This window comes from Homo sapiens, chromosome 11 (genome assembly GCF_000001405.40).
Source record: "Homo sapiens chromosome 11, GRCh38.p14 Primary Assembly".
NCBI classification, from domain to species: domain Eukaryota; kingdom Metazoa; phylum Chordata; class Mammalia; order Primates; family Hominidae; genus Homo; species Homo sapiens.
Window position 1 is genome coordinate 187,655 of NC_000011.10, and position 1,035,685 is coordinate 1,223,339.

Here is a 1,035,685-nt window from a genome sequence, read left to right on the forward strand (position 1 = left end):
CCCAGCACTTTGGGAGGCCGAGACGGGTGGCTCATGAGGTCAGGAAATCGAGACCATCATGGCTTACAAGGTGAAACCCAGTCTCTACTAAAAAAAAAAAATACAAAAAAATTAGCCGGGCTTGGTGGCGGCAGCCTGCAGTCCCAGCTACTCGGGAGGCCGGGACAGGAGAATGGCGTGAACCTGGGAGGCGGAGCTTGCTGTGAGCTGAGATCGCGCCACTGCACTCCAGCCTGGGCGACAGAGCGAGACTCCGCCTCAAAAAAGAAAAAAGAAGAAGAACAAGAAGAATCGCAACCTAATTTAGTATAGAAACAAACTGAAAATCTGACTTGGGAATGTATCATGGTAACAAATAGCGGCGGTTCAGCCAATCACATCAGCCGAGTGTCAGTCAATGGCCGGCAGCCAGCTGTTCAAAACAAGTTCCAAGAAGGCAAATCCGGGCTGTAACCAGGTCTGTAACCAATCCAGCCACCTCTATACCTCACTTCTGTTTTCTGTATGTCACTTTTTTCCTCTGGCTATAAATATAACCCGCACATGTTGTGTGGCAGATCATTCTGAACCATTTTTGGTCTGGACTGCTGCCTGATTCTAGAACCACAAAAAAAAGCCAATTAAGATCTGCAAACCCACATTTGTTGTAATTCTGTATTTTAACAGTTGTGCCCTACAAAAGACATTAAGCTGAAATTAATTAAAAATCATTTACGGTCATGATTAGGTCATAAAAAATTGTCAAACATAACAATTCTTCAAAAAAAGCTAAAAAGTATATTTTAAAAATATTGTTGATGGAAAAAAGAGTGCAAAAGTAGATAGGAAAATTATGTACAAAACTAAAAACAGAGGAGAAATTAAAAGTCAAATAATTGCATCAAACTGGAAACCTAGAAAAAATGGGTGATTTCCTAGTAAAAATACACATTAACAAAATGGGCCCTGAAATAAGGCAACTATGAATATACCAATTAGCATAGAAAAGCTAAGAAAGGTCCTTAAAGATCTCCCAGTGGAAAAAGGCCCCAGGACCATCTGGGTCCATAGCTTAGTGTAAGCTGACTTAACTAAATGTGATTTTACACTCGTGCATTGCATACATATGATGGTGGTCCCATGACATAAAAATGGAGCTGAAAAATTCCTTCCTAGCCATCTTGTCATAAGCTCATGGCTCAACGCATTACCTTTTCTCTGTTCTGATACCATGAAAGGAAAATAAATCTCAGGACCCCCAAATCACTAAGCCAAGGGAAAAGTCAAGCTGGGAGCTATGTCAGGCAAACCTGCCCTCATTCTATTCCTAACTAAGATAGCTACAAAGATAAAAAGCTACATACCTCACTCACAATTTGCCCACAAAGAATTTCCTTTTGGACAAAGGACAGACAGCACTCAAAGTCATCCCTCACCTGAGACAGATGCATATCTGATTGCTTCCTCTGCCCTATTATTTATGTAAAAATGCAGATTCATTGAGCCAGACTAAATTGTGTATTCAGTGGAAGGCTGATGAAGGATTCAAAAGAATGCAACCTTTTGTCTCTAACCTACTTCTGACCTGGAAGCACCCCCACTTCCTGCTTCCAGTTGTCCCGCCTTACTGGGCCAAATGACTGTACATCTTACACGTCTCATGTATCCCTAAAATGTACAAAAGCAAGCTCTACCCTGGCCACCTTGGACACACGTCGTCAGGACCTCCTGAGGCTGTGTCATGGTCGTGTCCTTAATCTTGGCAAAATAAGCTTTCTAAATTGACAGAGACGCGGCGCGCCGGCGCAGGCGCACAGAGGCGCGGCGCGCGGGCGCCGGCGCACAGTGGCGCGTCCCCTGGGGGGCGGGGGGAGGCGCGGCGCAGGCGCAGAGACGCACGTCGTTAGGCTGTGGGTTTGGGGGGAGGTGGGTGGTGCAGACGCAGAGTCACGCGCCACCGGGACGAGAGCGCGGGGGTGGAGCGTTGTAGGCGCAGAGACGCACGTCCTCGGGGGCGCGGCGCAGAGACGGGTTGAACCTCAGTAATCCAAAAAGCCGGGCTCGGGCGCCCCCTGCTTGCAGCCGGGCACTACAGGACCCGCTTGCCCGCGGTGCTGTCCCAGTGCGCCCCCTGCTAGCGACTAGGGCAACTGCAGGGCCCTCTTGCTTACAGTGGTGGCCAGCGCCCCCTGCTGGCGCCGGGGCACTGCAGGGCTCTCTTGCTCGCAATATAGTGGCGGCACGCCGCCTGCAGGCAGCTAGGGACGTTGCAGGGCCCTCTTGCTCACAGTGTAGTGGCAGCACGCCCGCCTGCTGGCAGATGGGGACACTGCCAGGCCCTCTTGCTTGCAGTGTAGTCGGGGCACGCCCTCTTCTGGCCGCTGGGGGCACGACAGGATCCTCTTGCTCACAGTGTAGTGGCAGCACGACCCCTGCTGGCAACCAGGGCACTGCATGGTCCTCTTGCTCATGGTGTGGTGCCCGTACGCCGCCTGCTGGCAGCTGAGGACACTGCAGGGCCCTCTTGCTCACAGTGTAGTCGTCGTACGCCCCCTGCTGGCAGCTGGGGACACTGCCGGACCCTATTGCTGTCGGTGTCGTGGCAGCACGCCACCTGCGGGCAGATGGGGACTAGGCAGGGCACTCTTGGTCCCGGTGTGACGGCCTCCTGCACCACTAAAGTCAGAGCGCCAGTTATTAAGCCCCATCAGTTCTGTAAATTCAAACTGAAACGGAGCTATTATTGGGGAGAGCTGATGTCCCAGTTCTTGTTTAACTTGGAAGAAACATTTTCACCAAGAGGCAATACAAAGATGGCAGATAACTTCATTGAAAAGAAACACAGTGTAAAGAGTTTATTGTAGAAAAATAGGGAGGAGTGGGCTGAGCGTGCATTAAAACAGCCTAAGAGTCCTGTGCAGGGAATTTTATTTTGGATTTCTTCACATTCCTGCCTCTGTCTCAAGTCTCCACCTGTTTTCTTTGTCTGGTTTTCCTGCTACTGCCTTAGCTCCCCAACTTGCCCCACTTAGGCTTGTGGGACCTCCTCACTGTTGGTTGAGGTACATGTGTGGTGATCAATACGAATCCACTCTGGCACCAGCCTCCTTCCCGCCATCCCAGGCACACTGACAGCGATCACGTTTGTACCTACTGCGCCTGCCTCTTTTGAATGTCCTTCTCTGCCCTAATCTGTACTTATGGTGCCAGGTTTCTCTTAAGAATGTCCCCTTTGGCCTTATCAGCATGTAGCTAGCAATATTCTGACATTTTTATTGCAGAGTGAATGATTGGGGCATCTTCAGAGGAGTTCTAGGGTGTTTCTTTCTGCATAGGTACCTCTTTTCCCTCCTACCCACAATTGACAAGTGCCCATCCACTCCAGCACTAGAGATGCTACTAATATGTGAATTTTTGGTGGTCCCTCCAGGTGAGCCTTCCCAGACTTTCCCTTTTCCAGGAGGCCCCCTCCTGTTCATGTCTAGCTACCTATCTACTCTAACAAAGCCCACTATCCTGTGTCTTTCCCAAAAATAGTGAGGGAACGATTAATTGGAAACCATAAGAAATGATATGGATATAGACGAAAACTTTACAACTTACACAAATAATCACTCAAAATCATCCTTACACTAAAAATGCAAAACTATACAATTTCTAGAAGAAACAATAGAAGAAAAGCTATCTGCCTTTGGGTTTGGTAATGAATTTTAACAAATGACACAAAAGGTAGATATACACAAAAGAAGTGACAGTGTGGATTTCTTAATATTTAAAGTTTATACTCTGGAAGAGACCTTGTTAAGAGAACAAAAAGACAAGCCACATATTGAAGAAAATATTTGCAAAATACACATCTGAGAAAGAATTTGTCTTCAAAATATATAAAAAATTATTAAAACTAAACAATAAGTTAAACAGCCCAACTAAAAATGCACACACATCTGAACAGACACCTCACCAAAGAAGATCTACAGATGGCAAGTAAACACATTGAAACCACAATGTGGTTACAATTGAAAACCACAATGAGATAGCACAGCTGGTCTATATCTGTTAGAATTGCTAAACTCTTTTAAAAATGACAAATTGCTGAAGGAAAAACAAGAACTCTTTTCATTGCCAGTGGAACACAGCGTATAAGACCAAAATACGCCACCCCAAAACCTAACCCTAACCCTAACCCCTAACCCCTAACCCTAACCCTAACCCTAACCCTAACCCCTAACCCCTAACCCTAACCCTAACCCTAACCCCTACCCCTAACCCCTAACCCTTACCGGTGACCCTACTGTATCCCTGACTCCTAACCAACGTTGATCCCTAACCCTAAACCCCTTACTGTAACTATAATCTTCATCCCACCCTATCCCTAGCCTTAGTGCCATCCCCCAGGCTTTTTCCAGGATGGGATTTTATGTGATTGTTTCGAATAGGTGGAAATCTCTGCTCATTTAGGAGTCGTTCAATGTAACAAGGATCTTGGTCTTCACAGAGACCCTAAACGCGTGTGGCCCAGGGCCATGTGGATGCCATCAGCCACTAGGTGGCAGCAGGGGCCCTTTGGATTTGAACAATGCAGCTCAGTCAGAGGGCTGGACTGGGACACCCCTACTCATGGTCTCTCTTGGCATGGTTTTGTTTGGTGACTCCAGGTGTCCCAACCTCCTGTGTCCATTGTAATATGTCCTGGGACCATCTCCCCCAGGGCCTTCAACCTGGGGGGTTGAACCCCAGGATAGCAACCCCAAGCCCTCCTTGCTATCCTGGCTACTGATGGAAGATGTACCTCAAGCCTGTCCCATTCCTCACTTCCTGCTGAGACCTGGCCCCAACATGGCCAGCTCTATGTTCCTCAGACCCTCTCAGGCCACCTTCTCTCTTCTAGGCACTGTCACTGGGCTTCTCCCCACCCCATAGATCCACAGCCCCCAGGTAGTCCTACAGCTGTGTCCACTCGTGCAGCCTGCACCCCCTTCCCCTACTCGGCCACCCCATCTGAGTAGTAAGGGGCCCCTGCCTGATTGGAGACCCCCAGATGCAGACCCAGATCACACAGCACACTGATAAGAGGAGGGATTCGCACCTTAAAAGAAAGGCGTGGGACCAACCCCAGATCCCACCACTCTCGGCCTCAAGGGCAGGCATGACTAGAGGCCCTTGGTGGCCAGGACCCACTGCCTTCTTCACCGATCAGTTGGCATGGCCTCTCACCAGTGTTCCCTCCTAACACACCTGTTCTCTCTCTCACACACCCTAAAGCCGCTTGCCAACCACCTGTCACACAGCCACTCCATGCCTGTTGCTGCTTGGCACCCACTGGGGGCCAGGGATGTGAACAAACCTCATCTAAGCTGGCTGCCGGGTCCTAATGGGCAGGTCCGGTCCGCCCTCTAGGAGAGGTGCTGTCCGGTGAGGCATAAAATCCCGGGATTCTGGCTGGAGGCAGCTCCTGAGACTGCTGGCATGAAGGGGAGCCGTGCCCTCCTGCTGGTGGCCCTCACCCTGTTCTGCATCTGCCGTGAGTCTGTGCCACTGGGGTTTCCAGAACATTCAGGGGTGGGGGGGAGTGGGGGGTACCTGAGAAGGTAAAATCCTGGCATCGGGCCTCTGCAGTGAACACTCCACCTGCTTCTGTCACAGAAGTGGGCAAGGACCCTGCAGAACCCGCGCCCACCCTACTCCACCCCAACCAAGGACAAAGCCCAGCTGACCCAACACCAGCCCAGTGTCTCCTACCCCAGCCCAGTCCAGCCTGACCTGACCCTTCAAGCCTCTGGTCATAATAGCCTCTCATCAGGGGAAATTTCCCCCACACCAGGAGCTTAACTTTCCTTCCCTGGTGATCCCAGGGAATGCTGAGTGGAAATTGGAGCAGCTAAGATTAAGGGGGATGTGGAGGGGTCTTCGGGCAAGGTGGAGTTGGAGGTGTTGTGGAGGAAGCCCTGGGGAGGAGAGGTGGGCATTGAAGGGGAAGGTCTGGAGACCATGGAGGTTGGAGCCCTGGGGCAGGTCCAGGGCTGTGGTTGCACCAGAGTCACCCTGTCCTGTCCTGGCATCATCTCGCTCGTGATGCAGGGATGGCCACAGGGGAGGACAACGATGAGTTTTTCATGGACTTCCTGCAAACACTACTGGTGGGGACCCCAGAGGAGCTCTATGAGGGGACCTTGGGCAAGTACAATGTCAACGAAGATGCCAAGGCAGCAATGACTGAACTCAAGTCCTGTATAGATGGCCTGCAGCCAATGCACAAGGCGGAGCTGGTCAAGCTGCTGGTATGAGGGCGGCGGGCACCCCATTTTCTAAAGATCTGCAGCCTTACCAAGACCACCCAACACAGCACCCACACAGCCTACCCCACCCACAGACATCCACCACCCACAGACATTGCACCCGCATCAGCCAGCTCAGGTGGACACCCCAGACCTCCTGTCCACCGAGCAGCCCCCAGACTCCATAGACCTCCTCCCCAGTCTGTGGGATACTCCTCCATGCACACATGTGAACATACACAGAGATCCAAACACAGGTGCAGACATGAAATGTACACTGCGTGCACACATGTATAAACACGTTCACACCCACATGCTCACACTGGGATATGCACACACATACATGTGTGCACACCATCACATGTGCACACACACCTCCCAGCTGCTGGGAGGAGATAGGCAGCAATATGCCAGACCCCCCCCCACTGAGGGCCTTGCTTGCCTGATGGAGCTGTGGCTCTCCACTTATTGAGCACAGCCCTCTTAGTCCACATGTGTCTGCCTTCCAGGTGCAAGTGCTGGGCAGTCAGGACGGTGCCTAAGTGGACCTCAGACATGGCTCAGCCATAGGACCTGCCACACAAGCAGCCGTGGACACAACGCCCACTACCACCTCCCACATGGAAATGTATCCTCAAACCGTTTAATCAATAAAGCCTCTTCCGCAGCTCAGGCTCCTGTCTCTGCCCCCACAGAGGGGCACACAAATGGGGACATCAGGAACACACTCGGGGCCACAGCCACACACACAGACCCACATACAGAGGATCCCACTCAAGGAGCACACGTGCGAAAGTCCCCACAGAGGGACACACAAATGGGGACATCAGGAACACAGGGCCACAGCCACACACACAGACCCACATACAGAGGATCCTACTCAAGGAGCACACGTGCGAAAGTCCCCCACAGAGGGACACACAAATGGGGACATCAGGAACACAGGGCCACAGCCACACACACAGACCCACATACAGAGGATCCCACTCAAGGAACACACGTGTGAAAGTCCCCACAGAGGTACACACAAATGGGGACATCAGGAACACAGGGCCACAGCCACACACACAGACCCACATACAGAGGATCCCACTCAAGGAACACACGTGTGAAAGTCCCCACAGAGGTACACACAGGGTCCACACAGGAGCAGGCACACCACAGGCAAGACCCAAAATGGAAATCCAGGCAGACGCCACGTAGGCAGGTGGACAGAGCACAGAGCCAGACAACACTGCGTGGTCGTCCGGAGGGGGCGTCTGGAGGGGGCGTCCGGAGGGAGACGGGCGGCAGAGGCAGCGGTATGAGGTGGGAGCCCCAGAAAGAGGAAGTGTCCAGGACTGGGTGGACACAGACCCCATGTCGCCCATGGGCTAGGTCAGGGCGGGGGTGCTCAGCATCTGAAAGCTGGTGTCGAGCCCCAAGAGGACCCCTGACAAGGCCAAGAAAAAGGTACACCCATGTCCAAGGGGGTTGGGAGCCGCAGGTGAGCAGCCTCTGAGGTCAGCCAGGGCAGCCCCAGCGCCCACACTGACTCACACCCACCACAACCAGCACAGACCCTGATCCTGACCCTGGATCCCAGACTCTCCCACAGCCAGAACCTTCCAGCATTTCAGCTGCCCAATCTATGGTCTCTTCTGGGGGCACAGCTGAGTGGAACCGCCCCATCCTTGGCCACCCTGGGTGCTGAGCCCTGACACTTCACTGCCCCGGCCCTCCTCTCCACACCTCTGTCCTGTCTGAGCCTGGCAAGGGGGCCATGCGGTGCTGTCGGCTCTGTGCTCTGTCCCACCTGCCTACATGGTATCTGCCTGGATTTCCATTTGGCTGAGGGAGCCCTAGGGAGGGGGCCCTGGAGGACTTGGTTACAGGGGACCTGGTGAGGGGACCCAGTGAGGGGGACTTCATGGGTGGGTGCCTGGTTGAGGGGACCTGGTGAAAGAAACATGGTGAGGGGGCCTGGTGAGGGGTGGTCTGGTGAGGGAACTTAGGGAAACCTGGTGAGGAGGACCTGGTGAGGGGACATGGGGGGGACCTTGGTGAGGGGACCTGGTGAGGGGACATAGGGGGACCTTGGTGAGCGGACCTGGTGAGGGGACATGGGGGGGACCTTGGTGAGGGGACCTGGTGAGGAGGACATGGGGGGGACCTTGGTGAGGGGACCTGGTGAGGGGACATGGGGGGGACCTTGGTGAGGGGACCTGGTGAGGGGACCTGGTGAGGGGACATAGGGGGGGACCTTGGTGAGGGGACCTGGTGAGGGGACATGGGGGGGACCTTGGTGAGGAGGACCTGGTGAGGGGACATGGGGGGGACCTTGGTGAGGGGACCTGGTGAGGGGACATGAGGGGGACCTTGGTGAGGGGACCTGGTGAGGAGGACATGGGGGGGACCTTGGTGAGGGGACCTGGTGAGGGGACATGGGGGGGACCTTGGTGAGGAGGACCTGGTGAGGGGACATGGGGGGGACCTTGGTGAGGGGACCTGGTGAGGGGACATGGGGGGGACCTTGGTGAGGGGACCTGGTGAGGGGACATGGGGGGGACCTTGGTGAGGGGACCTGGTGAGGGGACATGGGGGGGACCTTGGTGAGGGGACCTGGTGAGGGGACCTGGTGAGGAGGACATGGGTGGGGAGCCTTGGTGAGGGGACCTGGTGAGGAGGACCTGGTGAGGGGAACATGGTGAGGGGAACATGGTCAGGGGGACTTATAGGGGTGTCCTGTTGGGGGGACCTGGTGGTGAGATCTGGTGAGGGGATCAAAGGCAGAAGCCATTGTCTTGGTCACATAGACAGAATCTAGAACCTGTCATCCCACAGAGCCACATTCTAGAGTTTAGAGTGGGGGACCTCTCCCCAATTCTGTAAGCCCATGAGGAGAGAGGAAGGCCTTTCTCTCCATGCTCCTTTTGCGGGAACTCCCTGGCACCAAGGCCAGGGGGGAAAGGACAGTCTCTGATGAGGATGGGTCTCTAGGCTGCTCTGAGTGCTGTCCCTGCACTGAAGAAGTTATAGTTCCCTCCCAGGCGGCCCCCTCCCTGCCCCTCAGCTCAGCCTCAATCAAGAAGTTCCCCATCTTTGACCACTCCAAGTAGGAGAAACCGGCCCAGGGCTCCCTTAGAGCCGAGAACAGTGGTGAGTTAAGGGCCAGCATGGACAGCAACTCTGGGTTACAGTTAAGCTGGTGAGGAGCTCACAGACCCATGCAGAAAGCTCCTACTGTCCCTGACTCCTGGCTCCCAGCTGGAGATCCCCACTGATGCTGCAGCAGGTTCCGCAGGTCTTACCCTTCAGTGTCAGCAAGAGCAGGGTCGGGGACATCAGGGGCCGGCATGGGACAGGGCCGGGCCTCCCAGCACCTGGTAACCCTCTCACTTACGGACAGAGCTGGCCATGACGGAGGAGGTATGGATGGGTACCTGGAGGCCCCATCGCCCCCGGGGACCCATCATGGCCCTCTACAGCAGCCCTGGACCCAAGTACCTGATTCCACCAACAACAGGTAAGAGCCTGAGAGACTGTGGGAGAGGGTCAGGAGCCAGGCGGGCAGGTGGGGGTCCCGGGAAGGGCCTGGGGCTCAATCCCTGACTCCCAGCGGGGAGAAGGGCAGGTCAGGCTCCGGGCTGCTCAGGGCCCATTGCGTCCACAGGCTTCATGAAGCACACGCCCACCAAGCTGCGTGCACCGGCCTACAGCTTCCGTGGGGCCCCCATGCTCCTGGCAGAGAACTGCTCCCCAGGGCCCCGTTACAATGTAAACCCCAAGATACTGAGGACTGGCAAGGACCTTGGCCCTGCCTACTCCATCCTGGGGCGCTACCAAACCAAGACCATGCTGACTCCTGGTCCAGGTTAGTGACCCTGTCTCAGGCTCCTGCCCTGCGCAGCCTCAGGCCTGCCCCTCCCTGCTGGGTGCCCCTAACCTCATGTCAGCAAGGGTGTGGGAGAGCTCAGCCATCCTGGCCCCTCCCGTCCCATCTTTCTCTCTTGAGGGGTCACCATCGTGCCTGGGCAGAGAAGACTCTGGCCCAAGAGTCCAGCTCCGACCTGGACCTTTCTCTGCCAGGCCGACGTCAGACCCCACTCTCCCTGCTCAAAAATAGCCTTTGTCTCACCAGCCCTGAAGTCAGCATTTCCATCCTGGACACCCCCTGACCCGACTTGGTCACCACCTGTGTTGGAGCCCAGAGGCCCCACGCCTAGAATGTTGGGGAGTCCTCCTTGAGCCCCCAAACTGGGCTGCATACCCACCTGCTTGTCCCAGCAGCCCCCTTGGCTCCTTGTCCAGGTGACTACTTTCCAGAGAAATCCACCAAGTACGTGTTCGACTCAGCACCCAGCCACTCCATCTCTGCCCGGACAAAGGCATTCCGAGTGGACAGCACCCCAGGTCCGCAGCAGCCCCAACCATCCTCAGCCAAATGGACCTGGGGATCCTGGGTGGGGTGTGTGACATGGGGCAGCCCGACGGCTGATCTCCAGAGTTGGGGGAGAGCCCCAGGGAAGGAGCAGTGGGCCCTGTTCCGGCCTGAGGCTCCACGTCCACCCTGCAGGCCCCGCTGCGTACATGCTGCCCATGGTAATGGGGCCCAATACCGTCGGCAAGGCCTCCCAGCCCTCCTTTTCCATCAAGGGCCGCAGCAAGCTGGGCGGCTTCAGCGACGACCTACACAAGGCAAGGGCCACCCCAACTGAGAACAGAGAATCACCCCCAACCATCTGAACCCTCCCCCGGAACCCAGGACCCACCAGTTCGGCCCTGCCTTGCCAATGCCCCTCAGCCCCCTCAGCCCTTCACCCTCTGGGCACCTGCCACGTGCTGGGGTTACACTGCAGTGGTGAGGAGGGGCAGGCAACAGGCCAGAAGGGAGACGCCCTGGCCCCAGCATGGACCGTGCTGAGGACAAGAGATGGGGTTTAGGAAGCACTGTCTGGAGAGAGAGAGGCAATCTTAGATAGGGTAGCATGGAAAGAAGAGGAGGAGGAAAAAATAAACCATGAGCTATTTGGGGGAGGAGGGTCCTGGTTTCAGAAACAGCCAGTGCAAAGCCCCTGGGTGGCACATGCCTGAGAGCTTGAGGGGCCTGAGATGGGGAAGCAGCATCATGGCACCCAACAGCCCTCGTCCATGTTGATTTTGCCAGCCCCAGGCCCTCAGGTCCAACAGGGCAGCAACAGCCTCTCTCACACACGCTCAGCGATGTTCCCAGGACTGGCACACACTGGGGATGCCATTGCCAGCGTGAGGCTGAAATGGAGGAAGTGACCCCCACATGAGGTACCCCACAAGCAGTGGGGTGTGATCTCCACAGTGTGACAGAAGACAGAAGGGGACCTTGATGCACGGGCACCAACTTGTAGCTGACCCTGTTGACTCAGAGCCTGAGTTTGCTCCCTGTCCTCTAGGGCCACACGCCCTGGGTAGGCCGAGTTGGTCTGAGCCTCCTTTACCTCTCAGACCCCAGGTCCCGCAGCCTACCGCCAAACTGATGTGCGGGTGACCAAGTTCAAGGCTCCGCAGTACACCATGGCTGCCCGTGTGGAGCCCCCAGGGGACAAGACCCTCAAGCCAGGACCAGGCGCCCACAGCCCTGAGAAGGTCCAGGAAGAGCACAGCTCAGAGGGGTCAGGGTGGGGCAGGGTCCTGGCCCAGAGGGATGTGTAGGAAAGAGCAGGGAGGGGGGCTGGGACACAGACGAGGGGAAACAGGGTCAGGCTATGGAAGGACACAGCCAAGAAGGGGTGGAGGGGTGGGGTGGGGATGGGAGGCACCTGCACCCTGAGGACCCTGTACATTTCCAGCACTAGGCCCACAGGTAACCCTTCAGGGACATGGAAGCAGAGACCCTGCCCTTTTCCCTAGACACTGTGACAGCTACTACTGCTGAGTGCTCTGTGTTCAAACCTGGGAGCATAGCTTCTGGCCACCTTGGCCCCAGGTTCAGGAAGGACAGCAGCCCAGCCCCAGCCAGGGCAGAGACCTGCAGGTGGGGGCAGGGGTGCTGGTTCCTATCATAGCCCCTCCTCTCCCAGGTGACCCTGACCAAGCCCTGCGCCCCAGTTGTCACCTTCGGCATCAAACACTCTGATTACATGACTCCCCTGCTGGTTGATGTGGAATAACGCCAGCCCTGCTGTGCCCCATCACACCCGGCATCTACACAAGATCCGCCGGGCCACAGAGCTCGAGGCTGTCTTCACCAGCTGGGCTGGGCCAGCCTGGCCCTGCAGGGCAGAGCACGCTTGTTTGGGCAATTGTAATCAGTTACTTTTTTTCTATGCTATTTTACCATTTTTTAATCTTGTTTTCTGCTGTGCCCAAATTATTAATAAATCAGATTGCATTAATAAGGGTTTGTCTTGGTGGAAGGATCAAGCATTTCCAGAAAGGAGCCCCCGTAGGCTGTCAGCACTTGCCCACAAGGGGTCCCATCCTGCCTTCTAGGGCCCAGGGTCAGCTTGGTGAGATGGGAGGGCCCAGGGTCTGTGTGGGGAGAGATGGTAGGGCCTGAGTACCTCAGACACCCTGCTCCACACTGTCCCTCCTGATGCTTTCTGCCTTGAACCCAAAGATGGCCACACCTGTGCTCATCACCTCTGAGCAATGCTGGGTCCCTTCCCTTGAATCTGGACTATAGCCTGTGGGTGTCCTGAGTAATGAGGTATGGCAGAAGTGATGCCACCAGGCTCCTGAGGCCACGCACACAACATACCAAGGAAACAGCTTCCGCCTGGACACCAGAGCCCACCCCACCCCCACCCTTCTGCCACGTGTCCATGTTTGCTCCAGCACCAGCCATCATGTTGTGAGGAAGCTCAACCATGGCGAGACTGAATGCACCATCCCAGGCAGTCGGCCCGGCCACAGGCAGTCGTCAGCCCGGCCACAGGCAGTCAGCCCGGCCAGGCCCTCCACTCACCAGCACTGACCTCTGGACCTGTGAGTGAGCCTTCAAGTGAAGGCAGCCCCAGGACCACATCTCCCAGTGAGGCCTCGACACTGTAGAGCAAAGACAGCCAACCCTGAAGCGTGCCCCGTCTCAAATTCAATGAGACATGATAAATCATTGCTATTTTAGGTGAAGTTTTAGGGTGACCTGTTACACATCAATGGGTCATACAGGGAGTACAAGGAAGACATGGACAGGGAAGGTGGGGTATCCGCTGGGCCTGAAGAGGAGGATTTCCAGAGGCTGCCCAAGAGTCCAAGGCCAGGCCTCAAGAAGTGGAGTCTGGATTTCAACTCAGGCTTTCAGGGAGGTCACTTTAGGACGGGTGACCTCAACAGACACACTGGTAGGACCATCACCTGCACCTGTATAAAGCACAGTACAACTGCTGACCTTCACTTCGCTGTGATCGTGCCAGGCTGTGTATTCGAAGCACTTCATGTTTACTCTCTTTTTTTTCTTTTTTTTTCTGAGACAGAGTCTCGCTCTGTCGCCCAGGCTGGAGTGCAATGGCACAATCTCAGCTCGCTGCAACCTCCGTCTGCCAGGTTCAAGCAATTCTGCTGCCTCAGCCTCCTGAGTAGCTGGGATTATAGGCACGTGCCACCACACCCAGCTAATTTTTGTATTTTTAGTAGAGACGGGGTTTCACCATGTTGGTCAGGATGGTCTCGAACTCCTGACCTTGTGATTCACTCACCTTGACTTCCCAAAGTGTTGAGATTACAGGCATGAGCCACCGCGCCCGGCCAACTCACTTATTCCCTAAGTGGTGATGCTATCAGGATCCCCATCTGCGTTTCAGGAACTTGGGCAGGGAAGGGTAACACAGCAGGAAGTGGGTGAGTGTGGGGCAAAGATCAGACTGTTACTGTGCCTACCTAGAAAAGGAAGACAAAAGAAACTCCATCTTGATCTGTACAAAGAAAAATTGTTCTGCTTTGAGATGCTGTTAACCTGTAACGTTAGCCCTAATCCTGTGCTCACGGAAACATGTGCTGTATTAAATCAAGGTTTAAGGGATTTAGGGCTATGCAGGGTGTGCCTTCTTAACAATATGTTTGCAGACAGTATGCTTGGTAAAAGTCATCACCATTCTCCATTCTCTATTAACCAGGGACACAATGCACTGCGGAAAGCTGCAGGGACCTCTGTCCGAGGAAGCCTGGGTATTGTCCAAGGTTTCCCCCAACTGAGACAGCCTGAGATACGGCCTCGTGGGAAGGGAAAGACCTGACCGTCCCCCAGCCCGACAACCGTAAAGGGTCTGTGCTGAGGAGGATTCGTAAAAGAGGAAGGCCTCTTTGCAGCTGAGATAAGAGGAAGCCCTCTGTTTCCCGCATGTCCCTGGGAACGGAATGTCTTGGTGTAAAGCCGATTATTCGATTATTCGTTCTATTCTAAGATAGGAGAAAACCACCCTGTGGCTAGAGGCGAAATATGCTAGCGATGATACTGCTCTGTTACTCTTTGCTATACTAAAATGTTTGGGTAAAGAGAAACCTAAATCTAGCCTACGTGCACATCCGGGCACAGTACCTTCCCTTGAACTTATTTATGACACAGATTCCTTTACTCACGTTTTCCTTCTGACCTTCTCCCCACCATCACCGTTCTCCCTGTTCTCCTGCTGCACTCCCCTTGCCAAGATAGTGAAAATAATCATCAATAAATACTGAGGGAACCCGGAGACCGGCACCAGTGCGGGTCCTCCCACGCTTAGTGTGCCGGTCCCCTGGGCCCACTGTTCTTTCTCTATACTTTGTCTCTGTGTCTTCTTTCCTCAGTCTCTCGTCCCACCTGACGAGAAATACCCACAGGTGTGGAGAGGCAGGCCCCTTTCAGGTGAGTCTGTGGCTGCTCTGCCCAAAGTCAACCCTGATGGGGTGAATGAGGGAAGGGGCAGGGTTTACAGCACCTGTGCTCATGGCCAGCCACGGGGTGAATGAGGGAAGGGACAGGGTTTACAGCACCAGTGCTCATGGCCAGCCTGTGGACCAGGGTGAGCTCCAAACAAAATTCCCTCAAATCCCAAGGAAATGAGGACGACAGAGACCATATGATTAGTTCTTCATGAGGTTATGTTTACTACAAATTTTTATTGTTAATGTTTCTCATCCTGAAATTATGGGATACAGCCTAGCAGTTTGTCCTCACTTGGCAGAGTAGGTAACCCTGGCTCTCACACTGAGCCCCCAAGAGTCCTTTTGGTTTTACTGGTGTCAGGGATTACAGTCAGCAAACCCCACTCATTTACAGGGTCAGGTGTACAGGGCTGAGCTGGAGGGTTAGGGTCAGGGCCCCTCAGGAAACTCTGGTCTGGCACAGCAGCAGCAGGGATGCCACTCTCCCTTTGTGGAATCCTTCTTAATACAAGAGTGAGAAGCAGAAGAGCAAACCACAAAGGAATTCCAGCTCAGACCCCAAAGTACCTGGGAGAGCTGCAAACAGCCATGGAGATAAGAGAGGCGGGGAGGGAACACAGTGACTGAGTCTGAGAGACAGCAAAGCACCTCTCCAGCGAAAGCCACTCCGAGATGCAGCCTAACTTCCTAGTTTGCATCAGCAAGATGAGCAGGCACCACCATGGAAAGAGCACCTGGGGTGTAGCTGGTTACCACAGCTCAGCCACATTCCCCAGAAACGGAGGTCAGCCCTCCATGGCCCAGGAAAACATGGGGGATGAAGGGTTGGCACCTGCAGTGACCAGATGGAGATACAATGCAGGCAGCTGCTACCATGCTTGGTGACCAGGGTACAAGCCCCTGATGAGCTTGCCATGGCAGCCAAGGACACTGGTGCCGGAGGAACGACAGGGGCCTGCAAAGGGACATCCGAGGAGGGGGAAGCAAGCTGGGAGCAAGACCAGCCCAGCTAGGTTTCAGGGCAACAGCAAAGCCCCAGAGACATGGAGGCAGATGAGTCAACCTTGCTGGGTGAGAAGTGAGCTTGCACTGCATAGGGCAAGAAGAAGGTGGACCCCACTCCTCCAGGAGGCTGACAGTCTCAGCCAGGTACAATGGAGGGTCCAGGTCACAAGGAAGGGGGCTATGGTGAGCATGGATGGAGAAAGGTAGGCTTGCTGTGTGGAAGGAAGGAGGAGGGGAGGGGAAGGGTGAGCAAAGTGGGGCTGCAGGCATCAGGCTGTGGCTGATCTGTGGTCAGCCTGGAGCTCAGAGGCAGTTCTGGATTGACAGGACATATGGTGTGGCCACACAGGTGGGGGGACAGTGATCCCATAGTCCCCAGGGAGTGACTGGGAGGCAGAAGATTGGAACAGGACAGAGAAGGGCAAAGAAGCACATGGCTCATGCTTTAAAGGTGTTTTTATGCCAAGACAAGGGGGCGAGGACCTCATCTTGAGGTGGGAAGAAGTCGTTGCCCTGCCAGTCCAGTGGTTTGAACATGAATCCAGCCCAGTGGACAGGGAAGGCCCAGGGAGAGGTGGGTAGGGAGGGCATCCTGCAGAGGCTGGGGACAAGGAGGATGGCACAGAATGCCATCACAGCCAGGGGAGTCTGGCAGGGCTTGGCGGAGGCGCCAAAGTTACCAGCAAGCTAGAAGGCAACAACTGATAGCCCTCACAGGAACCTTCTTGTGTAGACCCACAGAAGCTCCCTGGCCCTGCCTGCTTTGCCTGACTCTGAAATGCCAGACAGGCCCATTTCTAGGTCTGTTCTCCTGAAAATACATCTTTGGTGCTGGGTAGATCCTGAATCCTGAGAATACAAGTTTCTGCTCCTGGATACACAGTCACATGACCCAGAAGATCCCAGCCCAGTGGCTAGGCCAAGGCTGCAGTCCACTCCTTCATCCACAGCCCGTTCTCCCCAAGGGTCTCACTTCATCGAAGGCGCAGATAACACAGTAGGGTGGCCTCCACTGGTCTGCCCATGCTCAGCAACCATGGCCAGGAGTAACTGCCATCTCCAGGGTGAGAAGCCTCGGTCGGAGGAGATGACACCCACTTAGGGTTCACAGCCCCTTCCTGTGTCAGTTCCAGGAACCTTGGATCACAGACATGGCCTCACCCAGACAAGGACACGACCGTGCAGCCTTAAGATGTCAGAGTCCCAAGCGCGGGGAGAAGGGCTGCAAGCCACAGGTGGCCACGTCTGGGATTCACCAGCTGCTCTGCTCAGACCTGGCTTCTCCAGACACGCTGTGGCCCCAGCTCTGCCTGGCTCTCTAGCACCTGGGGGAGGGGGGAGGGGCTGGGCCTTGGTTTCCCCGAGAGAGTCCCTTTCACACATGGGACCAGCCAACATGAGCTCATCAGGTCACAGGCAGCCGCAGCCTCCTGCCACACAGGAAGAAGATTCCTGACCCACAATTATCATTGCAAAGGAGTATTTTGTAGGTAAGTCCTCTGGAGCCCAAAACACCAGGCAGGGAAGACCCTGGCTGCCCTTGGCACCCACAGACACCAGCTCCCACTGGCTCACGTCCTTGCCCTGGACAAGAAGTAGGAGAGGATGAAGAAGGCCACAATTAGACCCACGGCCATGCCACATAGAAGCTTCCGGTTGTCTTGTCCGGACCTTGCCATTGTGGAAAAGCGCTTCACGCTCCCTGTAAGCAGGCTGGTCATGCTTGTGAAATCCGAGTCCTAAGGGAGGAATCCCAGCAAGATCACACAGAAGTGGTGATTTGACCACCCACCCGCACCAGTGCTGAAGGAGACACTGCAGGCTCTGCAGCAGGTAGTGCTAGGGCAGGGCACTGATACACGCACACCGTGGGCCCTTACCATGCCATCCAGGTACCGGTTCTGATCCTCTGCATCCCTATCGATGTCCAGGGCGAGCTGTTCAGCAGACAGAGAGGGCAGGGTTGGGCCAGAGCAGACACATAATACAGCACTCACCCTCCCCAGACCAGATAAACCCTGCCAACAACTCTGCCAGACACAGTGGGGCTGCAGCAGACAGAAAGGTCCAGGTGTCAGCTGGGGCCTCATGCAGGTGAGCACAGCCACGAATTGGATGAGGATGGAAAACTGCCTGAAACTCCTCTGGGCCCTCTGCCTTCCCTCTGATCCCCATTCCCCAAAGGCACCAGGTGGAGGTAAGAGGACAGACCACCACTGACCGATTTGAGCCTGGTGACTTTGGAGGCCAGGCTGTCAGCCATTCGCTTGTTCTCCCGGTCTAGAATCTCTTCCACAGCGCCCGGGCTCTGAGCTGAGAAAAGAGAGGGGCTGAAGGGTTGCATCCATCGGTGAGCACGGCCCCTGACCCCTCTCACTCCAACCACATCTGGGTGAGTCAGAAATCTAGGGGGCCCTAACCAAGGTTCCAGCAGGTGAATCTTGCACATGAGACAGGCTGCATAAAGGACGATGTGTGTAAGGGCCTGTCATGTGAACACATGTCCTGTGTACACATCAAGGTGGGGATGGGCAAGCACCCACAATGGGTTCGGTCCAACCAGCACCTTCTGAGACTGTGTAGCAAAAACTGGACCCAGCCCTGGGGTGCTAGTATGATGTGACACTTGCATCCAGGGAGGTCACCATCTGTGTATGTGGAGCCCATTCTTATAGAAAAAGAGTAAACTCTGCTAAGAGCATAGAAAAGACTTGGGAAAAGTACCCAGCAAGGCAGCAGAAAGGCTCCTGCAGAGACGACCTTTGAGCTAGGTCCTGAAGAGGTGGCAAGGAACCAGGACAGAACATTGGGAAGGCCCTTTACCGCACAGAAAATGGCTGAGCAAAGTTCCCAATTTCCCCGAGACGGGAGCTGAGGTCGACCAGGAGCGGGATCCTTGGTCTGCATCCCGCATGGGGCTTCCTGCAACACCCAGGGCAGAGTGCTCGCAGAGGCCTGGCCTGTGACAGGCTGGGCCAGGGGATAAGGAAGTTCTGTCACATCAGGTGCGTGAGAACCACCTCCTCCCTAGCTTCAGTGTCAGGAAGGGATGCCAGCGTCCTTCCAGCCACTTCATATTTATAAATTCCTTTAATCATCATAACACCTCACAGAGACAGGCATCAATATCCCACTTTGCAGACAAGAACACGGGCTCCAGGAGGGGAAATGGGGCCACCGAGGCCAAAGTAAGAGTCCTGCTTGGACACCAGCGGAGCACAGCCTCTACTCCTAGGGCCTGGCCTCGGGACCTGTCGAATGCCGACTCCCGCTCACCCCGAACCCATGCAGAACGATCTCACAGGGGGCGGCGGGGAGTGGGGAGACCCCGCTGCTGCGCGACCCCTCGCTGGAGCTGCTGGGCCGCCACGCGCGCCTTCGGTCCTAACGGCAGTGCCGGCCGAAACCCGGCCCTGCTCGGACCCGGAAGGATCCGAATCCGCCCCCCTGACAGGGTCCTCTCGGCCGAGGTCACCCCAGCTGGGCCAGAGGCAGGCGCACGCGGCTCTACAGGCAGCGGCGTCGGTTTCGGCCCGGCCCTGCCCCCAACGGCTCCGCTCTCCCGCGCTCACCCCGAGCCCAGTCCGCCATCGTGCCCTGCCCCGGCTCCTCGACGCGGACACCGACGCGGCCACAGCCGCCTCAGACGTGGCGCAGTCGCGGGGAAAGAGCTTCCGGCCCCGCCCCCAGCTAGCGATGGCCCCGCCTCCGCACCGACCACGCCCCTAGATAGCCCAGCCCCTTCCGCTTCGGGCTCGCTGACTTCCGGCTTAGGGCCGAGGGTGGGGAACTGCCGGGCGCGGAAGCGATGGGCATATCTGTGGCTTATTTTCAGCACTGTCGCGCAGACAGTGGCGCGATCTCAGCTCACTGCAGCCCCCGCCTGCCGGGCTCCCAAGGTGCTGGGATTACAGCAGCACCGCGGATGTGACGTTTGGTGTTCCTGTGAACGTGGGGCGGGGCGGGGCCGTTTGCTTGCTCAGTGCCTAGACGATGGTGGTGGAAAGACGCTTCTGTGGGTTAGGTCCTAACGGTTAGGAAGGATTCACAGGCGGGTCATGAGGAAGGAGCAGACCCCTCGGGCAGAAGCCCGCGAGGAGCACTGGGTGTGGTGGGGGCAGGGGTGCCTCCTCTGTCAAGTGGAGATCGGCGCCTCGCTCGTGCCTGCGAGTGCGCGCCGCGTCGAATACAGCCGTACAGAACGCACTACAGGAAAGTGAAGCCGGGAGAGAGACTGGGAGGCGGCGCGGGGACTGGGGGCCGTAGACGCCTTTGCTCCCGGGCACTTGTTAGAAGAGCGAGTGGATCGCGCTTCCTGTGCGTCACTGAATCCTCATGACGGCCACTGAAACGGACACGCAGGATCTTTGCTTTTCAAGAGGGAACTGAGTCCAGGCCAGACTGGGTTGCTCCCCTTTCTCTCGGCCCCTCCACCTTTGCAAGTGCTGCTCCTTCTGCCTGGAGTGGCTCCTCCAGTCTTTTCCCGGCTCACTTCCCACCGTCCGGTGTCAGCAAAAACAGCACTTCCTCACAGCCCGTTGCAGCCCAGCAGTCGCCTTTTGCTTCTTTTGAAGCACAGCCCTGTGACCGCCTCGTGTCCTTTTGTTTTTCCTTGTCCCCCTTCCCCTCTGGAACATAAGCTCCACAAAGGCAGGGACCTGGGAATCCCGTTCGCCTGCATTCCCCAGCAAACGCCTAACGAACCCAATGGCCCAGGACTGAAAATTCCTTTCCACTTCGGCTTTCCCCTCTACATCCCATCGGTTCTGTGGAGCTCGAGGGGCGTCACTGTGTGTGTGGCAGGGCACGGTGGGGGCTGAGATCGTTTCCTGTTGGAACTTCTGGCCCAAGAAGCGCGGGTCACAAGGAGAGGGGTCAGTTCGGTTCAGAGCGACTCAGCCCCTCGACTCGGGTCTTAAAACCTCCGAGCCGCCAGTTCTGCCTCAGGCCGCGCCCCCTTAAAGCGCCACCAGACGCTGCGCCCCGTTAAAGCGCCACCAGACGCCGCGCCCCGTCCCGGCCTCCCCCGCGCGCTGGCGCGGGGCTTTCTGGGCCAGGGCGGGGCCGGCGAACTGCGGCCCGGAACGGCTGAGGAAGGGCCCGTCCCGCCTTCCCCGGCGCGCCATGGAGCCCCGGGCGGTTGCAGAAGCCGTGGAGACGGGTGAGGAGGATGTGATTATGGAAGCTCTGCGGTCATACAACCAGGAGGTAAGCGGCCGCCTGAGGCCGGGGGGCGGGCACGGAGGGGGTGGGGCAGGGTCGTGCGCGGGTAGCAGGGAGGGCGTGGGTGAGGCAGAGGCTGTGTCAGCAAGCGTAGGGGACGCGGCGGGGTGCGGGGGGCAGGTCTGGGATGCAGTGTTGCGGGGAGAGTGGGGGTGCACCCGTTGGGTGGCAGGCGTGTAGGGATGGGGGCGAGTGCCGACCCTGCCATCCGTTCTGAGCAGTGGCTGCTGCCTGAGTTAGAGGCCAATAGGCCGCCCGCATCAGCGGACGCGGATCCTACCCCTCTGTGGATTTGAATTCACTAGTTCTCTCTGCAGCACTCCCAGAGCTTCACGTTTGATGATGCCCAACAGGAGGACCGGAAGGTGGGTGCTGGCCCAAGGGGTAAAGGGGCAGGGACGGGTGGCCCCAGGAAGAAGGGCCTGGTGGAGCCGCTCTTCTCCCTGCCCACAGAGACTGGCGGAGCTGCTGGTCTCCGTCCTGGAACAGGGCTTGCCACCCTCCCACCGTGTCATCTGGCTGCAGAGTGTCCGAATCCTGTCCCGGGACCGCAACTGCCTGGACCCGTTCACCAGCCGCCAGAGCCTGCAGGCACTAGCCTGCTATGCTGACATCTCTGTCTCTGAGGGGTCCGTCCCAGAGTCCGCAGACATGGATGTTGTACTGGAGTCCCTCAAGTGCCTGTGCAACCTCGTGCTCAGCAGCCCTGTGGCACAGATGCTGGCAGCAGAGGCCCGCCTAGTGGTGAAGCTCACAGAGCGTGTGGGGCTGTACCGTGAGAGGAGCTTCCCCCACGATGTCCAGTTCTTTGACTTGCGGCTCCTCTTCCTGCTAACGGCACTCCGCACCGATGTGCGCCAGCAGCTGTTTCAGGAGCTGAAAGGAGTGCGCCTGCTAACTGACACACTGGAGCTGACGCTGGGGGTGACTCCTGAAGGGAACCCCCCACCCACGCTCCTTCCTTCCCAAGAGACTGAGCGGGCCATGGAGATCCTCAAAGTGCTCTTCAACATCACCCTGGACTCCATCAAGGGGGAGGTGGACGAGGTGAGCACTGACCTTAACCCATGGATGGGTCTCAACTCAGCTCCAACATTTCCTGGACCTGCTTCCTACTGGGTACCTTCAGGTTTCTGGGTGTCAGACATGGAGAGGACAGGACCTCCCAGCCTGTTGGGACAAGGCCAAGGAGATGCCAGTTCTGGGCTGGGACCTCAGGAAAGGCTTCTGAGGGAAGTAGAGGCCCCTTCTGGCTCTTGCTGCCTGGCAGGAGGGCTGTGTGGTGTCTGGGGAGACTGTAAGAGATCCTCCACCATGAGGCTGTGAGTGGGGCTGAGACAGAGTGTGACTTCATCCCTAAGGTATGTGTTAGCATTCCTAATCAGGGAAGTGCTCTTAGAAGAATACTCATGGAGTTTTTAGGAAGACAGCAGTGGTCATCTTTTGCCCCCAGCACTACCCAGAGTCACCTAGGAAGACCCCAGGGGACCAGGTATGCAGTACAGGAGGTGCACAGTCATTGCCACACAGTCCTGGAGTGCAACAGACAGTGGAGCCTCAGCAGGCAGCAGTGGGATGAGTGGGGCTCCTCACAGGAACCCTTCTTTCTTTGGTCAGGAAGACGCTGCCCTTTACCGACACCTGGGGACCCTTCTCCGGCACTGTGTGATGATCGCTACTGCTGGAGACCGCACAGAGGAGTTCCACGGGTGAGAATGGGGCTTTTTCTGGGAGGGAAGTGTGCCCACATGTCTAGATGGTCGTCCTCAACCCCGGCTCTGAACCAGAACCACCTGAGAGCCCAGGCCCCACCCTAGAGAGTCTGACGTTGTCTGGGTGAGTGAGACTGGACATAGCCATGAATTTGGGGGCAGGAATGTGCCAACTGGGCCTTGGGTAGTGGCAACAGTATGGTACTTACTAGGGCACATTGGTTCCTTGTCCCCGTTTTTGGTCTACCTGCCCCTAGGCTGGTCTGGGTTTCCAGAGATGGTCTGGCGCTTTGGCTCAGACAGGGTCGGGGAGGCAGTGTGTCTCAGTGCCCCCACTTCCCCAGGGGACCCCACTGTACAGCTGAGTGGCAGTGCCTCTCAGATCAGTCCCTGCCCTTGGCTTTGGTCCCTAGCGCTGCCCCTTTGGGACTCAGATGCCAGCTCATGTAATGTGTGGTTCAGCGGAGTCACAAAGATTGCACCTGTGCTCAGGGATTAGCCCTGTTGAAACCCCTACCTCCATCTGTCCCCAGCCACGCAGTGAACCTCCTGGGGAACTTGCCCCTCAAGTGTCTGGATGTTCTCCTCACCCTGGAGCCACATGGAGACTCCACGGAGTTCATGGGAGTGAATATGGATGTGATTCGTGCCCTCCTCATCTTCCTAGAGAAGCGTTTGCACAAGGTAGGCTGGGGATGGCTGTGCAGGCTCCCCCAGTGGCTCTGGCACTGGTTCTCCTGCACAGATGTGGTCAGTGCTTCCACACTGTCCACACTGGTACGTGGAGATTGTCTTGGTGGTGTGATATGGGCGACTCTTCCGGTTGTTCTGTGGTCCAGCCTGGCAAGAAGCCAGACCCTTCCTCCATGAGAAGCATGTGGACACCTTCCACACACTTGAAGGTTTCACTTCTTAAATCTTTGGGGATCTTTACTGAGTGGTCCAGAGAAGCCCCCCAGTCCCTACTTTTAAGTCTTAAACACAGGCAGCCCTTGATTACAAGCATAGTTGTCCCTCAGCATCCTGAGGAGACCCATAGGAACCTCAGATCAAAGCTTCCTTCTGATTGCTGTGACTGCACTACAGGGCATCTGGACAGCTGGGGCTCTAACCATCTTCCAGGAGCTTGCAGAAAGCAGGCTGGAGTACAATAAACCGAGATTTAGTAGACCTCCTGGGAATCTACCTGCCTAAGCAAGGGACACACAAGGTGCCTGCGAGCCAGTCAGGATAGGGAGCTGGCACTGGACACACAGCTAGGGGGTTGTCTGTGCCCGTCGCTGCCACTGCTGGTGCTGGGGTCCAGGCACATTATGCTAGGAGGGTCAAGAACTCCCTGCTCTGTCCACGAAGTACACAGAGCGGGGATTCGGTTCTCGTTTCTTTTTGCCACCAACATCTGAGGGCAATGTGTGTGCGAGTCTAAAGCTTTAATTGCTTTGTGTTTTCTTCCCAGCTCTGGTTTATAGTTGAAGTAATTAGACTTAAAGCAGTTATTTCTCCCAAGTCACAAAGCTTACGAGTACCTCTGAGTTACGCTCTATCCCTGTCCTTTTCAAAAGTGACACAGACACCCACCACCCACTCTTGGCCTTCTGCTGACTAACTGCAGAGGGGCCTCTTCCCAAACCTCTGCCGCCAGGACCAGCTGTTGTGTATGTTGGTGGGAAGGGGTGGTGGGGAGGTGTAACTCTGTGCCAGTCACAAGTTAGGCAGGGGCATAGCCCCAGTGACAGAGAATCCTCTACAGACACACAGGCTGAAGGAGAGTGTAGCTCCCGTGCTGAGCGTGCTGACTGAATGTGCCCGGATGCACCGCCCAGCCAGGAAGTTCCTGAAGGCCCAGGTATAAGGCTGAGGAGCTGGTGCTCCTGGGGGATGTGGTTTCGGCCCTGATCACAGACCCTTGGCTGCTCTAAGCCCAAGCTTAGGGATGGCCACCTCCCCAGGTGCTGCCCCCTCTGCGGGATGTGAGGACACGGCCTGAGGTTGGGGAGATGCTGCGGAACAAGCTTGTCCGCCTCATGACACACCTGGACACAGATGTGAAGAGGGTGGCTGCCGAGTTCTTGTTTGTCCTGTGCTCTGAGAGTGGTGAGTTATGGAGACCCAGGTCCCAGCCCACCCCACCTCAGCCAGGCTTGCACACTGACCTCTGCCTTGCCCCTCAGTGCCCCGATTCATCAAGTACACAGGCTATGGGAATGCTGCTGGCCTTCTGGCTGCCAGGGGCCTCATGGCAGGAGGCCGGCCCGAGGGCCAGTACTCAGAGGATGAGGACACAGACACAGATGAGTACAAGGAAGCCAAAGCCAGGTGTGTACCCCCAACACACCCTCGGGTCTCCACTCACAGCCCCATAGTCCCTGCTTCCACACCCATGTGGACCCCTGTAGGGTGGGACAGGATGACAAATGGGCAAGAGCTTCCAGAATCAAGCACCTGTTCCTAAGTGCTATCTGGGATACCAGAAGGTGGCAGATGGCAGGAGCTGGTTACCTGTGCCGCTTCTGGAGGGAGGCCTCTTCCTGCAGTTGCCTTGCCCACCTCACCCCACTGGGAAAATAGGTGGCTTGCCTCCTGTCCTGGAGAGTCACTAATGCATTCCCCACATTCCACCCACTGGGAAACAGCATAAACCCTGTGACCGGGAGGGTGGAGGAGAAGCCGCCTAACCCTATGGAGGGCATGACAGAGGAGCAGAAGGAGCACGAGGCCATGAAGCTGGTGACCATGTTTGACAAGCTCTCCAGGTGTGTGGCATGAGGAGGAGGGGCCTGCAGCTGGGAGAAGGGAGAGCTGACCCACATCCTGTCTTGTGAGCCCCAGGAGGTAGGATCAGAGGAGAGCTTAGGATCCTGGTATTAGGTTGCATTGCTCACGTTTGAAATCACTTGCCCTGGAGGAAATCCCCCAGGGGATGGGTATATTGAGATCAGTATTGTGCCCCTTTTACAGATGATAACTGAGGCCCAGAGAAATTAAGAGACTGTCTAAGGCCGGGCGTGGTAGCTCACGCCTATAATCCCAGCACTTTGGGAGACTGAGGCAGGTAGATCACAAGGTCAGGAGATCGAGACCATCCTGGCCAACATGGTGAAACCCCATCTCTGCTAAAATACAAAAAAAAAGTTAGCTGGGCGTGGTGGTGGGCGCCTGTAGTCCCAGCTGCTCGGGAGGTTGAGGCAGGGGAATCACTTGAACCCAGGAGGCAGAGCTTGCAGTGAGCTGACATTGTGCCACCGCACTCCAGCCTGGCAACAGAGTGAGACTTCGTCTCAAAAAAAAAAAAGAGACTAATGTCGCCAGATTTATTGGAGATGGCCCAGTGTCCAAATTAAGAGCCTGCTTAAGGCCAATTTAGATGTTTAAAATAGGAAACTGCTTAAAGCCAGGAGGCAGCAGTTAGGGTTTGGGCCCAGTTAACAGAAGGTCCAACCAGGCTTCCCCAGTAAATGGGAGCAGCCTACTTGGTAGAGAGGAAGGTAGCAGCCACGGGTGAGTAGGACCCCTGCCTGGCCAACTGGGCCCCTTCCCCAGCCCCACTGCACCTTTCCCCAACAGGAACAGAGTCATCCAGCCAATGGGGATGAGTCCCCGGGGTCATCTTACGTCCCTGCAGGATGCCATGTGCGAGACTATGGAGCAGCAGCTCTCCTCGGACCCTGACTCGGACCCTGACTGAGGATGGCAGCTCTTCTGCTCCCCCATCAGGACTGGTGCTGCTTCCAGAGACTTCCTTGGGGTTGCAACCTGGGGAAGCCACATCCCACTGGATCCACACCCGCCCCCACTTCTCCATCTTAGAAACCCCTTCTCTTGACTCCCGTTCTGTTCATGATTTGCCTCTGGTCCAGTTTCTCATCTCTGGACTGCAACGGTCTTCTTGTGCTAGAACTCAGGCTCAGCCTCGAATTCCACAGACGAAGTACTTTCTTTTGTCTGCGCCAAGAGGAATGTGTTCAGAAGCTGCTGCCTGAGGGCAGGGCCTACCTGGGCACACAGAAGAGCATATGGGAGGGCAGGGGTTTGGGTGTGGGTGCACACAAAGCAAGCACCATCTGGGATTGGCACACTGGCAGAGCCAGTGTGTTGGGGTATGTGCTGCACTTCCCAGGGAGAAAACCTGTCAGAACTTTCCATACGAGTATATCAGAACACACCCTTCCAAGGTATGTATGCTCTGTTGTTCCTGTCCTGTCTTCACTGAGCGCAGGGCTGGAGGCCTCTTAGACATTCTCCTTGGTCCTCGTTCAGCTGCCCACTGTAGTATCCACAGTGCCCGAGTTCTCGCTGGTTTTGGCAATTAAACCTCCTTCCTACTGGTTTAGACTACACTTACAACAAGGAAAATGCCCCTCGTGTGACCATAGATTGAGATTTATACCACATACCACACATAGCCACAGAAACATCATCTTGAAATAAAGAAGAGTTTTGGACAAAAATGTATGTGTAAATTATCAAATAAAGGGGCCAGGCACAGTGGCTCATGCCTGTAATCCCAGCACTTTGGGAGGCCGAGGTGGGTGGATCACTTGAAGCCAGGAGTTCGAGACCAGCCTGGCCAACATAGCAAAACCTTGTCTCTATTACAAATATGCCCATGTGCTAGGTGTGGTGGGACACACCTGTAATCCCAGCTACCCAGGAGAATCGCTTAAACCCGGGAGGCGGAAGTTGCAGTGAGCTGAGATCATAACACCGCACTCCACCCTGAGTGACAGGGCAAGACTCAAAAAATAAAAAAGGAACATTAACTAGGGTTAGAAACTAACTTCATTCTTTTTAGAATTCAACAGTTTTCCTAGGTCACCAATTCCACCTTTTGTTCTTATTAAGGCGCAAAGTCACAGGACCCCCTTCCTGGGAGTCACTGTCATTAAATCTATTGCCGTCAGCTCAGCCCAGGGTAGGCAAGGTTCAAGAATGGGAAGTGCTTTTGTCTGGGGAAACACGCAGGTAATGTGATGCTAGGAAGGAGGATGTGCAGGTGGGTGAGAGCCCAGGAGGGAGCAGCTGGTGCCTGACAGGGTGAGCCATCAGGGCTGGGCCTGGGTACAGCCCCAGGAGAAGGAGCCTGTGCAGAAGTAGCAGTTCAGTGGATTCCACCTCCTATGTCACAATCCAGCAGGTGGCCAGGACTCAGCCTGGGTTTTAAGTGAGTAATGCCTTCCCTGTCTCAGAGATTAGCTCTAACAGTGTCACTAGAGGAAGCCCTGGCGAGGGTGGGGGGGCGTAGTGTGGGGACAAGGAGGCCAGATAGAAAGTGCTGGAATGTTCTGGAACAGATCTGTTTCTGGAGGAGAGGCTGAGTATGGAGAGTCAACAGAATGTGACCACCTTCAGAGGGAGGAGCTGGGCCGTCTCCAATAAATCCAGGGACAAATGCCTTCAGTCCTCAGACTGTTCCAATAGAGGGGACGCCACGTATCCCAGGGTTCCCTTTCCAACTCATGTCAACACCTGCAGTCCCTTTGAGGAGACTAAATGTATTTCATGCTGGAAAGAACAGATTTTCTCTCATTAAAAATAGCCCCACTAAAGGAGACCAACATGCTAGAAGTGCGGCACCAGGGCCTCAAGACTACACTTCGGAACATGAAGAGGGCTGGGGACCGCTCGGCCCAAGTCTGGATCTTGTAACCAACAGATGCCGAGCTTGCCGTTCAACTAGGCACAGAAAGCAGACTCGGTCTGGGATTCCAGTTGGTCTGATTCAGTTCAAGAGGGTCACAGTCAGAAGAAAGCTTTTTCCATTAGGAGCTTCAGCAGAGTGAAGAGTTCAACACAGCAAACAGGCAGGCAGCTCCTTTGTATATGTGACGGGGTGGCCCTGACTGTAAACACAGCCCTACCAGTCACTGCAGCTCATGGCCTGAGAAGACATTCCAGTGGCAGCCTCGGGTGTCCACTCAGTTCACATATTCTGGTTTCACCTGCCCAAGCTGTCTTCAGGCATGAGGTCTTGTCAGAATTGGGATGTGGATGTCTCCTATGTTACCATTTATTGTGTGGGGGCAGCCATCATCCTATTTGTCTGGTCCATCAAGCTGGAATACAGAAGACAGAGGGTATCAGCTATCTGTTTACACACCCAGGCAGGCCAGCAGATCTCTGTTCAAACAGCTCTAGCTGCAGACATGCAAAATATTTCACAAAACAAGCTGCTTTCTGCAAATACTGCTGCTGCTGTGCTGGGCTAAGAGGATCCCAGCAGGCCTGGGCAGAACAGGGTGGCTAAATGGAGAGCCTCATTCTATGGGTCTTAAAGTACCCAAATCAATATGTACTGATGCTCATGTGCTTAAAAGCATTCACTATTTGGAAAAGTAACCCCTTGGATAGTAATGCTGTAAAAAACAGAAAATGAAATCATAACCCATTTTACATACATTTCTCTGAAACTAGATTATACAGTTCAAATCCTATTAAGCCACTTCCAAAACTCCACAGGAGCTACCAGAGTTACAATCTGCTTTTCTATGAAAACAGGAAGTTGGGCCGGGCCTGCTGGCTCATGCCTATAATCCCAGCACTTTGGGAGGCTGAGGCAGGTGGATCACCCGAGGTCAGGAGTTTGAGACCAGCCTGACTAACATGATGAAATCCCATCTCTAATAAAAGTACAGAAATTAGCCAGGCATGGTGGCACATGCCTGTAATCCCAGCTGCTCAGGAGGCTGAGGCAGGAGAATCACTTGAACCCAGGAGGCAGGGCTGCAGTGAGCCAAAATCGTGCCATTGCACTCCAGCTTGGGCAACAAGAGTGAAACTCCATTACAAAAAAAAGAAAATATGAAGTTGGAGCAGGAAAAGGATCCCTCAAAAAAGCCTGCTGGGCTGATCTAAGATCTCCGCTGCCTTGTGAGCTGGCCAGGAGGCACTCGCCTCTCAGCGTTTAAGCCTCATTGTTAGCTGGGTTCCCTGCCTCCATAATGAAGTGACCATGATTGGTAAAAAATCAGCCTGCAACCAGAGGTTGGAGGTCTTGGACTGGTGGAGGTGAGGAGAGTGCTGACCCCATGGCCCTGAGCCATGAGGCAGCCACAGCTGTGGACAAGGAAAAAGGATCAGGATTTCCTAAGACATCTGCCTTGGAAGGCAAGAGGAGCATCAACTGTGATATATTGTAGTTGATATGGTTTGGCTGTGTCCCCACCCAAATCTCACCTTGAATTGTAATCATCCCCATGTGTCAAGGGTGGGGCCAAGTGGAAGTAACTGAATCATGGGGGCGGGTCTTTCCCACACTCTTCTTCTGATAGTGAATAAGTCTCACAAGATCTGATAGTTTTATAAAGGGCAGTTCCCCCGCACACGTCCTCTTGCCTGCCACCTTGTAAGACAGTACTTTGCTCCTGCTTTGCCTTCCACTATGATTGTGAGGCCCCCACAGCCATATGGAACTGTGAGTCCATTAAACCTCTTTCCTTTATAAATTACCCAGTCTCAGGTATGCCTTTATGAGCAGCCAGAGAACAGACTAATACACTGGTGAAATCCCCTTTGGACAGTGTTACACCTGCCTGTAATCATGACACTGGACTTTAAATGCTTAATGCTACCACCTCCCATTGAAAACCCTTAATATCAAGGCTACACATGCTACATGATTCTTATGGGAAACTGCATTTTCTGTAACTTCACTTGTTTATAGGCGGTTTGAAATCTCTTAGAAAGCATCAAGGCTCTTTGGCTTTCCTCAGCGGATTATAATTGATCAATGGCTCTCATACCAATTACTTCCGAAAAGCATCACTCATGTAGCCTTCATCCCACATAGATGCAGAGAACTTTAGCTTCTCAAAGTTCTTTAACCCGTATCATCTTAGAATCACATACCAGGCCTTAGAGGGACACTGTTGGCTGCTTTATTTTAGGGAGTGAAGGTAACGCCTATAGTCTGTTAAGAATACAGACTCATCAGCCCTGAGTGTCTGGACCGTGTCCCTGCTTGGCCTGTTAGCATCTGTTTCCTCATCTCTAAATGGAGGTATTGAAAGTAACACCCAGTCAGGTCCAGGTAGTGCCTGGTGCAGGATTCACAGCATCATCAGCTATTACTGTTACTGTGTTAACCAACGGGGCTCCATATCAGGTGGACCATACCCTAGAGCAGTGAGAAGGGCAGCCCCTTGGATGGTCCTCCTCAGCAGTCTGTACCTTCCCAGTTTCCCGCTGCACAAGGTCCCGCATCTCTTCTGTCCAGCCCAGAAGCTCCACTAGGCTTTCCACGCCGTGAACCACGTCCCCCAGCTGGGCCACGTCCCTGCTGCGAGGATGCCAAGCCAAGGGCCCCACCAAGTCCCGGTTGATGAGCAGTCGGGGAACTGAGCTCCGCACGGCCTCGGTCAAGCTGGCAAAAGGCTCCACCTGAAAAATGGGCCAAACGTGAGGGGCACAGTGTCCACTTTACAAGCTCCTCAGGATGTTTCATGCCACAGCCACCGAGGCCTTGGAGGAGCAGCAGATTGGCAGTCAGAGCCTGCGATATAGGGAAAACCCACCACCAATCTCATTTCTTCAGCTGAGCTCCTGCCGCTTGGCCTCCGTGACGGTTTTCTCCCCTCCGCCTCTCTCTCTCTCTCCCACTTCTTGCTGTTTCCACACATCCTTGCTTTTCCCCACCTCCGTTCCAAGGCTCATCAGGGATCCAACCTTCCTGCCTCCTCTTTGTGAGCACGTTCTGTTCTCCCTGTCCTCCCCACCTCGCTGTCTCCCAGCATGACGCAGAGGGACAACAGCACAGACTCGTCCATCTCCTCTGGCTAGCCCTGCTTGCTCTGACAGCCACCACCAGCATCGGGCACCCAGACGAGCTGGTGCCCCCGAGCAGGAGTTACTGTTACGTCTCTCCATGGTCTTCCCCACCCAGCCTCTAGAGAGGCCTAGCTCGGTGCCATCAGGCTTCTTCATACAGCTCTCAAAGCTTCTTTTAAGAGGAACAAGGTAAAAAAATGGATACATTAATAAATGGCATTAAAACTGGCTCATTATCTGGGAGGAAAATACTCCATTCCTACCTCCCACTGAAAAAAATTCAAATGGATTAAAGGTTTCAATGTAAACAAAACAGTTCTTGAAGAAAACTAAGGATTTACAAGTAAGGATAGGGAAGAACGTTCTAGGCGTAAAAACTGAAGTCAGATAAGGCAAAGGAAAATGACAGATCTGACTATGTAAATACTATTATCTCGGTATCTACATAAAACTACTATGTAGAAAATTTAAAATTTTTAAAAACCTCTCATCATCATAAACTGCAAAAATATTTACAACATATGACAATAGTTTATATTGCTAATTGATAAACTCATTTATAAACATATAATTTATGAACTAATTTATAATGCTAATTTATAATGAAATTTATATTAACAGCTGGGCATGGTGGTTCACACCTATAATCCCAGCACTTTGGGAGGCCGAGGCGGGCAGATCAGCTGAGGTCAGGAGTTCAAGACCAGCCTGGCCAACATAGTGAAACCACGTCTCTACTAAAAATACAAAACTTAGCTGGGCGTGGTGGCACGCACCTATAATCCGAGCTACTCGGGAGGTTGAGGCAGGAGAATGGCTTGAGCCTGGGAGGTGGAGGTTGCAGTGAGCCGAGATCGCGCCACTGAACCTCCAGCCTGGGAGACAGAGCAAGACTCTGTCTCAAAAAAAAAAAAAAAAAAAAGAAAGAAGTTTATATTAACATTAAAATGTAATTATATTATTTAATTTATACTAAAATTAAAACTAATTTATATTGCTAATTTATAATGACCCAATGAAAAATGGTCAAGAGGTACAAATATACAATCCAAAGAGAAGAAACACAACTGGCAATAAACATGAAAAGATGAACTTCATTCTTTACTACAGAAAGGCAAAATCCGCACCCCCCTCCACACACACACATGCATTTTTTAACCAATTTGATTTGTGTGATTTTGGTTTTGGTGAGGATGTGATAAAATGGCTACATAAAAACACAGTTTGTGGCAGTGTAATTGTTACATCTTTCTGGAAGGCAAGTTCTCAATATTTATCAGCATTTACCCTTCAGGAGTTCTTGCATGGGTAGATAAGGATGATACACAGGGATATTCACCACAGCATTTACCCTTCAGGAGTACTTGCATGGGTAGATAAGGATGACACACAGGGATATTCACCGGAAGGCAAGTTCTCAGTATTTATCAGCATTTACCCTTCCAGAGTACTTGCATGGGTAGATAAGGATGATACACAGGGATATTCACTACAGCATTTACCCTTCAGGAGTACTTGCATGGGTAGATAAGGATGACACACAGGGATATTCACCGGAAGGCAAGTTCTCAGTATTTATCAGCATTTACCCTTCCAGAGTACTTGCATGGGTAGATAAGGATGATACACAGGGATATTCACTACAGCATTTACCCTTCAGGAGTACTTGCATGAGTAGATAAGGATGATACACAGGGATATTCACTACAGCACGGGATCTCATTCTGTTACCCAGGCTGGAATGCAGTGGCATGATCATAGTTCACTATAACCTCAAATTCCTGGGCTCAAGCAATCCTCCTTCCTCAGCCTCTCAAATAGCTGCAACTACACAGACCATGCCTGGCTATCTTTTTATTTTTTGTAGAGACGAGGTCTGACTATACTGCCCAGGCTGGTCTCAAATGCCTAGCTTCAGGCAATCTTCCTGCCTTGGCCTCCCAGAGTGCTGGGATAACAGGTGTGAGCCACGGTGCCTGGCCCAGCATTACTTTTAATGTAAAAATTATATACTATTTATTATCATTGTCCATCAGTAAGAAATTGCTTACATAAATTTTGTATTAAATCCACAAAATCTATGTTAAAGCTCTTGTGGCTGAATATGTTTCAGAATTTTTGAGATTTTAGAAAAGATCATATGGTTTACATCCCACGTTATGTCACACCTAAAGGGGATCTGGAGTGGTACTCCACAGTCAAACACATTAACATTTCGTCCACAAAGCACATGAGATAGAGTCTGTGCGTGACACCAGCTCATTCAGTTCATGATGGCACCAGCCTTACAGACATGGGTTTCTCAGTTGGGACCTCATATCCGTGTAAGGGAAACTGTTGGCATTAACAACGCAGCACATCTCCATGGACTCACATTGTTACGTGAAAACAGCAGGCTGCAGAATAGAATGTACAGTGCTGTCCAACTTTTAGTTTAAAATTACCATCTGTACGTATGCATTTGTACAAAAAAAAGAAAGCTGAGAGGACACAGAATAAAATGCTAACAGTTGGTGGGATTAAAAAGTTGATCCTTTGCTTTATATCTTTATATAATGTACGAATCTTTTCAAAGACACACATGATACACTTATAATCAGGAAAAAGGCCATTTTCATTTCACTTCAACAATAAAGATGGCTGGTGGCCCAAGTGTCCACACCTGGTGGCCAGCACGGTCAGCTGGTCTCAGCCCACACTGTGCTGACCACCATGGCCCCTCTGACTGCTCCTCCTGTGTCTGTCCCTCCATCCTAGGCCTAGCATGGCATTCTCATGTCTGTCCACACCCTGGGCTCTCCTGTCTGCTCACTCCAGCACCCCAGCTCCTGCCTCTGGGCCTTCCTGGACTCCAGACTCATGTCCACCTGCTCAACACCTCCAGTCCGCAGCACATCCTCAAATCCGTGGAAACAAGGCTGAGTTCCTGAGCTCCCCCAAACCCACCTACCAGGCTTCTCCATCTCAGGAAGCGGCGGCTCCGTCTTTCCAGCTGCTCCAGCCACAGCCCTGGGGTCCTTGGGAATCCACGGCCTCCCATGCACTGTGCCAGCGTACCCACTCTGCGTTCACACACACCCAGACTCCAGCACCCCTCAGCCTCTGCTGGCTTTACCTGGCCCCCAGCCAGTGCCAGCCGGTGATTACCTACAAGGGCCCTGCTGGGTCTGCTGCTCCCAGTCTTGCCCCCATGGTGGGCTCACAGCCCAGCACCCAACGGAGTCCTCTCAACTTCAGACTCTGGCCTGGAACCCAAGCTGAACCCATTCACCTTCTGAGGTGGCGCCAGCCTCCCATGAGATGACACTTGTGCCCCACCTTCTTCTCTGCTCCAGCCCCGTGGCCATCAATGCTGACTTCGCCCCACCCTCCTTGCTGCTTGTCACCTGTGCAGTGTCCCCTGCCAGACCCTCCTCACCTCGGTAAACTCTTAGATCCAACTCCACCTGCCTGACTTGACACTGCAGCTGGTTCCCAACCCTTCTAGCCTTTCTATCCTACTTGTTATCTTTCTCATAACATCAATCATCTCCTAACAAACTATATAACTTCTTACACTGACATCTGACCGTGTATGTCCAAAGCACTGGAGCAGGGCCCAGCACACAATGAATGCCTGAACAAACACATGCTCTGGGCCCCTGTGGCTGCCCTGGGCCCCTCTGAGCACAGGTCTTTCTGGCCCTTCTGTCCTCGGTGCCTACATCCAGTCACGCACACACTGACTTCATGGTCTCATTTCTTGCTCTCATCACAGCTTTTAGGAATTTCCTGAGCTGCAGACGCAGACGCAGAACAGCTGCTTGAACACATCCAGGGCATGTTTCCCGACACCTCAGACACACACAGAACCGAGCTGGGCATCCTCCCTCCCAAATCACGCCTCACCAGCAAGTGCCCTGACCTTACAGACCAAGCCAGACGCCTCCTTCTCACGTCCCCAAAACATCACAGACTGCGAGTCCAGTCCCCCTCCTCGCCATCCCTCAGGCGACCACAGCTCCACCTTCTCCAGGACCAGCCTCCTGGCACTGCTTGCTCCACTCTCCACTCCCCAAAGGCCTCCCTGACCCCAAGGGTGCAGCTACGTCCCCGGGCCAGTCCCTGTGGATTTATCACTCCTCCCACTGCAGCATCAGTATTCCTGATCTGACCTGGGAGGCCCTGCCCCTCCACCTCGCCCCCACACCCCCATCCTTCTCCCTTCTCCTCACACGTGGTGCCCCACCCACACCTATACCACCTCCAAAGCCCAGCAGCTTCCCACCTTCCTGTCTCCTGCACAGGCTGCTGCTCCCTCAGCCTGGAACCCCAGCTGAATCCATTCACCTTCCCAAAGTGGCACCAGCCCTGGAAGGGCCCATGAGATGACTCCTGTACCCCTCCCTTCCCCTGCCCTCCAGCCTCCTCCCTGCACAGGCCTGCCGACAGCCCATGAGATGACTCCTGTACCCCTCCCTTCCCCTGCCCTCCAGCCTCCTCCCTGCACAGGCCTGCCGACAGCCCATGAGGTGACTCCTGTACCCCTCCCTTCCCCTGCCCTCCAGACTCCTCCCTGCACAGGCCTGCCGACAGCCCATGAGATGACTCCTGTACCCCTCCCTTCCCCTGCCCTCCAGCCTCCTCCCTGCACAGGCCTGCTGACAAACCTCCAGGGAGGTCCCAAGGATGAGCAGCAGATCTGCCATGGGGAAATCAACCACATGCAGCAAGAACCTCTGGGGCAGCGGCTCCCCAAAGAACACAATGTCGGGCTTCACAACGCCGGTGCAGACCGGGCAGCGGGGAACCCTGTCTGCCATCACGTCAGCCTGGAAAACAGAGAAAACAGGCCTGAGGAAGATGCCTGCAACACCCTGTAAAAGGAAAAGGCAACAAGTTCTTATTAAAGTCTCAAACATTCTCCCCCAAAAAAGGTGAGAGAGGGATCATGAACCCCCATGTACCCAGCTTCAGGAATTACCAGTTTTCATAGCTAATTGTTTCACAGCCCTCCGGAATCTGGGAGGAGGTATTGGAGCCTTTAAAAGCAAATCTTGGACATCATATGTTTCACCCATAATTACTTCGGCAGGCATCTAGCGTATCTAACACCATGCTCTATCCCTGGGATGGCAGCCAGAGACATCCAGGCGCTAAGGAAACACCTGGTAGACCACACCAGTCCTCAAACAGTAGTCTGCAGGCATTTGGCCTACACCGAACACTATTCAGTCAGAAAGGTGAAACTGTCTCTGGTTTGAGCTTCGGTGATCATGCCATTGCCTCAGCCCTGGGAGGCATTCAGGTCAGCTTCACTCACTGGCTGGCATTATTAGGAGTAACAACATCTGCCAAACACTGCTTCCTTACTGGCCAAGGTGAAGTGGACACAACTTCCCTTTGCGTCAAGATTAATATAAATAAATGCCTTGGAGCAGATGGAAAAGGGAGAGAGTTACAGAGGAAGACACCTGACTTTCTAAGGTAAACCTTTACAGCTAACGGGGCTTGTTTTAAGCAGGCTCAGCCCAGCAAAAAGCAACAGATACAAAAGACAAAAGAAAGAGACCCACGAAAGATTTCAGATATTCTTGGATACACAGTAAAACTGTATTATATTTAAATTAAAAAGAAAAAACTGTTATCTTGGAGGCATGGGGTATAGCAAAAAAAAAAATTAAGGAAGCAAAAAAAAAAGATGAACTTGAAATATCTATCAAAGGCCAGGCGCAGTGGCTCAGCTCTGTAATCCCAGGACTTCGGGAGGCCGAGGTGGGCAGATCACGAGGTCAGGAGATCGAGACTGTCTTGGCCAACATGGTGAAACCCTGTCTCTACTAAAACACAAAAAATTAGCCAGGCGTGGTGATGCGTGCCTGTAATCCCAGCTACTTGGGAGGCTGAGGCAGGGGAATCACTTGAACCTGGGAGGCGGAGGTTGCTGTGAGCTGAGATTGCACCACTGCACTCCAGCCTGGGCAACAAAGCGAGACTCTGTCTCAAAAAACAAAACAAAACAAAACAAAACAAAAAACTATCTATTAAAGATATAAAATTATTAAAAAATTATGTAATAATGTAGCAGACTTGAAAAATAACCAAATAGAACTTCTAGAAATAAAAAGTACAGGAACCAAAATTAAAACTCAATGTCTGTTTTGAGTTGCTGTTTGGGAAAAAAGAAAGAAAGAAACACTCAATGGAAGGACCTTATAACAGAATACAATATTAGTAAACTGGAAAAAAGACCAGAAGAAATTACCCAGAATGCAGCACAAGAAGCAGCAATTACAGGACAGAAGAGTGATCAGGAACAGCAGGAGAGAGAAGGTCTAATGTATGTTCAATCAGAGGTCCCTAAAGAGAGGGGCCAGATAGTGGGCTAGGGGCAACTCATATCCGAAGAGATAACGGCAGAGTATGATCCAGCAACCATGAAAGACGCCAACCCGCAGATTCAGGATCTCAAGCAAGTGAGGGCTACTGAGCCAGCCTGAGGGTGCCCACAGGAAAAACATGAGTCACGGCACATCTGTGCTTGTTTCTGTCCCAAGAGGTTCTCAGGAGGTTTAGTAATTACATGTGGTCCTTCAAAGAGGGAGGGTGGCTGTGAGGTGAGTGGTTACGTACTTGTGAGACTTCAGTAAGTGCCCAGTAAATGTACATTTTACCTAAGATAGAAGGAAACAGAGGAAGAGAACTAAGCAGACCTCTCAGGGAAGGGTGAAGGAACCATTAATCTCATCTTGTCTTTAATCTGTATCTGGGAAGATAAACCAGTAATCCACATTAGCAGTGTAGAGTCTTTGAAAAGGGCTGGTTTCTGTTTAGCCCTTAGTGAAGAAGCCTAATGGTGGCTGGGGAGGGAGGGGTACAGTGAGGCGCGTCTGACCTCCTCTCCTGCTACGGCCAGGAACTCAAGCTTCCAAGGTTTCTCTGGGGTTCCCTTGACCAAGGGGAGGGCTCCATTCAGTTGGTTGCAGGGCTTAGAATTTTATTTTATATTTTATTTTTTTGAGATGGCATCTCGCTCTGTCACCCAGGCTGGAGTGCAGTGGCATGATCTCGGTTCACTACAACTTCTGCCTCCTGGGTTCCAGCAATTCTCCTGCCTCAGCCTCCCGAGTAGCTGGGATTACAGATGGGTGCCACCACAAATGGCTCATCTTTGTATTTTTAGTAGAGACGGGGTTTCACCATGTTGGCCAGGCTGGTCTCAAACTCCTAACTCAGGTGATCCACCCGCCTCAGCTTCCCAAAGTACTGGGATTACAGGCAGGAGCCACCGCGCCCAGCCTAGAATTTTATTTTATTTTTCTTAAGGAAGGCCTACAATTATTATTATTATTTTTTTTTTTTTGAGATGGAGTTTCGCTCTTGTTTCCCAGGCTGGAGTGCAATGGCCTAATCTCAGCTCACCGCAACCTCCGCCTCCCTGGTTCAAGCAATTCGCCTGCCTCAGCCTCCCGAGTATCTGAGATTATAGGCATGCACCATCACGCCCGGCTAATTTTGTATTTTTAGTAGATATGGGGTTTCTCCATGTTGGTCAGGCTGGTCTCAAACTCCTGACCTCAGGCGATCCACCCACCCGGCCTCCCAAAGTACTGGGATTACGGGCGTGAGCCACCATGACCAACTGGCCTACAAATTTTAAGCAGAAGAAATAAAAGAAAATTCATATGGAAAACCACAGTGGAGAAACCGCAAAACTCCAAAGACAAAAGTCTTAAAAAACAGGCAGAGAGGCCAGACACGGTGGCTCATGCCTGTCATCCCAGCACTTTGGGAGGCCGAGGCGGGTGGATCATGAGGTCAGGAGTTCGACACCAGCCTCACCAACATAGTGAAACCCCATCTCTACTAAAAATACAAAAATTAGCTGGGCATGGTGGCGCATGCCTGCAATCCCAGCTACTCAGGAGGATGAGGCAAGAGAATCGCTTGAACCTGAGAGGGGGAGGTTGCAATGAGCTGAGATCATACCACTGCACTCCAGCCTGGGCAACAGAGCAAGACTCTATCTCAAAAAAACAAAAAATCCAAACAACAACAACAAAAATAAAACAGGCAGAGAACAGATAGCAACAGTTTCAGAAATTTATATGAAAAGCCAAAAGATTCAGACCAGCCAACACAGTACTGAAGGAGAAGAACAAAGGTGGGGAATTAACATCAACCTGTTGCCCAAATTATCTATTTTATTCTCTTATTTATTTATTTATTTTGTTTTGAGATGGAGTCTCACTCTGTCACCCAGGCTGGAGTGCAGTGGTGCGATCTCAGCTCACAGCAACCTCCCCTCCCAGGTTCAAGCAATTCTTCTGCCTCAGCCTCCTGAGTAGCTGGGATTACAGGTGCACCACCACACCTGGCTAATTTTTGTATTTTTAGTAGAGATGGGATTTCACCATTTTGGCAGGCTGCTCTCAAGCTTCCCACCTCAGGTGACCCGCCTGTCTAGGCCTCCCAAAGTGCTGGAATTACAGGCGTGAGCCACTGTGCCCAGTCCCAAATAATCTCTTTTAAATGCAAATCCCTTCACATCATTTTCCTGCCTAAAAATCCTCCAATGCCTCCCATGATCGTCAGGATACAGTTCAAACCCTAACAGAGCAAGCAGGCCTCCCACACTCCAGGTCTCTGCTGCCAGAAACAGACTCTTACATCCAGACGGCCTCATCTCAAAGGTGCTTCCCAGCCTACTCTGTTCCTACAGCTGAGTCAGTGTAGTGTCCAGTACATATTTATAGTAAAATTCGTATGGCACCCAGTTGTAACTGTTGGATGACTCCACCTTATTTTAATTTCTATTCACATCCACAGAACCCAGCAAAGGGCCTGGCACTGAGGAGACTAAACTATTTGTTGAATAAATTGGTCATTCAATGAATGAGTTGACCAAAACAATAATACGTATATATCAAGTTTCTACTATGTGCTGGACTCACACTTCCTAATTTCAAAACTTACTACAAAGCTACAGTAACCAAAACATTATAGTGCAGGCACAAGGATATACAGATAACAATGGAATAGAATTGAGACTCTAGAAATAACCCATACACCTATGGCCAACTGATTTTCAACAACAATGCCAAGACCACAGTTTTTTTAAACAAATGGTGCTGGAACAATTACATATCCACATAAAAGAAAATGAAGCTGGATCCCTACCTTACAGCGCACACAAAAATTAACTCAAAATGGATCAAAGAACTAAATGTAAAAGCTTTAAACTATAAAACTCTTATAAGAAAACAGGAGTAAAACAATACCATTTCTCAGATATGATTCCAAAAGAGTGAGAAAATAAATAGACAAACTAGATTTCATCAAAATCAAAACTTCTATGCATCAAAAGACATCAACAAAGTAAAAAAGACAACCTACAGAATGACAGAAAATATTTGCAAATCATGTCTCTGATAAGGATCTAGCTTCCAGAATATATAAAGGACTCTCTTAACAATAAAAAAGACAACACAATTAAACAATGCGCAAAGGACTTCAATCTCCAAAGATATACAAATGGCCAAAAAGCACATGGAAAGATGTTTGATATCATGAATCATTAGGAAAATGCCAATCAGTGCTACAGTGGGTTACCACCTCCCACCCACTGGGATAGCTGTAATTAAAAAATGGAAAGTAAGTGTTGGGATGTGGAAAAGATGAAACCCTTGCCCACTGTTGGTGGAATGTAAAATGGTCCAGCTTCTGCAGATAACAGTATATTCGTTCCTCAAAAAGTTAAAACGGGCCGGGCGCAGTGGCTCTCGCCTGTAATCCCACACTTTGGGAGAAAGAGGCAGGCGGATCACGAGGTCAAGAGATCGAGACATCCTGGCCAACATGGTGAAACTACTCTACTAAATACAAAAATTAGCCGGGCGTGGTGGTGTGTGCCTGTAGTCCCAGCTACTCAGGAAGCTGAGGCAGGAGAATCGCTTGAACCCAGGAGGCGGATGGTACAGTGAGCCGAGATTGCGCCACTGCACTCCAGCCTGGTGATAAGAGCTAGACTCCGTCTCAAAACAAACAAACAAAAAAGTTAAACATGGGCAGGGCATGGTGGCTCACGCCTGTAATCTTAGCACTTTGGGAGGCCGAGGCGGGTGAACCACCTGAGGTCAGGAATGCAAGAGCAGCCTGGCCAACATGGTGAAACCCCATCTCTACTAGAAATACAAAAAACATTAGCTGGGCATGGTGGCAGGCACCTGTAATCCCAGCTTCTCAGGAGGCTGAGGCAGGAGAATCGCTTGAACCCGGGAGGCAGAGGTTGTATTGAGCCGAAATCGCGCCATTGCACTCCAGCCTGGGTGACAGTGTAAGACTGTGTCTCAAAAAATAAATAAATAAATATAGCTAAACGTGGAGTTACCCAGCAATACTTGTAGGTATCATACTCAAAAGAATAAAAAACAAGGACTCTCAAACGAATACTTGCATATGCTCCACAGCAGAACTATACACAAGAGCAGAAAGGTGGGACAACCCAAACACCCATCCATGTACAAACAAACCAACTGTGGTGCATACATCAGTGGAACATTTAGCCATGAAACAGGATGAAATACTAACACAAGCTACAAGGCGAAGGAGCGAGAAACATTTTCAGGAAATAAGCTCGGCACAAAAGGCCATCTGATTGCCGGGCGTGGTGGCTCACGCCTGTAATCCCAGCTACTTAGGAGGCTGAGGCAGAAGAATTCCTTGAATCCGGGAGACGGAGGTTGCAGTGAGCCGAGATCGCCCACTGCACTCCAGCCTGGGCGACAGAGTGAGACTCAATCTCAAAAAAAAAAAAAAAAAGTGGGCAGCTGGAATTGGCTGAAGGGAGATTCATTTTCCCTACATATTTCTATATTGTCTTAAATTTTTTTACAAGCATGTATTGATTTTCTAATTTACAAATAAAATGTTTCACACTATTATTGTTCAACTGTCCTTTCGAGACAATGCTTATAAAATACCACTTTTCCAGATCACCCCAACAGCAAACTGCAGAAGGACAACCAACAGCAGGATAACTCACCCGAATGTCCTCCCCTGGGAAGGGTCTTTGGCAGACTGTGCAGGTGGCAGAGGCAAAGGTTCCATGAGCTTCAACCAGCTTTGAGGCAGGGATGCCCGACACTGAAATTCAAGCCAAAGCGAAGTGTTGCTGCCGCCTCCGAGATGAGCACGCAAGGCCAAGAGCACAACTTCTGGGCTTGGCAGGACTCCTGGAAGGAGGCACAGCCCCTTGGGGTTGTGATGTCCTCAAGCCTGGTTTTCATGCCCGTATCACCTACATGCGCCATCAACCAGAATAAGGCAGGGGAGCAAAGGGGCACCTAGCTGGAGCCAAATCACGGTTAAAACAAAGCCTGTCAAAACTCAGTACGAAAAACCATTTGATAAAAGCTCAAATAAAATTATATCCAGCCGGGCACAGTGGCCCACACCTGTAATCCCAGCACTTTGGGAGGCCGAGGTGGGCAGATCATTTGAGGCTAGGAGTTCAAGACCGGCCTGGCCATCATGGTGAAACCGTACCTCTACTAAAAATACAAAAATTAGCCAGATGTGGTGGCAGGCACCTGTAGTGCCAGCTACTCGGGGAGGCTGAGACAGGAGAATCGCTTGAACCCGGGAGGTGGAAGTTGCAGTGAGCTGAGGTCGTGCCACCGCACTCCAGTTTGGGTAAGAGAGCGAGATTCTGTCTCAAAAAAAAAAAAAAAAATTACACCTAATACCAGGCTGGGTGCAGTGGCTCATGCCTGTAATCCCAGTGCTTTGGAAGGCCAAGGCAGGAGGATCACTTGAGGCCAGGAGTTTGAGACCAGCCTCAGCAACATAGTGAGACTTGTCTTAAAAAATTTTTTTAATTAGCCAGGCATGGTAGTGCATGCCCGTAGTCCCAGCTATTCCAGAGGCTGAGGCAAAAGGATCACTTCGGCCCAAGAGTTCAGGCTATAGTGAGCTATGATCATGCCACTGCACTCTAGCCTGGGCAACAGAGCCAAGACCCTGTCTCAAAAATTTATATCTAATATCCAGGAACATATCTTCTATTCTACAGATACCAAGTTAAAATGAGGATATAAATATCATAAATTCCAAAAGAATTGCTTGGTAGAAACAGACAAAAAGTGACTTCTTATGAAAGTTGTGTTAGTATTAACTGGTTCTGAAAGGCTGCGGTGGCACAGCCAGGGTCCCAGCTGCAGGAGGCTTCCCAAGTCCCTGTCGCTGCCCTAACTCAGCAGTGCTGAATCTCACAGCCAGGAGCTCCCACCTTCCCACAAGGCCTGCCCTGCTGCACCTCTGGGAGAAGAGCCCACCAACATGGGGCATCCGCTGCTGCCTCTGTGGTTCCAAGTCAGGGGATCCTTCTGGCAAGGAAACACATTCCTGGAGCCAAGGTGCCACCTCTTTTTAACTGACAACACATCAGCAGTCTCTCCGGGAGCCTGGCTCCCGGAGAGCTGACTGTCCCAGCACCTGTCTGCATCACTGCACGTAAGGAAAAGGCCCCACCAAGTGCTTCCGTTAGGTGCACGGCCAGAAGTTGGCACAACCTGTGAATCGCTGGTTTGGGCACCATATGGATACGGTCAAGAAATCACCACAGACTAAGTGTGACCATATTAAGGAATTACTAGTGATTCTTCAGTGTGAATCACTATCAGAGTTGTTTTTATTTTTTAATTATTTTTATTTTTATTTATTTTTTTGAGACAGAATCTCCCTCTGTCGCCCAGGCTGGAGTGAAGTGGCACGATCTCGGCTCACTGCAACCTCCGCCTGCTGGGTTCAAGAGATTCTCCTGTCTCAGCCTCCCGAGTACCTGGGATTACAGGCACACACCACCACGCCTGGCTAATTTTTTGTATTTTTAGTAGAGACGGGGTTTTGCCACGTTGGCCAGGCTGGTCTCGAACTCCCGACCTCAGGTGATCTACCTGCCTCGGCCTCCCAAAATGCTGGGATTACAGGTGTGATCCCACACCTGTAATCCGGCACCCGGCCGGAGTTGTTTTTAAAGTATTCTCTAGAGCTATCCATTCATGTGTTTATAGATTATTTCTAGATTAAATTCATGATGTGAGAGATTTGCTTCAAAATAATCTGGGGATTTGGAAGAAGGTGGTGAGGACGCAGGAAGAACTGGCTGTGTGCTGGTGATGAGGACAGGACGGTTCGTTACATTGCTCTCTTTGTGTGTGCTCAAAAAAATTCCATAATACACTTCTTAAAAGAGAGAAGAAAAAAAGAGATCATCACACCAGATTGGCAAAACAATGTCAACTTCTGCCCAAAATACACAGCTCTGCAGGTATGCAGGAGAACAAGCAGTGGCCTTTAAACACCCAGAGGACATTTTCCTTGGGAACAAAGCCCTAACTAGTTGGCTCAAAAAAAGTCCCAAGGAAGAAGCATAAGCGATAGGTTTTGGCCGTCCCCAGAAACAGGCACCCGAGCATCCCCTGTGAGAAACAGGCACCCGAGCCTCCCTGGGAGAAACAGGCACCCGAGCCTCCGTGGGAGAAAAAGAATGTGTGCGACTCACAGAGGGCTCACCTCTCTCAAGCCCATCGATGTTCTGCGTGTAGAGCCGCAGAAGCAGCCCCTTGTCATGAAGCAGCCGGAGAAAGTAGTGAGTGACGTTGGGCTTGTAGTTTCCAGGGTACAGCTCCTTGGCCAAAGTGAAAAAGGGCTTGGGGTTGTGAAAGAAGAATGGGAGTTCAAAAATGGCCTCGGGGTACGGGAGATCGTACTGCTGGAGGTTGCTGTACAGGCCACTCCCCGGCGATCTGCAGGGAGAGAAGAAAGGCTCTGAGGCCTTTGGAAGAGGACAGGGAAGTGGAATAAACTGGGCAGTGGGGAGGGCAGGAGTCAGGGGAGGGGAGCGCAGAAGGCAGGTGGGACTGTGGGCAGTACCTGAAGTCTGGAATGCCACTGGGTGTGCTGATGCCGGCCCCCACCATGACCACCACCCTCTGGCAGGCTCTGGCCCGAATCAGCTCAGCTACATCCTGCAGGGAAAGCTTCCCCTTGTCACTGCTGCCTCCACTTCCAACAACACTTGAAGCACCCACAGAAAAAGATATGGACCTTCTTCCACCTTTAATACTGACAGAAAAAAACACAGCAGCAAAGGAAACAGATAGCAACCAATCTCAGGATAGCAAGAACGAGCATGGCTCTGCCCTCTGCACCACCGCCACCCTCGAGAATGAGCATGTGTGTCTCCCCAGGCCTCTCAAAATAATCACCTTTCTTAGACGACTATTGGGGTACAACAAAAAGCAGTCATAAATCAGAAATCAAGACTTACTTGGGAGCAAAAAATTCAGGTTAATGGGAACTGTGCTCATTTCATAATTCAGTACACTCAGTAGGCACTCAACTCTGACTGACTGCAAACCTCCAAAGGGGTCTCCTAATGAAAACTGGTTAAGGAGTCAAGAAGCAAAGAGGGAAAACCCTGGTTCTAAAACCATCTCACCACCTATTAAGCGCCCCACTTCACACAGCATTTCAGACATCTATTCACTTAAGGTCGTTCCCCAAACAGCTACTGTGCTCCTACTAAACACGAACTGTTAAGAGAAGCACAAAAGGAATGAAAGTTATTATTGCTGTTGAGTGCCTGCTGAGGGCAAGGTATCACGAAGGGTGCCTGAGTACATTCCTCATTTACGTAAATAAAATGTTTGTGAGTCACTGAAAAACACATAAACGGCGTTTTACCAAATGTCTGGAACATACGTAAGATGTATGGCTTAAAGTACATGCTGCATGGTGTGAAATTCACTGGGAGTGGGGGACCCTGAGGGGCAGGCATGGGTGCAACCTGGGAGGGACACTGTGCAAAGGACACAAACAACAAATTCAGAGAGCTCAAAAATCCAAAGCCAAACTGGAGGAAGCCCATGCAATGGACTACTCCTCACACGCAGCCCTATGCCTCCTGCTTTAGGGCCAGTGGTAGCAAGGATTTTTGTTTTGTTTTGTTTTGTTTTGTTTTGAGACGGAGTCTCGCTCTGTTGCCCAGGCTGGAGTGCAGTGTCGCGATCTCGGCTCACTGCAAGCTCCGCCTCCCAGGTTCACGCCATTCTCCTGCCTCAGCCTCCCGAGTAGCTGGGACTACAGGCACCCGCCACCACGCCTGGCTAATTTCCTTGTATTTTTAGTAAAGACGGGGTTTCACTGTGTTAGCCAGGATGGTCTCGATCTCCTGACCTCGTGATCCGCCCGTCTCGGCCTTCCAAAGTGCTGGAATTACAGGCGTGAGCCACCGCGCCCGGCCGCAAGGATTTGTTTTAACAGTTTTGCAGAGTATCACAGATATTAGAATGCGCTCCACGTGTTTGTAGGTCCTGGTCCCTGCTCCATCCATAGCACCTAGAACAGAGTCTGGCACAGAATAAGAGCTCAGTCAGGGCTTCTTGGATGAACGACTGACTCTTCGGGATCTTTGTTTTTTTTTGAGACGGAGTTTTTGCTCTTTCGCCCGGGCTGGAGTGCAATGGTGCCATCTCGGCTCACTGCAACCTCTGCCTTCCGGGTTCAAGTGATTCTCCTGCCTCCGCCTCCTGAGTAGCTAGGATTACAGGCGCCCGCCACCACGCCCGGCTAATTTTTGTAATTTCAGTAGAAATGGGGTTTCACCATGTTGGCCCAGCTGGTCTCGAACTCCTGACCTCGTTATCCACCCGTCTCATCCTCCCAAAGTGCTGGGATTACAGGCGTGAGCTACCGCGCCCGGCCAACTCTTCAGGATCTATTAAACTTTTTTCTTTTTTTTTTCCCACAGGTAGATAAGAGTCTTGCTCTGTCACCCAGGCTGGAGTGCAGTGGCTCAATCATAGCTCACTGCAGCCTTGAACTCCTGGACTCAAGGGATCCTCTTGCCTTAGTCTCAGGAGTAACTGGGACAACAGGCTTGCGCCACCATGCCCGGCTAATTTTTAAATTTTTGGTAGAGATGGGGGTCTCGTTATGTTGCCCAGGCTGCTCTTGAACTCCTGGCCTCGAGCGATCCCCGTCTCAGCCTCCGAAAGTGCTGGTATTACAAGTGTGAGCTACCACTTCGAGACTCACTTTTCACCAACATTTTCAGCAGTTGTGTCAGACAGCAAGTCAATGTGCCATTATTTACTTAAATATTCATCCATTATAGGGCATCTGATACCTAACAACCATGGACCTTAAGATTTTTTCCTATGTAGCCTCAGTTCTTAGATGCAATTACTATGGAGACGGGTACGATCACATGCCAGTGGGAGTATTAACCGCACAACATTTATGAGGGATCATTAAAGCGTTAAATGCATATACTTTTGGACCTAGCAATCCCAGTACTAGGAATTTATGCAAACAGTGAGGTGCCAACAAGGTTATTCACCACAGCATGATGCACAATAACTAAAGGTTAGAACGTATTTCAATGAGGGAATGGTGAAATAAACGACAAAACCCCCATAAGTGACGTCCACAGATCAGCATAAAGACGGAGGCCCCGGTGTTGGAACGCACGTAAACTCCCAGACATGCCGCAAAGGAAACACGGCAAGGTGAGAAAGAGTGGGCGAGGTGTCGACAACGAACACGCAAGAAGTGCTTGTCCTTGCCCAAAATACCTCGAAAAGAAGAAACTGGGAGCTGCTGCCCTCGGCTGCCTCCGGAATGCCCTGGGCACCTCGGGTCTGGGAGGCCTCTGCAAGGGGCGCGCCGGGTCCAAGGGCTCACCGCGGGCCCCATGGCTGCCTCTCAGCCCCGCACTCACATCGTCCCTGCCGCCAAGCACCAGCCGACAGCCGCAGGCCTGAAACGGCCCCACGCCTCCCCCGGCCTCGACCCGTTCAACTACCCGGCCCCACAGCCGGAGGGCTGCCGCGGCGCGCCAACCCCAGAACGCCATGTTCCGCGCAGTCCAAGGAGTCCTCCGGACTCGCCCCGCCCCCGGCGCCCCGGCCCCGCCTCCGCCTCCCACCCCCGCCCCCGGCGCCCCAGCCCCGCCTCCGCCTACCGCCCCCGCCCCCGGCGCCCCGGTCCCGCCTCCGCGCCCCGCCCCCGCCTCCTTGCCGACGCCTCCGGCGCGCCCAGGTAGACGTAGAGGCGAGTAGAGGAAGTTCCCTAGTCTGGTGTCTCATCTCTCGCCCCGGAGGTCAAACCTGGAGCCAGCATTTCTGTACCCTGCGCTCACACCTTTTTCAACCCGGATGGCGGTGATAGTTAATACTTTCTGAGCGCTTTTACTATGGTCAGGCATTATATTTACACCTAATCCTCGCAAAACACTACTGGGAAGATCCTCATTTGACAGGAGCAATTCCGGGTCACAAAGGCTGACACCACAAAGCTAGTCCGTAGCGGGTTCGACCACAGGCGCCCACACTCTTTGACGCCTCAATGGCACAGCCAAGTGCGCGGGAAGTGGGCTGCAAACGCCGGAGAGTTTTGTCCGGAGCGCAGAGACGCGCTGTAACCGAGCAACCAGCGGGGCCCGCCCCCGGCCTGCTACGGCGCTCCCAGCCTGCCCCGCGCCGCTCGGCGCCGGAAGTGAGTGAGCATTTCCGGCAGCCATCCCCGCGGTGCTGACATCCCGGTTGTTCTTCTGTGCCGGGGGTCTTCCTGCTGTCATGAAGGACGTACCGGGCTTCCTACAGCAGAGCCAGAACTCCGGGCCCGGGCAGCCCGCTGTGTGGCACCGTCTGGAGGAGCTCTACACGAAGAAGTGAGCGCCGAGCAGACGGGCCCTGGGCCCCGGCGATAGAGGGAGACGGAGGGGGCAGGCGGGCGGAGGAGCGGACCCTTGATGGGCTGAGGGCGCCCAGACCCAAGTTGGGGGGAAACGGGGACGTGTAGCGACCGGCTGTGCCGGCAAGGTTTGCTGAGGAACCTTGAGTGGCAGGGTCGAGGAATAAGAGGGATGACAGACCACGAGGGCCAAGAGCTGTAGCCAGGATGTTTCGGTCTGAGATTCACTGCTTCCTTAACGGGGGACTGAGACTGAGGCTTCTGAACTCCTACCTCGGGTCTTACTAAAACGGTTCAGGAGTAGCCTTTGATTTTAGCTCTTGATTCCATCTAACAAGCAAACACACTTTCAGGGCCACCACCCACTTTGGGAAACATGTTGGTGATTCGTGCTTAGCCTTGTCATAGTGTAACTGTATCTACAGTTATCTTTCTCATGGTCTGGAGTTGATAAACCAGAGGCTAGTACAGCTTTGCTGTTTTCCCTATTCATTCTGCAGCTGGTTGCACGGGGTGCAACCACTTCCGCCGTCCCATTGTCTTTACCTTCCATTGTATTTCTCATGGGCTTTCTGCCCCTAGAAAGATCTTAAAGTTTAGGTTTGTTTAGAAACAGGATGAATTGCAGAGCAATTAAATTCTTGCTAAGCACTAACCTCCTTTTAATATGAGTAGAATAAATTGCTGGCATTGGGCTGGAGCTATTCCATAGAAAATACATCTCCTGTAGTAACCTCCCTGTTAACCCTAGCATTTAATATAATACCTTTCACATAGATGTTCCATACATGTTTTGATGATGTTTAGCATTCAGCAGCCTTCTGCTATTAGCAGTTTTTGAGAGCAAATTAATGTTTGGCAAATAATGGTTTGTGTTGGATAGCACTTGGTAATTTTCAAAGCATTTTATCTGCGTTATTAAATATTAGCCTTTGGGTTTTGGATGAAGCGCTATGTCACTGTCCCTGAGGTTTTAAATATTAGCTTATTTAATCCTTTATTCATCCTTTTCACAGAGGAGGAAACTGAAGCTCATTTTAATTGCCTTCCCTGAGATACTCAGCTAATAGGTAGAAGAGCCAGCATCTCAAGTTAGATATGTATGATTCCAAAGTTCTCGTTTCCAGTGAAACCTCACAATAACCCTTTGAGTTAATCTAGATTAATGTTCTCCATTTCATACCTGGGAAAACTGAGTCTTAGAGAAGTTAAGTGATCTCAAAGTGACATAGCCATTCAATAGCAGAGCCAGGAAAAGAACTCAGGTTTATCACATCTGCTTTAGCATTCTTTCTGCTACACCGTAGAGACTGGTTAGTATGGATTTAGTATCCCTTATCAGAAATGCATTGGGGCGGCCGGGCGCAGTGGCTCATGCCTGTAATCCCTGCTACTCGGGAGGCTGAGGCAGGAGAATCACTTGATCCTGGGAGGCAGAGGTTGCAGTGAGCCGAGATGGCGCCACTGCACTACAGCCTGGGCAACAGAGTCAGACTCTGTCTCAAAAAAGAAAGAAAGAAATGCATTGGGGCAAAAGTTTTTTTGGATTTAGTATTTTTTCAAATTTTGAAATATTTGCGATATATACTTACCCGTTCAGTATCCATAAATCAAAAATCTGAAATCTGAGATGCTCCAGTGGTCATTTCCTTTGAGCCCTATGTTGGTGCTCAAAAAGTTTTGGATTTTGGAGCATTTTGAATTTTGGAGTTTTGGAGTTTTGGATTAGAGATACCCAACCTGTATTTGTGACTTGATAGAATCATCAAGGCTGGAGGTGTCTGTGACTGGATATTAGGTTAGAGGTCTTAAGGGCTGTATGTTTTTCAGGTTGTGGCATCAGCTGACACTTCAGGTGCTTGATTTTGTGCAGGATCCGTGCTTTGCCCAAGGAGATGGTCTCATTAAGGTAAATAATTTGCTATACCAGATTAGATTATATGAATGTGCTCAAGGACTTTTGAAAATAAGATAGGCTTTATGCTAATAATAATAATAAGCTCCAATATTCAGCAGTCACTTTACGTCAGGTACTGGTCTGAGCGCTTCACATATCCTTCATGACAACGCTGGTCAGTAGATACTACTATCTCACTTTTTTGATGTAGAAGCAAACATAAGACTTTAAGTAACTTACCATAGATCACTGCTGATAAGTGGCAGAAGAGGATTCAAACACTGACATTCTGGCTTTTTTTGAAATTCTAGCATAAAGTATTATCTTACAACATGCCTAAGTATCTTAGTTCATAGGCTTCTTTTTAGTACTCTAGTTTTAGAAACAAAGTTCAAACCCAGTTAGAGGGTGGAGTAAGGTATGAGGAAGATTACTATCTGTGGGAATCTTAGATAACTTCCATCACTCCCCTTCTTTAAGCCGCACTGCTTGCTTGCCCAGACACTTCTGTCCTGGGTAGTGTGGAAAATAAAACACCTTTTGTACTTCGGTTGAGGGTAGGTGGATTGGAGGGAGAGTCCTGTATAGTGTCATGCTGCCTCTGTAATAGAGGACTTTTAGAATTTTTTCAGCAGTAGACAAATACGCACCTTCTTTCCCAGCCTTCCCCAGATCCCCTGACACATCCCCACGAATTTGCTCACTGGTAGCCTCCTCTTTGAAGTTTTTCCTGACATCTTACTCTATGATGGCTTTCTCTGATTCTGAATGAATCAGAGATTCATACCAGCATTGCAACTGATAGCTTATAATTACATTTTGAGTCATTTCTCCTGAATACATTACTTTTATATGCTCGCAATAGAGCTTACCACCTTGCTACCCCACCACCTGGGCTTGTAAGATTTTCTTGTGGTTTATAGCCATCAATTTGACATTTTACTATTCAGAGGAACTTACAATCATCTGTAAGCCTGGAGATTTTGCTGAACATTCAGTCTTCTGGATTATGTGGGAAAATGATAAATGAGACCTGCTTTTTTTTTTTTTTTTTTTTTTTTTTTGACGGAGTTTCGCTCTTGTTGCCCGGGCTGGAGTGCAATGGTGCGATCTTGGCTCACTGCAACTTCCACCTCCCGAGTTCAAGCGATTCTTCTGCCTCAGCGTCCCAAGTAGCTGGGATTACAGGTGCCCACCACCACAGCCAGCTGATTTTTGTATTTCTTAGTAGAGATGGGGTTTCACCAGTGTTGGCCAGGCTGGTCTCAGACTCCTGACCTCAGGTGATCTGCCTGCCTTGGCCTCCCAGAGTGCTGGGATTATAGGCAGGAGCCACTGTGCCTGGCCTGAGACCTGTCTTAATACTTGTTCCCTAAGGTTCTAAATCATCACGATAGATGATTCATAATTGTTTATCTCTGTCCTTTGGTTTCTTATCTTTAAATCACTTTTCTACACATGACAAAATATTTCCTCAACCTCATGGTAAGGTGATGTTTATTTAGGTTGGCAGATCTGAGTTTACTTTTCCCATAGACAGAATAAACCTTTAAAATTTGTTGGGATCCAGCTAGCATAAGTGTAAAATGGATAGTATTTTTGAATTTATAGTCACCAGAAGTAATTTTGACTTTCTGGACTTAGTGGGCTTCTTTTTTAAGGTAATTTTTTAGATTAATACATGTCAGGAAAGTTCAAACATTTCCTTCTAATAAGGAAGATATCTTTGAAATAGTCTTTTGTAATAAAAATGCCATTTTATTTATTTATTATTATTATTTTTTGAGACGGAGTTTCATTCTTATCACCCAGGCTGGAGTGCAATGGCACAGTCTCAGCTCACTACATCCTCCTCCTCCCGGGTTCCAGTGATTCTCCTGCCACAGCCTCCAGAGTAGCTGGGATTACAGGCACCCGCCACCACGCCTGGATAATTTTTGTATTTTTAGTAGAGACAGGGTTTCATCATGTTGACCAGGCTGGTCTCAAACTCCTAACCTCAGGCGATCCACCCGCCTTGGCCTCCCAAAGTGCTGGGATTACAGGTGTGAACCACCACCTGGCCACCATTTTATTTATTTTGGGTGGGCAAAGGGACAGAGTCTCGCACTGTCGCCCAGGCTGGAGTGCAATGGCAGATCTCAGCTCGCTGCAACCTCCGTCTCCCCAGTTCAAGCCATTCTCATGCCTCAGCCTCCCAAGTAGCTGGGATTACAAGCGTGTGCCACCACACCTGGCTAATTTTTGTAGTTTTAGTAGAGATGGCATTTCACCATGTTGGCCAGGCTGGTCTTGAACTCCTGTCCTCACGTGATCCACCAGCCTCGGCCTCCCAAAGTGCTACATAACAGACGTGAGCCACAGCACCGGGACAAAAATGCCATTTTATTTAGTTGACTGTTTCTTGTGTGCCTGATTGGAATATGTAATTGCTACAGGGGTGTTTTCATCCTTCTACCTTCATATCCCAGAGGAACTACAGGCTCTCCTAATCCAAAGTTAAGGTCATTTGGAGGTTCCCTCTCCTACTGTGCCCACACTAGGCGCTCTTGGCCCAGTTACCCCTAACTCAGGGGTTATTGTCAGCTCTCCTTCTCTGTGACCGGCCCACATCTGAGTGAGTCTGGTTCGTTACCCCTAAATCTCTCTCAAATTATTCATCCATCCTCATTACGGTTGCTCCCTCACTCTCCTGTCTTGGCCAGTACTAGCCTCTGACTGTTCTCTCTCAGTCTCTTTCACCTGCTGTCCTCTCTGCCCCAGGCGTGTTTCTAAAATAGAAATGATCATGTGTGTCCTCTGGTTCGGCCTTGCACTCTGGACAGAGACCAATCTTCAGTGCTTCCTAGTCTGTGTCCCTCAGAAATGCCCCTGAAACATAATGTATTTTTTTCTTCAGTGCTTTTGCACATGTTTGTTACTGTCTGGAATGTTCTTCTCTCAGCTTCTTCCCCTCCCACACCAAATGGCCACCTCTCTAACCGCCCTTCATTCCTTGAAACTCAGTATTGCCACTTCTACAGTAACCTTTGAAGCCTCTCCCTTTGGCTGATGCACTTCTGCCCCTTTTTTTTTCTTTCTTTCTTTTTGCTCTTAAACTCACTGTATTGTCATTTATTTGTTTAAAGACTGTCTTCAGTGGACCAGGAGCTCCTTGAAGACACATCATTTGTCTTACACGTTCTATGTTGTAGTATCTAGTATGGAGTCTGAGGAAGTGCTCAAGTGTGCTGAATGGCTAAGAAATTTGAAAACGGTGCATAATTAGCTTTAATTAAAATCTGAAGGAACTCCATTCTGTTTGATTAGCAAACATTTCTCTTTTTGTTTTAAATTTTATTTCATTAACTTAATAGGTGAACAAAATGTGTATTTCAAATCTAATTGAAATTCATCTGAAACATGTTTACACAGAAGATAGATATAAGATTTCAAGTAACTTATTGTACAGTCCATTGTCCATTTTAAGATATTCTTTCTTCCAAAAAAACTGCGTTGAATGTCAAAAAAAATCTTTTATACTCCATAAAATTGAGATGCAAACTTCTGATATAAATTTTTTTCACTGTCAACTCCGATGATAAAGATGGGAGGCACAAGCGTTCACAGTTCAGTTAAATGATGCAAACGAAAAGCTTCTGTTTTCCTTTGATACAAATTAGAAGCCTCCATTCAGGTCTCTTACAGTAGTACCGCATACTTGATCCTGATACTACATTATGTCTTTTTCTTTTTCTCTTTTTTTTTTGAGATGGAGTTTCACTCTTGTTGCCTAGGCTGGAATGCAATGGCACAATCTCAGCTCACAGCAACCTCTGCCTCCCTGGTTCAAGCGATTCTTCTGCCTCAGCCTCCCAAGTAGCTGGGACTACAGGCGCGCGCCACCATGCCCAGCTGATTTTTGTATTTTTAGTAGAGACGGGGTTTCACCATGTTGACCAGGATGGTTCCAATCTCTTGACCTCATGATCCACCCACCTCTGCCTCCCAAAGTGCTGGGATTACAGGCGTGAGCCACTGCGCCCGGATGGTTACGTCTTTTTCTTTCCCTTTTTTTACTTCCCTCTCCTTGTTGAAGACTTTGGTCACCACCTCCTGTTTTTTTGTGTCCTTGTTTTTAATTTAGGTATCATTTATGCTGCACACAACATTACTGACTTAACGTGGTGGGAAATGTACAAGATAGAGGCTGCCATTTTCCTGTTTGAGCTGGGCCCAGATTCTGCTTTTATATTGAACATCACGATTCCATTCTCTAGAGAACATTTTATTTTTCTCAAGAAATGCATTAAGTCCAACTGCTAAACATAGATCTTGAATCTCTAGCTGTAGGATTTTCAACAGTCTTACTTATGGGGATTCACCTTCCTTCCACAATGGTCTTATTATTTAAATGAGTAGGACAGATACAAATAAACCTGAACATAGATCTTGAATCTCTGGCTGTAGGATTTTCAACAGCCTTACTTATGGGATTCACCTTCCTTCCACAGTGGTCTTCTTATTATTTAAATAAGCAGGATAGATACAAATAAACCTGTCCTGGTAGGCTGGGGACCACACGGCAGCGCAGGCCATCTTCACAAGGGTCCAAATACCAACAGCCCGGAAGCCACAGGGAGAGAACTGAGGGAGCGTTTCAATCTGATAGTCTATTTAGCTTACAGTACCTGGAAGAAAGAATATAGGAATCTGTCTGGAGGTTCTTATAGGTCAGTACTCTAATTCCCAAAACTAGAAGAAACCTAATATTCCTTAGTAATCTGTTGATCATTTATGTGAATGTAAGTAAGCCCTGATATGGTCTCCTATCATTCTGCAAACATGCATTGCTTACTGTGTGCTGGGCACTGTGGCTTGCACACTCCCAACTTGATAGCATTGATGCAGCTTCTTTACCAAAGATAGTGTTTGGGGTCTTCGTTTTGCAGAATAAAAGACATCCTATAATTTCTCTCCATGTTTTGGTTTCACAGCTTTATGAAAACTTTATCAGTGAATTTGAACACAGGTAAAAGCCTCTCATCCGTTTTTCACTTTGAAAATGAGTGCATTGATGCTCGGCGGTGCTCAAAGGCTGGTGGCTTTTATTTCAGGGTGAACCCTTTGTCCCTCGTGGAAATCATTCTTCATGTAGTTAGACAGATGACTGGTAAGTCTCACTTTGTTTTATAAAGGAGCAGATCCAAATGGTGGTTAAAATTGAAATATAAGTTAACTGAACTTTTGTGTTTTCTGTATCAGATATTATGTTTTTATTATACTTTATGGTCAAAACCTAAAGATTACCCTACCTAAGGGTGTCTTGGTTAGCAGAAACCAGTCTGTTGATGGTCCTTCTGATTGTTCCTTCTTTTCCAGATCCTAATGTGGCTCTTACTTTTCTGGAAAAGACTCGTGAGAAGGTAAATGTGGCATGTGGGCAATACCTTTTAGTACCTTTTAGAGTATGTATGACTTAACAGCTTGTGTTCATGCTCACTGTCCAGACCTTTAGAGACCACAAGGCCTCTAGTCATCAAGGTTAAGTTAATGTACAAGTAGCTAGCTTCCTTTGTTAGTCAACTGCCCACATTCTGAGGTTTCTTGTTTTTGTTTTTGATGTCTTAGGTGAAAAGTAGTGATGAGGCAGTGATCCTGTGTAAAACAGCAATTGGAGCTCTAAAATTAAACATCGGGGACCTACAGGTTACAAAGGTGAGATCACCATAATACAGATTTATCTTTGGTTTAAAATTATTTAAAACCCTAGGAAAAAAAATAACCTATTTTTCTTCTTTACTGTTTATTTTAAAACATTTTTACATTACAGAAAAGTTGCAAAAATAACACAAAGAACTACTATACCCCAACCTAAATTTCCCATTGCAAACCTTTTTTTTTTTTTTTTTTTAAAGACGGAGTCTCGCTCTGTTTCCCAGGCTGGAGTGCAATGGTGCAATCTCGGCCCACCGCAACCTCCGCCTCACGGGTTCAAGCAATTCTCCTGCCTCAACCTCCTGAGTAGCTGGAATTACAGGCGCGTGCCTCCCTGCCCGGCTAATTTTTTTGTATTTTTAGTAGAGACAGGGTTTCGCCATGTTGGCCAGGCTGGTCTGGAACTCCTGACCTCAAGTGATCCCTCTGCCTCAGCCTCCCAAAGTGCTGGGATTACAGCCGTGAGCCGCTGCGCCCAGCCCCCCCGATTGCTAACCTTTTACCGCTTTTGCCTTTGTGTGTGTCTGTAGCTTTTTTCCAAAACCACTTAGGAGTAAGTTGCTGATACAATGCCTGTTGCCCTTAAACAAAAGAGCACTCCCCTGTGTGACCACAGCACATCCGTCTAATAATGACTCCACATGGCCTCAGTCAGCCCAAAGCACATTGGTTCTCCCTGACCAAGGTCAGCCTACACACCACTGGCATGTCACGTGCTATTTCTCCATCTTCCTTCTGCCTCCTAAATGTTGTTGAAGTATCCTGTCTATTTTTATGTCTTTCTTATGTTCAATTATGTTTTGGTGCAGTTGGGAGACAGGTATGGATGTGGGTGGCAGTGAAACCGACATGTGGCTGGTCCACCTGGTTGAACCAGAACGTGTGTGTGTGTGTGTGTGTGTGTGTGTGTGTGTGTGTGTTTGCATGTGTGTTCGTGTGTTTGTGTGTGTTTGTGTGTGTGTGTTTGTGTGTGTGTGTGTTTGCTAATCACAATGTTAAAGAAAATATTGGGGGTAAGGGTTAAAGTGTTCATGTCCTCATTGCCCTGAAAAGATACTTTTTATTGTTTATTGTCAGTCCTAACCCATATGCATACTTAGTGCATTTTATTTTCAAATATTTTAAGACATATTGAAAGCTATAAGTCACAGTACAGAATGCTGTAATAGGCATCCATGTGCCCCAACCAGCTTAGGAAGGAATGAAGCCACACGGCACAGTCAGGGTCCCAGTACCCTTCAGACCACACTTCTCCCCCAGCCAGGCTCCCTCTCATGCCCATGCATTTCCTTGTCCTTCATTAAATAGGGGTGTGTAACTCAAGCGTTTTAACATTGGCTCAATACTAGGTTTCAGAGTCATGTGGGTATGTGTAACCAATGTGCTGTTACTCCTATACGGTATTTCATTGTATAAGTGTTTCACAACATATGTATCCAGTCTCCTATTGAAGAGATTTAGGGCCAGGTGCGATGGTCACACCTGTAATCCCAGCACTTTGGGAGGCTGAGGCAGGTGGATCACAAGGTCAGGAGTTCAAGACCAACCCAGCCAAGATGGTAAAACCCCGTCTCTACTAAAACCACAAAAATTAGCCGGGCATGGTGGCGGGCGCCTGTAGTCCCAGCCACTCGGGAGGCTGAGGCAGCGAATTGCTTCAGCCTGCAAGGCGGAGGTTGCAGTGAGCCGAGATCGCACCACTGCACTACAGCTTGGGCAACAGAGCGAGACTCTGTCTCAAAAAAAAAGGGAGATTTAGGTTGTTTTTTTTACTATCACAAACAGTACTGCCATAAGTATTTCTGTGCCTGGTCCCTTGTGTGTGGGCAGAATCTCACCAAGATGTATGCCTAGAGACTACAGGTACAAGCTGTGTGCATCTCTGCCTTTCCCAGATACATGCTCCCTCAGCACCATATGAGTACTCTGGAAGCTCCATGTCTTCAACACCTGATAGTTTCAGGCTCTAACTCTTGCTGATCTAATAGAAGTGAAATTATATCTTGTTGGGGGTTTAATTTGCATTTCACAATTACTAGTGGTTTATTGGCCATTCTGTTTGTGTCCCCAAATTTGTCAATTGCCTGTTAATGTCTTTTGCCCATTTTTCTACTGTGTTGCTTGTCTCCTGACTCATTTGTAAGTGTTTTTATATTTCCTTGGTCATAATTGCTGGTGGGTTATAAATGTTGTAAATATTGTTTCCCAGTCTGTAGCTTGTCTTTGTACTTTTTTCTGTGTTTTGGATTAAGTTTTCCATTTTAACGCGGTCACATTCATCAGTCTTTGCCTTGGTAGTTGATGCTTTTCATCTCACAATATATTACTTTAAAAATCTTAGCCAAGCACAGTGGCTTGAACCTGTAATCCCAGCTACTACAGAGGCTGAGGTGGGAGGATCACTTGAGGCCAGGAGTTCAAGACCACCCTAGGCAACAGAGTGAGACCCTGTCTCTAAAAAAATAAAATAAACTTTTAACTTAAAAAGAGAGATGATTTTCCTTCCTGTGTATAGGAAACAATTGAAGATGTTGAAGAAATGCTCAACAACCTTCCTGGTGTGACATCGGTTCACAGTCGTTTCTATGATCTCTCCAGTAAATACTATCAAACAATCGGAAACCACGCGTCCTACTACAAAGATGCTCTGCGGTTTTTGGGCTGTGTTGACATCAAGGATCTACCAGGTAACCTAGGCCATTAAATCCATGTCACACAGGAGCATATTCTCCAAACTTAGCATCTGTGAGTTGCTTGAGGTGACAGTTCTCAGAAATTACTAAGGTGGGGCTGGGCACGGTGGCTCACGCCTGTAATCCCAGCACTTTGGAAGGCTGAAGTGAGTGGATCACCTGAGGTCAGGAGTTCGAGACCAGCCTGGCCAACATGGTGAAACCCTGTCTCTACTAAAAATACAAAAAACTAGCCAGGTGTGATGGTGGGTGCCTGTAATCCCAGTTACTCAGGAGTCTGAGGCAGGAGAATCACTTGAACTCGGGAGGTGGAGGTTGCAGTGAGCCAAGATTGTACCACTGCACCCCAGCCTGGGTGACAGAGCGAGACTCCATCTCATCCAAACAAAAAAGAAATTACTCAGATGGATTCATCCTGTTTTGAAGAAAAAAATGGGAAGATTTGTGTAACCTTTAGTTTCTACATTATATTTGTCTCCAGCATTTAATTTACATGAAAATGAGGCTAATTCCTCCTCGCTCCTTCACTGTCCCTTCTCCAGTCCCTCACTGTTACCTAAGCCACAGGTATTTGTAGGAAGCACCATGACGCCAACACCTTCTGAGCCCTCCCCGCCCACCCCTCTGCTGCAGAATAAAGGGCACGTGAAATCCCTGTAGCTGAGACCCTTGTTTTGAAAACTGAAATTCCAGACCCATGGGGACAAATTATTAAATCTTTCAAGGATTTGAGAGTGGAAAGAAAATGACCTGTGAGTTTTGGAAAAAGTGTAAGGAATATATGTTCAGAAAATAAATTTTCAGCATATTTTAGATGTTTCTCACAAAACACTGTTGAAGCTAAGGAGACCAGCAACTCTTAACAGTGTTGATGCAGTTTTTATTACTGTATGTCAAGAAAAATATATCGGAAAAGGAACTAAGGTGGTCAAGAGAACAATAGACTTGCTGTCTAGGAACAGAAAGTAAGTTAGTTCTGGTCTGAAAAGAAGCTAGGTTAGGTAACTTAAATTTATTCCTTGCCATAGCAGAAAAGAGATTTAAGGCACTTCCTGGAAGTGGCACAGCTGAAAATATGAATAGATTCACATATATTTAGGAAAAAATAAATGAATGCTCCTCCCAAAAAACCCATGTATATATGGTTCTTGGTATAATCTAAGTCAACCCAATACTTCAGAAGAGGTGACTAATGTCAAGGCTTTGTAATAACAACCATTACAAACAATGTTTTTTTACTTTTTGTTATATGAGATTTTTAAAGCTAAACAGGACTGATTATTATGACTGGATTGTAAGTGGGCCTGTGTTGCTACCATAGTGTCTGAGCAGCAGGAGAGAGCCTTCACGCTGGGGCTAGCAGGACTTCTCGGCGAGGGAGTTTTTAACTTTGGAGAACTCGTAAGTTGACCCTGAGCTCAGCTTCCTTAACGAGAGAGACTAAAGTGTTACTAGCTGACCATCTCCATCCTCACAGCTCATGCACCCTGTGCTGGAGTCCCTGAGGAATACTGACCGGCAGTGGCTGATTGACACCCTCTATGCCTTCAACAGTGGCAACGTAGAGCGGTTCCAGACTCTGAAGACTGCCTGGGGCCAGCAGGTAGGACTCCCACGATGCCCAGCCCTTATTCCCCCATGTATCTACTCGCTCATACAACAGATGTTCATTGAGCGTCTTCCCTAGGCACACAGGAAAGAACAGGGCAAAGAGGAGACCAAGATAGGCTAGTCCTTGCTCTCATAGAGCAGAGAGTTAAGTGGTTGGTTAGCTACAGCATTACTCAGTGCTGCAGACAAAGAGTGAGGGTGTTCTGAGAAAACAGAATCGAATGTGGGCCCTGCATCTACGCTGGGTGGAGGGGGTGTCACAGAAGATGTAGAAGTCATAGTGACCTAAGGTCTGTGTGACCTTAGGAATGAGTGAAGAGGTACGGGAAGAGTGCACTCAGCGGAGAAAACGGAAAAGTTTAGTATCTTTGCTGAACTGAAAGAGGGATGTGTGAGGCTAACATGAGTGGGTGGGAGAGAGCATGGGATGAAGGAGGAACAAATGCCTGGTGAAGAGAATGGGAGAGCGGTGGGTGCAGGGAGGGGGAGAGCGGCGGGTGCGGGGAGGGGGAGAGCGGCGGGTGCGGGGAGGGGGAGAGCGGCGGGTGCGGGGAGAGGGAGAGGTCCATGCAGGGAGAACAGCCAATTCACCTCAGTGCAAGGGGAGGGCAGGCACTGGGTGAAGTTGTCTCTGGAAGGTGGGAGTTAGGGAAAGGTGCTCAACAAGGGCTTGAGCTTTAATGATAAGTATGTTCTTTTTTAATGAGATTATTAGAAGTAAATATTAATAAAATGTTAACTGTGGTAGGAATTATGGTTATTTTTGTATTTTTCTGAAACTTTCAATTTTCTCAGTTTAAAATAAACTTGTAAAATTCATGCATAGTGGAGCAGGGTAGATATAGATGAAGGCACTGTGAAGAGGCAGAAAGCACAGATGCAGCCAGACCTAACTGTGGTCTGATTATTTATTGATATCTCAAAAAAAGGTGACACTCAGAAAGGAAGATGGCTAGTTATAGCAATTTAAAGAAAAAAAAAAAATCGTAGATGCATGTTGGCAGCATCTATTCAGGCAGCAAAGCCTGTCTGGAGGGGTAGTGAGCCCTTTACAGAGCTTGACCTGTCCAGTACTTGTGGCAGAAATGTCCCCATCGGGGCTACCTGTGTCAGGATATGAGTTGCTATTTGAATTAAAACAACAAGTCTCCTTGGTTTAATTCTGTGCTCACAGGTAACGTTTTGATCCATAAGAAGAGATGATGCATATCTTGCAGAAGCGTATATTCTAGTTCTCAGGACAATGATATTTTTCATTATAAATTAATAACTTGCTCTTTTGATTCAGAACAAGTCTCTAGAACTTAAGGAAGCTTTTCCTCAGAGGGGCTCCACTTGCACTGGCTCACTGAGCCGGCAGCAGCCCTTGAAAGAACCCCCCTGGGCAGTAGGGTGTATCCTTCCCAACAGCACCTTGACCAGGAGAGTCTTCTCGAAATGCCCGTACCCTGTGGCCCTGCCTAATGGTGTCTGTAGCATTAATACAAATCTTACCTTGTAAATTCCTTGCCTTGACAAAGTGTCCCAGTTAGGTGCGACTCTTTCCATTTCCTAAGAAGAATGAAGCTCAGATCACTTGTTGTTAATGAGCTTCAGCAGTCTGCAATGTGAAATGTTTGGATCTGCTTAGCTGGTTTTTGTTGGGTCTACTGTTATAGAACGAATTCCAGATCCCCAGTTAAGTAACTGATAAGCACAAACATGGAAGACATTTTTCTGTCTTTCTATACTTTACAGCCTGATTTAGCAGCTAATGAAGCCCAGCTTCTGAGGAAAATTCAGTTGTTGTGCCTCATGGAGGTAAGCGAACACCCAGGAGCCACTTTGTCTGTGGTTTCAGATTTTGGTCAGGTGGGGGCGCTGCACTCTCCAAGCCTGTGCTGAGCAGTGTGAGCTTTCAGTGGTGCTGCTTCTGCTGTGCGCCGCTCTCTTCACCACCTTCCTTTTCCTTTGCTACCACTTGCTCTTCTAAGTTTATATTTGGCTCTTAGCTCAGACGACACCCTCCCACCCCACTGCCACCACCCTGAGGCCTTCCCTGACCATCTGAACTGAGATGAAGTAGCTGCCCCTCTCCCCGTGATGCAGTTGTTGCCTCATTGCATGTCGCTTCTTGTGTACACGCACATCTGTCTTTCCCCACTAGAACTTAAGCTTCGTCAGGAAGTGGCCCTTAGATTTCTGGTTTGCCGTGGTCACCCCTGGTCAACCCTGGCAAATTGTGGCCTCAAGTACTTGTTCGGGGATTGAACAATGGCTACTGTCAGAAACTCCTGTAAGGCATTTTGCTGTTATCCTTCTTATCTAAGCATTAAAAGCTTGTTCTTAACAAGATATATGTCTAATATTAGGAAACTTTTTAGTATGTGGGGTACTAATAAGATCTCTATTTTCAGAGCCAATATTGACAAAACATCCTTATCAGTTCTCTATTTTTATTTGGAAAAATAGTTTAAAATAGTTAATAAAATTTTTTCCAGATGACTTTCACACGACCTGCCAATCACAGACAACTCACTTTTGAAGAAATTGCCAAAAGTGCTAAAATCACAGTGAATGAGGTACGGTCCCTAGGCTCAGGGTGTTAGAGCAGCAAAGCTGCCACATGGAGGAGTCAAGGCTCTTGTGTGAGCGCTGTGCTCCCTAGACAGTAAAAAATGACGGGAGGAGCGGCATCTGCTTCTCACAAGCCATCTGGGTCCATGGGGGTGTGTCAGGCTATCTTGTCTTACACACGCCTCCCTCTCTGCACAGGTGGAGCTTCTGGTGATGAAGGCCCTTTCGGTGGGGCTGGTGAAAGGCAGTATAGACGAGGTGGACAAACGAGTCCACATGACCTGGGTGCAGCCCCGAGTGTTGGATTTGCAACAGGTGATGTGTTTGAAACCCATTATTCACCTCTGTGGATTTTGAGGGGTTGTGTCTATACCGTCTTAGTTTCATTTGGATGGAAGCCATTTGGGAAGACAGCATTATTAGACAAGAGGTTTTGGAGAAGGAAATACTGCTGTTGGGTTTTTCTAAGAGCCTAATTTAATGCAAGCCTAGGGTTTGAACCCTGCATTTAAAAGCTTATGATGACAATGGCACTGGTTGTGCTGACGGTGCCTTTTAATCTTAAGATAGGAGCTCTGATCAGATACGTTCCTGGTTCTGTGATTTGAGCTCACGTCGCTCTTACATTTGCTGGAAATGCGATCCTGTGGATTTCCTCTGTCCTTGTCTGCTTTCTTTCATGCAAGTTTTTTCTAACGTTCCTGTGAAAAGAATTAACCCGGCAAGTCCCGTCCCACTCCCCCAGCTCAGAGGTCCTTTTTACTAGAGCTGCCCTAGAGAGTTAGCTGGAGATGTAGAGTCACCCCATCAGGTGCTGTGCCGGCCGCTCGGCCTGTGTCTCCTGCGTGTCTTAACGTCCCTTGTGTCCGGATTTCCATTTCAGATCAAGGGAATGAAGGACCGCCTGGAGTTCTGGTGCACGGATGTGAAGAGCATGGAGATGCTGGTGGAGCACCAGGCCCATGACATCCTCACCTAGGGCCCCCTGGTTCCCCGTCGTGTCTCCTTTGACTCACCTGAGAGAGGCGTTTGCAGCCAATGAAGCTGGCTGCTCAGACGGTCGACATTGAATTTGGGTGGGGGTTGGGATCCTGTCTGAAGTACAGACTGTTCTTGCTCTAAAAACAGGACTGTCCCTGATGGGAGCCAGGCCACAGGGAGGAGGCTTCTTTGTGGGTCTCTCCTGCAGAGGGTGGGGGTCTCAGGGTCTTAGGTGATACGGGAGAGAAAGAACGTGCCAGGCAGGAGGCCCCCTGAAGTCTGTGTACTCCGAGGTGGATCTCCATCCCCATCCACCTGTACGGACATCTTTTCCGTTGCGGTTTGAGAATGTTCCTATAATAAACCCCTCTGCTTTGTTCTTCTTGTGGCTCTGTTTTCTTGGGCTTAGCTTCCAGGCCAAGCCTGTGCCTGGAGGTTAAAAAGCATGAGTTGGAACCTTGGGAAGACACGGTGGGGGTAGCCTTGGCCCTTCTCCTCCCTGCACATACAGTAGACGGGCAGAATCCAGCACCAAGGACTAACGAAGACGCTGGTCCTATCTTTATTGTTAGTCAAGAGAGACCTAGGGGTATCCACTCCCTTCTCCAGCCCTCTCAGGTACCTGCCCCGACACAGGCATCCATCCACATCCTTGTCACCACTCATCATTCAAATAGCCACCAGCATCTGTGACCTGGTGTGCCCCAGTGCGGACATGAGCCATCCCTGGGACTGGGCATGTAAAGGAAACCACCTTGAGGTTCCCCGTCTGGGAGTGGAGGTGCACGTACACAAAGAATCACAGAGTGAACATTAGGTGGAAGGACAGTTTAATGTGATCTTTCAGTCCTGGGCCTGCAGTGACAGCATGGAGCTCTTGCAGCTCTCCAGGTCGGGTGAGACCCAGCCTCCAGGAACCAGGAAGCTGATGAATGTGAGAGCCCCACGGCCTGCTCCTGTTGGAGGAAAGCACCCACAAGTCTGCTAGGCTGGCAAAGAACAGTTGTCCGGCATCTTCTCCAGCCTTTTCCTCTTTGGTTGCTGGTGTCTGAGCTCCTGGTTTTTTCCACCTCGTCCAGGCCTCGCCTGACCTCATGGCCCCAGACCCCTCTCGGTCTTTCCACCCACCCTCTCCAGACCTCGTTTGGCCCTGGTCCAGATGGCCTGACACCCCAGCTGTTCCTCGTCAGTCACAATTGCTGGGATCTATTGACCACTAGCCTTTATACCCACCTCACTGTCAAGTTCCCAAGGCCCTGTGGTGCACCCTTCAACCTTCCGCAGCCCCTCTCAGCTGCTCAGGCCAAATGTCTTAGTGTGAGCCTCCATTTCCCTCAGACACTCATGTGTACATCGAGCCCGCTGACTCCCCACCCTCCCTAAGTCCAGCCTCAAACCTGTCCTCCATAACCGCTCCTCCACACAGCAGCCCAGACAGTCTTCCAGAACAATCAGGTCTTGTTGCTGCCGCTGCTCAGCATCCTCCAACAGGCTTCACTCACCCCCAAGGCCTGAGTGCTCTGACCACTGCCTGCCTTGCTGGTCCTGCTCCTACCCTCATCTGCTCTCCCTGCACCCCACCAAGGCTCCTGCCTCATCCCAGACATGAGCTGATCACAGCCCAGAGAGACACAATTCTGCATGCTGAAATCCCGAAAAATCAAAATTCTGAAAATATATTTCTGGAAAAAATAATTTTAAAATTATTTAAAAGATATTTATTTACTTTTTTTTCATTTTTTTATTTTTGAGACGGAGTTTCACTCTTGTTGCCCAGGCTGGAGTGCAATGGCACCATCTCCGCTCACTGCAACCTCTACCTCCTGGGTTCAAACAATTCTGCCTCAGCCCTCTGAGTAGCTGGGATTACAGGCGCCTGCCACCACACCTGGCTAATTTTGTATTTTTAGTAGAGATGGGGTTTCTCCATGTTGGTCAGGCTGGTCTCAAACTCCTGACCTCAGGTGATCCGCCCGCCTCAGCCTCCCAAAGTGCTGGGGTTACAGGCATGAGCCACCACGCCTGGCCATCTATTTACATTTTTAAAGGGGATTTATTTGAGAAACATAAAAACATGACATATGACAGAACACATCATAGGCCACTTCACACAATAAAATAGACAATAATAATATCCATGTTTCTGCAAGTGTAAACAGTCATACCAATGACAGTTATGCACAGATGAGCTGTATTCGTAAAGAAATGTGTTGAGAGGGGAAATGCATGAACACCTACCGCTCGGGTGGGAATTGCGTGCGCCCAGGTTCATAACTGCAGTCTTCCGAAAAGCCAGGATGAACAACCTACGCCTTCTAACAGGCTCAATCTAGAACCGCAACAGTTCACCACCACATAGCCAGTCACCAAAAAAACCAAGATCTAGAGAAATTTTTCACAAATGCAGATGTACAAAAAGGACATCTCTTCATTTATTGAGGAAATATCCCATTTTTACCTACACACACAGACAACATTGTGGTAATGCACTTCTGTGGAGTCAGTTTTGCAAAAAATGCCTAAAACAAATTAGAACACTGTATAAGTGTTCTAATTTATATCTTCAGTATTGAAATGATGCAAGGATAAAATGAGAGCATAGTGAACTGTAAAAAAATAATGCTGACAATTTATGATGATGAAAAAAGCTAAAAAAACTATACAGAAAATTCAACTTGAAAAAGCCATATATGTCGAATTTTCTGTGTAAGTCATATTACAGTAGATTATGGGCAACTATGCAGAGATATTCTGTAAGAGCTGGCAAACTTCCACGACCCCATTAACTATATTCTGAAGTCTTGCATCACAATGAATAGCTGTTTTTTTTTTCTTTTAGGACATGGCTTTCCTTGGAGAATACATTCAAATTCATTTTCTAAGTGGCGCTACTTTTTAAAAATTTCTATGATTCCTGTGATTGTGATTTTTGGAATTTTAAATATTAGAGATTTTACACTTTAGATATTTTGATCTTTCAGGATTTCAAGACTCAGGAGTGTGTCTTTCAGGATTATAATCCAAACACATCCCAGACACAGGGCACTCCCACCCTTCACTGGCGCCTTTGTCTGGACAGCCTTTCCCTCAGGTTTTTACTTGTTTCTTTAGATCATTTAGGCTTTGCTCAAATGACATCTCCTTAGATATATCTTGTTTACTCTCTGTTTTTGAAGCTGGAATGTAAGTCCCATGAGGGCAGAGACTCCGTTGTGTTCACCACTGAATCTTTGGAGCCTGGAGCAGTGTCTGGTTTAGCAGACTTTTTCAGTCAATGTTACATGGATGGATGGACAGATGGGCATATGGATATATGGATGGATGAATGGATGGGTGGATGGGTGAGTGGATGGACAACAGATGAGTGGATGGATGCATGGATGCATGGATGGATGGATGGATGGATGGATGGATGGATGGATGGATGGATGGTGGGTGGATGGATGAGTTTATGAATAGGTGGACGGACAGATGCACGGATGGATGGATGGATGGGCAGATGGGTGGGTGGGAGGAGTGGATGGGTGGATGGATGCAGGGATCCATAATGGATGGATGTGTGGATGGGTGGATGGATAGATGAGTGGATAAGTGGATGGATAGATGCATGGACGGACGGACGGACGGACGGACGGACGGACGGACGGACGGACGGATGGATGGATACATGGGTCGGTGGGTGGATGGATGAGTCAATGGGTGGATGAGTGGATGGGTGGATGGATGGATGGGTGGGTGGATGGATGGGTGGGTAGGTGGGTGGGTGGATGGATGATTGGAGGAGTTGTTATAAGGATGGATGGAGTTTCTATTGTATGCTGGGCACTGGGCTAGATTTGAAGGATACAAAGCCAAGTCAGACATGAGAGACAACTGTGGGGATTACACTTCTCCTTCAGAATGACCCACAGTATTATCACTGACAATGAAAAAGGCCACAGCTGAGTCCAAGCCCAGGAGCCAGTAGAAGCAGTAGGACATCTGACCCCACCTAGGCCCCCAGATTTATCCATGGTCATTGTCTGTACCTCCAGGCTTGGCTGTGGTCATCACCCTCACTATGGACAATCACGCCCCTATCTGTTTGTTTTGAAATGGTAAATTGGTGATACGAGCAAATTTCACTAGGAACATGATTTTACTTTTGTTCTTCCCCAGAAACCACATTTGTCCTAAATGTGAGACTACTTCCTAGGCTTTCCACCCCACCTTCCGGGTCCCTGGCCAGTCTTCATCTGACTTGGTTTCTCAAGCAGGAGCCAAGTCCTGTGAGGCCAGAGGAAGAAGGGTGTCCTGAATGTTATCTCCAGCAGTGCTGGGCTCCTGATACCAGCCTCAGGCAGTGGGGGGCTCTGCCCCTCCTCTGTAATAATCCCTTCCGCCTGAACCTTTAATTATAGCTTTGGGGTCCAGTTCTGGATAAGGCTGTGGACCTGAGTGCGTGTTCAAAGGATCAGTCTCCCAGGCTATGGTGTTTTGTCTTTTACAGATAAGAACTAGCTGCACCACCACCCAGGCTTGCCCCCGAGGGAGGCCTCCACCTCTGCCCTTTTTGGGCTTCAGTGGAGTGGGGGGTGCAGGTGGCGTGTGTGGGTGGGCAGTGGAGAGGCCCACTGTGCTTCAGGACGTTAGGCTTCCAAACAAGCCCCCAGCCAGCCCAGCCTTGGGTGGGTGATGCCCCCGATGAAGGCTGAGAGGAGGGAGCTGGCAGGGGTGGGAGCAGCGATGCCAGGAGGAAACACTGCCCTCCAGGAGAGAGAGGTTTTGTCGGCCTCCCTCAAGCCCAGATGGCCACGCCGTCCACAGCCTTCAACCTCTTCCCACCTGCCCACTCACCGGTCTTCCGACCTTTCTGACCTTTCCAAGCACAAACCTGTCCTCCTCACTTCACACTCACGCAGCTTCTACTTCTGGGGCCCCACAAAAGCAGAAGTGAGCTTTGGTCTTTATCCTAGCCTTGTTTTTAGTCCCCAGTTTGAACCACTTGTTCAAACCAAACCCTGTGGTTAAAGATCCTGAGTCCCCCACCCACAGCAAGGCTGCCCCAGATGGCCTCTCCTGTCATCATCCTGAGGCCTGGACCCTCTTCCCCGCCACCCCCAGGTCTGCCCTTTAATAGAAAGAAAATGATGTGACCCAGAGAGAAAGAGAAGGTGGCCAAGTGGGGCTGCAGGATGGAGATTAAGGCCCCACGTAACAGCTGGGGAAACTGAGACTTGAAGAGCATTCAGGGTTGCAGGCTCAGGGTTCCAGACTCATCCTGGCCCATCCTGGCTCATCCTGGCTCATCTTGGCTCATCCTGGCCCATCCTGGCCCATCCTGGCCCATCCTGGCTCATCCTGGCCCATCCTGGCTCATCTTGGCTCATCCTGGCCCGTCCTGGCTCATCCTGGCTCGTCCTGGCCCATCCTGGCTCATCTTGGCTCATCCTGGCCCGTCCTGGCCCATCCTGGCTCATCCTGGACAGGGGCAGCATCGGAAGGTGCGCTCAAGGCCGTGGATGGACAAAAGTAGTCCTGTTACCTGAATCTTCACCCTCACCTTCTTCAGCCACTCAGCACATACCTATCAAGCTTGCCCTGGACATACCCCTAACGCACCTGGGAGGCGGGAGGGAGACCAGCCACCACGCACACCCTCTCTCACAAAGCTGCAAGGCCACCTCGGCCTGCAGGACCACCTGGAAAGTCCGGTGGACACCTGTGGGCACATGGCACCACCCTGTGTCCAGACTTGGAACCACAGAAGCTGCTGGAGGAGGCACAGACGGGGGCACAGCCCTCTTCCATGGAGCTCTTCGAATCAGAGACCCAGAAAGAGCACACATGCATGAAAACATTTGCATGCTCCTTTTTTATTGCATTAGAAACCTATTTCTTCACGTAAAATAGTGGTTCTTAAAGTGTGGTTCCTGGACCAACAGCATCAGCATCACCTGGCTTGTTGGAAACGAATCGGAAAGTGGAGTGGGCCTATAATCTGTTACAACAACCCCCCAGGTGAGTATGATACACAGCCAAGTTTGAGAACCAGCCGGTCGCGGTGGCTCACACCTGTAATCTCAGCACTTTGGGAGGCCAAGGTAGGTGGATCACCTGAGGTCAGGAGTTCAAGACCATCCTGGACAACGTGGCAAAACCCCGTCTCTACTAAAAATACAAAAATTTGCTGGGCATGGTGGCAAACGCCTGTAGTCCTAGCTACTCGGGAGGCTGAGACAGGAGAATTGCTTGAACCCGGGAGGCGGAGATTGCAGTGAGCTGAGATTGTGCCATTGCACTCCAGCCTGTGCGACAGAGCAAGACTCCATCTCAAAAAAAAAAAAAAGCTTGAATACCATCTTCATGTCACATAAAAACTTTGATACTTCACACTATTTTCTTCAAAACTGAATGACCACTTCCAAAAAATTAAGCCAGATACTAAGACTTGGCCCCTTCCTTTCATCTAAAAAAACACATTTCCACTAAGTACCTTGTAGATTTAGTAGAATTTACTGAAACTTTGGGATTCATGGGAAGAGATCCTGTGGAGGGTGTGGCCCTCTGCCCTCCACCCCACCCCTGTGCACACCCCTCGTCGGGAACTCAGCTTTGACCCAAGCCCTCTTCACATGGAACCTGCCCGTTCGGGACTCTGGTGTCAGTCGACAGTCTCAGCATTGCCCAGCGCTGACGGTTTCGATGGTGCTGTGTGTCAGCTTGACTGGGCCGTGGTGCCCACGTTTGGTCAAACATTATTCTGGATATTTCTGCAAAGGTGTTTTTTGGATGAAATACTAACCTTTAAATTGGTGAACTTTGAGAAACGCAGAAGACCCTCCATGATGTGGTGGGCTTCATCCAATCAGTTGAAGATCTTAGGAGAACAAAGACGGACCTCTCCTGAGGAGGAAGAAGGAATTCCACCTCCAGATGGTCCTCGGGCTCCGCCACAGCATCAGCTTTCCTCGGGGCCTCCAGCCACCTGGGCTCCTCTATCAGATTCCGGGCTTACCAAGCCTCTACAATCACATAAACAGTTCCTCAAAATAGATCTCTCTCCACATATATGTGTGTTGGGGATGGGTGGGTACACACACACACGCACGCGCACACACACACACGCACGCACACACATCCTGTTGGTTCTGTTTCTCTGGAGAATGCTAATACAATATGTATAATACATTTGTCACAATTAATGAACCAATATTGATACATTAGTTACGAACTTCATGAAGTCCATACTCGATTCGGATTTCCTCACACTTTCCCTCATTTCCTGTTCCAGGATCAACACCATTTTACATTCAGTCTCCACATCTCCTGAGCTCCTGTCTGCTGGGGCGGCTCCTCATTCTCCTTGTTTTTCGGTGACCTTGAAGGTAACTGGTCAGGTTTATTGTAGAACACCCCACCCTTCTATTGAGGTTCGGCTGCTGCTTTTCTCATGATTAGATTAGGGCTCTGGGGCTTGAGAAGGAGGACCACAGAGGGACAGCGCCCTTCTCATCACATCATACCAAGAACTTCTCACTCCTGATGTTGGCCTCGGCCACCTGGGTGAGACCGTCTGTCAGCTTTCCTCATTGCAAAGTGACTCTTTTCACTCCCCTTCCCATACTGTTCCCTTTGGGAGGAAGTCACTATGCACAGCCCCACCTAAGGATGGCCAGTCACACTCCACCTCTTTGGGGGTGGGGTCTCTACAGGCTTTATTTGTCATTCTTTTGCATTAAAGGCTTGTCTCTTTTCCCCACTTATTATTACTGATTCATTTATTTATATCAGTATGGACTCAAGCGTATTTATTTTATATTTAGGTTATAATTAACACTGGTTAATTTTGTTGCTCAGATTGTCCCAGCTCTGGGTATTGGGTTCCTTTCTTTCAGCCCTGTGTTCCTTTAGCATATCCTCAAAATTGTGGAGCTTTTTAATTTGCTTGTTTTGAACACTTTCTTAGTTTCTGGTACCACAAAATGCTCCAGACTCATATATTTTCTGCCCCTGTCCTGGAATAAGTGAACATAGAATAAGCCAATAGGCCTGGTTCCTTCTGCTGGAGAATGGTATTAGAAACCAAGATCTGGGCTGGGCATGGTGGCTCACACCTGTAATCCCAGCACTTTGGAAGGCTGAGGCAAGTGGATCACTTGAGGCCAGGAGTCTGAGACCTGCCTCAGCAACATAGTGAGACTGAGACCCTGCCTCTACAAAAAATTTAAAAATTAGCCAGGCATGGTGGCTCCTAGTCCTATATAGAGCGCCTATAGTCCTAGCTACTTGGGAGGCTGAGATGGAAGGAGTGCTTGAGCCCAGGAGTTCAAAGCTGCAGTGAGCCATAATCATGCCAGTGCACTCTAGCCTGGGTGACACAGTGAGATCCTCTCTCAAAAAATAAAAAATAAAAGCATTAACTTATGTTAAAGAAAAAAAAAAGAAACAAGAAGAGAGAAAGAAAGCAAGAAGAGAGAAAGAAAGCAAGAAAGAAGAAAGAGAAAGAAGAAAGAAAAAGAGAAAGAAAAGAAAGAAAGAAAAAGAAAGAGAGAAAAGAAAAAAAAAGAAAAGGAAGGAAGCAAGGAAGGGAGAGAGAAAGAAAAAAAAGAAAAGAGTCCAAGAGCCGGACACTAGGTAGCTACATGACACTATACACCTGTCAAGATTCATGGAGGGCCAAGCACAGTAGCTCATGCCTGTCATCCCAGCACTTTGGGAGGCCAGGGCAGGACTGCTTAAGCCCAGGAGTTAGAGACCAGCCTGGGTAACATAGTGAGACCCCTGTCTCCACAAAAAATAAAAACATTAGCCAGGCATGGTGGTGCACACGTGTGGTCCCAGCTACTCAGGAAGCTGAGGTGGGAGGATGGCTTGAGCCTGGAGGCCGAAGCTGCAGTGAGACATTATTGGGCCACTGCACTCCAACCTGGACAACAGAGCAAGATCCTCTCTCAAAATAATAAAAATTAAAAATTCATAGAGCTTTATAGTACAAAGAGTAAACATTAATGTATGCAAATGTTAAAATATCATTTAGAATATCAGGGAATCCCATGATGGAATGCAGCATGTGACAAAATAATCTAACTGTGTTACAAATGCAGAAACAACCTCACTGAAGGGAATGATGAGAAAGGCACTGACTTGGTAACTTTGGAAATGAGTGAAGTCTGTTAAGACTAAGAGCAAAGGAAGTACACATAAGCACAGTACTCTAGCTGATAAAGTAGTTTCCCACACGGCAGATGTGGGGGTGTGTGTGTGTATGTGTGTGCATGCGTACCATGCAAATTAGCAAAATACAACACATTGGAGGCCAGGTGCAGTGGTTCATGTCTGTAATCCCAGCACTTTGAGAGGCCAAGGCAGGCAGATCACCTGAGGTCGGAGTTCGAGATCAGCCTGACCAACATGGAGAAACCCCATCTCTACTAAAAATACAAAAAATTAGTCAGGCGTGGAGGTGCATGCCTGTAATTCCAGCTACTCGGGAGGCTGAGGCAGGAGAATCACTTGAACCCGGGAGGCGGAGGTTGCGGTGAGCAGAGATTGTGCCACTGCACTCCAGCCTGGGCAACAAGAGCGAAACTCCACCTCAAAAAAAAAAACACACACACACACACACACAATGGAAAATATGCATGAGTAACGTAGCAGAGATTGCTAGCTGATCTCCAAAATTTCTGTTCCTGTCTTCCTGGACAAATAGCTAGACTGCATGTCCTATCCTTTCCTGCTGTCAGGGTCGGCCATGTGACTGTGGCTATGAGTGACATGCACAACCTCCTGATCAGGCCATGACAAGCCTTCCTCCAACCCAGGCATCAGGCTGTTCCCTCGAGCACTGACCATGGAGGCCTTCCTCCAACCCAGGCATCAGGCTGTTTCCTAGAGCACTCTTTATAAGAGGAGGGAAATGAAACTGATCCAATTTTCATCAATAGGGCACTGATTAATAACTTGTGGTACACCTCAACCACAGGCAACTATGATGAAGACAAAAATAGTGAAGTATATTTATATACACCAACATGGAAAGGTGTCCGAAACATACCAGTTATTAAACAAATAAAGCAAATTAAAAAGCAGCAGATTTGTCAGGATGTGGTGGCTCACGCCTGTAATCCCAGCACTTTGGGAGGCCGAGGCGGGCAGATCACGAGGTCAGGAGATTGAGACCATCCTGGCTAACATGGTGAAACCCCGTCTCTACTAAAAATACAAAAAATTAGCCAGGCGTGGTGGCAGGTGCCTGTAGTCCCAGCTATTTGGGAGGCTGAGGCAGGAGAATGGTGTGAACCCGGGAGGCAGAGCTTGCTGTGAGCCCAGATCACGCCACTGCACTCCAGCCTGGGCGACAGAGCGAAACTCTACCTCATTTAAAAAAAAAAAAGTGACAGATTTGTCAGGGAGCGGTAGCTCACGCCTGTAATCCCAGCACTTTGAGAGGCCAAGGCGGGTGGATCACCTGAGGTCGGGAGTTCAAGACCAGCCTGACCAACATGGAGAAACCCCGTCTCTACTTAAAATACAAAATTAGCTGGGTGTGGTGGCAGGCACCTGTAATCCCAGCTACTCAGGAGGCTGAGGCAGGAGAATCGCTTGAACCTGGGAGGCGGAGGTTGCAGCGAGCCGAGATCACGCCAGTGAACTCCAGCCTGGGCAACAAGAATGAAACTCCGTCTCAAAAAAAAAAAAAAGCAGCAGATCACATCCACACATGGAAACACTAATTATCAATAAAAATGAACAAACTACTAAGACGCAAAAGCACATGGGTGAATCTCACATACATTATCCTCAGTGAAAATACCTGGGCCCAAAAAGCTACATACTGTCTCAGGGGCTGGCAAACGTCCTGTGTGTCAAATCTAGCCCACATCTGGTTTTTGTATGGTGTGCATGGTTTTAACATTTTTAAAGCATTAAGTTAAAAAAAAAGAATATTTAAAATGTGAAAAAACACATTTACAATGAAAATAATAAAAATATGGTATATCGAAATTTGTGGTATCCAGATAAACTCATGCCTTGAAGTAAATTTATGGCAATATATATATATTTTTATGTATATCCTTATATATATGTACACATACATATAGTATGTGTATATATGTGTGTATATATGTATATATAATACACATACTATATATAATACAGTATATATAATATATAATACACATACTATAATACACATACTATATATACACACACACATATAGGCACATGTAGATTTTTTTTTTTACGGAAGAATAAAATCTAAAAACTGATAAACAAAGCATTCTTCTAAAAAATTTGGGGGTGACCAGGTGCAGTGGCTCATGTCTGTAACCCCAACACTTTGGGAGGTGGAGGCGGGCAGATTGCTTGAGGTCAGGAGTTCAGGACCAGTCTGGCCAATATGGTGAAACCCCGTCTCTACTAAAACTATGAAAATTAGGCTGGCATAGTGGTGTGCACCTGTAATCCCAGCTCCATGGTGGCTGGAGCATGAGAATTGCTTCAGCCTGGGAGATGGAGGTTCCAGTGAGCCAAGATCCTACAGCTGTACTCCAACCTGAGAGACAGAGCAAGGCTCCGTCTCAAAATAATAATAATAATTTGGGGATGTAGAGGTTGCTAATTAAACTCCAAGAAAATAGAAGAAAAAATAAATATAAGAGTAGGACTTAATAACAATAGAAAATAAATGCACAATAGAGAAGGTTAACAAGACAAAAATTGAAAAAAATTGTTTTGATAAAATTAATGAAGATACTCCAGGTGTGGCTGTTTAAGAAAAAAGAGAGATGATACAAATATCACGCTTCAGGAATGAAAAGGGGGCACTGCTACAGATCTTACAGATATTAAAAAGTTAATAAAGGAAAATTATGAACATTTATGTCAATAAATTTGAAGACACATTAAATATGACATATTCTCAGAAGAAAAGAAACTTTAAAAAACTCTCATGAGAATTAATAGAAAATCTACATAGTTCTATATCTGAACAGTTGTGCTAAAGAAATTGAAACTGTAATTTAAAACCTCCCCACAGAGAAAAAACTTAGGCCTCAATCGTTTCATCAGTGAATTCTACCTAAATCTTCACACAAAGAAAACTCAAACAGATAGATTCACTGGTGGATTTTGCCAAACTTTTAAGAAAGAAATAATACAAATCTTACACAAACTTTTCCAGATAATAGGAAAAAAAAGAAATGCTTTTTATCTCTTTTTATGAAACAAATATAACCTTATTTTTAAAAACCTGTTAAGGACATTGATAAAGTAATAAAAATCTCTCTCATAAACAGACACAAAAATCCTAAGGAAAACATTAGCAAATCAAATCTACCTATATAAAAACATATGTCATCACATCATTTGGTTGGGTTTATAGCCTTGTTTAAAATGATTTAAATAATGCGACTCATTACATTAACAGGAAAAGAAAAAAATCATTTGATTACCTCAATTGATACAGAAATAGCATGTAATAGAAATCAACGTCCCTTCATCATTTCTTTTAAAAAAGAAAACTAAGGCCGGGTGCAGAGGCTCACGCATGTAATCCCAGCACTTTGGGAGGCCGAGGCGGGTGGATCATCTGAGGTCAGGAGTTCAAGACCAGCCTGGCCAACATGGTGAAACCTCATCTCTACTAAAAATACAAAAATTAGCCGGGTGTGGTGGCAGGTGCCTGTAATCCCAGCTACTCGGGAGGCTGAGGCAGGAGAATCACTTGAACCCAGGAGGCGGAGGTTGCAGTGAGCTGAAATCGTGCCACTGCACTCCAGCCTGGGCAATAAGAGCAAAAAAGAGAGAGAAGAAAAGAAAAGAAAAGAAAGAAGCAAACTAAGCATAGACGAAATTTCCTTAGTCTTATCTGTAATAAACAAACAGGGCTGGGCGAGGAGGCTCACACCTGTAATTCCAGCACTTTGGGAAGCCGAGGCAGGCAGATCACCTGAGGTCAGGAGTTCAAGACCAGCCTGACCAACATGGAGAAACCCTGTCTCTACTAAAAATTCAAAATTAGCCGGACCTGGTGGTGCATGCCTGTAATCCCAGCTACTTGGGAGGCTGCGGCAAGAGAATTGTTTGAATCCAGGAGGTGGAGGTTGCGGTGAGCCGAGATCACACCATTGCACTCCAGCCTGGGCAACAAGAGCAAAACTCCATCTCAAATAATAATAATAATAATAAAGAAAAATAAATAAATAAGGTCTGAAGCAAACATCACAGTAAAAGCTGAAATATTGAAAGCCTTTCATCTTAGAATGAGAATGAAGCAAGAATATCTACTGTCACCAATTCAAGGCAACATTGTACTGGAGATGCAAGCCGGTGCAATAAGGCAAGAAAAAGAAATAAAAGTTATAAGGATTGGAAAGAAGAAGAAAATGAAACTATAATTATTTTAAAATGATATAGTTGAGGGTGTCAAGAATCTAGGAGAATCTATAGATAAGCTATTAGAATTAATAATGTATTTGGCAGGGCCACTGGCTGTAATGCCAATATGCCAAAATTAGTTGTAGTTCTGTGTACCATCAATAAAAAATTAGACAATGAAGCAAAAAAAAAAAGATTTTTTTGTTTGTTTGTTTTTCTTGAGATGGAGTCTTGCCCTGTCACCCGGGCTGGAGTGCAGTGGCATGATCTCGGCTCACTACACTCTCCACCTCCCAGGTTTGAGCAATTCTCCTGCCTCAGCCTCCGGAGTAGCTGGGATTACAGGTGCGTGCCACCAAACCTGGCTAATTTTTGTATTTTTGGTAGAGACAGGGTTTTGCCATATTCGCCAGGCTGGTCTTGAACTCCTGACCTCATGATCCACCCGCCTTGGCCTCCCAAAGTGCTGGGATTACAGGCATGAGCCACTGCACCTGGCCAAACAAATGATATTTTTAAAAGCATAAAAAATATCAAATGTAAGATGGGCATAATATTTACATAGAAAACTATAAAACATTCTAGAGAGATGTTTTTTAAATGCCTTAAATAATTGGTAGGTTATATTATATTCATGAATTTTAAAATAGATTACTTTGACAATTTTTATTCTCCCCAAATGGAACTATAGGTTCAGTAAAATTCCAACCAAAATCCCAACAGGTTTTCCATTAGTGGGAATTCAAAGGCTAATTCTAAGATGAAAGCAGAAATGTGAAGGACAAGAATAGCTAAGACAGCCATGAACATGAACAAGAATAAAGGTGGCGAACTGACACCCCAGACTTATTATCAAGCTATAGTGATAAGTATAGACAGTGTGGTAATGGCACAAATAGATCAGCGTCACAGAATGTCTGTATAATTGCCCCAGAATTGGTCTGTGGTACCACACTAAATGATTCACAGAGATTCTTTGTGGAAAGAACAGTGACTTTCATGGAGGGAAAGGTCATTTTCACTTTTTATTTCATACATATTTATACTATTAGATTTTCTTAAAATTAACATATTCAGTCATTGCCTATAAAATTTAAAATAATGCCAGTGGGGGAAGCCCTCTGGCGCTTCCATTGCCTGTTTGAAAGTTACTGGGCTCACTTGTTCGGGAAACATCAGCTGCTCCCACTGGGTGCCAGGCCCTGTTCTAGGTGCTTGGGAAGTGTCAGTGAGCAAAACAGACAAATCTCCAGCCCACATGGAGGGGTGAGGAGCAAGGAGGAGGAGTGAGGAGCAAGGAGGAAGGGCAAGGAGCGAGGAGGAGTGGGGAGAAGTGAGGAGGAGGGGGGAGGAGCGAAGAGGAGGGGGAGGAGCGAGGGGGAGGAGCGAGGAGGAGGGGGAGGAGCGAGGAGGGGGGAGGAGCGAGGAGGGGGGAGGAGCGAGGAGGGGGGAGGAGCGAGGAGGGGGGAGGAGCGAGGAGGAGGGGGGGCGAGGAGGAGGGGGAGGGGCGAGGAGGGAGGGGAGGGGGAGGGAGAGGGGAGGAGCAACGAGGAGGGGGGAGGAGCAAGGAGGGGGGAGGAGCGAGGAGGGGAGGAGGGGGAGGGGCGAGGAGGAGGCGGGAGGAGCTGGACAGGACATCGTGCCAGCCCGAGGGCGGAATGAACTTCAGAGAAGTTTGAGAGCAAAAGGTGCTTTGCTGCTGTTAGACCCTGAAATTCCACGGGTCCCTGGACAGTTTTGGGAGCCGGGAGGGTGAAGAGAGTGGATCAAGCTTCGTGGGGTGGACCCGGAAGAGATGGGGCAGTGAATGGTTCTGGGGGACTGCGGGAGCCTCCGGGGAGTGATTTTTTGCCCTGAGGGGAATCACCGCAGCGGGGACAAGGCTGGGGGAAAACACTTCCTTCTGCAAGGGCACTGCTGAGCCTCACTTGCTGGAGCTTGCACTGTGCAACGGTAAATTCACGTTGTGTGCCCTCACCTGAGCTTCTGATGAGGACGCTGGAGGGCTTGGCCCTTTGAAGTCCTCACCTGTCCCTCCTTGGGCTGGGGGTGGTGACTAGGAGGGGCTGCACGGCTGCTGCCCGGGTTGGTCCCGGCCATCCCAGCTCCCTGGTAAATAGGCTTCTCAAACTAGGATACCTGGGCCTTGGGCGTTACCTGCAAACCCTGTTCCTCGCTCTAGTTCCCCACTTCCATCCCTCCTCTTGCCTCAGCCCTTCTCATCTCACACGCCACATGGGATCCACCCTTTTTACGCATGTGCAGAGCGTGGCCCCTCTCTGATTCCCTTCCCCTCAGGAGAGCCGGACGTCTCCCTCCCTCACACCCTCCCCAGCCCCACAGCAGCCCAGGGAGCCTTGCCCGCTCCTCGGCCCCCCTGGCTCTCCCAGCCACCCAGGCCTCCTGTGTCCTGAGTGGGCCAGCTCCTGCCAGACCACGGCCCTGCCCTGCACCTGACTGCGTCCCCACCGCGGACCTGCCCCCTCGTTTATTCTCCTCTCTCCGCTCTGCTCTGTCCTTGGCACTGTTTTTGTTTGTTTTTTGTTTTTGTTTTTTGAGACGCAGTCTCGCTCTGTCACACAGGCTGGAGTGCAGTGGCGTGATCTCTGCTCACTGCAATCTCTGCCTCCTGGGTTCAAACTATTTTCTTGCCTCAGCCTCACGAGTAGCTGGGATTACAGATGCCCGCCACCACGCCTGGCTAATTTTTGTATTTTTAGTAGAGACGGGGTTTCACCATGTTGGCCAGGCTGATCTCGAACTCCTGACCTCAAGTGATCCGCCCGCCTCTGCCTCCCAAAGTGCTGGGATCACAGATATGAGCCACCGCGCCCCGCCCTTGGCACTGTTTAATCCATGTGTTGTTTATTTATGTATCCTGTTTATTTTCTGTCTCCCAACAAAGACGTAGCTCCTTCTGGGTAGGGCATTTTGTTCATGCTCTCAGATGCCGCCTACCGCCCTAGAGCAGGAAATAGCGGTCAGCGCCAGCTGTGAGGAGCACAGCATTGCGGCCAACACAGGAGGCACTGACCACGGGGCAGGCGCTATTTAAAAATCGTGGCAAAGGATCAGACGTAACAGAACTCTTTTTGTTTTAATCATTTTTAAGTGTGCAGTTCAATGATGTTAGTTACATGCACAATATTGTGTAACCATCACCACTATTTCCAAAATCCTTTCTATCCGTCAGACAGAAACTCCGTCCCCATTAAACAGCAACTCTGCATTCCTCCGTCCCCCCAGCCTCTGGTCACGTGTCTCATCTACTTTCAGTCTCTACGGATTTGCCTGTTCTAATTATTTCATAGAAGTGGATTCATACAGTACGTGTCCTTCTGTGTCAGGTTCATGTCACTCAGCGTGATGTGCCCAAGGTTCACCCATGCGTCGGGCTCTCATTCCTGAATCGCATTTCTCTGTACGGATAGACTGAGTTTTGTTTGTCTGTTCACCTGTTTAGGAACACTTGGTTGCTTCCACATTTTGACTGTTATGAATAACGCTACTAGCAAAGTGAACACGAGTGTGGTTTCAGTTCCTGTTTTCAATTCTTCCGCGTCTTTTAAGAAAAAACAAACTGTTTTCAACAGTTGCATCATTTTACCGTCCCACCAGCAACATGGGAGGCTTCCCATCACTTGTTTTCTTCATGTTTGTTTTGTTTAGTTGCATAATAATTGCCATCCTAGTGGAGGTAAGAAGGTATCTCACTGTTCTTTTCATTTGCATTTTTGTAATGACTAACGAGGTTGGGCAACTTTTCACGTGCTTGTCAGTCATTCGCATCTTTTTTTTTTTTTGAGAAATGTCTATTCAAGTCCTTTGCTCATTTTGAAATTGTGCTGTTTGGGTTTTGGTTGTTGATTTGAAGGAGTCCTTTTTATATTACGTATATGAATCCTTACCAGATATATGATTCGCAAACATTTTCTCCCATTCTGTGGTGATCTCTTCAGCCCCTTGATAGTGTCCTTTGATGCACAAAAGATTTTAATTTTGATGAAGTACAATTTATCTTTTTGTTGTTGTTGTCATTGCCCATGCTTTTGGTGTTATATCTAAGAATCCAAGGTCGGCCGGGCACGGTGGCTCACGCCTGTAATCGCAGCACTTTGGGAGGCCGAGGCAGGTGGATCACTTGAGGTCAGGAGTTTGAGACCAGCCTGGCCAACATGGTGAAACCCCATCTCTACTAAAAATACAAAAATTAGCCGGGCATGGTGGCAGGCGCCTGTAATCTCAGCTACTAGGTAGGCTGAGGCAGGAGCATCGCTTGAACACAGGAGGTGGAAGTTGCAGTGAGCCGGGATCGCGCCATTGCAATGCAGCCTGGGTAATGGAGCAAACTCCGTCTCAAAAAAAAAAAAATAATAATAATAATCATCATCATCATCATCCAAGGTCATGAAGATTTCCCTACATTTTTTCCTAAGTGTTTTATGGTTTTAGTTCTTAAATGTCAGCCTTGGTCCATTTCCAGTTGATTTATGTGAAGGAGGAGGCCCCGCTCCACTCAGGCCCGACTCTTAGTGTTTTAATATCACCACTTTGAGATCACAACCACCTTAGGGAGCAGGAACCGTCCATCCACAGACACAGAAACTCACCTAGAGTGTGTCCAGGGTCACAGAGTGACCAGTGAGTGGCAGAGCCAGGAGCTGGACCAGCCACCCACTCAACAGGGTGCACAGGACCCCAGACCCCCAGGCTTTACCGCCTCTGGACACCAATGCACAAGAGAGTAAACTTGGGGAGTACCTTAGGCAGGTGGTCAGAGGCCTCGGGAGAGGAGACATTTGAGCAGAGAAGGGAGGTGGTGTGGCAGCCGTGTGGACCTGCTGTGGGTGTGTGCACCAGAGCTGTGCTGGTGAGCGAGGAGGAACTACCCAGGAGGGCACACTGGACCAGGGAGAGCCAGCCCGACGGGGGCCAGCTGCCTTTCCCAGCAGGCAGCGGTGTGACCCTCGGGGCAGGGGCTCGGTCCACTGTAGCACAGGGGATCGGGAGGCAGAGGGTCCCCGGGCCTGTAATGAGGAGGAGGCGGGACCCAGGTCCTGGTGGGCTCCCGAAGTGCAGCAGGAAGGGCCCTAGTGCTTCCATGTCACCACCCTGATGGCCTTGGCAGCTGGGAGAGCCCCCTGCCCTGCAGGGCAAGAGGGATTTTCCGCCCCAAGGGAGAGCGTCATATGCCCAGGAGGCAGTTCTGCCTCTGGCTCTTTGCTCCTCCCAGGCCTCCTGTCCTCTATGTCCTTGGAAGTAAAGGGGACAGGTCCTGGGGCTCCACAAAGATAGGCACCTCCTCTCATCCACCTAATGAGGCAAAAGAGGGGGTTCTGCCTCTGAGGCTGAGGGGCCCAGCCCCCTCTGGAAAGAGAGTCCCACTCATGCCCCTCCACCAGGCCCCACCAACAGGAGGCCCTGGCGGCAAGGCCCTGCCTCCCCAGTGAAGACCACCAGGGCCTGGGGGCCAGGGAGGGAGGCTGCCCCCGGCTGGTGAAGGGACACCCCACAGCCACCAGCGGCCACGATTAATCCACACTTGGGGACAGCTTTCGTTCTGAGCAGCTCAGCTCTGAGAGGGAATTGGATACAGGATGGATACCTTGCGGGCTCCTGTTCTCCGAGGGTGGCAAGGGTTGGTGGCATGATGACCCTGATAAGACTTTACGGCCCCTGTTCTCCAGGGTGGGGCAGATCAATTGCTGTTCTCAAGGTCCTGCCAGGGGCCCTTCCTGAAGAAACAAGCAGAGGCTTTGATTTCCTGACCTATCTCGGGAAAACACTTGAGCTAATAATTAATCAGATTATGGATACACTGGCTTTTTTTGTCTTATTTTTTAAATTGTGGTAAAATTTATATAACATAAAATATACCATTTTAACCATTGCTAAGTGTGCATGAAGTACATTCACATCGTTCACCCATCACCATCGTCCCTCTCCAGAGCTTTCTCATCTTCCCAAACTGAGACTCTCTCCCCATTAAACACCCATTTCCCATCCCCTTCCCACAGCCCTGGCCCCTGCTGTTCTACTCTCTCTGTGAGTCGGAGGCTCTAGGGGCCTCAGGTAAGTGCTAACACACAGCATTTGTCCTTCTGTGTCTGGCTTATTCAATGTCCTCAGGGCCGTCCATGTTGCAGCTGTGTCCAGGTTCCCTTCCGTGTTGAGGCCGTCTTACTTTTGAGACCAGTTTGAACCTTTCTTTCTTCGGCTGCTCTAGCAGGTTTCCTGGTACAGTGAGTGCCCAATGGAACGAGCATTTGACCAGCAGCTTCATGGGGGAGGCGCTTTCTCTCTGGGTCTCTGTGGGGAAGGGAAAGACCTTCCTTAAGGAGCACTGGACGCCCAGCACCTGCCTTGGAGGACAGTTTGCTTTCGTGGAAGATTGGGCCACAGAGAGCATTGCTGTGGAAGGAGGCGTCAGAAGTGGGGCCAAGTGCACGTTGCCCTTCCACCTGCGGCCTTGGAGACAGGTCCAAGGTGTACGAGTTACGAAGGCCTTGGGCCGCATGAAACCGAAACCCACAGGAGAGTCGTTCTCCCAGAACAAAGCCCCGAGGTGGCCTCCCAGCTGCCAGAGTCATCTCCTCTGGCTCCTGGGCCTGGGCATTGCTCGTGGACCTCCAAGTTTTGTGTCCATGTCCAAGAGGACAAAGACGGAGGGAGGCCAAGAGCCAACGGCCGTGGCAGCTCCACCCACCACCCAAGCCCACCCAGCAGGCTCCCTTTCCCCTCATTGCCCAGACTGTGTCCCAAGGTCACCTTCTGCAAAGTTTTATGGGGAAGCACTTTGCTGATCCACACACACAGGGTTCTGTCGGTAAGAAGAGGGGAAGATGGACCTCGGGTTGGCAGCAAGCAGGTCCTGCCACTTTTGGTTCCATTTGGGACCCCCAAAGGCTCTGGGGTGAATCGTCCCAGAAGGAGAGGTTGATGAGTTGATGAGGCGGGGTCTTCGGCGCCGCCCCCAAGAGGAGCGCAGAGGAGAGAGAGGGCTAGCATCGAGGAGAGAGGTGTGGGGGGTCAGAATGTTGGGGGCCCAGGGGAGAAGGACAGAGGAAGCGGATGACAGTGTAGTACCAAAGGGCTGTCGATGAGTGACAGGAACAGAGGGGGAATTTTCAGCTGCTGTCCGGAGTGTAGGACTCTGTGCAGAAGGGTACAAGCCTAAAGGGTTTCTTCAAGGAAAACTGTGCTCTGTGACATGGGTAGACCCTGGTACTGTCCCTTTGCGGAAGCGGAACACAGATCGCCATTGTCTTTTGAACCGAACTGAAGATTTCTGGAAGCAGCTGTGGCCCCTGGGTCATGAGGCTGTTTAGATTTATATGGGTTCCATTGAGGATTCTCAGGGATTTTGGACCTAAATTTGGTAACTGTTGCACCTCGAACTGAAATATCATCCCACCATTGAGCAGAAGGACAGCATCCCTAGCCTGGGCAACATAGGGAGACCTTGTCTCTAAATAAATAAATAAAAATTAACCAGATGTGTTGATGCATGCCTATAGTTCTAGCTACTTGGAAGGCTGAGTGGGAAGGATCCCTTGAGCCCAGGAGTTTGAGGTTGCAGTGAGCTAAGATCGCACCACTGCACTCTAGCCTGGGCGACAGAGTAAGACCTTGTCTCTAAAAAAAAAAAAAAGAAAGAAAGAAAAGAAAAAAACAAAGAAAAAAGAAAGAAAGATAATTCTTTGTATATTTTGGATAACAGTCCTTTATCAAATATGTGTTTTGCAAATATTTTATCCCAGTGTGTGGCTTGTCTCCTCATTCTCTTAATACTATCTATTCCAGGGCAGAAGTTGTACATTTTAATGAAGCCCACTTATCAATTGTTTCTTTTATGCACCATGCTTTGGTCTATCTTCTAAAAGTTTTGTTGTTTTGCACTTAACATTTGGGTCTATGATATAATTTGAGTTAAATTTTGTGAAACATTTAAAGTCTGTGTTTAGATTTTTTTATTTGTTTTTCATGAGACTATCCAATTGTTCCAGCATCATTTGTTGAAAAGACTATCCTTTTCCTTTGAATTGGCTTTGCTCCTTTTTCACAGATCACTTGACTATATTTGTGTGTGCCAATTCTGGGCTCTGTATTCTGTTCCACTGATTTATCTGTACAGTCTTTTGCCAATATCACTATGCTGATTGCTGTAGCTTTACAGTAAGTCTTGAACCGAGCAGCGTCAGTCCTCTGACTTTGTTCTTCTTCAGTATCATGTTGGTTATTCTGAGTCTTTTGCATTTCCATATAAATCTTACAGGTTTTTTTTTGTTTTGTTCTGTTTGTTTTGTTTTGTTTTTAGAGGAAGGGTCTTGCTGTCACCCAGGCTGGAGTGCAATAGCATGACCTTGGCCTACAACAGCCTCAATCTCTAGGGCTCAAGCAATTCTCCCACCTCAGCCTCCCAAGTAGCTGGGGTTACAGGCATGCACTGGCACACCCAGTTAAATTTTTATATTTTTGTAGAGATGGGGTCTCATTATATTGTCCAGTCTGGTCTCAAATTCTTGGCCTCAAACCATCCTCCTACCTCAGCCTCCCAAAGTGCTGAGATTACAAATGTGAGCCACCATACAATCAGTTTTTTGATATCTACAAAATAATTTGCTATGGTTTTGATTTTTATTACATTGAATCTGTAGATCGATTTGGGAAGAATTGGCATCCTAATAATATTGAGTCTTCCCATCCATGAACATGGAATATTTATTTAGAGCTTTGATTTCTTTCATCAGAGATTTGCAGTTTATCATGTACATATTTTGTGAGATTTATACCTAAGTCAGGTTTTTGGTGCTAATATAAATGATAATTATGTTTTAATTTTCAAATTCCAGCTGTTCGTTGCTAGGCAAGCAAGTGACTTTTGCTTATTACCCCTGCTACCTGCAACCTTGCTATAATCACTTATTAGTTCCAGGAATGTTTTGTTCTTTGGAATTTTCTACACAGACAATCATGTCCTGTGCAAGCAAAAATAGTTCATTTCTTCCTTCCCAATTTGCATACCCTCTTCTCCTTTTCTGGTCTTATTGCCAAGGCTAAGACTTCCAGCACAATGCTGAATAGGAGTGGTGAGAGGGGGCACCCTTGTCCTGTTCCCAGTCTTAAAGAGAAAGCATTCAGCTTCTCAACATTAAGTATGATATTAGCTGTAGGTTTTTTTGTAGATGTTCTCTATCAAGTTGAGGAAGTTCCACTCTATTCCTGCCTTGCTAGAGTTGTTATCATAAATAGGTGTTGGGTTTTGTCAAATGCTTTTCCTTTATCTATTGATATGATCATGTTTTTTCTTCTTTAGCCCATTGATGTGATGAATTACATTAATTTACATGTGAGTGTTAAACCAGCCTTGAATGTCTGGAGTAAATCCCACTTGGTTGTGATGTATCATTCATTTTACACATGTTAGGTTTGGGTTGCTGACTTTTTGTAGAGGATTTTTATATCTACATTCCTGAGAAATATTAGTGTGTTATTTTTCCTTGCTTGTAATGTCTTTGTCTAGTTTTGGTATTAAGGTATTACAACCTTCATTGAATGAGTTAGGAAGTGTTCCTACTGCCTCTATTTTCTGGAAAAGATTATAGGAAATTGTTATTTCTTCATTATGTTTTCAATATAATTCACCAGTAAAACCATCTGGGTCTAATGCTTTTTGGTTTGGAAGGTCATTAATTGTAGATTCAATGTCTTGTTTTTGTTTTTGTTTTGAGTCAGGATCTGGCTCTGTTGCCTGGGTTGGAGTGCAGTGGCATTATCATAGCTCACTGTAGCTTGAACTCCTGAGCTCAAGCAATCCTCCTGCCTCGGCCTCCTAAAGTGCTTGGATTACAGGTGTGAGGGCAGTGGCTGGAGGCCAAAAGTTTGAGAACAGCCTGGGCAATATAGCAAGACTCAGTCTCTATTTTTTAATAAAAATATTAATTTATATAAAAATACAAAATTTTATTTGTCATCTTTACCATTTTAAGTGTATAGCTCAGTGCTAATAAATATATTTACACATATATTATTTTCTCCTTCATCTCCGTTCCCCTACTCTCTTTCCTGGCCTTTTTTATCTTTTAAAAGACAGAAGTCTTATTACCCTGCCAAAGATGGTCTTGAACTCTAGCAATCCTCCCACTTAAGCCTGTCCTGTAGCTAGGACTATGCCCAGTTTGGTTAAACGTATTTTTAATTCCTCTGACTTGTTTTTTGACCCATGTGTTATTTGCAAGTGTATTGTTTATTCCAAATATTGGGGGATTTTCTGATTGGGAAGCTCCTTCCATTCTTCCCAGTTTGCTTAGTGTTTTTAACCATGAAGAGGTGTTGGAAAATGTAGACTATTCTTTCTGTCTCTATTGAGATGATCAAGCAGTTTTTGTCCTCTTAAGTATTACTATGATATGTTACATTAATTGATTTTTGGATGTTAAACCAACCTTGCACTCCTTAGAGAAAACACACTTAGTCATGGTTTGTAATTGTTTTTATATGCTAATAGATTCTGTTTCTGAAGTAGTTTGTTAAGGATTTTTCATGCCTGTATTCATGAAGGATATTGGTTTACAGTTTTCTTCTGATGAGTTTGCCTGGTTTTGGTATCAGTGTCACAGGCCTCAGAGAATGAGTTGGGAAGCATTCCCTTGAGAGCTTTTCTTTGTGGGAAAGTTTTTTTTCCCTGTAATTAGTAATTCAATCTCTTTACTTGTTATAATTTGTCTTAGTCTATTCTCACATTGCTGTAAAGACATACCTGAGACAGGGTAATTTATAAAGAAAAGAGGTTTAACTAGCTCCTGGTTCTGTGGGCTGTACAGACTTTTGCTTCTGGGGAGGCCTCAGGAAACTTACAATCATGGCAGAAAGCAAAGGGGAAGCAGGCAAATATTCATGTGGCCAAAAGGACAGAGAGAGCAAAGTGGGACATGCTACACACTTTCAAACAACCAGATCTCATGAGAACTTACTCACTATTACAAGAACAGCAAGGACGAAATCCACCTTCATGATCCAATCACCTGCCACCAGGTCTCTCCCCCAACATTGGGAATTACAATTCAACATGAGATTTGGGTGGGGACACACAGCCAAACTGTTATCAGAAAGAGGTCTTGATCCAGACATCATGGTTCTTGGATCTCATGCAAGAAAGAATTTGAGTCAAATCCATAAAGAGTAAAGTGCCAGGCATGGTCGCTCACACCAGTAATCCCAGCACTTTGGGAGGTCCAAGGCAGGCAGATCACAAGGTCAAGAGTTCAAGGCCAGCCTGACCAACATGGTGAAACCCCGTCTCTACTAAAAATACAAAAATTAGCCAGGCATGGTGGTGCATGCCTGTAATTCCAGCTACTCAGGAGGCTGAGGCAGGAGAATTGCTTGAACCCAGGAGGCGGAGTTTGAAGTGAGCCGAGATCGTGCCACTGCACTCCGCCTGGCGACAGAACGAGACTCCATGAAAAAAAAAAAAAAAAAAAAAAGAGTAAAGTGAGAGCAAGTTTATTGAGAAAGTAAAGGAATAAAAGAATGGCTATTCTATAGGCAGAGCAGCCCCAAAGGCTGCTGGTTGCCCATTTTTATGGTTATTTCTTGATTATATGCTAAACGAGGAGTGGATTATTCATGAGTTTTCCAGGAAAGTGGTGGGCAATTCTCAGAACTGAGGGTTCCTCCCCTTTTAGACCATATAGGGTAACTTCCTGACTTTGCCATGGCATTTATAAACTGTCATCGTGTTGGTGGGAGTGTCTTTTAGTGTGCTAATGTACTGTAACTAGAGTAATGAGCTGTGAGGATGACCAGAGGTCACTCTCATTGCCATCTTGGTTCTGGTGGTTTTGGGCCAGCTTCTTTACACCATTATCAGCAAGGCCTTTATGACCTGTATCTTGTGTCAACCTCCTGTCTCATCCTGTGACTTAGAATGTCTACCCTCCTGGGAATGCAGCCCAGTAGGTCTCAGCCTTATTTTACCCAGCACCTCTCATTTCCACATATTAACCCCCCCGTTCCACACACTCTCACATTTGGTCCCAGGGGTCTCGAACACCCCTGACGTCCAGCCTCTGCCCGCCAGCTGTTCAGGTCGGGTGGGGAGGCTGCAGTGCAGACCCCTGCCCGGCGTCTCCCTGGAGACTGCCTTCCCTCCCATATATGGTGCGTGCTGCTGGCTGTCCCCCCTGTTCCCTCTACCTGGAAGTCTTTCCTCACCCCTGCCTTCAGAGTCTAACCTCTCCCCAGGCCTCAGCTGAAGGCCTGGCTCTGAGCCAGCCACCTCCTTCACACAACCCACCTTGCTCTGAAGCTGCCTGCTCACAGCCATGCCCCGATGCCACACCCAGGGGTTCTTGGGGAACATTAATGGGATAAAGGAGTAAGAAAATCAAAGGTCACCAAACGGAGCCCTTAAAGGGCAATGCTCTGCGTGTGCCACGGTGCCCAACAGCATCTCGTGCCAGCTGAGCTGCGGTGTGTGGACCCGGGGAATGGACCGGGCTGGACAACCTCTAAGACTTGGCTCCAGCTCAGCCTGTGAAGGAATCACCTCTCTGATCCCCACCTCTGCCCCGGAGTGCTAGACCCAGGGAGGAAGAGACCCCATGGACCAGCCAGAGGCCCCCTGCTCCAGGTGAGTGCTGGCCCCAGGGTGGTCACTGGGAACCGGCTGGTCTCAGCCCTCTGGGGCCTCCACCTCACCCGCTGACTTCCTCAGGCTCTCCACCCTTGTCCACATCCTTCCCCCACCCTCACTCCCAGGCTCAGGAGCCAAGCACTGCCTCCCCACAGAGGGCATTTGTGGAGTCTGTTCCCCACCAGGGGCTCAGATTCAGGCCCTGGTGCAAGGCCCCAAGCTGGGCCCCACCAAAGTGTGGCAGGGGTGGGGGCCCAGGAATACAGCCTGGGCCTGGCAGTGTCTGCTGCCAAAGAGGCCAGTTCTGCTCCGGGATCGGGAAGAGAGGGAAAAGAAGGAAAGCGAGGAAAGAGAGCTCAGGGTTCCTTGGAAATACCTCCCTCGGGGCATGTGACCTGTCCTGGGGTGTGGAAGGACAGAAGCAGAAAGGGAGGTGCAGGGGAGGAAGGTGCCCCCCAGAGCTCAGATCAGCGGCGGCCAGTGCCCACTTCACCCTCAGAGGGCGAAGAACACCAAGACGCCCCGACCCGGGTCCGGGGACGGGGGAGGGAAAAGTCTGGGGTCACTCCCCGTTGCCCCCTCCCGCCACCCCATGGATCCAGACGATGCTTGGCCCGGGACTCCCTGAGGCCCTGCCCGCGGTGGGTTCTCCGGCGCCAGAGTCGGGGGCGGGCGGGGGTCACCCGAGGGCCGCTCCCCGATGACCCGCGCCCGCCCGCCTCCAGCACGGGGCCGCGCCTCGCGGTGGCCCGCGAGCTGCTCCTGGCTGCGCTGGAGGAACTGAGCCAAGAGCAGCTGAAGCGCTTCCGCCACAAGCTGCGCGACGTGGGCCCGGACGGACGCAGCATCCCGTGGGGGCGGCTGGAGCGCGCGGACGCCGTGGACCTCGCGGAGCAGCTGGCCCAGTTCTACGGCCCGGAGCCTGCCCTGGAGGTGGCCCGCAAGACCCTCAAGAGGGCGGACGCGCGCGACGTGGCGGCGCAGCTCCAGGAGCGGCGGCTGCAGCGTGAGTTCTGCGCGGGAGGTCCCTCCTGTCTGGGCAGAGGCTGGGCTGCCCTCCTTCCCGCTTCCCGGAGAAGCCCCGGCGCGGTCCCCGGCCCCCGCGCGTTTTATCCACAAATTCGCGGGCCCCAGGGGTAGGACCCTGCGTGCTCCTCAGGGTGACTCGGACCCCCGTGGCGCCTTCCCCTGTTCCCGCCCTCGGCGGAACCTCACCCCAGTTTCCCTTCCAGGGCTCGGGCTCGGCTCCGGGACGCTGCTCTCCGTGTCCGGTGGGTCTCTCGCTGGGGGGGCACGAGTGTCCCCAACCCCACTTGGAGGGTCCCGGGGAGGACCGGGGTGGGAGGGCCGCCAGGGGCGTGGGCTGTGGTCCCGTAGAGGAAACTGAGGCCTGAGCAGGGCCGGGGAGGGCGTGGGCTCCCGGAGGGCGCAGCCTGCCCCACCTCCGACCCTTGTCCCCGCGCTGTCTCCCGCTGCGCCCAGAGTACAAGAAGAAGTACCGGGAGCACGTGCTGCAGCTGCACGCTCGGGTGAAGGAGAGGAACGCCCGCTCCGTGAAGATCACCAAGCGCTTCACCAAGCTGCTCATCGCGCCCGAGAGCGCCGCCCCGGAGGAGGCGATGGGGCCCGCGGAAGAGCCTGAGCCGGGGCGCGCGCGGCGCTCGGACACGCACACTTTCAACCGCCTCTTCCGCCGCGACGAGGAGGGCCGGCGGCCGCTGACCGTGGTGCTGCAGGGCCCGGCGGGCATCGGCAAGACCATGGCGGCCAAAAAGATCCTGTACGACTGGGCGGCGGGCAAGCTGTACCAGGGCCAGGTGGACTTCGCCTTCTTCATGCCCTGCGGCGAGCTGCTGGAGAGGCCGGGCACGCGCAGCCTGGCTGACCTGATCCTGGACCAGTGCCCCGACCGCGGCGCGCCGGTGCCGCAGATGCTGGCCCAGCCGCAGCGGCTGCTCTTCATCCTGGACGGCGCGGACGAGCTGCCGGCGCTGGGGGGCCCCGAGGCCGCGCCCTGCACAGACCCCTTCGAGGCGGCGAGCGGCGCGCGGGTGCTAGGCGGGCTGCTGAGCAAGGCGCTGCTGCCCACGGCCCTCCTGCTGGTGACCACGCGCGCCGCCGCCCCCGGGAGGCTGCAGGGCCGCCTGTGTTCCCCGCAGTGCGCCGAGGTGCGCGGCTTCTCCGACAAGGACAAGAAGAAGTATTTCTACAAGTATTTCCGGGATGAGAGGAGGGCCGAGCGCGCCTACCGCTTCGTGAAGGAGAACGAGACGCTGTTCGCGCTGTGCTTCGTGCCCTTCGTGTGCTGGATCGTGTGCACCGTGCTGCGCCAGCAGCTGGAGCTCGGTCGGGACCTGTCGCGCACGTCCAAGACCACCACGTCAGTGTACCTGCTTTTCATCACCAGCGTTCTGAGCTCGGCTCCGGTAGCCGACGGGCCCCGGTTGCAGGGCGACCTGCGCAATCTGTGCCGCCTGGCCCGCGAGGGCGTCCTCGGACGCAGGGCGCAGTTTGCCGAGAAGGAACTGGAGCAACTGGAGCTTCGTGGCTCCAAAGTGCAGACGCTGTTTCTCAGCAAAAAGGAGCTGCCGGGCGTGCTGGAGACAGAGGTCACCTACCAGTTCATCGACCAGAGCTTCCAGGAGTTCCTCGCGGCACTGTCCTACCTGCTGGAGGACGGCGGGGTGCCCAGGACCGCGGCTGGCGGCGTTGGGACACTCCTGCGTGGGGACGCCCAGCCGCACAGCCACTTGGTGCTCACCACGCGCTTCCTCTTCGGACTGCTGAGCGCGGAGCGGATGCGCGACATCGAGCGCCACTTCGGCTGCATGGTTTCAGAGCGTGTGAAGCAGGAGGCCCTGCGGTGGGTGCAGGGACAGGGACAGGGCTGCCCCGGAGTGGCACCAGAGGTGACCGAGGGGGCCAAAGGGCTCGAGGACACCGAAGAGCCAGAGGAGGAGGAGGAGGGAGAGGAGCCCAACTACCCACTGGAGTTGCTGTACTGCCTGTACGAGACGCAGGAGGACGCGTTTGTGCGCCAAGCCCTGTGCCGGTTCCCGGAGCTGGCGCTGCAGCGAGTGCGCTTCTGCCGCATGGACGTGGCTGTTCTGAGCTACTGCGTGAGGTGCTGCCCTGCTGGACAGGCACTGCGGCTGATCAGCTGCAGATTGGTTGCTGCGCAGGAGAAGAAGAAGAAGAGCCTGGGGAAGCGGCTCCAGGCCAGCCTGGGTGGCGGCAGGTGCGTCTCCAGGGCAGAGATACTCTCTTGTGTGTGAGGTGTGTGTGCCGGTGCAAACCTGTGCACCTCAGTGTCCATCTGGCATGGGGCGCACCTCCAGACCAGACCCTGGCTCCCCAGATGGGGAGGCTTTGACCACCTCCTTGCAAGGCAACCACTGAATTCCTATCTTCTTCCCCAGGGTGTCCTCACCATGCCCACCGTCAGCCACCCACAACCTATGAAAACTTCCTAGTATGGCCCTACAGCTCTGGCCCAGCCCTTCTTCCCATTTTACTTTCTGACAATAAGCTCTGGAACACACGATGCCCTCTGTCCAGAGCCTCTGCACTTGCCCTTCCCTCCACCTAGAATATTCTGTTTGCTGCCTGTCCTGCAAGTCTGCCCTGGCTCCCCCAGCTGGCTGGGGACCCAACTGGCTCCAGAAGTACCCTTTCGACCACCCTGCTGTGACATCTGCCCCACACCTCCACCAGACCCTCGGCTCCTCCAGGGCAAGGCTTTTGCCAGAGTTCCTTTGAATATAGCTCCAATTCAGCCCCTGCCCAGGGGCTTGGCATCTGTTGAGAGGATGAATGTCACGGTGTTGGCAGGGGCTGGGCCTGGGGACCCAAAGACCCATGTAGAGGATGTGGGTGATACCGTCCCACTGACCTCACTCAGACACCCCAGTGGGATGATGCCTGGGCCACAGATGAGTGGTTTTGCTCTGGGTTTGGTTGGGGGAGTGTGAAGGGGGTGGCTCAGCAAGGAGGTGAGGAGGAGGGGCAGCTCTGAGACCCCAGGACTACAGATAGACAGGAGTCCTTTCCGGCAGGCACTGTGAGGAGCAGGGTGGGCTTCACCTTCCTCTCTCTCCCAGCAGTTCTCAAGGCACCACAAAACAACTGCCAGCCTCCCTTCTTCATCCACTCTTTCAGGCAATGACTGACCCACTGTGCCATCTGAGCAGCCTCACGTGAGTGGCCACACCCCCAGCTCTTCCCACGGAGCGGGCTGAGAGCAGGATGCCCTGGGCAGAGACGGAAGTATGACCTAGGAAAGAAGGCTGAGGGGTCAGACCAGAGCCTGAGGCCTGTGGGTGCTGGAGATGGCAGGCTCTGCCCACACAGAGCAGAGGGAGGAGGGGATGAGGGTCTGGGGCTTCATTACCAGGTTAGGTACTGGTAGGAAAAGGTTGGTCCTGGTGAGTGGAAAGCAGCTAAGCACACTGAGGGAGGGATTAAAGAAGACAAGAGTGTATTTTCCTTCTGAAGGGAGGCTGCCGTTGGAAACTGCTGGGTTCTCAGAAGCAGTGGAGGAAGGTGTTCAAGCGCAGGCTCCAAGGTCAGGCTGTCTGCAAATGCTAGCCGGCTTCTGCGTGCCCAGTAGCAAGTCCATCTGTCCGAGCTTCCATTTCCTCCCCTGTGAAATGGAGCCAGTAGATCCAGAGAGTTGGGGTGAGATTTAATGTGGCTACACATGTACAGTTCTTTTTTTTTTTTTTTTTTTTGAGACGGAGCCTCGCTCTGTCGCCCAGGCTGGAGTGCAGTGGTGTGATCTCAGCTCACTGCAAGCTCCGCCTCCCGGGTTCACGCCATTCTCCTGCCTCAGCCTACTGAGTAGCTGGGACTACAGGTGCCCGCCACTACGCCCGGCTAATTGTTTGTATTTTTAGTAGAGACAGGGTTTCACCGGGTTAGCCAGGATAGTCTCGATCTCCTGACCTCGTGATCCACCCGCCTCTGCCTCCCAAAGTGCTGGGATCACAGGCATGAGCCACCGCGCCCGGCCACATGTACAGTTCTTACATGGCAATAACTTGCCAGTCACTCTTAGCTACCACCAAGTGAGCAGAAAGGAAGAGGAAATCTAGGAACTAGTACTGATGGTGAAACAGGTCCATCCTACGTTGATGGCAACTCGGCAAATTAGCTTGATATGGGGGTGGGGGATTTGGCAATCTGGAGATAAACATAAGAACCAAAAAGGTGATCACATTTGGCCCAGCAATTCTGCTGGTAAAGTAAGATGTTCAGCACACCATTATTTATAATGGAAAAAAAAAAAAGGAGAAACAACACAACTACCCAACCATTAGGGAATAGCGGACTAAATAAACTGAGTTGGCCACCTCATCTTGGTGGACGATTGTGCGGCAAACATGTTGAAACACGTCTCAGCTCTCCGAAGAGCTCGTAGAGAGTGTCGCAGGGAGAAATGAACACAGCTCCCCGGGGGTGCATGGTGACAAAGGGCAGGGCAGGCTCTGCGAGGTCCAGGGAAGGATGTGGCACCAACACATCTCTCAGCTGAACCCTGGGCCACCGGGCAGCGGGCATTTTGTGCAGTTGGAGGTGGTGTGGTGGCTGAGGCGCCTGCAGGTAAATCTCTGTGCTTCTTGACCACAGGCTGTCCCACTGCAAACTCCCTGACGCGGTCTGCCGAGACCTTTCTGAGGCCCTGAGGGCAGCCCCCGCACTGACGGAGCTGGGCCTCCTCCACAACAGGCTCAGTGAGGCGGGACTGCGTATGCTGAGTGAGGGCCTAGCCTGGCCGCAGTGCAGGGTGCAGACGGTCAGGTGAGGCCTGGCCTGGGAGGGACCGTGGGATGCCCCCGCCACCCCAGCAGCTCCTGAGGTCGGCCCTCCCACAGGGTACAGCTGCCTGACCCCCAGCGAGGGCTCCAGTACCTGGTGGGTATGCTTCGGCAGAGCCCTGCCCTGACCACCCTGGATCTCAGCGGCTGCCAACTGCCCGCCCCCATGGTGACCTACCTGTGTGCAGTCCTGCAGCACCAGGGATGCGGCCTGCAGACCCTCAGGTGGAGGCAGGGGTGGGAAGGGTGCTGGGGACACAGCCTGTCAACCCGGGGAGGGGGAGGGTGCCTGGGGGCTCCCCCTGGACCCTGAAGAGGGGCCCCTCCCAGAGACCTCCCATGTGACTGAGCTCAAACACTGACCTGGGAGCCCAGCCCTGACAGCCCTGCCCTCTGAAGCCCTGGCCACAGCTCGGGGCCTTGACCACTTTGTCTGACCAAATGTTCATCTGTTGTCTGGTGCCCATGGCAGCACCCTGGGCCAGTGGCCCCGATACCCTTTTGCCACCCCCAAGGTCCGGCCTCTGCCCCCTCCCCCAGCCTCTGACAAACCTCTCAACTGACACCACCTGTCCCTGAGTGTCTGTGGCACAGCCAAGCTGACAGCCCAGTCACTGCCCGCAGCCCGGCCACCCCCACGGCACTGCCCGTCACTGCCCGCGGCCCGGCTGCCCCCACGGCACTGCCCCCAAGCCCTGGCTGCTTTCCCCCACCGCTGACCCCGCTTCTGCTCTGCGTGTGGCTGCAGTCTGGCCTCTGTGGAGCTGAGCGAGCAGTCACTACAGGAGCTTCAGGCTGTGAAGAGAGCAAAGCCGGATCTGGTCATCACACACCCAGCGCTGGACGGCCACCCACAACCTCCCAAGGAACTCATCTCGACCTTCTGAGGCTCTGGTGGCCAGAGCAGGGTGGAAGACCCTAGTCAAAGTCCCTGTGGAGAGAACGGCCCATTCCAAGGGCAGGAGGATATTGCTCTCGGCCTTTGGGAAACTTTTGAGCCGAGAGGCCGCAGACAGGCATGTGGGAGGCCCAGACACGGCACCCTGCCCCGTCCAGGACAGGCCCAGGACCTGCCCCTCTCTCCACACCTGGGGTACCCCTTCTCCCCCAGCCCCACCACTACTCCACCCACCTTCCTCTCCTGAGACCCTCCAGCCATTCCCCTTGAAAACACCCCCCGACCCCAAGCCACAATAATGACAGCGAGAGCTCCAATTAACTAAGCACCTACCTGGGGGCAGAATAACCCTTCACTGCCTGATCCCCATCTGCAGTGTGGCCCAACAGCCCCCAGAACTATGCCCACATAGACTGGAGGTAGGCAGTTCACCGTCCCTCCCTGTTAGGAATGAGACCATCCCTGAGGCTATGGCCCAGGCCCACAGGCGTCCAGTGTCTGAGATCTTTGGGAAGGGAGACTAGGGCAGGTGGAGACAGCGCAGAACCCCCGTGCTGGGTGGGAAGCATGACCACACGGTGGGTGAGCAGCCCCCATGCACTGATGGTAAATTCCCCTGTGGACTCATTTCTGTTGGTTTCTATTACACCTGGCCAGGCGTGGTACAATACAGGTCGGTGCTCACAATCTTTCCAGCATTCCACTTTCACAGGGCAGGATGGTGGCCCCCGGTTCCCCAGTGAGGAAAGTGAGTCTCAGGGGGCAGCCTGACTGCAGAAAGTGCTGCGACAGGGGCCCTGATGGACAGGACCCGCGGCGGACAGTCCTCGAATCCTGGAGTTTTCTCTGCTCAACCCTGCTGGGCTGCTGAGACTCCAGTCTGAGTGGGGAGGTGGGGGGAGACTCTGGATTCAGCCCCATCACTGCCCAGGGGAAATCCCCTACTATAATCCACTTTCTAACTCCATTTCTTCATTTCACAAAACACAAAAACCCCTGTCCTCCTAGAGCTGACATTCTAGGTAAGAAGACAAACACCTATATGATACACAGTGTAATACAATAAATATATATACGATACATACACAACACATATGTGATACACAACGCAATAGCACAAGTACGTATATTATATGTATACGTGTGCCAGGTGTGGTGGCGCATGCCTGTGGTCCCAGATACTCAGGAGGCTGAGGCAAGAGTTCGAGGCTTGAGCTTAGGAGTTCGAGGATGCAGTGAGCTATTAGGTTGGTTGGAAAGTAAGCAAAAACCGCAATTACTTTTGCACCAACCTAATATGATTTTGCCACCACACTCTGGCCTGGGCCACAGAGAGAGACCCCATCGCTAATAAGTAATAAATAAATGTGTATCTGATACATAACTACACACCACAATCAATAGGCCTGTGATGTGGCCGGGCGCGGTGGCTCAAGCCTGTAATCCCAGCACTTTGGGAGGCCGAGGCGGGTGGATCACGAGGTCAGGAGTTCGAGATCATCCTGGCTCACACGGTGAAACCCCGTCTCTACTAAAAATACAAAAAAATTAGCCGGGCGTGGTGGCGGGCGCTGTAGTCCCAGCTACTCTGGAGGCTGAGGCAGGAGAATGGCACGAACCCGGGAGGTGGAGCTTGCAGTGAGCCAAGATCGCGCCACTGCACTCCAGCCTGGGCGACAGAGCGAGAGTCTTTCTAAAAAAAAAAAAAAAAAAAAAAAAAAGGCCTATGATGCATCAACAAGTAACAATGTAATAAAGATTCAGAGGCGGGGCGGATAAATGCTGCGGAGGAAAGTTAGGCAGAACCAGGGGCTGGTGGGAATGGATGGAGCGCAGGGTTTCCTGTTGCATGAAACGGGGGTCTGAGGAAGTCTAACTGACGACTGGGCATTTGAAAACCCGAAGGAGTGAGGGGGCAAGCCCCAAAGAGGTCTTGAGAAAAAGGGCTTCAGGCAATTATGCTGCCAGAGCAAGCCAGGCGGGGAGCTTGGAAAGCTCCAGAAGCAGCAAGGAAGCCAGGTAGCGACAGCGGAGTAGGGGAGGGGGAGGAGATGAGGTCAGGGAACCCAGGCAGGTGCAGGAAGGGGTTTGCGGGTGGAGCTTGCGTGCTTGGAAAGCTCCAGAAGCAGCAAGGAAGCCAGGTAGCCGCAGCGGAGTAGGGGATGGGGAGGAGATGAGGTCAGGGAACCCAGGCAGGTGCAGGAGGGGGTTTGCGGGTGGAGCTTGCGTGCTTGGAAAGTTCCAGAAGCAGCAAGGAAGCCAGGTAGCCGCAGCGGAGTAGGGGAGGGGGAGGAGATGAGGTCAGGGAACCCAGGAAGGTGCAGGAGGGGGTTTGCGGGTGGAGCTTGCGTGCTTGGAAAGTTCCAGAAGCAGCAAGGAAGCCAGGTAGCCGCAGCGGAGTAGGGGACGGGGAGGAGATGAGGTCAGGGAACCAAGGCAGGTGCAGGAGGGGGTTTGCGGGTGGAGCTTGCGTGCTTGGAAAGTTCCAGAAGCAGCAAGGAAGCCAGGTAGCCGCAGCGGAGTAGGGGAGGGGGAGGAGATGAGGTCAGGGAACCCAGGCAGTTGCAGGAGGGGGTTTGCGCCGGGTGGAGCTTGCGTGAGGAGCGCTTTTGGATCGTCCTCCGTGAGTTGGGCGCCATGGCTGCCTTCTGGGCAGAGTGCAGGGCCTGCCTTAAATGTTGTGGGGGTTCTGTTCTCAACAAAGGCGTAAGTTGGGAGCGACTGAGCCACTCCAGGAGGAGGTGTGGGCCCACGGCGTGTTGGAGGTGGAGCCACAGGACCTGTCCATAGGTTGGATGCTGTGTGGGTGACAGAGAGAAACCGGGGCTCACGGCCTGGGCAGCGGGACGGGCGGAGTCGTCCTCACCTGTGCTGGGGACCCTGTGGGAGCAGCAGGCTTCCGAGCACGTGCTGGACCCCGGCGTCTCCGGCTGCACCGAGTGGTCAGGACATTGAGGCCGGGTCAGGGAGCGTGAGATACCGGGACGAGCGGGCCCAGGGCTGAGCCCAGCGGCGTCCGGGTGGGCGGTGGCGTTGAGATGGGAATTGGGAATTGCACCGGTGGTCTCAGGAGGATGGAAAACCCAAGCAGCAGCTGCACCAGGACCGAGGCAAAGGGACCGCAGTTTAACAGAAAACCCAAAACGAGAGCGAGAAAACGGCCAAACACCCGTGCGAGTGAGACGTCCATGAGCCTTCCCGGCAAAACGCCCAATAAGGGAGAAGGGGCAGGCGCGGCGGGGGCCGGGGTTCCCTGAAGTCCCCTTCGTTTCCAGAATCCCTAAAGATCATTCCGCCCCCCAGGGAGGAAACCCAAGCTCCGCCGAGCGCGGCGGGTCTGTGCCTTCGCTTCGCTTCCAGCCTCTCGCTTCCTTCTGACCCGACCCCGAGTTCTTTCTCCGGACGGTGTCGAGAACCCGGGCGCCGGCTGGGGCTGGAGTCTCGCTGGCCTCGGAGCGCCCCCGAGCCCTCGGGCGACAGCGAGGCGAGGACCCAGGTGGAGGCGGCCGGGGGCGCGGGCGGAGGGAGGAGGCGCGGGAGGGAACCCCCGGCCCGCGGGCCCCACCCACAGCCGCCCCGGGACGCAGCTCGGGGTCCAGGCTCGAGCTTTGCTCACTCAGGGCGCTTCGTGCAGGGAACGCCAGGCCCCCGGACGCGACCCACGCGGCCGCTGCCAGCGGGGACCGAGGGGAGCCGGGGCCGCGGCCGCGAGTCCACGTCCCGCCCCCGGGCCCGGCCCAGCGACCGCCCCCGCCGCCCAGGGACCGCCCCCGCCTCCCAGCGACCGCCCGGGCCCTCGGGGCGGGGACCGCGGACCTTCCTGGTGGCGCGGCAGCCGGGCGGCTCCTCCTTCCTCCCGGCCCTGGCGTGGAGCAGAGGGACACAGGTTCCCACGCTGGCGCCCGGCGACCGGGTGGGGCTGCGGTGAGTCCCAGAGGCCCCCGCCCCGCAGCTCCCGGCCGCCCCGGCCCGTCCCCCCAGCCCCCGGTCGCCCCATCCTCCCTCCCCCACCCGCGCCTGCCCCAGCCGCCTACACCCCCGAGACCCCCACCCGCCCGGCGCCCCGGCAGCCCCGGACTCCCTCCCCCATCCCGCCCAGCGCTCCCCCCACCCTCCACACACGCCCGCCCCCACGTGCCACCAACAGACGCAGGTCCCGACCACAGAGGGTGGGGGCAAGACCGGGGTTGTGGGGGGTGCGTTTGGAAAGCAGGGTTAGGACTGGAATTCTAAGGTAGCAGGAGGGAGAGACACACTCAGGGGCTCAGCTGGGTTCCTGGAGATCAACCTTTGGGGTCTGAGCCCCTCTGAGAGTCGAGCTCCTTTCCTGCGAGGCCCCGTCTAGGAGGGGCCTCAGGAAAATCGGGGCTGCCCAGCTGGTTCCGCAACTCCCCCCAGTTCTGAGGGAGGCTTCAGGGGATTACAGACGGTCTCAAGAGGGAGGCCCAGCCAGTCCCGCGGCCCCTGACACCCCATCAGGCCGCTCAGGCCCAGCAGCTCCATGGAGGACGCCGGCGAGGACCCCACCACGTTTGCTGCCCACTCTCTGCCCAGTGACCCCCGTCTCTTGGCCACTGTGACCAACGCATACCTGGGCACACGAGTGTTTCACGACACGCTGCACGTGAGCGGCGTGTACAATGGGGCTGGCGGGGACACGCACCGGGCCATGCTGCCCAGCCCCCTCAACGTCCGGCTGGAGGCCCCTGCAGGGATGGGGGAGCAGCTGACCGAGACCTTCGCCCTGGACACCAACACAGGTAGCGCCACCTGGCCTGCCTCACCCCTGCCCCAGGCATTGTTCCAGGTCGGTGGGGCAACCACAGCATCGAATCCCACCAGCACCTCCTGAGTTTACACAGGAAGTCTCACTAAGACAGGAGGCCCCAGAGGCCCGCAGGGTCCCCCCTTCCCTCCACCTGGAGGCCTCCTGTGCAGCTGTAGCGGGAACGAGCAGCCGAGGGCCCAGAGGGATCCGCCTCATTGTGGGGAGAGGCAGCGGTCGGGTGGTCCACTCCTGCCCCAGAGAGGCCATAGCTTGGCAACCCACCTGCCTTCGCTTCTGCCTCCCCAGGCTCCTTTCTTCACACCCTGGAGGGCCCCCGCTTCCGGGCCTCCCAGTGCATCTATGCGCATCGCACGCTGCCCCACGTGCTGGCTTTCCGAGTGTCCATCGCCCGCCTGGCCCCGGGGAGCGGGCCCATCACGCTGCTCCTGCGGTCAGCCTTCTCCCCAGAAAGCCCAGACCTGGACCTGCATCAGGGTCCTGACTTCCAGGGAGCCCGGTAAGGAGGGGGCTGGATTTGCAGCCAGGGAGTCCAGGGAGGGAGCTCATCCCTGAGGCATGGCCACGCTCTCACAGGTACCTGTATGGCCACACCCTCACCCCTGAGCAGCCCGGGGGGCCACAGCAAGAGGTACACATGCTGTGGACACCAGCACCCCCAGACCTGACCCTTGGGGAAGGTGAGGAGGCTAGGACGTGGGACTTCCTGACAGCAGTGGGCGGCAGCCAGGCTGAGGCTCAGGCCTGCCTCACTGAGGCCCTGCAGCTGCAGGCCAGGGGAGCTCTGTATACGGCTCACGCACAGGCCTGGGCCCAGCTCTGGGTAGAATGTGGCTTGGACGTGGTGGGGCCCCTGCAGCTGCGCCAGGCCCTGCGTGGCTCCCTCTACTACCTGCTCAGTGCCCTGCCCCAGCCCAAGGCCCCAGGATACATCTGCCATGGCCTCAGTCCTGGGGGCCTCTCCAATGGGAGCCGTGAGGAATGCTACTGGGGCCACGTCTTCTGGGACCAGGTGAGCACTGTACACCCAGCACCAGCCACACAGCAGGCGACACATGGAGGTCCACGGTCTCTGCCCTCCCTGGGACCAGGGCTATGGTTGGGGAAGCACAGGGACTGTGGCAAAAGGGAAGAGGCCTGGAAGGTGTGCAGGAGTTTGGTAGAGGAGTGATCTAGGTGAGGGGAATGGAAGGTGCAGAGACCAGAGCTGAGAGGGCCTGAGGCACTTTCCAGAGCGTGGGGAGGGGCCTCCACCAAGGCGAGAAGGGCTGCAGGTCCAGATCACCAGCGTTTGTAGACAGTAGTGTGGCGCTTGGAGTTTACCTGAGGGCCAGTGGAGCTCCAGGGACCTATCAGGACGGGGACCTGTGGGGACTGGGAAGGCCTGTGGGGCTGCGTGGAGCCCGGTACTGGAGGCCGACGGGGGTGACGGGGACGCTGAGGGCACAGAGCGGAGGGGCATGATGGCTGCTGGGCGTGGAGGTGTCGAGAGTGACTGTGCTGGGGCTGCTCCATCGTTGTCTGAGCCTCCCGGTGCTGCCGCTGTGGCCGTTTCTTTGATGAGGCTCTCAGAGGCCGAGTCATTCACTGCCAGCCTGAAGCTGCCCATGCGCATATTCGGGCTGGAGCCTCTGAGGCCACACAAACGCCGGCTGGGGAGGCGAAGTGTGGGGCTGAGCACCAGAACTCCAGGAGCGTCTGGGCTGGAGACAGAACTGGGTGGGCAGGTGGGGAGGGCCTGCAGATCTGAGTGGGCAGCCGAGGAGGAACCCAGAAGACGCCAGCGATGGAGCTCTGCCGGGGCGGAATGTGGCCAGGAGGGGCGGGAGCAGTGACGGCCTGTCCGGCGCTAGAACGAGGGACCGTGCTCTCAGGACCTCTGGATGTTCCCGAGTATCCTGATGTTCCACCCAGAAGCCGCCAGGGCCATCCTGGAGTACCGCATCCGCACGCTGGACGGGGCCCTGGAGAACGCCCAGAACCTGGGCTACCAGGTGAGGGGACCTGGGGCACTGGCCCGTAGGGCCCTGCAGGGCCTGCAGCCCCCACACCCCTCCCAGGCCTGTATCCCTCTCCCCAGGCCCCCTCTGGACAAAGCTGGGACATCCTAGATTCCCCACCCTGAGGCTTGTGGGGCCTCAGCAGTGCCCTGCAGCCCGCACCTGAGAGAGAGGAGGTGGGAACCGCAGCGGGCTGGGACCCTGCTTTGGCCCAGGACCCCCTGGGGTGCCCTTGCTGCCCTGCACCAGGGTCAGCACTCGGTGAGAACTGGGCAGAAGCCACCTGGCCCCGTGAGGACGTGCAGTGGGCCTTCTAGCAGTAGCACCCGCCAGGGTACCTGGCGCAGGCCGAGCCCCCCCTCCTCCAGGGCGAGGGCACGGGAAAGTTGGGGGGCCACCGCTCCCCTCCAACAAGGTCAAGTCTGCCCCCTCCCAACCCCTCAGGGAGCCAAGTTTGCCTGGGAGAGTGCAGACTCCGGCCTAGAGGTTTGCCCTGAGGACATTTACGGAGTCCAGGAGGTCCACGTCAACGGGGCCGTGGTGTTGGCCTTCGAGCTGTACTACCATACCACCCAGGTGAGGTGCTGCGTGCCCACCATTCCTGCAAGTGTGGCCAGGCAGCTGGTGTAGCCCCCACTCCTCGTGGCTTCCTGTTTGGGGCTGGTCCTGGGAAGCTGGCTGAGGACAGGTGTCTCAATGCCAGGCCTTGCTTCTGGGCACAGACAGGCCACTAGGAATGAGAGTGACTGGGGCCCTGGCCTCTGTGCCTCCTCCTGCTCCCCAGGACCTGCAGCTATTTCGAGAGGCTGGTGGCTGGGACGTGGTCAGGGCTGTGGCCGAGTTTTGGTGCAGTCGTGTTGAGTGGAGCCCCAGGGAGGAAAAGTACCACCTGAGGGGTGAGGCCATGGTGGGGAGGGGCTCGGGGAGGAAGGGTGGATGCTCCCAGACTCAGCAGATGATTTTCAGACACCTCACGTGTGCCAGCCCCACGCTGACCACCGGCGTGGAGGGAAGGCCTCTGAGACTCTGCACTGAGCACCATCTTGGACTTGTGTGTCCAGGAGTCATGTCCCCCGACGAGTACCATTCAGGGGTCAACAACTCTGTGTACACCAACGTCCTGGTCCAGAACAGGTCAGACACAAGATCCCCTCACCTCACCCCACCCCCGCCCCAGCTGGAGACCTGCCCCGGTGCCCCCACTAGGCAGGCAGCAGCTGGAAGTGTAGGGGTTGCAGCCTCCCCCACCTACCTCCACCTCCAGCCTGCGCTTTGCTGCTGCCCTGGCCCAGGACCTGGGTCTTCCCATCCCCAGCCAGTGGCTGGCGGTGGCTGACAAGATCAAGGTACCCTTTGACGTGGAGCAGAACTTCCACCCGGAGTTCGATGGGTATGAGCCTGGTGAGTGGACCCCTTCAAGGGCTCCTCCCCTGCCGTCGAGACCCTCGAGTCTGTCCTGGAACACCTTCCAGTCAGCGGCACCTCCCTGTAGGAGAGGTGGTGAAGCAGGCAGACGTCGTGCTCCTGGGATACCCAGTCCCCTTCTCCCTGAGTCCTGATGTTCGCAGGAAAAATCTGGAGATTTACGAGGCTGTGACGTCCCCCCAGGGCCCCGCCATGACCTGGGTGAGCACCCTGGGGCTGTGGAGTTCCTACCCCATTGGCCTCAGTCTTCTCTGCCCACGCAGTGGGCCTCACCCCTGTGTGTCCTCTTACCTCTGACCCCAGAGCATGTTTGCTGTGGGCTGGATGGAGCTGAAGGACGCAGTGCGGGCCCGGGGCCTCCTGGACAGGAGCTTTGCCAACATGGCTGAACCCTTCAAGGTCAGCCTGGCCACACCTGCCTCCCACTGGGCCCCTTGTGGTGGGAGTGGAGCCCAGCCTCAGAGCAGGCACAGCAGGGTGCACCCCTGGAGCTTCCTGCCGGATCTTGGGACAGCAGCCCAGAGAGGACGGTGACCTGGGGGTCCTGGTGTCAGCTGCCCTTGCCCCTGCAGGTGTGGACGGAGAATGCAGACGGGTCAGGCGCTGTGAACTTCCTGACAGGCATGGGGGGCTTCCTGCAGGCGGTGGTCTTCGGGTGCACGGGGTTCAGGTAAGTGCAGAGGCTGGCAGAGGGCAGCCCATGCCCCCACCTGCCACCTCACAAGCCTCTCCTCCCACAGGGTCACCCGAGCGGGTGTGACCTTTGACCCTGTGTGTCTGTCGGGGATCTCCAGAGTGAGCGTCTCCGGCATCTTCTACCAGGGGAACAAGCTCAACTTCTCTTTTTCCGAGGACTCCGTGACCGTGGAGGTCACAGCTCGAGCAGGGCCCTGGGCTCCTCACCTGGAGGCTGAGCTGTGGCCATCCCAGTCCCGGCTCTCCCTGTTGCCAGGTAGAACAGCCCCCAACAGCCCAGGTGCCTGCGACCCCAGGCTGCCCCTCACCCCCAGGCTGCCTCTCTCCCTGCAGGACACAAGGTCTCCTTTCCCCGCTCGGCTGGCCGGATACAAATGTCACCCCCGAAGCTGCCTGGAAGTTCCAGCTCCGAGTTCCCTGGGAGGACTTTTTCAGATGTTAGGGACCCGCTCCAGAGCCCCCTCTGGGTCACCCTGGGTTCCTCCAGCCCCACCGAGTCACTCACTGTGGACCCTGCCTCTGAATAATCAGGAACGGTGGCTTCAGAGACGTCTCTTGGGCCTTCCCTCTGGCCACGTCTGCACCCACCCCTCCTGGGCACCCTCCTAGCCTGCCATCCCTCACCTGCAGCCAGGCTCTCAGGGAAGGTCCATGCTGCTTGGCCTGAGTTCAAGGCTTTCTGCCTGTAGCCTGGACTCCCGTGGACCCCCGTGGGCAGGTGGCTTCCCCGTGGCATCTCCACACCGCCTCTGCCTGCCCCTGTGGACTGATGCTATCGCGCACCGTCCCACGACCCCACCCCGAGCTCCTGAAGCCGGGGTCTGAGCCTGCATCACCTCTGGCCTCTCATCCCCCACTCTCCTGAGAGCAGTGGTCACAGCGGCCGGCCGCTCTGCTGAGAAGGCAGAGAGGCAGGCTCAGGCCTCAGCGTGGACAGCAGGGATAAGGGGCACGAAGGACGGGGACTCGGCCCCTTCAGAATTCCTCAGGACTCTCAGGTGCAGCTTTGCCAAAAAGGAACTTTTCATGTCATGCAGTTGAGGGGACTTAGTCTCAATCCCAGGCTCCTCTTGACTCTGGGCAGCTTTAATCAGGTTGGGCAGCCTCTGCTACAGCGTGGGGTGGGATGGCTCTCTTCCCTCAGCCACGCCGCTTGTGAGGACAGAGGTGGGGGAGTGGGAAGTGGGAAGTCACCAGAGAACAGGAGAGGGATTTGAGGGCGAGACCCCAGCGCTCTCCACGGACCAGCCAGAGGGACTGGAGCCAGGTGTGCATGGGTTCAAGGCCCTGGCCCTGCCCAGCCTTTGTCTTGGGAGCTCAGCCCCAGGGTTCGGTCGTCAGCAGTTTCCCAAGAACAAGATGTGATGGCATCTGCTGCTGAAACCCTGATGAGGACCAGGCCCCCTGCACCGCTGTCAGCCTGAGGAATTAAAGCTTTGGTGCTGGGGAGAGCATTATTCCTCTGAGGAGCCGCTGTGCTTCCTTCTGAAGTGAGGGCCGTGCCCCGGGTCCCATTTCTCCTTTCACTTGAGTCGGGAAGCACAGCAACTTTAAGGCTCGCGCCCAGCAACATGGCTCCCCTCGCATCTGCATCTCCCTCCTGCTCTGGTGTTGCCGCTGCACCCTGTCCTCGGAGGACAGCAGAGGTTTGGACGGAGACTCAGGGAGGGAGGGAAGGAGGCAAGGACGCCTGTGGAAACATCTTTCAGGCAGCTCTAGGGTCTGGGGGCCAGGATGCCTGGGTCTCCCAAGGCCTGTCTGCTGTCTCTGCCACCCTCAGCGGCTGCCAGAAGCAGCGTGTGGGGGAGGCATGTGCTGCAGCACACCTGCGGCCGAGACCAGCACTCAGAGGTCGGCTCCCCTGACAGGAACCGTGTAGGGTGCAGAAGGCTGAGACCTGTGGACACTGCGTGTTTTATGGCAGCTTGCTTGCTGGGGCTCATGGCCACAGTGGAGAGGGGCCGTGGGTCAGGGCAGCCCAGTGTGCAGTCCAGTGCCGGGCAGGAGTCTTGCAGGGGCTCATGACCACAGTGGAGAGGGGCTGTGGGTCAGGGGCAGCCTGGCGTGCAGTCCAGTGCCGGGCAGGAGTCTCACAGGGGCTCGTGGCCACAGTGGAGAGGGGCTGTGGGTCAGGGGGCAGCCCGGCATGCAGTCCAGTGCCGGGCAGGAGTCTCGCAGAATGCAGCCTGACGCCTCCACGTGGCTCCCCCGGCCCCTACAGGCTCCCTCAGCTGCAGAGCTGGGTCCCATCCGACGCTGTCGCTGGGCAGCGAGAGGCAGAGGCAGGTTCCCCGAGGGAAGCATGGGCCCCTTCTCCCGGCCACGGTTGCCCCAGCAGGAGTTCATCTTTGCAGCCCCAGAGCCAGGGTGATGTGGGCACAGGTGTCAAGTCAGGGTGGTCGGTAGCCTTGCGCCCGCAGGAGAGATATGGCCTGAAGCCTGCTGCACGTGCGTGCCACACGCGTGTGGGGCCACCTCTGCACATCCTGAGGTGACCCTTTTGGGGGGGTCGTGATGGTCAGTGCACGTGTGCCGGCAGGGCTGGTCAGGGTTCATCGCCTGCCCAGGAGCCTGAGCCTGAGGCAGGGAGGTGCTGGTGACCGTTCCCCCAAGGTGGCTCACCCACAGCACCGGGAATGGACCAGGTCGTCCCTGCCCCTCAGTAAGCCTGGGGACTGGCAGACCGTCTCTTTTCTGGGGACACGTATCCAGCCACACATGGGCTGACCCCCTCCCAGTCTCTGCACCCGACACAGTTTGATCCCTTCTCAGGCCAATCCTGAGGCTCAGGGCTGGCACACTGTCTCTATCCCAAGGCAAGCACAGGTGGGCACACTGCCCTTGTCCTTGGTCCACTGTGGGACTGGTCCTGTCTGTCTCCAGCGCCCAGCATGGCCTCCACACACCTCTGCCTCCAGGGCTGGCTGGGCCTGCCCTCAGAGTCCCTGCCACGCCAGCCGTTGGCTGCAGGCATATCACAGATAGGGGATGCTGCCCAGGGCTCCGAGTAGACCAAAAGATTCCTGCCCACAGCCCAGGAAGAGCAGGCAGGCAACGGCGATTCCCCGGGAAGGGAAGGGCCCCGGAGTGGGGTGCTCAGAACCCTGGGCCACTGTGCTGTTAACCACCACCTCCCGGCAATGGCTGGCCTCAGCGAGGCCCCAGGGCCTCCCCGCAGCCTCGCAGTGTGCATGTCCCTGGCCCTCTCCCATCACCAGGCTGTGGTGGGTGTGTGGGGAGGCTGTGGTACACAACGCAGGTAAAATAATATGAGAACATGCACCCAGCACCAGGGGACTCAGAGAATGTTGCACACATGCCCATTTTCTGCCTTTCTGGATATAGTTTGGTTGGGGTGTGTGTGTGTGTGTGTGTGTGAGAGAGAAAGGGAAGCTGCTATCCTTCCCACATGTGTTTGTGTGTGTGTCCAGCCCCACCCATGGGATCGTCCCCGCCCTGCCTTTCTAGCCACCCTCACTGGCCCAGGAGGGAGGGAAACCACCGTGGGGACTGGGATTTCTCAGAATTAAGGGGGCACGCAGGGTCATGGGGACAGACAGAATGACCCAGAAAGGAAGGAGGTGTACACCAGACCGCAGATGGAGCCCACCCACAGGCACGGACTCTCACGCAGACTTCGAGCACGCACACACATGCGCACAGAGAGATGGGGTGGACACACGTGGGGTTGGGACGCACCCATGATGTTCTGGAGCACAGGCCGCTAAACCACAGAGCAGCAGAGATCAAAGGCCTGGGCTCTCAAACTTAGTCTAAAATACTCTGGGCCTCCGCCCCGTAAGCCACAGGCCGCCCAGTGGCTGAGAGAAGGGGACAGTTGGGGCCAAGCAGGGCTGCTGAGCTGCGGGGGGCGCTCCCGCCACTGACTCTGGGGGCTGGCCCTGTGGCATTTGGCTTTGGTGGTCCCTAGGGCAGCTCCTTCCCCCACGCTAGGCAGGAAAGAGGCCAGGAGGCACTTTCTGGAACCAGGCACTTTTAATCGTGGAACCGAGGGGCCTGGAGTGTGAGGAGGGAGGGGCAGGATCGGGGGCAGAGTTAGGGCCCGGGAACTCTCGGGTTAGGGTGAAGACCCCGGGGTCTGACTGGTTCAGCCTTAGGTGCCCATGTTGGGGCTGGAGGGCCCCAGGATCAGGATGGGGCAGGGATGGAGGCCCCACAGAAGGAGGGCCAGGCTCCGGGGAGTCAGTATTGGGCCCCAGGGGCAGCAGCCTGGGGTCAGTGTCCTGGGGCTAGTGCCCCAGATCAGGACCCAGCCTGTCAGTCATAGTCCGCGTCATCAAACTTGGTGCTGAAGAAGGCGGCAGAGTCCTTGGCCAGCCGGGCCAGGTGCAGGGCACCAGTCACCACCAGCCCCAGGAGCAGCAGTGGCGGCACCAGCGTCCACATCGCGGCCAGGATGTTGTAGCACTTGGCTTTGGAGCCAAAACGCCGGGCCGCTTCCAGGTCACCAACCACCTTCTGATCTCGGGCCTGCAGAGAGACCAGACCACAGGGCCAGATCTCTATGTGTCCTCGGGGCCTGGGGGCCCTTCCCCACCCACACCCTGGGCACCTGGAAGGCCCCTACTGCACCCAAAATCTGGATGGAGGGGTGTGGCCTGAGGAGATACTCCTTGGGGCCCCAGCTATGGACCCGGGGGCCATCCCAGGCCAGTGTCAGCCTATCAGAGCTCTCTATGGGTGAGGGTCCCCCAGGGTGCTGAGACACCCCCCACCCTGCCAGCCAGGAGCTGAAGTCAAAGGGACCTCTGTTCCAGAAGCCCACAGCATGTGAACCCCCTCTTGATTGCAGAGACCTCTGTGGGTGCCTCCCAATGGCCTCTGTGCTCTTGGATGGGCCAGACCCCGTTAAGAAGAGGCCCCCCGGCCTTGCCTTCGTGAGGAGCTCTTTCCCGGCCATACTGATAGCTGTGCCCACAGAGCCCCTCACGGACAAGCAGAGCCCCCCGCGGCCCCCAGCACGGCAAGGACCCCCCACGGAGCTCCCCATCCCTCCCCCTTCCCCCCACCTTGATGGAGTAGTGGAGCCTCCCCCGCAACCTCGGTAGGGCCCCTGCCCACCTTGATGGAGTAGGCCAGCGCCAGGAAGCCGAGGCAACACAGATTCAGGTAGAGGGTGCTGAACACCGACCAGATCAAGTGGTCTCGAGGCGGGGGGTGCGGGGCCCCCAGTGTGAGGGCTGTGTGGGCACCGGCCTTGCTGGGCGTGGGGGCCCGGGTGTCCTCGCGGGGATACGCCGTGTCCATGGGTTCCAGCGCCGTCTCTTCCACACTCAGACTGGTGCTGGGAGGGTGGGCACCCGCTCACTTATAGCCCTGTCGCCCTCCCGGCCCAGCCCCTCAACGCTATATATAACACAAATTACAGCCTGCGGGCCGAGGGTGCGGCCCGCCCCTTAGCCCCCACCCCAGGGAGCCCCTGTCCGAGGCTGCCTTGGACCACCCAGCAGGGTCCCTCCTGACAGACATCCCATCTGGGAGCCCCCCGCTTGGAAGGCTACGGCCGGGCAGTGGCAGAGACCCCCACCCATCCCCCCACCCCCATCAAAGGCTGCTGGCCAAGTGGGCAGTGGGCAGACCACTGGCCAGAGCCCCCTCCGTCCAGGCCAAGAAGAGTTGGAGGTGTCGCCTCAGGGCCATGGGCCTCATAATTCAGGGATGTACAGGAGCCCCCTCCTCAGAACCAGAGCTGCTGAAACTGCAGCCCCTTCATTCCCAGAACTCAACTCTGCCCCTAACACTCTCAGAGCACCAGCGCCAGGCCCTAGGAGCGCAGGCATCCCTGCAAGGGGGACAGGGAGGGCGGCTGTCGGAGGAGGGCGCGAGAGAGAAGGAGAGAACCACATGGGGGGAAAGCCAGGGGGTGCAGCCTGTTAGGAGCCGGCAGGGGAACCCCCAGGGACCAGCAACAGCTGTTAACACTGGTGTCGGGATGCAGGGAGCCTGTGGGCTCCTGTGGTGGACACTCCCCTCAGCCTCCTCGGCTGCCCTCCCTGATCCCAGAATGTCTGTGGTGAGTGGTCCTGTTTAGGGCTCAAGGTCCGCCCCAGTCTTGTCTCTGGCTGTAGATGCCTGTGTGTGCTGACGACTCACATTTATGTCTTCAGCCCAGACTTCCCCCCAAAGACATTGGCTTGGTCCCCAGCTCTGGACACACACACGCAACTCCTGCTCTGTGGACCTCCACCCACGTGCCAACAATAGACCCTGGATCCTCCCTCCCAACCTCCTCTGCCAAGCCTTCCCCGGAGCAGTGGTGGCAACTGCACCGGGCCAGAAGGCTCAGCTTCCCCGTCTCCCAGTCGGCCACACTCCTGAGTGCCCAGGACCAAGCTGCCCTCCCTCCTCCAGGACGCACACTCGCCACCTGCAGGGGATGGTTGGGTGGGGGGTTCCTTGCTGCTGTGCTTGAGCCTGTGAACCCCAAATATCTGAGACAGGTCTCGGTTAATTTAGATTATTTTGCCAAGATTGAGGATGTGCCTGTGACAGCCTCTGGAGCTCCTGAGGATCTGTACCCAAGGTGGTCGGAGCACAGTTTGGTTTTATACATTCTAGGGACACAGGAGACATCAGTCAACATATGTAAGATGAACATTGGTTCAGTCTGGAAAGGCAGGACAATGCAAAGCAAGGCAGGGAAGACTCGAAGTGGGGAGGCGCTTCCCGGTCGCAGGTAGATAAGAGACAAAGGTTGCATTCTTTTGAGTTTCTGACTTGCTTCTCCAAAGGAGGCAACCAGATATATGCATTCACCTCAGTGAGCAGAGGGGTGACTTTTTTTCTTTTGTTTTTGTTTTTTTTTTTTTTTTTGTGAGACAGAGTCTCACTCTGTCGCCCAGGCTGGAGTGCAGTGGCGTGATTTTGGCTCACGGCAACCTCCGCCTCCCGGGTTCAAGCGATTCTCCTGCCTCAGCCTCCCGAGCCGCTGGCACTACGGGCTCCCGCCACCACGCCCGGCTAGTTTTTGTATTTGCAGTCGAGACGGGGTTTCACCATGTTGGTCAGGATGAAAAAAGCTAACTCTGTAAAGTATTTAAAGAGGTTTGTCCTACGCCGAATATGACTGACCACGGCTCATGATACAGCCTCCAGAGTTCCAGCAAACGTGCCAAAGGTGGCTGGGCTACAGCTTGGTTTTATACATTGTAGGGAGACAGAAGTTGCAGGCAAAGACATAGATCAATACAAGTGTCAACGAAAAGAGTCCAACTCTGCGAAATATTTGAAGAGATTTATTCTGAGCCAAATATGAGTGACCATGGCCTGTGGTGCGGCCCTCAGGAGGTCCTGAGAACATATACCCAAGGGGCTCAGGGCACAGCTTGGTTTTATACATTTTAGGGAGACATGAGGTATCAATCAAATACATTTAAGAAATACATTGGTTTGGTCCAGAAAGGCGGGACAACACAAAGCTGGGGGTGGGGGGGGTGGGGGGAGGGGCAGCGGTGTTCCAGGCTATAGGTGAGTTTAAACATTTTCTTGTTGACAATTGGTTGAGCTTGTCTAAAGACTTGGGATTGGTAGAAAAGGAGTGTTCAGGTTAAGATCAAGATTGTGGCCGGGTGCGGTGGCTCATGCCTGTAATCCCAGCACTTTGGGAGGCCAAGGCGGGCAGATCACAAGGTCAGGAGTTCGAGACCAGCGTGACCAACATGGAGAAGCCCCGTCTGTACTAAAAATACAAAATTAGCCAGGCGTGGTGGCGCATGCCTGTAATCCCAGCTACTCAGGAGGCTGAGGCATGAGAATCACTTGAACCCAGGAGGCGGAGGTTGCGGTGAACCGAGATCGCGCCATTGCACTCCAGCCTGGGCAACAAGAGCAAAACTCCATCTCAAAAAAAAAAAAAAAAAAAAAAAAAAGGGCCAGGCGAGGTGGCTCACGCCTGTAGTCTCAGCACTTTGGGAGGCCGAGGCGGGTGAATCATGAGGTCAGGAGTTCGTGACCACCCTGACCAACATGGTGAAACCCCATCTCTACTAAAAATACAAAAATTAGCCAGGCGTGGTGGTGGGTGCCTGAAATTCCAGCTACTCAGGAGGCTGAGGCAGGAGAATCGCTTGAACCCGGGAGGCGGAGGTTGCAGTGAGCCAAGATCAGATCGTGCCATTGCACTCCAGCCTGGGTGACAAAGCGAGAGACTCCGTCTCAAAAAAATAAATAAATAAAAAATAAAGATTGTGGAAACCAAAGTTCTTTTGAAGTCTTATAGTGGCTGCCCTTAGAGACAATAGGTGACCAATATTTCCTATTCATATCTTAATTAATCTCTTCAGGATTGGGAGGGTCTGGAAGAAAAAGATCTGGCTATGTTAACTGAGATTCTTTACAGATGCAAATTTTCCCCCACAAAGAACAGCTATGCAGGGGCCATTTCAAAATATGGCAAAGAAACATGTTTTTGGGGTATTTTGATTTTCTTCCTTGTTTCATAATGTTATGCCAGAGTCAGGTTGGAAAGTAAGTCACGATATATAGGGTTAAATAAAACTCATCTGGTTGGCCGGGCATGGTGGCTCATGCCTGTAATCCCAGCACTTTGGGAGGCCGCGGCAGGCAGATCACCTGAGGTCAAGAGTTCGAGACCAGCCTGGCCAACGTGGTGAAACCTGTCTCTACTGAAAATACAAAAACAAAACAAACAAACGAAAACCAAAACTCATCTGATGAGAATTTACCATTTGTAGGTAAATTCCCCAGACCCCTTTGATAGGAACTTGGGCAAGATAAAAAAGTCAGAGTTTAGTCCTCACGAGTAAGGTGTACATTGCTTCTGCCAGGAAAGGCAAGACATCTCAAAGGGGTGTGGTCACAGGTCACAGTGATACCAGTGGGCTTGGGGAGGTCCCCAATTGCCAGTGGGACCTGGACCCCCACGGGTGTCCAGGCTCTTGGCACAAGAAGAAAATTCAAGGACGAGACCGAAAATAGTGAAAGTAGGGAGATTTGTTGAAAAGTGAAGGCCAGGCGCGGTGGCTCGCGCCTGTAATCCCAGCACTTTGGGAGGCTGAGGCGGGTGTATCACCTGAGGTCAGGAGTTCGAGATCAGCCTGGCCAACATGGCGAAACCCTGTCTCTACTAAAAATGCAAAAATTAGCCGGGCGCGGTGGTGCGTGCCTGTGATCCCAGCTAATCGGGAGGCTGAGGCAGGAGAATCACTTGAACCGGGTAGGCAGAAGTTGCAGTGAGATGAGATCGCGCCACTGCACTCCAGTCTGGGCGACAGAGCGAGGCTCCCTCTCAAAAAAAAAAGAAAGAAAGAAAAAAAAGAGAAGTGAAAAGTACACACTCAAGAAAGGGCCGTGTGGGCGGAGACTCGAGAGAGTCACTTGCAAGGGGTTTGGGTGGGGGTTCCATCTTTCAGGGTTTCTTTCACCAAGCGGGGGAGTATCATGAAGATTCTTGCAAGAAGGTGACGATTTCTCAGAACTGAGGTGCCTTGCATTTTTTTTTTCAAGACAACATAGAGGGTCTTTATTGGATAGCAGCTGAGAGACCATGCCTCAGTCCTCTTGAGGGACGCCTTTCCCCCCGGCGTACCACTTCTTTCCCACGTTTCCCTTCTCTGCAGGCTACAGCTTGATGCAAAAGAAAGGGATCGTCCTACAGGTCCTTATACACAACCTTTGAGGGCACAGTTTGGAGGTGGAGTGGCAGAGGACATTTGTAAAAGTGGGACAGCAAAGTTTCACTGTAGCCCACGAGGAAGTAGAACTTGCGGGCAGGCAAGTGCCTCGGGACCAGGGCACAGATCTCCAACCGGTTGGCCCAGCACTGTAAAACCAGCGGGTCAGCCAGGCAGCCCGGGAAGGCACCCCACATGAACTTGCGACGGAAAGCATCCTCCACCGTTCGCTCCGCCGCATGGTCCTCCCCACCAGGGTTCCCCGCGTGAGCGACCTCTGGCCCTCACGGCGGGCGACGAAGTGCGGCGCGTGTGCGTCCTCATAGGTCACCGGCTTGTCCCCCTGGCCTCGGCGGACTCGGGCCGCCGGTTCTTGTTACAGACCGCGGAGGTGTGCGGGGCCCGCCCCGCGCAAGGCAGCTCTCGGCCCCGGGACGGCACCCGGGGCCACCCGCCACCCGCCACCCGCCGCACGCGGAGGCCGCCATCTTGGCCGAGCGCCCGCCATGTTTACAGCAGATCTGTGTGTTCCTGGAAGTGTCGCGGTGCGGGTGGGTGTGGGCCGAGTACGTTCCTATGAGGAGGTCCTAGGGGACGCATAGGTCGCATTCAGCGCCGTGGTGGCTCTGGTCTGTCTTAGCCAGCTTGGCCCACACTGCTTTTGAAGGTCTCATCGGCCCCTCGCTTCTGCAGCAACCTCAACAGTCTCTTTTGCTAGTCATGCGAGGCTGCTGCTTAGAATGTTCTGTTCTCCCGCAGCCGCTCCATATTATTCTGTCTCATTTTGTGGATTTAAAGATTTTCTGATGGGCAGCTGGCTTAAAGAGTTCAGCTTTGGGGCCGGGCGCGGTGGCTCCCGCCTGTAATCCCAGCACTTTGGGAGGCCGAGGTGGGTGGAGCACGAGGTCAGGAGATCGAGACCATCCTGGCTAACACGGTGAAACCCCGTCTCTACTAAAAATACAAAAAATTAGCAGGACTTGGTGGCGGGCGCCTGTAGTCCCAGCTACTCGGGAGGCTGAGGCAGGAGAATGGCGTGAGCCCGGGAGGTGGAGGTTGCAGTGAGCCGAGATCGCGCCACTGCAGTCCGGCCTGGTTGACAGAGCGAGACTCCGTTTCCAAAAAAAAAAAAAAAAAAAAAAAAAAAGTTCAGCTTTGCCTAAAGAGTTGGTTAGTCGAAAGAAATTCTTGAGTTTACATAACCGGGGCTGTGGAAGCCAAGGGGCTTGTTATGCAGATGAGGCCTCCAGGTGGCAGGCTGGAGACAAGGATGATAAAAAAAATCTCTCTTTTCCACCCTTAAAAAGGGCTCTTAGTTAAATGTCTGTTCTATAGGAAAAGACCTAGAAAGGGAAGGAGATTCTCTCCAGAATGCAAATTTCCCTAATAAGAGACAGTTGTGCAAGGCCATTTCAAAATATGCCAAATAAATATATTTTGAGGCTGTGCATGGTGGCTCACACCAGCACTTTGGGAGGATGAGGCAGGTGGATCACTTGAGCCCAGGAGCTGGAGACCAGTCTGGGCAACACAGTAAGGCCCCGTCTCAAAAATAAAAATACATATATTTTGGGGGTAAATAATTTTTATTTCCTTCAGAGCCTGCTATTTGTTGTGAAAGGAAAATAAATATTAGGACCCCGAAATCACTGAACCAAAAGGAGACGTCAAGCTGGGAACTGCTTAGGGACACCTGCCTCCCGTTCTACTCCTAAAAACGGCTGCTGCCGAAACAAAAAGCTATATACCTCCCTCACAGTTTGTCCACAGGGAATTTCCTTGTGGACAAAAGACAAATGGAACTCAAACTTACCCTTTTGCTCGCTGAGATAATGCATATCTGATTGCTTCCTTTGCAAAGGCTCATCAGAAACTCAAAACAATGCGATCCTTTGTCTCTTCTCAACCTATGACCTGGAAGCCCCCTCCCCACTTCGAGTTGTCCCGTCTTTCCAGACTGCACTAATGAGCGTCGTGCATATATTGATGTCCATGTCTCCCTGAAATGTATAAAACCAGCTGTGCCCCGATCATCTTGCGCACCCTGTCAGGACCTCCTGAGGCTGTGTCACCCGCTCATCCTTAACCTTGGTCCTAAATCGACTGAGAACTTTCTCAGATATTTAGGGTTTACACTGTCATGTGACGCTGTACCACAGTCAGTTGGAATTTGGTACCTTATTGCTACGAAGAGTCTGTTTTGTCAGTACTATGAGCTCCATCTCAGTGTTAATGCTGGTCGGTTGTGCCTAAACTCCACAGGGAGGGGATATAAGTAGGCCTGTCCAACCTCCCTGTCCCTTCGAGGCTGTGAATTCAGTTTTTCAGGTTTGTTTGGGACCCCCTTGGCCAAGGGAGCTCCATTCAGTCATGGGGGCAGGGGAGGCTTAGATTTTTATTTTTGGTTTTCAGTCAGCACTCCAGTCCAGTCAGGAGGGCTTCAGACCACGAAGAGGGGAGGTGTCCCCACGGCAGAGCTAGACACAGATCCCAGGACATTCTGTGTGTGGGGGAGACATGGCCCAGAATAGAAGGCCTGTAGAGGCCTGGACATGGCTAAGCCCTTAGAGCTCACCCCAGCCAGCAGAAGGAGGAGGACTTAGGGTGTTCGACGTCGAGAAGCACTGTGAGTCGATGGTAGACACAGCCATTGTTAAAGTTAAATCTTAGGAATCTTAGAAATTATCAATAAAATTTATCTTATAGAGCCAAAGTCATCGTTACTCAAACACATCACTCTGCAGTTACACGGCTGCACGCTACCGTCATGTAAACTCTGGAATACTGACGTGGACCTGACCACCCGCTGAGGTGAAAGGCTACAGCAGGGTGAGCAGCTGCCCATCTCTGTAAATTCCACCCTCAGCGATGTCCTCTGCGGAGTCTGGCCTGGTGGGAGAATAAGCCCAGGAAAATGGGCCCATGTAGCACATCAGGAATTAAACAGGGCGCAGGTCGCGGTGCACATAGGCCTGCAGGCCACGTTCCTGCCCCTGTGACCCGCACTGTCCCCTCTGACAAGCTCAAGTGCACAGCATCAGCTCTGTTTGCTGCAATAGCCTCTGCCAAGGAAGGTCCAGGAAGAAGCCCAGAGGCCACACAAGGTGTTTCCACAGGGAGGCTGTAACCTCAGGAGCTGCTCAGAGGCAGCACCGGTTCATGGGAAAAACAGGCGGCAACTACAGGAAGCAGCTGGCACCCGTGTGAGGACCCAGGGAAGAGGCAGAGATGATCAGAACCTGGAAATCTGGAGGGTGCCCCAGGGACCAGCCAGCCAGAGCTCTGGGCAGCGTGGGTGCTGCTGGGCTGTGTGGAGCGGGTCTGGGAGCCGTCACCCAGGTGGGCCTCCAGGGGAAAGGGCCATGGCTTCTAACTCCACCGTCCAGGTCTCTGCTATTGGCATCCCACAGCCCCCTCTTCTGTCAGTGCTCCCAGAGTCCCCTTTCCTGGGCCTGGAGGGCTCCTTTGGGGCAGGCAACATTGGCCGCCAACCCTCTGACCTGCACCAGGAGACACGGGGACCTTTAACCCCCAAACCCGCATGGAGCAGGACTGCAACCCCAGCAAAGGACAAGGGATGTCAGCAGATGAGGCCTGTGACAAGTGAGATGAGGGCTTTTTTTTTTTTTTGAGACGGAGTCTGGCTCTGTTGCCCAGGCTGGAGTGCAGTGGCACAACCTTGGCTCACTGCAAGCTCCGCCTCCCCGGTTCACGCCATTCTCCTACCTCAGCCTCCCAAGTAGCTGGGACTACAGGTGCCCGCCATCACACCCGGCTAATTTTTTTTTGTATATTTAGTAGAGACGGGGTTTCACCGTGTTAGCCAGGATGGTCTCGATCTCCTGACCTCATGATCCTCCCACCTCAGCCTCCCAAAGTGCTGGGATTACAGGCGTGAGCCACGGCGCCCGGCAGAGGTGAGGGCTTTGGGGAAACGGTTGTGGGGCCTGGAGTGTGGAGGCGTCAGCGCAGGCCTGGCAGGAGCCCTGAACCGGGACAGTGAGGTCCTGCAGCTGCTGGCCTGGGGTGTGGAGACTCCCAACACAGGGGAAGTCTCCAGGACCCCACACCACTAACAAGATGAGACTTGTGCTCCTTTGGGCTCTAGAGAGGAAGCCCCTCTTAGCCCTCAGCCCCTCTTTCCTCCCTCTCCTAAAGTAATTTGATCCTCAGGAATTTGTTCTGCCCTTATCTGGCCCTGGCCAGCTCTGCATTTGACAAATGCCAGGAAGAGGAAACTGTTGAGAAAACGGAACTACTGGGGAAAGGGAGGGCTCACTGAGAACCATCCCGGTAACCCGATCACCGCTGGTCACCATGAACCACATTGTGCAAACCTTCTCTCCTGTCAACAGCGGCCAGCCTCCCAACTACGAGATGCTCAAGGAGGAGCAGGAAGTGGCTATGCTGGGGGTGCCCCACAACCCTGCTCCCCCGATGTCCACCGTGATCCACATCCGCAGCGAGACCTCCGTGCCTGACCATGTGGTCTGGTCCCTGTTCAACACCCTCTTCATGAACACCTGCTGCCTGGGCTTCATAGCATTCGCGTACTCCGTGAAGGTGCGTATGGCCCTGGCGGAAATCCAGGGGGTGCCGGTGAGCCTGGGGCTCCACCTGCCCACATGCTGCCTGGGGTGGGGACTTGTGTGTCCCTGTGACTGTGAGTTTGTGTGCACGTCTGTCCTGTGTGTGCCCACGTCAGTGGCTTTGTCTGTGTGATCTGTGTGTGTGTGTGGCTTGGGGAATCTGCCCAGTGCAGGTCTAGGAGGAGGCTCCAGGAGGCTGGCTGGCTGGCTCAGAGTCTGTCCCCGGCTATCCACTAGCCCAGAGCAGTTCTCCCTATAGCCCAGTAAGAAATTACACCTTCACCTTCCAGACTGGCACCCAGGCTCTCCCAGAAAGTGAGAAGGGAACTCACAGGTGACTTCACCCCATGGTGGGGAGAACAGCCTGTGCTGGGGCCAAGGCAGAAGGAGGATGAGCCCCGAGGCTCCTGGAGAGTCTGAGCCGGGTGAGGAAGGGGAGGAGGTGGTCCCTGATCTCAGGGCAGGGAGGAGACAGTGAGGAGCTGGAGCCATAGCACGCGGCTCTCAGCTGGGGGATCCTGGTCCCCTCACCATCTCCTCTCCCCCAGTCTAGGGACAGGAAGATGGTTGGCGACGTGACCGGGGCCCAGGCCTATGCCTCCACCGCCAAGTGCCTGAACATCTGGGCCCTGATTTTGGGCATCTTCATGACCATTCTGCTCATCATCATCCCAGTGTTGGTCGTCCAGGCCCAGCGATAGATCAGGAGGCATCATTGAGGCCAGGAGCTCTGCCCGTGACCTGTATCCCACGTACTCTATCTTCCATTCCTCGCCCTGCCCCCAGAGGCCAGGAGCTCTGCCCTTGACCTGTATTCCACTTACTCCACCTTCCATTCCTCGCCCTGTCCCCACAGCCGAGTCCTGCATCAGCCCTTTATCCTCACACGCTTTTCTACAATGGCATTCAATAAAGTGTATATGTTTCTGGTGCTGCTGTGACTTCACCTGGGGAGCGGTCCTGCTGGTTCTGAGATTAAATGTAATGCCAAACGTTCTTGCCTTAGCCACACCAAAGAATTGGGTGTGGCGGCTGCCCGCGGCGAGTGATGGAGACACAGACCAAGAGAAGAAAAAAACTGTAGGTTTTATTGAGCAGAGTGACAGTACAAAGCTTACACAGCATGGAAGGGGTCCGGAGAGGGTAGCCACTGTTGGTTTTGGGTGATTGCCTTTTAATCTCTTTAAGGCGGGAAATACATGTGGTGGGAAGATGTTACCAGAGAGAGAAACAAAGGCAGTAAATTATTTTGTGACATGTCTTAGATTTTGAGGAAAAACAGAATTGCAACTTAGGTTTTATCTAATTTTATCTACTTTATGACCTTGCAGCAGCATGGCAAAAGAGACAGGATTTTACAGGACTTTACAAAGTATGTTCACAAGGAATTGGAATTGGGAGCATAGATAAGGTCCGCTGGTCACAGAAAAAGGGTCTTTTAACATTCCTTTTAGTTTTAGGGGAGGGGGAAGGAAGAGAGGGAGAGAGGACACAGGGAAGCTTACAGCAGAATTTTTGCTGTTTATAGCTTTCTTGGGGAAGGAAACACATGCACAAATCCTGGTGTTAGGAATATTTTAGGCATGTATCTTCAGTACTCTTCATCCAGGACCGAAGTAAGTCCTGATGCAGGAAATGAGTGTTTCACAGCTTTCTGAACCCCTACTCGACCCAGGAAGCCCAGCTGGACCCTCCTTTCATGAGCAGGTTGGTCAGCCCCTGCACTGCCCCTTCCAGCCTCTGTGCATCTCTTGGGGACGGGGCAAGTGCTCAGGCCTTCTGGTTTCGGGCCTCCTGCCGTGAGCAGCAGCTGGATCCAGGACCCTGGGAGGAGTTCCTGTGTCCTGCAGGTCTCAGCTCCTACTCAACGTGGGCTCTTTCCGGGAACGTCAGTGCTGAGTCCGGGACACCCTGGGCCCAAGGCCACGCTCGCGGCCTGTCGGCAATCCAGGCTGTCGGCTCAGGACAGAGGGAAGGGTTAAGCCCCCAGCAGGGCCAGGGAGGGGCAAGGTGGCACCGGCTCCCCAGCTGCTCCCAGGCCCTGCTCTGTGGTGCTGGGGACCTGGCTTTAGTTCCTCGGGGGTGGAGGGGGCACCGCGCTGCCTGCCTCCGAGCTGTCTGGAGCAGCCAGTCCTGCAGATGTGGGCAGCTCAGGGCCCGTGGGAGGGAGGGGGCTTTGTGCCCAGGGCAGCAGCTGAAGGAGCCCCGGGCCTCGCAGCCCCTCCTGGGTGACCAGGTGCTGCTTCGTGGCAGCTGCCCCCTCCCGTCCAGCGGGTATGGGCCCTGCTCCCCCGTGGTGGGGGCGGCGCAGGAGAGTGGAGCGACCCTCATCTAAGTTACCTCTACCCGGGTCTGAGCCCCCGGACAGACACCCCCGCCCCGACCTGGTTACAGCGCCCTTCCCCGGTTCGGTCTCCGGTGTGCGCATGTGGGGTGCCCCATGGGCGGCCGCGGTGGGAGCTGGGGTGGCCATGCGCGCCCCCGCCCCGCCGTCCACCCGCGACTCCAGGTCTGGATCTACTCGCCCTCCCCACCCTTTCCCGCCCCCAGCCCCGGAGCCGCGCTCTCACCCCAGGGGCGGCAAGGGCGATGGACGCGGAGGAAGCGCCCTCTCCCCCTCGGGGGTCTCCCGGAGGCGAGTCCCGAAGGGGGCGAACTCCGAAGTGGGTCCCGGGTGGGAGGCGCGCGGCCCCGCCCGGCGGGGAGGGGGAAGCGGCGGAGGCGGGTGCTCAGCGGCGCCCCTGGCGGCGGCCGGCGCAGGTGCAGGTCCCGGAGGAGGCTCCGCCCGCAGCCCAGACCCCCGCGGGGTGGGCGGGACGCGGACCCTGAGACCCGCAGCGCCGGACCCGGACGGGAGCCCCTCTCCTCCCCCTCGGGCACGTCCCCGGCCGAGCCTTCCCGCCCTCCTCTGGGGCTCCCACCTCCCCTTCACCCGCGGGGGACCCGATTTCCGCGTCTCCTGGGCCCCTCCCTGGGCAGGGGGTCCAGCCGGAATCCAGGAGTGACCTGCTGGAGGACTTGGTGGCCAGGGAGTCACCCTGGGAGCCCGGTCCTGTGACCCCTTAATGGATTCTCTGCGCTCCTGGGCGGGCCCCTTGGTCGCATCGGGGCAGGGGAATCGCAATAAGGAAAGTGTAATTCACGCAGAGCCGGCTGCGGGGGAGACGGGAGTTTTATTATTACTCAAATCCTTCTCCCCAAAAACGTGGGGATCCGAGTTTCGAAGGATGATATGGTGGGTAGGCGGCCAGTGAGTCAGGAGCGCTGACCGGTCCGGTTGGAGATGAAGTCTTGGGGAGTCGAAGCTGTCTTCCCAACCCTAACCCAGCTCCTCGGTGGGGGCCACAGGACCACATGAGCAAGATTGTGGATTTAGGTGGTGCCAGCTGATCCATTGAGTACAGGGTCTGTAAAGTATCTCAAACTCTGATCCTAGGTTCTACAGTAGTGCTGTGATCCCCGGGAGCAATTTAGGGGTGGCGGGGTCAGAATCTTGCATCCTCCAGCCGCGTGACTCCTAAACCATAATTTCTAATCTTGTGGCTAATTTGTTAGTCCTGCAAAGGCAGTCTGGTCCTCAGGTAGGAAGGGGGCTTGTTCAGCCTTGATCTATAAACTGTTTCTCTCCAGATTAGTTTAGGCTAAGCCCAGGGATGAGCAAGGGCAGCTTGGAGGTTAGAAGCCAGGCGGAGTGGGTTAGGGTCAGACCTCCTTCACTGTCATCATATTCTCAGTTATGACTTTTGCAAAGGTGGTTTCAGTTCCATGCCTGCCCCTCAGAATCCTGTCTCCCTCTTGTGCCCTGCAGTTTCTTCCTTCCTAAACTGCCCGTGATTTAAAGAAGCTTCCAAAATACCTTCCACGGGAAATTCAAGCCCCACCCCACTCCGCAGTGATGTGTGGCCTTTGATAGGAGGTCACAGAGCCTTGTGAGGAGTTTGTGTAGGCAGTCCTCGATGTCTCAGAGCACGCTCCATCCACATCCACCCCTGGCTTGCCGGGACCCAGACATAGTTTGGTCTAAGTGGCCTGGGATGTGGCTGGGGCTGGAGGCGGCCTGTTGAGGGGTGGGTGGAGGGTGGGGGGGTTGGTGTGCGATTTGGGGAGGCCCAGCAGGGACTCCAAGCAAGGGCAAGGGCTAGTTCTTTTTTTTTTTTTTTAGCTGCAATGGGTAGGGAGGGGCTGATGGTTTTGGAGCTCGGTGTTTGAGATGTTAAGTCTGCTGATGCTCCTGGCCGAATAAAGGCCAAATAAAGCCCTTTCTTTCCTCAACTCGATGTCTGAGGGTTTTGTCTGTGGCTCGTCCTGCTACAATTTCTAACGTTACCAGTAATTTTAAAGCTAGCTTATTAAAGATTCTACTTAAGTCACATGAACGTGAAAAGCATTTAGGCTTATTATTTAATTTATGAGTACTCTTTAAGTTTAAGCTAAATTTGGTAACTTGTGGCCAAAAACACATAACGAAATATGTGTATGTGCACATATACACACATACACACTCAAGCAAAAGTATGGTTTTACTTCAGAACTCCAGCCATGAGATAGTAATACAAATTCATTGGTTTACACAAACAATAAAAAGAAATGGTTGGATGCAAACAGTGGATTTTATCTCTGTAGAAAAGTAACAGCAGACTTAAAGCAGGCAGAAACGAAAGCAGAAAGAGAACTTAAGAACATTACATTAATAATTGCAGGCCCACCTTTGGGCTCTGATTTTTCCTTTATGTAATTTGCAATTTGTAATTCATGATCCTTGTGCCTGAGGGCTCCCTTCTGCTACTCAGTCTACAATTCCCCGTCCCTGTGAAGGGGCACCCAGGCCTGACAGCCCCAGACTTGGCTTTGCCAACCCTCCAGGTCTCTCCTGCATGGCTAGGACCCAACGCCTAGGTCATCCAGCACTCACCCCAACCAAAGCCATGGGAATTGCTGGGACCCGGAAGGTAGGGGGTGGCACATGTGTGCCCTGTGCTCTGAAGCTGCCCCTACAGGCCCTGGAATCCTCCCCGTGTCTCAACACACTACCCTCTGGGGAGTCAGTTCTCCCCAGAGTCCCCGTTCCTGGGCCTGGAGGGCTGCTTTGGGGCAGGAAACTTTGGCCACCAGGCCTCTGACCTGCACCAGGAGACACTGGGAGGTTTAGTCCCCAAACCCGCACAGAGCAGGACTGCAGCCTGAGGAAAGAGCAAGGATTTCAGGAGAGAGGCCTGCGACAAGTGAGGTGAGGGCTTTTGGGGGATTGTCCTGGCGCCTGGAGTGTGGGGGCCTGGCAGGGGCCCTGAACCGGGACAGTGAGGTCCTGTACTTGCTGGCCTGGGGTGGACAGAACCCAAGCCTGGGTAAAATCCCCAGGGCCCCCTAAACCCAACACTTAGGAAGTCACTAGTCCTGACTTGAGTTTCTGATGAGGAAGCCTCTCTCCTTAGCCTTCAGCCTTTCCTCCCACCCTGCCATAAAGTAATTTGATCCTCAAGAAGTTAAACCACACCTCATTGGTCCCTGGCTAATTCACCAATTTACAAACAGCAGGAAATAGAAACTTAAGAGAAATACACACTTCTGAGAAACTGAAACGACAGGGGAAAGGAGGTCTCACTGAGCACCGTCCCAGCATCCGGACACCACAGCGGCCCTTCGCTCCACGCAGAAAACCACACTTCTCAAACCTTCACTCAACACTTCCTTCCCCAAAGCCAGAAGATGCACAAGGAGGAACATGAGGTGGCTGTGCTGGGGCCACCCCCCAGCACCATCCTTCCAAGGTCCACCGTGATCAACATCCACAGCGAGACCTCCGTGCCCGACCATGTCGTCTGGTCCCTGTTCAACACCCTCTTCTTGAACTGGTGCTGTCTGGGCTTCATAGCATTCGCCTACTCCGTGAAGGTGCGTATGGCCCTGGCGGAAATCCAGGGGGTGCCGGTGAGCCTGGGGCTCCACCTGCCCACATGCTGCCTGGGGTGGGGACTTGTGTGTCCCTGTGACTGTGAGTTTGTGTGCACCTCTGCCCCGTGTGTGCTCACGTCAGTAGCTTTGTCTGTGTGATCTGTGTGTGTGTGTGGCTTTGGGGAATCTGCCCAGTGCAGGTCTAGGAGGAGGCTCCAGGAGGCTGGCTGGCTGGCTCAGAGTCTGTCCCTGGCTATCCATTAGCCCAGAGCAATTCTCCCTATAGCCCAGTAAGAAATTACACCCTCACCTTCCAGACTGGCACCCAGGCTCTCCCAGAAAGTGAGAAGGGAACTCACAGGTGACTTCACCCCATGGTGGGGAGAACAGCCTGTGCTGGGGCCAAGGCAGAAGGAGGATGAGCCCCGAGGCTCCTGGAGAGTCTGAGCCCGGGTGAGGAAGGGGAGGAGGTGGTCCCTGATCTCAGGGCGGGGAGGAGACGGAGCCATAGCACGCGGCTCTCAGCTGGGGGATCCTGGTCCCCTCACCATCTCCTCTCCCCCAGTCTAGGGACAGGAAGATGGTTGGCGACGTGACCGGGGCCCAGGCCTATGCCTCCACCGCCAAGTGCCTGAACATCTGGGCCCTGATTCTGGGCATCCTCATGACCATTGGATTCATCCTGTTACTGGTATTCGGCTCTGTGACAGTCTACCATATTATGTTACAGATAATACAGGAAAAACGGGGTTACTAGTAGCCGCCCATAGCCTGCAACCTTTGCACTCCACTGTGCAATGCTGGCCCTGCACGCTGGGGCTGTTGCCCCTGCCCCCTTGGTCCTGCCCCTAGATACAGCAGTTTATACCCACACACCTGTCTACAGTGTCATTCAATAAAGTGCACGTGCTTGTGATGATGCTGTGACTTCATCTGGAGTGGGGGCCCTGCTGAGGGGTCCCGGCCTAGTCCTGAGACAGCCCAGTGCTCAGCCCCTGCACAGCCGTATCCCTCCTCTGTGAAGCTCTCAGGGGAGCAGGGATATGCTCAGAATCTGCTGGTTTCCGCCTCCTGCTGTGGGCAGCATCTGGACCAGGAACGTGGGGTGGGCATTTCTCTGACACCAAGGTAAGGACACACTGTCCAGAATACCTTTGGGCCAGGACAACCTGCCTCTGAGCTGGCTGGGCAGCTGGTCTTGCAGATGTGTGCACCTTAGGCCCTGTGGGAGGGGCAGGGGCTTTGTTCCTAGGGTAGCAGCTGAAGGAACCTCAGGGCTGCAGCCTCTCCTGGGTGATCCAGGTGTGCTGGATCCTAGCAGCTGCCTCCTCCAGTCCAGCCGGCATCTTCCCTGCTCCCCTGGGGTGGGGGCAGCCAATGGCCCGAGGGTGGGGCGCTCGCGAGGGCCTGGGAGGGCAGCTTCCGACCGGGAGCCCCGCGGGAGCTCGGGAAGAGGGTCCCGCCAGGTGGAGACCCCTCTGGTGCAGCCAGCGAGGGCCCCGGGATCCCGCAGTCTTGAAATGTGACGGGAAGTCCGAGGCATCACGAAGTCGGAGACGCAGGGCGCGTCGTGGGTCCCGGGCGCCGAACGCCAGCTCGCCACGGCCCAGCAGCGCGGCCAGATCCCGGTCCCCACGGGCGTCGGGGGTGCGCGGGCCGCGGGGAGGTGAGAGGCGGGAGCCGAGAAGTTTCCCAGACGGCACCCGCGGGAGCAGAGCTGGTCGGCCTGGCCGCTCCTCGCCGCGGACTCCTCGGGTGCCCGTGGACAGCAGCCCGTGCCAGGCCCGCAGCGGCCTTGGGCCTCTCCTCCTCTGCAGGGGAGACTCCGGCCGCGGGCTCTGGAAAAGGGCAAGACCAGGCACGGCGCAGGTGCTCTCTGTCGGGAGAATGCGGCCACGCGCGGTGCGTTCACAGCGGGAGAAACCCTCCTGGGAGGGACGGGTAGGACGCCGAGCCCAAGGCGGGAGGCGCCGGAGGACACACGTGCCCTACGCGGGGTGCCGGGGGACCGGCCAGGCTGACCCCGGCGTGGACAAGTTTGCCTCCCAGAGGGCGGAGACTGAGAGGCGAAGGGACCGGCCGACTCTGGGTGCGGCGGGCGTCCCTCCCCACCGGGAGGGTGTGTGCTGCGGGCATCCCTTTGCAACCGCTGGAGGGGCCTTCCTGCCCGCGAGGACATTGCGGTAAAGAAAGGGTTTGGGAGGCGGAGGCTGCAGTGAGCCGAGATCCCGCCACGCGCCCTGTCCTGTGCGACAGAGAACTCTGCGTCTCAAAAAAAGGGGTTTAATAAACCCCTTCTGTCCTCGAGCTGAGTCGCCCCTCCCGGGTGGGGCCGCAGGAGCTGTCAGGTCCAAGGGGAGCCATGGGAGTCAGGCACGCAAGAAAAAGGGGGGGAATCTCAAAAGGCCAATCTTAAGCTCTAAATTATGTGGACGAAAAGAGTCGAACTCTGTAAAATATTTGAAGAGATTTATTCTAAGCCAAAATATGAGTGACCGTGGCTCGTGACACGGCCCTCAGGAGGTCTTGAGAACATGGGCCCAAGGTGGTCGGGGCCCAGCTTGGTTTTATATATTTTAGGAAGACATGAGGCATCAATGAAATACATTTAAGAAATACATTGAAAAAAAAATACATTGGTTTGGTCGGGAAAGGCGGGACAACACAAAGCTGGGGGGTGGGGGGGCGGCGCAGTGCCCCAGGCTACAGGTGAATTTAATCCTCTGGTTGACGATTGAGTCCTTGAGTTTGTCTAAAGACCTGGGATTGGTAGAAAGGGGGTGTTCAGGTTAAAATAAAGATTATGGAGACCAAAGTTCTTTTGAAGTCTTATAGTGGCTGCCCTTAGAGACAATAGATGACGAATGTTTCCTATTCCTAAAAGGTGCTAGACTGTTAATCTCTTCAGGATTGGGAGGGTCTGGAAGAAAAAGATTTAGCTATGTTAATAGAGATTCTTTACAGCTGCAAATTTCCCCCTACAAAGAACAGCTTTGCCGGGGCCATTTCAAAATATGGCAAAGAAACTTGTTTTGGGGCAAAATATTTTTATTTTCTTCCTCATATCGTAATGTTCTGCCAGGGCCAGGTTGGAAAGTAAGTCATGATATACGTGGTTAAATAAAACCCATCTGATGAGAATTTATGGTTTGTAGGGCATGACTCCCCAAGCCCCTTAGGTAGGAATTTGGGCAAGATAAAAAATCAGAGTTTAGTCCTCAATCATGATGAGCTGCTGAGTTTCACACAAGGCCTGTTGTCATTTAAACTATAGCCTAAATGTCTCTCAAAGTCAGCTTGGCCCCAAAAACCAGGAATAATTAAAGGAAAGGCAAGATTGTGGGTGGGCTAGCTCAGCTCACAGTTATAATAATTCTTCTCACTGATACTGTTACAGCAGGTAGCTCCTCCGGCTTGAGCAGGACAGGAGAGCGCTTCCCACCCACAACCAGGAATGTCAGGCGACCCCTCAGGTGATGGTCAGGTGGTTGTTGCACTGTTTCTCTAAAATAATAATTGGTAGCAACCAGCGCCAAGGAAAGGCAGTCTCCCAGTAGATAGAAAAAAACCTGAAACGTGGTCAGGTTTATCCACAATCTTGCTCATGTGGTCCTGTGGCCCCCACCGAGGAGCTGGGTTAGGGTTGGGAAGACAGCTTCGACTCCCCAAGACTTCATCTCCAACCGGACCGGTCAGCGCTCCTGACTCACTGGCCGCCTACCCACCATATCATCCTTCGAAACTCGGATCCCCACGTTTTTGGGGAGAAGGATTTGAGTAATAATAAAACTCCCGTCTCCCCCGCAGCCGGCTCTGCGTGAATTACACTTTCCTTATTGCGATTCCCCTGCCCCGATGCGACCAAGGGGCCCGCCCAGGAGCGCAGAGAAACCATTAAGGGGTCACAGGACCGGGCTCCCAGGGTGACTCCCTGGCCACCAAGTCCTCCAGCAGGTCACTCCTGGATTCCGGCTGGACCCCCTGCCCAGGGAGGGGCCCAGGAGACGCGGAAATCGGGTCCCCCGCGGGTGAAGGGGAGGTGGGAGCCCCAGAGGAGGGCGGGAAGGCTCGGCCGGGGACGTGCCCGAGGGGGAGGAGAGGGGCTCCCGTCCGGGTCCGGCGCTGCGGGTCTCAGGGTCCGCGTCCCGCCCACCCCGCGGGGGTCTGGGCTGCGGGCGGAGCCTCCTCCGGGACCTGCACCTGCGCCGGCCGCCGCCAGGGGCGCCGCTGAGCACCCGCCTCCGCCGCTTCCCCCTCCCCGCCGGGCGGGGCCGCGCGCCTCCCACCCGGGACCCACTTCGGAGTTCGCCCCCTTCGGGACTCGCCTCCGGGAGACCCCCGAGGGGGAGAGGGCGCTTCCTCCGCGTCCATCGCCCTTGCCGCCCCTGGGGTGAGAGCGCGGCTCCGGGGCTGGGGGCGGGAAAGGGTGGGGAGGGCGAGTAGATCCAGACCTGGAGTCGCGGGTGGACGGCGGGGCGGGGGCGCGCATGGCCACCCCAGCTCCCACCGCGGCCGCCCATGGGGCACCCCACATGCGCACACCGGAGACCGAACCGGGGAAGGGCGCTGTAACCAGGTCGGGGCGGGGGTGTCTGTCCGGGGGCTCAGACCCGGGTAGAGGTAACTTCGATGAGGGTCGCTCCACTCTCCTGCGCCGCCCCCACCACGGGGGAGCAGGGCCCATACCCGCTGGACGGGAGGGGGCAGCTGCCACGAAGCAGCACCTGGTCACCCAGGAGGGGCTGCGAGGCCCGGGGCTCCTTCAGCTGCTGCCCTGGGCACAAAGCCCCCTCCCTCCCACGGGCCCTGAGCTGCCCACATCTGCAGGACTGGCTGCTCCAGACAGCTCGGAGGCAGGCAGCGCGGTGCCCCCTCCACCCCGAGGAACTAAAGCCAGGTCCCCAGCACCACAGAGCAGGGCCTGGGAGCAGCTGGGGAGCCGGTGCCACCTTGCCCCTCCCTGGCCCTGCTGGGGGCTTAACCCTTCCCTCTGTCCTGAGCCGACAGCCTGGATTGCCGACAGGCCGCGAGCGTGGCCTTGGGCCCAGGGTGTCCCGGACTCAGCACTGACGTTCCCGGAAAGAGCCCACGTTGAGTAGGAGCTGAGACCTGCAGGACACAGGAACTCCTCCCAGGGTCCTGGATCCAGCTGCTGCTCACGGCAGGAGGCCCGAAACCAGAAGGCCTGAGCACTTGCCCGGTCCCCAAGAGATGCACAGAGGCCGGAAGGGGCAGTGCAGGGGCTGACCAACCTGCTCAGTCTCAGAACCACGCTCCGAACCCTCAGCCAGACCCCTCCCCAGGTGAAGTCGCAGCAGCACCAGAAACACGTGCACTTTATTGAATGCCATTGTAGAAAAGCGTGTGAGGATAAAGGGCTGATACAGGACTCGGCTCCGGGGGCAGGGCGAGGAATGGAAGTTGGAGTACGTGGGATACAGGTCATGGGCAGAGCTCCTGGCCTCAGTGATGCCTCCTGATCTATCCATAGGCCTGGAAGATCAGCACTGGGATGACGATGAGCAGAATGGTCATGAGGATGCCCAGAATCAGGGCCCAGATGTTCAGGCACTTGGCGGTGGAGGCATAGGCCTGGGCCCCGGTCACGTCGCCAACCATCTTCCTGTCCCTAGACTGGGGGAGAGGAGATGGTGAGGGGACCAGGATCCCCCAGCTGAGAGCCGCGTGCTATGGCTCCGTCTCCTCATTGGCTCTCCCCGCCCTGAGATCAGGGACCACCTCCTCCCCTTCCTCACCCGGGCTCAGACTCTCCAGGAGCCTCGGGGCTCATCCTCCTTCTGCCTTGACCTCAGCACAGGCTGTTCTCCCCACCATGGGGTGAAGTCACCTGTGAGTTCCCTTCTCACTTTCTGGGAGAGCCTGGGTGCCAGTCTGGAAGGTGAAGGTGTAATTTCTTACTGGGCTATAGGGAGAACTGCTCTGGGCTAGTGGATAGCCGGGGACAGACTCTGAGCCAGCCAGCCAGCCTCCTGGAGCCTCCTCCTAAACCTGCACTGGGCAGATTCCCCAAGCCACACACACACACAGATCACACAGACAAAGCCACTGACGTGGGCACACACGGGACAGAGGTGCACACAAACTCACAGTCACAGGGACACACAAGTCCCCACCCCAGGCAGCATGTGGGCAGGTGGAGCTCCAGGCTCAGCGGCACCCTCTGAGCATTCCCTGGGGCCATACGCACCTTCACGGAGTAGGCGAATGCTATGAAGCCCAGGCAGCAGGGGTTCATGAAGAGGGTGTTGAACAGGGACCAGACGACATGGTCGGGCACGGAGGTCTCGCTGCGGATGTGGATCACGGTGGACGTCGGGGGAGCAGGGTTGTGGGGCGCCCCCAGCACAGCCACCTCGTGCTCCTCCTTGAGCATCTCATAGTTGGGGGGCTGGCCACTGTTGACAGGAGAGAAGAAGGTTTGGACAGTGTGATTCATGGTGTCCAGCGAAGACCAGCGGCGGTCGGGTTACTGGGATGGTTCTCAGTGAGCCCTCCCTTTCCCCAGTAGTTTCGGTTTCTCAACAGTTTCCTTTTCCTGGCATTTGTCAAATCGGGATTTGGCCGGGGCCAGATGAGGGCGGAACAAATTCCTGAGGATCAAATTACTTTAGGAGAGGGAGGAAAGAGGGGCTGAGGGCTAAGAGGGGCTTCCTCTCTAGAGCCCAAGGGAGCACAAGGCTCATCTTGTTAGTGGTGTGGGGTCCTGGAGACTTCCCCTGTGTTGGGGGTCTCCACACCCCAGGCCAGCAGCTGCAGGACCCCACTGTCCCGGTTCAGGGCTCCTGCCAGGCCTGCGCTGACGCCTCCACACTCCAGGCCCCACAACCGTTCCCCCAAAGCCCTCACCTCTGCCGGGCGCCGCGGCTCACGCCTGTAATCCCAGCACTTTGGGAGGCTGAGGTGGGAGGATCATGAGGTCAGGAGATCGAGACCATCCTGGCTGACACGGTGAAACCCCGTCTCCCATAACCCTCACTGTGGTGCCCAGGCAGCTGGATTATCCCATTACCTTCACTATGGTGCCCAGGCAGCTGGATTATCCCATTACCTTCACTATGGTGCCCAGGCAGCTGGATTATCCCATTACCTTCACTATGGTGCCCAGGCAGCTGGATTATCCCATTACCTTCACTATGGTGCCCAGGCAGCTGGATTATCCCATTACCTTCACTATGGTGCCCAGGCAGCTGGATTATCCCATTACCTTCACTATGGTGCCCAGGCAGCTGGATTATCCCATAACCCTCACTGTGGTGCCCAGGCAGCCGGATTATCCCATTACCTTCACTATGGTGCCCAGGCAGCTGGATTATCCCATAACCCTCACTGTGGTGCCCAGGCAGCCGGATTATCCCATTACCTTCAGTGTGGTGCCCAGGCAGCCGGATTATCCCATTACCTTCAGTGTGGTGCCCAGGCAGCTGGATTATCCCATAACCCTCACTGTGGTGCCCAGGCAGCTGGATTATCCCATTACCTTCACTATGGTGCCCAGGCAGCTGGATTATCCCATAACCCTCACTGTGGTGCCCAGGCAGCCGGATTATCCCATTACCTTCAGTGTGGTGCCCAGGCAGCCGGATTATCCCATTACCTTCAGTGTGGTGCCCAGGCAGCTGGATTATCCCATTACCTTCACTATGGTGCCCAGGCAGCTGGATTATCCCATAACCCTCACTGTGGTGCCCAGGCAGCCGGATTATCCCATTACCTTCAGTGTGGTGCCCAGGCAGCCGGATTATCCCATTACCTTCAGTGTGGTGCCCAGGCAGCTGGATTATCCCATAACCCTCACTGTGGTGCCCAGGCAGCTGGATTATCCCATTACCTTCACTATGGTGCCCAGGCAGCTGGATTATCCCATAACCCTCACTGTGGTGCCCAGGCAGCCGGATTATCCCATTACCTTCAGTGTGGTGCCCAGGCAGCCGGATTATCCCATTACCTTCAGTGTGGTGCCCAGGCAGCTGGATTATCCCATAACCCTCACTGTGGTGCCCAGGCAGCTGGATTATCCCATTACCTTCACTATGGTGCCCAGGCAGCTGGATTATCCCATAACCCTCACTGTGGTGCCCAGGCAGCCGGATTATCCCATTACCTTCAGTGTGGTGCCCAGGCAGCTGGATTATCCCATAACCCTCACTGTGGTGCCCAGGCAGCTGGATTATCCCATTACCTTCACTATGGTGCCCAGGCAGCTGGATTATCCCATTACCTTCACTATGGTGCCCAGGCAGCTGGCGTTCAGGCCTGCTCAGGCGTCTCATGACCTTCACTGTACTTCTTAGATAAAACAGAATACTTGAAGTCACTAGTTACAGAGAACAGGAATCTATAAACTCATTCCAAAAACAAAGGAAAATTTGTTTTTTCTTCTCCCTGTGTTAAGGGAGTGCTGGGAGAGTCTCAGAGCACATTAGATAATATTATCAGGACTTTTCCTGGGTCTCAGCTGTGTCTGCTGCTGCCTCCGGGACGAGTCAGCCTGATACAGGAAAACCTATTTCTCTTTCTTTTTAATTTTAATTTTATTTAATTTCCTGCCTCATTCCCTTCCCCTCTGAGGCCTTTTATTGTTATTATTTATTTTATTTATTTATTTTTTTGAGTCGGAGTCTTGCTCTGTCGCCCAGGCTGGAGTGCAGTGGCACGATCTCGGCTCACTGCAAGCTCCGCCTCCCAGGTTCACGCCATTCTCCTGCCTCAGCCTCCTGAGTAGCTGGGACTACAGGCGTCTGCCACCACACCCGGCTGACTTTTTGTGTTTGTAGTAGAGACGGGGTTTCACGTGTTAGCCAGGATGGTCTCGATCTCCTGACCTCATGATCCGCCCGCCTCGGCCTCCCAAAGGGCTGGGATTACAGGCGTGAGCCACCGCGCCCAGCTCTTGACAAAATTTCTTTAGCAGCTGCTTGAGTGTCCAGTTCATGCATTCCACTTTACCTGAGCTCTGCAGCCTGTAAGCTGTATGTAATTTCCACTTTATTTTTAATAATCAAGTTAAGTCCTGAACTATTTCAGCCATAAATATTGGGCTATTGTCTGATCTTAGAGTTAGAGGCAGTCCAAATCTGGGAATAATGTCTCTTAACAACACCTTGGTTACTTCTAGTGCCTTCTCTGTCCGGGTGGGGAAGGCCTCAACCTCCTGAAAAGGTGCAAATGAACACCCACGTGCACTGATAACCCCCCTCTCAGGGTACTTCCTCGAAGTCCGTACCACAGTTTTTCACAGGGTATGGCTGCCTGGCTCCTGTTTCCTGAACTCCTGGGGGCCGAGTAGGCCCTTGTCATGCATTGTTCTGAGCACGAATTTAACACCATTTGTTTACAAATGGCTCGAGTAATAGCAGTGAGCCATGGCACATAGAAATGATGCCTTAACAGGGCCAGGCGCGGTGGCTCACGCCTGTAATCCCAGCACTTTGGGAGGCCGAGGTGGGCGGATCACAAGGTCGGGAGATCGAGACTAACACGTGAAACCCCGTCTCTACTAAAAATACAAAAAAAATTAGCCGGGTGTGGTGGCGGGCACCTGTGGTCCCAGCTACATGGGAGGCTGAGGCAGGAGAATGGCGTGAACCTGGGAGGCGGAGCTTGCAGTGAGCCGAGATCACGCCACAGCACTCCAGCCTGGGGGATAGAGCGAGACTCTGTCTCAAAAAAAAAAAAAAAAGAAATGATGCCTTAATAACGTCTTTAGTGCTGGTTTTTTGGGTTTTTTTTCCAGTGGAACTGTTTTACAAATCTGAGGGCCACCATTCCAGGTATGGCTAGCCTCCCGTTGGAAAATTTTTACCATCTTTCTTCAATGTAGTTCTTATTCTTGTGGGCAAACCAAGACTTTTCGTTTGGAGGGGACCTTGGGATCCCCAGGAGGGGAATCTCCGGGAGCGGGAGGCATAGCTAAGGCTTCCTCTCTAGAAGGTGGAGTTGTCGTTGCAGCCCGTTTGCCTCTTCGTCTGCCTTTCTGCTTTGCTGCTTTTCGGGGCCTCCTGCAGCGCATCACTGCCACCTCTTCCAGGGCCCACACAGCGTTTAACAGAGGTGGAATTTCCTCCTTATACTTTGTTTTTTCACTTCCAGCCGTTAAAAGTCTTTTATTCTTTGTAAACAGCCTCATGAACATGCAAAGTGGCAGAAGCATATTTGGAATCTGTGTAAATACTTGCCTTCTGCTCTTTTCCTAGCCAGAGAGCTCTTGTCAGAGCTATTAGCTCTGCTTTCTAAGCAGAAGTTTCTGCAGACAGAGACGGTACCTCTACTGCTGAGTCCAAAGTCACCGCGGCATACCCAGCTCGGCAGACTCCCCTTAGTACGAAACTGCTTCCATCAGTAAAATATTCAATGTCCAGGTCCCCGAGGGGCCAATCTGTTAAATCTTTCCAGCTTGAGAACACTTTATCTACCACGTCCACACAGCAATGAAGGGGACTTCCTGTGTAGGGTCCAGCCCTACGGGGGCTTAGCGGGTGTTCTCCCCGTGTGCAGAGACAAGAGATCGTAAGAAATAAAGACACAAGACAAACAGATAAAGAGAAAACAGCTGGGCCCAGGGGACCACTACCACCAAGACATGGAGACCGCTAGTGGCTCCGAACGGCTGGCTGCGCTGATATTTATTGAATACAAGACAAGGGGGCAGGGTACGGACGGTGAGTCGTCCAAGTAATTGATAAGGTGAAGCAAGTCACGTGATCATAGGACAGGGGGCCTTTCCCTCTTAGGTAGCCGAGCAGAGAGAGAAGGCAGCATACGTCAGCGTTTTCTTCTATGCACTTATAAGAACAATCAAAGACTTTAAGACTTTCACTATTTCTTCTACCGCTATCTACTACGAACTTCAAAGAGGAACCAGGAGTACGGGAAGAGCATGAAAGTGGACAAGGAGTGTGATCATTCAAGCACCACAGGGAGGGGGTTAGGCCTCCGGATGACTGCAGGCCAGGCCTGGAGAATATCCAGCCTCCCACAAGAAGCTGGCGGAGCAGAGTGTTCCCTGACTCCTCCAAGGAAAGGAGACTCCCTTTCACGGTCGGCTAAGTAACGGGTGCCTTCCCAGGCACTGGCGTTACCGCTTGACCAAGGAGCCCTCAAGCGGCCCTTATGTTGGCGTGACAGAGGGCTCACCTCTTGCCTTCTAGGTCACTTCTCACAACGTCCCTTCAGCACCTGACCCTATACCCGCCGGTTATTCCCAGGTTATATAGTAATGGAACAAAGAGTAATATTAAAAGCTAATGATTAATAATGTTTATAATAACGATTGATAATTGTCCGTGATCATCTCTATATCTAATTTGTGTTATGACTCTATGACTGTTCTTATTCCATTTTCTTTATTATACTGAAACAGTTTGTGCCTTCAGTCTCTTGCCTGGGCACCTGGGTCATCCTCCACCCACAGCTGACTTCACACCGTGCTCTTCCTTGAGCATGTCTCAGGTTTCCGGGAAGCTGATGTTTTTGGGAGTGCAGAAGGCTTGGGAAGTGTGGTTCCTGGTCTCTTACGTGGCCGTCTGTGGAGTAGCGTCCGGACGCTGGGGTACCGTGGGAAGGGTGGTTCCCGGTCTCTTACGTGGCCGTCTGTGGAGTAGCGTCCGGACGCTGGGGTACCGTGGGAAGGGTGGTTCCTGGTCTCTTACGTGGCCGTCTGTGGAGTAACGTCCGGATGCTGGGGTACTGTCTCTGGCAGGGCTGTTTTCTCAGGCACCTTCTCCCACCTGGACTCAAGGGTTCTGCTTTCTTAGAAGTTTCTGTTTCCTGCTGTTTGGAAATTCGTGAATTGTGTGAGGTCTGAGGAGGGGGGTAACACATTTCTGAACGTGAAGTTATACATTGAGGGTGGGTAGAAGCACTGTGGGCTAAGGAGGCTTCTCTGCAGGACCCCATCAGGACGGTGTCAGGGCGTGTGGAAACACTGTAGGCTAAGTAAGCAGGCTTCTCTGCAGGACCCCATCAGGACGGTGTCAGGGCGTGTGGAAAAACTGTAGGCTAAGTAAGGAGGCTTCTCTGCAGGACCCCATCAGGACGGTGTCAGGGCGGGTAGAAGCACTGTGGGCTAAGTAAGGAGTCTTCTCTGCAGGAGCCGCATCAGGACAGCGTCAGGTGACTCCAACCTCCTCTTGTAGGGGTGCCAGAGGCCCCTGTGCGCTTTACCAGGCCTGGGAGTCTCCTCTCCTCACCCCAGCTGCTGCAGGACCTCACTGTCTTGGTACAGGTCCCTGCCAGGCCCCAATGGGGCTTCCACACTCCAGGCCCCACAGGGAGCCCCTCAAGCCTTCGCCTCTCTCGTCACAGGCCTCCTCTGCTGAAATCTTCCCTTTTCTGGGGCTGCGGTCCTGCTCTATGTGGGTTCAGAGGCCTAAGCCTCCCCGTGTCTCCTGGTGCAGGTCAGAGACCCAGTGGCCACTGCTCCTGCCCCACAGCAGCCCTCCAGGCCCAGGACCGGGGACGACAGGGAGCACTGACTGAAGAGGAGGCTGTCTTTGGACACGGGGAGGATTCCAGGGCCTGTGGGGGCAGCTTCGGTGCTCAGGGCTCACACGTGTGACCCCCTCCTTCCGCTTTCCGGGGCCCCTTTGTTTTATAAAATGCCACAGAGGTCGAGGGGACATGAGGGTCAGGGGGGAGGGGGGTTCCTGGACTCGGGGCCACACCCAGTAGGGCTTGGGCAGGGCTCTAGGGCCCCACTGGCCAAAAGCTTCCTGAGATTACAGCAGTTTCCTCTTCCTGCCTCAGTGCCCCACGGACAGGGGGTGCGATCTGAGCAGAATGAGGTGACGTCACTGGGTCAGCGGCTCCTGTGGCATCTGGCCAAGGACAATGTGCTGAGAAGTTTCCCCTGAAAAAATCAGAAACAAAACTCACCTCAGGAGAGGCCCCTGCACCCTCCAAGAGGAAGTGGGAGTCACGTGAGGCTCGTCTTGATTGGGGTTCCTGGAGAGGAGGCCCCCTCTCCCCAGGTGGGGGCTCCTGTTTCCCCTGCTCTGCTCTGAGGTCCCCAGGGTCCAGTCCCCTCCCCACCCTATCCTGGAGCTTGTCAAGGCCACCAGAGACCTGCTCCCTGTGCCGTCTCAGACTGGACTCTGGGGTCTCCGGTGCCTCCTCTGATTCTGCACCTCGGTGCAGCCTCTGGCCTGGCTGCGCTCTGAGGAGCTCCCTGTGGCCACCGAGCCCTTGGAACGTGGCCAGTTCCATTCTCAAACTGCTGTGAGTGCAAAGCTCATGCTGGATTTTGAAGATTTGGTGAGAAAAAAAATTTCTTTGTAAAATGTCAGTATTTCATCAATAGTATATTTTGTTGATGATATGTTGAGAAACTATTTTGGATATGTTTGTTTAAGTAGATTGCTGGCCAGGCATGGTGGCTCACTCCTGTAATCCCAGCACTGGGAGGCCAAGGCAAGAGGATCGCTTGAGGCCGGGTGGTTGAGGCTGCCGTGAGCTGTAATGGTGCCACTGCCCTCCAGCATGGATGACAGAGACCCCACCTCTAAAAACAATTAATTAATTAAAATTAAATCAGTAAAAAATTTTTTTAATTAAAATTTTAAAAAATAGATTATTAAAACAAATATCACCCATTTACTTTTGCTTTTTTAGAAACATTGGTACTGGAAGATTTAGCATTGGGTGTGCAGGGCCCACCCTCTTCGCTCATGTCACTGGCCCCTTCCACTGGCGGCATTGCAGGGGGAGCCGCCGTGCATCCAGAAGTGAGGGTCCTGGCCTGGAGATCTGCTCCCGCAAGTCCCCCAGGACTCCGGCTTCCTCTCAGGGGTTCACTTCTTTCTTGAATTAGAGCTGGGTCTCCTGGCCACAAAGGAGCTGTATCTTTGAGGCTTGGAGCCTTCCCCAAATATGCCTCGTATGGCACGGGGCAGGCCTCTGGGCAGTGGGCAGCGGGGGCTCGCTGCTGCCAGTCCCTGACCCCCGCCTTGGTGTGAGTGCTTCAAGTGGCTTCCCCACTGCCGTTCAAACACGATAACTTCAGAAGGTGGCATTTGTACCTGACATCTTGGGAATCTTAAGACTTTTTCTAATGGTTTCCAAGGACAGGCTAATAATCAGAGAGATGAGAACAACCTGGTCATCATTAGGAAAACAAAATGTTCTCACTGCACAGGAAAATAAGGTTGATATTTCTGTGAACCTACTCAAATTAACACCCAATCAAAACCAATTTTTTTTTTTGAGATGGAATCTCACCCTTGTTACCCAGGCTGGAGTGCAATGGCGTGATCTCGGCTCACCGCAACCTCTGCCTCCCGGGTTCAAGCAATTCCCAGCCTCAGCCTCCCAAGTAGATGAGATTACAGGCATGAGCCACCACGCCCGGCTAATTTTGTACTTTTGGTAGAGACGGGATTTCTCCATGTTGGTCAGGCTGGTCTCGAACTCCCGACCTCAGGTGATCTGCCTGTCTCAGCCTCCCAAAGTGCTGGGATTACAGGTGTGTGCCACCATGCCTACCCACAAACTGATTTTTTAAAAATTTATCTAGATTGTAAAAAAATATATCTTCTTCTTTTTTTTTTTTTTTTTTTTCCTGAGACGGAGTCTCGCTCTGTCGTCCAGACTGGAGTGCAGTGGCGCAATCTCAGCTCACTGCAAGCTATGCCTCCCAGGTTCACACCATTCTCCTGCCTCAGCCTTCTGAGTAGCTGTGACTACAGGCACCCGCCACCACGCCTGGCTAATTTTTTGTATTTTTAGTACAGATAGAATTTCACCCTGTTAGCCAGGATGGTCTCAATCTCCTGACCTTGTGATCTGGCCGCCTCGGCCTCCCAAAGTGCTGGGATTACAGGTGTGAGCCACCGCGCCCGGCCTGTCTTCTTCTTCCTAAGTAAGTGAAGGAAATAATGTATACAGTGGTCCATTTCCAAGACAAAGTGCCTTAAATCAGCTTAGGTCAGCAAACTACAGAAGAAACAGGATATACTAGGCCCCTGCTTGGATAGCTGATGCCTTCTTGTCAGCCTTCTCCCTCCCCTTCTCCCTCCACTTAGTTGCCCTTACCCAAACCAGGGAAGTTTCGTCTAAGATAAAAGTTTACTAGCCTGCAAAATAGCTCGGTTTGTCTGTCCTTATCAGCCTGCCCAGCTACTTAGCTCATAAGTCAAATACGCAGAGCCCCTGGGCTGACTGGGATTGCAATGCATTGTGGGCTGCAACAAAATGCAGCAGGACAACCCAAAAGAAGACACCTAAAGCTGCTGCCCAACAACCAATGGGAAGACTGTGACCCCACAGTACTCAGCCTATGAGGATGCAGGGGAGGGGCCTGTGCACTGGGAGATAAATCGCTGGTTGTGACTGTGCTGTGAGTGCCTGCCCATCAGATAGATACCTGATCTTGCAAGACCGTCATCAAAAGTCTCACTTTTGCTGTCTTCTGCGTTTCTAAATCCATTCTTTGGGTTCGGGCGAGTGAGTTTGTTTCTCACAGTAAGCTCTAGAACTTTGTGACTTAGCAGTTTAAGGAAAAAGCAAGTCTCTGTGGGGTCTCTCAATGGCCAAAAAATAGAGTGAGGAATAAATAGAGTTTTGTTTTGTTTTGTTTTGGTTTGTGGGTTTTGTTTCTTTGTTTGAAACAGGGTCTCACTCTGTCACCCAGGCTGAAGTGCAGTGGCACCATCACAGATCACTGCAGACTCCACCTCCTGGGCTCAAGCAATCCTCCTGTCTCAGCCTCCCGAGTAGCTGGAACTCCCAAGTAACACACACATTAGCATGCCCAGCTAATGTTTAAATTAGGGTTTTAATTCACAGAGAAATAAAGAGCATCTGAGCATTCATCTTCCACAAAAGCAATCTGAAATTGTCTCTGTAAGTGGGCGCCCTGTCTTTCTGCAGGCTCAGAGTGGAGAATGAGGTTGCATCTCAGGATGGCCACAGCGCCTTCCTTCCCAAGCCCTTTCTTCAGCAGCCGTGGTGGGAGCTGCAGCCGAAAAGCCCCTTTGGAGTTGCAGCTAGAGGGTGCCTTCCAGGAGCTGCTGGGCCAGCTTCACCAATGCCTGCAGACGGTCAGGACAGATTCAGAGAAGCTCTGGGTCAGAACGAGGGTGAAAAGCCCCTTCCTCGAGCTTCCGGTCGAACAGCCCCATGGGGGTGCCCTGACCTTCTTGCTCTAATGCAGCTGCTGTTCCCCGGGGCAGCGACTCCCCTTCTCTCCCTCCCAAGTGCGGCCCTGCCCTCTTCACAGGCACACACCCCACAGCACGTGCAGTGCCTCAAGGCGCCCGAGGTGCACGGGGAGGCCCATCAGTGCTGTTCCCCAAGCCTCCAGCTTTCTTGCTGGAATCTTTCTTTCCCACCCCTTTGCAGCTTGGCATGAGCTTGTCACTTGAGGTGGCCAGTGAGATGTTGTGGGCATGAGAGGTGGTGCCAAGAGATCAGGCGTGACTCCACCTCCCGTTCCCACCTCGGAGGCCTGGCAGCACACGCTGGGGGCTCCCCAACCTGGGCGGCTGGGCGAGGACGAGGCGCAGACCCCACACCTGCCACAGGCCCACACTGGAGGGAGTCAGCGGCTGAGGGTCGGGCCGTTCGTTACCACCGCACAGCCTGGCTCATCCTGGCTGACTCGGGGCAGTGCTGCCCGGGCCAGGCGGAGCAGGGAGGACGTGGTGGGGTGTTTGGAAGGCGGAGCAAGAACCTAATAAATGTGAGCCCTGGACTCTGAGGCCGGGCAGCGAATGTTCTGCGGGTGCTGTCTGCGGCCGGATGTGGGTTTTGGCATCATGAGCTCAGGAGAGAACTGGCCGGTGGGTGAGCAGGTGCGAAAGGAAACCGAGAAAACCCGGGGGGTACTTTGTGGGTTAAAAGAGGCAACTGCCTTTCCATCCTGACCAGCAGAAGGGAAGACTGCAGAGACCCTCGAATGTCGATCTCAGCGGTTGCGGCTAGGATGGAATCAAGAGCAGGCCACCGCACCCACCGCTGACAAATCTCCAGGTAGGGTCCGGCCAAGGGAATGGCCCAGGAAAGCCCTTTTATTGCACCAAATGCTCCAAGAAAAAGAGACTAAGGGAGTGATTCATGGTCTCAAGCCTGACCTGATGCCACGTTTTGTGCAGAGAGATTCTAGGGGGAGGGGGCAGTGGGGGCTGAGGACGGCCAAGGAAGGAAATGCAGCAAAGCCAAGAGCAGGGAGGACGAGCAGGTGTGACTCTGGAACAGGGACCTGACTAAATCAGACTGAAGTTTAAAAAGCTGATTTACGCCGGGTGCTGTGGCTCACGCCTGTAATCTCAGCACTTTGGGAAGTTGAGGCGGGCGGATCACTTGAGCCCAGGAGTTCACGACCAGCCTGGGCAACATGGTGAGACCCTGTCTCTACAAAAAGTATGAAAAAATAGCCAGTGGTGGTGGTGCATGCCTGTGGTCCCACCCACTCGGGAGACCGAGGTGGGAGGATCGCTCGAGCCCAGGAGGTCGAGGCTGCACTGAGTGTTGATTGGTCACGTCGCTGCACTCCAGCCTGGGTGACAGAGCCAGACCCTGCTGTCAGGCCTCCGAGCCCAAGCCTGGACGTGTACATCCAGATGGCCTGAGGCAACTGAAGAACCACAAGAGAAGTGAAAATGGCCAGTTCCTGCCTTAACTGACGACATTGCCTCATGAAATTCCTTCTCCTGGACAGTGAGTCTCAGAAGTTCCCCCACCCAGCACCCTGTGACCCCTGCCCCTGCCCGCCAGAGAACAAACCTCTTTGACTGCAATTTTCTGCTACCCACCCAGATCCTATAAAATGGCTCCACCCCATCTCCCTTTGCTGACCACCTGCACCCAGGTGATTAAAAAGCTTTATTGCTGGCCAGGTGCGGTGGCTCACGCCTGTAATCCCAGCACATTGGGAGGCCGAGACAGGCGGATCACGAGGTCAGGAGATGGAGACCATCCTGACTAACACGGTGAAACCCCGTCTCTACTAAAAATACAAAAAATTAGCCGGGTGTGGTGGCGGGCGCCTGTAGTCGCAGCTACTCGGGAGGCTGAGGCAGGAGAATGGCGTGAACCCGGGAGGCAGAGCTTGCAGTGAGCCGAGATCGTGCCACTGCACTCCAGCCTGGGTGACTGAGCCAGACTCCGTCTCCAAAACAAAAAAAAGCTTTATTGCTCACACAAAGCCTGTTTGATGGTCTCTTCACATGGACTCGCATGACACCTGCCTCAAAAAAAGAAAAAGAAAAAGAAAAAAAAGTTGATCAAAGATTTGAAAGAGTTGCACTGTCCTAAAAACACAGGCTGGATCCAAAGAGATCATGACAACTTGAGACTCAAAGTAGCCCTTGGGCCCCCCATGTCTCTATAGGCAAGAAAGGAGCTGAGGAAGCCACTCAACTCTCCAGCACCCACCCTGTGCGGCCACGGAGGACCGTGGGGATGGGAAGTGTCCCCTCCACCAAGCACAGCCCTCATCTCTTCCCGGAAGTTGCTCCCCGGCGTCAGCGTCCTCACCCAGCCACCCCTGGGACTTTGGAGTTGCTGCAGAGCATGACTGCTGGGATCTGCCTTCTTCCCTTCCAAACCGTCGAAGCCCCTGTCCCTGCTCCTTGGTTGAATACTGGGGGCGTGGGCAGAAAACTCTTCATCTTTTTAATTCAGGGCCCTCCAGCTTGGGAGGAGACACAGCTAGGCTGGATGCGGCAACTTGTGTACTTTTGACCTTCATGTAGCTGGAGGACACCGGGTTGCCCTTGAGGAAGCAGGTGTATTTTGCCTGCAGGAAGGGCAGTCTTCTGAGTACCTCGCAGGTGTCTGGATGTGGTGCGCATTAGTGCTGTTCATCAGACACCTTCAGCTGTCCTCTGGGCAGATGGCAGGGTTGTGTCTTCCTGTGGAGTTCCTTCCTTTCGCCTCAGTGACCACGGAGACGCATGTCGAGGTGTGACCTCGCCTGGGCCTCTGCATGAGGGTGGGGAGCAGAGTCCTCCTTAGTGGGAGTGGAGCGTGCACAGGACGTAATTACGTGGGGCCATTTGTTACGCAGCCTAACACAGCCTGTCCTGGCTGATGCAGATGGCCATTGCAGCAGTCATCTGCAGGTCCTCAGCTTAGTCTCACCCTCACTGGAGATCTTAGCCTTGGCCTCACAGGTGCTCCAGACCTTTTCCTGGCAGAATTTTGGTGACTTCAGAAATATGATGACTGCTGAACCCACTTCTCCCAGCATTTCTATTTGTGGTTGCCTGGTGTATTTAAAGTCTGTGTTGATGGGTGCATATATTTTTAACGTTTCCCTATTGTGAAATTTAATAAATTTACAGCAAAATGTATAAAATACGAAAGTAAAAAACTATCACCCTAGTCAAAAAATGGTGCATTACCCATCCCCGAGAAGATGCCTGCCTGTCCCTGCCCAGTCACGACTTTCACTCGCGTCCGTCCATGTGAAGAGACCACCAAACAGGCTTTGTGTCAGCAATAAAGCTTTTTAATCACCTGGGCGCAGGCGGGCTGAGTCCAAAAACAGAGCCAGCGAAGGGAGATAGGGGTGGGGCCGTTTTATAGGATTTGGGTGGGTAAAGGAAAATTACAGTCAAAGGGGGTTGTTCTCTGGCGGGCAGGGGTGGGGGTCACAAGGTGCTCAGTGGGGGAGCTTTTCCAGCCAGCATGAGCCAAGAGAAGGAATTTCACAAGATAATGTCATCAGTTAAGGCAGGAACAGGCCATTTTCACTTCTTTTGTGATTCTTCACTTGCTTCAGGCCATCTGGGCGTATATACGTGCAGGTCACAGGGGATACGGTGGCTTAGCTTGGGCTCAGAGGCCTGACAACCACCCCTCCCATCCCAAAGACCACCACTCCGGACTTCTGTGGTGAACACATTCTTGCTTTTTGTCAGGATTTCAACACCCACGTGTGGGTTAAACCAAACCTAATCGAGTGTTGGCTAAACCCAAACACGATGAGTTAGAGCTTCCAACATCTAAGTTCTTGGACGTCTGCTGATTAGGGTTTTCTATGGAGGCCTCATTATGTAGGGACGATTGCTTAAATCATTCCCCTAAGGACTGACTCAATCCAGTCCCTCTCCCCTCCCCACAGGCTGAGGGTGGGGCCGGCAGTTCCAGCCCTCAAATCGCCTGGCAACCAGAGCCCCTTTCCAAAGGCCTCTCACAGCGTAAACGCAGGTGTGGTTGAGAGGAGCTCTATCTTTACTCCTCATCGCCTCGGAATCACAAGGATGTTAGGGGCTCTGCAGAACCGGGAACGAAGGCCAAGCCGGTTTTTCTTACTGTATCACCGTATCCATTTCCCATTCCTTGAAAAAATCTTCAAGTTTACCTTTTGTTTCCAAAAGCATAGCGCGCACCGCTGCTTTATTGTCTGGGAATTCCAGCACCCGGAGTTTTTGCTGCCTGTGGCTCCGCTTGTCCCTCGCCCTCACTGTCTTCTCTCTCCACGGTGCCTGTTTATGCTTCATTGTTGGACACGGAGCGACTTCCAGGCCTGGGGTGTTATCTCCATCAGGGGAGGATTGCCTGCTGATTCCGTCAGGCACCGGGAATCACCCAAGTTCAGTTTCAGAGAACTTTTCCATATTTCTGGGTCTTTTCTTAAAATGTATCTCTTATTAAATCTGTCTTTTAATTCATATTTATTATAATAATTCTTCTACAAGGACATTTCTGCCATAGTTTTTATATTTTCTATTTGCCCTACTTTTGGGGTTTTTTTCTTTTGGTGATTATCATGAGAGATTTTTTCTTTTATAACTTTTCTTTTTTTTTTTGAGATGGAGTCTCGCTCTGTGGCCCAGGCGGGAGTGCAGTGGCGCGATTTTGGCTCACTGCAACCTCCGCCTCCCGGGTTCACGCCATTCTCCTGCCTCAGCCTCCTGAGTAGCTGGGACTACAGGCGCCCGCCACCACGCCCGGCTAATTTTCGGTATTTTCAGTAGTCAGGGTTTCACCGTGTCAGCCAGGATGGTCTCGATCTCCTGACCTCGTGATCCGCCCGCCTCGGCCTCCCAAAGTGCTGGGATTACAGGCGTGAGACACCGCGCTCGGCATAACTTTTCTAAAAATTTATATTTATTCATTCATTCAACAAATACACACACACACACATATACACATTTTTTTCTTAAGATGGAGTTTTGCTGTTGCCTAGGCTGGTCTCAAACTCCTGGCCTCAGGCTCTCCTCCCGCCATGCCTGGCACCACAAAACTTGTTGAGTCCCTCCTTTTTGTTGTTAGGGCTCCAAATGTGATCTTCAAATACGGCCCTTTGGCATGTTGAGTACTTGGCTATGGAGGCACTAAGGGCCCCTCAGAAGCAAAAGCCTCTCTGACCTTCTCCTTCCCTCCTATTTCCTGCCCCATTTTCTCCCCAGTGTGAATCACAGAAACCAGAATTCCTTTTCCCCACAGAAAATAGAACTCCTCTCCCCCAAAGCAGGCCGAAAACCTGGAAGGTCACTCTGTCCCTTTCCCTTGGAGGCCTTCCTTCCAAGAGGTCCTGCCCCCATGCGTGGGAGGGAGGAAGGGGCTTTGCAGGGGAGGCTGAGAAGGCTCCCCCCTCAGCCTTCCCGCTGGCTTGTTCCCGTTTCTGCACAGCTGCACATTCTTCATCTAATCTGAGCATAAAGAGCTTCCCTGGGTCTCTGGGTCTTCTGTGTCACACACAACTTGGACGCAATAAATGTGCTCTGCTTTCCTCTTGTTAGCTGTGTGTTGTTGAAGAGTGTCGCTGTGACCCTGTGACGGGTGAAGAAAGGTCTCACAGCCTTTCTGCTCCCACAGTGCCAAGACTTGTTGCACGTGATGAAACAAACCAAAACACCCTAAAATACTGCGGGTTGTTGAGAGGACGAAAGTTAAAACACAGGGCGATGCTCTGTCCCTCTCTCTGCTTGCCTGATGGCAGGACAGCAAGTTACAAAGACTAAGGGCTTCCTGGCCTCCTCTCTGCCTTTCGCACCTGAAGACACTTGTATATCAGCTCAGAGACAGAGAGATTCCAGGAGGAGATGTTGCTCTTCCCGTAAAGGTTCCTCCCCACATTTTCCTGCCTTTGTCTTGTTCCCATAGGATTTATGGCTCATGTTAAAATACTATTTAAGTAAGGCTCCTAAGCCATTGCAGAGAGAGAGAAATACTTTTAACCTGAGGCCTCTCCCGTGAGACAGGTACAGCAGGCATCAATAAACTGCTGTTGACTTTTCTCATGTTAATCTCACTTTTATTTTCAGGAGACTGTCTCAACTAAGAACCTAGGAGGGAAAGAACAACGTTGTATCTTCTCCCCTACAGTGGTGGGCACACGGTGTGGCCTAGTGCGCTCTTGTGATGGGGGGTCTTAAGACCCACACTGTTCATTCGCCCCATTCACTTCCTGGACTTAGCATACCTGGAGCTCCTGGTACCACGCACCCTTTGGCAAACCTTCCCATATCCCTTTGATCTCTCACTCCCTTCCTGATGGCATTACCCAGATCTTCAGGCTTTGTACAACCATATTTTCCTTCATCTTTGCCCTTTGTATCTACCTTTTTATTGGCAGTGGTTTGTTCCTAATAACAGATTTCACAAACACATTTGGTCCCCAGACTTCTCCTGTGGCCTGCAGCATTTCCTGGATTTCTGTTTTTTGTTTTTGGTATTTTTTTCTTTTTTGACTTCCTTCTTCAAGAATGTTTTCAATGCAGATGTGAGGGAGAGACACATTCTGAGGCTTTCTGGAAATATCTTTATTATGCTCTTAGATTTGAATAACAATTTGGCTGCATATAAAATTCTAGATTTTTTCCTTCAATTCTGTAAAGTATCACCCTATAATCTTCCTATTTGTGTTAAAATATAAACATAAAATCATGAAAAAAAAATTTTTTTTTTGAGGCAGAGTCTCGCTCTGTCGCCCAAGCTGGAGTGCAGTGGCGTGATCTTGGCTCACTGCAAGCTCCGCCTCCCGAGTTCCCACCATTCTCCTGCCTCAGCCTCCTGAGTGGCTGGGACTACAGGCGCCCGCCACCGTGCCCGGCTAATTTTTTGTATTTTTAGTAGAGAAGGGGTTTCACCGTGTTAGCCAGGATGGTCTCGATCTCCTGACCCCGTGATCCACCCGCCTCAGCCTCCCAAAGTGCTGGGATTACAGGCGTGAGCCACCGTACCCGGCCATGTCGGGTTTTTAAAAGTCTACAACTCTTTCTCTTTTTGAGATAAGGTTTCACTCTGTCACCCAGGCTAGAGTGCAGTAGCATAATCATAGCTCACTGCAGCCTCAAACTCCTGGGCTCAGGCGATTCTCCCACCTCACCCTTTTGAGTAGCTGGTACTACAGGGATACCCTGCTAATTTTTTCTTTTTTAGAGAGGGGTTTTTGCTATGTTGACCAGGTGAGTTTCAAACTCCAGGCCTCAAGCAATCCTCCCACCTCGGTCTCCCAAAGTGCTGGGATTGCAGGCATGAGCCATCACACCTGGCACTAGAACTATTTTGAGGGGTGGGGGTGAGGGGACAGGGTGTTACTCGGCTGCCCAGGCTGGAGTGCAGCGGCATGATCATGGCTCACAGCAGCCTTGACCTGGGTTCAAGCAATCCTCCCACCTCGGCCTCCCAAGTGGCTGGGACCACAAACATGCATCACCACACCTAGCTAATATATATATATATATATATATTTTTTTTTTTTTTTGGTAGAAAGAGTCTGGCCATGTTGCCCAGCCTTAGAAGTCTTTTTAATTTCTTTTTCGAGATGGAGTCTTGCTCTATCGCCCAGGCTGGAATGCAGTGGTGCGATCTTGGCTCACTGCAATCTCTGCCTCCTGGGTTCAAGTGATTCTCCTGCCTCAGCCTCCCGAGTAGCTGGGACTACAGGCATGACCTACCATGCCCGGCTAATTTTTTTGGATTTTTAGTAGAGACGGGGTTTTGCCATGTTGGCCAGTCTGTTCTCAAACTCCTGACCTCAGATGATCCGCCCGTCTCGGCCTCCCAAAGTGCTGGGATTACAGGCGTCAGCCACTGCTCCCGACTAGAACTTTTAATACAGAATTTCAGATTTGACTTTGAAAACCTCTTGAGCCTAGAAAGCCATGCCATTCCATCAGACTTTTCCTGCAATACTGTATTAGTCCATTTTCATGCTGCCAATAAAGACTGAGCAATTTACAAAAGAAAGAGTTTAATTGGACTTAGAGCTTGCAGTGAGCAGAGATTGTGCCACTGCACTCCAGCCTGGGCGACAGAGCAAGACTCTGTCTCAAAAAAAAAAAAAAAAGCACACCTTCATACCTTATAATTTTTTTTTGTTTTTTGAGACTGAGTCTTGCAATCTCTGCTCACTGCAACTTCCACCTCCCGGGTTCAAGCAATTCTTCCCCCTCAGCCTCCCAAGTAGCTGGGATTACAGGCGTGCACCACCACATTCGGCTAATTTTTGTATTTGTAGTAGGGATGGGCTTTCACCATGTTGGCCAGGCTGGTCTCGAACTCCTGACCTCAGGTGATCCGCCCCCCTCAGCCTCCCAAAGTGCTGGGATGACAGGCTTGAGCCACCACAACCAGCCTCTTATAACTTTCCTTACCCAAAATTCGCCTTCCTTTGTTTGTATATTCTGCATACAGAGCTGCTTCCCTTATTATTTCTCGTAATTTTAATTACCATATAATTAGAATTCTAAACACTTAGTAACTTTAAAAGCTTTTCTTATCTTTTTTTTTTTTTTTTTTTTTTTTGAGTCAGGGCCTTCTTCTGTTGCCCAGACTGGAGTGCAGTGGTGCTATCACAGCTCACTGCAGCCTCAACCTCCCAAGCTCAAGTGATCTTCCCACCTTAGTCTCCCAAGTTGCTGGGACCACAGGCATGTGCCACCATGCCCAGCTTTTTTTTTTTTTTTTTTTTTTTGAGAGGAGTCTCACTCTGTCACCCAGGCTGGAGTGCAGTGGCGCGATCTTGGCTCACTGCAACCTCCGCCTCCCGGGTTCAAGTGATTCCCCTGCCTCAGCCTCCCGAGTAGCTGGGACTACAGGTGTCCACCACCATGCTCAGCTAATTTTTGTATTTTTAGTAGAGATGGGGTTTCACCATGTTGGCCAGGATGGTCTCAATCTCTTGACCTCGTGATCCACCCACCTCAGCCTCCCAAAGTGCTATGATTACAGGCGTGAGCTACCACACCCAGCCCAGCTAATTTTTATTTTTGGTAGAGATGGGCTGGTCTGGAACTCTTGGCTCAAGTGATCCTCCCACCTCAGCCTCCCAAAGTGTTGGGATTACAAGCATGAGCCACCACACCAGCTATTAACCTTGGTTTCTAGTGAAAACTAGCAAGTAAACACTTGTCAACTTTTTGCATACATACCAACATTCTGCAGATTGGCAAATCTGTGAATATACCATGTCATAATTTCTAGAAGTGTGTGTTTCTTTATCATACAATTTTTCAATATGGCACAGGATGTGTTTGCTGGCAGAGACAAGTATGTTTAGTACTTCTATAATAAGAAGCCAAAAGTAGACAAGCTTATGTTTAGCAATCAAAGTTTCAGTATTTTATGTTATTCAAAAAAAATAAGGTTTAAAAAATATCTTTCTAGATAGTCGATGAATAACCATCATTTAATTTAACTTGACTCTAACAGTGCAAGCTACCAAAGAGAATCGGCAAGCTGCTTTTAAGTAGATGTTTCATAACAGCAGACAAGGCTAGACATCATCAAATTGCTTTTCTTGGTGGCAACTCTTGTAACAGAGATAACATAAGTTTTTGCCTAATAAACCTAGGTAAAACCAAAGTTGTGTGTCTGCGTTTTATTTAATGCTGACAACTCTAAATATTTCATTAAACCAGAAAAGTTTAAATAGCATTTATTTACCAACTATAATCTCAGATGACATGAAATTTAAAAAACATTTGGGTTAGTTTCTATATTTCTAAGAGTTTAAGGATAACTCAACTTATATAAGCTCATATTTTTCTTTAAGCCAATTAAATACCACTTTTTTATAAATTAATTTTGGCAACGCAATCTAGAGTAGGAAAATGTCACGTGTACATGTATACATAGACATACATAAACATACAGACAGAAGCAGATCATATAGCTTTCTTTTTTTTTTTCACACTCTTCAGACACTAGAGTGTTACAGCTTCATTCTAAAATCTTAGCCACATGCCAAGCACAGTAATACAAAACACACTGTTTAATACAAGAACAATAGGCTTCAAATCTTGTTTCTGGCACATGGAACAAGTCAAAATTACTTGCCAGATGATTAAAGCTTTTATTAATATTTGCGGGAAAGACTTAAGGTTTTTCATTTGCCCAATTTCCATATAGCTCTTTTTTTTTCTTTTCTCATAAGATGGCTTCCCAAAATTTGCATATCAAAGAGATAACCCTCAGGTGTTTGAGCAGAGTAGAAAATTTACATCTCAAAGGCACAGAACTTAGACTTCAGCCTTAAATATCTTCATTTGAAGAAGAGAAAAAAAGAAAGAAATGAAAAAAAGAAAGAGAAAGAGAAAAGAAAGAAAGGAAGAGAAAAAAAGAGAAGGAGAAAGAAGGAAGGAAGGAAGGAAGGGGAAGGGATGGGAAGGGAAGGGAAGGAAAGGAAAGAAAGAAAAAAGCAAGCAAGCAAGAACAAGGAAAGAAAGAAGGAAGGAAGGGAGGGAAGGGAAGGGAAGGGAAGGAAAGAAGAAAGAAAAAAGCAAGAACAAGGAAAGAAGGAAGGAAGGAAAGAAAGAAAAAAGAAAGAAAGAAAAAGAAAAGGAAGGAAGGAAAAGGAAAGAGGAGGAAGGAGGGAAGGAAGAAAGGAAGGAAAGGGAAGGGAAGAAGGAAGGAATGAGAAAGAAAGGAAGGAAGGAAAAGGAAAGGAAAGAAAAGAAAAGAAAAAAGAGAGAGAAAGCAAGCAAAGCGCTAATTAAGCCAAGATGGGGGTCAGAAATGCACGCTAAGTAAAGGTAAGTTTTGTGATGTAGATTTAAATCAATGCTTTCTCCATTCTTTTTTTTTGTTGTTTACTTTGTTTTGTTTTGTTTTGTTTTGAGACAGAGTCTTATTTTACAACCCGGCTGGAGTGCAGTGGTGCGATCATAGCTCACTGCAACCTCAAACTGTTGGTTAAATTTCTTTGTAAAGATGGGGTGAGAGGGTTTGGATTTGTGTCCCCACCCAAATCTCATGTCAAATTGTAATCCTCAGTGTTGGAGGAGGAGCCTGGTGGGAGGTGATTGGATCATGGGGGCAGACTTACCCCTTGCTGTTCTCAGGATAGTGAGTTCTCATGAGATCTGGTTGTTTAAAAGTGTGTGGCACCTCCCCCTTCTGTCTCTTCCTCCTGCTCCAGCCATGCAAGACGTGCCCCCTTCCTCTTCACCTTCTGCCATGATTGTAACTTTCCTGAGGCCTCCCCAGCCATGTGTCCTCTTTTCTTTTGCCTTTTTTTTTTTTGAGACACAGTCTTGCTGTGTCACCCAGGCTGGAGTGCAGTGGCGCGATCTCAGCTCACTACAACGTCCACCTCCCAGACTGAAGCAATTGTCCTGCCTTAGCCAGCTGAGTAGCTGGGATTACAGGTGCACGCCACCATACCTGGCTAATTTTTGTATTTTTAGTAGAGATGGGGTTTCACCATGTTGGCCAGGCTGGTCTCAAACTCCTGACCTCAACCTGCCTCAGCCTCCCAAAGTGCTGTGATTAAGGCATGAGCCACCACACCCAGCCTAAACCTCTTTTCTGTATAAATTACCCAGACTCAGATAGTTCTTTACAGCAATGAGAGAAGGGACTAATACACCGACTCTTACTATGTCACCCAGGCTGGTCTTGAACTCCTGGGCTCAAGCAACCCTCCTCCCTCAGCCTCCCAAAGTGCTGGCATTATAGGCATGAGCCACCACTTCTATCTCCTTTATAGAATTAAATTTTTCTTACAAAGGGTCTCAAAAGAATTGGATCAAAATAATCTTTATGCCAGAGTAGCACATTTGGGGCCTACGTTGGCTAGATCAGAGGCTTCTCAGCCCAGTTTATGCTTTTTAACTCCATCACTGAGTTCAGGGTGGCGCCTACTGATGAACTGGCAAGCATTTTCCATGCCTGGAGTTAGCATGAATAGGCCAGGATATAATTCTACATCATCAGCAAATTTCTGGGACAGGGAAACCTTTCACTATTGTTCTGAGCTCAGATTTTAATCAAGATGTCAATGTGGTTAAAGAAGGAAGGCCTGGTTGATCTAAAGGCCTAACACGATGAAAGTTTGGCTAACTTTCTTTTTGCCTCTGGGGTATAAAAGTTACTGAGCAAAAAAGTGAGTAGTTCAGAGCAATCTGGCAGAGCAAGATGGAGAGAAAGAGAGAAGGGCTCATCTGTGCTGAGTCAGTAGACATGCCCTTTTTCATTGTCAATTAACTGCTTTGGTTTTCTATTTGCCTTTTTCTATGGAGTCTTTTAGAGAGACAACTTGGGATTCATTTAGTCTTTTAGCAGCCTGTGCATGCCAATCAAAAAATCATCTGGGCATGGAGGTTCTCGCCTGTAATCCCAGCACTTTGGGAGGCTGAGGCAGATGGATCACTTGAGCTCAGGAGTTCGAGACCAGCCCGGCAACATGGCGAAAACCCATCTCTACTAAAAATACAAAAAATTAGCTGGGCTTGGTGGTGCATGCCTGTAGTCCCAGCTACTCAGGAGGCTGAGGCAGGAGAATCACTTGAACCCAGGAGGTGGAGGTTGCAGTGAGCCGAGATCACACTACTGCACTCCAGCCTGGGTGACAGAGTGAGACTCTGTGTCAAAAACAACATGTGAATTAAAAAATGCATTCCATTTTCTCTTAGTTGCTTTGGATCCCATCTTTTGCAGTGGATACCACAGATGAACAGCTTTGTCTAGGTCATCACTTACCCACTGCGGCCACCACTTAATTCTAAGGTGTCTTTGGTAAAGTTCACCAGTTTCTCTAGACAAGTACTGGTTCTCAGGTGGAGGAATCTCAGACTCTGTGGATTCAGATAAACTCATTATTCTGTCTTCCCAAACCCTTACCTATGTGAAGATGCCTACTAGGCCCAGTTCAGTTTCTGATAGATCCAGTTTGACGCTAGATCTAGTCTGGATTTTTTTTTTTTTTTTTGAGACTGAGTATCACTCTGTCGCCCAGGCTGGAGTGCAATGGCACGATCTCGGCTCACTGCAACCTCCGCCCCCCGAGTTCAAGCGATTCTCCTGCTTCAGCCTCCCGAGCAGCTGGGATTACAGGCACCTGCCACCACACCTGGCTAATTTTTGTAGTTTTAGTAGAGACAGGGTTTCACCATCTTGGCCAGGCTGGTCTTGAACTCCTGACCTCGTGATCTGCCCACCTCAGCCTCCCAAAGTGCTGGGATTACAGGCATGAGCCACTGTGCTTGGCCCTGGAATTTTTTTTTTTCTTTAATGCTCAAATAAAGTTGGAGATCTTAGGATGAAAGTTGTGGAACTTGCATGAAGTAGAAAAATTAGGCCAGGCACGGTGGCTGACGCCTGTAATCCCAGCACTTTGGGAGGCCAAGACGGGCAGATCACCAGGTCAGGAGATCGAGAACATCCTGGCTAACACAGTGAAACCCTGTCTCTACTAAAAATACAAAAAAATTAGCTGGGCGTGGTGGCAGGCGCCTGTAGTCCCAGCTACTCGGGAGGCTGAGGCACGAGAATGGCGTGAACCCGGGAGGCAGGGCTTGCAGTGAGCCAAGATCGCACCACTGCACTCCAGCCTGGGCAACAGAGTGAGACTCCGTCTCAAAAAAAAAAAAAAAGGCAACTGCCTTCTTTGTCTGGTGCTCAGACTTTCAGGACGCATGTCTGCTGAGCCGGTGTACACCTTAAATAAACTCTCCTTCACCCCGTTCCATCTCTCCAGCTTCCCGATTTCCTGCAACAGCATCCAGGAGGGATCTACTGGTGGGGATTCCACATCAGCAGCAAGAAAGCAGTGAGTACAGAGGCTCCACAGGCGTCCACACCAGATTCTTCATTGCTGCCAGGTGTCTTTATGGCCAGGAGGAGACTCTTCCAGGTCTCCCTTCTGACACCTGAACTGCTAAAAAGATAAACAGACACATTAAAAAATTTTAGGGTCTATTTTAGCAAACAGCAATTCATGAATTGGGCAGCTCCAAACTGCAAGTCATTCAGGGCTCCCGGAAAACATTTACAAGGTACACATGGAAGCAAAATTTATAAAAAAAAATTGGGCCCGGCGCGGGGGCTCATGCCTGTAATCCCAGCACTTTGGGAGGTCGAGGCGGGCGGATCACGAGGTCAGGAGATCGAGACCATCCTGGCTAACACAGTGAAACCCCGTCTCTACAAAAAACACACACACAAAAAAAATAGCCGGGTGTGGTGGTGGGCGCCTGTAGTCCCAGCTACTCAGGAGGCTGAGGCAGGAGAATGGCGTGAACCCGGGAGGCAGAGGTTGCAGTGAGCCAAGATCGTGCCACTGCACTCCAGCCTGGGTGACAGAGCAAGACTCTGTCTCAAACAAACAAACAAACAAATAAACAAAAAATTGATTGGTTAAATTAAAGCAGTAGCTTCAAAGTCCTTAGTTTGAAGCTGCGTTTTCATGGTATCTAATGATTGTGTCTAGTTTGAAGTCATGTTAGGATCCAGCCATTCATGCTGAGTTGGGTTTCAGTTACCTTATCTAAGAACTCAGGGCACTGGGAGCGTCCTCAATCTAATGGCCTCCCAATTAATTATTTCAACATAATTTTCTGAGAAATCGGGTATCAATCTAATTCCTGTTTCATTGTAGGAGACCTATTTTTTCTTTCTGGAACTTTCTCTTTCTGGAACTTTTTCTTTGATACTCTTCAGTTTCACTGTGGTACATGAAAATGTAGGTTATTTCTTATCTCACCTCTTTGCAGCCTTTCGGTCTGAAGCCCTTCATCTTTCCTCAATTCTGGGAATGTTAGCTGTATTATTTATTCGGGTATTTCTTTCTCCCACTGCTTTTGGCTCCCCCTTCTAGAACATGGAATAGTGACAGGTATGCACCCCTCTCTCTTTCCCTCCTCTCAGCTCCGTGTTGCATGTGCCCTTTCTTTATTCTTCCACGATAATTCCTAGCACCATTCTCAACGGAGCTGGCGACGCAATGTCCACTCTTCAGTTGGGTCCATTGCCTTTTTATAATTCTGGCCGTCATAATACTATAAAAGCCAGCACTCCTTCTATCACAATCTGTTCGGTGGGGGAAAGGCTGTCACTTTCTTTCTTTCTTTTTTTTTTTTTTGAGATGGAGTCTCACTCTGTCACCCATGCTGGAGTGCAGTGGCGTGATCTCCGCCCACTGCAAGCTCCGCCTCCCAGGTTCAAACGATTCTCCTGCCTCAACCTCTCAAGTAGCTGGGACTACAGGTGCCCGCCACCATGCCTGGCTAATTTTTGTATTTTTACTAGAGACAGAGCTTCGCCATATTGGCCAGGCTGGTCTCAAACTCCTGATCTCAGGTGATCTGCCTGCCTCCGCCTCCCAAAATGCTAGGATTACAGGCGTGAGCCACCGTGCCCGGCCAAAGCTATCACTTTCTAAGTGCTTAACCTGTACCAAGCATGGTACTAAGTGCTTTACATATATATATTGAACACTCGTAACAACCTGCTGACATAGGTGCTGTTATTGGCCCAATTTTTCAGAAGGCAAAATGGAGACACAGAGAGAGGTTAGGCAATCTGCCCAATCTCACACAGCTGAAACACAGCAACAGGGTAGCGATCTGTGCCGGGAAGGTCGGCTGTAGGACCTGCGCTCAGTCATGTGCCACTTTGTTAGTCCACCTTTTGTATTATTTCTTTCCAGGTACTTAATATTGATTTTTTCTCTAACTTTTTATTTTGAAACAATTTAGGACTTACTGAAAAGTTGCAAGAACAGTACAGAGAGCTTCTGTACCTCCCTCACCCAGCTCCCACCACTGACAGCATCTTACATGACTGTAATATAATTACCAAAAGTGGGAAATTAACATTGGCACAGTGCTGTTCAATAAAGACCTTATTCAAATTTCACGGTTTTTTCACTAATGTCCTCTTCTGTTCTGTTCCATTTTGCATTTCATTGTTACTTCTCCCAGCCTCCTGCAGCCTGGGACAGTTCTTCAGTTTTTCCTTGTATTTCATGATCTGAACACTTTTATAGACTATCCACCAGTTATCTTGTAGAATATCACTCAGTTTGTGTTTGTTTGATGTTTTTCCATTTTGGAACGAGGTTATGCCTTTTTGGCAGTAATACTGCAGAAATGGGCTGGGCACAGTGGCTCATGCCTGTAATCCCAACAATTTGGGAGGCTGAGGCAAGAGAATCACTTGAGCGCAGGAGTTTAAGACCAGCCTGGGCAACATAGCAAGACCCCATCTCTACAAAAGAATTTTTAAATAGCCAAATGTGGTGGTGCATGCCTGCAGTCCAAGCGACTCAGTAGGCTGAGGCAGGAGGATCACTTGAGCCCAACAGGTGGAGGCTGCAGTTAGCCATGATCATGCCATTGCCCTCCAGCTTGGGTGACTGAAAGAGACCCTGTCTCAAAAATAATAATAACACAGAAATGATGTTTGGCGCGGTGGCTCACACCTGTAATCCCAGCACTTTGGGAGGCCAAGGTGGGCAGATCACGAGGTCAGGAGATCGAGACCATCCTGGCTAACATGGTGAAACCCCATTTCTACTAAAAATACAAAAAATTAGCCGGGCATGGTGGCAGGTGCCCGTGGTCCCAGCTACTCGGGAGGCTGAGGCAGGAGAATGGCGTGAACCCGGGAGGCGGAGCTTGCAGTGAGCCACTGCACTCCAGCCTGGGTGACAGAGCAAGACTCCATCTCAAAAAAAACAAAAACAAAACAAAACAAAACTTTACCAGGTGCACTCAAATGCAGGTTTCTTTGTTTTGGTGGGTTTTTTTTTTTTTTTGACAGAGTCTTGCTCTGTCACCCAAACTGAAGTGCAGTGGCACAATTTTGGCTCACTGCAACCTCTGCCTCCCAGGTTCAACTGATTCTCCTGCCTCAGCCTCCCCAGTAGCTGGGATTACAGGCATGCACCACCACACCTGGCTAATTTTTGTGTGTTACTAGTAGAGACAGGATGTCACCATGTTGGCCAGGCTGTTTTCGAACACCTGACCTCAGGTGATTCACCTGCCTCAGCTTCCCAAAGTGTTGGGATTACAGACGTGAGCCACCGTGCCCGGCCCTCAAATGCAGGTTTCTAATAACTTTGGAGATTGTGACATTAGAAAAGAGGGAAAAACTTTAGGACTCTCTTGGAGAGCTAAAATGTTCATGAATATCAAACAGGAGTTAACTGCATAGACTAAAGAAGTCTGAAGCTAGCCAGGCGCAGTGGCTCACACCTGTAATCCCAGCACTTTGGGAGGCCGAGGCAGGCAGATCATGAGGTCAGGAGTTCGAGACCATCCTGGCCAACATGGTGAAACCCCGTCTCTACTAAAAATACAAAAATTAGCCGGGCATGGTGGTGCTCACCTGTAGTCCCAGCTACTCAGGAGGCTGAGGCAAGAGAATGGCGTGAACCCCGGGAGATGGAGGTTGCGGTGAGCCAAGATCGCACCACTGCACTCCAGCCTAGACAGAATGAGATTCTGTCTCAAAAAAAAAAGAAGTCTGAAGTAATCTTTTTAACTTTGTTGAAAAGGTTGCTGATCTTTTGTTTTTCAGAGTCAAGAAAATTTTTCTGTTGAGCTATTTACAGCTTTTAGCAAATGAGTAAAGTATACTTCTGTAAACAAAATTCGGAGCGTATCTGTTTCTATCTGCCTGATTTGGAAACTATTTATATTCTTAATTTATGGCAATATAGTTATTTGCATAAGTGCAATAAGAATCTATTTTCTTTTGCAACAGGACACAATTGGAGAAATTGGTTATTTTACCAAGGCTTTGACTGGAATGGTGTGCTTTCTTTTAAGGAATGAAATTTGACTTGTAAAGTCAATAAAAGCCCTTGGGAAACTAGCCTCACACCTTGCCTGCTCAGTCCCCGGACAAGGTTTCTGATCTGTAATAAGTAAGAAATGTCACTTTCTTTCTTTTTTTTTTGGAGATGGAGTCTCTGTTGCCCAGGCTGGAGTGCAGTGGCGCAATCTCGGCTCACCACAACCTCCGCCTCCCTTGTTCAAGCGATTCTCTTGCCTCAGCCTCCCAAGTAGCTGCGATTATAGGCATGCACCATCACGCTTGGCTAATTTTTGTATTTTTAGTAGAGACGGGGTTTCACCACGTTGGCCGGGCTGGTCTCAAACTCCTGACCTCAAGTGATCCGCCCACCTCGGCCTCCCAAAGTGCTTGGATTACAGGTGTGAGCCACAGTGCCTGGCTAAGAATGTCACTTTCTAAAAGGTCTAGGAGCCCCAGGTTATCTTGGGACCCCAAGAGGAGAGGAATTTACTCAACTCACAGATATTTGAGGGCAGAAATCCATGGCAGGGCTCAGCTCTAAAAAAGTCTTATCTAAGATTCCTTCTATGGAACAGAGTTCCATCAAAGCCAATTTAAAAAAAAAGCTTATCTAAAAAATAATTATTCTTGCTGCCCTTTATACAAATAATCAGGCCAAGTGTAATAAAGCAAATTGGTCATACCATGATTTGTCTTTAGTAAAAATAGGAAACTAGAGAGAAAAAAGTTATATTTCAAGAACTATGGTACATGTGTTATTAAATTCTAGTCTCATCAGTTGTGTTGTTTGCATTTAGTGAACTTAATATCTGACATGCATTATTTGGACCAAATTTTTAAATTTTTGAAGCTATTTCTATTTTACCAATAATCTTTAAAACTGTCTTTATTTCCCAAAGATTATTTAAGTCACATGAACTAAAAAGCATTGCACTTTTAACTTTTCTGACAAAATTTTTTATTTAAGCTCTTATTATTAAACCAATTAATTAAAGCTCTTTTATATTCCACACACAACATGTACAAAAACACAGACAAACAGAAGTTAAAGACCCATCCCCTAAGCTGGGAATTGAACCCTGAACCCGGGCCGCCATTATGATGGCAGAAACCAAGAGAAAGTACGGCCACGTGGTTACAAGGCCAAGGTCCCAAGGACATGACGGACCAGAGGGAAGCCTCGTCCAGTTTACACACACACACACACACACACACACACAACACACACACCCCCACACACACCACACACACACCACACACACACCACACGCACACACACACCTCACACACACACACCACACATACCACACACACCCCACACACACAACACACACCCCCCACACACACACACCACACACACACCACACACAAACACCACACACACACCACACACACACCATACACACACACCACACACACACCACACGCACACACACACCTCACACACACACACCACACATACCACACACACCCCACACACACAACACACACCCCCCACACAAACACCACACAAACACCACACACACACCATACACACACACCACACACACACACCACATACACACCCACACACACCCCACACACACACACCCACACACACCCACACACACACCACACACACAACACACACCCCCCACACACAAACACCACACACACACCACACACAAACACCACACACACACACCACACACAAACACACACCACATACACACCCACACACACCCCACACACACACACCACACACACACCATACACACACACCACAAACACACACCACATACACACCCACACACACCCCACACACACACACCATACACACACCCACACACACAACACACACACACACACACACACACAGAGACAGAAGTCTGACTGGTGAGCAGTTCTTGCACTTGTGCCAGCATGACAGATTTCTGGGTTTCTTTTCCTGGGGGGCCCTAGTGACCCAACTGTAGCAGGACTAGCTGCAGACAAAACCCCTCAGACACCGAGTTAAAGAAGGGCTTTATTCGGCCGGGAGCTTTGGCAAGAGTCAAATCTTCAACAGCCGAGCTCCCCGAGTGAGCAATTCCTGTCCCTCTTCAGGGCTCACAACTCTAAGAGGGTCCACGTGAGAGGGTCGTGATCGATTGAGCAAGCAGGGGGTATGTGACTGGGGGCTGCATGCACCGGTAATCAGAACAGGACGGGACGGGGTTTTCACAGTGCTTTTCTATACAATGTCTGGAATCTATAGGTAATATAACCGATTAGATCAGCCAGCGGTCGATCTTTAACTACCAGGCCCAGGGTGTGGCGTTGGGCTGTCTGCTTGTGGATTTCATTTCTGCCTTTTAACTTCTTTCTCTGGAGGCAGAAATTGGGCATAAGACAATGTGAGGGGTGGTCTCCTCCCTTACGACTGGCTGTACCACAGCCCTGGGGGCCAAGCTGCAGCACAAAGGAAGTTACCTCTTTCCGTTCTGGCCAGGGCAAAATACGTGTGAGAAAACAGAGACATCAGCCACTCTGCTTAGCACCTAACATCACACTGGCAAGGCTCAAACTTGCTCCGGTCATCGTTAATCCAACCTCCAACCACAAGTTTCAACACGTGTTCTCTGGGCAAGTCGGTTGCCCCAAGTGATAGAAAAGATAAAAAAGAGAAAGGAGAGAGAGAAAAGCATCGCCTGAGGCAGGGTGGGGAAGGCAAAATGCTCAGGGAGGCCAGAGAAAGACCCGCCCATTGCAGGAACCCTGAGGACTTCAGGCGGCTGCTGTTGGGAAGGGACTTTTTCCGGCAGTCCCATCAGCTCTCAGGTTCCCCTTTTGCGAGAGGAGAAAGCTCCCCATGTTCCACGATCCTGTACGTGCCTAATCCTGTCACCCACAGCCGTCAGCAGAGAGTGCAAGGCAGATTAACCCAAAGAGAATAGCCGTTAACGTCCCCTCGTGCCGAACCCGTTCTCAGCCGAGAGGGACTTTTCTGAGAGGGACTTTACTGAGGGGGCTCTCTAAGCCCCTAAATCTTAAAAGGGACCCTAACCAACCCTCCTAAGGTGGGTCTCTAACCCAAGGTGGGTCAAGCATCCTTGCCTTGTATTAAGAGTGGGCTTTCACCCTCTCTGTCTTAGGACAGACCCTAACTCCCCTAAGTGGGCCTCTCACCCAATCCCATCCTTCGCCGGCTACCCCACCACTTACCCAGCGTCGTCCAGTCAGGGCCGAGTCTATTTCCTTTGGGTCGGGGGCTCCTCCTCAGTATTGTCCCTTCAGGGTTTGCCAGAAAGATGTTACCGGACCCCACTACTTACCCAAAGTTAGCCTTTAGGTCGGGGGTTTCCGCACTGGAGCCCCTCCTGAGGTCACCAGAGATATGTCACCTACCCAACGCTAGGTTTTGAGTCTGCAGTTTTTCTTCTGTGGTCGCCAGAAAGATGTTACCGGAAAGGGGTCCCGATCCAGACCCCGAGAGAGGGTTCCTGGATCTCATGCAAGAAAGAAATCAGGGGGAGTCCATAAAGTGAAAGCAAGTTGGCCGGGCGCAGTGGCTCACGCCTGTAATCCCACCACTTTGGGAGGCCAAGGCGGGCGGATCACGAGGTCAGGAGATCGAGACCATCCTGGCTAACACGGTGAAACCCCGTCTCTACTAAAAATACAAAAAAAAAAAAATTAGCTGGGCGTGGTGGCGGGCGCCTGTAGTCCCAGCTACGCGGGAGGCTGAGGCAGGAGAATGGCATGAACCCCGGGGGGCGGAGCCTGCAGTGAGCCGAGATCGCGACACTGCACTCCAGCCTGGGCGACAGCGAGACTCCGTCTCAAAAAAAAAAAAAAGAAAGCAAGTTAGTTTATTAGGAAAGTAAAGGAATCAAGAATGGCTACTCCATAGACAGAGCGGCCCCGAGAGCTGCGGGCTGCCCATTTTTACGGTTATTTCTTGATGATATGCTAAACGAGGGGTGGATAATTCATGCCTCCCCTTTTAGACCATGTAGAGAAACTTCCTGACCTTGCCATGGATCTGTAAACTGTCAGGACCTTGGTGGGAGTGTAGCGCTGAGGACGACCAGAGGTCACTCTCGACACCATCTTGGTTTTGGAGGGCTTTGTCCGGCTTCTTTACTCCAAACTGTTTTATCAGCAAGGTCTTTATGACCTGTAGCTATTGCCGACCTCCTATGTCATCCTGTGACTTAGAATGCCTTAACCGTCCGGGGATGCAGCCCAGCAAGTCTCAGCCTCATCTTACCCAGCTCCTAATCAAGATGGAGTTGCTCTGGTTCACATGCCTCTGACAGAACAGTCTCTGCTGTTTCGCCCTCTGGACCAGCCAGAACATTTCTCTCCCTGTCTCTCCACTCTCCCTGGGATGCCACTAGGTCTCTGCTCCTGAGAGCCAGGGTGTTCACCTTGGAGGCACACGGAGTCCATTTTCCACCTTGTGTGACTGTGTGCCTGGTGCTAGTGAGGCAGGAAAACAAGGCCTGGAGACAGGGAACATAAGACCGATTCACACCTCAGCTATGACAGGAAATATCCTCTCCATAGGGCCTGCACCCAGTAAATGACTTTGTAACTTTACTTCATCCTCTCCATTTACAGAGGGCGTACACCAAGTAACCAACGGAATCCTCTAGAAGGTATTTAAACTCCCCAAAATTCTGTAATGGGGCCCTTGAGCCCCATGCTCCGGCCGCTCCCACGCTGTGGCGTGTACTTTCCTTTTCAGTAAATCTCTTCATTCCTTCCTTCCTTTGTGGGTTTTGTCCAGTTCTTTGTTCAAGAAACCAAGAACCTGGGCAACCTCAACAGGTAATGATATGAAATTCATATTCACCCAGTGACTCTGAGCCCTTTTTAAAGAAGAGAGACTTTGGGTGTGTTACTTTACCTCTAGAGGGGCTGAAAGGTCCCCCCAGCTGGGAAACGAAGGCCCAGCCCGAGCTGCTATTGGTGGGCGGCACCCAGGCCATGAGAGCAGAAGACGCTCAGAAAGATCTCTTTCTAAACAAATCAAAGCCCAGTTTTGTTTTTGTTTTTCTGGCTTTTTGTTTTTTTGTTAAAGCAAAGTATCAGACTGCGAATAGACACCAGTTTCATCTCAGACTCACTGCTGGAGAACCAGCAAATCCCTGTGTCTGCCCGGCAGGTTCCTATGGAGAACCTTCGACTGGTTTCCAGGGCAGGAAGCCAGGCCCAACTCTGTGGACTGAGCCAGTGAATCGGCCTCAGGCCAGGCACAGAGCCGGCCCCAGAGGCTGGGGTGAAACACGAGCTGTGAGCTGCAAATCAGAAACAGAGCGACAGGACACTATTTTCATGACGAGGTTCTGGGTTTTTCCCTGATGTTTGTTTCCTCGGTTTTTTTGTTTGTTTTTCCCTTCCCAGTATTTTTGGACTTGAACTTTAGAACTTCAACTTCTCTGAGGTTTAGCTTGGCGGGAGGAGGGGGATTAATTACCGTACCGTAATTTCTCCTGGGATACTGGATTTGGGAAAGGGTATATATCCTAATTTGCCATTCTGAATTGGTTGCATTTGATTAAAAGCATGACTTCTATCATGGAGGGTCCAGCCCTACGGGGCTTGGCGGGTGTTCTCCCCGTGTGTGGAGACGAGAGACCGGAAGAAATAAATACACAAGACAAAGAGATAGAGAGAAAACAGCTGTGCCCGGGGAACCACTACCACCAAGATGCGGAGACCGGTAGTGGCCCCGAATGGCTGGGCACGCTGATATTGATTGCATACAAGACAAGGGGGCAGGGTAAGAACGGTGAGTTGTCCAAGTGATTGATAAGGTCAAGCAAGTCATGTGACCATAGGACAGGGGCCCTTCCCTTACAGGTAGCGGGAGCAGAGAGGGAAGGCAGCATACGTCAGCGTTTTCTTCTATGCACTTTTAAGAAAGATCAAAGACGGCCGGGCGCAGTGGCTCACGCCTGTAATCCCAGCACTTTGGGAAGCCGAGGCAGGCAGATCAGTTGAGGTCACGTGGCCAAGACCAGCCTGGCCAACATGGTGAAACCCTGTCTCTACTAAAAATACAAAAAATTAGCCACGCATGGTGGCAGGCGCCTGTAGTCCCAGCTATTTGGGAGGCTGAGGCAGGAGAATGGTGTGAACCCAGGAGGCGGAGCTTGCAGTGAGCCGAGATCGCACCACTGCACTCCAGCCTGGGCGACAGAGCAAGACTCTGTCTCAAAAAAAAAGAAAAAAAAAAAGAAAGAAAGAAAGATCAAAGACTTTATTTCTTCTACCGCTATCTTCTAAGAACTTCAAAGAGGAACCAGGAGTAAGGGAGGAGCATGAAAGTGGACAAGGAGTGTGATCATTCAAGCACCACAGGGAGGGGGTTAGGCCTCCGGATGACTGCGGGCCAGGCCTGGAGAATATCCAGCCTCCCACAAGAAGCTGGTGGAGCAGAGTGTTCCCTGACTCCTCCAAGGAAAGAAGACTCCCTTTCACGGTCGGCTAAGTAACGGGTGCCTTCCCAGGCACTGGCGTTACCGCTTAACCAAGGAGCCCTCAAGCGGCCCTTATGTTGGTGTGACAGAGGGCTCACCTCTTGCCTTCTAGGTCACTTCTCACAACGTCCCTTCAGCACCTGACCCTATACCCGCCGGTTATTCCTAGGTTATATTAGTAATGCCACAAAGAGAAATATTAAAAGCTAATGACTAATAATGTTTATACTGATTGATAATGTCCACGATAAAAGCTAATGATTAATAATGTTTATACTAATGATTGATATGTCCATGATCATCTCTAATTTGTATTATAACTATTCTTATTCTCTTTATTATACTGAAAGTTTGTGCCTTGTCTTTTTTTTTTTTTTTTTTTTTTTTTTTTTTTTTGAGACAGAGTCTCGCTCTGTCGCCCAGGCTGGAGTGCAGTGGCGCATCCGGGCTCACTGCAAGCTCCGCCTCCCAGGTTCACCCCATTCTCCTGCCTCAGCTTCCCGAGTAGCTGGGACTACAGGCGCCCGCCATGTGCCTTCAGTCTTTTGCCTCCGCACCTGGGTAATCCTCCGCCCACACTATCACATGCCCTGAATAATGGGGTTAAGAACAATTTGGGGTGGAAAACAGGGTAGGAAGGGAACAGATGGCTCAGAACACAGGAAGTTAATTTAACTGCAGTCCAGGGAGGATGGCATTCTGGAAGCCGAGTCGGCCTGAGGTCTAAGGGGCGGAGGGAACTCCAAGCTTGGCCTGGAGCTCAGGGAAGGGAGCTCGCGTGGACTTCAGGAGCCCGGTGGGTGCTTCCTGTGCACAAACGGGCAGGGTCTGAGCTCCCACCGTCTGGAAATGCTGCCCAGTGGATTTCAGCCTCATTTTACCCAGCTCCCAATCAAGATGGAATTGCTCTGGTTCAAACGCCTAGCTTCGCCAGCTAGGGGGTGAACCGGCCACAGATCCCCGGAGGCCAACAGAAGACAGAGCCCCTGGGTCAGAGGCAAGGACGGTTGACTTCTCAGGCAGGGAGGTGGCCAAGGGAACCGCTTCTGCGGCGGCTTCCCAAGCCCCAGCTCCCGCAGAAGGCCTGGAGGGGCCCGGGGACCCGTGCCACGCAGTGAGTGGCGGCAGGACACGAGCCCGGGGGCGCAGCTTCCTGGACACTCTGCCCCCAGACACTGGCTGCCACGCGGGACGGTGACCAGCGCTGCCCTCGGCGCCCGGGAGGCCTCCCAGGGCTGTGCGCCAGGAAAACATTCCCGAACCGACGGCCGGGAATGGAACGGGGCGGGGCGTTTCCCAGCCCGAGGAAAACAGCCCTGAAAGCGCGGCCAGGAATGGATGGGGGTGGGGCGTTTCCCAGCTGCTCTCCAGGGAGCCGCCTGGAGCGGGGGAAGGGGGGGGCGGCGCGTTCCAACGGTGGGGGGGCTCGTTCCAACGGTGGGGGGGCGGGTCTGCGTTTCGGGCCCCCAGACACGCAGCACGCGGAGGAGCGCCCCGCCCCGTCTAGAGCCCCTTCCTCCACAGCAGGGCCGGGGCGCAGGGGGTCTCCCCGCACCCAGCGCGTCCCGCCCCGTCCCGAACACAAAGGGCTCTGCCCGTCCGCGCTCCCACGAGGCGGCCCCTCCCCGCTTCCGGCCGAGGTGCGGTCGTCACTTCGGGGAAACGGAGAAAGCGCCTGGGGGGCGGGGCACACACACCATGCACATACACACCCCACACACACGTACCATGCACACACATATACACACACCACATATATACATGTCACACACATACCATGCACATACATACACACACCACACACATACACACATCACACACACACCATGGACATACACACACACCACACAAGCACCGTGCACACAAATATACACAAACCACATACACACGTGACACACATACACACATGCAACATGCACACACACCACAAACACATGCACCATGCACACACATACACACCACAAACATACATACACACGCATGCACCATGCACACACATATACACACCACGCACATACATGCATCATGCACGGACACACCCCACACATATACACATGCACCATGCACATACACACCACACACACACGCACCATGCACACACATATACAGCCACCACATACATACATATGTCACACACACATACACAGGCACAGTGCACATACATACACACCACACACATACACACAGCACACACACATACACACATGCACCATGCACATACACACATACACATCACAACACACACACCACAAACACACCACACACATCACACACATACACAGCACACATACATACACACATACACACACATACCATGCACACACATATACACACATACCACACACACGGGCACCATGAATGTACACACACACCACAAACATACATACACATATACACTCACACACAGGCACCATGCACATACACACCACATACATACACACATACACTCACACACAAGCACCATGCACATACACACACAACACATACATACACACCACAAACATGCATACATAGATACACTTTTACACACACACTATACATACCACACACATACACACACCACAAACACACCACACACATACATACATCACACACATACACAGCACACATACATACACACACACATGCACCATGCACACACATATACACACAGACTACACACACCACACACAGAGGCACCATGCATGTACACACACCACAAACACACATATGTGCACCATGCACATACATATACACACACCACACACAAAGGCACCATGTACATACACACCACAAACATACATACACACACACACCATACACATACACACAACACACACATACCACAAACACACAACATGCACACAACACACACATACACACCATAAACACACACAATGCACACACCACAAACACGCATACATACACACTTTTACACACACACACCATACATACACCCACACCACACACAACATACACACACCACAAACACATACACACACGCACACCACACATATACACCACACATATACACATATACCACACACACATGCACCATGCACACACATACAGACAACATACACATACACATCACAGATATGCACCATGCTCACAAATGCACATACACACCACACATACAACGTACACACAGGCACCACGCACATACACACACACCATGCATACACACATATACCCACATATACACCACATACACATACACACACTAAACACATACACATGCACACACACGTACACATACACACGTATACACATACACATGCACACGCATACACACACAATGTAAATATGCCCGTGGACCCAGGGTCCAACTGAGTGAACTCCCACAATTTGAGCAACACCTCATTCTACATCCTAACCCAAAGTGTGCTGTAAATACCTACAAGTGCATGGCGATATAAATTTATAAATGGGGGAGAAGAGACAAATCTCCCGTGCAGAAGAATTCTAAACCAATGGCGTAGACACTGCCCCTAAGGAGGAGCAGAGCCCCTCCCAGCCCCTCGACGTGGGCTGGCGCAGGGCCGTCCTTCCAGAGAGCGCGGGGTGGGAAGGGCTGGGCTCCTTCCGCGCGGCTCCACCTGCAGAAACCGATGGAGCTGATCCATCGTGGTTTGCACAGAGGAGCCTGACGGGCTCTGTCTCTGCAGAAGACGAGGCAGGCGTCGAGTTATGAGTCGCACCGGCGATGTTAGGATGGATGCAGATGCTGCTTTACCTCTGGAATCTTCTTCCAAGAAACCTATAACCCCAGCCTCCTCATGACAAAAAGAGCAGGCGAATCTCAGCAGGGGCACCCCGCCAACACACCCGGCCTCTTCTGAGCTGTCCAGGTCGTCAAAAGCAAAACGGCCCAGCCCAGAGGCCCCGGGAGACAGACGCTGAGGAACGCGGTCCTGGAACACAGAAAGGATGTCAGGGAAAACAAATGAGGGACTCTGGACCAACTGTGACTTTATTTGGTCAATAACGCATTAATACTGGTTCATTCATTATAACAAATACACCGAACTAAGCCAGACGGTAAAAACGAGGGGAACTGTTGGTGGAGCTGGGGGGCGGGGAAGCTCTCTGTGTTATTTCTGTAAATCTCAAACCCTTCCGAAAAATAAAGTCCATTCGTTTTTTAAAAATGCTAAACTGGGGCCGGGCACAGTGGCTCATGCCTGTAATCCCAGCACTTTGGGAGGCCAAGGCAGGTGGATCATCTGAAGTCAAGAGTTTGAGACCATCCTGGCCAACCTGGTGAAATCCCATCTCTACCAAAAACACAAAAATTAGCCGGGTGTGGTGGCGGGCACCTGTACTCCCAGCTGCTCAGGAGGCTGAGGCAGGAGAATCGCTTGAACCCAGGAGGCGGAGCTTGCAGTGAGCCGAGATCACTCTACCGCACTCCGGCCTGGGCGACAGAGCGAGACTCCCTCTCAAAAAAAAAAAAAAAAAAAGCGAAACTGACTGTGTTGTCATGCCCCCTCCTCCCTAATTGTGAAAGGCACAATTAGGTGTTGCAGTGGGCCCTGGAAATGGGGTCTCTGCCGGCCCCAGCATGGCAGGACTGGGGTGGCACCTCATGTCTACAGACAGGAGGTGTGGCCCAGGCGGGATCAGCATGGCTCCACCTGCAGAAGCCCTTGGAGCTGGCTGAGCCATCAAGGCACCCCTAGGCATGGGGGCTGCCTGCTGAAGCCTCACTTGATCTGTGTCATCAGAAAAACTCTAGGTGTGGTGGATAGAAGTGAGTCAGTCAGCTCAGTCTGCCATTACAAAACACCACAGAACAGAAATGTATTTTCTCACCTTTCTGGCTGCTGGAAGCCTGAGATCAGGGTGCCAGCGTGGTCAGGTTCAGAAGCTCCAACTCACTGTGTCCTCCCAGGGCCTTTCCTCAGCACGTGCATGTCAGGGGAGAGACAGACAGAAAGAGAGAGAGAAAGAGACAGAGGGAGAGAGAGATGGGGGAGAGACAGAGACAGGACAGAGAGATGGGGGAGAGATAGAGACAGAGAGGGAGAGCGAGAGAAACGGAGAGAGAGATGGGGGAGAGACAGAGAGAGGGAGAGAGAGATGGGGGAGAGATAGAGACAGAGAGGGAGAGAGATAGAGGGAGAGAGATGGGGGAGAGATAGAGACAGAGAGGGAGAGAGACAGAGGGAGAGAGATGGGGGAGAGATAGAGACAGAGAGGGAAAGAGAGAGAAACGGAGAGAGAGAGACAGAGGGAGAGAGAGATGGGGGAGAGACAGAGAGAGGGAGAGAGAGATGGGGGAGAGATAGAGACAGAGAGGGAGAGAGACAGAGGGAGAGAGATGGGGGAGAGATAGAGACAGAGAGGGAGAGAGAGAGAAACGGAGAGAGAGAGACAGAGGGAGAGAGAGATGGGGGAGAGACAGAGAGGAGAGAAAGAGATGGGGGAGAGACAGAGACAGGAGAGAGAGATGGGGGAGAGATAGGGAGAGAGAGATAGAGGGAGAGAGATAGGGGAGAGACAGACAGGGAGAGAGACATGAGGGAGAGAGAGACAGAGAGAGATGGGGAGAGACAGAGAGGGAGAGGGAGATGAGGAGAGACAGAGACAGGGAGATAGATGGAGGACAGAGGGAGAGAGAGACATGGGGAGAGAGAGAGAATTTGTGGGGAGACAGTGCATGAGCTCTGGACTCCCCTGTTATCAGGGCATCAACCCCATCCTGGGGGCCCAGCCTCAGGACTTCATCTGACCCTAATCACCTCCCAAGGGCCCCCTCCAAATGCCGTCACACAGGCTTAGGGCTTCAACATACAGATTTGTTCAGTCCACAGCAAGAAGCCTGGGTTCCTCACAACAGAGCTGTGGCCCCTCTGCCAGTTTCCATTCTGAGCCAGTCCACGGAGCCAGGCCCTGAGGAAGGACCCAATGACATTGCCGAGGATTTTACTGTAAATCTCCTTCCTGGACTTCCCATGGGCCCCTAAGAACCACGCACCAGATGGCTATGAAGGGAACGAGAGATACAGACTTTTCAGGGACCTGGCTGTGCACGGACGTTAATTCCACGGTGGTATCTGCCTGGCAAAGCAGGGGCTTGTGGCCGTCAGGTGATCCGTGAGTTCTAGCTCAGATCTGTCTCTCGGCGAGGCCAGTGACCTGCTCTCTGGTTTTGGAATGCATCAGTGGCACAGACATCCTCAGAATCCTACATTGGTCCCTGACCCATGGGGTGAGGGGTCTCATGTTGGAAAAGGCCAGATGGAGGCCATAGAGCTGCCTCTACCCAGGAAAACAGTCAATCGAAATAAGTCCCGCCTCCCTGGAGGTACAGCAGAGATCGGTGCCACCATCCAGGACCTGACCTGCCTCCCTGGAGGGACAGCAGAGATCGGTGCCACCATCGCGGACCTGACCCGCCTCCCTGGAGGGACAGCAGAGATCAGTGCCACATCGTGGACCTGACGATGCAGGGGCTGGAGACTCCACCACAGCCCCGTTTGCCTGCCTTCTTTGGCCTGTGTGGAAGGCAGGAGGATCTGGAAGAAGGACAGGGAATTGCTGTAAAAAATAATCAGACGGTGGTTAGCGTAACGTCTGCTCCTGACAGGCTTTCACTGAGCAGCAAATCCACACGCTCCTTGCGGCCTCATGGGTGTAGGGTCCAGCCCCACAGGGTCGGTGGGTTTTTCTCCCCATGTGCAGAGACGAGAGAGTGTAGAAATAAAGACACAAGACAAAGAGATTAAAAAAAAGACAGCTGGGCCCGGAGGACCACTACCACCAATGCGCGGAGACCGGTAGTGGCCCCGAATGTCTGGCTGCGTTGTTATTTATTGGATACAAGGCAGAAGGGGCAGGGTAAAGAGTGTGAGTCATCTCCAATGATAGATAAGGTCACGTGGGTCACGTGTCCACTGGACAGGGGGCCCTTCCCTGCCTGGCAGCCGAGGCAGAGAGGGAGAGGAGACAGAGAGAAAGATAGCTTACGCCATTATTTTTGTATATTAGAGACGTTTAGTACTTTCACTAATTTGCTACTGCTATCTAGAAGGCAGAGCCAGGTGCACAGGATGGAACATGAAGGAGGACTAGGAGCATGACTGCTGAAGCACAGCATCACAGGGAGACGGTTAGGCCTCCGGATAACTGCGGGCAGGTCTGACTGAAGTCAGGCCCTCCACAAGAGGTGGAGGAGCAGAGTCTTCTCTAAACTCCCCCGGGGAAAGGGAGCCCCTCCTTTCCCGGTCTGCTAAGTAGCGGGTGTTTTTCCTTGACACTTACGCTACCGCTAGACCACGGTCCGCTTGGCAACGGGCGTCTTCCCAGACGCTGGCATCACCGCTAGACCAAGGAGCCCTCTAGTGGCCTTGTCCGGGCATAACAGAAGGCTCGCACTCTTGTCTTCTGGTCACTCCTCACTATGTCCCCTCAGCTCCTATCTCTGTATGGCCTGGTTTTTCCTAGTTTATGATTATAGAGCGAGGATTGTTATAATATTGGAATAAAGAGTAATTGCTACAAACTAATGATTAATGATATTCATATATAATCATATCTAAGATCTATATCTGGTGTAACTATTTTTATTTTATATTTTATTATACTGGAACAGCTCGTGTCCTCAGTCTCTTGCCTCGGCACCTGGGTGGCTTGCCGCCCACAATGGGCAGCTTATTCATCAGGGAAGGCCTTTGTCTCCACACCTGTGGGTGAAGACCATCGGGATGCTTTGCCTTCAACAGGCAAGGCCAACAATTCACCTTCACTTCCCTCCCTCCAGGAACATCAGCTCCCAGCTCAGAGTCATCGGCCTCGCTTACAGGGACGTCACACTACCCGCTCTGTGGGGGGCATCGTGTGGTCTGGACTTGCTGAGCAGAAAGTAGCCGCTGCCCTCAACACCTCCCTAGAGCATCTGCGAGCCGAACACCTGGGGCCCACACCTCCGGCACGTCTAGGGACCCAGTGGTCCATCCCTTCCCAAGCACAAGGCAAGTGGCTACCTCAGTCCCTTCCTCCACGAAGAAAGAGGCACGATGCCTAGTGCTGTAGGTCCCATGTTATTTGGGAAGCAACTTTTGCCCTATTTGGAAGTGCTGCTCCAACCCCTTAACCCAAGACCAGAGGAGGCCTGCTAGGGGCCACGTGCCACATGGGCTGCTCGGCCACTTGGGCCACATGGCCAAGCACATCCAGTGCTGCTTGAACTGTGTCGAGCTTCTGGCTGGACCTCTGGTTGGCCTCTGCACTGACTTTCAGCAAAGCATTGCCACCATCTGGAGACAGGTGTCCCAGGGTCCACCATCTGGACATAGCTGTTGCAGCCCACGCCATCCGGAGAGAGGTGTCCCGGCCCCCACCGTCCGGAGAGAGAGCTCTCCCGGCCCCCACCGTCTGGAGAGAGGTGTCCCGGCCCCACCATCCGGAGAGAGCTGTCCCGGCCCTACCGTCTGGAGAGAGAGCTGTCCCGGCCCCACCGTCTGGAGAGAGGGGTCCCGGCCCCCACCGTCTGGGGAGAGCTGTCCCGGCCCCCACCGTCTGGAGAGAGAGCTGTCCCGGCCCCCACCGTCTGGAGAGAGAGCTGTCCCAGCCCCACCGTCTGGAGAGAGGTGTCCCGACCCCACCGTCTGGAGAGAGGTGTCCCAGCCCCACCGTCTGGGGAGAGGTGTCCCGGCCCCACCGTCTGGAGAGAGAGGTGTCCCGGCCCCACCGTCTGGGGAGAGCTGTTCCGGCCCCACCGTCTGCAGAGAGGTGTCCCGGCCCCACCGTCTGGAGAGAGCTGTCCCAGCCCCACCGTCTGGGGAGAGGTGTCCCGGCTCCCACCGTCTGGAGAGAGCTGTCCCGGCCCCCACCGTCTGGAGAGAGAGCTGTCCCGGCCCCACCGTCTGGAGAGAGGTGTCCCGGCCCCACCGTCTGGGGAAAGCTGTCCCGGCCCCACCGTCTGGAGAGAGAGCTGTCCCGGCCCCCACCATCCGGAGAGAGAGGTGTCCCGGCCCCCACCATCTGGAGAGAGAGCTGTCCCGGCCCCCACCGTCTGGAGAGAGGTGTCCCGGCCCCACCGTCTGGAGAGAGCTGTCCCGGCCCCACCGTCTGGAGAGAGGTGTCCCGGCCCCACCGTCTGGAGAGAGGTGTCCCGGCCCCACCGTCTGGAGAGAGCTGTCCCGGCCCCACCGTCTGGAGAGAGGTGTCCCGGCCCCCACCGTCTGGGGAGAGCTGTCCCGGCCCCACCAGGCTCCAGATACTGAGCAGGGCCAAGGGCCACATTCTTTTTTTTTTTTTTTTTTTTTTTGCACAGGATCTTGCTTGGTTGCCTAGTCTGGAGTGCGGTGGCATAATCACAGGTCTGCAGCCTCGACCTCCCAGGCCTCAGCAATCCTTCCACCCCAGCCTCTCGAGTAGCTGAGACTACAGGTTTGCACCACACCTGGCAAATGTTTGTGTTTTTTGTAGAGATAGGGTCTCCCTGTGTTGCCAAGGCTGGTCTCGAACTCCTGTGCTCAAGCGTCCTCTCCCACCTCCACCTCCCAAAGTGTTGAGATTACAGGCATAAGCCGCCGTGCCCAACCCCAAAGGCACATTCTAACGCCTGGGCTGCCATCGTGCACTGGGTGTGGTCGGACCCACCAGCCTCAGGGCTGGGTGTGCACAGCAGATGCCACCGACGGAAGTGGTCTACACGTGGTCAGCTCAAACAGGTCCTGGGGGCCCTGGGAAGCCAGTGGAGGAGGTGGGTCCTGAACAGGCATGAACAGGCAGCTCCCCTCACTCTGCCTCATCTCTCTGAAATACACCACTGGGTCGTGAGGCGTTCCCTCGGACCAGATGACTCAGAAAGCACAATGCAGCCCTGGTCACAGATGGCTCTGCCTAATAAGCTGGCACCACCCCGAAGTGGGCGCCCCAGCACGGCAGCGCCACCTGGGTGTGGGAGGCCAGGCCTGCACGACAGGTGCAAAGGCAGGTCCTCACCTGGGTGTGGGAGGCCAGGCCTGCACGACAGGTGCAAAGGCAGGTCCTCGCAGGGCCGAGCAGCAAGCAGGATGGAGGAGGAGGCAGAGTTCCGTGGACGCCCCGGCCACGGCCGACCGTCTAGCTGATGGCCAGGCACTTGGAGGGGCACGATTACAAAGTTAGAGATGAAACGGTCGGGGTGAAGGTATGTAGACAGACCTCTTGGGGTGGGCAGAGCATAAAGAATTTGTGTGCAAAGACCTGTCTCAGCAGAGGAGGGACCCTAATAGTCAGACGGACAAAATGACCCATTTGTGCGCATCAGGCAGCCTCTTTCCCCAGCTCCCCTTGTCCTGAGTCGGGCCAAGTGGCTGTAGCAGTGGGAAGCGGATTACCCTGGGCACCGCGCAGCCAACAGCGGAGACCAACACTGGCCCCTTCCTCCACCATGGAGGATGCTTGTCCCAGCAGGATGGGCTCCCACCCCAGCTGTGGATGGTCAGTGCCCTCAATGCCTCTGCCCAAACCACCACCCCACACATTCAGAGCTCCTCGTCCACCCACGGGGTGCTCCTCATGGCGGCATCGCCATTGTCCTGGGGACAGCAACCGGCCGGTGCTCCTGGAACCCACAGATCTCGCCGTGTTCCTGATGGAATGGCCTTTGGGAGGCTCAGTTTTGGCACCAGCTGAGTGACAATGCTGTGGATCTGGGGTCCTCTGGATGCAGCGGATCCACTGAATCAGCACTTAATCTCTGGCTTTTCCCAAAGCCGGGGCTCACTGGTCCAGGCGTGGAGGAGTGGAAACCCCAACTTCTTCCCATTGTCGTTAATCCCCAGTGAGCCACAAGTGAAAGTTTTGCCCCCTGCAGTGTTGCACGCTGTTGGTCTAGAGGCCTCAGATTCCCAGGGACCAACTCATCCCAGTTTGCTTAAGACTTTGCCGGTCTTATTTTCATTTTTTTATTTTTTATTTTTTTGAGGCTCAGTTTTGCTCTTGTTGCCCAGGCTGGAGTGCAATGGCACGATCTCGGCTCACCACAACCTCCGCCTCCTGGGTTCAAGCAATTCTCCTGCCTCAGCCTTCCTAGTAGCTGGGATTGCAGGCATGCACCACCATGCCCAGCTAATTTTTTATTTTTAGTAGAGACGGGGTTTCTCCATGTTGGTTAGGCTGGTCTCGAACTTCCAACCTCAGGTAATCCACCTGCCTCAGCGTCCCAAAGTGCTGAGATTACAGGCGTGAGCCACCGCGCCCAGCCGACTTTCCCAGGTTTAAAACGGAAAGTTCCATGTCCTAGGAATCCCCTCGGTCCTGGGAAAGCCCTGGAGTGTTTCCACCAGGGGACACGTTACGCAGGAAGCTGAGACTGCCCACCTGGACGCCGGTTCCTCACACCAGGGGGTCGACAAAGAAGAGGGTCCCTGTGCTGGTCCGGCTGACTGAGCCCAACAAGGGGAACTTGGAACCTGATCACAGAATGGGGCTAAGGGGGAGAAATTTGGGAGGCAGGAGATCGTCTGTAATATCACGTAGCTCCTCTAAGCCTTGCAGAAAACACCACTGGAAAACCAGAACCACCCCATAAGGCAAAACTGCTAACAGCATAGGCCTTTTGGGAAGGAACGTTTGGGTCACCCCACCAGACAGTGAACCACGACCAGCAGAGGTGCTTGCAGAGGGCAAAGGGACCACGCAGGAGTGACGGAAGAGCGTGGCCATAAAGACTGTACCAGCCACGACCTGGTGACCGTAGAAGTGAGTACTTCTTATCCTCACACAAGTCACACTTGTACTGACATTATCCGTTCTTCCTGCTTTTTTCCTCTTCCATTGCCCTCCTAGCTGCATAAAATGCGTTAACAACAGTTAACTTTACATTTCATCTCAGTATTTGTGTCATCCAACCCCCAACATGCACTTTGCAGTGTCAAGTGTTAAACGCTCTTAGAGAAACTAGAAGAACGAGGATCGTCTTCTCAAATGTGGATAACATGACACGAACCTTTTGTTCAGTCCCTTCTGGTTGGAATATTTGCATCATGTTACGTAGAAGCATGACTTTGTTTTTTGCTTTATTTGGAAGTTAAATGTGTTTTTTAAAAGAAGTGTGCGTCTGTGCTGAGTTGTCAAGAGGAGGAACCTGCCAGGTTGTTCTCTCTTTTTTTTTTTTGAGACCGAGTCTCGCTCTGTCACCCAGGCTGGAGTGCAGTGGCGCGATCTCGGCTCACTGCAAGCTCCGCCTCCCGGGTTCACGCCATTCTCCTGCCTCAGCCTCCGAGTAGCTGGGACTACAGGCGCCCGCCGCCACGCCCGGCTAATTTTTTGTATTTTCAGTACAGACAGGGTTTCACCGTGTTAGCCAGGATGGTCTCGATCTCCTGACCTCGTGATCCGCCCGCCTCGGCCTCCCAAAGTGCTGGGATTACAGGCGTGAGCCACCGCGCCCGGCCAGGTTGTTCTCTTATTCTAAGCTGGAGACCCATTTCCCAGAACCTTCTCCTCTGTGGCTGGGTCACACCGAAGTGAGGCGGTGGCCGTTCTTCTCCAGAAGGGGCCGAGACGGATGTGGTAGCATATGGAGCATCTGCGTCCGGCAGATCCCAGCTCGCCCCTCAATTGTACCTACTATGCTTTGGATCCACAGGGGACACCCTCTGACTGTGGACCCATGAAGTGTCCCAAACACGTCTCTCCCGACATTGCCAACACTTGCCTTCTAAGAACCTGTTTACGGGTCAGGCCAGCCGTTGCCTCCCCAGAGAGCGACCCTGGAGCGGGAGCCGGCCTCCCTCCATCACCCAGCTCATCTCCTTCACGTCACTCACCACCAGCAAAGCGACTATGCGTTCACTGGTCTGTCCCTGCCTAGTAACATGTAAACTCCATGAAAGGAGGGCCCTTTTCTGTCTTGCTCACTGCTGTGTCCCCTAAGTCCCTGGCTCGTCAGGACACTAGAATACTAGGTAGCGTCCACTGGCTGGATGAATGTGCCTAGGATGGGGTGCCATGCAGTGGAAAGAGGGAAAGCATTAGACGCACAGCCAGACAGATGCACATAGAAAATATGGGACTTGGAGAAACAGAATGAGACACATAAAAGAGCACCACTGGCCGGGCACAGTGGCTCACGCCTGGAATCCCAGCACTTTGGGAGGCCAAGGCGGGAGGATCACTTGAGCCCAGGAGTTCAACGCCAGCCCGGGACACATGGTGAGACCCTGAATCTGTTAAAAAAAAAAATACAAAAAATTAGTCCGGCATGGTGATGCATGCCTGTAGTCCCAGCTCCTCAAGAACCTGAAGTGGGAGGATCGCTTGAGCCCAGGAGGTCAAGGCTGCTGTGAGCTGAGATTGCACCACTGCACTCTAGCCTCAGAGACACAGTGAGACCCTGTCTCAAAAAGGGGTGGGGCACTATATTTTAATGAATATGCAGATAACAGAAATATGAAAAGTGGACTGCAGGAGGCAGGAGATGAGGAGCTGATGGGGTGGGGGAAGGTTTGAGAGACCGGGTGTTGTTTAAGGGCCGGTATGAACAGCAGGATGTAACCAGCTTGCTTCTGTGCTCAGAAGTTAGGGGAGGAGGATGGAGGGGAAGGAGGGAAGGAGTTGAGGTCTTAAGAAGGCAACTTCTGGGCAATCTTCCATTGTGAGGTGGGGTCCACGTCCCCACAACCCACGAACTTGGGTGGCCGTGCGGCATGTGGCAAACCTGAGGGGTGACTCCAAGATGCTTCACTCTGTGTGCTGGACCGGGAGGCTGCCCCTGGCAGCTGAGCCTGCAGGCGCTCTGGCCAACCACCCGGGGTGAGCCCAGCCATTCCTGCCGAGGGTGCACTGGCTTGGGGCAGAAGTCTCTGGATGGCTCCAGCCTGTCCCGCGGAGCCGGCCCCACCACTCACGTCTTCCCACCGGAGGCCAGCACCTCGAGGAGCAGAGAGGAGCTGTCCCCGAGTGCCCTGAGTTCCTGACCCACAGGACACAGGAACACAGGAACGCTGCTGTTGGACAGCACTGAAGCTGGGCGGTTTGCTACACACCCAGAGACAGCTGAGCAGACAGAGGGAGAAGAGTAGGGTCACGCTGGCAGCTGGACAAGGGAAGTACTGGGGGGACAGAGGGACTGGCAGGGGTTGGTGCAGACCAGGTGAGAAAGGGCACGAAGTGGGACAAGGTCCCGGTGAGAGGCACGACACTGTCACCTGCCTCAGGCCGCGCTCGGTGGGGCGGGGGCCACCAGCTGAGGCCCCTCCTGCCGCCCAGACAGCTCGGCCCCCTGCGGCCCCAGCCCTGCAGGCTGAGATCCCGCAACGACTCCCACCCCTGGGCTGAAGCCGGTGCTTGGGCCCCCCCGCCCCCCGGCCTCTCTCGCCCGCCCCCATTCCCCGCCCCCCAGGACCCCGGGTCCCTCCCCTCCCTCCTCCGTGTTGTCCGCCTGCAGTCCTTCGGGTCACTGTTCTCGGGAGGCCGCCCCGCCCCACAGTCAGGCTGTGCCCATCCCCCGCCGCCCCCCACGGTCCCCGAGCCCCAGCGCTTCCCAGCCCCGCGTCTGTGTGCCGCGCCCCCGCGCTCCGTGGCCCAGGTGGACGCGCGCCCCGCGCCCCGCATCCCTGTCCGTCCCGCACCCCTCACCCCCCGCCCCGCACCCTCCGCACCCCCCGCCCCGCCCCGCCTCCCCTCGCCCCGCCTCCTCCGCCCCGCACCCCGCGCCCCGCCCCGCCTTCCCGCGCCCCGCACCCCTCCCCGCGCGCCGCCATTGGCTCCCCGCGGCCTGGCTCGGTCCGATTGGTTCCGCGCGCGCGGCCGGGGCCCGATCCGCGGTGGCAGCCGTGGATGCTGTTCGGTCCCGCCGCCGCCCCAGGAGCGCGGAGCCGGGAGCGGCCGGGCGGGGGGCACCGCGAGGAGCCGCCCCCGCCGCCCACCCCGGGCCCGCGGCCGAGGGCGGCCTGGGGGGGTCGCGGCCGCACCCGGTGGCCGCGCACGGCGGACAAAGGACCATGCGGGGCCGCGGGCGCTGAGCGCGGCGGGGCGGGCCGGGGATGCGGCGCGGGGCGGGCGGGGGCCGGGGGCTGCAGCGGCGCCGCTGAGCGCGGCCTGGGGCGGGCGCGGCGGCCGCGATGCCGCGGCTCCCGGTGAAGAAGATCCGTAAGCAGATGAAGCTGCTGCTGCTGCTGCTGCTGCTGAGCTGCGCCGCGTGGCTCACCTACGTGCACCTGGGCCTGGTGCGCCAGGGACGCGCGCTGCGCCAGCGCCTGGGCTACGGGCGAGGTACGGCGCGGGGGGCGCGGGGGGCGCGGGGGGCGGGGGCGGCGCGGGGGGCGCGGGGGGCGCGGGCGGCGCGGGGGGCGCGGGCGGCGCGGGCGGCGGGGGCCCCGGGGCGCGGGCCGGGCCTCCCACCGCACAGAGGTCTCGGCTGGGCCCGACCCTCCCGGAGACCCCGCCCGCTGTTCTCCGCTCTGCGATTTGGGGGGAGGGGGCGCGGTTCGGCTCGGCCCGGACGCTCGATGACGTCGGCAGTGACGCGCGCGACCCTCCCAGAGAGGGTCCCTGACTCTGGGATCTGGCTTGGATCCGGTAGTGAGGGGCTGACGGTGGGCTCCTGGGGAAGTCTCTGCCCCTAGACCCTGCTGAGGCTTCCAAGAGGCCTTCTCAGGCCTCGCCTCCACCCCCTGCCCGCTTAGCAGGGCCTCAGTTTCCCTGTGTGCTGGGGACCCGGGCCGGGGCTTGCTGAAGTGGCCGGTGCAGCTGGGACGCTTCCCGGCGGGGGCGCCTTCGGTGAACTGTGCCAGTGTTGTGGGGGTCCATGCGTAGGGATGGGGCCCAGCTTGGGGAGCCTGGCGTAAACTCTCCCAACCCCAACCCACAAACAAAGCAGATGGGGTCACGGTGAGCCAGCCGGGGTAGGGCCTCCTGGAGATGGTGATCTTTGACATACACCTTTGGGGGAAAGAGCATTCCAGACAGGAAGGCGCAGATGAAAGCCTGGCGGTGGGGTTGGGGGAGAAGGTGGGGCAGAATGCCCCCTCTGGAGGAGGGAGGTTAGTGCCATGCCCAGACCAGGAGAGACCCCAGCTGGCTGCCTCTGAGCCTTTTCCAGGGAGCCAGGTGTCCTGAGGGGGCAGAACAATGATACTGGCTGGGGACTCCTGGGCCACTCCACCTGCCAAAGCCCCTGTGTTCTCTTCCTGTACCGGGACGCCTGGACCCACACAGGCCAAGGGTCTGGGGCTTGTCCCAACCCACATACCTCACAGCTTCCACACCCTCAAGAGACCCCCGATACTGCTGAATCCCTAAAAAGCCCCACCCCAGCTATCAGCAGACAGGGCAGGATCCACAGCTGGCCCAGTGACACAGAACAAAACCAGCCCCCTCTGCAGGCTCCTCTGTGGTTTTCTGAGCAGCGCAGGGGTCTAAGCCCAACCAGGAGGGGGCGGAGGCATAGGGACCCCTCTTCCAAGGACCCCTTGAGGCTAAGCCAGCTCCGCCCCAGGGCACCTGTACACTTGCTACCTCTGAGGCTAGGGCCAGGACCAGAGGAGCCCAACAGCTGCCCAGGGAGAGGGCGAGTGAGCAGACTGTTCTGTCGGGGGACCTGGGGCCCAAGTCAGGGGAGCCCTGGGGGACCCTTCCCAGATCTGCCTGTGGACATCTCTACTGCCTCCCCACAAGCCTGGGCAGGCCAGCTCTGCACCCCAGCCCTCTCCACTTCCTGGACCTCCCTAAGCTGAGGACCTAGACATCCCCACTGCAGCCCCAGGGGGTTCCACGCCCTGGGATCTGAGCATCTGTAGGGATGCTTCTCTTCACCCCAATTCTGCCCCTCCTGGTCCTCCTACCCAAGGACACTCAATCCAGGGCCACCCTCTGCTCCAGGGCCATGCCTGGGCGTCAGCATCCATGCCTGTTCCTCAGTCCAGACTTTGAGAGCTCAAATCCTTCAGGAGAGACTACAGTCCCTGGCACTAACCCTGAGTTCTCAGTTCTGGTAAGGGAGGCAGACGTGGAACACTCCAGCACACAGAGAAAGTGCTGAGGGCACAGGGCAGTCCTGGGGTCTTCCTGGAGGCAGAGCCACTCAACAAGAATGGCCAGATGGAGGTGCATGTGGGTGCCTACACACGCCAGCTGGCCCACCCGGCTTTCCTCCCTCACACCTGCTGGAGGTTGGGAAGAGCCTGCTGGAAGGCTCAGCCTGGGCTGCCCCACCAGAGGTGGGGTGTAGAAGAAGTTGCCTTGCTGGGGGGAGGGGCATCTGGTGGCAGAGGAAGCAGATGAGAAGGAGAGGCTTTAGTGAGAGACACCACAGCCTGCCTGCCCTGCTCTGGCCATGTGGGTCCCTGGCCCAGCTGAACCCAGCAGCAGGCAGAATGGCCTTGGAGAGAGCCTGGGCCCGAGACAGGCCTCATGTGCCACCTGCAGATGGTGAGAAGCTGACCAGTGAGACCGACGGCCGGGGGGTCCACGCTGCGCCATCCACACAGAGGGCTGAGGACTCCAGTGAGAGCCGTGAAGAGGAGCAAGCGGTGAGCAGAGCCCTGGGGAGAACACGTGTGCACGGAGACGAGACCCCGAAGCCACTTGTGTGTTGGTGTCTTGAGAACCTGTCCATTCTGGAGGACGCAGCAGGGGGCATGAGACACAGGACATGTGGGGCACGGCACAGCTTGTCTGTGTGAGCTCCAGCACCAGCCATCCTGTCTGGAGCTCTGTGTCTGGGGGCTGCAGCAGGTGCATGAATGTGCCGGCCGGTCAGTGTGTGGGGTGGCCAAGCATCTGCTTGGGCTAGAGTGACCAGGGTGTCTGAGTGTATGTGCCAGGTGCCACAGGTCAGGGTTTGCATGGCTGGGGCTCACGGGCATTTAGGGCTGTGTGGATACATGTTGGAAGGGGTCTTTGTGAAGGTTTGTCTTGGTGTGTGTGACCTCCTCCCTGCCCTTCCAACCCTGACCCTGTTGCCTTTTCTCTCCTGCAGCCCGAAGGTCGGGACCTAGACATGCTGTTTCCTGGGGGGGCTGGGAGGCTGCCACTGAACTTCACCCATCAGACACCCCCATGGCGGGAGGAGGTGAGCTGGCTCGGCCTGTAATGGGCTGGGAGGCAGGGCGGGGGCTGGGGCGGGGGGGCGGCGGGCCGTGCAGAAGGTAAGGCCCCCCCATCCCCAGTACAAGGGGCAGGTGAACCTGCACGTGTTTGAGGACTGGTGTGGGGGCGCCGTGGGCCACCTGAGGAGGAACCTGCACTTCCCGCTGTTCCCTCATGTGAGTGCCGGGGTTGGGGGGTGCCGGGTGGGCAGGGCACGCAGGGGGCTTCGACAGCAACAGTCACTGCCCCCCCAGACGCGCACCACCGTGAAGAAGTTGGCCGTGTCCCCCAAGTGGAAGAACTATGGACTCCGTATTTTTGGTTTCATCCACCCGGCGAGGGACGGTACGGGGGTGAGGGTGCCCCGGGGGAGGGGTGCCGTGAGGCTCCACCCCCCTGAGCCTAGTCTTGTGGACTAGGAGACGTCCAGTTTTCTGTGGCCTCAGACGACAACTCGGAGTTCTGGCTGAGTCTGGACGAGAGCCCTGCTGCTGCCCAGCTTGTGGCCTTTGTGGGCAAGGTACCCCCACCCCAGCCCTGGTGTCGTCCCGGGCCTCCTGCAGCTCAGTCACCTGTGCCCACCAGCCTCTTGGGAATGAGGACCCGATGGGTTTGGTGTCCCCAGGGAGAGAGTGAACCCCCCCCCCCACCACCACCCCTGCTCTATCACCCCCCAGACTGGCTCCGAGTGGACAGCGCCTGGAGAATTCACCAAGTTCAGCTCCCAGGTGTCCAAGCCCAGGCGGTGAGTGACTGTGGGGTGCATGTGCGTGCACTTGTGTATTCGTGGGAGGGGGTTACGCGCTGTCTCCTTATCCTGTGCACACTTGCGCACACTCTGCACGAGCACCCGCCCGGCCAAGCTGCCATCCTCCTGAGGGCCAGCCCTGAGGGGTGTGGGAGCCACCTGCCCCCTTCCCTGCCTCCACTATTTGAGCGTCCTGTGCATGGCACGACCCTTGCTCCTCGTGTCCCCAGGCTCATGGCCTCCCGGAGGTACTACTTTGAGTTGCTGCACAAGCAGGACGACCGCGGCTCGGACCACGTGGAAGTGGGCGTGAGTGCCTTCCTCCCCTGGGGGCTTCTGGAGACTCCACTCCCCCCACCTCCCTGCAGGACAACCGCAATGGGGTCCCCGTCCCAAAGTTGACAAAGCAGATGGTCAGGGCCATGGGCCTGAGGTCAGGAGGGTCTGCTCTGCCCTCCTGGGGGGCTCGGTGAGGCTTCACTAGGAGTCACCTTTGAGTAGAGTCTTGAGAGGATGGAGACCTTCAGTAGGGAGATGTGGGGGGCAGAGAATTTGGGGTGGGGTGTACGGCGGATGAATTCCACACCACAAGAACAGCGAAGGAACAGACCCAGCAGAGGAACCGGGTCTTCGAGACTAGGAGGGGTCTGGTGGCCAGATCAGGCGGGGCCTGAGCAGCACTCTGGACAGATAGGCCTTTGTCCTGAGAATGAGGCCATTGGATTTGCATTCCAGGAAAAAACCCCTGGCCACAAAGCGGAGAGAGCCTGGGGGAAGGATTTTTACTGTGGCCTTTGGTCCTCAAACCCAGGGAGGTGGCTGTGGGGATGGACGGGGGAAGGCGGAAGGGGTTATACAGCAAGGCAGAGGGCCTGCAGCCTGGTGGGTGTGGGGGGCAGCACGATGGTGCCTGTGTCTGGTGTGTGGAGGGCACGTTTCACCCCAGCTCAGCTGGGCAGAGGGCCCAGACTGGAGACAGGGGTTTGGGGTGGTCTGTGGAGGCCCCAGGATGAGGTGGGAACAGAAGGGCCTGAGACAGCCCCTGGAGCCCCAACTTGGTGGGGGTAGAGTGGGGGGGGCATCCAGCCTGGCCCTTAGGGGGCCAGCAGTGACCCTCACTGGGTGGGGTTGGAAATCTTAACCTGAGGCGGGGCGGGGGGGCCTCAGGGAGGGAGGGAGGGGGAAGGGAGGGAGGGGGAAGGGAGGGAGGAGGAAGGGAGGGAGGAGGAAGGGAGGGAGGAGGAAGGGAGGGAGGAGGAAGGGAGGGAGGAGGAAGGGAGGGAGGAGGAAGGGAGGGAGGAGGAAGGGAGGGAGGAGGAAGGGAGGGAGGGAGGAGGAAGGGAGGGAGGGAGGAGGAAGGGAGGGAGGGAGGAGGAAGGGAGGGAGGGAGGAGGAAGGGAGGGAGGAGGAAGGGAGGGAGGGAGGAGGAAGGGAGGGAGGGAGGAGGAAGGGAGGGAGGAGGAAGGGAGGGAGGAGGAAGGGAGGGAGGGAGGAGGAAGGGAGGGAGGGAGGTGGAAGGGAGGGAGGAGGAAGGGAGGGAGGTGGAAGGGAGGGAGGAGGAAGGGAGGGAGGTGGAAGGGAGGGAGGAGGAAGGGAGGGAGGAGGAAGGGAGGGAGGAGGAAGGGAGGGAGGAGGAAGGGAGGGAGGTGGAAGGGAGGGAGGAGGAAGGGAGGGAGGAGGAAGGGAGGGAGGAGGAAAGGTGAGGAAGGGAGCATGGTGGGGTCTGGCCCTGCTCCCAGGGTCCCTCAGCTTTCTGGGCTTCCTTCCCCAGCTTCCCTGCTGCCCCTTCTTGGAACGCCCCGGACCCCTCTGCCATCTCCTCTCCTGCATCCTTTAAGGGATTGGTCCTATTAGTCCCCCGGCCCTGAGCCAGGGTAGACCCTTTCTTCCCTGGACCCAGCCACCGCCCTGTCCCTGACCCCCACCCTCTCTGCCCCGCAGTGGCGAGCTTTCCTGCCCGGCCTGAAGTTCGAGGTCATCAGCTCTGCTCACATCTCCCTGTACACAGGTGCGAGCGGACGCCTCTGGGGATGTGGGGCTCCTCGGGATGGGCTCTGGGTGTGAGTGGGAAGAGTGGAGGAGGGGGTCTGAGCACTCCCTGGAACTCTTCTGCCCCCAGATGAGTCAGCCTTGAAGATGGACCACGTGGCGCACGTCCCCCAGTCTCCAGCCAGCCACGTGGGGGGGCGTCCGCCGCAGGAGGAGACCAGCGCAGACATGCTGCGGCCAGATCCCAGGGATACCTTTTTCCTCAGTGAGAGGGGGCCCGCGCGGGGGCGAGGGCGGGGGTGCCTGCCCCAGCCACCCTGTGACCGCACCTCCTGCAGCTCCACGCATGGAATCTTCGAGCCTGGAGAACGTGCTGGAGCCCTGCGCCTACGCCCCCACCTACGTGGTCAAGGACTTCCCGATCGCCAGATACCAGGGCCTGCAATTTGTGAGTGCGGCTGGAGACCCCGTCTCCCGTCCGGGACTCCGCGGAGCCTTCTCCAGCCCCTTGGGAGGCCGCCCCGGGAGGTCCGCGCCCTGAGCCCTGCGCCCCCCCACCCCCCAGGTGTACCTGTCCTTCGTTTATCCCAACGACTACACTCGCCTCACCCACATGGAGACGGACAACAAGTGCTTCTACCGCGAGTCTCCGCTGTATCTGGAGAGGTGGGCGCGCGGCCGGGCTAATGCGGGGCGGGGTGGGCGGGGCGGGACTCGGCTCTGATGCCCCGCCGCGCCCCAGGTTTGGGTTCTATAAATACATGAAGATGGACAAGGAGGAGGGGGATGAGGATGAAGAAGACGAGGTGCAGCGCCGAGCCTTCCTCTTCCTCAACCCGGACGGTGAGTGTCCGCAGCGCCCCTGGCCCGCACCCACCTGCGCAGGGAGCTTCTAACCCGCGTTTCCCGCAGACTTCCTGGACGACGAGGACGAGGGGGAGCTGCTCGACAGCCTGGAGCCCACCGAGGCGGCCCCGCCCAGGAGCGGCCCCCAGTCCCCCGCCCCAGCAGCCCCCGCCCAGCCCGGAGCCACCCTCGCCCCGCCGACCCCTCCCCGCCCCCGGGACGGGGGGACCCCCAGGCACTCCCGGGCCCTGAGCTGGGCCGCCAGGGCCGCCCGCCCTTTGCCGCTCTTCTTGGGCCGAGCTCCGCCCCCGCGCCCTGCAGTGGAGCAGCCGCCCCCAAAGGTGTACGTGACCAGGGTGCGGCCGGGACAGCGGGCATCCCCCCGGGCCCCAGCGCCGCGTGCGCCCTGGCCGCCCTTCCCTGGCGTCTTCCTGCACCCCAGGCCTCTGCCCAGAGTGCAGCTGCGGGCGCCCCCACGCCCACCCCGGCCCCACGGCCGCAGGACCGGCGGCCCCCAGGCCACACAGCCGAGGCCCCCAGCCCGGGCGCAGGCCACCCAAGGGGGCCGGGAGGGCCAGGCGCGCACGCTGGGACCTGCGGCGCCCACAGTGGACTCAAACTTGTCCTCCGAAGCGCGGCCCGTGACCTCCTTCCTGAGCTTGTCCCAGGTGTCCGGGCCGCAGCTGCCCGGGGAGGGCGAAGAGGAGGAGGAAGGGGAGGACGATGGGGCCCCGGGCGACGAGGCCGCGTCGGAGGACAGCGAGGAGGCCGCGGGCCCGGCGCTCGGACGCTGGCGTGAGGACGCCATCGACTGGCAGCGCACGTTCAGCGTGGGCGCCGTGGACTTCGAGCTGCTGCGCTCGGACTGGAACGACCTGCGATGCAACGTTTCGGGGAACCTGCAGCTGCCGGAGGCGGAGGCCGTGGACGTGACCGCTCAGTACATGGAGCGGCTGAACGCGCGCCACGGCGGGTATGGGGGCGGCCGAACGCGCGCCAGGGCGGTTTTGGAGGCGGGGACAGCCGGGGAGAGGAGGTCCTGGCCTTGGCGGACTCCTCAGACCTTCCCCAGGGCCCAGTGGTGTACCGGCCTGGGGGCTGAGGCACCGCGCCCCACCCCAGGGAAGCCCCAGCTTCTCTCCTTCCTTCCTGGCGTCCTGACTGCCCGGGCACTTGTCCAGCCTCAGGGACCTCCCTGGAGCCCCACCCAGGGCTGGCGCCCCATCCTTGCACCTGTGTACCCCACTTCTGTCATCCTGGACCTGGGCCCAGGGATGAGTCCAAGCTGCAGAGATCAGCGTCAGTCGCATCCAGTTGCTGCGCAGACAGCCCCATTCCGGGGGGGCCAGGCAGAGACCCTTAGGGCAAAGCTCAAGACCCCTGGGCCCCTCCTCCTCTCCCCTCGCAGTGCCCCTGGGCGTTCCCAGACTGTCAGGACCCGACTGCAGAGGAAGGTGCAGGGCTTCTGCCCCATTGGCCCCTCTGGTCTCCCTGAGGCCCCAGGAATCTAGTGCTGTCTGCCCTCCCTGCAGGCTGGTGGGCAGGAGTGGGGAGTCTAATTTGGCCTTGGGGAGGCCTGTGGAGTTCTAAGAAGAGGCAGTGTCTGCTGTGCCCAGCCTTGAAGGCGAGTTAGGAGTTGCACAGTGATGACAGGCAGAGGCAGGGGCAGAGGATGGAGGCAGAACCGGGACTGTTTCTCCTGTGCGTGATGGAAGGTTGCGAGCAGAGCAAAGCCAGGGGCAGAGGATGGAGACAGGGCCAGGACTGTTTCTCATGTGTGTGATGGAAGGTTGCGAGCAGAGCAAAGGCAGGGGCAGAGGATGGAGGCACAGCTGCATGTGACTGTTTCTTGTGTGCATGATGGAAGGTTGCGAGCAGAGCAGGAATTCCACCGGTTTGGGTGCAGACAGGTATGCCTCTGCCTGGAGGGGAAGGGAAGGTGGTGGTGGTGACTGACAGCCTGGAGCCCTGGGCGGTGGGTGCTGGATTCTAGGTGGCTCAGAGGGCACGCCTGCCCCGGCTCTAAGCTTCCTGAGAGCAGCTCGTCATTTCTTGGGGGCCTCATGGGAAGATCATGGTTGTGGCCCCACCAATGCCCACCTGGGTATGGCTCAAGGAGCAACAGTGTAGAGAGACCAAGAGCATTTGGGGCAGGAGGTCCCTGACACTCAGGGCTTTGGGGTGGGGAAGGACAGGAGTTGGAGGGAGGCCTTGGACCCTCAGCTGTCACACAGGTGGGCGTCCCCCAGTGAAAGGCACAGACTGCCAAGGGAGGACGTGAGGCCGACTGAAGAGAAACCATCGTCTAGGGCAGGGTCCTGTTTTCTCCAGATGAGGAGAGCAGAGTGGAGGGAAACTGAGGTTCTTGGCCGAGTGGAATGAGGAGGAAGGGGCCAGGAACGGGCTCCCAGCATGGAAGCAGCCTCCTCCACTCAGGGATCAGGACAGGAGCGGAACTGCTGCCTGGGGGAAAGGGGTGCTGTGAAGGCACGATTGGGGGCTTCTCAGAAGAGGTGACCCAGGGCCTGGAAGAGGAGTGGCTGGGAGGACTGGGGCAAACATCCCAGGCAGGGGACTCCTCAGGACAAAGGAGAGGAGACAGTGGCTGTGCCTGAGGAGGAGTCTGCTACCCCAGTATGAGGGGAAGGTTGAAAGCCACAAAATCAAAACTGCTTAAGGTCCTAGAATGCCACAAAAGCCCCTTGGAACCTTGTCCTATGGGCGGTGGCTAACTCCTGAAGGTTTCTGAGCAAGGGGGTAACAGGACAGGCGGGCATGTCATAAACGTCACCTGGGACGTGAGTGGTGGCCAGGAGGCCCGCGAGGAGGTGAGGATGGGCCTGGGCTCGCTGGTGTGCCCCCAGTCCTGCCCCGACCCTGGAGGGGGTGGCTGGAAGGTGGACCTGCCTGCTGGGCCAACCTGGAGGGGCAGGTGCTGTGCCGCGGAGCCCGCAGCCTCCGCCAACTCCAAGTCGGCTGAGTTTCTGTGGCCAGGGCGGACCAGGGTTGCGGGCGGGGTGCAGGCTGGAAGCCCCAGTACCGGCTGACCGCTGAGCCTTGCAGGCGCTTCGCGCTTCTGCGCATCGTGAACGTGGAGAAGCGCCGGGACTCGGCGCGAGGGAGTCGCTTCCTGCTGGAGCTGGAGCTGCAGGAGCGCGGGGGCGGCCGCCTGCGACTGTCCGAGTACGTCTTCCTGCGGCTGCCGGGAGCCCGCGTAGGGGATGCAGACGGAGAAAGTCCCGAACCCGCTCCCGCCGCCTCCGTGCGCCCCGACGGCCGCCCCGAGCTCTGCCGGCCACTGCGCCTGGCCTGGCGCCAGGACGTGATGGTTCACTTCATCGTGCCAGGTTCGCAGGGCGGGCTCGGGGTGTCCGGGAGACCTCGTGGAAGGAACATGGACCCTAATGACTAGGAAAGGGTGTGGGTGTCCGGGATGAAGTTCTTCGGAGCTGGGAGGCCCCACCGTAGAGTCAGCGTCGGCTCAGCGCCCCCCCCGCCTTTTCTCCTCCAGTGAAAAACCAGGCACGGTGGGTGGCACAGTTCCTGGCGGACATGGCTGCGCTGCACGCGCGCACCGGGGACTCGCGTTTCAGCGTCGTCCTGGTGGATTTCGAGAGCGAGGATATGGACGTGGAGCGGGCCCTGCGCGCCGCGCGCCTGCCCCGGTAACGACCCCTACTTCCACCTGGGCGGACCCAGCGCAGCTTTCCTCCCCGGGAGATGGGTTTTCCTGACCCCACCCCCAGAGATCGTGCCTGTGACTCGCCCTCCCCAGGTACCAGTACCTGAGACGAACCGGGAACTTCGAGCGCTCCGCCGGGCTGCAGGCGGGAGTGGACGCGGTAGAGGTCCGAGGGCCCCATGGGGGTCGGGGAGCAAAACGGGGCGTGCCCGGGGAGGAGCGGAGGGCGGGGCTCAGACCTCCCGCACCCCCCAGGACGCCAGCAGCATCGTGTTCCTCTGCGACCTGCACATCCACTTCCCACCCAACATCCTGGACGGCATCCGCAAGCACTGCGTGGAGGGCAGGCTGGCCTTCGCGCCCGTGGTCATGCGCCTGAGCTGCGGGAGCTCGCCCCGGGACCCCCACGGTGAGGCCCCGAGCGTCCCACCCTGTGATACCAGGGTTCCCACCAACCGCCGCGGTAAAGTCCAGGAACCCGGGGCCTCTCTCAATTCCCAGGGGAGGCCTGGGAGTCCATCAGTGCTCCCCGTAGTGCCCAGAGCCCCAGTCCCCCCGCACCAGCACACCCAGGGCCATGCCAGGGGCCCCAGGAACCTCCTCCAGTATCCCGCGTTTATGCACCGCGCTCCAGGGTCATGACCCAGTACCACCGGACGACTCCCGGAAGCCCCCGTGGTGATGGGACCCGGCACCTGACCCCTCCCGAGGTCTCCTAGCGGCGCTTTGCCGGGGGGACCTTGCAGGACCTGGTCTGAAGGGTAGCACCCCTCACCCTCCCGCCCCAGGTTACTGGGAGGTGAACGGCTTTGGCCTTTTTGGGATCTACAAGTCGGACTTTGACCGGGTTGGAGGAATGAACACGGAGGAGTTCCGAGACCAGTGGGGGGGTGAAGACTGGGAGCTCCTGGACAGGTGACCACCTCCCCACTCCCCAGAGGTGACACCCTGACCCCTGCGTCCTCCTCCTCTGAATGGGGAAGGGGGATTTATGCCCCCCACGGCGCCCACATGCTGAGAGAACTCTGCCCTTCCCGGTCTTCCCAGTATCCTGTAGGCCTGGAGAGACTCCTCCACCCACATCACTTCTGAAACCCTGTCCCACCCCCAGGGTCCTGCAAGGTCAGGGACATCCCTGAACCAGCTCTGCCCCCGATCCCATAGGCCCTGGGTGGCCCTGAGTCCCCATCATCCCACTGGGGCCATGCAGGCTCGAGGCAGCCCTGACACCCCCAGCCCCTGGACCAGGGTACTGACCACCTCTCCGCCCCCGGCCCCGGGGTCCTGACCACCTCTCCGCCCCCGGCCCCGGGGTCCTGACCACCTCTCCGCCCCCGGCCCCGGGTTCCTGACCACCTCTCCGCCCCCGGCCCCGGGGTCCTGACCACCTCTCCGCCCCCGGCCCCGGGTTCCTGACCACCTCTCCGCCCCCGGCCCCGGGGTCCTGACCACCTCTCCGCCCCCGGCCCCGGGTTCCTGACCACCTCTCCGCCCCCGGCCCCGGGGTCCTGACCACCTCTCCGCCCCCGGCCCCGGGTTCCTGACCACCTCTCCGCCCCCGGCCCCGGGGTCCTGACCACCTCTCCGTCCCCAACCCCGGGGTCCTGACCACCTCTCTGCCCCCGGCCCCAGGGTCCTGCAGGCAGGGCTGGAGGTGGAGCGGCTCCGACTGCGGAATTTCTATCACCACTACCACTCCAAGAGGGGCATGTGGAGCGTCCGCAGCAGGAAGGGCTCTCGCACGGGGGCGTCTTGAGGACGGGCAGCCCCTCCCAGCCCCGGTGGGAGTCCCGAGGCAGCTGCTGGGGGCTGGGCTTTGAGCTCGGTCCCGAGAGACCCGGCAGGGCTGGTCAGAGGGGCACAGCCACCGCCTGTGCCTGCCCCTCTCTGGCCCACTGGGCGTCGTGCCCCTCCCCGGAGAGGCAGCCTTCACGGCGGGTCAGGGCCTGGCCTTGGTCCCCACTCTGCGATGATTTCTGTGAAATTTTGCTGTAGCGATGACATTGTTTTCAGAATTTCCAAGAGTTCTGTCTGTTCTGTTTTTTATTCAGAATGAAATGAAATATTTTTTTTAGTTCTGACTAGTCCTCTGTGCCTGTTCTCTTGAGAGGTAGAGTCCTCTCCCCTGGGGGACCCTGAGCACGACCTCCTGACTCCCAGCCGCAGCCCTTCCGGACCTCTCCTTCTCCTACCCCCAAGACCACTTTCCCCTTCCTGCCTGTGAGGTTCTGTGCCGGGCCCTGTGGGGAGGGGGCTTCCGACTTCCTCCGCCCTGTGTCTATGGGGTCTGTGCCCGCTGATAACAGACATAGATAGCACAGGGCCCTCCCACACTGAGGCGAGGAATGAGCAGTCACCACCTCAGTTCCCCTCATTCTGCAAACAGAATCGGGGTGTCATTCCCACCCCAGCCTCCTCTAGGGTGGAGGAGCTGCTGCACCCAGGTGGGGCATGTCGTGTGCTGGGGTTGGGGGTGATCAGGCAGAACTCAGGGTTGCCAGAAACAGAAACCCAACTCAAGCCAGTGAAGCCGTAATCAGGGGGCCTGTATGACTTTGGAACCCTCCAGGTCAGGGTCAGCAGGACACCAGAGAAGGACAGACTCAGAGGCTGGTCGAAGCCCACTCCTGCCTTGTCTCCTCTCTGCCTGTGGGTCCAGCTCAGTCCTGGCCTGGGCCAGGTCACAGGAGGGAGGCTGTACTCTGCCAGGCAGCGAGTGAGTGTGTGAGTTCCCTGTGGCTGCCGTAGCAAATTGGCACAAATGTAGTGGCTTAAAAAAATTATTATCTTACAGTTCTGGAGATAAAAAGTCCTAGAACTAAGCCCGGCACAGTGGCTCACGCCTGTAATCCCAGTACTTTGGGAGGCTGAAGCGTCCGGATCCCTAGACACGGTGGTGTGTACCTGTAGTCCCAACTACTTGGAAGGTTGAGGCAGGAGGATCACCTGAGCCCGGGAGGTCAGGGCTGCAGTGAGCTGTGGTTGCATCACTGCACTCCAGCCTGGGAAACAGAGCAAGGCCCTGTCTCGGAAAAAAAAAATGCTAAAATTAAGGTGTCAGCAGGGCTGGTTCCTTCGGGAGACTTAGGTGTGAGTCTGCGTCCGTGCCTTCTCCAGCTTCTCAAGGCCACCTGGATTTCAGCAGCTTGGCCTCTTCCCCTCTCTCACTCACTCTCTCTCTCCCTCTCTCCCTCATCTCCTCCTGTGACTCTGACCCTGCTGCCTTCTCTTATAAGGCCCCCTGCGATGACACTGGGCCCTCCCAGCAAACCCACGATAACCATCACGTCCCTCACTCAGTCACATCTGCAAAACCCCTTTGCCATGAAGGTAACAGTCACAGGTTCTGGGACTAGGACAGGCACATCTTGAGCGGTCACTCTTCTTTCTACCTCCTCGTTCACACGGGGTGGGAAAATAGCTCCTAGGCCCAGCAGCCAGAATTGTCCTCTGCAGATACGTCCTGAGGTCACTGCTCACCGTGCACTCACGGCAGCTGGGCGGTGGAGCCGAAGGAAGAACCAGGGGGACCTGCCGTGGACCAGAGCGGCATCCAGTCGCCTGGTGTGGGCTTCACAGGTCCTGCTGGTCCACAGGTGTGCAGGTCCACAGAGGTGCCCGCAGGGCAGGGGACATGGCTGGCCACACACATGCCCAGAAGCCATGTGCTGACCAGCTGTCCTGCCCGCTGATCCCTGTGTATCTAGTTCAGATGGACTTGTCCCCACTCACAGATGTTTCGCAGCAAGAGAAGAACTAGCCTTGGATTTAATGATCCACGCTAACCCAAGAAAATGAGAAAAGGATAGAAGAAATGTAAACCACAGGCAGGGGAAGCCTGCACATCAGAAAGAGAATTAACCTTGGAAAACAAAAAAGTCAAAATTCCATGTAATCTGGACGATTCACACCATCATTTAATCCGTTTAGCAATGATTCATTGCACACTCACTACATGTCCCGCACTGAGGAAAAGGCAGGGAACGGAACAGACAAAAACTGCTGCCCCCAAGGATCTTACATTCTAATACGGGGGGGAGCGGGGCACGACGACGCCATCAATAACACATCTGGTATACCAGCTGGCGGCAAGGGCAGTGGAGAGAAAGGAAGCCCGGGAAGGCAGCAGCCCATGTGAGCGTGACTGCGTTTCTAAGCAGGGTGCTCAGAAAGACCAAGCGTGAGAAGGTGAAGGCGGCCGAGGACACAGGCGGGGGAGGGCAGGGGTCAGCGGCAGCCTTTGAGGAAATTTCTTAAAAATCAATGATAAGGCTGGGCATAGTGGCTCACACCTGTAATCTCAGCACTTCGGGAGGCTGAGGCAGGAGTGATGGCAGCGGTGGCCCATCTAGAGTGGACACTGCCAAGATGCTGGCCGCAGCGGAGAGGCATGGCAGGGCCTCCCACTCCACAGAGCAGGCAGGAGCTCGGCCCTCCTGGGCACTGGGTTCGTTTGCGTGCACCTCAATATTCCTGTGCTCTTGGGGGCCCAGGAAGGCCCCCACCCGGCCCCCTGTAGGCTCAGAAGTACCTGCTCCTGCTGCCCCTGCGGAGCCTGGTGCTTCCAGTAGCTGGAACCGGGGCCCACAGTCCGCTCCCAGAGGTGTCTCCCAGCATGGTTGCGAGTCGGGTGAGGGGCGGCCCCAGGCTGCCCCTGAGTGTTGGAACTGCAGGGGGATCTTGTGGTGACATCGCCTCCCTCTGCCCCGGATGCCGACCCGGGCTCTGTGAGGGCCGAAAGTCTTCACCCCAGGCTGCAAGGAGGCGGACAGGGGAGCAGGATGACTGCAGGAGCAGCAGTGGCGGCAGCAGGTCCCCAGTGCCCCATGTCCCCAAGGCTGCCGACGGTGCCACCCCCACCCTCACACAGCTGGGCAAGACCCACTCCCAGGCCTGGAACCCCCACAGCCGGGCAAGACCCACTCCCAGGCCTGGAACCCCCACAGCCGGGCAAGACCCACTCCCAGGCCTGGAACCCCCACAGCCGGGCAAGACCCACTCCCAGGCCTGGAACCCCCACAGCCGGGCAAGACCCACTCCCAGGCCTGGAACCCCCACAGCCGGGCAAGACCCACTCCCAGGCCTGGAACCCCCACAGCCGGGCAAGACCCACTCCCAGGCCTGGAACCCCCACAGCCGGGCAAGACCCACTCCCAGGCCTGGAACCCCCACAGCCGGGCAAGACCCACTCCCAGGCCTGGAACCCCCACAGCCGGGCAAGACCCACTCCCAGGCCTGGAACCCCCACAGCCGGGCAAGACCCACTCCCAGGCCTGGAACCCCCACAGCCGGGCAAGACCCACTCCCAGGCCTGGAACCCCCACAGCCGGGCAAGACCCACTCCCAGGCCTGGAACCCCCACAGCCGGGCAAGACCCACTCCCAGGCCTGGAACCCCCACAGCCGGGCAAGACCCACTCCCAGGCCTGGAACCCCCACAGCCGGGCAAGACCCACTCCCAGGCCTGGAACCCCCACAGCCGGGCAAGACCCACTCCCAGGCCTGGAACCCCCACAGCCGGGCAAGACCCACTCCCAGGCCTGGAACCCCCACAGCCGGGCAAGACCCACTCCCAGGCCTGGAACCCCCACAGCCGGGCAAGACCCACTCCCAGGCCTGGAACCCCCACAGCCGGGCAAGACCCACTCCCAGGCCTGGAACCCCCACAGCCACCTCAACCTCGCTTCCTGCCGTGTCCCGGGAGCCCGTGAGCACCCAGCTGAAGGCACAGCCGGGTCTCGTGGAACCAGCCCTGGGAGCAGTGGGTTTATTTGTGCAGGGTTGGCAGGGCGGGAGCACCACGGGGGCAGCTGCAGCCAGCCAGGTTGCTGCTGTGTGGACCCAGGCCTCCTGGTGGTCTTGGGGGCCAGGGAGGACCCCCTAACACCACAGGCTTGGGGGTGTCCCTGCTCCTGGCGCCCACTCTGATCTTGGAGTGGGGTCGGGGCCAAGCCCGGGTGTTGTTGCAGCCCAGCCGGGTGTGCACCCTCAGAGCAGTGCCGAGATGCCAGTCCCCTGCCACCTCAGCCCCTCCAGACTTTGGGCACCAATGAGTGTGGGAGGGAGGCCAAGATGGAGCTGGGGGCAGCTCAGTGCTGGCCTGTGGGCACCCCTTGGCACGAGCGGCCTGGGCACCATGGGCGGCAGTGGGAGGCAGACAGGCTCCTGGGAGGGAATGGGCAGGTCCCTGGTGAGGCTCCACCTTCAAGCCAGGGTGGGCCTGAAGGCTGGGGGCCAGGCTGACAGTCCTGAGGACCACAGTGGGGACTTGTGGTGCCTTTTCCGGGCCCACCCATGGCTGCCCATGCACCAGTTGGCATGAATTTCCTCCCCTCTGAGGCCCATAAAAGCCCTGGGTTCAGCCAGAGTGGAGAAGAGGACAGAGAGACGACGGGATGACCAGCTGCAGAAAGGAGCTACCCTCACTAGGGCCTCCTCTTTGCTGAGCATTGCAGGCCTTGGGTCAACCAACTGCAGAGAGGAGTTACCCTCTCTGCTGATAGCTGCAGGCATTGGGTCGACCAACTGCAGAGAGGAGCTGCCCTCTCTGCTGAGAGCTGAACACTCGTTGGGACGACCTTCCTGCAGAGAGGAGCCACTCACTCCCAGCCTCCTCTCTGCTGAGAGCCTCTGAGCCGTTCTGACACTTAATAAAGCTCCTCTTCGTCTTGCTCACCCTCCACTTGTCTGTGTACCTCATTCTTCCTGGACACAGGACAAGAACTCAGGCAAAGGTGCTCCTGGCCACAGAGGTTTCTGGCCAGAAAAGCAACACCCCAAATATCCCACAACATGTTTGGGGGCTCGTCTGGGATCTGCACAAGGGTAAGTAAAAGTGGATCTTCTCTTTCTGTCCTTTCTTCGTGGTCCTTAAACTCAACAGCTAAAATGAAAGAAAAATACCAGGCCTCTGTCAATTAGTTAAAAGTGACGACTAGTCTCCAAGCACCAGACTCAACACATGGAGGCCAGGCTTGCTGGGGAGGACACTGTCAAGCCCCCATCACCCTCAGGTATTGGGAATGTTGGCTTTGTTCCAACCCAGTTTTCCTTCATGGAGGTCTAGCTGTCACGTGGGACCAGAAGGAGGTCCTAGAGCAACTGGGGGTATTTGGCTGAGGTTACCCCTTGGAGTTATCCAAAGGCCCCTGGACTGACTCCAGTCCCCAGCCTCCCATGAGGGTGTTGGCACAAAGACCTCCACTCTTTCCTATCATTCTTTTCTGTCTTTCTTTTGTGGCTGTCATGGTTCCTATCTCTTCTTTATGTACAATGTTAAATGTTAAGGATGTTGTTGCAAACCAGAAATATTACTGGGTAGAATGAGCATTTGACTGAGTCATCAAAACTATAAAATGGAAGGTTAAGAATAGCACAGACGAAGTAAAGTGTGCCTTGGTATCTGTATGTAAATTTGTGGCAAAAATGTTCTTGTTATTTCCTTGGCCGCCAACTTGGTGCCAAGCACCTTGAGACCCAGAAAAGAAGCATGGTCTCAGGAAGGAAGCTTTTCTGTAAACGTGAGACCCAGAAGAGAAGCATGGTCTCAGGAAGGAAGCTTTTCTGTAAGTGTAAGACACAGAAGGGAAGCATGGTCTTGGGAGGAAGCTTTTCTGTAAATGTGAGGGCCAGTGATCCCAGGCCTCGTGTGTGCAGGCTTTCTTTGCCTTGCAGGGTAACTTGGACCTTTGCCTCTACTGTAGGATTGATCCAGCCCTCCTGGTGGCCATCTCAGGAGAGGCTGCAAGAGGCAATCCCAGGGAAATAGAGAAGCAAACCCCAGAGGCACCTCCAGTGGAGGAATCAAACCCTTCACTCCTCCCTACTCAGGTTCTCTCTCAAGCTTTCCCCAGCCTAGAAATCCTCATTTTAGGCCATTCTGAGTCAAATTAAGGGGGATCTTGGCAAGTTTTCAGATGGCCCTGACAGATACATGGAGGCTTTCCAGAACTTAACCCAAGTATTTGAGCTCTCCTGGAAGGATATCATGTTACTTCTGAATCAAACCCTGACTGCTGAAAAGCAGGCCACCCCGCAAGCGGCAGAGAATTTGGGGGATGAGCTGTATATCTTATATAGGGCCAGGGAAGAAGAGAAGCTTTATCCAATTGGATGAATAGCAGTACCATTGGAGGACCCTAAATGGGACCCCAGTGATAAAATGGGAGAATGGAGGATGAAACACTTTCAGATGTGATACTGGAGGGCTTGTGAGGGAATGGGACTGGGCTTCTCATTGCACTTGGCTGGAGGGCTTATGAGAGAAAGGGGCTGGGCCTCTTGATTGCACCAGGCTGTCCATGGTAGAGCAGGGATTGGCCCCACTGCCTTCCTGGGGGATGGCAGGGGCCTTGGTGAAGTGTGCCTCTCTGTCTCCTGACTCAGTCAATGAACGGCTGGTCCTAGGGGATGAGGAGATGAGTTCATTGCACAGGCGGCCCCTGATGTCAGAAGGAGGATGCGGGAATGGGCTGTGGGACCAGATGGTACTTTGGGGGCATCCTGGGAGGGGCCACCTCAGTTTTTTCCAGTGGGAACCGGGAGGAAGTCCAGAAAAGAGAGAGGAGATATAGGAAGAAGGCAAAGGCTCTTAACAGCTGCCCTGTGGGCTCATGGACCCCAGGATCCCTAGATACACCTGTGACTGCTGCAAATGTGTTGGGCTAGGGCCCCACAGGAGGGTTTCCAGACAGTGCAGGGAGGAGGGTCCTTCATGAGGGTTTCCACACAGTGCAGGGAGGAGGGTCCTTCAGGAGGGTTTCCACACAGTGCAGGGAGGAGGGTCCTTCAGGAGGGTTTCCACACAGTGCAGGGAGGAGGGTCCTTCAGGAGGCTTTCCAGACAGTCCTGGGAGGAGGGTCCTTCAGGAGGGGCTTTCCAGACAGTGCAGGGAGGAGGGTCCTTCAGGAGGGGCTTTCCAGACAGTGCAGGGAGGCCACCTTGACCCTGTCCAGTTTGCCTTGGGGACTGTAGGGTCCAGCCCTACGGGGCTTAGTGGGTGTTCTCCCCATGTGCGGAGACCAGAGATTGTAATAAATAAAGGCACAAGACAAAGAGATAAAGAGAAAGCAGCTGGGCCTGGGGGACCACTACCATCAAGACGCGGAGACCAGTAGTGCCCTGAACGGCTGGGCGCGCTGATATTTATTGCATACAAGACAAGGGGGCAGGATAAGGAGGGTGAATCTTCTAAGTGATAAGGTGAAGCAAGTCACCTTACGGTGACCCTTCCCTCTTAGGTAGCCGAAGTAGAGAGGAAAGGCAGCATACATCAGTGTTGTCTTCTATGCAGTTATAAGAACGATCAAAGACTTTAAGACTTTCACTATTTCTTCTACCGCTATCTACTACGAACTTCAAAGAGGAACCAGGAGTACGGGAGGAGCATGAAAGTGGACAAGGAGTGTGATCATTCAAGCACCACAGGGAGGGGGTTAGGCCTCCGGATGACTGCGGGCCAGGCCTGGAGAATATCCAGCCTCCCACAAGAAGCTGGTGGAGCAGAGTGTTCCCCGACCTCTCCAAGGAAAGGAGACTCCCTTTCGCGGTCGGCTAAGGAACGGGTGCCTTCCCAGGCACTCGCGTTACCGCTTGACCAAGGAGCCCTCAAGCGGCCCTTATGTTGGCGTGACAGAGGGCTCACCTCTTGCCTTCTAGGTCACTTCTCACAACGTCCCTTCAGCACCTGACCCTATACCCACCGCTTATTCCTAGGTTATATAGTAATGGAACAAAGAGTAATATTAAAAGCTAATGACTAATAATGTTTATAATAATGATTGATAATTGTCCATGAGCATCTCTATATCTAATTTGTATTATGACTATTCTTATTCTATTTTCTTTATTATACTGAAACAGTTTGTGCCTTCAGTCTCTTGCCTGGGCACCTGGGTCATCCTCCGCCCACAGGGGACCGCTGGAGGACAGACCATCCCTGGAGACGTGGGTTGCCGGACCTCGGGCCAGTCTCCCAAATGGTACAGCAGGACTGATGGGTCCCCAGCCTCCTCTCCCCAGCTACAGTCGTCCAGACCACCATTGCCATCCAGGAACCCCAGGGATTGTAGGGGTCAAGGGAAGGAGGATGGACCTCGTCCTGGACTCCAGAGTTCTCCTCTCCAATCTGGGCCCCCCTCCCCATCTCTTGGCACAACTGTGAGTGGCATCTCAGGCCTCCTTCCTCCACCATGTCAGGAATCAACACAGTCTTGTGAATACAGGGACCTCTCCATGGAGGGGTTAGCTTTTTTCCTTTCAGAAGGCACCTTCTTAGGCCAGGCCCCCGATTCCCAGGACTTCCCTCCTCCGCCTTGTTTGAGGAGGACCTGGCCCCACAGCGCCACCTGTTTATAACAGGAAAGCAACAGGAGCGGCCGCCACCTGTTAGCAGCTGCAATTTGGTGAGGAACACTTGGGGCTAACTGAATGGGTCCACACACCGTCCTGAGGCCAGACCCCAGGAGAACCCCCGGGAGATGCCCCGCCTGCCTCAGACAGACGCCCCCTTCCCCAGAGGAGCGCCGGGGTCCTGAGGCCAGACCCCAGGAGAACCCCCGGGAGATGCCCCGCCTGCCTCAGACAGACGCCCCCTTCCCCAGAGGAGCGCCGGGGTCCTGAGGCCAGACCCCAGGAGAACCCCCGGGAGATGCCCCGCCTGCCTCAGACAGACGCCCCCTTCCCCAGAGGAGCGCCGGGGTCCTGAGGCCAGACCCCAGGAGAACCCCCGGGAGATGCCCCGCCTGCCTCAGACAGACGCCCCCTTCCCCAGAGGAGCGCCGGGGTCCTGAGGCCAGACCCCAGGAGAACCCCCGGGAGATGCCCCGCCTGCCTCAGACAGACGCCCCCTTCCCCAGAGGAGCGCCGGGGTCCTGAGGCCAGACCCCAGGAGAACCCCCGGGAGATGCCCCGCCTGCCTCAGACAGACGCCCCCTTCCCCAGAGGAGCGCCGGGGGCATAGCAAGAGCCCGGGACTCGTCTGATGAACGAACAAGTAGTGGACGGACAGATGGACAGACTGACCAACAGGCCGGCAGTGGACGGGGTGTGTGCAGATGAAAGGTGTCCCCCCCAAGAGCCTACAGGGGCCATACCCCTCAGCTACTTTCCATGCCAAGGACCAAGGCCAGAGACCTCAGAGCTGCCCCAGCCACAGGCGCGGGGCAGGGGCCACACTCCACAAGGTGAGGGGTGGTGCCCATGGGCAGCCGGGCAGGCTCCGTGGAGGGGCTGGACTTGGCTGGAGCCCAAGTCAGAAGGTTTGCAAGCGTGGGCGCCAACAGGAAGCGCCAGGACGCTTGCCTCTGGGTGAGCTGTGCCCCCACGCCGGGTCCATCAACCACCAAGGGGCTCCCCTAATGCACTCCGAACCCCGCCCCTGCAGGCGGTGGGACCTGAGGCAGCCTCCCAAGCCTCTCTGTGCACCGGCTCACTCCTGAATTCGGCTTTGACTATATTTTGCTTCCAACGTCCTCACACCTTTCTCCCCAGATCCTCCCCCTTCTGCTCCTTAAGACGACCACCCCAACCCCCTCCACCCACGCAGGCTCTGCCCTGGAGGTTTGTCTTCTGTGCCCTCCCACAACTCCGGGCACGCACCTGGCAGCTCTGCCCACGACCTGGGCCCAGCCGACCTTCTCTGTGAGCGCCTCCCGTGCCCCCCACGCTGAGCCCACCATGCCCCGAAGCCCTCCTGCGCCCTCTCCCACCGCCTCTTGGGAGGTGACTGACAGGCCACACCCCACCCAGGACCCATCTAAGAGCAGCGCTCACTCACCCTTCGAGGCCCTCAGGTTCCAGGCTCTCAACCTGATTGTGCACCCAAGCGGCCCGAGGCTCCGTGCAGATTCCGGGCCCCACAGACAACCGCTTCCTCCAGGAAGCCTACCGTCAAGCCCCCCTCCAGGGCTCCTGTGTCAGGAGCTGGCTCCAGGGAGAGTGCGACCCTCAGGGCTGGTCACAGGGATCAGATGAGACTCCGCCGAGCCTGGAGCTGGAAGCTGCAGCGGTGGCCTAGCAGGCATCGCCATCCGTCTGGCCCGGCCGCAGTGAGGGAAGGTGCACCCCAGATTCCTGGCTTTGCCAAAACTGTGCCTGGCGGGCACCACGCATCCTCAGGGAGGCGCCGCAGCTCTGGGGGGGGGCACCCACAGCCCTCTCTGCCAAGGGGAGGAGGGAAGGTGGGCAGAGTCGGCCCTGGGGGCCCTGCAGGCCGCGGGGTACCGGCGTTCCCATCATAGCTCCAGCCGCACGGAAGCCCCTTCACTGAGTCCTCTTGTGAGCCCTTCGGCCTGACTGGGCTGCAGAGGCCCTCCAGGCTGGCTTCCCCCTCATGCCGCCCAGCCTGGCCCCTGCAGGGCCCCAGGTGGGCCTGGGGTGGACCTGGGTGCAGGGCGGGACCCAGCCCATGCCAGGCACATACCTCCAGGCCCGCTCTGCGCCGCACAAACTTGTCTCCCAGGATTTTTCCACACGAAACCTGTCTCCCAGGGAATCAGCCAGTCCGATGAGCTGGGCGTTCCCACCCCGCCCTCCGAGGCCCCCACAGTCCTGTCCCCGCCGCAGAGGCTGCCCCGCACGCGCCGGGCCAGGGATGGAGTCCTGGACACCTCGGCCGTCAGCAGTGGCCTCTGGGATGAGCTGGGAGGCTGGCGGGATCCGGACCACGAGCCGGGTAGGTCTCCCACCCCTTCCCCACCACCCCGACCCCACCTGGTGGCCCCAGCCCGGGCCTCACCCATCCTTTCAGTGGACCTTCCCCTCCCCCTTTAACCCCCCACGCTGACCTCCGACTCCTACTCTCCAGCTTCCTCCCCTCAGAACTGACCTCACCCTTAATGCTGCCTCCTAACCCTGACCCGGCCCTCACGCCAGACCCCTGCCCCAGCCCCATTAAGGCAAAAATCTTCCAGGGACGGAGCTAGGGGGCAAGGGTCTGCCCTGGAGGAGAGCCCAGAGCCAGGGTCCAGGGTCCAGGGAGAAGCAGAGGCTGTCCGATGAGCTCGTGAGAGAAGCCCAGAGGTTGTCATAGATGTTCAGCTCCCACCCCCAGCCCTCCTAGGCTTATCCCCACCCCCATCTACCAGGGGCTTGTCCCAGAGGCTAGAGGGCCTCAGAGCCCATTTGCTGGCTGTGGTGCTAGAAGGAGACCTTCTGGGCACAAGCCCTGCTTGGTCCAGGGCCCCCCCACCAGGGGCCCCCCACTACCCCACCCCCACCAGGGGCCCCCCACCCTCGCTCCCTCTCCATCCAGGCCTCTGCTCTTCCAGACCCCTGGTTCTTCCCTGCACACCCGCTCCTGCCCCAGCCTGACATGCGCTGACAGGAGTGCAGGCCCTCTGAGTCAACCCCCTGGGGCGGCCCCGCCCCCCTGCACCCTGACTCATGTGCTGGGAACGGCCTCCCACCCCAGGGCCTGGGGTGCAGGAGCAGTGGTGCCAGGGTCCCAGAAGCCAGAGAGGGTTTTGGAGGCCTCTGTAGGGGGTGAGGGGGTCCTGGGGGTGAGTTCCAGGGTCTGCAGGCTTCGGGGGAGGGCCGGTCCATCCACATGCTTCCTGGTGCGGAGGGGGCTCGCTGGATTCCAAGGACCAGGGCCAGGGCCTCCATGGAGTCCCGTTGGACCCTAAAGCTCTGTCCCTCCAGCCTTTGTCCTGATCCCTGGCACTGACCCCTGACTCCCGACAGTGTCTCCTGCCAACCCTTCCTAGGCCTCATCCCCACCTCACCAGGAAGGCTGGGCTACCATGGAGGCTGGCTGATTCTTGGAGCTACCTAGGGCCCTAGACCCCCAGGGACTGGGGCACCCTCCCCTTCATGCTGGGGGTGGCAGGACATAGGCCCCCCGCAGGCCCCCTGCCCTTCCCTGACACTCAGGACACAGAGGGCCCCTCTGTCCCAGCCCCACGACAAAGGGCCCGGTCTGGCCTTTACAGGCTGAGAACAAGAAGGACCCAGGTCCCCGTGGCCCTGTTGTGGGATGGGAGAAAAGGAGGCGGGAGGCCAGGCTGGGACCTGGGGCCATGCAGGGCCTGTTCTTCCGCCCAAATTCCACCTTAAGCAGGCGGCGGCCCCTCCCTCCCACCTGGCCAGGTGTCCCCGCCCCCAGCTGCGCTCAGGGCTGGGCAGGCGTCTGTCTTCAGGCGGCTCTGGGTGAGGCTGGCTGGGCGGGGACTTCAGGGAGAGGGCCTCGAGGGACAGGACGTGAAGATAGTTGGGTTTGGAGGCGGCCGCCAGGCCCAGGCCCGGTGGACCTGCCGCCATGCAGGACGGTAACTTCCTGCTGTCGGCCCTGCAGCCTGAGGCCGGCGTGTGCTCCCTGGCGCTGCCCTCTGACCTGCAGCTGGACCGCCGGGGCGCCGAGGGGCCGGAGGCCGAGCGGCTGCGGGCAGCCCGCGTCCAGGAGCAGGTCCGCGCCCGCCTCTTGCAGCTGGGACAGCAGCCGCGGCACAACGGGGCCGCTGAGCCCGAGCCTGAGGCCGAGACTGCCAGAGGTAGGCGGTGGGGACAGCGGCGGGGATGGCGGTGGCGGGGAGAGGTGGCTGCGGGCGGACGTGATAGTGTGAGGGCAGAGGCCGCAGTGAGGCCGGCTCCTGACTCACCAGGCCTCACACTGAGTCACACACCCCGCCCCAGGGGCGTGGGGAGAAGCCATGGGTGGGGCTGCCCTGTCCAAGCAGGGACCCCGGGGTCCTCCAAAGACTGAGCCTGGCCAGGCCCCACCTGTGCCTGGAGTCCTGGAGCCATCCCTGTGGGGGATGACAGGGAAGGTTGGCACATGGCAGGCGGGCCAGGCCACTCGGTCGGCAAACCCGGAACACGCACGCGCCTGGCCCCGGTAGCACAGACTCACATAGGGTCTCAGGGACACCCAGACACCCACGCTCCTCCCATACCTCACGGGAATGAGCAGAACGGGAAAGCGGGGAGAGGTGTGGGGGTGCTGGAAGTCCTGGAGGAAAGCCAGGCCTGTCTGGACCAGGGGCTCCCTGAGGAATTAGAGGGGAGGGCCCGGCTGGAGTGACCTAGATTTCTCTGTGGGAACAGCAGGTGGAGGAGCACCCCTCGGTGCCAGCCAGACCCACCTGTGGCGGAATCCTGGCCCCACTCACGCGAGTGTGTGTGCATGCGTGTGAGTGTGAGTGACAGGAGCACAGACGCTGTGAGTTGAAGGCAGTGGTTCTAGGAACGCCATTTCCTCCTTCCCAGGCTACAGCAACAGGGATTAAGGTTAGACAGTAAGATGGACCTCCCAGAATGCCAGGGACCCAGATGCCAGTTCATCATGGTCCACTTGGTGTTTAGAGGGGCCTTCCCCAGGACTGGCCTCCAGCCACTGGCCAGGGGGAAGTGAAGGTCGCCCAGCGGAGGGGCCGGCCCGGCGGCCTGGACTGTGGGGTCCTCCCTCCAGGGGCCTCAGCCTTGCTGGTGACCAAGTCGGGTGCCCAGGGGTCATGGGGTGGAGGACGGTGAGGGAAGGGTTAATTACCACCCTGGCTGCCCTGCCAATTAGAGGGAGGTGGATTATAATTGGGGGGTGGGGGTGAGGTCCCCAGGCTGGGGCGTGCCCCCACTCCGGGCTGGGCCTCACGAGCGTCAGAGGGTTAATAGCCCCGGCCCAGAAGCCCCATTAACCAGGGTGAACCTGGGGCCTCTGCCATGGGGGTGTCCCCCACAGAGCATCCAGCTCTGGGCAGAGTTGTGGGAGGGCCACGGCCCCTTTCCCTGCACCCCACCCTGAGCCCCTCAGCCAGGTCGCTCTGGTGGGCCTTCTCATGCCCCCACCATCAGCCCATCCTCTCTGCACCCATCCACGAGTCCATCCCTCTGCCCACTCACCATCCAACCATGGGACCCTGTCGTCGACGGCTGTCCCACCCCTCCATCCACCACTCTGTCCATCCTTCCAGCAGTCACAGCAGCCCTCCCATCCTCCTCCTGCCTGTCCCTCCATCCACCCTCCGCCCTCCACCCTCTGCCCACCCACCTGTCTGTCCACTCACTGTGGAGTCGGGCTGACGCAGCTGCCCTTGGCGTGTGTGTGGCTGGACGGGGTGGGTGTGGCCCCTGCCTCAGGCTCTGCCGGGTGGGACAGGGCACTGCAACAGGGCATACTGGTCCAGGGAGACAGTGTCACTCTCCTGTGACCGGGCACAGATGAGGTTTGGGCACAGGAGGGGCTCAAAAGGAGTCAGTGTGGGCCGGGGCAGGCCAGGCTGGCTTCCTGGAGGAGGCTGGGCACTGTACCATGGCAAGGATTGGAGAACTGATGTCAGAGGCCCTGGCACATTCCTCCTGGCGACCAGGAGGTCAGTGGGTGAGCGTATCTGCCCTCTCGGGTAGAGGAGGCACAGCTGGGGGGTGGGCTGTGGAAGATGGACCACCAGGGCTGACATGTGAGGAGACCAAGCCATGGCAGGAATGGGGAGGCACTGGCCCTGGTGCCCCCCTGGCCTCCCTGCCCTGGATTGGAGGCTGCTCCTAGGGTTGCCAATAGCGATGGAGTGGTGGAGAGGAGGCAGGAGGCCAGTGCTTTGCTGTGTGGCAGAGCTGGGCTACCACCGTCCCTCTCCACAGGCACATCCAGGGGGCAGTACCACACCCTGCAGGCTGGCTTCAGCTCTCGCTCTCAGGGCCTGAGTGGGGACAAGACCTCGGTGAGCGATGGGCCCAGCCCGAGGGGGACGATCTGAGCTCTGCAGTCTGGAGAGTGGGAGGCTCTGCAGCGGGCCCGGACACAGGTGAGCCCAGGCACGCCCTCACCGCCCCCTCTCGACCCACAGGGCTTCCGGCCCATCGCCAAGCCGGCCTACAGCCCAGCCTCCTGGTCCTCCCGCTCCGCCGTGGATCTGAGCTGCAGTCGGAGGCTGAGTTCAGCCCACAACGGGGGCAGCGCCTTTGGGGCCGCTGGGTACGGGGGTGCCCAGCCCACCCCTCCCATGCCCACCAGGCCCGTGTCCTTCCATGAGCGCGGTGGGGTTGGGAGCCGGGCCGACTATGACACACTCTCCCTGCGCTCGCTGCGGCTGGGGCCCGGGGGCCTGGACGACCGCTACAGCCTGGTGTCTGAGCAGCTGGAGCCCGCGGCCACCTCCACCTACAGGGCCTTTGCGTACGAGCGCCAGGCCAGCTCCAGCTCCAGCCGGGCAGGGGGGCTGGACTGGCCCGAGGCCACTGAGGTTTCCCCGAGCCGGACCATCCGTGCCCCTGCCGTGCGGACCCTGCAGCGATTCCAGAGCAGCCACCGGAGCCGCGGGGTAGGCGGGGCAGTGCCGGGGGCCGTCCTGGAGCCAGTGGCTCGAGCGCCATCTGTGCGCAGCCTCAGCCTCAGCCTGGCTGACTCGGGCCACCTGCCGGACGTGCATGGGTTCAACAGCTACGGTAGCCACCGAACCCTGCAGAGACTCAGCAGCGGGTGAGCGGCTGGGCCCGGCTCAGGGAGGGGGCTTCTACCACGGGCCCAGCCTGAACCCAAAGTTAGCCTGACCCCTGACCCCTGGCTCCGCAGTTTTGATGACATTGACCTGCCCTCAGCAGTCAAGTACCTCATGGCTTCAGACCCCAACCTGCAGGTGCTGGGAGCGGCCTACATCCAGCACAAGTGCTACAGCGATGCAGCCGCCAAGAAGCAGGTGACCACCCCGACCACCCACTCGCTGCCCCCTGGTGACCTCCTTCGTGGGCCCCACCACCTCCCACTGTCCTCTGCTCACTGAGCACCCCTCATGATCCCCAAGCTGACTGGGTAGACCCCACTCTGTCTGGAGCCCCCTCAGCAGAGGAAGAGCAGAAGGATACAATTTGGATACACCAGTATCACCTGCATCACCTCCGTACCCCCACATATACCTCATCACCTCCGTACACCCGCACACACCTGCGTCACCTCCGTACCCCCACATATACCTCATCACCTCCATACCCCCGCACACACCTCCGTCACCTCCGTACCCCCGCACACACCTGCATCACCTCCATACCCCCACACACACCTGCGTCACCTCCGTACCCCCGCACACACCTGCGTCACCTCCGTACCCCCGCACACACCTCCGTCACCTCCGTACCCCCGCACACACCTGTGTCACCTCCCTACCCCCACATATACCTCATCACCTCCGTACACCCGCACATACCTGCGTCACCTCCCTACCCCCACATATACCTCATCACCTCCGTACCCCCGCACACACCTGCGTCACCTCCCTACCCCCACATATACCTCATCACCTCCGTACACCCGCACACACCTGCGTCACCTCCCTACCCCCGCACACACCTGCGTCACCTCCGTACCCCTGCACACACCTCCGTCACCTCCGTACCCCCGCACACACCTGCGTCACCTCCCTACCCCCGCACACACCTGCGTCACCTCCGTACCCCCGCACACACCTGCGTCACCTCCCTACCCCCGCACACACCTGCGTCACCTCCGTACCCCCGCACACACCTCTGTCACCTCCCTACCCCCGCACACACCTGCATCACCTCCGTACCCCCGCACACACCTGCGTCACCTCCGTACCCCCGCACACACCTGCGTCACCTCCCTACCCCCGCACACACCTGCGTCACCTCCCTACCCCCGCACACACCTGCGTCACCTCCCTACCCCCGCACACACCTGCGTCACCTCCCTACCCCCGCACACACCTGCGTCACCTCCGTACCCCCGCACACACCTGCGTCACCTCCCTACCCCCGCACACACCTGCGTCACCTCCGTACCCCCGCACACACCTCCGTCACCTCCGTACCCCCGCACACACCTGCGTCACCTCCGTACCCCCGCACACACCTCCGTCACCTCCCTACCGCCGCACACACCTCCGTCACCTCCCTATACGGCTGCATCCCCTGCATATCTACATCTACGCACCTGGACACAGCTGCACACAGGTGCATAGTCTGCATCCATCCACATGCGTCTGTGCACCCCCATATGCCTGTGCCCGCAGGCCCGCAGCCTTCAGGCCGTGCCTAGGCTGGTGAAGCTCTTCAACCACGCCAACCAGGAAGTGCAGCGCCATGCCACAGGTGCCATGCGCAACCTCATCTACGACAACGCTGACAACAAGCTGGCCCTGGTGGAGGAGAACGGGATCTTCGAGCTGCTGCGGACACTGCGGGAGCAGGATGATGAGCTTCGCAAAAATGTCACAGGTGCTGCCTGTCCCCTCCTCCACCTGTCCTTCCTCCACCTGCGCCCCTCTGCCTATCCCCCCTGCCTTCCTCCCCACCTGCCCCCCTCCACCTGCCCACCATCTGCCCCCCTTCTCCACCTGCCCCCTCTGCCACCTGCCCCCCTACTCCTCCTCCCCCCCTCTGCCTTACCCCCCCACCTGCCCGCCATCTGCCCCACTCCTCCACCTGCCCCCTCCTCCACCTGCCCCCTCTGCCTGTCCCCTACTCCTCCTGTCCTCCCTCTGTGTCCCCCCCACCTGGCCCCCCTCCTCCACCTGCCCCCTCTGCCTATCCCCCACCTGTCCCCCCCTCCACCTGTCCCCCTTTTCTGCCTGTCCCCCTCCTCCTGTCCCTCCTCTGCCTGTCCTCTCTCCTCCGTTCTGACCCCTCCACCTCATTCGGTTCCCCTCCGTCCCTTTGTACCTTTTGCCGGCCGTGTTTCTACTTGGGCCTCCACTGCCCGCCTCTTTCCTGGACCCCCGGCCACCCTGTCCTGTGGTTTTGTCTCCTTGGAGCCGCCTGCACTGCCAGGCCTGCTCACCACCCCACCCCCACATCTTGTCCCCTCTTGCTTGGTCCCAGCTCTATCACCTCAAATGCCACCCCAGGGTCTCCCCAGTGGGGCTCGTGGGTGAGGCACAGAACACCAGGCCAGCCCCTGGGGAGAGGCGGGACCTCTTCACACCATCCCCAGAAACGCGGAGGGGGTTGGAGGGCAGACGCTGATAGCAGCCTCCCCCGTCCTCCAGGGATCCTGTGGAACCTTTCATCCAGCGACCACCTGAAGGACCGCCTGGCCAGAGACACGCTGGAGCAGCTCACAGACCTGGTGTTGAGCCCCCTGTCGGGGGCTGGGGGTCCCCCCCTCATCCAGCAGAACGCCTCGGAGGCAGAGATCTTCTACAACGCCACCGGCTTCCTCAGGTGCGCCAGCCTCGGGCAGCGGGGTGGGGATTGCAGGCGCGGGTCACTGTGGGGACTCCGCCTGGCCTGGCGTTCGCAGCCCACACACCGCACGCCTCGCGCTGGGGATGGGCGTGCGAGGGCCCACGATGGGTTGGGGCAAGGCCCGGGATGCGGGGTCCCTGGGGGGCTCTGATCCACCTCGGTCCCCAGGAACCTCAGCTCAGCCTCTCAGGCCACTCGCCAGAAGATGCGGGAGTGCCACGGGCTGGTGGACGCCCTGGTCACCTCTATCAACCACGCCCTGGACGCGGGCAAATGCGAGGACAAGGTGAGGGGCGCGGTGTGGAGGAGGGGCCGTGCCCCCGGGCCGCCGCTCTGACCCGCGCCCCTGCCCCGCGCCCCCGCCCGCAGAGCGTGGAGAACGCGGTGTGCGTCCTGCGGAACCTGTCCTACCGCCTCTACGACGAGATGCCGCCGTCCGCGCTGCAGCGGCTGGAGGGTCGCGGCCGCAGGGACCTGGCGGGGGCGCCGCCGGGAGAGGTCGTGGGCTGCTTCACGCCGCAGAGCCGGCGGCTGCGCGAGGTGGGCACCAGCCTGAGCGGGGCGTGGGGTGGGTGCTGCGACCCCGGCCCCGCTGACCCCGGCCCCGCTCACCCCCGCCCCGCTCACCCCCGCCCCGCTCACCCCGCCCCGCTCACCCCGGACCCCGCTCACCCCCGCCCCGCTCACCCCCGACCCCGCTCACACCCGCCCCGCTCACCCCCGCCCCGCTCACCCCCGCCCCGCTCACCCCGGACCCCGCTCACCCCCGCCCCGCTCACCCCCGGCCCCGCTCACACCCGCCCCGCTCACCCCCGCCCCGCTCACCCCGGACCCCGCTCACCCCGGACCCCGCTCACACCCGCCCCGCTCACACCCGGCCCCGCTCACCCCCGCCCCGCTCACCCCCGGCCCGCTCACACCCGGCCCCGCTCACACCCGGCCCCGCTCACACCCGCCCCGCTCACCCCCGGCCCCGCTCACACCTGCCCCGCTCACACCCGGCCCCGCTCACACCCGGCCCCGCTCACACCCGGCCCGCTCACACCCGCCCCGCTCACCCCCGGCCCCGCTCACACCCGGCCCCGTTCACACCCGCCCCGCTCACACCCGCCCCGCTCACCCCCGGCCCGCTCACACCCGCCCCGCTCACCCCCGGCCCGCTCACACCCGGCCCCGCTCACACCCGGCCCCGCTCACACCCGCCCCGCTCACCCCCGGCCCCGCTCACACCCGCCCCGCTCACACCCGGCCCCGCTCACACCCGGCCCGCTCACACCCGCCCCGCTCACACCCGCCCCGCTCACACCCGCCCCGCTCACCCCCGGCCCCGCTCACCCCCGGCCCCGTTCACACCCGCCCCGCTCACACCCGCCCCGCTCACCCCCGGCCCGCTCACCCCCGGCCCCGCTCACACCCGGCCCCGCTCACACCCGCCCCGCTCACACCCGGCCCCGCTCACACCCGGCCCCGCTCACACCCGGCCCCGCTCACACCCGCCCCGCTCACCCCCGCCCCGCTCACCCCCGGCCCCGCTCACCCCCGGCCCCGCTCACCCCCGACCCCGCTCACCCCCGACCCCGCTCACCCCCGCCCCGCTCACCCCCGCCCCGCTCACCCCCGACCCCCGGCCCCGCTCACCCCCGACCCCCGGCCCCGCTCACCCCCGGCTCCACTGACCCCGGCCCCGCTCACCCCGGACCCCGCTCACCCCCGACCCCCGGCCCCGCTCACCCCCGGCTCCACTGACCCCGGCCCCGCTCACCCCGGACCCCGCTCACCCCCGACCCCCGGCCCCGCTCACCCCCGACCCCCGGCCCCGCTCACCCCCGGCTCCACTGACCCCGGCCCCGCTCACCCCGGACCCCGCTCACCCCCGACCCCCGGCCCCGCTCACCCCCGGCTCCACTGACCCCGGCCCCGCTCACCCCGGACCCCGCTCACCCCCGACCCCCGGCCCCGCTCACCCCCGGCTCCACTGACCCCGGCCCCGCTCACCCCGACCCCGCTCACCCCAGACCCCCGGCCCCGCTCACCCCCGGCTCCACTGACCCCGGCCCCGCTCACCCCGGACCCCGCTCACCCCCGACCCCCGGCCCCGCTCACCCCCGGCTCCACTGACCCCGGCCCCGCTCACCCCGGACCCCGCTCACCCCCGACCCCCGGCCCCGCTCACCCCCGACCCCCGGCCCCGCTCACCCCCGGCTCCACTGACCCCGGCCCCGCTCACCCCGGACCCCGCTCACCCCCGACCCCCGGCCCCGCTCACCCCCGGCTCCACTGACCCCGGCCCCGCTCACCCCGGACCCCGCTCACCCCCGACCCCCGGCCCCGCTCACCCCCGGCTCCACTGACCCCGGCCCCGCTCACCCCGACCCCGCTCACCCCCGACCCCCGGCCCCGCTCACCCCCGGCCCCGCTCACCCCGACCCCGCTCACCCCCGACCCCCGGCCCCGCTCACCCCCGACCCGCTCACCCCGACCCCGCTCACCCCCGACCCCCGGCCCCGCTCACCCCCGACCCGCTCACCCCGACCCCGCTCACCCCCGCCCCGCTCACCCCTGCCCCGCTCACCCCGGGCCCCGCTCACCCCCGGCCCCGCTCACCCCGACCCCGCTCACCCCCGACCCCCGGCCCCGCTCACCCCCGGCCCCGCTCACCCCCGCCCCGCTCACCCCCGCCCCGCTCACCCCGGGACCCGCTCACCCCGACCCCGCTCACCCCGGACCCCGCTCACCCCCGCCCCGCTCACCCCGGACCCCGCTCACCCCCGACCCCCGGCCCCGCTCACCCCCGCCCCGCTCACCCCGGACCCCGCTCACCCCCGCCCCACTCACACCCGACCCGCTCACCCCGACCCGCTCACCCCGACCCGCTCACCCCGACCCCGCCGACTCCTCCCCGCCCTGCGCAGCTGCCCCTCGCCGCCGATGCGCTCACCTTCGCGGAGGTGTCCAAGGACCCCAAGGGCCTCGAGTGGCTGTGGAGCCCCCAGATCGTGGGGCTGTACAACCGGCTGCTGCAGCGCTGCGAGCTCAACCGGCACACGACGGAGGCGGCCGCCGGGGCGCTGCAGAACATCACGGCAGGCGACCGCAGGGTGGGGCACCCAACCCAGACCCGAGGGGGTCCCAGGGGTTCATGCGGTTGAGGGGGGGACAGAGGAGGGAGAGGGAGGGGAGGAGGAAGGGGACGCCCAGGGTCCGCGGAGCCTCGGAGGTCAGCGTCCCGGTGGCGCAGGCCTTGGGCCTTGGGAGGATGGAAGTCCTGCCCTGGGTTTGAAGGGAGGCACCTGATCCGGGCTGCGGCTGATTCCCCCCGGCTGGGGGGCAAAGGCAGAAGCAGAGGCCCCCCTGAGGGTGGCGAGAGGATGCAGCGACCCCATTGTGGCAGGACCCCCTCAGGTGAGGGTCTGAGGCCTCCGGGTCACGGCTCACACCCTCCCTCCCCACAGTGGGCGGGGGTGCTGAGCCGCCTGGCCCTGGAGCAGGAGCGTATTCTGAACCCCCTGCTAGACCGTGTCAGGACCGCCGACCACCACCAGCTGCGCTCACTGACTGGCCTCATCCGAAACCTGTCTCGGAACGCTAGGAACAAGGACGAGATGTGTGAGTCGGGCAGCCCCTCGTCCCTGCCCTGCTGGACCCACATGTCAATTTTGTCTTTAAGTGTGGGCTTCAGACCACTGGGGCCAGTCCAGCTCCCTGGGGGAGGCAGGGGACCCCAGGTGCCCAGGTGGCCAGGAGTAGGGGTGCAGACTGACCCCCGGCCTCCCACAGCCACGAAGGTGGTGAGCCACCTGATCGAGAAGCTGCCGGGCAGCGTGGGTGAGAAGTCGCCCCCAGCCGAGGTGCTGGTCAACATCATAGCTGTGCTCAACAACCTGGTGGTGGCCAGCCCCATCGCTGCCCGAGACCTGCTGTATTTTGACGGACTCCGAAAGCTCATCTTCATCAAGAAGAAGCGGGACAGGTAGGGGCCGACCCAGCCGTGCAGCAGCCTGGTCAGGGGTCCTCCCAGTCCACCCTGCTTTCTGGCTGTGTGTCCCCTCCTGACTGCCCTCCACCCTCAGCCCCGACAGTGAGAAGTCCTCCCGGGCAGCATCCAGCCTCCTGGCCAACCTGTGGCAGTACAACAAGCTCCACCGTGACTTCCGGGCGGTACGTTTCCCGAGCCCAGGGCAAGCAGGGACCCGGGTGCAGGGCATGGGACGCCGGGGGAGGGTCAGTGAAGAGGCCCATGGGAGGATGGAGACCAGGGACCCAGAGAGGAAGGGTCCGGGCCACACCCAGCACACTGCAGGAGGGACAGCGGGCAGAGGGCCACATGGGCAGACATGCACCCTGACCTTGGGCCTCTCTCCACTGTAGAAGGGCTATCGGAAGGAGGACTTCCTGGGCCCATAGGTGAAGCCTTCTGGAGGAGAAGGTGACGTGGCCCAGCGTCCAAGGGACAGACTCAGCTCCAGGCTGCTTGGCAGCCCAGCCTGGAGGAGAAGGCTAATGACGGAGGGGCCCCTCGCTGGGGCCCCTGTGTGCATCTTTGAGGGTCCTGGGCCACCAGGAGGGGCAGGGTCTTATAGCTGGGGACTTGGCTTCCGCAGGGCAGGGGGTGGGGCAGGGCTCAAGGCTGCTCTGGTGTATGGGGTGGTGACCCAGTCACATTGGCAGAGGTGGGGGTTGGCTGTGGCCTGGCAGTATCTTGGGATAGCCAGCACTGGGAATAAAGATGGCCATGAACAGTCACTGCCCTGTGTCCTTCCATGGCTGGCCCGACCCTGTGGCTGGCAGCATGATCCTGGGACTCAAGGTGTCCCCAGGCACCCCCTGCCCCTGAGGACACCCACCCCCTGGGCTCACACACAAGCCTCCCAAGATCAGAGGACATAGGACATGGAGAGCCCAGCAGAGGGACAGCTGGCACCTCAGGGCCGAGAGGGGACAGGGTGGACAGCGGGTGCACCACAGGCACAGACGGAGCAGAGCTGGGGGCCTCGAGAGTAGAGGGGTGACTGGAGTAGGAACAGGGTGGCTGCCTCGTGGGCTACACTCATGCGGCAAATGAACCCAACTCCTCCGCCGCCCACCCTGGGCCTGGAGTTGCCTGGACCAGGGGCTCTCACACTGGCTGCCTGAGGTTTGGGGTCCAGTGGGCTCTCGGACACCCCCATCCATCTCACCCAGAGCCAGGCCATTTAGTTGTGAAGTTACTGTGGATATTCTTAAAACAGAAAGTTTCTGTGAAGCTCAGAACTTGAGGTCTCTAAGGAGCCTGCCCCCATCCAGGATCTGCCTGCATGGGAAGGGTCTAGGAAGAGTCACGTCCCCAACCAGGGACCAGGCAAGGAGGCCCAAGGAGGCTACTGTAAGCACGGGACACGCCTGAGCTGGCTTAGGAAGGGGGATGGAGAGAGGGCAGATTTGGTGATTTGGCGGGTGGGGATGAGAGAGGGAGGGGTGGGGATGAGAGAGGAGGGGTGGAAGGCTGAGAGAGCCGCAGAGGGAAGCCGAATCCGAAACCTTCCGCCGCAAGGGAGGAGACCGAGGCCCCAGCAGAATCCAAAAGGACTTTATTTTCTGGCACTGGGAGGCGCCCTGAGGCCACAGCCTTTTCCCAGGGCTGCTGGCAGGGTCCCAGGGCTGCTGGCAGGGGTTGTGGTCCTGTTGAGCAGAGGAGCGACGCCGCTGCCCTGGCCCCCGCTGTCCCTATGATCCTGCACTCTGGGGTGGGAGCTACATATCATCCTTGGACACCAGGCAGTAGAAGTCTGTGCGGGCACTGTAGTTTCGCGAGCCGAGATCCGAGACGTCCACTTCGCTGCTCCGGCTCTCTCCCAGCGAGACCCCACTGGTGTGCGGTGGAGCTGATGGCTCTCCAAAGACAGGCCCCCGGACACCTGGGGTGGGGAGACCGAGACGCCTGAGGTGGCCACCCACAGCCTTGGCCCAGACCCACTGCCAGGGGCTGCCCCTGCTCACCCCCTGCTGTGATGGCCTGTGAGGCCCAGGAAGTTCCCAGGCAGACCGAGGGCCGAGCACCTCCAGGGCAGAGGCCGTGCAGGGGCTCCCGGTGCCGGGAAGAGTCCTCAACACCTGGAGCCCCTCCAGGCCCTGTGCCCTGTGCCTGCCCCCACTCCGCCCTGTGCTGAGCTTCTCCAGTTGGGGAGTGGGGCTGGGCGGGCATACCCAGGTCGCCCTCAGGGTCCGGGTCCACCTCTGAGTCCAGGGCCCGGCCCTCAGGGACTCGGCCTCGAAGAATCAGCATGGGGTCCTTGTCGTCCTGCAGCTGCGTCTGGGGGTCTCCTTCCACAGGCCTGTACTGCACCTTCCGCGGCAGCGCCAGCTGCACTTCTTTCCAAAAATCGGAGGAAGGAGTCTGGGGGCCAGGTCGGGGCGGTTTGCAGGTGTGAACACCTCGGAAGCCCCTGGCGTCCTGGCCCCCAAGAGCACACCTGCGGCTGCCCACGGGTTCCACGCCCTGCGACAGCTATTCCGTGGCTCCGGGGGCCTCAAGGGCGGCTCCCCGCATCGGGGCCCCAGGCAGCGGAACCTCCCCCCAGGGCCCATTCACAAAGCGTGGTGCCGCAGAGCTCCCCACGGAGGGGTCCCAGCCTGGAGCCCGGGCACCGCCCATCTCTAACCCGCCGCTAGCCCCGGACCCTCCCGCGCCTGCTCCGCACCACGGAGCCGGGCCTCCAGAGCAGCAAGGTCACCAGGTGGCGGTGCTGGCGCAGCAGGCGGAGCGCCGGGTGCGCGGGGTCGCGCCTCTGGCCCTCGAAGGTGATGAAGATGGGTCTGCGGGTGAGCTCCAGCAGCCGGCACAGGCCCTCCCTGCGGGGCGGGACCGTCAGGGGGGTGGGTGCTACGCTGGGGCCCACCCAACCCCGCGCGGGACCCACCGGAAGCTGTGGCTGCACCAGGCCCGGCTCAGGAAGGCGTCCGAAAGCACCACGATGAGGCGTCGGCAGCGGCTCAGGTTCACCAAGAGGTCGGCGGAGGGCTCTGCGGGAGGGCGGGCGTCGGCGGCGCAGGGGCGGGGGCGGGGGAGGGCGGGGCCGGAGGCTCAGGGGCGGTGCCGGACGCAGAGCTCTAAGGGAGGGGCGGGGCCTGCGGGGTGGGCGGGTTTTTGAGGCGGGGCCTCGGGTGGGCGGGGATGGGGGCGGAGCTCGATGGTGGGGGTGGGGCCCCGGGTGGGACGGAGCATGGGGCGGGGCGGGGCGGGCCCTCCGGGTGGGCGGGGCACGGGGTGGGGCCCGGGATACCAGCGCGCGGCAGGAGGTCGCGGTCGTCCAGGAAGAGCTTGTAGCCCCGACGCCGCTCCAGCTGCGGCTTTAGGATGAAGTTCACGAACTTGCGGTCCTCGGGGCAGTCGCTGTAGGAGACGTAGGCGTCGTAGAGCTTCCCGTCTGCGGACGGCGGCCAGTCACCCCGATGGCTCCCGAGGCCTCACACCAGCCCTCGGGGTCCCCAACACCCCTAACCATCTCCCACGTGCACAGGGGCAGACCCGCCCCGGACTTTAACCCCAGCCGGGCCGCACAGAGCACCCGGGGGCTAACCCCTCCCCGCCGCACGCCTCCAAAGCCGAGCTCAGCAGCGCACTCTCAGGGAGGCCGTGGCGACCCCTCCTCGCGCCCACGCGGGCCCCACGCACCGTTTATCTCCACCTCCCCATACGCGTCCTGGTACCAGAGCAGCACGTTGAGACGGCACTTGACATAGAGCAGGGCGGCCAGCAGCAGGGCCAGCAGGACCAGGAGGGAGGCCAGCACCGCAGCCACGTGGCTTGTAGGGCCTGCGGATGGGTTGCCTGAGCCGCTGCCCCTCCAGCAGCCCCCAAGCCTCAAGATCCCTGGGCCTCACTAGGTCTAGGTCCCCTTCTACCCTCCACCTTGGGGAACCCCCATCACCAGCTCTCTGAAGAGTGAAGGAGGAGAAGCTGATGTTCTGGATGGAGCAGGTGAAGGCCCCATAGACTTCAGTGCTGGTCACGTTGACCCCCAGGACACTGGACACAAGCACCTCTGACAGGTTGGCCTTGACCCTGGGGATACCAAGCCAGGGTCAGGGTCGACTGGGGATACCAGTGGACACCCCCGAACCCCACCTGTCTGGGTTCACCCAGGGAGGCTGCAGAATTGGGCCTCCTGGGTGGTTCTTGGGCCTTAAGCCAAGAGAAGTGACCTGAACCTGGAGGGGATGCAGATTTGTTTCAGAACAGCCGTCCCAGTCCTGGGTCTGGGGCCTGGAGGTCCTTTGATCACAGACTTGGCCAGCTGGTCGGTGTTCATTCAGACCCTAGACTTTGCTGACACCCGTAGCCCTGGGCAGTTACGAGGTGTGTGCCTACAGGGGCCATGCAGACCCAAGGGTCTGTCCCTGACATTACTGACCCTCCGTCTGGGTCCACAGAGGCACTCTGCTCGTGACATGTCTGGCCAGGTGGTTACAGACCCAGGCATAGGTCAGGGAGACCACTGCCCTTGGCATGTCTGAGAGGTCACTCTGACCCTGGATACCCGGGTCTCTTACCAGGAGTACTCGTGGAGGCTGTAGTGGCCCCCAATTCCCAATGGAAGCCCGTCTTTCAGCCACTGGACTGAAGGCAGGGAGCAGTGGGGCCCAGAGACTACCCAAGCCGTGCAGTTCAGAGCCACTGAGCTGCCCAAGGCAGGCCTCAGCACCTGGTCTTCAGACGGGGAGAGGAAGTCAGGGGCCCTATCACAGACACCTGAAGAGAGAGGACACAGTGGGTCAGCTGTGCCAGGGTGCCTGGCCCCACCACCTCCACAGTGGTCCGTGGTGCAGGAAGAAATAAGGCCTCTGTGTGGCTTGGCAGTCACACCATGTCTGTCCACGAGTCCCATGGGGACAGGCTTAGCACTTGGCACGTCTTTCCCCAGTAGTGGCCAGGCTTTGGGTGTTCCGCCCACCCTGTGCTGAGGGGACAGAGAGCAGTGGCCACAGTTGAGCTGCCCCAGGCCCACGCTCAAGCCCCATCTGGCTGCTTGTCCACCCAGGATGTGAGTCCAGCCCCCCATTTCCCAGATGCACCTGTTGCCCACCCCTGGTGACACCATGATGCCTGTCTCATAGGAGGGGCCGGGCACTGCACCCCTCAGCCTGGCCTGCCTCTGCTGGGGAATCTGCAGAGAGTGTGGGCACCAGTGGGTTTGGGGACCCAGATGCCCAGTGTGCCAGCACCTTCCACCTGGATGGGCACAGCTGGGAGCCTGGAGCAGTTGGCCTCATTCCTGCCTTGGGGGTCTTGGGGCCCTCTGCTCCTGGCCACAGGCAAGCCCTCCCCACCACCTGAGGCCTGAACTTGTTCATCTTTACATCAGGGTGATGAGCCCTAGCGGGAGGTCAAACCACCATCTTCTCAGTAGGGTATGGTCTCCTGCCAGCTCACATCGGCCACACCCTGCTGTGGGCCCCAGCAGTGCCCACTCCTAGCATTCCTGGGCTTTACTGACCCTCATGAGCCTGGTCTGGGGCAGGAGAGGGTGCAGGGCTCATCCTCACCACTCGCCCTGGTTTCAGGGCCAAGGGCCCAGTGGGAGGGGTGAGCAGGGGCCTTTGTACCCCCGGCATGTGGCCAGGCAGAGTGCCTGGGATAAGAGCAGGATGCACAATGTGGAGCCAGCCTGAGGGGCAGGAGGTGGGAGTGGGGAATTCAAGCCCATCCCTCTCTGACCTGCCTACCTGGCATGGCTCTGAGCCGGGGCCTCCTCGGGGCAGGCTGGGCTCCAGGGTCACCCCTGGCTCCACCGGGCTCCTCGGCCAGCAGACTGATCCAAGAGCTGGGCAGGACTCCTCTCTGTCCTTGCAGTCAGCTGGACAGGGCACCTGGACAGGTCAGAGGCTGCCGCCATCCCCAGGGAACAAGTTAAACAGGAACAGGATGAGTTAACCAGTAACTGCCGGCCACAGACAGCACTGGCCCTGACCAGATGCGACCCTGAGCAGCCGCATGGATGCTGGCAGAGTTCTCGGAGGCCAGCAGGGTGTCTCTTTGAGCCCCTCACACGTGGCCAGAATGGGCACCACTTCACGCAGCCCAGGACCACGGGGAGGGGCCATCAAGTCCAGGATCACCTCCACCGGCCCTGGGGCCACCATGACGGCCCCAGGGTGCAGTGGACGAACACTAGGTGGGACCCTGTCTCCCGACATGGCAGTTGGCCTCACTCCTGGCTGTCCCCTTCAACAGAGCTGCCACTGCAGGGGGTGCTGCAGTGCCAGAGACACAGCCTGGCCTTGGGGCAGGGGTGTGAGTGATGTAACCTACACCATGGGAGATGCCCAGCTCTGACCATGTCTGGATACAGTCGGTGGGGGGTGCTCAGCTCTGACCATGTCTGGATGCAGTTGGGGTGGGGGTGCCCAGCTCTGACCATGTCTGGATACAGTCGGCGGGGGGCTTTGCTTAGCTCTGACCATGTCTGGATGCAGTCGGGGGGGGGGGGTGCCCAGCTCTGACCATGTCTGGATACAGCCGGGGGGGGTGCCCAGCTCTGACCATGTCTGGATGCAGTCAGGGAGGGGGTTGCCCAGCTCTGACCATGTCTGGATGCAGTCGGGGGGTGCCCAGCTCTGACCATGTCTGGATACAGTCGGGGGGGGGTGCCCAGCTCTGAACATGTCTGGATGCAGTCGGGGAGGGGGGTGCCCAGCTCTGACCATGTCTGGATACAGTCGGCGGGGGTGCCCAGCTCTGACCATGTCTGGATACAGTCGGGGAGGGGGGTGCCCAGCTCTGACCATGTCTGGATACAGTCGGCGGGGGTGCCCAGCTCTGACCATGTCTGGATGCAGTCGGGGAGGGGGGTGCCCAGCTCTGACCATGTCTGAATGCAGTCGGGGAGGGGGGTGCCCAGCTCTGACCATGTCTGGATGCAGTCGGGGGGTGCCCAGCTCTGACCATGTCTGGATGCAGTCGGGCGGGGGGGGTGCTCAGCTCTGACCATGTCTGGATGCAGTCGGGGAGGGGGGTGCCCAGCTCTGACCATGTCTGGATACAGTCGGGGGGGGGGGTGCCCAGCTCTGAACATGTCTGGATACAGTCGGGGAGGGGTGCTCAGCTCTGACCATGTCTGGATACAGTCGGGGGGGGGGGGTGCCCAGCTCTGACCATGTCTGGATACAGTCGGGGAGGGGTGCCCAGCTCTGACCATGTCTGGATGCAGTCGGGGGGTGCCCAGCTCTGACCATGTCTGGATACAGTCGGCGGGGGTGCCCAGCTCTGACCATGTCTGGATACAGTCGGGGAGGGGGGTGCCCAGCTCTGACCATGTCTGGATACAGTCGGGGAGGGGTGCCCAGCTCTGACCATGTCTGGATGCAGTCGGGGAGGGGGGTGCCCAGCTCTGACCATGTCTGGATGCAGTCGGGGAGGGGGGTGCCCAGCTCTGACCATGTCTGGATACAGTCGGCGGGGGGTGCCCAGCTCTGACCATGTCTGGATGCAGTCGGGGGGTGCCCAGCTCTGACCATGTCTGGATACAGTCGGTGGGGGTTGCCCAGCTCTGACCATGTCTGGATACAGTCGGTGGGGGGGGGGGGTGCCCAGCTCTGACCATGTCTGGATGCAGTCGGGGAGGGGTGCTCAGCTCTGACCATGTCTGGATGCAGTCGGGGGGTGCCCAGCTCTGACCATGTCTGGATACAGTCGGGCGGGGGGGGGGCTCAGCTCTGACCATGTCTGGATACAGTCGGGGAGGGGGGTGCCCAGCTCTGACCATGTCTGGATACAGTCGGGGGGGGGGGGTGCTCAGCTCTGACCATGTCTGGATGCAGTCGGGGAGGGGGGTGCCCAGCTCTGACCATGTCTGGATACAGTGGGGGGGGGGGGTGCCCAGCTCTGACCATGTCTGGATGCAGTCGGGGGGGGTGCCCAGCTCTGACCATGTCTGGATGCAGTCGGGGGAGGTGCCCAGCTCTGACCATGTCTGGATACAGTCGGGGGGAGGTGCCCAGCTCTGACCATGTCTGGATACAGTCGGGGGGGGGTGCCCAGCTCTGACCATGTCTGGATACAGTCGGGGAGGGGTGCCCAGCTCTGACCATGTCTGGATGCAGTCGGGGGGTGCCCAGCTCTGACCATGTCTGGATACAGTCGGGGGGGGGGTGCCCAACTCTGACCATGTCTGGATGCAGTCGGCGGGGGTGCCCAGCTCTGACCATGTCTGAATGCAGTCGGGGAGGGGGGTGCCCAGCTCTGACCATGTCTGGATGCAGTCGGGGGGTGCCCAGCTCTGACCATGTCTGGATACAGTCGGGCGGGGGGGGGTGCTCAGCTCTGACCATGTCTGGATGCAGTCGGGGGGTGCCCAGCTCTGACCATGTCTGGATACAGTCGGGGGGGGGTGCCCAGCTCTGACCATGTCTGGATACAGTCGGGGGGGGGTGCCCAGCTCTGAACATGTCTGGATACAGTCGGGGGGGGGTGCCCAGCTCTGAACATGTCTGGATACAGTCGGGGAGGGGTGCTCAGCTCTGACCATGTCTGGATACAGTCGGGGGGGGGGGGTGCCCAGCTCTAACCATGTCTGGATGCAGTCGAGGGGGGGTGCCCAGCTCTGGCCCACGTCTGGTTACAGTCAGGAGTGCACGTGAGCACAGACACCTCGAAACACCTCGGGAAACACCTCGGGAACCCTCAGCTTAGCCTCGCCCTGCGGTTGTGAGGCCGGAGGGTGAACAGCGCCCGGTGGGGATGGAGGTCTCGGGTCCCATGTCCTTTCCCAGCCCGTAGCAGCAGCCACACACACCTCAAGTCTCCCAAAGCTCCTCAGTGAGGTGGCTGCAGGGAGAAGCCCAGAGCCTCTTCCTTGGCAGCCCAGGGCCCCAGGGGCCTCTCCTCACTGGATGCCACAGGGTCACCCTGTTTATCCAACAGGCACTGACTGTCTACTCCCCTCCCTGCTGCAGGGACACAGTGGAAGTGGGGATGTGGGGATCAAGCCTAAGTTTCTGCACCCCAGCTCCCTCAGGATTCCTCCCCGCTAAGGCCCCAGAGGCAGTGGCAGGGACAGTCCTCTTAGCCTGCCACCTATTCCCTCTCCATGGGTGAAGCACAGCCAGAGGCCCCAGGTTTGACTGTTTGGCAGTTTCCTCGGGAACCGATACAGCATGAGGCACACACCCATGGGGGATGGCCAGGGGGTCCTTGAAGAAGTCCTTTGCGGTGGAGGACACTCCAAGGAAAGTCCTTGACCCAGGGGAACCACCCACTGAGGGTCCTTAAAGCACACACTTCCCAGGAAACCAACCCCTCACAGCAAGCCCGGGAGGTCACACCGCCAGCCCAGCAGAACCCCTGGCATCTCCTGCAGTGCTTCCGTGACCGCCCCAAGCTCAGACCTCAAAGTCCTCCCTCCAAAAGCAGCCTCAGAGCCTTCTGGAAGTCAAGGGCAGACTGCCAGGATACGAGCACAGCAAGAAAGCAGGTGCCCTCCCCTGCAAACCCTCCTCTGCACCCTCTCCGCTGCCTGCCTCTCCTTGCACCCTCTCCCCTGCACCCTCTCCCTGCAAACCCTCCCCTGCACCCTCTTCCCGCACCCTCTCCCCTGCTCCCTCTCCCCTACGCACCTTCCCCTGCACCCTCTCCTCTGCCTGCCTCCCCCTGCACGCTCTCCACTCCCCACCTTCCCCTGCCCACCTTCCCCTGCACCCTCTCCCCTGAACCCTCTCCTCTGCCTGCCTCCCCCTGCACCCTCTCCCCTCCCCACCTTCCCCTGCACCCTCTCTTCTGCCTGCCTCCTCCTGCACCTTCTCTCCTCCCTACCTTTCCCTGTACTCTCGTCTGCCTACCTTCCCCTGCACCCTCTCCCCTCCCCACCTTTCCCTGCACCCTCTCCCCTGCACACCTTCCCCTGCACTCTCTCCTCTGCCTACCTTCCCCTGCACCCTCTCCCTCCCCACCTTTCCCTGCACACCTTCCCCTGCACCCTCTCCTCTGCCTACCTTCCCCTGCACCCTCTCCCCTCCCCACCTTTCCCTGCACCCTCTCCCCTGCACACCTTCCCCTGCACCCTCTCCTCTGCCTACCTTCCCCTGCACCCTCTCCCCTCCCCACCTTTCCCTGCACACCTTCCCCTGCACCCTCTCCCCTGCACCCTCTCCTCTGCCTACCTTCCCCTGCACCCTCTCCCCTCCCCACCTTTCCCTGCACCCTCTCCCCTGCACACCTTTCCTTGTACCCCCTCCCCTCCCTAACTTCCCCTGCACCCTCTCCTCTGCCCCTCCTCCCCTGCACACATCACATACACACAGCCCTCTGGCCCATGTGCACCTGCACAGAGCTTCAGTCTCAGCCCGTGTGCACACTTGCACCTCCTACACAGCACACTTCCTACCACACACACCTCCCATTACCACTGCACACAGCTTAGGCTGCAGACCCCTCACACAACTGTTGAGTATATACAACACCCATTGCAACGCTTGTCACAGAGCCTAGGACCACAGGCACCCCACAGCACACACACTGCACCTGACACCCACCCTTGGCCGCTGATGCGACACAGCCTCCTGCTGCCCCTCGCTCTGTCTCACACACACATGCACACACATGCATATGGGTCTTGGGCGCCGTGGGCCTCCTCTCAGCCAGGCCCTGACACAGGCTCACTCAGAGCAGCGGGGAAGGCAGTCACCTGGTTCCAGTTCTTTCCTCCGGGGGGCAAATGTTGGTCATTGGTGCGCCTTTGGGAGCAAACTCTCCCCTTCGCTGGGCCCCAGGGAGTGTCCACAGCACCAAGGCTGCTATGGATGCATCGCCAAGCGCGGTGGGGACCTGGCTTGTGTCTTTGTGTATTTTGATCAGAACTTTCCCTGTAGCTTCCTGGCCTTGCAGTCACATCCTCTCCTAACCCTAAACCCCACCCAGGCACCCACCCCTTCCCTAGGCGGGCGGGAGGACGGGCAGTTGGTGGTTCTCACCCCGCCTGCCCCGGCTCTTCCTGTAGCTCTGAGTCAAGCGGCTCCTTCCTCTGGAGCCCGCCCCAACCCACCCAGGCACGGCACTTTCCTCTGTGCAGCGTGTGTGTGTGTGTGTGTGTGTGTGTGTGTGTGTGTGTGTGTGCAGTGTGTCTGCGTGTGTGCAATGTGTGTGCAGTATGTGCGTGTGCGTGCGTTTGTGTGTGTGCGTGTGTGTTGTGGGGTGGGGGGTGCTCAAAGGGGCAGGTTCCAGGGGTAATGCATGGGGGGTCCTCCAGCCAGGAGACCCCCGCCAGGGCCACCCTGCACACATACAAGGAGGACCGGGGACCGCGCGGCATGCCTTCCAGACGCTACTAGAGCTCACACTCAGGAGCCAAGGGGCCGGTTTGCTCCCCCATGTGTCTTTGACCTCTGACCCCGGGGAACAGGGCCTTCAGAAACTCCCGGTCAACAATGGGGCTCCAGCAGAACTCTTCCGCCCTCTCCCCGTCCCTCTCCCAGACATAGCTCCCCCGATGGGTGAGCAGTTACAAGGGACTATGGCATCTTGTGGACCTTCCCTTCAGGCTGGGGTGGGAGGGCAGCGCCCCCTTTTCCAAATAAGGAGCAAACACAGGTGGCCGAGGCTCCTGGCTCAGAGCAGATGAGGGGCAGATGGCATCTCCTGTTGTCACCAAACTGACACTCCCCAGGTTGACCTGGGACTGGGGACCCAGTGACCGGTGGCTGGTATTGCCCACAGAATCAGACAAGGGTCTCCTTTGGACCCTGGCCCTGCCCTCAGCCACATGGGGGCAGGGCTTCATTGTGGAGGGCTGCCATCCAGCCTCCCGGCCCTGGCTGAGCACCCTCTCAGCAGCAGGCTTTCTACAGGTACTTGTCTGACTGAGTCCCAGCCCTGCTAGGACCTTCCTTTGTCCCGGTACTCAGCCTTGGGTGATGGTGGGCCTTGGGCTCAGGGTCCCAAAGACAGCACCCCTTCCCCCACAGAGCCTGGTACCAGCCCCTCCTTGAAGTGGGTCCTTGGAAGCCCCTCAAGAAGGTTCTCCCCACACTGCAGGTCAGGAAGCAGGCACAGCAGGGCCCAGGGCACCCCCGCAGGAAGCAGGAGCAGGGCCTCCAGCACAGGCCCTGGGGTCAGCCGCCAACTGTGAAGCCCCGGCTCGGCGGCTGCTCTGTGCACCCGGTCTCAGCGTCACCATCTCTCAGGGCTGGCTTGGCACCCTCTCCTTCCCTCTCTCTGCTAACGTCCTGCACCCCCGAGCCCCCAGGTCCACCGTCCAGGGTGAGCATGAACACCCACAAAGTCTCCGACCCTCGCCCGCACAGCTCTTCCGAGGCGCCCAGAATCTCAGTCCAAGCCTGGCCCTGGTCGCCTCGCACTGCCCACCGCACTCTGCTGGGCACCTTGAGGTTCTTAGAAAGCGCCAGCTCCTCCCGCCCTCAGACCCAGCCAGCGTCCTCGGTCCGCGGCCGCCCCTGCCCGGTGGGTTCGACGCTCAGCACCCAGCACCCTGCGGGCGACTCCCGCTCAGCTCGGACGCGCCGCCCCTCCGCTCCCCGTGCGCGCTGGGCCCCCAGCGCCTGTCCTGAAGCAGGAACGTGGGTAAAAGGCTGCGGCCCCGCAGGCCGAGGGGCTCTGGTTCGCTCCCCTACCCCGCGCCCACCTGCGCCCTGGGCGCCCTCCAAGTGAGGAGGGCGGAGAACGAGGACGCGCGCGGGAGGCGGGCACGGGGGTGCGGCTCGGGGCGCTCGGCCGGGGCAGAGGCGCGCGGATGGCGGAAGCTCCACCCGGCGCCGGGCGAGCTCGGGCCCCAGCCTGACTCTTGGTCCGCCCTCGGCGCCTCAGGAAGCCTCGAGCTGGGATCCAGGCTTGGGCGACCGAGGTGGGATCCCTGCGCGCCTCGGCGCTCCTAGCCCCGCTCTGTTCTGCGCGAGGGTCACCAAAAAGCCGCTGACCACGTCGGGCAGAGGAAAGGGTGGCCCCCGCCCCCTTCGCCCACTTTCCTCCCTTCCCCCAGCCCTGGAAAGGGCCAGGACGCGGGCGAGCTCGGGCTTCCGGGCGACGCGGGAACCTCCCCGGCCCCGAGCCATTTCCTGAGAGACCGCGCCCAGGGACAAGCAGCGCCCCGGGCCCCGACTCCAGGCCTGCAGCGGCTCTGGGAGGACTGCGACCTCCACTCACCTTCGCGGGTCTGATGGCGACCGCCACTCACCTGCTGCCAGGACCTGGGGCTCGCGCCGGGCGGGGGCGGGGCAGCTCACCTGAGCCAGGTGCGCAGCGGCAACAGCCCCGGCGGCGGCGTAGCCCCGGCAGCGGCAGCAGGTGCGGCCCCGCCCCGCAGTCAGGGCGGGGGCGGACCCCAGCGTCCCGCTCTGCGCCCAAGGCTGGCGCTGGAGGCTGCGCTGCTGCCCGGGAGCCGCTGCCGCACGGGCCTGGGGCCAGTGGCCAAACCAGCCCAACCAGCGCGCAGAGCCCCGGAGCCCCAGAGCCTTGGGGACTCTTCGGAGCGTCCACCGCCCTCAAGGTTTTGCGCGTCCGCCCCTATCTCTTCCCTTTCCTCCAGGAAGCCTGCCTTGACCCCCACCCCACCCTCAAGTGGCCCCGATGTCTTCTCTTGCCTCCCTCAACACCCCAGGTGCAGGGACGGGGAGAGGACCCCATAGGCGCCCCTCCCTTGGAAGCCCATGGAAAACTGGAGAAGGGACAGGCGGCCTGAGGCGGCCTCACCTGGTTCCAGACGTTCCACACTCCGGGTCTGTTTCCCATCTAGCCCTGAGGGCAGATATAATCCACCCGGGACCCAGCGAGGCCAGGAAAGCAAGACAGACAGGCTTAATTTTACTGCAGAAACGGGTTGGCTGAAGGGAACAGGCCAGCGAGGTGGGCTCAGGACACCCCCAACAGCCAGGATGGGGGCACGGCAGGATCTGGCGCCCAGAAGTCAGAGGGAGGCCCAGGAAATTTGCGCCAGTTTTCCTGCCTTGTGGCTGCCTGAGGAGCCCTCACTCCCAGTTCTGTGGGTGCCCAGGGTCACCCAGAGTTCAAGTCAGGGCTGTGCCAAGCCTGAGAGCCCCCACAAAGACGGAGCAGGCGGAATAGGGTGGCAGCTCACAGCCCTGAACATACAGGGGATTCCTGCGGCCCCACATGGGCACAGCCTTCTCACAGCACCCCTCAACACGCACAGCGGTGGGCTTGTGGGAGGTGCTGGTGGTGGCACTGTCTCAGCTCCTGGTGGCCTCTGGACGGGCTCTGGCCCTACACGTCTGTGCTCCTGGCACTGAAGATGGATGCTGGGGTGGGATGGGCAGGCATTGGGGGCCGAGAGCCTGCCCCCACCCCACCCAGCCTCTGCCTTCCATGCCACATCTTCTCACGCAGCCTCTGGTACTTCACCTCCAGAACCTTGTTCTTCACCGACTGAGGGATGTCGGGCACGAACCAGGCGGCGATGAGCTTGATGCACAAGGCCACGTGCTAGCGGCAGCACAGGAGAGGCCCAGCACGGTCAGGTGCCAGCTGGCATTTGGGGGTTCAGGGCCGGGGAGAAGGACTGGGGAGAGCACTGCCCAGACCCACTCCGAGGCCTCTCCCGGTTCTGGCTCACCTCAAAGAGGATGACGAAGGCCAGGCGGATGGCCAGGAGGAACCAGAACTGCTCGGAGAAGTTGTAATCGGGGGGATTGCGGTAGTCCCTGTATCTGGGGTAAGGAAGTACCTGAGGTCAGGGGTCAGGAGTTCAGAGGGCATTCTTGGGGGATGGGGAGTTCCAAACCTGCACAGAGTCACGTTTTCTGAGCCCTCAATCCCATCAGGGTCCTGGAAGTCCTTGGTGTGGAAGACGGACAGGCTGTGGTTGACGTAGCCCTTGAGGCAGCTGGGGAGAGGGGAGAGGAGTGTGGGGTGGGGTGGGCTTCCAGGGCGGCCCCTTCAGGCCCCAGAGTGCTTCTAGCCTGCGTTGTGGAGCAAACAGTGAGGTGGGGGCCACGCCACAGACTGCGTCCAGTGGGACGGGGCTCCCGGGCCAAGCACATCTTCACATCCGGGGGCCTTGTGGGGACTGTGGGGACTCTGGGCATCACCAGCCACTTTCCCTGCCAGAGACTGGCCCTGGGGACCCAGTCTGCAGTTTGGTGGCTCCTCGAGGTCAGAGAGCTGGATAAATCAGAAGAGGACATGCGGAACCTCACATCGGGAGGGAGCCGTTCTGGCAGGGCCTACTCAGGAGGCAGCCAGGTCTGGGAACTTCACCCCCAACTGCGGTCCTGGCCAGTTATCCCTGACCTCCAGCCCAGGGCCTGCCGTCAGTGGGCGCAGGGCAGGGGCCACCCCCAGGCCCCAGCCTCACTAAAGCCCCAGGGGTACCAACAGGTCCAGCCATTCCCAGGAGAAAGGGTCTGGATCCCCCAGGGCTTGGCTGTGGTAGGGCCAGTTTCTCCCAGGGGTCTCCAGACACCCTGAGGCCTTACTCGACAGTAGAGTTGCCTTCTTTCAGGCATGGGCTATAGCGGTACTTGTAGACCACTCGGGGGATGAACTCAGATGTGAAGGCAATGACCATCCCATTGGCAATGACCGCCAGCACACCGATGGTCTCCAGCACCTGCAGCCAGGTCCCTGCACCAGAGCAGTGGGCAAGCGGTCTGACTCAGCGTCCCTCGGCTGGTTCTGCCCTCACCCCCACCCCCGGCCAACACGGGGCCTGCCGTGTCTCTGTGCGTGGTGTCCCCTTGCAGCCCTAGGGCTGCAGTATTCACAAGGAAGTCCCCAGCCATGGCAGAGCATGGCCTCTGCGCTCCTGCACCCCTCACCCTGACATGGACAGGGAGGAACCTGGGAATCCTCATCCTCCATCTTCCTGAACTTCTCAGCTGTGCCCCCCAGCCACTCCACCTCCTGGGTTCCCACCCCAGGGTAAGACCTTGTAACCTGGGCCCGAGACTGGGGGCCTCCCTAACACCTCTCTCCCTTTCCCCACATCCAGCGCCCCAGCTCCCGTCGCTCCCCTGCTGCCTGTCCGTCTCAGCGTGGCCAGTCTTGGGACAGAGGCCGGCTGCTCTGTTCCAGCCCCAGCCACTGGCAGAACCTGGGTCCCCCTTGGGGGCGTCAAGCCCCTCTGAGATCCTGACGGTTTGTGGGAGGAGCCTACAAAGCGCTCGGCCCCGCCCACTCCTGGTACCCTCCCACCCAGGCTCAACCCGCATCCGAGGCCGTCGGAGAAGGGCTGGGGGCTGTCTGCGGCCTGAGATCCGAGAGATTATTTTTTCCAGGTGAGCCGGCCTGGCCAGCGGGAAGCCCACAGGCCTGAGGCCGCCCAGTTCCCGCCCATCCTGCGCCCGCCCGGTCTGACCGATGTCCTTGGCCTTGCGCGGCACCAGGCGCCGCTGCAACCAGACCATCTTGATGGCGTCCAGGCGGATCTCCACGAGGTTGCTGAAGAGCGCGAGCAGCGGCGCCAGCGGGAAGGCGGCCACGAAGATGGTGGTGAAGCCGTACTGGATCACTGCGCGGTGGGGGTCAGGCTCACCGGCGCCCCGCACTCATGTCCGCGGACCCCCGCCCCGCATTCGTCTCCGCGAACCCCCGCCCCGCAGCGCCCACGCACTCATCTCCATGAACTCGTCGAACAGGCTGAAGGTGTTGACCGGGTTCAGAAGGTAGTTGCGCCGCCAGTCCCTGAGCTCGGGGTCCCGGGGCAGGTGCCCGGACTCGGAGGCCCGCAGAGAGCGGCACTTGTGGGTCACCCACCTGCGGGGAGAGCTGCGTGGCAGGGAGGGCGCAGGGGGCGGAGGGGCCTGGGGCTCCCGGGGCTGGGCGGGGGTCGGCACTCACGGGACCAGGTACTCGACGCAGTTGCTGAGCGTCTGCTTCAGGCCCATGATGATGGCCATCTGCACGAAGAGGTCCATCATGCAGCCGCTGGCGTGGCACTGCGGGGCCAGACAGGAGGAGATCAGGGAGGGGTCCTGGGGGACGGTCAGGGGAGCAGTGGCTCAGGGACAGGGCATGAAGCCTGGGGGTGACTGACCTCTTCCAGCTTCCACAAGCCCGCCAGGCGCGTGGACTTCCCGGGGTGGCCGTTGATCCTGGGGAGGAAGGGGAAGTCTGGGGCACTGCGGGCAGCGCCCTGCCTCTGACAGGGTGGGTGCAGCAGGACAGAAGCGGGTAGGAAAGACACAGAACAGGCGGGGCAGGCCCTGCAGGTGAGCGGGGCACAGGTGCTCACACCCAGATGAACCGCACCCGCACGTGGGCACGCACACACACACACACACACACAGGGGAGGCCACAGGCTCCCAGATGAACCGCACCCACACGTGGGCGCGCGCACACACACACACACCCCCACACAGGGGAGGCCACAGGCTCCCAGACGAACCGCACCTGCACGTGGGCGCACACACACCCACACACACACAGGGGAGGCCACAGGCTCCCAGATGAACCGCACCCACACGTGGGCGCGCGCACACACACACACACCCCCACACAGGGGAGGCCACAGGCTCCCAGACGAACCGCACCTGCACGTGGGCGCACACACACACACACAGGCAAGGCCACAGGCTCCAACACACGCTCCAGACAGTGTCTGTTACGAGTGGCCTCGGTTTCTCCCCGTGGAAACGGCACGATGGGTTATTTTGTGTTTAAAATCACCTGCTTTCCATAATATGAGAAATACATGAACTATCTTAAACCAAAAGTCAGGCTCATGGTCAGTGGTGAAATCCCAAAAGCATTCCTATTGTAGCTCACGACAACTGGTATTTAACACGGTTCTGGAATTCCTTGCAAATAAGCAAGAGAAATATGAAGTATAAATAGTATACATTTGCAAAGAAAAAAATGACTCTTTTAGAAAACATGATTATGTACCTGGAAAATCAAAATAAAACAACTGAAAGCCTGGGTGGATAAATCAATCGAGTGCTCAAGTGGATACAAAACGAGCATCCAGCAGAACTGGCTTTTCCGTGTGCGGCAAAGCTGCGGGGAAACATGGCATGAGAAAGTATCGGTCACCCGCAGACACCAGCACAAGTTATACCATAACGAGACTGAAACTCACAAGGCATCTGTGGGGCCTAAATGAAGAAAACTATAAAACTACCAAGGAGCATGAAAGACTTGCAGGGAGAACCTCGTTCTCCCATAAGAAAACGGAGGATGTATTTGTAGTCAGAGCGATGGGCCGCAAAGACGTCCACGTGCTCATTCTTGGAGCCTGTGACCACGTTCTTACCTGGCAAAGGAATTTTATCTCACAAGGCAGATGGTATTAAGGCTGCTAATCAGCTGACTTTAAGACGGGGAGATTATCTTGGGTTATCTGGGTTTTTCTGGTGTAATCACAAGGGTCCCTCTGTGGGGACAGGGAGCAGCTGGGAGCTGGCCTGACTCAGAAGGAATCAGAAGGACTCAGGACTCACTCAGAAGGACTCAGCCCCACGCTGCAAGCTCTGCAGGGGGAGGAGCAGCCGTGCACCAAGGAGAAGCTGAAAGTGAATTATCCCCTGGAGCCTCCAGAAGGAGCCCAGCCCTGCTAACCCCTTAGTTTTCACCCAGTGGGACTCATCTAGGACTTGTGGCCTGCAGAACTGGGAGGTAATAATTTGATTGTTTGAAGCCACTAAGCTGTGGTCGTTTGTTATGGTGATTTTCTTGGAAATAATGTATCATTTTACTTATACAATCTTAAGCCAAGTCCCACAGAATTTTTTTTTTTTTTTTCAGACAGAGTCTTGCTCTGTCACCCAGGCTGGAGTGCAATGGCATGATCTTGGCTCACTACAACCTCCACCTTCCGGGTTTAAGTGATTCTCCTGCCTCAGCCTCCTGAGTAGCTGGGATTACAGGTGCGCGCCACCACGCCTGGCTAATTTTTGTATATTTAGTAAAGACGGGGTTTCACCATGCTGGCCAGGCTGGTCTCGAACTCCTGACCTCATGATCCGCCCACCTCGGCCTCCCAAAGTGCTGGGATTACAGGCGTGAGCCACCACACCCAGCTAGTCTCACAGAATTTTTGGCAATTTGACAAAATGATTCTGACATTCATCTGAAAGAATAAACATATGTAAATAACCATTAAAAAAGTAGAAAAGAAGAGTGATGGACAGCAGCTAGCCCCACCCTACAGCAAGGCATAAAGCAATAATACCCAGCACAGCAAGGGGCTGGTACTGGAATTGTCAGAATCCATGAGAAGACAATATATAAGCAAAGAATGGAATTTGGTGTATGACGAAGAAGGCATTTCAAGTTAAGAATGGTGATGGGGATGGTTAGTCAATCAATGGTTTGGGGACAACTGGGTGCCATTTGGAAAACAAACAAACAGCCTTCCTTCCTCTGCCCCTTGCAGCAAAACAAATTCCTTACAAGTCAGGGATTTGAAGGTTTAAGGGTTTTTGTGACAGGATCTCTGTCACTCGGGCTGGAGTGCAATGGTGAGATTATGGCTCACTATAGCCTCCACCTCCCAGGCTCCAGCGATCCTCCTACCTCAGCCTCCCAAGTAGCTAGGACTACAGGCCCAAACCACCACGCCCAACTAATTTTCTATTTTTTGTAGAGACGTGCGGTGGGGGGTTTGGGGGCAGTGGGTCTCACTACATTGCCCAGGCTGGTCTTGAACTCCCAGCCTCAAGTAATCCTCCTACCTTGGCCTCCCAAAATGCTGGGATTACAAGCATGAGCCACTGCACTCAGCCAAATGTTTAATATTTTGAAATCATAAACATCTAAAGGAAATCACAGTTGAATACTCACACACACACACACACACACACACACACACACACACATTTGAGATGGAGCCTCACTCTGTCACCCAGGCTGGAGCGCAATGGTGCGATTTCAGTTCACTGCAACCTCTGCCTCCTGGGTTCAAGTGATTCTTGTGCCTCAGCCTCCCGAGTAGCTGGGACTACAGGCTCACACCACCACGCCTGGCTAGTAGAGACGGGGTTTCTTCATGTTGGCCAGTCTGGTCTTGAACTCCTGACCTCAGGTGATCTGCCTGCCTCAGCCTCCCAAAGTGCTGGGATTTCAGGCATAAGCCACTGCACCTGGCCCACAGTTGAACATATTTATTAATCTTGAGGAGTGGCATGAAAAAATAGAACCATAAAGGAATACTGTCAAAAAGAAAATTTGCTCTAGTGTAACATGAGAAACCAGGTAGATTTTTCACGCTGTTTTCCGAGAGACCTCCCCATGCAAAGAGGCACAGAACTAAGCTCTAGAGCCAGACTTTGTGGTTTTTATCTGTTCCGCCACCCACTGGCTGTGTGTCCTGGAGATAATTTCTTAACCTCTCTGGTCCTCAGTCATCTATTCTGTAAAATGGCAATGAGAGAAGCTCTGCCCTATAGGGCTACTGTGCAGATTAAATGAGTTAATGATAGAATGTGTGAGTGGGCAATGGATGTAGCTACTATTATACAGACCCATCTCATCCATCAAGAAAAATCAATTCAGTTCCTTGGTCTTTAATACGAATGAATAACCACAGAGATTTACTCACAGAGGAGTAAGAGGAGAATAACGATTAAAAAACAAAAATGGACCCTTTAGGAAACAAGAGATAATTAGGGAACAGATGAGAACTCAGGGAGAAGGAAAACCTAATTGAAATCCTCAAGAACATAAAAACACGGAAGGGATGCTGTGAATAAAAAATAAAGAGGAAACAAAACACTCTTAGAAATTAAGACTTTAATTGTTAAACGTAAAACAAAGAAATCAATCGATGGAGAAAAAGGCACAAAGTGAAGGAAATCTCTCCAGATGTTACAAGGAGGAGACATGGACACGGGACGCGCGGGAGGAAAAGGCGGCGCGGAGACGGGACGCGCGGGAGGAAAAGGCGGCGGGGAGACGGGACGCGCGGGAGGAAAAGGCGGCGTGGAGAGACGGGACGCGCGGGAGGAAAAGGCGGCGTGGAGAGACGGGACGCGCGGGAGGAAAAGGCGGCGTGGAGAGACGGGACGCGCGGGAGGAAAAGGCGGCGTGGAGAGACGGGACGCGCGGGAGGAAAAGGCGGCGTGGAGAGACGGGACGCGCGGGAGGAAAAGGCGGCGTGGAGCGACGGGACGCGCGGGAGGAAAAGGCGGCGTGGAGAGACGGGACGCGCGGGAGCAAAAGGCGGCGTGGAGAGACGGGACGCGCGGGAGGAAAAGGCTCCCAAGGAAGATCTCTGGAAGAAAAGGGACTCCGTGCAATACACGATGTACCACAGAGAGGCTGGATACAATTGATAAAGACATTCAAGAAAAAGAGGCAAGTAGAAACCCCAGGAGATGGATTGGAAGGCAGACAAAATCAAAAACAACAAAAGATAAAGAAACTCCAGGAAAAACAAAGAGCTGTACAATAAATGTTACAAATATGATGCAAAGTAAAACATACCATGATTATAAGAAACTGACAGTTAAAAAAAAAAAAAAGCAAGCAAGAAAGAAGCCTGGCCTTCATGCTACGATAACCTAACAAAAATGCTCCGATAATATGAACAGTCAATTCATAGGAAAAAAAATACAATGATCAGTAAATATCTGGAAAGATGCTAGACTTCACCAATAGTTTTTTGTTTTTTGTTTTTTGTTTGTTTGTTTGTTTTGTTTTTTTTGAGACGGAGTCTCACTCTGTCGCCCAGGCTGGAGTGCAGTGGCGCGATCTCAGCTCACTGCAGGCTCTGCCTCCCGGGTTCACACCATTCTGCCTCAGCCTCCCCAGTAGCTGGGACTACAGGTGCCCGCCACCACGCCCGGCTAATTTTTTGTATTTTTTTTTAGTAGAGATGGGGTTTCACCGTGTTAGCCAGGATACTCTCAATCTCTTGACCTCATGATCCTCGTGCCTCGGCCTCCCAAAGTGCTGAGATGACAGGCGTGAGCCACCTCGCCCAGCCCCTCACCAGTAGTTTTTTAAAGGCACTTTTAAAAAATGAAAAGACTTTGCCCATCAGCTCAAGATGGAACATATAGTTTCACACACTGTGGGTAGCTTTGTCACTGACACAGCCTTTCTGGAGGTCTCTTTAGCAGGATCTATGTTAATGTAAATGCAAACTCCCAAGTCACAATTAAAATGGCGACTGCAGGTGCAGTGGGTCACACCTGTCATCCCAGCACGTGGGGACACCAAGGCAGGAGGATTGCTTGAGACTGCAGGTGCGGTAGCTCACACCTGTTATCCCGTAGCACGTTGGGAGGCCGAGGCAGGAGGATTGCTTGAGCCCAGGAGTTCGAGACAAGCCTGGGCAACATGGCAAAACCCCATCTCTACAAAAAATAGAAAAAATTAGCCAGGCATGGTGGCACATGCCTGTAGTCCCAGCTATTCGGGAGGCTGAGGCAGGAGGATTGCTGGAACCAGGAGTTTGAGGCTGTAGTGAGCTGTAATGGTACCACTGTACTCCAGCCTGGGGCAATGGATCAAGATACTGTCTCTAAAAGTAAATAAATAAAAATAAAATGACAGGCTGCTGACACCCACTACCAGGCATCACCTTAGAGGTGTAAGGGAATTGGAGAGGCCTGAAGTCCACTCAAGACATCAGGCTTTCGGGGGAGACACTCAGGAAGCAACCCAGCCCTGCCAGGATCCCCAGGAAGCCTCGGGACTTGGGTACCCCTGGTGGCTTGGGGGCACTGATTAGGGGAATGCAGGCCCAGCTGGAAGGTCCCTGGGCTTCCTACCTGACCACAAAACCCCCTCAGGAGGACTAGAAGCTCACTAGGGGTTTGAACAACCAGGGACTCAGCACACAGGGTTGGACCAATTGACACTGAGGCCCCACACTGTCCTCCCCAACCCCAGCTGGCCTCCCAGCACATAGACAGCGTCCTTCTGCCTCCAGACAGGAGACCAGGGTTCACCCGCAGGAGCTTCCAGAGTGAGAGGTCCCACCAGGAGAGACGTGGCCCACAGCAAGCCATGGTGCACGCCTTTCCCAAGACGGATGGGGGTCAAGAACCAGCATCTACAGGGCCAGACGTGGTGGCTCACCTGAGGTCAGGAGCTCGAGACCAGCCTGGCCAACATGGTGAAACCCTTTCTCTACAAAAAATACAAAAATTAGCTGGGTGTGGTGGTGCGCACCTGTGGTCCCAGCCACTCAGGAGGCTGAGGCAGGAGAATTGCTTGAACCCAGGAAGCAGAGGTTGTAGCGAGCCAAGATCATGCTACTGCACTCCAGCCTGGGCGACAGAGCGAGACTCCATCTCAAAAAAAAAGTAAAGCTGCAGCCAGCATCCCTCTCACCTCGCCTTCCTAATTAGTGAAATGAGTCTTTCTGGCTCCATCAATCCATATGCACCTTTTTTTGGCCAGGTGCAGTGGCTCACGCCTGAAATCCTAACACTTTGGGAAACTGAGGCAGGAGGATCGCTCGAGCCCAGGAATTCGAAACCAGCCTGGGTAACACGGTGAGACCCCATTTCTACAAAAAATATTAAAATTAGCTGGGTGTGGTGGTGCACGCCTGTAATCCCAGCTACTCAGGAGACCCAGGAGGTCAAGACTGCAGTGAGCCAACATTGTGCCACTGGACACCAGCCTGGCGACAGCAAGACCCTGTCTCTGTCTCTCTCTCTCTCTCTCTCATATATACATGTATACGAGGATGTGTGGGCAGGCAGACCCAGGAAGACACCAAGTGCATTTTCAGCATAAAGAGCAGGTGCAGTTATTCCCAGGACAAAGCCATTTCTGCCAGTGCTGTTATGCGCCTGCAAATGCATGAAAAAGCCTGGGAGGCCACCAGACTGTCTTGATGCTACCTCGGGGCCCGGGATTCAGGAGCTGGGCTCACTGCAGGCTTTGCTCACATGTCTCTAGATTGGATTTCCACTTGCTCTCAGCAGAAATTACTTTTAAAATTAAAAGAATGGACATTGCCACTTTAAAGGCAGTGGAACAAGCCCTCGTGAGTTGGGTTGGAGGGAGCCTGGCGCCGGCCCTACCTGCCCAGGATGAAGGCGATGTAGATGAGAGACGAGAAATGGGTGAAGAACTGCAGTGTGAAGAAGCGGATGGTGAACCTGCTCTCTCGCTCCGAGAAGGTCCTGGGCATCTCTGGAATGGGACCGGCCCTCACCTCTCTCCCTGCTCATAGGAGAGGCCCTGGGGCAGCAGGAAGGGTCCCCTCCCCTGCTCTCTGACCACAGCCCCAAGGCCCCAGCCCTGAGTCCTCCCGCCGGGTCCCCCAAGAGGGTCTGGGGTAGTCCTCTCACCGAAGTCACAAAGCTTCAGGGCCACGCACCTGTTGATCTGCGGAGGAGGGCACCGAATGGGCTCACTGGGGCTCCGGTGGACCCCCCAGCTCGGGCCTGCCCTGCTCCCGGCCCCACCTTGGTCATGATGATGATGGTCACATAGTGCACCAGAGCCCCGGTCACCACCACGGCCGTGGTCACCTGCTCCTCCAGGAAGGGCACGGCCGAGCTGCTGAAGAGCGCGGAGGCCAGGACGCGGTAGACCACCAGGACGTGGGCCATGCCGATCATGAGGCAGATCTGCGGGACAGCTGTGGTGGGCGGGGGCCGGGGAGGGCATGCAGCCCGGGTCTCCAGCCCCACCGCGGTGTCCCCTGCGTACCATGAGCAGGGTCAGGACGAGGATGACGGTGCTGCGTAGGTAGGAGTGCTGGTATGGCCGGAGCTTGTAGTCGGGGCAGTTAATGAGCTGAAGTGCCATTTCCTCCTGGGGAGAGCACCGGGCAAGCCTCAGACAAGGGACACTCACCCCACATGTGGGGAGACAGACACAGAGACACACCTCACGGGTGGACAGACACGGGACACTCACCCCACACATGGGGAGACAGACACGGGACACGCACCCCACACGTGGGGAGACAGACACAGGGACACGCCTCACGGGTGGACAGACACGGGACACTCACACCACACGTGGGGAGACAGACACAGGGACACGCCTCACGGGTGGACAGACACGGGACACTCATCCCACACGTGGGGAGACAGACACAGGGACATGCCTCATGGGTGGACAGACACGGGACACTCACCCCACACGTGGGGAGACAGACACAGGGACACGCCTCACGGGTGGACAGACACGGGACACTCACCCCACACGTGGGGAGACAGACACAGGGACACACCTCACGGGTGGACAGACACGGGACACTCACCCCACACATGGGGAGACAGACATGGGACACGCACCCCACACGTGGGGAGACAGACACAGCGACACGCCTCACGGGTGGACAGACACGGGACACTCACCCCACACGTGGGGAGACAGACACAGGGACACGCCTCACAGGTGGACAGACCAGGACACACGCCCCACATGTGGGGAGACAGACTCGGGACACACACCTCAGACACGGCAGGCATATGTGGGCCGTGCAGGGCATCGGGCGCCAACAGCCCCTGCTCGGGTCGGCCTCAGCTGCGCTGCCAGCTCCACCTCACCTGTTCCTCGTCCCACACGTACAGGTCCCAGTGCAGGACCACGCGGGCGCGCTGCCGCTTCCAGATCTCCAGGAACACCGTGGCTGCGGCGGGGGCAAGGAGGGGCATCACTGCACTACGCCAGGTGGACCTCGGAGCTTGGGCTGGCACTTCCCCTGGCCCCGCAGAGGCGTCCCGCAGCAACTCACCCCAGAGAGCCATGAAGATGGCGAACACCACCGTGCCATCATTGTCAAAGAGGTGGGTGAGCTGGGGGGGTGATAGGTGGGCCGGAGAGGAGGTGGGTGAGCTGGGGAGGGGGGCAGGTGAGCCAGGGAGGGAGGCAGGAAAGCCGGGGAAGGGGGCAGGTGGGCTGAGGAAATGGGCGGGTGGGCTGGGGCTGGGCCTCCCCGTCAGCCCTGTGGGGAAAGCTGAGCAGCTCTGCAGGGCTCCAGGCCTTGATCTCCCCCGCTTCGGGTGGATGCACCGTTCCCATCTTCCGCAGGCCCTGGGGTGGACCCGGAGGCGACAAACCTTGGCAAAAGTGCAGGTTTCCGAGAGCCGCTGGTACCTGCGGCTGTGGTCGCCGAGGGGACACATGAGGATGTCGTGGGCCTCACAGATCTCCTTGCTGAAGGGGCAGGGATGAGGCTGGGGTCGGCTCCTCCAGGCAGCAGGGCCCACCCCGGCCCCCCATGCCCGGCCCCTGCTGCGGCCCACCTGATCTGGCTGGCCTCAAACAGCGAGAATCCGCTCAGAAAGACTAAGAGGCCCGTCAGGGCGGCCGGCACCAGCATGTAGGTGTACCAGCCCAGCCAGACGAAGTACAGGGCCACCTTTTCCCCAAAGTAGTTCCTGCAGGCAGCAGGGGTCAAGGCCAGCTGTCAGGGGGCGGTGGGGGAGGGACAGGAAAGGGATGGGGGTGGGAGGGGGCAGCAGGGGAGGGATGGGGGAGGGACGGGGTGGGAAGGGGTGGCGGGGGAGGGACAGGAGAGGGACGGGGAGGGATGAGGGTGGGAGGGCAAGGCAGGGGAGGGATGGGGGAGGGAGGGGGCAGTGGGGGAGGGACAGGGTGGGAGGGGGGTGGGGGAGGGGGTCTCTCTTTTGGTGGCATCAGTGAGTCTGAATGGGAAGCACATCTGTGGGCGTGGGGGCATCTGTGAGGGTGTGGGCAGTGTGGGAGCATCTTCTGGGTGGTGTGTGGGGGCGTTTACAGGAGGTGGTGGCTTCTGGGTGGTGTGTGTGGATGTCTGGGGGGTGTGGGGGCGTCCGCGGGTATCTGGGGGCTTCCGCGGGGGTGTGGGGGCTCACGCGGGTATCTGGGGGCGTCTGCGGGGGTGTGGGGGCTCCCGCCGGTATCTGGGGGCGTCCGCGGGGGTGTGGGGGCTCCCGCCGGTATCTAGGGGCGTCCGCGGGGGTGTGGGGGCTCCCGCGGGTATCTGGGGGCGTCCGCGGGGGTGTGGGGGCTCCCGCGGGTATCTGGGGGCGTCTGCGGGGGTGTGGGGGCTCCCGCGGGTATCTGGGGGCTTCCGCGGGGGTGTGGGGGCTCCCGTGGGTATCTGGGGGCGTCTGCGGGGGTGTGGGGGCTCCCGCGGGTATCTGGGGGCTTCCGCGGGGGTGTGGGGGCGTCCGCGGGTATCTGGGGGCTTCCGCAGGGGTGTGGGGGCTCCCGTGGGTATCTGGGGGCGTCCGCGGGGGTGTGGGGGCTCCCGTGGGTATCTGGGGGCTTCCGCGGGGGTGTGGGGGCGTCCGCGGGTATCTGGGGGGCTTCTGCGGGGGTGTGGGGGCTCCCGCGGGTATCTGGGGGCGTCTGCGGGGGTGTGGGGGCTCCCGCGGGTATCTGGGGGCGTCTGCGGGGATGTGGGGGCGTCCGCGGGTATCTGGGGGCGTCTGCGGGGGTGTGGGGGCTCCCGCGGGTATCTGGGGGCGTCTGCAGGGGTGTGGGGGCTCCCGCGGGTATCTGGGGGCTTCCGCGGGGGTGTGGGGGCTCCCGTGGGTATCTGGGGGCGTCTGCGGGGGTGTGGGGGCTCCCGCGGGTATCTGGGGGCTTCCGCGGGGGTGTGGGGGCGTCCGCGGGTATCTGGGGGCGTCCGCAGGAGGCGGGGCCGTCCGCGGGGTTCCTGTGCTCTCTTTGGGCAGCGTTACCTGATTTCATCAACTGGCTGCTCCCGGAACATGTGTCTCCACCGCGCCCACGTCTTCTTCAGGCGTCCCTCCCCCTGGCTCGGGTGACAGAGAGTGAGAGCCCCCATCCCAGGGTCCCACCCCAGGGCCCTCTCCAGGCCAGCCCACCCCTCACCTTGTGCAGGGGGAACCTGGCCTCAAAGACCCCGTCCTTCATCAGATCCTCGAAGGTCTCTGGGTCACAGGGGTTCACGAGTCAGGGGGAGTGAGGTGCTGGGAGAACCCTGCCCGCAGCGCCCCTGTCAGTGCCCCACCCCTGCCCTTACCACCAGCCGAGGTCTTGTTGTTCATGACAACGAAGTTCACGATTCGGATTCTGAGACTCAAGAGCCAGAGCAGGGTGGCCCCGTGTGACCACAGTGGACCCTGCCTCCAGGTCTCAACCTGCCCTCTGGTCTGGCCAGGCCCAGGCCCCTCCCTGTCCTGGCAGAGCCCCCAGCCTGCCAGCCCTGACCAGAGCCCAGAATCCACAACTCACCCGGGAGCCCACCCCGCACCCTCCTTAAAGTGCTCCCAGGGCCTGGCCTGCCCCACGGCGTCCAGGATGAGGCTGGGCTGGGGGCTCCTTCTCCTCCCAGCCCGTCCCTCCCAGAAGCCCAGACCACAGCCCGCACCTGCAACCACACCTCCCACCTGCGGGCCCCATGTGTCCAGAGCACACCCCAGCCTGCATCCGCACACACCCTCCTTATACCCTGGAGCTGTTCTGTTCCACTGTGCAGAGCAGAGACTGGGGCTCAGGAAAGGGAACGTCCCAAGGCCACACAGCCATGAAGCGGCACAGCCAAGCGTCCGACGGCAGAGCCGGGCTCCCAGCCTCCCCCTGTGCCTACAGACATGGCTCCTGGACACCCCAGGGCACGTCGCAGGTATGCGCCCCCCAAGCCTGCTCCCGTCAGCCCCCTCAAGCCACCTCCCCTCCTTTGATGCCGCCTCGCGACTCCCCAAGACCCATAGCTCTCTTCACGGGTGCCCTCCACTGCCTCGTAACCAATGCCAGGAGTGTCCTTGGCCGGTCCACCAAGCAGGCCCTGGCTGAGCCCTGCGGGGCCTGGATGGGGCTGGGCAGGTCATGGGGGCATGGAGGGCCAGGCTTGGAGGCTCCCTCCTGGGCTGGAGGACTGGGGAGAAGCAGGGCCTTAGGGAGCGAGGAGGGTGTCCCTGCTGGGCCTCTGGGTCTTTGCCTTGGAGGCCAGGGACGGTGTCCAGGAAGGGGCATCGGAACTGGAGAGGAGGGGTCTTCAAGAGACACTGGCCTTGATCCAGGAGGGGCCCCTGGGCCTCTGCAAATCCTGCCCAACCCCTAAGGCTGGCTGTGACTGTGTCCCCAGGAACACAGGCAGCCACACGGAGCCCTCAGAATGCTCTGAGCGTTGAGAACCACCGTGATCCTTTAATGGGATGGGGAAGCTGAGGCTCACACAGCCAGTGGGTCTCACACCTGTGGCCCCTGCCCTGAGACCACACGGCTGTCCTGCCTTGGCGACGCCTGGAGCCTGGCACTGTCTCCTGCCCGGTCTGGACCAATCACACAGGTGGCAAGGGGTTCTCCTGGCCACGGCTCTGGGTGCAGCCTCTCACCTCGTGGTGACCGGGATGGTGGTCGGCGCGGCCAGCTCGGCGTGGGGGGCAGGCCCCTCAGGCTCCAGGAGGAGAGTGCGGTACAGGCCAAAGACACTGTTGTCAGCACGGATCCCAAAGAAGACCTGTTTCTGGTCCCGGATCACCTGGGGGCACATGGGATCCTCTATCCCACCTCAGAACCCTCCCCGCTCTATCCCGCCTCAGAACCCTCCCCCCTCTATTCCACCTCAGAACCCTCCCCCCTCTATTCCGCCTCAGAACCCTCCCTTCATCTGCCGCTGTGGCCCAGAGCCACGGAGCTGCCTCGCTCCCCACGCCCCTGCTTCTCCCCAATCCTCCAGCCCAGGAGAGAGCCTCCAAGCCTGGCCCTCCGTGCCGCCATGACCGGCCCCACAGCCCTGCCCCTCGCTGGGCACCCGCCCCAGCCCCATGGCCCTGCCCCTCGCTGGACACCCGCCCCGGCCCCATGGCCCTGCCCCTCGCTGGGCACCCGCCCACCTTAATGTGGAAGCCCTTTCTCCTGAGCTCCTCCAGGAACTGTTGCTGCCGCGCCTGCCGGGGGTCTCTCTGGGTGTGACGTTGGGCCACGAGGACATAGTCCCACTGCTCGGAGGCCTCGGTCTGCAGGGAGGAGGCATGGGGCCAGGCGCAGGTGAAGGGGCAGAGCAGGGCCAGGTGGGGCCCGGGAGGGGCCCCCGGACACCCACCTCACAGGTGCTGATCTCCATCAGCGGGAAGCTGTCCCCTTCGGGCTCCACCAGGATCCGGAGGCTCTCTTCGCCCTGGGGGTTTGGGGGCAGAGAAAGGGATAGGAGGATGTGATTGGGGGCTAGATGCCCCTCATTGGCGGGTCCCTGCAGCGGACCACATGGTCACACACCGTCCCTCCCCACAAGGAGAACAGCAAAGAGTCCCGAGGAGATGGCTGTAGGCGGGTGACAGGCCAGAGGGCCTGCTACAAACAACCGACGAAGGACTGTGGAAACAGAAGCGCGTGAGGGGCTCCTACAAATGCAAAAGGGAAGACGCAGCCCACAGAGGCCAACGGGATTGCACAGAAGAGGAGCACGCTGAGCAGCCCACAGGGGAAGCGACGGGAACTCCAGAACAGCCAAGGAAACGCAGGTCAGAGGACCAGGAGACCAATGCACGGGAGAAGCCACAGGCGCCCCTGCACACTCCCAGTGCTGCGCGTATCAGAGCACGGGTTTGGAAACCTGTTGGACTGTTTTTAAAATTGAACGCTCCCAACCCCTGGCCTAGCCCGTCCACCCCTGGAGGTGCAGACGAGGGCACTCGCGGCGGCCCCATTTCACATCAGGTCCCTGGGGGCTGGGCAGATGGACACCATGCATCATGCCGCCCCCTCACAGGGAGGATCCTGCAGCAGGCAAGGTGAGTGCCCGCAGGCACAGTGCACGGGGCTCCTGCAGGGTGACGGGCGCAGGCACATCCCAGCAGACACAGGGACACGAGAGTCTGGGGCCAGAACCTTCCGGAGGAGGGGAATTTGCAGGGCCTCAGAGCATCCCCTGATATTTGTTAATTACTGAGGCAGTCTCCAAGCTGTCTCTGGCTGCGTCACACCTGGTCCCTGCACCTGAGTCCCTCCCCTCTGCCAGCCGCATCCTCGCCAAGCTCAAGACCTGCCTCCTCCAGAAAGTCTCACTTGACTGCTTGAGCCAGTTGGCCCTTGAGGGCTGCCAGGTAAAATAGAGGCCACCCAGTCACACCTGATTTCCAGATAAACAGCAGAAGGATATAGTATTGTAGTGTAGTGTAGTGTAGTATAGGATAGCATAGCATAGCATAGTGTAGTAGGGTATAGTATGGTATAGTCTAGTCTAGTCTAGTTTGGTCTAGTATAGCATAGGATAGCATAGCATAGTATAGCATAGGGTAGCATAGGGTAGTATGGTATAGTATGGTATAGTCTAGTATGGTATAGTCTAGTCTAGTCTAGTCTAGTCTAGCATAGCATAGCATAGCATAGTATAGGGTAGTATGGTATAGTATGGTCTAGTCTAGTCTAGTCTGGTCTAGTATAGCATAGGATATCATAGCATAGCATAATATGGTATAGTCTAGTATAGTCTAGTCTAGTATGGTGTAGTCTAGTCTAGTCTAGTATAGCATAGGATAGCATAGTATAGCATAGCATAACATAATACGGTATAGTCTAGTATAGTCTAGTCTAGTCTAGTATGGTCTAGTCTAGTCTAGTCTAGTATGGTCTAGTCTAGTCTAGTCTAGTATAGCATAGTATAGCATAGCATAGCATAATATGGTATAGTCTAGTATAGTCTAGTCTAGTATGGTCTAGTCTAGTCTAGTCTAGTATGGTCTAGTCTAGTCTAGTCTAGTATGGTCTAGTCTAGTCTAGTCTAGTATAGCATAGGATAGCATAGCATAGCATAATATGGTATAGTCTAGTATAGTCTAGTCTAGTATGGTGTAGTCTAGTCTAGTCTAGTATAGCATAGGATAGCATAGTATAGCATAGCATAACATAATACGGTATAGTCTAGTCTAGTCTAGTCTAGTCTAGTATAGCATAGTATAGCATAATATGGTATAGTCTAGTATGGTCTAGTATGGTCTAGTCTAGTCTAGTATAGCATAGCATAGTATAGCATAGATGCCCCAGTGATTGCATGGGACACGCCTACACCAAAAATGTTGTTTATGTGACATTGTGACATTCAGCTTGACTGGGTGTCTGTTTCTTTTTTTTTTCTTTTCTTTCCTTTTTTTTTTTTTTTTTTTTTGAGACAGAGTTTTCCTCGTGATGCCTAGGCTGGAGTGCAGTGGTACAATCTCAGCTCACTGTAACCTCCACCTCCCAGGTTCAAGCGATTCTCCTGCCTCAGCCTCCCGCGTAGCTGGGATTACAGGCATGCGCCACCACGCCCAGCTGATTTTGTATTTTTAGTAGAGACAGGGTTTCTCCATGTTGGGCAGGCTGGTCTCGAACTCCCGACCTCGGGTGATCCACCCGCCTCGGCCTCCCAAAGTGCTGGGATTACAGGTGTGAGCCACCACGCCCGGCCCTGTTTCTTATTTTGTTTTGCTAAGTCTGCAACCCTAGTCCAGGTCTGGCCTCCAGCCCCCACCCCACACACACACACCAGGAGCTACGGGTTCTGGGACAGATCTCCCTATTCTCTCTACCGTCTCAACCACAGAAGCCAGGAAATGCATCCAACCAACCACAGAACAGAAGGCTCTCAGGCAGGGGGTTGGTCCACGGCTAGTACCAGTCCTTGGCCAGTTAGGAACCGGGCCACAGAGCAGGGGTGAGCAGGGAGTGAGCAGGGAGTGAGCAGGAGGTGAGCAGGGGGTGAGCAGGGAGTGAGCAGGGAGTGAGCAGGAGGTGAGCAGGGGGTAAGCAGGGGGTGAGCAGGGGGTGAGCTGGGGGTGAGCAGGGGGTGAGCAGGGGGTAAGCAGGGGGTGAGCAGGGGGTGAGCTGGGGGTGAGCTGGGGGTGAGCAGGAGGTGAGCAGAGGGTGAGCAGGGAGTGAGCTGGGGGTGAGCGGGGAGTGAGCTGGGGGTGAGCAGGGGGTGAGCAGGGGGTAAGCAGGAGGTGAGCAGGGGGTGAGCGGGGGGTGAGCAGGAGGTGAGCAGGGGGTGAGCAGGGGGTGAGCAGGGGGTGAGCAGGGGGTGAGCAGTGGGTGAGCGGGAGGTGAGCGGGGAGTGAGCTGGAGATGAGCGGGGGGTGAGCGGGGGGTGCGTGGGGGGTGAGCTGGGGGTGAATGTTCCCACCTGGGCTCCATGTCCCATCAGATCAGCGGCGGCATTAGATCCTCACAGGAGGAGGAGGAAGAACCCCATTGTGCACTGCGCATGCAGGGATCTCGGCTGCTCCTTATGAGAATCTAATGCCTGATGATCTGAGGTGAGACGATTTCATCCCAAAACCATCCCACCACACCCACAGCTGTGGGAAAATTGTCTTCTGCGAAACTGGTCCCTGGTGCTGAAAAGGTTGGGGAGCACTGCACTAAGGCATCCGACGCCCCGGTCACAGGGAGATGGGCTCAGGTAGACACCATCTGAGCACCCAGTGCCACACTGCAGCCTCCCTGCGGGGGGAAGTTCTTGCCCTAGTTGGCCCACGGGGCTCACCTGGCCCTTCTGTCCTATCCTAGACCAGTAGTTCTTCCTGCCTCAATCAACCCTTCCTCTGACTCCCTCCTTGGCCTTCCCGACAGCCCACGGACAGATACCTGCACTCAGGCGTGGCCTGCCACACTGAAACTTCTCCCCCGTCCTGGGTTAGAGGAGAAACCTTCATCCTCCGACAGATATGCAGGAAGGGGCGTGGCACCTGCCCAGGCAGGAGAGGCACCTCTGTCTCAGCGCAGAGGGCAGCCTCCCTGGGGGGGACTGGTGGTCTGGGGGACGTGGGCATCACGGCTCCAGCTCTGCAGCTTGCCTCCGTAGGGGCCCGGGAAGTGTTGTGTTGGAGGGATTCATGGGAGAATGGCCCCTCACATGCCTGGCTTCAGACCCAGGATGAGGGTCCCTCCTCTGCCCAGAACCCCAGCTCCTCTGGCAGAGGCTGAAATTAGAGACCCCCTCACATCAGCCTGGGCCGAAAGTTGAAAGCCGGCAGGATAAGCCCAGACCCCTGAGAAGGAAGGGACGAGGCAGGGACCCCAGACCAGGCAGGACTTTCGGAGAAGCCTGGGAGAGGGGACTGTCCCTGGGGAACATTCTCAAAGGTGGGGGTGGGAAGCCATCGTTCACCCCAGAAATGAGGCACAGAAACCCCCTCCCCACCAAAGACACCGTGCAGCACTGGGGTGATGACCCCACGCCTCTGCAAACAGCAGGATCAGCCTCCCCTGGGGAATGGGGTGCAAAGCCCCCATCACTGACGTGGGCTGACAGGGAGCCCTCCCCCCAGGGCAGAGCTACACGCACACCTGGGGCGTGCCAGCCCCTGGCTGCCCTTAGCTGCTCCCTCGGACAAGGCAGAAGCACTAGGGCTGCCAGGTGTAGCCCCCGCCGACACACACAGCCAGACAGGTGGAGTCCCCCCAACACACACAGCCAGACAGGTGTAGCCCCCCCCCGACTCACACAGCCAGATAGGTGTAGCCCCCCTGACACACACAGCCAGACAGGTGTAGCCACCCCCTGACACACACAGCCAGGCAGGTGTAGCCCCCCCAACACACACAGCCAGACAGGCCTCAGGCTCCGAGACTCTGCTGCAGAACACTGGGCCCACCAGCCTCCAGGACCGGGCCGTCCATCTGTCCATCCGTCTCCAGGGCCAGTGTTTACGGAGCCACACCCACCGGCCCATCCCCCGGGCCACAGCCACCAGCCTACAGGACCAGGCCATCCATCTGTCCATCCGTCTCCAGGGCCAGTGTTTACGGACCACGGGAGCCTGGCTTCTCCACACCACCCTCGGGGTCTTCACAGGTGAGGGCTGGACCACCTGAAGTCACCTCCACTTCCAGCCATGCAGACTGTTCGGTTTATCCACAGTGAGATGTCTGGGACCCCCATGTCCCCAGTCCATGGGCCCCACCTCCGGGAAACTATGTATGGGCCCACAGGCTTCCAGCTCCCAGGGTAGGGACAGGGGCTGTCCCTACACACTCAGTCTGAGGGCCTCTGAAGCTTCAGCCAGCCTTGCCATCTGCAAACCCAGAGAGGGAGGCCGGCTCTGGGTGGACAGCCGGCCAGGCCCTAGCTCTGACGCCACCGAAACACCCCAGGCCTCAGTTTCCTCGTCTGTACAACAGGGTGTCCTCACCCCAGCCCCCAGGTCACCTCAGCGACGTGCAGACACAGGAAGAAGGTGGACAGAACCACACACTGTTCTCCCCCATCCTTCCTGTCCCACAGCCCTCACAGGTGACACACCCAGTACTCCAGGGCCCCAGGGAGTTTGTGGGGGGCTCTTGGCACCCCCATTGTGGGCATAGGCCAGCGTCCAGTGGGCAAGCCCCTGGTTCCCAGTGAGGAAGCTTCTGGAGACACTGTAGCCTGCAGGAGACCCTCCCTCCCAAGGGCTGGAGTGTGAGGACAGAGCTGGGGGTCCTGCCCATCCATCCTCTTCCCAGTCCAGCCTCCAGGTTGGGGGCAGGCAGAGGAGATGGTTGTGCAGATATGACCCCACCCTACTCCTGAGAGGCCTGGCCAGGGGGTCCCATGACGCACATCCCCCCAGCTGTGCATGAGAAGGAGCAGGCCTGGCCAGGGGGTCCCACGACGCACATCCCCCCAGCTGTGCATGGGAAGGTGTTTGGGCCTCATCTCCTCCTGAGGTCACGTCAAGCCTCTTGGCCGGTGCCCTGAGCCCTCTGGGATCTGGCCCTTGAGAACTTTACAGTTTCGTCATCCACAGAGGGTCCCCTTCTGCCCCACCGCAGTCCCAAGCATGGAGAGGCCCACCTTGTGAGCCACAGCGTCTCGCCTCTGCCCAGCCCACGCATCCTCTGAGCAAACCCTCCCCAGCTGGCTCTGCGCTCCTGAAGCCAGTCTTCTGCCCACCCCCCGGCCCCTCCAGCTGTCCAGTCTGTCATCTGTCAGTTCACCCATCCGTGTGCCCGTCCATCCCCAGACACTGACGGAGCGACCTGCGTGCAGCCCTCCCAGGCAGTGCGTGGCGTTCGTGGACGCAGGGGCGGGGGCCTACTTGGCAGGTGAGGAGGCATGGAGCTTGGCATTGTAGGGCAAGAGGTTGGCAAAAGGTGAGAAAATGGGGGCAGCATTCCCGGGAGAAAGAACATGTGTGGGCACGCCCTGAGAATCAGGGTGCAGTTGGTGTCTGGGACTCAGCAGTCAGCACCTCCCAGGGACTCAGCACTCAGCACCTCCAAGGAGGACTTGGTAGCTACTACTCCTGGTGACTCAGCACTCGGCACCTACGGAAACTGAGTCCAGGGACTCAGTCCTTGGTACTTCAGCTTTGCAGAAGCATAAAGGGCAAGAAGGGAGCTGCCAGAAGGGGAGGCTGGAGGTTGGCAGAGGCCAATCAGGGGAGGCTGCTAGGCTTCTTGGCCAAATGGAGAGCTTGGACTTCAGCAGGGGGCAGTGGGGAGCCATGGAAGGGGTTAGAGCAGAGGAAAGGCACGCCCAGATCCAGCCTGGAGCTGGGACTAGCAAGTCCTCCCCATGTCTGCAACTGTCCTTTTTGATCACCACAGGAGTTTTGACCTGCTCCGTTTCCGACCTGGACCGGTTCACCCCTCCTTAGGCAACTTGGTGGTCCCCTGCTCCTGGGAGGTCACCATACTGATGTGCGGACAGCCAGTCAGCCTAACACACTACAGCCCAGAACTCCCAGGCTCGAGCAACCCTCCTGCCTCAGCCTCCGGAGTAGCTGGGACCGCAGGCTCATGCCACCACGCCCGGGTTCCAGCAGTCCTCCTGCCTCAGCCTCCCGAGTAGCTGGGAGCGCAGGCACGCGCCACCACGCCCGGGTTCGAGCAGTCCTCCTGCCTCAGCCTCCTGAGTAGCTGAGACTGCAGGTGCATGCCACGACGCCCGGGTTCAAGCAATCCTCTTGCCTCAGCTTCCGGAGTAGCCGGGACCACAGGCATGCGCCACCAGGCCCGGCTGCAACTGTCTTTTTTGAAGGACTGATGCTCTCACTTCCAACAAACCAGGTGCTGCTTCTCCCAACCCAACCCCTGGCCAGCCCCAAGTCTCTCCTCTAACCCCCAGCATGGGAGGAAGGGGCTGGCAGAGGGGACCCTGAGCTCAGGCTAAGGGGCATCAGGTGCTGGGCTGAGCAGCCAGGGTGTCAGACCTGGATGTGGAGGGCCGAGGAGAGCCCTGGGCGGAGATGGAGCAAGAGGCCGCCGGCGCAGCCCACACGTGGAGGCCCTGGCAGGCCGAGAGGGAGGCTGGTTTCACTCCACACCTCACCACTGCCTCCTCCCTGGGCCGACCAGGTGCTGACCTGCCCAGGTGTTGGCCCTGGCCCCAGGTGACCTCTTCACTGGCAGAGGGGAGAAAGGATGTCTTTCTACGTGTTCACCTGCACTCCCTCCCCCAGAATCGGAATCCAGCAGCAGCAGTCAGCGCCCACCCCCAGAATCGGAATCCAGCAGCAGCAGTCGGCCCCCACCTGTGCTGGGCGGGGTCCTTGGGGAGCAGAGAGCCCACAGCCCGCCGGCCACTCTGCAGCTCCCAACCCTGGGGCAGCCTGCCTGGTGCCCACAGCCCGCTCCCCCTTAGGGGCCAGCTGCAAGGCAAAGCTGCCAGGTCTGGGGTCCTCAGCAGCAGCCCCCGCCTCGGTGGGCAGGCCCTCTCCATCTCGTGTTCAGGACTCTGGTAGAGGTTCCTGGCCCCACACACTAGCTGAGAGCCCAGCCCTGGTGCCCTCAGAATCCCGGGCTGGAGGGAGGAACGCCGCCCGCCTCCAGCACTTCCAACCCCCAGCGTGCCCCAGGAGTCCAGGAGGCAGCTTAGCTGAGCCGGGCGGTCACCCTCGCCTGACCGGGCAGCCTGCAGGGACCCCCCCCACACACACAGGCGCCTTCCAGGTGGGGCTGGCGGGGGGCTGGGGCCGGGGGCCCCAGGTGTGGGCGTGGCTGGGGGCCTTGAAGGTGTGGACCCTTTTGAGCGCAGGACTCACCTGCATGCTGGCTGTGGCCGGAGTTCCAGCTGGGGTTTGGCGGCCAGGAGAGTGGCTGCCAGCGGCGGGTGCTCCTACCTGACTTCCGCGTGGGGCTCGCCCCTCCCTCCTCCTCCTCCAGCGTCCTGCAGCTGCCGCGCCTGGGTGTAGTCGGGGCGGAGCCAGCATCCAGGCCAGGAGAGTACCCCAGCCCCTGGAGCCTGGGACACCTTCCTGGAGCCCAGATGGCGGGTCAGGGGCCAGAGGGGAATTCCTAGGCTGGAGTTCCCGGGAAGGGGGTTTCCACTGTGAGATGGGTCTCATGACACCTGGTCCTAGGGGGAAGCAGGATGGCACAGAGCCCCTGACAGAGCCAGCACCAACGCCCCCACTTGCCTTGCCTCTCTCACCCCCGCTCACACATCCCCATGTTCCCTCCAAAAGCATCCCACCCCAGGCCATGCCCCCCACCCCGGGCCACGGCCCCCCACCCCGGGCCACGGCCTCCCCCACCCCGGGCCACGGCCTCCCCCACCCCGGGCCACGGCCCCCCACCCCGGGCCACGGCCCCCCACCCCACAGGTCCAGTGCTGATTCCCTTAGAGGAGAAACTGGGGCAAGGAGGACTGACGACGAGACAGACTCCCAAAGAAACTGTCTGCTCCTACCCAAGCCCCTGCTTTCTGGGCCCCACTGGGGAATCCTTGGAGTCCTGGGGACACGTGGCTGGCCCCAGGCTGTGTAGACAACGGAGGAGGAGCCCTCCACCCCGCATCCCCAGTCCCTGAGCACGTTCTGTGCAGCCTGGGCTGAGGGCGGCAGCTGGGCAGGCTCTGGGTGTCCTGAGAGTGACCGTCCAGTGGAGTGCCCTGAGGAGGGAAGGGCTGCGGGGAGTGGGGGCCCAGGCCGTGGGCTGGCACACATTATCTGCAGCGTGTGTGGCGAGGAGTCTGCTTCTGAAAGCTGCTGCAAAGCTGGGGAGGCAGGGCCAGAGCTCCGCAGGCAGACGCTGTCACACGGAACGGCTCCAGGCCCACTGGGGCCAGAGCACCCCCCGGCAAGCCCAGCAGCCCTCTGCTGTGGTCCAGGCCCAGGGCCAACAGTCGGCTCTGGTTTCCCCAAGGGGTAACATGGTCCCACCCATGTTTCTCCTTGGGGGACCTCCTGGCAGGCTGGGATGGCAGCAGAGACCACAGCTTTGCCACTTTGGCAAAGACAAGCGAGTGAAGTGGTGGCCGAGGACCTGTGAGCTCAGATGGGGCAAATCCAAATGGAACACATTCAGATCTGTGTGCAAAATGGTGGTGGCTTAAACAAGCTGTGTATTTCTCCTATAAGTGAAATCTGGAGTTGGCCGGGCGCAGTGGCTCATGCCTGTAATCCCGGCGCTTTGGCAGGCCGAGGCGGGTGGATCACCTGAGGTCAGGAGTTCGAGACCAGCTTGCCCAACATGGTGAGACCCCGTCTCTACTAAAAATACAAAAATTAGCCAGGTATGGTGGTGCACGCCTGTAATCCCAGCTACTCGGGAGGCTGAGGCAGGAGAATCGCTTGAACCTGGGAGGCAGAGGTTGCAGTGAGCCAAGATCACACCACTGCACTCCAGCCTGGGTGACAGAGTAAGACTCTGTCTTTAAAACAAAGCAAAACAAAAATCTGGAGTTGGCTAGTCCTGGACTAGTATGGCCGAACTATAGTCATCAGAGACCCAGAATGCCTTCAGCTTGTTGCTCTGCCACCTTAAATACATGGTCCCAGCACCTGGTCCAAAATGACTGCTCAAGCTCCAGTCATCACATCCACGTTCCAGCCAGTGGGAAGAGGAAAGGGCGAAGGAGGGAACCTCACCCTTCACATGGTTAGTCACGTGACCACACTCTATGGCAAGGAAGCCTGGGGCATGTGAGCTCTTTTCCCATGGAAGAAAGCAGGGTAAGCGGGAGAGGGAACATCCGGCAGTCTCACCAGGGGGTCACAGCTGCCAAGTTAGATCTAGTTCAGAAACAGAATGTGCAAGGCTTGTTGAGTATGGGAGGAACTCACACGCAAGATCCACGTTCCCAGCCCCTGCACCGTCCGTGACGGGTGTCGCTCCCCAGTCCCCAGCTCAGCCCGCTCAGGGGTCTCTGTGCTCATGTTTTCACACTGTGTTAAAACAATCTTCGGCTGGGTGCGGTGGCTCATGCCTGTAATCCCAGAGCTTTGGGAGGCAGAGGTGGGTGGATCACGAGGTGAGGAGTTCAAGACCAGCCTGGCCAAGATGGTGAAACCCCATTTGTACTAAAAATACAAAAAATTAGCCAGGCGTGGTGACAGGCGCCTGTAATCCCAGCTACTCAGGAGGCTGAGGGAGGAGAATCATTTGAACCCGGAGGGTGGAGGTTGCAGTGAGCCAAGATCGTGCCACTGCACTCCAGCCTGGGTGACAGAGTGAAACTCCGTCTCAAAATAAATAAATCAATAAATAAATAATAAAACAATCTCCACGTTTTCAGTGTGTTAAAACAATCTGCTAGCAGGTCATGTGAGTTACTCAGGCGCCACTTCAAGTGTCCACACAGCTGCTGTGCTCTCTTTCAATGACTTTTTCAGCATTCCCAGTTGCGTTGCAGAAACACTGTTCCTCCTCCCCCCACACCTTCCGTGGGCGTCACCAGAGGAATCCTCAGTCACTTCCAGAGTCCTGGCTGTAAAGCCAGCATATCCAGCTTCAGGGGAGAGAGCTCAGCGAGGCGGCTGCATTGGCCGCTGGCCTCACCCAGCGTGGAAGTTCCCTTACGATCAGTGAAGGGTGGAGAGGGAGGGGGACCCCACCCAGTCCTATCTGGACAGAAAACCAGTACAGCCCTTTCAGAAAGCAATTCAGCTATAATACGTATTAAGAGCCTTAAAATTGTTTAGACTTTGGTTCATTAATCTAACTTTTTGTAAACTGTTCTAAAAAAATGCAAAATAATGAAAATATGTATATATGTCATTTGCAGCAAAAATTGTAAACCACCAATGTTCAACAATAGGAAAATATCAGCGAAAACATGGTATTCATATTTATATGCTGATTAAGCAGACATTAGAAGTTATACTTTCAAAGAGTTTTTGAGAACATAGGAAAATGCTTATGTTATACTGCTAAGTAAAAAAAACAGACTACAAACATATAAAAATTTTTCCTAGATTAAAAGAGATTTATTTATTCTTTTTATTTTTTGAGACGGAGTCTTGCTCTGTTGCTCAGGCTGGAGTGCAGTGGCAGGATCTCGGCTCACCACAACCTCCGCCTCCTGGGTTCGAATGATTCTCCTGCCTCAGCCTCCCAAGTAGCTGGGATTACAGGCATGCACCACCACGCCCGGCTAATTTTGTATTTTTTGTAGAGACGGGGTTTCACCATGTTGGTCAGGCTAGTCTTGAACTCCCGGCCTCAGGTGATCCGCCCGCCTCGGCCTCCCAAAGCGCTGGGATAACAGGCATGAGCCACTGCACTTGGCGGAGATTAATTTTTTTTTAATGTTCTTTTACTTTAAGTTCCAGGATACGTGTGCAAAACGTGCAGGTTTGTTACACAGGTAAACGTGTGCCATGGTGGTTTGATGCTCCTATCACAAACATGTATAAAATGTTTATGTAAACGTAGCTAAGGGGCATTAAAATATGGGAAGAGTAGACTGATATTTGATACTTACATTTGCTTAACAATGTGAACTAAGGATGGGGTATTATGCTTTTCTTCATTATGTTTGTTTTCAAATATTCTAACACAAACACATCACACTTTAATAAACTTATTAAATTTGCTTTATTTTTCCACATTCAAGTCTATTATTATAAACTTTATTTCCCCCAGACTCAGCTTGACTCTTGGCTTCCGGGTTTGAGTGCAGCTCCTGAAGAGGCAAGAGTTTGGCCTGGACGTCCTGGCAGGTGGCCCTGCCCTGCCTTGGCAGAGAACTTTGGTCGAGGTTCCCCGTGGGCCTCCTGCTCTTCCTCTGTGGACCCTGGACCCTGTTCCTCTGCCTTTCCTCCTCCCACTTCAGAAGACCCCGTCCACCAGACCGCCTCCCCCTGAGGCCCAACATGCAGCAGAGGCAGCTCCTCCGTCCCTGCAGCCTCCTTTTAACTGTGGGATATGGCAGCCACCCGTGGAGCGGTCCGGGTGACAAAGCCAGCGAGAGCTAGGGAGCGCCCAGGTGAAATCCCACAGGCAGGTGTGAGCACCAATTGTCATTACCTTTGCCCTGGGCCCCTCAGAGACCTGTCCTCCCCCCCCGCCCCCAACAGCCTCCTGGGCGCGGCCACAGACACAGACACAGTGTCTGGACGAGCAGACTCGTCCAGGCACTGCTCAGAGGCAGCCCCTCTGGGTCAGCTGGAGTCGGTGCCTCTGAGAACCTGCCCCTGTACTCTCTCTGGGCTGGTCTCAGGCACCCTGCTGGCTCCAGCCTCTCTTGGCTGACAGTGCTTGGCAGGCGACCCCCAGCCTGAAGCCCCTGCAGGGGAGACCCTCTCCCAGCTGGGCCTCTGCCCTTGAGGACCACCTGAAGCCATCCTTGCCTGCCACACCAGGGTGGCATTGGGGTGGGGACCCAAACCCCTCCCGTCCTCATTGCAGGGACAACTCTGTCTCCTTGCTGCCTCCCCAACACCTCCAGGCCTTAACCATCTTGACTTGGGGAGCAGTCCTGCTGTCCACGCTCCCTCCAACAAGCCAGAGAAAACTCCCGGGCACAGGTGTGCGTGTGGCACGGTGAGTTTTTCTGTAATCCACTCACCTTTATGGATTTACCGCACCAGGGGAAATATTACAACAGGCATTTGTTACTTTACAAATTCCTAGGCTTCCTCTCCCTTCCTTGCAAGGGCATTTTTAGAAAGCATTTCGCCAACATTCACTATTTACCACCATAAATGTGACTCTGGCCAGCTCTGTCCCTGGGTAAGGCCAGAATTGACCATTTTCTTAAAAGTTCCAGCGCCCTGAGGCTTCTGGCAGGCATCTCTGCAGCTGAGGAAGGCTTCTGTCCCGTGCACCCTTCCCCAGGCGGGGGACCCCCAGTTCTGCTGCTCTGGGGCCTCAAAGAACCAAGTCCTCCAAGCTGCTCCACTGCCTCCTCACCAGCCACGGTGCTCCCTGAGCCACAAACCTCCGGCCTCACCCCTGCCCCTCAGGCCCACGTCTTGCAATGGACTCTGCCAGTCCACACATGCCTGGGTGGGGAGGGGTGTGCACTTCTGCAGCTGGGGTGAAGACAGGGACAGGGTAATGTGAGACTCAGATATGAGACGCCAGGTGCAAAACTGCAGGTGGAGAGCTCCCTGTAGAGTGCAGGGGTTCAGGGTAGAGGCTCTGGGGTCTGGAAAGAGCTGGGCGTAGCTGTCACCAACCTTTCTCTGCCTCAGTTTTTTTTTTGTTTGTTTCTTTTTTTTTTTTTTTTTTTTTTTTTGAGACGGAGTCTTGCTCTGTCACCCAGGCTGGAGTGCAGTGGCGTGATCTCAGCTCACTGCAAGCTCTGCCTCCCAGGTTCACACCATTCTCCTGCCTTAGCCTCCCGAGCAGCTGGGACTACAGGCGCCCGCCACCACGCCCGGGTAATTTTTTGTATTTTTAGTAGAGATGGGCTTTCACCGTGTTAGCCAGGATGGTCTCGATCTCCTGACCTTGTGATCCACCCGCCTCGGCCTCCCAATGTGCTGGGATTACAGGCTTGAGCCACCGCGCCCGGCCTTCTCTGCCACAGTTTTTTTGTCTCTAAGCGACAGTCAAAAATAGAACCTAAGGGGGTGTGTTAAGATCACAATAGTTGGCCCGGCGCGGTGGCTCACGCCTGTAATCCCAGCATTTTGGGAGGCCAAGGTGGGTGGATCACCTGAGGTCAGGAGTTCGAGACCAGCCTGGCCAACTTGGTGAAACCCCGTCTCTACTAAAAATACAAAAATTAGCCGGGCGTGATGGCGGGCGCCTTTAATCCCAGCTACTCCGGAGGCTGAGGCAGGAGAATCGCTTGAACCCGAGAGGCGGAGGTTGCAGTGAGCCGAGATCACGCCACTGCACTCCAGGCCTGGGTGACAGAGTGAGACTACGCTTAAAAAAAAAAAAATCACAATAGTTAGCATTTACAAAGCGTTGGGAATTCTACTTGGCACGTGGCCAGAGCTCCGTAGTGATGGGCAACGAACACGTGGTCTGCGCGCCCGGGGCCGCGCGGTCTGGCGGGGCCGCGCGGTCTAGATCACGCTACTCCGGGTCCCAAGGCCCCGCCCTCAGGCCCCGCCCACAGACCATGTCCTCGGCCCCGCCCCTCACGCGCCCTTGGGCCCCGCCCCCGAGCCGACAGGAACGAGCGTCATTGCGAGGCGGCCTCGCGCGCAGCTTCCTTGGGGCCAGGGACCCCAGTGGGGCCGGTACATCTCCCCGCCCCGGCCTCTGCACCCTGGAGGGACGGCAGGAGGGCTCTCTGTGCAGTTTGAGAGAACACCCATACGCAGGAAATGACCCCAACGCCACCGAGAGGGCGCCTGGAATGTGAGCGCCACCTGCTGGGATGGGAAGAGGTCTGGGAGGGGACCTGAAGGATGGTTCACAGGGAACCAGGCCTGTCGGGTGATTGCTGGAAAGATGGCATGGACGGGAGCTGGCTGCTCTGGCCACTCAGCCGACCCCAGCTGGACGCGGCCAGGGCCTGGGGCAGGGGGCCAGGCCTGGGGAGGCCCAACAGCACGCCCCCTGGAGCCAGCGCCTCCCGCACTGCCCAGCCTGTGTGTCAGGAGCTGGGGTGAAGGTCCCATCACAGTCAGGCCCCATCCCTGCTGGGCGTGGCTGTGCAGGAGCCCCGCAAATATGTTTATATATTTAGTATGTGAGTTATATTTCAATAAAGCTGATATGAGATATACTTCACATATCATGCAGTTCACCCATTCAACTCGTTTCGAGTGGACAGTTGAGTGGTTTTTAGGACATTCACAGATAGGAGCTGAGGTCAATATTACAGCACTTTCATCGCCCCGAAAGAAACCTGCTACCCTTTGTAGTCGCTCCTTATTACCCCTTCCCCAGCCCCCGGTGAAAACTCATCTAATTTCTGTCTTCATAGATTTGCATTTCCTGGACATTTCATACAAATGGATCACATAATGCGTAGTCTCCTGTGACTGGCTTCTTTCACCTAGCATTTTTTTTTTTTTTTTTGAGACGGAGTCTCGCTCTGTCGCCCAGGATGGAGTGCAGTGGCACAATCTCGGCTCACTGCAACCTCCACCTCCCGGATTTAAGGGATTCTCCCACCTCAGCCTCCCGAGTAGCTAGGATTACAAGCGCCCGCCACAATGCCAGGGCAATTTTTGTATTTTTAGTAAAGATGGGGTGTCACCACTTTGCCTAGGCTGGTCTCGAACTCCTGACCTCAAGTCATCCGCCCGCCTTGGCCTCCCAAAGTGCTGGGATGACAGGCGTGCGCCGCCGCGCCCGGCCTGCCTAGCATAATGTTTTCAAGGTCCAGCTGTGCTGTAGCATGCGCATGCTTCGCTCCTCTATGGCTAATAACATGCCGCTATTATCAAAATGCTGCAACTAGGAGCGCTAGTGTGTAAATTTGGCGTGGACACTTGTTTCCAGGTTTGAGGAGCTGCCACATTGCTTTTCAGAGTGGCTCAGGAGCTAATTTTTTTGCAGGGTACCATGTCAACAATTTGGGTCAACTAAAATCAGCGTGTCCGCACCATTTTCGCCCGCCCAATTTCACGCGATCCTGCGAAAGAATGACCCAGACCGGTCCGGGCGCGGTGGCTCGCGCCTGTAATCCCAGCACTTTGGGAGGCCGAGGCGGCAGATCACAAGGTCAGGAGTTCGAGATTGGCCTGGCCAACATAGTGAAACCCCGTCTCTACTAAAAATACAAAAATTAGCCGGGCGTGATGGCGGCCGCCTGTAATCCCAGCTACTCGGGAAGCTTGAGACAGAAGAATCGTTTGAATCCGAGAGGCGGAGGTTGCAGTGAGCCGGGATCGCGCCATTGCACTCCAGCTCGGGCGGCAGTGCGAGACTCCGTCTCAAAAAGGAATGACCCGGGTCGCATGGGGTGAAGGGTCGGGAAGCGCCCCAAAAGGAGAACGGGGCTGGGCTCCGGGATCCGTCGGCGAGGAAGGGGCGAAGGGGTGGAGGGACTCGGGCCAGGCCGCCGGGGATGTCTGTGGTTACCTCCAAGCTCTGGAGGCCTTGGCGAGACCCGCGCCATCCGCAGCTTGGTTCCTGCGACCTCAGCCGCAGGGCGGTCCGGCTCCGGTTTCCCAGCAACCAGGCGTCATCCTTCCCAGCAAGCACTGCGTCCAACCCGCGACGTCGGACCACAAGGCCCAGCATGCCCCGCGCGGACTACAAGCCCCACAATGCACCGCACACCCTTTACTGGCCGGCCCCGCGCTGCTCTCCTAAGACCCCGCGGGCCAGCGCCGCGACCCCTTCCCAGCGCTCCTCGCGCTGTGTGCGGCGCGTCCTCTCGCCGGTGACCCGGTGTGCGTGGGGTCGAGGCGCCGGGCGGAGTGGCTCCGGGCCGAAACGCCATGCGGAGGGGCGAGCGCAGGGACGCCGGAGGTCCGCGGCCCGAGTCCCCGGTGCCCGCGGGCAGGGCCTCGCTGGAGGAGCCGCCTGACGGGCCGTCTGCCGGCCAAGCCACCGGGCCGGGCGAGGGCCGCCGCAGCACCGAGTCCGAGGTCTACGACGACGGCACCAACACCTTCTTCTGGTGAGGGCAGTGGGCGGCCGCGGGGCGGCGAGGGTGCCCTCGACCTGGGGGTTCCGGCACCGCTGGCCTGGGGGTCCCCGGCAGCGCCCTCTCGCCGTCTTGGAGTCCAGGACTGTGGCCGGGGGTTTGAGGGTGTGGCAGCACCGCCCCCCGGGTCCCGGGGAGCGGCCGGACCGAGCTCCCGACGCCGGGTCGGGCGGAGGGCGGCGCTGTAGGTGGGGGAGACCCTGGGCAGACCCTCCCTGCGGCCGCTTTGCGTCTCTCTCGCCGCCCTCCCCACCCCTGCCCGCCTTGGCTCTGACCGCGCGGTTCTGCGATCCAGACCCCTTCCCCGCCACCCGCCTCCAGCGTCACCCCAGAAACGCTTTCTCTGTCCTGCTGTCGAAGCTTCACCTGTGTCCCCCGTCATTCTGCCTGTGGTTGCTCCTCAGTGCTTGCGGCTGCACGAAATCATCTTGTGTGTCGCGCCCGACCCCACGTGGCGATCGTGTTGATTAGCAGAGTGTTGTGCGTGCTTCAGGAATGTAGTCGGTGTTCGTCGAATCCAGGCTCTGTTTCTCTCCTCAGTTGCCCCTAGCGGGGCCAGCGCCTCCTCCCTGCACAACTCAGCCCTAGCTACACCTTGGGGTCCCCCTGTCCGCCACTCTGCCTTTAATGGGGGTGGAAAAGGAAGAGGCCCCCGGGAGCAGCTGGAGTGTGGCACTCTGTGTCCAGACAGGCTCCAGGTGCCGCTCCTACTCCCGACAGCTGCGACCCTGGGCTGGCCCTTTGCCGATGCTCCTCTGTGAGAAGGATCAAGCCGTCGACCTGAAAGCAGGCTTCGTGAGAGGAGGGTTTGGCTCTTCTTGACTGCAAGGTGCCCAGTTCCCATCCTGTGGAAGGCCCGGGGGCACAGGGGCAGTAGAGGTGGGGTCAGCCCCAGGAAAACGTGTGGGAGACAGGCGCCTGCGGCCAGCAGTGGAAGGAAGGCTTTATGGACGCTTCCAAGAGAACCATGCTGTGGGATGGTCGGAGAGCAAATCTGAGGGGCGAGGAGGGCCTGATGGAGGAGTAAGGGACTTGTCAGGGGAAGGCGCCACCACAGACAGGGACTTAACCGGTCCTGGCCTGTCACCGCAGCCGAAGCTCTGGAGAGAGACTGTCCAAGTGGTGGGAAAGCAGGTTAGGGTGGAGGAGGCCCCACGCAGGGTCTTCCGTGAGGTGTGGGCAGCTGCTGTTGCAGGGAGGGCATCCGAGCTCTCCTTTGGGGAGATGAGTGTACCGGGTGGCTGCGGGGCCCTCGGGAGGGAGAGGAGATGGGGTGCCTGCCACGTGGACCCTCTGGCTTCCGGGCCCTGTGGACATCAGGCCTCTCCATCAGGTGCCCTGCCACACCCCTTCAGGCTGTCCTCCCGCAGCACAGCTGGGGACCACCGGAGTCTCTGAGGTCCTGGAGCAAGGAGACCAGACTGGCTCTTCTGAGGTCCCGGAGCAAGAAGACCAGACGGGCTCCTCTGACATCCCGGAGCAAGGAGAACAGACGGGCTCCTCTGAGGTCCCGGAGCGAGGAGACCAGACTGGCTCTTCTTGTTTCTCATTTGGCCGTTCAGCACATTGTGGGGACCCCTACTGCCTGTCAGTTACCGTTCTACGGGACATAGCAGAGAACTAAACAAGAAGCTTAGATTCTGGTGCAGGCATGGAACTTCAGAAGGCTCAAAATGTGCTGGCTGGGTGCTGAGTGTGGCAGGAGCCAGGGGGCACATGCAAGCCTGCGCAGCCCACCCAGTACCAGGGAAGCAGGAGCAGCAGCCCAAAGGTAGGAGGGGGCCGGTCTCTTTAGAAGCCCAGACCAGTGGTCCCTGCCCACAAGGGGTGTTTGGGACACAGACGGCTGGGCGCAGCAGAGCTTGCCTGTCAGGAGGCCAAGGGGGTCAGGAGGGCTCTCCAGGAGCGGGTGCAGCGGGGCTGGCTGGTCCAGGTACCTCCTTCCTGGGTCTTCTGGGTGGGTGGCTCTGGCTCTGGCTTTCCCCTCGACCCTGTCCCTGTAGAGACGCATGGGGCAGGTTCTTGCTGTGCCTCCTCCCTTCCCTGTGCAGAGGAAGGAGCTTCACGCTTCTGGGTGGCAGGTAACTCAATGCCTGCCTGGTGAGAATTCATTACCTGCAGAGCCTCACACTGACCTCCTGAGTCCACCTGCACTGACTTGCTGTGCTGGCATTTTTTTAACTCTAATTTTGTGTTTTAGAGAGTTTTACTTTTTATTTTTTATTCATTTTTATTTATTTATTTATTTTTAATAGAGGGTCCCCCTGTGTTGCCCAGGCTGGTCTTCAACTCCTGGCCTCAAGTGATCCTTCCGCCTCAGCCTCCCAGATTGCTGAGATTACAGGCATGCACCACCACATCCAGCCAGGGCGTTCATTTTCAAGGATGGGTGCACTTCCTCGGGCCAGTGACGGCGGCCATGTGTGAATTTTGTTTCTCTGTGACTGCTTGTCAGCCATAGGGATAGGGCGTGCGGTTCGATTCAGGGCTTGACTGGCCCTGGGAGCACGAGGCTGAGCTCTCCTTCTCTGGATTCATTCAGGGTAGCAAGGACAATTATGGGGAACATCCAGAGGAAAACGTTTAGATCCACAGACTCCGAGAAGCCCTGTGCGAAGATGTGGCAGCTCATGCGGTCTGGAAATTGTTTGGGAGAACACTTGGGGACCCCTTACCCTGGCGAGGTGCCTGTGAACGTTGCCGCCTGTCTGTGGGAGACGCTGAAGCAGCTTCGGATGACCACACTTGCTAACCAGTTCCCGAGCTGGGGGCCACTGTGATGTTCTGAGAGTTTTTATTGTATGCTTGTGTCTTGGAATGGGGTGCCTCAAATGAGCCTTCTCAGTGACCTGAGGACTTTATGTGTGAGGTGACCTCTGACCTTCAGATACCCCAGGTTTCTGGAAGATGCCTTTCTCCATCATCCTGGATCGGGGCTTTCCCAGCTTTGCCTACACCTGGGAGGCGCGAGTAGCCAGATGAAGTCTTTCTGGTCTTGCTGGTCAGAGCCAGAAGGGCCAGTGCCCGGTCCAGGAGCCTCTCGCAGGCCTTGGGCTGCCCATCCAGGCGTGGCCTTTCCTTGGCCCTTTGGACGACGACGCCGCGTTTTCCTCTTGGTCTCGGCCTCCCTGCCCACCATGAGAGTGGACATGAGAGTGACCATCTCCAAGGAGGCAGCTGGGTCTTTTCCACTCCCCATGGCAGGGAGCCAGCTGTCTTCACGCCCTCACCCTAGTGAAGTGGCTGAATTGCCAGGATTGATCACAGCTCTGTTCTGTGTCTGATCACAGGACATACACCGTCCTGCAGAGTCTGCAGGCGGGTGGGAGGAGCCATTGAACAGACCTGGCGTCCTGGGAGGGACACGGAATTCTTCCCTTGAGAGTCTCATGCTATCTTGAGCGGCACTCTGTCACTTCCAAGATGTGTAGACGTCGTGCTGCGTGTAGGACAAGGACTGGAGCTCACTAATACGGACCTTACTTTCCAGGAGCGTTGGATTTGAGCAGCTCTGAGATGTGTCCTCCTGCAGGGCTGCTGTGCCTGGTGCCCTTTCTCTGGGTCCCTTACCCTCTGCCTCCCTTCCTGTTGGGTCCTCTTCATTCCCATTTCTGCTTCCCCAGGGCCAGGAGGGTGCTGGGCACTCGGTGGCCACCTCAATGACAGTGTGCACATTTACCTGAAGGGGCGAAGGGTTACCTTTATATTTCAGGTAATCTCTGTGTTTTGGGGAAATGGAAAGATGGTGTTGGGTTAGGGTTGATCAATGATCAGCGTTTCCCTGGGCTACACAAGGAGTGAGTGTTGGGTTGGTGGCCACTTTAGAAACCACAGGAAGGTCTCTGTCGTGGAAAGTCGTATTAAAGGAGTCAAGTTTTACGCCTGTAATCCCAGCACTTTGGGAGGCCGAGGCAGGTGGATCACGAGGTCAGGAGTTTAAGACCAGCCTGGCCAATATGGTGAAACCCGGTCTCTACTAAAAATACAAAAATTAGCTGGGTGTGGTGGCGGGCGCCTGTAATCCCAGCTGCTTGGGAGGCTGAGGCAGGAGAATCGCTTGAACCTGGGAGGCAGAGATCGCGCCAGTGTCCTCCAGCCTGGGTGACAGAGCAAGACTCCATCTCAAAAAGAAAAAAAGAAGTCAAGTTTCAATTTTAACTTGTGTTAGTGTGTGATCCTGTCTTTGTGTGCTGTGGAACTTGGTGCTGGTGGGACACAGGCTGCTCACCCCATCCCTTGAGCTTTGCGTTTATTCCTGGGATTCTGCATGTGAATGGGAGCCTGTGCTGTATCTGGGAGATGCTGACTGGGTTGCAGGCACGTCCGAGGGTCAGGGTGGGGCCGAGTGCAGCCTCCTCCTCCAGTGGGCCTGTGTGTGGAGTGGTGGCATTCTGGGTGTCCCTGAGGCCTGGTCGTTTCCATCTTCTTCCTGAGCCCACATGGAGATGACGAGGGGTTTCCTGCTGGTCTCTTGCAGAACAGGGTTGAGTGGTGTCCTCACGTTGATCTAGCTTCTGGGTCTCCCATTCTGCATGTGAGCAGGTTGATGGGCTGTTGTCTCTTCCACGGTTAGCCTCCCTTAGGCTGGGGCTCCTTCACCCCTCTTTTCTTAGAGACATTACTGCCCAGAGTGAGAACCCCTCACGTGGGGTGGCCGTGTGGTTCCAAGACAGGGTCCTGTGGAGGCCCTGTTAGCTTCCCCACTGGAGGCCTCCCTCACAGCAGGCTCCTGTCCCGGCATCTGCACTCCAGCCAGGCAGAGTCCTGCTCCCGTGCACACCACACCCTGTCTGTCTGTGCTGTGGGCCCTTGGCGGGGTTCTGGGTGTCTGGAGCCCCTTGACCTTGTTCCTCCTACAAGGTGACCTCGTCAGGAAGCCCCAGGATGAGACTGTCCCTGGCTCCTCCAAAGGTCACTTCAGACATGTGCACCCTTTGGAGAGGTCCCTGCTGTTTCTCAGAACTGCTGGGGATGGAGGCTGAGCCCGAGAGTGCTTGCTCCTCGCGCTCCCTTCTTGCTATGGTCTCCGGAGATGCCTCCCAGGCCACGAGCCCTCCTGGCGTGGTTTTACTGGGACCTGGCTTTGCAACAAAAATAGTTGTTTTAACCTCCCTAACCACTCCCATCCCTCTTTTGTTTTTCTCTATAACGTGTAGGGTTTCTTAGCTCTCCTGTATTGGTCTCACTCCACTGGAAGGAAGGCTCAGGAACGCAGGCTGTGTCTTCTCCCGGGTGTGGCTGGGGCGGGGGCTCAGGGAATGGCTGTGATGGCCCAGTGTCCAGGAGGCTCCGGGCCCCACCCCCCGCCTTGCTGCATGACCTTCACAGTGTCACTTACCGGCCCTGACTTGCCTGCGGGCACCACGCACACGGCATGAAGGTGCCCTGGCCCGGGGCACGGACACAGCCAGAGCCACCGCGCTCCTGGCTGTCATCACGTCGTTGGCTTTGCGATCTAAACCTGCTTGTTGTTTTGGTTTTTCTTTCTTTCTGTTTTCTTTCATTCTTTTTTTTTTTTTTTTTTTTGAGACAGAATCTCACTCTGTCACCCAGGCTGGAGTGCAGGGATGTGATCTCAGCTTACTGCGGTCCCCGACTCCTGGGCCGAAGTAATCTCCCCTCACCCTCCCTCTTCCCAAGTAGCTGGGACCAGACATGCGCCACCACATCCAGTTAATTTTTTTTTTTTTTTGGTAGAAATAGGGTCTCACTATGTTTCCCGAGCTGGTCTCCAACTCCTGGGCTCAAGTGATCCTCCTGCCTCAGCCTCCCAAAGCTCTGGAATTACAGGTGTGAGCCACGGTACCTGCCCCCAAACACTCCTGACTCTTCTTATCCTAACCGGGGTCATCTTACTCTCCTCACCGAAATCTGATGTCACCTGTATGGAGGAAAGGGTGGGCCTCATGGAGGGGCAGGCCAGGGACAAGGGGACTCCTGGGCCCCAGCTGAGCCCAGCCCGTTTCCCCTCAAGGGCTGTCTCCAGGAGGACACGTTCTGTAAGTGTAGTGTTCAGCAGAGGGTGAGTTTCTGGGTCGCCGAATCCAGGCACCCTTAGGAATGGGGGCCTAAGAGGGCCTTCTGACGTGGGTTCTCTGCTGTGATTGTGGGCAGGTCTCTCAGTACTGAAGGGCCCCACGGTGTGGAGCTCAGCAGGAAGGCTGAGGTTCCCTGCGGTTTCCTCATGGCTTAGGACTCAAATGCAAATGTATCTAAAGAAAAAGGTGGTTGATAGTCACAATGAAACTTTTATTTACCTCTGGTTGTCTTAAATGCCTAGTATTGTAAAATATGGCAGAAGAATTCACTTTCATGCCTGTAATCCCAACACTTTGGGAGGCCAAGGTGGGCAGATCCCTTGAGTTCATGAGTTTGAGACCAGCCTGGAAAACATGGCAAGACCCCGTCTCTACAAAAAATACAAAAAAATCCAACCTGACCCACATGGCAAGACCCCATCTGCACAAAAAATACAGAAAGTTCCAGCCTGGAGCCTCCACCTGCAGTCCTGCAGCTCCACCCTGGCTCTTCATGAAATCGGCTAAGTCCAGGTGTGGGTGCGTTCAGTGCAGCACCCACGTGCAGGTGACACGCCCATGCACCGCCACAACCACGCTCACACCAGAACATTCCATCATCCGGAAGGCCCGTGTCTCCGCTCCAGTCTGCTTTTCGTGGATGCAAACTCATTTCCTTGAGTCGTGTGTGGGTGACAGCAGATGGGAGGTTTCTTTTGTGCCTGGCGTCTGTAGCGTGTTTTTCTTTTTCTTTTTTTATCTTTTGAGACGGGATCTCACGATGTTCATGATGTTGCCCCGGCTGGTCTTGAGCTCCTGGCCCAAAACAGTCCTCCTGCCTGGGCCTCCCAAGGGGCGTGTCTTTGAGATCTATCCACGTTGAGGTCGTTGCCAGCAGCACATTCCTCTGAGTGCTGAGCCATGCTCCGCTGGTCGGAGGGACCACAGTGTTTCCTCCACTGATAGAGTTTTGGTTTGTTTCCCGTTTTAGGTTATTATACCTGAAACATCTGCATGTAAGTCTTTGACTGGACCTGTGTTTTCATCTGTCTCAGGCCCACGTTTGGGAGTGTGTCTTTGACTGGACCTGTGTTTTCATCTGTCTCAGGCCCACGTTTGGGAGTATGTGGCTGGCTGGATAGCAGACGTAGCATAGGCCTCACTTTTCTGTGCCGTTTTGCAGTCCCACCTGCAGTGCGTGAGCATCTTGCTCCGAGACCTCACCAGCACTCTGCATTGTGATGTTCTTAATTTCAGCCGTTCCAGCAGATGTGCACTGATGCTGTGTCGTGGCTTGGATTTGTGATGCTTTTAATTTCAGCCGTTCCAGCGGATGTGTACTGATGTGTCCTGGCTTGGATTTGCTTTCACGGTGACCAGTGCTGCTCCTCGTTTGTTCATGTGCTTATTGGCCATTTGTATGTTTTCCTTGTGAAGTGTCTGTTCAATTTTTTGCCTATTTTTTCATTAAATTGTTTATTGAGCTGTATGAGTTCTTTATAAATTCTGGATAAAAAGTATTTTTTTTCTTTTTTTTTTTTGAGATTGAGTCTCGCTCTGTCGCCCAGGCTGGAGTGCAGTGGCGCGATCTCGGCTCACTGCAGGCTCCGCCTCCCGGGTTCACGCCATTCTCCTGCCTCAGCCTCCCGAGTAGCTGGGACTACAGGCGCCCACCCACCACACCCGGCTAATTTTTTGTATTTTTAGTAGAGATGGGGTTTCACCGTGTTAGCCAGGATGGTCTCGATCTCCTGACCTCGTGATCCGCCCGCCTCGGCCTCCCAAAGTGCTGGGATTATAGGCGTGAGCCACCGCGCCTGGCCTGATTTTTTTTTTTTTTTTTTTTTTTGAGACAGATCTTGCTCTGTCTCCCAGGCTAGAGTGCAGTGGCACAATCATCCTAGCGCACTGCAGCCTCAACCTGGGCTTAAGCGAATCTGCCACCTCCCGAGTAGCTGGGACTACAGGTGCCTGCCACCACGCCTGGCTAATTTTTTATAGAGATGGGGTCTCACTGTGTTACCCAGTCTGGTCCTGAACGCCTGGGCTCAAGCAATCCTCTTGTCTCAGCCTCCCAAAGCGTTGGGACTACAGACGCGTGCAGCCTACAAAGTTTTATCAGATATATGTATTGTGAATATTTTCTCCCAGTTTGTGACTTGCCTTTTCATTTCTTTAGGGCACAAATAGTTTACATTTCATGGAGGCAAGTCCTGGGCAACATGCTTTAAGTGCATTGTTCACTTAATTTTCATGATGTCCTTGGAAGTCAGAAGCTTCCCCATTTAGATATGAGGAAACTGAGGCACGGAGGGGTGCATCATCTCTCCAAGGACACACTCCAGTGGATGTAGGACCTGGGTTAGACGTGAGGACACACTCCGGTGAATGTAGGACCTGGGTTAGACGTGAGGGGACACTCCGGTGGATGTCGGACCTGGGTTAGACGTGAGGACACACTCCGGTGGATGTCGGACCTGGGTTAGACGTGAGGACACACTCCGGTGGATGTCGGACCTGGGTTAGACGTGAGGACACACTCCGGTGGATGTCGGACCTGGGTTAGACGTGAGGACACACTCCGGTGGATGTCGGACCTGGGTTAGACGTGAGGACACACTCCGGTGGATGTCGGACCTGGGTTAGACGTGAGGACACACTCCGGTGGATGTAGGACCTGGGTTAGACGTGAGGACACACTCTGGTGGATGTAGGACCTGGGTTAGACATGAGGAAACTGAGGCACAGAGGGGTGCATCATCTCTCCGAGGACACACTCCGATGGATGTAGGAACTAGGTCTCTGCCTCCATTTGCAGATGGTCATGCAGAGGGGGTCTCAGGCGAGTGTCTGGCACAGGCAGTGGCTGGGGTCTGGTGGCCCCCAGTTCTGATACTAGGCTGGTTGTGGGCTTTTCCACCAGCGATGGGACAGGACAAGACTGCAAAGGGAGCGCCCTGCCTCCTCCTCCCACGTCTGGGCTCTGACAGGCCAGAGGACGGGCAGACCCACGGCTCGTGGCTCACTCCAGCTAGCAGCGGTCACTCTGCAGGCCTCTGCTCAGGCCCCTTCTCAGCTCTTGGTGTCTTGGGCTGCTGCACTGAATCTCAGATGTTATTTCATGAACCCAAAGAGTTGTTGTCTCGGCTTGTCTTGCGCAGTGAAAAGCGCGTGTTTTACGTGTCCAGTTGCTCTTAATAGCAGATACCTGCCCTGGACGCCAGTGGCAGCATGTGCCCTCTGAGCAGCGGCCTTCAGCTTCCCAGGAACACGGGGCTCTTCCTGTCCAGCCTCCTGGGGGCTGGTCTCAGCCCTGACTGGCCAGCAGACGCAGGGTCATCTCGGAGTTACCCAGCTAGGGACTCGCAGCCAGTTGCTGGTTGGGAGTTGGAGAGTGGAGTTTAAGCCCTCTCCTTGACGTAGAGAGGATTTGGGGCCTGTTACGTGAGTATTTAGCAATGCTGCCCAAGCTCTGACACCATGCTTATGCGTTTTTGGATTTCAGGCGAGCCCACACCTTAACCGTGCTCTTCATCCTCACCTGTACGCTTGGCTATGTGACGCTGCTGGAGGAAACACCTCAGGACACGGCCTACAACACCAAGAGGTAAGCTGCCCTCTTGTCCTGCCTTCTGAAACTGCCCTGTGCCCCGTGTGGTGGGTGTGGCACCCTTACTGCTCGGGCTGCCGGGGGCTCAGAAGGCCTTCACCAGAGGGCTGCGTGGGGCCGCCGGCCTCTCCCTTGAGTGTGTCTGATGTGCAGACTCCAGGGCTGCCCTTGGTGCTGCGTGGCGTTCCCGGTCAGCCCCCGTCGCCTGTCACTGGGAGCCAGGAGTCTGTGTCATCTCCACGTGACCGGCAGCCTGTGCTGCGTTTCCTCTGAGTTTTGCATGTTGAGGTTGGAACGAGCTGCAGCAGCTACAGGGCTGAGCCCTTGAGTTTGGGCGTCTCCGGGGGTGAGGTTCCTGCGGTGGCCGCGTGCTGGTTCCGTTAGCCAGCGGGGCTCTTGCACGGACAGGGGCCGACACGGACCGCAGACCATCTGGTCAGCAGCCAAGCGAGTAAACTCGTCTTCTCAGGTTTATCTCCACAGGCAGGCAGGCTAGACCTTGGGTGTGTCCTCTGCCTGAATTCCATGGATTCTGACGCCAGTCTCAGAAGTGCGTGTGGAAGAGAAGCTGGTTTTAGAGCCTGTGAATCAGTCTTGAGTTTTCTGTGCCTGACTCTCCTCTCGCGTTGCTCTTCCGACGCGCGCACAGGGTGTGTCTGCCCAGGGCTGCCTCCTGCCCAGCAAGGCTGCTGACACCATCAGGGCCTGGCCCCACTTGCTCCGGCGGGATGGTGGGAGGAAGCCGGAGCAGGGTCTGAGACCAGCAGCAGGATGGGGACAGAGGTGGAAGGAGGCATTGGAGGCCTGTTGGTGTCGGGGCCACAAGTTGGCTCTGGTTGGCGGGAGCCCTGGGGTTTGTAGGACTTAGCTGTCCCTACAGCTCTTGGGCCAGCACTTCATTTTGTAAAGCAAGAGTCTCGCTATCTTCGTGACTGTTGGGTGGGGTGATGGGTGGGCATGGTGTGAACGTCATCACGCTTGCACGGGCGTTGGTGGCCCTGTTTGCCCACTGATTTGACACCAGCCCTGTGGGCTCTAGAACACAAGCATGCCCAGTGCCCTGTCTGTAGGGGAGCGGATGCTTTAGAATCACGCACAGCAGACCTCATAACTGAGTCCATCTCCCTGGGGGCAGTGGGGCATTTCTGGTTAGAAATTACTGTTGAGGTGCCTGGACCCAGGACTCTGCAGCCTGCTCCCCAGATGAGCTCACCCTCCATCCTCACCTGGGAGGCGCAGGTGGCCTCTCCTGTCCTGGTCTCCCTACCCTGCTCCTGGCTGCATGCTCTGTGGGTTCTCTCCCACCTTGCTGTCATCCCTCTCCCAGTCAGCTTTGCTGGCCCTTCCCCCTTTTTCTGAGCCTGAGGTGCCAGCTTGCTCCCAGGCCTGGCCTGGCCAGTGCCTCCCGTGCTCCAGGCCCAGCTCGCTCCTTCTCCCTTTCTTAGGCAGTCCCAGCGGGGGTCACGTGCAGAACCTGCAGGCCCGGTGTGCACTGTGTAACTAGGCTCCAGAAATAGATGAGGGAGCATGTGCCGTGCCTGGGGCCCCTGTGGAGGGGCCACCTGGGGACGCTGGACCTGTGGCTCTGGAGGCAGTGAGGCAGTGGGCAGGAGCCCCGTGTGTGCCTAGAGGGAGCTTTCAAGGAGGACTTGGTCTTTCTTGAATTCATCCATCAGCACCTGGCTAGGAGGGTCTGTGGCATCTGCCGGGCACAGCAGGGTAGGTGGATTAGGAAGCAGGACCGGGTCTCACCTCAAGTGTCCCACATGGCAAGAATTGTCAAGAGCAGGAGTGCAGGGGGTGTCTTGGGAGCACTCCCCGAAAGCATTCACCAGGCCCCCACCAGGCGCATCACAAAGCCTCACCACCCCAAGCCAGGCCCTGCCCTCCCAGGCCTGGTTCCTATGGGAAGCACTAGGTGACCCAGACCCAGAGGGGCCAGGAGCTTAGACCCCTGAGGGGGCAGCAGTGGTGGGCACGTCCCCCACTTCACCCAGCACTGGCCTCTCCTGAGTGGCCCCCGACGTGAGAGGCTGGGTTCTGCCATCCTGTCCTCTCCAGCAGGGAGCCCCTGCGTGTGTTCATTGAGAGGGGCCAGGAGACGGGAATTCACGGGGCCCTGGGCACTCTTCTCTGAGGTTCTGTTCTGGGGACACTAAACGCGCTCCCAACTCACATTCTCTTTCCCCCTCACCCTCTTTGAGGGCACAAAAGAAGCCACCTGTCCTTCTCTGCTGCTGGCACCTAGAACCTGCTCTGGGCTCCTTCCTGGAAGGCTCGGCTGCCCCAGGTCACCCTGGCACTGACCGTGGCTCTGTGGCTCCTTCCAGTGAAATTGCCGTGGTGCACCTGTCCTGAGTCCATTCTCATGGCCTGGACCCGCACTGCTGCACACCAGAAGCCCAGCTCCTGGGCAGCCACCCTACCTGCCCCTACGCAGGGTGTCCACACAGAGGGTGTCCGCACACAGGGTGCCCACACACAGGGTGTCCCCACACAGGGTGTCCAGAAGGCTGTGGGGGCTGGTTTACTTTTAATACTAGAATTATCTGATGTCCTCAAGGGTAGATTTTCTTATATAGAAAATACCTTCTAGGCCAGGCGCGGTGGCTCACGCCTGTCATCCCAGCACTTTGGGAGGCTGAGGCGGGCAGATCACGAGGTCAAGAGATCGAGACCAACCTAACCAACATGGTGAAATCCTGTCTCTACTAAAAATACAAAAATTAGCCGGGCGCGGTGGCTCATGCCTGTAGTCCCAGCTACTCGGGAGGCTGAGGCAGGACAATCGCATGAACCTAGGAGGTAGAGCTTGCAGTGAGCTGAGATCGCACTACTGCACTCCACCTGCCGAAAAAGCGAGACTCCGTCTCAAAAAAAAAAAAAGAAAAGAAAAGAAAATACCTTCTAGAAATTAGGCTTAATTTTATTTTTTATTTATTTTATTTTTTTTTGAGATGGAGTCTCGCTCTGTACCCCAGGCTGGAGTGCAGTGGTGTGATCTCGGCTCACCGCAAGCTCCGTCTCCCGGGTTCACGCCATTCTCCTGCCTCAGCCTCCCGAGTAGCTGGGAATACAGGGCCCACCACCATGCCCAGACAGTTTTTGTATTTTTAGTGGAGACGGGGTTTCACCGTGTTAGCCAGGTTGGAATTTTTTTTTTTTTTTTGGTCAATGTTGACCAGGTTGGCCTCGAACGTGTAGCCTCGCCTCCCCAAGCGCCAGAACAAACAGCCTGAGCCACTGCAGCTCCCAGCCTTATTTTTTTGTTTTCAGACAGACTCTCGCTCTGTTGTCCAGGCTGGAGTGCAGTGGCACAATCCTGGTTCGCTGCAGGCTCCACCTCCCGGGTTCCCGCCATTCTCCTGCCTCAGCCTCCCGAGTAGCTGGGACTACAGGTGCCCGCCACCATGCCCGGTTAATTTTTTGTATTTTTAGTAGAGACGGGGTTTCACCGTGTTAGCCAGGATGGTCTCGATCTCCTGACTTCGTGATCCGCCCGCCTCAGCCTCCCAAAGTGCTGGGATTACAGGCATGAGCCACCATGCCTGGCCAGCCTTATTTTTAAAAATTAATATTTATGTTATTAAAGTTAAAAAGTTATAAAACTAGTGTGTCTTTATTCAGCTTGCTGTCATTGTTCTTTTTATGGATCTAACAGGTTCCCCACCTTAGGGGATGATTTTCTTTTTCTTTTTTTTTTCTTTTTTTGGAGACAGGGTCGTGCTCTGTTGCCCAGGCTGGAGTGCAGTGGCGTGATGGCCCACTGCAACCTTCACCTCCCAGGTTCAATCAGTTCTTGTGCCTCATCCTCTGTGGTAGCTGGGACTATAGCCGTGCACCGCCACGCCCCACTAATTTTTTTATATTTTGGTAGAGACAGGTTTCACCATGTTGCCCAGGCTGGTTTTGAACTCCTGAGCACAGACAGTACACCCGCCTCAGCCTCCCAAATTGCTAGGATTACAGGCGTGAGCCACTGCGCCCGGCCCCGTTTTGCTTTTCTTGAGTCAACGTTATTGACCTATAATTTACTATAATCTGTGTCTGATTCACGCGTACGGCTGATGAGTTTTAACAGACTCAGAGCCCCGTGTGCCCACCACTGCATGGGGGTGCGAAAGTGTTCACTGTTCCCTGCGCTCAGAGTGCCTCACCCCGGCTCGGGCAGTGCGGAGGCATCTCCCCTGCGCTCAGAGTGCCTCACCCCGGCTCGGGCAGTGCCAGTGCATCTGCCTGGGTGAGAGCAGGGTCTGTGCTGCCGGCCCCGGCTTCCTGTGAACGCAGTTGCTCCTCCGGCCTGGCCTCTCCCGCTGGAGGGCAGCTTCGCGGCATCCTTGCTGTGCCTGCCGGTGGGCTCACTGGGGAGCTTCCGTTGCGTGGACACGGCACCGTTCACTGATCTGCCTGTATGGGGGTGACCCTGGGGGAGAGTCCAGCTTTCCTCACCAGTCCATTACATTTTTATCCCATTTTAAACTTAGTAAATTAAACCTCTTCACACATTTTACTCAATAAAATACATGTAACATATATAAATGTAATACACTTAAAATATAAATATCCTTACTTGTAATACATATAAAACATAATGCATATAAATATACTCACAGTGCTGAAGAATAACAAAGTTGGACACAGAAACTACACAATTTCAAGACTTCCTGTCAAAAATGCACCGAAATACCGAGCCCAGAAACAGGCGCGCACGACTGCAGGCAGCCGATCCTTGACAAAGGAACAAAGGCAAGTCCATGGCGAAGGGATGGCCTTTTCAACACTGGCGCTAGAGCAACAGAACATCCACGTGCAAATCTAGACACAGACCTGACACTTCTCACAAAACCTAATTCTAAATGGATTCTAGATAAGCCTAAATGTGAAATGAGAAGCTATAAAACTTCTCTTTTTGTTTTTGAGACAGGGTCTTGCTCTGTCACCCACACTGGAGTGCAGTGGCGCAGTCACAGCTCACTGTAGCCTCCAACTCCTGGCCTCCAGCAATCCTCCTGCCTCAGCCTCCCAAGGAGCTAGGACTACCGGTGTGCACCACCACACCCAGCTACTTTTTAAAATTTTTTGTAGAGATAAAGTCTCACTGTGTTGCCCAGGCTGGTCTCAAACCCCTGCTTTGGCCTCCCAAACTGCTGGGATTACAGATGTGAGCTATCATGCCCAGGCATAATTATAAAACATCTGAGCTATCATGCTCAGCCACAATTATAAAACATCTTGGAGAAATCACAGGAGAAAGTATAGTGACCTTGGGTTTGGTGATAATAAAATACCAGTAGCACAATCCATGAAAATAAAAACTTGATCAATTGGACTTCATTACAATTAAAATTGTCTGCTGGGTGTGGTGGTTCATGCCCTTAATCCTAGCACTTTGGAAGGCCAATCTAGGAGGATTGCTTGAGGTCACAAGTTTGAGACCAGCCTGGGCAACATAGTGAGGACCACCCCCCCCCCATCTCTACTAAAAATTAGGAAAAGATAAATTGGCTAATTGTGGTAGTACATGCCTGTGGTTCCAGGTACTCAGGAGACCGAGGCGAGAGGATTGCTTGAACCCAGGAGGTCTAGGCTGCAGTGAGCTATGGTAGCACCACTGCACTCCAGCCTAGGCGACAGAGTGAGACCTTGAAAAAATTAAAATTTCTGCTTTGTAAAAGACACTGTTAAGGGAACGAAAAGGTGAGCCACAAGCTGTTGAAAATGTTTACAAAACACCTATCTGATAAAGTACTTGTATTCAAAATATGCAAAGAACTCTTAAAGCTCAAGAAGAAGAAAAACAGGCTGGGCAGGGTGGCTCACACTTGTAATCCCAGCACTTTGGGAGGTTGAGGCAGAAGGATTGCTTGAGGCCAAGAATTCCAGACCAGCCTGTGTAACATGGTCTATTAGTCTGTTTTCATACTGCTATAAAGAAATACCCAAGACTGGGTAATTTACAAAAGAAAGAGGTTCATCGACTCACAGTTCCGAATTGCTGGGGAGGCCTCAGGAAACGTACAATCACTGTGGAAGGCAAAAGGGGAAGCAGGCACCTTCCTCACAAAGGCGGCAGGAGAGACTGAGAACGGGCACAGGAAAAACTGCCACTCTTTTTTTTTTTTTTTTTTTTTTGAGACAGAGTATTGCTCTGTTGCCCAGGCTGGAGTGCAGTGGCATGATCTTGGGGCTCACTGCAACCTCCGCTTCCTGGGTTCAAGCGATTCTCCTGCTTCAGCCTCCCGAGTAGCTGGGACTACAGGCATGCGCCACCTCGCCTGGCTAATTTTTGTATTTTTTAATAGAGACGAGGTTTCACCATGTTGGCCAGGTTGGTCTGAAACTCCTGGCCTCAAGTGATCCGCCCACCTCGGCCTCCCAAAGTGCTGAGATTACAGGTGTGAGCCACCGCGCACGGCCAAAACTGCCGCTTCTAAAACCATCAGCTCTCGTGAGACTCCCTCACTACATGAGAACAGCATGGGGGAACCGCCCCCATAACCCAGTCACTTCCCTCCCTCCACACGTGGGGATTACAATTCAAGATGAGATTTGGGTGGGGACACAGCGAAACCGTGTCACATGGCAAAACCCCGTCTCTACAAAAAATACAAAAATTAGCCAGGCGTGGTGGTGCACACCTGCAGTTCCAGCTACTCAGGAGTCTGAGGTGGGAGGATCCCTTGAGCCCGGGAGGTCAAGGCTGCAGTGAGCCAAGATCACACCACTGCACTCCAGCCTAGGCAACAGAGCAAGACCCTCTCTTTCAAACACAAACCTGGGTGACACCCACTCGGAAGGCTAAGGCAGGAGAATCACTTGAACCCAGGAGGCAGAGGTTGCAGTGAGCCGAGATGGGGCCACTGCACTCCAGCCTGGGTGACAAAGGCAAAACTTTGTCTCAAAACAAAGCAAAACCTGGGTGAAAGGTCTAAGCAGATGTTCACCAGGGAAGTTATTCAGACGGGAGATTGCGGTGGGAGGATACCCAGCATCATTTGTCCTTCAGGAACTGGAAACAGGGAGACGCCACTGCATACCCGACGGAGCAGCTAAAACCTTAAAAACCGACAGTACCAACGCTTCCAGGAACTCTCACCCATTGCTGGTGGGAATACAAAAGGCTAAAGCCGCTTTAGAAGACAGTTTCACAGACTCTCACAGAACTAAATATAAATATATTCTTGGGCTGGACGTGGTGGTTCACGCCTGTCATCCCAGCACTTTGGGAGGCTGAGGCAGGTGGATCACGAGGTCAGGAGATCAAGACAAGCCTAGCCAACATAGTGAAACCCCGTCTCTACTAAAAATGCAAAAAATTAGCCTGGCATGGTGGCAGGCACCTATAATCCCAGCTACTCGGGAGGCCAGGAGGCGGAGGTTGCAGTGAGCCGAGATCGCAACATTGCACTCCAGCCCGGGCAACAGTGCGAGACTCTGTCTCAAAAAATATAGATATAGATATAGATAGATAGATAGATTCTTACCATGCAATCTAGCAGTTTTGCTCCTGAATATTTATCCAACTGAATTGAAAACTTATGTCCACATAAAAACCTGCATGCAGGCCAGGCATGGTGGCTCACGCTTATAATCCCAGCAGTTTGGGAGGCTGAGGCAGGAGGATCGCTTGAGCCCAGGAGTTCAAGACCAGCCTGGGCAACATACTGAGACCCCATCTCTACCAAACTAAAAAACTTAGCCGAGTGTCACAGCACACACACATGGTCCCACCTGTCAAGAGGCTGAGTGGGATCTCAAGCCCGGAAGGCAGAGGTTGCAGCGAGCTGTGATTGAGCCACTGCACTGCAGCCTGGGCAACAGGGTGAGACCCCATCTCTAAAAGATAGTAATGAGCATTAAGCCACTGCGACCGGGAGGAACCTTAAATACATGTTTCTATAAATACACATTCCTAAGTGAGAGGAGCCAGTTGAGAAGGCCGCGCACTGTGATTTCAGCTCGATGACCTTCTGGAAGAGGCAATATGATGTGGTAGTGAAAACATCAGTTGTTTCCCGGGGAAAGGGGAGAGTGGATAGTAGAATGCAGCATTCGTATGGCAGTGAGGCCACTCTGTGTGGCACCATCCTGGTTGGTACATGACACTGCGTTTGTCCGAACCTGTAGAACTGGACAACACGAGCAGACCGTGTGCAGATTTTAAACATTCATTGAGGAGATGGGGGTCCCGGCGGGGAAGGCCGACTGACAAGAATCTTAACTACTGCAGATGCATTCCGTGACCTTCCTGAAGGGTGTTCAGAGGAAGGTGCTGAGTAACTTTGGAAATGAGCAGTGTCTATAAGGCCAGAGGCAAAAGGAATGGCACAGACGCTGCTCTAGTCGATAAAGTTTTGCTGCACAGAGGTGCTGACTGGCAGCTCTGTCACTGTGGTGTGTATGATGGCTGTGGGAGGGGAGTCTCTGGATAATCAGAGAAGGAGGGGAGTCTCTGGGTAATCAGAGGGAGGAGGAGGGGAGTCTCTGGGTAATTGGAGGAGGGGAGTCTCTGGGTAATCGGAGGAGGGGAGTCTGGGTAATCGGAGGAGGGGAGTCTCTGAGATGGAGGGGAGTCTCTGAATAATTGGAGAAGGAGGGGAGTCTCTGGGTAATCGGAGGGAGGAGGGGAGTCTCTGGGTAATCGGAGAAAGAGGGGAGTCTCTGGGTAATCGGAGGGAGGAGGAGGGGAGTCTCTGGGTAATCGGAAGGAGGAGGAGGGGAGTCTCTGGGTAATCGGAAGGAGGAGGAGGGCAGTCTCTGGGTAATCAGAGGGAGGAGGAGGGGAGTCTCTGGGTAATCGGAGGGAGGAGGAGGGGAGTCTCTGGGTAATCGGAAGGAGGAGGAGGGGAGTCTCTGGGTAATTGGAAGGAGGAGGAGGGCAGTCTCTGGGTAATCAGAGGGAGGAGGAGGGGAGTCTCTGGGTAATCGGAAGGAGGAGGAGAGGAGTCTCTGGGTAATCGGAAGGAGGAGGAGGGCAGTCTCTGGGTAATCGGAGGGAGGAGGAGGGGAGTCTCTGGGTAATCGGAGGGAGGAGGAGGGCAGTCTCTGGGTAATCGGAGGGAGGAGGAGGGGAGTCTCTGGGTAATCGGAGGGAGGAGGAGGGGAGTCTCCGGGGGAGTCTCTGGGTACTCGGAGGAGGAGGGCAGTCTCTGGGTAATCGGAGGGAGGAGGAGGGCAGTCTCTGGGTAATCGGAGGGAGGAGGAGGGGAGTCTCTGGGTAATCGGAGGGAGGAGGAGGGGAGTCTCCGGGTAATCAGAGGGACGAGGTTGGAGTGGCCGCTGTGATGGTGGATTACCATTGCACGTTTAGCCCAGAAGAGACAAAGATGGTTAAACAGTGTGTGCGCAGTGGTTAATGGATACACACAGATCTTGTTGCTGTACAAGCTGAGGGGGCCTAGAACCAGCTATGCTTGCAGCAGTGAGCACACCCAGGCCCAGATCCTGGTTCCTAGTGCCCTCCAGTCCACGGGGCCAGGGCTCTGAGGAGAAATGGCTGATTCCAGCACCGGGGCAGGAAATGCCCAGGATCAGCTGATCCTGGCAGTTCCAGAAAGTGAGGAGCTCTGTAAACAAAACCCCACAGTCACGGGATTGCGTCCCAGTGAAAGAGCCTCCCAGTGGCCAAAGAGCAACAAAATAATAAAGTAGTATTAGAATATAACCCAGAGTAGAAAATAAACATCCACGAGCCCATAGTGATATAAGTGATTGAGTAAATAAACAGAGGGAACAAGACCAACCTTCCCTGCAGAAGGTTTTCAGTAAATGAGGTAGATCCCCCCATTCCAGGAGCTGGCGTGAGCTCCCGGCACCGCTGTGCGCTGCGCGTGGTGACCTGACCTCCTTCCTGGGCGTGCAGCACGGAGAGGGCAGTGGGAGGAGGACGCTGCAGCCGAGGTGCCCGCAGACACCCCCAAGCCCAGTGGTCAGGTCAGCATGCACTGGTCATGTTCATGGCGTGGCCGACGGGGAGGCTGCTGCCCCATCCTCCCAACCCCGACGACCCCAGCCCGGCCATGCAGAGGCATAGTCGACCATCTCACTAAGGAACATTCCACAGAATTCCTGACCAGGCCTCCTCCAAACCATCCAGGTCATCAGAGACAAGGAGAGTCTGAGAAACCGTCCCAGCCTCGGGGAGCCTGAAGAGACAGAACGAGTAGATGCCATGTGGCTTCCAGGAAGAGATTGTTGGGGGCGGGGCAGGGGGAAGGACATCAGGGGAGAGCGAAGGAAGTGTAGGCCTCAGCAGCTGTGTGGCAGCACTGGCTTATTTATTTTTTATTTTTTATGTTTATTTTATTTTATTTTTTGAGACAGAGTATCACTGTGTCACCCAGGCTGGAGTGTAGTGGCGTGATCTCGGCTCACTGCAACCTCCGCCTCTCGGGTTCAAGTGATTCTCCTGCCTCAGCCTCCCGAGTAGCTGGGATTACAGGTGCCTGCCACCACATCTGGCTAATTTGTGTATTTTTAGTAGAGATGGGGTTTCACCATGTTGGTCAGGCTGGTCTCGAACTCCTGACCTTGTGATCCGCCTGCCTCAGCCTCCCAAAGTGCTGGGATTACAGGCGTGAGCCACCGCACCCAGCCAGCACCGGCTTATTAATGGTGAGATGTTAATGGGAAAACTGGGCCTGTGAGATATGGGAGCTTTTACTATTTTTACAATAATTCTGTAAATCTAAAACCATTCTAAAATTAAAAATTTATTTTTAAAATGCAATATATTTGTTTTCCTTTTAAAGCACTTCCCTCATTCTTACCCAACGGGACACACCTTCTCAAGTACTTAAGTAATTCTTTTTTTTTTTTTTTTTTGAGACTGAGTCTTGCTGTCACCCAGGCTGGAGTGCAGTGGCGCGATCTCAGCTCACTGCAACCTCTACCTCCCAGATTCAAGTGATTCTCCTACTTCAGCCTCCCGAGTAGCTGGGATTACAGGCGTCTGCCACCACACCTGGCTAATTTCTTATATTTTTAGTAGAGACAGGAGTTTCATGTCGGCCAGGCTGGTCTCGAACTCCTGACCTTTAATGATCCACCTACCTCAGCCTCCCAAAGTGCTAAGATTACAGGTGTGAACCACTGTGCCCGGCAAGTAATTCTTATGAACAAATTAGCCTTATAAAGTTGTCATAAACATTATGTGATGTGTGGCCAGGTTAGAGTCCTGTGTGACCCGGTCTGAGCTGGCCTCTGGGCAGCATGCCGTGTGGGGGCTGCCACAAGCTGATTCAGGGAGCACCGGCCTGGGGTGACGCACGCCTGTCGGGCGGAGGGCGGCCTGGGGTGACACGGATGGTGGCCTGGGATGACACGCGCCTGTCAGGCGGAGGGCGGCCTGGGGTGACACGCACCTGTCTGGTGGATGGCGGCCTGGGGTGACGCGCGCCTGTCGGGCGGATGGTGGCCTGGGGTGACGTGGATGGCGGCCTGGGGTGACGCAGATGGTGGCCTGGGGTGACGCGGATGGCGGCCTGGGGTGACGCAGATGGTGGCCTGGGGTGACGTGGATGGCGGCCTGGGGTGACGCGGATGGTGGCCTGGGGTGACGCGGATGGTGGCCTGGGGTGACGCGCACCTGTCTGGTGGATGGCGGCCTGGGGTGACGCGCACCTGTCGGGCAGATGGTGGCCTGGGGTGACGTGGATGGCGGCCTGGGGTGATGCAGATGGCGGCCTGGGGTGACGCGGATGGCGGCCTGGGGTGACGCGGATGGCGGCCTGGGGTGATGCGCGCCTGTCGGGCGGATGGTGGCCTGGGGTAACGCGGATGGCGGCCTGGGGTGACACAGATGGTAGCCTGGGGTGACGCGGATGGCGGCCTGGGGTGACGTGCGCCTGCACCGGGAGCAGCTTCCCTTGGCCAGTGCCCATGTTCCTCTTTTCATTTTTATCTTTTCTGGGGAGGGTAGGGGGACGTTTTACTGTCTTTCCACTGAATGTTATGACCCTCCCCACGCCCCTTGGAGGCACAGCTGAGGTGGGGCCTATGTCTGGCTCCAGGGGGCCCTGAAAGGTACTTTTTACACCTCCCACCCCTCAGCACTGAGAGACCTCGGGAGGGGTACCGGTGACAGGGACGCGGGCCCCACCTTGCTGAACCCAGCAGCGAGGGCATCTCTGCCTCTGTCCCTGGAGGCTGACAGCGGTAGTGTGGGAGCTGGGGCCTGGGTGGAGACCGGGTCAGAAACTCAGGTTTCGCCTGGGTGGGCCATGAATGTCCTGCCGAGGGTGAGACCCTCAGGGCTCTGGGTGGAGAGCAGCACCTGCCCAGAAGCAGTAGACCCTTGTCCCGGCTGCACCAGGGGCCAGCGACCTTGTGCCCTCCTCCATCCTGCAAGCCTCGGGCGGTGCTTGGCCTCACCTGCCTCTGTCTACTCAGGACTTTGAGGCCAGGCACTCCTGCAGGCAGAGAGGGGAATTTCTGAGACTGAAGTTGTTACTGGGTATTTTTTAACAGCGCTGTCTTAAAAAATAGATAGCGTGTCTCTGTGGCCCCGTCTATTCTTGCGGCCACACGAACGTGCGTGTGTGTGTGCAGCTTCCCTCACGGCAGCCAAAACCCAGAGGCCGCCCAGCGTGCGAACACGCCAAGGTGTGACTGTCGGCACGGCACTGCCGAGCCGTGGGAGGGACTGGGTGGTGCAGCGGCCAGTGGATCTCAGACCCTGAGCTGAGCACGACTGGAGAGGATGGGTGCATCCGAGCGTCTGCAGAGCACAGAGCGCGTCCGCAGAGCGGGTCCACACCTTGGGTGCAGCGAGCGGATGTGAGCAGTGTGCCTGTGACCAGGGCTGTCTGCACATCCGCCGGCCTAAGCTGCTGCTCACCGAAACCCACTGGGACTCTGGCTGAGGCCGGCCCCAAGGAGCTTTGCCGAGGAGGGAGCACCTTGCCCCTGCCCAGAGCGGTCCCTCGCATCCTCCTTCCCGTGAACCTGCATCTTTGGTTGCAGTTACAGCTCTCACGCTTCCATCTTATGAATCACAGGAGTCCCGTTGGTTTTGGATGAGTTGACACCAAAAAGACACAGGAGCTCTCTAGAGACACTTCCTGGGGGTCCTGCCGCGTTGGAGCAGGGAGGCAGTAGCTCCTGACGCCTTCCCTCCTACGTGGGCTTTGTGATCACTGATGGTCACATGCGGGGCATTCGGTGGCCTCTGTGTAGAGCCAGTGTCTTCCTGATGTGACACTGGGAACCACCAGCAGCCCAAGCACAGGGACCTTCTCCTGGCCACTGGGCGGGCTGCAAATGTGAGGGCGAATGTTGGGTGCAGGGTGGTGGAGGTAGCTGGGCCTTCCCTGCCGCGGAGGAGGCAAATGTGAGCGCGAATGTCCAGCCCAGGGTGGTGGAGGTAGCTGGGCCTTCCCTGCCGCGGAGGCGGCAAATGTGAGGGCGAATGTCCGGCCCAGGGTGGTGGAGGTAGCTGGGCTTTCCCCGCGGCGGAGTCGCCCAGCTCTGCCCGAGGCCCCTTCCTCCCGCCCCAGCATCAGGGGCTGTTCCACAATGGGTGTCTGGGGGTCCCTGCAGCCTCCCACCTCCCTCCTGGGAGAAGCCTGCACACACTGAGGGGCTGTTTGTTCTTTATTTGCAGAGGTATTGTGGCCAGTATTTTGGTTTTCTTATGTTTTGGAGTCACACAAGCTAAAGACGGGCCATTTTCCAGACCTCATCCAGGTAACTTGCCATTTCCTTTTCCGTGTGCCCCTGTGGCATTTCTGTTCTGAGCGGCCACTCTGTGTCTGTGCTGCTGGGTGTGAGTGTCCTGTCCTCCCCTCCGCCTGGCCCCTCCCCGAGGCCTCCGAGGCCACTTCCCACATGGACAAGGGCGTGGGGTTCTGAGCTGGCCGTGTGCTCCTCCTCCAACCACCGAGGGTCTCTCCAGGCCTTCTCTGGCCCTTTCACTCTTCCCTGTCCAGGGCTCTCCAGCCCTTCTCTTCCTGCTTCTGCCTCCTCTTTCCACAGACCAGAGTGGCCGAGGGCTCCAGATGGGGCTATGAGGCCGGGGGCAGGTGGGTGAGGGCACCAGATGGGGCTGTGAGGCCAGGGACTGTGGGCTCTAGGTGGGACTCTGAGACCAGAGGGGGCGGGGGTGGGTGAGGGCGCCAGATGGGGCTGTGAGGCCATGGGCGGGTGGGTGAGGGCTCCAGATGGGGCTGTGAGGCCATGGGCGGGTGGGTGAGGGCTCCAGATGGAGCTGTGAGGTGCCGCCCACCCCCTGCCCTTGAAGTGGTTGCCCAGCGCACTCTGCCTCAGCCACCACCCCACCTTATGGCCCTGAGTTCTAACAAACCCTCGTGGGCCAGAGCATCCCGCCAATCTCAGTGTACTCTGTCCCCCAAGTCCCACCCCAGGAAGGCGGGCTCAGGCTTCTGTAGGGTCGGTTGTTTCCCCTGAGTGGCCACACGAAGTAATTAGAAACATTTTCTGTTTCAACAGGAGTATGTATTATAGAAAATTTCGAAAATACAAAGATACTTAAAAATAAAGCTACCCACAAATAATAACCACTGTTAAATTTTCACGTGTTTGTGATACGGACATATTCACTTGTTTGTGTATACGGACATATTCACGTGTTTGTGTGTGCGGACATATTCACACGTTCGTGTACGGACATATTCACGCGTTTATGATACGGACATAATCATGTCTTTGTGTATATGGACATGTTCACGCGTTTGTGATACGGACATATTCACGAGTTTGTGTGATACGGACATATTCACGTGTTTGTGTGATACGGACATTCACGCGTTTGTGTGATATGGACACATTCACGTGTTTGTGTGTGGGACATATTCACGCGTTTGTGTGATACGGACATATTCACGCGTTTGTGTGATACGGACATATTCACGCGTTTGTGATACGGACATATTCACGCGTTTATGATATGGACATAATCACGTCTTTGTGTATATGGACATGTTCACGTGTTTGTGTGTACGGACATATTCACGCGTTTGTGATACGGCCATATTCACGCGTTTGTGTGATACGGCCATATTCACGCGTTTGTGTGATACGGACATTCACGCGTTTGTGTGTAGGACATATTCACATATTTGTGTGTATGGACATATTCACGCGTTTGTGATACAGACATATTCACGCATTTGTGTGTACAGACATTCACGCGTTTGTGTGATACGGATATATTCACGCATTTGTGATACAGACATATTCACGCGTTTGTGTGATACGGCCATATTCACGTGTTTGTGTGATACGGACATTCACGCGTTTGTGTGTAGGACATATTCACGCGTTTGTGTGTACAGACATATTCACAGCCTCGAAAGAGTGGAATCCTGAACACGTGGCTTTGTGCATTCTCCACTTCAGGTTCAACGACTTTAGTCATTTCCTTACTAATTTTTAAAATGACTTTAATCATTTAGGTTTAAATGACTTTAGTCATTTCCTTACTAATTTTTTAACACCCGAAATTTTAATGACTGCTTGTTTGCTGTCATTAGAATGTACTACATTTAACTAACTTATTTAAGCCATAATATTGTATATTTAGAGAGTTTCCAGTTTTATTTTAATAAACTAGGCTGTGGTGAATTTTTTCACGTATGCTCTGTGTAAATATCTGATTATTCATTTAATAAAATGTCCCAGAAGTGAGTATTGAATTAAAGGGCATACACAGTTTAAGCCTGTGATATGTGTTATAAAATTGGCCTCCAGGAGAGCAGTGTCTGCCCCAGGGTCAGTGCCATGGTGGTGAGTGAAGCTCCCCCACCCACAGAGGCCCTGAGCAGGGAGCCGTCCGGTGACCCAAGCAGGCTGGTCTTGCTGGCCCCTTCCTTGCCCAGGGCCTTGAGAGAGGGCTCCTTGAGTGCCTGGCAGGCCACTCTGCTGGCTGACAGCTGTGTGGGAAGGGCCCAGGGCCCTGTCTGCCCAGCCGGCTGAGCACAGACGGTCTTGCCTCCAAGGGGTTTGGATTCCTCAGCAGAGCCGTGGAAGGTGCAGTGATGGTGAGAAACTGCCCGTCACACAGTGAAAAGCCTGGCGCCGTGACGGTGAGAAACTGCCCGTCACACAGTGAAAGGCCTGGCGCGGTGATGGTGAGAAACTTCCCGGCACACAGTGAAAAGCCTGGTGCAGTTACGTGCTTGTTGGGTGGATTTGGAGGGAAGAAAAGCTGCCGGAAGCTCAACCCATGGCCGTCCTTGCTTGGAGATGCACCAAATCCCTCCTGGGTGGCGGCATCACTGGGGACTGGGACGCAGCCGTGAGTGGGACAGACTGGTCAGCAGGCAGCAGCTTGTCCTGGCATGTGACCCCTGGCACAGGGAGAGACTCCCGGGAGACCCTCAGCTCTGAGCAGTCAGGAGCTCTGGCGCAGGTCACCTGGCGGGATGTGGAGCATCTGGGCCTGAAGGTCTTGGCGCTTCCAAAAGCTCCGGCCGCGGCGTCTCTTGAGTTGTGGCTCGTCCCCTCCCACTGGGCAGGACTGGGGGTTCCTGGGGTGTTCAGTTTTTAGTCTGAGCTCTGCTCTACCTTTCTTCTGTCCGTTTAGTTTGCTTGGCATAAATTCCATATTACTTTGCCAATCTTCGATTTATTGACGGGGAAGCCTGTCCTGGAGCCACCTTCTTCCACGCGTCTTGTTAACTTGGGGGCCGGCAGGGAGCCCTCAACTCTCTGCAGTCACAACACATTGAAGTGGACAAGTGATGAGTCCTGTGCAGCGGAGGCTCTGGGTGGGGGGCAGGGAGAAGGGCTTTCTCCAGAAAGGTGGTCCCTGTGGGCTCTGCCCACCTTCACACTCCCCTGGGTCTGGCCCAGGAATGCCCAGTCCGGCAGCTGTAGCCGTAGCCATTAGTGACTGGGCCTCATGAGGAGGAGTGGAAATGGGCCCAGCCCGGCCATCTGGGGTGCTGCTTTCTTTGGAAACTTGAGTTGGCTGCAGCTCTGAGGGAGGTGGAACGTTCTGGGCCACTGAGGAGGGCATCCCTCCTGTGTGAACGGCATTTTCTTCCTGGCTCCCTCTGAAGGCTGTGTCAGCCACAGCATTTCCAGGGCTGCTGAGGCTGCCTGTCTGTCTTTCCCCTCTGGTGTGATGTTTAGAAAGACAAATGAGTGCTGGGGCCTGGGGGGTGGCCCTGGGGTCAGGGAGGTGCTGGAGCTGCTCCGGGAAGCGACCCAGGAATGCAGACCAAGGGCCTGCTGGGTATTCCGGGGCGGCAGCCTGGTGCTGGTCGGGTGGGAAGCGTGAGTGGGGAGAGGAGTCCGAGATGCCACCTTTCTGATCTGGGGAGCTGGGGCCTTCCCCAACAGGAGAAACATGAGAAAGATTCGACTTGGCAGTGCGGGGAGGGAAGTTAGTACTGGTCGTGGTGACCTGTGGCCCGCTCAGAACATGATGGTTTCATGGGTGTAGCTGTCCCCTCAGAGAGCGCCTGCAGGCCGGGCACCTGCTCCGAAGGCGTCCCCTTCAGTTGGCGAGCCCTTGTGGGGCGAGGGCTGCCCCGAGTTAATTTCACCACGAGCCCCTCAAACTCTTGGGCCACTGGGAAGTTTCCAGGTTCTTCTTATCCCAAGGCGTGAGGAAGAAGTTTGTGATCTCAGTCGTCTGTCTTGGGTCCCAGACCTCCCTGTGCAGCTTTTCCTAAGAACGCCAGGGCGTTTGTATTTCCTGCCAATGATGGCGGCTTTTCATGAGCCACGGGGGCCGTCTTCCCCTGAGTACGTCGGGGCCTCCTGCGTTTAGTCCGAAAACCTCACGTCTGCACGTCTTGCCGTGAGCTGCTCGGAGCCGTGGGAAGTCAGGAATTGAGGGATGGTTTCATGTTAGAAGTCTGTTAATGTAACTCATCACATCAACATGAAAAAATTGATCCCCTTAAATGCAGAAAAACAAAAATTCACATTCATCCATGACAAAAACTTAACATACTGGAATTGAAAGATTTTTTTAACATGATAAAAAGTATCCTAGCCTGGGCAACATGTCGAAACCCTATCTCTACAAAAAAAAAAAAAATACAAAAATTAGCTGGATGTGGTGGCACGTACCTGTGGTCCCAGCTACTCAGGAGGCTCAGGTAGGAGGATTGCTTGAGCCCAGGAGGCAGAGGTTGCAGTGCAACAAGATTGCACTCCAGCCTGGGCAACAGAGCCAGGACCTTGTCTCAAAAAAAAAAAGTGGCCAGCCACAGTAGCTCACACCTGTAATCCCAGCACTTTGGGAGGCTGAGGCGGGTGGACCATCTGAGGTCAGGAGTTCGAGACCAGCCTGGCCAACATGGTGAAACCCTGTCCCGACTGAAAATACAAAAATTAGCCGGGTGTGCTGGACACCTGTGAGCCCAGCTACTCGGGAGGCTGAGGCAGGAGAATCACTTGAACCTGGAGGTGAAGGTTGCAGTGAGCTGAGATTGCACCACTGCACTCCAGCCTGGGCGACAGACTCCATCTAAAAAAAAAAGGTATCCACCAAAAACCTACTCCAAACTTAACGGCGCAAGTTTAGAAGCATCACTCGTAAACACAAGGCAGGGATGTGTGCTGACTGCTTCTGTGCAACAATTTATGGGCAAAAGATTTGAGTACTGGAATGGAAAAAATGAAGAAAAAAAATTCACTTTTCAGAGAGAAATTGTGCCTAATTCTGAGTTACAGCTTTCTTTATAAAGGCTCTCCCAGGGGCCTGTGAAGGGCCCAGAAGAGACACTGGGTGTGAAGGAGCCAGGAGCCGGCCTGGGGCTGAGCGGGGCCGTGGAGGCCTGGACCGGGCGCACTAACGTTCTGTCGTCTGTCTTTGTAGCTTACTGGAGGTTTTGGCTCTGCGTGAGTGTGGTCTACGAGCTGTTTCTCATCTTTATACTCTTCCAGGTAAGCTGTTTTTCTGGGTTGGATACCTGGGAACTTAGGTGACAGTGTGGCCCCAGGCATGGTGACAAAGGAGGCCTTGCCCACACAGCCCTCGAGTGATGGGAGGAAGCAGGGCTAGACCCCCACAAAGTAGGCCGAGCTGCGGGGGGTCTCCAGGAGCATCTGTGCGGCCCTTGAGTGATGGGGGGCAGCAAAGCTAGACCTTCAAAACGTAGGCCGAGCTGCGGGGGGCCTCCAGGAGCATCTGCTGGTGGGGCGCTGACTGTGGCCATTTAGCAGGGCCACACTTAAGGAGGGCAGGGCCAGTGGTGCAGGCACAGAAGAGGGCAGGGCCAGTGGTGCAGCTGCCAGGGTGGCTTTGCCCACAGCTGTCGTATCTGAGTGCTGGTGGGGACTGGGCGTGAAGGGAGCCGCAAGTCAGGTCCTGCGATGCAGGCCAGCGTCTGCATGGCCGGGGCAAATCTGGGCCTCAGAGGGGACCCCAGCGCCAAGAGGGACGGGGTCTTTGTTTTTGTGTTTTGTGGTTGACCAGTGTGACTGTGTGTGCTTCTTCCCCATCCTGACCACATTCTGCAAGACGAGCAGGGTGCAGGTGGGAGACGCAGCTCCTTTGTAAATCCTGGGTCAGGCTGTGTTGCTGCTGCAAATGCCTACTTTATTAATACTCTTTGTTCTGTTTAACTTAGTGTAAACACACATTTTTGGGGCTGTCTTCAGCTTACAAAGGACTTTATTATTCCCAATCTTAAAACTCCATCAGTGCATGATGAGATTTTTTATCATCGTGGCAAAATTGACTTTTCTGAGGCAGTGTACATTCTGTGAATTTTAGCATTTGTGTAGACTTCTAGAAACACAATTAGGACGCACAAGAATTCCACTGGCCCTAAAACTCCTTTGTGTTACCCCTTGGTAGTCATACCCGGCCCTGACCCCTGACAGCTGGTGAGGGTTCGCTTCTGTCTCTTCTAGAATGGAATCGTGGGGTGGGCAGCCTCTTCCCACCCTGCACAGTGCCTCTGAGGTTCACCCAGGATCATGCGGTGGGCAGCCTCTTCCCGCCCTGCACAGTGCCTCTGAGGTTCACCCAGGATCATGCGGTGTGCAGCCTCTTCCCGCCCTGCACAGTGCCTCTGAGGTTCACCCAGGATCATGCGGTGGGCAGCCTCTTCCCGCCCTGCACAGTGCCTCTGAGGTTCACCCAGGATCATGCGGTGGGCAGCCTCTTCCCGCCCTGCACAGTGCCTCTGAGGTTCACCCAGGATCATGCGGTGGGCAGCCTCTTCCCGCCCTGCACAGTGCCTCTGAGGTTCACCCAGGATCATGCGGTGGGCAGCCTCTTCCCGCCCTGCACAGTGCCTCTGAGGTTCATCCAGGTTGCATGTGTCTTCCTGCGCTCCTCTTTCTTTTACTATTTATTTTTTGAGACGACGTCTTACTCTGTCACCCAGGCTGGAGTGCAGTGGTGTGATCTCAGCTCACTGTAGCCTCCACCTCCCGGGTTCAAGTGATTCTCCTGCCTCAGCCTCCCAAGTAGCTGGGATTACAGGCACCTGCCACCATGCGCCACTAATTTATTGTATTTTTAGTTTCATCTTGTTGGCCAGGCTGGTCTTGAACTCCTGACCTCAAATGATCCGCCTGCATTGACAGGGCACGGTGGCTCATGCCTGTAAACCCAGCACTTTGGGAGGCTGAGGTGGGCGGATCACAAGGTCAGGAGATGGAGACCATCCTGGCTAACACGGTGAAACCCCGTCTCTACTGAAAAATACTAAAAAATTAGCCGGGCGTGGTCGCGGGCGCCTGTAGTCCCAGCTGCTCGGGAGGCTGAGGCAAGTGAATGGCCTGAACCCGGGAGGCAGAGCTTGCAGTGAGCCGAGATCACGCCACTGCACTCCAGCCTGGGCAACAGAGCGAGACTCCGCCTCAAAAAAAAAAAAAAAAGATCTGCCTGCCTTGGCCTCCCAAAGTGCGGGGATTCCAGGTGTGAGCCACCACGCGCGGCCTGGGCTCCTCTTTCTCGGCAGTGACAGTTTCTCAGGCCCCTTGTTTTTGGTGAGCTGGACGGTTTCGAGGATTGGTCATGATCTAGTAGAATATCCCTCAAGTGACATTTGCAATTGGGAAGTGTGAGTTCACCCAGTTTGTTCTTTTTCAAGATGGTTTTGAATCATCTGGGTCTCTTGCGTTTCCAAATGAATGTGAGGGTCACCCTTTCCATTCCTGTGAAAAGAACAGGTGGAATTTTTTATGGGGATTGCATCGAATCTGCAAGTCTGTTTTGGGAGTAGTGTCATCCTGACAATATTAACTCCGTCAGTCCTTGAAGATGGGATGGCTTTCCATTTATTTAGGTCTTTAATTTCTTCCAACAATGTGTTACAGTTTTCAGAGTTTAAGTTTTGTACTTCCTTTATTACATTTACTCCAATTATTTTGTTCATTGTGTGCTCTTGTAAGTGGAACTGTTTTAATTTTACTTTTGCATTGCTCGTTACTCATGTATGGAAATGTAGCTCATTTTTGTGTACTGATCTTGCGTCCTGCAACCGTGCTGAACTGATTAGCTCTAATAGTTGTGGTGTTTTGGGGTAGACTCTTAAGAATATTCTATATTCAAGATTATGTCATCTACAAATAGAGATAGTTTTACCTGTTCCTTTCCAATCTAGATGTCTTTTATTTCTTTTCTTTTTTTTTTTTTTAGACTGAGTTTTGCTCTTGTTGCCCAGGCTGGAGTGCAGTGGTGTGATCTTGGCTCACCGCAACCTCCGCCTCCCAGGTTCAAGCAATTCCCCTGCCTCAGCCTCCCGAGTAGCTGGGATTACAGGCATGCACCACCATGCCCAGCTAATTTTTTTTTTTTAATTTTTAGTAGAGACAGGGTTTCTCCATGTTGAGGCTGGTCTTGAACTCCTGACCTCAGGTGATCCGCCCACCTTGGCCTCCCAAAGTGCTGGGATTATGGGCATGAGCCACCGTGCCCGGCCGATGTCTTTTACTTCTTTGCGTAGCTGCCCTGCCCAGAACCTCCAGCTCAATGTTTCCTAGAATAGGCAAGGATGGGCTTTTTTTTTTTTTTTTTGAGACGGAGTCTTGCTCTGTCGCCCAGGCTGGAGTGCAGTGGCACGATCTTGGCTTACTGCAAGCTCCGCCTCCCAGGTTCTAGCGATTCTCGTGCCTCACCCTCCGTAGTAGCTGGGATTACAGGAACATGCTACCACACCCGACTAATTTTGTATTTTTAGTAGAGTCGGGGTTTCACCGTGTTGGCCAGGCTGGTCTCAGAACTCCTGGTCTCAAGTGAGCCACCGCACCTGACTAATTTTTTAACTTTCTGTGGAGATGAGGTTTCGCCATGTTGGCCAGGCTGGTCTCAAACTCCTGAGCTCAAGCGGTCTGACCCCTTTGGCCTCCCAAAGTGCTGGGAGTATAAGCATGAGCCACTGTGCCTGGCCAGATGGACATTCTTATCTGATTCCTGATCTTAGGGGAAAAGCATCCAGTCTTTATCCCACTGAGTGTGTTAGCTGTGAGTTTTTCATAGATCTCCTTACCGAGTGGAGAAAGTTCTGTGAGTTTTTTGTAGATCTCCCTACCGAGTGCAGAAAGTTCTGTGAGTTTTTCGTAGATCTCCCTACCGAGTGGAGAAGGTTCTGTGAGTTTTTCGTAGATCTCCCTACCGAGTGGAGAAGTTTCTGTGAGTTTTTCGTAGATCTCCCTACCGAGTGCAGAAAGTTCTGTGAGTTTTTCGTAGATCTCCCTACCGAGTGGAGAAGGTTCTGTGAGTTTTTCGTAGATCTCCCTACCGAGTGCAGAAAGTTCTGTGAGTTTTTCGTAGATCTCCCTACCGAGTGGAGAAGGTTCTGTGAGTTTTTCGTAGATCTCCCTACCGAGTGGAGAAGGTTCTGTGAGTTTTTCGTAGATCTCCCTACCGAGTGGAGAAGGTTCTGTGAGTTTTTCGTAGATCTCCCTACCGAGTGGAGAAGGTTCTGTGAGTTTTTCGTAGATCTCCCTACCGAGTGGAGAAGGTTCTGTGAGTTTTTCGTAGATCTCCCTACCGAGTGGAGAAGGTTCTGTGAGTTTTTCGTAGATCTCCCTACCGAGTGGAGAAGGTTCTGTGAGTTTTTCGTAGATCTCCCTACCGAGTGGAGAAGGTTCTGTGAGTTTTTCGTAGATCTCCCTACCGAGTGCAGAAAGTTCTGTGAGTTTTTCGTAGATCTCCCTACCGAGTGGAGAAGGTTCTGTGAGTTTTTCGTAGATCTCCCTACTGAGGGGAGAAGGTTCTGTGAGTTTTTCGTAGATCTCCCTTACTGAGTGGAGAAAGTTCTAGTATATTCCTAGTTGGTTGAGTGTTTTTATCATGAAAAGTTGTTAGATTTTTGTTAAATGATTTTTCGCATCAAGTGAGATGATCATATGGGTGTTTTTCCCCCTTTGTTAATATGATGAATTACATTGATTGATTTTCTTATCCTGAACCAACCTTACATTCCTGGGATAAATCCTGCTGGGTCCCAGGGTGTGCCTTTTTACATACTGCTGGACTTGCTTTCCTAGCATTTTATCTAAGATTTTTGCATCCATATTTGTAAGAGGTACTGTCCTTTAATTTTCCTGGAATGTCTTGTTCTGGCTTTGGCACCAGGGTTTGTGAGGATGTCTGACGTTTTCTCAGTATTTGTCTGGGGTGAAGGCGCGCACTGGCACCATCACCATGACGTATCCCTGGCGCTGTGGACCTTGACTGCCTGGCGAGATGTGTCTGTCAGGCTTTCCACTGTCAATCCATAGTGCATTCTCCACAAGGAGGTCACTGGTGCAGCCTGCATGGAGGGAGGGGAGTTTCGTTGCCCCCCTTGGTGTGTGGCGTCTGCACGTTGCCAGGAATTCTTGTGCATGGGAGAGATCCTGCTTCTCTACCATTAGTTATTCCATCATGTATTTATTTATATCAGTGTGGACGTACAGATACTTGTCTTACACTTGCATATTTATTTCAGCGCTGCTCTATTTATCGTGGTGCCCAAATTCTTTTGCCAAAAGGAATTTCCACGTGGTTCCTGTATTGCTTTCACACACCCTCACGGAGTTCTTGGCTTTTCGTTTTGTTTTTCTGAGGACATCCTGACTTCCTAGCACTGCGGGATGCTCCAGGCTCCTCCTGTCCACTCCCCACCCTGGTCCTGGAATCAGCCCCTTCTCCAAGAGCCTTGGGTCCTTACTGAATATTAGGAACTGAGGCCTGGGTGTTGGGTGGGCTGCGTGGTCCTGGGTGCCATAGCTCACAGAGGACGGGCATGTGTGCACTCACTGTGTGTGCAGGCGTCTGTAAACACAGCCAGTGCAGGGGTGCGTGTGTGCTGTGTGCGCAGGAGAGTGTAAACAGTGCACGGGCGCGTGTGTGCTCACTGCGCAGGCATCTGTAAATAGTGCATGGGCGTGTGTGCTCACTGCGCAGGCATCTGTAAACAGTGCATGGGCATGTGTGCTCACTGTGTGCACAGGCGTCTGTAAACTGCACGGGCGTGTGTGCTGTGTGTGTGCAGGCGAGCGTAAACAGTGCACGGATGCGTGTGCTCACCGTGTGCGCAGGCGAGTGTAAGTGCACGGGTGTGTGTGCTGTGCGCAGGCGAGTGTAAACTGCACGGGCGCGTGTGCTCACCGTGTGCGCAGGCGAGTGTAAACAGTGCACGGGTGCGTGTGCTCACTGTGCGCAGGCGTCTGTAAACAGTGCACGGGCGTGTGTGTGCTCACTGCGCAGGCGAGTGTAAACTGCACGGGCGCGTGTGTGCTCACTGTGTGCGCAGGCGAGCGTAAACTGCACGGGCACGTGTGCTCACTGCGCAGGCGAGCGTAAACAGTGCACGGGCGCGTGTGTGCTCACTGTGTGCGCAGGCGAGTGTAAACTGCACGGGCACGTGTGCTTACTGTGCACAGGCGAGTGTAAACAGTGCACGGGCGCGTGTGCTCACTGTGTGCGCAGGCGAGTGTAAGTGCACGGGCGTGTGTGCTCACTGCGCAGGCGAGTGTAAACTGCACAGGCGCGTGTGTGCTCACTGTGCGCAGGCGAGTGTAAACTGCACGGGCGCGTGTGTGCTCACTGCGCAGGCGAGTTTAAACAGTGCACGGGCGCGTGTGTGCTCACTGTGTGCGCAGGCGAGTGTAAGTGCACGAGCGCGTGTGTGCTCACTGCGCAGGCGTCTGTAAACAGTGCATGGGCATGTGTGCTGTGTGTGTGCAGGCGACCGTAAACAGTGCACGGACGCGTGTGTGCTCACCGTGTGCGCAGGCGAGTGTAAACAGTGCACGGGTGTGTGTGCTCACTGTGCAGGCGAGTGTAAACTGCACAGGCGCGTGTGCTCACCGTGTGCGCAGGCGAGTGTAAACAGTGCACGGGCGCGTGTGCTCACCGTGTGCGCAGGCGTGTAAACTGCACGGGCGCGTGTGCTCACTGCGCAGGCGAGTGTAAACAGTGCACGGGCGCGTGTGTGCTCACTGTGCGCAGGCGAGTTTAAACAGCGCACGGGCGCGTGTGTGCTCACTGCGCAGGCGAGTGTAAACTGCACGGGCGCGTGTGCTCACTGCGCAGGCGAGCGTAAACAGTGCACGGGCGCGCGTGTGCTCACCGTGCGCGCAGGCGAGCGTAAACAGTGCACGGGCGCGCGTGTGCTCACCGTGCGCGCAGGCGAGCGTAAACAGTGCACGGGCGCGCGTGTGCTCACCGTGCGCGCAGGCGAGCGTAAACAGTGCACGGGCGCGCGTGTGCTCACCGTGCGCGCAGGCGAGCGTAAACAGTGCACGGGCGCGCGTGTGCTCACCGTGCGCGCAGGCGAGCGTAAGCAGTGCACGGGCGCGCGTGCTCACCGTGTGCGCAGGCGAGTGTAAACAGTGCACGGGCGTGTGTGTTCACCGTGTGCGCAGGCGAGTGTAAACACAGCTGGTGCCCTGGTGCGTGTGTGCTGTGAGCACAGGTGTCTGTAAATGATGTAAACCTCCCTTGACGTCAGGCCCAAAAGCCTGCCTTGCCCTAAGGTCAAGAGGTGTATCTGGCTGATGCCAGCGTCTGGGTGAGGAAAGAGCAGGTTCCACAAGGGCGACTCCTGTGAGGGTGTTGGCCTGAGCGCGCATGCGGGGAGGGGTCGGGGTGGGGGCGGCGCGCCGCAGTAACTCAGGGCCCCATCCCGCTCCCGTCTGTCCAGCGGTCCTAGACCCCCATGTCCTGAAGCGCACCTGTGCCCACCTGGCCCCGGGGAGCGCAGGTGTGGAGATGGGGTGTCGTGCCTGGGGGTTCCTTCCCCACGCGCTGCCCCACCAGGATTTCCCTGGGGTGGGGAGGGCTGCTGAGACAGGGCGCTGCCCTCCTCCAGGGTGACTGAGATGCAGTTTACAACCATGATCTCCTGGCCGGGCGTGGTGGCTCACGGCTGTAATCCCAGCTCTTTGGGAGGCCGAAGTGGGCGGATCACGAGGTCAGGAGATCAAGACCATCCTGGCTAGCACGGTGAAACCCCGTCTCTACTAAAAATACAAAAAAAAAATACTAGCCGGGCGTGGTGGCGGGCGCCTGTAGTCCCAGCTACTCGGGAGGCTGAGGCAGGAGAATGGCGTGAACCCAGGAGGCGGAGCTTGCAGTGAGCCCAGTTCACGCCACTGCATTCCAGCCTGGGCGACAGAGCGAGACTCCATCTCAAAAAAATAAAATAAATAAACAACCATGATCTCCCGTTTCAAGTTGCCACCACTAACTGTAGCCCCGCTGACGGGGGCACTGGCCTTGCAGACTGTCCAGGACGGCCGGCAGTTTCTAAAGTATGTTGACCCCAAGCTGGGAGTCCCACTGCCAGAGAGAGACTACGGGGGAAACTGCCTCATCTACGACCCAGACAATGAGACTGACCCCTTTCACAACATCTGGGTAAGACGCCGGGGGCCCTGAGGCGAGCCCCTCCCCAGGTGTGGCCCCGTGCCGGACCAGGCGCCATCCACGCTCCTGCCTCGCACCCCTCAGCCCACACTTGGGGTCTCCTGGTGCAGAGATGTGCTGAGGCCCTGTCCGTCTGGATGGTGCTCATGGTGGGCAGGGGGCCCCTGCTCTCTAGGCTGTCGTGGACGTGGTCTCCACAGGCCACGGCAGCACCTGTGAGTCCCTGGCCTTCTTCCCGGGGTCTGGCAGGTGCTGCTCAGGTGTGGGCTGATCTGCCGGTGTGGGGAGTGGGGGTGGCTGTGCCCCAGGGTCAAGGGTCATACCCTGTCGCCCACAGGACAAGTTGGATGGCTTTGTTCCCGCGCACTTTCTTGGCTGGTACCTGAAGGTACGGCACCTCCTCTTCCCGGCCTCCCCGCCCCGGTTCTGAGGCCTGCCGTGGGCTCTGGACCGTTTCTGTCCATGGAGTTGAGCTCAGGGTGCTCTGAGTGTGGTGGGAGGGTGTCGCACTGCAGCCACCCAGAGGTTCGAGAAGCCGTGGGGCTCCCGGACCTCCCAGAAGCCCTGATCCTGGTCGGGTCCCCGCTCCGTCCTCAGGGTCGGGGCGGTGGAAAGAGGCGGCAGGGCAGGAAGTCCCGCCCCTGCCTGGGCTTGGGCACTGCCCCATCCCACTTCTGAGGGACCCTGTGCTACCTATGGGGCTAAGAGCAGTGCCTGCTTGACCCTGCAGCCCACCCTGGCAGAGTTTGGTGTCAGGCCCCGGGCACGGGGATGCTGCCTTGTTTGCTGACAGTCGTACATCGAGGCTGCTGGAGGGGCAGCCACCCACCCCACGCTCACCCTGAGACCTCACTGGGGGCCCTGCCAGTGCTGTCGACTCCAAGAATGCTGCCAGCCGGGGTGGGGGCTGCACGCACCCGTGGGCAGGGCCGGGCGTGGCCTGCGTCCCATACTCTGGCTGCCAGCCGGGTGGGGGCTGCACGCACCCGTGGGCAGGGCCGGGCGTGGCCGGCGTCCCATACTCTGGCTGCCAGCCGGGGTGGGGGCTGCACGCACCCGTGGGCAGGGCCGGGTGTGGCCGGCGTCCCATACTCTGGCTGACCCTGGCGCCCACAGACCCTGATGATCCGAGACTGGTGGATGTGCATGATCATCAGCGTGATGTTCGAGTTCCTGGAGTACAGCCTGGAGCACCAGCTGCCCAACTTCAGCGAGTGCTGGTGGGATCACGTAGGTGCCAGCACAGCCCCCGGGGCAGTCGGTGCAGGCTGAGGGGCATTCTCGGAACCCCTGTGCCCAGCGCGGCCCCTGGACCCCCTCATTCTCCCCGGGGGGCAGTGGGTGCAGGCTGAGGGGCATTCTCGGTTCCCCTGTGCTCTTCCGGGGTCCTCCTCGGGGGGCTCGTTACCCCTCACCCCTGCAACGAGTGCTGGCCCCTCCCTGCAGTGGATCATGGACGTGCTCGTCTGCAACGGGCTGGGCATCTACTGCGGCATGAAGACCCTTGAGTGGCTGTCCCTGAAGACGTACAAGTGGCAGGGCCTCTGGAACATTCCGACCTACAAGTACGTCGTGGGGGCTGCGAGGGCAGGGCCGGGTGGGGGTTACCTGGAGGCAGCCTCAGCGTCCGTGCTCCAGCAGACCCCGAGCACCAGGCCCGTCCAGTGTGCGGCTCAGGAGGGGTGACCGTGGGGCTTTGCCTCCTGGAACCTCCCTCTGACCTGGTGTCACTCAAGCCCGGCCGCCCCTCACAGTGGCCATGGCGTCTGACCCACGTACCTCCCTCCTCAATCCCTGGCCGGCCTGGCGCAGGGGCTGTGGGATCATTCCGTGCTTCTCCCTCCCTTGGTTGCTTTGGTTATGAAATAGTTGCAGGTACTTTGTCATTATGACTTTGGAATTTAAAAAAGAAACAGAAGTCTAAGGAAAGGCCTGGGGGACGGGGGTCTCCCCTCCTGCCTGTGGGTGCCCCGGCTCTGCCTGGCTCTGCAGACATGGCTAGCTCACGGCACCGTGGAGCGCCCTCTGAGGCGCTGCAGCCACTGCTCAAGCTGGAAGAGACTGAACAGCAGAGGGCCGTGGAGAAGCAGGGCTTGTAGCTGGGTGGCCAGACCTCGGAGAACAGCCGGGCAGCAGCTGGGTAACCAGGAACAGAGTCTGTGGCCCGATGGCACAGGGCGGGGCGGGGTGACCAAGAGCAGAGCTCGTCCGATGGCACAGGGCGGGGCCGGGTGACCAGGAACAGTCTGTTGCCCGATGGCACAGGGCAGGGTTCGGTGGGCTGCCTTCCTCAGGCTGCCGGCTCTGTGGTTCCCAGGGGCAAGATGAAGAGGATCGCCTTCCAGTTCACGCCGTACAGCTGGGTTCGCTTCGAGTGGAAGCCGGCCTCCAGCCTGCGTCGCTGGCTGGCCGTGTGCGGCATCATCCTGGTGGTAAGGCCGGGCTGCCTCGCGACGGCGCGGCGGGCGGGGGGCCAGAGCTGGTGCTCACCCTCTCCTCCCCTAGTTCCTGTTGGCAGAACTGAACACGTTCTACCTGAAGTTTGTGCTGTGGATGCCCCCGGAGCACTACCTGGTCCTCCTGCGGCTCGTCTTCTTCGTGAACGTGGGTGGCGTGGCCATGCGTGAGATCTACGACTTCATGGATGACCCGTGAGGGCTGCGGCAGTCCGGGTGGAGACACCCCCGGGGGGCAGGGGCCGGAGGGCTGGGGAGCAGAGCCTGGGAGGCCGGAGCCTGGGCAAGTCCGCCTGGAGGACCCTGCGGGGCCCGGGACGCTGAACCCCCTGCTGCCCCTGCAGGAAGCCCCACAAGAAGCTGGGCCCGCAGGCCTGGCTGGTGGCGGCCATCACGGCCACGGAGCTGCTCATCGTGGTGAAGTACGACCCCCACACGCTCACCCTGTCCCTGCCCTTCTACATCTCCCAGTGCTGGACCCTCGGCTCCGTCCTGGCGCTCACCTGGACCGTCTGGCGCTTCTTCCTGCGGTGAGTCAGGGCAGGGCGCGTATGTTCTGAAGGAGGGCCGCTGTCCGGGTCCCTTGGCACAGGCACTGTGGGAGTTTGGTGTCGTTGGTGTCTCACTGTCCCTGCTTCAACCCTCTGGCCGCCTCTGCGGGAGGCGCCTTTCCTGACCCAGCCCTCGGGGCCTTCGCTCTGCACTGACAGATCCAGGCTCCTCAGGGCTCCAGTCTGCCACGGCTGCCGTCCCAGGGCCAGGGTACCCGGCACCCACCCAGTCCATTCCGGACCTCCACAGGGACTAGGTGCCAGCTGTCCATGGGGCCTGCAGTGGGGCTGGTGTGGGGGCAGGTGGTGACGCTGCATCCCGCTCCCCAGGGACATCACATTGAGGTACAAGGAGACCCGGTGGCAGAAGTGGCAGAACAAGGATGACCAGGGCAGCACCGTCGGCAACGGGGACCAGCACCCACTGGGGCTGGACGAAGACCTGCTGGGGCCTGGGGTGGCCGAGGGCGAGGGAGCACCAACTCCAAACTGACCTGGGCCGTGGCTGCCTCGTGAGCCTCCCAGAGCCCAGGCCTCCGTGGCCTCCTCCTGTGTGAGTCCCACCAGGAGCCACGTGCCCGGCCTTGCCCTCAAGGTTTTTTGCTTTTCTCCTGTGCACCTGGCGAGGCTGAAGGCGAGGGGTGGAGGAGGCCCCAGCACAGCCTCATCTCCATGTGTACACGTGTGTACGTGTGTATGCGTGTGTGTACGCGTGTGTACGCGCGTGTGTACACATGCGTGGCCGCCTGTGGTGTGCACGTGTGCTCTGGGCTCCGAGGCTTCTCCAGAGCTGGGAGCTGGCTGGCGTGGCAAGGGCATGCTCTGGGGCAGTGTGTCCCTCAGGAACCAGGGTCCTCCCTCCCCTTTCTGCCTGGTCAGCCCCGTGGCCTCTGGCCCACCAAGCTCCCTGTCACCCAGCCATGGTGTGGTCCAGGCAGGGACATCTCGGTACCCTTTCTGCACTCCGTGGGCCCTGGGTGCGCTGAGGCCTGGAGGCGTCTACACTGGCTCCACATCCACTTCCCCCGCAGCTCGTGTGGGCGCTCGTCCACAAACACTCCGTGGCTGAGAGGCAGCGGATCCAGGCAGCGATGCTGAGCCACCTCCTCCGAGCCTTCCTTTCACACAGACCACCCCGGAGGACACGTGGATGATGGGGTCAGAGATCACTGAGCTGCCCCTCAAGGGGGCCTGGAACCCGGGTGCTGGGGTCATGCTGCCTCCGTGGCTCCAAGGTGAGGGTCATCTTCACGAGCAAAGAGAACCAATAAAGTGACAACGAACGTCTGAGGCTTCCAGCCCTCCCCCCAGCTCCCCGTGTCCTGCTTTGGGGTCCAGTGCAGCCCTCCAGCCTGCCCTCATGCCCAGTGCCCACTTGGGGAAAACCACACAGAGGACAGGAGGCACTCAGCCTCTGCACCTGAGCAAAGACTTGGCGCCTGCCCCGCCCCACCCCCCAGAGAGAGCAGGTGCCAGATGCAGCCCCTCTCCCATTCTCCAGGAGGGTCCAGGTGGCACCCACCCTCTGCTGCGCTTGTCCAAGGGCTGGCGGCCACTGGGCAGTGGACACAGGATTCCTGGGGTACTGTGTTTGTCCCAGGCTGGCAGACACTGGGCAGTGGACACAGGATTCCTGGGGTGCTGTGTTTGTCCCAGGCTGGCAGACACTGGGCAGTGGACACAGGATTCCTGGGGTGCTGTGTTTGTCCCAGGCTGGCAGACACTGGGCAGTGGACACAGGATTCCTGGGGTGCTGTGTTTGTCCCAGGCTGGCAGACACTGGGCAGTGGACACAGGATTCCTGGGGTGCTGTGTTTGTCCCAGGCTGGCAGACACTGGGCAGTGGACACAGGATTCCTGGGGAGGGGCAGCCGCCTTCTCGGGCCACTATTTTTATGTTTTTTTTTCTTTTTCTTTCCTTCCTTTTTGTGGAGAACGGGGTCTCGCTATATTGCCCAGGCAGATCTCGAACTCCTGGGTTCAAGTGATCCTCCTGCCTCTGCCTCCCTGAGAGCTGGGATTACAGGCGTGAGCCACCATGCCCAGCTTGAGCCACTATTTTTTTGAGATGGAGTCTCACTCTGTCAGCCAGGCTGGAGTGCAGTGGCGTGATCTTGGCTCACTGCAACCTCTGCCTCCTAGGTTCAAGTAATTCTGCCTCAGCCTCCCAAGTAGCTGGGATTACAGGCGCATGCCACCATGCCCGGCTAATTTTAGTACTTTTAGTACAGATGGGGTTTCACCATGTTGGCCAGGCTGGTCTTGAACTCCCAACCTCAGGTGATCCACCCGCCTTGGCCTCCCGAAGTGCTGGGATTACAGGCGTGAGCCACCGCGCCCAGCCAGGCCACTATTTCTAAAACTTTACCATGAAAATTTTCAAACACAAATGGAGAGAAAAGGGGTTCCCTGAGCCCTGTTCCTAGCTGGAGGGGGTAGTAAGGGGTGTTGATGGCTGATTGGACACAGCCTGGGGGGACTCCGGGAGCCATTTGCACCCACACCCCCGGGTCTGCCTCGGGGCCCCGGGCGTCAAAAAGCTTTACTTTTAGTATTTTTCCTTGACTACTTTTGGGGAAAATTTCAAGCCCTCTAAGTCAAGGGCTGTAATGTGGAGCACACACAAGAGCAGCCTCTGGGGCTCAGCAGGAAGACGTCCGGTGTGGCCACCGCGCCTAGCAGTCCTCTTTCCAGTCACGGCCACTCACAGCTTTGGCCTCCGTGGCCCTGCACGGATGAGTTCTTCCAGCTGCCCTGCCCTGCGTGCTGCAGGACACATGGGGCCTTAGCATTCTGCTCTTTGCAGGTGGCAGCTTTGATCGCTCAGGAGGAACTGCCACCTGATCTCCCCACTGCAGGGGCCCCCACTCCCCCCCTCACGCGCTGCGGGTCCTGTCACTCCACCCACGCTGTCCATCCCCGCTGATGCTCTGAGCCAGGTGGTAGCAGGTGGGGGTGGCGCCCCGCTCACGGTCTCCATCTGCTCTTCCCGAGGAGGGCGAGGCAGGGCTTGTGATTAAAGTCCTGTGTTCCGGCGCCCGTGTCCCAAAGGCAGCCCCTGGGAGCCCTTCCGGCAGCAACTCAACCCCAGACAGCGCCCAGGGGCTCTGGTTCCTCACGCGCTGAGATGCTCCGGACTCACCTTGGGCATCTCTCGCCCCAGGCCTGGCGTCACCCATTTCCCCAAGGAGCTCTGTTCCCCACTGGAGGTCATAGTTAAGAAACTAAGATCCTGGGTCACTTTATTTTACTTATTTATTTTTGAGACGGAGTCTCACTCTGTCGCCCTGGTTGGAGTACACTGGCGTGAGCTCAGCTCACTGCAACCTCCACCTCCCAGGTTCAAGCGATTCTCATGCCTCAGCCTCCCGAGTACCTGGGATTACAGGCATGCGCCACCATACCCAGCTAATTTTTGTATTTTTAGTATAGATGGGTTTTCACCGTGTTGGCCAGGCTGGTCTCCAACTCCTGACCTCAAGTGATCCGCCCACCTCAGCTTCCCAAAGTGCTGGGATTACAGGCATGAGCCACCGCGCCCAGCCCCTGGGTCACTTTAAAGGGCTTTATAGCCAGGTGCAATGGCTCACACCTGTAATACCCGCACTTTGGGAGGCCAAGACCAAACACCAGCCTCGGCAACATGGCAAGACCCTGTCCCTACAAAAAGTACAAAAATTAGCCAGGTGTGGTGGTGCATGCCTGTAGTCCTAGCTACCTGGGAGGCTGAGGTGGGAGGACGGTTTGAGTCCCAGAGGTCCAGGCTGTAGTGAGCCAAGATTGCGCCACTGCACTCCAGCCTGGGCAAGAGAGAGACCCTGTCCAAAAGAGGGGGATTGCCAGGCAGCTTCTTTGCAATGAACTTGTAGTTGCTGACTCAGCATCGGACCTTTGAAAGCTGGTGAGCGTCCCCCTCTTGGCTTGGCAGGGCAGGGCACCCCGGGCTGGCCCACCTTGGTCAGCTGTCCACCCGTGGGCAAGATGGGCTGCCCCATCATCCCACACAGAGCTGGGGCGAGCACTGGGCTCCGGGCAGGAACCCGGGCCGCGCTGGGCCGCGCTGGGCTGGGCTGGGCTGGGCTGGGCTGGGCTGGGCTGGGCTGGGGGGCAGTCAGGGCAGTGCTGGGGGCTCCTGAGGCTCCGGGGTGGAAGCTGCGGGAGCAGCTGGGCCTGCAGGCAGCTCCCAGCAGGCGTCACCCTGCACGGGCAACAGAGCCAAGGGGCATCCCTCCACCCTGGGCAGGGCCTGCCCTGTGCTCCCCAGTGTGGGTGGGTGCAGCTCAGGGGACCCAGCTGAGCACAGCCAGGGCCTTGGGCTGCTTCCCTGGTGCGGGGTCCCTTAGGCAGGGAGAGAAGCCAAGTGGGGTGGTGTCGTCTCCAATGCCAGCGCCTCGCAAGGACCCCAGGAAGGACAAGAGCCTCTCCTGCCAAGAAAGTGCTTTAATGATTATAAAGTGTCCAAAATATACTGGCAGAAATAAGCGGATCTGAGCGTTTCTCTTCAAACCTAGGATATGCAGGGTGAGAGCATGGCAGGGGCTGGTGGGCCCCAGGGTTGCCTCGAGGCCGGTCGTCCAGGGAGAGCAGCAGCAGGAAGAGCCTCAGGAGATGACCCTCAGGGATGGCTTGTCCTTCTCCAGGGCCTGCAGCCGGTCCTCCATCTCCTCAGACCAGTAAATGTCGTACAGGCTGCACACAGGCCAGAAGGGAGGCATGGGCCCGTGTCCTCCCCCACCCCCGCCTTCCTCCCTGGGCAGCCCTGGCCGCACCACCCGCCCAGCGCGTGCACATACACCAGCTGCTCCAGGAGGCAGCCCGGCTGCCGGACGCTCTCCACCAGCTGCAGGATGCCGGCGTCCCCCAGGCAGTTGTTGCTGAGGTCCAGCTCACGCAGGCTGTGGTTGGCCAACAGGGTTGCGGCGAGGCTGCTGCAGCTGCTGTCACTCACATCGCAGTCGGCCAACCTGGGTGAAGCAGGGCGGGGGTCAGGGTGCCGGGCGTGCCTGGCACCGCACTGACCGGCAGAGCAGGCCTGGGCCTGGGGGGCGCGACGGACACCTGTGCTCGGCAACTCAGGACCCTCAGGTGGGGCCGTCCCCAAGGCTCACCGTCCCTGTGGCCCTGGGCAGGTTCCCCACCACGGACAAGGAAGGCACAGACAAGCGAGGCACAAGCAGCCTCACTCGCCTGAGATCTTCTGCAGGGAGGAGAAAGGACAGGAGAGAGATGTCGTCCACCCAGAGAGCCACACCCACCCCCTTGTCACCTCGACACCGTCTGGCTGCGTGGGCTTCAAAGGAGAAGCCAGCCAGAGACTGAGGAGCAGCTGTGGGGAAACGAGGGTATGGAGGGTACCAAGACAAGAACAGAGTGGACAACAGACTTTAGGCTCCAGAGAGAGACAAGAGAACGGGTCAGACAAAAGAGGATGGGATAGAGAAGACCCAACACCCACTTCCCGGGGTGGAGCCGCCACAGGCCGGACAGCAGGGCCAAGGAGTTGCACTGGACCTCTCCAAGGTGGGGGCCAGGGAAGCTGCAGGACCCCCACCCTGTGAGTGGCTCAGGGGGAACAAGTCTGCAGTGACCAGGACCCAAGGTTCCTCTCCACATCTGGAACACCCACAAGGTCCTGGCAGCCAGGATGGTGTCCCCTGGCAGGGAACTGAAAATCCCCCATCAGGAGGAAGCCCTCGAGAAACGCAGCCATGACTCGGCCTGCAGGGCTCACTGTCCAGGGCTCCCGGGCCTCACTCTGCACCTGGTGCCCAGCCCAGGATGACCAGCCACCCACGGAAAGCCCCTGGCGAGAGGCACACGGGAAACAGCAAACAAAAGACAAAACACTGAGGGTGGAAATTCAGTAGACTGGCTGGTAAATGAGAACATCTCCCAAAAATAAAACAAAACATCGAAAAGAAAATTTGGAGAACATAATTAGAGGGTCACTCCACAAGACATCAGGACAGGCTCATGGGCACACCAAAAAAGAAACATAAGAAAGGAGAGAGAAAAAAATCACCAAAGGTATATTTTCTTAGTAGAACCAAGTATCCAGCACAAAGAACCAAGACCCCCATCAAGGCCAAGCACATGGAACCCCTAACACAGTGAACAAAGAGAGCTTGAAAAGCTGCCAACGAGAAAAAGCAGATCGTGCACACAAGGTCACAGTGGCTCACGCCTGTAATCGCAGCACTTTGGGAGGCTGAGGCAGGCTCATCACTTGAGGTCAATAGTTCAAGACCAGCCTGCCCAACATGGTGAAACCCCATCTCTACTAAAAATACAAAAATTAGGCCAGGCGTGGTGGCTCACGCCTGTAATCCCAGCAATTTAGGAGGCCGAGGCAGGCGGATCACGAGGTCAGGATATCAAGACCATACTGGCTAACACGGTGAAACCCCATCTCTACTAAAAGTACAAAAAATTAGCCTGGTGTGGTGACGGGCGCCTGTGGTCCCAGCTACTCGGGAGGTTGAGACAGGAGAATGGCATGAACTTGGGAGGCGGAGCTTGCAGTGAGCCAAGATCGCACCACTGCACTCCAGCCTGGGCGACAGAGCAAGACTCTCTCAAAAAAACAAACAAAATAAAATTAGCCGGGCATAATGGTGCATGCTATACCCGGCTAAATGATCCAAGGACAGAACAGGGGCACAAGACCCCAAAAATTACCTCCTGCAAAACCTTTTCTTAGAAAGCTGCAAAAGAACGTGCTTTAACAAAGAAAACAAATCTGGAAAAACATCCTGACACAGGCGGGGTTCCCGCAAGGGAGAAAGGTGGGCGGGGCTTCCAGGAAGATGGACCACAGGGTGGCCAGGTAGGCTGGAGCTCCGTGAAGCTCTCAGGCTTCATGAAACATGACCTCTGACTTTCAGAGTTAAAATGAGAACTAAGCCAGAGTGGTGCCGCCAGCCCGCCTTTCCCAGTACATGAACATGCACCCTCACTCTCGCCCATGTGCTCACACTCACATGGACACTCGTGCTCACTCTCGCCCATGTGCCACACTCACGTGCTCACTCGCCCATGTGCTCACACTCACATGGACACTCATGCTCACTCTCACCCATGTGCTCACACACGGACACTCGTGCTCACTCTCACCCATGTGCTCACGTACTCTCGCCCATGTGCTCACACACGGACACTCATGCTCACTCTCGCCCATGTGCTCACACACGGACACTCGTGCTCATTCTTGCCCATGTGCTCACACACGGACCCTCGTGCTCACTCTCACGTGCTCACACACGGACACTCATGCTCACTCACCCATGTGCTCACACTCGGACACTCGTGCTCTCACCCATGTGCTCACACACGGACACTCATGCTCTCTCGCCCATGTGCTCACACACACTCGTGCTCCCTCTCGCCCATGTGCTCACACTCACACGGACACTCGTGCTCATTCTTGCCCATGTGCTCACACACGGACCCTCGTGCTCACTCTCACGTGCTCACACACGGACACGTGCTCATTCTTGCCCATGTGCTCACACACTGACCCTCGTGCTCACTCTCACGTGCTCACACACGGACACTCGTGCTCTCACCCATGTGCTCACACACACGTGCTCACCCATGTGCTCACACACGGACACTCGTGCTCATTCTTGCCCATGTGCTCACACACGGACCCTCGTGCTCACTCACGTGCTCACACGGACACGTGCTCACTCTCACATGCTCACGGACACCCATGCTCACACTCATATGCTCACACACGTGCTCACACTCGCCTCACCCATGTGTGCTCACATACACACGGACACTCGTGCTCACACAGATACTCGTGCACTCTCGCCCTTGTGTGCACACACGGGCATATGATCTCCCAAATGTGCATACTCGTGTCCCTCACACACTCACCAGAGCACCCGCAGCACAGAGCCAGGCTGGCCCAGGCCCTGGCACAGCTCCCGCACGCCCGCATCCTCCAGCCTGTTGTTGCTTATCTGTAGCTCCAGGAGAAACCTGTTCTGGGCCAGCACTGAGCTGAAGTGGGAGCAGCAGGCGGCTGTGAAGCTGCAGGACTTCACCCTGTGGACACAGACAGGACTGACGCCTGGCAGGGGCCCAGGCTGGCCCACAGCTGCGACTGGCCCTTCCCCTGAAGGCCCCACGTGGACCTGAGCAAAAACATCTGACAGCCTCCCAGCAAGTGGGCACCTACACCTGGTCCTTGGCCCCAAGCACTGTTCCCATCAAACCACAGGCTGCTCCCTGGCCTATGCATTCTGAAGGTCGGAGCTGAGCCCAGCAGCTTCCCTGGAGTCGCTCACTCCTCCCCTGGTCTCCTCGGTCACCCTGGCCCTCTCTTGGGCGACAGGGCCCTGCCCCGACAGCCACACTCACCACAGCGACTCCAGCTGGCAGCCAGGTTCCAGCAGGGTCTCACACAGCAGTCGGGCACCCTCATCCCCCAGCTCGTTGCCGGCCAGGCTGAGCTCCTTCAGGCTCTCCTTGGCCCTGAGGACACGGCACAGATCCCCGCAGCCCTTGGCAGTGATGCCACACTCCCAGATCCTGCAGGACATGGACCACCACAGACTTTCCTCAGCACCGTCTCATGGCCTGAGATGAGCCCAGGGGCGGGGGAGAGCTCTGAGGACGGCCCGCCGCCCGACCCTCCGGGAAGGAGGCCTCGCGGAGATGACTCACCACAGGGTCCTGAGCCTGGAGCTGGGGTGGAGCAGCCCTGGGCACAGCTCCGCCATGCCCACATCACCCAGCTTGTTGCTGCCCAGGGCCAGCTCCCGCAGCGAGGCCTTGGAGGCCACAATGCCGCACAGGTCCCGGCAGTTGTCTGATGTCACACCGCAGCTCTCCAGCCTGGGGACACGGGTCACACGTGAGGCAGCACGGGACCCCCCCTAGCCCACACCCCGCACCCCCCCAAGGCCCAGTGCCTACTTGAGCGCCTCCAGCTGGCAGGGGGAGTCCTTCAGGCCCTGGCACAGCACACGGACGCCAGCCTCATTGATGTCGTTGTTGCTAACCGTGAGCTCCTTGAAGTCCGGCTTGGCCCTGAGCACGGAGGCCAGGGGCTCGCAGCTGGCAGCCGAGAGGCTGCAATACTCCAGCCTGGGGGACAGCAGAGCTCAGCACCACACAGGAATGTGCACCAGCCAAGGGTGTGATACCAGGGAGCACGGGGTGTGCTGGTGTCTCATCTCCCCTCAGTCTTCTGCCTGGGCATCAGGTGTCAGTGCTGAGGGACCCCCACAGACTCATCCAGAGGCCCGGGCCTCTGTGGACACCGGCATTCCTTCTGGAAACCCCTCACCCCCTCCCGGACCTCAGACTTTGGGGCCCAACCAGGCCCGGGAGAAAGAAACCAGCCTCTGGAGGGCAGGGCCACCTGCACGTCCCAGGCTGTGGTCAACTCACAATGGCCGGGTCCCCCACACACACTGAGGCGGTGAGTGGAACCTGACTCACGGCCAGGCATCTGTTCCCACCGTCGGGTCCTGGGGCAGCTGTGCCTTGCAAAGGACAACTGGATGGGGAGGGAGGGTGATGACAGATCCCCCCAGCCCCAGCATCATGGGGAGAGGAGAGCACCACAAGGCCCCAGACCCAGCATCATGGGGAAAGGAGAGCACCACAAGGCCCCTGTGACCTGAGTCCCCTCCTCACGGCTCCTGGCAGGCGATGTTCTATGTAGGGGGCTGGCTGGGGGACAGGCAGCGGCCAGCATGGGCCCTGGGGCAGGACACAAACTCACTGCAGCTTTTCCAGGCGGCACTGGGGGTCCAGGAGTCCTTCGCAGAGCAGCTGCAGGCCCGCATCCCCCAAGAGGTTGTCGCTGAGGTGCAGCTCCTGCAGGGTGGGCAGGGTGCGTAGTGTGCTGGACAGGACCCCGCAGCCGGCCCCCGTCAGGCAGCAGTTCTGGAGGCTGGAGCATACCTGGCTGTCAGCAGGGCTCCCCTGAGCCAAGCTGCCACGCCCTTCGCCTGCCAGAGCCCAGAGCCCGGAGCAGCACTCTTCAGGCGGCAGGTCTATACCTGCTCCTTCCCTGGACGGGGCTCTGGGGTCTGGGGTCTCCAGGCCGAGTGAAGGAGGGCACGCATGTGGCTCGACCCAGGGAAACCTTGTCTGCAGACACACCTTTCAGTGGGGGTCTGTGGTGATGCTGGAAGGCTAGGGATGGCGGGCAGGGCCAGATCTTGGGTGCGGGGGCTGGGATAAGGCAGGAAGGGCCCTGTCCCCCCCGCTGTGAGACCGCCAGGCCTGTGTGCCTCTGGCTGATGTTGGAAATGTCTGCTGCCACTGCCTGTCCACCTGCAGCTGCCCACGCGCCCCTGGCGGCTCTGTCCCCTGCTGCCGGGCTACCAAAGCAGACTGCACCAGGCCAGAGGCAGTGCCAGGCCCCGCCTCACCTCAGCTTCTGGATCTTGCAGGAGGGGGTCTGCAGGCCCTGGAGCACGCAATGCACGCCGACATCGCCCAGCTCGTTGCTGCGCAGGTTGAGCTCTGCCAGTGCAGGGTTGACTCGAAGTGCAGAGCTGATGTCCTTGCACCGTGCTTCCGTGAGGCCACAGTCGTCCAGCCTGTGAGCAGACCCCAGGGTCATGTGGACCACGCAGACAGCACTGGCCTCAGCCTCCACCACCACCCCACGTGCAGGTTACAACCTATCAGTGGGCCCAGAAGACAGCAAGGCAAGTCACACAAGACATTTCAGAAATGAAACAAAAAGGAGGAACTGTTCCATGAAAGTTTTGTTTAAGATGCTCGCACGTGGCCAGGCGCGGTGGCTCACGCCTGTAATCCCAGCACTTTGGGAGGCCGAGGCAGGCAGATCACCTGAGGTCGGGAGTTCAAGACCAACCTGACCAACATGGAGAAACCCCGTCTTTACTAAAAATACAAAAGTAGCCGGGCGTGGTGGCGCATGCCCATAATCCCAGCTACTCGGGAGGCTGAGGCAGGAGGATCACTTGAGCCCAGGAGGTTGAGGCCGCATAAGCCATGAGGGAGCCACTCCAGCCTGGGTGACAGAGCAATGCCCTGTCTCTAAAAATAAAAAGAATTTAAAGTATCTCTCGAAGGCACTGATCAGTCACAGGAGGAAAGGCAGTGGCGTCACAGTGGAGAGGGTGGCAGACGGCGCCTGTGACAGGACGCTCCTGGCAGGCCCCACGGCATCTCCCTGCATTCCTGCCAAAACTGTAGGACTTCAACCACAAGAAACCACCAGACAAGCCCCAACAGAGGACGTCCTGCAGGAGCCTGGCCAGACCCTCAGACCACCAAGAACCCAGAGAGACGAGGGGACAGTCACAGACGGGAGAGGGCTAAGGAGACAGAGGGCTGAGGGCCACGCAATCCTGGACCAGTGAGGAAGACGAAAAGGGCAGGGCGGAAAAGCAGACCCTGCCTGGAGGTGCTGGGCCAGAGCTAGCGTCCGCAGGTACACAGGACCACCTCACCAGGGAGCCCCGTCCGGTCCTCGTAACTCCTCCGCAAACCTGACACTACTTGAAATCACCAGGTAAAAAGAGAAAAGATGCGGCCCACCCAGGCACTCGTGTCCTGCTTGTGAAGCTGCTGGGTTTGTGAGGACCTCGAGGGCCGAGGACTCCCAGCCCCCAGCTTGGCAGGGACAAGCAGCGCCCCATGGAGGCTCACGGAGGGGACCCAAGCTGTGTCCTGCCCTCGTGTCTCCAAGGGAGGGAGAGGAGCTGAGACACCGGAGCCAGAGACCCACTGGCCAGTGGCCGCCCACCTCGGCCCGCCCACCTCAGCCCATGCTGCATGAGCCTGGAATGGGTTTTACATTCCTAAATTGTCAAAAAGAAACACAAGAATCACATCTCATGCACGTGGTAGCTGCACAGAATTCATACTTCATGTCCACAAACAAGGCGTTCCAGAGCAATGCACCCTTCAGAGGGAGCCGCCACCCGCCAGCCTGCCCCACCAGCACCCCAAGGCCACCCCGAGAGCAAGCGTACCTGACCACTTGGCACTGCTGGAGCAGAGGGAGGAGCTCGGCCCATCTAGCGTCGCTCAGCTCCTCACACTGGATGTCCAGGCTCTGGATGTCCAGGCTCATGGTGGAGGTGAAGAGTGGCCTGGGTGGGAGGCAGAGGGAAGAGGACGTCTTGGCCGAATCCCCTCACAGTTTCACAGGCCGGAGATTCTGCAAACAGGACCCACAGGGCTGATGTTTCAGGAGGAGCCGCAGCCTCTCCCTGGGCAAACACTTCCTCTTCAGCACCCTCCCCACCTTTGTCTCTGGAGCAGACATCAGGGGTGGGGCAGGGGGCAGGGACCAGCACCCACCCCCAGAAAGGCCACCATGGGCAGCAGAGCTTGGGTAATGCAGATGCCAGCCCATCTCCTGGCTATCACCACCCAGCCTCTGTGGGCACCTCCTCCTGCCCCACAGAGGGCGGGACAGCAGCAGCCCGGGAAGCCCCTGCCTCTCATTTGCTTGGGCAAGGACAGGGTAGGGTGGGGTGGTCTGTGAGCCTGGAGGCCCCAGCAGGGGAGCAAGGGGGTCTGTGGGCTTGACCTGTGTCTCACCCTCAGGACAGGCAGACTGTGCGGGCCAGGCAGGCTGCCCACAAAGCCAGAGACCTCCCAGGATGCCAGGATCCTGGACCCGGCCACAGTGTCCGAAGCAAGACAGAGCAGGGGGGCGGCCACTTGGGGTGTCAGCTTCCATGGCCCCCTTCTGGGGTTGGGGACTCTGCACCAGGCTACAGCACATCCCCTGCCCCACGGCACACTAGCCCAGAGGCTGGGCTACCAGGCAAGCTGGGTGGGTCAGCCTGGGATGGGCACAGCTGCTACACCCTGAAGCCTCCCCAGGCACAGGCCCTGAATATGGAAGGAGGTTCCTGAGGCCCTGAGAGCACAGCTCAGGTACCCGCCAGGGGCCTGGGGAAAGTGGTCAGGCAGAGACAGCCACCCCAAACCTTGGTTGGTGGATACATTCCCTGAGCACCTGCCAAGCACTGGCCTGGGGACTACAGCAGGGCAGGAACCTGGAGAGGAGGCTTGGATGGCCAGGAAGGCTCCCTGGAAGCAGCAGCACTGATGCCACAATGCGGGGAGGGGTGGGTGGGGTGGGGAGAGGGCTCTCATCCAGAAGCCCCAGAAAGTTGGCAGGATCCACTTGGGGAAATGATGCAACCCCAGCTGCCCTTCAGAAAGACGGCCAACAGGACCGCTTGAGAGGCTCCTGGTGCCCTGACACCCCCAGCTTCCTGAGTCTGTGTGCCTGGCACTCCTCTCCCCGGGGCTGCTTCAGAGGCGGCTGGTCCACTCTGCATGAGTGGAGGCAAGAGGCCCCTGGTACCAACTGGGAGGAAAGACGCAAGGCTGGGCTCGGGTCCACACGCCTGGGCGCCCGGCCTGCAAGGACAGTGGCAAAGGGTGGTGACATCCCACGGCCCCACATGGAGGAACTGAATCCAACCGACCCGAAGCACGTGAGCAAAACCGACCAGGGTGTGGTCACCCAAATTCTGACTCCAGAATCTAGTCATCAGGAGGCACTGTGGGCGGGAGGGCGGGTGGAAGGAGAGCCTCAGGGGGCTGCCCAGGGTGCACACGCTCCCCAAATCCAGCCTGACACTCCTGTGTCCTCTGCAGCCAGATGAAAGGTGGCCCCAGGGTGTCCTCCTCCTGGGAAAGCTTGGTGGGAGCTCAGGGTGGCCAGTGCTCCCGTGACCATCTGCAACTAGCGCTGCGGGAGTAGCCCCGTCCCTACCCCTCAGGCTTGGCCAGACCCTGTTGTATCCCAGAAAGGCCCTTCTGAATCTCTGTGGGTCACGGATCCCACTGAGGACCCCATGAAAATGCGGGAGTAAACGCCCTTCTCTGTGACTGGAGAAGTCCCTGGCTCCCTACACAGCCAAAGCTAAAAGCACATTCAGGAACCCACTACCACCAGCTGGCAGCCTGCTTTGGTTGAGGCAGGGATCTGAACAGAGGCCCTAACGGTCCCTTATCCGGAGACCAGACTTTCTCAACCTTACGGAGGGAGGTCTCCGCAGCACCCAAGGCCTGGGCCCCACCCTGGGGAGCCACATGGGAGGGGCCGTCTGGAGGCCAATTCAGGTCCTTATGTTCCGACGTGACGGGGGCGCGGGGCCACCCTCTAGGGAGACACGGGCCACGCTCAGGCGACGCGCAAAAGTTCCCGGTCCCTGGGACCCCCGCCCGCGCCCGCGTCGAGTCCCTCGAACCTGCTAGTTCTGGACACCCTGCTGCAGACTAAAGGGCTGGGAGGAAACCTCACAAAAACACGAAGGGGGTCTCCCCTGCCTCTCTGCCCCCGCCCGCGCCCGCTCCGCCCGGGACGCTCACCCGACGCCGCCGCCGCAGACCCAAGGCCAGAGCCGCTCCGCGTTCCTTCCGCCCAGGCGGGGGCGGGCGGAGCCTCCAGGCCGGGGCTGGCGGGGAGTCCACCCTGGGGGCCGCGCCCGCTAGTCGTCGCCCACTCGACCCTCTGGGCTCAGCCCCCGGGCCTCGTCCCAGCTACTACCCCAGCTTTCCCACTCCCCCCTGGGTCGGGGGTGAAGCCTGACGTCCGCATCCCGTTTCCCACTCTGGCCCCAACCAGCCTTTCCACCGTACAGCCGCCTTCCCCCAGACCATCCCTCCAGCTCTGGCAGCTCCCACCACCCTCGAGGGACCGGCCCCTGCCTCCTCCCACAAGCAGGCCGGATTCCAGGAATTGCCCAAACAATAAAATAAAGCAAACCTGAGACACCCCTTTTTGCTACCAGACTGGAGAAGGTGGAACAGGTTGACGATGATTTGTTGTAGCTGAGGCGAACGGGGCGAGGCTGTGAGGACGGGTTTTGGAGCGCCGCTCGGCCGTCCTCAAAACTTTGGACACACCCTCCGTTTCTGTCAGTCAAGAGTTCTTCATGCCTGAGCTCGGGAAGCATGTTCAAAATCTTTTTTTTTTTGTTTGGTCCCGCCTTTCTGGACCAAACCAATGGATATCTTAAATGTATTTCATTAATGCCTCATGTCTCTCTAAAACATGTAAAACCAAACTGCCCCAACCACCTTGGGCACATGTTCCCAGGATCCCCTGAGGGCTGTGTCACCGGCCGCGGTCACTCATATTCGATTCAGAATAAATCCCTTCAAATATTTTACATTTTAACTATTCTTATCGACAGTACATTTTTTAAAATAAGAATGGCCCTGAAAGATGTCCACCTCCTAATCTCCAAACCTGTGGTGTTACCTTAAGTGGCAAAAGGGACTTTGCAAATATTAAGAATATTGAGATGTGAAGGCTACCCTGGGGTGTCTGGGCGGCCGGCATATAATCATGAGAGTTCTTATGCAGAGACAGTAGGTTTTGAAGATGGAAGAAGGTGGCCTCTAGAAGTTGGAAGAGGAAAAGAAGCAGATTCTCCTTGGGAAACTCCAGAAGGAACTACCCTTGCCAACACCTTGATTTTAACCTCCTAAAACTCACTTCGGGCTTCTGAGCTCCAGGCCTATAAAACAGCCTGTGACAAATTCGTTATAGCAGGGATGAGAAAATAGCTCACTGCAGCCTCCTCTTCCAGGGCTCAAGTGCTCCTCCTCCCTCAGCGTCCCAAGTAGCTGGGACTACAAGCGTTCACTACCGCAACTGGCTAATTTTTTCTATCTTTTGTAGAGACGGGGGTCTCACTATTTTGGCCAAACTCAGTATGTTGGTCGCAAACTCCTGGGCTCAAGAGATCCGCCCGCCTCGGCCTCCCAAAGTGCTGGGATTACAGGCTGCAGCGCACCCAGCCTAATGTAACTTTTTTTTTTTTTTTTTTTTTTTGAGAAGGAGTTTCGCTCTTGTCAGCCGGCTGGAGTGCAGTGGCACGATCTCGGCTCACCGCAACCTCCGCCTCCTGAGTTCAAGCCATTCTCCTACCTCAACCTCCCAAGTAGCTGGGATTATAGGCGCCTGCCACCACGCCCGGCTAATTTTGTATTTTTAGTAGAGACGGGTTTTCACCATGTTGGCCAGGCTGTTCTCGAACTCCTGACCTCAGGTGATCCGCCTGCCTCTGACTGCCCGGCCCAGTGTAACTGTTAACGGCAACATCGTGTGCAGTCTCCGGCTTGCATTCGGTTTAGTCAGCCAATCGCTAAGACGACACTTGAGACCGTTTTCAGATCTTTAGGCTTTCCACCATCCTAGAAGGGGGCCTGCCTGGTTCTAAGGCCCTTCTGAAACACTGCCAAACTGTCCTCGGGAAACGGTGCAGAAGTCCTCTGGTTTCCCCCAAGGCGCGTGGGCACCTTGGCTGGAACCTCGCCCAGTAACACGACGTGCCTGGGGCCCCTTCGTCATTTCCGCCAACCCCGGTGACAACCCTGACACCGGCCCCTAAGTGCCATTCCAGTTATGTTGCTCTCCTCCCCGCAGCCCCAGGCGGCAGCTTCGCGGCCCGGCGTCCGGTCCCCCGGTGGTCCCGGAGCGAAGCTCCGCAATGGAGAGCGGAGGACCCTCCCTCCCCGACCTCGCACGACCAAGACCGCCCACCTTTCCCCCAACGCCCGGCTGTGGGAGCCGTTCGAGTCTTCTCCGCCAGGGCGCTCCTTCCCGGGAGGCCGCTTCTTTGGGGGAATAAGGTCAAGGATTACGGGATTTGGGGAAGCAAGCTCGGCTGGGCCAGGATTGCTTGCGTAGCTCGCTGGAATCTAAGGCACTAGAGGGCTTGACGGCCACGTGAGGACGAACCACGCAGGCGCAGCCCCGCGCCCCGGGCAAGGACTTCCGGCAAGCCCCAAAGGGGAGCGTGCACCGCGATGACGTCCTCAAGGCGCGCCACGTCCGCCCGGCGGCGCAGCTGCCCAGCGCAACCTCGGCCCCGCCTCGATAGCCCCGGACCCCTGCCCCGCCCGACCCCGCCCCGCCACGGGAGCGCGCCACTCGCCCGCGCAGCAACGGCCTCAATAGCGCCAGGCCCGCGTCTACAAGAAGCCCGACCAAGGCCGGCGTGGGCGAGGCCTGGCTAGACGCTGACGCACCGCTGGAGCTACTGACCTCGGGACGACTGGCGGACGGTCGCGGGCCTGGAGACCCAGAGCGAGACGGCCTACTTCGTTCTCGAGCCAGCAGAACGGGTTGAACGTGTCGACAACCCCACCCGCCAGTCAGCGGCGCGGGCGTGTTCGAGCCGGCTCGTGGGCGTGGTCAGGTGCGTGGGCGGGGACTACTGGGCGGGGCTCGGCGCGGGGGCGGGGCCTGGCGGGAGTAGTCTCGGGGTCGGGGCGGGGCCCGGCGGGCGGGGCTCGGCTAAGCACAGTCTTGGCGCAGCGGCGGGGCCTGGTGGGGCGTGGCTCGGTGAGGGAGGTCTCGCTTGGGGGCGTGGTCTCCCCCAGTAGGCGGGGCTTGGTGCCGGGGGCGGGGTCTGGCGGGCGCGGGCGCGTGTGCGTGTTGTGGGCCTCGCACTGGCACGCAAGTCTCAGCAATTCCTGAGAATCCTCGGAGGAAGAGGCCGGGGCCCGGTGCGGCAGCGCCTTGGGGGCGGAATCGCAGGCGCGGGTCGGGCCTTGCTGGGGCGCGGGGCGCGGCCCCCGGAGAAAGCGGCCGCCTCGGGACAGGAGGGACCCGGGAGAAACCCCCCTGGGGCGGCTCCGCATGTCGGGGTCGCGACTCTAGGCGACCTTGGTAGAGGGGCTCGTTTGCGCCGAGCTCGCGACCCCCGAGGGAGCCACGGCCCCGTGAACCACGCTGCCCGTCCTGGCCACTGGCTGCCGCCTTTGTTTCGTGGGACCCCAGCCCGCAAGGCCTGCGGAGCCGCGGCCTCGTCCCGAGTGTTCTGAGCGCGGTCCGAGCTGCTCCTGCGTCCACTCTGCTGCCGACACCCGAGCGTCGCCTGGAGCCCTGGCACTGAGGGGCGCAGGCCGAGTTCCAGACCAGCCTGGGAAACGCAAAGCGACCCCACCTCCACAAAAGTGGGTTTTCTTTAAGTTTTTGACTAGTCCGCAATTCACAGAATTGACATTTTGGCAGATGAAGATTGCAAGTAAGGAAACTAACGGTATCTCAGATTTGTTCTTTAGCAATTTGCTAAACCTCTCCTCTGACTGCCTTTATTAGGTATTTGTTTTCGAGACAGGGTCTCACTCCACTGCTTAGGCTGTACTGCAGTGGCGCGATCCCAGCTCGCTGCAGCCTCCACCTCCCGGACTCCAGTGATCCTCCCGCCTCAGCCTCCCAAGTAGCTGGTACCACAGGCGCCAGCACGCCTGGCTAATTGTTGTATTTTATGTAGAGAAGAGGTCTCCCTGTGTTGCCCAGCCTGGTCTTGAATTGGGCTCAAGTGATCCTCCTGCTTCAGCCTCCCATATCGCTGGAATTACTGGCATAAGCCACTACACCCGGCCTGATCATCTTTAAAGAAGGTGGTTCTGGCCGGGCGTGGTGGCTCACACCTGTAACCCCAACACTTTGGGAGACCGAGAAGGGTGGATCACCTGAGGTCAGGAGTTCAAGACCAGCCTGGCCAACGTGGTGAAACCCCATCTCTACTAAAAATACAAAAATTAGCCAGGCATGGTGGTGGGCACCTGTAATTCCAGCTACTTGGGAGGCTGAGGCAGGAGAATCGCTTGAACACGGGAAGCAGAGGTTGCAGCGAGCCTAGACCACACCATTGCACTCCAGTTCGGGCAACAAGATGAAACTCTGGCTGGGCGCGGTGGCTCACACCTGTAATTCCAACACTTTGGGAGGCCAAGGCAGGCAGATCACCTGAGGTCAGGAGTTCAAGACCAGCCTGGCCAAGATGATGAAACCCCATCTCTACTAAAATTACAAAAACTTAGCCAGGCATGGTGGTGCATGCCTGTAATCCCAGCTACTCAGGAGGCTGAGGCAGGAGAACCACTTGAACCCAGGAGGCAGAGGTTGCAGTGAGCCAAGATCGTGCCACTGTACTCCAGCCTGGGCAACAAGAGCGAAACTCCATCTCAAAAAAGAAAAAAGAAACTCCGTCTCAAAAAGAAGGTGGTTCACACACACACACACACACCCCCAAGAAAGCTCAGGGCTGGAAGGCAGCCAACCTGGCTGTGACCCTCATCCTGCACACGTGAGCTTGGTGACCAGTAGCTGATTCTTTAACTCTCTAAGCTTTGGAGTCTGGATGTGAGGTTTAGAATTCATGACAAGAAGCTGGAAGGATGCCGCCAGTCTGACTCCTGGACTGGTTCTCTTGACATCTTTGCAAAAGCTGCTGAAATGTTCTGGTTTCATTTCATTCTTTTCTTTGCCATGATCTCTTAGATTTGTTCGTGGCAATTCTCATAAGAGTGAAGAAAATGTTTAAAATGGCTGTTGGGCTCCCTTTTGTGACACCTTGTGGGGAAGGTGCCCAGGTATGTATAGGTGCTGAGCGCACGGCCAGCATGGTGTCTGTGGCCGGGCCTCCCTCCTGGACAGTGCGGCCACAGCCCCTGAAAGGTATGTCTTCATTTTTATTTTATTTTATTGAGATGGAGTCTCGCTCTGTCGCCCAGGCTGGAGTGCAGTGGCGCGATCTCGGCTCACTGTAAGCTCCGCCTCCCAGGTTCAAGCCATTCTCCTGCCTCAGCCTCCCGAGTAGCTGGGACTACAGGCACCTGCCACCACGCCCGGCTAATTTTTTTTTTTTTTTTTTTTTTGTAATTTTAATAGAGACAGGGTTTCAGCGTGTTAGCCAGGATGGTCTCGAGCTCCTGACCTTGTGATTCGCCCGCCTCAACCTCCCAAAGTGCCTGGCCTTCATTTTTATTTTTGAACTTACCTGCCTCACCTCGTTATGTCTTTATCTTATTTTTAAACTTACTCAGTTCACCCACTGTGGAATTGGGAGTATATGGAAGTATTCCCACCCCCAGTTTTATATACCGCCCCAGAGCTGACCATTCTCGCTCATTTCCCCGGGTCCTGGCCGACTCGAGTGTGCCTTTCCTTCCGATCCTGCTCCACACAGATCTGAGGGATGCTGCCCTTTCCTTCTCCACCTGCCCCTCCCTCACATCCAGCCCCACCAGCCTACACGTTAGCTTAAATAGGGAGCTTTTACATTCCCCATGAAAGGGAATCCAGGGACAGGCTGAGGCAAGAGACCCCCAGTGTTCATGAGATGCCATCTAGAGAAAACACCGTGGTGCTGAAGGCCTAAGTCAGACCCCGGGGAGAGAGGCACCAGGGTGACTTTGGGTGGAGAGTCCTGTGCCTGTTCTACTTCTATAAATATACTCAGGTCAGGCACGGTGGCTCACGCCTGTAATCCCAGCACGTTGGGAGGCCGAGGCAGGCGGATCATTTGAGGTCAGGAGTTCAAGACTAGCCTGGCCAACATGGTGAAACCCCATCTCTACTAAAAATACAAAAAAATGGCTGGGCACAGTGGCTCACACCTGTAATCCCAGCATGTTGGGAGGCCAAGGCAGGCAGATCATTTGCGGTCGGGAGTTCAAGACCAGCCTGACCAACATGGAGAAACCCCGTCTCTACTAATAATACAAAAATTAGCCAGGCATGGTGGCACATGCCTGTAATCCCAGCTACTCGGGAGACTGAGGCATAAGAATCGCTTGAACCCAGGAGGCAGAGGTTCTGGTGAGCCGAGATCACGCCATTGCACTCCAGCCTGGGCAACAAAAAGCAAAACTCCATCTCAAAAAAAAAATACAAAAAAATGAGCTGGGCGTGGTGGCCTGCACCTGTAATCCCAGCTACTTGGGAGGCTGAGGCAGGAGAATCACTTGAACCCAGAAGGTGGAGGTTGCGGTGAGCAGAGACCACACCACTGCACTCCAGCCTGGGTGACAGAGTGAACCATGTCTCTAAATAAATAAATAATATGTTTGTCTGAAAGTGCCTTTTTAACAAAGTATGAGATGTGTACATAAAGTGCACATAGCGCAAGTGTCGCACGCAGTGGATTTTCACACGCAGCACGTGAAATGGGAAAACACTGGCCCGGCACGGTGGCTCACACCTGTCATCCCAGCACTTTGGGAGGCCGAGGCGGGCGGATCACAAGGTCAGGAGATCGAGACCATCCTGGCTAACACGGTAAAACCGCGTCTCTACTAAAAATACAAAAAATTAGCCGGGCGTGGTGGCGGGCGCCTGTAGTCCCAGCTACTTGGGAGGCTGAGGCAGGAGAATGGCGTGAACCCGGGAGGCGGAGCTTGCAGTGAGCCAAGATCGCGCCACTGCACTCCAGCCTGGGCGACAGAGCTAGACTCCGTCTCAAAAAAAAAAAAAAAAAGAAATGGGAAAACATTGAGGATGAAGTAGCAAATATTTGAGAATTCAACTTGATTGGTGGCTGTTGCAGGTTCATACGTGAGTGGTTACGTAGTGGGTAGTTAAACTGACAATGACCAGCTGAATTTTGGTGACAGGACTGCTCCTAAGGTTTGAAATGTAGCGTATCCTCTGATTCACGGGCTAAGCTCTGCCACTTAGCAGGAGGAGCTCATGATAGAGCAGGTTGAGGGGAAAACTTTGCCCCATAAGGGTTCTTCACTGCAAGTGAGAAGGTCTTGGCTTTGAGCCTCCAATTTCAATCAGACAGAAAGCAGACCAGTCGGCAGGACAGTATATGCCTCTGGAGATCCGTGCTGATGTGGGGGCCTCAGATACAAGATGCCTCAGGGCCCAGGCGTGACCCTCTCCTTCCCTCCTGCACGGAGATGCTGTGAGAATTAGACACTCCCACAGGGCCCTGTCAGACACTGAGCTAGCCTCTGGGAACCGGAAGATATTCAAAACACCAGCCACCCCCCACACACACAGACAAGGCGCTGGAGGGACAGCTGTGCAGCGGCAGAGCATGAGAGGTCTTGATCAGTTAACTCAGTGAGGTTAGGAGGCGAATTTTTTTTTTTTTGAGATGGAGTCTTACTTTGTCACCCAGTCAGGAGTGCAGTGGCGTGATCTCGGCTCACTGCAACCTCCGCCTCCTGGCCTCAAGTGATTCTTCCGCCTCAGCCTCCCGAGTAGCTGGGACTACAGGTGCGTGCCACCACACCCAGCTAATTTTTGTATTTTTGGTAGAGACAGTGTTTCACCACGTTGGACAGGCTGGTCTCAATCTCTTGACCTCGTTATCTGCCTGCCCTGGCCTCCCAAAGTGCTGGGATTATAGGTGTGAGCCACAAAGCCTTTTTGTTTTCATTTTTGAGATGGAGTCTCGCTCTGTCGCCCAGGCTGGAGTGCAGTGGCATGATCTCAGCTCACTGCAACCTCTGCATCCCAGTTCAAGCAGTTCTCCGCCTCGGCCTCCTGAGTAGCTGGGATCACAGGTGCCCGCCACCACACTTGGCTAATTTTTTGTATTTTTAGTAGAGATGAGGTTTCACCGTGGTGGCCAGGCTGGTCTCAAACTCCTGACCTCAAATGATCTGCCTGCCTCGGCTTCCCAAAGTGCTGGGATGACACTGAGCCACCGCGCCTGGCAAGGAGGTAACTTGATCCATACGTTTGCGTTTACATGGTGCGAGGAAAGGGCACCCTTGGTAGATGGAACAGCGTGTACAAAGGCCCGGAGGTTTAAAATCACCACTCTTCTAGCCCTCATACTAACTTTGCCTATTTTGAACTTTATATAAATGGAATTATATTGCATGTTCTCTTTTGTATCTGACTTCCTTTTCTCAATACTATATGAGTGGTATCCATGCCATTTAAAGTAATGGTGGATTAACTCAATGCTACGTCGCCTTCTAGTTGATGGAGGGCAGGCAAGACCCACAGTGGGGCTGAGCCCCTCGAGGGTTCCTGGCTTTGCCCAGGAAACAATTCAAGGGCAAGCTGGAAGTGAAAGTAAACAGGCCAGGCATGGTGGGAGTTACTACCCCTTTCCATGGCAATGACCCCACGACCCAAAAGTTACTACCCCTTCCCTAGAAACTTTTGCCTGGGCTGCCCCTTAATCTACATGAAATTAAAAGTGGGTGTAAATGTGGCTGCAGAACTGTCCTGAGCTGCTGCTCTCAGCACACTCTGCCCAGCACACCCCGCCTGCAGGGGCCGTCGCAGAGCTGTAACCCTGCCGCTTCAAGCTGTTTTGTTTTGTTTTTCTTTCGAGACAGTCTCGCTCTGCTCTTCCAGTTTGAATATCACGCAGGCTGGAGCGCAGTGGCGCAATCTCGGCTCACTGCAACCTCTGCCTCCTGGGTTCAAGCAATTCTGCCTCAGCCACCCGAGTAGCTGGGATTACAGGCACACGCCACCATGCCCGGCTAATTTTTGTATTGTATTAGAGACAGGGTTTCACCATGTTGGCGAGGCTGGTCCCGAACTCCTGGCCTCAAGTGATCTGCCCGCCGTCCGCCTCAGTGTCCCGAGGTGCTGGGATTACAGGTGTGAGCCACCGCACCCAGCAAAAGTGCTTTCTCGAGATGGAATCTGCGCCTGGTGAAGATGCTCTAAACATTGCTGAGATAACAAAGGATTTAGAATATTCCATAAACTTCGTTGGTACAGCAGCGATAGGGTTCGAGAGGATTTTCCAGTTGTGAGAGAAGGTCTGCTGTGGACAAAATGCTACCAAACAGCATCGCGTGCTACGGAGAAATCTTTTGTGAAAGGAAGAAGCTCAATGTGGCCAGCTTTATTGTTGTCTTATTTTAAGAAATTGCTGGCCGGGTGTGGTGGAGAATCACTTGAACCCAGGAGGCAGAGGTTGCAGTGAGCCGAGATCACGCCATTGAACTCCAGCTGGGCATAAGAGCAAAACTCCATCTCAAAAAAAAAAAAAAAAAGGAAGAAATTGCCACAGCCACCTCAGCCTTCAGCCACCACCACCCTGATCAGTCAGCAGCCACAAACAAGACCTTCCACCAGCAAAGAGATCCCAACTTCCTCAAGCCTCAGGTGATTGCTGGCACTTTCTATCAGTATCTTAGTTTTTTGTTTGTTTGTTTTTTAATTTTTGAGACAGAGTCTCACTCTCTTGCCCAGGCTGGAATGTAGTGGCACCATCTCGGCTCACTGCAACCTCCGCCTCCCAGGTTCAAGCGATTCTCTTACCTTAGCCTCCGGAGGAGCTGGGACTACAAGCACGCACCACCACACCCGGCTGATTTTTTTCCATTTTTAGTAGAGACGGGGTTTCACCATGTTGGCCAGGCTGGTCTCGAACTCCTGGCCTCAGGTGATCCGCCCACCTTGGCCTCCCACAGTGCTAGGATTACAGGTGTGAGCCACCACCCCCAGCCATTTTTTTTTTGAGACGAGGTCTTGCTTTGTTGCCCAGACTAGAGTGCAGTGACATTATCTCGGCTCACGGCAACCTCTGCCTCCCAGGCTGAAGCAATCCTCCCACCTCTGTCTCCCTAGTAGCTGGGACCACAGGTGCACACCCCCACACCCGGCTAATTTTTTGTATTTTTGGTAGAGACAGGGTTTCACCATGTTGCCCAGGCTGGTCTCCTGAGCTCATGCAATCTGCCCACTTGACCTCCCAAAGTGCTGGGATTACAGGTGTGAGCCACTGTGCCCAGCCTATTATTATTATTATTTATTGTTTTTTTGGTCTTGAGGGAGGGTAGGGTGGTGGGAGCCCAGTTGGGGAGGGAGTGAGGAGTGGTCAATAAAGTATTTTAAATTGAGGCATATGCATTGTTTTGTAAACATAATGTTATTGCACACCTGACTGCACTGTGGTATAAACATAACTTTTATATGCAGTGGAAAACCGAAAAATCCCTCCGACTGGCTTTATTGCGACATTTGTGTTATTGCGGTGTCTAGAACTGAACCGTGGTAACCCAGGCCCGCCTGTGCTAACTTCCAGCACTACCGAGGTTGACGCAGCTAGATGGTTTTCTCCCCGGCTGGTTGCTGCTTCTCACCCACAGAGGCGGTGGAGCCCTTGGAACTGGGCAGAACACAGGGCTGCCTTGTCACCACTGCCTGGCTGAACCTGAAATTGGGCCGTTTGACAGAAAGACTTGAAAGGGCCACCAGTAAATTCTTTTTTCTTTTCATTGATTTTCCTCTTCTTACTTTCCTCCTCCTGAAGTTGGGGTCATGTCCCAAGAAGACCCACAAGGCCTGGCCTGTGGGTGCACATGTGGGGAGGGTCAGGTCTGTCGGCTGAGGAGGGCATTGGTAGGGGACTTTGAGCAGTGCTGCTCCGGAGACACGAATGATGGGATGGGAGGCTCTCCCATATCTGCCGAGAGCACAGCACCCCATGACTCCTGGGAGCTTGTCATAGATGCTGCAGATGAGTCCTTCCTCAGACGGGATATTTGCTAATGCCTCTGCCAGCCTGGGCTTGTCTTCTCAGGGCCTTTCAAAATGCACACACCCTTCATTCTCATGATGTCCAGTGGATCAGGTTTTCCTTTATGTGTCATGCTTTTAGTGTTTAAGAATCATTTCTCTAACCCAAGTCACACTGACATCCTCCTTTTCATTCTTAACGCACATTTTACAGTTGTAGGCCTTACATTTTGGCTTATAATAAGTTCTGAGGCCAGGCACAGTGCTCACACCTGTAATCCTGGCACTTTGAGAGGCCAAGGCGGGTGGATCACCAGAGGTCAGGAGTTTGACACAAGCCTGGCCAACATGGTGAAACCCCGTCTCTACTAAAAATACAAAAAGTAGCCAGGTGTGGTGGCGGGCACCTGTAATCCCAGCTACTCCAGAGGCTGAGGCAGGAGAATCACTTGAACCTGGGAGACAGAGGTTGCAGTGAGTCAAGATTGTGCCACTGCCCTCCAACCTGGGCGAGAGAGTGAGACTCCATCTCAAAAAAATTAATAGTAAATTTTGAATGGATTTATATATGTACTGTCATGTATAGATTGAAGCTTCCATTCATATGTGTAGCCCCGTCATTCTAGTACCATTTGTTGCTAAGATTCTCCTTTCTCTGCTGAATTTGCTTACACTTATTTCAAAATCAGTTGAGCATGTATGTGAGGGTCTACTCTCGATCCTCTATTCTGTTCCACTGATCTATTTGTCTATCCTGTTACCAATGCCACACTGTCTGGATTTCTGAACCTTTATAACACATCTTGGGCCAGGTGCAAAGGTTCACGCCTGTAATCCTAGCACTTTGGGAGGCCGAGGTGGGTGGATCACTTGAGGCCAGGAGTTCAAGACCAGCCTGGCCAACATGGCGAAACCCGTCTCTACCAAAAATACAAAAACTAGCCAGGCATGGTGGTACACGCCTGTAATCCCAGCTACTCGGGAGGCTGAGGTACAAGAATCACTTGAGCCCCAGAGGCGGAGGCTGCAGTGAGCTGAGATCGTACCACTGCACTCCAGCCTGAGTGACAGAGCGAGCCTCCATCTCAAAAAAAAAAAAACCCAAATCTTGAAGCCAGGCATAGAATGCCCTCTCACTTGACCATTGTTTTCCAGAGCTGTTTTGATGATTGTAGGCCCACAGCATTGCCACACACTGAAACACAGGCCCATGAGCACACATATATGTATAATACAAATATAAGTGCACACCATGACGCAGTGAAATTTATCACAGGAATGCAAGGCTGGTTCAACATGAAATATGAGCCAATGGAATTCACCATATAAGCAGATTAAAAGACAAAAAGACGGCCGGACGTGGTGGCTCACATCTGTGATCCCAGCACTTTGGGAGGCTGAAGCAGGAGGATTCTGAGCAACATAGTGAGACCTGGTCTCTAAATAAATAAAATAAGACAAAAATACATCATCATTTCAGTAGACTTAGAAAAGGCATTTGACAGAATCCAGCAGGCTTATAAAGCTTTTTAATTATTTTTTTCTCCCTCTCCCTCTCCCTCTCCCTTCGGTCTCCCTCTGTTGCCGAGGCTGGACTGTACTGCTGTGGTCTCGGCTTGCTGCAGCCTCCCTGCCCCGGGCTCCCATGGTTCTCCTGCCTCGGCCTGCCAAGTGCCTGGGATTGCAGGCATGCACCGCCACGCCTGACTGGTTTTTGTATTTTTGGAGGAGACGGGGTTTTGCCCTGTTGACCGGGCTGGTCTCCGGCTCCTGACCTCCAATGGTCTGCCCGCCTCGGCCTCCCGGGGTGCTGGGATTGCAGACGGAGTCTTGCTCACTCAATGCTCAGTGTTGCCAAGGCTGGAGCGCAGTGGCGTGATCTCAGCTCGCCACAACCTCTACCTTCCAGCTGCCTGCCTTGGCCTCCCAAAGTGCTAAGATTACAGCCTCTGCCCGGCCGCCACCCCGTCTGGGAGGTGAGGAGCATCTCTGCCCGGCCGCCCATCGTCTGGGAGGTGAGGAGCGCCTCTGCCCGGCCGCCCGGTCTGGGAAGTGGGCGCCTCTGCCCAGCTGCCCCGTCTGGGAGGTGGGGGGCGCCTCTGCCTGGCTGCCCCGTCTGGGAGTTGAGGGGTGCCTCTGCCCGACCGCCCCACCTGGGAAGTGAGGGGCACCTCTGCCCAGCCACCGCCTTATCTGGAAGGTGGGGAGCGCCTCTGCCCGACTGCCCCGTCTGGGAAGTGGGCGCCTCTGCCCGGCCGTCCCATCTGGGGGGTGAGGAGCACCTCTGCCCGGCCACCCCGTCTGGGAGGTGAGGAGTGCCTCTGCCAGGCCGCCCCGTCTGGGAAGTGTACCCAACAGCTCCAAAGAGACAGCGACCATCGAGAACGGGCCATGATGACAGTGGCAGTTTTGTCAAAAAGAAAAGGGGGAAATGTGGGGAAAAGAAAGAGAGGTCAGATTGTTACTGTGTCTGTGTAGAAAGAAGTAGACATAGGAGACTCCGTTTTGTTCTGTACTAAGAAAAATTCTTCTGTCTTGGGATGCTGTTAATCTATAACCTTACCCCCAACCCCGTGCTCTCTGAAACGTGCTGTGTCAACTCAGGGTTAAATGGATTAAGGGCGGTGCCAGATGTGCTTTGTTAAACAGATGCTTGGAGGCAGCATGCTCGTTAAGAGTCATCACCATTCCCTAATCTCAACTACCCAGGGACACAAACACTGCGGAAGGCCGCAGGGACCTCTGCCTAGGAAAACCAGAGACCTTTGTTCACGTGTTTATCTGCTGACCTTCTCTCCACTATTATCCTATGACCCTGCCACATCCCCCTCTCTGAGAAACACCCAAGAATGATCAATAAATAAAAAATAATAATAATAAAATTTTTTTTTTTTTGAGATGGAGTCTCGCTCTGTCGCCTAGGCTGGAGTGCAGTGGCCCATCTCAGCTCACTGCAAGCTCCGCCTCCCGGGTTCACGCCATTCTCCTGCCTCAGCCTTAGGAGTAGCTGGGACTACAGGTGCCCGCCACCACGCCCAGCTAATTTTTTGTATTTCTGGTAGAGACGGGGTTTCATGGTGTTAGCCAGGATGGTCTCGATCTCCTGACCTCGTGATCCACCCGCCTCGGCCTCGCAAAGTGCTTGGGATTACAGGCGTGAGCCACCGCGCCAGGTCAGCTTTTTAAATTTTTTTTGTATTGTTGGTAGAGATGGGGTTTCATTTGGCCAGGCTGGTCTCCAACTCCTGACTTCGTGATCCGGCCGCCTCCGCCTCCCAAAGTGCTGGGATTACAGACGTGAGTCACCCTGCCCGGCCGCCTGTTCACTTTATTACTTGGAGACCGTATTCCATTCCCATAACCCAGGGGAGGAGGCACGCACGAGCCGACACCAGCAGGTGGGGCAGGAAACGCAGCCAGCGCGGAACCGGACGCCCAGGAGCCGGCCCCGGGCTGCCCACGACGGGGCCGCCGGAGAGGACTCGCGGCGCCCCCTCCTGGATGTGGCCGGCGGCGCGCGAGGAAGGAGCCGCCCCGAACGCGCGAGCGAGGCCGGGACTCGGGCGCCCTCTGCCGGCCGCTCTGAGGGACCGGGGCGGGGGGGCGTGTCTCCCGGTCACGTGACCTGGAAACCCCGCCCCCAAACCGAGGGGAACTTGCGGCCCCAAGACGCGGCGCGCTTACGAGGGCGCGCGAGGCGCCGCACGGGGGAGGCTTCTCCGAAAGCCGCGAGGGCAGCTCCCGTGTGTCCGCTGTGCAAACCGGTCCTTCCGCCAAAAACCTGCTGTCTGGCTTTTCTCAGGTAAGAACTACCCAAAAGCTAGACGACATTTTCAGAACATACAAGTACAAATAAGAAGAGGGAAAATCACCCGCAGTTCACCCCTGAGCCGCGCGCATTCCTTAGATCTCCGTGTTTCTTCCTAAAGGAACGTGGCCTGATACACAGGTGAGCTTTATTAGAACGCGGGCTGATACACAGGTGAGCTTTATTAGAACGCGGGCTGATACACAGGTGAGCTTTATTAGAACGCGGGCTGATACACAGGTGAGCTTTATTAGAACGCGGGCTGATACACAGGTGAGCTTTATTAGAACGCGGGCTGATACACAGGTGAGCTTTATTAGAACGCGGCCTGATACACAGGTGAGCTTTATTAGAACGCGGCCTGATACACAGGTGAGCTTTATTAGAACGCGGCCTGATACACAGGTGAGCTTTATTAGAACGCGGCCTGATACACAGGTGAGCTTTATTAGAACGCGGCCTGATACACAGGTGAGCTTTATTAGAACGCGGCCTGATACACAGGTGAGCTTTATTAGAACGCGGCCTGATACACAGGTGAGCTTTATTAGAACGCGGCCTGATACACAGGTGAGCTTTATTAGAACGCGGCCTGATACACAGGTGAGCTTTATTAGAACGCGGCCTGATACACAGGTGAGCTTTATTAGAACGCGGCCTGATACACAGGTGAGCTTTATTAGAACGCGGCCTGATACACAGGTGAGCTTTATTAGAACGCGGCCTGATACACAGGTGAGCTTTATTAGAACGCGGCCTGATACACAGGTGAGCTTTATTAGAACGCGGCCTGATACACAGGTGAGCTTTATTAGAACGCGGCCTGATACACAGGTGAGCTTTATTAGAACGCGGCCTGATACACAGGTGAGCTTTATTAGAACGCGGCCTGATACACAGGTGAGCTTTATTAGAACGCGGCCTGATACACAGGTGAGCTTTATTAGAACGCGGCCTGATACACAGGTGAGCTTTATTAGAACGCGGCCTGATACACAGGTGAGCTTTATTAGAACGCGGCCTGATACACAGGTGAGCTTTATTAGAACGCGGCCTGATACACAGGTGAGCTTTATTAGAACGCGGCCTGATACACAGGTGAGCTTTATTAGAACGCGGCCTGATACACAGGTGAGCTTTATTAGAACGCGGCCTGATACACAGGTGAGCTTTATTAGAACGCGGCCTGATACACAGGTGAGCTTTATTACTGATTTTTTTTTTTTATGGGGAATCTCGCTCTGTCGCCCAGGCTGGAGTGCAATGGTGCGATCTCGGCTCTCTGCAACCTCCGCCTCCCGGGTTCCAGTGATTCTCCTGCCTCAGCCTCCCGAGTAGCTGGGATTACGTGCGCCACCACGTCCGGCTCATTTTTTTGTATTTTCAGTAGGGACGGGGTTTCATCATGTTGGCCAGGCTGGTCTCAAACTCCTGGCCTCAAATGATCCGCCCACCTCAGCCTCCCAAAGTCCTGGCGTTACAGGCATGAGCCACCGCGCCCGGCCTAGTATTGAATATTTCAAACATACAAACAGGTTTTTTAAAAATAATGAGCCCCATGCCTGACCTCTCCCCTTAAACACATGCTCAGAGCCCCCCGAGTCGCCCTCTCCCCTCCATCCAGGGTCTCCTGGAGGCCTCTGCCGCCTGAGTTCTGTCTCCGTCCTTTCTGTTCCCTGAGGCCGTGCTCACCCCTACGCCTTCCCAGATGGCGAGGGCCTTTCCTGCGCCTCTGAACAATTTGGAAACGCTGCACAATGCGCACCCACCCGCCAGCTGCTGGTTCCATTCAACAGAATTGGGGTGGGAATTGTCCATATTGAGACCGCGTCGGTTATTCATCTCAGCTGCTGTTGACTACTCCGCTGCCTGAACACCGGCATTTACTCACCGATGCTCTCGTCTTGTCTGACTTTATGCAAACACTGCCACCGCCAGCGTACTCCGGACCTCTGTGTGCCCAGACACGGGGCAGACGCCCTGCCAGGCCCAATCGCCCCCCAGCGGTGGCTCTCAGAATTTACGCTCCCGCCCCAGGGCACAGGCTCCCTCCCCGCTCCAGACCTTCACTAGCCACTGGTTCGACTGCCTCAGGCCTCCCTGTCCCCACCCTAGTCATGAGAATATGAAATGGTAACTCACCATGGGTCTAGCTGGCATTTCACCAAGTACTAGTCAGGCATACTTCCGCTTGGTTCTGCCTGTTCCTACCCTTTGCTTTGTGCGTTTTGAGACAGGCATCTGGAGTGCAGTGCCATGATCACAGGTCACTGCAGTCTGAACCACCTGGGCTCAAGCAACCCTCCTGCCTCAGCCTCCCGAGAAGCTGCGACTACAAGCACACACCACTGTGCCCAGCTAATTTTTGTATTTTTGGCAGGGACGGGATTTTGCCATGTTTTCCAGGCTGGCCTTGAACTCCTAGCTCAAGCAACTGGCCCACCTCAACCTCTCAAAGTGCTAGGATTATAGGTGTGAGCCCCTGCACCCAGCCAAGAGATATTTTCAAAAACAATTACAGCCCGGTGAGGTGGCTCACGCCTGTAATCCCAGCACTTTGGGAGACCGAGGCGGGCAGATCACGAGGTCAGGAGATCGAGACCATCCTGGCTAACACGATGAAACCCCGTCTCTACTAAAAAATACAAAAAATTAGCTGGACGTGGTGGCGAGCGCCTGTAGTCCCAGCTACTCGGAAGGCTGAGGCAGGAGAATGGCGTGAACCTGGGAGGCAGAGGTTGCAGTGAGCCGAGATCACGCCACTGCACTCCAGCCTGGATGACAGAGCAAGACTCCGTCTCAAAAAAAAAACGATTAAAATCAGCTGCCCAAAACAGCTCTCATAACCCAAATGAAGGCAGAAAAGGGAAGATAAGATACAGGAAACAAATAGCATGAATGGAAAAATAAAAAAATCTAAATCCAAATATATCAATAATTACATTAAATGCAAATGGTCCAAGCATATTAATCAATTCTTTTTTTGAAAGAGTGTCTTGCTCTGTCATGCAGGCTGGAGTGCAGTGGTACGATCACGGCTCACTGCAGTCTCAACCGCCTGGGTTCAAGTGATTCTCACTTTATCCTCCAGAGTAGCTGAGACTACAGGCACGCACCACAATGGCTGGCTGATTTCTGGTTTTTTTGTTTTGTTTTGTTTTGTTTTGTTTGAGACAGAGTCTCACTCTGTCGCCCAGGCTGGAGTGCAGTGGCGCGATCTCAGCTCACTGCAAGCTCTGCCTCCCGGGTTCAGGCCATTCTCCTGCCTCAGCCTCCCAAGTAGTTGGGACTACAGGCGGCCGCCACCACGCCTGGCTAATTTTTTGTATTTTTTAGTTGAGACGGGGTTTCACTGTGTTAGCCAGGATACTCTCGATCTCCTGACCTCGTGATTCGCCCACCTCGGCCTCCCAAAGTGCTGGGATTACAGGCGTGAGCCACCGCACCTGGCCATTTCTGTACTTTTTGTAGAGATGGAGTTTCACCATGTTGCCCAGGCTGGTCTCAACTCCTGAGCTCAAGCAATCCGCCCACCTTGGCCTCCCAAAGTGCTGGGATTACAGGAGTGGGCCACCTCACCTGCCCTTTTTTTGTTTTGTTCTGGTAAATAAATTCTGACATTCTCTGTATACATTTTCTTTTCTTTTGAGACAGAGTTTCACTCGTTCCAAAGCGCAAAGGTTGGAGTGCAGTGGCGCAATCTCGGCTCACTGCAACCGTCACTTCTTGGGTTCAAGCGATTCTCCTGCATCAGCCTCCCAAGTAGCTGGAATTACAGGCATGTGCTTCCACGCCCGGCTAATTTTTGTATTTTTAGTAGAGACGAGGTTTCACCATGTTGGCCAAGCTGGTCTCTGTATATATTTTCTATGTACAGAGATAATCTATTACTGTTGTAAAACAACAATATATAGTTTTTTGTTTTGTTTTGTTGAGACTGAGCCTCGCTATATCACCCAGGCTGGAGTGCAATGGCGCCATCTCTGCTCACTGCAGCCTCCACCTCCCAGGTTCAAGCGATTCTCCCTCCCCAGCCTCCTGAGTGGCTGGGATTACAGGCACGCACCACCATGCCTGGCTAATTTTTGTATTTTTAGTAGAGGCAGAGTTTCACCACGTTGGTCATGCTGGTCTCGAACTCCCGAACTCAGGTGATTCGCTCGCTTTGGTCTCAAAGGCGGGATTACAGCATGAGCCACCTCGCCCAGCAATATATAGTTTTAAAAAGCAATCTGGGGGCCGGGCGTGGTGGCTCATGCCTGTAATCCCAGCACTTTGGGAGGCTGAGGCAGGCAGATCATGAAGTCAGGAGTTTGAGACCAGCCTGACCAACATGGTGAAACCCCATGTCTACTACAAATACAAAAATTAGCCACGTGTGGTGGTGGGCACCCATAATCCCAGCTACTCAGGAGGCTGATGCAGGAGAATCGCTTGAACCCTGGAGGTGGAGGTTGCAATGACCCAAGATTGCGCCACTGCACTCCAGCCTGGGCAACAGAGACTCCATCTAAAAAAAAAAAAGCCGGGGTTGGGGGGCCGGGCGCGGTGGCTCACGCCTATAATTCCAGCACTTTGGGAGGCCCAGGCAGGTGGATCATGAGATCAGGAGTTCAAGACCAGCCTGGCCAATATGGTGAAATCCTGTCCGTAAAAATACAAAAATTAGCCGGGTGTGGTGGCGCACGCCTGTAGTCCCAGCTACTCAGGAGGCTAAGGCAGAAGAAACACTTGAACCTGGGAGGCAGAGGTTGCAGTGAGCCGAGATTGTGCCACTGCACTCCAGCCTGCGTGACAGAGCAAGATCCTGTCTCAAAAAAGAATAATAAACAAAATAAAAAGAAAACTACAAGATCTGAAGAAAAAAATTTAAAGACCTAAATAAATGGAGAGACATACCACATTCTTACATGCAGACATACTATCATACAGGTATCGGTTCTCGGTAATTGATCTATGGATTCATTGCAATTCCAATCAAAATCCCAGCAGGACTTTCTGTAGATTTAGACAAACTGATTCTAAATGCACCACACGTGGAAAAATGAAAGAAGACTCACATAACCCAACGTTACACTGACTGTGGAGTGACAGCGTGAGGCCAGCTTGGTGTTGGAGAAGGGGCAGACACACACCGAGGGAAGACGATGGAGATCCCAGAAACGGACGCACACAAATATGGCTCATGGATTATTGACCAAGGTACACAAGCAATTCAGTAGAGAAAGGAAGATCTGGCCGGGCGCGGTGGCTCACACCTGTAATCCCAGCACTTTGGGAGGCTGAGGCGGGTGGTTCACCTGAGGTCGGGAGTTCAAGATCAGCCTGACCAACATCGAGAAACCCCGTCTCTACTAAAAATACAAAATTAGTCAGGCATGGTCGCAGGTGCCTGTAATCACAGCTACTCGGGAGGCTGAGGCAGGAGAATCGCTTGAACCCGGGAGGCGGAGGTTGTAGTAAGCCGAGATTGCACCATTGCACTCCAGCCTGGGCAAAAAGAGTGAAACTCTGTCTCAAAAAAATAAATTAATTAATTAAAATAAAATAAAAAAGAGAAAGGAAAATCTTTTCAACAAGCAGTGTGGGAACAACTGGGCATTCTTATGCAGAAAAATGAATCTTGACCTAAACGTCATAACTTAGACCTATGATCCATTTTGAGACAATCTTGTATAAGTATAAAATATAAAAACTGGTGGGGCATAGTGGCTCATGCCTGTAATCCCAGCACTTTGGGAGGCCGAGGCGGGTGAATCATGAGGTCAGGAGATCAGGACCATCCTGGCCGACATGGTGAAACCCTATCTCTACTAAAATACAAAAACAAAAATTAGCTGGGCGTGGTGGTGCCTGCCTGTAGTCCCAGCTACTCAGGAGGCTGAGGCAAGGTAATCACTTGAACCCAGGAGGTGGAGGTTGCAGTGAGCCAAGATCTCACCGCTGCACTCCAGCCTGGAGACAAAGCAAGACTCCGTCTCAAAAAAAAAAAAAAATAGACAACTTGGGGCCGGGCGCGGTGGGTCACACCTGTAATCCCAGCACTTTGGGAGGCCGAGGCGGGCAGATCACCTGAGGTCGGGAGTTTGAGACCAGCCTGGCCAACATGGTGAAACCCTGTCTCTACTAAAAATACAAAAATCAGGCCAGGCACGGTGGCTCACGCCTGTAATCCCAGCACTTTGGGAGGCCAAGGCGGGCGGATCACGAGGTCAGGAGATCGAGACCATCCTGGCTAACACGGTGAAGCCCCATCTCTACTAAAAACACAAAAAATTAGCCGGCCGTGGTGGCGGCCGCCTGTAGTCCCAGCTACTCGGGAGGCTGAGGCAGGAGAATGGCGTGAACCCAGTAGGCGGAGCTTGCAGTGAGCCGAGATCGCGCCACTGCACTCCAGCCTGGGTGACAGAGGTGACAGAGTGAGACCCTGTCTCAAAGAAAAAAAAAAAAATCTCAAAAACATAACCAAATTAAAAAACCAGTTTCCAAAATGAACAAAGGGCTGGGTGAAGTGGCTCATGCCTGTAATCCGAATACTTAGAGAGGCTGAGGCAGAAGGATCACTTGAGGCCAGGAGTTTGAGACCAGCCTGGCCAACATAGTGAGACCTGGTCTGTACGAAAAATTAAAAAAGCATTTAGCCAGGCATGCTGGTGCACGCCTGTAGTCCTAGCTACTCGGGAGACTGAAGCAGAAGGATCACTTAAGCCAGGCAGGTTGAGGCTGCAGTGAGCTACCATCACACCACACTCCAGCCTGGGGGACAGAGCCAGACCCTGTCTCCAACAAATAAATAAATAGGCCAGGCGCGGTGGCTCACACCTATAATCCCGGCATGATCCTTCCCTTTGGGAGGCCAAGGCAGGCAGATCACCTGAGGTCAGGAGTTCAAGACCAGTATGGGCAACCTGGTGAAACCGTGTCTCTACTAAAAGTATAAAAAATTAGCCGGGCGTGGTGGCAGGTGCCTGTAGTCCCAGCTACTCGGGAGGCTGAGGCAGGAGAATCGCTTGAAACTGTGAGGCGGAGGCTACAGTGAGCCAAGATCGCACCACTGCACTCCAGCCTGGGCGACAGTGAGACTCCGTCTCAAAAGTAATAAAATAAAAACAAAACTAAAAATAAGATGAAGACTTGAACAAAAACTTCAGCAAAGGGGACCTGCAGCAGGCACACAGCGCTAAGGAGACGTCCAGGCTGTGGCCACCAGCCAACTGCAAACTGAAACCATAACGAGATCCCGCAACACGCCCAAGATGAAAATCACGGGCGACAGGACTCCGATGCATCCCGGCTGAGAAGGCAAGGGGCCCGGCACGCTGGACAGTCAGGTGCAGAGTCAGGCACATACCACAGGACCCAGCAACCCCGCCCCCAGTGTCTCCCCTAACAAACTGAAAGTCTACGTCCTCGGGGGGCACGGTACACAAATGCCTATGGAGGAGGCTCCAGTCGTAACAGGCAAGATCTGGCAGCAAACTAAATATTCTTTAGCAGGTGAACAACCTGTGCTACATCCCTACAAAGAAATACTGCTCAGTGGCCGGGCACGGTGGCTCATGCCTGTAATCCCAGCACTTTGGGAGGCCCAGGTGGGTGGATCACCTGAGGTCAGGAGTTGGAGACCAGCCTGGCCAACATGGCAAAACCCCGTCTCTACTAAAAATACAAAAATTAGCCAGGCATGGTGGTGGGCACCAGTAGTCCCAGCTACTGGGGAGGCTGAGACAGGAGAATTGCTTGAACCTGGGAGGCGGAGGTTGCAGTGAGCCAAGATCACGCCACTGCACTCCAGCCTGGGCGACAGAGCGAGACACCGTCTAAAAAAAGAAAAAAAAAGAAATATTGTTCAGCAAAAATGCACAGGCACACACACCAATCTTCTAATGTTAGAAATTTTGGGACTGGCCAGGTGCGGTGGCTCACGCCTGTAATCCCAGCACTTTGGGAGGCCGAGGCGGGCAGATCATGAGGTCAGGAGCTCCAGACCATCCTGGCTAACACGGTGAAACCCCGTCTCTACAAAAATACAAAAAAATTAGCCGGGTGTGGTGGCGGGCACCTGTAATCCCAGCTACTCAGGAGGCTGAGGCAGGAGAATCACTTGAACCCAGGAGGTAGAGGTTGCAGTGAGCTGAGATCGCGCCACTGCATGCCAGCCTGGCCAACATCAAGACTCCATCTCAAAAAAAAAAATTTGCAACGTGCCGTGTGGCACTGTGCTAACCACGAGCACCTTGCGCAGTGAACTCTGGGACTCACGCATCTTCCCAGACTGAAATCTGTTATCAGTTGAACAGCAACTCCCAGCTCCCCTCCCCAGCCCCTGCCCACGGCCACCCTACTTTCTGCTTCTGAGTTTGACTGCCTCACAGCAGAGAGTCATGCACTTGGCAAAACGATAGGGTAAGGGTTTTGTTTAGTTTTGGTTTTTTTGAGACGGAGTCTTGCTCTGTCCCCCAGGCTGGAGTGCAGTGGCGCTATCTTGGCTCACTGCAAGCTCTGCCTCCCAGGTTCACGCCATTCTCCTGCCTCAGCCTCCCGAGTAGCTGGGATTACAGGCGCCCGCCACCACGCCCGGCTAATTTTTTTTTTTTTTTTTTTGAGACAGAGTTTCGCTCTTGTTGCCCAGGCTGGAGTGCAATTCCGCGATCTCGGCTCACCGCAACCTCCACCCACTGGGTTCAATCGATTCTCCTGCCTCAGCCTCCCAAGTAGCTGGGATTACAGTCATCCACCACCACACCCGGCTAATTTTGTATTTTTTTAGTAGAGACAGGGTTTCTCCATGTCGGTCAGGCTAGTCCCGAACTCCTGACCTCAGGTGATCCGCCCGCCTCGGCCTCCCAAGGGCTGGGATTACAGGCGTGAGCCACCGCACCCGGCCAATTTTTGTATTTTTAATAGAAACAGGGTTTCACCGTGTTGGCCAGGCTGGTCTTGAACTCCTGACCTCAGGTGATCCACCCGCCTCAGCCTCCCAAAGTGCTGGGATTACAGGCTTGAGCCACCGTGCCCGGCCTGAAACTCTACATTTTTATCCAGGCCTCCCTGGATGGATGTTGGGAGAGTTTACGCGTGGCCTTGTGGGATCGCTGTGGCGGACTCTCAGCTATCAGAGGGCTCCATCACTCCATCGTAAGGAGGCAGCTGGTGGCGAGTCCTGAGCAGGGATGTGATCCGACGGGCAGGCGGCGCCCGGGACAGAAGCTGACGTCACACAGGTGAGTCCCCCACCTCCCCACAGGCTTCCTCCACCCCCTCGGCAGCCCAGCAGGGCCTGTCAATCAGTGGGACCTGGTCAGCTGGCTGCTAGGGGACCTCAGGCAGGGGGGCTTGTCCGCAGGGCCTCCAGCAAGGGGGGACATTCATGACACCCAGCAGGGCTCAAGAAGGTGAGACAGAGGGACACTGAACCCAGCCCTTTACAGAAGACCTGAGTCCACCGAGGAAGGGGGCCAACCCCCTCCCCGCGTCTGCATCCCCAGGACCACCCCGGGTGGAGAGGGCCGAGTGTGGTGCCTCCGCGGGTGCTCTGACGATCGTCTCGAGCCACGGGGGTGACAGTGACAAGGACCTGTGTGCACGTTAGTGGGGCAGCCAGGCCTAGCTGGAGAAGAAACACACACACGCACACGTTCACCCACATACACGTGCACACACATGCTGCCAGTTCAGGGGGTGGAGGACGCTGACTCCAGGCCCAGCTGACCTGCGCGGGGCCCTATTGTGATGTGTGCAGCCACCCCATGACGTCACCGGTGCCAAGTGCCGGCTGTGTGCGGAGCAGTTGGAGACACAGTGGGTGTCCGAGGGGGGGCTCTGCGTCCGGAGGTGAGAGGTGGGTCTCAACACAGCTGCCCTCCCCCATGGTATGGTGACAGTCACTAACAGGTGGCCTGCGCTGGCCTCCACGTGGCTGCCAAGGGCCATCCCTGAGCACTCAGCGGGTGCCTGTTCCACACGGACTATGAAAATGACTGTCTCGTTCACCTCACGGCGACCCCGTGGGGTGGATACGAACTCACGCCATTTGACAGGCGAGACGTCCGAGGTCAGAGGGGAGGAGACGGACCCGACCTTCCTTGGCTGTGCTCTCCAGCCCTGTCCTGTGCTGGACCCAACCTAACCTCTGCAGCCTCCCTGCCCTGGACACAAATCTGGCTGAGACCCCAGACCCTGATGGGGCAGAGCCTGGCACTGGAGGAGCCACCAGGATGGGCCCCTGTGGGTGTGGGCAGAGGGTGATCCTCAGTTCAGGTTTTTGCCAGAAGATGGGTTCCTGCAGGAGGGGGTCTCAGCAGCTCAGACTTCAGATGCGCTCACTGCTGCTCACTGTGGGACAGCCAGACACGGAGCCCTCTGTTCTCCAGCAGTTGTGGACAATGAGGGATCCCTGGAGGGATGCCTGGTGGGCAGCAGGAGTCCCTCTTGTGGGTCAGGGTGCGGGGATGGGCTCTCCCTGCAGGGACTTCCCAGTCTTGTCCTCTGGGATTGGCAGTTTGCAGGGGTATCCTCGGCATCAGACCAGGGGGGCCACACAGGGACCCAGATCTATGGGGCCCAGCCCCGGGAAGACCAGATGGGCTCAGTGGAGAAGCTGACCACATCTGCTTTCCTTTCAGCCAAACCGGGGAGCGTCCCGGCACCCAGGCCTCTGCGGGTAACCCCAGGCATCAAGACCCTCCCTCAAGGGGAGGAGCTGGCTCTCCCCTGCCCATCAGCACAGCTCCAGAATCCCAAGGGGTCAGCTCCCACATGGGGGCCTGGTCCTGCCACACACTGGCCTAGCTGGGCTGTCCCCGAGGCCAAGGCCTAGCGGCATGAGGGGGCTTCCGTGGAGCCCAGGGCAGTGGGCTGCTCTCTGGAGTCCCTAGGACTCGGGGTGTGGCTGGCCTGTCCCCAGATCAGGACACACCCCAGGTTGTCCAGTGGTTCCCGTGCTGGAACTCCTGTTGAAGCCACCCAGGGACCTGGATGCTTCCCACAGTTCAGCATGGAGCAGGGGTGCTGGGCCCTGACCCCTCCACGTCTGTCCTGGACACCCCAGGACCACAGCACAGGCCCAGCCCTGCAACCCCAGCGGGGCCCTGATACCAGGCCCTGCCCAGCCCCGTAATGACCAAGAGGCAGGTCCAGAGATACCTCCTGCACAGGGTCACCTGCATCTGACGCCCCCAGCAGGCAGTGACCAGCACGGTGTGGAAGGAGCCAGGGTGGCACCCGGCAGCCCTAGAGGGCTCCTGGCCTCGGGAAGTCTATCGATGGGGAAGCTGGTCACTCGGAGGCTGCTGGGGAGAAGGGGGAGTGTGGCATTCCCTGGACAGAAGGGCAAGTGTGGCGTCCCCTGGAGAGAAGGGCGAGTGTGGCGTCCCCTGGAGAGAAGGGCGAGTGTGGCGTCCCCTGGAGAGAAGGGCGAGTGTGGCGTCCCCTGGACAGAAGGGGGAGTGTGGCGTCCCCTGGAGAGAAGGGGGAGTGTGGCGTCCCCTGGAGAGAAGGGGGAGTGTGGCGTCCCCTGGAGAGAAGGGCGAGTGTGGCGTCCCCTGGACAGAAGGGGGAGTGTGGCGTCCCCTGGAGAGAAGGGGGAGTGTGGCGTCCCCTGGAGAGAAGGGGGAGTGTGGCGTCCCCTGGAGAGAAGGGGGAGTGTGGCGTCCCCTGGAGAGAAGGGCGAGTGTGGCGTCCCCTGGAGAGAAGGGCGAGTGTGGCGTCCCCTGGACAGAAGGGGGAGTGTGGCGTCCCCTGGAGAGAAGGGCCAGTGTGGCGTCCCCTGGAGAGAAGGGGGAGTGTGGCGTCCCCTGGAGAGAAGGGGGAGTGTGGCGTCCCCTGGACAGAAGGGGGAGTGTGGCGTCCCCTGGAGAGAAGGGCCAGTGTGGCGTCCCCTGGAGAGAAGGGCGAGTGTGGCGTCCCCTGGACAGAAGGGGGAGTGTGGCGTCCCCTGGAGAGAAGGGCGAGTGTGGCGTCCCCTGGAGAGAAGGGCGAGTGTGGCGTCCCCTGGAGAGAAGGGGGAGTGTGGCGTCCCCTGGACAGAAGGGGGAGTGTGGCGTCCCCTGGAGAGAAGGGCGAGTGTGGTGTTCGCTGGAGAGAAGGGCGAGTGTGGTATTCCCTGGACAAAAGGGGGAGTGTCCCTGCAGCCCTGGCCAGCCAGCGGCATGCCCTGCTAGCTCTCCCCCAACCTCAGGGATAGGGAACCCTGACAGGGCACAAGTCCCCGTCCCAGAGGGGCCTGGCCCAGCCTCAACCCGGGCCCTGGGAGGGGAGGGGCACCAGGGGCGCTGTGGGCCCCCAGCAGAAGCCAGGATGACCACACAGGGGACTGAGCTGTCTGTGGCTGTGGCCAGACCTAGAACTTGGCCCAAGGCAGGGCAAGCCCCTTGGAGCAGAGTGGGTGGCAGAGCCTGTGTATACCCAGCAAGGCTGAGCCAGTGACACTACCAGGCTCCAAGAGCAACCAGCCATGAGGCAGGCGTGGGGCAAGGGTAGGGTGAGGGCAGGGGCGGGGGAGAGTGGGGCAGGAGCAGACGGACCAGCTGCCAACCTCGTCCACTCCAGGAGGCAGGGATGGCCAGGCTCCCACGCCCTACTGGCCGCTACCCGACCACCAATGAGGCAGAGGCCTGAGGCCAGTCGGTGCTGGAGCCCTACTTCCAAGGTCCACAGACCGCTTCAGGCCACAGAGCCGAAGAAAACTGGGCATGTGAAGGCCCAGGAGGCGGGGTCCCTATGTCTGCCATTCTTGGCAGGTGCATTTCACGCTGGGAGCAAGTCAGGAAAGGTGATGCCTCTCACCGCCAAGAAGGCTCCCAGCAGAGACCAGAGCCACCGGCACAGATCCCCAACCCCTGAAACCACCTCCCTCTGGAGGACCAGGACGCCCTCCTAGTTGGTAGAAGCACAGTAAGCTCTCTGTCCTTATGATCTGCCTGCTTGTCCAGAGCTCTCTGCCAGAAGCCGTGGACACTGGGGCAGGCGGGAGGAGAGAGCACCACAGCCCAGACCCCTGACCGGCCTCTCCCAACCTCCCCCTCCCAAAGGCTATGGAGAGCCCAGGGCTGGACAGGCCTGAGGTTCCGACATACCTCATGCCAGGCCACACGCGCACCGTGTCCCACCCTCAGCCGAAAACCAAGATCAAGACCATCCAATAATTTACTGTGATCCCATCTGTGCCCGACAAGGGCCCACAGAGGCCTGGGAGGGGAGCTAAGGGCTGGGGTTCCGGTGGCATTTGGGATGTTCAAGACAGTCTGTGCACAGCCTCCCTGGGAGGGTCTGCAGTCACCTCGGCCCACGGTCCCGGGGTGACTGGGCTCCAGCAGCCCTTCCTTCCTTCCTTGCTTCCGTCCTTCCTTCCTCCTCCTTCCGTCTGCACCTCCTTCCTGCATCCGGCACCTCCATGTCCTGAGCTTGTGCTGGGCGGGGCACAAGGGAGGCTGCTGACCGCAGGCCAGGAGACCGGCAGGGGCGGGGAGCCGGGGTCATCCGGTGGGCGTGGCGGCCGCCCTGGGAGTCCCCCTCACCTGCGTCAGGAGAGCACACACTTGCAGCTCATGCAGCCGGGGCCACTCTCATCAGGAGGGTTCAGCTTCCGCAGCTTGTGCTGCCGGATCTCACGCACCAACGTGTAGAAGGCATCCTCCACTCCCTGGGAAAGGAGGGATGGGATCAGGAGGGACCGGCCTGTGGCCGCCTGCCTGGGTGAGGGGCTCCCTGCTGTGGGATCAAGCCTTGCCTGGCCCGAAGCTCCCGACTCCACCAGCCACTTCCCCAGGCCCACCACACACACGGGAAGCTGGACTCTGGCCATCTCGAAGTGCCCAGGGCCACCCGCATCATGCTACAGCAGCCCCTCAAAGGTCAGGGTGGCCCGGGGCCCTCCTGAACTCCAGGTCTGGCCAGGGTTTGACCACCCTGCACCCAGCTCTCGACTCAGCTACGGCCCGTGTCCCCAGTAGCCCCACTAAGACTCAGAACCAACAGGTGCCCGTGGGACACTCTGGGGACAAGAGGGGCCGGGCCCCAGGGTCACCGCTCCGGCCTGGCTCAGGGCAGCTCTCCCCAAGGACCTCCGCCTTCCCCGGAGCTGTGTCGGCCCAGGACTGCAGGGCGTGAGCCCAGACCCCGGCCCTCGCCTCCCTCACTGCCCTGCCGTCCCGGGAGACTTACAGCGCGAGGGGCCGCTGGGTCACATGGGTCCCGGGGGGTCCCAGAGGGTCCCGGAGCTGGAGCTAGAGCCAGAGCGGCTGCCCTGTGTCAAGGGAGAGGGTCAGTGAGTGCTGCTCCCTGGCTGGGGCGGGGCGGGGCGGGTCCCTGGCTAGCTGTGGGGTGGAGAGCTGCCTCACCTGCCGGGTCTTGGCCGAGGTCTCGATGTAGGGGATGCCGTAGCTTCGGGCGAGGTCCTGAGCCTGCCGAGATTCCACAGTGCGTGCAGCCAGGTCACACTTGTTCCCCACCAGCACCATGGGCACGTCATCCGAGTCCTTCACCCGTTTGATCTGCTCCCTGAGAGGTGGAAAGCGAGAGCTGGCTACGGGGGCTGCAGGCGCAGCGGCATCCAGGACATGCGCAGAGAGGACAGGAGGCCCCTGCCTGGACGCAGCCGGCCTGGCCCCACCTGTGCGGCGTGGGCTCCCGGGCCAGCCTCACGGGGTTCACCTGTACTGGTGGATGTCCTCAAAAGACTTGGTGTTGTTGATGGCAAACACACACAGGAAGCCCTCCCCGGTGCGCATGTACTGGTCCCGCATGGCGCTGTACTCCTCCTGGCCGGCGGTATCCAGGATGTCCAACAGGCACGTCTCCCCATCAATGACCACCTGCTTCCGGTAGGAATCCTGCAGGAGGACAGGGCTCAGGGACCCCCTCAGGACCTTCCGTGGGGGGAGTTCACACAGCCAGCCTCTCCCTGGTACCTCTCATGCCCCTCATGCCCCCTCCTCTCCTGGGGTGCTGAGACGAGGGACTCCCCTCCTCTAGAGGAAGCAGGAGACAGGGCCACAGCACCATGCAGGGGACCAGGGGCTGCAGCCAGCCCTATCCTGGCTGTGTCCTGGGCTCGCCCGCAGCAGCTGCTGGCACCTGGACGGCGGCGCCAGGCTCACCTCTATAGTGGGGTCGTATTCGTCCACAAAATGGTTCTGGATCAGCTGGATGGTCAGCGCACTCTTGCCCACACCGCCGGCGCCCACCACCACCAGCTTATATTCCGTCATCGCTCCTCAGGGGCCTGCGGCCCGGGGTCCTCCTACAGGGTCTCCTGCCCCACCTGCCAAGGAGGGCCCTGCTCAGCCAGGCCCAGGCCCAGCCCCAGGCCCCACAGGGCAGCTGCTGGCAGGGCCATCTGAAGGGCAAACCCACAGCGGTCCCTGGGCCCCAACGCCAGGCAGCAAGGACTGCAGCGTGCCTACCTGTGCAGCTGCAACCCAGCGTGCGGGAGGGCTGTCGCCTCGCCCCCACTTGCTCTTAATGACCCAGTGATGGGAAAAGGGACCCAGCCCTCAAAGGCAGGGCTGACAGCTGAGCGCTCTCAACCACGCACCCAAATTAGAAGCTGCTGGGTCGGCAGAAAGGCTAAAGGGAGGCGCCCGAGGGCTGAGGTTACCGTCCTCCAGAACAGGTCTGGCCACGGCGGAGCGCGCCACGGCGTGCCCGGGCAGGCTAGTGCCAGCCTGCAGGCCCCGCGGCGCTGGTGCCTCCGACAAGTATTTGCTGAGCGCCTACTGCGTACTAGGCGCCGCCGAGGGGAGGGCAGACCCGGGCAGCGCCCCGCACCCCCGGCGGGGAACCGGGGGCATCTTTCAGCCACAGAAAGCTGGAGAAGACAGAGGAGCTCCTGGGAAGCAGGGACTGAGCGACAGGAAGGGGCCGAGAAGCGGCGCGGGAGACCCGGAGAGGGAAAAGGCACTGGGGCTGAGGCCCCCGGCCTGGTCCGCGACCTGTGATGCTGAATCGGGGGTGCCCGGGCGTGCCGTGGCCGCGGCCGCCTCCTCCCAGACGCCCCCGGGTGTGAGGGCGCCGGGCCCGAGGCTCCCGGGTACGCCGGCGTGGGGACCGTGCCCAGCGCGAGGCCACGGGTGGGGCCCGGATTCCCGCAGGCCCCAGGGAGGAAGGGGCCCCCGCCCGCCGCAGCCCCCGACGCCCGCTCACCTGTGCCCGCGGGCCCCGCCCGGCCCCACCCACCCGCCGCCGCCGCCGCCGCCGCCGCTTACGCCCGCCGGCCCCGCGCCCCCGGCCCGCGCCGCGCGTATTGCTGCCGCCTGGGGGCGAGGAGGGCGCGCGGCCCGGCCGATCCCTGCCCGCACTCACCGTTCACAGGCGCGACTGCCCCCGGGGCCAGGGCCGGGGCCGAGGCCGGGGCGGGGCGGGGGCGGGGGCGCGCGGTTCGCCCCGCGCATGGGCTCCGTCCGCGGCGGGTGCGGCTCGGGTTGCGGGCGCAGGGCACGGGCGGCGGAGACTCGGGCGGGCCTGCGCACGCCCCGCCCCGCGCCCGTCCGTCTGCCAGGCGCGGCCTACCATTGGCTGCGCGCCATCGGGCCCCGCCCCACCCCGGTTGGCTGAGCGGCCCGTCTGTCAGGAGCCGCGGTCGGGCGGGGCTTCCGGGAGCAACGCGGGAGGCGGAGCCAGTAGGGCCGCGGCCTCTCGGGGTTGGGCTTGGCTGGAGACCGGAGCCGAGCTCGGGGTTGCTCGAGGAAGGCCAGGGAGCCGGTGTCTGGGGGCCCGGGGCGGCATCTCCGAGCAGGGCCCCGGGCTCTCCCGGGAACAGGCCGGCGAGAGAACCCGACTCAGCGGTGCCGGTGCACCAGAGGCCCTCCCTGCGCCGGCAGCGCGGCGCCGCCCACCGCGGAGGTCCCGGGGCTACGGGCTGGGGAAAGGCTGGGATCCGCCGGGACCAAGGCGGGATGCTCGGAGCTGGGGGCCCCCGGGTGGCCGCGGGGTCCGGTTGCCCGGCTGCCCTTCCGCGCAGGTGGAGCGGCCGCGCACCCCACCTACCACCACGCACCCCAGCTCCCCTACTCCCACCGCAACCCACCCCGAGGACGCTTGCAGCCCCGGTGGGGTTCCGGGCGGCGGGCGCAGCCGTGTGCCCTGGGGCCAGGCGTGAGAACGCCCCCTCCACCACTCTCCTCTTTCTCGGGCCTGCGTGGCAGGCGACCCTGCCCGCCCAGTCCCCCCAAACTTGAGGTTCCAACGCTGCAGAAGCTCAGCGTGGTCCAGTTAAACCGTACCCACAAGTTGCCACAGGGGAGCGAAGTGCCCAGGGCTCACCCCAAGCACATAGACGCACATCCTAGCTCTTTCAAACCCAAAAAGACATGTTTTTAACATTTTTTAAAATTGCAAAGGAATCAGAAATACATCCTCATTAAAAAACAAAAAGGGCCGGGCGCGGTGGCTCACGCCTATAATCCCAGCACTTCGGGAGGCCTAAGCGGGTGGATTACTTGAGGTCAGGAGTTCAAGACCAGCCTGGCCAACATGATGAAACCCTGTCTCTACTAAAAACACAAAAAATTAGTCGGCTGCAGTGGCGCGCGCCTGTAGTCCCAGCTACTCGGGAGGCTGAGGCAGGAGAATCGCTGGAACCCGGGAGGCGGATGTTGCGGTGAGCCGAAATCGCGCCACTGCACTGGGCAACAGAGCGCTACTTCGTCTCAAAACAAAAAAGGCGTTTTACAGTCAGGCAAACCCTGCCTCTGCCCAGTCCAGCGCCCGCCTCGCCCTCCTGCGCCGGTCGCTGCTGACCCGGGGCTCCACCCACGTGCGGTCCCGGGGGTCCCGCCTGCCGTCCGTCCACCGCGCGGTCGCAGTCAGAGCTCGGCTCGGGGCGGACACGCATGAACGCGAGTGAGAAGCGGCGACTGGACGGCGGGCGGCAGCGTGTCCCGCGGGCCGGGCACTCGGGTGCGCTCCGGCGTCCGGTGTGTGTTTCCTGGTCCTCGGGGGCGCTTCCCCCGGTGCTTCCTTTTGCCGTCGGCCTCACTTCCAACCGAAGGTCAGGACGGCAGGCCTCGGCCCCAGGGGCGACCCTTCCACCTGGGAAAGGTGGGCGCGAGCCTCCAGCAGAGACCGCCTTTACCCGCCCCGCGTGGGAAGCGCCAGGATCGCGAGGAAACGCGACACGTGCATCGCGACGGCCCAGGCACGGAGCCGCAGGAAGCTGGCACCTGACGCGCCTGCGCCCACCCAACTCGAGTTGGTGGCGCGTCACCTTCCCCTGGGATCGCCCGCAGCAGGGGCGCCCACGCACGTGCCAGTCCACGTGGCCCCGCCCTAGCGACCGTTGCTAAGGGGCGTGGCTCAGCCGCACGGAACCCGAGCCCCCGGCGACTTATAAATATTTGCGTATTCAAATGAGGCCTGGCTCCCGTTGCTATGGCGCCCAGGCCGCAACCCCGCGGCGGCCGGAAGAACAGCCTGGAGTAGGAGACAGCGCCTGGAGGTGGAGGGCGCCCAGGGCCGAGCTGCCAGGGCCGGACACCTAGGCTGAGCCCTCAGGTGAGAGCCGAGCGCACCCTTGGGGTGGGAGCCGCAAGCCTCGCCCTATGACCGGTGCCAGGAGGGAACCTGCGCCGAGGCGTGGGCGCGGGGACGAAGCAGCACAGCCATCGGGGACCCAGTGATGGCCCCGCATGTCAGATCTGGTCCCCTGAGGACCCTTGCCTCCACCACCCCCTGGCCCTGCACTGAAAGGGCTCCCTGTCAGGAGACAGGAGGGGCCCCAAGCCCTGCCCCTGAGGGAGACTCAGAGGCAATGACCCAGGGTGCTCAGGGTTCCAGGGTGGGGCTCAGGAGGGGAGCGGGCTCTGCCTTCCGAGCCCCCATGGTGAAGGGGCGAGGGCAGCAGGGGACCCAGAGGTGATGGCTACCCACCAGGGAATGGCACTAGCAGGGGTGTGGAGACAGGCCCCCCAGTTACCAATTTGGGGAGCATGGGGGCTTGCAGAGGGGACACAGGGTGGGAGCAGGGCCGTGAAGTGTGTGGATGGGTTCAGGCCTGGGTGAGAACACTAGGTGCAGTGTCTGAGGTGGGAGTTCAATGGGGTCTTTGGATCCCACAGCCTCCAACCCCTTGCACCCCCAGGCCTTGGGGCTCAGACCAGTCTGATGCTTGGGGCTCTTGGGCACAGAGGAGACAAGGGTAGCTGACTCAGCCCTTAGTGTCACCCATAGGTGTCCAGGGGCTGCCCGTGACCCCGCCAGCTCACGCCCTCCATGAGGCTCGAGGCTGGCAGGCCTGGGATGGAGGTGGCCAGAGTCTTTGGGGGGATGCAGTGTTGGGGTCCTGCTGTGAGGCCTGGGGCCTTGCACTGGCTGGAGAAAGGCAGGCAGTGGGGGAGATTTGGGCTGGAAACTCCATGAGATTCTGCTTTGGGCTTCACTTCTTTGATCCTTGGTGCATGGTCACCTTCCAGACCAGGCCAGTGAGGCACCCAGAGCCTGAGCCACTGCCCCGCTCCAACACTCCCACCCACCACCTCTGTCAACAGCCGGCCAACTCGCCTGGCACAGGGGCAGCTCTAGACGGGATGGAGAGGATGCATCTTCAGTGTCCACACGTGGTCAACAGATAAAAGCCATGGCCAGAACGTTCTAAGTGGCTACATGTGCATCTGCCTGTTCACGGATTCCTTCGACAAATATTTGAGCATCCCCTCCTGCGACTGTGGACAGCAGAGGAGCACGCAGGCCACGTGCAGGCCACGTGCAGCCCACAGCTCTGGGGCGAGGCAGGCCCTCAACCGAACACGTAGTAAGACACACAGGGCTCCGAAGGGAACTCGTCTCATCAGGAAGATAAATCTGGGAAGGCTGGGTGGGGAGTGCAGTCAGGGGATCAGTCCAGGTCCAGACTGAAGACACATGAAGGTGGTCAGGGAGGAGGACACTGGACGCTCCGAGCACACTTGTCACTCCACGCCTGGAGCTCATGATTCCAGGGCCTGGGGCCGAGGCAGATGTCTGCATCTTTGTTTGTTTGTTTGTTTTTTGAGATGGAGTCTCTCTCTGTCGCCCAGGCTGGAGTGCAGTGGTGCCATCTTGGCTCACTGCAAGCTCCACCTCCTGGGTTCATGCCATTCCCCAGCCTCAGCCTCCCAAGTAGCTGGGACTACAGGCGTCCGCCACCACGCCTGGCTAACTATGTTTTTTGTATCTTTAGTAGAGATGGGGTTTCACCTCGTTAGCCAGGATGGTCTTGATCTCCTGATCTTGTGATCTGCCCGCCTCAGCCTCCCAAAGTGCTGGGATTACAGGTGTGAGCCACCGCACCCAGCCTTTTTTTTTTTTTTTTTTGAGACAGAGTCTTGCTCTGTTGCCCAGGCTGGAGGACAGTGGCGCGATCTTGTCTCACTGCAAGCTCCGCCTCGCGGGTTCATGGCATTCTCCTGCCTCAGCCTCCCAAGTAGCTGGGACTACAGGCACCTGCCACCACGCCAGCTAATTTTTTTTTTTTTTTTTTTGTATTTTTAGTAGAGACAGGGTTTCACCGTGTTAGCCAGGATGGTCTCAATCTCCTGACCTCGTGATCTGCCCGCCGCGGCCTCCCAAAGTGCTGGGATTACAGGCGTGAGCCACTGCGCCCCGCCAGACGTCTGCATCTTTAAGGGGCAACACCAGGTAAGCCTGATGCACGTAGTCGAGGGACACACTGGGCTTAGGAAGAATGGGATGCAAGAGAGGGACACACTGGGCCAATACCCTCAGAGGCCTGGGGAGGGGCTCAGGAAGAACAGGGTGCAAGAGAGGACCCCTGTGGAGAAGGAGGGAAGTGGGATTTGGATGAGCAGCAGGCATTGTGTTGGGGGACCCAGAGGTACCCCAGCATCGGTCACACACCTGACTCTCTTCCTCCTCGCCAGCTGGGTCCGTGGATAGTCAGGTCCTGGGCTGATCTGCTCACCTCTAGGTGCTGTGACCTCAGCCTGGCCCATTCCAGGCTCCCATGGGCACAGTAACCTGGCCAGGAAGCCACTCTGACTCTTGCAGGTACTGCCTGAGGGTACATGCCACCTCCTTGCCTGGATGTTTGACCCACAGCAGGAGAGGGCAGCTGCCTGCAGGTGAAGGGGCTCGGCTGGCACAGGGCTGGGGTAGGGGAAGGCCTGGGACTTGATCCTGGACCCCAGGCTCAGAGACCATCAGGTGGAGAAGGACCCATAGCCCACAGCTTGAGGCAGTGCCGGGAGCCCCACAGCCACCGGCAGCTGGCCCGGCACCCCAGGCTCACAGCCCCTGTGGGCCTCAGGTGGGGAGGCCTGAAGCCAGCACTCCCTGCATGGACCCTGAGGATGGGCAGAAACACAGGGAGGGTGTCCTACGAAGCAGAGGGGGTCGAGCCAAGGCTGGGGGAGGGGAGCGTGAGGCCCTCCAGGCTGGAACTAAGCAGACAAGGGCCCCATGAGGCCCAGCCAAGCTAGGAGCCTTCTCTAGGCTCGGGGTGGGGGTGGGTGCCAAGGGCTTGCTGTGACGGGGGCGGGGGGTTGAGGGCTGGGCCAGGGTCTCAGCCGGGCTGCAGAGGAGGAGGAGCAACAGCGTGGAGCTTTGCACTGTGCCTCTGTCAGCAGGTGACATGTGAATGGATCTGGGCTGGGACAGATCCCGTGGGCCTCGGCGGAGCACCTCCAGCGTCCGGGTGCGGGAGCTGAGCTGGCAAGGCCTGCACAACCCCTGCCCACAGAGCAAGGGCCCTGGCAGTCAGAGGGACAGACTTGGAGAGCAGCTGGTGGAAGAGTACCTGTCCCCTGCCCGGCTGGTGAGTGTGGGCGCTGGGGGCTGTGGCCACAGAGGCCTCCGTGGGGTGACATCCCAGGGCTCCTTCCTGCTGATGGTCCAGCCTGCCCTCTGTCCCCCTCCTGCTGGTCTTGCCTGCTGATGGTTGGCCTCAGCCCAGCCCCTGCAGCTGGGTCTGCTCCACCCACTCTGCCCTTGGGACCCCTACCAGGCCCCAAAACACCAGCAACACCAGGTGCTCAGTGACACAGACGTCCCCAGGCATTTGGGTCACAGACAGGACTGAGCCAGGCCAGAACCCACAAGTAGGGGCTGAGCATCCATTATCCTCCAACCAAAGAGGGGGGTCCTTCACTCAAGCGGGAGACCAGATGGCTCAAAGCTCAGGGCAGGGCCCGGCGCGGTCCGGGCTCTGGGTGCCGGGTGTGGTGTGTCTGCCCTGGGAGTCTCTCTGGAGACGGGCAGCCCCCAGGGCAGGTCCTTCTCCCGCAATGACCCCCCAGCCAAGTGCAGCACAAGCTCTGCTCCTGTCACATCCACTCCCATCCCACCACCCAGGCCAGGGCCAACATGGCCCAGGCAGGGAAACGTCGGTGCCTGCTCCAGCGGGAGCCCCAGAGTCCTGTAGCCAGAAGCAAGGATGGAACTAAAGTGGGGAGAGCCAGGACCAGCGCTGACCCCCGGTTGGTTTCTACAGCAGGCCCTGGCCCGGGTGGATGACCTTCGGCTGGTGAGGACGCTGGAGATGTGTGTGGACACTCGTGAGGGCAGCCTGGGGAACTTTGGTGAGCCTCTTCCCACCCCGCCATGGCCACGGCCACGGCCACGCCTCCCTGTAAACAACACACGTTTCCTGGTTATGACGACAAAGCTGTCCTCACCTCTCGGGCCGCGTATCGGCTTCCTTAGGGTTGGCCTCTGACCTGAGGTCTGTGTCAGGTACAGGCAGAGGGCAATGCACTCAGCACCCCGCACACCACACCAGTACCCCCAGCACGCTCAGTACCCCACACACCCACACCAGTACCCCCAGCACGCTCAGTACCCCACACACCCACGCCAGTACCCCCGGCACGCTCAGTACCCCACACACCCACGCCAGTACCCCCGGCACGCTCAGTACCCCACACACCCACGCCAGTACCCCCGGCACGCTCAGTACCCCACACACCCACGCCAGTACCCCCGGCACGCTCAGTACCCCACACACCCACGCCAGTACCCCCGGCACGCTCAGTACCCCACACACCCACGCCAGTACCCCCGGCACGCTCAGTACCCCACACACCCACGCCAGTACCCCCGGCACGCTCAGTGCCCCACACACCCACGCCAGTACCCCCGGCACGCTCAGTGCCCCACACACCCACGCCAGTACCCCCGGCACGCTCAGTGCCCCACACACCCACGCCAGCATCACAGAGGAACAAAGGCCAAAATGGTGCTGAGTGCCACTTGGTGTCTCCTGAAACTCATCTTGAAATAATCTCAGCCAGGCACAGGGGCCACGCCTGTAATCCCAGCACCGTGGGAGTCCAAGGTGGATGGATCACTTGAGCCCAGGAGTTTGAGATCAGCTTGGGCAACATAGCAAGACCCCTGTGTCTAAAAATAAAAAATTAGACAGGCATGATGGCACCTGTAGTCACAGCTACTCATAGGAGGTGGGGAGGTCAAGCTGCAGTGAGCTGAGATTGCACCGCTGCACTCCAGACTGGGCGACAGAGCAAAACCCTGTCGCAAAAAAAAAAAAAAAAAAAAAAAACACTCCCTCCCCGCCCTCCGCCAGGTTCCTTCTCTTTCGCCGTGTTCACGGTGGTGCTGGCCCCTGCTCCCTCCCGTGCGTGCACAGCGCGTCAGGCCACTGTTCTTTTTCCTGAACTAGTTGAGAGTTGGACATGCAACACCCCTTTATCTACTGACACTTCAGTGTGTATTTCCTGAGAGGGAGGACATTCCCTTAAATGCAGTGCGATGGCCAAAGTCAGGAATTACACCTGTACATGACTCTTAGCCATGCTGAAGACCATATTCAAATGTCACCAGCTGTCCCAACAGTGACTTTTTTTTTTTTGAGATGGAGTCTCATTCTGTCGCCCAGGCTGGAGTGCAGTGGCGCAATCTCAGCTCACTGCAACCTCTGCCTCCCAGGTTGAATTTTCCTACCTCAGCCTCCCGAGTAGCTGAGATTACAGGCACTCACCACCACGCCCAGCTGATTTCTGTATTTTTAGTAGAGACGGGGTTTCACCATGTTGGCCAGGCTGGTCTTGAACTCCTGACCTCAAGTGATCCACCCACCTCAGCCTCCCAAAGTGCTGGGATTACAGGATTACAGGGATGAGCCACCGCGCCTGGCCTGTTTTTTGTTTTTTTCATTGTTGTTTTTTTTAAGACAGAGTCTCTCTCTTGTTGCCCAGGCTGGAGTGCAGTGGTGCAATCTTGGCTCACTGCAACCTCAGCCTCTTGAATTCAAGCAATTCTCCTGCCTCAGCCTCCTGAGTAGCTGGGATTACAGGTGTGTGCCACCACGCCCGAGTAATTTTTGTATTTTTAGTACAGATGGGGTGTCACCATGTTGGCCAGGCTGGTCTTGAACTCCTGACCTCAGGTGATCCACCCGCCTCGGCCTCCCAAAGTGCTGAGATTATAGGTGTGAGCCACCACGCCAGGCCCCACAGTGACCTTTAGAGCAGGGAAGCGTCTTCCCACCCAGGATCACTGGCTGTCTGCATTTCTCCAACTGACTGAGGTGAACCAGGCCCATCTTGATTGGTCTTGTATTGTTTTGCAATGGCCTGTGAAGTCCCTGACCATTGTGTGTGGCTAACCCGCAGCCATCTGCACTCACTCGAGCCCTTCCCACAGGCATGGTCTTGGAGCGCCTGTACCCACACACTCTGCGCCCCTTCTTTTATTTTTTTTTTGAGACGGAGTCTCGCTCTGTCACCCAGGCTGGAGTGCAGTGGCGCAATCTCGGCTCACTGCAAGCTCCACCTCCCGGGTTCACGCCATTCTCCTGCCTCAGCCTCCCGTGTAGCTGGGACTACAGGCGCCCGCCACCATACCCGGCTAATTTTTTGTATTTTTAGTAGAGACGGGGTTTCACCGTGTTAACCAGGATGGTCTCGATCTACTGACCTAGTGATCCACCCACCTCAGCCTCCCAAAGTGCTGGGATTACAGGCGTGAGCCACCGCACCCAGCCACTCTGCAACCCTTCTCACAATGCAGGGATTCTGTCTGCCTCACAGGGGCATATGCCCCATCCTACAAAAGACTCCGAACGCAGAGCCTTTTCCTGGGGCCTTGGGCTGTGCAGAAACACAGGCTGGGGCGTGCAGTGATCTGGTCCTGTGTTGTGTGTGGGACTGTGCATGACGGTCTGAGATGCCAGGGGAGGGGTGTGGAGGCAGCTTGGGGGTGGGGCCCAGACTTTGAGCCAAGGGAGCACCACCCAGCCACGCCAGCCTGGCCCCAGTTCTCTGAGCCAACTCTTGGAGCCCAGTGGCCTCCTGCAGTCCATAGACAATGGTCTGAGCTTCCCTGCTGTGTGGACACCCCTCCATGCTGTGCTGCATTCAGGCTGGCTACAGACGAGGGGCGCGGAGCCGTGAGGCTTTGGGGGCTCAGGGCCACTGAGCCAGACCCTCTACCAGGCCCCATAGAATCAGCAGACCCCTTTGGTGGCCAGAGGAGCCCGCAGCCCTGGAGCAGTTCCTGGGTGCCACGTAACCCCTCCTGTGGTGTGGAGGGAGGCTTGTGAGGCTGGCCCACGAGCAGTGAGGGGCCGGGGGTGCTGATGCCTAGGGGTGAAGGAGGGTGCAGAGGTGGGCGGGGTGAGGGGCCGGGCCAACCTCCTCCTCCTGTGGCCATACAGGGGTGCACCTGCCCAACCTGGACCAACTGAAGCTGAACGGCAGCCACCTGGGCTCCCTGAGGTGAGCGCCTGAGGGGGGTGGGCTGGGGCCCTGCCATGAGGGGGTCCGATGGGACAGGCCCTGCAGGGATGGGGGGAGAACTTGGTGGGAGTGGGGGGACTTGGGCTGGGACCAGGGACCCAGGGGTCTAGAGAGCTCCATCCTGCTGGCTGCCTGACCCCACGTGACCCTGTGGAGGGTGGATGGGCAGGTGGGGGGAGCCTGGGACATTCAGGCAGGTGTGAGGGGGTCTCTGAGAGGGTCTTTGTTGAAAGGACGAGGTCCTGGGCCAGCCTGACTCCCGGGGGTCCTGCCTATGCCCTGTGGTCTCTGGCTCAGCCCAGATGTACCCCCACTTGCCGTGTGACCCCTACACATGGAGCTCTTGTGTCTGCAATGGGTGGGAGCCCCTGCTGCAGGTAGCACCTCACTCAGAGCTGGGGCCAGGGCCAAGGCAGTCATGCCAGGTCGTGTGGCCAGCAAACTCCACAAAGGTGCCCCTGACCTGGGCCCAGAGCTCCCACCTTGAGGTGTCCCTGGTGAACACCCCAAAGCCAACCAAGGACTGGGGGCCTTCTGGCCCCCGCACGGCTCATTGCAGCCCAGGACTTTGGCTGCACCATGAGGCCACGAGCTTGGGGTTTGGGCAAGAACGGCAACCACCAGCCAGAACCTGCACGTAGAACCCAGACCAGACGGCAGCCCCTGGGAGAGGCACAGCCAGAGCCTGTGTAAAGAACCCAGACCAGACGGCAGCCCCCGGGAGAGGCACAGCAGAGCCTGTGTACAGAACCCGGACCAGACGGCAGCTCCCGGGAGAGGCACAGCAGAGCCTGTGTACAGAACCCGGACCAGCTCCCAGGAGAAGCACAGGAAGCTCCGTGCCCCACAGCAACTCACAACATTCGGAGCTGAAGACGTTGGCGGCTCTCACGTCATCGGAAGGGAAAGAACAAGGCTGAAGGAACATCCGACTTTATTCTGGGGGTTTGGGCAAAGTGGGTTTTGTGAAAACGCTGCTGGTTTTATGTAGCCTGTTCCCAGCAGCATAAGGCAGGGGAATTCCAGGCAGAATTCTAGAACATTCTCCAGCTGTGTGAATTGGGCTCCAAGGGCCACATCTAGTTATTTCCAGATGAGGATAAGGGTATTCATTAAGCAACCTCTCTTTGAATGTTTTCTTGATTTTCCTTATTTGTACTTCTGTTTATCAAACAAATATCAAAATGGGCCGGGCACGGTGTCTCACGCCTATAATCCCAGAACTTTGGGAGGCCGAGGTGGGCAGATCACCTGAGGTCAGGAGTTCGAGACCAGCCTGACCAACATGGAGAAATCCCATCTCTACTAAAAATACAAAATTAGCCGTGCATGGTGGCACATGCCTGTAACCCCAGCTGCTCAGGAGGCTGAGGCAGGAGAGTCGCTGCAGTGAGCCGGGAGGCAGATGCTGCAGTGAGCTGAGATCACACCACTACACTCCAGCCGGGGCAACAGAGCGAAACTCTGCCTCAAAAAAATAAAGTAGGCCAGGCACAGTGGTTCACGCCTGTAATCCCAGTACTTTGGGAGGCCAAGGTAGGCAGATCACGAGGTCAGGAGATTGAGACCATACTGACTAACATGGTGAAACCCCGTCTCTACTAAAAATACAAAAAATTAGCCGGGCGTGGTGGTGGGCGCCTGTAGTCCCAGCTACTCGGGAGGCTGAGGCAGGAAAATGGCGTGAACCCAGGAGGCGGAGCTTGCAGTGAGCCAAGATCGCACCACTAAACTCCAGCCTGGGCGACTGAGTGAGACTTCGTCTCAAAAAAAAAAAAATACATGAAGATCTGGAAATGGAAGAAAGTTGGAAAACACTTTGGGGTCAAAGACACAGTGGGCAGCCCACAGAACTGGAACAGAGAGGGGCCTGGACATGAAGTCAGGCCTGCAGCAGGCACCCAGACGACACCGCGAACGAGAAACTAGGATGGGTTTGGAAAATGGACTTCTTAGAAACATGTCTCCCAGCCAGGCGGGTTGGCTCACACCTGTAATCCCAACACTTTGGGAGGCCAAGGCAGGCGGATCACGAGGTCAGGAGTTCAAGATCCGCCTGGCTAACGTGGTGAAAACCCATCTCTACTAAAAATACAAAAAAAAAAAGAAATAGCCAGGCATGGTGTGCGCTTGTAATCCCAGCTACACAGGAGGCAGAGGCAGGAGAATTGCTTGAACCCAGGAGGCGGAGGTTGCAGTAAGCCAAGATTGCTCCATTGCACTCCAGCCTAGGCAACAAGAGCAAAACTCCATCTCAAAAAAAAAAAAATTAGCTGGGCTTGGGCTTGGGCTTGGCGGTGCATGCCTGTAATGCCAGCTGCACAGGAGGCTGAGGCATGAGAATCACTTGGACCTGGGAGGTGGAGGTTGCAGTGAGCTGAGATCGCGCCACTGCACTCCAGCCTGGGTGACAGAGCAAGACTCCGTCTCAAAAAACCGTAAAAAACAAAAACAAAGAACAAAAAAAGTGCCCCTAATACAAGAGTAAATGATATTCTAATGGAGATGGCTGTACTTTTTTTTTTAGCTTAACAAATAAGCCTCTATTATTTTGTGTTTTTTTTTGTTTTGAGACAGAGTCTCACTCCGTTGCCCAGGCTGGAGTGCAGTGGCGCAATCTCGGCTCACTGCAATCTCGCCTCCCGGGTTCACGCCATTCCCCTGCCTCAGCCTCCCGAGTAGCTGGGACTACAGGCGCCTGCCACCACGCCCGGCTAATTTTTTGTATTTTTAGTAGAGACGAGGTTTCACCACGTTGGCCAGGATGGTCTCGATCTCCTGACCTCATGATCTGCCCGCCTCGGCCTCCCAAAATGCTGGGATTACAGGCGTGAGCCACCACGCCCGGCCAGAAGCCTCTATTGTTAAGACCAACAAATTAGCTCTAAGAACAACAAAAAAATATAAAAAGCACATAAATACACAAAATATAAAAGAGCAGTGGAAGGTACTATAAAATTAAATATGATGCACTACCTGTAACAAAACAAAATAGTTCCAAAGGAAAAATGACTAGGTCATAAATTGTATAAAAAATATATTCAGGCCAGGTGCGGTGGCTCACACCTGTAATCCCAGCACTTTGGGAGGCCAAGGCGAGTGGAACATGAGGTCAGCAGTTCAAGACCAGCCTGGCCAAGATGGTGAAACCCCGTATCTACTAAAAATACAAAAATTAGCCGGGTGTGGTGGCGGGCACCTGTAATCACAGCTACTCGGGAGGCTGAGGCAGGAGAATTGCTTGAACCTGGGAGGCAGAGGTTGCAGTGAGCCAAGATCGTGCCACTGCACTCCAGCCTGAGTGACAGAGACTCCATCTCAAAAAAAAAATTAAAAATTAAAAAATTTCAAAGGAACTTGTCATAAATAAAAGACTGAAAGGAAAAACAAACTGAATTATTGGCACTGAAACATATCCTAATAAAGTTACTGGCATGAAGATAAAGGTAAAAAGTTGGAGCAGCCAAGAAAAGAGATTGACTTGTCTTTTTTTCTTTGAGACAGGGTCTCACTCTGTCGCCCAGGCTGGAGTGCAGTGGTGCGACCATGGCTTACAATAGCCTCGACCTCCTGGGCTCAGGTGCTCCTCCCACCTCAGCCTCCTGAAGTGCCAGGATTACAGGCATGAAGCACTGTGCTCAGCCTCAAGTTTTGTTTGTTTGTTTGTTTGTTTGGAGACGGAGGCTCGCTCTGTCGTCCAGGCTGGAGTGCAGTGGCGCAATCTCAGCTCACTGCAACCTCCACCTCCCCGGTTCAAGCGATTCTCCTGCCTCAGCCTCCCAAAGTGCTGGGACTACAGGCACCCGCCACCACGCCTGGCTAATTTTTTTGTATTTTTAGTAGAGATGGGGTTTCACCGTGTTAACCAGGACGGTCTAGATCTCCTGACCTCGTGATCTGCCTGCCTCGGCCTCCCAAAGTGCTGGGATGACAGGCGTGAACCACCGCGCCCGGCCTCAAGTGGTTTTTTAAGGACAGAAATAACGAAGTGCTCCTTAGACGTCGCCACAGTGGACACTGGAACGAAAGGCTTTGCAGCCTCCTGGGAAGAGGCGTGAACTGAGAGTCTGACACCCAGCCTAATGGCTGCATAAGCTCACAGCCAGCAAACATCTGTGAGTCAGAGATCAAGGGGTTTCCATTAGCTGCTCTTGAAGAAATCACTAGACACAAATCCCAGCCAATTCAGAGCGGAGTGGAAAAGCCATTGAAGGCAGCAGGCTGAGGACAGACACTGACTCCACAGCGCGAAAGGACGGACCACCGGGAATGCACCTGAGGGCCCACAGAAGGAAGCTGAAAACACAGTGGGCGGAATGAAGCCCAGGTGAGTCACAGCCTACGGGTGCCGTGAACTGGACAGAAAGAAGATTTCCGAAGAAATCACCCAGCCCTGGAGGAATCTGTGGCTCCTCAGGGAAAGCCTGTGAGCTCAGGTGGCCCTTTCACAAGGAGAGGTGCAGAGATGGCGTAGCAGCGCTGAAGGGACGGCCTCCCAGCCGAGAGGGGCAGGTGCAGGGTCCCTGGGGACAGCGCATGGTGAAGTCACTGTGGCTACAGTGGGAACAGGGTGGGCCCGGCAGGAAGCAACCTGTCCCTGCACACATCAAGCCGCCCTGACCCACCGCCACCTCCAGCAGCTGGTCCCCACAAAAGCTGCCAGCTCAGCACGGGGTCAGCCTCCAGCGAAGCCCCCCACATCGGTGTCCAGGGGCTCAGGCTCCCAGGCAGCACTCCAGACCCTTACTCCAAATTCGAGTGCCCCAAACGCTACTGAGGAGACAATTAGAAAGAGAAAGGTGATGCCTGCAGCCTGCCAGGGAGGGGACTGAGCCACCCACTATGAGGGCAGCGCCTTGGGCACAGCTGAGCCACCGGTCACGAGGGCAGCTCCCCAAGCCAGGCCCTCCAGGGCTTGGAGAAGGTGGGGGACACTGTACCCACACCAGAGCCAGAAGGCCAAGGCAGAGAGCCCCTTCCTCAGTCTAGAGGCCACCATAGGTGGTCACACCTGCCCCTACCCCTGAAGACAGCCAAAGGCAGGTGGTGGCTGAGCACAGGGCTGGGCACATGTTGACCACCAAACCCTGCCTTCTGCAGGGACTTGGGCACGTCTCTGGGCCACCTGCAGGTGCTGTGGCTGGCTCGCTGTGGCCTCGCTGACCTGGATGGCATCGCCTCTTTGCCAGCACTTAAGGTGAGTCTGGGCACCCTGGGCTGGGGAGGCCTGGGCTGGGCCGGGCCCTGGCTCAGAGCCCCGCGCTGCCCAGGAACTCTACGCCTCCTACAACAACATCTCGGACCTGAGCCCACTGTGCCTGCTGGAACAATTGGAGGTGCTGGACCTGGAGGGCAACAGCGTGGAGGACCTGGGGCAGGTGCGCTACTTGCAGCTGTGCCCACGCCTGGCCATGCTCACCCTGGAGGGCAACCTGGTGTGCCTACAGCCGGCCCCTGGCCCCACCAACAAGGTGCGTGTCCCGGGCACCCGGCCAGCATGTGCATGGCCAGGAGAGGCTCCCTGTGGCTCCAGCCCCGGGGCCCCTCCTCTGGCCAGGTACTTCTGTGCCCACCCGCACCCTATGGCCTGCTCACCATGAGTTCACCTCCTCTGTCACTGGAAGTCTGACGGCTCCCAGGACACCCTCCTGGACCAGCCCCGCTAGATCCCACAGGGTCACCTGCACACACGCCATGTCCCTTAACCCACATATGCACCTGTGAGGTCCACACATAAGCCACGTGGAAACACAAAGAACCACGTGTACACGGATGTGTGCACACACACACCTGTGTACGCCCTGTCCAGAGCCACCTCCAGCCCCACAGGCCCCACAGACCACCCTATGCAGTATCTCGGGGCTCTGCGTGCCCTGCTCAGAGCTGGCACACCTGTGCGTGCAGGCCCTGGCGTAGCTCACAGACCCTACACAGGGCACATCTGCCCTGAGCTCACAGTGCTAGCCTCATTAGCTGCTGCTTGGTGCTGCCACATGCTGAGGTCAGCGTCTACCAGTGCCCAGTAGCTACTGCTCCGTGGGCCAGAGCCCTGAGCTGAGGGCAGTTCCATGGGCCAGAGGGCATCCCTGGACCCGGCCTTGGGTCTGGAGAGTGGGGTCCTACATCCTGAGCAGGTGAGAGCCCAGTCCCTCAGTCCCTGGGGTGTGAGAGTGACCCAAGCCCACCCCTGCAGGGTAGGCAGCATCCCCACCTCTGGGCCCCTGCCCTGCCCCACGGTGGGTCTGGGAAAGGGAGCCAGGGAAAGAGCTGGCCGGAAGGAAACACTGGACCCAGACCTGCCCTCCCTCCCCCTCCCCCTCCCCCTGCAGGTGCCCAGGGGCTACAACTACAGGGCAGAGGTGAGGAAGCTCATTCCCCAGCTGCAGGTCCTGGACGAAGTGCCGGCCGCACACACAGGCCCACCGGCCCCCCCGCGGCTGAGCCAGGACTGGCTTGCGGTGAAGGAGGCCATCAAGAAGGGCAACGGCCTTCCCCCGCTGGGTACGGCAGCTGCGCCCGGAGGACCCACTGCTGAGCCCCAGCTCCCCCCAGGAAGAGGCCCCCACCCCAGGCTTCTCAGAAACGGATAGCCACATCTCATGCGCTTCTCCAGCCTTGACCCCGGTCCCCAGAGCTGTGCACACCCGGCCCCAGGCCAGGACACTGTCTCTGAGCAGCCCACAGAGGGAGAGGAAGGTCTGAAGATGAGGGCCTCTCTAGAAGGCTGCAGCGTGAGAGGCCAGCCTCAGGCCATGCAGCATGGGGATTGGGGCCCCTGGTCTGTGGACAGAGTCTGGGGGGCGCTCTCAGGCTGGGCCTTGGTGACCTCTGCTTCTGAACCTCGGGCAGACTGTCCCCGTGGAGCCCCCATCCGGAGACTTGACCCCGAGCTGTCCCTGCCTGAGACGCAGTCCCGGGCCTCCAGGCCCTGGCCCTTCTCCCTGCTGGTCCGTGGGGGCCCCCTGCCTGAAGGCCTGCTTTCTGAGGACCTGGCCCCAGAAGATAACACCAGCAGCCTCACCCATGGTAACTGACTTGCCTCAAAGCTGACCCTGCAGCCCCTCGGCCCCGAACCAGGCCCAGCCATGCTGTCTCTTGCAGGTGCTGGCCAAGTCCTCTGTGGGAACCCCACCAAGGGCCTGCGGGAGCGTAGGCACCAGTGCCAGGTACAGCCCACAGGGACCAGCCCCCCACGAGAACCAGTGTCCAGGGTTGCGGCCCTGACAGTGCCCTGCCCTGCCGCCATTCCAGGGCCAGAATCCCTAAAGCAGTCCCTTTTCCTCCCCAGGCCAGGGAGCCCCCCGAGCAGCTGCCCCAACACAGGCCAGGAGATCCGGCCGCCAGCACTTCCACCCCAGAGCCTGACCCTGCAGACAGCTCTGACTTCCTGGCCTTGGCTGGGCTCAGGGCCTGGAGGGAACATGGCGTGCGGTGGGTGTCCCTCCAGCTCTTCCACTGGGTGTGTCCTGTCCCGTGGGGAAATCAGGGCTGGGGCTACCTTGGCTGAGTCATCCCCAGTCCCAAGGCTCGTGGACCATCCCTGCATGTCCTGTCCCGTGGGGGGATCAGGGCTGGGGCTACCTTGGCTGAGTCATCGCTGGTCCCAAGGCTCGTGGACCATCCCTGTGTGTCCTGTCCCGTGGGGGGATCAGGGCTGGGGCTACCTTGGCTGAGTCATCCCCAGTCCCAAGGCTCATGGACCATCCCTATGTGTCCTGTCCCGTGGGGGGATCAGGGCTGGAGCTTCTCCTCCTCTCCCCACCCTAGCCCCCTCCCCTATAGGCACCCGGAGTCCCAACAGGAAGGGGCTGTAGCCCCCTGGGGCCCACGGAGGGTCCCTGAAGAGCAAGTGCACCAGGCAGAGCCCAAGACTCCCTCCAGCCCCCCAAGCCTGGCCTCAGGTACTGAGCCTGCCCGCCTGCCCCCCAGTGCCTGGGAGTGACCAACACCCCACTTCTATAGGGGGGCCCTTACCCCAGATCAGATGTGTCAACCTGGCCCTGCTTCCTCAGCCATGCTCTGAGAGGGACTGTAACAGGGAGGCCCCCTTCTGGGGGTGGGGGGCTCACGACCAAGGGAGGCCCAACCCAAGTCCTCTCCCAAGCCACGGTCCAATCCCTGTGACCTTGTGTGCCACCCGGGCTGGACGAAAGAGAGGCGTTCCACAAAAGGGGGTATGAACAGAGTCCAGAGGAGTCGGGACAGAAAGAAGGAGCCACCCCAGGGCACCAGCAGGCAGAACATGGCCACTGGGCAGCTTTCAGGGACACAGGCATGAGTCCGGGGGCTGGGAGGAAAGGCGGCCAGCAGCCCCACTGGGAGACCAAGGCAGGAGGGTGCTGCCGCTTCACCCTGAAGATGGCACGCGCACTTGGGGACATAGAATTAAGCCATGCAGTGCCCTTTACGAAGGACACTGACTTCAGTGTGATCACAGCTGCAAAGCAGAGAGGACCCTCCCTCAGCGGGCAGGCAGGCCGGGCAGGGGGCAGTGTAAGCAGGGGCGACCCCACGGTGGGCAGCTGACCCTCCTCTGTGCAGGAGCCTGGTTAAGGGGGCTGGGATGGGCAGGGAACAGGGCAGGCCAAGCCTCTGCTCTTCCATATGGTGGTGGGTGTCTGTGGAGGGGGCAGACAGAGGGGTCAACAGCTGGTTACCTAGTGGCCGTGACCTGCAGGGGTGGAGGGAGGGCAGGCAGGGCGGCCAGGAGGAGGGGAGCTGCAGTGGCCTCAGGGCAGGGTCAGGACAAAGGCATGCCAGGGCTCCAGACACCGGTGGAGGCGGGTGCTGGGGGACCCAAGGCTTGGGAACCGGCCCGGGGCGGTCAGCCAGTGAACAGGCTCTCAGGGTCAGGACACAGATGACCGAGGGTCAGAGCCAGGCCTTGTGGTCTCCTTCTCAGGGACAGGACACAGAGGACCCAGGGCCAGAACCAGGCTTCGTGGCCTCCTTGCCTGCCCCAGAGGTGGGCCCGCCCATGCGAGTCAGGGGTCACAGGGCTGGGAACACAGAAAGTGGGGTGCAGGGGTGCTGCTGCCTGTGGACCCCCAAGGACCACTGCCTCGGGGCTGCAGGGCCACGGGTGGGCTGTGGCCTCCCCACCGGGTGACTCCCTTCCCTGACAGCCTTTCTGACGTCCCATCACTCTGCTTGCTTTCTAGAGCCCTCCGGGACCTCGAGCCAGCACCTGGTCCCTTCACCTCCCAAGCACCCAAGGCCACGAGATTCTGGCAGCAGCTCCCCGCGGTGGTCGACAGACCTGCAGTCCAGGGGGCGTCGGCTCCGAGTCCTGGGCAGCTGGGGGCCTGGCCTGGGTGATGGGGTGGCTGCAGTGCCTGTCCTGAGAGCCCTGGAGGTGGCCTCACGCCTGAGCCCTCGAGCCCAGGGATGTCCTGGCCCAAAGCCAGCACCAGATGCAGCAGCTAGACCTCCCAGGGCAGCTGAACTCTCTCACCCCAGCCCCGTCCCCACTTAATATAGCCCCCACTGCCAGGCTTCCCTGTGCTGGGGCCACGACTTGCCCACATATGTGGTCACAGAGCACAGAATACCTGGGCGGGTGTGTTGGGGGGTGGAAGGAGTGCCTGGCCCTGGGGAGGACCCTCTTGGTGGAGGGGAGTGGGGGACTGGGACCAGCCAGGGAGGCAGCAGAGGCTGGAACCCAGTTTAGGCCCCCAACTGGGTTTGGCCTGGGGAGGGAGGGTCCGGCTCCCCAGCCCTTCCTTAGGGCCAGGCTTTCCCGCGGGCACGGGGGTGGGGGGTGGTCACCCGAGCAGGCCTGTGAGAGGCCTCTCCTGCTAGAATTGGGCATGGCCGAGGGGCAGGGGCTGGAGCTGCGAGTCCACCACTCCCTTGCCGGCCCCAGGGTAAGAGCCACCTCCTAGGCCGCAGTGGCCCAAGGTCCCAGCTGCTCGCCTGAGGCCGCCGGGGGTGCGGTCCAGGCCTCCCGTCTCCGGGGGATCTGTAGGGTTCCCGCACTGCGATAGGGCGGCCCGTTCCCTCCTCTTGGCGCAGGACGCCCCGGAACCCAAACCAACATTTCCAGCTCTCAGGTGTACAGAAATGCGGTTTACTTTGTAGGCCACGTTGGTTCAATAAATGATGCAGCGGACACAGCCCGCCCAGCCCCGGCGCCCGCCCGCGCCCTCCCTCGCGGTCCCGGCCCCACTCCTCCGCCCCTAGGCGCCGCGGCAGGTGTCCGCGGTGACCGGCAGGCAGCTGAGGAAGCGGAAGCCGAATCTGCTCTCCGCCGTGTTCTGCACCGACAGGGCCACCAGGGGGCAGCTACGGTCCACGCTCTTCCGGCACACCTGGGGGGCGCGGGGGCTGAGAGGCGCGCGGGGCGGGGCGGGGACGGGAGGGGAGGGGAGGGGAGGAGAGGGGAGGGGCGGGGAGGAGAGCGGAGGGGAGGGGACGAGGAGACAGAGGGGAGGGAGGGGCGGGAGAGGAGAGGAGGAGAACGAGGAGGGAGAGGAGGGGGCGCACCCGCAAGCGCGCACTCACCCGAACTCGGTGTTCTTTCTGGAGCCGACAGTCCTCCAGGCCCAGCCCGGCCTCTGCGGGAGGCGACGGCAGGGTGGGGTCACCCGGGATGGCGGGCAGGTGCTGCGGCGCGGGGATCTCGGGGTTCTCGGGCCGCGCAGGCCCCTCCCGCGCGTGGAAGAGCTTCCCCGAGCTCACTGGGGGCAGCAGGCCCCGCGTCCTGGTGGGGCGAGGGTCGTGAGGGCGGCGGCCGGCCCGGGAAAGGCGGCCCTAGAGGGCTCCGCGCCTGGGGCGGGGCAGGGGCCGCGGGGCGTACTGGAGGACCAGGGGGCGGCCGGGGCGGGGCCTGGGGAAGTAGGGGTCCGTCCTAGCGAGGGGATACGAGGGACCGTTTCTGCTGGGTCGGGGCCTGGGGAGGGAGGCCAGATCCCGGGGACCCGCGGTCCCCACCCTGGTCTCCGGCGACTGACCCGGGGCTCCCGCACCCGGCCTTTGCGCAGGGGTCGAGGTGGGCGCGGCGGCTTGCGGGTGTCGGCGCCGGGCCCGGCCTCAGGGAGCGGGAAGCGGTCGATGGACAAGTCGGTGCCGTCGGCGAAGACCCTCGGGGCCGGAGTCTCGCGGCGTGGGATCCGGTGCTCACTGAGGACCTGCGGGGCGCGTCGGTCACCCCCACACCCCAGCCCCGGCCGCCCCACCGGGGACCCGCACCGACCTCGCCCTTGGGGCTCAGGAGCAGCGTCGCGCAGCCGCGGATGGAGAGGAGGGGAACGGGCTCCCGGCTCGAGGACGCGCGCAGCGGCTTCTTGGCGCTGCGGGTCGCCTCGCCCCAGACCTGGAGGGGCGTGGAGCGGCGGGTGAGGGGCGGCCGGGCCGGGCCGTCGGGGCCGGGCTCCCGGGCCGGGGCGCACCGTGACGTGGTGCCGCGGGGCCAGCAGCGTGCCCGGCGGGAAGCGGTACAGGCGCTCCGGGAAGCCGCGCACCAGCTGCTTCAGCACCATGCCGCTCAGGTCGGCCGTGCTCTCCTGCGACGGGTTGAAGATGCGGACGAACTTCTCCCGGCAGCTCACAGCCACGATCTTCAGGCCTGTCGGGCTGGGAAGAGAGGAGACGCTGTGAGGAGATGCGGCCGGTCCACCCGCACAGCTGCGCGCCCCGCCCGGAAACCAGCTCCAGTCCGGCGCCGGAGGCTTGGGTCACTCGCCCCTTACCTCTGCAGGAGTTCCGGGCTCCAGTGGTCCGGGTCTGTGCAGGGCTGGGGCGACAGGACCGGCTCGCCGTGCCTGGGTGAGTGGGTTTTCTGGAGATCTAGAGAGAGCAGCGCTTTTGGGGAGGGGACCCTCGAATGGAGTCCCCACCGGATGTTCCCCGTGAGGTCAGAACAGGCCTGCAACGCCTGGCGGGGCAGGGAGCAGGGCCAGGGTCAGATGGGGCAGGAAAGGTGGCTGGACCTTGGGGGCTGGAGGGCCACCTCCAGGGCTCTGAGTGAGATCACAGCTCTGAGGGGGTGGAGGGTGGGTGAAGGGTAACCAGGGGAGACCCGCCCCACTGCACCTTCTGAGTCCCTGCTGTAGCTGCCGGCCTGCACCAGCGCTTGCTCGGAGGAAGCGCGGTGGTCCCGGGGCGGGTGCCCTATCACCTGCACGAAGGAAGGCAGGCCCGGCCGGCAGCTGCTGGAGTCGGAGTCAGCGCCCCCTGAGCTGCTGGTGTTCAGACAGGGCAGGGAGCCCCACTCCACGGTCTTGTGATGCCGCTCGGAATGCTTTCCAGAGGACTCTGGGCTCCCTGTGTCCAGCTGTGGCCAGGGCCGGGGCTGCCTGTGGACCACGCTCTGCTTGATGGCCACTCCAGCTCCAGACCCCAGCCCTGCCCCCGTCCAGCCTCACAAGGCAGTGCAGCAGGGAGCCCCTCTTGCCTCCCAGTACCCAGGCTCAGTTCATGGCAGGACAGTGATGGCTGCCTCAACCCCAACGCATTCTACAGATCAGAGAACGCGCATTGGAAGGTTTAAGAGACTTATCCAGGGACACTAAATGGTCCTTTAGTGTCCTGCGTCTTCACTTGCCAAGGTGAGCCCTCCCTTCTGGCCCCTGGGGAGTCCCTGCTCTGTGCAGTTACTTTTGCTTTGAGCTGGGCTCCATGTTGGTGAAGAGGTTGGGATACCGGCGGGCAACGCTGTTCCAATCCACGTCCTCCAGCCGAAAGCCCTGGCCAGGAAGCAAGAGGCACATGGTCCTCCCCTCCCGCAGGGCTCCAGATACCAGACCACACACGTGGGAGGCCTAGCTCACCTCCCCGGTGGGGGCCTGAATGTTTTCAGAGAGGTCGCTTGGGTCCATCAGAGTCTCTGCCGTCACTACCTGCAAGAGGGGACCGGAAGCCAGTGGGCAGGGGCTGGGTGCTCCCCTACAGCACCTCTCCTCTTTGACCTCACCTGTGCTTTGAGGCCTCCTGATTCCTCCCTGCTGGAGCCCAGAGTTCCAGAGGCACCTGAGCAGGGCAGGCTTCCAGGCAGGCCAGGGCGCCCCAGCAGAGGCACCCGACGAGATGGGGAGGGCTGGGGAGGGCAGCCTGGGGCAGGAGGGCTTGGGGGACAGGCTCACCTCCACACTGCCAGTCTGGGATCGTAGCATGCGGCCCACCCACGAGGAGCGGGCCAGCTGCAGGAGGCAGGACTTCTGCAAGTTCTGCAGCTCGGCCTCCATCTCCTGGAGCGTGCGGGTGGTCTGCAGCAGCCGCTCCTCCAGGTGCTCCTTCTCCTGCTCCGAGAGGGCCTGTGGTTGGTGGTGGGGGGGTGTCTTCTGCAGAAGGCCCCCAGGCCAGCCCCAGCCTGGCTCCCCAACACCAGGACCCTGCCCACTCCCTGTGCCCCTGCCTCACCCACTGGGCTCGCTCCTTCTGTTCCTTCAACTCCTGGATCAGCTTCTGGACCTGGTTCTGCAGGAGTTTCTCCTGACTGTGGGAGCTCCTGGAGGAGGGGTGACCTCAGCAGCCCCCACCCTGCTCAGGCAGGGGTTCCTAATGTCAGGTCAGTGGCGAAGGAGGGGAGAAGGAGGGGCTCCACTGCCACCTTGGCCCCAAGGGCACACAGTACAGCCCCGCTGGGGCTGGCCAGCCTCCGGCTGGTCTGGACAAGGGTCTAGCACCCATCCACATGCGCAGGGTTAGGGTGGAGGCTATAGCGTGTTAACTTAGGATCAGGGTGGAGGGTCAGCGCGGGCAAGGATGAGGGTAAGGATCTGCCTCAGCGGTTGGGGTTGGGGTCAGACAGAAACCAGGAGTCCGGGCGAGGACAGGGCGGGGTTGGGTTGGGCTGGGGACTGTGCTGCAGACCTCTTGGGCGGAAGCCCCGCCACCTCTTCCAGGATGTGGCAGAGCCGGGCGTCCTCGCCATTCTGGATGGCCCACCGCAAGGCCTGGATCTCCAGTTCTCGCTGTCTCCACAGCAGCCGCAGTGTGCGAGGGTCCAGGGACTCAAGAGCCAACCTGCAGCGGCAGCAGACCCTGCTGCTTACTCAGGCCGGCCCCTGGCCACCTGGCCCAGGAGGCTCACCAGTCCTCCCTCTCCTCCTTACTGCGGGTCGGCAGAGCAGACCACCGGTGCGGGGTGGGGCGTGGTGTCTGGCAGGCACGTGGGAGTCTCGGGGGCTGCAGGTGCGCCTGCTGGAGGTCCCAGGTGACCACTGACCGACTCTTGCTCTGTGGGGGACAGGAGAGCCTCTTCCTCGGTTTCTTCAACCTCCTGGCCAGACTTGGGGGCCATTCTCAATGTTCTTCGGGAGCTGGGAGGGGTGGGGGGCCCGTCTGCCGTGTGCGCCTCGTGTGGCCACACAGGTTGGAGCAGCCCAGGCGTCACCACTTACTCACAGAGCGTTGCTCTCTGAAGGGACCCACATGTGGGTGTCCACACCCGTGTGTTTCTGACCAGGCTGGCGCAGCAGGTCACCACCCGACATGTCCCTGGCGTGTACCCCTGCCACCCAGGTGCTGGCCCTTTGCCTGTGATGTGGTGTCCCTCTTTCTCTCTCTTGTCCCCCCAGCTCAGGGCCCTACCCCCAGCACTCACCTGAGGCCCGACCTCCAAGCAGGCCTGGGAGGGAAGGGCTGTATACCGTTGCCATGGATACCAGCACCCAGAAGGGGTGGGGCTGTTTGTTACCAGGAGCCTCCAGGGAGACCCCAGACCAGGCCCCTAGGTGAGTTCTGGGCCAGCCCAGCCTGGAGGAGGTGTGAGAGGCTGAGCCACTGCTCAGCTTAGCGGGGGGACCACTTAGTGACCAACACCCTGAGGGAGGCCCCAGCATCCCCTACCTAGCCTGGCAGCAGCAGCGGGATAAATAGGGGGGCACTGCTGCCTGTGAGCCAGCCCAGCATAGCCATGGGTGTGTGGGGGAAGCAGACAGGTAACAGTGACAAGCTGGGGACTGTGCTGAACGCTAACTGGCAATAGTACACTCCTGCCCACAGCCTGTTTTTAAATTAATAATTAATTCTTTAGAGACAGGGTCTTGCTCCGCTGTCCAGGCTGGAATGCTTCGGTGTGATGACAGCGCACGTTAACCTCGAATTCCTGGGCTCAGGTGATCCTCCCACTTCCGCCTCCTGACTTGCTGAAACTACAGGCACCCGCCTCCACCGCCAGGCCCAGCCCACAGCTCCTTTGACCTCAGTGACAGGCACTCACCTACCTGACCCCCAAACTGAAGCCTCACTTTTCCCAGCCGTGTCCACACCCTCTGGGCTACCCCATTACCATGACAAGTATTCCCTCTGCTCCAGGAGAAAAGCCAGGTCCCAGACCTGACCCATTAAAACCCAATCATTCCAGCTTTCACCCTTCATCTCTGCAACTTTCGGCTATGTAAGGGCTCCCTGGGGGAGCACAGGAGACAGGCGGGCAGGAGGCCCACGCCCACAACTCTTTCTGAGCTGGGCAGAACAATCAATGGCCCACACAGCTGACCGCGAGGCTGCGGGGCCCTGGGCGGGACAGTAGGGTAGGGGGTGAAGGAGCGGCTTCCAGCCAGCTTCACTGTGTGCATGGCCTGGCACTGGGTCCAAAAGGGGCAGGAAGGTGTCGGAGAAGAGCCTCAGCTAGAGTCCGGGCCTTCTGAGCGGGCACCTCCCGCACCAGGACTCTGCGCCCGCCAGCTCCGCAGGGCTCCACCTCCCTCGCCGGGACTGGTGACCCTGCGACCCCGCGACCCCTGCGCGTCCAGACTACTGCAGCTGCGGTAGGCCCCAAAGGCTGGCCCGGGAAGCGAGGGGAGGGGCTGGCCCCGCTGCCCCTGGACGCAGGCGGGGGTTGCGGGATCTCAAGCCAGAGACCCTTCCTGGGCGGGAACCCGCCACACTAGAAGGCTGCTGAGGAAGTCGGCCCAGGAGCGGGGCCAGACACCTACCCCGACGCCTGCCCGCGGGCCGCAGCCACCGCATTTCCGCGTTTTTCGCGGTAGGCGGGAGGTGGGGGCGGGGACTGCGGCTCGGCGCCCCCCTCCGACCCGCCCACACCTGTAGTCTCGGGGGGGGCGGGGCGCGGCGACGAGCCAATGGGTCGGGGAGGGGCGTGACAGAGGCAGCCAATGGGCGCGGGGAGGGGGCGGAACGCCCGCGCTGAGCAGCCAATAGGGGTGCTAGGGGCGGGGCGTGCGGACCGCGGGCCAATGGGGGCGCGGGGCCCGGGTGCGCCGCGGCGCTGGGGGCGGCAGGTTGCGGCGGCGCCGGAGCGGGTCTCCAGGCTGGCGAGCGCCCAGGTGAGCCGCGCCGGGTCCCCGGTACTTGGGAGCGCGGGGCGCGCCTCGAGCCGGCCGGACGCCGACTCCAACTGGGGAGAGTTTTCCGCGATGCCCGGACGGAGAGCGGGGGCGGCGCCGCACCTGCGCCCGCCCTGCGGAACGGGGACGCCCTGGCTCCCGCCAGGCTGGGGTCGCGGCGCGGGCTTCGGTGCCCGCGGCGGGGACCGGGACTTTCGGGGCGAGCGCAGCGATTAGGCGGCAGCGGCGGGGCTCCCCGGGCTGGCGGGGGCTGCTCAGACCCGGAGTCTGCTCCATCTGCAGGGTCGAGGTCTGGGTTGCGACCCCGAGCGCCTCTGCGGCCTGAGCAGGTCGGGGTGGGGCGTTCCCATGCCGGCGGCCGCGGGGCCTGGCGTGCGGGCGCCTCCGCGCCGCCCGGGGAGGGGGCAGTGTCCTCCGAGCCAGGTGAGGCGAGTAGGAAATGCTGGATCTGGTTAATGATTCGCCTTGTTCCGGGAGTGCGAGCGTGGCAAGAGGAAGCTGGTGAAGTGGGGGAGGATGCGTGCTCCGGAGGGCCGCCACCCCAGGAATGTGTGGCTGGCGGGTGGGGCTGGCACAGGAGGGTGGGGCCCGTGCGGAGGGGCGGCAGCCCAGCCGTTTCTAGGGCAGGCCAAGAGGATGAGGAGAGGAGGACCAGCCTGCGATAGGAGTAGGCAGGTCCTGACCCGGTGCCTGCGCCCTCCCCACAGGACAGGCATGTTGTTGGGACTGGCGGCCATGGAGCTGAAGGTGTGGGTGGATGGCATCCAGCGTGTGGTCTGTGGGGTCTCAGAGCAGACCACCTGCCAGGAAGTGGTCATCGCACTAGCCCAAGCAATAGGTGAGTCCTCTCGGGGTCAGGCAGGCCGGGCAGGTAGAGCTGAAGTGGGACCTGGTGGTCCAGCTCCATGGTCTCCCCCAAGGAGAGTGGGGCTGGTTGCTGATCCTTTTTGTTCTTCCCAACTCTTCAAGCCAGGTGGACAGAGAGTCGGGGGGACATAGGCTGACCTTCTCCTCTTCTTCCCAGGCCAGACTGGCCGCTTTGTGCTTGTGCAGCGGCTTCGGGAGAAGGAGCGGCAGTTGCTGCCACAAGAGTGTCCAGTGGGCGCCCAGGCCACCTGCGGACAGTTTGCCAGCGATGTCCAGTTTGTCCTGAGGCGCACAGGGCCCAGCCTAGCTGGGAGGCCCTCCTCAGACAGCTGTCCACCCCCGGAACGCTGCCTAATTCGTGCCAGCCTCCCTGTAAAGCCACGGGCTGCGCTGGGCTGTGAGCCCCGCAAAACACTGACCCCCGAGCCAGCCCCCAGCCTCTCACGCCCTGGGCCTGCGGCCCCTGTGACACCCACACCAGGCTGCTGCACAGACCTGCGGGGCCTGGAGCTCAGGGTGCAGAGGAATGCTGAGGAGCTGGGCCATGAGGCCTTCTGGGAGCAAGAGCTGCGCCGGGAGCAGGCCCGGGAGCGAGAGGGACAGGCACGCCTGCAGGCACTAAGTGCGGCCACTGCTGAGCATGCCGCCCGGCTGCAGGCCCTGGACGCTCAGGCCCGTGCCCTGGAGGCTGAGCTGCAGCTGGCAGCGGAGGCCCCTGGGCCCCCCTCACCTATGGCATCTGCCACTGAGCGCCTGCACCAGGACCTGGCTGTTCAGGAGCGGCAGAGTGCGGAGGTGCAGGGCAGCCTGGCTCTGGTGAGCCGGGCCCTGGAGGCAGCAGAGCGAGCCTTGCAGGTGAGCCCGGGGACCTGATCCCCTGTCACTCCCCCACCCCTGATATGGGCAGATACGGGGATCACAGGGTCCCACTCGGGAGGCAGGTGAGCCCGGGGACCTGATCCCCTGTCACTCCCCCACCCCTGACGTGGGCAGATATGGGGGTCACAGGGTCTGACTCGGGAGGCAGGTGAGCCCGCGGACCTGATCCCCTGTCACTCCCCCACCCCTGACGTGGGCAGATACGGGGGTCACAGGGTCCCACTCGGGAGGCAGGTGAGCCCGGGGACCTGATCCCCTGTCACTCCCCAACCCCTGACGTGGGCAGATATGGGGGTCACAGGGCCCGACCAGGGAAAGTGCTCCCTCCGGAGCACAAGGGCTGTGGAGCCCAGTGGCTGTGCCTCCTAAGGATCTCATGTGTCCCCAGGCTCAGGCTCAGGAGCTGGAGGAGCTGAACCGAGAGCTCCGTCAGTGCAACCTGCAGCAGTTCATCCAGCAGACCGGGGCTGCGCTGCCACCGCCCCCACGGCCTGACAGGGGCCCTCCTGGCACTCAGGTCGGAGTGGTTCTGGGGGGAGGCTGGGAGGTGAGGACCTGGCCCAGCCCCACTCCAAGCTGACTTCCCAACCCACAGGGCCCTCTGCCTCCAGCCAGAGAGGAGTCCCTCCTGGGCGCTCCCTCTGAGTCCCATGCTGGTGCCCAGCCTAGGCCCCGAGGGTATGTCTGTGCCCCACCTCCCCCTGGGGCACCGGGCCCTCCTGTGGCTGCAGCCACCTCAGCCTGTGTCCTCCCGCAGTGGCCCCCATGACGCAGAACTCCTGGAGGTAGCAGCAGCTCCTGCCCCAGAGTGGTGTCCTCTGGCAGCCCAGCCCCAGGCTCTGTGACAGCCTAGTGAGGGCTGCAAGACCATCCTGCCCGGACCACAGAAGGAGAGTTGGCGGTCACAGAGGGCTCCTCTGCCAGGCAGTGGGAAGCCCTGGGTTTGGCCTCAGGAGCTGGGGGTGCAGTGGGGGACTGCCCTAGTCCTTGCCAGGTCGCCAGCACCCTGGAGAAGCATGGGGCGTAGCCAGCTCGGAACTTGCCAGGCCCCAAAGGCCACGACTGCCTGTTGGGGACAGGAGATGCATGGACAGTGTGCTCAAGCTGTGGGCATGTGCTTGCCTGCGGGAGAGGTCCTTCACTGTGTGTACACAGCAAGAGCATGTGTGTGCCACTTCCCCTACCCCAACGTGAAAACCTCAATAAACTGCCCGAAGCAGCTTGAGTGTGTGTGGAGGCTGCGCTGGGCAGGGTCTGAGGTCTTGAACTTGAGCCTCCATGGGGTGCCACTGAGCAGTACCCTGACACACCTGGGGCTCACCACAGCTGGAGTATCTGAGAATAGGATCCCTCAGGGTGCTCAGTAGGGCCCAGGGCTGGGGCTTCCTGAGCTCCACATTCCATCTGCTCTGCCTCACCTAACCCCAGGGGCTCTCCTGTGAGGGCCCCAGCCTGGTGGGCCTGCTGGTTCAGCCTGGCCTGACTGTCCCAGGCATTTGTCTGGACCCCCTCCCACCTGACTCTCTGTCATGTTGCCTGTGCCCCGCCAGCAGCGGGAACTGAGGACGTCAGGACAAGCTAGACCCGCCCGTCAGGTTTACTGAGAACTTGTGGGGGTGGATCCCACACTCAGGTCAGCCAGTCCCAGGCTGCTTCACCACCCCAGGGAGGGTATGGGTACCAGTGGGCAGGGGCTGCCTCCTCTTCTCCAGGTGGGTGTGAAATGTCTGCTCTGAGCTTGCAGCTTTGAAATCAGGGCAGGGGCCAGGCATGGTGGCTCACGCCTGTAATCCCAGCACTTTGGGAAGCTGAGGCAGGCGGATCACCTGAGGTCAGGAGTTTGAGACCAGCCTGGCCAACATGATGAAACCCCGTCTCTACTAAAAATACAAAAAATTGGCCGGGCGTGGTGGAGGGTGCTTGTAGTTCCAGCTACTCGGGAGGCTGAGGCAGGAGAATGGCGTGAACCCGGGGGGCGGAGTTTGCAGTGAGCCGAGATCGCGCCACTGTGCTCCAGCCTGGGCAACAAAGCAAGACTCTGTCAAAAAAAAAAAAAAACAAAACCGGGTGTGGTGGCATGCACCTGTAATCCCAGTTACTTGGGAGGCTGAGGCAGGAGAATTAGTTGAACCTGGGAGGCAGAGGTTGCAGTGAGCTAAGATCACTCCACTGCACTCCAGCCTTAGTGACAGAGCAAGACTCTGTCTCCAAAATAAAAAAAAATTGTGTCCACAGCCCAGCCCCTGCCTGGGCCCTTGGGCTAGCTGTCACCTCTCCTGGTTCTAAGGGTAAGCCATACACTCCCAGCTCCAGGATCCATGGTTGGGGCTGGAGAAATCTTTTGTGTTGAGCAGAATGTGGAGGACCCCTATACCTGGGTACAGCCATGCATGGGAAGGCAGAGGATGGGGATGCCCTAGGTCAGGGGTGTCCAATCTTTTGGCTTCCCTGGGCCACATTGGAATACACTGAGGCCATACATGGGCCATACATGGAATACAGTAATGATAGCTGATAAGCTTTAAAAAAAAAATCGTAAAAAAAACTCACAATGTTGGCCAGGCACGGTGGCTCACACCTGTAATCCCAGCACTTTGGGAGGCCGAGGCGGGCAGATCACAAGGTCAGGAGATCAAGACCATCCTGGCTAACGTGGTGAAACCCCGTCTCTACTAAAAATACCAAAATTAGCCAGGCGTGTTGGCGGGCGCCTGTAGTCCCAGCTACTCGGGAGGCTGAGGCAGGAGACGAGCGTGAACCCAGGAGGCGGAGCTTGCAGTGAGCCGAGATTGGGCCACTAACTCCAGCCTGGGCGACAGATCGAGACTCTGTCTCAAAATAACAACAAAAAACAACTCACAATGTTTAAGAAAATTTATAGATTTGTGTTGGGCTGCATTCAAAGCTGTTCCATGGGCCAACAGTTGGACAAGTTTGCCCTAGATCATGGGGTCTTTGTGCTCTGAGAATGGGCGAGTTTGGGATGGACTCAGCTTTCTGTTGGTTGGCCCTGGATCTGGATCTGGTGCTGCCCCCTTTCTCTGGAGCACACAAAGGGAACAAGAAGGCCTGGACTTGGGCAAGGAAGCCATCCACAGGGCTCCCCAGAAGCCAGGGCCACCAGGAGCTCACTGCTGTGCAGAGGCAACTCGGCTTGGTTATTTCTTGCCTGAGGCAGGGAACAGGGAATGCAGGGAAGCCAGGCAGCAGCAGGAGGCTCCAAACGCTGGTGTCAGCAAGCCAGAACCCCCACCTGACTTCACTCCTGTCTGCCCAGCTCACAGTCGCCTGTCACTGGGAGGTCCTTGGGGCCTGGACCTGCCTGACCTGTGGCCCCAGAAGGGGCTAAGCCCAGAGTCACATGGGATGGAGCCTGGAATGCATAGGCCAAGTGGGTTGTGCCTGGGCAGCAGGCCTGGGATATGAGGGGCCTACTCCTCCATCCACAGCCCCGACCCACATTCTGGAGGGATGGTCGTACCTCTGTGACCAGCCCTCCACACCGTCACATAGGCCAGCAGGGGGCAATGCCAGGTGCCATCCAGAGCCCACCCCCATGTCCTCCCGGAGGTCATGAGCTCTGCCCTACGTACCCCAGCCCCACAATGGGAAGGAGGCATGGAGCTGGCAGAGCATGCGCCACGCCGTCCCTGTGTGTGTTTCTGAGGAACTCCTGTTCACTCTGAGGCCACTGCCTAGGTGCCCGTCCCTGGTCTGCTGCTGCTGGCTCTGATGAAGCTAACCAGCCTTCTTCCCCACCAAGAGGGTGTCCCAGCAGCAGCTATGGCTATGTTCCGGCGGGGGGAAGGCGGGGAGCCTTCCTCCTCACTGGCTGTTTCATTTTTTTATTTTTTTGAGGCAGAGTCTCTCGTCACCCAGGCTGGAGTGCAGCGGCGTAATCTCGTCTCGCTGCAACCTCCACCTCCCAGGTTCAAGCGATTCTCTTGCCTCAGCCTTCCAAGTAGCTGGGATTACAGGTGCCCACCACCATGCCTAGCTAATTTTTGTATTTTTAGTAGAGACGAGGTTTCACCATGTTGCCCAGGCTGGTCTTGAACTCCTGATCTCAAGTGAGCGATCACCCGCGTCTGCCTCCTGAAGTGTTGGGATTACGGGTGTGAGCCACCACACCCGGCCTCTCACTGGCTGTTTCAGGTGAACCAAATCCCATGGCCCCAAAAAGTGGCCAGAGTGCTTCAGATCACTCAGCAAACCTTTGAGTTGCTGAAAAGTTTACTTTTGAGTTTTAAACTGTACTTTGAAAACTATATTGTGAACTGTGTTGACATGAGGAAAGGCTGGGCTCCCTGAAAACATCCAGTTCCACAGCAGGGCGGGCCCAAGCCCAGCCAATCCCCAGGCAATGCAGGGCAGGGATCCCACCTGGTGTAAGTACGGGCAGAGGGCAGAGCCAGGCTGTATCGAGGGGCGGCGCTGGGACCCTCCTCGCCCAGAGTTCCTACTCATCCCCAGCACAGAAGTGCTCTGTAGGGCCAGCTGAGGACACCCCGGTTCACTGAGGGTGGCCCACAGTAAGTCGCCGTCTGGCAGTAAGTTAGCTCTGCAGGTGTGGACCCCAAGACCACACACAGCCTTTCTCAGGTGCAGGTCCTGCCAAGCCTCACTTCGCAGTGGTGACAGGCAACCCCGTCAGGGCAGGGAGCTTCCAAAGGCCAGTCCGAGTCCATGCCAGGCGTCCACTAAATCTGCCTCTCCCTCTCCAGCGAGCAGGTGCAGCCCTCAACTCCTGCAGGCCTGGGGAGCGGAGACAGGGCCTGTAGGCTCGGACACGACCCGGTCCTGATTTTAACAGTAGACTTGAGAAGGCAGGCTCAGCAGACAGGCTGCTGGAGGATCCACCCGCTGTCTCCCGCAGCGGCCCCACTGAAGCGGCAGAAACACACAGAAGCACCAAATCTGTCACTCTCTTCCCGTAGGAAGTCCCCAGAGGTGGCCCTCCGGAGGATGGTCCTGTTGGCTGAAGATATGACCACACCTGTGCCTGCCCAGGGCCACCTTCAGCTTGGCAACAGGAACTCCGCACACTGGTACCCTGGACACACAAGGAAAAGAAAGTTCCCTCCAAGAGGGTATCTGGCCCAGCCTCAGCCCCACCAAGCGGAGGGCAGCAAAGCCCCCGAATGATTTCGCTTACCCCCACCCGCCGTCCCTGCTGGCCAGACAGGCACACCCCGTCCATAGGGCACCCCCTCCCCACGGTATCCAGCTGCCCTCGCGTCCCCGTGTGGCCGCTCGCCTGCCCGCCAGACCCGGACACGGGGCCAGGAGGGTCGCGCTGCCCAGGCACAGATCAGCCGCTGTCACACGCACAGTGGGTCTGGGGCAGCGCAGTGTGCGGTGGGCAGGGGCTGCCCTGCGCCTGGAGGCACTGCCGGGTGGGCGGGCGGAGGGATTGACCCCACCCCCGTCCCCTCCAACTTGGGCGTCCGAGCCCCGCCGCGCCTGCCCAGCCCGACCCCCCGCAGCCCCCGCGGGAGGGCGGCCTCTGAGGGGCGCCCCGCCCGCCAACCTGGGATCCCTCGCGCGTCACCTGCGACCCCGGCGCGGGGCCGTCGCCGGCTCTCGGCCCAACTTCAGCTGCGGCCGCTGGCACCCTCTCGCCCCCCGGCCCGACCCGACCGGCCCCGGGCCCCGCGGCTCCACGCCCAGCCCCGTATGCAAATGACCTGGTCCCTCAGCCAATGGCCGGCCTAGCCGGGCCCGCCCTACCGCAACGCAGCCAGTGGGCGCGAGGGGGGTTCGCGACGCCCCGCCCACCGCCGCGCGGCCCTTCGCGGGCGAGGCCGGCGCGTTCTTTTCTGCACGTCTGCCCGGGGAGGGGCGGCACCTGCCGGGCGGGGCCTGCGGGGCGCCAGCTGCGAGGGCGCGGCGGGGCCAGGGCGCGTCCCCCGGCCGGGCGGATGGTACGGCCCGAGGTGGTCCTCCTCCCGCCGCGCGGTGGTATGGCCCGGGCTCGCGGGGCTTCCGGGCTGGGCGTGGGGCGCAGCCTGGCGACGGGTCCTCCGCCCGCGGGTGTGCGTGGGGCGGCAGGGCCGGCCGGGAGCTGCCCCTCTTCCCGCGGCGCGGTGGTACGACCCGGCCGCCTCCGTGCCCCGCACCCGCGTCCCGCGGGCCCGCCCCCCCCAACCCGCTGGGCGCCCGGCGCACGTATCCCGGGCCGTGACCCGGGTGGGGCCTGCGCGGGCCCGGACACGGCGTCCTCGGGACGCACGCACCACCCCCCGGGCGGCTTGGGGTCCCCAAAGGACGCCCGGGTCCGTCCTGCTGGCGAAGAGGGGGCTCTGGCTCTGCCTGGTTTGCCTGGCGACCCCCACGGGGCGCCCTTGGGGGCTCTGGGTCCCTCCTGCGCGCTCTGTCTCCGCGGAAGCCTCTGGAGCCTGGAGGGGGTGCCTCAAGGGCTCAGGGGTCTTCGCAGCCCTGTGCCGGTCTTTGAGGGGACGAGGCGAGAGAATCCTGTCTGTGCGCTGAAAACGTGTAAAATCAAAGGAGCCTTGACGGTTTGACCTTCGTTAGGACTCGCAGGGCCAGCTTCAGACGTGGAAGTATCGGACTCCGGGGTGGGGCTCCAAAGTGGCAGCCAAAGGAGATTTGGCCGCCGGCCCCCCTTGGCACTGTCACCCTGGTCCTCGGCCCCGGGCCGTCTCCCCTCAGCTCCCTGGCCCTAAACTCACCGCCCTGCTCTTTGTCCTCCCCTGGCCCCATGACCTCCCTGCCTCGGCATCCGCGCAGGCCTGGGCCGCAGCCTGCCCCCTGCCCCAGCCCCGGCGGCAAAGTGCTGGGGCCCCAGGGAGCTTCCGAACCAGCCCATGTCCTCAGGGGCTTGAAGGCTGGGGACAAAAATTCAGATGCAGAGTCTGGGGTGACTCAGACATGATCAGCAAGACATGACCGAGGTCTTGCTGACCCCTTGACCCTTGGCCCCCGATAGAACCGAGTGGCTCCTTGCACCTGTGGCTGCCTGTGGATGGGGAAGGTGCCCAGAGGATCACGGAGCCACTCGGTTCTATTGGGGGTCAGGGGTCAGCAAGACCTCGATCCTGTGGGTCGTGAAGGAGCCTCTAAGAGTCAGTGGGGTCCCTGAGAAGGCCCACGTCTTCATGGCAGGGCAGAGGCTCCTAGGGCAGTCAGACTAGGGGACAAGAAGGGGCAAGAGGACAGGGCAGCTCTGTGTTCCTGTCGTGCCCTGCTGACGTGAACCCACTTCTGCCCCCAGTCCTGCCAATTTCACAGGCACCTTTTCTCAGCATCTGTAGTGAGTGGGATGGTCCCTCCGCCAAAAAGAAGATATATCCACATCCTAATACCCAGGCTTCCTAAATGTGCCCTCATCGGGAGAAAGCATCTTTGCAGATGTCATTAAGGGAAACATCTTGAAACGAGATCATCCTGGACTTTCTGGGTGGGCCCTAAATCCAATGATCAGTGTCCTTATAAAAGACAGGGAAAACAGGCCGGGTGTGGTGGCTCAAGCCTGTAATCCCAGCACTCTGGGAGGCCGAGGTGGGCAGATCACCTGAGGCCAGGAGTTTGAGGCCAGCCTGGCCAACATAGTGAAACCCCATCTCTACTAAAAATACAAAAAAATCAGCCGGGCATGGTAGTGTGAGCTTGTAATCCCAGCTACTTGGGAGGCTGAGGCAGGAGAATCGCTTGAACCTGGGAGGTTGGCAGTGAGCTGAGATCACGCCACTGCACTCCAGCATGGGCAACAGAGTACGACTCTGTCTCAAACAGACAAACAAAAAACACAAAAAAAGAGAGAAGGCCGGGCGCGGTGGCTCATGCCTGTAATCCCAGCACTTTGGGAGGCCGAGGAGGGTGGATCACCTGAGATCAGGAGTTCGAGACCAGCCTGATCAACATGGAGAAACCCCGTCTCTACTAAAAATACAAAATTAGCCGGGCGTGGTGATGCATGCCCGTAATCCCAGCTACTCGGGAGGCTGAGACAGGAGAATCACTTGAACCTGGGAGGTGGAGGTTGAGGTGAGCCGAGATCGCGCCATTGCACTCCAGCCTGGGCAACAGAGCAAGACTCCGTCACAAAAAAAAAAAAAAAAAAAAGGCTGGGCGCGGTGGCTCACGCCTGTAATCCCAGCACTTTGGGAGGCCGAGGCAGGCGGATCACGAGGTCAGGAGATCGAGACCATCCTGGCTAACACAGCGAAACCCTGTCTCTACTAAAAATACAAAAAATTAGCCGGGCGAGGTGGCGGGCGCCTGTAGTCCCAGCTGCTCGGGAGGCTGAGGCAGGAGAATGGCGTGAACCCGGTGGGCGGAGCCTGCAGTGAGCAGAGATTGCACCACTGCACTCCAGTCTGGGCGACAGAGCAAAACTCTGTCTCAAAAAAAAAGGAGAGAAAGAGAAAAGAGACACAGACACAGAGGGAGGCCATAGGAAGCCATAGCCAAGGAACGCCTGGAGATGAAGCTGGGAGAAGAAGGACCTCCCCAGATCCTCAACAAGGAGGGTGGCCCTGCCAGCCTGGATCTCTGACTGCTGGCTTCCAGACTGAGAGAATGCCTTTCTGTTGTCTAAGGGCTCTGGTTTGTGGCCGTTTGATATGACAGCCCTGGGACACACAGACACCTGCCTTCCCTAGGTAGAGAATGCAGCCCTGCCTGTTCCCTCCCCCAGCTCTGAGAGTTTTGACTCCTTTGTTCTCTCCCCACCCACCTCCTCCAGCCACCCCTGCCCCTGCCTCCCCCAGGCATCCACCTGGCTCTGGGGCTCCCTGCTGCTGGGAGTGGGATGGGTCTCAGCAGGGGGCGATGACTGGGCTCATTGCCCACCAAGCCCTGTATGTGCACACGGACCTGATGGTGGGGTGGGGGGCAGGGGTGGGAAGGGGCTGGGCTAGGCCCTCCGGGATAAGCTGGCCTGGCGGGACAGAAGCAAGGGAGCTCCCAGCCCAGCTCCATCCTCCCGTGCACACCAGGAGCATGCACACCATGCTTGCGTCTGCAAGGGGCAGGGGCAGCACACGGCAGTGTCGACCAGGAATCTGGCCGGAGCCTCAGAGTACAGGTCTGTGTGAGGCTGTGTGGGCAGGATGCACATGTGTGCACACTGACACTAGCAGGTGATGGGGGTTGGGGGGTGACCCGTCAGTGTACGGGGGAGGTGACAGTACTGATGAGGGGGTTGTATACAGGAGGTGTCTGCCTGCTGGTGTGTGAGGCATCTATCCACGTGCGAGCAGGTAAGGAGTCATTTTATGTCAGGTGTGTGGGTAGCGGTGGGGGTGGGAGTCAGGAGGTATTGGTATGTGCCCCTGCTCTCATGCTCTCAAGTACCACCTATGCACAGTTTGGGCCTAGTTTGGCTCTGGGCAGCTGCCTGGAGATACTTCTCACACCTGAGCCTGAGTGCTGTCTGACATACCTGGGTTGGTTGTGCACTGACCAAGGATTATGCTCACTGAGGACGTCCTTCATGTCTCCATGTGGATGTCTGTGTTTATTTATTTTTTATTTTTTTGAGACGGAGTCTCGCTGTCGCCCAGGTTGGAGTGCAGTGGCGTGATCTCGGCACTGCAGGCTCCGCCCCCTGGGGGTTCACGCCATTCTCCTGCCTCAGCCTCCCGAGTAGCTGGGACTACAGGCGCCCGCCACCTCGCCCGGCTAATTTTTTGTATTTTTTTTTTTTAGTAGAGACAGTTAGCCAAGATGGTCTCGATCTCCTGACCTCGTGATCCGCCCGCCTCGGCCTCCCAAAGTGCTGGGATTACAGGCGTGAGCCACCGCACCTGGCGTTTATTTATTCATTTATTTATTTTTGAGACAGAGTCTCACTCTGTTGCCCAGGCTGGAGTGCAGTGGCGCGATCTTGGCTCACTGCAGCATCTGCCTCCCAGGTTCACGCCATTCTCCTGCCTCAGCCTCCCGAGTAGCTGGGACTACAGGCACGCGTAACCATGCCCAGGTAACTTTTGTAGTTTTAGTAGAGATGGGGTTTCACCGTGTTGGCCAGGTTGGTCTCCAACTCCTGACCTCAGGTAACCCTCCTGCCTCAGCCGAAAGTGCTGGATTACAGGTGTGAGCCACCATGCCCGGCTTTATTGTTTTTGAGACATGGTCTCACTCTGTCACCCAGGCTGCAGTGCAGTGGTGCCATCGCGGTTCACTGCAGCCTCAACCTCCTGGTCTCAAGCAATCCTCCCACCTCAGCCTCCCGAGTAGCTGGGACTACAGGTGTGCACTACCATGTCAGGCTAATTTTTTAAATTTTTTTGTAGAAAGGAAATCTCACCATGTTGCCCAGGTTGGAACTCCTGGGCTCAAGTGATCCTCCCGCTGTGGCCTGCCAAAGTGCTGGGATAACAGGGCAAGTGCCACCGTGCCTGGCCTGGGTGCATGTGTTTATTATGACAATTACCAGCAGCCCCCCAGGCATCCCGTCCTCCTTCCCAGGAGCCTCGGCGTGTCTGTGGATGCCCCTGCATCTAGTGTCCAGCAGGCAGGCACGTGGCACATGTAAAGGTAGGGGAGGTGCCTGGTGCAGGGCAGAGGGCGGTCCCGCAGCCCGCTGGCTGATCACACTGGACCCCACCTGAGGCGTACCTATCTCGTCCTCACAGTGACCTAAGAGGTAGGCCTGAGCACCCACATTCCTGTTTCACAGCCAAGGACACAGAGGCACACAGAGGTTGAGAAACAGACTGAAGTGCGTGAGTTCAGGTGGCTGGCCTGGGTGACTGCAGTGACACCCAGCCCCTCTGGCCCACCGAGAATAGATTGCTCCAGAGTCCTCCTCAGTCGTCGGCACCATCCACTCCTCCTTCCTGCAGGGGCATTTTCAGAACCCATAAGTGCCTGTTATTTCTCCCATTGCAAACAGAAAACTGTGGGCGAAAGATTACCTAGGTGCCGAAGCAAGAGACTGAAGGCACAAACTGTTTCAGTATAATAAAGAAAATAGAATAAGAATAGTCCTAATACGAATTAGATACAGAGATGATCATGGAAAATTATCAATCATTATTATAAATATTAGTCATTAGCTTTTAATATTACTCTTTGTGGCATTACTAATACAACCTAGGAATAACCGGCGGGTATAGGGTCAGGTGCTGAAGGGACGTTGTGAGAAGTGACCTAGAAGGCAAGAGGTGAGCCCTCTGTCACGCCAACATAAGGGCCGCTTGAGGGCTCCTTGGTCAAGCGGTAACGCCAGTGCCTGGGAAGGCACCCGTTACTTAGCCGACCGTGAAAGGGAGTCTCCTTTCCTTGGAGGAGTCAGGGAACACTCTGCTCCACCAGCTTCTTGTGGGAGGCTGGATATTCTCCAGGCCTGGCCTGCAGTCATCCGGAGGCCTAACCCCCTCCCTGTGGTGCTTGAATGATCACACTCCTTATCCACTTTCATGCTCCTCCCGTACTCCTGGCTCCTCTTTGAAGTTCGTAGTAGATAGCGGTAGAAGAAATAGTGAAAGTCTTAAAGTCTTTGATCGTTCTTCTAAGTGCAGAGAAGAAAATGCTGACATATGCTGCCTTCTCTCTTTGCTTCGGCTGCCTAAGAGGGAAGGGCCCCCTGTCCTATGATCACGTGACTTGCTTCACTTTATCACTTAGAAGATTCACCCTCCTTACCCTGCCCCCTTGTCTTGTATGCAATAAATATCAGCGCACCTAGGCGCTCAGGGCCACTACCGGTCTCCACGTCTTGATGGTAGTGGTCCCCCGGGGCCCAGCTGCTCTTTATCTCGTGTCTTTATTACAATCTCTGGTCTCTGCACACGGGGAGGACACCTGCTAAGCCCCCGTAGGGCTGGACCCTACAGAAAACCACACCCCTCTCTTGCCCTGCTCCTTAGTTACCTCCACCTTTACCTTCCCCTTTGCAGCAAATTGACCTGAAAGAGAAGTTGGTGTTCACAGCCCCTGCGTGCTCTCTGCTCACTCTCCAAACTCCAGCCCCTGGCCCCAGCGCCGCTGGCCCTCGGTGAGTCGCAGTGGCCCACCCTGCTGCACCCAGGCTCCCTCCCCCGCCTGTGTGTGCACGCCCTCTCTGGCTTCCAGAAGCCCCTCTCCTGGTTTGTCCTCCGGCCCCCACCCCTAGCACCCCCTGTGCCCCTTCCTAGTCTCCTTTGCAGATTCCAAACCTCTTCAAGTTGGAGTCCCAGAGTTCAGGCACTGGTCCCCAGTCACACCCCACATGCGATTCCCACATAGTTCTCTTCATCCAGTGCAGCCTCTGCCCACTGCATCTCCTCTGACACGTCCCATTCCCCCAAGGGCGCTAGATAAAGGGGCACCTGCGGACACACACGCTGAGGCTCCTGGGAAGGAGGACCGACCGCCTGTGTTCAGCTTAGAGCCCCCGACCTCCATCTGTCGCTGCTCCTCGGGGGCTGCTGGTAGTTGTCATAATAAACACAGACACCCACGATGAGACGTGAACACGCTCCTCAGTGAGCATTCTTGGGCAGTGCACAACCTCCCCAGCCATGCCAGCCCGCGCTCAGGCCTCCCCCGTCTTCCCCGTCTCTCCGGCGTCGGTTCTCAAGCTCGTCCTTCCCCGCCTCATTTCTCCAAAAGTCCGCAGCAAATCCTGGCAACTCCGCCTTCAGCATCTACCGGGAGCCGGCACTTCCCACACCTGCGCAGACCCACCCGGGCCCCAGCCCAGGCAGCCCCTGCACGGGGAGCCCGCGGGTCTCTGGCGCCCGCTCGGGACGCCTCCCCAGCGCTCCCCGCAGAGCGGCCAGGGGGTCTCGCGAGTCCGCGCCAGCTCGGGATCCCCGGAGCCTCCCCTGGTGCGCTGCAGCCACGCAGGCCTGCGTCCCGAGGCCCACACGGCTTCTGCGCGGCATCCTCAGGACGACCTGGAGCCAAATCCACACGGGACGGCACAGCAGCGTCCTGCCGAGCCCGCCTCGTCCGCCAGCGCGCACGATTCACCGCGCCTGCTGCGGGACGGGCGGACGCGGGGCTGGGCTGGAATAGCCGGCTCACGGAGGGCTCCGGCAGTGTTTGTTCAGAGGAGCGCGGCGCTGGTAGCAGGCGACGCCAGGACTCTTCTCCCCAGGTGCTCCCGCCGCGCGCGGGGCTAGGGAGGAGCTGCGGGCGGGGTTGCGGCGTGGGGGCGGGGCTGCGAGGGTGGGGGCGGGGCTGCGGAGCAGCGGGCGTGAGGCGGGGCTGCGAGGGAGGGGGCGGGGCCGTGGGCGGCCGTCCCGAGGCAGGGCGGGGCTGCAGACGTGGGGGCGGAGCTGCGGGCGCGAGGCGGGGCGGGGCTGCGGGGGTGGGGGCGGGGCTACGTGCGTGGGGGCGGGGTGGGGCTGCGGGCCCGAGGAGGGACGGGGCTGCGGGCGTGGGGGCGGAGCTGACGTACAGGAAGCAGCTCCCATTCGCTCTGGGCGGTGGGCGGAGATCCGGGCGGTACCAGCTGTCCCGGCCGCGGGGGGGACGGCCTGGACCAGCCCATGGTCGCGGGTTAAACAGTACGAGCTCTTCCAGGATATTGGTCTCCCCGGGCGGCAGTCCTGCATTAAAGAGTGTTTCCAAGGTGGAAGGGAGGCCGTTTGAACGCCTCGAGACCCCCGGCTGCAAGGAGTGGCACCTTCCTCACTTCAGTCATTTCTTTCCCGCTCTGGTCTCAGTGGTTCCAGTCAGCGAGCAGGACAGAGGAGCCCGGAAGAGGCGCCGTGCACTTCCGGGTCGAAGAGCGCACGGCGGCGGCAGAGGCGGCGGCGGCCGGGCCTAGGAGCGACTCTCGGTCGTGCAGCGGCGGCGAGCGCTCGCGAGCGGCTGCGGGACGCGAGGTTTCCGGGTAAGTGCGGCGGCCGCGCCGGCCCTGGGGGCCCTGCTCCTCCGGGCCGCGGGCCGCCTGTGGGCGCCACGCGCTTTGTCTGCGGCCTGCACCGCGGGGCGAGGCCTGCGCCGCGCTGGCCGCGGGCCGGGAGGGCGGGCGGGCGCGCGCGCGCTGGGAGGCCCCGCCGAGACTGGGAGGCCCCGCCGAGACTGGGAGGCCCCGCCGAGACTGGGAGGCCCCGCCGAGACTGGGAGGCCCCGCCGAGACTGGGAGGCCCCGCCGAGACTGGGAGGCCCCGCCGAGACTGGGAGGCCCCGCCGAGACTGGGAGGCCCCGCCGAGACTGGGAGGCCCGTGGCCTGCGGGCGGACGTCCTGGGCTTGCGAGGACGCGGCGAGAGCCCACTCGCCTCGCTCTGTGGCACCCACGCCCATGCCCCCTGCGAGTCCGCCCTGCCGCGTTTGGGAGAGAGCTGTGACTTCGTTGCCTTGTGTCCGGCCCCTGTGCATGGTTGCCGTCGTGGGCTTCTGGCCTTGTCTGCATGTCCACAGGCCTGTGTGGCTGGCGGTTTTCCTATTCCTTAACTCTTGCAGTCCTCACAAGAGCCTCTCAGGTGTAGGTATTGTTCCCGTTTTACAGAGGAGGGGATTGGAGCCCAGAAAGGCTAAGTAACTGGCCAGCGCCGGCAGCCGGGGATCCGCGCCAGCCCCGACTCCTACCATGCTCCTTTTGACGGGGCTTGTGTTGCCCCTTCTTCGGAGTTTATGTGCTTTACTTGTTTCGACAACAGCAGAACAGCAGTCAGCTGGGTGAACCACGTTCTGGCCAGTGGTCAATGGACAGGCTCTGAGGCCGAGCTGAGGTTTGACTTCGGGTTTGGCATAGTTGATCTCTCTCCTGGACCATCCGGTTTTCTTTCTTATTGGAAGAATGTTAAGTCAGAGTGCTAGTGGATGGATGGCACCTCAGCATCATGGCCATGACAAGCCTGGCCTTGGCCCTCAGCAGGGCTGTGTTTATCTCAGGCCCGCGGAGACCTTTGTGCGTGCCTGACTTTTTGACTTCCATTGCAGTTGACAATTTTGAGTTCTCCTAGCTGATACAGCAGATGGTGAATACAAGAATAAAAGTCGGCCTGAGTTGAGGTGTTGGACTTGGCTGCAGGCTTGTTCAGTGCCTGGGATGGGCACTCAGGTGCCGAGACTGGCGTGGAACGGGGTTGCAGGCACCCCGGACACCAGAGGCCCTTTTCATTCCTTAGTAACAGTTGGGACTGCCAATGCATTGGTTCCCCTGAATTTGAAAAGAGAGAGAAATAGCCTTTCCAGTTTTTTGTTTTCCTCTTTAATCCCCCAAATCTGGAGGCTAAGCAGGAGAGTCACAGTGGTTCCTCCACCCCAGAGCTCTGCTAGCCCAGCCAAAGGTGGCCAGCAGCTGGGAAGGGCTGTGGTCTTTTCTGCAGAAATGGCTTCCTGGCCTGTGGCCTGGGACATGGCAGAGGTGGGTATGGGGAAGGGAAGATTTGTTGGAGTTGGGGCTGCTGGTGCAACCAGGAGGTCCTAAGCTAGGGGCTCCCATTAACCCAGCATCCTAACTACAGGTCCTGGTGGTCCCAAACAGGTCTTGTGCCTGGTGCTTGTGCCAGAGGGTACCTGCGGAGGCTTCCTGGGTTATTTTGTGTTCTCTGGCAAAATAGCCCCTGGTTACTTTTGTGTGATATCGAGGAAGGATGTTGTTCAGCCTCACGTAACCTGAACGTTCCTGCTGCTGTGGTGGAGGAGTGTAAGAGGCCCGTGGAGTCTTCCCTCACCAGCTGTGGTAAAGTTCAAAGGCCTCAGGACTTAGCCCCACAGGTGCATGGACTCGCAAAGTTCAGCCTCATTCCTGAGCTGGTATTTCTGGCCAGCTCCTATGTGCCAAACCCCACACGGCCTCACTGATCTCTTCTGGCAGCCCTGGGGCAAGCCCTGCCATTGCCTGTCGCCCCACCTAACCCTTGGAGGTGGTCCCCAATCTCAGTGCATCAAGGGAGAGGCCAGGAGCTGTTTGTTCACATACTATGGCTCACTGCAGCCTCGAACTCCTGAGCTGAAGTGATCTTTGCACCTCAGACTCCCGAGCAGCTGGGACTACAGGCGGTTTCCACCACACCTACCTGGTTTTTAACGGTTTTGCCATGTTGCCCAGGCTGGTCTCATAACTTGCAGGCTCAAGTGATCTGCCTGCCTCAGCCTCCCAAAGTGCTGGGATTACAAGCATGAGCCACCACGCCCGGCTGATTCACATTTTTTTTTTTGAGACTGAGTCTCACTCTGTCGCCCAGTGGCATGTAGTGGCGCGATCTCAGCTCACTGCAACCTCCGCCTGCCAGGTTCAAGCAATTCTCCTCCGGAGTAGCTGGGACTACAGGTGCACGCCGCCATGCCCGGCTCATTTTTTCTATTTTAGTAGAGATGGGGTTTCACTGTGTTGCCTAGGCTGGTCTTGAACTACGGAGCTCAGGCCGTCTGCCCACCTTGGTCTCCCAAAGTGCTAGGATGACAGGCGTGAGCCACTGCACCTGGCTACCAATTCACATTTTTTACTTTCTATGTGAAATTCATCATCAAATGAGGATTTGCACTCGGGACAGTTGGACCCTGGGACTCCCCCAGCCCTGCTCCTCCCCCCAGCCCTGCTCCTCCCCCCAGCCCTGCTCTGTTATCTCTTAGGTGGTCTCTTTGAAGTGTTCCTTGGTAGATTCATGTGAGAGAGTCTGCCTCCCTCTTTCAGATATGTTTCTCCAGGGCAGGGACTGCATTCGCCTTGTGCTGCACAAAGTAGGAGCAGGGTAGGTGTTGGAGCAGGCGTCCTGGAAGATGTGGGGTCTGTTGTCAGGGTGGTCACAGCTATTGCCAGGGAGTTAAGGTCCTCTTATCTGAGAGCTGTGGTCACTGCTAGGTCTCAGTGCATGCTGTGGGAGAGGGGTCACCCTCCTGGATGGGCCGTGGCCCTCGTGTGTCTCTCAGAGCCAGTGTCTCTAGGATTCAGGTGCGGGACGAGCAGGGCGTCTCTGCGGAGTTGCTGGGTCCACCAAGCACCAGGGGTGCAGACTGCCTTGAGCGGGGATCATGACCAGGTGTTTTCACCTTAGGGTGGCAGGTAGAAGAAAGGTTAATTACTAATTTGGCAAAACTACTTCTACAATCGCTGTTTCCAGGCAGTAGTAAGATTTGGCAGTTGACAGTTGGATGGAGTTGACATTCTTCACTGTTTTATAAGGCATCATCTTAGAATCTAGGGTTTTGCACTGTCTTGTCAGATGGGAAGTGAGGCCGTCCTGGTTTCTGAGCCCCGTTAGGGTTTGTTGTCCAGGGGTTTCCAGACAGCAGTGGCGCTGACAGCCACTTTCCCCCGTTGCTGTGGTACATGTGCAGCCCACAGTGGTGGTGGGAGCTGAGCTCCAATGCAAGGAGGCCCTGAACTCGAGGGCAGCTCTGGCCCCCTACTTCCTGGCCTCTTGTGCGATGCGCTTTCCTCTGATCATGGATGGAGGTTGGACTTGGTGGGAAACAGAGTGCTGCAGGGCCGGCTTCACTGCCTCGCTGGATTCCTGACTCACTCTCCTAGGACAGGCCTTTCCTCCGAGAGTCGCCTGGGAAACAAGGTCAATAGCACTGATGAGAAATGAACCACGTGCACGTATCTCCTTTCTTATCTGGGACCAAAGTTTGAGGCCCTGGTGTGGAAGGAGGAGCGTGTCCAACTAGATTTCCCAAGGCTTTGTACGGGATCCTGTGTGGTTTCACAGTGACCTTGCAGAGTGGGAAGGGCAGGGGTCCCGGCTGACGGGTCAGGGCCTTGAGCAAGTGGTCTTGGGAGCCGAGGGGTGGGCCTGGCCTCTGTGCCTTCTGCCTCCTCAGCTCTGGGTACCACTGGGGACTCAGCAGCACCCTGGTGGATGGGGTTGGGGTGCGGTCAGAGGAGCCTCCAGGCATCCCAACAGTGGCCAGCCTTGGCAGGGAGAGCACCCTACGTGTCACTGAGGCCCCTCTTGTGCCCAGCTGATAAAGCCCGGCTCTGCCTCAGCTCAGGATGAGGCCGTTTTGTTCGTATATGGTGTTGCGATTCCTCAGGAGCATTGCAGTTTTTTGAGATGGAGTTTTGCTCTTATTGCGCAGGCTGGAGTGCAGTGGCGCGATCTCGGCTCACTGCAACCTCCGCCTCTCAGGTGCAAGCGATTCTCCTGCCTCAGCTTCCCGAGTAGCTGGGATTACAGGCGCCCGCCACCACGCCTGGCTAATTTTTGTATTTTTAGTAGAGACGGGGTTTCATCATGCTGGCCAGGCTGGTCTCAAACTCCCGACCTCAGGTGATCCGCCTGCCTCGGCCTCTCAAAGTGCTGGGGTTACAGGCGTGAGCAGCTATGCCTGGCCTAATTTTATATTTTTAGTAGAGATGGGGTTTCTCCATGTTGGTCAGGCTGGTCTCAAACTCCCGACCTCAGGTGATCCGCCCGCCTCAGCCTCCCAAAGTGCTGGGATTACAGGCGTGACCAATTTTTTTTTTTTTTTTAGTTAAAAACAAATTTTTATTTTCTGGCCGGGTACAGTGGCCAGCTAGGATCTGGCTTTATGGGTAGCTCTGTAAATGTGAATCATGTGTAAGGCTTACTGGTGAGGGTTGTTCTGTGGGTGATATCTTAGGGCTCACCCTTCACGTGCTGTGGCGGTGGATGTGACACTGGGACACTGGGGTGTGGCCTGTGGGGATACTGCTGAGAGTTGTTCTGTGGGTGATATCTCAGGGCTCACTCTTCACGTGCTGTGGCGGTGGATGTGACACGGGGATGTGGCCTGTGGGGAGAGGTCATAACTCTTCAGAGGGTTCTTTGCAGCCTGGGACAGTTTGGAAGTTGCTTGGCTCTTCTTTCTTTCAGAGCTGAGCTCAATGTGCAGCAATGGATGACGACAGCCTGGATGAGCTTGTGGCCCGGAGCCCAGGGCCGGATGGACACCCACAGGTCGGCCCTGCGGACCCGGCAGGTGACTTTGGTGAGCTGCCTAGCGCCGGGTAGGGGCGTCCCCAGGAGGAGCAGGGTGCCTGGTGTTTCCCTTTGGAGGTCGTCTGTGTGTGTCACTTGTCAACTTTCAGTCTAAAAAAATTATGCTTTGATTTTAAATTGCGGAAGTAGTGTATTGTTTTGTTTTATTTTTAATGCAAACAACACAAATGTTGAACGAAAGGATGTTCCCTTTCCTTGCTTGTGCCCCCACCTTGCCGGCCCTGGGGAAGCCGTTAGCCGTTTGGCAGGTGCTCCTGACGCCTCTATGCCTGTGCAAAGCAACCTGCTCTCTGCTGCATGGTCTTGACGCCGCCCTGCGGCCTGTGTCTCACCCTGGTGTCTAGAAGAAAGCAGCGTGGGCAGCAGTGGGGACTCTGGGGACGACAGTGACAGCGAGCATGGAGATGGCACAGACGGAGAAGACGAGGGGGCGTCTGAGGAGGAAGACCTGGAAGACAGATCTGGTGAGACAGCTGGTGTTCACGCCGGCTCCTGTGTTTCCTCTTGTCGTGATGGGGACAGCCTTTTATAACACATCCTCCGTGAGAGTGCTGTCACCACAGCTGGCCATGTCCCTGCGGTCACCTACGGTGAGGCCTTATATTCAGCTGTGGTGACGGCTCACTTTATTTGTAGTACTTCATTTCTTTTTTTTTTTTTTTTTTGAGACAGGGTGTCGCTCTGTTGCCCAGGCTGGAGTACAGTGGTGCCATCTCAGCTCACTGCAACTTCTGCCTCCCGGGTTCAAGTGATTCTCCTGGCTCAGCCTCGTGAGTAGCTGGGATTACAGGCACGCACCATGACACTTGGCTAATTACTTTTTGTATCTTTAGTAGAGACGGGGTTTCACCATCTGGTCTGGAACTCTTCCTGACCTCAAGTGAGCCGCTGTGCCTGGCCTGTAGTCCTCCTTTTTTTTCTTTTTTGAGACGGAGTCTCGCTCTGTCGCCCAGGCTGAGTGCAGTGGCGCGATCTCGGCTCACTGCAAGCTCTGCCTCCTGGGTTCACACCATTCTCCTGCCTCAGCCTCCCGAGTAGCTGGGACTACAGGCGCCCGCCACCAAGCCTGGCTAATTTTTTGTATTTTTAGTAGAGATGGGGTTTCACCGCGTTAGCCAGGATGGTCTCGATCTCCTGACCTCGTGATCCGCCCACCTCAGCCTCCCAAAGTGCTGGGATTACAGGCGTGAGCCACCGCGCCCGGCCTTTTTTCAAGACGAGCCTGGCCAGCATAGTGAAACCCCCTCTCTACTACAAATACAAAAAATTAGCCGGGTGTGGTGGTAGACGCCTGTAATCCCAGCTACTCGGAAGGCTGAGGCAGGAGAATGGTGTGAACCTAGGAGGTGGAGGTTGCAGTGAGCCGAGATTGTGCCATTGTACTCCAGCCTGAGCGACAGAGCGAGACTCCATCTCAAAGGAAGAAAAAGAAATTCTGGCTGTCTGGGCGCGGTGGCTCACGCCTGTAATCCCAGCACTTTGGGAGGCCGAGGCGGGCGGATCAGGAGGTCAGGAGATCGAGACCATTGTGGCTAACATGGTGAAACCCCGTCTCTACTAAAAATAGAAAAATTAGCCAGTCGTGTTGGCACGCGCCTGTAATCCCAGCTACTTGGGAGGCTGAGGCAGGAGAATTGCTGGAACCCGGGAGTCGGAGGTTGCAGTGAGCCAAGATCGCCACTGCACTCCAGCCTGGGCAACAGAGCGAGACTCTGTCTCAAAAAAAACAAACAAAAAAACCCCACCAAAATTAGCCGGGCGTGGTGGTGCGTGCCTGTAATCCCCACTACTCAGGAGGCTGAGGTTGGAGGATCGCTTGAGCCCAAGAGGTCGAGGCTACAGCGAGCTGAGATCACGCCACCACACTCCAGCCTGGGCCACAGAGCGAGACTCTGTCTCAAAAAGATAAAAAATTCTCAGCTCACTTACAATTGGCTGATGGTTGTGCCCTTGAACTTCTTTTGAGAGAACAATGTTCCAAAGGGCAGGTCTGCGCTGGGTGTGGTGGCCCAGGCCCATGGTCTCAGCTACGCAGGAGGCTGAGGTGGGAGGACCCTTGAGCCCAGGAAGTTGAGGCTGCATTCCAGCCTGGGTGTTGGAGCGAGACGTTATCTCAAACAAAACAAAGGGGAGACAAGTCCGTGGGGTGCGCTGGTGGTACCTCCTTCCTTGTCCCCTGTTGCCATCACCCTCGGTGGTGCACAGCCTGTGAGGCCACCAAGGAGGTGGCCCTGCCCCGGCCCTGCTGTGGTTGCTTCCTCAGAGGGAGGCCGAGCTCAGGCTCAGAACTTTGCCTTTCCACTACTTTCCTTCTGACATCACCCTTGGGCTGGAAAATCCATGGTCCTCAAGTGGCTACTGTGATCTGTGTGTAGCAGTCTTTCTGCATAGCCCTGTGGTTATCAGGGTTAGAATGTTCCAGAAAGGTAACACTCCTGTTTGAGACTGTTGGTAAGGGAATGGCACTCATGGCCTGAGCCAATGTGTGTTGGCCGTGTCCTTCCAGAGTTCGATGTTTAGCTCTGCACGTGCTCTGCGGGTCTGCTTGGGTCTGCAGGTCCTGAGGGGCTTCCCTGCTCCCTCCCAGCATCAGGTTAGGGCTCTGGTTCATCTGTAGTAGGTCTCCGCACCAGTTCTGGCGTTGCCAGGGCTGAAAGTGTGGGCCGTCAGGGCCGCCAGGTGACTCTGTCCTTGAGATCCTGAGGGCACATTGGATGCCAGAGACTCTGGGTTGGGGGCTGGAGTGAAGGTGGCGGGAGCCTCAGCAGGGCCCCCACCGTGTCTGCGCTCACCTTCTAGCAGCAAACAGTGCGCCAAGCAGCAGCTGGGGGACAGGGTCATAGACACTGAGAGCTGTGGGCGTCCAGGGGAGGGGCAGGCTCCATGGACCTGGGGTGGGGAGAGGCTTCTGGAGAATCCAAGCTGCCACCTGAGGGGCAGGAGGAGGTGGCTGGGCAGAGGCGGCAGGCCAGGACGGGGGAGCTGTGAAGAGACAGGTTTATGGAGACCTGGAGCCCCTGAGGGCTGAGCGCCCCGAAGGAAGGGGATGGGAAGGCACTGGAGAGGTGTTGGTATAGCCACTGTGAACACTTCTTTTTATTTCTCCAGGACCTTTTTTTTTTTTTTTTTTTTTTTTTGAGACCGAGTTTCACTCTTGTTGCCCAGGCTGGAGTGTAGTGGCGCAATCTCGGCTCACTGCAGCCTCTGCCTCCCGGGTTCAAGCGATTCTCCTGCCTCAGCCTCTCGAGTAGCTCGGATTACAGGCGCGCACCACCATGCCTGGGTAATTTTTGTATTGTTATTCGAGATGGGGTTTCACCATGTTGGCCAGGCTGGTCTTGAACTCCTGACCTCAGGTGATCCACCCGCCTTGGCCTCCCAAAGTGCTGGGATGACAGGCATGAGCCACCGCGCCTGGCCAGGACTGTTTTTTAAACATGAAGAAGTAGCCAGTGGGTCCCTAACTGGTGGGAAACATGTTGAGGAGGGAGTTATTCCACGAGCAACACCCACGTTGCTGGGGCTTGGGAGCTTTCGTTCTCATTGCTTTTCCCACCCTGGTGTTTCCTGCTGGAAATCACTTGTTACACTGCCCTTTCCAGCTTGAGGTAGTAGCCCTTTCCAGCTTGAGGTAGTAGCCCTTTCCAGCTTGAGGTAGTAGCCCTTTCCAGCTTGAGGTAGTAGCCCTTTCCAGCTTGAGGTAGTAGCCCTTTCCAGCTTGAGGTAGTAGCCCTTTCCAGCTTGAGGTAGTAGCCCTTTCCAGCTTGAGGTAGTAGCCCTTTCCAGCTTGAGGTAGTAGCCCTTTCCAGCTTGAGGTAGTAGCCCTTTCCAGCTTGAGGTAGTAGCCCTTTCCAGCTTGAGGTAGTAGCCCTTTCCAGCTTGAGGTAGTAGCTCTTTCCAGCTTGAGGTAGTAGCCCTTTCCAGCTTGAGGTAGTAGCCCTTTCCAGCTTGAGGTAGTAGCCCTTTCCAGCTTGAGGTAGTAGCCCTTTCCAGCTTGAGGTAGTAGCCCTTTCCAGCTTGAGGTAGTAGCCCTTTCCAGCTTGAGGTAGTAGCTCTTCAACTCTTTTTTTTTTTTTTTTTTGAGGTCGAGTCTCGCTCTGTTGCCCAGGCTGGAGTGCAGCAGCACGATCTCAGTTCACTGCAAGCTCTGCGTCCCAGGTTCACGCCATTCTCCTGCCTCAGCCTCCCAAGTAGCTGGGACTATAGGCACCTGCCACCGCGTCCAGCTAATTTTTTGTATATTTATTTATTTATTTATTTTTGAGACGGAGTCTTGCTCTGTTGCCCAGGCTGGAGTGCAATCGTGCAGTCTAGGCTCACTGCAACCTCTGCTTCCCAGGTTCAAGCGATTCTCCTGTCTCAGCCTCCCAAGTAGCTGGGATTACAGGCACACGCCACCACACCCGGCTATTTTTGTATTTTTTGTAGAGACGGGGTTTCACCATGTTGGCCAGGCTGGTCTCAAACCCCTGACCTCAGGTGATCCACCTGCCTCAGCCTCCCAAAGTACTAGGATTACAGGCTTGAGCCACCACGCCTGGCAATTTTTTGTACTTTTAGTAGAGACGGGGTTTCACTGTTAGCCAGGATGGTCTCTATCTCCTGACCTCGTGATCTGCCCACCTCAGCCTCCCAAAGATGCCGGGATTACAGGCGTGAGCCACCACGCCCGGCCAGTAGCTCTTCAACTCTTAACATGAAAGATGGGAACTTAAAACTCTTCTGCTGCCTCCCTCGCAGCTCTCACTTCTCCCAGCCTCTTTAACAGTGTAAATATTTCTGTTCTGGGTGTGTCTTTCCCTTTGCCAGATAACAGAGGGTCCTGGCAGTGATGCCCCAGTGCTGGCAGGGTCCTGCCCACATGCGTGGAACCGGGAGGGTTTGGAGGGTTTCGGGCCTAGGAGGAACCTGCCACCCACACCGAGTCTGCTCCTCTTCCCATGTGAACTTGTGTTCTGTTTACTTTAGCGTTGTTTCATTGGAGTTTGGTACAAAGAAGATAGCAGTGCACGTATGGGCTCTGCCGTGTTGAACTCGGAGCATCTCCCTGCTCCCTGCTGGTCAAGGTGTAGCCTCAGAACCACTCCGAATTGGCCAGAACGGTTGTGGTTAGTGGCCCAGTTAGGAGTCTGTGCTCTGCCTCCCACAGGGAGGAGGAACAGGCAACCTCAGAAGGAAGTCCCTTCCGCGGGCAGAGGGTTTGTGGTCCTCATGCTTTGAGAAGGGGGCGTTGGAAATGGGGGCTGCTGTCAGGGGGCTGCTGCACTGAGGGGCTCGCTTGGAGGCTCTGAAATGAACCTGATGGTCTCTGGGACCTGTGCTAGGCCCCAGGGCTGCCCTGCCTCTCGAGGTCTGCCTCAGCCCCAGGCTCAGCTTAGAGGAGCTGGTCTGGCACTCAGGACGCTCAGCTTCCCGCCCCTCGGTGCAGGGCACCCGAGGCTTCAGGTTAGGTGCAGGGCAGGGCTCCCAGGGTTGTGGATGTGCTGAGCGTGGACGTGGAGGTAAGTGGCAGGAGCCTGCGGGGAGGTGGGCTGTGCATTGCCGACCTGGTGTCCTGAGCGCAGCCTGGGCCCGCTTGCCTCCAGTGCCGCGGTTCACGCTGCCCATCCTGCTTGCACCAGCTGGCATGTTTCCTCTCCAGGTTCCGAGGATTCTGAAGACGACGGGGAGACATTGCTGGAGGTAGCGGGTACTCAGGGGAAACTGGAAGCCGCTGGCTCTTTCAATTCTGATGATGATGCAGAGAGCTGCCCAATCTGTCTCAACGCATTCAGAGACCAGGCCGTGGGGACGCCGGAGAACTGTGCCCATTACTTCTGCCTGGACTGCATTGTCGAATGGTCCAAGGTGAGTTCACCTCTGGTTGGGTGCTTCCTCCCTTCAGGATGGCCTCCCTGTTTATAGGTGACCCAGCCTGTGTTCAGCCTCTTGTGAGGTTCTAGTTGTCTGCTCTGCGGCTGACCCTGGGGCCACAGGATTGAGTCTGGCTTGGTCTTTGCTTTGTGAGCACCATGGCTCTTGGGGGTGTGGGTGAGCTCATGTGAGGCGTTTGTGGTGTATTGGTCAGGGGCAGGAGAGAGGATGGCCGTGGGTCTCCCAGGACCAGCTGCAGAAACCCTGGTTGACATAGGGGCCATCTTGGCCTGCAAGCCAGAGGCAGGTGTGCTGTGGTGCGTGGTCACTTTGCTGCCTTGACATGTGGTTCTCTCAGTTGATACAGAAAACACCGGTACGATTTGGCATTCATTCACAATAACTGGCATCAAAAGAGACTGTCCTTAAAACAGGTGAATAGAGTTTACCGTAAACGTGCAGTGTATTTTATATTTCAAAATGAACTTTTAGAAGCAGTCAGCTCCCCCCTCCCTTTCTGAATATTGTGAAAAATGTCAGAAAAGGAGAGCTTGCAGTCTGAGGATGACTCATGAGTCCCCGACCTCTGTACTCAGGGCTCAGCTCCGACACCACTACCTCTTGACTCCCTCCCCTCCCTGCGATTGCACCAGCAGCCCGTGCTGTCCCCGGCTCTCTTCAGGACCGTGACCTCACCCAGGGTTCCTAGTGACTGGGTCCTCCTGTTCTGTTTCACTGAGTAGCTGAAAACTGCCTGTATGCTTAGTTTGAAGCAGGACCCAGACATTCCTCATGCTGCTGGTGGTGGCAGGCTGTGATGTCACCCAAAGTCTGGCTCTGGTACTTCCTGTTCCTGTTCTGTTGTGGTGGGTCCACAGCACACAGTAGATTCAGACTTAGACTTTTCTTTTTTTTTTTGTTTTTTTGAGACGGAGTTTTGTTCTTGTTGCCCAGGCTGGAGTGCAATGGCGCGATCTTGGCTCACCACAACCTCCACCTTCCGGGTTCAAGCGATTCTCCTGCCTCAGCCTCCCGCGTAGCTGGAACTGTAGGTGCCCACCACCACGCCAGGGCAATTTTGTATTTTTAGTAGAGACAGGGTTTCACCATGTTGGTCAGGCTGGTCTTGAACTCCCAACCTCAGGTGATCCACCCGTCTCGGCCTCCCAAACTGCTGGGATTACAGGCGTGAGCCACCACGCCCGGCCATTTTTATTTTTATTTTTTTTTGTAGATTTTTCTTTTGGCAAGTGAAGCTTTCATTTAAATTGAGGAACAAGATACAGTGTTTGCTATGTATTTTCTGTCTGGCATTTATTAGATAAATATTGGGCAGAAGAGGGCATTTGCAAACAAGTTTGTCAGTATAGAAATCTTACAAATGGAACCGGGTGCAGTGGCTCACGCCTGTAATCTCAGCACTTCGGGAGGCCAAGGTGGGTGGATCATGAGGTCAAGAGATCAAGACCATCCTGGCCAACATGGTGAAACCCTGTGTTTACTAAAAATACAAAAATTATCCGGGCGTGGTACCACGTACCTGTAGTCCCAGCTACTCGGGAGGCTGAGGCAGGAGAATCACTTGAACCTGGGAGTTGGAGGTTGCAGTGAGCTGAGATTGCACCACTGCACTCCAGCCCGGCGACAGAGCAAGACACTGTCTCAAAAAAAAAAAAAGGAGAACTCTTACAGATGAACTGTTAAAATGCTGCTTAGCGAGATTATTGGATACGAGGTTAATAAAGATTAAAATTGTGTTTAGAAATAAGTCATAAGGAGACGTGTAAGACATTTAAAGAGCTTTTCTAACACAGCCGTGACTGAAGCAAGGCCCCTTCCCTTTCGAGACATCTTGCTCCATAGAGAGGTTGAGGATGCTGATTCCGTCCTTCCCAGCAGGAGTTCAGGGTGCTTGATGTGTTGTGAAGTCAACACAGGAGGACAGGAAGGCACCAAGAATTGCCAAGATAGCTTTGAAAAGGGGAGAAATTGCCTACTGGATATTATGATTTATAAAACTACAGGGATTGAACTGGAACCGGTCCAGGAATGGAAACCAGTCCCAGGGGTTTTGCAGGGGCTTAGAAGAGGCCTGGACACACTCGGGGGGGCAGGAGGCGCCTGTGGGGCAGGTCAGCTGGGGGCTGCTCACAGCACACACACGATGCCGGACGGAGTCAAGATCTCGGACTAGAAAGCAAAGCTGAACCTTTGAAAAGAAAGCATGGGTAGCTCTGTGATAAGAAAAGAGAAGGATTTCCTAAACAGTCTGAGAGAGTGTCTGCAAACGGGCACGGAGCATGTCAGGCTCAGCCTGAGAGGGTGTCTGCAAACGGGCACAGAGCGTGCGGGGCTCAGCCTGAGAGAGAGTCTGCAAACGGGCACGGAGCGTGCGGGGCTCAGCCTGAGAATGTCTGCAAACGGGCATGGAGCGTGCAGGGTTCAGCCTGAGAGGGTGTCTGCAAACGGGCACGGAGCGTGCGGGGCTCAGCCTGAGAGTCTGCAAACGGGCACGGAGCGTGTGGGGCTCAGCCTCAGAGAGTGTCTGTAAACGGGCATGGAGCGTGCGGGGCTCAGCCTGAGAATGTCTGCAAACGGGCATGGAGCGTGCGGGGCTCAGCCTGAGAATGTGTGCAAACGGGCACGGAGCGTGCAGGGTTCAGCAGCAGGGCTCCTCTGGGAACCCCAGTCCCACCATGGGGGGTGCTGCCGCACACCCCTGGAGCTGGTCGGTAGGAGGGCACCCCAGACTCCAGAGGTGGGGGTGTCACACGTACAACCTCAAAGGCCATGTATTCCTGGGTGTTTACCCAAGAGAAACAGGAGTGCGCCCACACGAAGACACGTCCATCGATGTTCACCACGGGGGAATGGACACGTGGACCATTTGTGTGGCAGTGTCTCTTCAGTGCTAGGGAGGGCAGAATGCCATGAGCAGAGTCCATGCTGCGGCTCCAATCCTGAGAAACCCCAGGGAAGACGTACCTAACCACACCCCTGAGACAACAGGAAGAAACAGTCAGGTGGGAGAGGGAAGGGCCCGAAGACCAGGGTGGGTACTCCACAGGTTGTATATTTGTCAGAGCCGATTGAATTATTCAGTTAAAATCAGTGTTTTCTTGTGTATGGTGTACCTTAATAAAGCCAACATAAAGATCTTATGTGGGTCAGAACACTATTAATAAAGGCAAAAATAAATTTGCAACGTATACCTGACTGTTATCCATACTATGAAAGTAAATTTTTTTTTGAGATGGAGTTTGGCTCTTGTCACCCAAGCTGGAGTGCAGTGGCGCCATCTCGGCTCACCGCAACCTCAGCCTCTCGGGTTCAAACGATTCTCCTGCCTCAGCCTCCCGAGTAGCTGGGGTTACAGGTATGCGCCACCACACCTAGCTAATTTTGTATTTTTAGTAGAGGCGGGGTTTCTCTGTGTCAGTCAGGCTGGTCTCGAACTCCCGACCTCAGGTAATCTGCCTGCCTCGGCCTCCCAAAGTGCTGGGATTACAGGTATGAGCCCCTGCTCCCGGCCTATGAAAAGAAATTCTAAAAATTTACTAGTGAATGTCCAACAATCTTTTGGAAAAGTTAGCAGAAGACTTGAACAGGCTCGCCGCAGAGGGGCCTGTGCACAATGCCGCCCCCACGCCTGTCCTTCCTCCCTTTATTGTTCTTACTTGTCACTGAGATGCTACGCGTTCATGGAGCTGCTCTTTCCTCCCCGCTAGGGCTGGCAGCTCTGCAGGGAGGCAAGGCTCGCTGTGCTCCCTCCACTGCCGTGTTGCCAGCAGCTTAGTGGAGGGCCTGGCGCATGGAGGCATTTAGCAGATACTTGATTTTCAGTGTAAAAGAATTTTTGATCTCTAAGTGAAAGTGATTGACAAGATTCTGATCCTGTTTTTATTTCTCACAGAATGCCAATTCCTGTCCAGTTGATCGAACTCTATTTAAGTGCATTTGTATTCGAGCTCAATTTGGTGGTAAAATCTTAAGAAAGGTGAGTGTGGACGCTGCCGTGGAGGCCCCAGCCGTGCTTCTATCCCGGCCCTGTGGGACAGAGCATGCTTTCCAAAGTGGGCTTGCTCTCCTGAAATGAGGGTTGGTTAAATGCTTCATAGAAATCAACTCAAGTGCCCCTTGTGGCCATGAGCCCTGTCTGGGGGGTTTGGGGTCTGGGTTGGGGGTTAGAGGCAGAGATATTGCCAGCTCCTGGGATATCCCTTCGACCCCACCCCTGTACCCATCACATCTGGGAGCAGTGCTCTGGCCCGTCTGCTCGGAGCTCTTTATTTTTGAGACACCATCTTGCTCTTTCACCCAGGCTGGAGTGCAGTAGCACAATCACAGCTTACTACAGCCTCAATCTCCTGGGCTCAAGCAATCCTCATGCCTCAGCCTCCTGAGTAGCTGGGTCCACAGGCATGAGCTACCACACCCGGCTGTTTTTTTTTTTTTTTTTCCCGAGACAAGAGTCTCGCTCTTTTGCCCAGGCTGGAGTGCAGTGGCACAATCTCGGCTCACTGCAAGCTCTGCCTCCTGGGTTCACGCCATTGTCCTGCCTCAGCCTCCCGAGTAGCTGGGACTACAGGCACCCGCCACCACGCCCGGCTAATTTTTTGTATTTTTAGTAGAGACGGGGTTTCACTGTGTTAGCCAGGATGGTCTCGATCTCCTGACCTCGTGATCCACCCACCTCGGCCTCCCAAAGTGCTGGGATTACAGGCGTGAGCCAACGTGCCCAGCCTTTTTTTTTTTTTTTTTTAAGAGGCAGATCTTGCTCTTCCGTGGCAGTCCAGCACCTGCTGCCTCGCCCTACTGCGGCCCACTTTGGGGCCGCAGGGCTTACCCGCTCCTTTCCGTGCATCATACTTTGTTTTCTGTTGAATACTTTCCTCTTAGATCACCACCCTGAGATGGTAGAAAACATAAAAATCCCTGTGTACACGTGGAGGGAGACCCTCTGGGCCTGTGGAGCCCAAATATGAATCTAAGGCAATGGGTGGATTCTGGATTAACTGCGTTTCACGCTGGGAAGTGACTGCGGGGAGTTTGGGTCCTGTGTGGTGGTGACCGACGATTCTGTCCTAGATCCCAGTGGAGAACACCAAAGCGAGCGAGGAGGAGGAGGACCCGACCTTCTGTGAGGTGTGCGGCAGGAGCGACCGTGAGGACAGGCTTTTGCTCTGCGACGGCTGCGATGCGGGGTAAGGGACGGTTGGGACTGGCACACGTGCCCTGCTGCGTGCAAGGCGGGCCAGGCGCAGGAGGGATGCAGAGCCTCTTCGCTCTGTGAAGTCTGAGTCCCAGCACCTGGAGCTGTGCTCACCACCCTCAGCAGCGCGGTTCAGTCCTGCGGGCCTTCCTGTTACACTCATTTACACTTCAGTCTTTCCCCAAAAAACATTCTGAGGCTGCCCACAGAAGTGCAGGTAATACATCAAGACAAAAAAGAAAACAGCCGGACAGGAGGCTGTGGGGCTGGTCAGCCAGAGGGTGGGACGTGTCCTGGTCCCGGCCTTTGTGGGGGAGGGGTGGCTATGCCTGCGTCCATCATTCTGGCTGCCTTGGTCCCTCACCTTTCACCCTGCTCCTCCTTCACCCTCTGGTGCATGTCCAGTTATGCTGCACCTGCTGCTCTCCCTGGCACAGCTGAGAGCGCCTGCTCTGGCCCTGCGTGGCCCTGGCTTCCCGGGAGCCTGTGACACTTGTCTCCTCATCCCTGCTTTGTGTCGTTGGCTGTAAGCAGATGCCCCCTTCCCCGTTAGCCTCCTGCGAGGGGCTTTCCCTGTTGATTTGAATAATTTTTCTGCTGTGAAATTATGGAGAGAGGATTCTGGAAATCTTTCCCTTGTTGAAAGAACCAGTGAGGCTGCTCGATCTGGGGCCTTCTCTTGGGTGGGAAGTAGCTGGGTCAGGGTTTGGACTACGGAACAGCCGGAGCCAGGAGGCCTTGACGTGCCGCGGCTGGAGCCGCACCGAGGATGGGCTCCTGGTGAAGGCCTTTGCTCTGTGGCGGGTGGTCCCGGTCGTCCCAGCTTTGACTCGTCCTTGAGCACAGCCGCTTGTGCCCCCACCTGTCACCTCGTTGTTAGCCACATACCCAGGCCTCTGCTCCACTCACGCTGTTGTTGGTGCAGGAATCGCTGGCTGTCCTTTTGCAGACACTGCAGGGGCCTCCTTGGGGGTCCTGCAGGCGGCCACCACGTTTGTCTCATCGTCAGTTCGCCCTCCTCCTCATGGCCTGTGGGAGTACAGGGGCCTTGCAGTGCGCTCCGCCGGCCCTTCCAGGTCCCCAGCCCCTGCTTGGTCCTGCCCTCTGCTCCCAGCAGCCGGGAGATAGCCACGCCTCTGCTCACATTCGCAGACACCTCGCCGTCCCTCCTTTCTCACGAGTCTGAGCCTAAATCCATGTTTTGTGAGTTTCCTGAGTGCTCTGCCCTGACGGTCCTCACCTCCTCAGGGTTCCTGGGAGCGTCTGCTGCCAGTTGCCCCGGCAGGCACTGAGTTGGTTGCTGTGAGTCTGAAGGGCAGGGCTGCTGCCTTGACTATCCCAGCAGCCTGGTCATTGCAGCCCTGGGCACAGTGCTTATTGGCTGTTGATTACTGACTTACACCGTGAATATATGCAGAATGCTTAAAAAGAAAAAAAAAGGTGGAGGGGTGGCTCAGCACTCCATGCCCATGTGTAGGACTGGTCCTCTTTTGTCCTCTTTACCTGTGGCTGCGGCCACTCTGGGCATGTGAAGGAAGGGCCTGGGCTGGCCTGGAATCGCTGGACACGGCCTGAGAGACCATGGCATGATAGACCTGGTCCTGGTCGCCACAGGCACCGTCTTGGGCAAGGCCCTCATCGCAGGCCAGGGCCGTGAGCCTTCTAGTGGCTCGAGGGCAGCTGGTAGGCCAGTTTTCACGCACAAAGCCTGGTTTTCCTGTTAGCTTTTATTTTACTCATTTACTTATTTTTTTCAAGGCAGAGTCTTGGTCCGTCATCCAGGCTGGAGTGCAGTGGCGCCATCTTGGCTCACTGCAACCTCTGCAGCGAGTCACTGCAACCTCTGCAGCGAGTCACTGCAACCTCGGTTCAAGGTTCAAGTGACTGTCCTGCCTCAGCCTCCTCAGTAGCTGGGATTACAGGCACATGCCACCACACCTGGCTAATTTTTGTATTTTATGGAGAAACGGGGTTTCACCATGTTGGCCAGACTGGTGTGGAACTCCTGGGCTCAATTGATCCGCCCACCTCGGCCTCCCAAAGTGCTGAGATTAAAGGCGTGAGCCACTATGCCCAACCTAGTTGTAGTACCTTCTAACAAGGCTCTTGGGAATGTTTACAGCTTAATTAAAATTTTTTATTATAAATTACATTTACAAACTTGATATATTGATTTTCTTTCTACCTACACTACTTGAATTACTTGGCAGATAAAACAACGCAAGTACATAAAAACCCTGGTGGATCTAAAACATTAAAACTGATCAATATAACGATTCTCATACTTCTAAACATTTCCATACTGTTACAATTTGCAGTCTGCCAAATTTTCAGTTAAGTCTGACTTAAAAATCACACGTCTAAAATTACTCAGTTCCTCATGTCAAAATGGAATCACAGTAGGCCGAGGCGGGTGGATCACCTGAGCTCAGGAGTTCGAGACCAGCCTGGCCAACATGGCGAAACCCCGTCTCTACTAAAAATAAAAAAATTGGCCGGGCGTGGTGGTTCACACCTGTAACCCCCGATCCTTGGGAGGCTGAGGCACGCGAATACCTTGAACCTGGGAGGCGGAGGTTGCAGTGAGCCGAGATTGCGCCACTGCACTCCAGAGAGACTAAAAACAAAAAACAAAAAAACACTATCTGTAGATACACTGACATTACATGAAATAAGATACAGTTTCTGATTTTTTTCTTTTTTAAGTTACAATCTAATTTAAAAGTGTGTGTTCACCAGGGAGGCAGTGCAGGGGCTCACTGAGGCCTGTTAGGTGTGGCCCTCCCCTCCCTGGGCAGGTCAGATCTGAGCACCTTCAGCTGCAGGGCCACCAAGCTCCCTGTGCAGGTGGAGCCATGGGTGCCTGCACCGTAGCTGGGCAGGTCTCGGCAGCCCTCCTTGTCCCCGTGCTCGTATTTAAACTTGCAGCCAATCTCCTCTTCTCGGGGATGAGTGTGGGGGACACAGGCCTGGCCTGGCTGTGGATGGGCGCCTGCCAGGCGCAGAGGGGCCTTCTGCTCGGGCCTCAGGTGAGCCGCAGCCTCCTCCAAGGCTGCTGGAGCTCAGTGGTGGGAAAGTGGGTTGGACGTTTTCAGACTTTGGAATTCTTTGAAAGAAGGTACTGCTCATCCTTGCCTTTGTCCCCAGAGAACTTGTATAAGAACAGATGTTAGGGGACCTAGTTAGGCTCTTGGAGTGCCCCCACCCGCCGCCCCCCTCTGCTGGCCTGGCAGGGCGTGTCGTGTGCCCGGGGCAGTCGGCTTCTCTTCCTGCATGCCTGTCTCCTGTCTTTCTTGTATGGCCCTAGCAAGGGCCACACAGCAGACACCTTCTCATAGGTGCAGGACTCTTGGGAGAATGGGTTTACTCTTGTTTAACTCGTATCTTAGATCCTAGAACAGTTCAGCCCGTGGTAAGTGGTAGTTAAGTTCAGTTGAATTCAGGCTCAATTTTCAGGGAAATCATCAGCTTGACTCCCTTCCCTTGATTGTTTTTGCCTTACTCAGGGCTGTCTGGGGTCTTTGGGATGAAGTTTCAAGGATCTTTGCATAGACTCCCGAGCCTCGGCTGCTTGGAGGGGCACATATACCTCATACCAGTGGCAGCACTTCCCAAACTACCTTCCCAGAAGGCTCGATAGAAACAATTAAAACATAGTTTCCTTTCAGCAAAGAAACCTTCGCCTTCTTCAGTGGCTTGGTGTGAGGTGCAATGTTTGAAAACCCGGGAGTGAGGGTGGGGGAGACAAGCTCTCTGGGAAGGGGGCCCCACAGGCAGCACCTACCGCAGGAGCTCAGTGTGAGCCACTGTCGGCCTGTGGGTGTGTGTCGTGTGTCGCAGCCAGCTCAGTTGCTGTCAGGATACCACAGGCTGGGCAGCGTAAACCGCAGGTCTTCCTTTTCTTGGTTTTGGAAACTAGACATCTGAGATACCAGCAGGCCTGGTTCCTGGGGAGGCCCCCTTCCTGACTTACAGACGGCCGCCTCCCCGCTGTGACCTCACCTGGCCTTCCCTCATCTAAGGACACCAATCCTATAACCTTAAAGGTTCCATGTCTATCTGCTGTCACATTGGGGGTTAGGGCTTCTTATGAATTTTGGAGGGATGTGGGTCAGCCCATAACAGAATGCATCGCAGACTTGGGTGCCATCGGAGGCCTGCTTTGTGGTCCCCTCACTTGAGGAGGTTTGGGAAAGCTGTGAGCAGCACCCGGATGCTTTGGCCCTGCTCTCTCCTGTAGGTACCACATGGAATGCTTGGACCCCCCTCTCCAGGAGGTGCCGGTGGACGAGTGGTTCTGCCCGGAATGTGCTGCGCCTGGTGTTGTCCTTGCCGCTGGTAAGGACACTGCTCCCGTCCCAAGGCGCACATGGGCCTTCTCACTGTCCACTCTGCGGTCCCCGGGGTTAGGTTTGGCTGCTGTGTGGGGAGGACATCTAGGGCTGTCTCATGGGGGTTAGGGTTGGCTGCGGTGTCGGGAGGACATCTAGGGCTGTCTCGGGCTCGTCTTCTCGGGGATGTGTGTGGGGTCCATTGGCTGGGGGGTTCCGGTCCTCAGTGTTAGGAGCACCAGGCTCCATGAGCAGCCCTGGGTCCTGTGCACAGGTCAGCCCGAGCCAGGGCTGCTACTTGGCCGGCAGCCACAGGGGGAGCCGTTGGGGGAGGCGTGTGGCCTGTGAGTGTGGCACATCAGCCCTGGTGGTTCTTCCCAGATGCGGGTCCCGTGAGTGAGGAGGAGGTCTCCCTGCTCTTGGCTGATGTGGTGCCCACCACCAGCAGGCTTCGGCCTCGAGCAGGTAGGACCCGGGCGATAGCCAGGACACGGCAGAGTGAGAGAGTGAGAGCAACCGTGAACCGGAACCGGATCTCCACGGCCAGGAGGGTCCAGGTGGGTGGCCCAGCCCTGACGCCAGTCGTAGAACCCCAGCTGCCCAGAGTGATCTCGGCAGTCTGGGTGGGTGGGAGGGGCGTCGTCGGCACTGTGGGGTCCGCCCGGCCCCGGTGGCTCATGTTGTTCGGCCTGCTGAGGGGAGCAGATGAGTGCACCCCAGGGTGACCCCAGCGGCCCAAGGTGGGGCTGCCTCTGAGCACCTGGAGCCAGGTATTGAGGGGCAGGTGAAGCCTGGCCCTGGCGGGGTGGGGGCTCTAGGAAACCCCCCTTGTTCCCCAGGCCCCATGCCAGCACCGCTCCCTCTAGGCACCTGTGAGCACCTTCCTCTTGCACTGGACCTGGTGCTCGGTTTCAGGTGCTCCCTGCAGCCTCCGTCCTGACAGCAGCCTTTCCCTGGGCATTGGACAAGCAGGAGGGTCTGGGCTGTGGGCATGTGGTGTGTGCCCTTGGCAAGCCTAACGCTGAATTTGGAGTGGACTGAGAAGGCTGGGTGGGGAGGGGGCTGTCCCTGTCCAGTGCCCTGCCCAGTACCTGCGCCACCCCCGCCACAGTGACTGGTGCCCTCTCGTGTGCCCCTGGGATGCTGTCTGTCCCCCACCCGCCTTGCCCCCGTGGGAGTGCTTGGCAGCCTCTGGCAGGGGAGAGGAAGGCCGGGCCGTGGCTGCTGCAGTGGCGGGTGGGGAGGCTGTCCTGCTTCTCTGGCTGCCATTGTGGGCTGTGTTCTGGGCTCCATTTGGGGTCTGTGCTGGACCGGCTGAGGCCCCAAGGGCATCTGACGGCACCACCCCTTTGCCTGTAGCACACACCAGGGCGCCTCGGGTCTTCCCTGCTGGATGAAGCCATCGAGGCTGTGGCGACTGGCCTGAGCACTGCCGTGTATCAGCGCCCCCTGACGCCGCGCACTCCCGCCCGACGGAAGAGGAAGACAAGTAAGCCTGAAGGGATGGACTCTCCCGCCAGCCACAGGCTGGGACCCACGCCCGAGGTCCACTCACTGCTTCCCTCAAGGCTGTGGGCATTTCCATTTCTTCTTTCTGCAAGTTAATCTTCTCTGCTGAAAACACTACACAGAAGCCGCGCCGGGCCCGGGAGGTGTGGGTCTGATGTGCCGATCTGCGACCACGCTGCCTCTGGCATTGTGTCAGGGTGATGCCGGCCTTCCCGCATTGTTCCCCTCTGCTTTCTGGAAGGATTGCATCCTGAAGTTTATGGAAGCAGTCTTGTTATTTTTGCTGTAAACATTTGTCAGAATACGCCCTGAAGCCATCTGGGCCTGGGCTTTTCTGTGGGGGCCGAGTTGAGATCAGTGATTTCGCATCTTGTCTTGCTTCTGCCCTGTTCAGGTTTTCAGTCCTTTTCTCTGTGAGTTTTGGTAATTTTGTCCCAGTGCTGGTTAACTTTGATGACTTGGTTCTCAGAGGTCCACTGTGAAGTGACTAATTCTCCCTTAAAATTAACGGGCCGCTCCTGGGGAGAGCCGTGGACTGCACCTTGTCAGACACCCCCGGCGCTGGTGCGCGTGCACATTTGGCTCTCAGAAGAGCATTCCCTTTCCCTCGTGGGGATTTAAGTCACTGTAGACGCATGGACTCCTGCTTTACTCAGTGCGTTCTAATCTGTGATCTTTTAGAAATTAACTGTATTGAAGCATGCATACTTTTTCTTTTTTTTTTTCTTTTCTTTTTTTTTTTTTTTTTTTGAGACAGAGTCTCGCTCTCCCAGGCTGGAGTGCAGTGGCATGATCTTGGCTCACTGCATCCTCCACCTTCCGGGTTCAAGTGTTTCTCCTGCCTCAGCCTCCCAAGTAGCTGGAATTACAGGCACCCGCCACCACACCCACCTAGTTTTTGTATTTTTAGTAGAGATGGGGCTTCACCATGTTGGCCAGGCTGGTCTTGAACTCCCGACCTCAGGTGATCCGACCACCTCAGCCTCCCAAAGTGCTGGGATTACAGGCCTCTGAGCCACTGCGCCTGGCCTGAAGCGTACGTGCTTTTTATTAAGTGAATGCACTCGCTTTAGTGTGTAGTCCTAGGTTTGACAGACGTAACTTCCATTCCAGCCAGCACAGAAATAGTTATGAGACCACACTTCAGCCCCACCAGCAGCCCTGTGGCCATGTGCATCACTGTGTGTCGGTCGTGCTGGTCCTGGGGCTCCAGGGGACTCAGTGTCTGTGGGTCTGGTGCAGGGTCCTGGGTCTCCAGAGGACTCGGCGTCTGTGGGTCTGGTGCAGGGTCCTGGGGCTCCGGGGGTCTCGGCGTCTGTGGGTCTGGTGCAGGGGCCCAACTTGCTCCTTTTGTTCAGCACAGTACTCTGGGAATCTCTGTAATTACCTGTGTCTGTGGCTGATTTTTTATTATTGAGAAATATTCCATTGTATGAATATACCACAGTTTGTCCTGTTGATGGGCGTTTGGCTGGGTGTTTTTTGCAGTTAAAATTGTTTTAATCTTTATGTCACTACAGATGTGCAGTGAGCTCATTTGTGTTAAAGTCTCAAGCAGTCCACCTGCCTCGGCCTCCCAAAGTGCTGGGGTTACAGGTGTGAGCCATGGTGCCTGGCCCTGATGAGAACTATGTAAGATATCTAATGGTGCACTCAGGGATGTCAGGCTCTGTTCTTCGGTGCAGCTCATTTTCTGTGTCTCTCCCCGATAGGAACACATTATTTTTATTCCTTTTTTTTTTTTTTGAGACAGGATCTCATCTTGCCCAGGCTGGAGTGCAATGGCGCAATCTCAGCTCACTGCAACCTCTGCCTCCCAGGCTCAAGCAATTGTGGTGCCTCAGCCTCCTGAGTAGCTTGTAATCCCAGCACTTTGGGAGGCTGGGGCAGGTGGATAGCTTGAGGCCAGGAGTTTGAGATGGCGCCACTGCAGTCCAGCCTGGGTGACAGAGTGAGACTCTGTCTCCAAAAATATATATATATATATATATATATATGGTTTATTTCTCCGTTTAAAAATCTTTGACGCCGGGCACAGTGGCTCGCACCTGTAATCCCAGCACTTTGGGAGGCTGAGGCGGGTGTGTCACCTGAGATCAGGAGTTCAAGACCAGCCTGGCCAACTTAACAAAACTCTGTCTCTATTAAAAATACAAAAATTAGGCCAGGCATGGTGGCTTACACCTGTAATCCCAGCACTTTGGGAGGCCGAGGTGGGCGGATCACGAGGTCAGGAGATCGAGACCATCCTGGCTAACACGGTGAAACCCCGTCTCTACTAAAAATACAAAAAATTAGCCGGGCATGGTGGCGGGCGCCTGTAGTCCCAGCTACACGGGAGGCTGAGGCAGGAGAATGGCGTGAACCTGGGAGGCAGAGATTGCAGTGAGCTGAGATCACGCCACTGCATTCCAGCCTGGGTGACAGAGCGAGACTCCGTCTCAAAAAAACAAAACAAAATAATACAAAAATACAAAAATTAGCTGGGTGTGGTGGCACATGCCTGTAATCCCAGCTACTTGGGAGGCTGAGGCAGGAGAATCGCTTGAACCCAGGAGGCGGAGGTTGCAGTGAGGTAAGATCGCACCAGTGCACTTCAGCCTTCGTGACAGAGCAAGACTCCGTCTCAGAAAAAAATTTGGGCAGGCGTGGTGGCTCACACCTGTAATCCTAGCTCTTTAGGAGGCTGAGGCAGGAGGATCGCTTGAGCCCAGAGGCCAGCCTGGGCAACATGATAAGCCCTATCTATAAAAAAAATTAGCTGGGCACGGTGGTGCCTACCTGTAGTTCCAGCTGCTTGGGAGGCTGAGGCAGGAGAATCACGTGAGCCCAGGAGTTGGAGGCTGCTGTGAGCTGAGATTGTGCCACTGCACTCCAGCTTGGGTGACAGGGCAAGATCCTGTCTCAAAAAAAAAAAAAAAAAATTGCAAGCCGGTGCGTGTGGTCCCGCTGTACCGGCTCCTTGGGCTCCGTCCACTGGGCTGGACTCACAGGAATGGGGCAGGGAGGGCCCAGCACAGAGAAGCACAGACTTCAACCTCTTTTCCTTAGGAAGACGGAAGAAAGTGCCGGGAAGAAAGAAAACCCCGTCCGGACCATCCGCAAAAAGTAAGAGCTCAGCGACAAGATCTAAGAAACGCCAACATCGAGTGAAGAAGAGAAGAGGGAAGAAGGTAAAGGTGAGCATTGGGTGGCAGGGCCTGAGTCTCCTGCTGGCCACAGCACCCTCGCGTGGTTACGGAGCAGGGCCTAAGCCTCCCGCTGGCCTTGGCACCCTCGCGCGGTTATGGAGCAGGGATCATCATCGTCTTTGCTTTTCTGTATTTACTCAGTGATTTGCTGATGGAAATGAACATTTCTGTAGCACAGACTGAAGATGGGGTTGAGGCCAGCTGTTTCCTGAGGCACACTGAGGGGTTGAGGGGTGGTCATGTGCCCCCAAGGAACCTTCCTGAAGCCATCAGCTGGTCGGGGAGCCAGGTGTGAGCCAGGCCAGTGCAAGCCCTCTGGCAGAGGCCCCCAGGAGCAGCTGTGGGTTTCAGGCAGGCCTGGCCAGCCTGGCTCTGAGGAGTGACACAAGCCGTGTCTGACAGGCCCTGTCCACCTCTTCTGACCCATGTTCGCTGGGCCCTGGGAGCGGCCTCCTTGGTATACGTCGTGGCGTTTGTTGTCCTAGGCCCTTTCCATCCAAAATCATGGACCAGACATTTAATATTCATTTTTAGTTGATCCCTAATTATTGTCTGTGTTGATGGGGTGGAGGGTGGTGTGTCATTCGTGTGCATGTTTGTGATGCTCAAACCGGGACTAAATGTATCACCTTGTCCACTCGGACTGCACATTTAAAACACCTTAATATGTAAAAACTTGAATTACGGCCGAGCGCGGTGGCTCACACCTGTGATCCCACCACTTTGGGGGGCTGAGGCGGACGGATCACCTGAGGTCAGGAGTTCAAGGCCAGCCTGGCCAACATGGTGAAACCCCATCTCTACTAAAAAGACTAAAAATTAGCTGGGTGTGGTGGCAGGCACCTGCAGTCCCAGCCTCAGGAGGCTGAGGCAGGAGAATCACTTGAACCCTGGGAGGCAGAGGTTGCAGTGAGCCGAGATTGCACCACTGCACTCCAGCCTGGGAGACGAGAGCAAAACTCTGCCTCAAAAACAAAACAAAACAAAACAAAACTGAGTTGCAGCCATTGTTCAAGTGTTTGCTGAATCTTTTTTGGTTTTGTTTTTGTTTTTTTTGTTTTTTTTTTTGAGATGGAGTCTCACTCTGTCCCCACGCTGGAGTGTAGTGGTGCGATCTCGGCTCACTGCACCCTCCACCTCCCGGGTTCAAGTGATTCTCCTCCCTCAGCCTCCTGAGTCGCTGGGATTATAGGCGTGTGCCACCACGCCCAGCTAATTTTTGTATTTTTATTAGAGATAGGGTTTCACCATGTTGATCAGGCTGGTCTTGAACTCCTGACCTCGTGATCTGCCCACCTCGGCCCCCAAAGTGCTGGGATTACAGGAGTGAGCCACCGTGCCCAGCCTTTGTTTTGTTTTTTGAGATGGTATCACTCTGTGGCCCAGGCTGAAGTGCAATGGCTCAATCCCAGCTCACTGCAGCCTTGACCTCCCCAGGCCCAGGTGATCCTCCCACCTCAGCTTCCTGAGTAGCTGGGACTACAGGCATAGCCCACCGTGCCCGGCTAGTTTTTGTATTTTTCGTAGACACAAGCGTTCGCCATGTTGCCCAGGCTGGTCTTAGACTCCCGGGCTTAAGCAGTTTGTCATCTAAGCCTCACAAAGTGTTGTTTGTTTGTTTGTTTTAGGTTGGGGCGGGAACAAAGTCTGGTTCTGTTACCCGGGCTGGAGTGCAGTGACATGATCCTGGCTCACTGCACCCGCCTTGACCTCCCAGGCTAAGGTGATCCTCCCACGTCAGCCTCTCAAGTAGCTGGGACCACAGGCTCACGCCACCTCACCTAGCTAATTTTCTTTTTTTGGTGGAGACGGGGTCTCACTGCGTTCCCCAAGCTGGTCTTGAACTCCTAGGCTCAAATGATCCTCCTGCCTCAACCTCCCAAAGTGCTGGGATTACAGGTGTGAGCGCCAAGTCTGCTGCATCTTTATGTGAATTTATACTCAAGATTATTGTTTATTTCCTAGTAAATATAAACTCATATAATACATATTTATCTAAAACCATATTTAAGTTTGTTTTTTTTTTTTTTTTTTTTTTGAGATGGAGTTTCGCTCTTGTTGCTGAGGCTGGAGTGCAGTAGTATGATCTCAGCTCACTGCAACCTCGGCCTCCCAAATAGCTGGGATCATAGGTGTGTGCTACCACGCCCGGCTAAGTTTTGTATTTTTAGTAGAGATGGGGTTTTGCCATGTTGGTCAGGCTGGTCTTGAACTCCCGACCTCAAGTGATCCACCCACCTTGGCCTCCCAAACTGCTGGGATTCCAGGTGTGAGCCACCATGCCTGGCCCTCTTATTTTAGTTTTAAATGCATTATTCGAACATCCGATCTGTTTATTCATTCAGACAAAATTCCTGGAGTAGAAGCTAAAGCCATGACCAGGTGTTGGATAAGGACCTGCTATTTCCCAGTTCTCAGGTCCCCTGGGCTCTCCCTTTGCTTTGCGGGGTGCCCTGAGCCTGGGTTGGAACCTCGTCTCCCATCCCTGTGCCCAGAACACTCCTGGGCGTCGTCCTGAGCTTTTTGTCCTGCATGCTGTTTCTGTGGTTCCTTTCTTCTGCAGACAGTGTTCTGGGACCACAGCCTGGGGGCCCGATGGCACGTGAGGGTGTTCACCCTTGGGAGGGGCGACGCCTGCCTTCAGGCGATGAAGTCCCAGCCACAGCGGGAGGCTGCCCTGTCCGCTCTGCCTAGAATCAGAAGGAAACAGCTAGTAACTCTTAGGGTTTTTAGGAATTTAGGAATAATGACAGCGCTTAAAATCTAAATTTGTGTCATCTTCTCAAGGCTTTTTTGGTGTTCTTGTTTGTTTGTTTTTGAGACAGAGTCTCGCTCTGTCCCCCAGGCTGGAGTTACAGTGGTGCAATCTTGGTTCACTGCAACCTCTGCCTCCCGGGTTCAAGCAGTTCTCTTGCCTCAGCCTCCTGAGTAGCTGGGATTACAGGCGTCCGCCACCAGGCCCAGCTAATTTTTGTATTTTTAGTAGAGATGGGGTTTCACCATGTTGGCCAGGCTGGTCTCAAGCTGGCCTCAAATGATCTGTCTGCCTTGGGCTCCCAGAATGCTGGGATTACAGATGTGAGCCATCAAGGGGTTTTACTGTCAGTCATCAGTTGAATTTTTTGTTTCCCTCTTTGTGAGTTTTCACTTAATGCTACTACGACGTGATGGTGACACTGCAATGCCCGAGAGCCTCTGGTAGCCTGCAGGAGCTTCACGGCCGATGTGTGCGGCATTGTTCCTGCTTGTCGGTCATCATGCCTGAGAAGCCCATTGACTTTGGCTTAGTATTTTCCGGCTCTAGTGTTCACTGTTGCTGATGAAGGCTTCACGTGGCATTTACAGAGCCCTCGTAGATGCCATCCCCGTCTCTCTGTTCATCTTTTTCTTTGTTACTGGATTCAGAGTGAAGCCACCACTCGCTCTCGAATCGCGCGGACGCTGGGCCTGCGCAGGCCTGTTCACAGCAGCTGCATCCCGTCAGTGTTGAAGCCAGTGGAGCCCTCTTTGGGGCTGCTGAGAGCGGATATTGGAGCTGCCTCTCTGTCTCTGTTTGGAGATCCTTATGAGCTGGATCCCTTCGACAGGTGAGTGAACTGGTGATGGTCCTGCCTGGGCACCCGCTCCTCTCCCTGGGGGCTGTGGGCACGGGGCCCCGAGGTGCATGCGGAGGCGTTAGGTTTTGTGTTTGAGAGTGAGGGTGGCCATTCCTCCCACCGCCATACGGTGCAGGTGGGTGGCGTGGAACTCAGAGGTCTGGTTCGGGGCCCGAATCACACGTGCCGCCACATGGCCAGTGCTCGGCCATCCTCCTCCGTGCCGTCTCCCTGGGCTGGGGTTTCTGGGAGCTGGGAGTCACTTGTTCCCTTTGGCCTGTGTCCTCCCCTCTAGCAGTGAAGAGCTTTCTGCAAACCCTCTTTCCCCTCTGAGTGCCAAGAGACGGGCTCTGTCCCGGTCAGCCCTGCAGTCCCACCAGCCCGTGGCCAGGCCCGTCTCCGTGGGGCTTTCCAGGTGTGTGAGGGCAGAGGCTTCTGGGGAGGTGGGGGCAGCAGTTGGGCATCGGATGGGAGTTCTAGGGTGGGGCCGTGATAGCCTGGCTCTCTGTGGCCCTGGGTGGCGTCAGCACCTCCCCTCAGCTGTCATGCTCATCAGTCGGCCCTTGGCGTGAGGCAGTGCTGCAGCCCATCCTGTGTCAGAGGCCACGGCCTGCCTGTGAGCGTGGACTGGGAGTTGCTGCAGCTCCACGAGGTGGCCCCTCTGCCCCCCACCCCGGCCTGAGAGCCACCAGCACAGGGACACCGCCTCGGGCAGGAGCAGTGGCCCTGGTGAATAAGGCTGTCATCAGAGGTCACCTTTTGGCCAGTTCTTTTGTTTCGCCACAAGAACAAAAAATTAACCAAAACCAACAAAACAGGTAAAGGTGCTTGTCTGCCCCCTCCCACCTGTTGGTGGAGTTGGGGGTGGCAAAGGCACCAGAGGTGACTTCTCCCAAAAACGCCTGGTTTCCCTGGGGCCAGAGCTGCGAGGTGGGGCTCCCTCCCTCCCTCCCTCTGGGAGGCCCCGGTGAGCACCTCTTAGAACAGCAGCCGGAGCCAGGGCTGTGGGGGAGGCGCAGGCCCGGCCCAGCCCCACTCTCCCTGGCTCCCGCCTGCTGCGGGGCTCTGCCTGGGTGCGGGCCCTCAGGCCGTGGGAGGCAGTGACGGCAGGGCCTTGGGTCTGTGCCCACAGGAGGCGCCTCCCTGCCGCGGTGCCAGAGCCAGACTTGGAGGAGGAGCCAGTGCCTGACCTGCTGGGCAGCATCCTGTCGGGCCAGAGCCTCCTGATGCTGGGCAGCAGTGATGTCATCATCCACCGCGACGGCTCCCTCAGCGCCAAGAGGGCGGGTGAGTGCCTTCCCTGCCACGGCCCCTTCCTCTGTGGGCTGCTGGTCCTCAGGCTGTTCGCAAGCACTCAGCCCATGTCTCAGTCACGGAAGATGTAGCTGAAGTTGGGGGGACCATTCCTCAGCCATTTTTCTGCATTGATTTCCCTTCTTGAGCAGTTTCTCAGTTAGCTCCGAGTTCTTACCCAGCCCCACAGCTTCATGTTCATAAGAACATGTCCTGATGGGGTACTGCCCCCGCCCCTGGTTAATATCGTGTCCTGATGGCCTCAGGCACTGTACTTTGTCATCCACAGAGTGGCTGTTGAAGCAGCTCTCCGGGTGTGGAAAGGCGAGGTGTCCACCTCAACAGGCAGACAGGAGTTTAAAGCGCACGACCTCACAGAAAACCAGTTGTGATAAAAATTAAACCACTGACATTTAAGAAGAGTGGGTGGGAAATGATTGCCATTGACTTTTTTGTTTTTTAGCTCCAGTTTCTTTTCAGCGAAACTCAGGCAGTCTGTCCAGAGGGGAAGAAGGATTCAAGGGCTGCCTGCAGCCCCGAGCACTGCCCTCCGGGAGCCCGGCCCAAGGCCCGTCAGGAAACAGGCCACAGAGCACAGGGCTCAGCTGTCAAGGCAGGTCCCGCACCCCCGCCCGCACCGCGGGGGCGCCTGTGAGGCTGGACTTGCCAGCAGCCCCTGGGGCGGTTCAGGCTCGGAACTTGTCAAATGGGAGTGTGCCTGGCTTCAGACAGAGCCACAGCCCCTGGTTCAACGGCACCAACAAGCACACCTTGCCCCTTGCCTCTGCCGCGTCTAAGATCTCAAGCAGAGATTCTAAGCCCCCATGTCGCAGTGTGGTGCCGGGGCCTCCCCTGAAGCCAGCGCCCAGAAGAACAGACATCTCTGAGCTACCCAGGATACCAAAGATCAGGAGAGATGACGGTGGTGGCAGACGGGATGCGGCCCCGGCCCACGGGCAGAGCATTGAGATCCCCAGTGCCTGCATCAGCCGACTGACTGGCAGGGAGGGCACCGGGCAGCCAGGGCGAGGCACACGGGCAGAGAGCGAGGCCAGCAGCAGGGTGCCCCGGGAGCCCGGGGTGCACACGGGCAGCTCCCGGCCCCCAGCCCCCAGCTCCCATGGCAGTTTGGCCCCACTGGGACCATCAAGAGGGAAAGGGGTCGGGTCGACCTTTGAGAGCTTCCGGATCAATATTCCTGGAAACATGGCACATTCCAGCCAGCTCTCCAGCCCTGGCTTCTGTAACACGTTCCGGCCTGTGGACGATAAGGAGCAGAGGAAGGAGAACCCCTCACCCCTCTTCTCCATCAAGAAGACGAAGCAGCTGCGGAGCGAGGTCTACGACCCATCCGACCCCACCGGCTCCGACTCCAGCGCCCCTGGCAGCAGCCCCGAGAGGTCTGGCCCCGGCCTCCTGCCCTCTGAGATCACACGAACCATCTCCATCAACAGCCCGAAGGCCCAGACGGTGCAGGCTGTGCGCTGCGTCACCTCCTACACGGTGGAGAGCATCTTTGGTACAGAGCCCGAACCCCCTCTCGGACCGTCCTCCGCCATGTCCAAGCTCCGGGGTGCAGTGGCTGCCGAGGGGGCCTCTGACACGGAGCGAGAGGAGCCCACAGAGAGCCAGGGCCTGGCTGCCCGGCTGCGGAGGCCATCCCCCCCAGAGCCCTGGGATGAGGAGGATGGGGCGTCTTGCAGCACCTTCTTTGGCTCTGAGGAGCGGACGGTGACCTGTGTGACTGTCGTGGAGCCGGAAGCCCCACCCAGCCCGGACGTGCTGCAGGCTGCCACCCACAGAGTCGTGGAGCTCAGGCCCCCTTCCCGGTCCCGCTCCACATCCAGCTCCCGCAGCAGGAAGAAGGCCAAGAGGAAGAGGGTGTCCAGGGAGCACGGACGGACGCGCTCTGGGACGCGCTCTGAATCCAGGGACAGGAGCTCGAGGTCAGCGTCACCATCAGTGGGTGAGGAGCGCCCCAGGAGGCAGCGGTCCAAGGCCAAGAGCCGGCGGTCCTCCAGTGACCGCTCCAGCAGCCGAGAGCGAGCTAAGAGGAAGAAAGCCAAGGACAAGAGCAGGGAGCACAGGCGGGGCCCCTGGGGCCACAGCCGGAGGACGTCCCGGTCGCGGTCGGGGAGCCCTGGCAGCTCTTCCTATGAGCACTATGAGAGTAGGAAGAAGAAGAAAAGGAGATCAGCGTCCAGACCTCGGGGAAGGGAGTGCTCCCCCACCAGCAGCCTGGAGAGGCTCTGCAGGCACAAGCATCAGCGGGAACGCAGCCACGAGCGGCCAGACAGGAAGGAGAGTGTGGCGTGGCCCCGAGACCGGAGGAAGCGGAGGTCCCGGTCCCCAAGCTCGGAGCACAGGGCACGGGAGCACAGGCGGCCTCGGTCCCGTGAGAAGTGGCCGCAGACCCGGTCCCATTCCCCAGAGAGGAAGGGGGCTGTGAGGGAGGCTTCCCCAGCGCCCCTTGCACAGGGGGAGCCAGGGCGGGAAGACCTCCCCACCAGGTTGCCAGCCTTGGGGGAAGCACATGTCTCGCCGGAGGTGGCTACGGCCGACAAGGCCCCCCTGCAGGCTCCCCCTGTCCTGGAGGTGGCAGCTGAGTGTGAGCCGGACGACCTGGACCTGGATTATGGCGACTCCGTGGAGGCCGGACACGTCTTTGATGATTTCTCAAGCGACGCCGTTTTCATCCAGCTCGATGACATGAGCTCGCCACCTTCTCCCGAAAGCACAGACTCTTCCCCGGAGCGAGACTTCCCACTGAAGCCTGCGTTGCCCCCAGCCAGCCTGGCCGTGGCCGCCATCCAGAGGGAGGTGTCATTGATGCACGATGAAGACCCTTCGCAGCCCCCACCCCTGCCAGAGGGCACCCAGGAGCCACATTTGCTCAGGCCGGACGCGGCTGAGAAGGCTGAGGCACCCAGTTCCCCGGATGTGGCGCCTGCGGGGAAGGAAGACAGCCCCTCTGCGAGTGGGAGGGTACAGGAGGCAGCCCGGCCTGAGGAGGTGGTTTCGCAGACCCCCCTGCTGCGGTCCAGAGCCCTGGTGAAGCGGGTCACCTGGAACCTGCAGGAGTCGGAGAGCAGCGCCCCCGCCGAGGACAGAGCCCCCCGTGAGTAGTGCCCCGGCCCCCACCGAGGACAGAGCCCCCAGTGAGTAAGGCCCTGGCCCCCGCCGAGGACAGAGCCCCCCGTGAGTAAGGCCCCGGCCTCCACCGAGGACAGAGCCCCCCGTGAGTAGGGCCCTGGCCTCCGCTGAGAACAGAGCCCCCTGTGAATCTGACTCCTGTCAAGGACAGGGCCCCTGAGTGAGTAGGGCCCCGGCCACCACAGGGAGCTTCTGGAGCCAGGGAACACTGGGATAGTGGGTGTGGGGGTCTCCTGCAGGTGGGCAGAACAGGTCATGGTCGGGGATCAGTGGCTAGGAGCTGGCACACCTCGCAACCTCCCCTTGGTGCTGGGGGTGGATCTGAGGGCTGCTCTGTGGTCCTTGCTCCTGGTGCTTTTCTGGATTTTTCCAGCCATGAAACAGCATTCTGGGCAGGGGTGGGCACAGAGCACCCACCTCCCTGTCTGTCGGGCCCCCAGGGGCACCACTTCACAGGCCACAGAAGCCCCGAGAAGGAGCCTGGGACATGGAGGATGTGGCCCCCACAGGGGTCAGGCAGGTGTTCTCCGAGCTGCCCTTTCCCAGTCACGTGCTTCCGGAACCCGGGTTCCCAGACACAGACCCCTCTCAGGTGGGTGTCTGGGCTGGAGGGCTGTGGGCCGTGGGCAGTGGCCTGGCACCCGTGCCACACACACCACACTAGGCTGGGGCTGAGGCCTCACAGCTCCTGGGCACAGAGCTGCTAGCTGTAGGGCCCAGTGCTCAGCAGGGGTGTCCCTCCCAGGTTTACAGCCCCGGCCTGCCGCCTGCCCCGGCCCAGCCCTCAAGCATCCCACCCTGCGCACTGGTCAGCCAGCCCACGGTCCAGTTCATCCTTCAGGGGAGCCTGCCGCTAGTGGGCTGTGGGGCAGCACAGACCCTGGCCCCAGTGCCCGCTGCCCTGACCCCAGCCTCAGAGCCAGCCAGTCAAGCCACTGCAGCCAGCAACTCGGAGGAGAAGACCCCGGCCCCCAGGCTAGCTGCGGAGAAAACCAAGAAGGAGGAGGTGAGTCCTGCCTCCTCCCACTTTCCCCATGTTCCCATCTTACTTTGAAACTAAAGTTGTTGGGGCTGAGTTTATGGGCGGAAGCTGGTCGCTGTGCCTCTGGAACTGCAAGGGTGTCCAGAACCACAGTGCCTCTGGCCAGAGGGACTCCCGGCTCCCTTCCTGGCCGCATCACACACATGTCCCCTCTAGTACATGAAGAAGCTGCACATGCAGGAGCGTGCTGTGGAGGAGGTGAAGCTGGCCATCAAGCCCTTCTACCAGAAGAGGGAGGTGACCAAGGAGGAGTACAAGGACATCCTGCGCAAGGCCGTGCAGAAGGTGGGCTGTGTGCGAGCCTGTGTGTGGGGCTCGGGGTCACGGGCGGTACGTCGCTGCTGTCTCGTCAGCATGGACTTTGGGGTGGCCATGAGTGCAGGCCCGAGGTCAGCCAGCCAGGTTAGGGGTCAGGGGGCTGTATTGCCACATCCTGTAGGCCTGGGGTCAAGCCTGTTCGCCTGTGGCTGCCCCTGGCAGATGCTTAGGAAGGAGGGTGCCTCAGTGCACCCTGGGTAATTTAAAACTACCCAGCCCACGCCCAGCTTACAGGTGGGAGAACGACCCCCAGAGGTGAGCAGTTGCCTGGTGACGTCTCAGCCCATGCTCCCCCCGCCCACCGACACCGTGGGACCCTCAGTGGCCTTGTGAGCGGCATAGCGAACAGGACGGGGGTCTCACATAGGTGGGGCGGCCTCTGCCGCCGTCTGTCTGCGTGCTGCACCTAGGGCCTGCTCCTGAGCAGGGCAGGCGAGGGAGCCCAGCTTTGGCCCTGGGCTCTGGCCCGGAACATCTGGATGTGAAAGGGCATTTGGTGATTGCACCTCTTTCTCCAGATCTGCCACAGCAAGAGTGGAGAGATCAACCCCGTGAAGGTGGCCAACCTGGTGAAGGCGTACGTGGACAAGTACAGGCACATGCGCAGGCACAAGAAACCAGAGGCCGGGGAGGAGCCGCCCACGCAGGGGGCCGAGGGCTGAGGCCAGGCAATCACGGGCTATGCCCGGGGAGCTGTCGGGAGTGGCGGGAATCGGGGCCATGCCCGGGGAGCTGTCGGGAGTGGCGGGAATCGGGGCCATGCCCGGGGAGCTGTCGGGAGTGGCGGGAAATGGGGGGCATCACCATGCCTGCCGTCGGGTTCCTGCGCTGACACCTGGTCTGTGCACCTGTGTTGCTCACAGTTGAAAACTGGACACTTTTGTATGTATATTATAGAGACACTGTTTCCATTCTAATTTATCAAAAATGGATTATCTTTAGAAACCTCTTGATTGACTTACTACTTGGAAGATAAAGCACTTGGTGATCAAGAGGGGCTCCTGGTGGGGTGGCGCGTCCTTGATAAATCTCTAGGTGGCCTCCCGCCAACAGCTGCTGTGTACCTTTGGCTCTGAATTAGGAATATCTTTACTTTCTCTTTTCCAATTATGTTGTGCTCTTGTAAATAATTGCTCGAGTTTGCACTCAACACCGTTGCCTCCTGGAGGCAGGGTGCAGCAGTGGCAGCCTGAGGGCTGGCGACAGGTGTCCTGCATGGGGAAATGCTGTCCCTGCCCTTGGCACAGCTGGTGGGAGTGGCTTTGGCGGCCACTGGCCTGTCAAGGGTCTTGTTCTTTGAGTCAAAGCTTGGCTGTGATGTGTGTGGTGAAGACAGAAGTGAGTTGGTGTGCAGGGAGGCCGTGGAGGTCCCCTCCCTCCCTGGGCCTCACCCGTGTTCAGCCTGGACCCAATTCCCCACCAGCCAAGATGCCAGTACGTGTTCTGGAGTTCTTTTTATTAGACTGGGCGGCCGCGGCCAGCTCTAGGTGGGCTGCTCCAGCTTTCTGGAGTTCTCATTAGACTGGGTTCTAGGCGGGCTGCTCCAGCTCCATAAGGAAGCACTCGATGTCGTCATAGAGGCTGTTGGCGCTGGACAGGCAGAGGCTGAGGCTGCTGCTATCCAGGGAAGACACACCCTCACGCTGCGTGCCCTCTAGGTGCACTCGGCACAGCCAGGGTTCCAGCTGCCAGGAGGGATCGGGCGTCTGTCAGTGACCCGGCGTGTGTCCTCCCCTCCCCCTCCCCAGGCTCTGAGGGCGTCGGGCGTCTGTCAGTGACCCGGTGTATGGCCTCCCCTCCCCCTCTCCGAGGCTCTGAGGGCATCAGGCGTCTGTCAGTGGGCCTGAGCACATGGCCTCCCCTCCTTGAGGCTCTGGTCTCACCTTCACCAGGACCAGGCTCTTCTCCTTGGGCCTCCCAGCTGACAGGTCCTGCCCGAAGCCCAGGTAGATGGTATAGCGTGGGGAGCCACGGCGCTGCCGTGCCCGGAATTCCACCAGCTCTGAAGAAGGGGACTCTGCTGAGTACCTGGCAGGCAGGTGCTCCCAAGGACCCCTGGAGACAGCCCCCCAGGCAAGGGCCTCACTGACCTTGGAAGAAGACTCTGAAGTCGAAGATGGGGGTGTCACAGTTCCGAGGCAGCAGGCAGGCTGGGGTGGAGGGGCTGGCGGAGCCTGGGGGTCCGCCCACCTCCCAGTACACCTTGCACTTGCCCATGCGCCGGGCCCACAGCTGTGGCCCCCGAAGCTCCAGGTGCAACCCAGGGGCCACGTGCCGCAGCAGTTCCTCCGTGTAGCGCAGCTGCTTCTGGTCCGGGAGCTCGGCAGGGCTGGGGAATGCTACCTGCTGGGGGTCTGTGGCCCGGACAGCTGGGTCTGGGGGGCCGTATAGGAACGTGCAGCTCGGGTGTCCCACCACCTTCTGCAGCACCGTGCGGCCCTTGTACATGATGGTCACGTCCAGCGCCCCTGGGCTGGGCTCTGTGTGGAGACCAAGCTGTGAGTGACGGGGGTGGGCGGGGACAGGCTGTGAGTGACGGGGGTGGGCGGGGACAGGATGTGAGTGACGGGGGTGGGCGGGGACAGGATGTGAGTGATGGGTGGGCGGGGACAAGCCGTGAGTGACGGGGGTGGGCGGGGACAGGCTGCCCCTTCCTGGGATGCACTCACCTTGCACCGCGGTGCAGGCGCTTGGGGAGGGTGACAGGTACGGCTCTGCCTGGTGCGGGGACTCTGGGGCCGCGGCCTCGCCTGCATCCGGAAGGGAATCCTGTGCTGGCACCTCATCCCTAGCCTCTCCCTGTGCCCCAGGCCTCCCAACCCCTACCCCTCTCACCTGTCGTTAGTGCCGCGGGCTGGGGCCCGGGGCTGGGGGTCGTCTCTACTGCCCACCCGTACAGCTCCCCAGCAGGGAGCCCTGGGCCTGAGGAGGGGAGGACAGTGGGAACGGTGGTCCCCTCCTAATTCTCCAGCTCCCCAATCCCCAGCCCCCTTCTAAAGTGTCCGTCCAGGTGCACTGGCCCCTCCCGCGCTCCCCCCCTCCCCGGGCACGCCCACACCTCCAGCACAGGCCCCAGTCAGGGGAAGCCCTTCTTGTCCCTCTCCAGGAGCCTTGGTTGGGACTGGATCTGCCCCCCATGACGCTGTCAGCAGATGGTCTGCCAGGCAGCTCTGTTGCACTGCCTGGAGCAGGAGGTCCCCCTTGTCACCAGCTGGGGCAGGGAGGGGGCCTGGGGCTTGGAGTCCAGCATGTGTGTGTGCCAGGAATGGCCCTGGGGGCCCACCCTGCAGGGAAAAGTCAGGGTGAACGTAAGCAGCTCCGCGGCCTGGCAGGAGGAGAGGCAGGCAGAGAGAAGGGTACCTGTGGTGGTGGGACAGCTGCGGGGGCCTCTGCCTCAGTCTGGTCCGTGCCTGGGCCTTCTGAGAGAGAATGGGGCAGGCGTTAGGCCCCGACACCAGAGTGAGAGATACAAGGAGAGCCTGGTGTAGCCCCCACCAGCTTCCTGGCTGTGAACCCTTAGGCTGTGGCCTGAGGAGGTGGGGATGTGGCTCTCCACCTGTCCTGGGCCTGCTGGCAGCCTCTCCCAGAACAGCTTCTAAAACCACAAATCTGACCCAGAGAATGTTCCCCTTTGCCCAAGCAGGACGAATGCCAACGCCCTTGGCAGCCGGCGTCGCTCACCTCGCCAGCACAGCTCCCGGCTGAGCGCGTACACCTTGTGCGGGTCGGCCGGGTCCCCCGAGTTATCCCGCAGCATCACGAAGCGACGCGTGCTGCGCAGTGCGCAGCGGAAGTTGGTTTTCCAGCCGGCGCGCTCCGCAGTCTCAGCCTCGGGGGGCGGGCCACCTCCCCTGCTGCTAGGCGGCCACCTGCCGCGGGCCACAGCCCAGGCCTGAAGAGGGGGACAGAACACGTGTGCCGGGCCCGCGGGGTCCTAGGCGGGCTCTCCCACCCGGGGCGGGGCGGGGCTGGGGTCCCCACCTTGAAGATGCGCGCGTCGGCCTCGCTCAGGTCCTTGCGCGCGAAGTGCTTCCAGGGCACGCGGAAACAGGTGCGGGCCTCGTCCAGCCACTGCAGCCCCTCATAGCAGCCGCTGCTGATCTCTCCAAGGAGCCACTCTCCGAACAGCACGCGTGGGGCTGCCCTGCGGGTGCCCGGCCGCGGAGAGTCAGGGCCGGCTGCAGGGCGCTCGGGGACTGGCATCTGGAGAGGGTGGGCCGGGCTCTTACCTCTCAGGAGCCAAGGCCATTGCTCCTTCTGCAGGGGCAGTTAGGTGGCGGTCAGGTGTTATAACAGGGGAGGTAAGGGCTCCTGTCGCAGCAGACGCCAGGCCGCGGCCACAGGTCGTGTGGCCAGGTGTCACAGGTGTCCACAGGTGTGGACTGAGGGCTTGTAGCCACCGACGCTGCCTCGGTATGGATCTCTTGGCAGAGGGGGCTACAGGTGTGACTGCAGGTGTGGCCGGCGCGCACACATGAAGTCACAGGTGTTGAACCAGTGTCCAGGCCTGGCGGGAAGGCGCAGGCCGGACCCTGCGGAGACGGGAAAGGCGACGTCAGGGGCGGGTCAGGCTCCCGGGAAAGCGAAACCTAAACAGTGGCGCTTCGCACCCTCCTCGATCCCACCCCGTCCGGTTCTCAGCTCCGCGGAACCCCGCCTCCGCCTCCGCCTCCCTCCCCGCCCGACCCTCATCTCTCAGGCTCCCCCAGCTCTTGGCTCTACCCCTCCGGGGTCACGGAGCCCCCACGGAGGCTCTCGCTCCCGGCCTGCACCGCGTGGGTCTGGGGTCCCCAGTACCTGGGTGCCAGAGCCGCCGGGACGGGAAGTTTCGTCTCGCGGGGAAGCGGAGGGCCGGCGCTTTTATGGTGGCCAGGCGGGAGTTTCCGGGAAGGGCGCGCGCCGCCTGTTCTTATTATTGGATGCGACCAGCGGAACCCCGCCCCGGCCAGCGCGGAGTAGGGAGGAGTGGAGGGCGTTGGGAGTGGCTGCAGTGAGCCGAGATGGAGCCACTCCACTACAGCCCAGGGGACAGAGCAAGACTCAGTCTCAAAAAAAAAAGGAAGTGGGTAATGGGAGGTGGACGTGCCTCGAAAAAGGGGCAGCTGCACCGTTTGCGTTTCTTTTTTTGAGATGGAGTTTCGCTTTTGTTACCCAGGCTGGAGTGCGGTGGCACAATCTTGGCCCACCACAACCTCCGCCTCCCGGGTTCAAGTGATTCTCCTACCTAAGCCTCCCGAGTAGCTGGGATTACAGGCATGAACCACCACGCCCGGCTAATTTTGTATTTTTAGTAGAGACGGGGTTTCTCTATGTTGGTCAGGCTGGTGTCGAACTCCCGACCTCAGGTGATCTGCCCACCTCGGCCTCCCAAAGTGCTGGGATTTAGGCGAGAGCCGCCGTGCGCAGCCCCCTTTGGGTTTTTTACATTGTTCAGTCAAGAATATCAGATACTCTCACAATTAAAACATTTGGAAAGGAATTAATGGTGTATTTCCATTAGGGAAAGTGCTGACAAGCCGCAAGGGATCCCTTGATGGTTCTGGGCATGGGCGCCCAGCCTGGGCTCTGGCTTTGGGAGCAGCGAGGGGAATGTGTCTCTCACCCCTAGGCCTCCTGGTCTGGCTCCTGCTCAGGCCACACGGCGCACCCACCCCCAGCGCGCCTCAGTCCAGGTCACTGGGCAGGGTGTTTACTGCTGCGCTCCAACCCAAGCATGTAGATTTCAGAAGGGGACTAGGACCCCCGGCAGGTGTTTGAGACCACCGGCTCCCAAGTGCGTCGCCTTGGGGGTTTGCATCGGCTCCTCAGCCTCCCCAGGCAATCTCTGTGTAGGGTCGGGAGCGGGAGGTCTGAGATGAGCCGGGTGCCTGAGATCTCCGGTGCAGGTCGGGGGAGGGGAGCCCCCCTCGGGCTGTGGTTAGAGCGGGAGAGGAACTTCCCAGACTAGCTGGCACAGAGCCTCGGGAAGGCGGCGGGCACTGCAGGTGGTTTACGGGAAGTGCTGCAGCCTTGGGGTGGGGACAGCGTGGCCAGACCCACCGCCTCATCTGCACACCTGGGCTCAAGCGCTAATGACGACAGGGGACTGAGTGAATGGGACCCCCATGGACCCGCGCGCCTGCCCCACGCCATGGCCTGGGTTTCGGGAGCCTTGCTTTATTCTGCCTCGGGTCGGAGGCTGGGGGAGCGAGACCTCCAGTGCCCGTGCGGCTGGGGGAGAGGGTGGAGGGGCCACTTAGATGTAGGAGTCATCACCACCGGGCGCATCGTAGGGACCCCCACCCCTCCCCGCGCCCTCGCCCTCATCGCCGCTGCCGGAGTCACTGGCGCCATCCACGTCCAGGGTGGGCGCGTTGAGAACGACCACGTCTGCCTCCGTCCCGATGTCCTCGCCAAACCAGACAGCCTTGTACCCGCCCTCCGGCCGCCGCTCCTTGGTCAGGATGGACCTCACCGCCGTGGGGCTTCCGCCAGCTCGGGCCGCTGCGGGGGGCTCAGGGGCACCGCCTGGGGAGGCAGGGCCGGGGGGTGCGGGCTCTGCGGGCATCGGTGCCTCCGCGGGCTTGGGGTCGTGCGTGGGGCTGGGGACGGGCGCCCAGTTGGCCTTGTGGTCAGGGAGGAACGCCTGGTTGTCAAAGCCTTGGGGCTGGGGCTCCTGCAGGCGGGAGTCGAGGCGTCAGCGGGGTCCCTGGGTCTCTGCAGCCTTGGCCCTGCACACCCTCATTCCACGCTGGACACCCCTCCGTCTCCACATCTGTCCCTCTGCCCTCCCCTCTCCTGTCCCCCGTCCCCCACTTCCTGCCTGGTCGCCTGCCCTGTTCTCCATCCTGGGCCTCACCGGAGCTTTGCCACAGCAGCACTTGAGCCGGGGGCCATAGTGCTTGTGGACAAGGACGGCGAGGCCAAGGAGAGCCAGCAGCAGCAGCGCACCCAGCACCCCGCCCAGGGCCGCCATATCCACCACCGAGAAGCGCTTGTCCTCCGAGGGGCCGCCACCTGGCATCGCAGTGGAAAACGTCATCATCCCCGCACTGTTGAGTGCCCCAGGCATTTCCCATGCCAACCTGTGCCAGGCTTGGGACACTTGGGTTCCACCCAGGCCTGGGCTGTCTCCCAAATCTCAGGCTCTGCTGACCCTGGCTCAAGGGGCCTGTGTGTCCCATCGAGACCCTGCCCACCCCCTCCCCCCCGGGAGGCCAAGCTGCTCACAGGAGCTCACAAGAGGTGCAGGGACTTGCAGGGTGAGCGGCAGCCGTGGGAATCGTGGGATTCGCTGGACCCCACATCTGGCCTCTGTCCTACACACATCACAGGTTACCTCACTGGGGGCCTTGGGCCTGTCTGTGTCTGTCAGTCCCAAACAGACTCCTCTTTGGGATTTCATGGTCAGGCCAGGTCAGCCTGGGGTGGACCCTTCCTACAGCGTTTCCCATACCAGCCAATGACCGGAGTCAGGGAGGGAAGGCAACAGAGTGGGTGCTACCTGAAGATGGGGTGCTCTTGCTGAGGGGCATCGGCTGAGAGGTTCCTGGCTCTGGGGTCTGTGCTGTGCCCCCACCGGGTGTGGTTGGTTGGTGGGAGGTGCTGGTTCCCATACCGGGGGGCATCGGCTGAGAGGTTCCTGCCTCTGGGGTCTGTGCTGTGCCCCCACCGGGTGTGGCTGGTTGGTGGGAGGTGCTGGTTCCCATACTGGGGGGCATCGGCTGAGAGGTTCCTGGCTCTGGGGTCTGTGCTGTGCCCCCACTGGGTGTGGCTGGTTGGTGGGAGGTGCTGGTTCCCACACCGGGGGGCATCGGCTGAGAGGTTCCTGGCTTTGGGGTCTGTGCTGTGTCCCCACCGGGAGTGGCTGGTTGGTGGGAGGTGCTGTTTTCTGCACCCGGGGGCCCCCCGGGTGTGGACGAGGTTGGTGGCCTCAGAGTTGTGCCAGAGGGTGGATGAGGGCCTGTGCCTCCCCCAGAGCTGGTCGTGGAGGGTCCCTGGGAGGGCTCAGGGGGTCTGGGGACCTCGGAAGTGGTGCTGGTCCAGGGCCCAGTTGTTCCTCCAGCCTCTGGGGATGGGGGGACATCTGGGGGCCGGGAACAGTGCTTGGGCTTGCCTCTGCCCGCCCCTTGCACACCTACCGCGGGAAAGGAGCCACCGAAGGGGCTTATTTGGAGAACCCTGGGGGCTCACCTGTGGAGGGGGGCTTACCTGTGGAGGGGGGCTCCTGTTCGGAAACTTGTATCTCAATGACTGTGGTTGCGGTGCCAGAGGTCACCGTGTTGTGGGCCTCAACCTGGGGCAGGAAGGGGCTTGTCCCTCCTAGACACATCTTTAAGCCCCACACCCTTGGAGATGCCCGCCTGCCCTGCCCCGCACCTCTGCGTAGAAGGCTCCCGCCTGTGCCAGTGTGGTGGTGGTCAGCACAACCTCTCCCTCCATCCGGAAGTGTGAGTGGTTGGTAATTCGATATGTGATGGCCGAGTTGAGGTCCTGGACAGGGTCTCATTGAGTCCCCGGCCAGGCTGCCTCCCACGTACAGCCCTGACCCACCCACAGAGGGGAGGCCTTGGATGCACTCTCTACCGAGAACTCCGGGTCCTGAGCCTGGATCCTCAGAGGCTGAGAAGGGGCAGCTGCATCCTTGACCACAACGCCCGCTCCAGCGCCACGCGCCACGGTGCCACGATACAGTCTCTGGGGGAAGCGGGGCGGGCTCCCGGCCGCAGCCACAGCCTCCACGGTGACCTGGGTCACTGAGTAGCGGGCAAGGTCGGCCTGTTGGCCCTGGAGGCGGGGGAGGCAGCAGTGACTAGTGGGGTTGAAGGTGGAGCTGGCGCTGAAGGCTGGGGCTCAGGAAAGGCAGGTGCAGACTTGGCGGGGGCCCTGCCCCGGCCCCCCAGCCCTGACCCCCCGCCCTACCTTCCACCCTTCCCCCTCTGCCCTGCCCCCCATGCAGGTGCCCACCTCACCTTCACCAGCAGAAGGAAGGTCATGGGGCTGGGGACACTCCTGGCCACGGTGAGGTTGCCCGAGTCTGGGTGGATGATGAATGTACCATTCACGTTTCCTGGGAGGATGATGGAAGTGCTCAGCCCCGGCCCCCTGAGGCCCAGGGACCCAGCCAGCTCTGCCCAAGGTGGGGATGGAGACAGGGACAGAGGGGGTACAGGGCATTGTTGAGGGCTGGGCCCCACTCACCCCTAAAGATGCTGTAGATGATGGGCTGGTTGATGCCGCGGTCTCCGTCCTCAGCGTAGATGGGTCCGGGACGCAGGACGAGGGGAGATGGCTTCAGGGATGGCGGAAGGGAGGGCACGTCGTGGGGCTGGGGTGGATGGCCCCAGCCTGGCCCCTCTGACTCCCCATCAAGGGCAGGGTTGGCTGAGGAGGGGCCCAGTCCCGCTGGTGGCCGGGCGTCCCTGCCTGCCTAGGACAGTCCCTTGTCCCAGCATCACAATCAGTAACACCCCTGTGGGTCCCTTACTAATGAATGAGTCCAGTGGCCCAAAGATACTGAGTCCCATTTGCACAAGGCTTGTCTTGACGGGTAAGCAAACATTTAGGAAGTGGGGGCTCCCGGGGTCTGCATTTCTGCCTCCCATGTACTGTTTGGTGGCCCCAGGTGCCTTGGTGCCAGGAAGGTTTGCAGACAGCCTGTGTGGGCCCAGTGGTGACTGTGAGCAGGGCAGAGATGTCAGCATCCCTTAAGAGCTCCAGGGCCCCAGCCCACCTCCCCAGGCCCCTGAGACCGCCTGGCTCTGGGGCCCACGCTCCTCCCTGTGTGTTCAGGGTTTGCTCCCTCACCGCTCAAGATGGGAAGGGTTGGTTTACAAGGAGAGTCTGCATTTGTTTCAAAATCACGACCGAAATCGGCCCCACCCCCTGACCCCGACCCCGCCCTTCCTCTCCTGATCCTGGCCGTCCCTGTGTCCAGCCTGCCTAGAAGGCCCTGCCCCGTGCACTGCCCCTCCCTCCCCATTACCAGTATGTGCCCCGTGGGGACAGCCCCGTGGTACTGAGCTTGAATGCAGACGTAGCCATCTGAGAAGGTGCAGGGCAGGAACCACGGGGGCCGCAGGTCGGCGGGCACCACGTTCAGCACTAGTGTGGCGGTGGCAGTGTGGCTGGGTTCCACATTCTCCCCCGGAGTGTCCTGCAACAGACGGCTGTGCTGGATCAGGCCTGGGAGCAGCTGGGGCCGGGGGGCCTCAAGTGTGTGGGACTCGGGGCTGGGGTGACCTGCTCACCCGCACCAGCAGCCAGAAGGTCATGTTCGGCCGCTCGTAGAAGTCCAGGGGCCGGTCCAGCCTCAGGGCGGGACGGTTTACACTCACCAGGGAGAAGTAGTCACTGGCACCCTGGGGAGGGTCAGGGAGGACAGAGCCTAAGAGCCTTGGAGGGCGAGGGCGGCTGTGGGTGTCAGAGGCGAGGGGCTCGTGCTGGGGCAGGGTGGGCGGCACTGACTGCTGTCATTTCCTGGAGGGTGTAGAACAGAATGTCGTCCTTGTCGCGGTCCTCAGCCTGCAGTTGCGTCTCGGGGATGACGGTGGAGTTCACTTTCGTGTCCTGGGGAGGGAGAGGGGCTTGGTCCGGCCACACTCTTGGCCCCTGTGGACCCCCACTGTGGTTGAGCCCCCGGCCACCACTCACCTCCTGCCCTCACCCTGGGCTCCCACACCCCCGTGCCCAGTCCCCGCGGCTTCGCTGGCCTCACCTCCTCCACCCTTATCTCCTTGGTCTTAAAGGGGAATTCGGGGGCATTGTCATTGACGTCCAGCACTGACACGAACACCCTTAGCTGGGTCACCTGCAGGATGTGGCCGTCAGCCTCTCCCACAGCCCCTCCCCGTTGTGAGGTGCACCCCTCGACGGCTATCCGTCCCCACCGTGAGTGAGGTGCACCCCTCAACGGCCACCTGTCCCCGCCCTAAGTGAGGTGCACCCCTCGACGGCCACCCGTCCCTGCTGTGAGTGAGGTGCACCCCTCAACGGCCACCCGTCCCCGCCGTGAGTGAGGTGCACCCCTCAACGGCCACCCGTCCCCGCCGTGAGTGGGGTGCACCCCTCGACGGCCATCCGTCCACTCGCTCATTCAGTTGTTGGGGGGCTACAGGGGCTGCACAGCTCTAGGCGTTGGGATTCAGAGATCACAAGAGACAAATCTCTGCCTGGTGGTGCCTGTCCTGGCAGGACTTATAACAACAGACAAAAAGGACTTTATAAAGCCAGGAGGTGGCAGGTGCTCCACAGAAAAATAATGCAGGTACTTGGGGATGCAGCCAGCAGAATCTCAGGTGAGGAAAGACAATCCATTTTCTTTTCTCTGTTTTTTTTTTTTTTTGGTTTTTGTTTTTGTTTTTTGGTTTTTGGGTTTTTTTGGATACAGTCTCGCTCTGTCGTCACCCAGGCTGGAGTACAGTGGTGTGATCTCGGCTCACTGCAACCTCTGCCTCCCAGGTTCAAGCGATTCTCCTGCCTCGGCCTCTGCCCACCTCGGCCTCCCAAAGTGCTGGGATTACAGGTGCCTGCCACCATGCCCAGCTAATTTTTGTATTTTTAGTAGAGACGGGGTTTCACCATTTTGGCCACATTGGTCTCGAACTCTTGACCTCAGGTGATCTACCCGCCTCGGCCTCCCAAAGTGCTGGGATTCCAGGTGTGAGCCACGGCGCCCAGCCAGGACTCTTCTTTTTAGAACATAACCACAATGTCGTTGTCACACCTGGGAAAAGCGGTCACTTTCTACCTCAAATGTCCAGGATGCCACATTCCCCGTGGTCTCTGAAGGGTTTTTTAACAATTGTTTGTTTGAATCAGGGCCCACATTATGGACCTGGTTGGTAATTCTCCTGAGTTTCTGTTCATCTGTACCTTTCCCTTTCTCCCATCTTTTTTCCTGGAGATTTATTTGTGAAGAAACTGGATTGTCAGCCGGGCACGGTGGCTCACACCTGTAATCCCAGCACTTTGGGAGGCCGAGGCGGGCAGATCACCTGAGGTCAGGAGTTTGAGACCAGCCTGACCAACATGGAGAAACCCCGTCGCTACTAAAAATACAAAAATTAGCCGGCCGTGGTGGCGCATGCTTGTAATCCCAGCTACTCAAGAGGCTGAGGCAGGAGAATCGCTTGGACCCGGGAGGCGGAAGTTGCAGTGAGCCGAGATCGCTCCACTGCACGCCAGCCTGGGTGACAGAGTGAGACTCTGTCTCAAAAAAGAGTCTCTCTCTTTCAGAGACATATCCCAAGATATGTGCAGGTGACGTGCCGTGGTGCATGGAGGGCACAGAGCCTGCTGTGTGCTGGTAGGTGAGGGGGCCTGTGCTGGCCTCAGGATTCTGCAATTTTCCTTAATAAAGCCGAAAAAAATGCCGCCGGTCAAGAAGCAGGATGTTGGGGGAGCGGGGCTGGGATGCAACAGGGCATAGGGTGGTTGGGATTTCTCTGAAGACTGCAGTCCTGAGCCGGTGAGGGAGGGGCGTGCCTGGCGGGAGCCCTGAGGCTGCAGTGGAGCCTCTGCACAGTATGTCTGGGTTTGACTCGGTGAGAAAGGAGCCGTGGAGGGCTGGGGTGGGCTGGGCAGCCTTGGTTTACAACATCCACAGGGGCTGTTCTGCCACGTGGAGTGGACTGGGGCCAGCAAAGGGCAACAGGGAAGCCGGTGGGCCAGCTGGAAGTTTCCCAAAATGAGTGCTGGTGTCCCGGCCCTGATGGGACTGGAGGTGGACAGACTCTGGATTTCTGGGTCGAGCTGGGGCACAGCCAACAGATTTACCAGTGGGGGGCTGTGGGGGACACGTGGGGAGGGAGGGCGAGTGGGAACCAAGGTGGTCCCCGTGACTGGCAGGATAAAGGTGCCTCCCTTGTGGATGGTTGAGGGAGTGGGTGGGAGTCTTGGGCACACTGGATGGGGTGTCTGCTGGACAAGGGGTCAGTGACGGGGACTCCACAGCTCAGGGCAGAGTCTGGACTGGAGGAAATGTGGGCATCACCCTCGGGGGGGTGGAATTTGAAACCACACCCTAGCTGACGTCATCAAAGACTGGTCCTGGACCGGCAGGGCAGAGCCCAGCAGAGGTGGCCGGGTGGGGCGGGGAGAGCGGGGCGGGGACTCACCAATGTGCCTCCGCTCTGACACAGCAGCTGAGCCTCAAGCAGTGACTTCTCCTGTGGATGTAGACAGGTCTGCAGTCACCGTCCTGCCCCACAGGTGGGGAGACTGAGGCCAAGTGGGCAGGCGCTGGCCCAGGGTCCCCATCATCAGTGGTCAGTGCTGAGGGTGTGGGCCCAGGCAGCTTCATCCCGAAATGGCCCAGCCTTCTAGGGCAGGCACCACCAAGCATGGGTGTCAGTGGATGCCCGCAGGCATAGAACTCCTAGGCCCCCAAGGGAGGTGTGGCCTGAGGATGCAGGTGCCCTTCTCCCGGGACCCCCATATCCCGCCCGCCTGCCGCCCACACCTCGTAATCAGGAGTCACGTTGAGAAACAGCTGGTTTCCCTGGATCCGAAATGCAAAGGGGGTGGACAAGGCTCCGAGGGTCACCTCCTGGCCCTCCGGGACGTGGATGTCCACCAGCGGCTCGGTGACATTTGTGTTCTCCTCTACTTCAAAGATGTCCTTGTTCACAGAGCAGTCTGTAAGGTTGCAGAGGAGGGATCAGTGCCTCCCAGCCCCTGGCTCCCCGCCGCCCGTGCCCCACCTACCCCTGCCCGCACATACACTGGGCCTGGGCCATGGTCCCCGGGGGTCGGACGAGCAGCCCGGTGAACAGCAGGGGAGGCCACAGCAGGGCCCAAGACCCCATCTTGGCGGCTGTCACCTGGCAGGAGGGTCTGAGCGGGTCTGGCGTCTAGGACTGGCGCAGTTCCTACCTCAGCGACCTTCGCCCCAGCCAGACGCCGCCCAGTTTATGATCCTTTACGACCGGCTTCTGCCAAGGGGGCTCCCGCTGGCCGGCTGGTCCAGCCCACTGCCAGAAGGAGGGGCAGTCGTTTGGCCCAAGTTGGACTGAGTGCAGGGGTCAACCAGGGGGCTCAGGTCACAGGCACCGAGGCACAGGGCAGAAGGGACTGGAGAGCGGCTCATGGGTGCCGTGGGGGTAGGGGCAGGGCAGGGGCAGGGCTAGGGTGTGGGAGAGAAGCTGGGGGCTGGGGGCGGGGGCTCGGCCCTTGGTGTCGGGGTGTCTGGAACCTGCCTCCCTAGCCCAGGCTGCCCTGGCTTGGCTCCTCCCCTAAGATCTCCCTCAGGCAAAGTTCCTAAGGCCACCCCTTGAGGCTCAGAACCCGGGTGTTCCCCAGGGAGCACCTCCCTCCCTGCCTGACAGCAGGTTCTGAAGGAAAAGGCTCTCCTCACTGTGTCCTGGGGACACCCCTGCCTGCCCCAGAGACAAGTCGGCTTCTCAGGGCGGGGCTGGACAGGGCCTTAGTGACTGAGGCTAAGGCGGGGCTGTGAGGGGCAGCTGGGAGTTCCTGGGGGGCCCTGGTGCCCGACAGAGGGGGTGAGGTGAGACTCGACACTTGCCCTGCTCTTTTCATTGGCCCCCCAGAAGCCCCCAGCTCTAGGGAGAGGCCACTGGGTAGGGTCGGGGCGAGGAAGTGGCTGTCGTGAGGGGTAGGTGGAGTTCTCCTCCTCCAGGCCTGTGCGCCGAAGCTTCTGGCCTCTCATGGCTGGGGCTGGGCTCAGTGTCCTAACCCTGCACGGTGCCCTCATGGTCGCCTTCAAGCCCTGCACGCTCCGTGCTCCACAGGCTCTGAGGGGTCAAGCCACTGGTCCGAGGCCACACGAGACAGAGGGTCCGGAGTCCTCACGCCAGAGTGGATTCCTGGCACCCCAGGTGACACCTCCACCCTCCCCTCTTCCTGCCCGCCTGAGCCCCCCTGGCCCCTTCACACCCTCCCCACTACCCCTTACAGAAACACTGACCACATGGGCCCCCGGGCAGGAGCTGAGAGGGTGTCCGGGATCCCCCGAGCCCCAGAATGTTTCCTAATGGATGACAAGGGGTGGGGCGGGGCCCTGCAGTACTTAGTCGAGGTACAGGAGGTGGCCCTGATGCCAGAGATAAGGATGAGGGGCCGCCGTGCCTGCAGGTGTAAAGGGCAGCTGGGTGTGGTCAGTCCCTCCTGGGTGGATGGGCCTCCATCCATCCCTCAGCCCCGCTACACAGGGGTTGCCTCGATTACACTGAGTGGACACAGACAACTCCCAGCGTCTGGGTCTGATTCCTCCTTTATTGGTGCCAAGTACCACCCCTCCCCCTCTCCCCCATCCTGCCCCCCACCCCAAATGCAGCTGCGCTCCTGGGCCGGGCAGGTGGTGAGGGGGTTCCTTCCTCATCTGGGCCGCAAGGTTCCTTCTGCAGCAGCGCCAGCTGGTTCTGAAACCATAGGCCCAGGGGGCAGCCAGGGAGACCAGGTCCCGTCCAGGGGCATCCTGCAGAGACAGCACGTGAGGGTCTGAGGGCTGGGGCTGGAGACCCCGGCCCCGCTGCTGGAATTGGGCCTCCAGTGGCCACCAGCGCTGACCCGGGGAGGCCAGGACAGAAGGAGGGGTCTGGGGTGGGGTCTGGAGTGGGGTCTGCGGTGGGGCGGGTGCTCACCAGGCCTGCAGGATGGGCATGTTGGACCCTGACGGGCAGAGCAGACCCGCGCTGAGCCTGGTCCAGGCCATGCTGTTCTCTGCGTCCTGCTCGCTGCCCCCCGCCCCAAAACAGAGTTAGTCCTGGAGCTGGGGGGTCGCGCGTTGCTGCTGGGGCACCACGCCAGGACCCCCCACCCCACCCGGCCTCACCTGCGCTTCCCCACCAGGCCCTGTAGCAGCCGCTGGAGCCGCGCGCCCTCCCGCAGGCGGCTGAGCTCGCTGGTGAACGTCCCGTCTGAGTGTCGCCGGGCCCTGCGGGCGGTCGGGGGTCGGGGTCAGGGCGCACTGGGGGCGGGTGGGGCCCGGGGGGCGGGCGGGCCTGGCGGGCGGCTCACCTGGGGGGCGCGGGGCGCGCGGCGGAGCCCCCGAGGAGCAGCAGCAGCAGCAGGAGGGGCCGGGGGGCCATGGCGGGGTCGGGGCGCAGGAGCTGAGCGCTGCGGCCACGGCCCCGGGCCCCCGCAAGGCCCCTTTATGGCGGCGCCCGGAAAGGGGACGGCCCGGCCGCGCCCAGCGATCCCGGGAAGGTCAGGGCCGCCCCCCCAGCTGTCGCCCCGGCCCGGCCTCCCGCCCCCTCCGCCGCGCTGGCGCCCCTCGGCCGGCTGGGGGAGGGGGACGTCCCGGCCTGGGGGGCGAACGGAGCGCGGGCCTGGGACCCGCAGAGGGAACCGCACCGCGAAGCCTCGGAGCCTGCGGGGGCGGAGGGGCCGGAGGGCTTGGGGGAGGGTTTGGGGGGGGACTGGGGGGCCCCGGGGAAGGGGCTGCGGCCGGAGTTCCGGAGGCCCCTGGAGCACCTTGCTGGGGCGAGTTCGTCTCCAGCTTCAGCGTGGCGTGACTGTTGGGGGGCCGGTGTTGCCATTTTATCTGCTTTGAAGTGCGCGATTCAGGATCATTCGGTGCATCCATCCCCACCATCCGTTCTCAGACTTTCCCGTCCTCCCAAAATCCGTTCACAGACGCTCCCGTCCTCCCAAAATCCGTTCACAGACGCTCCCGTCCTCCCAAAATCCGTTCACAGACGCTCCCGTCCTCCCAAAATCGTTCACAGACGCTCCCGTCCTCCCAAAATCGTTCACAGACGCTCCCGTCCTCCCAAAATCGTTCACAGACGCTCCCGTCCTCCCAAAATCCGTTCTCAGACTCTTCCGTCCTCCAAAAATCCATTCTCAGACTCTTCCGTCCTCCCAAAATCCGTTCTCAGACTCTCCCGTCCTCTCAAAATCTGTTCACAGACGCTCCCGTCCTCCCAAAATCCGTTCACAGACGCTCCCGTCCTCCCAAAATCCGTTCACAGACGCTCCCGTCCTCCCAAAATCCGTTCTCAGACTCTCCTGTCCTCCCAGAATGAAGCTCTGTCCCCATCAAACGCCCCCTCCCCTCCTCAGCCCCGGCGCCCCGTCCACTTTCTGTCTGTGGATTCAGCGCTTCCAGGGACTGCGCGCAGGGGGAGCCTCACGGGATTTGTCCTTTGGAGACCGGCTGGATTCTCAGCGCAGCATCCTCCGCCTTCGCCGCCGCGGCCTGGCCTGTGTGGGAATCTCCTTCCCTTTTGTGGGGAACTGTGTCCCGCTGTGTGCAGGGACCGCATCGACCGCGTCCGCTCATCTGTGGGCATCTTGATGGACACCTGGGCTGCCTCCCCTTTGGGGCGACGGCGAGTAACGCTGCTGTGAACGTGGGTGTGCAAACGGCGCTTCCCGATCCCGTTTTCAAGCGTTCTTGGTGTATAGTTATGAGGGAATTGCTGGGTGACAGAGTAATTATGTGTTAAATATTCTGAGGAAACGCCAAACTGTCTTCCCAGCAGCGCAGCAGGGACACGGTTCTTGTCCTCGCCAACACTTGCTACTTTGTGGCTTTTTGTTTGTCGCGTACTAACGATGCCGGTGGGTGCGACGTGGTGTCTCGCTGCGGTTTTGATTGGCATCTCCCTAATGGCCAGCGATGTGGAGCATGTTCTCAAGTGTCTGTGAGCCATTTATACATCATGGAGTGGACGGAGAAATGGCCGTCAAGCCCTTTGATGTTCTGCTGTGGTTGCGAGTCATGCACTGTATCCGTCTGTTAAATCAGCCACAATATTTTCCCCAGCGTTTGCATCATTTCACAGCCCCGCCAGCAATGTGGGGCTGGCTGGCTGGCTGGCTTGCTGGCTTGCTTGCTTTTCTTTCTTTCTTTCTTTCTTTCTTTCTTTCTTTCTTTCTTTCTTTCTTTCTTTCTTTTTCTTTCTTTCTTTCTTTCTTTCTTTTTTTCTTTTTCTTCCTTTCTTCCTTTCTTCTTCCTTTCTTCCTTTCTTTCCTTCCTTTCTTTCTTTTTCAGAGGGAGTCTCGTTCTGTCACCCAGGCTGGAGTGCCGTGGGGCCATCTCAGCTCACTGCAACCTCCGCCTCCCGGTTTCAAGCAGTTCTTGTGCCTCGGCCCTCCAAGTAGCTGGGATTACAGGTGCCTGCCACTATGACTGGCTAATTTTTATATTTTTAGTAGAGACAGGGTTTCACCATGTTGCCCAGGCTGGTCTGAAACTCCTGACCTCAAGTGATCCACCTGCCTCGGCCTTCCAAAGCACTGGGATTACAGGCGTGAGCCACAGCGCCCGGCCTCACTTTCTCTGCACACTGTCAACATCCCTGCAGTCGCTATTTTTAACCTTCAGCCATTCTCTCTGCGGCAACACCTCCTTGTGGTCTTAGTTGCATTTCCCCAGTGGCGGGTGATTCCGAACCTCTTTCCAGGTGCTTGTTTCCATTTGCATGTTGTCGTGGGTTAAATGTATCTTCACATCTCTTGCCCGTTTTTAAATTGTTCTCTACTGCTGAGTTTTGTTTTTTTTTTTATTGTGGGAAAACATGCATAACATGAAACTTACCATTTTAGCCATTTTAAAGTATGAAGTGATACTTAGTACGGTCACGGAATTATACAACCAGCACCGCTGTTTAGTTCCAGAACTTTTTACTCCCCAGATGGAAAATCTCAAATCCATAAAGCATTTACCTCCCCTTCCCCCATCCCTTCAGCTCCTGAGTAACAATGAATTTACTTTCTGTCTCTGTGGATCTGCCTGTTCTGGGTATTTCATACCAATAAAATCCTAAAAGCTGGGCATGGTGGTACATGCCTGTGGTCTCGGCTACTTGAGACGGTGAGGCAGGAGGATGGTTTGAGGCCAGGAGTTCGAGACCAGCCTGGGAAACATAGCAAGACCCTGGTCACTATTTTTATTTATTTATTTATTTTTATTTATTTGTTTTGAGATGGAGTTTCACTCTTGTTGCCCAGACTGGAGTGCAATGGCGCGATCTTGGCCCACTGCAACTTCCGCCTTCTGGGTTCAAGCAATTCTCCTGCCTCAGCCTCTGGAGTTGCTGGGATTACAGCACCACCATGCCCAGCTAATTGTGTACTTTTCATGGAGGCAGGGTTTTGCCATATTGGTCAGGCTGGTCTTGAACTCCTGACCTCAGGTGATCCGCCCGCCTCAGCCTCCCAAAGTGCTGGGATTACACGCAGGAGCCACCGCGCCTGGCCCCAGAATTTCATTCATTTTAATGGAAAAATCACACTGCATTTGGTTCATCCATTCACCTGCTGAGGACGTTTGGTTTATTTCTACCTTGTATATATTGTGTTTGTTTGTCTGCTTGAGACAGAATCTCGTTCTGTTGCCCAGGCTGGAGTGCAGTATATGATCTCCGCTCACTGCAACCTCCGCCTACCAGGTTTAAGTGATTCCCCTGCCTCAGCCTCCTAAGTAGTGGGACTACAGGCATGCACCACCACACCCCCTAATTTTTGTATTTTTAAAAAATATTTATTTATTTATTTACTTTAGAGACGGACTCTCACTCTGTCACCCAGGCTGGAGTGCACTGACCTGATCTCAGCTCACTGCAACCTCCGCCTCCCGGGTTCAAGCTATTCTCCTGCCTCAGCCTCCCAAGTAGCTGGGATTACAGGCACCTGCCACGCCCGGCTAATTTTTGTATTTTTAGTAGAGACGGGGTTTAACCCTGTTGGCCAGGCTGGTCTCCAACTCCAGGTCTCAGGTGATCCACCCGCCTCGGCCTCCCAAAGTGCTAGGGTTACAGGCATGAGCCACTGTGCCCGGCCAGTACTTTGTGTATTTTCAGTGGAGATGGGGTTTCACCATGTTGGCCAGGCTGGTCTTGAACTTCTGGCCTCAAGCAATCTGCCCACCTCGGTCTCCCAAAGTGCTGAGATTACAGGCGTGAGCCACCATGCCCGGCCCCTTTTGTATATTGTGAATAGTGCCGCTGTGAACATTTACATACAAGCTTTTATTTGAACACCTGTCTTCACTTCTTTTGGGTATGTAACATACCCACTGAGTCATATGGCAACTCTACGTGAAACTTGTTGAGGAACTGCTGGACTTCTTCTCACAGTGACCATTTTATATTCCCAAAAGCAGTGAATGTCTCCTCATCCTTAACACTTGGTATTTTTATTTATTTATTTATTTATTTATTTACTACCATGGCCATCCTAATGGATATGGAATGGTATCTTACTGTGGTTTTGATTTGCATTTCCCCAGTGACTAATGAGGTTGAGCATCTTTTCAAGTGCTTTGTGGCCATTTGTGTGTGACATATGTATATTTTTTGTTTGTTTGTTTGTTTTGGGGACGGAGTCTCGCTCTGTCACCCAGACTGGAGTGCAATGGTGCGATCTCGGCTCATTGCAACCTCCACCTCCCAGGTTCAGGCGATTCTCCTGCCTCAGCCTCCTGAGTAGCTGGGACTACAGGTGCCCGCCACCATGCCTGGCTAATTTTTTTGTATTTTTAGTAAAGACGGGGTTTCACCATGTTAGCCAGGATGGTCTCCATCTCCTGACCTCATGATCCGCCCACCTCGGCCTCCCAAAGTGCTGGGATTACAGATGTGAGGCACCGTGCCCAGCCATATTTTTTTTAAGACAGAGTCTCGCACTGTTGCCCAGGCTGGAGTGCAGTGGCGTGTTCTTGGCTCACTGTAACCTCTGCCTCCCGGGATCAAGCGATTGTCCCACCTCCGCCTCCCAAGTAGCTGGGATTATGGGCGCCCGCCAGCATACCCAGCTAATTTTTGTATTTGTAGTAGAGACGGGGTTTCACCATGTTGGCCAGACTGTTCTCGAACTCCTGACCTCAAGGGATCCGCCTGCCTCGGCCTCCCAAAGTGCTGGGATTACAGGCGTGAGCCACTGAACCCGGCCATTTGGGTATCTTCTTTGAAGAAATGTCTATTCAAGTCCTTTACTCATTTTCATTATTTATTTTATTTTGAGACAGGGTCTCACTTTGTTGCCCAGCTTGGAATATGTTGGCTCAATCACAGCTCACTGCGGCCTCAACCTCCTGGACTCAAAGGATCCTCCCACCTCAGATTCCCAAAAAGCTGTGACTATAGGCTCACGCCACCACACCCAGCTAATGTTTGTATTTTTAGTAGAGATGGGGTGTCTTTCTTTTTTTTTTTTTTTTGAGACAGAGTCTTGGTCTGTTGCCCAGGCTGGAGTGCAGTGGCACGATCTTGGCTCACTGCAAGCCCCGCCTCCCAGGGTCACGCCATTCTCCTGCCTCAGCCTCCTGAGTAGCTGGGACTACAGGTGCCCGCCACCACGCCCGGCTAATTTTTTGTAATTTTAGTAGAGACGGGGTTTCACCATGTTAGCCAGGATGGTCTCGATCTCCTGACCTTGAGATCCGCCCGCCTCAGCCTCCCAAAGTGCTGGGATTACAGGCTTGAGCCACCAAGCCTGGCCTGTTGTGGAGGATCTTCTATACATAAGACCATGTCATCTGCAAGTAGAAATAGTTTTCTTTTCCAATTTTGGATACCTTTAATTTCTTTTTCTTGAGTAATGCTCTTGCTAGAATGTCCAGAACAATGTTGAACAGAAGCAGCAGCAGTGGGCATCCTTGTCTCTTTCAAAGGCTTTTTGTTTCTCACCATTGAGTATGATGTTAGCTGTGTTTGTATTTTGTTTGTTTGTTTGAGACAGTCCCCCTCTGTCATTCAGGGTGGAGTGCAGTGGTGCGATCTCGTCTCACTGCAGCCTCCACCTCCTGGATTCACGTAATTCTCGTGTCTCAGCCTCCTGAGTAGCTGGGACTGTAGGCGTGCGCCACCATGCCCAGCTAATTTTAATTTTTGTATTTTTAGTGGAGATGGGATTTCAACATGTTGGGCATCTGGTCTTGAACTCCTGATCTCAAGTGATCCACCCGCCTCGGCCTTCCGAAGTGCTGGGATTACAGGCATGAGTCACGGCGCCCGGCCTGATGAAGTTTGTTTCTATTCCTAGTTTATTGAGTCTTATTATCATGAAAGGGTTTTGAATTTTATGAAATGGTTTTTTCTGCATCAGTTGGGATGATCGCGTGGGTTTTTCTTCATTCTGTTAATGTGGTGTATGACATTGAATTTCGTCTGTTCGTTCACCCTTGCATTCCTGGGATAAATCCCACTGGGTTATGGTACATAATCCTTTTAAAAATGCTGTTTTTCGGCCAGGCACTGGCTCACGCCTGTAACCCCAGCACTTTGGGAGGCCAAAGTGGGCGGATCATGAGGTCAGGAGTTTGAGACCAGTCTGGCCAACAGAGTGAAACCCTGTCTCTACTAAAAATACCAAAATTAGCTGGGCATGGTGGCACGTGCCTGTAGTCCCAGCTGTTCAGGAGGCTGAGGCAGGAGAATAGCGTGAACCCGGGAGGCAGAGGTTGTGGTGAGCCGAGATCACACCACTGCACTCCAGCCTGGGTGACAGAGTGAGACTCCATCTCAAAAAAAAAAAAAAAATGCTGCTTTTCTGGCAGGCAGCACTTTAAAAGGGACTGTGTTTGCTCATATTTTTTCGAGAACTTTTGCATCTATATTCATAAAGGATACTCATTTGGAATTTTCTTTTTGTGATATCATTACTGTTGAGTTTTGAGAATTATTAATCTTTTTTGTATACAAGCCATTTGCTGGATATATGATTGCTAATTTTTAAAAAAAATTTGTTTCTTTTTTAATTTTAATTTATTATTTATTTATTTATTTATTTATTTATTTATTTATTTTGAGACGGAGTCTCGCTCTGTCGCCCACGCTGGAGTGCAGTGGTGCGATCTTGGCTCACTGCAAGCTCTGCCTCCCGGGTTCACGCCATTCCCTTGCCTCAGCCTCCCGAGTAGCTGGGACTACAGGTGCCCGCCACCACGCCTGGCTAATTTTTTGTATTTTTAGTAGAGACAGGGTTTCACTGTGTTAGCCAGGATGGTCTCGATTTCCTGACTTCGTGATCTGCCTGCCTCGGCCTCCCAAAGTGCTGGGATTACAGGCATGAGCCACCTCGCCCAGCCTATTTATTTATTTTTTGACACAGAGTCTTGCTCTGTTTCCCAGGCCAGAGTGCAATGACGTGATCTCCGCTCACCGCAACCTCTGCCTCCTGGGTTCAAGTGATTCTCCTTCCTCAGCCTGCCAAGCAGCTGGGATTACAGGTGCACACCACCACGCCCGGCTTTTTTTTTTTGAGACGGAGTCTTGCTCTGTCACCCAGGCTGGAGCGCAGTGGCACAATCTTGGCTCACTGCAATCTCCGCCTCCCGGGTTCATGCCATTCTCCTGCCTCAGCCTCCTCAGTAGCTGGGATTACAGGTGCCCGCCACCACGCCCGGCTGATTTTTTTGTATTTTTTAGTAGAGACAGGGTTTCACCGTGTTAGCCAGGATGGTCTCGATCTCCTGACCCTGTGATCTGCCTGCCTCGGCCTCCCAAAGTGCTGGGATTACAGGCGTGAGTCACCACGCCTGGCCAATTATTTGTATTTTTAGTAGAGATGGGGTTTCACTATGTTGGCCAGGCTGGTCTTGAACTCCTGACCTGGTGATCCACCTGCCTCGGCCTCCCAACGTGCTGGGATTACAGGTGTGAGCCACTGCGCCTGGCGTAGACAACCCAATTTTTAACAAAAGCAAAGATTTTTAACAGGCACATTCCAGAAGAGGGCATGCTGACAGTTAACAGGCACATGGGAAAAGTGGTCAAACATGAGTAGCCATCAGGAAAATCAACGACGTCCTACTACACTAAAATGGAAGAAACATTGCCAGACGTGGCCATTTGCAAATGTCGTTTCCTGGTCTGTGTCTTTTGATTCTCCTGACAGCATATTTGAGTTAATTTTTTAATGTGTAAGGTATGAGTGGAGGTCCTCATTAAAAATTGTTTAGGCTGGCTGTATGGCTCATGCCTGTAATCACAGCACTTTGAGAGGCTGAAGTGGGAGGATCATTTGAGCCCAGGAGTTTGAGACCGGCTGGGCTAACATGGCGAGACCCCGTCTCTACAAAAAATAAGAAAATTAGCTGGGTGTGGCACCACGCATCTGTAGTCTCAGTTGTACAGGAGGCTGAGGCCAGAGGATCACTTGAGCCCAGGAGATTGAGGCTGCAGTGAGCCATGATTGCAGTAAGATGTGATCACATCCAGTTACATTTGATTTTCAGATAAACAACAGAAGTTTAGTGGAGGCTGGGGGCAGTGGCTCACAGCTGTAATCCCAGCACTTTAGGAAGCTGAGGCAGGTGGATCACCTGAGGTCAGGAGTTCGAGACCAGCCTGGCCAATATGATGAAACCGTGTCTCTACTAAAAATACAAAAAAATTAGCCGGGCGTGGTGGCGGGCGCCTATAATCCCAGCTACTCAGAAGGCTGAGGCAGGAGAATCGCTTGAACCCGGGAGACGGAGGTTGCAGTGAGCCAAGATTGTGCTGCTGCACTCCAGCCTGGGTGATAAGAGTGAAACTCCATCTCAAAAAAAAAAAAAAAAAAAAAACAAATTGGGGTTGTCTGTCTTTTCTCATTGTTTCCATTGTTTCTGGATCTGTGTGTCAGAGATGTGTGCTGCACACATCCTTTCTCCGCCTAGCTTGGTTTTCACTCTTGGTGGTCGCAGACATCTTGGGGGCTACTTGAAGGAACTCTAAGCCGACCAGAGGCTGGGCTGGACTCGCCGTTTGGCGCCCAGCCGGAGACCCCAGGGCCACCCTCCCCGGTTCCATCCTGGGAGAGAAGAAACTTCCACTGTCCCAGTCTCTCCTGTGGTGACTTCTTTTGCTCAAGGGTTCACAAGGGCAGCAGACTGATCTGCACAAGAGGGACTGAGCCTGGCTGCGGCCGCACCTGATGCCTGTGCACACCTGTCCCTGGTGGTCTCTCCTGTGGTGACTTCTTTTGCTCAAGGGTTCACAAGGGCAGCAGACTGATCTGCACAAGAGGGACTGAGCCTGGCTGCGGCCGCACCTGATGCCTGTGCACACCTGTCCCTGGTGCAGGCCCTTCCCCCGCAGCCCCGTGACCTTGTCCTGTGAGGCTCACGGTGCCTGCTCCTTCTCAGAGTCCTCATTTCTCCCTTTAACGCACGCCCTGTCAGCGCCTCCGTCTAGCCCGTGTCCTCCAGACCTTCGAGGTCAGGGGCCTCAATTCCTGGCACAGCCCCTCCACTCCAGGCCTCCCAGAAACAGACTAGAGCATCAGGATGTGCGCCGCCTGGGGTCCCACAGAGTGGTGCCCCCTTTTAGTGTCTTCTAGGCCCCTTAGTGACAGACTACAGAAAATACCTCTCAGGTCACAGGTCACCCCTCTTTGGTGAAGAGTCCATAGAATTCTCTGCTGCGCTTTGCAAGCACTTTCTCTTCTGCACGTTTGGAACCTACCCCGGCCTGTCGTGTCTTTCTCCTGGCCTCCTCGCGAGCCGAACCTACTGTCCGGTCCCGGGACCCCCTGCCCAGGGTCAGAGGGGCGCCTACCTAGCTCACGGTCTTGGGCCGGAGGGAATGGAGGAGGGAGCGGGGTCGACCGCTCAGCTGTCCGCCCAGTTTCGGAGGCGGCCACGCGAGGATCAACTGTGCAACGGGTGGGGCCGCGGCTGACCGTGGTGGTCGCGGGGGCTGAGGGCCAGAGGCTGCGGGGGGGGGGCGGCGGGATGAGCTAGGCGTCGGCGGTTGAGTCGGGCGCGGAGTCGGGGGCAGGGGGAGCGGGCGTGGAGGGTGCGCACGAGGTCGAGGCGAGTCCGCGGGGGAGGCGGGCAGAGCCTGAGCTCAGGTCTTTCTGCGTCTGGCGGAACGGGCCTGGGAGGGAGGTTTTGCCAGATACCAGGTGGACTAGGGTGAGCGCCCGAGGGCCGGGACGCACGCACGGGCCGGGTAGGATGGCGCTGGCGTCGATGCCCGCGCGCTTCAGGGCCTGGTCTGGCCGCCCCTCCATCCTTGTCGGTTTCTCGGGTCGCGGACCCCGCGCGGCGCCGGGCGATGCTGGCCTGCCCGTGGCCACCACCTCGCTTCATTCCCGTCTCTTTGGGCCGCCGCATTCGTCCACGTGCCCGTCTCTCCCTGCGCAAAATTCCAAGATGAGCAAATACTGGGCTCACGGTGGAGCGCCGCGGGGGCCCCCCTGAGCCGGGGCGGGTCGGGGGCGGGACCAGGGTCCGGCCGGGGCGTGCCCGAGGGGAGGGACTCCCCGGCTTGCGACCCGGCGTTGTCCGCGGTGCTCAGCGCCCGCCCGGGCGCGCCATGGGGAACCGCAGCACCGCGGACGCGGACGGGCTGCTGGCTGGGCGCGGGCCGGCCGCGGGGGCATCTGCGGGGGCATCTGCGGGGCTGGCTGGGCAGGGCGCGGCGGCGCTGGTGGGGGGCGTGCTGCTCATCGGCGCGGTGCTCGCGGGGAACTCGCTCGTGTGCGTGAGCGTGGCCACCGAGCGCGCCCTGCAGACGCCCACCAACTCCTTCATCGTGAGCCTGGCGGCCGCCGACCTCCTCCTCGCTCTCCTGGTGCTGCCGCTCTTCGTCTACTCCGAGGTGAGCCGCGTCCGGCCGCACGAGCATCCTCACCTGCTCCTCGGTTCCCCGTCCCTGTCCCTACGGAGGACCCGGCGCGACCCGGCCCCTTTCTGGTGCGGAGCTTCCAGCTGGGGCGGCGGCAGGGGCGCTGCGCCTTGTCCCTCGGCGATACACCCACCGCCGCCACCTCGCGACCTTCCACCCGCTGCGCTGTCTGTCCCCCGACCCTCGTTCCTCTTCTCCTTCCCCGTCTGTCTTGGCGTCTGTTATCCAGGAGATGCCCGTCCTTCTATCCAGGGACCCCGGAAACAGGCGACTTTGTCAAGCCCAGTCCCCTCCGTAGCTGGATTTCACCTCCAGGGCAGCCAGCTGGACAGACAGGCAGATGCAGGCTCAGCCCCCTGGCTGCCGTGGGACACACACACACACACACTGCCACAGCCACTGCCCACCACACACACCTAGTGCAGATGCTGGCACACCCCCAGAAGGAGGCTCACAGCTCGCAGGGGAGACCTGGGCTGGACAAAACCCAGGGGAGGGGAGGGTGTGTGGGGACCAGGCCCCTGCTGAGAACCCTGGGGGGAAGCCTGAGGGGGAATTGGGGGATGGAGCCCACACTCCACACCAGGTCTGGCCCTCGAGTGGGTCGGCCTTGGTGCCAGCCCCTCTGCGGCCAGAGAAAAGCAGCTTAGGGCTGAGCTGGAGACGCGGTGTCCCCGACTGTGGGGGAGGGGGACTCGAGGTTTCCCCTTGATGGACACAGTGAATCCAGGCGGCTGGGGCAGAGACCAGCAGCACGGGACACGCGTGACCTGTGCTCCTTTCGAGCCGCAGACGTCACAGTGACGACGTTTAAGCTCCTAATCTCCCCAAATCGGCGGGAAGGATTAGAGGGGCTGCCTGCTCCTTTGCCCTTGGAGAGAGTCACTCCACGTGGAGTCCTACGCTGGGCACTGGGCACGGTCTTCATATTTTTAATTATAATTTATCTTCAAGACAATTATGATGTGGATACTATCATCACCCTTGTCTTACAGATGAAGAAACAGAAATGAATTAACGTGCCCGAGTCTCCCACAGAGAACTTAGCCAACAGAGCAGCCAGCTTCGCTTCTAGGCCCAGCGGGGACCCTGCCTACCCCAGGCTGGGGAGGGGCTCCCTTTGAGCCCGATGATATCAGGCCCGCCCCCAGGGAATTCCCCAGGCCGTTCTCATGTTTGTAACAAAAGGGAGACCAAGGCCAGAAGCCGTGATTCACGCCTGTAATCCCAGGACTTTGGGAGGCAAAGGCAGGAGGATAGTTTGAGACCAGCCTGGGAAACATACCAGGCCTGGTCTCTACAAAAAATTTTAAAATATCAGCCGGGGGTGGTGGCTGCGGCTGTTGTCCCAGCTATTCGGGGGAGCTGAGGCGGCAGAATCGCTTAAACCTGGGAGGCGGAGGTTGCAGTGAGTTGAGATCTCACCACTGCACTCCAGCCTGGGCAACAAGAGCGAAACTCCGTCTCAAAAAACAAAAAGAAAAACAAATCAGCCGGGGGTGGTGGCGCGCGGCTGTAATCCCAGCTACTCTGGAGACTGAGGTGGGAGGATCGCTTGAGCTCAGGAATTCCAGGCTACAGTGAGCCATGATGGAGCCACAGCACTCCAGCCGCGGTGACACAGCGAGACCCTAACTCAAAACAAAGGGAGATCTGCGTGGGGAAGGGGTGTTTCCCTGCCCGGTCCTCTGGCCTCTGGCTCACAGCCGGGCCCCCTTCTCCGTATTCAGCCCTGGAACTACCCATAAGAGTGGGGGCGGGTCACAAGGGCCCGCGGTGGCTGGGAAACCTCAGGGCCTGTGGTGTCGCCGCGCAGGTCCAGGGTGGCGCGTGGCTGCTGAGCCCCCGCCTGTGCGACGCCCTCATGGCCATGGACGTCATGCTGTGCACCGCCTCCATCTTCAACCTGTGCGCCATCAGCGTGGACAGGTGCGCCGCCCTCCCCGCCCGCGCCCCGGCGCCCCCGCGCCCCGCCCGCCGCCCTCACCGCGGCCTGTGCGCTGTCCGGCGCCCCCTCGGCGCTCCCCGCAGGTTCGTGGCCGTGGCCGTGCCGCTGCGCTACAACCGGCAGGGTGGGAGCCGCCGGCAGCTGCTGCTCATCGGCGCCACGTGGCTGCTGTCCGCGGCGGTGGCGGCGCCCGTACTGTGCGGCCTCAACGACGTGCGCGGCCGCGACCCCGCCGTGTGCCGCCTGGAGGACCGCGACTACGTGGTCTACTCGTCCGTGTGCTCCTTCTTCCTACCCTGCCCGCTCATGCTGCTGCTCTACTGGGCCACGTTCCGCGGCCTGCAGCGCTGGGAGGTGGCACGTCGCGCCAAGCTGCACGGCCGCGCGCCCCGCCGACCCAGCGGCCCTGGCCCGCCTTCCCCCACGCCACCCGCGCCCCGCCTCCCCCAGGACCCCTGCGGCCCCGACTGTGCGCCCCCCGCGCCCGGCCTTCCCCGGGGTCCCTGCGGCCCCGACTGTGCGCCCGCCGCGCCCAGCCTCCCCCAGGACCCCTGCGGCCCCGACTGTGCGCCCCCCGCGCCCGGCCTCCCCCCGGACCCCTGCGGCTCCAACTGTGCTCCCCCCGACGCCGTCAGAGCCGCCGCGCTCCCACCCCAGACTCCACCGCAGACCCGCAGGAGGCGGCGTGCCAAGATCACCGGCCGGGAGCGCAAGGCCATGAGGGTCCTGCCGGTGGTGGTCGGTGGGTTCCTGTCCTGAGGGGCGGGGAGGAGAGGAGGGGGGGGGTACGAGGCCGGCTGGGCGGGGGGCGCTAACGCGGCTCTCGGCGCCCCCAGGGGCCTTCCTGCTGTGCTGGACGCCCTTCTTCGTGGTGCACATCACGCAGGCGCTGTGTCCTGCCTGCTCCGTGCCCCCGCGGCTGGTCAGCGCCGTCACCTGGCTGGGCTACGTCAACAGCGCCCTCAACCCCGTCATCTACACTGTCTTCAACGCCGAGTTCCGCAACGTCTTCCGCAAGGCCCTGCGTGCCTGCTGCTGAGCCGGGCACCCCCGGACGCCCCCCGGCCTGATGGCCAGGCCTCAGGGACCAAGGAGATGGGGAGGGCGCTTTTGTACGTTAATTAAACAAATTCCTTCCCAAACTCAGCTGTGAAGGCTCCTGGGGGCTGATGGGGAGTGGGGAAGAGGGGTTTCTGCCTCAGTGGCCCCAGGCCCCCCAGCCAGTTAACCTCTTTCTCCCCGCCAAGGAAGCCCACAGAGCAGACCCCACCAAGCCGGCCGCCTGCTCAGGGTGAGGGGGGAAGGGGCCCCCGAGAGCCACTCAGTTCCGCAGCGCTGGGGCCCAGCTTCCCCTCTCTGCAGGGGAGAGGAAGCAGCACCCAGCAGGGCAAGGTGTCTCCTGGGGAAGCCCAGTTCCGATGGGAAGAAACAAATGGGGAGAGGCGGGGTGGGGGGCTGTCAGCCGCCAGGCCCTGCCCGGGCCAACTCCCACCTCTGAGAACCAGGCACAGGGGGCTCCAGGCTCATGCTGCCCCAGCAGACCCCGGCAGGGGAGCCCAACCTGTCATTTTAGAAGCTGCCTTGAGGCCAGAGCCTAGCTTCCTGCCAGTCCCTGGCCAGAGGATGCCCCAAGCCCCACAGCAAGGGGCCTGTGGTGATGGGTGGGGCCCCACCAAGTGGCTTCCCTGGAGGGAGCTCCGTGCTCAGTCACCCCTGGTGCCCAGCCAACCTCTGCCCAGCGTCCACCAATGTGGCTGGGCCAAGGGGTGGGAGCAGGGAGGCGGCAGCGGGGCCAGGGGCTGGGCAGAGCGACCCAAGCTGCCTGTCTGCACCCTGGCTCCATCAACCAGTGCAGCCCCTGACCCTGGGGGAAGAGGGGCGGCTCCCAGGGCCCTCCATGCAGGAACAGCCTACCCTGGACTGGATCCAGCTCTCTCCCAGGCCCAGGTTGTGGGAGAAATGGGGGACCCTCCGCCTCCCAATCGTGCTGGCTGGAACTTTCCTGTGCTGGGGATTCGGCGTTTGCAGCCAGGGTGGCCAGTCAGGGTGCCAGGCTCCCATCTGAACACTGACAGACTGTGGGCTGTGCAGTCTACAGCATTGGGCACAACCTCAGCTTGCTAAAATACTCAGTGCAGGCTGGGTGTGGTGGTCACGCCTGTAATCCCAGCTACTCGGGAGGCTGAGGCAGGAGGATCCCTTAAAGCTAGGGAGTCAAAGCTGCAGTGAGCCGAGATCGTGCCACTGCACTCCGGCCTGGGTGACGGAGACCCTGTCTCAAAAAAGAAAAGAAAACGAGTATTGGGTGGAGAGAGGACCAAGCCCAATTACTACTTTAGTGCGGCTGCCCCGTCCCGTCTGGTGACCACGCACTTCTGTGATGGCCTCAGCGGCTGCCTCCTCCAGGACACCTTCTCCGACTACCTGCTTCCCAGGACCAGCCTGTCCCAGTCACCCCCGGAACAGACTGAGTCACAGTGGATTCCTCTCAGACACCCGTGAGAGTGAAGGAGGGGCTCCCGCCAGCTTTGTCCCAGGACCCACAGCCCCACACGTGCCTGACAGCGCTGGAGGCCATGGGAGGTGCACATGCATCTGGGGGTCCTGGGGGTGCTGACAGCCCTGGGGCAGGGCGACCTCTGACCATCAGCCTCCCAGGCTTGGAAAGGAGGAGCTGTGGAAACCTGGGATCCCAACAGACGCGTGGTGCTTGGCTTCTGTTTTACGGAAAGTTGGGGAAGAGTAAGTGGCCCCCACAATTCCAGGGAATACCCCCACTCCATTCCTGCAGGGCCTGGCGCAGGAAGCCAGGTGGCATCACTGCTGGCGGGGGTCACTGTGCCAGAGGGCTCCCACGGTGCCTCCCCCACCAGGCAGGGGTTCAGCTACTTCCTGCAGCTGTGCTCTCTGCAGAGATGCTGGTGTTCTCAGCTTTGGGGGATTATTCTTAAGAGGTGCAGGTCCTCAATTGCCTGCCACCTTTATGTTGGTTAAAACCCAAAGGAGCAGGCCCAGCCCTGCTGTCTCATGGAGGTCAACCCACGGCCCGCCTGCCTGGACAGGGCAAGGCCAAGCAGGGCCTCTGAGATGCCTCCACCTTGCGGCAATGGCAGACCCTGCTGGGTTGGATGAAAAGCCATTGTAGAGTCTCAGAGGAAGGGCCAGGCGGGCTGAGGGTCAGAGGAAGGGCCAGGCGGGCTGAGGGTCACAGGAAGGGCCAGGCGGGGTGAGGGTCACAGGAAGGGCCAGGCGGGCTGAGGGTCACAGGAAGGGCCAGGCGGGGTGAGGGACAGGCGGGGTGAGGGGCAGGTGGGGTGAGGTGCAGCATCTGGAGCGCGTCCTGCAGCAGCCCAGACACCTTTTCCAGCCTCCACTGCTCACTGGCAGCACCAACGGTGCAGCACCGGGCACGCCTGAGCAGGATGATGAAACATCAGTGAGGGCTTGGCCTGGCTGGGCAGAGACTTTACTAAGTAAATAGGCCAGGGCGGTGGCTCACACCTGTAATCCCAGCACTTTGGGAGGTCGAGGTGGGTGGATCACCTGAGGACAGGAGTTCGAGACCAGCCTGGCCAACACGGAGAAACCCCGTCTCTACTAAAAATCCCTAAACTAGCTGGGTGTGCTGGTGGCCACCTATAATCCCAGCTACTCGGGAGGCTGAGGCAGAAGAATCGCTTGAACCTGGGAGGCGAAGTTGCAGTGAGCCAAGATTGTGCCACCGCACTCCAGCCTGGGTGACAGAGTGAGACTCTGTCTCAAAGAAAAAAAAAAAAGAAAACCGGAATAAACCAGGTGGTCCTGAGAAACCCAGAGACTGAAAATATCGGGGGGCCTCTGCGGGGCCCAGTGAACATCCCCTTCCAAGGGGGCTTTGGCCACCTCTCGGGCTCAGCTCCAGCTGGTGCAGAAAGCGCTTCAGAGGCAAACATCAGAATCACTGGTGCAGGTTCCTCCTGGCGCTGCCACCCTACCCCAGGTGCCTGCTGAGCTGTTGCTGAGTGTGTACTTTCTCGCCCCAAGGCAGCCACAGCCATGGAGCCTTCTGTGTGCAGAGAACACAGGCCATGAGGGCAGAAGCTTCCAGAACAAGAGTGATGCTGCTCCAGCAGCGCTCTTGGTCAGGAGGGCAGGGGGGTCCCATGTTCAGGCCCAGCCCAGTGCCCAAACACGCTGGACACGCCCCCTTGTGCCCCCCACAGGCTTCAGCCCTTTCTCCTCCACCTGGCGCCAGGGCCATGAGAAACAAGGGGGAGACCAGGAGGCCATGAGGCTCTGCGTGTGGATCCCTGGACCGAGGCCACCAAGCTGTCCACGTGGACTGAACAGGCCGTGCTGGACCGTCGGGCTCGCTCAAGCAGCCAGGGCACAGGAGGCACCATGTGCCCCGAAACCTGGCGGGAAGGGCCGTAGGCCTGCTGCACCTCCCAGCAGCCACGAGGGTCTCGTGGAACAGAAGGAACGAAGACCTCCTGGACTACACGAGCCACCAGACGCCAGGGCTTCAGCCCGGCCGCGCTGCCCCGTGCACCGGAGGCTCCGGCCTGGCCGCGCTGTCCCGTGCACCAGAGGTGCGGTGGGCTTGGTTTTCCCACCTGCGCAGTAGGAGGAAGGGGAGGAAACCCCCCCCCGAGGGCTGGCACTGCAACCGGCCGTGTGGGGCAGGGAGACCTTATTTACACTTTATTGACAGACACAACACGTATGTATGTGCGTCGCAGCACAGGCCCTGTGGGCAAGACCGGACGCTCATGATCCCAGGGATAAAAAATCTGTCCGCGAGCGGGCAGGGGGCCCGGGCAGGGGGAGTGCGCTTCCCAGGGCACCATTCGCTTAAAGTGTGTTAATGACTTGTCCAGCAAGTTTCTTTACCTTCCCACACCCCTCTTCTCAACGTCCCCCCAGAGTCCTCAGGGGGGCCTTCGACCTGCAAAAGCCTCACAGGAGTGCGAGGGGCCCCAGCTCCCAGGGCGGCCGATGGAGCCTCACACGGTCACCTTCTCCATCACGCTTTCAGCCACGTGGACTTCGTCTGCCTGGACGGTGACAGCTGCTGACTGGCCGCATATGTGCTGGTGATCCTTCCAGTCCTGGAAGGGAGGACACACCCATGTCAGCAGGGTCAGTGGGTGGAGCAGGGTCTGGGCAGGGTCCCCAAGGCAGACCCCAGAGGGTGCAGCCCTCTGTAACCTCACCTGGAGGTGCTGAGAATGCCCTCCCCAGCCCCCGTGCGCCCAAACTCTGGTGGGCTCTGCTCCAATACAGCCTTCCCCACACTCTCTTGGTTTGAGGAATTGGATCAAAAGGCAAACAACAGGCAGGGCACGGTGGCTCACGCCTGTAATCCCAACACTTTGGGAGGCCCAGGAGGGTGGATCCCCTGAGGTCAGGAGTTCGAGACCAGCCTGGCCAACATGGTGAAACCCCGTATCTACTAAAAATACAAAAATTAGCTGGGCATGGTGGCAGGCACCTCTAATCCCAGCTACTCGGGAAGCTGAGGCAGGAGAACTGCTCAGCCCTGGGAGGCAGAGGTTGCAGGGAGCCGAGATGGTGCCACTGCACTCCAGCCCGGGTGACAGAACAACTCCATATCAAAAAAAAAAAAAAAAAAAGTCAAACAACAAACCAGGGTAAGACTCTCCAAACCAGTTGTTTTGTGTTAGGGATGTAAACAAAAAATATCACACATGCAGAAAAACATTTAAATATGTAAATATTACATATGTAAATTACGATCAAGTTCTGTGGGGGTTTTTTTGTTGTTTTTCGGACAGAGTTTCGCTCTTGTTTCCCAGGCTGGAGTGTAACGCGCAATCTCGGCTCACCACGACCTCTGCCTCCTGGGTTCAAGCAATTCTCTTGCCTCAGCCTCCCTAGCAGCTGGGATTACAGGTGCACGCCACCACACCTGGCTAATGTTTTGCATTTTTAGTAGAGACAGGGTTTCACCATGTTGGTCAGGCTGGTCTCGAACTCCTGACCTCAGGGGATCTGCCCGCCTCGGCCTCCCAAAGTGCTGGGATGACAGGTGTGAGCCACTGCGCCCCGCCCCAGTTCTGTTTTTAATGGCAAAGATGAAAAAGCAAACTGGAACCAGCCCGTGGCTGCAGAGAAAGGAGGTGGGGGATGGTGCCTGGGAGAAGCCACAGCTCCTGTGAGGTCAGCACACAGAACCAGGCTCTGCCTCCCTGCTACGTCGAGCACCTCGGAATGGAGCAGAGCTCTAGAGGAAGCGCCAGGTGCTGAAGCTGAGACGGCCTCGTCAGACAGAGGCAGCTCCGTGCACGGGGGCGTGATAGGTACGTATATGACACACAGAGCAGAAATAAATGCTTCCAAATGGTGACAGAGTTATTCCCTAGAGAGCAGAATTCCAGCTGATTATAATAAAAGAGCAAAATTAGGCCGGGCGCAGTGGTTCACGGCTGTAATCCCATCATGTTGGGAGGCCGAGGTGGGCAGATCACCTGAGGCCAGGAGCTCGAGACCAGCCTGCCCAACATGGCAAAACCCCATCTCTACTAAAAATACAAAAACTAGCCGCCTGTGGTCATGCGCACCTGCAATCTCAGCTACTTGGGAGGCTGAGGCACAAGAATCACTTGAACCTGGGAGGCAGAGGTTGCAGTAAGCCAAGATTGTGCCACGGCACTCCAGCCCGGGCGACAGAGTGAGACTACGTCTCAAAAAAAAAAAAAAAAAAAAAATTAAAATTACCTGGTAATAGACTATAAATCTACATAGCATGAAAGCACATACATCAGCAAACTGCAGCATCGGGTGCAGACCCACCGCCCGCCCCTCCCGGGCCTCCACTCTGGGGCAACCAGGAAGGGTTCCGGTTCCTGCCGAGACTCTGTGTGGGGTGAGGGGCCTGCACCCCTCATGGGAGCTGCCCCCCGTGAGAGGATGTGGGCGGCGGACAAGGCCCCCAGGAGTTCTAGATGCTTCCTTCTCTGGTCTACAGGTTTGAGCCACTCCCTGGGGCCTGTGCAGATGGAGGGAGAGAGGGCGCACATCAGTGTTGACTCTGAGCTACAGAAGCTTCCATCAGGTTCTTCCAGCAAAGAGGCAAAGGCCCAGGGTTGACTTTTAAAATCAGAACTACTCAGTTCTTTTTTAAAGCAAATTTTTCCATCTTAAACATCAATGTGATGCTTCTTACAGTATAATGCTAAAACACTTTTGAAAAAAAAATCATTATCTGAAAAGCCAGAATTAGAAGTTAGCGTTTCAGTTTTTGAAAAACGGAAAAAAATGGTTAAATTCACAAGAAGCTAACAATGAAAGTGCCTGATACAAATAAATGAGAAAAGCCAACATCACAGACTGTAAAAACAATGACTTCGGGAGGTTGAGGTCACTTGAGGTCAGGGGTTGGAGACCAGCCTGAGCAACATAGCAAAACCCTATCTCTATAAAAAAAAAAAAATGTTTTAAAATTAGCTGGGTGTGGTGGCTCATGCCTGTGGTCCAAGCTACTTGGGAGACAGAGGCAGGAGGATCACTTGAGCCAGGAGATCAAGGCTGTAGTGAGCCGTGATGGCACCACTGGACTGCAGCCTGGGTGACAAAGCGAGACCCTGTCTATAGAAAACCTAAAATAGGCTGGGTACGGTGGCTCATGCCAGTAATCTCAGCACTTTGGGAGGCCAAGGCAGGCAGATCATGAGGTCAGGAGTTCAAGACCAGCCTGAACAACATGGTGAAACCCCGTCTCTGCTAAAAATACAAAAATTAGCCGGACGTGGTGGCGGGTGCCTGTAATCCCCAGCTACTAGGGAGGCTGAGGCAGGAGAATCGCTTGAACCTGGGAAGTGGAGGTTGCAGTGAGCCAAGATCGCGCCGCTGCACTCCAGCCTGGGTGACAGAGCCAGACCCTGTCTCAAAAACAGAAACAAAACCAAAAACAAACGAACAAATAAAAACCAAAAATAAGTAATGAAATAAAAACAGTGACTAAAAATCCAATTAAAACACAATCCAAATCTGACTTACAGTGATCCAGGCCTCACAAATGAAAATAATGATGCGTGGGGCTTGCTTTAAAATGCTCAGCCCTCAGCCCAAAGAGAGAGGGGGACAAGCCAGGAGGGCAGGCGCTAAAGCAGCTGATACAGGTGAGGGCGACGGGCCTCTCCTGGGCGATCCAACTCATGTGCACGTCTCACATTTTCCAAAGTTAAGGATTAAAAGAAAAGTGTTGCCACCACAGCACGTAGGTGACTCAATCCAGGCAGTGCTGGGAGCAGGTGGGTGGACTTGACCCAGGCGGTGCTGGGAGCAGGTGGGTGGACTTGACCCAGGCGGTGCTGGGAGCAGGTGGGTGGACTTGACCCAGGCGGTGCTGGGAGCAGGTGGGTGGACTTGACCCAGGCGGTGCTGGGAGCAGGTGGGTGGACTTGACCCAGGCGGTGCTGGGAGCAGGTGGGTGGACTTGACCCAGGCGGTGCTGGGAGCAGGTGGGTGGACTTGACCCAGGCGGTGCTGGGAGCAGGTGGGTGGACTTGACCCAGGCGGTGCTGGGAGCAGGGGATTCCTGTTGGGGCTTCATAACATGCATAAACTCGTGTATACTTTTGTGTACATACCAAGTCCTCTACAATTAATTTTTAAAATTATCACTGCCTTTTTTTTTTTTTTTTGAGACGGAGTCTCCCTTTGTCTCCCAGGCTGGAGTGCTGTGGCACGATCTCGGCTCACTGCAAGCTCCGCCTCCCGGGTTCATGCCATTCTCCTGCCTCAGCCTCCCGAGTACCTGGGACTACAGGCGCCCACCACCACGCCAAGCTAATTTTTTTGTATTTTTAGTAGAGACGGGGTTTCACCATGTTAGCCAGGATGGTCTCGATCTCCTGACCTCGTGATCCGCCCGCCTCGGCCTCCCAAAGTGCTGGGATTACAGGCGTGAGCCACCGTGCCCAGCTGAAGGCAGCTTTTTAAAGAACAGGATCTGAGGGAGGCTTGAGGACAGGGTGTCCTGGGCTGGAGGTCCGGCTGGAAGGCAGCTTTTAAAAGAACGGGATGTGTTCGTTCTGTAGGTGAAAGGAGCTCAGTAAGTGCTTATATTGGGGCCCAAATAGTGTTTGCCAGGAATGTATACACTCAGCCTCTGCAGTACACTTTCCCTGCTTGAGGAAATTCTATCCTCCTACTGAAACTGAGATAAATTAAAATGTATATTGTAATACCTATAGCAGTAAGAAAATAACAACTTTAAAGATACTGTTTAAAAATGTTCAACAAAAGAATTGAAGTGGTACACTAGAAAACACAACTAGAAAATACACATTTAACAGAAAAGAAGGCAGTGAAAGAACAGAGGAGCAAAACATGAAACATAAACTGCAAATATAAACACAAATCCACTCACATTGATAATTACATTAAACATGAGATTAGGTTTTGCGCAGTGGCTCATGCCTATAATCCCAGCACTTTGGGAGGCCAAGGTGGGAGGGTTACTTGAGCCCAGGAGTTCAAGACCAGCCTGGCCAACATGGCAAAACCCTCTCTCTACGAAAAATACAAAAATTAGCCTGGCATGGTGGTGCATGCCTGTAATCCCAACTACTTGGGAGGCTGAGGCAGGAGAATCGCTTGAACCCGGGAGGCAGAGGCTGCAGTGAGCCGAGATTGCGCCACTGCACTCTAGCCTGGGCAACCGTGCGAGACTCCATCACACACACACACAACAACAACAACAAAAACGGGCATGGTGGCGGGTGCCTGTAATCCCAGTTACTTGGGAGGCTGAAGGAGGAGTATTGCTTGAACCCGGGAAGCGGAGGTTGCACTGAGCTGAGATTGTGCCACTGCACTCTGGCCTGGGTGACAGAGAGAGACCCCACTTAAAAAAAAAAACAAAACAGCTGGGTGTGGTGGCTCACACCTATAATCCCAGCAGTTTGGGAGGCCGAGGCGGGCGGATCACTTGAGGTCAGGAGCTCAAGACCAGCCTGACCAACATGGTGAAACCCTGTGTCTACTAAAAGTACAAAAATTAGCCGGGTCTGATGGCACACTCCTGCAGTCCCAGTTACTCGGGAGAATGAGGCACGAGAATCCCTTAAACCCAGGAGGTGGAGGCTGCAGTGAGCCGAGATTACGCCAGTGCACTCCAGCCTGGGCAACAAAGTGATACTCTGTCTCAATTCAAAAAACAAAACAGGCCGAGTTCCAGTGCGGTGGCTCACACCTGTAATCTTAGAACTTTGGGAGGCTGAGGCGAGTGGATCACCTGAGGTCAGGAGTTCGAGACCAGCCTTGCCAACACGGAGAAACCCCATCTCTACTAAAAACACAAAAATTAGTTGGACGTGGTGGCTCATGCCTATAATCCCAGCTACTCAGGAGGCTGAGGAAGGGAAATCACTTGAACCCGGGACGTTGAGGTTGCAGTGGGCTGAGATCGTGCCATTGCACTCCAGCCTGGCGACAGAGTGAGATTGTCTAAAAAACAAAAACAAAAACAAAAACAAAAACAAAACAAAAAAGTAGATTAAACACTCCAATCAAAAGGCAGAGACTAGTGTGGTGGTTCACACCTGTAATCCCACCACTTTGGGAGGCTGAGGCGGGTGAATCTCTTGAGGTCAGGAGTTTGAGACCAGCCTGGCCAACATGGTGAAACCCGTCTCTATTAAAAATACAAAAATTAGCTGAGTGTGGTGGCAGGAGCCTGTAATCCCAGCTACTTGGGAGGCTGAGCTATGAGAATCACTTGAACCCAGGAGATGGAGGTTGCAGTGAGTGGAGATGGAGCCACTGCATTCCAGCCTGGGGGACAGAGTGACAGTCCGTCTCAAAAAAAAAAAAAAAAAAAAAAAAAAGGCAGAGACTATCAGACTAGATTAAAACCTAAGATCCAACCACATTCTGTCTCTAAGGGAATGCTTAAGAGCCAAGGACACAAAATTAGAAGTAACAAGATGTTTGTTTATTTATATGTTTATTTAATTAAAAAATAGAAACAGGGTCTCGCTTTGTTGGCCAGGCTGGCCCTGGGCTCAAGAGATCCTCCCCTCTTGGCCTCCCAAAGTGTTGGGATGACTGGTGTGGGCCACTGCACCCAGCCAAAAAGGTTTTTTTTAAAAAGATGCAGGCTGGGCGCAGTGACTCATGCCTGTCATCCCAGCACTTTGGGAGGCCAAGCGGGGGTGGAACACTTGAGTCCAAGGGGTCGAGACCAGCCTGGGCAAAATGGCGAAACCCCGTCTCAACTAAAAATACAAAGAATTAGCTGGGCGTGGGGCGTGTATCTGTAGAGGCTGCCGTGAGTCAAGATCATGCCACTGCGCTCCAGTCTGGGTGACAGAGTGAGACTCTGTCTCAAAAGTAAAAGATGCAAACATTCACCATAAGACAGGTGGAGTGTCTATGCTACTATCAGAAAAGGTAATTTTTTTTTTTTGAGATGGAGTCTCGCTCTGTTGCCCAGACTAGAGTGCAGTGGAGTGATCTTGGCTTACTGCAACCTCCGCCTCCCAGGTTCAAGCAATCCTCCTGCCTCAGCCCCGCTAGTAGCTGGGATTACAGGCACGCGCCACCACGCCTGGCTAATTTTTGTGTTTTTAGTAGAGATGGGGTCTTACCATGTTAGCCAAGCTGGTCTCAAACTCCCGACCGGTGATCCACCTGCCTCAGCCTCCCAAAGTGCTGGGATGACAGGCGTGAGCCACTGTGCCCAGCTAGAAAAAGTAAATTTTAATATAAAAACTTCTGTTGGCTGGTGTAGTGCCTCATGCCTATAATCCTAGCACTTTGGGAGGCTGACATGGGAGGATCGCCCGAAGCCAGGAGATGGAGACCAGGCTGGTCAACATAGTAAGACTCCATCTCTGTAAGAAAAAAAAAAAAAAAATTAAATAAAAAATAAAAAACTTATTGAGACAAAGAAGGATGTTTTATAATGATAAAAGAGCTAATTCATCAGGAATGATAATTATAAACTAAACATACATGCACCTAACAACAGAGACCCAAAATAAATGAAGCAAAAACAGGCATAATGGCAGATAAAAACAGATAATTCAGCTGGGCACGGTGGCTCACGCCTGTAATCCCAGCACTTTGAAAGGAGACTGAGGAGGGCAGATCACAAGGTCAGGAGATCGAGACCATCCTGGCTAACACAGTGAAACCCTGTCTCTACTAAAAATACAAAAAATCAGCCGGGCGTGGTGGCGGGTGCCTGTGGTCCCAGCTACTCGGGAGGCTGAGGCAGGAGAATGGCGTGAACCTGGGAGGCGGAGCTTGCGGTGAGCTGAGATGGCGCCACTACACTCCAGCCTGGGCGACAGAGCGAGACTCCGTCTCAAAAACAAAAACAAAAACCAGATAATTCAACAGTAATAGCTGGAGAGTTCAACACTTCACTCTAAATAAGGGGTAGAACAAATAGAGAAAATCAGTGAGAATATGAAAGAGTTGAACAATACTATCAACCAACCTAACTGATATCTAATACTCCACCCAACAGAGCAGAATATACAAGCAACACTCTCCATGATAAGACCATACGCTAGGCCCTAACACAAATCTCAATAAATTTAAAGGTACTGAAAAACACTAAGTATGTTCTTGAACCACAATGTAATTAAAGTAGAAATTAATTATAAAGGTACATTTAAGAAATCCAGAAATATTTGAAATTAGCATACTTCTTTTTTAGATCTACTCCTGAATCCAGCACACACTTCCAAATAACTCATAGGTCACAGAAAAAAATCACACGGCAAATATTTTCAACTGCATAAAATATTCGAACTGAATAAAGATGAAACACAGGCTGGGTGCCGTGGCTCACACTTGCAATCCCAGCAATTTGGGAGGCCGAGGCAGGCAGATCACTTGAGGCCAGAAGTTTGAGACCAGCCTGGGCAACATGGTGAAACCCTGTCTCTACTAAAAACATAAAAATTAGCCGGGGGTGGAGGTGCATGCCTGTAATCCCAGCTACTCGGGAGGCTGAGGTAGGAGAATCACTTGAACCCGGGAGGCAGAGGTTGCAGTGAGCCGAGATCTTGCCACTGCACTCCAGCCTGGGCTACAGAGCAAAACTGTCTCAAAAAGAAAATAGAGAAGGAGGGCAGAAGGGCACACTTCCCAATTGATCTGAAAGGCCAGTGTTGCTCTGACACCAACATGAAACAAAGACATCACAGGACAAAATATAGACCAGCATCTCTCATAAATATGAGAAAAAAAAACCATCAAAAAGATTAGTAAAGCTGCTGGGAACAGTAGCTCACACCTCTAAATCCCAGCACTTTGGGAGGCCAAGGTGGGTGGATCACCTGAGGTCAGGAGTTCGAGACCAGCTTGCCCAACGTGGTGAGACCCCGTCTCTACTAAAAATACAAAAATTAGCCAGGTATGGTGGCGCATGCCTGTAATCCCAGCTACTCGGGAGGCTGAGGCAGGAGAATCGCTTGAACCCGGGAGGCAGAGGTTGCAGCGAGCCAAGATCGCACCACTGCACTCCAGCCTGGGTGACAGAATGAGACTCTGTCTCAAAAAAAAAAAAAAAAAAAAAAAAAAAGAGTGACTAAATGCTCCCGAGTACTCTGATTATGGTAGACAAAGTTATACAATCCTGAACTACCGTTTGTAGCCTACAAAATTTCTCTTGAATTTCTGTGGAGCGGAGGGCTGAATAATAGAGGAACTGTGGACGCTGTCTCTCGCGTGGCTCTGCAGGGGTGTGGAGGGCTCAATAATAGAGGAACTGTGGACAGTCTCTCTCTCGCGTGGCTCTGCAGGGGTGTGGAGGGCTCAATAATAGAGGAACTGTGGACGCTCTCTCTCGCGTGGCTCTGCAGGGGTGTGGAGGGCTCAATAATAGAGGAACTGTGGACAGTCTCTCTCGCGTGGCTCTGCAGGGGTGTGGAGGGCTCAATAATAGAAGAACTGTGGACAGTCTCTCTCGCGTGGCTCTGCAGGGGTGTGGAGGGCTCAATAATAGAGGAACTGTGGACAGTCTCTCTTGCGTGGCTCTGCAGGGGTGTGGAGGGCTGAATAATAGAGGAACTGTGGACAGTCTCTCTCACGTGGCTCTGCAGGGGTGTGGAGGGCTCAATAATGGAACTGTGGACAGTCTCTCTTGCGTGGCTGTGCAGGGGTGTGGAGGGCTGGGAAGCACTGACCAGCAGCCCTCAGGGTTTCCGGCCACCAACTGTGGGGCCTCACATGAGAGCACTACCTGGCCATGTCACATGTGAGCCTTCTGCAGGGTCTTCACGGAGCCAGGCAGGAGCCCCGGATTCCCAGAGGGAGGGACAGGGAGGGGAGTCAGGTGTGGCACCAGGAGCACAAGGGGAGGGAGGGCCACCCAGGGGTCTTCGTAGCGAGGGAGGAGGCGGGGGCACTGAGCCTGGTGTAGGTGAGACCTACCTTGCGTTGGCAGAAGGTGGAGCAGTAGTTGACCTTGTGGCAGCCGGTGCACTCGCTCATAGCCTCCCGGCCGCAGTTAACGCAGGACTGCTGCAAGAAGGACACAACAGGCCAGTCAGTGACGTGGCCGTGGAGAGCCCCTGAGACACCGGGGACAGAGGCAGGTGCAGGCAGGAGGCCCCAAGTTCCCCCCATTGGACCCCCTTTTTTTTTTTTTTTTTTTTTGAGATGGAGTCTCACTCTGTCGCCCAGGCTGGAGTGCCGTGGTGCGATCTCAGCTCACTGCAACTTCCGCCTCCTGGGTTCAAGCAATTCTCCTGTCTCAGCCTCCTGAGTCTGGGATGATAGGTGCCTGACACCACGCCCAGCTAATTTGTGTATTTTTAGTAGAGACAGGGTTTCACCATGTTGGTCAGGCTGGTCTTGAACCTCTGACCTCGTGATCCACCTGCCTCGGCCTCCCAAAGTGCTGGGATTACAGGCGTGAGCCACTGCGCCCAGCTCCCATTGGACTCTTGACTGCGCCTCTGCCCCAGTGCTGCTCAGAACGTTCTTGTCACCTCCAGAATCAGCTCTTTCCTGGCCTCAGTGCAGTTTGCCCCCTACATTCATTCACTGGAAGACCAGTATGGGCCGGGAGCAGCGGCTCATACCTGTAATCCCAGGACTTTGGGCAGCCGAGGCGGGTGGATCACCTGAGGTCAGGAGTTCAGCACAGGCAACGTTGCGAAACCCAGTCTCTACTAAAAATACAAAAATTAGCTGGGTGTGGTGGTGGCCACCTGTAATCCCAGCTACCTGGGAGGCTGAGGTGGGAGAATAGCTTGCACCCAGGAGGCGGAGGTTGCAGTGAACCGAGATTGCACTACTGCACTCCAGCCTGGGTGACAGAGCGAGACTCCCATCTCAAAAAAAAAGGGAAATCAGGGCCGGATGCAGTGGCTCATGCCTGTAATCCCAGCACTTTAGGAGGCTGAGGTGGGCGGATCACGAAGTTAGGAGATCGAGACCATCCTGGCTAACACGGTGAAACCCCGAGATTGTACCATTGCACTCCAGCCTGGGCGACAGAGCAAGACTGTCTCCAAAACAAACAAACAAACAAACAAACAAAAACAAAGGGAAATCAGCATGGAAATCTTTCTCCAAACTCCAAGGAGCTTCACTCCAGCCAGGCCAGCACAGAAAATCAAACTCAGGAGTCCACCGCTCCCAACACTCCTGAGCAGGGCTGTGGGCATCAGCCTGGGCGCACCGTGGCAGGCATGTGTCCCAAACTGCTGCGGCGGTGCCCCAGCCAACACCCCCACGGCCCCACCTGAGCTGGTTTCTGTGGTGGATTGAAAAGATGCCACCAGAGGTTTGTGTACTTTCTCCTGGAATTACATTATTGGAGCTTTTCTTTTTAATCAGCGCATAGGTCAACATGCTGTCAATGATTAATGTTTGCGGCATGACTAAGGTGCTTGACAGTTGTGAGCTCCGCCGTCAATGCTCTCTGAGACGGAGAAGACCACTGGGCCTAGGAGAGGCCTTGGCGCCGCGACCTGCACGCCCGCTATGCGCCCAGATCATCCGCAGCTGCGGGAGGGGCCGTGGCCAGTGGGTGAGTGGCAGCGTCTGTGAGCAGCACAGAGCAGCACAGGAAACGACTCCAGCGCGGCCCCACGGCCCCTGCACGCGTGCAGACCTGCTCCGAGGTTCTGTTCTGATGCTTGCCTCCCTCCTTCGCAAACGTGATCTTTAACATTTTTCCAGTTGTAAGACATTCAGAGCTCCGACATTCAGTCACTCACTTCAGAAAACAGGAGCATTAGGAGGAATTTTGGTGCTAATTTAGGTTGCCCCCTGCCTCTACTTTATTTATTTATTATTATTATTATTTTTTTGAGATGGAGTCTCACTCTGTCGCCCAGGCTGGAGTGTAGTGGCGCAATCTCGGCTCACTGCAACCTCCACCTCCTGGGTTTAAGTGATTCTTGTGCCTCAGCCTCCCCACAGCTGGGACTACAGGCACGGACCACCACGCCTGGCTAATTTTTTTGTATTTTTAGTACAGATGGGGTTTCACCATATTGGTCAGGCTGGTCTCGAGCTCCTGACCTCAAATGATCCACCTGAGTCGGCCCCCCAAAGTGCTGGGATTACAGGCATGAGCCACCGCGCCTGGCCTGTGCCTCTACTTTAAATGACAAACTTTTTTTTTTTTTTTGAGATGGAGTCTCGCTCTGTCGCCCAGCCTGGAGTGCAGTGGCACGATCTCAGCTCATTGCAACCACCACCTTCCAGATTCGAGCAATGCTTCCACCTTAGCCTCTCAAGTAGCTGGGATTATAGGCGCTTGCCACCATGCCTGGCTAATTTTTGTATTTTTAGTAGAGACGGGGTTTTGCCCTGTTGGCCAGGCTGGTCTCGGAAACTCCTGACCTCAGGTGATCCGCCTGCCTTGGCCTCCCAAAATGCTGGGATTACAGGCATGAGCCACCAAGCCCAGCCGACAAAATATTTCTTAAAAAGTCTGTAACCACAGAGAAGCTTCTCGAAGGAGAACACAGCTTCTGCAGGCTTTATTAACATTCTGGGTTGCTCTGTGGATGGCCGGGCCAGGCAGGACCCTGGTCCAGCCCCTCACAGACAGAGGTCAGGTGGGGTGGGAGGCTGGCGGGAGCGTGGTCACTGTCCCGGGGAGCGGCCCCCACGCTGAGAAGGGCACGGGTCTCCGTGTCCAGCAGTCCCTGTGCACCACACACCAGGACGTCCTGTACTTGCCCCCCAGCATAGTTCCTGGAGGACAGCACCCCTGAACTGAACGGGAAGCCTGTCCTGTTGCCTCGCAGGCGCCTCTTCAGCCTCAGCTGGGACTTTCAACCACTTGGGCCTTTCGCGGTATGCCCTTTGCAAAACTTTTTTTTTTTTTTAAACTGAAAAATAACGTTCTAGGAAGGTTAGAAGGAGCTTTGGGGTCTGAATTAGAGTCAGAGGCAGTAGCATGAACTCATGTTCTCTTCACAGATACAGAAGTGGCTGCGGAGATGTTCATACACACAGGTGACACCCTCATCCCTGCTCTGCAGCTGAACAGGTGACACCCTCGTCCCTGCTCTGCAGCTGAGGGCCTCCACGTGACAACATCCCAGCAGCACCGGACCCACCTGGCACCCACCTGGCACCCAGGCCTCACTCTCTAAGACTTCCCAATAAAAGGACCTGGGGCTCCCTGCCTGGCACCCAGGCCTCACTCTCTTAAGACTTGCCAATAAAAGGACCCGGGGCTCCTTGGAGAAGGGGCTGATTCCCGGGCCAGGGCAGGGAATGCAAGAGGAGGCTGGAGCACCCTGCAGTGCCAGGAAGTCAGGACGTACCCCAAAATGAAAAGTCTGTTGAAAGGGGTGCATCAGGGGACCCAGGAGCCGACGGCAGGAGCTCCCTAGGGCCAAGGACAGATGGTGTGCTTCACAAGAAAGTAGTGTTGCCTTCTAGCTCAGAGTTTAAAACACATATAAAATGAGCCCATCCGGATACAAACAAATGATCAAATAAATAAATACAAGTCCAAGCTATTCCAGATCCTCCCGTCTAGGAGAAGCCCCCCCACGGCCGTGGACTTGCTGCCTGACTAAATGTGCAAAGGGAGAAGCAGTCCTGTCACCAAGGAGACACCTACAGACACCTGACTCTGGTGAGGAAGGTCAGAGCTGTCTGTAATGTCACTTGGATGTCAGGGACGCCACAGTGGGGTGAGACAGGCGGCAGCACCCCTCCCTGAAACCTGTCGTCCACCCCCACGAGAAAGCACAAGACAAGCCTGGATCGGGGCACCTGGACAAACTGCCTGGCCAGGCCCTCTCAGAACTGCAGGGCATGGAAGACAAGGAAAGACTGAGAGACCGTCACAGGCCTGAGGGTGCTGGGCAAATGGTGCACGGGAGGCTGTCTCCCACAGGTGGCAGCGGGGACAAGGTCCTAGAGCAGAAACAGGACATTGATAGTGAAATTCAAAGTCCGGAGTTCACAGGGACACCCAGCGACGGTTTCTCAGCTACAACAGCCATGCCCTGTGGGCTTTGAAGTTACAGAGGGGAGGCTGCGGAGTGGCAGAAGGGACCCTCTGCGCTCACTTTGCAACTTTTCTGTAAACCTAAAATTATCCCGAAATACGTTTATTTTTTAAAATAACCATTCATTAGCCGGGCACGGTGGCTCACGCCTGTAATCCCAGCACTTTGGGAGGCTGAGGCAGGCGGATCACGAGGTCAGGAGATCGAGACCATCCTGGCTAACACGGTGAAACCCTGTCTCTACTAAAAATACAAAAAAATTAGCCAGGCGTGTTGGCGGGTGCCTGTACTCCCGGCTACTCGCGAGGCTAAGGCAGGAGAATGGCATGAACCCAGGAGGTGGAGCTTGCAGTGAGCCGAGAACGCGCCACTGCACTCCAGCCTGGGTGACAGAGCTAGACTCTGTCTCAAAAACAAAAACAAAAAACCATTCATTACTGCGGAAGAGGTGTGTGTGCGTTGCAGAAGGTTAGGACAAGACACCGCGTTTCCGCAGCCAAGGACATCGACAAGTCCCATTCTGCGCTTTCAGGAAACTGTCAGGAAATCACAGGACTGCGGATGGCACAAAGGGCAGAAGTGCCCAGGCCTGCCCAGGCGCCCCAAGAAGCTCATGCTGCCAAGCAGCTGGCATTGCCATTAGCATTCAGAGTTCTCTGGGCCGCAGGCGGGCAGAGGAGGAGACTGCAGCAGAGCACCCTGCGGGGAGTCCCGCCCAAGCAGCGGGTCCAGCCCCTCAGCAGAGACTGCGAAGGGGTTTCCTGGCCTGCCTTCCCTGCTGCAGGGGCCCCCCATCTGCACATCACACAACAGGAACACACCTACTTTTGGCAATGCAATAGCTGGTGTACTCTGGTCCAGGTGGAAAAAAGCCTTGTGAATCACATATGCTGGTTTCATTATAATTGATTTTTAAATTAGACAAATTACAGATAACAAAGCCACTCCTTCAGAAACAGCCAACCAAGAGTAAGACCATAAGATCACATATAAAATGCCTATTAATTTCTAACTATCAAAGAATAAGTTAATAATGTATTCATTATTCTTTCTGCAAATAAAACTAAGTCTAACTTGAAAACCTAGATACTGGCCAGGCATGGTGGCTACACCTGTAATCCCAGCACTTTGGGAGGCCGAGGCGGGAGCATCGCTTGAGCCCAAGAGTTTAAGGCCAGCCTAGGTGACATGGCAAAACCCTGTCTCTACAAAAAAAAAAAAAAAAAAAATTAGCTGGGCATGGTGGCATGCACCTCTTAGCTACCAGAGAGGCTGAGGTGGGAGGATTGCTTGAGCCTGGGAGGTGGAGGTTGCAGTGAGCTGAGGTCACACCAGTGCACTCCAGCCTGGGTGACAGAGGGAGAACATGTCTCAAATGATAAAAAATAATAATAAAAAAGAAAACCTAGACACACCCCGGATGGAGATGAGGCTGTGGTTGGAGGCAGCCTGGTGGATCGTGTATCTTACAAGGAGTGCTTTCTTTATGACTTATTCTTAGAGGATGTAATGCTGCCAGGAGCCTCGATGGAGCCAACTCCGTGTCACCATCACTCCTGAACCAAATGGGGCCACAGGCCCACTGTGCACAGGGGCCTCCGCCTGCTTCAGGGGCCAGGTGATTGGAGGGCGAGTTGGCCTCGGGGTTCAGAGCCGCTGGGAGAACCCTGAGTAGCCTTTGCAGATCCGCTCCTGGGTCTAGTTCCAGAGGCTCCTTTCCCGGCACTGCAGTGAGTTCAGGTGAAGCAGCCGCCTAATTCCACAGGCCCGGCCTCCTCTGGAGAGACAGAGCGGGAGAGGGGAGAGTGAGCAGGAAGCCAGCGGTAGATGGGGCTTCAGGAGAACCTGCTGGACCCTGAAGCCGTGAACCGGAAGCTGGGGAGTCCCAGCGTCACCCTGCATGGAGGCTGAAATACAAAGTCCCCAACACAGGGCAGGTGGGGCCAGGTGGGGCTTGGGCAGGCAGGGCCCAAGGGGCTGCTGCTGTGCACCCTTGAGGTCTGCCCCCGGGACCACTGTGGCTTCACCAATGCCCACCATGGGGCAGAGGGCTCCCCATGACTGTGTCCCGTGAGGGCGCAGCAGCTCAGCTTAAAAGTAAGAGAAATGCAAATTAGACTGGATTACTCTCCCTCGAGGAAGCAACGGAAATAAGAGAAAACCCTCAAAACATCAAGCAGGTTTATCTGAAAGCTGAGCCGCACACGTAAAGAGATCAAAGGATTAGTCTAATAGCATCTTTTTGAGCTGGGACAGAGTTTGCCGTTTCTATGAAATGACCATGATACAGATCTCTGAGGAAGCATCAGACAAATTCAGATTTACAACCTGTCCCCGCCCCTGCCCCAGAAAGCCCACACACCTCATCCCAGGTCAGGCAGGGTCCCCCTGAAGTGGGACTGCAAAGCCACCTCTGTGCTTTTCCCAGGCTGCCCCGCCGGCGCCGCCTCACCCCGTCCCGGGCACCTGGCCGCCCCTCCCACCACAACACCCCTGGCTCCCTCGGGGGACTCCAAGCCTGCATTTCCGGGGGCTTCCACGCTGCTGGGGGGTGCTCTGAAGAGTTCCCTGGGGACACGGGGATGGCGGGCTGCTCCCGAGTATCCCAAAGACGCCAGCAACCCTCGCTCACTGGGCCACGGCAGGACGTTGGTCCAGTCCGGCTCTGGAATCTGATGTTTGATGCGGAACAGGTGACTGAGCTGTCTTGGGTCTGGCCGGGCCTATTTGGCTCACGTGAGTGTTAGGCTGACACTGGAGAACAAGGCAGGCAAAAGCCTTCATTTACAGAAACCCCATACCTGGACTTCAAGGAAATGTCACTGAAACACAAGCCCCTCTCGGCGCTGCTTGAGGCACCCGCGGCCTTACGGTGTTGGGAGAGGCCCCCGCAGGGAAGCGGCTGCTCTGGGGTCTGTCTCCACCCTTCCAGATCCCCAGGCACGGAGGCACCATCCAGGCACAGCACAGACCTATTTCTGAGCTTCCTAGGAGTCAAGGACATTGTTACTGTCCAACTTACGTATTCTTCTCCCTTTCATACCCTTCTGTGCTGTACTATATTTAACACTTTAAAAGGAAGTTAGGGAGACTGGAGAAAGCCTGAGAGCGAGCTACTAGAAACGGGGACAGGCTAGAGGAATGGGGTTTGCGCTCAGGGCAGCATGGCCAACAACAAGCCGGGGCCAGGGCAGTGAGTCCAAGACCCTGCAGCCACTCGGCTGGCTTCCACTGGACACTGTGCCCTTGACAGCCAAGGGCATCTGCTTTTCTGCCTTGTTGAATCTCTGCAGAGCTCATTACATACACACGAATGCAGATTTCCCATGGTTAAAGCTGGCAACAATCCCCTTAATAGCTTCAGCTGGGCTACATTTGATTTTTTTTTTTTTTAAATTCCAGATAAAAGGCCAGGCACCGAGGCTCATGCCTGTAATCCCAGCACTTTGGAAGGCCGAGACAGGTGGATCACCGGAGGTCAGGGGTTCAACACCAGCCTGGCCAACATGGTGAAATACCGCGTCTACTAAAAATACAAAAATTAGCCAGGCGTGGTGGCAAGCGCCTGTAACCCCAGCTACTCGGGAGGCTGAGGCAGAAGAATCGCTTGAACCTGGGAGGCACAGGTTGCAGTGAGCTGAGATCGCACCACTGCACTCCAGCCTGGGCAACAAGAGCGAAACTCCATCTCCAAAACAAACATTCCAGATACAATGTGGAATCGGCAGCGTCACGCCTGCCCTCCCACTGCTGGAGGCATGGGTGCTCTGTCAGGGTGCTCATGAGCAAGGCTTCCTCATTCCCACACGTGGACCTTTCCATTCAGAGACAGCAGTGTCTGCCTCTCAAACCCTGACTTTCCAGCACTAATTACAAATAACAATTTAATGGCACAAAGCAAGCTTGTCCAACCCACAGCCCGCGGGCTGCATGCAGCCCAGGATGGCTTTGCATGAGGCCCAACACACATTCGTAAACTTTCTTAAAACATTATGGGCCGGGCGCGGTGGCTCATGCCTATAATCCCAACACTTTGAGAGGCCGAGGTGGGCGGATCACCTGAGGTCAGGAGTTCAAGACCAGCCTGGCCAACATGGCAAAATACAAAAACTAGCTGGGCGCAGTAGTGCGCACCTGTAATCCCAGCTACTCGAGAGGCTGAAGCAAGAGAATCGCTTGATCCCGGGAGGCAGAGGTTGTGTGTGGTGAGCTGAGATCGCGCCACTGCACTCCAGCCTGGGCAACAGAGCAAGATTCCGTCTCATAAAACAAAAAAAAATTATGAGATTTTTAATGTGTGGCCCAATTCCTCTTCTTGCAGTGTGGCCCAGGGAAGAGAAAAGATTGGACACCCCGGCATAAAGCCTTCCTCCCATTCTGCAGTGGCGTGGGATCAGGGAACAGAAACTCATTTTCATCCTACTGTTGTGGGGAACCATTCAGTACTTCCTACAGGGCAGGAGGACGCCAACATGCGACCACCTTCCTCCCCTCGCCGACCTCCGACTCCCGCCCAGCCCAGGCGCCCCCCAGGCTCCTGGAGGTTGCTCCGCGTTGCTGTTGCTGCAGGTGAAGGGACACAGGTTGAGGCCCCTCCTTGTAGGACTTCTGAGCCTCACCCCCGAGCCCTCGTAAGATACCTGTGGAGCTGATCTCAAAGAAATCTCCACATCTAATTCAGAACCATCATCTCACCAGAACACAACGGCCTTGCTCCTGCCTGGGTGCTGTACCATGATGGCACCACAATGGTCCAAGTGACCACCACCTTTGCTGGAACGGCTGCATGCACACAGCACTGGGCACAACCACGTCTGCAAGTGCCCATGACTGTTCACCATGTCAGCCCTCAGCACGGCAGCAGGGGGCAGCAGCACCATGAATATCCTCCAGCCAACTGACCCTGCCGCACCCCCAGAGGGCACGATGCCCATTCCCAGCCTCCCTGAGCACAACCGCTGTCCTGATGCTCTGAAAGGGATGATATTTGGCTTTTTACTACTGGCCTGGGGGCCAGAAGCAGGGGCTCACGCCTAGAGTCCCAGCACTCTGGGAGGCTGACTGGGCGAATATCTTGAGACCACGTGTTCAGGACCAGCCTCGGCAACAAAACAAGATGCTGTCTCTATAAAAAACACAAAACCTAGTTGAGCATGGTGGCTTACGTCTGTAATCCCAGCACTTTGGGAGGCCAAGGAGGGTGGATCACCTGAACGCAGGAGTTCAAAACCAGCCTGGCTAATAACGGCGAAACTCCATCTCAACTAAAAATACAAAAATTAGCCAGACGTGGTGGCGCGTGCCTGTAATTCCAGCCACTCGGGAGACTGAAGCAGGACAATCGCTTGCACCCGGGAGGCGGAGGTTGCAGTGAGCCGAGATTCTGCCACTGCACTCCAGCCTGGGTGACAGAGTGAGACTCAACAACAACAACAAAAGACTGCCTCTGGAGTCAATACCAGGCTTTTGGCCTTTCCTCCTCCATCTCCTCAGCAACTGCCTCTGGTGTGAATACCAGGCTTTTGGCCTTTCCTCCTCAAATCGCCTCAGCAACTGCCTGTGGAATGAATACGAAGCTTTTGGCCTTTCCTCCTCCATCTCCTCAGCGACTGCCTCTGGACTGATAAATCAGGCTTTTGGCCTTTCCTCCTCCAACTCCTCAGCGACTGCCTCTGAAGTGAATATCAGGCTTTTGACCCTTCCTCCATCTCCTCAGCGACTGCCTCTGGAGTGAATACCAGGCTTTTGGCCTTTCCTTCTCCATCTCCTCAGCAGTTTTTCTTGCGAAGGTCCGGTCTGCTGGACTCTAGGAGACGGCCACATCACGGAAAGCACTGTGGTCCTGTCTGCTACCATGGCTTCCTGAAGCTATATGTTCATTTAAGATGTCTCAAGAAAACGGACAAAATAGGGCCGAGTGCCATGGCTCCCGCCTATAATCCCAGCTCTTTGGGAGGCTGAGGTGGGCGGATCACGTGAGGCTGGGAGTTCAAGACCAGCCTGACCAACATGAAGAAACCCCATCTCTACTAAAAATACAAAAATTAGCCAGGCGTGGTGGCACATGCCTGTATTCCCAGCTACTCAGGAGGCTGAGGCAGAAGAATCCCTTGAACCCAGGAGGCAGAGGTTGCGGTGAGCCGAGATCACGCCATTGCACTCCAGCCTGGGCAACAAGAGCGAAACTCTGTCTCAAGAAAAAAAGAAAAAGAAAAAAAAGAAAAAAAGTTCACTTTTGTAGCCACCAGAGAAAAGAAAAAAAAAAAGGAAAATGAAACCTACTGTGTCTGGGCCACCCTGAAGGAGTGTGAAGCAGTATCCACCCCAAGCCATGGCACTGAGAGGAGGAAGACAGAAACGGTATCACATTCGGAGCCTCTAAGTCCTGACTCCAGCTATTCACACCGAGAGGAGGAGGACAGGGCGTCACACTCGGTCACTCTGAGTCCTGGCTCAGCTATTCACACCGAGAGGAGGAGGACAGGGCGTCACACTCGGTCACTCTGAGTCCTGGCTCAGCTATTCACACCGAGAGGAGGAGGACAGGGCGTCACACTCGGTCACTCTGAGTCCTGGCTCAGCTATTCACACCGAGAGGAGGAGGACAGGGCGTCACACTCGGTCACTCTGAGTCCTGGCTCAGCTATTCACACCGAGAGGAGGAGGACAGGGCGTCACACTCGGTCACTCTGAGTCCTGGCTCAGCTATTCACACCGAGAGGAGGAGGACAGGGCGTCACACTCGGTCACTCTGAGTCCTGGCTCAGCTATTCACACCGAGAGGAGGAGGACAGGGCGTCACACTCGGTCACTCTGAGTCCTGGCTCAGCTATTCACACCGAGAGGAGGAGGACAGGGCGTCACACTCGGTCACTCTGAGTCCTGGCTCAGCTATTCACACCGAGAGGAGGAGGACAGGGCGTCACACTCGGTCACTCTGAGTCCTGGCTCAGCTATTCACACCGAGAGGAGGAGGACAGGGCGTCACACTCGGTCACTCTGAGTCCTGGCTCAGCTATTCACACCGAGAGGAGGAGGACAGGGCGTCACACTCGGTCACTCTGAGTCCTGGCTCAGCTATTCACACCGAGAGGAGGAGGACAGGGTGTCACACTCGGTCACTCTAAGTAAGTCCTGGCTCAGCTATTCACACCGAGAGGAGAAGGACAGGGTGTCACACTCGGTCACTCTAAGTAAGTCCTGGCTCAGCTATTCACACTGAGAGGAGGAGGACAGGGTGTCACACTCGGTCACTCTAACTAAGTCCTGGCTCAGCTATTCACACTGAGAGGAGGAGGACAGGGTGTCACACTCAGAGCCTCTGAGTCCTGGCTCAGCTATTCAAGTAATGGCTTTATGAATGACACGTCCGATACACAGCTTTAGAGAAAGGGAACACATCGCTTCTAACACTTCCTGACATTTCTTCTAACTCCTGACATTTTCAGATGCACGGGATGTTCACTGCAACAGCTGCTTCCAGCTGAGAAAGGGGCCGCCCTTTCTAACGTTTTAAAAGGCTTGGCTGTCTACCAAACGGGATTTTAAGGATAAAGGGATTTCATGCCACATTTCTCTCATAGAAATACATAAAATTACTAATAAAATTCAAAGCCCAGCCTTTCAGGGCAGGGACCCAGCTGACGCAGCAGCATCAGACACTCTGGCTGCCAAATGAGCAGGGGAGAGAGGCAGCCAGGTGACATAGCAGGGACAGGTGACGTAGCAGGGAGATGGAGCCAGGAAGGCTTCTCCTGGAGGCAGCCCCAGGCCACCAGACATGGGCGGCCACACCGTGGTAGCAGGCTGCAGTCACCCTGGCCAGAGCTGACAAAGTGGCTGGAAAATGAGGGGAGAAACCCTAGAAAGGAGCAAGCACAGAGAGAGGACACTCCCATCCAGCACATAAACGCTCCCCACGTCCTTGTTTGACCCTGAGCTGATGACACAGCATGTGGGGAAGACTCAGCAGAAATGGACGGCTGAAGACCGAGAACACTGAGCAGAGACTGCGGCTGCTGCTCACCACCTGAAAGTCTGGAGTTTGAACCTTCACAAGTTAGAGGCTTAAAAACACCACGGACTTCCCAGGAACATCCAGAAAACCACAGCTTCGCAGATCCAAGACTAAGGATGTGTCAGGCAGAAGAAAAAGCCAGACAGACCTGCCCTAACAGCATCAACACTGATCCTCTTCAGGGTGATCCATAAGAATTCAGCCTGCGAGAACAAAGCCCAACACTCTTCAGGGGAAGACAACAGAATCCAACAAAATTCAGAGTCTCTACCATATAAACTCTACCATATAAACAGTATATAAACTAAAATTCCAACACACAATCAGGAAGTACTGGACGTGTGAAGAAGGGATAACAGGATCCATGATGAAGGGAAAAAGTAGCCAAAAGAAGCAGATCCTGAGGCTGGGCACGGTGGCTCACACCTGTAATCCCAGGCGGGCAGATCACGAGGTTAGGAGATTGTGAACATCCTGGCTAACATGGTGAAACCTCCTCTCTACCAAAAATACAGAAAATTAGCCAGGAGTGGTGGCATGCACCTGTAGTCCCAGCTACTCGGGAGGCTGAGGCAGGAGAATCACTTGAACCCGGGAGGCAGAGGTTGCAGTGAGCTGAGATCGTGCCACTGCACTCCAACCCTGGGCGACAGAGCAAGACTCCGTCTCAAAACAAAACAAAACAACAAAGTATTAGCCAGGTGTGGTGGTGCACACTTGTAGTCCCATCTACTTGGAAGGCTGAGGCAAGAGATCGCTTGAACCTGGGAGGTAGAGCTTGCAGTGAGCTGAGATCGTGTCACTGCACTCTAGCCTGGAGAGCAAGACTCTGTCTCCAAAAAAAAAAAAAAAAAAAAAAAAGAAAAAAAGAAATAGTTATAGCCAGGAGCAGTGGTTCATGCTGGTAATCCCAGTACTTTAGGAGGCCAAGGAAGGTGGGTTGCTTGAGTCCAGGAGTTCAAGACCAGCCTGAGAAACATAGTGAAACCCCATCTATACAAAACAAACAAAAAAATAGCTGGGCATGGTGGTACACATGTGTAGTCCCAGCTACTCAGAAGGCTGAGGTAAGAGGATCGCTTGAGCCAAGGAGTTTGCGGCCAGCCTGGGCATCATGGTGAAACCCCAGCTAAAAATTGGCCGGGAGTAGTGGCCAGTGCCGGTAGTCCTAGCTACTCTGGAGGCTAAGGGAAGATCACCTGAGCCCAGGAACTCAAGGCTGCATTGAGATGTGACCACAACACTGCTTCTTAGCCTCGGTGACAGACAGTGACCCTGTCTCAAAAAAGAAAGAAAAAAGAAGGAAGGAAGGGAGGGATGGAGGGAGGGAGGGAGGAAGGAAGGAAGGAAGGAGAGAGGGAGGGAGGGAGGGAAGGAGGGAAGGAGGAAAAGAGGAAAGGAAGGAAGGAAGGAAGGAAGGCAGGTAGGCAGGCTGGCCAGAAGATGATGGAAAGACATCTTTAAACTGGTGAATGATAAAAAGTGACAACCCAGGTAGGTCATGCCTATAATCCCAGCACTTTGGGAGGCCGAGGCAGGTGAATCACCTGAGGTCGGTCAGGTGTTCAAGACCGGTCTGGCCAACATGGCAAAACCCTGTCTCTAATAAAAAAATACAAAAAATTAGCTGGGCATGGTGGTGTGTGCCTGTAATTCCAGCTACTCAGGAGGCTGAGGCAGGAGAATCGCTTGAACCAGGGAGTCGGAGGTTGCAGCGAACCGAGATGGCATCACTGCACTCCAGCCTGGTGACAGAGTGAGACTTTGTCTCAAAAAATAATAAATAAATAAATAGGCCGGCGTGTTAGCTCATGCCTGTAATCCCAGCACTTTGGGAGGCCCAGGCGGGTGGATCACTTGAGCCCAGGAGTTCAACACCAGCCTGAGCAACATGGCGAAACCCCGTCTCTACCAAAAATACAAAAATTAGCTGGGTGTGGTGGCGCACGCCGATAGTCCCAGCTACTCAGGAGGCTGAGGCAGGAGAATTGCTTAAACCTGGGAAATGGAGGTTGCAGTGAGCGGAGATTGTGCCACTGCACTCCAGCCTGGAAAACAAGAGCGAGACTCTGTCTCAAAAAAATATATATATGTAAGTGACAACCCAGAATTCCATGTCACTCAAAAACGTCCCTCAAAAATAAAGGTGAAAGAGGGACATTACAGACAAAAACAGAGAATTCATGGCCAACAGACCTATATGAAAAGAAAAGCTGAAAGTACATCTTTAGGTTGAAGAAAAACAAGATTTGGACCACACTATGAACCACCTTGACCTAATGACATTACAGAAAACGAAAACCAATGACTGAATAAAACTCTTTTCAAGTGTATATGCAATATTCACCACGAAAAGTATATACATGATCATAAAACACATCTTTTTGTTTTTTTGAGACAGGGTCTCATTCTGTTGCCCAGGCTGGAGCACAGTGGCGTGATCACAGCTCGCTGCAACCTCTACCCCTGGGCTCCAGTGATCCGGCTAATGAAGGAAACATTTTGGCCGGGCACAGTGGTTCATGCCTGTAATCCCAGCACTTTGGGAAGCTGAGGTGGGTGGATGGCTTGAGCTCAGGAGTTTGAGATCAGCCTGGCAACACAGTGAGACCCTCTCTCTATGAAAAATACAAAAATTAGCCAAGCATGGTGGCACATGCCCATAGTCCCAGCTACTTGGGGGGCTGAGGCAAGAGGATTGCTTGAGCCTGGGAACTTGAGGCTGCAGTGAGCCGAGGTCACACCTCTGTACTCCAGCCTGGGTGACAAAGTGAAACCCTTTAAAAAAAAAGTTTTTTGTTTTTTTTTAGACAGAGTCTCGCTCTGTAGCCCAGGCTGGACTGCAGTGGTGCAATCTCGGCTCACTGCAAGCTCTGCCTCCTGGATTCATGCCATTCTCCTGCCTCAGCCTCCTGAGCAGCTGGGACTATAGGTGCCTGCCACCATGCCTGGCTAATGTTTTGTATTTTTAGTAGAGACGGGGTTTTACTGTGTTAGCCAGGATGGTCTCGACCTCCTGACCTTGTGATCTGCCCGCCTCGGCCTCCCAAACTGCTGGGATTACAGGCGTAAGCCACTGCACCCGACCCTTTTTTTTTTTTTTTTTTTTGTACAGACAGGGTCTCACAATGTCCAGGCTTGTCTCAAACTCCTGGCCTCAAGACCTTGGCCTCCCAAAGTGCTGGGATTACAGGTGTGAGTCACCATGCCTGGCCGAAATAAATCGTAATCAATTTAAAAGAACTGAAATCAGAGTATATTTTCTAAGCATATTGGAGTTGAATTAGAAATCAGTTGTGGTAGGAAATCTAGAAAATCAACTGGGTGCAGTACCTCACACCTGTCATCTCAGCACTTTGGGAGGCCGAGGTGGGCAGATCACCTGAGGTCAGGAGCTCAAGACCAGCCTGACCTAAATGGTGAAACCCTGTCTCTACTGAAAATACAAAATTAGCTGGGCGTGGTGGCGCATGCCTGTAATCTCAGCTACTTGAGAGGCTGAAGCAGGAGACTCTCTTGAACCTGGGAGGTGGAGGTTATGGCGAGCCGAGATTGTGCCATTGGATTCCAGCCTGGGCAACAAGAGCGAAACTTGTCTCAAAAAAAAAAGAGGCCAGGTGCGGTGGCTCATGCCTGTAATCCCAGCACTTTGGGAGGCTGAGGCAGGAGGATCACCTGAGGTCAGGAGTTCAAGACCAGCCTGACAAACATGGTGAAACCTCGTCTCTACTTAAAACACAAAAATTAGCTGGGCATGGTGGCATGTGCCTGTAATCCCAGCTATTCGGGAGGCTGAGGCAGGAGAATCACTTAAACCTGGGAGGCGAAGGCTACAGTGAGCCGAGATTGCATCAGTGTACTCCAGCCTGGGTGACAGTGTGAGACTGTCTCAAAAAAAAAAAAAAAAAAAAAAAAAGAAACCCCATCTTTACAAAAAATACAAAAATTAGCCAGGCATGGTGGCGCAAGGCTGCAGTGAACCAAGATCATGCCACTGCACTCCAGCCTGAGTGACAGAGTGAGATGCTGCCTCAAAAGAGAAAAGAAAAAAAAAAAAATGAGAGCAGTGACTGTCCATGGGGCAGGGGACCGATGGAAGGGGACATGAGTGGTGCTTCTGCAGGGATTGAAATGGTCTCATGACCAGGTTCATGCATTCATCAAAACTCACTACATTTTATGGTGGAGATTGAGGCACTTTGCTGTACATACAGTTTACCTCAATTACCAAAAAAGACCAAAAGGACACACAGTAAGTGTTCACGGTCATTATCTTTGGGTGCAGGGTTATAGATTTTTTTGCCTTTAAACTTTCTTTTCCTCTATAAATTTCAGCATTAAGTAGCTGTTTGTTTGGAAGTATACTTTTTTTTTTTTTTTTTTAAAGTATTTTTTTGGCCAGGTGCGGTGGCTCACACCTGTAATCCCAACACTTTGGGAGGCCAAGGCAAGTAGATCACTTGAGGCCTGGAGTTTAAGACCAGCCTCGCCAACATGGCGAAACCTCTTCTCTCCTAAAATACCAAAAAATAGCTGGGCGTGGTTGCACATACCTGTAATCCCAGCTATCTGGGAAGCTGAGGCACAAGAATCGCTTGAACCTGGGAGATGGAGGCTGCAGTGAGCCGAGATCACACCACTGCACTCTAGCCTGGGTGACACAGCAAGACCATCTCAAAATATATATATATCTTTTTCTTTATTTTTTTCCTTTTTAATTTCTTTTTTCTTTTTGTTTTTGTTTTTTTTTTTTTTTTTTGAGACGAGGTCTCACTCTGTTGCCCAGGCTGGAGTACAGTGGTGTGATCACGGCTCACTGCAACATCAACCTCCTAGGCTCAAGCAATCCTCACGTTTCAGCCTCTTGACTGGCATGTCACCACACCTGGCTAATGTTTTTTTTTTTTTTTGAGACAGAGTCTCACTTTGTCACCCAGGCTGGAGTGCAGTGGCGCGATCTCGGCTCACTGCAATCTCCACCTCCCGGGTTCACGCCATTCTCCTGCCTCAGCCTCCCAAGGAGCTGGGACTACAGGCGCCCGCCACCACGCCCGGCTAATTTTTTGTATTTTTAGTAGAGATGGGGTTTCACCATGTTAGCCAGGATGGTCTCGATCTCCTGACCTCGTGATCCGCCCGCCTCGGCCTCCCAAAGTGCTGGGATTACAGGCGTGAGCCACCGCGCCTGGACTTTTTGTTTTTTGAGACAGAGTCTTGCTCTGTCGCCAGACTGGAGTGCAGTGGCCCGATCTCAGCTCACTGCAACCTCTGCCTCCTGGGTTCAAGTGAGTCTCCTGCCTCAGCCTCCTAAGTAGCTGAGACTACAGGTGCCCACCACCACACCCAGCTAATTTTTATATTTTTTTGTAGAGACGGGGTTTCACCATGTTGTCCAAGCTGGTCTCAAACTCCTGGGCTCAAAAGATCCTCCCACCTCAGCCTCTCAAAGCACTGAGATTACAAGTGTGATCCACTGTGCCCAGTGAAAAAGTATTTTAAAATTATCTTTGTCTTCAGGAGTAGAAACACTTTTCTTCCTTGAAAGAAAATTAATGCTGGGTCCAGTGGCTCACGCCTGTAATCTCAGCACTTTGGGAGGCTGAGGCAGGAGGATCTCTTGAGCCCAGGAGTTTGAGACCACCTTGGGCAACACGGCAAGACCCAGTCTCTACAAAAAATAAAAAATAAAAAAATAAATTAGGCAAGCGTGGTGGCATGCACCCGTATTTCCAGGAGTTTGAGCCTACAATGAGCCATGAGCCTAGGCAACAGAGTGAGACCTTACCTCTTAAAAAAAAAAAAAAAAAAAAAAAGAAACACAAAAAACACTAATCACATATTGATCAGTCATTTAAAAAATTAAGAATCTAAAAAGCTCTTCTGCTCGCCTGTCACCATTAAGACATGCCTTTCCTCCCGCTTTGCCATCTGCCATGATGGTGAGACCTCCCCAGCCATGTGGAGCTGCAGTGTCACTGTCATTACCTCAATAGTCATTGAGTGGTGTTGCTGGTGTTTGGAGCTGTGGCATACCTAATGACCATGCATTCCTCCTATGGAAGGCTTCTGGACAATCACCACTACAGGTCCTGGGGAAACTACACAAACCCCTAACATAGAATACGGCCTGGGATGAGAATCACTGTTTGTTATGTGCTTGTCTGGTAGAATCCGTAACAAACCCCTAACATCGAATACGACCTGGGTTGAGAATCACTGTTCATTATGTGCTTGTCTAGTAGAATCCGTAACAAACCCCTAACATCGAATACGACCTGGGTTGAGAATCACCGTTCATTATGTGCTTGTCTAGTAGAATCCGTAACAAACCCCTAACATTGAATACGGCCTGGGTTGAGAATCACCGTTCATTATGTGCTTGTCTAGTAGAATCCGTAACAAACCCCTAACATTGAATACGGCCTGGGATGATAATCACTGTTCGTTATGTGCTTGTCTAGTAGAATCTATAACAAGTACCTGATGTGCACTGAATGACAGAAAAATTTAAAAATTAAAAAATAAATAGGCCGGGCAAGGTGGCTCATGCCTGTAATCCCAGCACTTTGGGAGACTGAGGTGGGTGAATCACCTGAGGTCAGGGGTTCAAGACCAGCCTGGCTAACATAGTGAAACCCCGTCTCTACTAAAAATACAAAAAATCAGCCAGGTGTGGTAGCACATGCCTGTAATCCCAGCTATTCCGGAGGCTGAGGCAGGAGAATCACTTGAACCCGGGAGGAGGAAGCTGCAGTGAGCTGAGATTGTGCCATTGCACTCCAGCCTGAGCGACACAGCAAGACTCCGTCTCAAAAAAAAAAATTTTTTTTAAATAGATAAATAAATAAATACGTATAATCCCAGCACTTTAAGACGCTCAGGCGGGTAGATCACTTGAGGTCAGGAGTTTAAGACCAGCCTGGCCAACATGGTGAAACCCTGTCTGTACTAAAAATACAAAAATTAGCCAGGCATGGCAGCAGGCGCCTGTAGTCCCAGCTACTTGGGAGGCTGAGGCAGGATAATTGCTTGATCCCAGGAAGTGGAGGTTGCAGTTAGCCAAGATCGTGCCACTGCACTCCAGCCTGGGTGATGGAGCGAGACTCCGTCTCAAAAAATAAAATAAAGTAAAATAAAGCAGCAGCTGAAAAAAAAATAATGATAATAAAATAAATACATAAATAAAAAGTTCTTCTATAAAAAGTAGAAGCTGGGCATGGTGGCTCACATCTGCAATCCCAGTACTTTAAGAGGCTGAGGCGGGTGGATCACCTGAGCTCAGGAGTGTGAGATCAGCCTGGGCAACATGGTAAAACCCCGTCTCTACCAAAAATACAGAAAATTAGCCAGGTGTGGTGGTGGGTGCCTGTAGTCCCAGCTACTTGGGAGGCTGAGGCACAAGAATCGCTGGAGCCCGGGAGGCAAAGGTTGCAGTGAGCCGAGATTGTGCCACTGCATTCTAGCCTGGGCGACAGAGTGACAGCCTGTTCCACAAATAAAAATAAAAATAGAAAGTAGAAAAGAAATGGGGGAAAACGTTTCTTACATAGATTTGGTGGGAAAAATATGAATTTGACTTTTGTTTACAAACCAAAGTCCACGTTACCGTACCCGAAAAAGCAGCTACAACAAAATCCATCCCTGTCCTTTCCTGTGGCCTTCAGAGCTCCCCATCTGTGCTGAGCAGACAGGCGCCCTCCTCTCTCACCTTCTCGTCCCCGTGCCCTGTGACACACGGTACCTGTCTGCTGGGTTTGGGCTATGAGAAGTAGCTGAGAAACCTCCACCCTCTCTCCAGTTTACTCTGGCTCTAGTAATTTCTATCTACCCTATTCATGTCACCCACCTGAACCTTTATATTACCTCAAAGTCTTCAATCTAAGTAAAGGGTTCATATGAAGTAGAGACTCCATATGAAAAGAGGCCGAAGGGGCCTAAGTGACCTTTTGCTTGTGCTGCAGTAATAGGAAGCTACAGAAAACATGGGCACTACGCCCTGTGAGCCTCCCACCATGCACAGGAGCCGCCTTCTGAAGAACGTGCCAGAAGCTGGGAGGGCTTTGTGACAGCAGATGGACGGAGCTCGGCTCCCAGGAAGGGGCTCAGCATTCGCCCTGCCAGTCGCTGATACTCAGAGACTCAATAGATGATGTTCTCCAAACTTCATAAAATATAAGCACATTTCACTACAGGAAGACAAAGGATGAATAATGCCTAGAAAAGGTGAGTATTCACAACGGCCGATGCGCACAAAATTGTTTCCCTTTCTGAAACAAAGCAACCTTATTTACAAAAACCAAAACCACCTTAACAACAATAGCTGTCACTTTTCTTTAGGAAAAGCTTCATTTGTAAATGACTCTCCACAGCTCCCTTTTCCAGAAAGGTGGGGCAGGGGCCTTGTGAGCCAAGGTGGGGCTTGCGCAGCTGGGCACAGGCACCAGGGTGGCCTGGGGTTACTCGGCACAGGTCGTGTCTTCCCATTTGTTCCAAGGTTACCTCCTTCCGCTCTGCGTCAGCGTGGATCTTGGCCTGGTTTGTGGCAGCTTCTCGGTAGGTGCTGGCATGCTTGGCTTGCTCAAACAGCGTCTTCAGCTGCTGCGCTGTGTTGAGCAAGGAGTTGACCATCTCTTCTAGGTACAGCCAGCTCCGCGGCTCTGACAGCTCCAGCCCATTGACCAACGCGGGAGGTGCCGCTTTGGTGGGAGTCGGGGGTGGGACCGCCAGCGCAGGCAGGGATGTCAACACTAGAGCATTTGGAAAGCAAAACAAACCAAGAAATTAATACATCTCCTAGCTTCAAAATGGCCTCCGTTAAAAATTCTCAGCCGGGCGCGGTGGCTCACGCCTGTAATCCCAGCACTTTGGGAGGCCAAGGCAGGCGGATCATGAGGTCAGGAGATCGAGACCATCCTGGCTAACAGTGAAACCCCGCGTTTCACTGTGTTTAAAAAAATACAAAAAAATACAAAAAATTGGCTAAAAAAAATACAAAAAATTAGCTGGACGTGGTGGTAGACGCCTGTAGTCCCAGCTACCTCGGGAGGCTGAGGCAGGAGAAAGGTGTGAAGCCGGGAGGCAGAGCTTGCAGTGAACAGAGATGGCACCACTGCACTCCAGCCTGGGCAACAGAGTGAGACTCCATCTCAAAAAAATAAACAAATAAAATTTAAAAATAAAAAATAAATAAAAATTCTCATCACCCGGTGCAGTGGCTCATGCCTGTAATCCCTGCACTTTGGGAGACTGAGGTGGGAGGATCACTTGAGCTCAGGAGTTCAAGACCAGCCTGGGCAACATAGCAGGACCTTGCCTCTACAAAACAGAAATCAAAAACAAAGAACTAGATGGGCATGGTGACATTCACCTGTGATCCCAGCTACTCAGGAAGCTGAGGCGGGAGGATGGTTTGAGCCCAGGTGGTCGAGGCTACAGTGAGCCATGACTGCGCCACCGTCCTTCGGCCTTGGTGACTTAATGAGACCCTGTCTCAAAAAGAAAAGAGGCCAGGCACAGTGGCTCACACCTGTAATCCCAGCACTTTGGGAGGCCGAGGCGGGCAGATCCCTTGAGGTCAGGAGTTCGAGGCTAGCCTGGTCAACATGGTGAAACCCCATTTCTACCAAAAAATACAAAAATTAGCTAGGCGTGGAAGCGTCTATAATCCCAGCTACCTGGGAGGCTGAGGCATGAGAATCATTTGAACCTGGGAGGCAGAAGTTGTGGTGAGCCGAGATGGTGCCAGTGGACTCAAGCCTGGGTGACAGAGTGAGACTCCATCTCAAAAAAGAAAAGAAAAGAAAACTCTCACGCAATGTTGGGAAGTCGGGTAAAAAACTGACCAGCAAACAACAAATCACTGCCTGACATCCCCCCAGCACCTGACACCCCCCAGCACCTGACATCCCCCAGCACGCAGCCTGACATCCCCCGGCACCCGACATCCCCCGGGGCACCTGGCACCCCCCGGCACCCGACACCCCCCAGCACCCGACACCCCCCAGCACCCGACAACCCCCAGCATCCGACACCCCCCAGCACCCGACATCCCCCCCAGCACCTGACACCCCCCAGCATCTGACATCCCCCAGCACCCGACACCCCCAGCACCTGACATCCCCCCAGCATCTGACATCCCCAAGCACCTGACATCCCCCAGCACTCAGCCTGACATCCCCCAGCACCCGATACCCCCAGCACCTGACATCCCCCCAGCACCTGACATCCCCCAGCACGCAGCCTGACATCCCCCCAGCACCCGACACCCCCAGCACCCGACATCCCCCCAGCACCCGACATCCCCCCAGCACCTGACATCCCCGAGCACTCAGCCTGACATCCCCCCAGCAGGCAACACAGGCAGGAGGATGTCCCATCCCTTCCTGCTCCACCCACCCAGCTCCATGTTGTACAACTCATCTGAATGCGGCTGCTGGACCCTGAAATGTTCGCAGAATCAGCGCCGTGGACAATGACCAGGGGAGGGAAGTGGCTAAATCAGAGTCTCGCTGTGTCGCCCAGGCTGGAGGGCGGTGGCATCATCTTGGCTCACTGCCCTCCCGGGTTCAAGTGATTCGCCTGCCTCAGCCTCCCGAGTAGCTGGGATTACAGGCATCTGCCACCAGGCCTGGCTAATTTTGTATTTTTAGTAGAGATGGGGTTTCTCCACGTTGGTCAGGCTGGTCTCGGACTCCTGACCTCAGGTGATCCACCCGCCTCGGCCTCCCAAAGCGCTGGGATTACCGGCGTGAGCCACCACGCCCAGCGGGGTTTCTTACAATTGGAGAAGAAAGTTACAAAGGAACTAGCACAAACCCTGAGGTTCTGCACTGGAACTAGAGACACTGGGGCAAACTCATGGTTTTCAACACACACAGATTTGGAGCACAAACACGCACACGTGCACATGAGAACATTTCTGACTTCTGCCCACCAAGGGCACCTGGGGACAGAGATCCAGGAGCCACATGCACACCTTGTACCAGGGGCAAGCGGTCGATGCGAACCCCAGCCCTCCTGGAGAAAAAGCTCTGATTTCAAGCATTTGCTGATTTCTTGGTATAAATACTTCACCAACACCCACCCCACACTTTTTTTTTTTTTCCAGTTAATAGAGATGGGGTCTCCTTATGTTGCCCAGGCCGGTCTCAAACTCCTGGCCTCGGCCTCCTAAAGTGCTGGGATTAAACAGGTAAGCCACACGCCTGTAATCCAAGCACTTTGGGAGGCCAAAGCAGGCAGATCACAAGGTCAAGAGATCAAGACCATCCTGGCCAACACGGTGAAACCCCATCTCTACTAAAAATACAAAAATTAGCCGGGCATGGTGGCGCGTGCCTGAAGTCTACACTCCAGCCTGGGCAACAGATCAAGACTCCATCTCAAAAAAAAAACAAAAAAAGGATGAGCCACCACGCCCAGCCCTGAGGTAAGCTTTAAAGATGGAAAGAGTTTAGATAGGCAAAAGAGAGAATAATGAAACAAGCAAATGAAAATGAAAAGGTAAGTTTTTCATGAACAAGTTTCTTGCGCTGTCTGTGACAGTGAAAAATGGAAAACATGCATTTGCCACCAGCAGGGGAGGGTTCAATCAATCATGTATTGATCATATGCACCCTTTAAAAAAGTATAATGATGGCTGGGCACGATGGCTCACGCCTGTAATCCCAGCACTTTGGGAGGCCAAGGCAGGTGGATCATGAGGTCAGGAGTTTGAGACCAGCCTGACCAGCATGGTGAAACCCCATCTCTACTAAAAATACAATAACAAAAAAAAATTAGCTGGGCATGGTGGCGTGCACCTGTAGTCCCAGCTACTCAGGAGGCTGAGGCAGGAGAATTGCTTAAACCTGGCAGGCAGAGGTTGCAGTGAGCCGAGATCGCACCACTGCACTCCAGCCTGGGCGACAGAGTGACACTCTGTCTCAAAAAAAAAAACAAAAAACGTATAATTATACAGAAATCTTGGCTGCATGTGGTGGCTCACACCTGTAATCCCAGCACTTTGGGAGGCTGAGGCGGATGGATCACTTGAGGTCAGGAGTTCGAGATCTGTAATCCCAGCTACCTGGGAGGCTGAGGCAGGAGAATCACTTGAACCAGGCAGAGGTTGCAGTGAGCCAAGATTGCGCCACTGCACCCCAGCCTGGGCAATAGAGCGAGACTCAGTCTCAAAAAAATAGAAGTGCAGTTAAACGAAAAATCAAAGTTAGAATGCATTTACAGTGTATCGTCATTTTAAAGATTTAGGCCACATTTAGGCCTTGGTTTTTCTTTCTTTCACCAGATACCGAATGTCTATGCCAGCTCTGGAGAGACCAAGACCTGCCACTGGGGAGTGTCTACCCTCAAGAGGACAACAGCAAACTCACCAGAAAGAACTTCAGGCTTCACAGGCCAACTGGTTTCTAGGGGCGTGCCCTGCTGCTGTACCAAAAGCAACTTCCACAGCACACACATGAATGGACGTGGCTGTGTGTCAGTAAAACTTTATTTACAAACATAGGCAGTGGGCCACACTTTACCAGCCACTGATCTAATGCATCAACAAAAACAACAAACCAAACCAAAATGAATCCCATTTCACTTAGGAATTCTTTCATTGGAAGCAATTCTGAGGACAATAACCTGTACATGTGTGAATTCTTTCAAACCTACCTATTTTGGGATGTGACGTTGGCAACGCAGCTTCTGGAAACGGTGCGATCTGGCAGCTGTCCTGATAGCCGGGGTAGTGAGGCTCAGGGTGGCTGGCCCTGCATGGGGGCTGCACGCTGGCCTCTTGGACTGTTGGGGAGAAAAAGGACAGGGAGGCTCGGGATGGTTGTCCGCACAGCAGACTCTAAATATCACGCTGTATGGCTGCGCCATTCAGTACACATAGTAGCTTATGGCCACACGTGGCTACTGAGCCCCTGAAATGTGGTGATCCTGAATCGTTGACATAATAGGATTGGGGCTATATCAGGTGAAATAAAATAGATTATAAAAATCAGGCCGGGCGCGGTGGCTCACGCCTGTAATCCCAGCACTTTGGGAGGCCAAGATGGGCGCATCACGAGGTCAGGAGATAGAGACCATCCTGGCTAACATGGTGAAACGCTGTCTCTACTAAAAATACCAAAAAAAAATTAGCCGGGCATGGTGGCAGGCGCTGTAGTCCCAGCTACTTGGGAGGCTGAGGCAGGAGAACGGTGTGAACCCGGGAGGCGGAGCTTGCAATGAGCCGAGATCATGCCACTGCCCTCCAGCCTGGGGGATGGAGCGAGACTCCACCTCAAAAAAAAAAAAAAATCAGTTCTAACTCTATTTTCCTCAGTGTGGCTTCTAGAATATTCTCCAGCACACAACCAGCTAGGCTGCATTTCTGTTGCACAACTGCAGTCAAAAGCAGGAGCCGGCAGACAGAGAGTATTTTCAGCTTTGCCAGTTCTGGCATCTGTCACAAGTAACCCACTGCCACACGCCAACCCCATCCACACTGCACCGCCCACCTGACGTGGCTCACACGCTGTCCCCACCAACAAACGCCTGGTTCAAGGCCCCTCTCGAGGCACCCAGCAGCCTATGCAGCCCAATGTGGCGTCGGGGATGTGATGTCACAGACAGGGATATGCTGAGGACGCGTCAGGCAGGCACTGGAGCAGCTCACCTGTGGCCCCTGCGAAGACGTCGCCCTGGGCCGGACTCTCTGATATGACAGCAGTGGCCTCTACCGTGGACGCTCGGTCAAAGGTCAGTGCCCCCGAGGTCGTGATCTGTCCCGAGGGGGTCACGGTGACTGGAAAGGCAGAAGCACATTTCACGCGGCCAGGCAGTGGCGCCCACGGCACACAGGTCCCGTGCCACCCACGGGCGCCAATCCTTGTGGGGGCCTGGGCTGAAGGGCGGGCAGTGGTAACTGTACCCTCCCATGTGAAGGACACGGGGGAAATCCCAGACCTTGGAGAAGACCTCACAGGAGAAAACCAGGATGGCCAGGATGGCAACTTGCCACTACCAATTGTTCGCTGTTTAAACTGTGAACCATGGAAATGTGCTGCCCAGCCAGAAAACAAACATAAAATAAAACTTTCAGTGATTTTTAAGTACTTCGTGGTTCGAATTAAGAAAAAATCTTTAATCCAAGCTGAAGGTAAAAAGCAGCCGTGTCCCACAGCAAGGCTGCCCTGTGTCCCACAGCAAGGCTGCCTCTCCAGCTCAAAAAAAAATCCTGGCGACAGATCTTGAGACTCTGCTGCTGTGGGACTCTTCCTGCACCCACCACCCAGGGCCTCAGGAAGGAGCTGACAGGGTGTTTTAGAAAGACCTTACTCTATAAATGCAAAAACCCAGACTTAGTTAACAAAAGCCTATTACAAAGACATTTTCTCCTATTGCTACCTCTCCCCATTTAAATCCTGTCTGTACAAAAAAATAAAAACATTAGCTGGGCATGGTGGCACGTGCCTGTGGTCCCAGCTACTTGGGAGGCTGAGGTGAGAGCAGTGCCTGAGCCTGGGAGGCCGAGGCTGCAGCGAGCCGGGATCCTGACGCCGCCCTCCAGCCCGGCCACAGAGAAAGACCCACAGAGCTCTCCGCAGCCCTCGTCCAGCGCACTGAGAATCCCTCACCAAGGACGCCCTTGTCAGGAAACGTCCCCTGAGCGTGTGCTGGGCACTCAGCCATGCTCACTCATACTAGGAAACAGCCCAGGACAAGGCCAACAGTGTCCGGGTCCCAGGGAAGCAAGACCGAGCTGGGCACTGGGACACCCCTTCCCACCCGGGGGACGCACTGCAAAGGAGTGTGATGGCGTTGGAATCCCTCTGGCCACGCAATGTGCTTTAGAAGTGAGAATCCCGCAGTGGCCGTGGGAGTGGTGACGAGAGAAGGCAATGCACTCAGGTCCCCTCAGTAAACTAGAGCTGTGTTTTCTCAAACTCACAGGTGGTAGCCGCGGTGGCTGGAAGCAATGTGATGTTCTTGGGGGAGTCCTTCTTCACGGGAGTTGTGGGCAGTTCATTCTCCTTCTTGCGCCTTTTGTAAGGCACAAAAAGCCTGACTGGGCCACTCTGGGGGAGAAAGGAGAGAGGCCACCACCTTCATGTGTGCAAAAGCTATGCTGCGCTTGCAACTCCTCCTTAAGTGGGGGCACCGCGGGGTGTGTGAGTCACATGGTGAGACCACATTAAGATGGTAAGCGCCCCTAAAGATCCCACCTCTTTTTCTTTTTTGAGACGGAGTTTCACTCTAGCTGCCCACGCTGGAGTGCAGTGGCGCCATCTTGGCTTACTGCAACCTCCGCCTCCCAGGTTCAAGTGATTCTGCGTTAGTCTCCTGAGTAGCTGGGATTACAGGCATGTGTCACCACACCCGGCTAATTTTCTTTCTTTCTTTTTTTTTTTTTTTTTGAGACAGAGTCTCGCTCTGTTGCCCAGGCTGGAGTGCAGTGGCACAATCTGGGCTCACTGCAAGCTCTGCCTCCCGGGTTCATGCCATTCTCCTGCCTCAACCTCCCGAGTAGCTGGGACTACAGGCGCCCGCCACCAAGCCTGGCTAGTGTTTTGTATTTTTAGTAGAGACGGGGTTTCACCATGGTAGCCAGGATGGTCTCGTTCTCCTGACCTCGTGATCTGCCCACCTCGGCCTCCCAAAGTGCTAGGATTACAGGCGTGAGCCACCACGCCCGGCCGACTTTTTTTTTTAAATAATTTATATCTCTTCATTGACATTCTCCAGTGAGGAGACAGTGTCTTCAGACCTTCCATGCAATCTCTAGCTGTGGTTTCCTTCAGTCCTCTGAACATACTGAGGATAGCCATTTTAAAGCTTTTTCCTGTTAACCCCAACATCCGGACCTCTCCAGGCAATTTCTGTTGCCTGCTTTCTTCCTGTGTATGGTCCAAGGCTCCTTGCATGTCTTATCATCTTTTGTTAAGAATCAGACACCGCAGGTGATACATTGTAGCAACAGTGGAAAGCAGTTCTCCTTTCTCTGGGATCCTTGCTGCTGTCAGCTTGTTTATTACTCAGGTACGGAGCTGGACTATCTTACTGAGCCTGTTCTCCTGGGGCGGCCTCGGCTGCTGCTCCTCTGAGGGCTCGGCCCTGGGTGGGGTGCAATCACCTTTGGTGGTGGGAGTTTTGGCTGTCGCTCTTCCTGATCTCTGTTAAGCTGTTGGTGTAGTCAAGTGTCAGAATCAACTAACTGCCAGCTGCCTGCTCCATTACTTTCAACAATGCCCTGGGGCACACACTGCTCCACTGTCTGAGCCAATTAAATTAGGGCTTCTTTACTGAGAGGTTCGATCTTGAAGGTCGGTTTCCCAGATGGGTTCTTCGCTGTGGCTTTCCTCGCCTCTCTGGTAAACCTGCTGACCTACAGTTTAGTTTCTTGCTCTAATGGAACTGCTGGCCTCCTCTTAACTGCTTACCATCAAAATGTCCATTCTTTTCCAGGGCACTTTTAGGCTTGAACATCCCCATACTGTTTCAAATCAAGTCAGTTCCTTTGGGAGGGGCTTTGGAGCTCTCTGTTCTTACGGCCTCTCTCTCTTTTGGGCTGAATGTCTGAGCCCCTACTATAGACCTAGAGGCAGGAACAGTGCCTGAGTCTATCAGAGGGAATTCTGTTGCATTAGCCGGGTTCTGTGTGGGGGGCAGCAGCCTCTCACTGCATGGACACCCCACCCTATGGGCAATGTGGGTTGATGGAAATTGGGGCTCCGTATGCTTGGCCTCCCATGCCTGGGTAAAGCCTCTGCCCTCTGAGTGGGGATGACTGAAGAGATTTTCAGTCACACTTCCCAGGAATTTACTGCAACTTAGAGCTGAAGGGGTTGAGAAATGCTGGTGGCCTGCCCCTCCCAGTGAGATACCATATCCCTTGACCGGGAACTGCAAGGAGTGGGAACCGTTTTCTTGGTCACAACCACCCACAATGGAGCCTCCACCATAGGGAGCTGGGGGCAGAAAGGGAGGGAAGGAGCTGGTCGTAGCTCAAACGTCACAATCCTCACTGCCCTTTCCAAGACTTACTACATTTTCTTGGATGTTTATTTGCTGTACTCCCCTAGGACAATTTCTGGAGACCTTAAGGGGTTATTTTTTCACAATTTTCACTAGTTATTTCTCTGGAGAGTTGGTCCACTGAGCTCATCACACCACCACTCCCCAAGCGGAAGCCAAAAGTTCTAAAATTTGATGAAGTCCAATCCAAGAAATCCTAGTTCTAACTCCAGGTCAGGAAGATTTTCCAATGTGTTTTCTCCTAAAAATGTTATAGTTTCACCTTTCACTTTAGATCGATGACCCATTTTGAATTCATTTTTGTACCAAGTGTGAAGTTTAGGTCATCCTTTGTCTCTGCTGATGAACGTCCTGTCACTCCAAGGCCATTTGCTGGAGTCTACTATGACACTCTAGTCTGACCCAGATCGTGGGGTCTCTCCCTCTGCCAGTGCCACACTATCTTGATTACTGTCACGAGCCCGTAAGTCTTAAGACCCCGCAATGTGATTCCACCCATTTTAAACTTTTATTTCAAAACTGTTTTGGCTTTTTTGTTTCAAAACTGTTTTGGCTTTTTTATTTCCTTTACCTTTCTATGCAAATTTTAGAATCAGCTTGTCTGCATCTAAAAAGAATCCTGCTGGGATTTTGATAGTCATTGTGTTAAACCTACGAATCAACTTGGGAAAAAGTCGCATCTTTACTGAGTCTTCTAATCCACGGGCGCAGGACGTCTTTTGACGTATTTCAATCTTCCCTGGTCTCTCTCTTCAGCATTTTCTTTAGTATCTTCCACGTACAAACCCTGTACATGATTTCCTAGACTGACATCTAAGTACTTCAGTGTTGGAGCCCCTGCAAATGATCTACCTGCAGGCTCAACTGCCAATGGGACCGACGTCTCCTCCCGGCTCCTTTACTCCTGCAGCGTCTCTAAGAGTCTCACCGACTGGCTTTTCCCAATCAACTTCAAAATTATTTTACGTTCACAAAATTGTTTTTTCCACTAGAATCACATGAAATCTATATATCAACTACACAATTCTAGGATGTTTAGTGTTTCACCCCAAGAACACGGTAGGTCTCTCCATGCTCTTTTTTTTTTTTTTTGAGGTGCAGTGGCTCACGCCTGTAATCTCAACACTTTGGGAGGCTGAGGCGGGCGGATCACATGTGGTCAGGAGTTTGAGACCAGCCTGACCAACATGGCAAAACCCCATCTCTACTAAAAATACAAAAATTAGCTGGGCATTGTGGCACATGCCTGTAATCCCAGCTACGCGGGAAGCTGAGGCAGGAGAAGTGCTTGAATCCAGGAGGCGGAGGTTGCAGTGAGCCGAGACCGCGCCACTGCACCCCAGTGTGGGCGACAGAATGAGACTTCGTCTCAGAAAAAAAAAAAGAAAGAAAAATTATTTTGGGTCTTTGTGAAGCAGTTAAGAATTTAGAATAAGGAAATACGTCAAAAAGGCGTTAAAAGCTCTACACATGAATAAGTTTACAGTAGCATTTTTCTGACATGTTACAAAATGAGGAATATAAAATGGCATGCATACAAGGAAAAGCGTGTATGTTTAGTTTTAGAGTTAAGGCGGTGACATTATAACCGCTTTTCATTATTTAAGGTTTCCACAAATGTTCTTTGAGCAACATCTTGGGGGCCAACCACGTGTTCCCCATCGAGACATCAGGATTCACTGTGACGTATCAGGGAGGAGGGAACAGAGCAACCCAGGAGAAGTGAGGACAGTGTCTCTCTCCAAGGCAGAGGGCAGGAGGGAAACAGCCGAGAGGCCAAGGGCTGTGGGACCCACTCAGCCGCCCCCAGCCCCACCAAGTCATCCTGTTCCAGACACGCTGGCCACTTACTAAGGTCATGTCGTCGCAGCAGGCAGCACAGGTGCAAGAGGCAGCGTGAGGGTTTAAGATCCCATCCTGAGATGTGAAAAGAACCACCATGCATTAGCAAGTCAGCCCCTAAATGTCAATCATTCAATAATAGAAGATTTCAACCACTTTTACCACTTACCTACCATTCATAAATATAAAAATTCTTTTTTTTTTTTTTTTTTTTGAGACAGAGTCTTGTTGGGTTGCCCAGGCTGGAGTGCAGTGGCACGTTCTCGGCTCAGTGCAACCTCTGCCTCCCCGGCGCAAGCAATTCTCATGCCTCGGCCTCCCAAGAAGCTGGGATTATAGGTTTGCACCACCACACCCAGCTAATTTTTGTATTTTTAGTAGAGACAGGTTTTGCCATGTTGACCAGGCTGGTCTCGAACTCCTGGCCTCAAGCAATCTGCCCGCCTCGGCCTCCCGAAGTGCTGGGATTACAAGCGTAAGCCACCGTGCCCAACCTCATAAAGATAAAAATTCTGCAAAATCAGGGCCGGGCATGGTGGCTCATGCCTGTAATCCCAGGACTTTGAGAGGCCGACGCAGGCAGACCACCTGAGCTCAGGAGCTGGAGACCAGCCTGGCCAACATGGTGAAACCTCGTGTCTGCTAAAAATACAAAAATTAGCTGGGCATGGTGGCGCATGCCCATAGTCCCAGCTACCTGGGAGGCTCAGGCAGGAGGATCGCTTGAACCCGGGAGGCAGAGGTTACAGTGAGCTGAGATCACACCACTGCACTCCAGCCTGGGCAACAGAGGGAGGCCTTTGCCTCAAAAAAAAAAAAAATTGTGAGAAATCAGGTAATGCCCAGGCCAGGTGTGGTGGCTCACACATGTAATCCCAGCACTTTGGGAGGCCGAGGCGGGTGGCTCACTTAAGGTCAGAAGTTCAAGACCAACCTGACCAACATGGTTGGTCTCCATTAAAATACAAAAATTAGGCCGGGTATTGTGGCTCACGCCTGTAATCCCAGCACTTTGAGAGGCGAGGCAGGTGGCTCACTTGAGGTCGGGAGTTCGAGACTAGCCTGGCCAGCGTGGTGAAACCCTGTCCCTATTAAAAAATACAAAAAAAATAGGCCGGGTATTGTGGCTCACACCTGTAATCCCAGCACTTTGGGAGGCCGAGGCAGGCAGATCACCTGAGGTCAGGACTTCAAGACCAGCCTGGCCAACATGGTGAAACCCCATCTCTACTGAAAATTAAAAAAAAAAAAAAAAAAGCCAGGTGTGGTGGCGGGCACCTGTAATCCCAGCTACTCAGGAGGCTGAGGTGGGACAATCCTCTGAGCCTGGGAGGTGGAGGTTGCTGTGAGCCAAGATCAAGCCACTGCACTCCAGCCTGGGCAACAGGGTGAGACTCTGTCTCAAAAAAAAAAAAAAAAAACCACAAAAACAGTAATTTCCAGAGCCTTCTCCTTTTCACAATGCCATTATTGGTGGCAGGACCTACCTCTTTCCTTTCAAGATTTGCAAAAGTCTCTACAGGAATTGCTTCCTTAACAACACCCAAGGAGCTAAACTGGAATAGGAATTAGAAGTCCTCTTTTCTTAGTAGACTGACGAGAAGTTAGGTGACTTTGAAAGGGTCACACGCATTCAAACAGAAGCGATTATCTTAACTTCTACTGTTTTCATTTTTTGTGTATTTGACACGCCCCCTTTCTGCAGCTATTCTGTGCCAGGCGCTGTGACCTCATGCACTTCTCCCAACAATCCTCACAGGGTCACGATCATCGTCATCCCCACGTGAAAGACCCGGAAACTGAAACATGAGAGGGTAAATCACTCGCCCAAGGCCACACAGACAGCAGGTGGAGGCTGCAAACCCCATTTGTCTGACCCCGTGGTCTGTGCCCTCCCTCTGGCTGGGCCGCCTCAGAGGGCCCCACGTCTGAACTGTGTGCTGAGCACAGGTGAGGTCACGGACGATACCTGGATGAGGCACTGCAAGGGTCGGCCCGCGTAGCGAATGCTTCTTTTCCAGTCCTTACTGCTGGCTCTTCCTGCCATGGCCTCAAACTCGGTGGGACTGTACCAGTTCTCCCCCTGCTTGATGCACCGTCCCCGGCCGCCTGCAAGGAAGGGCAGCAGTCATGATGATGGCAGGTGGGAACGTCACCTCTGCCATTGCCTACCTCCTGGCGCCTCCTCAACCCCTCCACCAGCACCAGCGCCCCAGCGGCTCATGTGATCTCACCCACCCACATACTTGGCCCTGACAGGTCCACCACGGGTCTGCCTTTGCAGCCTGTGCCTCTGACCCCCTACGTGATCTCTCCACCCGCTGTCCACAGGCAGTGCAAGCTCAACCAGGTCCCACACTGAGCACCTCTGGTACCCACTTCCAGAGCCTTCATCTACAAGTCCCAAGCTAACCTGGCAACTTGAGGAACACGTCCCAGCCCTGCCTCCCTCCTGCTTCTTCTCGCTTGTCTCCTGTCCCGTGGGTCACGATGGCTTTTCACCCCCAGATGGTTCCTGGGCGCAGCCCTGTCCCGTGCCTCTCCCAGGCCTCAGCTCAGTTCACAGGAACTGGGTGTCACCTGCACCTTTTGTCTTGTTTTTTTGTTGTCGTTGTTGTTGAGACGGAGTCTCGCTCTGTCGCCCAGGATGGAGTGCAGTGGCGTGATCTCAGCTCACTGCAAGCTCTGCCTCCTGGGTTCACGCCATTCTCCTGCCTCAGCCTCCCGAGTAGCTGGGACTATGGGACTACAGGCGCCTGCCACCACGCTCCACTAATTTTTTGTATTTTTAGTAGAGACGGGTTTTCATCGTGTTAGCCAGGATAGTCTCGATCTCCTGACCTCTGATCCACCCGCCTCGGCTTCCCAAAGTGCTGGTATTACAGGCATCAGCCACCGCGCCCAGCCCTGTCTTCTTAACTAGTTCTAGGTGCCATGATTTTCATCTTTCTCAGCCCCCAATTTATGCTAGGGGGGTTACAAAGGGGAATACAACTTTGGAGTCTGAAGTGGCAGTCCTCACCTGAGCCGAGCCTGTTCTTGTACAGAGTGCCGCTGATGTTCCGGCACCGTACGGGCAGCTCACTGTCGTACACAGAAGGGTCCCAGTTGTATTTAGTTCCACCTTTTTCTTGGCCGGGAGCCAGAGGGGTTGGAGGAGACTGAGGACCTTGGGCAGAGAAAGTGTTTGAAGGTGAGAGGCCGGACACCGGGAAGCATAGTACACTCTCATCTCAGACACCACCTCCCCGGCAGCGCCACCTCCTTCAACGGCGGAAAAACTTCTTGGTCAGGAAAATTCCAATGCTTTTACTTAAAATCTATTAATAGATGATATTCCAAATTTACCACAAAAAGAAACAAGTAAATAAATCCCTGAAATAAATTCTAGCTATTCTGAAACGTGTTTTGCCCGAGGCCTGGGGTGCAGGCACCGCTGTACCTGGGGTGAGGGGAGCTGCCGGGCCTTTCAGCCCGGTGGTCTCCACGATGCTCCCATCTGTGTGGACGACAATCAGTGTCGCTTTTTCGGTGTTCAGGCTGTCCCCGATCTGAAGGGCCGTCCTACCAGACTAGAAGGAAAAACCGCTCCGTCAGGTCACGTCCGAGAGTGACACCAGGCGTGTCACTGAGCCCAGCTGGGCCGTCCTCCAGCAGGGCTCTCTGGCTGTTCTCACCAAGAAGGGACGCTCACCTAGGCACCCCATATCTTTTCCAAAGATACCTCTCAAAGACTTGAAAACAGAGCCAAGAACAAGAACAGACAATGCCGAAGTCTGTGTGGTGCTGAGGAAAATGCTTGCCATCATTTGTCAAAGGGAAGGAAGAAAGGTGCTCCACAAACAAGAAACACCCTCCCTTCCACCTGAGCCGCTCCCACAAGGTCACCGTCTTCATGCAGAGTTTCCAACAGACCGAGTTGGCCGCCACAGACAAGGCCTTGTGCAGGACCGCCCTCCAGACCTCCTTACAGATGGCAACTGGAGACCAGGGCCTCAAAACCACATTTCCACACTGGCTGAAGCTGCTGCAACTGCTGCCTGCTTCCAAAATCAGCCTTCAGGCGGCACAGACCCCGCCACAGGAAGCCAGAGTCTCCATGCCCACACACCACTGCTGGAACTTGAACCCTACCTTGGCCAAGTCATCCGGCAAACTCTGGCCTGCAGGCTCTGTTCACCCCACGGTGGGGCAGACCAGAGACTTCCAGGGGCCTCTCTGAACCCCGTGTTTTGGGTGCCCCAAGGTTTTCATTCTGAATACAAAACCAACCGAGGCAAAGTGAGAAAACAACTGTTTCTTTTTTTCTTTTTCTTTTTTTTTTTTTTTTTTTTTGAGACGGAGACTCGTTCTGTCACCCAGGCTGGAGTGCAGTGGCGCCATCTCGGCTCACTGCAAGCTCCGCCTCCCGGGTTCACGCTATTGTCCTGCCTCAGCCTCCTAAGTAGCTGGGACTACACACGCCCACCACCACACCAGGCTAATTTTTTGCATTTTTTTTTTTAGTAGAGATGGGGTTTCACCGTGTTAGCCAGGATGGTCTCCATCTTCTGACCTCATGATCTGCCCATCTCGGCCTCCCAGAGTGCTGGGATTACAGGCAGGAGCCACCGCGCCCAGCTGACAACTGTTTCCTACATCTGAAAATGTCACTGTCAAATCAGAGCACTTGAGTAGAAGTTTATCATGGAGTGGAGGGACCCCCAACACACATGCCTGACGCCTGGGCTCACACAGGGGGTCCTACTGCTGTGCCTGAGTCACCAAAGACCTGCAGCTCTTCACTGGAGAAAAGGAATGTCTTGTGTTTGTTTAAGAGTCACAGAGTATTTTTCTTAGGAAGGGAACACACAGTTATTTCAGACCGTGCCCCGCTTTGTTGTCAGTTTCCAAACAGGAACACACCAGTCTCTGGTCTTCCTGGCCTGGAGGGGAGAAAACCAGCCTCAGGCACTTGCAGGACACCCCCGCTCCATGACGTCAGCACGTTCCAGGCACCCACAGGTGCCTTGGGCTTCAGCCCCTCCTAGGAAATGAGGAGGTGCCCAGACCCCACTGCCAGGAAGGAGCAGCCTGACTGAAAACACAGATCGCCACGTGGCCATGGGTCAGCTTGTGTGTGTTCTCACACCCACCAGAAATAAGCCAAGTTTCTGGGCTGGGTGCGGTGGCTCATGCCTGTAATCCCAGCACATTGGGAGGCCGAGATGGTAGCTACCTGAGGTCAGGAGTTTGAGACTACCTGGACAACATGGGGAACCCAGGAGGTGGAGGTTGCAGTGAGTTGAGATCACTCCACTGCACTCCAGTTTGGGCAACAGAGAAAGACTCTGTCAAAAAGGAAGGGGAGGGGAGGGGAGAGGAGGGGAGGGGAGGGCAGGGCAGGGGAGGGCAGGGGAGGGCAGGGGAGGGGAGGGGAGGAGAGGGCAGGGGAGGGCAGGGGAGGGGAGGGCAGGGGAGGGGAGGGCAGGGGAGGGGAGGGCAGGGGAGGGGGTTTCCAAGTTTCTTATGTTTTTACTGAAGTCCTTCACAAGTTTTCTGTTTGCTGCCATTCTAACAATAACTGTGCTTTCAGGCCGGGTGTGGTGGCTCACACCTATAATCCTTATAATCCCAGCACTTTGGGAGGTCAAGGCGGGCACCTGAGGTCAGGAGTTTGAGGCCAGCCTGGACAACATGGTGACCTGTCTCTACTAAAAATACAAAAATTAGCCTGGCATGGTGGCACACGCCTGTAATCCCAGCTACTCAGGAGGCTGAGGCACAAGAATGGCTTGAACCCAGGAGGCGGAGGTTGCAATGAGCCGAGATTGCACCACTGCACTCCAGTCTAGGTGACAGAGCAAGACCCCGTCTCAAAAACAAAACAAACAAATAACCACTCTGCTTTCAGGTATATGGAGATGATGTCCCAGGTATGTGACCAAGGCTGAAAAGACTACAAGTAACAGGTGCCAATGGTCCCAGGGAAAATCCCTTTCTGGAGACTGGACCCACCCTGGCATCTGCCACTTGGAAACAAGGTTGCCTGCCCTGGTTGACCAGATGTCCCCAGATCGCCGAAGGCCCCACACATAAAACATAAAATAAGCTGATAAAACATGATCACAAAAGGGCTCTGAAGGTGGCACAGACACTATTTGAAATGCAACTGGCTTTCAGCAGTTTTCTAAGTAGACAGCAGTCAGGCGTGGGAGACTGCACCATAAATGCTACGAGAACAGGATATGGGGGAGGGAAACGCCTTGCTTCTTTCAGCTGGCCCTGCAGCTATAGGATAAGGAGCACAGGCAGGGCCGGGCCTCGGGCAGAGGCTGAACTGTGGCCGGACAGCAGCCTGCTGGGAGTCCCTGCCCAACGCAGGCCACAAGCCCATCTGACAGGTGTGGCTCTTCACCTGGCCTTCCGAGGCAGCTTCTACCTCAGCTGTAATTTCTCCCACCTCCAGCACAGCCCGAAGGCCTCTGAGAGCAGAGCGAGCCAGTGCGTCCCTCCCCAGCTCACAGAGCAGACGTTCACACAGCGGGCTGAACCCCGGGAGAGCCTCGGGGAAGCCGGAGGCCCCCAGCGTGGCACCACCCGCCCTGGGCTGTGCCCCTCGGAGCAGCTTACCAGAACATGTCCTGAGATGGATGCCGCGTTCGCCACAGACGTGGTGAAGACATTGTCTGCAGCAGCCCCCACGTTGGCCACTGTCACTGTGGTCACCTCTGCAACAGAAGGAGCCTCATTTAACAAGCAACAAAAGCCAGAATGGACAAAGCGAACAGCCTCGCTCAGGTGCTTCAAACAAAGTGACTCCCCCTCAGGTGTGTGCCCTTGTAACCAGGAAGATCTTAACACTTCCATGAACACGCTCGACCTACATTTCTATTCCATTGTCTAAGTCATTCGGCTCTTCCAGGAAAAAGAGAGGAAATCTATTCTTCCCCAGTAAAGCCTTTTACGTGCAGTAAAAAATGCATACAACAAACCCGCCACCCCAGCCAGCCCCAGCTCTATCAAACCACCACGGGGCTTCTATCTCCTTCTGCGGCACAGCTGTGGGTTCTGCTGGTCAGGTGTGCCCTATGCCTACGAGGAGCTCTCGGCCTCCCCGCAGGTGAGGACACCTCCTGGACCCACTCTTGTAGCTCCATTCCTGCCTCTCCTCCACCGCAGGGGTCAGGCCACCATCGTCAGGTGACCTCGGCCCCATGCTCACAGCCATTGCCCTTGGTCTCTGACCCCTTCCTCCTAAAAAGTACATCTAACCTGCCTATGTCCCTTGGTGCCACCCCACCGCACCCCCTACAACATGGAACTCAGCCCCCTGGCATGCAGACAGGCCCTTCAGCAGCATCTGCACACAGGGCAGTTACCACAGAGGTCAGCTGCACCCCACCTCCTGCCCCTGTCATCCCAGATAGGTCCTGCAGCTCCAGCCTCTACATGCTGGAGTGTTTCTAGAGAAACACTTTCTGCCGCCAACACCCCCACACCCTCCTCTCTGCCTCTGCAAAGTCTTCCTGTGATGCTCCTAGGCCAAGCAAGTGGCTCTTCTGTCACCCAGAGTTCTAGAATGTCCTGTGTCCAGGGCAATCTCTGGCACACAGCAGATGCTTAAAAGATACTGGTTGAATGAGTCCTGACCATACCATTAACCCAGCACTCACCAAACTGCCCTAAAAATGCCTGTTTGCAGCCGGGCGCGGTGGCTCACGCCTGTAATCCCAGCACTGTGGGATGCCAAGGCGGGCGGATCACCTGAGGTCAGGAGTTCGAGACCAGCCTGACCAACATAGAGAAACCCCATCTCTACTAAAAATACAAAATTAGCCGGGCGTGGTGGCACATGCCTGTAATCCCAGCTACTCGGGAGGCTGAGGCAGGAGAATCACTTGAACCCGGGAGGCGGGAGGTTGCGGTGAGCTGAGATCACACCATTGCACTCCAGCCTGGGCAACAAGAGCGAAACTCCGTCTCAAAAAAAAAAAAAGGCATGTTTGCTGTCTGTCTCCACGACCAGACCACACCAGGTGCACGGTTCCCTCATCCTCGCCTCTCAGCACCACAAGCCCCGGCATGCGGCGCGCGGCCACAGTGAGTGCTCAACGCCAGGCCCATGGCAGCCCTGGGAGCAGCCGCCCAAAGCCTCCTCAGGCGGCAGCGTGTCCTGCTGAGTTACTTAAACCTGGAAACCACTTGACGTCAGCTGTTCGTAATTTTTAAAAAGTATTAAAGTGCTTTTACCACATCAAAACACAACTACCATATTTTTCAGAAGAAAACACACGTCAGCACATTTCTCTGACATCATGATGAACAGCATCATTTTTCTTTTATGCATTCAGAAAAATACGTGCAAAAATGACAAAAACCTGAAATCAACCTCATGGCTCCAAATCCCAACGTCAAACCAGAGTTTAGCGACGGACGCCAACCCCTGAGAGTCACAAAGCCTTCCCTCACTTTTTTTTCTTAACCAACCAAACAAGCAGCAGTGACCCCTTTGCCTTCGAGGGCCACTCAGCTGACCAAGGGCAGCCCAGACGCTGCTGGCCCCCACCCAGCCCCCAGGCCGAACAAGCACCCAGAGCACACGCAATGCCCTGACATACCCAGCACACCAGGACTGGGATCCAGTTCCTCAACCCGCAAAGCTCCGTAGGGGAAAAGTGCCTCACAACGCAACAAGAAGCTCCTCCCAAGGGTCTCAACACTGAGCTGTGAGTCCCTGGGGGACACTCGGGAACTCCAATGGGGAAGAATACAGTGCGTTAGGAAGCCAGTGGGTGGGGAAGTCTATGCCCCACGGACACAAGGGCGGGACACAGGAGGTGGGTGGACGGCACCAGCCCCGTAGGGCATCTGTGAGCTCTGCCACGGGCTCCCAGTGTTTTGGAGCCTGAGAAGGAGACTGACCTGTGTGGCAAGAAACTATAAGCAGCTTATATAAAAATGTGGACTGGAAAGCCACAGCAGCCTCCCCAAAGGAAGCCCGACAGGAAGCGGGGCAGGAGGAGCAGGTCCTTAGGGAAAAAGGCAAGAGGAAGAGGGAGGACTGGGAGGGGAGCCTGCACAGGTGGCTCCGCAGCCCCCCTGGGCCACCACACAGCCACGCTGACCTCTGGCATCATGGCCTCCAGCAGGCTGCCCACCCCTGGCTCCCCAGCGCTCAGGTCATGCCTGAACTGGCCCTCAGGAAGTGGGGGGTTCCTGGTGACCACAGGTGCCCACCCACCCCAGGGCTTCTCCAGGACAGGTGGGGGGAGCCAGGATGGACGAAGGCAGGGCAGGGGCAGAGCTGCACAGGGGGGACCAGTAGGAGGCGGGGCTGCCACAAAGAAAAGGGGGGCAGGGGGCAGGTGTGTGCAGGGCAGGGCCAGGTCAGGTGAGGCTAGGCAGGTCACCAGGGGCAGGTGTGCGGGGCAGGTGTTTGGGGTAGGTGGGGCAGGCTGGTCACCTGGGGCAGGTATGTGGGGCAGGTGTGCGGGGCAGGTAGGGCAGGCCGATCACGTGGGGCAGGTGGGGAAGGCTGGAAACGTCGAGCAGGTGTGCGAGGCAGGTATTTGTGGCAGGTGGGGCAGGCTGGTCACCTGGAGCAGGTACGTGGGGAAAGTGTGAGGGGCGGGTGGGGCAGGTGTGAGAGGCAGATGTGAGGGGTGAGCTAGTCACGTGGGGCAGGTGTGCAGGGCGGGTGGGGCGGGCGGGTCACGTGGAGCAGGTGTGAGGGGCAGGTGTGCAGGGCGGGTGGAGCGGGCTGGTCACGTGGAGCAGGTGTGAGGGACAGGTGTGGCGGGCTGGTCACCTGGGACAGTTGTGCGGGGCAGGCGCGCGGGGTAGGCGCGCGGGAACCGGACGAGGCGAGAGGCCGGCGGGCGCACTTGCCTGCGAAGGCTGCGGCAGCGGCGGCCTCGTCGGGGCCGGGCAGGGCCTCGGCGCCCATGTCCATGTGCCCGGGCTCCGCCGCCATCACCGCCACTGCCGTGACCCGCGGCGTCTCCCGCTCCGCCTCCGAGTCTGCGTCCTCCTCCGAGTCCTCGTCCCTGCTCAGCACCGGCTCCTCCGCCTCGCCTCCTGCCGCGGCCGCGGCCGCCGCCGCCACAGCGGCCGCGGCCGCCACCGCCGCCGCCTCAGCCAGGCCCAGCTGCTTTGCCGCCGAGTCCGAGTCCTCCATCCGGACTCCGCCGAGCCTTCCCGAAGGCGCCGTCCGGGACCGCCCGAAGCGCCGGTCGCGGAGCCCGAAGCGGGGCCCGAAGAGGACGCCCGAGCTGGGCCGAGGCCGCCCGAAGCCGCCGCCCGAATAGGGACCGAAAAGGCAGCCAGCCGCCGAGCAGAGCCGAGCCGAGTCCGCCCGCGGAGCGGAGCCGAGGCGAACAGAGGCTGCCCGAGTAGGAGCCGAACCTGCACGAAGCCGCCGAGCCGAGACCGAGTCCTGAACCGAGGAGGGTCGAAGTTCCCCGAAGTGGGAAGCCGAATCAGTCCGAATAGGTCCGAGTCCTCACGAGGGCTTCCGAGAGACTCGGCCCCTGCTCTCCTCACTGTCCTGACAGGCTGAGGCGGCTGTCGTCCCCGGCCGACAGGGCTGGACGGCTCTAGGCAGATTCTCGCCGGCGGCCGGCGCAATTCTGCCTCTCAGAGAGAGCTTAGTGCCGCGGGTTTCGCCCGTTCCCGCCGCCGGCGGAAGCCGAGTCAGCCCGAGGCCGAGCCGAGACGAGCCGAATGTCCCCGAGGCCGAATGCTCCCGAACGTCGGTTCTCCACCTCTTCCCTTCCGAAAGTGCCCGAGCGGTGCCGGACGGACTAATCGGGCCTCGGCCGTGGCTCGGACGTCCGCTCCCGAAACGCGGCGCGGTCGGGCCCCTTCGTCAGGAGACGCGAAAATGGCCGAAGGAGCGCGAGCGCGCGGGCCGAGAGGCTGCCGGGATCGCGACGGACCGGCGGGCGGGGCGGGTAAGATGGCGGCCCCGCGGCGAGGTGAGCTCGGGCGGGGTGGGGGCTTCCGGGCTTGCAGCGGCGGGCGCGGCGTTTCCCTGTGGTGACAATCCGGTTTCCGCTTTCGGTGCGCTCACGGGGCCGTGCCACCGTCTCTACGTGAGCGAGACAGCTCCGTCACCCCATCGAGAAGCGCGGCCTGGCCTGGCCTGGGTGGCGGGCGTCCTGCACCCCGAAGAGCTCCCCCGCGCGCGGGCGCCTGGCCCCGGGCAGGGTGGGTGCGGAGCGGCTCTGGGGGCCCCAGTCCCCGGCAGCTCTTGTCCCGCGCGTGGTTTTTGTGAAGACACGTGGGCGGGATGGGCGCAGGGTTTCGGTAGCCTTGGAACTCTCGCCAAAGAAAATCGCGGGCGCCGGTGCCTCAGCCGTCCTGCCTGAGAGACTCGCCTCCGAGAGGAGGAAGGGACAGACCAAAGCAGTAAATCGGCCATCCTGCAGAGGAGCCGCCTTCTGCTGTCTGTGGGTACAGCCAGAACTCCCATACGCGGGCGCTGAAGTGCCAAACCTTCGTGCGTGTTCTCTAGTAATTAGGTGCATTGTTTTGAAGGAATAAAGAATGGCTACTCCATAGGCAGGACAGCCTCTAGTAACCAGGTTTGTTTTGTGTATTTTCATTTGGTTAAAAATTAAGTTTAGGTTGGGCGCAGTGGCTCAGGCCTGTAAGCCTGACAGTTTGGGAAGCCGAGGCTGCAGGATCATTTGAGGCCAGCCTGGGCAACATAGCAAGACCCCCTCTATAAAAAAAAAACTGTAAACATCAGCCAGGCGGTGGCGCACCCCTGTGGGCCAAGCTATTCTGGAGGCTGAGGCTGGCGGATCACTTGAGCCCAGGAGGTCGAGGTTGCAGTGAGCCGTGATGGCGCCACTGCACTCCAGCCTGGGCGACAGAGCGAGACCCCCTTCTACAAAAAAAAAATTAAAAATTACCCCGGGGAAGGCCAGGCGCAGTAGCTCACGCCTGTAATCCCAGCACTTTGGGAGGCCAAAGCGGGCGGATCACCTGAGGTCGAGGGTTCAAGACCAGCCTGACCAACATGGAGAAACCCCGTCTCTACTAAAAATACAAAATTAGCCTGGCGTGATGGTGCATGCCTGTAATCCCAGCTACTTGAGAGTCTGAGGCAGGAGAATTGCTCGAACCCGGTGGTGGTGGTGGGGGGGGTGGGGTGCGGAGGTTGCAGTTGGCCAAGATCGCACCATTGCACTGCAGCCTGGGCAACAAGAGCGAAATTCTGTCTCAAAAAAAAAAAAAATTACCTCAGGGAGCCTGTGGTCCCAGCTACGTGGGAGGCTGAGGCTGGCGGATCACTGGAGCCCAGGAGGTTGAGACTGCAGTGAGCTGTGATCAGGCCACTGCACTCCAGCCTGGGCAACAGAGCAAAACCCTGTCTCTAAAAAAACTAAGTGTATACCAAAACAAGATTTCTTAACACATCTTGTCCATTACATCAGGGAAAACACTTGTTCTCTTTCACTTCCATGTTTAACTTCTGCCTGACACAGCTATTCGTAGCCACATTGTGATTATAGTAAGTCACTGACAAAAAATGTTGTCCTGAAAGCCAAGGCTACGTTCGGTCAGAATGAGCTCCTGCAGGTCTGGAATTGTTAGAACAGCGTATCTGGTTATAGCCGCCCTTCATATTAATTATTAAAATGTTACATCACTTAAGGCTTTTATACAGTTTTTCCCCCAAGCCCCATAACTTCAATCTATAACAGTGAGCAACTAGCAGACACATTGGAAGTGTTTAAGAAGCCAGCCTTTAAGAAAAGGAACAGAAGGGACAAAAACCCCAATTAATGCGAAATCATCACAGATAATGACAGGTATTTAGGTGGCCTGGTTTAGCTAAGGCCTGGAAAAGAACAGATCGGGTTTAAAGAGTGGCCTGCCGGGAACGCGATGCGGCGTGGTCTGCCGTGCACTTGGCTTCCTGCTTCCATCCTGTGGTGCCTCTTCCAGGAGCCCAGTTCTGAGTCTCTGATGCCGATGTCCTGTATTTACTGGCTTAAAACTCTTGCCTGTGTGAGATTCCACAAACTCTGGCACAGAAGGCCCCAGATCTGCCCAAGAAGCTGTGGGATCAGCCACAAAATCTCACCAACGCCAGGTTTCTGTCCTGCCCTCCCTGGCGCTGAAGGGGAAATAGAACAGAGGCTGTGTTCAGGTTGCTGTCCTGCCTGCCGCCCAGCGGTGCAGCTTGAGCCTCCTTTTATGAGAGGTTTCCACCCAATTCTAGATGTGTATTGAGGTATCTACACATGGAGGGACGTGCACATATCACACGTGCAACTGGCCTGAGCCCTTTTCAGACAATTAGTCCGCTCCAGGTCAGCGTGGATCCAGGGTGAGTCAGAGGCGTCTTCAGATGCAAAACCTCAGAATCAAAAAGGAGGAAAGAGACTCCACTCACTCCTCGGGCTTCCTGTCATCTCTCAGGTGGGGGTGGGAGAAGGCCCAAGAGGTTGCATGATAAAAAGACTGGACAGCTGCATTGCTGGTTTGGAAAATCCTTATTTTTGGAGGGATATTTGGGGATAAAATTTCAGAGGAAAGCAAATGTCTCATCAATCATGAAAAAAGATTTGTTACAACCTAAGTCAGAAAAGGTTTTCATCTAGTCATATATGTGTGGCAAATACGGAGAAGCCACAGACGGTGAGCCACAGACAATGAGAGCAGCTGTTGGGGTGGGCTCCAGGGTGCTGCTTTCCCTGAGGGCCAGCTGGGTCTGGCCCAGGTTCACTTCCCACCCCGGTGCCCCCGGTACTCGCTGTCTCCAGCCTCAGGTTCTGAAAGGCAGAGACTCCTAGCCTCATTGAAGGATGGTTAGAGAGGCACGGGAGCTATCTAGTGGCAGGCCCACGGTATATGTTTGCTGCTTTCTACAAATACGAGATCAAAGGAAAATAAAGCAGGGGTGGTTCCTGTCAGTGTGGAGCGAGACCCGGGAAAGCATCCTGGTGGCTGTCAGGCCTTGCTCACGGCCCCTTTCTCTTTCAGGGAGAGGATCCTCCACAGTGGTATCCTGCTGCGTGCCCCTCCAGGACAGCACCCAGAGGCCCGAATTGCTGCTGCACAGAGAGCACTCGGCCTCACCCCACGTTTTCCCTAAGTTCTGTCTAGTAATTCCACTTTGGAGAGGGGGGTGTTCCTTGACAGATTTAGAGAGTTGATGTAACTTCCTCGGATCAGTTCTGCTGGCTCCATCCCCTACCTGCTCAGCCCTGCACAAAGTGGCTAAGCACGCCACACTGCCGGCTCCCAAGGCGATGGCCACCTGCCTCTGTCTCGGCCGCTAGTGGCAGGAAGATGGAAATCCCTCACTTTGTCCCTAGATTCATTTTATTTTATTTTTGTTTGTTTATGTTTTTTTAAGGACAGAGCCTTCCTCTCACCCAGGCTGGAGTGTGGCAATCACAGCTCACTGCAGCCTCAGCCTCCTGAAGCTCTGGCATCAGGCGGGAGCCACTGTGCCTGGCCCCATAGACTCATGTTAGCATAAACAAATAGGAAATGTACACAGCTCAGGAAATGGCTACTAGATACTTAAGTCCCCCAAACAGAAATATATTTCCTCTGAAGAAACTGAAAAAAGTGGCCGGGCGCAGTGGCTCATGCCTGTAATCCCAACACTCTGGGAGGCTGAGGTGGACAGATCACTTGACACCAGGAGTTTCAGACCAGCCTGGCCAACATGGTGAAACCCTGTCCCTACTAAAAATACAAAAAATTAGCTGGGCATGGTTTTGCACGCCTGTAATCCCAGCTACTCAGGAGGCTGAGGCAGAAGAATCACTTGAACCCAGGAGGCGGAGGTTGCAGTGAGCCAAGATTGTGCCACTGCACAGTGTCCAGTCTGGGCAACAGAGCAAGACTCTATCTCAAAAAAAAAAAGAAAATGACAAAGTTATTTTTTCTCTCTTAACTCATAACTGGGGCCAAAGGCAGGGTGACATCACTGGGGATGCCAGTGTGTGGAGGCTGTCCCCTGACCAGTCCTGTCCACAGTCAGGAGGGCAGGGGCTGCAGTGCACAGACCGCATTGTTGTGGCATGGAGGGGGGTCCCACAAAGGCCTTGTCAGCTCATGGGACCACATTGGCAGCCAGCATAGTGACAGAAGCCTCAGATAGGCAGTGAGCCATTGCCAAGACTCCATGGTCCCTTGGTGTCTGTGGCCACCAAACAGATGACAGAACCAGCCCCTCTTGTTCAGCCACCTGGGAGGCTGCTCCCAAGCCTGTTGAGCTTGAGGATCCTTAACCACTCACCAGCTCTCTTCAGTTCCCCTTCAAATGCTGTTTTATCTCAGCGGAACGTACTACGCCCTGTATTTCCTCGCCACGCTCCTGATGATCACGTATAAAAGTAAGTCAGGGACGGGCACAGTGGCTCACGCCTGTAATCCCAACATTTTGGGAGGCTGAGGTGGGCGGATCACTTGAGGTCAGGAGTTTGAGACCAGCCAGGCCAACATGGGGAAACCCCATCTCTACTAAAAACACAAAAAGTAGCCGGGCGTGGTGGTGGGCGCCTGTAGTCCCAGCTACTCGGGAGACTGAGGTGGGAGGATTGCTTGAACCCGGGAGGTGGAGGTTCCAGTGAGCCAAGATTGCGCCACTGAACTCCATCCTGGGTGACAGAGCAAGACCCTGTCTCAAAAAAAAAAAAAAGGAAAAGGCAAGCTGAGGTGGCTGCTGCTGCTGTGCCAGGTTACTTATGTTCCGTCCGCGCCTCTGCTCTTCAGGTCAGGTGTTCAGCTATCCTCACCGCTACCTGGTCCTCGATCTTGCTCTGCTGTTTCTGATGGGGATTCTAGAAGCAGTTCGGTTATACCTGGGTGAGTGGACTGTTAACACCGTGAAGAACCTGTCCTAAGAGTTGCTATCTGTTTCCACAGCCTTTCAAGAGTAATTATTTTATAGTGTGGTTCTCAGAGACATTTTTTATCCAAACTGCTTACCCAGTTGCTTTGCAGGCTCACCTTACAGTGTCATTAAGTATTAATCAAGAAGTTTTGTCCCAGAGACAAATAACACTGGGGGCATCGTTGGGAGAGACTCTGTGTTTGGAAGCATGTCTTGTAGAAGCCACTGGGTAATGGCACTGAGATCAGAAAAGCCCAGCCCACCACCACATCTGGAGCTCCGGAATATTCACCAGCACCCCTTTCCTTCCCCTTGCCCTTAGCTGTCTGAGGAGAGAGCCCTGGAGAGTTCTGCCAGGTCCCAAAAGGCAGCAGAGTCTGGAGGGGTGGGAGCCCCCAGCCTCCCCACTCCAGCTCTAGGGATCCCCAAGTCTGCAACCCCTTCCAGTGACCTACTTTTTTTGAGACGAGGTCTCACTCTGTTGCCCAGGCTGGAGTGCAGTGGTGCAGTCACAGCTCACTGCAGCCTTGACCTCCTGGGCTTGAGCGATCCTCCTGCCTCAGCCCTCCCCTCCTCCCAAGTAGCTGGGATTACAGGCACCTGCCACCACGCCCAGCTAATTTTGTTTTGTTTTGTTTTGTTTTTTTTTGGTAGAGACGAGACAAGGTTTCTTTTTTTTTTTTTTTTTTTTTTGAGACAGAGTCTCGCTCTGTCGCCCAGGCTGGAGTGCAGTGGCGTGAACTTGGCTCACTGCAAGCTCCGCCTCCCGGGTTCACGCCAGTCTCCTGTCTCAGCCTCCCGAGTAACTGGGACTACAGGTGCCCGCCACCACGCCCGGCTCATTTTTGTATTTTTAGTAGAGATGGGGTTTCACCATGTTAGCCAGGATGGTTTCCATCTCCTGACCTCCTGATCCGCCCACCTCGGCCTCCCAAAGTGCTGGGATTACAGGCGTGAGCCACCGCGCCCGGCCGGAGACAGGGTTTCGCTATGTTACCCTGGTTGGTCTTGAACTCTTGGGCTCAAGCAATCTGCCCACCTTGGCCTCCCAAAGTGCCTGGCCTCACTCCCCTTTTTTTAACCACACAATTTGTTCAAGGGTATGTTCTTGTACAAGATTCAAGGGGTGCAGAAGTAAAACATGGAAATTCGCCCTCCCCAGAGCTCACCTCTGTGGCCAGCGGGGTGCAGACTTCCAGCCCTCTGCGTGCTCATGGTCGTAACATGTGCACCTAAACACACGTGTTTGTGAAACATTGTCCTGCCGTGGGGAACGCAATGGGCACTTCCAGGGCGCTGTGCCCCTGCCAGGCTGGAATCTTGGGCCCCTCTTGTTCACATACAGATACACCCCTGATGCCTGATGTCCAGTGAGGAACCAAGGCTGCGGGGAAGGGTGGCCCCCACCCTTCCTCTTGTTATCAGGCCTCAGACACACTAGGAGGATGGAGGCGAGTTCTCTCAGCTGCCCATCCCACTGAGGGGTGCCCGGCCGTCAGTGTCTTGTCTGCACTTACGTCCCAGAACCTCTAGAGCTTGCCCCCCAGGGCGGGCACTGCTGGGAGGGTGCGAGCACCGCTGCGGCACAGAGGCCCGGTTCTTGGCTGATCTTCTGGGGCCTGGGCCTGCCCTGAGGTGGTGGGGACAGGGTGTGGCCTGGCCCTGCTGGGGGCTGCTAGGCCAACGGGACCCTCCCCAAGCGCGCCGCACACTGCAGGGTCTCCAGGCACCTGGGCTCAGCTAGTGACTGACCCATTTGTTTGCTAAATACGCAGTTTTGTTTTTAATACATACTCGTGAAATTTTCCAGAACTGGCCTTGGACCAGAGAAAAATACTTTGGGAATTTTTCAAAAAAATCCCTTCAGTTCCACTTGGAATTAGGAAAACGTGGCAGATGCACTTGAATCATTTTAGAAACCAAATTCACCCCCGCCCACACAGCCGACCCAGAAGACCCAGAGACAGATCAAACCATGCTGTTGCAGGGGCACCTCCCCCAGGAGGGGCTCACGCCTGTGTTGCCCATGCTCTCTGGCTCTCCTGAGTTCTGGGTGGCCATGGAGGCTGTTTCCCTGGAATTCCCCAGGCCCCGGAGGAACGTAGGGCAAGGAGCTGCTCTGGTCCCAGCAGCCCTCCAGGCACCTGTGGGCGGTGGGCTCCAGGGAGCGCCTCGCACCACCTTCCCTCCCCTTTGCTCTGTTCTCCAGGCACCAGGGGCAACCTGACAGAGGCTGAGAGGCCGCTGGCCGCCAGCCTGGCCCTCACGGCTGGCACCGCCCTCCTCTCTGCCCACTTCCTGCTTTGGCAGGCCCTAGTGTTGTGGGCGGACTGGGCCCTCAGCGCCACGCTCCTGGCCCTTCACGGCCTGGAGGCCGTCCTGCAGGTGGTTGCCATCGCGGCCTTCACCAGGTAGCTACGGACACCCGGGATACCCCACACTGGGGCCCTCCTCCTGGGCCTGACCAGTCCCCCAGCTGTCACCTCCCCATTCCTGGACAGGAAGGGCACTTTTCCTAGTGACTGGCCATAGATGGTTTTGGATGGTTCCATCTGTTCTGGCAGGAGTGGGAGCAGGAGCCAGGGCAGAACAAACTGCTGGAGGCCCTGGTGTTGGGAACAGCTGCGGGGAGGGTAGGGACCAGACAGAACTGCCTTCAAGATGAGTCCCAGGAGCGCACACTCAGCCCTGTCAGTGGGGTCTGGCTTTAGCAGCCAGGCCTCCACAGACCCCCATGGGCCCCCAGGGCCGAGAGGGAGGACAGAGCCCTTCAGAACAGAGGCCTCATCTCACTGCATCCCCCATCACCCCCTAGTTCCCCAATGGTCCTAATTTGTGTTCTGAGATCCCAGTTTACTCCGTGGCCAGGCCCCACCTGTGTTTCCAAGTCGGGCTGGAGACGCAGGATGGGGTAGGCCTTGTGCTCTGAGCAACCCCAGCTCTGCCTCACAGGCAGGCAGGCCCGGTGCAAGAGTGGACTCTGGGTTCCTAAAGCAATAAATGCAAACAAGCCAACAGCTCTGCTGCCTAGCAATTTCCATCTTAGCCACACTTCTCCCTTCAGGGGCTTCGGAGGAGAGGTCAGGGCTAAGGCCGGGGATGAGACTGCAGGAGAGAGAGCAGCGGAGGGCCACATTCGGAGCCTCCGTCCACTCCAGTTTTATCAGCTTTTGCCTTTTGCACGGAGTGCTAAACAAATTCTAGCTCTGTGTTTTTTTCCCATTCCCAGATTTACTATCAGTTCTCCTTAAAAAGTATCTAAGCTGTTACAGTAGCTTTCCCTTCACTTGATTCTATTGTGTGTTTTCTATGTTTGGAATAATTACACCCAAATATCTAGATATTTTCTCTTCACCGCATTTTGTAAATAAAGAGATGTGTATGCCTCCCTGAATTCTCCTAATTATGGCCACCTCCCCCACCCCATCTCCAGTTCTCCTGCCCTGCAAGAGAGCACACCCCACTTGCCAGCTGGTCAGTTCCTGGCTGGCCTCGCCCTCGGGCCCTGGCTGCCGGGCGCCTTCCGCTCGGTGGACTCCTGAGGGCAGGAGGCTGCGGGACTGTCCTGGGCCTCCACTGGGGCTCCCTCGGCTGGGGTGGCTGTGGCTGTGGCACCTGGACAGTCTTTCCTGCCTGTCTTCGTGGAAGCGGTGGGAGCACCCAGTTGTCCTGGGCCGACTTCCTTTGACCTGTCTGTGGCCCCCAGTGGCCACGGTGAGCTGCAGGACAGCCCTGAGGACCCACTTCACACACCAGCGCCTGAGCGCCTCGGGCCACCTCCCTCACCAGCGCCTGCACTCGCAGAAGACCAGCTGGGCACACCTGCCATCTGGAGGACCCAGCCCACAAACCATGCAGACCAGGGAAGGACCCCCTCCCTGAAGCTGGAGACCTGTTGCCTTCATGGTTAATGGATCCTGATACCTCCAGTCTCAGCGAGCACACAAAGGCAGTGGTCACCTGTTCCACAGGGAACGCCATGGCTCCAGGTGACCCGGAGTGGATGGGGCCCGAGAGGCCAGCCTGGACTGTCTCCTGAGGGCAGGCTCCGCACTCAAAATCGTGTTGACAGGCACCCGTTTAGGAGTGGAGAGGGACCCCACCCCCCAGCTGTCCTCTCCAGCGCCTGTTTCCCACTTGGCCACTCCCAGCTCTGCCTCCAGGAAGGGTGAGGGCACGGGTGCACCGAGGGGTTGGCGTGTGTGACCCTGAGCTCTGGGTCAGGGCAAGCTCATGCATGGAGCAGGATCACGGCAGGTTCCTGGAGATCAAACGGCAAAGGCTGTAAACCAGGAAGCCAGGTCTTGCCTGGGCTCAGGGGCAGGCACTGGGCCCGAAGGAGGAGGGCCACTTCCTGCCAGCCCTCCACCGAGCTCACCTATGGCGCCTCCCCAGGAAGTGCTCCGGCCAGCCCAGGGTAAACACGCTAGCCCTGCCCCTCTGGGACCATAGCCCGGGGACCCAGACTCTTGGCCACGCTCATTCCCACCCCTACCCAGGACCGGCAGCCGGAGCCTTGGGTCCCTGCATGGGCCTGGGGCGCCCTGTGCCCCTTCACCTCGTCCTCGTCCAGTTGACTGCTGTGGCAGCCGGTGCTACCCGCTGTGTCCACTGCACCCTGGCCCTGTTCTGAGCGGTCACAGCAGCTGGGGAGAAGGGCCATCCTGGAAGCCGGGCAGATGAGGACGGAACCAGACAGTCCCACTGTGGTGGGCAGAGGTGGGGCCTGGGCCTGACCACGGGGCAGTGCAAGGAGAGAGGCATCCTGAGAGGGCCTGAGGTGTCCCCACCTCCCCTGACACCCCATCCCTCAGTGCCCAGGCTGGGCAGAAAGGGGGGCCTGGAGGAGCAGCTGCACTGTGAACTCAGGGCTCCAGGCCTGGGGTGGGCATGGCTGGGTCCTGCCTGACACCCACCCACTCACCGAAGCCTCTGCCCCTGGGCCTGCGGTGGGCCCGGTAAGGGAAGTGACTCTGCCCCATGCCTGGGGCACCTGAGGGGTGCACCTGGCCCGGCGGAGGCTCTGACCTCCCCAGGGCTGGAGCCCTCCCCAGCAATGCGCCAGCGCTGCCCCCGAAGTCCCATTGGCAGCGTTCCCCCGTCCCCCGGCCTGCTGGGGCGCAGCTAGGCCCTGCCCAAGGAAGAGCTCGAGGCCTCGCCCTGCTCATCCCGCGGAGGCGGCCCTGCGCCCCGCCTGTCCCCAGCGCCCCAGCTCTAGGGGCTAGGCCCGCGGAGGGGCACACCAGGCGGGTGTTGGGGAGGACGCAGAGGGCTGGGGCTGGAGCCCAGGCGGGGCAGGGGGCGGGGCGGAGCTGGGTCCGAGGCCGGCGGGGGCGCCTCCATCCCACGCCCTCCTCCCCCGCGCGCCCGCCCGCTCTCGGGTGACTCCGCAACCTGTCGCTCAGGTTCCTCCTCTCCCGGCCCCGCCCCGGCCCGGCCCCGCCGAGCGTCCCACCCGCCCGCGGGAGACCTGGCGCCCCGGCCGAGGCGCGAACAGACGGACGCACCGGCGAGCGCCGAGGGGACAGGCCGAGCGCGGGGCGCCGGAGGCAGGTGAGCGCTGCGGACACGGGGGAGCGCGCCCGCCCGGGCCTCAGTTTACCCGGTGGCGATGGGACGCGGGGCTTCTGGTTCAGGACACCGGGACGAACGCGGCGTCGCAGGGCGCGGGGCACTTGGAGGGCGGCCGGGCCGAGGGCGCGGGGCAAGGGGCTGGGGGCCTGGTCGAGTCCCCACCTCTCCTGGACGGGTCCTGCTGCAGCCCGGCCTGCCCCCGTCGGTCCTGGGCGGCGGCCGGCGAGCAAGGATATTTTTAAGCCAGCGATGGGTGACTCACCTGCCCCGTCCTGCCCACTCCCAGCTCTGGGGCTTGGTGGGGGCAATCCCTGCGTCCGGAGAGCGCTGGTGGTAGGGAGGCTTCTCCCGGTTCTGTGAGCAGCAGGACCCTCCCGAGGGCCTGACCGTGGAGGTAGCACTGCACACCCACTCCCTGTGGGCCGGAGCCAGGAGGCACTTCCTGGGTGTCGGAGCCCAGAAGGAAACCAGTGGCCGGGAAGCACCAGCTGGGTCAGTCTCCAGGTCAGGGTTGGGGGTGGGAGTTTCAGGGAGGAGGGGAGGCTGGGACAGGGGCTGCAGAGGCCCTGCCAGGAGAGGCAGGAGGGTGGGCTGGCAGGAGCCTGTGGGCACGCGAACTTCAGCCATCCTAGATTCCTGGTCCCTGCGTCCAGCTGCCTGGCGTTGCCCCTTGCTGCGGGGTGTCCCTGGTGGCAGGGGAGGGGGAGGCAGGGCCGGGCATGCCCGGACCTCTGCCCCCACCCACCCCGTGCTCAGTCCTGGGTCGGCTGTGCTGGGAGGCAGGCCCAGCTGGCGGCGGCCCCTCCCCTCGCGGCCCCTCCTCCCCTCGCGGCCCCTCCTGGGTCCCAGCCTCTCCCGGGCCTGCTTAGCACCCAGGCCTTGTTGGCATAGCTCTCCCACCGGGCCTTCTCCGCCTGCCTCGGTCTCCTTTCCCACCCTCAGCTTCCCCAGCTTATCCCTTCCTCCCTCAAGCCATAGCTTCCAAACAAGGACAGGGCCAGGGCCTGAGGGGCCTCCCCATTCCAGGGCCCCACCCAGCGCCTATGAGGGCAGCCTGGAGCCCCTGTGACTCAGCTGACCCCTCCCCAAGGTCACTCAGCATGTGGAGCTGGAACTTGAACTTGGAGCCCGTCCCTCTACCCTCCTGCCCTGCTGGGACCTCCTCCCCTCCACAGCCCGACTGACCGGGCACCCCGCTCTGCCTCACTTCACACCGGGAAAATGACCACAGTACAAAGTGCAGCCTGGGCCTCCAGGGCTTCGTCCCCACCACCAGTGGGCCAAAGAAGCCTCCCCAGGGGGGCGGGGCTCCCACAGGGCAGGAGGCAGCCCCATACCCATGTGCTTCAGACCCAGACACCACACCTGGACCCACCCCACTGCTGCCCGGCCCTGCCTGGGCCTGAGGTCCCCGATGCCCTGCAGGCAACCGAAGGCCAGGAACCTGGCCTTCCCCAGGGGGGTCGCGTGTCACAGCCCTCCATGTTTGCGTGCCCCCAGGCCTGAGTCTGCAAGGGTGCGTTGGTGTCTCGCCCAGGTGTGTGCCTGGACACACGTGCCTGGCGCCCTTGGTGGAGCCCGCCAGGAATCCCATTAAGCAAACACTCAGGCTCGCCACTGAGCCCGTGAACATTCCAGACATTCTCCACGGATAGATGGATGGAGGAAGTGGCCATACCCCCTGGTGCACCCAGCCCCTCATGTCAGCGGCAGTGCCCCCGGGCCTCCCAGACCCTCCCACTAGGCCAGACCTGGTCAAACCAGAAAGTCCCGGGTGCTCCGAGCCACTCCCTTGACCCTCCATACCAACAGCAGTGGCTGGTGACCCCCACCGTGGCAGACCCAAACTCTGAAGCCACAGGGGACAGCCCTGCAGCCCTGGCAGGAGGCAGATGGTGTGGACCTGTGGGGAGCTGATCACAGAGCCACAGAACAGCCAGGTCCCCACAGGGCATAGTCCCCTTGGGACAAGTCAGCCTGGTTCAGGGCCATCAGGCTCTGTCCATCCCCCCGGGAAGCCCCTAGGGTCCAGCCCAAATCAGACCCACCTGTCTGCCCTGGCGGCTGGGCCTTAGTTTCCCCAAAATGCTCGGGGAAGAGGTCAGCACTAGGAGCCCAGAGACAGGCTCTGAGGATTCTGCCCCTGGGGGAGGCCAGAGGCACCTGCCCCATAGCCACCCTACCTCGTTGGAGGGGCAGTGATACTGTGTGTTGGGGCCACTGGACTGGCTCCCAGTCTCAGCCCCCACCACACCTGCCCTCCAGTCCCTCCCCTAGGCTTGGCTGCTGCCAGGGGTTCTGCGCTGGCCACCTGGCCGCATCCCTGCCCTCGAGGTGAGGAAACACTGCACCCCGGGGACCCCAGGGTTTCCTGCCCGCACAGCCTCTTCCCTGCCAGGTCTCCCAGGCCCAGGAAAGAGCCAAGGGCCAGCCTCTTTGCTGGGGCCTGGACAGAGGTGGCATGTGTGGGTGGCAAGTCCACATGTGGGTGCAGGAGCCCCTTGGGGTGCAGGCCTGGGGTGGGGCAGGAGTGGCGGCTAGAGCCGGGCTCCCTCTGGACTTCAGGACCTACCCCAACTCCAGCCTCACCTCTCCTGCCATCCTGCAGCTCCCACCCGCCCTCCCCCAACCCCCACCGCACCCCCCTCCCCCCACACTCCCACCTCATCCCCCTCCCCTTACCCATCCCACCCCCCTCCCCACAGCACCAGGGCCTTAAACTCCATGCTGCCCAGCTTGGAAGGCGCCTTCTGCCCCCAGGGCCCTTGTCAGAGCCTCCCAGTCAGCCTCTGGGGGGTCCCTGTGGAGCACCTAGGGTCTGAGGCATGACGAGGCTGATCGACTGTCAACTGGGACGTGGGGCCAACTGGGACGTGGGGCCAACTGGGATGTCGGGCAGGGGCTCTGCCCCCCAAGGGACCCCCACCCAGGCCAGGCCAGTCAGGGATCTGGCCCAGGGAAGGAGGGGAGGAACCAGCCAGGCCGGAGGAAGTGTCAGCGCAGCCCTTCTGTCCACCCAGGTGTGGGACAGGCACTGGCCTCAGACCGGGGCCACACTGAGGTCTGCCCTTCTCCCGCTGGCCGCCACCCAAGACACCATGAGCCAGTCCGGGGCCGTGAGCTGCTGCCCGGGTGCCACCAAGTGAGCCCTCCCACCCATCCCGAATACCCCACCCTCACCCTCTGAACAGTCCCCAGGGAGGGGTGCAGTTTGGCCCTGCCCTGACAGCCCCTCCCCTGCAGTGGCAGCCTGGGCCGGTCCGACGGTGTGGCCAAGATGAGCCCCAAGGACCTGTTTGGTGAGTGAGGTTTGAGAACGGGCTGGACGTCACAGGGGAGAAATGGGCACTGCATCCAGGTGGGGGACAGCTGCTCCTGCCCCACAGCTGTGCCTGGTCTGGCCCAGGGGATCTCCGGGTGCCCAGGGAGGCCTCTGGACCCTAATCAACCTTCCGAAAGCTCCTGGCCACTGGATCCCCTCCCCCACACCCGTAAGGGGAGAGGCCTTTACTAATAATTCAGGGAGCATCAATATTGATTCCGCTGCACTCATTGCTGTAACCTGATCACAGCGAGGTTCAGGCAGGATAAGCCGCCAGGTGTCTGCTCCAGGAGGGGGGCCTGGCCAGCCCCCACCTCCCCCCACTCTGCCCTTCCCCAGAGACGACCCTGCCCTCTCGCTAGCTAGATGCACCCTTCACTTATGTCTTTGGACAAGGTGCCTAGTCTGGAAAGCGAGAAGACCTGGGAGGGCAGGGAGAGTGAAGCTGGCAGCTCTCAGAGTGGGAAGAAGCCGGGCTGGGACCCCCTTCCTGTCCCCTCACCCTCCGGGACAGAAACCCCCCGGGCACAGGCTGCTGGTCCCCACTCCACTCAGAGCAAGCCCATCGCCTTCTCCGAGCTGCGTCCTTCTCCAAGGGGGCTTCCCTGGAGGGAGGGAGGGGGCTTCCTGCAGGTCCTGATTTCACACCCACATCCTTCCTGGTGGCCAAGAGGTCCACGGAGCAGCCTCCCTCCGCTTGACTCCACCTTCCCTTGTGGGTCCAGTCCCAACTGGACGGGAGGCTGTGGGTCCTGCCCGTCGGGGGAGTGACTGGTGTCTCCCGGTTCAGAGCAGAGGAAGAAGTATTCCAACTCCAACGTCATCATGCACGAGACCTCGCAGTACCACGTCCAGGTAAGGCCCCGCCCCCAGGTAGGCTCCGCCCCCAGGGAGCACCCTCAGGACATGGCTGTCCTCAGGTTCTCGTCTCCACAAAAAATAAAATAATTAGACGGGCATGGTGGTGCCGGCCTGTAGGCCCTGCTACTGGGGAGGCTGAGGCGAGGGGGTCACTTGAGCCCGGGAGGCGGAGGCTGTAGTGAGCCAAGATCGCACCACTGCACTCCAGCCTGGGCACCTGGGTGACAGAGCTAGACCCTGTCTCAAAACGAAAGAGAGAAAGAGAGAAAGAGAGAAAGGGAGGAAGGGAGGAAGGGAGGAAAGCTCCAGGGAGAGTGGTCAGCCCAGCTTCTGACACCCACGGGGCCGGGGGAGGCCAGAGCCAGAACTGCCCACACTGTCCCGGGCTCAGCCACGGGGCCGGGGAAAGCGCCCCTCTGGTTCCAGTCCTGGGAACTCGCGGCCTGGGGGGTGAGGCAGCCCAGGGTGTGCCGGGAAAACACTGTGGCTGCTGCCCAGCCCTGGATGGGAAGAGCCCCTGGAGGAGATGATCATCCTGGCCCCAAAACGAGGAACTGTATCGGGAGGGAGCAGGCAGAACAAAGACGCCCTTGATGGGGGATTCAGGGAGGCCCGGGCTGCTTCTCAGGGCTCAGACGGGGCTGCCTGCACGCGCCGGACCAGCCGCCAGCCCTGAGGGCTTTTCTGTTCTCCTAGGTCAGTTTCATTGACACGGAGAACTCAGGAAATGTTTTTTTGGGGGGTTTTGTGTGCGTGTGTGCGTGTGTGCGTGCGTGCGTGTGTGTGTGTGTGTGTGTGTCTTTTTTTCTTCCTTTCTTTCTCTCTCTCTCTGTCTCTCTCTTTTCTTTTCTTTCTTTCATTTTGAGACAGGGTCTAGCTCTGTCACCCAGGTGCCCAGGCTGGAGTGCAGTGGTGCGATCTTGGCTCACTACAGCCTCCGCCTCCTGGACTCAAGTGATCCCCTCACCTCAGCCTCCCCAGTAGCTGGGCCTACAGGCTGGCCCCACCATGCCCATCTAATTATTTTATTTTTTTGTGGAGATGGAAGTCTCCCTATGTTGCCCAGGCTGGTCTCAAACTCCTAGGCTCAAGCAATCCTCCCCCCTCCTAGCCAGGCCTGGTAGTGTGAGCTCGTAGTCCAGCTACTTGGGAGGCTCAGGCAGGAGGATCCCACCACGGCCCTCCAGCAGCCTGGGCAACAGAGTCTTAGGCCAGGCGCGGTGGCTCACGCCTGTAATCCCAGCACTTTGGGAGGCTGAGGTGAGTGGATCATCTGAGGTTAGGAGTTTGAGACCAGCCTGACCAACATGGCAAAACCTCATGTCTACTGAAAATACAAAATTAGCCAGGCGTCGTGGTGCATACCTATAATCCCAGCTACTCGGGAGGCTGAGGCAGGAGAATCACTGGAACCCAGGAGGCGGAGGTTGCAGTGAGCCGAGATCACACCACTGCACTCCAGCATGGGCAACAGAGCGAGACTCCATCTCAAAAAAGAGAAAAAAAAAAGGGACCAGGCGCGGTTGTTCATACCTGTAATCCCAGCACTTTGGGAGGCCGAGGCGGGTGGATCACCTGACGTCAGGAGTTCGAGACCAGCCTGACCAACATGGTGAAACCCCATCTCTACTAAAACTACAAAACTTAGCTGGACGTGGTGGTGGGAGCCTGTAGTCCCAGCTACTTGGGAAGCTGAGACAGGAGAATCACTAGAACCCGGGAAATGGAGGTTGCAGTGAGCCGGGATTGCGCCACTGCACTCCAGCCTGGGGGACAGGGCGAGACTCCATCTCAAAAGGAAAAAAAAAAAGGCCCCTGCGCCTGGGTACGAGCTGGGCTCCCGGTTGTGGTCCAAGCCTGGGTGCGAGCTGGGCTCCCGGTTGTGGTCCAAGCCTGGGTGCGAGCTGGGCTCCCGGTTGTCGTCCAAGCCTGGGTGCGAGCTGGGCTCCCGGTTGTCGTCCAAGCCTGGGTGCGAGCTGGGCTCCCGGTTGTCGTCCAAGCCTGGGTGCGAGCTGGGCTTCCGGTTGTGGTCCAAGCCTACAGGACTAGGAAAAGGAGGGAGGGTGAGGGAGCCTGGAGCTGGGTCCTCCTGCAGGACCAGTCCTTTCTGCCACAAACAGCCCTGGCTGGGGGCCCAAAATGCCCCCTGGTTCCCCCTTGCTGTCCTCCACACCTGCAGAGGTGAGACAGGTCACTACTCTTTGAGCCTCAGTTTCCTCGTCTGTACAATGGGTCCAAAGAGCCATCAGGAGTCCCTGAGCTCTTGAATCGGGCTGTTTTGGGTGACCAGGGCCCTCCCAGCAGCCTGGGCAGCTAGACCCTGCATACAGCCAGGCTGGTGACTTCGGCCAGCTCAGTGTCCAGGGGAAGGCACAGAGCAGTGGCCGAGTTCACTTTAGTCCCCTCTTCCTGGGCAGCTCCACCACCTTTCTCAGGGACTCTGCCCTCTTCGGGAGGAGCCTGGGGCCTCTCAGCCTGGCTCCTGGACTTTGGCCCCAGCTGGCCTGGCCTGGCCCCCAGCCAGCAGGAGCCTCGTCTGCCCAGAGGCCAACAGAGTGAGGAGTGGAGGGTGGGTGGGGCTTTCCTGCCTCTCCCCGATGAGGACACTGGGGACCAGAGAGAGGGTGAGAGTCTGGTGGGAAGTCTCTCCAGCCAGGTGGGGGCCGGATCAGATTGGCCCTGACAGTGGGTGGGGGGCACCTGAGCCCGGGTCCATGGTTTGCTTTTTTCTAAGTTATCACACAGTAAAAGCCATGTGTACGTGGGGGTGTGGTTCTGTTGCCACCATAGTCGACCCATCAGCCCCATCACTCCAAACCTGTGAATCCCCGACCTTGGTGGCTACCCCCAACCTCTGGCAACACCTGCCTGCCTTCATCACCACAGTTTCTGTTTGTTTGTGTGTTTGAGACGGAGTCTCGCTCTGTCACCCAGGCTGGAGTGCAATGGCGCGATCTCAGCTCACTGCAACCTCTGCCTCCCAGGTTCAAACCATTCTCCTGCCTCAGCCTCCTGAGTAGCTGGGACTACAGGCGCCCGCCACCACGCCTGGCTAAATTTTTTTTTCTCTGAGACAGAGTCTCACCCTGTCACCTAGGCTGGAGTGCGGTGGCGTGATCTTGGTTCACTGCAACCTCCGCCTCAAGGGTTCAAGTGATTCTCCTGCCTCAGCCTCCCCAGTACCTGGGATTACAGGCACGCACCACCACACCCAGCTAATTTTTTATATCTTTAGCAGAGATGGGGTTTCACCATGTTGGCCAGGCTGGTCTTGAACTCCTGACCTCAATTGATCCACCCACCTCAGCCTCCCAAAGTGGTGGGATTACAGGCGTGAGCCACCGTGCCTGGCCTAATTTTTGTATTTTTAGTACAGATGGGGTTTCACCATGTTGGCCAGGCTGGTCCCCAACGCCTGACCTCAAGTGATCCACCTGTTTTCACTATGTTGGCCAGGCTGGTCCCCAGTGCCTGACCTCAGGTGATCCACCTGCCTCCCAAAGTGCTGGGATGACGGACTGAGTCACTGCGTCCGGCCTCCATCATTGTGGTTTGATAAGTGGAAATTAATTTTTATGATGTCCATTCGTATGTGTTTTTCTTTTATGGTTTAGGGTTTTTGGCATCCTAAGAAGTCATCCTTTGACCAAATTTCTGGAGATTTCTTCCGTGTTTTCTTTTATTTTTTGTAAATTAGGAATTCACTGTGGAAGTTCCTGTGTTTTCTTTTTCTTTTCTTTTTTCTTTTTTTTTTTGAGGTGGAGCTTTGCTGTGTCACCCAGGCTGGGGTGCAGTGGCGTGATCTTGGTTCACTGCAACCTCCACCTCTTGGGTTCAAGCAATTCTCCTGCCTCAGCCTCCTGAGTATCTGGGATTACAGGAATCCATCACCATGCCCGGCTCATTTTTTGTATTTTCATCAGAGATGGGGTTTCACCATGTTGGCAAGGCTGGTCTCGAACTCCTGATCCCAGGTGATCCACCAGCCTTAGCCTCCCAAAGTGCTGGGATTACAGGCGTGAGCCGCCGCGCTGGGCCAGTTCCTGTGTTTTCTTTTGGATGCTTCCCAGTGTAGGCTTTTGCGTTTAGGGCCAGGATCCATTTTATTTTATTTTATTTTATTTTATTTATTTTTTTATTTAATTTTTAAATTTTATTTTATATTTATTTTATTTTATTTTATTTTTTTTTGAGACAGTCTCAATGTACTGGACCACACTGATTGACTGTTTTGAATGTTGAACCAGCCTAATCCTCATTTATTCCAAGTGTGTGATCCTTTTTCCTGTGTTGAGGGACTGATGTGGTAATATTGTTGTTAGGGGTATTTTGTGTTGATGTCCATTAGAGGTACTGGTCTGTAATTTTCGTATAATGCCTATGGCAGGTTGTGTGGCAGGGTTATGTTGGTTTTATAAAATGGGTGGGGAAGTATTCCCTCCTCTTCTGTTTTCAGAAAGAGTTTGTGGGCCGGGCGCGGTGGCTCATGCCTGTAATCCCAGCACTTTGGGAGGCTGAGGTGGGCAGATCACAAGGTCAGGAGATCAAGACCATTCTGGCTAACATGGTGAAACCCCGTCTCTACTAAAAATACAAAAAATTAGCCAGGTGGGATGGCGGGTGCCTGTAGTCCCAGCTACTCGGGAGGCTGAGGCAGGAGAATGGCGTGAACCCCGGAGGCGGAGCTTGCAGTAAGCTGAGATTGCGCCACTGCACTCCAGCCTGGGAGACAGAGTGAGACTCTGTCTCAAAAAAAAAAAAAGAGTTTGTGAAAGCTTGTTATTGTTTCTTCCTTAGATATTTGTTAGGATTTGCCAGTGCTGCCCTCGGAGCACAGGATTTTCTTTGTGGGAAGGTTTCGGTTATTAATCCCCTCTCCTGCCTGTAAGATCTGTAGTGATGCCCCCTCTTTTGTTCTGGTTTTTGAGAATTTGTGTTTTCTCTAGTATTTTTCTTGATCAGGCTTGCTAGGGATTTACCAAGTTTATTAACCTTCTCATAACTAACTTTGGGCTCTGTTGATTTGTGTCTGTCAGTAGTCTGTGTAAAGTGCGTTGACCTCCTCTTAATTTTCTACCTTCCACTTACTGTGGGTTTTATTTGATTCACTTTATCTTTTTCTTTTGTTTTTTTTTTTTTTTTTTTTGAAATGGAGTCTTGCTCTGTCGCCCAGGCTGGAGTGCAGTGGCACGATCTTGATTCACTGCAAGCTCCGCCTCCTGGGTTCACGCCATTCTCCTGCCTCAGCCTCCCAAGTAGCTGGGACTACAGGTGCCCACCACCACGCCCAGCTAATTTTTTGTATTTTTAGTAGAGACGGGGTTTCACCGCGTTAGCCAGGATGGTCTCGATCTCATGACCTCACGATCCGCCTGCCTCGGCCTCCTAAAGTGCTGGGATTACAGGCATGAGCCACCGCGCCCGGCATTGATTCACTTTTCCTACCTGCTTAAGGTGAAACCTTAGATTATTTATCTTTTTTTTTTTTTTTTTTTTCTGAGATGGAGTCTCACTCTGTCACCCAGGCTGGAGTGCACTGGTGCAATCTCAGCTCACTGCAACCTCCGCCTCCTGGGTTCAAGCGATTCTCCTGCCTCAGCCTCCCAAGTAGCTGAGGTTACAGGCATGCACCACCATGCCTGGCTAATTTTTGTGTGGGGTTTTTTTTTTTTTTGAGACAGAGTCTCGCTCTGTCACCCAGGCTGGAGTGCAGTGGCACCATCTCAGCTCACAGCAAGCTCCGCCTCCCAGGTTCATGCCATTCTCCTGCTTCAGCCTCCTGAGTAGCTGGGACTACAGGCGCCCGCCACCCCGCCCGGCTAATTTTTTGTGTTTTTAGTAGAGATAGGGTTTCACCGTGTTAGCCAGGATGGTCTTGATCTCCTGACTTTGTGATCTGCCTGCCTCAGCCTCCCAAAGTGCTGGGATAATTTTTGTATTTTCAGTACAGACAAGAGTTTTGCCATGTTGGCCCAGCTGGTCTCAAACTCCTGATCTCAAGTGATCCACCCTCCTTGGCCTCCCAAAGTGCTGGGATTACAGGCGTGAGCCACCGTGCCTGGCCAGATTATTGATCTTAAGTCTTTCTTCTTTTCTAAGATATTCATGGAAAGCTCTACATTCTCCTTGCAGCACTGGTTTAGTTGTATTCCACAAATTGTGATATGTATGTTCAGAATGCTTTCTAGTTTTCTTGTGACTTCATCTTTGATGCATGGGTTATTTAGAAATATGTTGCTTTGTTTCTAAACATTTGGGGATTTTCTGGTTTTATTTTTATTATGGGTTTCTACCTTAATTCTGTTATGATCAAAAAACATATTCTGTACTGTTGCAGTCACTTGAGATTTACTGAGACTTGTTCTGTGGCCCAGCAGCCTGGTTTTTCTTGTTTGGTTGTATTGTGTGTTTCAGGTTTTACTCTGCCTCTCGCAGAGAGATGAGTGGCCTCATAGTCCCTTGCGTGTTTCTGCACACTTATTTTATTTATTTATTTATTTTTGAGACAGAGTCTCGCTCTGTTGCCCAGGCTGGAATGCAATGGCACGATCTCGGCTCACTGCAATCTCTACCTTCCGGGTTCAAGTGATTCTCTTAACTCAGCCTCCTGAGTAGCCGGGGTTACAGGCGCCCACCACCACGCCGGGCTAATTTTTGTATTTTTAGTAGAGACGGGGTATCACCGTGTTGGTCAGGCTGGTCTCGAACTCCTGACCTTGTGATCCACCTGCCTTGGCCTCCCAAAGTGCTGGGATTACAGGCATGAGCCACCGTGTCTGGCCCTGTGCCCACTGTAACCTGTTGGATCTGCCCACTTCTTTAACCTGTTGATGGACATGTAGGCTGGGTCCAGTCTTTATTATTACAAATAGTTCTGCATTGAGCAGCCTGGTACCGATGCCACATTTTGCACGTGTGCAGATTACCTGTAGTAGAATTGGGAGGGGATGGTGTGTGCAGCTTTAGAGGTGCCACTGGCCTCTCCCCAGAGAGGCTGGGCAGGTGCTGGATGAGGGCATCCTTTCTCCACATCCTAACCCATAAGTAAAACCCACAATGACTATTAGTATTGGGCAATAGAATAGGTAAAAAAACACAATTCCTGGCTGGGCGAGGTGGCTCATGCCTATAATCCCAGCACTTTGGGAGGCACAGGCAGGAGGATCGCTTCAGCCCAGGAGTTCAAGACCAGCCTGGGCAACATAGCAAGCCCTTGTCTCTAGAAAAAATAAATAGGCAGGGCACAGTGGCTCACGTCTGTAATCCCAGCACTTTGGGAGGCCGAGGCGGGCAGATCACAAGGTCAGGAGATGGAGACCATCCTGGCTAATATGGTGAAACCCCATCTCTACTAAAAATACAAAAAATTAGCCGGGCGTGGTGGCAGGCGCCTGTAGTCCCAGCTACTCGGGAGGCTGAGGCAGGAGAATGGCGTGAACCTGGGAGGCGGAGATTGCAGTGAGCCGAGATCGCGCCACTGCACTCCAGCCTGGGCAGCAGAGTGAGACTCCGTTTCAAAAAAAAGAAAAAAAAAATTGTTAACCAAAAACCAAACAGAGGCTGGGCATGGTGGCTCACGCCTGTAATCCCAGCACTTTGGGAGGCTGAGGCGGGCAGATAACCTGAAGTCAGTAGTTTGAGACCATTCTGGCCAACATGGAGAAACCTTGTCTCTACTAAAAATACAAAAATTAGTCGGGTGTGGTGGTGGGTGCCTATAATCCCACGTACTCGGGAAGCTGAAGCAGGAGTATCACTTGAACCCGGGAGGCGGAGCTTGCAGTGAGCCAAGATCACACCACTGCATTCCAGCCTGGGGGACAGAGCGAGACTGTCTCAAAAACAAAACAAAAACTAACAAACAAACAAAAAAACCCGCCAAACCGACAAAACACTAAAATAAAAGAGGCTCAGAGTTTCAAATTGTAATTCTTTCATTCAATGGTGTTGCATACAATTTTTTCTTTGAGTTTTTGCATGCTTTTTTAATTTTTTTTTTTTTTTTTAGTTTGAGACAGGGTCTCTCTCTGTTGCCCAGGCTCAGTGCAGTGGCACGAACATGGTTCACTGCAACTTTGACCTCCTGGGCTCAAGCATTCCTCCCACTTCAGCCTCCCAAGTAGCTGGGATGACAGGTGTGTACCACCACACCTGGCTAATTTTTTAATTTTTTTAATTTCTTTTTTTTTTTTTTGAGATGGAGTCTCACTCTGTCGCCCAGGCTGGAGTGCAGTGGCACGATCTTGATTCACTGCAAGCTCCGCCTCCTGGGTTCACGCCATTCTCCTGCCTCAGCCTCCCGAGTAGCTGGGACTATAGGCGCCTGCCACCACGCCTGGCTAATTTTTTGTATTTTTAGTAGAGACGGGGTTTCACCATATTAGCCAGGATGATCTCAATCTCCTGACCTTGTGATCCACCCGCCTCGGCCTCCCAAAGTGCTAGGATTACAGGCATGAGCCACTGCGCCCGATCTTTTTTTTTTTTTTTTGAGACAGAGTCTTCCTCTGTTGCCCAGCCTGGAGTGTAGTGGTGCAATCTTGGCTCACTGTAACCTCTGCCTCCTGGGTTCAAGTGATTCTCCCACCTCAGCCTCCCGAGTAGCTGGGATTACAGGCGCCCGCCACAATGCCTGGCTAATTTTTTGTATTTTTAGTAGAGACAGGGTTTCACCATGTTGGCTAGGCTGGTCTCGAACTCCTGACCTCAGGTGATCCACCCGCCTCGGCCTCCCGCAGTGCTGGGATGATAGATGTGAGCCACCGCGCCCGGCCACACAAACTTTTATGTTTTGCGTTTTGTGGTTGTCTTTGACTGTCCTGTAGTTCAAGTTAGTGTTTATCCAGCTGTGCCAGCATTGTGCACCGAACGGCCAACCCTTCGTGGGAGGGTTTTACTTAGTGAACACGGCAGCTTGGCTGGAGGAGGGGGCCTGAGCCAGGCCTGGAAAGAGGAGAGGTGAAGGGCACAGGGCAGGGGCCAGGCTGGCCGCAGATCCTCAGGGATGGACGCATCCCGCACACACTTGTCGAGGGTCCTCTGTGCACCAGGCTTTGCCCTGGACCTGGGGACACAGCTTAGCAAGTGGCAACCGGAACAGTGCCTTGGAGTAGCGAGCACGCTGGACGCACAGCACACCACGTGCAGCGCGACGTTGGGTCTGATTCAGGGAATTAGGGCAGGTCGGGATGGGGTGACGGCTGGCATTGTAGCCAGGTGGCCACAGAGGGGACGTCTGAGAAGGAAGAGAGCTGGGGAGGCTGGCAAAGCTGGTGCAGTGGGCGGGTACTGAGCCTGCACCAGGAGGTGGGCGGGTGAGGATGGTGGCGCGGGGCCGGGCAGCAGTTGGAATTCCTTTGAGGATAGTTTCAGGACACAAGCATGGCCCCTACAGATGCCTGCCAAGGCAGAATAGAGACTCCCCCCACCAAAGGCGGGGCCGGTCCCCGTTCTAGCCCCCTACCCAGGGTTGGCTGTGGCCCCTCAGCCCCTCAGGCTGTGGCCCCTGGGGGCTGGGCTTTCGACACAAGGAGGGCTCTGCCCAGCAGTGACCACCTGCCCACCCCCAGCACCTGGCCACATTCATCATGGACAAGAGCGAAGCCATCACGTCTGTGGACGACGCCATCCGGAAGCTGGTGCAGCTGAGCTCCAAGGAGAAGATCTGGACCCAGGAGATGCTGCTGCAGGTGAACGACCAGTCGCTGCGGCTGCTGGACATCGAGTCACAGGTGGGGCCCAGCGCCACGGGGGACAGGGAGCACAGTGGGTAGAGGCGGTGGCAGCCACCGGCTGCAGCCCGGATGTGCGGCCGGTCCTCTCTGCAGGGCCGGCCATGCCCTATCATTCTGGTCCCTGGAAGAGGATGGGACAAGGGTGGGCAGAGGGCCGCATAGAGCTGAGAGTCCAGGGAAGTTTGGAAGCCGGGGTCAGCCTTGCGGTACAGCTGCGGGGTGTGTCCCGGGCCTAGTCCTCATCTTTGGGAGCCCATTCCCCAGCGGCGCCAGAGGGGCCTGTGCTCCAGGCTTGTCCACAGCTCCGGCCACTCCCTGCCAGAGTGCCCAGACCCCGGGTGCGAGTCGTGTCCGCGCGATGTACCCGCAGGAGGAGCTGGAAGACTTCCCGCTGCCCACGGTGCAGCGCAGCCAGACGGTCCTCAACCAGCTGCGCTACCCGTCTGTGCTGCTGCTCGTGTGCCAGGACTCGGAGCAGAGCAAGCCGGATGTCCACTTCTTCCACTGCGATGAGGTGGAGGTGAGGCGGTGCCGGGCGGGGCAGGGTGGGGCCCCGCCGCGCCGCGCCCCGCCCTCCTGGCCGCCTGACGCCCGCTTTCCCAGGCAGAGCTGGTGCACGAGGACATCGAGAGCGCGTTGGCCGACTGCCGGCTGGGCAAGAAGATGCGGCCGCAGACCCTGAAGTAGGGCAGCGGGCGGAGCGGGGTCGCAGGGGGCGGGGAGGGGAGGAGCCCGGCAGGGGAGGGGAGGAGCCGGCAGGGGAGGGGAGGAGCCCGGCAGGGAGGGAGGGTCAGGTGCGTTCCCGGCGGGGCTGAGCAGGACCCCCTCGCCCTCCAGGGGACACCAGGAGAAGATTCGGCAGCGGCAGTCCATCCTGCCTCCTCCCCAGGGCCCGGCGCCCATCCCCTTCCAGCACCGCGGCGGGGATTCCCCGGAGGCCAAGAATCGCGTGGGCCCGCAGGTGCCACTCAGCGAGCCAGGTGGGCCGAGGGGCTGGAGGGGGCTCCACAGGGCTCGTTGTGGGGGGCTCGGTGAGCAGCCGCCGTGTCCCCCATCAGGTTTCCGCCGTCGGGAGTCGCAGGAGGAGCCGCGGGCCGTGCTGGCTCAGAAGATAGAGAAGGAGACGGTGGGTGCCCGGGCCCGGCAGGTGGCCCCTCTCTTCCCCGCCCCCAGCAGTGGACACTGGTCCTTGCTGTCCCTCCGGCCAGTCCCCAGCCTGTGGCTGCCCCTCCGAAGGTGTGGGGCCCAGCTCCTCCCATCATCTGTGGGGCTGTCCCTGCAGCAAGGCGGGGCGGTGGGGAGTGTCAGGGGCTGACCCCTGACCCCCTCTGACCCCAGCAAATCCTCAACTGCGCCCTGGACGACATCGAGTGGTTTGTGGCCCGGCTGCAGAAGGCAGCCGAGGCTTTCAAGCAGCTGAACCAGCGGAAAAAGGGGAAGAAGAAGGGCAAGAAGGCGCCAGCAGGTGCAGGGGACAGGGACGGGGCCGGCAGGTGCAGGGGACGGGGCCAGCAGGTGCAGGGGACAGGGACGGGGACGGGGCCAGGGACATCCATGGGGGCTACTCATGGAGGTGGAGGAAGGTCCAGCCCACACAGATGGGCTGCGTGGGACAGAAGGCGCAGGGGCCGGGGAGATCAGGGCCAGCCTGGCTCACGCGGTGCCTCCCATGCCAGAGGGCGTCCTCACACTGCGGGCACGGCCCCCCTCTGAGGGCGAGTTCATCGACTGCTTCCAGAAAATCAAGCTGGCGATTAACTTGCTGGTGGGTCCGGTGGCCCCAGCCCTGCCCCACTGTCTGTGCTGAGGGGAGGGTGGAGGCCCCGCCCCGCCCCGGCACCTGCTCACTTGTTCCCACCCCCAGGCAAAGCTGCAGAAGCACATCCAGAACCCCAGCGCCGCGGAGCTCGTGCACTTCCTCTTCGGGCCTCTGGACCTGGTGCCTGGGGCCGGGCGGCAGGGGCGCGCAGGGTGGGGGCCCAGAGGCCTCTGCAGCATCTCCCCGGGGTCGGGGTTGGGGCAGCAGGTGCCCGCCTTGGGCAGCCCGGTTCACGCTGTGTGGCCACTCTCCCTGGGGTCCAAAGTCCCTTCCCGAGGGCCAGCCTGTGGAGCTACGGGGGTGCTGGGCCAGGGTCTGTGGGCCTCAGTCCCCTCTGAACCTCACTGTGCCCCAGATCGTCAACACCTGCAGTGGCCCAGACATCGCACGCTCCGTCTCCTGCCCACTGCTCTCCCGAGATGCCGTGGACTTCCTGCGCGGCCACCTGGTCCCTAAGGAGATGTCGCTGTGGGAGTCACTGGGAGAGAGCTGGATGCGGCCCCGGTAGGGCAGGGCAGAGCAGTGCCGGGGCTTCATGGGGGGCCAGCGCTGCATGGGGGCCAGCAAGGGGGTCCTGGTGGGCCAGTTCTGGAGAGGCAGGGCTGACTTCAGGACCTCTCACCCCAGTTCCGAGTGGCCGCGGGAGCCACAGGTGCCCCTCTACGTGCCCAAGTTCCACAGCGGCTGGGAGCCTCCTGTGGATGTGCTGCAGGAGGCCCCCTGGGAGGTGGAGGGGCTGGCGTCTGCCCCCATCGAGGAGGTGAGAGCACCAGCAGCCCCCATCCCTACCCCAGCCCCAACACCCACTCCTCACCAGAGCTCCCCCCCAGCCCTGACACCCACCCCTCCCCAGAGCTCCCCCCCCAGCCCTGACACCCACCCCTCCCCAGTGCTCCCCTCCCCAGCCCCGACACCCACCCCTCCCCAGAGCTCCCCTCCCCGGCCCCGACACCCACCCCTCCCCAGAGCTCCCCTCCCCAGCCCACCTCCACCCACCGCCCCTTCAGCCACAGCTCAGCTGCCCCTAGCCCCTGCCAGGAGAGGCAACCCATGCTGGCATCACCGGGCATCAGGCTCCATCACCCTCAGTGATGCATCAGTCACAGGACATTAGCCCAGCCCCTGTCATATGCCCCCTCGTCCTGGGACCCAGCCCCGCCCCATGTCTAACTCAGGTCGCCCACCTTCCCCACAGGTGAGTCCAGTGAGCCGACAGTCCATAAGAAACTCCCAGAAGCACAGCCCCACTTCAGAGCCCACCCCCCCGGGGGATGCCCTACCACCAGTCAGCTCCCCACATACTCACAGGTAAGCCCCCCTCAAAGTGAGGGAGCATGAAAGTGAAACCCTTCAGAACCTACAGTCTCTAAAAACATATGGGTACGCTGCCACCAGGTGGTGGCAAGTGCATTGTTCAAGTGGTTTAAAATACTTTTCCAGATTTGAAGCGGTTTTCATTTCAACTGCATGATATATAATTAAAGGAAACATTTCAAAAGTCATGCACAAATTCTCTACCCTAATATATCAGCTTTTTCTGTGCATCCACATGTATGTTTTAGAACCAAGGTTAGAAACTACTAAACCACTGAACTTGAGTGGTTTCACCAAACACTGGCACCCTGTTGGGGCTGTTGGGACTGATTCAGGCCCAACCTCTGGTAGAGCCAAAAGAGGAGACTGGGGTTCTGGGCTAGTGAAGCCTCTCCCCTCCTCCCACCCCCAGCCCCACCTGTTTCCAAAGAGGACAAAGAACAAGCCTATGGCACTAGGGGAGTCCCGTCTTTCCTTGCCTCTCCTCTTCCCTTCTGTGCTCATTCCTGGTCCAATCTGCATGGGAAGCCCCTGACCCTCCCACACCCCAGGATTCAATTTTGGGGTAAAGAGGGGCCAGCAATCCATCTTCTAAGCAAGCATGGCCTCCCCTCACCCACAGTGTCAGCCTGGCTCCCGTGGTCCCTGGCCTAGGACCACACTTAAAAACATTTCCACCCTTTGACTTCAGCTCCTGGTCTGTCCACCCTGGCCATGTCCTGACAGTCCATGGCCACTTCATTTCCCTGAGCACCTGGACACGGGAGCTGCCCTGATGACCAGGGCCACACTGACCAGGATGGACGGCCTGGCCAGGTGACAGCCACAGGCCTGCTACATGCCAAAGCCAGGACCCCTCAGCCAGGGCCAGCCCCCCCGCGCTTTTGAGGTGCAGGTCCCACCCCACAGAGAGGAGCTTGAGACCCGTCCTCCACTGGACCATTTGGGCTGTGTTCAGTCCTCAGAGGGGCCACGGCTCTGAAGACATGCTGGCCCTCACTGGCCAGCTGCGGGGAGCTGTGACCCTGGCGTTTCCCAGGAACGCCCCTGGCTCTGGTTCCCCTGGGGTGCCGGACTGGAGACCCCTGAGGTGGCCTGGGATGGGCCAGCCTTGCTGTACCACAGGCCCCTGCGCCACGCCCACCTCCTGCCTGCCCCGCCTCCACGCAGGGCCCCAAAGCTCTGGGGCTGTCACAGTTTCCATTCCGGGCTGACGCTGCCTGCAGCCTCTCTCCACGGTGACCTCCAGAACAGAAAAGAGGCAGCCAGTCGTGCACCTGGGAAGCTGCTGCCCCCCAGCCACTGCCCAGGTCTCAGAGGAGACCCCCACCAGACTGGGCCTCAGCCCCTCCTGTTCCTCACAGGGGCTACCAGCCAACACCAGCCATGGCCAAGTACGTCAAGATCCTGTATGACTTCACAGCCCGAAATGCCAACGAGCTATCGGTGCTCAAGGATGAGGTCCTAGAGGTGAGGGGCTGGAGGACGGGGTCCAAGAGGGGGAAACAGGGCAGGGCTTCAAGGGAGGGGCTACCAGGGGAGGTGGGGAGCGGTCTAGGGCCAGGCTGGGTGATGCCAGGACGGGGCACAGCTGCTGGCCCCTTTCTCCAGGGTCCCCGCCCTTGGACTCTGATCAGGATCCCCAGCCTGTTGGAGGGGCCTTCCCATCTTGGGGCTCCCCAAAGGCATGCAGAGACCCCTGTGCCAGGCTGGGGGGAGCATCTGCACCACGTGGACTCAGCGGGGGCCTGTCATTCACACCCACCCAGGAGCCCCCACATCTGCACTGGCCGCATCTGCCAGCCGGAATCCAGGCCACCCACTGGGGGACAGAAAGTGGAGCAGGCTAGGGGGGAGTGGGCCACATCCACAGCCTGGCTCGGCGGCTCACGCCTGTAACCGCAGCACTGGGAGGCCAAGGCGGGAGGATCCCTTTAGCCCACGAGTTCGAGACAAGCCTGGGCAACACCTCAAAACCCCATCTCTACAAAAAACATAAAAATTATCTGGATGTGGTGGTGTGTGCCTGTGGTCCCAGCTACTCTGGAGGCTGAGGTGGGGGGATCGCCTGAACCCAGGAGGTCGAGGCTGCAGTGGGCAGTGATTGCACCACTGCATTCCAGCCTGGGCGGCAGAGTGAGACCCTGTCTCCGAGAAAAAAAGGGTCCCCCAGACTCCTTGAGGCAGGGTGGGGGAGGAGCAGCCCAGCGAGGGATGGAGGGGTGGAAACAGGGGTGCGGAGAGAATGGAGCGAAGCGGGGCTCCGGGAGACCCTAGGGCGCTCCCGACCTCTGTAAAGCGGCGCCAGCGGGTGGTCCCAGCCCCGCAGAGCCTGGGTGTGGGGAGGGGCTGACGGCGCGCCCCGCAGGTGCTGGAGGACGGCCGGCAGTGGTGGAAGCTGCGCAGCCGCAGCGGCCAGGCGGGGTACGTGCCCTGCAACATCCTAGGCGAGGCGCGACCGGAGGACGCCGGCGCCCCGTTCGAGCAGGTGAGCCCGCGGGGGTCCCTGGGGTCGCAGCCCCCAGCTTCCTGGAGCAGCCCCGCCTGCGCCTAGCCCCGCCCCAAGGCCAGCCCCGCGGCTGGAGAGACTGGGGCAGGTGCAGGGCTCCCTGGGCAGAAGGAAAGGGCTGGTCCGCAGGCCGGGGCTGTAGGGGGATTGGCGGGGTGGGGAGGTCCCGGGCAGGTGCTGGGAGGCGGGGGCGGGGCGTGGGGAGCCTAATCGCCCCCCGCCCCCGCAGGCCGGTCAGAAGTACTGGGGCCCCGCCAGCCCGACCCACAAGCTACCCCCAAGCTTCCCGGGGAACAAAGACGGTGAGAGCTGCTGCTTCGAGGCGGGGGTCCCGGGCCCAGGGCCACCTGGGGGAGGAAGTGTGGGGGGGGTCCCTGGGCCGGGGGCGGGGGCAGGGGCAAGGCAGCGGCGGGCCTGAGTCGCGCGCCCCCTCAGAGCTCATGCAGCACATGGACGAGGTCAACGACGAGCTCATCCGGAAAATCAGCAACATCAGGGCGCAGCCACAGAGGCACTTCCGCGTGGAGCGCAGCCAGCCCGTGAGCCAGCCGCTCACCTACGAGTCGGGTCCGGACGAGGTCCGCGCCTGGCTGGAAGCCAAGGCCTTCAGCCCGCGGTGAGCGGGGGCGGGGGATGAGCTGGGGCCCGGGCGAGGGGTGGGAGGTGCGGCCGAAGGTGCGCAGCTGTCGGGGCGGGCGCCAGGCAGCCTCGCTCACAGCGCGGCCCTGACGCCCAACTGCCCGCCCCCAGGATCGTGGAGAACCTGGGCATCCTGACCGGGCCGCAGCTCTTCTCCCTCAACAAGGAGGAGCTGAAGAAAGTGTGCGGCGAGGAGGGCGTCCGCGTGTACAGCCAGCTCACCATGCAGAAGGCCTTCCTGGAGGTGAGCCCGCCTGCGCTCCGGCGCCACGCCCCTCCTGCCCCTGCGCCCTCCTCTCCCCCGCCCGTTCCTGGGGTCGCAGAGCAAGGGGGAGGCCGGCACCCAGACACGTGGGACCCCCGGCTGAGGATGCCCCCATTTCTCCTCCCTAGAAGCAGCAAAGTGGGTCGGAGCTGGAAGAACTCATGAACAAGTTTCATTCCATGAATCAGAGGAGGGGGGAGGACAGCTAGGCCCAGCTGCCTTGGGCTGGGGCCTGCGGAGGGGAAGCCCACCCACAATGCATGGAGTATTATTTTTATATGTGTATGTATTTTGTATCAAGGACACGGAGGGGGTGTGGTGCTGGCTAGAGGTCCCTGCCCCTGTCTGGAGGCACAACGCCCATCCTTAGGCCAAACAGTACCCAAGGCCTCAGCCCACACCAAGACTAATCTCAGCCAAACCTGCTGCTTGGTGGTGCCAGCCCCTTGTCCACCTTCTCTTGAGGCCACAGAACTCCCTGGGGCTGGGGCCTCTTTCTCTGGCCTCCCCTGTGCACCTGGGGGGTCCTGGCCCCTGTGATGCTCCCCCATCCCCACCCACTTCTACATCCATCCACACCCCAGGGTGAGCTGGAGCTCCAGGCTGGCCAGGCTGAACCTCGCACACACGCAGAGTTCTGCTCCCTGAGGGGGGCCCGGGAGGGGCTCCAGCAGGAGGCCGTGGGTGCCATTCGGGGGAAAGTGGGGGAACGACACACACTTCACCTGCAAGGGCCGACAACGCAGGGGACACCGTGCCGGCTTCAGACACTCCCAGCGCCCACTCTTACAGGCCCAGGACTGGAGCTTTCTCTGGCCAAGTTTCAGGCCAATGATCCCCGCATGGTGTTGGGGGTGCTGGTGTGTCTTGGTGCCTGGACTTGAGTCTCACCCTACAGATGAGAGGTGGCTGAGGCACCAGGGCTAAGCAATTAAACCAGTTAAGTCTCCCAGGAGCCGTGTGTCTCAGTTCTCTGGGAGTCGGAGTGGGTCCTGGAGCCCCCGGAAACTGCACCTTTTCTAAGCAGTGCCGGGCAGAGGGCTGGCCGTCCGCCAGGCTGCTCTGCCCCTGAGCCCAGAGGGGACCCTGCCCACTTCTCTTCCTGTGGCCCTCCCAGGCCCAGCGACCAGAAGGCCCAAAGCGTGTCATCCAAGCCCGGCTTTCGCTGGGCACAACCCTAGTGGGAGCGGTGGGGACAGAGCCAGCTCGGCCAGACGGTCGGCAGGCCCCAGGAGGGCCATGAGTCAGAGGGCAAGGCTGAAACTGGATTTGGAGATCTTAGCCCAGGCTGACGGAGGCTCCCAAGAAGGGGGAGCAGGCCACACTCAGCACCCTGCGTGGGAGGGGCACCTGACCGCCAGATGGGCGGTCCACCTGAGCCGCACCCTTGGAGGGGCCTTTGGTGCCCTCTGCCGGCCGCTCCATGTGCTGCCGTGAGTGGCCGCCAGGGGTGCCCTCGCCCTGGATTGGTGGCAGGGGGCAACCCACAACCATGTGTCCCCATAGCAGCCGTGAACCCAACCCTGGTGCGGAGCATCCGGGGACACAGTCCTGGGGTCTTGGCCTGGGCAGGGGCGACTGTGGGGCTGGGCTGGGGGGGGCGTGTCCCTTGCCTGGTCCACCACCCAGCCAGGCCTGGACACCAGGCCACAGAAGCCCTGACTCACAGCTCAGGCCACACTAGGCCAAGTCTTAACCACAGTGTCTGGTCGGGGCAGCAGGGATTGTCTGGTGCCCTCTGAGCCACGACCCGGGCTTGATGGCCACCACCACTCCTCCAGGCCCCCGGAAGAGGCCCCCCCACCCTGTCAGATGGACCCTGCAGTGAGAGAGACAGGTCCAAGAGGAAAAGGGGAGGGATGGGGGCACCGGCCCTCCTCCCTGCAACCTGCAGCTCCCGCTGCCTGCTGAGCCACCACCTCAGGACGGGGATAGGCACCGGGGCTATATCTGCTCCAAAAGGGGCCTCTGTGGGCCCCAGGATGCCAGTCCTTGGAAGTGAGGGAGGCTGCCCACTCCCCAACCACTCCCAGCAACAGGACCCTTCCTCCACCAGGATGGTCTGGGCTTCATATGCAGCCTCCAGGCTGGGCTGCTCAGCTTCTGAGGGCCCCAGATCTACACCTGCTTCTTCAGCCTTCTCCCTGTCCACCTCCCCCAGCCCCATTTAGAGCCCCCTACCTGCTGTGCCCCACTCTGCCACCTGCACAGCTGAGGAGCCCCAGGAAGCCAGACCCCCAGACTCCAGCCCCCAGATCCCAGCCCTAGGCCCCAAGCAGGCTCCCACCCCAGGAGCCCTGAGTCCGAGGCACCCTGGCCCCAGCTGCCTGCTCGGACCTCTGGGCTTCCAGAAATTACCTCCCGTTTCTTCCAAGGGGCTTCCTGCCACCTCCTGAGACCCCCCTCAAGAGCAGATGGGACCACCGACCTCACCGGCCTGGTGATGGGCACAGGGTCACCTGGCATCGGGTGGGCTGGCTCTCTGTGTCCTCTCTGGCCACCCGCCCCAGGGGTGAGGATTGCCCCCCTTCCTGCCCTGAGGGCATCACTCTTGGGGGCCTGTGGTGTTTTGAGTGCTGCCCGCGGCCTCCGGAGGCCCCAGTGGCAGCCCCGTGAGGCAGGCGTGGATAAGAATGACCCGTAGAGGGGCCAGGTCACCTGCTCGAGGCCCGAGTTTGGGGCAGGGGCTGGGGTTAACATGCAATCTCTCTTAGTTCCAACGTGTCCTTAACCACTCACTCCCTCCCCGGCCTCCCTACCCACTTCCCCATCAGGCAGGTCCACAGAAAGAAGGAGGGTCTGCTGGTGCTGGCCCTGGTGGGGCCAGGGTTGCCGAGGGTCTGGCCGTGAGTGTGGGAGAGTCCACACTGGGCGAGGAGGGAGGGCGGGGCTTTGAACATCAGACCTCAGGGTGGGTGGCCTGAGCTGCCAGTGGGGCCACCAGTAGCCACAAGCAAATATCTCCACCAACAAGGCCCGTCTGTCTCGGGACAAGCATGTCTTTGTGGCGCTTGCTCCCCTTCTGTCCTCCCCCACAGCTGGCCCTGTCCGCCCGTGCCCAGTCAGGCCCCGCAGAACCCAAGAGGGGCTTCCCATGCCATTTAGGAAGGGCTGTCTCTTTAAAAAAAAAAAAAATTACAAAACGGTTGATTTCCCAAGAGGTTGACACAGCAGCACGTACAGTAAGATGTTCCTCACACCTGCGGGGATGCCATGGTCCCAGCCCGGGGCACCCGTTACCCAGGAAGGTGGTGAGAGTGGTGCTGGGAAAATGTGTGGAGAAACACAACAGGGACCCCCACTAACCCCACAAAGCTGAACCAGCCCCAGCAGTACTAGACGTCATGAGAGGCAAAACGACCAAGTTCACAGAAGATGCCAGGATATCCATGTGACAAAGGGGAAGAAGAATTTTCTGTACAAAACTTCAAAAGCAGTGGATACCAGGCGCGGCAGCTCACGCCTGTAATCCCAGCACTTTGGAAGGCCGAGGCAGGTGGATCACCTGAGGTCAGGAGTTCGAGACTAGCCTGGCCAACATGGTGAAACCCCATCTCTACTAAAAATACAAAAATTAGCCGGGCATGGTGGCGCGTGCCTGTAATCCCAGCTACTTGGGAGGTTGAGGGAGGAGACTCACTTGAACCCAGGGGGCAGAGGTTGCAGTGAACCAAAATCATGCCACTTCACTCCAGCAAAAGAGCAAAACTCTGTTTCAAAAATAAAATAATGAAAATTTTAAAAAGGGAGTCAATGAGTTTGATTTTGGCAAAATTAAAGACTTGCAGCCGGGCGCAGTAGCTCACACCTGTAATCCCAGCACTTTGGGAGGCCAAGGCAAAAGGATAGCTTGAGCCCAGGGGTTCGAGACCAGCCTGGGCAAATGGCTAGACCCTGTCTCTACAAAAAAAAATTATTAGGCCGGGCACGGTGGCTCATGCCTGTTATCCCAGCACTTTGGGAGGCCAAGGTGGGCAGATCACGAGGTCAGGAGATTGAGACTATCCTGGCTAACACGGCGAAACCTCGTCTCTACTAAAAGTACAAAAAATTAGCTGGGCATGGTGGCGGGCACCTGTAGTCCCAGCTACTGAGGAGGCTGAGGCACGAGAATTGCTTGAACCTGGGAGGCAGAGGTTGCAGTCAGCAGAGATCACGCCACTGCGTGAGCAGAGATCATGCCACTGCACTCCAGCCTGGGCAACAGAGAGAGACTCTGTCTCAAAAAAAAGAAAAGAAAAGAAAAAAAGTTATTAAATTAGCCAGGCGTGCTGGTGAGTGCCTGTGGTCTCACTGCCTGTGCTACTCGGGAGGCTGAGTGGGGAGGATCCCTCGAGCCTGGGAGGCAGAGGTTGCAGTGAGCTGAGATGGCACCACTGCATTCCAGCCTGGGCGACACAGTGAGATCCTGTCTCAAAAAAAAATTTTTTTTTTTTTTAGATAGAGTTTTGCTCTGTCACCCAGGCTGGAGTGCAGTGGCGCAGTCTCGGCTCACTGCAACCCCCGCCTCCCAGGTTCAATTGATTCTCCTACCTCAGCCTCCCAAGTAGCTGAGACTACAGGTGGGTGCTACCACGTCCGGATAATTTTTTGTATTTTTAGTAGAGACGGGGTTTCACCATGTAGTGGTCTCAATCTCCTGACCTCGTGATCAACCTGCCTTGGCCTCCCAAAGTGCTGGGATTACAGGCGTGAGCCACTGCACCCAGCCAAAAAAAAATTTTTTTAATGAAAACATTTTTTTAAAAGACTCGCATTCACTGACGGCCACTTGGAGGGGATGCTGACTGGCAAGCAGAGCAGACACCAAGGACAGTCTCTGGGAGACCTAAGACCCTTTCAGGGCATTGTGAGCTCCAGACGGTGTTTGTTTGTTTGCTTGTTTTTTGAGACAGAGTTTTGCTCTTGTTGCCCAGGCTGGAGTGCAGTGGCGTGATCTCAGCTCACCGCAACCTCCGGCTCCTGGGTCAAGTGATTCTCCTGCCTCAGCCTCCCGAGTAGCTGGGATTACAGGCGCTTGCCACCACGCCTGGCTAGTTTTGTATTTTTAGTAGAGACGGGGTTTCTCCATGTTGGTCAGGCTGATCTTGAACTCCTGACCTCAGGTGATCCGCCCACCTTGGCCTCCCAAAGTGCTGGGATTAAAGGCGTGAGCCACCGTGCCCGGCCCTCTACACTGTTTTTATAGCAAGACTTGAGAAGCAGGCCAGGCACGTGGCTCACACCTGTAATCCCAGTGCTTTGGGAGGCCAAAGCAGGTAGATTGTTTGAGCCCAGGAATTTGAGATTAGCCTGGGCAACATACCGAGACCCTGTCTCTACTAAAAATTTAAAAATTGGTGAGGCGCAGTGGCTCACACCTGTAATCCCAGCACTTTGGGAGGCCGAGGCGGGCGGACCACAAGGTCAGGAGATCGAGACCATCCTGGCTAATACAGTGAAACCCCATCTCTACAAAAAATACAAAAAATTAGCCTGGCCTGGTGGCGGGCGCCTGTAGTCCCAGCTACTCGGGAGGCTGAGGCAGGAGAATGGCGTGAACCCGGGAGGCAGAGCTTGCAGTGAGCCGAGATCACGCCACTGCACTCCAGCCTGGGCAACAGAGTAAGACTCCGTCTCAAAAAGAAATGTAAAAATTAGCCAGGTGTGGTGATGTGCATCTGTAGTCCCAGCTACTTAGGAGGCTGATTCGAGAGAATTGTTTCAGCTCAGGAGTTCAAGGCTGCAATGAGCTGTGATGGTGCCACTGCAACTCCAGCCTGGGTGACAGAGCAAGACGCTGTCTCAAAAAAAAAGGTGCTCTGGGTTGAATTATGTCCTTCAGAAATTCATATTTCAGTCCTTGTCCCAGCAACTCAGACTGTTGCCCTATTTGGGTCACTGCAGATGTAATTAAGATGAGGCCATGCTGGAGTACGGTAGCCCTAATATATCAAAAGGGGAGGCCGGGTGAGGTGGCTCACACCTGTAATCCCAGCACTTTGGGAGGCCAAGGCGGGCAGATCACTTGAGGTCAAGAGTTCGAGACCATCCTGGCCAACATGGTGAAACCCCATCTCTACTAAAAATACAAAAATTAGCCGGGCGTGGTGGCGGGCACCTGTAATCCCAGCTACTCAGGAGGCTTGAGACAGGAGAATCGCTTGAACCTGGGAGGTGGAGGTTGCAGTGAGCCAAGATCCCACCACTGCACTCCAGCCTGGGCAAAAAAAAATTAAAACAACAGATAAAAAGGGGAAACGTGGACACAGACACGATCGGGGTGATCACCGGAGGAGGGGGAGGTTTCTACATGCTAAGGAGCAACACGGAGCGGCAGCTCCCACAGAAGCCTGGAGAGGCCCAGAGCAGAGATTTCCACACAGCCTCGAAGGAACCAGCCCTGGCCACGCCTGCATCTCAGACTCCAGCCTCTAGAACCAAGAGAGGAGACGCGTCTGTTGTTCACACCACCCAGTGTGCGGCGTTTGCCATGGCAGCCCCGTGAAACACAGAAGCCTGCCTTCTCAACCGCACTCACCTTTGCTCGAATATGAGCAGCCCCCATTCTTCCCCGACACACACAGTCAAATCAGCAAACGTCACTGATTTGATGCAGTCTCACCTGGAAGCGTAAGCATCCGGCGTCCCGGGCGCCTGCTGCCTAGGTGTTGGGGCTGCCCGGGGAAGAGCTGGGAGCCATGTCCCAGCCGTGACTGACCTGGCCAGCTTCCCCAGGTTACTTGAAAGAACCTCTTGTGTCGAGACGTGGGTAGTCATTGTCTCCAAAATGAACAAAGTGAAAACAACGGACCCTCTTCGCTGCCGTGATAAATCTGCATTTTCCAGTGGACATTTGAGTTTTGGAAACTGCCATCATAGGCAAGGCTGCTCCACCACCTGAAGCTCTTTTTTTTTTTTTTTTTTGAGACCGAGTCTCACTCTGTCACCCAGGCTGGAGTGCAGTGGCCCGACCTTGTAGCTGGGACCTCATGATCTGCCTGCCTCGGCCTCCCAAAGTGCTGGGATTACAGGCGTGAACCACCGTGCCTGGCCCTGAAGCTCCTTCTGATAGGCTCAGTTAGGGAGCGTGCATGTTCCTTATTGAAATTGGAGGGGTCAGCACTTGGGGGTCTGGGAAACCCCACGACCAAGGCGGGACATTCCAGCATCACTCATGGGCCTAAGAGCCAGTCACAGAAGGTCCACAATGATCCAGAAAGGCTATCAGGGTGCCCTTCCCTGTTCCGACTACAAATCTGGATGAAGCCAGATTTTCCTCACATACTTCTCCTAGAACAATGATTCCCAGAGGCCTAGGCAGGCCCCGGGAGGAGGACCCCTGGGCCTAGGAAACCGGCATGATGGAGATTTTGCAAACGTGGATACCAGTGCCACTCTGCTCACTAGATTTTTTGTTTAACAAAGATGTACTGGGCCAGGTGCAGTGGCTCACACCTGCAATCCTAGCACTTTGGGAGGCTGAGGCAGATGCATTATTTGAGCTCAGGAGTTTGAAACCAGCCTGGGCAACATGGTGAAAACCCGTCTCTACTAAAATACAAAAATTATCCAGGAGTGGTGGCAGGCACCTGCAATACCAGCTACCTGGGAAGCTGAGGCAGGAGAATCTCTTGAACCCGAGGTGTGGAGGTTGCAGTGAGCCAAGACTGCGGCACTGCATTCCAGCCTTGGTGACAGAGCGAGACTCTGTCTAGAAAAAAAAAAAACAGACACACACAAAAATTAGCTGGGCACGGTAGCACGTGCCTGTAGTCTCAGCTACTTGGGAGACTGAGGCAGGAGGATCACTTGAGTGCAGGAGATGGAGGTTGCTGTGATCACACCACTGCACTACAGCCTAGGCAACCCAGCCAGACCCTGTCTCAAAAAAATGTATAACTATTTATAGAAGTGTGCAAGCGTGAAAGCGCTGGCTCCCAGGACAGCCACGAAGCCACGGGTCGTTGACACAGCCGAGTGGGCGCCATTGCCGGAGCGGGAACCCGCCTGAGGGTCTTCACGGGGTCTGAGTGGGCGCCATTGCCGGAGCCGGAACCCGCCTGAGGGTCTTCACGGGGTCTGAGTGGGCGCCATTGCCGGAGCGGGAACCCGCCTGAGGGTCTTCACGGGGTCTGAGTGGGCGCCATTGCCGGAGCCGGAACCCGCCTGAGGGTCTTCACGGGGTCTGAGTGGGCGCCATTGCCGGATCCGGAACCCCGCCTGAGGGTCGTCACGGGGTCTGAGTGGGCGCCATTGCCGGATCCGGAACCCGCCTGAGGGTCTTCGCGGGGTCTGAGTGGGCGCCATTGCCGGATCCGGAACCCCGCCTGAGGGTCTTCGCGGGGTCTGAGTGGGCGCCATTGCCGGATCCGGAACCCCGCCTGAGGGTCTTCACGGGGTCTGAGTGGGCGCCATTGCCGGAGCGGGAACCCGCCTGAGGGTCTTCACGGGGTCTGAGTGGGCGCCATTGCCGGAGCCGGAACCCGCCTGAGGGTCTTCGCGGGGTCTGAGTGGGCGCCATTGCCGGAGCGGGAATCCCACCTGAGGGTCTTCACGGGGTCTGAGAGGGCGCCATTGCCGGAGCCGGAACCCGCCTGAGGGTCGTCACGGGGTCTGAGTGGGCGCCATTGCCGGATCCGGAACCCCGCCTGAGGGTCTTCACGGGGTCTGAGTGGGCGCCATTGCCGGATCCGGAACCCCGCCTGAGGGTCTTCACGGGGTCTGAGTGGGCGCCATTGCCGGATCCGGAACCCGCCTGAGGGTCTTCGCGGGGTCTGAGTGGGCGGCATTGCCGGATCCGGAACCCCGCCTGAGGGTCTTCGCGGGGTCTGAGTGGGCGCCATTGCCGGATCCGGAACCCCGCCTGAGGGTCTTCACGGGGTCTGAGTGGGCGCCATTGCCGGAGCGGGAACCCGCCTGAGGGTCTTCACGGGGTCTGAGTGGGCGCCATTGCCGGAGCCGGAACCCGCCTGAGGGTCTTCGCGGGGTCTGAGTGGGCGCCATTGCCGGAGCGGGAATCCCACCTGAGGGTCTTCACGGGGTCTGAGAGGGCGCCATTGCCGGAGCCGGAACCCGCCTGAGGGTCGTCACGGGGTCTGAGTGGGCGCCATTGCTGGATCCGGAACCCCTCCTGAGGGTCTTCACGGGGTCTGAGTGGGCGCCATTGCCGGATCCGGAACCCGCCTGAGGGTCTTCACGGGGTCTGAGTGGGCGCCATTGCCGGATCCGGAACCCCGCCTGAGGGTCTTCGCGGGGTCTGAGTGGGCGCCATTGCCGGAGCGGGAACCCGCCTGAGGGTCTTCACGGGGTCTGAGTGGGCGCCATTGCCGGATCCGGAACCCCTCCTGAGGGTCTTCACGGGGTCTGAGTGGGCGCCATTGCCGGATCCGGAACCCGCCTGAGGGTCTTCACGGGGTCTGAGTGGGCGCCATTGCCGGATCCGGAACCCCGCCTGAGGGTCTTCGCGGGGTCTGAGTGGGCGCCATTGCCGGATCCGGAACCCGCCTGAGGGTCTTCACGGGGTCTGAGTGGGCGCCATTGCCGGATCCGGAACCCCGCCTGAGGGTCTTCACAGCATCTGAGTGGGCGCCATTGCCGGAGCCGGAACCCGCCTGAGGGTCTTCGCGGGGTCTGAGTGGGCGCCATTGCCGGAGCGGGAATCCCGCCTGAGGGTCTTCACGGGGTCTGAGTGGGCGCCATTGCCGGAGCGGGAATCCCGCCTGAGGGTCTTCACGGGGTCTGAGGGGAAAGCAGGGCCGGGGTGGGCGTGTGGAAGGTTTTGGGGTGTGGCTTCAGGTGAGTCTTCAGGAGGCTTCGTTAGGATTGGGCATGTTTGGGACGGAAGTGGTTCGGGACTGATGGACATAAGAAGGGTTTGGAGTGAGTCTGGAGACTGAGCCCAGCTGTGCTGTCCGCTCACAGGTCCTAGGCAACGACTGTCAGGAAGTTCCCAAAATAAGTCACTCACAACCTCATCGTCCTGGGTAAGTTTCCTGATATGTTCCACAGCTCAATGGTCCATCATTGTTTTTGGTTTTGTTTTGTTTTGTTTTGTTTTGTTTTGTTTTTGAGGCGGAGTCTCGCTCTGTCGCCCAGGCTGGAGTGCAGTGGCGCGATCTCGGCTCACTGCAAGCTCCGCCTCCCGGGTTCACGCCATTCTCCTGCCTCGGCCTCCCGAGTAGCTGGGACTGCAGGCGCCCGCCACCACGCCCGGCTGATTTTTTTTTTTGTATTTTTAGTAGAGACGGGGTTTTACTGTGTTAGCCAGGATGGTCTCGATCTCCTGACCTTGTGATCTGCCCGCCTCGGCCTCCCAAAGTGCTGGGATTACAGGCGGGAGCCACCGCGCCCAGCCTGTTGTGTTTTGTTTTTGAGACAGCGTCTCGCTCTGTTGCCCAGGCTGGAGTGCAGTGGGGCAATTGGGGTTCACTGCAGCCTCGACCTCCTGGGTTCAAGGGATCTTCCCAGTCTCCACCTCCCAAAGTGCTGGGATTACAGGCGCGAGTCACTGCACCCGGCTCCATCTTTTTTTCCCCCCAAAACTGGCTGTCAAGAACAAGGAAAATTAAAAAAAAAAAAAAACACAAGGAAAATTTACCATCTTAACCATTTTCAATTGAACAGTTCAGTGGCATTGAGAAAGTGGAAAAACTCAAACCGTGTTCCCTCTGGTCTCACTGCACAGTAATAATCAGCACAGAGAACTTCTGTTTCTCCCGCACACCAAGCAAGCAGCCAGCTTTGCAACAGACACAGAGGAGTTCTGTTTCTCCCCGCACACCCAGCAAGCGGCCAGCTCCGTTTTTCCTGCACACGGAGCAGGCAGTCAGCTGTGTCTCCCGCACACCGAGCAAGCCCTCAGCTTTGCCACAGACACCGGCTGGGTGTTCTCCCTTTCAGTTCGCTTCTGAGGCTGTCTACCTGCAGTTAGCCCCAGATCCACAGGCTGGGGGCTCAGTCCCACAAGACTGCCCCACACTTCCCACCAGTCGTGAGTCCAGGCCTCTGGAAGGTGTCACCAAATGGCATTAAATTGGGGTTCCCACCACCGCCCTCTTTGGGCTTGATTAATTTGCTAGAGAGGCTCACAGAACTCAGGGAAACACTTTTACCGATTTATCACAAAGAATATTTAAAAGCATAGAAAGACAGCCCGATGAAGAAACGCACAAGGTGGGGTCTGGAAGGGCCCCGAGAGCAGGAGCTTCCGTCGCCGTGGAGTTGGGGTGCTCCACCCTCCCTGCACATAGAGGAGTTCCTGTTCACCTTCCTGTCGGCCCCATGTGTTCAGTTATCTGGACGTTCCCCAAACCCTGTCCTCCTGGGTCTTTTGTGGAGACTTCATTGGATAGGCATGATTGACAGCTGTGTACAAATGGGACTGGACCAAAAGGGTGTGATCTAAACCCAGCAGGGCCTGTCTGTGCAGATTCTTCCCGGCTTCTCTGTGCGGCATTCCTTCCCCTGGGGTGTGGGGCAGGGCCCCTTCAGAAATGTGGGTCTTGTGACCCACAGTCAGACAAGGAAGGTCAGAGAATTTATTTATGGCCATCTCCAAGACAGGCAAGGGGAGGTTAGAGTCCTATTTTTAGTTTTTTGTTTGTTTGTTTGTTTTTTCTTTTTGAGACAGAGTCTTGCTCTGTTGCCCAGATTGGAGTGCAGTGGTGTGATCTCAGCTCACTGCAACCTGCGCCTGCCGGGTTCAAGCGATTCTCCTGCCTCAGCCTCTCAAGTAGCTGGGATTACAGGCGTGAGCCACTGTGCCCAGATAATTTTTTTGTATTTTTAGTAGAGACTGGGTTTCACCATGTTGGCCAGGCTGGTCTTGAACTCCTGACCTCAGGTGATCCGCCTGCCTTGGCCTCCCAAAGTGTTGGGATTACAGGCGTGAGCCACTGCAACCTGCCTATTTTTAGGTTTTTTGGCTGGCTTTGGGGAAAAGTGGTTCTGGTTTCTATGGGAGAAAGAGGAGCCAGAGACAGGAGGGCAGAGAGAAATTTTGCTTCTAAAGGCTTAAAGCGCCTCAACATTATAACAAGAGACTGTAACGAGCTGTGGGAGGTAGGAGGCAGGAACCCTGCATGAAAACCTCTGTGGGGCTGGGTGCACTGGCTCACACCTTAATCCCAGCACTTTAGGAGGCTGAGGCGGGAGGATCACTTAAGCTCAGGATTTTTTTTTTTTTTTTTTTGAGACGGAGTCTTGCTCTGTTGCCCAGGCTGGAGTACAGTGGTGCGATCTTGGCTCACTGCAACCTCTGACTCCCGGGTTCAAGCGATTCTCCTGCCTCAGCCTCCTGAGTAGCTGGGATTACAGGCGCCTGCCACCACGCCTGGCTAATTTTGTATTTTGGTAGAGACGTGATTTCATCATTTTGGCCAGGCTGGTCTCGAACTCCTGACCTCAGGTGATCCGCCCTCCTCAGCTTCCCAAAGTGCTGGGATTATAGACATGAGCTGCCCCGCCCGGCTGAGCTCAGGATTTCAAGACCAGCCAGGGCAACATAGTGAGACCTCGTCTCTAAAAGCTATATATACACCTCTATCGATACGTGGATTGATCGATCTATCTAATCTGTATCTATCTATATCTACTTATCTCTGTGTATCAATCTACCTGCCTATGTATCTATGTCATTGTAATCTATATCTGTCACTCTGTCTATATCCATTATCTAATTTATCAGAATATCACAGGATTAAGTATACTCATAATGTTGTACAGCCATCATCACTACTGTCTCCAGAACTTTCTCATCTTGCAAAACTGAAACTCTGTCCTCATAAAACACCGACTCCCCATTTCCCTCCTCCAGTCCCTGGCACCCACCATTCTGCTTTCTGCCTCTATGGGACCACTCTCCGGACCTCAGATGACTGAATCGCACGGTGCTTGTCCTTTCTGGACTGGCTTGTTTCACTCAGTGTAATATCCTCAAGGTCCATCCGTGTTGTAGCCTATGTCAGAATTCCCTTCCTTTTTTACTTCTTTTTTTTTTTTTTTTTGAGATGGGAGTCTCGTTCTGTCGCCCAGGGCTGGAGTGCAGTGGCTCGATCTCAGCTCACTCCAACCTCTGCCTCCCCGGTTCAAGAGATTCTCCTGCCTCAGCTTTCCAAGTAGCTGGGATTACAGGTGCCCGCCACCATGCCCAGCTAATTTTTGTATTTTTAGTACAGATGGGGTTTCACCATGTTGGTCAGGCTGGTCTCAAACTCCTGACCTCGTGATCTGCCCACTTTGGTGTGCTTGGTGACTTATACCCGTAATCTCAGCACTTTGGGAGGCCAAAGTGGGCAGATTGCCTGAGGTCAGGAATTTGAGACCAGCATGGCCAACATGGTGAAACCCTGCCTTTACTAAAAATACAAAAATTTGGCTGGCCATGGCTGGGCGTGGTGGCTCCCATCTGTAAGCCCAGCACTTTGGGAGGCCAAGGCAGGCAGATCACAAGGTCAGGAGTTCGAAACCAGCCTGGCCAACATGGTAAAAACCCATCTCTACTAAAAATACAAAAATTAGGCCGGGCGCGGTGGCTCATGCCTGTAATCCCAGCACTTTGGGAGGCCGAGGCGGGCGGATCATGAGGTCAGGAGATCGAGACCCTCCTGGCTAACATGGTGAAACCCTGTCTCTACTAAAAAAAATACAAAAAAAATTAGCCAGGCGTGGTGGTGGGCGCCTGTAGTCCCAGCTACTCAGGAGGCTGAGGCAGGAGAATGGCGTGAACCCAGGAGGCGGAGCTTGCAGTGAGCTGAGTTCACGCCACTGCATTCCAGCCTGGGCGACAGAGCGAGACTCCATCTCAAAAAACAAACAAACAAAAAAAAAACAAAACAAAAATTAGCCGGGCATGGTGGCAGACACCTGTAATCCCAGCTACTTGAGAGGCTGAGAAAGGAGAACAGCTTGAACCTGGGAGGTAGAGGTTGCAGTGAGCCAAGATCGTGCCACTGTACTCCAGCCTGGGCAACAGAATGAAACTGTCCCCCCTCCAAAAAAAAAAAATTAGCCCAGTGTGGTAGTGGGCACCTGTAATCCCAGCTACTTGGGAGACTGAGAGAGGAGACCCACTTGAACCCGGGAGGCGAAGGCTGCAGTGAGCCAAGATCATGCCACTGCACTCCAGCCTGCGAGACAGAGCGAAACTCTGTCTCAAAAAAAAAGCTGGCCATGGTGGCTCACGCCTATAATCCCAGCACTTTGGGAGGCCGAGGCGGGCAAATCATCTGAGGTCGAGGGTTCGAGACCAGCCTGACCAACATGGGAAAACCCCGTCTCTACTAAAAATACAAAATTAGCTGAGTTTGGTGGTGCATGCCTGTAACCCCAGCTACTTGAGAGGCTGAGGCAGGAGAATCACCTGAACCTGGGAGGCAGAAGTTGCGGTGAGCTGAGATCACGCCATTGCACTCCAGCCTGGGCAACAGGAGCAAAACTCCATCTCAAACCAAAAAAAAAAAAAAAGAGTTCAAGGCAAGTCCATAATGTGAAAACAAGTTTATCAGGCCAGGCGCGGTGGCTCACGCCTGTAATCCCAGCACTTTGGGAGGCTGAGGCGGGTGGATCACCTAAGGTCAGGAGCTCGAGACCAGTTTGGCTAACATGGTGAAACCTCGTCTCTACTAAAAATACAAAAATCAACCGGGTGTTGTGGTGTGTGCCTGCAGTCCCAGGTACTTGGGAGGCTGAGGCAGGAGAATCGCCTGAACCCAGGAGGAAGAGGTTGAGGGGAGCCGAGATCGTGCCATTGCACTCCAGCCTGAACAACAAGAACAAGACTCCATCTCAAAAAAAAAAAAAAAAAAGAAAAAAGAATAAATAGAAAAGTTTATCAGAGAAGTAAAGAAACTGAAGGATGTCTACTCCATAGGCAGAGCAGGGGCCTGGGGCATAGGCTGTTCTACTGAGCATACTTACGGTTCTTTCTTTATTATATGCTAAACAAGGGGTGGATTATTCATGAGTTTTCCAGGAAAGGGGTGGGTAGTTCCCAGAACTGAGGGTTCCTCCTCTTTTAGATTATATAGAGTAACTTTCTGACATTGCCATGGCATTTGTAAACTCTCATGGCCCTAGTGGGAGTGTCTCTTAGCATGCTAATGCATTATCATTAGCTCATAATGAGCAGTGAGGACGACCAGAGGTCACTTTTTTTTTTTCTTTTTTTTCCGAGACGGAGTCTTGCTCTGTTGCCCAGGCTGGAATGCAGTGGCGTGATCTGGGCTCACTGCAAGCTCCGCCTCCCGGGTTCACGCCATTCTCCTGCCTCAGCCTCCCCAGTAGCTGGGACTACGGGTGCCTGCCACCTCGCCTGGCTAATTTTTTGTATTTTTAGTAGAGACAGGGTTTCACTGTATTAGCCAGGATGGTCTCGATCTCCTGACCTGGTGATCCGCCTGCCTTGGCCTCCCAAAGAGCTGGGATTACAGGCGTGAGCCACCACGCCCAGCCGACCAGAGGTCACTTTCATCACCATCTTGGTTTTGGTAGGGTTAGACTTCTTTATCATGACTTGTTTTATCAGCAAGGTCTTTGTGACCTGTATCTTGTGCTGACTTCCTATCTCATCCAATGACTAAGAATGCCTGACCTCCTGGGAATGCAGCCCAGCATGTCTCAGACTCATTTTACCCCACCTCTATTCAAGATGGATTTGCTCTGGTTCAAACATCTCTGACACCTTGGGCTCCAAAGCACTGGGAATGCAGGTGTGAGCTGCCACATTCTGTGTGTATGTGGGCCTTCTTTCACTCACCACATCCCTTGGGGGCCATCCCTTTGTATAGTGGGCAATGTTCCCCTTTGTGGAGAGGCTGAATCCCTTTGTATGGTGGACAGTGCTCCACTTTGTGGAGGGGCTGCTCCCCTTTGTATAGTGGGCGGTGCTCCCTTTGTGGAGGGGCTGTTCCCTTTGTATGGTGGGTAGTGCTCCACTTTGTATGGTGGGCAGTGCTCCCTTTGGTGGGTAGTGCTCCACTTTGTATAGTGGGCAGTGATCCCTTTGTATAGTGGGTAGTGCTCTCCTTTGTGGAGGGGCTGCTCCCCTTTGTATGGTAGGCAGTGCTCCCTTTCTATGGTGGGCAGTGCTCCCTTTGTATGGTGGGTAGTGCTCCACTTTGTGGAGGGGCTGCAGTTTGGCCCATTCTCCTGCTGATGGACATTTGGGTTGTTTCCAGTTTGGACCTTTTGTCAATAAAGCCACTATGAGGATCTGTGTGCCAATCTTCTTGTGGAGAACTTTTTATTGAGGAGTGGAACTGCCAGTTCCCATGGTAAGTACATGCTTAAGTTTATGAGAAACCATAGGACAATTTTCCACAGCTCATTTTGTTCCACTTTCTTTTTTCTTTCTTTTTTTTTTTTGAGGTGGAGTCTCGCTCTGTTGCCCAGGCTGGAGTGCAGTAGCGCAATCTTGGCTCACTGCAACCTCCGCCCCCCAGGTTCAAGCAATCCTCCTGCCTCAGCTTCCCTAGTAGCTGGGACTACAGGCACATGCCACGATGCCTGGCTAATTTTTTTTTTTTTTTTTTTTTTTTTTTTGAGATGGAGTCTCGCTCTGTCGCCCAGGCTGGAGTGCAGTGGCGCGATCTCGGCTCACTGCAAGCTCTGCCTCTCAGGTTCATGCCATTCTCCTGCCTCAGCCTCCCGAGTAGCTGGGACTACAGGCACCTGCCACCATGCCCGGCTAATTTTTTGTATATTTAGTAGAGACAGGGTTTCACTGTGTTAGCCAGGATAGTCTCGATCTCCTGACCTCGTGATCTGCCTGCCCCGGCCTCCCAAAGAGCTGCGATTACAGGCGTGAGCCACTGCACCCAGCCTAATTTTTGTATTTTTAGTAAAGACGGGGTTTCACCATGTTGGCCAGGCTGGTCTCGAACTCCTGACCACAGGTGATCACCTGTCTCGACCTCCCAAAGTGCTGGGATTACAGGCGCGAGCCACCGTACCCAGCCTTTGTTCCACTTTCATTCCCACCAGCAGCGCATGGGTGTTCCTGGAGCTCCATGTCCTCACTGGCACTTGGTGTTGCCAGTCTTTTGTTCTCACTATGATCCATGTGGACAGATCTCATGGTGGTTTTCATTTGCATTTCCCTAATAAATACTGTATACCACCAAGCTTGTCCAGCCCTTGGCCTGCAGGCCGCATGTGGCCCAACACGAATTCGCAACCTTTCTTAGAACATGAGATTTTTTATTTGCAATTTTTTTTAAGCTCATCAGTTATTGTTAGTATATTTTACATGTGGCCCAAGACAGTTCTTCCAGTGTGGCAAGGGAAGACAAAAGATGGCTACCTGCTCTATACCTTCTTCTGTGATGTATATTTCCTATTTTTGCATTTCAATGGAGAGAAGAAAGTCCTCTCAACAGATGCTGGAACAGGTGGAGAAAAACTACTTTCCATATCCAGGTCACGGAGACAAAAATAAAGGGGGCCAGGCGCGGTAGAGAAAAACTACCTTCCACTTCTAGGTCACAGAGACAAAAATCAAGGGGGCCCTGTGCGGTGGCTCATGTGAAACCCCGTCTCTACTAAAAATACAAAAAATTAGCCGGGCGTGGTAGTGGGCGCCTGTAGTCCCAGCTACTCGGGAGGCTGAGGCAAGACAATGTCATGAACCTGGGAGGCGGAGCTTGCAGTGAGCCGAGATCGTGCCACTGCACTCCAGCCTGGGCGACAGAGGGAGACTCCGTCTCAAAAAAAAAAAAACAACAAAAAAAAAACAAACAAACTGGAGTGGCCTCAAAGACTCTTAACATAACAGCTGAAAACCAAGACATCATAAGAAAATATTTTTGAGGCCGGGCGCGGTGGCTCACGCCTGTAATCCCAGCACTTTGGGAGGCCGAGGCGGGCGGATCACGAGGTCAGGAGATCGAGACCATCCTGGCTAACACGATGAAACCCCGTCTCTACTAAAAATACAAAAAATTTAGCCGGGCGAGGTGGCGGGTGCCTGTAATCCCAGCTACTCGGGAGGCTGAGGCAGGAGAATGGCGTGAACCCCAGGGGGCGGAGCCTGCAGTGAGCCGAGATTGCGCCACTGCACTCCAGCCTGGGCGACAGCGAGACTCCGTCTCAAAAAAAAAAAAAAAAAAAAATATTTTTGTTGGCTGGGCGTGGTGACTCACGCCTATAATCCCAGCACTTTGGGAGACTAGGGTGGGCGGATCACGAGGTCAGGAGATTGAGACCATCCTGGCTAACACGGTGAAACTCTGTCTCTACTAAAAATACAAAAGTTAGCTGGGCGTTGGCCGGGCGCAGTTGCTTAACACCTGTAATCCCAGCACTTTGGGAGGCCGAGGCAGGTGGAACACGAGGTCAGGAGTTTGAGATCAGCCTGGGCAACACGGTGAAACCCCGTCTCTACTAAAAATACAAAAGTAGCCGGGCATGGTGGCCCATGCCTGTAATCCCAGCTACTCGGGAGGCTGAGGCAGGAGAATCGCTTGAACCTGGGAGGCGGAGGATGCGGTGAGCTGAGATCGCGCCATTGCACTCCAGCCTGGGCAACAAGAGTAAATCTCCATCTCACCAGAAAAAAAAAAAAATTTGTCACTTTGGAGCAAGCAAAGACTCCTTAGAGAAGATACCAAAAAAGAGGAGTAAATATAAAATTAAAACTTGATAAATTGAACTTAATCAAAATAAAAAGCTAACGTTCATTAAAGACACTATTAAAATGAAAAGGGAACACATGCTGAGAGGAAGTATTGAAACCACCTTTGCAAAATTATAACTAAGGAAATTATGACAGTGAAAGATAACAGACTTAACCAATTCCATCTTGTTTCTAACCTTCAAACGGTCCTTGTCCATTACTGGCCATAGGCCAAACAAGTCTTGGGAAGGAATTTAATTTATAGTTTAAATAATAGCCCTTCCCCAAAACTAGACTGTTCTTGTAAAATGAATGAAAGGCCACCAGCCACCAAGTTAGAATGAGAGGGGCTGGAAGTCTAAATATTATCAGCCATTATTCTGGAGGTCATAAGATAAGATTTGCAACTTCCCCAAGATATCAACACTACTGTGAACCTAGGGTTGGCCTTTTTTTTTTTTTTAAATGGAGTCTCGTTCTGTAGCCCAGGTTAGTGTACAGAGGGACAATCTCGGCTCACTGCAACCTCCACCTCCCAGGTTCAAGCCATTCTCCTGCCTCAGCCTCCCAAGTAGCTGGGATTACAGCCATGTGCCACCACGCCTGGCTAATTTTGTATTTTTAGTAGAGACGGGGTTTTGCATGTTGGCCACGCTGGTCTCCAACTCCTGACCTCAAGTGATCGCCTGCTTTGGCCTTTCAATGTGCTGGGATTCCAGGCCTGAGCCACCGCGTCAGCCTAGGATTTGCCTTTTAAGAAGTCTTTTCCGCCGGGCGCGGTGGCTCACGCCTGGAATCCCAGCACTTTGGGAGACTGAGGTGGGCGGATCACGAGGTCAGGAGATCGAGACCATGCTGGCCAACATGATGAAACCCCGTCTGTACTAAAAATACAAAAATTAGCCGGGCGTGGTGGTGAGCGCCTGTAATTCCAGCTACTCGGGAGGCTGAGGCAGGAAAATCGCTCGAACCCGGGAGGCGGAGGTTGTAGTTAGCCAAGATCGCGCCACTGCACTCCAGCCTGGGCAACAAGGGCGAGATTCCGTCTCAAAAAAAAAAAAAAGTCTTTTCAGGTTTTTGCATTTCTGACAACCGGATGGCCCCACCTGGACCTGCCAACCAGTTGTGTGGCCTCTACCCAGGGACTGACTCAGCATAAGCGGACAGCTTCGACTCCCTGTGATTTCATCCCTAGCTGACCAGTCAGCACTTCTGACTCACTGGCCCCCTACCCACCAAATTATTCTTAAATACTGGGATCCCCGAGTTTTGGGGAGACTGATTTGAGGAATAAAACTCTGGTCTCCCGAACAATCGGCTCTGTGTGAATTATGCTTTCTCTATTGCAATTCCCCTGTCTTGACAATAGACTCTGTCCCGGCAGCTGGCAAGGCGAACCCATGGGGCGGTTACAGTGTCTGCAACGCAGACACAAGCGACAGAGACTTGATCAGAATATACAAGGAACTCTGCAAGTCAGCGATGGTAAGAAGCAGGGCAGCTGGGCCTCCTACGCCTGCCTCGCCGTTCGGTCCCCCGGACACCTCTGGGCTTAGGACTCAGGGGAACAGATTCCCAGAAGCAGGTTCCCCGCCGCGTCCGGCGCCCGGGCTCTGCAGCCGCCCCCTGCTCTGCCTCCTGCACCCGCAGGGCGTCCCCCGCCGCTCCCTCCCCTGCTTCCTGCAGCGGCCCCCGACCCCAGTCCTGGCCCCACCATGGATCCTGCATCGCCGGGTTCGGCCCTGGCGGGTTCAGCCCCGCAGAGTCGGCACCCGGGCCAGGTCCATCTCCTCCAGCCCTCCCGGTGCGTCCCGCGGGGCAGGAAGGAGGCGAGGCCCAGCCGCCCCGTGTCGTGCAGGTGTTTTCCCGGGCCCGTCCGCGGCGGCTGCTGAGGACCTGGGGAGACCCAGCCTGTAGGATCCGCAGCTGCGGTGCGCGGCCGGCAGTGGCGCTCGGGCTTCGTCCCCGGGGGCGGGGCTTCGTCCAGGCGCGCAGGGACCAGCGGGCCTCGCCCTCCCGCGCCGCTTTCCGATTGGCAGCCGCCCGCGGGGCATTGTGGGCCGTCCGCGCGCCCGTCCCGTCGCCGCCGCCGCCGCCGCAGACCCCTCGGTCTTGCTATGTCGAGCTCACCCGTGAAGCGTCAGAGGATGGAGTCCGCGCTGGACCAGCTCAAGCAGTTCACCACCGTGGTGGCCGACACGGGCGACTTCCACGGTGAGGACGGCGCGGAGCCCGGGCGCGGCGCAAGCGCCCTCCAGAGGCCCCGGCGCCCCGATTTCCCCGGGTCTCCCGTTCCGGGACGCGGACCGGGTGGCGGTGCCCCGGGCGGCTCGTTCCGGGAGGAATGAGCGCAGGTGCCGGATGTTGGGGCCAGGGACAGCCGTGAGGGGAGCGGGGCCCGGGTCGGCCGTGAGAGGCGCAGGGCCAGCGGCGACCGTGAGGGGAACGGGGCCCGGGTCGGCCGTGAGGGAGCAGGGCCGGGGGCAGCCGTGAGGAGCTGGGGTCAGCCGTGAGGGGCTCGGTGCTGGGGTCAGCGGTGCGGGCGGTACTGACGGGTCCTTGCGAGCCGTGGGGCACGAAGCCGGAGCCCCAGCCTCGCCCTCCGCCCAGGGTGGGGTCGGCTGCGCCCTCAGACCCCGCACCCGGGACGGGCTGTGGGCAGCCCGCGGGAGCCCCTCTGTGCACCTTCATGGGTCGAGGCAGCTTTCAGAGCCTTTGAGTTCAGGAGAGATTCAGGGTAGAGCTTCGAGCTGACTTCCACGTGGCCAGTTTGTGGTCAGCGAGATGCAATTTTGTTGGGCTGATGTCTGCAGAGCGGGGACATCAGCTAGCTCTGACCAGAAGCTGCCAGTGCTGCCATCGCCCTTGAGCCCTGCGGTGCCCAGTGGGACAACTCCGTGGGCGGCAGGTGCCCGGCCTGCTGGACAGCCACCGCCAGACGCACCGGGTGGGTAAAAGCCGGTGCCCATGAAAGCACAGGGTTGGTACACTGTTAAATACTGGATTTTCCTGGGCTTGAGTTGTTTACATTGGAGAGAACTTGGAAAATACAAAGAAGGATTATTTATTAATACTTAGCTCTTCTGTCCTCTGCAGTGCAGAGTAGACGAGCCTTGTGTCTATGTTTTGTTGAGAACAAGTAATATTTTTTAAGAAAATCATGAAACGCTTCATGGATGAATGCTGCGAGCACCTAATACGGAAGTGACTTCCTCTCTTTTCTGCTTTCTCATGGTGACTTGAGAAACAGGCTTTAATTCCTCTTTGGTAACTGAGTAAGGGCATTGTTTATCTAGCAGAGCCTAGAGAGTGAATTGGCATGTTTGGCTGCTTAACCATAAAATATGGGGATTCAGTGACTGGCTTGGGGTGCCACAGTCTGCTCCGGACCCCTCTTTGGGAGATCCAAAGCTAGAGCTGTGAATCCCTCACACACACAGCCCCCCCGTTGTAGTCCAGACCTCTCTTCATAAGAAAGAAAGCTCCAGAAAAGGGGCTACACATTTTTCTGCTGCTCAGTTTTTTCCCTTCTTAGCACTGAGAATAATTTGCAGTTTGCCTGGTGGACAGAGCGCTCATCTGTATTGTTCCTTACTGGCCCTCACCAGTTAGGGCAGAGCTGGTGCGGAGTGTCAGGTCCATTACACTTGGCAGTGCAGGGCCAATAAAGATGGATTTTCCTAAACCCACACCCACAGGAGGGCTGGGGAGTCCTGGGTTTCTGGTTTTGTTTTGTATTGTTTTTTAAGAAAACTTCTGGCCCAGCGAGGTGGCTCACGCCTGTAATCCCAGCACTTTGGGAGGTTGAGGCAGGTGGATCACGAGGTCAGGAGTTCGAGACCAGCCTGACCAACATGGTGAAACCCCGTCTCTACTAAAAATACAAAAATTAGCTGGGTGCGGTGTTGCATGCTTGTAATCCCAGCTACTTGGGAGGCTGAGGCAGGAGAATTGCTGAACCCAGAAGGCGGAGGTTGCAGTGAGCCAAGATCACACCACTGCACTCCAGCCTGGGCGACAGAGCAAAACTCCGTCTCAAAAAAAAAAAAAAAAAAATCTTCTAAACCCAAGTTGTGACATTTTTTTTTAATGAATATTAACAAAAAAATACATTCATTGATAGTATATGTTCATAAATGTTATATAGTTGTAAAATAGTCTGTTGGGTTTGTGATCTGTAGTTTGTGAAGTGAAGGTTCTTAACTCCTTGTGGGAGGGAGGCACAGGCCTCTGGAAATAGAATCAAAGCTGTGAATGCTCTTCCCACAATGTGATCCTCCCCATTTTGCATTCAGTTTAAGGATCCCTGGACCCTGAAACCCATTTTTGCCCCAATGGGCCTTGGTTTTGTTTTAATTTTGTAAAAGCCATTTGCTAAAAGCTGACTTTATCCAGGGGTGATTTTACAGGACGAAATGGGCTGTTTTCAGTGCCTCATTCAGTGCATTCTGGCAGACCTGTGTTAGCACTGTGCCAGATGTCATGTTGAAATGAGTATAGATGCACAACAGGCTTTTTCTTAACTTGTCATGTTGAAATGGGTATAGATGCACAGAAGTTGCAAAATCAGCCCATACAGTCCTGTGAACCCTTCAACCACTGTCCCCCATGGTGACATCTCATGTGACCATGGCATGGCATCCACACCGGGAAGTGGGCACTGCTGTGGTGCTGATGCTGTTATAGACTGCAGGCCTGGCTCAGGGCTCCCCAGTTTCCCCCTGCACTGGGGCAAGGAGGCTATGTGACAGTTTCATAAAGTGTGTAAATTCCTGGACCACTGTGACAGGACATAGCTGTCCCATTGTCACTGAGATCCCCGTGTCCCTCAGAGACCCCTCATTCCCTGTTCCTTGGCAACCTCTAACCTGTTCTCTACCTCTATAGTTTTGTCATTAAAGGACCCTTTGAAAGTACTTATTCCAGCCTGCGCAACATGGTAAAACCCCATCTCTACAAAAAGGAAGAAAAAAAAATAGCCAGGCGTATTGGTGCACACCGTAGTCCTAGCTACTCAGGAGGCTGAGTTGGGAGGATCACTTAAGCCCAGGAGGTTGAGGCAGCAGTGAGCTGTGACTGCGCCACTGCACTCCAGCTTAGGAGACAAAGTGAGACCCTGTCTCAAAAAAAAAAAAAGATATTTATTTGCCAAATAAAGTTACTGAACTTGTGAACTTCGGCCGGGTGTGGTGGCTCAAGCCTGTAATCCGAGCACTTTGGGAGGCCGAGGCAGGCCGATCATGAGGTCAGGAGATCCAGACCATCCTGGCTAACACGGTGAAACCCCATCTCTACTAAAAATACAAAAAAATTATCTGGGCGTGGTGGCGGGCGCCTGTAGTCCCAGCTACTCGGGAGGCTGAGGCAGGAGAATGGTGCGAACCTGGGAGGCGGAGCTTGCAATGAGCCGAGATCGCGCCACTGCACTCCAGCCTGGGCGACAGAGCGAGACTCTGTCTCAAAAGAAAAAAAAAAAAGTTACTGAACTGGCTAATCTGGAGCAATGGGCCATTCTATGGGTGTCAATGGCCATAACTCTTCACCTCCACTTTCCATTTGGACAGCCAGATGAACAAGACCCCAGGTTAAGCCTCGTTGGCTTCTTTGAATTCCTAGCTTGGTTATGTGAGAAATAACTAATGTGTTAAAAGAAACAATAGTTTTAAGAATAAAGAATCCTTGGGTTTTTGTTTTTGGGGTTTTTTTTGAGACAGGGTCTTGCTCTGTCACCCAGGCTGTATAGTGGTGCAATCACGTGGTGCAACACGGCTAACTGCAGCCTTGACCTCCTGGGCTGAGGTGATCCCCCCACCTCAGCCTCCCAAGTAGCTGGGACTACAGATGTGCGCCACCACTCCCAGCTAACAATCCTTGCTGAAGATAACCATGTGGTATCTGTGTTGAAGTCAAAATAAAATGTAGAGACGAATCTCTAAATTCAACGTTTTATTTGGGAAGAAAAAATTGCAGTTCAAGCAGACTGGGTGGTCTTCGATCTGTCCAAAGAACAAGAGAAAGTTGGGGCCAGCCTCGGTGGCTCATGCGTATAATCCCCAGCACTTTGGGAGGCTGAGGCAGAAGGATTGTTTGGGCCTAGCAGTTCGGGACCAGCCTGGGCAACACAGTGAGACCACATCTCTACAAAAAATTTTTGGCTGGTGGCTTACGCCTGTAATCACAGCACTTTGGGAGGCCGAGGAGGGTGGATCACCTGAGGTCAAGAGATCGAGACCAGCCTGGCCAACATGGTGAAACCCCATCTCTACTAAAAATACAAAAAATTAGCCGGGTATGGTGGCAGGTGCCTGTAATCCCAGCTACTCGAGAGGCTGAGGCGAGATAATTGCTTGAACCTGGAAGACGGAGGTTGCAGTGAGCCGGGATCACGCCACTGCACTCTAGCCTGGGCGACAGAGCGAGACTCCATCTCAAAATAACAATAATAATAATAATAAACCATCAACCTCATTTTGATGGTAATTGATGTGTGTGCATGCATGCATGTGTGTGTACACAGTTCCTGTCTCATAACTCCCACAGCCCTGTTATAATGTTGGGGCACTCTAGGCCTCAGGAGCAGGCCTTGGAAAACAGAATTTCCATCACTGACCTTCTCCTCTCCTTTCACCTGTTCCTTTCTCTCTTCAAGGGAGGAATCTTTCCTGCCTGTTTTGGAGCTGTCCATAAATAAATTATCTACTTGCTTTTCTTTTCTTTTTTTTTGGAGGCGGAGTCTCGCTCTGTCGCCCAGGCTGGAGTCAGTGGCGTGATCTCAGCTCACTGCAAGCTCCACCTTCCGGGTTCACGCCATTCTTCTGCCTCAGCCTCCAGAGTAGCTGGGACTACAGGCGCCCGCCACCACGCCCACCTAATTTTTTGTATTTTTTTTTTTTTTTTAGTAGAGATGGGGTTTCACCGTGTTAGCCAGGATGGTCTGGATCTCCTGACCTCGTGATCTGCCCGCCTCGGCCTCCTAAAGTGCTGGGATTACAGGCACCAGCCACCGCGCCCGGCCGTCTACTTGCTTTTCTAATTGTGGGTCCTAAGACCCTCATTTCAAAAGGGGTCCCATCACATACCCTGGAGGAAGGAATGTTGCACGGAGGACGGTAAGAAGGTGAACACAGAGGCGTTGCTGGGTTTCCTCACTCATTAGATGATAATATTTCAACAGGGCTGTCCATACTTCAGTCATGTCTCTCCAGTAGAGTCTCCATAAAAGGCCCAAGAGGACAGGGTTCAGGGAGCTTCCAAATACCTGAACACATGGAGCCTCCTGAAGGGTGGTGCACCCAGGGTGGGCATGGAGGCACCGTGCCCCTTCTCACATGCCTTGCCCTATGCATCTCTTCCTCTGTGTCCTTTGTATAATAAGCCAGTACATGTAAGTGAGTGTTTCCCTTACTTCTGTGATCTGCTCCAGCAAATTAATGGAACACAAAGGTTAATTCAAGTTGACAACCCCAAGTTGAAGCCAGTGGATCAGAAGTTCTGGAGCCCAGACTTGTGACGGGTGGGAATGGAGAATGGTTGGTTGGGACTAAGCCTTCAACCTGTGGGATCTGAGGCTGTCTCCAGGTAGACAGGGTTGGAATTGAATTGGAGGATGCCCAGCTGGTATCCACTGAAGAATTAATTGCTTGTTTGGTGCGTGGGGAGAAACCCCCACACATCGGTCACAGAAGTCCTCTCTGTTGATTATTCTGGTATGAGAGCAGAGGAATGCAGTTCAGGTTGTTTCTTCAGAGGCCGGGCGCAGTGGCTCACGTCTGTAATCCCAGCAATTTGGGAGGCCAAGGTGGGTGGATCACCTGAGGTCAGGAGTTCGAGACCAGCCCGGCCAACATGGCAAAACCCCGTCTCTACTAAAAATACAAAAAAAAAAGGCCGGGTGTGGTGGCTCACACCTGTAACCCCAGCACTTTGGGAGGCTGAGGCGGGCGGATCATGAGGTCAGGAGATCGAGACCATCCTGGCTAACACGGTGAAACCCCATCTCTACTAAAAATACAAAAAACTAGCCGGCCGCAGTGGCGGGCGCCTGTAGTCCCAGCTACTCGGGAGGCTGAGGCAGGAGAATGGCGTGAACCCGGGAGGCAGAGCTTGCAGTGAGCCGAGATGGCGCCACTGCAGTCCGGCGTGGGTGAAAGAGCGAGACTCCGTCTCAAAAAAATAAAAATACAAATACAAAAAAAAAAACACAAAAAACCATAGCCTGGCGTGGTGGCTCGTGCCTGTAATCCCAGCTACTCATGGGGCTGAGGCAGGAGAATTACTTGAACCTGGGAGTTGGAGGTTGCAGTGAGCTGAGCTTGCGCCACTGCACTCCAGCCTGGGCAACAGTGCAAGACTCCGTCTCGGAAAAAAATAAAAAATAAATACAAGTACAAAAATTAGCCAGGCATCATGGTGTGAGCCTGTAGTCCCAGCTACTGAGGACGCTGAGGTAGGAGAATCACTTGAACCCTGGAGGAGGAGGTTGCAGTGAGGCGAGATCATTTTACTGCACTCCAGCCTGGATGACAGAGTGAGACTCTGTGTCAGAAAAAAAAAAAAAGCTACTCAGTGGCTACAAGTTTGGACGTTTTGAACTGTTTAGTTGGTTACTCTGAAGAAAAAAACTTTTTTATTTTTTTTTGCAACAGAGTCTTGCTCCATTGCCCAGGCTGTAGTGCAGTGGCACAATCTCGGCTCACTGCAACCTCCACCTCCCGGGTCCAAGTGATTTTCCTGCCACAGCCTCCCGAGTAGCTGGGATTATAGGCATGCACCACCACGCCTGGCTAATTTTTATATTTTTAGTAGGGACAGGGTTTCGCCGTGTTAGCCAGGCTGGTCTCGAACTCCTGACCTCAAGTGATCCACCCCCGTTGGCCTCCCAAAGTGCTGGGATTACAGGTGTGAGCCACTGTGCCCAGCCACTGAGTAGCATTTTATGACTGGGTTGATTAAAGCAGAGAATGTCAGCTTTATAAAAGGGACCACCAGTACAATTTGAACAAAAACTTGGGACATTGTCAAAGTTGTCCACTCCGACTAAAAGGATTCTTAGGTCAGGTTTTGTCAAGTTACCTGCAGAAGCTACTGAATGCGATATTTATTTATTTGTTTGCTTATTTATTTATGAAACAGAGTCTCACTCTGTCACCCAGGCTGGAGTGCAGTGGTGCAATCTCAGCTCATTGCAACCTCCACCTCCTGGGTTCAAGCGATTCTCTTGCCTCAGCCTCCTGAGTAGCTGGGATTACGGGCATGTGTCACCACACCCAGCTCATTTTTGTATTTTTAGTAGAGACTGGGTTTCACCATTTTGGCCAGGCTGGTTTCAAACTCCTGACCTCAGGCGATCCACCAGCCTCAGCCTCCCAAAATGCTGGGATTACAGGCATGAGCCACTGCACCCGGCCTGAATTTATTTTTTTAAGAGATAGGGTCTTGCTCTCTGGCCCAGGTGGGAGTGTAGTGGCATGATCATGGCTCACTGCAGTCTCAACCTCCTGGGCTCAAGCGATCCTCCTGCCTCAGCCTCTTGAGTAGCTGACGCTACAGGCATGCACTACCACACCTGGCTAATTTAGTCTTTCTATGAAACCTAAAAAGAATGATTGGTGAGTGATAGCAGTGGATAAAATTAGTCTTAAAGTTGCAGCAGTGCGGTTCAGCAACTATTAGATAAACTGGTTTCAGGTTAGAGGCCGCTTCAGCAACTAGGCTTGCAGGTAATAATTTTTGGAGCAATGCTGTGTGTCCTGAGTGCTTTTCCCCTTGGCCTTTTTTTTTTTTTTTTTTTTTTTTTTTGAGATGGAGTCTCACTCTGTCACCCATGCTGGAGTGCAGTGGCGCGATCTCGGCTCACTGCAAGCTCCGCCTACTGGATTCAAGCCATTCTCCTGCCTCAGCCTCCCGAGTAGCTGGGACTACAGGTGCCGACCACCACACCCAGCTAGTTTTTTGTATTTTTAGTAGAGACGGGGTTTCACCGTGTTAGCCAGGATGGTCTTGATCTCCTGACCTCGTGATCCACCCGCTTCAGCCTCCCAAAGTGCTGGGATTACAGGCGTGGGCCGCCGCGCCCAGCTCCCCTTGGCTTCTTGACTCTGTTGCAGCTGGGTATGGTGATAATGACCCAGTCCATAAGATCAGCGTTCACATGTGGCTCATGACTAGACCGCGCGCCTCCTTGTGGTGGTACGGCAGTGGGATGCACATTTTCCTTTGACCAGCGTTCTCCCAGCTGTCGCACCGCTCACTCCCATGCTGTTACAGGTCACCTCTTGCAGGGGCATATTTGATCGCTGGGCACTTAGTGTTTGTTGTTCCATCATTATGCAAACAGCCGCCTCTTGATGAACCTTCAGTGACCCAGAAGAAGGTGTGAGAAGTGTGGCTGGACCCCGCTTTCGGAAATGCTCTGGACTCCCCTAACGTCCTGGGGAATTACAGGGTTCCTTCACATGTTTCCAGTTGGAAGCAAGTACTCCACTTACTTTGGCTTTTGAAAACTATTTCCCTAGCCATCGACGAGTACAAGCCCCAGGATGCTACCACCAACCCGTCCCTGATCCTGGCCGCAGCACAGATGCCCGCTTACCAGGAGCTGGTGGAGGAGGCGATTGCCTATGGCCGGAAGCTGGGCGGGTGAGTGCCTGGACTCGGGAGGGTCCCAGCTAGGCCCTCGTGCTAGTCTAGTTGGCCTTGCTTCCCTCCCTAACTGAATTTTAGTTCTCAAACACCATGAACTCAAGGGGGGAAAAAAACCCTATCTTTTTGCCTATTTTTGTTTATTGAAGTGTAATCTGCATGAAGTAACCTGCACCTGTGGTAAATGAGCAGTTCAGAGAGTTTTGCCAATGTGTGTACCCTGTAAATACCACCCCAGTCAAGATGCAGAGCACTTGCAGACCCCCACAGGCCCCTCCTCCCCTCCTGTAGTCAGTCTCCCCAGCTCTGGTAACACTTACCTTCTGGCTGTCATTTTATTTTTTACTTTTCAGACGGAGTCTCGCTGTGTCACCCAGGCTGGAGTATAGTGGAGCAATCTTGGCTCACTACAACTTCCGCCTCCCTGGTGCAAGCAATTCTCCTGCCTCAGCTTCCCAATTAGCTGGGCTTACAGGTGTGTGCCACCACTCCTGGCTCATTTTTGTATTTTTTTTTTTTTTTTTTTTGAGACAGAGTTTTGCTTTTGTTGTCCAGGCTGGAGTGCACTGGCACAATCTCGGCTCACCGCAACCTCTGCCTCCCAGATTCAAGCGATTCTCCTGCCTCAGCCTGCCGAGCAGCTGGGATTACAGGCATGCGCCATCACACCTGGCTATAATTTTTGTATTTTTGGTGGAGACAGGGTTTCACCATGTTGGCCAGGCCGGTCTCGAACTTCTTACCTCAAGTGATCCACCTGCCTTGGCCTCCCACAGTGCTCGGATTACAGACGTGAGCCACCGTGCCTGGCTTTTTAATTTTTTAATAGCTTTTATAACTCCCAGAATGTTCTCTGGTACCTGTTTGCAGTAGCTCCCCACTCCCTTACCCAACCAAGCAACTGTAGAGCCCTCTTCATGCCTGTGGCTTTGCATATTTTAGATGTCATTTTAGATTCTCTTCAGGGTAATAATTCAAAGCTTGAAGATGGTGCCGAGCAGGCAACGTGGGCACCACACAGGAGCAGGTCCCTCTCTGGTACTGGCTTTGCTTAGGTCCAGGTGGCTGGTGAGTGGCTCCCCTGACCATGTTGTGACAGCCACTCTGGACACTGAGTCTGACCCTCTCCTCTCTCTTCTTAGCTCCCTTTTCCTCATCTCGTGGTGTTGCACCCCTGTGGCATCAGTGAGGCCTTGGTGCTCCTGTTATTGGGTGACATTGGTGCCTTTGCTTGGCTGGGTGATCAACAGATGAGCCCTGCACCCATGTCCAGATGGCCCCAAATTTTTTTTTTTTTTTTTTTTTGAGATAGAGTTTGGCTCTGTCACCTAGGCTGGAGTGCAGTGTCACAATCTCAGCTCACTGCAGCCTCTACATCCTAGGCTCAAGCCAGCCTCCCACCTCAGCCTCCCAAGTAGCTGGGACTACAGGTGCACGCCACCACACCTGGCTAATATTTGTATTTGTTTTTAGAGGCAGGGTTTCACCATGTTGCCCTAGCTGGTTTCGAACTCCTGAGCTTGAGCAGTCTGCCCACCTTGGCCTGCCAGGGTGCTGTGATTACAGGCGTGAGCCACTGCACCCAGTCTGGCCCAAGAATTCTAACCTCTGAGCGTCTAGCTGAAGATCTTCCTGTGTGTAGTGGGCTAACAAGGCTGCTCAGATTTTGGAACAGAATCATGGACTTCACTGGGTGTCTGTCCAATAACTTTGAAGAGATAGAAAATATAATATTTTGCAAGTGCCAAAAGATAGAGGGATGCAGTTTGGGATGATGAAAAGAGCTCTGGAGATGGATGGTGATGGTTGTACAGAACTGTGAATGTGCTGAATACATTTTAAAATGGTGGGCTGGGGGCAGTGGTGCACGCCTGTAACCCCAGTGCTTTGGTAGGCCAAGATGGGAGGATCCCTTCAGCCTAAGAGTTCGAGAACAGTCTAGGCAATAGGGCAAAACTCTGTCTCTACAAAAAAATATAAAAATTAGCTGGGCATGGGCCAGGCGTGGTGGCTCACGCCTGTAATCCCAGCACTTTGAGAGGCCAAGACAGGCGGATCACGAGGTCAGGAGATCGAGACCATCCTGGCTAACACGGTGAAACCCCGTCTCCACCAAAAATACAAAAAAATTAGCCGGGCACAGTGGCGGGCGCCTGTAGTCCCAGCTACTCAGGAGGTTGAGGCAGGAGAATGGCGTGAACCGCGGGGGGCAGAGCTGGCAGAGCCGAGATTGTGCCACTGCACTCCAGCCTGGGCGACAGAGTGACACTCCATCTCAACAAAACAAAAAAATTAGCCAGGTATAGAGGTGTGCAGCTGTAGTCCCAGCTACTTGGGAGGCTGAGGCAGGAGGATCACTTGAGCCCGGGAGGTCAAGGCTGTAATGAGCCATAATCACACTACTGTGCTTCCAGCCTTAGCTGGAGACCCTGTCTTGGGGGAAAAAAAAAAGGATAAGATGGGAAATTTTATGTTATATGTATTATTTGGCCACAATAAAAAAATGTTTTAAGAGAAAAAAAAAGATGGAGGGAAGGAAATTTGGCAAAGAAATAACAGAATTTATTTTGTAGAGTCTTGTGCACTTGAACCTCAGAAGCTTCTTTTTTTTTTTCTTGAGATGGAGTCTCGCTCTGTCGCTCAGGCTGGAGTGCAGTGGCACGATCTCTGCTCACTGCAAGCTCCACCTCCCAGGTTCACGTCATTCTCCTGCCTCAGCCTCCCTAGTAACTAGGACTACAGGCACCCGCCACCATGCCCAGCTAATTTTTTAATATTTTTAGTGGAGACGGGGTTTCACCGTGTTAGCCAGGATGGTCTTGATCTCCTGACCTCATGATCCGCCCACCTCGGCCTCCCAAAGTGCTGGGATTACAGGCGTGAGCCACCGCACCTGGCGAACCTCAGAAGCTTCTAACCTGCTTTTTTTCCCTTTGAATTTCAGGTCACAAGAGGACCAGATTAAAAATGCTATTGATAAACTTTTTGTGTTGTTTGGAGCAGAAATACTAAAGAAGATTCCGGGCCGAGTATCCACAGAAGTAGACGCAAGGTAAGGATGCTTGCTCCTGCACTGGATGGGCTGGTCAGGTGTCCACAGTTGCACACGTGGATGCCAACATGAGGTCAAGGGGCTGCTCCACCCATGGTCTTCATCCCAAGGGCCCAAGAGGAGGTTTATTTTGAGCTCTCCCACAGTTGGTAGTGATGACCAAGAGCTCCTTGTTTAGCAACTGATCTCTAGTGTTTTTTATTTTTATTTTTATTTATTTTTGAGATGGAGTCTCGCACTGTCACCCAGGCTGGAGTACAGTGGCGCAATCTCAGCTCACTGCAACCTCTGTCTCCCGGCTTGAAGCGTTTCTCTGCCTCAGCCTCCCAAGTAGCTGAGATTACAGGCACCTGCCACCATGCCCAGCTAATTTGTTGTATTTTTAATAGAGATGGGGTTTGACCATTTTGGCCAGGCTGGTCTTGAACTCCTGACGTCATGATCCACCTGCCTCGGCCTCCCAAAGTGCTGGGATCACAGGCATGAGCCACTGTGCCCGGCTGCTAGTGTTTTTTGTTTTGATTTGTTTTGTTTGTTTTTTGAGACAGAGTCTCGCTCTGTTGCCAGTGTAGAGTGCAGTGGTGTGATCTCAGCTCACTGCAACCTTCACCTCCCGGGTTCAAGCGATTCTCCTGCCTCAGCCTCCCAAGTAGCTGGGACTACAGACACCCGCCACCATACCCAGCTAATTTTTTTGTATTTTTAGTAGCGACAGGGTTTCACCATGTTGGCCAGGATGGTCTCGATCCCTTGACCTTGTGATCTTCCCGCCTCAGCCTCCCAAAGTGTTGGGATTACAGGCGTGAGCCACGGCACCTGGCCCAGTGTTTTTTAATACAAATTATAGCCTATGGATCCCACTGAGGACCTCTGTTTGTGAGACTGGGTGTGAGTTGCTGTCAGAGCCATTCTGCAAACCTCCAGTGAGGGGAAGGTTGAGGGCAGTGGTTGGTGCTCACGGTGGTGCTGCTCAAAACTGACAGGCAGACACCCGGCCTCCAGCTTGCTCTGCGTGGTGGGCAACCTGCGTGATCTGAGGGGATGGGTTCTTCTTGCTCCTACAGGCTCTCCTTTGATAAAGATGCGATGGTGGCCAGAGCCAGGCGGCTCATCGAGCTCTACAAGGAAGCTGGGATCAGCAAGGACCGAATTCTTATAAAGCTGTCATCAACCTGGGAAGGAATTCAGGCTGGAAAGTAAGTGGTCCCCCACAAGGAAGGAGCTCTCAGAGATTTTTCCTCTGTTGGAGCAGGGTCTACATGGCATCAGGCAAGTTTGACTCTCTCAGCCCTGGGGAATGCCAGACTGGGGAGCACAGCCCACAGCTTGGACTTGACCAGCTCATGTCAGCCTAGATCTGCCCTCTGCTCCAGAGCCAGCTCCCTCACTTGCTGGTGATCAGAAATGAGGGATTTCCCAGGAAGTACCATCCACCCACTCAGCAGAGAAGAAAAGCCACTAGTTAGCACCTGCAGATTCAGATTCTGTCCTTCCTCTGTCCTGATCAACACAAGCCTATGTTTACATGATTTTTAAAAAGTAAACTATTGTTATATAAAATATATGCTGGCTGGGCAAGATGGCTCATGCCTGTAATCCCAGCAATTTGGGAGGCTGAGATGGGAGGATCACTTGAGCCCAGGAGTTCCAGACCAGCCTGGGCAACAAAGTGAAACCTTGTCTCTACAAAAATATAAAGAAATTTTAGGCTGGGCACGGTGGCTCCCAGCACTTTGGGAGGCCGAGGCGTGGGGATCACGAGGTCAGGAGATCGAGACCATCCTGGCTAACACGGTGAAACCCCGACTCCACTAAAAAATATAAAAAATTAGCCGGGCATGGTGGCACACACCTGTAGTCCCATTTAGGAGGCTGAGGCAGGAGAATTGCTTGAACCCAGGAGGCGAAGGTTGCAGTTAGCTGAGATCACACCACTGCACTCCAGTCTGGGTGACAGAGCAAGACTCTGTCTCAAAAAGAAAAGAAAACTTTTAGGCCGGGCACGGTGGCTCATACCTGTAATCCTAGCACTCTGGAAGCCTGAGGTGGGTAGATCACCTGAGGTCAGGAGTTCGAGACCAGGCTGGCCAAGATAGTGGAACCCCGTCTCTACCAAAACTACAAAAAATTTAGCTGGGCGTGGTGGCAGGTGCCTGTAATCCTAGCTACATGGGAGGCTGAAGCAGGAGAATCACTTCAACCTGGGAGGTGGACGTTGCAGTGAGCCGAGATTGCACCATTGTACTCCAGCCTGGGTGACAGAATGAGACTCCATCTCAAAAAAAAAAAAAAAAAAGAAAAGAAAAACTAGCCCACCCCTGTGATTCCAGCTACTTAGGAGGCTGAGGCGGGAGGATCGCTTGAGCCTGGGAAGTTGAGGTTCCAGTAGCTATGATCGTACCACTGCACTCCAGCCTGGGTGACAGAGTGAGACCCTGTCTCAGAAAAACCAAACCAAACATATGTACGTTCAGAGTGGAAGAGACAGAAAATGTATAAAACAAAGTAAAACTCCTCTATGATGTTCTCACCCAGAAGCAGCCAATGCTATACTCAAATAATTCGCATCAGGAAGAGGTGTTTTGTTTCCACATCTGTGTGTCTGCATGTTCTACCACCTGCCATCACTGACCTGCTCTGAGATAGCATCTCACTTTTTCACCACGGCTGGAGTGCAGTGGCACGAACTTGGCTCACTGCAGCCTTGACTCCAGGCTCAAGCTATCTTTCCACCTCAGTCCCCCAAGTGGCTGGGATGACAAGCACACATACCACTCCTGGGTAATTTCACCACGTTCCCCAGGCTGGTCTCGAACCCCTGGGCTCAAGAGATCTCTACCCATCTTGGCCTCCCAAAGTGCTGGGATTATAGGCATGAGCCATTGTGCCTGGCCTCATTTGTGTGTTTTTTTGTTTTTTTTTGTTTTTGAGACGGAGTTTCATTCTCGTCCATGCTGGAGTGCAATGGTGCTATCTCAGCTCACTGCAACCTCCACCTCTGGGGTTCAAGAGATTCTCCTGCCTCAGCCTCCGGAGTAGCTGGGATTACAGGCAGGCGCCACCACTCCCGCCTAATTTTATATTTTTAGTAGAGATGGGGTTTCTCATGTTAGTCAGGCTGATCTCAAACTCCCAGCCTCAGGTGATCCGCCCGCCTCGGCCTCCCAAAGTGTTGGGATCACAGGTTTGAGCCACTGCACCTGGCCGGACCATTTGTTTTTATATGTTGGAAAATACTCCATTTTATGGATAGGCCACAGTTATTCATCTGTTGGTGGACACCTGGTCAGTTTCCATCTCTTGAGCTGTGATGTATATTGCTGTGGTCGGTTTCCATTTCTCGGGCTGTGATGTATGCTGCTGCTCTGAACACATCTGCTGCTATGAACACATCTGCTGCTCTGAACACAGATGTGCAAGTTTTGTCCTGGACATGTGTTTTTGTTTCTCGTGGGCATATGCCTAGGAGTGGAGTCTCTGGGTGACTGCTGGAGGAACTGCAGGCTGTTTCCCAACTCAGCTGTGCCATCTGCTGTCCCCCTCGAACACCCCCGTGTGGCCATGTGGCAGAGGCGCCTGGGGAGGGAACTTGTGTCTGAAGGTGCCTGAGCAGAGCCTTGGCTGTCTCATCCCATGCCCCAGCCACATGGCAAAGTATGGGCACTGCTCCGTCCTTGGGGATCAACCCCAGGATGTCCAAAGTGCACTGGGATTTGGGCAAGTGGCCTAGTGAGGCCAAGGGGCTCCTCTCAGCAGAAACCAGGGTGCTACGGGCCTGCTGCAGGGTGGCCCCAGGAATGGGTAGGGTGGAACAGGGTGAGGACTGGAATGTGGTCAGAGATGACTCAGTGGTTCTAGCCTGGGAGCTGAGCCCTGGTGAGTTCTGGGATGAGGTGACGGCCTGGCGCAAGAGCACGGGCACCCAGAGGGCCTCCCTTGCCTTTGTCTATTGTGTCATGTGGGTTGGAGAAAATCCTGGTCACCCATAACCCACTATCCACTTAGAGCCCTCGAGTCTTACCGATTTGTTCTTAACAATGGCATGAGCCTGTTCCTGCCTTTTTAGTTTAAGGCCCGTGAGCGTCTTTGGCAGCCTGTGGCTCTGGGTGGGCACCTGGCCTGCATTCACCTGCCCCGCCCTCACCTGCCCCGCCCTCACCTGCCCCCGCCCTCACCCGCCCCCGCCCTCACCCATCCCCGCCCTCACCGTCCCCGCCCTCACCCGCCCCCGCCCTCACCTGTCCCCGCCCTCACCTGCCCCGCCCTCACCTGTCCCCGCCCCGCAGGGAGCTCGAGGAGCAGCACGGCATCCACTGCAACATGACGTTACTCTTCTCCTTCGCCCAGGCTGTGGCCTGTGCCGAGGCGGGTGTGACCCTCATCTCCCCATTTGTTGGGCGCATCCTTGATTGGCATGTGGCAAACACCGACAAGAAATCCTATGAGCCCCTGGAAGACCCTGGTGAGGGTCCCTCTGTGGTAATGGGGTAAGGGGAGCAGCCTCAGCAGCACCTCAGGCAGGAAGAGCCCGAGACGGAGCTGCCGCATCAACAAGCAGTGAGGTGCACAGGTCGGCGCGGGGCAGGCAGGGGTGGCGGCTCAAGGTAGTGCAGCCGGCAGGCACTGGGAGGGCAGGTGGGGTGGTACCTCTGCCGAAGCCTTCCTGGTCACAGCTTGGTCTCTTTCCAGGGGTAAAGAGTGTCACTAAAATCTACAACTACTACAAGAAGTTTAGCTACAAAACCATTGTCATGGGCGCCTCCTTCCGCAACACGGGCGAGATCAAAGCACTGGCCGGCTGTGACTTCCTCACCATCTCACCCAAGCTCCTGGGAGAGCTGCTGCAGGACAACGCCAAGCTGGTGCCTGTGCTCTCAGCCAAGGCGGGTGAGGCCCCACTGCCCAGCTGTGGCTCCTGCTCGGGCAAGGCCAGCACTGCCGTGCCACGCTGCCCTGTGGGTGATCCCTCCCACCTGTGGGGCGAGCTCATCTTGGGAGACATGAGGGTGAAGTAGACCTCAACGGAGGGCTTGGCTTTCCTAACACATCTCACTCAAGTCATCAGCCAAGGCTCTGTGGGCTGAACCCCACTTCCAGCGTGAGCCTTGCTGGGGCCAAGGCCTGGCCCTGGTGGGAGATGCTTGGGTGCAGCAGTTCAGGCCCTGAGCCCAAGGGGCCAAGGTGGGCAGGGACATGGAGCAGGCATGGAAGGCTGGTTCTTGTCCCCCAGCCCAAGCCAGTGACCTGGAAAAAATCCACCTGGATGAGAAGTCTTTCCGTTGGTTGCACAACGAGGACCAGATGGCTGTGGAGAAGCTCTCTGACGGGATCCGCAAGTTTGCCGCTGATGCAGTGAAGCTGGAGCGGATGCTGACAGTGAGTGTTGTGTGTGGGTACCTACATATGCCAAGCCCTATGAGAGCCCGGGCCTGGGCGTCGGGGTTCAAGCTGGGCAGAGTTAAAACTTTGGTGAGACCCCAGGTCTCATTCACGTGCTGTCCAGCAAGTGGGGCCTGTTGAGGCCATCCCAGGGTGGAGGGTGCATGGCACCCAGGGGTGCCCCCAGGATGCTTGGTGGGTCCTGGCTCCTCTCTGGCCTGTGTGGTGACTGTGGTATTGGCCACCCTGTGGCCGTGGCCCCCACACAGAGTGCAGACCCCACAAGGGCCTCCCTCCTTCCACATGGTGCCTTGTGAGGCTTCAAGGTGCAGAAGGTAGGGTGGGGAGACACAGCTCGTGCTCTGTTTGTTTCTAGGAACGAATGTTCAATGCAGAGAATGGAAAGTAGCGCATCCCTGAGGCTGGACTCCAGATCTGCACCGCCGGCCAGCTGGGATCTGACTGCACGTGGCTTCTGATGAATCTTGCGTTTTTTACAAATTGGAGCAGGGACAGATCATAGATTTCTGATTTTATGTAAAATTTTGCCTAATACATTAAAGCAGTCACTTTTCCTGTGCTGTTTCATTCACTGTCTCCGTCCCCTTTGTCCCCTAAGCATCACCTGCCCCAGCTGTGATGGGCTGTAACCTAGGTTAGGACTCAGAGATGGGGTCGGGGTCAGGGTACCCCAGACACAACCCACCGCCTGGGCCACCACCTGGGAACCCAGGTCAGGGTTGTTGCTGGGAGGCCATTGGTGGAGTTAGGCAAAGGGCAGGCTTCTGATGCCAGGGGCTCCCAAGGTGCTGTCCCAGGTGGGTCACAGATGAACAGTCTCAAGCCTCCAAGCGTGGGCAGATGTGGATGCCTCTCAGAGGAGCAGTCCCAGCCGGACCCTCCCTCCTGCTCTTGAGGGCCTGGGCCTCCTGTTCCCTGTCAAGGCTGCCCTGCCCATGCCCCCCGCCCCCCTCCTGTCCTGTTGTGGCTGAGACCTTACATGGGATGCCAGGTTCCTGCATGGGGTCATGGTGCCACCTTGTGGGGGCAGCACGACATGCACCAGCCACTGGCCTTGAAGTCGCCACCCCCATTTTTTTTGTTGTTTGAGACGGAATCTCACTCTGTCGCCCAGGCTGGAGTGCGCCCCGGGCAGTGGTGCGATCTCGGCTCCCTGCAACCTCCGCCTCCCAGTTTCAAGCGATTCTCTTTACCTCAGCCCCCACAAGTAGCTGGGATTACAGGCGCCTGCCATCATGCCCGGCTAATTTTTTGTATTTTAGTAGAGACAGGGTTTCACCATTTCAGCCAAGCTGGTCTTGAACTCCTGACCTTGTGATCCACCCACCCCGGCCTCCCAAAGTGTTGGGATTACAGGTGTGAGCCACCATGCCCGGCCTCTCCCTGTTTTTCAATACACGGCCTCACTCTGTTGCCCAGGCTGGAGTGCAGTGATGCAATCTTGGCTCACTGTAGCCTCCACCTCCCAGGCTCAAGTGATCCTCCCGCCTGTAGTTGAGACTACAGGCGCGCACCACCATGCATGGCTAATTTTCTATTTTTTGTAGAGATGGGGGGTCTCACCACACTGCCTAGGCTGGTCTCGAACTCCTAGGCTCATGCGATCCTCCTTCTGCGGCCTCCTAAAGTGCAGGGATTACAGGCCTGAGCCACTGCACCCGGCCACCTTTACGGATCCTACAGCACTGGGCTGTAGGATGGAGCTGCAGCTTCTCACCCTGAACCTAAAACAAGCTACCCTACCTTACACCAGCCATCTGGCCACTGCCCCTCAACTCCAGTCTGGGTTGGGCATGCCCGCCCATCCAGGGTGCAAGAGGGGACAACTCGGGCAGAGCAGCAGGCCAGGGAGGCAGCTGGGCTGCCAGTGCCCTTGATCAAGACCAGTGCAGGGCTCCTCCTGGGGTGGAGAGCTGAGTGGGCAGAGCCCTCCCCACACCAACCCCCACTGCTGAGGAGTCCCTCCCACCCTTCAAGGCTTCCCACAGGAGGCCAGGCCTCTGCCTCCGAGCCGGTCAACAAGCTAAGTCCTAAGAGGACATCAAAGGTCTTGTGGCTCCCAATTATTAACAGCACCACTATCTCCAAGGAGGCCCAGCAGAATGGGGCTCTGGGGATGTGACTAAGTTTGTGAGTGTCGTTTGCAAACATCAAGTTCACCCACTTGCCCCTATGATTCAGTCATCTTAGAACTGTGAAACCATCACCCCAAAATGAAATCTCATACCTATTTGTTCCCAGCCTCAAACAATCTATTTTCTGTCTGACTTACATTTTCTGGATATTTCACAAAAATGGTATCACAGGGTAAAGGCCTTTTGAGACAGTCTTCTTTCACTCACTCAGCATTCTGTCCAGGTCCGCCCACATCATAGAACGTAAAAGAACTTCCCTCCTAGCCAGGCACGGGGGTGTGTCCCTCCTAGCCGGGCATGGGGCTGTGTCCCTGCAGTAGCTGGGCATGGGGGTGTGTCCCTGCAGTCTTGTCTACTGGAGAGGCTGAGGTGGAAGGATCACTTGAGGCCAGTTCAAGGCTGCAGCGAGCAGTAACTGCACCTGTGAATAGTCACACTCTAGCCAGGGCAATGCAGCAAGATCCTATTAAAAATAACTTCATTCCATTTTAATAGCCAAATAATCCACCATATGAATATATTGCCCTTATTAATAGATACCAACAATTATTAAACATATTGACAACCCACTGTATGAAAACAACTTATCCATTACCATGAGCAGTTCTGCTGCGAACACCAGGACACCATTTGCATGCTGCTGCATGGTTTTATTCCTCATGGGTAGATGAACACACACTGGTATATGGGGAAATCCTCACCCGCCCTCCGCTGCTCTTCTGGAGGTCTGTCCTCTTGCTTTCCTCCTCTGCCCCAGCCTGGTGCTGCCCCAAGCCCTGCCCTGGCAAAGAGAGAACTGTGCACAGCGGGGAGGCTCTCCAAGCCAGAGGCCTCGCACGCAGCTGAGGAATGACGCAGGGGCCTGCAGGCAGCTCACGCGGAGACAGGTCTGTGGGGCCCCGCGTCAGAACCCACTTCACATCCCAAAGCCCCACCTGCTTTGATCTTCAATGCTGGGCTCAATGTCAGATCTGGCTGACCAGAGGGGCTCAATGAGGCTCACTGGCTCTTCATGCACCCTGCTGTGGCCTGAGCACGTCCCCCCAAAACCCACCTGCTTAAGTCCTCACCTGCAAGGGGATGGTATTAGGTGGGGCATTTGGGAGGTCATCCGGTCACAGGGCAGGGGCACAGCCTCATCATGGGACCATCACCCTCACAAAAGAGGTTGCATCTACTGGTGCTTTCATCTTGGGCTTCCAGCCTCCAAAACTGAAACTGATTTCTGTTGTTTATAAGCCACTAGGTTTACAATATTTTCTTTTTTTTTTTTTTTGAGATGGAGTCTTGCTCTGTCACCCAGACTAGAGTGCAGTGGCACGATGTCAGCTCACTGCAACCTCCGCCTCCTGGGTTCAAGCGATTCTCCTGCCTCAGCCTCCCAAGTAAATGGGATTACAGGCGCCCACCACCGCGCCCGGCTAATTTCTGTATTTTTAGTAGAGACGGGGTTTCACCATCTTGGCCAGGCTGGTCTCGAACTCCTGACCTCAGGTGATCCACCTGCCTCAGCCTCCCAAAGTGCTGGGATTACAGGCGTGAGCCACCGTGCCCGGCCAGTTTACAGTATTTTCTTATAGGAGCCCAAATGGACTAGGACATTAAGACATGAGCTTGCCTGTAGTCCCAGCACTTTGGGAAGCCGAGGCGGGCAGATCATGAGGTCAAGAGATCGAGACCATCCTGGCCAACATGGTGAAACCCCGTCTCTACTGAAAATACAAAAACTAGCTGGGCGTAGTGGCATGCACCTGTAGTCCCAGTTACTCGGGAGGCTGAGGCAGGAGAACTGCTTGAATCTGGGAGGCAGAGGCAGAGGTTGCAGTGAGCTGAGATCGCGCCACTGCACTCCAGCCTGCCAACAGAGCAAGACTCCATCTCAAAAAAAAAAAAAAAGGAAAAATACAAAAATTAGCTGGGTGTGGTGGTGTGCACCTGTAGTCCTAGCTACTTGGGAGGCTGAGGCAGGAGAATCACTTGAACCCGGGAGGCGGAGGCTGCAGTGAGCCGAGATCGTGCCACTGTGTTCCAGCCTGGGCGACAGAGTGAGACTCCATCCAAAAAATAAAATAAAAATAAAAAAGTACTTGTTAGCCGGACGTGGCGGCTCACGCCTGTAATCCCAGCACTTTGGGAGGCTGAGGAAGATGGATCACCTGAGGTCAGGAGTTCAAGACCAGCCTGGCCAACATGATGAAACCCCATCTCTACTAAAAACAAAAATTACGCCGGGCGCAGTGGCTCACGCCTGTAATCCTAACACTTTGGGAGGCCGAGGCGGGAGGATCACTTGAGGTCAGGAGTTCGAGACCAGCCTGGCCAACATGGTGAAACTCGGTCTCTACGAAAAATACAAAAATTAGCCAGGCGTGGTGGCGCACACCTGTAATCCCAGCTACTCCGGAGGCTGAGGCAGGAGAATCGCTTGAACCCGGGAGACAGAGGTTGCAGTGAGCCAAGATTGTGCCACTGCACTCCAGCCTGGGTGACGAGAGACAAACTCCATCTCAAAAAATAAATAAAATAAAAAGCATTTGTCCACAGAGGTCCATCACCACACGGGGATGAGAGTGGACCCGGGACAGAGCAAGGCCCCGTGGCCAGTGCTAAGTGGGCATCCTGACTAATCTGCGAGGCACTGGAGGGACGCAGCCTTCAGGGCGGGGATGTGGCTGCAGCGCTTCCTTCTTCCACTTTTTTCCAAATTCTCCTTATTGAACGGCTTTATTTTATTATTTTTTATTTTTGAGACGGAGTTTCACTCATTGCCCAGGTTGGAGTGCAATGGCGCAATCTTGGCTCACTGCAACTTCCGCCTCCCAGGTTCAAGCAATTCTCACGTCTCAGCCTCCCAAGTAGCTGGGAATACAGGCGCCTGACACCACACCCGGCTCATTTTTGTATTTTAGTTTCACCATGTTGGCCAGGCTTTTCCCAAACTCCTGACTTCAGATGATCCACCCACCTTGGCCTCCCAAAGTGCTGGGATTACAGGCGTGAGCCACCGCGCCCAGCCAACTGAACGTTTTTTTTTTGAGATGGAGTCTCACTCTATTGCCCAGGCTGGAGTGCAGTGGCACGATCTCAGCTCACTGCAAGCTCTGCCTCCCAGGTTCACGCCATTCTCCTGCCTCAGCCTCCCAAGTAGCTGGGACTACACACACCCACCACCATGCCAGGCTAACTTTTTGTATTTTTGTTTTTTAGTAGAGATGGGGTTTCACCATGTTAGCCAGGATGGTCTCGATCTCCTGACCTCGTGATCCGCCCGCCTCGGCCTCCCAAAGTGCTGGGGTTACAGGTGTGAGCCACTGCGCCCGGCCCAACTGAACGGTTTTATAATCACAAGGGGCCTCCTGGCAGGTCACTGGCACCAGGAGCCACGCTGGTGCTTGGGAACGGCTGTGGCTGAGACGGGGAGGTGGGCAGGAAGAAGGCCTTCGATGGCTCAAACTGGGGAACTGTGAGGAAGTAGAGGGCCTAAGCCTCTCCTGGACGCCCTAACCTGGGGCCAGGGGGCAGCCCGCTGGAGGGCCACAGCCCAGGCCAGGTGCCCAGCAGGCTGGACCACTGTCTGCTCTTGATAGCCGCTCTACCCGAGGCCACTGTGCAAGGCCGTGGGGGACAGCACTTTCCTATCATTGAGAATCTCATGGTCTCATATTCACAAGTAAACGTGCCTCTCAATGCTTAGGACAGGGTGCATCACTGAGGTGCTTACACTTTGAAACCACACGCCAGGAAGATTTCTTCAACAGGAAAGTGCTGCCAGTGCCGGTCGGCCTTGGGGCAGGAGGCTGCTGCTCCTAAAAAATTCCGTTCACCTTTGGCCAAAGTTCTGAGCCAGCTCCCGCCGGCTGGGCCCTCCCCTCAAGGCCCCCACCAACAGTGAAAGAGGTGGTGGGTGGCAGACAGGCCACAGCAGGGCAAACCCACACAGAGGACCCCCGAGCCGACTCTGTCTAGTCAACAGTGACCACACGTGACAACCAGTCCTCCCTAGAAAACCCAGCCTGGAATTCCCGAGGACCACCTAGCAGCTAGCACAGCTCTCCAGGCACGTGGGGTCTTTTCTCTGCCTCCTACCAGAGAACATGCAGGAGGATGGGGGTTTGGACCCTCCAGGAGAGCCGACACCCCCTCAGAGCTGATTCCAGGAGGCCTCCAACAATCCCATCAGGGCCAGACCAGGCTGCCATCCAGGGCCCTTGTCAGGAGGGAAGAGGCGGGGTCCCTGAAGCCTGAGACGGGGCTGCCTCTGGAGACACCTGGGCTGTCTCAGGGGGTGCATCTACCCAGCAGGTTCATTTCCTGCAGGACAGACGTGTGGTCAAAGCTTGGGCAAAAGCACCGGGTGCAGCTCTGATGTGGCAGGAATGTGCCCACCCTGGTGCCCTCACCGGCTGCCACAGAGGAAGAGCAGGTTCTGCACGGCCGGGACAGTGGAGCTGGCATTCTGGCCTGTGACCAGGTGGCGGTCCAGCACGACGTGGACAGCGTCAGGCTCGCTTGCTGGGGAGGACCGAGGGCACCAACCTCAGGCAATGTCCACCTCACCCACTGAGAGCCTCGAACTCCAGGCGGGCTCCCAGGGTCAGCAGTAGGTCAGCCTGTCTGGGTCTGAGTCAGTGCCATGGGGGTCTATAGAACCCAGGGCCCAGGAGGCTTCTCCCCCAGGCTGCAGCAGGGAAGCCCCCCACCCCATCTTCTGTAAGTGCAGGGGGCACCCTCGAGGCTCACCACTGAAGCAGGCGCCCGAATCCTTCACGAAGTCCTCCACCACGAGCGGCAGGCGGGCGAAGCCGGGGGCCCTGACGAGCTCACACACAGAGGGCTGCGGGAGCGGGGTGGGGGCTCCTGAGACAGGCCCAGGCCCTGCGGCCCACCCCAGGGGTCAGGAAGGTCAAGTCAGGGCAGGGAGCCTCACCCAACCAAGTGGGACCGGGGGTGTCACTGCTCATAACAGGGACAGCTGCTAAGGCTGGAGGGCGGAGAGATGACAAAGTCTAGCCATCTTCCCATGGGGTGTCCCTGAGAGCGACACGGCCACTACAGGAGGACGGGCCAGCTCCCCCAGCACCGGAGCACACAGGTGACTAGAATGAGAAGGGCTTGGTGGGGTGAGCCCCTTGGGCAGAGTGCTGGGGCGGGGCACCCTCTGGGCAGGAGTGAATCTAACCACTCACTCAAGGGGTCACGCCCACTTGTAACCTGAGACTGGGTTGGTGTCACCCCTCGGAGGGCACCACTGAGTACCCACTGAGGAAGGGTCCCCTCAGCAGGGGAAGTGACATCTGAGCTGGGGGCCAGGCCTGTTTAACTTCCAGTGAAACCAGCCTCCGCACAGCAGCCACCTCTCCCTGCCTCAGGGCCTGTGGATCAGCCACTCCCACAGCCGCCCCCAGTGTCCACAGAGCCCACTTCACAGCCTTTGGGCCTCAGATTGACAAAGGCTGTGTCTCCGAGGACACCCTGGCTGGGCTCTCAGCCCCTCCTGACTGCACACGCAAGTCTGATGCCCCTCCCTCCCCACGTCCCCTGGTGAGTGGGCCTGGGCTTCCGGGAGACTAGGGGCCAGAGGTTCGGGAGCCTCCGACCTCACCTCTGGCTGTGATGGGGGAGGACAGAGCAGGGAGCACAGCCTGCCTCGGCCTCCAGGCACTCACCCTGGAGCCTCCGACCTCACCTCTGGCTGTGATGGGGGAGGACAGAGCAGGGAGCACAGCGTGCCTCGGCCTCCAGGCACTCACCCTGGAGCCTCCGACCTCACCTCTGGCTGTGATGGGGGAGGACAGAGCAGGGAGCACAGCGTGCCTCGGCCTCCAGACACTCACCCCTGTCAGGCTGTAGCTGTCGAACACCCAGGATCTGTCCTCGTTGGTGGCACAGCACAGGGCGGCGACACCGTGGCCGACGGCGCAGATGGGTTCTGAAAGCCGTACATGGCGTTGAGGCCCTGGACCCCGCCACCCGCACCCTGAAGCCCCTCCCAGATGCCCCTGCTTGTGGCTCCCCCAGGCTTGTGCCGCCTGCCTGGCCCCTCCTCCCAGGTTTCCCTGGAAACTGGACTCAGCACCCGGGTGTCCTGGCTCAGCCCGCACAGCTGGCATCAGGAATCTGCTCGGGGGAGCTGGTGCTTCAGGACTAGGCTCTGGTTTAGAGCCCAAATCTCAGGTTTTGGCAGCCGAGACACACGCAGAGAGGAGGTCCTGAGGTTCCAGGTCTGTTTACCAAACCCTAGGACGCTGCCCGGCAGCCCCACTGCATAGCCTGGCAGGCACTGTGGGAAAGGCCCCTCCCCGGCTAGACAGGACGCCCCTGGGCAGGTGGGAGGTAGCCTGAGGCAATGCCTGTGCCTTGCAGTGGGGACATCCTGGCTCCATCCGAAAGGCTGAGTGTGTTCCCACGGCTGAGGTGGCCACAAACAATTGCTGCCTGTCCAGGCCATGCTGGGGACGGCGGCCCCACTCCAACACACAAAGGGTGCTGTGTAGAGCGCTGGCTTGTCCACCCCGGCCAGTGGACACACTCATCACAGCCCAACCCGGAGCCGGGGCAGCTGCCAGGTCTCCTCAAACAGCCTTCCTCCCTGCACCCCTGCTGGCCTTGAGCCCCAAGCCCAGCCCTGGATGCCAGGCTTTCCCAGAAGGAATCAGGCCGGTGTCCTGCCTTGCTCAGGAGGGCATGGCCACCCACCCTCGGGAGCCCACCCAGAGGCCTGCAAGATGGTCACCAGGAGACGACAAAGTCTGTGTGTGTCGGGGGAAGGGGCAGTCCCTGCCTCCTGCCCACAACCACTGCAGTGGCCACTGACCAGAGATCCAGAAACGCCTACCTGGAGTCTTCCCACCTCTCTTCTGCTGGTGGGAGACCCATTTCTTGTGACACTGCACATCCAACCCCTCCCCTGGGTCCCAGGGGTCACCTACTGCTCTCAGAGTGGAAGTGCTGCAGGATACGGGCCAGGGAGCCACTGCTGGCCAGGTCGGTCAGGGCCCCAGGACAGCTGGGGATCAGGAGGGCATGGTACCGGGCACCTGGGGGGAGACCACAAACCAGGTAGCAGCCACATGTCAAAGTGAGACTACCTGCAGGACCAGGCCCGAGTGCGTGGCCAGGACAGACCCTCCACAGGGACCAGCCAGCCTGGTGATGTCATCTGTCCCTTTTCCTCCATGGGCTACAGCTCCCAAGGGCCCCCCTGACTTTCCTGTCTCCACACACTCACCAACTCTCCTCCCCAGAGGGGCTCAGAAACTCTGGGGCCCAGGATGTGGGGCTGGAGGCTGCCCCAAATGGTCACAGGGCTTCAGGGGCTGAGCTAGGGAGCTCACTAAGACCCCAAACCTATCTGGAACCCTTGACCCTCCAAGGTCCCAGGCACCCCACCCCCAAGGAGTGGGTCCCGGGCCTACCATCGATGGACTCGAGCTTGGCGGGGCTGGCGTAAGCCTTGAGGCGGAAGTCTTGCACCCAGCGTGCATTGCTCTCAGTCACATCCACAAATTCCATGGCTTTCCCCTGGAGAAGCAGAGCCCAGGGGCCGAGGGTCAGCACCAGGGATATCCCTGTCGGCTCAGAGGGAGCCTGAAAAAGCTGACAAGGGACCCAACAGCATCCCCCTGAGGCACAAAGGCCCCCGACCACCCAGCCTCCTTCACGGGATCTCCCAGGGTCGGGGAGCCTGTCCCAGCAGCAGCCTCAGTGGTTTATTTCCTAGCCAACCCACCAACCAAAAATTTTTATACATAATAAATAAACAAAAACCCGCAGTGACAAATACATAATGCATCCTTACTATGACTTATGTACATCTGATATCCCTGGGTCCCCCACGATCAGAGGGTGGAGAATTCCTCCCAGTGGAAACATGTGCCCCTCACACCAGGGCTGCGCCTTGGTCTCCTCCTCACACACGTGCAGAAGCACAGACCCACAGCAAAAAGGTCTCCCTTGGGCTGGGTGCAGAGGCTCACGCCTATAATCCCAGCACTTTGGGAGGCCGAGGCGGGTGGGTCACCTGAGGTTGGGAGTTCGAGACCATCCTGGCCAACACGGTGAAAACCCATCTCTACTAAAAATACAAAATGAGCTGGGCGTGGTGGCGCATGCCTGTAATCCCAGCTACTCGGGAGGCTGAGGCAGGAGGACTGCTTGAACCCGGGAGGCGGAGGTTGTGGTGAGCCGAGATCGCACCACCGCACTCCAGCCTGGGCAACAAGAGCGAAACTCCATCTCAAAAAAAAAAGGAAAAGAAAAGGTCTCCCTCATCACAGATGGGGGATCAGAGCCCAGGAAATGGGGACTGGGACAGGGGGACGCCACCAGGGTTTGGTTACAGACTCTTCACCCCTCCACCAACTGCAGGGGCTCCCCACTCCTCCCAGGCCGCGGCGGCAGTCTCCTGACCTTGCCCCCGGAGAGGTGGAGACAGACCCCAAGTGTCCAGTGGGGAAGGAGAGGCTGGACTTACCCCAGGGGTGGCCACCTGCAGGTTGAAGGCGGTGCTGGCCATCGTGAAACAGTGGAGGAAGGACTGGGCCGACACACCTGCAGAAGGTCCCAGTGAGTGTGGGCTCGACAGGACTAGCGTGCCCCGCCTCAGGGGGCTACCCAGACACCCCCATGGCCTCGACTGACCCCAGAACACGCTGAGGAGCAGCCCTCTCCCCTACACCCAAGAACGACTACTTGAAGCCCTGGGGCAGGGCCAGCCACCCATTCACGTCCAGGAGAAGGAAGCTGGGAAGGCATGAGTCAGAGGGGCACAGCCAGGTCTGCCAGAACGGTAGGCCATCCCCGGGCCTGCATCCCCCATGGCGGGCTCTTTCCCCAGCCTGGCACTGTCACCTCCAGCCTCAGCCAGAAGCTGGGAGAGGATGCAGCCCACCTCAACTGTCCATGCCACTCCCACACCCCAGCCTCATCCTAGTGCTAACAGAGCCACGAGAGACCTTTCTGAAAGGCAAACCCGGGTGTGAGGGTCACAGAGTTCAGCTCATCCTCTCACTGAACCACCAGGGACTCAGGCCCTCAGGCACCATGGAGAACGCAGAAGTGTCCTGGCCCCCCCTCACCCCTTCCAGGGAAGCCGCTCAGAGGGACCCTTTCCTCACAAGGGTTCTGGGATTATACCCCTCCCCCGCCAGCTCTTCCTAGCATCCTTCGGCCCCTCAAAAAACTTTTAAAAAAGAAACTCAACACACCACACCCAATCCAGAAGGCTCTGGGGGCCTCTGTCCTACCAGGGGAAGGACACAGCCCCGCCCACCCTGCCTGCCGGAGAGCACTTACAAGTTTATTCCAAAGTAGCGTGAGCTGTATCTCTCTACATTTATTTTAACTCTGGGGCCCAATCCCTCAGCTTCATTTTTATCTTCATTCTTTTTTTTTTTTTTTTTTTTTTTTTGAGACGGAGTCTCGGTCTGTCGCCAGGCTGGAGTGCAGTGGTGCGATCTCGGCTCACTGCAACCTCCACCTTCCAGGCTCAAGCAATTCTCCTGCCTCAGCCTCCCGAGTAGCTGGGACTACAGGAGGGTGCCACCACGCCCAGCTAATTTTTGTACTTTTAGTAGAGACGGAGTTTCACTGTTTTAGCCAGAATGGTCTCGATCTCTTGACCTCGTGATCCGCCCGCCTCAGCCTCCCAAAGTGCTGGGATTACAGGCGTGAGCCACTGCGCCCAGACTCTTCATTCTTATATAAGTTAATACATATTCACTGTAAAATGTCCACTTATCGAGGAAAAACAAAGTGCCCAGTAGACTGCCGCAGGCTCTGTTCCCCCAGCTGCCCGCCCTTCCGGCCTCCTGAAGTGCTGCCCCCAGCCTGCTGGCGCTAAGACCCCACGTCCTCAACATGCCGGACCTCCTCACGCCTACCTGCTCTGGAAACAAGCCCCAACCCACCCCCCCAGGACTGAACCCCACTCGAGGCTCCTCCCACCCGCAGTCTGGGGGCATCACTCAGGACCCCTGGAGCTCAGCACATCGTGACGCCACAACCCCACAGCCCCATCTCCCCGTCCACACTTGAGGAGCTACAGACTTCAAGAGGCAGACCCCTGGGTCGCAACCCCGGCCCCCACCTCTCCGTGGTGCGGTGACCTTGGGCTGCTCACTTCCCTCTCCAAAAGGCTCAGAACAAGGCCAGGCACCCTCGTGCTCCGCTGCTCATCCCTCCCCTGCTGCCCTGAGACCCTGCAGGCTCAGCGCCAGGGGACGCACCCCGCTGCGCTCCGACCCGCGTGAGCCCCAGGCCAGTACTGCCCTGGTACCCTTGCCCCAGGACGGGGGCCGCGGGGCGCCTTCTCCAGGAGGGGGCTCCGGGTCTCCTCAGAAGCCGGTGGCTCAGAAGGTCAGGGTCCCCGCGGCCGCCCGACCTCAGAGCTGGGTCAACTCCCGGAATGGCCCCTCCCCACACCCGGGCTCCCCTCTCGCAGCGCAGCGGCCTCAGAGACCAGGCCCAGGCACGCGGCTCCCTCCGCTAGAAACGTCGGGCCCGGGCCGCCTCGCCGGGCAGACGAGACTCGGAGGAGCGACGCGGCGCCGGGATCCATCACGACCCCCCGACCCCGCCCCGAGCTCCATCCCACCAACCCGCGACCCCACCCCCGCCCCCGTCCCCGCCCCGAGCTCCATCCCGACACCGACCCCGCTCCGCCCTCCCCCGGCCCCTGCCCGGCGCCCCCAGCGGCCTCGGCCTCCGGCGCCACGTGACGCGCGCCCACCGTGTCCCGAACCTCCCGCCCCGGGCAGCCCCCTCGCGGACGCTCTTCGGACACTGGCCCCGGCCGCCGGGCCTCACCTTCGGCGGCGCCGCTGGCCACGAGCAGACAGGCGGGCCTGTTAGGGAGCCGCTCGGACGCCATGGCTCGGGCTCGGCGCTGGGTCTGCGCGTGCGCGGCGTCTGGGCGCGCCCGGGAGTTCGCGGGTCACGTGCCCTGGCGGCCGGGGGCGGAGCCGGGTGGGACTGGGCGCCTGCGCGTTCGTACCCGGTCCGGGTCGGCTGGGCTGCCCGCCGCTCCGCGCGCCCGGGCGGTCGCAGGTCGCGCCTGCTTTGGCCCCGGCGGGTTCGGCATCCGAGCCTGGCAGGGGCCAATAGGTAGGGTCGCGAGGGTCCTCCCCGGCCGCATGCGCAGTCTGAGCGCGCGCGGGGTAGGGCTCTTGGCCTGGGGTGGGGGCGCGGGCATCAGCAGAGCCAGGCGGCGGTGTCGGGGCGCGAAGGTGCCCGTGGTGTTCCGGTGGCCACACCCGAGGAGCAGGGGAGACCGGGGGGCTGCGGGGTCAGAAGCTCCGGGTGTCCCCGGAGACTAGGAGGGGGACGGCGGGGTCCAGGAGGCGGGGTGGGCTCCGCCGGCCCAGGACGGGGGCGTCGCGGGGAGGCCTGCAGGGTTGTGGGGCGTCGGGCTGAGCTCCTGGGAGGACGGAGTGTCACTTCCTGAGATGGGGACACCTCGGGCGTGCTGGCTTTGGTGAGGAGAATTGAAGCAGTTTTTCTTTTTTTTTTTTTTTTTTTGAGACAGGGCCTCTGGAGTGCAGTGGCGTGATCTCGGCTCACTACAGCGTCTGCCTACCGTGTTCAAGCGATCCTCCCACCTCAGCCTGTTGAGCAACCGGGACCCCAGGTGCACACTCCACCACGCCCAGCTAATTTTTTTGTGTTTTGGGTAGAGAGGGGGTCTCACTGTGTTGTCCAAGCTGGTCTCGAACTCCTGATCTAAAGCGATCTGCCTGCCTTGGCCTCCCAAAGTGCGAGGACTACAGGCGTGAGCCACCGCGCCTGGCCTGAAGCAGTTTTTCCTTAGACTGTAGTTGGAGGGGGTGAGACCACGTGGAGTGGTTGGCAGACAGGCAGGCACCCTTTGAGGCCAAAAGGGCGCTTGAGACAGAGCCAGCAGGCGAGCGGGCCGCCCAGGTCCCTGGCCCCCTGCTGCCAGTATGAAGGTCCCACCAAGCCTCTGCTCCAACCAGGGGAACCGTCATGGTTGGGAACAGCCAAGGTGAGGAATTCTGTGGGTCACACCCCCTGAAAACCACTGGCCTCCGCCGGGCGCGGTGGCTCACGCTTGTTATCCCAACACTTTGGGAGGCCCAGGCGGGTGGATCACGAGGTCAGGAGTTCAAGACCAGCCTGGCCAAGATGGTGAAACCCCGTCTCTACTAAGAAAAATACAAAAATTAGCAGTGGCAGCACCTGTCATCCAAGCTACTTGGGAGGCTGAGGCGGGAGAATCACGTGAACCCAGCGGGGGCAGAGGTTGCAATGAACCAAGATTGCGCCACTGCACTCCAGCCTGGGCGACAGATTGAGACTCCTTCTCAAAAAAAAAAAAAAGCCACTGGCCTCTGGCTCCCCCTGGCCCAGCCTGGAGAAGGGTCCCTGACCCCCGTCAGACAAGCAGTGCACCCTGCCTCACCTGACACAGAGCCCTCCCACCACAGGGGAAGTGGGAGCTGGGAGCTCCTGGTACAGGCAAGGCCGAGAGTTGGGTTAGGGAGCAGAGGACGGAGCTGAGTGAGTGTCCAGTGTTAGGTGGGTGGGGGTGTTAGTGGATGGAGGTGTCTGAAGCCTCGCAGGCCTGCGGTCACACCACAGGCTGGGCCTAGCCGCTTGGAGAGCTTTCTGGATCTGCACAGGATCTTGTCCCCCACAGACACACACTGTGGGCCTCAAACCCGGGAGCAGGAGGGGCAGGTTGGAGCAGGTCTACCTGCTTGCCCAGCCCCACCTGCACTGGCCCCAAGGTGTCCCTGATGGAGCTGAGCTGGACCAGCCACAGGTGCAGGGCTGAGTCTGCAGCAGCCCCCTCCCCATTCCTCTTCCCCTCCCCCAAGTTAGAACAGCAGTATGGAGGAGGAAGCTGGAAGCCAGGCTTGGCCCTCACGCTGGCGGCAAGTCTAATGCGTGTGTGTGCACCTGTGTCCACAGGTGGTGTGCCCCCTAGTGTACCCTTGGGTCCCCACCGTAGTCCAAGGTGTCATGTCTGTGTGTGGGCATCGCTGGTTCCCGGCACAGCCAATCCTGGGAAAGTGCATGTCCCTCATGGCATTCGGAGTCAGGGTGGCCAGCCAGGGCCCCACCAGCAAGCCATAGCATCAGCCCAAGGGCAGCAGCCAGCCAGGAGGCAGGAACCGCACCCGAAGTTCCTAGGCGTCCCGAGTCTCCTGTGGGCAAGATCACCCTTGTACCCTCACTGCTGAGCCCTGGAGTGTGGGTGCCCCCAGGTGGTCTGTTGCTGCTCCGCTACTCCGCAGCAGCCCCCAACCCTGTGTGCCCACCCAGGGTGCCGCCATCTCCTCCCCTGCAAGAGGCCAGCCTCTGCTCCGCGCCTCTCTATCCCCAGCAGGTGGGAAAGGGTGCTTCCAGGGTACTGCTATCTCCCCCGCTCCAAGAGGCCAGCCTCTGCTCCCCGCCTCTCTACCCCTGGCTGGTGGGAAAGGGTGCTCCTCAGGCCCTGTTTAGGGCTGACATTGGGCCAGGTGACAGGACACCTGGGCATGATTGGGCAGCTATTGGGGAGCCATGGGCAGAGCACCTGAGGTCTGCAGTCAGCAGCCCAGTCCGGGTGATGCCTCCTGGGAAGGGGCCCAGACTTGGGGGTAACGGCGTCACTGATGTGGGTCCCTGGCCCCACTGTGGGGTGTCCAGGGTTGTGCCTATTGGACCGCCCGCCTCACCATCCCACGCTACTGAGCCTCCTTCCTCAGCCATTGTCCAGCTTCGTGTCAAGTCCTGGCGTGGGGCTCACCGCCTGCCCCTTGACCGTGGAGTTCGGACGCGTCTCACAGTGAGTGCCCCAGCAGAGCAGGGTTGGGTGCTGAGCATCAGCAGCTCTGCCAGAGCAAGTGGCAATTCCCTGGAACCTGGGGTCTTGCCTTTGTTTGGAGACCGAGAGACTCACAGTGTGGGAGGGTCACAGGACATGTCATCAGCAGTGAAAAGGTTTTGTTCCGTTTCCTGCCTTCAGAACTTGCACGTGCTGGAATCCAAGGATGGGTGGGAGAGGGGCCGTTCCTGGAGATGTCTGCCCTTCGGGGCTGGCCCATGCCACAGGACCTCCCATCACCCCTGCTGCCTTGGTTGGTGAATTCGGGGCATGCTGAGCCTTTCCCTTGCAGCCTTTGCACTTGCTACTCTTCCCTCCGCTTATCAAACTCCTAACCATCCCTCGAAGTCCATGGGCACCAGAAGCACCGCCTCAGAGACTCACAGACTCAGATGTACAGATGTCCCTCAGTATCCATGCGGAATTGATTCCAGGACCCCTGCAGATGCTCAAGTCCCTGCTATAAAATAGTGTAGTGTTTGGCCAGGCATGGTGGCTCACGCCTGTAATCCCAGCACTTTGGGAGGCCAAGGCGGGTGGATCACCTGAGGTCAGGAGTTTGAGACCAGCCTGGCCAACATGGTGAAACCCCATCTCTACTAAAAATACAAAAATTAGCTGGGCGTGGTGGTGGGAACCTGTAATCCCAGCTACTCAGTAGGCTGAGGGAGGTGAATTACTTGAACCCAGGAAGCGGAGGTTGCAGTTATCCAAGATTGCGCCACTGCACTCCAGCCTGGGCGACAGAGCAAGACTTGGTCTCAAAAAAAAAAGGGCGGGGGGCTGTGCGCAGTGGCTCACACCTGTAATCCCAACAGTTTGGGAGGCTGAGGCGGGGGGATCACGAGGTCAGGAGTTCGAAACCAGCCTGAAACCCCGTCTCTACTAAAAATACAAAAAATTAGCCGGGCATGGTGGCGTGCCTGTAATCCCAGCTACTTAGGAGGCTGAGGCAGGAGAATCGCTTAAACCCAGGAGGCGGAGGTTGCAGTGAGCAGAGATCATGCCATTGCACTCTAGCCTGGGCGACAGAGCAAGACTCCATCTCAAAAAAAAAAAAATGGTGTAGTGTTTGCATATAACCTACACGTGTCCTTCTGTGTACTTTAACTCATTTCTAGATTACTTATAATACCTAATACAATGTAACTGCTGTGGGAAGAGTTGCTATATTGTGTTGTTTAGGAAATAACAAGAAAAAAAAAAGCACAACCACCCATGTTTGTTTTTTCAAATATTTAACATCCTTGCTTGGTTGAATCCACGGATGCGGAACCCATAGATCCTGAGGGCCGACTCTACCCCCTTCTGAGAACATCCCCCACAGATGGCTGCCCTGGGTGCCCTCTGTTAGCTCAGCCCGACTACCAGGTGGACCTCAGGTTGAGGGCTGGGACCAGGAGACATGGGCTTCTTTCTTGGGAAGGGGCATGTTGGGCAGTCCTCGACGTGGCCCAGACAGGGCCCTTTCCCAGCGGGGTCTCAGCCAGGTTCCCCTTTCACCAAGGCTGGGCTGGGTGGAGTCTGGATAGTTAGACCCCAGCACCTGTGAGTCACGCAGACCCAGAAGCAGGAAGCAGACAGTAAGTGACAGCCGCTAAGACGCAGGGAGGCTGGGCCAGGGCTGGGGCACGAGGGTACCTTCACCTGGGCGTCAGAAGCACTTGAGAGGACAGGGGCTGCTGGCTCTATGTCTGCCCCCCTAGGCTGGCATGAACTGGCCAGAGACGTCAGACGTGGTACATGCCGGCCTCTGTGGCCTGGAGGGGCTTGCAACAAGGAGGCAGGCCCTGTCCCAAGCTGGCCTAGCCTAGTGTCCAGGACATGGAGGACAGGGTGCAGCAGCCCCGGGGAGGGGTGGGGCCGTTCCCTCCCAAGCACACTTCTGGAGCTGCTGCAGTCGGGGGTGACCCTAACCTACCTTGTGCCTTCCTTCCCATGTGCCGGGGCGGGTCCCACACACCTCTCTCCTGCCCCGACTGGCTCCCACCTGGGGCACGCAGTTGGGCAACCCAGGCCCTGCTCTGCCCGTCGAGCCTCCAGGGCAAGTGCAAGCTCAGCCTGGGCCTGGAGACGGCGGATCGGAGCGTGTCCAGGTGCTCAGGGACTGGTCACCGAAAGGCAAGGAGCCCTCCCTGGGACGAGGGAGACACCCAAGAGTCAGGCCGGGACCTGCAGCGGACCGGGGTGGGAGTCTGCAGCAGAAAGTGCCCCCATGGGCCTTGCTCACTGTGCCCTGCTTCTGGAGGATTCCGCCTGGGACCCTGCCCGTGTCCAGGGGAGGGCCCGGAGGTGATCAGCAGCCTCACCAAGAATGCACTAGGGTGGGAGTCCCGGGAGAGGAGTCGCACCCTCTCAGCAGTGGGGAGGGGATGCTGGAGAGGAAAACAGAGAAACCTCCCCCTAGCTCACCCCGTTCTGCACTGGGTGATAAATACTACGTGCACCCTAGGAAGCCACGTGTGTCACTGGCTGCTAACACGAGGATGGGGGACTTGAGATGCTGGTGCAGGTTCCCAGCAAGGCTCAGAGCTGCGGGTCTCCAGGGAGTTCCCGCAGAGCCTGGGGGGCACAGCCTGCCTCAGACAGTCCCCGGACCCCAGACCCGTGGACACCTCTGTCCCCAGAGATGATGCTGCGCGTTGGAGCTTTCCTGCTTTTTTCCCGTTTTCCAGATTTCCTTATAAGCGATTTGACTTCACAGCGTGACCTTTTTATATACATTTTATATCTGGTATTTGTTTAGACCTTAGAAGTGTTCTGAGGCCGGGCGTGTGGCTCATGCCTGTGATCCCAGCACTTTGGGTGGCTGAGGTGGACGGATCACCTGAGGTCAGGAGTTTGAGACCATCCTGGCTAACGTGGTGAAACCCCGTCCCTACTAAAAATAACAAAATTAGCCGGGCGTGGGGGTGGGCGCCTGTAGTCCCAGCTACTCTGGAGGCTGAGGCAGGAGAATGGCGTGAACCCGGGAGTCGAGATCGCGCCACTGCACTCCAGCCTGGGCAACAGAGCAAGAGTCCGTCTCAAAAAAAAAAAAAAAAAGTGTTCTGTAATAAAAGTGAACTGATAAGTTCTGGGCATCCCTGAGAATTTGTTTTCCTTTCAGAAAGTTTCCTACACTACTGAGGTTTAGGGGCACTGTGAAGCAAAAGCCACGCCTCAGAATCCCAGGCGGAGACTCCGACCTCGTCCCGGGAGGGAAGCCAGTAGCTGAGCACCTGCGGGAGATTAAAGAGAGGAATAAGGAGGTGAGTACATGACAAAGAGCCACAGTCGCAGGCGGTGGGGCCTGGCTCAGAACAGGCTGTGCTGGGAAGCGGGAGCAGGAGCTGGCGCCGCCTTGCGGGCTGGCAGAGGACCATCCACTCCCTGGCGCTGGGGCCGTCCCATCTCATGGGCAAGAAACGTGAGACCCCTGGCTCGCTCCACACACAACCTAAGTGCCAGATGGATGAGACGCCTACGCGTGAGTAAATGCCAGGAACATGAGACTCGAACGTGGCAGGATATCCTTCTGCCCACGAATCTAAAAGCTTACTCGGTAATGGGAGAATGGTTCCAATTTGATAAACTCGGGTTTTTGGAACGTCTGTGCTCCAGAAACACTGGAAGGCAAGTGGCTGCTGACTGGAGGAGATAATTGGATGCTGCAAGCGGCAAAGGGCTCGGGATGCAAAACACCGCAAGAAATGCAACAAGTGAGGAGCATTCCCGCAAAGAAAAAACGCACAGGCCGAGAGCAGTGGCTCACGCCTGTAATCCCAGCAGTTTGGGAGGCCGAGGCAGGTGCATCGCTTGAGGACAGGAGTTCGAGACTAGGCTGGCCAACATGGTGAAACCCCATCTCTACTAAAAATACAAAAAAAAAAAAAAAATTAACCGGCTGTGGTGGCGAGTTCCTGTGGTCCCAGCTACTCGGGAGGCTGAGGCAGGAGAATCGCTTGAACCTGGGAGACAGAGGTTGCAGTGAGCCAAGATCGTGTCACTGCACTCCAGCCTGGGCAACAGAGTGAGACTCTGTCAAAAAAGAAAAAAAAAATTGCACAAATGGCACAAAGAGGAAAAATCAAATGGTGAGACCCAAATAGCCAGGAGCTTTCTTTCTTTTTTTTTTTTTTTCTCCTTTCCTTTTTTCCATCCTTTTATCAGCCATAAAAAGGAAGGGAAGGTTGGGCTGGGCACAGTGGCTCATGCCTGTAATCCCAACGCTTTGGGAGGCCAAGGTGAGTGGATCACCAGAGGTCAGGAGTTCGAGTCAACCTGGCCAACATGGTGAAACCCCATCTCTACTAAAAAATACAAAACTAGCCGGACGTGGTGGCGTGCGCCTGTAATCCCAGCACTTTGGGAGGCTGAGACAGGAGAATCCCTTGAACCCAGGAGGCAGAGGTTGCAGTGAGCCAAGATTGCGCCACGGCACTCCAGCCTGGGCGACAGAGCGAGACTCCGTCTCAAAAAATAAAATAAAAAGGAAGGGAAGTTGAATAGACTACAGCATGGGTGGACCCTGAGTGAAATAGGCCAATTGAAAGGACAGATGTTACACGATACCATTTATCTGCAATGCTAGATTTGGGAGAGCCATTGAGGCAGAAGATAGGTGGTGGGTGCCCGGGGTTAAGGGGAGGGGACGGGGAGTCCATGTGTAATGGGGACAGAGTCTCTGGAGGGATGACGCATTCTGGAGGTGGACGGTGGTAATGGATACGCATGATGCTGCTGAACTGTGCACTTCAAAATGGTTAAGACAGTAGATTTTGTGTTTATACAATAAACCCAGAAAAGATGTATGCTGCACCACAAACCCAGAATAGGTTTTACGGAGATTTTCTTGGTGTTTTTGTTGTTGTTTGAGACAGGGTCTGGCTGTGTTGCCCAGGCTGGAGGGCAGTGGCACAGTCATAGCTCACTGCAGCCTCAACCTCCTTGGCTCAGGGAATCCTCCTGCCTCAGCCTCCTGAGTAGCTGGGACCACAGGCGCACACCACCATGCCTGGCTAATTTTTATTTATTTATTTATTGAGATGGAGTCTCGGTCTGTCACCCAGGCTAGAGTGCAGTGGCATGATCTCAGCTCACTGCAACCTCCGCCTCCCAGGTTCAAGCGATTCTCGTCCCTCAGCTTCCTGAGTAGCTGGGATTACAGGCGCCTGCCACCAGGCCCAGCTAATTTTTGTATTTTTAGTAGAGACAGGGTTTCACCATGTTGGTCAGGCTGGTCTCGAACTCCTGACCTCGTGATTCGCCCGCCTTGGCCTTCCAAAGTGCTGGGATTACAGGCATGAGCCACTGCACCTAGCTATATTTTTATTGTACAGACAGAGGTCTCACTGTGTTGGCCAGGCTGGTCTCAAACTCCTGAGCTCAAGCCATCTATCACCTCGGCCTTCCAAAGTGCTGGGATTACAGGTGTGAGCCACCGTGCCCAGCCTACAAGGATTTTCATTCCTGCTTTGTCTGAAGTTGAAAAAGTTTTGGAAAATCTAAGCATCGTTTAATAGAGAATCGCTAAGTAAAATGAGGCAGCATCGTGGGTGGAATATCAGCACCAAAGCGCCAAGCCTTGTGGTTAAAGGTGGCAGACCATCTTCAGTCTTCTTAGCCCCTTTCAAGTCCCCTACTATATCAGAAAGGGTTGGCTGGTTGCTTTTAAAGCACGAGCCGCAGAATGGAGAGAATGGGCGACTGGAAGGCAGGCTGAGGATGGTGAGGGGCCCTGCTGGCCAGTCAGAGAGGTATCCTGGCACCTGTGGGGCAGGTGAGCTGGGAGCTGGAGGTGTGAGCAGTGTCTGCACAGAGCCTTCTCTGTACGCTGGGCTCAGATCAACGGGCTCAAGGGATAGGCTGCCTCCTTGACTTCTAGGAGGCAGCAGCATGAGTGGGAGTCGAGGGAGGCTGTCGCAGGGCGGCCTGGGTGGGAGCAACAGTGTCGGTTTTAGCTGGTTCTACCCCGTGGGACCTCCGTATCTGTCTGGGCCTGGGTGTGGGTGCATGAACGAGGACTGCTGCTCTGGGGAGGGAGTGTGCCAGGTGCCAGAAGGGCAGGAGGAAGACATGGCTGTCCCCCCACACCAGCTGGAAGAAGGCTTGGGGGAGGAGGTGGTCAGGGAGCTCTTGTCTGCTGGCCTCAGCCACCTGTCGGGTGAGACCCAGAGCCAGGAAGACAGAGCTCAAAGGAGCCCTTCCCAGGCACCGCAGGCCTTGCTGCTTGTTGGCCCGCATGCTGCAGCCCCACCCGTGGCCAGGCCCACCAGCAGGCCCGCCGGTTGGACACCTGGTCAGAGTGGGCTGGGGTCCATGGATGAGAGGTGTTGAGGGGAGCCTCTTCTGCACTCAGGATGTGGGGCTCGCTGCAGTGGGGGCTGCGGAAGGGCCCCTGCCTGGCTGGAGAGCTCAGCCTGAGAAGCAGGGCTTGCCCTCCCCGCACCCCATGTCCTCACTGCTTCCTGGTCCTGTAGCCCCTGGGTGTCCATCTTGGGTCAGGACCCACAGGAAGGCCAGGGAGGAGGATGGAGCAGGGCCTGGGTGGCGATCCGGGCCGAGGCCCCTGGAATAAGGGCATAGGAGTGACAGGGGGTCCCGTCAGAGGGTCCTGGATGCAGCATCCCTCCCTGGAAAGCCTGGGGTGTGGGCGTGACACATGCGACCCTGCGTCTCCCAGCCACATGCAGATGAGGATGCAAGAGCAGCCTTCAGACGACAGAGTTTATTTCAGACTCAGCCTCCACTCAGGCCCGGGGTTCCTGTGGCCACTGGCCAGTGAGGGCAGGCCACGTTCTCACAGTGCCCACCACCACCTTCTGGGAGTTCGCCTGCTGCTGCGCGCCAAGGGCCACGCTGGGACTGGATGTGCTAAGGAGGGGCTGCACGAGGGGCTTCCCCAGGTGCAGTGGGCTGAGGACAGTGTGTGACGGTCGCCGCCAAAAGCAGTTCTACTCTACCTGTTATTGCATTATACGCTGGTTAGACTCAGGTGGTGCTGGGTGCAAGCTGGAGGGGCAGTCTAGCGGGGCAGGGCGGGCACAGCTGTGAGGGGCCCTCGACATCCCTGCCTCCCCGCCGGCGTCGGGGCTCCCCTGGAGCACAAGCTGGGGAAGGCGACCCTTGGGCAGCACCCCCTCCACACGCAGGCTTCAGGGCTCCGTCTTCCCACCCAGCTAGGCTTGGGTGGTGTGGGGAGGTGGCATTGAGGCTCTGCTGAGGTGAGTGCCCACCCCAGGTCCGTCCCACTGCATTCGCCCAGGCAGACCCCCGGGGGGTACGCAAAGAGCAGAAATGGGGCGAGTGGAGCCACCGCGCCCTTTAATGTCCCCACGAGGGCCGGGCCCAGGCCCAACCCATCCCGGCACCCCCACCTGCACTCAGACCAGCCCTGGGGGCCCAGGATCACCCAGCCGCCAGGGGTGGGGGGGGCCACACACAGGGTCCATTCCTTTCTTGCCGTTCCCCAGCTGTGCCCTCGCCCCACATCCTGTGCTGTGGACCCCGGAGCCTGGGCTCTTTCTGCCCTGGAGGTTGGGGAAGTCCTGGGTCAGCAGGGGTGGGCTCGGGCGTCCTCTTCACCGTGCGCGTGTGTTGGGGGCGTATGTAGGTGTGTAATGAATGTGCGTGTGTACGAATAGGTAAGGGTGAACTCTGCATGCACTGGCTTCCTCGGGTCTGTACAGGAAGTGGCTCCGTGCCCCCCGCCTGGCCCCCAGGTATTATTTTTTCCGGACCAGGAAGGCCACACCGAGAATCAGGGCTATGGCTGCCACGGCCACACCCCCAGCCACCAGCAGGGGGTTGAAGTTCTCACAGGACCAGGGACCTCGGCCCCCAGGCCCCCCACTGGCAGCCTCATCTTCCTCCGCCCCGTCCCCAGGACCCTTGGGCTCCGGGGTTGCATCGGGACTGCTGGGGACCGTGGGGGCTGGCTTCAGGTTGCTGTGGTTGTTGAGAAGGGCAGGGTCGGCCTTGGCCGAGGTCTTCTTGGCAGGTGCCGTGGTGGGGGCTGCTGGCGGCTGCTGCTTCTCGGCCGGGGCCTCCTTCTTCGAGGGCTTGGTCAAGGGGGCTTTCCCATCGGCTGCCGGGGGTACCTTGGCCTCGGTGGTGACCTGGGGCACCTTGGTGTCGGGCTTGGGGCTGCTGGCTGACTTCCCTCTGGACTCCATGGTGGGCGGGGCGTATGGGACAGGCAGGTGGCTGCACCAGAGGGGCTCAGGACAGTTTGTCGCCCCTGGGCATTCTATGGGCCTGGAGGGAGACACAAGGGAGGCTGCGCGCGGGTCCAGTCCCCCCTGTGCTGCCCCGACCACCTGGTCCCCAGGCAGCCCCTGCCCAGTTCTCTGGACTCTCTGGAGCCCCAGCTCAGGGGCCTCCCGTGGGCCTCTGACACTTCTCTTTCACGGCCTGGACTCCATCTGTCCATGACCACTCCTCAAGGGGCCCCTCCAGCCGCAGAGGCAAGGGCCACGCACAGGTGGGAGGAGGTAGGGGACCCCACTGTGCTCCATAAAATGGCCCATGCAAATGCCACATCCTCCCACCAGCCGGGGGCAGGAGGCTCTTGGTGGGGAAGTAAGGATCAGGCCCAGAGAACTCGAAGGAAGAGCATTCTCCCCTCCAAGGAGGTGATCGGAGCCCCAGTGGGAGAGCTGACTGCATCCCCTCCTCAGGAGAGCATTCCTGCTTTGCAGAGATGGACACTAAAGCACGGAGGCTGTGACCTGGCCAGGGTCCCAGGGGGAGGAGGGCGGGGAGGGGCAGGAGCTGGGATCTCAGGCAGCCATCAGGGTGGGTGGGCCCACAAGAACCCAGACTTGAGAAAACTGGGGTGTCTCTCCAGGAAGTCAGCGTGGGGCTGTGCTTCCAAGGGCCGTCTGCCCCTCCCCAGCCTCTGGGGCCCCCTCCTCAGCATGGGCCGTGCCTGCCTCCAGCCCTGGAGCAGGGAGTCCTCGCCCAGCCCAAGGCTGTGCTGTCTCTGTGGGCAGAGGGTTCCTGGCGTTAAACAGGGTGGGCACATGCTGCACTTGGCCCGCGGGTCAGGGCGGAGGACAGGGTTCTGGGCTGTGGGAAAGGCGGTGCCCAGATTCTCAATGACCGAGGCAGAGGTGGGAAGGGCCCTGGGGGCCCAGCCGCCCTGAACCTGAGTGGGTCTTGCCCCAAAGCCCCAGAGGCCGCCTGTCTGCCTCTCCCAGGGAAGGATGAGAAATGCCCTCCAGACCTGCAGAGAAAGGGAGGCACGTTCCCCACCCCCCGCCAGGTGCATTGACCACACTGAAGGTCACCCGAAGGTCACAGCATGATGAGGGCGTCTCCAGAAGAGGCCCAGCTGCTGCCACCTCCCAGGGAAGCCCAGCCGTCCCTTCACCCCTGCAGTTCTCGGGGGGCTCAGCTGCTGGGCATCAAGTTTGCAAAGAGCAGGTGGTCTGCCCCCCCAACCTCGCTATTTGTGGCACTTACATCCCGGCCGCCGCCTCCCTCTCCCGGGATCAACTGAGCCCTGGAGAACTGGGGGGCCCGCGCGCAAACCCAGTGACCTTCAAGGCCCGGAGCCGCCTCCTCGCCCCGCAGGACGCCGCGCCCGCCCCGCCCGCCCCGCCCGCCGGGAGCCCCCCGCCTTACGCGTCCTCCGGCCTCCCCGGGGCTGCGCGCTCCTCCGCGGGATGACGGCGGCTGCGAACGCGGAGGAGAGCTCGGGAGTTTCCCACAATGCACTGCTCCCGGCGCAGGAGGGCGGGGAGGGGGAGGGGCGACCGGGCCCCGCCCCGCCGGGAACCGTGGGATCCGCAAACCCAGCTCCGCCTTAGATCCAGGGGTAGAAACTTAGGGTCCGAGAGAGCAACTGCGGGGTCCAAGTCCCATCTGGGACTGCCAGAGGCAGGAGGCGGGTCCCGCTCAGCATCCCCTCTAGGCCAGGGTGCCCCTTGGTCGGTGGGTGACGGGTCGGTGGGTGAGGGGTCGGTGGGTGGGTGCGCAGGCCTAGCCCTGCAGTCTGAAGGGAGCCAGTTATGGGAAGAGGGGACTGCCCTCCCCCGCCCCCAAACAGACCCCCAGACAGACAGCAGCATCTACTTAGAATATTTATTTATTCTCTGACATGACAAGACACAAAAAGTTACAACTTCTTAAAACTCTTCAAAAGAAAAAAATATAATTCTGTAAGCAGCAGCAGCAGCTTCCAAGGTTCTGATGTGACGGGAGGGGCAGCTCCCAGGAGCAACCGTGAACTGGGGGGGTCCAGGCCTGAGCCCCAGGTAGTGTCGCTGGGAAGGGGCCTCTGTGGAGGGCCCCGGTTTTGGGGACACAGCACCAGCACATCAGGGTCTGTCACCAACACGATCACATGGCCAGGGCGGGGCAGGGAGAGCTTCGGCTCACAGCAGGGATCGCCCGGTGGCAGGGGGGATGGGGCTTCTGAAGTGTGGTCAGGGGCCTTATGCCCGGAGGCGGGAAGGATGGGGCTTCTGCAGTGTACCCAGGGGCCTTATGCAGAGGCTGAAAAAGGAGGGTGGGCCCTGAGAGGACTTGGGGGTGTGGCAGCTCCTGGCCCTCCCTCCAGAGCAGGGCAGGCACCCTCAGGCTCCACACTGGTCCCAATGCCCGCCCTGCTCCCTGGCCAATCCCAGGCCAGGGTGGAGGACTCAGGAGAGACCAAGCTGGGTAAGTTAGTTCCTGGACGGGGTCAACAGAGCCTGGGGCACACACAGCACACAGAGCGCCTGGCCACGGCGGGAAGGGGGGCAGTCCCCAGCAGCCCCATCCCCAAGGGCCAGGCCAGATCCCCACAACACACACACGCATGCACACACACATACACACACACATGCACACAGACCTCACAATCTGGGCCCCAGCCTGGGGTGGGAGCTGAGGAGCCCACCAGAAAGTCCCACAGTGGGTGGCGGGCTTGCCCCAAGAGTCAGACCTCAGGGCAACCCCTCACTTGGGATTCCTGGCTCAACAGAGAGGGCAGGAGACCCCAGTCCTCTTGCAAGGCTGGCCAGGGAGGCAGAGTCAAGTCCTGCCAAGGCGACAAGAGCGGCTGGGGAAGGACGGAAGGGCTGGAGAGCCGCTTGGGTCCAGCAGATTCAATAAATAGGTTTGTGTGGGGTGCCTGTGTGGGCCAGGATGGCTGTGGAGACTGGAGCTGGTGGACTGGGGGTATGGTCCAGCCTGCCCGGCCCAGGCCCGGGGGCCCCCAGCCCAGAGACCAGCTCTGTCCCTGGGGGTGTTCAGGCCAGGGCAGGATTGGGGCAGGGGCTAGCTTGAGGAATGTAAAGATTTCTGCATTTTCTACATAAATGAGACATTGATCCCAACGGTGCAGGCAGCACCCCGGGGGGCTTGCGTGTGCACCACCTATGTGGACCCTGCACCCTGCCCCCTGCTGCCCCTGCCGACGGGAGGGCTGGGGAGGGGTCTTCCCTTGCTCCGTCCTGGGCTAGCTGCCTGGCTCCAGCCCCACACCGGCCCTGCCCAGCTGGCTGGGGTGGAGCGGGTGCTGGGCTCAGGCCTGGGGGTCCTGCAGCAGCCCCAGCAGGGACTCCGCGATGCCCAGGAAGTAGACCACCTGTGCGATGCCGAAAAGGGGCGCGATGACCAGCGCGCGGCAGTAGGCGCCCTTCAGGAAGGCCGAGGGGCCCTCGTGCCGCAGGATCTTCCTGTGGAGGAAGGACGAAAGGGTCAGCCCGGTACGCAGGCCCCCAGGCCCCACCCGCCGTGGGACCTCCCCACCTGGCACAGTCCAGGATCCCAGAGTAGGTGTCCTCGTTGACGCCTCGCTGAAGTGACTGGAGCCGCGTCTTCACCACTGCAAGGGGCGCTCGGGTCAGTGTGAGCCTGGCCAAGGGCTCAGTCCCGCCCCATCCCCAGCCGGGCGCCATCCCATGCACTGACCATCACAGGGGTTGACGGCCACAGCGGCGGCACTCCCAGCCACACAGCCGGCCAGGAAGGACACGTAGAAAGGCGACTTCTCCTCGGACGCCGGGCGGCCCAGCTGGTTCAGGTTGGCAAAGAGCGGGAAGTACACCACAGAGAAGGGGACATCCCTGTGGGGAGGGAGGTGGCCGTGGGGACAGGAGGTGGTGGGGTGGGCAGGCCGGCCTCCCCCTTCCCTCCCCCCACCTGCCCTGTGCCTCCTACCTGAGCAGCGTGGCCCCGAGTCCCTTGTAGAGACCGGCAATGCCACGGCTCCGCAGCAGGTCGCGGGTCAGCTGGGTGGCCGTGGGCCGAGGGGCAGCTGGAGCCTCCACTGAGGGCTGGGCACCCCCCTGGGCCGAGAGCTGGCCCTGGGCAGCCAGGATCTTCCTCTGGGCGGCTGGGGACAAAGAGGCTGCTGTCTCCTCTTCTGTGCGAACTGGGCAGGGGACACGCTCTGGCCCTCCCTGCGTCCCCACCCTCCCCTCGCCCTCACCTCTTCCCGCACCTCTGCCCTCTCCTCCCCCTCCCCCCGCCCTCACCAATGCGCCCTGCATCCTGCAGCTGGATCTTCAGCATCTCCATGGGCGTGGTCACGATCACCTGGCAGGTGCCAGCCCCACAGCCCGCCAGCATCTCTTTAAGCAGGGTCAGCTTCTGCCTGTGGTAGGGGCGGGGCCGCAGTAAGTGGGAAGAGACAGGTCTACCTGCCACCCTCGGGGCTGCCCACCATGCCTGGGCGCAGAGGATGGTGGGAGCCGTGGAGGCAGATGCAGGCCTGTGGGGGTACAGCCCCCAGCCTCCGCCACTGCAGCAGCAGGCAGGGAGGAGACCGATGGACAGACGGCCCCACAGGCAGGGGCCTGGGGAGGGCAGTGGGGCTGTCTGCGACAAAGGAAAATGGGAAATTGGGGGTCAAGTGCCCCAAAAAGGGGCTGCCCTTGCAGTCCCCCTCCAGTGATGGGGGAGCTGGTCAGTGCCCTCAGGCCAAGGGCTACCAAGCCAGAGCCCCACTGATTTGACATCTGCTTTGCTCCCCTGGTCAGGGGAAAGGAGGGAGGGTGCCCCACGAGGTCAAAGAAGCCCCAAGCAAGGGGCTGAAGACAGGCAGAGCCCCCAGGTGGGACCCAGCTGGCAGGGTGGACCCATCCTTTATCTGAAGCCAAAGACCCCTCGAGTGTCTGCCAGGCAGAACCCTCACCCGTCCTTAGAGAGCTGATGTCGGAAGAAGTCGTTGGCTGCCAGCTTGATGGCCTTCTCGGGGGTGACGAGGGTCAAGTTCACAGCAGCTCCTGTGGGGCAGGGGGTCAGCTGGGGGGACATGCTCGGTGGCCTGAGTGGGGAGGCGCTTGGCCAGGACTTGCCTCCTGGCTGGCAAAACCCTGTCCCAGTCACTCCTGGCCACCATCTGTTCTCTCACCCACATTTGGGCCTGGTGTGTGCCAGGTGGGGCGGGGCCAGGCAGGGATGGGGCAGCACCTCAGGCTCAGGCTCTCCCATGCCCACTGCAGCTCCATCTGTCTCTGATTCTGGGCAGCATCTTGCTGCTCAGGGCATGAGGACTGCCCCGGAGCCCCTGAGGCCTCCCTAGGATACCTCTCCCTCCCTGGAGGACAGATGGTGCTTGTGCTGGCAGGGGGCTGGGGCCAGAGGTCACAGGAGTGTGTGGTCTGGACTGGGCCAGAGCTCGGGGGAGGCTGTGGAGAGCCCCCATCTCAGTGCCGAAGGCTCAGGGCTGGAGAGCTTCTGCCAAATCTAGGCTCTGGATTGTGTCCTAAGCTGCTTTGCGGTAATGCCCCTTACTCCCTCCCATCCCCAGCCACAAACGGGGTCCAGCCTGGCCCAGAAGGCAGAGGCAGCTGTGGCCACCAGAGAAGAGACAGATGTACCATGGCATCCCACGCACCAGGCACTAAGTGGGGGTGGGGAGCTGCCACGGGAGAGGCTGAGAACTACCACTCACCAGAGATCCAGTCCCCCCTGCACAGGCACAGCCCCCACAAACACGTCCACGCTCACACACCAGGCCCAGGCTGGCCGCCCTGCCCTGCCTCCCCCACCGCTCCCTGCCACGACTCGCGGGCGCTACCCAGGCCTGCCCATATCGAGCCCAGCCGAGCCAAACCTCACCCCGGTACATGCCGAAGTAGCCCTCGGAGCGGACGGTCTTGATGAGGCAGTCGGACCTGTGGCCAAGGGGACAGGGTGAGCCAGGGCCAGCTGGGGCCAGCCGGAGGCCAGGGTCCCTGGACTGTCTAGGGCTGATAGAAGAGGCCAAGTCCTCAGCCCAGCCCCGACCCCAGTCCTGACCCACGTGGGATCTCCCCTAGGCCCGCCTGCCTCCCGTTTCCCTTCTGTCAAACAGGGTGGGGGGCACAGGAGCAGAGCCCCCACCTCTCCTGCTGCCACATGCTGGGCCCACTCCCCGCGACCGCCCGGCACACTCACATGCTCGTGTACACGCGCTGGCCGTTCTGCTGGTTCTGCAGCCTGGTCTTGGCCAGGTCGATGGGAAACACGCAGGTGACACCGATCAGCCCGGCGATGCCGCCATTGATGAGCTTGGCTGGCAGGCTGTGTGGACAGGGGTGTCAGGACCGGCTTCCTTGACCATGGGTCAGGGTGGGGGTGAGGCACGCAGCCAGGACTGGAGTCTGACCTGATCTGCTTATCAGCCATTTAACTCGATTGCACCCAGGTAGGAGCCGCAGAGGTGGACGCCAGGCCAGGCGGGGTGGAGGTGGAGGTGGAGGAGGCCTTGAGGGAGGGTGGGACCCAGGGGGGTTGGGTGGTGCTCCACCTTCAGGGGAATTTCCAGGCGTCAGCAACCGCCACTTCTGTCCTAGAAGGATGAGGGAATGGGAATGAGTGAGGGTGGGGCCACCCGAAGAGTAATCCTCCCCCAGCCTCCCTCTCTCACGCAGCCCCTCACCCACCACCCCAGACTGAAGCCGTCACTGCGTCCTGAGGGTGCAGCAGCGGGAGGCACCTGCCACCCAGTCCCATGCTCACCCCTGGGACCACCTGGCTTCCTTTCAGTCCCCCCCTCCCCACCGCCAGCGTCTTCCCAGCCAGCCTCACACGCCGCTCACGCTCGGGGCTCACGTGCACCCCAGCCAGCTCCGGCTTTTAAAGGGCCAGGCACCTCTGGGGGCAGTGCCAGGGGCCGGGGCCAGGGTGCCTACCGGAGCACCTCGACCTGGACAGCTGTGGTGACCATCCCCCACATCCTTCAGCACAGAGAGAGCAGCAGCCGGCACCTGCCCCCTTCGAGCTAGGGGCTGGGGTCCCGGGCGCCCTAAGACCCCCCGACCTGGGCTCAGCTATCCCAGGTATAGCTCTCCTCCCATGGCAGCTCCACCTAGGGCCTGCAGAGCTCCTCCCCACGATGCCCACACCCCCCACAGCCAGCCCCTTGCCCGCCCCTTCCTCCCCTCCACCCCTCCCAGGAGTTTCACTCATGGACACACAGAAGCCAGTGATGGGACCCCTGGAAGCCTTGGGGGTGGGGGATGGCTGGCCTTCTGAGGCCCCCTGTGGCTGGCACCCCCATCCACTACAGAGGAGGAGAGGACAGGCCTCTCCCACTAAGCAGCAAGGCTGGGGAGCCACAGCCAGCCTCAGGGGCCTCCCATAGGGTCATGGCCATAAAATCCCAGCTTCGGGGGCCTTTCCCCCCTCCCTGGGCCCCCCAGAGGCCAGCTGTTTCACCCACCGGCAGCGCCGTTGCCCAGGGCCACGCGGCTGGCTCACACCCACAGATCCTCAGGGACTCGTAACCTTCACCTCGGCTTTCCAGGGCTGGGCCATCCACCACCGACCCCCGCTCCGCCACCTGCCCGCTGGTCCTGCTCTCACTCTGCCCCAGGCACTCACTCTGGATGGCTCTTCCACACTCCAGCCCAGCACTCACACAGAAGGGGAAGCTGCCGGGGGAGGAGGCGAGGGGCCGCAGGGATTGGCCGTGGGGCGGGGTGGGGCGGGCTTGGGTGGGGGGGCACTTTCTCTTTCACTTTGGGCAAGCAGAGGCTTCCGGCAGCCTTGAGAGGAGAGATGAGCAGGGGTGGGTCTGACTCAGGCTGACCTGGCACAGCGAGGCCACCCACCGACAGGGACCTCAGCGCGTGGCCACCACACCCCCAGCACACATGTGTTCCTGTCTGCTGCCTGTGGGTTGAACCCTATAGCATTTCCTGGCCTGGATCTGTCTAGGGCTGGTACTCTGAGAATGAGGCTTTCTCCGGGCCAGGGTACCCTGTATGTACCTGGACAGGGAATCCGGTGCTGTGGAGCAGAGATGGGCTAACACCCACTCGTGTCTGTGGGATGTGTGTCTGCTAGGGGCAGATGCATGTCAGGGAAGCCTCATGCTGGGCCACAAAAAAGGCCTGCTGTCCACAGGGAAGAGCTAGCTGGGTGCCAGAGGCCACTGTTGCCACCCACAGGCCCTGCTCACCTGGCAGGTCCAGAGGGCACACGAGCTGGCATGCCCAGAGCCCTCTGCCCCACCACCCGTCCCACTCAGGGCTTCACCGTCAGACCTGCCTTTCCCTGCCTCAGCCAGTGGTGGTGACAAGCTGACCTCTGAACTTCTACCTGATCCCTCCTAGCCCCCCCCACCCCTGCCGCCCCACTCTTCGGGTGCAGACTGGCCACAGCTCTCCGGGCTGCGCTGGGCCCTTCATCTCCACTCTAGTCCCTCCCAGGGGTGTACCCTGGCCCTCCAGGGACTGAGCAACCCCCTTCCTCCTGGGAGCCTATCTCCAGTCTGGGATGAGGACACCTGCATGATAGGGGCAATCCTGGAAGTCAGGCCGACCGAGGTGGGGAGCGGCCATTCGTCCCAAGAAGAGAAGCAGGCCCAGAGATCCCAGGGCGGAGAGGCAGGCCTGGGCCCGCACGTCACCCAGTGCAGCGGAGAGGAGCTTCTGGGTGGAGAATGATGACAGTGAGGGGCTCTGCCTGGGGAAGAACCGGCAGGGGTTCCCTCTGAACGCCAACCCCGCCTTTCTCTGCCCTCACTCGGCAGTTCCCACCCCTGGTTTATGAGACAGCTGGCCAGGGCCCTCCCCCTGCACTGATGTTGCTATAGAAACCCTGCAGCCCCAGCCGGGCCCCGGGCTGTGAGCCGTCACTGTCCCCCCTTCATAGTCAGGTGAACTGAGGCCACAGGCAAGCCAGGGAGACAGCAGGAGAGCAGAGACCACCCCACAGGAAGATACCGCTGCTTCCGAATCTGCAGGGGTAAAATCCTCCACCCAAGAAGCCGCCAGGCTCCTCCTACCCCCAAGAAAGGCAATGGGGGTGAGGCTCCGAGTCTGGCCGGCGGCTCCCCATTCAATCTCCCGCTGTCCCCGTCCTCTTGGGGCGGTGCTTTCTATCCTGCTGGCTGGAGGGTCCCGGAAGGGGACTCCAACTGCGCGATGCCTCGGCCAGAGGACAAAGGAGAAGCGGGTTGGGGGCCGCTCTCTGCGCTCGGAGGCCGGCTCAGGCCCCTGCCCTACTGCTGGGGCTCAGCCGACCGCTCCGTCCTCCGCCTGGCCACCGCGACTCCGGCCACGCACGTGTCCACAGATGTCCGGTGAACTCCCACGTGTGCGTCCCACACGGGTCGGCCTTTCTTCCTTGGGCTCGGGCCCCGGACACCCACCCTCGGGGACACGTATGTGCGGGGAGCGCGCCCGGAACCGTCGGGGCCGAGCACGGCGTCTCACGCCAGAGCAGCCGCGGATCGGAGCATCCGCTGGTCCAGGACCCCCCCTCCCGCCCGCCAGGCCACGTTGTTCGGGCAGCTGTCACCTCCCTCGGCCGCCGCAGCACCTCTCGCCCCCGCAGCCCGGCCGCGTTCGGATGGGCGCAGCAGAAGGGAGCCGCCGGGCAGACACTCACCACGCTCGCCGCCGCCGCCGCGCTCGCCTGCCCGCCCCGCGCTCGGCCAGCACCTAGGCGGGGAGGCGCGTCCGCTCGGCGCCGCGCGCGCTCCGCCCTCGGCCTCCTCCGGGCTTCGGCTCCCCCTCCTGGCCGTCGAGGCTACTGCGCCCAGCCAGGCCACAGCCACGCGCCCACCCGCCCCCTGGCCGTGGGTTCCCCCGGGCAGGGTGGCAGTTCTGCGCGCAGAGGCCGGGCCGCGCGTCCCCAAGGTCCTTTCTTGGTTTCCGGGCCTCAGGCCCCTGCAGGCACAAGGACCCGCGGGGCGCGGGCAGGTGGCAGAGCGCCGGTGGATGAGGGTGCCCTGGGGGAGGCGTGGCCTCCAGGGCAGACACAGGTGATCCGTGGAACTGCTGGGCCAGCGCAATGGAGAAGTGGAGGCACAACCCCACCCGCCGAACAGCGACTTTGTATCCAAAGCACCCCACTTGGGGCTGGGCGCAGTGGCTCACACCTGCAATCCCAGCACTTTTGGAGGCCGAGGCAGGCGGATCACTTAAGGTCAGGAGTTCGAGACCAGCCTGGCCAACATGGTGAAACCCCGTCTACTAAAAATACAAAAATTAGCCAGCGTGGTGGCAAGTGCCCTAGTCCCAGCTACTTGAGAGGGTGACGCAGAATCGCTTGAACCTGGGAGGCAGAGGTTGCAGTGAGCTGAGATCATGCCACTGCACTCCAGCCTGGGTGACAGAAACTCCATTTAAAAAAAAAAAAAAAGTAGCCCATGTGGGTTACTTTGTAGCACAGCTCCTCCCTCCCAGGAAGATGAGGACCCACAGGAGGCCCCAGGCACAGTGGGAGAGGACAGGACCAGGATGTGGGGCACCTGTGCACACAGGCCTCCCTCCCCGCAGGGGCCAGGCCTCTACCCCACCACCCTCCGCCCTCCAACGGCTTCTCCATCCAACAAATAAATCAAGCTCTGAGGTGAAAGAAACAGTGCAGTTTTGTTGCTCACAGGGACCCGTCCCCACACACTGGAGAGACTTGAAGGTGGGGGCTCTGCCCATCCACTGGGGAATATCTGGGCCAGCCTAAAAGTCTGTGGGGCCTAGGCCTGGGCAGGCTCTGGGGGCTGTGGAGCCGAGGAGCCAGGCAGAGCGGGGTCCTTGGGGGCCAAGCCCATGCGTCGGATGCTGTCCTGGTACTTGCGGCGGCCGAGCTCCAAGACTGCGCGCACCTCTTCAGCCACGTCCTGCCGGTCACTCTGCTCCAGGGCCTGCACCAGGAGCCCCACAGCCCCTGGCTGCCCAGCCTGGCGCTCAGCCCAGGAGAAGAGCATGTGACGGATCTGCTCATCCAGATCATCCCTGCAGGCAGAGGATGGGCGACAGAGGGGTCCTGTCCACCTGCCCAGGACCCCCCACCACACTCTGCCTCGGAGTGTGGGGGAGTTCCCGGCTCCTGGGGCCAGGTGCGGCCAGACCTTTCCTTTCCAGCCTGGTGTTTGCCCTTCCCCCACCTCCCCTGGAAGAAACTTCTGTCAGAATCAGGTGGGCCCTCCAGGCAGCCAGGGCTCAGCCCTGGGGCTGGCAGCCAGCGGGCAGTGGGAGCCTCACCGGAACTCGTGCCGGATGCGCTGCACCTCCCGGTAGGACACCCCCAGGTGCAGGGCCACGGCTGGCCAGTCCAGACCCAGACGCCCAGCCACACTCAGCAGGTTGCTCTGCGTCAGAAAGCCGGTCTCGGCATCTCCCAGATTCAAGGGTGCCAAGGAGAGGCCAGCCCCCCGCCGTGGCCCCTCGGACCCTCGAAGTCTCTGTTGGAAGGAAAAAGTGCATTAAGCCCTGGGCTCCACCCCCAACTCCACCATGTCACCCTGGTCACCCCTGGGCCTCGGTCCTGCCCCGCCCCTCTGCTGTCCCTCAGTCCCACCGGCAGCTTGATGGGCAGAGTGGCCATCCACAGGGCGTCTGCGCCCTTCCTCTGCCGGGCAGCCTCAGCCTCCTCGGGCACCCGCACAGGCACCGCGCCACGGTAGAAGGACACCTGAAGGGGCATCGAATGGGGTTCGGAGTTCGGTCCTCTGCCCAAGCGGCCTGGGGGGCCTCTCCCCTCACCCACTCCCCTCGCCCACCTGGCCCCGCACAGCCTGAGCCTCCCGGTCCAGAGTGGTGGTCACGTATACCTCCTTCACATTCTTCAGGTGCGAGTAGAAGACAAAGCAGATTCTGCCCTCCACACAGTCAGGGCGGTCTAGGGGACAGGGGTGGGCTGAGCAAGGAGGGCTCGGGGAGGACGGTAAGGCTCCCCCTCCAGGGCAGGGAGCATCCACCAGCATCCCTACCAGCATCCACGTCGATGCCGCGCTCGAAGGCCGCAAAGAACTCTTCGCCCTCGAACATCTCCACCGTGTCAGAGGGCTCGGGGCCCCGGTACCGCTCCAGCAGCCGCCGAAGGGTGGCGTCCACCTGCGGGGAAGCCCGTGCAGCTCAGGACCCAAAGCTCTGCACCCCACCCCAGCCCTCTGGTCACCACCCTGCTGCCCTCCGGCCCGTGCCCCCACCTTGTTTCGGGGCAGGCACTGCAGCAGGACCTGCTCAGGGTCCCGGCGCCGCTGCAGAGCGATGAGGTTCACACGGTGCAGCCGCAGCCGCTCCCAGGCCTTCCGAGCCAGGCCTCCCACACAGTTCTTGGTGGTGTACCAGAGCCAGTACCTGGGAGAGCTGGGGGTGAGGAGGGCTGTACAGACTGGGGGAGGGGGGCTGAGAAAGCTGGGGGGCACTGACCAGGAGAAGTGTGTGACCTGGAAGCGTGCGTACAGGTGGGTGAGCTCCAGGACCACCTGAGCTGTGATGTCATCCCAGGTGGCTGCAGGAGGGGCCCAGTACAACAGGTGCAGGCGGGAGCGGTCCAGACTGAGGCCTGGGGATGGGAGGGGCAGCGAGCTGAGGCCTCCTGGCCGGAGACCCCCTCCACCCTATGGCCACAGGTCCAGGTATGCCCCATGGCTGCCTCTCACCTGTGATGCCAGAGGGCAGAGGCAGCTGCACGGTGACCGGTTGGAGGAAGCTGGGGGGACCGCTCTGTGACAGGCACAGCAGGGGGCTCACTGCAGCCTCTGGTTCTCCCAGGAGGGCCTGCAGCTCTCGGCCAGCCATGCGCACCACCTGGGGCAGACAGGCCCCCTGAGCACCTGCCTGTGGGCTGAGGCGCGGCCTGCCACCCTCAGTGCTGTCCTGGCCATACCTGCATGGAGACTCGACGAGGCTCCTCAGTGGCCCCAGGGGGGAAGATGACTTTGACCCCAGGATGACCCGAGGAGCACAGCAGTGTCCCCTCCGGTGGCACCAGGCAGGCATTGGACACAGGGCGGGAAACCACAAGGAACCAGGAGAAGTGGGGCACCTGGCAGTGAGCCCAGAGCCGCTGGGATGGGGGAGAGAGGAGGTCACAGGAGCCTGGGTCAGGGCACAGCCAGTCAGGGACACAGGGAGCAGGATCCAGGAGAGACGGGGCGGGGTGGAAGGTGCCAGGGACACAGGGAGCAGGATCCAGGAGGGACGGGGTGGGGTGGAAGTTGCCAGGGACACAGGGAAGCAGGATCCAGGAGGGACGGGGTGGGGTGGAAGGTGCCAGGGACATAGGGAAGCAGGATCCAGGAGGGACGGGGCAGGGTGGAAGGTGCCAGGGTGAGGCTCTGGGCAGAGGTGCACGGCTCAGGGCAGCAGCTCTCCACTCGCCACCGGCAGGCCTGGGTGGCCCTCACCTGGGGTGCCTCTTCCTCCAGGTAGGTCTCCAGGTCACCCCAGCTGTTGTCATTCCGGGTCCTGACCACCACTTCACGGCAGCGCCGGGCCTGCGGTGGGGTGAAGAGCAGCCACAGCCCCACATCCTGCCAGACAAGGATGGTGTGAGCACTGGAGCCATGCCCGGGCCCGCACACTGCCCCTGCCATGCCCTGGCCCACACACTGCCCCCGCCACGCCCTGTCCATGCCTGCTGGAAGGCCACCCCATGGGGCTGCAGCTCCAGCACATGGCTGAGCAGGGCGTCATGAGGACCCAGGGGGACGAGGCCTGGCTCCGGCAGCAGCAGCCGATAGCGGATGGTGATGGGGGTGGCGGTGGCTCCCGCTGGGAACTGCAGGCGGACGCCACAGGCCAGGGTCACTGAGCAGCCTTGAGGGGTCACAGGAAAGCTGAGTGAGGAAGGAGCGAGCAACAGGTTAGACCCAGAAGGGCCTACGTGTTGGAGCCTGGACCCAGGAACTCTGGAGAAGGTGTCGGAGGGGCCAGAGTGACAGGCAGACAGACTCCCCTCCAGCCCCCTCAACCCACCCCATACCTGTCCAAATCTGAGGTCAGGAACAGTCTGGGCATTTCTGGAATGAGGGCTGCCACTGTGCAGGGGACAGACATGTGCTCAGGACAGTGAGGAGACTCATGTCCTATCCCAGGTCTGCCCCTTCTAGCACCAAGCCTACCTGGTGAACTCGGGGCGTCTGGCGAGGCCTCACCCAGGGGGTTCCCCTGCAGGCGCACAAAGGGGGCGTCTAGCAGCTCAGGGGGCAGGTCCCGGAGCTGGTTGTCCCTCAGGTCGAGCCGGGTGAGGAGTGGAAGGCGGGCCAAGTCAGCTGGCACAGAGGCCAGGAGGTTGCTGTGCAGGACAAGGAGCCGCAAGGACCGAAGTCCCGCTGCGGGCAGTTGCTGGCTTAGGCTTGGCACCAGCCCAGCCCACGGCGCTGGGACACTCCTGCTGCCGCCTCCCAGAGCAGCTGTTTCAGACTCTCCTCCACAGCTGGGCTCAGAGAACTCTGACAAAGCCACTGAGGGAGTCTCAAAGGCCAGGGAGGTGGAGGGACAACCAAGAGGCAGCTGTGGACCAAGCCTGTGGGTGCAGAGGCCCCTGCAGAAGACAGGCAGGCTTCAGGGACCCTCCCGTGGGGCCAGTGTGTCGGGGCGCAGGGGCTACTCACCCAGAGAGGCTGGGAGGCTCTGCAGCCGGTTGGAGGCCAGGTTGAGCTCCAGGAGGCTGCCCAGGCCTCCAATCTCAGGAGGTAGCGTGTCCAGCAGATTCTGAGAGAGATCGAGGCGCTGCAGGGTGGATAGGGCCCCCAGTGCTGGGGGCAGCGTCTGCAGGCGGTTGTGTGTCACTGTGAGGAAGGTGAGGGCGGGGAGGGCCCCCAGAGCCTCAGGCAGCTCAGAGAGGCAGTTGTGAGACAGCAAGAGCGCACCCAGACCTCGCATCTGCAGGACACAGGCCGGCAGTGTCTCCAGGCTGTTGAAGCTCAGGTCCAGGTGGGCCAGATGGGCCAGGCCACTCAGACCAGCGGGCAGGTTGGTCAGGGCACCCCGGAGACAGGCACCCAGTGTGTCCCGGCGTTGCCCTCCTGGGAAGGGGGGAGGCGGATGTGGCCCTCAGAGCCAGGGTCCGAGGTCCCAGATCGACCCTGCCAGCCAGAGAAACAGCTGCTCGAGAGGCACAGACCTCCCACCCCACCCCCACCCCAGCCAGACAGGGACAGACAGACAGAAACACTGGAGAGGTGCCCGCAAATGGAAGGAGGCAGGGGTGGAGACCACCGGCTCATCTCAGCTGACAACCATCACCCACAACCTTCCCCAGGAACAACATCTGCACTGTGGTCTGGAGAGACCCCCACTGGGCAGCGTCAGGGTCCAGGAGCCAGGGCCCAGCCAGCCCCACACTGGGGGTGGTGATCACCGAGGATGGCGATGGGGCTGGACAGGACCAAGAGCAGAACAGTTCACACCTGGGGAGCCGGGAGGGGCGGCCTGGAGCTGGGGCTGGGACTGGGGTTTGCCTTTGAGAACATGCAGCAGAGGCAGGGCAGAGCGAGAGATGGAGACAGGGCCCAGAACAGGTGGAACTCACCTTTGAGGACCAGGGAGCGGAGGCAGGACAGGCTCTGAGGCAGCTGGGCCAGGGTGGCCTCCAGCAGCTGAGGGTCCTCGTGAGTGCTCAGACGCAAGAATTCCACCTGCAGCAGCTGCAGAGGCTGCTGGACACACAGGTGCAGCAGCTGCTGGCAGCCCCCGGGGTACAGGTCCAAGCTCAGCCGGTTGCCGCCCAGGAAAGGCAGCGCCCTGGACCCTGCGTCCGAATCCTCTGAAGCATCTCCTGCGGCAGCAGCTGCCTCCAGCTCTGGCCCCTCCACCGTTGCAGCCATCGCCCACCGACGGTCCTTGGAGGCCAGACATGTCCCAGCACGCAGGCAGGCCTGTCCAGGCAGCGCCCGGGGAAGCTGCAGAGGCAGGAGGAGGAGTGAGCGGGAGCCGGGGTGGGCCCTTCTCTTTGGGGAAACAGGGACTCTGGATGGAGTGGGGAGCTCTAGAGCCAGGCCATCTGGGCCTGGGCTGCAGAGTGGGGGAGACCTTGTGGTCACCCTGAACCCCGGAGGCCTGGGTCACCACTGGAAAGAGGGTTGGGGAATGGGACCGCCATGGCTCGCAGGAGCACCGGGCAGGGAGACCTCGCTATGAGCAGCAAAGCCGGGGTAGTGAGGCTTCAGTCCTGGTCCTGGAAATCTGGCCAATGGAGCCGTGGAGCTGCGAGGTCATAGGGGCTGTTCCCCAGTCCTGGAGATGAGTCCCCCTTCTATTTACATCCGTTTTACCAGGAAGGCCGTGACCCTCCCCTACCGCGGGGGTGACTGCGCCCCGAAAGTCAGGGAAGGCCGTGTAAGGGTGAGGGCCTGGGGCGTGAGCCATTGGGCAGCTTCGGGGTCCTGGGGCCGGGACCCCAATTCGTGAGCCCCGGAGGAAACCTCTCCCGGCCTTTCCAGTTCGGTCCACTGGGGAGGGTGGTGCACCGCGCACCGCTCAGACGGCGTGGGGGGCGGGCCCCAGCCCCGAGGCAGGCTCGGGATCCCCCGGGCGTCGGGGATGGGAACGGCCCCCAGCCTCCCAAAAGCAAACGTGTCCCCGCCGCCCCCTCCGCCCGCCCAGGCCGGCGCGTACCTGCGCTGCAGGCGGCGCGCAAAGGGTGGCTGCTCAGCGGGCGCTCGGCGCCTGGGATCCCGCCGGCGCGTTTCTGGGTGGGCGGGGACTGCAGACCCCGCCCCTTGGGCCCCGCCCCCTCGGGACGCGCCCCCTCCGCCGGGCTGGGGTCCACGGGGGAGGTCTCCCGGCTCCTCCCCGACCCGCCTTCCCTCCGCCTGTCGCAGCCCCGGAGACGCGGACGCGACCCGTCCATCTGCCGAGCCGCCCGCGCAGCAGCGCTCGGCTTCCTGTTAGTCCGCGGGGTCGGAGCCGTACAGCCTCCCCCGCCCGGAAGGCCACGAAACCCGCCCTTTCCGAGGTTCTCGGGGCCCCGGGCCGCTCCGAGGCAGACCCGGCCCCAGGTGCGTTCCCAGGCCGGGGTGACGGGGGTACTCTTGCCGCTGCCCCGCACCCACCCCTGCTACAAGCCGGAACAATTGCAGTGTCCTTTCCAAACCAGCCCAAACGGCCTCCTCCGGGAAGCCTGCCAGGACCTCCTCTCTGGGCCTGCAAAGACCCTTCCTTTCGAGCCATCACTCTGGGCCAGAAGCAGTGAGCCTCCTGGCACTGTCTCCTTCAATCGCGCAGGGGAGAAGGAGGCGTTAAGAGATAAAATATTGAGCGGGCGCGGTGGCTGACGCCTGTAATCCCAGCACTTTGGGAGGCCGAGGCGGGTGGATCACGAGGTCAGGAGTTTGAGACCAGCCTGGCCAACATGGTGAAACCCCGTCTCTACTAAAAATACAAAAATTAGCCGGGCGTGGTGATGCGCGCCTGTAGTCCCAGCTACTCAGGAGGCTGAGGCAGAAGAATGGCGTGAACCCGGGAGGCGGAGGTTGTAGTGAGCCGAGATGGTGCCACTGCACTCCAGCCTGGGAGACAGAGCAAGACTCCGTCTGAAAAAAAAAAAAAAAAAAAATCAGATATTGCCCGAGGCCCTGTAGCTGGTGAGGGTCAAAGCCAAGAACCTGAAATCTGCCCTGTCCGCCTTCCCCACCAACATGATACCCCCGAGCGGGCCTGTGCTTTATTCACCAGCTTCCTCGCCCAGGAGAACAGGTACTTAGGGAGGGAACAGACACCACCAGCTATGCCTGCTTCTTTCCTGAGGTCATATCAGCGGCTCCTCCTTCCCCACCAACATGATACCCCCGAGCGGGCCTGTGCTTTATTCACCAGCTTCCTCGCCCAGGAGAGCAGGTGTTTAGGGAGGGAACAGACACCACCAGCTATGCCTGCTTCTTTCCTGAGGTCATATCGGCGGCTCCTTCTTCCTTCCATTTCCCAGCTACCACCATCCCTCCCTCTGGGACAGGCAGGTCTCTTCCAGGCCTCCCTGCTTCCATTCACCCCAGCCCCTTCCATGTAGGGCCTGGAGGGATCTTTTTTTTTTTTTTCTTTGAGATGGAGTCTGGCTGTGTCCCAGAGGCTGGAGTGCAGTGGCGTGATCTCGGCTCACTGCAAGCTCCACCTCCAGGGTTCACACCGTTCTCCTGCCTCAGCCTCCTGAGTAGCTGGGACTACAGGCGCCCACCACCACGCCCGGCTAATTTTTTTGTATTTTTAGTAGAGACGGGGTTTCACCGTGTTACCTAGGATGTTCTCGAACTCCTGACCTCGTGATCCACCCGCCTCGGCCTCCCAAAGTGCTGGGATTACAGGTTTGAGCCACCGCACCCGGCCAAGAGATCTTTTTAAAAACCAACCACAGGCCTGATGCTGTGGCTTACGCCAGTAATCCCAACATTTTGTGAGGCTGAGGTGGGCGCATCACTTGAGGTCAGGAGTTCAAGCCCAGTCTGGCCAATATGGTGAAACCGTGTGTCTATTAAAAATACAAAAATTACCCAGGTGTGGTGGCAGGCGCCTGTAATCCCAGCTACTGGGGAGGCTGAGGCACGAGAATGGCTTGAACGCGGGAGGCGGAGGTTGCGGTGAGCTGAGATCTCGGCACTGCACTCCAGCTTGGGTGAGAGTGAGACTCCCTCTCAAAAAAAAAAAAAAAAACAGGCTGGGCGCTGTGGCTCGCATCTGTAATTCCAGCACTTTGGGAGGCCGAGGCGGGTGGATCAGGTCAGGAGATCGAGACCATCCTGGCTAACAAGGTGAAACCCTGTCTCTACTAAAAAATTAGCTGGGCGTGGTGGCGGGCGCCTGTAGTCCCAGCTACTCGGGAGGCTGAGGCAGGAGAATGGTGTGAACCCGGGAGGCGGAGCTTGCAGTGAGCTGAGATTGCGCCACTGCACTCCAGCCTGGGCTACAGAGCAATACTCCGTCTCAAAAAAATAAAAAAATAGGCCGGGCGTGGTGGCTCACGCCTCTAATCCCAGCACTTTGGGAGGCCGAGGAGGGTAGATCACGAGGTCAGGAGATCGAGACCATCTTGGCTAACACGGTGAAACCCCGTCTCCACTAAAAACACAAAAACTTAGCCGGGCGCGGTAGCAGGCGCCTGTAGTCCCAGCTACTTGGGAGGCTGAAGCAGGAGAGTGGCATGAACCTGGGAGGCAGAGGTTGCAGTGAGCCAAGATCACGCGACTGCACTCCAGCCTGGGCGGCAGAGCAAGACTCAGTCTCAAAAATAAATAAATAAATAGAATCCACTTATAACTGCTGCTCCTCAAAGTGTAAATTCAGGGCAACTTGAATCTATGTTCCCAGGACGCAATCCTCAAGCCTGGCCCACATAAACTACTCTGTATTTATATTAAATTTGTCTTAGCATCTACCTTTTAGGTAGGTACTTGAAATCTGAAAATACACTGAATGAAAAAAGCCAGACACAAAAGGCAAAATACTGTATTATTTCAGTCTTACGGGGTGCTACAGTTGTCAAAATCATAGGAAGAGAAAGTAGAATGTGTTTATCAAGGGTGGGGGAGCAGGGAATAGGGACTTTAATAGGTACAGAGTTTGTTTGGGATAATAAAAAAAAAGTGAGATGGGGCTGGGCACAGTGGCTCGTGCCTGTAATCCCAGCACTTTGGGAGGCGGAAGTGGGAAGATCACTTGAAGTCAGGAGTTTGAGACCAGCCTGGCCAACATGGTGAAACCCCGTCTGTACTAAAAATACAAAAATTAGCCGGGCATGGTAGTGGGTGCCTGTAATCCCAGCTACTCAGGAGACTGAGGCAGGAGAATCGCTTGAACCCAGGAGGCAGAGGTTGCAGTGAGCCAAGATCTCACCAGTGCACTCCAACCTGGGGAACAGTGGGACTCCTCAGAAAAAAAGAAAAAAAAAAGTTGGGGCCGGGCGCGGTAGCTCACGCCTGTAATCCCAGCACTTTGGGAGGCCCAGGTGGGAGGATCGCTTGAGCCCATGTTGGACAACGCTGTCTCTACCAAAAAATTTTAGCCGGGTGTGGTGGCACACGCCTGTGGTCTCCGCTAGGAGGCTGAGGTGGGAGGATCACCTGAGCCCAGGAAGTTGAGGCTGCAGCGAGCTGTGATCGAGCCACTGCACTCCAGGCTGGGCGACAGAATGGGGCCCAGTCTCAAAAATTACAAAATAAGAAAAGTCCCATTGTTCCCAAGATGGTTTCCCGCCTTTACCCCAGATGTGTGACCCTGAGCAAAAAAACCTTTCTGTACCCAACTGCCTCATCTATAAAATGGGGGTAATGATAACGAGGCCACAGAAGGCGACTGTGAAGTCGAGTTCCAGTGCTTGACGTATACACACCCCAGGGTTTGCACTGCTGTTAGAGCCCAACGGGAGCTGGCGCTGCCTGCTAACACGGTAGATACCTGCATCTGACCCTGTTCCTGGTGCTCGCCCGGGATATTGGCAGGGATGGCTCCTTCTCATCTCTCAGCTCAAGCTTTCTCAGGCTGCCCAGAGGACCAAGTCTCCCTCTGTCCCTGTCCTTCGGATCGCCTCCCTATTCACCTCCTGCGTCCTCGCACAAGAACTCAAGTCCTTAGGAGGCAGGGCCAACCCTGTTCCCTCCCAGGACCCGAGAATGTAGCGGGGTCCCTGAGGTGCTGATGTCCACATGGACACCGAGGTCAGTTCCGGGCCAAAGCGGCCAGCGCAGGGGCTGACCACTCAGACCTCACTCCTCGCAGGGGTGAGCGGGCGACGCTGCCTCACGTCATTGTCCTGCCCTCCAAGGCCCGCGCTCGTCCTCTGACAGGATGCCCTGACACCGCAGTGCGGGGGCGGCCTCCCAGATAGGGCCGCAGTCGCTAAGTCCGAGGCGGCTGGCTCACCTCACTGAGCCCGGCTGGACGTGGGACCACCGGTCGCCGCGGCCAGGGAACCACCAAGGAGTCAAGGCGAGCCTACCGCCAGCAGCTTCTGCCCGGGCCCACGCGCCGTTCCGGGTAGGCCCGCGGCGCAGGCCACTTCCGGCAGCGGTGCACCATGGGACTTGCAGTTCGCTGGCAAAGGTTGAGTCCCGGGCGTGGCGGCCGCGCTCCATGTTGGGAGCTGTAGGCGCCGCGTGGCATGCTGGGGGTGCTAGGTACCGAAGGCAGATGCCGTCCCTTTGGACTCGCTTCGTCCAACGCCCCCACGAGTTTCGGTGGCCCTTCGCCCCACGCTATAAGAGCAGTCACTTCCGGAACTGCTGCCCTTCGCCTTTGCCGCGAAAAGTGCCTGACGGGGGCTGGGAAGGGGGAGGGGGAAGGAGTCAACGACTCCCTCCCCGTCGTCATTGGCTGAGCGCCTCGTGACGTCACTCTGAGGCGCCTCATGCGGCGCCGCGCACGGGTCCCAGAGCCTTCTGGGTAGCGGTTTAACCCCGCCTCTTGCGTCGGCGCCTTCCTTTTCCTCCCTGTCGCCACCGAGGTCGCACGCGTGAGACTTCTCCGCCGCCTCCGCCGCAGACGCCGCCGCGTGAGTGTGGTGACCGGGCCCGGGGTGCCGGCTGGGGACGCGGAGTCCGTGGGGATGCGGGGTGGGCGGCGGGGTATTTTTGGGACGGAGGCCTACGGGCCGAGCCACGCGCGGCCTCGCCCGGCGGCCCCGGGATGGGCCGGCAGGAGGCCGCCGGGGTAACTCCGCCGTCGCGTCCTCTCCGCCCGCCTCAGGATGCGCTACGTCGCCTCCTACCTGCTGGCTGCCCTAGGGGGCAACTCCTCCCCCAGCGCCAAGGACATCAAGAAGATCTTGGACAGCGTGGGTATCGAGGCGGACGACGACCGGCTCAACAAGGTAGCGGCCGCCCTTGCCCCGCAGCCGCCGTGGGGCCCCAGTGTCCCATACAGGCGATTCTTCTGCCTGATCCGGCCACATGCTGGAGGGTTCGGGGAGAGGCTCGTTTCAGTCTAGTTGGCGATTTCTTGGATAGAGAAGTAAGCCGGGCGGAGGTCGGGCGCGGTGGCTCACGCCTGTAGTCCCAGTACTTTGGGAGGACGAGGCAGGCGGATCACCTGAGGTCAGGGGTTCGAGACCAGCCTGGTAAACATGTCGAAACCCCATCCCTACTAAAAATACAAAAATTAGCCGGGCGTGGTGGTGGGTGCCTGTAGTCCCCCTACTTGGGAGGCTGAGGCAGGAAAATCGCTCGAACCCGGGAGATGGAGGTTGCACGGATCGTGCCACTGTACTCCAGTCTGGGTGGCAGAAGGAGACCCTGTCTCAAAAGGAAAAAAAAAAAAAAAAGCAGGGTGGGTACGAGGCAAAATCGTGATTAACAAGCTTTGGAAGTTTAATACCAGTGAGCTGCGTAAGATTGCGTTAAAAAAAAAAAAAAGCAGTCCTGGCGCATGGCTCACCCGGCTTTGGGAGGCCATGGCGAGTGGATTATTGGAGCCTTGAAGTTCGAGACTGGTCTGGAAAACATTGCAAGACCCGGTCTCCACAAAAAAAAAAAAAAAAAAAAATGGTTGGAGGCAGTGGTGCACATCTGTAGTCTCAGCTACTCATGAGGCTGATGCGGGAGAATCATTTGAGCCTTAGAGGTCAAGGCTGCACTGAGTAGTGATTGTGCCACTGCAGTCTAACAGAACCAGGCCTCGTCTCTAAAATACAATAAAAAATTAGCCAGGCTTGGTTGCTCATGCCTGTAGTCCCAGACTGAGGTGGGATAGTCACTTGAGCCCGGGAGGTCAAGGCTGCAGTGAGATCCTACCACTGCACTCCAGCCTGAAGTCAAAGTCAATTTCATTGCCAGTTTATTTTGCCAGTGTTGAAGATACCTATGAGTAGTCAACATAAGTAGTGAGATGCCCTGTGTCCTTTTGTCAGTCCTAAGTCTAAGAAAGCTAGTGTCCATTTATTTTTATATCACTTCCCAAGTGAGGCTGGTGGCTCCCTTTGGGCAGTGCAGTTCTGGAAACTTCAGGGCCTATTCCCATGTGGGGAACCCAGTCCTGCTGTGACTCTGGGAGGGAGAGGGCCGGGGATACAATCGTACATTCCTGGTAACAGCCCTGTGATTGTCTGCTTCAGGTTATCAGTGAGCTGAATGGAAAAAACATTGAAGACGTCATTGCCCAGGGTGAGTTGATGTGGACGGGCTTTCGTTTGTTTTCATGGTCCATCCTAATCCCTGCCGGTCCATCTGTGGCCTGCCAGGTTTCGCTTGTGGACCAGAGCACCCTAGAAGCCTCACCCGAGGAGTGAGCAGGGCTCCAGTGGGCTCACGTCATGGGCACTTCTAGACACTCTCAGGAGCAGGGCAGCAGGGGGCACCCTGTGTTCTCAGCAGACGTTTAGGTGGCCCTGCCTCTTAAGCCTGACTGCTCCTAGCCCTGAGGCCATTCCCCAGGATTTGTCTGAAGCTTGGTGTCTGGAGAACTGAGTTCACGTCAGCAGTCCTTACCACATGCTTTCTGTGAGGGGGTTGGGGGCAGGGACTGAGGGTGCCAGGGATGTCCATAGGCTCCTTGCCTCTTTGTTGGGCAGATGGTTTTTTGTTGGCTTCAGCTGAGCTGGTGGAACTTGTTTGGAAGTTGAGCTGTTGGGGCAGCTGTTCTTGTCTTCCATGCATGTGACCACGACAGGGCCAGCTCAGCAAACGGGCCAAGCCATGAACACAGCGTTGTGGCCAGAGATGTGGATACTGGGGCAGCACACTCATTCCCTACCTAGTTATGAACATGTCTGTCCAGTGGACCTCTGAGGGTGGAGGTGGGGAAATTGGGCAGGCAGGCAGTGTGGGCCTAATTCCTAGAAGGCAAGTCCCTGGATAGGAAAGGTGGGGAAGAGAAGTCCCCGTTGAGGAGTGGCTCAGGGAGGGAGTGTTCAGGAAGAACGGGAGACACTGGCATATGGTGGGTCCAGATATGTTGGGTGCCATGTGCCATCTCTGGTGCCATCTAACTTCCCTGTGGAACAGCCTCCCAGGCTGGGCAGCTGCTCTGGTCTCACCTCTCTGCTTTCTGTAGGTATTGGCAAGCTTGCCAGTGTACCTGCTGGTGGGGCTGTAGCCGTCTCTGCTGCCCCAGGCTCTGCAGCCCCTGCTGCTGGTTCTGCCCCTGCTGCAGGTAAGTGGTGGCCTGGTGAGTGGGCAAGGGGCTGGGGCTCAGACGGTGTTGCTGCAGTGGGGTCTTCATGGGGGGACTGGCCTGGCACTTGGGCAGTGCTCACCATGCCTCTCCTCTGTTCCACAGCAGAGGAGAAGAAAGATGAGAAGAAGGAGGAGTCTGAAGAGTCAGATGATGACATGGGATTTGGCCTTTTTGATTAAATTCCTGCTCCCCTGCAAATAAAGCCTTTTTACACATCTCTCAAGTATTCCATGAGCACTTTGTCAAGGGTGGCCTCTGCCCAGGTTCTTATCCAAGAGGGCAGGTGTGGAGCTGAAGTGTGGGCAACATGGTATTGGGGAAGCGTTTCTGGTGCAAAATGAGCATGAGGAGGGGAGTCTGGGCATCACAGCTGCCTGGGGTCCCTTCCTGTGGCCTTGAGCAGTATCCTAGCTCCTGAGTACACCCCAGAAGAATGCGAACGGGCTGGGCACAGTAGCTCGTGCCCATTATCCCAGCACTTTGGGAGGCCGAGGAGGGAAGATCACTTGAGGCCAGCAGTTTGAGACCAGCCTGGGCAAATAGCAAGACCCCATCTCTAAAAAACAACCTAACAAGGCGTGGTGTGCACCTGTAGTCCCAACTATGGGAAGTTGAGATGGAAGGATCACTTGCCCAGGAGGTTGAAGTTAACAGTGGGCCGTGATAGTGCCACTGCACTCCATCCTGAGCAGCAGAAACCCTGTCTTGAAAAAAAAGGACAGCAGAGAAGCTGATTTCAATGGAGTTTGGGTAATCAGGGCTCTGTCTTTGGGGTGGCTTGGTGCCTGGACTTGCAAGGACAGGATTGGTAGCCCCTGGGCTCTACAAATGGATGCAGGAAGTGAGCCCAGCTTGGGGGTGGCAGACGCCCCTGGGTTTCCCTGCAGGGGTCATGGCTCCGCCATAATGCCCTGAGCAACTTGGGCAATCACTCCTCAGGCTTGTTTTTTTGCCGATCACAGCCCACCCCTGCCTTACTGGGCAGATGTGCTCAGGGCTTGTGGGAAGTGACCACAGGGCCATGTGCTCACTGAACTAGGTCCTTTGGGGATGGGCCTGCCCTCCCCCGACAGGCTCTGTCCTGGAATACAGGGCTAAGGACAGAGGCCATCACCCTCCCCTCCCAGCCTCTCTGCCCTCCTGGCCTTACTCCGTACGCAGTCTCCCAGGCCTCAGGGTCTTTGCCCGCCAACGTAGGCACCCAGAAGATGGTCTGCCACTCCCACCCTAGGCTTGGGGTCAGCAACCCACCCGCTGGCTTTGGTGTGGGGAGCACCTGCTGTGTGACCACCTTAGTTCTGGGAGGATAAATAGGCTATAGCACAGAAGACAGTTGGGGTGGCTGGGGGAGGCCTCCCTCAGATGGGAAGGCAAGACCTGGAGGAAGGCAGAGTCCCTGGAGGGGAAGGAATGTGGATTGTTGGAGCCAGGGAGCCACAGAAAGTACTGAGATGGAGGGGGACCCAAGATGCTTTTTATTTATTTTGTTTTTTTTCTTTTTGAGATGGACTTTTGCTCTTGTTACCCAGGCTGGAGTGCAAGTGGCACACTCTCCACTCACTGCAACCTGCGCCTCTCTGGTTCAAGTGATTCTCCTGCCTCAGCCTCCTGAGTAGCTGGGACTACAGGTGCCTGCCACCAGTCCCAGCTAATTTTTTGTATTTTTAGAAAAGATGGGGTTTCACCATGTTGGCCAGGCTGGTCTGGAACTCCTGACCTCAGGTGATCCGCCCGCCTTGGCCTCCCAAAATGCTGGGATTACAGGCATGAGCCACTGCGCCTAGCCTTTCTTCTTTCTTTCTTTTTTTTTTTTTTTTGAGACAGAGTCTCGCTCTGTCGCCCAGGCTGGAGTGCAGTGGCGCCATCTCACTGCAAGCTCCGCCTCCCGGGTTCACGCCACTCTCCTGCCTCAGCCTCCAGAGTAGCTGGGACTACAGGCGCCCGCTACCACGCCCACCTAATTTTTTGTATTTTTTTTTTTTTTAGTAGAGATGGGGTTTCACTGTGTTAGCCAGGATGGTCTCGATCTCCTGACTTCGTGATCTGCCCGCCTCGGCCTCCCAAACTGCTGGGATTACAGGCGTGAGCCACCGCGCCCGGCTACCTTATTTATTTATTTTTTCCAGACGTGATCTCACTCTGTCGCCCAGGCTGGCGTGCAGTGGCATGATCTCGGCTCACTGCAACCTCCACCTCCCAGGTTCAAGTAATTCTTCACCTCAACCTCCAGAGTAGCTGGGACTACAGGTGCCCACCACCACGCCCGGCTAATTTTTGTATTTTTTTTTTTAGTAGAGACGGGGTTTCACCGTGTTAGCCAGGATGGTCTCGATCTCCTGATTTCGTGATCTGCCCACCTCGGCCTCCCAAAGTGCTGGGATTTCAGGCATTATTTATTTTTTGAGACAGAGTTTCGCTCTAGTCGTCCAGGCTGGAGTGCAGTGGCACGATCTCGGCTCACTGCAACCTCTGCATTCCAGGTTCAAGCAATTCTCATGCCTCAGCTTCTTGAGCAGCTGGAATTACAGGCACGCGCCTCCACACCTGGCTAATTTCTGTATTTTTAGTAGAGATGGGGTTTCATCATGTTGCCTAGGTTGGTCTCAAACTCCTGGCCTCAAATGATCCTCCTGCCTCGGCCTCTGAAACTGCTGGGATTACAGGCGTGAGCCACTGTGCCTGGCCTACATTTATATTTTGTTTTATTTTGTATTTTATCTTATATTTTGAGTCGGAGGCTCACTGTGTTGCCCAGGTTGGAGTGCAGTGGCAGGATCTTGGCTCATGGCAGCCTTGACCTCCCAGGCTCAAGTGATCTTCCCACCTCAGCCTCCAGAGTAACTGGGACTACTGATGTGTGCCACCAACACAGCTAATTTTTGTATCTTTTTGTAGAGATGGGGTTTCACCACGTTGGCCAGGCTGGTCTCAAACTCTTGGCTCAGGCAACCCACCTGCTTTGGCCTCCCAAAGTGCTGGGATTACAGGTGTGAGCCACCGTGCCCGGCCTTAATAATATTTTTAAAAAAACCTTTTTGGATGCCCGTAAAAGCAGAGATTAGGGTGGGAGTAAAGCCAGGTGAGGAGTGGAGGAGGCCGGAACCTGGGTAGTAGGGGTGGGGCAGCAGATGGAGGAGGAAGCAAAGAGAAATGACCCCAGCAGGGTACAGCTAAGGAGTGCAGGGAGCAGTGCTCACTACAACGGGGCAGGGGTGAGGCGGGGGCTGGGGATCGCCCAGGCTCAGGGAGCAGTGCTCCCTACAAGGAGGCAGGGGTAAGGTTGGTGCTGGGGATGGCCCAGGCTCAGGGAAGGGGCCCACAGCAGGAGTGGACCTAGGCTTCAGGGTGCAGACCTCACAATTCCAGCCTTGGACCCTGAAGGGAGGGGGCCTGTGTCGCCTGGAGTTCACCATGATAGGGGGACGTCACACCACCTGGGTTTCTCATTGAGCTGCCCCTTGGAGCTTGTCCTGATGGTGGGGTGCTCCCAGCCCTTGCCAGGATTCTGGGAAGGACCGCCCAGTTCCTGGCTCCTGAGCCTCCCAGGGGCCTGGAGGGAGGAACATGTACCCAAAACAGCCTGACCCAGCTGTGGAAATGGGAGCAGAGGTCTCCCTTCACTGGGGCAGCACCATCCATCAAGGCGACAGTCCCTCAGATGGGGCTAAGGCCCGAACCCTGGCCTTTCCCTTGGAGCAGGTTGAGGGAAGGACCCTAAGTCCCTGGCTTCCCCATCAGTGGTTGCCCTGACGAGCCCCTGGACTTCCATCCCTACTTTGCCGTACCCTGAACCATGCTGTCTCCAACAGCATCGCTGGAATCCAGTCACAGAGAGCTCCTGACACCTCAGGAATGGACCTGGCCCCGCCCTCCATACCCTGGCCCTCCCTCCCCAATCCCATGGTGCATTTGCTGCAGGGTACCTCCATCCAAACACGTGGGAGAAGAGGCCCCACATGCGCAGAATAGAAGAGTCTTGTTTTGTTTTTGAGACAGGGTCTCACTCTGTCACCCAGGCTGACGTGCAGAGGCGCAATCATGGCTCACCCCCACCCAGCCCAGACTCAGTCCATCCTCCAACCGCAGCCTCCTGAGTCGCTGAGACTATAGGTGCGCGCACCACAGCTGGCTTAGTTTTTATTTATTTGTTTATTTTACTTTTTATTTTAAAAATATTTTTATTATTTTATTTTATTTATTTATTGTTTTTGAGACGGAGTCTTGCTCTGTCACCCAGGCTGGAGCACAGTGGTGTGATATCGGCTCACTGCAAGCTCCGCCTCCCAGGTTCACACCATTCTCCTGCCTCAGCCTCGCAAGTAGCTGGGACTACAGGTGCCTGCCACCACGCACCCAGCTAATTTTTTTGTATTTTTAGTAGAGATGGGGTTTCACCGTATTAGCCAGGATGGTCTCAATCTCCTGATCTTGTGATCTGCCCGCCTTGGCCTCCCAAAGTGCTGGGATTACAGGAGTGAGCCACTGTACCCGGCATTTTTATTATTTATTTATTATTATTTTTGAGACAGAGTTTCACTCTGTCGCCCAGGCTGGAGTGCAGTGCGGCGATCTGGGCTCACTGCAAGCTCCGCCTCCCGAGTTCACACCATTCTCCTGTCTCAGCCTCCGGAGTAGCTGGGATTACAGGCGCCCACCACCACACCTGGCTATTTTTTTTTTTTGTATTTTTAGTAGAGACAGGGTTTCACCATGGTAGCCAGGATGGTCTCGATCTCCTGACCTCGTGATCCACTCACCTCAACCTCCCAAAGTGCTGGGATTACAGGTGTGAGCCACTGTGCCTGGCCTATTTTTAAATTTTTTGTAGGGATGGAATCAAGCTATGTTGCCTAGGCTGGTCTCAAACTTCTGGACTCAAGCAATCCCCCCACCTTGGCCTCCCAGAGTGCTGGGATTATAGGTGTGAACCACTGTGCCCAGCCTAGAAGGAGTCGCTTTAAGTCAGGTATGGTCACGTCCTCCCTGCTTGACCCTCTCCCATGGCTGGGCTTCAGCTACTCTCTCCCCTCACTCCCCGACAATCTTCGCCTGTCCTGGTCGGCTGCCTGGGTCTGCTCATTTACCCTTCAAAATTCAACTCAGCATCACTTCCCACAGGGAAGCCCTCCAGAACCCCTTAGGTGCCCCACACGTGGTTACCTACCTCCTCTCACTCATTTTTCTTTTTTCTTTTTTTTTTTTTTTTTGAGAAGAAGTCATGCTCTGTCACCTGGCCAGGCTGGAGTGCAGTGGCACAATCTCAGTTCACTGCAACCTCTGCCTCCCGGGTTCAAGTGACTCTCTTGCCTCAGCCTCCCGAGTAGCTAGGACTACATGCGTGCACTACCACACCTGGCAAATTTTTGTATTTTCAGTAGAGACAGGGTTTTGCCATGTTGGCCTGGCTGGTCTCAAACTCCTGACCTCAGGTGATCTGCCCTCCTCGGCCTCCCAAAGTGCTGGGATTACAGGCATGGGCCACTGTGCCCGGCCTCTTTTTAGGACGGAGCCTCGCTCTGCCCCCCAGGCTGGAGTGCAGTGGTGCGATCTCAGCTCACTGCAACCTCCGCCTCCCAGGTTCAAGTGATTCTCCTGCCTCAGCCTCCCGAGTAGCTGGGATTACAGGCGTGTGCCACCCTGACCGGCTAATTTTTGTATTTTTGGTAGAGACAGCGTTTCACCAGCCAGGCGGTCTCAAACTCCCGACTTTCTGTGATCCGCCCGTCTTGGCCTCCCCAAGTGCTGGGATTACAGGTGTGAGCTTCCACACCCGGCCTCCTCTCATTTTGAGCTTATGTAAATGCCTACCGGCCCCCAGTAGGGCTGGGGCAGGGTTGACTTTCCAGTGCTGTCTGGGATGGCTGGGAGCAAAGAGGCTGAGGACTGGGCAGCATCCCCCTAGATGGCCCCATCCTGTTCTGGCCCTGTTCTGGCTTCCCTAACTCAGCTTGGGTTGGGGGCAGCCCCAAGCCCCATCCCAGACCCTCTGCAGCTCTGGCAACAGCTAGGTCCAGAGATGACCTCAGCCTGGGGAGCCAGTGTTCCTGGGGAGACAGAATCTCATTGCCTCCCACCCCAACCTGAGAAAGCCTCTCGTTTGGGGGTGGGGTGAGGTTCAGGGAGGGATCCTGGATCTACTCCAAGCCCTGTTTGCTCCACTGACCAGGAGAAAAATGCGGAAAAGGGGTGAAAGGGTGACATCACCCAGGATTGCTCCACCTCTGGGGCAATTATCGGGAGCAGGGCGGCCCCAGTCAGACGCAGGCAGCCCCAAAGCCTGAACAGGCAGGGCCAGACCCAGGTAAGAAGCCAAGGTCCGGAAGGGTCGCGGGCGCGGGGCAGGGCTGAGGCCCCACGTCAGGTCGCGTGGGTCTGCGGAGCTGGGGTCCCCCACGAAGGGTTTGCGGGACTCGCATCCGGCCTTGGCCTTGGATGTTTATGGGTCTGTCTGTGGGTGAGCCTGTGGGTCCCGGGGCTCCCGAGGCCTGTGCGGCTTTCAGGTCTGGGGGTGCTGCCGGTGCGCCTCTGTCCAGGGACCAGCTCCTCTGTCCCGGGTGGGTGTGGGAGGCGGACCCGGTGGGGAGGGGCGGTGGCTGCCCTGAAACCAGAGCTCCCTCTCGCCGGTACCCAGGTCTGTGTGAGGCTTCCGGCCCCCAGGCTCGGGCCTGCGCCCAGCCCACCCTACACCCCTAGGCGTGTGCCCCCAGCCGTGCCCAGCAGGGGCGGAGGGAGGGCAGAAGCTTTCTCCGGGCGGCAGCGGAGGGCGGGGCTCCAGCGCGGGGGGCCGGGTCAAGGACGGGGGCGGGTCCCGAGGGCACGGCCGTTCCCTGCGCGCCCCGATTGGTCTTCGTGTGCCGGCCCCGCCCCCGCCGTGAGTCCCACACTTAAAAGCGCCGCCTCCGCGCCGCCCGCGTAGCTTCTTCGCCTCCGCCAGCGGGGACCCCGAGCTAGAGCCGCAGCGGGACCTGCCCGGCCCCCGGCTCCAGCGAGCGAGCGGCGAGCAGGCGGCTCACAGAGGCCTGGCCGCCCACGGAACCCGGGGCCCGGCGGCCGCCGCCGCGATGTTTCCCCGCGAGAAGACGTGGAACATCTCGTTCGCGGGCTGCGGCTTCCTCGGCGTCTACTACGTCGGCGTGGCCTCCTGCCTCCGCGAGCACGCGCCCTTCCTGGTGGCCAACGCCACGCACATCTACGGCGCCTCGGCCGGGGCGCTCACGGCCACGGCGCTGGTCACCGGGGTCTGCCTGGGTGAGCGGGGCCGGGGGCGGCAGGCGGGGGGCTGGCGGGAAGGCCGTGCGGGGCCGGGGGATGGTCTCCGTGAGCGGAGGGGCCCCGCGGCGAGTCGGTGGGTACCGTGGGGAGGGTTCCGGTCCGCGCCTGGGGAACCCGGCGAGGATCCAATCCGGGTCGCTGGCCTGGGGGCGGGGCCTGGTTTGTTTTGCTCCGAGGGTGCCCGGGGCCCGCCTGTCTGGCGCAAAGGTTTGGGGGCGGGCAGGTGCAGCAAAAGCTGCTTAATTGGACAGAAAAAGTAACTCGTGGGCGGGACCGTGAGAATCCGAGGAGGGACCTAAGTCACCCCGTGGCCCTGGATATTACAACCGGTGCCAGCGATCGGTCACAGTGTCCTGGGCTTCCGCAGTTGCAGGCTGCTATCAGGGGGCCTGGCATGGGGGTAGCCTCTTGAGAGGCGTCTGGGAACCGTGACCTGGTCCTTCCCAAGGGCCCGGAGGAGGAGCCCCGCTGAGGTCAGGGCTGGGCGCGAAGGGGCTCTCCTGCCCTCTCCTTGCACACGGTGCCCTGTGGCCTGGCTCCCCGCTGCGGCCCACCGCGTTTGCACACTTCATGGGTGAGGGTGCTTCTGGGCTCTGGTGCCTGGGTCAGGAGTGGATGGGTCTCTGTGTGCTGGGCTGGCCTCGGCTCGCACCATCGGCTGCCATGAGGGAGTGATGTTTACAGCACACGACTTCAGGAGCCTGTGAGGACACCCAAGATGACAGGGGCACTCTGCTCAGCAGGAGCCTGTCCGGGGCTCACCCCTGCCCTCTTCCTCTGAACTTTGTCCTGGGAGGGAGGGGGCTGGACCACAGAAGTGAACCTCTCAGGTCCCAATAACTAGAGCTATTATTGGGAACAGCCCCCTCCAGCCCCCTCCCTCTCATGGAGGCCTTCAGACAAGCGCCTCAGTCGGCCCCCTGGCTTCAAGATACATCAAGGTCCCTGCTACCCGAGCCAAGGACACCTCTCCCACAGTGCTTCCCCACCCTGCTCCCAACAAGACTCCTTCTCACGGGTGGTCTTGCACAGCTGGAGCCCATAGTGCAGCAGGTGCTGGCTGAAGAGCCCCTGGCTCCACACTGCCCCACTCCTGACCAGGGTGATGCACTGGAGGAGGGCTTGGACCTCAGCTCCTCCCTCAGTGCTCCCGACCACTTCCAGGGACTATCCCCAAGCTGGCCAGCACTCCTGCGCCCCAAGAGGAGTGTTTGGGGTGCTTCCTCTTGGCTGCAGTGGGACACAGGTGTGCCTTCCTAGGAACTGGGCCCTGACTACTTCCAGCCCAACACTCCCGGGCCTGTGAACTGTGACCTGTGTGCCGGGATGGGTTTTGTGGGTCTGCCCCATCCCCGCACTGCTGGATCTGGCCAAGTGGGTGAAGGCTAAGGCCGGTCAGAGTTGAGTTTCTGCCTTGTCCCCTCTCCTGGGCTAGATGCCACACCAGGCCCAGTGACTCATAGGGCAGGCAGTTGGGAAATACCAGGCAGAGGGCAGGTCCTGGTCTCAGCTGGCCAGCCTCTGCTGTCTGCCATCCCAGGGGAGGTGGCCAAAGTCCCAACTGTGAGCCAGGCCCCACATTCACTGGGCCTCCTCCAGGGTCTGTATGCCATGGAACCCTGGACATGGGGCTATGAAGGAAGGTGGGTGTTGCTAAGCCCAGGAGCATGGGCCCCTAACCTTGGCCCTGTGCCCCAGGTGAGGCTGGTGCCAAGTTCATTGAGGTATCTAAAGAGGCCCGGAAGCGGTTCCTGGGCCCCCTGCACCCCTCCTTCAACCTGGTAAAGATCATCCGCAGTTTCCTGCTGAAGGTCCTGCCTGCTGATAGCCATGAGCATGCCAGTGGGCGCCTGGGCATCTCCCTGACCCGCGTGTCAGACGGCGAGAATGTCATTATATCCCACTTCAACTCCAAGGACGAGCTCATCCAGGTGGGGCCTGGTGGAGCCATGCTGGGTGGCGGTGGGGGGGGCAGTGGGAACCTCAAGGCCTCTGCTCATTCTCTCCCACTCTGTCCCTGCCCTGAAGGCCAATGTCTGCAGCGGTTTCATCCCCGTGTACTGTGGGCTCATCCCTCCCTCCCTCCAGGGGGTGGTGAGTATTCCTAGCCCTGGACACCTTCTATGGGGTGGGCCGTGGGATGAGGGACAGAGGAGGAGGCCGCCTAGAGCCATCCTTCAGGCCCTTGCTCTGCCACCGCCTGTTACCCACTTCCCCTGTGTTACTCAAGAAACAGCTGTGGCAACGCACGCTTCCTGGCCCCCCATCCCTTCCTCCGTCCCTGCCCTCCCCCGTCTACCATCTGCTCAGTGCCCAGGCTGGCCCACAGCCAGTGCCCAGTGGGTAAAACGCTCAAATGAGGTAGCCACTGAATGGGGCCCTTGGTGGCCGGGTGGGGTGGCTGGGGTGGGTGGCCAGTGCAGCCACAGGCCCTCACATACGGTCCTGTCTGTGTGTCCCGTGGAAGCGCTACGTGGATGGTGGCATTTCAGACAACCTGCCACTCTATGAGCTTAAGAACACCATCACAGTGTCCCCCTTCTCGGGCGAGAGTGACATCTGTCCGCAGGACAGCTCCACCAACATCCACGAGCTGCGGGTCACCAACACCAGCATCCAGTTCAACCTGCGCAACCTCTACCGCCTCTCCAAGGCCCTCTTCCCGCCGGAGCCCCTGGTGAGCTCTGCTCCGAGGACTGTGGCCTTCCCAGCCACTCCTCACTGGGCACCAAGGGAGAACACTGATCCTTTGACTTCTGAGTGCCCAGGGTAGGGTGGTGGGAGCCTCTTCTGAGGGCTGGGGAAAGCGCACAACCTTTCTAGGGGCAGATGGCCCATCCAACCTCTCTGTCTAGCTGCTCTGTCCAGGCTCCCTGTCCAGTCTCTCTCTCTTTTTTTTTTTTTTTTTTGTTTGAGACGGAGTCTCGCTCTGTTGCCAAGGCTGGAGTGCAGTGGCAGGATCTCAGCTCACTGCAACCTCTGCCTCCAAGGTTCAAGCTATTCTCCTGCCTCAGCCTCCCCATTAGCTGGGATTACAGGCGCCTGCCACCATGCCTGGCTACTTTTTGTATTTTTAGTAAAGAAATAGGGTTTCACCATGTTGGCCAGGCTGGCCTCAAACTATTTTATTTTTTTATTTTTTTTTTGAGATGAAGTCTCACACTGTCACCCAGGCTGGAGTGCAGTGGCTGGATCTCCTCTCACTGCAAGCTCCACCTCCCGGGTTCCTGCCATTCTCCTGCCTCAGCCTCCCCAGTAGCTGGGACTACAGGTGCCCACCACCACGCCTGGCTAATTTTTTGTATTTTTAGTAGAGACGGGGTTTCACCGTGTTAGCCAGGATGGTCTTGATCTCCTGACCTCGTCATCCGCCTGCCTCAGCCTCCCAAAGTGCTGGGGTTACAGGTGTAAGCCACTGCGCCCGGCTTTCTGTCCAACCTCCCTGTACAGCTTTGATCTTGTTCTGGATCTAGGATAGGTTTTGGGGTTGGGAGCTGCGGGTAGTGAAGGGAGGTGGCTGTTGGGGGTGCCAGGGATTCCAGGGGCAGAACGGGCATCCCTGGCTCCCTCCGCTCCATTTAACCCTCCTCACTGCAGGTGCTGCGAGAGATGTGCAAGCAGGGATACCGGGATGGCCTGCGCTTTCTGCAGCGGAACGGTGCGCGGACCCGGGCGGGAGAGGGCGGGGTGGGCTCGGCTCTGCTACCCCCTGCGGGCCGCGGCCGCGCTGATGAACTGAGAATCCCTTCTCTCCCCAACCCCAGGCCTCCTGAACCGGCCCAACCCCTTGCTGGCGTTGCCCCCCGCCCGCCCCCACGGCCCAGAGGACAAGGACCAGGCAGTGGAGAGCGCCCAAGCGGAGGATTACTCGCAGCTGCCCGGAGAAGATCACATCCTGGAGCACCTGCCCGCCCGGCTCAATGAGGGTGCGCACCTGGGGGACGGGAGGGGAGGAGGGGAGGCAGGAGGGAAAGAGAGAGAGGAGAGGACGGTGAGCAGGGGAGGGAAGCCGAGCGGGTCCTGGGCCCCGCTGCCTCCACTGGCCGCCGACCTCCCGCCCACCCGCAGCCCTGCTGGAGGCCTGCGTGGAGCCCACGGACCTGCTGACCACCCTCTCCAACATGCTGCCTGTGCGTCTGGCCACGGCCATGATGGTGCCCTACACGCTGCCGCTGGAGAGCGCTCTGTCCTTCACCATCCGGTGTGAGGGCTGGGGGGTCGGGAGAGGGGCCCAGGGGACGGACTTTGGGATCATCCGCGAGTGATGGTTACCAGGGAAGGTGGGGTGGGGTGAGCAGTGCCAAGTCAGGGCACAGACAGGGCCCGGCGGGTGGGCATGTGGGTCTGGCCAAGTCCCTGAACGCGCCGCTCGCCCTGTCCCCAGCTTGCTGGAGTGGCTGCCCGACGTTCCCGAGGACATCCGGTGGATGAAGGAGCAGACGGGCAGCATCTGCCAGTACCTGGTGATGCGCGCCAAGAGGAAGCTGGGCAGGCACCTGCCCTCCAGGTGAGCCGCCGACCGCGCGTCCACCCGGGGCCCGCGGTGCTAGCGCCGGGAGCTGAAGCCCTCCCTGCCGCATCCCTGCCCCGCAGGCTGCCGGAGCAGGTGGAGCTGCGCCGCGTCCAGTCGCTGCCGTCCGTGCCGCTGTCCTGCGCCGCCTACAGAGAGGCACTGCCCGGCTGGATGCGCAACAACCTCTCGCTGGGGGACGCGCTGGCCAAGTGGGAGGAGTGCCAGCGCCAGCTGCTGCTCGGCCTCTTCTGCACCAACGTGGCCTTCCCGCCCGAAGCTCTGCGCATGCGCGCACCCGCCGACCCGGCTCCCGCCCCCGCGGACCCAGCATCCCCGCAGCACCAGCTGGCCGGGCCTGCCCCCTTGCTGAGCACCCCTGCTCCCGAGGCCCGGCCCGTGATCGGGGCCCTGGGGCTGTGAGACCCCGACCCTCTCGAGGAACCCTGCCTGAGACGCCTCCATTACCACTGCGCAGTGAGATGAGGGGACTCACAGTTGCCAAGAGGGGTCTTTGCCGTGGGCCCCCTCGCCAGCCACTCACCAGCTGCATGCACTGAGAGGGGAGGTTTCCACACCCCTCCCCTGGGCCGCTGAGGCCCCGCGCACCTGTGCCTTAATCTTCCCTCCCCTGTGCTGCCCGAGCACCTCCCCCGCCCCTTTACTCCTGAGAACTTTGCAGCTGCCCTTCCCTCCCCGTTTTTCATGGCCTGCTGAAATATGTGTGTGAAGAATTATTTATTTTCGCCAAAGCACATGTAATAAATGCTGCAGCCCAGCCTCTGCCCACTTTGTGTGTATGTGACCGCCTGCTTACTTGCAGTGAGAGCCTGGTGGCCAGGGTCTGGCCCTACCTTGGCTGACCAGCCTCTCCACAGCTGCAGGCCAGGTCTCCCAGCGTCGCACTCCTGGGCCTGGCATTTGGAACCTGCCAGGCTGGCCTGGGAACACCCCCCTACAGGCACATATGAACGTACTGCATTCCTGCCGACCCCCCTGTCTAGGATGCATCCACACCCCCCCCAATTTTGCCCAGCAGCCTCCTGGCTGACCCTTGGCCACAGCCTTCTGAGGGCCAATGGAAATATTTGGGACCAAGATTCTTGGTAAATAAAAACGAAAATGTTTGCAAAAGGTGTCGCCTGCCCCTCCCCTCACACGGTGACACAGTGGGGTGTGTGACTGTTTTGGGGCTTGGCCAGCTGTGGGGGCTGAGGTTCCTGAAACCAAGCACAGGGGACCTGGGAAAGCTGGGCCCCTGCTCCACTTGGGCGTTTGGCCCAAAGTTCTCTGTCCCCCCACCCTCACAAGCCTCTCTGGCCTGGTGCACATACCTTCTTGTTCCCCTGCCCAGCCTCCTGCCAGTACACAGGGCAGGGCTGGGATATGGAGGCAGGTGAGGTCCTAGCTGAAGGGGACTCAGCCCTGTGCTGGGGAAGTGGTTTCCTGAGGGCATCCTCTTCATGGCAGGGAGGCCATGAGGGGAGAAGGCCAGCCCTCCTTGGCAACCAAAAAGGCCCCATGGCCTGAGGGTGCTGGAGCCAGCCCCCACCTGCTCCTCCCAGAAGGCGTGGGGTGGCTGTGGTGGCAGCCCCCTGCCAACAATAACGGTTGGTTCTGGGATCTGGGACTGGGCGAGCCGGCCAGGCAGGTCCCTGATGTGCCTGTGCCAGAGGCCACCCCCCTTGGTCTCAAGGTCCTGTCCTATAAGCCCAGCCTTTTGTGGTTCAGCTGGGTCGCACGCTGGATCCCAGGCCCCTTCCTTGAAAAGCAGAGGCCTTGTACCCCCCAGGGTTGCCGGGCGGGACAGTGATTCCAGCCCTTCAGGTGGGTGCAGGGGCCAGGCTGGGGCTGGGGCTGGGGAGGGCTCCTCGGTCTGGGGTGGAATTTTCTCCCCCCACAGGAGGGTTTCACTCGGGCCTCAAGCAGCTCCTCCTTCCAATCCTCCCCCAAGGGGAGCCCCAGTCAGGGCTGGGCCCCAGAAGGAGAGCCAGGAGGGGCTACTGAGGTGGGACCTGCCTGAGTCCCCAGCTCGTTCACCCATACATATACACTGAATACTGCTAAGTTAAACATTTTCTAGCATTACACGTTCATTGTTTTGTTTTGAGATGGAGTTTCGTTCTTGTTGCCCAGTGCAATGGCACAATCTCGGCTCACTGCAAACTCTGCCTCCCGAGTTCAAGTGATTCTCCTGGCTCAGCCTCCCAAAGTGCTGGGATTACAGGCGCCCACCACCACACCTGGCTAATTTTTTGTATTTTTAGTAGAGACGGGGTTTCGCCATGTTGGGCAGGCTGGTCTCGAACTCCTGACCTCAGGTGATCTGCCCCTGTCTCAGCCCCCCAAAGTGCTGGGATTACAGGCGCCCGGCCTACATGTTTATTGTTTAAAAACCGGGAAAGTATAGAGAAGAAAGTAAAGGCTCCCCACCCCTAGAGATAACCGCTGAAAGTATTTGGTCTGTTTCCTGCCCGGCTTTTTCCTACACACACTTTTTGGCGCCTTAAGTCGGGCTCCCCCCGGACAGGAGGGGCCCCTCCCAGGCGCTGGTGTCTGCGCCCGCCCCCCGCAGCCTTGTCCCTGCTCCGGGGGGTCCCTGGGTCTCTGGGGCATATCGTTGCTTCACTGCTCGCTCGAGCCTCCAGGGATCGGGCCGCCGGGGCAGCGCAGAGAGGCGGGGACAGGCGACAGCGGCGCAGAGTGGCTCCTCCCGGGGCCGGCCCAAGCGGGGGTCTCGGTGCCTGCGAAGCGGCAGGGGTCGCTCGGGGCCCAGTGCCCTCTACGTCCCGTCCGGGTCCCAGCTGGGGCGGGGCGCGCCCAGTGTTTCCGGGAGGAGCGGCCCGGGCGCGCGGCAGGTGCGGCGGCGCAACTCGCGGGTAGGCGACCGCTGGTCCCGCCGCTGAGGCCCCTCCACTGCCGCCCGCCCGGCACCCCCTCCGGGCCGCCGTGGCCCGCGCCAAACCTGAGCGTCTCGGTCGGGAACTCCGGTTACCCCCTCGGGGCGCAAGGCGGCAGGGGTAAGGGCGGGGTTGTCCCCCAGAGTTTCGGGGAGCACAGGAGGCTGGCCGCCCCACCCCACCAGCCCATCCTCCCACCTCCCTGGGGCCCTGCTGCCGCGCGGCTTCCGGCTGGGGTGGACCTCAGGTCTAGCCGGCAAGCCGGAGGGCGGGCGAGACAACAACGTGGCCTGGAGGCAATGGCCCTGGCCTCTCGTGTCCCCTTCTCTCACCCGCCCAGACTTGCCCTCTTTGGAGGTCGCCCGGGCTAAGGAACATGGAAGGACGCTGGGTGGAGAGTGAGGGGAGAGGATCCCAGCTCCCCGGTGGGGGAAGGCGGGTGTTGGTGGGGAGCAGCTTTGGGAAATCCGGGATCAGGACATTGTGTGAAGGACAGGTGGCTCTGGTTAGGGGGCGGGGCGTCCCTGCAAGGAGGTGGGAAGGGAGGCCCCAGGGAGTTCTGAAACGGGGAAGGGCCTCAGTGTTGTGGGGCAAGGGTGTTAGGTCTCGAATCTGGAAGTGTTCCTGAGTGGGGCGTCAGAGGCGAAGGGCTCTGCAGGCTGGGACCTTGCCCCTGCACTCTGTGGGCTCAGTTGTGGGGAGGGAGGGGCCGGTGGGCAGGAGGGAGAAGTCTGCCCTGCCTGCCAGCTGTCATGAGGCTGGGCCACACAGGCCCAGGCCAGGGGCTAAGGACTTGGTCAGGACTGGCTGAGCCCTCACTTGGGATCAGATCTCCAGTTGCAGAGTGTGAGGGGCTCCTCCCTCACTGACCCCAAGCCTGCTCCTCTCAGCTTTCAGGACCCCACCTTCCTTATCACCAGGTCTTCTCCACTGGCCCCTGAGATTGCCATCACCTCCAGCTCCTCCTCTCCTGAAGTTGGCAGCCCCTCCTGGGTTCCAGCCTCCTGAGATGCCAGACCCACTGGGGCAGTACCCACAGGCCCTGAGCCTACATCAACCACCCCAGTGACACCCCAAGCCTGCAGCATTTTCCACCCCCAGCCCCCTGGTCCCACCTTGCCTTCCGCCCACCTTCCCACCTGCTGCAGGGAGGGCCCTCGGCTGAGCCTTCAGACACACTTGCACCCCATCCGCTCCCCTCCTGAATTTCTTCTGACCCTCCCTTGGCTTCACAGCACCTGAAGGCCAGGCTGAGGCCCCCTGCTCTCATGGCCAGCCCTGGAAAGCCTGGGGCTGATGAGGCCCAGGAGGAGGAGGGGGAACTCGAGGGGGGCTCTGCAGGGCCGCGGGCTGCAATACTGGAGCAGGCTGAGGAGCTGTTTCTGCTGTGTGACAAGGAGGCTAAGGGCTTCATCACCAAGCACGACCTGCAGGTGAGTCCCCCACCCCAAGAGACTGCTTCGGCCCTGGGTTGACCGCAGCGGCTCATCTCTGCTCTCCTTCCCCGACCAGGGTCTCCAGAGCGACCTGCCCCTCACGCCAGAGCAGCTGGAGGCTGTGTTTGAAAGTCTGGACCGGGCTCACACTGGCTTCCTCACCGCCAGGGAGTTCTGCCTGGGCCTGGGTGAGCCTGTGGCCTGCCTATCCCCCACTGCCCAGAGCTGGAGGCCTGATCAGGAGGCCTGGCACTTGTGGCGCCCTGAGGGCTGCCGGTGCCTCTCGTCCTCCTCCCTCCAGGGCCCGTGCTTTGTCTGCACGCACTCGCGCCTGGGGGCTCCTAGCTGCGGTGGAGTGTGTGGAGCTGACCTTCCTGGCCCCCAGCTCCTCTCCTGTGCTAAGCTCCGGTAGGGCTGGGAGCTGGCCTGTCACCTCTTGTTTCCAGGCCAATAGGACCAGAATAAGGAAGGAAAACAGGAAACTGGGCCCTGAGAGAGGGCAGGATACTCGTTGGGAGGGTGAACGGGGACACAGCCACGGTGGCGACCCACAGCCCTGGTAATCGCTCGCTCCATGCCCGCAGGGATGTTTGTGGGGGTGGCGTCAGCCCAGGGAGCGAACCCCTGCAGGACTCCCGAGGAGACCTTTGAGTCGGGCGGGCTCGACGTGCAGGGCACGGCGGGCTCTCTGGATGAGGAGGAGGAAGAGGAGGAGCGATTCCACACTGTGCTGGAGCAGCTGGGGGTGGCCCCGGTCCTGGGCAAGTGAGTCGGCGCTGGCCCCGCTCCCACTGCCCGCTCTGCTGTTTCTCTGCCTGCATGCTGTCTGCCCTTGTCACCCGAGTGCTGGTTCTGCACAGGGTCTCTAGGCCGGGTCAGGCCCAGCCTAGCGTCAGCTGCGATTCCCTGGGAGGGACCCGGCATGATTTCCCGCAGAATTTGCATTTCATGAGGCAGCAGCCAGGGCTGCAGGGAGGAGGGGCAGCGCCGGGCGCGGGGCCACATACCGGCACTGCCCAGGGTACACACACCTCACCGACCACGCACGCCGGGCAGGGGCGAAAGCGCTCACGGGAGGGATGCCCTGCACGCAGCAAGTGCTCCTGTCCTGCCCAGGGGCGAAGAAGTCTCCTAAGGGTTTGCTGCTGGCGGAGGGAAGCCTGCTTCCCGCTTCTGCCAGCTCCAGCCTCAGTTCCCGCCCGCCCTCCAGGCAGCGGGCTGTGAGGACGCTCTGGGCCAGGCTGCAGCGCGAGCGCCCCGAGCTGCTGGGCTCTTTCGAGGATGTTCTGATACGCGCGTCGGCCTGCCTGGAGGAGGCGGCCCGGGAGCGCGACGGCCTGGAGCAGGCGCTGCGGAGGTGAGGGCCGGGGTGGGGTATGGGGGCCAATGGAGGGCCTCAGGGCAGCAGCAGAGGCGGTGCCAGGGGGCTGTAGCGCTGGCAAGTTCTCATCCGGGGTCGCCCGGTCCCCCGAAGGCGCGAGAGCGAGCACGAGAGGGAGGTGCGCGCTCTGTACGAGGAGACGGAGCAGCTTCGGGAGCAGAGCCGGCGCCCGCCGAGTCAGGTGGGCCTCGGGCCCCGCCCCTCCCGCCAGGCCCAATCCCACCTCGCTGGCCTCCCTGGCTCCGCCTTCTCTGAATTAATCCCTCCCCGACGGCCCCACCTCCGCGGGTCCAGGCTGCCCTCAGCCCGAGGAGATCCCACTGGGCCTCACGTATCACCCCCGTCCGGTCTTCTCCACCCGACCCCGCTCCGCCCGGGCCCACTCCCAGCCCCTGGCCCTCCGTGTACCTCTTTTGCATGGCCGAGCGGCCGGCGGAGGCTCAGTGGTCCTCCGTGCGTCCCAGAACTTCGCCCGCGGGGAGCGGAGAAGCCGTCTGGAGCTGGAGCTGCAGAGCCGCGAGCAGGACCTGGAACGCGCGGGCCTGCGGCAGCGGGAGGTGAGCACCCGGCCCCTGCCCTGTCCCCACGGTCACCCGTGCACTCTCCCCCTGTGCCTTAGCGTCCCCGGGTTGTCGGGAGCCTGGGGCACGCGCAGCACCCCGGGGAAGAGGGGGCGTTCCTCGCCGGTCTCCATCCTTCCACCCTCCAGTTAGAGCAGCAGCTGCACGCCCAGGCTGCGGAGCACCTGGAGGCACAGGCCCAGAACTCCCAGCTGTGGCGGGCGCACGAGGCGCTGCGAACGCAGCTGGAGGGGGCGCAGGAGCAGATCCGCAGGCTGGAGAGCGAAGCACGAGGCCGCCAGGAGCAAACCCAACGGTGCCGTGGGACGGGGCTGGGCGGGCCCCGGTGCGTGTCCCGGGGGCGGGGCCGACGGGCGCTCAGGTCTGGGCCACTTTCATCCCCATCTCAAGTCCCAGGCCCGCCCCGTGGGAAGGAGGATCTTCTAGGGGGTCCGGGGGCTCCCCAAGGAGCCTTCCTGCAGCCGGGTCACCACCTCCCATCCACAGAGACGTGGTCGCCGTCTCCAGGAACATGCAGAAAGAGAAAGTCAGCCTGCTACGGCAACTGGAGCTGCTCAGGTACGGTCAGGCTCAGGCCCGAGAGGGAATGGGCTCAGCGGAGCTTGGGGGCTCCCAGCTCCCCAACATTCTTGGCTGCCGCTCTACTCCATTGGAAGTCCTTCCTTATGCCTGCCTTTCACCCCTCACGCTGCAGCCTCAGCCAGACACCTCTCTTCGCTCTGAGGGGAGTCGGAGCTCACCTCCCCCCACCTTGAGCTCCCTCAGACCCTCTCAGTGTCGGACTCCTCCTTCCCTAGGGAGCTGAATACACGGCTGCGGGATGACAGGGACGCCTGCGAGGCCAGGCGGGCGGGCAGCAGCTGCAGGAAGGCTCTGACAACAGCCCGCCTGCCTGGGCCCACCTGCTGCTGCTGCTGTTGCTGGGCTCGGCCCCCCAGACGCGGCTCTGGCCACCTTCCCAGTGCCCGGTGACCAGCCCCGAGTGACTCACGGACCATGAGCTAGAAGCTGCCCTTGCAGGAGGCTTGTCATGGGTCGGGGGTGCCCACTCAGGATGCAGGCTCTCCCCAGTGGGCCCCAGGCTCGCCTGACTGAAGACATGAAGGACCTAGCCTAGGAGTGGTCAGGGTCCCGGGAGTGGCCAGGGTCCCGTGTGTGCCCTCTGCCAGTCTTCGCTCTGTCCCCGTTCAATCAACCCCATCTCAGTTCAGCAGAAAACCCCCTCGTCAAATAAAACCCACTGACTGCACTGCGTCCTCCTGGGCCTTCCGTGTGTCTGGGAGCCACAGCCTGTGTGTGCCACATGGATGAGGTGGGCACCTGTGCACGCGTGCTGTGTGGGTGAATACAGGGAGCGCGGGCCTGTGGCGATGGGGCTGAGGTCCTGCGTGTCCTCTTGTGTCCCTGGTCATGCCCCAAACTCACACTACCCATCAAGGCTGGAGCCCCTCGGGGCCCTCGCCAGTGTGTGGATCAGGGCTCCCCACTGTCTCGCCAGGGAGGCCGGGCAGGTTCCCGGCCTCAGTCGGCCACCCCCTCCCATGCTGGTCCTCCCCTGTGGCTGTGATGAATGAGCTTGGTGGGTGGGCAGCCCCCTCCTTCCTCACTCCCACTCTTGGCGTCTTGGTGCAGCCCTAGGCCGGCCCTGCCCTTCGTCCCTCACCTCCTCGCACCGCTCCCAGTGGTCCCTTCCAGTCTGGAGGGCATGGGCCCCCCAGGACCCCATGGGTATGTCTCGCTGGGACCCCAGGCCTGCCCGGGTCTCCAGGCTGTCCACACTGCACGTACAGTAGCCCTTCTCCCGCATTTGCCCACAGCGCTAGGCCCTCCCACGCCCCAGGCCGGCATCGGTTCTGCCGACCCCTGCAGCCTCTGGGCGGTTCCTGGGTGAGGAGAAAGAGATGGGGGTTGGGCATGGAGGAGGGCCGGGTCGCCACAGCCCAGGGCCTCTGGCTAGGCTGGTCGCCGTCTTACCTCCGGGCCCGCCTCCCGCCCAGCTCCTCCGTCCTTGGACGGGATGGGCCCTTGCTGGGCTATTGGCGCCCCCAGGGCTGCAGCTCGCCCGGCCTCCGCAGTGCCAGGTCGACCCCCAGCGCCTACACCCACGCGGGTTCAGACCTGCCGAGCGCCCGCCGCCGCGGGAGGGGCTTGAGGCCGGGGCGGGGCCGGGGCGGGGCGGGGCGGGGCGTCCCCCTCGTAGGCTCCGGGCCGCGCATTCTCAGCGCTGGGAGCCGCCGCCCCCGCAGCTGCTGCCGCCGCCGCCAGGGCCCGGACTCGGACGCGTGGTAGGTGAGTGCGCGGCCACGACAGCTCGGCCGAGCGGGGCGAGCGGGGCGAGGGGGGCGAGGGGCGCGAGGGGGGCGAGGGGCGCGAGGGGGCCGAAGGCCCTGCGCGCCCCAGCCCCGGAGGCCCAGCCGCAGGCGCCGGGAGGTTCCGGGAGGCCGCACCCACCGCCTGGCCCAGCTCCCTCGCCTGCCCCAGCTCCCTCGCCTGCCCTTCCGCGGGAGGCGGACTCCGGGCGGGTTGGGGAGGCGCAGCGGGAAGGAGAGGCGCCTCCCGGGCCCTTGGACCGGCCTGACGGCCCCCTTCAGCCCAGGGGTCCCGGGACGCGCAGCCTGGACACCCTGCTCATTGTCCCTGGACACGGCAGTCTTCCCTCCGCCCGCAGCAGCCCCCGCCCGCGTGCAAGTGGGCGCGCCATTGGCCGCGCCGGGCGGGGTCGGCGGCGGCGGTGACCTCATTGCAGTGCCCCGGGGACGCTTGGCAGGCGCGGAGTCCCAGGTCCCCCTGACTGGGGCTCCCCCTGATAGGGCGCGGGCCGCCCAGGGGCCTGGTGCAGGTCCCGGGGACTTGGGGAGGAACAGACAACTATTTCTGGAAGGCCCTTTCCCAGGGGGTCCAGAGGGACCAGGCATTCCTGGGAAGAGGGGCCACTCCTCAGCGGGTCGCCTGTGTCCTCGCGGTGGAGGACGCATCTGTGCCCAGAACCAACTTCTCCAGAAAGCCTGGGACCTTACAGCCAGGCCAGGGGCAGGTCCTTGAGGGGCTCACACATCCCCCCATCGGTGGCAGACGCACACCCCGCCCCCCGGTGGCAGACACATCCCCCCGCTGGTGGCAGGGTCTGCCTGTGCCACCCTTCCTGCGTGTATTTAGGCCCTGGCTCCTTCATGGAGGGTGAATATCCCCTCTCAGCTCAGTGGTAAGGTCTGTCCCCCTCCAGCTCCATTCCATGATGCCTCTTTCCCAGGCTGTAGCTGCCGCTGTTTGTGGGGGAAGGGCCAGTGATGGGTCTGGAGCGAAGGCCAAGAGTGGGGCACCTGGGGGAAGGTATGAGGTCCCTCCCAGGATCAGACTGTCCCGAAATGTCGTCTGCCTTGGGAGGCCAAGGCGGGTGGAACATCTAAGGTCAGGAGTTCGAGACCAGCCTGGTCCACATGGTGAAACTCTGTCTGTACTAAAAATACAAACATTAGCTGGGCGTGGTGGTGGGTGCCTGTAATCCCAGTGACTCAGGAGGCTGAGGCAGGAGAATTGCTTGAACTCAGGAGGCGGAGGTTGCAGTGAGCTGAGATCGTGCCATTGCACTCCAGCCTGGGTGACAGAGCGAAACTCCATCTCAAAAAAAGAAAAAAAGAAAAAAACAAAATGTCTTGTGCCTTGCCCCACCCTAGCCCAGACTAAAATACCGGGCTTGGCCACTCCTCTCTCTGCCTCCAGAATGAACCCGGCCCACTCTGGCCCTTGGGCCAGACCTGTAACCTGTGACCTGACATGTCCTTGCCCCTCTAGCCTAGAGTCCTGGGGAGCTTCTGTCCACCTGTCCTGCAGAGGAGTCGTTTCCAGCCCGGCTGGTGAGTGCTGGCCAGGGTGGGGCAGAGCAGGCGGGGCGGCGAAAGTCCAGACCTGGCTGTGCTGTCTGGAAACGTGGCCCAGGGCGCTCAGCTGCTGTCTGCACCCCACGCCCTCCCTGGCTTCCCCATGCTCACAGCTTGCCCACTGCTGCAGGTCGGGCGGGCACGGGGCATCTGGGGAGGGGCATAGCCTGTCTGTGCTGCCCCCTCAGGTTGGTGTGGGTCGCCTGTCCAGGAAAAACCCTCCCAGTCTGCCAGGCTCCACCTGCCTCCACGCTCCATTCTCCCCACCCCGGCCAGGATGAAGGAAGGGCTGCCCTTTAACAGACCGTAAACAGGCCTGGAGAGCTTAGGAAGGGGCTGAGCTGGGGCCTGTCTGAGCCCCTACCCCTCTGCTGTCTGAGTGGCCTCCTCCGCCCTTACTGCAGGCCCATAGGCTCCTGCCAGCCTGTGACGTGCGGCCCCGGGAATGCCGTGGGGAGCGGGCAGGCTGGCATGAGCTCACCGGAGGTACCCGCTAGGGCTTCCTCCCCCGGCCGCTAGCAGGGGTGAGTCAGCAGTGATGGCGGGAGGTCCTCCATGACCCCTGTCCTGTCTGTGGGCACCAGGGGTCTGTCCTGGCTGTCAGGGCTCCTGAGTCGCTAGGAAGTGACACGTCCTGTTCCCACAGGGGCTCATTCACAGGCCTCCCAGGACAGTGGCTGGCTCTGCCCCGACTTCTGGGCTGGCTTGGGTATCTGTGTCCCCTCTTTTTTTTCTTTTTTATTGAGATGGAGTCTCACTGTCGCCCAGCCTGGAGTGCAGTGGCACCATCTCGGCTCACTGCAAGCTCCGCCTCCCGGGTTCATGCCATTCTCCTGCCTCAGCCTCCCAAGTAGCTGGGACCACAGGCGCCCACCATCACGCCCAGTTAATTTTTGTATATTTTTGATGGAGATGGGGTTTCACCACAATGGCCAGGCTGGTTGTGAACTCCCGACCTCAAGTGATTGCACCTGCCTTGGCCTCCCAAAGTGCTGGCATTATAGGCATGAGACACCGCACCTGGACTCCTTTCCTCTACTTTCTTTGGGTTAATTTGCTAGTCTCTTTTTATTATTTATTTATTTATTTTGAGATGGAGTCTCACTCTGTCGCCCAGGCTGGAGTGCAGTGGCACCATCTCGGCTCACTGCAAGCTTCGCCTCCCGGGTTCACGCCATTCTCCTGCCTCAGCCTCCCAAGTAGCTGGGACTACAGGCGCCCGCCACCACGCCCGGCTAATTTTTTGTATTTCTAGTACAGACGGGGTTTCACCGTGTTAGCCAGGATGGTCTTGATCTCCTGACCTTGTGATCTGCCTGCCTTGGCCCCCCAAAGTGCTGGGATTACAGGCGTGAGCCACCGCGCCTGGCCCTGTGTCCCCTCCTATCCGTCTCCCAGTCAGGGGCCCGGTGCTGTGGCCCCGCTGACCCCTCCCCTGCCTCCTCAGCCCCAGGATGGGTGAGTTCAACGAGAAGAAGACAACATGTGGCACCGTTTGCCTCAAGTACCTGCTGTTTACCTACAATTGCTGCTTCTGGGTGAGGAGGGGTCGCCTTGCCCCCACCCCCACCCCCACCCCTCCCGGGCCACCATCAGACCTGGGCAGATGCGATGACCTTTGTGTACTGCTTGTAGCTGGCTGGCCTGGCTGTCATGGCAGTGGGCATCTGGACGCTGGCCCTCAAGAGTGACTACATCAGCCTGCTGGCCTCAGGCACCTACCTGGCCACAGCCTACATCCTGGTGGTGGCGGGCACTGTCGTCATGGTGACTGGGGTCTTGGGCTGCTGCGCCACCTTCAAGGAGCGTCGGAACCTGCTGCGCCTGGTCAGGAGGGCGCAGGGCCACGGGGTGGGGGTGGTGCAGATGGGCCCAAGGAGGTTGTCGCTGCAGGCTTTGAACCTGTGCCTTGCTGTGCTCACCTGGGGGGGGGGTCACGGTCCTTCCACACCTGCCTAGTCCTGTGGGTCCCCACGTTCCTGCTGGACCAGCTGAGGGAAGACACCAGCTCCGCAAGAAAGCTTCAGGGAGGGTGGCCGCCCCTCAGCCCCCACCTGGAGCCTGGGGAGCCGGGGTGGGGACTCTGCTCTGAGGTGCACTAGGTCTAGGCACTAGGCCTCAGAACAAGGGTGCCCTTGTGCTGCCCCCCCCAGTACTTCATCCTGCTCCTCATCATCTTTCTGCTGGAGATCATCGCTGGTATCCTCGCCTACGCCTACTACCAGCAGGTGAGGGGCCTGGGCAGGCCATTCAGAGACACAGACATGCACAGGCGGGGCGGACACACACACATGCACACGCGTGGCTAGCCCCAACCCCCACCCCCATGGTCCCAGAGCTAACCAATGTGCCACTGGGCCCTGGAGATGGGGTCTAGGTCTCTGCAGGGGCACATGGGGTCAGGCAGGTGTCCAGGGGATCCAGAAGCTCTCTCTGCCTCTGCCGCACTTCATTGTCACCCTGGTGACGGTCCTGGCACCACCCAACCTCCCCTCATGCCGAGGTGTGACCTCAGCCCTTCCCTGTGGCTCTGAGCTGGGCCCCGGGCCTCCCCACCGGCCATCCTGGGGCTCTGCCAGCCCCACCTTGGAAGGTCTTAGACTGAGGCTGAAGTTTCCTGCACCCCAACCCCAGCTGAACACGGAGCTCAAGGAGAACCTGAAGGACACCATGACCAAGCGCTACCACCAGCCGGGCCATGAGGCTGTGACCAGCGCTGTGGACCAGCTGCAGCAGGAGGTGGGTGGGTGGTGCTGGGAGGGCGCGTGCATCCCCAGGGCCTCCCTGGACCTCTGCAGGAGCCTCTGGCCCCAGGTCTCAACCCCAGCCTTGTTCTTGATGCAGTTCCACTGCTGTGGCAGCAACAACTCACAGGACTGGCGAGACAGTGAGTGGATCCGCTCACAGGAGGCCGGTGGCCGTGTGGTCCCAGACAGCTGCTGCAAGACGGTGGTGGCTCTTTGTGGGCAGCGAGACCATGCCTCCAACATCTACAAGGTGGAGGTGGGTGTGCAGCGGGATCATGCCTCCAGTGTCTACGAGGTGGTGGGGGGGCACCCCAGTGACTGGCTGTGGGCAGTGGGACACGCCTCCAATATCTACCAGGAGGTGGGGGGTCACCCCAGTGGCCGGATGTGGGCAGTGAGACCACACCTCCAATATCTACGAGGAAGTGGGTGGGCAGCCCAGTGGCTGGCTGAGCTGTTGGTGGCCTGGCTGCCTAGGTGCTAGGGGTGGGTTTGGCCACACCCTGGAGGCTGGAGGCAGTAGGGGCCAGTGGGAGGTGCCCCCTGGGCCCGCCTTCAACACCCATCCGCGCCCCGCAGGGCGGCTGCATCACCAAGTTGGAGACCTTCATCCAGGAGCACCTGAGGGTCATTGGGGCTGTGGGGATCGGCATTGCCTGTGTGCAGGTGAGGGCACATGGGGGTGGCGGTCATCTTGTTGGGGACACGGGGCAGGGCGGTGGCTGGTGGCCCCATGACGTCTGCTTACGCCCACCCGGCTCTGCACACAGGTCTTTGGCATGATCTTCACGTGCTGCCTGTACAGGAGTCTCAAGCTGGAGCACTACTGACCCTGCCTTGGGCCTTGCTGCTGCTGCACCCAACTACTGAGCTGAGACCACTGAGTACCAGGGGCTGGGCTCCCTGATGACACCCACCCTGTGCCATCACCATAACCTCTGGGGACCCCAACCTCAGAGGCAGCTTCAAGTGCCTTTTGCTGCGCACCAATGCCCAGCAGGGGAGGTGAGGGGGGCTGGCGGGGCGAAGTTTGGGGGGTGTTTTGTGGGGCTCCCCAGACACACTCTCTGCCTGGTGGTCAGATGCAGGTTGGAAGGGGCCTTGCTGAGTGGCGCAAGGCCGAGCGTTCCCAGCAGGGGGAGAAACCCTTCACACCCCAGGCCCTTCAGGAACTGGGGCCTTGCCTTGCAGCCACATGGCCCCATCCCAGTTGGGGAAGCCAGGTGAGCTCTGACCCTTGGGCCTGGGCCTCTGCCCCTCCCAACCCAGCCCTCGTCTCCCTCGACAGCGCCCCTGCTGTCTTCCCCACCGCAGTCACCACCACCCGAAATGCCACGTGGTCACTGTGCACTGCCCTGTTCATGTGCCTCTGCGGGGCAGGGCCTTCCTGGTTTTGTTCACTGCTGTACCCAGATGCCTACAACCATCCCTGCCACATACAGGTGCTCAATAAACACTTGTAGAGCAGATGGACGAGCTCGCTGTGCTGGTAACAGATGGTGGTCTGTTCTCAGGGCCCTCGCATCCAGCAGGGCAGACAGACCCACCCCCGCCCCGCCCAGTGTCAGGACAAAGAAGGGCAGAGCCAGGAGGACACACCCCCCATGGGGCTCCAGGGAAGGGAGGTCTGATGCCAGGGACAGCTGAGCACAGGCCTCAGCAGAAAGAACTGAACATGTTCCTAAATGGTGAGATGGTGTGTTCAGAGCCCCTGGGGGAGAGGAAAAATGGTTTCCAAAACCCTTCTGGCCATGGTGGGGAGCAGACGTGGGAAGGGTGCAGACTGGGGGCCGTGCCCAGGTAAGAGGTGTCAGGCAGGTGGGGTGGGGGCAGTAGGGTGAGGGGGTTTACATGGAGGAGCCTATAGGCCCTGCTGGGGGCCAGAGGGTAGGAGGTACCAGAGCCTGGTGTCTGGCAGAGGTACCCTGGAGATGGGAGCCAGGGCTCGGTCACTGATTGTGCCCCCCACTGCCCAGGTTCCTGTCCTTAAGGCTCAGAACTGTAGACCCTCAGGCAGACCCGTTCTCCCCTACCAGAGGACACCACGCCAGATATCTGGGCAGCAGGGACATCTGACCTGGGGTGCTTGCTGGCAGCACTGCCTGGACAGCAGGGCCTCCTTAGGGCCACCTCCCAACCCAGCTAGGAGCGTCTTAAGGCCTGCCCTCCCTGCTGGGCTTGGGTGGGACGCTCAGGGACAGGCAGCAGTGGGCAGAGGCCAGCAGGTACTGGCAGCCCTGACCACAGCAGAGACTGGGCCCCAGAAAATCTGTTTCTCTCTTCTTTTTCATAGTTGTGTTGAGACAGAGTCTTACTCTGTTGCCCAGGCTGGAGTGCAGTGGTGCAAACACAGTTCACTGCAGTGGCAACCTCCCAGGTTCCAGTGATCCTCCTGCCTCAGCCCCGAGTGGCCGGGACTACAGGTGTGAACACTGTGCCCAGCTAATTTATTAAATTTTGTTGTAGAGATGGGGTCTCATTATGATGCCCAGGCGGGTCTTGAATTTCTGGACTCAAGTGATCCTCCTGCCTTGGCCTCCCAAAGTCCTGGGATTATAGGGGTGAGCCCCTTTGCCCGGCCTAAATCTGGCTCTTCAGATTCCGAGAGAGAGGGTACAGGAGCCTCTCTGCTCAGCCTGAAGAACACCCAGAAGGAGGGAACCTCAAAGAGCCCCGAGATGGAAGGCTCTCCTGGCAGCGCCTCCTGCAGGGGTGCCTGTGGAACAGGCTGGCCCCAGGGCTAGGAGAGTTCATGGCCCAGTCTGCTTCACTGGGCTGCCACAGTGTGAAAGCTGGGCCTAGACCTGGCTCCTGACATCCTAGTGAGGGCTGGGACCTTAGTGGTTCTGAAAGACCTTTACTGGATGGTTCCTTCCAGAGTGGGGTATCGGATACACACACACTGCGGCCAGGCATTACGCCAGCTCCCGGATGCCTCAGCCTCGTGAATTCGGGGCAGGACGCTCAGGGCCCATGGTCAGCACAGCGGGTGGGTGGGTTCCAGCGTGGTCACTTCTCCAGGGGTGCATAATTGAGCAGCTTCTCGATCAGGTCCACGTGGGCCAGCAGCATCCGGCGGCAGCAGTAGCGCTTCAGGCCCAGGGCATCCAGCGCATCCCTGTGTCGAGGGGAGGAGCAGAGGCCAACTGAGTTCTCTACGGTCTGCAAAGGCCTGGAGCCCACATCCAACCTGCCTCTCACTGCCTGCTGGCCTCACCCCCCCCGCCACCGGCAAGGCGAACAGATTCACCCGGCTCAGAAGCTGAGATCTAGCAGTATGATCCTGGCTGGAGTAACCTGGAAATGCCCAGAACCCTGGGTGGAGCGTGAGGAGCCTCCTCTCCCACCTACTCTGGCTGTACGTGTGTGTGTATAACGTATGTAAGAAATGTAAATGAAATGAAAACGAAGTAATTGCGGGGAGCTTAGAAAACCAAGACCACCAAGGTGCTGATGTGCAGCCACCTCATCCAGCACTGGCCACGGCAGGGTAGCTCTCCAGGGGCCTGCCCTTAGCTGGTTCACCCCCACCCCAGCCAGAGCAAGCCCTGCTCTGCCGCTGTGGGGTCTTTCCTCACCTCTGCTTCCTTCCATCAGAGAGAGACTGCTTCTCCACGGAGCCACCTCTCCCACTTCCCAAGCCAATTAGAAGCTTTCATTTCCCTGGGACCTAGCTCCAGTCACCCTCAAGACCTCCAGAAAACTCCCACACCGATGGCTCCAATGTGCAGAGACACAGAAGCTTGGGAAAGGGGAGGCCACATGGGAGGCCCCTGCCGTTCCTATCCGGGGAAAGGGTCTGGACAGGCCGCCAGCCACTCAGTCTAGCAGCCCACTCGCTTTCCTCGTTTGTCCAGCAAGCTGCACCAAGTGCCGATGGCAGGCTGGCGCACACAAGCCCAGGGCTTCACATGTGACGAAGACTCAGTGGGCGAGGGTCAGACTCCAGCGGGGGCACCAAGACTCAGGCACCGTGGTGACAGCAGCACCAAGGGACAAGCACAGGAGAAAGACGCCTCCCCTACAAAGCCTGATGAGGGTGGTCAGCAAGTCTACCCTGCATTTCTTTTTCTGTGTGTGTGTGTGCGTGAGACGGAGTTTCACTCTCTCTTCCAGGCTGGAGTGCAGTGGCGTGATCTTGGCTCACTGCAACCTCCACCTGCCTCCCAGACTCAAGCGATTTTCTCGTCTCAGCCTCCCAAGTAGCTGGGACCACAGGTGTGCACCGCCATGTCCGGCGAATTAAAAAGATAGAGCCAGGCGCGGTGGCTCACGCCTGTAACCTCAGCACTTTGGGAGGTCGAGGCGGGTGGATCACCTGAGGTCAGGAGTTCCAGACCAGCCTGGCCAACATGGCGAAATCCCATCTCTACTGAAAATACAAAAATTAGCCGGGCGTGGTGGCACACGCCTGTAGTCCCAGCTACTCGGGAGGCTGAGACAGGAGAATTGCTGGAGCCCAGGAGGCGGGGGTTGCAGTGAGCCGAGATCGCGCCACTGCACTCCAACCTGGGCGACGGAGCGAGACTCCGTCTCAAAAAAGAAAAATAAAATAAAATAAATTTCTGGAGATCAGGGTCTCCCCAGGTTGTCCAGGCTGGTCTCGACCTCCTGGGCTCAAGCAAGCCTCTCGCCTCGGCCTCCCAAACTGCTGGGATTACAGATGTCAGCCGCCGCGCCCGCCCGTCCTGCAGCGAGGTTTGCAGGACATGGGGTGGGCCTGGGGGCAGAGATGGGAATAGGGCGGAGGCCAAGGGCTTTACTGCGGGTGACAAGACGCCTGCGACCCGCCAGGCCACCTAGAATCCCCAGGACACCACTGGTTTGAAGCCCAACTCCGTTCTCTTCCCCAGACTTCAGGGGATAAGGTTCTCCCGAAAGCAGATCACAGAGCGGGGCTGGAGAAGCCGGGCCTGAAGCTGCTCATGGGGCGCTGGCCTCAGGCAGCGCTGCGCCTCCCGCCCCGGCGCGCACCCCAGGGCGGACTCAGCCCCCAGCCCCGGCCCGCGCCCCACGGCGGACTCAGCCCCTAGCCCCGGCCCGCGCCTCACCCCTCGGTGTACTCGGCCTGCAGCAGCCCCAGGTAAGCCTCCCACTTGTTGCCGACGATCTTGCCACAAGTGAAGCAGCGTACAGGGATGATCATGGCGGCGGCGCGTCCCAGACTGCCCGGCCCGGCCCGGCCGCACGCGAAGAACCCCCCCAGGCCCCGCCCCGGGCGCGTCCACTGTTGCGGGAGAATCGGCTCCGCTCGTTCTCCGCTGTTCCGGCCGTCCCTCCACCGGCCCCGCCACCGCTGGCCGCAGTTTCCGCCGCGATAGGGGCTTCCCGTGCGTCCCGGGGCTCCTGGGCCTGTGCGTCCCGGGGCTCCCGGGCCCGCGCGGCCGCGGCAGCAGCAGACCGCACACCCCCGCCCACCGTCTTGGTGCATCCCGGCGCTACGGCGTCTGAGCAGGGCCGTAAAGCTGCGGCGGCGGTTCGCGTTTCTCGTGTCCGCTTGACTGACAGCTGCGCGGCGGGAGCGGGCGGCGCGAGCGGGAGGCGGCGGCGCAGGTACTGCGCCTGGGGGTTGTGGGGGCGTGCGGCCAGGGTCCCGTGGCCGGAGGTGTCCGACCGGGAGCGGCTGGAGCCGGACGCGAGCGGGGCGCGCGAGTTCGAGCCCAGAGCCGACACGCAGCAACAAGTGGGGTCCGGCGCGGGGGCTCGGGGAGAGGGCGGGCGGGGGCCGGGGCGGGTCTTCCTGCCGCCCCTCCTGGCCGCGCCGAGTAGTGGGTTCCTCCGCCTCGGCCTCTGCCCGCGGGGTGTCCGGGGCTCTCGGCGCTGAGTTCGGGGGTCCCATTCTGGACGCGGCCCAGCCCCTAGGGGCGCCGCCCTGGCCTCAGCTGCGCAATTACAGCCCCCGCCGGCAGCTCCCCGCCCCGGGCTCCTGTCCGCGTTCTTTCCGCTCTTTCCCGGGAATGGGGTCGGGGTGCGCCCTCCCGGGTCCCGGCTCTGCTGGCTGCTCGCCGTCCCGAGCTCCCGACGCTCAGACGCGCCTCTGAGCACGGGGAGAGGGGACCCGGGAGGGAGGTCGGGGAGGGAGTCGTGGAAGAGGTGCTTTTTGAGCTGAACCTGGAAGACCCCGGCACAGGGGATCCCTGGGCAGACTCCCGGAGGCTGCACTGGCAGGACCCCCTGAAGGCCTCAGCTCTGGCTTGCCCTGGAGCTCAGGGCCTACGGACGACGAGGGACGAGGAGCCCGTGTCTCTCGGATGGAGTGCGGGGGGGCTGGCACCAGCACCCTTCTTGCTGTGCCCCTGGGGTGGGGGTGAGGAAATGGGGGGTCGGTGTGCAGTGAGAGGCAAAGAAGGCTCCTTGGAGGTGCGAGGTGGGCTGTGGGGGTGGGTGGGCCGCAAAGCGGCACCCATGGGGGGCTCTGGGCTGGTTTGCCGGCCTGGGGCTTCTGGCTGGGGTGGGACCTGTGTTGGGTTCCAGGCATCAGCTGCCGCTTTCTCAGGGCAATGCTGCGTCTGCCTTAGTTGCAGAGGAGGAGGACGAAGGGTTTTCTGGGTCCGGAGTGGTGCTAGCCAGATCCACTGCACGCTTGGGGTTTCCGCTCCCACCCTGGCCAGGGCCCTGGGCAGCTTCCCCAGTGGCATTTGCCATACCCCACCCAGCCACGTGCGGAGCCACGAGCCGAGGCCACTTCCCTTCCCTGACCCCCTCCCCCCAGGATGAGTGGACGCACATCCTGCTCTGGGCAGAAGGGCAGGACAGGGGCCCTGAGTAACGGTGGCCTGGGGTCAGAGCCAGGTTCAGCTGCGAGGCTGCTGGTGGCTGTGGAGGTGAGGGGGGCAGGGGGGTCCCGGATGTTAGCAGGGTGGGCCCTGGGGAGTGGGTGGGGGCCTGGAGGCTTCTTGGAGGAGGGTCCAGGGCCTGTCCCGCCCCTGTTCCTGCCTGCAGGAGTTGTTTACTCAGAGCAAGGGGTGGTGGGGAGTGAGCTGCTCTCCAAATCCTGGCTTGGGCCAAGCTGACATTCTTGGAATTCCGAGTGTGTGCGCTTCCTATCCCTCCATTTCCCAGCAGAGCCCCTGAGATCTGGAGACTGCCCCAGCCTCAGGCTCTGTGCATCTCCCCCGAGCCCCCACCACATATGTGCGGAGGCCCCTGGGGGCCCAGGCCTGTCCTCAGTCCCGACTGGGCTCTACCTGAGGACCCTGGGGAGCCTGGGCCTGGCCCTCCTCAGGCAAGCGGGGGTGGGAGGGAGCCTGGTGGCGGGGCAGGGCACTGTGCCCGCCAGCAGGGGCGGGTGGGGGCCCCTCTCTCCTGGGTGTGGAGTGTTGGCGCAGACTCGGCCTGGCTTCTGGGGGGGGGGGTCTGGGATGGGGCCAGGAGGGTGAGGCGCTGGTTTTATAGAAGGGGGCGTTGTGGAGCCTCCTGTGGTCAGGGCAGGGCACAGGGAGCAGAGGGTGGGCTCCCCCGGCTGCTTCCTGCTAGAGGAGGGATCACTTCAGGGCAAAGGACCAGGGGAAACCCATGATTGAAGTTTTAGCTGCTGACCCCTCCCACCCTGGGTGTTGCCCTGGAAACAGGCCAGCCACGGGACCAGGAGGGCTGGGAGGGGGAGCACGGGCTGAGCCCTGGCTGGGATTCAGCTGAACTTGCACTCTGGTCTGGGATCCCAGCCCACGTTTCCCTGTCTGTAAAGCTCAGGTGGGATCAGAAACTGCCCGCCCGGAGGGCTGCATCCCTCCTGCCGCTGAGGCTGGGCATGACCTTGACTGGGAGAGGGTGTTGAAGGTGTCTGTCCCCAGCCTCGCCCCCACACCTGTGCTCTCTGGCCCTGTCCATGCCTGGGACAGATGTGTGCTCACCCCCAGGGTGCTGTGGGATGGGGTGGGTGCACACGGCGCCACGAGCACACGTGCCCGACACCTCAGCGGTGCACACAGCCAAGGCCACTGCCCACCGTACCCACGCCGTCCGTGTCCTCTCTACGGTCCTGGGAGACTGGCGTTGTGAGCAGTGGGGCCTGTAGATGGGGCCGGGTCCTCTCTACGGTCCTGGGAGACCGGCGCTGTGAGCGGTGGGGCCTGTAGATGGGGCCGAGACTGAACTGACCCTAGCCTCACCACTCATATGTCGGGGCTGGTGATATTTGGGAATGTCACTGCCTGCCATGCAGCTGCCCAGGCCTGATGTGCCCCCCCAGACTGTTCTATAGGGGTCTAGGTTGCAGGGGCCAGGGCCAGGGCTGTGGTGGGATGGCACCTGAGGTGCGGCTGCTCCTGGAGCCTGGGGGGTGTGGGAAGGTGCCCCCCACCCAGGGTCCTAAGTCTGTTGCCTTCACCCCCGACTCCCAGCAGATAAATACCCAACAGTGCAGGAAAGGATTACAGGGAAGGCCTGGAGTGTGGGGTTAGCCTCGGTGGTCCCAGGAGGAAAGACTGGGGGACCTCTGGACTATCTGTCCCTCCCCTGGGGCTGCTGGGGGTATCAGAGTGGTGTCTCCAGCCTCCAGGGCTCAGGTTTGGGTGGGAGGGGCCTGGTCCCACCCAGACTCTGTATGTAGCCCCCAGTCCCTGCTCCTCTGTGTGCATGAGGGAGTGCCAGCTTGCTTGGGACCCCCCAGGGTGAGGGCTTGGGACGGGCACTGGGGCCCCGCAGGGGCTGAGGCAGCCAGGAAGCCCACAGCATAGGCTGTTTGTGTTGGCGGGCCTCCCTACCTCCTCAAAGCTGCCTCAGAGCCCGTGGGCCTGGGGGGCCAGGGTGTGTGGGCTTGGCTCTGCTGTCTGTCCTGAGCTGCCCCTGCTGAGCTGTGTGGAGACCCCGAGGTCTGGGCTGGGCCAGGACTGAGCTGCTGCCCTGCTGCTGGGGCTCAGAGAGGCTGCTCCACGGGCATGGCACCCAGGCTGCTGCAGACAGGCTGCTTTATCATGTGGGCAGGCCCCTCTTTGGGTTGGACCTCCGTCTGGCCTTGTGGGTGTCTGAGATCTCCTTGCAGCTCAGTCCCCAGGGCTTTTCCAACCTGCAGAGCTCTGGATGTCTCTTTTGGGGCTCTCGCTCAGCCAGGGTTGGGGTGGAGGCTCTATGGTTCCCTCCTGCCCTTGGGCTACTGGAAGGACAGTTACCTCACTCCAGAGAGCTAGTTCTGAGGGGCGAGGTGTTGCGGGGTTGAGCCAGCAGGGCAGGGAGTAGTGGGCACTGCGTTTGGCTGCCCAGGTGGGTTTGGGGCCTCTCCCTGGCCAGAAATCCCTGAGTGCCAGGAGGAGGACAGACTCCCCAGCCTGGCACCCATGGTGGAGGAGGGCCTTGCGGGTCATTGCTGGCAGCTCCATAGGGAGGGCGTGAGGCCCCTTCCTGAGCCTGGGTGTCTGCTCAGAGCCCAAGGCAGGGTGGGGTAGGGGTGCTTGTGCCTGGTAGGAAGCAGACAGCAGGCTGGTCCAGGGGTCCAGGACCCCAGGGAGGAGGCACTGCTGCGTGTCTGTGTGGGTGCAAGCATGTGTCTTGGCCTGTGTCTCTGCATGTCCGTGCTGTGAGTACGTCTTTGAACATGTGTTCTCTGCACACCGTGTCTCTGTGAGTGTGAGTCTGTGTCCCTGCCTGGCTGTCTCAGAGCCCTGAAGGAGCAGAATTTGGTGACTCAGTCATTGATTCAGAGCTTTCCTGGTTGGGGCTACTCCTCAGTGGTCTTCTTCTCCGAGTCTGGTGGTGTATCCCCTGCCCACCCCGACTGCCCCTCTGCCCTGTAGGGACCTGGCCCCAGGTGGGGGTTCCCTGCCCTTCTCTGGGAGCATCTCTGGCTGTACAGCTGAGGGTGGAAGCCAGGGCTCCACTCTGCCCATCTTTCCTTTTGCAGAGCTTGGGGCTTCCTTGGTCGCACCCACCACCTGCCTGCCCACTGGTCAGCCTTCAGGGACCCTGAGCACCGCCTGGTCTCTTTCCTGTGGCCAGCCCAGGTATGTCAGGGCCCGGCTGGGCTGGATGGTTGTGGTGGGCAGCAGTGGGCTTGCCTCTGGGTCTCACTTTGCCAGCCCAGGGGCCTTGCCAGCGGACACTTTGACACCACACCTGAGTATCTAATTGGAGCTCCCGTGGGGAGGGGCTGGACTTTGGAGACAGGGTCCCAGAACACCCCGACTGGGGTGTTGAAGGACCCTCCCCGACTGAGCTCTGACACTGTGCCTTGCCCGGGCCCCTGACTGCGTCTGGGCAACCCAGTGTGAATCTTGAACTTGGCAACAGAAGCAAGCCCAGCTCCCCGCCCCCACCCCCCCCCAACCCCGCTCCTCCTGACCCTCGGTGGCCTTGTGAGGTTTTTGATTTCTTCTTGAATAGGCTTCATCTGCTCACCTGGGCGATGTGTGCAGAGCTTTGTAGATGGGAAAGGGGGTGGGAGGGGTCTTAGGGGACACTGGGACTGCATCCTGGGCGCTGGGCTCAGTGCAGGCACCCAGACCAGCTCTCCCTTCGCCCTCCCACCCGCCTGGGACCCTCGAGCCTTGCCTGCCACTTCCCCTTCCACCCCCAGCCACAGAGGGACGCAGGGGAGATGGGGCAGGGGTGCCACTGGCTAGCCTGGCGGCGGATGCTCTCCTTGGGGTGGCTCGGGTGGTGTTTTTGACTGCAGGTGGGGTCTGGCTTCTCCCAGTCAGCCTGGGGTCCTCCCGGGTCCCCGTGGCACCTGCCCTTGCCTGGCCCACGAGTAGGTGCTCTGAGCGCTGCCCAGGTCACATGTGAGCTCCCTGGAGGCGCTGCACACGGCTGAGTGTCTGCCCTCAGGTTGCACCTGCGTGGCCAGGGGAAGGGGGCCGGGCGCCATCTGCTCTCTGGGCAGAGCTGCGGGTGAGGGTTTCTGTCAGGGTTGGGGTCCCAGGGCTCCTGGGGTCTCTGCTGGGCCCCGATGCGTGGCCGCCGTTCTGACCCATTCCTGGGGCCCAGACCCACCAAAGAACCCCCAGGGGAAGGACAGGGTAGGGGCCATGGGAAGCCCCAGGATGGCCTTGTGGGCCTTCAGGGGACCTCCAGGCCAGCCTCCTGTTCTCTGGGGGCCCCCTGTCCCCTTCCCCCAGCGAGGACCTGGGCATGGGGTGCTGCCCTGGGGCTTGGGCTGCAGTTCTCTACAGAGCCCTTGGGGGGCAGCAGAGGCTTGGGGCACCCAGCCCAGGTCGTCAGGGGTGGGCAGAGCTGCGGGACCTCCCTGGGCACCCGGGGCTTCCACGGCAGCCCTCCCCAGACCTGCCACCTCCCACATCAGTCACTCCAGGAGGACCCAGGCCTCCAGAGCTGGTCAGCCCTGCCATGGAGCACCCCCTTCCCCTCCCTTAGCTTCCTCTCCCTCCTCTTCCTCCTGCCCTTCCTCATTCCCCACCTCTGGGCTTCAGGTCATCTGCCAGGAATCTGGGCCACGTGCTGATATCTTCCCAACACCGCAGGGCCCTTGTGCCCTGTGGTGGGGCTGGGGCTTCAGAGGCGTGGGGTAGGCTGCAGGGCACAGCTGGGGGCCTCTGTCCCCATCTCCGGCTGTGGGAGGTGTGTGCGCATCCGGCGTGATGACACCCAGGAGTGCAGGCACATCTGCGCACGGGGCCGGTATGTCTGTACCTGTCAAGGGGTGGGGTGGGGTCTTTTACAGGCTGACTTCCAGCCTGGGCTGGAGCAAAATGAAATTCTGGGCCCCTTGTTTAAAAATTACCAAGAATTTCAAGACGGGAACAGCAGAGCATCAAGCCAGCTGGGGTGGGTGCGCGCGACTGCCCTTGAAGCCGGCCCCGCTCCCGCATTGGGGACAGCACGGGGCGGAGGCCGAGCCGGGCCCACCTGGAGCGCTCTGGGTCTGTCCTGGGGCTGCCAGCCTCCTGCGGGGCTGCCTGGTGGAGGGGGGGTGGGTATCTCAGGAATCACACCTGCGCTTTTCTGTGTTCTGGAACCTCCCATATAGTCAAAGACTCAACGACACCTGCTCCATGCAGTGCAGGCTGACCCAGCCCCCCACCCGCCGCCGGCACTCAGGGCTTCCCCAAGGGCGCCCGGGGCGGAGCCGCTTCAAGTTGCCACCAGACAGCAACGGGGTCACCCTCCATTTGCGTAGTGCTTTGAGTATCGTTCTCGTGGTTGGAGGTCTCCAAGCCCGGCCCGGGGCCAGAGTCCGGGCGAGGTACCGTGGGGGGAAGGGCTGGGGGTGTCGGTCGCGGGCTAAGAGCTGCCCAGGTTTCATCCCCAGGCCCCGGCCCCGGCCTCCAGTCCCCTCAGGCGCCCTTCGCGAGCATCTTCCTCCCGCGCGCGAAGGTGGGGGGGCTGGGGCGCCGGCGCGGGCGAAGGGGCCGGGGTCGCGGCTGGTGCGTTGCCGGGGGCTGCGATTGGTCCGCCCAGGCGGAGCGCTGGGGTTTGCCGGGCGGTGCGGCGAGGAGGGGAGGGGTCCGCGCGGGGGCGGAGCCGCCGGGGATTGGCCGGGAGGGCGCGGGGCGGGGCGCGCGGGGTCGGGGGCGCGGGGGCCGCAGCGCGCGGGCCGGGCAGATGTTTGGGTTCCGCCGCCGGGGTCCGAGCGGATCCGCGCGACCCGCTGCCACCGCGGGGGCCAGAGCGGGAGCAGGAGCGGGGCCGGAGCAGGCGCCGGCCGGCGGGATGGGGCGTTCCGGGGCGGCGGGTGCGGGGCGCTGAGCGGCGGCCCCGGCACACCCGGGCGCGATGCGCCGCTCCAGCACGGACGAGTCCACGTACCGGCGCAGCCCCTCTCCGGAGGGCAAGGAGCCGGACTTCGCGCGCGGCGGCCCCTTCCGGCGCTACAGCAGCCTATACGGGCGCGCGGGCGGCGGGGACGCCGGGGGCTCCTTCTTCGGCCTGCACGCGAACCCCGGCCCCAAGGCGGCCCAGGCGCGCTACACGTCGCCCAAGGGCAACAAGTACGTGGTTTTCTACCTGGACCTCTCCTTCATCTTCCTCCTAGAACTGAAGCGCTGCGGCATGGCGCGCGCCTGCCTCCAGGCCGTCAAGTACCTCATGTTCGCCTTCAACCTGCTCTTCTGGGTGAGTCCGGGGGCCGGGGTGGGGGCCCGGGAAAGACCCGGGGTCCCTCCCGCGGCGGGTCGCGGGGTCTGGGGAGTCGGAGTCGCTGCCCCGGCCAGGCGTTGGGTGCGGTTGTGGGGATGGTCCCGGGAGGACCCAAGACCGCTGCTCCGGCTAGGAGCCTGGACTGGGCGGGTGGGGAAGGTTTGCACCATCGCGGGGTCCGCCCCCTGCACTCAGAGCGGCTGCCCCACGCCCTGGTCCCCTCTCCTCTCCTCTCCTCTCCTCACTTGATGAGACGGGACACGTTGCACACGTGCGCGCCGGACAGGGCCACCCGGGCACTGCGCCTCTCCTAGGGTCGGGGTTCGAGTCCGGGTCGTGGCCAGTTTTGCGCGGGGCCCCGGTGCCTCCTCTGCGCCCGCTCCCTCCTCGGTGCAGCCGTTATCCTTGCCTCGGCCCCGCCCCTCCAGGCAGGCGACCTGTCGGGCCCAGGGACTCACTTCCGAGGGTTTGAGCCGGCTGCCGCCAAGGTCCCCCAGTCGCCGGGAGGCGCTGCGGAAGGGAATCCTGGACACTGAGCAGGGCCGTGGGCCATCAGTGTTCGCGGGAGACACTGGCTTTCCCGCGCCTCCGGCAGCAGAGGCTTCCCTAACTTTTGCGGAGGTGGGGTCAGGTGTGCTCAGACCTGCAGTGGTGTCCGGGGGGGCCCTGTGTGCTGGATGGAGCAGAGCTGAGGTAGAGGGCGGACAGGGTTCCACCCCACCCCAGCCCCATGTCAGCAAGAGGTGGGGCAGGATTCCCACCTGGCCAGGTTGGAGCAAGCCTCATGGAGCCGCGACCCTGTCCTGTCCCTGGCTCCTGTGGAGGGCAGCTGCAGTTGGGGGTGGCCGAGGATGACCTGGACCGGGCCTGGGGCTTTGCTGGCTGGGCTGGGGGAGGTGAAGTGATACCAAGGTCATTCTGTGCCCTATTCTTAATTCCTGAACCAGCTCCTGCAGCTGGGAGTCGGGGGTGTGGCCTCAGCTCCTGCCTAGGCTCTGGGCTTCAGAAGGAGGCTGTCCATCTGCATAAGGTCCAGCTGGGCCAAGTGCCCAGAAGCCTGGGTCTGCCTTCCCACCTCTCCCCTCCTGAGCCCAGGCTCCTTCTCTAGCCAGCTTGGGGTGGAGGCAGGGGGGTCCCTGGGAGGGACAGCCAGCCTGGGTTGCCTGCTGAGTGTGACCCAAGGAGGCTCTTGGCCCAGACATCCACCTCCAGAAGGGGTCACCCAAGGGTTTGTTTTCTGCAAGAGGCTCTGGAGGGGTGAGGCCCAGGCCTGAGGGGCGCCTTGGAGGTAGGGGTGGTGGGAGGTGTGGGTGTGGTCTGGAGCTGGTGGGTGTGGGGGGTGGGCTGCAGGTGGCTGAGTGACCAGAGTGTTTCTGTGACGGGGGGACGGGGCAGAATGACTGAAGGGCAGTGGGTGTGGGGGCCCGGCAGGCAGGCAGGCAGGTCCTGGGAGGGGAAGCCCTCTCTCCTCTCCACCCTCCTCCTGTCCTCCGTGGCCTGGACACCTGCCTTCAGGGAGAAAGAAGAGGGTCCTTTCCCAGGGGGGGTCTCTCTGCTCTGAGAGCAGCCCGCCCTCATGGAGGACCCCCAGGTGGACCTCTCTTTGCTCTGTGAACCCCAGAGAAGCCTCCATTCCTACCGCATGGCAGACACACTCCCCCATCCTCAACCTGGGAAAGAACACACAAGGAACCCCCTTGGGACCCTATTCTGGGCTGGAAAATGCAATTCTCTCTTTTTTATCTTTGTTTTTTGAGATAGAGTCTTGCTCTGTCGCCTGGAGTGCAGTGGCGTGATCTTGGCTCACTGCAACCTTCCATCTCTGGGGTTCAAGCGATTCTCATGCCTCAGCTTCCCGAATTGCTGGGATTACAGGCGCGCATCACCACGCCTGTCTAATTTTTGTATTTTTAGTAGAGACAGGGTTTCACCATGTTGGTCAGGTTGGTCTCGAACTCCTGACCTCGTGATCCGCCTGCCTCGACCTCCCAAAGTGCTGGGATTACAGGCGGCCCCAATTATTTTTTATTAATCAATCACCACCTTCCCGCCAGTCCAGCAAACTGGAGCCCCGCTGGCTTCATACACCAGCCTTGGCCCCCCCCAACCCTGGGCTGGTGCCCAGTGGGGGTCTAAGGGTGGGGGCGGGGCAGGGGAAATAAGAATGAGTGGGGGTTTTGCCAGGAGAGTCTGTCCCGGGCTGATGTCCACGCCTGCTGTGCCCTGAGTCACTGTGAGCTAAGCCCTCTCCTCCTGGCGTGAGGCTATTTCAGGAGTCAGGCCTAGCGCTCCCCTTCCCCAGGGCTCCTTTCCTTTTGGGGGTGCCAGCCCCCTGTTGTCGGGGCTTTTGCCGCCCACTCCATTTCCTACTCGTTGGGAGACCAGGGGATACAACCTGGCCTCCTCCTCCTCCTCCTCCGTCTTCTCAGGGGCGAAGTTCAGGGGTTAAGGTGGTGGGAGGGACGTCCCCCCGGCGGGACCTCAAGATCCCCGCGTGTGTCTGTCCTGACCCCCCGCTGCCGGAGTCCTGCTGGGCCTGTGGGGAGGGCATGGGGGAGCCCCAGTGGGCAGCCAGTGACCAGAGCCGTGGGCAGTGGTGGGAGCCGGGGTGGGGTGAGGAAAGTTGTGTGTGACTGGGGGGCTGTGCCCGTCCTGGGTGTGGCTGTGGGTGTGGGGGCAGGGGCTGAGCCCTGTAAGTGGTACAGGTGCGGCCAGGGCACTGGGAGGGGTTGGGGGGCTGGGAGTGGGGTCCCATGCCTGGCTCGTGTGCGGTGGTCAGGGTGCAGCTTCCCTCTGCCCCCAGCTTGCCTGGCTGCCCCTTAGCTTTGCTCTCCTGTGCCCTTAACCCCAGCCTGGCACCCCTCTCTCCCACCTTTGCCTCCATGTTCTCCTCAAAGCCCCCCTTCTTCCAAATGCAGACCCTCCAAGGCCCTCACAGTACTCCTGGCTTCCAAGGTCTCTTTGGGTCCAGGCCTGAGCCCCCCTCCACACCCATGGTCAGGCTAGGGCCCCTGGTCACTGACGGCCTGGGGCAGCCTGGGGGCCTACCTGGGAGGGGAAGGGAGGGGCTCGCTCCAGAAGGCTGATTGACGTATTTCTTTACAGCGTTGGTTCGGATTTCCCAGGCAGGCATCTTTGCTGGGGTCTGGGAGGGTGGGGCTGCTGGCAAGAGTCTGTGCTCAGAGCCTCCAGCTTTGGGTGGAGTGGGGAGGGTTCCTGGGGCAGCCAGGGTGGGGAGGTAGGATGTGTCCTGGCCTGGTGGTGGGGGACCCGGTGGGGCCTTCAGAGTTCAGAGCACTGGTGCCAACTCCTAACCCCATGGACATCTGGGGACATGCTACCTGCCTTCAGCAAATAGAGGCCCTCACCCGGTGATGGCAGCTCCGCTGGGGCACAGCCACTGAGCCTTCCTTTGAGCCCTCCCTGCAGAGGTTGGGGAGTGGGAAGCAGGCTGCCTGTGGTGGGGCCGGGGTGTCTCCTGGGAGCCTCATTCCGGGGGAGGCTGGGTGCAGGGCCCGTGAGCCTGAGCGAGGTGTCCTGGTCCAAGGCAGGTGCCGACACAGACACAGGTTAGCAATGGTGAGGGCGTGGGGGGCTCTGCTGCCCTGGGACCCCCACCTTCAGGCCTCTGTGCTGCCTGGTCAGCTCAGCTGCTGCCAGCGACACTCTTCCCCTAATGGAAGTGGAGGTCCCGGGGCGGAGGGGAGAGGACGGGGCCTGCTCTTCCCGCCTGTCAGGGATGGAGGCAGCCGAGCTATTTAGCAAGGTGCCACCACGAAGGGCTGTCCTCCCGCCCTCCTGGCCTCGGCTCCTTCCAGACGCTGCTCCCCAGGGTGGGTGCTGCTCCCCTTTCTCTTCACCCGCAGCACCAGGAGCTTGGTGGAAGCTCCGGCCGTCTCCGCACTGTATGGTTAGGGCCTGGCTGGGGGACCGGGTGGGGGTTGGAGTCCCACCTGCCAGTGCGGGACGCCGGGCAGGTTCTGCCCTCCTTGAGGCCTCATTTTCCCATCTGCACCATGTGGGGCGGTAGAGGGTGAGGTCCCCATATACTGGCCTGGCTCGGGGGTTGAATGGAAATGTGGGAGGCCTCTCAGTTCCCCACCACCTGCGCTGATCCCCGGGGAGACCCCCCAGGTGGGCAGTGTGAGTCTCGGAGCCAGGTGGTCCAGGGCCCCAGCCTGGAGGGGCACGGGGGCTGTCCTGGCTCTGCGCTGCCTGGGCTGTCAACCCTGGAGGTGTGGGGGCCCCTCAGCCTCACTGCCCACTCTCTGTTGTTCCAAAGGAAAGTCCTGGCTGCGCTTGAGGCCTCTGCTCTAAGATCAGCAGTGAGCCTGGTGGAGGGGGTGCAGTGGGGGCCAGCCTTGGCTTCCCCTCCCCTGGGATGAGCTGAGACGATGTCTGGCAGATGGCATGGCCGGCCTGCCTGGCGCTGGCCTCTGGGCAGCACAGTGTCCCCAAGGGTGGCAGAGGGCTCTGCCTTCAGCTCCCAGGCCTCTCTTTGAGGAGTTTAACATCCCAGGCCAGCCTTTGGATCAATTGTTCGGAAACAATCCGTTTCTGAACAAAGGCCCTGACGCTGGCAACCACAGCGTGTCTGAGCCTTGGGGAGTGTGTGGCTCCCTGTGGGTGGGGAGCAGCAGCGGTCGGTCGGGGGACACTGCCTACCCAGCTGTGGGCTCCAGGCAGCTCTGGTGCTGTTGGGGGTAGGTCAGACTTGTCCACCCAGTGACACAGGCCTGGCTCCACGGGGCCTCTGCAGGTTCCAGGTCCCAGCTGGCGGCAGGGCAGGCAGGCCGGGCCTCTGTGTGGAGAGGGCTGTCTCTGGGGGCAGAGATGTGGCATTGGCAGCCCAGGGCTGCAGGGGGCAGGCAGAGAAGTCAGGAGGCCCACGCAGGGGGACGGGAGTGAGCGTGGGGGACCTGGGCTTCCAGCCGCGCTTGTGCGATGTGAGCCGTGGTCCTGGCCTGATGACGGCAGGCCACCTCCTTGCTGTTCCCACGCAGCCCTGCTGCACCCACAGCCCCGCTGGGTCACAGTCTCCTCCTGGATTCCTGTGCCTCCAGCAAACTCCTACCCACCCTGCAGGAGCCAGCATTGGCACCCTGGGCAGGTGCCCACTGACGAGGGCTGTTCTGCTCTCCCTGCTTTGGACACTGGCCTCAGGGTGGGCCTTGGTCACTGGGTGGGGCTGGTCTCCTCATCTCTGGGCCCTGGGGTCCCTTGGAGAGCTCCTAGGGTCAGGGGTGAGGGAACGGAGGACAGATGGGGATGTGGAAACAGGACGTCGCTCAGGGCCCACAGCTTTAAGGAAACAAATCACAGCGAGCCACACAGATTGTAAGTGGACAGACTTGTCATCCCTGGAAACCAGCATCCCAGCCATGACGGGGACGTTCCCGCCAGCCCAGAGGGTCCTGAGGCTGTGCTGGCTGCTAGCATCCCTGTGTCTGGACAGAGCCCTGGCCCCTGCAGGGACCCAGCCCCCCATCCTATTCCAAGGACGTGGCTGGCAGCCCAGCCATCTGCCACAAAGCCGCATGGCCAGAGGGGCAGTGGGCTGAGGGCTGAGAGCTGGCCAGCGTGGCCCCCGTGGGCCCGGAGGGAGCATACTCGATGGACTCCAGTGACTGCACCCCTGCCCAAGGCCTACAGGAGGCTCAAGGGGGCCGTCCCGCAGCACCTGCCCAAGAGGCTCAGGTGGGCTGTCCAGACTGGAAAAGAAGGGCAGAGCAGAGAATGCATGGGCCTCAGCAGCACCTGCACACGCCCAGCGCTGGGGGACGGCCCCCCGAGCCTCTTGGGTGGGTGCTGAGGGACGGCCCTCCAAGCCTTTTGGGCTCCTAATCTTGGGCAGAGCCATCAGTTGCTGCTGAAGATCAGGGTGAGCGAGTGTCTGATGGACTGAGCCTGGGGCCTGGTATGCTGGACGGACATTGGCCAGAGATGGTCTCACGCAGGTCCTGGGGACAGGTTCTGGGCAGTGGACAGTGTGAGCTGATGTCTGGGAGAAGGACAGGCCCCAGGCACCGCTGACTGGAGGTGAAGAGGTCTGGGACGGAGCCCCTCTCCTGGGCTGTTCCCCCAGCTGCCATCATTCCTAGGGTTCCTCTCCCCAGCTGTCATGGGGCGGGGTCAACCTCCCACCTGAGCTTGTGTCTGGCCTGCGGCGGGGCAGCAGTGAGGGAGGGAGGCTTTCAGCCTATTCCTATTTGTATTGAGCGTGTGGGGAGGGAGCTCCTCTGGTTTCCGGGTCCAGGCCCAGATGCTGGGTGGGACCCTGGGAGGGTGCGCAGGCTGCCAGCCACACCCCTAGCTGCTCCCCATCTGGCTGCATTTGACCAGAGGGACCTGGCCCTCCTGGCCTCAGCCCTGCTCATCCTGCTTTTGATTTTCTGTCTCCAAGCTAATGGGGCCCATTTTCTCTTGCGCTTTGAGGCTATAATTTTCCTGCCAAAATGTTTTAAAAGCTGCATATGCAGAAACACTTTCAAAATTGCAGGTAATTTTATTAACCACGTGCACGCATTTTATCTGTGTGGGTCTGCCAGCACGCTGGGGCCTCGGGGCCCGGGGGACGCCAGGTTGCAGGGCGGTAACGCGCGCGTGTGGCCACGTGTGATGGTGTGAGGCGTCTGTGGCAACGTGGGCTGTTGTCTGTCACAGTGTGTGTGACCGAGCCCGTCTGGTGACAGTGGGTGTCTCTTTCCTGCCGTCTCCGGTGGAGGTGAGGATGTTTCGTGGAGTGTTAATTAGGGAAATCAGTTCCCACCAGGGCTGGGGCAGTTGTGGGAGGGGCCCAGGGCTGGAGGTGTAGGGTTCCTTCCTGCCCAGCCCCCATGGAACGGGGTTTCCCACACCTGGCATGGCACCAGTCACTCTGCACATGTCCTCCCTGTGTCCTTCGACACATCCCCATGGGGCGAGGGGAGCTTGGAACAGCTCATTTTCCTGATGACAGGAGAGGTCTGCGTCCTTGGAAGGCAGAGGCAGATGGAGCAGGCAGTTTGGGTTTTTTTTTTTTTTTTTTTTGAGACGGAGTCTCACTCTGTCGCCCAGGCTGGAGTGCAGTGGCATGATGTCTGCTCACTGCAAGCTCCGCCTCCTGGGTTCACGCCATTCTCCTGCCTCAGCCTCCTGAGTAGCTGCGACTACAGGTGCCTGCCACCACGCCCAGCTAATTTTTTGTATTTTTTAGTAGAGACGGGGTTTCCCCGTGTTAGCCAGGATGGTCTCCATCTCCTGACCTCGTGATCTGCCCGCCTCGGCCTTCCAAAGTGCTGGGATTACAGGTGTGAGCCACCACGCCCGGCCCCAGTTTGGGTTTTAAATGACAGTTTTCTCTGTTGTGCTAGCACCTCCCCTCAGTTCAGGGACCTTCACCCCCAGCCTGGGCATTTCGTCTGGAATGAGACTTGTGGGGTTGCTTGGCGCTTGAGGCCAGGATGTACTCTGAGCTGCTGATGGCCATCTCCTCTCCTGGGGCCTCGTTTCCCTCTGACCTCCTGCCCTCATCACCTGGTGATCTGGACCCAGGGCCATATCCCTTCTCTGCCCAGTTCTTGGGGCAGTGATGGTGTCAGGCCGTTTGTGGGTCCCCCTGGTGCCCTGTCTGCCCCTCCACAAGACCTGGGAACTGCGGGAGGATATGGGGACAGCCCAGGGGCAGGCTGGGGTTCCTGTGTGCTCGGGAATGCCCCTCAGTTCCGCATGGCCTTGTCTGTACATGGTGTGTGTGACCTTGTGCCCGACGGTCTGGAGGGACCATTGAGTGGGCCATTGCCTGTCCAGGCCTCTCCTGTGCTCCAGAATGTTACGAGGGACACCTCTCCAAAGGGGTGGGTGGGGGCGCCGCGTTCACAGTCAGCACCCTGGACAGCCCATCCCCCAGCTGCTGGTGCATCCCATAGCAGGGCCAGGTCCCCCGGGAAGTGGGGGCATCTTTGTAGAGCTGGCAGACCCCTGCCCACCCTGGGGCTGTGCCCCAAGCCCAGTGCTCCCAGTGAGGACAGATTCTCTTAATTAGGGATGTCCCCTGGCACTTCTGCCACGGAGCTGGCCTCTGGTCCTGCACACTCCAGACACATCCACCCTGGCTCACACACACCCTGGCTCACATGCACCCCGGATCCCACCCCCGCTGACACTCACCCCGGTTCCCATGCACCCCAGGCTCACATGCACTCCCGGCTCACACGCACCCCTGCTCACACGCACTTCGGCTCACACGCACTCCGGCCCACACGCACCCCGCTCACACACCCTGCTCACCCAGTTCCCACGCACCCCAGGCTCCCACGGACCTCCGCTCACATGCACCCCGGTTCCCACACACCCCAGGCTCCCATGCACCTGGCTCACATTCACGCCCGCTCACACGCACCCCGGCTCACATGCACCCCCGCTTGCATGCACCTCGCCTCCCACCCCCGCTCACACGCACCCCCGGCTCGCATCCTGGGCTCCCATGCACCCCCGGCTCCCATGCACCCCTGGGTCACACGCATCCCCGCTCACACGCACCCCAGCTCTCACGCACCCCCGGGCTCACACCCCCAACAGCTTGCACCCCCGGCACACATGCACCCCGGCTCACACGCACCCCTGGGTCACACGCATCCCCGCTCACATGCACCCCAGCTCTCACGCACCCCCGGGCTCACACCAACAGCTTGCACCCCCGGCACACATGCACCCCGGCTCACACGCACCCCCGGGCTCACACGTGCCCTGGCTCACACGCACCCCTGGGCTCACATGCACCCCGGCTCACACGCACCCCAGGTCACACGCATCCCCTCACATGCACCCAGGCTCACACACCCACCCCCAGCCCACACTCATCCCCGCTCACACACACCCCCACTCACACACACCCTGGCCCACACGCACCTTGGCTCACGTGCACCCCGGCTCACACGCACCCCCCCTTTCACACGCACCCCGGGCTCACACGCACCCCGGGCTCACACGCACCCCCCCTTTCACACGCACCCCGGGCTCACATGCACCCCGGCTCACACGCACCCCCTCTCACACGCACCCCGGCTCACACGCACCCCCCTCACACGCACCCCGGGCTCACACGCACCCCGGGCTCACACGCACCCCGGGCTCACACGCACCCCCTCTTACACGCACCCCGGGCCCACATGCACTCCGGCTCACACACACCCTCACTCATGCACCCCGGGCCCACACGCACCCCAGCTCCCATGTACCCCTGCTCACATGCACCCCAGCTCCCATGCATCCCGGGCTCACACACAACTTGACTCACACGTCTCAGGTTCATGCATCCGTCCCCTGGTGCGTCTCCGGGCCGCCCTCCACCGGGCTGTGCTGGCTGCCACCCCCAAGCCTCTTCCTGGTCTCCTGGGAAGCCTCCCCTATCACCCTAAGCTGCTTCTGGGGCTGGCTTTGCTCAGAAGCCACACCCAGGCTGGGCACTGTGCCCAGGTCTCCTATTGGCTCCCTGCAGCCACGAGGGGCTGTGTGGTCAGAGCCAGCAAGTCAGCCCCTGCCTCGGTACTCCCAATCCTGGGGCCCAGAGCACAGGGGTGACCCCTCTTCCTGCACCCAGTCTGTCCAGCTCCCCTGTGCGCTGTGCCTGGCCTGCTGGGGAGGGGCTCTGGGCGTGGGTGTCAGAGCTCAGCAGGCACCAGGAGCCAATGGCTCAGCAGAGCTTCCCAAGATAGGTCCTGCGCTGGCAGCCTCCGGACAGCGTTCTGTTTTGAACTTTAAGCGGAGATGCTACCTCTGGAAGGCCGGGGAAGGACAGAGCCTGCCTTCTCCCCAGGATGGCCTGAGCGTGTGTGGGACTTGTGGGGCCCCAGCAGTGGGGGGAATCTGCTCTGAGGGGATTTTACCCTGTGGAGCCCAGAGGGACCGAAGACACCAGTGACAGGCCTGGCCTGAATCTTGGGGCACCAGCAGCCATGCTGGCCCTTGGGCAGGGAGCTGTGTCCCATCTCCCCAGCACAGCCTCCTGCCTGCCAGCCAGCCAGTAAAAGGGTGGCGGCCTCCAACCTCCAGCCTGGCGCTGGCTGATGCACTGCTCAGGGAGGGGCAGGTGAGCGTGCACACGAGGAGGGGGCATCTCCCACCCCCAGGCCCCCTGAGGCAAGAGTGTTGGGGCTCATGGGCCCTCCGTGGGCCCTGCCAGGGTGGAGGCCCCAGGCCTGTCTTGAGCTGGGCTGGTGTTGCAGGTGGGGGTGGGGCGGCTGCTGGTGGCCAGCAGCTATCCCAGCCTTGGTTTCTGTCTGGAAAGTGGGGTGTGAGTCTGGCCACTGGGGCTTGGGAGGCTTTTATGGGGTGACTTGGGGCTTCTGGTAGTCCCCCGGGAACCCCCAGAGCCTGGGGTCTGAGCCTGTCCTCAGGCATGTGGTCTGGGTGCTCCAAGGGGTTTCATCAGGTTGAGGGGTGGCTTTGCCAGCCCATTCCCAAGTCCTGTCCAGTCCAGGGTGGGGCAGGGATCCCCCAGGGCTGCGCGGCCCTTCCCCAGAACCAGTCAACCGTCGGCACCCCAGGACGTCTACCCACCACCCACCTGGGCACCCACGCTGCAGACCGGGAGCTGGTCAGCATTTTCGGGGGACTGCTTGTCCCGTGCCCAGGCCTGGAACATATCTCCCGTCTCATCCTGAAACGGCCCAAGCCCGAGGCCTCTGTCTGAAGGTGGGGTCCTGGCGGACCCCTGCTTCCCTTGAGGCCTTGCTGGGCCAGCAGCCTAGCACCCTCTCTCTGGGCGCAGCACCCCCTCGTCTCCCCCTGCCTCTTCCTGTTTTAATTGATTTTTATAAGAACAAGCACTTAGGAAACACAGTAAGAGCTCTGGCGGTTACAGACACTGCAGGAGGTGGCCCTCCGGGTGGCAGGTGCTCCTGTGGGACCCGCCTGCTTTGTTCCCACCAGTGCCCATGTGGCTGTAAGAAATCATAACTTGGCCGGGCGCGGTGGCTCATGCCTGTAATCTCAGCACTTTGGGAGGCCGAGACGGGCTGATCATGAGGTCAGGAGATTGAGATCAAGACCATCCTGGCGGCTGGGCGTGGTGGCTCACGCCTGGAATCCCAGCACTTTGGGAGGTCGAGGTGGGTGGATCACGAGGTTGGGAGATCAAGACCATCCTGGCTAACACGGTGAAACCCTGTCTCTACTAAAAGTACAAAAAATTAGCTGGGCGTGGTGGCGGGCGCCTGTAGTCCCAGCTACTCGGGAGGCTGAGGCAGGAGAATGGCGTGAACCCGGGAGGCGGAGGTTGCAGTGAGCCGAGATCGCGCCACTGCACTCCAGCCTGGGTGACAGTGCGAGACTCGGTATCAAAAAAAAAACAAAAAAGACTATTGTGGCTAAACCATCTCTACTAAAAATACAAAAAATTAACCGGGTGTGGTGGGGGCATGCCTGTAATCCCAGCTACTTGGGAGGCTGAGGCAGGAGAATCACTTGAACCTGGGAGGCGGAGGAGGTTGCAGTGAGCCCAGATGGTGCCACTGCACTCCAGCCTGAGCAACAGGGTGAGACTCCATCTCCAAAAAAAGAAAAAAAGAAAGAAATCATAACCAGGAGCAGAGTGTGAGGGAATCAGCGTTTCTCCTGCCACGAGTGACAGGGGACAGCTGGGGACATCACAGAGATCTTGTCGGGAGCTGGGAATCGGAATCCTGGGACCACCTGCCAGGAAGCCCCATCCCGGAGTGAGGGCAGGGCTGGGTCTCCCTGACAGCACAGTCTGGAAAGGCTGGAGTGGCCTGTCAGGTGGGGAGTGAGCCTTCTGCCCTGCGCAGACCAGACGGTGAAGCGGGGTTAGGGGTGTGCAGACTGCGTCCTGGGGCCTAAGATCCCGTCCCTTTGGCTCCAGGCCAGGGGTTGGGCGGATCCCTCCTAGAGGGAGTGGTTCAGAGGCACAAGGGAGCCTCCCCGACTGTGGCCATGGAGTGTGGGTTTGGGGATGGGGTGCCAGCCCAGGGTGTCGGGAAAGACTGGCCTGCCCTGGACACCCCCCCGGGCTGCCGTGGGATCTAGCAGGACTCTGGGTGGTTCTGGCTCAGGCTGGCAGGCGGCATGGCTTTGGGCTTGTGGGCCGGGCTCTGCCCTGGGGTCCAGAGCTTGCATTGGGGCCTCACCCTGTCTGTGTCTCTCCTGTTGCTGTGCCCCAGCTGGGAGGCTGTGGCGTGCTGGGTGTCGGCATCTGGCTGGCCGCCACACAGGGGAGCTTCGCCACGCTGTCCTCTTCCTTCCCGTCCCTGTCGGCTGCCAACTTGCTCATCATCACCGGCGCCTTTGTCATGGCCATCGGCTTCGTGGGCTGCCTGGGTGCCATCAAGGAGAACAAGTGCCTCCTGCTCACTGTGAGTGCCGGGGCCCAAGCGATGCTCCGGGTGGGACCACGCAGGGTGGGGCTCCGGTGGCCCCCAGGCCTTGGCTGCCGCAGTGACCCCCCAGACGTGGGCACCACCTCTGGGGCCGGACCTCCAGGCTGGCAGTGTGGCCCGGGGCCCTGGCCACTGTTGGGTCTTCCAGGCCACACTGGGGCTGGGGGGTGATTTGCAGAGCGGTGTGGGGGTCACTCAAGAGAACGTGCTGTACCTTGTCAGGGGCCTCCCCTGACGGGACACTGGCCCTGGTGAGTGCAGGCACAGCCCCGCACACACGTACACACGCATGCGCAGCCTTTCACGGGCTTGCGGTCTCCGTGACTCATTCCTGACCACCCCACCCCCACTGTGGCCCCTTCCCCAGCTTCTTGTTGGGGGCCTGGTCTCTCAGCTCCCTGGGACCGGCTGCTGGGACGATCCCAGCCCCCACCTCGCCTCGGGGATGGACTTACAGGCAGGGATATGTTTATCCTCCTTAGAAATGTTAATCACAGATAATTAAAAAGGAAAAGGGCTCCTAGATGGAAACACAGGCTTGCTACTGATTAACATGCCTGGCCGAGGCCGTGGGCCCTGCGGAGGGTGTGCAGCCTGCTGAGGTCCTAAATCACGAGGCTTCCGATCACTCCTTTGTCTGGGAAGCCCTGGATGGGTTGGGGCCTCCCTTAGGTCGCCTCAGCCAGTCCACTCCCCTCCGTACCCCTTCCTGGGGGCAAGCCCCAAGTCTATCAGCCTCCCTGGCATCAGGTTGGGGCCCAGAGACCCCTGGAGGCAGTCGGTGGGGGTCTGTGGCAGCCCTACTGGGGCTTGGAGCTCCTCAGTTGAGGAAGCTGCTGTGTGTGGGCCCCACCAGGCCTGCAGGGACCGAAGCCCAACCCCCTTTCCCATGGGTGACTTGGGACCAGAACCCTGGGTACCTCCTGGGGGTGAAGGACTCCTGTGTCCTTAGCCCAGCACCCTGTCTGCCCCACTCACGCCCACTCTGCCTGGGCCCCCCAGCTCCTGGACACATGCTGTCCATGCCTGCCCTCCTCTTTTGTGGGTGTCACTGACCCCCGCATGGAGGAGCAGCAGGGCTGGGGTCAGGCTGAGCTTTGGGGCTGCCGCCAGGCGGGGGAAGCTTGCATGGTCAGAGGTGGGGCTTGCAGCCTGTGGTCTTGCTGGAGGGGGCATCAGCCACGCTGGCTGCCCTGAGGACTGTGACGTGTGGGCAGAAGGGGCCTCTGCAGCCCAGCTGTGGCCCCTGCTGGGACATCTTCCCACCATGAAGACAGGCACCCAGCGAGGCACCTGCCAGACACTCAGAGGCCCCTGGATGGAGGTGTCCTGAAGGCAGCTGACAGGGGCTGGGGCCTCAGGAACAGGGATTTGTGCCCACTTGGGGGTGTCTGGGTTGCCCCAGGGATGGGGGCAGGGGAGGGGAGCCCAGGCCAGCCCAGGGCCCCACACTCAGGGGCTGAGCAGGACACAACAGCCACAGTCCCTGGACCTGGGGCCAAGGGTTCTGAGGTGGGGGCGGCGTTCTGGGCTCTCTGGGAGTGGGGGCCTGGCAGAGGTTTCCTGGCAGCACCAGGTATCCATGAGGTACGTGGCCCTGGCCCCTGGCATGCTGTGGGGCGGAGGCTGTGCGGCCTTTCGGGTCCCTGTCTGAGCCTGCCCCCTCCACAGTTCTTCCTGCTGCTGCTGCTGGTGTTCCTGCTGGAGGCCACCATCGCCATCCTCTTCTTCGCCTACACGGACAAGGTACGGCTGCCTTGGCCGCAGGCCCAACTGCAGGGCTGGGGGCTCCATCCTCACTCCCAGGGAGCACTGTGGGCCCGGTGTGGACAGAGTGGCCCTGCATGTGCCCTCACGGGCAGCCAGGACAGCGGGTGTGGATTTACCAGGCCTGGAGGGGCAGCGCCAGCGACCCTGGGAGGCTGTGCTGTGGCTCTATAGCGACTGGGGCACAAGGGCACTGCTACCCCACCCGGAGGGTGCGCCCCAGGTTGTCCCCCGCCCTCTGACGCAGCGTCCTGAGCCGTCTGCTCCCAGCGCCCCATCCGGGCCGCGCACCGTGGGGTTCTCCTCTGTAGAGCGGCCTCTTCTTGGTCACTCACTCATATATTCAGCCATTTGTTTATACTGGGATGAAGTCCTGGCTATTGAGGTTGCACTCCGAGCTAGAACACACTACTTTGTTTTGTGAATCACACTGTCCGTCCTTGGCCCTGGGGAGCTTCTGCCGTCTGCTGCTGGGTCCCCTGACGTGCCCCCATCAACAGACTTTTCATTTTGGGGCACGTCCTGACTTCCTGGCACTGCAGGGCGCTCCAGGCTCCTTCATTCCCTGCCCTGGCCCAGGAATCAGCCCCTTCTCCAGGGTGCTCTGGGTCCTCACTGAATATTGGGGACCGAGGCCAGGGTGCTGGGTGGGCTCAGCGCTCATAGCCCCTGGCTTTCAGCTCACAGAGCATGGCTGCACGTGTCCCGATACGTGGAGGCACCTGTGTCCCTGTCCTCTGTCCCCCCAGGACCCATGGTCCTCCCCCAGCCTGGGGAGGAAGCCCAGAGGTGGGGGCCCTGGGCCTCAGGGCTGCTGGGAGGACATGGGGCCGGTGTGTCTGCAGCTTGGTGGGCTAGGAGGCGCGGGGGACACAAGACCAGGCGCAGGAGGGGCCCAGCTTAGGGGCCGGCGAGGGGGTCTGGATGAGGGAGGCGGGGTACAGTGGGAGGGGCCCTGCTGACCCCCCCCGCACCCCCAGATTGACAGGTATGCCCAGCAAGACCTGAAGAAAGGCTTGCACCTGTACGGCACGCAGGGCAACGTGGGCCTCACCAACGCCTGGAGCATCATCCAGACCGACGTGAGGCGTGGGCAGGTGGGCGGGGTCGGCGGGTGCCCCCTCCCCTCCTGCCTCAGCCCGACCTGAGCTTGCCCCCCAGTTCCGCTGCTGTGGCGTCTCCAACTACACTGACTGGTTCGAGGTGTACAACGCCACGCGGGTACCTGACTCCTGCTGCTTGGAGTTCAGTGAGAGCTGTGGGCTGCACGCCCCCGGCACCTGGTGGAAGGCGGTGAGTGAGACCCCCACCCTGGGGGCTGGTAGGGGCCTAGAGGGCGGGACCAGCAGGCCCTGCCGTGACACGCATGACATCCCTCCCTGCAGCCGTGCTACGAGACGGTGAAGGTGTGGCTTCAGGAGAACCTGCTGGCTGTGGGCATCTTTGGGCTGTGCACGGCGCTGGTGCAGGTATGGCCTGGGGGCCTGCGGGCTCCCTGCCCCCACTTTGTTAGGACCTTCTGAGCCCAGGGAACAAAGTAGCAAAGACCTTGCCCCCAGGAACCCACGATCGGGGGAGGCCGGGGCAAAAGCAGGAGGGCGAGTTCAGGGGGATGGGCAGGGACGGCCTGTGGGGACAGTGGGCTCCCTCTTAGTGGACAGAGGCAGAGGCTGGTGTGGGGTGGAGGCCGGTGGTCGTCCATGTTGGTCGGTGGCCCAGGACTGGCCAGTGCACAGAGGGTGGCAGCTGGGGCCCTGGTGCCAGTGGCCCCTGGTTTCCAAACTCCACAGCCCTCAGGAAGTTCTGGGTGTCCTCATGCCTGCAAGGCTCAGGGGAGGGTGCTGTGGCTCGAGCCACAGGGGTTGGGTGGGGCGTGCAAGCCACCAGGAAGCTGAAGGGCTCTGCCACTGTGTCGCCCACCCTGGGGTCGGGGTCAGGGCCAGGGCACCTGCTGAGGACAGGGACTGCTCTGGGCTTGAGGCCTGAGCCTGTGGAGCTGCCATGCCCAGTCCTCCTCCCCTACCTACAGATCCTGGGCCTGACCTTCGCCATGACCATGTACTGCCAAGTGGTCAAGGCAGACACCTACTGCGCGTAGGCCGCCCACCGCCCGCTTCTCTGCCAAAAGGACGCCCACGGGGAGATGGCCGCACCCACAGCTGCCTTTCCCACCACCAGCCTCGGTGCTCTGCCCCATGCTGGGAGGAGGGAGGGAGGGACAGGTGCCTGGAGCCCCCGGAACCCTGTTTCTGGAAGGCCCTAGCTCAGGTGGCTTCAGGGCCTCCGGACCCCCCCTGGGAGGGGTGGCCACGTGCTGGCTGCGGAACCCAGGGCAGGGGTGGGAGGGGCCTCCAGCACTTTTTATATTTACGTATTCTCCAAAGCAGTGTTCACACGGGAGCCAGCCTGTGGCCCCCAGCCTCCTGGAAAACAGGTTGGCGCTGGAGGAGCCGGGTCTTGGCATCCTGGAGGTGGCCCCACTGGTCCTGGTGCTCCAGGCGGGGCCGTGGACCCCTCACCTACATTCCATAGTGGGCCCGTGGGGCTCCTGGTGCATCTTAATAAAGTGTGAGCAGCAACCTTGCGTCTATTGCTCGTCTGCCTTCCCTACCCTATCTTCCCTTCTGGCACCCAGGCCTGGGGCAGGGCAGCCTCTGGCATGAACGGTGCTTAGGCAGAGCCCTGGGGCTGTGGGGTCACCTGGTGCACAGGCTTGGGGGAGCTGCCTGCAGAGCAGTCTCCAGACCTCTGGTTTTAAGGAAATCATGACATTAGCTCTAAGAAGTGATGAGGCCGGGTGCAGTGACTCACACCTGTAATCCCTTCGGCTTTGGGAGGCCAAAGTGGGTGGATAACCTGAGGTCAGGAGTTTGAGACCAGCCTGGCCAACATGGTGAAACCCTGTCTCTACTAAAAATAAAAAATTAGCCGGGCGTGGTGGCGGGCGCCTGTAATTCCAGCTACTTGGGAGGCTGAGGCAGGAGAATCGCTTGATTCCAGGAGATGGAGGTTGCAACGAGCCGAGATCGCACCACTGCACTCTAGCCTGGATGACACAGGAAGAGTCCATCTCAAAAAAAAAAAAAAAAAAAGTAATAAAAAATAAAGTGCCAAGGCCCCTGGGGGGCCGTCCCTGAACTGCCAGCCTTTGCTAGGGGTGGCCTCCCTCTGCTTCACCCCCCCACCCCGGGGGCTCCTCCTGAGGCGGGCCTCCCTCCACATCGCCCCCTACCCTGGGGCCTGCTGTCGAGGCGGGGCTGTGCTTTTCCCCTATTTTGTTCCTAGAACTCTGCCCCTTTAAGTGAGCTGGCAGCACAAAGCACCTGTCACAGGGCATGAAAAAAAATGCATCAAGGTGCCTCAGGATTCTCACAGCCAGGGGTGAGGGTTGTGTGGGGACCCTGGCCACAGGGATGACGGTCAGTTCAGGTTGGGGCATCTGATCCCCAAACTGCACCCCACAATCTCATTTCCAGCTAATTCCTGCCCCACCCTCTGCCCATCCCCCCGGGAGACACAGCCCGCTCTAGACATCCCATCCTGTGTGGCATCCCCACCCCTGCCTCCACCCAATGCTGATCTGGCAATGCCTAGCTCCAGGCCCACACCACCCTCCCAGACCTGCGTGTCCCCCACCCTCACTCCAACAGAAGCCACAGGACCCCCGAGAACAACTTGAATGTTAGCGTCAGCACCTCTGGGGAGACAAGGTCAGTGCCCCAAAGCCAGTGGCAGCTTGTGTTTTTTTAGACAAGGTTTTTGGAGTGCAGTCGGTCACAGCTCACTGCAGCCTCAACCTCATCAAGCGATCCTCCCATCTCAGCCTCCTGAGTAGCCAGGAGTACAGGCACATGCCACCATGTCTTGCTAATTTTTCTATTTTTAGGGGGTAGAGACGGGGTTTCACCATGTTGCCCAGCGTTCCTCCCGCCACGGCTTTCCAAAGTACTGGGATTACAGGCATGAACCGCCGCACACACCACTTGTATCTCCTATGCCCGTGTCAAGCAGCAGCAGGGCGGTGGGAACGGCTGCACCTGCACTGTGGCAGCTCGCAGGCCTCCCTGACGTCCAGGCGGAGGCTTTCTCAAGTGTGGGTGCCTTGGGTCCGACCCAGGACCCCCTCCCCAGCTCCCGTCCTGTGGAGGAGACCCCACCATGCTTCCTCACCACCGGCTGGAGATGTCCTGACCCCCTGCCCACTGCGCCCTAACATTACTGACTCTAAACCAGAACCCAGTGCCCACCCTGTCCTCACCGTCCTCACCCCACGGCATTCTGAGTGAGGGACGCCCAGGCCCACCCACTCCCTGGACTCACTTCTGTCCCCCCGAGAGACCTTGCCCGGGACATGTACCCACCTATGCCCTCTACTGCCCACCTCAGCCCTGTGGGACCCAGTGGTGAGGAGGGGAGTCCTCACGGCCAGCCAAGGACAGGATGGTGACGAGGGGCAGGGGAACGAGGGCCACCAGGCCTTGGCTCATGATGCCTCCAAATTCCCCAGGGCCTCCCCAGAGCCTGGACACCGCTGCATGGCAGGGTGGGTGTAGCCTGCCAGCCACATGTCCTCTGCCCCACCCCTCGCTGGAAATGCCTGTCCCGATATGGCCCACGGGTCCTGCCGTTGCCCCTCACCATGCTCCCTGATGTGTCCAGGCTGGCCTGGGGGTCGTGCTACCTGAGGCGGCAGAGCTGAGCCAAGGTCCAGGACCAGTTTCAAGAGGGTGGGCCAGGCTCCTCTGAGCCCATTTCTAGGGCAGCCCCTGCACCCTTGCCGTGCTGGACTCGGTGGGGACGTCTGGGTGGCTCTCTGCAGGTGACACACGTGCTGTGGCTGGCCAGGTGGGTGGCAGGTATGTGGGGGTGGAGCTCTCAGCTCTATCACTGCCAGGCCCTGGGGTGATGCTGGGCAGAGCTGTCCCTGCGAGGGCCCTCGAATCCAGGAGTGGGCGAGTCCGGGATGGTTCCAGAGCTTCCAAACCCACATCCAGCCCAGGATGTGAGAAGCAGCCCAGAAAGGCCTGAGCCAGGCTGTCCTGGTGGGGCAGGTACTGTGGGCCCCGCCTGCCCAGCTGACAGGAGGCAGCCAGCGGATGCCCGGGTGGGAGGGGCTCGAGCTCTCAGGGTGTCCCCCAGCTAGGACTCATCCAGGGCAGGGACCCCTCATGGGAGGATGGGGAGTCACATGGTGCCCAGGACCCCCGACTGAGGACTGCAGCAGACCCGTCACAGCAAACGGAGTGGAGGCCTGTATTTCACACCTGCTCACTCACTCCATGGCTTAGAAAAGAACACGTCCACCGCGGAGGCCGCAATGCCCACCTAGAGCAGGTCGTAGAAGTAGTCCAGGCCCTGGCCCAGCTCCCAGATAGAGACCCCAACGCCCAGCTCCCGGGCCAGCTCCAGCCGCACCTGCAGGGACTGGGCACAGATGGAGGTGTGAGCACCTGCTGGGGCCTGTCCCCCCAACACCCAGGGATGTCCTCCAGGCCGAGGGGCAGCACCGCCTGGACCCCAGGCCAGTGCCTGCTGTGCTGTCGCATGGCCCACCCCTCCCCCGGTCCCACGGCTGGCAGCACACGCACCTTCAGGGTTGGGTAGAAGACGACGTGCCTCCCACTGCGGCTCCTGCAAGACAAAGGGACTGTCAGCCCATCCGCTCTGCTGGTTCCAGGCCTCCTCCCCTCACAGCCAAGGTCCACGGCCTGTACTCCTCCCACCCACCAGGTGGCCACCTGCTGTCCAGCTGTGCTCCAGGGCCGGGAGCAGCAAGTGAGCTCGTGACCCTGAGACCCCCTGGGCCCTGCTGCTCCCTCATCTCCACCCCCAGGGCCCCTCCCTGCACACAAGGCCAAGGTGGGCCACGCACTTCAAAACACTCACTTCTTGTACTCGAAGAAGTGCTCTGAGGCCTGGCTGTCCCACACCATCCGGGGCCTGTGGTCCTTCAGTGTCTGGATGTACCTGGGGAGACCAGGATATGGATTTGGGAGCCCACCCAGCTCCCCCACAGCCCCACCCTGTACCCCCAAAGGCTGTGGCTCTCAGCAGGGGCAGGGCCACTCGGGGCAGCCACTGTCCCCAGTGGTCTGGGGGACAACACCTGGTGGGGTGGCCAGAGCCCCAGGCCGTGTGAACCCTGTATTAGAGGAAACCTCAGGAAAAACATCTTCCAGGAGCTTCCTCGGAAGAAGCCACCCCACCAAGTCCTTTCAGTGGCCTGGAGAGTGACACGGGGCCTGAAACTGCCTGAGCCTGAGGGTGACCCTCAGGCCGCGCAGCGGCTGCTGGACAGGGCTCCTCACTCTGTCCAGACCCCAGGTGAGAGGCTAACCAGACAGGCCTCAGGCTGCCCTGGCCCCGCTGCTGGCCCTGGACTGATGGGCAGTGCCTCGTACTGGGTGGGCAGTGCCTTGTACTGGGGATGGCTGCCCGGGGCAGTGGTTTCTGCACCTTTTTTTTTTTTTTTTTTTGAGACGGAGTCTCACTCTGTCGCCCAGGCTGGTGTACAGTCGTGCGATCTTGGTTCACTGCAACCTCTGCCTCCCAGATTCAGGTGATTCTTCTGCCTCAGCCTCCTGAGTAGCTGGGACTACAAGCACACATCACCATGCCCGACTAATTTTTGTTATTTTTTAGTAGAGATGCGGTTTCACCGTATTGGCCAAGCTGGTCTCGAACTCCTGACCTCGTGATCTGTCCGCCTTGGCCTCCCAAAGTGCTGGAATTACAGGCGTGAGCCACCGCGCCTGGCCTCTGCACCCTTTCAAAGACTGAGTCTGCCTCAGTCTTGAACAATGACCACCCCATGCCCAGGACAGCAGCAGGCCCCTCCTGAGCACCAAGAGTCAGTGGTTTGAGAACCACCCCCTCCTTCACACAGAGGACAGGCTCATTCCCAAGGTGCTGGGGACACGACTGCGGCTTCCAGGTCACGGGGCCCTGAGTGTGTGCACATCTCACACTGCACATTTGGGACCAGGGCAGGTGGTTCCAGAAGCTTCTGGTCTCCACAGACAGGAGTCTGTGCAGGTGGAGGCAGCTGACAATGGAACATGACCAGTGCCTGCTGCGTGAGGACAGTGCCCCCCACGTGCCTGGGGCTGCAGCCTCAGGGAGGAGGCCTGGCGTGGGGCCTACAGCCCGGGTGCCATGTGGGAGGGGAGGACAGGCAGTAGGCAACTGCAGGGGCGCAGGGACCTGGGCCGTGTGGCATGGACATCCGCAGGATCCTAAGGGGTCACAGATGGACAGTGCAGGGTTTATCCAAGTGAGAAATGGCCACAGGACCGCACCTCGAGCCACCTTTCTGCTCCTGCCCAGGAGTAGTGGGATGTTTGAGGCTCCCAAACGGGAAAGGCTGCTGTTGTCCTGAGCAGGGCAGAGTCCCCTTGACACTGGGAGCCTCTTCCAGACTAGGGCACATGTCACTTCAGAGCTGTGAATGGGAGCAGCTGCCACCCCCCCAGCAGTGCTCGACAAAGTGCCAGACCCCATCGGGTAGCTCTGGCCTTTTGGGGCATGGAGGCTGCTCTGCAGACATCAGACCCCGGCAAACACATGGCAGGGAGGGTGGGAAACAGCATTCGGGCAGCCTCCCCAACCCAGACAGTTTCCCTTAGACGCCTGTTTCTGTTTTTTTGAGACAAAGTCTCGCTGTCACTCAGGCTGGAGTGCAGTGGCATGATCTTGGCTCACTGTAACCTCCGCCTCCTGGGTTCAAGCAATTCTCCCACCTCTGCCTCCCAAGTAGCTAGGATCACAGCCACCCGCCACCACGCCCAGCTGGTTTTTGTATTTTTAGTAGAGATGGAGTTTCTCCATGTTAGTCATGCTGGTCTTGAACTCCTGACCTCAAGTGACTGCCTGCCTCGGCCTCCCAAAGTGTTAGGATTACAGGCGTGAGCCACCGCACCCAGTCCCTCTAGACTCTGGTAATGGGATGGCAGCAGTGGCTGGCAGCTCCAGCCATCCCAGGCCTGGAAAAGGACTGCTGGACCCCTGCCCTCCTGTGGCTGGGCCAGGCCCCTCAATGGCCACATGCAAACATGGTCCTTCCAGAAGCCCCTCCAGACCAGGCAACGTCATGGAGGCTGCCAGCATAGCCACAACCCCATCAGACAGCTCTAAAATTACTGCATTATCCTTAACTGAAACACCACTCAAGGTGTTGTTGGTGTAATTTGCAGCGTCCCCCCTCAATATCTGCTGGGTGGCTCTGTGAGAAGAATGGGATGTGCAGGGTCGTGGGCAGATACCTCAGGGCAGGGTTGGCCCTCGGGCTGTGGGGAGCTCTGGCCACGCCACACACTCCTCCTCCTGGGGGGCCTCTGTGGTCACTGCTCAAAATCTGCTGCCTCCAGGAGGAGGTGAGGCTGGGGGTGGCCAGGACCCCTGAGAGCACTGGGTGCCTCCCACTCAGGAGCCCCAGCCTGGTGGTTTGGCGAGTGGGTGGTGACCACGCTGTGGGGGCAGCCATGACCAGGGCGCTGTCAGGGACCCCAACCCCAGGAATCGCTACTCCCAAGCAGGCCCTGGGGACGAGGAGAAGCTGGAGCCCAGGTGCTGGGTGGGGGTGTGTGCCCAGCTCCCAAAAGCCCAGGGAGGGTCTGAGAGTCACTCCTGGGGAGGGAAGGTGGGGCCACCCGGTATAGGGGCGGGGCTGAGTGAGGACGGGCAGCTGCAGGCACAGCAGAGGGAGTCCAGGCCCACAGCAGAGGGAGGACAGTCCTCAGAGGGCCGCAGACACACACAGGGGCTGGGTCCTTGGGGGGCCTGAGTGGCCATCCAGGCTGGTAACTGGGACCCCCTTGAGGGCTTGTAAGACCCCAAGGAGCATGGCTGGTGTGATGGACAAGCACACCAGGGGACCAGGCTCCCAGGAGGAACAAGGGCCACACAGGTCTTTTGGGCGCAGGCACCAGCCACAGTGAGTGGGGAGCGAGCGAGGGGCCTGCCTGGGAGGAAGGAAGGGCCACAGAGAGGGCAGGGGAAGGTGAAAGTCCGAGAGTGGGTGCAGGGAGCACTGCAGGAGCCCAAGGGAGGGACAAGCACATGGACGGGGAGGATGTAAGGAATAAGGACTCAATGAACACGGACAGCTCGGCCTCACAGAAACATCCAGAACAGACAAACCTACAGAGACGGTGGGCTGGAGGTGGGCACAAGCTAGGGCGGAGAAAGAGGGCACAGCTGCTAAAAGGCACAGGGCTTCTTTTTTTGGGGAGCAGTAATGCGGGCTGTACAATTCTGGAAGCGTGTTAAACGCCACTTTGAAATGGTGCATTTTATGGTATGTGAATTTCATCCAACCTCAAAAACAGCTGCAAGGCCTCAAATGGAAAGGGCCAAGGAAAGCCAAACAGGATATACACACAAAACACACCGAGACGCGCCACAGAGCAATTTAGGAGGACCAGGGACAGAGGTTCGACGCGTTTCTAGGGAGAAAGCAGATCAAGTGTGAGAAAGATGTCCTTGGACCTCCTGATGTGTGTGTGTGTGGGGGGCGTCACCCCACGGAGACCAGCTTGGAAACTTTTGGAGAAAGGGCTGCAGAAAACCAAAATAAGTGGGATGAGAGGCTTGCTCCAAAGCCTGGGGACTTTGCCAAGGTCTAAAACGCAAGGATTAAAAACAGAGGGGGCCGGGCGTGGTGGCTCACGCCTGTAATCCCAGCACTTTGGGAGGCTGAGGCGGGCGGATCACCTGAGGTCAGGAGTTCGAGACCAGCCTGGCCAACGTGGTGAAACCCCATCTCTACTAAAAATACAAAAAATTAGCCAGGCATGGTGGCACACACCTGTAGTCCCAGCTACTTGGGAGGCTGAGGCAGGAGAATCACTTGAACCTGGGAGGTGGAGGCTACAGTGAGCTGAAATCAAGCCACTGCACTCCAGACTGGGCGACAAGAGTGAAACTCCATCTCCAAAACAAAAAGATAGGGTCTTGTTCTGTCACGAAGACTGGAATGCAATGGTGTGATCATAGCGCACTGCAGCCTGGACCTCCAAGGCTCAAGCGATCCTCCCGCCTCAGCCTCCTGAGTGGCCGGGACTACAGGTGTGCACCACCACACACTGCTAACTTTTAACATTTTTGTAGAGATGGGGGTCTTGCTCTGTGACCCAAGCTGGTTTCAAACTCCTGGCCTCACGTGATCCTCCCCACTCGGCCTCCCAGGCTGTAATGATTACAGGCGTGAGTCACCACATGCAGCACCCCTTGGACTTGACCCACCGGCTGCTAGGGCTGTCCTGGCTCCAAAGGTAGAGCAGTCATGGTATGCTGTGAGCCGCCCTGAGCCACCATTAGAAAACGATTCCGTGTCCTGGAGGCAGCAGACAGAAGACACAGCCTGGTGGTGCACAGCTTCCTGCAGGGAAAAGTGCATGAGGCCCGGCTCTGGCCTCAGGAGTGTGTGTCGAGAGAAGCCCTTCCCAGGACCCCTCAGGAGCCCCCACAGGGCTCTGCAGCCAGCTCCAAGGAACGGGTCCAAGGGAGTGGAGCTGCTTCTGGCTGGTGGGAGGAGGGGCTTGCAGGCTCGGGCCAGGGCTGCTGTGAGCAATGGTGAGGCCCCCAGTGCCAGGCCCAGGCCCCCTCCTGAAGGGAGGACATAGCTGATGGCTGGCCCTCCCCAAGCCCACCCTGCAGACACTGAAACCCCAGGCCAGGTGCTCCTATCTTCACAGGTTTCAGTTGCCTCTCAGAGCTTGAGTTCAACCAGACAGCCCTCCTCGGTGGGTGGCCATCCTTCTTCGGGGCTGTCCTGTCTGAAATGTGGGATCCAGCCATGTCCTGACCGGAGGCCCTGAGGTTCACCGTCTCCCGCTCGGGGAGGCGGGCGTGGCTGGGCCCGCAGGTAATGCCAGCCAGTCCCTGCACCTGGCCCCATTGGGGATGTGCTCAGGAGCTGCTGCTAGTCAGCCAAGGCTCCCAGAGGCACAAGCTGTAGACACTGAGGGCCCCGGGTGTGGAGAAGACCTGGCTCCTCGTCACTGGCTATCGGAGAGCGCTGGGGTGTTAGGAGAACACGGTGAGCATGAGGCCGGGGATCGGGGCTGGGGTTGCTGAAACTCTTAGCGCCACATGAGGCCGAGGGAGTCAAGTCCTGGGGTGGCCATGAGGGGCTCGCCACACCATTCTATGCACTTCTATGCTTGAAGATTCTCACAGTAAAAGATTCACAAGACAGAGGAGGAAAACGCCTAGGTCCACCGAGTCGTGGCAGCAAAAGACGCCACGGCAGTGATGAGGACCACGTGCCTAAGATTCAATCCCTGCTGCTGCCGGCCTCCCAGACGTCCCCTGGCGGGTGACAGACAGGATGAAGGAACGATGGGCTCCACTCTGCAGAGGACACAGTATAGGCTGGAGGAGCGAGGAGGCTGGGACTGGATGACTGGCTGGTGTGGGTGGCAGGCGCCGCATTGCTTGGCGGTGCACGTGGTGTGTGGGGGCATGTGAGGCTGGGGGCTGTCTGCTCTTTAGGGCGGTCGCAGCTAATAAGTGAGATTTCAGCTAGAAAAGCAGACATCTGGTGCCAACACAAGGCGAGAACAGAGGGTGAGGAGAGGCGTCTGAGCTGATGTCGCCAGAGCTCAGCAGGAGCCGGCACAGGTGCAAGGACAGATAAGCCTCGAGAAAGGGCCAGGGAGAAGAGCCCCAGCTTCTAGAACAGATAGGGAGGACCCACAGGACACCCCACAACGGGTGGCCCATCTCACCCTGTGCACGTTGCAGGCAGTGAGCCCTTGGGCTGGATTTGGTGTCCAGAGTGGATGACACCTGTCCAGGGCAGGACCACAGGGTGCAGATGAACAGTGCAGCTGAGAGGGAGGTCGGGGCTCAGGGAGGGGCTGGACACCACCTGGGCAGAGCCAGGGTCAGGAAGAATGTTCCAAGGAGCTGCGAACACGGCCCCTCCACCGTGCAGACATTCAGGCGGAGGCAGGAGTGCCGTCCACTCGTAGACGGGACTCTGGCACAGTTGAGAGCCAGGAACCTACCCAGGGAAGACACTGGTGGCTGTCAGGCATCACACTCCCAGCAGCAGGGTTGCCTCTGCCTGTGATCCTTGCCAGTGTCCTCCTTGGACTAGAGTGGGCGTGCCCTCCCTGCTGTACCCTTGAGGCAGGAGCCATGGCTGTGCAGCGTCAGCACTCTCTCGGCCGGCTCGGCAGCTGTGAGGATGCACGTGTGAGCGAGTCTTGGCAGCCGTTTATTTATTCCAGCCTTGCGGGAGGTGGCCCTGCTGAGCTGGCATCTGTGCCGCTGCCCTGGCCAAGGTCTCTAGGCAGGGACAGACAGGGCAAGAGCTACTGGCCACCCAGGATGGGACGTGGGGACGGGCACTCTAGGGGCCCCTGAGACCCAGATCTCCCTATGGCCTGCTCCCCTCCAGTGGTCCTGCATCCAGGCTGGAGCCTGCCAGGTGCCCACACCCCTCCTCTGTGCCACTCAGGCCCAGAGGTCATTAACAAGGGCACTTCGGGTGGGCGAGGAGGGCAGATGAGGGGACTTCTCAGCTGGGAGTGAGGACCCAGAAGCAGTGCCTTTCTTTCCTGACTGGGTGCACACAGACCCCAACTTGTGCAAAGCTGGGGGGTCCTGAGGGCATACACCCCCACACGCTCACATACACACCTTTGTAATCAGAATTCCTTGGCCCCAAACCCCCTAGCCAATTCTCAGAACAATCATGGGTGGGTGCAACTGCCCACGGGAAGCTGCTGAAGGCTTTGGTTGTTTTGGAGACAGGGTCTTGCTCTGGAGCCCAGACTGGAGTGCAGTGCAGTCTCCACCTCCACAGCTCAGGCATTCCTCAGCCTCCTGAGTGGCTGGGACCACAGGTGTGCACCACCATACCGGCTAATTTGTTTTTAAACTATTTGTAATGATGGGGTCTCTCTATTTTGCATAGAAGATCTCGAACCCCTGGGCTCAAGCAATCCTCCTGCCTTAGCCCCACAAAGTGCTGGGATTACAGGTGTGAGCTGTTGCGCCAAGCCACACTGATGCCTTGTGTGACCTGACCCAGGCTCTTGTGCAGTGAGTGAGCCCTAACTCATCACCCTCAGATGGTGTAATGGGCTGAGCTGTTCCCCTAAAATCCACAGGGTGAAGTGTGTGATGTCTTGAATGTTCTCTGCAAAATTCACACTGAAATGTAATACCCACTGTGGCACTGTGGGGAGGCGGGGCCTTTAGAAGGCGGCACTGTGGGGAGGCGGGGCCTTTAGAAGGCGGCACTGTGGGGAGGCGGGGCCTTTAGAAGGCGACACTGTGGGGAGGCGGGGCCTTTAGAAGGCGGCACTGTGGGGAGGCGGGGCCTTTAGAAGGTGACTGGGTCATGAGGGCTCCGCCCTGGTGAACGGATTAATCCATTCATGGACTAGTGGGTTAATGGACCAGTGGGTGACCATGGGCATGGGACTGTGGCTTTCTAAGAAGGGGAAGGCGGCAGCTCGCTCAGACCCTGTACCACGGACACCCTGCACCACCTCCGGACTCTTCGGAGTCCCTACCAGCAAGAACGCTCTCACAGAACTGGCCACGGGCCTTGGACTTCTCAGCCTCTATAAGAAATAAACTCCTGTCTGGGTGCAGAGGCTCACGCCTGTAATCCCAGCACTTTGGGAAGCCGAGCCGGGTGGATCACTTGAGGTCAGGAGTTTGAGACCAGCCTGGCCGACATAGCAAAACCCTGTCTCTACTAAAAATATAAAAATTAGCTGGGTGTGGTGGCACGTGCCTGTAGTTCCAGCTACTCGGGAGGCTGAGGCAGGACAATCGCTTGAACCCAGGAGGTGGAGGCTGCAGTGAGCTGAGATCACACCACTGCACTCCAGCCTGGGGACTCCGTCTCAAAAAAAACAAAACAAAACAAACCGTGGTGGCACATGCCTGTAATTCGAGCTACTCGGGAGGCTGAGGCAGAATTGCTTGAACCCAGGAGGCAGAGGATGCGGTGAGCCAAGATCGCACCATTGCACTCCAGCCTGGGCAACAAGAGTGAAATTCTGTCTAAAAAAAAAAAAAATTCCTTTTCTTTATAAAGTACTCAGTTTCAGGTATTCTGTTATAAGCAACAGAAAACGAACTAACACAAGTCTTAATCCCCAGTGCCTCAGAGTAGCACTATATTTGAAGAAATAGTCTTTTTTATTCTTTTTTTTTTAATTTGAGACAGAGTCTCGCACTGTTGCCCAGGCTGGAGTGCAATGGCGCGATCTCCACTCACTGCAACGTCTGCCTCCCGGGTCCAAGTGATTCTCCTGTCTCAGCCTCCCGAGTAGCCCGCCACCACACCCGGCTAATTTTTTTTTTTGAGACGGAGTCTCACTCTGTCACCCAGGCTGGAGTGCAGTGGTGCGATCTGGGCTCACTGCAACCTCTGCCTCCAGGGTTCACGCTATTCTCCTGCCTCAGCCTCCCAAATAGCTGGGACTACAGGTGCCCTCCACCACGCCCGGCTAATTTTTTGTATTTTTAGTAAAGACGGGGTTTCACCGTGTTAGCCAGGATGGTCTCTATCTCCTGACCTTGTGATCCGCCCACCTCGGCCTCCCAAAGTGCTGGGATTACAGGTGTGAGCCACAGTGTCCGGTCACACCTGACTAATTTTTTGTATTTTTAGTAGAGACGGGGTTTCACTATGTTGGTCAGGCTGGTCTTGAACTCTTGACTTTGTGATCCACCCACCTTATTCTTTTTCTTTTGTAGAGTTAGGGTCTCACCATGTTGCCCAGGCTGGCCTTGAACTCCTGGGCTCCAGTGATCCTCCTGCCTCAGCCTCCTGAGTAGCTAGGACCACAGGCCTGAGCCTGCACTGAGGAAGTCTTTCAAGACGTGATTAAGTTAAAATGATGTCACAAGGGTGGGCTGTAATGCAACATGACTGGTGTCTTATAAGAAGAGGAGAAGAGGACACAGGCGCACATGGGACCTTGTGAGGACACAGGGAGAAGGCAGTTATCTACAAGCTGAGGAGAGGCCCTGGGATCTACCAGCTGAGGAGAGAGGTCCTGGGAGGAGCCGACCCCACCTTGACGGCACCTTCATCTCATCTCCCACCTCCAGCCCCCAGGACTGAGACGAAGCTGTTATTTCAGCTGCCCCATCTATGGTACTTTGTTACCCTTGAAGACTAGTGCGGTGGCGACTCAAGGCCAACACCTGTCTCCCTTTCAAAAGCCCAACCAGAATTGAGGCTTCCCTGAAGGCCTGGGTGAGCAGAGCCCACAGCTGGAGCTGAGGCAGGGCTGGGTGCATGGGGAGGCCTCTTGCTTTGCACAGGGGATCCTGGGCTGGGAGCCCAAGCTCTGTACATGGCTCCACCCAAAGGTCCCAGAACCAGGCACCATGTCAGGGATGTGGTAAGGTGGGGGACATGAGCTGTGCTTCCAGAGCCTTCCCAGGATTCCCAGCATCAAAGGAGGGCCATGGTGGGGGAGGGTGCAGCACACACAGGAGCACAGAGCAGCCCCAACTGAAAGAACAGACAGTTGGGCAGACAGGGCGGCCGGGCCCCTCACTCTGCATTGCAGGGACATGAGAGCTGGCACCCAGTGACTGACCTGTGCCCCATCTCAGCAGGAACAGGGGACCCAAACGAGCCAGGGGCCCTGGGGCATCGCCCTCGCCTGTGCGGAGCCCCGCGTGTCTCAGTGTGTGGCTGAGTTCTCTATGACTCACTGGGTGAGACGTGGGAGAGAAGACGCCAGGCTCTTCGCCCCGCCTGATGCCCAGGCTGACCCCAGGCCCACCTCAGCCAGCACCCCCTCGTGTCCGCCCCCGCAGCAGGGTCAGGCCCTGCTCAGTGACCCAGAGCGCACCCAGGGCCAGAAGCCAGAGAACAGCGGGAGCCCAGGCCTGTGCTGGACCCCAGGACCAGCCGTGTGGACAGAGAGGAGTGTGCACGTAGAGTGTCGGGGGAAAGCCTCCCTAAGGGGACCACCACACACGACCCTGGTCTTGCAACATGGCCCACCTGCCATCTGCCATGGAGGGGCTCACGGAGGGCACCCCTGGAGGCCGGGCAGGGAACACTGCCCCAACATACTCCTCTACCCACTGCTGCCACCCTCAGGACCCGCAAATCCAGCAGGTTACCTCTGCCCCTCCCCACGGCCGACCAGGAGGAATCAGGGGTGATGGCCTGGCCTCGGCTCACCTGCCTGGGCTGACACACGCACACACCCCTCACGGAGGGCAGGCCTGTGGGGGACCTGCAAAAACTCGTAAAGACGACAGCCGAGGCCTCCACAAAAAGGACCAGGTTCTCCAGAAAAGTGAGCAGCTAAAACTGTTTCTAAGAAACTCAACTGCATCCAGAACAAAGATTAAGATGATTTATAAAAATGCTAAAACACCCAGCACGCAACATGGTAAAATTCGCAATGCCTCAGGCATCAACCCGAGAGTACCAGGCCCACAGGAAGGCAGCATAATAGGACCCCAAACAAGGAGGAAAAGCAGCCTCCTGAAACCGACCCTGATATCAGAACCAGCAGACATGGGCACTCAGCAGTTCTTACAACTGAATCCCAATCTGCAAAAGTTTAGTAGAGACATGGAAGACGTAAAGGGGACCCCAAGCAAGCCTCTAGAGAATTATAACATGTTGGCTGGGCTTGGTGGCTCACGCGTGTCATCGCAGCACTTTGGGAGGCTGAGGCAGGAGGATCGCTTGAGCCCAGGAGTTCAAGACCAGCCTGGACCACATAGTGAGACCCCCATCTCATAAAAAATAAAAAAAATTGAATTACAACACGAGGTGACAAAAGCACTGGATGAGATTAACGGTAGGCTGGGTGGTGAGGGAAAGGACCACGTCGGGCGGTAGGCTGGGTGGTGAGGGAAAGGACCACGTCGGGCGGTAGGCTGGGTGGTGAGGGAAAGGACCACGTCGGGCGGTAGGCTGGGTGGTGAGGGAAAGGACGTCGGGCGGTAGGCTGGGTGGTGAGGGAAAGGACCACGTCGGGCGGTAGGCTGGGTGGTGAGGGAAAGGACCACGTCGGGCGGTAGGTTGGGTGGTGAGGGAAAGGACCACGTCGGGCGGTAGGTTGGGTGGTGAGGGAAAGGACCACGTCGGGCGGTAGGTTGGGTGGTGAGAGAAATGACCACGTCGGGCTCAGGATGGATGGGATTAATGGCAGGTTGGGCACAGCAAGAGAAATGACCAGGCCAGGCACGGGGCTCACACCTGTCATCCCAGCACTTTGGGAGGCTGAGGCAGGAGGATCGCTTGAGCCTAGGAATTTGAGACCAGCCTCGACAACATGGCAAAACCCTGTCTCTACAAAAAAAATACAAAAATTAGCGGGGCATGGTGGCATGCACCTGTGGTCCCAGCTATTTGCGAGGCTGAGGTGGGAGGATGGCTTCAGCCCAGGAGGTTGAGGCTGCAGTGAGCTATGATCACACCAGTGCACTGCAGCCTGGACGACAGGGTGAGACCCTGTCTCAAAAAAAAAAAAAAAAAAGAAAACAGAGAAAAAAGAATCCCAGCCCGGTGTGGTGGCTCACCCCTGTAATCCCAGCACTTTGGGAGGCCAAGGTGGGCGGATCATGAGGTCAGGAGATCGAGACCATCCTGGCTAATGCGGTGAAATCCCATCTCTACTAAAGATACAAAAATTAGCAGGGCGCGGTGGCAGACGCCTGTAGTCCCAGCTACTTGGGAGGCTGAGGCAGGAGAATGGCGTGAACCCGGGAGGCAGAGCTTGCAGTGAGCCAAGATTGCGCCACTGCACTCCAGCCTGGGCGACAGAGCGAGACTCCGTCTCAACAAAAAAAGAATTCCAAAAGGTAAAAGGTGTATTCGTGAGCTGTGGGACAAATTCAATGGATCTAGTGTTTGTGGTCTCCAAACGAGAAGACAGAAGAGAAGAAACAGAAAAAATATTTGAAGAATTTGGCCTCAAATTTTCCAAGTTTGCTAAGAGTACGAATGCAGACTCAAGAGGCTCCATGAACACTGTGCAAAAGGAAAATGAAGACACGTCAATAAAATTGTTCAAAACCAGCCATAAATACAAGATATTCCTACGAGCAGGGAGGACAGCAACACAGGCAGGAGAAAGAGGTGGCGGTGAAACGCTGTCCGAATGAGAGGGCGGCCACATGCTTAAGGTGCCAGTGAAAAAACCGACAGCCAGAATTCTACAGCCAGGAAAGATGTCCTCCAGAAATAAAGTAAAGTAATGCCAACAAGAAACCACACTCGCAGAGCATACCAAGAACACACAAAGCAGGAAATTACTCCCGGGCAGAGGAGAGGAGGAGGAGCATTCAACCCAGGAGGCCCCGGCCCGGCCTGTATGCTGTGGGGCAAGGCTGACGGGTGGGGGAAGCCTCAGTCCCAGCCTCACGCAGATGTGGGGACAGCCTCACGCAGATGTGTGGCCGTGTTATGGGTGGTGACCACAGTGGGGGCTGCGGTGGGGTGGGCACCAAGCAGGACCGGCTCCTGGCCCAGCCCCTATCTCTGACTCTGTGGGGCAGAAGCCCCAGGGGACCGAGACCCTCCCCATCACTCTGTCTCCTTACACCCACACCCACCCGCGCCCAGTGACACCTTCAGCACGGCAGGGAGAGCCCTTGGCTCACCTGGCCCCGACAACAGGCTCACGGGCATCCTTGGAGGTCGCGTAGTCCATACCATAGAAGTTGAGCCCCAGGAGGATTTTGCTTCGCCACTTGGACTTCGGGTCCAGGACCTGGACGCAGGCTCGAACCCAGGACAGGGGTGCATTAGGGCCAGGCCTGCAGGGCAAGGGGTGAGCGAGTTTCAGCAACAGGGAGGGCCCCGCACCTGAGCCATCATTGGGGCCCTCCACTGAGGGGTGCATCCTCCCCATGCTGCGGCTGACACCTCTAGAGAGTTGTAAAGAACAGAAGTCACCCATCAGAAAGGGCTGTCAGCAGAGCGGGCCCATGAGGGACGTCACGTCCAGGGCCAGGATCACCCATCAGAAAGGGCTGTCAGCAGAGTGGCCCCATGAGGCATGTCCAGGGCCAGGATCACCCATCAGAAAGGGCTGTCAGCAGAGCGGGCCCATGAGGGACAACACACCCAGGGCCAGGCACTCATGTGCGGCCCCCACCCCACAGCCACAGGCAGGAGTCCGCATGACACAGTGGGAAGGAGGTCAGCAGACACAAGGCCTTCTGGGCATCCTTCCTGAGGTCTCCCTGCCTGCGCCTGTGTCACACGGCCCTCCCACAACAGTGTGGCTCAGGCGAAAGAGGACAGGGCGGCATCGGGCAGCAGCAGGACTATGCCTGTACCTCTGGCCGTGACCCAGCTCCACCAGAGGCAGGGCCCCACCCACGTGACCACCACAGGGCATGGGGCAGGTGCAGTCCCACTGGCTTCCCTCAGGTGGGTGTCCAGACTCAGCAGGTGACCTTGTGCACAGAACCACAGGCAAGAGGGCATCAGCTGTGCCCAGGAGCCCCCCAGGTCCACACTCACTGCTGCACTGTGGAGTTTGCTGTGCCCAGGAGCCCCCCAAGCCCACACTCACTGATGCGCTGTAGAGTAGTCGTAGGTCATGAGGCTGAAACCATCCAGCACGGGGGCCAGCTGCTCAAACTCCTTGTGCGTGAACATGCCCAGCTGGTCGGTCCTGTAACAGACAGGTGCAGCCACCTCAGGCTGCTATGCCCTGCCTGAAGCCCCTCCCCAGCTGCGGTTCGAGCAAGCTGCCTGTAGGGGACTTGGGTCACTTTTCCCAAGGGGAAAAGTGTTCTTCTGGGGTGGGGACAGCCTGCAGCTTGGTTGGGGCCACAGAGGCTGGGGGCTGGGAGACACAGGGGGATGTGGTCATCGGGGCCCAGAGGCCTCTCTGAGACCAGGGTACAGCTGAGAATGACAGACCTAATGGCGGGGAGACCTGGGCCAGGGCTGCCCATGGAGGGGCAAGGTCAGTGGAGAGTGGCCAAGAGGATGGGCCACTCCCAAGAGCTGGGGTTGCTGAGATGGAGGTGACTGATCCAGGCTCCCAGGAGCGTCCCCTCCCGGGGTCTGCAGCAAAGCCTCCCTGAAGGCAGAAGCAGCTCCTGGGATGCAGCCCTCAAGCCCACTCAGGGTCGGCCTGGCCCAGCCAGGCTGTCCAAAGCCCTCACTGGACCTCAGCAGGTAGACGGGAAGGACAAGTGCTTGGCTCCCAGGGATGGAGCAAGGCTGTGTGGCACATTCCCCAGCATGGGGGAAGGGGCGCCAGGGCAGGTGGTCGGCTGCGGACACCTGTGGCATGGGCACCGCGGAGGAAGCGGCCCTGTTCTGTCTGCCTGGCCCCTGGGCCATCTCTGGATGGCCGCCCTTCCCTCGGGGACCTGCTCCTTCCTGACCTGGATCCACTGGGGACTAGTGTCTCCTGGGGCAGCCTTCCCGCCTGGCCCAGGGAGAGCTGGGTGCTGGCCTACGGCCCCTCCACACCCAGATCTATAAGCCAAGGGGAGACAGGAGCAGTACATGAAGGTCAACACCGAGGGGGCGGAGGGCCCCACGGCAGCAGGACGTAGGACAACAGCATGGGGGACGCGGCCGGAGGAGCAGCATGCACTGAAGTGAGGGGAGGGGGTCCCTGTGAGGCAGTGGGCCCTGATCTCCCTCAGTTGTGACCCCTCCTCTGCTCAAGGGTCACTGGGCTACCAAATCTGGACCACGCCAAGGGCCTCAGTGCTGGGGCTTCTGTCAGGGGCTTGAGGGCCCAAGACACCTCCTGCAGATCCCTGGACCCACCTGGCAGGTCTGAGGAGCGCCTCTCCAGATGTGCAGTTTTATCCCAGCCCCTGCCTTGAGTCTACCAGGACCAAGGTCTGGGCCTTCCTCCTCTGCTGAGCACAATGAGAGGCCCAGGCCCCAGAGTCTGTCCACCCCAGGCTGTCCCGGCCTGCAGGTACGTGGAGCATCATCCATGGTCCCCTCAGCCCCGACCTCTTTTCCTGATGCCTGCCAGCCCCACCGCTCAGGCACGGTCAGCCTCCCCAGATCCCCGACAAACACCTCCCAGCACTATGCCCATCACTCCCGGTGGCCTCCCTCAGTGCCTGGGCCCTTCTCTATAGCCAAGTGCCCCTAAGACTTCAGCCCCAAATCCAGTTGTCCACTGGAACCTTCCTGCCCTGCAACCTCCCTCTGGGCCGAGGCCTCCACCCAGGTCCTCTCACCGAAACCCAAGATCATTTCTTTTTTATTTCTGAGATGGGGTCTCTATGTCACCCAGGCTGGAGTGCAGCGGCACGATCCTATCTCACTACAGCCTTGAACTTCTGGGCTCAAGCAATCCTCTTGCCTTTTTTAGTTGATTCAAAAAGGAAAAATGGGCCGGGCGCAGTGGCTCACGCCTGTAATCCCAGCACTTTGGGAGGCCGAGACGGGAGGATCACGAGGTCAGGAGATCGAGACCATCCTAACACAGTGAAACCCCGTCTCTACTAAAAATACAAAAAAATTAGCCGGGCGTGGTGGTGGGCGCCTGTAGTCCCAGCTACTTGGGAGGCTGAGGCAGGAGAATGGCGTGTGAAACCGGGAAGTGAAGCTTACAGTGAGCCGAGATCGTGCCACTGCACTCCAGCCTGGGCGACAAAGCAAGACTCCGTCTCAAAAAAAGAAAAAAAAAAAGGAAAAATGGCGGGGTGTGATGGCTCACACCTGTAATCCCAGCATTTGGGGAGGCTGAGGCAGGTCAATCTCTTGAGCTCAGGAGTTGGAGTCCAGCCTGGGGAACACAGCAAGACTCTGTCTCCACATTAATTAAAAAATTAGCCGGGTGTGGTGGTATGTGCCTGTAGTCCCAGCTACTTGGGGGGCTGAGGTGGGAGGATGGCTTGAGCCCAGGAGGTGGAGGCTGCCGTGAGCCCTGATCATGCCACTGCACTCCAGCCTGGGCAACAGAGCAAGACAATTGATGAATCGGTCTTGCTGTGGACAGGGTGCTTGTGTCCCCACAAATGGTTATGTTGAAGCCCTAACCACTGATGCGATGGTTTCTGGAGACGGGGCCTTTAGGAGGTGATTAGAGCTAGACGAGGCCATGATGACGCGCCCCATGGTGGAGTTAGTGTCCCTATGAGAAGAGACACCACAGCTCTCTGCCATGCGAGGACACAGCAAAAAGGTGCCGACTGCACCAGGAAGAGGCCTTGCCGGAAGGTGGGCTTCGGGCTTGCCAGCGCCTCTCCGAGTCGGTCCCAGGTGGCACCTTGGCCCCTCCCACACAGAGCCCCCCAGCTCACAGCCCCACATCGCTCAGGTCCTGGCGGCAGATGCCAGGCAGCGTTGGCTGCGTCGGTTCCATCCCAGCCTGGCTGCTCCTGAGCCATGATCTCCCCGTGGCTTTCATTTGTGGTTCTCTCATGAATAACATGGTTGAGCATCTCCTGGCCTGCCCATCAGCTCCATGCACGCATCCACTGTGGCCTCTCGTGGTTCAGAGTCCAGGTCTCCTGCCCGCTGTTCTCTGGGGTCTTTGTTGCTTTCTTTCTTTTCTTCTCTTCTGTTTTTGAGACAGGGTCTTGCTCTGTTGCCCAGGCTGGAGTGCAGTGGCACAATCTCGGCTCACTACAGCCTCAAGACCTCTTGAGCTCAAGCTCCTCCTCTCAGCCTCCCGAGTAGCTGGGACCACAGGTGCCACCATGTCCAGCTAACTTTTAAATTTTTTGTAAAGATGAGGTCTCACTATGTTGCCCAGGCTGGTCTCAAACTCCTGGGCTCAAGCGATCCTCCTGCCTCAGCCTCCCCAAATGCTGGCATTACAGGCGCGTACCTCCACACGCAGCCCGTCGTTGCTTTCCCACCACCGTGTTCCCATTTTCTCTCCTCTAGCTCTCTCAGGTGGTCATGTGCTCTTGGTCAGTGGTGTGGGCAGCATCGTCCACCTGGCGAGAGGCTGGTCTTCTCGCTCCTTTGTGGTGTCTTCTGATGCACCCACATCCTGGTCCGAGTTGTCTGTGTCTGTCACTCCTTCCTCTCACGTGCTCCACGGTTCTGCTTCTGACTTGGGCCTTTGCTGCCCCTAGGACCATGGCCAGCAGGACTGCCTGTCCCTTTGGCTCCTACTTTGCCAATCTCATGGCAGCCCTGTCAGCCGCAGCTTCTACTCTGCAGGGGCCTGTCCCACAGTCCAACCCCTCCCCTGTGCCCATGATGCCCTTCCAAGCACCCCGTCCCGCTTCACACGCTGCTATCAGACATGTGGGGTCCTGCCGTGAGCCGGGCTCGTGTGCCTCCCCCACATCCACGGTGCTGCAACGCCCCTGTCCCTCTCGTGGGCGCCATGCCCTCCACCACCTCATGGCCTTGGCCACACCAGGCACTCCTGGCAGAGCTGGCTTCACTCCACAAGGCCTTGGTAGGTGAGGCCACGTGTCCAGGATCTGGTTCCCACCAGCTACAGAATGTGGCACAGAAACCACGAATGCTCCCCATGCGTCCACCAGAAATGCAGCTCCACGACATCCCCAAGCAGGAAGGGGCAGTCCTGCCAGGGGACATGGCTCCACACCACGCCCCTCAGTGCAGCATGCTGACATGTGACATGCCTGTGGCACAGCTTGCATTTTCCCTTCGGGGCTCACGCAGCCACCCACTGACCCAACAACTTTGCTACAGCTGGGCACCAACCACGGCCGCAGGCTAAGAACGGTCCTCACGCTTTCAAGGGTGGTAACACAACACGAGGGAACAAAGCAGGCCCCATTCAGAGGCGGAAGCAGCTCACGGTGGTGATCAGTGGGAGAAAGAGGGGAGGGCACCAGTCCTGTGCCCCCGGTCCTGCCAACCCCCACCTGGTGCTGGCCCTGAGGACCACCCGGGAATGTGGACCTCCTCCTACTTGCAAGAAACACTGCAAAAGGGCCACTGCCAGGTGTCCTCCCCAGCCTGTGTCCTTCACCCAGACACATGCGAGAGCCGGCAGCAGAGCCATCTGTCTCCGTGCCCCGTGGCACCTGGACAAGAGGGGATCACCACGGCTGAGCAATGAGGTAACAGCTTGTCACGGATTAGACGCAGCGTGACTTCCGATGAACAGGAATTACTGCTCACACCGAAAACACCATGTTCTGCATTCATTTCTGAGGAACGAAAGCCCCGGGAGGAAGGAAAGAAGGAAAAGGAGCTCATCACAGCCAGCTGCCGACCCTCCCATCGCCATGTCGTGGGTGGGCCCCATGCAGGCAGCGGCATGCAAGTTGAGTGCCCACTCGGCCTCGACTGGACCCCGGGCCCACACCAACGCCAGTGCCTGCCCACTCGGCCTCGACTGGACCCCGGGCCCACACCAATGCCAGTGCCTGCCCACTCGGCCTCGACTGGACTCCGGGCCCACACCAACGCCAGTGCCTGCCCACTTGGCCTCGATTGGACCCCGGGGCCCACAGCAACGCCAGTGCCCCTCCCCCTCCAGACGGCTGGACGCGCTCTGCTCTTCCCGGGCTGCCCCTGCTCAGGCTTTGTGCTGAGACAGGCCGCTCTGTGCCCCAGGGCCCTGGGGGTGCACTGCCCAGCTGGCTGCCTCACACTGAACAATCCCAGGCTGGGGCCTGACCAGGTCCCTCCAGCCACGTGGACCCCACAGCTGCCAGAGGCCGGGGCGGCTGCGGCCTCCAGAACAGCGTCCTCCCAGATCCGAGGGGAGACGGTGACACGAGTGAGCCCACAGTCTCCTGCCATGTACCCACACCGTCCCTCCAGCACAGCACGACTCTCACGTTCTACCTGCGAACTCCCTGAAACCCCCACCCACCCACCTTGGTCCTGACACTGGGCCCACGTGGCAGATGCCCCCTCTTCCCTCGGCCGACCAGCTGCCATCTCTGGGTGACATCTGCATCACTGTAGTTGACGCCAGGCAAAAGGAACGTCGGCTCCACGTCAACCCCTCCCGCCGCCATCTGCTGGGGTGGGCCCATCTCTTCCCTGCTCCTGCACTCCAGCTACCAGACCCTGTGGGCTTAGCCTCCCTGTCTCCCTAGACTGTCATCTTCCAGCCACCCAGCAGGGGAGAGCCATAGTCTCTGACCTCCATTCAGCTGACCTCCCTCCAGGCTGAATGTGAGGAAGGCGTGGGCTTGGCCTATGGTCCCTAGTCCCTGCCAGCCACACCGCCTGGCCCTATAGTTGCCACCTGCAGAGCCAGGCCCCACAGCAGCCCTGAGGGAATGCCAGTCCCCAACCCTAACAGAGATGGTGGCATCACTGTCAGGCCCCATAGCAGTCCAAGGGAATACCTTTCCCCAACCCTAACAGATGCTGGCATCACTGTCCCTGCAATCTCCCATGCTCAGGGCATCTGCCCCCAGCAGCCAGCGGCCACAGCTGTTCCTCCACCCACAGCTCCCCTCCCCCTCTGCCCACCTGTCAGAGATTTCTGAACCCGCTCCCCATGGCCTTGGGTCGCCTGGCCCCTGTCTGCTGCTGCTGGCATCCTCGCCCCCTCACGATGGCTGCTCTACTGTTCTCAGCCTGCAGGCCTAGCCCGCTCCCCATGGCCTTGGGTCCCCTGGCCCCTGTCTGCTGCTGCTGGCGTCCTCGCCCCCTCACGATGGCTGCTCTACTGTTCCTCAGCCTGCAGGCCTAGCCCGCTCCCTGACTGGCCGGTTAGCACCCTTTGGCCCTTTGGGGCCTGACCTCAGCCTGGACCTCGGCCCGTCCACACCGCACGGGGTGCCTACGGTCCCCCACAGAGGCCTCAACACACACTGCCAGCACGCGGCCTGCCCCATCCCCTGAGGCTGCGGGCAAGAGGCAGGTGGGCGACGGGAGCAGGGGCCTCTGTGCAAACGTGCTTGCTGGGGATACGGTGACGGCGCCCCCATGCGTCACCTTTCTCTGACTGCTGAGTTGGGCTCCACATATAGCGATGGCCGGCCCTGAACCACGGGGCTTGCAGGAGCTGGCCAGGGTCGCGGCCCCGCCCACCTCAGAGTGGACCACTGACAACAAGGCCGGCAACGGCGCCAGCAGGGCCCAGGAAGGAAACCAGCCCTTCCTGGGTTCCTGAGGTCAGCTCCCTGGACCCAAGGGGGTCCCAGTAGCTAACAATGCCCAGAAAACACAAGGGGCCAACTAGAGAGTGACCCAAGGGTTCTGCTCCCATGTTAAGGATGGCACCACCACATGGGCACCTGGGGACAGCCTGTTGGTCCCACTGGCCTGTGGGGTTTACGCTGTGGCTTTGCCCCTGGGTCTCCTCCATTGCTGAGACTGACTGTGGGAGCAGGGCTGGAGGTCCGCAGAGTGCTCAGTTCCAGGACCAGACACCCTGGGGTCTGTGGCAGCTGAGTTAGGGCTGCCTCTGTCTGCTGACGAAGGACACGATAAAATTGGCATTTGGCGACTGGGGTGCCCCTCCCCGCAGCACGCAGACCTCTCTCCAGGGGCCATTGTTCCACAGACAGTGCCCCTGGAGAGAGCGAGCCTGTGTGCTGGCAGCGCTGCTCTTGGGAGGTGAGTGACAAGCACAATTACGCGCTGCTGCAAAAGCACCAGGGACAGGGATTTACGAGGCTCCTCTGCAGTGGCTGCTCTTCCCTCAGAGTGGGATGGGGGAAGGATAAACAGATGACAAAACAGCCCTCCTCACCTCTGGGGCTGTAGCCAGAGTCTCGGGAGAACCCACGGGAGCCTCAGCACCTTCACCGGCCCCGCCGACTGGGAGGGCACAGCCCTGTGCTCCAGTGGAGCGGGCGCACAACAGCAGTGCCCAGCCCTCCCCCGAGCTGGGTCCCACTTCCCCGGGGACCCCCACCGTGGGCCTCGGCCCCGCCCCCAGCCTCGTCACCGTGCCCGTAGCCCTGGCGTGCATCCCACCCTACAGCTGCAACCCCCACCAGCGCCATGCAAATGGAGTTGTGAGCTTTGGTTGCTGTGGGGTGAGGGGCAGGGACCTGGCCCAGCTCCAACTGCCCACTTCCTGCCTAGGGCCAGAAGCTCAGGCAGAGGCTGCCACCAGCAGAAGACAGGCACCTGGTCCTCTGCCCCAGCCTCAAGAACTGCCCTGGGCTCCTGAGCTGGTCCCCACCGATGGCTGCTTCTGCAGCTCCCCTAAGCACAAAGGGCAACCTGGGAGCCCCATGAAATCAGTGCCTCACAGAGGTGGCCATGCCCATGGCCTCTGGACAAGGAGTGTCTGCTGCCCCGAGGAATCTTCACCCAGCCCCAGGCCTGTAGTCCTCCCAACCACCTGAGACAGGTGCTGTCAGCTCTGGAAGGACGTGTCCTCACAGCCAGCCCCTGCCAGCCCCCTTCAAACCCTGGGAACACAGGTCAGACATTAGTGCCTTACATCGGAAAAGGCTGGCCACGGTGGCTTGGGAGGCCGAGGTGGGATGATCGCTTGAGCCCAGGAGTTCAAGACCAGCCTGGGCAACATGGCAAAACCTCATTTCCAAAAAAAAAAAAAAAAAAAAAACACAAATTAACTGGGTGTGGTGACATGTGCCTGTAGCCCCAGCTACTCAGGAGGCTGAGGTGGGGGATCACTTGAGCCTGGGAGGCAGAGGTTGCAGTGAGATAAGATTGCACCACTGCACTCCAGCCTGGGCGACAGAGTGAGACTCTATCTCAAAAAAAAAGAAAAAGAAAAGAAAAAGACGCAGCGTGGGGGCCCCACACCCGGGACACAGGTGAGACCCCAGCCCTGGACTTGGGCCCGTTATTGCCGGGGAGGCTGAGGTTGCTGGGCTGCAGGAGCAGAACTGCCGAGGCACAGCCAGGCCCCTGCCCACCAGCACCACCCACAGGTCAGCCCAGCTGGCACATAAGGGAGAGGGAGGGGCCAGGGCACACAGCAGTGCTGCAGACGGGAGGCTCCCCAGGGCTCGGCCTGGGACAGGACCCCCAACGCCTGGTCACAGGCAGAGGGAGTTCTGTCTGCACAATGCTGGGTACGTGTGCAAGAAGCTCAGGCCATGCACGAAGCAGCCCCCAGGGCTCAGCTCTCAGCACCTCTTCTGCTTTCCACTTTCCAGGGTCTTCCATCAAAGGATCAGTCTGAGCCCAACAGGAACTAGCAACTGCGCTGTGCTGGGAGCCAGAAGGGTCTAAGCACTGCCTGCCCCAGCTCCAGGGGAGGAACCTGGCCACGACAGCAGGACCACGGGCACAGGTCTGAAACCTGGTCTGCAGGACATGCTGCTGTGTCTGTCCCAGCACTGCCTTGCCCAGTTGCAGCCCACACTGATCAGCGGAGAGCCCTGGAAAGCTTGGAGAGAAAAGTCGGTTGACTGTGCAAAGGGCCCTCAGCAACCTACAGGCTGTGAAGGAGGCCACCAAGCTGCCTCCTTAGCCAGGGGTGCTACCCTGAGGGCATGGCCGGCCTGTGCTGGCACAGGCATGTGCAGGGTGGCCGCCTCCTGTGAGCACAAACTGGCTCTTCTGTGAGTCCCTCTAGCCAACCTTGGGTTTGGGGGTGCACCCAACCGCACACAGCGAGTGGCCCGCAGTCACCTCTCTGCCTCTGGAGGGAGAGGAGGCTGCAGAGGTGCAGAGGGCTGGCAGCTTTCCAGAGTGGCAGGCCGGGAAGCCCAGTGTCTGCCTGAGGGGCTGCCCTGGGCAGAACCCTGGGACTTCTGCCTCGACACCCTGGGGTGCCCCCAGCCAAGCCAGCCCTGCCTGGCCTCTGTGACTCCCCAACCCAGCCTGCTTCTGTCCACTTGGCCCCCAGGTCTGCCCCTGGGACTCACGTGCTGACTTGGAGCCTTCTCTGTGCCCAGCACAGGGGCACAGAGTGTGTGGCAGCTGAAGCCTCTATACAGACGGGATGAGGTTTGGGTGCTGAGCAGGAGGGCCTGGGCCCTTTGGCCGACACCCTGCACTGGCTGCCCCCGACCCCAGAGCCCTCCACAGCCACCCCCACATCTCAAGAGCGGCACTTACCCGGGGGTGATGGCAGGCGGGATGACCAGGAGGGCCAGCAGCCGGGCCTGGTGCAGAGCCTCGGCCAAGTGGGTGAGCATGTGGATGAGGCCCCTGCAAGAACCGAGAGATGGGGTCAGCAGTGCCTGGCACTGAGGCCTCTCCCAGGGTTCTGTGACACCCGCTGCCTCAGGGAGGGGTGGGGCTGGTCCCCAGCCTGACACCCTGCAGCAGGGCAGGTGGGCCCCTTCGTGGGAACTTCCTATCCATCTCTGGATGTAGCCCCAACAACACTGTCTCATGCCCCAGTGGGCCCCCTAGAGTGGGGGCCTGTGCAGTACCCCAGGAATCCCCAGAAAGAGGGGCTCCAACAACCAGAGACAGCCCCACGTGTGTACATCACACTTTAGACACCTAAAGACATGGCAGATTAAAAAAAAAAAAAGCTGGGCACGGTGGCTCACGCCGGTAATCCCAGCACCTTGGGAGGCCGAGGTGGGCAGTCACCCGAGGCCAGATCGGCTTGGCCAACATGGCGAAACCCCGCCTCTACTAAAAACACAAAGATTAGCAGGGTGTGGTGGCAGGTTCCTGTAATCCGAGCTACTCAGGAGGCTGAGGCAGGAGAATTACTTGAACCCAGGAGGTGGAGGTTGCAGTGAGCTGAGATCGCACCACTGCACTCCAGCCTGGGCTGAAGAGCATGACTCTGTCTCAAAAAAAAAAAAAAAAAAAAAAAAAAAAAGGACACACCAGGTAAGAAAAGGCCCCCAGCAGGCCCAGGACACTGATCCGAGGGTGGCCGCAGGGCACTCCAAGGGCCCCACCTGCCTGGTGTAGCTCAGGGAAGGAGAGGGCAGGGCACCGGGCAGGGCAGGAGACAGGGAGCAGCAGTTAGGCCTCCTCTGGCCCCTGGAGGTGGAGGGGGCAGGAGCATCTCAGAGCAGGCTGGCAGTGTTCCCCAAGGGATGGCACTAGCCTCCCTCCTAGCACGGCCTAGGAGCAGCCGTCAGGACCCCAGGCCGGCCGTGTGCACACGCTGGTGCCCATGAGTCTACCCTGCAGGTGGCCTCTGCAGAAACTGGCCTGGAGCACATGCTGCTGCAAAGCTGGGTTTCAGGGTGATACGTCCACACTGGGCAGGCTCTGGCTGTTACCGCACGTAGGAGACTGTCACTCTCACGCTGCAGGCCCCTGGGAGCAGCCCCATCTGGGGAGGAGACCCACCCCTTAGGGGATGACAGGAGGACTGAGAGTGGGGCAAGAGCCGGCCCCTGGTGGCCCCAGGTCCCGCCCCACTCCAGCACAAGCCTCTGTGGGGCTCAGTGAGAACCGGGTTAGGTCAGGACGAGGTGACGGTTCCTCAGCCAGTACCCAGAGGCCCTGGTGCTCCCAATGGTGCCAGGACCAGGGCCTGGCATGTGCAACTGCTGCATAGTGGCAGCTCCTGTTTCCCTGACATGGCCCAAGTGGGACTGTCATTTTCCAAGCCAAGCCCCCGTCAATTCCTGGGTAACTCTGGCCCACATCATCTGGTGTTAGTTCTGCCGGCTGCAATGCAGGTACAGTCCTCAGTGGGGAGCAGTGTCTTTGGGCAGCCCGTCCTCACGCCTCTGCAGCTGTGTCCACAACTCTATGGGTACCAGAGGCTGTCACACACTGTGCGCCACTTAGAGGTGGTGGTCAAGGAGGGTGCTGCCCCCGCCCCTGAAACACCAGAGCAAAGTGAGCAGAGTAAGCCCTGCCCAGATGCCTGGGGAAGCTGACCCTACCTGGGGGTCTCCTGCCTGGTTCCCAGCCTGTGGGCTCTATGCTGTCTGCAGGTACCCACAGCTCCCCAGGATGGTGGTGGGATGGCCTTCCTCCAGGGCCACACCAGACCTGAGGGCCAAAAGGTGCCCCCAGCCACTCTGTGAGGGGCCCAGGGAGCCTGGGTGTCCACCCACAGTCAGGCTCACGGTGTGGCCCAGAGCTGGCCTTCAAGGAGGACAGGTGTGAGTCAGGTCTACCCAGGCCCCCAGGAGACAACATGGGCCCCGGAGGCGACGTGAGCTGCAGCTACAGTGCTGCAGCATTGCCCGGAGCGCTCCTCACGACAGACCCCCTCATACTGCCAGCTGCTGGCACTGGTGGCTCCGAGCGCCCCTAACACAGCCCCTCTGGGCATGCGGACAACTGTAAGGGGCTGATCCAGAGCTCAGGAGGGACCAGAGGCAGCAACATCCCTTCTAAGGGCACTGCCAACAAACTCTGCAGGAAAAGCTGCCCCTGAGCCTCTGTCCAGGGCCCAGTGCATGGGACCGAACCTGCTGAGCCCAGTCTCGGGCCTGGCACAATGCGGGCTGGGGTCCCAAGTGGTGGTCAGAGGCAGGACTGTGCTGAGGCAGCTCCCAGGCAGCAGAATGCCCAAAGGAATCTGCCAAGCTGCTCTGAGGAGCCTGGATACTGCCTGCCCCTGCCATGCTGGCAGCTCCCGACCTTCCTGCAGCTCCCCACCTTCCCGCAGCTCCCCACCTTCCTGCAGGAGCCTGGACACGAGGTGCTCGCAGGCTGCTCCCAACCGTCCTCCCCTGCAGTGGCCACTCCGGCTCAGCAATCCCCCTACTGCCTCCTGCCCTCCCACCCTGACGTTAATGACCCGTCGAGCCCTGACACAACGAGGCCGTCTCAGCACCCGCAGCCTCCACCCCAGACACAACGAGCCTGTCTCAGTGCCCCCAGCCTCCACCCCAGACACGAGCCTGTCTCAGCACCCCCAGCCTCCACCCCAGACACAACGAGGCTGTCTCAGCACCCCCAGCCTCCACCCCAGACACGAAACTGTCTCAGGGCCCCCAGCCTCCACCCCAGACATGAGGCTGTCTCAGCACCCCCAGCCTCCACCCCAGACACAACGAGGCTGTCTCAGTGCCCCCAGCCTCCACCCCAGACATGAGGGTGTCTCAGCACCCCCAGCCTCCACCCTAGACACAACAAGCCTGTCTCAGCACCCCCAGCCTCCAATCCAGACACAACGAGCCTGTCTCAGCACCCCCAGCCTCCACCCCAGACACAAGGCTGTCTCAGCACCCCCAGCCTCCACCCCAGACATGAGGCTGTCTCAGCACCCCCAGCCTCCACCCCAGACGTGAGGCTGTCTCAGCACCCCCAGCCTCCACCCCAGACGTGAGGCTGTCTCAGCACCCCCAGCCTCCACCCCAGACACAATGAGCCTGTCTCAGTGCCCCCAGCCTCCACCCCAGACACGAAACTGTCTCAGGGCCCCCAGCCTCCACCCCAGACATGAGGCTGTCTCAGCACCCCCAGCCTCCACCCCAGACGTGAGGCTGTCTCAGCACCCCTAGCCTCCACCCCAGACGTGTGGCTGTCTCAGTGCCCCCAGCCTCCACCCCAGACACAATGAGCCTGTCTCAGGGCCCCCAGCCTCCACCACAGAAACTAAGCTGTCTCAGGGCCCCCAGACTCCACCCCAGACACGAGCCTGTCTCAGCACCCCCAGCCTCCACCCCAGACACGAGCCTGTCTCAGCACCCCCAGCCTCCACCCCAGACACAACGAGCCTGTCTCAGCACCCCCAGCCTCCATCCCAGACACGAGCCTGTCTCAGCACCCCCAGCCTCCACCCGACACAACGAGCCTGTCTCAGCACCTGCAGCCTCCACCCCAGACACGAGCCTGTCTCAGCACCTGCAGCCTCCACCCCAGACACGAGCCTGTCTCAGCACCCCCAGCCTCCACCCCGACACGAGCCTGTCTCAGCACCCCCAGCCTCCACCCCAGACACGAGCCTGTCTCAGCACCCCCAGCCTCCACCCCAGACACGAGCCTGTCTCAGCACCCCCAGCCTCCACCCCAGACACGAGGCTGTCTCAGCACCTCCAGCCTCCACCCCAGACAAGAGGCTATCTCCTGAGGAGCCTCTGGTGCCATCTCACTGCCTACCTAATGCTCTGAAACGGAAATGAGTGTGGCAAATCTCTGGTTAATAGACCCACTCTCCCAGGATTAGTGAGAAGGCTGGAAGCAGGCGGGCTCTGTCTCCTGCTGAGACACCCCTCTCCTCAGAGGGTAATGGAAGGTCAGCCCCGGCAGGGTCCACTGCCCACGGCTCAGCAAGAACCCCCCAAGGCAGGGCCTGGGATTGTCCCTCAGCCAGGAACGCAGGCACCTGATCCTCCGGCAAAGCTGGGGCCCCTCAGAGGCTGTGCAGACGACAGGCTCCCCATAGCCTTGCGGACATCCTTACCCCCACTGCAGTGCGCCTCCCAGCCTCCCTTCACACAGCTCCTTGTCTTCCTGCTGCTGCCAGGCCTCCCAGGAGGGAAGCAGACAGAGGAGCCTCTTGGACACATCCGGTGGGGGGCACACTGAGGGGTGCTGGCTGAGGGAGTGGGGTCTGGGCACCAGGATCCAGTGGGCAACCACATTGAGGGGTGCTGGCGGAGGGTGTGGGGATCTGGGCACCAGGATCCAGTGGGGAACCACACTGAGGGGTGCTGGCGGAGGGTGTGGGGGTCTGGACACCAGGAAACAGGACTCCAGGGCTCTTCTGGAGCCGGGGCCTGGGAGCAGTTCCGGGAAGAGCCTTGGACTGCTGCCTCCCAGCCAGTGAGTCCCTCAGAGCACAGTGGGAGGAGCGGCAGGGCTGCAGAGGCTGGAGCCACTCACAGGGGCAGGGCCTGTACCGGCTCCAGGCTGAGGGTCCTCTGAGCCCCTGGGCAGGAATCCTGCCCTACCCCTCATGGGCTCTGCCTCAACAATGTCCCTTCCCTCCCTCAAGCTTAAGATCTGTGTGGGGACGCTGCCCCAGGTGGGCAGAGCCTGGACCTGCAGCTCCTTTGCCCACAGCAGCAATGGGATGAAAGTGCCATGGCTGCTGCAGGGGACACCATGCAGCCTGAGCTCAGGCCCGGGCTCTTAAAGCCCAACCAGAACTACTTCAGGTGGTGGGGGCGGGGGAGCCGATTCCAGAACCCACGGCTCACACAGAAGGCTGAAGGGCTGGACAGCTGCCATAGGGCTCTGCTGTCCAGGCACCCGCGGTGGAGACCGCACCATCCTCGCTCGTTGCAACCAGTGGAGTGAGAGGAGTCCACCTGTCCTGAGCATGTCGAGGACGCCCCCTACCAACATCCTGGGGAGCAGTACTGTCCCCCTGCTATCTTTTGCGGGGCAGTCGCCCACTTTGGCAGAACAGGGAAGGTAGCTGTTTCGGTGAGTTGGCAGGGCTGCTTGGGCAGGACCAAGGAAGGGCCATTCCTCAGGGCTGTGGTCAGTCCAGTCCAGGCCAGGTGGGGGAGCCATGGCACTTCCTATCACTCCCTCCGTTCCTGGTCATGTGGCCCACAGGGAGTGGGAACCCGCGAGGGTCATGGGTGGGCTGGGCTCTGATGTGGCAAAAGGAGGCGTGAGGGAGTGCTGTGGCCGCCTCCCGGTGGAGTGGACTGCTACAAAGCCTGGGGGCCTGGGAGGCATTCCCCAGAGGCCGCCATGGCGGTCCACACCACGGGTCCTGGCCGTGCTCAGGGACACCCCCAGGAAGGCTCCCCGAAGCTCAGTGAGGAGTTTCTGCTTGTGTCCAAGCTCAACCTGCTGTCACCATCTGGGCCATCTTTCTCTTGCCAAGACCTCATGAATGAGGGTCCTCGAGTTCCTCTGACCGCCCAAGGGAGGCATCAGGCCTGGCGCAGCAATGCGCTCGGAGCCGGCTGCCTGCCACAGGCTGCTTCCACTTTTCTGTTCGGAGCCGGCTGCCTGCCACAGGCTGCTTCCACTTCTCTGAGCAGGTGTCCATCTTTTGTGCAGCCCCGTCCCCACCCCAGGCACAGGGACTGTGGAAGGAAGGCCCTCCCCAAACCCCTGGTCTTTCCTCCAGCCTCCTTCAAACACCAGGGCCAGGAGGAGGGCCACCCACCACCACCTGTGCCCACTCACACGCGCTTCTGGCTTAGCAGCTGGTTCCAGACCTCCACCACGAAGCCATCGAAATGCTGGTTCTGAAAGAAGCAGTCACAGGTGAGGAGGGCCTGGAGGCCCAGGAGGGATGGGTGGAAAGACAAGAAGCCCGCCACCTCGGCCCACATGGTCAGGTTGTGGCCTGGTCACTCACGAGGCAAGACCCAAGCCTGGGCTGTATGCCCAGAAGGGCCTGTCTGAAGGAGGAAGTGTGGGGGTCCCAGAGGAACAGGAGTGGAGGGGCCAGTGGTCTCGTGCATTCTGCCGACCCATGCACCTCCCCCAACCCCACCCCGGGGGTCTGGGGGCTCCCTGACCCGAGGCCCAGGCATACTGGCAGCCAGCAGGGCTGGGTCCCCTCCCAGGAGGGTAGCAGGCAGCTGGGCTTTGCCCAAGGGAAGAACCCTGGCCCAGCAGACAGGTCTCCCATGCCTGGGACCTCCAGAGGACCCATGGTCAAGAAAGCGAGCAGCAGCCTGAGCCTGGCTGATGCTGCCTTCCCTGGAAGATGGGGGCTGCACCAGAAGGTGCCCAGGGCAGAAGACAGAAAAGCCGAGTGGAGGCCTCGCGGGAGGCCCAGCCAGACGGCCAGGTGGGACCCGGGGGGCTGTGCTCAGAGGCTGGAGCAGCACACAGGTCTCACCTTTGCCACCTGGACCACGGTCTTGCTCAGCTCCTCTATCTCATCCTCACTGTCTAAGACGTTCCGGAAATCATCGTAAGTCCAGTCCTCAAACAGGAGCCGAGGCACTGCAGGGGCAACAGACACACACGGGGGCCGTGACTGGGAGATGCTGGAGGGCCCCTGCTGTTTGCTGCCTCAAAAAGGCATCCCCTTGGCCTCCAGAGGGAAGTGAGACCAGACAGTGAGGGGCAGGGAGGCCACCTGGAGCACCCACATGTCCAGAGAGGATGTCCCAGAGCCTCACAGGCTGGAGAGGGAGGGGTGGTGGGGAAGGAGCGAGCAGACACTGACAGTCCTGGTCCCCTGACACCAGCTCCCCACACGGCTCAGCATGGTTGTGGCCCCACCTTACAGGAGGGAGGCTGGGACAGACTCTGGCTGCTCCAGCTCAGCCCTGTCACCTGCTTCTAGCATCCCCCAGAGTCTCTCCCTTGGCAACTTGTGCTCTTAATCCACTGCCTCTGAGGCTGCTACTGGACGTGGGGACACATGTCCCCCCTTCCCCAGCCGTGAGCTACAGGGGCACAGATGGGCCAGGGTCAGCATCACCCTCAGGCCAAGCCCAGGGCTTGGCCCCAGCTGCCCTGATAGGACTCATCATGTGAATGAAGGAAGAAATGGGATTGAGAACAATTAGGGCAATGCCACTGGCCAAGGAGGTGCTGGCTTTGGAGGGCCACAGCCTGTGTGGGGAGGAGAGCTCAGGACTCCAGCCAGACTAAGGGCTGTGAATGCCAGGCCAGGGCCAGCCTCATCTCTGAGCGGTCAAAGTAACCTGTGCCGCAGCAGCACAGCCGGGTGATCAGGAACACGTGGAGACCCCAGTGCCCACCTGTCCACCCCCGCAGTTTGAGCCATCAGGGCCTCCACTCCTGGCCTGCCGCACTTACCTATGTGCAGGCCCTTGGCATGCTTCCTGACAGCTCGCATCCACCCTGTGGGACATGGAGGGGACAGTCAACACAGGCACGTGCGCCCAACTGGAAGACCCAGCCTACCTGAGGAGGAAAACGTGGCAGCCGCACAATACGCAATGGGAAGGGCAGGGGCGGGCAGGCAGGTGTGAGAACCCACCCCTCCCTGGCCCAGGGCTGGCTCTCCACACCCTCTTCCTGACCCCAACTCTCCACCCTTCTGGCCAAGGCCCCCTTCCTGACCCTGCAGAGCAGCTCTGAGCTTACCCTCCCTGAGCTGGGACAGCTCAGAGCCTGTGGCCGGCCAGGGGAACAGGCAGCTGCATCCTAGGGCCTGGGGACGGTCAGGGTTTCTCCGAGCTGAGGGATGGCCAGACCCGCCAGGCCCTGACACTGGCTGACATTCCATCACCTCCCCACGGTTCTCTCAGTGTCAGGGAAAACCACTCCTGCTCTCTGAACTCCAAAACTGCCTAACACTTCCCCTGCCATTTCTCTCTGTCCGAGCCCAAACGCAAGGCGCAGCCACGTAAACTCGGGCAGACGTCATCAGGTCAGGATGTGCCATCAGGAGGCAGCCTCCGCCTGAACCCCACCTTCCTCCCTGGCATTGAATGAAAATCGCTGAGAGAGGGACAGAGGAGGAGAAGCCAATGGCCCGTGCCGTTTGCTGCCCAGAGGCTGCCTGAGTCATTGTAGAGCCTGTCCTGCACACGCCTGTGTGCAGCCCGGAAGTGCAAGGGAAGGCCACCCTCACAGCCACCTGGACCACACGCAGACCTGGGCGGAACACTCTGAGGCACCAACTTGGCCTTGCAGAGGGTCCCACCGTGGCGACCACCTCAGAAACCCCCTCTACCAGGCCTGCCCTGCTCCACACTCACCTTCCCACTTAGCACACCAGCCCACACCATGGGCCTGCTCTGCCGGCTGGGCCCCAAGGGGTGAGGGCGTGGTTCTCACAGTCACCACACTCAACACTCACACCCACTGTCTCACACTTAGACATGTCCACACCGACAGTCACATTCAACACACTCACAATCTCTTCTCTCCCACATCATCAGTCTCACACTTACACACTCACATTCACACTTAAATCACGCAGAGACACACACACACTCCCATACAGAGACACCCACAGAGACATACCTACTCACACACACACACCCCTGCTCTCGCACTCACACTCTTTTCAGCCTGTGGGGCAAGCACAGTCAAGCAGGAAGGATGAGAACCTTGGTCCACGTCGTGGAGGCCCGTGACCTCAAACATCTCACGGCCACGTCTCTTCAGCTGCAGCCAGACGGGTGAGATCTGTGTGAACTTGCTCCCAAAGACCTTGGTGACATCGTAGCCATGGCTGTTCCACTGGCAAAAGATGGAGACATCAGACGGAGGACAGGTGAGTGAGCACCTGTCTCACCATGGTGCTGTCATTCTGGCGCCTCTGGACGTGCCCAGGGCTGGCCAGCGTAGACAGATACCAGCCCGGACTGACATCAGCTCCTGGCCTGGGGTATCCTTCTCCTACTCTGGACTGCCACTCACAGCCTGGGACCCAGGCCACGACATCCCTTTCACCAAAAGTGACTGGTGCTTGTCTTAAGCCCCACCTGGAGCTAGTGCACACCACTGCTGCAGGCTGGCAGCTGGGAACAGCAAGAGAAGAGGAGGCTGGGTGTGAGAACCCACCCCTCCCTGGCCCAGGGTTGGCTCTGCACATCCACTTCCTGACCCCAGACGACCTGCGAGCCCACCTCTGGATTCAGGGGGAACCCACAGAGATCAGCACAGCAAGCCCCTGGAGAGACCCCCAGGGTCTTACACTCTGACATCTCCAGAATGGCATCTCTCCCACCGTAGCCTCACAGCAGCAGCAGCTCCGGGAGATCAGAACATAGACCCCCATCACTGACTGGCCAGAAGAGGCCATCACGGGGCCAGGGCAGCCCACCTGAGCCTCAGGACCTCCCTCTGCACTGTGAGGGCCCCAACTTACTGGAGTGACATAGCCCAGTACATCCCCAGCAAAGTGTCTGTCCCGGGCCTTTGCCGAGCAGTAGCTGCGATGCTCAAGAACCACACTCTCAGCTTTGAGGTCCGTCACCACCAAACCCCGGTCTTGCACCGGCTTATCTGAAAACTGACTCTGAAATAAAAGGAGTGAGAGAAAAGCCTCAGTCATCTGTCCACAGTGTAGAGCACAGAGCCCCACCCAGCAAGTCCCTTCCATTCAGCCAGCAGCCGAGTCTCTGGATCCACACAGTGCTGCTGACCCGGAGACCCTGTATGTTGAGGATCGAGGCCACAGCAGGCAATTCAATTCAGAAGCACTCTGGCCGTCAACAGACACTGGCCGACGGTACAGGGCCTTTCCCACCCTTGCTCCGGGCTGGAAGGCAGGCAGGCAGACAGACAGTTATGGTGGCTCCCTCCTTGCATGTGAGGGTGGACGGTCTGCACCAGCTCTGGCCACTCGATACCCATCCGGGCACTCCAGGGCCATACGCTTTGCTGGACAAGAACATGCCAGGTGCGCTGGGTGCATTGGCTCACGCCTGTAATCCCAGAACTTTGGGAGGCCGAGGCAGGTGGATCACCTGAGATCAGGAGTTGGAGACCAGCCTGGTCAACATGGTGAAACCCCATCTCTACTAAATATGCAAAAATTAGCCAGGCATGGTGGCGGGCACCTGTAGTCCCAGCTACTCGGGAGGCTGAAGCAGGAGAATCGCTTGAACCTGGGTGGCAGAGGTTGCGGTGAGCCAAGATCGCGCCATTGCGCTCCAGCCTGGGCAACAAGAGCAAAACTTCACCTCAAAAAAAAAAAGAAAAGAACATGCCAGGCACACGCCACCATGCTGGCCAACCACTGCCTGCCACCGCCCCCGCCAACGTGACCCTGCTGGCCAACCACTGCCTGCCACCGCCCCCGCCAATACGACCCTACTGGCCAACCACTGCCTGCCACCACCCCCACCAATGCAACCCTGCTGGTCAACCACTGCCTGCCACCCCCCTGGCCAATGCGAGTCTTTTCCTGCCATGTCACACCTGCCCCTACTCCACCTCTGCTCCTGGAAACCTTCCATCCAGTTATCAACTTGTCTCTTCTGTCCACACTCTGTGGCCCGGCTCAGCCTCCCCTTGACCTCGCCCCAAGCGGCCCCGTGAGAGAGAGATGTCCACTGCATGGTTTATTTGCCCCCATACAGCACAGAGAAAGCATCTGCCAGTCCAGGACTAGGTCACAGTTACAGTCCTGTGGCAGGGTCTGGCCAGCGGCATGGGGACTGCTGGGGCTGAGAGGTGGTTCTATGAGTTTACACCCTTGAAGGTGCAATCCCCAGGGCCATCCCAGGGGAACGTCCCAAAAAGCATGAGGCAAACACAGCTCAAGGCCATGATAAAGACAGCAAGATGAAGATGCAGGTGATATAAACGAGAGGTAGAGCATGGAAACTGGCAACTGGCACATAAAACAAGCCCCACGTGGGGTGAGTGGGGAGGCACCCTGCTTGCCCTCAAAACCTGGCTCCAGAGGCTGCTCACTCAGAGGTGCTGACTGGCCAGAGCCCCAGAGCCACACAGGCCACCCACCGGCTGCGGGCTCATCAGGTGCCTTTGTGAGGAGCCAAGCCCCTCGAGCCTCCTGGCTCACAGGCCCCAGTGGACAGAAAGAAGAGGATGATGGATCAGCCCTCAGCCAGTACAGTCACCTCAAGTCCCCAGGCCACCCTTACCTTCTCCAGCAGCGTCTTTGAGGCGGCTTTTTTGGCATCTGACTTTGACAGGGTAGTGTGAACAGGGCTGCAGGCCAGGGCAAGCCAGAGGAGGTTGAAGAGTGTCCGCATGGTAGGTGTGTCACAGTAGGGTCCAACCTCGGGGTCCAGAGGGCTGCAGGGAAAGCAGAGCACATTCAAACAACCGGCAGAGAAATGCAGCACATGGGCAACCCCTCTGCTGATGGGGCCACTTTCTCCTAATAGGGCCTGGGTCCTCATGGCACTGGATGGACCCTTGGCCACTGGGACAGAGCCCTGACCTGGACCAGCCCTGGCGGCCACAGTCTATTCTCCAGTACTCCTGGGCCTCCTGACTGAGCCACTGGTTCCTCCTAGATACCCAGAAAGAAGCTTCCTCACCATCAGCCACAGAACCCTCCCCTCACAGCCCAAGGCCGCCCTGACCACCACTGGCAATCTAGAAAAGCATTGGTTCCCACCTCCTCCTTCAAACCCAAAGAAAGCCAAACCATGGTAGGGCTTAAGTGTAAAATAATGAAGCCACAGGCTGGGCCACGTGGCGGCTCACGCCTGTAATCCCAACACTTTGGGAGACCGAGGTGGGAAGATTACTTGAGCTCAGGAGTTCGAGACCAGCCTGAGCAACATAGTGAGATCCTACAAAAATTAAATATTTGGGCCGGGTGCGGTGGCTTATGCCTGTAATCCCAACACTTAATGGGAGGCTGAGGCGGGCGGATCACCTGAGGTCAGGAATTCATGACCAGCCTGACCAACATGGTGAAACCCCATCTCTACTAAAAATATAAAAATTAGCCAGGTGTGGTGGCGTGCACCTGCAGTCCCAGCTACTCGGGAGGCTGAGGCAAGAGAATCGCTTGAACCCAGGAGGCAGAGGTTGCAGTGAGCCAAGATCATGCCACTGCACTCCAGCCTGGGGACAGAGCAAGACTCCATCTCAAAAAAAAAAAAGAAAAAAATCGTAGGCTCAGAGAAGCCTACGATAATAACGATGATGGTGGTGATGCCACGTTAAGTACTAGGAGAAAATATAGCTACCTATTTATGCAGTCTCAGGGTGGAGAAGGCTTTTCCAGCTATATGAGCAATGGGAGAGATTAGGAAAGAAAATACCACTGGAGTAGAACTACATACAAATGTAAGACTTTCATTCAGGAAATAAAGAAGGAAATGTGAAGACAAATAATAAACCAGAAAGAATATTTGGAACACACTTGACAACGGATTTCTACCCATAATCTATTCATAACATGCAAATAAATCTCACAAATCAAGAAAAGACATTCCAGTAAAAAATGTCCCGGCTGGGAACGGTGGCTCATGCCTGGAATCCCAGCACTCTGGGATCCCAGCCACCACCACACCTGGCTAATTTTTGTATTTTAATAGAGATGAGGTTTCACCACATTGGCCAGGCTGGTCTCCACCTCCTGACCTCAGGTGATCTGCCCACCTCGGCCCCCCCAAAGTGCTGGGATTACAGGTGTGAGCCACTGCGCCCGGCTGTGGGACTTTTTTTTTTTTTTTTGAGTTGGAATCTTGCTATGTCACCACACTGGAGTGCTGTGGCGCCATCTTGGCTCACTGCAACCTCCACCTCCTGGGTTCAAGCGATTCTCCTACCTCAGCCTCCCGAGTAGCTGGGATTATAGGCGCGTGCCACCACATCCGGCTAGTTTTTGTATTTTTAGTAGAAATGGGGTTTCGCCACGTTGGCCAGGTTGGTCTCAAGCTCCTGGCCTCCCGTGATCTGCCTGCCTCCCAAAATGAGCCACCGCGCCCAGCCATGGGGGATTTTCCACATACGTTGAAAACATGAGGATGTTCATGGACCTGGCTCTCCCAGATGCTGGAACACAGACAGGCACTGCCATGCTCGTGGTGTGCCGGTCAATGAAGACGCTACAAGACAGAACTTCCACAGTTCAGTCCCACAGAGAAAGCATGTAGGGAGGGGTGGTAGAAAGCAAACGACATGCCCTTCACGTGGAAGCTTAAGAAACAAAACAAAAAAGTAGCCTGGGCGCGGGGGCTCACGCCTGTAATCACACCACGTCGGGAGGCCAAGGCAGGCAGATCACCTGAAGTCGGGAGTTCGAGACCAGCCTGACCAACATGGACAAACCCTGTCTCTACTGAAAATACAAAATTAGCTGGGCGTGCTGGCGCATGCCTGTAATCCCAGCTTCTCGGGACGCTGAGACAGGAGAATCACTTGAACCTGGGAAGCAGAGGTTGCGGTAAGCCGAGATCGCGCAATTGCACTCCAGCCTAGGCAACAGGAGCAAAAACTCCCTCTCAAAAACAAAGAAACAAAACAAAAAATAAATGAGCAGGCTATCTGGAATTACTGGTCATTGTTTCTTCTCTTTTACTTTATCTGTATCTTCTGGTCTTCCTGCACTAAACTTTTATTACACTGTTCACTTTCAGGTTCTAGGGGCCACCAACAAAAGTGATTCTACTTTCCGGCCGGGCGCGGTGGCTCACGCCTGTAATCCCAGCACTTTGGGAGGCCGAAGCGGGCAGATCACGAGGTCAGGAGATCGAGACCATCCTGGCTAACACGGTGAAACCCCATCTCTGCTAAAAATACAAAAAATTAGCCAGGCATGGTGGCAGGCGCCTGTAGTCCCAGCTATTCGAGAGGCTGAAGCAGGAGAATGGTGTGAATCCAGGAGGTGGAGTTCGCAGTGAGCCGAGATAGTGCCAGTGCACTCCAGCCTGGGCGACGGTGCGAGACTGTCTTTAAAAAAAAAAAAAAAGTGATTCTACTTTCTATCTTTCACTGGGGTTGGGGGCAGCGGCGGTGGGAGCTGAACCACCACCATAGCCCAGCCAGACTGTTAGTCCTTCATGAAGCTTTGGGACACTGCTGGGAAGAAGCTCTTGGCTAGTTTCACAGCTCTGGCAGCACAGACCCCTCTAGACCAGCTGAGAGGCCCACACAGCCTGGGCAGAGGCAGATACCTGACAGGTGGGGAGCTCAGCCCAACTCACTACCCAGCAGCTGGGCACATGGCCTTCCCCTTGGGTCACAGGCTCCTGAGTATATGGGAGCTCAGGCCCAAGAGGCTCCAGGAACCCCAGCCAGGCAGGTGCACCTGTCAGAAGATGCTGCCAGAGCCAGGCCTACCACAGTGCCTACCCTCCTACCCAAAAGACTCCCTGGCCAGGAACCTGTTTTCACTTCCTCTGAAACCGTCCCCTTGACCTGCTTTCTTCTGCAGAGGCACACGCTGCCCCACTTTGCCCTGTCTCTTCCCTGGGTGAGACTGGTGCTCCTGGTGCAGACTGAGGAGACTGTGGCTACCCCCAGGCAGGGAGTTTGCATGCTTTGGTACCCAATACACCCACAACACACCTGCATAGAAAGAACACGCTCCTGGAGCAAGATCAACCAGTGAAGCTCCCCCACCTAGGAGGCAGGGAGCCACAAGACAGCCTGACCTGCAGGCTTATGGGGAGTTAGGAAGGGAACTCACAGGGCAAGCACAGCAGCACCCAGTACATGGAGCCACAGGCAAAGGCAGTGAGTGCTTGAACAGCCACGGCAGTTCCGAGAGGCTGTGCAGGGGGAATAAGAAGGCCCAGGCACAGATCACCACCCTCTGCCCCGATCAACCTCTCCAGCCCCTCTCCTCAGTGATACATCCCAGAATCAGAACCAAGGGCAGCAGCCTGCTGCCACCTCCCCTTAGCCCCACTATCTTTCTGCTGCAGCTGAGGCTTGGTCTGAGTCAGCAACAGCCCCAGGGAAGGTGGGGAGGGTTCTGGCCATGGCACAGGGAAGACGGCCCAGAATCACTTGCCTGGCCAGGCTGAAACGGTGGCTGCCTCAGCTCCCAGGCACCCAGTCTTTGACCCCAGCCCATTCCATGACCACTGGCTCCTTCTCTGTCTTCTGGGTGGAAATCTGGGTCAGGGAGGAAGGAAAGGAATGAAAAACCAAACGGTGGTTCTCCAGGGGACTGGCCCAGGAGTAACTGGAGGGCACACTCAGGTACCCAGTGACCAACCACTATAGGGCTGGGTCTCTGCCCCTACCTGCCGTCCTGCAGATTTGAAACAGGGCCACTGTCCACCCACCTAGTGGCCCCTCTGCCTATGACCTCCCTGCCCCCCAACCTGTGATTTCACACTTCAGGGAAGGAAGAGGAAAGGGTGGAAGAGGAAGACAGTCCTGCCAGCATGTGTCCAGCAGAGGGGACACTAGGAGAACCTAACTGAACACAAGGCCAGGGTACTGCCTCTGTCCACTCGCGCTTAACTTGCCCGCTCTGTGATGGAGTGCTTGGATACAGGCTGCTCACAAATGCTGGGCTGCTTCTTTGACTTGCCATGGAACTTTCCAGACAACTGCCCCAGGGAGATGGTGTGTGTGATGTGTGAGGGGTGCTCACACTGCAACCAGGCCCTTGTCTGGGCTTTGGTACCTCTCCCGCTCCCCACTGCTCACCGGCCGCTCGGCTCTGAGGCCCGTGAGGACACTCTCCATCATGCTCTTCACATAACACAGACTCCCAGGTTCACACACACTGTGTTCCTGCATCAAACCGTTTCTTCCCCAAATGCCAATGACCTTCCCTTGGGCAGAACGGCCCCGCACACAAAGGGAATGTGTTGTGTTATGAAGAGGCACAGGCCCCGACCCTGGTCACCCAAAGGGGTCCCAGAAACCGCTCTGTAACAAGATAAGGTGGAGCGCTACTGCTCCCACTTTCCTGCGCTCCCAGTCCGTAGGTCCAGGACCTCCTCGGTGGTGTTGATGGAAATGATGGGAGTCACAGCAGGGGCTTTCCAATGCTTTTCATGGAGACCAGCAGTAAGAAATGCACTTTACGTCACAGCCCAGCACACGTGTATGTCATGTGTGCACATGTGTTGTGCATGTGTGTACATGTGTAGAGCGACAGCAGCCAATCAGAGCTAACTCTATTCTGCGATGGACGCACTGACAACTCCTGTTCTGTTGTGTTTTGAAGAACTAACTGGTGCATGGCGGCTCTGGCCTGTGATCCTAGCACTTTGGGAGGCCAGGAGTTTTTGACTGGTTTTGGCAACACAGCCAGACCTGGTCTCTACAAAAAATATTTTTCTGCCGGGCAGATCACCCCATCAGGAGTTCAAGACCAGCCTGGCCAACGTGATGAAACCCAGTCTCTAAAAAAGATACAAAAATTAGCTGGGTGCAGTGGTGTGCGCCTGTACTCCCAGCAACTCGGGAGACTGAGGCAGGAAAATCCCTTAAGCCCAGAAGCGGAGGTTGCAGTGAACCGAGATCGCGCCACTGCACTCCAGCCTGGGTGACAGCGTGAGACTCTGTCTCAAAAAAAAAAAAAAATTCTTAGCTGAGTGCGCTGGCGCACACCTGTAGTCCCAAGTAGCTAGGAGGCTAAGAGATTACTAGAGCCCAGGAAGTCGAGGCGGACGGGCGGGCGGGTCACCCTCCAGTTTGGACAGTCAGCAATGGAAGCTTCAAGGGTTGGGGCTGAACCAAGGGTGGGTGGGATCGCGTCTGATGCGCCCACCCTTCACGGGGACCGCGTGCCCCTCACTGGGAGGGCAGCCCGCCTGGAGCCCTACTGCCTCTGCTCCCTCTGGGGGTCCTGGGGACCCGATGGCCACCACTCTGCCACACGAGCCGCGCGCTCACACACTCCTCACCCGCCGGCCACATCCCTTGTCTGCGCACTCAGGCCCCTTCCACCCAGCGCGCCTAGCTCTCAGGCTTGCTCGCCCCAGCGCACGCGCTCCACCTCCCACTCGCGGTCCCCCCGACACGCGCCCCCGTCCACACTCGCCCTCCACCCCCGCTCTCGCTCACCCTCGCTCTCATAGCAACCCTCTCTCACCCTCGTCCTCACACCCTCTCACACGCCCCCTCACACACTTGCTCTCTCTCACGCACCCGCCCGGCGTCGCCCGCGACCCCACGCCCGTCCTCCCGGGGCCGAGCCTCGCTGCCCGGCGCGCCCACTTTGCGGGAGGGAAACTGAGGCCGTGCAAGGAGGAGGAGCAGGGGCCGGCCGCCGCGGGGCTCACCTGCATGTCAGGGAGGCCGGACGGCCACAAACGCACGGCCGGAAAACGCTCCAGCGCGCCGGAAGTCCCGCCCCAGGCGCCCGCGCGCCGCCGCCGCGCACGGCACGCTGGGATGGAGAGGGGCTGGGCCAGGACAGGGGACTGGGCAGGGCTGCCCGAAAGTCGGGGCCGGGGCCGGGGCCGGGGCCGGGGCGGGGCCGCGCCGGGGGCGGACCCCGGGCCCGGCGCGTTCACCTTGAGCGCCCCTGGTGCTCGCGCTGGAGCTGGTTATCAGGTTCCCGGCCCAGGGGTAGCCGGGTTCCCAGCGCCACGGCTCTTAGGCAGGCCTGGCGCCCTTGGCGTGGGGCCGCGCGGGGCCTTGGGCTCCAGGGCCTCTGCCCGGCTCGGCGGTGCCGGGAGAACCGCGCGGTGGGCTCCGCCCCGGCACGCTCCCCCGGGGACCCGGAGTCACCACTCCTGGCGTCCCCCCGACCCCCGCCTGAGTGGACCATCTCCATCCCCAGGCCGATGGCGCCCACTGCGCTGTCTCCAGCGGGGACTGCCCGAAACGCGCGCTCTCTCGGTCCGCACCCCCGCCTTGCACATTGCACGAGCCGGAGCCCCAGGAGGCAAACCAAGTTCCCAACTCAGCCCCTCGCGCTTGGATGAACGAGCGCGTGGCCAGCACTTTTGAGTCACCGCGCATTCTACGCGGCACAGGCTGTCCGACCCCCACCCCCAGCCCTAGCCGTTCCCAGCGCAGTTTCCTACAGAAAACCGCACGGCCGGGCCCCACCCTGCCCCGCTCAGCCGTTCCCGGGGCGCGCGTGGGCTCCAAGACACCCTGCACAGCTGCTTCTCCATTTCTGCTGCTTGGGAGCTTTCTCCTTAAACTAAGCTTTGTCTTTCTTTCTAGTCACGTTTCCTTCTTTCCCTTCCCGGTATTTTCTGCCAGCTGACGCCCACGCCTTTCCTAGAAGGGGCTGGGGGCTGCATGCGGTGCGAGGCACGTCCCCCACCAGCTGTGGGCTCTTACTCAGCTTAGCACTCGCTCTCAGCAAACGGCCTGGATGGTGGCCTGAAGCCTGACCTTTGGGGGTGAAGACCTCAAGTCGGCAGAGCTCTGGAGAGGGTCCCAGTAAGCTATGGCAGGTGTCCTCAGGGACATATGCGCAGTCCTCCCAATGCTAAGGAGGCCATGGCAACATCCAACTTCTCTTAGGAAAGGCACTTAGCCATTTTAGGATCTCATTGAGGTCAGAGGTCTTTGGCGCTAAAGAATTGCAGAATCGATCGGGCAGCCGCCGCCTTTAATCCTAGCACTTTGGGAGGCCAAGGCGGGTAGATCACTTGAGGTCAGGCGTTCGACACCAGCCTGGCCAACATGGTGGAACCCTGTCTCTACTAAAAATACAGAAATTAGGCGTGGTGGCGCATGCCTGTAATCCCAGCTCCTGGGGAGGCTGGGGCAGGAGAATTACTTGAACCTGGGAGGCTGAAGTTGCAGTGAGCAGAGATCACACTGCACTCCAGCCTGGGTGATAAAGTAAGACTCGGTCTCAAAAAAACAAAAAAAAGAATTGCAGAATCTACTTAGGGTTCACTCTGGGCCAGAACTACAGACCTCAAGAGCAGATGGGGCCCGCAGATGGGAGGATAGGAAGCCCAGAGCCAGGCCCCTCTGCAGAGCTCCCAACGGCCGGGTTCCTGGGGGAGTCTTGTCAGTTGCCAGCACAAAGCGGTCCGCTTCCCAATCTGCATAGTTTGTGCCAATGGGCCCCGTGTACCTGCATTGAAAACTGACTTCTTGGCTGGGCGCGGTGGCTCACGCTTGTAATCCCAGCACTTTGGGAGGCTGAGGCGGGCGGATCACAAGGTCAGGAGATCGAGACCATCCTGATTAACACGGTGAAACCCCGTCTCTACTAAAAATACGAAAAATTAGCCGGGCGTAGTGGCGGGCGCCCGTAGTCCCAGCTACTTGGGAGGCTGAGACAGGAGAATGGCGTGAACCCAGGAGGCGGAGCTTGCAGTGAGCCAAGCCATTGCACTCCAGCCTGGGCGACAGAGTGAGACTCTGCCTCAAAAAAAAAAAAAAGAAAAAGAAAAAGAAAACTGACTTCTTTAGGTGGGCACCCACCTTTTAGCCTTAGGAAGATGCTGAATGATACATACCAAGATTTAGGAGAATCAGAACCGAAGTGTTAGCATTCCTGTATTAAGTGAAACTTGAACACATTTCGTATTTTATGTTTTTGGAACATCTAAGATAACTTGCAGTTCACCACATTTAAAATTTGAATCTGTTAAGTTGTATGAGTTTTTAGCCAGGTGCAGTGGCTGACCCCTGTAATCCCAATGCTTTGGGAGGCCAAGGCAGGAAAATTGCCCCCCCCCGCAAAAAAAAAAGTATCACAATGAAATAAGGTTTCACTCTGTCACCCAGGCTGGAGTGCAGTGGATTATGGTTCACTGCAGCCTCCACTTCCTGGGCTTAAGCAAACCTCCTGCGTCAGCCTCCCCAAATGCTGGGATTATAGACATAAGCCACCTCACCAGGCCAATGCATGAGTTACTGAAGCACCCGAGATTCTGTTATCAATTCAGACAACCTAAAGCACGCAAAAAGGAGTGAAAAGAGGCTTCATTTATAAATTGTTTGAAATGTTGAAAATTGCTTAATTGAGTTTATAGATGGGACCAAATATTATGCAGAAGCCCCTTTAAAGTGACTGCAGGCCAGGCGCAGTGGCTCACACCTGTAATCCCAGCACTTTGGGAGGCCGAGGTGGACGGATTGCCTGAGCTCAGGAGTTCGAGACCAGTCTGAGCAACATGGTGAAACCCCATCTCTATTAAAATACAAAAAAGTAGCCGGGCTTGGTGATATGCACCTATAGTCCCAGCTACTTGGGATGCTGAGGCATGAGAATCGCTTGAACTGGGGAGGTGGAGATTGCAGTGAGCTGAGATTGAGCCACTGCACTCCAGCCTGGGCAACAGAGTGAGACTCTGTTAAAAAAAAAAAAGGCCAGGCACAGTGGCACATGCCTGTAATGCCAGCACTTTGGGAGGCCAAGGCAGGAGGATCGCTTGAGCCCAGGAGTTTGAAACCAGTCTGGGCAACATGGTGAAACCCCGTCTCTACTAAAAATACAAAAAAAATTAATCGGACGTGGTGGTGTGCACCTGTAATCTCAGCTCCTCAGGAGGCTGAGGTAGGAGAATTGCTTGAACCTGGGAGGCGGAGGTTGCAATGAGCCGAGATCGCGCCACTGCACTCCAGCCTGGGTGACAGAGCAAGACTCCATCTCAAAAAAAAAAAAAAAGTGACTGTAAAGTCTTCTAGGCTTAAAAGGGAATAATAGGGGGTTTGTAAAATTGAACTTAACAGGTTAATAAATTGGGTTTTGAATTTCTAACTTCAATGTATTGAAATTAAATTTTAATAAATCAAATCCTAATTGTTGAAATTTAATATAAATCCAAGCATAACCACCTTGCCCAGGCACTAAACCAGCCCTCAGCCCCCATTCCCAGCCCTCCTTACCCGGGGTGGGTGTGGAGTGCCCTGGCGGAGGTCCAGGCTCTGCCCTGTAGGCCCAGGTCTGACCTGCCCTGAGGCCCTCCTGCTTGCCCACTGCCTGTCTGCCGTGGGCATGGGGGGGACAGAGTAGGGCAGGGGCAGGCCGGTGGGGTGAGGAGGCCTGCAGAGATGAGTGTTTCTGCTGCTGACTGGATCCCTGCTTTAGGAGACCCCATGCCTTACCTGGGATATTCCTGGGTCCCCAGCCTGAGGATGCCTCTCACAGACATCCTCAAAAGCACTCGAAGGCTGGGAGTGGTGGCTCACGCCGTAATCCCAGCACTTCGGGAGGCTGATCACTTGAGCCCAGGACATCAAGGCTGCAGTGAGCTGTGATTGCACTGCTGCACTCCAGCCTGGGCGACAGATAGGACCCTGTCTCAAAAAAAAAAAAAAATTACTCACACCTGGTTGTTGGAGGTGCCTGGTGGCTGTGGGGCCTTTGGGGCTGGGTTTGTGTCTTCCCCAGGCTGGCCAGTGCTCCTGGGTGGGGTCGCGGCGGCTCTGGGCGACTCCTCATTTGCAGAGTCAGCACAGGCAGGGCCCTTCCCAACAGTGGCAGCCTCGTGACTCTGTCCTGTTCTAACTAGGAGACCTTGGCCTGGGTCACCCAAGGGCAGGACCTGGGCCACTATTGCTGACCACGTCCTGTCACTCCTAGGCCTTGAAACATTCTAGTTCAGAGGCCGGAAGCCCAGGAAGAGAGGGACACACACCAGCACTCCCTGCTGCCTAGCCCTCCCCACCTGTGGACGGAGACATCCTCTCTGGGTGCTGGGATAAGCAAATCCAGGGCAAGCAGGAGGGGGAAGTGGCACACTCACGCCCAGCGGAAGCTTCTGGATCCAGTGCCAGAGCCAGCACAGCAGTTCTCTGCCTGTGTTCCACGTGTGGGCCCCCGCTGGCCCAGCCGGCCCTGGCCAGTGACAGTTGCGTGTAGGTGTCTGGTTGGTTGCTGGGCTGATGCTGAGCCCCGAGGTGGGCATGTGTGGTGGCACGTGGCCCTAGCTTTGTGTATTTGCCCTTTGCAAAGGCTGCGTGCGTCACGGCACCATTGTGGGTTTTATACTTCTCACTATCACACAGCCAACTTAAAGTACCGCAAGCTGGCTGGGTGTGGCGGCTCACATTTAGGGAGGCTGGGACAGGCAGATTGCTTGAACCTCAGGAGTTTGACACCAGCCTGGACAACATGGTGAAACCTGGTCTCTACAAAAACATTTATAAATTAGTGAGTCCTAGTGGCGTGTATCTATAGTCCCAGCTCCTCAGGAGGCTGTTTGGGAGGGTCATCTGAGCCCAGGGAGGTGGAGGCTGCGGGGAGCTGTGATCACACCACTGCACTCCTGCCCAGGTGACAGAGCCAGACCCTGTCTCAAAAAAAAAAAAAAAAAAATCTAGGCTGGGCATGGTGGCTCACGCCTATAATCCCAGCACTTTGGGAGGCTGAGGCAGGTGGATCACAAGGTCAGGAGATCTAGACCATCCTGGCTAACACGGTGAAACCCCGTCTCTACTAAAATTACAAAAAATTAGCCGGGCTTGGTGGCGGGCGCCTGTAGTCCCAGCTACTCGGGAGGCTGAGCCAGGAGAATGGCGTGACCCCGGGAGTTGGAGCTTGCAGTGAGCTGAGATTGCGCCACTGCACTCCAGCCTGGGCAACAGAGCAAGACTTTGTCTCAAAAAAAAAAAAAAAATCTGAAAGCAAAGGGGAAGGGCCGGCTGCCTGGCCTTGATGAGATCAAGAGGTAGTATTTCTCCGTGGTGGTGGGTTGAATGGCAGCCCCCGAAAGCTTGTCTAAGTTCTCACTCCTGTACCCATGAATGCAACGGTGCAACCATATCTAGAAATAGGATCTCAGCCAGGCGCAGTGGCTCATGCCTGTAATCCCAGCACTTTGGGAGGCTGAGGTGGGTGGATCACCTGAGATCAAGAGTTCAAGACCAAGCCTGGCCAACACGGTGAGAACCCATCTCTACTAAAAATACAAAAATTAGCCTGGCATGGTGGCGTGCACCTGTAGTCCCAGCTACTCCAGAGACTGAGGCAGGAGAATCCCTTGAACTTGGGAGGTGGAGGCTGCAGTGGGCTGAGATCGCGACACTGCACTCCAGCCCGGGAGGCAGAGTGAGGCTCTTGTCTCAAACAACAGCAACAACAACAAATAGAAATAGGGTCTCTGCAGAGGTATCTAGGGTGAGGATCTTGGGATGAGATCATTCTGGATATAGGGTGGGCCCTAAATCCAATGACAGGGGTCCTTGTAAGAAGAGAAGGGAGGTCGGGCACAGTGGCTCATGCTAATCCCAGCACTTTGGGAGGCTGAGGCGGGTGGATCACTTGAGGCCAGGAGTTCAAGACCGGCCTGGCTAATATGGCAAAACCCCATCTCTACTAAAAATACAAAAATTATCTGGGTGTGGTGGCACACGCTTGTAGTCCCAGCTACTCAGGAGGCTGAGGCAGGAGAATCGCTTGAACCTAGGAGGCAGAGGTTGCAGTGAGCCAAGGTCTCGCCACTGCACTCCAGCCTGGGCAACAGAGTGAGACTCCGTCTCAAAAAAAAAAAAAAAAAAGGGAACAGAAGGGAGAGGCAGCACTGAGAGAGATACAAGGGGTGAACGTGGGGGTGGGGCCTCCAGAAGGAACGAACCCCACTGACACCTGCTTCTGCCTTTCGAACGGCGAGGCCAGAATGCGTTTCTGTTGAGTTGCAGCCTCTGGTTTGTGGTCATTTTTCAGAGAGTCCTAGGAAGCTCATATGGCCATTTGGAAAGCCTGCAGTGATAATTTTAGTCAGTATGCTTTATTTCCTTTTTTTTTTTTTGGAGTCTCGCTCTGTCGCCCAGGCTGGAATGCAGTGGCACCATCTTGGCTCACTGCAACCTCCACCTCCTGGGTTCAAGCAATTCTCCTGCCTAAGCCTCCCGAGTAGCTGGGATTACAGGCACCCGCCACCATGCCCGGCTAATTTTTGTATTTTTAGTAGAGATAAGGTTTCACCATGTTGGCCAGGCTGGTCTTGAACTCCTGACCTCAGGTGATCTGCCCGCCTCGGCCTCCCAAAGTGCTGGGATTACAGGTGTCAGCCACTGTGCCGTGCTTATTTTCTAACTTTCTTTTTCTCAGACCAACCTTAAAATTGACGAATATTCCACCAGTTCACCTGGCTGGGCCCACAGAGAAGCCTGGGCTGGAGGCCAGGTGGGTGGGTGCTGGCCCGCCCGGAAGGAAGTGCTTGCTGCAGAACCCCCTGGCCAGGGAGCCCCTCGGGTGCTGGGAAACTGACTGTGGGCAGGGCCGGTCTGGCCTCAGCTGGTCTGGCCAGTAGAGCCGGGGGGCATTGCTCCACGGGGGTCTGAGGGAGCCCAGAGGCTATAGACTCCTGCTCTGGGGCTAACAGGAGGCCAGGAGTAGCAGCATCTGTGGGTGGGGGAACAACAGGATTTTCATGGCACCTCCCCACCCCTCCCCCAGCTGGTGTCACCTGCTGTATGGCTCCTGTGTGGCTTTGGGCATTTGGGGAGGTGGGGGAGCATTTACTGATGACTGATGGTGCCTGTGGGAATGGGCTTGGCGGTACTGATGATGAGACACAGGACAGAATGGGGGACGTCCCGATATGCCCTGGAGCCCCAGAGGCTTTATGACGCCCCCCACGTTGTCCTTAGGGTGCACCTTGCACACTGAGGCCTGGTAATCATTAGGTGTTTGTTAGGATCTAGGTTTGTCTGAGTGTGGCAGAGCCCCCAGCCATGCTGTTCCTGACGGAGTGTTAGCCCTCAAACTGTGTTCTGAGGAGGGGGTGGAAAGGCAGGCAGGAATTCAACATCCTGCCCCAAATGGGCACACGTCACCTCTGTTACGGGGTGAATTTTATTTCCTAAAAACACATATATTAAGTCCTAACCCCAGTGCCCCAGGATGTGACCTAATTTGGAGGATTGTGGCAGATGTAATTAGTTCAGATGAGGTCAGTAAGGTGGGCCCTAATCCAATAGGACTGGTGTCCTTTTTAGAAGAGGAGATTATGGCCTTACACAGTGGCTTGCACCTGTAATCCCAGCACTTTGGGAGGCCGAGGCGGGCAGACCACTTGAGGCCAGGAGTTTGAGACCAGCCTGGAAAACACAGTGAAACCACAGCTCTACTAAAAGTTTAAAAAAAAAAATTAGCTGGATGTAGTGGCACATGCCTGTAATCCCAGCTACTCAGGAGACTGAGGCTGGAGAATCACTTGAACCCGGGAGGCGGAGGTTACAGTGAGCTGACATCATGCCATTGTCCTCCAGCCTGGGGGACAAGAGCAAAACTCCATCTCAAAAAAAAAAAAAAAAAAAAGAGGAGATGAGGACACAGAGGAGTACCTAGGGACAACCCTGTGCAGACCCAGGGAGAAGATGGCATCCATAAAGCCAAGGAGAGAGGCCTCAGGAAGAGCATGCCGGTGGACATCTTTTTTTTTTTTTTTTTTTTAGATGGAGTCTCGCTCTGTCGCCCAGGCTGGAGTACAGTGGTGCGATCTCGGCTCACTGCAAGCTCCGCCTCCTGGGTTCACGCCATTCTCCTGCCTCAGCCTCCCGAGTAGCTGGGACTACAGGCGCCCACCACCACGCCCGGCTAATTTTTTGTATTTTTAGTAGAGACGGGGTTTCACCATGTTAGCCAGGATGGTCTTGATCTCCTGACCTCGTGATCCGCCCTCCTCGGCCTCCCAAAGTCCTGGGATTACAGGTGTGAGCCACCGGGCCCGGCCCCGGTGGACATCTTGATCTTGGACTTCCAGCCTCCAGGACTATAGGAAGACAAATTTCTGTTGTTCCAACTGCCCAGGCTATGGTACATTGCAGGGCAGGCCCAGATACAATCTCCCTGCACGTTCTGCTATCACCAGGCAATGCCTAGCTGCATAGGAGGCTGGGAAATGTAGTCTTGATTCTGGGCGGCCACATGCCCACCAAGTCAGGAGATCAGCTACTGTAGAAGGAGGGGAGATTCAGCGGCAGGGCTGGACTCGCAGTCTCTGCCGTCGGCACACGTGCAGGTCTGCAGGGCACACAGTGTACATGCTGCTTCCTGCTCATTGGGTAGCCAGTGAACCATGTGACATCCGAGTCCCCGGGAATTAAACCAGCAGAGAACTCTGGCTCAGCTCTGCAGGGAGGTAATAAAGGTGTCCTACCATCCCTGCTAGGCCCGAAGCAATCAGCAGTGCTGACACTCTCTGTACATTTGGAGTGCCAGAGGCTGTGGGTTTTTTCCTTGTTTCTTTTTCTTTCTTTCTTTCTTTTTTTTTTTTTTTTTTGAGACAGACTCTCACTCATGTCACTCAGGCTGGAGTGCGGTGGTGTGATTTTGGCTCACTGCAACCTCCACCTCCAGGGTTCAAGCAATTCTCGTGCCTCAGCCTACCCAGTAGCTGGGATTACAAGTGCCCGCCACCATGCCTGGCTAATTTTCATATTTTTAGTAGACACGGGGTTTCACCATGCTGGCCAGGCTGGTCTCAAACTCCTGACCTCAAGTGATCCACCTGCCTTGGCCTCCCAAAGGGCTGGGATCACAGGGGTCAGCCACCATGCCTGGCCGGTTGTGGGTTTTTTCTTAGTTTACATTCTTTCACTCTTCCTTTTAATATTAGAATTCCCAGAGCTGGGCCGAGCACAGTGGTTCACACCTGTAATTCCAGCACTTTGGGAGGCCAAGGCGTGGGCCTGGGCTGATGGGATTTGCTGCCGTGGGAGAAATGGCCAGGACAGTGGCTTTCCTTGGCATTGTCAGTGAGTGAGGCCACAGAGGTTCATGACAGTCCCCCAGCCCCACTTTGCTGCCAGGCTGGCTGGGCAGGGGATCGGAATGGGCATGTGCTATAACACCGTGTGGTTGGCGTCTGACAGCATGGAAGTCCAGTGCGGGCTAGTCAGGCTGGTAAAATGGGTCACACCTCAGAACTGCCTCGTGTGCTCTTAAAAACCGCAGCACTCAGGCTATATACCCTGGCCTGTCCCATCAGACCCTCTGAGGGTGTCACTAGTCGTCAGCCGCGCCACTGGTCTACCCCTTGGGTTGGGAAGGGGGCTCCCAGGATTTCCACGTTGCCTTCCTATTACAGTAGGTAGCCAGTCAGACGTGAGCGGTGCGGGAGAGGGCTCCCCTGCTCCCCGTCCCCCAACCAGGAAAGTCAGTTGACCATCAGGTGATGGTCAGGGAGCTGTTTGTTTGTTGTTGTTGTTGTTTGAGTCTCGCTCTGTTGCCCAGGCTGGAGTGCAGTGGCGCAATCTTGGCTCACTGCAAGCTCCGCCTCCCGGGTTCACGCCATTCTCCTGCCTCAGCCTCCGGAGTAGCTGGGACTATAGGCTCCCGCCAGCACGCCCAGCTAATTTTTTGTATTTTTAGTAGAGACTGGGTTTCACCATGTTGGCCAGGGTGGTCTTGAACTCCTGACCTCGTGATCCACCTGCCTTGGCCTCCCAAAGTGCTGGGATTACAGGTGTGAGCCACTGTGCCTGGCTTTTTTTTTTTTTTTTTTTGGCAGAGTCTTGCTCTGTTGCCCAGGTTGGAGTGCAATGGTGGGATCTTGGCTCACTGCAACCTCCAGTTCCCAGGTTCAGGCGATTCTTCTACCTTAGCTTCCCTAGTAGCTGGGACTACAGGTGCCCACCACCATGCCCAGCTAATTTTTTATATTTTTAGTAAAGACAGGGTTTCACTATGTTGGCCAGGCTGGTCTTGAACTCCCTGCCTTAAGTGATCCACCCGCCTCTGCCTCCTATGGGAGAGGATCACAGGCATGAGCCACTGCGCCTGGCCTGGAATTTTCTTGACCATACTTTTTTTTTTTTTTGAGACAGAGTCTCGCTCTGTCACCAGGCTGGAGTTCAGTGACGTGATCTTTGCTCACTGCAACCTCTGCCTCCTGGGTTCAAGTGACTCTCCTGCCTCAGCCTCCCGAGTAGCTGGGACTACAGGCACGTGCCACCATGCCCAGTTAATTTTTGTATTTTTAGTAGAGACGGGGTTTCACCATGTTGGCCAGGATGGTCTTGATCTCTTGACCTCATGATCCCCCGATCCCCCCGCCTCGGCCTCCCAATGTGCTGGGATTACAGGTGTGAGCCACCGTGCCTGGCCTTGACCACACATCTTATGCAGGAGCTTAGAGGGCTGCCCCTCTGTTGGCCCAAGGGTGCCCTGAGCCGGTAACCCGTACTAGGGGCTGCTTGGGACAGACCTTGATGATGTCATCACCCTGCCACCTAGTGGGGTGTCTGGCCTCCTTGGCCTTAGTCACCCCGAGCTGCCCTTCTCCTTTGAGAGCAGGGGGCCTGCTGATGTGGCTGCACCCCCACAGCCTCAGAGGACGGCCCTGAGAGCCTGTGAAGGTGCTGGCCTTGTGCAAGTTACACATCTCCAAGCCTTTGGCAGGAAGGGTCTCCTTAGGAGAAGCTGGGCAGGTTCAGTCCCTGAGTCCTCTGAGCCCCTTTTTCTGCATTATGTCCAGGGATTTCTGTCATTGTAACCATGTTTTAGGGGCTGCCCTGCATGTAGCTTCCAGGAATTTGGCCCAGCAGCAGCCGGACGGACCCTGGGCTGCCAGGCTGGCTCAGTTGATCCAGACACCGTGGGTGCTGCAAAGGACCCAGCTGTTGTCCGGGGCCTGTGTCTCAAAAGCCATCCTACAAGTGTTCTGTGGGGTTTTGTTGACAGAAACTCAGCTTCCCGCTGTTCACAGGTGCCCAGTCATCCCCCTCTGTGCGATTGTGGGTGTGGATGTGTTGGGGCCTGACTCAGGATCAAGGGCTGAGCTGGGCGGGGACTCTTGGGAAGTGGGGCTTGGGGTCCCAGGTTATCGAATTTACCCCATGCCAGTTCTCTGGGCCCCGCACAGCACTGCAGCTCTCCCGCCAGACGTCTGGGGAGGCTGCACCTCCCACCCTGGTGGCTGTTTTGCTGCTGTCTGGGCCCAGCTGTGAATGGCTTTGTATTCCTCCGGCTTTGCAGTGGTGAGAAAGATGTGTGGTCATGGCAGCTCCCACCCGCCCCGTGATGAGCACTCAGGAGCCTGAGCTCATCTTCTCCTCCTTCAGGTGGGCTGGCTATACCTGACGCACCCACCCACCGCAGAGTTCCAGAATGCACCCCTCATGCCTCCCACCCTTCCATGGCAGGGGACAGTCAGTTCCCACAGCCTTCCCTGAGCATGTCACTCCTGGGGACTGCAGGTGCTCAGATGATCACGGGGGGGCCACAGGGTCTGAGCATGCCACCTCATTGTCCCTGAACTCTCATGAGTGCACAGGGACCAACTGTACATGGAACATGCTGCCAGACCCTCTTCTGGAAGGGTCATTGTCTGCAACTTACGCCAGAGATGATGAGAAGGAAACTGGGTCATTTGTAAAACAGACATGTTCAGGTCTGGGTAGGACCCAGGGCATGGCCAGCTAACGCTGCAGGGGCTATATGTTGGGGAACCCTGCTGCAGTGAGACAGCACCTCCACACCGCAGCTTGGGGCCCCAGCCTGTTTTCCCTTCATGATGCCCACGTCGGGCTTGTATCTGTGGACCCTGGCTTCCCCATGGCTGTGGATGAAGGAAAGCGACTCGTCCCCACCTCTGCCCTTGGGAATAGTACTGTGACCTTGCGTGGCTAAAGTATGACAAACGTTCAAATAATTTAAGAAATGGCTGGGCGCGGTGGCTCACGCCTGTAATCCCAGCACTTTGGGAGGCCGAGGAGGGCGGATCATGAGGTCAGGAGATTGAGACCATCCTGGCCAACATGGTGAAACTCCACCTCTGCTAAAAATACAAAAAATTAGCCGGGCGTGATGGTGCGTGCCTGTAATCCCAGCTACTGAGAAGGCTGAGGCAGGAGAATCGCTTGAATCCGGGAGGTGGAGGTTGCAGTGAGCCGAGATCATGCCATTGCACTCCAGCCTGGGCGACAGAGCAAGACTCCATCTCAAGGAAGAAAAAAAAAAAAAAAGAAAGATACTGAGGCTAGGCACAGTGGCTTGTAATCTCAGCACTTTGGGAAGCCAAGGCAGGAGGACTGCTTGAGCCCAGGAGTTCAAGACCAGCCTGGGCAACATAGTGAGACTCCATCTCCACAAAAATCAGAAACTTAGCCAGGTGTGGTGGCGTGCACCTGCAGTCTAAGCACTTTGGGAGCCAAGGCAGGAGGATGGTTTGAGCCCAGAAGGTCGAGGCTGTAGTGATTCATGATTGTACCACTGCACTCCAGCCTGGGAGTCAAAGGGAGAAACCCTGTCTCTAAAATTAAACATAAATAAATAAATAAATAGGCCAGGCATAGTGGCTTGCATCTGTAATCCCAGCACTTTGGGAGACACAGGCAGGCGGAATGCTGGGATTACAGGAGTTCAAGACCGGCCTGGGCACCGTGGTGAAATGCCATCACTACAAAAAATAAAATAAAGAAAAAGAAACTGTTTCCTAGGACTGCGCACTCCCGAAGCTGGCCTCTCCCGAGCCGAGGAGTGGCAGTGGTCAGAGAGGCCCACATGGACTCAGACCCAAGGCTGGGACTGGAGTGAATCATCTGGAGGGCTTGCGTGTCTGCAAGGGCAACGACGCTGGAAGGAGGTGGGAAGTCTTTTGCATGGCTGCATGTCGGGCCTTCTGGGACCCCTAAACACTCTTGTGTGGACGGGAGGATGTCTGTGGGAATCCCAGAGCTGGCACTGAGGAGGAGTCTTCCGAGTGGGCGGAGGGGGATGCCTGCCAGGCCCAAGCCCTCCTGTGGGCAGCCCCTGCAGCACCCCCATTGCCCTGCTCTGTGAGTGGCTGCTGGTGGGGGGGCACAGTGGTCTGCTTGTCTCGGTCTTCTGCACTGCCACTGCCAATGGGAGCTTGGATTAGGCATGCCAGCCTCCTGACGCCCAGAGCCCATGCTCTGCCCACGTGTGTTAGTGGACGGTCCTCGTGACTGCTGGGACTGTCCTGGAGAGCAGCCCAGGACCCCTCACATGGCACAAGATGCTCTTGTGTCCAGAATGGCCTTTATTTGTTGTCAGGGACAGGGGAGGGAAGCTTCTTGGTGGAAGGGAGAGGCTGAAGAATGAACAGCCCCGGGACCACTTTCTCTGCCAGGAGGTGGCACTGGGAGAGGATAGGGACTCCGGAGGGGTGTACCGTCCTCCAGGAAGCCCTCTGCTGGGTCGGCTCCGTGCCTCTGTCTTGGGAAGTGATGGACTTGGTTGCCTTATGCTGACTGGGGTCTGTCACAGATCTTGGTTTTCCCCAGGAGTTCTGGAGGCCCAGAGCCTGGGTGCGGCACCCGGTTCATTGGGGAGGGGCATGGGTCCTGTGCCCTCCTCCTGGCCGGGCTCCACCAGGGCTAAGCTCTCATCTGGGGCTGCGGAAGTGAGCCAGGGTGGGGACAAAGCCCTGGCTGGTGGGTCTGGGCCAGTTCCAGGTACAGGGTCCAGATCCCCCCACTGCAGCAGGAGGGAGCTTCCTGTTCAAAGCCATCTGGCTCTGGGAAGGACAGTGAGGCAGGGCCATCTGCTTCCCCACTCCCTGGGGTCTCTTCCTGGCCGGGACCTGGAGCTGTGCAGCCTGGCCCAGCAGGTCCTCCCTTGCGATGTGTCCACAGGGGTGGGCCTAGGCCTCCAGCTTGCAGTGGTGCAGAGGGCTGGGGAGCAGAGGGGGCCCTGGCAACAGTGGCCAAAAGTCCTGGCGCCGCCGAGGGACTAGATTCCGCAGGGGCTGCCGCCCCCGGCCGCTGTCACTGGGGTGGGGTGGGTGGTTGTTTCTCTGCAGGCCCAGGTGATGTGGAGGGGGCACCTGGGCTGCCACACAGACCCTGGGCTGGGTCGGGCACGGGGCCTGCCTCGCCCCCAGCTCAGGGACCGCAAGAGATGTGGCCCTGGCGGCTCAGGGCGGCAGGAGGGGCGGGCCAGCCCCACCGTCTCAGGATACCGTGCTAGGGGAGGGTTTCCTCGCCAAAGGCCGTCCAGCGGCTGTGACCCCTTCGCCTGGAGCCCCAGCTTCCTCCCGGCGCCGCCCTCCCGCCCCGGCCCCCGCGGAACAAACAAGGCCCTGGCCTCGGAGCTGCCCCGCCGCCCAGCGCTCACAGGTCGTTTATTCCAAGTAAGAAAACGGAGACTGCTCGGGGCAAGCTAGCGGGGCCGAGGCCCAGGACGAGGCCGTACGCGTGTGCCTGCGTGGCCGCCTCTTTTGCAGTGACCACCAACAACGACAGAGGCGGCCCGCTGCACACGCGGGTTCCCGCCCGGACCCACGCCCTTCCCGTGGGGGACGCGGGCGGCATCGCCAGCTTGGCGCGGCCCCGGGACGCGAACGCGTGGCTTCAGCGGCTCCGTCCATGGTGTCCGCCTGCAGGGGGCGCCCCCGCGCCTGCCTCGACCGGCTCGCCCCCGTGCCGCGGACGCGCGCGCGCTGCCTCACGCGACACCCGCCCCGGCCGCCGTCCGTCGTCGCTCGCGTGCGTGCGCGTGCGTGCTGGTGCGGGCGCCGTACGTGCGCGCGCGCGGCGGCCCAGAAAGCGGCGCTGGGACCCTGAGGCGGCCGTGGTTAGGCGGCTCCCCGGCGGCTCCTCCGCGGCGGTGACGGCGACCGCACTCCCCGCTTCCCGCTCCCCGCGCTCCTCCGCCCGGGTCCGCCAGCCGAGGCCGCTCCCGAGCGTCGGAAGATGCCGGCCGTGTCCAAGGGGGACGGGATGCGGGGCCTGGCGGTCTTCATCTCGGATATCCGCAACTGTGAGTGGCGGGGGCGGCGTGGGGCCGGGGCCGGGGCCGCCGGCGGAGACGGGGTCTGGGAGCGGAGGCCCGGGGCGGGGCCTCGAGGCGGGGGTGCAGGCTGGGATGCGGGCGGGGCCCGGGGCCTGAGGGTGCGGGCGGCGCTCGGGGTCTTGGGGTACCGGGTCTGGGGGTGGGGGCCAGGGTGCGGGGTGGGGGTCCAGGGTCTGGGGGTGCGGGCGGCGCTCAGAGTCTTGGGGTATCGGGTATGGGGGTGCGGGTCAGGATGCAGAGCGGGGCCCTGGGTCTGGGGGTGCGGGGTGGGGTGTCCAGGGTCTAGGGGTGCGGGGTCTAGGGGTTTAGGGCACGGCCCTTCATCCACATCTCCACTCCCGTTTGCTGGTCCGTGCGGGGGGCTGCGGCACCACCAAGGGGGTTCCGGGCCAAGACGCCCCTCCCCAGCATGATGTCACCTTGGTCTTTCTAGTACTGGAGCGTTTAACCCAGCGTTTTCCAAAACGGCGTGGATTTTAGCTTTGGGAGCAGAAATCTGGAAATCAGTGTCTTCCCAGGAAACAGCTTTGTGACCTGGGTTCTGGAGGCTTATTAACCCCTGATTAGATCTCACCTACGACGATTAAAATGACTCATTCCCGGAGGGAATCTGGACACGAGCAGCAGTCGGGGTGTGGGATGGCCTCGCTGCCTGCTGCTCCAATCACAGACCTCGTTCTCAGCCCCGTGCCTGTCCCCTCGGGGTGGGAAAAATCCACACCAAACCGTTAAACAAGCCAGGAAGGCTGGGCCTGTTAGAAGGATGTGCAGGGTGGCTGGGTGGGTGCACCGGTCCACCAATTAATTTGACTTTGGTGTGCAGAACCTCCTCTTGGCTTTCAGAGGCCATCTCCTTATTTAATTTGAGGGAGAAACAAAGCCAGTTTCCTGTCTGCTGCGTTGATTTTTTTCCTTGTTATCCAGCAAATAGTTGACTTCATGATTTTTGTTTTTCTTTTTTTTGAGACAGGGTCTTGCTCTGGCTCTCAGGCTGGAGCGCAGTAGTTCCATCACGGCGCACTCAACCTCCCACCTCAAGTGATCCTACCACCTCAGCCTCCGGAGTCACTGGGACTACAAGCGTGCACCACCACCATGCCTGGCTGATTTTCGTGTTTTTTGTAGAGATGGGGGGGTCTCGCCATGTTGCCTAGGCTGGTCTCGAAATCCTGAGCTCAAGTGATCCACCTGTCTTGGCCTCCCAAAGTCCTGGGGTTACTGGCGTGAGCCACGGCACCCTCATAATTTTTAATGTGTATTTTGAGGGACTGTTGTGATCTTCCCTTTGAATTCTCATCTCCTTAGACGGGATGGAGGATCAGGAGGATAGTGGTTCTCCCACACTCTGTGGAAGGGTAGAGGACCATCTAACCCTTCCTGTACTCTGTTAAAAAAAAAAAAAAAAAGCATAGAGCTGGGTGCGGTGGCTCAAACCTATAGTCCCAGCATTTTGGGAGGCTGAGGCAGGTGGATCTTTTGAGCCCAGAAGTTTGAGACCAGCCTGGGCAATGTGGTAACACCCTGTCTCTACAAAAAAATACGAAAATTAGCTGGGCGTATTGGTGTACACATCTATAGTCCCAGCTACTTGGGAGGCTGAGAGAGGAGGATCACTTGACCCCAGGAGGTTAAGGCTGCAGTGAGCTGAGATCGCGCCATACTCCAGCCTGGGTGACAGAGTGAGACCTTTCTCACAAAAAAAAAAAAAAAAAAAAAAAAGGCTTAGAAACACCCTCAGATCAGCACTTTTACGAGTAGCATTTTTTCTCTTTGTTTGTTACATAATGAGACCAACATGCATTTTGTAAAACTAAGTGTGTGTATTATTTCTTAAGGGGACCTCTGGGACAAAGACTGAGTACCCTTAAATGCGCTATGATGTCTGTCCTTCCATTTTTGAAGAAAATTGCGTTAGGCAGGACAATGAGATTGAAAGCCATTTCCTCAGACAGCAAGTCACCCACTTGTCAGATATATTGTCTGTGCCAGGGCCTGCGTTTGACAGGATGGCGCCTACCACAGTGAGTGCGGTATAGCCGTCCTCCCTTATTTGTGGTTTCACCTTCTGAGGTTTCAGTTACCTCTGGTGATCTGAAAATAGGTGAGCATAGTACAATAAGATATTTAAAGAGACCACATTCATATAACTTTTATTACAGTATATCATTACAGTTCTTTTTTATTATTGGCTTCTGTTAATCTCTTACTGTGCCTAATCTGTAAGTTAGACTTTTTCATAGGTATGTGTGGGAAAAAAGCAGCTTGTATAGGATTTAGTATCATCTGAAGTTTCAGGCACCCACTGAGTGCCTTGGAACGTATACCTGTGGATATGGGGAAACTGCTGTACTCTATAAAATACTTGACTATATAGACCAGACTTTCTCCAACTCAGCAGAGCTGACATTTGGGGCTGGATCACACTTTATTGTGGGGAACTGTTCTGTGCCTTTTAGGATGTTTATAGCAGCACCAGTTGCCTTAGTTGTGATAAGGAACAATGTCTCCAGGCATTGACAAATGTGCCCTTAGGGCAAAGTTGTCCGCCGTCGAGAACCACTAGTGTATCCCATTGAATAACACAGCCCCTCCCCTGAAGGAGCTCGTAGAAGAAGGGGTGCTTAGTCCTAGCTGGGGGAGCCAGGTCTCTTTAATACGGCCCCTTTCTCGGAATCCTCTTTCCCTCATTGCTGTTGGATGGCCTCTCATCAGCTGCAGCGCCCACCATTCTCCTCCTGGGCAGTGTCTTCAGCTTGTGGTGCTGCTTTTCACCTGAGTGGCCCCATCTCCCCCACTGCCCTCTAGGGTGGCCTCTACAAGGTGCGCACCCTATCTTGCTCATCACATTTTTCCTGCTGTTCTCCTCATGGCGAGCGTCTGGCATGCGAGGTGCATGCCAGAGAAGACCTCACAAGGAAGGTGATTCTTGGGCAATTCAGGCAGAAGACCAAGAAGGTATTAGAGGAACAGCAAATAATTAATGTATATACGTATTGAGTTAATGAATGTTGGCTGGTGCCTGGAGACGGGATTGGAGAGCCAGCCAGGGTTTGAGCTGATCTGAACTTGACCTCCATGTCACAGGCAGAGGGGTCCCCGCTTCCCCTTTCCCTGGCCAGCTCTGATTTTGTGTGCTGTTTTCCTGTCATGAGAGTGAATGATAGGAGTAGTCGGGCCCTGTGGAAAGAGGACTCTGAGCCAACAGCCAAGGCTCTTGACCCTGACTCTGCCTCTTAGCAGCTGCATGAGTGGAGGCCACTGGCCATGGAGCCTCAGTTTCCACAGCGGACAGTTGAAGGGCTGGATTTTCAGCTGAAATATCATTAAAGCTGCGTGAGTGGAGGCCACTAGCCACGGAGCCTCAGTTTCCTCAGCTGACGCTTGAAGGGGCGGATTTTGAGCTGAAATATCGTTAAAGCCTGTTTCAGCTCCAAATTTGCGTCTTTCTGACCAGTTTCTTAAGTTTTCCTCCTTTAGCCTGGGCAATATAGTGAGACCCCTGTCTTTTCAAAAGAGAAAAAAGAATTAGCCAGGCGTGGTGGCACGCACCTGTGGTCCCAGTTACTCAGTGGGCTGAGGTGAGAGCATTGTCTGAGCCCTGGAGGTTGAGGCTGCCATGAACTCGGATTGCGCCACTGCACTCCAGCCTGGGCAGCCTGAGGAGCAGATTGAGACCCTGCCTCAAAAAAAAAGTTTTTCCCCTCCAAGACCTGGTGCCAGCCGGGTGCGGTGGCTCACGCTTGTAATCCCAGCACTTTGGGAGGCTGAGGTGGGCGGATCACCTGAGGTCAGGAGTTCAAGACCAGCCTAGCCAACATAGGGAAACACTGTTTCCACAAAAATACAAACATTAGCTGGGCGTGGTGGCATGCACCTGTAGTCCCAGCTACTCCGGGGGCTGAGGCGGAAGAATCGCTTGAACCCAGGAGGCGGAGCTTGCAGTGAGCTGAGATTGTGCCATTGCACTCCAGCCTGGGTGACAGAGCGAGACTCTGTCTCAAAAAAAAAAAAAAAAAAAAAAAGCCCTGTGCCAAGTATCTGAGGTAGCGGACAGGGAGCATGTGGACACTAGGATGCTCTGTTTTCACTTCAAGTAACCCACTCCCAGCAGACTGGCTTGGGGCATTACTCCTCTTAGCATAGGCAGCAATGAATATGCTCCAGGATTTGAAAAGGTGCCTCGTGTCAAGCTCTGCCCCTCAAAGTTGTAGCTTTTGTGGCTCAGGTAGTGAACTAACTTAATGTCTCCTAAAATTAACTTCATCCTTTCTGATTGACGTCAACCCAGCGGCCACTGCATTTGGTCAGCATGCATTCAGTGTGTGAGAGTTAATAAACTGTTTCTTTTTTTTTAAATTGGCATTAAAAAAATTCTAGTCCTTTTATTTAGTCCCAGTTTTAGAATTTTTTTTTTTTTGAGACGGAGTTGCGCTCTGTCGCCCAGGCTGGAGTGCAGTGGCGCGATCTCGGCTCACTGCAAGCTCCGCCTCCCGGGTTCACACCATTCTGCTGCCTCAGCCTCCCGAGTAGCTGGGACTACAGGTGCACGCCACCACGCCCGGCTAATTTTTTGTATTTTTAGTAGAGACGGGGTTTCACCGTGTTAGCCAGGATGGTCTCGGTCTCCTGACCTCGTGATCCACCGGCCTCGGCCTCCCAAAGTGCTGGGATTACAGGCGTGAGCCACTGTGCCTGGTGCCCTACCTTTCTTAATGTGGACATCTTGCATAACTACAGGACATATTCAACACCAGGAAACAGACACTGGTACACACCACCAGGCATATTCAGATTTCGTTAGATCGACATGCACGTGTGTGTGTGTGGTTCTATGCAGTTTAGCACCTGTAGCTTTGTGTAACCGGTTCCCTACCTCAGTCAAGATACAGAACTATACCATCATCACAAAGCTACCCCTTATAGCCATACTCCTGAAACTAATCTGTTCTCCATCTCTGTAATTTTGTGGGCTCAAGGATGTCATATAAAGGGAATCACATCATATGTGATCTTTTGAGATTGCTTTTTTCCCCCTCAGTACAGTCCCATCGAGGTCCATTCAGGCTGGTGCATTGATTGACATTGTATTTGAGCAAAAGATACCGAGAAAACAAAATAACTGCTGAAATTGGGGAAACAAGACCATAATTATTTGCTATTTATTCAGTTATTTTGGAACTTTCGTTTGTTTTTACACAAATGACATATCTGCAGAGGAGAGTTGTATCTAACTTAGTGAATGCATGTCTTTATGCATTGCTGTTGACATGCCAACACTAGAATATTGTTGGAGAGACACAGCACTGCTGAAAATGTTGTCAGGCTCTGAGAATTGACTGCAAAACAATCAGGACTGCAAGGAAAGGGAAGAAGTGATAAGTCCTTTTGAGACCGGTCAGTTTGCCAGGAAAACAACTTCAGGCAGGAAATGACCATTTTTATTTCTCTACATGTGGTGCTGGTGTGGTGCAGATGCTTGGAGGCGTTTTCTTTAACCCCCCCAGGTCCTCACATGAAGGGGAAACAGATGGAGAGATGTTATTAGCAAGATGGCAAAAATGAATTTCCATGGTCTTGAAGAAAGTGATACAGTTTTGCTGCAGGTTTCACGATAAATTAGAAAAATTATCAGTGCTCTGCTCATTGTGGTTGGCATAAAACTTGGTCCCTTCCATTTCTTGTTTTTTTTTTTTTTTTTTTGAGGCAGAGTCTCCCTCTGTCACCCAGGCTGGAGTGCAGCGGTGTGATCTCGGCTCACTGCAACCTCTGCCTCCTGGGTCCAAGTGATTCTTGTGCCTCAGCCTCCTGAGTAGCTGGGGCTCCGCCACCACCACGCCCGGCTAATTTTTTGTATTTTTTAGTAGAGACAGGGTTTCACTGTATTAGCCAGGATGATCTCGATCTCCTGACCTCGTGAGCCACCACGCCCGGCCAGGTTCAAGTGATTCTTGTGCCTCAGTCTCCCGAGTAGCTGGGATTACAGGTGTCTGCCACCACGCCTAGCTAATTTTTGTGGAGACGTGGTTTCACCAAGTTGGTCAGGCTGGTCTCGAACTCTTGGCCTCAAGTGATCCACCTGCCTCGGCCTCCCAAAGTGCTGGGATTACAGGCGTGAGCCCCTGTGCCTGGCCATTTCTGTTAACTTTCTTGAAATTAGATACCCTTTGAATTGTGTTTCAGTGGGACTAAAGTTAAATTTTATTTGTTCATGCAATTCCAGTTATGGAGTCATAAATTAGATATGGAGAAACTGAACACTAAATTTTAAACTCTGCTTAAACTTCAGTATAAAAATTAAACATAAAGTTATACTGATTTTCGTGCAGACGAGTGAAGATCAGCATCAGAATTGGTCAGTCTGCTTTTGCATTTCTTAAATAACCTTCACAGTTAAAAGCTCATTTTGTCCTTTTGACTGTACATTCCTAAAAAGTGCTGACTCTTAGAAAAGAATGCTCTCCTTGCATGTCTTCTTTTGCATGCTTCTGCATAATGTGTGTTCCTTAGAAACCAGTTTAGGAAATGTGTCATGGTGGCTATGGAGAGAAGGAAGGAAGTCCTTGCTCGGGTTGAATTTTTCTTGCCAAGGTTGGTGGTCACTGCTTCTGGGACACCCTGGTTCTCTTCACAGTGTTTTCCGTCTGGCTCCTCTGAAGGTCAGGATCACTTTCTTTTATGACAAGTTGAAGTGTCCTGGTGGTGAACATATTTTGTGCCAGATACTTACTATTACTTCTCTTTCCTCTTAAAATGAACTGTTACTTTTGGTAACAATCTGTGTCAAGATTTTGTAGTAGAAGAGTTCCTGGAAAGGCTGTCAGTGAAGGATTAAATGGCATTTCCTTGGCTCTTAAAAAAATCAAATACGCCGGGCGCTGCGGTTCACGCCTGTAATCCCAGCACTTCGGGAGTCCGAGCCAGGTGGATCACCTGAGGTCGGGAGTTCGAGACCAGCCTGACCAACATGGAAAAACATGTCTCTACTAAAAATACAAAATTAGCCAGGTGTGGTGGCACGTGTCTGTAATCCCAGGTACTTGGGAGGCTGAGGCAGGAGAATCACTTGAATTTGGGAGGCGGAGGTTGCAGTAAGCCAAGATTGCGCCACTGCACTATAGCCAGGGCGACAAAGTAAGACTCCGTCTCAAAAACAAACAAACAAAAAACCCCAGAAATGAACAGTTTTTACCAGGCCACATGATGTCCCAGACTTAGATTATAAAACCACATTTGCTGATTCTGGCAGCATGTTCCTTCTTCAGAACCTTCCTGACTTTAGCTTGAAAGCTGAGCTGGTTGAAACGTCTTGAAAAGCAGTATGTGCAGTTTTGTCACGAGAGAATTTCCGGGTGGGTGGGATAGGTTGAGGTGGGTGTTCCCGTGTAGAAGTGGGGGCTGAAGCTGTGTGGTAAGATGAGCTCTGTGCTTGGGACAGGGTTGTAAGGGTCTGGCCAAGACGCATAGAAGAAATAGCATGTGAGTAGGAAGCAGCCCTATTTTAAATAGCGCCCTGGAGACTTGAATTGGGAAGAGGACCAAGAAGAGTGTGAGGCAGTGAGATGCCCAGCACCAGGGTGGGAGAGGCGAGTTCCAGTGACTCGTGGGCACTCAGGAGCGGGGATGACCCCAGAGACACAGGGAGCTTGGAACCATGCTTCTGTATTCAGACATGACTTTCTGCCAGCTTTGCACGCTTTTTCCTGAAACATTGTTGGCAGAGGGGAACTTGTATCTTCTGTTCAGTTGATTCTCGATTTTAAACGTTTGTTGCCTTTTGGAGCCTGCACTTCCCCTTACCTGGTGATTGGAGTGTGGGAATGGTTGGGGGTATCAAGGCTTCAGCAGGCTGGGAAGGTGGCAGGAGCACAGGGTGCCAGGGGTGGGCTGAGGGGCTGGTGGGTGCTCCGGGATTTTAGGAGGAGTGCTGTGCCCACAGCTGCTGTGTGTCCCTGAGGCCAGGGAAGTCCTGACTCCCATGCTAGGTTCTTTCTGCCCCATGTAGCTCCCTCAGCGCCCCCACCCCGATACCTCAGGAAACTCCAGGTCGAAACTCCAGGTCGAGTGGCAGACCTCCTGCTGGGTGCGTTCTTAGGAATAACACTTCTAGCCGGGGGTTTGGGTCAGATCCTGATTCTACTCTCCTTTGTTTCCCACTTTTAAATTTTTTATATTTATATTTAAAATTTAGAGACAGGGTCTCACTATGTTGCCCAGGATGGTCTTGAACTCCTTGGCTCAAGTGATCCTCCCCCATCAGCCTCCCAGAGTGCTGGGATTTATAGGTGTGAGCCACTGCGCCCAGCCCTTTCCCACCTTTTCAAATTGTAGCCCTGTCGAGAGCCTGGAGTCTTCATCTTTGCCTGAAATTCAGACTCCGAGTTGTGATGGTTTTGTGTTCATCTCTGTGCTTGGCTTCAGGATACTCCCCATTTACCTTTCTTCTCACCCACCCTAAGCTTTGGTGTCTGTCTACGGGTTTGCTTAGAAGTGTAGAGACCAACAGCCAACATGGGGTGCCTGGCTTTTGTTTTTGCGTTGTGGGGTGTTTTTCTTACCTTTAAAATCCCTCTGATGGCAGCACAAGGGTGTAATGAGGATTAGTTATTTAGCATATCTAAAGAACTTTGAGCTCCTTAGGGCAGGCGGCACTGTATTAGGATTTATGTTTTGCTTTTTCTGTGGACCGCCTTTGTGTTTCATGTAATGTAGCTGAAATAGCAAGTACGTGTTTCTTTTCTTTTCTTTTTTTTTTTTGGAGATGGAGTCTCATTCTCTCACCCAGGCTGGAGTGCAGTGGCGCAATCTTGGTTAACCGCAGCCTCTGTCTCCTGGGTTCAAGCGATTCTCCTGCCTCAGCCTCCGGAGTAGCTGGGATTACAGGAGCGCACCACCATGCCCGGCTAATTTTTGTATTTTTGGTAGAGATGGGGTTTCACCATTTTTTTTTTTTTGAGACTGAGTCTTCCTCTGTTGCCAGGCTAGAGTGCAGTGGTGCGATCTCTGCTCACTGCAACCTCTGCCTCCCAGGTTCAAGTGATTCTCCTGCCTCAGCCTCCCGAGCAGCTTGGACTACAGATGCGCGCACCACCATGCCCGGCTAATTTTTGTATTTTTTTTAGTAGAGACGGACTTTCACCATGTTGACCAGAATGGTCTTGATCTCTTGACCTTGTGATCCGCTAGCCTCGGCCTCCCAAAATGCTGGGATTACAGGTGTGAGCCACCGCGCCCAGCTGGGGTTTCACCATTTTGGCCAGGCTATTCTCAAACTCCTGACCTCAAGCAATCCACCCACCTCGGCCTCTCAAAGTGCTGGGATTACAGGCATGAGCCACTGTGCCTGGGCGGTTTTGAATTTTTAGTAGAGACAGAGTTTCGCCGTGTTGGCCAGGCTGGTCTTGAACTCCTGACCTCAAGTGATGCGCCTGCCTTGGGCCCCCAAAGTGTTGAGATTACAAGTGTGAGCCACTGTGCCCGGCCAGTTTTTTTTTTTTTTTTTTTTTTGAGATAGAGTCTCGCTGTGTTGCCCAGGCTAGAGTGCAGTGGTGTGATCTCGGCTTACTGCAACCTTCGCCTCCCGGGTTCAAACAATTCTCTGTCTCAGCGTCCTGAGTAGCTGGGATTGCAGGCACCTGGCTAATTTTTTGTATTTTTAGTAGAGACGGAGTTTCACCATCTTGGCCAGGCTGGTCTTGAACTCCCGACCTCGTGATCCACCCGCCTTGGCCTCCCAAAGTGCTGGGAATTACAGGCGTGAGCCACTGCGCCCGGCCTATTCCTTTTTTTTTTTTTTTCCCCCAGGCGGAGTCTTGCTCTGTCTCCCAGGTTGGAGTGCAATGGCACTATCTCGGCTCACTGCAAGCTCTGCCTCCTGGGTTCATGCCATTCTTCTGCCTCAGCCTCCCGAGTAGCTGGGACTACAGGCGCCCACCACCACGCCTGCCTAATTTTTTTTTTTTTTATTTTTAGTAGAGATGGGGTTTCACCGTGTTAGCCAGGATGGTCTCTATCTCCTGACCTCGTGATCTGCCTGCCTCGGCCTCCCAAAGTGCTAGGATTACAGGCGTGAACCACTGCGCCTGGCCTTTTTTTTTTTTTTTTTTTTTTTAAAGATATAGGGTCTTGCTGTCGCCCAGGCTGGAGTGCAGTGGTGTGATCACAGCTCACTGCAGCTTCGACCTCCTGGACTCAAGCAGTCCTCCCATCTCAGCCTCTTGAGTAGCTGGGCCTACAGGACATGCCACCACACCTGGCTAATTTTTTAAATAAATAAATAAATTAGTTATTTATTGACAGGGTCTCATTCGCATTGCCCAGGCTGGAGTGCAATGTTGCAATCATAGCTTACTTCAGCCTTGACTTCCTGGGCTCAGGTGATCCTCTTGCCTCAGCTTCTTGAGTGGCTGGGACCACAGCCACACCTGGCTAATTTTTAAAAAACTTTTTTGTAGAAATGGGGTCTTGCTTTGTAGCCCAGGCTGATAACGAACTCCTAGGCTTGAGTGATCCACCTGCTTCAGCCTCCCAAAGTGCTAGAATTACAGGTGTGAGCCACCACGCCTGGCCTGGTTTATTATTAGATGCTTGACGTTGTGAATTTCACCTTCTTAGAGCAGAATATTTTTGTGTTTCTTTTAATATTCTTGAGCTTGGTTCTGGGAGGAGGCTAAGTACCTTGGGAACAGTGTGATTCCTACAAGGCAGCACCACCGCAGCCTGTAGTCTGGGGCTAGTTTTACCTCACTCGAGGCAGTGTCTTCTCTGAATGCTTCTTGAGGCCGTTGTTTGATGTGGTTTTTCCTCCGGCTGCTGGGCCTGTGCTGCGGCAGGGGCTCTTCTCTCCTCTTTCCTGAGACTCTTCCCTCTGCTCCAGGGAGTTTCCTTTATTTCTATTTAATGTATTTATATTTGTTTATTTATTGAGATGGAGTCTCTGTCGCCCAGGCTGGAGTGCAGTGGCGCGATCTCAGCTCACTGCAACCTCTGCCTCTGGGTTCAAGTGATTCTCCTGCCTCAGCCTCTGAAGTAGCTGGGATTACAGGCGCCCGCCACTATGCCTGCCTAATTTTTGGATCTTGAGTAGAGACGGGGTTTCACTATATTGGCCAGGCTGGTCTCGAACTCCCGACCTTAGGTGATCCGCCCGCTTCGGCCTCCCAAAGTGCTGGGATTACAGGTGTGCGCCACCGTGCCCAGCCTATTGTTATTTACCACTGACCACAGCGCAACACCATTGTCCGTCTCCAGAAAGAGGCCTTCAGTGCCGTGAGCGCATGTCAGATCTCTGCCATCTTCTCAAAGCACACTTTGAACAGTATCTTTTAAAAGTTCACTTTTGGGGCCAGGCAAGGTGGTTCATGCCTGTAATTCCAGCACTTTGGGAGGCTGAGGTGGGAGGATCTCTTGAGCCTAGGAGGTTGAGGCTGCAGCGAGCCACGTTTGCGCCATTGCGCAGCCTGGGCGACAGGATGAGACCCTGTCTCAAAACACCACCACCAAATTCACATTAGCCTACAGTTGGGCAAAACCATCTAACACAAACCCTATGTATAAAAAAGGATTGAATATCTCATGTAATTTATTGAATACTGTATGAAAGTGGAAAACAAGGTGATTGGGCACTTGATGTACGATTTCTACTGAGTGCGTGTTGCTTTCATGCCATTGTAAAGTCAAAAAATCGTTCAGCTTCACCATCACAAATTGGAGACTGTCTATACTTATTTACAGATAAGGAAACTGTGGCGTGGAGAGGTTGTCAGTTAGCCTAAGTCCCGGAGCTCCCGAGAGGTGGAGCTGGAGCTTGAACTGTGTCGGTTTGCCCCTGAGATGCCTGCCTGCCACCTTTCTGCCTCTGATTGCCTGGAGCACCAGGCAGCCAGGTTATGCTTCTGCCTGGAGGGAGCAGTCTCATTTAAAAACAAGAAACAAAACGCATGCTTATTGGTTTGTCTTTCCTGTGACTTCTCTGTGCCCCTTTGCATTTGATGAGTCACTGGGGTGTTGCTTTATGATGGTGACAGACCCTCTGTTGGGGCCTCTCACCTGGGTCGCCTGTGTGCCGGCTGGTGCCGCACGAAGGCCAGCCTTTCCTTACAGATGCTGCCTTGGCTACACCGACCCTCCCTGTGGCTTCTCCCATCGCCTGAAGTCCCCACCAAACCCCTATACGATACTGAGGTTTTAAAGCTTTTGAAATTATGTTTATCCCGTTAACCCCTTGTAGTTTATTTTCTTGTGAGATGGGTCTCCATCATTCCTCGCATCGATTACCAAATATGTTCTAGAACATTTATGAGGTAATGCTTTTTTCTCCTTGCAATGCATCGTCAACTGTATTCTCAAATGTTTGTATGTTTTTTTTTTTTTTTGAGACAGAGTCTCACTCTGTCCCCCAGGCTGGAGTGCAGTGGCGCGATCTTGGCTCACTGCAAGCTCTGCCTCCCGGGTTCACGCCATTCTCCTGCCTCAGCCTCTCGAGTAGCTGGGACTACAGGTGCCCGCCACCACGCCTGGCTAATTTTTGGTATTTTTAGTAGAGACGGGGTTTCACCGTGTTAACCAGGATGGTCTCCATCTCCTGACCTCGTCATCTGCCCGCCTTGGCCTCCTGAAATGCTGGGATTACAGGCATGAGCCGCTGTGCCCGGCCCAAATGTTTGTATGTTTTTACAGACTCCTTCTGTGCTTTCTAGTCTGTTCTATGAAAATGTTGATATGTTTATTTTTAGTTATTAGGAAGTAACTGGGCAGGTCTTCCTAATAGCGTTTATTCTTGTGACTTTCTTGTCTAGGCTTGTCCTTACTTAAATGTTTTAAAAGATTAAAAAAGTTAAAGAATGTAGTTTAAGGCCAGGTGCGGTGGCTCACGCCTGTAATCCTAGCACTTTGGGAGGCCGAGGCGGGTGGATCACGAGGTCAGGAGTTTGAGACCAGCCTGGCCAATATGAAACCCTGTCTCTACTAAAAATATAAAAAAATTCCCTGAGTGTGGTGCTGGGCACCTGTAATCCCAGCTACTTGGGAGGCTGAGGCAGCAGAATCACTCGAACCCGGGAGGTGGAGGTTGCAGTGAGCCGAGATCGCACCATTGCACTCCAGCCTGGTGACAGCAAGACTCTGTCTCAAAAAAAAAAAAAAAAAAAGGTTTAAGAAGTTAATTATAAAACATTGCCCCTGCCTTGCCCACATTTCTAAACCTGAGTGAATTATTTTCATTTTATAGCTGTTTCTTCTTAAAAATTTACTTTAAGAATGATTGCTTTTTAAGTCTAAATTGTGTGTTCCTACTATTTATGGGTGTTCTTTCCCCCATTTAGTCATTACTTATTGACTTTTTTTGAGACGGGGTTTCGCTCTGTTGCCCAGGCTGGAGTACAGTGGTGGGATCTCGGCTCACTGCAACCTCTGCCTCTCAGGTTCAAGTGATTCTCCTGCCTCAGCCTCCCGAGTAGCTGGGCTTACAGGAGCCTGCCACACTCCCGGCTAATTTTTTGTATTTTTATTAGAGACGGAGTTTCACCATGTTGACCAGGCTGGTTTTGAACCCCTGACCTCAACTGATCTGCCCTCCTCGGCCTCCCAAAGTGCTGGGATTACAGGCGTGAGCCACCGTGCCTGGCCTGTTTATTGATGCCTTACTCTAGAAGATGAGTCTTTTAACTCTTGCTCAAGTTTCTCTTCTCCTGTACTTGTATATGTGTAATATTTTACCTGATTAATGTCTATTTCATGTCTGAAAGTACTGTTCTCAGCCGAGAATAACAGTTCAACTTTTGGGTCAGTTTTTAATTTTTTTGAAAGTTAATGATTGCCTTTTGTTTTGCTTACTTTTTTTTTTTTTTTTTTTTTTGAGACAGAGTTTCACTCTGTCACCCAGGCTGTAGTGCAGTGGCGCGATCTCGGCTCACTGTAACCTCTTCTGCCGGGTTCAAGCGATTCTCCTGCCTCAGCCTCCAGAGTAGCTGGAACTACAGGTGTGTGCCACCTGTCTGGTTAATTTTTGTGTTTTTTGTAGAGACGGGGTTTCGCCATGTTGGCCAGGCTGGTCTTGAACTCCTGACCTTAAGTGATCCACCCGCCTTGGCCTCCCAAAGTGCTGGGATTACAGCCGTGAGCCACTGCGCCGGCCCGTGTCTGAAATTTTAAGACGATGTGCCCAAGTGTGGCATTTGGTGGCCTTATTCAATCTGGAAACTTATGTCTTTTGGGCTCTAGTGGAAAATATTCTTGTTGTATTTTGTTGCTAACCTCTTCTGTTTCATTTCACTTTCTCTTTTCTCTGTATTTCTCTATGGTAGTTGAAATTATACCTCCTGGTGTAGATTTTCCTGCCTTTCTGCCTTTCGCGTTCTGTTTCCACGACTCTCAAGTTTGTCCTCTAGCCCTTGTTTTGCATTTTTAATTTCTGCTGTCAGTTTTATAGCTTGAGAGCTTTCTCATGACCCAAGTGCCCCTTTTTTGGTGGCATCTGTTTCTTTAAGCTGTATTTTATCTCGTCTGTGTAAAGGTGTTTCCTTTGGCGTTTCCTTCTGTGCATTGTCTCATTGCTTTGAATGCCTTTTGTGTAGGTTTGTTTGGTCTCTGGCCCATGCTGTGAGGTTCTGAGCTCTCACTTTGTGCTTGGTGGCTGGTGGCTGTCCACCCATGTGTACCAGTGCCTGCCAACCTGAAGGGCTTTGGCAGGGGCCTTCGCTGCAGGGTGAGGTCTGAGGAGGAGCCTGAATGCTGGTTCAGTTCTTCCAGAGGACTCTCGACTCTCTTCTCTTGCTTGGTGAGCAGGTGGGTGTTGTGAGCCCGGCTGCCATCATTCTGGGATGGGGCATCTCACCCCTCGGGGAGTCTGTCACTGCGCTGTGCTGCTCTCACGAGGCCCCTTGCTCCACACTCCGTGGAGCTCGGAGCTTTTGTGTTCTCACTTTTCCAGCTTGTCTTTTTCTGAGATGGGGGCCGAGGGGCCTGCCTGGCTGCAGGGTCTCATGGCAGGGATCTGCTGCTCTCTGTATAGACTTGAAGCCCATCCTCCTGACATCGGTCTCCTGAGGTTCCTTTCATTCCCAAGCCTTTTCGGGTTCTCTGTTCGAGACGGTTTGCTTCTTAATTTGTCTTCCCTCCTGCAGGTAGCTGGGGTGCAGCTTGCTCTCCTTGGCTGAGTCAGTTACTGCTTGACCATTGCTTGGCAATGTCCAGGATTGTGATAACTCTATTGTCCTTGATGACTGATTGTTTCTACACACATGCCCCGGCCCCCATTTATGACTTCTGATATATTCTTGATTTATCACTGCCTGAGAGAAGGCTTTGGGGAGGAATAATTTGACTTTATGTAATTTTTATTTTTTTTAGAGATGGGGTCTTACTATGTTGCCCAGGCTGGTCCTGAACTCCTGGCCTCAAGTGATTCTCTTGTCTCAGCCTCCCAAAGTGCTGGGGTTACAGGCATGAGCCACTGTGGCTGGCTGCTTTCTTATTCTTTTTTTTTTTTGAGATGGAGTCTCACTCTGTTGCCCAGGCTGGAGTGCAGTGGCGTGATCTCGGCTCACTGCAATCTCTGACTCCCAGGTTCAAGCGATTCTCCCACCTCAGCCTCCCAAGTAGCTGGGACTACAGGCATGCACCACCACGCCCGGCTAATTTTTGTATTTTTAGTAGACATGGGGTTTTGCCATGTGGCTAGGCTGGTGTTGAACTCCTGATCTCAAGTGATCTGGTGGCCTTGGCCTCCCAAAGTGGTGGGATTACAAGCATGAACCACCATGCCCGGCCTCTCATGCTTAAATGAAGTAGTAATACCTGACCTTTTATTTTTTATCTATTTATATTTGAGATGGAGTCTCGCTCTGTCACCCAGGCTGGAGTGCAGTAGCGTGATCTTGGCTCACTGCAACCTCCGCCTCCCAGGTTCACTCCATTCTCCTGCCTCAGCCTCCTGAGTAGCTGGGACTACAGGCGCCCACCACCATGCCCGGCTAATTTTTTGTATTTTTAGTAGAGAGGGGGGTTTCACCCTGTTAGCCAGGATGGTCTCGATCTCCTGACCTCGTGATCTGCCCGCCTCGGCTTCCCAAAGTGCTGGGATTACAGGCGTGAGCCACCGCGCTTAGCAATACCTGACCTTTTAGTAAATCAAATTTGGGCAGGTGGTTCTGAGAGCTTGTGTGGCATGTATTTCTCAGTGGAATTTTAAATAGAATGGTGACTCGGCATTTATTCCTTGTCTGAAGTAAGCAAGTAGGAAGGACCTTGTTCCCCATTCAAGGGAATGAACGGTGTGGTATGTACTTTGCAAACCTACGTATGGGATTAGTCTGTAGTGCTCTGAAACCTAGAAATCAAAGGAAAGGCATGGGGCCTTTGACCGACTGACCTTTGTTTCTTGCTGGTAATAGAATATAGTAAATGGAAATTTATCTCAGTAGTTTAGTCAGTAGATTCTGTTATTGGTAATGATGGGTGAGTCCAGGGGAGTTTGGATACTTGAATTTTCCAGAGAGATTTGTTTAAACCCTGAACTGAAATGTTTTTTCTCATGTATTTTTTGATGACTTTAAAAAATAATTTCAGCCTTTATTTTAGATTCTGGGGGTAAATGTGCAGGTTTGTTATGTGGGCATATTGTGTGACACCAAGGCAGTTTATCATGGTGGATGATAAAAGGGGACTCCCTTAGGTCGAGTGTTGCTGAAAGACCTCTCTGCGGAAGTGACATTTCATCTGGGTCCTGAAGCTGCCTGGGACCAGCCTTGTCCCAGCCTGGAGGGGAGAAGGGCTTGAGGTGGTAGAGAGCCAGTTGTGTTTCAGGACCTGAGAGGCTGTACTGTTGGAACTCAGTGAGCGAGGAGAGGAGCTGGCATAAGCCGGATTGCTGGGGGAGGCCAGAACGTGCTGGGCCTTGAAGGCTCCGGCATGAGTCTGATTTTATCCTGGGTGCCTTGTAGGAAGCTGCCAAAGGAAAGCGAGTGAGTAACAGGTCTGATGTAATTATATGACAATATTACACTGTAGCAGGACAAGCCACAGACAAAACCCCTCAGACACCGAGTTAAAGAAGGGCTTTATTCGGCCGGGAGCTTTGGCAAGAGTCAAATCTTCAACAGCCGAGCTCCCCGAATGAGCAATTCCTGTCCCTCTTCAGGGCTCACAACTCTAAGAGGGTCCACGTGAGAGGGTCGTGATCGATTGAGCAAGCAGGGGGTATGTGACTGGGGGCTGCATGCACCTGTAATTAGAACGGAACAGGATGGGACAGGGATTTTCACAGTGCTTTTCTATACAATGTCTGGAATCTATAGATAACATAACTGATTAGGTCAGGGGTCGATCTTTAACTACGAGGCCCAGGGTGTGGCACCGGGCTGTCTGCTTGTGGATTTCATTTCTGCCTTTTAGTTTTTGCTTCTTCTTTCTTTGGAGGCAGAAATTGGGAATAAGACAATGTGAGGGGTGGTCTCCTCCCTTAATGCCAGCTTCTCTGTGGAAAGTAGGTTGGAGGTGAGTGGAAGGTGAAAGCTGCGAAGAGTCCCAACTGGAGATGCAGGTGGCAGCGGAGATGGCGAGAATAGGAGAGTCCGACCGGAGATGCAGGTGGCAGCGGAGATGGCGAGAATAGGAGAGTCCCGACCGGAGATGCAGGTGGCAGCGGAGATGGCAAGAGTAAGAGAGTCCCGACCGGAGACGCAGGTGGCAGCGGAGATGGCGAGAATAGGAGAGTCCGACCGGAGATGCAGGTGGCAGCGGAGATGGCAAGAGTAAGAGAGTCCCAACTGGAGATGCAGGTGGCAGCGGAGATGGCGAGAGTAAGAGAGTCCCGACCGGAGACGCAGGTGGCAGCGGAGATGGCGAGAATAGGAGAGTCCGACCGGAGATGCAGGTGGCAGTGGAGATGGCGAGAGTAAGAGAGTCCCGACCGGAGATGCAGGTGGCAGTGGAGATGGCGCGAGTAAGGGAGTCTGACTGGAGATGCAGGTGGCAGCGGAGATGGCCGGAATAGAGCACTCGTTTGGAGGAAAAGCGGACAGGTCGACAGGATGGATGTGATGGGGGCCCCGAAGGAGAGGATGCTGTAGAGACTGACATGGCACCTCTGGTGATCCCGTCGCTCAGGAAATGCTCGTTGTTTTCCAGCTGTGTTGCTCAGAAGCTCTTGGGACAGTTTTTGGTGCATTATGAGCACTCAGAGATGTGGTGCTATTGCTGGGTACCTGCTGTCTGCAGAGCATTTATTCTTACCAAGTATTTATTGAGAGCCTGCTACAATGCCAGGCACTTCCCAGGATTCTGGGACTATGGCAGGGAAAAAACAACTCCGTGTTCACATGGAGCTTGCATTCTAGTGGACAGAGATCAAAAAGAAAAACATAGTTTAGTGGGATGTTAGAAGATGATAAACACAACAGAGAAATATCATTCTAGTGGATAGAGATCGAAAATAAACACGAAATTTGGTGAGATGTTAGAAGATGATAAACACAACAGAGAGATATTAAGGGGGGAAGGTGATTGGGTAAATGAGGGTATAGGTGTTCAATTTTAAGTAGAATGATCAGGGCCGGCCCTTCTGTGAAGGCAGCAGTTGAGCAAGGACCTGGAGCTAGTGAGGCAGTGGCCACGTAGAAGTTAGTGGGGAGGGCGTCTTGGCAGAGGGAGTGGTAAGTGCAGAGGCCTTTGTCGGGGAGGATGACTGCTGCACGGAAGAAACAGCAGGAGGCGCATGTGGCTTTAGGACAGCAATCCTGGGTGGAAAGGCAGTAGGGGGTTAGGTTGGGGGGAATGAAGGTGGGGGACAGGTGGAGTAGGGCCTTTCCTAGAGCTTTATAAAGACTGTGGCTCTTACTAGAATGCTAAACACTGAGTATCCTTGAGTAGCTCAGGCCTTTGTAATGCAGAGTGGTGAATGGTGTGAGGGGTGAACAGCTTCGGAGAGGTCAGGCATGGAATGCAGGGGTGATGCTTGGCTCAGGTCTTGCTAGGCTGATGGGATGTGGGGGATGGTCTGGAAAGGGTGGGCAGTCCCGTGTGCCACGCTGCAGAGAGGCATGAGCAGCAGCAGGACACATGTGATACATTGAGGGTGACTCCTAGCGTGGGTAGGGCCTAGTGGGGCACGGGAATGTGGCTGGAGACCAAGGTGGGAGAGGCAGCCAAAACCAGATGGTAGGACCTCCTGTCTAGGATGTGGGCTGTTTAAGTATTTTAAGCAGGGGAATGACACTCAATTTTTAAAAATTTTTTTGAGATGGAATCTCTCTCGTCACCCAGGCTGGAGTGCAGTGGTATGATCTCAGCTCACTGCAACCTCCACCTCCTGGGTTCAAGCGATTCTCCTGCCTCAGCCTCTCGAGTAGCTGGGATTATGAGTGCTGCCACCACGCCTGGCTAATTTTTGTATTTTTAGTAGAGATGGGGTTTCACCACATTGGGCAGGCTGGTCTTGAATGCCTGACCTCAGGTGATCCGCCCGCCTCGGCCTCTCAAAGTGCTGGGATTACAGGCATGAGCTAATGCATCCAGCCTCACTTTCTGTTTTGCTGGTAGAATAGTCATTTTGAGGCCAGGCATGGTGGCTGAGGTCTGTAATCCCAGCACTTTGGGAGGCCAAAACTGGAGGATCTCTTGAGTTCAGGAGTTCAAGACCAGTGTGGGCAACTTAGTGAGACCTTATCTCTACAAAAAATAAGAACAGAAAAGGAAAAGAATGGTCATTTTGGATATAGAGGATGGGTTTTAGGTGAGGCTTAGAGGCAGGAAAGCCAGTTAGGAAAAGATGGATTGCTTTGGTCCAGAGGAGACGGCGAGGATCTGGAGTGGAAAGGTAGGAGTGACATGTGGAGGTTTAGAAAACAGAATCAACAGAGGCATGCATGCTAAACATTCTTCATTCGTGACAGCTTTGAGTCTGCATCAGAAATGCCACTTAGCCGGAATGGTGGAGTGAGGCCTCTGTAATCCAATCCTCCATAAAAGCAGTGAAAACACTGGCAAAAATGGTCAAAATCAACTGTCAGAACGCGAAATTAACCAACGGTTGCGACACTCTGAGGAGCTTTTATCTGTGAACAACTGTGGCACCTCTAACTCAACCTCCTCCCATTCTCTTCTCCCCAGCTCCGTGGTAACCATGGAAACCAGCTGCCTTATAACCATGGTAGCTGGGAAAGCCAGCAGCCTAGCAGCTACTGGAGGGGACACATGAAGGCTGGAGCTCCTCAGCAAGTCCCGGCTGCAGAGCATGTCACTCTCGGACCTGTCCCACTTACTGAGCTTGCCATCGTATGAGCTAGCTCAGTGTGAAAACCCTGTTTCTGAAAGAGAGACTGTCAGTTGAGAATTCTGTGTCCAGTAAAACTGTCCTTTGAAAATAGAGGAATTGGCTGGGTGTGGTGGCTCATGCCTGTAATCCCAGCACTTTGGGAGGCCAAGGTGGGTGGATCATCTGAGGTCGGGAGTTCGAGACCAGTCTGGCCAACATGGTGAAACCCCGTCTCTACTAAAAATACAAAAATTAGCCAGGCGTGTTGGCGAACGCCTGTAATTTAGCTACTCAGGAGGCTGAGTCACGAGAATTGCTTGAACCTGGGAGGCGGAGGTTGCAGTGAGCCAAGATTGTGCCACTGCACTCCAGCCTGGGTGAACAGAGCAAGATCCTGTCTCAAAAAAAAAGAAATTAAGATATTTCCAGGTAAACAATAAACAGAGGACATTTGTTGTTTTAGCCAACCTCCCTTATAATACATACTGAAAGGAATGTCTCAGGCTGGAATGAAAGGACACTAGGTGGTAGGATACGTGAAGAAATAAAAGAACAACGGTGAAGACAGCTACATATGTCAAGTTAAAAGACAATGTAAGTGCACTTTTGTAACTTTTAGTCTCCTGTCTTTTTTTCTTTTCTTTTTTTTTTTTTTTTTGAGACGGAGTCTCCCTCTGTCGCCAAGGCTAGAGTGCGGTGGCGCCGATCTCGGCTCACTGCAGCCCCCACCTCCCGGACTCAGGTGATTCTCCTGCCTTAGCCTTTTGAGTAGCTGGGATTACAGACTCCCGCCACCAGGCCCAGCTAATTTTTGTATTTTTAGTAGAGACAGGGTTTTGCCATGTTGGTCAGGCTGGTCTCGAACTCCTGACCTCAGGTAATCCACCTGCCTTGGCTTCCCAAAGAGCTGAGATTGCAGGCGTGAGCCATTACGCTTGGCCCCTATCTGCCTTAAAAGACAACTGTACAAAGTAATAATTATAAAGCTGTTTTGATAGGCTTATAACATATAAAGGTGTGATTTGACAGTTACAGCACAAAAGAGAAGTGAGGGAAGAGCTTTATAGGAGCAACATTTCTCCGTACCATTAGAATTAGGTTTGTGTTAATCAAAACTGGATTGTTTTAAGTTAAGGTGCTAGTTGGCTGGGCGCGGTGGCTCACACCTCTAATCCCAGCGCTTTGGGAGGCCGAGGTGGGCGGATCACTTGAGGTTGGGAGTTCGAGACCAGCCTGGTCAACATGGCAAAACCCCATCTCTACTAAAAATACAAAAATTAGTTGGGCATGGTGGCGTACTTGGAGACAGGCCAGATGTAGTGGCTCACGCCGCCTGTAATCCCAGCGCTTTTGGGAGACCAAGGTGGGAGGGTTTCTTAAAGCCAGGAGTTCGAGAGCCTGGGCAACAAAAGTGAGACCCCCGTCTCTACAAAAAAAAATTAGCCAGGCCCAGAGATGTGCCCTTATAGTCCCAGTTACTTGGGAGACTGAGACAGGAGGATTGTTTAGCCTGGGAGTTTGAGGTGCAATGAACTATGATCACGCCCCTGCACTTCAGCCTGGGTGACAAAGCAAGACATTGTCTCTTAAAAAAACTTGGAGATAAATGCAAATAAAAACACAGCATTCCAAAAATTATACACTGCAGTGAGAGCAGGGCTGAGGGGGAAGTTTATAACTGTAAATACCTACATTAAAAAAGATCTCAAATCATTAACCTGTGTTTCACCTTAAGACACCAGAAAAAGCACGAACAAAACCTAAAACAAGAAGGAAGAAAATAGCAAAGATGAGAGCAAAGATTGGTTATTTGAAAAGATCATCAAAATTGGCAAACTTAGTGAGACTGACTGAGATAAAAAGAAGACTCAGATTGCTAAAAGCAGGAATGAGAGGGGAGATTATTATTCACCTTACAGAAATAAAAAGGATTATAAGAGAATTCCATGAATAATTGTGTAACAAAATATTAGATAACTTAGTTGAAATGGACAAATTCCTAGAAAGTCGTGACCGAAGCTAACTCAAGAAGAAATAGAAAATCTGAATAGTTGCTCACTTTGGCAACACATATACTAAAATTGGAACAATACAGAGATTAGCATGGCCCTTGTGTGAGAATGACACACAAATTTGTGAAGCATTCCATAAAAGAAAACCTAAATAGACTTATAATAAGTAAATAGATTGAATTAATAATTTAAAAACTTGTCACGGCCGGGTGCAGTGGCTCATGCCTGTAATCCCAGCACTTTGGGAGTCTGAGGCACTCGGATCACTTGAGGTCAGGAGTTCTAGACCAGTCTGGCCAATTTGGTGAAACCCCGTCTCTACAAAAAATATAAAAATTACCCAAGTGTGGTGGTGCACACTGGTAATCCCAGCTACTTGGGAGGCTGAGGCAGGAGAATCTCTTGAACCCAGGAGGTAGAGGTTGCAGTGAGCCAAGATCGCACCATTGCATTCAAACCTGGGCAACGAGCGAAACTCCATCTCAAAGGAAAACCCAAAAACTGAAAAACAAGATCTTGTCACAAGAATAAGCTCTGGGCCAGGTGGCTTCTCTAGAAAAGTCACACTTACTGAGCTTGTCATTATTTGAGTTCTACCAAACACTTAAAGAATTAATACCAGTCCTGGCCGGGTGCAGTGGCTCATGCCTGTAATCCCAGCACTTTGGGAGGCTGAGGTGGGTGATCATTTGAGGTCAGGAGTTCAAGACCAGCCTGGCCAACATCTCTACTAAAAATGCAAAAATTGGATGAGTGTGGTGGCACGCACCTTTAGTCCCAGCCACTTGGGAGGCTGAGGCAGGAGAATCGCTTGAAACCGAGAGGCGGAGGTTGCAGTGAGCCGAGATCATGTCACTGCACTCCAGCCTGGGCGACAGAGAGAGACTCTGTCTCAAGAAAAGAATTAATACCAGTCCTTTACAAACTCTTTGGAAAAGTAGGAGGGCATACTTAACTCATTCTATAAGGCCAGTATTATGCTGATACCAAAACTAGACAAAGACATGACAAGAAAGGAAAATTACAGGCCATTATCATGAATATAGAAACAAGAATCTTCAACCAAATGCTAGCCAGTTGAATCCAGCAACAACGTATAAAAAGGATTATACAGGCCGGGAGTGGTGGCTCACACCTGTAATCCCAGCACTTTCGGAGGCCGAGGCGGGTGGATCACGAAGTCAGGAGATGGAGACCAGCCTGGCCAACATGGTGAAACCCCATCTCTACTAAAAATACAAAAATTAGCTGGGTGTGGTGGCATGTGCCTATAGTCCCAGCTACTCAGGAGGCTGAGGCAGGAGAAGTGCTAGAACCCGGGAGGCGGTGTTGGCAGTGAGCCGAGATCACGCCACTGCACTCCAGCCTGGGTGACAGAGAGAGACTCTGTCTCAAAAAAGAAAAAAAAAAAAACAGGTTTATACACCAGATTCGAGTGAGAATTGTCCCAGGAATGCAAGGTTGGCTTAACATCTGAAAATCAATCCATGTAATACTTCATATTAATACCATAAAGGATGAAAAAATGCCTGGTCATCTCCATAGATGCAAAAAAGAACAGGATTGGAGGATTCACATGCTGATTCCAAAACTTAATACACAAATGATTAAGATAGTATAATACTGGTATAAGGACAGATACGTAGATACTGAGATAATAATATTGAGAGTACAGAAGTAAACCTTTACATTTGTGGTGAATTGATTTTCAGCAGGAGTGCCAAGATAATTCAATGGTGGGGGAAAAGAATAGTCTTAAACAAATGGTGCTGGGATGACTGAATCTCCATGTAAAAGTATGTAAATGGACTCCTACCTTACACTATGCACAAGAAATAACTCCATGGATCATAAACCCAACTGTAAGAGCTAAAACTATGAGACTCCTACCAAAAAAACAGGAGTAAGTTTCTGTGACTTTGGAATATGGTTTTTTTTTTTTTTTTTTGACAGAGTTTCGCTCTGTCACCAGGCTGGAGTGCAGTGGCGTGATCTTGTTTCACTGCAATCTCCACCTCCCAGGTTCAAGAGATTCTTCTGCCTCAGCCTCCTGAGTAGCTGGGGCCACAGGCCTGCACCACCATGCCCAGCTAATTTTTGTGTTTTTTTGTAGAGATAGGGTTTTGCCGTGTTGGCCAAACGCCATTCGCTTGCCTCGGCTTCCCAAAGTGCTGGGATTACAGGTGTGAGCCACTGTGCCCGGTCTGGAATATGATTTCCTAGGTGACAACAAATGTGCAAATGACAAAAAAAAAGTTAATCTGGACTTCATAACGTGTGCTACAAAATACTATTTAGAAGGTGAAATGGCAACCTGAGAATGAGAGAAAATATTTGAAAACCGTGTACCTGATAAAGGGCTCGTTATTTAGAATATATAAAAAACTTCATGAAGACAACTAAATTAAAAAATTGATGAAGTGTTAGGGGCTGCGGGTGTGGTGGCCATACCTGTAATCCCAGCATTTTGGGAGGCTGAGGTAGGTGGATCACCCGAGGTCAGGAGTTCAAGACCAGCCTAGCCAACATGGTGAAACCCCGTCTGTACTAAAATACAAAAATTAACTGGGTGTGGTGGTGTGCACCTGTAATCCCAGCTTCTTGGGAGGCTGAGGCACAAGAATCACTTGAACCTGGGAAGCGGATGTTGCAGTGAGCCGAGGTCATGTCACTGTACTCCAGCCTGGGTGACAGAGTGAGACTGCATCTCAAAAAAAAAAAAAATTGATGAAGTATTAAAATATATATTTCTTCCAAATAGATTTACGAATGTTCAATAAGCATATAAAAGCTATCAGAAAAATGCATATCAAAATCACAATGAGATACTGCATCACACTTACCCAGATGGCTGTAATAAAAAAGATGAGGCCAGGCACTCCCAGCTGTAATTCCAGCACTTTGGGAGGCCGAGGTGGGTGGATCACCTGAGGTCAGGAGTTTGAGACCAGCCTGACCAATATGGTGAAACCCCACCTCTACTAAAAATACAAAAATTAGCTGGGCGTAGTGGCAGGCGCCTGTAATTCCAGCTACTTGGGAGGCTGAGGCAGGAGAATTGCTTGAACCTGGGAGGTGGAGGTTGCAGTGAGCCGAGATCGTGCCACCACACTCCAGCCTGGGTGACAGGGCGAGACTCCGTCTCAAAAAAAAAAAAAGAACGTGTGAGTTTATCCCTGGTGATGGGCACAGTAGCTTCTCGTGGCTGGACCAGTGCTTTGCTCCTTATTTCACACTTCTCATCACAGCTCTTTCATTGATGGCACACCCATTTGAAGAAGAGAAACCGAGGCAGGTTGCGGTTAAGTTGATAGCCCAGGGTCACGTAGCTAGTAAAACATGGAGTGACATTCCAGTCCAGGCCTGATTTCAGAGTTTGCTTGGCTGACTGCTGTGCTAACCACCTTAATAGTAATTTTAGCAATTATAGCTTCCTTCAAAAATTCTTGGGCTTGGTCAATTTTGGGCTTTTGGGTTACTCGGCGGAATCACTTTATTTCTTTGAGACAGAGTCTCACCTTGTTGCCTAGGCTGGAGTACAGCGATGTCTGTCCTGGCTCACTGGAGTGTTGACTTCCTGGGCTCAGGTGATTCCCCCCACCTCAGCCTCCCTAGTAGCTGGGACCACAGGCATGCACCACCACACCTAATTTTTTAAAAAATTATTTATGGAGACCAGGTCTCCCTATGTTGCCTAGGCTGGTCTCGAGCTCCTGGACTCAAAACAGCCCTCCCACTTCAGCCTCCCAAGGTGCTGGGATTATAGGCGTGAGCCACTGCCCAGTCTGAAATCACTTTATATACAGACTAAAACTCTGTAGACCAAGTTTTGCTGCACATTGCAAGGACAGAAGATTTTGGTACTTTGGTATTTTATAATCATCTGTCATAGGCTCCTTTACTATTTTTTGTGGAACTTGGGCTGTTCCCAGAATACTAATCCTCTCTGTTGATTAGTTCAGCCTGTAAACAAGAAATCATTAACCAGCATGCTGTTCCTGAAGAATGACCAGGGACAATAATTGTAAAAATTCAAGAGCTTTTATCCAAGCCTGCCCCTATAGAGTGTGTTCTTTGCTACTTCATGGAATGCAAATTGTAACTTGCTTTTGCCAGTAGCTATGGCATGTCCAGGTTACTCATTAGCCACCAGAGCTCCTAAGTTCACTGCGAGAATTCCCTGATGCAAGTACAGTACCCTTAGTGCTGATGGGCTGGCTGCATTTCAGACAGGAATAGTGCAGGATGACTGTGGCCAGCGTCTCTTTAACAAAGATCAGACTGTGTGTGGGGCTGGGCTTGTTGCTGTGGGTCAGTTACTCTTTAACAAAGATCAGACTCTGTGTGGCTGGGCTTGTTGCTGTGGGTCAGTTACTCTTGCTCATGCTTTACCCTTTCAGAATTCAGCTCCTCCCCGCTTCTCCTCAAGCTAATTTATCTAAAAAGATAAGATTTTTTTGCTAGATCTGTTCCCGGCACGGTGGGGTGGTTGAAGTCCTCCTGTGAGGCCCTCTGCCTTATGGAGATCAGTGCAGTGTCAGTGGCACGAATTGGTGCCTGGCCAGGAGCACGCTCTGCTCCTTTACAGGAGAGCCCCTGACAGGCACTGGAGGGCTCAGATTGTTACCTGCGTCCGTCATGACTGCAGGGGTGCTGCGTTGATCATGCAGCTTCTACTAGAGCGTTTTTGGTAAATTTGGGACATGGTAGTTGACTTGAATGTGTCAGTCTTGCCTGCAGGTCATCATCCGTCATCTCAGCCATGGTCGTGCTGGATTGTCTTTCTTGTTTTTGAGACAGCCTCTCTCTCTGTCACCCAGTCGCCCAGTCTGGAGTGCAGTGGTGTGATCTCGGCTCACTGCAACCTCTGCCTCTCGGGTTCAGGCAATTCTTCCACTTCAGCTTCCCCAGTAGCTGGGATTACAGGCGCACGCCACCATGCCCAGCTAATTTTTGTGTTTTTACTAGAGACAGGATTTCACCATGTTGCCCAGGCTGGTCTCAAACTCCTGACTTCAAGTGATCCACCTGCCTCAGTCTCCCAAAGTGCTGGGATTATAGGCGTGAGCCACTGCGCCTAGCCTGAATGCGTATTTTTATGTGAAATTAGTTTTCCTGAACTGTCAGAGGAGGCATGGTCTGGGTGGCTTTTCTACCGTAAGAGCCCCCCCCCCCCATTGTCTTCACACAGTGGCCTGCCTGGCAGCTGCAGTTGGAAGTCCCTGGCTCCGTCCTGGCTCCGTCTGCCTCCGTCTGCCTCCGTCTGCCTGCTGTCCCTGCACCTCCCCTTTTTCCTGCTTTTGCGTCGTCTCTGCTCAGTAGGGGCGCTGGGCCAGGTCACTCCATCCCTGGTTCTTGCATCATGCTCAGCCCTCTGTGGATACTGGGGCTGCTTAGGCTCTCCTGTCCTCAGGTCTGGCCGAGACGTGACACTACTCTTCTCTCTACCTTCTCTCTTTTTTTTTTTTTTTGAGATGGAGTCTTGCTCTGTTGCCCAGGCTGTAGTGCAATGGCGCGATCTCGGCTCACTGCAACCTCCGCCTCCTGGGTTCAAGCGATTCTTCTGCCTCAACTTCCTGAGTAGCTGGGATTGCAGGCGCCTGCCACCATGCCTGGCTAATTTTTGTATTTTTAGTAGAGACGAGGTTTCACCATGCTGGCCAGGCTGGTCTTGAACTCCTGACCTCAGGTGATCCGCCCGCCTCAGCCTCCCAAAGTGCAGACGTGAGTCACTGTGCCTGGCCTCTCTACCTTCTCTTGCACAGACATGATGCCGTGAGGTTGTACGGCCGTTGGTGGCTTTCCTTTTGAGGGAGCTGGAGCTCAGAGGCACAGCAGAATGAGTCAAAGGCTGCACTTGGATTCCCACCTCACTTGGATTCCCACCTCACGTGCTGGCCCCAAAGTTCACTCTTGTCATCACCTTCCATGCTTCTCCCCCTCCTCAGGGGCTGGCCTGCCCTCGTTTTAAAGTGTGTGTGTATGCGTATATTTGTATTTATGCATGTGTGTGTACATGTGTGTATTTGTGTGTGTGTATGTATTTGTGTTTATGTGTATGTATGTATATGTGTATATATGTTGTATTTGTGTTTATATTTGTGTATATATGTTGTATTTGTGTTTGTGTACGTGTGTATTTCTGTGTATCTGTGTATTTGTATTTATGTGTGTTTGTAAATGTGTGTATATGTATATTTGTGTGTGGCGTGTACATTTGTGTATTTGTGTGTATTTGGTTTATGTGTGCTTGTACGTGTATTTGTGTGTATATATGTGTATTTGTGTTTGTATAAATGTGTATTCATGTGTGTTTGTAAATGTGTGCATGTGTGTATTTGGTGTGTGTGTGTGTGTATTTGTGTGTGTGTGTGTTGAAAATTGGGCAATTAAAAGCAAGCTGTGGATGGGAAGCTGGAACTTGTCTCTGTTTCTGTCCCACAGAGGAGGGGGGTTAACTGCCTGTTTCTCCTGGTGGTTACCTCTATAACTCTACATTATGTGCTGTTTGTTTTAGTTTGTGGTTTCACAACCTTATATAAAATCTGTAGATTCCGTTTAGGAAAGTTGATTTAGCTCATGTAGTAGTATTTCCTCTTTCTCCTGCCCCCAGGTTTTTAGTATTTCTGCTTTAGATCTGAGCTCTGTTGATTCTGGACAACATAAGTTCCCCCTCAGAGTGGTTTCTTTCCCTGGTGTTTGGGTGGGTAAAGTAGAGGGCACAAACCAGGGAGAGAGCGCAAGGTCCCCTGTTGCAGACTTAATAGCACAGATCTGTGTACACCTTTGTGAGAAGCACACATGTACACACACAGTGGCATGCACACATAGGCACACGCACACTGGCACACCGCACCCAGTGCAGAGTGCCTCACCCATGCGCAGTCCCAGCTGTGTGAAGCTGCCTGCAGGCTTTGTGTGGCAGAAGCTCCCAAGACACTGTTTTCGTGACTCTTTCAGCCAAGTCCAAAAAACCTGCCATCCTGGGGGGCATCAGGCTGCCAGCATCCTCCTGTACCTGCTGTCCTGCTTTCTTGTGGAGCCGTCCGCTGGTCAGCCATCATACAGAGAGGAGTGGGGATGCTGAGACGCTGGGCAGCCTGCCCAGGGGTCACTGCTGTGAGCAGCTTTCAGGGCTGGGAAGAGAGACTGACTGGGACAGGAGGTTTGGGTGTGTCTGTGTTTTGTTAAAGGTCCCCTGAGGGCAGAAGCTGTTGTGTTCCCAGCACCTGGGACAGTGCTTGGGTCGGGGAGCCGCCACATAGGCACTTGATTTTCCTGTTCTGACCACCTGTCCATCTGAAGTTTTCTAGGGTAGGACTGGCTCAAAGGAGTGTTTGTTCGGTTCAGGAAACATTCAACCTTATTTATTAGCAAATGTGTAGTAAAAGACAAAAGATATTCTGGAGGAGGGAGCTTGTCCTGTGGGGGAGGCAAGATCAGTTTTGGAAGCAGCAGTGGTGGAGTTCGGCCCTGTGACTGCGTAGGGCAGGGGTGAGCTCTTTGTCCTCTGATCTGTGCACACCAGGCCTGGCGGGGCCGCTTGTGTCGTGTTCTGATGTGGATGGGTTGCTGCAGAGGCCTTTTACTTCAGCTGGAGATCCTTAAACCAAAGACTCACTTGAGAAGGTTTTTTAAATAGTCAGCTTTATTATTGCTTTAAAAAAGTGACTTAGGGCCAGGTGCAGTGGCTCACACCTGTAATCCCAGCACTTTAGGAGGCCAAGGTGAGAGGATTGCTTGAGCTCAGGAGATCGAGACCAGCCCAAATACCGTAGTGAGAACTTGTCTCTATTTTTTCTTTTTTCTTTTTTTTTCTTTCTGGGGATGGAATCTTGCTCTGTCATCTCGCCTCACTGCAGCCTCTGCCTCCTGGGTTCAAGTGATTCGTCTGTCTCAGCCTCCCAAGTAGCTGGGATTACAGGCATGCGCCACCACGCCTGGCTAATTTTTGTATTTTTAGTAGAGACGGGGTTTCGCCACGTTGGCTAGGCTGGTCTCCAACTCCTGACCTCAGGCGACCCACCTGCCTCTGATGAGGCACCACCATGCCTGGCCATATTTTTAATTTTTTAAAAAATAGAATAAAAAGTGACTTAAATGTACACAAAGTTGTTTTTGCACACAACTCACCTTACCCTGTGTGATGAATAATTGTATTTTGACAGTGCTTGTTAAACATGTGTATCCCTATTAAAATCACTTGTACTCTTTAAGCCTCAGTTTTCACAGCTGGTCCAGGTAGAGTTAAACTACACGTGGTCTCATCTCTCTCCCTTGCCTGGCTTGTGACATACATGCAAGTGTTTGTTGAGCGAGGTCCCTTTAGCAATAGATTTAGCGTGTACTGAAAGTTTGATTGTCACACATCTAATGTGCGTTTTCCCTCTTTTGTACAATGGAGAATTCCCACATTTCATGGGTGTGAGCTGAAAAAAAGACTTGAAGCTAACATTCCTCTGCTGTCCCACTACAACACAGAAGACTTCTGTGACCCCAGAATATGTGGGGGTTTCTCCCCATCGGCAAACAAGCTATCAGTTCTGCAGCAGGCACCAGCGGGGTGTCCTCCAGCTTGATTCTGACACCGTCTACCTGGAGGTAGTGTCAGATCCTGCAGGGGAGTCCCAGGGCTACCCCCTACTTCTCATGTTAGCCTCAAGCCTCAGGTTGTGACCTGTGCTTGTGCATGACAGACTGTGAATGGACATCTCACGACCCCCTCTTTGGATTCAATTAGTTTGCTAGAGAGGCTCACAGAACTCAGGGAAACACATTTATTTGATCATAAAAGCTAGTATGAAGGGTGCAGGTGACGTGATGCGTAGGGCATGGTACCGGGCCATGGCCGCTCCATGTCCCTCCAGGGATCCCCATGTGTTCAGTTATCTGGACGTTCCCCAAACCCTGTCCTCCTGGGCCTTTTGTGCAGACTTCATTGGATAGGCATGATTGACAGCTGTGTACAAATGGGACTGGACCAAAAGGGTGTGATCTAAACCCAGCAGGGCCTGTCTGTGCAGATTCTTCCCGGCCTATCTGTGCGGCGTTCCTTCCCCCGGGGTGTGGGGCAGGGCCCCTTCAGAAATGTGGGTCTTGTGACCCACAGTCAGACAAGGTAGGTCAGAGAATTTATGGCCAGCTCCACGACAGAAAGGCTGGGGGTGGTTAGAGTCCCTTGTTAGTCTTATGGCCTGCCTTGGGGAAAAAATAACAAGAGCTGTGAGAGTTTTGAGCCAGGAACTGTAGATGAAAACCAGTATGTATGTATAATATCACAATTGGATATTATGCAAGTGGACTTGTCAGATTTTGTAGGAAAGCCCTCATGTTCCTACCAACAACTGTTTGCCCTGCAGCACAGACCTGCTCCCTGTATCGTAATCCCTCCTAGCTTCATCTGCTTTCCTTACACAGCACATGGTGATTAAATAGGTGTGCGACTGCTTGGTCAGTAACAGTCTTCTGCCAGACTGTGTCTTCCGTGAGGGTAACAGAGACCATGTCTGTTTTTGCTCATCCTTGTGCCTTGGTGCCCAGCACCATGTGTGGACAGTTGTAGGTGCTCAGTGGATATTTACGGAACAAATGCATCAGTCCGTCTTTAAGGTTCCCTCTAGCTGTGGACCGAGTTGCCTCCGTGGCTCCACCCCAGTTCATATGCTGAAGCCCCAACCCCAGTGTGACTGGATTTGGAGACAGGGCTTTCAGGAGGCATTTAAGGTTAAATGAAGTCATAGAGGTGGGGTCCTAATCCTGTAGGATTGGTGGCCTTGTAAGAGGAAGAGAGAGCGTGCTCGCTTCATAAGCATGCGTCAAAGAAAGGCCACGTGAGCACACAGAAGGTGGCTGTCTGCAAGCCAGGAAGAGAGCCCTCACCAGAAACCACCCTGCTGGTGTGTTGCTCACAGGCTTCCAGCCTGCAGGCCTGTGAGAAGATGAAGTGTTTCAGCCGCCCCGTCTGGGGTGTTTTGTCATGGCAGCCGGAGCAGACTAAGGGACCTGTAGCCCTGACATTCCATCATTTTATGACCATGAGGAATTACAGATCCTGGGCATTGCTTTCAAATGAGACACATGAAATTGAAATGTGTCAGTTCAGGTATTTTGATTGCCATTGGGGATGGATAAGCCAAAAAGAAAGACTATTTTAAATGACTAGATTTGACAACAGATAGGTTGTAATGTCTATCAACAGATAGACTGAATAGATCAGTCTTTCCTGCTTTGGACAGAAGCTAGCCTTTGGGGCTGTTGGTGGGAGCACTCCTAATATTATTAATGATATTAGTACCTAACCATATTTGCTGAGGACTTCTCTTGTAGGAGTGCTAATCCCATCATGAGGGCCCACCTCATGACCCCATCTAAACCCAGCCACCTTCCAAAGGTTCCATCTTCAGATACTATGACATTGGGGTTAGGGCTTCAGCATGCGAATTTTGAGGGGACAGAAACATTCAGTCCATACGGCAGGGGAGGCAGGCTGATTTCAACGGGCACATCTGAGCTGAGTCTTGAAGGATGCGTGTTGCAGAGGCTGCATCTGTTTTGCGACTGCAGTTGATCGAGGAAGAAACTGTGGAGGTGAATTTATAAAAGAAAATTGAAAGCCTATAGTAGTAAAACTGTGTGCTTTTGGCAGTGGAAGTTGATTTTAGGAGTAAACCTCCGTGTTATTAGCGGATGACGATTTATCATGGCAAACATCCAGCAAGATATTTGAGTTCTGAGCTTGGTAAAGAGGTAGAGTTAGAAATGGTGCTGTGGAGCACCCCCTGGGTGCGCAGCGGCTGGCCCGGGCGGTTCAGGACTCGCTCCTTTGCTGTCCTGACCCAGGCACTCCCTTTCCCCTAGGCTCAGTCCCGGCCCCGGCCCTGCTGCAGCCCCTTCCTGCCGGCTCTGGGTTGGAGGCAGGTGTCTGCTTCGGCTTTTCTCCTGCCTTGAAACGGGGCCTCATCCCATTCGTGAGTTCTGAGTGTCAGTCTTATCAGGGAAATGGTGTTTCTTTAGAAATCAATTAAAATAAAAATGGCTTTTTGTTCTTTTTTTTAGGTAAAAGTAAAGAAGCAGAAATAAAAAGGATAAACAAGGAACTGGCAAATATCAGATCAAAATTTAAAGGTAAGTATGTTTAACCTTTTCCATGAAATGTCCTGTTGTAAATTTTCTGTAGTAAGAACCCAGTCTTTTAATACTGTCTTCTTTTCTCCCACACTAAAGTGAAGTTCTCAGTTTGTACAGTTTCTATCAGGGCCCTGTCAGAATTAGGAAATGGCATGTGTGGAGCTGGTTAGGTGGGGCAGCCCCTCCTGGTGTCTGGTCTTTTCCTGGAGCTGGAACAGCACTGGTCTAGTGCCCAGCTGCATGTCGCAGTATTAGCCACCAGGCCAGCGTGCTGGGGGTTCAGAGGACAGACACCAAGTACGGGAAGTGCTCTGTGTAAGGCGCCACCGAACGCCTCCTGCTGACGGTCAACAGGGACCTGACCTGCGCTCGGTGGACTGCCTCTCTGTGAGCCAGTGTGTGGGCTGAGTGCCTTCCCTGAACATCCTTACTTTGAAGAATTGTGAAGTACGGATTTAGTTTTCAGCCCTTGGGACATTTTTGAAACCCCAGTTAATCCTTAAAGCCTTAATTTTTCAGTTAATGTTTACAGATTTGCAACCTGGCTCACCTCCCTGAGCATACCTTAGCCACGGTGTAGCTGAAATTGCCCAGGCACAATGAGTCGGGGAGAGGGCTGAGCCTGACCCCTGTGGAACTGGAGGGACAGGCAGAACACAGCTTGGGGACAACTGGAGTTTCATGGGATGGGTGCTTTTGAGGGCTTGAGAATGGATATCCAGTAGTTTCTTTTCTTTTCTTTTTTTTTTTTTGAGATGGAGTCTTGCTCTGTCGCTCAGTGTGGAGTGCAGTGGCACGATCTTGGCTCACCGCAACCTCCGCCTTCCAGGTTCAAGCGGTTCTCCTGCCTCAGCCTCCCGAGTAGCTGGGATTACAGGCGTGTGCCACCACATGCCTGTAATTTTATTTAGTAGAGACGAGATTTCTCCATGTTGGCCAGGCTGGTCTCAAACTCCTGGCCTCAAGTGATCTGCCCGCCTCGGCCTCCCAAAGTGCTGGGATTACAGGCATGAGCCACTGTGCCCGGCCCAGCTGATTTTTGTACTTTTAGTAGAGACGGGGTTTCTCCATGTTGGTCAGGCCGGTCTCGAACTCCCGACCTCAAGTGATCCACCTGCCTCAGCCTCCCAACATGCTGGGATTACAGGCGTGAGCCACTGTGCCTGGCCTGGCTGATTTTTGTACTTCTAGTAGAGATGGGGTTTCTCCATGTTGGTCAGGCTGGTCTTGAGCTCCCGACCTCAAGTGATCCACCTGCCTCAGCCTCCCAACATGCTGGGATTACAGGCGTGAGCCACTGCACCCCACACGGCTGGTTTTTGTATTTTTAGTAGAGACGGGGGTTTCTCCATGTTGGTCAGGCTGGTCTCGAACTCCCAACCTCAGGTGATCCACCTGCTTTGGCCTCCCAGAGTGCTGGAATTACAGGCGTGAGCCTCTGCGCCCGGTGTGCACCTTTGTTCTTAACTGTAGAATGGGGAAACCAGTGATCTCAAGTTGGGTTCTCCAGGATGTGGACTCTGAAATGGGCTGTGTACAGAAGATTTATTCAGAGTGACACCAGTGAAAAGTAAAGGGCAGAAGCAGATGGAGATGTGGGTCTGACAGTCACCACCACCAGTGAAAAGTAAAGGGCAGAAGCAGATGGAGATGTGGGTCTGACAGCCGCCGCCACCAGTGAAAAGTAAAGGGCAGAAGCAGATGGAGATGTGGGTCTGACAGTCACCACCACCAGTGAAAAGTAAAGGGCAGAAGCAGATGATGTGGGTCTGACAGTCGCCGCCACCAGTGAAAAGTAAAGGGCAGAAGCAGATGGAGATGTGGGTCTGACAGAGTCGCCACCACCAGTGAAAAGTAAAGGGCAGAAGCAGATGGAGATGTGGGTCTGACAGTCGCCACCACTAGTGAAAAGTAAAGGGCAGAAGCAGATGGAGATGTGGGTCTGACAGAGTCGCCACCACCAGTGAAAAGTAAATGGCAGAAGCAGATGGAGATGTGGGTCTGACAGTCGCCACCACCAGTGAAAAGTAAAGGGCAGAAGCAGATGGAGATGTGGGTCTGACAGAGTTGCCACCAGTGAAAAGTAAAGGGCAGAAGCAGATGGAGATGTGGGTCTGACAGAGTTGCCACCAGTGAAAAGTAAAGGGCGGAAGCAGATGGAGATGTGGGTCTGACAGTCGCCGCCACCAGTGAAAAGTAAAGGGCGGAAGCAGATGGAGATGTGGGTCTGATAGTCGCCGCCACCAGTGAAAAGTAAAGGGCGGAAGCAGATGGAGATGTGGGTCTGACAGAGTCGCCGCCACGAGTGAAAAGTAAAGGGCGGAAGCAGATGGAGATGTGGGTCTGACAGAGTCGCCGCCACCAGTGAAAAGTAAAGGGCGGAAGCAGATGGAGATGTGGGTCTGACAGAGTCGCCGCCACCAGTGAAAAGTAAAGGGCAGAAGCAGATGGAGATGTGGGTCTGACAGTCGCCACCACTAGTGAAAAGTAAAGGGCGGAAGCAGATGGAGATGTGGGTCTGACAGTCGCCGCCACCTGCCCATCAGGGAGCTCGGGAGCCCAGATTGCCGGCTGGAGGTGGTGGCACTGGGTTGAAAGGGCTGCGCCCTGGCACCCTCTTGCTCAGCCGTGGCTCTCAACCTGGGGGAGCCGGACCATGACAAAGCCAGCCTTACTCTTGGTGTCACTGGGCCTTCACTGAATGGGATCTGCGTCTGCTGTGCTCATTGTGAGGAAATGAGGAAATGCATAGAAATTGCTTGAAAGGAAACCAGCACCCAGCCAGTGTGAATCCATTTTGTTATTGTGAAAAGAGTTCATGGCCTTCAGAATGGTGAAGATGAAATTCGAATGGGAGGTTTTTATAGGTTTCAGAAGAATCATCTAATGTGTTGAGGTGTAACTTCAAAGACTTTGCTAGGCTGTTAAATTTACAAACTCTCTGGCCAGGCGTGGTGGCTCACGCCTGTAACCCAGCACTGTGGGAGGCTGAGGCGGGCGGATCGATTGAGGTCGGGAGTTCGAGACCAGCCTGGCCAACATGGTGAAACCCCATCTTTACTAAAAATAGAAAAATTAGCTGGGTGTGGAGGCGCGTGCCTATAGTCCCAGCTACTTGGGAGGCTGAGTCAGGAGAATCGCTTGAACTGGGAAGGCGGAGGTTGCAGTGAGCCGAGATCTCGCCATTGCACTCCAGCCTGGGAGACACAGCAAGACTCTGTCTCAAAAAAAAAAAAATTTTGTTTTATAAATTCTGTATAAATGTTTTGGGACTAAAGGAGACTTCATGCCTGTCTGGCTGTCCTAGATAGGGAAGGTGGCCCCTCCTACACAGTGATCTGTTGGCTTTTGTTGAGCACGCGCGTACCCTGGGTGGTGGCAGCAGACATAGAAGAAAATCTACTCCTTGTCCGTAAGAAATGTGCTGCCTGAGGCCTGCCCTGCCAGCTGTGGGTAGATGAGATGACTTAGAGCTGTGCTGTCCAATTTAGAAATAGAGTATCAGTCACATTCATAGGTCTAAAGGCTCTGGCAGCCTCATTGAAAAAAAGTAAAAAGGAGCAAATGAAATTAATAATATATTTTATTTAGTTCAGTATATCTAAAATTTCGTTGTAATCAATTGAAAAAAAAACTGGCTGGCACGATGGCTCATGCCTGTAATTCCAGCCCTTTGGGAGGCCGAGGTGGCTGGATCAGTTGAGGTCAGGAGTTTGAGACCAGCCTGACCAACATGGTGAAACCCCGTGTCTATTAAAGATACAAGAATTAGCTGGGCATGGTGGCGGGCACCTGTAATCCCAGCTACTCGGGAGGCTGAGGCAGGAGAATCGCTTGAACCTAGGAGGCAGAGGTTGCTGTGAGCCGAGATCGTGCCAGTGCACTACAGCCTGGGCGACAGAGTGAGACTCTGTCTCAGAAAAAAAAACTAAAAAAAAAACAAGGTACCGAGTTATTTTATACCAGGTCTTTGAAGTCTGGTGTGTGTGTCACACTTAAGAGTGAGTCTCACTTTGTACTGGCTGTTTCACTTGCTCACTGACCGCATGTGGCATGAGGCTGCTGTGTGAGCACTGCTGATTTAGAGCAACCCTTCTGTTGAAAACAGTTGATCAATTGATTGATCTATTGATTTACTGAGACAAGATCTTGCTCTGTTGACCAGGCTGCCCAGTGCAATCACAGCTCACCGCAGCCTCAACCCCCCGGGCTCAAGCCATCCTTCCACCTTGGCCTCCCAAGTAACTGGGACCACAGGCGCGCACCACCACGCCTGGCTAACATTTAAAAAAAGTTTTGTAGAGATGGGGTCTTGCCATGTTACCTAGGCTGGTTTCAAACTTATGGGCTCAAGAGATCGGTCTGCCTTGACCTCCCAAAGTGCTGGGATTATAGGCATGAGCCACTGCACCTGGCCCCTAGGAGTGTGGGTCCACTCGTGGGTGGAGGTGGGAGGCTGTTAAACAACCGAAGTGCATAGAGTGGCCCCCACAACAGAGGCGTCAGCCAGGATGTCAGTGGTGCCAGGGCTGAGGAGCCTTGTCTAGAGGGATGATAGTCAAAGACTGGAGACCCCCTTCCACTGTGAACTGAAGGCCTCACCAGAGGGAATACCCGTAGGGCAGAGTGAACTGTCAGTGAGCCAGTCCTCTTCCAGACTTGCCGCTGGGTGTCTTGACATGGGGGTGCTCTACACAACCTCAAAATGTTGGGAAGGTTACAACCAGGGAAAGAATCGATATCCAACAAAAATACCTTTCAACAATGAAGCTACCCTGTTTGAGTGGGGCATCACGAACCATCCTGCTTCAAGGGAGCCTGTGGGTCTGACTGCAGCTTCAGCTCTGACCTGGAGTTCTGGGGCTTCTCTGCGGGGCACCAGTCTGTAGGCTCCATTTTAGATAATAAAAATTGGCATATTCTGGGGTGGGCAGGATCTGGGGTTCACCTGCAGATGAACAGGGCAGAAAAAGCTTGATGGGGTGTTAGGGGAATCTGGTTGGCCTCAAAGGGAATTAATTTGGGGCCCTGTTCCTGAATTGGTAGGCAGCCTGCATGTAAGGCTGAAGTCGGTTTGGCCAGAGCATGGGCTGGAGTGCTACCACCCTGCTACATGGTCAATGCCACAGTCTCACTTTTCCTATTTTTTTTTAATAAAATGTTGTGAACAACAACAACAACAACAACAAAAATGAAGCTAAAAAATACCTGCCGAAGACAGAAATGGAAAGAATTTCCTACCAGAAGGCCTGTGTTAAAGGAAATGCCAAAGGAAATAATCCCAGATGGAAGCGTGGAAATGGAAAGCATGGAACGGGCAGGAAATTAAAGGAAATAATCCCAGATGGAAGCGTGGAGATGGAAAGCATGGAACGGGCGGGAAATTAAAGGAAATAATCCCAGATGGAAGCGTGGAGGTGGAAAGCATGGAACGGGCGGGAAATTAAAGGAAATAATCCCAGATGGAAGCGTGGAGGTGGAAAGCATGGAACGGGCGGGAAATTAAAGGAAATAATCCCAGATGGAAGCGTGGAGGTGGAAAGCATGGAACGGGCGGGAAATTAAAGGAAATAATCCCAGATGGAAGCGTGGAGGTGGAAAGCATGGAACGGGCGGGAAATTAAAGGAAATAATCCCAGATGGAAGCGTGGAGGTGGAAAGCATGGAACGGGCGGGAAATTAAAGGAAATAATCCCAGATGGAAGCGTGGAGGTGGAAAGCATGGAACGGGCGGGAAATTAAAGGAAATAATCCCAGATGGAAGCGTGGAGGTGGAAAGAATGGAATGGGCAGGACAGCGGGAGATGTGTAGGTAACGCCAGTGTGTTGTGTCTCGTGGTTATGTCTGTCTGTGGAGTTTCTTCAGTAGTGCAGTGAACTTCAGAGAGTTGAAACCGTATTTGTTTGCCATCAAGAAGACTGTAGGCCCAAATGGCTTCCCTGTGATCTTTATCCTTTAATGAGGGTTGTTAGGTGTGACCATCTGATGTGTGGCCTAAGGTGTGTGGAGAAAAGTGTTCATGTCAGTCCCAACTTTGGCTTTAAGGGAGTCTCCCCTCTGGGCTCTTCCTACCTCTGCTATGGTAAGGATGTGCTTTGGGTGGTGTGGGCCTGGAGCAGAGCCATGCACAGCAGGCCCGTCCAGATCTGACGGTGTCTTGACGGTGGCCCCGGCTGACCTGCAGACGCATGGGCAAGAAATCAGTGCTTATGTGCACCTGCCATGCTAGTGGGAGCCCAGGGGAGTTACTGGGATGTTCACAGGTGTGCCTTCCATCTTTAAGCCTTTAGAAAACAACTGTTGTGTTCTCATACTCTACAGAGACATGGTAGTTTCTTTCTTTTTTAAAGAGACAGGGTCTTGTTCTGTTGCCCAGGCTGGAGTGCTGTGGCATGATCCTAACTCACTGCAGCCTTGACTTCCTGGGCTCAGGTCATCCTCCTGCTTCCACCTCCCGAGTGGCTAGGGCTACAGGTGTGCACCACCACGCCCAGCAAATTGTAAAACTTGTAGAGATGGGGTCTCGCTGTGTTTCCTAGGCTGATCACAAATTCATGGCCTCAGGTGAACTCACCCACCTCAAGTGAATCCTCCCAAAAGTGCTGGGATTACAGGCGTAAGCCACTGCACCTGACTGGGAATTTCTTATGACTGATCATCTCCAGGAGTTTTCCAGGTTGTGCACATTAATTTGCTAAATAGGCCAGGCGCGGTGGCTCGTGCCTATAATCCTAGCACTTTGGGAGGCCGAGGCAGGCAGATCACTTAAGCTCAGGAGTTCAAGACCATCCTGGGCAACGTGGTGAAACCCTAAAAATCTCTACTAAAAGTACAAAAAATTAGCCGTGTGTGGTTGCACATGCCTGTGGTCCCAGCCACTTGGGAGGCTGAGGTGGGAGGATCACTTGAGCCTAGGAGGTTGAGGCTGCAGTGAGCTGTGGTCATGCCACTGCACTCCAGTCTGGGTGGCAGAGGGAGACCTTGTCTCCAGACAAAACACTTTACTTTTTCTTTCACTTGGGCAGCCTGTTTTTCATTTTACCGTGAGTTTGCTTGATTATTAATTCATTGATGTAAAAGGCAAAGACTGAGCAACTGCCTTGTGCCACACACTGTTGTTGGGGCTGGTGTGCATTGGTGAGGAAGTGGAAGGAGTTCCCACCCTGCCCCCGAGGGTGTGAGCCTCATGCAGGCTGTGTGGGTTGGAGAGTGTAGAGCCAGCAGTGCCTCTGGCTGGTGACCAGATGGCTGGTGGCCAGTCAGGGCACTGTCCCTTTTCCCAACTTTCAGGTCAAGAGAAGGCGTGGAGGCTCTGGTTCCTGACTCACTCTCCAGTTTATCTTATTCTACTTGATATTTTGTTATAAAAAAATACCAGGCCAGGCGTGGTGGCTCACGCCTGTAATCCCAGCACTTTAGGAGGCCGAGGAGGGCAGATCACGAGGTCAGGAGTTTGAGACCAGCCTGGCCAACATGGTGAAACCCCATCTCTACTAAAAATAAAAAAATTGGCTGGGTGTGGTGGCGTGTGCCTGTAATCCCAGCTACTCGGGAGGCAGAGGCACGAGAATCGCTTGAACCTGGGAGGTGGAGGTTGCAGTGAGCCAAGATTGCACCACTGCACTCCAGCCTGGGCAGCAGAGCAAGACTGTCTGGGAAAAACAAAACAAAAATAACCAAGCAGGTTTCAGTCATTATGAGGTAGACATTTTGTCACATTTTATCGTCTGTGAAGTCTGTGTGCATCTGATGAGTCAGTGAAAGATGGTGCTCATGAACCTGTGTTGTGACCTTACGTTGCCTCAGACACCTGATGCTCCGTCCGTGCTGTGCTGTTTCGTTTTATTTTTTTATTTTATTTTATTTTTTTGAGATGGAGTCTCGCTCTGTCACCCAGGCTGGAGTGCAGTGGCGCGATCTCGGCTCACTGCAACCTCTGCCTCCCGGGTTCATGCCATTCTCCTTCCTCAGCCTCCCGAGTAGCTGGGACTACAGGCGCCCGCCACCACGCCCGGCTTATTTTTGTATTTTTAGTAGAGACAGGATTTCACCGTGTTAGTCAGGATGGTCTCTATCTCCTGACCTCATGATCCTCCTGCCTCAGCCTCCCAAAGTGCTGGGATTACAGGCGTGAGCCACCATGCGCGGCCCTGTTTCATTTTTATAGTAACCTGCTGAGAAAGTTGGGCTCAGAGAGGTTAAGGAATACGTCTGAGACCACAAGACAAGCAAGTGGCTGCATCTTTCAGACTGGAGCCCAAACTTAATCGTGATCCTTTTATGGTTTAGGATGAGGTTTTCCAGCCATCTCTCCTCTGATCTGCACAAACCAAGGAGACAGATATTACTGTTATCCTCTGCCTTTTATAGCTCAGAATATTAAAGTTCAACTCAACATTTTGAAATTACTAGAATAAAAAAGTAATTCTAGCCTAGTACTGAAACCAGCATTTTGAAGACTGTATCAGTCTGGGTCCTTTCAGGAGGGATAAACTTCACAGTGGCACCTGCCAGGGGAGCTGGCGGGCTCACCTGCCACCTGCCCCACCGAGATGGGTGAGGGTGTGGAGCGAGCATTGCTGCTTGTTTCCTGTGGCCCTGGGTTAGGCCAGGAATCCACGTGCTGCCACATGAGCAGCGGGCCGAGCACTGTGGCTTTCTCCTCGCGCTGGCGACTTCCGCTGCCCCTCACGGTGCTTATGCAACAGGGGTGGTGTGCCCAGGGGAGTGCTCTGTGACATCTCTGGGAGGCCCAGAGGTGATCCTGCATCACCCTCACTGACCAGTGGGCTCAGCTTCTAAAGGTGGGCCTAAGTTTCCCAGCACCCGGGAGCTCTAGAGCAGCTCTTCGTCTGGGGTCCCGCGGGAGCAGAGGCTGGTCGGCTCCTCTCGGAGAGAGCCTGTCTCCGTCTCCGCCCCTGTTCCCATCCCCGTCTCCATCCCCGTCCCCATCCCTGTCCCACAAAACTCAGCCCAGTCGGGCCGCTGGTCCTCTCCCCTGTCAGTTATTTTTTCCTTTGAGAGGTGCTTTGAGTAACAGGGAAGTCTCCGGAGGGAGGAGGAGGTCAAGCAGTATTTTTGGCTGTGGTTGTCCAAGGCGGCTTCCAGCGGGTGATGGAATCTGGGCTGGGTAGGAGACACGGTGCTGGGGCTTCCCAGTGGAGGATCTCTGCTGCGCAGCCCGTGCTCAGCTGTGTGTGCCCTCCTGCACAAACAGGGCACGGAGAACGTGTCTGCTGGGACCCCTTGGGCACAGCAAGCAGATAAGTGGGTCGGGGCCGGGGGAGGGAGGAACCAGGTCGGGTCTGCTTTTATTTATATCATCTGGTCTTTTAAATTATGTTAATTTGCCGCTGACAAGGAGGGGGGTTTCTCATGAGCTCCTCAGAGTGCAGCATGCAGCTGACTGGCCGACTGGTGATGCACCGTTCCCCAGGAAATGTGGCCGGTCTGTATTCTACACAGTTGAGGTCGTCCGTGGAGGTGTGAGCGCCCCAGCCCTTCACAAGAAGGGGGCCAGAGCGGCTGTCGCAGCTGGGCTGTCTTCCCAGCCTGCGTTCCTTCACGCTGTGGCAGCAGAGTCTCTGTGAGACTCGGCCTGCACAAGGCCACCTTTCTCGCTCGCCTCCACAGCCTGCTGGAGGCTGGCTCTGAGGGACACTCCCTCACCTCTCAGGTGGGATAGAAACTCCTGGCAATGTAGAACAGCCCTTTTTTTTTTTTTTTTTTTTTTTTTTTGAGATGGAGTTTTGCTCTTGTTGCCCAGGCTGGAGTGCAATGGTGTGGTCTTGGCTCACCGCAACCTCCGCCTCCCAGGTTCAAGCAATTCTCTGCCTCAGCCTCCCGAGTAGCTGGGATTACAGGCATGCACCACCACGCCTGGCTAATTTTGTATTTTTACTAGAGATGGTGTTTCTCCATGTTGAGGCTGGTCTCGAACTCCTGACCTCAGGTGATCCACCTGCCTCGGCCTCCCAAAGTTCTGGGATTACAGGCGTGAGCCACCGTGCCGGGCCCAGAATGGCCCTTTTTTTAAGGGTTGGTTTTATATTTTGGAATTTTATATTCTGCCAATTACATGTTTTGAACCTGCCCTGCCATGATCCCTTGTGAGGGGCTCAGACAAACTGCGATGAGGCAGAGAAACAGAAGCCCTAGGGGCCGTCGCGTGTGGGCCTTGTTTTCATGACCAGCTGATTTGCCCTAGAATGGCTATGAAGTGGCAGATAATTTAGACTGTGTTCATATGCCTAAATTAAACTGATTTCAAAGACAAGCTTGATGGTTGAAGGCAGGGTTTGCAAGTTCCATCACAGCAGGGCCCTCTGTGGGATTTTGGCTGGTCGGAGTGAGGCCCTGTGAGGGCCAGCTGGGCTGCACCTGCCCAGGGTTGTCGTGGGAGGGTAGAACTCTTGTTGCCAGATGTTCTGGTGCCTGTTTTTAAAAGGGAAATAAAAAACTTGGACTCTCATGAGTACCATGAGTTTAGAAAGGTTATTCATGCTCAGCAGCGTCTGCACTGCACCTGCCTGGGCCCGGCCACCCCTCTCCTGGAGGCTTGTCCGTGCTGCCTGCTGTACTGCTGCACTGCCCTCTGCTCTCCCCTCTCCCCTGCCTCTGCCCGCCTGGAATAAAACCTCTTCCCCACCTTTTCTGTAGGTGACAAGGCTCTTGATGGCTATAGTAAAAAAAAGTACGTCTGCAAGTTGCTCTTCATCTTTCTCCTTGGTCATGACATTGACTTTGGACACATGGAGGCTGTGAACCTGCTGAGTTCAAACAGATACACGGAAAAGCAGATCGTGAGTATCGCTGCAGGTGGAGACGGCAGAGGATGGCGTGGGCCTGGCAGGACTGAGGCCCGGTGCCCGTGTAGGGCCGCTGCTTCCTTCTCTGCCCACAGCTGACGTGAGCCACGTGGGTCTGCTGCAGATGGAGACGCGTGCCCAGTCCTTGTTAGCACCTGCTGCCAACACCCTGCGGGCCCCCTTCCCGCCCAAGCTGGGTGTTCTTCAGGAAGCCCTGATGCCCTCACAGGGTTCCTCCTCCTGCATGCGGTTTTCCTGATGAGGTGGCCATGCCTTTTCCTCCTTTCTTTGCAACCTCCCTTACGGCGAGTTTCAGGACTGCCCGGTTGGTCTGGAGAGTGCCGCACGCGGCCCAGCGTTTGATGTGGTTGGTGCTCTGTGCCCATGAGGTCGGCCTCCAGAGGAGGGGAGGATGTCTCCCTGACACAGTGCCTTGTTGACGCACTGTCCCAAGTAGACCCGTCCCGTGGTCCCTTGGACAGCTTTGTTTCTGCAGTAGGCGCTGGAGGCACATGGCTGGGTCTTGGTGCGGAGGGTGCTCACCCCACCATCTCCCCAGCCCTTGCCGGGCTGGTGCACAGTGTCCTGTCACTCTACTTTTGAAGTCTTCTTGGGCTCTGCACGTTGAGCTGTGTAGTCTCTTGCAGTCACATTATTTCTATGTTTTCCCTGGTGGTATAAAGTAATATTTTCTTCCATTTGTCAAAAAATTTAACTTAGAGAAATTAAGAGAGACTGTAGATGTCTTGGGGTTTTGATAAGTATTGGTGTTTATTCAAGCATTTGTGGAGTGCCTGTGGTGTGTTGGGGGGATGGGGGATTAGCCTTGAGGACGGAGGCACAGGGACTGGAACTTGGGCCTGCCCTTGTCCTGGGGGAGATGGGTGTCACATGGCTCCACAGACATAGAAGTTGAAAGGATTTGAGAGAGGGAGTGGAGGTGGGTGTGTTGAGCTGAGGCTGGAGGGAGGGGAAGTTAACTGGGGGCTGAGGGTGGGAGGAGCAGGGAGAGCAGAGCAGGTGGTGCCTGGCAGTGGCCTGGGCGTGCGAGCGCAGGGCTGAAAGGGCAGTGGTGTTTGGCAGGGCGGGAGCTCCCTCGTGGCGTCTTCCTGGGAGCCGTGGGAGGCTGGGTACATCTTTAACCGGGGTGCTCAGTGATGGGCCTGGAGAAAACCACTGTTTCCCTCCAGGTGGGGAGGGTGTCACCTTCGAGGATGGCTGGGAAGAAGTGGCAGTGACACAGGACTGGGGTTTGCCCTGGGTCAGTGGGGGTGGAGGGGGGCGGCATGAGGCTGTGACACAGGCAGATTAAAGAGTGGGAGGGAACAGGCAGCCGGGTTTCTGGAAATTGTTGTAGCTAAAATCAGCCTCTCAGTGAAGGTTCCTGCCCATCTTAACTTGAGGATAGTGTGATGTCCGGAACACTCAGACGCGTGGCCCACAGTGAAGTGAGTGGGACCGGGGGGTCCAGTTCCTGTTGGCATCTGGCTCGTGGCACGCTAGTCAGGTGTGCCCCACAGGAACGCTGCGCCATGAGAGCATCGTAGCAGAGGCATCCTCGGTTCCACTGGAACAGACGTTTGCCGAATCCTGAGAGGCGCCGCTCCCACAGCAGTGCCCTGGGTGCGTGGGTGGTGCCTGGGCTGCTTCCGCATCTGTGTGTCACTGATTGTTGGGTGACTCAGGGCCACAGGTGGACTTGGATTGTCATGAGCTTTCTCTTCTCCTGTCTTTTGGAACGCAGGGCTACCTTTTCATCTCTGTGTTGGTGAACTCAAACAGTGAGCTGATCCGCCTGATCAACAACGCCATCAAGAATGACCTGGCCAGCCGCAACCCCACCTTCATGGGCCTGGCCCTGCACTGCATCGCCAGCGTGGGCAGCCGGGAGATGGCCGAGGCCTTCGCCGGGGAGATCCCTAAGGTCCTCGTAGCCGGGTATGTGCCGGGCTCGTGCCGGGCTCCTGCTGAAGATGTGCTGCTTTCATGCCAAATACATCAAATATGGAGCTGCTTAGCCTAGGAAATGTTTTACTCTCCCCATCTTATGGGAGATGAGATGTAGCCTAAGGTGGGATCCAGAATTACAAGTTTAGGCCGGGCACGGTGGCTCACGCCTCTAATCCCAGGACCGTAGGAGGCCAAGGTGGGAGAATCGCTTGAGCCCAGGAGTTCAAGACCAGCCTGGGCAACATAGGGAGATCCCATCTCTACAAACAGTTTTAAAAAATTAGCCAGTTGTGGTGGCGTGCTCCTGTCGTCCCAGCTACTTGGTAGGCTGAGGCAGGAGGATTGCTTGAGCCCAGGAAGTCAAGGCTGCAGTGAGCCGTGTTCATGCCTTGGAGACTCCAGCCTGGGCGACAGAGCGAGACCCTGTCTCCAAAGCAAAAAGAGAATTACAAGTTTAGATTTCAATTAAAGTGCAATCTAATACCACTGAGATTCAAAACACAGATCAAAGAAGAACGCCCACACCCTGCCAGCAAAACCAAGAAGGGGCTTCAGCCCCGCAGGGCACTGGGTAGAACGATGCATCTCTGGGCAGCTCCTCCTCGTGCCCGTTCCCCAGGGCTTCACGCGGAGAAGCCGAGCACCGCGCCGGAGCGCCCTCGGCCATCCGTTCCGTCCCTTGTTAATTTGGAGAGAAGCCTCGAGGGGCTGAGTCACCAGCTCTGGAAGAGCTTAAAGCAACCCTGGGGTGTCTGTGCCACAGGCAGGGCCCCCACCTGTGTGTTCCAGGATACCCTGCGGAGTTGGGAAACTGACCCCTCGCCCACACGGTGCCACCCGGCTGAGCTAGGCCTCAGGCCACGGGAGAGTGGGTGGACATCCACCCAGACCACACAGTGAGGACTGGAGACAAGGTGGTGGGAAGGCATGAGAGAAACAGGCCTAGACCGGCGTCTCAACTGGGCCACATTGGCTTTGTGAGGGTACTGGGCCGTGTCTTGGGGCATTTTTGGTTGTCACAGTGGGTAGAGACCAGGGTGCTGCACCCCACACCACTCAGGATGCTCCACAACAGAGAATGAGGCAGCCTTCTATCAGCTGTGAGGTGAGGACGTCCCACAATAGAGAATGAGGCAGCCTCCTGTCAGCTGTGAGGCAAGGAGGAGCCCGGCTGGCAGAGAGACCGCAGCATAACCACGAGAAGACAGATATTCAGAAGCGCAAGAGCTCAGAGATGGGTGACCCCACAGTAGGATGGACAGGAGCAGAACCACCGAGCCGGGGGAGCAGGCGCAGTGCCTGAAGGCACTGTTGCTCCTCAGGCCATTCAGTCATAGGTGGCAGAGCATGTGGGCGCCCCGAAAACAGGGTGCCCAAGATGGAAGGAAGGCTCGAATGATCACAGGGCGCTGGTGCAGGAGAGGGAGGGTGGGGCTGGGGGTCGAAACCAGCCAGCAGGTCCAGTGGATTCTGCCTCAGGGCCACGGCCTCCTGGCCCTCCCTCTCCTCCTGCCCCCAGGGTTGTTGCTTGCCTGTTTATTACCTGTTTCCACCCTTGGGGTGGAAGCTTCCTGGGCTCTGAGGTTTCTGTCCACTGTGGTGGCCGCTTTACAAACCTAGCATCTTGAACAGTACCAGGTCCCTAGTAGGTGCTTGGTGGATGTCTGCGCGTGAGCGGAATGCAAGACAGGGCCACCCCTGAGGCACGTGCAGATTGATGAAGTGGGGCACTACCTGAACCGAGGACCTGCTGCAGGAGCCAGGGACAGAGGAGGGAGGAGCCAGGGTGAGGAGGGGTCTCCAGGGGCCAGTGCAGTGCATCTGCGGCTGGAAGGGAGCAGGTGGCCAGTGCACAGCATCTGCAGCCAGAAGGGAGCAGGTGGCCCGTGTTCTGGTGCCTGAGTGGTCCCATGAAGGGAGTGGGTGGCCCGTGTTCTGGTGCCTGAGTGGTCCCATGAAGGGAGTGGGTGGCCCGTGTTCTGGTGCCTGAGTGGTCCCATGGGGATGAAGGTCACAGGCAGGGTTCTCCTACCTCAGAGAGCTCAGGTAACATGGTACCCATGGGCCTTCCTTGAAGAAAAGGGCTAGTTGTTGAAATCCAGCTAAGTAGTAGATGACTCAAAGTAATATGCTAAGGCTGGGCACAGTGGCTCACGCATGTAATCCCAGCACTTGGAAGGCCAAGGTGGGCGGGCCTGAGGTCAGGAGTTTGAGACCAGCCCGGCCAACATGGCGAAACCCCGTCTCTACTAAAAATACAAAAATTAGCTGGGTGTGGTGGTGCTCACCTGTAGTCCCAGCTACTCAGAAGGCTTGAGGCAGGAGAATCGCTTGAACCCAGGAGGCGGAGGCTGCAGTAAGTTGGAGATTGCACCACTACACACCAGCCTGGGCAACAGAATAAGACTCTGTCTCAAAAAAAAAAAAAAAAAAAGAAAGCTGGGCATGGTGGCTCATGCCTGTAATCCCAGTACTTTGGGAGGCTGAGACGGGCAGATCATGAGTTCAAGAGCTCGAGACCATCCTGGCCAACATGGTGAAACCCCGTCTCTACTAAAACCAGAAAAATTAGCTGGGCATGGTGGCGCCCTCCTGTAGTCCCAGTTACTCAGGAGGCTGAGGCAGGAGAATCGCTTGAACCCGGGAGGCGGAGGTTGCAGTGAGCCGAGATTGCTCCACTGTACTCCAGCCTGGCGAAAGAGCGAGACTCTGTCTCAAAAACAAAAACAAAAACATGCTCGGGAAGGAGGTGCTGTCATTGGAGGACTGCTGGTGTGTGTGTCACCTAGAAATGGAAGGACAGAGTAGGTGCTGAGGAGGTCAGGTCATTCCTAGGGCCAGAGGTAGGGACGGGAGGCAGCGGCCAAGGCAGAAGAGTGGGGTGGTGTCTCTGCTGGGATGGACGGAGTTGGTGGAAAGAGAACCCGTGGAGGTGCAGAGTAGCCGTGGGGTCCTCGGTCTCCCTCGTGTGAGCCGACATTAGCGAGTAGCTGTAGGGTCCTCGGTATCCCTCGTGTGAGCCGACATCGGAGAGTAGCAGTGGGGTCCTCGGTCTCCCTCGTGTGAGCTGACGTCGGAGAGTAGTGGTGGGGTCCTCGGTCTCCCTCTTACGAGCCGACATTAGTGAGTAGCAGTGGGGTCCTCGGTCTCCCTTGTGTGAGCCGACGTCGGAGAGTAGCGGTGGGGTCCTCGGTCTCCCTCGTGTGAGCCGACATCGGAGAGTAGTGGTGGGGTCCTCGGTCTCCCTCTTACGAGCCGACATTAGTGAGTAGCAGTGGGGTCCTCGGTCTCCCTCGTGTGAGCCGACGTCGGAGAGTAGCGGTGGGGTCCTCGGTCTCCCTCGTGTGAGCCGACGTCGGAGAGTAGCGGTGGGGTCCTCGGTCTCCCTCGTGTGAGCCGACCTCGGAGAGTAGCGGTGGGGTCCTCGGTCTCCCTCGTGTGAGCCGACGTCGGCGAGTAGCTGTGGGATCCTTGGTCTCCCTCGTGTGAGCCGACGTCGGAGAGTGGCGGTGGGGTCCTCTGTCTCCCTTGTGTGAGCAGATGCTGGAAAGTAATGGTGGGGTCCTCGGTCTCCCTCGTGTGAGCTGACACCGGAGAGTAGTGGTGGGGCCCCCGTCCCCTTGGTGTGAGCTGATGATTTAGACTGTGTTCTTCTGCCTAAAAGAGGAGGCGGATCCTCCTCCTCTCTGAGGAGTGTGGCATGCTGGGCGCCCTCGTGTGTCGGCATTTGTAGCCACAAGCATGGAACCTGGTTGGCTCTTCTATGTTGAAGGACTGCTGGGGGCCCAGTCATGGGGTCCTGAAGCCGCCTGGCAAGGACAGCCCTGCTGGCGCCTGGAACACACCCCTGACGTGGCCTCGACCACACATCCACATGGACGCATGGCAGGGTGTGTGTGCGGTTGCTGCTCTGGGCTGATCTGGTGAGGATGGGGTGGGCCGGAAGAGGGACACAATACCTACTCCTCCTTGCAGGGGCGTTGGCACCCAGAAGGGGAATTTTTTATTCAAAGTAATTTTTTGGAATAGTATAGGGGGAGATTTAGGAATAAAAAAGCCAAAAGGTAAATGGTACAGGTAGTCCCTATACCCTTTTCTGCCTTCCATGTGGGGCAGCAGATTCCAGCTGATTCTGTTAAGCGCTTGGAGAAGAGACTGGCCCTTTTTCAGCTGTGCCTCCACAGCGTCCACCCCAGGGTCCCTGTTGCCTTCCCAGCTGCTTAGCAGAATCTGGTGGCAGGAGGGCGAAGGGGGATAAGCGGAGCATGGAACACGTCTGTGCCCTGGACAAGCATGTTGGCAGCAGAGCAGGAGAGCCATGGCCGGCTCCCTTCCCACCGTGTCTGTAGGGACCCGAAGCCCTTTGCTCCAGGGGCAAGGGCATGTGTGGCCCAGCCCACTGTTCAGGGTGGGGCGTGGTGGGGTGAGGGTGGGCGTGGGGCAGGGGAAGATCATCAAGCAGATGTGGAGCTCCATGGCGGTGCAGGGCCCTCCAAGCATTTCTGTTGTGATTGTGGATTATTAAGTTGTAACAACAACAACAAGAAAGCTATTGTTCAAACAACAAATGAGCAATGTGAGCTGCATGTGGTCGGCTGGTGGTTTTGGTGGTGAGAAGGTTGGCAGGGAGACCTTTGGAGCAGGGCCCATGTATGCTGAGAACACTGCTGCTGCCCCCTAGGCGGCCTCGGCAGGCGGCCCTGAGTGCTGTCTTGGCCCCTGCGCCAGCCCCACCCCCGCGTCTCCTGCTGGCTCTGGGGGGGTGCTCCGTGCAGCTCTGCGCTGTCTTCAGCCTGTTGCGAGTGACTCTTGACGTCTGTCTTTCAGAGACACTATGGACAGCGTGAAGCAGAGCGCGGCCCTGTGCTTGCTGCGCCTGTACAGGACGTCCCCCGATCTTGTCCCCATGGGCGACTGGACATCCCGAGTGGTGCACCTGCTCAATGACCAGCACTTGGTAAGCACCCTTGGCTTTGGTTCTCCCCGCTCCCCCAGGTGACCTTTGGGATGGCCGTTGTGAAGACACCATGGTGCGCCTTCTCGGGATGCCCAGGAGAGGCTGTCACAGGGGCTGCTGTGGCTGCGTGCTGAGGCCACGGGGGCCCTTCCTGGGGCTGGATGAGTAAGACTCCGCCTCTGCTCATCCTGTGGCCAGGCATTGGCTGAAGCCCTCGGGTAGCACAGAGGCTCTGCAGACACCCCCAGCTGAGACACGTGTCTCCTGGAAACACCTATCTAGTATGCGGAGCTCCTGCCTGGTGTCCCGGCTGCCTGTGCCCTCATCTAGGCTCTAACGTGCAGTCTTACTAATCCTCGTGCCTACTCCACGGGCCAGGCCCCCATGGTATAGGCATACACCAAGGGTGGAGGTTTCCAGCGATTTGGTGATGTGTGTTCAGGTGCTGTGAGAGGCACGTGTGGGGGAGGGGCTGTGCTAGTGTGTGAGCCTCAGGGGCTTGAGGGTCACAGAGCCGTCCACCGCATCCAGCAGGGGTGGATGTGGGCAGAATGTGCTTGTCCTGCCTGAACTCTGCTCTATGAATGAGAGGGTGAGAGTTGGCAGGAGTGGAAGTATTTCCTGCTGCGTGGAGAGGCATGTGGGCCGGTCACGCGTTCACAAGGATCCAGGATAGAGGGCCGAGAATGCCACTTTCCCATGTTGCCGTGAGCCCCATCCTGGCGGGGGAGCCTTTCAGACGGTGCTGCTGGAGGCTGTCGTCCACCATCCCGTGGACCGTGGGAGGTCATGGGATTTTCCCGCTTTGCAGTCAAGGAGGCCGAAGCTGGGAAAGAGGAAATGCCCTCTGACAGCCCCAGGCCTGTACCCAGAGTTGGCGTGTTGGGGTCTTGGGCGTCAGAGAGTGTGCGGGTGAAGCAGCTATGTGGGAGCTGTGAGTCGGCAGGGCCTGGTCAGGGAGGCAGGCCCCGGGCTCCTGCTGCACATGGCAGCCGGTCACTGGGCTGCTGAGGGACCGGGGCTGCCTGCTTTCCCCTGGGCCTTCTGCAGACAGGATCTGTGCACGCTCTGTGGGACTGGCCGGGACTGCTGTCATTGCTCCTGCCTTGGCAGGAAGTTTCCATGGCCATGCAGCCGCAGGGTCACCCTGAGTGCTTTTCAGGGTGGCAGGGCCTTGCCTCAGATGGCCACAAGGGCACCTCTCCTTGGATACTTTATGATTCTGTGACGCCAGCTACTTGGTTTGCTTTTTGTATTTTTATGCATCTGGCTTTATTTCACCAGGCACTTGAGTCAGCATATTCTTGGTTATAGGCAACGGAAACTCATCCTGAAGGGACGCCACAGCCAACCCCAGGGTGGGCTCCCTGCTGCCCAGTACTTTCCCTCCTTAGCTCTCCCAGCTTGCGCACCTGCACCCCTGGCAGCTGTCTTTTGTGTGGCCATGGCTTTTGTCAAATGCCTTCCACCTCTGACAGCGAAGGCCTGAGGCTTGGCTTCTCTGGTCTCAAGTCAGGAGCCCCCAAGAAAGGTGTCATTTGCTCACCTAGAGTGAGTGAGCTCCCCCATGTGTCCTTCAGGGAGGTCTTGTGGAGTGGGACAGGAAGCGTGGGCGGGACCAGGTGGGTGAGGGTCAGAAGGTCGGCGGTCAGGCCTGCGCCCGGAGTTGGGTGGTGGGGAGGGAGGTGATTTGGCCCGAGTGCTGCATGGGCACCGTGCCGAGCCTTGGGTCTGTAGCCTGAGGGTGGCCTGATGGAGCAGACAGGTTGGAGTGGACAAGGACAGGAGACACCATGGGGAGAAGGGTTGGGGGGCTGGGCCAAGGGCTGGAGGCCACTGAGGAGACACGGAGGTCGCTTTGGCACCAGCTGCCACCACAGGGGTGGGGCCACGTGTCGCGGGCCTGAGTGTGCCCCTCGAGAGGCCTCTTACAGTCTCAGTGCAGGGGGAGGACGTCCTAAATGAGAGGCTGAGCTCCGCGCCTGTCAGCCTGTTGCAGGGGGCATTCTAGATGCGTGTTTCCTGGGGGAACACACCGTGAACATTCAGGAGCCCCGTGGGGAATGACTCTGCCCTCATGGAAGTTACAGACCTGCAGTTTCTTACAAGTTCTTTATTGGACATGGCAAAATCCGTTAGCACTTTGCTCACCGAGAAATACAGGAAGAAGACCAATCAGACCAATTTCTTTCTTACAGCTTTCACATTTTCCTTGGAAAGCTGAGGGCACAGGCACAGCAGGTCTCTGGGGAGAGTGCCGTGCTATAGTAGGTGCACCCCAGCCTGGCTGAGGAGCCGTGGCACAGGGCGAGTGGTGGGGGGATTGCATCAGTCATTCAAGTAGACATTTCCTTTCAGACAGAGGCTTGCTCTGTCACCCAGGCTGGAGTGCAGTGGCGCGATCTCAGCTCACTGCAACCTCTGCCTCCTGGGTTCAGGCGATTGTCCTGCCTCAGCTTCCCGAGTAGCTGGGATTACAGGCGAGGCGAGTGCCACCACGCCTGGATAATATTTGTATTTTTAGTAGAGATGGGGTTTCACCGTGTTGGCCAGGCTGGTCTTGAGCTCCTGACCTCAGGGGATCCGCCTGCTTCGGCCTCCCAAAGTGCTGGGATTACAGCATAAGCCACCGTGCCCACGCAAGTAGACACTTCCTGAGCTCACTGTTTACATCTTCAGAGTGAATAGGTATCATTTATTTTATATTTTTTAAAAAAATTTATGGGAGAATGTCTTTATATAATTAAAGTCTTTTTTCAAGAGGTCTGAGTGACTGATTCCCTAGTGGCTGTCCTGGAGCGGTGACAGGCTGCCCGGTGCCGTGTCCTGGAGCGGTGACAGGCTGCCCGGTGCCGTGTCCTGGAGCGGTGACAGGCTGCCCGGTGCCGTGTCCTGGAGCGGTGACAGGCTGCCCGGTGCCGTGTCCTGGAGCGGTGACAGGCTGCCCGGTGCCGTGTCCTGGAGCGGTGACAGGCTGCCCGGTGCCGTGTCCTGGAGCGGTGACAGGCTGCCCGGTGCCGTGTCCTGGAGCGGTGACAGGCTGCCCGGTGCCGTGTCCTGGAGCGGTGACAGGCTGCCCGGTGCCGTGTCCTGGAGCGGTGACAGGCTGCCCGGTGCCGTGTCCTGGAGCGGTGACAGGCTGCCCGGTGCCGTGTCCTGGAGCGGTGACAGGGTGCCCGGTGCCGTGTCCTGGAGCGGTGACAGGCTGCCCGGTGCCGTGTCCTGGAGCGGTGACAGGGTGCCCGGTGCCGTGTCCTGGAGCGGTGACAGGGTGCCCGGTGCCGTGTCCTGGAGCGGTGACAGGCTGCCCGGTGCCGTGTCCTGGAGCGGTGACAGGCTGCCCGGTGCTTTGGGGAGGACTGCTTGTGCCCTGGGATCTGAATCTGTTCTCACTGAGGGCCAGGAGGAGCGGGGAGGGAGGACTCGCGTGCTGGGCCTAGTGGCCTCATCCAGCCTATGGTGGTTGAGTGACTGCCAGGGCCACTTTCCAAAAAGGAGAATGGAAAAGGACTTCTCCAGTTGCTCTTTTCTATAGTCTCACTTCTGGGTTGTAAAGATTCAGATCAGTGTAAAGGTAGCGTCTCCCTCTACAGTGAACATGCGTTATTAAACCAGAGGCAGCAAGTGCAGATGACGGTGGAGGCCAGGCCAGGAGAGGGCAGCAGGCAAGGTGGCGTGTGCAGCCCACATGCTTGACCTGCATGGCTGGACGTGGCCCTCTGGCTCTTCGATGCTGGCAGGGATCTGGGCTAAGCATGACGGAACTTCCCAGTTTTTAAGGAGAAGCTGGAAAAAGAAAATCTGCATGTGCCATCTGGGAGAACATTGTAGGTTTCTCGGAGTAGGCCTGAGGCCGAGGTGGCTGTGGGCTGCCACTGTGCTGCTGGTTGGTTTAAGGTTTTCTTTGGAAGATGAGTGAACACAAGTGGTTAGCTTCAAGTGTTCTGACTCTTGTGTGTGTGTTTTCTTTCAGGGTGTGGTAACTGCAGCCACAAGTCTGATCACCACTTTAGCACAGAAGAACCCAGAAGAGTTTAAAACCTCCGTGTCTCTGGCTGTCTCTAGGCTAAGCAGAGTAAGTCTGTTCGTGGGGGAGCAGAAGTCAGGGTGGGTTTTGTCTTAGTTATTTATTTATTAGCTTATTTGTAGAATGCAAGGTATTTGATCAGTTTATAAATTCAGGGATGAAAACCAACTTGGCTTCTCTGTCAGCCTTCTTGTTGAGAACTGTCCTGTCTGTACAGAAGCACAGCTCCCTGTTCCCATGGTGTGAGTGAGCACCCAACACCATGTGGGTGGAGGAGGGGCACCCAGTGGCCCCGTGTCCCCCACTGGGGAAGCGTGGCTGGTGCTTCGTGGACCCACCATCTGGCGTGCACGCTAAAGCCTGCCATTCAGCTTCCTGTTCTGAGTTTGATGCAGATGGACCTGCAGCACACATTCTTTTGTTTTGCTCAACATGGTAAAATTTTTGTTTTGTGTGCAGCTGTTATACATTCATGTTTGATGCTTCATAGAATTGGTTGTGTGAATTGTCCGCTGCAGTTTACCTGCTGTCCTGTTGAACACTTAGCTCCTTGCCCTCTGAGGCTGCTGTGAATCCTCCAGCATGAGCAGTCTTGGATGTCCCTTGGTTTCCATGTGCACGAGATGGCTCAGCTGGGGCCGCGGCTCCTGAACCTGAGGAGACTGGCGTTGCCAGACCAGCTTCCCCTGCCGTGCACACGGCTCTCACAGCGGCAGCAGGAGGCGCGGGCGCGGCACGCGTAGTGCTAGTCTCTTGGGTTTTAGTCATCTGGGTGTATAGTGGGAGCTCTGTGATTTATTTTTTATTTTTTTCTTTTGAGACAGAGTCTCACTTTGTCGCCCAGGCTAGAGTGCAGTGGTGCAGTCTCAGCTCACTGCCACCTCTGTCTCCTGGATTCAAGGGATTCTCCTGCCTCAGCCTCCAGAGTAGCTGGGATTACAGGCACCCACCACCAAGCCTGGCTAATTTTTGTATTTTTAGCAGAGATGAGGTTTCACCATGTTGGCCAGGCTGGTCTTGAACTCCTGACCTCAAGCAATCTTCCTGCTTTGGCCTCCCAAACTGCTGGAATTATAGGCGTGAGCCACCGCACCCGGCCTCTTTGAGATTTAAATCTACATTTTCCAGATTATCAATGAGGTTGAGCAACTTTGCATGTTGATTGGCTGTTTGGGTGTCTTGTTTTGTGAAGTGCCTGAGTCTTTTACCCATTTTTACCCTGGGTTGTCCGTTTTTTGTGTTGAATATTTCACCATTAAGTATGATGTCTGCTTTAGAATTTTGTTGTTGTCGTTGGTACTCTTCACATTAAAGAAGTTCCTTTCTCTATCTAGTTTGTCAAACAGTTTTTATCATTAACTGGTAAAAACATTTGAACTTGCAGTTTTCTTTGTGGGAAACTTTTTTTTTTTTTTTGAGATAGGGTCTCGCTCTTGGTGCCCAGGTTGGAGTGCAGTGGTACGATCTCGGCTCACCATAATCTCTGCCTCCCAGGTTCAAGCGGTTCTCCTGCCTCAGCCTCCCGAGTAGCTGGGATTAACAGGCGCCCGCCAGCACGCCTGGCTAATTTTGTATTTTTAGTAGAGATGGGGTTTTTCCATGTTGGTCAGGCTGGTCTCGAACTCCTGACCTCAGGTGATCTGCCCACCTTGGCCTCCCAAAGTGCTGGGATTACAGGTGTGAGCCCCTGCGCCTGGCTGTGAAACTTTCTAATTATGAATTCAATTTATTTTATAAGTTGTGGAACTGTGCATATTTTCTTTTTCTTTTTTTTTTTTTTTTTTTTTGAGTCGGAGTCGCACTCTGTTGCCCAGGTTGGAGTGCAATGGCACGATCTCGGTTTACCACAACCTCTGCTTGTGTTCAAGCGATTCTCCTACCTCAGCCTCCCGAGTAGCTGGGACTACAGGCCGTCGCCACCACGCCCAGTTAATTTTTGTATATTTTTGATGGAGATGGGGTTTCACCACAATGGCCAGGCTGGTTGCGAACTCCCGACCTCAAGTGATTGATTGCACCTGCCTTGGCCTCCCACAGTGCTGGCATTATAGGCATGAGACACCGCACCTGGACTCCTTTCCTCTACTTTCTTTGGGTTAATTTGCTAGTCTCTTTTTATTATTTATTTATTTATTTATTTATTTATTTTGAGATGGAGTCTCACTCTGTCGCCCAGGCTGGAGTGCAGTGGCACGATCTTGGCTCACTACAAGCTCCGCCTCCTGGGTTCACGCCATTCTCCTGCCTCAGCCTCTCGAGTAGCTGGGACTACAGGCGCCCGCCACCATGCCTGGCTAATTTTTTGTATTTTTTAGTAGAGATGGGGTTTCACTGTGTTAGCCAGGATGGTCTCGATCTCCTGACCTTGTGATCCGCCCGCCTTGGCCTCTCAAAGTGCTGGGATTACAGGCGGGAGCCACCGCACCTGGCCTAGTCTCTTTTTAAACGCTTGAGATGAATTTTTGTTGCTTTTCTCTTTATATTTGTTTCAAATATATACAGTTAAGGCTGTACATTTCTCTCTGAGCCCGGCCTTAGGTGCGTACTTGTTTGAGAGACAGCTCATGTTGGCCGTGTCTGTGTGTCACGGAAGTGCTGTGATTCTTGCCTTTTCCTGCTTTGTGTTTGTGCCTTTCAGCCTTGTCTTTGACAGCCTAGAGCTTGCCTCCTTGCAGCAGGAGTCCGTGACCCAAGTCTGGGCTGGCATCTTGCAGTTTAGGGTAGGAGTCAGGGTGAACTTTTCTGAATGGGTTCACTTACGGCCTAAAAGTGTCACATGTGAGCTTTGTAGGAAGGGAGGAACTACCCTGACCTCCGGGAAACAGGAGACATCGGGCTGTATGTCAGTGGAAATGCGAGGTAGTCGTGATTGTCACTTGTTCAGGAGGTTGACGGAGGATCTGCCAAGCCAAAGGCCGCATTGGACACAGAGATGGGATGTGAGTGAGGTGGGCAGTCTCCCTGCCTCCGTGAGCTCACCATCTGGGTTGGCCTGTGGTCGGGGGGCCCTGTGGGGTTGTGGGGTAGGGTCAGAATGCCGGCTTCTGGGGGTGGGGGTGCTTCTTCCTTCTGAGGAGGCTAAAGCTCTCTCTCTGATTTCATTCACGTGCCGGTCCACAAAGGAAAGACTGTAGTTTCAAATCCAGGTGCTATGGTGTCTTGTACCGAGCGAGGGCTGCCACTCAGCTGCGGCAGCGTGTTGCCGAGTGACAGTGCAGCCCTCTCACGGCGAACCCAGGGGGTACCAAGCAGTGTCAGACACTCTTGGCACATGAAACAAAACCATTTTTCCAGCTCAGGCGTGACCCGAGGAGTGAGTATGGCTTTTCTTTGGGTCCCCGCAGTAGGGGCTCGTGTCCGGCAGCGTGTCTCATTGCCTGTGCTGTCTTACAGATCGTGACGTCTGCATCCACAGATCTCCAGGATTACACTTACTATTTTGTCCCGGCTCCCTGGCTGTCTGTCAAACTGCTGAGACTGCTGCAGTGCTACCCACCCCCAGGTAACGCGCAGGCCGCGGCTCCTGAAGCTGCACCAGTGCCAGTCTGATTCCCTGTCTCAGATTTAAGTGGTTTGTTTGTTATTTTAAGAAGTGTGTTACTAGCCCTGTCTCTTGATTCATGGACCTTTCTGCCAGTGCTGCTGTATGCGCTGGCTTTCGTGGAGCAGTTATTGCAGAGCCTACAGTTTTGTTAGTGTTTGGGTCTATTTGTGCTTTTATAGTATCAGATTTGTGCAGGTTTTCTTTTTGAGATGGAGTCTCCCTTTGTTGCCCAGGCTGGAGTGCAGTGACGCGACCTCAGCTCACTGCAACCTCTGCCTCCCGGGTTCAAGCGATTCTCCCACCTCATCTTCCTGAGTAGCTGGGATTACAGGCACCTGCCATCATACCCGGCTAACTTTTGCGTTTTTGTAGAGACGGGGTTTCACCATGTTGGCCAGTCTGTTCTTGAACTCCTGACCTCAGGTGACTGGCCTGCCTCGGCCTCCCAAAGTGCTGGGATTACAGAAGTGAGCCACCGTGCCCGGCCTGTCTCAGTTTTGTAAATGCTTCCAGCTGGGTACACAAATGTGAATGAACTATATTAAAAATGCTCTCATGATGTATGGGTGCAGCCGGGAGGGGCAGGGTGGGCTGCGGGCCACTGGAGACTGGTGAGCACCGTTCTGTCTTGCCCAGAAGACCCTGCAGTGCGAGGCCGCCTGACTGAGTGCCTGGAGACCATCCTGAACAAAGCCCAAGAACCGCCCAAGTCGAAGAAGGTCCAGCACTCCAACGCGAAGAATGCCGTGCTCTTCGAGGCCATCAGCTTAATCATTCACCATGACAGGTGTGTCGGCTGCCTGTGGAGAGGCTTCGTCTCGCGCACACACACACGTTCCTTCTCGTTGGCACGAGACTGGGCGGATCATGTCTGGTTTGTCCACTCCATGGGCCTCCCCTTCGTCCTGCCTCTGTGCTCCCTGCCGGATGCTTTTTTTCTTTCTGTGCAGCCCGGCCCCTCCTGCTCTGAGCTCACCGTGGATTGCTTTGGTGACTGTGGTCTCATCCCACACGAGGGCCTTTTCCTCCTTCCCCTGAGCATCCCCACTCCTGACTGGCTTCTCATGTAGTGGAACAGAGAGGAGACGGGTGGGGTGGGGGGTGTGCGCGCATGTCCCGTGGCTTTGCTGGATGTGGAGCCGCACTTGGTGGGTCCAGGGTCGCAGGGCAGTGCTGGAAACGTCTGTGCCCATCCACGAAGCGCAGAGGCGCAGGGTGGCGGTCGCTCCACACAGCCTGGAGGGTCTGCCTCCTCTGCTCCCACGCCTTCTCTGCTCAGCAGTTGCGGCGCACCACATGTGGTCTGGCGTGGGTCTTGCGTGTGGGGCCATGCTTTAGGGTCCTGTGAGAATGAGATCGCAGTTCTCACCAGGCTCCCAATAATGAGGGCACGTGCCAGGCTGTGGGCAGACGCTCTCTACAGCTTGTGAACACCACCCATTTGCTACTACAGCATTTTTACAAATGATGAAAACTCAGTCTGAGAGTCACACTTCAGAACTGAGAGTTATTAAAACTGAAATTTCCCATTTTGGAGAAAGCTCTGTTGTTATGTGAGGAGAAGCCACATCCTGAGGAGACAGTAGAGTCAGTGGGGCAGCAGCCGCGCTCCCGGCCTTCTCGGCCTTCTCCCTGCCCTGGGCTGGTGCCTCTGGCTGAGACCCCATTGCCGGTCACAGCTTGACCGGCCTCCCGCGGGCCTGATGCAGATTGAGGCTCAGGAGGTGCTGGGAAGGCTCCAGTGGACACACGGGCTGCTGACTCACTGTGGGGATGCACAGGATGGACACAAAATGGATGTCAGGGGTGGGGGTCGGGCGTCATCTGCATCTGGGGAGGCCCCCGAGTTCCCACTTGAGCAGTGTGGTGGCGGTGAGTGCCGTGTGACTTTGCTGTCTGCCATCTGGACCCGTCGGGGAACGCAGACTCTGTCCAGTTTGTGTTGCACTTGCTGAGGAAACCCCACCCACTTCCCCTCCCTCCACACAGTGAGCCGAACCTGCTCGTCCGTGCCTGCAACCAGTTGGGCCAGTTTCTGCAGCACCGCGAGACCAACCTGCGCTACCTGGCCCTGGAGAGCATGTGCACGCTGGCCAGCTCTGAGTTCTCCCATGAGGCTGTCAAGACGCACATCGAGACGGTCATCAACGCCCTGAAGGCGAGTGCCCTGTCCTTGGGTTCTGCTCACTCCCTGAGCAGGTGCCGTGGGTCTTCCTGTGAAGGCTGGGGGTACGCAGTGCCTCCTGACTCCCCGCAGAGATGGAGGTGGTGCTGGTGCTGCTGGCCTCCGCCTGTCACCTACTCTTGGGAGGTCACACCACTGTTGAGGGCCATGCTGCCTGGAGATGGCCGGGTTGGCCCTGCTGTCCTGGTTAGGCTGAGCAGAGGAGTCTCTGGCAGCCCTTTCCCTGCTGGGGGCAGCCCCCGTGTGCCATCCTGCGCGTGCATAGTGCTGACAAGTAGAAATGGTTCTTCTTGGTAGAAAGATGAAATTTTTTTCCCTTATCTCCAAGAAAATCCCCCTTTTACAAAGGAAACTCACTTTGTTCGGGGATTAAAATTTCAGAGTTGGGGCCGGGCGCGGTGGCTGACGCCTGTAATCCCAGCACTTTGGGAGGCCGAGGCGGGTGGATCACAAGGTCAGGAGATCGAGACCATCCCGGCTAACACGGTGAAACCCCGTCTTTACTAAAAATGCAAAAAAAAATTAGCCGGGCGTGGTGGCGGCCGGTGCCTGTAGTCCCAGCTACTCAGGAGGCTCAGGCAGAAGAATGGCTTGAACCCAAGAGGCGGAGCTTGCAGTGAGCCGAGATCGCGCCACTGCACTCCAGCGTGGGCGACAGAGCGAGACTCCGTCTCAAAAAAAAAAAAAAATTTCAGAGTTGGAAGAGCCCAGTTGAGGTTGGCCATTGCCAGCCTTTGCGAGTCTCCAGAGCGACCCCGAGGGTTCGTTCCACATAGGGGACCCTGCGGTGTGTCCACCAAGTCCCTAGTCACCGGTGCACATGCGTTAGGGAGTGGGAGGCGGGGAGCTGCATGTCCCCCATCTGGCTCAGCCTCAGGCTGTGGCAGGGCTGCTCCCAGTCCCCCGCACGTCTGCGTGCAGCTCACAGATATTCCGGGTGGTGTGCAAGGGGCTCGTGGTGGGCATTTGGTATTCTGGATTCTTCTTGGTCCTGGTTTTGGTGTTTGTTTTAGTCAATCCCTATTGTCAGAAGGGCTGGACACTCATTTGCACACGGCCAGTGCTAGCGCTGGTGGTGCCCACTCTCCTGCCTTTGTTGGGAGCAGAGCTCGGGCTTTCTCGTGCTGCAGAGCCTCCTGGGGGCCCATCAGCACGGGCTCTGGGGTGGGGCGTGAGGACCTGCCTTGGGGCAGCTCCGTGTCCGAGGCAGTGGGGTCTTTGGCTGCATGGAAGGGAGTCCTTGATGGCCTGCACCAGGCAGTGCGCTCAGTCCTAGCGAAGCTGGCCCTTGTGGAGGGCAAGGGAGGCATGGACGAGCGGGCAGAATCCAGGCAGTGCGCTGGGTCCTAGCGAAGCTGGCCTGTGCGGGAGGGCCGGGCCAGCAGGCGGAACTCTATTCCGGGCTGTCCAGACACACGTGGCCCGAGTGCAGGTCGGCTCCCTGGACCTGGATGTGCATGTGAGGGAAACTCAGAGTGGGTGTTGAGATGCGGGTGCCGAGCCTGTCCCCAGCCTGTCCCCAAGCTTGTGCCTTGCTCCTGCGACCTCTTACTCTGTGCCTTGTTCCCCAGACTGAGCGGGACGTGAGCGTGCGGCAGCGGGCCGTGGACCTCCTCTACGCCATGTGCGACCGCAGCAACGCCCCACAGATCGTGGCCGAGATGCTGAGCTATCTGGAGACAGCTGACTACTCCATCCGAGAAGAGATTGTGAGTTCTGGTGGCCTCTGAGTCCTCTCCTGCCACAGGCGTGAATCTCAGCGGCAGGATTTCCTTCGTGCTCTGCGATTCCGTCCAGCAGGACTTGATTGAGAACCCATGAGATGCTGAATACAAGGCTCCTCTGCCTCTGTGTTTTCATCCACATTTTCAAGCTGGGTGTGGTGGCACCTGTGGTCCCCGCTACTCCTGAGGTGGAGGCGGGAGGATCACCTGAGGCCAGGAGGTTGAGGCTGCAGTGAGTCGAGATCATGTCACTGCACTCTAGCCTGGGCAACACAGCGAGACCCTGTCTTAAAAAAAAATCAGCATTTTTGGTAGAGTCGTTTGGTCTTGAAAATAACTATTGGCCGGGTGTGGTGGCTCACGCCTGTACACCTTGGGAGGCCAAGGCGGGCGGATCACCTGAGGTCAGGAGTTCAAGACCAGCCTGACAAACATGGGGAAACCCTGACCCCGTCTCTACTGAAAATACAAAATTAGCCGGGCGTAGTGGCGCATGCCTGTAATGCCAGCTACTCCGGAGGCTGAGGCAGGAGAATCGCTTGAACCCGGGAGGCGGAGGCGGAGGTTGTGGTGAGCCGAGATTGCGCCATTGCACTCCAGCCTGAGCAACAAGAGCGAAACTCTGTCTCAAAAAAAAAAAAACTAAAATGCCCGTCCTGCGCGGCTTCTGTGGCCTGCCTGTCCTTGCAGTGGTGGCACTGTAGCCCCAGGTCTGAGTGAGGCTCCAGCCGTCTGCGCTGGGGCTGCACAAATCCAGACTCCTGTGGGCAAAATTCTTTTAATTGTGTTGCATTTTGAGCCCTTGAATTAATCCTTTGTGGCTTGGCTTTTTTGGGTGTCCCTCTTGATCTCTGGGAAGGACGGGATCTAGGCCATAGCTTAATGTCCCGTGTTGTTTTTATTCACAAAGTAGGTGTGCACACTTGCCAGATAGCTGAAGCTCATCAAACCTGTACGTGTGAAAGACTGAGCATGAACCAAAACCTGAGGGAAGAAACCCTTGTGGAGGCCACATGGTCAGCAGAGAAGAGGGCCTGAGGCCTCCACCACACTCACAGGCCTCTCAGGCTCACCGTGTCTGTGGATGGTGGGGTTTAAGGGGGAGGCCCGGTGTCCTCGCGTGGGGTTCGCCACTGTGACCAGCCAGGACCACAGCCTCTTGTTGAGGCTGAGACAGCGCCTCCGTTGTATAGAAAGCGCTTTGTTATTTGTTTTTTTTGGGCGAAGTGCGGCTCAAGGCCTCCTTGGGAGCTTTGCCGAGAGCCAGTGTTGGAGCTAGTGGCAGGTGACAGGGTTGCTCTGGGCAGGTGTTGTGTGGTCATGCCCAGGTGAGAGACTCGGGTTTTCAGGGGTCTTTTAGTGAACGGAGGAGCCCAGGTGCTGGGGCTTCAATGCTGAGGGGTGAAATTACCATGGACTGAGCTTCAGTGAGGCACTGCAGACCTGCAGAGAGCAGGGGCCAGGAGGCGGCTCTCACGCTGGACTGTCCACCCTCCAGGACAGTGGGCCTGGGAAGTTGAGGGGGACAGGGACGGGGTGGGCTGACTCCCGGCAGGAGGCCCCAAGGGCAGGCACCGTGGTGTAGGGCAGGGCTGTCTGTAGAGGGGCCAGGCAGGTGCTCGTTGACTGTAGCCAGTGGTCCCTCTCTGGCCTGGCTGGGGCAGTGTGGCCTGGTGTCAGCACTTGTGGTGGGGTGGGGCTGGCTCTGGGGACGGCCGTCACGGGAGCCTCGTTCCTGATTGTTGTTCTGGGTGTTTTGAACAGAGACAGAAGCAGTGTGCTTCTGAGTGCAGTTGTGCAGATTTTGAGGTCCTGGGCATTCGTCAGCCCGGTGTCTGCTCTCGCCCCTCTGCGTGATGAGCGGCAATCCTCAGCCAGCTCCTGCTGTGAGGAGTAAGACAGGTGCTGTGTCTTGGCCTGCATGATGCTCCCCCCAGCCCGTCCTTTCAGCCGGACATGATGCTCCCCTCACCCCATCCTTTCAGCTGGGCATGGTGCTCCCCCACCCCATCCTTTCAGCTGGGCATGGTGCTCCCCCCACCCCATCCTTTCAGCCGGGCAGGGTGCTCCCCCCACCCCGTCCTTTCATCTGGGCATGGTGCTCCCCTCACCCCATCCTTTCAGCTGGGCATGGTGCTCCCCCCACCCCATCCTTTCAGCTGGGCATGGTGCTCCCCCCACCCCATCCTTTCAGCTGGGCATGGTGCTCCCCCCACCCCATCCTTTCAGTCGGGTATGGTGCTCCCCCCACCCCATCCTTTCAGTCGGGTATGGTGCTCCCCTCCGTCCTTTTAGCCGGGCATGGTGCTCCCCTCCATCCTTTCAGCCGGGCACGATGCTCCCCCCACCCCGTCCTTTCAGCCGGGTATGGTGCTCCCCTCCGTCCTTTCAGCCGGGTATGGTGCTCCCCTCTGTCCTTTCAGCCGGGTATGGTGCTCCCCTCCATCCTTTCAGCCGGGCATGGTGTTTCCCTCTGTCCTTTCAGTCGAGCATGGCAGGGCGTGTTCTCTGGCTGTGCTAGGTGCTAAGTGTCCAAACTGGACATGGCCCACTCCCTGCCTACTCGGCACCTTGCCATCCATGGAGGGGGACGGATTGAGAGCAGGACCGTGGGTTGCTGTGCTGTGGGTGGGATGGCTGGAGGAAGTGCCTCATGTTCTGGGGGCCTCAGGAGGCATTACACTCCTGGGGGGCTGTGTGGACTTCTGCAGAAGGTGATAGTGGCCTGGTCTGGAGAGGATGATGGTGCAGAGGCTACTGGGAGGGCAGAGCATCCGTTCGTGGAGGGGTGGGAGGTACCTTAGCACAGGCTGGGGAGCAGGGCACGCGAGGCAGGGGTGGAAGCAGACATGGGGACCCTGCCAGTGAGGCCTGAGGGCCCCTGGTGCACAGCCGTGAGCTGCGGGTAGGGCTCAGAGGCAGTACATTTTGGAATGATGCCCTGGAAGTGTCACGGAGTCAGGTTGGGGTTTGGGGGTCCAGGCTCCAGGCAGGGACTTGGGGTGGGGGGGCACAGTCACCAGCACCTGAGAGGCCAGTGGCAGGGTGTGGAGAGGGGGCGGCAGGGTGTGGGGAGGGGCGGCAGGGTATTAGGGGTGCCCTCGGGAGGTGCGCGGTCTTGATGCCTGCTGGCGTTGGTGTTGGCAGCTGGCGCTGTTCGAAGGGGGCTTGGTTCCAGGCGAGGTGACTTTGGGGAGATGAGTTTGGTGTTGTACAGCCTGGCAGAGCTCCATGTGGGTGGCTGCCACGTGGGTGTGGGCTGGGCAGGTGCCTCCGGGGGGCACCCGTGAGAGTGAGCCAGAGAGGGGAAGAAGGGGAACCCCCAGGTGAGGCTCGCAGGAAAGACTGGCCAGAGCCGGAAGAAACCAGCAGAGAAGTGGCCGCCGGGAGCCCAGGGTGGCGCAGTCACTGGCCGCCGGGAGCCCAGGGTGGCGCAGTCAGAGGTCAGAGGAGTGCTGCCACCGGGAGCCTAGGGTGATGAGGTCAGAGGAGTGCTGCCGCCAGGTGCTGGGGCTTTGGGAGAGAAGGGCCCAGGTGGGAGGTGGCCTGGCTGTGGCCGTGGCCTTCTGTGCACTGGTCTCCGCCTCTTCCTGGCTTTCTTTGCTTAAGTCAGGGCATCTTAAACTTTCTGGGCTCGTGGGCTTTTTTGAGAATCGAGTTCAAGCTTCCTCCATGTCCCAAACTTTTGTAGACACATTGAGGTGCTTCTGAAACTCTCACTTTGACTTTGGACGACAGTTTGGTCTTGGGATTGCCATGGCCTGCAGGTGCCGGCCCTCAGCAGCCTGTCCCCCACAGGTGCTGAAGGTCGCCATCCTGGCTGAGAAGTACGCGGTGGACTACACCTGGTATGTGGATACCATCTTGAACTTGATCCGAATTGCTGGTGATTACGTGAGTGAAGAGGTGTGGTACCGAGTCATTCAGATCGTCATCAACCGGGACGACGTGCAGGGCTACGCGGCCAAGACTGTGTTCGAGGTATGGCCCGCAGGATGGCAGGAAGGATGGGGTGGAGGGCAGTTGCAGAAGGTGAGCAGTGAGTGGTTCCAGCCTGCCTGCGTGGAGGTGCCGAGGGCCGTTGCTGACCCCTCTTGCCCCTCAGCTCTTCCCTGAGGCTCTAGCTCCTCCACTGTTGGTGCCCCTTGCTGAGTCCCAGTTTCTTCTCACCCTAACTCTCAAACTTCTGGCTCTCTGGGGGCCACCTGAGAAAGCCGGCCTCTGTGTGTGTGAGAGCATGCTGGGGCATGCCGTGGTGGGGCCTGCCCTGTCCGTCGGAGAGGGTTAGGCCACCGGCAAGGGGTGTGCCATGAGGACGCTGGCAGAACCTCCCCAGCCAGAGCCTGTTGTGGATGCTGCAGCTCCCTCCAGGGCAGGTCAGCGTGTGGCAGCCTTGGGTTCCTTGCTGCTGACACAGGTACTGAGGGTGCTGAGGAAGGCAGGGATGGGCACTTGGACTGGGGTCTCCAGGAAGCTGAGGGGCTGGTGCTGGTGTAGGGTGCACCGCGCCAGGACGTGCCCGCCTCGCCTTAACTCTGGCACCTGGCTGCCACCCCGGCTCATTGTTTGTGCTTCGCAGGCTCTTCAGGCTCCCGCGTGCCACGAGAACCTGGTCAAAGTGGGCGGCTACATCCTGGGGGAGTTTGGAAACTTGATAGCTGGAGACCCGAGATCCAGGTGAGAGGCCCTTTGCGAGTCGGGGCTGTGTGCGCTCCGGCGGGCCTCTCGGTGGTCGGTGGCAAGAGGCGAGGCACCAGCTGGCCCTGCCGTGAGGCCTCGCAGAGCCGCTTCTGCTCCCCATCGGCGTCTTTTTGTTTTCCTTCAGTTGATAGAAAAAGCAGGGATTCTAGTAGAAAATGGAGACGTGGGGTTGATGGCTGACTTAGTGAAAGGGGCGTCTTTGCGGTGGGATCTGGAGCTGGAAGAGGGTCCCGACCAGCGGCCTCTGGTGCAGGCCAGGGGGTCTCGCCGCCGTCCCCCCCCCGCGGGGGCGTGCTGCAGCCTGCGAGGGGACGACGGTGTCCCTGTGTTGTGCCTCCCCGTCCCCAGCCCGCTGATCCAGTTCCACCTGCTGCACTCCAAGTTCCACCTGTGCAGCGTCCCCACCCGCGCGCTGCTCCTGTCCACCTACATCAAGTTCGTGAACCTCTTCCCGGAGGTGAAGCCCACCATCCAGGACGTGCTGCGCAGCGACAGCCAGCTCAGGAACGCAGACGTGGAGCTGCAGCAGCGTGCTGTGGAGTACCTGCGGCTCAGCACCGTGGCCAGCACCGACATTCTGGTAGGAGGCCCCCGCCCTTCGGGCTGGCTTGGCTGAGGGTTGGAGGCCAGGAGCTCTGACCAGTCCCACCCTGTGTTCTTTCCAAGGCGACCGTGCTGGAGGAGATGCCCCCATTCCCGGAGCGGGAGTCCTCCATCTTGGCAAAGCTCAAGAAGAAGAAGGGCCCCAGCACGGTGACAGACCTGGAGGACACCAAGCGGGACAGGAGTGTGGACGTGAACGGGGGTCCTGAGCCTGCCCCAGCCAGTACCAGCGCCGTGGTGGGTCCCTCACCTACTGTGCACCCAGACCTGTCAGGGCCTCACCCCCAAGACTTGGGACCAGCAGAGCATTTGCCTGTCAGGGAGGAGCATGTACTGAGAACCCAGGCTCTGGCTGTGGCTCTGGACACCCCGCTGTCCTGTCCTGGGGGCCACTGTCCCTGCTGGACACGCTGCTGTCCTGTCCTGGGGGCCACTGTCCCTGCTGGACGCCACGCTGTCCTGTCCCGGGGGCCACTGTCCCTGCTGGACGCCCCGCTGTCTGTCCCGGGGGCCACTGTCCCTGCTGGACGCCCCCCTGGCCTGTCCCGGGGGCCACTGTCCCTGCTGGACGCCCCGTTGTCCTGTCCCGGGGGCCACTGTCCCTGCTGCACACCCTGCTGGCCTGTCCCGGGGGCCACTGTCCCTGCTGGATGCCCCCCTGGCCTGTCCCGGGGGCCACTGTCCCTGCTGGACGCCCCGTTGTCCTGTCCCGGGGGCCACTGTCCCTGCTGGACGCCCCCCTGGCCTGTCCCGGGGGCCACTGTCCCTGCTGCACACCCTGCTGGCCTGTCCCGGGGGCCACTGTCCCTGCTGGACGCCCCCCTGGCCTGTCCCGGGGGCCACTGTCCCTGCTGCACACCCTGCTGGCCTGTCCCGGGGGCCACTGTCCCTGCTGGACGCCCCCCTGGCCTGTCCTGGGGGCCACTGTCCCTGCTGCACACCCCGCTGGCTTGTCCCGGGGGCCACTGTCCCTGCTGGACGCCCCTCTGGCCTGTCCCGGGGGCCACTGTCCCTGCTGCACACCCCGCTGTCCTCTCCCGGGGGCCACTGTGCCTGCTGGGCAAGGCACTTCCTTCAGACCGTCGTCTTGTCCAGCTCAGCTCACACATCCTCTGTGGTGCCTTGTTTTAGGGGAAGTGGCCGTCCCCTCTCCTACAGGACTGCCTCACCCAGGCAGCTGTCCTCACATGCTTTGTTGATTTAGAGAGGACCTGTCCTGCCCTGCTCTTCGAGGTTTTATGTAGTGAGTTGGGTTAGGTCTGGTTTTCCTTGTATGTGTGATGCGATGAGAATAATCCTGTAACAGAATGTGTCCTGTGGTATTTGTCAGGTGAGAAGTGTCGTTTTGAGAGTTGCGTTTTTGCTTGGCTCTGCTTGCCAGCTGTTCCCCTCTGCACTGTCAGGGAGGGCTCCTGTCGGGGTCAGGCGGGCTTTCTGTTTGTCCAGTTAGAGGACCTGTCTCTCCAGGACGCAGGTCCAGTGGTGGCAACCAGTGCTGCTACCCAGTATCGGCAGGGCTTTGTGGGGTGAGCTCCTGTGGTGGTGCCTGCCCTGGCAGTGTGCTGGTTGGGAGGGTGCTCATGTCGGAGTCCTGGCACTCCTTGGCGGGGACCTGCTTATGTGCCCCGGCTGACCATGTGTCCTGCCCCTCTGGCCGACAGTGCAGGGCCTGCCATGGGGCTGGTATCCAGGCTGAGCCTGACATCTCAATGAGCAGTCTTCCCTCCCCCTCTTCCTCCCTCTCCCCTCCCTCCACCTAGTGTCCTCTGTGCAGCCCCTGTCCCCCCGTGCCCTCTCTCTGTGTTGTTTGTGGCACGCTGCTGTGCCCGCCATCTGGAGGCTTGAATTGCCTGTGAGCTCATCCTGGAGTGAATGAAATGAATGAAAGATGTGACTCTTTCTCCCAAGGTGGGCGTCTTCCCTTCACGCCTGAGCACCTTCATGCTTATGTTTCTCATGTGCTCTGTAGAGCTGGTGACCTGCTTTTGACCCTGTCTCCTCCCGTGGGACGTCACTAGCCAGGCGCCTAGTGCAGCAGGCCTCTGTCACTCCTCTAATCCATCTCTCCCTCTCCTTTGGACATCTTGACATAGGTTTCTGGAGGCAGAAACTTGCTTGTGGAGATTTGTCTGTGAGCTGCCGGAGCAGGGGCCTTCCCGTGGGTGCTGGGCCGGCAGCGGCTCCGCCCTGCAGAGAGGAGGACGCGGCCCCAGTTGGGTGAGGAGGCGAGGGCAGGATGACGTGATCCAGGGGAGGCTGGTGTGCAGGGATTCCTGGAGGCCGGCTTTCAGCAAGGGCACTGTGAAGTCTTCCACGGAAACCTGGGATTGCCTGTTGGAAGCTGGGAAGGCACCAGGTGCTCTCGCTCCCCTCCAGCTGCTTTGACGTTAAGAGGAACTCGCTGAGGGAGCATGGAAAGGGGCTGTAGGATTGTCTTCAGTCTCTCTTTGGTTCTTATTTGATGTTTCTTTTTAATGTGGGTCCTGAGAAGTGAGGTGTGCCCATACCCCAGGCCTTTGATCACACCCAGGTTTGTCCGGCTAGGCTCAGGGTGGACTTTGGAGGGCCTGGCCTTGACTGTGTGGCTTAGGGATCAGATGGAAGCTTCTGGACCCTGGGAGTGAGAGCAGTGTGCTGCCCTCTGAAAAGGAGGATGAGGGTCCAGTGAGGTTCAGCATTTCTGTAAGGTGCCTTCTTGGAGGGAGTTCCCCCTTCAGGGCTCATTCAGTGGATTTTCTGAGTGTGGCTTCACTCCTGATGGTCAGTGGTGCCTGGCGGGTGGGTTCCTTAGGGAGGTGTCTGTGGCCGAGGCACGCAGCTCTGTTCTGAGCTGAGAGCTGTGGTGTGTGGGCACCTCCGTCCTGACTGAGAGCTGTGGTGTGTGGGCGCCTCCGTCCTGACCGAGAGCTGTGGTGTGTGGGCCCCTCTGTTCTGACCGAGAGCTATGGTGTGTGGGTGTCATTGCTATCCTGTGCTTTCCAATCTGTTCCCATTGCTCACGGGAGCCCCAGTGAGAGGCCCCTCCCTATGGGGAGACACTCCTGGCGAAGTTTTCTTGCTCAGGGTCTTCTGTATGGGCCGTGAAGGGGCCTCAGGGTGGCATCAGCACATGTGCCTTTCCCACGAGAGACAGTGGCTTTATCTTGGTGTCACATTGGCCAAAATGTCTTTTATTTAACATCATAGATGAGGCCAGGACATTTTACTTCTTCCGAGCATCCTCTTTCTGCACACAGCTCCTTGGGGGAGGCTGTGGTGTGCGTGTCCCCGGGTGTGCTGGGGAGCACAGGGGTGTGGGGATCAGAGGCTGCCTGGCTTCACATGCAGGAGCCTGGGGCCCTTGTAGGCAAAACCTTCACCCCTCAAGTTGTCCTGCTATTGGAGGGAGGAGGTGAACTGGTGTGGCCCAGGAGCCAGGCCTGCTCCCTGAGGAGGGTCTCCCAGGCCTGAGAGGATAAGGAAGATGAAGAACCTGAAGTGGGTGTTAGGACCCTACTGTCCTGGGGCCTTGCATCTGGCCTCGCTGTTACAATCTGTGGTAACGTTTCAGGTACAAATGCCTTTACTAGGGCAAAGGGCTTTCCTACTTTAGAAAGCAGTTAAAAGCCATAGATGGCTGGGCATGGTGGCTCACACCTGTAATCCCAGCGCTTTGGGAGGCTGAGGTGGGCGGATCACTTGAGGTCAGGAGTTTGAGACCAGCCTGGCCAACATGGTGAAACCCCGTCTCTTCTAAAAATACAAAAATTAGCCAGGTGTGGTGGTGTGTGCCTGTAATCCCAGCTGCTCGGGAAGCTGAGGCAGGAGAATTGCTTGAACCCAGAAGGCGGAGGTTGCAGTGAGCTGAGATTGCACCACTGCACTCCAGCCTGGGTAACAGAGTGAGACTCGGTCTCAAAAAAATAAAATAAAATAAAATAAAAGCCATAGATGTATTTGAATCAGTGCAGGAACCAGGGTAACATCTGTGATGAGATGCAGAGGAGAAACTGTCTCCATTTGGGCTGCAGGTGCATGGCCATGGCCAAGGCCGATGGCTTCCCACGCAGCTCACAGCTTTGTCAGGCTGTGGAGGCCACAGTGTTGGCGGGCGCTGTCCCCGGCGTAGGGAGCAAAGCGCCGCCTTCAGATGGTCTCATCGAGACACGCCTTGGATATTTTTGGGACTCTTCTCTGCCAGCTCCTCTGTGACCTCCCACCCTTGGAGCACATGAGACCCGTGTCGTCTTCTCTTGCAGAGGTGCTCCGTCACAAGAGCAGAGCCTGGGAGCCTGCCCCGTTTCTGACTGCCCCCCAATCCCCATTCTGACTCTCACCCGCCCCCATTCTGACCCCCCGCCCCCATTCTGACCTGCACCTTTTTTGCATAACACACTTTGTGATGCCTCATTTATCTTTGAGTAAAATTCATATATCACAAACCCACACATGTAGTTTTTTTGAAAGTACAGTGTGACACCTTAACTTTGCATTAATGTAAAATGGCATTCAGGTGGAGTCTCAGATAATTACAAACTAATTTTTTACCTTCTTAGATGTCCAGTGGAACATTCTAAAGTTACTCAAGACGAATCTTCAAGTTAGGGTGTCTTGTGTCTCTGTTTTTTGCCTGTGAAATGCCAATATCCTTGTGATAGTCAGAGCCCTCCACATCTCCAGAACGCTCTTAGCTGGGTGGGGGGTTTCTCCACCAAGAGCCCCTGGTGTATAGTGTCAAAGTGTGAGTGTTGCCAGGCTGTAGTTCAGTGGTACGATCTTGGCTCACTGCAATCTCCGCCTCCTGGTTTCAGTTCTCCTGCCTCCACCTCCTGAGTAGCTGGGATTACAGGCGTGTGCCACCACACCCAGCTAATTTTTGTATTTTTAGTAGAGACGGGGTTTCACCATGTTGGCCAGGATGGTCTCAATCTTCTGACCTTGGGATCTGCCCCCCTCGGCCTCCCAAAGTGCTGGGATTACAGGTGTGAGCCACCGTGCCAGGCTGGGTGTCCTTTTTATAGGGAGCATCTGAGTCCCTCTGGTGCACAGGCTGCTGTGGGGCAGGACCCGTGGAGCCCAGAGCAGGTCTGAGCTCCCAAAGTCAGGCTGCTGGGGCATTGCTGGGGAGCCTGCTGCCCTGTTGGATGGGTGAGCATGCGATGGACTGAGCTGCTGCTTGTGCCCTGTTGTGAGAGTTTAATCATGAGATCATAGGCGCTCTTTCCTTGTGCCTTTGCCCCAGGATCAAAGAGCAATTACTGGGGCCGGGTGCGGTGGCTCATGGGAGGCCGAGGTGAACGTATCACCTGAGGTCAAGAGTTCGAGACCAACCTGGCCAACATGGTGAAACCCTGTCTCCACTGAAAATACAAAAATTAACTGGGCGTGATGGCGGCCACCTGTAATCCCAGCTACTTGGGAGGCTGAGGCAGGAGAATCGCTTGAGGTGGAGGTTGCAGTGAGCCCACACCAGTGCACTCCAGCCTGGGCAATAGAGTGAGACTGTCTCAAAAAAAACAAAAACAGAGACAGTCTCTTGCTATGTTGCCCAGGCTAGTTTTAAACTCCTGGACTCAAGCAGTCTTTCTGTCTCAACCTTCCAAAGTGCTGGGATTACAGGTGTGGGGCACCATGCCCAGCCAAAAAGCAATTATTTTTTAAAAGTATCCGTTCTGTAGACTTTTAATGATTAATAATGATTTAGTAATAATTTAATGATTAATAATGCACCCGAGTAAGTTATTTGCTTTTTCATCTTTGGAAGCTTACTTTCTTATTGGACAGTTGGCAGTAACATGCATGATCTTAGTTCTTTCTTTTTTTTTTTTTTTTTTGAGATGGAGTCTCGCTCTGTCGCCCAGGCTGGAGTGCCGTGGTGCGATCTCGGCTCACTGCAAGCTCCGCCTCCCGGGTTCACACCATTCTCCTGCCTCAGCCTCCCGAGTAGCTGGGACTACAGGCGCCCACCACCACGCCCGGCTAATTTTTTTTGTATTTTTTAGTAGAGATGGGGTTTCACCGTGTTAGCCAGGGTGGTCTCGATCTCCTGACCTCGTGATCCGCCCACCTCGGCCTCCCAAAGTGCTGGGATGACAGGTGTGAGCCACCGCGTCTGGCCTTTTTTTATGTCTTTCATGGCAAAATTTTTTTGAGAATTTTTTTCATTCAAATAGCATTTGTGAAAAAATGTAGGGTGCCTTAGTGAAATTATGACTGATGTTTTAAGTGCAGTTATCTTTAGGCTGGAGTCTGGGATATACTCAGGAAGTGGCTGTTAGCCCTCACTCTCTGGTCACTCACTGAGTTGTGTGCCACCTGCCCCAGCCACTGGGAGTGCATGGATGCCAAGGGGGTGCCATGGGGGAGGACGTGCAGGCGTGAGCTGCCTGGGGTTGGCCAGGCCAGGGAGGCTCTCTGCTGATGCTCTCCTTCCTTCTCTTCCAGTCTACGCCTTCTCCGTCGGCAGACCTGCTGGGTCTCGGGGCTGCCCCCCCTGCCCCCGCGGGCCCCCCACCCTCCTCCGGCGGCAGCGGGCTGCTCGTGGACGTGTTCTCAGACTCGGCCTCTGTGGTCGCGCCTCTCGCTCCTGGCTCCGAAGACAACTTTGCCAGGTAGTCAGGTTTCCTGAGTCCTGCAGACAGGCACGGGGCTGCCGTGCCCCCTGACTTCTGGTGTGGCCGCGGCCAGCTGGACAGAGGTGGGCAGCGGAGTTTACCTCCCAGATTACTGCCTGGGGGAGAGAGCGGGAGCTGCTGTGTTGTGGGTGGGTTTGCTGTGTCATTCCTCTCACAACCTTGATTTATATGGACTGCAGTGTTCATTACTCTCAGGAGGAAAAGGAGGACATGAAAGAAACACACTGTCTGGGTGGTGGTTGTGTCCTGTCTGCACGGTGATGTCCGATCATGTTTCAGCTGCTGTTTGAGTGTTGATAAACACTCTTTGTAGCTACACGTCTCCTCTCTTCGCCTCTTTCCTGTCTAGTTGGGCTGCTTTTCATTCTGACTTAAGCCGTCTTGTCTGTGTCTGTCCTGGAGGCCCGGTCTCTTGTCCTTGAGTTGCTCACTTGCTAAGTCCTTCTGTGAGGCCCACCCTGCTCACGCCTTCGGCCTCCACCCTGTGGTTCCCCCTGAGGGCAGCCTGTCTTTGCTGCTTGTCCTGCTCTAATTTCTGTCCGGTGCCTGGGCACCTCCCGGCTCCCTGTGTGCAGTGGTCTCTGCCAGTGTCTCCGTGGTCTTCAGATCGTCGGTGCTGACCACTTTCCCCCGCACGTGCTCTCCCCAGCCCTCTCTGCTGGGCTCATCAGCTGTGCATTCCGCTTACTGGCTGCTCTCAGCCATCTGCTTGTTTTCATGTCTGGCCGGAGGTCTGAGGTGCCCCCTTTCCTGGAGTTGACGCCTCTCCCCTGCTGCCCTGTGGGGTGGGAGCGCAGGTGCCGGTTTCTGTCCCAGATGGAGGTTAGAGAGCCTTTGAGGAATGGCCTTTTGGCCCCCCATTTTGAAGACTGTAATAGAGTTCTGGTGTTTTTCAGTTCTTTGTATTCATGTTGCACGTGAGTTCTGTTTCCTGTTACGTGTTGGGAAAGGACTTAGGAGAGGCAGGCCGGCGTGGTGGTGGGTGCAGGTCGCCGCTTGGGCTGAAAACAGTCTTACTGCTCTTAGAGTCGCTGTGTTTGAGATTGAGAATCCAGGTTGCAGGGCTCTGGTGGTGGCTGCTCCTCAGTGTCTTGGTGGCAGGAAGGGACCAGGGGCTGGGCAGTCCGTGGCAGCCGTGGCCCTTCCCTGCTGGGCGCTGCCTGCCCTGTCTCCATACGGCTGTGCTGGGAGCTGCACATGGCCCTTGTGCACGCCTCACATTGGGTGGCGCTGTCTGCAGCTGGCCAGGCCTCGGGGCTCTTGTGCATGCGGCCGTCTTGGCTTTGATCTGGCTACAGAGGGTCATCAGGTGTCTGCGTGTGTTTGGTGTAGGATGGAGGCACAGAGTGCCTCAGGGCGAGCCGGCTGTGGTGGCTGCTGGCACACGGCTCACAGGACAGGGCGGCTGCATTCTCATGGCCTTGCAGAGTGGTTTGCATTTTCCCCAAAGATTCCTCCAGGCCAGGTTGTAGTTGGGATGAACCAAGCAGAGATACTGACCACAAGGGCCTCTCTGTCACGTCATGGGTGGTCCGTCAGAGCCCCTCCCGTGTTCTTGACAGATTTTACTTTAAAGTGGCTTAGTCCACACCCTGAGTGTAAACTCCGTGGCCCCTCGCGTGGAGTGCCCGCTGGCTGTGGGCGGAGCAGCGACCCGGGGGTGCGGTGAGCACGTGGACCTCCGCCTCGGCCGGCTCCTCCTGTTAAGCGATCTCTGCTTTGTTAGCCGCCTGCTGTGAGCAGTCCCAGGTGAAGCCCAGTAGACATGTTCCAGGCTGTGTTGTGGATCGCTGTCCTGTGTTGTGTGTTGCTTAGACCACACTTGACTTTTTGAAGCTTCGCATGTGGCTGCAGCCGGACCAGCAGCCTGCCGGGCTGTGCAGGGGGCGGCTGTGGCCTCCAGAGGTGTGCGCAGGGACTGCTGCCTCAGCGGCTCTCGTGGCCGTGGCAGGCTGGAGTGGGGCATTGCGTGGCGAGCAGCGCCCTCCTGGCCCCAAGAGCGAGCCAAGGGCCGCCTGTCACTGCCCCTTGCCGTCTGTTGCTGCTTCCTCTGTCTTCCTGGCCTGGTCTCCATACAGCAGGATGCCGATGAGAAGGTTGGCAGCACTCAGACCTTCCAGGGTGGCAGCTGTGGTGCAGTTAGTGGAGACTGGCTGCAGGAGTGGCTGACCTTGATCGCCGCCATGTCAGCACAGGTGGAGGTGGAGATTTCAGAATTAGGCTGCTGCCGTGCAGCATTTGCTTCTTAGGCACTGGGGTGGGTTGGAGGGAGGGGGCGGTGCCATGACCTCCTGCCTCCCCACCCTGTGGTTTGAATCAGTGCCACATCCATCTCTGTGCTGGGTTCACCCAGGAGCCCTGTGCCACTGCCCCGCCTCCCTCTCCTCTCTTTTGGATCTAGGTCACTGTGGAGTTACAGTTTCCTAGAGGAGGTCAGAAAACTTGAAGCTCTTCTGAGAGAAACACAAATGAAAGCTAACCAACGCTATTTTATTTTCCCCTAATTCTGTGTAGTGTAGATAGGTGCCCTGTGGTGAGCAAAACCCTGGGCTCCCTGTGCGGTGTAGACACTAACCACGCATGGGGCGAGAGGAGAGGCCAGAGGGGAGATGGGGGCGCCCAGGGCCCTGCAGGGCTGTGCTGCTGGTGGGTGGATGGCTGGGTGCCCGTGCATGCGTGTGCATCAGCGGGGAGCAGCCAGGCTCTGATGGCGAGGCCCTCGCTGGGTGGAAGCTCAGCACCCGTGTTGGATGGAGTCTGTGGTGGGGCCAGAAGCTGTGTGCGTGCCTCACGCCCGTGTCCCTTCTGGGGCCGTGAGAGGCCGTTACATGTGGACCAGCATGTTCCTGAAAAGCAGCTGCACCAACCAACTTCACAGGTCTTGCCGGGGCTGTGTCCGCGTCCCTGCGTCCTGCTCACCGTCCTCCTCCAGTGGCTGTTTGTCAGGATAGTCCTTGGAATAGTTTCCACTTTTTTCTTCCCTTGTGTGCCATAGAGGTTTTTCTGGCCTCCTCGTGCTGTGAGTTTTTTTCCAGAACAAACCCTTGTGTTTTCTGCAGGTGGCTTTGAGTGACACATATACTGTCCCTTTTCCCCTAGGTTTGTTTGTAAAAACAATGGTGTGTTGTTTGAAAACCAGCTGCTTCAAATTGGACTTAAGTCTGAATTTCGGCAGAATTTAGGTATGTGTTTTAATTACTTAATGAAACTGTCTCTTAGAAATATGGGAAATTAAGAGAAAATATTTGCAAATCATATACTTATAAGGGATAGATATCCAGAATATAAAAAGAACTCCCATAACTCAGTAAGAAAGCAGCCCAATTAAAAAATGGGCAAAAGAACAGCCTGGGCAAACACATCAAGACCCCATCTCTACAACCAGAGGGGGTGGCGGGGAGGTGGGGGTGGGTGCAAAGTTGTTGAAAAGACGACATTCTCCAGGGAAAATACAGGAATGCTCAATAAGCACCTGAAAAGATGGACAAAGTCACGAGGGAAGTGCCAATCAAAACCACAGTGAGCTACCACCTCACCCCTCCAGGATGGCTGTTAGAAAACAAACAAGCAGCCTGTGCAGTGGCTCACGCTTGTAACCCCAGCATGTTGGGAGGCCGAGGCAGGCAGATCACTTGAGGCCAGGAGTTCGAGACTGGCCTGGCTAACATGGTGAAACCCTGTCTCTAATAAAAATACAAAAATTAGCTGGGTGTAGTGGTGTGTGCCTGTGGTCCCAGCTACTTGGGAGGCTGAGGCAGGAGAATCACTTGAACCTGGGAGGCGGAGGTTGCAGTGAGCCAAGATCATGCCACTGCACTACAGCCTGGGCAACAGAGTGAGACTCTGTAAATAAATAAATAAACAGACTGGCCTGGTGGCCTGGTGACTTAGGCCTATAATTCCAGCACTTTGGGAGGCCGAGGTGGGAGGGTCACTTGAGCCCAGGTGTTTGAGACCAGCCTGCACAACATTGTGAGACCCCATCTCTACAAAAAATACAAAAATTAGGTAGACGTGCTGGTGCACACCTGTGGTCCCAGCTACTTGGGAGGCAAAGGTGGGAGGATCGCTTGAGCCCAGGTGTTTGAGGCTGCAGTGAGCTGAGATCTTGCCACTGCACTGCAGCCTGGGCAACAGAGCGAGACCCTGTCGTTCATTCATTCATTCATAAATAATGCATACATCATTATTTATGTATGCATAAATAACCAAAAAGGAAAAAGAGTGTCTGCAGGGCGTGGTGACGTTGGAGCCTTGTACGCCGCTGGTGGGAATGTACAGTAGTGCGGGCACTGTGGGAAGTTCCTCAGAACACAAAAGAAGATGGAATTACTCTGTGACCCAGCAGTTCCACGTCTGGGTACAGACCCCAGAGAATTGAAAGCTGGGTCTTAAAGAGGTACCTGTCCACCCATGTCCAATGGCAGCACTATTCACAATCACCGAAAGTTAGAAACAGCCCAGATGTTCATGGGTGGATGCCTAATTAAACGAAATGTGGTCTGTCGACGCAGTGGAATATTATTCAGCCATCAAACGGCAGAAAGGAATGAAATTCTGATGCATAAAGCAGCACACATGCACCTTGAGGACATGGTGCTCAGTGACACGGGCCAGACACCTGGACAAATCCTGTGTGGCTCCACTCATGCGGTCCCTAGAGCAGTGACTTCGTAGAGACAGAACGTAGCTGGGGGATGCCAGGGCCTAGGCCAGGGGGATGGGGAATTGGTGTTTAATGGGGACAGAGTTCCGTTTGGGAAGATGAGAACGTTCTGGAGATGGTGGTGGTGGCAGCAGCTGCACAGTGTGGATGCACTTCCTGTGCCCTTGTGTGCACCTAAATATGGCTAGGAAGGTGAATGTTAGTGTATTTTACCACAATTTAGGAGAAAGACATAAAAAAGCCTTTGAGTGTAAAAAAATGCTGTGCACGGAACCCTGTGGCTGCAGGGGCCCTGGCTGCGGACCTGCCTCCTCTCAGCGCCTGCCTTGAGCCTCCTCAGGACTGCTCTCTCTCTCATCTGTGAAAAACACAGAAAGAATGTGAAAAAAGAGAATTAGTCCTCTGCCCGCCAGGGGTCTGTTAGAAAAGTGAGGGTTGTCAGAGTGATTCCTGTGGGAAACGCTGCATTGAAAACAGGTGGTGCCTTTAGTCCTGGTTTAAGTTTTTAAGCTCTGGGCCGTGATAGCTTCACGAGGTGTTGGTTTTGGGTTTTTAAATTGTGGGAGGAGTGATGCCAAACTGTTTACTGTTTTCAAAATATTTGAGATTTCCTTTCTGAATTCAAGGGGTATACAGATGTTCACAAAGATTTTTTACTGTGATATAAATAAAAACAGCGACACATCCTAAATGTGCACCTGTGCCGTGGCTGAGCCGCTGCAGTGAGGGCTAGTGTGCAACACCGATGCTGTGCTGGACGCGTGCCCAGCCGGGTCCCCTGACAGGAGGCAGCCGGGGCCGGTGCGTGTGTTTGCATGTTGCAGTCATGGGGCGGGGCCGGCAGAGGCCTGTGTGATTGTGGCGTCCCTGGAAAAGATGCTTGGCAGGCCCCTCCAGCTGTAGCCCAGCCTGCAGACGGGGCGTTCTGTGGGTCCTTCCCCGTGCATATGCGTGTGATCTCACCCATCCCGTGTGGGTGCGCAGGAGGGGCCGAGGGAGGAGGGTGCTGGAGGGCGGAAGTTACCTCTGACTGGAGGAGATACCCGGCCCGTGTTACCAGCACTGGTGTGCTCGTTCTAAAACTGGAAAAAATTTGTTCTTAATTTTAACAACAGTCATACATCACAACAGTGAACTTAAATTCAGCTGAAGATTGTGGGGGGCTCTTGTTTTTCAGGGTAAATATTCAGGGTAAGTGTGAAATGGTGTGTGTGAAAAAATTGTTTTTGTTCCTTCTAGGTCGGATGTTTATCTTTTATGGTAATAAGACCTCCACGCAGTTCCTAAACTTTACCCCAACACTAATCTGTTCAGACGACCTTCAGCCTAATATCCTTGGCTTCATTGCCCCATGCCCGCAGACAGCATAATGTGGGGCTTAGAGGAGGCTTTTGAGGAAGTTTTTTGGTTTTCTTATTTTGTTAAAATAGCGAGATAATTCCAGATGCTATATGAAAATCAGGCAGTCGTAATCTGCCTATGGTGCTGGGCAGGAGAAGGAAAACAGGCAGTCTTCCATATTGGAGAGCCAGCTTTTGATCATGCACCTAAAAATACCGTGTACATGCCTCCTCCCCTTCCATCTGGCCAGTGTGAGTCCCTTTCCTTTTCACCTGCTCTTACTCTCCTGTGACGTGATCTTTAAACCCCTCCTCTCCGAAGCCTCACAGAGCTGCTGCTTGCAGAGTGTGGGAGGCGCCAGTGGGGACTGGAGCGCGGTGCGCACCCCAGCCGAGCTTGTGTGTGCTTCTGGCAGAGCTTTTAGACTGAAGATTTTCCCTTCGTAATGCCAGAAGCGTTCCTAGAACTTCCCCAGCTAAAACAGGGAGACGCTAACGTCTCTACCTCTAAGGATAGGCCCGCCAAATAGAGTTAGCGTGAAGACCCCAGCTTGACCAGAGATGGTGACACCTGGGGATTTATGGTCAGCGACCTGAGTGAAGCAACATCCTCCTTGCCACTGGCTGGTCTGTTCATTTTAACATGAACATGTTTTAATGCAGACTGTTCAAGCTGTTTCAAAACAGTCATTAAAAATACACATGCAGGAGCACCTGTATTAAAGACTTTGTTTGGAATCTGGAGTGGAAGCTCTGACTCCTACTGCGCCCTTCTTTAGGGGTCTCTCCCTCGGGGTCCACTTGGCTCGAGGCGGCAGCGAGCCCAGCAGCTGAGTGGCCGGCGGCACACGACCCAGAGGGAAGGAGAGGCCTGCACCCCGCTGCCTCCTGGACCCAGCTTTGCTGCTGTCACTGTTTCTTCAGGAGAGGCTGTAGGCAAACCCTTGTTTTCCAGCATGAAAACAACCCTGGTCCCAGCAGGGCAGGCTCTTTTCTGTGTCTCGCTGTTTCAGGAGCCTGCTATTCCTGGGATTCTTAAAGTTTTCCTGCCCTACTAAGCACCAGTTTCTGCTAACGGTGACAAAAATTGTGTGTGTAAGACCCAGAGCCGAGGCTCAGAGTGAAAACAGACAAGTAGTATATAATCTAAGTGACTTTTTAAAATGGAGGAGCCATTCTGGAAGCGTGAGAAGCAGACAGTGTTTTGAGGATTGTCTGGGTGGAAGGGCAGGGCCGGGTGGTGTGGCTGCCCTCGACCCGTAGCTGGTGGTCCTAGAGTGTGGTGAGTGTGCTCGCCTCCACGGGTCCTGCTGGGGCTCTAGCCCGGCCCGTTTCCGCTTCTGCCACTGGGACTTGCTCAGCTGGATTCCTTAACGCACGCACACCTGAACCTGCAGACCAAGCCCGTGGACCCGACCGTGGAGGGGGGCGCGCAGGTGCAGCAGGTGGTCAACATAGAGTGCGTGTCCGACTTCACGGAGGCGCCAGTCCTCAACATTCAGTTCAGGTAAGAGCCGCCTGTGCGCCCCGGGCCAAGGGGTGTGTGGGCGCCTGAGCTGTGTGCCTGGGCTCCATGACTGTGCCTCCGTGTCCTTCCTGAGGGGACCCGGGGCGTGCGGGTGCTCACGGTGCATGGATGCGGCCTGAGCTATTGCTGCCCCCGGCTCTGCAGAGCGCAGGAAACAAGGGGAGGCGGAGCCCTGGGCTCCGGGACGGCAGGTGGCAGCTCCCACATGGGGCCTTGCTAGGATCTTTCTGGGCACCATGGGGCCCACCTCATGGGGTGGCAGACAGCCAGGGCCCCCGCGCCACCTGCCCGGCTTGGTACCAGACGACAGCTGTGGGGTGCAGGCAGCTGGTTTCCTTCGGCCCCCTGGCCTGGGGGGCGCGTTTTTTGCTCAGTTGAGCTCAGATCGTACCACTTTGCTTATTTTTTAAAAGCATAGGATTTTCCTGTTGCGACTGTTCATTACTCTCACTTTTCAGTGACTACAAATAGCGTGGATACAGTCAGCCCGTCCCCTGCTGGGTGTCTGCAAGGTTAGGAATGTTGAGAAAAGCACACTTTCTAACATTAAAAAGACAGAGAACTTAAGATTGTATACTGTAGAATTCGGGGACATAGACATGCAAGTTTTTGTTTCATTCTTTGTGCAAATGCCTTTGCCTTTTTAAAGAAAAAACATCACACTATTTGCACAGACTTGGAGTTCTGGGAAACAGATGAATGGGGAGAAGTGAGGCACAGGGACGTCCTGCCTGAGTATGCGGCCCTGGCCTGTCCTCCTGTCTGTGGGTGACACTGGACACTGAGCCACACACGATCCGTGGGGACTGAAGGCTCGGCCCCCCGACCCGCTCTGGTGGGTGGCAGTAGATCGGGACGCTTCTCACTCCAGGCTCTTTCCCGGTCCCTGGGGCTCTCAGAGGAGTAGCTGACTGTCTCTTTCTGCTGCTGCTGCTGCTGGCAGGTATGGGGGCACCTTCCAGAACGTGTCTGTGCAGCTGCCCATCACTCTCAACAAATTCTTCCAGCCGACAGAAATGGCTTCTCAGGATTTCTTTCAACGTTGGAAGCAGTTGAGCAAGTGAGAAACCTGTTTCCTGTAGGGGTCAGGGGTGGGGACGGGGCTCATTTGAAAAGGTGGGTTTTGGTCTCTGGCCTGGCTGAGAACACTCGCCTTTGCTGTTTCTCACAGTCCACAGCAGGAAGTGCAGAACATCTTCAAAGCAAAGCACCCAATGGACACAGAAGTCACCAAAGCCAAGGTAACACGTCTGGAGGGACGGCCCCGGGGGACACGCAGCCCGTGACCCCGCGCCAGGGTCTGGAGGGACGGCCCCGGGGAACACGCAGCCCATGACCCCGCGCCAGGGTCTGGAGGGACGGCCCCGGGGGACACGCAGCCCGCGACCCAGCGCCAGGGTCTGGAGGGGCGGCCCCGGGGGACACGCAGCCCACGACCCAGCGCCAGGGTCTGGAGGGGCGGCCCCGGGGGACACGCTGCCCGCGACCCCGCGCCAGGGTCCTCATTCTCCTGTTTCTTTGGACAGATCATTGGATTTGGTTCTGCACTTCTTGAAGAAGTTGATCCTAATCCTGCGAATTTCGTGGGAGCTGGAATCATCCACACGAAAACCACCCAGATTGGATGCCTGCTGCGCTTGGAGCCGAACCTGCAAGCCCAGGTCAGGCCCTCAGGAAATGGTGGAACACACTTGAGTTGCTTTTTATTCTGGCACAATGTACGTGGTGAGATGTGTAGCTCTTTAGTGCAGTTCAGTCAGTTTTGACAGATGTTGTTTAACCACCACCCTGTCAATACATGGTTGCCTCCCAGCCTCCCCGCAGCTGGCCACCGTGGAGCATCATCCCTAGTGCAGTTCAGTCAGTTGTGACAGATGTTGTGTGCCTGTTTAACCACCACCCTGTCAATACATGGTTGCATCCCAGCCTCCCCACAGCTGGCCACCGTGGAGCATCGTCCCACCATGGAGCAGCCTGGCCCTGGGCGGTGGCTCTCCCAGCTGTTCCTCTCTGTCACCGCGTTGTTCCTTCTCACCACGTCCCGTTCTGGCGACGGACACCTGTCTCCGTTTCACTTGGGTGGCACCCAGGAGTGCTGCTGTCGCCCAGGGCCTGTGTGTGGTTAGTGCTGCAAGAACATCCCACAGCTTCTCCAGGTGGCCGTGCCACTTTGCACTCCCGCCAGCTACGTACGAGACGCCAGGCGCTCCCATGCCAGCCCTCAGTTTTCATGCTGACAGTGTGTGTGGTGCTCAGGCCTCTGCCGAGTTGTGGGTGCCTCCAGAGAGTGGTCCCTGGGCATGGCCCACAGGGTTCTGCATGGCGGATCCTGGACCCGAGGGCTGTGTGAGCCTCGGCGTGCCCGTTGACCTGCTGTGCTCTCTGTTTCAGATGTACCGGCTCACGCTGCGCACAAGTAAGGAAGCCGTTTCTCAGAGATTATGTGAATTGCTCTCAGCGCAGTTTTAGTCCTGAGGATGGAAGACCAGGCTCGTGTGTCTTGTGTTGTCTTCGTCTGTGCCGTTTGTCTTCGTGGCCATCCTGCAGATGAGCACCGTGTCCAGTGCCACAGCACAAGGCGCCTCCCCGCCCCGCCGCCCCACACCTCTCCCCTTTGGGCTGGACGGGAACACACGTGTGTGGCTCAGGAGGAAAAGCTCAGCCTGGACTGTGGCAGCCACGGCAGAAGGTGGATCTTGGGATCAATTTTTATAAAAATCGAGACAGTTCTGTGGTTAAATCTACAAATTAAAGGGAAATTAGAAGTTGGCGTGAACGTGGCGTTTGTGGGAGTGTCACTGAGATGGCCCGTGCTGCCGCCCACCCCGCCTCGGAGCCTCTGGGAGCAGCAGTGCCACTGTGCATGGCGTGGGCTGAGCCTTGGTGTGTGGCCGTCCTGGTGGCTGCACACCTGGCGTCGTCCTGGGCCCTTGGGAGGAGCACAGCTGACCCTGGTTTTGCTGCAGTCCCAGCTGGACTGTTTTCCCAGGCAGGATTTTAATCTAGAATTTAGAAACATTTGTATTTGTAATGACTTCTGGCAAAAGCACGTGTCCTGGCCGGATGTAACTGTTCTCCTTTCCCAGCTCCTGTTTGTGAAGGGCGTCTGTTATGCTCCTGCAGTCGCCGAGGCCTTGGATGTGCAGCCAGGGGAGGAGCGTCCTGCCGGCCCCGCAGGGCCCCCAGGACTCCAGGGTAAAGTGTGGGCCGGTGGCGCAAGACTCAGAGGTGTGCTCGTCTCTTTCCTGTCAGAGTGGGCGTCCCCAGGCCACGGTGCAGGCCTGAGTCCTTCCACCGGCCCCGTCCAGTCGTCCCTGGAGGGGCTGTGGAGGAGGGACGCCTCTGTGTGGTCAGGAAGTGAAGGGGCCATTGGCCGCATGCCATGTGCCACCTGCGGCTTGTGTCTCACCTGTCATCTGGACTCAGCACCCAGGCTGCACGTCTGACACCTGAGAGGCGAGAGAGTGGGGCCGGCCTAGGAGCCAAGGCTGGGGCCTTGCGCTCTGTCCCCAGGATGGTGGCCTTGTTTGTCCTAAACACACCCAGCACAGGTTCTGGCTTCCTGACATGCTGTGGAGGCAGGGAGGGTGGGTGGCCACATGTGCTTGAGGGTTTTCACCCTGGCCCTCAGTTGCCTGCTGTGCGGGTCCCTGGGGCAGCTGCAGGGGCTCATGGACCCATCAGGGTCTCCACAGCTCCCCTGCAGTGTGTGCACCCCACAATGTCTGCGGCTCTTCTTCCGGCGTGTCGGGCTTTGATCACAGCATAGCCACGTCAGTGGCGTGCGCCTCTCGCACAGGCCATTCTGGGTCTGGTGGTGCCAGGTGCCGTGACACGCCGTGCTGGGCTTGTGCTGCAGCTGGGTGGTGTGGCCCTCATTCTCATGTTCCAGCTGCTGGGCAGTGCTCTGCCTGTGTGCTGCGCCTGCAGGCTGCGTGTGCTGCCGTGGATCTCCTGCATCCCTTGACCCCTCCCGCCATCAGAGGAAAGGCTGCTCCCCGAGGCACCGCTTCCCTGTGCGGCGCTGCAGAGGGGCCCTCAGTGTGGCACTCCTCGTCAAAGAAAAATAAAGGCTAGAACTGCACCCCGGATCACGCGCTTTCTTTGGGGGGAAAGCATCCCATGTAACCCTCATAGCTCCCCGGGGGTCGCGTGAGGCACAGACCCCAAGGTCCCCGACCTGTCCTTCAGCAGTGGGCTCACGGGCAGCGGGCATCAGAAAGTGACCTGCCCTTTGCTCCGCCGGTTTGATTCTGGGTGTGTGGTGGAGCTTTTTGGGACTCAGGTCATGCGGGAACCCCTCCAGCCTGGCCGCAGGGCTCCCCACTGTACAGTGTGTTGAGGTGCAGCCCAGGGCTCCTTCCTGGGGAACGGGAGGCCCCGTGGGGATCCTCCAGTTGATCCTACCACAGATGGTGCAGAAGGGGCTCTCGGGCAGATGGGGGTGGCCCCCGGAGGACGGTGGGCTTCGCCAGAGACGGAACAGTCCTAATGGAGGGAGGGCAGGGGCCCAAAGCCAGAGGCAGCTTCTCTTACCAGCCCAGACCCTGCTGGGGGCAGCCCTGCCCAACTGCAGATCCCAGGGGCCCACAGGGTGCAGATGTGGGTCGGGTGCCTACTAAGGGACTGGGGAGAGGCAAAAGCAGTGCTCAGGGACCAGCCTCTGTGCCTTGACAAGAACCGGTTTATTTGGAGTCTCTGACCGGGTGACGCCCTCTCCCAAGGACAGGCTGCTGGGGATGGGTGTGGTGCTGGTGGGGGCCTTCTGCCTGGCTGGGAGCGGGGGCGGCTGCCCTGCCCTCGCTGCCACCCTCTGCCCTCCCTGACTCTGGGGATCTCCTCTTCTCTGTGCTGGTGGCTGCCTGGGCCTCTTGCCCCCATCTCGGCACAGGTTTCCGTGCCCTCCTCGCCCCTGATGGGTCTGGTCGAGCGCCTGCTCTGTGGCTTCATCTGCAGGGTTCTGGGCCCAGCAGGGCTGGGGCCAAGTTCAGGGGCTGGGAGGTGTTGGACGGTGGGCAGGGGTGGTCGGGAGTGCCCTGTGTGCCTGGGAGGTCCGTGACCACTGTCCGCCTCAGTCCCTCTCTGCTGGCTCAGGGTCTGCAGGAGTGTGGTAGTCTGAGCCCCTGCTTGGCAGCCCCTCTCCAACCGGTGCCCCAGGGAGCCACGGCCCAGGGCACTTGGGGGCCAGGCCTGGTGACCAGGAAAGCAGCTGCTGGCACAAGCGGGAAGGGGGCTGGTGGGTGTTTTCCTGTCTGTCATCTGCAGTCCTTCAGCCCCAGGAGAGCAGGCAGCGACCCTGCTAGTCTCCACAGGCCACAGAGCTGCACACGCAGTGGCTGAACACCTGCAGGGTGAGTACGAGCCGCCGGCCAGGCGTGCTGGGATCGGGGCAGGGCAGCTCCAGCTGCTGCTCATAGGAGTGGAGGGGGCGGCAGCAGCTGCAGCGGGCATCCACCTGCTGGGTGATGATGTTGAAGCTGCCGAGAAGTCAAGACAGAGCAGGGTCATGACTGCTGCAGGGGCATAAGGCCCCTCCCTCCCCAGGGCAGCTGCTCCGCAGAGGCCTGGACCTCCCCGCTGAGCTCCCGGCTCACAGGGGCCAGGGCGGTGTTGGGCAGATGGAGCGCAGAGTGGCTCACCTGATGGGGCAGCAGGCGCCTGGGTGGGGTGCCCGAACCTCTCTGGGGTGGGGTTGTGAGCACCTTGGTGGACGTGGGGCAGGCCTCCCACCTGTGGACTCACCTGGCAGCGGAAATGCAGGCGCCCTCACAGCGGGTTACCGTCACGTTCGCCATGCACCCCTTGAACGTGATCTCCTCCTGCTGCTCCCGCACACTGCAGACCCCTGGTAGCCGAGTGGACGGTCAGCAGCGCCCAGGGTGGGCATGGAGCGAGGAGGGAGGGAAACCCTGGCTAGAGACCGGGGTCCCCACCTGTCTCTGGACTCTCCTGCCCAAGGTGTGGTCTCCCCTTGTGGAGCCCCACAGAGCTCAGACCTCAGCCATACACAAAGGCAAAGGCCAGCCGCATCCTAGTTTGTTTTTTCCCCTCAAAGTCGCTCTGCTGGAGTCCATAAGGTAGAGAATTTTCTCAGCGGACTCAGCAGATACTGAGCCCTGGGCCTGTGTGAGCCACCCTTGGGCCCCAGCTTCCCTGATGACCAACCCCAGGCCTCAACACTGACCTGTGGGCATGGGCCTCTCTGGTTGGCCAGACCCAGGACCTGCAGGGGGGCCGAGGACACCGTGCCAGTGACCCCAGAGCGGGACATATGGTGTTGCAGGAGCTCCGTGTGCCCCAGCTGGGGAGGAGGGAAGTGGAGCAGGCCCCGTGGTCTGGGCTCCTGGAAGGGGCGGGGTGGGGGCCCGCGGGGAAGGCCCAGAGACAGCCAGCCTCAGCGAGAGGCCTGGGTACGTGGCAGGCAGCACAGAGCAGGGTGGACCGATGCAGGCAGTGGCAGCGTTGGCATTAGAAACCGCCACTGGAGAGCGTGGGTTTAAAAGTGGAAAAGGAGTCCTGGGGTAAAGGCTGGACTCTGCTGCCCGTGTGCCCTCCCCTGGCTGCTCCCAGCTTCGTTTCCTGGCTGCAGAGAAGACAGGTCACCTGGAGCCTACCTGCCCGCTGCAGAGGGCTTTCTCCGGGAGGGTCAGGACTCTGGGTGCTTCCATAGGCCCTGCCGTCCCCAGCTGCCCTCCCCTCCCAGCTGGTTCCTGCTCCCTCGCCTCTGCTTCTTGGGGTCACCTCCCTGGTTACACCTTGCACCCAAGTCCCGGTCTCAGGGAGGGACCCGAACCAAGATTCCCTCAGCTTGCAGCAACGAGCTGCCACCCACGTGAGAGACCACGAAGGCAACTGTGGCGTTGTCGCCTGGTGGAGGTCGATGCATGCGAGGGACCCAGTCCCTGGGTGGTTGCTGTGAGAGGAACACCCAGGAGGGAAGGGAGGGACATCCCTGGAACGCGAGGTGAGGTGAGGTGGACATGGATAAGGCCTGAGGTGTGCTCTGTCCCCAGGCATCCCATGGCCTGGGGAGCAGTGGACTCGCTCACAGGCATGGGCCGGGAAGAGACCGTGGCCCAGAGAATTGGCATGAGCACGAAGGAGCAGGTGCCCTGGTTGCCAGGTCCAGCTCCACCTTCAACAGGTCCTTTGGGGCGAGGCAGGGGATGTGCCAGACTTTTGTGTCTCTCTCTGCACTTGGAGGAAGGGCTGTGCTGCTTGAACCCTGGGGTTGGGCCAGCCCTGACATCCTCTGAGCAACCAAAGGGGCAGCCAGGGAAGGCTTTTGGCAGGTAACACTCTGAGGGGAGGCCAGGAGTGCAGCAGTGACCGGGCATGAGTGAGCCAGTGCAGGGAAAGGTCAAGGTTAGCTGGGGAACAAGGCCCAACGGGGAGGCCAGGCACTTGCTTGGCCAGGACAGCGTTGGCATAGAGGGTGCCCAGGAGAGGAGAGTGGAAACGCCTGGCAGGTGTGTAGGGAAGGCAGGGAACAGGCGTGTGGTCCTGGGATCACAGGACCATGAGGGGTAAGCTGAGGCAGGGGCTGCCTGGGAGTCATGAGCACAGAGGTGAGGCCAGGAGAAGGGCCACAGAGATGCCACTTACCGGGTGAGGTGGGCGTAGGTGTCCCGAGAGAAGATACCGGGGCAGAAGCAGGGGTGCTTCCATGGGCAGTGAGGGAGCTGGTCAGGAACCGTGTGGTAGGCGACAAGGTGGGACCAGGGTGCCTGGTGGTAAGGTTGGTGACTGGAGAGGTGGGGATACCCGTCACCCCCGAGGTGAGTGACACAAAGCCTGATGTGGGAACTCGGGTGGTGAGAGAAGTGGACCGCGAGGTGGTGGACTGAGAGGAGAAGGCAGGGGCGGTGTGGGTGCTGGCCGTGGTCCTGGGCGTGGACGGAAATGCAATGGTGCTGGAGGCTAGGTGGCTGGATGGGGTGGGAGACACGGTAACAGTGGATATGGGGAGTAGAGCAGAGAGGGTGAAAGGAGAGGAGATAGTGTGGGGGAGAGTGGCCCTAATGGTAGTAGAGGCAGCTGGAGAAGAAGGAAAAAGAGGAGATGCAGACACTGATGCAGTCGTGGGATGAGTGGACAATGAGGAGTGTGACCCCGAGCTCAGGGTTGTGGAGTGCACGGGGGCGGACACGAAAGAGGAAGATGTGCCAACAGAAGGCGATGAAGTCTGGGGAGAGGAGTGGGAGGAGGGCACATAAGAAGAAACAGTAGAGGGGGCAGAAGGACTGGGAGAAAATGAGGAGGACAGCTGATTAGTTGTGGAAACAGGAGTGGTTGCAGAACTCAAGTGGGGGAGTTGTGTGGTGATAGGTGATGACGGTGGCCTTGAGCTAGAGTTCTGAGGCAGCCAAGACGAGGAGGATATGAAGGAAGAAGAGGCTGTAGCTGTGCTGAATGAGCTGTGGGTTTGGCTGGTCCCACTGGTGGTCACTGTCATTGGTGGGGCTGTGTGGGTGGACCCTGTGGCCTTGAGCGTTGTTGGTGGAGGAACGGTGCCTGTTGGCGTTGAGTGGATGGAGGCAGAAGTGGCCATCTGTGTGTGGGTAGTGATGATGACTGTGTGAGTACTTGGAGTCACCAAGGAGGTGGAGAAAGGTGGAACGTGAGTGGGAAGTGTGGTCTGAGGGTGTGATGGGGTTGGATAGGTAGTGGTGGTCTGGAAGGATGTTGCAGTCATAGGACCTGTGGAAGAGAAGGGACTGCTCCCTGTAGGTGGGGAGTGTGTGGTGAAGGGTGTGGGTAGCCTGCTGCTGCTGGCCGAGGTGGTGTGGGCCACAGGGGTTCTGGTGCCTGTACTGGTGTGTTTGGGGGTGATGTTGGTGGTAGAAGTTGGGGTGACTTCAGGATGGTGTGTTGAGGAAGTGTGGTAAGGTAGGGATGTAGAAGTTTTGGCCGTGCTAAATGAGCTTGGGGATTGGCTGGTCCCACTGGTGGTCGGTGTCATTGGTGGGGCTGTGTGGGTGGACCCTGTGGCCTTGATCGTGGTCGGTGGAGGAATGGTGCCTGTTGGCATTGAGTGGATGGAGGCAGAAGTGGCCATCTGTGTGTGGGTAGGGATGATGACCGTGTGAGTACTTGGAGTCACCAAGGAGGTGGAGAAAGATGGAACGTGAGTGGGAAGTGTGGTGTGAGGGTGTGATGGGGTTGGATAGGTAGTGGTGGTCTGGAAGGATGTTGCAGTGACAGGACCTGTGGAAGAGATGGGAGTGGTCCCTGTAGGTGGGGAGTGTGTGGTGAAGGGTGTGGGTAGCCTGCTGCTGGTGGCCGACGTGGTGTGGGCCACAGGGGTTCTGGTGCCTGTACTGGTGTGGTTGGGGGTGATGCTGGTGGTAGAAGTTGAGGTGACTTCAGGATGGTGTGTGGAGGAAGTGTGTGAATGTAGGGATGTAGAGGTTTTGGCCGTGCTAAATGAGCTTCGGGATTGGCTGGTCCCACTGGTGGTCACTGTCATTGGTGGGGTTCCTGTACTGGTGGGGTTGGGGGTGATGTTGGTGGTAGAAGTTGAGGTGGCTTCAGCATGGTGTGTGGAGGAAGTGTGTGAATGTAGGGATGTAGAGGTTTTGGCTGTGTTTAATGAGCTCAGGGCTTGGCTGGTCCCGCTGGTGGTCAGCGTCATTGTTGGCGCTGTGTGGGTGGACCCTGTGGCCTTGAGCGTTGTCGGTGGAGGAATCGTGCCTGTTGGCATTGAGTGGATGGAGGCAGAAGTGGCCATCTGTGCATGGGTAGGGGTGATGACTGTGTGAGTACTTGGAGTCACCAAAGAGGTGGAGAAAGGTGGAACGTGAGTGGGAAGTGTGGTCTGAGGGTGTGATGGGGTTGGATAGGTAGTGGTGGTCTTGAAGGATGTTGCCGTCATGGGACCTGTGGAAGAGAAGGGACTGCTCCCTGTAGGTGGGGAGTGTGTGGTGAAGGGTGGTGGTGGCCTGCTGCTGGTGGCTGAGTTGGTGTGGGCCACAGGGGTTCTGGTGCGTGTACTAGTGGGGTTGGGAGTAATCGTGGTAGTAGAAGTTGGGGTGACTTCAGGATGGTGTGTGGAGGAAGTGTGTGAATGTAGCGAGGTAGGTGTTTTGTTTGTGCTGAATGAGCTGTGGGCTTGGCTGGTCCCACTGGTGGTCGGCGTTATTGGTGGGGCTGTGTGGGTGGACCCTGTGGCCTTGAGCGTTGTTGGTGGAGGAATGGTACCTGTTGGCGCTGAGTGGTTGGAGGCAGATGTGGCCATCTGTGCGTGGGTAGGGGTGATGACTGTGTGAGTACTTGGAGTCACCAAGGAGGTGGAGAAAGGTGGAACGTGAGTGGGAAGTGTGGTCTCAGGGTGTGATGGGGTTGGATAGGTAGTGGTGGCATGGAAAGATGTTGCAGTGACAGGACCTGTGGAAGGGACGGGACTCCCCGCCGTAGGCGGGGAGTGTGTGGTGTGTGGGGTTTGGGGCGTTGTGTATTCAGTAGTCGTTCTTGTTTGAGTGGTCTCTGTGGCTGTGGGCCTCGTGGGTTGTCCTGGCTGTGGGGTGGTTGGGCCTGTGGTGCTTGCTGGGGTTGGACGTGGGCCTGTCGTCTGGGTGGCCGTTGTTCCTGGCAGTTCCTGATTGGTCGATTTTGCTGTGGGAATTGGTGAAGTTGTCATCGTTATTGTTTTTGTTTCTCTACCCTGACCTCCGCTGGCCCGTCCTTTTGTCTATGTGACCTTTTTCTTGCCTGTCTGTGCCTCTGTTCCTGTGACATGGCCCCTGCTGGGCACTCCAGCCTGCCCCATTGTCTCCATCTCACCTGGACTTGCTCCACATCCTGCCCTGAGCTGCGTGCTGACTCCTTCAGTGCAGCTGCCGCTCTGTGACTGGAACCCAGGCCCTACTTTATCCCCTTCTGGTTCCCTGTGGCCGTGGTGGTGGCCCCCACCCTCCTGCACCTCTGCTCCCCAGGCCTGCCTTTGTGAGTGCCAGGCGGCCTTCCTTGCCTCCAGCTCCAGCCTACACTTTTGGGCTGCCTTCTCGCTTGCCCTCTGGGAAATACGGGGTCTTCTTTATGGCTGAATCACTGAATGTGAGCTGGTGGTGGGACCGGGTGCCTTCGGCAGTGCTGGCATCCCATGGCGCCATGACTTACGCAGCGTGGGGCTTGTCCCTGATGTGGCTGGGGTTGGTAGTGTCATTGTGGTCCGTGTTGTGGACTGAGCTGTGGACGTCGTGGCTGGGCTGGCGGTCGACGCCGTGGCCCTGGTTGTGGCCTGGGTCACTGTGGGTTTTGTGGCTGTCGATCTCAGTGTGGCTGTGGGAGGCAGCCCTGATGTGGCTTGTGGGGTGACGGCCGTGGTTGGTCTAGGTGGTTCTGCAGAGGACAGCCGCCCGGAACATCCCCTTGCTGTGGGCCTGCATTTCGAAGGCTTGTGTCCCAGCCCCCTGCCCTGCTTCTGGGATCCCTGGCCTGCTGTCCGGGACTCAGCCTCCTTGGAGGGGCTCTTCCTCTTGCCTTTGTTAGGTCCTCCCACCGTACTCCTGGCTGTGGTGGCCAGAGCTGGGGCAGTGACCACATGCTTATGGGGCTGCGGCTGCTCCTGCGCCCACCCTTGCTTAGCTGAACGGACTGTCGTCCTGTCCCCTCCAGGGTCCCTGGGCAGCAGATGGGGCCCTGCTCGGTGTGGGGCAGGGGCAGGCTGCCTGGCAGAGGCCCTGCAGGTCCCACACGGTTTCTAGTGACAGCAGCCAGCAGCAAGGAATGCCCCATGCCATGACCAGCTTGTCTTTAAAAGTTTTTCCGAAAAATCCCCAGTTTGGCTCCCAAGCATAGGAAGTTCTACGCTGGGAATCTGCTTAGTGGCAGATGTGAGCCAGGAAGCAGGGCCATCCCTAAGCCCACCCCAGAGGTGTACCTAGGACCTCCTGCAGCTGCCCTCTCCATGGGCTCAGCTGGAGGCTCCTTACCTCCCGAGGAGGCTGTGGGCTTGGAGGATGTGAGCGTGGCTGGAAGGAGGGGTGTCTGGGTGGGGCTGGCAGGGGTGTGATTAGAGCTGGGTGAGGGTCCGGTGGAGCTGAGAAGCCCGATGGTGGTGGAGGTTCCCGTCATGGGCCAGACTTGCGTGGGCCGTGAGCCTGGGTGGGCGGACATGCCATCAGGGCTGCAGGGTACCGGCATATCCTTGGGGAGCACCCTCCCCTCTGCCTGCTTGGCCCTGAAGCCGGGCAGCCCTGCAGGGGCCAATGATGTGCAGTTGAGGGCTGGCCTGTGGCACTCTGAGTGCAGCCTGGCTCCTGGCTGGGCCTCCTGCATGGCGGGGGTCACCTGTTGAGGCCCCACTCTGTGCTCATCCGTGGGTCCAGCCAGGGCCATGGGGACCAGGCTGCTTCCTGGCTGTGGGCTGAGCTCCTCCCCAACTCTGATTGCCAGGTTAGACCTGAGAAGGGCACAGGTACTGCCTGCCCCCTCCCTGCTTCCCACCCGACAGATTTGTCCAGGGAACCGAGGGGAGCCCAGGAAAGGGCCTGCGTCACCTTGGCACCTAGTGTGCGTGCAATTACCTGTGGTGGGCAGCTGCGGCGTGGTGGGTGGCTGCGGCGTGGTGGGCGGCACTGCAAGAAGATGGGGTCAGCTCCCTGTGGTTCTCTAAGCCTCCCCACCCCGTGGGGCCTCTGGGAGCTCCGAGGGCCTGAGTCAGAGATGCTCACCAAGGCTGTGGTGGAGGGGACTGGAGGGGCTGGGAGCCCACCCTCCCCTCTCTCCCTTTCTCCTTCCCAGGATGATTCCCACTCTATACCCCAGGCACCCTGGCAGGCCTGGTGAGGGTAGGGGGAGCTGGGAGCTGGTGGAAGAGGGGATGGGAGGGCCCAGTGGGGTTCAGTGCTGTGTTTTTTTCTCTCTGCTGCCATGGGCTGGAGGCTGCCTGAGTCTCTGGAGACCCAAGGGGCCAGGGTCCTGGAGAGTGGAGTCCCAGAGCTCACGTAAGGGCTCACAGCCCCCGAGGGCTCTCTCCCTTGTTTGTGGGATGTGGACGTGCGTTCTGCCTGCATGCAGGCAGGGGCAGGGTTCTCAGGGCAGCCGACTGGACTTACTGCAGGGCACGCACACCCCCTCCTCGTGGTCGAAGTACTCATCCTGGGAGCAGTTGTAGCAGCCTAGGGTGGAGAACGGCCAGGGTCTGTGTGACTGGTGGCCAGCCAGGCCCACCTGCGTGTTTCCTGCCCTGGCGGCCTCCTTCCTCTCTGCTTTTTTTTTTTTTTTTTTTTGAGACAGAGTCTCGCTCTGTCGCCCAGGCTGGAGTGCAGTGGCACAATCTTCGCTCACTGCAACCTCTGCCTCCTGGATTCACATGATTCTCCTGCCCCAGCCTCCCAGGTAGCTGCGATTGCAGGCATGTGCCATGACGCCCGGCTAATTTTTGTATTTTTAGTAGTGATGGGGCTTCGCCACGTTGGCCAGGCTGGTCTCAAACTCTTGACCTGAGGTGATCTTCCTGCCTCGGCCTCCCAGAGTGCTGGGATTACAGTTTCACCCGCGCACCTTGCTCTAAGCCCCTCCTTTCCTGCCATGCCTTCCTCAGGCCTTGGTCTCTCATACCCTGCTTATCACCCGGGGCTGGGGCTTCGGTGCCATCTTCCAGTCCTCACCTCCCCCTGGACCTCAGACACTGGCCCCTCTTCTGTGCTCCCCGATGCAGGTGCCCTGCATTGCCCTCCTGAGCCCCAACACATCTGTCCTCTGTGTGTCCGGATGGCTCCAGACACCACCCTCCTCCACCACTTGGGCCAGGACCTGTTAATCCCAGGACCCTCTGCATTCAGACCTCTGCCTTGGGGCAGCCACAGGCCTCACAAAGACCCCTCCCTCCCGGCCACACCCCACCCCACAAGTCTGTGTACCCCACACCCCTCTGCAGCCCGGTGCCCCTCACTCGCTCCCTCTGCCCTCTGCAGCCCCGCGCCTCTCACTCGCTCCCTCTGCCCTCTGCAGCCCCGCGCCCCTCACTCGCTCTGCCCTCTGCAGCCCACGCCCCTCACTCGCTCCCTCTGCCCTCTACAGCCCCGCGCCCCTCACTCACTCCCTCTGCCCTCTGCAGCCCTGTGCCCCTCACTCGCTTGCTCTGCCCTCTGCAGCCCCGCGCCCCACTCGCTCCTTCTGCCCTCTACAGCCCCGCGCCCCTCACTCACTCCATCTGCCCTCTACAGCCCCGCACCCCTCCACCGCTCCCTCTGCCCTCTGCAGCCCGCGCCCCTCACTCGCTGGCTCTGCCCGCTGCCCTGGCTTTCTTAAGGGTTCTGGGCACAAGGCTGCTCCTGGCTGCTCCTCTGGACACTTTCCTGGCTCCCCTCCTCACCTTTCCCATCCTCGCCCTCACATCTGCCTCCCACCAAGGGCCCCAACCACCCTGTGTGGCACAGAAGCCTGTGGCTCTCCCACCCCAGCCTGCCTTTCTCCTCTCCATGGTGGGCGCCTCGGCCGACACTGGGTCTGCCTCCTTAAGCACCTCTCCCTGGCTGGGAGGGAAGCTCCAGGTTGCAGGACTGTTTGTTTTGTGTAAGGCCAGGTCCCCTGACCTGGAGCCGGCCTGGAGGACAGAGGTGCTCAGGACCCATCTGCTGAGTGACTGTGTGTGTGAAAGAATGAATGTGCAAATGAATGCATGAATGTGCGTGTGTGTATGAGCGAATGTGCATGAATGAATAAGCAAACATGAATGAATGAATGAATATGTGTGAATGAATGTGCATGGGTGAATGTGCGTGAGTGAATGTTGAATGAATGTGCGTGAATGTGCATGAGTGAATGTGCGTGAGTGAACAAATGTGCGTAAATGAATGCATGAGTGCGTGAATGTGCATGAATGTGGGTGAGTAAATGTGTGAATGAGCATGAATGAATGTGAATGTGTTGAGTGAATGTGCGTGAATGAATGTGAATGAGCGTGAATATGTTGAATGAGTGTGTGTGGGTGAATGAATGGATGAATGGAGTGAATGTGCATGAGTGTGCGTGAATGTGCGTGAGTGAATGTGCGTGAATGAATGTGCATGAATCTGCGGGAATGTGACTGCGTGAATGAGCATGAATGAATGTGTGTGTAGTGACTGCGTGAATGAATGTGTGAATGAATGTGCATGAGTGTGTGTGAGTGGATGAACAAATGTGCGTGAATGAATGAATATGCGTGAATGAATGCATGAATCTGCATGAATGAATGTGAATGTGCGTGAGTGTGTGTGAATGAATGTGTGCAAATTAATGAATGTGTGAATTAATGAGCATGAATGAATGTGTGAATGAATGAATGCGTGTGAATGAATGAATGTGCATGAATGAGTGAATGGGTCCCCCTGTGTATCTGCGTTGCCTCCCGGTCACCTGGCACCTTCGATGTTGCTGCCTGGGACGCTCTGTGGCTGGCTGGGGCAGAGGCAGGGCTGGTAGTGCCACGTGCAGTTGGCCTCCTGTGTGTACTGGTACTCGCCATGGCCGTCCTGCGTGTGCGTGTTGTAGAAGCCGCAGTAGATGGCTGGGAGGAAGGGAGCTGTCAGCTGGTGGGGTTCCTGGCCCTGGCCCTGGCCCTGACCCGGTGGTTCCCCTGGGCATGCATGGAACCTGAGTGTGGGCGGGGAAGGTCTGGGCCCTCTTGGTGAAGCCTCCCCTGGGCAGCTGGGGGCTGCGGGAGGGCCAGGGTGGCCCCGCAGGGCACAGCCCGGCGCCTGTCCAGGGAGAGGGGCCTGTGGGCAAGGGCAGCCCTGCGCCGGCCCTTAGTGGCGCTGGGTGGCAGGGGCTGGAGCAACCTGTGGGAGGGGTGGTCACTCACGGCAGAAGGCCGGGGTCCTCCAGTCCACGCACACACCCTTGTCCAGACAGGCTTGGGCGTAGGCAGCCACGGCATCGCACAGACACTCACAGTCCCCGCCACTGTCACACCCACATGCGTCGCGCACGCAGGCCTCGTAGTAGGGCAGGTGGTATACCTGCAGGGGTGTGTGCCAGTCAGTGTCTGGCTGCCGGGGGATGGCGGGGCATCAGGCTTTGCCACCTGCAGGGCCCTCAGTGTGGTCAGGCCGGAGTGTGGCGGTAAGGGCGCTGGGACTGGGTGAGCGGCACCACGTGGACCTCAGCCCTGACCGCTAGCCACGCTCCCGGAGCCGATGCTGCCACGGAGGCCTGACCCGAGCTCACGCCTTGAGACCCGCCATCGGGACCAAGATGCCGCTGCCGCTAACCACGGCCACTGCAGTCCCACCCAGGGTCTCTGCTCCCCCCACGTCACGCTCACATTCAGCGGGCCAGTGCCATGCTGTTCCCCCGCGGGGTGCCCCCATCCTCTCAGTTCTTACTGCGCCGCGATGGCCGGATCACGCCCTGGGCTGGGAAGTGCACGCCCTGCATCCTGGAGGTCTCCCTGACCACCAGCTCCTGAGCAGGGGGCCCACCAGGCGATGCTGCCCCAGGGGACTCGTGGCACTGTCTGGGGGTGCTATTGGCATCTGGTGGGTGGAGGCCGGGGGGCTGCTTAACAGCCACAGTGCACGAGTCGGCCCCACATCAGGGCCCTGCACTCAGGCAGAGGGTCTGAAACTCTCTGCACCCTGACCTGGCTGGTCTGGGATCCCACGGAGGGAGAACCGTGCCTGGCTTCCCCGCCCCTTCCCCCGCCCCCACCGGACATTTGTGGAGGGGCAGGCGCACAGCCCTCGTGCCCGGTGCCCACCTTGCTGTGGCAGGTGGCAAAGGTCTGGCTGTTGATGACGCTGCACTTGCGCTCGGCCCAGGAGCGCCGGAAGGCATTGAGACTGCAGGGGTCTGTCACGAAGCTCACGTCCCCGCACAGCGGGCTCTCCTTCCACGAGTTCACCAACTCCAGCTCGCTGGATGCCACGTACCTGCTGCGCGTCTCGAAGTCGTCCTTCATGTTCCCGTTGAAGTTGCCACACAAGCCGCAGAGGGGATCCTGCAGACGGTGGCATCAGGCCGGGCCCAGGGGCCGTGCCATCTGTCTCCACCCCTGCATCAGGGAGGGCCTGGGAGGAGGCAGAGGGCGTGCGGTACCTGGGAGGCACGGGCGATCCTGATGAGGATGGTCATGTGCCTGTTCCAGATGAGCGTCAGGTTGTACCTCCCGGGGATGCTGATGTCCACGACAAGGCTCAGCGCACCCGGCGTCACCCCGAGCTGCACGTGGGGCTCCTCCCCGGTGACCGTGTAGTTTCTGTCCGCCAGCACCACGGACAGGCCCTGTGGGGTGGGGTTGGCATAGGACTGCCTGTCTGTCTCCCCCGGCCCCTGGCACAGCCGTGCTGGACCGAGCTCTCAGAGACAGAGCTGCCCAGGTCTGTTAAGGCCATGCACAGGAGCGCCTGCTGAGAGCCAGCTTGGGGCAGAAGGGCCTGGCATGCCTGGAACAGGGCTGAGGGCTGAAGCTCGGGCTTCCTGGAGAGTCCCTCCCCTCTGCCCGGGAGACATTCTGCAGTCCCTGAAACCTTGTGGGGCACAAGCACCCGTGGTCCTGAGCGTCTGGCCAGGGAGGGGCAGCAGGCACCCCTCAAGGAGAGGCAGGCGGGGAGGGCTGCATCTCGGGGCAGGACCTGGAGGCTCCAGTGCGCGGGATCCAGCTGTGTGGCAGGGCCCCCTACCGCCCGTCCTGCCCTGCCAGAGTCTGCCCGGCTGCTCACCCCCAGGAAGATCTTGATGGCCCGTGAGCATGTGACCCCGGAGTTCCCACAGATGACGTTCTCTGTCAGGATCTTGAAGGTGGGCTGTGAGTCGTTGACACCACAGACGTCCTGCAGGGAGAGGGCGCTGAGGAGGAGCCCTGGAGGCCGTGCCTCTGGGTCCCCGGCCCCTGCGGCCTGGCACCCGATGGTTACCGTGGCCAGGATGTACTCGCAGTTGCCGTCGAATACGAAGCGCTGGCCGTCGAAGGTGATGACGTGGCCCTCCCCGTAGAGGGTGCAGGTGGATGGGCAGTGGGTGCCCTGCTGACAGGCCCACCTCCCCCTTGAGCAGGAGCTGTGGAGACAGCAGGTGTGGGTGGTGGGCCTGCGGCCCTCCTGCCATACTGGGTGTGGTCCCTGGAGAGGCCAGACTGCACCTCTGGACGCCCCCGCCTCTGGGACAGCCCCACCCCGGGCAGCCTCCGCCTGCCCCAGATGGCCCCAGGAGCCCAGGGCGTCTGAAGCGAGGCTTTGTCTCACCAGGTCCTGCAGTCAGTGTGGAGCTCAGCTCCTCCAGGGTAGGAGACCCCCGAGAACTCACATGGGCACTCCTCGGGGGGCACACACTGCCCGTCGGCATTCTCGTAGAGGCCCTCGGCGCAGACACAGCCAGGCTCACACTTGGTGGGCACCTGGAGGGAGGCAGGTCAGCAGCTCCTGGGAGGGTGGCCTCAGCCAGCTGCTGCCCAGCCCTGGGCCCCTCTGAGACTGCCCGGCGTGTCTCCCAGGTCCTCTCCCTGAATACAGCCCTGCTCTGTGGCCTTTGTGGGCAGCTGGGCTTACTGCCTTAGCAAAGCTTCCCCCACCTCGTGGAAGGTCCTGGGACCCAGTGCACACGGCTGGGCTGCTGTACCCACTCCCACACATGGGCAGCCCACCCTCCCCGAGCTGGTGCCCACTGTCCTTAGGGAGCCCTGCAGACGAGCCCCCGGGGCCTCCAGCTGCCTGGCCACAGGGCCGCTTCCACCTCGTGGCCAGCCCCAGGCACCCGCTGCAGGGCAGAATGCGGCCAGGTCTCCCGGAGTTCTGTGGAAACCCCCTCATGGTTCAGCTGGGGCCCGGGCATTGTCCCTGCTCCTCGCGCGCCCCCTTACGCAGGCAACACCGGTGGCCAGCATCTGGCATGTGGGGGCACAGGCTGCCCCAAACTTGTTCTCGGAGGACTGGCTGCAGGACTTGAAGGTCTTAGGGGCCTGGCAGGAGGCTGCAGGAAAGAGGGGTGCGCGGTCAGGACACTCAGAGGAAGCCGGGGCCCCTCACAGTCCCAGCCTGCGGCCAGCGCTGCTGTACGTACCCAGGAACATCTGTGGCCGCTGCGGGCAACTCAGCCGCCCGTTGATGCAGTGGCTGCAAGAGAGAGGCTGCGTGAGACCCCGGGACCTGGCAGGGACCCCCCGCCTGGCCCCTGCCCGGTCCCTCACCAGGTGATGCCGTTGATGACAGTGGACTGCTCGGCCAGGATGAACTTGTAACCCTCCAGTATGCACGGGCACTGGGCCTTGCGCACACACTCGCCCTTTTGGTTCAGGTAGGTGCCATCGGGGCAGTTGCAACCGTCCACGGGCACGGCGCTGTGGTGGCACTCGGTGGCACGGTCCGACAGCGACAGGCAGGTGCGCTCACAGGCTTGGCTGTTGTAGCTGAAGGTGGTGTTACCCGTGCAGGGGATGGCTGTGGGGGACCCGGGCATCAGACTCTCCGGGAGGGGGCGGCCGGGAGGGCAATCTCGGGTTCCCCTGCCTGCCGGGCACTGCAGAGCCTCAGAGCTTGGGGTCCCAGGACACCCCCTCGTGAGCCCAGCCTGCCGTGACCCCGCTTAAGCCCCGTCGGGCACTCACTGCAGTTGTCCACACTGCTTCTCCAGCCCCAGAGCAGGACGCCCCGCAAGGAGCAGGCGTGTACGTAGTCGCCCAGGGCGGCACAGATGTGGGGAAAGGTCTCCTCGTAGTTGCAGGCCTGGTACACGCACCTCTGCGGGCAGAGAGCCAGCATGGGCTGGTGGCAGGCACCCTGCCCTGGGGACATGGGGGTCCCAAACCTATGCCCTTGGGTGCCTGAGACCTTGTCAGCCACCACAGCCTCCCCTGCAGCCCTCCCAAGACGCCCTCGGGCCCTCACCTTGTAGAAGGGTGCAGGGTTCACTGTGGCGTGGCACCTCTCGAACACCGTGCCTGTCCTCAGCAGCATGGAGCAGTGGGTCTCTGCACACACCTCTGGGGATGACAGGCCCGGGCGTGAGTCCCGGCCCCTCCCATTCCAGCTACGGCTCCTCCCAGGGACCCCCCACCCTGGCAGCTGGGCCTGTGGTCCAGTCCAGGGGTCTGTCAGAACTGTGGGCGCTGGGGGGGCAGCCAGGGGAGTGGGGGGCCGGACACTCACTGTTGAGCTGGCTCATGGAGCAGGGGTCAGTCTCACGCTCCAGAGCGGCCGGACAGTTCCCCGCCCGCCAGGAGTCCACAAACAGCGAGGCGGTGCCCTCGGCGATACCCATGCTAGTGGTGAAGTCATCCGTTGTGTCCCCGTTGAAGTTGCCGCAGAGCCCTGAGCCGGCGGGGCGTGAGCTCGACTTGAACCCATCCCTCCTGCACCCATTCCTGCCCACACGCCCTGGAGCTCCCGTCCTTCCTCTAACAGCACCCTGGGTGAGAGGCTGCGTGGGCCACACGTGCCTGTTACCCCTGGGGGCTCCCCGGACACAGAGGGTTGTGTGAACCTCTCTTGGACCTTTCTCCTCCCCTGGTCATGGCCAGACCCTGTAGGGATGAGGCAACAGGGCCACCTGGAGAGGCAGGGACTCACCTCTGGTCTGACCTCTGAACTGGGGCCCAACAGTGACATAGGCCTGGAAGATGGGGCGCAGCTGGACCACGAGCTCCAGCCCGAAGCTGGTGGCCATCTGGAGGTGGGTGGACGTCTGCCTGAAGACCGTGATGTTGCCTGCAGGACGCAGTGCTCAGTGGGCCGTCTGGGCTCCCTCCCCACCCACTGCAGCCCGCCCCGAAGGCACAACTCTGGGGGGCCACAGACTGGGCCAGGACGTACGAGTCTTGTATGGCAGCCACTTGGCTTCTCCGTTGTTGGTGACCACCTCGTCCTGAGAGATCACAATTTTGTCCTGGAGAGAGGGTGGCCTGAGTCAGGGTGCAGGCACCAGGGAGCGGAGCCCTGCTGGCAGGGATGGGCGCAGGAAAGGCCTTACCTGCCTGGAGAGGTAGACCACAGCCACCAGGGAGGTCTCGGAGTGTGAGACGCCGGACTTGTCGTACACAGCCATGAGGGCACCGTCCTCGGGAAGCTGGGGGCTCTGCGAGGGGGCGGGGCTCAGACACGGGTGGGGTCACCGGGAGCGCCCCTCCCCACGGGCCACAGGGCTCGTCCTACCTGGAGGAGGATGTAGGTGCAGGTGCCGTGGAAGCGGTAGGGCCTGGCGTCAAATGTGGTAACAAAGGAGCCACCTTCCAGGGAGCAGTGTCCGGGGCACGGCCGCTCCGTGCACACCCAGCGGCCCAGGGTGCACCGGCTGTGGGTGGGCGTGGGGGTAGCGGCATGGTGGGCAGGGCCGCTGGAGCCAGACAGCACACCCCTGCCTGCCCTAGGCCAGTGGAACCCCTGCCGGCCGGCCAGAGCCCCCTCCGGCGCCTCACTCACCAGGTTTGGCAGGCAGCTATTGTGACCTCCCCGGGGGCATACATGGCGCCGTGGAGCACACAGGGGCACTGGGTGACGGGCACGCAGGTGTGGTTATTGGAGAGGTCATTCAGGACCGTACCTGCAGGAGAGGGTCTTCTTGGGGCTTGGGTGGGACTGACTGCCTCCCACTCTCCCCTCCCTGGCTCCAGGGAGACGCCCCCTCCAGCCTGGCTCCAGGGAGACGCCCCCTCCAGCCTGGCTCCAGGGAGACGCCCCTCCAGCCTGGCTCCAGGGAGACGCCCCCTCTAGCCTGGGCCATGACCTCTCTCCAGCTGCACTTGCATTCGCAACTCTATGTCAGGCCCTGGGCGTGCACAGCCCCTCGTGCCAATGTGCCCGGCCCAGGTTCCTGGTGAGTGGTGGCCTCCAGCAGGCAGGGACGTGTAACTGTCCCTTGGGCCCGGCTCAAACCCTGCCTTCCCTCGGCAGCTCCTAGACCGCAGTGAGCAGCCCTCACCGCCCGTGGGTTTGCAGGGGTGGCCGTGGCTGGGGGACCTGCAGGCTGTAAGCGTCCAGGCGGGAAAAGCCTGTCCCAGGGCAAGAGGCGCCAGAGCTGGGACTCAGGCAGCAGAATGTTGGGGTGACCTGGGTCGGGGTGGGTGGGGTCTGACGTCCCCTTGTCTCTGGGTTCTCTCTAGGGGTCCCGGGGAGAGAGAGTGCCTGCGACTGCCCTCACCTTCCGGGCAGAAGCACCCGAAGGTGCAGGAGCTGGAGCAGCTGTGCTGCGGGTTGGAGCAGGTCTTCACGCAGGCCGAGCCGCACTCCTGGTACACCTGGTTGGCCGGGCACTGACCCACGGCTGTGGGCACACGCGGCTCCGGTGAGAGGGTCCCACCCCCCCCACCCCTCCCTGCCCCACCCCAGCTTGATGGAGGACTTAGCCCAGCCCTTCCTCCATCTAGAAGCAGCAGCGAGGATCTCCTGTCTCTCAGACCAGGAGGGATGCAGGCGTCACGTCAGGCAGTCCAGGGGCTGGGAGAGCTGGGTCTGGAGCCCTCGGCCTTCCTGCCCCTCCCTCTCCCTTCCCTGGACTCACAGCACAGGCCGGGGCTCCGCCAGCGGCGGACCGGCTGGCCCACCATGCTGCACTGGCGGGAGTACTCCGACAGGGTGGCACAACTGCTGTTCTGTGGGCCTGGCTGGGGGGCTGCGGCCACGTCCGCCTGGCAGCTTAGCACGAAGGGCTCCTTGGACACGCTGCACTCAGGGGCCACCAGGGTCAGCAGCTGGGTGCAGATCCGGGCCTGGGGGGGCCACTCAGGGTCATGGGGGCAAAGGCCACACCCCATGCCACCACGACTGGGGAGGTCGGGCAGGGCGTCTGTGATGCGGCTGCTTGTGGGGGCCCTTGGTGGTCTCGGCGACCCTGTCAGACCTGGGGTCAGCCCCACCTGGAGCCCCCTTGCTTACGTGCTGGGCCTGCCGGACGTGGGTGCTGGGGATGTCCTGGAAGGTGCAGATCTCGCCGGGGTCGTCCAGCTTCTGGAGGGCAGCAAACTTGTGGGGTTCCAGGAACTTGCCTGGGGTGCAGAATGGGGGTCAGCACCGTGGGGGCTGGGCCTCAGAGGCCCCCCTGCCCTGCCCCCCACCTAGAGGCCCCCCCAGAGGCCCCCCAGCCCTGCCCCCACCTACCCTCCTCACTGACAAACTCGTTGGTCACCTTCCCGTCAAAGTTCCCGCAGAGCCCGCACATCTGACCCATGTACTTCCGCTCCACCAGAACCTGCGGGAGACGGCTCTGCTGGGGGCCCGGGGGCCAGGGGCCCCCTCATCTGCTGTGGAGGGCTCTCAGTTCCTGCTCCTGGACCCAGAGCCCCCACCATCCCCCCACCTGCTCATCTGCCTCTTCTTATGGGAGGCTAATTTTCCAGTGGAGAAGCCGAGTCACCCACAAAACCCAGTCCTGGCTCATGTTGCTGGTCAGGGGTCAGCACTGCTTGGCACGAAGGGCCTGGCTGCATGGCAGCCTGAGGGCTGGCTGGGACCCCCAAGGAGGGCAGCCCCTCCCAAGTCCCACCTGCCCCCCCGTGCTGCGGGTCTCCAGGCCCACCCTGGCCCTTCTCTCCTCACCATGAGGTGGCTGTCAGGACCCCACACGACTTCCAGCTCCAGCTCCAGCTGCTTGGCCACCAGCCGCACGCTCTGGCCGAAGGGTGTGATCTGGAGTCCATTGCTGGTATAGGGCAGGCTGATGACCCTGTGGGGCAAGGGAAGTCGGTGGTCGATCCTCAGTCCTCCGGCCCCCGAGCCCCCGGGCCCCGGCCCACCTGACCTACCCGATGTCCTTGACTGAGATGATGGCTTCGCTCACAGTGACGACGGAGGCCCCCAGCTCCACGATGATCCGCGAGATGCTCCCGTCTGGGCCTCGCCGCAGCTGGACACTGAAGGTGGGGAAGGCGTCCTTGCAGGTGGCCGCGAAGATGTAGTTGCACGTCCCCGAGAAGTCGTACACGTGGTGGTCGAAGGTGGAGAAGTGACCAGCCCCCCACGTGGAGCACTGGCCTTTGTCCGGGGCTACAGAGAGAGCAGTGCTCACACAGCCCTGTGTCCCCACCATCCTGGCCAGGCAGGGCTGGGGCAGGCAGAGAGGTCACTCGTCTCCCTGGGCCAGGGTTTTTGAGTTGGGGCCAGGCTGTGGAAACCCCAGACATCCGATGAACCTGAGTGCTATGGTATATGCCTGGCCAGGAGTCAGCACCGCTGTGGGCATGTGCACACACGTGTGTGTGGGTACACGTATGTGTGTTGTGTGTGTGCACGTGTGTGCACGTATGTGCGTGTCTCGGGTGTGTGCATACGTGTCAGGTGTGTCCATGTGTGCATTGTGGGTGTGTGTGTGTTGGAGGGCTGTGTAGGCGTGTGAGATATACACCTGCATGTGTGTTGGGTGTGTGTGATTGTGTTGCATGCACATGTGTGTTTGTGTGAGCTGGGCATGTGTGTCGAGTGCATGTGTGTGCATTCGGGGTGTGTATGTGTGTGTTGGGTGCGTGTCTCAGGTGTGTAGGGTGTGTACATAGGGTGCATGTGTGTGTAGGGTGTGTGTGTGTTGGGTGCGTGCACATGTGTAAGTCGTGCGTGTTGTAAGTGTGCATGTTTGCATGTCTGGGATGTGTGTGCATGGGTGTTGGGTGTGTGTGCATGTGTTTGTCAGGTGTGTTTGTGTGTAGGTTGTGTGTGTTGGGTGTGTGTGCATGTGTGTTGGGTTGTGTGTCTGTGTAGAGTGTTGGGTGTGTGTGTGACGTGTGCTCATGCATGTGTCATGTACATGTGTATGCGTGTGTCAGGTGTGTGTGCATGTGTATATTGGGTATGTGTGTGTGTTGGGTGTATGTGCATGTGTGTTCATGTTGGTGCATATATGTGTGTTGGATGTGTGTGTCTTGGGGGTGACCTGGGCTCCGGGCCCCTCTCTCCTGCACACCGGGCCTGGGTGGTCTGGGCGGCAGGATCAGTGGCCGCTGTGTTCTTACCTGTCTGTGGAGAGTCCTTCAGCCTCTGGAGGCCTGGGCTGGTGTAGGAGGTGTTAGCCAGACCTGTGTGGACGGGACCCGCAGTCGGTGTGGGGCTACCCCGTCGTCCCTGAGGGCGCCGCTCACCTCTGCTCAGGGCTGCTCCGCCCGTTTCCCTGCACACACTCGGCGTGCGAGAAGTGTCCATGGCCCGTGGGGCTCGAGGCCTCAACAGCAAGCCAAGCGCTTGGCCTCCCATGCTGTCCTTCACGAGCCCCAGCTTCCTTCCCTGCTCTCGTTCACTCCCTCGTTTGTCCACTCAGTCCCAGTTCAGCCGTCAGCCCCTCGGGGTTCGGCAGATGGCGGGCACCCTGTGTGCAGGGTACTCATCCCTGGGGCTTCTGGGTGGGGCTAGGAGGGGCTGGTGCGGGTGGCAGGGGCTTGGCGGCGGAGCCAACAAAGTGGGCTGTGCCCGCCTCCCCAGCTTGGCCGCCTGGTTTCCCTGAGGGGTCTGCGCCAAGGCCCCACAGCCGGTTCTCCCTGCTCTCGGTGGCTCCGGGGCTCTAAACATGGCCGCTTTCCTGCACGTCAGCCTTGAGACAGCCTTGATGTCAGGCCTGGCACTGAGGCCACTGTTGTCAGAGAAACATCCAGATAGCCCAGTCACGGTGACTCCAGGGCAGGGCAGCGGGGGACGTCCCACCCTGACTCCCAGAGGCTGGGGTGGGGCCAACACCCCCCACGTCCCACCCCCTGTACCCAGAGGGAGACTTTTCCCACCTCTGGGTAACTCCCCGGACCCTGCCTCCGAGACTATGACCCTTCCTGTGGCTCCCACGAGCCCCCGATGTCTGAGTGGTGGTGCGGCACCTGAGCAGGACCCGTGACCTCTCCAGGCCCTTCTTGGGGCCGGGACCCTCCTTGCCCCTGCCCATTGGTTAGCAGGGCACTCACAGCACCTCCTTCCAGATGTAGCTCAGAGATCCCATTCCTGCCACTCCTCACCTGTGCTCTCACCCCAGGCTCTGCCCACTTTCTGGGACTTACTTGATGCTGCCCCCATTACCGCTGGACACCTGTGTCTCCGGTGACGCAGGGGCAGGGGCCTGTCAGCTGGGAGATGGTGTTAACCGCGGTCCAGGGAGGAGCCAGGCTGCCTGCCCCTTGGCCGCCTGGGTGAGTCCTGTCTGGCACAGGCAGGAGGTTGGGTATTTGAGTGACTGGATTTAAGAAGAATGCCAACCTTGGCTATGTGGGACACATATTTGGCTGTGGTCCCCTTTGGCCTTGAGATCGTTTTCTGATGGGTTGCACCTGGCTTATCCCCAGTGTAAGCTGAGTTTACTCCAGACTGGTGTGGGGGTGGCTCATGCTGGGCCCTGAGCCTGGCGAGCACCTACCCCCTCACTCATCCCCCTCCTGGGGGTCCCAGTAGGTGTCATGGTCCTCAGCCCCCCGCCATTCCTTCCAGGGATGATCCACAGGGCTCAGAGCACCTGCTGCAGGAGTGCGCAGCACACCGAACCCTCAGCCATGGAACTCAGTGGTTCCTGGGATGGGGCCCTCGCTGGCCTCTGGTGGGGGAGGGGTGGGAGAGCTCTGAGCGGGAGGAGCAGTTGGCTGCCTGCCCCTGGGCCAGCACCTCTGGAGGCTGCAGAGCTGTGACCGGTCTCCCCTGGGCAATGCCCCCTGCAACTCAGTTTCTCCACCTTTCCGATGGGGGGTGGCACTTGGGGGCCGTCCCCGCTGTAGCACAGACACCTCGGGCCTGTGTTTCGGTGCCCTCAGCCCTGCCAGGCTGGCTTCACTGCCCCGGGTGGGTGCCTCATTGCTGCACCCCCTGCGCCCCCCGCCGCCCTCGCCCTGCCCCACCCGCAGGAGGTTCCCCGAGTCCACTGGCTCCAAGTCGGCTGCCTCCAGCTCTGAAGTCCAGCGGGAGACTCCTGCGTTCCTGCCCAGACTGGCTGTGCTTCCCCTCGGCTGATCCCTTGGCCAGGCGCATGGGCATCTGGGCGGGTTGGTCCGCCACCCCCGGCCTCTCAGCCCCTGGACGAGCACGAGGCGGCAGGTGCGCACTGTTCCTTCTGCACGCTTGGCGGCCGCCCACCCCTGCCTCCCGGCCCACCGCGGCCCAGGCCTGCAGCCCGTCTGTCCGACCCCACACTCTGCTGGCTGAGGCCCCTCCCATGTTGGCAGAGATGGCGCTCAGAGATTATTTGCTGGGGTGACGGGTGGACACCCCCACTTGGCCCTCCACCCTCTGCACTGCCCACAGCCCAGACCTCCAGCCTCTCTGGGCCTCACCACACCTCCCTCCCTGGCTCCAGGGTGGTGGCCCGAGGGACTAGGGGTCGCACTCTGCTGCAAGTTTAGCCCCACTTCCTGGCACTTGTCCCCAAGCTGTGCCAGGTGTGCAGGTAGGGGCTGGGGTCCCAAGCAGAGGGCACCGCTGGGAGGGCTCAGAGACCCCCACATCTCCCACGGTTGAAGGGTGGTGCCCGGCGTGGTAGGGAGCGGGCTCAGAGACCCCCATATCTCCTACAGTTGAAGGGTGGTGCCCGGCGTGGTGGGGAGCGAGCTCAGAGACCCCCACATCTCCCACGGTTGAAGGGTGGTGCCCGGCGTGGTGGGGAAGGGGCTTCAAAGGAGAGAAGGGGTGGGGTGGGCTTGGGTCGCCCTACAGTGGGACACCCCTGGGGGGGTCCCACTGTGCTCTGAGCCCGAGGCGCCCAGGTTGGCAGCAGCTCCGAGGGCGAGCTCTGTCACGCCAGCGTCCACCCCAGGGGGCTCCCGGCTGTGGAGGAGGGTCGGGCCAGCTTGGAGAGGAAGGAGGAGCACGGAACACAGAGGCCCTTGGGCTGGTGCCTTGGTCGGCAAGAGGGGTCTCCCCAGGTCTCAGGCTGCGGCCACAGAGGGACCCCTTGGGGCTGGCTCCTTCTGGGGGCCTGGGGAGGGACTGATGGTCACCTGCAGCAGCCGCAGGGCAGGCGGTTGGCAGAGGATCCAGGATGTCAGTCCCTCCTGGATCCTGCCCGAGCTGGGTAGGGGAGCGCGGGGGAGAGGGCAGGCTGCCTGCGGCGGTTCTGAGCCCAGGATGGCCGTACACCTTCCCCCCTCTTCCCCCCACGGCGGCCACACCAGGGGAGGCAGCGTCCCCCACTTCTGTAGACTAGGAAACGAGGCCCAGGGCCCAGCAGAGACTGTGCCTCTGTCCCCCACACTCCAGAGACCTCTCAGGACTCAGGACCCCACTCGGGGAGGGAGAGCGCCAGGGCTGGGCACCAGCACACCTGCCCACTGTTCCCGCGGGAGTGCCGGACCCCACTCCAGCTGAGCGTCCTCCCCCGCTGGCTGCTGTGCCAGCTCACAGGAGGGCGTCCCTGCCCAGGCCCCATGGGGTCCCTGACCCCAATTGGCAGAGCCCAGCACCGCGGCTGCTGGGGGGACCCGGGCCTGGCAGCGGGGGCTGGTCACGGAGCCGAGCTGGGGCCTCCCGTCCATCAGCGTCCATGTGGGCCAGCCGAGTTGTCGAGGCGAGAAGGCCCAGAGACCCCCGCACACAGGGCCCCTCTGAGGGCACCGCAGTGTCTGGCGCCCCTCGACCTCACTCACCAGCGCTGAGCAGGGCTCCGCAGCAGGACAGCAGCAGCCACCGCTGGACCATGGTGCACAGTGGAGAGGAGCTCGCGCTGGGCCCGGCAGGCCTGCTGCTGCCATCCATGCGGCTCCAACGGCCGGTCCTGGGTGCCTTATATAGGCTGGCGGGCCCTCCCCCGCCGCACCTGCCTGCGCCCCGCGGTCCAGCCCCTTAATCACCACTGCCGGCGGGCGCCGCGGTGGCCAAACAGGATCTGGGCCTGCTTTATCAGGACTCGGCTTTCTTTGGAAAATCCTGCAGGCAGCGGCCCCATTATCACCCATTCCCAGCGGGGGGCTGACGCACGCACGCCCCCAAAGGTCCTGCAAACACCCCCTGCATGGGGGCCATCCTGGCCCGGGCCCTCCCCGCTGCTGGGTCAACGTGGCACTGTCAGCCACACGCCTGGTGGCCGGGATGGACCTGTTGGGGGAGGTCGGGGGCCCTGGGGCACCTGCTCTGCCCCTTCCGGGGAGCCCAGTGCTGACCCAGCTTGGGGGGAACCCTGCTGCACCTGAATCCCAGGACCCCCTGAGGGGCACTGGGCCCACCCCTCACCCTGAATCCCAGCACCCCCTGAAGGGCCCTGGGCCCACCCCTGAGTTCCCTGCCCAACAGGAAAGATCACCCAGCGGGAGGGACCTTGCCAGGGGGTGTTGGGGAGCAGGGGCTCCGCCGTCTGGGACAGGCAGCGGCCTTGGGGCTTAGACAGGCTGCCCTGGAGGCCTGAGGAGCTACCGTGTCTCTGCAGCCCGCCAGGTCCCAGGCTTGCTCCTGAAGACCCCTCCACAGCTGTTTTCTTCCCCCTTCGAGCGCTGTTGGCAGCCATCTTGAGGACAGGAACTCGGGGGCTGCTCGTCTGCTGGGGCATCTCTGCGGGGCTGTGGGGTCGCCGGTATGCTCCTGACCCCTTCAGGCAGAGGGGCAGGGACTGGGATGACCAGGGGGCCTTGCCTGTGGAGGCACGTGCCACGTCTGAGGGGCCGGGGACAGGGCAAGGTCTGGTGACATCGGGGTGGTGCCGGTGGCTGGCGGGGGGGAGGGAGGTGGAGGTCTGAGTGGTCACCAGGATTGCCCCAGCTTCGTTTGGCAGCCCAGGGACCCCTCCCAAAGGGGATTTTGGTCCCCGACTCCGACAGGAGCCCTCGCTGGCCTCGGGGCTGCTCCCACCACACGTCAGCATCCCGGCCTGAGCCAGGAGGGACTCCGAGGCCGCCTGGTCTCCCTGGGCCGGGCTCCCCACATGGGGCTGCACCCCCATCCCACAGGTGAGCTGAGCCTGCTGGCTGGGACCCGGGCCTGCCACCTCTGTCCCACCTGTGCCCACACGCCCGGGAGCTGCCCCACCTGCCCCCGGAAGAGGCCCCAGGGCCACGCGTGCCATACACAGTAGGTGTCGCGTGTTTCACTTAAATCAGCTTCAGTTTTGTGGAACGTTGCTTGAAGTTACAATAAGTTGCTTTTGTAGGAAATTGCAGTACGTGTGCTGCCCCCCACCAGGAGCCCCACACCAGGCATTCTGGGTGTTCTACTCTCATCTGTTCTTCTTTTTAATTTTTCGGTTTTGTAGGGACGAGGTCTCACTTTGTTGTCCAGGCTGGCCTTGAACTCCCGGACTCAAGAGATCCTCCTGCCTCAGCCTCCCAGAGTGCTGAGATGACAGGCGTGAGCCACCGTGTCCAGCCTTGGCTGTCCCTTCTTAACACGCTCAGTGGTCCCTGTGGTTCAGGTGAGAAGCTGAGGCACAGGAGTGAGGCCCTTGCCCTGTCATGCTGAGAGGTTGGATGGACGCAGGGCTCACAGCTGGCCCTCGTTCTGAGCTGGGGCCTCTCAGCCCGGGCTCGAGGTGGGGACGATGAGGGGCAGAGATCTTAGGGCCTCCTTCCCTGGGTGGGTCACTGCACCAGGGCAGCTGGTGCCAAAAGGGACCTCATGGGCAGGTGTCATGGCTGGGAGCCCTGTGGCCATGTCAGCCCGGCGGTTGTGCTTGTCTGACCACCTGTCTGGGCTTGTGAGAACCGAGCTCAGGTTCTCAGGAGGGATCCTATGAAGCTTTGAATGTAGGGGCAGGGGTGGGTTGGGGGTGAGAGCCAGTGGACACTGGTTCCCCGGCCAGGCCTGTAGGGCTTCGGGTCCTGGCCACTGAGGCTTCCATTTCCCAGCTGTAAAGTGGCAGAGACCCCTGACCTTGAAGGTTATGGCTGTGGCGTTCAGCATGTGAGTCCCCAGCGTCCTCTAGAATTGGGGGATCCCTGCAACTTGCACAGGTGTGGGGCGGGTGGGGGCTGGATACCACCAGCCTGCAATGGGGCTGCCCACTGGGCCTGTGGTGAAGATGCCCGCTTGCAGGTGTGTGGTGATTGTGTATGTGTGTGTGCGCATATGCATATGTGTGCGTGCACGTGTACCTGTGTGTGCGTGTGTATGTGTGTGCCTGTGTGCACGTGAGTGCCTGCCTGTGTGTGTGCATGTGTGCCTGTGTGTGCACGTGTGTGCATGTGTGTGCGTGTGTGTGCACGTGCCTGTGTGTGCCTATGTGGGTGCCTGTGCCTGTGTGCCTGTGAGTGCGTGTGTTTGCGTGTGTGTGCATGTGTGTGCACGTGTACCTGTGTGTGCCTGTGTGTGTGCATGTGTGTGTATAGGTTGAATTTCTGGTGAAAGCTGTGCATCCCAGAATTTATTGTCCCCATGATCTCAGGGCCACTCGAGTGTGTAGAAGGCCCTGGCCCCGAGCCCTGGTGGGGGCTCCATCGTGGCACCATGGGGCCTCCGGAGCCTGGGGGTCTCTCTCTCTCAATGCACTCGCTTGGTGGCAAATGGCTGGGAGCGGTGTTTCTGTCCTGGCCGGGGAGCGCTTGAATGCACTGAGCAGTGGGGGAGATAAGCGTGTGAGGTGTTGTTCCTGGAGCAACCTGGTGATAGGAGCCATGTCCTGTGGGCCTGGCTGGAGAACAGGGCCTGAGGACTGGACAAGTGGGTGATTGTCCCCTCTCATGCCCAGCGCTGGCCCCGCCCTCTATGTCCGTCTAAGTGGCCTGGCCCTGAACAGCGGTCACTCCAGGCCTGGTGTGGCTGTGAAGCGGGAGTCAGGGTGGGCCCCGGGCCCCAGCTTCCCGGCTGAACCGTTAGGGTGGGCGCTGGCTCCTAGACCCGCAGGGCTCCCTGGACAGGTGTGAGCAGACCTTCACTTGGACTTGAGGCCTTCACCCCTGCAGGTGTCTCCAGAAGGCTCTGGAACTGACTCGGGCCTGGCTCCCCTCACAGGAGGCTGAGGCCCTGGGTCTGCTGGGACTTGTGTTCACAGAGGCGCTGGGATGGACCTGCTGGTGGCCCCCTGCCCCTCGGCCAGCCCCTTCCCTGCCCCTCGGCCAGCCCCTTCCCTGCCCCTTGGCCAGCCCCTTCCCTGCCCCTGCCCCGCTGGGCCCTGTGGTCAGGTGTGACGTCCCCTGGAGGAGAACAGGTGGGGCTTCACCCCCTGAGGCTTGGCAGCTGGTCCCCATCAGATCAAAGGATTGAAAACTGTGGGTTTGGGGAGTGTTTGGGAAAGATTTCAACCCCGGGAGTGGGAATGCACCCGGGCTTGGATCGCTGCCATTCCCCATCCGAGGCGCGGGCCCAGTGCTGGCCGGCAGAGCTCAATATGGCCAGCCAGTGCCCAGGTGCATGCCCGAGGGGGCGCGTCACGGCTTCCTGTTGATCCGGATGCCCGATGTCTTGGGAGGCACTGACCCTGTGCCAGGTCCTGGGGCCCATTGCTTGGGGAGGCGGTGGGAACCTGGAGACCCTGGGGACAGAGTGGCTGGATGCAAGGTCCCCCAAGGGGCAGGGGGATGGCAGGGAAGGGGCGTCAGGCCTGGGGGAGGTCACCTGCCCCACCCTCCCTCCAAGGCCCTTGTGTGGCTGGGTGGGGCTGGCCCTGGGTCCTCTCCCTCTCCCCCGTCCCTGAGCGTCACTGGTGACCTCCCCATGGACTTGTCCAGCTTGCCAGTACCCTGCGGTTTTGCCTCCTGAGTATGTTGAAACGTTCCTAGTCCAGCTCTTGCCTGCAGCCACCCCCATCGAATCTGGCCTGCCGTGGCCCCCGCCCTGCAGCCCCGAGTGTGTGGTACCCCCTCATTCTCCCTAGCACCTCAGAGGAGGCCCTGCCTGGCTCTGACACTCCCTGACCTCTGGCCTCTATCCCCCTCCCTGGACAACTCCTGCTTCTCCACCAGCCCTGCAGACCCCTCTGACCCCAGCTGCTGGGGTCCACCCTGCCGGAGGTAGAAACAGAGCCAGCTGCATGCCACAGGTGAGGGCCCTCCCCAAGGCCTGGGGAGGGGCAGCGTGACCCCGGAAGGGCAGCTGCAAGGGCCGGGCAGTGCAGCTCACCCGGGCGACCACCAGCCCACCCTCAATGAGACCCCACAGCCCCTGTCCAGTGATGTTCAGAGGGCTAGGGCTCCCCGGGCACCCACTGGTCTGCACTTTCAGACTTGACTGCTTGGTGCCTGGGCTGGGATTTGGGGGCACTGCCCTTCCCCCGTATCCCTGGGACCCCCTTTGGGAGCCGGACACTCAGGTGCGCACAGCCCCCACCCCCAGCCCAGCCCCAGCCCTGTGCTGTCCGCTGCCCACAGCCCACTGTGTGGCCTTGAGTGGACTGAAGGTCTCGTCTGGCTGCGGGAGGGGCCCTGGTAGCTGCTGGGCCTGGAGGTGGCTGGGATGGTGGGCTGGCCCGCCTGTCCGGGGTGGGTAGAGGAGTAGCTAGCAGGAACCACTGCCTGAGGCTGGGCTCAGCCCAGGCTGGTAGCCTCATGTTCCAGAAAGGGCTGGGGAGCTCTCCACCTGCCCTCCTCCAGAGAGGGGCCCTTGTCCTTTTTGTCTACTTATGCCCCGTGCAGGAAGCAGGTCAGGGTAGGCTGGGGCCCTCAGGAGCGGGCACGTTTCAGCCTGGGGTGGGGGCAGGATACGGGCTGCCGGGGCCATTGAGGCAGCAGCACAGGAGGGGTCCTGGCCAGGCCACTCCTCCCTCCAGGTGGGAGCTTAGCTGGGGCGGGACCCCCACCTCCCCGGGTGAGCATTGCCGGCCGGTAGCCTTGGGCAGGCACCCAGGAGAGGCCCCTGGCCTGAACTCCTCTCACACCTGACTCTGGTACCTCTGAGCCCCAGGGTAGGTGGCTGAGTCATCTCCCCAGCTGGCACCCCAAATACCTTCTCCCCTTTTCCCATCCCATGGGAGGTGGCTGTGTGCCACAGGTGAGGGTGCAGAGCCCCCAGCTGCTCCCTGCCCTGAGAGTTTCGCCCCCTGGCATGGGGCCCTGGGCAGACCCTCTCAGGACAGAGCCTTCCTTGCAGGCCAGCCCTGCCAGGCCCTCACAGTGGGGGTAGCTGTGCCCCACCAGCCCCGAGGGGAAGACCAGGATCCTGAGGGCTGGGGTTCACCTCCGATGTCCTGGGGGAGATGTCCATGCGTTGCCAACTCCAGGCCTGAACCCAAGGCGCCCTCATCTGAGCACAGGGAGAGGCTGCCGGGACGGCTGGGTGTCTGGCTGACTGCCCCGCCCGGGCTCTGGAGCTGATAACCAGCGGATGCGGAGTGAAATGCAAACAGATAAGGCTGTTGGGAACTAGGCCCCCTGGACTGCTCCGGGCGGGCAGCCGTGGGGCACCACACTGCCCAGGGCCAGGGGTTATTGGGCCGCCTTTTGCCCTCAGTGAGCGCAGCTGGATGGGGAGTTAGCAAGGGCTTGCTCTCCGAGGGTGGCTGGTGAGGGGGCTTTGAGGAGGGTGGGGGGACCCTGGGCTGCCGACTCAGACTCTGGAGGCTGCTGGTCAAGTGGGGGTGGAGGTCAAGCTGGAGCTGAGGCTCATGAGACCACCTCTCTCCCAGGAATCCTCATCCCTCTCATGGGGGTGACATTTAGGACTCCCTTTGGGGAGCCCGGCAGGGCCCCAAAAGCACAAGTCAAATGGCCTCTGAGGGCAGCTGCAGCTCACAGCAAGGGGGCCCTGGGCAGCCCAGGGTGAGATGAAGGGCTTCCAGGGCTCCAGGTGAAGAGCAGGACTGGGTGGGGGGTGGGGCCAGGTCACCAGGAGGTGTCGGAGACCAGGCTGGAAGGTGACCTGGCCTAGAGTAAGCTGGGAGAGGTGGGTAAACTGAGGACCAGAGCTGGGGGTGGGGAAGGGACCCTGAGCCAGCCTGGGGGGCGGTGGTGCTGTGTGCTGGCGTGGAGTCTGGGCAGGTGCCCCGGCAGAGGTGCCTCTGCCAGCAATGGCGTTGGGGCCACAGGTCCTGCAGAGAATTTGAAGAATTTGTTTTTTTCCCCAGAAAAGCTCCAGGTATTGCAGCCAGACCTGAGTCTCTCTCAGGAATCACATCCAGGGCCCATTCCAGGCAGTTGGACGTGCAGTGGGGGCAGCCACTGAGGCCCAGGCAAGAAGGGGTGACGGGGCAGGTCCTGGTCCAGAGGGTTGTGGGGGATGCTGGCATGGCTGGCATGGCTGGCATGGCCTGCAGAGAGTCGAGGAGCGCCCAGGCTCACCACAGCTGGTTCTTCGGGTGTTGTTCAGGGGAAACACAGTGGAGGCCTGACGGGAACAGGTGGGTTTCCCGGCCACTCACACCAGGTGCCGGCCCAAGGGAGCCTTGGGCCTGATCTGCTGCCCAGCGGCCGTGAGTGCTGTGTGGCCCGTGGGAGGCCCCGTGCATATGGCCTGCAGAGTCAGGTGTGGGGGGCCCAGAACACGTAGGCCTGGCAGAAGCCCAGGTGGCACAGACGTGGCCCTACAGCCGGGCTCGGGGCCCCGGGAAGCCAGAGGCTCAGGCCCTCCCAGCTGGCATCAGGGCTGATCGGGGCTGAGACCGGTCATCGGAGCAGCCCATGTCCACTGTCCCCTGTCTCAGCAGCTCCCCGGGGGTCCCCCAAACCCCAACCCTCCCCCAGATAGGAGCACAAGCAGGGTGGCCAAGGAGCACCCCCCAGCTTACCCACGGACCCTGGCTCAAGACTGGTGGCCAAGGTGCACCCTCGCTGTACTAGGCAGTGGCCTCCAGTCCTGATGCCACCGACTCTTGGGGGCATGGCCAGTGCCCGAGGCGGATGCGTGCGCACACATGCTCCCAGGAGGTGTTTGTAACAACCCCAAACTGGAAATGACCCAGATGTCCATCAGAGCGCAGCCTGTTCACCTGCTCTTCCAGCTTCAGCAATTACAAACAAAGCAGTTAGAACACGTGTGTCCGTGTCTCAGAGGAGCATGTGCTGCCACTTCTCCCGGCGTGGACTGGCTGGATCACGTGGTTGGCGTCTGAATTTTTCAGAAACGGCCAAACTGTTTTCCGGCATGGCTGTGCCATTGTGCCTCCCACCCGTGATGTGAGTTCCAGCCCCTCCTCACCCTCCTGTATGCTTGACGTCGTCCGTTTTTAAAATTTTAGCCATTCTAACAGGTGTGCAGTGCTATCTGACTGTGGTTTTCATTTGAATTTTCCTAACGACTAATGGCGTTGAGCATCTTTCCATGCGTTTATTTGCCCTCTGTGTATCTTCTTTGATGAAGTGTCTGTTCTAACGTTTTGTCCATCCATTTTAAAATTGGGTTGCTTCAGTTTTGAGAGTTCTTTATATATTCTGCATTCGAGTCCTTCACTAAAAATACATACTTGGCAAAGATTTTTCTCCCAGTCAGGGCTTGTCTTTTTATTCTCTTAATAGTGTCAGAAGATACTATTAAGTGTCAAAACTTCTGTTCAAAAGAGCGGAAGTTCATTCTTTCCCTCCCTCCCTCCTTTCTTGCTTTCTTCTCTGTTCCTTCCTTCCTTCCTTCCTTCCTTCCTTCCTTCCTTCCTTCCTTCCTTCCTTCCTTCCTTCCTTCTTTCCCTCCCTCCCTCCCTCCCTTCCTTCCCTCTCTCTCTCTCTCTCTCGATGGAGTCTCGTGCTCTGCCGCCCAGGCTGGAGTGCAATGGTGCAATCTCGGCTCACTGCAACCTCTGCCTTTCCAGTTCTGGCAATTCTCCTGCCTCAGCCTCCGGAGTAGTTGGGACTACAGGTGAGTGCCACCCCGCCCGGCTAGTTTTTGTATTTTTGGTAGAGATGGGGTTTCACCATGATGGTCAGGCTGGTTTCAAGCTCCTGACCTCAGGTGATCCACCCACCTCGGCCTCCCAAATTGCTGGGATTACAGGCGTGCGCCACCTAGACTGGCCGAAGTTCTTAATTTTGGCAAAGCCCAATGTATTAATTTTTACTTTACACATCATGCTTTTAGTGTTGTGTCTAAGAAATCTTTGCCTAATCCAAGGTCATGATTTTATCATTATGAAAGGATCTTCTTTATTGCCAGTTCCTTGCTCTAAAGTCTACCTTTGTATTAATATTGCCACTTGATCTTTCTTTCTGTGTTAGCACGGTGTGTTTTTTCCTCTTCCTTTACTTTCAATAACTAATGTGTGTCTTTTACTTACAGTGAGATTCTCTGGGCAGCTTATAGAGTGATCTTGCTTTTTATTCTAGTCTGACAATCCACATCTTTTTATTGGGGGTGTTTAGACTATTACATTTAATGTAATTAGTGATGTGGCCAGGTGAAAAGCTACCATCTTGCTACTTGTTTTCTGTTCCTTCCATCTGTTCTTTGTCTTTCTTTTCTGCCTTCTTTTGGATTGACTATTTTTCCACAGTTCAGTTTTATCTCCTTGTTTGCTTATCTGCCATAACTTTTTATTATTTTAGTAGTTGTCTTAGAGTTTATAGTATGTCTACAACCTACTGTAGTCTCCTTTCCAAAGATATTATCACATTCCATATATAGAAGAAGAACCTTCCAGGCTGGGCACGGCGGCTTACGCCTGTAATTCCAACACTATGGGAGGCCAAGGTGGGAGGATCACCTGAGGTCAGGAGTTCGAGACCAGCCTGGCCAACGTGGTGAAACCCCATCTCTACTAAAAATACAAAAATTAGCTGGGTGTGGTGGTGGGCACCGGTAATCCCAGCTACTCGGGAGGCCCAGGCAGGAGAATTGCTTGAACCCGGGAGACAGAGGCTGCAGTGAGACAAGATCGTGCCACTGCATTCCAGCCTGGGTGACAGAACAAGACTCCATCTCAAAAAAAAAAAAAAAAAAGGTGCCTCACAGCTCCCTTCTCTTGGGTTGTGCAATTCTTGTCACCCATTTTGTGTCCACACACGATTCACACCGCACTGCATTGTTGGTATTTTTGTTTAATTAATTATTTTTTAAAGAGGCTTAAATAGTAAAAAAACTTCTATATTTACCCATACAATTACTATTTCAAATGCATTATTCCATCGTGTAGATCCATATTTCTTTTTTCTTTTCTTTTTTTTTTTGAGATGGAGTCTCGCTCTGTCACCCAGGCTGGAGTGCAGTGGCGTGATCTTGGCTCCCTGCAACCTCCACCTCCCGGGTTCAAGTGATTCTCCTGCCTCAGCCTCCCAAGTAGCTGTGACCTCAGGCACCCACCACAACGCCTGGCTAATTTTTGTGTTTTTAGTAGAGATGGGGTTTTACCATGTTGGTCAGGCTGGTCTTGAACTCCTGACCTCAAGTGATCTGCCTGCCTCTGCCTCCCAAAGTGCTGGGATGACAGGCCTGAGCCACCGAGCCCGGCCGTGGAGCCACATTTCTATCTGATTTCCTTTTCCACCCGCCTGAAGGGCTTTCTTTAACATTTCTTAATGGACACTGCAATGGTTATTTGTCTGAAAATATCTTCCTTTTGCCTTTGTTTTTGAAAGATGTTTTTCTAGGATGACAGCTTCTTCTTCCGTTTGTACTGTAAAGGTGCTGCTCTAGTTTTCTTACTGGCACAAGTTCCCCCGCCAAAAAAATCTGTTGTTATTTTAATATGTTTCCTCTTTGTAACACGCCCCCACCCCACAACTTAAGATTTTCTCTTTTACACTGATTCTGTATGATTAGGATTTGGTGTCATTTCCTTCATGTTTCTTGTACTTTGTACTCACTGAGCTTCTTGTATCTCTGGGTTTTAGTTTTCATTAATTTTTTTTTTTTTTTTTTGAAACAGAGTCTTGCTCTGTTGCCCAGGCTGGAGTGCAATGGCGCAATCTCGGCTCGCCGCAACCTCAAACTCTGGGGCTCAAGCAGTCCTTCCGCCTCAGCCTCCCGAGTAGCTGGGATTACAGGCGCCTGCTACCACACCCAGCTAATTTTTGTATTTTTAGTAGAGATGGGGTTTCACCATGTTGGCTGGGCTGGTTTCAAGCTCCTGACTTCAGGTGATCCACCTGCTTTGGCCTCCCAAATTGCTGGGATTACAGGCGTGAGCCACCGCACCCAGCCAAGTTTTCCTCAGATTTGAACAAATTATGGCCATGATTTCTTCAATTTTTCCTGTCCTCCTCTCCCTTCGTGGGCTCCGTTTACAGACGTGTCAGGCTGCGCGAAGCTTTGCCACCTACTGCTCGCTAAGGAGCTGTTTATTTTTTGGATTCTTTTGTCTTTCTGTGTCTCTATTATGTCTTCAAGTTCACCGCTGTCCTCTTCTGCATTGTCGCATCCGTTGTTAATCCTGTCCAGTGTGTTTCATCTCACACATAGTCATTTTCATCTTTAGATGTTTAATTTGGATCCTTTTTTATATGTTTCATGTTTTTTACTAAATACGTTCAATTTTCAGCATAGCATTTTGATGACATGGAATACTGTCGTAACGCCTGTTTTAATGTCTTTGTCGGCTAATTCCAACATCTGTGTTGGTTTTGTGGTTTGGATTAGTTGAATTTTCTCCTGATTATGGGTGGAATTATCCCCTTTCTTTACCTGCCTGGTACTCTTTGAATGGAGGTTGGACTTCGTGAATTTTACCTCGTGGGCTGCTGGATACTTTTGTGTCCTGGGGCTTTGTTCTGGGACATAATTAAGGGATTGGAGAGAGTTTGGGCCTCCTGGGCCTCGTGTGGCTCGTAGGTGGGCTCAGAGCAGTGCTGAGTCCAGGGCAAACTACGCCTCACCATTGAGGCAAGACCCTGAGGGGCACTCTGCCCACCGCACCGTGAACTTTGAGTGGCGAGGTTTCTCGGTGGTGCTGGCGGGAGCAGTGCTTTTCCCAGCCTCTGTGAGCTCCGCTGCTCTTCCTTCCAATCCTTCGGGTCGTTGCTCGCCAGCCTTAGTCTCCTCCCAGGCACGTGCTGAGCGGGTTCCCTGCCAAACGCTCAAGACGGACCTTCTGCAGGTCTCCAGGCTTTGCTCTGGGCAGCTCTCTCCCTGCCAGTGTCCTGTGCACTCCAGCTGCCGTGGTCTCCCCGGCCTCTCATCTGAGCTCTTCCTGAGTTCTCCTTCCTGGCCCCTTGTCCTGGAAACCCTCAGGCGGTGACCTGGGCAGTTTAGGGCTGTTTCCTGTCTGCCATGGACTGAACGTTTGTGTCTTCCCCACCCTCCGGTTCCTGTGTTGAAATCCTGGTGCCCAAGGTGACGATATTAGGAGGTGGGGACTTGGGGAGGTGGCAGAGCCCTCAAGAATGGGGTTAGTGTCCTTACAGGAGAGATCCCAGAGCCGGGCGCGGTGGCTCACGCCTGTAATCCCAGCACTTTGGGAGGCCGAGGCAGGTGGATCACCTGAGTTCAGGAGTTCGAGATGAGCCTGGCCAGCATGGAGAAACCCTGTCTCTACTAAAAATATGAAAATTAGCTGGGCATGGTGGTGGGCGCCTGTAATCTCGGCTACTCGGGAGGCTGAGGCGGAGAATCACTCGAACCTGGGAAGTGAGCTTGCAGTGAACCGAGATTGTGCTACTGCACTCCAGCCTGGGTGACAGAGTGAGACCCTGTCTCGAAAAAAAAAAAAAAGAGACCTCAGAGAGCTCTCCCACCCCTTCTACCAGAGGCGAAGGGGACCCAGTGGGAAGGTGCCGTCCGTGAACCAGGGAGTGGCCTCACCAGACATCGAATCTGCCAGAGTGTGGATCTTGAACGTCCCGTCCTCTGCAGCCGTGGAGATGCGTGTCTGTTGCTTTTATGCCGCTCAGGCCATGGCGTTTCCGGATAGCAGCCAGGTTGGAGGGACCCGCTGTCTCTCTGGGACCACTCTCTTCGTCGCCTGATGTCCACCGTCTTGACAGATGTTGTTTCCCATATTTCCTGGAGTTTTTTAGTTGCTAAATCCTGGCCTCTGCTACTCTCTTTGCTAAAAATGCTAGTCCTTGATGAAATGGAATCTTGATACTTTAATACAGAGTGGAACATAGTCACTAAATAAAACCTGGAAAAATGTAGAAGAGTAGCAGGAAGAGAACACACCCCAGCCCCGCGGTCCACCCACCCGCAGTCCCTATCGCCACCTCCTGGCTCTGGTTTCCCTGCTCGTGGGGCTGGGCAGCATTGCTGCAACTCTTGATTCGCTTTCCTGGGGCCACCATAACCAAGCAGCACAACCCGGGAGATGGCTCAGAGTCTCTCTGCGTCCTGGGAGCCTGAGATCCAGGAGTGGGTGGGTTGGAGAATGGTTCTCCCTGGGTCACTCTGGAGGACCTCTTAAGGTGGACTTCTTAAGGGACCCCCGGCTCCCACCTTGCCAAAGAGCCTCCGAGCCACACCTGCCTCCCGCAGGCCTCCAGTTGGTGCCCACATGCAGCCCCCGCCGTGGGGTCACCCTGGGGTAAGGGTCTCTCCTCCCCTGCTAACCTTCTGCTGGGTCTTGGCATCCCTGGGATGAACCCTCCTGGCCTGGACCTTGCCGGCCCACATCAACCCCCAGCCCTCTGCTCCTTGGCCTCACCCACAGCCTGCAGAATGTAGGTGAGTTTCCTGATGATAATATAATAATAGCAATGATGATGATGATGATGATGATGGCAATAACAATGATGACAGTCAACACTGCCGCGTGCCGGGCTCTGGCCCTTTGCATGTCTGGGCCGGCTGTACAAGGCACTGCTGGGGCTCCCGGGCTGGGAGCCAGGGACAGGCACCGTCACAGCAGCCAAGGGGCCCCCCTACCACCCCAGCACCTGCTGGCCCTGAACCAGCTGCTCCTTGAGAGCTTTGACAGACTCTTCCGCTTGGCAGCATTTTAATCTGCTGGTGCAAGAGCCTTGTCGCTTCCTCAAAGCCTGTGCCCATGGCCGTGGGCAGCTGCCTGTCCCTGTATAGGCAGAGCTGCGTCATGCCCTGTGGCCCCAGGTCTGGCTCTGGGGTTCTGGCTGGGCGGGGCCTGGAACCTTCTGGGAGTCACCATTGACTGGCTGCAGCCACCGGCTTCCCAGCAAGGATGTCCTCTTCTGTAGGAAAATGGGGACGTCGGGAGCATTCTCTGGACAGCAGGAGATGCATGTCGACAGGCTGGCCCTGCCTCTTCCCACCCCAGAGTGGTGAGTGGGGATTCTGGGGACTTCCCTGGCCCCCATGGGCCTCGCGTGTCCTGGTGCCCATGTGTCTCCAGTCCCAGGGTCGGCCACGGTGTGGACCCCTCCACTTTCCTCCAGGCCTGAGGTGGGGCCCGGGCGGCCTGTCAAAGAAGAGCCCAGCCCAGACCCTCCCCAGATCCCTGGGGGAAGGAGGCCACCAGGCACCCTGCCTTCCTGCTGCCTGTCAGGGTGAATCTCAGGGGACCCTGGTGCAGGAGGGGCTGGCTCTGAGCTGGACAGGCCTCTGGGGTTGCCCTGGTGGCCTTCCCTCTCTCTGGGTCAGACGTGCCCAGGCAGGGAGGGTCCAGGCCATGACAGAGCCGGGCCAGCTGGGGACAGGGCATCCCCCAGTGCAATCCTTGTAGCGAACGGGTCCTAGAGTGCAGCTGGCGGGACACTCCCGCCATCACTGGATTTACTGCAGGTGGAGACGGGTTCTGTACCCACGTAGATGAGGAAACAGGCACAGAGAGGGGGCAGCCTGCCCAAGGTCACCGGGGAGGGAGTGGAGAGGCTGGATGCCCTTGGGCCCAGACTGCAGCCTCCCCTCCCCGATGTGCTGCGGCCCCAGTGTCCTGGGCCCCATGTGGCGCCTGAGCCCACAGGTGTCACCAAAGGTCTGAGTTGCGGGGACAAAGGCGGGGACAGGCCCGAGGTGCGGGGACAAGGGCGGGGATGGGCCTGAGGTGCAGGGACAGAGGCGGGGACAGGCAACCCCTGCGGTTCGAGGGGTAGGTGGCCACACGTCAGTCCCTGGGAGGGCCAGGCAGGAGGTGGGCCCAGCGGGGCTGGGAAATGAGGGGCCAGTGCCCCCACGCTCACTGCAGGGGATGTGAGAGGGCGAGTGGTCGCTCAGCCACACCCACACCCGTGTGTACAGGACCCACGCCCGCCCGCCTTGCTGTCCCGCCCGTGCACGGCTCACACAGCTTCTCCCATTATTCAGGCGCTGCCGGGCCCTGCAGGACTCAGATCGTCCCTGTGCCACTTGGCAGGGTCACCCTCACGCCTGCCCGGTGGCCCCACCTGCCCCACCTGCCCAGCTTCTCTCCCTTCTCAGTGCTGTCTGTCCCAGAGCCTCCCATCAATGGGGCCAGAGGGCTCTGGCCCGGCTGTGGGCTGACTGTTCTCCCCAAGATGCCTGAGAGCCACCCGGGCACCGGACTTGCCAACATGCAGGCACACGCAGGCACACACCTGGGCCACACGGCCCTGAGCACACGCCTTGCCCAGCCCTCCTCCGGGCTGTGGTGCGGGTGCCAGGTGCCACCTGCTGGCGGGCTACAGCATCACGGCTCTCGCCCTCCGGAACCTTCCATGGTGCCACACCAGCCTCTGGTCTGGCTGCAGACGGCTTGGGCTGGGCAGGGAAGCTTCCACTGTCGGGGAACCTGGGACCACAGTCTTTGCTCCAAGCGCCCTGGGCGGGTAGAGGCCAGGTCCGGTATGAGGAGCCCTGGTTCCCTGAGGTAGACAGAGCCAGGCAGACGTTGAGGAGACATGGGGGCTGTAGCCCTGGCCCCACTGCCCGACTCTCTCTCTGCATTTCGGGAGCTGGCAAGATCCAAGGGGGTCCCCAAGGCCCTGAGGCTGCACTGAGCACCCCTTTCCTGCTCATTTTCAGATGCAGCGGTGTCCTGGACCCCTGGGGAGAGGTGACCCCCCCAGCAGGAAGCTGGGCCTGGTTTCTGTCCCTCTGCAGCCACAAGGCCTGGCTAGGATGCTGGGAGCACCACACCCTGGAGACTCAGCTCACCAAGGACTCAGGGGCGGGGGCTCCCCTGGCACCTGGGAAGCTGGGCCCCCGGCCCCCTGGACTCCCACCCAGACACCATCTCAACCCAGGTCTGTCTGCTCTCCCCGTCACTGCCCTGGGTTCTCCACTCCTGGACCCGACCCTGGTCCTGGGGCAGTGTCCCAGCTGCTGTGTCCCAGGCCCCCCATCCACTGCCCTTGGCCCACCTTCTATGTGGCCCATTAGAGGGGTGTGGGGGCTGCAACCTGCTTCTGCTGAACCCCTAGGCCTGCCAGGGGGCATCAGGATTCTGCACAGAGAGGCAGGGGACCCGGCCAGACATGCAGGTACCCACGTACCTAATTCTGGGCCTTGGGGCAAGGACTGCGTATTTATCCTGGCCCAGGCAAGTCTGGGGGTGTCTGAGGGGTGGTGAGACGTCTGGGCAGATTGTCCCTGCCCTGCTCTGCTCTGCCCCACCCTGGCCAGCCCTCCTGGCTTCTCAAGGTGCTCCTGGCCACGATGGCACAGTCCCCCAGGCCCAAAATGTGCCCCCATGCTGCCCGAATGCCAGTGCGGGGGCTGGTAGCAACCAAGGCCATGCCCTCCCCTCCCCCTCCTGGGGCACCTGCCCCCACGCTGTGGCCATGGCTCCCTGGCTCCACCAGCTTCTTGTGACCCCTGAGGCTCCCCAGCTCCTGGCCCCCCATGGAGAGTTCCCTCCCCATAAGGGGGGGCCAGACACCCCCCTGTGCCCACTCCTTGGGAGACTGGCATTAGATCCTGGCTGTGGGACAGGCTGGGCCACTCTGGGGGTGAGACCAGGCTTCTCCCACCTGGGGGACCCATCCTGGCTCCGGACTTGGGCGGGTGACAGCCTGGGTTTCCTGTGTCCTCACCGCCCGCTTATCAGCAAGATGGGGATGTGGATGACAGGAGTGCTGGCCACGGAGGGCCTGGTGTGGGTGGCCGTCGGGACGAGGGTAGTGTGGGCGGCCACGGCAGTTGGTGCTACTGCTGGGAGGGGCCGAAGGTGAGGCCCTCCTGGGCTGTGGGTCCCTGTAAGCCACTGCCCCCGTGGGGTGTGCAGTCACCAAGCCGACCTGCTGCCGGGGTTCCGCCCCCTCCCTTTCCCTTCTGCTTCCCCGGCACCTGTGTCCCAAGCCTGAAGCCCTGTCCGTGTCAGAGGTGGCACCTCCCTGGGCACGGGCACTTGGACGCTGGTGCCTCCCCTGCTGCGGACCCCTTTGCTGTGGTCAGGGCCTCCTCCCTGCACTGGCCCCGCCTGTGACCGCAGGCCTGGCGGGGCCCTCAATGGCCACAGAGGGCACAGGCCGGGGCCAGGAGGGCACCGTCTCCTGGGGCACAGATATGCTGGAGTGAGCTATGGAATTGTCCATCAGCAGCGGCAAGCTTTGCTGAGCGCCAGCTGTATGCAGAGCAAAGGCGGGCCAGCCGGGAAGGGCCAGTGAGGACCTGGAGTCCCCAGCATCCCCAGGAGCCTGCACCCCTACGCGGGGGACGCCTGGGCAGCTCCTCCCTCCTCCACTCCCCGCCCTCTCCTCCCCTCCTTCCTGCAGTTCCCACAGCTGTTTGGGTGCCTCCCGTGGCGCCTGGTTGAGCTGCAGGGGGAGATGTGTGTGGACACTGCAACCCTCCCGAAGCTGGGCCTGGAAGAAATGACTTCCCCAGAACCTTATCTGGGCCGGAGAGGGGCGTTGGCAGCGGGGGTCTTGCCGCCTTCCGGTCCTCTGCATGCCAGGCACCACCTGGGGCCGGGCCAGGGCAGGCTGCCTGGACACCATGGACCTGCCCAGCTGTAGGGGAGGTGTGTCCTGCAGCCCTACCCGAGGCCCAGGCCTGCGTGGCTGAGAGGACTGAGGACGGCTGACCCCCTTGGTGACTGCCTGGGCCCAGAGGGGAGTTGGGGGAGTGGTCAGCTGGGTGTGGCCAGCCCTGGGGGAAGGATCCAGGGACTGTGTCCACTTAGGGATAGGAGGCAGCTAGCAGAGCCCTCCCAGCTGACCAGGGGAGGCCCTGTGGGCACAGGAGGGGCCCCAGGTGTAGGTACAGGTGCAGGGCTGTGCGGCTCTGTGTCACCCAGGTGGAGCGTCTTGCCCCGTTTGATGGCTGACAAAGTGCCCTTGAATGCGTCAGACCCAGCGTGGTCCCAGGGTCCTGACCCTAACATACCACCCCAAATTACCCTCACCCCAGCCTACCCCTGCCCTAAATTCACCCCAAGCCTCCACCCAAACCCCTTAGTCCCAACACCTTAACCCTAGACCCAACCCTACACCCCAAGCCCTAATCCCTAACCGCTAGCCTCACCCTAACCTTCCTACCGGATGCCACCTGGCAAACATCCTCCTGGCCCCTATCTGCCCCTCCCCCGGGGATCCGGGAGGCAGTGGGGTCCCTGGGAGGCTGCTCCCTGCAGAACGCGATGGACAGATGCATGGGCACCGGGCCCCAGCACCCTCTGGCTTCCTTCATCCTCCCCAGGCACTTCCCCCGGGCCAGAGGGCAGCCTGGCAGCCCTGGACTCCGGGAGGGCCGAGTCTGGGGAGCTGGACGACGTCACATTCCACTCTTGATGATGCCGCCCCAGTCCTACAATCTGGACAGCAGGAGAAGCTGCCCATTTCCTCCATCTCCGGTAATGAGAAGCAAATGCTGATCCTGGCCGTCTCCTGGCTCTTGGGTCCCTAGGTTCCTGCTGCCCCTGCCAGTTCCTGGAAGATGCCAGCAGGAGGGAGGGCAGTGGAGCTGGACTTGCGCCCACAACAGGATCTGGCCATAAACGCAGTCAGGGCGAGGCTGCGGGGTGGGTGGCTGAGCCTCCTGGTGGACTATCTCCCCTCCCACCCCCCGCCCTGGCCCGCAGCTGTTGGCTCTTCCTGGGAAGCCACAGCCTTTGTTTGTTCCTTGAAGGAGCTGGTGCGTTGCCTGCGAGCTCCTCTGCAGGCTTGGGGGTCGCACCTGCTGTCCACCCCCCTCGAAACCAGCTCCATCCAGCAGCAGGCTGCAAGCCTGGAGAGGCCACCGGGGACCAGGCAGGGAAACTGAGGTCCCAAAAAGGCAGGGAACAGGTGCAGGGGGCCTGTCTGACCTGCGCTGGGACTGGGCCAGGTGAGTCTCCTCCAGGGCCCAGCCCCATCTTGGACAGAGGAAGTTGATAGTCAGGAAAGGCAGGAGTGGCCTCTTCTAACAATTTCAGCTCTGAAGGGGCCAAGGGTGGCGATGCTGACAGCATTTCCTCCAGCTCCCACCTGCCTGCTCCGGGGAACTCCCTACCCAGGCATTGATATTCACCTGGTGATACTAATAATTGTCTCAGGTGATAAATTGTCTCAGCTGCTCTCCCACATGGCCCACAGGTCCCTGGAGGTTCCCCGGATCCTTTCAGGGAAGACCATGGGCCCTAAACGATCTTCATAACAAAACTGAGAAGTGGCCTGGCTTCTTCACTGCGTGCCTGTGTGCTGGGATCTAGCGTGGCCCGACTGGGCAGCTCCTTTCCTTCCCTGACGCTGCTCCAGGGGAAAGAAGGACCAGGGTCAATCCGGGGTGCCCCAGGTGGATCAGCGAATGCCCCTGAAGCCAGGTGCCAGTTGCATCCCCGTCAGATGCCCCCACCCCAGTCTCCTGAGCCTCATTAGTCACCCCTCATTTTCCTCTGGGGACCCCAGGCCCCAGCTCCTGTCTGGTTAGAGGCTGAAGGGGTCTGAGCGACACCTACCCTAGGGGACCTCCGGAGGGGTCTTGGTGTCCTCTGACTTCTGTCCTCAGAAGGGAGCTCAGAATGCAGCTGAGGCTTCCCCTGGGGCCCAGGGTGTCTGTGTCCGAGCCACAGCCAGAGTGTGCCCTGGAGAGTCGCTGGGATGCACGGTGGGCTCTCGTCATCCTGTCCCCACTCCAGGCTCAGGCTGGAGCCGTGATGGCACCGCTGCACTCCAACCTGGGCAACAGAGTGAGACCCTGTCTCTATAAAATAAAAACAAAAATAAAGAAGAGCATGTGGTTTCTGCAGTTTCCTGGCCAAAAATGCATAACTCCAATCTCAATCATAAGAACACATCCAACGTCCCCAACAAGGGGAGGTTCTACACACACCTGCCCAGAGCCCCTCAAAAGTGTCAAGGTGTGAAAGACATGGAGGCATGTAGAAGACGGGAGAGCCAGTGTGGCCTGTGGTATGTTCATGACGGTCACAGGTCAGCGCCCACGGTCACTCAGCAGCCATGCCAGGCAGGCCCCAGGGGCCCAAGAGGAAGGTGGGATGTGGCGGGATGGGGGCTCTGCACGGCCCTGCAGCACAAGTGCCCTGCCGACTCCAGGGGCAGCAATCTGGTCCCCTCATGGTGCCATTCCCCAGGGACGGGTCCTCGCCTGCCTCGCCGGCCCTCCACAGACAGGACAGGGACAGGTCGTCAGCTGTCACGGAGGCCCTCGCAGTTTTCTGAATGTGGACTTGCTGTTCCTGCCCATGGCTTCGTCCACGGACTCGACAGCACCCCACTGTCCATCACACCCCCACCGATGCTGCTTCCCACAGCAGGACTCATCCCATGCTCAGGCAGTGCTCCCAGGAGCAGCGGGTTAATAGAGCGTGGGACGGCCCCTGAAGACCAGTTATGGCGCCGGCCAGGAGGCCCTCTGAAAGGACGGGCGCAACCCCGCAGAACAGACCAGGTGCTCGCCATCCATGTCCGGTGCCGCTTCTCTGTGGCGATGGTATCCAGGAATCACGGGTGGGAGTCACGGCCACAGTCCCTGTCGCACCAGCCGCCTGCCCACACAGCCACCGTTCACTCTAGCTTGAAGGTCCCGCTTCCTCAGGGAGGAGCACTCCCTCCAGGGTCGAGGTGCTGGCCGTGTGGAGTTCGACGTCGGGACTGTCCCCAGGGGCCTCTCTTCCCACTGAATCGACAGAGAGAATGTGAGCTTGCTGTCCGGCGGGCGGGGCCGGGGATCCTGTCCGTCGAGGGGACACCGGATTGCTGCGGAGAGAGGACTAGACCCAGAGTCCAGCCAAGACCAGAACTGAGACCAGGCGACCAGCAGAGCCTGCACAATAATAATGCTTCGTTTTGCAAATGTATTTTGTTCTTTTATTGTATATATTTATCATGTCCAATGTGATGTTTTGAAACGTGTTTACATTGTGCTTAAATCAAGCAGCATAACACACATGACTTCACATACTTCCCATTTTTTTGTGGTAAGAACACTCAAATTCTACTCGCAATGATTTTCTTTCTTTTTTTCTCTCTCTTAATGATTTTCAAGGATGCAATATGGTGTTATTAACTGTAGTCACCATGCTGTGCAGTACATCTCTTGAATTTATTCCTTTTGTCTAACGGAACTTTTTTTTTCTTTTTGAGATGGAGTTTGCTCTGTCGCCAGGCTGGAGTGCAGTGGCACGATCTCGGCTTACTGTAACCTCTATCTCCCAGGTTCAAGCAACTCTCATGCCTCAGCCTCTGGAGTAGCTGGGATTACAGGCACCCGCCACCACGCCCAGCTAATTTTTTTGTTTGTTTGTTTTTTGAACCGGAGTCTCACTCTGTTGCCAGGCTGGAGTGCCGTGGTGCCATCTTGGCTCACTGCAACCTCCGCCTCCTGGGTTCAAGCGATTCTCCTGCCTCAGCCTTCTGAGTAGCTGGGATTACAGGCGCCTGCCACCATGCCTAGCTAATTTTTGTATTTTTAGTAGAGATGGGGTTTCACCATGTTGGCCAGGATGATCTTGATCTCCTGACCTCATGATCTGACCGCCTCAGCATCCCAAAGTGCTGGGATTACAGGCATGAGCCACCGCGCCTGGCCTAATTTTTGTATTTTCAGTAGAGACGGGGGTCTCATCATGTTGGCCAGGCTGGTCTCGAACTCCTAACCTCAGGTGATCTGCCTGCCTCTGCCTCCCAAAGTGCTGGGATTACAGGCATGAGCCACTGTGCACGGTCTGTAACAGAAACTTTGTACTCTTGGACCAACCCCTCCCCAGTTCCCAGCCCCTATGTCCCTGGGTCCTCTCTCTGCTTCTGTGAGTTCAACTTTTCTAGGCTCCACTTATGTGTGAGATCATGCAGTGTCTGTCTTTCTGGGCCTGGCTTCCTTCATTCAGCATGAAGTCCTGCAGTTCATCCATGTCGGCACCAATGACACAATTCCCTCTTCTGTGGAGGAACAGTTCTCTGACGTGGATGCACCTTCCTTGGCTGCTGGACGCTGAGGCTGGTTCCATGTCTGGCCGTAGTGGACAGCGCTGCGGCGAACATGGGGTGCGGGTGTCTCTTCTGCGTACTGATGTGGCCTCCGCGTGTCACGCCCGGGAGTGGGACAGCTGGATTACGTGGTGGTTCTGTTTTCAGTTTTTTGGGAATCTCCATGCTGTTTTCCATAACGGCCATCATCACAGACTTCTTATCATGAAATCATTTTAGACTCGTAGAATCCTGGTAAAAATAGTATAGAGAATGGTGATCTGTCATCTCTGGGCAGGGCAAAGGGAGCTGGGGCGACCAGGCAGGAGGGAGGTTTGCTTTCATGATCTGTTCTTTACCTATTCAAAAACAATTAAAATAAAGGCCAAGGCAGATGGATCACTTGAGGCCAGGAGTTTGAGACCAGCCTGGCCAGCGTGGTGAAACCCCATGTCTACTAAAAATACAAAAATTAGCCGGGTGTGGTGGGGCACACCTGCAATCCCAGCTACTCGCGAGGCTGAGGCAGGAGAATTGCTTGAACCTGGGAGGCGGAGGTTGCAGTGAGCCGAGATCGCGCCACTGCACTCCATCCAGCCTGGGTGAAAGAGTGAGACTCTATTGCAAAAAAAAAAAAGAAAAGAAAAAGAAAAAGAAAAGAAAAACCAGAAAAAACACATAAAATGCGCCATTGCACTCTAGCCTGTGTGACAGAGTGAGACTCCATTTCAAAAAAAAAAAAAGGCTGGGCACGGTGGCTCATGCCTGTAATTCCAGCACTTTGGGAGGCTGAGGCGGGTGGATCATGAGGTCAGGAGATCGAGACCATCCTGGCTAACACGGTGAAACCCTGTCTCTACTAAAAATACAAAAACTTAGCCGGGCGTGGTGGCGGATGCCTGTAGTCCCAGCTACTCAGGAGGCTGAGGCAGGAGAATGGTATGAACCCATGAGGCGGAGCTTGCAGTGAGCCGAGATTGCGCCACTGCAGTCCAGCTTGGGTCGCAGAGACAAACAAACAAACAAACAAAAAAACCCAGAAAAAAACCACAAAAAAACCCCCATTAAAATAATTTAAAATTTTAAAATAATGTTTAGTAAAATAATGTTTAATAAAAAATAATGTTTAATGTTTAATGTGAGAAATGCTTATATGGTAAAAAATAAGGAAAAAGGATAATTTAAAAAAGAGTGAGAAGAAAATAGAGTCAGATATTTATCTGATCTTTAGAGAAGAGCACTTTTCTAAGCATACAAACAAAGGAAGAAATAATAAAGAAAAAAAGTGACAAATGTGTTACCTCCCTAAAAACGCGTGCGTAAGAACAAGGGTTTGATCCTCACTGACGGGGTCCCAGGTGCTGACTCGAGTCCAGCAAGCCCCAGAGCCAGAGGCTGAGTGCAAACCACGGAGGTGACCTCCATGGCAAGAGCGGTGTGGCGTGTCCGTCCCGCACAGACAGAAATGCGGTCCAGGGGTGTGGGAGGACCATGAAGGGGTCACGCTGAACGTGCTGCAGGTGCCCACCAAGCAGACAGTCTGCCTTTCGAGGTGTGGTTCAGGGAGTTAGCAGGGCGCTAACCGCTGGCTGCTTCGTTGGGTGCAACATAGACAGAAAAGGGGTCACATTAAACTGGAAAGGCCAGACCTGGCTTGGTTTACTGTGGAGGAAGGGATGCAAAGGCCTAGGGAGATTGGAAGGCTAGGGTAGGTTTGTCACTTAAGACCTCCTCACCCACCAGAAGGTCCAGAAGACAGACCTTTCCCCACACTGGGAACTAGATTAGTGAGTGGGGTAGAAATAGGGACAGATCCCTGGGCTGCTCTTCTCTGAGGGCCACAGACCTCACAGTGGGAGCCACAGCCACTCAGCTGGAAAAGAGTCGCAATGGGAAGAATCGACCCGGGACAGCCGAGCGGTGGCTTTCAGCCGTCAGAGGCGAGGGGGACCTGGGACTGCCAGGAGGTGGCTCTCAGCCGTCAGAGGCGAGGGGGACCTGGGACTGCCAGGAGGTGGCTCTCAGCCGTCAGAGGCAAGGGGGATGCGGGCGCCATCATGAGTAGCAGAGGCAGAACGACAGTCAAGCTGGGCTGACCCCTTAGCCACAGCTCTCCTAGGAGGAAAACAGAAAGCCTGGGAAGATGGTACTGGATCTGCGGGAGGCCAAGGTCGGGGTGTCACCTGAGACCAGGAGTTCAAGACCAGTCTGGGCAATATCGTGAGAACCCCATCTCTAAAAACTAAAAAATTAGCTGGGCTTGGTGGTGCACACCTGTGGTCCCAGCTACTCAGGAGGCTGAGGCAGGAGGATGGCTTAAGCCCAGGTGTTCAAGGCTACAGTGAGCCAAGATTGCATCACTGCACTCCTGCCTGGGCAACAGAGCGAGACCCTGCCTCAAAATCAATCAATCAATCAATAATCATGTTCTCAGCAAATATTTAACTTCCCCGATATATTGTGGGGGAAAAGAGGCTGTAAAACAATCTGTGGTAATAACCAGGAGAACTTAGGAGCACCCGTGGGTGCCCATGCGGGCAGAGATTCACGAACACTGTTCACCCCCATAACCAGCAAGGGTGCTGCTATCCAGAACCCATCGCAGATGAGCAACTGTGCCTGCCCAGGCCAGGCCACGGCACCCAGCAGCCGGGACCCCTCCCCACCTGAAACGATACTGCCACCTGGGGACCCCAGGCCGCTGACATGGGGACGCGCTAGAGCTTTCGAACACGTCTCTGCATCTGGACATGCCCTCGGTGCACGTGTATTGCTTTAAGTTCAGAGACGTCAAATGTCATTTAATGAAAAGACTCCGGCTACATAATTGTCCCCAGGAATGCCCAGGACAATGTCAGGAATCTCCCAGACCTGCACAGAAGGTGGGAAAGATTTTGAAGGATTAAGAGGCTTCTCGGGGGAGGGGGAGGGGGACATTTTTCTTCCACCCACGGACAGTTTTGTGTTTTCTGATTTCTGTAACGAGTGCCACAGCTCTGTATGGAAAACAGCACTGCCTTTGGCGTCCCTCCCAATTCCTGGCACATGAGTCAAGGGCTCCCATAGCGTCACCGTTGAGGGCAGGGCAGCCCCGGGCTCACAAAGTAAAGAAGGAAAGGGCCAGGCCTCACTGCAGGGTCACCCCGAGGCCATAAAATCCTGCACCTTATGCCTTGGGCACCATTTAATACAATTAAACGGTGCAATAAAGGAAGGGAGTAATAAAGAAAGCAAATGTCAGCCAGCGAGGACATCCGGCACAGGCCACACCCCAGGTCCAGCCCCACTAGGGTGGAGTTTGAGGTCCCTGGGAACCCCAGAGTCTATGCACTGCTGTGCCCAGCTAATTTTTTAACATTTCTGCAGAGACAAGGTCTCCCTAGATTGCCCAGGCTGGTCTCGAACTCCTGGCCTCAAGCGGTTTTCCCAATGTGGCCTCTCCAAATGCTGGGATTATAGGTGTGAGCCAGTGGGCCCGGCCACGTGCTCTTATGTAGCTTATCAGAGTGTATGACGCTGCCTGTCCCATTGCTGGGGATGTTAACCTTGAACCCTTGGTTCAGGTGGCGTCTGCCAGGTCTCTGCACTGCAAAGTTACTATTTTGCGACTTTGTAATTAATAAATATCTTAGGGAAGATACTTTGAATTCATGTAAATAACTTGTTTCTCTTCTAACCTCAGCCTATTGACTTTAGCATACCTCTGTAGACAGCTGTTAATCCTGTGGCCTCTGATGGTGATTTTCTATTTACTTCATTTCTTCTGCATTAAGTAACTGGAATTCTATTAAAATAAGCTGTTTCTTCTTATTTGTTTGTGCAGTTATTTACTTCACTATGGGTTTGTAGATACTTATTTTATTATTTGGGTTATAATCCAACATTATCTTTATTTTGTTTCTCAAATTGTTCCAGTGTTGGCCATGGCAGCCCCTTCACAGTGGCTCCTGTGTGCTTTCACCCTATCTGTTTTTGAGCCCTTCCTCACTTTCTGGCACCATAAAATGCTCCAGGTTTATCTTGTAATTTCCTTCCCCAGAGACCCAGCTACTTCTCTAAGGAGTCCTGATTCTTTTAATTGGAAAATGGTATTTAGAAACCAAGATCTGGACATTGGGTGTGGTAGTTACTACTGGGGTGTCATTTTTTTTTGGTAGACCTTCTCAGGGGAGAATACTAGAAAGCATCTGTATATACCCTAATCCATACACACACACATTCACACACACACACACACACACACACACGTGCGCACACACATTTCTACCTATCTCTTCTATCTCTCTATCCGTCTATCATCCATGAAACACATTGTTGTAAGCCCTTGGTTTTTGGGTGCTTTGTTATGCAGCAATAGCTGACTGATACATGCGGCTGGGATTGTGCACACTGTATTTTCAGGCTCTTTGACCAGATGTCTTCCTGGAAGGCACTGGTGGGAGGTGAGGAGAGGAGATTTCTGTTCCTTCACCAGCTTCTTTCAGGGCCCTCCAGCCATAGAGGGGGGTGGCTACTCCAGCCCACCACTTCTTTTGGCACTCCCAATACTGGCTCTGCCACTCCATCCTTTCTCTGTGCTCCTGGGTTCTGGCAGCCCAACCTCTTTCATTTGTTCCCCCAGCCCTGGGAGTGGAAGCTGCTTCCTGCTGTTCACAACGTCAGGTGCCTCGGTGCCCGTCTTCTCTTCCAGCCTCCAGCACCTGTGTAACCAGTTCTCTGTATTAACTTCCTTCTGTTTGAAATAACGAGTGTGGCTTCCTTTTCCTGACTGACTGCACAGTGATGGATGTCAAGTGGACTTTCAAGGTGAGTCTGAGGTACAGAAGCTGGAGATGCACTAGCGGGTGGATGAGGAGACAGACCCTCAGGAGGGAGGGGAACGTGCGGTTTAGCCAAAGCCGCATGTAGGGAAAATCCACCACGTTCCACTCCTACATGGGAAAAGAAGGAAAGCCTCAAATCAATGGTCTCTCTACCGTAAGAAATTAGGAAAGAAAGAGAAGAGCAAATTAAGCCCAACGTGAGCAGGAAAAGCAAAATCATCAATAAAACAACAAAATGAAACACTAGAGAAAAGTCAACAAAACCAAAAGCTGGTTCTTTGAGAAGATCAATTAGACGGATAAACCCCTAGCCAGGCTGGAGAATAAAAGAGAAAACAGACAAATTACCAATGTTAGGAACAAGACAGGTGACGCCACTGTGGATTCTACACATATTACAAAGATAATAGGGGGACATCATGAACTACTTCAAGTCGAAACATTTGGCAGCCCGGATGAAAAGGACAAACTCCTTGGACACAGGATGAATCGAAGATCACTTGGGCAGAAATAACTTGAATGGCCCTATATGTTAAAGGAATTGAATTGTAAATAAAACACAACAAAGCCTTCCTGCAAAGAAAACCCCAGGCCCAGATGGTTTCACTGGTGAATTCTACCAAAGATTTAAGAAAGAAGTATGTCAACTCTGCACAAACCCTTCCAACAATAACTGAAAAGAGAGGAACACCTTCAACTCTTCCTCTGAGGCCAGTATTACCCCGATTTCAAAACCACATAAAAACATTATAAGAAGACTATGAACCTTTCCTTTGAAAGCAGTCTTTAGATACAAGCTTTATCTGACACATTAACATGTTAGACTGCTTTCAAATGAAAGACTGTGTATCAAATGAAAGAAGGGGCTTATGAAGGTGTTGGAAATGAGATCATCGGGAAAAGAGTGTGGGAAGGGGCTTTCCTATCCCTCTTATTTACAACCCAACTTAATAAACACACGGTATACTATTTCCTGCTATTCTTTGTCCTATGTTTCCTGGTTATTTTGATAATGTACTTTACCACTGTGGCCAGTTCTTCTCCTGACTCTTTCACATAAATAAAGTGTCCATATTTCTGGAAAAAAAAAAAAGAAGGCTATGAACCAACATCCCTCATAAACACAGATGTAAAAATTCTAAACAAATTAAAAAAATATTTTACTTTAAGTCCTGGGATGCATGTGTAGAACGTGCAGGTTTGTTACATAGGTAAACGTGTGTCATGGTGGTTTGCTGCACCTGTCAACCCATCACCTAGGTATTAAGCCCCACATGCATTACCTATTTGTCCTGATGCTCTCCCTCCCCTCACCTCCCACCCCCCACCAGGCCCCAGTGTGTGTTGTTCCCCTCCCTGTATCCACGTGTTCTCATTCTAAACAAGATTTTTTCAAATCGAATCAAAAAATTTATTAAAACTATAACCACAGGGGATTTATTCCAAGAATCCAGAGTTGGTCTAACATTCAAAATCAATGTAATTCATCATGTGAACAGACTAAAGATGACCAATCATAGGATCATCTCAGTCAATTCAGAAGAACGCACTTGACCAGATTCAACACCCACTCCTGATAAGAACTCTCCTAAAAATAGAATATAACTTCCTCATCCTCATAATGGCATTTATAAAAAGCCTGCAGATGACATCATACTTAAACACTAATGCTTTCCCCTGAAATCAGGAACAAGACCAAGATACCTGCTCTCACCACTTCTAATGAACATGGTGCTGGAAAGCACAGCCAGGCAATCGGGAAGGTGAATACACTTAAAAGATCTAGATTGGAAGGGGGAGTGAAACTGTGACAGATGATGTGATCATCTGTGCATAATCGAGTATCTATAAAAGGCAGCGGCAGTTGTCCCTTGATATCCACGGGGCATGGGTGCCAGCACCCCTAGGACACAAAATGTATGCGTGCGCTAATCCTCTACATAAAATGGCATAGTCTTTGCATATAATCTACATACATCTTCCCATGTACTTTATTTATTTATTTATTTTTTTAAGACAGAACCTCTCTCTATCACCCAAGCTGGAGTGCAGTGGTGTGATCTAGGCTCACTGCAACCTCTGCCTCCTGGGTTCAAGCAATTCTCCTGCCTCAGCCTCCCGAGTAGCTGGGACTACAGGCAACTGCCACCACCCCTGGCTAATTTTTGTATTTTTAGTAGAGACAGGGTTTCACCATGTTGGCTAGACTGGTCTCGAACTCCTGACCTCAGGTGATCCACCCGCCTCGGCCTCCCAAAGTGCTGGGATTACAGGCATGAGCCACCACGCCTGACCACATCCTCCCGTATACTTTAAATCATCTTTATATCATGTTAAAATTTCTATTAGGGGCCAGGGTCAGTGGCTTACGCCTGTAATCCCAGCACTTTGGGAGGCCGAGGCAGGTGGATCATTTGAGGTCGGGAGTTTGAGACCAGCCTGGCCAACATAGCAAACCCCTGTCTTTATTAAAAATACAAAAAAAATTTAGCCAGGCATGGTGGTGTGTGCCTGTAATCCCAGCTACTCTTGTGGCTGAGGCAGGGTGCGGTGGCTCATGCCTGTAATCCCAGCACTTTGGGAGGCTGAGGTGGGCAGATCACCTGAGGTCAGGAGTTCAAGACCAGCCTGGTCAACACAGCAAAACCCTGTCTCTACTAAAAATACAAAAAGTAGCTGGGTGTGGTGGTGGGCGCCTGTAATCCCAGCTACTTGGGAGGCTGAGGCAGGAGAATCACTTGAACCTGGGAGGTGGAGGTTGCAGTGAGCCAAGATTGTACCATTGCACTCCAGCCTGGGTGATAAAGCAAGACTCCATCTCAAAAAAAAAAAAAAATTAAAAGCAGGTCTTGAAAAGATATTTGCACACTCATGTTCACAGCAGTTGAAGCCACCCAAGTGCCCCTTGACAGATGAAGGGATAAACAGAATGTGGTCTGTCCTTACAGTGGAATATTATTCTGCCTTGAAAAGGAAGGAAGGAAATTCTGACACAGGCTACAATACATAGATGACATGAGGCCGAGTGAAATAAGCCAGACACAAAAAGACCAACACGGTATCATTCCACTTATTTGAGGTATCTCAAGTTGTCAGATTCATAGCAACAGAAAGCAGAATGGTGGCTACCTGAGGCTGGGGGAGAGCGGAGGGTGTGTTTAGTGGGAGCAGAGTTTCAGTTTAAGAAAAATGAAGGTGTTCTGGAGCTGAATGCTGGTGATGGCTGCACAGCATGGTGACATAGTCAATACCACTGAGCCACGCACTTAAGACTGCGTAAGATGAGAAATTCTGTTATGTGTATCTTTCCATAATAAAAAGTCCCAAAAAATCAATTGTATCTCTCTATATTAGCAATAAATAATTGGAAATGGGAACAAACAATATCATTATAACGGTACAAAAATATGAAATACTTAGGGAAAAATCTGACAAAGGATGTGAAAGACGAGTACGCTGAAAACTGTAAACCATTGGGAGGGAAATTAGAGACCTGCAGAAACAGGTATGTACACCTTGTCCATGGGCTGGAAGACTCCATATTGCTAGGACGTAAGTTCTTTCTAAACTGATAAATATATTTAATGCAATTTCAGTCAAAATCCCTGCAGGCTTTTTTTTTTTTGGTAGAAACTGACAAATTGAGACTAAATTCAGAGGGAAATGCAGAGGACATAGAAGAGCCAACGCAGTCCTGAAAAAGGGGCAAAGTTGGAGGAAACTGAAACATTGGCTGGGATTGAGAACTGTTACAAAGCTACAATAATCAAAACAGTGCAGCATTAGCATAATGACAGACAAATAGGTCAATGAACAGAGTAAAGTCCAGAAACAAATTCATGTGTATATAAACAATAATTATTTTTTCTTTAAAAAAATTTTTTTTTGAGACAGGGTCTGACTCTGTCACCCAGGCTGGAGTGCAGTGGCATGATCTCAGCTCACTGCAACCTCTACACCCTGGGCTCAAGTGATCCTCCCATCTCAGCCTCCCCAGTAGCCATATAGGCACATGCCACCCCACCTGGCTAATTGAATTTTCAACAAAGGAGCAGAAGTACTGCAATGAAGAAAGAATAGTCTTGTCAACAAATGGGGCTAGAACAATTGGATATCCATACATAATAAGACAAACTTCAAGCCATACCTCATACTACATATAAAAAATTAACTCAAAATGCATCATGGAAAACCCCAAACTATAAAATTTCTAAAAGAAAACATAGGGGAAAATATTTGTGTGATCTTGGGTTAGGCAAAGATTTCCTACATGTAATACCAAAGGCAAAATTTATAAAAAAGTAAATTGATCAATTGGATTTTATCAAAATTTTGAAACTCCTACTTTAAAAAACACTATTGAGAGAATGAAAAGACAAGCCACAGACTGGGAGAAATATATCTACAAAGGATCTCTCCAATAAAGGACTCGTATCTAGAATACATAAATAATGTTTAGATCTTAAAAAGAAACCCACCCCAATAACCCAATAAATAATGGGCAAAAGATTTGAGTAGGCGTTTCACTAAAGAAGACATATGGGGCTTATAAGCCTGGGAGTAAACTGACTTTTTTTTTTGTAAGAAATTAGATATCCTAAGTTAAACAGTCACACAAGGATGTGAGGAGAAAGTGCTTTGACAGGAATTGCTATACTAGTCACAAGTACATTACCAAAGATTTCTCTATAATGGATTTAATATTTAAACACAGCACCCAGTATTTGTTGAAAAAGCAAAACTATATAATAGGGGTTTTTAAAATAATTTTTTTTTTGAGACAGTCTCACTCTGTTGCCCAGGCTTGAGTGCAGCAGCACGATCTTGGCTCACTGCAACGTCTGCCTCCCGGGTTCCACTGATTCTCCTGCCTCAGCCTCCCAAGTAGCTGGGATTACAGGTGCGCCACCACGCCTGGCTAATTTTTGTATTTTTAGTAGGGATGGGGTTTCATCATGTTGGCCAGGTTCATCTCAAACTCCTGACCTCAGGTGATCCGCCTGCCTTGGCCTCCCAAAGTGCTGGGATTACAGGTATAAGCCACTGTGCCTGGTCTAAAATAAAGTTTTTTAAAAAGTGAAAAAAAGAAGACATATGGATGGCAGATAAGTGTATAAAAAAATTCTTAACATCATTAGTCATTAGTGAAATACAATTTCAAGTAATAATGAGACAACATCACACACTTACTGGAGCGGCTAAAATTAAAAAGACTGACCATCCCAAGTGTTGACAAGGCTGTGGGGTAACGGATGTCTCATACACTGCCGGTGGGAATGTAGAAAGGTACAACCACTTTGGAAAGCAGTTTAGCGATTTCTCAAAAAGTTGAACATAGACCTACCTGTCTGATCCAGATACTCCACTCCTAGGTATTTACCTGGCAGAAAAGAAAGTGTATGTCCACACTAAGATTACACAAATGTTCGAAGCAGTTTTGTTCGTAGTGGCCTCAAATGGACAATGAGCCCAGTGTCCATTAGCAGGGAATGAATGAGCCCAGGAAGGAATGAGCTATTTACACAGCAATGCTGGATGCAATCTCAACATAATTATGCTTAGTGAAAGAGACCGAAGAATGCATACTGTATAGTTCCATTTACACAGAATCCTAGAAAATGCAAACAAATCTGCAAAGTCCTAGAAAATGCAAACAAATGCCATGGAAAAGAAACCCTGGGTAGCTCCCGAGTGGGGAAGGGTGGGAGGGAGAGATTCCAAAGAGGTGTAAGGAGCCCTGTGTGGGTGATGGGTGGGGACATATTCATCCTGATTGGGGTGGTGGTTTCCCAAGTTCAACCAATTTATGTCAAAACTGACCCAATCATACACGTAAACATGTGCGGTTTATTGTATGTCAATTCTAACTCAGTTAAGCTGTTTTAGCCTGTGTCAACGCACTTTCCTGACCAGTAAATCCTAAGTGTTTTCCTTGTTGCCACATAAAATCCTAGTCATAATTTATAGTGGATGCATGTTATTCTAGAGTTGTTTGGCTCTTAGAGATTTAAAATTAATCAGAGAAATATATTAGAGCCCAAACTATAGTGACAGTAAAAAATGACCAGTGCTTGCCAGGGATTTGTGGGGAAGGATGGAATAGCTGAGACACAGGGCATGTGTTAGGGTGGTACAACCATTTTGCATGCTACTATCCTGGTGGATATTTGACACTCTACATTTGCAAAACCCAGAAAACTTAATAGTGCAAAGAGTGAACCTTGATGTACACAAACATAAAAATATTCAGGAGGTTGAGGGATGCCACAGATGAAATGCGGAATGTGGCAAAACAATCCAACTGTATTTCAAATGCATGAAATAAACTCACAGAAGGGGGCGGGGGTGGAGGGATGTTGAAGGGCCCTGACCTTTGGGCACTTCGGCAAGGAGCAAGGGGGCACTGAGATTCCTGCCCTGGGGCTACGACACCACCCAGGAACCCCTGATCTTTCTGTTACTTATGACTGGGGTTTCTCCAAAAAGCAACAGTCTCCTTTGCAAAAAGTGGCCACACCATTATCAAGCGGTGGACAGTGTAAGTTTGGGGCTGGGAAGATTCTCTGGGACCACATTGCAGCTCTGCCATTCTTGGGCTGGGTGAGCCGAAGGAGTGCTTTCACCCTCTCTGAGTCTCAGTTTCCTTGTCTATAGGATGGAGTGAGGTGAGTGCCTTCCTCCCAGGGTTGAGGGCTCCAGTGAGGTGGGCCTATAGAGCAGTTGGCCTGTACTTGCTCATCATGAGCTCTTGTGAGGTGGAGCCCTGTGGAGCTGCCACAGAAGGTGAACTCCAGTACCAGGGAGATTTCATTTGTCCATCCTTTTACCCACCCACCCACCGATTAATCCATCATCCACCCACCCACCCACCCATCCACCCACCCACTCATCCATCTATCTGTCCATTTGTCCATCCATCCATCCATCCATCCATCCATCCATCCATCCACTCATCCACTCATCCATCTCTCCATTCATCCATCCACCTATCCAGTCACTCACTCACATATCCATCTATCCATCCATCCTTTCATCCATCCATTCTTTGACCCATCCACACATCCATCCCTCCATTCATCCATGCCTCCATCCATCCACCTATCCATTCACTAACCCATCTATCCATCCATCCATCCATCCATCTATCCATCCATCCTTCCATTCACCCATTCATCCACTCATCCATCCATCCATCCATCCACTCACCCACCCATTCATCTATCCATCCATCCACCCACCCATTCATCCATCCCTCCCTCCCATCCATCCATCCCTGACCCATTCATCCATCCCTTCCATCCATCCATCCATCCATCCATCCATCCACTCACCCATCCACCCATCCATCCATCCCATCCATCTACCCACCCACTGACCCATTCATCCATCCTTCCCTCCCTCCCTCCCATCCATCCATCCTTTCATTCACCCATTCATCCATCCATCCACCCACCCACCCATTCATCCATCCATCTAACGATCTGTCCCTCCCTCCCTCCATTTATCCACTCATTCACCCAGCCAACCACCCATTCATCCATCCGTCCACTCATTTACCCACTCATTTATTGATCTATTCATCCATCCATCCATCCATCCATCCATCCATCCATCCATCCCATCCATCTACCCACTGACCCATTCATTTCCCCTCCCTGCTTCCCATCCGTCCATCTATCCATCCATCCATCCATCCACCTGCTGACCCATTCATTCCCCCTCCCTTCCTCCCATCCATCCATCCATCCATCCATCCACCCACCCACCCACCCACCCACCCACCCACCCACCCAGAAGCAAAGTTATTGAGTGCATCTGCTGTGAGGGTGGCCATGGGGGGCCCACATGGGCTGCTGCCCTTGCAGCATTCGGAGCAGGATGGCCAGCAAGGGTCACACAGTGTGGCCAGGGTGGTGAGAACAGTGTTCAGTGTGAGGATGTGACACCTGGACCAAGTCTTGAGGGGCAAGTGCCCCAGGGTGTCTGGACTCCTGAAGCACAGCTATCCACCTGATGGCCCTGGCCCTGGGCTGCCCTTTCCTCAATGGAGCCTGCCCAGTGCCCGCCTGCCCAGCAGAGGCCTGGACTGGTTGAGGCCTCTCTTGATCCCTCACCTGAGAACAAACGCCTCTGTGTGCTCACTTGCTCACCCTCCACACCTCACAGAGCAGTGGCACCAACATCCCGCCTTTCACCTCTGCAGTCCTTGGGAGGTGAAGTGCACACCTCCAGGTGTCTCCGAACCTTTGGAGCCCCAGAAAGTGGACATGCTTGGGGTGTCTGAGTCTGCCCTGGAGAGCTGGACGTGACTGGTGTTTTATTTGCCCTCCCTTGAATCCTCAGATGCTCACCTGCCAGGGTGTAGGTCTGGGCCTTGCCACTGTGTCCCTGTGTGGGGCTGGGGTTGGAGCTGGGGTCCTCCTTGGTGTCCAGAGGGCTGAGAACCACGGCTTCTCTGGGTGTGCTCTCCATCTGCCCACCAAGGCAGGGCCAGAGCTGTGGCGCTGGGGTTGGGTGCCAGCCCCCACCACCCTGGTTAAGCCCAGTTGGCTGGGGGCTGGGCAGCCTGGTGCTGGCAGGGTTGGCTGTGGCAGGATGGCTCTGGCCTGCAGAATGGGTGTGGGCCAGCCTGGCCTCTTGTGTCCTGAGATGCTGGCCTTGAGATGGAGACACAAGATGCTCGGTGACTCAGTTTCCCCTTCTGTAATGTGAGCTAATAATCAGACCAACCACATAGGGACATGGAAAAATGGCCCCAGATGACACATGTGACTGACATGTGGGCAGCCTGCACTTGCTGGAGGCCGACATTTCAGTAATCAGCAATGGGGGCCACGTTTGGACCAACACAGGATGTAGGGAGACAGGGGCTGCCACGTGGGGATACCTAGGGCTGCGGTGTGGGCGGGTGGAGTGCTCTCCAGGAAAGCAGGCTCTGTGACTGGTCTCCCGCCCCCGTGGGAGAGGTATTGGCCACATGGGGAGTGCTTGCGGGGGTGGGTGGTGATACTCCAGGGAAGCAATCAGTGGGGCATGGGCCATTACTTCAGGCAGCCTAGGGTGGGCCTCAGGCTGGAGACCCCCGGAGGCCATCAGGAGGCAGCACGTCCTGGAGGCAGCACGTCCTGCTCCTTGGAGGACCAAGGTCTTTTCTTTCAAGGCCCTGCACTGATTGTGTCAGACCCACCTGCTTCGCCAGGGTCACATTTAAGAAGTCCCTTCACAGCAGCATCCAGCCCGGCGCCATGCCAAAGACTGGAGCCATGGCCAGACAGGCCGACTCACAAAGCCACCGTTCGAGCGACCGGGACGTGTGCAGGGGACGCACCTGCTGTCTTTGGCTCCCCCAGCAGCATAGGGGTTCTCTCTTCTCGCCCCCTCCCCAGCCTCCTCTTCCCCTTCCCCTTCCTCCTCCTCCTTTCCCTCTCCCTCTTCCTCCGGTGGCTCTGACCCCCACATGCCCCTCACCCGGGCTTCCTGGTGAGTCAGGTTTGTGGATACACAGTAGGGGGGCCGTCACTTCAGGTGCCATGTGACGTCAGTGCTGCCTCCTCCCTGCAGTCACTACTGCAAATTCCATGCAGCCGTTGGCAACAGTGTCTTGTCACGGTAAACATGTTGGGCGTGGGCAGGGTGGGGAGAGGCTGGGGGGGCCAGGATGCTGTCTGTGTGGGAAGCTGTACTCCAGGATGCTGTCTGTGTGGGAGGCTGTACTCCAGGATGCTGTCTGTGTGGGAGGCTGTACTCCATGCAGCCTCGTTCTGAGTCCCAGCCGGGGCCTGAGGCTGGGGCAGCCTGACATGGGGCTGGGGATGTGGGCTCCTGGCTCAACTGTGTCCGGCCCGCCGTTGGGTGGGTGGTCATTCCCACCACTGCCATCATGTTCTTGTCACAGAAAGCAGAACCGACAAGCATTTTCCTCGGAGTGGTCAAAGCCCCCACTCTCTCCCTCCACCAGGGTCCCTCGAACCCCATGGGAAAGCCACAGAGTGGCGATGGGGTCCCAGGGCAATACGGCTGCCCACTCTCCCACTCTGCACTTGCTGGAGGCCGACATTTCAGTAACCAGCAATGGGGGCCACATTTGGACCAACACAGGACGTGGGGAGAGAGGGGATGCAGTGCTGTGGAACTGCCTGGCCCCCATCGCCTCCACCACCACAGTAGATGCTGCGAATCTGGCAGTGGGGACCGGCTGAGGCTTGGAGGCAAAGAGGCTGGGGACACTCTCGCTTTGGGGGTGCCAGTGACTCCATAGTCGCCCCGGCCTGATGGAGCCCTCACTGTCCTCTTCCCCAGAACAGCTCCCTTTCCCCGTTAGGAATGGGGTTCAGCTCTCTGCACCCTGCCCCATGCAGGGCTGCCTGTAACCTCAGACAGGGCTCCTACCTGGGACCTTGCCATGGGCCAAGAGGGGTGTTGGGGTCAGACCCCTGAGCCTGGGAACCACCACTGCCCGTCCAGAGGGGACACAGGGTCAGATCTAGGGGACCTACCTCAGGCTTCAGGGCTGGAGGGGCTGTGCTGGGCAGCTTGTGCTCCGCTAGGATTCCTCCAATCCCCCCAGGGCAGGGGGAGCCTGGCCTGGAAAATCTCTGTCCTGAGGCCCGCCTGGGGCATGTCAGGGTCAGGGGACTGCAGTTGGGGCCGTCCTTGGGTTTCCCCAGGGCTCAGTGCCAGTGTGCGGAGGCCCACACCAGGAAGTGAACAATGATCTCCTCTGGCCTCGCCCAGCTGGCTCTGGTTTCCTAATCCCCGGTCCTCCTGGCAGGGGCCACACACTGAGCTTCCTCCACGTGCCCAGGTCCTGGCAGGGAGCGCAGACCCTGGGGCCTGGTGCTGGCGGGCACCGCAGGAGGGCGGGAGGGGCTTCGTCCCAGGCCCTGGGTCTGGGCAGCAGGTCAGCCAGGGAAACAGGCTTGGTGCTTTGGGCCCCGAGTCTCTATAACTGTTGGGGTGAGTCCCTCCCCACTGCCATCATGCTGCCGGCATGTCCCTGGCATGTTCAGGCCAAAGCCAGGAACTCAACTCAGGGCCCCTCTCTATTTTCAGGAGGAGAAAATTGTAGAGAGAGGGGAGGGCCCCCAGACCTCAGTTTACCCACTGGCGACACAGGGGTGCCTGCCTGTGCCCTCCCGGGCCGGGGCAAGCAGTGGTGGGCCCAGTGGTCTCGTAGTCTGGGGTCGGTGTGAGTTCCGGTTCTCCAGGCTTTTTTCCAGACAACTGCTGGGATTGGTGGGCGAGACCAAGGCTCATCAAAGGCACAGCCTTGGGGGCAGGATCCCCACCATGAGTCAGAGGTAGTTCTGGGGAGCCTGGGCAGGCTGTCACCTCCTCAGCTGTCAGGCCCGAGGTCCTCATGTGGTCCCCAGGAGAAGGGGCAGACGGCCACTTCCGGCCACCAGCCAGCTCCCTGTGTGCCTGATTCCGTAACATGTCCCCTGGCTGGGCATGTACTCCCCAAGTTCTAATTACATGTAACTGCAGAGAAGGGCTCAGCCTGGGAAAAGGATGGGCATAGGGGGTGGTTGGGGGCTGGGGCCTCTGACACAGCTCCATGAGCCCGGCCAAGAGTCCCACACAAGTCAGTGGCCCCCCCGGACCCTGAAGGATCCCACATCCTCCCTGCCCTCGGGGAGGCCCCTTTCTGGGGTCAGGCCTGGAAGCTGCCCCAGAGCTTGGGCCCCAGGAATGGGTTGGTCCTCCCAGCGTAACGTGAGCCTGATCAGGCCTGGGGACCTGCTCAGCGGGTGTCTGGGGGCCCATGGCGGGCTAAGGAGCCTGACCAGACTTGCTTCTGGCAGGACACCCCTCCCCCGGCCACCCTGGGCTCGCCCCTCTAGTAGCTGCATGTGTTCCCCGGGTGTGTGTTGGCATTCAGGCTACAGGGCTGCCTCATCCTGAAGAAGGCTGCGTTTACCCAGGGAGCCATAAAGAGATGACCTCCGATAACCTGAATCAATATTTCCCCATTGGGGCTCGGGCCCCCGCAGCTGTCTTCTTGATCATCTGGCAGATGCCACACCCACCCTTGGCCCTCCCCTGCCTTCCTGCCCTCCTACCCTCCTGCCAGGACATATAAGGACCAGACCCCTGCCCCCGGGCGCAACCCACACCGCCCCTGCCAGCCACCATGGGGCTGCCACTAGCCCGCCTGGCGGCTGTGTGCCTGGCCCTGTCTTTGGCAGGGGGCTCGGAGCTCCAGACAGGTGAGAGAGCAGACACAGGGGTCTGGGGCCTGGCAGAGTGTCCTGGGGGCAGGGCGAGGCGGGCGGGCAAGTCGCGTCTGGGAGGAGGAGCTGGTCCCAGAGTGCAGCCTGCGCGGCTCTGCTGAGGCTCCTGGCCCGGGTTGGTCCCTGGAAGCCCCCGGCCCTGCTGACTTTCAAGGAGCTGGAAGGTCGGGGCTCCCCTGCTATTCCTTTGGGGTTGACTGCCCGACGACAGTGTGGGTCTTGGGGCCAGCACCAGGTGGAAACAGCAGGTCAGGCCCCAGTGAACTGGGTCATTGTCCATAGGGGAGGAAGGGGTGGCCAGGATCCCACCAGAAGGCCCCATTCTCAGGTGGCAGAGACCCTTGAAGAGTTGGGGCAGCACAGCCCTTGCTGGGGAGCGGGGTGCCCAGAATGCCCTCTCCTACATCCCGCTTGGCACCCGGCCGCACTCCTCACCAGGCCGGGGGTAGAAGCCCTGAGACCCCTGTGGTGGGGTGACCAAGGCCCAGCAGAGGGCCCGAGGATAGGAAGGAACCTTTCCCGGCCAGGGGCCCTGTGCTGGGCTCGAAGCTGCTTCCAGGTGCTTCTTCAGGGGCCTTCTCTCGAGGGTAGCTTGGGCAGCCTTCCCCCTCCGGGGCCACTCACCCCTCATTCCCCGCTGCTCCCTCAGAGGGCAGAACCCGAAACCACGGCCACAACGTCTGCAGCACCTGGGGCAACTTCCACTACAAGACCTTCGACGGGGACGTCTTCCGCTTCCCCGGCCCCTGCGACTACAACTTCGCCTCCGACTGCCGAGGCTCCTACAAGGAATTTGCTGTGCACCTGAAGCGGGGTCCGGGCCAGGCTGAGGCCCCCGCCGGGGTGGAGTCCATCCTGCTGACCATCAAGGATGACACCATCTACCTCACCCGCCACCTGGCTGTGCTTAACGGGGCCGTGTGAGTGTGGTCGGTGGCACCCCTCCCACATCCTAGCAACGGGGGCTGATGTTTCCCAAAGGGATATTCCTTGTAGCCCTAGAAGACCCCTTCCGCCCCAGCACACAGCTCAGGAGAACAGCCTTGAGGTTTGGGTTCAGGTCACTAATTCATTCAACAAACACTGATGAGCCCCCACCATTCCCCCCATAGGCAAGGGGTTTCAGTTATCCCTTTGCCTGTGTGTCCCTGACAGCCCCTCCCCTCGGAGCCCACCAGGCTCCGGACAGACTTGGCACCCCTGGAGGCTGCATGTCTCTGGTCCTGTGCATGGAGTGGCCGTGTGTGCCCTCCCCAGGCTAGAGTTACAGAAGCCGGTGCAGGGGGCTGTGGGACCCCCTTCCCCATCCCCAGCTATTGCTCCCCTATTGTCTCCAGAACAATGAGGCCCTGTAAGTGCGTTCCCATCCAGCGCCTGCCCCTCTTCTGCCTGGGGATTTAGTTTCCTGCAAGGCGCCCCAGCATGGGCATGGGCAGGCGGGTGGAGGCCCTCAGGCATGGGCATGGGCAGGCGGGTGGGTAGAGGCCCTCAGGCGTGAGTGCGGGCGGGTGGGTGGATAGAAGCCGTCAGGCATGGGTGCAGGCGGGTGGGTAGAGGTCCTCAGGTGTGGGCATGGGCAGGTGGGTGGGTAGAGGCCGTCAGGTGTGGGCGCGGGTGGGTGGGTAGAGGCCCTCAGGCATGGGTGCAGGCGGGTGGGTGGGTAGAGGCCCTCAGGCGTGGGCGCGGGTGGGTGGATAGAGGCCGTCAGGCGTAGGTGCGGGCGGGTGGGTAGAGGTCCTCAGGTGTGGGCGCAGGTGGGTGGGTGGGTAGAGGCCCTCAGGCATGGCACAGGTGGGTGGGTAGAGGCCCTCAGGCATGGGCGCAGGCGGGTGGGTGGGTAGGGGCCCTCAGGCATGGGTGTTGGCAGGTGGGTGGGTAGAGGCTTTCAGGCATGGGCAGGCAGGTAGAGGCCCTTGAGGACCGAGGCACAGAGGCTGGGGTGAGTGCCTCTACCTGGACCAGCAAGGGGCACTGGCAGGAGGTGGGGTAGGGCCCCTGACGTTCTCAGGGGCAGCCTGGGGGGCTCTGGGGGGTTTGGGACCCCATGGGGGGATGTTCCACCAAGCAGGGGGCCTGGAAGGGGGCTGGGCAGCCTGGTCCTCCCTCCTCTCCCAACCTGGTGCCCTCAGGGCCTCTGAGGGGGGACCCTGCCCAGGACCGTGCCCCGAGGAGGGAGTGGAGAGGAGGGGCGTGCAGGCAGGAGGTGGCTCTGCCGGGGAAGCCCGGCCAGCGGAGATGGACAGGTGCTCTTTGGCCACTGCCTATGTCCCTCCACCCCAGAGGCCGGCCAAGTTGGTGATCCCAGGGCAGGAGCTGGGCCTGGCAGAGCCATCTCCACCACCCCAGGTGCCCAGCTTCAGTCCCCTCTGGGCGGCGGGGTCCCGGGAGGACAAGCTGGGGCGGGGGGGCCTGGGTGGTGGACCCAAGAGTGACCCCGATGTGCCTCCGCCAGGGTCAGCACCCCGCACTACAGCCCCGGGCTGCTCATTGAGAAGAGCGATGCCTACACCAAAGTCTACTCCCGCGCCGGCCTCACCCTCATGTGGAACCGGGAGGATGCACTCATGGTGCTCAGGGGTCCCCGGACTCGTGGGGCTGGTGGGGGCTCCGTCAGGCCTCTGGGCAGACCCCAAGGGAGGGCAGGGAGGGCAGTGCTCTGACCCCTCACCGAGAGGGCATGGGTGGGGCAGGGCCTCGGCAGCGCAGGGCGTCGGTGCTGGACTTGGGGGGCAGCAGCAGAAGCCGACCTGGCCCTGACCCCCCCAGGCCTCAGCCTTCCCCCAAACGCACTCGGCTTCTCAGGGACCTGCCCTGCCAGGCCGCTCCCTGGCTGCTGACCCCAGCCTTCCTGCCCCACCTTCCTCTGGCTCAAACAAGCCACGAGTCTTGGGGGTTCCTGGCGGCTGTGGGCCGGGCGGGAGGCCAGCTCACCTGCTCCCTCCCGCAACAGCTGGAGCTGGACACTAAGTTCCGGAACCACACCTGTGGCCTCTGCGGGGACTACAACGGCCTGCAGAGCTATTCAGAATTCCTCTCTGACGGTGAGGCCCGGAGGGCTTGGAGGGGGCAGGGTAGGCTACGGGCCCCCAGGAGCCCTAGCTGAAGGGCCGTGCATCCCCAGGCGTGCTCTTCAGTCCCCTGGAGTTTGGGAACATGCAGAAGATCAACCAGCCCGATGTGGTGTGTGAGGATCCCGAGGAGGAGGTGGCCCCCGCATCCTGCTCCGAGCACGTGAGTCCCCTCGGTCCGGGGTGGGGGTCCTGGCGGAGCTGGCCTCTGAATAGCATGCTCACCCTGCGTCTGTCCCCAGCGCGCCGAGTGTGAGAGGCTGCTGACCGCCGAGGCCTTCGCGGACTGTCAGGACCTGGTGCCGCTGGAGCCGTATCTGCGCGCCTGCCAGCAGGACCGCTGCCGGTGCCCGGGCGGTGACACCTGCGTCTGCAGCACCGTGGCCGAGTTCTCCCGCCAGTGCTCCCACGCCGGCGGCCGGCCCGGGAACTGGAGGACCGCCACGCTCTGCCGTAAGCCCCGGCGCCTTGTGGGCAGGGGACCCCAGGGAGACCCCACGCTGGTGCTTTCCCCAAGCCCGGGTGGGAGCTGTGTCTGTGCCGGGCACCTTGAGCTGGGGGGACACTCACCGCACCGGGCACCTTGAGCTGGGGGAACACTAACCGTGCCGGGCACCGGGAGCTGGGGGGACACTCACCGTGCCGGGCACCTTGAGCTGGGGGGACACTCACCGTGCCGGGCACCGGGAGCTGGGGGGACACTCACCACGGGCACCGAGAGCTGGGGGGACACTCACCGTGCCGGGCACCGGGAGCTGGGGGGACACTCACCGTGACGGGCACCGGGAGCTGGGGGGACACTCACCGTGACGGGCACCGGGAGCTGGGGGGACACTCACCGTGCCGGGCACCGGGAGCTGGGGGGACACTCACCACGGGCACCGGGAGCTGGGGGGACACTCACCGTGCCGGGCACCTTGAGCTGGGGGGACACTCACCGTGCCGGGCACCGGGAGCTGGGGGGACACTCACCGTGCCGGGCACCGGGAGCTGGGGGGACACTCACCGCGCCGGGCACCGGGAGCTGGGGGGACACTCACCGTGCCGGGCACCGGGAGCTGGGGGGACACTCACCACGGGCACCGAGAGCTGGGGGGACACTCACCGCGCCGGGCACCGGGAGCTGGGGGGACACTCACTGTGACGGGCACCGGGAGCTGGGGGGACACTCACCGTGCCGGGCACCGGGAGCTGGGGGGACACTCACCACGGGCACTGGGAGCTGGGGGGACACTCACTGAGGGCACCGGGAGCTGGGGGGACACTCACTGTGACGGGCACCGAGAGCTGGGGGGACACTCACTGTGACGGGCACCGGGAGCTGGGGGGACACTCACTGTGACGGGCACCGGGAGCTGGGGGGACACTCACCGTGCCGGGCACCGGGAGCTGGGGGGACACTCACTGAGGGCACCGGGAGCTGGGGGGACACTCACCGTGCCGGGCACCGGGAGCTGGGGGGACACTCACCACGGGCACCGGGAGCTGGGGGGACACTCACCGTGCCGGGCACCGGGAGCTGGGGGGACACTCACCGTGCCGGGCACCGGGAGCTGGGGGGACACTCACTGAGGGCACCGGGAGCTGGGGGGACACTCACTGTGACGGGCACCGAGAGCTGGGGGGACACTCACTGTGACGGGCACCGGGAGCTGGGGGGACACTCACTGTGACGGGCACCGGGAGCTGGGGGGACACTCACCGTGCCGGGCACCGGGAGCTGGGGGGACACTCACTGAGGGCACCGGGAGCTGGGGGGACACTCACCGCGCCGGGCACCGGGAGCTGGGGGGACACTCACTGAGGGCACCGAGAGCTGGGGGGACACTCACTGTGACGGGCACCGGGAGCTGGGGGGACACTCACCGCGCCGGGCACCGGGAGCTGGGGGGACACTCACCGTGACGGGCACCGAGAGCTGGGGGGACACTCACTGTGACGGGCACCTTGAGCTGGGGGGACACTCACCACGGGCACTGGGAGCTGGGGGGACACTCACCGCGCCGGGCACCGGGAGCTGGGGGGACACTCACTGAGGGCACCGGGAGCTGGGGGGACACTCACCGTGCCGGGCACCGGGAGCTGGGGGGACACTCACTGAGGGCACCGGGAGCTGGGGGGACACTCACTGAGGGCACCGGGAGCTGGGGGGACACTCACTGAGGGCACCAAGAGCTGGGGGGACACTCACCACGGGCACCGAGAGCTGGGGGGACACTCACCGTGACGGGCACCGGGAGCTGGGGGGACACTCACCACGGGCACCGGGAGCTGGGGGGACACTCACCGTGACGGGCACCGGGAGCTGGGGGGACACTCACTGAGGGCACCGGGAGCTGGGGGGACACTCACCACGGGCACCGGGAGCTGGGGGGACACTCACCGCGCCGGGCACCGGGAGCTGGGGGGACACTCACCACGGGCACTGGGAGCTGGGGGGACACTCACCACGGGCACTGGGAGCTGGGGGGACACTCACCACGGGCACCGGGAGCTGGGGGGACACTCACCGTGACGGGCACCGGGAGCTGGGGGGACACTCACCACGGGCACCGGGAGCTGGGGGGACACTCACCACGGGCACCGGGAGCTGGGGGGACACTCACCACGGGCACCGGGAGCTGGGGGGACACTCACCGCGGGCACTGGGAGCTGGGGGGACACTCACCACGGGCACTGGGAGCTGGGGGGACACTCACCACGGGCACCGGGAGCTGGGGGGACACTCACCGTGACGGGCACCGGGAGCTGGGGGGACACTCACCACGGGCACCGGGAGCTGGGGGGACACTCACCACGGGCACCGGGAGCTGGGGGGACACTCACCACGGGCACCGGGAGCTGGGGGGACACTCACCGTGCCGGGCACCGGGAGCTGGGGGGACACTCACTGAGGGCACCGGGAGCTGGGGGGACACTCACCACGGGCACCGAGAGCTGGGGGGACACTCACTGTGCCGGGCACCGGGAGCTGGGGGGACACTCACCACGGGCACCGGGAGCTGGGGGGACACTCACCGTGACGGGCACCGGGAGCTGGGGGGACACTCACCACGGGCACCGGGAGCTGGGGGGACACTCACCGTGCCGGGCACCGGGAGCTGGGGGGACACTCACTGAGGGCACCGGGAGCTGGGGGGACACTCACCACGGGCACCGAGAGCTGGGGGGACACTCACTGTGCCGGGCACCGGGAGCTGGGGGGACACTCACCACGGGCACCGGGAGCTGGGGGGACACTCACCGTGACGGGCACCGGGAGCTGGGGGGACACTCACTGAGGGCACCGGGAGCTGGGGGGACACTCACCACGGGCACCGGGAGCTGGGGGGACACTCACCACGGGCACCGGGAGCTGGGGGGACACTCACCGTGCCGGGCACCGGGAGCTGGGGGGACACTCACCACGGGCACCGGGAGCTGGGGGGACACTCACCACGGGCACCGGGAGCTGGGGGGACACTCACCGCGCCGGGCACCGGGAGCTGGGGGGACACTCACCGTGGGCTGAGAGCCCTTCTCGGTGCACTTCGGGGTGGAGCGGCTGCTGTGCCCCAGCCTCACCCTCACTGCGTGGCCTCTGCGGTTCCAGCCAAGACCTGCCCCGGGAACCTGGTGTACCTGGAGAGCGGCTCGCCCTGCATGGACACCTGCTCACACCTGGAGGTGAGCAGCCTGTGCGAGGAGCACCGCATGGACGGCTGTTTCTGCCCAGAAGGTGCGTGTGGAGGATGGCCCCGCCCTGGCACTGCCCACCAGATGAGAGGCAGCCCTGGCCTGGGGTTCTCGCCTGCGCTGAGGGGACGGCTCCGCTGGGTGGTGGGGGCAGCGGCGGCACAGAAGTGCCTCTCCCTCCACCCGATACCGGGGGAGAAGGGGCCTCGGTGTGAGGCCCTTCCCAAAGGGTGGCTTCAGGGAGGCCGGGAAGGGGGCTGCCTTCCTGGTTATCACCCTGGGGACAGACCTCCTCCTGCCCGGCCCCTGGCCTGGTGCCTGAGGCCTTTGGGAGCAGCTCGATTGTCAGGGGCAGGAAGGTGGCCTGGAGGCTGGACCCCCATGGCCAGACCCCAACCCAGGGACCAGGTGGGGACCGCAGGCGTCAGCACAGGGGACCAGTGGTGCCTGCGGGTGGGAGGCCTGGCTGGCAGCCCCTCGGTGGGGATTCTGGCTCTTTCTGAGCCAGCCGGGGTGACATCGCCTCCCTGGCTGTCCCAGGCACCGTATATGACGACATCGGGGACAGTGGCTGCGTTCCTGTGAGCCAGTGCCACTGCAGGCTGCACGGACACCTGTACACACCGGGCCAGGAGATCACCAATGACTGCGAGCAGTGGTGAGTCCCGGGGCCAGGGCTGGGCACAGCAGAGGCTGGGGCGGCTGAGCCCTGACCCTGTGCCCCGCTGCCCAACAGTGTCTGTAACGCTGGCCGCTGGGTGTGCAAAGACCTGCCCTGCCCCGGCACCTGTGCCCTGGAAGGCGGCTCCCACATCACCACCTTCGATGGGAAGACGTACACCTTCCACGGGGACTGCTACTATGTCCTGGCCAAGGTAGGCTGCCCAGGGTCTGGGGCATGGGGCAGAGCTGGGGCTGGCATCCAGGCCCTTGGCTGTCCCGGGGTGGGTGGGCTGGCTGTCCCTGAAGCAGAGGGTGCCTGTGGGCTGTCCTGGGGCAGGTGACCATGCTTCTGCTCTCTGGCTGGAGAATAAGAAGCAGGCCTTCCTTTCTAAGCCACTGCCGGGTCCTAGGGTGCAGGGTGCTGCCCGTCCCGGCCCTCAGCAGCTGCACTGCCTCTTGCCCCATCACAGGGTGACCACAACGATTCCTACGCTCTCCTGGGCGAGCTGGCCCCCTGTGGCTCCACAGACAAGCAGACCTGCCTGAAGACGGTGGTGCTGCTGGCTGACAAGAAGAAGAATGTGAGTGGTCCTGCCCCCTCCTTCTGGAGCCCCAGGTCCCCCGAGGGGGGCCCTTCTCAGCCCTGAGCAACCTCGGCCTTCCCTGCAGGTGGTGGTCTTCAAGTCCGATGGCAGTGTACTGCTCAACGAGCTGCAGGTGAACCTGCCCCACGTGACCGGTGAGTTGCGCCCCAGGGAGGGGCCCGGGCCCTTCGAGCTCCACTGGGCCTGCAGTGATTCGGACAGTCCAGCCACCTCGGACCCAGGAGGCTGGGTGGGAAGGTTCCACGGGGGGAGGGTCCCTGCGGCACCCAGCAGGCTCCGTCCTGGGTCCTCTGCTGGAGGGGGTGGTGGGAGGGTGACACCCTCCCGCTGCTCACCTGGGCCAGGCAGGTCCCGGGAGCCCCGCCCCTCGCCATGCCCCTTACCGTGTCCCTCATCGTGCCCCTGCCCACAGCGAGCTTCTCTGTCTTCCGCCCGTCTTCCTACCACATCATGGTGAGCATGGCCATTGGCGTCCGGCTGCAGGTGCAGCTGGCCCCAGTCATGCAACTCTTTGTGACACTGGACCAGGCCTCCCAGGGGCAGGTGCAGGGTAAGTGGCCCCACCGGGGTTGCCCCAACAAAGGCCCACAGGGGGGCCTGCTAGCCCCAGACTCTTCCCAACCCTGTCCTGGCCCCTCAGGCCTCTGCGGGAACTTCAACGGCCTGGAAGGTGACGACTTCAAGACGGCCAGCGGGCTGGTGGAGGCCACGGGGGCCGGCTTTGCCAACACCTGGAAGGCACAGTCAACCTGCCATGACAAGCTGGACTGGTTGGACGATCCCTGCTCCCTGAACATCGAGAGCGGTGAGGCTCGGCAACACGGGCGCCCCCACCTAGCGTGCCTAGGGTACCCGGCCCATGGCCTGGAAGGGCAGACGGGGCTCCCAGCAGGAAGCATGGGTGGTGAGGGGCAGAAGTGAGGTGGCTCTCCTCCAGGGGCAGCCCGGCCCCTGCTGCTTCCTGCTGTGGCTAGTTTATGGCGGCCATGGTGGCAGCCTGCCAGGTGACCTGGAAGAGGGCCTGGGCTGGTCCCTACCTGCCCCGTCATGTCCAGGATGCTGGGCCCTTGGGGGTGAGAGACGGGAGGTGGTGGGTGCCCTGCAGGGGTTTCTATCTAGCCAGGAGCTGCCTGGAAATTTGACTCACGGGGAGGAAGGGGCCTGGGCATCGGTGCACAGAGGGAACCATATCTGGGGCCTAGGCAGCCAGGCAGCAGGGCCCAGGGGATCTCACGGGGGTCCCGGGCCCCGCTGAAGTTCCGATCCCCCACTCCCCAGCCAACTACGCCGAGCACTGGTGCTCCCTCCTGAAGAAGACAGAGACCCCCTTTGGCAGGTGCCACTCGGCTGTGGACCCTGCTGAGTATTACAAGGTGGGTGGGACCCACACCCCCAGGCCCCCATGCCATCAAGGTGGACTCAGGGCACCCCCAGCCCCCCATGCCACCCGTGAGGTGGACTCAGAGCACCCGGTTGGGCCCACTGGTTGCTGTGTGTGCGTGTGAGCTTGCGTCTGTGAGCGCCAGGCCACACTCTGCCTCCCTGCCTCACTGCCCGTCCACCTTGCTCTGTCGCCCAGAGGTGCAAATATGACACGTGTAACTGTCAGAACAATGAGGACTGCCTGTGCGCCGCCCTGTCCTCCTACGCGCGCGCCTGCACCGCCAAGGGCGTCATGCTGTGGGGCTGGCGGGAGCATGTCTGCAGTGAGTGCCGTCCCCGTGGGCTGCATCCTGGGGATGGGGTCCGGGCTTTGAGCTCCTGGGACGGGGCTGGGGGCCCTGAGCACGGGTGGTCCAGGGAGAGGGGTTGGCCCCCTGCAGCCACGGACCAGGCTCCAGCTTCGTCGGCCGGTGGTAGCAGGAAACCAGCAACTCCTATAGCAAGGGGCGGCCACGTAGCAGGGGCAGAACCTGGGGTGGGCCTGGAGCTGTGGCGGCCGAGTGTGGGAGTGGGTCCCAGAGTGTGCACTCCCTGGCCCCCTGGCCACCCTGGGGATGGGAGCTGGGCGTCTGGCTCTTCCCGTCCCTCACACCACCCCGTGGTCCTCTGCAGACAAGGATGTGGGCTCCTGCCCCAACTCGCAGGTCTTCCTGTACAACCTGACCACCTGCCAGCAGACCTGCCGCTCCCTCTCCGAGGCCGACAGCCACTGTCTCGAGGGCTTTGCGCCTGTGGACGGCTGCGGCTGCCCTGACCACACCTTCCTGGACGAGAAGGGCCGCTGCGTACCCCTGGCCAAGTGCTCCTGTTACCACCGCGGTCTCTACCTGGAGGCGGGGGACGTGGTCGTCAGGCAGGAAGAACGATGGTGGGTACCTGCTCGGGGGTCAGGTGTGGCGTGGGGGCGGGGGAACTCCTTCTGAACCTGCCCCAAGCGGAGACCTGGGAGTCTCTACCTGGGGAAGCTGAGACACCCAAGGCTGAGGGGTGCCTGGGGTGGGGGGCGCTGAGAGGCATCAGGCTCACATCTGCGGGGAAGCTGCTGGCTGTCTGTGGCCGTCCTGCATGGGCCCCGCTCATCCCTGGCCTTTTCCACAGTGTGTGCCGGGATGGGCGGCTGCACTGTAGGCAGATCCGGCTGATCGGCCAGAGTAAGTGGCACTGCCCCGGCCACCCCTCCCCAGCCACCCCTCCCTGCCTGCCCTGGCCACCCTCCCCGGCCACCCCTCCCGGGCCTGCCTGAGACCCTCAGCTTCAGCTGGAGCTGAGGTGGCCCCTCCGTCCCACAGGCTGCACGGCCCCAAAGATCCACATGGACTGCAGCAACCTGACTGCACTGGCCACCTCGAAGCCCCGAGCCCTCAGCTGCCAGACGCTGGCCGCCGGCTATGTGCGTGTTGGGGGCGCTGCTGTGGGCGGGCAGGGATTCCTGGCTGGCTGAGCCTGGCTCTTGTGCTGTGCCCCCGCTAGGGTCTGGGTGCCGAGTCCTGAGGACGCAGGCCCTGTTGATGCTGTCCCTGGCCCTGGGAGGGAAGTGGCAGCCTGTGAGCCACTGGGGCACAGGGGCCAGTGTAGGGCCCTTGGCCGGCAGCCCTCACCAGTCTCACTGCCCTGTGGCGGGCCCAAGGGGAGGGAAGCCTGAGCCCAGGCCAGGGGGAGTGGTGGGAGGTCTGGGACATGACAGAGACTGCATGGTCAGGCCTTTCCTGGTTGCACATCCAATCCTGACCCCAGGGAGGGCTGCAGCCTCACCTGTCCACCCCTGAACCCCACTCTCTGGCTGTCCCCAGTACCACACAGAGTGTGTCAGTGGCTGTGTGTGCCCCGACGGGCTGATGGATGACGGCCGGGGTGGCTGCGTGGTGGAGAAGGAATGCCCTTGCGTCCATAACAACGACCTGTATTCTTCCGGCGCCAAGATCAAGGTGGACTGCAATACCTGGTAAGCTGGCCCGGCCTGTCCTGGCTGCCTCCCAGGCCCCACGTGCTCCGCAGGGGTGGCCACTGGAGAGCGGTCCAAGGGGCAAGTGCCTCTCCTGGGGGTTCCGCCTGGGTCTTGCGAGATCCTGTGGTGGCCCCTGTCCCACGGGCAGGGTGGTCTCTCATGTCAACCGCTGGTCTTGAAGCCATGGGGGAAGGGACATTTGGAGCCACTTTTGGGGCCTGCAGGTGTCCTGTGTGGGAGGCACAGGGAGCTGTCTGCACGGTGCCCAGGGTCTCCTCCAGCCACCCATGAGCAGGTCCTGGGTCCCTTCAGGCTCCTCTCCTGTCCTCCTCAGCACCTGCAAGAGAGGACGCTGGGTGTGCACCCAGGCTGTGTGCCATGGCACCTGCTCCATTTACGGGAGTGGCCACTACATCACCTTTGACGGGAAGTACTACGACTTTGACGGACACTGCTCCTACGTGGCTGTTCAGGTGTGGTCACGGGCACTGCCTGGTCGGGCTGCTTATGGTCAGGGACCCTCTGCCTGCCCCAAGTGCAGTGCTTAGCTCCCCGAGAAACCCTGAGACTTGGGAAGGCCGGCCTTTCCTCAGCCCCAGACCCGCACCTGCACCCGCAGGAGGATTCGTTCTTCTAGCCAGGGCTGGGTAGGGGTGGTAAAACCCCTCTGTACTGCCCAGTTCTGTGGTTCTCCTCTGGGTCCTCCTCCGGGTCCTCCTCCGGGTCCTCATCTGGGTCCTCCCTCCTCTGGCCTCCTCTGGGTCCTCCCTCCTCTGGGTCCTCCTCTGGGTCCTCCCTCCTCTGGCCTCCTCTGGGTCCTCCCTCCTCTGGGTCCTCCCTCCTCTGGGTCCTCCTCCAGGTCCTCCTCTGGGTCCTCCCTCCTCTGGGTCCTCCCTCCTCTGGGTCCTCCTCCAGGTCCTCCTCTGGGTCCTCCCTCCTCTGGGTCCTCCTCTGGGTCCTCCTCTGAGTCCTCCCTCCTCTGGGTCCTCCTCTAGGTCCTCCTCTGTGGTCCTCATTTGGGTCCTCCTCTGGGTCCTCCTCTGGGTCCTTCTCTGGGTGCACAAGGTGGGTGCACCAGCCATGGGGACTGAGGGCACCTGTTTGGGGAGCTGAGTAAAGGCCAGGGCTAGGCCGCTGCCCGCGCGGCTCTCCAGATCCAAATCCCACAGCCCTTTGAGGCACCGTGATCCCCAGGGACAGGGGACAGGCCTGCAGCAGGGTCAGGTCCTTGGATGGGCCAGGCCAGGGCCTGGTTTGTCTGCTCAGTGGCTGTGACCCTGCCAACTGGGGCGGGTGTGCCCCGGGACACCTGGGGTCCAGCTGTCCTGGCTGACCTTGCCCTCCTGGCCCCCAGGACTACTGCGGCCAGAACTCCTCACTGGGCTCATTCAGCATCATCACCGAGAACGTCCCCTGTGGCACTACGGGCGTCACCTGCTCCAAGGCCATCAAGATCTTCATGGGGGTGAGTGCTGCTGGCCCTGGGGACGCGTGAGCCCTGCGGGACCCTCAGACCAGCCAGTGACTGGGCCTCTCCTCCGGGCAGAGGACGGAGCTGAAGTTGGAAGACAAGCACCGTGTGGTGATCCAGCGTGATGAGGGTCACCACGTGGCCTACACCACGCGGGAGGTGGGCCAGTACCTGGTGGTGGAGTCCAGCACGGGCATCATCGTCATCTGGGACAAGAGGACCACCGTGTTCATCAAGCTGGCTCCCTCCTACAAGGTGGGCTGCCTCCCTGCCTGCCCTGCCCCCTCCTGGCCAGCCCCCCACCCCCTGCCCTGGTGTTTGCAGGACAAGCCCCTGTCCTCCCTCCAGCCCCTTTTTGGAGCCCCTGTGATGCTTGTCTCTTGCAGGGCACCGTGTGTGGCCTGTGTGGGAACTTTGACCACCGCTCCAACAACGACTTCACCACGCGGGACCACATGGTGGTGAGCAGCGAGCTGGACTTCGGGAACAGCTGGAAGGAGGCCCCCACCTGCCCAGATGTGAGCACCAACCCCGAGCCCTGCAGCCTGAACCCGCACCGCCGCTCCTGGGCCGAGAAGCAGTGCAGCATCCTCAAAAGCAGCGTGTTCAGCATCTGCCACAGCAAGGTGGGCTGGCCGGGCCATGGTGGGGCAAGTAGGCAGAGGAGGGCTGTAGGTGGGCTGTGACTGTGGGCTGGGGCCATGGGCGGGGCCGACTGTAGGCAGAGCAGGGCTGTAGGGGGCCTGTGACTATAGGCCGGGGCATGGCGGGGCTAACTAGGCAGAGCAGGGCTGTAGGTGGGCTACAGCTGTGGGCGGGGCCATGGGCGGGGCCGACTAAGCAGAGCAGGGCTGTAGGTGGGCTATAGCTGTGGGCGGGGCCACGGGCGGGGCCGACTGTAGGCAGAGCAGGGCTGTAGGTGGACTATAGCTGTGGGCGGGGCCATGGGCGGGGCCGACTGTAGGCAGAGCAGGGCTGTAGGTGGGCTGTGGCTGTGGGCGGGGCCGACTAGGCAGAGCGGGGCTATGGGCTGACTGTGGACGTGGTGAGGGTGCCGTAGAGCATGCTAATGACCAGGGCGTGGTCATAGCAGGGTAGGGTCTTGGGTGCTCCTGGGGCTGGGGGGCTTCTCCACATGCTCCCCACACCTTCAGGAGTCGCCCTGCTGCGTCACGCACCACACGGCGCTTGTCCTCCAGCTTTGGCTCTGGCCGCTGCCTCCTTTGGTCACATGACCGTATAATCGGCCTCCCCTCTGAGACCCTGGGCTGGACCCCCGGCCTCCCTCTGCCTCCCCAGGCTCAGATATTCACCCGGAGGGAGAAAGGACATGTGTCCCCCATGCCCACACATCCCCAGCTACAGGCAGCTGGGGAGGACGGGTTCTAGGATGGCCATGTTACAGCTGAGGATGCAGAGGGGTTGGGTGATGGGTCTGCACAGCCACGGCGGGACAGGTGTCTCTGGACCCTCTCCCCAAGGTTGGCCCTGCCGGGGCCCTGGCTGGCTGGTGCTGGGTAATGTGCCCTGTCCCAGGAGCAGGGCCGGCCTCAGGGTCCTGAGCTCCAGGGCACTGGGGAAGTCCTGGCTCCATGAGGGCAGCACGGGCCCAGGACAGACCAGGGTGTTCTCCCCAGGTGGACCCCAAGCCCTTCTACGAGGCCTGTGTGCACGACTCGTGCTCCTGTGACACGGGTGGGGACTGTGAGTGCTTCTGCTCTGCCGTGGCCTCCTACGCCCAGGAGTGTACCAAAGAGGGGGCCTGCGTGTTCTGGAGGACGCCGGACCTGTGCCGTAAGAGCCTGCCCGAACTGCACTCAGGGCCGGGACGGGGGCTGGGAGGTGCTGTATTGCGGGCCGGGGTGACACTCCTTGTCCATCCAGGTGATGGGTGTGCATCACCCACCCTTTCCCCGACTTCTCCAGTGTCCTTCTTTGGGGCCCTGTGGGACCCGGGTTGGCAGAGCAAGCTTGATGCGTCTGCGTCCCAGCCCCCGACCCCAGATTCGCCCTCACCCCGGCCCAGGCCTGAGCCCTCCTGCGTCTGACCCTGGCCCTGTCTCCCCCAAGCCATATTCTGCGACTACTACAACCCTCCGCATGAGTGTGAGTGGCACTATGAGCCATGTGGGAACCGGAGCTTCGAGACCTGCAGGACCATCAATGGCATCCACTCCAACATCTCCGTGTCCTACCTGGAGGGTGAGCAGGGTGGGGCGGGCTTCAGCGGGGGTGATGGCCGAGGGGCCTGGAGGCTGAGTGGGGCAGCCCTCGGGAGAGGCAACAGTCCACTGGCCTGGAGGGTGAGCCAGGCGGCCCTCGGGGGAGGCTACGGCCGACGGGCCTGGCACTGTGGGGCTGAAGGCTGATGTCTGGAGACCCATGGGGACACCCGGAGGGAGGCCTGACCCTCAGGGTACCCACAGCCCAGGGCAGCCAGGCTCCCCTTGCTGCAGGATCAGGAGGGAAGCAGGCTATCGTGGAAACTGGGAGTGGCAGGGGTGGGAGGTGCTGAGGTTCGTGCAGAGCAGGGCGGGTTGGGGAGCATTTCAGGCACAGGTCAGGGGAGGCCCCTGCCGGGTGCTGGTGTCTGAGCTGAGAACCAGTGACGTGAAGGAGGGACTGGTGGGAAGTTTGGGAGGAGTATCCCGCCATGGGAGAGGAACATGGGTCTTGGGACTCAGGGCTGCTCGGGGGGCCCGATGAGACTGGGCAGGGCTCCTCAGCAGGCAGCGTTCAGGGCTCAGTGGGGTGGGGAGATCCAGGCCCTGCCTTTCCAATCCCCGGCCTTCCCAGAGGGGCATCCTGCAGAGAAGGGCCTGCCAGGGTAGGGACGGTGGGTGGGGTGTGGTGGACTGCGGTGGTCCCAACCCTATGCCCTGTGTCCACCAGGCTGCTACCCCCGGTGCCCCAAGGACAGGCCCATCTATGAGGAGGATCTGAAGAAGTGTGTCACTGCAGACAAGTGTGGCTGCTATGTCGAGGACACCCACTACCCACCTGGAGCATCGGTTCCCACCGAGGAGACCTGCAAGTCCTGGTACCTAAGCCCACGTGGCAGGGGGCCTGGGGGAGCTGCACATATGGGCACATGAGTACACACACACGTGTGAGCACACAGTGTACACAGTACACAGACACACAACCGTTCCACATGGGTGCACATGCACACAAACGCACACAGCATACCACGTGCATACACACGGTCACATGCATGCATGGTGCACACATGCACACATGAATGGATGCCAACATGCAGGCACACACAGTCACACATGCACACAGCGCACACATGGACACATGCCTAGACGCAGATACCCAGGCATACACTCACGGTTACACACTCACGCACATATGCATGGATGCAGACACGCAGGCACACACGGTCATATAGTCATACACCACATGCACACATGCACAGACACCCAGGCACACACAGTTACACAGTCACACATGCACACATGCATGGACGCAGACACGCAGGTGCACACACACATGCACAGTGCACACATGTACACATGCCTAGACACAGATACCCAGGCACACACAGTCACACATGCATGGACACAGAGTCACATGTGTACACATACACACGTGTGGACAGACATAGGCACAGTCACGTGCACACATGCACTCACACTCAGTCACACATGAACATGTGCTCACATGCATGGACACTGACACGCAAGGACACACAGTCACACATGCACACATGCATAGACACAGACACCCAGGCACACACAGTTACACAGTCACACATGCATGGATGCAGACACGCAGTCACACAGTCACACATGCACACACTGCACACATGTACACATGCCTAGACACAGATATGCAGGCACACACACATAGTCAAACATGCACACATGCATGGACACAAAGTCACACGTGCACACATGCACACATGCATGGACAGACACAGGCACACACAGTCACGTGCACAGATGCACTCACAGTCACACATGAACACATGCTCACATGCACAGACACTGACACGCAGGCACACACAGTCACACATGTACACGTGCCTAGACACAGATACCCAGACACACACAATTACACAGTCGCACAGTCACACATGCATGGATGCAGACACACAGGTACACAAGGTCACACAGTCATATAATGCACACATGCACACATGCATAGATACAGACACCCAGGTACACACTCACGGTGACACAGTCACACATGCACACATGCATGGAGGCAGACACACAAGCACACACAGTCACACAGTCACACATGCACACAGGAGCCAGGCTACAGAGGTACCAGTCCCTCACTGCGGCGGGGGGTCTTCTGTTCTCATCCCATCCTCTGGGTCTGGCTTTTTCCTTCCTCTCCTCGCCCCTGCTCTGTTCCCACAGTTACAACCCAGTGGGGGGCTCTTCCGGAGCTGGCTTTGGGGCAGTGCCTGGGGGCTTTGGGCTCGGTACTAGCCACATGGGGAAGCTGGGGGTCTGAGCAGCGTGGGCGCGTTGTCAGTGGAGTGGGACTTGTAGCCATGTGCTTGCTTTGCAGCGTGTGTACCAACTCCTCCCAAGTCGTCTGCAGGCCGGAGGAAGGTAAGCTGCCCTCTGCTGCCAGCCCTGCGGTGGCCGGGCCCATCCTGGGGAAGCCTGTGGGGCCTTGGATCGGTGGGGGGTGCTGGTCTCCTCCTGGGCTCTGCCCCTTTGGTCCCCCCCCAGCTCAGACCCACCTCCGATGTGTATCAGCCCTGGGGGGCTGCTGTGACCCATTTTGTTTCTTCTGGGGTGTCGGTGTCCTGTGGGGAATTTCCGTCACCCTCTCCCGTGATCCAGCTTCTGCGTTCTGATGAGATTCCCTTTATTCAAAGAGAGGGGCTCTGGGACGGGTGCAGTCTCACTGGAGCATTTCTTAGCTGCTTGTGGGGGCTCGGGCACACCTGGCCTTCTTCCTATCTTGCTCCTGATGAGGTGATTCTTGGCCTCACCCTCACCCCCAGGAAAGATTCTTAACCAGACCCAGGATGGCGCCTTCTGCTACTGGGAGATCTGTGGCCCCAACGGGACGGTGGAGAAGCACTTCAACATCTGTTCCATTACGACACGCCCGTCCACCCTGACCACCTTCACCACCATCACCCTCCCCACCACCCCCACCACCTTCACCACTACCACCACCACCACCACCCCGACCTCCAGCACAGGTAAGGCCCCCTGGTTCCCTCCATGCTTCCTCGGGCTCTCACCTTCCCCTGCATCCAGCATCCAGCACAGAGGGCTCTTTCGGGGGCAGGCCCCGGCCTGGTGCAGCCAGGCTGTGACCCCTGCACACCAGCTGCAGAGTGAGGTGACAGTGGCATTCCTCTGCACTGAGGTGTGAGGGGGCCTGCCCTGGCTCCCCTGGCCTGGTGCATTGAGATAGTAGCATCCTGACCACATCCCCAAGCCCAGACCACAGTGGAGGATCACCTGGGGAGATTTCTGAAAACCAGCAGGAAACTATCCCTAAGGGTTAGAGAAATTTTCTTATGTTCCCCTGCGTTTGTTCTGGTTGAAATCCTAGCTACCACTGAACAAGCCACCAGGGGTATGATAGCCACAGAAAAAAGAAACTTTTTTTAAAAAAGGCAAGATTTTAAAAGATCTTGAACTATATAATGATATCCTCTTTTCTTCCTGCTTTATTGCAGTTTTATCAACAACTCCGAGTAAGTGACGGTGATGATATTCATGATGACAAGCAGGGTGGGAGGAGCGAAGTCTTATAAAATCACCTGCAGGATGCTTCCTTCAGGGCCCAGATGTGAGGCTGGCGGGGCTGGACTCCTCTGCTTATGGACCAAAGATGGATGTATTTTGGCCACTTCATTCATGGTTTGCTGAGGCCAGGGGCTAAAGTGAGACCTGATTGGCTGTCGGTGACAATATTGCTGGTTAAGAGTGGAGACAAAGCCCCTTCCGTCACACTTCCTTACTGGAATGGGAAGCTCTCTTGTTATTGATTCTTTGAAAAAAAAGTATTGAAAATAGCTGAGGAAAGGGTCCATCACACCCAGGTGTGGCCCTGGGTGGCCCCGTCTCTTTGGGCTCAGGTTTTCAGTTGCAAAATGAGGATGGAAGTGGTGTCCAGCCCTGAGCTCTCTGGCCCTGCACTCTGGTTTTTTGGCAATGACAGGGAAAAGAGAGATTGCAGCTGGGGGATGGTCATGGAGGTCCCTGGGTCCTCTGAATCCTGGTGGCTTCCTGGAGGTGCCTCTCCCCAGGTGTGAGAGACAAGAACTTGGTTTTGCTTCCCTAGAGCTGTGCTGCCTCTGGTCTGACTGGATCAATGAGGACCACCCCAGCAGTGGCAGCGACGACGGTGACCGAGAAACATTTGATGGGGTCTGCGGGGCCCCTGAGGACATCGAGTGCAGGTCGGTCAAGGATCCCCACCTCAGCTTGGAGCAGCTAGGCCAGAAGGTGCAGTGTGATGTCTCTGTTGGGTTCATTTGCAAGAATGAAGACCAGTTTGGAAATGGACCATTTGGACTGTGTTACGACTACAAGATACGTGTCAATTGTTGCTGGCCCATGGATAAGTGTATCACCACTCCCAGCCCTCCAACTACCACTCCCAGCCCTCCACCAACCAGCACGACCACCCTTCCACCAACCACCACCCCCAGCCCTCCAACCACCACCACAACCACCCCTCCACCAACCACCACCCCCAGCCCTCCAATAACCACCACGACCACCCCTCCACCAACCACCACTCCCAGCCCTCCAATAAGCACCACAACCACCCCTCCACCAACCACCACTCCCAGCCCTCCAACCACCACTCCCAGCCCTCCAACCACCACTCCCAGCCCTCCAACAACCACCACAACCACCCCTCCACCAACCACCACTCCCAGCCCTCCAACGACTACGCCCATCACTCCACCAGCCAGCACTACCACCCTTCCACCAACCACCACTCCCAGCCCTCCAACAACCACCACAACCACCCCTCCACCAACCACCACTCCCAGTCCTCCAACGACTACGCCCATCACTCCACCAACCAGCACTACTACCCTTCCACCAACCACCACTCCCAGCCCTCCACCAACCACCACAACCACCCCTCCACCAACCACCACTCCCAGCCCTCCAACAACCACCACTCCCAGTCCTCCAACAATCACCACAACCACCCCTCCACCAACCACCACTCCCAGCCCTCCAACAACCACCACGACCACCCTTCCACCAACCACCACTTCCAGCCCTCTAACAACTACTCCTCTACCTCCATCAATAACTCCTCCTACATTTTCACCATTCTCAACGACAACCCCTACTACCCCATGCGTGCCTCTCTGCAATTGGACTGGCTGGCTGGATTCTGGAAAACCCAACTTTCACAAACCAGGTGGAGACACAGAATTGATTGGAGACGTCTGTGGACCAGGCTGGGCAGCTAACATCTCTTGCAGAGCCACCATGTATCCTGATGTTCCCATTGGACAGCTTGGACAAACAGTGGTGTGTGATGTCTCTGTGGGGCTGATATGCAAAAATGAAGACCAAAAGCCAGGTGGGGTCATCCCTATGGCCTTCTGCCTCAACTACGAGATCAACGTTCAGTGCTGTGAGTGTGTCACCCAACCCACCACCATGACAACCACCACCACAGAGAACCCAACTCCGACACCAATCACCACCACCACTACGGTGACCCCAACCCCAACACCCACCAGCACACAGAGTACAACACCAACACCCATCACCACCACCAATACGGTAACCCCAACCCCAACCCCCACTGGCACACAGACCCCAACCCCGACACCCATCACCACCACCACCACTATGGTGACCCCAACACCAACAATCACCAGCACACAGACCCCAACCCCGACACCCATCACCACCACTACGGTGACCCCAACCCCAACACCCACCAGCACACAGAGAACAACACCGACATCCATCACCACCACCACCACGGTGACCCCAACCCCAACACCCACCGGCACACAGACCCCAACCACGACACCCATCACCACCACCACCACGGTGACCCCAACCCCAACACCCACCGGCACACAGACCCCAACAACGACACCCATCACCACCACCACCATGGTGACCCCAACCCCAACACCCACTGGAACACAGACCCAAACCCCAACACCCATCACCACCACCACTACGGTGACCCCAACCCCTACACCCACCGGCACACAGACCCCAACATCGACACCCATCAGCACCACCACTACGGTGACCCCAACACCAACACCCACCGGCACACAGACCCCAACCCTGACACCCATCACCACCACCACTACGGTGACCCCAACCCCAACACCCACCGGCACACAGACCCCAACCACGACACCCATCACCACCACCACTACGGTGACCCCAACCCCAACACCCACCGGCACAAAGAGTACAACCCCGACATCCATCACCACCACCACTATGGTGACCCCAACCCCACCACCCACTGGCACACAGACCCCAACCACGACACCCATCACCACCACCACTACGGTGACCCCAACCCCAACACCCACCGGCACACAGACCCCAACCCCGACACCCATCACCACCACCACCACGGTGACCCCAACCCCAACACCCACCGGCACACAGACCCCAACATCGACACCCATCACCACCAACACTACGGTGACCCCAACCCCAACACCAACCGGCACACCGAGTACAACCCTGACACCCATCACCACCACCACTATGGTGACCCCAACCCCAACACCCACCGGCACACAGACCCCAACATCGACACCCATCAGCACCACCACTACGGTGACCCCAACCTCAACACCCACCGGCACACAGACCCCAACCCCGACACCCATCTCCACCACCACTACGGTGACCCCAACCCCGACACCCATCTCCACCACCACTACAGTGACCCCAACCCCAACACCCACCGGCACACAGACCCCAACCATGACACCCATCACCACCACCACCACGGTGACCCCAACCCCAACACCCACCGGCACACAGACCCCAACAACGACACCCATCAGCACCACCACCACAGTGACCCCAACCCCAACACCCACCGGCACACAGACCCCAACATCGACACCCATCACCACCACCACTACGGTGACCCCAACCCCAACACCCACCGGCACACAGACCCCAACCACGACACCCATCACCACCACCACCACGGTGACCCCAACCCCAACACCCACCGGCACACAGAGTACAACCCTGACACCCATCACCACCACCACCACGGTGACACCAACCCCAACACCCACCGGCACACAGACCCCAACCCCGACACCCATCTCCACCACCACTACGGTGACCCCAACCCCAACACCCACCGGCACACAGACCCCAACCACGACACCCATCACCACCACCACCACGGTGACCCCAACCCCAACACCCACCGGCACACAGACCCCAACAACGACACCCATCAGCACCACCACCACGGTGACCCCAACCCCAACACCCACCGGCACACAGACCCCAACATCGACACCCATCACCACCACCACTACGGTGACCCCAACCCCAACACCCACCGGCACACAGACCCCAACCACGACACCCATCACCACCACCACCACGGTGACCCCAACCCCAACACCCACTGGCACACAGGCCCCAACCCCAACAGCCATCACCACCACCACTACGGTGACCCCAACCCCAACACCCACCGGCACACAGACCCCAACAACGACACCCATCACCACCACCACCATGGTGACCCCAACCCCAACACCCACCGGCACACAGACCCCAACATCGACACCCATCACCACCACCACTACGGTGACCCCAACCCCAACACCCACCGGCACACAGACCCCAACCCCGACACCCATCTCCACCACCACTACGGTGACCCCAACCCCAACACCCACCGGCACACAGACCCCAACCATGACACCCATCACCACCACCACCACGGTGACCCCAACCCCAACACCCACCGGCACACAGACCCCAACAACGACACCCATCAGCACCACCACCACGGTGACCCCAACCCCAACACCCACCGGCACACAGACCCCAACATCGACACCCATCACCACCACCACTACGGTGACCCCAACCCCAACACCCACCGGCACACAGACCCCAACCCCGACACCCATCACCACCACCACCACGGTGACCCCAACCCCAACACCCACCGGCACACAGACCCCAACATCGACACCCATCACCACCACCACTACGGTGACCCCAACCCCAACACCCACCGGCACACAGACCCCAACCACGACACCCATCACCACCACCACCACGGTGACCCCAACCCCAACACCCACCGGCACACAGAGTACAACCCTGACACCCATCACCACCACCACCACGGTGAACACCAACCCCCAACACCCACCGGCACACAAAACCCCAACATCAACACCCATCACCACCCACCACTACGGTTGACCCCAACCCCCAAAACCCACCGGCACACAGACCCCAACCCCAACACCCATTCTCCACCACCAATAACGGGTGACCCCAACCCCAACAACCCACCGGCACACAGACCCCAACCATGACACCCATCACCACCACCACCACGGTGACCCCAACCCCAACACCCACCGGCACACAGACCCCAACATCGACACCCATCACCACCACCACTACGGTGACCCCAACCCCAACACCCACCGGCACACAGACCCCAACCATGACACCCATCACCACCACCACCACGGTGACCCCAACCCCAACACCCACTGGCACACAGGCCCCAACCCCAACAGCCATCACCACCACCACTACGGTGACCCCAACCCCAACACCCACCGGCACACAGACCCCAACCACGACACCCATCACCACCACCACCACGGTGACCCCAACCCCAACACCCACCGGCACACAGAGTACAACCCTGACACCCATCACCACCACCACCACGGTGACACCAACCCCAACACCCACCGGCACACAGACCCCAACCCCGACACCCATCTCCACCACCACTACGGTGACCCCAACCCCAACACCCACCGGCACACAGACCCCAACCATGACACCCATCACCACCACCACCACGGTGACCCCAACCCCAACACCCACCGGCACACAGACCCCAACAACGACACCCATCAGCACCACCACCACGGTGACCCCAACCCCAACACCCACCGGCACACAGACCCCAACATCGACACCCATCACCACCACCACTACGGTGACCCCAACCCCAACACCCACCGGCACACAGACCCCAACCACGACACCCATCACCACCACCACCACGGTGACCCCAACCCCAACACCCACTGGCACACAGGCCCCAACCCCAACAGCCATCACCACCACCAGTACGGTGACCCCAACCCCAACACCCACCGGCACACAGACCCCAACCACGACACCCATCACCACCACCACTACGGTGACACCAACCCCAACACCCACCGGCACACAGTCCCCAACCCCAACAGCCATCACCACCACCACTACGGTGACCCCAACCCCAACACCCACCGGCACACAGACCCCAACATTGACGCCCATCACCACCACCACTACGGTGACCCCAACCCCAACACCCACCGGCACACAGACCCCAACCCCGACACCCATCTCCACCACCACTACGGTGACCCCAACCCCAACACCCACCGGCACACAGACCCCAACCACGACACCCATCACCACCACCACCACGGTGACCCCAACCCCGACACCCACCGGCACACAGACCCCAACCACGGTACTCATCACCACCACCACTACGATGACCCCAACCCCAACACCCACCAGCACAAAGAGTACAACCGTGACACCCATCACCACCACAACTACGGTGACCGCAACCCCAACACCCACCGGCACACAGACCCCAACCATGATACCCATCAGCACCACCACTACGGTGACCCCAACCCCAACACCCACCACTGGAAGCACGGGGCCCCCCACCCACACAAGCACAGCACCGATTGCTGAGTTGACCACATCCAATCCTCCGCCTGAGTCCTCAACCCCTCAGACCTCTCGGTCCACCTCTTCCCCTCTCACGGAGTCAACCACCCTTCTGAGTACCCTACCACCTGCCATTGAGATGACCAGCACGGCCCCACCCTCCACACCCACGGCACCCACGACCACGAGCGGAGGCCACACACTGTCTCCACCGCCCAGCACCACCACGTCCCCTCCAGGTAAGCAGAGCCGCTTGGTTCCTCTGGCCTGGGATGCTTCTTCCTCCCCTTGTGCCGGGCAGGACTGTCCCAGGAAGGCTCAAGGCACGTTCTGGGCGCCTCTCTGCCCACGAAGCTTGGTCACTGTGTGGGCAGAAGCCACTGACACTGGCCAGTGCTGGGCAGTGAAGCCAAAGGCCATTCCGCTTGCCCATAGGACAGCCTTCTGAGGAGCTGCTGACACCGGCCAGTGCTGGGCAGTGGAGCCCTTGGCTATCCTGCTCGCCCATAAGACGGCCTTCTTCAGGGGCCCACTGCTATGTGATGCGGTGCTGTGGGAGCCCATCAAGGCTGGGGGGCAGAGAGAGGCTGCCAGTGAGGTGCCTGCGGGTCCACCTGCTTCTGGCTGCAGCCCCTCCTTGGGGCCTTTTCCTGGTGGACGGCATGCCACAGCCAGTGCCTTCTGGACGCCTCTTGCTGGCCATCGGCTTGGCCAGCAAGCTGTGTTGCTGCCAGAGCACCAGGTCACCTGCAGGCTCTCGTGACACTCGGCTGTGGTGATACTGGCCTTGCCGCTCCACCCTGCCTGGTGACTCTGAGAGCCTGGGAGGTGGGCACGAGGCCCTGGTCCTCCAGTTCTGCCACCCGGTCGGCTGTCTGGCTCCCTTGCAGCTGGGGAGTGGCAGTTGGGACCCTGTGGCATCTGAGATGTGCAACGTCTCAGCCCTCACTGGTGTCTCCTGCTCTCACAGGCACCCCCACTCGCGGTACCACGACTGGGTCATCTTCAGCCCCCACCCCCAGCACTGTGCAGACGACCACCACCAGTGCCTGGACCCCCACGCCGACCCCACTCTCCACACCCAGCATCATCAGGACCACAGGCCTGAGGCCCTACCCTTCCTCTGTGCTTATCTGCTGTGTCCTGAACGACACCTACTACGCACCAGGTACTCAGGCTGTTCACATCCTGTGCTTGGGTGGCCGAGGCTGGCCCCGGCATGTACCAATGGGTCAGGTGCCAGGGCTGAGATCGCAGTAGAAGCGTCTCAGGAGGCAGCAGCCGTCGAGGGTGGCTGTGTCCAGGGCACGGCTTCCCTTGGGTGGCCTCTGTGGGGACCTCCGCTGTGGGGACCTCCACGGGGTCCAGCGGCTAGCCCTGCCTCCGGCTAGCCCTGCCTCTGGACGGTGTGATCGTGGGTCTGTCTCCCTTCGCAGGTGAGGAGGTGTACAACGGCACATACGGAGACACCTGTTATTTCGTCAACTGCTCACTGAGCTGTACGTTGGAGTTCTATAACTGGTCCTGCCCATCCACGCCCTCCCCAACACCCACGCCCTCCAAGTCGACGCCCACGCCTTCCAAGCCATCGTCCACGCCCTCCAAGCCGACGCCCGGCACCAAGCCCCCCGAGTGCCCAGACTTTGATCCTCCCAGACAGGTCAGTGGGCTGCAGGCGGCTTTGTCCCCATGGCACTCTGCGCAGCATGTCCGGGCAGCTGAGGCCCCAGGCACCACTTCCTGCTGGTCGTCTGAGGGCCGAGGCCTCCAGCAACCCTTGGGTGCAGGGTCTGCCGAGCCCTCCACATTTTCACCGTGCCCCGCTGTGCCTGGCGAGGTGGCTGGCTGCAGTGAGGTCCGTGGAAGCCACTTCGGCCTCCAGCCTCCCGGCTCAGCACCCGCCCCTCCTGAGCGCAGACCACCCCATCCTGTGCCGGTCCCCCTGACGTCCCTTGCCTCCCGTCCCCAGGAGAACGAGACTTGGTGGCTGTGCGACTGCTTCATGGCCACGTGCAAGTACAACAACACGGTGGAGATCGTGAAGGTGGAGTGTGAGCCGCCGCCCATGCCCACCTGCTCCAACGGCCTCCAACCCGTGCGCGTCGAGGACCCCGACGGCTGCTGCTGGCACTGGGAGTGCGACTGTGAGTCCGGGGCCCCCAGGCCCTCCCCGCATCTCCTGCCCTCTCCGTGGGTGGGGGCTGCAGGGCCCGTCTCCCGGGGGCGGAAGGGCTGAGGCTCCTTGGGCACAGATCCCACTGAGGTGTTCGCTGAGGCTGGGTGACTTCTGAGGGTCTTCTCACAGCCCTGCTTTTGCCTCATTGGGTGGGGAGGGCCTGGGCAGGTGGAGGGCTTGCCTGGTGGAGTTAGGGCTCCTCCCTGGAACAAGGGTGCTTCTGAGGCAAGAGGGGGCTGAGTTGAAGTTTGAACCCTGGTCCGTCCTGCAGAATGGGCCACTGTGGGTGCGCCAGGGCAAGTGCAGCTCAGACATCCCCGTGCCCACGCACAGGAGTGGGGTTTTCAGGCCCCAGCTTCCTGCTGGCTCTTCCTGACTATGCCCCAGCCCAGCCCTTGCACCCGACCCCGGCCGAGGGGCACAGGTGGCACGGCTCACTCCGGCTCCCTTGCAGGCTACTGCACGGGCTGGGGCGACCCGCACTATGTCACCTTCGACGGACTCTACTACAGCTACCAGGGCAACTGCACCTACGTGCTGGTGGAGGAGATCAGCCCCTCCGTGGACAACTTCGGAGTTTACATCGACAACTACCACTGCGATCCCAACGACAAGGTGTCCTGCCCCCGCACCCTCATCGTGCGCCACGAGACCCAGGAGGTGCTGATCAAGACCGTGCATATGATGCCCATGCAGGTGCAGGTAGGCACAGCGTGGCCACAGGAGGCTGGCATGGAGGCGGGTGCTGACATGGGCCCCAATGCACCCTGGTTCCCCAGGGGCCAGAGGACTGGGCTGTGGGGGTGCCAAGGCATAGCCTCTCCTAGAGTTGGGCTAGAAGGTAGGATGGGGTGGGCGACTGGCTCCGGGACATATCAGCTCTTCCTGCAGGCCCTCCAGGTGTGTCCTGGGCCCCTCGAGCCCTGGCACCATGCCACGCTGGGCACAGTCTCTGCAGCAGAAGCTGCCTCCTGAGGACAGAGTCAGGGACAGGGCTCTGCACACCCTTGGCTGAGATGCCCCTACTTGCAGGGGAATCATTGGTTCTGAGGCTCAGGAGGCCCCGGGAGCCTGCGCCGGGCTCCACAGTCCCCAGGTGCTCCCAGGAGAGCTCCTTCACTGGCTCACCCATGGGACCAGGGTCTGGTTGGGAGCAGTGGAGTGGAAGCAAGAAAGGGGGCAGGAAAGCGGGGTAGGCAGGGCCCTCTCCCTACATGTGTAGGTCAGAGAGCAGGCGGGGTGGGGCAGCCCTGGAGCTCTCACAAGGAGAGGACCGAGGCAGCTGCAGCTCCCATGGTGTGTCGGCCACAGGTGCAGGTGAACAGGCAGGCGGTGGCACTGCCCTACAAGAAGTACGGGCTGGAGGTGTACCAGTCTGGCATCAACTACGTGGTGGACATCCCCGAGCTGGGTGTCCTCGTCTCCTACAATGGCCTGTCCTTCTCCGTCAGGCTGCCCTACCACCGGTTTGGCAACAACACCAAGGGCCAGTGTGGTGAGTTCCGTGACCCCCATGGCCCCCGAGGCCCCCACGGCTCCCACCGTCCCCTGTGCCCCCATGTCCTGCCCCAGGGCGGGTGGCCAGGCCAGGCTGAGGCTGAGGCTGCGTGTAAACACCCATGGGCCTGGCTGTGGGCCTCTTGCCCCGCTGCTCGGGGCTGCTGTGGCCATCACCCGGGTTCAGTCTCTGTGAGGAGCCAACAGGAGGGGGCCTGGCCTGGTCTCTGCCCTCGGCCCTGGCTGGCCGGTCCTGGGCATCTGGGCTGGAGAAGGGCAGGGCTTACCCTGTCTGCAACGTGGCCTCTCTCACTGATACAGGCACCTGCACCAACACCACCTCCGACGACTGCATTCTGCCCAGCGGGGAGATCGTCTCCAACTGTGAGGCTGCGGCTGACCAGTGGCTGGTGAACGACCCCTCCAAGCCACACTGCCCCCACAGCAGCTCCACGACCAAGCGCCCGGCCGTCACTGTGCCCGGGGGCGGTAAAACGACCCCACACAAGGACTGCACCCCATCTCCCCTCTGCCAGCTCATCAAGGACAGGTGACCCCGCCCAGGCCTGCCTGTGGCCACGACACCAATAAGCTGAGGGCCTCTGTGCCCCAGCCCCCAGCTCTTGCAAAGAGGAAGGAGGCAGCGCGTGGGGCCTGGCGCTGGGGCTGGGAAGGCACGGAGCCGCGGAACCAGGATCAGGCGCTAGGTCGCCGTGGGGTCCAGGACCCAGGCCCTTGGGTTCCACGGGGCTGAGCTGCTACGTGCGGCCTGTGCCTTTGCTGAACTCCAGTCTCTCCTGGCTCCCGGGAAGGTGCAGGGCTGGCCGAGTGTGAGGCCCGGAGTAAACCAGTCAACCCAGGACAGAGCTCAGGGCTGATATTGGGAGGGCAGATTTGGGCTTTGACAGAGAGGGGGTGCTCCTAACGCTGGCAGTCATGGGGGGTCAGCATCCTGTCCCTGGAAGTATAGGGGCCAGGTATAGGCTGGGTGTCCATCTGCCAGGGTTGCTGGAGGGGGTCCTGAAGCTGATGACCACATAGACGTGGTTTCTATCTCTGGGAGCCGGGCTGCAGAGCCACCTTGCTCGGCCATCCCTTGGTCTGTCCCTGAGCTGTCCCCCTGGCTGGCCTGTCCCTTGACCCTCCATCAGCCACAGGCGCCTCTCTGGCGGGTGCCGGACTCCAGGAGGACAGTCCGGGCAGAGACGCTGGGGTAGAGAGCAGGGGAGAGGCAGGTGCCACCTGAGTGTGACCTGTGCCTCTCCCTGCGCAGCCTGTTTGCCCAGTGCCACGCACTGGTGCCCCCGCAGCACTACTACGATGCCTGCGTGTTCGACAGCTGCTTCATGCCGGGCTCGAGCCTGGAGTGCGCCAGTCTGCAGGCCTACGCAGCCCTCTGTGCCCAGCAGAACATCTGCCTCGACTGGCGGAACCACACGCATGGGGCCTGCTGTAAGTGCCCATCTGCCCCTGCCCTGGAGCTGGGGGCCTGCAGGCCAGACGTGGTCTCTAGGCTCTGCCAGGTGCTGTGCCCAGCCTGAAGCTAGACCTAGATGGGCTGCGGCCAGGGACGCAGAGATGGCGGGTGTGAGACCAGGGCTGGGGCCATGGGGTGGGGAAGGCCAGGCTGGAGGGGCTGAGGTGCTGGGGCTTCTGCCAGCATCGCTAAATGCAACTGGGTGCCCACCACCCAGCTCGGGACAACCTCGAGGGTGGAGGTTGATGCCCAGGCAGCTGGTCACCCTCCTCCGTGTGTGGGGCACTGGGCAGCTGTCACTCAAGGGGGTCCAGGCTCCTCCGCCTGACATGAGGCAGCCCTCTGACCTCTGCCCATGTCCCTCAGTGGTGGAGTGCCCATCTCACAGGGAGTACCAGGCCTGTGGCCCTGCAGAAGAGCCCACGTGCAAATCCAGGTATGTTGTTTGAGGGTCCACCAGGACCGTGGGCTCGCCTTCTGCAGTGCGGAGGGTGGCATCATCTGGGCATAGCAGTCCCACCTGCCAGCTCCCCAGCCCCACCCCACCTGTCTGACAATGCCCTCCCGCCCCCAGCTCCTCCCAGCAGAACAACACAGTCCTGGTGGAAGGCTGCTTCTGTCCTGAGGGCACCATGAACTACGCTCCTGGCTTTGATGTCTGCGTGAAGACCTGCGGTACGCCACCCACTCACACTGTCCCCTCCTGCCTCCCTCCTGCCTCCTCCTGGGTGTCCACGGAGGCTGGGACCAGGACGCTGACCACCCCCCACCTCTGATCCCTGTTGCACAAGGACTCTGCTAACACAACTTGTCTCCTGGGTGTCCATGGAGGCTGGGACCAGGAGGCTGACCACCCCCACCCCTGCTCCCTGCTGCACAAGGACTCTGCTAACACAACTTGTTTCTTCCCTCTTCCTAGGCTGTGTGGGACCTGACAATGTGCCCAGAGAGGTAGGCCCCACCGTGTTGCTGGGGGATCCTTCCACAAATTCTGAATTCTGGGGAGTGAGGGATGGACATGAAAACCTGGAGCCTCAAAGATTGAGGAATGAGGTCATCTAAGTCCTGGATGGCTGAGTTGGCATGGACACCACCCACTCACCCACCCATCCTTCCACCCACCCACTCATCCACCTGTGCACCCATCTACCCACTCACCTACCCCTCCATCCTTCCACCTACCTAGTCATCACCCACTCATCTATGCACCCCCCCACCCACCCACTCATCCATCCATCCATCCACCATCCACCTACCCAACCATCCACCCATCCATCCACCATCCATCTACCATCCACCATCCACCCAACCATCCACCATCCATCCATCCACCCATCATCCATCTACCATCCACCCACCCACCTATCCATCCATCCATCCACCATCTGTCTACCATCCACCCACCCACTCATCCATCCATCCATCCACCATCTGTCTACCATCCACCCACCCACCTATCCATCCACCCATCCATCCATCCATCCATCCATCCATCCATCCATCCATCCACCCACCATCTGTCTACCATCCACCCACCCACCTATCCACCCATCCACCCACCCATCCATCCACCCAACCATCCACCATCCATCCATCCATCCATCCATCCACCATCCATCTACCATCCACCCTCCCATCCATCCACGCATCCACCCAACCATCCATCCATCCATCCACCATCCACCCACCATCCACCCATTTATCCATCCATTCTCCCTCCCTCCATTCACCACCCATTGGTCATATGATACTCTGTCTAGAAGCTCTGACATGACATCTTGGCCACCTCTGTGCTGCCCATGCCTCCTACCTGTGGTAGCAGCCATGTGGATGATTCCTTAGCTAAATTCTGTACAAACCTGAGAGGCCTGAGTGGAGAATTTGCCACGTGCCAAGCCCCTGCTTGTCGATGCTGGTGAGCAGGTAATGGCTTTGTGATATCAGTGAATGAGCAGCTACTGTCCTATCCCAGAACCTGCCTGGTGTGCTCAGAAGTGAGGAGGGACATGGTTTTCCCCCAGGATCCCTCAGCACTCTGCTCAGGGTGGCTGTTTCTCCCCGCTGACCACAGCTGCAGCTCCGGGGCTGTGGTGAGGTGGGGCCTGCCTGGTGCCACCTGTCCTCTCTACTCACCCTTCTTTCCCTGCAGTTTGGGGAGCACTTCGAGTTCGACTGCAAGAACTGTGTCTGCCTGGAGGGTGGAAGTGGCATCATCTGCCAACCCAAGAGGTGCAGCCAGAAGCCCGTTACCCACTGCGTGGAAGACGGCACCTACCTCGCCACGGAGGTCAACCCTGCCGACACCTGCTGCAACATTACCGTCTGCAGTAAGGCCATCCCCTGGGGCCCATGCCACCTCTCAGGGGTGCACACATCCCTGTAGGCTGGGCTGCCTGCTGTCCCCTCCTTGGCAAGTGAGGAAACAGCTGGCTTGGGGGCCTCTGCTGTGCCCCTTGAGAGGGCTTGGGAGGGGGCCGCTGGGCCCAGTCCAGGCATCCCTGCTGCAGGGCCTGACCTGGGTGGGGAGGGGACCCTTGGAGGTGCTGGAGGCCCGACCCTGTGCAGTGGCCCCGGGGGCTTTGCCTGGGAGGAGCCACCCTCACGGCCGCGTGCGCACCCTGTCTTCAGAGTGCAACACCAGCCTGTGCAGTGGCCCCGGGGGCTTGGCCTGGGAGGAGCCACCCTCACGGCCGCGTGCACACCCTGTCTTCAGAGTGCAACACCAGCCTGTGCAAAGAGAAGCCCTCCGTGTGCCCGCTGGGATTCGAAGTGAAGAGCAAGATGGTGCCTGGAAGGTGCTGTCCTTTCTACTGGTGTGGTAAGCAGGGCTGGTGGGCAGGGCAGGGAGGAGGCTGCCGCCCGGGGTGGGGTGGCTGTAAGGGGGTTGGCTCCCTCCTGGGGGTCTCAGATTCTGGGGACACAGATGGCTGTACGCTTGGCTGATGCACCCACCCCAGCCCTGAGCGCTCGCTCCATCCACTGGGTGTGCACCGGGAGTGGGGGTCTGGCCAGGTGGCCGCCCCGGGGCAGTCTCCAACGAACGGCCTTCTCCGTTCTTTCTCCCAAGAGTCCAAGGGGGTGTGTGTTCACGGGAATGCTGAGTACCAGGTGAGCCCTGGGCTGGGTGAGAGGGAGGAGGGGAGGAGGTCGGCTGCAGCGTGGGGGTCCTGGCAGGCTGTTGGGCTGGCTGGGATGCTGGAGAGGCCCCTGCCTCATGTCTCTCCCTGTGCCCGAAGCCCGGTTCTCCAGTTTATTCCTCCAAGTGCCAGGACTGCGTGTGCACGGACAAGGTGGACAACAACACCCTGCTCAACGTCATCGCCTGCACCCACGTGCCCTGCAACACCTCCTGCAGCCCTGTAAGCGGCCACCCTCCTCCTTCAGCCTGCCCTTTTCCCTCCTCCCAGACAAGCACCCGGGCCCATGTCTGCATCGTGACCCTTTCTTTCCTCCTTTCAACGCCAACCTGTCCCTGTCCCCACCTCTCCATCCTGACACCTGCCCAGCCTGGGGCCTCCTCCAGGTGGGGGGGTCTCGGCAGCCCTGCAGGCTTTGTGTGGTGTGGGGTACAGCCTGGGAGTTCAGTTGCAGTGGCGTGTCTATGTGCGCAGGGCTTCGAACTCATGGAGGCCCCCGGGGAGTGCTGTAAGAAGTGTGAACAGACGCACTGTATCATCAAACGGCCCGACAACCAGCACGTCATCCTGAAGGTAGGTGTGCACTGCCGGCCCCGACGCGGCCGGGTTGCTTGAGCCCAGGGCAAGGCGCGGGCCACCCAGGATCCCCCAGCTGAGTCCTCCCAGTCCTGGGCGCAGCTGTGATGGGCGCCCTGGGGCTGCCATGACAAATGAGCAGGCGTCTTCAGGGCAGAAAGGGATTCTCCTGGTTCTGCGGCCCAGAAATCCATAGAGCAAAGGGCCTCAGGGCTGTGCTCCCTCGGAGGCGCTAGGCAAGGACCTTTCCCAGCCTCTGGTCACTCTAGGTGCCCCTTGGCTGTGACCACGAGGTTTCCTTCCCTGTGTCTGCCTCTCCTCTCCCTTTTAAGGATTTAGGCACCCCAAGCAGGATGATCTCATCTTAGGATCCTTCACTTAATGACACCTTCAAAGACCCCCTTTCCAAGGCAGGTCACATTCATAGATTCAGAGTTAGAACACAGACAGACCTTTGAGGGTTGTGTGGGCTCCAGGCTGGTGCCTGATGTGGGGCCCCGCCCATGTCACTTGTCCTGTGGCCCTGGGCCTCACCAGGAAGCCTCCCCGGCCAGGTGTCTCCAGGGTGTCTTCCTGGCCGGGCTGGGGCTGGGCCTGCTGCCCTCCCTCACCAGAGCTCCCTGCCCCACAGCCCGGGGACTTCAAGAGCGACCCGAAGAACAACTGCACATTCTTCAGCTGCGTGAAGATCCACAACCAGCTCATCTCGTCCGTCTCCAACATCACCTGCCCCAACTTTGATGCCAGCATTTGCATCCCGGTGAGTTGGCCACCTGGGGCCTGGCTGTGTGTACTCTGCCGGGAGTGGGGGTGCCTGGTGTTCTGGGGGGCTGGGGCCCCAGTGCTGCGACAGTGACCTCGGGCCTGGTCTGAGCTGCCGCAGGAGGCTTTGCCTGGGGCTTTCTGCAGCAGCTACCCCCGCCCACGGCATCGTGGGAAGGTGCTCTCATCCCCAGGAATGTCCGGGGGTCCCGGGCTCATTCTCCTTTCCCTCTAGGGCTCCATCACATTCATGCCCAATGGATGCTGCAAGACCTGTGAGTACAGGGCACAGCCTGGGGGGTAGGCAGGGTGGGGGCACAAGGGCTGGTGCCCTCAGCCCCGCCTGGGGTGGCTGGAGGCTGGACAACGGCCTCTGGGTGGGCAGTGAGGGCTGGGGGCTGAGGCCGAGCCTGGGGAGGGGACGCAGCGAGGGAGAGCCTCCTCGAAGATGTGGAGGCCCTGCCCTAAGCCGCTGCCCGCTCTCCCCAGGCACCCCTCGCAATGAGACCAGGGTGCCCTGCTCCACCGTCCCCGTCACCACGGAGGTTTCGTACGCCGGCTGCACCAAGACCGTCCTCATGAATCATTGCTCCGGGTCCTGCGGGACATTTGTCATGTGAGTCCCAGGCTGGGAGTGTGCCTGGAGGGGGTGGTGGAGACCCCAGGGAGGCGAGAGGCCAGCGCTGGCCCCGGAAGGTCACCCCTCACTCCGCCCTCCCCCCAGGTACTCGGCCAAGGCCCAGGCCCTGGACCACAGCTGCTCCTGCTGCAAAGAGGAGAAAACCAGCCAGCGTGAGGTGGTCCTGAGCTGCCCCAATGGCGGCTCGCTGACACACACCTACACCCACATCGAGAGCTGCCAGTGCCAGGACACCGTCTGCGGGCTCCCCACCGGCACCTCCCGCCGGGCCCGGCGCTCCCCTAGGCATCTGGGGAGCGGGTGAGCGGGGTGGGCACAGCCCCCTTCACTGCCCTCGACAGCTTTACCTCCCCCGGACCCTCTGAGCCTCCTAAGCTCGGCTTCCTCTCTTCAGATATTTATTGTCTGAGTCTTTGTTCAGTCCTTGCTTTCCAATAATAAACTCAGGGGGACATGCTGTACTGTGTGGTTTAGGTTGGTGCTGCAGGGGTGCGGCTTGGCCACTGTGCATGGCGGAGGCCACCAGGCTCTGCGTGCAGGACACGGGGGCACCACACACACGCCACGCGGTTGGCAAATCCCTTGTACCAAATGCAGAGGGGACGTGGGGGCTGCCTGCCCTCCGCTCCCCATTCTCACCCTGGGCAAAACCCCCACGGGGCTGTCGAAATGTGGTCAGATTCCCTTGTAGGAATCCCCCGGCCCTGAATCTGTGAAAAGAGCCCTGGGTTCCTTCACAGCCATCTCACAGGCTTTCCACGGTTGGTGGGGCCTTTGTGTAGCCCCGAGGGTCAGGTGGCCCTGGGGAGGGTGTGTGTGTGTGTGTGTGTGTGTGTGTGTGTGTGTGTGTAGCCCCGAGGGTCAGGTGGTACTGGGGAGAGTGTGTGCGTGTGTGTGTGTGTGTAGCCCCGAGGGTCAGGTGACCCTGGGGAGGTGATGTGTGTGTGTGTGTGTGTGTGTAGCCCCAAGGGTCAGGTGGCCCTGGGGAGGGTGTCTGTGTGTGTGTGTAGCCCCGAGGGTCAGGTGGCCCTGGGCAGAGGGTGTGTGTGTGTGTGTGTGTGAGTGCATAGCCCCGGGGGTCGGGTGGCCCTGGGGAGGTGGTGTGTGTGTGTGTGCGTGTGTGCGTGCATGCACGTGTGAGAATTTGCTTTGCACACGTGTCTGCATGTGCCATGTGTATGTGATGTGTGTGCACGTGTGTGCATGCATGTGCGTGTGAGCATTTGCTTGTGTGCACACGTGTCTGCATGTGCCATGTATGTGATGTGTGTGTGCACGTGTGTGTGTGCATGAGCGTGTGAGCATTTGCTTGTGTGCACACGTGTCTGCATGTGCCGTGTGTATGTGATGTGTGTGCACGTGTGTGTGTGCATGAGCGTGCTAGCATTTGCTTGTGTGCACATGTGTCTGCATGTGCCATGTGTATGTGAGATGCGCCTTGTCCTGGGTCTCTACACTGGGAAAATGGAGAAGGTCTTAGTCCTCAGGTCACTGTCAGCTCCTGCTGCCTAGTGACAAAAGGTGGCCAGGACCTGGTGGCCCCGTCAGGGCTTTGGGGAGCTGCCAGTCAGAGCCGCCAATACCTTCAAACCTGCAGAAGTTCTGGTTGGCTCTGCGGACCCAGCTGGACAAGGGGCACTGGCTGTGGACCCTGGGCACAGTGCCCACTCATGTTGGAGAGCTGAGCCCCTGACTTCTGGGTGGAGCCCATGGAGGCTGCTTGGCCCAGAGCAGGTGCCTGGTGTCTCCTGTCAAAGGCAGCAGGTGTGTGTGGGGAGGCCGAGGCCTCTAAGCACAGTGATCCAACCTCGAGCATCCTCTGAGGTCAAAGGGGAGGACATTTGTCTCCAGACTACAAGGCTGTGCCACACCCCTTACATGTGACGAAACCCTCAGGAGGGCAGACACCTGGGCTGGGCTCCACACTTCCAAAGCCAGGGCACAACGGGTCCTCAGGGTGTGACAGGTCCTCAGGGCATGACGGATCCTCAGGTGTGATGGGTCCCCTGGGCGTGACGGGTCCTCAGGGTGCAACAGGTCCCACCTCCTGCTGTCCTGCCTCCCAAATAGTTGTACAGGCATGTGGCACCATGATTGGCTAATTTTTAAGAGCTTTTTGCTTTTTGTTCTTATCTTTCAAAACAATCCTTTGTTTTACTAAAGTAACAGGCACGTGATTTTTGCATAGTTTTGTTTGTTTTGCAGAGACAGGGTCTCACTATGTTGCCCAGGCTGGTCTCAAACTCCTTCCTGGGTTCAAGTGATCCTCCCACCTCAGCCACCCAAAGTACCAGGATTACAAGCATGAGCCACTGATCTTGGCTCCTGGCAGGGGGCTGAGGCCACTGCCCTCCCCTAGCTGCCCTCCCCTAGCTGCCCTCTCCCCCATCTGACCCCAGGGAGGGCCGCGGTTGAGCAGCAACCCTGGGGTCTGAAGCCAGTTGGGACATCCCAGCTCATCAGCGCCACCCTGGGTCCTGGAACCCGCTCAGGCCTGGGGTCTTTCAACTGCCCCACTTGGCCCAGGACAGCCCCCCAAAGGACCTGCTCATCCCCTCTGGTGGCCCCAGGAGCCCACACTGTCTAGGCCTAGGGACCTCCTGGGCAGTCAGTTGGCCTGGGCCTGCCATGGAGCCCCTGAGGCCACCCTAGAGCCTCTGGCATAGCCACGTGGGGATTCTGGGTGCTTCAGAACTGGCCCTTCCATGAAGCTGTCAGCATGGACCCCAGAGCCATCCTTGGGTCATTTCGAGGGTGGCCTGTTTCTGGCCCACCCCCAAAACCTATCACATCTCTGCCTGGCTGTGACCCTTGGGCCCAGCAGTCCCTGCACAGGCCAGGAAATGGGCAGGGCGGGGTGGGGGCACTGCGGCCAGAGACCTGGTAAGGAAGAGGTGGTCAGGCTCCCTCCAGTTTCCTCATCTGTCTCCCAGCTTGCAGCTGCGAAGAGGGGCTTCCCCTGGTGATGCAGCGTGGACACGGGTACGGCTAGGCCCCTGCCTGCTCTTCCCTGCTGTGCCCTTTAAAGCAGAGGCTACCCGGGAAGCTCCAGGAGAGCATGAGCCCTGACCCCAGTCCTTCCCCAGACAGCCCTGCCCCTTCCCAGAGCAGGCCCCACCCCTTCCCTAGAGGAGGCCCCGCCCCTTCCCCAGAGCAGGCCCCACCCCTTCCCTAGAGGAGGCCCCGCCCCTTCCCCAGAGCAGGCCCCACCCCTTCCCTAGAGGAGGCCCCGCCCCTTCCCCAGAGCAGGCCCCACCCCTTCCCTAGAGGAGGCCCCACCCCTTCCCCAGAGCAGGCCCCACCCCTTCCCTAGAGGAGGCCCCGCCCCTTCCCCAGAGCAGGCCCCACCCCTTCCCTAGAGGAGGCCCCGCCCCTTCCCCAGAGCAGGCCCCACCCCTTTCCTAGGACAGGCCCCGCCCCTTCTGCCCACTCAGGATCTTCCTTTTGGGTTCTCTGTGTCCAGAACTCCAGTGCAGGTGTTGAGGGTGGGGAGGGAGCTGCCCCTTCAGGTGGAGGCAGGGTTGGTGCCAACGGAGGGGCAGGGAGACGCAGGGGCTCCCCCCAACCCCGTCCAGTCACGGTGCAGCCCCCGACTTTATCCCCAGCGCCCTCCTCTTCCTCGCATAACTCATGCCCCCAGCTGGGTCCTCCTGGGTCTCCCTAGGGGTGACTCGGGCCAGGGGCTACCTGTTTCCCCGGGCTCACCACAGTGGGCTAAGCCTACAGCAGAGGAGATAGGGAGCCCGCCAGCCAGGTGGGCAGCCGGCCACCCCCTCGGAGTAGCTGCACGGGTTGGGGTCAAGTTCTCGCATTCTCTGGAAGAAGCTGGCTGTTCTGTTCCCACGGCGGCCTCCCTGTTTCTGGGAGCAGACGGAAGGCCCCAGCGCGCACTCCTCCCTTCCGCCCAGGTGAGACTTGCTGTTGTTCCGTGGGCTGAAACAGGCCATGCGCCTGGCTGTCGGGTGCTCCGGGCGGCACCAGCAAATGACCACAAACCGGGGGCCGAAAGCCACAGGAAAGCTGTCTCCCACAGTCCCGGAGGCCGGAGTCTGAGGTGCAGGCGTGGCGGTGCCACAAGGCCGCTCAGGCTCCGGGGAAGATGCTTTTGGCCCTTCCAGCTGCAGGTGGCTCTGGGCGTTCCTTGGCTTGCGGCTGCATCGCCCATGCCCTGCCTCCGTCTCCACGGGGCTTCTCCTGGGCGTTTCTCCCTTTGCGTCTCTTCTAAGGACATTGGTCTTTGGATTTAGGGCCCACCTGATAATCCAGGCTGATCTCGTGAGGTCCTCAATCTAATCACATCTGCAAAGACCCTTTTTCTTTTTCTGTTTTTGGAGACAGATTCTCGCTCTGTCACCCAGGCTAGAGTGCAGTGGTGTGATATCGGCTCACTGCAACCTCCGCCTCCCGGGTTCAAGCGGTTCTCCTGTCTCAGCCTCCTGAGTAGCTGGGATTACAGGCGCCCACCACCACACCCAGCTGATTTTGTATTTTTAGTAGAGATGAGATTTCACCATGTTGGCCAGGCTGGTCTCGAACTCCTGACCCCAGGTGATCTGCCCGCCTCGGCCTCCCAAAATGCTGGGATTATAGGGGTGAGCCACTGCACCTGGCCCCGAGTCTTGGTGGTTCACGGCAGCAGGGTTCTGTCTGGTTCATGCTCCGTTTGTGGCTGCGTGGCTGGTGCCCTCCACTACATCCGCTCACTCCAGGGCCTAGGCTGTGGGAGCAGCTATTGCCTCCGTGGTCACGGTGTGGGGACGGGAGACCGAGGGTCTTGTCCATGTCCCAGTCCCCTGAGAGGTTCTGGCTCTGCTCAGACACCGAGTCCCTGGGGCTGCTGTACCACCACCAGGCAGGAGAGGGTGCCAGAGACGTGTGGAGGATTTAAAAACGGAAGGATCTTAGGTGCAGACAGGTGTCTGATGGGAGTCAACAGCGTGTCTCAACTCGCTATTATAAAAAGAGCAAGCCCAGACTAGAAGGAAGCCGTCTTAACCTGTTTAGGAACATCTGCCCAGAAACTACAGCACACATCGAACCCCTCCGCTTGCTGGGACTTGAGAATCACTCCCACAGAAGCCAGCGGACATGGGAGATGTTGGCGATGGCTGTGCCTTCCCTCTATGGGGGTGCTGGAGGCTTCACCAAGTCCGTGAGACAAGAGCAAGAAGAAATGAAGACCAGCATTGGGAAACAAAACTGTCCTGATTTGTTTCATTTTAATTTATTTTTTGTAGAGACAGGGTTTTGCTATGTTGCCCAGACTGGCCTTGAACTCCTGGGCTCAAGTGATCTGCCTGCCTTGACCTCCCAAAGTGCTGGGATTACAGGTGTAAGCCATTGTACCTGGCCTTTATTTCATATAATGTGATTATCAAGATGTAAAAGCCAACTGGCTGGGCACGGTGGCTCACGCCTGTATTCCCAGCATTTTGGGAGGCTGAGGCAGGCAGATCACCTGTGGTTGGGAGTTCAAGACCAGCCAGGCCAACATGGTGAAACCCCATCTCTACTAAAAATACTAAAATTACCCGGGAGGTGGTGGTGGTGGGCACCTGTAATCCCAGGTACTCGGGAGGCTGAGGCAGGAGAATGGCTTGAACCTGGGAGGCGGAGGTTACAGTGAGCCGAGATCACACCATTGCATTCCAGCCTGGGTGACAGAGCAAGACTCTGTCTCAAAAACAAACAAAAACAAACAAACAAACAAAGAAAGAAACATGAAGATGTAAAAACCAAGAGAATTTTTGACTCTATTATTTGAACTAATGAGAGGGTTCAGTAATGTTGGAGACAAGGTTGATGAGGGAAAAAACAATAGCGTATGTTTACACCAGTAGAAACCAAGCTGAAATATAATAGAAAAATACTTCATTAACAGCAGCCTCAAAACCTACGAAGATACCTATGTAGAAAACGTCAGATGGAAGGTGTCCAGGCCACTATAACATTGCAAAGGGCATAAAAGAAGACTTGACTGATGGAGACGTATGCCACGTTCATGAATGAAAAGTGTAAGTTTTGAAAAATGAGATTAATTTTAAAAAGTGAAAAACGAGGTCGATTCTCCGCAAACAGCCTTTCTCAATCCCAGCTGAGTTTTTCGTGGGATTTGGCCGGCTGGTCCAAAGGTCCACGTGGAAGGCCAGAGAGCCAAGCAGAGCTAAGTGAGTTTCAGAGAAGAATCATGTGGGACGCCTGCCTCTAAGACAGCGTGGCATTGGTGCCGGGATAGGCAAGTGGATGCCTGGAACAGCCCATGTGCTTACGATGATGCTTTGAGGTGGGTGGGTGCTCCACATCTACAAGGAAGGAGGGTTGTTCTCTGAGGGTGCTGGGCCGGGCTGTTCCCTGAGTGTGCTGGGCTGGGCTGTCCCCTGAGTGTGCTGGGCTGGGCTGTCCCCTGAGTGTGCTGGGCTGTCCCCTGAGTGTGCTGGGCCGGGGCTTCTCTACATGGGGAAAATTAGGTGCCTGTGTCACGCTCTAAACAAAAATAAAACACCAGGTAGATTAAACAACTCAGATGTGAAAAGCTAAACCTGAAAACATTTAGAAGGAAAACAGGCATAATATTGATGACCTCAGGGTAGGAAAGGGTTTCTTAAGTCACTAAAGTCACAAGCTATCAAAGTAAAGAGAGACGCATTTGACCACATTACATTTTAAAAACTGTGTTTGAAAAAAGACAACATAACTAAGTAAAAATACAAGCCAGGGAGTGGAAGGAGGTCATCTCTGTGCATCCGGCGCTGAGGCCGGAGTCCAGGAGATCTAGCGAACGTCATGGTCAGACAAGCAGCCCAGGGTTGAGGCGGGGGTCACACAGGAGGAGACGCGGACAGGCGGGGGTCACACAGGAGGAAACACGGACAACACAGGGAGTAGCCAGCAGGGAGGCTCGGCCACTGGGACCCCAGGAAGGGCGTGATAATCCTTGAGACCAGCTGAAGGTTCTCACACCTCCAGAGAGAACATGCTGGGGCGTTTAGGGGAGAGCGGTTGGTCAGGGCAGCCAAGCTGAGGACACAGTCCTGCTTCTGGGCACCCAGGGAGCTGCCCACCCGGGAGGATGGAGACTGGAAATGGCCTGCATGCTGGTCCACCAGGAACGGGCTGCTCCTCTGGGCATATTCATCCTCTGGATGGGGCCCAGCACTAAACCGGAACTGCCTGTCTTGACAAGGAGGCATCGCAAACCCAGCATCGAGCAGAAGGAATGAATCGCGGGTCTCTAATCCTGCACCCTGATGCTGTCCGTTTCTGTGAATGTGAAACAGGACCCTAATGCTGGACACTTACAAAAGTAGTAAAATTATAAAATATTTTGAGAGGCACTGGATTCAGGGTCACGGTTGCCTCTGGAGAGGGTTGGAGAGCAGGGAGGGGCACCCACTTCTGCCCGTGATGTTTATTCCTTGATGGAAAACACCTGAGCTAGAGTGGCAGGTCTGATATTAGTTACAGCTGACGGTGAGGAGGTAGTGGTCATGTCCATTCCATTACTCTGTTCTTCATAGGGTTTGAAATCATCCATAACAAAAAAGTCAGAGGGGCCGGGCACGGTGGCTCATGCCTGTAATCCCAGCACTTTGGGAGGCCGAAGCGGGTGGATCACCTGAGGCCAGGGGTTCGAGACCAGCCTGGCCAACATGGCAAAACCCCATCTCTACTAAAAATATAAAAATTAATTAGCTGGGCATGGTGGCACATGCCTGTAATCCCAGCTGCTCGGGAGGCTGAGGCAGAAGGATCACTTGAACCCAGGAGGCGGAGGCTGCAGTGAGCTGAGATTGCGCCACTGCTCTCCAGCTTTCATGACAGACTTTGTCTCCAAAAAAAAAAAAAAGAAAAAAGAAAGATTTAGCACTATTCATTCATTTGAGGAAAAAAGTGGCCGGCGCTGTGGCTCACGCCTGTGATCCCAGCACTTTGGGAGGCTGAGGTGGGTAGATCATGAGGTCAGACCATGAGGTGGGATCAGAAGACCAATACCCCAGGGTTGGCTCCCTAAGACCAGCCTAAACTGGCAGCCCAGGGCTGAGGGCACGGCCAGAGCTGGGGCCCTCGCCCACCCACCACCCACCTGCATGGGGAGGGGCCTTGGGGTGACTGAGCGTGAGAGGGGCTGTGCGGAGGTGGCTGTGATGGTCTCTGGTCCCGCCTCTGGGGCAGGTGGTGCTGACAGGGCAGGATTTGGGCAGCAGGAGTCAGGGGCTCCCAGGGAAGCCTGGAGAGGCTGAGCATGGGGTTGGACCTCAACAGGCACTTTTGGGAAATCTTGTTGGGGGCTGGGGCTGGTGGAGAAGAGTTGGGGTCCTCGTGGGAGGGCAAGGCAGGCCTGCTGGGGCTGGGTAGGGCTGGGGAGGGATGAGAAGGAAGAAGTGTTTCCTTTTGTTTTTTTAAATTATACTTTAAGTTTTAGGGTACATGTGCACAATGTGCAGGTTTGTTACCTATGTATAATGTGCCATGTTGGTGTGCTGCACCCATTAACTCGTCATTTGTATTAGGTATTTCTCCTAATGCTATCCCTCCCCCCTCCCCCACCCCACAACAGGCCCTGGTGTGTGATGTTCCCCTTCCTGTGTCCATGTGTTCTCATTGTTCAGTTCCCACCTATGAGTGAGAACATGTGGTGTTTGGTTTTTTCGTCCTTGCGATAGTTTGCTGAGAATGATGGTTTCCAGCTTCATCCATGTCCCTACAAAGGACATGAACTCATCATTTTTTTATGGCTGCATAGTATTCCATGGTGTATATGTGCCACGTTTTCTTAATCCAGTCTATCATTGTTGGACATTTGGGTTGGTTCCAAGAAGAAGTGTTTCTAGAAGGATCTTCCGGAGGCTGAGAGAAGGAGGGAGTGGGGAGGCTGGTGGGAACTGGGAGGGCAAGGGAAGGTGAGGCGTGGGGGCCAGAGACCCTGGAAGGTCTCCCCAAAGTGGACAGAGTATCTGGAGACCCAGAAGGTGGAGAATACGGTGGGGCCCGGTGGGCTTCAGAGGGCCTGGGAGCTGGGTAGTAGGGGCCCCCCTCGGGCACTCGAGAAAGACCCCTCCATGCTGAGCTCTAGCCATTTATTCCAGTCCAGAGGTACGGGTCTTAGAGCACCCGAGGCCACTCCTGTCCCCAGGTCACTGTGGCTCCTGACCAGCCCTCAGGAGCCGAAGGGCGGGACCCCTCCCCGTACCCCATGTTGGGTGCTGACCAGCCACTGTGTGCGTCATTAGGTAGGGCTGAATTAAAACCCCATAAATCTCATAAATAAATAAGGTGGCTGGGCCAGCCCTGTGTGCAAACACTCAGCATCGGTGTGGCTGCACCCGTTGCTGGGGGAGCCCGGGACCCCCCTCCCCTCCTCGCCCTTGTCCCTGGTCCCTTGCTCTCCTCCCTCCTCCGGAATTCTAGCTCTTTCTCTCCAAACCAGGCGGTGACACCTCTGCGCTCCCAGTGTCCTTTTGAGGCTGAAGGGGGCGGCGTCCCACAGGGCAGGGGCCTGGCCTTGTCTGGGTCTGGGGGCTCAGGACTCTGGGGGCTGTTGCATCTCTGCTTGGACCCAGAGTGGGGTCTGTGCCACCCTGGATGGCGGCTCACAGAGGGCAGGGCTGTGGGGGACAGAACTTGGGCCGTGGAGAGGCCTCAAGAGGAGGTGAGCTTGGGGCATCTCCTGGGCCCATTACAGAGCATGAGGTTGTGTGCTGGGGGCGGCCGGGGCTGAGACTGCACCGTGGGGCAGCCAGGGCTGAGTCCATCACAGAGCATGAGGTTGGGCTGTGGGGGAGGCCGGGGGCGGCCCGGGCTGAGACTATGCGGTGGAGTGGGCTGAGGCTGCACCGTGCTCAGGGCTGGTTTAAGCTCTGGGTCCCTGTCTTGGATTCCGTCATCTTTGGAGGGGCCTCCTTTCCAGTTTGCAGGGGGCCCCATGGGTTCTGCTCTGCAGGGGCTGTGGGAATGGTAGGTGCCCGCCCTGAGCCTGGCTCGGCTGTGATTGAATTTGTTGTGTGGCAGCCGTGTGGGTTACATGAAGGGAGAGGCTGAGGACCCCAACTCGAGGAAATTGCGATCTACGGCATCTATGCCAGATTTCAAGTCAGCGTGTGAAGAGGGTCCGGGGTGTCCGAGGGACCAACTGCAAACCCTCCCCACAGGGACCCTTTGGTGCCCAGATGGGACCCTGGGCCTGTTTCCACCGGCCTGGGGCTGCAGCCTGGGCATGGCCAGGGGCAGAGCATCAGGAAGCCCTGGGAGATAGAGGGCTTGCCCAGGATGGGGTGCAGTGGTGGATCACAGCCCCCTGAAGCCTCCACCTGCTGGGCTCAAGTCACCCTCCCATCTCAGCCTCCCAAATCTCCAGGATTACAGGCATGAGCCACTGCACCTGGCCATGCTGCATTTTTCAATAGAGCAGAAATGTTTTTCTCAGCAGCAAACCACATTTCCAGTGCAACGGGCTCCTGCAATCTCGGGGCCACTGCCAGCCCCGAGGCACTGACCCTCTGCCCTGCGTGTGCTGAGGAGAACGTGTGTCCCTCGCCTGACCCTGCAGAGCCCACATCCTGCAGGACCCCAGGTCCAGAGGACCCACGCTCTGCCACTCCCACCCCTGTCCCGGCCCCTCAGAGCCCCCCCATCACTGTGGTGCTTGCTGCTCTTGGAAAAGTGAGGAGGGTGCAGACGGCAGGGGCCATGTTCTCCTGGGAGGCCCCTCTTGGCTTCTGCTGGTCTGGCTGGAGGCAGGGGCTGTTTGGACCCGGACCCCACCGCTGACACCGCAATTTGACCCTGACCCTTTCTTGACCCTTCTATGGCTCCTGGCATTCTTGGAGGGGCCCAGGCAGTGCCCGGATTCCTCACAGACCAGGCTGACCAGAGCCTTCTGCTAGGCACACCCGCAAACCTTTAACCTCGCTGTAGAGCCCTGGACCCTCCTGGCCTCTCGCTGCCTCACCCTCACTCCTGCTCCTGCTCAGGCGTCTGGGGACAGAGCATGTCCTTGAGGGTGTGGAGGCCAGCAAGGGCTGCACTGCCCTCCCCATGGGCTCTCGACATGGGAGGGGCCCGGGAGACTTGGAAGGGGGTGGCCTGCAGGGATGGGCAGCCCTGGGGCGGTGGGAGGGTGGCGTGTGGCTGGCCACCTGCCAGGAGTGCTGATTGCGGCGGGTGGTAAACTGCGGGTGCCCCTTTGCGGTGCCCGGATACCTGGCGGGGAGCCCTGGGGGCTGCCCATGAACCAGTGCCCACTTTCCTGCCCCTGGCACGGGCTCGGCATGGGACCCAGTGCCCAGTGCCCACTGCCCATTGCACGCCCCCCTCCTGCCCCAACGGCCGGCAGCACTAGTGGCCTGCTTGGCCTCACCTCGCTGTGCAGACGGGGGGTGCCTCAGGGCTGCCCAAAAATCCTGAGTCTGTGGCTCAGTGGAATCTCCAAACCACAGAGGCCAAAGAGGGCGGGGCCCCAGGAGGATGAGCCATGTTGTCAGGAGGGGCCAGTGCACAGAGGATGGCAGCCCCCTGGTCCCTGTCACGGAGTCCGCGCCCCTGCCTGTGCTGTCACTGCCTGCTTGAGTCCCGGAGAGCCATTCACATCCGTGCCTTGCACCCGTGTCCTCCACACCCAGGCCGGGTCCTGGTGCACCCCGGGGTCCCGGAGAGCTGTTCACATCCGTGCCTTGCACCCGTGTCCTCCACTCCCAGGCCAGGTCCTCGTGTACCCCAGGGTTGGAGGGACAAGGAAGAAGGCGTTCACACTGTGACCTCCCCTGGGGCTGCCAGCACCGGAGGGTCTTAGGCCTGGCTTGAGGACGGCCCCATCCCCACCCCGTCCTCCTGGGCCTTGCCAGCATCACTGGGTGGTCGTGGTGCCCCACTCCTGTGTGGGCCCAGAAGTGACCTACGAGTCCCACTCAGCGCGGCACCCTGGCAGCCTGGCATGGAAGGTTGTGGGTCAGGAGTGTCCCCTGCTGCCCTGGGAGCCCCCACCCGCCCAGGCTGGTGGCGGCTGCTCAGGGGTGACCTGCAGGCAGGACAAGAGCCGAGGCTGCAGGGCAGCCTGTGTGTTGTCTTTGAGAGTCGGTTAGAGCCGCCCCAGCTGCCCCAGCCTCCTCTACCTCCCTCTTGGCCCAGGCAGCAGCCTCGGCTGCAGAGACGTCTGGTCAACCCGAGGAGGGCCTGGGATGTGGCCTTGGTTGAGTCAATGTTTCCCTCTCTCCCCCGAGGGGCTGGCCTCTCCTCCCTGGGGCGTGTTCCCATGCTCCAGTCCAGATGAGCCGTGTCTGTTTTCCCAGGGAGACGAGAGAATATCTTTTCCTTTTCTTTGAATAAATGTGCCCATTGCTGGCACCTGTGCCAAGCGGTTCCCAGGCCCGAGAACCCTGCCAGGCTGTGGTCCTGACCGCCCCAGGGAACCTGGAAGTGCCTGCACCTGGAGCTGGGAGAGATCCTGGATTAGCCCCCGAGGGCAGGCACGCAATGCCGGGGTCAGCCAGGGGAAGCAGCTGTCCACAGCTCCACAGGCTGCATGCCAACCACGGCTGCATGGCTGGGACCTTCTCACCCGCCAGGGCCTCTCCACCAAGCAGCGCCTGCCTGGCCACCCCTGGACAGCCCCTGGGTTGGTCAGCGGGCTCCAGGCAGGCCAGCAGGGTCTGCCCACACCACCCAGTGAGCGCTCTTGGAGGGGATGGGGGGCCTGGCACACAGTCAGGCTCAATGAACATTTGGAGAAAGAAGGAATGAAGGGTCCCCCCCCACAGGCAGCTGGATGGGGGTCCGCTGTGGCCCAGCACCATGTGCCCAGCCCTCTCCCCCTGGCCACCGTGAGGCCACCTCTTCTGTGGTGGATGGCGGCCTGGGCTGTGAGCCCTGCGTCAGCCGTGGACCCACCCTCCCTCTCTTTCCTTCCTCTCTCTCTATCTCTCTCCATCATTTCTCTCCCTCCCTCTTTCCTTCTCTTGCTTTCTTTCTCTTTTCCCTTCTATCTCTTTTTTCTTTTTCTCTCCCTTGTACCCTCCCTCTTCCCTCCTTCCTCCTGATTCCCTCCTTCCTCCCTCTTCCCTCTCTCTCTCCCTCCTTCTTCCTTCCCCCTCCCCCTTCCTTCCTCCCTCCGTCTTTCCTTCCTTCCCTCCTTTTTCTCTCTCCCTCCCTCTGCCTCCTCTGTTTCTCTCACTCCCTCTGCCTCCTCTCTCTCTCTCTCTTCCTCCTCTCTCTGTCTCTCTCTCCCTCTGCCTCTTGTCTCTGTCTCTTTCCCTCCTTCTGCCTCCTCTCTCTGTCTCTCTCCCTCCCTCTGCCTCCTCTCTCTGTCTCTCCTTCCATTAGTACATCATATGGGATGCAATGCTGGCTGAAGGCATGTGGGACAATTTTTTAGACTGTCCTTTTTCTCAATCCCTCCATAACATTCAGGCCACAGAGGCTTTGGTCCTGTCCTTGCTGTGTCCAGCATCACCTGCAGTAAAATCCAGCCTCAGTCCCCCTTTAGGACATGCGGGGACAGAGCTCCGTGGAACCCCAGCATGACATGCTGTTCACCTCTTTAACGCTGCACCTTTTCATACTGTTAAAATGGCAATCAGATTTCCAATGTATGAACTTTGAGGAATATATTCACACCATAACATGCCTCTCTGTCCTTTGGGCCTTCTCAGACCTGTTCTGTCCACCTAGTGCAGGTGCTGTCAGCTTCAGCCTCCTCCTCAGAGACCAGACATGTCCTACAATCTGGGGTCCCTTGTCTGGCCAGAGGGAGGGACGTCAGGATGGGACAGGTACTCCAAGAGTTCTGACTTAAACAGCCCAGGAGGTGGTTCCTTGGGGTGTGGAAAGAGAGCAGGGGTGGTTCAGGAGATAGCCCGTGGCTATTGTTCATGTGGGGTCTGAATTCAGGCTGCTCACATCTGGTTCTGCCCAAGACTTAGCTTCTCAACATCTGCACCAGGAATAGAGGACCCACCTGCCCCAGGGAGAGATGACTGACCTGCCCCAGGGCCAGAGGATGCACCTGCCTGAGGACAGAGGGGTGTGAGTCCTGCCCTCTGCTCATAGGCAACCCTGGAGCATGGGCTCAAGCCTTCTGAGACTTGGTGGGGGCATGGGATTTACTCCCAGGCAGGGCTCACCTGGACCAGGGCCCTCCACTGCCCCTGGTGCTGAACTCAACCCCACCCCTGAATACTGCCGTGGGGTTGTCTATGAACATCTCCCCCAGCTCTCAGTGAGCTCCCTGAGGGCAAGACCTGTTCCAGCCCCATGAAGGCCCCATACATGTTGTGGAATGAATAAATATGAGTGAATGAGTAAGTGAATATGAATATCAATAATACAGTTGAACATGTATGAATGAATGAAGAGAAATATGTGAATGTAGATGGATGGGAATGAATGGATGGGAATGAGTGGATGAGTGAGTGAACAGGAATGAGTGGATGGGAATGAGTGGATGGGACTGAATGGATGGGGATAAGTGAATAAGGATGAGGGGATGTGAATGTAGATGGATGGGAATGAGCACATGAATGAGTGAACAGGAATGCATGGATGGGAATGAGTGGATGGGAATGTAGATGGATGGGAATGTAGATGGATGGGAACGAGTGGATGGGAATGAGTTGATGGGAATGAGTGGATGGGAACGAGTGGATGGAAACGAGTGAATGGGAATGTAGATGGATGGGAATGAGTGGATGGGAACGAGTGAATGGGAATGTAGATGGATGGGAACGAGTGGATGGGAACAAGTGAATGGGAATGTAGATGGATGGGAATGAGTGAATGGGAATGAGTGGATGGAAATGTAGATGGATGGGAATGAGTGGATGGGAATATAGATGGATAGGAATGAGTGGATGGGAATGTAGATGGATGGGAATGAGTGGATGGGAATATAGATGGATGGGAATGAGCGGATGGGAATGTAGATGGATAGGAATGTAGACGGATGGGAATGAGTGGATGGGAATGAGTGGATGGGAATGTAGATGGTTGGGAATGAGTGGATGGGAATGTAGATGGATGGGAATGAGTGGATGGGAATGAGTGGATGGGAATGTAGATGGTTGGGAATGAATAGATGGGAATGAGTGGATGGGAATGTAGATGGATGGGAATGTAGATGGATGGGAATGAGTGGATGGGAATGAGTGGATGGGAATGTAGAGGGATGGGAATGTAGATGGATGGGAATGAGTGGGTGGAAATGTAGATGGATGGGAATGAGCGGATGGGAATGAGTGGATGGGAATGTAGATGGATGGGAATGAGTGGATGGGAATGTAGATGGATGGGAATGAGTGGATGGGAATGTAGATGGATGGGAATGAGCGGATGGGAATGTAGGTGGATGGGAATGAGTGGATGGGAATGTGTGGATGGGAATGTAGATGGATGGGAATGAATAGATGGGAATGAGTGGATGGGAATGTAGATGGTTGGGAATGAGTGGATGGGAATGAGCAGATGGGAATGTAGATGGATGGGAATGAATAGATGGGAATGAGTGGATGGGAATGAGTGGATGGGAATGTAGATGATTGGGAATGAATAGATGGGAATGAGTGGATGGGAATGTAGATGATTGGGAATGAATAGATGGGAATGAGTGGATGGGAATGTAGATGGATGGGAATGAGTGGATGGGAATGAGTGGATGGGAATGTAGATGGATGGGAATGAGCGGATGGGAATGTAGATGGATGGGAATGAGTGGATGGGAATGAGTGGATGGGAATGAGCGGATGCATGAATGAATGAAGATGACTCAATGAATGAACAAACAAACAACAGTCTCCCACAGTGGCCTGTGGTGTGAGCCCTGCTGCCAGCCATGGAAACTGAGGCAGAGAGGCTCCTGGCTCAGCCCTGCCCAGCCTGTCCAGCCCCTGTGATGTTGGACCCTCCGGTGCAGACCCACCAGTCATCTGCAGTGACGGGTGGCAGTGGACGTGGGCTGAGTCGCGGCGGACTGAGTCCTGGTGGCCACTGCTTGATTTCATTGCTGGGCAGTGCTCCCGTGCAGGGTGTATTTGTCCACTCCCCCTTGGGGTGCAGGGGCTGTGCCTTCGGTGCCTGTGGCTTCAGTGCCTGTGCCCGGGAGAGGGCTCATTCCCCATGTTGGCTCCTGTGGGCCCCTGAGCCCTAGTATTCAGTTCATTGGCTGCTGTGTGTCTACCGGGGCCGCCATAATGAATGCCCACAACAGGTGGCTTGAAAACATGGGAAATGTATCCTCTCACCGTTCAGGAGGGCAGAAGTCCCAGTTCTGGGAGGCAGAAGTGTTGATTCCCACTGGAGGCTTGGAGTACCTCTGACACACATACCCGGCCTTTCCCTATGGGGACACACATGGATGGTGGACGACACCACCCAGATCGTCCAAGAAGATTTCATCTGAGATCCACATTATACCTTCTGCCAGCAAGGCAGCCCTCCCAGGTCCCAGGGTTCAGGGTTTGGGCTTATCTTTTGGGGGCCACCCTAATCCTCCTATAGTCCCAGAGGCCTGATGGGACTCACAGCTCAGCCTAAATGGTCCCCTGGGACAGATGGACGGGCAGTCCAGCAGCCAGGCAGGATGGGAGGGAGGTCCACCCGTGCTGGAGAGCTCGGACCCCTGGGCCAGCCAGGGCCTGTGCGAGGCCCATGCACAGACAGGAGCTGCTTGGGAAGTCGTGGTCCTAACCCCTGATGCTGACACGCAACGTCTCCAGATGCCCTGGTGGTGGGGAGACATCAGTCCCTCCCAGCTGGTCAGCCTGCGGACTACTGAGCTGGACACCGTGAGGAGCCATCTGACTCGACGGAGGAAGCCCTCATGGGGGCGTGGGATGCTCTGGGGCCTCTGCACTGCCCCCACCCCCCCGCACCCTGAAAACGACGTCTGTGTGTGGTGCAGCTAGCGTGGACCATGTCCCACGGAGGGCCCACCCCTACCAGGTCCGTCTTCTGGCATGGCCATGGCTGGGCCTTCCGCCTCACCCGCTCTGGGAGGGAGCCCTGGCCTGCGCTGGAACACTCGGCCTCCTCCGTGAGGGGGTTTGTGCTCGGACAACATGAAGGCAGACGGATGCCTAGCACAGCTGGCTTGGTAAACAGAGAATGTGCCGTTTACTCCCACATCCGCAGAGTAAATCCCCACGGGCAGTGCGCCGGGTGCTGGGGACCGGCAGTCTCCACTTTGGGGAGAGGCAGAGCAACAACGCCTGACCCCAGGAGTTTGGAGCTGCACCCTGGTCTGTGTGCGTAAGGCTCCTTGGCTGCACCCCACGCTGGGTGAGGGCACTGGGCTGGAGATGGGGCAGGTGGGCGACTGTCCCGGTGGCCCTCCAGCGCGGTCCCCAAACCGGGCCTTTCCCACCACCCGGGGAGGACGCTGCTTATGGCCAGGCATCTTGGGCAGCCCCAGTGCACAAAGTCAGGGCTCCTGGTGGCCCGGGCAGGCTCTGTGCATGGTGGGACCACCTTAGCCTTGCCTCTTGCAAAGCAGCGCCCAGCCCCCACCCTGCCCTCTTGTTGGCTTTTCTGGGAGGCCTGTGGGGGGCCTTTCCAGTGCCCTGGTGCCGCCCCTGAGCTCTGGGTCACTGCCCAGAGGCGTCTGAAGCAGACACCTGCCCCTGCCTCCCTGAGCCCACGCTACCCGCTCTGTATCCTATCTAGAACTTTCACGAGCCGACATTGTCCTGTGTGCCAGCTCACTGTCCCCACGGAACAGCCATGCCACGAGGGTGGGGTCCCTTTTGTTTGGGGGGCAGAGCTCAAGCTTTTGGATCTGCTTCAAGCCCAGAGCCACCCGTCAGCTGAAATACTGAAAGGAGGAAGGGGTGAGAGGAGGAAGGACTACGGGGTGGACAGGGCTCTCAGCAGGCACCCCTGCCCCACTTCACAGCAGCCCTGCGGCCGGGGACGGACTTTGGCAGGGCTGGTGGCAGCTGGGTCAATCTGGGCTTTTGGGAGGCTCTGGTTCTGTGGACCCTCTAGGGCTTGTCCCCCCGCCTGTGACCTGAGGTCTCCTGAGCTCTGCATCTCAGTCTGCTCTCGAGTTAAATGGGGACAGTATCACATGCTACAGAAGGCCTGTGGCAAAACGCTGTCTGTAGAGACCCCAGCACAGCTGCAGCTCAGAAACAGCCACCGTTGTGAAGAAGATGCGTAAGAGTCAGTTGATCATGACTACTAGCCTTTCCTTGAAGCCTGTGTGTACAGGTAAAACTGCTGTGTAGCACACACACACACACACACACACACACACACACACACACACCCACGAAAAGCACGCAGCCAACTGAGCCCAGGTCTGACGCTGTCTGTCCTGACTCTAGGACACACCCGGGTTCCTGACATTCACAGTGAACCTGTGAGCTCTGGAGCCAACGAGAGACGTTATTGGCCAACGCACTGCCCTGGGGCCGGGTCGCTGGGGGGACCCAGGTAGGAGGCAGGGCTGGGGGAGCAGAAAGGCAGGGATGGGGATGGACGTGGCTGATGCTGTGACCTCAGCCAGGACAGTCCCCGAGTGGAGGAGGAGGCTGGGCCCCCCTAAGGCCGCTCTTCCCCAGCCTCCTGCCCCCCGGCCCAGGTCTTATCACCCTCACCCAGCCCCGGCCTCCCCTCTCGACCCCCAATCTGTTCCCACCTCCGTTGGAGGAGGCTCCTGAGGTGGGTGCCCCTCTAGCCTGCCTGCCCCTGTCCAGGCCCTGAGGGCTCCAGAGGGGGGCCGAGGCCTGGGGGTCCCGACCTCCATGTGCCTCCCGTGTCCCCCGCTGCAGCCCCACACGCACCCCACTGTCCAGCCACACAGGCCGTCTGAGGCTGGGGGCCCAGAGGCAGACTGCCCCAGATATGTGGGCAGGGGTCAGCGGGGCTCTCAGGACACCAGCTGGGGGTGAGGGGAGCATGGAGGGAGCGTGGGACAGGCTGAGCTGCCGAGGGAGCCACCCTGGAGCTCTGGAGCCGGGAGGCCTTGGGAGACATCCCAGGCTGGGTTCTGTCCCCCGATGTGGCAGGCGTTGCACGCAGGCTCGCTGTGGCCTTGGGCGAGGTGGCTTTCTGGGGAGGGCAGTTCCCAGGGAAGGAGGGCCGAGCCCTCGGCAGCCAACACTCGGGTGGCTTGGGACGAAGGCCTCGGTCCTGGTGGGGCCTGGGCGACGCCCCCAGTGCCCACCACGCAGGCCTATGGTTGGTCACGGAGGTGGCCTTCTCCTCCTACCCACTGTCTCTACCTCAGCTTCCAGCAGGTGCCCAGTGCTCACGCCGGCCTCGAGCCTGGACTGGGGGCTGCACCTGCCCCAACACTCTCAATGTGTGGCTGGGGAGTCTGAGGCCCAGAGGCACCCAGCCCATCCCCCCACAGAGCAGGCCTCAGACCTGCTGCCCTGCTGTCTGGCCGAGAGCACCACCCGGGGTGGAGCGGCCGGTGAGCTGAGCCCGGGTCATAAGCCAGGCAGGGGAGCAGGCTTCCTGGGATCCGCCGACCCCGTCCAGCTGCTGCAGGGCCCCATGCCTGCCACAGGATGCCCCTGAGCCTGGGGCATGGCTGTTGCCCTGCAGGGGAGGCCATCTACTGGTGCAGCTGTCCTGCAGCTGGACATGGCTTTGAGATGACCTCTGCAGGGTGGGGTGCAGGGAAAGGCCATCGAAACCTGAGACCCAACACAGGGGAAGGTGGGGAAGGCTGCGGGGCCCAGCTGCACAGCGGGCTGGGACGCAGAGCCAGCCTCCCACCCTGGGCCTGTCCCCTGATCTCCGCCCAGTGTGGACTCCTTTTGGGCACAGCTGAGACCAACCCAGCAGATAAGCGGATTAGCATGGTGCATGCCCCCAGGGTGCACAACTGGCTTTATCAGGGCCCGGATGTTGTCTCAGGTGGAGCTGGGCAGGCTTAGGTGAGGTGGGTGTTCCCAGGTCAGATACGCTCTGCCCAGCTCTCACCCCTCAGCCGGCGCAGGGCCAGGGGCCTGGATCAGGGGTTCGCTCCAGCTGCCTGCTATCTGGCTGCCCGTGGCGGGCTCGGGGCAAGGGTGTGCAGGAGAGCCGGGTCTTGGTGGCTTTGTGCTCCTACCCTGGGTTTCAAAGGCGCTGCCTCCCTTGTTCCTTGTTCATTCACAAAATCCGTGAGCGCCCCAGCATGTGGGACACAGATGAAGGGGCCGGGGGAGGGTTGCCACTGGGCCAGGGCACCGGGAGTGTCCCCACGTGCCATTCGGCCGAGTCCTTGGCAGGGGGAAGCCCTGCTCAGAAACGGAGAAACTGAGTCTTGGGACATTTGCTGTCTCGCTCACTGTCAGAGCCCCCTCCATCCCAAGACAGGCCTGGGCACCTGACAACCGTGCAGGACCGTGACATAAAATATGCCAGGAAATCGGGTGGAGGAAACTCAGACGTGAGGGAATCAGGCTGGCAGAGCCGGGTGGGGAGAGGGTGCTGGCACAGGCAGGGACGCTCTAGGTGCTGGTTTTAGGGGCAGGGCTGCCTGGGAAGCCACCTGAGATGAGAGGGAGAGAGGCCAGGGGGACTTGAAGAAGCCCAGGGTGCTGGGAGAACCTGGGGGCCAAGCAGAGGAGGTGCCTGGGGGCCAGGCCAGGTGGGCACAGACCCACAGCTACCCGGGCCCTCCTCATCTGCCCCACCCCAGAGCCCACCTGCATCCGCCACAGCTGGCCTGGCTTTCTGCCCGACACCTGCCAGGTCAGGGGGCCCCTGCTGGAAGCCACACCCCACTCTGCCCACCTCCCACCTCCTCACTCCCCCTGCCTGAGCTCCTGCCAGCCCTCACGGCGCCCTCCTAACCTCCACTCATCAGAGCCCTGCCCTGTGCCCCAGACTCGGCTGGAGGCACCCCCAGGAAGCCCCTGTGGGAAGCAAGTCCTGGTGTCGGTCCTCACCCCACCCCTCAGGGAGCCACAGGCCCAGCTCCTGGGTGTGTCCCTCTGGGTGGGGGCCTGGGGTCACAGGCTGGCCTGGAGCCATGGAGACAGGGGAGCTGCCTGGCTGTGGGGGAAAGGCAAACACCCTTTTGTCTGTGGCCGCCTCTTCTGCTCGGGGAACTCTGGGGACAAAGCCGGTGGGCCAAGGAGCCCCCGCTGTCTAGACAGCCCTGCCCCACGAGGCAGGCAGGGGAGGGGGCGCCCTGAGCAAACAAGCAGGTACCAGGCGTCCTGAGACTGCGGGGCCAGGCCAGGGTGGGCGAGCGACGAGGCCCGCGGGAGTGGGAGGGGGCGCGGGATGCTGTCCTTAGGGACCCTGGGCCCCAGCCGGGGTTTCTCCCTGGTCTCTCTCCTTCCTTTCTGCTGGCCACCACCTCCAGGAAGCCAGCTGGACCTGACCCTGCCTCCTGAGGGCTCTAGGAACCCACCTCCCAGGTCCAGCCATGCACCAGCCTGTCCTCGTGACCCTCACTGGCCTCAGGGATCCCCCAGTAAGGGGGCAGCGGTGGGGACTCACCTGTGGGGCTTGAGTGAGCCATGCCCAAGACAAGAGGCAGAGCCAGGAGGTGCAGGTGACGCTATGGTCCCCAGCTGCGTGGCGGCTCTCTCCAGGTGTGTGGGCCTCCTGGTCCCTTCGTGGTGTCTGGTGTCACCATGCACAGCTCAGACCCCTGCTGCAGTCCCCAGGGATCCACAGCCGCACCTGCCCTTTCCTCTTGCTTCTCACTGCGCCCCAGCCCCCTGGCGGCTGCTCACCAGCCTTCATGTCCTCACTGACGCCTGCCCTGCACCGGGACCACCCTGTGTTCCCCAGCTGTGCCCAGACCTGATGGAAATTCTCAGCAGCCCAGGCCAGACCCACCTTCCCGCTCTCCTGCCAGCTCTGAACGTTGGGCCCCTGGCACTGTTATTCACATCTTACTCCATCAGTTCCCAGCCCAGCCCCAGCCCCTGCCCCTTCAGATGCAAACCCTGTGAGGGCCAGAGCCTCCCTGGTGTCCTCACCTTCCCACCCATACACTCAGCTCTCCATTTATTCAGGATTAATTCAGCTGTTTGGGGAATAAAGATGTGAAAAAGTTACCATCTTTAACAATCCCCTTGACTGACTTCAGAATAGTGTTCCCTTTCATCCCCTCTGTCCACCTGGGAATGCTTCTGATGCTGCCTGCATTATCAGGAGGGGAAGAGGCCCAGCCAGTCTGCAGTGAACATGCCGTGAAAGCCTGGACTCAACATTTGCTATTTGAAGTTACAGACAGACTTTTAAGTACCTGACTGGATATACCATGTGAACATGCCGTGAAAGCCTGGACTCAACATTTGCTATTTGAAGTTACAGACAGACTTTTAAGTACCTGACTGTATATACCATCCAACCTGGGACCCGGGGATGGGAGAGCCCACGCCCCTGACTGGAGAGTTCCAGAGGCCTGGAAAGAACACCCACAGTAGAAAACCCGCGGAAGAGGGGCCTAGCAAAAGATTCATTAGGTATTATTATTATTATTTTGAGATGGAGTCTCGCTCTGTTGCCCAGGCTGGAGTGCAGTGGCTTGATCTCAGCTCACTGCAAGCTCTACCTCCCGAGTTCACGCCATTCGCCTGCCTCAGCCTCCTGAGTAGCTGGGACTACAGGCGCCTGCCACCACACCTGGCTATTTTTTGTATTTTCTTATAGAGATAGGATTTTGCTATGTTGCCGAGGCTGGTCTCAAACTCCTGGCCTTAAGGGATCTGCCCACCTTGGCCTCCCAAAGTGCTGGGATTACAGGCATGAGCCACCATGCCTGGCCTTCATTAGATATTATTATTATTATTTTTTTAAAAAGTTTCTCCTGAAAGGCAGAGAGAACACATAGTTTTATTTAAAAAATACATTAGAAACAAGTATATTTAGAAAATATATGCTTTTATTATTTATGAATTTAAAAAAACGACTCAATGAAACAAAAAGTGAAAGACGAATAAAAAAGGTAACAGACTGAGAGGAGAGAATCAGCCTGAGGCAGAGATGAGGGGGAACTAGATAATGTAAAGAAACCACGATGGGAGAGTTAATATCTGTACTCAAAACAGTAAAACGGCAAGTAACAAAAAACACCATGTAAAATTGAGTAAGTAATGTGGAAGACAATTAAAGTTCTTTGAGAATAGGAGGGAAAGAACAGAGAGATTAAACTGGTGTGAAAGGCTCCTTCAGTGTTTGGGGACTAGCTCATATCAGAATAACATGCTTGCCCTTCATAATCATAAACTCAAGATGAAATAGAAATGACACCTGTTTTGAAGACTGGTGAGTGGCTGGGCATGGTGGCTCATTCATGTAATCCCAGCACTTTGGGAGGCTGAGGCAGGTGGATCACCTGAGGTCAGGAGTTCGAGACCAGCCTGGCCAACATGGTGAAACCCCATCTGTACTAAAAATACAAAAATTAGCTGGGTGTGGTGGCGCACACCTGTAGTCCCAGCTACTAGGGAGGCTGAGGCACCAGAGTCACATGAACCCAGGAGGCAGAGGTTGCAGTGAGCTGAGATCGCACCACTGCACTCCAATCTGGACAACAGAGTGAGCCTCAGTCACACATACATACACACACACACACACACACACACAACCCAAAACAACAAAAAACCACTGGTGAGAAATCAGAGGCAGGCAGCATCAGAGGGGATGCAAGCCTGGAAAAGGGAAATAAGTGAGGTACGATCCCCATTCAGCTGACTTTCCACTGGAGGGAGCTTCCCTGTTTACAGGAATGTGAGGGAGAGGGTGCCAGCTGACTACAGCTCCTGAGCTGGGCTGAGAAGACTGAGGTCCAAGCTTAAGGTCTCCAGAGGCTGGAAATTAGGAAGGATGTTACAGGAAGAATAGATCCACAAATTTTTGACTGAGTTAAAAGTCACATATAGGATGAGACCTTAAACATCTGAGTGAAAGGAAACAGCTGGAAGGCTGAAAGATAGGGGCATGGGGTCACAGAGTTTGGAGTTCGAGTTGGCCCAGCTAGACCTCCTGGAGAAACACCTTGCTTCCCATTACGACTCTGTAAGAACTGTATGTTAGGAGCAAGGACCATCTGCTAGGACTAAATGCTGTGCCCCAGGAACAAGGGCTAAACTGAAAGAGACCCAGATAATAAAGCCTGAGAAGAATCCTCCTCAGGATCAAGTTGATCCACCAAAAATTTAACCACCTGCTAAACAAAACTTAGCATTCTCCTTCGGAAGATCACAGAATCTAAAGTCTCCACAGTGTATCATACACAATGCACAGTGTACAATAAAAATTACCACAGAGGACAATATAGCCCACAATCAAAGGAACAAACCAACCATCAGAAGCATATCCACAGAGGCCCATATGTTGAAATTAGGAGATAAGTATTTTAAATTAACCATTATAAAAATGTGACATAACATACATTGGAAAATGAATATAATGGAAAAGAGGTGGGGAATGTCAGGAGAGAGATGGAAACTCTAAAACAGAACCAAATGAAAATCTTGAAACTGAAAACAAACAACACAACCAAATATCTGAAATGAAATAGTCATTGAATTGGTTTAACAGAAGCTGGGAAACTACAGAGGAAAAGATCAAGAAACTTGAAGAGAGGTTGATAGAAACAATCCACACTGAAGAACAGACAAAACAGTTTTTTGAAAAAGTCTCAGTGACTGGTGGGATGATATTAAGTTGTCTGAGGAAGGAGAAGAAAGAGAAAAGGGGGTAAAAAATATTAAAGAAAAAATAGCCAAATGTTTTAAAATTTGACTAAAAACATCAACTCTGAATTCCAAGAAGCAAATCTTCAGTGCAATAAATATGAAGAAAACTACACTTACGCATGTAATAGTCAAACTACTGAAAAGAAAAGGTAAAAGAAAATCTTTAAAGCATCCAGGAAGAAAAAGACATAGCACACAGAGGGAATAAATGATAAAATGGTAGCTATAAATGCAGTCATATCAAAATTTAAATTAATGTAAGTGGACTATACACTCCAATTAAAAGACAGACTTTTAGACTGAATCAATGAGCAAGACCCAAAGATATGCTGCTTACAAGAGACATGTTGTGACTATAGACACAGATAAGGTTAAAAGTGAAAGGATGGAAAAATGTATGTCATGCAAGCAGTAATGATAATAAAGCTAGAGTGGTTACATCAATATCAGACAAAGTAGATGTCAAGACAAGGAATATTACCGAGATAAAAGGACATTTTATAATTATAGAAATGACAATTCATTGAGAAAGCACAATATTACTGTGTATACATCTAATAACAAAGCTTCAAAGTATACAAAGCAAAAATAGACAAAACTTAAGGGTGAAACAGGCACAGATTTTAACATCATTTTCTTGATCATTGATAAAGCAAATAAACACTCAGGAAGGCTGTTAGAAGTTCTGAAACCACTATCAACCAACTTGAGCTAATTGACATTTATGGAACCCTAGTCAATGACTGTAGAATACACCATTCTTCAAAAGACCACATGGATTGCTCACCGAAATGGAACAGTGCTGGGCTATAAAACAAGTCTCAATAAACTTCTAAGGATTGAAATAATCAACATATGTTCTCTCACTAAAATACAAATTAGTTAAAAGCAGTAATGATAAGATATTAAGAAAAACCTCAAATATTTAAAAATCAAGAAGCACAATGCATTCCAAACAACCTATGGGTCAAAAAAGTCACATAAGAATTACAACCAACTTCTCATAGAAACAAAGGTGGCCAGAAGATGCCAGAAAGACATCTTTATAGTGTTGAAAGAAAAAAAAAAAAGCCTGTCAGTCAACACTAAAATTTAGGTCTACAGGAAGGAATGAGGAGCACTAGAAATAACAAATATGAGGGTAAGTACAAGTAAAATGTTCTTTTTTAAAAACTTTCTTTAAGGGACTGTTTAAAGCAAAAAATTAATTGTGGAAGTTTATAACACATGGAGTAATTAAAAACATCACACCAAATAGCACCAACAATGGAGAAAAAATGAAATTAGACTGTTCAAAGGTTCATATATATACATATATATACACATATATATACATATATACATATATACACATATATACATATATACACATATACACATATATACATATATACATATATACACATATATACATATATACATATATACACATATATATACATATATACATATATATATACACATATATATATACATATATATATACATATATAATTTTTTTTTTTTTGAGACAGTCTCACTTACTCTGTCACCCAGGCTGGAGTGCAGTGGTGCGATCTTGGCTCACTGCAACCTCCACCTCCTGGGTTCCAGCAATTCTCCTGCCTCAGCCTCCCAAGTAGCTGGGAGTACAGATCTGTGCCACCACGCCTGGCTAATTTTTATATTTTTAGTAGAGATGGGGTTTCACCATGTTGGCCAGGCTGGTCTCGAACTCCTGAACTCAAGTGATCCACATGCCTTGGCCTCCCAAAGTGCTGAGATTACAGGTGTGAGACACTGCACCCGGCCAGGTTCTTACATTTTACGTGATGTGATATAATATTAATTCAAGATAGACTGATAAGGATGCATACTATAACTTTCAGAGAAACTACTAAAAATATAATGATATCTAGATAAAAAGCAAATAGAAGTATTAAAACTGAATATTGAAAATACTTAACTGACCATACTAAGTGTTGGCAAGAATGTGGCACAGCCGGAGCTCTCAGACAGTGCAGACAAGACATAATGTGGTACAATCACTTTGGAAGGCTGCTTGAAAGTTTCTTATGAAATTAAACACATGCTTAGCATAGGACTCAGCAATTCTACTCCTAGACATTTACTCAAAAGAAATGAAAACGTGTGCTTACAAAAAGACTCGCACAAAAATGTTCCTGGCAGCATTATTCGTAACTGTAAAAGACTGGGAAAGGCTCAGGTATTCCTCAAGAGGTGTATGGAATAAATACATTGTGGTATAGCCATATGATGGAATACTATCCAGCAATAACAAGAAACAGTGAAAACACACCACAACATGGGTAAATCTCAAAAACATGATGTGTGAAAAAGGCCAGACACAGAAGAGTTAATATTTTATGACTCCATTTGTCTGAAGTTCCATAATAGACCAAACTAATGTACAGTGACAAGACTCAGACCCATAGTTGCCTGGGTCAGGAATAAGAGTGGGGCCAGGCATGGTGGCTCAGGCCTGTAATCCCAGCACTTTGGGAGGCCAAGGTGGGCAGATCACCTGAGGTCAGGAGTTTGAGACCAGCCTGGCCAACATGGCAAAACCCCATCTCTACTAAAAATACACAAAAAAGTAGCCAGGTGTGGTCGTGGGCACCTCTAGTCCCAGCTACTCAGGAGGCTGAGCCAGGAGAATCACTTGAACCCAAGAGGTGGAGGTTGCAGTGAGCCAAGATGATGCCACTGCACTCCAGCCTGAGCGACAGAGCGAGACTCCATCTTAAAAAACAAAACAAACAAAAAAGAGTAGGGTTGACTGGAAAGGGGCATGAAACTCTTTGGGTGATGGGAACATTTTCTGGCTTGATCGCGGTCATGGTTCCATGGGTGTATACGTTTGCCAACACTCATTGAATACCATCATCCCTTGGCATCTGTTGGGGATTGGTTCCAGGACCTCCTGGAATACCTAGACAGTATTTGCATAAAAACTGTGCACACCGTCCTGTGTACAGTTGGCCCTTGAACAACATGGGGGCCAAGAGTGCCAGCCCCTCATGCAGGTGAAAATCCAAGTATAACTTTTGATTTCCCCCAAACTTAACTACTAATAGCCTCCTGTTGGCTGGAAACCTTACTAACAACATAAACAGTTGGTTAACACATATTTTGTCTGTTATATGTATCATAGACTGTATTCTTATAATAAAGTAAGCTAGAGGAAAGAAAATGTTATTATGAAAATCATAAGGAAGAGAAAATATATTGACTATGTATAAAGTGGAAGTGGGTCATCCCAAACGTCTTCATCCTGGTTGTCTTCTTGTTGAGTAGGCTGAGGAGGAGGAGAAGGAGGAGGAGGGGTTGGTTTCAAAGGTGGCAGAGGTGGAAGAGATGGAGGAGGTGGAAGGGGAGTCGGGAGAGGCAGGCACACTTGGTGCAACTTTCGTGGAAAAAACTCCATGCATAAGAGGACACACACAGTTACAACCCCTGTCATTCAAGGGTTGACTGCACTGTAAGTCATCGCTGGATTACTCATAACACCAAAGACAACACCCACACACCCCTTCATTCCCGTGGATTCAGCGTGGAGCTCGGCTGTGTGACCTCAACGTGTGACCTCAGTGGCAGATTCAGGTTTTGCTTTTTTGGAACATTGTGACTTTTTTTTTCCTGAATATTTTTGATCAGCCGTTGGTTGAGTCAACAGATGCAGAAGCCACAGACATGCATGGCTGGCTGTATTAACTTAAAATGAATTCATCTTAAGCCAGGCATGGCTTATGCCTGTAATCCCAGCACTTCGGGATAATAAGTGCTGGGATTACAGCACTTATTATAAGCCAGGCTCATGCCTGTAATCCCAGCACTTCGGGAGGCTGAGATGGGTGGATCACTTGAGGTCACGAGTTCAAGACCAGCCTGGTGACCATGGCGAAACCCCGTTTCCAATAAAAATACAAAAATTAGCCAGGCGTGGTGGCGCGTGCCTGTAGTCCCAGCTACTCAGGAGGCTGAGGCAGGAGAATCACTTGAACCTGGGAGGCAGAGGTTGCAGTGAGCTGAGATTATGCCACTGCATTCCAGCCTCATGACAGAGCGAGACTCCATCTCAAAAAAAAAAAAAAAAAGAGTTGATTTTATTATGGGTAAATTATATCTCAACAAATTTTATTTCAAAAGAAAACAAGAATATCGATTCACTGAAAGGAAAGCAGGCAAAGAAGATCGAAGGAACAAAGAATGCATGGGTTACACATAAAGCAAAGTGCAAGACGGTGGGCTGAACTTGCCCTACCTGTAAAACAGCAATATTGAAGCGATGATAAAATAAAACATGTCTGAGTCAAAGCAAGACTTCATTTATTCGGCTAGTTGAGAGTCTCTCACGTGTCATTCATCAAGGTGCACAAAACCAGACAAGATCCTTCTTGTCAGTGGGATAAGAGTTTAGTGGGATCATAATATTTCAGTTGTATAATCTCATCAATCAATGGGTAACTGCAGAAGGGAACACATTTCTGTGGGGAAATTCAATACGGGGAGCTGAGCGGGGTGTAGGCAGGGGAGATGGCCTTGCACGGGGTGGCTGGGGGAGGCGGGGGGTGGCTGGGGGAGGGAGGGGGTAGCTGGGGGAGGCGGGGGTGGTGGGAGGAGGCGGGGTGCTCAGACAGAAGCAGCTGCAGGGAAGCCCTGGGGTGGGGGAACAGGCCCTGGAAAACTGCTAAGGCAATCAATTAGAAAGAATATTTCCCATGCATTTTTCCTGCAAACAGAAAGGACTGGAAGACATACATCAGCCCATCAAGATACAATCTCAGCAAAAAACCACAAAAGCGGCAGACAAAACCAAACCTCAAGAAAGGCAAAGTTGTACATTCAGAAGGTCTGGAATGACTGGGTTTAGGGGTCATCCCGGCCATTTGCTGCAATGGCTGCCACAGATTGCAAAGAGCACAGTCAATTCTTGGAGGAGGACAAGGGGAGGTGTCATGTTTACAATCCAGAGTGCACAGCCCAGAACTGAGACCTGGAAAGGAGGGGCCAGCAGGAGGAAGGGAAGGGGTAGTGACGTCTCTTCCACACGCACAAGCAAATCAGGGTCACTCATAGAAACACAGATCCCAGGGTTAAAAGGATGACCTCTATAGTCATGAAAACAGAGTGAAGACCTGCAAGAGGAAACGGCAAAGGGAGCACAAACCCGGCTGCACAAGAACAGACCGGAGAAAGGTCAGGACTCTCAGGCCAGGGACTGAGGAGCCAGCGATAAGCCATGGCAGTAAAGGCTGACTGAATGCCCCTATGAAAAGGAGGCTGGAGATGGGGCTGAAAAGAAAAGAGCACGCCCACAGCCTCACTGCACGTTGTTTGAAAGAGACACAGCTAAAACGAATGCCCCAGCAAAGTTAAAATCGAAAGGCAACATGGCCGGGCACAGTGGCTCACGCCTGTAATTCCAGCACTTTGGGAGGCCAAGGTGGGTTTGAGGTCAGGAGTTTGCGACCAGCCCGGCCAACATGGTGAAACCCCGTCTCTACTAAAAATACAAGAATTAGCCGGGCGTGGTGGCGCGTGCCTATAATCCCAGCTACTCGGGCAGGAGAATTGCTTGAACCTGGGAGGTGGAGGTTGCAGTGAGCTGAGATTGCAGTGAGCTGAGTGCCACTGCACTCCAGCCTGGGTGACAAGAGCACAACTCCATCAACAACAACAACAACAAAAAGCAACAGGATATGAGACAAAAGCCAGCAGAGGCAGAGCTGTGGCCGTAGTATTAATAAATCGAAAGGCGGGGTTAAGATATGAACACCGAACACGACAAAGAGGATCAGTTTGAGTTTATAGAAGAAGCAGAAGAAACAATGGTGATTTATTTTGATTTTTACTCATTAAAAAACATAGTGCTGCTGCTCCCAGATGATGGCATAGCTCTTCTTTTCCCTGTCTTCCTCCTAAGTACAAAGAAGAATCCTGAATATTAGACATGAAAGAAATGTAGGAAGGCTCCGGAAGGTGGAGAGGAGAGGGCAGACCAGTCGGGGACCTCGGGCCCCAGGAAAGACCCATTGCAAGTTCCCTGGGTTTTGCTTTTGCCTCATGGATCCCAGGCCTGGAGCTGGAGAAGCTGGCAGTGTGGACACTTCAACACATGTACACCAAAAAAAGGCCCCACCAGTCCCCGCCTCCTGGAGCCAGCGTGATCAGGAAAGTAGCTGCCCGGCAAAGCAGAAGGCTTTTAGGTGATAACTGCCCTGCTCCAGCTGAACACCACGGAAAACCTGCACTCCACTGGAGCAAAGTCTGGGCAGGGCTGGGCAGGGCTGGGCACCCACCCTGGTGGCTGGAATGAGGCGCCCCAGGTGGCCCCAGGGCTGGTGTCCAAGTGGGCACAGCAGGAGGCTGGGGTCATCCCAGTGGGTGGTTCTGAACCGCTTTCTCTGTGACCAGTGATGGGGATGGTGGAGACCACACGGGGTTAGGGAGCTTGGATTTCCACCCCATCCCTGGTGTTGAAACACTCCTCCTCTTCCCCATGAGGAGTGTCAGAGGAGGCTGAGCCGAGAGTCATGACTTTGACCACTGCTCAGTGTAACAGGGCCCCCTCCATCATGCCCGTGGAGGGAATGAGAGCAGCAACGAGGCGCCATGCCCCTCCCAGCCAGAAGGCATCGGTGAGGGCTCCACCCTGCCCGGCAGGCATGGACAAAACCCCTGGGGTGTTAAGAGAGGGCCGGTGGGGAATGAGCACTTCCACACCACAAGCTGCCCCTTCCCTTCATTAATCTGTGCCAGAGGAAGTCAACGAGAAAGGTTTAAATAAGATCCAGAGTCTCGTAGCAATCTCCAAAATGCCCAGGTTTCAATAACAAATTGCTCATCATCCCAAGACCCAGGAAGATCTCAGACTGAATTCAAAAGGACAATCAGCAGAGGCTGACCCTGAGACAAAGAGGTGTTAGAATGATCTGGAAAGGGTTTTTGAGAAGCCCATAAAGTGCTTCATTTGTGAACAAATTGAAACCAATTTAAAAATAGAAAGTCTCAACAGATAATAGAAAATCCCAGCACAGAAACAGAACACACAAAGACGAACTGAATGGAAATGGTAGAACTGAAAATTACAATAATTGAAGAGATAAAAAACAAAAACAAGACTTCAATGAATGGGCTCAACACAGAGTAGAGGGAGAGTCCAGTGAGAGGAAGAAACAGTGAGCAGGGAGGTACAATAATAGACGTTATCAGACCCATCAGCGAAGAGAAAACAGACTGAACAGGATGAGAGAAACACACAGAGCCTCAGGAACCATAGGGCTAGAACAAGAGACCCAGCATTCCAGGTGTTGGGGTCATGGGAGGAGAGAAAGAGGATGGGGATGGAAAAGAGCTCAAAGACCTAAGGTTGAAAACTCCCCAAACTTGCCAAAACACCCACAGATTCAAGAAGCTCGATGAACCCCTAACAGGATAAACCCAAGAAAATCCACAGCAAAACATCTCGTAGTCAAACTTTTGAAAACTATAAAAACAAAAAATTTTGGAAGTAGCAGGAGAGAAACAACATTTTACATATAAGGGAAAGACAGTTTGAGTGGCATTTGATTCCTCATCAGAAACCCCAAAGGCCAAAAAGAGCACAACATTTTTCAAATGCTGACAGAAAGGAACTGTCAGCCCAGAATGCTATATTCAGTGAAAGTATCCCCGAAGAAGGAAGAGGAAGTTAAGGCATTTTCAGATGAAGGAAAAGTAAGAGAAATTTCCACCAGAAGATGTACCCTGAAAGCTTCAAAATAGTTGAACCAAATCTGATAAAACTGAAAGGAGAAATGCACCCATTTCTAATTATAGCTAGAGACATCAACACCCCTGTCTAAACAATTAATAGAACAACTAGGCAGAAAATCAACAAAGATGTGGAAAAACTTAACACCATCAACCAACAGGACCAACATTTGTAGAGCTCCACCCAACCACAGAACACACATTCTTTTCAAATGTGCACGGAACACATTCCAGGAGAGGCCGTGTCCTGGGCCTGAACACAAACTTTAGCACATTTCACATACTGACATCACACTCCAGCATGTTCTCTGACAACAATGACATCAAATTAGAAATGAACAACAGAAAGTTAACAGGAAAATCTCCAAACATTCAGAAACTAGAGAACAGACCTCCAAATAATCTGTGGGCCAATGAGGAAGTCTCAAGGGAAGTTTTAAAAAACAACAACATTGAACTCAATGAAAACGAAAATGCAACATATCAAAAATTGAGGGACATAGCCAGGCATGGAGACATGCAACTGGGGTCCCAGCTTCTCAGGAGGTTGAGGTGGGAGCATCACTAGAGGCTAGGAGTTTGAATCTAGCCTGGGCAACATAGCAAGACCCTATCTCTGAAAAATAAAAATAAAAAAAATTAGAGAGATACAGTCAAAGCAGTGCTGAGGGAAATTTGTAGCAGTAACAGAACACACTAGAAAAAAGGATGAGTCAAGTCAGTAATCTATGCCACCCACTGAAGAAATGAGAAAAAGAAGCACAGGTTGCACACAGAGCAAACTGAAGGAAGGAAAGAGTAAAGACCTCAGTGAAACCGAAAGCAGGGAGACAGTGGCAGAAAGAAAAATACCAATAACACGGACAAGGCTCTAGCATTACAGCAAGAAACAAGAGCAAAGACACAAATGACCAAGGACAGGACTAAAACAGGAGCAATCACTACAGACCCTGCAGATATCATGAGGGTGACAAGGGGCTGTGGCACACAACTCTGCACACAGAACTTTGGCACCTTAGATGAAATATGCCAGTTCCTCAAAAAGCACAAGTGATCACAACTCAGCTAACACAAATAGATAACTGGGCAGCCCAATAAATGGTTGAGAACATTGAATTTATAATTTTAAACTCCAAAAGAAGAAATTCCGGGCTCAGATGAGTTCAGCGGTGAATTCTGTAAAAACTTTAAAGAAGAATTAACACCAATCATACATAATTCTTCCAGAATGTAGAAGAGGAGGGCGTCTGTATGACCCAGATACTGAAATCATACAGGCAGGAGAAAAACAAAGCAAATCCAAACCAGAACTATGGACCAACACCCCTCATGAAGATGGATACAGACTCTAACAAAATAACAGCAAAGAGAATTCAGTGCTATATGGAGCATTATCCATCTTAACCAAGAGGGATCTATTCCAGAAATGCAAGGTGGCCAGGTCAATATTTAAAAAATTAATGCAACCAGCCATATTAACAGGCCAAAGAAGAAAAATTGCACAAGCCTATCAATCAGAGCAGCAAAAACATTTGAAAAGACTCAACATTCATTCTTATAAATTCTCAAAAAATAAGAATACAGGGAATTTCCTCAATGAGATAGAGAACAGCTACAAAAAAAGGAAACCAAAAAGCAAAAACCACTCCTGCTAACATTGTACCTAATGGTGAAGGCTGAGTTCTTCCTGTCTGACACTGGGAGCACGGTGAGGGTGTCCCCTCTCATCGCTCTTATTCAACGTACTGCTGGGAGTTCTGCCAGTGCAATAAAGCAAGAAAAGGAAATAAAAGGCAATTCGTTTGGAAGAAATAAAGCCGTCCCTATTTTTAAGTGACATGATTGTCTATATAGAAAATTCCAAAGATACTGAAATTTAAAAAAATCCAAGACTAATGTCTGTGCAGAAAGGTCAAAGGATACAGGATAAACACACAACAATGAATAGTATTTCTATTTAGTAGCAATGACCATGACTTCATCGACTTTAAAAATATACCACCATTCTCAATCACGCAAATAACTTGAAACATGTAGGCGTAAATCTAACCAAACGTGGAGGACTTGTGTGCTTAAAACTACAAAATGCCGATGAAAGAAATCTTTCTTTTTTTTCATTTAGAATCCATTTTTATTCCCACAAACAGTTCTGAAAAATATTAGAATTGGCAAATGGTTTACCATGAATGGAAAAAAAAAACCCATTGATTTTCCTTTTTTCTTTTTTTTTGCTTAAATAATTTTATTATTTTTATTTTATTTTTCCATAAGTTACTGGGTTGTATTTGGGTATATGAGTAAGTTCTTTAGTGGTGATTTGTGAGATTTTGGTGCACCCATTACCTGAGCAGTATACACTGCACCATATTTTTTGTCTTTTATCCCTCACCCCCTCCCACTCTTCCCCCCAAGTCCCCAAAGTCCATTATATCATTCTTATGCCTTTGCATCCTCATAGCTTAGCTCCCGCATATCAGTGAGAACATATGATGTTTGGTTTTCCATTCCTGAGTGACTTCACTTAGAATAATAGTCTCCAATCTCATCCAGGTCACTGCAAAAGCTGTTAATTCATTCCATTTTATGACTGAGTAGTATTCCATCAGATCTATATCTATATGTATATCTATACCTATATCTATATCTATATACCATCACAGAGCAGGTAAACCTGTAGGGGTGCAAAACAGATATGTGGTGGCTGGAGACTGGGAGAGGGGACGGGGTTGGCTGTACAGGGCACGGGGGACCTCGTGGGGTGACCGAGCGACTGTCTCTGAGTGTGGTGATGGTTACCTGACTGTGTGTTCATCACAGCTCCCAGAACTGTAACCCTAACAGGAGTGGATCTTACTGTATGCAAATTATATCTTAATAAAAAATGAAAGATATATGTAAAGTTGATGTCGGAAAAAGTGCAGAGAAATTTTAAAAAGTTCAGTTATAGTATCTTACTCCATGACAGATAGAGTAGGCAAGAGGTGGAGAGAAGATTTGAATTATGTAATTAATAAGATTTATTTACACATTTATTTCAAACTTTGTTCTCTAATACAGATAATACTCCTTCATCTTAGGCATCCATAGAATAGTTACAAAAATTAATCTTTTTTACATGTATTTTTTATTTTCAAGGTATAATTTGCATACAGTAAAATTCACTCTTGTTAGTGTGTAATTCTGTCCAATTTGTTGTCTACGGAATTGGCTGCAGTTTTCTCTGGGGCCTAATGTGAGATTAATTTTTGTGGCTATGGTCTCTAACAAAATACAACTGAAAATTGATAACAAACATGTGAATAAGACAAAAGAGGCTGGGCACAGTGGTTCACGCCTGTAATCCCAGCACTTCGGGAGGCCGAGGCGGGCGGATCACGAGGTCAGGAGATCGAGACCATCCTGGCTAACACGGTGAAACCCTGTCTCTACTAAAAATACAAAAAATTAGGTGGGCGCGGTGGTGGGCGCCTGTAGTCCCAGCTACTCGGGAGGCTGAGGAAGGAGAATGGCATGAACTCGGGAGGCAGAGGTTGCAGTGAGCCGAGATCGGGCCACTGCACTCCAGCCTGGGCGACAGAGCGAGACTCCGTCTCAAAAAAAAAAAAAAAAAAAAAGACAAACAGCCTAAGCGGCTGGGGGTGGACACGGCAGGGCTGTCTCTGGCCTCTTTCCTGTCTCTGGCGTCTCTCCTCTCCCCTCCCCTGGACCCTCCTTATTCTGCAAAACGGGCCATGGGCACTTTCTGGGAAACGTCACTTTGCTCAAACCGTGTTTGCAGATCCAGGACCCCTTAAGAGATGTTACTTTGCATAAAGTGTTTGCCACTTAGGTTTTCCCTAAGGGATGTTATGTGTTTAAGCTGCCATTAAGGTGCAGAGTGGTAAACCTGTTACAGTCACGTGTGGTCCGCAATTGCCACCAAGACCATCCTGGCTGTGTGGAGCCGGGCTGCTGCCGTGGCAAAGGATCACAGCCCTGTGGCTGAGCACAGCACGCTCACGCCGTGCGGTCCGGGGGTGCCAAGTCTCCAGGGAGCTCGCAGGACTGCGTTCCTTCCAGAGGCTCCAGGGGAGGGTTCACGTCCTCGCCTCTTCCCGCTCTGGAGGCCGCGTCTCTTCCCCGGCGGACCGTCCTCTACCTGCAGAGCCATCGGGAGCCTCTGCTCTCCCCGACTGCCTCCCTCTCCTCCCGCTGTCTCTGTCTGCCTGACCTCTTTCTCTGACCCTCTTGCTTCTTTCACAAGAGCCCTTGTGGTTACTTCGGGCCCATCCAGATAATCCAGGACAACCTCCCCACCCAAGGCCCATCACTCTGTCCACCAGGTCCCTTCCCCCATGGCTCCAGGGTTTAGAATGCGGGCATCTCTGGGGCCATCATTCAGGCTAATGCTGTCAGTATATTAAAAACTGCATTTCTATATGCTAGCAACAAACTAGTAGAAAAGAGCATCAAAAAACTGCTACTGCCTAGAAATAAATTTAACAAAATGTCCCCATGACCTCTACACTAAAAACTGCAAAGAATTGCAGAAATTCAAAAGGACCAAAATATGTGGAGATGTATTAATATAGTTGAAGACTCAATATTGTTAAAATGTCATTTTCCTCCAAACTGATCGGTAAATTCAATCCCAATAAAAAATCCAGTTTTTTTTGGGTGGACATTGACAAGCGCCTTCTAAAATTTATACGGCCATGGAAAAGACCTGGGATAGCCATGACGATCTTGACGAAGCAGAAAAAAACATTTCCAAGACTTAGAATGAAGCTCTTAGTCGAGACGGAGTGACATTGATATAAACTTAGACATTCAGATTAATGAGACGAACTGAGAGCACAGAAATAGGCTGTCACCTGTACCGGGCAAACACACCGAGGAAAACCAAGAGTGCCAGTGTGTGTGTGTGTGTGTGTGTGTGTGTGTGTTCACAGGGTTATGTGTCTGTATGTGTATGTATTTGTAGGCTTGTGTATGTGTTTCTGTGTTTGTGTGTTTGCAGGGTTCTATATGTGTTTGCATGTGTGTGTATGCAGGTTGTGAGTATGTGCTTGCGTGTTTGTGTGTTTGAATGGTTGCATGTGTTTGCATGTGCGTGTGTTTGCAGGGTTCTGTGTGTGCACATCTGCTTGTTTGCATGTGTGTTTGCAGGGTTGTGTCTCTGTTTGCATGTGTGTGTGTTTGTGTATGTATTTGCAGGGTTGTGTGTGTGTCTGTTTGCATGTGTGTGTTTGCAGAGTTATGTATGTGTGTTTCCATGTTTGTGTGTTTGCAAGGTTCTGTGTGTGTTTGCATGTATGTGTATGCAGGTGTGTGTGGGCTTGTGTGTTTGCATGGTTGTGTGCGTGTTTGTGTGTGTGCTTGCATGTTGTGTGTGCTTTGTGTGTGTGCTTGCATGGTGTGTGTGCTTGATGTGTGTGTGCGCTTGTGTGTGTGTGTTTGCATGGTACGTGTGTGTGCTTGTGTGTGTGTTTGCATGGTATGTGTGTGTGCTTGCATAGTGTGTGTGTGCTTGCATTGTGTGTGTGTGCTTTGTGTGTGTGCTTACATGGTGTGTGTGTGCTTTGTGTGTGTGCTTGCATGGTGTGTGTGTGTGTTTGCATGGTGTGTATGTGCGTGTGTGTGTGTTTGCATGGCATGTGTGTGTGCTTGTGTGTGTGTGCTTGCATGGTGTGTGTGTGCCTGTGTGTGTGTGCTTGCGTGGTGTGTGTGTGTTTGCATGGCGTGTGTGTGTGCTTGTGTGTGTGTGCTTGCATGGCGTGTGTGTGTTTGCATGGTGTGTGTGTGCTTGCATGGCGTGTGTGCTTGTGTGTGTGTGCTTGCATGGTGTGTGTGTGTGTTTGCATGGTGTGTGTGCGCTTGTGTGTGTGTGTTTGCATGGTGTGTGTGTGCTTGCATGGTGTGTGTGTGCTTGTGTGTGTGTGTTTGCATGGTGTGTGTGCTTGTGTGTGTGTGTTTGCATGGTGTGTGTGTGTTTGTGTGTGTGTGTTTGCATGGAGTGTGTGTGTGTTTGCATGGTGTGTGTGTGTTTGCATGGTGTGTGTGCGCTTGTGTGTGTTGTTTGCATGGAGTGTGTGTGTGTTTGCATGGTGTGTGTGTGTGGACTGCTACTGCTGCCATGTCGCTGCAGTTCAATGGGTTTGTGCGTTGTGATCACACGGTCCTGCCCACAGAGCTGAATGGGCTATTGGGGTTTCCTTGGGTGAGTCCCAGGCTGTGTGTGGGGTGAGTGTGGGGCCTTTCTTGCACCGTTTAGCCTGGCACGCGTTGCCCTCTCTCTCTCTCCCAGGACCACATTCAGGTGCCAGGGCCTTTAATCCTGTGTCCCTTGTCCTACTTACTCCCTCTCCCCAGACTGTGGGACAGGCACCTGGGGCGCACTGTGGGGGCTCTGAGATGCAGGTGGGTGGGCCAGGCCTGCCGAGGGGAGGTGAGGCGAGCAGAGCCCTTTGAGGGTGATGGAGCTTGGCTGGCCCCATGGCCCGAACCCACCTGGCCTAGGGGCGTGGCTCAGAGCAGGTGCACACAGGGCTTATTCACCTGTGCATTCTTCAAACAGTCCAGGTGTGAGTGTGAGGCTGTGAACACACCGGGGGTGTGTCTGCCAGGTGGGGCCCTGGACGGGGTGGCCCCCAGCACCTCTGGGTTTCCAGCCCCCAAAAGTGGGTGTCTCTGGGCCCACCTGCTCCTGGAGCTGGGCTCGCACTGACCCTGGGAAGACAGCCTCCCCTGGGCATTTTGGGGACGCTGGGCCCAGCCCATGCCTCGTGGCTCAGCTTCCCTCAGCCAATACTTTCGAGACATGTATTTCGAGACATCCCTGGAGACATGGCCAGTATATTTGTATTTTATATGAACCCGGAAGGCTGGACCTGAAGAGGCCCCCTGGGTGAGGGGGCCAGGCTGAGCTCGAGTTCCCCAGGGCCTCCAGCAAGAAAGGCACCCAATGCCTCCTTACAGGAGGAGCAGGCGCATGTCCACAGAAGATCTGAAAAGACCCCATCAAAATATTCGTGGGTGTCTTCTCAAGACGAGGGGGGCAATTTTCGCTTTACATTTTGTTCCAATTTTTTATTGTTGTAAAAAACACATAACATAAAGTTGACGTTTTTTGCCACTGCTGGGTGCACAGTGCAGTGCTGTTAGGACATTCACACTGCCGTGCGGCCCGCAGAGCCACCATCTCCAGAACATCTTCGTCTTGCAGAACTGAAGCTCTGTCTTGTTAAACACCAGGTCCCCACTCCCCGTGCCCAGCCCCTGCCCAGCCCTGGCGGCCACCATCTGCTTTCTGTGTGTGTGGATTTGGCGGCCCCAGCCGCTGGTGTAGTGGAACCACGTGGCGTTTGCCCTTCCGTGGATGGCTTGTCTCTCCAAGCCAATGTCCTTGGATCCGCCTACACTGCCGCCTATGCCAGGGCCTCCTTCCTTTTGGGGGCTGCTTGGTGCTCCCCGGCACAATGGGCCTCACCTTGTTTTCCCCCAGATTCGTGGACAGACACCAGGCTGCTTCCACCTCTTGGCTGTGGTCAACAAGACTGCTGACCCTGCTTTCAATTCTTTGTGATTTTGCACTGAGAAAAATACCTTTTAAATGCACGGTCAGAATTTGGTGGACGACACCCCACCCTGCGTATGCATTTGGTGGACGCCCCACCCTGCGCATGCATTTGGTGGACGCCCCACCCTGCGTATGCATTTGGTGGATGACGCCCCACCCTGTGTTGATGCCCCTCTGTCCTCCCAGGGGTCAGAGGTGCTAACCTGTGCCCCAATGCCCTGGTTGGTCTGGGCCCCTGGAAACCACAGCGAGGGCAGCACGCTCTGGCTGGTCCTCTCCCCGAGGCCGACCCGGATGGGGATCCATGGTGCACATGGCCTGGCAGGGCCCCCCATCAGGGAGGGGCAGCATGTGCACAGTGGAGCAGGGGGGCAGGGGACTAGCCGGCAGCATCCCCTGACTCTCATGGGCCTTTGGGGCTACCAAGGTCAGGGGAGGGGCCCAGGAAACTGGCTGGGCGATGGACTGAAGGGGATCTGGGGTCCACAGATCTGCCCCAGAATCTGTGATCCCCTGAGTCTCCAGCCCCAAATTACTCACAGGTGCATGTGCACTCAGGGGCCCTGCTGAAGGTGCCTGGGGTTCAGGAGATGTGAGGGCAATAGGGGAACCAGAGGCATGGGGGCCGAGGGGTGGGGGGAGGGGGATGAGGAGGCCGGGGCTCCCAGGAGCTGAACTGGACCCAGGCACAGGGGAGCCCCCAGCATGGAGCATCGCCACCCGCCCGCCCGCCCGGGAAGATGAAGATGGAAGCAGGTGCAGATGAACGGCTCTGCCACATGGGAGGCCCATGGAGCCGACAGCCACTCCTGGGGGTCAGTGTGGCCCTTGCTGTGGACACGGGTGCAAGGAACTGACGCTTTGGCCAGAACCGTGGGCCTTGGGGGCCAGAGCTCCAGTAGCCCAGGCCACATCTTGGGAGGAATTCTGTTTGTCCAGTGATTCAGAGAAAATAAATAAACGTAGGAAGGCTCCAGATCACGCAGCCCTGCCACAAAATCAAATTTACTCTGCCCCCTCCCTGCCCAGAGGGCCCAGCAGGGTCTCAGCTCCCTCTGGGCAAGGGCCACCCAACCCCGCCATGGGTACGTCCGCCACAGCTCTCCCTCGGGCCCCCTGGTAAAGTCGGGAAGAAATTTAAGCCTCCTTCCTCCTTATTGTGTAAGTTCCTGGCTTGGTAAAAATCTGCTGCCGAAGCCTGCTCTTTCTGTCAACAGCCGCTGATAATTCATGTGTCAGTTTCCCAGTCCCACCCAGGGTGCCTCCCCTTCCAAAGCCGGAGCGTATCCTGGTCCCAGCGCTGAGAAACTCTATTGTCTTTCTGTGAAATCATTCTCCAATTCCCACACGAAGCCCTAATCAGGCTTCCTGATTCTGCCACGTCCCCCAGAACATGGGCTGTCAGAGGCCCGGCCAGGGGCTGTCCTGGACCCCACGGCCCACCCCGGCCTTGGCGAGACTGAGGGTCACAGGTGCTAAGCTACCATCATTTTCTGAACCACCAGGCATGAGAGAGGCTATGTTCAGAGCATGGAAGTGGCAGAAATGGCAGAACATGGTGGCTCCACCCCGTTTTGTGGATGAGGACACAGGCACTTTGCAGGCCCCCAGTGGTCCCAAGTCTAGGAGGAGGGTGGGGCGGGCTGGCACTGAGCTCACCTCTGGACCCAGCATGCCTGGGCACTGTGGAGATGCATGGCTGGGTTCCTCCTAGGGGACCTAGCATGCCTGGACGCTGTGGGGGTGCATGGCTGGGTTCCTCCTAGGGCAGCAGGGCTCTGAGCAGCGGGCTTTAAATGAGCCATTTAACAGATGGTACAGGAGGGTAATGCACGGGCTCAGGGCCCCACAGCGGGAGCTGCTGGAGTCCTACGCCACCCCCCGCCTGGAAGGGAAGATGTCTGCTCCACAGAGCCCTGGGGTCTCCTGTGGGCAGGGTGTGTGGAGCTGCCCTCCCCTGGTCTCCCCAGGACAGACCCCCACCCTCCACCCCAGGTGCCTTAGGGTAGGCGTGGCCTCCCCAGGTCCTGCCAGCCAGAGCCAGGCTGACCCCAGCGGCCCTGCAGGTCACCTCCTAGGGGCTGTGCCCGGAAACTGGGATGGAAGCGACAGGCTGGGGGCAGAGTGTGAGCCCAGCCCAGGGCTTGCGATGTTGAAACCAGTGCTTCCCTCCCCTGCTCACCTGGCCAGTAACCACCGGGCTGGGGTGTCCTGGCTGGGCTCAGGCCGGGCTGGGGGCCTCTCCTGATGCTGCTGGAGGGCAGACTGGGCCAGGTGCCCCCAACAGTGTGCGCTCGGCCTGGTGGGGCTGAGAAACCTGGAACATACACACCTGTGGGGGTGTCTAAGGGGCTCCCAGGGAGTTCTGGGGGGTCCTGGGGAGCAGGACCCTCTTCACTCCCTCCTCCAGGGGAAGTGGCCCTGGGGCACCCCAGGCTGTTCCCCCAGCTCTGTGGGGCCGAAGCCATCCACAGGGGGCTTTCCCCACCGGATGTGGTGCGGGCCGTGGTTAATCTCACTTGAGTTAGTCACCCAGGACAAACAGCTAACCGACACAATTCCTCCCAAGTCCAGGGGGCCGGAGGCGGGGTCAGCACCTGGCGGCAGGAGACAGTGCTGCCCTGGGATGTGGCCGGGCCTCCCTCCATTCCCAATCCTGTTGTCTCTGTGGCAATACCTGGCTGGGAGCTCCTATCAGGCCCGTGACCCCCGCCCTTTCTCCAGTGCCCTCCTGTCTGCATTCACCTGTCAGATCCCGAGGAGAGAGGGGCACTGGCGGCCGCCCAGGACCAGAGCTGTGGGGCCTCCCGCACCAGAGTGCAGTGAAGGTTTGTGGGCTGCGGTCCCGGCGGAGCCCACGTGCCACCCCCATGCACAGCTTTCCTCCTGCACATCCCACAGAAGCAAAAGCTCCCACCTGCCCGGCACTGTCCCCGCCCTGGGGACCCTCCTGCAAACACTTTCCAGATGACAGGCAGCTGCTGGTCCCAGGCACACACCTTCCCTGAAGGTGCCTCTCACCTGAGGGTGCAGGTTCAAGTCAGGAGGGTGGACTCCTGCCCGGTGGGGTCATCACCCTTCTCAGGGGCTGAGGCAGGGTCTGCTTTAGGGGTTGCGCCTGCTTTTCAGACACCGGCCCCCAGGCCCCTGCTGCAGCCCCACCCGGACCGCATGCGCAGCCGTGCCCGCTAAGTGGTCGGCGCTGCGGGCAGGGTGGCCGGGGCATCAGGGTTCCGAGATGCAAGTGCTGGGCTTGGCTACCACGGGGGGTCGGGAGCTCACGGGGGAAGAGTGATCCTGATTTTGAGGCCAAGTCGCTGGTCTTACACCTGTCCTGGCTGCCGGTCTCAGAGCTGACACCGGCCCCAGGCTGGGGGAAGGTATCCAGCCGGCCTGGCCAGGGCCCCTGCTGGGAGGCAGCAGGAGGAGTTATTGTGCTGGATGGGGGTTGGGAGCTGAGGGGACTGGAGATGGCATGGAGCCCTCCGGTGGGTGGGACTCCCGGGCATATGCTGAGAGCTTTAGGCCTCAGGGAGGGTTCCCAGGAGGCAGGTGGCTGCGCCACGGCTCGGCCAGCCCTGCCTGCACCCTCTGAGAGCCCCCAGCAAGGCTGCAGTGACCACCTCAGATTCCCCTCTGAGGCCTGTGGCGTGGCCGGGACCTCACTGCCCCTGGGGACACACAGAAAATGCCCACAGGGCTCAGAAACAAGGCCCAGTGGGTTTTCTGGAAAGTTCTGGGTGTGTGGAGCCTGGGGCTGTAGGCTCTGGAACTGTAGGCACTGGCTTCAGGCCTCCTGAGGCCTCGGCCTGGTGGGGTTTTCATGGGACCAGGTGGTCAGCCCGTGGCCCATGCCCAGGGGTTTTGGGTGCCTGAGCCCAGGCCCCAAGAGGAAGCCCAGCACAGCCAGGGGTCACCAACACTGGTGGGGGGAAGTCACCCCAGCTGGACCCCAGCAGCGGCCCTGGGTGACGTCTGGCTGAGGGAGGAGAAAGCTGTGGCTGGGGCGGCAAGGCCTGGGTGGCCAGTTGGCCAGGTGCCCCGGGGCTTGGCCCAGCCTCAGACACGCAGGGGGCACTCCCCTCTGAGGGCCACGCTGGTGACTCAGACTGTTCAGAGGTCACGGTATGGACTGGGCCAGTGACTCAGGCCTGTCCTCTGTTGGGGGCTGGACACTGACTCACCCACTGCCTCCTGTCTATCTGAGGGCGTAAGGAGGGCAGGCCTTCAGGCACTCACATGCGGCCCTGGCCAGGGTCCCGGTCACACCTGCAGACCCTCAAGCCCTTCCCTATGCCCCACTGACATAACCACCTGGCCCTGGGATCTGGTCCCACCGCGGGGCCCATTGTCCACTACCAGGACCCTCCTCTGCCTTCATCAGCACCAGGCGACCTGGTGTCCACTCCTGGGCCAGGGCAGGGGAACCCTGGCTACACCTGGTCGAGTCAGACCTCCTGAAGCACCAGTGGCTGGGGTGGTCCACCCTAACCCTGTCAGCCGCTCAGCCTTAAATGTGATCACTCGCTCAGTCAGTCGCCACCCACTCACTCACTCACCCACTCACTTATTCACTCACTCACCCACTCACTTATTCACCCATTCACTCATTCATTCACCCATTCACTCACTCACTTATTCACTCACTCTCTCACTCATTCATTAATTCGCCCATTCACTCACACTTTCACTCACTCACTTATTCACTCATACACTCATTCACTTATTTACTCACTCATTCACTCACTCATTAATTCACCCATTCACTCACTCACTTATTCACTCATAGACTCATACACTCACTCATTCACTCACGCATCCACTCATTCACTCACTCATTTACCCACTCACTCACTCACCCACTCACTTATTCACTCACTCACCCACTCACTTATTCACCCATTCACTCATTCATTCACCCATTCACTCACTCACTTATTCACTCACTCTCTCACTCATTCATTAATTCGCCCATTCACTCACACTTTCACTCACTCACTTATTCACTCATACACTCATTCACTTATTTACTCACTCATTCACTCACTCATTAATTCACCCATTCACTCACTCACTTATTCACTCATAGACTCATACACTCACTCATTCACTCACGCATCCACTCATTCACTCACTCATTTACCCACTCATTCACTCATTCACTCACTCACTCATTTATTCACCCATTCACTCACTCATTCATTCACTCACTCACTGACTCATTGACTCATTCCCTCACTCATTCACCCATTCACTTACTCATTCACTCACCCATTTATTCACTCACTCACTCATTTACTCATTCATTCACCCATTCACTCACTCACTGACTCATTGACTCATTCACTCATTCACCCATTCACTTACTCACTCACTCATTTACTCACTCATTCATTCATTGACTCATTAACTCATTCACTCTCTCATTCACTCACTCACTGACTCATTAACTCATTCACTCTCTCATGCATCCACTCATTCACTCACTCACTGACTCACTCATTCACTCACTCATTGACTCACTCATTTGGTTATTCACTCATTCACTCACTCACTGACTCATTCACTCACTCATTCACTGCTCACTTATTCACTCTTTCACTATCTCTTTCATTCACATTCATTCATTAACTCAGTCACTCACTCATTCACTCTCACTCATTCACTTACTCATTCACTCATTCACTCATCTATTCATTCACTCATTCACTCACTCATTCATTCACCCATTCACTCATTCATTCACCCATTCACTCACTCACTTATTCACTCATAGACTCATACACTCACTCACTCATTGACTCACTCACTCATTCACTCATGCATCCACTCATTCACTCACTCATTTACTCACTCACTCACTCATTCATTCACCCATTCACTCAATCATTCATTCACTCACTCACTGACTCATTGACTCATTCCCTCACTCATTCACCCATTCACTTATTCATTCACTCACCCATTTATTCACTCACTCACTCATTTACTCATTCATTCACCCATTCACTCACTCATTCACTCACTCACTAACTCATTGACTCATTCACTCACTCATTCCCCCTTCACTTACTCACTAACTTATTTACTCACTCATTCACTCACTCATTCATTGACTCATTAACTCATTCACTCTTTCACTCACTCACTGACTCATTCACTCATTCACTCACTCATTCACTCACTCACCCACTCATTGACTCACTCATTCACTTATTCACTCATTCACTCACTCACTGACTCATTCACTCATTCACTGCTTGCTTATTCACTCTTTCACTATCTCTCTCATTCACATTTATTCATTAACTCAGTCACTCACTCATTCACTCTCTCATTCACTTACTCATTTACTCACTCATTTACTCATTCACTCTCTCATTCACTTACTCATTTACTCACTCATTTACTCACTCACTCACCTGTTCACTCACTCGCTCACTCATTCACATTCATTTTAACTCACTCATTTACTCATAGACTCACTCATTTATCCACTTACTTATTCATTACCTCATTCATTCACTCACTCAATCATTTTCCCTTTCCCCACACTCCTGCCACATGTGAAGTGCTCTTTCTCTAGGCACCTGGGCTAAGACAGGACATGGGGAGGGAAAGGCACAGAAATGGAGAAGTAGGCAATCATAAAGAGCTTGGGACGGGTCCCTAGAGAGCTGGAAGCAAGTGCTCAGAACAGCCTTGAGGCACCTCTTCAACCCTAACCCCTCTGCAGCAGGACAAAGGGCCCAGCCCAGCCTCTCCCTTTCCTGCCATTCCTCCCATGGGAGACCTTCTGGTTGGACGCTCCACATGGGCAGTGGAGCAGCCGACCTTGGCTGGGGAGTGTGTGGCTGCCTGGGAGGGAGAGTCTAGCCACAGTGTCCAGCCACACACCTGTGGTCTGGGCAAGTGTTCATCACACAACAGCACCTTCTCAGCCAGAGCCCTTCAGGCCAAAGACTCACTGGGACCTTTCTGTGCTGGGACTGCTCGGACCAGTCAACAGCTTCCTGTCCAGAGGGTACTGAGCATTTCTGGATCTTGGTGGCCAGAGACCATCAAGTGACTTGAACTGGCCCTGCCCGCCTGGGGTCAGGAGACAGAAGCACAGGTGGACTCCTGGGCAATGCTGGGAGGGGGCTGCATGGTGAGGGAGGGGTTCTATCATTTGCCTGGAGGCTGCTGCCAGGAGCCCCTCTCCAGGGAGGGTGAGGCTGGCTGGCGCTACTTCAGTGGCAGCATGTGGCTGGCCTGAGGGACGCCTTGGCTCACTCACTCCTCAATCACTCATTTACTCATTCATTCACTCACTCAATCATTTTTCCTTTCGCCACACTCCTGCCGCATGTGCTCTCTCTCTAGGCATCCGGGTAAGACAAGACATGGGGAGTAAAAGGCACAGAAATGGAGAAATAGGTGACCATAAGGAGCTTTGGATGGGGCTGGGGCTGGCCTCTCCCTCCCAGGCAGCCACACATTCCCCAGCCAAGGTCGGCAGCTCCACTGCCCATGTGGAGGGTCCAACCAGGAGGTCGGCCATGGGAGGAATGGCAGGAAAGGGAAAGGCTGGGCTGGGCCCCCTGTCCTGCTGCAGAGGGATTAGTGTCAAAGAGGTGCCTTAAGGCTGTTCTGAGCACTCACTTCTGGGCACCAGGAACTCACAGGCTGCTGGGCATGGCACGGTGCCCAGGGAGAGTCTAGGGTGGGGTATGTGGGGAGGACCCCTGCAGGCCAGGGCTTGGGGGGGCCCTCGGAAACTGGGCTCTATCCGGCAGACACACCCATCTCCGCCTGCCACCGGCCGCTGGCCAGCCCGCAGTGAGCACCCACTGTTTACTTGGGTGAGGGGGAACCACAGGCCCCGCCCTGCCCACCCACGTGAAGCACGGGGCTGGAGCCAGCTCTGGGGCTACAAAAAGCTCCTGCCACCTTGGGTCCCTCCTCAGAGGCTGCTGAGGGACAGGGCACTCTTCCCCGCCGTCCACACAATGAGTGTTGGCCGGAGGAAGCTGGCCCTGCTCTGGGCCCTGGCTCTCGCTCTGGCCTGCACCCGGCATACAGGTACGGCTTGGCCCCTGGCCGCTCTACTGGTCCTGGGTGGTGCGGTACTGAGTGGGCCTCAGGCAGCTCAGTCTTTGCCCTGGGTTCCGGGCAGGCTGCATGTGCCATGAACGGCTCCCAGCAGCATAGCCCCTGACTGTGGCCTGGCCACGAACGAGCAGTTTCCCCTTGTGGGGTTGGGAAGGGATCTCTGGGCTTCGCGGACCTCTGAGGCTGGGCCATTCCCTGAGGCAGGGAAGTAGGAGCTCAGATCTCGGGCTTTCCCTCCCGGCCCGGATCCCTGCACCTGTCCCCAGAAGCCGACAGCACCTGGCCCACAGTATCTCCAGCTGCTCATGGCCCCTGCTGGGCCTGGTCGGGGCATTAGCCCCAGGCACCTGCCCTTGCACACCCCACACATGCCCAGTTCACCAGCTCACGTTCCCTGTCTGGGCCTCGATGGGGATCTCCTGCGGGGGGAGGTCTCAGCCTCTGAGCTGGGATGTGATGGTGAGGCCCACAAGGGAACTGTTTCACCCCCGCCCTGAGGCTAAGAGGGTGATGGGGGAGGCTCCAGGTCCTGTGGTCTGGACTGCCCCTTGCTGGGCCAGCAGTTCCCTTCCTCTGCTTCTGAGGGACACCTGGGACCGGGTCTGCTGGTGACCATGTGCCCCCATGGGGTAATGCCGGGGTTTGGAGGGGGGTGGGTGCTCCTGGGCTCCTGGAACAGCAGGGCAGGGACCTCAGCACTGCCGAGACCGCCACATGGCCCACCCAGGTCCCTCGCCCAGCCCTGTCCCCAGCCTCTGGCCCTCTGCCAGGCAGTCTCAGAGCAAGAAGAACCCTCTCCCGGTGTCTCCGTGCCACCCTCCACTGTGGCCTAGTCGGACTCTGCCCCGCCGTCCCTCGTCTGTACCACCCTCATCTCAGAAGCAGGAATTCTGTCCCGGGGCTGCTCCCAGGAGAGGGCGGAGCTGGGGCTGGGGTCTGCGGGGGCTTAGAAGGTGGGGGCAGGCCTGGGCTGGGACTAGATAAGTGAGGCTCAGGCCGTCATCTCCGTCTCCCCCACGGGGCTTGCAGATGCTAACACCCCTCCGCCCACTGACGGATTTGATGCAGTGGGCCCCACTGGGGCCAGAGGGTGTGAGGGCGAGGGGGGTCTCCCAGCCTGGCCTGAGGACCCCTATGCCAGTTGCGGGAACTGGAAAGCTGGGGCTGGGGTGCAGGCGAATCACAGCTTTCCCTAAGACCCCTCTCTGCAGGTCCTGGGCTGGGCCGGGCGCCCCTCCCACCATGCTGGTGCTGTGCGGGGCTGTGCGGGGCTGTGCGGGGCTGGGGTCCAGTCCCACGATGATGGTGCTGGGCGGGGCTGTGCGGGGTTGTGTGGGGGGTCTGGTCCCCCCATGCTGGGGTGCTGTGCGGGGCTGTACGAGGCTGTGAGGGGCTGTGCGAGGCTGGGGTCTGGTCCCACCATGCTGGTTCTGTGCGGGGCTGTGCGGGGCTGTGCGGGGCTGTGCGGGGCTGTGCGGGGCTGTGCGGGGCTGTGCGGGGCTGTGCGGGGCTGGGGTCTGGTCCCACCATGCTGGCTCTGTGCAGGGCTGTGCGGGGCTGGCGTCTGGCCCCACCATGCTGGTTCTGTGCGGGGCTGTGTGGGGCTGTGTGGGGCTGTGCGGGGCTGGGGTCTGGTCCCACCATGCTGGCTCTATGCAGGGCTGTGCGGGGCTGGGGTCTGGTCCCACCATGCTGGCTCTGTGCAGGGCTGTGCAGGGCTGGCGTCTGGCCCCACCATGCTGGTTCTGTGCGGGGCTGTGTGGGGCTGTGTGGGGCTGTGTGGGGCTGGGGCTGGTCCCACCATGCTGGCTCTGCGACGGGCTGTGCGGGGCTGTGTGGGGCTGGGGCTGGTCCCACCATGCTGGCTCTGTGCAGGGCTGTGCGGGGCTGGGGTCTGGTCCCACCATGCTGGCTCTGTGCAGGGCTGTGCGAGGCTGTGGTCTGGTCCCACTATGCTGGCTCTGTGCAGGGCTGTGCGGGGCTGGGCCGGGCTGAAATCTGGTGACATTCTGCACATTAGCACAGTCTCTATGGACCCTGAAGATCAGCCTCCTGCAGGGTCTGCTGCTTGTAGGGAGGCAGGGTCCTCCAGGTGGTCTTGGGGCCGACCCCTCCCATGCCTTTGACTGCTCCAGCCCCTCAGTGGGATCACTGTACTGGACAGGGGTCCCAAGCGTGGCAGCGTGGGGGCCAGGGCCTGGCACGCTTGGCAGTGAGTGGGAATGAATAGATAGGGATGCCAGATCGGGGCGAAGGGTCCTGACGCCACCTGCTCCATGGGGCCAGGCTGAGGAGATGCTCCTGGAGGGTCTGGGCTCAGACTTCAGACTCACATGGACAGAGGCCTCCTAGGACCCCCCCAACCCAGCACAGAGAGAGCCCTTGCCACGGGCCACCCCCACGCACTGTGGCCTCCCGTCCCTCTGGTGTCCATGCTGCATCTGTGGCCGCAGCCTGAGCCCCCTCAGCCACCCTGCATCTGGGCTCAGCCCCCCTCCTCTTTCTGCAGGCCATGCCCAGGATGGCTCCTCCGAATCCAGCTACAAGCACCACCCTGCCCTCTCTCCTATCGCCCGGGGGCCCAGCGGTGAGTCTGAGTGTCCGGCCCCCACCCTAAGCCTGTCAGATTCCACCCTCCACCGTGTGGCACGGCCCCTAGGGCCACTGGTCTTAGGGTGGCTCCCCAGCTGGCCACTGCTGAGGACCAAACCTGGGGGGACAGGAGGACACCCCCACATCCATGGCCCTGGTCGGTCACACTACCTGCCTCTCCTTGGGCCAGCCCCCTGCAGCGCTTAGGCTCTGAAGGAGCTGCAGGGCGGGGCAGATTTGCTGTGCCCATGTCCCGTGGGAGCCGGTCACCCTCCGGGGATCTGGAGCTGGGTCCTGCCTTGGTGTCCCCCCCGTTCACCTCCTGACGCTTCAGCAACACGGGCATCTCCCTTGGCGCCGGCCGTCCCCATGTGGCTCGTGCTAGCGGGAGCCCGTGGAGGCCCAGCAGCCCTGGCAGAGGCAGGGCAGGCAAGGGCAGCCAGGGCAGGGGGCTTCAGGCAAACTCTCAGATTGCATTTCTCCAAATCGGGCCAGACAGGCCTAATCTCAGCACCTGAGAGATTGTCTTGAGCCGCTGATGCAGACTCAGGTTCTGAGGCCCATGGGCATGTGAGAGCTGGCAGCCCCTGGGGACTTCTTCCTGGTGACAGCCGGGAGGAATGAAAAAGTCACCGAACGCAGGGTGTGTGGTCACAAGTACACAACGTGCAGATGGTGGGTGGGTGGGAGGGGGCCCAACACGCAGCAGAATCCGGAGTTGGCTTCGGAGCCAGGAGCTGGGACCTGCTGACTCTGGAACGTCTCCTCTGGCTGCGGAGCCCCCGCCCCACGTGGGGCCGTGCGTGAATCCTACCAGCCCCTGTCTCCGCAGGGGTCCCGCTCCGTGGGGCGACTGTCTTCCCATCTCTGAGGACCATCCCTGTGGTACGAGGTGAGTGGAGCCCGGAGGCCTGGGTGGGGAAGGGTCATAGCTTTGCTGAGCTCCCCGCTCAGGCCTGGAGGTGCCGGGTGGAGAGGGGCCCCAGCTTTCCGGGTGAACACTGGGTGGGTATTGGAGCCAGAGGGCCCAGCATCTCCCTGCACACGTTTCTGGGACTTCCCAGATGCAGGAAGGACCCCTGGGTGCCCCGTCCAGGGCAGCAGCACTTCCTGCAGGACCCTGGGGAGGGGCAGGAGGTACAGGGCAGAGGCAGGGGGTGCAGGGCGAGGATGAGGGCGACGCCCCCAAACACCATGCTGCTTCCACCGCAGCCTCCAACCCGGCGCACAACGGGCGGGTGTGCAGCACCTGGGGCAGCTTCCACTACAAGACCTTCGACGGCGACGTCTTCCGCTTCCCCGGCCTCTGCAACTACGTGTTCTCCGAGCACTGCGGTGCCGCCTACGAGGATTTTAACATCCAGCTACGCCGCAGCCAGGAGTCAGCGGCCCCCACGCTGAGCAGGGTCCTCATGAAGGTGGATGGCGTGGTCATCCAGCTGACCAAGGGCTCCGTCCTGGTCAACGGCCACCCGTGAGTCTGGGTTCTGGGATGGTGGGGGCCACGCGGCGTGTGGGGTGGCATTTCCGGGTGGTTGCGGGGTTTCGCGGTCCTGGGAGGGATGTGGATTTCTCAGGAAGCCCCTGAGAGCAGAGCTGGACATGGGCCCTCCCTCGTCCCCCGAGTGGCCCACCTGCCCCTCCTGGGATCCCCAGGCTCTTATTCTGCCCCTTCCTAGCTCCTCGTGACCCCCGAGCTCCAGAGGTCAATGTCCCCATCCCAGACGCGACTTCACGGTCACGATGACCGTGTCACATTTGCGACCGCAGGCATCTGCCCTGCCTGGGGTCTCTCCTCACTGCGCTCCCAGCCCCTCAGCCCTGCCTTCCTCCACAGGGTCCTGCTGCCCTTCAGCCAGTCTGGGGTCCTCATTCAGCAGAGCAGCAGCTACACCAAGGTGGAGGCCAGGCTGGGCCTTGTCCTCATGTGGAACCACGATGACAGCCTGCTGGTGAGGCTGGGTGGGGGTGTCCCGGTGTGCAACTCCAGCCCTCGAGGGCCGGCCTGCTCCCACAGCCTCTCCGGAGAGGGTAGAAGGTGCCCTGGGCCCAGTCAGGGTCAGACTCCACCCCACACAGCAGGCAAGAACAGGTGCCCAGACACCAATGGTGTCCCGGGGTCTGTGCCCCCAGGATGGAGACTGCTTTCGGGGGTGTCTCTTCCGTGGGCCTCGGCCCCTCCTCGGAAATCTCAGGCTCGAGCCTCATCTGTCCATCTGCCCCTGGTGGGGATGGGTGTCTGATGTCTCTCCCTTTGCAGCTGGAGCTGGACACCAAATACGCCAACAAGACCTGTGGGCTCTGTGGGGACTTCAACGGGATGCCCGTGGTCAGCGAGCTCCTCTCCCACAGTAAGGCCCCACATCGCCCTCAGCCCCTTCCTCAGTGTCCCCTGGGGGCTCAGTGTTGTGTGCACACACACCCTCTGACACTCCGGGCACACACATGCACAGATACACGGATGCAGCTGCCCTCCCTCCTAGCACAGCACACACGTGCACACACGCGATCCCGCAACGCCGGCCTGTCTCAGGAGTGCAGGCAGGGAGCAAATCGCCCATTGGGCCCCTTGCTCTGTGTGGCTGCTCTGGGTGGCGACCCCTGACTGCACGCCCTCTCCTGAAATGACAGACCTGCCTCCTTCTTGGTCTTTGAGTCTCTGCCACCAGGCAGTGGCCTTGCAAATGTGACCTGCACCAGCCAAGGCCCCACTCCCTGCCTCCCCCTGCCAGGCCCATGAAGCCCCATACAAGCCCCGAGTACAGGGTGTCCCTCTGTGGGGAACTGAGTCTGCCTGGGTGTCCAGCAGCCCTTGGCAAGGCAGGCTCAGTGCTGGGGGGGCTGGGTTCTGTGGACTGGGAGGTGTTCAGGCTCCAGCCAGCCTGGCAGGAGGAGACCAGGGTCCTGGGTCAGTTGAGGCCTCAGCCGGCGGCACCCTGTGGCCCGGACACCAACCTCCTGGGCTGTTTCTCCCCATCATTCCAGACCCCCTGAGGGTCCCAGCAGCATGCATGGGGTGGCCAAGCGGGTGCAGTCAGGACAACTCAGGCATCCAGATGGGGCAGGAGCCACCGATGGCCCTTCTAACCCCACCCCAGGGACCCGGCCCTGGGGGCTCTGCTGCTCGGGTGCTGGGCTGACGGGTACCGGGACCTGCAGGCAGAGCCCGCCTCTGTGCTTGCCGCAGACACCAAGCTGACACCCATGGAATTCGGGAACCTGCAGAAGATGGACGACCCCACGGACCAGTGTCAGGACCCTGTCCCTGAACCCCCGAGGAACTGCTCCACTGGCTTTGTAAGCCTTGGAGGGAACAGAGGGCCCAGCAGGTTGAGCAGGAGGGGTTGTGAGCCTGGGAACCGGTCCAGATCCCCCACCGAGGACTCAGACGGGCTGTGGCCTTTGTCCTAGGGCATCTGTGAGGAGCTCCTGCACGGCCAGCTGTTCTCTGGCTGCGTGGCCCTGGTGGACGTCGGCAGCTACCTGGAGGCTTGCAGGCAAGACCTCTGCTTCTGTGAAGACACCGACCTGCTCAGCTGCGTCTGCCACACCCTTGCCGAGTACTCCCGGCAGTGCACCCATGCAGGGGGGTTGCCCCAGGACTGGCGGGGCCCTGACTTCTGCCGTGAGTGTCCCAGCCCCCTGTCCCCCAACCCCTTTGGCAGGGAGGGCAGGGGCAGGCAGACGTGAGCCCTCTCTCTGCCTCCCGCAGCCCAGAAGTGCCCCAACAACATGCAGTACCACGAGTGCCGCTCCCCCTGCGCAGACACCTGCTCCAACCAGGAGCACTCCCGGGCCTGTGAGGACCACTGTGTGGCCGGCTGCTTCTGCCCTGAGGGTGAGGCTCCCCCGCCCCTGGGAAACACAGGTGCACCCCGACAACTAGGGGGCTGTGCTCCCATGGCCAAGCCTCGGAAGAAGGACCCCAGTCCTAGTGTCCCGGGCCCCTGAGGCTGACTGAGGCCCCTGTCCTGGGCCGCTGAGGCTGGCTGAGGATCCTGTCCTGGGCCCCCTGAGGCTGGCTGAGGCCCCTCTCCTGGGCCCCTAAGGCTGGTTGAGAATCCTGTCCTGAGCCTCCTGAGGCTGGCTGATGCCCCTGTCCCGGGCCCCTGAGGCTGGCTGAGGCCCCTGTCCTGGGCCCCTGAGGCTGGCTGAGGATCCTGTCCTGGGCCCCCTGAGGCTGGCTGATGCCCCTGTCCCGGGCCCCTGAGGCTGGCTGAGGATCCTGTCCTGAGCCCCCTGAGGCTGGCTGATGCCCCTGTCCCGGGCCCCTGAGGCTGGCTGAGGCCCCTGTCCCGGGCCCCTGAGGCTGGCTGAGGATCCTGTCCTGGGCCCCCTGAGGCTGGCTGAGGCCCCTGTCCTGGGCCCCTGAGGCTGGCTGAGGCCCCTGTCCTGGCCCCCTGAGGCTGGCTGAGGCCCCTGTCCCGGGCCCCTGAGGCTGGCTGATGCCCCTGTCCCGGGCCCCTGAGGCTGGCTGAGGCCCCCGTCCTGGGCCCCTGGAGCTGGCTGAGGCCCCAGCTCGCTGTGGGGCCGCCATGTTGTTCCCCTGCAACGCCCACTGCGTGGACACAGCAGGCGCCCGTCATAGGCCTGCCTGACCCCTGCAGGGACGGTGCTTGACGACATCGGCCAGACCGGCTGTGTCCCTGTGTCAAAGTGTGCCTGCGTCTACAACGGGGCTGCCTATGCCCCAGGGGCCACCTACTCCACAGACTGCACCAACTGGTAGGTCCCAGCCCCCCTCCAGGCCACCAAGGATGTGCTATGGGACAGACCTGCTGGGGGTTGCAACCCAGGCCGGCAGGCTCCCTCGTCTGGGCTACGGTGTAGGCAGGCCTGGGGTGAGACCCGGTCAGCCTCCTGACGCGGAGGCTGGAGGCTGGTCTCCTGGGGCCGGCACCCACGTGGCACCATCTCTTGCTCTCAGCACCTGCTCCGGAGGCCGGTGGAGCTGCCAGGAGGTTCCATGCCCGGGTACCTGCTCTGTGCTTGGAGGTGCCCACTTCTCAACGTTTGACGGGAAGCAATACACGGTGCACGGCGACTGCAGCTATGTGCTGACCAAGGTACGGCCTGGCTGCCTGGGGTGCTCGCCGGACAGAGGGGGCCCATGGCCAGCCTCCCACAGGCTCCCCCAGCTTGGCTGCATGTCACTGCTGCCCCTGGGGTCACCCTTGGGGGTCCCCGATGTTGAGACCTCAAGGAAGCACTCCAGCTCCCCAGCGCTAGTCCTCACAGGGCCATGAAGGCTGCAGATCAGAGCCTCCAGCACCCACCCAGCATTGGGCCTCACCCAGCACTGGGCCCTCTGCACCTTGGGCTGTTTATTTAACAGACTTTACTCTTGAGAATAGTTTTAGGTTAACAAGGAAATTGAGCACAAAGTACTCCTGCCCCAACACACAGTGTCCCCACGATGAGACCCTGCACCAAACACACAGTCTCTCCCAGAGGAGACCCTGCACCCAACACACAGTCTCCCTATGGTGAGACCCTGCACCCAACACACAGTCTACCCAAGATGAGACCCTGCACCCAACACACAGTCTCCCTATGGTGAGACCCTGCACCCAACATACAGTCTCTGCACGATGAGACCCTGCACCCAACACACAGTCTCCCACGATGAGACCCTGCACCCAACACACAGTCTCCCTATGGTGAGACCCTGCACCCGACACACAGTCTCTCCACAATGAGACCCTGCACCCGACACACAGTCTCTGCACGATGAGAGCCTGCACCCAACACACAGTCTCCCACGATGAGACCCTACACCCAACACACAGTCTCTCCACGATGAGACCCTGCACCCAACACACAGTCTCTCCACGATGAGACCCTGCACCCAACACACAGTCTCCCCAAGATGAGACCCTGCACCCGACACACAGTCTCTGCACGATGAGACCCTGCACCCAACACACAGTCTCCCCAAGATGAGACCCTGCACCCAACACACAGTCTCCCCAAGATGAGACCCTGCACCCGACACACAGTCTCTGCACGATGAGACCCTGCACCCAACACACAGTCTCCCCAAGATGAGACCCTGCACCCAACACACAGTCTCCCCAAGATGAGACCCTGCACCCAACACACAGTCTCCCACGATGAGACCCTGCACCCAACACACAGTTTCTCCACGATGAGACCCTGCACCCAACACACAGTCTCCCCAAGATGAGACCCTGCACCCGACACACAGTCTCTGCACGATGAGACCCTGCACCCAACACACAGTCTCCCCAAGATGAGACCCTGCACCCAACACACAGTCTCCCCAAGATGAGACCCTGCACCCGACACACAGTCTCTGCACGATGAGACCCTGCACCCAACACACAGTCTCCCCAAGATGAGACCCTGCACCCAACACACAGTCTCCCCAAGATGAGACCCTGCACCCAACACACAGTCTCCCACGATGAGACCCTGCACCCAACACACAGTCTCCCTATGGTGAGACCCTGCACCCAACACACAGTCTCTGCACGATGAGACCCTGCACCCAACACACAGTCTCCCCAAGATGAGACCCTGCACCCAACACACAGTCTCTCCCAGATGAGACTCTGCACCCAACACAGTCTCCCCAAGATGAGACCTTGCACTCAACACATAGTCTCCCCCGATGAGACCCTGCACCCAACACACAGTCTCCCACAATGAGACCCTGCACCCAATACACAGTTTCCCTATGATGATACCCTGCGCTGGGGTGGAGGCTGCACTGGTACCCTCACCTCCCAGGTCATGGTTGACATCAGCGACCCTCGTGGTGGTGAAATTCCACGTTTAAGACAGATGTGCAGTGTCTTGTTCCTGCCAGGAAGTTTCACGCAGACAGCTCCACTGCCCTGAAACCCCTTGGAGCTCCTCACCCCTCTCTCGCCCAGCCCCTGGCAGCTGCTGGCATTTGCACCTTCTGAGTGCTGTCTTTCCCAGAGGGTCCTATAGTTGGCGTTGCAGAGTGTGGCCTCCTCAGGGTGCATGCAGATTTCTGTGTGTGCCTGGGTGTCCACACCTGGGGGCCTCCTAGCACACCTCCCTCTCGGGGACTGGGATGGTGGAGTGGGGTTTTCTAGTGAGGGAGAGGAGCACAGCCGGGTGGACTGGCAGGGCCAGGTGGGCTGGGCGTTGGATGGAGTGTGAGGACCCCTGGTGTGTCGTGTTCCGCAGCCCTGTGACAGCAGTGCCTTCACTGTACTGGCTGAGCTGCGCAGGTGCGGGCTGACGGACAGCGAGACCTGCCTGAAGAGCGTGACACTGAGCCTGGATGGGGCGCAGACGGTGAGTGGAGCCTGGCAGGGCAAACCCCGGGAAGAGGGAAGGGGCCTGTCTCTTCTGCAAGTCACCTCTGCCCAAGCCCTTCATCCCTGGCATGAACAGCGAGAGGCGGGGACCCTCTGGCAACACTGGCTGTGTCCATTACTTATGGGTCCACGTGACTGTCCCTAAAGGGAGAAGCTCAGGGCCGGGCCTCCCGGGCCGCCATACCTGACCCAAGGGGCCCCAGGAAGGAGGGACTGGGCGCACCTGCGGCCAGCATGGCTTCTCCACTGAAGTCAATTTATGTTTAGTTAATAACCTTGGTTTTCACTGAAGAATGAAAGGCATGGTCCTCGCAGAAAATTCAGAAAATCAGGCGAGCACAAGGCCACCTTGTAGGAGCCGCAGCTGCAGGGAAAGGCCTCCTAGGCACCTGCAGGCACATTTCACAGCCTCCGCGGGGCTGAGGTGCCGCAAGCCTGCCCCGCGCTCACACATCTGTCTGGCTGCCCTCAGGTGGTGGTGATCAAGGCCAGTGGGGAAGTGTTCCTGAACCAGATCTACACCCAGCTGCCCATCTCTGCAGGTGAGGGCAGTGGCTTCTTCCCCACCCCGGGGCTGCCTGGGGTCCCGCCCCACAGCCCCCAGCAAAACCCTTGTCCTTTGTGTCCCCAGCCAACGTCACCATCTTCAGACCCTCAACCTTCTTCATCATCGCCCAGACCAGCCTGGGCCTGCAGCTGAACCTGCAGCTGGTGCCCACCATGCAGCTGTTCATGCAGCTGGCGCCCAAGCTCCGTGGGCAGACCTGCGGTAAGAGGGCTGCCTTCTGGGCTTGGAGCCCACCCACTCTGGCCAGGGCGCATGGTCCTCAACCTGCCTAACCCGCCCCCAGGTCTCTGTGGGAACTTCAACAGCATCCAGGCCGATGACTTCCGGACCCTCAGTGGGGTGGTGGAGGCCACCGCTGCGGCCTTCTTCAACACCTTCAAGACCCAGGCCGCCTGCCCCAACATCAGGAACAGCTTCGAGGACCCCTGCTCTCTGAGCGTGGAGAATGGTACGGGTGTCCACGGCTCGCCTCTGTGCTGGCCGCCTGGCGCTGGTTCACCCGCTTCCATTTGGCACTGCAGGCAGCGAGGCCGGCCCTGCGTGTGCCTGTGAGCCGGGTGGGGTGGCTCACGAAGGGGCCCAAGGACAGGCTCATGGTGGGCGCCCAACCCAGCTTATGTGGAGCTTCAGGAATGTGGGGCATCTGCTTCAGGGTCAAAGAAAGGGTACAAGTCTCTGTTGGTCAACATCCGCCCTGACCGCCTACCCCTGCACAGGGTGGAGTGGTGGGGACGTGGGGAATGGATTCACCCACTCACCCACCCGTTCACCCATTCACTCACTCACCCACTCACCCACTCACCCACCTCACTCGCCGACTCAACCATTCACTCACCCATTCGCCCACTCACCTCACTCACTCACCCACTCACTCACTCACCTCACTCACTCACCCACTCACTCACTCACCTCACTCACTCACCCATTCACCCATTCACTCACTCACCCACTCACCCACTCACCCACCTCACTCGCCGACTCAACCATTCACTCACCCATTCGCCCACTCACTCACCTCACTCACTCACCCACTCACTCACTCACCTCACTCACTCACCCATTCACCCATTCACTCACTCACCCACTCACCCACTCACTCACCCATTCACCCATTCACCCACTCACTCACCTCACTCACTGACTCAACTATTCACTCACCCATTCGCTCACTCACTCACCTCACTCACTCGCCCACTCACCCACTCACGCTTTCACCCACTCACCTACTCACTCACCCACTCACCCATTCACCCACTCACTCACCCACTCACCGACTCACCCATTCACCCACTCACCCACTCACTCACCCACTCACCGACTCAACCATTCACTCACCCATTCACCCATTCACTCACTCGCCCACTCACCCACTCACCCATTCACCCACTCACCTACTCACTCACCCACTCACCCATTCACCCATTCACCCACTCACTCACCCACTCACCGACTCAACCATTCACTCACCCATTGCCCACTCACTCACCTCACTCACTCACCCACTCACTCACTCACCTCACTCACTCACCCACTCACCCATTCACCCATTCACTCACTCACCCACTCACCCATTCACCCATTCACTCACTCACCCACTCACCCATTCACCCATTCACTCACTCACCCACTCACCCATTCACCCATTCACTCACTCACCCACTCACCCATTCACCCATTCACTCACTCACCCACTCACCCACTCACTCACCCATTCACCCATTCACCCACTCACTCACCTCACTCACTGACTCAACCATTCACTCACCCATTTGCCCACTCACTCACCTCACTCACGCGCCCACTCACCCACTCACCCATTCACCCACTCACCTACTCACCCACTCACCCATTCACCCATTCACCCACTCACTCACCCACTCACCGACTCACCCATTCACCCACTCACCCACTCACTCACCCACTCACCGACTCAACCATTCACTCACCCATTCACCCATTCACTCACTCGCCCACTCACCCACTCACCCACTCACCCACTCACCTACTCACTCACTCACTCACCCATTCACCCACTCACCTACTCACTCACCCACTCACCCATTCACCCATTCACCCACTCACTCACCCACTCACCAACTCACCCATTCACCCACTCACCCACTCACTCACCCACTCACTGACTCAACCATTCACTCACCCATTCACCCATTCACTCACTCGCCCACTCACCCACTCACCCACTCACCTATTCACTCACTCACTCACCCACTCACCCATTCACCCATTCACCCACTCACTCACCCACTGACTGACTCAACCATTCACTCGCCTATTCGCCCACTCACTCACCTCACTCACTCACCCACTCACTCACCTCACTCACTCACCCACTCACCCATTCACCCACTCACCTACTCACTCACCCACTCACCCATTCACCCCACTCACCTACTCACTCACCCACTCACCCATTCACCCATTCACCCACTCACTCACCCACTCACCGACTCACCCATTCACCCACTCACCGACTCACCCATTCACACACTCACCGACTCAACCATTCACTCACCCATTCGCCCACTCATTCACCTCACTCACTCACCCACTCACCCACTCACTCATCCATTCACCCATTCACACACTCACTCACTTACTCACTCACTCAACTTACTCACTCACCCACTCACCCATTCACTCATTCACCCACTCATCCACTCACCCACTCACTCACCCACTCACTCACCCATTCACCCACTCACTCACCTACTCACTCAGTCACCTCACTCACTCACTCACGCATTCACTCACTCACTCACCCACTCACCCACTCACCCATTCACTCACCCATTCACCCATTCATCCACTCACTCACCTCACTCACTCACTCAACTTACTCACCCACTCACCCATTCACCCATTCACCCCCTCACTCACCCACTCACCCACTCACTCACCCATTCACCCATTCACCCACTCACTCACCCACTCACCCACTCACTCACCTACTCAACCACCCACTCACCCACTCACTTACCCATTCACCCACTCACCCACTCACTCACCCATTCACCCACTCACGAACTCACTCACCCACTCACCCACTCACTCACTCACCCATTCACCCACTCACCCACTCACTCACCCATTCACCCACTCACCCACTCACTCACCCACTCATCCATTCACTAACTCACCCATTCACCCACTCACCCACTCAACACTCACTCACCCACTCACCCATTCACCCACTCACCCACTCATCCATTCACTCACTCACCCACTCACCCACTCAACACTCACTCACCCACTCACCCATTCACTCACTCACCCATTCACCCACTCACCCACTCGCTCACCCATTCACCCACTCACCTACTCACTCACTCACTCATCCACTCATTCACTCACTCACTCACTCACTCACTCACTCACTCACTCACTCAGTCATTCACTTCGCCTTCAGAGCTTGGGCGCCAGCCGTGGGGAGGTGGGATCCCATTTGCTGGTTCTGGCCTTCTTCCTGCAGCCTGGGAAGCCAGGGTCCAGTGAGCCCAGTGGAGGGGCCAGAAGGGCCTTGGTTTGTCTGTCCACAGTGGTGGTCACTAGCGTCCCTGGAAGGCGGCACTGTGAGAGGCTGTGAGGGGCTGGGTGGGACATGCAGGAAACGAGAGAAGCCTCGGTTCTGGATGTTGTACCCTGCGTTTGGGGGAGCTTTTCCTCGGGGAGGGCGCCACACCACCCAGGCTGAGTGTGTAGCAGGATGAAGGGCCCAACATCAGACTGCCCAGAGAAGCTGGCCACCCAAACCCCACACCAGAGGCCAAGCTGGGTGGGATGAGTGTGCTGCCTGATCTTAATCCTAACCCTATCCCTCCTCTGTCCACAGAGAAGTATGCTCAGCACTGGTGCTCGCAGCTGACCGATGCCGACGGCCCCTTCGGCCGGTGCCATGCTGCCGTGAAGCCGGGAACCTACTACTCGGTAACATCTGCCGCCTCTTGGCCCGGTGGGGCTCCAGCCACTGAGCCTCACGGCTGCCTCCAGGAGGGCTGGGAGGGCACTGGTGGGCTCAGCAGGCAGGACTAACCTTTCTAGGCTGTGATGGGCACCAGGGGCTGGAACCCAGTCTGTCTGTCCAGCTCCATTCCCCACATCCCCACCCACCCATTCACTCATTCACACATTCACCACTCACCCACACACTCACCCATTCACCTACTCACTCACCCGTTCACCCATTCACTCACCCACTCACTCACCCATTCACCCATTTACCCACTCACCCATTCACTCACTCACCCACTCATCCACCCATTCACCCACTCACTCACCCATTCACCCATTTGCCCCCCCACTCACTCACCTATTCACCCATTTACCCACTCACCCATTCTCTCACTCGCCCACTCACCCATTCACTCACTCATCCACTCACCCACCCATTCACCCACTCACTCACCCGTTCACCCATTCGCCCCCCCACTCACCCATTCACTCACTCATTCACTAACTTACTCACTCACTCACTCACCCACTAGCTCTTTCACTCACTCACTCACTCATTCATTCACTCATATCTTCACTGACTCATTCACTCATTTACCCACTCACTAATTCCTTCACCTACTCATCTACTTACTCATTCACTCATCCGCTCACTCATTTACTCACTCATTCACGAATTTCTTCACTCATTTACTCATTTACTCACTCACTAATTCCTTCACTTATTCATTACTCACTCACTCATCCACTCACTCACCCACTCACTCACTCATCCACTCACTCACTCATCCACTCACCCACTCACTCACTCATTCCTTCATTCATTCCTTCACTCACTCATTCACTCATTTACTCACTCACTAATTCCTTCACCTACTCATTCATTCATCCACTCATCCACTCACTCACTCATCCACTCACTCATCCACTCACTCATCCACTCACTCGCTCATTCCCTCATTCATTCCTTCACTCACTCATTCACTCATTTACTGACTCACTAATTCCTTCACCTACTCATTCATCCACTCACTCACCCACTCACTCATCCACTCACTCACTCATCCACTCATTACTCATCCACTCACTCATCCACTCACTGATTCCCTCATTCATTCCTTTACTCATTCACTCATTTACTCACTCACTAATTCCTTCACCTACTCATTCATTCACGCACTCATCCACTCACTCACTCACTCATCCACTCACTCATCCACTCACTCACTCATCCACTCACTCGCTCATTCCCTCATTCATTCCTTCACTCACTCATTCACTCATTTACTGACTCACTAATTCCTTCACCTACTCATTCATCCACTCACTCACCCACTCACTCATCCACTCATTACTCATCCACTCACTTACTCATCCACTCACTGATTCCCTCATTCATTCCTTCACTCACTCATTCACTCATTTACTCACTAATTCCTTCACCTACTCATTCACTCACTCATTCATCCACTCATTCACTCACTCACTCATCCACTCACTCACTTATTCCCTCATTCGTTCCTTCACTCATTGGTTAACCATGTTTATGGCATTTTTCTTGCACTTCCAGCCCTACACTAGGCCCAGGGGCTAAACTTCAGGGGTTTGTTGCCCACCTGGCCCCAGGGGCCAAATGAGAATTAGGCCAAGGCTGAGCTGATGTGCTGTGTCTGAGGCAAGCTGGTCTTGGCTGGACCTGTTGGGTCACAGAGATGAAGGATCTGGTTCTCCCAGTAACCCCTGCTCTGCACAGTGGTTCTGCTCCATGACATGCCAAGCAATTCTGCTGAGGGGGCAGGATGCCTGTGAGGACTCACAGAGGGGTCCTGGGGGCAGGAAGACCTGGGATGGGAGGACCCTGGCTGCTGGATGTGTGGCCTGCAGGGCGTGGGGGGCCACCAGGTGTGGGCTGGGGTCTCTGATGCCCCGATGACCCCCTTCCCTGCAGAACTGCATGTTTGACACCTGCAACTGTGAGCGGAGCGAGGACTGCCTGTGCGCCGCGCTGTCCTCCTACGTGCACGCCTGTGCCGCCAAGGGCGTGCAGCTCGGCGGCTGGAGGGACGGCGTCTGCAGTGAGTGCCTGCCAAGCCCAGCCCCTTTCCCTCGCTGGGTGGCCGCGGGTCTTGGGGTGCCCCCAGTGTGCACAGGTTGCTCTAAGGGCCCCCGTCCTCTGTGCTGGGCTTGAGGGCAAGGAGCGCCCAGGTCAGTGTGGCCTTGGACCCGGCCGAGGAGGGGAGGGGAGGGTAGCCGAGAGGGCTGGGCTCACTCACTGCTGGCTGCCCACTGCCGGGCTGTGTGTCCTGAGAATCCCCTCTTCCTGGCATCCCGCAGCGAAGCCTATGACCACTTGCCCCAAGTCAATGACGTACCACTACCATGTCAGCACCTGCCAGCCCACCTGCCGCTCCCTGAGCGAGGGGGACATCACCTGCAGTGTTGGCTTCATCCCCGTGGATGGCTGCATCTGTCCCAAGGGCACCTTCCTGGACGACACGGGCAAGTGTGTGCAGGCCAGCAACTGTCCCTGCTACCACAGAGGCTCCATGATCCCCAATGGGGAGTCGGTGCACGACAGCGGGGCTATCTGGTAAGAGCTCCCGCTGTGGACTGGGGGGTCCCTCGTGTCTCCTGGCCCAGGCTGAGGCTCTGACCACCATCTCCTCACAGCACCTGCACACATGGGAAGCTGAGCTGCATCGGAGGCCAAGCCCCCGCCCCAGGTGAGTGCCAGAAAGGAGGCACTGTGGCCCCCAGCCTCCTCATCTCTATAAGAAATCCTGAAAAATGGCTTCAGGGTTAGCCCCACCACAAGTCAGCGGGGCTGGTGGTTGTCCATCAGCTGCTCAGTGTCAGGCATGGTTTGTGCCCTCTAGGCAGCAAGGGGGAAGAAGGGAGGGTGTGGGGCGCACATATGACACTCACACCCACTCATGCACATGCTCACACACCCACTCATGCACACGCTGACACGCCCACTCATGCACACACACCCATTCATGCACACACTCACACTCATGCACATGCTCACACACCCACTCATGCACACGCATTCACACCCTCATGCACACGCACTCACACCCACTTATGCAACACTCACACACCCACTCATACACACGCACTCACACCCACTCATGCACACACACCCATTCATACTCATGCACACGCTCACACACCCACTCATGCACACACACCGTCATGCACCCACACTCATGCACACGCTCACACACCCACATGCACACGCACTCACACCCACCCACTCATGCACACCACACCCACTCATGCACACGCACTCACACACCCACTTATGGACACGCTCACACATCCACTCATGCACATGCACACACACCCACACATGCACACACACCCACTCATGCACACACACTCATACTCATGCACACACACTCACACCCAGTTATGCAACGCTCACACCCACTCATGGACACGCTCACACACCCACTCATGCACATGCACTCACACCCACTCATGCACACGCACCCACTCAATGTGCACGCACATGGCACAGACACGTCCTCCCTGAACACATGTTTGAGGCACCGCAGCAGCCTGTGGCTGGCCCCCTGACGGCCCCTCCCTCCCCAGTGTGTGCTGCGCCCATGGTGTTCTTTGACTGCCGAAATGCCACGCCCGGGGACACAGGGGCTGGCTGTCAGAAGAGCTGCCACACACTGGACATGACCTGTGTAAGTCCCTGAGGACTCCCCAATGACAGACCCTCCATCTGCCCCTGCCTGCTAAGGGCGCCTGTCCCCAGGGTGGGCAGTGGTGAGCCTCTGACACATTAGGCCATGGGCTGCCCCACGTCCCAGAGGACCCCTGCCCATGCGCTCCCGGACTCCCTGGTCCTGTGGTCCCTCCACTGTGGTGTGGGTGAGCTGTCCCTGGGAGGACCTGGCAGGCCCCGTGCCCTGCCCCATCACTCAGTGGTGTCTGCTGGCCCTGCAGTACAGCCCCCAGTGTGTGCCTGGCTGCGTGTGCCCCGACGGGCTGGTGGCGGACGGCGAGGGCGGCTGCATCACTGCGGAGGACTGCCCCTGCGTGCACAATGAGGCCAGCTACCGGGCCGGCCAGACCATCCGGGTGGGCTGCAACACCTGGTATGCCGGGGGCTCAAAGCCCATGGGGGGTGTCAGGCCCAGGAAACCAGAGGCCCTCCTTAAAGACGGGCGAGCCCCCAGCACAGGGGTCCCGGGAAAACGCAGGGCACAGACTCAGGGCTGGACGCCACCAGCAGCCCCAGCCAGGGAGGCCCAGTGGGCGCGTGTCTATGGTGCCAGGTCCCCCCAGGGGTAGGAAGGCTGCACCCAGTCAGGCAGGCACCCTGTGTGTGCTCTAGCCTGACCCCCAGATGTCCCCCAGCACCTGTGACAGCAGGATGTGGCGGTGCACAGATGACCCCTGCCTGGCCACCTGCGCCGTGTACGGGGACGGCCACTACCTCACCTTCGACGGACAGAGCTACAGCTTCAACGGAGACTGCGAGTACACGCTGGTGCAGGTGAGCCGGCGCGTTTGGGGTCCTCACGGCGGCCCCCGTGGCCCGAAGCTGCTCACTGCCTCTCTGCGGCTGCCCCAGGGTGCACACAGGTTGTCCCCGCCTCATCCTCCTTGCGGGAAGGAGGGCAGGGCCTGCCTGGTCCTTGATGGCCTCTGCTTCCCCAGAACCACTGTGGCGGGAAAGACAGCACCCAGGACTCCTTTCGTGTTGTCACCGAGAACGTCCCCTGCGGCACCACAGGGACCACCTGCTCCAAGGCCATCAAGATTTTCCTGGGGGTGAGCGAGGCTGGGTGGTCGCATGCCCTCCAGGAGGCTCCCATGGCAGCGTCTGGTCAGGTGGGCTGGGGTTCTTGCTGGGGGCCCTGAGTGACCCCTTGCCATGCAGGGCTTCGAGCTGAAGCTAAGCCATGGGAAGGTGGAGGTGATCGGGACGGACGAGAGCCAGGAGGTGCCATACACCATCCGGCAGATGGGCATCTACCTGGTGGTGGACACCGACATTGGCCTGGTGCTGCTGTGGGACAAGAAGACCAGCATCTTCATCAACCTCAGCCCCGAGTTCAAGGTGAGACCACGCCCCTCGTCCAGGCCAGGGCCGGCTGGAAACCTGGAGGTGGGGAGCGTGGAACAGGTGGGCAGAGACGAGAGGCACAGAGACACAGAGAGAAACACAGAGATGGAAGCGGGGTGGGAAGTGGGGGGGACGGAGCCTTGGCAAGGGCAGCGGGTCAGGAGACTCCTTGGCTGGGTGTCAGTGTTCTGGGGCTAGAGCAAAGGCCCGCACCCTGGCGGATTTGCCCGCAGCCTGGACACTGGAAGTCCAGCAGGGCATCCACAGGGCCGAACTCTTTCAGAAGGCTCTGGGGGGCTCCTTTTGGCCCCTTGCATCTGCCGGGGTCCCCAGCGCTCCTTGGCTGTGGCCACATCACTTGGATCGCCGCCCCGTCTTCACGCAGCCTCCTCCCTGTGACTGGGTCTAAGTTTCCCTCTTTTATAAGGACACCAGGCATTGGATTCAGGACCCACTCATTACCTCAGTCTGCAAGACCCCATCTCCCAGTGAGGTGCCATGCATAGGCGCCGGGGTCAGGACTTAGGCGGGTCCTTCGAGGCCACGTCAGCTTCTTTTTCTCCAGGAGGGGCTTGCCTCTGGCTCCGGCCCTCGGTGCTCAGCTGCACTGCCCGGGGCCTCCCCAGGTGTAGCTGGAGGTGGGAAGGAGGAAGCAGCACCTGTGGTCGCTGTTGGCCACCTGGGTGGGAGGAGGCGGCCGCAGGGCAGGGTGGCCCTGGGTGGGAGGAGGCGGCCTAGGGGCAGGGTGGCTCTGGCCTTCTCGGTTTGCTGCACCCACCTCCACCTCTCCCGGTGCCTCTGCAGGGCAGGGTCTGCGGCCTGTGTGGGAACTTCGACGACATCGCCGTTAATGACTTTGCCACGCGGAGCCGGTCTGTGGTGGGGGACGTGCTGGAGTTTGGGAACAGCTGGAAGCTCTCCCCCTCCTGCCCAGATGCCCTGGCGCCCAAGGACCCCTGCACGGCCAACCCCTTCCGCAAGTCCTGGGCCCAGAAGCAGTGCAGCATCCTCCACGGCCCCACCTTCGCCGCCTGCCACGCACACGTATGCTGGCCGGGGGGCGTTTCTCTGGGCCCAAGGGGGTCATGGTGACCCAAGGAGCCCCCAGAAGGGAGAAGGGAATGGGGTCTGGGAGACAGCTGCCAACCAAGGGTGTGGGCTGCTGGGACTGGCGCTGGTATGGACTCGCCTAGAGGGGCTGGGCTTCCAGCTCTGACACCTGTCAGCTATGGTTTCGGGGCCCTGGGGGGTGTTAACCCCAAGGGCTGCCGAGGAAGCCCCAGGCACTGTGGATATCCAGATGGGCCCAGCCGGCCACTTGGGGATGGGCATTCGCCCTCCCTGAGCTCCACTGGAACTCGGCCCCGGTCAATGTGCCAGCATGGGCCCGGTCCCCAAGAGCCCGCGGGGTGGTGGGGGGGTCCCTGGAACCTGAAGCCCCGTCTCCCTCAGGTGGAGCCGGCCAGGTACTACGAGGCCTGCGTGAACGACGCGTGCGCCTGCGACTCCGGGGGTGACTGCGAGTGCTTCTGCACGGCTGTGGCCGCCTACGCCCAGGCCTGCCATGAAGTAGGCCTGTGTGTGTCCTGGCGGACCCCGAGCATCTGCCGTGAGTGCGAGTGGGCACCTGGGGAAGAACAGGAAGCGCCGGCAGCGTGTGCCCCACCACACTCGCCGCTGATGCGTGGGGTGTGTGGGGCGGGTGGGGAAGGTTTCCAAATAAACAGAAACACCTGGGCCCAGAGAGGAGGGCGTGGCTGACAGAGGGGTCCCTGGCATGGTAGAACGTTCTGGGCAGAGGGGTCAGCAGAGCTGCCCAGCTCTAGAGAGGAGGGCGTGGCTGACAGAGGGGTCGCTGGCATGGTAGAACATTCTGGGCAGAGGGGTCAGCAGAGTTGCCCAGCTCTAGAGAGGAGGGCGTGGCTGATGGAGGGGTCCCTGGCATGGTTGGGCAGAGGGTTCAGCAGAGCTGCCCAGCTCTAGGGAGGAGGGCGTGGCTGACGGAGGGGTCCCTGGCATGGTTGGGCAGAGGGTTCAGCAGAGCTGCCCAGCTCTAGGGAGGAGGGCGTGGCTGACGGGTCGCTGGCGTGGTAGAACGTTCTGGGCAGTGGGGTCAGCAGAGCTGCCCAGCTCTAGCCCACACGGAGCCTTGCCGGGAACGGGCACTGCTGGATCTGCTCTGACTGGAGACCCCACTCTGGTGGCAGCCTCCGTGGCACCCTGATAATTGGGGGGTCCCGATCTGGCCCACCCTCCCCTGTCCCCATCTTGTGATGGCCGGGAGGTGCAGGGGAGGGAAGCGGCTTTAGAACAGCCCTGGGGTGCGGGGCCTCTGCGAGTGAGTTCCTGGGACCCCACCGAGCCCTTCCTTCCTCCCTGCAGCTCTGTTCTGCGACTACTACAACCCCGAAGGCCAGTGCGAGTGGCACTACCAGCCCTGCGGGGTGCCCTGCCTGCGCACCTGCCGGAACCCCCGTGGAGACTGCCTGCGGGACGTCCGGGGCCTGGAAGGTGGGCTGGGGCCGGTCGGAGGGTGGCCTGGGCTCCGCCGCCTGTGGCCTTCTCCTGGCCCCTCGAGGAGCCTCTGTGGCCCCAGCTTCCAGCACATTCTGGTGCTGTCGGCGAGGCCCGCTGCTTGGGGGCTGGGCGGAGCCCTCCAGAGCGAGGTGGACGACACTCGGTCTGGTTGTGACTCTGGCCTCTTTGGCCCACAGGCTGCTACCCCAAGTGCCCACCAGAGGCTCCCATCTTTGATGAGGACAAGATGCAGTGTGTGGCCACCTGCCCAACCCCGCCTCTGCCACCACGGTGCCACGTCCATGGGAAGTCCTACCGGCCAGGTGCAGTGGTGCCCTCGGACAAGAACTGCCAGTCCTGGTGAGTCCTTTGGGGGGAGGAATATGGAGCCTGCAGCATGCAGGGGAATTTGACCACGGCCTGGGCTTTGGGTGGGGCTGGGAGCGGCAGGGCTGGGGACCTCCCCGTTACTGGAGTTGAAGCTTGGGTCCTGTCCTGGCCCAGGCATCTGTGACATCAGCTTCTCAGGGACCAGCACCCCCATGTCCTGAGTCCCAGAGGCGGGACTGGGTGTAGGGCTCCTCTGGGCAGAAAACCAGCACAACCTCTGGGGAGCAGGCTCGAGGGGCTCAGGGGGCGGCAGGGGGAAGCTGGGCCGAGATGGAGCCCTAGGGTCCCCACCGGAAGGATGCCCATTAAAATCACCCCTGGAAAGTAATGGCTCCACTCTGGCACCCACCTCCCCTGACCCCCGACTGGAGGGGCCCCACGAGGGAGGGACCTTGGGCTGACGCTGGAGAGACAACTGCTGGGACCCAGGTGGGGCCGGCCTCCTGTCCCCCAGTCTGGGGGTGCAATGCAGTTCCCAGGGAACTCCACCCCTGTCGGAGCTGCTCCCTGCCCGCCGTTGGTAGCATGGGATGCCCGTGGAAGGCACACGGCCGCCCCCACGCATCGGCCTGCCCTTCTTCCTTGTCTCCAGCCTTTGTACGGAGCGCGGCGTGGAGTGCACCTACAAAGCTGAGGGTGAGCGGCCGGCAGCCCCTGGGGCTGGGGTCCGGGGGTCTCTGTCTGCGCCCAGCCTCTGACGGGCCTGGGCCCTCCGTCCCCATAGCCTGTGTCTGCACCTACAATGGACAGCGCTTCCACCCAGGGGACGTCATCTACCACACGACGGATGGCACGGGTGGCTGCATCTCCGCCCGCTGCGGGGCCAACGGCACCATTGAGAGGAGGGTCTACCCCTGCAGCCCCACCACCCCTGTCCCCCCAACCACCTTCTCCTTCTCCACACCCCCGCTTGGTAAGGCAAATGTGGCCGAGGAGCCCCAGGGTGAGCCCCCTCCCACTGCCTGGCACAGCTGCCCTTGCTGGACGCTGAGGTCACAGCAGCTCTGGGCATGGGCGGCAGCCCCTGAGGATCAAGAAGGGATCGAGGAGCAGGGAGTCGGGCTCGGGGATGACCTGCTGTTTCCCCACCAGCCACCTGCAGTGGGGAGGGCCTGGCCTCCAAGTCACCCCAGCAGGCCTGGCGTCCAAGTCCTGCCCTCAGCAGCCCCCGGGCCTGGCCTCATTGGGGTGTCAGGGGTCTGGCAGCCCAGGCTGGCCCCGGGGATGCATGGCTATCACTTGCCTCACAATGCTCAGGGCTCAGGTACCCCCATGTCCTCGCCCTCTTCTGGGGGATGTCTCAGGGCCCCAAGGCATCATCTGAGCTTCTCTGAGAGTAGAAAGCTCTGGAACTCACGTGTTCTGGGGCACAGATGTGTGGACCCTGCTCAGGGCATGGCCTGGGAGCCACTTCCCTAAAACTCAGTCGGTTCGCCTGGCTCTTCAGAACCTGTGCCGCTCATGTGGGTTCTGAGCAGGGACCGCGGGTGGGGACAGGAAGACAGACCTGCTGGCGCAGCTCCAGACCGGTGACAGAGCCGCAGGGAGGGGCGGGCGGCCCCCAAGTGCGGGCCTCTCATGCTCAGCTGCCTTCTCTTCTGCCCACAGTCGTGAGCTCCACGCACACCCCCAGCAATGGCCCAAGCAGCGCGCACACAGGCCCTCCGAGCAGCGCCTGGCCCACCACAGCAGGCACTTCTCCCAGGACGAGGCTGCCCACAGCCTCTGCCTCACTGCCGCCGGTCTGTGGGGAAAAGTGCCTGTGGTCGCCATGGATGGATGTCAGCCGCCCTGGACGGGGCACGGACAGCGGTGACTTCGACACACTGGAGAACCTCCGCGCCCATGGGTACCGGGTGTGCGAATCACCCAGGTCGGTGGAGTGCCGAGCTGAGGACGCCCCCGGAGTGCCGCTCCGAGCCCTGGGGCAGCGTGTGCAGTGCAGCCCGGATGTGGGGCTGACCTGTCGTAACAGGGAGCAGGCATCGGGGCTCTGCTACAACTACCAGATCAGGGTCCAGTGCTGCACGCCCCTACCCTGCTCCACCTCTAGCAGTCCAGCCCAGACCACTCCTCCAACTACCTCCAAGACCACTGAAACCCGGGCCTCAGGCTCCTCAGCTCCCAGCAGCACACCTGGCACCGTGTCTCTCTCTACAGCCAGGACGACACCTGCCCCAGGTACCGCTACCTCTGTCAAAAAAACTTTCTCAACTCCCAGCCCTCCGCCAGTGCCGGCAACATCAACATCATCCATGTCGACCACGGCCCCGGGGACCTCTGTGGTCTCCAGCAAGCCCACCCCCACGGAGCCCAGCACATCCTCCTGCCTGCAGGAGCTTTGCACCTGGACCGAGTGGATCGATGGCAGCTACCCTGCTCCTGGAATAAATGGTGGAGATTTTGACACATTTCAAAATTTGAGAGACGAAGGATACACATTCTGTGAAAGTCCTCGAAGCGTGCAGTGCCGGGCAGAGAGCTTCCCCAACACGCCGCTGGCAGACCTGGGGCAGGACGTCATCTGCAGCCACACAGAGGGGCTGATTTGCCTGAACAAGAACCAGCTCCCACCCATCTGCTACAACTATGAGATCCGCATCCAGTGTTGCGAGACGGTGAACGTGTGCAGAGACATCACCAGACTGCCAAAGACCGTCGCAACGACACGGCCGACTCCACATCCAACCGGAGCTCAGACCCAGACCACCTTCACCACACACATGCCCTCGGCCTCCACAGAGCAACCCACGGCAACCTCCAGGGGTGGGCCCACAGCAACCAGCGTCACACAGGGCACCCACACCACACTAGTCACCAGAAACTGTCATCCCCGGTGCACCTGGACAAAGTGGTTCGACGTGGACTTCCCGTCCCCCGGACCCCATGGTGGAGACAAGGAAACCTACAACAACATCATCAGGAGTGGGGAAAAAATCTGCCGCCGACCTGAGGAGATCACCAGGCTCCAGTGCCGAGCCAAGAGCCACCCAGAGGTGAGCATCGAACACCTGGGCCAGGTGGTGCAGTGCAGCCGGGAAGAGGGCCTGGTGTGCCGGAACCAGGACCAGCAGGGACCCTTCAAGATGTGCCTCAACTACGAGGTGCGTGTGCTCTGCTGCGAGACCCCCAGAGGCTGCCACATGACCTCCACACCTGGCTCCACCTCTAGCAGTCCAGCCCAGACCACTCCTTCAACAACCTCCAAGACCACTGAAACCCAGGCCTCAGGCTCCTCAGCCCCCAGCAGCACACCTGGCACCGTGTCTCTCTCTACAGCCAGGACGACACCTGCCCCAGGTACCGCTACCTCTGTCAAAAAAACTTTCTCAACTCCCAGCCCTCCGCCAGTGCCGGCAACATCAACATCATCCATGTCGACCACGGCCCCGGGGACCTCTGTGGTCTCCAGCAAGCCCACCCCCACGGAGCCCAGCACATCCTCCTGCCTGCAGGAGCTTTGCACCTGGACCGAGTGGATTGATGGCAGCTACCCTGCTCCTGGAATAAATGGTGGAGATTTTGACACATTTCAAAATTTGAGAGACGAAGGATACACATTCTGTGAAAGTCCTCGAAGCGTGCAGTGCCGGGCAGAGAGCTTCCCCAACACGCCGCTGGCAGACCTGGGGCAGGACGTCATCTGCAGCCACACAGAGGGGCTGATTTGCCTGAACAAGAACCAGCTCCCACCCATCTGCTACAACTATGAGATCCGCATCCAGTGTTGCGAGACGGTGAACGTGTGCAGAGACATCACCAGACCGCCAAAGACCGTCGCAACGACACGGCCGACTCCACATCCAACCGGAGCTCAGACCCAGACCACCTTCACCACACACATGCCCTCGGCCTCCACAGAGCAACCCACGGCAACCTCCAGGGGTGGGCCCACAGCAACCAGCGTCACACAGGGCACCCACACCACACCAGTCACCAGAAACTGTCATCCCCGGTGCACCTGGACAACGTGGTTCGACGTGGACTTCCCGTCCCCCGGACCCCATGGTGGAGACAAGGAAACCTACAACAACATCATCAGGAGTGGGGAAAAAATCTGCCGCCGACCTGAGGAGATCACCAGGCTCCAGTGCCGAGCCAAGAGCCACCCAGAGGTGAGCATCGAACACCTGGGCCAGGTGGTGCAGTGCAGCCGGGAAGAGGGCCTGGTGTGCCGGAACCAGGACCAGCAGGGACCCTTCAAGATGTGCCTCAACTACGAGGTGCGTGTGCTCTGCTGCGAGACCCCCAAAGGCTGCCCCGTGACCTCCACACCTGTGACAGCTCCTAGCACCCCTAGTGGGAGAGCCACCAGCCCAACTCAGAGCACCTCCTCTTGGCAGAAATCCAGGACAACCACTTTGGTGACAACCAGCACAACCTCCACTCCACAGACCAGTACAACCTATGCCCATACAACCAGCACAACCTCTGCTCCTACAGCCAGAACAACCTCTGCTCCTACAACCAGAACAACCTCTGCCTCTCCAGCCAGCACAACCTCTGGTCCTGGAAATACTCCCAGCCCTGTTCCTACCACCAGCACAATCTCTGCTCCTACAACTAGCATAACCTCTGCCCCTACAACCAGCACAACCTCTGCCCCTACAAGCAGCACAACCTCTGGTCCTGGAACTACTCCCAGCCCTGTTCCTACCACCAGCATAACCTCTGCCCCTACAACCAGCACAACCTCTGCTCCTACAACCAGCACAACCTCTGCCCGTACAAGCAGCACAACCTCTGCCACTACCACCAGCAGAATCTCTGGTCCTGAAACTACTCCCAGCCCTGTTCCTACCACCAGCACAACCTCTGCCACTACAACCAGCACAACCTCAGCTCCTACAACCAGCACAACCTCTGCCCCTACAAGCAGCACAACCTCCAGTCCACAGACCAGCACAACCTCGGCTCCTACAACCAGCACAACTTCTGGTCCTGGAACTACCCCAAGCCCTGTTCCCACGACCAGCACAACCTCTGCCCCTACAACAAGAACAACTTCTGCTCCTAAAAGCAGCACAACCTCTGCCGCTACAACCAGCACAACCTCTGGTCCTGAAACTACTCCTAGACCTGTTCCTACCACCAGCACAACCTCTTCTCCTACAACCAGCACAACCTCTGCTCCTACAACCAGCACAACCTCTGCTTCTACAACCAGCACAACCTCTGGTGCTGGAACTACTCCCAGCCCTGTTCCCACCACCAGCACAACCTCTGCTCCTACAACCAGCACAACCTCTGCCCCTATAAGCAGCACAACCTCTGCCACTACAACCAGCACAACCTCTGGTCCTGGAACTACTCCCAGCCCTGTTCCTACCACGAGCACAACCTCTGCTCCTACAACCAGCACAACCTCTGGTCCTGGAACTACTCCCAGTGCTGTTCCCACCACCAGCATAACCTCTGCACCTACAACCAGCACAAACTCTGCCCCTATAAGCAGCACAACCTCTGCCACTACAACCAGCAGAATCTCTGGTCCTGAAACTACTCCCAGCCCTGTTCCTACCGCCAGCACAACCTCTGCTTCTACAACTAGCACAACCTCTGGTCCTGGAACTACTCCCAGCCCTGTTCCTACCACCAGCACAATCTCTGTTCCTACCACCAGCACAACTTCTGCTTCTACAACCAGCACAACCTCTGCTTCTACAACCAGCACAACCTCTGGTCCTGGAACTACTCCCAGCCCTGTTCCCACCACCAGCACAACCTCTGCTCCCACAACAAGCACAACCTCTGCCCCTACAACCAGCACAATCTCGGCCCCAACAACCAGCACAACCTCTGCCACTACAACCAGCACGACCTCTGCTCCTACACCCAGAAGAACCTCAGCCCCTACAACCAGCACAATCTCTGCCTCTACCACCAGCACAACCTCTGCGACTACAACCAGCACAACCTCTGCTACTACAACCAGCACAATCTCTGCCCCTACAACCAGCACAACTTTGTCTCCTACAACCAGCACAACCTCTACTACTATAACCAGCACAACTTCTGCCCCTATAAGCAGCACAACTTCCACACCACAGACCAGCACAACTTCGGCTCCTACAACCAGCACAACTTCTGGTCCTGGAACTACTTCAAGCCCTGTTCCCACCACCAGCACAACCTCTGCCCCTACAACCAGCACAACCTCTGCCCCTACAACCAGAACAACCTCTGTCCCTACAAGCAGCACAACCTCCACTGCTACAACCAGCACAACCTCTGGCCCTGGAACTACTCCCAGCCCTGTTCCCACCACCAGTACAACCTCTGCTCCTACAACCAGAACAACCTCTGCTCCTACAACCAGCACAACCTCTGCCCCTACAACCAGCACAACCTCTGCCCCTACAAGCAGCACAACCTCAGCTACTACAACCAGCACAATCTCTGTTCCTACAACCAGCACAACTTCTGTTCCTGGAACTACTCCCAGCCCTGTTCCTACCACCAGCACAATCTCTGTTCCTACCACCAGCACAACTTCTGCTTCTACAACCAGCACAACCTCTGGTCCTGGAACTACTCCCAGCCCTGTTCCCACCACCAGCACAACCTCTGCTCCCACAACAAGCACAACCTCTGCCCCTACAACCAGCACAATCTCGGCCCCAACAACCAGCACACCCTCTGCCCCTACAACCAGCACAACCTTAGCTCCTACAACCAGCACAACCTCTGCCCCTACAACCAGCACAACCTCTACCCCTACAAGCAGCACAACCTCCTCTCCACAGACCAGCACAACCTCGGCTTCTACCACCAGCATAACTTCTGGTCCTGGAACTACCCCAAGCCCTGTTCCCACCACCAGCACAACCTCTGCTCCTACAACCAGCACAACCTCTGCCGCTACAACCAGCACAATCTCGGCCCCAACAACCAGCACAACGTCTGCTCCTACAACCAGCACAACCTCTGCCTCTACAGCCAGCAAAACCTCTGGTCTTGGAACTACTCCCAGCCCTATTCCTACCACCAGCACAACCTCTCCTCCTACAACCAGCACAACTTCTGCCTCTACAGCCAGCAAAACCTCTGGTCCTGGAACCACTCCCAGCCCTGTTCCCACCACCAGCACAATCTTTGCTCCTAGAACCAGCACCACTTCTGCCTCTACAACCAGCACAACCCCTGGTCCTGGAACCACTCCCAGCCCCGTTCCCACCACCAGCACAGCCTCTGTTTCAAAGACCAGCACAAGCCATGTTTCCATATCCAAGACAACCCACTCCCAACCAGTCACCAGAGACTGTCATCTCCGGTGCACCTGGACCAAGTGGTTTGACATAGACTTCCCATCCCCTGGACCCCACGGCGGGGACAAGGAAACCTACAACAACATCATCAGGAGTGGGGAAAAAATCTGCCGCCGACCTGAGGAGATCACCAGGCTCCAGTGCCGAGCCGAGAGCCACCCGGAGGTGAGCATTGAACACCTGGGCCAGGTGGTGCAGTGCAGCCGTGAAGAGGGCCTGGTGTGCCGGAACCAGGACCAGCAGGGACCCTTCAAGATGTGCCTCAACTACGAGGTGCGTGTGCTCTGCTGCGAGACCCCTAAAGGTTGCCCCGTGACCTCCACACCTGTGACAGCTCCTAGCACCCCTAGTGGGAGAGCCACCAGCCCAACTCAGAGCACTTCCTCTTGGCAGAAATCCAGGACAACCACTTTGGTGACAACCAGCACAACCTCCACTCCACAGACCAGCACAACCTCTGCTCCTACAACCAGCACAACCTCTGCTCCCACAACCAGCACAACTTCTGCCCCTACAACCAGCACAACCTCCACTCCACAGACCAGCATATCCTCTGCCCCTACAAGCAGCACAACCTCGGCTCCTACAAGCAGCACAATCTCTGCTCGTACAACCAGCATAATCTCTGCCCCTACAACCAGCACAACCTCTTCCCCTACAACCAGCACAACCTCTGCTACTACAACCAGCACAACCTCTGCCCCTACAAGCAGCACAACCTCCACTCCACAGACCAGCAAAACCTCAGCTGCTACAAGCAGCACAACCTCCGGTTCTGGAACTACTCCCAGCCCTGTTACCACCACCAGCACAGCCTCTGTTTCAAAGACCAGCACAAGCCATGTTTCTGTATCCAAGACAACCCACTCCCAACCAGTCACCAGAGACTGTCATCCCCGGTGCACCTGGACCAAATGGTTTGATGTGGACTTTCCATCCCCTGGACCCCACGGTGGGGACAAGGAAACCTACAACAACATCATCAGGAGTGGGGAAAAAATCTGCCGCCGACCTGAGGAGATCACCAGGCTCCAGTGCCGAGCCAAGAGCCACCCGGAGGTGAGCATCGAACACCTGGGCCAGGTGGTGCAGTGCAGCCGCGAAGAGGGCCTGGTGTGCCGGAACCAGGACCAGCAGGGACCCTTCAAGATGTGCCTCAACTACGAGGTGCGTGTGCTTTGCTGCGAGACCCCCAAAGGCTGCCCCGTGACCTCCACATCTGTGACAGCTCCTAGCACCCCTAGTGGGAGAGCCACCAGCCCAACTCAGAGCACCTCCTCTTGGCAGAAATCCAGGACAACCACTTTGGTGACAAGCAGCATAACCTCCACTACACAGACCAGCACAACCTCTGCCCCTACAACTAGCACAACCCCTGCTTCTATACCCAGCACAACCTCTGCCCCAACAACCAGCACAACCTCTGCTCCCACAACGAGCACAACTTCTGCCCCTACAACCAGCACAACCTCCACTCCACAGACCACCACATCCTCTGCCCCTACAAGCAGCACAACCTCGGCTCCTACCACCAGCACAATCTCTGCCCCTACAACCAGCACAATCTCTGCCCCTACAACCAGCACAACCTCTGCTCCCACAGCCAGCACAACGTCAGCTCCTACGAGCACTTCCTCGGCTCCTACAACCAACACAACCTCTGCCCCTACAACTAGCACTACCTCTGCTCCCATAACCAGCACAATCTCTGCCCCTACAACCAGCACAACCTCCACTCCACAGACCAGCACAATCTCTTCCCCTACAACCAGCACAACCTCCACTCCGCAGACCAGCACAACCTCTTCCCCTACAACTAGCACAACCTCAGCTCCTACAACCAGCACAACTTCTGCCCCTACAACCAGCACAACCTCCACTCCACAGACCAGCATATCCTCTGCCCCTACAAGCAGCACAACCTCTGCTCCTACAGCCAGCACAATCTCTGCCCCTACAACCAGCACAACCTCTTTCCATACAACCAGCACAACCTCTCCCCCTACAAGCAGCACAAGCTCCACTCCACAGACCAGCAAAACCTCAGCTGCTACAAGCAGCACAACCTCCGGTTCTGGAACTACTCCCAGCCCCGTTCCCACCACCAGCACAGCCTCTGTTTCAAAGACCAGCACAAGCCATGTTTCTGTATCCAAGACAACCCACTCCCAACCAGTCACCAGAGACTGTCATCCCCGGTGCACCTGGACCAAGTGGTTTGACGTGGACTTTCCATCCCCTGGACCCCACGGTGGGGACAAGGAAACCTACAACAACATCATCAGGAGTGGGGAAAAAATCTGCCGCCGACCTGAGGAGATCACCAGGCTCCAGTGCCGAGCCGAGAGCCACCCGGAGGTGAGCATCGAACACCTGGGCCAGGTGGTGCAGTGCAGCCGGGAAGAGGGCCTGGTGTGCCGGAACCAGGACCAGCAGGGACCCTTCAAGATGTGCCTCAACTACGAGGTGCGTGTGCTCTGCTGCGAGACCCCCAAAGGCTGCCCCGTGACCTCCACACCTGTGACAGCTCCTAGCACCCCTAGTGGGAGAGCCACCAGCCCAACTCAGAGCACTTCCTCTTGGCAGAAATCCAGGACAACCACTTTGGTGACAACCAGCACAACCTCCACTCCACAGACCAGCACAACCTCTGCCCCTACAACCAGCACAATCCCTGCTTCTACACCCAGCACAACCTCTGCCCCTACAACCAGCACAACCTCTGCCCCTACAACCAGCACGACCTCAGCTCCTACACACAGAACGACTTCTGGTCCTACAACCAGCACAACCTTGGCTCCTACAACCAGCACAACCTCTGCTCCAACAACCAGCACAAACTCTGCTCCTACAACCAGCACAATCTCTGCCTCTACAACCAGCACAATCTCTGCCCCTACAACCAGCACAATCTCTTCCCCTACAAGCAGCACAACCTCCACTCCACAGACCAGCAAAACCTCAGCTGCTACAAGCAGCACAACCTCCGGTTCTGGAACTACTCCAAGCCCTGTTCCCACCACCAGCACAACCTCTGCCTCTACAACCAGCACAACTTCTGCTCCTACAACCAGCACAACCTCTGGTCCTGGAACTACTCCAAGCCCTGTTCCCAGCACCAGTACAACCTCTGCTGCTACAACCAGCACAACCTCTGCTCCTACAACCAGAACAACATCTGCTCCTACAAGCAGCATGACCTCTGGTCCTGGAACTACTCCCAGCCCTGTTCCCACCACCAGCACAACCTCTGCTCCTACAACTAGCACAACCTCTGGTCCTGGAACTACTCCCAGCCCTGTTCCCACCACCAGCACAACCTCTGCTCCTATAACCAGCACAACCTCTGGTCCTGGAAGTACTCCCAGCCCTGTTCCCACCACCAGCACAACCTCTGCTCCTACAACCAGCACAACCTCTGCCTCTACAGCCAGCACAACCTCTGGTCCTGGAACTACTCCCAGCCCTGTTCCCACCACCAGCACAACCTCTGCTCCTACAACCAGAACAACCTCTGCCTCTACAGCCAGCACAACCTCTGGTCCTGGAAGTACTCCCAGCCCTGTTCCCACCACCAGCACAACCTCTGCTCCTACAACCAGAACAACCCCTGCCTCTACAGCCAGCACAACCTCTGGTCCTGGAACTACTCCCAGCCCTGTTCCCACCACAAGCACAACCTCTGCTTCTACAACCAGCACAATCTCTCTCCCTACAACCAGCACAACCTCTGCTCCTATAACCAGCATGACCTCTGGTCCTGGAACTACTCCCAGCCCTGTTCCCACCACCAGCACAACCTCTGCTCCTACAACCAGCACAACCTCTGCCTCTACAGCCAGCACAACCTCTGGTCCTGGAACTACTCCCAGCCCTGTTCCCACCACCAGCACAACCTCTGCTCCTACAACCAGCACAACCTCTGCCTCTACAGCCAGCACAACCTCTGGTCCTGGAACTTCTCTCAGCCCTGTTCCCACCACGAGCACAACCTCTGCTCCTACAACTAGCACAACCTCTGGTCCTGGAACTACTCCCAGCCCTGTTCCCACCACCAGCACAACCTCTGCTCCTACAACCAGCACGACCTCTGGTCCTGGAACTACTCCCAGCCCCGTTCCCACCACCAGCACAACCCCTGTTTCAAAGACCAGCACAAGCCATCTTTCTGTATCCAAGACAACCCACTCCCAACCAGTCACCAGTGACTGTCATCCTCTGTGCGCCTGGACAAAGTGGTTCGACGTGGACTTCCCATCCCCTGGACCCCACGGCGGGGACAAGGAAACCTACAACAACATCATCAGGAGTGGGGAAAAAATCTGCCGCCGACCTGAGGAGATCACCAGGCTCCAGTGCCGAGCCGAGAGCCACCCGGAGGTGAACATTGAACACCTGGGTCAGGTGGTGCAGTGCAGCCGTGAAGAGGGCCTGGTGTGCCGGAACCAGGACCAGCAGGGACCCTTCAAGATGTGCCTCAACTACGAGGTGCGCGTGCTCTGCTGCGAGACCCCCAGAGGCTGCCCGGTGACCTCTGTGACCCCATATGGGACTTCTCCTACCAATGCTCTGTATCCTTCCCTGTCTACTTCCATGGTATCCGCCTCCGTGGCATCCACCTCTGTGGCATCCAGCTCTGTGGCATCCAGCTCTGTGGCTTACTCCACCCAAACCTGCTTCTGCAACGTGGCTGACCGGCTCTACCCTGCAGGTTCGTGAGTGTTTCTGGTGCAATTGTTTCTGAGCTCACCCTGGTCAGTTTTTTATCCAGGAACGCCAAGCTGTGATGATGATAGGAGTCTCTGCTCTTTGTGGCACAGGCTCATTGTCACAGAGTGGCTGCTGGCATTCTCTGAAATTTTTTCCCATTACACAGGTGGTAGAAAGTGCCCCTCTGGCTCTGGGAGTTTTTTGCTTCTCCTTTGAGCAGGACTCCACTAAAGGCTGCCATGTCCCTTCCTCTTACAGGATCCACCATATACCGCCACAGAGACCTCGCTGGCCATTGCTATTATGCCCTGTGTAGCCAGGACTGCCAAGTGGTCAGAGGGGTTGACAGTGACTGTCCGTCCACCACGCTGCCTCCTGCCCCAGCCACGTCCCCTTCAATATCCACCTCCGAGCCCGTCACTGAGCTGGGATGCCCAAATGCGGTTCCCCCCAGAAAGGTAACCCCCTACTTCTCACCCTTCTGAAGGCTCAGGGGCTCCTACAGGGAACTTGAATGTCTTTGCAATTAGTCTTCAGCTGCAAAGTCTTGAGAAGGTCACTGGCGCTAGTGGAGGCAGCCCGGCCGTCAGGAGAGGGCCATGCTGTAGCCCGGCGTCTCTGATCACCCTGGGCTTCCCAGGCACGTGCTTTCCAGACACTGGGTGTGTGGGGCCGAAGGCTGAGGCTGTGCTGAGGACAGCCAGGGCCAGAGCAGGTGGATGAGGCTGCACAGCCAGGGAGTGTGGCAGAGCCAGGGAGGAGCCACTCCCACACCAGAGGCCCCTGCCCGGGCCAGCTCGGTGTCTGGGGTGGGTGCTGAGGGTGGGGCAGGAAGGAAACTGGGGCACAGCCACCCTCCCCTGTCCCCACACGGGACTCTCGGGACTGTGACCCCGAGAACCAAGGGGTGCCCCGGAGATCGGGAGAGGCCGGACCCTGCAGGTCTCTGTGCTTCTGCAGAAAGGTGAGACCTGGGCCACACCCAACTGCTCCGAGGCCACCTGTGAGGGCAACAACGTCATCTCCCTGCGCCCGCGCACGTGCCCGAGGGTGGAGAAGCCCACTTGTGCCAACGGCTACCCGGCTGTGAAGGTGGCTGACCAAGATGGCTGCTGCCATCACTACCAGTGCCAGTGTGAGTGGAGCGCCGAGCGGGACCCAGGGCAGCCGGGGCAGCCACTCCCCACCCAGGTGGAAATGGGCGGGGCAGAGGAGGGGGCTTGGCTGAAGCAGAAAAGAATTGGGTGGGACAGCAGGAAGGACTTCCCAGCATCAAGGCGGGGCCGCATGGGGCCGAGCCTCCCCGCTTAGGGGTGCTGAGTGAATCCCTGTGAGCCTCGGAGCAGCCTGGCTGGAGAAGGTGGAGGAGTCTGTCCCTGCCTCGCTCCAGCCTTGTCAAGCGCCCGCTGGATGGAGCTCTGTGCGGACGCTGGCCACGTGTGTTCTGATGACGTGAGGGTCTTGTGCGCCCTGTGAGATGAGACGGTGGGGGGTCAGGGACAGATGTGACCTGTTGGGAGGAAAGCCCCAGGGCCATGGTGCCACCACCCGAGCCACCCGTAAGGCTGCCCCTGGGGCCTGGCAGGTGTGTGCAGCGGCTGGGGTGACCCCCACTACATCACCTTCGACGGCACCTACTACACCTTCCTGGACAACTGCACGTACGTGCTGGTGCAGCAGATTGTGCCCGTGTATGGCCACTTCCGCGTGCTCGTCGACAACTACTTCTGCGGTGCGGAGGACGGGCTCTCCTGCCCGAGGTCCATCATCCTGGAGTACCACCAGGACCGCGTGGTGCTGACCCGCAAGCCAGTCCACGGGGTGATGACAAACGAGGTGGGGGCGCGCCCGGTGTGCCGCGGAGGGGGTGGGGGACGCGGCTTTCCCGGCAAGAGCCTGAGCAGCGGCTGACCGCCCGCCCGCCTGCCTTCTGACTTCCCGTCGACCACGCCCTGCGTCCAGATCATCTTCAACAACAAGGTGGTCAGCCCCGGCTTCCGGAAAAACGGCATCGTGGTCTCGCGCATCGGCGTCAAGATGTACGCGACCATCCCGGAGCTGGGAGTCCAGGTCATGTTCTCCGGCCTCATCTTCTCCGTGGAGGTGCCCTTCAGCAAGTTTGCCAACAACACCGAGGGCCAGTGCGGTGAGGCCACAGGGCTCCCGGGCATCGTCTGGCATTCGCGGGGGCGGGGGTGCCGGGCAGGGGCGAGGCCACCACGTGCCGCGTGTGCCGGTGTCTCTGCTTTCTGGCTGCTCTGCTGAGTGCAGGCCACAGGCATGAGGCTTACGCCTGCCGGTACCTGCAGCTCCCCAGTACCATAGGGACTGTCCCAGGGTTGTTCTCGGGGGACAGTGAGGCACAGGCAGGGCCCGCTGCAGTTCACCAAGTTGTGACCCTGAGACACCAGGGTCCTGTCCCCCAGCTGGGGGTGGGGCCAGCCGGCTCTGCTGTCCAGCAGCCTGACCCCCACCGCGTCTGCCCAGGCACTTGCACCAACGACAGGAAGGATGAGTGCCGCACGCCTAGGGGGACGGTGGTCGCTTCCTGCTCCGAGATGTCCGGCCTCTGGAACGTGAGCATACCCGACCAGCCAGCCTGCCACCGGCCTCACCCGACGCCCACCACGGTCGGGCCCACCACAGTTGGGTCTACCACGGTCGGGCCCACCACAGTTGGGTCTACCACGGTCGGGCCCACCACACCGCCTGCTCCGTGCCTGCCATCACCCATCTGCCAGCTGATTCTGAGCAAGTGAGACTTGGGTGCAAGGGAGGGAGGGTCAGTGTGGCCGCCCCACCTCCCACCCTTCCAAGGGCTGGAGGGGAAGAAGCGCATTTTCAGGGGGCTCCTGAGAGGAAACGAGAGCTGCTGGTACCACAGACCAAGGAGGGGTGGGTGTTGGGGAGAAGTGGGTGCCGGGGAGGGGTGGGCAGTGGGGAGGGGCGGGTGCCGGGAAGGGGTGGTTGTGGCTGGAATGCTGCCAAGGGGTCACCAGGGTTGGCCGGCTGGGCCGTCTCTGAGGCTCTCTGCTGGCTCAGGTGTATGGACGGGGGCATCGGTCACCACCCCCAGGCAGCTTCCAGGTTTGCAGGGCAGGGGCTGGGGGGGCCAGGAAGAAGAACTTGCAGAAATAAATGGATGATGCCATCTGGACCCCCACCCCCCGCCCCCAAGCACACAGAATGTGTGGAAGGAGCCCGTCCGGGGATACAGGAGGGCGGCCACACACCAGTGGCTGCTCTGGGACTCGCCTCGCCTGGAGACTGCCCTGAAGCCTGGGAGCCTGACGTGGAGCAGGCAGGTGGCCGGAGAGGCTGCACCCAGCACCCTGCCCATCCCTCCCACAGGGTCTTTGAGCCGTGCCACACTGTGATCCCCCCACTGCTGTTCTATGAGGGCTGCGTCTTTGACCGGTGCCACATGACGGACCTGGATGTGGTGTGCTCCAGCCTGGAGCTGTACGCGGCACTCTGTGCGTCCCACGACATCTGCATCGATTGGAGAGGCCGGACCGGCCACATGTGCCGTGAGTGCCACCACTGTCCTCAGGGTCCCAAGTCGCTTGTGAGGGGCACAGGCACGCCGGACGGACCAACAGGGTGGGCTCGGGCAGTCAGGGGGGGACCTGGAGGAGGAGGGGGCAGCCCCAGGGCAGAGTGCACCCAGTTCCCTGGAGAGAAGGGAGGGCGTCCACGTCTGGGAGCCCGTGGCGGGGCACTGGGGTGTGGGAGGCCGTAGCCAGGCCCAGGCCCACAGGTGGCTGCGGGCAGCTCCGGAGCAGATGTTGGTGCCCAGCGGCCCGCGTTGCTCTGGGTGGGTGCCCTCCCACCCTCTCAGGTGTGGCTTCCCCTCCCCACAGCATTCACCTGCCCAGCCGACAAGGTGTACCAGCCCTGCGGCCCGAGCAACCCCTCCTACTGCTACGGGAATGACAGCGCCAGCCTCGGGTAGGCACCCTCCCTCCTGGCCCTGCCATGGGCTGCTGGAGCCACCCAGTCCCCAGCCTCCCGCTGCATCTCCCACTCCCAGGCTGGGGTCCTTCTCACCGGAGGGAAAAAGGAGACCCACCAACCCTATGCTCTCTACAGGGCTCTGCCGGAGGCCGGCCCCATCACCGAAGGCTGCTTCTGTCCGGAGGGCATGACCCTCTTCAGCACCAGTGCCCAAGTCTGCGTGCCCACGGGCTGCCCCAGTACGTGCCCCAGGCCGGGGCTGGGGGGTGTGGCAGGACTGGGCCTGTGACTGTTGGCCAGGTCCTGGGGTCTACCCTGGCCCCAATATGGGACCCTGCCTCTCGCCCCTATTGTGGTGGCTGACCCCCAGTAACCTCAGATCTCTCTCCTTCCAGGGTGTCTGGGGCCCCACGGAGAGCCGGTGAAGGTGAGTGGAAGGCATGGCCCAAGAGGGCACTGGGGTCCAAGAGCCCGAGGAGGGAGGCTCTTGAAACACCGGCCCCAGAAATGGTCAGGTGGGGCTCAGGGGTCGGGGTGTCCTCTCTGTGTCAGAGGCCCAGAGAAAGGGCTGCGGGAGGAGCCGGGCTCCCAGAAAGACTCGGGATCTCCCTTCCCAGGTACCCACTCTGTCCGTATTGGGGACGGTGCCGGGGCGTCTGTCCTGGTGTTGCTCTGTGGGTGGGTGCTGGCCCCGAGGCTGGCTGTGCTCTTCCCTTCCTTGGGACGCCCCTTCTGCCCAGCCAAGACTGTGGAGGTGTGAGGTGGGGGGCGCAGGCCAGTCACCCCACAGCCTGCCCACCTTGCAGAGCTTTGTGCCCATCCCTGGGCCCTACCCTGCACTTTTGAAGCCCTACTCCTGCTGGGTCCTCAGTGCAGGCCACACGGCCTCCACACCTGGCTGCCCCGGCACTGCATGAGCCGGGGTGGCTGCTGCACCCCTGGGTGGAGCCGCTGCGGACGCTGGACCTCAGTCCCCTTCCTTGCAGGTGGGCCACACCGTCGGCATGGACTGCCAGGAGTGCACGTGTGAGGCGGCCACGTGGACGCTGACCTGCCGACCCAAGCTCTGCCCGCTGCCCCCTGCCTGCCCCCTGCCCGGCTTCGTGCCTGTGCCTGCAGCCCCACAGGCCGGCCAGTGCTGCCCCCAGTACAGCTGCGGTAAGCCCTTTGCTGGGTGAGGGGCATGGTGTGGCAGGCAGGTGACCCGGAGCCCACTCGGCCCGGACTTTGCTGCTGCCTTGGGGCGTGCACCTGGGGACAGTGCCTACGAGGGCGTCCCCTCCTCCGCTTCCGCAACAGCCTCATCTGGAGACCCCCGAGCGGGCTGTCTAGGCGGTCCGCAATCCTAGAGACCCCAGGGGGTGGGCCTTCGGGTGGGGGCGGGGGACAGACTCCTAATTGCCTCACTCCCGCCCCCGCAGCCTGCAACACCAGCCGCTGCCCCGCGCCCGTGGGCTGTCCTGAGGGCGCCCGCGCGATCCCGACCTACCAGGAGGGGGCCTGCTGCCCAGTCCAAAACTGCAGTGAGTGGCCTGGACCAGGCCCTGTCAGGGGCCGTGGGCTGGGGTCTCCACCTGGGATTTTGGGGGGCCATAACCAGATGCCAGTGCGGCTTGTCCACTGCGGGTCTGTGGCTCTGGACTGAGCCTTCCGCAGAGATGAGGCTGGACAAACCCCAGTGGCGAGCCCGGGAATGAGGCGCCCAGGAGGCTGCAGGGGCGGGAATGCTGAGGGTGAGGGGAGAGTGGGCGGCGGGGGGTGCAGCTGCTTGTCTTCTCGTGGGCAGGCTGGACAGTGTGCAGCATCAACGGGACCCTGTACCAGGTAAGAGCCACGGAGCTCAGACCCCCTCAGCCATAGGGACGGAGCTTCCCACTGACCCTGAGGCCCAGGTAGACTTTGGAGCAACTGCCAACTCCGGCCGAGGCCAGGGACTCGAGTCTCTGCAGACACAGCCCACTATCAAGTGTGGCTGAGGCCCGAGGTCGGCCCCAGGTCCCGGAAATATGGACATCTACACCCTGGCCTGCCTGGCTCCGGGGGGCTCCGGGGGACTTTGCCTCTCCTGGCACCACAGCACAGCCAGGCCTGGATCCCACGGCTCTGTCCTGAGCCGGCTGAGTATGTGGCCCTGCAGAGTGTGTGGCCTTGTTGGGCACCCCATCCAAGGGGGTGCAGCGTGGGGCTCTGCTCTAGGGATGGGGACCCTGGGCTGTGGCCTCTGCACCAAGAGGTGCCACCACGAGTCACCCCAGGGGTGCAACTCGGCCTGGTAGGAAGCGGCCTGGAGGGGGATGTCTGGGAAGTTGGGGGCAGCAAGCCAGTGGGGAGGCAGGGGCGGGTCTCCCCAGGGCCCAAGCTCATGAGTGTCTGCTGCCCTGGCTCTCCCCAGCCCGGCGCCGTGGTCTCCTCGAGCCTGTGCGAAACCTGCAGGTGTGAGCTGCCGGGTGGCCCCCCATCGGACGCGTTTGTGGTCAGCTGTGAGACCCAGATCTGCAACACACACTGCCCTGTGGTGAGCGCTCCCACCCTGCCCCGACCCTGCCCTGGCTCTTGGGGGGCAGCGGTCGCCTGGATTCCAGCCACATGTCCATCCCTCCCGCAGGGCTTCGAGTACCAGGAGCAGAGCGGGCAGTGCTGTGGCACCTGTGTGCAGGTCGCCTGTGTCACCAACACCAGCAAGAGCCCCGCCCACCTCTTCTACGTGAGTAGTGGCTGCCACAAAGAGGAAGGGCAGGGTCTGGGAGCACTGGGGCATGTGGGGACCTGTCGTTGCCAGGCATGCGTCTGGCAGAGGCTGGGGACTCTCTGGAAGCCCACGGGCTGGGGTGCAGACAGAGGGACAGACGGAGGGAGGGTCACTCACCCCGGGGCCTGGCCTCCCTCCAGCCCGGCGAGACCTGGTCAGACGCAGGGAACCACTGTGTGACCCACCAGTGTGAGAAGCACCAGGATGGGCTCGTGGTGGTCACCACGAAGAAGGCGTGCCCCCCGCTCAGCTGTTCTCTGGTGAGGTCCAGGATCCCCGCTCCAGCCAAGGGGGGCTTCACCCCTAGATGGGTTTGGGGGGCTGTGATCATCCCTGCAGCGCCAGCAGACACCCCCTCCTGCTTGGGGCTGTCCACTCCTGAGCCTGGCCCCATGTCCCCATCCCTCACTTCTGTGGGGGCCGCCGAGCGCCTCGGCACTGAGGGCGCCCCTCTGTCGGCACAGGACGAGGCCCGCATGAGCAAGGACGGCTGCTGCCGCTTCTGCCCGCCGCCCCCGCCCCCGTACCAGAACCGTGAGTACCCAGCCTGCTGGGCGGGGCGGGCTCCACCCTCAGAGGTCTAGGAGCAGCTGGGCTGGTCCTAAACCCTGTGTTCCTCTCCAGAGTCGACCTGTGCTGTGTACCATAGGAGCCTGATCATCCAGCAGCAGGGCTGCAGCTCCTCGGAGCCCGTGCGCCTGGCTTACTGCCGGGGGAACTGTGGGGACAGCTCTTCCATGTACGTGCCTGGGCAGCAGGCAGGGAGACGCGATTGGCTGTGGGGTGCAGTCAGGGCCCCCAGGGCTCTAGGTGCCAGATAGACGAGGGGCAGGACCATGAGGGGCCAGGCAAAGGGCTCTGAGGGTGAGGCGGGAAAGGGGTCCTGAGATGGCAAGGGTGGGGCTGGGGTAACTACATCCCCAGAGCCTGTGTCGGCATCACGCTCTCCTGTTTACTGAGCTCCGCCAGGAACTTGCCGCAGCCGCCCCGAGTCTCCCTCCCTCCCATCAGCACGGAGCCGGGGTCGGCCCTGGTGGGACTGTTGGCGCCTGGGGAACTGGCAAAGGAGAGCTGGTTGTCAGACACTGGCAGCATGCCTCCAGGAGCAGGGAACACGATGAGGCCGCCCAGAGCTCGGCACGGCGCCGGCTTACGGCAGGAGGCTGGGGTGGCGCAGCAGCTGGTGCTGAGCAGCCCCTGCCCACAGGTACTCGCTCGAGGGCAACACGGTGGAGCACAGGTGCCAGTGCTGCCAGGAGCTGCGGACCTCGCTGAGGAATGTGACCCTGCACTGCACCGACGGCTCCAGCCGGGCCTTCAGCTACACCGAGGTGGAAGAGTGCGGCTGCATGGGCCGGCGGTGCCCTGCGCCGGGCGACACCCAGCACTCGGAGGAGGCGGAACCCGAGCCCAGCCAGGAGGCAGAGAGTGGGAGCTGGGAGAGAGGCGTCCCAGTGTCCCCCATGCACTGACCAGCACTGCCGCCCTCCTGACCTCCAAGGAGAACCTCCCATATGTCCTCTGAGCTCGGCTTCCAAGGCCAGTGGAACTTGTGCCCCTGTCCAGGCGGCTGCAGCTTTGAACACACTGTCCACGCCCGCTTTCTTGTGGAGGGTGTGGGCTATGGGTCACCTGCTGCCTGGAGGAGGGGCCCTTACCCACCCCGCCTGCAGCCACCTCTCAGGACCAGCCCCGGGGCTGGCCGAGCTCCTCTGGCCATGCATCCAGCCTGCTGTTCTGGGGACGTGAGCATCACCTGAGGGTCTCAGGAATGACGCTTGGACATGGTGATCAGCTGCCTGGTGGCTGCAGGAGGAAGAACCTCACTCCTACCTCAGCCCTCAGCCTGCGCTCCCCTCCTCAGTACACGGCCAATCTGTTGCATAAATACACTTGAGCATTTTGCAATTTGTGGACTGTGCATTTTTTGAGATTGTTCATAAAATCCAGGAATAGGGTGGGGGCAAACCCGGGCCCTGTGGGGTGCACACCTCAGGCCAGCCACCCAGTACTGGGCAGCCCTGCTGCTTCTGTGGGCTGGCTGGGACAGTGTCTCTCTGCTCAGAGAGGAGAGGCCAGAGCTTGGATCTGCCCCAAGAAGAGACCACCACCCTGCAGAGGTCTTTGAGGGCTTGGCTGCAGTCTAGAGTCCAGGATGCATCTGTTCAGAACACAGAGAGTGAGTGAATGAGAGTGAGAGAATGAATGAGTGAATAAATGGGTGAGTGAATAAGTGAGTGCATGAGTGAGTGAATGAATAAGTGAATGTGTGAGTGAGTGCATGTGAGTGAGTGAATGTGAGTGAATGAATGTGAGTGAATAAGTGAGTGACTGAGTGAATGAGTGAATGAATGAGTGAATGAGTGAGCAAATAAGTGAATGAGTGAGTGAATAAGTGAATGCATGAGTGAATGAATAAGTGAATGTGTGAGTGAATGAGTGCATGTGAGTGAATAAGTGAGTGCATGAGTGAGTGAATAAGTGAATGTGTGAGTGAATGAGTGCATGTGAGTGAATAAGTATGTGAGTGAGAGATTGAGTGAATGAGTGAATGAATGAGTGAATGAGTGAGCAAGTGAGTGAATAAATGAATGAGTAAATGAGTGGGTGAATGAACAAGTGAATGAGTGAATGAGTGAATGAGTGAGCAAATGAGTGAGTGAATAAATGAATGAGTAAATGAGTGGGTGAATGAACAAGTGAATGAGTGAGTGAGCGAATGGGTAAGTGAATGAGCGAATGAGTGAGAGAATGAGTGAATGAGTGAATAAGTGAATGAGTGAATGAGTGAGTGAATGAGTGAATGAGCGAGTGAATGAGTGAGTGAATAAGTGAATGAGTGAGTGAATGAGTGAATGAGTGATGAATGAATGCGTGAGGGAGGGAGTCAGCAGGGAATGGGACCAGCCCAGGCATCCAGGGCACCTCATGGCCCAGGCAAGGGCCTCTGACATGGGAGGGCTGCCCCTGGTGATGGAGGCGTTCTGGGATGGGGGGTTCCAGCTCTGTGCAGCTCCTAGACTCGCCGTTACTGGGGCTGAGCTTGGGCTGTGCACACTCCTGAGTGTATCTGCAGGCAAGCGGGAGGTCGGCAACCCCACGGAGCGTCTGCTGGATGCTCTGCAGAGGGTGGGCTGGGCCCTGGAAGCTTGTCACTCTCTTAGTCCTCTCTGACCACCGCCACCCCTCCCCGGAGCCTCCATGTTCCTGATGCCCAGTGTTCTCCTCTTGGAGGGCTCCAGGGAGTCTGCAGATTCCCTTGGACACACCGGCCTCGGGCTGGGCCCTGCCTCAGCCACATAGCAGCACCAGTAGAGTGGGCGGCACTGACCCGGCATCCCAGGAGTGGGCAGAGGGGTCTGGAGGAGCCCAGGCTGAGCCGGGTGGGGCTGGGGAGCCCACTGCCTAGACAGGGCCAGCGCAGGGCGGGGGAAAGACAGGGAGGGCTGTGGTCGGCCCTGGCCAGGCCTGTGGCCCACACAGGAAGGCCCAGGAACATCTGGAGCCCCCCACGCCTGATGGTGGGACAGGTGGGTGGGAAGCTGCGCCCAGAGTGGAGGCGGTGACGTGGCAGGCACCAGCTCCCTGGTGACTTTCTGGGGCTCAGGGTCCTGCCCGGGCCTCCCACAGCTTCAGGTGGCCCCAGTGTCCCTCTGGGCCAGAGAGGGTCTCAGGGACCTGTGTACCCTGGGCGTGGTGTGGAGTAGCTGAGGGGCCGGCAGGGGGATTCTCCATCAGCAAGGTGGACGTAGGGGCCCAGCCTCATGTGCCTGTCTGGGTGGGCGCTTTTCCCAGCCCTCCTGGACTTCGGCCGCGCCCATTGCTCCAACCTCCCCCAGCCTCCTTTTCAGGTGCCAGGCCCGGCGGGGTGGGGTCTGGGGAACCGACCTTCCATTCTCAGGCGTGCAGCCGCGCTCCCTGCAGCTGCCACGAGGTGGCAGCACAGTCAGGCCCGGCACCCGTCGGCTCAGGCCTGGGCTCCAGGCACCGCAGAGCCAGGGGAGTCCCGGGTCTCAGCCCACATCCCTCACGGCCTGCCCATGGCCCTGGGAGGCTGAGGACACCCCTCACGGCTTACAGGCACATGGCAGCCTGGAGGGCTTGGGCTGGGCCGGAGGGCCGCGGCCCCTCCCGCTACTGTGTGCCTGGCCCTGTGAGGAGGCCCGGCCAGTCCCAGAGTCCCTCTTGCCCTCAAGCCACGTCTGCAGGCACTGGGAGGTCAGAAGGCAAGGCCGGCCCAGTCCCTGCACCAGGATTTTTGACCCAATGGCAGGCAGTGAGGCCTCCGTGGCTCCAGCGTTGGCTCACATCTGGGGGTTGCTTTGACAGGTCTCAGGGCTGGGGTGCCCAGGACCCCCCAGGTCCAGTTCTCCAACTGCCTGCCCACCCTGGCCCACTGTGTGCTCCCAGACACCTGGGCAGTGGGGCTGCCTCCGAGCCTGACTGCTGGGGTGAGCAGGTGGGGCAGAGGAGGCTCCCCAGCCTCGACCCATGTCCTCTTGGCGGCCAGGCGGAAGCACAGCCCGGGAACTCCCGCTCTAAGACCCGTCGGCTCCAGCGCTCTGCTGACCACCTGACCTCACAGCCGCAGGGCACCCTAACCAGCACCAGTGTGCCCGGGGTGGATCAGGTATCCTAGAAAGCTGCCAATTCCTCTCAGGGTAGGGTGGGAACGGCTGACTAATCCCCCACCCCCTGGGGTGAGCTTGGCCCCACGGCCTCCTGCCCGGCGCTCCCTGCCTGGAACACGGCAGAGTGGCCGGAGGTAACCAGATAGCAGGTCCCTGGGAGGGAGCAGCCGCCTCCCGGCTGCCCACCTGGGTCGCCACAGCCCCTGGCCCCGGTTATGCAAGTCGCCATTCCGGAAAGAGCCACAGAGATGGGTGTGGCCCCAAACACCTTGGCGGCTGCCAGCCTGCCCCTGCTCCCCACTCCTCCTGGACGTGAGCGGGAAGAGGCCAGGGCTGGCCTGGGTGGCCCCTGCCCCACCCCCCACACTCCCGTGCCAGGAGGCTGCCTGGAGTATGGCCTTGGCGGAGGCGTCACGTCGAGGCTGGACACTCATGATTCTAGGACCCCTCCAGGAGCCAAAACTTCCCCCAGGCTGATGGAGAAGGGGTGTCCCACCATGTGCCCAGGGAGTCCATATTGGGGCCCATACTGGGGCCAGGTCCCAGATAAGGGGACCTGGGAGGCTCCTGGCCATGGGGAGCAAGATGGACAGAGACGCAGGGCTCAGGGGTCTGTGACCATGGAGGGTGGGCTGTGCTCTCAGCCCCCTCCCAGCTCTCCCCAGCATGGCAGCACCCAGGGCTCCTGAGGAGCTGGGTCCCCGCAGTCGGCCACATCTTGGGGTGTGCACAGGCAGCAGCTCCGAGCTCTGGGCAGCAGGGTGGGTCCCCATGGTTGGCCACATCTTGGGGTGTCCCCAGCAGCAGCTCTGAGCTCCCGGGCAGCAGGGTGGGTCCCCGCGATTGGCCACGTCTTGGGGTGTGCACAGGCAGCAGCTCTGAGCTCCTGGGCAGCAGGATGGGTCCCCGTGATCGGCCACATCTTGGGGTGTCCCCAGCAGCAGCTCTGAGCTCCCGGGCAGCAGGGTAGGTCCCCGCGGTCGGCCACGTCTTGGGGTATCCCCGGCAGCAGCTCTGAGCTCCTGGGCAGCAGGATGGGTCCCCGCGATCGGCCACGTCTTGGGGTGTCCCTGGCAGCAGCTCTGAGCTCCGGGCAGCAGGGTGACTTCTTGGAGCAACCAGAGATCCAGGGCAGCTGCCTGGCCCAGGTGCAGAGAGATGGATGCTGCGGTGGCATGGATGCCAGCTGAAGCCCTGGGAGCAGAGAGACCTGAGGATGATTTTAAGGAGGCTGGGGCCAGTGTAGGGAAGCAGGGCAGCTGCCCGGGGCTGGCCACTCACCCTGGGCACAGCTCCTGCCCCCAGGTGTGCCTGTATTCAGGACGGGCACCGACTGTGTGCTCGAATGTCCCTAGGCAGGACCCGGAACGTGTTTGACTGAGGGACAGCCTCGTGGGGGACAAAAGACTGCAGAAGAGGTGACCACCTATGTAGAGAACCCGACTGAACCAACAGAGGAGCCATGGGTGCTGACGGGACAGCCCCACAGAGCCTTGGCTAGAGCGGCCCAAAGTCAGCGTGGTTCTTCCACACCCTGGACCACCACCGGAAAACGACCACGTCTCTGGCTGTGTGAAGCTGCGTAGTGAATGTCCATGTCTCCAGCAGCAGGCTGGAGGGATGCAGAGGAGGACTCAGAGACGGAAGGGGCATTGCACACACAGGCGTGGCTCCCCCAGGCCGATGGCAGCTGGTGAGAGCTTTGGAGGAAGTTGGCAAACTCGTAGAATCTACCCGGACTGAAAAAGGTCCTCAAATATCCAGGTGGATTTTGAAAGGCACGAGCAAAGAGTGCAGTGCCCTGCCACCCAGGAGGGCTCCCCAGCAATCATCGCAGGGAAAGCGCCCCTCCCCCTGGGCCACAGTGGCTTCCAGCAGCCGTGCTGTGTGGGCCGCCCCACGCAGGCCAAAGGGACCCACTGAGGGCCCGGTGAGGTGCCCGTGTCCCTGGGGCCTCGCCGTGTTGCAGGAGCAGTGCGCAGGGCTGTCGGCTCCTGAGCATCTGCTGGAAGGCCTGCAAGGTTTGGTCGCTGAGTGCTCACAGCTCAGAGCCCAGGGGTGGAGCCTGGCCCTCACAGTGAGCAGAGCAGACGAGATCACCGGGTGGAAGGAACCCCAAACTGGAGCTACAGGGCAAAATAAGCAGAAAAGGAGAATTCAAGATATTGGGGCTAGAACTGTGGGGGTGCTGACCAGAGCCTGCGGGAGCCTGGGGTGCGTGTGGGGTTGGGGGTGGCGGGACAGAGAGCCCCGCTGGGAGCAGGGCTGCAAGAGAGCCCCCAGCCAGGGTGGCTGGACCAAGGTGGGCCAGGAGGGGTGGATACAGAGGTGGCCAGGCCAGGCCGAGTGCGGCGGGCTTTGGAGGTCCCAGTAGAGGCACCTCGAAGTCTGCCTCAAATCCTGCTGCTTCTCACTCACCCTGGGGCTTTCTCAATGCTCATAAAACCCACCTGGAGGTCACACACAGGCTGCTGTATTTTTACAGAATAGAATAAAAAATAAAACCCCAGAGGGTGACGGTGACAAAGTATGTGCATCCTGGGCGCTGGAGAAAGACATTTTTATGACTGAGGTTCTGGGAGGCGTAGACACAGCGGCCCGGAGGACATGGAGAGCAGCAAGTTCAGGTCAGAAAGAAGGCGCCTGCAGGCAGGACTATGTGGCTGGGAGGCCGCAGTGCGTCCGGCGGCCCCGACACAGGCCCAGCGGGAAGGACGTGCTGGCGCCGCACTCTCTGCTCTCACCCGCCATCGTCGTCCGGACTGACTGTTTATCCGAAGGCGACGTGCACCCCTCACCGCAATCTCACCCCACTCCCTGCCTCGCACAACCATCCCTGCCCGGCCCGCCCACTTCTCCAAATGGGGGGCTCCTCAGCCCTCGGAGCCCACCCCTGGGGTCCCCCAGCCTTGGTGCCTTAGCTGGGACTGTGGGGTGAGGGCTTCTGTGCTGGCCCCACCCTCACCAGGTGAAGGTAGACAATGAAGACTGGGCCACCTGAGCTGTGGGGCCTGCGAGACTCAGAGGCCGCTGGCTGGGCCCCTGTCAATGGTGGAGGCAGCTCTGTCACCTCCGGGAGCTCGCCCTGCTCACGACCCACCACGTGCCACCCTAGTCCCAGACCCTGCAGGGGCCCTGAGAGCGGTGCTTACCAAACCAGAGGCAGAGGTCCTGAACCCCAAACCATCCAGACCCATCCCAGGCCAGCGTCCCACTGCTCCTCTCTGGCTGGGCTGAGCCAGAGGCTCATTCCCACCCGGGCAGGGTTGGGGGGCTGCTCCTCTGACTGTCCCACCCAGAGGGAGATCAGCCCTGATGCACCACCCCTGCAGGCCCCGGGGGCTCAGGCTGCCTCGCCCAGCACCCACCCTGGAGGCCTCAGATGCCTGGGCGGGGGCTGGCAGGAGGGTGCCAGGGAAGGGCCCCCAAGCTGATGTCCCCGGCCGATGGCTCTCAAGCTTCTACCCTCCCACGAAAGGATGGTTCAGAATTTAGTGAAAACTGAGAATCCACGTCCTGCTGGGAGGGGCCCTGGCAGGCTGGCTCCAGCTCACAGGGTTCAGGAAGAAGCCCCTGGGGGCAGGGAGGTCACCAGGCCACACCCTGGTGGTAGGATGTGCCTTAGGTCCCCAGAGCCAAGAGGCACTATGGCCTTGCTCCCGGCACCCGACCCCACCTGCCGTGGACCCGTGCGCCTGTGCGCAGCTCAGGAAGCCACCGGTAGCTCCACTGAGACCAGCCTCCTCTCCCGGGGCGTCTCAGCTGTCCCCGGGGCCACGTCCCCCCCTCACTTGGGTCTCCACAGCAGCGCCGGCCGAGCTGGTTTGCAGACTCTGCCTCTGGAGAATCGTGGGCGGTGGCTCCTGTTTGCCTACGTGTGTGCTGCATGGACAGAGCTGCAAGGCCCCGGGCGAACATGCAGGCAGACGGACGTGGATACACAGAGGCTTGGAAATGCCTCTTCAGCCCTGCTAAGAGCTGGCCCTGGGGCTTTGCTCCCCTTCCCTGGAAGCAGAGCGTGGGGCTGCTCAGCTGGGCAGAAGCCCGTCCGTCCAGAGGCTCAGCAACGCCAGGGCAGGGCCCCTGCTGACCCCAGGCCAGTCCCACCATCCTCCTGGGCGATAAAGGGTCGGTGCTGAGTGACCTTAAGTTCTGAGAAAGGGGCCTGGCAGCAGCTCTCGACCAAACTCTGCCAAAGCCTCAGGCCGGCCATGGGCGAGGCTGCCCCTCATGTCCCCGCGGCTGGGTAGAACTGGGCGTGAGGCCTTGGTCTGGTCGCCAACCTTTTCCCTACAAACAAGTCCTCATTGTGCCCCTTGAGCTGTTCTGACCACCGTGACCTCTGAATGGGGTCGTAGGTCAGAGTTCAGAGTTCACTCACCACTGCCCTTGGAGCAGCTCTGACTCTGTACCCCACAGGGGTGTGGGCGCATTCGCCGCCATCTGCTCAGACCACACAGGCTTTCAGAACGTCAGCCTCATCCCAGATGTGGGGCAGGCAGGGCCCTGGTGAGGCTGAGTGCACAGACAGGGCGGCCGGGCCCAAAGGTGAAAGGGGCGGGGATCACGCCTGGGCCTGTGTCCCGTGAGGGTCGGGCCCTGCAAGTGGGCTGCCCCTCTGCTGCTCGGCCTGCCCCATCACGGCGCGGGAGTCAGGACTGTGGTGGGTCCCTTGGGCTGGGCCTGGATCTCCCTTTCCCAGTTCTTGCAGGGGCCCTGGGGCCAGGTGGGGCAGGAGCCGGCGGTAGCAGGAGCCTGTAGGGCTTGGGTGTGGGTGCTGGCCTTGGTATCAGGTGCCTAACCCAGCACCGGGCCACTGGGGAAGGTGGCCTCAGCCACACGGGGCCACGTTGGCCCCTCTGCCAGCCTCGCAGGCGCTAAGTCAACATCGGGGTTCCTGGAGGGAAGGGAGGGCCTGTTTGCCGCTGACACTTGGCAGGGAACTGGACAACGTGCGCCCCACTCCTGTTTGCTCTGACTCGAGTTGTCTTAATCCTGAGCAAATGCGGCCAAGGGGCCTGCCTCGGCCTTGTCCTCTGTCCACACTCTGCCCGCATCCTCACCTGCCCGCCACACTGAGGTCACGCCTGCCCGCCACACTGAGGTCACGCCTGCCCGCCACACTGAGGTCACGTCTGCCCGCCACACTGAGGTCACGCCTGCCCGCCACACTGAGGTCATGCCTGCCCGCCACTGTGAGGCACCCCAAGACTCTGGCCCTGCATGGGGGTGCTGCTTCCCCAGGAGACTCTCAGGGCTGGGGAGCCACTAAGCATCCACGGTGCCAGGGCCAGGACAGCCCCGACACCGGCCTCAGCACCTGGCCATGGCACGCCAGCCCCTTGCATCCCTGTTGCCTGCTCAGGCTGTCTCTGCCATGTCCCCCTCCTCCTCCTTCCACACGTGTCCCCTCCACTTCTCCCTTTTCCCTTTTGTCCCCCTTCACTACTGCACCCCTGCATCCAGGCCCCACTGGGCTACTGCAGGGGATGCATTCTGGTGGCATCATGCCTCTGGGGAAAGTCCTCCTTCGCTGTGGTTCTGAACTTGCAGGTAAGTTGAATGAGTGGAACAGAGACCTCCTCCATGCCCTTCCTCAGGCTCTGGGGCTTGTGTTTTGTTCCAGGGACTTGTGCTATTTGCTGTCTGTAGCTACATATTTTTCTGAACCTCTGGTGTTTGAGAAGCATGTCCCTTCACCCTTATATACGCAGACGTGTCGCCTAGAAACAGCAGGGGTCACACCCAGACGGGTCGGTGACGTGACATCACAGCCCAGAGGCAGACCCCTCTGCTGTCCTGCCCGCGTCCATCACAGCTTTCATCTTTCCCACCCCAGGGTTTGGCGTAGGACCACCTGTCCCACCACTGCCAGCTCTTCAGTCTCCTTGTATCTGGAATCTGTCCTCAGCTTTTCTGTTTCTTGACCGTGGTCTTTTGAGGAGAGTAGGCTGGTTATGTTGCGTGGCACCCCTAAGTCTGTCTGAGGTTTGCTTGTGCTCCAGCTGGGCTGTACCCTGGCAGGGTCACCACGGGGAAGCTGTGCGTGTCTCCAGAGGATGTGATGTCGATTGGACCCAGCACTGGGACGCCAGCCTTCATCACTTGGTTCAGGGGTGTCTGCCGGTTTTCTCCACTGGAAAGTTGTTGGGAACAGGCCCCCCAAAATCTGCCCATAAACTGGCCCCAAAACTGGCCATAAACAAAATCTCTGCAGCACTGTGACATGTTCATGATGGCCATGACGCCTACGCTGAAGGTTGTGGGTTTACTGGAATGAGGGCAAGGAACACCTGGCCCACCCAGGGTGGAAAACCGCTTAAAGGCGTTCCTAAGCCACAAACAATAGCATGAGTGATCTGAGCCTTAAGGACATGCTCCTGCTGCAGATAACTAGCCAAACCCATCGCTTTATTTCAGCCCATCCTTTCATTTCCCATAAGGAATACTTTTAGTTAATCTATAATCTATAGAAACAATGCTTATCACTGGCTTGCTGTTAATACATACGTGGGTAAATCTGTGTTCGAGGCTCTCAGCTCTGGAGGCTGTGAGACCCCTGATTTCCCACTCCACATCTCTATATTTCTGTGTGTGTCTTTAATTCCTCTAGTGCCACTGGGTTAGGATCTCCCCGACCAAGTTGGTCTCAGCAGAAAGTTGCCATCTCCTCCCCTGGAGCTAAGGAGTCTCTTGTGGGAGGTGCTTCAGGACCACATAATTATTCTATTCCTCCCTAGCTGCTGTGTGTTAACTAGTGTCAATATCCATTAATGAGTCTAATTCCTCCCACTTTTCTTAGTCTTTCTCTCTAAAAACTGGGAGAGCTCCCGGCATTCAAGGAAATCTCTGTCAAAACATCAGTTGAACATGAGCTAAAGGAACACAGACTTCATGATCACACATGACAAGAAATAGTCTTTGGCAGCCAGGTGTGGTGGCTCACGCCTGTAGTCCCAGCACTGTGGGATGCCGAGGAGGGCAGATCACCTGAGGTCAGGAGCTCAAGACCAGCCTGACCAATATAGCAAAACCAGTCTCTACTAAAAATACAAAAAATTAGTCAGGTGTAGTGGTGGGTGCCTGTAATCCCAGATACTTGGAAGGCTGAGGCAGGAGAATTGCTTGAACCCAGGAGGCAGAGGTTGCAGTGAGCGTGCCATTGCACTCCAGCCTGGGCAACAGAACAAGACTCTGTCAAGAAAAAAAAAACACACCAAGAAACAGCCTTTGCAAAGTTCACTTAAAAACATCTCGAATGGATCACTGTAGCCTTCAATAATAAAAAAGAAGAGAAAAACCCAGCCAACACTAGAAAAAGGGGGAAATCTGATTTCCAGAGTTACCACATTATAATAGTTAAATCCCCAATTTTCAACAAAAAAATCACAAGACTTACAAAGAAACAATATAGCCCATCCAGAGGAACAAAATAAACTGGGAGAAGTTATCCCTGAGTAAATTCAGACATCAGTCTTACTAGCCAGTGATTTTAAAGCAACTGTCTTAAGTTGCTCAAAGAACTAAAGCAAAAGACGGACAAAGAACCAAAGGAGGTCAGTAAGACAATGCACGTACAAAATGAGAATACCCACAAAGAGACAGAAATCTTTTTAAAAAGAACCAAACAGATATTCTGTACTTGGAAATTATAATAACTGAAATGAAAAAAAATCACTAGAGGGGTTCAACAGCATATTTGAGCAGTTATAAGAAAGGCTCAGCCAAACTTGAAGACAAGGCAATTGAAATGATCAAGTCTGAGGAGCAGAAAGAAAAAAAGATTGAAGAAAAGTGAATAGAATCTGAGGTGCTTGTTGACCACCAAGTGGGTCTTACAGGAGGAGAGAAAGGGAGAAATTATTCAAAGAAACTCAAAAAAATTCAAAGGAACAAAAATGGCCAAAAGCTTTCTAAAATTGATGAAAAACATGAATCTACAAATCCAGGGAGTTCAAGAAACTCCAAGTAGGATAAACTCAAAGAGATCCACACTGAGACACATTATAATCAAACAGTTGAAGGATAAAAGCAAAGAAAGAATCTCAAAAGCAAGAAGAGACGTGACTTGTCGTATTTAAGGGATCTTCAGTAAGATTGGCAGCATATTTACCATCAGAAACCTTAAAGGCCAGCAAGGTAGTGGATGATAACATTTAAAGTGCTGAAATTAAAAAACAACAACACTGTCAACCAAGAATTCTATATCTGGCAAAACTGTCCTTCAAAACTTAGGGTGAAATTAGGACATTACCAGATAAACAAAAGGTAAGGGATTTGTTGCCACTAGCCAAGCCCTGCAAGAAATGCTACACAAAGTCCTTCAGGCTGAAATAAAAGGACACTAGACAGTAACTCAAAGCTGTAAAAAGAAATAGATCTTCACTGAAACTACATACATGGCCAAATATAAAAATCCAGTATTACTGTAAATTTGATTTTAATCCACTTCTTCTTTTCTACAGGATATAAAAGGCAAATGCATAAAAATAACTATAAATCTATGTTATTGAATACACAAGGTATAAAGATGTAATTTGTGACATCAATGAAATAAAGGGAGGGGGTGGAGCTGTGTAGAAGGAGGGTTTTGTGTGCAATTAAAGTTATGTTGGTATCAATTCAAACTAGACTGTTATAACTTTAGGATGTTATATGTCATCCCGAGGGTAACCACAAAGAAAATGCTATAGAATATACACAAAAAGAAATGAGAAGGGAATAAAAATTTGTCACTTCAAAAAATCAACTGAAGACAAAAGAAGGCAGTGATGGAGACAATGAGGAACAAAAAATTAGAAGACATACAAAAAAATAGTAAAATGGCAGTGGTAAGTACATCCTTATTAGTAATTACTTTAAATGCAAATAGACTTAGACTCTCCATTTAAAATGCAGAGACTGGTTAAAATCAATTTTTAAAAAACCATGATTGGCTGGGCATGGTGGCTCACGCCTGTAATTCCAGCACTTTGGGAGGCCAAGGCAGGCGGATCATGAGGTCAGGAGATTGAGACCATCCTGGCTAACATGGTGAAACCCCATCTCTACTAAAAATACAAAAAATTAGCCGGGCATGGTGGTGGGTGCCTGTAGTCCCAGCTACTTGGGAGGCTGAGGCAGGAGAATGGCGTAAACGTGGGAGGCAGAGATTGTAGTGAACCAAGATTATGCCACTGCACTCCAGCCTGGGCAACAGAGTGAGACTCTGTCTCAAAAAAAAAAAAAAGTCAATTCAACAAGAAGATATAACAACTATAAATATATATGAACCAAACAACAGAGCCTCCAGGTATATGAAGCAAACATTGTCAGAATGAAGGGAGAAATAAATAGTTCTATAACAATAGCTGAAGACTTCAGTACCACACTTTCAATAATCAATACAACAACCAGACAGATCAATAAGGAAACAGAGGACTTGAACAACACTATAGACCAATTAGACATAATGTACATGCACAGAACACTTCACCTACCAACAGCAGAAGACACATTTTTTTCCAAGTGCACATGAAATATTCTCCAGGAGAAACTATATGATAGGATCCAAAACAAGTCTTAATAAACTTTCAAAGATTGAAATCACACAAAGTATTCTACAAAGGAATGAAGCTAAAAATCAATAATAAAAGAAAAACTAAAATGTACAAATATGAGGAAATTGAATATCACACCTTTAAATAACAAACAGGTCAAAGAAGAAATCACCAAAGATATTAGGCATTCTTAAAGCTTGAATGAAAACAAAACCACAATGTATCCAAACTTATAAGACACACAAAGGTAGTAATGAGAGGGAAATGTATAGCTAGAAACAACTAAATCAAAAAAGAAGAAATATCTTAAATCAATAACCTAATTGTATACCTTAAGGAACTAGAAAAAGAAGAGAAAACTAAACCCAAAGCTACCAAAAGGGAGGACATAATAAAGGTTACAATAGAAATAAATAAAACAAGGAATTTTAAAAAATCATAGGAAAAAAAGCCTTCAATGAAACCAAAAGTTGGTTCTTTAAAAAGATCAACCAAATTGACAAACTTTTAGCTAGATTGGCTAAGAAAAAAGAGAAGATTCAAATTACTAAAATCAGAAATAAAAAGGATATTACTAAAAATTTTACAGGAACAAAAACAATTATAAGAGAATGCTATGAACAATTGTCTGCCAACAAATTTGATAACTTAGAAGAAACAGGCAAATTCCTCAAAAGCACTCTATGTAGCAAAACTGCCTCATGAAGAAATAGGCAAACTGAGTAGATGTAGAAAAGGAGATTAAGTCAGTAATCAAAACCCTCCTATATAAAGAAAATCACAGGGCCTGATGGCTTTACTGGTTAATTCTAACAGGCATTTAAAGAAGAATTAACACCAATATGTATCAAATTCTTCCAAAAGATTGGAAAAAAAGGGCAACCGTTCTGTATTAGTCCATTTTCATCCTGCTAAAGAAATACCCATGACTGAGTAATGTATAAAGAAAAAGAGGTTTAATGGACTCACAGTTCCACATGGCTGGGGAGGCCTCACAATCATGGTGGAAGGCAAAGAAGGAGCAAAGGCACATCTTATATGGCAGCAGGGGAGAGAGTGTGTGCAGGGGAACTGCCCTTTATAAAACCACCAGATCTCTTGAGACTTATTCACTGTCCTGAGAACGGCACCCATATCAACTTCCTAACTCATTCTATGAAGCTAGCATTACACTGACAACCAAGGAGACAAAGACAAAACAAGTCAAGAAAACTAAAGACCAATATCCTTTAAAAATATTGATGAAAAAAATCCTCCACAAAATACTAGCAAACTGAACTCAGCAGCTTCCTAAAGGGATTCTACACCATGATCAAATGGGTTTTCTTCCTGGGCTGCAAGCGTGGTTCAAGATATGAAAATCAACCATTTAAACACACCACATTAATAGAATGAAGCAGGAAAAAAAAAATCCATGACCATTTCAATGGATGCAGAAGAAGCATTTGCCAAAATTCAACACCATTTCATGGTTAAAAATAAACAAAAACAAAACAAAACAACCAACTAGAAATAGGAGGAAACTACTTCAACATGATAAGGGCCATATGTAAAAAGCCCACAGCCAACCTCATATTCAGTGATGAAAGACTGAAACCTTTTCCTCTAAAATTGGGAAAAAGACAACAAGGCTTGTATTCACCATTTGTATTCAACATAGGGTTCGAAGTTCTAACCAGAGCAATAAGGCAAGAACGAGAAATAACAGAAACGAAAATTGGTAAGGACGATGTAACATTACTATGTTCACAGATGACATGCTATTATATATAGAAATCCCCCAAAATTCCACCCCAGTACTACTGAAGCTGATTAAAGCATTCAGCAATACACACTAGCCATGAACAATGGGAAAAGGATATTAAGAAAACAATTCCATTTACATAGCATCCAAAAGAATAAAATGCTTAGGAAATAAACATAACCGAAGAGGCAAAACATCTGTACACTGAAAACTACAGAACATTGTTGAAAAAAATATTTAAAGACATAAAGTGGAAAGACATCCTGTGTTCATGGGTTTGAAGACAATATTGATAAGGTAACAATACTACCCAAAGGTAATACAGATTCCATGCAATCCTTATCAAAATTCTCACGGTACTTTTGTAGAAATAGGAAAATCCATGCTAAACTTTGTATAGAATCTCAAGGGACCCTGAATAGCCAAAATAGTCTTTCAAACGAACAAAATTGGAGGACTCATACTTCTTATTTTTAAAATGCATGACAACACTGCAGTCATCAAGTTGCTGTACTGGCATAAGGACAGATATATGGAGCAATGGACTGGAACAGAGAGCCAGGAATAAACCTTGGCATATATGATCAATTGAATTTTTTTTTTTTTTTTTGGAGACAGAGTTTTGCTCAGTTGTCCAGGCTGGAGTGCAGTGGCACAATCTTGGTTCACTGCAACCTCCACCTCCCAGGCTCAAGTGATTCTCGTGCCTCAGCCTCCTGAGTAATTGGGATTACAGGCACCTGCCACCACACGTGGCTAATTTTTTGTATTTTAGTAGAGACAGGGTTTCACCATGTTGCCTAGGGTGGTCTCGAACTCCTGAGCTCAGGTGATCCACTGGCCTCAGCCTCCCAAAGTGCTGGGATGACAGGCGTGAGCCGCCGTGCCTGGCCCTGGGATGACGGACGTGAGCCACCATGCCTGGCCTGGTCAGTTGATTTTCAACTTGTGTGCCAAAACCACTTAATGGAGAAAGGGCAATCTTTTTGACAAATGGCTCTGGGAAAACTGTATATCCACATGCAAAAGAGTGCAATTGAACACTTACCTTATGACAGATTTTTCAAAATCCTTGAAATAGATCAAACACCTGAACATACGAGCTAAAATTATAAAACCCTTAGAAGAAAACATAGGAGAAAATCTTATGACATTGAATTTGGCAAGGATTTCTTGAACATGCAGCAAAAGCACAGGCAATAAAATAGATAAATAAGACTTCATCAAAATTAAAACCTCTTGTGCATCAAAAGAGAGGGAAAAGATAAGCCCAGGAGAAAATATTTGCCAATAATATACCTGATAAAGAATCAATATCTAGAACATATAAAGAACTCCTAAAATGTAGCAACAACAAGAAAACCCAACAGACCCAACTAAAAAATTGACAAAGGACATGAATGGACATTTTTCTTTTTTCTTTTCTTTCTCTTTCTTTCCTTTCTTTCTTTCTTTTCTTTCTTTCTCTCTCTTTCTTTCTTTACCTTCCTTCCTTCTTTCTCCTTCCTTCCTTCCTTCTGTCTCTCTCTCTCTCTTTCTTTCTTTCTTTCTTTCTTTCATTTTGAGATGGAGTCTCTCTCTGTCACCCAGGCTGGAGTGCAATGGCACTATCTCGGCTCACTGCAACCTCCGCCTCCTGCGTTCAAGAGATTCTCCTGCCTCAGCCTCCCGAGTAGGTGGGATTACAGGTGCTCATCACTACGCCTGGCTAATTTTTATATTTTTAGTAGAGATGGGGTTTCACCATGTTGACCAGGCTGGTCTCGAACTCCTGACCTCAAGTAATCCACCCGCCTCGGCCTCCCAAAGTGTTGGGATGACAGGCATGAGCCACTGCGCCTGGCCTGAATGGACATTTTTCCAAAGGAAATGTGTGAATGGCCCATGAGCACATACAAAGACACTCGACATCACTATTAGGGAAATGCAAGTCCAGACCACAGGGAAATATCACGTGGTGATTTTTTTTTTTAAAGATAACAAGTGTTGGTGAAGATATAGAGAAATTGGAACCGCCGTGCATGGCTGGCGGGAGCATAAAACGGCACAGCCGCTGTGGAGCAGTCTAGCAGCTGCTCAGAAAGCCAAACATAGACTTACCGTGTGACCCAGCCATTCTGCTCCCAGCCAGAGGGACTCCTAGCTGAGGAACTGGAAACAGGGACTCAGATTCCTGGGCACATTGCGATGTCCATCGCAGCCTCATTCACAAAACCAAAAGGCAGAAGCAGCCCGAGGGTCCACCGACGGGCGAATTGATGAACCCAGCGGGGCCCATCCACGCAGTGGAAAATGACTCTGCCTTAAACAAGGAAGGAGACCCAGACATAGGCAACAACACGGACGAAACTTGAGGACATGGTGCTCCGTGAAACAAGCCAGTCACATCAGAATGGGTATTGTATGAGTCCATTTATACGAGGTCCTCTAGAGGACCAAACTTACGGAGAGAGTTGAGGTTGGTGGATGCGTGGGGCTCGGGGAGGGGAGTGGGAGCTGGTGTTTCATGGGGACGGAGTTTCAGTGCAGGGCGATGGGAAAGCTCTGGGGATGGTCGGACAACAGTGTAAGTGGACTTAATGCTCCTATATTAATTTAAAAATGGCAAAATGGGTGGCGCGGTGGCTCACTCCTGTCATCCCAGCACTTTGGGAGGCTGAGGCAGGCGGATCACGAGGTCAAGAGATTGGGACCATCCTGGCCAACATGGTGAAACCCCGTCTCTACTAAAAATACAAAAATTAGCTGGGCGTGGTGGTGCACACCTGTAGTCCCAGCTACTTGGGAGGCTGAGGCAGGAGACTCGCTTGAACTGAGGGAGCAGAGGTTGCAGTGAGCTGAGATCGAGCCACTGCACTCCAGCCTGGCGACAGAACAAGACTCCATCTCAAAAAAAAAAAAAAAAAAATTGCAAATTGGGCGGTGTGGTGGCTGACTCCTCTCATCCCAGCACTTTGGGAGGCTGAGGTGGGAGGATCGCTTGAGGCTGGGAGTTCATGACAGCCTGGGCAACAGAGTGAGACCTCGTCTCTACAAAAACAAACAAACAAACAAACAAGACTAAAATGATCAATGTTATGTCACATACACTTCACCACTGTTTTAGAAAAAATGCCCTATAGTTTTCCTGCTTTAAATGATCGGATCAATTCGCCCCACTCCCCCGGGCTCCTCCCCACACCTGACCCTGCCCTCACTTCTGGCTCCCCTCAGCCCCCTGTGCCCCAGCCCCAGCCACACCAGGTGCATTTGGACCCTCCAGGTCGCCGAGTTCATCCCCGCCTCGGCGTCTCTGCACCTGCTGTTCCCTGGTTTACAGCTCAACCGTCATCCTCCCACCCCACCCAGAGGACCATCCTCTTTTGTTCCTTGGAAGCTGGTGCTGCTGCTGCAAAGTCCATGCTACTGGAAGCCTCGAAGTAGGGGGGATTCTGTTCTAGTCTTTGTCAAATCCCACTGCCCATGGCAGCACCAGGACCCAGTTGGGGCTCCTTGGAACTGGCAGGAAGGAATCGGGTGGGGAGACAGGCAGAGAAGGGGGTCTGTGCAAAGACCAGGAGAAACCAGAGACAGGTCGTGGCGGGGGCTGAGACCTTCACACAGGGCAGGGGCCGCCCCGGGGGGTTCTCCTTGTCTTGCAGCCCCTGTGCAGGGCATCCTCAGAGCAGGGGCAGCCCAGGGCACCGGGACGCCCAGGTGGAAGGTGACCTGCCATCCTGCAGCTTCACTTCCTGCCGGGTGATTCGGTACCCCTGGTTGTGCCTGTCGCTCAGTGGGCCAGGGTCTAAGGGCTGTGAAGACTCAACATGCCCCCACCTGCTACTTCTGAACACCAGGCACTGGCTCTGAGACCCCCGGGCCTTGCTGGACATCTCCCCAGGTGTACTGGGCCAGGGGACAGGGGCCTGGCCATCCCAACACCCAGGAGCAAGCAGCCCGTCACCTGCCCAGGTCCCCGAGGCCTGGAACACCTTCCTGCTGGGCCCACCCAGCCCTGGACCTGTCCCGCTTGGTCACACGATGGGACCCTCGGCCCATCAGCAGGTGAGCCCCCAGGAGCGTGCGTCTGGCCTGGTAAGGCCTCCACCCCAGGAGTTGGGGGGCCCCCGTGCCAGGGAGCAGGAGGCTGCCGAGGTGGAGGGTCCCACACAGCTACCACTCCCTATCCCCAGCACAGCCTGGGGCCTGGCTCTGAGTACACATCCTGGGGCCTGGCTCTGAGCAGACCAAGAGCCCATCCCTGCTTTGTGACCCCCTGGGCTGTGCCTGACACCCCAGGTGTCCAGCGTGGAGCTGGGGCCCAGCTCAGTGCCTGGGAGCTGATGGACCCTGGGGCCCGGCTCAGTGCCTGGTGGCTGATGGACACTGGGGCCTGGCTCAAACCTGCACCGCTGTGGTCGGGGGAGGGGAGGGCTGAGCCACGTGGGGACCCCAGCCCCAGTGACGACTCTTTGCGGTGGCCAAGCCCTCCAGGTGTCCCCCAGGGCTGAGGGGCTGGGCTTGGGGCAGCTGGTGACAGCAGATGGTGGCCCTGATCACTGGTGCCTGGACGGCCTCTGAAGGGGTCTGTGGGGTCCTGGACGGGTCCCCATTCATGGCAGGATTAACCCCCCTCGGGTTCTGTGTGGTCTAGGCCGCCCCTTTGTCTCCACTGCCCCCTGGCCAGAATGAGGGACAGTGACCCACCCAGGGCTGGGCCTGGCTCAGACTCCGTCAGAGCCGCAGGGCAAGTTCCTGGCACGTCCGAGGTGGGAGGCTCCTCTGCGCTCCAGGAGGCTGTGCCTGGCCCCCCTTCCCGGCAGGAACCGGCTGTGTCCCTTTCCTTCCTTTATCTTCTGTTTTCAGCGCCTTCAACTGTGAAGAGGTGAACTCTTCAAACACGCTGAGCAAACAGGCCCGACTCCCAGGGCCGCATCCGGGATGTCTCAATAGCTGTGGCCTTGACGTCCACCTCGGACCCCTGCCCCGGACCCAGCCCAGTTCCCAATGGGCCCTCTGCCCGGGGAGGTGCCTAGTGGGAGGGACGAGGGCAAAGTCGGGGCCCCCACTTGTTTGGTGTCACTGTGTGCCAGCGGCCACTGGCGGGCGAGGCTGTTCCAGGGTGGAGGCGGGGAGGGTTGGACCACAGGCACTGAGCGGGGACAGAGGAGCTGCCTGAGGGTCCCAGCTCTGCCATGGAGAAAACGCTATCTCGCTGATGCAGAGGTGCCCGGCCCACTCGAGCTGGGGGTGAGGGGGCTGCTCCCCAGTGGGCCGCCAGCCCCCATGAAGGCCGCGGGCACCGGCCGTGGTCAGGGAGGGCAGGGGACAGGCAGTGGGGGCCAGCAGGGGAGACACTAGGCTTGGCCCCAGCACCCAGGTGGGCATCGGCTTGTGAGCTGGAGCCGCGGGCAGGGAGGGGGGATGTCACGAGGGCTTGGCTAAGGTGGGAGACCTGGGCGGGTGCGTCGGGGGGACGTCTGCAGCAGAGGCCCGGGCAGCAGGCACACCCCTCCTGCCAGTGCGAGGAACGAGGCGCCACAGCGGCCGGTAGCCCCCCATTTGCCCAGCCTGGCCTGGAGCAGGCAGGAAGGCCGGGGAGAGGGGTCTGGCTGGGGCCTGGGTGCAGTCACAGCCACGAGCCCAGGGGTGGGGACTCTGGCCCACCCTCCAGACCATCCTCAAGGCCCACTGGCCCAGGCATCCCCGCCCACCCCTCCCACCGTGCCGTGCTGCAGCGGGTCTACCGGCCTGGATGTGAAAGAGAGCTTGGAGACCCCAGAGACCTCGGAACCTTCAGCTTTGGAAGTGACGTCGGTGGGGTGGGTGGGGGGAGCACAGGCTCTGGAGTCCCGGAAGTGAGCGGGGAGCTACGCTGAGATCTGGGAGACCCCCTGCCCCCACCCAGGTACAGGGCCAGGCAGAAGCCCGAGGTGTGCCCTGAGTTAAAGAAACCGTCACAAAGAACAAAGGGAGAAGGCGGGTTCCAGCCTCCACCACAGCCCTCGCGCTCTGAGGAGCCACCTGGGGGCCTCAGCCATGAGGGGTGACAGGTGGCAAAACGGGCCAGCTCCGTTCACGTCGCTGTGCAGCTGTCTCCGCCCTCCATCTCCAGAACGTTCTCACATTCCCAAGCTGAAACCCTGTCCCCATGCAACACCAGCTCACCATCCCCTCTGCCAGCCCCTGGCGCCCACCGTCCACACTCCGTCTCTGCGGGTTTCATGACTCCAGGGGCAGCACACGAGTGGCCCCTCCTGCCTTTGTCCTCTGTGTCCACCTGCCTCACTCTGCACAGTGTCCCCAGCTTCCCCCATGGAGCAGCCTGGGCCAGCCTCTCCTTTTCACGGCTGAACCGTATTCCACCGCACGGATCAGCCTCACGATGCTGACCCAGTCCTCCGCCCAGGGACACATGGGCAGCTTCTGCCCTTTGTCAGTGATGCTGCTGTGGACATGGGTGTGCAAATGTCCCTCAGGACCCGCCTTCAGTTCTTCTGGGGACAGACCCAGAGTGGAGTTGCTGGTCACCCCCACCAGCAGGGCACAGGGCTCCGGGTCCCCACGTCTCTGCCAACACTTCCTACTTCCTGTGTTTCTTGATCCCCGCCATCCTATTGAGCGTGAGACAGGTCAGAAGCTTTGAAGATGGGCTTTCGTCTTGTCCCAGAAATCCCACCTCTAAGAATTTAACTTCAGAAAGACAAACGCGGGGGAGCTGGTGCAGGGCCCGTGACGGGGACTGTGACGTAAATAAAACAACAGACCTGGACACCACCCTAGGGTCCCCATGGGGCCGGACGAGGCCACACCACCCGACCTGGTGCTTCCTGCCTGGCGTCTGCGCCACGGAGCATTCAGGACGCTGGTGACCAGGGAGCCAGGAGGTGGGAGCATCTGAGGTGCAGGTCACACGGGCAGGAGGTGTTTGCAAGAGGTATTGCAGCGCGGACGGAGTGTCCTGCAGATGACGCTGTCTGTCCTGTAGATGACGCTCGTCAAGGAGGTTTACCACATAGCCCCCAGGAAGCCCACCCGACACCAGCCGGAGGTGCTAGGCTTCTGCGGCTCCCACCTGGGGCAGGCGGAGGACCCCGGGCAGGTCCAGGACCCCCCGGAGCAGCTGCTTCCTCAACCCTGCCAGGGTTAATGAGGAGGCCCCAGAGTGAGGTGGAGGCCAAATGGGACTCAGGGCCGGAGCCTCTGGCCTGGCTGGATCAGGGCTGGCATTGGACAAGCGCAGCTGACTCCCGATGTGCATGGCCAGGAGACACTCTGGGCCTCAGTTTCCCCTTGAATGTGAACCTTGAAACAGATCAGCCCAGAGACCTCCCACGGTCTTCAAGGGGCTCTGGTCAGCTGGGCTGGGGTCTCTGGAAATAGAGCCTCCTCCAGGGACCCCCACAAGCCACCCAGACTGAGCATCCTGGCCATGTGCATGCCTGAGCTCAGCAGGAGCCTCCCGGCCTCCCCGTGGGCTAAGCAGTGGTGGGAGGGGAGCTCCAGCCTCGTGGGCCCTCCCCGGGCCTCGGGGACCCATGGTCAGTGGCTGGGGGTGCTGCCCAGAGGCTGGGATTCCCTTCCAGCAGGAGCCGCAGTGGGGCTGAGTGTGAGGCAGGCTGGCTGACCACTGTTTCCATGGACCCTGCGTCCAAGGCCAGCCCTGCCTTCCAGCGGCTTTGCCATCTAGGACGGGTGCCAGGTGGGGTAGGCCCTTCTCTCCCTTCCGATTCTCAGAAGCTGCTGGGGGTGGGGGCGTCCTGGGCCTCAGGGCACAGAGCTGCAAATCCTTCCTGATCCAGGCCTCTCCCCTGCCACAGCCCCTCCCCGAGAGCAAACACACGTGGCTGGAGCGGGGAAGAGCATGGTGCCCTGCGTGGCCTGGCCTGGCTTGGGGCCAAGGCTCCCTGCTACATAAGCTGGGGCCCCCAGGGGAGCAAGCACCCGGCCCGGCTCCCTCCCTGCCCGTCCCCGTCCCCCCACCCGTGCCAGCCCCCAGGATGGGTGCCCCGAGCGCGTGCCGGACGCTGGTGTTGGCTCTGGCGGCCATGCTCGTGGTGCCGCAGGCAGGTAAGAGCCCCCCACTCCGCCCCCTCTCGATGCTGTCTTCACGGCGGGGGTCTCTGCAGGTCGCTTGCCTGGGAGCTTCTCCTGCAGAGTGCACGGGCAGATCCCCCTACGACTCCCTGAGTGTCCTGGATGGGACCCTACCCGTC

General features: G+C 57.2%; 51 protein-coding genes, 10 long non-coding RNA genes, 3 other non-coding genes and 6 pseudogenes across 377 annotated transcripts in view, besides 285 other annotated features; 41 read left to right on the forward strand and 29 right to left on the reverse strand.

Annotated features, from left to right (window-relative positions):
• The first annotated feature begins 395 nt into the window (after positions 1 to 395).
• Positions 396 to 6,921, forward strand: SCGB1C1 (secretoglobin family 1C member 1). 2 transcript variants are annotated; one of them, XM_005252804.4, is made up of 4 exons: positions 396 to 457; positions 5,377 to 5,500; positions 6,058 to 6,257; positions 6,764 to 6,921. In XM_005252804.4, the coding sequence occupies exons 1-4, from the start codon at positions 398 to 400 to the stop codon at positions 6,794 to 6,796; spliced, it is 417 nt and encodes a 138-aa protein (XP_005252861.2). In that variant the 5' UTR covers positions 396 to 397; the 3' UTR covers positions 6,797 to 6,921. The 2 variants fall into 2 exon arrangements, with proteins under 2 accessions (XP_005252861.2, NP_663626.2); NM_145651.3 differs by lacking the exon at positions 396 to 457 and having other exon boundaries at positions 5,424 to 5,500.
• Positions 6,922 to 9,106: 2,185 nt separating this feature from the next.
• CIMAP1A (ciliary microtubule associated protein 1A) lies at positions 9,107 to 12,604 on the forward strand. Of its 2 annotated transcripts, NM_053280.5 has the most exons (7): positions 9,107 to 9,392; positions 9,643 to 9,759; positions 9,907 to 10,107; positions 10,545 to 10,646; positions 10,810 to 10,931; positions 11,715 to 11,855; positions 12,290 to 12,604. In NM_053280.5, exons 2-7 carry the CDS (start codon positions 9,651 to 9,653, stop codon positions 12,377 to 12,379), a joined length of 765 nt encoding a protein of 254 aa, NP_444510.2. In that variant the 5' UTR covers positions 9,107 to 9,392; positions 9,643 to 9,650; the 3' UTR covers positions 12,380 to 12,604. The 2 variants fall into 2 exon arrangements, with proteins under 2 accessions (NP_444510.2, NP_001273065.1); NM_001286136.2 differs by lacking the exon at positions 11,715 to 11,855.
• A 2,665-nt stretch (positions 12,605 to 15,269) lies between these two features.
• Positions 15,270 to 19,745, reverse strand: BET1L (Bet1 golgi vesicular membrane trafficking protein like). 2 transcript variants are annotated; one of them, NM_001098787.2, is made up of 4 exons: positions 19,649 to 19,745; positions 18,298 to 18,389; positions 17,957 to 18,013; positions 15,270 to 17,815 (listed from the first exon to the last, which is right to left on the reverse strand). In NM_001098787.2, the coding sequence occupies exons 1-4, from the start codon at positions 19,665 to 19,667 to the stop codon at positions 17,648 to 17,650; spliced, it is 336 nt and encodes a 111-aa protein (NP_001092257.1). In that variant the 5' UTR covers positions 19,668 to 19,745; the 3' UTR covers positions 15,270 to 17,647. The 2 variants fall into 2 exon arrangements, with proteins under 2 accessions (NP_001092257.1, NP_057610.2); NM_016526.5 differs by having other exon boundaries at positions 15,270 to 18,013.
• Positions 18,161 to 18,660: an enhancer, noted in NCBI's record as "H3K4me1 hESC enhancer chr11:205815-206314 (GRCh37/hg19 assembly coordinates)". NCBI's record gives its function as "activates a minimal SCP1, AML or CMV promoter by ChIP-STARR-seq in naive H9 embryonic stem cells {active_cell/tissue: H9 hESC(naive)}" and the evidence as "EXISTENCE:reporter gene assay evidence [ECO:0000049][PMID:30033119]".
• Positions 18,971 to 19,472: an enhancer, noted in NCBI's record as "H3K27ac hESC enhancer chr11:206625-207126 (GRCh37/hg19 assembly coordinates)". NCBI's record gives its function as "activates a minimal SCP1, AML or CMV promoter by ChIP-STARR-seq in naive and primed H9 embryonic stem cells {active_cell/tissue: H9 hESC(naive and primed)}" and the evidence as "EXISTENCE:reporter gene assay evidence [ECO:0000049][PMID:30033119]".
• Positions 18,971 to 19,476: a biological region, named in NCBI's record as "H3K27ac hESC enhancer GRCh37_chr11:206625-207126".
• Positions 19,417 to 19,476: a silencer, noted in NCBI's record as "silent region_2985". NCBI's record gives its function as "represses an Ori minimal core promoter by ATAC-STARR-seq in GM12878 lymphoblastoid cells {active_cell/tissue: GM12878}" and the evidence as "EXISTENCE:reporter gene assay evidence [ECO:0000049][PMID:35858748]".
• Positions 19,587 to 19,706: a silencer, noted in NCBI's record as "silent region_2986". NCBI's record gives its function as "represses an Ori minimal core promoter by ATAC-STARR-seq in GM12878 lymphoblastoid cells {active_cell/tissue: GM12878}" and the evidence as "EXISTENCE:reporter gene assay evidence [ECO:0000049][PMID:35858748]".
• Positions 20,019 to 20,640: an enhancer, noted in NCBI's record as "H3K27ac hESC enhancer chr11:207673-208294 (GRCh37/hg19 assembly coordinates)". NCBI's record gives its function as "activates a minimal SCP1, AML or CMV promoter by ChIP-STARR-seq in naive and primed H9 embryonic stem cells {active_cell/tissue: H9 hESC(naive and primed)}" and the evidence as "EXISTENCE:reporter gene assay evidence [ECO:0000049][PMID:30033119]".
• Positions 20,019 to 20,665: a biological region, named in NCBI's record as "H3K27ac hESC enhancer GRCh37_chr11:207673-208294".
• Positions 20,054 to 27,459, forward strand: RIC8A (RIC8 guanine nucleotide exchange factor A). 5 transcript variants are annotated; one of them, NM_001386942.1, is made up of 10 exons: positions 20,054 to 21,284; positions 21,521 to 21,664; positions 21,753 to 22,346; positions 22,917 to 23,008; positions 23,545 to 23,695; positions 24,762 to 24,857; positions 24,961 to 25,105; positions 25,183 to 25,327; positions 25,645 to 25,764; positions 26,576 to 27,459. In NM_001386942.1, the coding sequence occupies exons 3-10, from the start codon at positions 21,951 to 21,953 to the stop codon at positions 26,694 to 26,696; spliced, it is 1,266 nt and encodes a 421-aa protein (NP_001373871.1). In that variant the 5' UTR covers positions 20,054 to 21,284; positions 21,521 to 21,664; positions 21,753 to 21,950; the 3' UTR covers positions 26,697 to 27,459. The 5 variants fall into 5 exon arrangements, with proteins under 5 accessions (NP_001373871.1, XP_047283349.1, NP_001373870.1 ...); XM_047427393.1 differs by having other exon boundaries at positions 21,605 to 21,664; positions 24,943 to 25,105; NM_001386941.1 differs by having other exon boundaries at positions 21,605 to 21,664.
• Positions 20,496 to 20,665: an enhancer, noted in NCBI's record as "experimental_20222 CRE fragment used in MPRA reporter constructs". NCBI's record gives its function as "activates a minimal promoter by MPRAs in K562 erythroleukemia cells, with activity observed for the non-introgressed 11:208235 variant allele {active_cell/tissue: K562}" and the evidence as "EXISTENCE:reporter gene assay evidence [ECO:0000049][PMID:34662402]".
• Positions 20,641 to 21,260: an enhancer, noted in NCBI's record as "H3K27ac hESC enhancer chr11:208295-208914 (GRCh37/hg19 assembly coordinates)". NCBI's record gives its function as "activates a minimal SCP1, AML or CMV promoter by ChIP-STARR-seq in primed H9 embryonic stem cells {active_cell/tissue: H9 hESC(primed)}" and the evidence as "EXISTENCE:reporter gene assay evidence [ECO:0000049][PMID:30033119]".
• Positions 20,768 to 20,966: a silencer, noted in NCBI's record as "fragment chr11:208422-208620 (GRCh37/hg19 assembly coordinates)". NCBI's record gives its function as "represses an EF-1alpha promoter that drives an FKBP-Casp9 reporter gene in an ReSE screen in K562 erythroleukemia cells {active_cell/tissue: K562}" and the evidence as "EXISTENCE:reporter gene assay evidence [ECO:0000049][PMID:32094911]".
• Positions 20,967 to 21,256: a silencer, noted in NCBI's record as "silent region_2987". NCBI's record gives its function as "represses an Ori minimal core promoter by ATAC-STARR-seq in GM12878 lymphoblastoid cells {active_cell/tissue: GM12878}" and the evidence as "EXISTENCE:reporter gene assay evidence [ECO:0000049][PMID:35858748]".
• Positions 21,327 to 21,436: a silencer, noted in NCBI's record as "silent region_2988". NCBI's record gives its function as "represses an Ori minimal core promoter by ATAC-STARR-seq in GM12878 lymphoblastoid cells {active_cell/tissue: GM12878}" and the evidence as "EXISTENCE:reporter gene assay evidence [ECO:0000049][PMID:35858748]".
• Positions 21,327 to 21,922: a biological region, named in NCBI's record as "H3K27ac-H3K4me1 hESC enhancer GRCh37_chr11:208989-209576".
• Positions 21,335 to 21,922: an enhancer, noted in NCBI's record as "H3K27ac-H3K4me1 hESC enhancer chr11:208989-209576 (GRCh37/hg19 assembly coordinates)". NCBI's record gives its function as "activates a minimal SCP1, AML or CMV promoter by ChIP-STARR-seq in primed H9 embryonic stem cells {active_cell/tissue: H9 hESC(primed)}" and the evidence as "EXISTENCE:reporter gene assay evidence [ECO:0000049][PMID:30033119]".
• On the forward strand, positions 21,682 to 21,752 carry MIR6743 (microRNA 6743). The gene has a single exon (NR_106801.1). It is a non-coding gene; the product is annotated as a microRNA 6743 (primary transcript).
• Positions 27,376 to 49,277, reverse strand: SIRT3 (sirtuin 3). Of its 38 annotated transcripts, none has more exons than NR_163387.1 (8): positions 48,962 to 49,277; positions 45,689 to 45,880; positions 45,329 to 45,561; positions 42,798 to 42,898; positions 38,387 to 38,427; positions 36,424 to 36,585; positions 31,178 to 31,387; positions 27,376 to 29,064 (listed from the first exon to the last, which is right to left on the reverse strand). NR_163387.1 is itself a non-coding variant. In NM_001370320.1 (7 exons), exons 2-7 carry the CDS (start codon positions 45,733 to 45,735, stop codon positions 29,044 to 29,046), a joined length of 774 nt encoding a protein of 257 aa, NP_001357249.1. In that variant the 5' UTR covers positions 45,736 to 45,880; positions 49,037 to 49,277; the 3' UTR covers positions 27,376 to 29,043. The 38 variants fall into 38 exon arrangements, 20 of the variants coding, with proteins under 20 accessions (NP_001357249.1, NP_001357248.1, NP_001357251.1 ...); NR_163389.1 differs by having other exon boundaries at positions 38,019 to 38,427; NR_163392.1 differs by having other exon boundaries at positions 38,019 to 38,427; positions 42,798 to 42,987.
• Positions 48,754 to 48,833: a silencer, noted in NCBI's record as "silent region_2989". NCBI's record gives its function as "represses an Ori minimal core promoter by ATAC-STARR-seq in GM12878 lymphoblastoid cells {active_cell/tissue: GM12878}" and the evidence as "EXISTENCE:reporter gene assay evidence [ECO:0000049][PMID:35858748]".
• Positions 48,984 to 49,173: an enhancer, noted in NCBI's record as "active region_4255". NCBI's record gives its function as "activates an Ori minimal core promoter by ATAC-STARR-seq in GM12878 lymphoblastoid cells {active_cell/tissue: GM12878}" and the evidence as "EXISTENCE:reporter gene assay evidence [ECO:0000049][PMID:35858748]".
• PSMD13 (proteasome 26S subunit, non-ATPase 13) lies at positions 49,322 to 65,330 on the forward strand. Of its 3 annotated transcripts, NM_002817.4 has the most exons (13): positions 49,322 to 49,490; positions 51,344 to 51,422; positions 56,387 to 56,421; positions 56,507 to 56,562; positions 56,772 to 56,815; positions 57,021 to 57,107; positions 59,623 to 59,794; positions 61,122 to 61,201; positions 61,278 to 61,403; positions 63,149 to 63,211; positions 63,892 to 63,972; positions 64,166 to 64,282; positions 64,851 to 65,330. In NM_002817.4, the coding sequence occupies exons 1-13, from the start codon at positions 49,396 to 49,398 to the stop codon at positions 64,944 to 64,946; spliced, it is 1,131 nt and encodes a 376-aa protein (NP_002808.3). In that variant the 5' UTR covers positions 49,322 to 49,395; the 3' UTR covers positions 64,947 to 65,330. The 3 variants fall into 3 exon arrangements, with proteins under 3 accessions (NP_002808.3, XP_011518537.1, NP_787128.2); XM_011520235.4 differs by lacking the exons at positions 63,892 to 63,972; positions 64,166 to 64,282; NM_175932.3 differs by lacking the exon at positions 51,344 to 51,422 and having other exon boundaries at positions 56,387 to 56,562.
• Positions 49,334 to 49,573: an enhancer, noted in NCBI's record as "active region_4256". NCBI's record gives its function as "activates an Ori minimal core promoter by ATAC-STARR-seq in GM12878 lymphoblastoid cells {active_cell/tissue: GM12878}" and the evidence as "EXISTENCE:reporter gene assay evidence [ECO:0000049][PMID:35858748]".
• On the reverse strand, positions 54,737 to 56,035 carry LOC100420679 (signal recognition particle 19kDa pseudogene; annotated as a pseudogene).
• On the reverse strand, positions 65,763 to 69,318 carry COX8BP (cytochrome c oxidase subunit 8B, pseudogene; annotated as a pseudogene).
• Positions 69,914 to 70,414: an enhancer, noted in NCBI's record as "H3K4me1 hESC enhancer chr11:257568-258068 (GRCh37/hg19 assembly coordinates)". NCBI's record gives its function as "activates a minimal SCP1, AML or CMV promoter by ChIP-STARR-seq in primed H9 embryonic stem cells {active_cell/tissue: H9 hESC(primed)}" and the evidence as "EXISTENCE:reporter gene assay evidence [ECO:0000049][PMID:30033119]".
• Positions 70,631 to 70,710: a silencer, noted in NCBI's record as "silent region_2990". NCBI's record gives its function as "represses an Ori minimal core promoter by ATAC-STARR-seq in GM12878 lymphoblastoid cells {active_cell/tissue: GM12878}" and the evidence as "EXISTENCE:reporter gene assay evidence [ECO:0000049][PMID:35858748]".
• Positions 81,826 to 81,895: an enhancer, noted in NCBI's record as "active region_4257". NCBI's record gives its function as "activates an Ori minimal core promoter by ATAC-STARR-seq in GM12878 lymphoblastoid cells {active_cell/tissue: GM12878}" and the evidence as "EXISTENCE:reporter gene assay evidence [ECO:0000049][PMID:35858748]".
• NLRP6 (NLR family pyrin domain containing 6) lies at positions 90,753 to 97,734 on the forward strand. Of its 3 annotated transcripts, none has more exons than NM_001276700.2 (8): positions 90,753 to 90,944; positions 91,673 to 91,953; positions 92,180 to 92,218; positions 92,430 to 94,185; positions 95,051 to 95,143; positions 96,576 to 96,746; positions 96,821 to 96,988; positions 97,512 to 97,734. In NM_001276700.2, the coding sequence occupies exons 1-8, from the start codon at positions 90,916 to 90,918 to the stop codon at positions 97,648 to 97,650; spliced, it is 2,676 nt and encodes an 891-aa protein (NP_001263629.1). In that variant the 5' UTR covers positions 90,753 to 90,915; the 3' UTR covers positions 97,651 to 97,734. The 3 variants fall into 3 exon arrangements, 2 of the variants coding, with proteins under 2 accessions (NP_001263629.1, NP_612202.2); NM_138329.2 differs by having other exon boundaries at positions 90,916 to 90,944; positions 95,048 to 95,143; XR_930848.2 differs by lacking the exons at positions 96,821 to 96,988; positions 97,512 to 97,734 and having other exon boundaries at positions 95,048 to 95,213; positions 96,576 to 96,659.
• Positions 92,053 to 92,603: an enhancer, noted in NCBI's record as "H3K4me1 hESC enhancer chr11:279707-280257 (GRCh37/hg19 assembly coordinates)". NCBI's record gives its function as "activates a minimal SCP1, AML or CMV promoter by ChIP-STARR-seq in primed H9 embryonic stem cells {active_cell/tissue: H9 hESC(primed)}" and the evidence as "EXISTENCE:reporter gene assay evidence [ECO:0000049][PMID:30033119]".
• Positions 92,684 to 92,753: an enhancer, noted in NCBI's record as "active region_4258". NCBI's record gives its function as "activates an Ori minimal core promoter by ATAC-STARR-seq in GM12878 lymphoblastoid cells {active_cell/tissue: GM12878}" and the evidence as "EXISTENCE:reporter gene assay evidence [ECO:0000049][PMID:35858748]".
• Positions 93,707 to 93,796: a silencer, noted in NCBI's record as "silent region_2991". NCBI's record gives its function as "represses an Ori minimal core promoter by ATAC-STARR-seq in GM12878 lymphoblastoid cells {active_cell/tissue: GM12878}" and the evidence as "EXISTENCE:reporter gene assay evidence [ECO:0000049][PMID:35858748]".
• Positions 96,213 to 96,982: an enhancer, noted in NCBI's record as "H3K4me1 hESC enhancer chr11:283867-284636 (GRCh37/hg19 assembly coordinates)". NCBI's record gives its function as "activates a minimal SCP1, AML or CMV promoter by ChIP-STARR-seq in naive H9 embryonic stem cells {active_cell/tissue: H9 hESC(naive)}" and the evidence as "EXISTENCE:reporter gene assay evidence [ECO:0000049][PMID:30033119]".
• Positions 100,119 to 100,648: an enhancer, noted in NCBI's record as "H3K27ac-H3K4me1 hESC enhancer chr11:287773-288302 (GRCh37/hg19 assembly coordinates)". NCBI's record gives its function as "activates a minimal SCP1, AML or CMV promoter by ChIP-STARR-seq in naive H9 embryonic stem cells {active_cell/tissue: H9 hESC(naive)}" and the evidence as "EXISTENCE:reporter gene assay evidence [ECO:0000049][PMID:30033119]".
• Positions 100,649 to 101,178: an enhancer, noted in NCBI's record as "H3K27ac-H3K4me1 hESC enhancer chr11:288303-288832 (GRCh37/hg19 assembly coordinates)". NCBI's record gives its function as "activates a minimal SCP1, AML or CMV promoter by ChIP-STARR-seq in naive H9 embryonic stem cells {active_cell/tissue: H9 hESC(naive)}" and the evidence as "EXISTENCE:reporter gene assay evidence [ECO:0000049][PMID:30033119]".
• Positions 100,649 to 101,591: a biological region, named in NCBI's record as "H3K27ac-H3K4me1 hESC enhancer GRCh37_chr11:288303-288832".
• Positions 101,062 to 101,591: a silencer, noted in NCBI's record as "silent region_2992". NCBI's record gives its function as "represses an Ori minimal core promoter by ATAC-STARR-seq in GM12878 lymphoblastoid cells {active_cell/tissue: GM12878}" and the evidence as "EXISTENCE:reporter gene assay evidence [ECO:0000049][PMID:35858748]".
• On the forward strand, positions 101,472 to 108,453 carry PGGHG (protein-glucosylgalactosylhydroxylysine glucosidase). 9 transcript variants are annotated; one of them, XM_017018355.2, is made up of 14 exons: positions 101,472 to 101,585; positions 102,141 to 102,421; positions 102,736 to 102,946; positions 103,024 to 103,459; positions 104,322 to 104,441; positions 104,892 to 105,023; positions 105,232 to 105,343; positions 105,509 to 105,581; positions 105,712 to 105,848; positions 105,940 to 106,073; positions 106,176 to 106,271; positions 106,445 to 106,542; positions 106,613 to 106,824; positions 106,902 to 108,453. In XM_017018355.2, exons 2-14 carry the CDS (start codon positions 102,163 to 102,165, stop codon positions 107,093 to 107,095), a joined length of 2,214 nt encoding a protein of 737 aa, XP_016873844.1. In that variant the 5' UTR covers positions 101,472 to 101,585; positions 102,141 to 102,162; the 3' UTR covers positions 107,096 to 108,453. The 9 variants fall into 9 exon arrangements, 8 of the variants coding, with proteins under 8 accessions (XP_016873844.1, XP_011518686.1, NP_079368.3 ...); XM_011520384.3 differs by having other exon boundaries at positions 106,667 to 106,824; NM_025092.5 differs by having other exon boundaries at positions 102,150 to 102,421.
• Positions 101,602 to 101,661: a silencer, noted in NCBI's record as "silent region_2993". NCBI's record gives its function as "represses an Ori minimal core promoter by ATAC-STARR-seq in GM12878 lymphoblastoid cells {active_cell/tissue: GM12878}" and the evidence as "EXISTENCE:reporter gene assay evidence [ECO:0000049][PMID:35858748]".
• On the reverse strand, positions 110,546 to 111,872 carry IFITM5 (interferon induced transmembrane protein 5). Its single transcript, NM_001025295.3, has 2 exons — positions 111,651 to 111,872; positions 110,546 to 111,059 (listed from the first exon to the last, which is right to left on the reverse strand). The coding sequence occupies exons 1-2, from the start codon at positions 111,834 to 111,836 to the stop codon at positions 110,847 to 110,849; spliced, it is 399 nt and encodes a 132-aa protein (NP_001020466.1). The 5' UTR covers positions 111,837 to 111,872; the 3' UTR covers positions 110,546 to 110,846.
• Positions 111,043 to 111,202: an enhancer, noted in NCBI's record as "active region_4259". NCBI's record gives its function as "activates an Ori minimal core promoter by ATAC-STARR-seq in GM12878 lymphoblastoid cells {active_cell/tissue: GM12878}" and the evidence as "EXISTENCE:reporter gene assay evidence [ECO:0000049][PMID:35858748]".
• MRPS24P1 (mitochondrial ribosomal protein S24 pseudogene 1) lies at positions 116,056 to 116,722 on the reverse strand (annotated as a pseudogene).
• Positions 118,169 to 118,680: an enhancer, noted in NCBI's record as "OCT4-NANOG-H3K27ac hESC enhancer chr11:305823-306334 (GRCh37/hg19 assembly coordinates)". NCBI's record gives its function as "activates a minimal SCP1, AML or CMV promoter by ChIP-STARR-seq in naive H9 embryonic stem cells {active_cell/tissue: H9 hESC(naive)}" and the evidence as "EXISTENCE:reporter gene assay evidence [ECO:0000049][PMID:30033119]".
• On the forward strand, positions 120,162 to 121,741 carry IFITM2 (interferon induced transmembrane protein 2). Its single transcript, NM_006435.3, has 2 exons — positions 120,162 to 120,784; positions 121,359 to 121,741. The coding sequence occupies exons 1-2, from the start codon at positions 120,539 to 120,541 to the stop codon at positions 121,509 to 121,511; spliced, it is 399 nt and encodes a 132-aa protein (NP_006426.2). The 5' UTR covers positions 120,162 to 120,538; the 3' UTR covers positions 121,512 to 121,741.
• Positions 120,403 to 120,822: an enhancer, noted in NCBI's record as "active region_4260". NCBI's record gives its function as "activates an Ori minimal core promoter by ATAC-STARR-seq in GM12878 lymphoblastoid cells {active_cell/tissue: GM12878}" and the evidence as "EXISTENCE:reporter gene assay evidence [ECO:0000049][PMID:35858748]".
• Positions 121,203 to 121,322: an enhancer, noted in NCBI's record as "active region_4261". NCBI's record gives its function as "activates an Ori minimal core promoter by ATAC-STARR-seq in GM12878 lymphoblastoid cells {active_cell/tissue: GM12878}" and the evidence as "EXISTENCE:reporter gene assay evidence [ECO:0000049][PMID:35858748]".
• Positions 121,343 to 121,542: an enhancer, noted in NCBI's record as "active region_4262". NCBI's record gives its function as "activates an Ori minimal core promoter by ATAC-STARR-seq in GM12878 lymphoblastoid cells {active_cell/tissue: GM12878}" and the evidence as "EXISTENCE:reporter gene assay evidence [ECO:0000049][PMID:35858748]".
• Positions 123,896 to 124,501: an enhancer, noted in NCBI's record as "H3K27ac-H3K4me1 hESC enhancer chr11:311550-312155 (GRCh37/hg19 assembly coordinates)". NCBI's record gives its function as "activates a minimal SCP1, AML or CMV promoter by ChIP-STARR-seq in naive H9 embryonic stem cells {active_cell/tissue: H9 hESC(naive)}" and the evidence as "EXISTENCE:reporter gene assay evidence [ECO:0000049][PMID:30033119]".
• Positions 125,771 to 126,326: an enhancer, noted in NCBI's record as "NANOG-H3K27ac-H3K4me1 hESC enhancer chr11:313425-313980 (GRCh37/hg19 assembly coordinates)". NCBI's record gives its function as "activates a minimal SCP1, AML or CMV promoter by ChIP-STARR-seq in naive H9 embryonic stem cells {active_cell/tissue: H9 hESC(naive)}" and the evidence as "EXISTENCE:reporter gene assay evidence [ECO:0000049][PMID:30033119]".
• Positions 126,327 to 126,882: an enhancer, noted in NCBI's record as "NANOG-H3K27ac-H3K4me1 hESC enhancer chr11:313981-314536 (GRCh37/hg19 assembly coordinates)". NCBI's record gives its function as "activates a minimal SCP1, AML or CMV promoter by ChIP-STARR-seq in naive H9 embryonic stem cells {active_cell/tissue: H9 hESC(naive)}" and the evidence as "EXISTENCE:reporter gene assay evidence [ECO:0000049][PMID:30033119]".
• Positions 126,350 to 126,689: an enhancer, noted in NCBI's record as "active region_4263". NCBI's record gives its function as "activates an Ori minimal core promoter by ATAC-STARR-seq in GM12878 lymphoblastoid cells {active_cell/tissue: GM12878}" and the evidence as "EXISTENCE:reporter gene assay evidence [ECO:0000049][PMID:35858748]".
• On the forward strand, positions 126,386 to 127,618 carry IFITM1 (interferon induced transmembrane protein 1). The gene is made up of 2 exons (NM_003641.5): positions 126,386 to 126,702; positions 127,268 to 127,618. The coding sequence occupies exons 1-2, from the start codon at positions 126,517 to 126,519 to the stop codon at positions 127,457 to 127,459; spliced, it is 378 nt and encodes a 125-aa protein (NP_003632.4). The 5' UTR covers positions 126,386 to 126,516; the 3' UTR covers positions 127,460 to 127,618.
• Positions 127,220 to 127,379: an enhancer, noted in NCBI's record as "active region_4264". NCBI's record gives its function as "activates an Ori minimal core promoter by ATAC-STARR-seq in GM12878 lymphoblastoid cells {active_cell/tissue: GM12878}" and the evidence as "EXISTENCE:reporter gene assay evidence [ECO:0000049][PMID:35858748]".
• Positions 127,650 to 127,739: an enhancer, noted in NCBI's record as "active region_4265". NCBI's record gives its function as "activates an Ori minimal core promoter by ATAC-STARR-seq in GM12878 lymphoblastoid cells {active_cell/tissue: GM12878}" and the evidence as "EXISTENCE:reporter gene assay evidence [ECO:0000049][PMID:35858748]".
• Positions 128,010 to 128,059: a silencer, noted in NCBI's record as "silent region_2994". NCBI's record gives its function as "represses an Ori minimal core promoter by ATAC-STARR-seq in GM12878 lymphoblastoid cells {active_cell/tissue: GM12878}" and the evidence as "EXISTENCE:reporter gene assay evidence [ECO:0000049][PMID:35858748]".
• Positions 128,300 to 128,459: a silencer, noted in NCBI's record as "silent region_2995". NCBI's record gives its function as "represses an Ori minimal core promoter by ATAC-STARR-seq in GM12878 lymphoblastoid cells {active_cell/tissue: GM12878}" and the evidence as "EXISTENCE:reporter gene assay evidence [ECO:0000049][PMID:35858748]".
• Positions 128,650 to 128,699: a silencer, noted in NCBI's record as "silent region_2996". NCBI's record gives its function as "represses an Ori minimal core promoter by ATAC-STARR-seq in GM12878 lymphoblastoid cells {active_cell/tissue: GM12878}" and the evidence as "EXISTENCE:reporter gene assay evidence [ECO:0000049][PMID:35858748]".
• Positions 128,910 to 128,959: an enhancer, noted in NCBI's record as "active region_4266". NCBI's record gives its function as "activates an Ori minimal core promoter by ATAC-STARR-seq in GM12878 lymphoblastoid cells {active_cell/tissue: GM12878}" and the evidence as "EXISTENCE:reporter gene assay evidence [ECO:0000049][PMID:35858748]".
• Positions 129,107 to 129,662: an enhancer, noted in NCBI's record as "NANOG-H3K27ac-H3K4me1 hESC enhancer chr11:316761-317316 (GRCh37/hg19 assembly coordinates)". NCBI's record gives its function as "activates a minimal SCP1, AML or CMV promoter by ChIP-STARR-seq in naive H9 embryonic stem cells {active_cell/tissue: H9 hESC(naive)}" and the evidence as "EXISTENCE:reporter gene assay evidence [ECO:0000049][PMID:30033119]".
• Positions 130,007 to 130,366: an enhancer, noted in NCBI's record as "active region_4267". NCBI's record gives its function as "activates an Ori minimal core promoter by ATAC-STARR-seq in GM12878 lymphoblastoid cells {active_cell/tissue: GM12878}" and the evidence as "EXISTENCE:reporter gene assay evidence [ECO:0000049][PMID:35858748]".
• Positions 130,777 to 131,332: an enhancer, noted in NCBI's record as "H3K27ac-H3K4me1 hESC enhancer chr11:318431-318986 (GRCh37/hg19 assembly coordinates)". NCBI's record gives its function as "activates a minimal SCP1, AML or CMV promoter by ChIP-STARR-seq in naive H9 embryonic stem cells {active_cell/tissue: H9 hESC(naive)}" and the evidence as "EXISTENCE:reporter gene assay evidence [ECO:0000049][PMID:30033119]".
• IFITM3-AS1 (IFITM3 antisense RNA 1) lies at positions 130,806 to 146,035 on the forward strand. 6 transcript variants are annotated; one of them, XR_007062537.1, is made up of 6 exons: positions 130,806 to 131,092; positions 136,457 to 139,974; positions 142,329 to 143,498; positions 143,587 to 143,688; positions 144,214 to 144,375; positions 145,049 to 146,035. It is a non-coding gene; the product is annotated as an IFITM3 antisense RNA 1 (long non-coding RNA). The 6 variants fall into 6 exon arrangements; XR_007062536.1 differs by having other exon boundaries at positions 143,590 to 143,688; XR_007062539.1 differs by having other exon boundaries at positions 136,457 to 136,493; positions 136,917 to 139,974; positions 142,329 to 143,688.
• Positions 131,333 to 131,888: an enhancer, noted in NCBI's record as "H3K27ac-H3K4me1 hESC enhancer chr11:318987-319542 (GRCh37/hg19 assembly coordinates)". NCBI's record gives its function as "activates a minimal SCP1, AML or CMV promoter by ChIP-STARR-seq in naive H9 embryonic stem cells {active_cell/tissue: H9 hESC(naive)}" and the evidence as "EXISTENCE:reporter gene assay evidence [ECO:0000049][PMID:30033119]".
• IFITM3 (interferon induced transmembrane protein 3) lies at positions 132,022 to 133,206 on the reverse strand. 2 transcript variants are annotated; one of them, NR_049759.2, is made up of 2 exons: positions 132,911 to 133,206; positions 132,022 to 132,331 (listed from the first exon to the last, which is right to left on the reverse strand). NR_049759.2 is itself a non-coding variant. In NM_021034.3 (2 exons), exons 1-2 carry the CDS (start codon positions 133,157 to 133,159, stop codon positions 132,184 to 132,186), a joined length of 402 nt encoding a protein of 133 aa, NP_066362.2. In that variant the 5' UTR covers positions 133,160 to 133,206; the 3' UTR covers positions 132,022 to 132,183. The 2 variants fall into 2 exon arrangements, 1 of the variants encoding a protein (NP_066362.2); NM_021034.3 differs by having other exon boundaries at positions 132,022 to 132,336.
• Positions 133,001 to 133,556: an enhancer, noted in NCBI's record as "H3K27ac-H3K4me1 hESC enhancer chr11:320655-321210 (GRCh37/hg19 assembly coordinates)". NCBI's record gives its function as "activates a minimal SCP1, AML or CMV promoter by ChIP-STARR-seq in naive H9 embryonic stem cells {active_cell/tissue: H9 hESC(naive)}" and the evidence as "EXISTENCE:reporter gene assay evidence [ECO:0000049][PMID:30033119]".
• Positions 138,843 to 138,982: an enhancer, noted in NCBI's record as "active region_4268". NCBI's record gives its function as "activates an Ori minimal core promoter by ATAC-STARR-seq in GM12878 lymphoblastoid cells {active_cell/tissue: GM12878}" and the evidence as "EXISTENCE:reporter gene assay evidence [ECO:0000049][PMID:35858748]".
• Positions 139,403 to 139,772: an enhancer, noted in NCBI's record as "active region_4269". NCBI's record gives its function as "activates an Ori minimal core promoter by ATAC-STARR-seq in GM12878 lymphoblastoid cells {active_cell/tissue: GM12878}" and the evidence as "EXISTENCE:reporter gene assay evidence [ECO:0000049][PMID:35858748]".
• Positions 139,833 to 139,882: an enhancer, noted in NCBI's record as "active region_4270". NCBI's record gives its function as "activates an Ori minimal core promoter by ATAC-STARR-seq in GM12878 lymphoblastoid cells {active_cell/tissue: GM12878}" and the evidence as "EXISTENCE:reporter gene assay evidence [ECO:0000049][PMID:35858748]".
• Positions 143,493 to 143,592: an enhancer, noted in NCBI's record as "active region_4271". NCBI's record gives its function as "activates an Ori minimal core promoter by ATAC-STARR-seq in GM12878 lymphoblastoid cells {active_cell/tissue: GM12878}" and the evidence as "EXISTENCE:reporter gene assay evidence [ECO:0000049][PMID:35858748]".
• Positions 145,675 to 146,228: an enhancer, noted in NCBI's record as "NANOG-H3K27ac-H3K4me1 hESC enhancer chr11:333329-333882 (GRCh37/hg19 assembly coordinates)". NCBI's record gives its function as "activates a minimal SCP1, AML or CMV promoter by ChIP-STARR-seq in primed H9 embryonic stem cells {active_cell/tissue: H9 hESC(primed)}" and the evidence as "EXISTENCE:reporter gene assay evidence [ECO:0000049][PMID:30033119]".
• Positions 146,229 to 146,782: an enhancer, noted in NCBI's record as "NANOG-H3K27ac hESC enhancer chr11:333883-334436 (GRCh37/hg19 assembly coordinates)". NCBI's record gives its function as "activates a minimal SCP1, AML or CMV promoter by ChIP-STARR-seq in naive H9 embryonic stem cells {active_cell/tissue: H9 hESC(naive)}" and the evidence as "EXISTENCE:reporter gene assay evidence [ECO:0000049][PMID:30033119]".
• Positions 163,161 to 163,637: a transcriptional cis regulatory region, noted in NCBI's record as "candidate enhancer chr11.30 targeted for multiplex CRISPR interference". NCBI's record gives its function as "positively regulates IFITM1 gene expression with high confidence in K562 cells {active_cell/tissue: K562}" and the evidence as "EXISTENCE:mutant phenotype evidence [ECO:0000015][PMID:30612741]".
• Positions 165,386 to 165,435: an enhancer, noted in NCBI's record as "active region_4272". NCBI's record gives its function as "activates an Ori minimal core promoter by ATAC-STARR-seq in GM12878 lymphoblastoid cells {active_cell/tissue: GM12878}" and the evidence as "EXISTENCE:reporter gene assay evidence [ECO:0000049][PMID:35858748]".
• Positions 165,836 to 166,002: a silencer, noted in NCBI's record as "fragment chr11:353490-353656 (GRCh37/hg19 assembly coordinates)". NCBI's record gives its function as "represses an EF-1alpha promoter that drives an FKBP-Casp9 reporter gene in an ReSE screen in HepG2 liver carcinoma cells {active_cell/tissue: HepG2}" and the evidence as "EXISTENCE:reporter gene assay evidence [ECO:0000049][PMID:32094911]".
• Positions 166,665 to 167,241: an enhancer, noted in NCBI's record as "NANOG-H3K4me1 hESC enhancer chr11:354319-354895 (GRCh37/hg19 assembly coordinates)". NCBI's record gives its function as "activates a minimal SCP1, AML or CMV promoter by ChIP-STARR-seq in naive H9 embryonic stem cells {active_cell/tissue: H9 hESC(naive)}" and the evidence as "EXISTENCE:reporter gene assay evidence [ECO:0000049][PMID:30033119]".
• Positions 166,747 to 167,036: an enhancer, noted in NCBI's record as "active region_4273". NCBI's record gives its function as "activates an Ori minimal core promoter by ATAC-STARR-seq in GM12878 lymphoblastoid cells {active_cell/tissue: GM12878}" and the evidence as "EXISTENCE:reporter gene assay evidence [ECO:0000049][PMID:35858748]".
• Positions 168,223 to 169,175: an enhancer, noted in NCBI's record as "H3K27ac-H3K4me1 hESC enhancer chr11:355877-356829 (GRCh37/hg19 assembly coordinates)". NCBI's record gives its function as "activates a minimal SCP1, AML or CMV promoter by ChIP-STARR-seq in naive H9 embryonic stem cells {active_cell/tissue: H9 hESC(naive)}" and the evidence as "EXISTENCE:reporter gene assay evidence [ECO:0000049][PMID:30033119]".
• Positions 168,471 to 168,790: a silencer, noted in NCBI's record as "silent region_2997". NCBI's record gives its function as "represses an Ori minimal core promoter by ATAC-STARR-seq in GM12878 lymphoblastoid cells {active_cell/tissue: GM12878}" and the evidence as "EXISTENCE:reporter gene assay evidence [ECO:0000049][PMID:35858748]".
• Positions 180,378 to 180,916: an enhancer, noted in NCBI's record as "H3K27ac-H3K4me1 hESC enhancer chr11:368032-368570 (GRCh37/hg19 assembly coordinates)". NCBI's record gives its function as "activates a minimal SCP1, AML or CMV promoter by ChIP-STARR-seq in naive H9 embryonic stem cells {active_cell/tissue: H9 hESC(naive)}" and the evidence as "EXISTENCE:reporter gene assay evidence [ECO:0000049][PMID:30033119]".
• On the forward strand, positions 181,845 to 194,463 carry B4GALNT4 (beta-1,4-N-acetyl-galactosaminyltransferase 4). Of its 3 annotated transcripts, none has more exons than NM_178537.5 (20): positions 181,845 to 182,300; positions 184,455 to 184,558; positions 185,008 to 185,100; positions 185,198 to 185,293; positions 185,372 to 185,462; positions 185,537 to 185,637; positions 185,795 to 185,862; positions 186,096 to 186,174; positions 187,807 to 187,873; positions 187,985 to 188,119; positions 188,193 to 188,302; positions 188,420 to 188,520; positions 188,597 to 188,697; positions 188,767 to 189,673; positions 191,764 to 192,047; positions 192,212 to 192,365; positions 192,476 to 192,548; positions 192,638 to 192,791; positions 193,171 to 193,297; positions 194,015 to 194,463. In NM_178537.5, the coding sequence occupies exons 1-20, from the start codon at positions 182,150 to 182,152 to the stop codon at positions 194,136 to 194,138; spliced, it is 3,120 nt and encodes a 1,039-aa protein (NP_848632.2). In that variant the 5' UTR covers positions 181,845 to 182,149; the 3' UTR covers positions 194,139 to 194,463. The 3 variants fall into 3 exon arrangements, 2 of the variants coding, with proteins under 2 accessions (NP_848632.2, XP_016873143.1); XM_017017654.2 differs by lacking the exon at positions 181,845 to 182,300 and adding an exon at positions 182,553 to 184,020; XR_001747858.2 differs by lacking the exons at positions 193,171 to 193,297; positions 194,015 to 194,463 and having other exon boundaries at positions 192,447 to 192,548; positions 192,638 to 192,730.
• Positions 192,457 to 192,614: a silencer, noted in NCBI's record as "fragment chr11:380111-380268 (GRCh37/hg19 assembly coordinates)". NCBI's record gives its function as "represses an EF-1alpha promoter that drives an FKBP-Casp9 reporter gene in an ReSE screen in HepG2 liver carcinoma cells {active_cell/tissue: HepG2}" and the evidence as "EXISTENCE:reporter gene assay evidence [ECO:0000049][PMID:32094911]".
• Positions 194,464 to 204,941: 10,478 nt separating the features above from the next.
• Positions 204,942 to 217,254, forward strand: PKP3 (plakophilin 3). 2 transcript variants are annotated; one of them, NM_001303029.2, is made up of 14 exons: positions 204,942 to 205,054; positions 206,675 to 206,870; positions 208,954 to 209,033; positions 209,160 to 209,791; positions 209,885 to 210,008; positions 211,338 to 211,542; positions 212,313 to 212,487; positions 212,680 to 212,797; positions 212,881 to 213,051; positions 215,424 to 215,609; positions 215,964 to 216,117; positions 216,289 to 216,481; positions 216,582 to 216,669; positions 216,880 to 217,254. In NM_001303029.2, the coding sequence occupies exons 1-14, from the start codon at positions 204,974 to 204,976 to the stop codon at positions 216,913 to 216,915; spliced, it is 2,439 nt and encodes an 812-aa protein (NP_001289958.1). In that variant the 5' UTR covers positions 204,942 to 204,973; the 3' UTR covers positions 216,916 to 217,254. The 2 variants fall into 2 exon arrangements, with proteins under 2 accessions (NP_001289958.1, NP_009114.1); NM_007183.4 differs by lacking the exon at positions 204,942 to 205,054 and having other exon boundaries at positions 206,555 to 206,870.
• Positions 206,008 to 206,770: an enhancer, noted in NCBI's record as "H3K27ac-H3K4me1 hESC enhancer chr11:393662-394424 (GRCh37/hg19 assembly coordinates)". NCBI's record gives its function as "activates a minimal SCP1, AML or CMV promoter by ChIP-STARR-seq in naive H9 embryonic stem cells {active_cell/tissue: H9 hESC(naive)}" and the evidence as "EXISTENCE:reporter gene assay evidence [ECO:0000049][PMID:30033119]".
• Positions 208,729 to 209,258: an enhancer, noted in NCBI's record as "H3K4me1 hESC enhancer chr11:396383-396912 (GRCh37/hg19 assembly coordinates)". NCBI's record gives its function as "activates a minimal SCP1, AML or CMV promoter by ChIP-STARR-seq in naive H9 embryonic stem cells {active_cell/tissue: H9 hESC(naive)}" and the evidence as "EXISTENCE:reporter gene assay evidence [ECO:0000049][PMID:30033119]".
• Positions 217,868 to 218,561: an enhancer, noted in NCBI's record as "H3K27ac-H3K4me1 hESC enhancer chr11:405522-406215 (GRCh37/hg19 assembly coordinates)". NCBI's record gives its function as "activates a minimal SCP1, AML or CMV promoter by ChIP-STARR-seq in naive H9 embryonic stem cells {active_cell/tissue: H9 hESC(naive)}" and the evidence as "EXISTENCE:reporter gene assay evidence [ECO:0000049][PMID:30033119]".
• SIGIRR (single Ig and TIR domain containing) lies at positions 218,062 to 229,743 on the reverse strand. 8 transcript variants are annotated; one of them, NM_021805.3, is made up of 10 exons: positions 229,671 to 229,743; positions 222,214 to 222,373; positions 221,041 to 221,239; positions 220,419 to 220,552; positions 220,163 to 220,303; positions 219,771 to 219,914; positions 219,408 to 219,510; positions 219,189 to 219,339; positions 218,695 to 218,884; positions 218,062 to 218,405 (listed from the first exon to the last, which is right to left on the reverse strand). In NM_021805.3, exons 2-10 carry the CDS (start codon positions 222,218 to 222,220, stop codon positions 218,242 to 218,244), a joined length of 1,233 nt encoding a protein of 410 aa, NP_068577.2. In that variant the 5' UTR covers positions 222,221 to 222,373; positions 229,671 to 229,743; the 3' UTR covers positions 218,062 to 218,241. The 8 variants fall into 8 exon arrangements, with proteins under 8 accessions (NP_068577.2, XP_047283344.1, NP_001128525.1 ...); XM_047427388.1 differs by having other exon boundaries at positions 218,488 to 218,884; NM_001135053.2 differs by having other exon boundaries at positions 229,640 to 229,743.
• Positions 219,138 to 219,187: a silencer, noted in NCBI's record as "silent region_2998". NCBI's record gives its function as "represses an Ori minimal core promoter by ATAC-STARR-seq in GM12878 lymphoblastoid cells {active_cell/tissue: GM12878}" and the evidence as "EXISTENCE:reporter gene assay evidence [ECO:0000049][PMID:35858748]".
• Positions 219,198 to 219,457: a silencer, noted in NCBI's record as "silent region_2999". NCBI's record gives its function as "represses an Ori minimal core promoter by ATAC-STARR-seq in GM12878 lymphoblastoid cells {active_cell/tissue: GM12878}" and the evidence as "EXISTENCE:reporter gene assay evidence [ECO:0000049][PMID:35858748]".
• Positions 219,528 to 219,587: a silencer, noted in NCBI's record as "silent region_3000". NCBI's record gives its function as "represses an Ori minimal core promoter by ATAC-STARR-seq in GM12878 lymphoblastoid cells {active_cell/tissue: GM12878}" and the evidence as "EXISTENCE:reporter gene assay evidence [ECO:0000049][PMID:35858748]".
• Positions 227,818 to 228,437: an enhancer, noted in NCBI's record as "H3K27ac-H3K4me1 hESC enhancer chr11:415472-416091 (GRCh37/hg19 assembly coordinates)". NCBI's record gives its function as "activates a minimal SCP1, AML or CMV promoter by ChIP-STARR-seq in naive H9 embryonic stem cells {active_cell/tissue: H9 hESC(naive)}" and the evidence as "EXISTENCE:reporter gene assay evidence [ECO:0000049][PMID:30033119]".
• Positions 228,958 to 229,027: a silencer, noted in NCBI's record as "silent region_3001". NCBI's record gives its function as "represses an Ori minimal core promoter by ATAC-STARR-seq in GM12878 lymphoblastoid cells {active_cell/tissue: GM12878}" and the evidence as "EXISTENCE:reporter gene assay evidence [ECO:0000049][PMID:35858748]".
• Positions 229,088 to 229,207: a silencer, noted in NCBI's record as "silent region_3002". NCBI's record gives its function as "represses an Ori minimal core promoter by ATAC-STARR-seq in GM12878 lymphoblastoid cells {active_cell/tissue: GM12878}" and the evidence as "EXISTENCE:reporter gene assay evidence [ECO:0000049][PMID:35858748]".
• Positions 229,238 to 229,317: a silencer, noted in NCBI's record as "silent region_3003". NCBI's record gives its function as "represses an Ori minimal core promoter by ATAC-STARR-seq in GM12878 lymphoblastoid cells {active_cell/tissue: GM12878}" and the evidence as "EXISTENCE:reporter gene assay evidence [ECO:0000049][PMID:35858748]".
• Positions 229,528 to 229,577: a silencer, noted in NCBI's record as "silent region_3004". NCBI's record gives its function as "represses an Ori minimal core promoter by ATAC-STARR-seq in GM12878 lymphoblastoid cells {active_cell/tissue: GM12878}" and the evidence as "EXISTENCE:reporter gene assay evidence [ECO:0000049][PMID:35858748]".
• ANO9 (anoctamin 9) lies at positions 230,284 to 254,357 on the reverse strand. 2 transcript variants are annotated; one of them, NM_001012302.3, is made up of 23 exons: positions 254,267 to 254,357; positions 246,370 to 246,444; positions 246,161 to 246,283; positions 245,660 to 245,805; positions 244,345 to 244,400; positions 244,194 to 244,252; positions 244,040 to 244,113; positions 242,615 to 242,749; positions 242,429 to 242,525; positions 242,104 to 242,164; positions 241,916 to 241,998; positions 241,068 to 241,172; positions 240,821 to 240,985; positions 240,704 to 240,740; positions 240,434 to 240,545; positions 233,487 to 233,544; positions 233,291 to 233,388; positions 233,064 to 233,206; positions 232,809 to 232,961; positions 231,928 to 232,075; positions 231,234 to 231,335; positions 231,066 to 231,159; positions 230,284 to 230,935 (listed from the first exon to the last, which is right to left on the reverse strand). In NM_001012302.3, exons 1-23 carry the CDS (start codon positions 254,270 to 254,272, stop codon positions 230,717 to 230,719), a joined length of 2,349 nt encoding a protein of 782 aa, NP_001012302.2. In that variant the 5' UTR covers positions 254,273 to 254,357; the 3' UTR covers positions 230,284 to 230,716. The 2 variants fall into 2 exon arrangements, with proteins under 2 accessions (NP_001012302.2, NP_001334811.1); NM_001347882.2 differs by having other exon boundaries at positions 244,040 to 244,252.
• Positions 233,216 to 234,077: an enhancer, noted in NCBI's record as "H3K27ac-H3K4me1 hESC enhancer chr11:420870-421731 (GRCh37/hg19 assembly coordinates)". NCBI's record gives its function as "activates a minimal SCP1, AML or CMV promoter by ChIP-STARR-seq in naive H9 embryonic stem cells {active_cell/tissue: H9 hESC(naive)}" and the evidence as "EXISTENCE:reporter gene assay evidence [ECO:0000049][PMID:30033119]".
• Positions 240,892 to 242,091: an enhancer, noted in NCBI's record as "CDK7 strongly-dependent group 2 enhancer chr11:428546-429745 (GRCh37/hg19 assembly coordinates)". NCBI's record gives its function as "activates an origin of replication core promoter dependent on BRD2, BRD4, P300/CBP, MED14 and CDK7 cofactors, with strong dependence on CDK7, by STARR-seq in HCT116 cells {active_cell/tissue: HCT116}" and the evidence as "EXISTENCE:reporter gene assay evidence [ECO:0000049][PMID:35650434]".
• Positions 244,170 to 253,019, forward strand: LOC105376506 (uncharacterized). 3 transcript variants are annotated; one of them, XR_007062542.1, is made up of 5 exons: positions 244,170 to 244,947; positions 246,559 to 247,369; positions 249,445 to 251,097; positions 252,245 to 252,326; positions 252,831 to 253,019. It is a non-coding gene; the product is annotated as an uncharacterized LOC105376506 (long non-coding RNA). The 3 variants fall into 3 exon arrangements; XR_007062541.1 differs by lacking the exon at positions 244,170 to 244,947 and having other exon boundaries at positions 246,338 to 247,369; positions 249,445 to 249,556; positions 250,941 to 251,097; XR_001748090.2 differs by lacking the exons at positions 244,170 to 244,947; positions 252,245 to 252,326 and having other exon boundaries at positions 246,338 to 247,369; positions 252,881 to 253,019.
• Positions 246,448 to 246,966: an enhancer, noted in NCBI's record as "H3K4me1 hESC enhancer chr11:434102-434620 (GRCh37/hg19 assembly coordinates)". NCBI's record gives its function as "activates a minimal SCP1, AML or CMV promoter by ChIP-STARR-seq in naive H9 embryonic stem cells {active_cell/tissue: H9 hESC(naive)}" and the evidence as "EXISTENCE:reporter gene assay evidence [ECO:0000049][PMID:30033119]".
• On the reverse strand, positions 252,745 to 253,039 carry RN7SL838P (RNA, 7SL, cytoplasmic 838, pseudogene; annotated as a pseudogene).
• Positions 254,131 to 254,210: a silencer, noted in NCBI's record as "silent region_3005". NCBI's record gives its function as "represses an Ori minimal core promoter by ATAC-STARR-seq in GM12878 lymphoblastoid cells {active_cell/tissue: GM12878}" and the evidence as "EXISTENCE:reporter gene assay evidence [ECO:0000049][PMID:35858748]".
• Positions 254,255 to 254,549: a silencer, noted in NCBI's record as "tiled region #223; HepG2 Repressive DNase unmatched - State 4:PromP". NCBI's record gives its function as "represses a minimal TATA promoter and a strong SV40 promoter by Sharpr-MPRA in HepG2 cells {active_cell/tissue: HepG2}" and the evidence as "EXISTENCE:reporter gene assay evidence [ECO:0000049][PMID:27701403]".
• Positions 254,255 to 254,650: a biological region, named in NCBI's record as "Sharpr-MPRA regulatory region 223".
• Positions 254,381 to 254,650: an enhancer, noted in NCBI's record as "active region_4274". NCBI's record gives its function as "activates an Ori minimal core promoter by ATAC-STARR-seq in GM12878 lymphoblastoid cells {active_cell/tissue: GM12878}" and the evidence as "EXISTENCE:reporter gene assay evidence [ECO:0000049][PMID:35858748]".
• Positions 254,958 to 255,755: an enhancer, noted in NCBI's record as "H3K27ac-H3K4me1 hESC enhancer chr11:442612-443409 (GRCh37/hg19 assembly coordinates)". NCBI's record gives its function as "activates a minimal SCP1, AML or CMV promoter by ChIP-STARR-seq in primed H9 embryonic stem cells {active_cell/tissue: H9 hESC(primed)}" and the evidence as "EXISTENCE:reporter gene assay evidence [ECO:0000049][PMID:30033119]".
• Positions 260,253 to 260,392: an enhancer, noted in NCBI's record as "active region_4275". NCBI's record gives its function as "activates an Ori minimal core promoter by ATAC-STARR-seq in GM12878 lymphoblastoid cells {active_cell/tissue: GM12878}" and the evidence as "EXISTENCE:reporter gene assay evidence [ECO:0000049][PMID:35858748]".
• Positions 260,403 to 260,692: a silencer, noted in NCBI's record as "silent region_3006". NCBI's record gives its function as "represses an Ori minimal core promoter by ATAC-STARR-seq in GM12878 lymphoblastoid cells {active_cell/tissue: GM12878}" and the evidence as "EXISTENCE:reporter gene assay evidence [ECO:0000049][PMID:35858748]".
• Positions 260,614 to 303,745, forward strand: PTDSS2 (phosphatidylserine synthase 2). Of its 11 annotated transcripts, none has more exons than XR_002957201.2 (13): positions 260,614 to 260,765; positions 272,533 to 272,634; positions 286,241 to 286,323; positions 291,431 to 291,498; positions 299,237 to 299,419; positions 299,766 to 299,816; positions 300,545 to 300,658; positions 300,875 to 300,993; positions 301,746 to 301,860; positions 301,934 to 302,079; positions 302,229 to 302,414; positions 302,766 to 302,988; positions 303,467 to 303,745. XR_002957201.2 is itself a non-coding variant. In XM_047427642.1 (13 exons), exons 2-13 carry the CDS (start codon positions 262,802 to 262,804, stop codon positions 302,926 to 302,928), a joined length of 1,512 nt encoding a protein of 503 aa, XP_047283598.1. In that variant the 5' UTR covers positions 260,614 to 260,765; positions 261,915 to 262,801; the 3' UTR covers positions 302,929 to 303,745. The 11 variants fall into 11 exon arrangements, 8 of the variants coding, with proteins under 8 accessions (XP_047283598.1, XP_024304467.1, NP_001316477.1 ...); XM_047427642.1 differs by adding an exon at positions 261,915 to 262,983 and having other exon boundaries at positions 302,766 to 303,745; XR_242827.2 differs by lacking the exon at positions 260,614 to 260,765 and adding an exon at positions 262,625 to 262,983.
• Positions 260,783 to 261,092: a silencer, noted in NCBI's record as "silent region_3007". NCBI's record gives its function as "represses an Ori minimal core promoter by ATAC-STARR-seq in GM12878 lymphoblastoid cells {active_cell/tissue: GM12878}" and the evidence as "EXISTENCE:reporter gene assay evidence [ECO:0000049][PMID:35858748]".
• Positions 262,125 to 262,811: an enhancer, noted in NCBI's record as "H3K27ac-H3K4me1 hESC enhancer chr11:449779-450465 (GRCh37/hg19 assembly coordinates)". NCBI's record gives its function as "activates a minimal SCP1, AML or CMV promoter by ChIP-STARR-seq in naive H9 embryonic stem cells {active_cell/tissue: H9 hESC(naive)}" and the evidence as "EXISTENCE:reporter gene assay evidence [ECO:0000049][PMID:30033119]".
• Positions 262,125 to 262,959: a biological region, named in NCBI's record as "H3K27ac-H3K4me1 hESC enhancer GRCh37_chr11:449779-450465".
• Positions 262,410 to 262,689: an enhancer, noted in NCBI's record as "active region_4276". NCBI's record gives its function as "activates an Ori minimal core promoter by ATAC-STARR-seq in GM12878 lymphoblastoid cells {active_cell/tissue: GM12878}" and the evidence as "EXISTENCE:reporter gene assay evidence [ECO:0000049][PMID:35858748]".
• Positions 262,720 to 262,959: a silencer, noted in NCBI's record as "silent region_3008". NCBI's record gives its function as "represses an Ori minimal core promoter by ATAC-STARR-seq in GM12878 lymphoblastoid cells {active_cell/tissue: GM12878}" and the evidence as "EXISTENCE:reporter gene assay evidence [ECO:0000049][PMID:35858748]".
• Positions 263,150 to 263,209: a silencer, noted in NCBI's record as "silent region_3009". NCBI's record gives its function as "represses an Ori minimal core promoter by ATAC-STARR-seq in GM12878 lymphoblastoid cells {active_cell/tissue: GM12878}" and the evidence as "EXISTENCE:reporter gene assay evidence [ECO:0000049][PMID:35858748]".
• Positions 263,220 to 263,309: a silencer, noted in NCBI's record as "silent region_3010". NCBI's record gives its function as "represses an Ori minimal core promoter by ATAC-STARR-seq in GM12878 lymphoblastoid cells {active_cell/tissue: GM12878}" and the evidence as "EXISTENCE:reporter gene assay evidence [ECO:0000049][PMID:35858748]".
• Positions 267,273 to 267,994: an enhancer, noted in NCBI's record as "H3K4me1 hESC enhancer chr11:454927-455648 (GRCh37/hg19 assembly coordinates)". NCBI's record gives its function as "activates a minimal SCP1, AML or CMV promoter by ChIP-STARR-seq in naive and primed H9 embryonic stem cells {active_cell/tissue: H9 hESC(naive and primed)}" and the evidence as "EXISTENCE:reporter gene assay evidence [ECO:0000049][PMID:30033119]".
• Positions 273,008 to 273,191: a silencer, noted in NCBI's record as "fragment chr11:460662-460845 (GRCh37/hg19 assembly coordinates)". NCBI's record gives its function as "represses an EF-1alpha promoter that drives an FKBP-Casp9 reporter gene in an ReSE screen in HepG2 liver carcinoma cells {active_cell/tissue: HepG2}" and the evidence as "EXISTENCE:reporter gene assay evidence [ECO:0000049][PMID:32094911]".
• Positions 273,008 to 273,195: a biological region, named in NCBI's record as "ReSE screen-validated silencer GRCh37_chr11:460662-460845".
• Positions 273,026 to 273,195: an enhancer, noted in NCBI's record as "experimental_21475 CRE fragment used in MPRA reporter constructs". NCBI's record gives its function as "activates a minimal promoter by MPRAs in K562 erythroleukemia cells, with activity observed for both the introgressed and non-introgressed 11:460765 or rs35389167 variant alleles {active_cell/tissue: K562}" and the evidence as "EXISTENCE:reporter gene assay evidence [ECO:0000049][PMID:34662402]".
• Position 273,111: a transcriptional cis regulatory region, noted in NCBI's record as "Neanderthal adaptively introgressed variant 11:460765 (GRCh37/hg19 assembly coordinates) or rs35389167 in the experimental_21475 CRE". NCBI's record gives its function as "modulates activity of the experimental_21475 enhancer by MPRAs in K562 erythroleukemia cells {active_cell/tissue: K562}" and the evidence as "EXISTENCE:reporter gene assay evidence [ECO:0000049][PMID:34662402]".
• Positions 279,507 to 280,006: an enhancer, noted in NCBI's record as "H3K4me1 hESC enhancer chr11:467161-467660 (GRCh37/hg19 assembly coordinates)". NCBI's record gives its function as "activates a minimal SCP1, AML or CMV promoter by ChIP-STARR-seq in naive H9 embryonic stem cells {active_cell/tissue: H9 hESC(naive)}" and the evidence as "EXISTENCE:reporter gene assay evidence [ECO:0000049][PMID:30033119]".
• Positions 283,680 to 284,203: an enhancer, noted in NCBI's record as "H3K27ac-H3K4me1 hESC enhancer chr11:471334-471857 (GRCh37/hg19 assembly coordinates)". NCBI's record gives its function as "activates a minimal SCP1, AML or CMV promoter by ChIP-STARR-seq in naive H9 embryonic stem cells {active_cell/tissue: H9 hESC(naive)}" and the evidence as "EXISTENCE:reporter gene assay evidence [ECO:0000049][PMID:30033119]".
• Positions 284,204 to 284,726: an enhancer, noted in NCBI's record as "H3K27ac-H3K4me1 hESC enhancer chr11:471858-472380 (GRCh37/hg19 assembly coordinates)". NCBI's record gives its function as "activates a minimal SCP1, AML or CMV promoter by ChIP-STARR-seq in naive H9 embryonic stem cells {active_cell/tissue: H9 hESC(naive)}" and the evidence as "EXISTENCE:reporter gene assay evidence [ECO:0000049][PMID:30033119]".
• Positions 289,239 to 290,234: an enhancer, noted in NCBI's record as "H3K4me1 hESC enhancer chr11:476893-477888 (GRCh37/hg19 assembly coordinates)". NCBI's record gives its function as "activates a minimal SCP1, AML or CMV promoter by ChIP-STARR-seq in primed H9 embryonic stem cells {active_cell/tissue: H9 hESC(primed)}" and the evidence as "EXISTENCE:reporter gene assay evidence [ECO:0000049][PMID:30033119]".
• Positions 296,683 to 297,204: an enhancer, noted in NCBI's record as "H3K27ac-H3K4me1 hESC enhancer chr11:484337-484858 (GRCh37/hg19 assembly coordinates)". NCBI's record gives its function as "activates a minimal SCP1, AML or CMV promoter by ChIP-STARR-seq in primed H9 embryonic stem cells {active_cell/tissue: H9 hESC(primed)}" and the evidence as "EXISTENCE:reporter gene assay evidence [ECO:0000049][PMID:30033119]".
• Positions 300,214 to 300,354: a silencer, noted in NCBI's record as "fragment chr11:487868-488008 (GRCh37/hg19 assembly coordinates)". NCBI's record gives its function as "represses an EF-1alpha promoter that drives an FKBP-Casp9 reporter gene in an ReSE screen in HepG2 liver carcinoma cells {active_cell/tissue: HepG2}" and the evidence as "EXISTENCE:reporter gene assay evidence [ECO:0000049][PMID:32094911]".
• Positions 305,102 to 305,302: a silencer, noted in NCBI's record as "peak1145 fragment used in MPRA reporter construct". NCBI's record gives its function as "represses an SCP1 promoter by STARR-seq MPRAs in K562 erythroleukemia cells {active_cell/tissue: K562}" and the evidence as "EXISTENCE:reporter gene assay evidence [ECO:0000049][PMID:32103011]".
• Positions 306,861 to 319,588, reverse strand: RNH1 (ribonuclease/angiogenin inhibitor 1). Of its 14 annotated transcripts, none has more exons than NM_203386.3 (11): positions 319,459 to 319,588; positions 317,170 to 317,342; positions 314,408 to 314,527; positions 312,830 to 313,000; positions 312,175 to 312,345; positions 311,361 to 311,531; positions 311,109 to 311,279; positions 310,803 to 310,973; positions 310,317 to 310,487; positions 307,229 to 307,399; positions 306,861 to 307,124 (listed from the first exon to the last, which is right to left on the reverse strand). In NM_203386.3, the coding sequence occupies exons 3-11, from the start codon at positions 314,506 to 314,508 to the stop codon at positions 307,037 to 307,039; spliced, it is 1,386 nt and encodes a 461-aa protein (NP_976320.1). In that variant the 5' UTR covers positions 314,509 to 314,527; positions 317,170 to 317,342; positions 319,459 to 319,588; the 3' UTR covers positions 306,861 to 307,036. The 14 variants fall into 14 exon arrangements, with proteins under 14 accessions (NP_976320.1, NP_976321.1, XP_011518562.1 ...); NM_203387.3 differs by having other exon boundaries at positions 314,408 to 314,595; XM_011520260.3 differs by having other exon boundaries at positions 317,170 to 317,347.
• On the forward strand, positions 318,808 to 367,258 carry LRRC56 (leucine rich repeat containing 56). Of its 12 annotated transcripts, none has more exons than XM_047426336.1 (15): positions 318,808 to 319,612; positions 340,505 to 340,683; positions 350,869 to 351,206; positions 351,926 to 352,072; positions 353,017 to 353,207; positions 353,883 to 353,970; positions 357,066 to 357,126; positions 362,248 to 362,344; positions 362,418 to 362,618; positions 363,477 to 363,648; positions 363,997 to 364,173; positions 364,249 to 364,313; positions 364,436 to 364,578; positions 364,915 to 365,048; positions 366,309 to 367,258. In XM_047426336.1, exons 5-15 carry the CDS (start codon positions 353,031 to 353,033, stop codon positions 366,620 to 366,622), a joined length of 1,629 nt encoding a protein of 542 aa, XP_047282292.1. In that variant the 5' UTR covers positions 318,808 to 319,612; positions 340,505 to 340,683; positions 350,869 to 351,206; positions 351,926 to 352,072; positions 353,017 to 353,030; the 3' UTR covers positions 366,623 to 367,258. The 12 variants fall into 12 exon arrangements, with proteins under 12 accessions (XP_047282292.1, XP_016872656.1, XP_011518177.1 ...); XM_017017167.2 differs by lacking the exon at positions 318,808 to 319,612 and adding an exon at positions 331,334 to 331,453; XM_011519875.3 differs by lacking the exon at positions 318,808 to 319,612 and adding an exon at positions 331,334 to 331,453 and having other exon boundaries at positions 350,944 to 351,206.
• Positions 318,857 to 319,026: an enhancer, noted in NCBI's record as "experimental_21531 CRE fragment used in MPRA reporter constructs". NCBI's record gives its function as "activates a minimal promoter by MPRAs in K562 erythroleukemia cells, with activity observed for both the introgressed and non-introgressed 11:506596 or rs61877760 variant alleles {active_cell/tissue: K562}" and the evidence as "EXISTENCE:reporter gene assay evidence [ECO:0000049][PMID:34662402]".
• Position 318,942: a transcriptional cis regulatory region, noted in NCBI's record as "Neanderthal adaptively introgressed variant 11:506596 (GRCh37/hg19 assembly coordinates) or rs61877760 in the experimental_21531 CRE". NCBI's record gives its function as "modulates activity of the experimental_21531 enhancer by MPRAs in K562 erythroleukemia cells {active_cell/tissue: K562}" and the evidence as "EXISTENCE:reporter gene assay evidence [ECO:0000049][PMID:34662402]".
• Positions 340,851 to 341,388: an enhancer, noted in NCBI's record as "H3K4me1 hESC enhancer chr11:528505-529042 (GRCh37/hg19 assembly coordinates)". NCBI's record gives its function as "activates a minimal SCP1, AML or CMV promoter by ChIP-STARR-seq in naive H9 embryonic stem cells {active_cell/tissue: H9 hESC(naive)}" and the evidence as "EXISTENCE:reporter gene assay evidence [ECO:0000049][PMID:30033119]".
• On the reverse strand, positions 344,588 to 347,922 carry HRAS (HRas proto-oncogene, GTPase). 4 transcript variants are annotated; one of them, NM_001318054.2, is made up of 7 exons: positions 347,762 to 347,922; positions 346,558 to 346,721; positions 346,112 to 346,290; positions 345,799 to 345,958; positions 345,623 to 345,704; positions 344,977 to 345,101; positions 344,588 to 344,868 (listed from the first exon to the last, which is right to left on the reverse strand). In NM_001318054.2, the coding sequence occupies exons 4-6, from the start codon at positions 345,927 to 345,929 to the stop codon at positions 344,982 to 344,984; spliced, it is 333 nt and encodes a 110-aa protein (NP_001304983.1). In that variant the 5' UTR covers positions 345,930 to 345,958; positions 346,112 to 346,290; positions 346,558 to 346,721; positions 347,762 to 347,922; the 3' UTR covers positions 344,588 to 344,868; positions 344,977 to 344,981. The 4 variants fall into 4 exon arrangements, with proteins under 4 accessions (NP_001304983.1, NP_005334.1, NP_789765.1 ...); NM_005343.4 differs by lacking the exon at positions 345,623 to 345,704; NM_176795.5 differs by having other exon boundaries at positions 344,588 to 345,101.
• Positions 346,138 to 346,995: an enhancer, noted in NCBI's record as "H3K27ac-H3K4me1 hESC enhancer chr11:533792-534649 (GRCh37/hg19 assembly coordinates)". NCBI's record gives its function as "activates a minimal SCP1, AML or CMV promoter by ChIP-STARR-seq in primed H9 embryonic stem cells {active_cell/tissue: H9 hESC(primed)}" and the evidence as "EXISTENCE:reporter gene assay evidence [ECO:0000049][PMID:30033119]".
• Positions 346,138 to 347,018: a biological region, named in NCBI's record as "H3K27ac-H3K4me1 hESC enhancer GRCh37_chr11:533792-534649".
• Positions 346,859 to 347,018: a silencer, noted in NCBI's record as "fragment chr11:534513-534672 (GRCh37/hg19 assembly coordinates)". NCBI's record gives its function as "represses an EF-1alpha promoter that drives an FKBP-Casp9 reporter gene in an ReSE screen in phorbol 12-myristate 13-acetate-treated (for megakaryocytic differentiation) K562 erythroleukemia cells {active_cell/tissue: K562(+PMA)}" and the evidence as "EXISTENCE:reporter gene assay evidence [ECO:0000049][PMID:32094911]".
• Positions 346,996 to 347,852: an enhancer, noted in NCBI's record as "H3K27ac-H3K4me1 hESC enhancer chr11:534650-535506 (GRCh37/hg19 assembly coordinates)". NCBI's record gives its function as "activates a minimal SCP1, AML or CMV promoter by ChIP-STARR-seq in primed H9 embryonic stem cells {active_cell/tissue: H9 hESC(primed)}" and the evidence as "EXISTENCE:reporter gene assay evidence [ECO:0000049][PMID:30033119]".
• Positions 347,874 to 348,581: an enhancer, noted in NCBI's record as "H3K27ac-H3K4me1 hESC enhancer chr11:535528-536235 (GRCh37/hg19 assembly coordinates)". NCBI's record gives its function as "activates a minimal SCP1, AML or CMV promoter by ChIP-STARR-seq in naive H9 embryonic stem cells {active_cell/tissue: H9 hESC(naive)}" and the evidence as "EXISTENCE:reporter gene assay evidence [ECO:0000049][PMID:30033119]".
• Positions 353,014 to 353,836: an enhancer, noted in NCBI's record as "H3K4me1 hESC enhancer chr11:540668-541490 (GRCh37/hg19 assembly coordinates)". NCBI's record gives its function as "activates a minimal SCP1, AML or CMV promoter by ChIP-STARR-seq in primed H9 embryonic stem cells {active_cell/tissue: H9 hESC(primed)}" and the evidence as "EXISTENCE:reporter gene assay evidence [ECO:0000049][PMID:30033119]".
• Positions 356,206 to 356,708: an enhancer, noted in NCBI's record as "H3K4me1 hESC enhancer chr11:543860-544362 (GRCh37/hg19 assembly coordinates)". NCBI's record gives its function as "activates a minimal SCP1, AML or CMV promoter by ChIP-STARR-seq in naive H9 embryonic stem cells {active_cell/tissue: H9 hESC(naive)}" and the evidence as "EXISTENCE:reporter gene assay evidence [ECO:0000049][PMID:30033119]".
• Positions 357,211 to 357,712: an enhancer, noted in NCBI's record as "H3K4me1 hESC enhancer chr11:544865-545366 (GRCh37/hg19 assembly coordinates)". NCBI's record gives its function as "activates a minimal SCP1, AML or CMV promoter by ChIP-STARR-seq in primed H9 embryonic stem cells {active_cell/tissue: H9 hESC(primed)}" and the evidence as "EXISTENCE:reporter gene assay evidence [ECO:0000049][PMID:30033119]".
• Positions 360,493 to 361,311: an enhancer, noted in NCBI's record as "H3K4me1 hESC enhancer chr11:548147-548965 (GRCh37/hg19 assembly coordinates)". NCBI's record gives its function as "activates a minimal SCP1, AML or CMV promoter by ChIP-STARR-seq in primed H9 embryonic stem cells {active_cell/tissue: H9 hESC(primed)}" and the evidence as "EXISTENCE:reporter gene assay evidence [ECO:0000049][PMID:30033119]".
• Positions 360,493 to 362,129: a biological region, named in NCBI's record as "H3K4me1 hESC enhancers GRCh37_chr11:548147-548965 and GRCh37_chr11:548966-549783".
• Positions 361,162 to 361,362: a silencer, noted in NCBI's record as "peak1148 fragment used in MPRA reporter construct". NCBI's record gives its function as "represses an SCP1 promoter by STARR-seq MPRAs in K562 erythroleukemia cells {active_cell/tissue: K562}" and the evidence as "EXISTENCE:reporter gene assay evidence [ECO:0000049][PMID:32103011]".
• Positions 361,312 to 362,129: an enhancer, noted in NCBI's record as "H3K4me1 hESC enhancer chr11:548966-549783 (GRCh37/hg19 assembly coordinates)". NCBI's record gives its function as "activates a minimal SCP1, AML or CMV promoter by ChIP-STARR-seq in primed H9 embryonic stem cells {active_cell/tissue: H9 hESC(primed)}" and the evidence as "EXISTENCE:reporter gene assay evidence [ECO:0000049][PMID:30033119]".
• On the reverse strand, positions 367,196 to 373,084 carry LMNTD2 (lamin tail domain containing 2). Of its 7 annotated transcripts, none has more exons than NM_173573.3 (14): positions 373,029 to 373,084; positions 371,202 to 371,325; positions 370,960 to 371,112; positions 370,507 to 370,594; positions 370,230 to 370,385; positions 369,918 to 369,986; positions 369,745 to 369,833; positions 369,181 to 369,443; positions 368,838 to 368,934; positions 368,538 to 368,721; positions 368,342 to 368,461; positions 368,080 to 368,276; positions 367,651 to 367,849; positions 367,196 to 367,457 (listed from the first exon to the last, which is right to left on the reverse strand). In NM_173573.3, exons 1-14 carry the CDS (start codon positions 373,060 to 373,062, stop codon positions 367,326 to 367,328), a joined length of 1,905 nt encoding a protein of 634 aa, NP_775844.2. In that variant the 5' UTR covers positions 373,063 to 373,084; the 3' UTR covers positions 367,196 to 367,325. The 7 variants fall into 7 exon arrangements, with proteins under 7 accessions (NP_775844.2, XP_047282669.1, XP_047282668.1 ...); XM_047426713.1 differs by having other exon boundaries at positions 370,230 to 370,400; XM_047426712.1 differs by having other exon boundaries at positions 371,693 to 373,084.
• Positions 369,021 to 369,857: an enhancer, noted in NCBI's record as "H3K27ac-H3K4me1 hESC enhancer chr11:556675-557511 (GRCh37/hg19 assembly coordinates)". NCBI's record gives its function as "activates a minimal SCP1, AML or CMV promoter by ChIP-STARR-seq in primed H9 embryonic stem cells {active_cell/tissue: H9 hESC(primed)}" and the evidence as "EXISTENCE:reporter gene assay evidence [ECO:0000049][PMID:30033119]".
• Positions 371,608 to 372,453, forward strand: LMNTD2-AS1 (LMNTD2 antisense RNA 1). Of its 2 annotated transcripts, none has more exons than NR_147607.1 (2): positions 371,608 to 371,822; positions 372,125 to 372,452. It is a non-coding gene; the product is annotated as an LMNTD2 antisense RNA 1 (long non-coding RNA). The 2 variants fall into 2 exon arrangements; NR_147608.1 differs by lacking the exon at positions 371,608 to 371,822 and adding an exon at positions 371,823 to 372,029 and having other exon boundaries at positions 372,125 to 372,453.
• A 231-nt stretch (positions 373,085 to 373,315) lies between the features above and the next one.
• RASSF7 (Ras association domain family member 7) lies at positions 373,316 to 376,371 on the forward strand. 3 transcript variants are annotated; one of them, NM_003475.4, is made up of 6 exons: positions 373,316 to 373,823; positions 374,108 to 374,238; positions 374,425 to 375,122; positions 375,535 to 375,663; positions 375,742 to 375,824; positions 375,904 to 376,371. In NM_003475.4, exons 2-6 carry the CDS (start codon positions 374,115 to 374,117, stop codon positions 375,989 to 375,991), a joined length of 1,122 nt encoding a protein of 373 aa, NP_003466.1. In that variant the 5' UTR covers positions 373,316 to 373,823; positions 374,108 to 374,114; the 3' UTR covers positions 375,992 to 376,371. The 3 variants fall into 3 exon arrangements, with proteins under 3 accessions (NP_003466.1, NP_001137466.1, NP_001137465.1); NM_001143994.2 differs by lacking the exon at positions 375,742 to 375,824; NM_001143993.2 differs by having other exon boundaries at positions 373,316 to 373,379; positions 375,535 to 376,371.
• Positions 374,119 to 374,694: an enhancer, noted in NCBI's record as "H3K27ac-H3K4me1 hESC enhancer chr11:561773-562348 (GRCh37/hg19 assembly coordinates)". NCBI's record gives its function as "activates a minimal SCP1, AML or CMV promoter by ChIP-STARR-seq in primed H9 embryonic stem cells {active_cell/tissue: H9 hESC(primed)}" and the evidence as "EXISTENCE:reporter gene assay evidence [ECO:0000049][PMID:30033119]".
• On the reverse strand, positions 378,003 to 380,803 carry MIR210HG (MIR210 host gene). Its single transcript, NR_038262.1, has 2 exons — positions 380,698 to 380,803; positions 378,003 to 380,199 (listed from the first exon to the last, which is right to left on the reverse strand). It is a non-coding gene; the product is annotated as an MIR210 host gene (long non-coding RNA).
• Positions 378,040 to 378,594: an enhancer, noted in NCBI's record as "H3K4me1 hESC enhancer chr11:565694-566248 (GRCh37/hg19 assembly coordinates)". NCBI's record gives its function as "activates a minimal SCP1, AML or CMV promoter by ChIP-STARR-seq in naive and primed H9 embryonic stem cells {active_cell/tissue: H9 hESC(naive and primed)}" and the evidence as "EXISTENCE:reporter gene assay evidence [ECO:0000049][PMID:30033119]".
• Positions 378,595 to 379,149: an enhancer, noted in NCBI's record as "H3K4me1 hESC enhancer chr11:566249-566803 (GRCh37/hg19 assembly coordinates)". NCBI's record gives its function as "activates a minimal SCP1, AML or CMV promoter by ChIP-STARR-seq in naive H9 embryonic stem cells {active_cell/tissue: H9 hESC(naive)}" and the evidence as "EXISTENCE:reporter gene assay evidence [ECO:0000049][PMID:30033119]".
• Positions 380,435 to 380,544, reverse strand: MIR210 (microRNA 210). Its single transcript, NR_029623.1, has one exon. It is a non-coding gene; the product is annotated as a microRNA 210 (primary transcript).
• Positions 381,735 to 382,485: an enhancer, noted in NCBI's record as "H3K27ac-H3K4me1 hESC enhancer chr11:569389-570139 (GRCh37/hg19 assembly coordinates)". NCBI's record gives its function as "activates a minimal SCP1, AML or CMV promoter by ChIP-STARR-seq in naive H9 embryonic stem cells {active_cell/tissue: H9 hESC(naive)}" and the evidence as "EXISTENCE:reporter gene assay evidence [ECO:0000049][PMID:30033119]".
• LOC124902805 (translation initiation factor IF-2-like) lies at positions 383,940 to 388,942 on the forward strand. The gene is made up of 4 exons (XM_047428004.1): positions 383,940 to 383,990; positions 387,084 to 387,111; positions 387,563 to 388,197; positions 388,769 to 388,942. Exons 1-4 carry the CDS (start codon positions 383,940 to 383,942, stop codon positions 388,940 to 388,942), a joined length of 888 nt encoding a protein of 295 aa, XP_047283960.1.
• LOC143666 (uncharacterized) lies at positions 386,154 to 388,231 on the reverse strand. Its single transcript, NR_026967.1, has one exon. It is a non-coding gene; the product is annotated as an uncharacterized LOC143666 (long non-coding RNA).
• Positions 388,816 to 424,568, forward strand: PHRF1 (PHD and ring finger domains 1). 15 transcript variants are annotated; one of them, NM_001286581.2, is made up of 18 exons: positions 388,816 to 388,938; positions 393,838 to 393,952; positions 394,308 to 394,427; positions 399,605 to 399,810; positions 403,730 to 403,813; positions 404,905 to 405,020; positions 409,269 to 409,366; positions 409,741 to 409,916; positions 410,719 to 410,848; positions 413,920 to 414,047; positions 417,465 to 417,646; positions 417,951 to 418,070; positions 418,788 to 418,942; positions 419,412 to 422,066; positions 422,542 to 422,693; positions 422,847 to 423,107; positions 423,300 to 423,428; positions 423,980 to 424,568. In NM_001286581.2, the coding sequence occupies exons 2-18, from the start codon at positions 393,859 to 393,861 to the stop codon at positions 424,121 to 424,123; spliced, it is 4,950 nt and encodes a 1,649-aa protein (NP_001273510.1). In that variant the 5' UTR covers positions 388,816 to 388,938; positions 393,838 to 393,858; the 3' UTR covers positions 424,124 to 424,568. The 15 variants fall into 15 exon arrangements, with proteins under 15 accessions (NP_001273510.1, NP_065952.2, XP_011518538.1 ...); NM_020901.4 differs by having other exon boundaries at positions 417,954 to 418,070; XM_011520236.4 differs by having other exon boundaries at positions 413,920 to 414,041.
• Positions 396,109 to 396,610: an enhancer, noted in NCBI's record as "H3K4me1 hESC enhancer chr11:583763-584264 (GRCh37/hg19 assembly coordinates)". NCBI's record gives its function as "activates a minimal SCP1, AML or CMV promoter by ChIP-STARR-seq in primed H9 embryonic stem cells {active_cell/tissue: H9 hESC(primed)}" and the evidence as "EXISTENCE:reporter gene assay evidence [ECO:0000049][PMID:30033119]".
• Positions 396,611 to 397,110: an enhancer, noted in NCBI's record as "H3K4me1 hESC enhancer chr11:584265-584764 (GRCh37/hg19 assembly coordinates)". NCBI's record gives its function as "activates a minimal SCP1, AML or CMV promoter by ChIP-STARR-seq in primed H9 embryonic stem cells {active_cell/tissue: H9 hESC(primed)}" and the evidence as "EXISTENCE:reporter gene assay evidence [ECO:0000049][PMID:30033119]".
• Positions 407,847 to 408,346: an enhancer, noted in NCBI's record as "H3K4me1 hESC enhancer chr11:595501-596000 (GRCh37/hg19 assembly coordinates)". NCBI's record gives its function as "activates a minimal SCP1, AML or CMV promoter by ChIP-STARR-seq in primed H9 embryonic stem cells {active_cell/tissue: H9 hESC(primed)}" and the evidence as "EXISTENCE:reporter gene assay evidence [ECO:0000049][PMID:30033119]".
• Positions 417,005 to 417,623: an enhancer, noted in NCBI's record as "H3K27ac-H3K4me1 hESC enhancer chr11:604659-605277 (GRCh37/hg19 assembly coordinates)". NCBI's record gives its function as "activates a minimal SCP1, AML or CMV promoter by ChIP-STARR-seq in primed H9 embryonic stem cells {active_cell/tissue: H9 hESC(primed)}" and the evidence as "EXISTENCE:reporter gene assay evidence [ECO:0000049][PMID:30033119]".
• Positions 424,780 to 425,374: an enhancer, noted in NCBI's record as "H3K27ac-H3K4me1 hESC enhancer chr11:612434-613028 (GRCh37/hg19 assembly coordinates)". NCBI's record gives its function as "activates a minimal SCP1, AML or CMV promoter by ChIP-STARR-seq in primed H9 embryonic stem cells {active_cell/tissue: H9 hESC(primed)}" and the evidence as "EXISTENCE:reporter gene assay evidence [ECO:0000049][PMID:30033119]".
• IRF7 (interferon regulatory factor 7) lies at positions 424,901 to 428,296 on the reverse strand. Of its 9 annotated transcripts, none has more exons than NM_001440442.1 (11): positions 428,259 to 428,296; positions 427,691 to 427,993; positions 427,443 to 427,605; positions 427,143 to 427,353; positions 426,822 to 426,877; positions 426,520 to 426,745; positions 426,297 to 426,383; positions 426,131 to 426,211; positions 425,552 to 425,941; positions 425,345 to 425,463; positions 424,901 to 425,146 (listed from the first exon to the last, which is right to left on the reverse strand). In NM_001440442.1, exons 2-11 carry the CDS (start codon positions 427,708 to 427,710, stop codon positions 424,991 to 424,993), a joined length of 1,509 nt encoding a protein of 502 aa, NP_001427371.1. In that variant the 5' UTR covers positions 427,711 to 427,993; positions 428,259 to 428,296; the 3' UTR covers positions 424,901 to 424,990. The 9 variants fall into 9 exon arrangements, with proteins under 9 accessions (NP_001427371.1, NP_001563.2, NP_001427374.1 ...); NM_001572.5 differs by having other exon boundaries at positions 426,822 to 426,880; NM_001440445.1 differs by lacking the exon at positions 426,297 to 426,383.
• Positions 425,969 to 426,563: an enhancer, noted in NCBI's record as "H3K27ac-H3K4me1 hESC enhancer chr11:613623-614217 (GRCh37/hg19 assembly coordinates)". NCBI's record gives its function as "activates a minimal SCP1, AML or CMV promoter by ChIP-STARR-seq in naive H9 embryonic stem cells {active_cell/tissue: H9 hESC(naive)}" and the evidence as "EXISTENCE:reporter gene assay evidence [ECO:0000049][PMID:30033119]".
• Positions 427,158 to 427,752: an enhancer, noted in NCBI's record as "H3K27ac-H3K4me1 hESC enhancer chr11:614812-615406 (GRCh37/hg19 assembly coordinates)". NCBI's record gives its function as "activates a minimal SCP1, AML or CMV promoter by ChIP-STARR-seq in naive H9 embryonic stem cells {active_cell/tissue: H9 hESC(naive)}" and the evidence as "EXISTENCE:reporter gene assay evidence [ECO:0000049][PMID:30033119]".
• Positions 428,929 to 437,301, reverse strand: CDHR5 (cadherin related family member 5). 8 transcript variants are annotated; one of them, XM_011520189.3, is made up of 15 exons: positions 437,164 to 437,301; positions 436,903 to 437,078; positions 436,559 to 436,609; positions 434,158 to 434,250; positions 433,908 to 434,009; positions 433,691 to 433,801; positions 433,426 to 433,596; positions 432,642 to 432,732; positions 432,413 to 432,510; positions 432,027 to 432,227; positions 431,820 to 431,933; positions 431,652 to 431,736; positions 430,945 to 431,100; positions 430,300 to 430,457; positions 428,929 to 430,116 (listed from the first exon to the last, which is right to left on the reverse strand). In XM_011520189.3, exons 1-15 carry the CDS (start codon positions 437,246 to 437,248, stop codon positions 429,697 to 429,699), a joined length of 2,112 nt encoding a protein of 703 aa, XP_011518491.1. In that variant the 5' UTR covers positions 437,249 to 437,301; the 3' UTR covers positions 428,929 to 429,696. The 8 variants fall into 8 exon arrangements, with proteins under 8 accessions (XP_011518491.1, XP_011518490.1, XP_006718316.1 ...); XM_011520188.3 differs by having other exon boundaries at positions 430,945 to 431,193; XM_006718253.4 differs by having other exon boundaries at positions 430,945 to 431,286.
• Positions 432,445 to 433,050: an enhancer, noted in NCBI's record as "H3K4me1 hESC enhancer chr11:620099-620704 (GRCh37/hg19 assembly coordinates)". NCBI's record gives its function as "activates a minimal SCP1, AML or CMV promoter by ChIP-STARR-seq in primed H9 embryonic stem cells {active_cell/tissue: H9 hESC(primed)}" and the evidence as "EXISTENCE:reporter gene assay evidence [ECO:0000049][PMID:30033119]".
• Positions 437,302 to 438,654: 1,353 nt separating the features above from the next.
• SCT (secretin) lies at positions 438,655 to 439,527 on the reverse strand. The gene is made up of 4 exons (NM_021920.4): positions 439,419 to 439,527; positions 439,234 to 439,335; positions 439,043 to 439,135; positions 438,655 to 438,876 (listed from the first exon to the last, which is right to left on the reverse strand). The coding sequence occupies exons 1-4, from the start codon at positions 439,487 to 439,489 to the stop codon at positions 438,777 to 438,779; spliced, it is 366 nt and encodes a 121-aa protein (NP_068739.1). The 5' UTR covers positions 439,490 to 439,527; the 3' UTR covers positions 438,655 to 438,776.
• Positions 439,061 to 439,561: an enhancer, noted in NCBI's record as "H3K4me1 hESC enhancer chr11:626715-627215 (GRCh37/hg19 assembly coordinates)". NCBI's record gives its function as "activates a minimal SCP1, AML or CMV promoter by ChIP-STARR-seq in primed H9 embryonic stem cells {active_cell/tissue: H9 hESC(primed)}" and the evidence as "EXISTENCE:reporter gene assay evidence [ECO:0000049][PMID:30033119]".
• Positions 439,155 to 439,449: a silencer, noted in NCBI's record as "tiled region #3794; HepG2 Repressive DNase matched - State 18:Pol2". NCBI's record gives its function as "represses a minimal TATA promoter and a strong SV40 promoter by Sharpr-MPRA in HepG2 cells {active_cell/tissue: HepG2}" and the evidence as "EXISTENCE:reporter gene assay evidence [ECO:0000049][PMID:27701403]".
• Positions 447,897 to 448,432: an enhancer, noted in NCBI's record as "H3K4me1 hESC enhancer chr11:635551-636086 (GRCh37/hg19 assembly coordinates)". NCBI's record gives its function as "activates a minimal SCP1, AML or CMV promoter by ChIP-STARR-seq in naive H9 embryonic stem cells {active_cell/tissue: H9 hESC(naive)}" and the evidence as "EXISTENCE:reporter gene assay evidence [ECO:0000049][PMID:30033119]".
• Positions 448,433 to 448,966: an enhancer, noted in NCBI's record as "H3K4me1 hESC enhancer chr11:636087-636620 (GRCh37/hg19 assembly coordinates)". NCBI's record gives its function as "activates a minimal SCP1, AML or CMV promoter by ChIP-STARR-seq in naive and primed H9 embryonic stem cells {active_cell/tissue: H9 hESC(naive and primed)}" and the evidence as "EXISTENCE:reporter gene assay evidence [ECO:0000049][PMID:30033119]".
• Positions 449,502 to 450,035: an enhancer, noted in NCBI's record as "H3K4me1 hESC enhancer chr11:637156-637689 (GRCh37/hg19 assembly coordinates)". NCBI's record gives its function as "activates a minimal SCP1, AML or CMV promoter by ChIP-STARR-seq in naive and primed H9 embryonic stem cells {active_cell/tissue: H9 hESC(naive and primed)}" and the evidence as "EXISTENCE:reporter gene assay evidence [ECO:0000049][PMID:30033119]".
• On the forward strand, positions 449,615 to 453,052 carry DRD4 (dopamine receptor D4). Its single transcript, NM_000797.4, has 4 exons — positions 449,615 to 449,935; positions 451,779 to 451,891; positions 451,994 to 452,652; positions 452,747 to 453,052. Exons 1-4 carry the CDS (start codon positions 449,651 to 449,653, stop codon positions 452,947 to 452,949), a joined length of 1,260 nt encoding a protein of 419 aa, NP_000788.2. The 5' UTR covers positions 449,615 to 449,650; the 3' UTR covers positions 452,950 to 453,052.
• Positions 450,036 to 450,570: an enhancer, noted in NCBI's record as "H3K4me1 hESC enhancer chr11:637690-638224 (GRCh37/hg19 assembly coordinates)". NCBI's record gives its function as "activates a minimal SCP1, AML or CMV promoter by ChIP-STARR-seq in naive and primed H9 embryonic stem cells {active_cell/tissue: H9 hESC(naive and primed)}" and the evidence as "EXISTENCE:reporter gene assay evidence [ECO:0000049][PMID:30033119]".
• Positions 450,571 to 451,104: an enhancer, noted in NCBI's record as "H3K27ac-H3K4me1 hESC enhancer chr11:638225-638758 (GRCh37/hg19 assembly coordinates)". NCBI's record gives its function as "activates a minimal SCP1, AML or CMV promoter by ChIP-STARR-seq in naive H9 embryonic stem cells {active_cell/tissue: H9 hESC(naive)}" and the evidence as "EXISTENCE:reporter gene assay evidence [ECO:0000049][PMID:30033119]".
• Positions 451,105 to 451,639: an enhancer, noted in NCBI's record as "H3K27ac-H3K4me1 hESC enhancer chr11:638759-639293 (GRCh37/hg19 assembly coordinates)". NCBI's record gives its function as "activates a minimal SCP1, AML or CMV promoter by ChIP-STARR-seq in naive and primed H9 embryonic stem cells {active_cell/tissue: H9 hESC(naive and primed)}" and the evidence as "EXISTENCE:reporter gene assay evidence [ECO:0000049][PMID:30033119]".
• Positions 451,640 to 452,173: an enhancer, noted in NCBI's record as "H3K27ac-H3K4me1 hESC enhancer chr11:639294-639827 (GRCh37/hg19 assembly coordinates)". NCBI's record gives its function as "activates a minimal SCP1, AML or CMV promoter by ChIP-STARR-seq in primed H9 embryonic stem cells {active_cell/tissue: H9 hESC(primed)}" and the evidence as "EXISTENCE:reporter gene assay evidence [ECO:0000049][PMID:30033119]".
• Positions 452,539 to 453,150: an enhancer, noted in NCBI's record as "H3K27ac-H3K4me1 hESC enhancer chr11:640193-640804 (GRCh37/hg19 assembly coordinates)". NCBI's record gives its function as "activates a minimal SCP1, AML or CMV promoter by ChIP-STARR-seq in naive H9 embryonic stem cells {active_cell/tissue: H9 hESC(naive)}" and the evidence as "EXISTENCE:reporter gene assay evidence [ECO:0000049][PMID:30033119]".
• Positions 453,151 to 453,762: an enhancer, noted in NCBI's record as "H3K27ac-H3K4me1 hESC enhancer chr11:640805-641416 (GRCh37/hg19 assembly coordinates)". NCBI's record gives its function as "activates a minimal SCP1, AML or CMV promoter by ChIP-STARR-seq in naive H9 embryonic stem cells {active_cell/tissue: H9 hESC(naive)}" and the evidence as "EXISTENCE:reporter gene assay evidence [ECO:0000049][PMID:30033119]".
• Positions 454,612 to 455,157: an enhancer, noted in NCBI's record as "H3K27ac-H3K4me1 hESC enhancer chr11:642266-642811 (GRCh37/hg19 assembly coordinates)". NCBI's record gives its function as "activates a minimal SCP1, AML or CMV promoter by ChIP-STARR-seq in naive H9 embryonic stem cells {active_cell/tissue: H9 hESC(naive)}" and the evidence as "EXISTENCE:reporter gene assay evidence [ECO:0000049][PMID:30033119]".
• Positions 454,612 to 455,289: a biological region, named in NCBI's record as "Sharpr-MPRA regulatory region 3787".
• Positions 454,995 to 455,289: a silencer, noted in NCBI's record as "tiled region #3787; K562 Repressive non-DNase unmatched - State 25:Art". NCBI's record gives its function as "represses a minimal TATA promoter and a strong SV40 promoter by Sharpr-MPRA in K562 cells {active_cell/tissue: K562}" and the evidence as "EXISTENCE:reporter gene assay evidence [ECO:0000049][PMID:27701403]".
• On the reverse strand, positions 456,579 to 519,429 carry DEAF1 (DEAF1 transcription factor). 14 transcript variants are annotated; one of them, NM_001367390.1, is made up of 12 exons: positions 518,918 to 519,429; positions 503,847 to 503,944; positions 500,677 to 500,806; positions 500,257 to 500,403; positions 499,204 to 499,343; positions 497,244 to 497,309; positions 493,309 to 493,435; positions 492,034 to 492,162; positions 491,040 to 491,168; positions 486,882 to 487,129; positions 466,308 to 466,397; positions 456,579 to 457,000 (listed from the first exon to the last, which is right to left on the reverse strand). In NM_001367390.1, exons 5-12 carry the CDS (start codon positions 499,279 to 499,281, stop codon positions 456,896 to 456,898), a joined length of 972 nt encoding a protein of 323 aa, NP_001354319.1. In that variant the 5' UTR covers positions 499,282 to 499,343; positions 500,257 to 500,403; positions 500,677 to 500,806; positions 503,847 to 503,944; positions 518,918 to 519,429; the 3' UTR covers positions 456,579 to 456,895. The 14 variants fall into 14 exon arrangements, 12 of the variants coding, with proteins under 12 accessions (NP_001354319.1, NP_066288.2, NP_001427816.1 ...); NM_021008.4 differs by lacking the exon at positions 518,918 to 519,429 and adding an exon at positions 507,105 to 507,568; NM_001440887.1 differs by lacking the exon at positions 518,918 to 519,429 and adding an exon at positions 507,025 to 507,568.
• Positions 467,369 to 471,450, forward strand: LOC124902603 (uncharacterized). The gene is made up of 2 exons (XR_007062543.1): positions 467,369 to 467,913; positions 469,320 to 471,450. It is a non-coding gene; the product is annotated as an uncharacterized LOC124902603 (long non-coding RNA).
• Positions 486,263 to 487,462: an enhancer, noted in NCBI's record as "BRD4-independent group 4 enhancer chr11:673917-675116 (GRCh37/hg19 assembly coordinates)". NCBI's record gives its function as "activates an origin of replication core promoter dependent on BRD2, P300/CBP, MED14 and CDK7 cofactors, and independent of BRD4, by STARR-seq in HCT116 cells {active_cell/tissue: HCT116}" and the evidence as "EXISTENCE:reporter gene assay evidence [ECO:0000049][PMID:35650434]".
• Positions 489,025 to 489,524: an enhancer, noted in NCBI's record as "H3K4me1 hESC enhancer chr11:676679-677178 (GRCh37/hg19 assembly coordinates)". NCBI's record gives its function as "activates a minimal SCP1, AML or CMV promoter by ChIP-STARR-seq in naive H9 embryonic stem cells {active_cell/tissue: H9 hESC(naive)}" and the evidence as "EXISTENCE:reporter gene assay evidence [ECO:0000049][PMID:30033119]".
• Positions 491,452 to 491,952: an enhancer, noted in NCBI's record as "H3K4me1 hESC enhancer chr11:679106-679606 (GRCh37/hg19 assembly coordinates)". NCBI's record gives its function as "activates a minimal SCP1, AML or CMV promoter by ChIP-STARR-seq in primed H9 embryonic stem cells {active_cell/tissue: H9 hESC(primed)}" and the evidence as "EXISTENCE:reporter gene assay evidence [ECO:0000049][PMID:30033119]".
• Positions 498,932 to 499,432: an enhancer, noted in NCBI's record as "H3K4me1 hESC enhancer chr11:686586-687086 (GRCh37/hg19 assembly coordinates)". NCBI's record gives its function as "activates a minimal SCP1, AML or CMV promoter by ChIP-STARR-seq in naive H9 embryonic stem cells {active_cell/tissue: H9 hESC(naive)}" and the evidence as "EXISTENCE:reporter gene assay evidence [ECO:0000049][PMID:30033119]".
• Positions 499,433 to 499,933: an enhancer, noted in NCBI's record as "H3K4me1 hESC enhancer chr11:687087-687587 (GRCh37/hg19 assembly coordinates)". NCBI's record gives its function as "activates a minimal SCP1, AML or CMV promoter by ChIP-STARR-seq in naive and primed H9 embryonic stem cells {active_cell/tissue: H9 hESC(naive and primed)}" and the evidence as "EXISTENCE:reporter gene assay evidence [ECO:0000049][PMID:30033119]".
• Positions 500,911 to 501,834: an enhancer, noted in NCBI's record as "H3K4me1 hESC enhancer chr11:688565-689488 (GRCh37/hg19 assembly coordinates)". NCBI's record gives its function as "activates a minimal SCP1, AML or CMV promoter by ChIP-STARR-seq in primed H9 embryonic stem cells {active_cell/tissue: H9 hESC(primed)}" and the evidence as "EXISTENCE:reporter gene assay evidence [ECO:0000049][PMID:30033119]".
• Positions 506,940 to 507,189: a silencer, noted in NCBI's record as "silent region_3011". NCBI's record gives its function as "represses an Ori minimal core promoter by ATAC-STARR-seq in GM12878 lymphoblastoid cells {active_cell/tissue: GM12878}" and the evidence as "EXISTENCE:reporter gene assay evidence [ECO:0000049][PMID:35858748]".
• Positions 506,940 to 508,086: a biological region, named in NCBI's record as "hESC enhancers GRCh37_chr11:694659-695198 and GRCh37_chr11:695199-695740".
• Positions 507,005 to 507,544: an enhancer, noted in NCBI's record as "H3K27ac-H3K4me1 hESC enhancer chr11:694659-695198 (GRCh37/hg19 assembly coordinates)". NCBI's record gives its function as "activates a minimal SCP1, AML or CMV promoter by ChIP-STARR-seq in naive H9 embryonic stem cells {active_cell/tissue: H9 hESC(naive)}" and the evidence as "EXISTENCE:reporter gene assay evidence [ECO:0000049][PMID:30033119]".
• Positions 507,210 to 507,329: a silencer, noted in NCBI's record as "silent region_3012". NCBI's record gives its function as "represses an Ori minimal core promoter by ATAC-STARR-seq in GM12878 lymphoblastoid cells {active_cell/tissue: GM12878}" and the evidence as "EXISTENCE:reporter gene assay evidence [ECO:0000049][PMID:35858748]".
• Positions 507,340 to 507,639: a silencer, noted in NCBI's record as "silent region_3013". NCBI's record gives its function as "represses an Ori minimal core promoter by ATAC-STARR-seq in GM12878 lymphoblastoid cells {active_cell/tissue: GM12878}" and the evidence as "EXISTENCE:reporter gene assay evidence [ECO:0000049][PMID:35858748]".
• Positions 507,545 to 508,086: an enhancer, noted in NCBI's record as "H3K27ac hESC enhancer chr11:695199-695740 (GRCh37/hg19 assembly coordinates)". NCBI's record gives its function as "activates a minimal SCP1, AML or CMV promoter by ChIP-STARR-seq in primed H9 embryonic stem cells {active_cell/tissue: H9 hESC(primed)}" and the evidence as "EXISTENCE:reporter gene assay evidence [ECO:0000049][PMID:30033119]".
• Positions 507,985 to 517,374, forward strand: TMEM80 (transmembrane protein 80). 6 transcript variants are annotated; one of them, NM_001384408.1, is made up of 6 exons: positions 507,985 to 508,168; positions 511,215 to 511,234; positions 512,488 to 512,581; positions 512,961 to 513,053; positions 515,291 to 515,492; positions 516,146 to 516,475. In NM_001384408.1, the coding sequence occupies exons 1-6, from the start codon at positions 508,099 to 508,101 to the stop codon at positions 516,330 to 516,332; spliced, it is 666 nt and encodes a 221-aa protein (NP_001371337.1). In that variant the 5' UTR covers positions 507,985 to 508,098; the 3' UTR covers positions 516,333 to 516,475. The 6 variants fall into 6 exon arrangements, with proteins under 6 accessions (NP_001371337.1, NP_777600.4, NP_001263203.2 ...); NM_001276274.2 differs by lacking the exon at positions 516,146 to 516,475 and adding an exon at positions 516,788 to 517,374 and having other exon boundaries at positions 508,162 to 508,192; XM_006718206.4 differs by having other exon boundaries at positions 508,162 to 508,192.
• Positions 508,087 to 508,626: an enhancer, noted in NCBI's record as "H3K27ac-H3K4me1 hESC enhancer chr11:695741-696280 (GRCh37/hg19 assembly coordinates)". NCBI's record gives its function as "activates a minimal SCP1, AML or CMV promoter by ChIP-STARR-seq in primed H9 embryonic stem cells {active_cell/tissue: H9 hESC(primed)}" and the evidence as "EXISTENCE:reporter gene assay evidence [ECO:0000049][PMID:30033119]".
• Positions 508,140 to 508,559: a silencer, noted in NCBI's record as "silent region_3014". NCBI's record gives its function as "represses an Ori minimal core promoter by ATAC-STARR-seq in GM12878 lymphoblastoid cells {active_cell/tissue: GM12878}" and the evidence as "EXISTENCE:reporter gene assay evidence [ECO:0000049][PMID:35858748]".
• Positions 509,167 to 509,706: an enhancer, noted in NCBI's record as "H3K4me1 hESC enhancer chr11:696821-697360 (GRCh37/hg19 assembly coordinates)". NCBI's record gives its function as "activates a minimal SCP1, AML or CMV promoter by ChIP-STARR-seq in naive H9 embryonic stem cells {active_cell/tissue: H9 hESC(naive)}" and the evidence as "EXISTENCE:reporter gene assay evidence [ECO:0000049][PMID:30033119]".
• Positions 516,490 to 517,417: an enhancer, noted in NCBI's record as "H3K27ac-H3K4me1 hESC enhancer chr11:704144-705071 (GRCh37/hg19 assembly coordinates)". NCBI's record gives its function as "activates a minimal SCP1, AML or CMV promoter by ChIP-STARR-seq in naive H9 embryonic stem cells {active_cell/tissue: H9 hESC(naive)}" and the evidence as "EXISTENCE:reporter gene assay evidence [ECO:0000049][PMID:30033119]".
• Positions 518,394 to 518,523: a silencer, noted in NCBI's record as "silent region_3015". NCBI's record gives its function as "represses an Ori minimal core promoter by ATAC-STARR-seq in GM12878 lymphoblastoid cells {active_cell/tissue: GM12878}" and the evidence as "EXISTENCE:reporter gene assay evidence [ECO:0000049][PMID:35858748]".
• EPS8L2 (EPS8 signaling adaptor L2) lies at positions 518,577 to 540,073 on the forward strand. Of its 4 annotated transcripts, none has more exons than NM_001441192.1 (22): positions 518,577 to 518,634; positions 519,020 to 519,159; positions 521,676 to 521,797; positions 521,899 to 521,954; positions 522,768 to 522,832; positions 532,408 to 532,569; positions 532,943 to 533,092; positions 533,176 to 533,255; positions 533,410 to 533,552; positions 533,631 to 533,698; positions 533,911 to 534,037; positions 534,249 to 534,337; positions 534,437 to 534,511; positions 534,747 to 534,895; positions 535,019 to 535,151; positions 535,587 to 535,699; positions 537,070 to 537,175; positions 538,074 to 538,193; positions 538,444 to 538,516; positions 538,650 to 538,830; positions 538,965 to 539,097; positions 539,247 to 540,073. In NM_001441192.1, exons 3-22 carry the CDS (start codon positions 521,754 to 521,756, stop codon positions 539,325 to 539,327), a joined length of 2,148 nt encoding a protein of 715 aa, NP_001428121.1. In that variant the 5' UTR covers positions 518,577 to 518,634; positions 519,020 to 519,159; positions 521,676 to 521,753; the 3' UTR covers positions 539,328 to 540,073. The 4 variants fall into 4 exon arrangements, with proteins under 4 accessions (NP_001428121.1, NP_001428122.1, NP_073609.2 ...); NM_001441193.1 differs by having other exon boundaries at positions 519,020 to 519,147; NM_022772.4 differs by lacking the exon at positions 519,020 to 519,159.
• Positions 519,273 to 520,199: an enhancer, noted in NCBI's record as "H3K27ac-H3K4me1 hESC enhancer chr11:706927-707853 (GRCh37/hg19 assembly coordinates)". NCBI's record gives its function as "activates a minimal SCP1, AML or CMV promoter by ChIP-STARR-seq in naive H9 embryonic stem cells {active_cell/tissue: H9 hESC(naive)}" and the evidence as "EXISTENCE:reporter gene assay evidence [ECO:0000049][PMID:30033119]".
• Positions 520,200 to 521,127: an enhancer, noted in NCBI's record as "H3K27ac-H3K4me1 hESC enhancer chr11:707854-708781 (GRCh37/hg19 assembly coordinates)". NCBI's record gives its function as "activates a minimal SCP1, AML or CMV promoter by ChIP-STARR-seq in naive H9 embryonic stem cells {active_cell/tissue: H9 hESC(naive)}" and the evidence as "EXISTENCE:reporter gene assay evidence [ECO:0000049][PMID:30033119]".
• Positions 522,055 to 522,982: an enhancer, noted in NCBI's record as "H3K27ac-H3K4me1 hESC enhancer chr11:709709-710636 (GRCh37/hg19 assembly coordinates)". NCBI's record gives its function as "activates a minimal SCP1, AML or CMV promoter by ChIP-STARR-seq in naive H9 embryonic stem cells {active_cell/tissue: H9 hESC(naive)}" and the evidence as "EXISTENCE:reporter gene assay evidence [ECO:0000049][PMID:30033119]".
• Positions 533,065 to 533,324: a silencer, noted in NCBI's record as "silent region_3016". NCBI's record gives its function as "represses an Ori minimal core promoter by ATAC-STARR-seq in GM12878 lymphoblastoid cells {active_cell/tissue: GM12878}" and the evidence as "EXISTENCE:reporter gene assay evidence [ECO:0000049][PMID:35858748]".
• Positions 533,355 to 533,404: a silencer, noted in NCBI's record as "silent region_3017". NCBI's record gives its function as "represses an Ori minimal core promoter by ATAC-STARR-seq in GM12878 lymphoblastoid cells {active_cell/tissue: GM12878}" and the evidence as "EXISTENCE:reporter gene assay evidence [ECO:0000049][PMID:35858748]".
• Positions 533,435 to 533,584: a silencer, noted in NCBI's record as "silent region_3018". NCBI's record gives its function as "represses an Ori minimal core promoter by ATAC-STARR-seq in GM12878 lymphoblastoid cells {active_cell/tissue: GM12878}" and the evidence as "EXISTENCE:reporter gene assay evidence [ECO:0000049][PMID:35858748]".
• Positions 534,515 to 534,564: a silencer, noted in NCBI's record as "silent region_3019". NCBI's record gives its function as "represses an Ori minimal core promoter by ATAC-STARR-seq in GM12878 lymphoblastoid cells {active_cell/tissue: GM12878}" and the evidence as "EXISTENCE:reporter gene assay evidence [ECO:0000049][PMID:35858748]".
• Positions 538,102 to 538,401: a silencer, noted in NCBI's record as "silent region_3020". NCBI's record gives its function as "represses an Ori minimal core promoter by ATAC-STARR-seq in GM12878 lymphoblastoid cells {active_cell/tissue: GM12878}" and the evidence as "EXISTENCE:reporter gene assay evidence [ECO:0000049][PMID:35858748]".
• Positions 538,882 to 539,071: a silencer, noted in NCBI's record as "silent region_3021". NCBI's record gives its function as "represses an Ori minimal core promoter by ATAC-STARR-seq in GM12878 lymphoblastoid cells {active_cell/tissue: GM12878}" and the evidence as "EXISTENCE:reporter gene assay evidence [ECO:0000049][PMID:35858748]".
• Positions 539,533 to 540,438: an enhancer, noted in NCBI's record as "H3K27ac-H3K4me1 hESC enhancer chr11:727187-728092 (GRCh37/hg19 assembly coordinates)". NCBI's record gives its function as "activates a minimal SCP1, AML or CMV promoter by ChIP-STARR-seq in naive H9 embryonic stem cells {active_cell/tissue: H9 hESC(naive)}" and the evidence as "EXISTENCE:reporter gene assay evidence [ECO:0000049][PMID:30033119]".
• Positions 540,673 to 540,762: a silencer, noted in NCBI's record as "silent region_3022". NCBI's record gives its function as "represses an Ori minimal core promoter by ATAC-STARR-seq in GM12878 lymphoblastoid cells {active_cell/tissue: GM12878}" and the evidence as "EXISTENCE:reporter gene assay evidence [ECO:0000049][PMID:35858748]".
• Positions 546,998 to 547,498: an enhancer, noted in NCBI's record as "H3K27ac hESC enhancer chr11:734652-735152 (GRCh37/hg19 assembly coordinates)". NCBI's record gives its function as "activates a minimal SCP1, AML or CMV promoter by ChIP-STARR-seq in primed H9 embryonic stem cells {active_cell/tissue: H9 hESC(primed)}" and the evidence as "EXISTENCE:reporter gene assay evidence [ECO:0000049][PMID:30033119]".
• Positions 547,499 to 547,999: an enhancer, noted in NCBI's record as "H3K27ac hESC enhancer chr11:735153-735653 (GRCh37/hg19 assembly coordinates)". NCBI's record gives its function as "activates a minimal SCP1, AML or CMV promoter by ChIP-STARR-seq in primed H9 embryonic stem cells {active_cell/tissue: H9 hESC(primed)}" and the evidence as "EXISTENCE:reporter gene assay evidence [ECO:0000049][PMID:30033119]".
• Positions 548,870 to 559,308, forward strand: LOC105376509 (uncharacterized). Its single transcript, XR_930962.3, has 3 exons — positions 548,870 to 549,083; positions 555,276 to 555,371; positions 559,095 to 559,308. It is a non-coding gene; the product is annotated as an uncharacterized LOC105376509 (long non-coding RNA).
• Positions 555,317 to 556,016: an enhancer, noted in NCBI's record as "NANOG-H3K27ac-H3K4me1 hESC enhancer chr11:742971-743670 (GRCh37/hg19 assembly coordinates)". NCBI's record gives its function as "activates a minimal SCP1, AML or CMV promoter by ChIP-STARR-seq in naive H9 embryonic stem cells {active_cell/tissue: H9 hESC(naive)}" and the evidence as "EXISTENCE:reporter gene assay evidence [ECO:0000049][PMID:30033119]".
• Positions 556,017 to 556,715: an enhancer, noted in NCBI's record as "OCT4-NANOG-H3K27ac-H3K4me1 hESC enhancer chr11:743671-744369 (GRCh37/hg19 assembly coordinates)". NCBI's record gives its function as "activates a minimal SCP1, AML or CMV promoter by ChIP-STARR-seq in naive and primed H9 embryonic stem cells {active_cell/tissue: H9 hESC(naive and primed)}" and the evidence as "EXISTENCE:reporter gene assay evidence [ECO:0000049][PMID:30033119]".
• Positions 558,794 to 559,442: an enhancer, noted in NCBI's record as "H3K27ac-H3K4me1 hESC enhancer chr11:746448-747096 (GRCh37/hg19 assembly coordinates)". NCBI's record gives its function as "activates a minimal SCP1, AML or CMV promoter by ChIP-STARR-seq in naive H9 embryonic stem cells {active_cell/tissue: H9 hESC(naive)}" and the evidence as "EXISTENCE:reporter gene assay evidence [ECO:0000049][PMID:30033119]".
• Positions 558,794 to 560,220: a biological region, named in NCBI's record as "hESC enhancers GRCh37_chr11:746448-747096 and GRCh37_chr11:747097-747745".
• Positions 559,081 to 559,140: an enhancer, noted in NCBI's record as "active region_4277". NCBI's record gives its function as "activates an Ori minimal core promoter by ATAC-STARR-seq in GM12878 lymphoblastoid cells {active_cell/tissue: GM12878}" and the evidence as "EXISTENCE:reporter gene assay evidence [ECO:0000049][PMID:35858748]".
• Positions 559,271 to 559,870: a silencer, noted in NCBI's record as "silent region_3023". NCBI's record gives its function as "represses an Ori minimal core promoter by ATAC-STARR-seq in GM12878 lymphoblastoid cells {active_cell/tissue: GM12878}" and the evidence as "EXISTENCE:reporter gene assay evidence [ECO:0000049][PMID:35858748]".
• Positions 559,443 to 560,091: an enhancer, noted in NCBI's record as "NANOG-H3K27ac-H3K4me1 hESC enhancer chr11:747097-747745 (GRCh37/hg19 assembly coordinates)". NCBI's record gives its function as "activates a minimal SCP1, AML or CMV promoter by ChIP-STARR-seq in naive H9 embryonic stem cells {active_cell/tissue: H9 hESC(naive)}" and the evidence as "EXISTENCE:reporter gene assay evidence [ECO:0000049][PMID:30033119]".
• TALDO1 (transaldolase 1) lies at positions 559,810 to 577,358 on the forward strand. The gene is made up of 8 exons (NM_006755.2): positions 559,810 to 559,924; positions 568,225 to 568,348; positions 571,296 to 571,403; positions 572,468 to 572,599; positions 575,690 to 575,865; positions 576,093 to 576,290; positions 576,634 to 576,779; positions 577,159 to 577,358. Exons 1-8 carry the CDS (start codon positions 559,828 to 559,830, stop codon positions 577,189 to 577,191), a joined length of 1,014 nt encoding a protein of 337 aa, NP_006746.1. The 5' UTR covers positions 559,810 to 559,827; the 3' UTR covers positions 577,192 to 577,358.
• Positions 559,931 to 560,220: a silencer, noted in NCBI's record as "silent region_3024". NCBI's record gives its function as "represses an Ori minimal core promoter by ATAC-STARR-seq in GM12878 lymphoblastoid cells {active_cell/tissue: GM12878}" and the evidence as "EXISTENCE:reporter gene assay evidence [ECO:0000049][PMID:35858748]".
• Positions 560,321 to 560,410: a silencer, noted in NCBI's record as "silent region_3025". NCBI's record gives its function as "represses an Ori minimal core promoter by ATAC-STARR-seq in GM12878 lymphoblastoid cells {active_cell/tissue: GM12878}" and the evidence as "EXISTENCE:reporter gene assay evidence [ECO:0000049][PMID:35858748]".
• Positions 574,934 to 576,133: an enhancer, noted in NCBI's record as "CDK7 strongly-dependent group 2 enhancer chr11:762588-763787 (GRCh37/hg19 assembly coordinates)". NCBI's record gives its function as "activates an origin of replication core promoter dependent on BRD2, BRD4, P300/CBP, MED14 and CDK7 cofactors, with strong dependence on CDK7, by STARR-seq in HCT116 cells {active_cell/tissue: HCT116}" and the evidence as "EXISTENCE:reporter gene assay evidence [ECO:0000049][PMID:35650434]".
• Positions 577,685 to 578,098: a silencer, noted in NCBI's record as "fragment chr11:765339-765752 (GRCh37/hg19 assembly coordinates)". NCBI's record gives its function as "represses an EF-1alpha promoter that drives an FKBP-Casp9 reporter gene in an ReSE screen in HepG2 liver carcinoma cells {active_cell/tissue: HepG2}" and the evidence as "EXISTENCE:reporter gene assay evidence [ECO:0000049][PMID:32094911]".
• On the reverse strand, positions 579,568 to 589,833 carry GATD1 (glutamine amidotransferase class 1 domain containing 1). Of its 15 annotated transcripts, none has more exons than NR_134868.2 (8): positions 589,745 to 589,833; positions 587,412 to 587,488; positions 586,354 to 586,459; positions 585,774 to 585,975; positions 584,773 to 584,867; positions 583,679 to 583,772; positions 583,339 to 583,450; positions 579,568 to 583,249 (listed from the first exon to the last, which is right to left on the reverse strand). NR_134868.2 is itself a non-coding variant. In NM_182612.4 (8 exons), the coding sequence occupies exons 1-8, from the start codon at positions 589,806 to 589,808 to the stop codon at positions 583,243 to 583,245; spliced, it is 663 nt and encodes a 220-aa protein (NP_872418.1). In that variant the 5' UTR covers positions 589,809 to 589,833; the 3' UTR covers positions 579,568 to 583,242. The 15 variants fall into 15 exon arrangements, 12 of the variants coding, with proteins under 12 accessions (NP_872418.1, NP_001305747.1, NP_001305753.1 ...); NM_182612.4 differs by having other exon boundaries at positions 585,868 to 585,975; NR_134867.2 differs by lacking the exon at positions 587,412 to 587,488 and having other exon boundaries at positions 583,339 to 583,558; positions 585,868 to 585,975.
• Positions 589,254 to 589,463: a silencer, noted in NCBI's record as "silent region_3026". NCBI's record gives its function as "represses an Ori minimal core promoter by ATAC-STARR-seq in GM12878 lymphoblastoid cells {active_cell/tissue: GM12878}" and the evidence as "EXISTENCE:reporter gene assay evidence [ECO:0000049][PMID:35858748]".
• Positions 589,474 to 590,183: a silencer, noted in NCBI's record as "silent region_3027". NCBI's record gives its function as "represses an Ori minimal core promoter by ATAC-STARR-seq in GM12878 lymphoblastoid cells {active_cell/tissue: GM12878}" and the evidence as "EXISTENCE:reporter gene assay evidence [ECO:0000049][PMID:35858748]".
• LOC124900301 (uncharacterized) lies at positions 589,924 to 593,981 on the forward strand. Its single transcript, XM_047427954.1, has 2 exons — positions 589,924 to 590,041; positions 590,463 to 593,981. The coding sequence occupies exon 2, from the start codon at positions 592,509 to 592,511 to the stop codon at positions 593,025 to 593,027; it is 519 nt and encodes a 172-aa protein (XP_047283910.1). The 5' UTR covers positions 589,924 to 590,041; positions 590,463 to 592,508; the 3' UTR covers positions 593,028 to 593,981.
• On the forward strand, positions 589,924 to 596,643 carry GATD1-DT (GATD1 divergent transcript). Of its 2 annotated transcripts, NR_126342.1 has the most exons (4): positions 589,924 to 590,041; positions 590,459 to 590,564; positions 595,876 to 596,017; positions 596,370 to 596,643. It is a non-coding gene; the product is annotated as a GATD1 divergent transcript (long non-coding RNA). The 2 variants fall into 2 exon arrangements; NR_126343.1 differs by lacking the exon at positions 590,459 to 590,564 and having other exon boundaries at positions 595,876 to 596,643.
• Positions 590,234 to 590,333: a silencer, noted in NCBI's record as "silent region_3028". NCBI's record gives its function as "represses an Ori minimal core promoter by ATAC-STARR-seq in GM12878 lymphoblastoid cells {active_cell/tissue: GM12878}" and the evidence as "EXISTENCE:reporter gene assay evidence [ECO:0000049][PMID:35858748]".
• Positions 595,453 to 596,140: an enhancer, noted in NCBI's record as "NANOG-H3K4me1 hESC enhancer chr11:783107-783794 (GRCh37/hg19 assembly coordinates)". NCBI's record gives its function as "activates a minimal SCP1, AML or CMV promoter by ChIP-STARR-seq in primed H9 embryonic stem cells {active_cell/tissue: H9 hESC(primed)}" and the evidence as "EXISTENCE:reporter gene assay evidence [ECO:0000049][PMID:30033119]".
• Positions 596,141 to 596,828: an enhancer, noted in NCBI's record as "NANOG-H3K4me1 hESC enhancer chr11:783795-784482 (GRCh37/hg19 assembly coordinates)". NCBI's record gives its function as "activates a minimal SCP1, AML or CMV promoter by ChIP-STARR-seq in primed H9 embryonic stem cells {active_cell/tissue: H9 hESC(primed)}" and the evidence as "EXISTENCE:reporter gene assay evidence [ECO:0000049][PMID:30033119]".
• Positions 599,461 to 602,436, reverse strand: CEND1 (cell cycle exit and neuronal differentiation 1). Its single transcript, NM_016564.4, has 2 exons — positions 602,376 to 602,436; positions 599,461 to 601,004 (listed from the first exon to the last, which is right to left on the reverse strand). Exon 2 carries the CDS (start codon positions 600,920 to 600,922, stop codon positions 600,473 to 600,475), a length of 450 nt encoding a protein of 149 aa, NP_057648.2. The 5' UTR covers positions 600,923 to 601,004; positions 602,376 to 602,436; the 3' UTR covers positions 599,461 to 600,472.
• Positions 602,347 to 602,576: a silencer, noted in NCBI's record as "silent region_3029". NCBI's record gives its function as "represses an Ori minimal core promoter by ATAC-STARR-seq in GM12878 lymphoblastoid cells {active_cell/tissue: GM12878}" and the evidence as "EXISTENCE:reporter gene assay evidence [ECO:0000049][PMID:35858748]".
• Positions 602,821 to 610,627, reverse strand: SLC25A22 (solute carrier family 25 member 22). Of its 21 annotated transcripts, none has more exons than NM_001425338.1 (11): positions 610,563 to 610,627; positions 608,389 to 608,713; positions 607,333 to 607,515; positions 607,122 to 607,247; positions 606,804 to 606,859; positions 605,875 to 605,965; positions 605,216 to 605,334; positions 604,899 to 605,073; positions 604,650 to 604,804; positions 604,488 to 604,563; positions 602,821 to 604,414 (listed from the first exon to the last, which is right to left on the reverse strand). In NM_001425338.1, exons 3-11 carry the CDS (start codon positions 607,350 to 607,352, stop codon positions 604,261 to 604,263), a joined length of 972 nt encoding a protein of 323 aa, NP_001412267.1. In that variant the 5' UTR covers positions 607,353 to 607,515; positions 608,389 to 608,713; positions 610,563 to 610,627; the 3' UTR covers positions 602,821 to 604,260. The 21 variants fall into 21 exon arrangements, with proteins under 21 accessions (NP_001412267.1, XP_047283556.1, XP_047283555.1 ...); XM_047427600.1 differs by having other exon boundaries at positions 608,389 to 608,599; positions 608,939 to 610,627; XM_047427599.1 differs by having other exon boundaries at positions 608,939 to 610,627.
• Positions 606,575 to 607,093: an enhancer, noted in NCBI's record as "H3K27ac-H3K4me1 hESC enhancer chr11:794229-794747 (GRCh37/hg19 assembly coordinates)". NCBI's record gives its function as "activates a minimal SCP1, AML or CMV promoter by ChIP-STARR-seq in naive H9 embryonic stem cells {active_cell/tissue: H9 hESC(naive)}" and the evidence as "EXISTENCE:reporter gene assay evidence [ECO:0000049][PMID:30033119]".
• Positions 607,612 to 608,130: an enhancer, noted in NCBI's record as "H3K27ac-H3K4me1 hESC enhancer chr11:795266-795784 (GRCh37/hg19 assembly coordinates)". NCBI's record gives its function as "activates a minimal SCP1, AML or CMV promoter by ChIP-STARR-seq in primed H9 embryonic stem cells {active_cell/tissue: H9 hESC(primed)}" and the evidence as "EXISTENCE:reporter gene assay evidence [ECO:0000049][PMID:30033119]".
• Positions 607,712 to 607,771: a silencer, noted in NCBI's record as "silent region_3030". NCBI's record gives its function as "represses an Ori minimal core promoter by ATAC-STARR-seq in GM12878 lymphoblastoid cells {active_cell/tissue: GM12878}" and the evidence as "EXISTENCE:reporter gene assay evidence [ECO:0000049][PMID:35858748]".
• Positions 608,022 to 608,101: a silencer, noted in NCBI's record as "silent region_3031". NCBI's record gives its function as "represses an Ori minimal core promoter by ATAC-STARR-seq in GM12878 lymphoblastoid cells {active_cell/tissue: GM12878}" and the evidence as "EXISTENCE:reporter gene assay evidence [ECO:0000049][PMID:35858748]".
• Positions 608,582 to 608,651: a silencer, noted in NCBI's record as "silent region_3032". NCBI's record gives its function as "represses an Ori minimal core promoter by ATAC-STARR-seq in GM12878 lymphoblastoid cells {active_cell/tissue: GM12878}" and the evidence as "EXISTENCE:reporter gene assay evidence [ECO:0000049][PMID:35858748]".
• Positions 608,648 to 609,166: an enhancer, noted in NCBI's record as "H3K27ac-H3K4me1 hESC enhancer chr11:796302-796820 (GRCh37/hg19 assembly coordinates)". NCBI's record gives its function as "activates a minimal SCP1, AML or CMV promoter by ChIP-STARR-seq in primed H9 embryonic stem cells {active_cell/tissue: H9 hESC(primed)}" and the evidence as "EXISTENCE:reporter gene assay evidence [ECO:0000049][PMID:30033119]".
• Positions 608,772 to 608,911: an enhancer, noted in NCBI's record as "active region_4278". NCBI's record gives its function as "activates an Ori minimal core promoter by ATAC-STARR-seq in GM12878 lymphoblastoid cells {active_cell/tissue: GM12878}" and the evidence as "EXISTENCE:reporter gene assay evidence [ECO:0000049][PMID:35858748]".
• Positions 609,472 to 609,541: an enhancer, noted in NCBI's record as "active region_4279". NCBI's record gives its function as "activates an Ori minimal core promoter by ATAC-STARR-seq in GM12878 lymphoblastoid cells {active_cell/tissue: GM12878}" and the evidence as "EXISTENCE:reporter gene assay evidence [ECO:0000049][PMID:35858748]".
• Positions 609,612 to 609,671: an enhancer, noted in NCBI's record as "active region_4280". NCBI's record gives its function as "activates an Ori minimal core promoter by ATAC-STARR-seq in GM12878 lymphoblastoid cells {active_cell/tissue: GM12878}" and the evidence as "EXISTENCE:reporter gene assay evidence [ECO:0000049][PMID:35858748]".
• Positions 609,812 to 609,981: an enhancer, noted in NCBI's record as "active region_4281". NCBI's record gives its function as "activates an Ori minimal core promoter by ATAC-STARR-seq in GM12878 lymphoblastoid cells {active_cell/tissue: GM12878}" and the evidence as "EXISTENCE:reporter gene assay evidence [ECO:0000049][PMID:35858748]".
• Positions 609,972 to 611,538, forward strand: PANO1 (proapoptotic nucleolar protein 1). The gene has a single exon (XM_034751809.2). It carries the CDS (start codon positions 609,972 to 609,974, stop codon positions 610,617 to 610,619), a length of 648 nt encoding a protein of 215 aa, XP_034607700.1. The 3' UTR covers positions 610,620 to 611,538.
• Positions 610,203 to 610,719: an enhancer, noted in NCBI's record as "H3K27ac hESC enhancer chr11:797857-798373 (GRCh37/hg19 assembly coordinates)". NCBI's record gives its function as "activates a minimal SCP1, AML or CMV promoter by ChIP-STARR-seq in primed H9 embryonic stem cells {active_cell/tissue: H9 hESC(primed)}" and the evidence as "EXISTENCE:reporter gene assay evidence [ECO:0000049][PMID:30033119]".
• Positions 610,203 to 611,001: a biological region, named in NCBI's record as "H3K27ac hESC enhancer GRCh37_chr11:797857-798373".
• Positions 610,342 to 611,001: a silencer, noted in NCBI's record as "silent region_3033". NCBI's record gives its function as "represses an Ori minimal core promoter by ATAC-STARR-seq in GM12878 lymphoblastoid cells {active_cell/tissue: GM12878}" and the evidence as "EXISTENCE:reporter gene assay evidence [ECO:0000049][PMID:35858748]".
• PIDD1 (p53-induced death domain protein 1) lies at positions 611,530 to 621,847 on the reverse strand. Of its 17 annotated transcripts, XM_011520210.4 has the most exons (17): positions 621,758 to 621,847; positions 617,525 to 618,441; positions 616,440 to 616,809; positions 615,520 to 615,933; positions 615,028 to 615,237; positions 614,889 to 614,943; positions 614,541 to 614,742; positions 614,311 to 614,436; positions 613,791 to 613,970; positions 613,564 to 613,711; positions 613,331 to 613,466; positions 613,108 to 613,258; positions 612,889 to 613,012; positions 612,679 to 612,797; positions 612,477 to 612,590; positions 612,161 to 612,360; positions 611,530 to 611,911 (listed from the first exon to the last, which is right to left on the reverse strand). In XM_011520210.4, exons 3-17 carry the CDS (start codon positions 616,732 to 616,734, stop codon positions 611,653 to 611,655), a joined length of 2,733 nt encoding a protein of 910 aa, XP_011518512.1. In that variant the 5' UTR covers positions 616,735 to 616,809; positions 617,525 to 618,441; positions 621,758 to 621,847; the 3' UTR covers positions 611,530 to 611,652. The 17 variants fall into 17 exon arrangements, with proteins under 17 accessions (XP_011518512.1, XP_005253062.1, XP_011518511.1 ...); XM_005253005.6 differs by having other exon boundaries at positions 613,108 to 613,466; XM_011520209.4 differs by lacking the exon at positions 617,525 to 618,441 and having other exon boundaries at positions 612,730 to 612,797; positions 621,293 to 621,847.
• Positions 616,507 to 617,204: an enhancer, noted in NCBI's record as "H3K27ac-H3K4me1 hESC enhancer chr11:804161-804858 (GRCh37/hg19 assembly coordinates)". NCBI's record gives its function as "activates a minimal SCP1, AML or CMV promoter by ChIP-STARR-seq in naive and primed H9 embryonic stem cells {active_cell/tissue: H9 hESC(naive and primed)}" and the evidence as "EXISTENCE:reporter gene assay evidence [ECO:0000049][PMID:30033119]".
• Positions 616,556 to 616,625: an enhancer, noted in NCBI's record as "active region_4282". NCBI's record gives its function as "activates an Ori minimal core promoter by ATAC-STARR-seq in GM12878 lymphoblastoid cells {active_cell/tissue: GM12878}" and the evidence as "EXISTENCE:reporter gene assay evidence [ECO:0000049][PMID:35858748]".
• Positions 616,706 to 616,845: an enhancer, noted in NCBI's record as "active region_4283". NCBI's record gives its function as "activates an Ori minimal core promoter by ATAC-STARR-seq in GM12878 lymphoblastoid cells {active_cell/tissue: GM12878}" and the evidence as "EXISTENCE:reporter gene assay evidence [ECO:0000049][PMID:35858748]".
• Positions 617,206 to 617,925: a silencer, noted in NCBI's record as "silent region_3034". NCBI's record gives its function as "represses an Ori minimal core promoter by ATAC-STARR-seq in GM12878 lymphoblastoid cells {active_cell/tissue: GM12878}" and the evidence as "EXISTENCE:reporter gene assay evidence [ECO:0000049][PMID:35858748]".
• Positions 621,249 to 621,538: an enhancer, noted in NCBI's record as "active region_4284". NCBI's record gives its function as "activates an Ori minimal core promoter by ATAC-STARR-seq in GM12878 lymphoblastoid cells {active_cell/tissue: GM12878}" and the evidence as "EXISTENCE:reporter gene assay evidence [ECO:0000049][PMID:35858748]".
• Positions 621,549 to 621,648: an enhancer, noted in NCBI's record as "active region_4285". NCBI's record gives its function as "activates an Ori minimal core promoter by ATAC-STARR-seq in GM12878 lymphoblastoid cells {active_cell/tissue: GM12878}" and the evidence as "EXISTENCE:reporter gene assay evidence [ECO:0000049][PMID:35858748]".
• Positions 621,799 to 621,988: an enhancer, noted in NCBI's record as "active region_4286". NCBI's record gives its function as "activates an Ori minimal core promoter by ATAC-STARR-seq in GM12878 lymphoblastoid cells {active_cell/tissue: GM12878}" and the evidence as "EXISTENCE:reporter gene assay evidence [ECO:0000049][PMID:35858748]".
• Positions 622,313 to 625,222, forward strand: RPLP2 (ribosomal protein lateral stalk subunit P2). The gene is made up of 5 exons (NM_001004.4): positions 622,313 to 622,385; positions 622,580 to 622,703; positions 623,943 to 623,991; positions 624,881 to 624,979; positions 625,106 to 625,222. The coding sequence occupies exons 2-5, from the start codon at positions 622,581 to 622,583 to the stop codon at positions 625,180 to 625,182; spliced, it is 348 nt and encodes a 115-aa protein (NP_000995.1). The 5' UTR covers positions 622,313 to 622,385; position 622,580; the 3' UTR covers positions 625,183 to 625,222.
• Positions 622,359 to 622,628: a silencer, noted in NCBI's record as "silent region_3035". NCBI's record gives its function as "represses an Ori minimal core promoter by ATAC-STARR-seq in GM12878 lymphoblastoid cells {active_cell/tissue: GM12878}" and the evidence as "EXISTENCE:reporter gene assay evidence [ECO:0000049][PMID:35858748]".
• Positions 623,652 to 624,392: an enhancer, noted in NCBI's record as "H3K4me1 hESC enhancer chr11:811306-812046 (GRCh37/hg19 assembly coordinates)". NCBI's record gives its function as "activates a minimal SCP1, AML or CMV promoter by ChIP-STARR-seq in primed H9 embryonic stem cells {active_cell/tissue: H9 hESC(primed)}" and the evidence as "EXISTENCE:reporter gene assay evidence [ECO:0000049][PMID:30033119]".
• Positions 624,027 to 624,160, forward strand: SNORA52 (small nucleolar RNA, H/ACA box 52). Its single transcript, NR_002585.1, has one exon. It is a non-coding gene; the product is annotated as a small nucleolar RNA, H/ACA box 52 (small nucleolar RNA).
• Positions 624,393 to 625,133: an enhancer, noted in NCBI's record as "H3K4me1 hESC enhancer chr11:812047-812787 (GRCh37/hg19 assembly coordinates)". NCBI's record gives its function as "activates a minimal SCP1, AML or CMV promoter by ChIP-STARR-seq in primed H9 embryonic stem cells {active_cell/tissue: H9 hESC(primed)}" and the evidence as "EXISTENCE:reporter gene assay evidence [ECO:0000049][PMID:30033119]".
• Positions 631,015 to 631,309: an enhancer, noted in NCBI's record as "tiled region #11801; HepG2 Activating DNase unmatched - State 1:Tss, and K562 Activating DNase matched - State 1:Tss". NCBI's record gives its function as "activates a minimal TATA promoter and a strong SV40 promoter by Sharpr-MPRA in HepG2 and K562 cells {active_cell/tissue: HepG2 | K562}" and the evidence as "EXISTENCE:reporter gene assay evidence [ECO:0000049][PMID:27701403]".
• On the forward strand, positions 631,260 to 637,919 carry PNPLA2 (patatin like domain 2, triacylglycerol lipase). Its single transcript, NM_020376.4, has 10 exons — positions 631,260 to 631,304; positions 631,920 to 632,251; positions 633,974 to 634,206; positions 634,304 to 634,369; positions 634,743 to 634,952; positions 635,873 to 635,933; positions 636,040 to 636,201; positions 636,344 to 636,476; positions 636,660 to 636,782; positions 636,869 to 637,919. Exons 2-10 carry the CDS (start codon positions 632,065 to 632,067, stop codon positions 637,206 to 637,208), a joined length of 1,515 nt encoding a protein of 504 aa, NP_065109.1. The 5' UTR covers positions 631,260 to 631,304; positions 631,920 to 632,064; the 3' UTR covers positions 637,209 to 637,919.
• Positions 631,505 to 632,394: a silencer, noted in NCBI's record as "silent region_3036". NCBI's record gives its function as "represses an Ori minimal core promoter by ATAC-STARR-seq in GM12878 lymphoblastoid cells {active_cell/tissue: GM12878}" and the evidence as "EXISTENCE:reporter gene assay evidence [ECO:0000049][PMID:35858748]".
• Positions 632,845 to 632,894: an enhancer, noted in NCBI's record as "active region_4287". NCBI's record gives its function as "activates an Ori minimal core promoter by ATAC-STARR-seq in GM12878 lymphoblastoid cells {active_cell/tissue: GM12878}" and the evidence as "EXISTENCE:reporter gene assay evidence [ECO:0000049][PMID:35858748]".
• On the forward strand, positions 638,503 to 644,337 carry CRACR2B (calcium release activated channel regulator 2B). 44 transcript variants are annotated; one of them, XM_047426812.1, is made up of 10 exons: positions 639,602 to 639,664; positions 640,606 to 641,118; positions 641,198 to 641,529; positions 641,706 to 641,886; positions 642,332 to 642,478; positions 642,596 to 642,683; positions 642,967 to 643,059; positions 643,212 to 643,378; positions 643,570 to 643,641; positions 643,881 to 644,337. In XM_047426812.1, the coding sequence occupies exons 2-10, from the start codon at positions 640,982 to 640,984 to the stop codon at positions 644,053 to 644,055; spliced, it is 1,392 nt and encodes a 463-aa protein (XP_047282768.1). In that variant the 5' UTR covers positions 639,602 to 639,664; positions 640,606 to 640,981; the 3' UTR covers positions 644,056 to 644,337. The 44 variants fall into 44 exon arrangements, with proteins under 44 accessions (XP_047282762.1, XP_047282770.1, XP_047282774.1 ...); XM_047426810.1 differs by having other exon boundaries at positions 639,642 to 639,805; positions 640,576 to 641,118; XM_047426823.1 differs by having other exon boundaries at positions 639,642 to 639,805; positions 640,576 to 641,118; positions 641,198 to 641,309.
• Positions 639,368 to 639,987: a silencer, noted in NCBI's record as "silent region_3037". NCBI's record gives its function as "represses an Ori minimal core promoter by ATAC-STARR-seq in GM12878 lymphoblastoid cells {active_cell/tissue: GM12878}" and the evidence as "EXISTENCE:reporter gene assay evidence [ECO:0000049][PMID:35858748]".
• Positions 639,368 to 640,226: a biological region, named in NCBI's record as "H3K27ac-H3K4me1 hESC enhancer GRCh37_chr11:827342-827880".
• Positions 639,688 to 640,226: an enhancer, noted in NCBI's record as "H3K27ac-H3K4me1 hESC enhancer chr11:827342-827880 (GRCh37/hg19 assembly coordinates)". NCBI's record gives its function as "activates a minimal SCP1, AML or CMV promoter by ChIP-STARR-seq in naive H9 embryonic stem cells {active_cell/tissue: H9 hESC(naive)}" and the evidence as "EXISTENCE:reporter gene assay evidence [ECO:0000049][PMID:30033119]".
• Positions 640,228 to 640,317: a silencer, noted in NCBI's record as "silent region_3038". NCBI's record gives its function as "represses an Ori minimal core promoter by ATAC-STARR-seq in GM12878 lymphoblastoid cells {active_cell/tissue: GM12878}" and the evidence as "EXISTENCE:reporter gene assay evidence [ECO:0000049][PMID:35858748]".
• Positions 640,767 to 641,304: an enhancer, noted in NCBI's record as "H3K27ac-H3K4me1 hESC enhancer chr11:828421-828958 (GRCh37/hg19 assembly coordinates)". NCBI's record gives its function as "activates a minimal SCP1, AML or CMV promoter by ChIP-STARR-seq in naive H9 embryonic stem cells {active_cell/tissue: H9 hESC(naive)}" and the evidence as "EXISTENCE:reporter gene assay evidence [ECO:0000049][PMID:30033119]".
• Positions 641,305 to 641,844: an enhancer, noted in NCBI's record as "H3K27ac-H3K4me1 hESC enhancer chr11:828959-829498 (GRCh37/hg19 assembly coordinates)". NCBI's record gives its function as "activates a minimal SCP1, AML or CMV promoter by ChIP-STARR-seq in naive H9 embryonic stem cells {active_cell/tissue: H9 hESC(naive)}" and the evidence as "EXISTENCE:reporter gene assay evidence [ECO:0000049][PMID:30033119]".
• Positions 641,845 to 642,382: an enhancer, noted in NCBI's record as "H3K27ac-H3K4me1 hESC enhancer chr11:829499-830036 (GRCh37/hg19 assembly coordinates)". NCBI's record gives its function as "activates a minimal SCP1, AML or CMV promoter by ChIP-STARR-seq in primed H9 embryonic stem cells {active_cell/tissue: H9 hESC(primed)}" and the evidence as "EXISTENCE:reporter gene assay evidence [ECO:0000049][PMID:30033119]".
• Positions 642,512 to 643,121: a silencer, noted in NCBI's record as "silent region_3039". NCBI's record gives its function as "represses an Ori minimal core promoter by ATAC-STARR-seq in GM12878 lymphoblastoid cells {active_cell/tissue: GM12878}" and the evidence as "EXISTENCE:reporter gene assay evidence [ECO:0000049][PMID:35858748]".
• Positions 643,461 to 644,000: an enhancer, noted in NCBI's record as "H3K27ac-H3K4me1 hESC enhancer chr11:831115-831654 (GRCh37/hg19 assembly coordinates)". NCBI's record gives its function as "activates a minimal SCP1, AML or CMV promoter by ChIP-STARR-seq in naive H9 embryonic stem cells {active_cell/tissue: H9 hESC(naive)}" and the evidence as "EXISTENCE:reporter gene assay evidence [ECO:0000049][PMID:30033119]".
• Positions 644,001 to 644,538: an enhancer, noted in NCBI's record as "H3K27ac-H3K4me1 hESC enhancer chr11:831655-832192 (GRCh37/hg19 assembly coordinates)". NCBI's record gives its function as "activates a minimal SCP1, AML or CMV promoter by ChIP-STARR-seq in naive H9 embryonic stem cells {active_cell/tissue: H9 hESC(naive)}" and the evidence as "EXISTENCE:reporter gene assay evidence [ECO:0000049][PMID:30033119]".
• Positions 644,974 to 645,623: a silencer, noted in NCBI's record as "silent region_3040". NCBI's record gives its function as "represses an Ori minimal core promoter by ATAC-STARR-seq in GM12878 lymphoblastoid cells {active_cell/tissue: GM12878}" and the evidence as "EXISTENCE:reporter gene assay evidence [ECO:0000049][PMID:35858748]".
• On the forward strand, positions 645,298 to 651,177 carry CD151 (CD151 molecule (Raph blood group)). Of its 5 annotated transcripts, none has more exons than NM_004357.5 (9): positions 645,298 to 645,372; positions 646,876 to 646,937; positions 648,409 to 648,499; positions 648,597 to 648,788; positions 649,115 to 649,189; positions 649,596 to 649,700; positions 649,806 to 649,964; positions 650,288 to 650,374; positions 650,479 to 651,177. In NM_004357.5, the coding sequence occupies exons 3-9, from the start codon at positions 648,416 to 648,418 to the stop codon at positions 650,536 to 650,538; spliced, it is 762 nt and encodes a 253-aa protein (NP_004348.2). In that variant the 5' UTR covers positions 645,298 to 645,372; positions 646,876 to 646,937; positions 648,409 to 648,415; the 3' UTR covers positions 650,539 to 651,177. The 5 variants fall into 5 exon arrangements, with proteins under 5 accessions (NP_004348.2, NP_620598.1, NP_620599.1 ...); NM_139029.2 differs by having other exon boundaries at positions 645,298 to 645,368; XM_024448780.2 differs by lacking the exon at positions 645,298 to 645,372 and adding an exon at positions 646,339 to 646,413.
• Positions 645,634 to 645,863: a silencer, noted in NCBI's record as "silent region_3041". NCBI's record gives its function as "represses an Ori minimal core promoter by ATAC-STARR-seq in GM12878 lymphoblastoid cells {active_cell/tissue: GM12878}" and the evidence as "EXISTENCE:reporter gene assay evidence [ECO:0000049][PMID:35858748]".
• Positions 646,695 to 647,234: an enhancer, noted in NCBI's record as "H3K27ac-H3K4me1 hESC enhancer chr11:834349-834888 (GRCh37/hg19 assembly coordinates)". NCBI's record gives its function as "activates a minimal SCP1, AML or CMV promoter by ChIP-STARR-seq in naive H9 embryonic stem cells {active_cell/tissue: H9 hESC(naive)}" and the evidence as "EXISTENCE:reporter gene assay evidence [ECO:0000049][PMID:30033119]".
• Positions 650,332 to 651,306: an enhancer, noted in NCBI's record as "H3K4me1 hESC enhancer chr11:837986-838960 (GRCh37/hg19 assembly coordinates)". NCBI's record gives its function as "activates a minimal SCP1, AML or CMV promoter by ChIP-STARR-seq in naive H9 embryonic stem cells {active_cell/tissue: H9 hESC(naive)}" and the evidence as "EXISTENCE:reporter gene assay evidence [ECO:0000049][PMID:30033119]".
• On the reverse strand, positions 652,067 to 654,875 carry POLR2L (RNA polymerase II, I and III subunit L). Its single transcript, NM_021128.5, has 2 exons — positions 654,760 to 654,875; positions 652,067 to 652,826 (listed from the first exon to the last, which is right to left on the reverse strand). Exons 1-2 carry the CDS (start codon positions 654,852 to 654,854, stop codon positions 652,718 to 652,720), a joined length of 204 nt encoding a protein of 67 aa, NP_066951.1. The 5' UTR covers positions 654,855 to 654,875; the 3' UTR covers positions 652,067 to 652,717.
• Positions 652,359 to 652,408: a silencer, noted in NCBI's record as "silent region_3042". NCBI's record gives its function as "represses an Ori minimal core promoter by ATAC-STARR-seq in GM12878 lymphoblastoid cells {active_cell/tissue: GM12878}" and the evidence as "EXISTENCE:reporter gene assay evidence [ECO:0000049][PMID:35858748]".
• Positions 653,134 to 653,878: an enhancer, noted in NCBI's record as "H3K4me1 hESC enhancer chr11:840788-841532 (GRCh37/hg19 assembly coordinates)". NCBI's record gives its function as "activates a minimal SCP1, AML or CMV promoter by ChIP-STARR-seq in naive and primed H9 embryonic stem cells {active_cell/tissue: H9 hESC(naive and primed)}" and the evidence as "EXISTENCE:reporter gene assay evidence [ECO:0000049][PMID:30033119]".
• Positions 653,879 to 654,624: an enhancer, noted in NCBI's record as "H3K27ac-H3K4me1 hESC enhancer chr11:841533-842278 (GRCh37/hg19 assembly coordinates)". NCBI's record gives its function as "activates a minimal SCP1, AML or CMV promoter by ChIP-STARR-seq in primed H9 embryonic stem cells {active_cell/tissue: H9 hESC(primed)}" and the evidence as "EXISTENCE:reporter gene assay evidence [ECO:0000049][PMID:30033119]".
• Positions 654,625 to 655,368: an enhancer, noted in NCBI's record as "H3K27ac hESC enhancer chr11:842279-843022 (GRCh37/hg19 assembly coordinates)". NCBI's record gives its function as "activates a minimal SCP1, AML or CMV promoter by ChIP-STARR-seq in primed H9 embryonic stem cells {active_cell/tissue: H9 hESC(primed)}" and the evidence as "EXISTENCE:reporter gene assay evidence [ECO:0000049][PMID:30033119]".
• Positions 654,637 to 655,266: a silencer, noted in NCBI's record as "silent region_3043". NCBI's record gives its function as "represses an Ori minimal core promoter by ATAC-STARR-seq in GM12878 lymphoblastoid cells {active_cell/tissue: GM12878}" and the evidence as "EXISTENCE:reporter gene assay evidence [ECO:0000049][PMID:35858748]".
• TSPAN4 (tetraspanin 4) lies at positions 655,198 to 679,457 on the forward strand. Of its 14 annotated transcripts, none has more exons than NM_003271.5 (9): positions 655,198 to 655,261; positions 659,547 to 659,646; positions 662,634 to 662,713; positions 674,896 to 675,087; positions 676,783 to 676,857; positions 677,859 to 677,960; positions 678,040 to 678,171; positions 678,264 to 678,347; positions 678,908 to 679,457. In NM_003271.5, the coding sequence occupies exons 3-9, from the start codon at positions 662,651 to 662,653 to the stop codon at positions 678,974 to 678,976; spliced, it is 717 nt and encodes a 238-aa protein (NP_003262.1). In that variant the 5' UTR covers positions 655,198 to 655,261; positions 659,547 to 659,646; positions 662,634 to 662,650; the 3' UTR covers positions 678,977 to 679,457. The 14 variants fall into 14 exon arrangements, with proteins under 14 accessions (NP_003262.1, NP_001425966.1, NP_001425964.1 ...); NM_001025236.2 differs by lacking the exon at positions 655,198 to 655,261 and adding an exon at positions 655,287 to 655,396; NM_001025235.2 differs by lacking the exon at positions 655,198 to 655,261 and adding an exon at positions 655,287 to 655,391.
• Positions 655,377 to 655,466: a silencer, noted in NCBI's record as "silent region_3044". NCBI's record gives its function as "represses an Ori minimal core promoter by ATAC-STARR-seq in GM12878 lymphoblastoid cells {active_cell/tissue: GM12878}" and the evidence as "EXISTENCE:reporter gene assay evidence [ECO:0000049][PMID:35858748]".
• Positions 655,487 to 655,716: a silencer, noted in NCBI's record as "silent region_3045". NCBI's record gives its function as "represses an Ori minimal core promoter by ATAC-STARR-seq in GM12878 lymphoblastoid cells {active_cell/tissue: GM12878}" and the evidence as "EXISTENCE:reporter gene assay evidence [ECO:0000049][PMID:35858748]".
• Positions 655,702 to 655,870: a silencer, noted in NCBI's record as "fragment chr11:843356-843524 (GRCh37/hg19 assembly coordinates)". NCBI's record gives its function as "represses an EF-1alpha promoter that drives an FKBP-Casp9 reporter gene in an ReSE screen in K562 erythroleukemia cells {active_cell/tissue: K562}" and the evidence as "EXISTENCE:reporter gene assay evidence [ECO:0000049][PMID:32094911]".
• Positions 660,803 to 660,932: a silencer, noted in NCBI's record as "silent region_3046". NCBI's record gives its function as "represses an Ori minimal core promoter by ATAC-STARR-seq in GM12878 lymphoblastoid cells {active_cell/tissue: GM12878}" and the evidence as "EXISTENCE:reporter gene assay evidence [ECO:0000049][PMID:35858748]".
• Positions 661,709 to 661,768: a silencer, noted in NCBI's record as "silent region_3047". NCBI's record gives its function as "represses an Ori minimal core promoter by ATAC-STARR-seq in GM12878 lymphoblastoid cells {active_cell/tissue: GM12878}" and the evidence as "EXISTENCE:reporter gene assay evidence [ECO:0000049][PMID:35858748]".
• Positions 666,853 to 667,366: an enhancer, noted in NCBI's record as "H3K4me1 hESC enhancer chr11:854507-855020 (GRCh37/hg19 assembly coordinates)". NCBI's record gives its function as "activates a minimal SCP1, AML or CMV promoter by ChIP-STARR-seq in primed H9 embryonic stem cells {active_cell/tissue: H9 hESC(primed)}" and the evidence as "EXISTENCE:reporter gene assay evidence [ECO:0000049][PMID:30033119]".
• Positions 671,271 to 671,804: an enhancer, noted in NCBI's record as "H3K27ac-H3K4me1 hESC enhancer chr11:858925-859458 (GRCh37/hg19 assembly coordinates)". NCBI's record gives its function as "activates a minimal SCP1, AML or CMV promoter by ChIP-STARR-seq in primed H9 embryonic stem cells {active_cell/tissue: H9 hESC(primed)}" and the evidence as "EXISTENCE:reporter gene assay evidence [ECO:0000049][PMID:30033119]".
• Positions 671,805 to 672,338: an enhancer, noted in NCBI's record as "H3K27ac-H3K4me1 hESC enhancer chr11:859459-859992 (GRCh37/hg19 assembly coordinates)". NCBI's record gives its function as "activates a minimal SCP1, AML or CMV promoter by ChIP-STARR-seq in naive H9 embryonic stem cells {active_cell/tissue: H9 hESC(naive)}" and the evidence as "EXISTENCE:reporter gene assay evidence [ECO:0000049][PMID:30033119]".
• Positions 672,339 to 672,871: an enhancer, noted in NCBI's record as "H3K27ac-H3K4me1 hESC enhancer chr11:859993-860525 (GRCh37/hg19 assembly coordinates)". NCBI's record gives its function as "activates a minimal SCP1, AML or CMV promoter by ChIP-STARR-seq in naive H9 embryonic stem cells {active_cell/tissue: H9 hESC(naive)}" and the evidence as "EXISTENCE:reporter gene assay evidence [ECO:0000049][PMID:30033119]".
• Positions 672,872 to 673,406: an enhancer, noted in NCBI's record as "H3K4me1 hESC enhancer chr11:860526-861060 (GRCh37/hg19 assembly coordinates)". NCBI's record gives its function as "activates a minimal SCP1, AML or CMV promoter by ChIP-STARR-seq in naive H9 embryonic stem cells {active_cell/tissue: H9 hESC(naive)}" and the evidence as "EXISTENCE:reporter gene assay evidence [ECO:0000049][PMID:30033119]".
• Positions 676,075 to 676,608: an enhancer, noted in NCBI's record as "H3K27ac-H3K4me1 hESC enhancer chr11:863729-864262 (GRCh37/hg19 assembly coordinates)". NCBI's record gives its function as "activates a minimal SCP1, AML or CMV promoter by ChIP-STARR-seq in naive H9 embryonic stem cells {active_cell/tissue: H9 hESC(naive)}" and the evidence as "EXISTENCE:reporter gene assay evidence [ECO:0000049][PMID:30033119]".
• Positions 678,209 to 678,742: an enhancer, noted in NCBI's record as "H3K27ac-H3K4me1 hESC enhancer chr11:865863-866396 (GRCh37/hg19 assembly coordinates)". NCBI's record gives its function as "activates a minimal SCP1, AML or CMV promoter by ChIP-STARR-seq in naive H9 embryonic stem cells {active_cell/tissue: H9 hESC(naive)}" and the evidence as "EXISTENCE:reporter gene assay evidence [ECO:0000049][PMID:30033119]".
• Positions 679,458 to 680,204: 747 nt separating the features above from the next.
• On the reverse strand, positions 680,205 to 727,560 carry CHID1 (chitinase domain containing 1). 20 transcript variants are annotated; one of them, XM_011520299.3, is made up of 14 exons: positions 727,510 to 727,560; positions 726,650 to 727,060; positions 717,052 to 717,205; positions 715,308 to 715,457; positions 714,544 to 714,676; positions 713,282 to 713,326; positions 712,350 to 712,456; positions 711,686 to 711,747; positions 705,773 to 705,865; positions 696,414 to 696,515; positions 695,494 to 695,649; positions 682,765 to 682,845; positions 682,467 to 682,509; positions 680,205 to 682,302 (listed from the first exon to the last, which is right to left on the reverse strand). In XM_011520299.3, exons 2-14 carry the CDS (start codon positions 726,859 to 726,861, stop codon positions 682,204 to 682,206), a joined length of 1,437 nt encoding a protein of 478 aa, XP_011518601.1. In that variant the 5' UTR covers positions 726,862 to 727,060; positions 727,510 to 727,560; the 3' UTR covers positions 680,205 to 682,203. The 20 variants fall into 20 exon arrangements, with proteins under 20 accessions (XP_011518601.1, XP_047283436.1, XP_047283437.1 ...); XM_047427480.1 differs by lacking the exons at positions 726,650 to 727,060; positions 727,510 to 727,560 and adding exons at positions 720,888 to 720,991; positions 727,093 to 727,191; XM_047427481.1 differs by lacking the exon at positions 727,510 to 727,560 and adding an exon at positions 720,888 to 720,991 and having other exon boundaries at positions 726,869 to 727,066.
• Positions 682,953 to 683,715: an enhancer, noted in NCBI's record as "H3K4me1 hESC enhancer chr11:870607-871369 (GRCh37/hg19 assembly coordinates)". NCBI's record gives its function as "activates a minimal SCP1, AML or CMV promoter by ChIP-STARR-seq in naive H9 embryonic stem cells {active_cell/tissue: H9 hESC(naive)}" and the evidence as "EXISTENCE:reporter gene assay evidence [ECO:0000049][PMID:30033119]".
• LOC124902604 (extensin-like) lies at positions 693,220 to 694,220 on the reverse strand (annotated as a pseudogene).
• Positions 702,076 to 702,595: an enhancer, noted in NCBI's record as "H3K27ac-H3K4me1 hESC enhancer chr11:889730-890249 (GRCh37/hg19 assembly coordinates)". NCBI's record gives its function as "activates a minimal SCP1, AML or CMV promoter by ChIP-STARR-seq in naive H9 embryonic stem cells {active_cell/tissue: H9 hESC(naive)}" and the evidence as "EXISTENCE:reporter gene assay evidence [ECO:0000049][PMID:30033119]".
• Positions 703,635 to 704,152: an enhancer, noted in NCBI's record as "H3K27ac-H3K4me1 hESC enhancer chr11:891289-891806 (GRCh37/hg19 assembly coordinates)". NCBI's record gives its function as "activates a minimal SCP1, AML or CMV promoter by ChIP-STARR-seq in naive H9 embryonic stem cells {active_cell/tissue: H9 hESC(naive)}" and the evidence as "EXISTENCE:reporter gene assay evidence [ECO:0000049][PMID:30033119]".
• Positions 704,153 to 704,672: an enhancer, noted in NCBI's record as "H3K27ac-H3K4me1 hESC enhancer chr11:891807-892326 (GRCh37/hg19 assembly coordinates)". NCBI's record gives its function as "activates a minimal SCP1, AML or CMV promoter by ChIP-STARR-seq in naive H9 embryonic stem cells {active_cell/tissue: H9 hESC(naive)}" and the evidence as "EXISTENCE:reporter gene assay evidence [ECO:0000049][PMID:30033119]".
• Positions 706,306 to 706,808: an enhancer, noted in NCBI's record as "H3K4me1 hESC enhancer chr11:893960-894462 (GRCh37/hg19 assembly coordinates)". NCBI's record gives its function as "activates a minimal SCP1, AML or CMV promoter by ChIP-STARR-seq in naive H9 embryonic stem cells {active_cell/tissue: H9 hESC(naive)}" and the evidence as "EXISTENCE:reporter gene assay evidence [ECO:0000049][PMID:30033119]".
• Positions 709,956 to 710,466: an enhancer, noted in NCBI's record as "H3K4me1 hESC enhancer chr11:897610-898120 (GRCh37/hg19 assembly coordinates)". NCBI's record gives its function as "activates a minimal SCP1, AML or CMV promoter by ChIP-STARR-seq in primed H9 embryonic stem cells {active_cell/tissue: H9 hESC(primed)}" and the evidence as "EXISTENCE:reporter gene assay evidence [ECO:0000049][PMID:30033119]".
• Positions 715,766 to 715,936: a silencer, noted in NCBI's record as "fragment chr11:903420-903590 (GRCh37/hg19 assembly coordinates)". NCBI's record gives its function as "represses an EF-1alpha promoter that drives an FKBP-Casp9 reporter gene in an ReSE screen in HepG2 liver carcinoma cells {active_cell/tissue: HepG2}" and the evidence as "EXISTENCE:reporter gene assay evidence [ECO:0000049][PMID:32094911]".
• Positions 722,839 to 723,678: a silencer, noted in NCBI's record as "silent region_3048". NCBI's record gives its function as "represses an Ori minimal core promoter by ATAC-STARR-seq in GM12878 lymphoblastoid cells {active_cell/tissue: GM12878}" and the evidence as "EXISTENCE:reporter gene assay evidence [ECO:0000049][PMID:35858748]".
• Positions 731,555 to 731,849: an enhancer, noted in NCBI's record as "tiled region #4982; HepG2 Activating DNase unmatched - State 1:Tss, and K562 Activating DNase matched - State 8:EnhW". NCBI's record gives its function as "activates a minimal TATA promoter and a strong SV40 promoter by Sharpr-MPRA in HepG2 and K562 cells {active_cell/tissue: HepG2 | K562}" and the evidence as "EXISTENCE:reporter gene assay evidence [ECO:0000049][PMID:27701403]".
• Positions 732,529 to 733,028: an enhancer, noted in NCBI's record as "H3K4me1 hESC enhancer chr11:920183-920682 (GRCh37/hg19 assembly coordinates)". NCBI's record gives its function as "activates a minimal SCP1, AML or CMV promoter by ChIP-STARR-seq in primed H9 embryonic stem cells {active_cell/tissue: H9 hESC(primed)}" and the evidence as "EXISTENCE:reporter gene assay evidence [ECO:0000049][PMID:30033119]".
• Positions 738,028 to 738,567: a silencer, noted in NCBI's record as "silent region_3049". NCBI's record gives its function as "represses an Ori minimal core promoter by ATAC-STARR-seq in GM12878 lymphoblastoid cells {active_cell/tissue: GM12878}" and the evidence as "EXISTENCE:reporter gene assay evidence [ECO:0000049][PMID:35858748]".
• On the forward strand, positions 738,216 to 824,586 carry AP2A2 (adaptor related protein complex 2 subunit alpha 2). 12 transcript variants are annotated; one of them, XM_047426480.1, is made up of 24 exons: positions 738,216 to 738,434; positions 758,571 to 759,309; positions 769,132 to 769,328; positions 771,783 to 771,851; positions 782,515 to 782,657; positions 784,408 to 784,601; positions 789,441 to 789,570; positions 793,544 to 793,645; positions 796,991 to 797,099; positions 797,778 to 797,928; positions 799,131 to 799,299; positions 800,898 to 801,035; positions 804,849 to 805,031; positions 805,630 to 805,727; positions 806,100 to 806,331; positions 806,418 to 806,591; positions 812,778 to 812,944; positions 816,068 to 816,150; positions 818,874 to 818,963; positions 820,358 to 820,481; positions 821,446 to 821,562; positions 821,674 to 821,743; positions 822,029 to 822,163; positions 822,894 to 824,586. In XM_047426480.1, exons 5-24 carry the CDS (start codon positions 782,607 to 782,609, stop codon positions 822,969 to 822,971), a joined length of 2,595 nt encoding a protein of 864 aa, XP_047282436.1. In that variant the 5' UTR covers positions 738,216 to 738,434; positions 758,571 to 759,309; positions 769,132 to 769,328; positions 771,783 to 771,851; positions 782,515 to 782,606; the 3' UTR covers positions 822,972 to 824,586. The 12 variants fall into 12 exon arrangements, 10 of the variants coding, with proteins under 10 accessions (XP_047282436.1, XP_047282435.1, NP_001229766.1 ...); XM_047426479.1 differs by lacking the exon at positions 769,132 to 769,328; NM_001242837.2 differs by lacking the exons at positions 758,571 to 759,309; positions 769,132 to 769,328.
• Positions 750,135 to 751,047: an enhancer, noted in NCBI's record as "H3K27ac-H3K4me1 hESC enhancer chr11:937789-938701 (GRCh37/hg19 assembly coordinates)". NCBI's record gives its function as "activates a minimal SCP1, AML or CMV promoter by ChIP-STARR-seq in primed H9 embryonic stem cells {active_cell/tissue: H9 hESC(primed)}" and the evidence as "EXISTENCE:reporter gene assay evidence [ECO:0000049][PMID:30033119]".
• Positions 752,955 to 753,865: an enhancer, noted in NCBI's record as "NANOG-H3K27ac-H3K4me1 hESC enhancer chr11:940609-941519 (GRCh37/hg19 assembly coordinates)". NCBI's record gives its function as "activates a minimal SCP1, AML or CMV promoter by ChIP-STARR-seq in naive H9 embryonic stem cells {active_cell/tissue: H9 hESC(naive)}" and the evidence as "EXISTENCE:reporter gene assay evidence [ECO:0000049][PMID:30033119]".
• Positions 755,343 to 756,017: an enhancer, noted in NCBI's record as "H3K27ac-H3K4me1 hESC enhancer chr11:942997-943671 (GRCh37/hg19 assembly coordinates)". NCBI's record gives its function as "activates a minimal SCP1, AML or CMV promoter by ChIP-STARR-seq in primed H9 embryonic stem cells {active_cell/tissue: H9 hESC(primed)}" and the evidence as "EXISTENCE:reporter gene assay evidence [ECO:0000049][PMID:30033119]".
• Positions 756,692 to 757,366: an enhancer, noted in NCBI's record as "OCT4-NANOG-H3K27ac-H3K4me1 hESC enhancer chr11:944346-945020 (GRCh37/hg19 assembly coordinates)". NCBI's record gives its function as "activates a minimal SCP1, AML or CMV promoter by ChIP-STARR-seq in naive and primed H9 embryonic stem cells {active_cell/tissue: H9 hESC(naive and primed)}" and the evidence as "EXISTENCE:reporter gene assay evidence [ECO:0000049][PMID:30033119]".
• Positions 757,367 to 758,040: an enhancer, noted in NCBI's record as "OCT4-NANOG-H3K27ac-H3K4me1 hESC enhancer chr11:945021-945694 (GRCh37/hg19 assembly coordinates)". NCBI's record gives its function as "activates a minimal SCP1, AML or CMV promoter by ChIP-STARR-seq in primed H9 embryonic stem cells {active_cell/tissue: H9 hESC(primed)}" and the evidence as "EXISTENCE:reporter gene assay evidence [ECO:0000049][PMID:30033119]".
• Positions 758,415 to 758,709: a silencer, noted in NCBI's record as "tiled region #620; HepG2 Repressive DNase unmatched - State 14:Gen5', and K562 Repressive non-DNase unmatched - State 15:Elon". NCBI's record gives its function as "represses a minimal TATA promoter and a strong SV40 promoter by Sharpr-MPRA in HepG2 and K562 cells {active_cell/tissue: HepG2 | K562}" and the evidence as "EXISTENCE:reporter gene assay evidence [ECO:0000049][PMID:27701403]".
• Positions 760,767 to 760,870, forward strand: RNU6-1025P (RNA, U6 small nuclear 1025, pseudogene; annotated as a pseudogene).
• Positions 766,329 to 766,937: an enhancer, noted in NCBI's record as "H3K27ac-H3K4me1 hESC enhancer chr11:953983-954591 (GRCh37/hg19 assembly coordinates)". NCBI's record gives its function as "activates a minimal SCP1, AML or CMV promoter by ChIP-STARR-seq in naive H9 embryonic stem cells {active_cell/tissue: H9 hESC(naive)}" and the evidence as "EXISTENCE:reporter gene assay evidence [ECO:0000049][PMID:30033119]".
• Positions 767,045 to 767,708: an enhancer, noted in NCBI's record as "H3K4me1 hESC enhancer chr11:954699-955362 (GRCh37/hg19 assembly coordinates)". NCBI's record gives its function as "activates a minimal SCP1, AML or CMV promoter by ChIP-STARR-seq in naive H9 embryonic stem cells {active_cell/tissue: H9 hESC(naive)}" and the evidence as "EXISTENCE:reporter gene assay evidence [ECO:0000049][PMID:30033119]".
• Positions 767,709 to 768,370: an enhancer, noted in NCBI's record as "H3K4me1 hESC enhancer chr11:955363-956024 (GRCh37/hg19 assembly coordinates)". NCBI's record gives its function as "activates a minimal SCP1, AML or CMV promoter by ChIP-STARR-seq in primed H9 embryonic stem cells {active_cell/tissue: H9 hESC(primed)}" and the evidence as "EXISTENCE:reporter gene assay evidence [ECO:0000049][PMID:30033119]".
• Positions 782,213 to 782,714: an enhancer, noted in NCBI's record as "H3K4me1 hESC enhancer chr11:969867-970368 (GRCh37/hg19 assembly coordinates)". NCBI's record gives its function as "activates a minimal SCP1, AML or CMV promoter by ChIP-STARR-seq in naive H9 embryonic stem cells {active_cell/tissue: H9 hESC(naive)}" and the evidence as "EXISTENCE:reporter gene assay evidence [ECO:0000049][PMID:30033119]".
• Positions 782,715 to 783,214: an enhancer, noted in NCBI's record as "H3K4me1 hESC enhancer chr11:970369-970868 (GRCh37/hg19 assembly coordinates)". NCBI's record gives its function as "activates a minimal SCP1, AML or CMV promoter by ChIP-STARR-seq in naive H9 embryonic stem cells {active_cell/tissue: H9 hESC(naive)}" and the evidence as "EXISTENCE:reporter gene assay evidence [ECO:0000049][PMID:30033119]".
• Positions 806,630 to 807,154: an enhancer, noted in NCBI's record as "H3K4me1 hESC enhancer chr11:994284-994808 (GRCh37/hg19 assembly coordinates)". NCBI's record gives its function as "activates a minimal SCP1, AML or CMV promoter by ChIP-STARR-seq in primed H9 embryonic stem cells {active_cell/tissue: H9 hESC(primed)}" and the evidence as "EXISTENCE:reporter gene assay evidence [ECO:0000049][PMID:30033119]".
• MUC6 (mucin 6, oligomeric mucus/gel-forming (gene/pseudogene)) lies at positions 825,169 to 849,064 on the reverse strand. The gene is made up of 33 exons (NM_005961.3): positions 848,950 to 849,064; positions 845,359 to 845,421; positions 844,159 to 844,399; positions 843,953 to 844,079; positions 843,515 to 843,605; positions 843,293 to 843,402; positions 842,919 to 843,126; positions 842,559 to 842,681; positions 841,841 to 841,961; positions 841,574 to 841,712; positions 841,392 to 841,496; positions 841,235 to 841,307; positions 840,992 to 841,129; positions 840,572 to 840,733; positions 840,311 to 840,405; positions 840,031 to 840,163; positions 839,614 to 839,863; positions 839,487 to 839,539; positions 839,287 to 839,396; positions 838,673 to 838,824; positions 838,346 to 838,487; positions 838,151 to 838,261; positions 837,528 to 837,713; positions 837,190 to 837,429; positions 836,293 to 836,449; positions 835,855 to 835,998; positions 833,561 to 833,623; positions 833,030 to 833,080; positions 832,436 to 832,603; positions 831,621 to 831,842; positions 828,108 to 831,116; positions 826,245 to 826,347; positions 825,169 to 825,979 (listed from the first exon to the last, which is right to left on the reverse strand). Exons 1-33 carry the CDS (start codon positions 848,999 to 849,001, stop codon positions 825,802 to 825,804), a joined length of 7,320 nt encoding a protein of 2,439 aa, NP_005952.2. The 5' UTR covers positions 849,002 to 849,064; the 3' UTR covers positions 825,169 to 825,801.
• Positions 855,243 to 855,744: an enhancer, noted in NCBI's record as "H3K4me1 hESC enhancer chr11:1042897-1043398 (GRCh37/hg19 assembly coordinates)". NCBI's record gives its function as "activates a minimal SCP1, AML or CMV promoter by ChIP-STARR-seq in primed H9 embryonic stem cells {active_cell/tissue: H9 hESC(primed)}" and the evidence as "EXISTENCE:reporter gene assay evidence [ECO:0000049][PMID:30033119]".
• LOC124902605 (uncharacterized) lies at positions 862,038 to 870,690 on the forward strand. The gene is made up of 4 exons (XM_047427955.1): positions 862,038 to 862,120; positions 862,225 to 862,308; positions 863,969 to 864,189; positions 866,585 to 870,690. Exon 4 carries the CDS (start codon positions 868,127 to 868,129, stop codon positions 869,222 to 869,224), a length of 1,098 nt encoding a protein of 365 aa, XP_047283911.1. The 5' UTR covers positions 862,038 to 862,120; positions 862,225 to 862,308; positions 863,969 to 864,189; positions 866,585 to 868,126; the 3' UTR covers positions 869,225 to 870,690.
• On the forward strand, positions 862,226 to 868,110 carry LINC02688 (long intergenic non-protein coding RNA 2688). The gene is made up of 4 exons (NR_160890.1): positions 862,226 to 862,308; positions 863,969 to 864,189; positions 866,585 to 866,738; positions 867,460 to 868,110. It is a non-coding gene; the product is annotated as a long intergenic non-protein coding RNA 2688 (long non-coding RNA).
• Positions 870,691 to 872,677: 1,987 nt separating the features above from the next.
• LOC107987157 (uncharacterized) lies at positions 872,678 to 885,780 on the reverse strand. Of its 2 annotated transcripts, none has more exons than XR_001748091.2 (5): positions 885,611 to 885,780; positions 883,466 to 883,771; positions 880,459 to 880,494; positions 876,138 to 876,191; positions 872,678 to 875,639 (listed from the first exon to the last, which is right to left on the reverse strand). It is a non-coding gene; the product is annotated as an uncharacterized LOC107987157 (long non-coding RNA). The 2 variants fall into 2 exon arrangements; XR_007062544.1 differs by having other exon boundaries at positions 872,678 to 875,222; positions 875,463 to 876,191.
• Positions 872,789 to 873,988: an enhancer, noted in NCBI's record as "P300/CBP strongly-dependent group 1 enhancer chr11:1060443-1061642 (GRCh37/hg19 assembly coordinates)". NCBI's record gives its function as "activates an origin of replication core promoter dependent on BRD2, BRD4, P300/CBP, MED14 and CDK7 cofactors, with strong dependence on P300/CBP, by STARR-seq in HCT116 cells {active_cell/tissue: HCT116}" and the evidence as "EXISTENCE:reporter gene assay evidence [ECO:0000049][PMID:35650434]".
• On the forward strand, positions 887,220 to 922,854 carry MUC2 (mucin 2, oligomeric mucus/gel-forming). Its single transcript, NM_002457.5, is given in 58 exon segments — positions 887,220 to 887,323; positions 887,997 to 888,267; positions 889,800 to 889,914; positions 890,298 to 890,388; positions 890,469 to 890,578; positions 890,658 to 890,868; positions 894,008 to 894,133; positions 894,631 to 894,748; positions 894,827 to 894,965; positions 895,224 to 895,334; positions 895,423 to 895,492; positions 895,771 to 895,908; positions 895,999 to 896,163; positions 896,637 to 896,731; positions 896,938 to 897,064; positions 897,414 to 897,669; positions 897,900 to 897,952; positions 898,091 to 898,191; positions 898,592 to 898,743; positions 899,081 to 899,219; positions 900,101 to 900,211; positions 900,293 to 900,472; positions 900,604 to 900,843; positions 901,855 to 902,011; positions 902,288 to 902,419; positions 903,110 to 903,257; positions 904,745 to 904,788; positions 905,190 to 905,393; positions 905,880 to 905,897; positions 906,488 to 910,558; positions 910,560 to 910,567; positions 910,569 to 910,594; positions 910,596 to 910,616; positions 910,618 to 910,628; positions 910,630 to 910,641; positions 910,643 to 910,682; positions 910,684 to 910,698; positions 910,701 to 910,719; positions 910,721 to 912,371; positions 913,103 to 913,300; positions 913,569 to 913,792; positions 914,102 to 914,276; positions 914,763 to 915,010; positions 915,620 to 915,803; positions 916,127 to 916,355; positions 917,079 to 917,257; positions 917,649 to 917,718; positions 917,857 to 917,957; positions 918,202 to 918,233; positions 919,432 to 919,609; positions 919,996 to 920,100; positions 920,350 to 920,390; positions 920,519 to 920,641; positions 920,894 to 920,992; positions 921,627 to 921,755; positions 921,993 to 922,032; positions 922,247 to 922,373; positions 922,482 to 922,854. Coding segments are annotated over 58 exon segments (12,474 nt in total). The 5' UTR covers positions 887,220 to 887,247; the 3' UTR covers positions 922,702 to 922,854.
• Positions 890,167 to 890,667: an enhancer, noted in NCBI's record as "H3K4me1 hESC enhancer chr11:1077965-1078465 (GRCh37/hg19 assembly coordinates)". NCBI's record gives its function as "activates a minimal SCP1, AML or CMV promoter by ChIP-STARR-seq in naive H9 embryonic stem cells {active_cell/tissue: H9 hESC(naive)}" and the evidence as "EXISTENCE:reporter gene assay evidence [ECO:0000049][PMID:30033119]".
• Positions 890,693 to 891,234: an enhancer, noted in NCBI's record as "H3K27ac-H3K4me1 hESC enhancer chr11:1078491-1079026 (GRCh37/hg19 assembly coordinates)". NCBI's record gives its function as "activates a minimal SCP1, AML or CMV promoter by ChIP-STARR-seq in naive H9 embryonic stem cells {active_cell/tissue: H9 hESC(naive)}" and the evidence as "EXISTENCE:reporter gene assay evidence [ECO:0000049][PMID:30033119]".
• Positions 925,792 to 926,322: an enhancer, noted in NCBI's record as "H3K27ac-H3K4me1 hESC enhancer chr11:1107354-1107884 (GRCh37/hg19 assembly coordinates)". NCBI's record gives its function as "activates a minimal SCP1, AML or CMV promoter by ChIP-STARR-seq in naive H9 embryonic stem cells {active_cell/tissue: H9 hESC(naive)}" and the evidence as "EXISTENCE:reporter gene assay evidence [ECO:0000049][PMID:30033119]".
• Positions 926,323 to 926,852: an enhancer, noted in NCBI's record as "H3K27ac-H3K4me1 hESC enhancer chr11:1107885-1108414 (GRCh37/hg19 assembly coordinates)". NCBI's record gives its function as "activates a minimal SCP1, AML or CMV promoter by ChIP-STARR-seq in naive H9 embryonic stem cells {active_cell/tissue: H9 hESC(naive)}" and the evidence as "EXISTENCE:reporter gene assay evidence [ECO:0000049][PMID:30033119]".
• Positions 953,004 to 953,504: an enhancer, noted in NCBI's record as "H3K4me1 hESC enhancer chr11:1134566-1135066 (GRCh37/hg19 assembly coordinates)". NCBI's record gives its function as "activates a minimal SCP1, AML or CMV promoter by ChIP-STARR-seq in primed H9 embryonic stem cells {active_cell/tissue: H9 hESC(primed)}" and the evidence as "EXISTENCE:reporter gene assay evidence [ECO:0000049][PMID:30033119]".
• Positions 964,100 to 964,853: an enhancer, noted in NCBI's record as "H3K4me1 hESC enhancer chr11:1145665-1146418 (GRCh37/hg19 assembly coordinates)". NCBI's record gives its function as "activates a minimal SCP1, AML or CMV promoter by ChIP-STARR-seq in primed H9 embryonic stem cells {active_cell/tissue: H9 hESC(primed)}" and the evidence as "EXISTENCE:reporter gene assay evidence [ECO:0000049][PMID:30033119]".
• On the forward strand, positions 970,299 to 1,013,484 carry MUC5AC (mucin 5AC, oligomeric mucus/gel-forming). The gene is made up of 49 exons (NM_001304359.2): positions 970,299 to 970,418; positions 972,958 to 973,035; positions 973,873 to 973,932; positions 974,253 to 974,514; positions 974,878 to 974,992; positions 975,301 to 975,391; positions 976,228 to 976,337; positions 976,452 to 976,665; positions 976,753 to 976,878; positions 977,648 to 977,765; positions 977,968 to 978,106; positions 980,223 to 980,333; positions 980,829 to 980,898; positions 980,988 to 981,125; positions 981,208 to 981,372; positions 984,775 to 984,869; positions 986,842 to 986,968; positions 987,228 to 987,483; positions 987,564 to 987,616; positions 988,497 to 988,597; positions 988,860 to 989,011; positions 989,274 to 989,412; positions 989,577 to 989,690; positions 989,800 to 989,979; positions 990,790 to 991,029; positions 991,438 to 991,594; positions 992,368 to 992,496; positions 992,700 to 992,862; positions 993,485 to 993,528; positions 993,617 to 993,805; positions 994,501 to 1,004,871; positions 1,005,129 to 1,005,328; positions 1,005,831 to 1,006,005; positions 1,006,456 to 1,006,706; positions 1,006,833 to 1,007,016; positions 1,007,358 to 1,007,625; positions 1,008,222 to 1,008,400; positions 1,008,734 to 1,008,821; positions 1,008,963 to 1,009,066; positions 1,009,223 to 1,009,254; positions 1,009,814 to 1,009,985; positions 1,010,249 to 1,010,350; positions 1,010,614 to 1,010,651; positions 1,011,220 to 1,011,342; positions 1,011,433 to 1,011,531; positions 1,011,717 to 1,011,836; positions 1,012,041 to 1,012,110; positions 1,012,201 to 1,012,315; positions 1,012,784 to 1,013,484. Exons 1-49 carry the CDS (start codon positions 970,346 to 970,348, stop codon positions 1,013,046 to 1,013,048), a joined length of 16,965 nt encoding a protein of 5,654 aa, NP_001291288.1. The 5' UTR covers positions 970,299 to 970,345; the 3' UTR covers positions 1,013,049 to 1,013,484.
• Positions 1,005,300 to 1,006,498: an enhancer, noted in NCBI's record as "CDK7 strongly-dependent group 2 enhancer chr11:1214179-1215378 (GRCh37/hg19 assembly coordinates)". NCBI's record gives its function as "activates an origin of replication core promoter dependent on BRD2, BRD4, P300/CBP, MED14 and CDK7 cofactors, with strong dependence on CDK7, by STARR-seq in HCT116 cells {active_cell/tissue: HCT116}" and the evidence as "EXISTENCE:reporter gene assay evidence [ECO:0000049][PMID:35650434]".
• Positions 1,014,773 to 1,015,280: an enhancer, noted in NCBI's record as "H3K4me1 hESC enhancer chr11:1223657-1224164 (GRCh37/hg19 assembly coordinates)". NCBI's record gives its function as "activates a minimal SCP1, AML or CMV promoter by ChIP-STARR-seq in naive H9 embryonic stem cells {active_cell/tissue: H9 hESC(naive)}" and the evidence as "EXISTENCE:reporter gene assay evidence [ECO:0000049][PMID:30033119]".
• Positions 1,015,281 to 1,015,787: an enhancer, noted in NCBI's record as "H3K4me1 hESC enhancer chr11:1224165-1224671 (GRCh37/hg19 assembly coordinates)". NCBI's record gives its function as "activates a minimal SCP1, AML or CMV promoter by ChIP-STARR-seq in naive H9 embryonic stem cells {active_cell/tissue: H9 hESC(naive)}" and the evidence as "EXISTENCE:reporter gene assay evidence [ECO:0000049][PMID:30033119]".
• Positions 1,035,253 to 1,035,685: part of an enhancer, noted in NCBI's record as "H3K4me1 hESC enhancer chr11:1244137-1244834 (GRCh37/hg19 assembly coordinates)", that runs on past the window's edge. NCBI's record gives its function as "activates a minimal SCP1, AML or CMV promoter by ChIP-STARR-seq in primed H9 embryonic stem cells {active_cell/tissue: H9 hESC(primed)}" and the evidence as "EXISTENCE:reporter gene assay evidence [ECO:0000049][PMID:30033119]".
• The window catches only part of MUC5B (mucin 5B, oligomeric mucus/gel-forming), a 39,107-nt gene continuing 38,833 nt past the window's right edge, over positions 1,035,412 to 1,035,685 (forward strand). Inside the window, exon 1 of the mRNA NM_002458.3 lies at positions 1,035,412 to 1,035,539. Coding sequence (NP_002449.2) covers positions 1,035,470 to 1,035,539 — 70 coding nt within the window. The 5' untranslated portion in view covers positions 1,035,412 to 1,035,469. The remainder of the gene's footprint in view (positions 1,035,540 to 1,035,685) is intronic.

Excerpts from the sequence above, each read along its gene's own strand:
- LRRC56 (XM_047426336.1), top strand. The coding sequence starts at position 353,031 with ATGGATCTGGGCTGGGACAGATCCCGTGGGCCTCGGCGGAGCACCTCC. Across the intron at positions 362,619-363,476 it reads CCCCTGGCCCCACCAACAAG|GTGCCCAGGGGCTACAACTA; the intron begins GTGCGTGTCCCG and ends CTCCCCCTGCAG. Across the intron at positions 364,314-364,435 it reads AGCGTAGGCACCAGTGCCAG|GCCAGGGAGCCCCCCGAGCA; the intron begins GTACAGCCCACA and ends TTTCCTCCCCAG.
- DRD4 (NM_000797.4), top strand. The coding sequence starts at position 449,651 with ATGGGGAACCGCAGCACCGCGGACGCGGACGGGCTGCTGGCTGGGCGC. Across the intron at positions 451,892-451,993 it reads TGCGCCATCAGCGTGGACAG|GTTCGTGGCCGTGGCCGTGC; the intron begins GTGCGCCGCCCT and ends CGCTCCCCGCAG. Across the intron at positions 452,653-452,746 it reads GGTCCTGCCGGTGGTGGTCG|GGGCCTTCCTGCTGTGCTGG; the intron begins GTGGGTTCCTGT and ends CGGCGCCCCCAG.
- RPLP2 (NM_001004.4), top strand. The coding sequence starts at position 622,581 with ATGCGCTACGTCGCCTCCTACCTGCTGGCTGCCCTAGGGGGCAACTCC. Across the intron at positions 623,992-624,880 it reads TGAAGACGTCATTGCCCAGG|GTATTGGCAAGCTTGCCAGT; the intron begins GTGAGTTGATGT and ends TGCTTTCTGTAG. Across the intron at positions 624,980-625,105 it reads TGGTTCTGCCCCTGCTGCAG|CAGAGGAGAAGAAAGATGAG; the intron begins GTAAGTGGTGGC and ends TCTGTTCCACAG.
- ANO9 (NM_001012302.3), bottom strand. Across the intron at positions 244,401-245,659 it reads ACCATCCCGGTCACCACGAG|TCTCAGAATCCGAATCGTGA; the intron begins GTGAGAGGCTGC and ends CTGGCTCTTGAG. Across the intron at positions 232,962-233,063 it reads CGACGAGTTCATGGAGATGA|TGATCCAGTACGGCTTCACC; the intron begins GTGCGTGGGCGC and ends CCCACCGCGCAG.
- SIGIRR (XM_005253045.1), bottom strand. Across the intron at positions 219,511-219,770 it reads CGACCTCCTGCCGCGCGCTG|AGCCCTCCGCCGACCTCTTG; the intron begins GTATCCCGGGCC and ends GCCCTCCCGCAG. Across the intron at positions 218,885-219,188 it reads TCTGGAGGCCCGGCTCCGTG|ACTCCTTCCTCCGATTTTTG; the intron begins GTGCGGAGCAGG and ends CCTGGCCCCCAG.
- LOC124900301 (XM_047427954.1), top strand. The coding sequence starts at position 592,509 with ATGCCTCCTGGGAAGGGGCCCAGACTTGGGGGTAACGGCGTCACTGAT.
- PTDSS2 (XM_047427642.1), top strand. The coding sequence starts at position 262,802 with ATGCGGAGGGGCGAGCGCAGGGACGCCGGAGGTCCGCGGCCCGAGTCC. Across the intron at positions 262,984-272,532 it reads GGCACCAACACCTTCTTCTG|GCGAGCCCACACCTTAACCG; the intron begins GTGAGGGCAGTG and ends TTTGGATTTCAG. Across the intron at positions 272,635-286,240 it reads ACGGCCTACAACACCAAGAG|AGGTATTGTGGCCAGTATTT; the intron begins GTAAGCTGCCCT and ends CTTTATTTGCAG.
- DEAF1 (NM_021008.4), bottom strand. The coding sequence starts at position 507,393 with ATGGAGGACTCGGACTCGGCGGCAAAGCAGCTGGGCCTGGCTGAGGCG. Across the intron at positions 500,404-500,676 it reads GGCAGCTCCCCTCACCCCAG|GTCCTCAGTCTCCTCCAACC; the intron begins GTACAGCGGTGC and ends TCTCTGCCCAAG. Across the intron at positions 499,344-500,256 it reads CAAGAACAGGCTCGGCTCAG|GCGGCCGGGGACGGTGCATC; the intron begins GTGAGGACTGCC and ends CCTTCCTTGCAG.
- SIRT3 (NM_001370310.1), bottom strand. The coding sequence starts at position 48,674 with ATGGCGTTCTGGGGTTGGCGCGCCGCGGCAGCCCTCCGGCTGTGGGGC. Across the intron at positions 45,562-45,688 it reads AGTGGCATTCCAGACTTCAG|ATCGCCGGGGAGTGGCCTGT; the intron begins GTACTGCCCACA and ends CTCTCCCTGCAG. Across the intron at positions 31,388-36,423 it reads TCCTTGGGACCTCCCTGGAG|GTGGAGCCTTTTGCCAGCTT; the intron begins GTTTGTCAGCAG and ends CCCATTTTTCAG.
- IFITM5 (NM_001025295.3), bottom strand. The coding sequence starts at position 111,836 with ATGGACACGGCGTATCCCCGCGAGGACACCCGGGCCCCCACGCCCAGC. Across the intron at positions 111,060-111,650 it reads CGCTGGCCTACTCCATCAAG|GCCCGAGATCAGAAGGTGGT; the intron begins GTGGGCAGGGGC and ends GTCTCTCTGCAG.
- SLC25A22 (NM_001425334.1), bottom strand. The coding sequence starts at position 607,352 with ATGGCTGATAAGCAGATCAG. Across the intron at positions 605,335-605,874 it reads CATCAGCTCTCTAAGGACGG|GCAGAAGCTGACCCTGCTTA; the intron begins GTGAGGGTTCTG and ends CCCCTACCACAG. Across the intron at positions 604,805-604,898 it reads CTCGGGGCCACGCTGCTCAG|GGATGTCCCCTTCTCTGTGG; the intron begins GTAGGAGGCACA and ends CCCTCCCCACAG.
- PNPLA2 (NM_020376.4), top strand. The coding sequence starts at position 632,065 with ATGTTTCCCCGCGAGAAGACGTGGAACATCTCGTTCGCGGGCTGCGGC. Across the intron at positions 636,202-636,343 it reads GCCCGCCCGGCTCAATGAGG|CCCTGCTGGAGGCCTGCGTG; the intron begins GTGCGCACCTGG and ends GCCCACCCGCAG. Across the intron at positions 636,477-636,659 it reads GCTCTGTCCTTCACCATCCG|CTTGCTGGAGTGGCTGCCCG; the intron begins GTGTGAGGGCTG and ends CCCTGTCCCCAG.
- IFITM2 (NM_006435.3), top strand. The coding sequence starts at position 120,539 with ATGAACCACATTGTGCAAACCTTCTCTCCTGTCAACAGCGGCCAGCCT. Across the intron at positions 120,785-121,358 it reads CATTCGCGTACTCCGTGAAG|TCTAGGGACAGGAAGATGGT; the intron begins GTGCGTATGGCC and ends CCTCTCCCCCAG.
- IRF7 (NM_004031.4), bottom strand. The coding sequence starts at position 427,664 with ATGCCAGTCCCCGAGCGCCCTGCAGCCGGCCCTGACTCTCCGCGGCCG. Across the intron at positions 427,354-427,442 it reads CCGACGCGCGCATCTTCAAG|GCCTGGGCTGTGGCCCGCGG; the intron begins GTGGGGACCCCA and ends CCCCCTCTTCAG. Across the intron at positions 425,147-425,344 it reads AGAGCCTGGTCCTGGTGAAG|CTGGAACCCTGGCTGTGCCG; the intron begins GTGAGACCAGAG and ends CCCTCCTGGCAG.
- RIC8A (XM_047427393.1), top strand. The coding sequence starts at position 21,201 with ATGGAGCCCCGGGCGGTTGCAGAAGCCGTGGAGACGGGTGAGGAGGAT. Across the intron at positions 21,285-21,604 it reads TGCGGTCATACAACCAGGAG|TTCTCTCTGCAGCACTCCCA; the intron begins GTAAGCGGCCGC and ends TGAATTCACTAG. Across the intron at positions 21,665-21,752 it reads CCCAACAGGAGGACCGGAAG|AGACTGGCGGAGCTGCTGGT; the intron begins GTGGGTGCTGGC and ends CCCTGCCCACAG.
- MUC6 (NM_005961.3), bottom strand. The coding sequence starts at position 849,001 with ATGGTCCAGCGGTGGCTGCTGCTGTCCTGCTGCGGAGCCCTGCTCAGC. Across the intron at positions 839,864-840,030 it reads AAGCAGTGTGGACAACTGCA|CCATCCCCTGCACGGGTAAC; the intron begins GTGAGTGCCCGA and ends GGTCCCCCACAG. Across the intron at positions 837,714-838,150 it reads CCATCAAGATCTTCCTGGGG|GGCCTGTCCGTGGTGCTGGC; the intron begins GTGAGCAGCCGG and ends CCCACCCCACAG.
- NLRP6 (NM_138329.2), top strand. The coding sequence starts at position 90,916 with ATGGACCAGCCAGAGGCCCCCTGCTCCAG. Across the intron at positions 96,747-96,820 it reads TGCAGGGTGCAGACGGTCAG|GGTACAGCTGCCTGACCCCC; the intron begins GTGAGGCCTGGC and ends GCCCTCCCACAG. Across the intron at positions 96,989-97,511 it reads TGCGGCCTGCAGACCCTCAG|TCTGGCCTCTGTGGAGCTGA; the intron begins GTGGAGGCAGGG and ends GTGTGGCTGCAG.
- SCT (NM_021920.4), bottom strand. The coding sequence starts at position 439,489 with ATGGCCCCCCGGCCCCTCCTGCTGCTGCTGCTGCTCCTCGGGGGCTCC. Across the intron at positions 439,336-439,418 it reads GCGCGCCCCGCGCCCCCCAG|GGCCCGGCGACACTCAGACG; the intron begins GTGAGCCGCCCG and ends GACCGCCCGCAG. Across the intron at positions 438,877-439,042 it reads ATGCCCATCCTGCAGGCCTG|GATGCCCCTGGACGGGACCT; the intron begins GTGAGCACCCGC and ends CTGTCTCTGCAG.
- CD151 (NM_004357.5), top strand. The coding sequence starts at position 648,416 with ATGGGTGAGTTCAACGAGAAGAAGACAACATGTGGCACCGTTTGCCTC. Across the intron at positions 648,789-649,114 it reads GTCGGAACCTGCTGCGCCTG|TACTTCATCCTGCTCCTCAT; the intron begins GTCAGGAGGGCG and ends TGCCCCCCCCAG. Across the intron at positions 649,190-649,595 it reads CCTACGCCTACTACCAGCAG|CTGAACACGGAGCTCAAGGA; the intron begins GTGAGGGGCCTG and ends CCCCAACCCCAG.
- CRACR2B (XM_017017582.2), top strand. The coding sequence starts at position 640,982 with ATGAGGCCCAGGAGGAGGAGGGGGAACTCGAGGGGGGCTCTGCAGGGC. Across the intron at positions 642,479-642,595 it reads CTGGAGCAGGCGCTGCGGAG|GCGCGAGAGCGAGCACGAGA; the intron begins GTGAGGGCCGGG and ends GGTCCCCCGAAG. Across the intron at positions 643,060-643,211 it reads CGGGCCTGCGGCAGCGGGAG|TTAGAGCAGCAGCTGCACGC; the intron begins GTGAGCACCCGG and ends TCCACCCTCCAG.
- MUC5AC (NM_001304359.2), top strand. The coding sequence starts at position 970,346 with ATGAGTGTTGGCCGGAGGAAGCTGGCCCTGCTCTGGGCCCTGGCTCTC. Across the intron at positions 981,126-981,207 it reads GCTCCGTGGGCAGACCTGCG|GTCTCTGTGGGAACTTCAAC; the intron begins GTAAGAGGGCTG and ends ACCCGCCCCCAG. Across the intron at positions 991,595-992,367 it reads GCGGACCCCGAGCATCTGCC|CTCTGTTCTGCGACTACTAC; the intron begins GTGAGTGCGAGT and ends TCCTCCCTGCAG.
- AP2A2 (NM_001242837.2), top strand. The coding sequence starts at position 738,368 with ATGCCGGCCGTGTCCAAGGGGGACGGGATGCGGGGCCTGGCGGTCTTC. Across the intron at positions 771,852-782,514 it reads TATCAGATCAAAATTTAAAG|GTGACAAGGCTCTTGATGGC; the intron begins GTAAGTATGTTT and ends CCTTTTCTGTAG. Across the intron at positions 784,602-789,440 it reads CCTAAGGTCCTCGTAGCCGG|AGACACTATGGACAGCGTGA; the intron begins GTATGTGCCGGG and ends TCTGTCTTTCAG.
- LOC124902805 (XM_047428004.1), top strand. The coding sequence starts at position 383,940 with ATGACTGGGCTCATTGCCCACCAAGCCCTGTATGTGCACACGGACCTG. Across the intron at positions 383,991-387,083 it reads ATGTGCACACGGACCTGATG|CCCCTGGCCCCAGCGCCGCT; the intron begins GTGGGGTGGGGG and ends TCCAAACTCCAG. Across the intron at positions 388,198-388,768 it reads GCCAGGACTCTTCTCCCCAG|TGGTTCCAGTCAGCGAGCAG; the intron begins GTGCTCCCGCCG and ends CTCTGGTCTCAG.
- LMNTD2 (XM_011519965.3), bottom strand. The coding sequence starts at position 371,930 with ATGCTGGGGCCTCCCTCAGGGTGTTGGTCACTAAGTGGTCCCCCCGCT. Across the intron at positions 371,326-371,692 it reads GCTTGGAGGTCGGGCCTCAG|AGCAAGAGTCGGTCAGTGGT; the intron begins GTGAGTGCTGGG and ends TGTCCCCCACAG. Across the intron at positions 369,444-369,744 it reads GAGCCCAGCTCAAAGCAAAA|GCAGCCCCGGCCCTGGCCAC; the intron begins GTAACTGCACAG and ends CGTGGTCCACAG.
- CIMAP1A (NM_053280.5), top strand. The coding sequence starts at position 9,651 with ATGACGGAGGAGGTATGGATGGGTACCTGGAGGCCCCATCGCCCCCGG. Across the intron at positions 10,108-10,544 it reads CATGCTGACTCCTGGTCCAG|GTGACTACTTTCCAGAGAAA; the intron begins GTTAGTGACCCT and ends CTCCTTGTCCAG. Across the intron at positions 11,856-12,289 it reads GCGCCCACAGCCCTGAGAAG|GTGACCCTGACCAAGCCCTG; the intron begins GTCCAGGAAGAG and ends CTCCTCTCCCAG.
- PHRF1 (NM_001286581.2), top strand. The coding sequence starts at position 393,859 with ATGGATGACGACAGCCTGGATGAGCTTGTGGCCCGGAGCCCAGGGCCG. Across the intron at positions 403,814-404,904 it reads GTGGTAAAATCTTAAGAAAG|ATCCCAGTGGAGAACACCAA; the intron begins GTGAGTGTGGAC and ends ATTCTGTCCTAG. Across the intron at positions 409,367-409,740 it reads TGGTGTTGTCCTTGCCGCTG|ATGCGGGTCCCGTGAGTGAG; the intron begins GTAAGGACACTG and ends GGTTCTTCCCAG.
- TMEM80 (NM_001384408.1), top strand. The coding sequence starts at position 508,099 with ATGGCCGAAGGAGCGCGAGCGCGCGGGCCGAGAGGCTGCCGGGATCGC. Across the intron at positions 511,235-512,487 it reads GGAGAGGATCCTCCACAGTG|CTCTCTTCAGTTCCCCTTCA; the intron begins GTATCCTGCTGC and ends ACCACTCACCAG. Across the intron at positions 512,582-512,960 it reads CCTGATGATCACGTATAAAA|GTCAGGTGTTCAGCTATCCT; the intron begins GTAAGTCAGGGA and ends TCTGCTCTTCAG.
- B4GALNT4 (NM_178537.5), top strand. The coding sequence starts at position 182,150 with ATGCCGCGGCTCCCGGTGAAGAAGATCCGTAAGCAGATGAAGCTGCTG. Across the intron at positions 185,101-185,197 it reads CACCCCCATGGCGGGAGGAG|TACAAGGGGCAGGTGAACCT; the intron begins GTGAGCTGGCTC and ends CCCCATCCCCAG. Across the intron at positions 188,303-188,419 it reads GATACCAGGGCCTGCAATTT|GTGTACCTGTCCTTCGTTTA; the intron begins GTGAGTGCGGCT and ends CCCACCCCCCAG.
- PANO1 (XM_034751809.2), top strand. The coding sequence starts at position 609,972 with ATGGGGGTGAGGCTCCGAGTCTGGCCGGCGGCTCCCCATTCAATCTCC.
- GATD1 (NM_182612.4), bottom strand. The coding sequence starts at position 589,808 with ATGGCGTCCGAGCGGCTCCCTAACAGGCCCGCCTGTCTGCTCGTGGCC. Across the intron at positions 586,460-587,411 it reads TGCAGGTGGCCACCCCTGGG|GGGAAAGCCATGGAATTTGT; the intron begins GTAAGTCCAGCC and ends CTGCTTCTCCAG. Across the intron at positions 583,451-583,678 it reads TTCGGGCGCCTGCTTCAGTG|CAAGCGAGCCTGACGCTGTC; the intron begins GTGAGCCTCGAG and ends GGTCCTCCCCAG.
- CDHR5 (NM_021924.5), bottom strand. The coding sequence starts at position 437,248 with ATGGGGTCTTGGGCCCTGCTGTGGCCTCCCCTGCTGTTCACCGGGCTG. Across the intron at positions 433,802-433,907 it reads CCCTCCAGGAAATGACAGCA|GGTGCCAGTGACTACTTCTC; the intron begins GTCAGTGCCGCC and ends GACCCTCCCCAG. Across the intron at positions 431,737-431,819 it reads CGGGAGCCTTCTACGCAGAG|GTTGAGGCCCACAACACGGT; the intron begins GTGCGGGGCAGG and ends TTCCTGCCCCAG.
- RASSF7 (NM_003475.4), top strand. The coding sequence starts at position 374,115 with ATGTTGTTGGGACTGGCGGCCATGGAGCTGAAGGTGTGGGTGGATGGC. Across the intron at positions 375,123-375,534 it reads CAGCAGAGCGAGCCTTGCAG|GCTCAGGCTCAGGAGCTGGA; the intron begins GTGAGCCCGGGG and ends ATGTGTCCCCAG. Across the intron at positions 375,664-375,741 it reads GGGGCCCTCCTGGCACTCAG|GGCCCTCTGCCTCCAGCCAG; the intron begins GTCGGAGTGGTT and ends CCCAACCCACAG.
- LOC124902605 (XM_047427955.1), top strand. The coding sequence starts at position 868,127 with ATGCATAACTCCAATCTCAATCATAAGAACACATCCAACGTCCCCAAC.
- IFITM3 (NM_021034.3), bottom strand. The coding sequence starts at position 133,159 with ATGAATCACACTGTCCAAACCTTCTTCTCTCCTGTCAACAGTGGCCAG. Across the intron at positions 132,337-132,910 it reads CATTCGCCTACTCCGTGAAG|TCTAGGGACAGGAAGATGGT; the intron begins GTGCGTATGGCC and ends CCTCTCCCCCAG.
- RNH1 (NM_203388.3), bottom strand. The coding sequence starts at position 314,508 with ATGAGCCTGGACATCCAGAGCCTGGACATCCAGTGTGAGGAGCTGAGC. Across the intron at positions 312,346-312,829 it reads TGCAAGATCCAGAAGCTGAG|CCTCCAGAACTGCTGCCTGA; the intron begins GTGAGGCGGGGC and ends GGTATGCTCCAG. Across the intron at positions 311,280-311,360 it reads TGCCAGCTGGAGGCGCTCAA|GCTGGAGAGCTGCGGTGTGA; the intron begins GTAGGCACTGGG and ends CCGTGTCCCCAG.
- CHID1 (XM_011520299.3), bottom strand. The coding sequence starts at position 726,861 with ATGGGGTCTCCTAAAGCAGGGATCCAGTCAGCAGCAGAAACACTCATC. Across the intron at positions 714,677-715,307 it reads TACTGGGCTATGTCACTCCA|TGGAACAGCCATGGCTACGA; the intron begins GTAAGTTGGGGC and ends ATCTTTTGCCAG. Across the intron at positions 696,516-705,772 it reads CCGCCTGCCATCACCCCCGG|GACCGACCAGCTGGGCATGT; the intron begins GTAAGTGCCGCT and ends TGTCTGTTACAG.
- CEND1 (NM_016564.4), bottom strand. The coding sequence starts at position 600,922 with ATGGAGTCCAGAGGGAAGTCAGCCAGCAGCCCCAAGCCCGACACCAAG.
- PGGHG (XM_017018355.2), top strand. The coding sequence starts at position 102,163 with ATGGAGGACGCCGGCGAGGACCCCACCACGTTTGCTGCCCACTCTCTG. Across the intron at positions 104,442-104,891 it reads CCCAGAACCTGGGCTACCAG|GGAGCCAAGTTTGCCTGGGA; the intron begins GTGAGGGGACCT and ends CCAACCCCTCAG. Across the intron at positions 105,582-105,711 it reads AACGTCCTGGTCCAGAACAG|CCTGCGCTTTGCTGCTGCCC; the intron begins GTCAGACACAAG and ends CTCCACCTCCAG.
- SCGB1C1 (XM_005252804.4), top strand. The coding sequence starts at position 398 with ATGGCCGGCAGCCAGCTGTTCAAAACAAGTTCCAAGAAGGCAAATCCG. Across the intron at positions 5,501-6,057 it reads CACCCTGTTCTGCATCTGCC|GGATGGCCACAGGGGAGGAC; the intron begins GTGAGTCTGTGC and ends CTCGTGATGCAG. Across the intron at positions 6,258-6,763 it reads CGGAGCTGGTCAAGCTGCTG|GTGCAAGTGCTGGGCAGTCA; the intron begins GTATGAGGGCGG and ends TCTGCCTTCCAG.
- POLR2L (NM_021128.5), bottom strand. The coding sequence starts at position 654,854 with ATGATCATCCCTGTACGCTGCTTCACTTGTGGCAAGATCGTCGGCAAC. Across the intron at positions 652,827-654,759 it reads CAGGCCGAGTACACCGAGGG|GGATGCGCTGGATGCCCTGG; the intron begins GTGAGGCGCGGG and ends CCCTCGACACAG.
- TALDO1 (NM_006755.2), top strand. The coding sequence starts at position 559,828 with ATGTCGAGCTCACCCGTGAAGCGTCAGAGGATGGAGTCCGCGCTGGAC. Across the intron at positions 571,404-572,467 it reads TCCACAGAAGTAGACGCAAG|GCTCTCCTTTGATAAAGATG; the intron begins GTAAGGATGCTT and ends TTGCTCCTACAG. Across the intron at positions 576,291-576,633 it reads TGTGCTCTCAGCCAAGGCGG|CCCAAGCCAGTGACCTGGAA; the intron begins GTGAGGCCCCAC and ends CTTGTCCCCCAG.
- PSMD13 (NM_175932.3), top strand. The coding sequence starts at position 49,396 with ATGAAGGACGTACCGGGCTTCCTACAGCAGAGCCAGAACTCCGGGCCC. Across the intron at positions 49,491-56,386 it reads GAGGAGCTCTACACGAAGAA|CTTTATGAAAACTTTATCAG; the intron begins GTGAGCGCCGAG and ends TTGGTTTCACAG. Across the intron at positions 59,795-61,121 it reads TGACATCAAGGATCTACCAG|TGTCTGAGCAGCAGGAGAGA; the intron begins GTAACCTAGGCC and ends TTGCTACCATAG.
- IFITM1 (NM_003641.5), top strand. The coding sequence starts at position 126,517 with ATGCACAAGGAGGAACATGAGGTGGCTGTGCTGGGGCCACCCCCCAGC. Across the intron at positions 126,703-127,267 it reads CATTCGCCTACTCCGTGAAG|TCTAGGGACAGGAAGATGGT; the intron begins GTGCGTATGGCC and ends CCTCTCCCCCAG.
- HRAS (NM_005343.4), bottom strand. The coding sequence starts at position 346,668 with ATGACGGAATATAAGCTGGTGGTGGTGGGCGCCGGCGGTGTGGGCAAG. Across the intron at positions 345,959-346,111 it reads GAGGACATCCACCAGTACAG|GGAGCAGATCAAACGGGTGA; the intron begins GTGAACCCCGTG and ends TCCACCTCTCAG. Across the intron at positions 345,102-345,798 it reads CCTCGGCCAAGACCCGGCAG|GGAGTGGAGGATGCCTTCTA; the intron begins GTGAGGCAGCTC and ends CTCCTTTCCCAG.
- PKP3 (NM_001303029.2), top strand. The coding sequence starts at position 204,974 with ATGGAGTCCTGGACACCTCGGCCGTCAGCAGTGGCCTCTGGGATGAGC. Across the intron at positions 211,543-212,312 it reads GCTTCGCAAAAATGTCACAG|GGATCCTGTGGAACCTTTCA; the intron begins GTGCTGCCTGTC and ends CCCGTCCTCCAG. Across the intron at positions 216,482-216,581 it reads ATCAAGAAGAAGCGGGACAG|CCCCGACAGTGAGAAGTCCT; the intron begins GTAGGGGCCGAC and ends CTCCACCCTCAG.
- TSPAN4 (NM_001439693.1), top strand. The coding sequence starts at position 662,375 with ATGCGCCGCTCCAGCACGGACGAGTCCACGTACCGGCGCAGCCCCTCT. Across the intron at positions 678,172-678,263 it reads CCGGCACCTGGTGGAAGGCG|CCGTGCTACGAGACGGTGAA; the intron begins GTGAGTGAGACC and ends CCCTCCCTGCAG. Across the intron at positions 678,348-678,907 it reads TGTGCACGGCGCTGGTGCAG|ATCCTGGGCCTGACCTTCGC; the intron begins GTATGGCCTGGG and ends CCCTACCTACAG.
- PIDD1 (XM_047427238.1), bottom strand. Across the intron at positions 614,437-614,540 it reads ATGGGGTGGCCTTCCAGCAG|GATGTGGGGCTGTGGCTGCT; the intron begins GCATGGACAGGG and ends CTTGTCTGGCAG. Across the intron at positions 613,013-613,107 it reads AGTGCCTGCCCCGAAACAAG|GTGGACGCCACCCTTCGGCG; the intron begins GTGGGGGCACGG and ends GCTTCCCCGCAG.
- BET1L (NM_001098787.2), bottom strand. Across the intron at positions 18,014-18,297 it reads AAGTCACCAGGCTCAAATCG|CTCGCCCTGGACATCGATAG; the intron begins GTCAGTGGTGGT and ends TCTGCTGAACAG. Across the intron at positions 17,816-17,956 it reads ACCGGTACCTGGATGGCATG|GACTCGGATTTCACAAGCAT; the intron begins GTAAGGGCCCAC and ends TTCCTCCCTTAG.
- EPS8L2 (NM_001441192.1), top strand. The coding sequence starts at position 521,754 with ATGAGCCAGTCCGGGGCCGTGAGCTGCTGCCCGGGTGCCACCAA. Across the intron at positions 533,553-533,630 it reads GGTGCCACTCAGCGAGCCAG|GTTTCCGCCGTCGGGAGTCG; the intron begins GTGGGCCGAGGG and ends GTCCCCCATCAG. Across the intron at positions 538,831-538,964 it reads GCCAAGGCCTTCAGCCCGCG|GATCGTGGAGAACCTGGGCA; the intron begins GTGAGCGGGGGC and ends GCCCGCCCCCAG.